Consider the following 857,255-nt stretch of genomic DNA (forward strand, 5'->3'; position numbering starts at 1 on the left):
AAGCCAATGAACGCCAAAAAAAACCCGGTATCAATTCCTCTACATCCTCCTACTCCTTCAACCCTACTCACGAATAATATTTGCATTGCCTCTTGGCCTTCTTTCTTTTGAGCTTCTCAACCGGCCTCGCATAGGCACGGCTTTCACGGTTGGAAAGAAATTCATATCTTTCCTACAACCGAACGAAGCCGTCTACTTTACTCCTAGTTTAGCCCCGAACCATTACGGTGTTTTTCTGCTATTAGCCTTACGCCAGTTTCTCCCTATCAACATAATATATTGAAACCCTTCAATGTGCCAGTCTGGAGCTTGAAAGTTGCCTGCTACTACACATTTATCACATGCGACACTGCCCCCAGTGTTTGGCTTGAGAATACCCCGACTGCCATTGCCAATCATCCTCCGGTTTCGACTCATTCTAGTACTCCTAGCAGTACTGCTAAAGTGAGCTCCACTGTAGTCGCTACTCCTACACTCTCGTTCACTTACTGTCTCTGTCCCTGCAGCTCTGTCCTCTATCGTTACTGGCAATTTGCCCACAGTTGCACCGACCAGTCGATTGTCCTCCGTTATACCTGTGACTCAACTCGCCGTGATTCCCGTACCGATTCCTCACCACCTGTTGTCGCAAACGCGCGTGCATTCTTTATCATTCTGCATCAGCGTAACTCCATTCAACCGCGAGATCTGCAGCGCTTTATCAAGCCAACGACCACCAAACAACAACTTGATAGACATTACTCTATTCTCTCAATATCTCAACTCTACAACAGCACTCAGCGAGATGGCTGTAAGTCCATGAGAGCTTCAATGTATCAGTTCATGACACTAATATATAAGTACAGTACCAGACACAGCCAATAATAGCTTCCTACATAGCGAAGATTTTACCTGGGACCCGAGAGGTTGAAGTTGACCACCTCCGTATTACGATCGCTATGCTTGTTTGTTTGTTTGCTTGTTTGTTATTGGCATTATTGCAAAGCGGTCAGTAGACAGCTATATTAACTAGCTGCCTCCCACTTTGCAACTTGCTTCTTCTTTCTTCCTTCTCTCTTTATCTTAGTTATCTTCGTCGGAATACACTCTTCTATTGTATATGCACTCTTTCTTTATTGATCGACCTGGCACGTCATACTCTGGACAAACCTCCTCGCATATTATTTCCCAACCACGCAAACCTACGGCGTTGAACGGGAAGCCTATATCCGATCTAGGTCGCAGACCAGGGCGAACGTTTGCGTGAGCACGCTAAGTGATGGTAAAATGTTCAATGTGATTATGGTGGAGAACAAAAAAGCCTCGACGTCACGAAGTGCTCATCCAACGCCCGGTTCTTGGACTCATGCAGAGGGATAACTACTAGGCTACATGCTATCCCGCCGTGGCAATCAAGAGAAAGATCTTCGGCGTCTATTTGGAATAGTAGGCATTGGAAGGTACGTTAGGTTCTATCAACTCATACGAGGAACGACCGAGCTCGAAGATTATAAAGATGGTGCGACCTACCACTTGGATAATGATGGCTTAGCGATTGAGCGAACGATTTTAGCGATAAAAAGCTACATCGATAGATATCGTTGATATAGTTCACGGTTTTGTTGATTGTTTCTTTCGTGCTTTTTTGTTTCCATTCGTTTACTTTTTTACCTTTTATCTGCTGTCTTCAGTCTGTTTTTTTTATCTTTATGGAGCTTATTATTACCATTTTGTTTCGGGTGCTCTTTATAGAGTATCGTAGTATATACCCGTTGAATAACACACACGAATTCGACTAGTTCAACTACTCGATTGGCCACACGGCAACTATAGGCAGTTCTGTCTGTGGGGGCTATAAAACCCTATATTAAGCGCTAATCATCCGGACCTTAGTAGATCCTACTGGACCAGCGGTACTAGAAATACATTTGGCGTTTATTTACTGATTATAAGTAGCTGTACTCCGCAAAAGGCGCGGGCTTACAAAGGCGCGAAACCTTCGGTCCTGCCTTTGCAGGTTGACTAAGCGGTCACGTGATATAAAACACCCCTGAGGCACAGATAGTAACGCAAACACCCTCCACCTTCTCTTCTGAGTAGCCACCCCATGGTGTTGTCCTCTCAAGCACCCTACTACTGCCGGTGATGAATTTGCTCTTACACCTGTTTCGCGGGTAGAGCTGTCGGTGTCCCTGTTGTCCCCGTTATAGGGTCCCTCTTCAATATCTAAGTTGAAAAAGTTGGAAAAATAGCCTGTCGCTTATGCGGTCTCTATAACTACCTAACGATACCGAACTTGACCAATCTAAATAACTATCTAGGTGGTATTGATATGGGAAATTTCAAGATTACGATGTCTCTTTTGTTTAAAAATGTCTGTTTAGAATAACTAACCACAAACTGTAGGATAAACTAAAAATCCGCATACGCAATGTCACATATGAAACCTACATGCCTTTTCCTTTGTTGGCATCACGTAATTTCTTCACTATCCCGGGGTCGGTGAGCTCACGCGGTTGGGTATGTACCATTCAGAATCGCAATCGAATAGCCGGGTTAAGTTGAAATATACGTACTTTGTTCGATGAGGACGTTTCAATCGGAACGGCAAGTAGTGTGCGATACATCAAGCGATACTAACTAAGCAGGTTGGATCAATCGCGTGACTGGAAGATATACTCGTGGTCGAGACAAATTATTCCATTAAGAATGTCCTCTTTGTAATGCTGAAGGAGGCGGATAACCATCGCAACCGAATCCACAAGCGAAAGGGTAGAATCTATGAGAGGAAATGAAAGGAATAACCGAGCTTCTTCGTGCATAGGCCCATCGCTTACTTCGTATTTGACTAATAGAAGCTTTTCGATCAAAAGATCCACCACTGCCTCGTCGGTCAGGACGCGGTGGCGGTGTCACCCACTGCACTCGTTCAGCCAAGTTATGATCTTCAAATACAGGATGGCCATTCTCAAGGAAGATAGTTCTAGGGGGAGACATTTTCTAACTGAATGCGATATATCTGGGACTTTGGTTTTGCGATTTTGGTGAGTTGCAATGGACTTTCTGCCTGATGATATGGACTTAGTTATACTGGAGTCTATCTAAGCATGTGAGGTGGAATTATCTACATTAAAATAGCTTTGACGTGGACCAAGTTCATTCATTCATTCTTAGTTCGAGATAATAGAGTTCTTTACATTCACAAATGCAACAAAGCCGTTTCGTTCTGTATCATATGCACGCTAGGTTGAAAGGAGCAATGAGCCAAAGGACATCGAATAATATTTCTCCTTACATTTGCAAGATTACAACCCTTATGAAAGGTTCAATGATGATTGTAGTCTTTGTGTGTAATATGATTCGCCTTCTTCTGCTAGCTGATACCCCTACCAATTATGGAATGGAAACTACAGGGAGTACAGCGCAAAGCGCACTGCCCTCGAGGCCAGGATCGACACACACAATGAGAAAGTACGTTTTGTGAGGGTTCTTACGGAAAGAATATATCCAAGCTAACATTCATGACAACCCTCTTGCGGGCAACATCGCAGCGAGCAACGAGGAGACGACGCAACAAATTTTTTTTTCTCTCCGACATCATTTGAAAGATTTCTTTTCTTTCTTCGTTAGGTCTTTTCACTTCTTTATTATGAGAAAGACCTTGGTCAACTTTTCATTTCTGATGTCTTTGCATATCTGTAGGGAGACGTGACCTCCTGGTCTGCTCCCAACAACACTTTCATCCTCATACAAATGAGGTTTCCCAGAGCACTCCAATAGTCAAGTCGTCTTCTCAAGATATATCCAACAGGTTATGACCTATGCTATTGAATCCTCTACATACTTGCAAGCTTCAAATCCTCTATTTCCTCCAATTGGTGCCCTGCGTCGCATACTCCACAGTGGGGCTCTGATCCCACAAGTCAGAATTTCCACGATCTCCATTGGCCGAAATCGGCACGTGGACGTACCTCTCACTTTCAATTGGTTAACCGTTGTCTCCACTGGCCGTTCGTTGATTTGATTCGTTGGCCACTCTATCTTTCAACCCAAAATTGTATGTTTTGTTTGCACTGCGGTCACGTTAGCTTTCTCGCCCTAATGCCGATTCATTGAAGCGGCATATGAAGAAATAGAACAACATAATATATCCACACTTACATGGTTGCGTAATATCGCGTGATGAACTACTCAACTAAAGCTCTTGAGGGAACACTCTCAGATTAAAATAGACTATAATACAAAGTCCAATACAACATCAACCGATTTCTCGCACGCAGTATATAGGCACGAGAAGCTGGGCGAAACAGATGGCTGGATTACTTATGTAGTATCGAAAATATTAGGATGAAATCTATTGAGAAAGTCAAGAAGGTGTATTCTGATGCGGTGAAAGTGGACAGAGAGGAGAGGAAGGAAGAGGAGGAACGGAACTAGCTACTCTAGCTAGTAGTGGGATCTGGACCCACTGGGTGACCGCCAACAAAGGGCATCAATTGTGATACATTCAGTTCTCGGCTATACCGAAGCGCCCCTCTTTCGTAAAAATTGCCCTTGACTTGGTGCTATAGGTCTACCTGAGGTCTATAGAACGGCTTCAGGATTTCGACACTCGCCAAAGAGATGAACGTCTATATACGGATTGAGTCAAGTCGATACAGCCGAGCGATACCCCCGACCGAAGCAAACAGGCAGACATATCGTGGGGGCCAGTCCGTGTGTTGAGAGATTTTCCAACGGTCCGAAAGCAGCATGGGTTAGCGAACGCACCCTGTCGGCCTACTTCCAGATGAAGTCGAAATCCCCTAGTAAGATCCCAGACACAAATCGAGACTTTTTTTGACATATGAGTAAAGCGAATGAGACTTGAGCAATCGGTGCGATGGGTGGAATCATAGTGGGAATAATGGAAAATAAACTTCAGTCAGTTAGTCGATCAAGACAATTAAAGTAGTAACATTGTTATCCAACAATGAATTGTGCCCATCAACCTCGGGCCAATGACCCGAATCGCCACTAGCCGTAGCTTATCTCCTAGCGTCGGGCCGAACTACCAAAAAGCGGATAGCCAAGAATCGAATGACGCGCGGCTTTCTCGTATGTTATAGGCCTGTCGTATATGAACGTTGCTTTTTCCGCTCATGCAGCCCGATCTGCGATCTGATAAAAGTTTCCGAAAGAGTCAATTTCTTCGCACTGCTCCTACCAGAGTAGGCTCTCATCAAGAATGCGACCACAATCGCTCCTCCCGATATTCGGGGTTCTAGCCTTATCAAATGCCCTCTCAGCAGCCCCAAAGAACGTGTCGATCAGCAATGAGAATCACATTTTCAACGTCATCCAGGACTCAATGCGCCAATGGGGATCGTCTCTGCACCACAATGGCGTGTCATTCTTCCTCGCGGCCGTTCCCGCCGGTACGCAGTTCTACCATGGAACCTCCAAGGCCAGTCCAGTGAATGGCACCGAGTGGTTGGCGTTCGAGCCCGAACACGCCATGGTCTTCGCCCGGCCCCGACGTGGCCCCCCGCCACACCTACCACCCAGTGATGATGATCCCGAGCCAGAGGATGGCAGCCATGGTGAGCTGCGGAAGCGTGAACACCATGGCGAGCCAGCTGGTCGCCCGCCGAAGATATTCGATGAGAATGAGTCCGGGTATTTGCATACGTATGCTGCAGCCAAGGATCTCCGCCTTCTGTATCTTGACGGTATGTCTGCCGCCAAGACATCGAAGGGCACGCTCGATTCTCAGGATACGGTTCTGTTCAACAGTTCGTTCGAAGAACCCCCGAGGGGTGGCGGGCAAGAGTACGAACGCGCCAGACTGGCCTGCGAGATGGCCGAGAATGAATGGGAGGGTCGCATTGACGGTGTGCTGCGCATGGAAGCTGGCTTTGAGATTATCCTCTGCAACTTTGAGCGCGATCTAACTACAGTGCGAATCACGCAGGTCAAGGAGGACACTGAGGAACACCGTGGACTTAGGGGTAACCGTGAACACGGTGACCGGGATGGTCCTCGCAGAGAGGGTGAAGACAAGCACCACGACGGTCATGGCGGAAGGAAGGACGATGATGGAAGGCGACACGGCCCCGGTGGCCCCGGCGGTCCGAGGGGTCCTGGTGGTCCTGGTGGTCCTGGTGGTCCTGGAGGTCCTGGAGGTCCTCCCCACGGCGGACCTGGAAACGGGCCCGACTCGTCGCGCTGGATGCGCGCAATCACCGCACGCTACAACGGAATCGGTGGGAATCGAGTGTCGCTGAACTTCAACCACTTCGTGACAGCCTTCTCCTACGACGTAGAACTCTTCCAAGACAATTCAACCCTACCCCGACTTGCCTACCTCTCTCCCGAGGAGCGCGCTGCTATCCGTGTCGAAGTCACAAATCTGGTCTTGACGCATCGTCCTGCCGATGTCTCCGAGGATTGGCAGGCGATTACGGATATGATCGTGACTCGGTACGGCGATGAGCTGTCTTACTTTGCTTCCGGCTGGATTCACTCAATTGAGCGCCTGCAGTCCGAGATTGAGCGTCTTCTGTCGCCGTTCATTGACTACAGTGCGCGGGATGATGTCGCTGAGATTGAGCGTTGTGCAACTCAGTTCTTGCCGCCGTTGTCTTTGAAGAGTGGTAGTATCGCGGCGCATGCTGTCCATGGTGTTGCTCAAAGAATCTGCTCGTCTCTGATTGAGGCTGGGAAGGAGAAGGAGCTTGACTCTGCGGTTCAGGTTCTTCGGGATCTGATCGGTTATCTTGATTGGGCGACGTGGAAGGAGTGCCGGGGTTGTGCAGCGAATGAGATTTGTGTGGTGCCTATTTGGCCGATGGGTACAATCGAGGACTATGATAGTCCAAAGTGCAAGGATGCATCAAATCCATACGACCATCGTGGAGAGAGCTACTGGGGTGGAATGCACCACTGAGTGATTTAATGTGGATCACTAGCCTCTGTTTTAGTTCGGGTTTTCGACCCTCTTCCAGCCAGACTTGAGATTCGCTGTTTGGACATAATTGGTTTATTTCAGGCATATATAACATTTGTTGAGGGTATATACAGAATATAGAACATAATAATGCTCAAGAAGTATGTAGAGTATGTAGAAGGGATTGACCATTTTGTTCGTCATTGTTGTATGTGGCAGTTCCAAAGCAAATCACGGAGTGATATTCCCTTTACATATAAGAAGCAAAATTGGCAAATGGTAGAAAAGAAAATCAGATCCCATCAACGGGAGAATATTTACTGGACGAGACCACCCTTGGCGGAGGAGACGATGGAGCCGACGGTAGTGCCAACGCTGCCAAGGCCGAGAGTGGAGAGAAGTCCCTGAACAGCGCCGTCAACCTTGATCAAAAGGACGGAAACCTCATCCTCGGCGTTGACAGCAATGAAGTTAGCACCAGGGATCTCGGGAACCTTGGACTTGAGCTCAGAGACAGAGGGAGCTACGGCGACGACGTTGCCGATGGGACCCTCAATGGTGGACAAGTCAAGACCGCTGAGGAGACCGACGACAGTAGGCTCAACCTGGACAAGAAGGTTCTTGCCACCAGCAAGGCCGTTCACGTCAGTGATGGAGAGAACGTTTTGTAGAGGGTCGTCGCGCTTGACGTTTCCAGTGATAGACTCAAGGCCGCCAACGATGGAGCCGAGAAGGCTGCCGACCTTGTGGAGGCCGAGGCTGGAGAGCAGGTCGACGACTTCCTGGGTCAGCTCGATGAGTGCAGCGTTGCCATTGTCGAGGAGGGCGGTAATCTGGGTGAGGCCGGAACCGGTGTTCGTGTCGAGCTTGTCGACAGACTCAGCCGTTTGAATGACCTGGCCCACTGGCTTCTCGAGAGCGCTCAAGGGCAGCTTGCTCATCAAGCTCTCGAGCTCGAACTCGGCCATCATTTCGATTTTCGAGGTTCCAGCCTGGTTGAGGATGGAAAGAACCTGGCCAGCACCGGTGGGATCAGGCAAGGTGGAGAATGAGGGAGTTGCGGCGACATCAGAGCCAGAGGGAATCATAGATGTCATCGGTAGAGGCATGCCCGAAGGGATGACACCGGAGGGCAGGCTAGAGGGAACTCCGGAGGGCAAAGAGCCGATGGTACCCGAAGGGATGTTGGCGGGTAGGGCCATAGCAGCAGAGGCCAGAAGGGCGAAGGCGAAAGACTTCATCTTATCGTTCAATGAGTGAAATAAGTTCAAAGACTTGTTTGGTACAAAGGAATGGACGGTGTGGACCGAGATTAAAGAATGACTTGATGGTAAGGAATGACAAGAAGAAAGTTCTTAGAATTCAAACGTCCCGACAAGACGACCCATTTTATATACGATAGCTGTCGGCATGGGATCAGCGTTGATGCGAGTCCGACCCCTCGTCTGTTGACGTCCTTGAGCGTTCTCCTGAGCTAACAGGTCTTGAAAGGGGACCGCTCATGTCGGAAATGAGACCGATGGGAGAATGGAGCAGTATCGTTCCTGTTTCATCGGCCAAGACGGAGGTAAGCTTCACGCTGAGTGGCTAACAAAGGCGCCCCCACACAAGATTGGGTCCGGCACATATTGCTAGCTCCGCTATAAGCTTCGTATGAGGTCCATCCTCATTAGCCACTTTGCAGATCGTTCACTCGGTGCAGGAACAAAGCCCAGGAGGGTCCCCACTCTGGCTGTCAGGATGCGGCCAAGATATCGATGGAATTCTCGTCTTTATGGGTCAAATGCAGATCACTTATGAGTCGGGAAACCCCCTGGTCGAGGTATAAAAGGAAGCATCCGCATTAGAGGGTAAATTGCCGTATATTCAGCTTAGCCTTCAAAATTCTCCGCACTCCGTAGCCTCACGACAATGAGGATTCCGAGCCCAAATTGTGATTGATCGAGTCTTGTGCAGCGAACCCTGAAAAGTCAAGCTGGGATCGACACGACTAGTACAACCGTGCAGATCGGAATCACCAATCATTTGTTGGTATCCTGCGCTAAGGTAACTTGAGATCAGCACTCTGTCCGCCAGAAAAGATTGTAAGAAGAAGGTTAAACCCAACGTAGGCAACACTAAGGTAGATTGCAATCTCATTCCTCCATAGTGGGTCGAAATGTCAAATAGTCCAGTGGGGCCGTGATTCCCGTCAGTTGCGTTGAGTTCTTTGTTTGCACCCCGAAAAACGGCAGGATTGCTGGTGATGATATCATCGTCGTGTCGGGTAGTGACAGGGGATCGACAGGGGTTACCAAAGTCGCGGGCTAACATGGATGTAGGTAGATGTTCACAGGTACTGCGAAGGGGCAGAGCGGCCAAAGGTCTTGGAACCAGGTTGGAACAGCATACTATTAGTAAGAGATGATTTAGAGAAAAAGTCCCATTGTCGTAGTGTCACGATTCGTTGTTACAGGGAGATTACAAAATCCGGGGAAGCGGGTCTGTGGGTTCACGATAGAATCAATACAACTTCATTTTCTTCCTTGAAAAAAAAAAAAAAAAGGTGGCCTTCCCCAATTTTGTGTCACAAGTGATAGGCAGATCTACTCGTCTAAACCAACCGCTTAACGGGATATATACACATGCGTTGTTAGCGAATCTCGACTCGGTCCTACCCCAAACGAAGGGACCAGGCGGGCCAACACCTGTTAGGATTCCTTTGTTCTTTGAGAACTCGCCCTGGCTCGAACGCACGCTCTCTCAGGTTCTGGCGGTCAACGGAAGGTACAGCCTTGGGCCCAGAGACTGCACCAACGGTCATATTCCACTGAGCTAAGTGGGGCTTGGGGTGAAATAACTGCCCGTTCTGTTCATCATAACAGAGCCTTTTTTTAATCTTCCTAGTGATTTGATTGGCTGGATCTTGTTCTTCTCAGTTAGGTAATCATGAAGCTATTCAGGTATTTGACCTTTGCCCGCTCTGCCCCCTCACCCCTCGCATACGTACTCCTGAGTCCTTACTCCGTAGTGTCACAGTGTCAACCTTCCAAAGTTGTAAATCTGAATATTCAATAATGTGAAATGACATGTATGTAATGACATGGATGTATCCAGGGAAGATAGTCAGGGGAGACCGTCAAATTAAACTTTGAGAGGGTCCGGGATCTCAGGGGTAAACTCACAGCACCTTTGGATCAGCACCCGGACATGCATTTGTTACTTTGATCTGCTTCTCGAAGCCAGGGTCTTACAGGGGAATATATGTATGTTGTGTATGAATTTGGAAATAATTTTATACAACTCTACCCTGATATATACATGTGTGATGAGCCTTCACGACCGTGCGAATTCTCAACCTCTCGGCAATGAATTACTACTTAGCAGGACAAAATCTTAGCGGCAGCGGCTTCAGCAACCACCATGACAGCAGCTTGAATGTTACCGGTCGGGAGATCGGGATGGATACTGGCGTCAACAATGAACTGAAAAAAGGGTTAGTATCATCTTTCGAGCAACGAAACATTCTTGACTTACAAGGTTATCCACTCCATAGACCTTGGTATTGGTATCGACAACGGAAGTGCCGCCCTTACGGCCATCATCGGTACCCATCTTCGCAGTGCCAGTGTAGTGGATACCAGCAGTTTGAGACCCCAAGATGGCTGAGACATTGGTGTAAGTCTCAAGCTCAAACCCGGTAGATGGAGCGGTGATGTTGTTGACCATCTTCTGAATAAAAGTGCGGGCGGCCTTCCGGTCAGCAGCGGTCTGGAGGTAGGGCGACTTCACAATGACAGTATTTCCGCTGGCGTCAAGTCCCAGGACACCGGACGAGGTGAGGCCGTGAGTCATGTACGTGGTGATGGTTACCACGCCCTCATCAGTGGGCGCGCACGAGCCCTGGTAGTACTGGGTGTGGCCATCAATCTCCTCCGAGGTGAAGAAGATCATGCGGTGCTTGCCCTGGGTCAGTACACCGCTGTGATTGCGGTAGAGGGAAATATCACGAGAGTCGGTTCCGTTAAGGACCCCCTCGTAGTCAACAAGACCAAATGAGGCGTTGGTGTTGAAGACGATCGAGAAAATGGGGTGGTCCTTCAGACCGACACCAACAGGCAGGTCAATCCACTGGGCCTTGGGAGGAACGGTAACTCCGCTCTTCTTCGCAGTCTCAATCTGGGCCTGGCCACCAATACCAGAGTTCCACAACAGACGCGGAGTAGATAAAGCACCGGAAGCCAGCACCACGCGACCATGTGGGGCAATAGTGATGATCTCAGAGCCGCCCGAGGCAGTCTGCACCTCGACGCCAGTGACCTGACTACCGGAACGGACCAAGCGAATGACTTTAGTTTGAAGAGCAAGGTGGAAGTTATCTAGCTTGGTAGCATCGGGTAGATATGTGCGAACAGGGCCAGCACGCATCTGGTTCTTCACGTTCCAGGCCGGGTAGCTGTAGACCTGGTGCTTCTCATTCGGCTGGGCGATCATATCCACCGACTTCCAACCAAGACCACCAAGGAACTTGGACAGCACACCGTAAAGAGCCTGGTCATATCGCTTGCCGTCGGCAGAAGGCAGGATGGTTCCGGGGTTGCGCTTGTAGAGTCGGTCTGCAGCCGACTTGACATCCTTCCACTTCCAGCCCTTGGGCCACTTGTCATCGAAGTCGCGGGCTGGTGGGTGGACAAAGACCATGTAGTTGACTGTTACACCACCGCCGAGCACACAGGCAGCAGTACCAGCAGTGTCGGTACACACATACTGGTTCCAGACATCGAGCGAGCCGATGTCAGCCGACAGTCCCGGGAGATCGATGGGAGTCAATGAGTGGTCCCATGTGAGGGTCTCATTGTTTCCGGTGGCCACCGTTGGTCCGACACCTCGCTCAAGGAGCAGAACTTTCTTTCCTGCCTGGGCGAACTTCTCGGCGCTGATGATTCCGGAAGGGCCACCACCGACCACAATATAGTCATAGGTGTGATTCTGGAAGACGGAAGCGGAGGCAGCTGCTGTAAAAACAGAGAGAGAAATGGCTAGAGAGCCAGCTTGGAAGATCCTCATTTTGACGTGTACGAGGGAATAAGATCTCTCTATGAAATCCCGATCTATAAATCTTGTCGGGGGAGTTGGCCATTTTAACTGTTCCACAACGAGTCCGTCACACCGGTACAGTCAAACTCGGTGGATCAATTGTTGAAGACTTGGCACGCGAGCGAAACATGGCGAAACATGGCTCCTCGTGGGTTTAATTTCGTCGAATGTCACCGATTAGGTATAGTGCGATCAGATAAGAGAACTAACTTTTCTTGTTCCTGAACCAGCCCACCGGGTGAACATCTGGAATTTTCTGGGTTCTTGTCTGATAATCATAGAGAAAACATAGCACGCCTTGAAACTACACTATACTTTGTTGTACGCCAAATTAGGTATGTTGGCCTTGAAGTTGTAGCGCTTAAAGTGGCGCTGTTTTAAGAAGTCTCGGACCGAACGTGCATCCACTTCAATCATTACTTTGATTCAGTTCTCGGAGTAGACATACCGAAAGGGTCTGTGTTCCACTCATTCTTCCGGGATAGGGTTTCCCCAGCCAAGTCTGCCGCTGACGTAGAGATAATAACCTCGAGCTTTAGCTATATTTTTCTGAGCTTTGATTAGTGTATCCCATGGAAGAGGCGTCAAGAAACAGGGCATTGATCAAGTTCCCTTTCTCTCTCAGCCACCGTCCCACATATACCTTGGTACTTCTATTGTAGATACTGGTATGTCACAAAGTTCTAGAACACTTACCAAGTGGATAGTGGATATCATGAGAATTCCTAACGTCCTTACCAAGCATTCAATAAGCAGAATTGCCGCGAGACCCACTTCGATTAATCATGCATTATCAATTTAGGGAAGTAGTAACAACCTGAGGGTTCCATCCAGGCAAGCTCATACTTTCCAGTCGGCATGTTTTTCTCCCGCGCCGAAATTCTGCTAGACATGCTGACCCACACAGAACGGGGCGAAGCTGTCAGATATGCTATGCTGTACTCCATATATCGTAGCAGTTATATCCTCGCCTTTCCAGGAACATCCGGTTGGCTCGGATCGTATCGCGATTCAGTGATGGTAGTAGTGCCGACAATAGGCCGAACCATGAATTTCCTTTGAAACACATCTTCGTTTCATATAGTAAGGGGCGAAGCTTGCATAGTGACCCAAGAGAATATCGGCAAATGGACAGATAATCGGCTATTGCTAATAATGCAGGCATCAATGTAAAACTTAGAAATATGAGTGGAGGGCCGCTTATAAGCTCGCGTGATCATTACCTTTGTTAGGAAACCAGGATTTGAGATATATATCTCCAAAGTTCACTGTATAGGCTCTTGTTGCTGTACGTCTCGACTAAAGCCTTGCTCCCCACCATAACTTTCAATGAGTACGGGCTTGTGTCTGACTCAATTCAATCAACAGAGAACTAGTTGGAGACATACACTAGGTATAGCATAGAACATGACGTCATATGCTATGAGCTTGTGGTTTGAGTTGAACAAGTCCATAATCAGTCTCTAACTATGACAGTGATCAATATATACGGACTTATTGCTATTGTCAGCAACACACATTGAGATATTGAGGGTTTTGTAAATTCCCGCTTGAATATGGGACAAGATGGGGAAGAGGGGGTCAACAAAAGAGTGGGGCCAACCGTTGCGGGAGCTCAATCTCCAACATCCCTTGTACCGACCAAGGCGAGATCACGCTTGAGATCACTCTCCTCTAGGAACAAAATGGCGGGGTCAGCCGGCCGCCTTATACCGGCATCTTCACGCACTCTTCTCCTCACCTTCGACGCGTTCGGCACCCTCTTCCACCCGCGTCTCCCCGTCCCCGAGCAATATGCCGCGACCGCGCACCAATTCGGATTATCGCGCACTGCCGTCACCCCGGACAAACTTGAAACCGCCTTCCGGGACACCTTTCGTGCGCAGTCGCATCAGTACCCGAATTACGGTCGCGCGGAAGCTCTTCGAGGTCAATACGGGGGGCCGAGGCAGTGGTGGGAGGAGGTGATCAGAGGGAGTTTCAAGCGTGTTTTGGCTGCTGAGGATGGAGAGACGCGCCCCGGAGGCCCAGAAGAGCATATCCCTGATCGCATGGTGGAAGCCCTACTAGATCGATTTGCTGGTTCCGAGGGGTACGCGCTCTTTGACGATGTGCTACCCTTCTTCCGCCGAATGCGCAAACTAAAGGCCGCGCATAAGTGGTCGTTTGATAGGATCATTGTGGGCGTGGTATCGAATTCGGATGACCGGGTGCCCGCTGTGCTGAAGTCGTTGGGGCTGACAGTTGGTGATGTGCGCGCCGACCAGGATCGATCGAGTATGGATCTTCCTGGGTTTGAGGGACGAAGTATCAACAACGATGCTGCCGGGGAACACGTTAAAGATCATGCAAACCGCAACTTAGACCTCGATATCGATATGGTCATTACGAGTTATGAGGCCGGTCAACCGAAACCTCATCGCTTGATCTTTGACGTGGCGAGACGGCAGGCTCTAAAGGTTGCCCGCCCATGGTTGACCAGCAGAACCAAATTTAGCTCCGTGCATGTGGGGGATGATTTTAAAAAGGATACTCAGGCTGCAAGGGATGCAGGCTGGGAGAGCTACTTGCTTGTTCGAGATCATGTTAGTTCCAATGAGTTTGACTCGAAGGAACTTCCAGATCTCCTGAAGTTTGCAGATAAATTGGAGCTTTTTCCATAAAAGCACTGGCCACAGCGAGCAGATTAACAGTTGAACTTGAACAAAGTCAATCATGGACAATTTCATGTCGAACCACAAGTCAGGGAAATACCTACGAAGTTCCCCGAGCTCTAGGGAACATCACATGCCCTAAACTGATACAGCGACAACATACGAAATCCTTGACAGACCATGCGTCTGTGCTCCTCACCCTCGGGCTTCAGCATGATGCTTCACTTCCTGAAACACACCACACCGCTTTTCTCTACATTAGAGCTTCCTGGCACCGATGACCTGGATGGTTTTGCTTCTCCACAAACACTCAAAGCGCAATCTCGAGGCCAGCCTCAAAAATCATGCCGGTTTCGGGCTTGGTTCATTCGCATCCACGACAGGGTCTATTCTTTCGGACTGCCTACAGCACCGAAATCAATTGAAAATAGCTGCCCGAACGGCCTCGCTCGATTTGTTGACGTCAATGTGGTTGGTTGTATTGCTCTATTTATTACTGTGGAGGAGCACAAAGTAATAGGAAGTAACTATGTGGTGGATATCTAGATAGAAAAATTATATTCAAAAAGATTGTATATCTAGTTAGCTATTCCATTTCTTTGCGAGGCTGCATCCTCCATTCAAGATAGAGATCAGCTGCTCTTTTATACAAGGCGATACCGAAAATGGCTAGTTCAGGTCCGCCATATACACAACCAATCAAATTCCCGCACGGCGTACACCCCGCATATCCGGTGCGGACAAGACACCGAACTGCGCTTGGAACTCCGTCCTGGTTCACGAATTGGTCCTGCTTCATTACCTCGAAATTTATCGCAGCCCTAAAACTCGACGCGGAAGTCCCACTCTGCTTTGACATTCAAGATGGAAGGCGTTCAAAAGCCACAGGGGTCTGTTGTAATCATCGGAGCTGGTACTCAAGGTAGACGTCTTGCGCACATGGTAAGTGCTGATATTCAAGACCATTAACATCTGTCTTGGTATTAACGTGTTGAAGTGGTCGAGCCGAGGCGGCACCGTCCGTCTGGTAGATCCCCAAGAGCAACAGCTTCAAGATGGTCTGAAGTACGTGGAACAACTTCGTGCGGATGCTACCAACCACGAAGGGGATTGGGGGAAGATTGAGACATCCCAGCCCTCTTCTTTGCAATCTACACTGAAAGATGCATGGCTCGTTGTTGAGGTACGACTTGACTCTTTACCGATAGGACTCATCCATTGACACAGCTTGACAGTGTGTGCCGGAGAACTTGGACCTTAAGCGAAAAGTTATCACTCAACTTGATGAGCTTGCACCCGAAGGCACAATTATTGCTTCGAACTCGAGTAGCTACGGAATCTTTGAGATTATCGAGGGCATGAGCTTGAAGAACAACAAGAGAGTTATGAGCGCGCACTGCTGTAGGTGACTATGACTATATGCTAAATGGAATACTTCGCTAATACCTAGTGTCAGATTGGCCACCAGAAACATCCGGTAATGCCTATTCCAAATTATAGCCTTTTCTTCAAATTGCTAACTTGGGAGTCAGCAATTGAAATCATGGGCCACAAGGATAGCGATCCTAAGCTGATTGAGCTCGTCTTGGAGCAATGTAAAGAACATGGGTTCTCGCCTTTCTACGTCAAGAAAGACTCTGTCGGCTATATATACAACAGGTGAGTTATTCTTCTCTCTCTATTACTACACGACCAGGTTTCTAACAATGTTCAAGAATCTGGGCTGCTATCAAGCGAGAGACTCTACTCACATTGTCCGAGGGTGTTGCCACACCCAAAGAAATCGATGCTATTTTCAAAGACGTCTTGAAGACGCCCAAGGGCCCATGTGAACAGATGGATGTTGTCGGCTTGGATGTGGTGTTGGACATCGAGAATCACTACGCCGAGTCTCGGAGCGGGATTCCTACAGAGCCGCGAGACTACCTTCGGGAGATGGTTCAAGGTGGAAGTCTGGGTGTCAAGAATGGCCGGGGATTTTACGACTATGAAGAGCAAAAGAAGTGAATGTTTCTATAGACTATATTGATCCATTCCATCGTTTGATATGAAATGCCCTCTTATAACTTAATAGTGAAGTCCCACTATAACCATCGAATCAGCTCTCAGATCCGCTTGGTACCTCAGCATCATTGGTCTAGTGGTAGAATTCGTCGTTGCCATCGACGAGGCCCGTGTTCGATTCACGGATGATGCACATCTTTTTTTTGCTTTTCTTCGTTATAGAGCAGAAAGAGAAATACGTAGTTTTCTCGCCTTTAGAAAGGTCGTTAGAGAATTATGCAAGCTAAATCGTTGATTGAATGACTATGTAGCGGATCTATCATGAACAAAACGCCTAATGCCCAAATCCATGTTACCCTAACCCCGGGAAATCAATCCCATTCCATTCCATCATAACATAACAAGGCAAATCCGTGCCCATGCAGAAAGAAAGACATCAAAATTCATCATCCACTCAGTCCCATTGGCCCTTATCCAACGCACCCAAACCACCACCAGTATGCTTACCCAGCAACTTGGCAATGTTGGACCCCCCGCTGCGCTGCTTGATGCGGAGCTCCTTTTCACGCTCACGCTCACGCGCAGCTGTGTATGAGTTGACGGCACCGCCCTTCTTAGGACCCGAAGCTGCAGGTTTGGTGACACGGTTGGAGGTGGTCGAACTACTGGAAGATGAAGAGCCAGATGTAACACGACGTAGAAGTTGAGGAGGGCGGAATCCAATATGACCCTCTCCACCGCTGCCGCTGTAGAATGCAAGCTTGGAGTTTGCAGGACCAGAGTTGGTGGATGTGGCGGAGTTGGACGATGCTTGTCGGAGGAGTGCAAGGCGGTCGACCACGACTCCGCGCGTGCGGCGTGGGTGGCTGGGTTTGATGAAGGTATTATCCGATTGCGGTTGATCGTCATCGGCTTGGGCTTCTTCCGCGCCGGGAGTTTCATCATCTCCTTGCTCGTGTTCTGCCTCATCAAGTGAAGCATCGTCCTGGAAGGAGTCGTATTCGAAGGTTTCAGTGAGGAAGGACAACGTTTCGCGGATCTCTGCTATTGTGGCTGGTTTCTTCGACATTGCGCTGGCAGGGGTGCGACGGAGGCGAGGCGGCAGACGATTGGTTGCATCTTCAGCTGATGGCTCGAGAGGGCGCTTGCGACTCTGACCATCGCTCGTCGCATCATTCGACTGCTCTCCTGAAACGGGAGCCTGCGGAGTTTCTGCTTGGGAGCCGTTCTCTTCTTCCTCTAAGAAGTCGATATTGAAGTCATCATCAATTTCGCGATCCTCAACTGCCTTGAAGAATGCTGCCTTCTTGGGGTTGTCGGCAATCTCGCCGATTTTCTCGTCTGCAAGCAGAGCGCGGCGCATCTTAGCGAACTCGCGCTGCTTTTCACGACGACGAGCTAGGAGCTCATCATCCGAGTCATCAAGATCAAAGTCGTCATCCACGTTTTTGCGACGACGGAGGGCTCCAGTGGTGATGTCTCTCATCAATTTGGCGACATCTTTCTCATCGCGGTTGCGGTCGTGAATCCTATAATAATGTTAGCATCTTCTCATTGAAAATATATCAAGTTTTAACGTACGCGTTGAGTGCGGCCAATTGCTTCTCATCAACCACCTCGCCACTGTTGTCATTGATCATTTGGCGATCAATGGCATTTTCTTCGCCATCGCTTTCGTCACTGTGACCTCCAAGGCCTGCGTACTCATCTTCAGATTCTTCGGCTGCCTCATCGATAATATCTTTCGCCTTGCTGGTTTTCTTGTCGTATTGCATAGCATGATTCTTCTTTACAGCCTTATCTTTCTTCATCACGTTGAAAGCGTTGGCGTCGATTTCAAAGTCACCTTCGTTATCATTCTCGACTTGAAGAAGTTCGCTTGCACGTCCTCGCCGCAACATTTTGCGCTTGCGTTCAGCAATGGGCGATTGAGTTTGACCCACAAGGACCGTGTCGATGGTAGACATGGGTGGGGTAGCCTTGAATCTTTTTGCAGGATCGAATGGTGAGAATACAAAGCCCTCATCCTGGGTTGGGTCGGGCAGCTGGGATTGGGAAAACTCCGAGAAGGCATATGGCGCAGGCGACTCCGATACTCGGGTCACACTCTGCGTGTAGGTCTCCATAAAGTATTTATCCTGGGTCTGCGGCTGGCTGTCCGGAACAAGAACCTCCGAATCCTCCTTTCGAAGTTGAGGAACAGGCTGACCAGGGTCTGGGAGAGAGAATGGTATGGTGGCAGATTCTTCTTGGGTGCCAACGCCATTGCCATCCAATGTGGAGGCAAATGCCTGGGTGAGACCTAGGGCCATATCGCCTAGTGTGCCCATGCCAAGGAAGTTGGGTCGTTCGACGGATTGCGGGACAAAACTCGGGGCTCTCACAGGCGTTGAGGGTGCTTGTAGTTGATCATCATCTTCGTCATCGCTAACTACTAGAGTTCGTCGCTTCCGTCTCAGGGCAGGCATCTCGTTCTCTGCATCTGAAGGAGCGACCTCACTCTCGTTATCAGCCGAATCGTTGTCTTCATCGGCCTCCTCTTCACCGAGATCCCCGCCACCATTGACGCGCTCGTTTTCTTCCTCTTGGTCATCTTCATCGTCTGCTTCGACATCACCCTCCTCATCAGAGCCGGAAAGCTCGTAGTCATCATCCCCTTCTTCATCGTCGTCACCGTTGGCCTTCTTCAAAGCAGCTTTCTCTAGTCGGCGAATTTCATCTCCCTCCTTGCGCGCTTTCTCGACAAGGTTTTCCATATCATCTTCCATCGCTGCACGCTCCTCGGCTGTTTCAATGACAACTCCCTTGGACCTGAGCTCATCCAGCCGCTCCTGGCGCTCCTTGGCCGCTTGCTGTCGGGCCCGCCATAATAGATTTGCGGAAAGCTCTGCGGAGTTCATGGAAGCCATTTTTCGGGTAGGAGATGTCAGGTGTGCCAATGCCTTGAGCTTGGTCATAGAGGGGTCTTCCTGTGCCTGTCTGGTAGGCAAGTTTTCGAACGCGGCAATGCCACGGCACTTGCCAGGGGATGTTATCACCTCAAGATCGCTATCGGAATCGTCTGCGTCGTTCTGGTGCGCAGCAACCTCTTGTCTGGAAAGCAGCACGCGGATAGGTCGTTGTGTCAGTGTTCGGAAAACTCTCTTCGATTCGGCACCCTCGGATTTGAATTCGGGTACAGAGGCCGAGACATCTTGAACTGGAGGGCCCTCGAACAATTCAGGATACTGATTTGGCGCCATGAGGACGTTCGGATCAGGCAAATCTTCATTGTCCGTATCCATATCCATATCCACATCCGTTGCTTCAATTTGAGCATGCTCAGAATTAGCGGTCGACTTAGTGGCATCCAAATGGCCGAGAACTGGAGAAGTATGCGGAGTGTCTTCGGTTTTGTTGCGTAGTTCTCCGTCAGAGGAATTTTGTGATCCGACCGCTGACGATGAGTTTGCCGCGAGCTGCTCGACCGGGGGATCGGGTTGCATAAAGTTGAATTTTGCGAAGAGGCTTTCCTTGGTGATCTTCTTTATTGTCTTGGCCTGGTGAGCTAATTGCATGTTACGGCTCATTCGCTGAGTCTCCTGCTTCATCTCATCCAGTGCCTTTTTGCTAGCTTTCCGGGGCTGACGAGCCTTCTGGGAGAGCTTGCTGGCAGAACGAGGATCATCAGCACCGCTCTCCTCGCCTGAGACTATCTGTGAGCTGAACTGTTCCAGCTGAACTTTTCGGATGGCCTTCTTGGTTTCGGCATCGGCCTTCTCGCGCTCCTCACGTTCCTTGCGCTTTTGGGCAACAAGAGACAGGAAACGGGCGTTTCCTCTAGGCTTCTTCCCTGCCGCATTTTCTGTGTCTTCGTTTTCGGTGTGTGGATCGTCATGCGGTTCGCCTGGAGAGGATACAAAGAGAGGAGAGTCGGCTCTTAAACGGGAAGGGGTTTGGCTCGTTCTGTTGTAGGGCTTGGGGGAGTTGGTTGTGGATTTGTGCTTTCTCCTCGGACCGGCCGTAGGTAGATCATCATCACTAGATTCGTCGCTGGGTGTAGGTTGTGGTTCTGTCTGCTGTGGCTTCTCGCCCTGTTCTTTTTCTGATCGGAAAGCCTTTGACACACGGGCAAATGCAGAATTTCCGTCCTCAGTTTCAGCTGACCTGGCATTACCCTGTAAACGAGCAGCCATACGGCCTTTTGGTCGGAAAACCTCATCCGCACTGGCTGATTCGTCTGAGTCGTGCAACAGGTCATTCTCGCGTGCATTAGCGTTCCGGACTAACCCACGGCCTAGATCAAGCTTCGAGACAGCATCTGTTGACTTGGCAATTTGAGTATCGTCCTCCGAATCGCTATCGAATGCCGCCATCATAGCCTTGATCTTCTGGCCAGGAGTGATAATGTTCGGCGAATCGCCCGCGGGCGACACGGAACGCGTCGACCGTGGTGTGGATGGCGAGGACATGGCGCGAATATTATGGTGAATTATGGTGTGTCTTAGGAATTAATTCCCATACTGATATCAATTGTACTTGGAGGCAATCCTTAAGACGTCCAAGGTTCAGAATGAGGTGGAGTGGACGCTAGGTTCAAGGGCACATAGTCTGAACGCGAGGCGCGTTCCTCGCGTTGCTAGGTCATACACGTGACCTTATCTTACTTATCGCCTCATTTCTCTCAAGCGGACGTTAATTGATTATGGATATTTATTGTTACAGTGATTATGGAGATGAGTTGCAAATGATATTTTCTCTTTTTAATCTATTTTTGCGGGTTTTTATTATTTTCGAATTATCTCTTCCGGTAGATGAATGCTGCGCTCCTAACATCGACCGGAGTATTGCTCATGCTGCAAGCTTGATGCCATTTTCTGAATAGACGCCGAGACCACCCATGGACTCCTCAAAAATCGCGCAAGGAAAAACAAAAAACAAGGCAAAGATACAATACAATTCGGGCAAGGCTTTAGGCCAGTCACCGGAAAGAAATGTACACTTGTTCGGGGAATAATGGAATCTCATAACCAGAGAATCTTTCTCACACGTAGTAAATCGGTTCACCAAACAACAGACTGAACTGAAGAGCAGGAAAAGACGGCATTTTCGAATCAGACTAGATCTCGATGTCGATGTCCATATCCAGCGCTGCAATGTTCTCGTCATCGGTGTTGCGGTAAGTAATCATGAAGCCGTTCTTGGGCTTCTTTGTAGTTATGCGAGGGGCGGAAGCTCCCTTTTGCACGGCTTTTGCGGGGGTATCTTTTTGATTGTCCACAGGAGCGGCGTCGGCAGCAGCGGGTTTGGGTGTTCCGTTGACATCGTGGTGAGTTTTCGCCACGGTTCGCACGCGCATGAAGGGATTCGGGGCAGCCTCTCCACGTGCAACAGCCTCGGCTGCCTTTCTAGCGGCCTTTCTCTCCTCCAGCTGAGCACGGCGAACGTTCTCAATGTTAAGCTTCTGGTTGCGAAGGTTCATCAAGTGGACTCGTTCGGCTTCCGATAGACCCCTATCGACCTCTTTCTTGACAAGGCTTGTTCCCCAGGATAGGGTCGGATTGACCATTTTCTGCAGTTCTGCGTCGATTTTCTCGGCCTCCTCCATGTCTCCGTTGACCTTGGCGAATTCTAGGTTTCTTTCGAGTTCGAGCCGGTTGAGCACGTTCTTCTTGTGGTCGAAAGCACCCTGGCGACGGAGTTTCTCGTTCAACTCCTCCCGAGTGAAAGTATGGTTGAGGAGACGGTTGATATCAGCGACCTTGGACTCAACCTTGCCCTTTGTAGCCAGCTTGCAATCCTCAACAGCGAGAGTCTGAACGTAACGGCGGTACTCGGCCTAATTGACTGTTAGTTGGCTTCCAAGCTTCGAAGGGAAGGAACAAACCTCAGTAAGTGGAGAGTTGGAGAAAGTGACAAATGGGAAGTCCCTGACAGACTTTCCATGTGCCAGCTTGACATACTGATCCGTGACAAATGAGCGGCCGTTTTCGCCCTCCAAGGCGTACGGCTTGCCCTGAGAGATTCCTAGGGAAATGTCAGCGCGCACAAACAAGCGAGGCAGCATAAGTTCTTACCAGTAATCAGGCCCAGGCGATATTCATTCTGGCCGGTCTCCGGGTGCGGGCCAATGCTCAGCCGAGCGTAGCAGCCAATCATAGCATTCTCAAATCCAGGGTAGAAGCAAACTTTGGCAAAGTTATTACGTCCAATTTGAGCGCGTCGAATTTCGCGAAGCTCGGCGGGCGGGTCATCCTTGGGAATCGCAGCAGACTGGCCAACGCGGTCATCCAATTCAAGATCACTCTCGGCATCAGCATCTTCATCCGAAATATCAGACCCCATGGAGCGCGAACGGCGGCGCGACTTTGTAGGGTCTCGGCGACGAAGTTCATCCCGCTTGCCCTTTTGCTCACGCTGGCGCTTGTAGGCCTCGATGGCTCCGGACGTTTCTCCTACTTTGCGACCACCAAGAGTGGTCTTCTGGCGCGAGCTCTTGCGCTGGTTGTCGTCCAAGCCGGCGGACCCTGCCTTTCGCTTGGCTTTCTTGGCTGCTCGTGCTTCCTCGCGCGAGCGAGATGCTAGAAGGCGGCGTAGAGCCAGATCTTGGTTGTGGCGATCGACTTGCTGGGCACGTTCGGACAGGGTTTCCTCGCGCTGGATCTCAGGCATGGCCATGATGTCCTTCTTATCCTGGGCCGAGTAGTACAACTTTTCATATGGGAAAATGGGGCGATCCGCATCGTTGTCATCCGAATTGTCGGCCTCTGACTCGGACTCGGACATGGGGGCGGACTGAAGCGAGTGACGAGATCCATCGTCAGATCTAGATATATTGTCAGGTCAATGAGACTCTTGGCTATCAATATGGAGGGGCACTGCTCACACTTCACCCTCGGATTCATCCTTGGGCTTGCGCGATCGGCGGCCCACTGATTTAACAGTTCCTTTGCGACCCATGGCTGCAGGTGAAGTACGGTCTTGGGTGTGTGAAGAAGCTGAGTGCGCTGGTGATTTGGGGGGTGGTGAAGTTTCCTCCTCAGAGTCACCCGCCAACGCGAGCAGCTCGGCATCCAAATCGTCTGCCATTGTGAATATCGAACGCAGTTATACCCTCTCAACAGAACTCAATCAATATGAGACCTATAACAACAGGCATTCAACAGCACTATGACAATAGGAGTATTCGTACTCCTATAGACTTCTTCCCTCCTTTCCAGGAGTCGTTCCAAAAATGGAGAAGTAGGCAAGAGGGGCGAACGGTGGCCCAAAATGCCTGTTCTGAATGAAGGAATGTCCCAAATTTGACAGACTCTCTGTATAAGGGACAAAGGGAGTACGGAATGGAGGATATCGTAAAAAAGCACGTCGATGGTCGTCGCAAGTTGGCCTTAGCCGTCAACTTCATGACGTTCAATGCCAAGCCCGATATTAGGCGCGCGGTAGCGAGAAGGCGGTCTAAGCGACGAATGCGCGACCTCCGAGCTTCGTACCTCGAATCGCCTTCATTAGTAGCCTAATTTAATTCCTCGATGTTGTCTTTACCTATTCTGCGCAGGAGCGCCTTGTCGCATTGCCGATATTCTGCATCGGCAGCCACTCCCATTTTCCTTGATTTCCTCGTGCCGTCAACATTTAAGCATGGCCAATGTCGGCAGGCGTCAACTACCGCCGGCACCCCCGGCGGCTCCAAACCTCTATATGTTCTCAGCAAAGAGCAACGGGAATTCATGGATGGCGCCCTGCGAGTGAATCAAGCCGGCGAACTCGCCGCGACGCTGATCTACAAGGCGCAAACGCCTCAGATCGTCCGCTCATACCCGCACCTCCGACCCTTGATGAAACACATGTACGACCAGGAAGCAGGGCACCTCAAGACCTTCAACCATCTCATTGCCAAGCACCAGATCCGTCCGACTGCTATGTATCCGGCATGGGAGGTAGCGGCCACATTTTTGGGTTGGTCGACTGCGGCATTGGGTCGCGAAGCTGCGATGGCGTGCACTGAGGCCGTGGAGACTGAAATTGGATCACACTACAACGACCAAGTAAGAGAGATTTTGTCCTGGGAGGCTGATGCCGAGAAGCGAGGGGAGGAGCTGGATGAGGAACTCAAGGAAATGTTGGCCACATTCCGGAGAATTCGTGACGAGGAACTAGAACATCTCGACCATGCGGTGGCCAACGATTCAAAGGAAGCGAAGCCCTACGATCCGCTCGTCGATGTCATTCGTTTTGGATGCAGGGCCGCTATCAAGATCAGCGAGAAGATCTGATCTGGTAATTTGGAACGCATGTGCTGGGGTTGCCCTGCCATATATATATTGTGCCGTCTAGGACCATGTACTATACCGACTACTTCTCTCAGTATTGCTTGCTATACTAAACATTGTACATTCTAATTGCCGGTTATGTGCCCGATCTAATCTATCACTCGCCGCAGGGTATCAATAAATAACCGCCTTCGCTAGGCTCATGGTCTCTGACTTTTATCCCCAGTGTGTGGCCAGCACCGCTCATTCATCAATGAGCTCTCGCCCCAAGTAATCCACGAAGTTTTGGGTGAATCTCACAACCTGCTGGTAGACCTCCTCGAATCCATTAGCACCCCCATAGTAAGGATCATTCACCACCTCACCACCGCCAATGCGCTCGTGCAGTTTTCCACCCTTGCCGAAATCGCCAAATAATCGCACCTCAGCAACCTTCGCATCCGCCCCGTATGTACCGATAGCAGCATCCACATGCGACCGCGTCCTCCTTGAACTTGGCTTGTTGTCTGTCTTCCTCTGCAGAGTCGCAATGACGGAGTCGCGCACATCCTGCAGCTCGCGGAGATTGGACTTGTCCATGGCGAGGAGGTAGTCAAAGGTGAGGAAGTCTTCCCTTGTCACTTTTCGGGCGGCATGCTCGTAATCGTGGATTTTATGGCGGCGCAGCGTAGCCATGGTGCGGGAGTCGGGCGGTTCGAGGCTGTGATAGGCGGCTGTACCAGCGGAGTCAATCTCACCGATGGAGGGGTGGGCGCCGGCCAGGTTACGGAACACTCCTTCGGCCATGGGGGAACGACCTAGACAGGATTAGCATGTCGTAATAGCGGAGAAGAACCGAGTTGATGACGAACAGATGTTTCCCAGGCAGACAAATAACACTTTAGCAGGCCGCGCATTCGAGTCGGAAGCCATGGTGGGGTAGCAGGGATGACAATGGAATCTTGATTTTAAGATTTTCAAGATATGCGGAGCAAGGAAATATATGCAGAACTAAGAATCAAAGCAGGCGACAGTATACAATTTTCATGAGGGTCGAGTTTGGGTGCAAGGCGGGGGACATAGACCCTGGTTGGGGTCTCCACCCCTGGGAGAGCCATGGATATACAACCGTTGTCTTCATTCGACGTTGACTTGCATTGCTACACATATGTTGTACATCATAAAGCAGGAACAAGCAAGAAATGAGTTGTAGATTGGCAGCTGTCTTTTTTATTTTTATTTTTTTCTTCCAATTAAAAAAAGAAAAGACAGTAGCCCACTATGTCACCTCCAATGACCTCAGATCTAAAAAAAGAAACTGATGGCTGAGGGTGGATGAGCCACAAGTGACAAGCCCGTGTGGCTGAGTTCCAGTCAGTTGGCCCAGTAACACCGTCCAAGTGGAGTTTCGTGGAGTTTCTCCTCTTCAACAACCCGTGGCTCACTGGTTTCAGCACATCCAGGGTTCCTGAATTGCAATATCATTAGGGCTTTTATTTCTGAATCGGAAGAATCTGTTCCCCCCTCCTGCCCCCGACATCTCTACGGTGTATACAGGCCTAATCAGTGTACGGTATCTCCACAAGGCACACAAGGCAGTGCGGAGCCGCAAAGACACATCTGATTCGCCCCAGATCCACCATCATTGCCGGAATCAAAGGCGTCGTAAACAACAGTGCGGCCAAGCCGGAGTTATTCCACATTTTTTTTTAAAGCTGTTCTTCTTCACCCTCCGCGCGGTCTTGTGACAACCCAAAATACATATACGGAGTATCATCTCCTTATATCGAATTTCGCTTGCGATCTCCCTTCTGAAACAACGCCGAGAACTTGCATACGTCAATTGGACTAGTGATTCCTCCCGCTGACGCTTAAATCCCACTCAGCGCTCCTAGCGCAATCTCCAACAACCCTGTTACGCACTTGGGGCGGGATAATTTCGCTGAACTCCATTCTAAGGCCCCAGCATTATGGCCTACAATCGTGTGGACGCCGGTCAGTGCTTCTCTAGTTTTATTGGACCTTTCCTCCTCCATTTCTCTTTCTTTCAGCTTCCCCGCGTATTCTCCATCTTTTTGAACTGCCGAATCAGTGCTGGTCATTGATTCAATGGTCTCAGTACGATTTGCGCGATCAAATCATTGCTACTCAAGCCCTTATTGAGGAATCTTCTACGTCGCAAAACTAACAATGCCGTCAACAGACCCGTTCGGAGACGAGCATACCTCGCCTATCTTGCATCCCTCCCATCTCACCGGATACAGCCATCGCCCTCCTTCCCCAGGGCAACCATTGGAACCTGGCTACCAGCTCTCGGACAACCCATATACATATGCGCCCCAGTCGCATCTTGTGATGCCATCCAGTGATCGCTTGGCCGAACAACCTACTGTGAGTATTACGAGATAAGAGCGAAAATTGCTACAATCAGTACTGATTATCTACCTAAAAAGTACTCGGTCGAACATGTTGATAGCTCTTATGGCCATCATCCCGCATACGACGCACAACGTCCCTATCCTGGTCACGAGTATTCGCTTGACCCTGAAGCCCATCACGACGCCTACTATACCCAACCCTACGAGCCGACACACACCCCACACGATGATTATGATCTAGGCCAGTACCCAGAGGGAGGACAAACTCCCTTTGAAGCTGACCAGCCCATCCTGCAAACGGGCGAAAACCCCTTCGGGCCGGACCCGTACACCGAGTTCCATGATGAACCGCGCCCGACGCCCAGCCCAGCGCCTATTCGCCGCTGGAAGACGGTGAAAGAAGTCCAACTTTTCAACGGCAACCTCGTCCTTGATTGCCCCATTGCGCCGCGACTGCTCAGCCAAATACCCCACGCAGAGGCCCCAGGTCGCGATGAATTCACGCACATGCGATATTCGGCAGCGACATGCGATCCTGCTGATTTCTTCGAAGAGCGGTTTACCCTCCGTCAGAAGCTTTTCGCAAAGCCTCGCAACACCGAACTGTTCATTGCCGTGACCATGTACAATGAAGATGACTTCCTTTTCGCGCGCACAATGTCCGGTGTGTTCAAGAACATTGATCACATGTGTTCGCGCACAAGCAGCAAAACGTGGGGCAAGGATTCGTGGAAGAAGATTGTAGTCTGTATCATTAGCGACGGTCGTGCCAAGATCAACCCCCGGACGCGCGCTGTGCTGGCAGCCCTGGGTGTGTACCAGGACGGAATTGCGAAGCAACAAGTCAACGGAAAGGACGTGACTGCGCATATTTACGAGTACACCACTCAAGTTGGATTGGAGGTAAAGGGCACACAGGTGCATCTCAAGCCTCGATCCGGGCCGCCTGTGCAGCTGATTTTCTGCTTGAAGGAAAAAAATCAGAAGAAAATCAATTCTCATAGATGGTTCTTCCAAGCTTTCGGCCGTGTCTTGGATCCCAACATCTGTGTCCTTTTGGATGCGGGTACCAAACCTGGTAGGGACTCGATCTATCACCTCTGGAAGGCTTTCGATGTCGAGCCTATGTGCGGTGGTGCATGTGGTGAGATCAAGGTCATGCTGTCTCACGGCAAGAAATTGCTGAACCCGCTGGTGGCTGGTCAGAACTTCGAATACAAGCTCAGCAACATTCTCGATAAACCGCTTGAGTCTTCATTCGGTTTCATTACTGTGCTGCCTGGTGCATTCTCCGCCTACCGGTTTGTCGCACTCCAGAACGACAAGAACGGACAAGGTCCACTAGAGCGATACTTCCTAGGCGAAAAGATGCACGGTGCCAATGCCGGTATCTTCACAGCCAATATGTACTTGGCTGAGGATCGAATCCTGTGCTTCGAGATTGTCTCCAAGCGGAAGTGCCGATGGCTTCTTCAGTACGTCAAGTCATCGACTGGTGAAACCGACGTGCCTGATCAGATGGCCGAGTTCATTCTCCAGCGTCGTCGTTGGCTGAATGGCAGTTTCTTCGCTGCAGTTTACGCCATTACCCACTTCTACCAGATCTTCCGTAGTGATCACAGCTTCATTCGCAAGTTTATGTTGATGATTGAGTTCGTCTATCAGACAATTGCGATGATTTTCGCGTGGTTCGGAATTGTACGAATCTCCCCATCATTTTTTTTAATATATGCTAACACTCTGCGCAGGGTAATTTCTTCTTGGTCTTCCACATCTTGACAACATATTTGGGCTCAGATGATCTACTGGGTACTGCTGGCAAAGTTCTCGGCATTGTCTTTGAGTGGCTATACTTGGCAACTCTCGTTACGTGCTTCGTTCTAGCTCTCGGTAATCGACCCGGCGGATCAAACAAGTTCTACATGACCATGGTATATTTCTGGATTGTGATCATGATATACCTTGCATTCGCTGCCGTCTTCGTCACGGTCAAATCAATCCAGACAGAGGTCGAATCGAACACCTTTACGGTCAGCCAACTGTTCACCAATAAGACGTTCTTTTCTATCATCGTCTCCCTTGGATCGACCTATGTCATGTGGTTCCTCGCCTCATTCATCTTCCTGGACCCATGGCACATGTTCACTAGTGTAAGTGACCATATGGATCTAATTTTGTTGAATCTTCTAACATCCTCCAGTTCATTCAATACATCTTGCTCACGCCAACCTACATCAACGTCCTCAACATCTACGCCTTCTGCAACACCCACGATATCACATGGGGTACTAAGGGAGATGACAAGGCCGAGAAACTGCCCTCCGCGCACCTCAAGCCCGGCGGTAAGGTCGACGTCAACATTCCACAGGACGACGGCGATCTGAACGACCAGTATGATGCGGAGCTTGCCAAGTTCTCCATGAAGCCCCCCAAGGAGATCACAGTTATTTCCGAGGAAGAAAAGCAAGCCGACTACTACAAGGGATTCCGCAGTGCCGTCGTGCTCGCCTGGGTATTCTGCAACTTTGCTCTTGGTGCCGTTGTTCTGAGCGCTGCCGGTTTGGAAACCTTCGACGACACATCCACTACCAGTTCCGACGATGCGCAGACCGAACGCTCCATGATTTACATGGAAGTTGTTCTCTGGAGTGTTGCTGGTCTTTCAATGTTCAAGTTTATGGGTGCAATGTGGTATCTGGTTGTTCGTATGGTGAGTTGTCTTCCTTGCAAGGTTTTTTTTTCATCACGTACTAACATTATATTCTAGTTCCGTGGCGTTTGATTCAGCGAGCTCTTAAACATGATGATTGTGTTCCTTTGCGCCAATGCTATGTTTTCATATATCCCCTGATTTTATCCGGATTTGGTCTTGGTTACAATACCACGGCGGGCCCGGTCTGGTACGCAAATGAAAATGGAAATGGAAATGGAAATGTAATATGTTTGATGACTTCCCAGCGATGTGTTTTTCGTCCTTTGTGACATGCGGAATGACATGATATCGTGATCCGTCTGGTTTGGTCTTTTCTTTACATCTCGACTTGGTGCATCCTTTGCATGTGCTTGCCCTTGCATATGTATCCTTGGGCTCATGCTTTTGCTTTTATTTTATGGCGTGGAATTTGTGTACTCTATCTGTCGATATGGAGGAGAATATTATTTCCGCCAATTCTGTGTTCATTGCAAAGAAACTGTATTTTTGTAGGTCAACCCGAAGCATCACATGAACCACGCAGTAAAAGTCAGGGTTTAGTTTTGCGAGGTTTCAATTATTGAATATAGTGATATCCTTCCATTAACTATGAACTTCCCTATGAGGTACCAAAAAAGCATCGTCCAACAAGTGTCTAGTGCACCAAATACACTGACACCAAATATATCAGCACCAACTCCGTAACCCAAATCGAAAATAACTTCAAGAAGCCTGATTCTTAGAATGCACACATAATGCAATCCCTCCAAGTACCAGCCCCATCCCCAACCAAGTCTCCTTCGCAATCACCTTGCGGTCAACATACCACTCCCCAAGAACCGTAAACAAGAACGCACTCGAGTTTGCCAGCGGCACAGTCAAAGAAAGTTCTACACAGCAATGCGTTAGCAATTCCGCACCCCAAACGGCAACACTAGAACCTAAGAGCAAAGAAAGCCAATAGCACTCACCATGTTTCCCAACAAGCAAAAAAAACCAAATACTGCCCGTGAGGTTGATAACCAAGGGAATCGCATACGCAGGCGTACGGAGCAGATTAACAACCGTCCAGAAAATAGAAACAATCTTCGCCCGCAGCCACGACTGCTTCACCGGACCTCCGTGTCTCCACGCCGGCATGGGCACATCGTCCTCGTCCTCGTCTGCGCCGCCTTCCCTGTCTTCCGTATCGCGGCTCCCGCTCTGTTCAGCAAGTCCAGCATCCGGACCCGCGGTCTTTGGTTTCCGGTTCACGTCACTGCTCGTACTCCGCCTCGGCACATCGGCACCGGAGTCGCTGTCTTCTTCTTCCCGAGAGAGTAATTCCTGTGCCTCGCCCGCGTCTGTGAACCCGGCTCGCGCCGAGTCTTGTGAGCGTCTTCTTCTGCGCGCTGAGGTGGTTGAGTCGTTTGCTTGCTTCGCTTGTCGGGCGTTGAAGTCTGCTGCTGCGCGCCGGATAAAGGGGGTTGTGAAGCCCCATGCGACGCCGACGAGGAGGAAGGAGAGCACGTAGTTGAAGACAGAGGGGGCGGGTTCTATGGGAATTCCGGGATCTGGATCCATGTTGGTGTTTTGGGACCTCGAAGGGTGTCTAACGATTGGTTGGTTTGTTGCGCGGTGTTACTGCGGCCTTGACGTTGATGCAGATGTGTCCGGACCGTTGGTCTGTGCGTTACTGATAAGACGGATAAGGTTTCTAGTGACGATCCTTGGATCTATAAAATGGATCCAACGGTTGGAATGCTTTATTTTAACCACAGTAGATTGATATAGTATTGAAGAGACTGAGTAAAATGATAAGATATTAGACTGGTTCGCCTGTTAGGGTTTCACACCGTGGAGGCTTCAATCACGTCTGAATGAATCGACGAATTGACCAGTCAATTGCCAACAACCCACAGCCAACAACCCACATATAACGGACAACGGACAACGGACACAGACAATACATAACAACCAACAACCAACAGCCAACAGACAACAGACACAGACAACAGACAACAGACAACAGACAACAGACAACAGACAACAGACAACAGACAACAGACAACAGACAACAGACAACAGACAACAGACAACAGACAACAGACAACAGACAACAGACAACAGACAACAGACAACAGACAACAGACAACAGACAACAGACAACAGACAACAGACAACAGACAACAGACAACAGACAACAGACAACAGACAACAGACAACAGACAACAGACAACAGACAACAGACAACAGACAACAGACAACAGACAATAAATAACCCACAGCCCACACCCACAAGCCCACAAGGATACTGCACAAGATAAGCATCAAGTGCAGAATTTGCTCTCAGTAGGTCAATTGCGAGCCTCCGATCAAGCTTGCCCGGCCGTCACAGAGGGTGTCGCCACGTCCGATGGATGTGCATCACCAAGACCGATTCATCACAGAGCAAAGTGCCCACCACCCTCCTTCTCCCCCGAACCCACTTCCACCAGAGTCCACAGCACCAGAAGAGCAGATCTCCTATGTCCGTTGCTTAGGCGAACGCCGAGGCTTGAGAAGACGAACGCCCCACTGTGTCCGAGAAACGAGTCCTGGTGTGCTTCATATCTCTGATGCGCTCAAACGGTCGCCCGTGCAGCGTCCCCCTATCTCTCACCAGCAGCTCCTCCTCCTCTTTATGTGTCCTCACTGGCATCTTGAACCGTGGCAGTCCCTGCCAAACCCCACCGTTCTCTCACCAGCAGCCCATCCTCCTCTTTATGTGTCCTCACTGGCATCTTGAACCGTGGCAGCCCGCTGCCCATCCCCCTTCAGTGCCGCTCGTCACAGGTGAGTCTGCTGTCGAATGCCCCCGCCAGTTGTCCTCCACCGTCGTCCCCCATCGTCGTCCCCGTCGTGTCCCCATCGTTCCAGGTGAGTCTGGTGTTGAAGTGTTAGTGTCCTAGTGTTAGTGTCCTAGTGTTAGTGTTGTTAGTGTGAAGTACCATTGTCATTGTCAAGTGTTAGTGTGGAGGGGTTAGTGTAGGAGGGTAAGTGTAGGAGGGTAAGGGAGGAAGTGTTAGTATGGAAGTCCTAATATGGAAGTGTCAGTATCAAAGTCAAGTGCCAAGTGTCAAGTGTCCTACCTGGTGTCGAAGTGTCGTGGTGTGGCGGTGTGCGTTGTCGCAAGCAAAGAAAGGTGAAGTGAAAGAGGAAGAAAGAGAGAAGAAGGAAATTGGGGGGAGGGGGTATTTATAGGTTGTGGGAAACAGCACAACCTCTGAAATGGGAAGGCACGTAGAGACCTACTGGCACGTGAAATAGGCAGGTGCATGTCAATACCCTGCCATTGTCACTTCGACCCTATTCAAGAACAATAACCTGTCATTGTTGCCTCAATCCTATTCAAGAACAATGGATATCATGGTTTTTATATGTCCTACTTGCTTGCCCAGGACTCTAGATATTCACGAGATAGTCAATGTATTGTCTTAGCTACAGTCTATAGACCTTGGGGATGTCCCGATCTGAAGGGTCCATCCTTCCTGCTGGGTCGTTCCTTCCCTTTCTGTCGAAGAGCTAAGCGAGTTGATCAAGAGTTTGCATGATTTGCAGGAAGGCACACCGTAAAGCCCTACACCCTACACCCTACACGCACAGATCCTCGTCCATCTTTCTTTTTGCTCTCTTGTACTTAATGTTTTGATTGAAATGAATGCACTCTTTGGTTTTAATAAGTGGCTCGTCGTAGGAGACCTCGAATATCAAGGCACGGTCTGTGGTAGATTGCACATGTCAAGCTATTCATATCTAGGAATTATACGCTACGGGAGTCACCCAAGCAACCAGTAAGATGTGTAGTACCTATTAGCACGTCTTGTGTGAGCTTTCGTCTTTATTTCTCTCAGAGATATATCCAGTTGCACCATATAGCCCGCGATGAAGAACTGATGCTGATGAGAAGCTCATTGTCCACTTGACAGATTGGGAGGTCGGCCTACTGTGGAGATGTGAGCATGGCTCCTGAGAATGGCTTATGGTAACTTGCAGTATGAAGAAGCTTAATTTTACGGTTGCAATAGGTACTTAAGTAGAGTAAATTTGACACGAACGGGTATCATGAAGTGATATATATGGCAAGATATATATATGTAGTGTATTAGGACAATGTCTCTTTATGCAACGCAGTGTAAAAGACTCAATATAACCAAATGTAACATAGATATACAGCAACATCAGTAGCTGGCCCAAAAAGAAACATTAGAAGGAAGGACAAAAACACCGAAAAATGGCAAATATTAACATGGAGGCAGTGACACAATCTACTTGGCACTCTTCGATTTTTTCCCAGGAATGAATTTCATCATCGAGGCCTTCAGATCCGCACTGTTCCACCGCTTCACGCGGACAAGATAGTACATGAGAGTAGCCACGAAGGTGTTGAAAATAATGAAAGCCCACATAATACCGAAGTTGCGCCACCGATCACCGTAGTAGATACCGGCCGTCTCCATGAACTGATCCGCAACTTTGAGAGAGCAGTAGCCGCACTCACTCGTGGCGTCGGGATTAGTTATCTGTCCACCAGCGGCGGCGGCATACTTCATGAGGTACTGCCCGCAAGTATAGCCAGAGGGAGGATTGAAGATGGCTAGTTCGGCGGTCGAGCACACCACCTGGCGATTGTGAAGCTGTGTGCTTGCCATGCCGCCGATCCAGTATGTGAATGGCGAGACGCGGTACATGAAGATCCAGAACCCGGGAAGAGCATCGGGGGGCTGCATCACACCACAGAAGGTGAGAGACATCGCGAAGAGAAGAACGACGACCGCGCTGGCGGTGGTTTCGTCTGGGAGACCAGCAATGACCATGTGGGTGAAGGTGCTGGCGTAGATGAAGAAAATAATGCAGAACAGGAGGACGGTTCCCTGGGTCAACGAATCGGGGATTCCAACGACGGCATAGAAGTAGGAGCCATAGGTCAATATACCCATGATGACCATGTAGGGCAGCTCCACAACCATGTTGGCGATGAGGAAAGCTTTCCAGGAGTAGGATTTGCTGGGACGTTCACGTCCCTCGTAGAGTGATCGCTGGCTGACGAAGACGGGCATGATCTGGTGAGATTAGCGTATGTTCACTTGCTTGATTCTAGATTTGGCTTACCTGTTGAGCCAATGACGAGAAGATTGTACAAATCATGAACAAGGAGTAGACGACAGTCTGCATGCCTTGCAGCGATGTTTTGGCACCATAGAAAGAGAAACCAATGAATAGACCAGAGACAATTCCAAGTCCCCATTTCGCCAAAATGTAGGCTGGCATGCGCCAGTATTGCTGGAACACGCGGTATGTGACTTCGTTAATCTGGAACCAGAACGGCATGGCGAATTCAGAGTGATTTTGTGCTGAATCATCAGTGGCGGGGGGTTCATTTTCCTTTTCTTTATGAATTCGATTGATCTCATTCTGGACCTCCGTGCTTTCGTTGCTCTGCTTCCACACGTCGAACCAGTCCATGCCCTTGTCATTCTGACCAGCGTTGACAATGCCCAGCATGTATTCAGCTGGGTTCTCGTTATCCGCACACTTCCGCGCACCGTTGGATTCGAAGTACTCGAGCATTGTGCTAGAGTTATCTCCAACCGGACCGAAGTACACAGTCTTACCGCCTCGGGCGAGGAACAGTAGCTGATCGAATTGTTGGAAGAGCATGGCGCTGGGTTGATGGATTGTGCAAAGAACTGCTTGGCCGTGCGAAGCAAGGTCGCGAAGGAATGAACAAATAGCCCAAGAACTCTGAGAGTCGAGACCACTGAGAAATAGTTAGCATTGGTAAGGAATGAATTTGTTGTATAGGGTACTTGCCTGGTAGGCTCATCCAAAAAGAGTAGTAGCTTTGGTTTGGCGGCCAATTCAACACCGATAGTCAACAGCTTGCGCTGCTCGACGTTTAGACCCTCACCAGGAACACCGACAATGGCTTCAGCAAACTCCTCCATCTTCAACATGCTGATCACATCCTCGACATAGGCATACTTCTCTTTAACCGAAACAGAGGCTGGCTGACGTAACATGGCACTGAATCGCAGAGACTCACGCACAGTAGCAGTATCGAGGTGAAGATCCTGCTGTTGAACATAACCTGTCTTGCGCTGGAAACTCTGATCCAGTGGACGACCATTGACAAACATATCACCAGTAATAACACCCATCGATGTACGGTGTGCTAATACATCCAGCAAAGTGGTCTTTCCAGCGCCACTGACACCCATAAGTGCAGTCAGGGTTCCAGGTTTGACCCATCCAGAAACATTGTCCAAAAGACGACGTGGTTCGCCCTTAATCTCGATATCATAGCACACATTGCGCCAAGTGAAGGTATCTGTCTGAGCCTGGATAGCACCCATTCCTTTTTCCCCAGTACCCGCAGCAGCGTAGTCTTTAGATGTCTCGGTGCTTTCAACATCAGATCCAGACTTATGATCCTGGCGTAAACTGGCAGGCTCGTGACCGCGACGGAAGACGAGAGCTTCAGCGGCACTTGTAGTAGCGGAGTTCAGCTCGGTCGCGATAAAGTAGATGGCCATGAAAGCGATCAGGAAGCCTATCAGGATACCAAAGTTTCGCCAGACGTGGGCGTAGCTGTAGTTGTAGTTCATTGCCATGAACCGGTCACCGTTGACTGTTCTGGCGCCTGCCAACGAACCAGGCGCAGTGCAGCTGAATGCTTCTCCTGATAGGTCGGCATAGGAGGGAACGAAACTTGAGCAAGGGAACTCGCGAGCATGAAACTCGTTGGCAACCAGTATCTCGAAGGCGTAGAAGATCGGATTGAGATAATGAATCCAATTGAACCATGGATGCATAGACGGAATAGGGAGGACAAAACCGGTGTAAACAACGAGGATCAAAATCATGACGCCTGCGAGACCCATTGCCTGGGAAATAGTCTTGGTGACAGCGGCTAGTGTGCGGAAGATGGCACTCATGACGAACGTGATGATGAAAGTGATGAGGAAATAGAGGAAGAAGTTGGAAGGTTCTCGTTGTAGACCAGCTAGAAAGTATAGGATGATGTTGAACACGACAGATAAGACAAACTTAACTGGGATATCACTAATCACACCAGCAATAGCTTCTGTGAAAGGATGATAAAAGGCAAAGGAGGCATGTTTTTCGACGATTGGGCGTTGTGAATAGAGATTGTTGATTTCGGACATTGCTGTGAGGGCATTGAGCAGGACGGCGAAGAACAGAGTTGCACATTTCGAGGTAAAGCCCACAGTTGCATTCGGGGTATCGTAGAAGACAGATCCGATGATCAAAGCCATGATAATATTAGTGACCACCACAGATATGGTGGAGGCAGCATCGTTCCAGAGTCGTTGGTAGGCGCGAACGGTGTTGAGTCTGATTTGCATATAAACGCTGATGATGTATGGAGACTTGGGTCGAGTATGTTTAGCCTGGACGCCACGCTTCCAATTCTGTAAATCAGCTAGGGCTTGCACATCATCTCCAACAGGATTTTGTCCTTCATATTCAACAATTTCATTTAGCAATTGCTTGTATTCAGGTGACTTCAGCCATGCAGCCTCAAAGTCCGCAGGAGTACGGGGAACACGATTTTCCATGCCAGGCTTGGCTCTCCGCTCCTGGGGATTCGAGATCGAAGTGAGGAAATCTCCAGTAGTCTGCCGAGTCGGGCAATCCCACCCCTGGTTCTCAAAGTAAGACTTGGCTGCGGAAGCAGCCCCGAAGAATACTTGGTGGCCTTCGTAAAGTACAATCACCTTGTCAAATACATCGTAGATGCTTTGACTGGCTTGATAAGCAGCGACTGCTTGACACGCGCCAGTGATATCAGAGGACAGTCGCAAAGCCTCGACAAACTTCAATGCGGTGGCGGAATCTAATCCTCGAGTGGAGTTGTCCCAGGCAGCGATTGGAGCATGGGCTAGGGCCATCTCTGCAATACTGACACGCTTTCGCTCACCACCGGAAACACCACGGATGAAATCATCTCCGACGCGCGTGTTGTATGTGTGGCTCAATCCAAAGACAGCCATGATGATCTGAGCCATGTATTTGGCAAATTCTGCGCGTGACATGCCTTGGAACCGATGGGCGGGAGTTCGTGTTGCAGCTGCAAACTCCAAAGTCTGACCGACGGTCAAGTGAGGGAAGTGTCTGTCAACCTATAGAATTCAAAATTAGCGATATTCTCATTGGCGTGGTATGTTGCGACTGTACCTCTTGGTTGTATACTAGTTCGCCCTTGAACTCTTTCATCATGCGAGTTTGAGGAATTCCTAATGACTGTTAGCTTTAACTAAAGGATGCGGGAGCTCAATTCTTACCATTGTAATGAATGACACTCTCCTTATCCATCTTCAAACCATGCAGCTCTCCAGTCATGGACTTCAGTAGCGTACTACAACCGGCACCTGGCCGACCAAGCACAAGCAGCATCTCGCCACTTTTTAAAATGCCATTGAAGTCCTTGAGGATTCGCCTTTGAGGAGAGTGTGATTCACGAATGATTTGGGGCAACCGAAAAGGGGCGGTCAGGGTCGATGTAACTGTATCTTGGAACTGCAGCGCAGCGCCCGATCCATATATGTTGAGGTTTTTGAAAACGACGTCCGATGTATGTCCCGAGGGGCCATCCCGGTTGAGGTCTTTGAAAGCCGCTTTTAGCCATTTTTGCAGGTCGAACTTTCCAGATTGGGGGTCGAGAGCTGGATCTTGTTCGGCGAGGGCTTCTAGGTTATCCGAGGTTCCAGGGGCCGGTTGCCGGTGTGAATGTTCAGTGGCTATTCTCGTGAGGGTGTCAACATCGTTTTGGTTGATGTATGTCATAGACTGGACTCTCCCGAGAGTCGATCCGGTATGGGGTGGTTGTTCATCCTTTTCCGTCAGCTCGAAGGAGTCTTTCTCGGACGTCATCGTGCCGAGATAGAATAAGGAACGAGCACAGGGAGGCTTAGAGAGAAATTAATTATAATGGAAAATCACACAAATGCGGGCGCGATCAGATATTTAAAGCCTAGGCACTACGTTTCCGTTTTTGGATGACATCTTCCATTGTAATGAGAACTGTGGGTCGGAGTCGGAGGTCGGAGCAATTGAAGGCAATGGAAGAGATATAAGTGGAGTTGTGCCCTGTTACGATATTACGATCCCAGGGCAATGATTCGGCACGGGATACGAACAGATCGACATCGAATCGGGCTCGCCAAGTTGCGCCAAGTTTGCCGTAAGGGACCCTAGTCGCGATAACTGCATCCTTAACTGCCCGCTATCGCCGCCACGGAACCTAAGGGTTTTCTAAGCATTCTGCTGAGTCAGCGGCACTTTTTTCGACCCCGGGACCCGGAACACGGAGATTGGAGATCCCGAGCCTCGGCTCCCGAGCTTATGCGAAGCCGTGGACGGTACGCGCTGTACATAAATCTAATTCTGATTTGCCAGACGCAGTAGAGCTTGCGAGTGCATATCTAAAATCTTTGCGCCCCACATTTTCTTCCAGTATCCCTTTATTGATTATTACAGACCATACCTATCTAAGACTCGGATGAAAATTCGGTCAAATTGGGCCTGCATCGGCTCGGGAACACATCGGCACCCTTTGATCTTTGAACCCTGAGACCCGTTAAGCCGGGACTAGGCACTTTACAACATGTACTACGTACACGAGCACGGTTGTGGTCCTGTACAAAGCATCTGGATGTGGCGAATCTTGTGCATTAGGTGGCTTCATTGTTGGCTTGCAAGGTTGCTTGTCGCCACTTTTTGATCCGTACCTGGTGGAGCGCAGATTACCCCAGTATGCATCTATGTAAGGTTCCTCTACGGAGTAAACAATATACTGTTTTCGATAGACTATATTGATCTCGCCGTGACACTACATACTATATGTTGTAGTTAATAGTACCGAATTAATAAATAATGGCACTCGGGGGACCCGTGGACTAACCATGTCTCGCGGAATAATGATGCGATTATGCATACAACATACGATCACATGCTATCACATGCTACAGATTGTCTTTCGCTGTTTGCGCGGTTTGACAAAGTGGAGCTGGGCTTGCTCGTGCCTCCCGGAGGTTCCAGGGTTACCGTTATCTCCGTTATCTCCCCATACTATTTTGAATTGACCGCACTCTTCAGTATTCAAAGAACTGGCTTATAACAAATGATACAAAGCTCAAGCGATCAATCTTATAAGTCATCTCCAAAACAAGAGCTAAGTGCAGGATCTAATTGCAACGCCTACCTCGCAAAACCGAATCAACAACACGGCCTGAAAGTCGATAAAGGAATTATTTACATCTACATGGTTGGTAAATCAAAAGGAGCAAATAATGGATTTAAAATAGTGTTCATTGTTCATGCAAAATCATTCCTTCCTCGTCGCCTCCGCGGATATTGAACTCGAGTGAGAACACAAGCTGAAAGTAGACACCACAGCCAGTGGGAAACCAGTTACCGAAGATCTCGTTGGGCTTGGGGTCGATGTCTCCAGAGAAGATGGATTTGACAGATGGCTTGTAGGTGTGGGGATAGTTGGAGTTGCAAGCCAAGGCATCTTAACAATATCCGAATCAAGCGTCGATCGTGATTCGAGAGGCTATGTATCGGGGAGTGGATGTTTGACCTAGAGTCTAAGTTGCTTGGTGTGACTCAATATTGGTCGCTTGATGCCATTGAGGTCGAACCATGGTGGCAAGACATGTGCCAGTGATGGTGCTGCAAAAAGGCTTGGCTCCAGTAGAGCGGCTGAAGGAAGACAATATGAAGATGAGGATGAGGATGGGGATAAGGGATTGGGGTGGGATGGATGTGGGAATATAATGAATTTGTCCGTGGCAGCTGAAAAAAAGCTGTTGCCGTCCGAGTCGCTTTGCGAAGCCACGCCCGGTTGTTGATTTGCCCCGAGGCAACTTATGGTGAGTAGCATTTAAACTACCGGCCGGAGTGCTTTCACCATAAGCTTGTCGACTGGGTCGCTTTGCGAGGCCACGCCCAGCTGCTGGAAACTCACAGTGGGTAGCATTTAAACTACCGGCCGGAGTGCTTCCACTGTGAGTCTGTCGATATCCGTTTATACAGCAAACAGCTGTTGCCGTCCGAGTCGCTTTACGAAGCCACGCCCGGTTGTTGATTTGCCCCGAGGCAACTTATGGTGAGTAGCATTTAAACTACCGGCCGGAGTGCTTTCACCATAAGCTTGTCGACTGAGTCGCTTTGCGAGGCCACGCCCAGTTGCTGGAAACTTGCAGTGGGTAGCATTTAAACTACCGGCCGGAGTGCTTCCACTGCAAGTCTGTCGACCAGAACGATTTCTGGCTGCTGGATTGTTGTGAGGCGACGAGGGGAGGGGGATAGGGATGAGGTGGGGTAGGGCATATGGAGTGGGATTTTGAGGGAGAGGAAGGAGATTTGCTAGAAACGAGTTAGCGAGTTCAAACATGTAAGACCAAAGAATGAATGCATATTACCATGAACGGTTGTAGTAGAAGGTTGTTGGGGCCATGGTAGAAGATACCAATCAGGGCCAAGGGGGAAGATCACGATGGAAGGTTGTCAGGAAGGAAGGTCATTGTCTTGAAGGAAGGTTGTTGTTATGACGGAAGGTTATTGTCATCTTGGAAGGTTTCAGGATTGAAATGTTAAATGGTTGACATGTTGGATGGTTGTTAAGGTCATGGTTGATGGTTGCCACGGTGAAAGATTGTCAAGGCCACAGTAGAAGGTTTTCATCATATAGGGTTGTCGAGGCCATGATATAAGGTTGACATGGTGGAAGGTTGGTATGGTCTGAGGTTGCCATGGTTATAGTGGATGATGGATGGATGCCATTGAAAGTGGGGGTGCCAAAACCGAGAGGTGTGAAGGAGGAAAGAAAGAGAAAGAGAAATTGGGGGGAAGAGGGGGTATTTATACCTTTCAAGTGGCTTAAGGTCATGAGAAACTGGAGTGGGTGACGATTTTTGACCAGAAGGGAAGGAGCTAGGGCAAACCTGCAAACCATCTGGTCGCACCTTCCAATATTCATCCGACATGTGACAGTCGAAGCTGCACTCGCGGTGTCTATCAGTAGACGAATCGACGGATCCCACGCCAATGAGCCAAAACTACTAGTCTATATACAGGCATCAACTTTGCCTATCTATATACACTCCAAGACCGGCGTGACTGTTACGGAGTGAGTCATTGAGGCTTTGATAGTTTAGACCTTGCCATGAGACAGTAAATCAATGGAGACTATATTATGTACTCTTCGCCATATGTTTCATGCTCAATTTCTTTTTCAATTCACAAGTTACATATATAGTCGAGGCTTCGAAGGCTATTCGGACAGTGCTTCTATTCCCACATAGTATACATTATTGTGATTTGTTTGTTTGCAGTACTTAATATGTACCATTGAGAGATATATGTAGAGAGTATAGACATATTCAGCACTCTAAGCCGTTGCTATCTTCATAAAAAGCGCGTGTAATTGTTTTGGGATGATTTCGGACACCTGGGGATGCTGAGTGTAAATAATGCAGAATCTTAGCTAAGCAATCACATATCCATCCATGGAACCTAGATCGGTACCTAAATCAAGTGACAGGCCAAATTGAAACAGGATTCCAATCGAGGCCGATGTCAGCGGGGCAGATCGGCGGGCTCCGATGGGAATAAAACAAACTTGGAAGCCCTCCTCCCCTCCTTTCCTCTTCATGAGCCCAGAAATATCATCTCACCATGGCAATCCAATCACTACGTGAAATCAACGCTTACAATCTGCGCACCTTCAAGCGCCACTATGTCTCCGAGATCTCAGGCTCGCTCGGCGATCTAGGCACATTCCTGCCTATCGCGCTTGCGCTAGCTGTCAACGGCACAGTCTCTCTCGCCAGTACATTGATCTTCTCTGGGATTTTCAATATTCTAACTGGTTTGTTCTTCGGTATTCCACTGCCAGTCCAGCCGATGAAGGCAATCGCCGCAGTGGCTATCGCGCGCAGTTTCTCAAATGGCACGATCGCTGCAGCGGGGATCTTCGTCGGCGGCTGTATCCTTGTCTTCAGCTTGACGGGTATCTTGCACTGGTTCGCCAGTGTGATTCCCATTCCGGTTATCAAGGGTATCCAAGTCGGGGCAGGATTATCCCTGATCATCGCAGCCTGTAGCAGCATGCTGCACCCATTGGGCTGGACCAGCCCCTCCTGGGCCGATAACCGTATCTGGGCAGTCGCTGCATTTGTTGCGCTTCTGCTCACCAATATTTATCGCCGTGTACCCTATGCAATTGCCGTGTTGGTGCTAGGTCTGGTGTTTGCTATTATTCGGACTACACTCGCTGGGCACATGCCCGCTTTCGAGGTGTGGCATCCTTTCGCTCTGGTTCCGACCCCACATCAATGGCGTGTCGGTGCTGTGGACGCTGGTATTGGTCAAATTCCTCTTACCACCCTGAACTCTATTGTGGCGGTTGTCCACTTGGCGAGTGATCTACTGCCGGATGTGCGCACTCCTTCCATCACCCACGTCGGGTTGAGTGTGGCCGGTATGAACTTGATTGGCTGCTGGTTCGGTGCTATGCCCGTCTGCCATGGCTCCGGTGGTCTTGCCGCGCAGTATCGGTTCGGCGCTCGCTCGGGAGCGAGTGTGATTTTCCTCGGCCTGTTGAAACTTATCATTGGCCTTCTCTTCGGAGAGACTTTGGTTGACCTCCTGAAGCGATTTCCTGCTGCCTTCCTTGGTGTAATGGTCATTGCAGCTGGTACGGAGCTGCTTAGCGTCGGCGAGAGCCTCAACACCACGGGTGCTCGGGACCTCAACCAGACCGGTGGTGGCCTTGTGTCGAACATTGAACAGCATATTGGTCCCATGCTTACAGATGAAGAACGCAGTCGCCGCTGGATTGTCATGATGGTCACTGTGGGTTTACTGGTAGGGTTCAAAAATGATGCGATTGGCTTCATTGCTGGTATGCTTTGCCACTGGTCCTACGACATCCCGAAATGGTGGGAGCAGGCGCGTAGCCGCTGGTCAGAGGGACGTCTACGTCTACGTGACTAGACATTGGTGTGGAATTTTGGGGTTTGAAATCTCATGATATCCTTCACAACATATACGTAAAGAATCCACCAGATATGCATTTTTTTCTTTTTTTATATAGCAAAAGCAAGCGCAATTACTCACCATAAGCAAATGCAAATATTCATCAACACACTCACCAATACACTCACCTATAGTACATCCCTAACATCCACATCACTTCCTCTCTGTAGCCTGGTACCTGTACTAGGATTCTCATACGGGCGGTCCTCCCTCGCCGCAGACGAAAAGCCATCCGAAGCAAAATTCACATCCCGTCCAAACTGGCGACCCTCTCTATGGCGCCGAGTAACGCCACCTATATCATACTCGGAGTCATTATAATTGCCAGTCACGGGGTCATAAACCCTAGACCCCAATGGCGAAGAAACCAAACTAAACGAATCGTCCTCGCCGTCCCCATCCAAGAGCTGAGCCGCCGCACCCCTAATATCAGCCATGACATTGGGCGCGGAATCTGGGGTCGGGGTATCTTTGGAATCTGAAACGTCATCCTCTAGTTCCGTGATGCGCCGTATTCCACCTGCAGAGCTACCGCCAGGCTCGGGTAAAGCTAGCTGCTCCTGGCCTGTATTGTCGTATCGTCGCTCTTCGACGACGGCCGGTTGGCCTAGATCTTGCTGGGCTGTACGCACGACTGTTGAGCCGTCGGGTTCGGTGTATGAAGTTGTCGAATACCTGTGTCCGGTTGTAGTCCTGCCGTCGGTGCCGTTGGTTGTGGAACTGTAGTAGTACGTGGAGCTTATGAAGGAGTCGGACATCGTAGCGGTGAAATGTGGAAAAGTAAAAGATTGATCTGGTCCACTTGGGATGATTTGCAGTTTTGCAGTTCTGTTTAGTTGGGTAAATGGAGAATACTAAACCTTCGGGGAGGTTTTAATGTTTCTTTGCTTGTAGTAGAAGCGTCTCTGTGAGATGTTGATATATGCAATGTACAAGTTGTACTTATTGCTTTCGAAGTCCAAACTGTTGAATCTCGATACGTTTATATATTTCGTCTTCCCCTGTCCTGTGGCAAGCTTTACTTGCCGCTTGCATCATTGTCTCCTGCGGCAACCGACCTCTATGGAAGAGGCAAAGACCCATCCGTGTCGCCGAGAGGTCTGGAGGTACCCCACGAGAACCGATCCGGGGAAACAGAGCATATATTGAACGTCTAGGCGTTGTCCATAGATGCGCGTGCATGGATGAGGTCCCAGATAAGGTACTGGGCGTATCAAAACGGCTTATCATCTCCCCCGCTTTTCAACATCGAAACCAACTCATCTCCAACTCTGGAACAAAAAGCACTTCATGGCTGGACTTACCGAAGCTCAGGTCGCCTCCTTCAAGGAGAACGGGTACCTCGTCCTCCCCGACTACCTCGCCCCAACCGAAGTCACCGCTCTCCTCGCCGAGACAAACAAACTCCTCGAGGAGTTCCCACTAGAATCCCACCCCCTCACCCAGTTCACAACGGGCGACGAAACCGCCGACCATGTAGGCGACGACTACTTCCTAAACTCGGGCGACAAGATCCGCTTCTTTTTCGAGCCCGACGCGTTCAGCACCGAGCCGGATCCAGTGACCGGTCGCGCCGCGCTCCTGAAGCCCAAAAACCGCGCCGTCAACAAGATCGGTCACTCGCTACATACCCTGTCGCCTCCTTTCAAGGCCATCTCGCTCAACGAGCGGAACGCTGCTGTCGCGCGATCCTTGGGATTCGTCGATCCCCGCGTGCTGCAGAGTATGATTATCTGCAAGCAGCCCTCGATTGGTGGGGCCGTGCCGTCCCATCGCGATTCGGAGTTTTTGTATACGGATCCGCCCTCGGCCGTGGGCTGGTGGTATGCGCTGCAGGATGCGGGACCGGCGAATGGGACGTTGGGTATGTACAAGGGGTCGCATACGGGAAGGAAGGGTGGTCATATTGCTAGGAGGTTTGTAAGGAGGGAGAATGGGGCGGGGACGGAGTTTATTGAGAATCGGGGGCCTGCGCTCCCCAAAGGCATGGAGGAGGAGAAGAAGAGTGAGGAGGCTACAGATGAGGATCTGGAGATTCTTGATATCAAGGCTGGATCGCTTGTGCTCATTCATGGGAATGTTCTGCATAAGAGTGAGAAGAATACCAGCCTGAATAGTCGGTATGCTTATACCTTCCATGTTATTGAGGGTGCCGATGGGTGGGAGTATGATGCGCGAAATTGGTTGCAGCCGCCTGCTGGCGGGTTCTCAAAGTTGAATACTTGATATACAGTTAGAATACGAATGAATGATGTTACGGTCAGTAATGGTAAATAGTTCGACTTTTATTCTTTATGCAAATCCTGTACAAAAGATGGCCCGCCATATACACCAGTGTGCGAATCCCAGACACCCCGAACTCCAAGTTGCGATTCAAGGCTGTCAGATCAGGTCGCCTTCAACATGTCAAGCATTCCCTTTGTTTGCCACGCTTGTTGGGCCATCTCCACTTCGTCACGCACCCGGCGGTGCAGACGCTCCACCATCTTGTCGACCTGCACCGACTGGCCCAGGTTTCCAGAGTAGATATCGAGAAGGTTCATGGCGACCTCGACGCTGAGATCGACCAAACGGGGTTCACGGATGTTCTTGTAAACCCACTGCAGGACAGGCTGGAGGGTGACCTCATCGCGGTCCTTCAGCGAGGCACGGAGGGCGGAGCGGTGGCGCAGGGCCGTAAGCAGTGTAAGTTGCGAAGTCTTGTCGGCCGAGCTGAGGACCTGGTCCAATGCAACAGAGTAGCGTGCCTTGCGGAGATCGTTCTCCCAAGGCTGCTCTCTCTTACGCTTCTTGCGGTCCTGGCCTTCAATGACAATCTCCACACCTTCTCCGATGAAATCACGTCCACGCAGACGCTTTTCCCATCCAGAGCCACGGGTCTTCTTCTTTTTAGCGACTTCCCGGTCGTGCTCCTCCAATTTGCCCTCCAGCAGAGCTGCCATTTCCTTCCGGCGTTCTCGCTCCTTGATCTTCTGTTGGCCAGACAGTCGGGTCTTGATAGACAGAAGACCTGACTGCATACCAACAGCAATGTGCTTATCCTCGTATTCTGTTCCGGAAGTAATCGCGCGCAGAGAGAGAATGGGTGATGGGTATTTGGATCCGGAGACGGGGTTCCACCCGGTGGTCTCAAAGACCTTCACGTGTCCATCGAGTGCACCACTGAGCAATCGCTCGCCATTGGAGGCCAGCGCAAGTGCAGTGACAGTCTTTTGATGGCTCTGGATCATGTGCAGTGGCTTACCAGCCACAATATCCAGCACCGCAATCTTGTTATCGGCCGCGGCCAAAACTGTAGTTCCGGCGGGCATGGGCAGAATAGTCTCAATCGGCGCACCCATCTTGAACGTCATAGCGGCACGGTTTCCAACTCGAGGATCCCACAGTCGAACAGTCCGATCGTAAGAGCCTGAAACCACCAGACCAGAAGAAGCCATCGATCCAGGCATGAATGCACCGCTGCGCACGTAATCGGTGTGACCGACAAAGGTGCGCGCACTGGTTTGCGACGGCAAGTCCCACAACCGCACTGTACGGTCATCACTGGCTGTGAGGACCGCTGTAGGGTCGCTAGGAGAGAACTTGGTCACCCACACGGGCTGCTTGTGGTCCTTCCACGTCTTGAGGATGGCGCGCGATTTGACATCGAAAACTTGCACGGAACCGGTGTCGTCACCTGCAACCAAGACACGTCCATCGGGACGAACGTCAGTACCGCGCACGGTGTCGTCAAACCGTGTAAGTGTCCGCAGGAGTTTCCGTGTGCGAATCGAATAGATCTGGACTCGTGCGCCTGTTGTCACAGTAAAGACATCGGGCGGTTGTGTGAGAGAGGGGAATGCCGCAGCAGAGGAAGGAACGGAGGGCTGAGTGATGAGATTGACCGGTCCATTGGCCGGTGACGGGATTAGGAGCGGGTTTTTGAATGTTCGCCAGTATTGTTGCTCGGGCGTTAGCTGCGTCGAGGGTAACGAGGCGAGCTTGACCTGCTGCAGAGGCAGGACGGGCGCCGCCATGGTTGCAGTGGTGGATAGACAGTAATTATTTGGGGGTATTAATCAGGTGGGCAACCCGAAATAAGCAACAGGTGATAATGTTAAGCCGACTAGAGTATCATGAAGTTCATGAAGACCATCTTTTTTCTGCCGATCAAAAAAGTTCGTCTCGCCCAATCGGGAATGGTGGCGGTAGCATTCTCTGCCTGAGGCATAATTTTCCGAATTTCAGCCTGAGGCCACACGGCACAACATCAGCTCTTGGCATTCTTGGCATTGGCTTTGACTTTACATCAATCAAAGAAATGGCTGACACAGCCAGAGCCTAGACTGGACCCCTCGTTAAGATGAGTCTAAGGGAAAATAAAAAATGAAATGTAAAAAATACCTCGGCTGATACTTTTTTGCCCGCGCCATTGGAAGTTCTCTGCCTCTGATTTCAATGAGGCTGGCTACAAGCACCATTCCTCGGCAGACCTGCCAGGCTGCATAATATATTCCATTCTCCGGTAATACGTCATGTACCGAGTACGAAGTATTAATGCTTTTACATATGTATCACATTCATCAGATTGATCAGTCTCAAGAGATTCCCCTCAGTAAGCCCAACTTTTTTTCATCACTTGACCTAAAGATAAGCTAAAAACTAGTGGATGGATACATATGCATACAAAGTACGTTGTACAGCATAGGCTTCCGCAATTTAACCATACGCAATGTTAATAATAGTAGCCTTGGTGGGTATTGATTGCCCAACAAGCCCACTTGAGGCACCGGCACAGGCAACATCATTAATCATAAAGCGTCTAGAACCCGTAGAGGATGAGCAAGCGAGGCAAGACAGTCTCACTAATATTGCCAATATATGAAAGGCATCTCGAATCTCACTAGGACTGTGAGTGGCTACTAGTCAGGTCAATCTCCAGTGGGGGGGGGGAAACGGAGATCCATCGGGGTGCAGCTGCCTAACCCTAAAGGTGGGGAGGGGAGCCGCGACACTTCACAGCTTATTGAAGCCCAAATGCCGCTGGAACCGGCACTTTTTTTTTCACTGGCAAGAGGACCGAGCATACTCGGTACGAGGCACTGTAGATGAATAGCGATAGTGTCTGGACCATCCAATGATCGGCGATATACAATATAAATCTCTGAACCCGCGGTGGCTGGGAATCCGATGAGGCCGCGGGATCAGATCGCGCTGAGGGATCCACTACATGCGGGAATACCTGACCGGGGTTGGCCAACTGAAGATGATTTGAATGACATCATGAGATATATCGCAGCATACACGAGGATATATATACAAAATAGGATTGAGAATGGCACGAGGTGCAAATAGAGAGCGACTTACCTAACCCAGTGGCTTCCTAACTCGGTAGCGGTGGTCGTAGCTTCCCAGTTCCATTGTTTACTCGCATGCAAGGTTTGTGTATCCATGGTATGGATGAATCGCCCCGTCCAGACACCGCCAGGGGTAGGAACCAATCATATCTGAGGATCTGTTACAAACCCCCCAGCCACCTCCAATCCCCGTATAGGACATTCTAAGAGTATGTTTTCTCTTTTCTCCTTCCCCCTCTCCACACTGTAGACATTGACTCTATGGTCTTTTCTGCTCATATTCAATACATCCAGTGATTAGCAACTGGTCACGAAATGTCGAAGATCTCCAAGGTCAACCATGCGGCGGGCATCTTCGCCGACATATCCGTCGATGGCCCCATTATTGGCACATTGGTCGCTATCGTTGACCGAGCGAAGAACCTACCCAACCGGAAGACTATGGGCAAGCAGAATCCCTATGCTGCAGCACGACTAGGCAAGGAGGCAAAGAAGACACAAACAGACTTGCGAGGTGGACAAACTCCTCGATGGTAAGCATTGAGCCTGATAGATGTACAAATGGAAGATAAGCTTACCTGCCTAGGGACTCGGAACTCCGATTTACCGTACACGAATCACCCGACTACTTCAAATTGAAGGTCTCCGTGTTCAATGACGATAAGAAGACCGACCTGATCGGTGAAACCTGGGTGGATTTACAAAGCTTGATCATTCCGGGTGGAAGCCAGAATGATCACTGGCACCCACTTCAATACCGTGGGAAATATGCCGGGGATATCCGGATTGAAATGACCTACTACGATACGAGACAACAAGATGAGGTTCTCATTGGACGCCGACAAGAAGCCGCCGACCGGGTCCAAGGCAAGGTCCCTAGTACTCCAGGCAGCACGGGCTTGTCTGGCCCCCGGCAATTGAAAGATGTCAAACGACGACCCTTACCCAGTGGTCCTTCAGGGGCTCCGGCGAGACCACCTGTGGAACAAGCTCACTCTCCACCTCCACTTCAACAACCGGTCCCGTCGAGACCCGCCATTCCTGAGCATTCAAACATCGCATCTAGTGCTCCGGAAAGCACATATGCCCCGAGATATTCAGAGCCTGCTTACGATGCATCAACATATCATGCCCCTTCTCCTGTGCCGCCTCCCTCCCGGGGTGGGTATGAGAGCGATAGCCACGCTCAAGGATGGGACACTGCATCTGTTGCTCCTCTCCGCCGAAAAATCACCCATGAAATGCCTTACGCTTCCAATGAAGTTATGGAAAATACATATGATCCGCGTATGCTACAGCAGCAGCAGCAGGAACAGGAACAGCAGCAATTTCAACTGCAACAACAACAGCTGCATCAACAACAGCTGCATCAACAACAACTGCAGCAACAACAACAGCTGCAACAACAACAGCTGCATCAACAACAACTGCAACAGCAGCAGCAACAGCAACAGCAACAGCAACAGCAACTACGGAATCGTTCCGAGTATGATCGGCCACCTTCGAGAGACTATCGCCTCACCAGGCAAAGCCAGTACGAGGCAGATCCCTATGAGGAAGTTTCATACCTTTCCTCTCAAGACTACTCTCAAATAGAGCAACCGCGATACAATCCAGACCCTATGTCATATGGGGCAACGCATCCACACGATGTGTCAGGTTCAGAGTTCATGTCTTCCTTTTTAGGATCTGTGGATGAACCGAGATACCATCCAAGATCTCGCCCTCTACAAATCACGGCTCATGGTCATGATTGGCACCCAGAGTATGCTGGAATGCAACCACGAGTAGAGGATGAAGATGATAACGGACCGCCCCCTCCTCCACCGGCACATCGGTCACGAAGGCACTCTCAACTGCCCACCCCGCAATCATCACCCCACTCGTATGCAGCCTATACACCCCAGTCCACACCTCGATCCTCGGTTCCCAATCTACCATCAAGCATGCCTACCTCGTCCCACCACGATCGCTATGAGGAGCCTTCTATGATGGGGAACTCTCCCGCAATGCCCGCAAGCCTCGTTGCAGGTCATGAAGTGGAAGACCCATCTGAGAAAGCAGCATTTGAGCGATCAGTCCGCAGACGCAGCACGCAATGGGACGATGAGATGATGATCTCCCAGTCGCCTGTACTAGCTCCTGTATCAGTACCCGTTCACTACGATGCTCCTGTCTACAGTCTGCGAACGTCCCCCAACCCTATCGAACAAAGGCCCACTTCTAGCAGAGGTGGATCTGTCAGCTCTGATATGCGGGCTGTGACTCGGAAGTCCGTCAGTCCGCGGCCCTCTACTTCAGACGTCGGTGGTGGCTCTTCAGTCCCTTTCTCTCCGGACTCCTACATCTCTCTAAACCCGAATGCCTCTCACAATACCAACCGAGATCCTTCCCCGGCATACAACACGCCTTTGCAAGCTAGAGATGCTGTGATACGTGGAAAGACTGAACCCCGTCGAGACGGAGATCACCCAATCATAGGAGATGATGGTCGGGAGATTGACCCCTCCGACCATCTTCCCACTGATACATGGGCACCCGAACCAGAAAGGAAGAACCGCAAGCCTGAGGTCATCATCCGCTTCAAAAACTCGCCCCGGCCAACTTCTAGAGGCAATGACGCTCCCCCACCACGCAGCACAGGCCAGCCACGCGTAGCATTCAAAACTGAGAACAACACCTATGCACCAGATCGCCCAGTCAAGTTCACACCCCCCAAGTGCACGCAAATCCAGGGTCAATGGTTCGAGCTCCACCTCGGCCGGACTATGCGCGTGAACGCTCTGACAGCTACGCGCGAAGTCGGGCCTACAGCGCGACCACTTCGGTTGGCCGGCCGCGCTCTTCCCGGGGCTCTGTTTCTCCGAATCCAGGGTCTCGTAAGCCACTGTATGACTACAGCCCAGGTCCCCCGATTCCAAGCAAGGTGCCAATCACGGGGGGAGCTCCAAGCTATCCCGTCATGTCTGGCAATACAAACGGAAATGACCGCATGGATGCCCTCAGTCTAGAGCTGAGTACGATTGACATTGGCTCTGCTGCCTGCAACCCTGGCCGGGGGGCTGTTCGAAAATACGTCCCAAGACAGCCAGCGTCAATCGGCTACGCTAGGTAAAATGATTTGCTTTTTACATTTATGCATGATTTATGTACTGCTATGTTTCTTTGGGGTCCTTGGTGTGGTTGGTGTATCTCTCTGGTCCGTTTCGATTCTTGTTTTCAGACTGCATTTCTCTGGCGTTATGGACCTGATCTACGGGGAAATGGGGCTTGATCATGTACACCATAACGGGAATAACCAAGCTTGGAATGATATCGTAAAGTGACATCTTGACTCTTACTAGATGAGTGTTTCCGTAGATCGAAGAGTATGTTGACAAGTCATTGATGTAGTTAGTTGCTCGATGGTCTGACAGTAGCCCTCGGTGTTACCTATATAAGTCTTCTTGATATCCTGGATTCTACAGTGATTATATTCCCTGTTAGCTCGAGCTGCCTGTGGTCGTCTCTTGGCAAATTCTGTCTTGTATGGAGACATCATGCTCAGGTCGTGCCAACCTCATTACCTGAATAGATGATCATGTCTCTCTAGATATAAATACCGTCATACCCAATAAATCGATCCTAGAGACTAGGTTGTTCCAATTGCTACTGGCTACTAACCAGCACACAAATAAAAAAAAAAAACCATCTGAACTCGACCCAAGGCAAACGCTGTAGGAAAGTTCCTGCAAAGTTATAAAGCCCCATCTTATTACAGCTCTCCTCTTCCTCCTCTATCCTATCCTCGCACCCTGCTTTCCTTTTCATTTTGGCCCAACACTTGGACCCTTCCACATTATCAGACAGCTTTGCTATCAAAAGCCATCAGGTAGTGCGTCCCTCATCAAGAACGTACTTCCCATCTCCCTTCGTCCTTGTCTTGTCTTGTTTAGCATATCCACAGCCATGCAAGGTCAGGGCTCTGACGTCCGAGGCCATCAAGGCCACCTCCCTGAGGAGAACGTGAAAATGTATGTATCCTCTCAATCTATTCGGTTTTTATGCGTTGGAAGACCTACGCGTCCTTCCTTTGTGGCTTGTTGACGTGCACGTCTTTTGATTTTGTCTTGGGATCGCTTTGCTAACCTATAGAGCTCAGACCTAGCAACAATGTCCACATCGACCAAGATGCTTTGACGTGAGTATATGATATATCCCCTGGCTTCGCTGTGTGCCTAGCATCCAAGCCTATTCTATCTGGTGTCACACCTTTAGCTTTGGTCTTTTGCTAGTCCTTTGCCTTGCTGTTACTTGTCCATCTACGAACAGTGCTATGTGATACAATCCCATCTGGGATGTTGGAAGCATCGTGTTCTATGAAGATTTCAGCTAAACAAAGTATTAGTCCTGACAGTCCCACTCATACAATCCACCAAGAGAACCGAGCGCTGTCGCTACTTCTCTCTCCTCCCCCCAGTTCACCATTGATACCTCTGGGCACAATCGATTCCGCACCCATCCAATACAGCCCAGGATATGCGGCTGGTCCCCAGTTCACCAGCACGAATGGATCATACCGTGTTTATAATCCAATTCGGGGAGCGGAGCTCAGAAGTGCGGCTGATCTTGCCAACCCATTCAGAGACAGACTGGATCAAGGTGGCCAGGTGCGAGACCATGAAAGGGCTCGCAGTAGAAGCCCTTACACCTCGATTCAGCCCAATGGGCATCTTGAATCCCAGGATCTACCAACAGGGCCAGCGAGGGGATTCAATCACTATCCTCGGGAGGTGTATGTCCCGCCTGGCATCAATGACCTGATGCCTCTGAATCTGCCTAGCTCTTCTCCGACACTGTTCCCGGGCGACACCCATAGTGGTGGTCGTGATCTTGCTTTGAGCCTCCCAGGGGACTCTCTGGGACAGAGTTACCATCTCAATGATGGCAATTGGTATGGATACCCCCAGGAGCAACAGCAACAACAGGTGCAAGGGCCCGAAAGACCCCCGCTCGCCAAGCAAGAGGAGGAGGACCTCGACGACAACTACGAGGACCATTTGTGTGAATTTGCTGCACCATGCCGAATGCATCCCTCGCCTGATGGAATGCACTACCGAAAGGTAGTATCGCATGTCTTCGGCAGAAACAAGGCCGTCACCAAGCTGTTTCCACTCGGAGTTTGGGTCCACTACTGCCGGAAGCATTACCAGCGTGCCCGGTATCGCGCAGATCAGTGGCCTTTCACACAGTGTGACCTCCTGCTTGAGTCACTGACCCGCATGGAGAGCTGGGATGGAGTGGAGAGCTTCGAGCTCATCCTTCGCCGACGAGAGCAAATGCGTGTCGGGCGTGAAGCTGAAGGCACAACCACCACTGAGACCTCCAAGCAGAAAGAGGTCACTCCCTCCGGCAAGGCCCAAGATCAGGGCACCAAGTCTTCGGCTGTTGTCACCCGTCCAGGCCGTAGACACCCAACTGCCATCATCGCCCCTGTCCCAGACTGGCTTCGGCAACACGTTGGCCATGGCAAGACCTTCCAGGAAATCCGCCAGATCATCGAAATGGTGCGCAGCCACATGGTCCGGCTGCGAAACCAGGAAAGAGCGCAACAGCAGCTCAACAACGTTCCCAAGTCCCCAGGCAAATCAGGAAGCCTTCGTCGAGGTGCATCCTCGAGCATCCGAAAGGGACGTACCGCAAAGGGCCGAGACCCCCTCCCCCTGCGTTCTAGCACGGTTCGATTTCCCGACGTCGAAATCCTCCCCCATTTCAAGCCCTGGGTGAAGGAGGCTGCTCTGCGGCAGCGGTCTGCCACAAACGGCCCCATGAACATGAAAATGAACGAGCCCGAGATCAAGGACGAGTCGGAGCAGAGAATCCCTAGTGGACATATCCTTGGAGAAATCCAGGATAACCGGGACACCAATGCTGCTGGATCCAGCCAGGCCTCAAACGGTGACTTTGCAGCTACAACAGCGCAGCACCGTGAGGGCCGCCTCGAGTCTGATTCTGCTGTTTCTGCTGTTGACACCGCTGGGGTCAATCTCTTGCAGGTGCAGCCTCACATCGGCAGGGCTGGGACCAACCGTGGCCAGTCTGAGAGCCAGCGCCGCCGCAGCGAGCGGGTCTATATCAAGGCCCTAGATCGTGTCCCTGGCCAGAGCTTGAACAAGAAGACCATCAAGGAGGATGAGGAGGAGGAGGAGGAGGCGGAGAATGACATGTAGTCTTCCATTGGAATCGGCAATTTGGGTTGTGACTCGTGAGGATCGCTCATATCTGAGCTCATGTGTCCGGGTTCTATTGATGTCAAATAAAGGAAAAGGATCAGGTTATTAACGGATGATGCTCCGCCGGAATGTTGCAGAAGTCGAGTTGATTAGAGTGCCGAAGAGACTTTAAGTATGCTCTGTGATCGCGCGTTTCGCGGGAATATCGCGGACGAATTTAATTTTCGAAATAATGAAGCGGCGGTGATAGAAATTTGATGTAAGAGAAGTTGAAATCTGAAGGAAATGTGAGAAGATATATTTCCGTGCACAGCAAACAATTAAATTCAATCCCATTGCGTTGAGGTCTGATCAATAATTGCCTGGTCATGTAGTTGTCTTTATTAATTCTAAGTTGGCAAACACCATATACAATATAGGATTATGTCTGACAGTTGAAGGCTATTTCAACGACATTCGGAATTTGAGATCTCAAATCCCATTTCAGCTTCATCAGAGACTACCGAGATACATATTGATGCACTCATAAGCAGTGAAAATCTAATTGAACGAATATTTGCGTGCGAAAGAAAAAAAAAAGACAAGTAAGAAGAAGATCCAGGACACATACTCCGTACAATGTAGACAACCGCAACAATACGACACGCTTGCTAAAGACACCGAAATGCAAGGAACGAAAAAGTCCCTATACAACCACCCAAGTAATATGAATCAAAAAAGAAATTAATGTAAGATAATTATCATGGTAGTTTTTGTATGAAAAAAATGCCAAATTCAGGTCTCTAAACAGACTGGTCTAGCTTGCCACAGCCAGCTGGGCGACGAGATCAGACGCCACATCAAGGAAGGGGTAAGGGCTGGTCACTTCCTTCTCCTTGTTCTTGAGGCGTCTGCTGATGGGATGCCATTCGGTTTCGCCATGAGCGCGGATCACGTTCTGGTAGCCATCGCATTTGAAGTCGACCATGTAGTTGTTCTCTTCGAGTTGGTAGAGCTGTATGTCGAGGAAGACCCAGACACCGTAGGTGATCTTCTGGAGTCCGCTTGGTACATTGACCGAGGAGGCCCCGCTAGCGCTTTCGGGGACGGAGGACTGGGGTTCTCTGCCCCTGTCTTCTGTTGGAGCAGAGATTCCCGAGATGTTGAAACGGCGGCGCAGTTCCTCGAGATCACTGCGGCTACTGTAAGCACTGGTGGTGTCTCCAGGAGGGTTGATGCCTTCTTTCAGCAGGCGTGCACGGATAAACCATGGGTCCTTGGGAATGTAGTAGTCGGATGGGAGGTCGGGGTATTTGCTCTGCAAGGGTTTGGGCTTATCAGGGGAGGGGGTCGCATCGGGACCAATATTAGTGCCTAGAGAATATAAGAATCGGCTCAAAATGGGTAATGGGTGGAAACATACCTGATTCCACGGGTTGAATATCCCACAATCCACCCTGGGCAGCAATTGCCCGGTACAGATACAGCATGGCTTCATATGGCTGGTTTCGGGACCGAATACCAAACTGCCATTTACGGCTCCGTTTGGGCTGTTTTTCTAGGGGTTGACCGGTTGGCGGCTCGAATCGCAACTTGTCCAAGTCGACGACACTGCGTGAGTGGGGCTTCAATGCACGGGCTGTGGCAGCCTGTTCTTCGGGAGACATGTCCCGGTAGGCAGATCCCTGTCCCTCTGGGTCAAGCTTGATGGCCTCTTGGCGACGCTGCTCGAGCATTTGGTTGCGAGCTCTTTTATCGCGATCACGTTGTTCCATGAGTTGGTCGTGAACGTACGGCAAGCTAGTAGGGAGGATTCGGACGTGGCTAACGCGGAGTTCGTCCTCGTCTGATTGCTGTGGATCTTCCGAGGCCCTACGGCGCGGTGCACTAGCGGTCCTGTCCATGGTGGGAGCAGGGGTCCCTTGATGACGAGGCGCAGGAGTCCGATCCGCAGATGAAGGCGCAGCTCCTTTCTGGGCATTTTGAGCTAACAAATTATCATCCGAGGGTGCTATCGTCGTTAGCAGAGGTAGGTTAATTTAGTAGATCAAGACTTACAATTAGTTTGCATCATCTCATTCTCAACAACGATGGAGAAGGCATCCTTGATCGCGCTGGGTTCCGCTTGTCTCAATGCCTCTTCGATATCTTCTCGGCCATACCCCATGCTTCGTTCGAGCTTGGAAACTGCAATTCGATGGATTTTGCTCTGGACTGATATAGGCTTTGCTATGTCAAGCCTCGCAGAATCAACCTTCTTCGGGTCCACCCCTGGGGCGATGAATTCCTCTCGTGGTGGTTCCAGGTACTTGGGGAGATTTTTCTTAAACCATGGGTCCTCTCTGATCTCAGGAATTGTAATGCGGTGGACGGGATGAACTTGAAGCATTGCCCGGATCAAACGAGCTGCCCCGGATGAAACATATCCAGGTATGTGGAAGGTGCCCGCTGCAATCTTCTTGAAAAGGGCTGGAATGTAGTCATCATCGAAAGGCAAACGGCCCACCAACAACACATACAGAATGACACCACAACTCCACACATCGACCTCGGGACCGGCATAGAGTTTTCCAGAGATGACCTCTGGCGCAGCGTAGTTCGGGCTACCGCAGCTGGTCTTCAGGAAGTTGCCATCCGTCATGATATTACTCAAACCGAAATCCGCAATCTTAACGTTCTTCTGGTTGTCGATGAGCAGGTTCTCGGGCTTCAAGTCACGGTGTACAATCTTGTGTCGGTGGCAGTATTCCACAGCACAGATAATTTGCTGGAAGAATTTCCGGGCTTCATCGTCGCCGCATCTGCCCTTCCTCACGAGATAATCGAACAACTCTCGCTCTGCGTACTCCAGCACCATCACAATATCGGTCTTGGTCGCAATCACCGTATACCTAAATCATTGGTCAGCCAACTGAAATCCCAATTTCAATGTGGATTGAAATTGTACAATTTGATGATGTGTGGGTGTCGTAGCAATTGCAAGTACTGGATTTCTCGCTCCACGCGCCCAACCATATCTCTGGAGAGTAGTTTGCGTCGTGAGATGATCTTCAGAGCAACTTGACGTCCAGTTGGCTGGTGAATGGCGAGCTTCACCTTGCCAAAGGAACCCTCGCCCAAGACCCGTATAGTCTGGTACTGGTCGAGGCGTTGCATGTCTCGGGTAGTCGACGGTGACTGCAATGGGTCCTCGATCTTGCTGGTCGGCCTCGAGGGCGCGGGCATGGCCATGGCGGAGGGGTTGGAGGGGGAGGTCTCGCACGTTCACGCGGACGATCACGGTCGGATGGGAGGGGAATAGCGAGGTCTTCCTCGTCGAATGCAGCGGCCATGGTCGGGAATAATGCCAACGTGACGTGATTGATTTTCCAGACGATTCAGCGGTCGGGACTGCTGACTGTGCAGACCGTTCAGTGCTCGGGAGGTTTTTCTCTCTAATTTTTCTCTCCAAACATTTGCCAGGCGCCAATCAATTGATCAGTCTCGACCCTCCCCACAATAGAACCGAATGTGGAGCTGGGCAGCTGTTGTCGGGTGGGGGATGGAGGGGTAAATTTGCTTGTCAGGGGTTGAAGAAGTGAAGAAACCAAAATGGACTGAAGTTTTGGATGAGGTTGAGTGATTAAGCCAATATTAAATAGGAAGATCAATGAGATCTGGGGAGCCACTTGGGCATGATTTTCAATCAACCTCGTTTGTGGACATTGATGGAGTTCTAGACCTTACCTAAGCTAGTTCTGGGGCACATCACCTATTGTCCACTGTGATATCTACATTTGCAGGACATGTTAGCAAGGAAACCCGTTATGATGGGTAACATATAGAGTCTATATATCAAGAGACTTCTTTTCAATTACTACTATACTCTGAATATTCACCTTGACGTCCTATGTTATATATCAGCCAAGCTTTGTCGGTCAAGTTTCAACACAGCAGCTCCTTTTTATATCCTTATGCCAGCCCTAATGCAATGCATATGATCCTAGCTCAAAGGTTGGTCTGTGTCTCCGCAGACTAACAACTAACTAGAGCTAGTTAACAAATACAACATAAAGCTTCTTGTCTTTTTATTTTTTTAAAGAGATTTCGCCGAAGCGATCCGAGAAAATCTGTGTCATAGGCAGTGGGTCAACAATACCCTTAAAGAACTGTGGCTGAAAGTCAATTGATCGAGATTGTTCATTATTTACACATTTCCAGTGGTAGAATAATGCATTTCGTCTACTGACTTCGGTATTAAGTTGACTATGTATGCGGGTTCGTGGATATAATGTGCCGGCTATATTATCCAGTGCACTAAAGGTACAAATGCAGTCGGGCTATGCAACACAGCCACTGAATCTTAGGCAATTCAGACAAGAGATATAACCTCTTCCTGCGCATTTTAGAGAGTGGAGCCTTGAAAATAATGTACATTGTATCCATCTATCCGTCGAAATTATATAAAGAGACCAACCTGGAAGATGAATGGAATTTTCTTCCCGTAAAAGAGACTTGGATGGTACCTAGAGCTTCATAGTAAATTGTATGGATGAGGAAGTACCCCGGGAGTACGTGCATTGAGTCATATTGCGGCTTAGAGCGATCAAGCGGGGTGTCGGGGTCCCAAAGCGGATTAGCGTCGAGTCGGGGACCTCGAAAGGGAATGGCGGACTGGGAGATCGGAGCATACATAGAATCAACCGCTACCTTAGCTCCTAGGTTCCTTCACCTTCCCCGGAAGCCATACAGAGTTACCGTTCCTTTCGTCTTCTTTACGATATCCTCGATATCTTAGTGTCCTACTGCCTCAGGGTCCTTAGACGTGGCCTGACTAAAACGGCACTCTCTCTTTGACTTTTCCCTTTTCATACAAAATAGATACCCTTGGTGATACCCACTCTACGTTTTCTTTTCCAATGGCTTTCGTTGCGGATCAATTCTTCTCTGAGATGGATGCGACAATCTCCAATGAATGGGTTGACTTCGATCAATTCCTCGATCTCCCTTCAGCCTACGATGACCAGTCAACCGCTACTACCGTCTCACCTCAAGACCTAGCTCTGCCCTACGAGGCAGATGGGATCTTCACCTCCCCATCTGATTTCATGCAATCCTCCTTCGACATGACCAACTGTGATTTCCCACAAGAAGAGTTCATGGGAATGGATGGATGTTTCATGCAGGACCCAGCTGTTCCTTTGTTCGATGATGCTTCGTTCTTGGCGTACAACCCATACGACAGCAGCAACACATTCCGGAACCTGGTGGAGGCACAGGCTGCCGCTGACCCGCGTGTTGGTTCTATCAAGGAGAAGCGCCGCGAGGCAGGGATTGCACTACACTTGCAGCGCCTTTGTGATGACACTGCTCTTGACTTAGATATGTCCTCCGACTCTAACACCAGCTTCTCATCCCCAAGCTGGTCAGAATACGTTCGCGGGAGCATCTCTCCACGCCCTAGCCCGGAGACCACATCGGTCTCCGAGGCACCCCTCCAGGAGGCATGGAGATGATTCTCGACTTGAACATGAACGCCGCAGCCAATGTGCCTAGGAAACAGAAACCTCGCTCCCAGGCACAGAAGGAGAACTACATCAAGGCTCGGAAGTACGGTGCTTGCGAGAAGCATAAAAAGCAGCATAAGCGAGTACGTTTCCCATTCACATTAACCATTTGATCACCCTAACGTTCGAGTAGTGCAACTGTCTGGAGAAGGCTGCCGCTCGTGCCAGTGATGTTCCGATGAACGCCGCACTCCAACCACGGCCGAGGCAAACGACGCCCCAAGTCCCGACCTCAGAGTCACGGTACTCGGACTCGCCGGGTCACCACTCATTCAACCCAGCTCAACCGCTTCCCACCATTAAGGCGATCAGGAAACCAACAGGCTGCACATATGGGGTCGATCCATCTATGGGACTACCTGTCGCAGTACCCACCACCAAGCAGAATATCAGGACGAAGACTCAAAAGAGTACGCCGCCTGGACACGATATTGTTCTGCTATCTGGCAAGCTCAATTCAAATTCCAATTGCACGTTGAATCAAGACAACGTTCTACCATCGAGCCGAAACGCCGCGAAGGGTCATTGTGCCGGACACGACGTACTCCTATCTGGCAAGAACATCCCAAACAACTCATGCGCGGGACACGAGCGACTCGTCACCCAAGAGAAGATCTCCAAGAGCACAGCAAGTGGACAGCCCCACAATACATGCAGTTCAAATTCACCTCGGCCGGCCCACGCAGCTGGGGTGTCATCCGGCAGTTCCAGCTTGCGCTGGTGCGTTTCGACCTCGCCGGTTGGTGTTGCATGGTCCGAGAGGACAGTCAAGACGTCCTCGGCGAACCATTCAACTGCTTGCGACGGTCGCACTCCAGGCTTGGATGTACACCGAACAAGGTCCACTCCCACGATGGCAAGGTCCATGGTGCCAGGTACTGTTGCTGGCAGCCTTGGAATGCGCCATTCCACTTTGCTGCGCAACTCCGGAACCCAGCTACCTGGATCGGATCACAGGGCTTCACAAGGACTTGCCTGGCAACTCTCAACACTGTCTGGTCTCCTACCGGTGCCAAACGATCTATCGGTCTCGCCGTCTCGGCGTGGATCATCAGGTCTTTCTGGAACTGGACGGCCACTCATCAGCGGAGACGGTCTCCGTGTTCGATCCGCTGCTGAAAGGACTCGCCGCCTGCTTACCAGTACTGCCTTGGCATTTTCTGGTGCCTGGCAATCATCACTGTCTTTGGCATCTGGGGTTGAGGGCGTGGTTTACAAAGCTTTGTCTCTATTTGCCCGACATGTTGTGTCTGCGAAGAAGGGCTTATATCTCGGTGGACTGCGGAACGCTTTCGTATAGCTGTTCTGCTGTTCTTCGATGAACGTCACTGGAAGGAACATCTTCCGATAATTGGCTGGCGTTGAACGATACTGAATTGTAAAGGGCATGGGTGATATCTATTGTCACATTCTAGTTAGCTGTCCCTAATGATGAAATCAAGCGAAATTTCATTTGCATTATTTAATCTCCAGCAAACCCTGTATGTTCACAGTAATAATCTTGGAGCCCCAAGTACAATTAGTTATATGTGGTTTCAACAGCAACAACCAAATATATCGCTTCCTTCTTAGAGCTCCTATTGAATCGGTACCAGTATTTATACGCAATCAAAAGTAGTTCAAAATATTGCATGTCTGATGATTATACGGAGTACTATCGAGGTTATTTTCAGAAATGATAGACATCCTTTGCCGTCCCCACCACTTGAGCCTAATCCCGCGCCAGTCCTCTTTCTCTTGTTCCTGACGGTTCAAATCAACACGTATACTTCGCTTCGACTTCAAAACCATGCACTCCCCGCCCCTGTTCCGCTTCACTACAGTGACGGGGTATTTCCTCCAGGATGACCCCGCCACGGACCCCGACACCTTCGACTACGTAAAGAGACCCAAATAATTCTGTCAAAATAATTGTCTGACGATCTAGAAAGGTGAAATCAAACTTCGGCCTCATCGAAAAACAATACGGCGAGCATCTCGGAGTAGAACAGACCGACAGCCAGTGGCAGCGTTTCGACGCCCACATTAAACGCCAGAACGCCAGCAAGAGCAAAAAGCTCAAAGTCCTCTTCCTCGGACGCCACGGCGAGGGCGTCCACAATGTCGCCGAGCGCAAATACGGCAGCAAGAAGTGGGATGTAAGTAACCGAGTATTTCCTCTATAAACCAACCAGACGCCAACCAATCTCTAGGAATACTGGTCTCTCCAAGACGGAGACGAGGACGGCAGCTGGGTCGATGCCCGTCTAACCGAACAGGGAAGATGCCAGGCACAAGTCGCACACGCAGCCTGGGAGCAGCAGATCAAGGCCGGCATCCCGTCACCGGAATCTTACTACGTGAGCCCCCTGAACCGGTGTCTTGAAACCGCGCAGATTACGTTCCAGCGGCTTGCGATCCCTGGCACGGATCCTTTTAAGCCGACTATCAAAGAGGTGTGTCTGTTTGATCCCTACTACGGAGCGTACAATGTCTAACGAGACTAGCTACTCCGTGAGACGATGGGTCAGCACACTTGTGACCGTCGCTCGACGGCTTCGGAAATTGCAGACGAGTACCCGGAGTATAGATTTGAAGCGGGGTTCTCTGAGGAAGATAAGTTGTGGGATCGTGAGGTCCGTGAGTCGGATGAGCATCGCACTGAGCGGCTGCGCTGTCTTTTGAATGATATCTTTGCTCATGATGAGAGTACGTATATTTCGTTGACGGCTCATTCGGGTGCCATCACTAGCATTCTGGAGGTTTTGGGCCATCGTCGCTTTGCATTGGCGACTGGTGCGGTGATTCCTGTGCTTGTTTTGGTGGAAAGGGGGGAACCATCGCAGCTGGAGTCGCAATAATTGTAGGGCTCGCATGATCGGAGGGTTGCAACTTTATAACTGACATGGGTGCTGGGGTTGATAAATATTAAGAGCAGAACAGAACAGCCAGTCTCAATGGTTTGGTATCCAAGAAATTGATTCAGTATTGTACATGAGTCGCTTCTACTCAAGAAAGATGAGAGCGACTTCTCACAAATGCAATTGTCGCCTCCAATCGGCTAATGAAAAACCACTGTCCACGCGAAAGATCTAGATATAAATAATACAAACGCCAAAGCATCGATCACCAACTGTAGTACTGGTTCTGCGCAGAGATCTTGCGATCTGGCAGTTGTGTCCAAAGCTGAGCTCTGCGCTCCCGCTGGGCCTTGGCCTCACGGTCTTCCCATTCGCGGATGCGAGTCTTCTCTTCCTTCAACAGGACCGATAGACTTGTAGTGGGGGGACGCATGCGGTTGATCTGACCACGGGCGCGGTGATCCATCTCATATCCGTAAGGACCACGATTGACCCAGGCCTCCTGGATGTAGATATCAGAGGGGTTGGCAATCTTCTGCCGCTCGCCGGTCTTCAGTATGACAGTAATGGGTTTCGTTGGTTCGGAGTCAGAAGCCCCAAGGCCCATACCGGCACGGACGATGGCGACATTCTTTGCGTGTTCCAGGTGTTCCAGCACGTCCTTGGCAGCCTTTTTGTTGCTGAAGCGCATCTGGAGGATGGCTTCGTCGATATTCTTGCCAGCGATTTGGCGGGCGAGAGGACCTAGCTTCTTCAGCGAGGTCTTGATCCAGTGAGATCTGGAGAGCGATTCGCGCTCTGTGCGCTTAATTTGCACCTTTGTCGGTACACGGCCTCGTTTCCGGATCTCGCGGACAGCAATCTTCCTATCCCATCGCAGCTGGGCCCGGGGGTCGGGAGCCAATCCCACTTGCAGGCGACTTAAGTCGCGATCCTCCAACTTTCCGGAGATACCTTCTTTTTGTTCCCCCGTTGCCCTGGATGGCATGGGACCGGATGCTGGTGCGGCAAGGTCGGAGCCGAAGATGGAGGTTGCTAAAGTACCTTCTTCCTTCTTAGGGGCCGAAGGTCGGTGGGTGACTTTGGGTTTTTGGCTGGATCCCCCCGTGAACAAGTTCTTCAAGGAAGAAAACAAACCGGTCGGTTTTTTGCTTTCGCTATCTTTCACGGCGTAACGGATGGCTGTCGAGGTCAATGTTCGGCGAGGGACGAAGGAGACGGTCCGGACAGCTAAAGGTGGTAAGTAAGTCAGTAGGGGAGGTCAAGGATCCAATATATGAGCATAACATACCTGTCCGGACCAATTGCCCTGAGCGATAGACCATTGTGGCTGTTGGGATGTTGTTGTCAGAAGTTCACGTCGGGAAAAAAGGTGAAAGTTCCCTGCACTTGTGGTCTGTGCGGGACACCGGAGCCTGAGGCACCTTAAATTGATCGATCTTCTGAGAATAGCTTCAAGATATGCGACTTGTGACCACACCAGTCGATAGAACAAGAACAGGCTTATCTACAGCTGGAGATGATGTCGTATGTTTGAGGATCAAATTCGAACCTCATTCTCGCGACATTACTGTTTCGTCTTCCCAGCCATCTCCACAGTATCCACTAGGCCTCATCTTTCCCTCTTCCAGTTCTTCTCTCTCTCTTTTCATCTTCCTTCATCCCTCCCTTCACTTTTCAGGCCATCAGCCTGTTGTTTATATCCCTTTCGAATATCTGATATTCTTGAGATTTCAGCTTGCCCTCTCGGTTAAAGGACTCTCGTTCCCTCCAGGCATTCCATTAGATTCTTAGCCACCCACCAGAAGCAGCTGCGCAAGAGTAAATCTACGTCATTTGCCGGAACAACAACGAAAGAGGATCTGGACACGACCGGCCGATGCAGGAATGGACGTGTTGAGGTACACTAAGACCGTCGTATGATCTGGATCTCCGCTCGAAAAGTACCTGGGATCCATTACGACAATTCCCAGTATCCCATCGCTTCTCCCAAAGCTCTATCCAAATATGGACATCAGTTCGCTTCTTTCGCCGGACTCGAATCCAAAGTCTGGAAATTCGACGCCCGTGCCTGGTCCTACGTCGAACAACGCACCGGCCACCTCTGCAGGGCCATCCCCCCACAAAGCTATTGAGAGAACCCGGACAGGCTCGAGACGCAAGGGCAAGATCTCTTCGCCTCTGGCACAGCACGTATATGTTCCTAGTGGAGAATCTTCGCCAGGACTGAGCGGAGGAAATGGGACTTCTCCGACTGAAGTACATTCGAGACAACCATCCACGCCGGGAATGGATACCTTAGCGGATCTCGCCTCGATGCAGCACCACCAGCCACAACGTCCAACACCGACCAGCATGCTCCGGAGTACTGAATCCTATGAGCATCAGTTATCTCCATCTACTATTCACCCCCACGTCAACTCTATCAACCACAACACCCCCACCTCTCGGATGTCGTTCGAGCTCGCCATGTCGGATGGGCGCGACGGGCCCGCGAAGCGGACCTACGCCGCGACTTCGCTTGATCCAGATGCGCAACGTTTGGCGACCGAACTTTTTCATCAAATATCGCTCAACCCCCACACGCATGACGCGCACGTGCAATTTATCGGCTTGCTGCATGCAGGATTCGTTAACCACGTCTACCCTCCGAATAACCCAGATGTCCACGGTGACCCGCGACGCTATGATCTACTCAACGATTTGAAAACAGCACGCGAGGAAATGGACAAGCTTTTCGCGATGGGAGAAGATCTTTGGGCCGAATGGATTCAGGATGAGAGTATGTTAGCCCAAGATGTCGACGGTCGCATTGCTGTTCTAGAACTCTGCCAGCGATCCGTGGTAGAGGAGTTTGGCAGCACAAAATTGTGGAATATCTACGGCGAATGGGTACTTTATCTCTACAATTCCGCTCATGGCAAAACCAGTTCCCAGTGGACCGAAGAGGATCGCATGATTGGGCGCGAGGTGTTCACATGGGATTCGGTCGTGGAGGTGTGGCAGCGAGGTGCAGACGCTACCAAATGGAGAATCAACAACAGCCACTTGGTCTGGGATCGCCTTTTAGATCTTTATGCTCAGGACATCGCTCGCGAACCTTCTCAAGAGAAGATCAACCATCTTCATGGACTGTACAGTCATCGTCTGCAAACTCCCCACGCCACCTGGGAACAGACCTTCCAAAAGTTTTCAAGCTTCATTTCTGCTTATTGCAACAGCAAGTATGAGGAGATTATGTGTGAAACTGTTGCTCGCGCAGCGGAAGCAAAGGCTCTCTTTAACGCACGGGAGGAATTCGAACTCCGCCTGGTCAAAGCGCAAGAGTCTGGCGATCGTAGTCTCGAATGGGCTGTTTACTCCGAGTACATTCATTGGGAATTGACGCGCAACCGCCGGAAACGAGGAGAATTCAACTTCGAATTGGTGAACGCCATTTATCAGCGCGCTGTTCTTCACTTCCCCACCGATGTTTCGATTTGGGAAGACTATGTCATGTTTTTAATCGGCGAATCTATTCATCGCCACGCTTCTACCACGACAATCTCTACCCTAGACCGTGCCACGCGTCACTGTCCATGGTCTGGAAACCTGTGGTCCCAGTACCTGCTAAGCTCGGAAAGAGAGAATCAGTCGTTCAACAAGATTTCGAGTATCAAACACAAGGCGACCAGCACTGGACTGCTTGATGCTGGTGGTTTGGAGGAAGTCTTGAAGGTCCACGTCACCTGGTGCAGTTACCTTCGCCGACGCGCCTTTTTATCCGACTCAACCGACGAAGATCTTGATGTTGCAGAAGTTGGCATTCGCTCGGCAATCGAAAGCGTGCAAGAACTGGGCGAAAAGAAGTATGGCCCGGCGTACCAGGGCGATCCTCTTTTCCGTCTGGAGCGAATCTATATCCGTTTCCTCAGCGAAAGCGGCAGTTGGGACAGCGCGCGAGAGACCTTCAAGGGCTTAGTTGCTCGCCGTGGCAGTAGCTATGAATTCTGGCTCGCCTACTACGAATGGGAATTGATTTGCTGGAGCAAATTTGTGCAAGGCGAGGCAACTGTCGACGCAGCGCGCCGAACCCCTAACCCGAGCTTCGCTACTGCTGTGCTCAAACAAGCGATCAAAAGAACAGATCTAGACTGGCCTGACAAGATTGTTCAGACATATGTTACACATTGTGAGGACTATGAGGACTCAGATGAACTCCAGCTAGCTGTGATTGAGACTCGGAAAGCGATGCGAGCTGTCACTGCCCGAAGAGAGAGGGAAGCGCTAGAGGCAGCCGCAGCACAGCAGCAGCAGCAGCAACAACAGCAACAGCAGTGGGAGGCCGCAGTGCAGGCGGTCCCTTCGCCTGAAAAGCGAAAACGCGAAGACGAGAAGGACGGGATGCCGCAAACTAAAAAGGTCCGCAACCAAGAGGCACTGGCGGAGGCCCCTGCTCCTCCTCCACGGGATCGAGAGAATGCGACTGTTATCGTCTCGAACTTGCCTAAAGGTACCACTGAGAATAGCGTTCGTCTATTTTTCCGTCATGTAAGTGCCTTATCCAATTACTATCGGGAGAACTTAGCTGACCAAACAGATCGGTACCATCAATACCGTCAAAATGCTCCGTAGAGACGAGAAAAGCTCCGAGGTTGCGATCATCGAGTTTGAAACCAAAGAAGACGCTCTTGCTGCTATCACTCGTGACCAAAAGCGCTTCAACGACACTGATAACATCATCGACGTGCAAATTGGGTCAGAGACGACACTTTGGATCACCAATTACCCACCGGATGCGGGTGAGGACTACTTCCGCAATCTTTTCGGCAAGGTAAGTGCTTCACCCTAGCCTTCGTGACAAAGCTGACTTTAGCAGTATGGCGAAGTACTTGAAATTCGAATGCCGTCTCTCAAGTTTGACACTTCTAGACGCTTCTGCTACTTGCAGATGGATACCTCGAGTGCTGCCCATCATGCAACAGAGCTTCATGGAATGCGGTTCGAAAATGGTACGCGGCTCAGTGTCAAAATATCCGACCCCGGACAAAGAACAGCCCGCAGTGGCCCCAGATACGAAGGACGAGATATTTATGTTGCAAACATTGCCTGGGATGCCAATGAAAAAGATCTGAAAGAACTATTTTCTAAATTTGGTGAAATCGAAAGGGTGTTGCTTGAGCGAAAGACGAATGGTGCCAGTAAAGGGTTTGGCTTTGTTACTTTCTCTACCAAGGACGCTGCCAATGATGCCGTCGCAATGAATGAACATGTGTTCAAGTCACGTCCTCTTCGTGTTGAAATTGCTACCACGGACAGCCGGCGTGGTAACCAACTCGTCATCTCTCGAGTTGCATCACACCCGGCAGACCACGGTGCCCGTGGTCTTGAAGTGCCAGTTGGTGATCATGCTCAGCGCACACTTGCTCTGATGAATGTCCCCGATACCGTCAATCAAGCCCGCATCCGTACCCTTGTCGAACCATATGGCCGCTTAATCGCGATCAATTTGCGCCCAGAACATCAAGGTGCTATTGTGGAATATGTCGATATTCAGGATGCTGGCAAAGCTGCGTTGGCGCTCGAAGGGAAGGAGATCATTGCTGGACGCCCTCTCCATATCGGCACGGTTCGAGAGATGTTGAATTCGCAACCGGAGGTCAAAACAGACCGAGGGCAATCCGCCAAGCCCGAACGTATAATGAAGAAGACGAACCTACAACTTACTGCGCCGATTAGACGCCCGCAGCAGCCTGGTGCTCGGAAGGGTGGTGGTCTTGGGATGAAACGACAGATCGCAAGTTCCGGTCAGAAACAATCTGCTGCTCTTCCGGCCAGCGACAAAAAGGACGCGACGCCCGACGGCGAGAGCAAACCAAAAAAGAGCAACGATGATTTCCGCGCTATGCTCGCACGAAAGGGTCCGGAATGAAGTGCAAGTGCAATGATAGCGACAACTATGGCGCAATATTTTTTTCGGCATGTATTCATTCGGCTGGCGTTTGTCTGTTTTCCGGTGGTCATCTTGCTGCTTCCTTTAGATCCGTATGTATTCACTCGGGTCGGTCTTTTCCGTCATGATTTCTTCTTTGTTTGTGGCACATGCCGTCGTGTATATTATGACTGTATTGCTCTTAGTTCTAATGATGATGTCTGTTCCGAGGGGCTGTCTCCGAGACATTGCCCCGGTGACTTGAAAGAACTGGTGATCTATATACTGTAGTATATCGGTGATTTTTTCGATTCTTTAAACTTGACTGTATAAAGAATCCATGTCTTATTTACCATATGTTATACATTATCGCTGCAGAATGGAGGTGTCTGATTGGACTAGATGTCACGATCATGCAAAACACATTGACGTCAACCGGCTTCACTTGGTCAACTTCTTGATTCTCTGCGGGGAAATACAAAACACCTTCTGATCCATTCTAATGGGTTGCACAGAGATTTATTGAAACAATATACCCCTTTTCATCTATATACATCTCCTCAAATCGCTAAACTCCCTAAAGTCTCGCGTGATCCTGATTCTTATCGGACCGATTAGCCCCTCTCATACGGAGTACCATCCCTACCTTTACCCGCATCGTCTCTATTTCCTGTGTCTTGCTTGGGTTTAGGCCTATTGACACTTGTCGTAATATCGCTGCTCTACATTCAATGTGCAGGGCTATCACCAAGCACCGTGAATATTCCACGTCATCGCATACCTACAGCAATGGACTTCCACCTAGTACCTCGCGGTACCGATCGGAACTACACAGGATTTTTCACAAAGACAATAGTCTACATCGGGACGCTGATGATATTTCTAGCCTGTAGGCAGCTTTCAGCGACTAGCCAGACACTCGAACTTACTAACAAAATCTCCCAGCATTTGGCTTGACAGTATCATCGATCGTCATTCCAAAATGGGTCAGCTACCATAGTGAAAAGGTACGATGTTTTTATTCACCACCGACAAGCTCCTACTAACAATATGAACCTACAGCCCGATATCGAATACTCCTACGGCCTTTCCCGCCGCTGCTCCTCCCTTACCGATACCTGCGAGAGCTTCCCACAACGCGACGACTGCCACGGCGAAGACAGGTACTTCTGCTCTATGTGGCGCTCGGTCGGGTTCTTGATGTCCTTTGCTGTCGTTCTGCAGAGCATTAGCTTGGTCACATACCTGGTTATCCTGTCTGGCGGGAAACAGCTGCGCGAGAATGGGTGGAGTTTTCTTAGTTTGATGGTTGCTTTGTCTGCTATTGTGCAGGCAGCCGGCATGTCGATCGTGGTGGGTTGATAATATGCCTATATCTGGGCCCGAGATGACTTGTCCTAATGGTTTGGTTTACAGGCATATCTATTCGATAACGAGGACCGGTTCTTCGTCGGCTGGAAACTTGACCAGTCCTGGATCCTTTGCACTGTTAGCTGGTGCTTAAGTGTTTTATGCGCAGGCGCGGTTATTGTGTCTGGTAAGGTCTTGCCCTCAGAGGGCGGATACGAGTTGATTCCTGATCACGATGAGCTTCGAGTCACTTGATAGTGCCCGATGTAGCATTCATGGCTCCTGGATGAATCACGCGTTACGCAACAGACGAAGGATACCTATCTAGGTATCATTTGTCTTTGACGACTTCTTATAATTCTGCTATTTCGGTGGTTGCAGATTGACGTTTTCTATCTTTTGATTTCGTGCTTCGGCGTTGGGGCTGTATACGTCTTTTATGCTTCTGAAATATGACAAGACAACTAATATGGATAATGACTTGAATAATATATCTCTCTACGGCAAGATAGGTTTATTATTTCATATCTTTGAAGACATGTAGAAAAATGCAATGCGACATAGAAGCTTCATCATTCATCTCATACAGTACATTTCCTCACTCTCAATCTACCAGACAATTTCTTTCCCGTTCAGCCCCTCAATAGCCGGAATCAGTGGCCGCAGCGCTTGACCATAGTCACCCCCGTTCGGCGTGCGAAGCAGGGTGTGAATGTGGAATTTCTTCGGCTCCTCATTATTCAAAAACACACCGGAGTGATGATCAAACTCAGCGAGGATCACCGGATTCTGAATACGGTAATAGAATGGATCCTCATCACCATACCCCCCAATCCAACAAAAGTACGTCTCCGCTTCATGCGCGCGCACCTGATTAATCTTCATAGCCCGCGATTTAGCCGGCAGGTAAAGCAGATATTGGTCCAGAATACCGTACACGAGCTGCTTCTGCGCAGTACTAAAACTCGACACGAGAATACCCTCATACGGCACCTCCCGGTTGTCACGGTACGCACCGCACAGATGGCGCTGGTCATCCTTATTCCAGCGACCGGGAGGCATGGCCGGATCCTTCATGTGGGCAAAGACACGAGCGGAAGCCTGCAGCTCTGCCGAGAGCGACTGCATCAGCTGCAACCCGAGCTTCTCCTCGATCTGCAAGATGCGCGTGCCGGCGTAAGGGCCAGCGTCGATCTCGTTTGGCTCTGCGCCTGTGAACCACGGCGACGCGACGATCTGCCCTTTGTACAAGAAGACGTTCAGGCAGAGATGATGGCCGTAGAATGACCAGCCCCAAGGACGAGTGGTTGATGGGCGGCCGAACAGGACGAAGTTGTAGGAGAATTCGTTCATCACTGCTGGCGACTTGACTAGCTCGCCGAGGAAGTGGTTGATGCGCATTGCGCTGACGGCTTTTTCGTAGCCTTCTGGTGAGAGCGTTGTCTTCAGGACGTTCATCACTGCGTCCCGGGTCTCGGGGGTGACTTCGTCGAGCCGGATGCCCTTGTCCGCGAGTAGGAACTCCGGGTTCGACCATGTGCGCCATTGCGGCGAGTCGATGTGGTAGTTGATGGCTTCTTTTTGCTTGTCATCTAGCAGGCTGGTTACAGCTTCTGCTGCGTCTACAATTTGTTGAATTGGGACGTCTTCTTCTTGTAATGTGAATAGACCCGGGCAGACGTTTCCTGTAGATGTTAGAAGCGTTCTGGTATCGTTTCAGTTTAGCTCATACCATCGGTGGTCACGCCTTTGAAGGGCTCTTGGAATAGCTCTAGCCAATGCATATACAGTGCATGCAGCCAAGGTGGCTGATGTCCGGTCTTAAATTCGTTCGCGTATTCGTGTGCATCTTGCTGGCACATCGCCTGGAAGCGCGGGATATTGAGGTCAGGCAAGTACTGGCGGTACTCGCCTGTGGTATTTTTCGATGCATTGGCCATAATTAAGAATGCTATAAAAAAATAAAACAAGAGAGATGAAGAGATATCAATGGTGTTATAGCAACCCGAGACCCCACATCAGGATGACCGGTCTTCCCCACGCTCGTGGGGATGGGAAATTCCTTATCCGCTCTGGCAAGATGGGGCTTCTGATCTGACCACCGGAAAGATATTATGTATTTGAAGAAATGCTAGTTATAGACACACTCTTATGGTATGCCTATAGTGTTCTTAGCACGACCGCACCATTAAGTACCCTTCCATACCTATGAAAAGAACATCCGAAAAGACATATAAAAGCCCAAGTCTAGAGAAACTGCGAAGGAACAAAAGATAGACTTCATTCGCACAGAAGAAACGATATATCAGATATTATACATGAATTACCTACTTATAGCCTATGAGCTGTTTATCGGGCAAGCAAAAAAGGTATGGACATCCCGCAACTCACTGAGCCTCTCTTCTTGTGAGGACTCGGATATTCCGAGTGATTCTCCGCATGAAGTCTTCCCTCATATTTTGAAATCCCATAACTCTTGCGCGTCTTCCTGAGAGCTTCAAAACACGTAATCCCCCGCGGACCTTCCAAGGTTGACAATTGCCTGATTTAATCCCGGACTTTTCCCCGGTCACGTGCAGTGAGGCCGGTCCGGGATTTCCGGCCTCACCCAATTGTCGTCGAAGAATATAAGCGCAACGCTCAACGTCGTTATTATCGCCTGAAGCCTATTGGGGAATGTCTCGATGATGCAGAATCCTCGGTCCCCGATCCAACAGCCTGAAGTCGAGCAGCCGGCCGCTAAGCGCATCAAGCGGCCGCGTGCGACTCAAGCTTGCGACAGATGCAGGTTGAAGAAGTATAAGTGCAATGAGCGATATCCGTGTTTGCATTGTAAAAGTGAGTGACCAGGTTATAATTAGTAGCGGCATTTCTCTGACAATTACAGAAAGCGGCTGGGATTGTGTGTATCAGGGAACTTATCGAGAGCGTGAAAGTAGCCGGTCTGCAAAGTAGGTCGATCACTCCGCATATCCAGTATGTTTGCTAACACTCATAGTTATGTCGCCGAACTGGAGAAGAAGCTGGAAGAGCTGACCTCGAAGCTTCGTGATACGGAGGCCAAAGCTTCCTCTAAAGGTCCTATTCCACCAGCAGCTGAAACGTTATGCTCTATGCGCAGTGATTCCACGCCACGGGATGTTCCGACAATATCCGAGGCTCGTGAAGGACCTAGAGAAAGTGCAGAGAACCAGACCCACGAGTTCAATCACATCAACGCCATTGAATCTCACAGTAGTACGTCCCCGGCTGCAGTCATTGGCCATCTGAAGAAGGAGCTAGAGCCAAAATGCCTAAAAGAGCCTTTTTCTCACGCAGCTGGATACTCGATCATCTCAACACTCCGTAACCCAAACCTGTCTCCTTTATACGCCACTGGACCGGAGCAGATGCTGTCAATTGAACAGTCAAACTACTATTTCGACCAAGCTCATATCTTCATGAATGGATATTTTGAGAGCATTCACTTCATCCATCCGTTTGTTGATAAAGAGGACTTTTTCGCGCGTGCTAATGATCTTTGGTTTAATCGATCACGCAAGCCTGAGCCGAGTTTTGTCGCTTTATACCTCAGTGTTCTATCGCTTGGAGCTTTGGTGCGTGTATGGGATGAAGGTACTCTGGCCGGCTTGGGTCGGTTTGAATGGAGCCGAAAGCTGTTTGGGGAAGCGCAGGGATATCTGAACAACCTGCGGTTTTCGAACGATCTAGAAACTGCTCAGTGTCTGTACATGATGGTACGTGGGTGTTTCTCTATGCGTGATCGCAAGCTAACTTGAGCAGGCCAAAGTTTGTCAAAATGAACTCAATCCGAATTGTGAGTTCTCATTCTACTTTTTGATTTCAAGATCTAACAGAACAGTGGCATACATGTATCTTGGTCTCGCGGTACGGACGTGTCTTTCTGCCGGCTTTAATCGAGAAATTCCGTGTCCAGGAGACACCACGCAGCGTTCTGGCTGGATCTCAAAGACTTGGTGGTAAGTGAAAAGTGTGTGTTTCCATATAAGTTATAATTCTAACGAGGTGACAGGGGTCTATTTTCTTTGGAAATGTAAGTGCATTTTGAATTATCGTTGTTAATATGTACTGATCAATTAGTGAGATGAGTTTTTCGGTTGGACGACCGGACACCCTTGGAATGGACGAATATCACAACCGCAGCATTCCACCACGCGACGATTCCGAATTTGCCATCATCCCATGGATGATTGATTTTGCGCAGATCATTCGACAAGTATCTGTCCAAATCTACCATTCTCGCATCTCATTACAGGACAAGTTACAACTCGCTCTACAGATCGAAATGGAAATGGATCGTTGGCTAGCGAGGCTTCCAGAGATGATCAAACCCGACATTGGCGGATATAGACCGTCTCGTAGTGCCCTGCGCGACCCGAAGTGGGCACGAAGACAACGGCTTGTATTGGGAATTAGTAAGTTATCCATGGGACTTCTTAACTCCCGACTAACGAGTGTAGGGTATTATAATGTCAAAATGTTGCTCTTCCGGCCTTTCTTAAGCCACTTTACGCGCAAACTCCGACATTCTCCAAACGAATTGGACCAAACTTTTGACAAATGTTTGGACGCGGCTTTGAAGACTCTCCAGGTGCTTCATGACCTTTACCGAGTTCACACATTTTTCCGTTGCTGGTATGTTTCTTTGCTGAGTATTGTTCCCTTGCTAACTCTTTAGGTGGTATAACACAACCTATATAATGCTTGCTACGTCGACACTCCTCCTTCCAATGTCTAGGCTCGGTATGTGCGCTGAAACCATTCCTTTGTTGCAATCTGTGGAAATGGGTGTGGAAATCTTGGAAGCTATGGATGAATGTGTCACATCACAAAAGTCGGTCGAGATTATCAGGCAGTACCTCAGGGATTTCCGAGCATCCGGAGCCTCACAGCCACCAGGGGACGATGAAGCCCCATCTGAGGCGGGACAGGTATTTGACGTGCCAGTATGTATTATCGTCCTGCTTTCCTAGAATTTGCTGACCATATAGGAATGGGCTTATGGTTTCGGTCTGCCGGATTATTCTTTCGAGGGAATTGCTCAGCTATTTGACGATATCGGAGACCTCCCGCTGGAATAATGATCTCATATACCCGAAAATTTTTATTCTGTAATTATTTGCCCCAGTGTATCTGGGGCTTTGGAATCTATTTGATGTCGGCACTTGTCATTGCGACTTAGCATAGGTTCCAATCATCTACATGTGCCCCGGGGCCCCGGAAAGACCGAGCAATTGGCCCACCCACTACTCGGGAAAGCCGACCGACTTTCTATTGAAATAAATGATTTCCCTGAATCTCTAGATCTCACGGACTCTCCAATCTCTCATCCTCGGGGCCTACTCTCAGATTCAAGCACCTGTCACTATCAGAAAGCGGTGTGCACTGTCGGATTATCTATCCCGCCGATGTTCGTGTTTACATCCCTGGATTGGAATCTCACCATATTAAAAGCTATCATCGAAGGTCATCATGAACATCGCCGATGATCCACTGCATCCTCAAGAATTAGCCTCATTTCAAGTTTCAGCCCTCTCTCGGTCGACATGGCACGCGTTACTCTCTTCTGCTCGTTATTCGACTCACTTGCCATACCGCTGCAGTAGCATCAAATCGCTGTTGAATCAGACGCCTTCAATCCCGCAAACCGCCCAAGTCATCGAAAATGTTGAGAAAAATTCAATCTTTCTCGAAGGGTATGCGACTTGGACAGTCTCACCTAATAAAGTATTGAATCATAACTGCGACTTGCCTCCGACCAAAAAAACGTCGCTGCGTAAAGTTTATATTGGAGAGTCTCGTCCAGGAGTTTGCAGCTTGTCGAATGACTACTTCGATGAGTGGCCAGGGCTTCAGCCGCTAACAAATTCCGCCGGTAATTACCTCGCTGTCTTCGTGCTTGGCTGGTCATATATTTTTTCTGCAAGATTGATAGAACTCCGTCGAATAACAAATGAAGACAAGGTCGTCTATACCGACGAGATGGCGCAATGGAACTTAGACCATGATGCAAATGCTAGCGACTACTTTGAGTTAGATATTGGGGGCGATAGTGTCGCTGAAGTGAGATGGTGGGCTGCAATCCTCTCAGGTGGACGTGGCTGGCAGGCCACTCTTATTCGAGGGAATCAAGCCTATTTCCCGCCGTGGGAATGCCATTTGAGTAGCAATGCTTTCAGGATATGTCATGATACAGAGTTGCCATATCTCCTTCCCACGCTTGAACCCCCGTCTTCGGCAGTTGCACGAGAGTATCTTCACAACTTCGCTCGACGTCACGATGCTTTCGATCAACTTATCTGTGCACTGGCTGCTACCCTGACATTGCCAATGCATGGTCGGCTTGGTGCTGCCATTATTTTGCCTAGGCCTATGCGTAGGCACGGGACGCACCAGCAAACGGAAACACTATTTGCCGACCAAATCCCTACATTCGATGACATTTCTCGGTATATGGCATTTTCGGGTACGTCAGGTCTACTTGCCTCATGTCTATTTGGAGGACTCTGGGAGCCGGGTATTCCTTGCAATTTGGCTAGTCAATGGCTCGATCCTGCCATGAAAGAAATCACTCCAGCCCTTTTCCAAATGAAACAGCCCCTTCCTGTTATATGGGCTCTATCTGAACGACGCCCTAATCTAGCCTCATTGTGGCTAGGTGCCACAATCACAGGCCTTTTGCCGCAAATAATTCGAGTGTCTATGTCTTTCATGCCAACAATTTACCTCGAAGGAGTGGCATGGACTCAATCTGCTCAGTCCTTCATGGATTCTCCTAATCATCGCCTTGTTAAACCTTATAGAAACGGTCAGAAGGTGATGATATCTAGAGGGGATGAGTTCCGTCTCTTGTTTTTGACGGACACCCTATCGAAAAGATATACAGTCCCACCACTTTGCCCTTATTCACCATTCGGCGAGGTTGATATCCAGAACACTTCCCTTGAAGTCAGACTTCATCTCGCTTGCGACCACAGGCTAGTATATCGTTCCTGGGAATGGCAATGTAAAAAAATGGAGACGTTAAGCGATTATGGAACCCCAACCGATTCGCAATCGCTCAAAAAGAATCTTAAGCATATTTCACTTCTGTCAATCTGGATTGTCACAGGAATTGCTTGCGGAAGCATGTTCAACAAAACTCTTTGGACTTCCAGTTTCACTCATACGGTAAGTAGAAGGTTGCTTCACCTATTCGTTTAAATTACATGTCCTAGCTAATAACATGGGGATTTTAGCAACGCAGTTTTACCTTTCTAGGTAGCCTTACAACAACATGTATTCTACCAAGATCTTTCAAGCTTGTTGCATACAAACATATTTTAAATTTTCGAGCTTGGGCGGCAAGGGCCATATCGATCTTTATCTCGAAGATACGTCCGCGTGCGATACAGCAGAAGGAAGAAAAGAGTTTGAATGATCGGCTTTCTAGGATTGCTACACGGAACTTGTTCTCATGGACGCTGTTCATCGATGGAATTCGAACAGAAGAAAAACCACTATGGAAACATGACTGGTTGGAAGATTTGATTGAAAGGGATCTTAGTGTTGAATCGAGTGAATCCAGCTCATCTGCGACGGAAGGCGAAGCAAAACACCAGACCACTGAGTATATTGAAAAGTGGCTAGAAGATGCCTGTATACGAAGCCAACCTGTTTATCATAGCCAGATTCGTCAACATACACTAGATGGCGCGACCGAAATTCGGAGGGTTGTGGAGGTAGCAATTCCATAAACCCTGATTTTGGTCTCTCGCCCTTTGGCAAGCCGCCTTCTTTGTCCAACTGCTAGGGATCAATGCTCGTGAGTGGATCCAAGCTTTCGTGGGGTCGAGAGTCCACTACTCACGTTTGATCGGAATCTAACTTTGTATGGGGGTCTTTTCCCGATGGTCCGTTATTGGCATTGAAAAAGCGCGATGGGACTGGAAAACCGGGTCACAGCCGACGACACGAGTAATGCCGCATCTGTTCTCCGAGATAGACCTTGTTAAATCGCTCACTGTGTGCTTGTTAGACAATCCAAAACCACAAAAGTTGCCCATCATCTAGCCCAGGTTGCCGGCGAAAACTTCTGTGTAAGACTAGTCTATTTTAGGAAGGTTTCCCCTCAAGAGAAAGTTTCCTATTTAGGACATTTTCTCTACTGGCTTCCCTGCCAGGGAAGTTTCTATATTAGGAAAGAAGGATCATACTGTAACGAAGACATGACAATCATGGCATTCCAGAATAATCATACTGCAGAACTTCGTAAATGGGACATTGATAAAGATGGGGGACGACTGTTCAATATTCAAATTTGTTCATTCTGACGATCCGAAGAATCACGACAATGAACACAGTGTTGAACTCACGCTTACTGGATTTTGGGAGCGAGGATACTATGCGCTTATCCCTAGTGGCCGCTGCATTGCTCTACTTCTTGTTACAAAGCCTTATTGGCATCCCAGAATATGAACAGGCCCGCCTCCGAGAATTGTACAGCGTTCCGCAACAAAATCTATTTCCAGCAGGGGTGCCTTGCAATTTGCAAAGACGGAGCAGAAACATTTGTGATACTCTCATGTCTCCGGCGGTAAGTTACTATGCGCTTTCTTTCGGGCAAGGGCAACCCTTCATGAGATGAAAGCTGTGACTAATAAGACACGCAGGATAAAGGAGCTGTTGTCTTCTGGGCATCCCAAAGCGGCACTGCGGAGGCTCTGGCATCTCGCTATGCCTCTGAACTTTCGACGGCTTTTCCCTTGAGGGCGATGACTGCCAACCTGGCAGACTACGATCATAGACATATGCCAAAAGTACCGTCCCAAGCACTCTTGGTGTTTATTTTGTCAACATTCGGTGACGGTGACCCTCCTGATAACGGCACCGCGCTTCTCGAGTCCCTTCACCAGCTTCGCAAGCAAGGTGGCAACCTGAACAATGTTCGATATCACATTTTCGGCTTGGGGAATTCCAACTATACCTACTTTAACAAATATGCGCTCGATATCGACGGTATGCTGAAGGGTATGGGCGCTACGAGGCTAGGTCGGCTTGGTCTGGGTAACGATCGTGAAAACTCCACCGAGGAGGATTTTGTGGCCTGGAAGAATGAGACCATCCAGCAAGTGGCCAGAACATTGCATCTGCGGCCCGTGGAACGAGAATATTCCCCTCGCATACAAATTCGCCCTTGTGACACAAGGCACGGAGTCTCGCCAACCGTTTATTATGGCGAGCCACAGTATGCTCCTCCCACTGCTGATAGGAGTACCACCGTTGTTCTTCCTATTATACAGGCAAAACAGCTTATGCTCTCCAAAGAGGCCATTGGCGAGCCTGAGAGTTCACGGGAATGCGTTCATCTGGAATTCAGCCTTGAAGGCCACCCCTCTATCACCTACGAGACAGGAGACTACCTCTTTATTTGGCCGGTTAATCCGGAACAGGAAGTCTCGGCGCTGCTGAAAGTTTTGGGCGTTTGGAACATGCGCAAGAATATTATCGATATCGTACCGGCGGACGATACCTCGAGCTCGAACATTCGAATCCCAACCCCTACGACCATGGAGAGTCTGTTCCGTTACTTCCTTGACATATGCGGACCTGTGTCTAGGGAACTTGTCCGTGGTATTGCTGAATTAACCTCGGATGGTGATTTCAAACGTCGACTCGAGGCACTCACAAGGGATCGCGACGCCTTTTACGAAGAGGTCACGTTGAAGAAGTTGACTCTCGCTGCAGTCTTACAAGCGGCCACGACGTCACGAGGTGAAAATGGATCGGCAATCAACGTAGCTGTGTCGTACGTCCTAGAGAATCTAAAGAAGCTACAGCCTCGCAGCTATTCCATTTCGTCGTCCGCCGCTGTGGACCCCCGTGTTGCGGCCATCACAGCACTCGCAGTCAGTGGTGTTATGGTGGCCACGTGCCGATCACATGCCGTTGCCTGGTTTGCCAGGCTTCACCTAGCTATTTAGCTAGATCTCGATCGTTTGTAGGAATCTAACCTTCTACATATCTCTCTCACCGCTCCAAGAAGTGGCCCTCCTCGTCCTCCTTGCGAGACATCATCGTGCCCTTATCATCGCTTCCGTGGGTTAGCCAGCAATTATTTGTTGCAGCTTCAAAAAGAATACAACCGCAGCTATTCAAGGTCGCAGCAGCCAACAAACTACCACTACTCAACTGCAGGGCCCCGTGGTCTATTGAAGGGGGGAAGGTTTTCGCCCATATCCGCCGAAGTAACTTCAAACTGCCACCAGACCCATCAACTCCGATCATCATGATCGGCTCCGGAACTGGCGTTTCGCCTTTCCGTGCTTTTGTTCAGGAGCGCATGGAGCTTAAGAAGCAAGGATGCGAAGTTGGGAAAACAGTACTGCTGGTCGGTCACCGAGCTCCAGACGAAGACTACTACTATCAGGATCTGTGGCAAGAGGCGAGCAGGGCTCTAGGAAAGAGGTTTGAAGTGTACACGGCTTTTTCACGAGTCGATACACAACCGCGCCAATACGTTCAAGATTTGTTGGCAACCAAGTCTGACCTGGTTCTCGACATATTGGCTGCTAATCAACCAAAAGGTGGAGTTATGTACATTTGTGGGTCATCACTCATGGCAAATGGAGTGAAGAAGTCTCTTGTGGAAATCTGGTCTCAAGGCCATCTGCAGTCGGTTGCTGGAACTGCCGAAGAGTGGGTTGGAGAACTTAGTTGCTTCAGGCGTTTGCAGGAGGATTCTTGGGGATAGGGTCCGGTGATGGATGGTTGAGACCCCATGTGAGTCTCAGATTCTGTTCCAGAGCATGATTTGCCCAGGCATTTTCTTGCTTGCAAATTCTCAGAAGCTCCAGCAGCTCCATTCTCTCCGCAGGATCATGAATCCATCTGTGGCCTGTACGAGTTAGCTAGGATTGAATGAATATAGGAGTATATTTCCGAACCGAGGGTGATAGCAAGGCACGCAATGACCTTTCCAATTGGACATGTGTTAAATCGAGCTGTTCCACAAAGAACACGGACGTGGTCTTGGACCTCACTCTGCAATAATTTTGGTCAGAATGCTACTTTGAATCGATGATGTGAAACAGCTTTCCAGTAGCCACATAGTCATACCTCCATCTCTTTATGATGATCAATGGCCTGTGTCAAGCGACTCGGATTGTACATGGCAAGGAGGAGTTGCGAAAGCCTGAAATGTACATAACCCGTCACTGGATAAAATTAAGCCCATACATCAAACGAGCAACAGACCCACTTCCACACTTACAACAAGCATTCAAAGCGAATCTTATTTCAGGCAATATTCTGCCAGTCCTCAAATCACAATCTGCGAAGAATATGGGTTGAAACGCTGGCCAAGATAGCTCTGACCATTGTGTCAACATTCGTTACAGATCCTCGAAATGTTGCTTGCGAGACTGTGCTTCGTCATTTCCAAAACAAAAGTCAGCGGTCTCCCCTGCTAGCTTCTGTGATCGCTTTGTCCACGTATAGATGTCATCCGAGTCTCCAGGCTCCCAGAGATGGGTCACATCAAGGCTGGTACGAGTTGGCTTCTGTTGAGAAATGGGGTGGAAAACATCCTGCCGCTGGTGAACCCAGAATGCTGACTTGGCTAATTTGGTCACTGGTTGTTGCTTATCACTTGCTATAGTGGCTGCGAAGACGTGGCCAGCTAAAATATGTGACTCAGCGTCCTGTCCATCTTGTCGGGCTATCAATAAGGAATAAGTAAACATCGCGTTTGATACGGGCCAGAAGCAGATTAGGTCGATTCGGGCGGCTACCTTTGGACTCTTCATACAGGCGTAGAATTACGACTGATGCAAGCCCGGCCCCATCGGAAAGTCGGACCGGGTCATGCATTAGCGCTAAAAGGATGTCAATGGCCTTTCGGTAGAACAAGGCGGCTCTTCCATTGTTTCTGGCCGGTTGCTTTGCAGTGGTAGAAAGATGACACTGCTAAGATAGAGTAACATAGAACAGGACAGCTGGGGGCAATCCGAAGAACTTCAAGTGTGAAAATCCGAGTCCGTGTGATCAAACCTGCATCAATCATTGCCGCTATGGTCAACCCAACGTAAGCGCTCGACATGGGATTATCTGATAGCAACCCACCATGGACGTCCTATAGATTCTCCGAAATATTGCATGAGATACGCATCCTCAGAGGTAAGCAGTAGTGGTGAGGATGTTGATAGCTCGTTTCCAATACGCTGTCCTTCGGGCTGCGGGCTCGTCTCAGGGCTGATGCTGTGGAACCTACCTAGTGAAGAGGGGACCCCTGAGGGGCACCGACAGCCCTGCCTGCGAAACAGGTGCGAGAGCAGAGTCGTCACTGGGAGTAGTAGGGTGCTAGAGAGGAGAACACCATGGGGTGACTACTGAGAAGAGAGGTGGAAAGGTGTCTGCGTTGCTATCTAGGCCTCGGGAGTGCTTTTATGTCACATAGCCGCTTAGTCATCCTGCTCTGGAAACCACCTTGATGGATTACATTATCCGCGGGGAGAGACTCGACGGGAGTCTGGGGTTGTGAGGACCATTGGGATGTCTCCGATCGGTCCGACCGGGTTGACTGCTGAGAAGGTTTTAAAGGGGCACGGGCATCTTGGTCTAGCCTTGGGCTAGGCAGGGTGCGGGACTGGGAGTCAGGGGGCGACAAAGGTTTGACTGGAGGGACCCAGTTTCTACGAGTTGAGAAACGCACGTTGAAGCGCCGAGTACAGGGACGACCGGCTGTACGGCATCGCCAACATGAAGGGGTTGCCCGGTTGCCTGGGCAATGTGCAAGTCCGAATTAGAAAGTGCCATCCAGACGAGGAACTGGTCAGTTGTGACTAACAAGAAATATGTCGTATACGGCAGGCTTGACAGACAGAGCTTTGATCGTCAGGCGAAACCATGCTCCCAGGCAAGTAAGCAGGGACTAATTGGATCGAATAGCATCAACGATGGGAAGCTAAAGGGCCGGGGGAGGGGCAAGGCGACGGAGACACTTAAAACTTCCCCAACTCAGTAGGTGGAAGACTCGAAGTCTTTTCCTCCTAGTATGGATTAGCGAGATATAGTGCCGATCTCAGAATGGGATGGGGATATGTGGAAAAGATTCCACGGGGTATTTCTTTAACTCATAAAGGAAAGTTGCCTATTTAGTACTAGTACTTGGAATCAACCGCGATATAGAAAAGTTGCCTTTTTGGGCGGGATTGTCACCAGCTTCTGGATGATTACGAACTCCCAAAGAACAGAAGTCTGATGATGATTTATCTACTGCATATATAGCCTCACTACCACCACCCGTCGTCACCTGAAAAACAAGTGTACCTCGCCCACAACACTAAAACCGACTAGCATCATGTTGTACATCACGTTCGTCGCAGTAACTGTTGTCTTATGTCCTGTGGCGTATTTCGGCTTCTGCTTCATCGTATATTTATACGATGCAAAAGCCCTTCGTCGACTCCAAAACTTATCGGTCCTTTCTGGCCTGAGTGATATACAATGGGTATGGGAGTCGATTCGCGGTCAGCGATATAAGACTCTTCATATGGCTCATCAAAATGCGACAATTGTTCGTGTTGCTCCGAACGTTCTTTCCTTCAATCACCCAAAAGCTGCTACCGCCATTTACGGACACGGCACCCCAACCACCAAATCGCCTTCTACGACGCTGGTCATGGTCATTTCAAGAATGTAGCCGACACGCGGGACAAAGAAGAACATTCCCGGAAGCGACGACTTCTTGCCACCGGTTATGCTCTTACCACACTCCTTCGGTGGGAAGACAAAGTCGCGAGCCGTATCAATGCTCTCTTGAACCAGTATGATAAGTTCTGTCTTCGGCTAGATGTCGCGAGAAGGGCAGATGCTATTCCAGTGGATCATCGACGGTGGATGGACATTTTCACCATTGATGCGATACACGACATTGGCCTCAGTGCGAACCTCCGCCTAATAGAGAAAGGCGATGATGTACTCGAGGTCCAAAATTCGCGCGGCCAGTCCTACCAGTGTCAATTCCGCAAGTCGCTGTGGGGGTGAGTTGCTCGTCCCTTTACGTTTTTTTTTCCCCCTAGGGCGACCCATTTACTAACATGTGTGCTAGGAACTTGCGGGTTCATGCCTCATTTGCCTGGGCTCCGCGGTGGTACGGCTTGCTTAAAAGACTCACATGGTGGGATTCGCGATGGCAAGACAACGTGGCCTTCAATGATATTGTCGCCACTGCATGCAAGCACCGGATACAGCGCCATTTAGCAGGAGAGAAACTGGATGACTTTTTCTCCTTTCTTCTTGGAGACAAGAATGGCGTACCGAATATGCTGATGTTAGGGGAAATGACAGCGGAGTGTTAAATGCTGGGAGTGAGACCACCGGCATAGCTCTCGAGCGACTGCGGCGAGAAGTAGACGAGGCACTGGACGGAATCGAAGATACGAAAGTCGCGCCCTTTGCCAGAATTCGTTACCTACCGTATCTGAAAGTGTGCATTGACGAGGGCTTAAGACTTCTGCCACCCAGCGCCACCACAACTCCACGATACACGCCACCGTCGGGTCAGGACATCATGGGCTACTGGATTCCGGGTAATACTGAGGTGCTTTGTCCTACCTACAGCCTCCAAAGAAATCCAGATATATTTTCGAATCCCGATGTCTTTGAACCAGAGCGGTGGTTGAGTGACAATGCTAAAGATCTGCACACATCGTTTCTTCCCTTCAGTGCAGGGCCAAGGGCTTGCATTGGCAGGAACATCACGTACATGGAGCAACAAATGTTGATTGCATCTCTGGTGCATCGCTATACGTTTGAGTTGATTGCTCCTGATTTCAAGCCAGCGTATGAAGAGGCGGTTACGTGCTCGCCGGGTCCTATACCGATCTATCTTTTTAGACGAGATGAACTAAGAAAACTCTTACGTAGATGGCAAATCAATACATTGAATCCAAATTATTCTGGCATCTCATGATTCTCATCGTATAGCGTGATCTTTGGGGGTGTTGAAATTATGAGTTTGGATACATAGAGCCTTTTGTGACAACCACCTTTTTGTTAGAAATTCTAAGTCCTACCTAGATTGGTTTAAATAATATGCCACAGACAGAATGTCAAGATACCGAAAAAGTCCTAGAAAAGTAGATGTTCCTCGTATATAAAATGGTAACATCCAGTGCATTCACCACTAAACGACAAAAAGGCCACTGCATCAACCAAATAGAATCCGAAGAGAAAAACAAAAGTCAAAAACAAACAAAGCAAAGGCCCCAAAGGTGAAGCTGTAACCAGGTAGCCGTCCATACCACGCATGTTCCAAAACCAACCCCAAACCTCCCTCCAATCTCTATAAACCACAGTCTGATTCTTTCACCAAGAGTAATTCCATAATTCCCCCAAGCAATAAGCGGAGTGCGAAACTTTCGAACCAAAAGAATATCCAGATCCGCCCTCGATGTATCCTCTATCCAATATCCTCGCTTATAACAGGATCACGGATTCGGGTTTCGCGGCTTATTCATATCGCTATCAATGCGTCCACAGCTCGTATTACCACGACCATTCCCGTATTTCGCATACGCCCGAGCGACCCTCGGATCGACATAAGGATTCGAAGTAGACGAGCTGCGACTCAGCGAGCCCGGGGATGACGGGGCCGAGGATCCCGACTTTTCTGCAGATGCAGCCGTGGAGTTCGCCGTTGCTCGGGCTGCGGCAACTGCGGCTGCAGCTGCGGGGTGGCAGTGTGGGCAGGGGGAGACGTTCAAGCCACAACCGTTGCAGCTGCGGCAGATTGTTTCTCTGGGAATTGTGTTAGGGTTGGGATGGAGATGTAAAGGGTGTTTTGTATATACCTCGGGGCATTCCCTGCACAACCTTTGCATGTGACTACCATCCGTCCTCCGACACATGATCTGTGATCCGGATCGAGGTTGTACATGAAGTGGGTGGAAGTGGCCATTGTAATGGATGTAGGGGTAGAAGGGAATATTGGAAGGTAAAGTGTATAGTTGCGGATAGTGAGGTATAGCCAAGATCCACCTGATATAAATTGCAGATGGCTTTGTGGTATTCTTCCCGTTGGTTCTTTCTTTCTCTCTCAATGGAAAGCCTGTCAATAAAGAATAGCCAGTAATTGTGAGCCCTGAAAGTGTTGTTGGGAAAGGAAGACAGTAGTTATAGGCTAAGTCCAAAGCCAGAAATGACCGAGAAACAACGGATATCTTATACAAGAAGAAATTAATCAGTGCCACCAACGAACTTCCCGAGAGTTTCCAAGTGTCACATATTCGATATGCACGACGGAGCGTGGAATCGATGACAGGAATCAGGATTGAGTCCACCAGAATGATCAGCAGGCCAAAGCGAGAGACGGTGATAGGACAATTCGCCAGGTACATGATGTACGTGGATATTCCATTTACACGCATGGGGACATTCCACTCGAATCCTCCGGTTATTTCTGCATAAAAAGCAAAAAAATATGATCCAACATGAGAGGGGGACGGCACAGAAACCGTTCTGGACTTAGTTGCGTTGTCAAACCCCGCTGCCTACGTGCTTCTGTCGAGCTAAGGTAGCCAGCTGCGGAAATGCAGGGTTCATGAAACAGGACCTGGTGGGGGATTCGTATTTCTCAATCCACACGACCGGGCCTACGTCGTTCATACGTTTTACAAAGGGTTCATTCGATGGTCATCCTGTGAGAGGCTTTTTAGAGCAGAAAACATGTAGTGAAACCAAAATGTCGCCAAATTGGCAACTCAACCCTTGATCTATCGTTGGGCAGACCGTCGTTCATGCGTGGAAAAGATGTCCTGGCTCCTAGGGGCATGACTGCCACCTCGTGATACAAATCTTGACCGCTCAAACTATATAATTATCCTCCGAATTAGGAAGGTTGATATGGCCACGAGTATGGGATGTGAAATGCCAACCACGGATAGTCGCATTGGGCCATGCGACCATGATGATCTTCGGGATGATGTATAGGGGCCATGGGTAGATTGTTGATCTTTCTTCCCGTGGACCTTTTCCGTCAGCTCTCGTATTCCCCTTGTATGGGATGAGCTTTCTATTGCAACTAAATCAAGTAAAGTACGGAATGCCATGCATGGAAGTTGGATCAGACGGTCAGCAGCCCATACACCGGATGGGGAATAGGGTTCAAGGGCTTCTACGGAGTACGCTCTTAAGACGTAGCTGCCGTGAGCAGTAAAAGGGAAAAGCCACGGTGACAATCTTGTGCAAGGATCAAATCGATGCAATGATCTTCATAATCTATACCCCATTGAGAAGCCATGGTTGTAAGCACAATCTCCGATAACCGTAGGGCTGACATAAAGAAATCCGGAAAAAGGAAAGAAAAAAAAAGAAAAAACCGAAGCTGTAAAATGAGGTGAAAAGAGAGTCCTGTGAGAGGTGTGAGCTACCAATAAGGAGCAAGAAGAAGAACTCGAAATTTCGAGTCACAGCCAATTGAAGTTCACAGACAGCCCTAAGCCGGAAGCGCCGTGGATGTGACACTTAGCCTCAAGCAGGTAACCGTGGAGGGGCTGCAAGGACAGAGGCGCCGAAAAAGCCCAGAAACCCCCTTTAACATTTCCAGTCAACATTGCAAGGATTCCTTGCAGCCATTTGACTTCACGTCGTCATTCTATATGGACCCAAAGCGCTTCTGCATACTGGTCACATGCAGAGTGAATCCTGTGGAAATGACACACATCCATGAAAACCTCGAATCCACTCGTCTCGGAGTTTTTTATGCGGTCTGCCACCGGCTAAAAGCTCGATGTAACCTAAAAATAGGTTCAGGCAGAACCAACGGGTATGCGCGTCATTAGGCGAGCCGCGAGATACTGAAAATTTCAGCCTCTGAGTGATCGTACTGTATGGAAGAGAGCCGGAAGAGAGAGCCCAACTTCAAAACTCCATGGGCTTGTTCAACCGGTTCGCTGTTGGGGAGGACACCTGCAGCCAGCCACTTCCAATCACACGCTAGTCCAGGATTCGAAGTCCAAAATTTGAAGTCGGGCTGGAGTCGAGGTGCATGGGCGGCAAGTCGCATCAACGGAGAAGTTTCCATCGATGTCTCAAAGGAGCTATCTGAGACTTCCGGAGGTTGACTGTCCTGGAACCAGAATGGTTACAAATCACCTTTCGGCAATTAGTGTCACGATTAAACCCCGAGGATGCCGGGGGCGAGGAAAGAAAATAAAAAGAAATTATGAGGGTCGCACGTAAAGGGAAAAAGAGCGACTAGCGACTCGATTGAAGTCAGCTGATATGAACCTGTAGGATACCTGCAGCCCATTTCCCATTGTCGCTGCAAGAGGTGAGTCTGGGTCACCTTTTCTTATGGCGTACGGGAATCATGCCAGGCGAATGCTGACCCTCGACAGTGAAATGATATCACGGTGCATTTCCAAATGAGGCCACCCAAGACTACCGGAAACCGGTACCTGGCAGGCACTGAAATGCTCTAGCCTAAAGACCAGGTGGCTCAGAGGATTACAAATCACATGATACGCAGTCATGAAATAAAGGATTGTCATTCTCCATTACGATCTGCATAGCTATCACATGGGAAAGAATAAGGTGCTACGTGGCATTCCATCTTAGAGTCGTGTGTGTAGCCACGGTAAAAGGGGAAAAAGCAAAGAAATAGGGCAGAAACAAATTATCCAGCCAATAAACGCCTTCGTGGCTGCCACGGCCACACCGCAGTGATCGGATGAGGATCTTGTGTGCTTGCCCATGGAGCCACGACATAAAAACAGCAAAGGGGGAGGGGGAGAAACAAATAAGCACCATGATCCATCCTTCCACGTAAAGCCAGGACGCCTGGGTAATTCCGAGATCATCAAATCGTTGGAATCACGCCGAAACTCACGTGTCGGCGTTAAATCATAAAATATCAAAGGGCAGAGAGCAGAGAGCAAAAGAAACCGAAATAAGGGATGCCGATCACTGGAAGTATTCATTGGGCAAGGATGCTAGCACAGCGATAGTTCCCAGACCACCCAGCAGAGCGCTGATGACAGCCGTGGTGGCGTGGCTTGCCAAGGACTTTGGGGTTGAGTGGTTAGACTTGATTCGCTTTGCCGGACGCTCATTCTCAGCAAATGCAGAGACATTCTCGGCAAGTGCGGAGCTGATCGCATCCTTGGCTTCAGAGGAAATTGTGTTGAGGTCGAGATCCGACTGACTAGTTGGCTCTACGGGCAATCGCTGAGCATCTTGAGAAAGACTGGCTTCAAGAGACGATGATTCCATCTCCGTTGCAGTACGCTTCAAATGTGGTTTTCTAAATGTTGCGAGGCAGGCATCTTCCGCGGGATAGCCGGTCGAGAATGGTCCATCGTGATAGGGATATTTGAATTCATGGGACAAGGACGGTACCCCAACAATGCTCTCAATCTTCCGTTGCATTGGTGGGTATTTGTTCTGACATGAACTTGGCAGCTCACCAGAAACAGTGTGTGTCGGGAACCGAGCACTTGGGTTTGTCATACCAGGAGCAGTCTGTCCCATCAATGGTTTGCTCTCGATCCGTGCGGGGTTCAGTGACTGGCCCTCAAAAGGCTTTGCAGATACATGCTTGGGCACTTCGACGGCATCAGTGTTGTTGTCACGTTCAAGTTTCTTCACAAGCTCCGGACCAAGCAAGGAACGGATATCAGGATTCTGTGGAATATGGTGTTCAAGACACCCATTGTCAGAGCAATCAGAGTCATTTTCGGATTCATCAGAGATCTCGCCATCTCCCTCAAGGTCCTCGTCATAATCTTCCTCAAAGTCTTCTTCCTCGGAGTCGTCCGACATTTCACAGCCGTCTCCGTGAAGCGAGTCGCTGTCGTACATGAGACATGGATATCTGGGGTAGCTCTCCGAGGAATCACTAAGAGCATCCGACTTAGTTGTGTATTCCTCGTATTCTTGAGCTTCTTCGTCTGAATCAACGGACTGGTCATCAGAGAGCCAGTTCTCATCGAAATTCGGATCCCAGTAAGGAGCCACATCGCACCAGCGATCTCCGATCATTCGGGGCTCCCAGGCCCTCACGATCCAGCATTTGTGACAGTCTTCAACCTCAGTCTCAGTCTCCAGCTGGCGCTTCAGGTCCTCGCTGAGAAGCTCCAGTGGCTTTTCAACGATCCACCACCAATTGCTCACCCGCTCGCCGCCTTCATCTTCATTGATGACCCAATATCTTCGCTTATCGACTGACCAGTACCGAAGAAGGTTGCCGGGCATACGATGGAACGATGTGTCCGAGTCCTCGGAGTCAGGCTCCCAGTAGACTTCTGTCCCAACGCAAGGTCGGAAGCTAGGGGTATCATCTACCCAGTACGAATCTTGGGAAATAGAACAACGGCGCGCAGCGTGGATGATGCGCCTGTCGTGGTCAACGTCGGGTATGTTGTTGGATTCACCCCAAGCCATGTCTGCCAGGCGCATGAACATAGGTCGCATCATGGTCCAATCGCTGTAACGAATTTCAGGTACTTTCTGGTAGCAGATTGCAGGAAGGCTATCTTCATGTGCTTGTTGTTCAGATGGAAGTTCAGCAGAGGCCGACTCAGCGAGAGATATTTTGGCATCTGAGACCAGTTTGGCGGGAGATGGATTGGTGTCGGAGACCGGTTTGGTATCAGGCAGTGGGCTAAGAAGATCCGGGACCAGTGGGGTAGGGTCGGGCACAATCTTGGAGATAGGCTCCTTGGTAGCAAACATAGTTCCCCAAAAGGGGTTGCCCCCGTCCTTTGAATGTTCGTCGCTCTGGGCACTCTGGACACTCGAGGCAGGAGAAACTAGAGATGTATCCATAGGCTGCAGAACAGTAGTTTCCCAAGATCGAGCAACGGACTCCTTAGAAGAGTCATCACTGGGTAGGTCGGTGTCCTCCATATCGCTATCGTCTTCGGGGACAGAGAAACTGTTGGTTGACGGACTTGGATCCGGTTTGATAGAAATACTATCATCTGGAATAACCACATGCTGGGGTTTGAGCCACTCAACCTTGCAGCTGACTTCGATGGGCTCAAAAACTTCTGTATTCGATTAGTTCCAGTGCTATTAGACTCAGATTGCTAACTTGCCTTGGCCACGGTCAACATCGACACCGAATCGGATGATGTCTCCATTGCGCAGCGGGGTATTCACGTCTGTCACCAGCTTTCCACCATTTAGGAAAGTCCCGTGTGTTGAGCCACAGTCGGTGATGAAAACCATCTACAAGGGAGGTCAGCGGGGTGATATGGTCAGAATTGGGGGCTCAAACCAACATTTTGGTTTGGTAGTATCTTAAGCAAAGCATGGTCACGAGACATGACCTGAGACTCAAACCAAGCGTTCTCTGCTGTAGGATTCCGGTTTCGATTTTCACGCTTTGAGGCACGTCCGATAGGCACGGTCTTATCATTGTCGGTGATGGTAAGGGTACGCAGAGGGTAGAGGTCTTCGAAGAGGGGGACGAGCGTCACGGTGGCTGTGAATTCGCAATGTCAGTTGCAAGTAAGGTGGCAATTAGGGCATCCAAGTACTTACCGCTTGGGTCCGACATGGTGAACGATAGATGAACGATGATAGGGTTTGAAAGGCAGGAATAGGAAGCTGTTTGTTTCTAGATAATGGTTAGACTGAGAGATAGAATTCCATATATGATAAGAGCGACCATGGCAGCAAGGTAGAGTGAGTCACAGAGTATCGGAAGATGAAGGGGGTGCAGAAGGTTAAGGGAGTTGGAGACAAAGGCAGCTTACCCGGGTGGTTCCAGGCTGCAACACGATCACATGGACCAGTTGAGACAGCCAGGAGATATCAGGTGTATTGTAGAAAAGTAGATTGCAAGTAGAGCGACTAGAAGCAGCGAATATAAAGAGTTGTTCAAAGCACAGAAGGTGAGGAAGGGTAAGGGAAGGAAGAGGGGTAGGTTCGTGAATCAGGTAGTAGTTAGGTTCACCGCTGACAACGGACAACGCGGGCCTTGAGGAGTAGCGACTCCCTTTGGAATGGGACTCAACTTGAATCTCAGTTACTGGTAAGTCTATTCAAATTCGAAGAAAGTCAGAATTCAACACGAAACTAAGAAGTAAAGTAGCCGGAAGCTCAGGAACAATGAGGTATGTATGAGAAGTGATAGTATAAGATAAGCGAATGACGCCGTTGGACTTATTTCGATGCCTCGGCTAGACAACACTTCCCTATTGGACACAGACTGGCTAACTAAATGAAGTACATCTCAACCTACGTACTGAGACTTTTCGCTATTTAGTTACTTTCCTCTCCGTTGAGACATAAAAGAACAACAGAGTCCGGAGATGCCGATAAGGGGTGGGGTCAGCTGATGTGGAGACACACGTCATGGTCATCCGCACACTAGGGGGAACTATGTATACGATGCAAACCATGTAAGGAGGATTTCGGAGTCAGTGAAAGCTTTTGAAGTGTATTGTAGGTCTGATGTTAATGAGCACTATCATTTTCCTCTATGGTACACTAATTACTACATGGTCAAACCCCAATGCACTTCCCCGGGCTCGGTCTGCCGTCCATCGGCCTATCTCATCCCGAGTCTTATCTCAGACAGACCAAGTACCAAAACAAAAAGAAACGAAAGAAGGCGGACGGGGAATATGTCAACCGATAGTAAATACATGCGGGGAGAATGGTGAGCCGGGGATCCAAAGAAAAAGGCTTAGACAGGAATACCCAAACCGGGGCAAAGAAAGACGCGAAGAAACGAAGAGTGAGGAGGGTCCGCTGACTTGCTTACATTCCAGGAGCACCACCGTTCACGGCGCCCATGGAGTTCAGGCGGGCAGCGAGCTGGGGGTACTTCTCCTGAACCTCCAACTGGGTGCGGGTGGCCTCAGCGTAGGAGATGGCGTTGATGATCTCGGCCTCGGTGCGAGCCAGCTCAGCAGCGCGCTCGAAGTACTTGAGAGCCTGGGAGACCTTGCCCTGCTGGAGGAGAAGCTGGGCCATGGTTCCGACAGCAATGTCGCACTCGGGATCAATGATGAGAGCCTTCTGGCAGAGGTTCTCGGCCTCCTGGAAGTCGTGCTTCCACTGGAACAAAGCAAGAGCCTTGTTGATCAAGGGCAGGACGTTGATACCCATGGGCTTGCTCTGCGTCTCCATCTCAACAGCCTTGTCAAACTTCTCAATGGCCTCGGAGTAGTTCTGCTGGTCAAGCAGAAGCTCGCCGTAGTAGTTGTATACATCGGGGACTTCCTCGAAGTTCTTTACTGTGCGGCGGAAAGTGGCCATCGCCGAGGCGACGGAGCCCATCTTGTATTGTGTCACACCGAGTTGGATGTGAGAGTAAATGAACGAACGGTCGAGGTCGATCGACTTCTGGTAGTCCTTGGCGGCTTCGGCGAGCTCGGTCAGGATGAAGTGCAGCTGGGCACGGTGGTAGTATATATCGGGGTCGTCCTTGTTGTGAGTAATGGCAAGCTCAAAGTCATCAGCCGCAGCGTCCTTGTTTCCAAGCTCCAGGTGCAAGCTGGCGCGCTTGATGTAGCTCTGAACCAAGGAGGGGGACAGCTCGACACTCTTGTCCAGGTCGGCCAAAGCGCCAGTGGCGTTACCGCCGAGGTAGGTGAAGGTAGCGCGCATGTTGAGGGCCAATCCTTCGAATTCGTCAAGCTCGCCGAGCTCAAGTGCCTTCTCGAAAGCGGCGGCAGCCTCTTCGTAGCCATCGGCAGTCTTCTTGCCCATAGCGACGAGACCCTTGCGCAGCTGGCCCTTACCGGACTCCTCGCTCAACTCCATCGACTCATCCAATCCCTCGGGCAAGGGCTGGGGACGGAAGCTCTGGAGGTAGTTGGAGACAAAGGTGGCACTAGGCAACTTCTTAGTGCGCGCCTCCAGAATGGCCTGGCTCTTCTTCTCGGCAACCTTCTTCAGCAAGCGTTCAAGCGAGTTGCGGCTCACGTCGTTGGAGAAGGCATCAATGATACAGCTGGCTGTGAAGTCGAGGAGAGCCTCGCTGTACTTTTCAAGGTGCTCATACGCAATGGCTCTTCGGTTGAGGGCCTTGATGTATTCGCTGTCCATGGCGAGAGCGGCGCTGGTGTCCTCGACGACCTTCTCCCAGTTGGATTGGACATTGTAGCATGCGGCGCGGTTGGAGTAGAAGACGGGATCGGGCTTGCAGATAATAGCCTTGCCGTACAATTCAATCGCGCTGGGGTAATCCTTGATTCCGTAGGCCTTGTTACCGGCAGCCTTGAGCTTGGCCGCATACGCGTTCCGGGTCTTGACTTGTCAGAGAAAGTGTGGGAAAGAATATGGCTTAACATACCTCTTCAGACAGCTCTCCAATTGTAGCCTCATCGACTTCGGGAAGCTCCTCGACAGGCTCCTCTGCCTTTTTGGCAGACTCTGGAATCTGGTCAGTCATACGACCACCGTGTTTGAACAAGAACACCTACCATCCTGCACGGATGCAGCCTTTTGCTCCTCCGCCTTTTTCTTTTCCTTTCGTCGCTGATTTTTGCTCTTCTTGGGTGCTGAGGGAGTGGGTTTGCGGGGATCGTTCAGGTAATAGACAACACCCGCTCCGGTCACGACAACGGCAACACCGGCAATGGTGTAAACAACGGCCTTGTTCTCTGAGACCCAGCTGGTGATGCGATCCCAGACTGATGCCGATGATGACTCAGTCAGCTTTGATGTATCGAGCACCACATTTTGGGCGGACGTAGGTAGCGGCAGTTCGTTCGACATGATGTGTAAAGCAAAGGGACCGACGCGACTAGTTCTAAATGTGGGCAGATGTCAGTACTCAATCGAATTTTTGGCGCAATTAGACTGAGATGGAAGACAACGGGGTCACTAACCAGACCTCGACAGTAGGAGTTAGAGATGGGGAAGTTCGGGAATGATGAAGCTCAGAGGAAAAGTCAAGGGTTCCGCTGACCGGGTCGGCCAATCACGCGCACTGCGCCGGTAACACTCCACAAAACATATCCGGATTAAACAGAGTCGGCTCATCAGGTTTCTTATCTCTTACACTCTTCCCCTTTTGTCCTTCGAATTGCGTCCGAAGTAACATCTGTGAATTCGTTTACTATTTGGCAACACTGACCTGGCGACCACAGTAACGACCTTCCGCCATTGACTGTCGCGAAAATGACCGAGAACTCTTCAAGCCCAGAATCATTCGAGATCTTTTCCTCCCTTCGCTTTGACCCAAGCCTTCCAGACGCAGCCTGCCGCCATGCATCGAGCTATCCCGATCCTCAAAAATCCCCCTACTACCTCCTCGCCTATCACCAAGACCGGCTCACAGCCGCAGCGGCTCATTTCCAATGGGACGAGGCTCTAAACTGGCTGCAGCAAGACCTGCAAGACTTCGAGGCGTTCCTCGACGCGTCAATTCCGGACCTAAGCAAGGCGTGGAGACTCCGAATTGTAGTGAACAGTAAGGGGAAGGCGAGAGTTGAGACGAACCCGACAGCGAGCATTGATCTAATGAGTTTGTTCATTCCCTCTCTACATACGCACCCAAGCGAACCGATATGGCACGTCCATGTCGACACGCAATCGACAACTCCTTCAGGCTTCACCACACATAAAACCACCGCGCGTGATGACTACACGTCTGCGCGCCAGAGGGCGGGAATTAATTCCCCGACAGACCTTGCCGAAGTACTGGTTGTGAACCCGGATGGCGAGGTTATGGAAGGCAGTATCACTACGCCGTACTTCTTGCGGGACCATATGTGGATCACGCCTCCGCTCAGCAGTGGGGGCAATGCAGGTACAACACGGAGGTATGCGTTATCTCAGGGTTTCTGTTCAGAACACACCATTTCCCGAGATGAGCTTGTGGATGGCGAGTTGTGTTGGTTGAGCAACGGCGTAAGGGGGTTCATTCGAGGGGTCATAGTCAAGTAAGAATTTCCCATACTACATAGTATATCTTCGATAGGTATACTTCGTATATATGGACGAGCCGATACTTGAATGGTATTGGTAAATTGATCAAAAGGCTATGAAATCATCCGTATTTTTGAACATGATTGCTCCAGAAAATGCTCCATCACAGGTTTATTTCTTAGCCTTCGCAACCACCACTGGGTTGGGATTCCCTTTCCACTCCAAGGGACGAGGACGCATGTACTCGGCCATGATCTCATCCGTAACCTGTGCCCTGCGCTCCTGGAACCCTTGGACATACTTCTGAAGCTCGGCGATACACTTCTGCTTGATCTCGCCGGTCATCATCTTTCCACTCTCGTAATCAGCACGGATGCGCTCCAGCTCCTCGTCATCATCGAGGAAGAATGTCAAGTACTGGAATGGGATATCGTTCTTGGTGTTGCCGCCCAGCTCGCGCTGCAACTCCGCGGTGTCCTGACCACCTGAGAAAGCGTGCTTGTTGATCTTGTTCTTGATCTTGTTAGGCGTGTCGCTCATGAAAATGGCGGAACTGTCGACACTGGCGGACATCTTAGATCCAGGTCCCTGGAGGGCCGGAAGGAAGATAGAGTGGATGAGAGAGGGCTTCTTGTACTTCATCTTCTCTGCGTGTTCGCGACATTGGCGGAAGTAGGGATCCTGGTCAATGGCGCATGGAATCAAGCAAGGAATCGATGCCACCTTCTTCGTCTCGGTGCCGAAGATGTGGGGGAAACTGGTAGAGAAGGCGGCGGCGGACTGGGTGGCACAGAAGTGGAACTCGCCAATGTTGTTGCTGTCGTTAAACCCAAATGTGCCCTTGACCTGGTTGATTGTAATTCTCTTGGCCATCCGGCACATGTTCTCGTAGAAAGCACCACCAATAAATTCGAAATCACTGAAGATAAAGGTCTTTTTCATATCGAATCCAACAGCAATGATATCCTTGGCGTTTGCTTTTGTGTATCTCTTGGAGTCCTCAATCTCGATCTTCTGGGAGTGCATAAACTTCTCGTCGTCGGTCATCATGATAACGAGGGGAACATCGAATACGTCCTGGAGCCATCTGCATTTAGATTAGTTCTAGTAATGTCCCGGTGATCGAGACTAAACATACTTGGTGAACTCGAACGGCACAGTGTGTCCGACGTGCATGCTGTCGCTACTCGGCCCACGGCCAGTGTAGAGGAAGAATGGCTCGCCCTTCTCATGCTTATCCAAAATCTTCGACAGATCACGGTGACTGAACACAATACTCCGGCGCATGAAACGGTGTGGCCGGTGGCCAGTCACTTTCTCAAAGCGCTCCAATAGAGCTGCATTGATGGGTGTGGCTCCAAACTCCCTTGTGAGCTTCTCGTAATCGACCGGCAACAGTTTTCCGGATTCATCGACCCCACCGGAGACATCGAAGGGCGTAACGATCTGGCCAACGGCCTTGCTCTCTGGGGTTTTCTCGTCGATGCTCAACGAGTTGAGCGCCGGAGGCTGGATTGCTTCGTTGGCCATAATTGCTTCTTCGTCTGGTACAAATTGGTCAGTTCCAGGTTTTCAATTGTATCAGTCAAAGGCCGGTTCTCACTTTATTTTCGGTTGAGGGAATCGTGAATTTCTTCTGCCCCTCTCCCAATATCGCGGGATGAGTCATGATTCCCGCTATCAGTGAGTACTCTGATTGGTCTGCTTCATACATTATCAGGTGACCAGTCTTAGCCCCGCGAAAGCCTTCCTTTCTGTTTCTTATTGCTGTCTTGTTGAATTAATTTTGAGTTGATAAAGGTGTGAAACTCTCTATTACATGGGGTCGGTTTCTCTGTTGTCCTTGCATTGCATTCAAAGTCTATATTTGGAAATAGAGTGCATCAAGACTGATCCGGCGGAAGTATATATTAACACACTCACTTCAAGGCCACGAATACTTTTATAAACTGCAAAGAAAAATAGATTAAATACATGAAGGAGTTCTCAGCAACATTAGCAATACAGGCTAGATCATAAGAAGAAGGTACTCATAGCCATAAACTCATGCCCGTGCCAGGTAACCTTAACTCAAGTATAGGGCTTTAGGCTACTCAAACTCTCAGAAGTAGTCATATTCTAGGTACCCGTGGACCTTGTAAGTTGATATTTAGACACACCAGATTCCCAAGATAATTAATGAACAGCCTGAGAGCACAATCTTAATGACGTCTATCTTCCAGCGCCGATCATATGTCTTAAGTTCACATTCCTTCCCATAAGTTAGGAAGAGACACATTCCACAGAGAAACACCGGCCATCACTTGATGAACATCGGAATGTAGGTTTTACTTTGGAACAGCACAGGATCCAGACTTGGCAGCCCCCTGCCTATCATGTACCGATCTAGAATCCCTGCCCAAAGATTGTACATAGTCTATATGCTTTCATGACATGTATCTCGCGTATAATGTATGTGTTGGCTACGACAGCGAATATATAGATTATCTTTTTCTCGCATGCAGCGCGGACACTGTATTTATGGATGTTTGGATAGACGCGGAAGACGAGCCTGGAGATATAATATGTACTAGTGCACTTTCGTATTGAGGCTAAGGCTTCTACTATTCCTGTATCTCTGGCTGGTATTTCGATGGTATGTGCCAATTCGATATTCAACGAACAGTCATAATTGATTTCGGAGATTCGATATGGCTGGTTCCTTAACACAACTGCCCGATCATTTTGCCTCTATTCGTGAGATCGTCTTCGGCTTTGGGAAACCAGATCATCAAATGAACAGGATGCCACCCAAATCCCGGTCTACACCATAATTATGCCCAAGATGGGGCAAATGTTGGATCCACATGCGCTAGCGTGGCTAGGCACTTTATGAGATCCCACTGTTGTGGGATCTATCTCAGAACGGTATCCATCTTCGAAAAAAAACGACGGTCTAGAGCCAGCGTAATCCAAGGATCAATATGATTTCTCTCCGGTAACAATGAGACACTCTACCAACTAGGACACCCCGGCTTCCCGCATACTGTCAGCCCAACAGTCTTAGTCAAAGTGATATAGATGCGCTGTACTCTACTCCTTACTCAGTATACTAGCCCACTTTCCTAGCTCCCAATAAGCACCTACTCCATCCCACCAACCACTACCCACCCTGCCCCGCGGATGCGCGGGGCTACCACCCCCTCGACAAGAGACTCCATGCAGCAGGCCGCCGCTAAGAACGCCTTATTCGACGGGCCTGCAAGCCACTATATCCGACCCCCTTACGCCGGACTGTCGAGTATATCGCCAAATGCGTAAGCCGACTGACTACACTCCGTATGATTGGTGACATCCGTCGGTTAGTAGCCCAGGGTAACGAAGTAGACTTCGGCGGGTGTGTCACTCATGTTTGAGATTATGCCGGTAAGCTTGTGTTTTCGGTCTGCTGCAGATGTTGGTGGCTTTTTTGATAATCGCACGTTATTGATGGTTTTGGTTGAGGGAGAAGACTGGGATTTGATATCGGCTTTTTGGAACTGTGGGAACTCCGAAGGGGTCCGGTTGACACGTAGCTTTTGTCGTGTTCTGTGGGAAAGGAGCCCCGCTTGCTTTGTTGGCTGTATGTTTTGTGATATTTTGCTCAGTCTCGGCGTTCTTTGTTTTATGCTAGGGTTGGTTTCACTGCGTCGGATAATTCCCGTGGTGGGGGTGAGGAGCCGAGGCTATGGTCTTGTAAATTCTTTTTGGACTGGACTTGGATTTTAATTTTGACTTGGGACTCCTCGCTACTCTGAGTAAGTTTCAACTTCTTGCTCATGTAGTACGGAGTACAGCAGGAAGGTGCAAGAGTATGCAGGGGCAAAGGGCACCACTGCCGAAACTTACTGCAACCTCGATTTACTTTCTAGTAGGAATGGTAGAAATACTTACTATTGTCTATACATTATTCGCCACTTGCAATTTCAGGGACTCTAAGTGGGCGAGGTGAAGAAGATCAGCTCTAGATATGCACCTGGGCAAAATACGCGATAGTATGAAACCAAAGCCAGCCCATTATGCAGCTAGCCCAATTGAGACTAATGTGTAGGTTGCCTTTGCTTTTGTACCTTTATTATTAGCTCTTATTTGACTCTACTGGGTCATCGTATCGTTTAGATGTTACTTTGTCTAGGGGATGATGGTTCATTAACACGAAGATAAGACAAATTCCTCATTTGAATATAAGATTTAACCTTTCTAAAAAAAGGTCTCCAATTATACAGCTCTTAACCAAATGCGCCACTGTTCAAGAGATAGCTGGATGGTTGGAGGCTTGGACGGGAATGCAAGACATGCACACACCGCAGGCCATCATGAGGTTGTATCAAGCACCTAGAACAAGTTCAAGGGAGATTCAGCCTATTGCGCCAGCCAGTCAGCGTCAACGGTTTCCTCCCTCCACGCGTAATGATAGGTGTCGGGTGATGCGGCGGAGCAAGGCAACACGGATGGTGGTTGGCTGGATAGAATCTCCTATCTAGATCAGGGATAGATTAGCTTCAGTAGAGGAAGTAGACGGATGACATGAGTAGGTAAGTAACTATTTAGTTGGTGGTTAGTCGGGACGTCACTGTATTGAGTCAAGACGCGTGCGAATCAGAGATGACCAACTTGACGCATGACACCCCCGGTCAATCACCGACTGGACGGGGATCTTGACCTTTTTTTTCATTTTGGGCGTCCATTCCCGCTATATCTAAACTTGATTATCTCCATTTGTGATATGAAGAAGTGATTATTTTGTCTTTTTCTAAGTCTAGCCCTTGGAAAGAGCTGGGTCACCGGGCGGTTGCGCGTGGAGAGCGATGTACTTGGTACCTTGTGAGATATTGGTTTCACAGGTGCCTGGCCTGAAGCTTTTAAGAAGGACGATTCCTAGTTCTTGTTTTCTTATTCTCTCACTCGTCTCGTTGAAGAGATTGAACATCTTAGGGCAAAGGAGTTCCCTGCAGTCCCACTATTAAAAGCGGCACCTTCGTCATCCCGTCCCCCCAATCTTCCGAGAAGAAAAAGAAAAGTCTGGATGTGAGGGCATCGGGGTCCTCGGACTCGTCTAAGTACGAGATTTCTATTTTTTTGGTCTCATTTCATTGGATTTCCCAGTTTGTGCCTCCTTTTCTGTATTTTGTCGTCATTGGCAATTTCTTTTGTTCTATTCTTGACTCTTCGGTGGAGTTTCCCCCCGCAAGTGCTTCATGCACACTAACCGGGAAAAAACAATTAGATGCAACATTCTCCCTCGGATTCCCCTTTTTCGTTTTCCTTTTCTTCTTCTTCTTCTTCTTCTTCTTCTTCTATCTACCTCTCGTCTCGTAATAGTTCATTTACACCAAGTAAGTGGCTCAATTCCAAACAGGCTTTTGTCTTTTCCCCTAGCCTATACCTCGGGTTCGATATTTCTTCTATGACTCTTAAAACATATTCTGTCGGCTATCGCGATACGCCTTGCATTCTTCGCTAAACACATGTGGCATTCTCATACTAACCCAAATATCCAGACCTATCATCGGCCTCGCACCGACGCTCCGCATTCCAACCAAGAGATCATCTTGAAAGTCTGATCACGAAACACGGCTACCCCACACCTGTGTCACTCTCCTCTCTGCGAGATCTGACAGCCACTTCGTCTACTTATACTCCCCCTTCGCCTCGGCCCAGTTACCCGGATCCCAGTCCGATCGACACTTTTGACTCATTTACTTTATCATCCACACGACCCATTCCTATCCCAAGACGCCCCGGTCCAATATACGAGGATCTTCCAGTGACACCACTCACGGGTCGATTCGATCACGAGTCTTATTTTGACGATTGGGAACGTGCGTCTCAGTCCGCCAAGTCCCGACAAATACCTCCAATCCGGCCTGTCCGTCGGTATCCATCGCGGCCGCTGCCATCTTCAGCAATGATGCGTGCTGATAACTCACCTTACTACTCTCCTGCTGCCTCACCTATCATGTCTCCACGACGCTCAAACTCCCCCCAGCCAACTCGCTGTCGGGCCCAGAACCCTTCCAAAGTGAAGCAAACCCAGAACTTCCATCTCGGCAGCCTGCCCCGATTCCATCCCGCTGTATATCAGTCGAGCAGCACTTCTCACAACGCTACCTCGCAGCCGCCATCTCCTCACCAGTCTCGGCAGTCCACCTACCGCACTGCAGCCGGGTCACGCGACATGATGTGGCAGTACCGTGAATTCATCGAGGGCGTCCACCAAGGTCCTTCAGCGCCCCGTTTGGATCCTCTGGTTAGCCCGGGTCCCGTTACGCCCCTGGCGCTAGAGGCGGGTGATTATCTCGCCCATGGCTCCATGAACAACACATCCGAGCGGATCCCGCGAGATGTCCCGAAGAACTCCGGCCCTCCGGCTGAGCTGGTGGAGAAGCTCATTGCCTATGAGGAGATGGCCCGGCAGATGGCGCGGAAGTCCGCCAAGGGCCGATAGTAGACTGTCCTACCCTGGCTTTGCATCAAAATGTTTTTGTTTATTATCCATTAGAGAAACGGGATCCCCCTGGGGCCCTTCCTTCGTGCCTGTTCGTTTTATATTTGCTTTTTGGTATTCGGGAACAAAATGAGCTCACTCCAGGCTGATACAGTGTGCATGGGCCTTTTGATTCTTATCTCTTTTTTTATTCTCCTTTTTGTTATCTCGTCATTCTTACCCCTCATGGTCAAACTTCGTCGGCGTCGGCCGACTACTGTGTTTGATCTTGCATCACGGCATCATGTATCTAAATTATACCCCGCTCTAGTCCAGTCTCGGACCTTGGCACATCCAAGTTTCAACCTTCAATTTCAAACATATTTTTTATCCTCCTTTGTTTGACCACACCACCCGTGGCAGCTACCAAGCTGGTGCCGTAACGTGTCCTTCCAAAATTAATTGTTACGGTCGTAAGCCAATATCCTCTGAGGCGTAGTGGACATGCTAGGTTAGTGGTTTGATACTGGGATGTGTCTGTTGATTCATATCCGCTTCACTTGCAGCCGGCCATGGCTGCCGTATAGCCCATCTGGAGTGCCTTTCTAATCTCCAGTAAGCCAGACAATGAATTTTTGTCACGTCTTTTTTTTGATCTTGTACGACTTTCACCCGGCTTCCACCGAGTCCTGCCTCAAGATCAGCCAGTCCCGGTAACCCAAATTTTACAGGGATGATATGCAGACCTTCAAAGTTAATCCCCAGATTTACTACTCCCATTAGGGCTAGCTCAAACTGTAGCTCGAAATCTCCAATTCACGCCTAAGGCATCACCCGCGATTCGGAGGAACACTCCCTCTCCCCGAGAGGAATCTGCGGGGCCCAAGCGATTATCATACCGACTCCCCTCGTTAATATTTTCCTCAATTACCTCATTGCAGTTCATATATATACCCCAGCTTCCCCAGACAAGACGCGCCGGCTTGCGAAAGCCCTCCTTGGCAGCTCAGCAACCCCAAACCACTCTATCCTTATCAGCATCGTCATCACAATTCCAAGGTTCGCTTTTACCGCCCACGCGTTGCGCACGAGCACCCCACGAGTCCAGCAGGCGTCATTTCCGTGACGCATTGGATCGCCAGATCCAGGATCGGAGATTGGGGAAATTGGGATCGAGATTCGATTCTTGGACAATGTCATCGACGCCGGCGCCTTTACCTGTTTCGGAGATGACGAGCCAACAGAAGGCGGAGAACGCGCTTGCTCAGTCTGGGACATCGAAGTCGAATTACAAGGGCTTTGTGGCGGGCGTTTTTTCAGGCATTGCGAAGCTTAGTGGTAGGTTCAAGTGTTCTGTGTTTTGAGTTGGGGTTGAAGCTAATTTTGTTTTCTAGTTGGCCATCCGTATGCAGAACTGAACTAACCCCTTCGCCTTGGGTCAATTGTTAACGAAATCGCACAGATTCGACACCGTCAAGGTTCGCCTACAAACTAGCAAAGATGTGCAGTTCAAGGGACCGTTGGATTGCACGTTGCAGACTTTGCGAAAGGAAGGGTTACAAGGGTTTTACAAGGGAGCTACGCCGCCGCTGGTCGGATGGATGATGATGGACTCTATGTGGGTGTTCCGCGGTATTAAGAGGGATAATGGGAATGACGCTGACCGTCTGCAGCATGCTGGGCTCCTTGACTCTGTATCGCCGATTACTACTCGAAAATGTCTTCTCGAAACCTCACCTCCGTTCTTACCTCCCCTTCTCGCGCTACCAGCCAGACCTCACAACCCTCCCTAGTTTCGGACACGGCATTGCAGGTATCATGGCCGGTACAACGGTCAGCTTCATTGCAGCTCCCGTCGAGCACATCAAGGCACGCCTGCAGGTGCAATACGCCGCCGACAAATTGCAGCGCATGTACAGCGGGCCGATCGACTGCCTGCGCAAGATGGTGAGTGCCAATGACTACATTACATATGTACACACCGACTAACATGGATAGGTTCGCACGCACGGCATCCGCGGCCTCTACCGCGGCCTCTGGGCGACAATCTTCTTCCGCTCGTTTTTCTTCTTCTGGTGGGGCTCCTATGACGTCCTGACTCGCTACTTCAAAGAGAACACTAAAATGTCCGCCCCTGCGGTCAATTTCTGGGCCGGTGGTATCTCCGCCCAATGTTTCTGGCTCACTTCCTACCCGTCCGATGTCGTGAAGCAGCGAATCATGACCGATCCTATGGGTGGTGCGCTGAATGACGGCAAGCGACAGTTCCGCGGCTGGAAGGACGCTGCGATCGCCGTATGGCGCGAGCGTGGGTGGAGAGGGTACTGGCGGGGCTTCGTGCCATGCTTCCTTAGGGCGTTCCCGGCGAATGCTATGGCTCTGGTTGCGTTCGAAGCCGTGATGCGTACCTTGCCCTAACTCCTTCACGGTCTACGGAGAACACGAACTCAAAATGATTACATATAGAACTTTCATGGCTAGATAATATATTAGAAGGACATACCCGTTGTTTATGCATGATTTGTCTCCGATGAAGTTAATCTCGGGTTGGGGTAGTCCGCGATCAGGAATGTGTGCTCTGTAGCGATGAGCCGCATTCGGCGATGAGACTCTTCGGGTCCCTCCTTGAAGCATCCCGAGATAGCACGGAGATACTCCAGGATCTAAGCGAATCCCAATTCGTAATTGGGCCATGCAGCTGGGATTGTGAGCTCGGCCGCCGAAGGGTCCTCGATAATGAGGTGACATGGGTTGTCTTTGGTGCTGTCTCGTTCCGGACAAGGCAAAGAATAAAACTTACACATTATCCATAGCTGCTCTCTTTAACATTTACGCTCTCTTTCACGTCAACAATATTTCCCGTAGTCGTCAGCAGGGGAGGAATTGAGGCAAATTGAATCCGGTTCCTTAGTGCCTGAGGCAGTCCCGCAGTCCACGTCAACGGTTTCACCAGACAGCGACAACGCCTCAAATCTCCAATTTAACGAATTAACGCTGATCGGCCATGGCCGTTGCACGCTCCATGCGCCGCATGAGCCCAATCGGCCTCGTGCTAGCAGCGCTGCTAGCATTTGGCTTCATATGCTTCATGCTCTCGCCCTCAACTCCCTCCGCAACCTCCGCATCCGCCAGCTCCCAACAGCGCCAGGAAAACGCCGCCGAACACCCCCTCTCCCCGCCCACCAAACCCTTCTTCAAATCCCAAGCCGTCCGCAGCGACGGCTTCAAGGCCGCCCCGCCGGTCGTGCACTACGACCTCAACAGCCTAACCAGCACCGCGGACTCCATCGCCAACGGCGAGCGGATCCTCATCCTCACCCCGCTAGCCCGCTTCTACCAAGGCTACTGGGACAACCTCGAGAAGCTGAGCTACCCGCACGAGCTGATCTCGCTGGGCTTCATCGCGCCGAAGACAAGCGACGGCAACGCCGCAGTCGCGGCTCTGGAAAAAGCAATTGCCAAGACGCAGTCGGGGCCAATCGACAACCGCTTCGCGAGCATCAGCATCCTGCGCCAAGACTTCGACCCGCCGTTGAAATCCCAGAACGAGAAGGCCCGCCATGCAATGGCCGCGCAGAAGGAGCGCCGCGAGTCCATGAGTCGCGCGAGGAACAGTCTCGTCTTTACGACGCTCGGCCCTGCGACCTCGTGGGTGCTTTGGTTAGATAGTGACGTCGTCGAGACGCCGGCTTCTCTCATTCAGGATCTGACGGCGTTCAATCAGCCCGTTATCGTGCCGAATTGCTTCCAGCGCTACTACGATTCTGCGAAGAAGAGTTGGGACGTCAGGCCTTATGACTTCAATTCTTGGGTTGATAGCCAGATTGCGCAGAACCTCGCTGCGAATATGGGGCCCGATGAGATCCTCTTGGAGGGCTATGCGGAGATGCCGACGTATCGCACCCTGATGGCGTACTTGCCTGATATGAAAAACCTCGATCCGAAGAGGATGCTTGCGCTTGACGGTGTGGGCGGTACGGCCCTGATGGTCAAGGCTGACGTGCATCGTGACGGGGCCATGTTCCCTGCCTTCCCGTTCTTCCATCTTGTAGAGACGGAGGGCTTTGCGAAGATGGCTCGAAGACTGGGATATGAGGTCATTGGACTCCCGGATTACTTCGTATGTTTTGTTTCGTCTAATCTGCAGAGAAGGGGGATGATCTTGCTAACATGCTTTTTTTTTTCAGGTCTACCATTATAACGAGTAAATGGCTGACAGCCTCTTTTTAACGTCTATTTCACTTGCATACACTGCGCTGTGCGCCTCTAGACGCCTTTCTCGTCTCTCTGAGCCATTCGAGAGATTCATTAGCAACATTCAGCTCCGTGTCCGTCTCTCTGTTGGGGGGGGGGGGGGGGGGTTTATTTCATACGTGCTTGGGATGGTTGTTTCCCCAGGTCTCAAAATTGACTTTGCATTATTCTGTGTATTACCAAGGAATATGAGTGGGTATTCATTTATGTTGGAGAGGAGTTAGCTCCAAGGACCAAGGGCGTTGCTGGCTTGATGATTCTTGTGCATTTATTTTGGCTCTAACATGGCTATTTCCATGTTCAATGAACGTTACTTATTCGTGTAAGATTGAATTTAAATGAATCATATTAGAGACGTAAAAAGCACCATAGTATCTAGTAGCAAGGCGTTGGTCTATTTATAAGTCGTCACTTATGTATCCTTTTCAATGAGCCAGAGGTATGGACTTTTGTCGTGCCAAGGCTGATAGTGCTGGGCACAGTATGATATTACCGGTGTATACCAGTATATACCAATGGCCAATACGAATTAATCAATCCCAAGAAATACTACAAAGTGTGTCAGTGATATTGTACCTGGAAAGCATTGCGGGGGAATGGATACTTACGCAAGCATAATGCCGGCTCCAAGAGCAACGGCCAAAAACTGCGTGATGGTCTTCCGCACTTCAACGCCCTTATCCTTGCCAGTCTCCAGTAACTCCGGAATCACAGCCACAGTGCCGACATACAAGAATGTGCCTGCCGTGAACGGAAGAAGCATATCACCCCAAGTAAGGCTAGTTCCCAGAAGACCACCAGACTTGCTATCATCCAACATAGTGCCATTGCCACCGAATTCCTGAACAGCGATTCCAATAAAAGTGCCCAAGAACGCACCAATAGCGGTAACAAATTGCGCGCCCATGGCCTTGCGCTTCGAGAAGCCGGACTGAATCAGCAGAGCAAAGTCACCGACTTCATGGGGGATTTCGTGGAAGAAGACAGCCACAGTGGTCGTCGCGCCGATGGTAGGCGAGGCATAGAAAGAAGAGGAAAGGGCAAGGCCATCAGTGATGTTATGGGTGAAGTCAGCGATGAGATTCAGGTAACCGCCAAGCTTGACGCTGGGGTTGATTTCCTTCTCGGGAACGACCTCAGCGGACTCCTTGGCAGCAGACTTGCGCTTCTTCAGCTCGCCGCTGGCCTTCTTGCTGTCAGCTCCGGATGTAACCGCATCGGCTGGTTTTGCGTGCGCGTGGCTGTGGGAGTGGTCATGGCCGCCCTCGCCGCCAGTGGCGATGCGCAGGGTCTTGTCCATTGCTACGAAGGTGAAGAATCCGACCATGATTCCCAGGCCTAGGAGGAGGTTCTTGTTTGGCTCGACCATTACGAAGCTCACGTGGTCGGGGGAGGCTTCGCCGACAAAGATCTCGGGGAGTAGGTGGAAGAGGGTGTCGCCAAGTAAGCCGCCGACGGCAAATGCAACCATCACTGACAGAGAGGAGGGGTCGATGTTGGGTGGGCATAGTGCCAGGAGGAAGTCTAGAGCAGTTAGCAGAGGCCTGTCATGAGAAGTGAGGGAATACTTACTGGGTGGGCCGGAGATATACAAAGTTGCCAAAAGCGCGTTCACGGCTGGGGTGCTCGGAAAGAGGACAGCAAAGATCTTCGCTGTCAAGCTAGTGGACTCTGGACGAGTTGCACGCTTATGCTCATTGAGAGACTCGACTAGTGGGCAGCTCTGTGGCAGGTTAGTTTACATGTAGGATACACAGTACGTTGTACAGCATACCTGCAATTGCTCCTCGATCTGACCCACGGAGAGCCCTCCGGGACCAACATTAGCTGCAGCTAAGGCTGAGAACAAAAAGCATCCTGCAAGAAGGGCAATGCCTGTCCTGCGTGATGGAAAAAAGCGAGAAGCCATTGCGAATGAATTGGCCAGGGTGCTGTAAAGTGACAAGCAATATACCCACGGAAGTAGAATCCCCGTGGACATCTGAGCCGCTATCGTTGTTTATCGCGGGACACCGAGCAAACATGCCAAGCCTTGCAAACTCGGAAAAAAGTTTCGATAACGCTTTTTTATTATCGCCGACTACAGCGAAGAAGAACCAATTCGACCTCTACACTCACTTCATAATTCACAATGGGTAAACTTTTGCAGAAGAAGAAGGCCCGCTCCGGGCGCTCCATGGCCCGGGCCAAGGACAGCCGTCTCAAGAGCGGCCACAAGAAGATCAATGTGCTGGGAAATCAGATCATCGCCGACAACTGGTATGCACATTTTGCTCAACTTAAAAATACAAACACTAACAACTGTAGGGATCGTGGTCTGACCCTGACACAAAACTACCAGCGCCTTGGTTTGATGCACAAGCTGAACGCACCATCTGGTGGCCGCGAACGCCTCCCCGGAAACGAGGACCAATATCCCGAGAACAAGAACTCGCTGCACATCCGCGGCAGCGCCAAAGCAGCCGCAGCCAAGCTCGACCTCGGCGAGACACGTGTCGAGCGCGATCCCGAGACCGGCAAGATTCTGCGTGTCATCCACGACGACGAAGACAACATCCAAGTGGCGGGCCTCCTGCGCTCGCGCAACAACCCTCTCAACGACCCTCTGAACGACATTTTGGGAAGCAAGGGCGAGAGCAATCCTCTCGCGGACTCGGTGATTGTGCAACAACTCGAGCGCCAGGCGGATCAGGAGGGCAAGACTGTCCGTGCTAAGAAGCCGCGGTACCAAAGCTCGCGCGAGGGCGAGTGGGCTCAACGCTTGATTGAGAAGCACGGCGATAATTACACTGCTATGACCCGTGACCGCAAACTGAACCCTATGCAGCAGAGCGAGGGTGATCTGCGGAGGAGACTTAACAAGTGGAAGAAGAGTCAGTCGTAATGCCTTCATTTGTTCAGAGCATCTGGTTAGGGCGAGTCTGGCGTTTATATTTTTTTGTTTATCAAAAGTGTCTACGTGGATGCAATGTGTCCCGAAGTAAATATTATTGGACGGCGACTGAGCCGCTTGGATTCGTTATCTTTTTCCTTTAGCTGTTACTGCTGAGCGTCGAGTAGGTGACACCCCCGGCCGGCGGGAGGCTTATTCGTTGCACCACTCGTACCCATCGTCGGCGTCTCCATTCTCCCACTCCGTAGGACGCAGTGCCTTCCTCCCAATCCCGTGGCGTCTTCTCCTGCTCCTTGCCCTTGGTTTCCTTAGGAGATGGTGGGTCATGTAGGTCTCCGTAGGCTGACGTCAAATCGTCGCCTGGTTCTTGCCGAGGCGGGGGCAAGTCCCAAACCCAACCACCGACCTCTCCGACAATGGCATTGCCTTCCGCATTCACGCCTGGGACCTCGAATCCAACACTGGTGATCATGCGCTCCAAGACCCATTCACGGCAGTCTAGGTCGAGTTCCCACTTCTTGCTCTTCCAAGCCCAGCCACGTGGGGCACGGACATCCTCAAAGAAGCGGCATCCACGAGGGCGGTCCCCGGCAATGCGAGATGGTGATAGCGGGTCGTATGGCGCGTGGCTGAAGAGGAAGCTCTCCCACCCAGACTCTGACGTTCCTGCGGCCCGGTGCTGCAGCTCAAAAATTTCCACCTCCCGCTCCTCGGGATATGTGTCCAAGGAGATATCTGCGAGTTTTTCCATAGCCGACATCACTGCGGATGGGTTTGTAGAGACCGATGAGCCGAACCCATCATTCTCGTCCGATTCTTTGTCTGAAGAATTTCCATTCATATCTTGCACTAAACTCCAGAGGAAGTGCCCCACCGTTGGGTGGATGGAAAGAACCAGTGCATTGCCGCAAAGAAGCAGCACAAGCTTAAGGGGCAGCAGATGCGCACTGATGAACAATACTACTATAGCAATTGTGCATCCGAGAAATAGAGTTGAAGAGAGCTTCTCGTTGGAGAAATTCGTCAGCGGCGCAAAGACAGAGAGGGCCGCATCGTGGGCGTCTGAGAAATCAGCCATGCAATTCTGTAGATCCCGCATGTTCCGAAGGAAATCTTTGGAAGTCTCTGGAGCTGGTTTAATAGTCGTGGCTGGTGCCAGCGCTGGCCCATCATAGGAGTAGTAAGGAGTAGTGATGGACGTCGAGGTGCTTGGAGGTGGTGGATGACGAGTCGCAAAGGACGGCACCATTATAAACAGTAAGATAATCACTAGAGGCAGAACGAAAAGGAGATGGGGTTCTAAGCAGAGGAAAGAGTAGACAAAAAGGAAAGAGATTGTATGGCTTGGTGTGTCCCAGGTGAATAGTTGCTCAACACGGCTCTGGAACAGAAATACCACACCGATTCTATAGTAGTTTTAGCCTCGGTAGGATATCACAGGGGACGATTCGATTCTACCTTGCATTGAAACGGCGGAAATTGTTTGCCATTACAGGCAAACTAAAAGCCGGTTTCTGAGGAGAGGCAAAGACCTTGTCTCCCGCTGAATCATTTTCATCCTCATCGTCCGTTGGGATGACTTGTTGGAGAAGCCTGCGATCGTCAGCTGGAACACGGATCTATCGGATTTACCCAGGAACAAACCCATTCCAAACATACTTTGTAAATAGGCGGTCTTGCAGTGAGTTCTTGGATAGAGAGGAAGACCTCGAATGCGAGCTATCTGGCGAACCCGGTCTATTCCGTTTTGCGGGCTTGGGCATGTCGCTCAGTGCTTCTGTAAATCCATCCATGACTAGACATGGGATTCTATAGGAAGAAGAGAGGAGGTTAAAAGGGAAGAGAAGTAGTTAGTCCTTCGTACTCCGTAGAGAGTCGGCAATTATACGATCAGCCCCAAGCACATGCTTTGCCGGGAAAGAGGCTGACATAATCCCGTGTGTATCAGGGGAACCTCGAGGTACGATAGTTCACGAAGAAGAACAAGTTGGTCTCTTTGATTCTTTCTTATACTTGATTTTTTTTCAGATATACATGTGTTTTATATGTGATTCTTCACATCCCACTTCGATTTCATCCAAAATTCTCTTTGTGGACCAGGTGCCCTATAAAATCCACCTTCCCCCCCAACTTTTTCCCTCTAGTTACCGCCCTAGTGGACTTGCCCCAGCAACCCTGCTTCCCTCCAAAATTATTTATCAAAGAGAACCTCTTGGCCCTTATTGCTCTTTCACAACTCGCAATGGAACGGTAACTGTTTTCAAGAGTCGCGCGACGGTGCTCAAGTATCTCCTGGTTGAGACCTCGCACTTCTCCTGAATGCAATTGCGATCGCCTCTCTGGCACGGTCCAGTCTCCTTTTCCGACTTTACTTGAGAGACGCGGGAGCTTAAACAATGCCAACAAAGCCGCAAACACCGGGGAGGGGTCAAGTACGGACCGAAGCACAATCACACAATCCCTCACATGATGATTCGGGCTCCGGAGGTAAGAGTTGAGATGTCGGGAAGGTGCAGCTAGATACTAACATGAAATAGCAGAGGCTCCGGCCCGCAGGCTCCTGCAGAAGTCGGCTTCCACGCACTTCCCCTCGAATACCCATTTTGACACATCGAATGGGGTCGCCGGTCCGCGCACGGGTGGGATAAATAGGAGAAGGCTGTCAATTCGTGATAGGGTTCCTCAGGGCCCACGGCCCCAAGACGGTTCCCGATGGAGGTATGTCTAGTTCAGCTCTCGTAATTGACTCTTGAACTAATTCGATATCTAGCAAACCTAGTCCATACCTTCATTCTAATAACTCGTCTGTTGATTCCACGATGGATTCGACCAAAAGCTTCAACCTTCGATCTACGAGTGTGGGCAACCTGGCAAAGGCTGATTCCAATCATGCAGACAACATGGACTTACTAACGCCGGTCAACTTTGATGATTTCCATAACAGCATCATGGGTGAGCCTAGCTTGAACAACTTTCCCATGCCCGGGAGCAGTTCGGGTGAGAATCGTCAAACAGGTCCTCCGGCAAACCCCTGGGAAAGCCACACGTACGCGGCCAATGTATCGGAACATGCACGGGGTGCTTCCGCTCGACGAAAGAGCGAAGTGCAACGTCCGAATGGTCCGAATGCCGTGGCAGGGCTCACGGCATCCTCTGCCAACACCCGCGCCCGCCGCCAGAGTATAGCCCAGCCGTCTGCCGGAGCTGCTCCAAGGGGTCCGCGCAAATCTATCAGCTCTGGGGCATTTGCGCCTACCAATGCTTCGGCCAGACGCGCCAGCCTAAGTGCCCGCAAAATCAGTACCGACACCGCGGCGGCAAATAATCACCTTCGCCCTCGACTTCCAGAGTCTGATGCTAGAGCTGCTCGAAACCTCAAGGCAAAGTCATTCCAGCCCAGCCCAAGGGAACCTCGTGGGCCGTTTCTCACACCCTCTGGGAACATTGACCACACACGATCAAATTCCACCAATGCTGTGCGGAGCCCGGTAAGAAACTCTTCTGCCGCCGTAGCGACTCCTTCCTCTGCCTCTAAGCGGGCTTCTGTTATGCCGCCACATGCCACAGGACTTGGTGCTCGGACGATCAGTCCCACTGACGCACGACGACTGAAGCGAATGTCGATTGCGCCTCCTGCTCCTCCAATGCCAAATACGCCTCCCACCCAGACAGAACCTCTTCCCATCTGCCCTATATCATCCACTCAATCTCCCTCTCAAATTCCGAGGAAAAGCGTCACACCTTCCTCGAACCGAACCACGCCTGACCCAAATCGTAAGTCGTACAGTTCGGGGCTGTCTGCTTCTTCAAGCACCAGCTATAACTCGGTGCGACCTTCTGCGGGCTCTCTTCAAAACCGGCTGTCCCAAAATCTATCTTCCTCTCGACTTCCGACTCCCAAGCCACGCACAGAAGGGAATCCCAACGGGGAAGAGGTACCACCGGTTCCAGCGATCCCCAAGGCCTACGAGTCGCCCAAAAGTGAAATGGATGCACCTGTCTTCCCCACGCCTAGGAAATCAAGTATTCCTGTGGATTTGAACATTTTGAAAGATTCAGACTCCGAAGTGCATTTCATAGCCCAAGTCGACAAGGTTGACCCTGTAGAAGCGAAAACCCCTGATTCACGAACACGAACTACTAATATTGTGGGAGGACGAAAGGGTTTGCAGCCCTTGAAGTTGCCCCCGCTGAACTTGTTGCCTCTGGGCACACCCATGGCAGCCAAAATCGAGGCACTTAAGGACAGGGACGAGGAGCACAGAGCTCACACCCCCTCCAAACAAGTGATTTCAAAGACGCCCAGTACTCCGATGACAGCATCCAAGGCGAATTTCTGGTACCGTGATGAAGACGACCAACTGCCCCTCACTCAGGCACGAAGCAGCACCTCTCACTTTGCCGTCAGCTCAACCGTGTTTCGAGCTTCTAGCAGTACCAGCGCGTTTGAGTCATTTGACACGCCAAGCGCAGCTCGGAACATTTCTCCTTATGCCTCATACACGCTGCCTAAGAGCGGTGCTGAGCTCAACCATCTCCGCCAACAGATCAGCGCCGACTACTCGAATCGAACGCAAGCACACAAGTTGAATGGTCCACGGCCTCAAACTCAAACTGCCATTATCACTCCTGCCCCGGAACGGCTCAGCCAGATATCGACACCTTCGGAGCCTGAGAGTGTAACTGTCGCTGCGTCCAGCACCTCTCTTCGAGATCGGCTCAAGGTGGCGCGGCTTCGCAGCAACTCGAAGCCCCACAAGCCAGAATTCGATGCTGATCCAGCCAAGTACAATGCTATGCCGCCGCCCAAACTTCCAGCCTCTGCAACATGGAGTAACCTTTCTTCTGTCAACTCGACGAGCCCTAATCCCAAGCCATCATATCTCACTCTTCGCCGCCAGTCTTCTATCTCAAATACCACAAATCCGACGACTCGGAAACCAAGTGTCAGCAGCGAGAAAAGTCTCGCCTTGGAGCCAACTCCTTCCAATGAGTCGGTTGAAAGCGACCGCTCTAGACGTGTGCAGAGCTCGTACATCTCTCCTGTTCATAAGATGATCAATCATGCTAGATCTAGTGTTGCCGCTGCCCCCCGGTCTACCGACAGCACTGTTGATCCAGATGTGGTTATTGCAGACGAAGAGATGAAGCGACTTGGGGCCAAACGCAAAGACTTTGAAAAGGCGGCGCGGGTGCTAGACGACTTGCGGCGCAAGGCTGGACCAAAGGATCGTGTCAGTCCCGCCCAGGCCTTGAAGATGGCCGCGCTCAACATCTTTGAACGCGGTGAGATCATCGATTATCGCGATATTTACTTCTGCGGTACTCAGACCGCCAAGAAACATGTTGGAGATCTTCACTCCAGTGCAGCGAACTTCGGTTACGATGATGACCGTGGTGATTATAACATCGTCGTCGGCGACCATCTGGCTTACCGGTACGAAGTTGTTGATGTCCTGGGTAAAGGTAGTTTTGGCCAGGTTGTGCGATGCGTCGATCACAAGACTGGAGCTCTGGTTGCGATTAAAATCATCCGCAACAAGAAGCGATTCCACCAACAAGCCCTGATTGAGGTCAACCTCCTACAGAAACTGAAGGAATGGGATCCTCATGGGAAGCATAGCGTGGTCAACTTCACCCAAAGCTTCTATTTCCGTGGTCATCTATGTATCTCGACCGAACTCCTCGGCATGAATCTTTATGAATTCATCAAGGCCCATGAATTCCGGGGCTTCTCGTTGAAGCTGATCCGTGTTTTCACCAAACAGATGCTGAGCAGTCTTGTGCTGTTGCACGCGAAGAAGGTCATTCACTGTGACTTGAAGCCCGAAAACATCCTTCTCGTTCACCCATTGAACTCTGAAATTCGAGTCATCGACTTTGGTTCGAGTTGCTTTGAGAATGAAAAGGTCTATACTTATATCCAAAGTCGCTTCTACCGTTCGCCCGAGGTCATCCTCGGAATGTCGTATGGCATGCCGATAGACATGTGGAGTTTAGGTTGCATTTTGGCTGAGCTCTTCACCGGCTATCCCATTTTCCCAGGCGAGAATGAGCAAGAACAGCTTGCTTGCATCATGGAGGTCTTTGGTCCTCCGGAAAAGCATCTCATTGAGAAGAGCTCACGCAAGAAGTTGTTCTTTGATTCCCTCGGCAAGCCGCGTTTGACAGTTTCATCCAAAGGCCGCCGACGTCGTCCAAGTTCCAAGGAGCTCCGACAGGCCTTGAAATGTGACGATGAAGCCTTCCTTGACTTCATCACTCGCTGCCTCCGCTGGGATCCTGCTCGTCGACTCTCGCCCCATGACGCATTGAAACACGAATTCCTCACTGGTGCCAAGGCGCCCCGGCCCAGGATGTATGCATCAAACTCGCCCCCCAAGCGAGGTGTCACGTCCGGGCCTCGTCCTCTCCCAGATCCTCCAGGCACAACTCTGAAGAGCGGGTTCATGCGCACCCGCGATGCCTCGGCCAATTCCCCGGTCAAGTCTAGCGTCAAGCGACACTCGACCGTGAATGGCATTCCGTCCAGCCCCGGCAAGCGAGGGTCCAGCAACTCTACTGTCGGGTCCGCGCTCCCTCGCGTTTCGGCGCGGAATATCAGCGGGAAGCCCGACCTCGCTACTGCGGCGGCTGCGACCAGCCTGGTGAGTTAGGCCAGCAACCTGAACCGGGGCCAGAGATGGGATGCTGACCAGCCGCTAGAGGAAATGATCTTGCACGATTTTTTGTTCTGAATGCGCTGTAATACTAATCCTTGTTTTTACGTTCTCATCCTTGCATCGGGTGGTTGTCATGTTAGCATTTTGTTCCTTGAGATGCATTCATGTTATACCCCCTTGTTCCTGCATTTGCATTGCGCCTCTGATGACCTGAGTGTTCGCTTATACCTTATGTTTTGCTCTTGCTTATGCATTTCCTTCGTTTTTGTTATACTTGATGAACCCCATTCAGGGCCATGTGTGGTCCCTTGTACATTGTTACCTCTTATTGCATTTCTTAAGAGTTTATGTGTTGCTCATGGGTAGAGCGATTTAACGTTGTCAAGTGGCGTCTATGCTGAATTAATGACCATGTGATTTTTAGTTTTACAACTTCTATAAATAAGAGACTGAATAATATAAAGATACGATATACAACTGTTGAATGTACGTTGTTGTACTGGCATTATCCCCACTGGGCAATCGGGCTACTTGGCCTCATCGCCTTATCTTAGTTACTCCACTTCTACAACAACTTTGGCCTTTATGGGTAATTGATTCGCAATGAATGGCTTCGAATCTAAGGGCCTGGACGAAGATTCCTTCGGTGGCAAGCCTGGTCTGGCTGCCCTGAAGACCTTCGACGCCTTTCGTGAGTACCCTCGAGATTCAAGCTAAACAAAAGCTAACCGACCTCCACCAGCCAAAACAAAAGCCTCCTACACAACCCCAACACGCAGCGGCGGCCAATGGACCGTCCTAATCCTCATCATATGCACGATCTTCAGCTGGTCGGAGTTAAAAACCTGGTGGCGCGGCACAGAAAACTACCACTTCAGCGTTGAAAAGGGCGTCTCGCACGAGCTCCAGCTCAACCTCGACATAGTCGTCCACATGCCCTGCGACCAGCTTCGCGTAAACATCCAAGACGCAGCCGGCGACCGCATCCTAGCCGGCGAGCTCCTCAAACGCGACGACACAAACTGGCTCCTGTGGATGCAAAAGCGCAACGCCGGCGCCCACGAATACCAGACCCTCTCCCACGAAGAATCAGACCGTCTCGCCGAGCAAGAAGCCGACGCCCATGTCGGCCACGTCCTCGGCGAAGTGCGCCATAACCCGCGCCGCAAGTTCGCCAAGGGCCCGCGTATGCGCCGCGGTATCCTCCCGGACTCTTGTCGCATCTACGGCAGCCTCGAGGGGAATAAGGTGCAGGGTGACTTCCATATCACGGCTCGTGGGCACGGGTATCGCGAGAACGCGCCGCATCTGGATCACTCGTGTATGTGTTTTACTTTGTCACAACCCATCTATAACAACGCTAACAGCTATCAGCATTCAACTTCTCCCACATGATCACCGAGCTCTCCTTCGGCCCGCACTACCCGACCCTGCAGAATCCCCTCGATAAGACCATCGCCGAGAGCGAGGAGCACTACTACAAGTTCCAGTACTTCCTCTCGATCGTGCCGACGCTGTACAGTCGCGGGAAGGGCGCGCTGGACGCGTACACGCGCTCGCCGCAGACGGCGGCCGCGCGGCACGGACGCAACACGGTCTTCACGAACCAGTACGCGGCGACGAGTCAGTCCACCGTGCTCCCTGAGTCGCCGATGGTTGTGCCGGGTATCTTTTTCAAGTATAGCATTGAGCCGATCTTGTTGCTGGTCAGCGAGGAGAGGGCCGGGTTTTTGTCGCTGGTGGTGAGGGTTATTAACACTATTTCTGGTGTGCTGGTTACTGGTGGCTGGCTTTATCAGATTTCTAGTTGGGCTAGGGAGGTCTGGGGTCGGAGGAAGAATAGGTCGTCGGAGGGGTATTTGACGGGCAAGTCTTCTATGGATTGAGGTTATTTTGGTTTTGTTTCATTTCGAATGTTTTCCGTGTCTTATTATATCGTGTTCCATCATATATCCTACGTCAATTGCATCAGGAGTTCACTCTTTGCATCGAAGTTCATTGGCCAACTCGGAAGTTGAGCTCGACCTGGTATATAACTAGTAATTGATCGTACATCCCGATTCCCGCATACATGATGCATGCAAACTAAACCTCAAATATCTCCCCCATGCCTACGCCAGCACCCTCTGCACCGGCACGGCTATCGACCAGATCTAGACGCCAGCCGTTCCAGTCACGCAGCTTGCTCTTGATATCGCGCATCCATTCAACACGCTTGCGGGCTTCCTCCTCAGCCAGCGCACGCGCGAATGCATCTTCATCGAATTCGTCATCGAGGTTTTCTTCGGAAACAAGCTCGAGACTTCCACGGGTACCAGGGGGATGAGGGGATGAAGTTTGAGCGCGGTTTCCACCAACTCCAGTAAAGGCAGCAAAGCCGCTAGAAAGTACTGTGGAAAAGGAGGAGTGCTGCTGCTGCTGGGCCATGCTGCGGCGACGGGCATGGTCGGGTCGTCCACCGACGAGATCGACGTCGTCGAATGCATTGGCTGCGTCACCGGAGACAGCGCTAGGTCCATCATCCGGGTAGTACTCCATCTCCTGGCGCTTCTCTTGCCACACGCCGCGGCGCAGATCGAAGACCTCGCCTTCCAGCTCGCGGATTCGCCGCTCAAGACGCTGGCGTTCTTCGTCCTCGAGCTCGTCTAGGGCTTCATCGTCTGCGCCTCCACTGGTCTGGCGAGTTCGAATCCGATCGCTCTCTTCGCGTAGACGCAGATTCTCGTTTTCGATGCTGGCGATCTTTTTCCGCATAACAGCGATTTCTTTGTCGGATTTCTCGCTCTCGCGTAACCGTGTTTGGTGCCGGGCTTCGGTTTCTTTGTGAAGATTGCCTATTGCCTGGAGTTTCTTGTCGAGCGTCTCGATTTTCTTTTCCGATTCGCTCTTTTCGTTCTTATACTCCTCGATCTCACGTTGGAGGTTCTTGATCAGCGTTTCGGTAGATGTCTTGTCAACGCCTTCCTTGACTGCTTTCTCAGAGGCCCGCGTCAATGCCTGCTTGATGTCTGCCACTTCACGCTGAGATTTATCTAGTGCTGATTGTGTCTTTGAAACTTTCTCCTCTAGCGCTGCGACCTGAGACTCGTGTGCATCGTTAGAGGACGTTTGGGAGGCGACCTGGGCGCGGAGATTCGAGATCTCCAACTCCATAGATTCAATAGTGGCTGACTTGGACTCGAGCTGAAGAACAAGGTCGGCTGGCGGTGACTCTGTTGTAGTTGTGTTTCGATGTGACCGGGTCTGGAGCTGTGAGTTCTGTCGCTGAAGAGAAGCAATTTCCTCCTTCTATTCGACAGGTTAGCAAATATGGCTACCACGGGAAATAAGATATCATACCAACGACTCAATGCTTGCAACCTTCTCCTCTGCTGTCTTCAATTGCTCCCTCAACCCGACGGAATCAACACTCGCATCCCGCAGATCCTCCACTTGCTCCTCAGTCTTGCGCCAGCGCAGAGTTGCTTCCGAGAGATCCTTCTCCAAGCGTTTATTTTCCTTCTCAAGCTCCTCAATCTTAGTAGACTGTTTGCGGAACACTTCATGAACCGACTCCCCGTCCCCGGTTAGAGGCGGTAATGATTGTGAAGGGGACTTGAGCGTAGCAGAAGATGGAGAGGGGGAGACGCTTCCATGTGAGACGGAGGTCTTGCGGAATGAAGACGAGCGCATCTTAGACTGGATTGACAGTGAGGCATGTCGGCCGTGGTTGCCGCGCGGTGTATCGAGCCGGACTGGCAGCGGCTCGGCGTCTGGACCAGGAGATGTGGGCGCTGGAGGCATCGGTTCGGTAGGAGACTCGATGTTTGTATCAACAGCAAGTTGCGAATTTGAGTCTTCTAGTTCCTCTGGTTGTTCAGAGGCTGTGGCCTCGGGTTGCGCGACCGGCTCATCTTTCTCCTCCGCGGGGGTGTCTGCCTGCGGTGTTTCTGGGCTCGGGGCATCTTCAGCAGGTTCTGTCTCTGCGGGGACATCTGCGTCCTTGGGCGTGTCAGCTCCGGTGGTAGCCTTCTTGGCCTTCTTTTTCTTTTGGAGCTGGGCAACCTAAAGAACAACAGTCAAGTTAGCGACCAAAACAACGCCATCTGTCGTCGCTCGCGAGGAATTACCCTTTTCTTGGCTGCGGCCAGCTTCTCGGCTTTGATGCGCTCTGCGTCGTCGGCCATGATGAATCTTATGAATTGTATGAATTTATTCAAATGGAAGTTGATGAAGTGGAAGGGAGAGAATGGACAGCTCTCCAATGCACGGACCACGTGTCTGATCTATATGCCCAAATGAGACGTATAAGTACGAACTAGAGGTCGATGCGCTAGATAATTACTTAGAGCCACTGTACTATTATTTCTGATTGTATATTACAAGGTAAGATCAATAAAATACAAGCCTACATAGCAATAGCTAACAGATCCTTCCCCAGCTCCAAACTAACTGACAATATATTGATAGACTTGGAGCGAGTGAGTAATTTGCTAGTTATTCAAGATGGGATTATTTCAGAAAATTATCCACGAGGAGTTGGTAAGAGTATCGATCGGAGATTCAGAGTCAATGCAGCTTGTTTACTTGACAAGAACGATGTGATATGGGAAACAGCCTCAGAGAGAGTTCAAGCGTGGAAGAGCCATTTGAAGCCTTTTGCCATGCGCTATGGAGGAGCCCTGTCGCCGGAAGACCGTCATGTCATATCTTGAGGTTGATCGAGATATGGTCTGGAATTACGTATGTCCTGGTCGTGGTGGTCAACAAACCCAACAACGGGCCTCCTCCCGTATTTCCATCGGGCGTTGCAATTAATCCGCGTGTCGGCAGCGAAGCGAGGAGAGGTCTGGACGCCCTTAGTCTTGTTCCTTTCGAACAAATCAGGGAGGAGTCTGTAGGGTTGACATCGGATGGTGTGGTTCCTGGGCTTCAGTGCTGGTCATGGCATATGGATGACTCTTTACTGTCAGTGACAGCTTTCAAACGAATGCTAGGAGTCAATAAGAAACAAAAAGGCTTACTTCCTAACATTGATAAATCTCCATAAGACAGCAAAATCCAAACATAGACATAGTGATATTAGACAGTAAGTCACAGAAAGTGGAGGGGCATTATGTTAATATCCCCTCGTGAACAAAAGGACAATGCAAAAAGGAATCGCGCCATTCAAAACAAAGAAAGAAACATTTACCCAACACCGCCAGCTAGAAATATCATACCCGATCAACGGGGCCATAAGAAGATAAACAAGAAACGAACAAAAGCAAAAGCATAAAGCCAAGTCATTTGATATATCTAGACCTCCATCGAGTCCGCAATTTCCTCACTCATCGCGCGGACTCCCCGACGGTTGGTTGGCATATTCTCCTCGTCGTCACTAATCACATAAGTGTCGTAGTCATCGGTCGTCCGAATCGTCTTCGGCGGGCGATCCATCTCATCATCACTGTCACTGGAGATAAGGTTCGATCTAGCGCGTTCTCCAAACCAAAACTTGGCACGCTTGCTGGAGCTGAGATCCGGTGTGAGGTATCCGTCGTCGTAGGTCCGCTTCCCGGTAGGCGTAGTCGCCATCTCGTCTGGGGTGTGGCTGAGTATAGGAATCGCGCGTAGGAAGATGTAACAAACGCGCTTGCGAATCGGGTTGAAGAAGAAGAAATGTAGACTCCAGATAGCTCCGTCATCGGCATCGGATGGGTCCTCCTCCGGTGAATATGAGTAGATCGAGCACTCCTTGAGAGACATGTGTTCATCTATCGTTTTCCACACCCGAGGGCCCCAGGCAGAAGATGATCCTGCTGTGTATGATCCAGAAAGCGTCGCAGGGGATGCCGGAGACAAGTTGATGTTCTCGCGCGGTCGCAGGTTGAGCAGCGTTGAGTCGACTGTGTTCATGACGCGTTTCAAATTCCGTTCGCGTCGGAAATCAGTGGGGCGTAGGACGTGTGAGAAGTCATAATCCGGGTGACTTGCGTTCAGGGTAGCGATCAGATAGGCGAAGGTCCGTCGACTCGAATGGTCGCTCAGGGGTCCGAACGGGCTGGAACGCGACAGATTGAGGGCCTCGGCGGCATCGTGTGCATTAGGAGGTGAAAGTGAAGCCGAAAAACGAAGGACTGATTCATATTGAGCCTCGAGCGACTGTTCGATATGGTTGTAGAGTTTCCGATCAGAGCGTGCCGCCTTGGTGGTGTAAATGTCACAGCCGCCGACGATATGGCAGTCGGTCGTATCGAAATTCAGAGAACTGGTCACGTCCTCGAAGTCTGGAAGTGGGAGGAACTATATCACGAGAGAGTGAGTAAACTGATAGAAAGACACGTTGGGTTGCGACCGTGAGGCATACCTTCATCGTGAGGTTAAACCGGGGTAGTATATCCAGATAAGCCGATAAGGAGCTTGAGATGACCTGTCACAGTCTGCTGTTCGAAAAGAATGACTCAGGTCTCTCTTCTGAGGTCTGAGAGAGAGAGAGAGATAAGACGAGGGAAAGTGGTGTTACCGCAACGGGTGATTGAACCGAAGGTGGATATCCGATGATGTAGATGGGCGATAACGGCAAAGAGGGTTGGGATAAGGGGGACACGAACTACACTGGGCTGATCGCCAGTCTTATAGCAAGTCAACGCCAATGCCAAATGAGGAGTATACAAAGAGATGATGAAGCAAGAGGGGATGGGCCTGTCCGGGGATGATCTGAGAGGGGAGGGATTCCGAAAACAGTCACGTGTGGGCAGGCGTGGCCCAGTAGGAACCCGCACTGACCTCACGAGCAGTCCAACCATGGAAAGGGCAACTTCATAGGCCAACAGGCCCATTCAGGCCAATTCACAGTCCAACCTCATCCAAATTGCGTGTTATATCTTCCGAAGCCTGGGGGAAACGAGTTGTATTGATTAGTATGGTGAATGTGAAAAACTCCTATGTACGCCCGCAAATAAAAAAAGGAGCAAGAATCCTGCTTGCTGCGTTACATGATCTTGGTGACCACATCTTCCTCAACCTGGGGAATAATTAGCCCGGCTGAAACTTGGCCATGGCTGGACAAAGGGGGGAGATAAAGAGCCCAAATATAGCCAGCAGCACCGTTCTTGGTTCTTTTCTTTGAAAGTGCCAAACAATACCCATGAATGGAAATAAAAAGACATGTTAACTCACCTCCATATCTTCCAAACTGTCCTGCTGGCTGATACAGCGAAGAACATTCTTCTTGCTGGTCTCCTGCATCTCCCCTGCAATCAATAACTCATCGAGAATAAAGTATGCTTTCTGGAAGTTGAAGATGATGTCCAGCTCGCAGACATTGCCGTAGTACTTGTCCATCTGCTCGACGTAGCGGTGCACCACCTCGAGGGTGATCAGCTCATTATCGGTCGAGGCACAGCCAGCGATGAAGAAGAGCGAAGCGTAGCGACGGTAGACGACTTTCGAGTCTAGTGATGGAGTCCATGTTAGTCCAATTCCAGCTTGTCGGCGATAGGGGGTAGGGGTCGGGTCGGGGATAGCCACCTTTGTATTCCAGGAAATTGCACATCCGCGTCCGGCGGGACAGCACCAGCTGAGTTACATCTTTGATGATCTTGGCCTTTTCCTTGGGAGAGAGGGTGGTGAACCACTTGGCGAGGCGCTAGGGAATCGTTGTTAGTTGGGGCGGCTTCGGCCAGGTGTTAAGTAGTTGGGTTGGTGACGAGGCATACCACTTTGCCCTGTCGGGAGAGCAGAATCAGGTAGCTAATGACGGGTCAGCGGTCGCAAATAGAAGCTGACTGAAGGGCGGTCTCACTGGATAGGCATATTGGTGGCGTTGTGAAATGAAGGGATGGAGAAAAGTGTCGGGGCGGAAGCTCTGGAGAAATTCTTTGGGTGGAGCGGAGGGGAGTTTTGCCCCGCTAAGCCCTAGCTTAGCAATTTAAACGTGAAGATTCAATAGGAATGATTTAAGATGGATAGTTGTTTCTGCTAGAAGTTATAATATGCTTTGCGTGTGTCTTGCGCGCGGACCTTGAATGAGTCAACCCTTGCCTGCCGGAGTTTCTGGAACCATCATCTTAGCAAAGCTAGTATCAGAGCCTCATTCACGGATTTGGAGTAGAATATAACTGCATAGTATACGATCGGGCTATTGTTATTTGTTTATATGTGTGCATGCTATGCGACCTTATGTATATTCGCGGGTGATCTATAAAATTGTGGATGCAACATAGATGAGCCCAGGAACGTAACTGTAAGGATGTCCGAGTTGCAGGACTTGGAGAATTAAGTAAATAATACAATTGAATAACCAGGAATGTTAAACTATACAGACATACAGCACCGACAGCTACATTTAGGAATAAAATAAAATAAGAGTCAACGCCAGGTAAACCCTTAAGACGATGAAAAACAAATAATTATTAATGAAATAAGTAGTAGCACATTAAGTATCAGAACATCCCTCTCATGATCGAGCAGAGACTAAAGAGGCAGCGTTTCCGTCGAATCGTTGCAGGCATGAGAGCATGAGCATGGAAGACATAAAACCAAGACCGAGCCCTAAGCTCGTCAACCACCTCAACATATACCGACATCCCTCAACTCAACGCCATTAACCAGAACCATACCTATAGCCATGATCCAAGAGTATCAATTACCAGGTAGATAGATTACCGCGACAAGGCGAGCGACAGCAACTAAGCCTCAGGCCGAGTGTAAAGCACGCCCGCCTTCCATGACAAAAGACCCATTTAAACCTGGGTCATGTTGGGGCGGGCACCGCCGCGACGGCTAGTACGGCGCGAGGGGCCAGCAGAAGAACGGGCCATGAACGCGGAGACAATGACGGAGGCCATGTAGCCGGCCCAGGCGAACCAGAGGAAAGCAACGGAGGCCTGGGCTTCACGGCAACGCTTGGTCATGTTGTGTGAGCCATTGGTGATCTCATTGTTGATAAGGTATTCCTAGAGGGAGTTAGCGTTCGCTCTCATCTCTTATATTTGCAGTCCATTCAAGTCAACTTACGCGGTTGGTGCAAGAGTGGCACTCCAGCTTCGCCGCGAGCGCGATGGCAGCGCAGAAGAAGAAGATGCAGTTCAGGGCGTCGATGATGATCATGATGAGTGGGTGGCCGGACCAGTCGATGTTGAACGAGGCCGGGACCAGGTAGAACAGCGTGAACATCGAGAAGACCGATGTAAAGATGGAGTAGTTTACGGTCGCTGGGTTGCCGGCGAAAGCTTCAGCGATCATGTTACCGACGAGGGCCATGACGAGCAGGGAGAATACGAACTGTAATAGGTCAGTACTATACTAAATTTGGGGGTTCTTCACAGCTTCCTAGCTTCTAGCTGCTGTCGCATTGCAATTGCACTCACCTCCCAGGCTCTGAGACCGAGCTGCACACCTCTGAGACCCATTTTGTAGATTTAGATTAGGTCGAGGTTGATTAAATCTGATTGTCGCGTTAGATCGCGAGGAGGCAGGCTGGTTGGAGGGGTATAGGATGGCGAAGTCGAGTAAAGAGTAAGCCTATAGGTCGATTCAGCAGTATATAAAAGCTCTGGGAAAACGTCGACGTTATGAATCGGATGTTCCGGAGCTCAGTGATGACATGGAAAAGCAACATCTTCAAAACCTTAAAGGTGGCGATACGTCATGCATCCGGCATACAGCGGCCTCATTGGACTCGGTTGCATGTACAGTGGTGGGATGTTGGAGATGAAATCATGAGTGGTTGCACTCTGGTCGATGATGAATTCTCGACTAGCTCAGGATTTCCTTGAATGAGGCCTCCATTGCTGTTCTTTGATCCACTTGCTTTTTTTTTTTTTCCATTCCAGTTTTGAAGATTCTGCTGGAAGAGACGGGGATTCAGGTTCCATTTCCATTTTGTGGGTTTCCCCTCATTGACAGTTACAGGCTTGGCATTTCTAGGAACGGCGCTGTTGGACGATGTCGATCTTTACGATTAGTGGCTCGATAAGGCTGAGATGATTGAATTCTACGATTGAGTTCTAATTTGAATAAAAAGAATGAAGTTTCTATTCAAATAAAAAGTAAAAGAGAAACCAACCCTCCTTGGCGTTATTAGCACACTTTAACCCGTATTGGTAGTTTATTCTACTTTGTATATAAAAAGATAGAGAACACACTCAGTGTATCTTTCAATTCTATGCCATATCTACACGCTATGACCTTACATCTTTATCCGACACTACCCTATATACTTTTATATAGATCTTATTTAATAATTTAGAATTTGGTAGTAGTTGAAAGGTTTTTAGTGAGAGAAGCCGAAAAAGAAAGAAAAAACAATCTCGAATTCGATTTCGTAAAATAACCACTTTCTATGTCTCCGTGAGAGTCTTCTTATAGCTGCTCAATCAACAATAAAGCTTGCTTCAATTTCCCAGCGACAACAGAGTGTCCGTTTCGTGTTGCTGCTGTGATTGCCGTTTCCATCATCTCTCCGGGTGCAGGCGCGTCGAAATTCACCTGATCTGTGAGTAGCACGTTCACCATTTCAAAGTGGCCACGCTCCGCTGCTGCCTGCAATGCTCTTCCTCTGTCGTATCCGGACGCAGGCACCGCGACTTCTGCCCGGGCTGCGAGGAGCCTCTCCCCAATTTCCCAGTAGCCACCTATGACTGCTAATTGGAAAGCTCTTGCCCCCCAGACTTCCCAGGACACACTTCTCTCAACATTTGCCCGAGCTTCGAGTAGTCGTTCCACTATTTCCAAGTGACCACCCTCCACTGCTACCTCAAGAGCCGAGGACATTGTTTCTTGATATCCAAAATCCGCCCCAGCTGCGAGTAGTTTCTTTACTGTTTCCAAGTGACCGTGTGCCGCTGCTCCTTGGAGTGCTGTTTCTCCGATCATCCTATGTGCAGGAATATGATGAACAGCCTGGGCTGCTAACAGTCGCTCTACTATTTTCAAATGGCCTCTCTTTGCAGCGGCTAGAAGTGCTATGCCTCCCTTGTCATGAGTCCCAAACGAGTTGATTTCCTCGGCCGCCATAAGCAACCGCTCGACGATCTCCAGATGGCCACCAGCTGCTGCTAAATGTAGACATGTTTTGCCGCGTGAAGAAATCGGTCTAGCAAAATCGGCTTTCTCGCTCAGTAATCGCTCCACAATTTTGAGATGGCCGCCACCTGCTGCAGCTTCTAGCACCGAACAGTCGTCAAGAATAGTATTCACGTCGGCTCCAGCTCGAATTGAAAGATTCAATGAAAAGATGCAACCTGATTGAGCAGCAAAAAACACCGCATATTTCAAGACCTCAAGGGAACTTCCTCTTACAACGATCAAGTGCGTAAAGCGAAAGCGATATTTCATAGGGGAGCCCTTTAAGATTTCACACATTGCTTCCTCTGTGAGACTGTGAGGTTGACGTTGCATAATGTAGACCAGCAGCGTAAGATGCCCGGAACTAATCATTGCCTGAACTGAGGTTGAATTGTGGCTTTGTTCTTTTTGGTCCCGCTGCATGGGCTCCCATGGTTTTTGTGCCGATATATCATCGTCTTCCATGCACCGGCAGAAGAGCTTCCATATCTTCTGGTGCACTACAGGATTTATGAGCGTTGTGTGGTAGATCCAATTTGTCTCGGCATATTCATGGAAATGGAATTCATTGTGTTGTACAGGGATTTGGCCCGGGGATTTGAACTCATTGCGAAGCGCTTCAATTTTGTTTTCAAGTTCTCGAGCACCAATGCCTTGCAGCTGATGACGACGAGACAGCAGTTTCAGTGCTATTTTGTTGGTCGCACCATTATGACTATGTATGCGCGAGAGGCCAAGCTGAATCGGGTTTAGTCGAGTATTGGAGCTTTTGTCGGCTCTCGTCAACTGACGCTTGAAGTCGGAAAAATCGAGGTAGGTCATGCAGAGAAACCCGAGATGTCGATCGAGTTTTTCTACGTCGAATTCTCTTAAGTGTGCGCTGTTGGCGGTAAACAGATATTGCTTGACACTTTGGTGAACGTAATGGACAGTGTCTTCTTCTTCGTCAATATACACCAAGCCGCAACAGTCGCTGAAAACTTGATTCATATCGCTGGGGAATTTCCCATGTTCGATGGACTCTTGTCCGGGAGAAAGACTCAGCGCTTCTCGATACTCCATGACAGTCAAAGGTTTTTTGAAGACACCGCAGTATTGCAACACCTTGATCGCGTTGTTATTGGTCTGTAGATCGTGAATCCGAGATATCCTGCGATCAAATATTTCCAACAAGCCACGTGGAAGATTGTTGAGGGCATTTATGATGTCGTTGTCGCAACTTTGGGCGCAGAGGTCTTCGATGAACAAACGAGTCCAGAGAAACCTGTTTAATTTTCCTGTGAGCGATGGCATATGTATTCATTTGTGGAGGGCAGCGAAAAAAATATAAAAAAAAAAACTGTTTGTGGCCGTGATCTATGGAAAATTTCAAGGGGAATTAAAGAAGTTGGAAATTGGAATTGAATGCTTCATCACTTACATGCCATTGGATCCCTCCCGTAATGCCGTGGAGATCCTGATTATTAGACCAGGATCCCCTAATTTCAGATCTTCTTCCTCGAGACAGCGACCGAGGGTAGTCGAAATATAGTGATCTATGTCCAGCTCGACGTTTACACCTGTGATTGGGATAGTGAAGTCAGGTCTGAAAACCCCGAAAAGTTTCTCTTCAAGCTCGTACCGACCGGCGCAGATCAGCTTGAACCTTTTCTCACGGCTTTTACATAACCGAGCTAGTTCTGATGACACTTTTTTGATCTCGGCGCTATCAAATTCATCCAACCCGTCGAGAATCAAAAAATACTGCTTCTTACCCTCAAGGTATGAAAGAAGCAAGTCGATAACGTCTTCTGTGTCCAGACAGCCGCTGGTATTCTCGAGCTCTCGGAGCTTGGCATTGTCTTCAAGATCAATTTGCGAATCTAGCAATTGACGGGCGATTGTTCCAAACAGGCTTCTGGCCGATAGGGATGCCGTTTCCTCGGCACAGCAGATGTTGTATGAGATAACATCATTGGGCTCCCGTGATCTGTATAGATATGCCACTATATTGGACATAAGTGTCGTCTTTCCCACGCCCATTTTACCTGGACACCAGAGAACGGCACCATCTTGAGAATCCGTCCACCGAAAGAAGGTGGTTTCCTGTTGAAGCCACTCTGCCGTAGAAGAAACGCGCTGCCTTAAAGCCTGCTTCCATGGCTTCACAAAATTGATGGTTGAGAGATTATCTTTAATGGTGGATCTCAATTTCGAGTTTTCTCTTTTCAACTTGTTGAGGCGCCATCCGTTGGCTTGTGTGTACTCCTTTTGACTTTGCTCATGGAAGTTCAATGCGCGCCGGCGGAAGTACCTGTTCCTTTGGGTTTCATAATGCAGAAGGTTCCTCATTTCCTCGATCGCCTGGTTCGCGGCTAATGTAATCTCTAGACGCACATGTTTTGCGGCTTGCTCGAGCTGAATTAGGAGTGGTTGGAACTCGAATTCGAAAGGATTGAAAATAGACGAGAAGATCTGGGAAACTGGAGCCCGCCGCGATATCTCCATTGTTCTAATGCAAATTCGAACAATGATAGCATAATAATTGCACAACTCGCGCTGGAGACCGGTGCATCCCGGGTAGAGCTGACCAAATTCCTGGTATTTTGGGCAAGACTTGCCAATTGCCATGATCATGCTTGTAAGCTTGTCAAAATAGGACGAGATATTGCTTGCTGACAGGATAGCCACTTTTAAACCCCCCCAAATCAGACCGGCGATTTGAGGATTAGAGCTGACAAATGTATCCACGATGGAAGTGAACTTCTGCGTCGATTCGAGAAAATTATACAGCTTTACTGCAACGCTTCTCTTTGTCTTAGTACTGTTATTGGCATCAATCTCCGCCACGAATGTAACAACACTAGAAATGTCTGGGCTTTGGTTGCTCATATGAAACTCTTGCTTTTGCTCCTTCGTGAGGACACTCTCAAATGCCTCCAACGCTTGTGTAAGAGCTGCCGTGGGATCTTGTGTTCCGGGATGGCGGGAGAGAGGCACAAGTTCAGCCATGTAGGACAAGGAGCCTTATTTGGGCTATCTCAAACGTTCAAATACTTGATCGCTTGGAGATACGCAGTATATCCTCGTATGGTATGGGCAGACGTGATAGAGATTAAAAGAATCAAGGAGTTGGGAGTTATTCAGCGGCCTAGCATTCGGCAGGTGGAAGCGATAGATTCGATTTGGCAACCTGCGAATATAAGGTAGGTCAAAAAGTCAGGGGTGGCTAATGTCGTCGGTATCGGTGAGAGGCAGCAGGCAGAAGGACACCTGATTGGCGCCTGCAGATGCAACACAATTCACAGCCTCAAAGCTGGCTCCAATTTTCAACCAATCATCTCGTTGAGACTTGCCATTGACGTGGCAGTGCACAAGAGTAAGCAGTTTGAATATTCGGTCGATGAGCTAGCTCTCCATACCATTAATAGATGCTGTCAACAAAAGAGAGTCACCATTTAGTAGTGCGCCCGAGGAATATTCAGCACCATTATCTGCCTAATGATCGATCGTAAGGCTCTCAACTATCTTACTTAGCTTAACCCCTATTTATTCTGCGCGTTCTATAGTACCATGGGGGTCACTAAGGAATACCCGGCCTGTAAAAATAATTGACGAGAAGGTGTGAAACAACATTTTTGAAGACGGCGTCTTCGGCGCCGGGCCTTCGCTATTCGCTGTAGTCGGGGATGCCGTGAAGCCGTCCGTGAGACCGGCCGGTAGCTTGCCTATAAGGCGGACGAAGCCCTTGACTACCTTCTTCGGCTGACGCTTCGTCTCAAGGGCCCGTTTAGAGAATCAAGAAGTCCCGTGTTTGATGCCCTTGGTAGGCGTGGTTCGTGGTATCGGCTTGTGAAGAACCGAATGCGTGCCAGAAGCAATGGTTCGGAGATTTCTTGATGCGGATTGGAATAATTATATCTGTGGTGTAGCTGGTACGCAGTTCGAATGAGCTGTCGAGTCTTGTTGGTCGGCTCTAACAGATAGTTTTCTTTCCTTTCCTATACTTAGTATCTTGGTAGAAATGCACGCGTTCTCCTGAACTGAATTAATGGTATATCACTTCCTCTCAGACTCACTTTCAACTCACTTTTAACTCACTTTCAACTCACCTAAATATATGTTCAATCTAGGTAGAAATTAGGTAAACAAACATGGATGTTAAAGTCATTAGTCAACGCGCGATCAATGCGTGATCAACGCGCGAGCCTGGCTGATTCCAGTGGTATAAATACCCCTCCATCCCTAGGCTTGATCCTTCTTCCTCTTCTCATTCACATCTCAGGATCAAGCCTCCTGGGGCTTACTACAAGAAGTATGTTGTCTATAGGCTTCCTAGCCAGACCATCTCAATCTTCTTTATATTTATATCCCCAAGAGATGGGGGACCTAAGCAAGCCCAATACCAGGATAAAGGACGTTCATGATCTGCCAAACACCGTTAGTCTTGCCGGGATCGTTTACATCCTATACCTCGTCGGGCAGGTTGTGGTTAATTCTATGACTCACTTCCACAAGCTGAAAGATACTCGCAGAGTAAGTTTAATTGATATCCCTCCCCTATATTGAGAGCAGTTAGAAGGATATCACTCAGACCTGAATACTAATAGTCACTATAGGAAGACGGCGAAATGTACCATGGATCCCGAGAGCATATGCTACGGTCTGACATAGCTGAAGTCGCCGATATGCGGTCATTGAAGAACACGAGAGCGAAATGGCTGGATGCGAGCAAGGTAATTACTTTGCACTCGACATCAAGGTCACGCCAATTTATGAGAATGAAAAGAATATTCTCATGGCTTTCCTATATCAACCCAGTCACATAGGGTTCTTTGCTACCGCTGGTGATTCGTCGTCGTCTGCACCGAGGTTGTCAAGTCCCACTTCCGATGGAGCTTCGCTCCGCGAGTTGACGGACTTACCCAGGTCATTACGGCTATCGGTCGAACCTTTGGACGTGAATCGGGGTCACCCGATGAGCTATCCTTTGGAGATGATGGCGGGCCGGATCGAAGGGTGGAAGTGAGTGATGCAGCAGAGACGGTCAGGCAAGTCCAATTCCTTCTGCGGTATGGTGATTATGCTGGCATGGTGTGGAATGTTCTACGTCGGATCTCGCTACGACACGCGTCTGCCAGACTCTGTCGTCTCATTCGATGCCGACCTTGACGTTGGTGGAGAAGACCAGGATGATGGAGCATTGCCAGGCGGGACCCCCGCAAACTCTGATGCGACTGATCAATCGCGATTGTACCTATGCCTGGCCCAATGAAAAGTCCAACTCAATGGAGGTGTGTTATCTTGGATGAATCAAAGAAAGAGAATACTATCGGTACCTTGGGTGGATCTTACATGAAACTAAAGGTCAGTATTGCAAAAGCTAGAGTTGAGTATTATATTAATGATATAATAGAACATTGACAACAAACCATTGACGTTCGTTTCTGACAACCGTCCTCGCCGACGGTATTTGTACTTCTGTTTCTTACCTGAATGCAAAGAGCCGAGGAATCAGTGGCGAAAAAGGTTAAAGCCACGCGTTATCGGCCCTCCGCCGGCGGGTACCTTAATCGGTCAATACTGGTTACATTAGCCCGTTGTGTTTTAGGATCGGAACTCTGATATGTACGACACTCTAAGAACTGGGTGTGGAATCGACGGCGATCAATCTACCCAACAACAGGGAGGAGATTCGAATCGACGAGCCTATGGCAAGGTCGGCAATCAAGGTGTACGCGTTGCGGAATAAGCTCTGCCACAGCAGCAATCTTCGAGGTACCCGCCCCGGAGACATCACAGTGCAGTACGATGCCAGGCCTATAGGATTTAGCGGCACTCGTCGAGACTCGTTCCTTCCCTTTCGGGGTCGTGAGTCATTCCCTTCCCCAGATCTCCGAAGCTGACTGTACGGACCATCATTGCGATTGGTCCCGGTCCAGCTTCAACCCCACAACCTTATTCCTGAACCAGACGGAATCGACCAATCACGATGGTTCCACCACGAAACGCAGCGATCGGCAAGGGTAAGCCCGCGACAGTGCTAGATCGACATGAAGAAGAACCGGTTGATCCCGAAACCTCAAACCCTGCTGGTATACATGCCCTCGTTGAAAGTATCGAGCATGATGATGCCGGAGAAGGCCCTTTCAATGTCCGTGCGATCCTCGACGCGAATGATGATTGAATTCTATATTCTAATTAAAAAGAATGAAGCTTCTATTTAGATTAGAGAATAAGAACAAAAAAAGTAAACAAACCCTCGACTTTGGCGTTATTAGCACACTCTAACCAACTGAGCTATGGAACCCTTAACCTTTGATAAAATAGTTTCTTTTACTTGATCTATGTAAAAAGATAGAGAACAGACTCAGATATAGCTTTCAGTTCTATATGCCATACCTATACTGTATGCGCTATAGCACCTTACAATCTTTATCCGACACAATTCGGTTGTCTACTATGGGATTTATATTACTGTTATGTCTTTTTTGGTGTCTTTTTGGTATATCCTATACTGCTTTTTGGAGCCTTTTGATACTATTATTATATGACTTTTATACATAGAAAAAAGAAGAAAAACCGGTTCAATACTATGGAGTTACCATGGAGTTACTATGGAGCATATGCTTGCATATAGTATCTCTTTTAATGCGATATCACTTCCTTTTACTAGACTCACTTGAACTTACTTTCAACTCATCTAGATATATGTCCAATCTATTCGCTGGATATGGAACTACAAAATGGATAGGATAACCCCGTCTATATTCGCACTCAATGATAATGTAATACGGATTACTGTACAATATAGAAACCAATCAAACGAACACGGATATTCAAGTCATCAGTCAACGCGCGATTAACACGCGAGCCTGGTTGATTAAATACCCGTCCACCCTCCACCCCTAGGCTTCTTCGGTCATCAGCTCTCATCCCTTGATCCTTCATCCTCTCATTCGCACCTTAGGATCAAGCATCCTAGGGCTCACACAAGAAATATGTTGACTATAGGCTTCCTAGCCAGACCATCTCAGTCTTCTTTTCATTTACACCCTCCAGGAGGCTTGATCCTTCTTCTTCTCATTCGCATCTCAGGATCAAGCCTCCTGGGGCGTAACTGCAACATATCTATTTTCTGTGGTCAGTATTGGGTCTACTTGAGGCTTCTTAGCCGGACATCTCAATCCTAGTTCTACTTTCATATCGCTTGTTACGATCTGAAGGATCGATGGGTCGTTCTTGCCTGTGTGAGGAGCAAACATTCCTTCCTACTAAGCGAGCATAAGCGAGTATATCTGCATTTGCGTTGTTTGACACGAGACGCACAAAACCATCTCGGCTCATCGTTGGTCTTTTCTTTTCTTCTCCTTTTCTTCTTCATACTGATTGTTCGTTAGAATGCACTCTTTGTTCAATAAGGTGCATAACCTCGCTTATCTCGTCGACACTGTCTGTGCCTGAGGGTCACCACCATTGTTTGCCCACAAACGTTCCTGACAAATTCTTTCTTTCGCTTTCATCACCACCCATCTTCCTTTTTCTTTCAACTCAACCATCGATACCTTTGTCTATTCGCATCTATCCTTGGACCAGCGTGGCTGCGTTTTCATCTTTGTTCCAACCTGACTACACACCAAAGGAACACCGTCCAGATACCAAAGCGGAAACAAACATCGCTTTCTGGAATGACCACAACTAACATGGTCTTGGATATGTGGCCATTGCAGGGCATGAGAACGAAATGGCTGGATGCGAGGAAGGCAATTACTTTGCAGTGGATGTCAAGGCCACGCCAAGATATGAGAGTGAAAACAACATTTCCATGGCTTTCCTGGATCTACCCAGTCATATTACGACTCAACGCAACAAACCAATTGTCTTGGCGTGCACCGCATCGAAAATCACGAAGTCACATTCACTGCCTTGGAAAGTCTCGATCATTTGAATGGATAGATCAAGCCAGCTATTGGCACGTTTGTTCGACTCTTTCAATATTAAATCGTCTCGCCCGCTAGCCTATCTTGCTTTTAGCTAGCAGCACGAAAGGGCCGAGAGATATTTGAAAGAGGCGGACAGATGTGCCAACAACTGGCTTGGTCTATCCATTCAAACGATCTTGGCTTTCCAGGGCAATGAGTGTGACTTTGTGATTTTCGATGCGGTACGCGCCAAGACGATTGGCTTAAGCAAACTTCCGACGCTCATATTGCGCTGGCCTCTGGATTGTCTAATCTGACCATATGTCCTGAGAATCAATCCCGTTGCCCAAGTCTCAAGCTACATTCAACAAGTTTGTGAGTTCGAAGCAGTTGAAAACGACTCTCAACAAACCCGAGAGTCAGTCGTTATCGGACATTCCTCGGGATACACGTGCTCATCGCATGCCCAGTTGCGTGCTACTCGACTCGTCACGTTCTTGGCATGGAAGGAACGGGGCATGGACCGCACTTTCATATGCCTCCCATACTGGAACACTCATTTGCATGGTTTGGCAAGAACACCTACAAAGCTATGCAATCGGGACGCAAGTAACACTACTCTTCATGTGTTGAATCTTGCTCTTTCTACTACCGCTAGTCAGTCTGCTACTGCTGAGCCTCATATCACGGGTAGGTGTTCAAGTTCGGCACTGCTGCGTTGGGTCAGAAGTGACAGAATCGACATGACCGATGAACCTTCATTTTCTACTGTATTTCTACCTCTAGAATTGAATCAACTTGCCTACCATATACATACTCTAAGTGCATTGGATTGATACATACTATACATGTATATGCTCCATGGCAACTCTAGCCAATGAGGGTTATGCCCCGATGGCATAATACTTAGTCGCCCAAATAATAGTATGTTCCATTCCATTCCAACCTTGGAAGTATTTCTATTGCAATAGATACTACTACCTGAATGGATAAAATCAAAGTTCAACTCCAGCACCTATGCCCGACCACCACCAGCCCACAACAACAACAACCCCAACTAACTCTCCCCAAAGGCACTTTGCACAGATCCATATCTAGAAAAGTCAGTATATATCCATATATCCCATCCACTCATAAAACTCACCCTTGAGGACACTGGCTACCCAACGCAACACTACCACTACGCATGTAGCAGACCTTAGCCTCCTGACACGCGGCAGTAGTGCACGTAGGACTCTTAACACTCTTCTTCCCCTGATAAGTATTATGCAAACTAACCAGCTCCAAATCCCTCTCCATAGCCTCAGTAACCCGATGCCAGAAAGTTGCATTCAACGGCGCGTCCTCGTCCCACGCAGCTGCGGATCCGTACGCGTCGCGGGTAGAATATTCAATCTCAAAGGTCGGACCCGTGTGCTCCAGAGCCGGGAATTCCGAGACATTACTGTAGAAGGTGTATGCTTCGTAGATATTGAAGTCGCCAGTGTCGACTTCGTAGAGACGGAAACCGCTGTTGAGGTTTGTCAGGGGTGTTATGCTAGGCATGATCCAGCCGGTGGTGAGGGCGTTATCGGCGTTCTGCGCAGTCCCGTTGTTGGCGTAGTACACCATGAATTGGTCTTCATGGGTGTGTCCGAAGAAGACGTTGGCGATTACGTGTGGCGAGTAGCGGTCTACGATCTGGTAGAATAGATCGGTTGGATTGGGGAGGGGGTTGGTTCCGTCCCAGCCGCTGAGGACGTGGCCGATTATCCAGACGCGCTCGCCGGCGTCCTCGGCTTTTTGCAGTTCTTCGATCATCCAGGAGAATACGCCTGAGTTGTCGGGGTTGGTGGTGTTGATGAATGTTAGGAAGTTGGTCCGGTACCAGAAGTCTGGGAGAGTGAGCGGGTGAATACTAAATGAGGTATGATAACATACCTGTGTTGAATGCGAGAATGCGCAGTCCGTAGTGCGTCTTCACGGAGTATCCGCCATAATGCGTTCTCGCTTCATCGGCGGTCTCACGACTAATCCAGCCTTCGTGGCGCCACAGTCCGGCCAGGTGCTCGTAATTCCAGCTTTGCTGTTCTCCTAGACGGCCAGGGAGGTTGTGAGGAGAGTCGATATTTGCAGGACTGGTGTCATGATTTCCAAGTGCCGCAAAGACAGGACCAGAGAGATAGTGCTTAAACATGCCGTTAATGCTGGTCTCTGTATACTGGGTCAATGCCTTGGAGATCTGGGATGCCGGATCATGCGATACCAGATCGCCAGTATAAATCGACCATGCAAGGTGCTCGTCGTGTTTTCCTTTGCCAGTCCCAGTCAGAGGACCAACAGCTTGCAAAGCAGCAAGACCCAAGTCGTATGGGGTATCGCACATGAAAGAGCCATACGAAGAGGCCGAAAGCAGCGGGCTGTCTTCGGAAAGGTCGTTGGAGTTGTCACTCCGACAGCAGAGGCTAGACGTGCAGTTTGCCTCGGAACTAACGGCATACCGGGCATCGAGATGGAAGTCTGACAGATGCAGTACCTTGACCCGCTCGCCACTTGCCTTGGGAACCTGAGCATCTGCAGGCTTGGGCTTGGGAAAAAGCTTGGTCGTGTCAAGCGGGCTGGTAGTTGGCGCACTACAAAACTTGCTGCTGAGAGAATGGCAGATGTATTCACCATCCAATCCTTCTACATCAGCATATGCCAGCACCTGCGTCCAGATCGCACCAAAGGTGTTTGTGGCGAAATCTTGCTCGCACGTCTCATTGGCATGGAAGCCAAAAGCCTTGCATAGGCTGACCATGGCGTTCGGAACAAAAGTCGGGGCATGCAATGCTGCAGGCTTCGCTGCGGCTAGAGCGTTCTTGCATTTGGTGCAATTGTCTTCTGAACTCGACTTGATGATGTTGGTCACATTGGATAGTGCTTCTTGAAACAGCCTATACCTCTTCTTGGCAGACATGTGAGTTCGCGGCATAGGGAAGTAGACCTCATCTTGATTGTCCGGGATGTTGTCGGGATCCGTCAGTTCATAGGGAAAGGTGAGATCCAACACTGGATCGTAGATAATCGGCTGGGGTTGTTGGGTTGGCTGAGCCGGGGAAACATAGTAGGATCTTGCATTGGCATTAGCATATATGTCTGAGCCCACCAGACTATCAGCAGTAACCATACGAGAATGCAGAGGTCGGAAACCCAGCAGCAGCCACATAAGATGCGTCACCAGGGAGTGAGACAGCAGAAGCAAGGTTCAAGATTAGAGATGTAGTCCCCAGCACGGCCAGGGCTATCTTGGATAGACCCGAGTGCGCCATTGATGCAGGCGAATGAGATAAAACAGAGGAGAATGAGAGATAAGCAAGGAAGAAAAGAGGTATTTACATATTTACATACTTGTGTACTGATGTGCAACATAATCGCAGGTCCGATGCACGTGGTGGTCTATACCTATGGGATTCATCCGTCCCCTTTCCCGTGGCGCAGCGATCTACACGGCATTGCTTGATTCATCCTAGTTCCTGGATGTGGAATTCCTCTAATTGCTCTTTATTACACCTAAGCCCTAATGTAGTATATTAGCTGGATGCTAGGCAGTCGAAGCTTTACTATATGTTCAATTGCAAGTCAATTGCACATCGTACAAATATTAAATTGTGTTGAGTCTGAACACGCTATTTAGGATCTAAAGTCTGGGTGGATACGGCAATTTTGGGTCTCGCGCCAACCGTCGGGTTAACCATCTGCCATGAATCTTAATGTTTCTTATTAATATATGGGAATGGATTGCTATGATACGGGGTTAATATAATCAGATCCTAATAAAAGACCGATCCTCTACCTACTCCTCATCGACCAATCATATAAAGTCTTATCATTAATCCAAATAGTGTAGGTAAACGTAAACAATGCAGTCTTATAAACCACCTAGAGATATAGAGATGCCGGGATTTGTATGGGGCCAAAGGCTTCGCGCAATGAACTCAAAAACCTGCCGTAGGTGGAGGTGGACTTTTGTACGTAAGAGAAAAGTGAGGTTGACAACCCTAGTACAATTATATTATTTTGAGCCCAGTGGCTTCCTATCTAGCATAAACTCATTGAGTGGCCAGTCTCTCATGGACTTTTGATTTAGATACATGAAAACAATGGTATCCCAATTCCAAATCCCACCGATCATGCCGCGAAGGCTTAACGTCCAAGCTGTTCTGTGTGACCACTATAATGATATAGGGCCAGCGACTGAAGATGCATGCACGGAACCCGATAGCGAGCGGTGGGAAGCGGGTCAACTTCCAGATGATGGATTAATGGTGTATCCGTGCGGGAGAGCAGCAATAGTGTGGTTGGCTCGAGCAGACTGAGACGATCTGTTCGTGCTCATATAGGACATCCATAGGAAGAACACTACCCTGTTGGCATTCCCAAGGGGAATTGGGAGAAACGGAGGATGCAGATAGTGACAAGCGGGATAGAGAAGTGTCGTGGACGTGAGAAGTTTGGGAGCCAGACAGGCTGCGTGCTGCTGAGCGCAGGCTGGTCTTGGATTGCTGGAGGCCGAGGTACTCGAAGCCTGTTGAGCTTGTCGACTTTTGAATGTCGGAGGTGATGGACTCGATTCGGCGACGAAGAGTAATTAGGGATTCCAAAAGCGAGCGACAAGTATCAATTGTAACGCCATGTCGCTGTGCAGCATAGATATTGGACTGCAATATTTCTTCGCGGGCGTTGAATCAACTTTGCGCTTGTTCATCAGAACTTGCTCAGGACGGCACCGCAGGCACATAGAAATGAAAGGCATGCTGATGTATTCGCCGTGACAGTCATGGAATGCACTGCCAAATAAAATGGTTGCCTGGAATCTTGCTCGGACTGCATTTTTGTCGGAAGACCATGGCCTGGCGAGCATGGACAAAGACTGCAATTTAATTATCGAGAGCGCCAGAGATCAATGGCATAGTGTCGCCCGCCCAGAAAGAGAAAAGAAAGACCCGAGGCCGATCTTCAGATCGACCTCCACAGCCAGTCTAATCATGGGAGCCACTGGACGATCCACCAGAAGGGGCCTGCACACAGACAAGTTCGACCATGATATCATTTGGGTTGTCTGGCGGTACACTATTATAAGAAGGAGCGCGACTGATGATGCCCACAGCCACCTGGGAAGCCTGCTTGTGGGCGCTCATGTGATCGAGATACCAGACCTGCCAAGGCCAAGCGCCCGAGCCAGGTGGCATGATAGTAACGTTCTGATCGGGGACTCGTTCACTGGCGAAATCTAGCAAGGTTAGAACATAACGCTAGGCAGAAAGAATAATCGACATACTTTGGACCGGAATAGCGGCGACGTCGAGAGTGGGCGGCGGACACGAAGTCAGCGTCGGCGGCTGGATCAACATGTTGTTGAGAACGGCCTCGAGAGGTTTGGAATAGTACTGGCCCGACACGGCAAGAAGATATATAGCATTCTGCAGGGCGGTTTTCAGATCACGGGAACAATCAGCGCCCCAGATCCCATCGCAGCCATTGTTCGCGCCAGAAGGGGTGCCGGTCAAATTGCCGATCCTGAGACCGATTTCGGACGTGCGATTTGAGTCGACGGCACTGAGGTTGATATTATTATTTTGATATCCCAGCCAAAACGCCGTCTTGGTCATGGGGCCTTCGCCCTTGCCGGAGGAACTGGCATCAAAGCCGTAGTAGAGCGTGACGGGGTCCGAGAATAAAGGTTTGAGGTCGAAGCGGATTGCGGTCTGAGCGAGGGAATCGATACAGCCATTATTCCAGAACGAGCAGAACTGAGCGGATACCGATTGTAGTAACACCAACAGGGCTAGAGATAGGCTCAAATGGAAAGCCATGTCCAGGTTATATGTCCAGCGAGAGTGACCGCGGAGGCCCTCAAAGTCAGGATAATCGAGAGCAGAGGTAGGGCGAGGTCATTACGGGGAAAGGAGGTAATAAAGGGTGGGAGATTAACTGATAAAAGGCCGTCAACGGAAGCCAGGGAAACGGGTCCCCGCAATACCTACTAGGGTCTGAAGAGAATGAGGCTAGTGCCAGTGGAAAGCCCCCCAAAAAAGGGTCTGATTGTTATTTCGGGGTCCTAGGGAGAACGAATAATTGGCGCTGCCGGTCGAACTTGGGAAAAAGAAAAGAAAAGAAAGTGCCGAGCCCTTGCCAAGGAGAAAACCAAATATACAGATTGTTGCGACTTGTATGTATTATTTCCGGTTTCTCGCATTCTTGTGAGAGAGATGTGATGGGGGATAACTCGGGTACCTGCTGGGTACCTGGGAGGTACCTGCTGCACAGAGTGGGTTTAGGGGACCAACAAGTCTCCTGGATGTACCCCCTTGATTGGAAAGGGAATCTTATTTTCAGCGCTAAACCAGAAGTCCCCGCATTGCTGTCCCAAAGGGGAAGTTATTGGTGTCGATCAGCCACAGGGTAAAGCAGGGTCCAGCCACTTAGATGCGACCGATGCCTCACACTTGGCACTGTGGTGTATTGGTATTGTATTGGTATTCTATCGATCCTTTCCTTTTCCGCGTTTAAGGTCAGATCTCCCGGATTTGCATGACCTCATGTTCATTCCAGACGTTAGAATTGCTAGTTAGAGTATTCTGTACTTTGGCAATAATAATAACACAACACCCAATCCACACCCGGATGAGATCTGTGCGATATGCACGTCGTGATGCATACCAGATATGTATGATCCTTGCCTGTGCTCCGATAGGCTCGACGGTAATAGCTCCTCTGACGTAAGAAAAAAGCCTGAAATAATTGGCACTCGCTGCGTCATTCGGTTTCAACGTCTGAAACACTCTCTCATTGGACGTTGCGATCTCGGGTTCGCATGTTTTCAGCCAGAGGGTTCTTGGCTGACTCGGCTGTGTTATCGCGAGACACCGGAGTCCACTTAATCCAGTAACCCTCCGTATTCACGTTACTCCGTGCTCGGAGAAATCCCTCGGAAACAAGATTAATTGGAATGCCGGCTTACCTTCTAACTTTCAGGTATGTACTAACATTCTGGGCATGGAATATTCGAAAATTCGATACAAAGTAAAGCTAACTGATTTTGAGTAGGGAACTAAATTAGGAAGGTAAGAACAGACTTTTCAACTAACAAGCCGAGCGTATATTAGGGAGTTCAAAACAATACTTCTCGAATGTCACACAATTTCACATTTCACAGCCTCAGTCCACGTGATCTAGGCTGTCATCGGCGGAGTTATTAGCCACAGGTATCTCTCGACGTCGGCGCTTTGTGCCTTTTTAAATTGTCAAGTGGGTCATTCATTTGCGAGTGAGACTGAGTACCGGGCACGCCGTACTTGTCGATGGCCTAGAGGCAAGAGGTGTGGCATGTCAACAATGCGCGTTGTCGGTCATCCTGTCTTGCAGCTGGCTGATCTCCATACTATACTAAACAAACATGAATTGACGGTAAACGAAAGGTGATTGAAACTTTCTTCTGTTAGAAATTAGAAGGCCAGGTGTGCAGGTACATATACATACTTCAACACTTTTGGCTTCAGGTCATATCACCGAAGCTAGTCGCGGTGTGGTCGCATGGGCCAGACACGTCCGGCGAAAGTGGTACTATTGACGAATCGGAAGCGACACACTCGATGACCACCAGTTCGCCAAGCTCCATAGAATATCACCACACCGGCAGTGGCGAGAAAAAAATCCAAAAATCCAAGAACACAAAGATAGAAAATTGATGCATATTGTACAATGAACCAAATGAGCGTTAACATGCTCCCCTTAACATAATGTACATCCCCGAGGCTTTGCCCCATGCAAACAGTTAGACATATACAAATTCGAAGATCAACAATCAAAATTGGAGGGAGAGTTTCGATCACATCCCCACGCCAGAACTCCACGCTTGAAACCAGAATGCAATGATCGGTAGCTTACCCAAAACCTGACAGTCCAAATCAGAAATGGACGTCAATCACTTGTCGTTCTCAATGGAACGATCCTTGCCGTGCAGCCAGACACGCTTCCAGGGACCGTCAGGTCCGAAAGCTGCCTCTCGGTCTTGGCGCATGCCTTCCAGGACACCAACAACACCGCCACTGCGCAGACGCTCAAGGACAATGTGCATGCCCTGCTTGCTCTTCAACACGGCCTCCTTAGTCCGACTCACACCGATGAGCTCAATAGTCCGCTGGATGCCGGCAGTGGAGAAGGACGCGAAGAATCCCTTGCGAGGCTCTTCCTCTTCATGTTCCCCAGTGTCCTGCTTCTTCTTCCCGAGCAGCTTTCCCTGACCGAGTCGGGAGCGGAAGGTAACCGTAGTCTTGACATGAGTCTGTTCACTTTTGTCGAGACCATCGAGGGCCAGGCGGTCTTCCTGGGACAGGAGTCGCTTGTAGCATTGCTTCTCGACCACGCTCAGGATGCCCGTCCACTCCATGTTGCGGGACTCGGTCTCCATCCACCCCTCCTTGGCGTCAACAGTGGTCTTCTCGAGGATATAGCTCTGGCCGGAACTGTCTGAGCCGCCCATGCCTTTTGGCAGAAGCTTTAGAATTCCAGAGGGGATCTTGGACTTTTTGAGGTGTAGTCGGATGGTGTGCAGACGCTCGGTCTTGGGGTCGACGTATCGGTCAATGACATCGGTGGTGAGGACATGGCGGGAATAAGGGTTAGGATAGCGGAGGAAGTAGGCGAGGGACACGGCAGGGAAGGAGTAATCGTAGGTGAAATTGTTTTCGAAAAACTTCATGATGGCATTCGGTGATTCATGTAGATGGATTGAGGAGAAAGAGCAAGGAGTCGTCTGATCCAGCACTTTTTGCCTGGGCGAGCAAAGGTAGAAGTGGGGATCCAAGGGGATTAATAGTTATTCCGGGGAATCGAATGCTTAAGATCACATGCATCTCACGTGGTCCGGGGATTAGGCCTATCATCGGCCCGCAATAGCTAAACGATGTAGACCACTCTTTGTGTCCAATTGAAGCCAAGCTGATCAATTTGACTCTAAGACAAATATGAATACTGAAGGAGGATTCTGCATAAGTATGGATCCAATACAGTCAAGTCCGACACAGATTCTATACTCCATGTACATAAAGGAGGTCACGCGCCCTCTGAAATCGACATCCAATTCACCCAAAGTAGCGGTCAAGAACAAACTAGAACCCAACTTATGATACTACGAGCTATGACAGGCTATCAACGAGGCTTCTCAAGATCCATACATGAACAGTAGAGAGACACACCAAACAGGAAACCAGGTTAGGCTCGGATAGATACGTTTCCGCGCAATCTCACGTGATATCAATGTTTCACCCGTTACCCGGATGTGTATTGCAAGCCCCTTTATAGGCCAACACATCCCAGGCTAGGCAGAGGCTTAAATCGCGAATCGAATTCGAGGCTCATTCAATACAACGCAGAAATGGTCCAGTTTCTTGATTGATCTTCATCCTCTACCTTTATAAACATACACACAGCTACCGATCCCGTCCAGACAATATGGAGACTCGTATCCGTATCAACATTACCGCTCGGCAAGGCCAACTGCCATGAGTGGTCCGATGCCCTCAAGGCAAACCGTACCCCAGAAAAGGCGCCCTCCCGAGCCGATTCTCGAGGTCGAAAGTGGATTCCACCGTGTCCAATGTGAACGGAGAACGGGTAGAAGGCCTTCCGTCGCCAAAATGGACAAATATTTAAACGAGGTCGTCGATTTCACTCGAGATTCACTCACTTTTATTCCTATCTATCATAGTCCTCCCTCACAATGTCTGAACATATCCTCGCAGGAAAGACATGCCTCGTCACCGGTGGCGGCGGCGGCCTAGGCAAAGCAATCGCAACACACTTCCTCGAAGCCGGCGCCAACGTCGTAATCTGCGATGTGAACGAGGAACGTCTGCAAGCGACCTCAGCCGAACTCTCCCCCAAGGGTCCCCTGAAGGCCATCAAGACGGATATCACCCAGACCAGCGAAGTGGAGAGCCTGTTTGAAACGCTGATTGGCGAGTTCGGCAAAATCGACGTCCTCGTCAACAACGCCGGCATCATGGACCACTTCGACCCGATCGGCGATCTGGACATGGAGCTTTGGGATCGCGTCTTGGCGATTAATCTCACTGCCCCGGCTCTGCTGAGTAAATTGGCTGTTCGGAACATGCTGGCGCAGCCGAAGCCGGATGGGCGCATTATTAATATTGTTTCTGTTGCTGGGAAGGCTGGATGGGCTAGTGGTATGTTCTGATTGAGATCTCTACTGGATGATGATTTGAGATTGACTTCTTTTAGGTGCGGCCTATACGGCTAGCAAGCACGGCCTGGTCGGATTGACCAAGAGCACGGCTGCGTACTATGGCAACAAGGGCATCAAGTGCAATGCTTTGATGATGGGCGGCATGGAAACCAACATTGCGGATGCGTTTAGCAAGGGAATGCATATGGGGGGCTATGAGAAGATGATCGGTGTCCTCAATGCCATCCAAGCTCCCCCCGTCGATGTGAATGAAGTTGCTGGGTTCTGTGTGAACATGACATATGGAAAGGGCGCCGGCCAGATCAACGGCGCGACCATCGCTATTGATAACGGCTGGACTTCTGTCGTCGGGTAGACTACGAGTATATAGGCATGTTCTTCTCCTAATAGTGTATATATACAACATACATACATCCATTAACAGCTCGAAAAAACCAAATCAATTCAAAACACCTCCCATCCTCACCCTCACACAAAACTAAGTAACCAACGGATTCGGCTTCGGCGGTTCCTGCTCCCACCTCTCCACACCACCCGGAATATCAACAACAGCATGCTGACACCAAATATGCACAGCGGTCCTCATCATCCCCCTATCCAAATCCTCCAAACACCCCCCCTTAACATTCGTAATCGCCGAAAACGCTGGCTGTTCGCCCGGCGCAGGCACCGCATCCCGGAAGCGATGCAAAAGCCGCGCGCCACACCCCCTGCAGAAAAGACACTCCAATTCGCGTCCCTTGAGCGTGACGCGCGTGTAGCTGTCCACCAGACCCGACGCGGACTCCGGGAGCTCGAAGTACGGGAATGTGGCGGTGATGCCGAATGCGGATGAGCTTTGGTGCTGGCATTCGGTGCAGTGGCAGATCCAGAGTTTTAGGGGTTTGTCGGTTGGCGTCGTGAATTGGATCTGGCCGCATTGGCAGCGCGCTTTCATTCCCATGGTGGTGGGTGGGATGCGACTGGTCTAATTAGGTGGTGAGGGGCAGATATGGGTTTTGGGGACGGAGTTACCCGTCTAGTTACGGGTGGCGCGGGTGGGACTGCAACGTTGTACGGGTTGACATATCGGAAGGCTTGGGTTGGTATGTTGTTGAATCAGTGTTACTATCTATATAACAGCCTTGTTGTCATTGTGAATCTGATTATCGAAGTCTTACGTCGTTGGACGGCTATATAAGCACCCACTATTCTTGTAGTAGATATAGATAGGTTTCTTTGTAGAAGAACCAGGATTACTACCTACAATAATCGGAAATGTTTATTCTACCAATCCACGTTATGCAACCTCAATTCCATTGAAGGGATTATCCCGAGTATTCATTCTGTAGTGTAGAAACAACCTCGATCTTAAATGTCAAACTTAACCCGTGTAATGCTCAAAAACCGCTTTCATCATCCTCGCATCTAATTAACCTTGAAATATCTCTTTGAAGGAAACTTCAAAGTTTACCCTCACTGCACTTCTTGATAATAGCAATAGCCCCAGGAGCCTCGTCCCAAGCTTCATATGTAAAATTCAAAGCCATCTGCATCTGTTCCACGCTCCCGATCGAAAACCTCATAGGCTTAGCGTCCAAATGCTTACCTGGGTTCATCAGGGCCGGCCAGAAATGTGCGTTCAATTTGTGGACATCGTTGTACAAAGCGCGAATTTGCGCCTTTAGTCTCCCGATTTCCACGCGCTTGTCGCAAGTGATGATATTGGGGTTATTGCTGATAGTCGACGGACAGAAGCCGAGTTCCGGCATGTGCGTCATACCATCCGGACGTCCCATGTCTTCCAGGAGCCCCTGCAGCACCTGCAACACCTTGATCTTGACTAAAGTCACGGCCACGAGATGAGGCAGATCAATCCACCTGCCGCAGAAGATATCGACGGGCTCGAGCGGATTGGCGTTCCTGACGTCCAGGTACGGCAGGGTATTGTTACCCCAGTCATAGTCGTCCTGCTGGCCGGTGGTCGCCCACCACTTCAGGAAATCGTAGCACTCCTGGTCCTGCTGGAGGCGGATCATCAGGCTGGGGATGACGTCCCGCGAGCCCATGTTGTCGCCTCGGGAGAGATACAGATTGTCTATCAGGATGTTGAGCTGTTTCTGGAGCGACTCGACATGGTTAACGGCGGTCATGGTATCTGAAAGGGCAGCGCGGTAGCGCATGTAAGGGCGGGTCTCGTGGATCTTCCAGAAATGGCCGATGCCGTAGGTAAAGATATTATCGGGGTGGTCCCGTAGGACCCGTTCTTCATTCTCCATAGTAATGCGACATCTGCGGATTGCGCTACACGCGGACTTGTGCTTCCGGCGGTGCGCGGTCTGGTGTTCGACGCTGCAGTATAGCATCACTCTGCAGCCGGAGCAGCGGAGAACTCTATCATCCTTGCCGCATACACCACAGCCCGAGGGGAGTGGCATTTTCTTCCTAGCCGCTGCAGAAGAGGGGGATAAGAACAGTTCGGTGTAGGGGCCGGTAAAGGGTTTCCAGCTCTGTGAATGAAGACCGGAATGCTTAGGGTGTAAATGAGAAAGGGCGCAGAGGGAAGTATTGGGAGATGGGAAATGGAGGAGGTGTTAGGTTATTTATTCTGGACATTCTTTAGTTAGGAGTTGATAATGCCTGTCTGCCTTCAAAGCCAGGCCACAATATAGTTAGGCGATAACGTACCCCACCAGGGCAAAACACAGAGCAAACGCGCTAATTTGCAATTTGATATCTCAACGGTTGTTTGAATGGTGTGATCCTTGCAATCTCATTTTTATATTACCTCTCGTCACCTGAGTGCGTTTCAGGAAAGTTAATATAACAGTGACTGGGTAGAGTGGAGTAGACCAAAATGAAGCTTTTACTATAGACTACTCTAAATGCTTATCCATATCGACGAGTAATGAAATCAAGGAGACATATGGTTAAAATATAGTATTGCATTTACTGTGCTCTCAATTTTACATCTGCTGATATCCATGGATGGACGTGAGACATGCGGCATCGTTTCTATCCACTATTCCAAGAATAGCTCGCACGAAGCATAGACGTTTAATATGAAAACCCTACCTAAACTAGCATCTTTCCCATCTAGCCCTTTGACAAAGTACACCATCTTCACATTCCTTCACATTCCTTCACTTTCAGTTCCTGTGCCAACGCCTTTGGCCAGCAGTCCAAAACCTTATCGCACTGGTTTCTTGCCACTGACAGCATTACTGCATTACTGCATTGTGCTCACAGGCGCATGTGCATACATATGCAGGGAAACAAATAGTCCAAACCTTGGCCTCTAAACACACAGCACCCGAATCATTGACGAGCAGAACCGATATAATCACACCAACGGTCACGCTTCGAAGAAAAAAAAAGTCGAAAGATCGACAGATCACCCTGTGGCAGGGCCGCGCAAATCCAACTGGCGGTCTGAATCCACGACCTCCCCCCACTCCTGGCGTCGTCAAATCAGCTGACAGCCTTAACCCACCAGCCACACTAGATCAACACTAGATCCTGCTAGTATCCGTATCGGTGTGCATCGTACACGTTCGTTGTGAAAGGCGGTCGGACGGAGACTGAGCTTATTAAACCCATACTCTGCTGATTAATGTGATTATCAACGAGGTTAGGGCTCTCATTGGTCGCGGACAGGAACATTGTAAAATTTGTCGACGATTAGGTTTCTCAGTCTGGAGTTTCAGGGGGGATGGCTGCGGGGAGACTGCCGAGAAGTCTATGCGGTAGACAACATAACATGCGGTATGGACTTGGCCAAGTGAATCCTTGTCGTGACGATGGGGCAGGTAGTGGGGGGACGGCCTTAGCCCCGGTCTAGTGTTGTAGAGATTTCATCGTCGAATGTTATATCAAGAGAACAGTCCTGGGCTAGACTTAATTCCTATAGTAGAAATGTACCTTACTCTTTAACTCTCATCTTCATAACAAGCTTGATCATGTTCTATTTCTTGCTAGGCAGTGCGGTGGCCTATAACCTAGTCATGGTTATCTACCGGCTTCATTTCCACAAGCTCAGTAGGTTCCCGGGGCCTCGTCTCGCGGCCGCAAGCGGGCTGTATGAGATCTACTTTTCGGTCTGGGGTCCGGGCATTTTCGACCACGAGATTGACCTCATGCACCGGAAGTTTGGTACGCCGTGTCTGGTATCTCCGGGGAAAGATATTGGATCTGATACTTTCTAGGTCCGGTTGTTCGTATTACTCCCGATGAAATCCACATCCAGGAGCCTTCCAGCTATTCCGACGGTTGGATCAAAGGTACGGAGGAAGTGGAACCTGGCTATCAAGGACGCAGCGTCCATAGTTTCCAGTACAAGAGACCGTCAATCTCCCGAATGCGATGTCTACTTCGGGCGAAAGTCAATGAGATGATCAACCCCTTGATCGAGAAACACCATGTGGATAGAATGTTTAGCGCAAGGTCTCGACTATTTCTTATCTGTCCTTGGAGTAAGAAGAAAGTTCAGTCAATTGGAGAAAGAGAAAGTGAAAGTGAAGACGGAGGAGCTCGTTCTTTGCAGTGTTAAGTTTGACTCCAACTCTCGGACATTTCAATTCTCCGAATCGCATCCGACATCTGGTTGAAGGTGGAGTCGACCAATTGATTCAATTGCATATTGGAAGATCTGAGAGTTGAGCTCGCACATGGTTAACCCCGCGAGATTGTGGAGTTTGGCCTTTCTTGGCCCTTCGTCGAGCGAATGGACGGCAGTTCCCACCAACGGCCATGTTCCATCCACGATCCGGACAGATCGGGGTTTATCGGGGGTAAAAAGAACACAAAGAACCAGAGGCAATTCCGGAAGAAAGCCAAGAAAAGATCCAAAGGACAACGAAAGCCTTTTTTTCGAGCTGAACGTCTTGGGAATGCCCCGCTTCGGCGATTCTGCCATTTTTAAAGAAAAAAACGCCAGCAAGCCACTTGGTCAATTCCTCTCAATTCCTCTCAATTCCTCTCCATTTTATTCTCATCTCATCTCTGCACATACATCCTACATCTATTAAATCATCATGGTATGTTGCCGAATTTCCTGACTCCAGAACACCGAAGACCCTGCAGATCCCAAGCCAGAACTAACAAAACATCAACAGCCTCACGCCGACTCCTCCTATTTCACCCCCGGCAGCTCCAAGGCCGAAATATACGAACAGCTCCTGCTGTCCACACAAGGTCTCCTAGACGGCCAACGGAATTGGGTCAGGTGAGTGACAGCACAAACCAAAAAATGCTTCAACAACCCTCGAAACCTTACAACCTCTAACAACGAACCTAGCAACCTCTCCAACGTCGCCTCCCTCCTCTGGCACGCCTACGGCTCTCTCCCAGCCCCCTCCTCATCCGTCAACTGGGCCGGCTTCTACATCCGCGACGACAAATTCCCCGCCCTCGCCTCGCCCGTCTCCTCGCCGCCCTTGCCAGGCGCACCCGGGTACGGCGGTGTCATCATCTCAACCACATACTCTTGCTCGGGCGACCAGATCCTGCTCCTCGGGCCGTTCCAGGGAAAGCCCGCGTGCCAGGAGATTAAGTTCGGGAAGGGCGTTTGCGGCACGGCGGCTGCGAAGCAGGAGACGGTTATCGTGCCTGATGTGCTGACTTTCCCGGGGCATATTGCTTGTGATGCGGAGAGTCGGAGTGAGATTGTGGTGCCTATTTTGGTGAATGGTGAGGTTAGTACTTTTTCCACTTCCTGGTGGGGTTGGGCACAAGCGGGTTTTGGGCAATAATATATACTTACGTTCTCATTTTAGACGGTCGCTATTATTGATATCGACTGCACTGAGCCTTCTGGGTTTGATGATGTGGATAAGGAGTACTTGGAGAAATTGGCTGCTTTGTTGGCTGAGCACTGCGATTGGTAAAAGTTAACATAATTTTGTTTTTATAATGGTTACGACAGATACGGACTTGGGTAAATGATATTGTACGTTTTATGATCGTGATTTCTTCCTACGTAGAGTCTGCAACATGCTCTGCTGTAGTTCACTCCTTACTTTAAAAATCTACGGAGTTGATATCATCCGTGTATCTTCACATTGACAGTATGGAATAGGGATTGAAAAGTCTTGCTGTATTGTATTGTATGCGCTGTAAGTTTATTCGTCGCGAGGATTGAAAATGTAATGCAAACCAGCAAGCCGAAATATAAAACGACAGTCGACCTGCGCGAGATATGTCGGAAACAATAGATACAATGCAGGCCAAATACCGAGCGAACTCATCACGCTGGGTGCAGAAATGGAAAGAGAAAACGCCGAGACCGAGACGGTAAAAAGGTATAGAGCACAAGGAAATCGAAAATCGCTAACATGCACAAGAACATCACATATTGAGCAAACTCATTTGCCGACGCATGGGACTCGGCGACAGAGCATCCCCGTCTTCGCTGGGACCGATGCCGCTGTCTGGACCAGCGAGCACGGTGTCCATGTCGATGTCCCACTGTTCGTCTTCATTGGGATCAGTGTTCACTTCCGCCTCGGCTTCGCCGCCATCCCAGCTCTTTTGGACCGCGCCGCGCGTGTTCCAGCGCAGAGCACGCTGGACGCTGGTGAACCATTCGTTGTTGTTGGAAACGACGGTCGGGAATGGGTACTGGCTGGCTTCGACTGTGACGTAGTCGCCCTGGCGGAGTTCGACACGGCCCTTGCCGTCAAAGGCGCAGTAAGCGGTGGATCGAGAGGATTTGGGGACGGCAATACGGAGGAGGTGGGAGTCGGAGAGGACCATTGGGCGGAAGGAGAGGGTGTGTGGGCAGATTGGGGTGAGGAGGATGCCCGGGATGGACGGATGCATGAGAGATCCGCCGGCGGACAGAGAATATGCCGTGGAACCAGTCGGCGTCGAGAAGATACAGCCGTCTGCTTGGACGACTGTTAGCAGCTCGTCGTCGGCGTAGAGCTCCAGGTTCGACACGTAGGGGGACGGGCCGCGGTCGATGACGAGCTCGTTCAGTACTTCGAATTGCTCGCCCTCTTCAACAGCGCCCAGCTCTGCTCCTTTGCTCCGGTCTTTCCGATATACGGTACATGTGAACCGCATGCGCAGATTGACGCGCATGCCCACCTCGCCCATAACGGCATTAAGCTGTGATTTGTAATCGGCAAACTCGAAATTTGTGAGGAAGCCCAGGCTGCCTAGCGAAAAGCAGAGCACGGGCGGAACCACGCGCTGGAAGAGCCACGATGTGAAAAGAACGGTACCGTCACCACCAAGGGTCAGCACCAAGTCGAACTTATCTGGCGATGTCCAGCACAGATCCGGTGTCCAGAAATGTAACATCTGCGCAAACATCGGGTCTTTCTGCAATAGCCCCGGAGCGTCAAATCGCTTCGAATTGCGCAGCTTCGCATCTACATAGACATTGACTCCTAGTTCACTTCCGTATCTTGCGGTCGAAAGTAGCCACTCGGCAACTTCCCGGGTCAAGAGCACCAGGCTGTTATCACGCGCCTTGGTAACAATCATGACATTTCGCACCGCTCGCTTGATAGGTCGTCGCTGTAGTTGCTTCGACACTTCACGAACACCAGTCGCTGTCTGAACCAGTCGCGAATGTGACAGCCACTCGTCGTCGGCGATTTCCTCCAACACCTTTTTTATGTTGACGGCATCATCGAAGCGTTGGTGGAAATAACATGGCGATTGCAGTATCAGACGAGCCGCGGCAGGTGAACGATCGAGATATCCGCTCAATTGAAAATTCGATAGCGCAGTCGAGATATTCTGGGGGAGTCATTGCTCCCCCGCCGTGGTCGGTTCTCCGAAGGCGGGGAAGTCTGAGCGGATTTATTCGCGAGCATACTCGACACAGAACCCGACATATCGGTATTATTGGTGATGATCGTAGCCCGGGAGGCCAGGGCTTTCAAAATTGTCTGTCGCGGTATGCAGTCGGTGGACAACGCTTTCTTCGATCGCCGGCTAGTCGACTTCCGAAACTGCTGTAGTGTTGAGTAAGGCAGCGACAAGGCGGCTTCCTGAACCGATTCGGATACGTGTATAGGTAGCACGTTGTCGGCTCCAGGGAGATCTGGCTTGGTCTGGGGCAAGGGTTCTATGCTGAGGGCATCTCGGAGGAGCGCCGGTCTGGGTGGGGACGATAGAGAGGGGGGAGACGTTCGCGCTGTAGATAGACTCGGGAGTGTGTCAGACCGTAGATGATCGCGGCTGGACGCCATCGGCTTATGCGGCAGGTAAATAAGATGGAATAATCAGGAAAAGTGCTCGGATGTAACGGGGTTTGCGGATCCGAAGTCTTGAGATGCTGTGTCCCCCGTCAGTCGTGGACCCAGGTATTGCTTCTAGCGTATTCCACACTCTTTTTTGGGTTTTTTCAGGGGGAATTCCTTTTCTTATTTGGTATAATAACGACAAGGATGATGGACTGGGTGTGGGTTGGGATTAGGGTAGAGATTGAAGAGATTGACAAGGATTGGGATTGGCAAGGCACATCCAAGAAAAATGGGATTCCTGTTTAGGAAGACCACGGACCTCGATCATCACATTAGTACACGAGATTATTTAGATTGCGTTCTGCAATTCCCAGATTCCCCAGATAATCCTCTCATTGGCGAGTCTACTAGTCATCGCCAAATCCGTACAGGCGCGCAGTGCGCTCAGATAATGACGTTTACACTGTCATATCAATCTATCGGCAATAGGAGGCTCGTTAGGATGCTTATAGATCATGATAGGTATTTTATTTCTTTGGATATTCCATTCTCCGTGTTACTTTGTGCATTCTTTGCCAAAATGCCGGTTAAACATGTATTCCTCAACCCCGACTCGAAGTAGGCATAGCCATCATTCTGACTGCGCCTAGGAGTCTGTGGTTCTGTCCACCGCTAAATCACTTGGCAAGTGAGTGACCAAACGTCATCAAAAGCAGACAGGGTCCGTCCGGAATCCAACAATTGAGGAGCCCGAGAACAAGCCTCATATGCAAGGCTGTCGCTTGTGGCAGTGAATGAAGCGTGTTGTACATGCAGCGGCAGTCAGGTGACGGTGCCTTAACCGGGTGTGGTACTTGATCCACTGTTTTGTGGCACCGTCGTATCCTAGTCGAGAGGGGCGATATAGCGAGTGCTGGGAAGTCATGTGCACAAGAGAAGGGGCCCAAGGGTGACCGCGACCTTAAGCACGTCTCACTAACTCTCCGCAAATTTGCCGGGCGCATTCCACCTCAGATAGAATCCAGCTTGTAGGCGTAGTCGCTGTAGATCTGATCCTCCACGGTCTCCCGGATGAAACCGCTCACACTGGAGCTGGCCGTTCCTTCACCCATGGCAACGTCGCCATCAGCGCTGGCGGTTGTCTCGCCCTGGCAAATGGAGAGCGCGCGCTCACGGACATATTCCCAGGTATCAAATCCAAACCGACCCTCGCTTTCGTTGAGTAGAAGGTGGTTCTTCGAGGAGAAGGCAAAAACGTGGAGGGACACAGCAGCCTTGGCGGCAGTCGGAGAGGGGTCCCGCACAATATCGCCATCCTCAGTTACACCGAGGAGGGTCGCGGAGAAAGTCATCGACAGAGGAACCGAGGCGGAGATCATAGCGAGCAAGCCAGTATGTAGGAGAGCCGGGAGGATAGTAAGGTACTAGATAGATCAGTCTGACAGTTCAACAAGCGCAAGCCGAATGGAATGAGATACTCACATTGTCACCGCGTGCCACGTTCTCTCCTCCAACAAGAGCCAGGGTGATGACCACGCCGCGACGGGGGAAGCCCTTCTCGCGTCCAAGGACGATTTTCCCTAGCACAGACCGCAGGATTCCTTCGATATATCTTTCACCGACGCCACCAGTTGTCGTACCAGGTTTGACAAAGACCTCCACAGTGGCTTCTTCCGGCTTCAATGCGTCACGGCGTGCTGGGAGCTCAATGGGCCCGTTGACAGCGCCCAGAATGCTGTAACCGGTGGCTGGGCATTTGTATGACGCCGAACCATCGGAACGATGTAATTGTGAGAGGGATGCTATTGGACCGACCATATTGACGATGGACAGATAGAAAGACAGAAAATTAGGAAGCCAAAGTTGTGTTTGAAGAGCAAAGTAGCAAAGTTGTTCTCAAAGTTGTTCTGCCACTGCGATTTTTCATGTGCGGGCCGCTTCTTGATTGGCCGCCTAGCTGGGATTGTACTCGATACTTTATTTGTCGCTGGTCCATCATATATTTCTGAGGTATCGACTACTTTGAGGTGTCGACTAAATTGTTGCTTCCTTTCCTTGATTCCTACTATTCACCTCTAGACTACAGATCTATTTGATCTGTCAAGTGGTCTGAGACTGATTGGAGCTCCAATCAACTCGAAGATAACCATGCCTTCTCCTACGAGCACTTACTACTGTCCGCCATGACAACCAAATATGGAGTGCTGTGGGTGAACCATGTTCTGCCTTCGTGCTTTGATTTTGAAAGACTCTGCAAAGAAAAGGCAACTTCATCGCATACAGAGTATCCATTGATTCTGCCATCACAAGGATGACCGTTGTCCATGACAATTCACAACATAGAATCAGAGGAACACCATTATTCCTCATCTCGATATTGATGAAACAGACAAGCATATTTGAATATCCCCGCGAAGCTCTGCGTAACCAAGCCTACGATTTGAGGGCCTCGCCTTGATATCGGTTTGGCGGAGCTTTTCATTTGCTCCCCGTAGAGTCTTAAGGAGCTCATCTAACCCATTCCATTCGGGGTGTCCCTATTCCTGCCCAGGCTCCAGAGCGTCAACCTCCCTTTCTACCATTGGGCGGTTGTTCAGTTCCTTCTCGATTGCCAGGATCTGGTAAGAATTGAAGGCCCCTGATCCTTCCAGGATGTATTCGAGATATCTCGCCGGGCAGCCTCCTCACGGATCGCCTCTTTCTCAAATTCCTCGAAATGGCTCGATAAGGGTCCGTTTGTCAGATGTGATTTGTACTGGAGGTCGAACCGGTCTAGGCGGAACGCCTGATTGCGAGCTCGCTCCTTCTCTTCGCGTGCGGACCGAGGCAGTAGCCGTGAGCGTTTGATGTGCTTATAGACCTTTCCTTTAGGTGAGATCGATGGAGTTGGTCCCTCTAGAACCGATCTAAGACTTGGTGTCAATGATTCGCCTGCTCTCAAAAGGGCTGATGTTGGTATTGCCATGGGCCAAAATAGAGGTTGCCGGTATGGTTTTGAAGATCCGGAATCCCAAATCCCTCTCAGTCTTCCACCTCTTATGCATTGGGAGCGGAAAGAATGCTGATCTTACTCTAGAGGATGCTGAGACGTGGGCAAGATTGGTAAGTCTTACGCCACTATCACTTAGTGCCAACGCGAGCATGGAACTGAAGTGATCTGGGGATATTTGACCGACTTTCCAACACCAAGTTGGTCATGAATTCCTACCTCCGAGGCGTTCAACGTGCTCTTATTATTCATTCATTTTCTCGTCTATATCTATTTTTCCAGCATGAGACCATTTGGTATATCTTTAACTAGCATGGAAATTTGCCGGGGCTTAGAATGATCACCTATTCATACCCCGAGAAATGAAATGAGCATGAGGGGCATGTTGGAATAAATCCAATGACATTTGAGTCTTTAGGCAGTCCACGTTAAATGTCAACTACTAAGCAGGGCAGGTCATCGTACTAGGCACCTGCACAGCCCTGGAGTGAGTGTCCATTTATAGCTTGTCAATGATTTACTGATCAACCTGTTCGTACTCTCGGATCCCTGTCCGTCGATCCCTCCAAGGACACCAATCAGCTCTCTAAGTATTAACAAAGCTACATATGGTCTCCATGAATGCTTCTTCCCTAAGCCTAATTCAGACACTGTGATCCAATTGGCCACCGGCCTGACCTCGGGGAGCTACCCCAGTTGCCGGTGTCATTATCAACTATCAGCCTGGAGTGGACGCAGTGGGGTAAAGACCGTTATGAAGAATTTACGTTTAGTCAACGTTAAATTATCAGTTTTGATCTGCTTCCCGAGATGTGTTTGAACAAAAGCTCGATTGAGAATCGTCGCAGTTGGTTTGGAACTAGTCTGGGCTGGCGAGAGAACAGTCAGTTGGGAGCGGGATTTGATGCGAGGATGCGAGGGACCCCCTGTACGAAACGCAGGAGGATAGCTCGATTGATAATTGGATTTGAGATAACGAAGGAGGGGCAGGTGACAATTCAAGCCTACTTAGGAAGACTCTACATTAATATCAATGTCAACTAATGGGGAACATACGACTTGGAGATGCAGGGATAAATCAAACTCGATTCAACAATGTGGGAATAATAACCATGGCTTCGTGTTTCTCTAATCATCCAGTAGACAGATAGTAGTGTCTTATTCAAGGGGTCTCGGAGACATTGTAGACCAGCTTCTCGCCGCTGACCTTGCCCTCCTTGAGCAACTTCAGACCCTCGATCACACCCTTCAACCCATGCTCGCCGACCTTGGTGGGGTGGGCCTTAATCTTTCCCTGGGCGAGCAGATCCTCGACAATGGGAATGAACTTCTCAGCGTGAGCCTTGTCCTCCGGCTTGGCGGGGATGGGCGTATCACCGAAGGAGAATGCCTCGCCGATAGTGGTATAAGCCAGGGTGTAGCGGTCGTTCACATTGGCACGGTTAATCTTGACACTCAACAAAGAGCTGTACTCGCCGCCATCAGTAGAGAGAGCATTGTCGCAAAACGCAGCGCTGGAGTCGAGCGAGATACAGTCAAACACAAGCTTCAGGTTGTTATCAGTAGCCTTGCGAATTTTAGCGGGGGCTTGCGGGTCCTTGTAGTCATAGACATCATCGGCGCCAAGACTGCGGACCAAATCGAAGTGGCGCGGCGAGCAAGTAGTCAGGACCTTGTAGCCCGACAGCTTGGCAAACTGGATAGCCAGGGTGCCGGTCGCGGTGGAGCCGCCGTAAATCAGAATTGGGGTTGCATCCTTGATAGGGTCGGTGGGAAGGGCAAGCTTCAGACTCTGGTACAGACCCTGGCCCACGGTGTTGATGCCCACTCCGAGGGTGGCGGCCTCTTGGAAGCTGATATTCTCGGGTATCTTCCACTGCACGTCGCCCTTGGCGACGATGTACTCGGCGAAAGTGCCGTCCTCGGGCTGCACTGCATTGGAGCCGTGCACGAAGCCACATACGCGGTCACCCCTTTTGAAATCCTTTTTGACATCCTTGCCAACGGCCTCGACAGTGCCTGAATAGTCGCATCCGATGAGGACACCGGGAGGGGAAAGGTAAGCAACGTGCTTCCAGTCGGTGGGGTTCAAGCCCACACTGACGGTCTTGACGAGCAGATAGTCATCGCGAAGCTTGGGGATGGGTCGATCGGTGACCAGACCCTCGGTCTTGGGCTGAGTGATGATGACTGCCTTCATGATGGGTAGTAGATATAGAATGTAGTTGAGAAGAGAGGATATGGAGAATATAGAGTATTAAATAGTACTCTGATTATAAATAATGCTCTGATTACAAACCTGAAGTATGACGAAAGGGCAACCCACTGATCGTCATAAATATTGCACCGACTCCGTCTCAGTCTATCCGCCATCCCTCTCTACACAGCCCGTGGTGAACAGCGTTGCCCCTGGAACAGTTTATTGTTTTATATTTTTGTGCCACACATGCCACAGATCAAGACGCTACACAGCTTTTACGGGAGAAAACCCATGACATTGGGCATCTTTCGATTCAGGCCTCAGTCGATACTCTGCCTCAATTCAGTCTCTTGACCGGTCTTCGATATTGCACAGGGATCATTGACATGAACACGAGTCGTGCAGCCAAGATTCGACGCATTCAGGGTGTCCATATTGCGTCATCCATTCCCTAAAGCGAAGGATGGCTTTGGCAGATATGGAAGATACATGCATATACAGTAGCCCAATGATCTATTCTTGATAGACGGATGGTCGACTTTTCAATATAATATTTGCACCAATAGGCACATTCAACGAGCTTGCTATCAAAATCGGTTATATAATGCAATCCGATTTATAAATCAAGTGCTAGAAAGACATATACCAGGCTTTGATAGATGAAGCAGACCGAGAGACAAACTACTAGACCATGAAAGCCATATCCTTTGACCTAGTCGAGATTTATATTGGAATGTCTGACGCCAGTATAAGTATGAGGTAATGAGGTTCGCTAGCTGGCGCAAGGGGTATCAGCCAAGAGCACGAGCAAAAACAAGGTTCACGCGATTTGAGAATAACCGTCAGACGTATATCTAGCTATTCGAGTCCAAACCAACGGATTCGCCGTCTTCGAATCTCCGTTCAAAACAAGACGTCGTCGGGAATTTGGCATATCGCGGGGTCAAATCGTCAAAGTCGGTTAGTGTACGTTAGTGCTTATCTGCATAAACGACCCCTCCTCGACAGAATTCCTCCCAAACTTATATTTCTACTCCAAGAAGAAACCCATCATGAAGGTTCTCTGTCTCCACGGAAAAGGGACCAGTGGCGCTATCTTCCGCTCCCAGATCTGTTAGCTCCCCCGCAGTCCCAAACCAACTGCCCAACTAATCTCGCCCAGCCACGTTCCGCTCCAAACTCCCCAATGACATCCAGTTTGATTTCATCGATGGTCCATTTAAGAGTGACCCGGCGGCAGGCATAGATATCTTCTACAGTCCGCCGTACTACTCCTTCTGGGAAAATGATAGCGTCGAGTCCGTCCGAGCCTCCTACAACTGGCTGACTGAGCACATCGCCAAGAACGGCCCATACGATCTAGCGCTCATGTTCTCGCAAGGCTGCGTGCTGGGCTCCAGTGCCCTCCTCTTCCACCAGGAAGAAACACCGCATCTACCGCCGCCGTTCAAAGCGGCGATTTTTATCTGCGGTGGCGCCTCGTTGAGTGTGCTCGAGGAGATGGGCTTCCATGTTTCGGCCGAGGCGCGCGATCGGGATCTTGCATCCCGGGCTGCGCTGGCTCAACAAGCGGGCTCGTCGGCGCTCTTGGCTCAGGGTGCGGATCGCTGGACTGGGCTTAAGACGGTAAACGGCGGACTCTCGGAGGATGAGGTGCGGAAGGAGATTACTAGTCCCTACCGCATTAATGTTCCCACGGTGCATATTTACGGCTCGAAAGATCCGCGCTGGGCGGCTGGTGTGCACCTATCCGGTATCTGCGAACCGACGAAACGTCGCACCTATGATCATGGCGGTGGACATGAAATTCCTCGGACGGCTGCTGTGAGTAACTCGATCGCGGAACTTTTCAAGTGGGCTGTTGCACAGAGTGAGAGTGGAATTCAGTGATGGTTTAATTTATATTATGTCACACTTTATTTTTTTCAATAGATGAGATAGGTTATACGAAGTGGAAATGTAAAGTTCGGCAAATTGTATTCTCTCGAGAGATAGCGTGGGCTTGAACTAAGATATGAGAGGGCAGAGAGATCGACAAGACCCAATATTTGGCTCCACTTGCCAGCCTTGGTATTCCCTTGCCTCGTGTGTATATGTATTCATCATATCCATCTCCAACACTCTCTATTAATAGGTTCAACTCTATCGGTAAGAGATTTCCAAGGTTAGCCCTAATTCAGCCACGCTAGCCAATTCCGGCCCACTCGAAATTTCAACCTCTGACCATATTCCGCAAAAGAAAACGAATTGCCAATATCCATCATGTCATGGGATCAAACGCTCAAGTTCACGCAGGCCGACGAGTCCGAGGAGTTCAAGTTGTTCGAGGCGGTTGTCAATGGGGATGTCACGGTCGAGGATGCCGTGCAATGGGTCATCACCACGACAATGGACAGACTGGAAGACTACGGGCCGGGAGGAAGCATCGAGAAAGCCGACGCCGTAACGTTCATAGCTATCATCGAGCTGGCTATGCAAATCGATACAACCCAGTATGGACCGCTGGTTGAGTTCCTGGGAGAATTGAAGCTGTACAACGCCGTTGATTCGTCAACGGGCTTGATCCTAAAAACACAAGATGGAAGCAGAGTCTGGTCACATCTGCCGTCGCTGAATTTCTGGGTCGGCGAAATATGGAGAGACCGCGTGACACGTAAGCGAAATCGTTTCTGTATTTTTCTTTTCTTCTTGTAGTAGTGCTGACCTGTCGATGCGCAGAAATATGTGACCCGGATATGGAACCCGATCAGCAGATCAGATGGGCGAAGCTCAATATCTTCCTCGCGCAAGTGACGCAGGCGGCTGAGGTTGAGTACACTTCCCTGCAGGTGTCGATCAGCGACGCTATGGATGTATCGCACATGGCACTATGTGGACTGCGTTATGTGTTCGAAGAGCGCCTTCCTTCTGAACATATTGCCTCGACGGCGGGTCTGCTCGGTGTGTGCTACTGGCTAATCTGTGCCGGTGATAGACTCTGGGAGAATGTACTCAACGGCCGCAAATACAACAGATATGATGGTCGACCGGGAGAATTATATACAATTTGCGGGTGGAAGGGCTTCGAACGCGAAAGATGGGATATATGGGTGCAGGGTCTTCGTGACGCGAAGGCCGCTTGCAGACCGGGCAAGGAACTTGTGGAAGATTTGATAGACCGGGCTCTGTCCAAAATAGAGCGTGTAATGAGTAATGAAATATCATCCAATTAAGCATTTACAAACTACTCCGTTGCAATAATGTACACGTCGGTTTCGAAAACAAACATTCAAACCGGTTTATGACCGATTCTTAAACCTCACAGGGTATTGATTAGAGTTCAAACATTATATATAGAAAGACGCCAAACACAAGCTATCTAGAAACATAAATCACTACCATGAGAAAGTCTCTTCAAACAGATCAACCGTCTTCTCCCCTTGTACATTCCTTACAGCCTCGCGCACACTATCCCCCAGGCCACCAGGACCGCAAACGCTAACCGCCATCGCACCGATCTGGTCTTCTTTTTCTTTCTCTAACACAGATTGCATACACGGTTTACCGTGGTGGATGCTGACCGGCACGCCGGGCGGAGCACATTGCATCCACAGCGAATCTGGCTGTGGGATATATTCCTCGACCGCGTCCTTGTGTGATGTGACGTGGAGGCTGATGGAGAGGAGGAGGCGTGGGAATTGGAAGAAGGAGTGCCCGTTCGGGTTTATTGGGCTTAGGGATTCGTGCCCTAGTATTTCGGCCATGAATGTTTGGATCCATGTGAGATGGTCTTTCCATATGTTAGTGGCCAATTATTTATGTGCAACGGGTGGGCTGTCATACCGAGACTGCGGACGATCCAGACTAGATGCACCTTGCGGGTAGCTGTCTTTTGCTCCGTGAACGTGGCGATAACTTCATTCAAATATGACATCGGGTGGGTAATTCCGATTCCTCCGGCTATCAACAGTAGAGTACCGTATGAGGCGAGAGAATGGATACCACCTGTGAGATGTTAAACATGCTTCAAATATCAACAACCAATGTGCAGGAATCCATACCAAATGGCCCCTCCGCCAACGCCATAGCCTGAATGCGTCCCTCGGCGGAGGCTTCCGCCTTCTGGAGCAACTTTTTCGTGAATCCGTCTTGGCCCTTGATTAGAACAGACATGGTTGTCGTCGCCGAGGCTCCAGTAAGAGCATCCATAGAGCCACCCGAGCCGCGCTTCTCGTTCATATTCAACGAACCCGATGTCGACGACCACGCAACTGTAAAGGGATGCGAAGTCCACAAGCCCAGACACGGCATGTAGAGGTACATATACTGTCCAGGCCGGAAGCGCCATGCGCGAGCCACGGCCACATCAACACGAGCAACAGACCCAGACAGAACCTCGACGGTGGCAGTTGTAGGACGCGAGCTGAGATTTCGCCAAAGCAATATCCCAAGTCGACCTGCACGATCGAGACCCCACAGGATCAAGGTGCAAAGCAGCACACGCTGTTGCAGCAGGTTTTGCAGGTGATACCAAAGCGCCACGAAGGAAAATACGGCCAGGGCTATGTGCAGGTGAAGGAATAGTTCGTAAAACGCATGTCGGGCCGGCGACAGAGATTGAACGAAAATAAAAAGGAATCCAAGGATGGCCTACGGAGATATATGTTAGATGGCCATGTGAAGTGCTGGTGGGCTGCATCACATACCAGAAGGCCGCATATAAAAAGCTTCTTCTGCCAAATAACATATAGAACATAGTCCGTGCCATCTGAGTTCAAGGTTTCATGTTAGTGAATGATTGCCGTATATATTCAAGGCCACTCACGTGTAGAAGCCTTGTCGGCCAACACGGCGCTCATGTGGATGACAGCGTTGGCTGTGATCACCCGTCCCACCCAACGATGCATGAAATTAAACGTATCGAACGAGATCCCCAACAACTGGACTAAAGGATTGTTGCGTCCTGCACCTAGGACCAAGCCTGGCGTATTCATGACGGCCAGATGGCCCGCGGCGTACTTGAGCTGGAACATCTTCTTAGAGTAATCACCGAGCCACCAATCGACTGTCACAAGAATAAAGATTATGTTCAAGCTGATATAGATCAACAGGCAAATCACTTCCAGTCGTAGCGGTAGAGATCCCATATGAAGCCTCAAGAAGCGGAACTCGCGACTATGGCGATTGCCCCATATCGGAGCATACAGCAGGTGCCTTTTCAGGGCCGCATTGAACCGACTTGTCTGGCACAGCTCTGTCTGTTCAGTTCCTTGCCGTGCAGCTTTTGAGCGTCGACGATGGCGGATGCGAATGACAGTCTTCCAGACGAATAAAAAAGCTATCAGTCCGCCGACAACAAACAGAGGGACCGCAATCGTGGGGTTCATAGGCGGCTCCCCCCGGCCATTTCCTTTGAGTTCCACACCCATCGTGCCATTAAACAGGCAAGGGGAGCTCAAGGTCAGGTCCACAGGCACAGGGATCGTCGATCGTCAACCACAATGAACAGAGCTTTAACCCTCAAGGACTCAAGACCGAGAAAGGGAGGACACAAGGTTTAAACAGAATAGTGTTATAAAGGATACTCGGGTCGCGTGGGAAAAAGGAAGACGTGGGCATCATTGGCGTTGTATTAGTTTCCATACCAGCTATAGACACATGCCGTCATTGACCGCTGGAGGTCCCGCAAGTTTATTTTCTGTGAAGACGGACGAACCCACCCTCACGTTTACAAGGCAAGCGTAGACAATTGTCTCGCATGGCCAGTGTAACGTCGAAACGGGCGAAACGGATCTTGGCAACGCTAATTCTATTCTGAGTGGTGAGGAATTCCAAATATCAGGGAAGTGCCCTGTCATGACCAAATCGAAGGGCATGTGGACCTCGACATAGTGTGGCGGACTGTGTGATCTTTGCAGGTTTGGGTGTTCTAAGAACATGGGGATAGGCTTGTAGACGGAGCCGCTACTGTTCGGCAATCCGGAAACGGAATGTTGATACCTGCACTGCTGTCACTTTCAGCATTCCTCGTCCCAATCAGTCGTGAGATAGGAACAAAGAGACGAGAAATTCAAAAATAACCATTTTGGTTCCTGGAGAGACTCAATTTCGCTTGACCTTTGCAGAGCAATTGTCTGAACCCTCAATAGCAAGATGCTTAACGTAGACTCGAACCCCGGACACTCGGTCCAGTGGGATGCAACTGCAACATGAGAGACAATGCTCAAGTTAGAGGAAGCTGTAGCGTAGTAGTCTTGGAACCTTATATATATGACGCCATAGTACACTATGGTCAGACTTGGAGGCGCAAAGACTTCTGAATTGGTTCAAGAGATTCTAGGTAGAGGTCCGTGTGTTTAGAATGACACCAGATGGACAACCAAACGACTTCTTTCGGCCTCCATGCCCAGTCAGTGAGCTCCATTAAGCCAAGTCTCGTAAGCATCGCTAAGCATTCCGCTTCAGGGTAAGTCGACGGTCGTAGCGGGGCTGCCCCAGGAAGACTGAGTATGTCACGATGTGTAAGAGAAAGGAACATGATCATGATCATCATCATGATCATGATCTTCACGGAATATTTCAGATGAGTCAAAGTTCAGTACCTAGTGGCGTGACTATAGAGTCCAGACTACAGGTCAGGAGTCAGGAGGTCCACGGCAATGAGATTGGTGGCCTTGGCATCATGGCAAAATAAAGTTGATGCCTTATATTCTAGTTTCGTTGCATACTACTTAGTGCGCTGGTTCCAGCACTCAAAGGTTGAGCTTTATCTCTCTAATGTACTATTAAACCAACGAAGCTGATACAGGCAAAGGGCGACGGGCGAAGTTGGTAATTGTCTTTTCTACTTCTGTTACATCCTGAGGTCCTCGGGTCTAGATTGCTCCAAACATATATAAATACCACATAGTATATACCAAAACGGGATAACTAAACGGTGTGATACCGGAATCATCAGATCCCTTGAGCTGTGACCTCTATGGTGGCTATGGCATGCCGACAATGGATTGTTGCATGCCAGAAAAGAGACAAATTGGAAACATCGCAAATCTCGCTGTTCTTGTAGAGCCATCCCGTGTAAAAACCGATTCCTAAGAACAGGTTGAATGCAGAATTGTTCTATTAGGAGCCTAGGCTCTATAGACCAGAGGTCTTCTATTCATACAGCACAAATGGATTCATTCAAATATCAATTATCAACTATGTTATGATAATGCCATTCTAGTTGGCGCTAGAGCCTGTACAAATACGCTATTTCTGGGGTTATTCCATTCCCCCTTTTTCTCATGACCAAAAGGCCTTGACCATAACCAATTAGAAATACAAAAACCGAAAACGCCGTCATTATTGGGTTTGCATAAGTGACACCACACCCGTCCTAGGATCATTAGACATCTCAGCTGGGGACCTCCTGCACATTGGAAGGGGCATGAGGTATTGGCTTTCCATCTTCTTCAACAGAGAGGCTGCCATACCCAGTGTCGTTGCTAGCCGATCGTGCCCGGCGGAGAGGCGGTCTTTCGACAGGATAGTCAATCAGATCTTGATCGGCGTCGCTTTCGGATGACTGAGATTCTCCCCTGCGACGACGGGTCCTGCGTTTCTTAGACATAGCCCTGTCAGGTGCGGTGTGCACAAAATCTTCAACATTGATGCCTGCATTTTGGCAGATTGCTGTGCACGAGTTGACAATCACCTCGACGAGAGTAGATGAAAAGCCGTAGAAAGCCGGAGTGTAGGCATTTCGGGCCCAATAGATGAGCTCTGCTGATACCCGCCCAAGATTGGGAATGTCACGTGGGCAGAGGGAAAGTTTTTGATTCGGACGGGGCTTTTCTTCGGCTTCGTCGTCTGCGGAAGAGATAGCCGCCTCCGAGGCTGGAGCCGAAGGGGATGAATCGGATGACGCAATGTAATCCACGTCAGAGGCGAGGAGGTGTAGGAGATGGTAGACAGACGAGAAACCGATGAGAGAAAGCTCGACTGGATCAATCGGAAGCTGATTGAACCAAGACACGGCCTTCTCCATAGTGAAGGAGTCGGGTAGTGAGGAGGCACCACCTGTGGATCGTTCGGTAACAATGGTGGCAATCATAGCACAGCGCACGGCAATGGAGATTTCATCCCGCACGGAAACGGGCAGAGAGGAATCAAGGAAGTTGGATGAATGGCTGTGACTTCCCTTTCTCTTCTCTTTCGGTAGCGCGGCAAGAACCGCCCCAACATTTTCAATGCGGTTGTGCTCGAAGAAAACTGCTTTCATCACGAGTGCCCGAGTATGCGCGGCGGAAAGCACTGGCGCCACATCAAGGGACATCCGAATCTTCTCTTTAAATGCATCACGGCTTGCCTTGGACACCGGGCCCTTCCCGCTTGCTTCGAAATAGTTGAGAAGAGCGGTTTGCAGAAGATGGCTGGACCACCAAGCTGCAAGGGCATCTTGGGAACATTGGATAGCTGGGTCCTCATCCACAACATCAAGCAGCACTTCATCGTCGCCAGTACACTCCTGGGTTGGTCGATTCCAGGTCAGGTTCACAGCACGTTGAATAATGTTGTCAATCATGACATCCTCGCAATCCAGTTTGATCAGGGCAGCAAGATGAGGGGGAAGCTGATCAGGGTGACCCTCGGGCAGCGCGGAATTGATTTCTCGAGCTACACCCCACTGGAATCTGGCAAGAGCTCGCGCAATGTCGTTTGACACATGGAATGACCAGGAGCCCGCCTCTCCGACGTTCCACAAGAGAATGCGGACATGCAAGGCCTTTATTATCATTCTTGCGGGGGTACAAGGGAGTGTGCCGGCAGCGAAGATAGTGAGCACAAGGCGGCTCTTGCTGATCTCAGCATCTCCACCAGTGAGTTGAGCATCAATTGCGATATCCCAAGTCTTGACTCGTCCCTTCTCATCTTCCTCGGTGATTCCAGTGGCCCATGAGTAGACTTTCCATCCCATGAAGCATCGTAAGACGTATTCAAAGCATCTCGAAGTAACAACATACCACTCTCGGAAGAATCTATGACGTGGAACACCGACCCGTTGCATGCTAGTCAGCCAAGCCTGCCGACGGAAATCACTAGATGTAAGAGGCGCAGCCGGGCCCTCGGTAGCCAATTTGGATGGGCCACGTCGTGTGATGGGCTGTGCATTGAACAAGTAGACAAAAACAATAAAGGCACTCCCGACGACCAGCGTTGCTAGAATGAGGAAATGCGAAAATGCACGTGCCTGCCACGAATACCAGAACTGCTTCAGGTAGAATTCACAATGTGCCAGTGTGGGGGTTTGGAAACGGCCGAGAAGACTGATGGGGAGTGAAAACAGGCCCTTCGACTCGGACTCGGAATCGTCAGAGCCCATACCTTCAAGCACCATCAGACCGGCAAGAGCACCCAGCATATACTTGTTGGGCATCCTTGAACGTCGAGTGGAGGTATCTTCTCTCGCATACTGAGGTTGATGAGATGAGGATGGGTATTTGATATATGATTCAGCAAAAACTCCTTGCTTTGCCGTTTCAGCTCGCATACGTTTCCACGCATCGGGAACCGGAAGGAGGCCTTCTGGGGGGTTCGGAGAGGTGGGTGAACTCTCACTGGACGCATCTTCCGCCTGAGAAAAGACACTAGGTGATGTACCGGAGTTCGAGTCCGTCGAGGCGTAGTTGCTGGGCGAGGACACAGAACCTGAGGATGTGGCGGCCTGATCTGCTACTTTATCAGCCTGGCGGAGTCGGTTCTTCAAGTCGGTGTTTTCGTCTTCCAAGCGTTGGTTACGAATTTCCAGATGCTTGATGTACTCCGTCGCTTTCGACAAAATGGATGCTTTGTTGAGCTTGTTGGCAGCATTTGCTCCCTCCGCTTCGTCGTCATCATCGGCTGAGCCTCCACTCGGATTCTTGGGCGATCGAAGGCTGGGAACACTGTCGCGAAGTTCGGCGATTTTATCGTTCAAGTTGGCGCGATACCGCTTTTCAATAACGTTGTGAGCTCGCTTTTTGGCGGGCATTTTCTTGCCCGGCTGCACTGGTCCAGTCACTGTGGTGGCATCGTCATCGCTGCCCGTCTTTCGCTTCCGGCTTGTGCCAACACTGGAGATTGGAGACACCAGACCGTAAGGTTGCTGCTGGCTCGTGCGATTTGGTCCAGGCAGGCGGTGGGTGTACCCAAGGTTGTTCCCGGCATTGGGCTCGGATGGAATTTCCATCAAGCCGAGTGGAAGATTAGGCGAGAAGTCTCCGTAGTTCAAATGACTTGGGGAGCTCATATCTGTCTGCGGGGAAATAGATGGTAGATCTATAGATGAGGCCATTGGCTTTTGATCTCCTTCCGAGAACATTGGTTCATCCCATCGCATCCACTGGGTCCAATCCTGGTTCACATTCTCTCCGACGGGATGTGTGAACAAATGACCATTTCCTCGTGTCTCATCCCCACCAGGGTTTCGTGAAGAAAATAGCTGAAAGTCATTCTCCATATTGGGACCGGACATCTTGGACGGTTGGGTCCTCGGCCAATGCCTAAGGCAGTCTAAGTCCGAATGAGTATTGGGCACTCTAGATAGTTGTCACTGATAAACATGTTAGTTTCAGTAATAGAGAAAAGCCACAGCTCCTTTAAAAGAACAGAATCTAGCTGCCTGCACAGCCATAGGCAAGCATAAAGCTAGGCCGAGACAGGCTAGCGGCGATCCCTGACAGCATTAAGGAGGTAGATAGATGATACTGACTGGGTTCAACTTCAAGTGTAACGCTCGAACTCAAATGCACGAAGCTTAATAGACGTGAACGTACTCCGTGCTTTCTGCAAGGTGAGATGTAAAGACTGAGTTGCGAGGAGGGGGATGTGAGAGTCACAGTCACGGGCGGTGCTAGGCGATTGGAGGAGCAGAAAGCAGGGGTGGAAGATACCCACATACAGACGTAAAGTACTTGGGCCCAAGGAAGTAAGTGGATTCCCAAATTCGTTGGCGTCAAGGTGATCTCCAAGAGAAGGTGGATCTCATGCGCCTTGAGAAATACGAGGAACAACGTAATGGGAAGAGACAGCCCTAGAGATACAAGCTATTGCTTCAAACTGTGATTGAACTGCCAGAGTCTCCATGCATGAAGATCAGGGGAGGTTGAATGGCCAGGCAGCCGGGGAAGGCAGTTTCGTCGTATGATCGCGGCTGACCGCACTTCCGGTCACCCCTGACGGTATCCCGGGCGTTAATTACGCTGAGTCATGATTATTTAGGCGTGTATCAGTGTAATTTGTGTTTTGTGACAGTAATCAAAAGTCAATTATCATTGGTCATCAACATCCCCACTTTGCCTCCTGCAGAGCTTCAACTTCTTCTCTTCTTTATATTTCTTTGCTGACTGCATTGTATCTCCTTCCTAACCTTCTATATTCACTTGCTGAAATAAATTCAGTCACATTTCTCGTTTTCCTCGCTCTCGAATCGGCTGAACACGTCAGCGCGAGATGTCTTGGCGCCCCGCGGGTAGGCGACACGGGAAAAAATGGGCGTGTTATGATCTTATCTGATCGTGCTAGTCTCCACTCCTGCCTCGTCGGCAGCACCGGAACCAGAGCAACGGCGCAAGAGGCGAATGGAATCAACGATACTCGTACTCCGTACAATATAGGCTATGTGGATCTGAATCCGGTATCGCAGTTCACATTTATTCACATCGACAGAAGCACATGGCTCTCGCGACCAATTTCTGGAAAGCTAAATGAAAATCTGTGTTATGCTTCGGACAATATGCATCCCGCGTCAAATCTCATTGAACCGCCGACTGATCTCATTATTACCACAATAAGCTGAAATATGTTAACTGGGTACCATTCGGGCAAGATATTGTACTTGATCATCCCCTCACCGACTCCTTCAATACGTCACTGACCTCCTCGTATGGAGCACCCGGCTTGAGCCTCTCTAGCGCATTCCCCACTGTGTATTTGGTCAATGCAGAGCACAGATTTGATACATAACTCACTGATACTATATCTAAGTTAGCACGTGGCCATTTGTTACAACCAATAACAAACCGGGTTGCATGGAGCCTAGATCGGTTGTGCGGGCCCGAATTATGAGCTGCCAAGCTGAGAAGAGACCTGAGTTCATAAGGGTCGTCTCGCATGGAGTTGAGAGCTCATTGGTGGGACCCGGTTGGTATTGGGTGGAAGCTGTAGCCGTTCCTTCAGAAAAACCTGGCTGGATTGTTAGAGTTACATTTTCAACAATTTGGCCGACATCGGCGATGAGGTCGCCATAGGGATCCTCGATGTCACCTTGGGGAACAAAGAAAGCCACAACTCCTTCACGTCGAAAACCTTGATAAAGTCCGGGATCAAATTCCATGGCTAAGAGTCCTTTGAAGACATTATAGCTAAGGCCAGGCTCTTTCGCGGTCATTGGAGGTAGTTGAACTGTTTTGTCTATGAAGCAAGGTTAGCGATTTGTCTCAAGTTTTCATATATTCTACCTAGATGCGCAAGTAATGTTGGGGCTCTTGGTATTTGTTCTTCACTCAGAATCTCGTACCGCTCTTCTCATCCGCCTGGTCCCCGATAATTTTTGATTCAGGACTTCTGGCTGACTCTTGGGAGCTCTTGAGAGAACGAGCCGGGTTCTCTCTGTAGTATGCAGGATGGTTGGCGACGGTTGGGTTCAGGAAATTGAATTGAGTGGTAGAAAAGATGCCTCTGACATTTCAAGGGATGAAAGAGAAGGTGTAACGTATAGAGCGATGGGATACTATAGATTTGATCAGTATTACTACCATGAACAAAATATCCTAACTAGCACTCCATTTGTGGGGCATTATACCCTTCTCCACCTTAATGGATCGACGTCTGTGCTGTCGATATAAAGGATGAAAAAAGCACGTTTGATAGGTTGGCACTCAGGTTAAGAGAGGGGAGAAAATAAGAAAGTCGCAAAGTGGAGGGGGAAAGCAGAGAAACTTCGTCTTCTCGAAACCCGCCGATACCGATGAGTTTTGCATAGCATTCAAAATAGGACTGCAAGATAATCTTCCTTCAGGTTTCCAGCTGGATTGGTGTCTCATCAATTCAGTTGCACGTGTTCCAAGGTCCAGAGAGTTCTCAACGGGGTCAACAACATGGGGAGGGGACTGAGAATAGGGACTGGGAATAGGGACAAGTTTGAATACTTCACGAGAAAGACAGTGGTAGACAGGCTGAGGACTTGATGGCATCACTGATGTACAAACATACGCGACGACAAAACATCAACTACAGTATCCTCTTCTCCAACCTTGTGCCACTGGCTCAAGGATTGATGAAAAGAAAATATTCTCCACGAATGGAGGTGCCAAATAATACGTCTGCCGATGACATGAGTTCCATTGAACAAACTGTTCCGCCGCGCGGTGCAATGCAGGGACCAGCCTGTGGTGACCTGTCTTATTGATCACAGTCACCCAAACTGTGTATGTTGAAGAAGAAAGAAAAAAAAATGAAGATACGCGGGGAGGGGACCGCTATATACCATTTACCAGGGGACTGCGCCACAATAGAATGTTTGTTACTTTTGTATCACACGCCTCGATTATCCTTAGGGATTCCCAAGCCACAGAGTACTGCCGTGCATTTTGAGCGGTACGGCCCGCCCCGTCGATGTGAAAACCTTATATCTCTGTATTACAGTAGGAGTCACCAACGAACTTGGAAATTGAGGCTAGGTAGGCGCAGATGAGCAGAGAATAATATGTTACTTGGTTGTATTGAACAAAGTATGACTTATGCCGTTGCCCATTGACGACGTGAGACAGCGAGGACTATATAAACAACTGTTCTCCTCTTCGGGCTGCTGCTTCTTCTTCTCCCCTCCAATAACTTTATAGTGTATATAAGTATCGCTATATTAGTCTCCTGTCCGAGCTTTATTAGGCTCTTTTTGTGGTAAGGGTTGGTTGATCATAGGGCTCGTTGTTGTCTGCCTGCTCTTTCACGAAAGCTGCAGTCCTTCATTTCCTTCGATTCTTTTTCCGCCATCACACTTCTCCGTCGTTCCTCAACGCTCCTCGTCGCCCTACATCTCTATTCCGTATTCTATATATCATTCACGCTGTCTGTTCCTATGGACAAATACATCCGTCCTCACTCATCCTCTGTGACCGTCGTCGGCTACGTCATATGACCTTGGGCCATTTGAACCAGAACTGGCTAGCACTACAATACATCATCATCATCTTCCCCAGAGCTTTGCACCCTTACACACTTGAGATACAAAGCCTGTGAATTATGATCTAAATATACCATGGTCTATCCAACACAACTGAAATCTGGTATCCTACTCGTGACCCACCGGCTCATCAGAGGACAGCAGCTGACAGGGTCAGTGAAACTTGTTACTCCAATCCTTTTTACGAAGCTCAAAGCCCCTGGAGAGACCAGCTCCGACACATGTTCAGAGCTCTCGATTAAGTGTGCAAGATCTCTACGAACCCTACCTGTGCTGCTCACGTCCATATTTCGCCATCTCAAAGGAATCCATGGAGTCTCGGAACCCTGAGATCCATTTGCCATCATATTCTCTACTTTGAACCAGCGATCCTTCCCATTGTCCCAGACCACCGACGCTGCAATCGTTACGCGGCGAGTAACTACTGAGACAATGCTCGCCTGAAAGGAAAAACCTTCCGTCGTTGCTTGGCTCTAATCGAGCGATGCACAAATCATGTCCAAATTGCACTATGTATACAGTGAAGGGATTTTCGGTTTCATGTCACTTTTGAGAAGGAGAATAGGGCAGCAATAGTCTCATTTGTCAGTTGCTCATGATGAGAGGATCAGCCTGGTGACTGATCGCCCAGCACGGATATAATGCACCTCGGTCGAATATATCACGCGGGGGGATATAAAGAGATAGACTCTATATCGGCGTCTGGCCGATGATCAGGCTACCAAGGTCCTACCGGATTTCAATCCGTTAAAATATAGGAAGGAATGTCATAAAATGAGTACCTTGCGATTTGCTACTGCTACTTGTCTCAATCACTTCAAGTCAAACACTCTTTCATAATTTATTTCTTAAAATATAGATTCATGCTTTATGATCTTGCGACAGAGCACTCTATGATAATGTGCAGACATGCACATATCACACTAACCAGATTACTAACCAAAAGAGCAATACCGAGACTGAAATGAGTCCAACCTTCAACCTCGACAAGGCAACACGATGCAAAGTTAGTGCTGCAGGGACGGTCAGTCACGAGTCTACAATGTGCCAGAGACAATCAACTTACCGAGATATCTTCCCATTTCTCCCAGCCACGCCCACGGACTTGAGTCAGTTCTTCGTCCGTCAGCTGCTTGCCGGTAGTGAAGTATCCTGATTGGATCTTGGCATCAATCTCGACCCTTGAATCACTAGGGATCATCTCATCGGGGATAGGGATGCGCTCGATAATATTGATGCCAGAGTTCACGATGGCGTCGTACTTCATGTTAGACATTGACAGCATGCGGTCGATCTTCGTGATGCCGAGCCAGTGCAAAATGTCGGGCATAAGAGCTTGGAATCGCATCTGCAGGGGGAGTCAGTATATGTGAGCCACGTTAAATTATGAGGATACTTACGTCGCGGACACCGGCAATGTTCTCTGTCCGAGTGAAGTACTTATCCGCAGTGTCGCCTCCACGCTTGCGCGCATTGTACACAAGATACTTAATAACTTCTCCAAGAGCTCGACCTTCCTTACGGAAGTAGATGACTACACCACTGCCACCATTCTGTGCCTCTCGGATTGCTTCGCGAATACCGAACGCCAAGTATGGTCGGCAGGTACAGATATCTGACTGGAAGACATCACTGCCATTACATTCATCGTGGACGCGCAGAGCCAGTTTGACATTCGGGTCCGCGATCCGCTCTGGTGGGCCGAAGATGTACACGGTAAGGCCTCCGATTGGTGGCAGGAATGTTTTCAGATCAGGTCGAGTGATAAGCTCAGGGTAGCTCCCACCGGTATGTTCGAACAAAGTCCGACGAAGAGTGCCTTCATCAACCCCAAATCGCTCTGCCACACCGGGAAGATACCAGACAGGCTCAGCTGCTACTTTAGTGACACGGACCTCGCCGGATGAATCAACCAGGACAGACCCGTCCACCTCGAGCAGGCCATTCTTGACGTCATCGGCAATCTCCGCGAGTTTCATGTTAGCCCGAGTGACCGCCATCGTTGGACGGATATCCCAGCCAGCCTCCAGCTCTTCCTTGAACTGGTTGACAATGTCATGGCCGTAAGGATCCATTGAGACGATCTTTTTCTTATCCGCCCAGGCAGGCTGCGGGGGAAATTGAAAGTCGGCTGAGAATTACGGAAGTCCGGTCGGAAATCCGCATCCAAGTCACCAGCGGCAATGGCAAGAGCATTGTATACGCTGTAACTGCCACCGTGGGCGCCGATGGCATTGCGGCGCTTGACGAGGTTTCCACTGCGGGATACAACTACCGGACCCCGGGATTTGGCGTCGGGAGCGCCCCACTCTAGAGGGACGGGCTCAATGCCGCTCTGGCCTGGGTACGTGGTCAACTATACTTGATATCAGCATCATACCAAAACATTGAAGCCAGCACAGATCTGATCTTCCTTACGATAATATGGTTGCTGTATCGGGGATTGGGGTCGGCGGGGGCGGCGGGAGCGGCGGGAGCTGTAGATGGTTCCATTTGTACGGGCAAGATATTGGTGACGGATTCTGTTTTCAACATGGTAAGGGAATATACGGTCCTGGATGATGACCAGAAGAATGAAGCGATATAGAGAGGTTACAAAGAGAAGAAAGAGGGGGAAAGAGACCTGGAGGGGAAGTAGTCGGCCATGTGACTTATCTTCTCCTCACGTTATCTGAGGGGCTTATCTGCATACAATCAAAGGGACGACCGGTCTCAGATAGCACGTCTGAATGTCTTGGCTTTGGTTATCATGTAGTATCGTGTACAAATCGAATGGCGGTATATGGTGTACATACATGTTCTAACGATCTCCCTAGCTTCTATACGGCGTCTCCACCGGTTTCCACCGGAGTTCTTCGGCGTTCGATCTAACTGGCCGGAGTTAGCGAACACCGAAACTCCCTGGGTGATTGCAGTTTACCTTGACCACGGAGTCCTTACATTAAGCAGGATTTCCTGTATCTCCCCATGAGGTAAATGCTTTCGTTGATTTCAATGCCACCCGCTAACGACGTGTACCGGCAGTACCTCGCGTCGTCGCAATGGCAAACCAGCCTCCTGCGAGCCGTGTCGGAGAGACAAAGTCCGTTGCGACCATGCATTACCTGTATGTACTCGCTGTAGAGATCGTGGGGTCTCCATGCGATGTTACTATCATCCCGCTCCTCTGACGAGGGCCAAGGGTCGCCGTATCTTCCCATTGGCAGAGGGGGTCCCCTTTGATCGACCTCCATCAGCAAGGTGTGTCAATTGTAAATTCAGTTCTTTGTCTCATTCTCAAGCGGTCTACATCATTGAGTTCCCAGCGGTCAATTACCTCTCAAATTCACCTCCATAGATATCAATATATACATATCAGACTCTTATAATTGCTGTTTCCCAGGAACCCACATTCAACCGAGACATCACTCAACCCCGACGTGTCTAATGCGGGACAAGAGAGCTCTTCTGGGCGCATAGCCCGTACCCAACCACTGCTTTCTGGGTACTTCGGCCCCACGAGCTTTGTATCCCCCCTAACCGAGGATGTGGAATTGGGCCAGGGTCTGGGCCTGGAGATTGAATCTGCCCAGAGAGTCCTGCCACCCTACTGGGTCCACAAGATCTCCGAAGTACTATTAACACTCAACGACTTTGCCACGGTTGAGGCCCTAATCCGTGATTATTATGCACTAAGCCAAAGCGCGATTATAGCGGCGCCATTCGTGCTCAACAGTCTTGAACCGGTCAAGTCCATGTGCAAAGAGAACATAGCAGACCGTAATCTTACCGACTTCACATCTTCACTAACAGTGAGCATAATACAAAACACATCTGAGATTTTCGAAGTTCCGTCCGCGACACAAGGCCGAGACTTCCACTCCCTATTTACGGGGCCCGCGATCCGCCTGGAGATTATCGGGCTTCTCTGCGCTCTCGCTGGTCGGGCAAGATATCTGGGGCTCGCGAGTGACAGGTTCAATGACGGCCGAACCTCGCGGTCCCAATATGCGCATAAGATGCTTGCAGCCAGCGAGGCCGCGCTGCACATTTGCAAAATCCTCACACCGCTCAATGACCTGACAGTATGGCTGGTACATGAGATTCTCCTGTTGTCGGATATAGTACATGGCGACTCAAGTTCGTTAAATCCTCCAATCCATCCATCACATTGCCTCTCCTAACACCTCTTAGGTCCCGCCTGTTGGAAACGACTAGGCGAGCTTTCAACTGACATCTTCGCACTTGGTCTCCACCGTGACTCCAAGACATCGAGCGATGTACCCGAGTTCCTCTTGGAGTCACGTAGACGGCAGTTCGCTGCAGCGTATCAGCTCGACAAGAGTATCGCCACATTCTTGGGTCGACCGCCAAGAATACCATGGCGATACGCCGACTGTCGCATGCCACTTGATATCAGCGACGAGGCACTCGCTACCGATAAAACAATCATAGATTACTCCCGCGACTGCATTGATGAGAATGGCTGGAATATCCACGGAGTAGTCCAGCGGTCATCATGGATACGAGTGCGATTTATCATCAGTACATTTCGGGACGAGATTCTCGAAGTCTCTTTGCAGAACGTGACACCCGAGATGGAAATTATGCTCAAGTAAATCATCCCTCCGTCCGGAATGTTGTTCAGCAGCTGAGACCATACAGGAATATCTCGCAGCGATGTCATCTAGCATGGGATTCGCTCCCTGGTTGGCTACGCTACAGCCCGCAATGTTGGGATCAAAATTTACACATAGCAGTGTGCCTCATGATGATTATTTCATATCTGGCATACCTGTACAACGACTTCCTCATCCAGCGACTCATTGCTGGGAAGAATAATCCGCGCGGAAACACAGCACTGCTCTCCGTGAGCGCTGACATATTATCAACGGTCTTGACATTAGGCATGCAACGCGAACAAATGATCGATCTCCGACCGGATTTTGCGTGGACAGTAAGTACTAACGAAATAGAAGCCACTTCTACGCATAATACTAAGTGAATGGCAGGTTCTACTCTACGGTTTCCCCAGCGCCAGTCTACTCATCAAAGCCCTGCAGCACCAAAAACGCACAGGCGAGCCATTCCTCTACGAAGGGTCGAGATCGGCACTCATCCGCAATTTGAGTGTCTTCATCTCGCATCTTGAATCTATCGTTCGGCCGGATAATGCCAACTATGCTCTCTTTCAGCGGGCCAGTCAGCTGTTCTCTAGGATTATAGATGAGATTCTGGAGCCGCAGTCAATTCTTCCGGACTCGAATCTTGGGGATAGTTCTGCTTTTGATTTTGATCCGATGATTGAGGTTGATGGCCTGGATTTGTTCAATAACATGGATTTTGGGGTTGCGTTTAATCAGTGGTTGTTTTAGGGGCGATCCGTGTATATAGTCGTGACGGAAGTGCTTTTTGGATAGAGATTTCAGAATATAGATCTGCCTCTGTGAATTTACCTCAAGGGGTACTCATCAACATCGTCAGATCTTCTCGGTCTCACTCACTGCCACCGTCTTGGGTTGGGCTATATGCTCCTCACGCACTGGGGACGGAGTAGAGATGTAGTAAGATCCCCACGGAACATGAACTCTCAATCAAGTTAATGATTAGCAAGAGACTGAGCCAGAGAAAAGACAGACATAGGCTCAAAGGTGAATTCCACTTGTGTAATGACGTCTGTCTGAGCAACAGTACTACTGAGCCGCCGACTTACCTCACGAATGCGATGGAGCCCGAGGAACTGCAGCTGGGGTCTAAGTTGTTGTAGGTAATGTTGGTCATGGCGATAGCCGGGTGATCGATCGTGTTTCAACATCGCGTCAATTGTTACGTTGACATTATTGCTAAACCCCGAGGTCTCCATGGACTAAGCAGAACCGGTTCCATGACAGGACGAGGAAGATGCGAGGGAATCTGAATACACGAAAGATTAATAGGTGCCGAAAAAAAGAAAAGGAGACAATCTACAAAGAGGTTGAAAGGAAAAAGAAATCGTGGTTTTTTAACAACAATCGACTTCCTTGATTCGAAGCCAGCCGCTTTTGGCATATCTGGCAAATGAAGGCCAGGAGAATGGGCTGCAGGGGCACCATGCGCGCAAATAGGTATCTAATTTCCTCTCGCCCCATTGACCCGCGAAAAAAGAAGAGATTTCGTTACTCTCCAAAGCATGAAACGTGAAATCATTCGCCAGAAAATTAAGATTGAAGGAAGGGGTCAATGTATGTTGTATGACATCGACACCGACACCGACACCCGTTTCGTACACTTAGTTACCTTGGGCGAAGTTGGCCTGAGCTCGGGTATTCTTGATAGTCTTCTTAATCATCTCCTCCACTTCATCCCAGTCGCTAGTATCAATGCGGTCGATGGTGCACTGGAAGTGCTCTTGGATCTTGCGAAGCATCTCCCACTCGTTCCGGTTGGAAACAAATGAGATTGCCACGCCAATGCGACCAAAGCGACCAGTACGACCGATACGGTGCAGATAGGTCTGGTAGTCGGGTGTGTTGGTGCGCTGGCCGCCAGAGTACTCCTCGGGGATATCCTGAGTGCAAGAATGGTTAGTTTGGACTTGAAAGCGAACTAACAATGAACTCACGTAGTTGACGACCAAGGAAACTGTAGAGACATCGATTCCACGAGCGAGAACATTGGTTGTGATGAGAACCTTAGCTTCACCGCTGCGGAAGGAATCAATCACCGCGTCACGCTGGGATCCCTCGACACCACCAGTCAGCGAGGCCACAGTGTGGCCCTCAGCAACCATACGCTTCTCGATCTCAACGGCAGAGGCACGGGTCTAGACAACAATCAGCAATATTCCAATCTTAATCTGAGATAATACTTACCCGAACGAAAATGATTGAGGATCCGACAGTGAGCAGTCCGTAAAGCTGAACGAGATTCTGATACTTTTCCTCATCAGTGCTGCAATCCATGTAGAGTTGTTTGATGCCCTCAACAGTCAACTCCTCGTGTTGGAGGGTAATCTCGTTGGCGGCAGGAGCAAACTTGCCCGCATAGCGGTAGACATGAGCTGGGAAGGTCGCCGAGAACAGGACAATTTGAACATTTCGGGGAAGCATCCTATTCAGGCGAACTATTAGCCCGGTACTTTGAGTGGTGGGGTTAGTACTTACGCCTTGGCCCGGATACACTGGTCTCCCAGGCCTTGCTGGTCAAGCATGTTATCCGCCTCATCCAGGACAAGCACCTTCAAACCGGTAGGGTTCATGATACGCTTCTTGATCATATCCTGAACAGTACCAGGTGTGCCAACCACAACCGAACAATCCATCTTCGTCGGGCGAGCATTAGAATCGGCAGGAACAGCAGTTCCGATGATGAGGCCTTCAAGGAATTGACCCATAATCTGGATCACTCCGACAATCTGGCGGGCCAATTCACGGGTAGGAGCGAGGATTAGAGCCTGGGGTGTTATCTGCGACTGCTCCGTTGAGAGGTCAAGACGACTAAGAATGTTGAGGACAAAGGCTGCGGTTTTACCGGTACCAGACTGCGACTGACCAACCAAATTCTTCGGAGGATTGCTCATCAGAAGGGGAAGAGCACGCTCCTGGACCTTGGACGGCTTGCGGAAGTTCATGGTGGAGAGACCTTTCAGAATGCGCGCATCCCTGGAGTGTCAATCAGGTTAGCTGTGAGACTCTCATTTGGACGCGTATCAGTGGGTAGCACTTGCAGGCCTAGATCTTCAAAGCTTTTGACCGAGAACAGGGGGTTGTTGGGGTCCGCTTGTAAGTCACTCAATTTCACCGCGACGGTGTAGTCAGGCTCCTCGAGATCTGCCGAGCCCTGCGCGGGGCCAGAGGCGCCATCCTCCTTAGGAATGGTGGAGACATTGGAGGGATCTGTGAAAGCAAAGAGGATATTAGCTATCAGCCGGGGTAGCGCGTTTTCCGGTCGTGTGGACTGGAGGAACAGCGACGGTGGCGTGGTCTCGTCTCGTACCGGTGGGAATCGACTCGTCAGGCTTGGTGACACGGTCAGCCAAGGAGCCTGCAGCAGGGGCAGTCTCTGGATTCTCAGACATTGTGCAAAAGTTTCGTGGGTATCTCAAGAAAGAGTTGGAGAAGGAAAGGTGGAGGGGTGGTCGTGGGGTAAAGAAAAGTTCGAAATGAAATAAGATGGCTGAGCCCGCGATTGGGGTTAAGATGGTCACAGCTAATGATGCGTTTGGGACTCAGAAGGGGAGAGAATCAAAAACCCAAGCACGTCGCCAGAGTACAAGAGCTCTCTCTGAATGGAAGCAAAAACAGATGACGCCGAATAAAGCAACTAGTCCGAATTGAGTCAAAGTGAAATATATGTACTGGTATTGTAAACTATTGTAATAGATGGGCAGGACACATACTAACTACCAACAACGTGTATGTTTAGTATTGTCACAGGGACCGGTCTTCTCCCGCCTTGGCCATTGAGGTCATTCTTCCTATCTGAATGGCCTCAATAGCCCCATTGAACACAGCCTAATTGGAGACATAAACTACTTGGTTGATACTAAGACAAGTGGCTCATTCACAAGCATCGCTGGTAACCGGAAACTCCGTCTCATTGTTCGGTCTCCCATTCCCGCGCTATCCCATGCGCGTCTGCCTTGGAATCTCAATCAAGCCATGGCGGCCGCAGACGTAGCTCCGCATTTCGGAGCAGAGTTAAAGGTATCGATACTGGATGGGGATTTTGCAGATGCATAACTAACTAAGTCAATTTATCTAGGATTCCTTCAAACCAGTTAACAGTTGGGTATGGTCCCTACATCGTTTCCCCGCAACCGACCCAGATCATGCGCTTACAGTGGAGCTAATGCAAACATGTTGCACAGGTATCGAATGGTATATCATGGGTGGACGAGATACACCAATTCTACCGCGAGCGCAGTGCCATTGAGAAGGAATACGCATCCAAGTTAACGGCCCTGTGCAAGAAGTACTATGACCGCAAGTCGAAGAAGATCAGTCCCTTGAGTGTAGGAGATACACCCACCTTGACTCCCGGCTCCCTCGAAAGCGCATCGCTCACTACATGGACTACACAATTGAACGCCGTGGAAGCTCACGCCGCCGAACGAGACAAGTTTGCCCAAGAATTGGTAGTGCAGGTGGCGGATCCTCTGAAACAAGCTGCCACCCAATATGAAGAGATTCGCAAATGCCATGTTGAATACCATGGCAAGTTAGAAAAGGAACGGGAGGCAGCATACGGTGATCTCAAAAAAGCGAAGGGCAAATACGATGGCGCATGCCAGGAGGTTGAATCTCGCAGAAAGAAAATGGAGACCGCTTTTGATCATGGCAAGGGCAAAGCACAAGCAGCATATCAACAACAAATACTGGAGATGAACAACTATAAGGCATGGCTCATTCAACTGGAGGCGCGTGTCCTAATGCTAACTTGCGGTAGAACCTCTATCTCATCGGCATCAATGTGACCAATAAGCTCAAGGAGAAGTTTTACCATGAATATGTCCCTGAAGTGATCGATGTAAGATGAATCCGTCACTCCCCTCTCCTATCTAGGACCGACAATGGTACTCATACATCCGTTCAGGGTTTACAAAATCTCAATGAAACACGAGTCGCAAAAATGAACTTGATGTGGTCGCTCGCCGCCCAGCTTGAAAAGTCATCTCTTACAAATAGCACGCAGCACATGGCTAATCTTCTTGTCGAAATTCCTCGCAACAATCCTCGTCTGGACTCCTTGATGTTCCTCCAGCACAATGTGACTCAATCACAAGAACCTCCAAACCTAGAATTTGAGCCGAGTCCAGTATGGCACGACGATGCTGCAATCATCGCCGATGAGCCAGCCAAGGTCTTCCTGCGCAACGTCCTGAGTAAAAGCAAAACTCAAATCCGCGAACTACGAGTTGAGTCAGACCGGAAGAAGCGCGAGGTCGAAGGAAGCAAGAAAATACGGGAAAATATTCAACAAGGCAAAGATAATCGAAACGAGTTAGATGTCGTGCGGTCCATTTTCTTCATTCAAGAATCCTTGCACGAGGTTGATTGCAAATGGGTCACAGCCGAGGTAGAAACGGCAACTATCATTGCAGTGGCTGGAGATTTGTCATTGGGGGCCCAGAACCACAATTTCCGCTCTCAGACATTCAAGATCCCAACCAATTGCGATCTTTGTGGCGAGCGAATCTGGGGCCTGTCCGCGAAGGGCTTTGATTGCAGAGATTGTGGCTACACCTGCCATAGTAAATGTCAAATGAAGGTGCCTGCGGAGTGCCCGGGCGAGCAAAGCAAGGAAGAGAAGAAGAAACTCAAAGCCTTGCGACAGGAACAGGCTGGTGCCATACCTGTTGTGGATGTCGGCACCCCTACAGCTTCCACTACAACCCCGTCCCTGACGCGACAGAATACAATGAACTCTCTTAGCTCGGGATATGCGGCCAGTACGACTCGCTCGATATCGAACATTGCTACCCAGTCCACAGCAGAAAGCCCAGAGGATCCCCCGGCTCTTGTTGCGGAGGCAAAGCCAAAGCCAACTGTCGCAGCAAAGAGGAACCGGGTGCTAGCACCACCTCCGACAGCATACATGACTGCACCTCCGCCGAGCGACTTGGGCTCGAAGCCCAAAGAGCCACGAGGTAAGATGCTATACGCATATCAAGCCGGCGGCTCAGATGAGGTCAGCGTGGAAGATGGGGACGAAGTGGTGATCCTCCAACCAGATGGTACGTCTTGTCCTACCGTTTACACCCGTATTTACTGACAATTTCACAGATGGTTCTGGATGGCTGCGTGTGCGCTCAGGAGCCAATGAAGGACTTGTCCCGGCCGCATATGTCGAAGCCGCCCCAACACCATCCCCTGTGCCGTCCGCTAGTCCCAGCATGCCTGAGCGACCTGGGTCAACGTACTCTAATTCCTCATCATCCCTGGCTGGAAGCGCCGCACCCAAGCGTGTAGGACCAGCCGTCGCGCCCAGACGAGGAGCCAAGAAATTGCAATACGTCGAGGCACTGTATGAGTACGAAGCTCGCAGCGATATGGAGTGGAATATGTTAGAGGGTGACCGCTTTGTTCTTATCAACCGGGATAGTGGTGATGGATGGGCTGACGTCGAACGGGGTGGTGTTACGAAGAGCGTGCCGGCGAACTACATCCAGGAGGTGTAGGCTGGACGTCTTGGTTCTGCGCATTGGTCTTCATACATGTTCAGAACAGTTGATGCTGTCTGAGCTTGTCTGTTTGTACGGCCTCATAAGGTCCAGCCTTGGTTTCTGTTGGTTTTCTTTCTTTCCTGTACAGTCGGCGTCATCAGTGCCGTTTCGTCATTATTCTACATCAGGAGCATCGGGGCATTCGTGTTGGCATCCATTCGCGAGTCTCGGATAGAGCATAGGACACGTTGTTTCCATTGAATCCCATGAAAGTCAGGACTGTTCTTGTAGTCTGTAAAAATGTAGACCATTTACTGGAGATATGTACCCATCTTAGATAACATGAAACCGGATTACGCGGATAGCAGCTCTACCAACTTTTCCAAGTCTCCGTAGTGATAGAAGTGAGTTCACGGAAGATGTATCTCTAATGTGACGTATCTCTATGTCCACAATTATCTTGACAGCCAGACATCCAGCGTTTTAGCCTAATGGTAACTAACTACTCCGTATTTGAATTGGACTTAGTCCATTGCCAAGTGCGGACGACAATAGCCGCGCAATGGATCCATAGTTGCGACTCTGATTAGCTCAGGCTGTAAATTCGACAATCAACTCAAGCCCGAAATACTTTCCAAGTGCTATGTACATGTATTCTTATCTCCGGGGGAAATTAAGGTAGTTTTGACTCGATGGTGTGACATGCTTACGCCTACCCGGTGGATTCGGCGTGTCAGCAGCTTACATCACCTCCGCTCTAGCTGGATTGAGGACTGATCAGTCTCCAGGCTTTGTAGCTAGCATAGTTCATTGTAGGGTACAAGGTGACAGAGGTACTTCCAAGAAACATCCTAGACAATGCCTCTTGGCAAGTGGAGGTATGACATAAGGCAAGTCTTAGAAGTCAACTCCGTAAATCCGAACTTCCTAATCCTTCCAATATCACCACCTCGTGAAGCAAGTTTCCGATGCTGTTAATCCGTGATGACTCGGAGATATGAAGATACAGAGGCTTAACTCCCCGTGCCAAGGCCGCTCAGCCCCGGCATAACGTGATCCTCCAATAAGCGCCAAGAGGGCCTCCTCATGGCCCATCAAACGTACATCTAAGCTAGACCAAAACTCAAAATAACCTTGGAAAGCAACATATAACCAACCGACACCCGTTTCCTCGGACGTAGGTACTTATCCATCGCAAGCTGGACTTCAAGAATCAAAAATCAAATCCTTCCACGGGCCCCCTGTTTGACCGCAGAACATAATGCTCTTTCAACCGTTATTTACCACGATCTGCGTACTCCTTCTCGGCTTGCTAGCTACAAGCGCGACTATAGGCATTCGGCCGCAAATTTCCGGGCTGGACAACACCCTCGGATCTACGATTCAGACAATTAAGAATACTATACAACAGCCGCCGATCCACGATGCAGCGTCAGTAACCGTTCTTCCCCGGAGATCCGAAGACGAAGATCATGACGCAATACCCGGGCTCCACGAAACAACAATAGACTGGAGAGAGGATGGGTCTGAGTCTCTGAGACTGGAAGCAGAGCGTGAGGCTGGATTTCTGCCGAGTTCTCATCGTGAGAGGTAAAAGTTGTATCCAGTTGATCAGCTAGTCAGTAGCTAACATGGTTTGATAGTTATGACTCGTTACCGCAGTTTTGGCCTTTGTTTAAAATTTGTGTCGTTTCAGCAATCGTAATTTGTATTCTTAAAATAGCCCGGGACTTGAGGAGGTAGCAATAAAAGCAAATCATGACATTTATGTTTCTGTACAGCAGAGTTGGCTTTGATTCATATGGCACATACTAGTCTGGTCATGCTGCGTTACATGATGGGTATCTCATGAGTTCTTCCTGGACCAAAAAAGAGATGCGAAAAGGGGTATGATTAAGATAGGTGCATAGAATTGGTTTCCTATCTATTGTTTCGCTCTCGGATCCTTCTAGCGCGAAGACCCGACTATTTACTTTGATAGCATAGTTGAAGGAACTGTGGCGCAGGGATCGTGCAATCTTAAACATCTGCAACGAACCATTATTTGCGACAACAACGTCATTGGGCAATGAGTTCGATCTAGAACTTTATTATTTTATTATTCTGATCTCGTGGCAATCACCCGAGGATGATCGACGATCCTTCCTTGCCCCTTGCATCAGGAACCGTATTGCAGATCGAGTATCTTCTCCTTGCCATAGAACAGTCGAGGAATACCAACCCCTGCTCTATGAGCTTGTTTCAATAATCCATGACTTCAATGGCCTTTGTCCTAGCATATTTTTCATTCAAGTCCTTCAAACAACAAGGATATAGTTAGTCGTATTTACTCTCATCTTGACGCAATGCAGTATTCTGTCTGCCGCCCCTAGCGCAAGATAATCATGAACAAAAGCAAATGTGGAAGAGGAGATAGCCAATGCCCACAGCGCAACGTTACACCCCAAATCTAAAGACTATGTAACATAAGAACCACCCAAAAAGCAGGCGTTAGGTACGATATTTCAAATACTGTGGGGAGGATGGATGGGTCAACCATATGATCGTCACGGGTCGGCCCTTAGTCTTGAAACGTCCGGTCCTGAGTTTCCATTCCTGGCAATAAAGCATAGGTTGTATCACCCCTGAAACTTTGTATACGGTTCTGCAGGCAGCATCTCGTGTCTGAGCTTAAGCTATTGAATTGCAATATCTGATACGTACGATTATATCACATCACCATTGACCTAGACCCATGCGAATATAATCAATAATCATCATCGTCCAATTCCAAGGCTCCAGGGCTGTGATTATAGTGAGGCTAAAACTCCATATGTGTGTGGAGCTCGCCGATCATTAGCTAAGGTGATAATTAATGTTGAAGGGATCGGCGCATACTAGGACCTGATGCAAGTGATCGGAGTGAGGCGTGGTTACACCCTCGATCTGTTCCTGTCCCTGGGACTAGACTGCAGGGGTCACGAGTGCTACTGTGGGATTGGGAATGAACCATGAGGCTATCGTTCTAGAAAAAGCAAATACATACTATGCTGGTCATGTCGTCATTGCGTTAGTGCCTTGCTTCCCAGGCTGACATGTGGCTTTTCTTGGTAACTGCCTGAATGGGCCTGATAGTGGAGAATGGGGGTCTCTGGATTGAAAACGTGGGTTTTCAACCGAACGACCTTGACCGATATTTAGGATTATACGGCGATCTCCGTGCAACGTCTGATTTTCTCAAAAGCTAAAGTGGACATATTCGGTAAAAAGTGGACTGTGATTGGTCCTTTGATATTGTATGTTGTAGGCAAAATCTGCCTTTATATACATTGACATAAAACATATTCAGAAAATGAAGTAACAAGAATAGAAAATATGATAGCCTCCAAGTTAGGCTTGTGGCCAATGTGTGCCAAAGAACTCCCCGCTATGATGTCGCTTGCCAAAAACACGAGAGGGAAAGATGCGCCTCTGAGAATGAAAATCAAACAAATGAAAAGAAAAAAGAAATGGATGCGAAGCCATGCTCGCTAAAGCCTTGGTGCTGAATGTGGCTCAAAAGAGTAGCCTCGTATAAGAGAGAATAAGATGTCGAGAAGTGAATCGTTGGTCGTGTGTGTGCTTGAAGTAAATCACCGAGATGAAAAAAGGAAAGATGCAGTTTATGCAGTTCGTGCCGTCGCCCTCGACCCTCGACGATATTTTAAATCGTCTCGACTGAGGAGTCGGCGTATTTTAGAAACAAATCGACATGGTCTTCCATCTGGGGAATGTTAGAACTAAATGCGACCGAAGAAGAAAAGACAGGATAAAGCTTACCAGTGCGACGCATGGATATCGAGGAATCATCCACAGGCTGTGTAGTGTAGGCTGCAGCCCAATATCCCGTTTCTCGGTAACCGGTGAAGGTGCAGTTGCTGGGATTGTACTGTGGCTGCAGGGCGGCAACATGCGGGTAGAGCGTTGCTAACGGTGAGAGAAGCTCATCTGATGGTGGTGGTGACCGTCTGCTATCGATGCTTCCACGAGACTGGAATGTATATGTTAGATTGGTTGGTAGAAGTAAGAATGGATCTTACTCACGTAGAGCTCATAGTTGGTTTTATAACTCATAGTGTTGGTGTTGTGTGTGATATCTCAATGCAAGATGACGAGACCTAGTTCAAATCTGAATGTTGAGATGCAGGTCTCACCAGAAGCGACGCAGGCTGCATTTAAATGTATCGGAAATGCTCAGCCGCAGCAAAATTTGGAAGCGGGGGAAATTAAGACGTCAAGATCCGCATCTAATCGCCTAGTTTGTTTTCATAGATAGGATTTGGTTACTCCCGGGAACTCGGGATTGCATGGTCTCCACCGAAACGTAAATGAAACCTTTTCATTGGCTGCCACGAAGAAGTCTAAGCGTTAGGGCCGATCGGAGTCCCCGATGTGGGAAAGTCGGGATACGAGGATTCCAGTTTGCAGGATCCCTGCAGACCATGAATCGTGGCATCCTCGTTCTACGTTGCTGCCCCCTTGCATATTCCTCTGTTCGCTTCCACGTTTTGGTTTTACTCTTATTCTCATGAACATGTGGTCCAGCGGGGGGGAGCAAATACCATCGAATCCGAAATGTGAAATGTGATATGAGATCCATCCCCCGACCCGATCCGGATTTCTACCTGTTTCCTATATTGTATAATGTCAAGATGATTTCATTCTAAGCAGAAGTGGGCCAAAGACAATCTCTAAGCGAGCATATTAAAAGACTAATGAGATCACTGATCTTCCGCTAGTTGTAAGGTTTCCAAATCATTTTCAAGGTGATCCAGGGCGAGATAGTGCGACTAGCCCCGAATATATTGCACTATTGATAACGCTACGCCAGAACAGCTCTAGATCGGCCTTGCGAACTGCCTATTCGGGCCTAGCGGACAATTCCATTGTCGGTTCGGGACACAGCCACACACCCCTTGCTATTTGTGGACAAGCTGACGAGCCACATCGTCGGTCTCACCGTGGCTCAAACCGTGGCTCACCGTGGCTAGTGACCACATCTGTGGCTCAAGCTTGGTTTTTGTTCGATAGCTTCCCAGATCCACTCCACCCTGCTTCACCTCGGAAACCCGAACTAGTCCGCCCTTGATCTTCACAACTTATCGATTTTGGGCACCCTTAATGGCTCGGTCTTCCCCGTCCGCTGGGTCGCGGAGCTATAAGGCATTCGTCTCCCCCAGAATCATGAACTATTCCGCCAGTCTAAATCCACCTTTCGTTTGAAGTCTTCCTCTTTGCGCATCTTATATCAACACATGTCGACTGTCGAACATGTCACTGAGAATGCAGGGTTCTGGAAGAGAGTGCTGGGAAAACTCTCATCATATCGACATGCGCGACCCTTACTCTCGCGAACAACCCGCTCAAAGTGAGTTCCTTTTTTCTCTTCACCTCCCCTACCCCGGTCGTGCCCATTGCGCCGGTTACACCATGACCCATATTCTGAGACCTTTTGCCTTTGTTCCAGGATCCGTCGAACGAGACGCTGAACGCATCCCCGATAGGTGCGAACGCTCCCACGACGAGGGAATGAACCCAGAGACGCAGTCCATGTTGAGCGATGCCGAGTTTGGTCGCGTGGACCATACGGGCTGGTTCCCCCACTATAAGAATTGTGTTCAACATTTCGTCGACTACAGCCAGCATACACCCCAAGTGCAATCCATTGCCGCGTTCATCAATATTCGACTACCCTGTCAGCGACCTGAGTCCAGCGCACCGGTGGAAACCACGTCATTGCCCTTTATTTCGCTGCGACCCTATATCCGACGATTGATTGTCACCGCGCAAGACTCACCGAGTGTTATGCAAGGCTTCTTCGGTGGTGATTGGGAGGCTGGTGTGGGCTGTATCTACAAGCAAGAACGGGTGAACTATATGTTCACGGCAAAAAGCAGTGGGTGGGCAGCTACCAAGACCGCCTACGACATTTCTCCAGATGAAGAAACTCCCTTCTTGAGGCCCCTGCGTGACCCCTCAGAGGATGAAATTCGAGTGGCCGAGGCGCGGTGGAGTGAATGGCTGGCAATGGAAGATTGGATGGTTGGAGCGCGCAGTCCCTGGTAGGATAGCGCGATCATGAGGCACGAATTTCCTATTCTTCTCTTTTCGTTTTTTTTCTTATGTCCCTCGTGCCCAAAAAAAATTACATAGTGTGATGTGGCCCAATTCACTGAGTATAATGACAAAGGTACTTTTTTTTCTCCATTTTCCATGCCATACTCCGTAGGGATAGTCTTCCCCATAACAATGCAGATCATCATAAGCATGTCAAAAATAAAGTAAATAAAGTGCAGACATTAGAGTTGACGAGATGGTCCTGCGTCATAATCGATAGTGCACCGCCACAGGCACAGACCAGAGTGACAAATACTTTTAAACTCGGAGATCCCAAATATTAATTTAATAAAATTCTACATACTCCGGACGTCCGTGATTTTACAAAAGAATATTCTGATATGTAACTAACCAGACTCAGTTAGGGCTATCCACCTCTGACTCACCGTCATGTCAGGTGTCAACCTGTCACTTTGCGATCGAATCGAGGATAGTCTCTTCTGCAAGTTCGCTTCAACTCGTGTACGGAGTAGAGATCTATTGAATCCAGGTTCCCGGGTACCTGGTACCTCGCAATGGCATCGACATGCATCTACGAGCATGATGCAGCCACAATAATCCCAGCCCTCATATCTGAACTGCCGTATTCCACCACGTTGCTCCGGCGAATCCAGCATGGAATTGGGTATCCGCACGAGACTGCCCACATCCTGGCGACTTTTCCACCCGGTTTAGCCCCTGAGCCTGGACAGCCGTGGCTGGCTGCGCGGGTGGATCTCTTTGCCGGCCGCACAACACAAATGTTCATCTACTCCAGTCTCGAAGCGGAGCACACGTCAATTCCGCCGATCGCCACTGTCGGCGATAGTATCAAAGCCACGAAACCGGAGGTATTAAATGTGGACTCTGGATCCAATAATAGCCGAACCAAAAATGGTAATGATGTCGGCGCCAACCCTGACACCAACACCATCAAGTCCATTGTTTCCACCTTTTCCGCCAACCCGCCCGTCCTAGCCTTGGCCCGCGCCCAGCTATTGGATTTGCTGTCATATGTCAAGACCAACCTGCTGCCATCCTATCTGTCATATTTGCAAGCCACATCTGCGGAGGCTGACTCTCCTCCCGTGTCGACGTCCCTGGTGACCCCAAACACCACTCCCACTACCAATAGTACTAGTAGTGTTCCCCTGATTGCCGCACCAGACCCACACGCCTTCCTCATCGGTGCCCTTCATACAGGTCTATTCTGTCTCCTGCAGCGATCAGGCTCGTACACCCAATCTGACCCGATACCCTGTATCCGGGTCCATCGCTTCGACGATCCGCCTTATTACAAGTACTTCTTCCGGAGATCAGAGTTCAGCCCCGATGCAGATCTGCCGTGCGCCGATCTGTCCCTCCCAGCCGGGTATAGGTTCCATGACCGACAGGGGAGGGAGGGTGTTCTGAGTAAGCATCTAGATCTTGTGCAGAGTCGGACGCATATCCCCAGGCCGAGGTCGCAGCTATCTACAATGCCCGGTATGGCGGTTTATTTTGATGGCTCTAGTGATGTTGATGAAATGCCTATTGCGTGGGGATTCTTGGGTGTGGACGGAGCGCTAGCGACGTTGCATGTTGAACCCGAGCATCGCGGTCGCGGTCTTGCGGCTTCATTGTCTAAAGCTGTTATGCGTCGTGGGATGGCAGTAGATGGGCTTTTTGGGGCTGAGAGTGTTGACTTGGAGGATAGTTACACTCGAGAATGTGTTGGGGCTTGGGCGCATACTGATGTAGCTGGGTATAATCATGCGAGTCGGAGGGTTATGGAGAAGATTGGGGGTCAGGTTCTGACTACTGTCACTTGGACTGTCATTGAGTTGCTTGATTAGCGTTTTCATCTTGGGTTTGTCTATATGAGCGGAAGATATATATCACGAATGATGGAAATGAGGTTACATATATTTACACTTATCTACGCAGAGATAGCTGTCGGGTTTTACAATCGGTGTCAAATTCAGAAGTAGTTCTAATTCTCTGATATCTACGTGTGAATTGATTCTAGATAAAGCCCTAAATATCATACAAAGCTACATAGTTATGTTGCAAATACTGAACGTCGACTCACCTATCTCCATCGTCCCCAGATATTCCCAATTAGGCTTAGTGGATGATCGGGTGATTCCACGAGATACACGGGGGAACTTCACTTCGAATTTCTCTATTTTCTTCATTTCCAAGCCATTGACCAATCTCCGTTCTTCCAAAATGAGTAATCCCAAAGGCGTCGCTGAGAACATGCTCTGGGGAGGCCGCTTCACCCGTGAGTAGAACAACCCCTCCATCCCACCAAAAAAGCCCACTGACTCATACAAAAAACAGAGGGCCTCGATCCCCTCATGGTGCAGTACAACACGTCCCTCCCCTACGACCGCGTGTTCTGGAAGCAAGACATCGCCGGCTCAATTGCCTTTGCCCGCGCCAACACCAAGTCCGGCATCCTCACACCGCAAGAGTTCGCCGAGATCGAGCGTGGTTTCAAGCAAGTCGCCGAGGAATGGCAAACAAACACATTCGTGGCCAAGGAGAACGACGAGGACATCCACACCGCCAATGAGCGCCGTCTGGGCGAGATCATCGGCAAGGATATCGGCGGCAAGCTGCACACCGGTCGGTCGCGTAACGAGCAGATCGCCACGGACATGCGCCTGTGGCTCCGCGACGAGCTCCGCGTGATCGAGGCCCACCTGATCAATCTGATCAAGGTCTCCATTGCTCGCGCTGAGAACGATATCGCCTATCTCATGCCCGGCTACACCCACCTGCAGAAGGCCCAGCCTGTCCGCTGGTCCCACTGGATCCTGTCGCATGCCACCGCCTTTGCTAGCGAGTTGGAGCGTCTCCGCGAGGTGATCCGTCGCGTCAATAAGAGCCCCCTCGGTACCGGTGCCCTTGCCGGTAACTGCTTCAACATTGATCGCGAGGCTATGGCCAAGGAGCTTGGCTTCGATGGCTTGCTGTACAACTCCATGAACGCGGTTGCGGACCGCGATTTCGCCATGGAGACTATGCAGTGGGGTAGCTCATTCATGCTCAAGATCTCCCGCTGGGCTGAGGATCTGATCATCTACAGCAGTCTGGAGTTCGGCTTCGTCCGTCTGTCGGATGCTTACTCTACTGGATCGTCGCTCATGCCCCAGAAGAAGAATGCAGGCAAGTTTGAGTTCATTTATGTACTATGAAGCAGAATACTAACATTTTCCCCATTAGACAGCCTGGAGCTGCTCCGCGGTAAGTCCGGCCGTACCTTCGGCCAGATGGCCGGCCTGATGTGCACAATCAAGGGCCTGCCTACTACCTACAACAAGGATCTGCAGGAGAGCGTTGAGCCCATGCTCGACCACGTCAAGACTGTCAGCGACAGCATCCAGATCGCAACAGGTGTGCTCTCCACGCTCACCGTCATCCCGGAGAAGATGATCGCCGCCCTGGCCCCGGAGATGCTGGCTACCGAAATTGCCGACTACCTTGTCCGCAAGGGCGTGCCTTTCCGCGAGGGACACCACATTTCCGGCCGTGTCGTTGCCCTGGCTGAGAACACTAATGTCCCCATGGACACACTCTCTCTGGCGCAGCTCCAGGAAGTCGACGCCCGCTTCGACGCGGATGTCCAGACTTGCCTTGACTACGAGCGTGCCGTTGAGCTGAAGGATGCCATTGGCGGAACTAGCAAGCGCGCGGTTCTCGAGCAGACTGCCGTGCTGAAGAATTTACTGTAGAATCTTTTGGTCCGATATATGACAGAAAATAAATGTTAGGCTTTTGGTTAGACTAAAATGAATATATGAATTGACTTGTTTGGGTGTCTAAAATAAAAGAGTGAAATTATATGCTGCTAATAAAGGAAGGATATCATACAACATACCAGACCGTTCAAATCTCAACCCATTAAGCCGGGACTCCTACCCTAACATAACCCCGAAAATCAAGATCGACCCCTCAAACACCTCCTCTCGGGCTCATACCCATCCTTCCAGACGGAGACTTAATATCATGTCCAGGAGCGCCCTGTGCCGCCTCATAAGCAGGCGGGACATCAACATGACCCTCGGCAGCCACAATATCATCTTCCAAACTGCGCTCGGCAGGCCTAGACGCACTGCTCCCACCTCCCTGGGGATTAGAAGCAAGGCCACCAGTTTCGATTCCCAGCCCAGTCCCTCCCCGATCCCCAGCATACTGCATAAAACTCATAACATGATCCGTCCCACCGCGCTCAGCCGTTCTCCCCCTTTCGCCCAGCGCCTGGGACCCAGACTCCCCAATTTCCATACCATTAGAGTATCGGTCCAGATTCGCGCCTAGGACAACCCCCTCGGCGGTGACGACCCGTCCAGCCTGGTTTCGCCCCGGACTACCGCCAGTGCTGTTGTTGTGGCTGTGGCTGTGGCCGCTGCCGGTGTCGGCTGCTCGTGCTGGGCTTGCGCGTGAACTGGGTATAGAGGCCAAGGCGGGCGATTCCCAGGCCCGTGGAGTAGTCCATGAGTTGGTATTGGGCTGCTGTGGCTGGCGTTGTTGGAGGGGTACGTTGATTAGCTCGCTCTGGGCATGCGAGGCTAGTTCGGCGCGTTGGCGGTGGAAGCCTGTGTCTGGTAGCTCGGGGGTGAATCCCTGGCGGGGAGGGATTGAAGCGAAGAGCTCGTTTGAGTGTGGTTGGGTTGGGGGGATGGGTGTTTTGCGGGGAGAGTGTGAGATGAGGCTTGTGACGGAGGACTCTAGTGCTAGGTCTGGGGTGAGGATTATGCTTCGTGTGTTATCTGTGAATGGGGAGGCCGCGCTCGATGAGTCTATCGATGTAATGGCTTGTATTAGTGATATGTTACGCTGCCTCAATGGCTAGGCTGGTTAGTCGTGGGGTGTGTTTCTGCTTACTATGTGCTTCGCTGTCTGATGGCGATAGCGGGCCTTTCATTTCGGATGCAATGCCTCGATCTTTGTACCATGAGACAAGAGTTGTGCCCTTGCGCTTCCCATGTTTTCTCTTGCGGCGACAGCAACAGAAAAGCAGAATGGCACATATGACCAAGACCGCAACTCCTCCAACAACACCGCCGATGATTGCGCCCAGGTTTGAGGATGTGGCACCTGGGGTATTGGATGAGGTACTGGATGGAGATGCGCTAGCAGTAACACCTGTAGGTTCTGGAGTCGTGGATGTGTCAGAATTTGTAAAAAGTGGCGATGAAGTCGCCTGTGTTACTGAGGATATGGGTGTCTCCGAACCTGTTGATGTATTTGAAGTAATAGAAGAGGCTGTCGACGAGACGGTAGCTTGGTCCGACAAAGTGGACGTAGGGGACGTAGTGGTGGTTTTCGTCGTCACGCTGGACACCCCAGCTGAGGTCGATGAGAGTGTGTCATCGTCGTCGTCCGGACAAATACCCGTCGTACATGGATCACTTGCGCAGCATCCACGAAAGCTGCCTGCTGTGCAGACATACCACAGCTTGGACCCAGTGCAAGTAGTATCGTCTCGAGGGACAAGAGACCACAGGGACTCGGGAGACTCCATCTCGAATACCTTGAAGACCAAGTCTCATTCGCCGAAGAAGACAACTCGATCGAATCGCAAGACACAGCAATTACGCTGGATAGCACAAGCTTGAACGACTGGAAGCGAGAGATCTCGTTTCACCGATATTTGAGAATCTGCTGGGAATGATAGGTCAAATGGGCTGTGCCCCGACAAATATTCTTGCAGGTGGCATTCATTAACTTTCGAATGGAGACCACGACCCTGTTTTCTGAAAGAAGTCGAGAAAGGATTCCTTTGTTGGTGCGGGGTGGCATTGCCATGCCAATTATAGATCCTTGTATGTTTGTCACCAATGGGGTCCAGGGCTCCTGCGCAGCAGAGTTGGGTTTTCTTTAGTGCAGTAGACGCGTCTCTTTGACGCAGGGTTGGATAATACGGCGATAAATGATCGCAGAATCTAGTAAGTCAGCAAGAAATCAGTCGTAAGTTAATAAACAAGGTTCGAGAGACTCCGAGAGGTGTTCGGTTTCTTTGTTGACAGACCAGGGCCGACCCCCGGGATTTTTAGCCAAATCAAACAAAGAACCGGAGTTTTGAGATGGACAAGGAGAAAACTACAATAAGGACCTAAGACGGGGCACAGAAAAGCATTAAGAAGTAATAAATCAAATCATATGAGACAAACAGAGGGAAAAAGCACTCAGCACACCAACTCTTCGCCTGTTAAGATAAAGGAAAACAATATGGCTATACAGGATGGTAAGTAACACAGTCAACAAAAAAATGGTCTTTTTCATAGATATTTCCCCTTGAAACGGGGGCCTTGTGACGCCACAAGCCATAGTTCCGTCTCGAAACTACGAGGCTGGGAGGGCGTCGATAGGGTCCATCTGAAACAACTCCGTGGTATCCTCCTATTCTCTGCGGGTCGTATCCAAAATAGCGAGCTTAGTAGACACGCTTGAAAGGAGGAACAGACTTGCACTCCGACTCATCCAAGGTGTGGGACTGAACGGGACGGTAGCCCAGCTTGATCTCGCCGTGGGGAACCTTCTGCCAGGAGAGAGTGTGCTTCATCCAGTGCTGGTCATCACGCTCGGGGTAGTCCTCACGGGCGTGAGCACCACGAGACTCCTTACGAGCTGCAGCGGAAGCAGCGGTTTGGGTACTGTGAGATCTAATGTTAGCAAGCGATCCTAGATCAGTTATTCGGGGTTACGTACGCGCAAGTGAGCAGGTTGCGGAGCTCAAGAGTCTCCACCAAGTCGGAATTCCAGATCATGCTGCGGTCCTTGGTGCCGACCTGTTCGTACAGCTGATCAACCTTGTTGATCTTCTCAACACCCTCGTCCAAGCTCGACTGGGTACGGAAGACGCTGACATCGGTCTGCATGACCTTCTGCATAGCGTTGCGGACTTCGAAAGTCGACTTGGGGCCATCGGCGTTACGGGCATGGTCGAGGTCCTTGACAGACTGAGCACCAGCATCGGCTGCAAGGGGCTTGTGAGGCTGGCCAGGGCTGGCAATGTCACGGACACGGTGAGACACAGCACGGCCGAAGACAACCAAATCAAGCAGGGAGTTGGCACCCAGGCGGTTAGCACCGTGGACAGACACACAGGCGGCCTCACCACAGGCGTACAGACCGGGAACAGGCTTCTCCTGGCCGTTCTCGTCGACATTGAGAACCTCACCAGTGTGGTTGGTGGGGATACCACCCATGTTGTAGTGGACGGTGGGCAGGACAGGGATGGGCTGCTTGGTGACATCAACACCGGCGAAAATCGAGGCAGTCTCGGAGATACCGGGCAGACGCTCGTGCAGGAGCTCAGCAGGCAAGTGGCTGAGCTGGAGGTAGAGGTGGTCCTTCTCGGGACCGACACCACGGCCCTCACGGATCTCCAGAGTCATGGAGCGGGAGACGACATCACGGGAGGCAAGATCCTTGGCGGTAGGAGCGTAACGCTCCATGAAACGCTCACCCTCGGAGTTGATCAGGTAACCACCCTCACCACGGGAGCCCTCGGTAATCAGGCAACCAGCACCGTAGATACCAGTAGGGTGGAACTGGACGAATTCCAGATCCTGGTTAGGGAGACCAGCACGAGAAACCATAGCCATACCGTCACCAGTGCAAGTGTGGGCGGAGGTACAAGAGAAGAAGGCTCGTCCGTAACCACCGGTGGCAAGAACAGTGTGGTGGGCCTTGAAGCGGTGCAGAGTACCATCCTCCTGGTTGTAGGCAATGACACCACGGCAAACACCATCCTCCATCAGCAGGTCAAGGGCGAAGAATTCGATGAAGTAGTTGGTGTGGTGGCGGAGAGACTGTCCGTAGAGGGTGTGCAGAAGGGCGTGACCAGTACGATCAGCAGCGGCGGCGCAACGGTAAGCCTGACCACCCTTGCCGAAATCCTTAGACTGACCACCGAAAGCACGCTGGTAAATAAGTCCATCCTCAGTACGCGAGAATGGGCAACCGTAACCTTCAAGCTCGCGGACACTGGCGGGAGCCTCGCGGGTCATGTAGTGAATGGCATCTTGGTCACCAAGCCAATCAGAACCCTTCACGGTATCGTACATGTGCCATCTCCAGTCATCCGGGTGCATGCTAAAATTCAGTTAGACTCAATTCGGTACCTTCCGGTGCTTGCGGTGAAAACCTACTTTCCGAGGGCAGCGTTGATACCACCCTGGGCAGCGACAGTGTGACTTCTCGTAGGGAACAGCTTGGAAACACAAGCAGTCTTGAATCCAGCTTCAGCCAGACCGAAAGCAGCGCGCAAACCGGCACCTCCGGCACCGACAACGAGGGCATCGTACTCGTGATCCTGCGCATGTTAGACTCAATCAACCGCCTGTGAGTGGTAGCTCTTACAATGATAGGGTACTTGTCACTCAGGTAGCCACTGGACTCCTTAGCGCGCAAAGGCTGGTTGGACCATATCCGGGCTGGCGCAGTTCAGTTAGTGACGGTGCGTTCATGGGTTGAGTAGTCTAATGCGTACCTGCGGGCTTTGAAGATGAGAAGAGACGTCTCTGGTTCCTCAAGATGCGGGAAACCTAGAGAGATCGACGTATGAGTATGTCATGGCCGTTGCGAATGGGCTGAAAATCGTTGCATGGCTACTCACCTTGGAAGCAGGAGCTAAACTCCGCATGCTCATGGAGCTCATAATGGCGGATCAAACGAGAATTGGGTTTCCCTAAATGAACCGAGATAATCGCAGGACACCGAGGGTCGGTGACAGGCTTAACAAAGAGGGGAGATTGTGGAATAGCGAACTCCTTCCAGGGCGACACTTTCATCTGGACTCGGGTTACGGTTGAACAGTTTCACGCTGACATAATCATTCTCCCAGTTGCCGACGGGGAGGACCGGGCCAAATTAGCCAATCAGCAGCTGCGCAATGAAAATCAACCTCGGGCAGCCGGTTGCCCGTGATTGGCCAATTGGAAAGGATCCACTATCTAGGTATGATATTCCATTTTGCCGGCCAACACAGCTGCCGGAAGTCAACGGTAGAGCGTCATATCACGGGATCTTGAATCTATATCTGGTTATCTTTTCTGACTTTAGTCCCACTTTTCCTAGTAGAATGACGTGCAATTGCTGGATATCGATCATTGTGGTATCTAGTAGTTAGATCGAGATAGTCATGTGATTCAATATGACTAGTTAGAATCACATGACAAGCCGTGTGCGTTCCGACCAAATCAGGAAAGTTATACGGACTACGTACTACATTGGTAGTACACAGGTTGAAATTATATTGCATTGACCAGGAAAAACTCCCATGTAACAAGACAATAGTGATCGTACATCCCATCCATAATGCAAGTGAGTCGGAATTTCTAGTTGTACTGCATATATGTAGCCGTCGAGTTGAACTTGAGGTTGCCCTTAATCACCTTCTCAACGGAGGCCAAGAAGTCCTTCTCGGTGGCCACCTTACGGCGAGCCCGAATAGCAAACATACCCGCCTCAGTCGCAACACTGCGGAGTTCGGCACCTGTAGCGTTGGGGCACAGTCGCGAGATCAGCTCCCAACGGATGTCTCGCTCGACGGACATGCTCTTGGCGTGGATTCGGAGAATGTTGGCACGACCCTCGACATCCGGTAGTGAGAATTCGATCTTACGATCGATACGGCCGGGACGCATCAAGGCTGGGTCAAGTGTAGACGGACGGTTGGTAGCGAACATGACTTTAATGTTACCCCGAGAGTCGAATCCATCCAGCTGTGTGATCAGTTCCAGCATGGTTCGCTGAACCTCGTTGTCTCCACCAGCGCCATCGTCAAAACGTGCACCACCAACGGCATCAATTTCGTCGAAGAAAATAATGCATGCCTTCTTGGTACGGGCCATCTCGAACAGTTCACGGACCATCCGAGCACCCTCACCAACGTACTTCTGCACCAGTTCACTACCAATGACACGGATGAAGGTAGCATCCGTTCGGTTGGCGACTGCACGGGCGCAAAGGGTCTTTCCGGTTCCTGGGGGTCCGTAGAGCAGAGCACCCTTGGGTGGGTCGATACCGAGATTCACGAAGCGCTCTGGCGATAGCAAGGGCATTTCGACTACTTCTCGTAGCTTTTCGATCTGTTCTTTGCATCCACCAACATCGCCGTAGGTCACATCAGGCTTATCTTCGACAGTCATCATTGTCACGCTGGGGTCGATCTTTGGCGGCAAGGGCAGCATGATCTGATACTTATTACGGTCGACGCTGCGAAGCCTAGTCAGTACATAGAAATGACATATAATCCACCATATAACTTACCCAACTCTCATGCCTTCTTCGATATCTGTCGGACTAACGCGCTCTCCGAGGTTGACAACGAACTTGGCAATTTGCTTGACGTTGATCACGTATTTACTCTTGTCCGAGTCCTTCTCATCCTGGATAATCTTTGTGCACCTCGCGACCTGTAGCGGCTGTTCCTCCGCCATGCGTTGTCGATCGGCAGCAACATCCCAAAGGTGTGGAGGCGCCAAACCGGTGTCAGATTCCTGGTAAGACATTAGCTCGAGTTGTTCAAGGGGCCGAAAGAGCTGGATAAGTTATCACCTTAACGCCGATCTTCTCATTCACGCTGTTTTGCTTTTCCTTGATATCCTTCTCGAGCTTCTTCAGCGCATTCGCGTAAGGTGCGGCGCCGTAGGTCTTGAGTACTGCGATGTCACTGTAATAAGACGTGTCAATCATTGCCATCGCGCTTTGTGTAGATTGAATCGACACAGACCGGGAACTCACTCGTCTGTAAGGGGCGTAATCTTCTTCTCTGGTTCCTCATCGTCTGCGTAGTTCTTCTTGAACTTCTCCCAGTTCTCACCTGTGGCGCTAGGCATGATGAAAGGTGTTGACAGCCCAAGGCCGAGTTAAGGGAGGGTCTGAGGAAACAATGAAATCGAAGATGTATATGCAGGAGTAACAAATTCGACGTGATCTAAAGCGGTGTCAAGTTGAAAATAAGATAGATAGGTTGGGTATTGGGAGAGCAAAGGACGGTGATGTAGCAGAGCTGCGGTGGTCGAGCTAGCCTCACTAATCAGGTGCCAAGCTTCATCACCGCCCCAGAACCTCGCAGAATTTCCTGTGTGTCCTCCACCACAACAACTCAACTATCTCCTTTCACTCATTTTTAAAGGTTAATTTTGAATATCGATCTTCAAAATGGCCTCCGTACTAGCACAGGGAGCCGGCGGCAACAACTCCTTCAAGGTGCGAGGCCTCAAAACGATGTGTGTGGGCCACTGATTTCTGATTGCATGCAGGACAAGGAGAAGCCGATGGCCGTGCGGGCCTCTAACATTCTCGCTGCTCGGGGTATGTATATTCTCATGATGTTAAAGGCGCCCATGCTAACGGTATCATAGCTGTCTCCGATGCCATTCGAACAGTACGCTTGCTCAAACGATATGCGGATACATAGATGAGGGGCTAACAGGAATATAGTCTTTGGGACCCAGGGGTATGGATAAGATGGTGAGTTCATCTCGGATTTTCCTTCTATCAGTATGCTAATGTCTCTCCAGATCCAAACGGCCAAAGGACGGACCATCATCGTATGCAGCCCAATTCAATCCGAACATATCAGAAGCCACAACTGACCCCCCGCAGACAAACGATGGAAACACTATGTTGAAGGATATGAGCGTGATGCACCCCGCTGCCCGCATGCTTGTCGACCTGAGTGCGGCGCAGGATGTCGAAGCTGGTGATGGAACAACATCAGTGGTTGTCATTGCTGGCAGTCTGCTCGGCGCTGCCGAAAAGTTGCTAGGCAAGGGCCTTCACCCCACTGTCATCGCGGAGTCTTTCCAGAGAGCCGCCGGTGCTGCCGTTGAGATCCTCCACAACATGTCCCGTCCTATCAACCTCTCCGATCGTTCTACCCTCCTCCAAGCCGCTTCTACTTCGCTTTCGTCCAAGATCGTGTCCCAGCACTCCGGACTTCTGGGCCCGATGGCAGTCGACTCCGTCCTAAAGGTTTGTGACCCGAAGACCGCAGAGAACGTGGACTTGCGGGACATCCGTATCGTGAAGAAGGTTGGCGGCACAATCGAGGATAGCGAGATGGTTGATGGCGTGGTTCTGAACCAGCCCGTGATCAAGAGCAGTGGTGGCCCCACAAGAATCGAGAAGGCGCGGATAGGTCTGATCCAATTCCAACTGAGCCCACCTAAGCCGGACGTATGTTTATTCGCTCCTCAAACTGTTACTGGAACAAGATTGACAATTAGATTCTAGATGGAGAACCAAATCGTGGTGAACGACTACCGCCAGATGGACAAGATCTTGAAAGAGGAGCGCCAATACATGCTCAATATGGTCAAGAAGATCCAGAAGACTAAGTGTAATGTCCTTCTGATTCAGAAGTCCATCCTCCGTGACGCTGTGAACGAACTTTCCCTGCACTTCCTTTCCCGTCTCAAGATTCTCGCCATCAAGGATATCGAGCGCGATGAGGTCGAGTTCCTGTGCAAGAGTCTCGGCTGCAAGCCCGTCGCTAATGTCGACTCCTTCACCGAAGACAAGCTCGGCAGTGCCGACCTCGTCGAGGAAGTCCAGTCCTCCGGTGCTCGTTACGTCAAGATCACCGGTATCAAGGCTCCTCTTTCCTCTTACAACCAGACCGTCTCAATTGTCGCGCGTGGTGCCAACAGCCTGATTTTGGATGAAGCCGAGCGGTCTTTGCACGACGCCCTGTGTGTCATTCGCTGCCTCGTCAAGAAGCGTGCCATGATCGCAGGTGGTGGTGCTCCCGAGATTGAAGTGGCCCACATACTCGCCATGCGTGCTCGTGAGCTTACTGGTACTGAGGCTATCTGCTTCAAGGCCTTCGCCGATGCCATGGAGGTTATCCCTACTACTCTGGCCGAGAACGCCGGTCTTAACTCCATCAAGGTTGTGACTGAACTGCGCCACCGCCACGCCCAGGGCCAGCACAATGCTGGCGTCAGCATTCGCAGCGGTGGTGTGAAGGATGATATCACAGAGGAGAATATCCTCCAACCCTTGCTGGTCAGCACTAGTGCGATTGAGCTGGCCGCGGAGACTGTGAAGATGATCATGAGAATTGATGACATTGCTCTGTCGCGGTAAAGCCCTCGCGGCCGCTAGCGTGAGCTGTATGATGGAAAACGATCTAATCGTGACGAGTAATTAAAAAAAATATCCCGTTCCTGCATAGAATCACTCTTGGACTATACACTTTCTGTGCAATGTATATGGTAGACCGAGATCCCTGCAATGCTATCCTCGCAAGTTTTATAATGAAAAGTGAGACTCGGGGTAACTATAGATATGCTCGAGGTGTTATGTTGACATGGGAGTTTTCAAATTGAAGAAGTATGGCCTAAGATATATAGTTAGAGCAACACTTCGCTCACCAACTGCCCAGATGAGCAGCCAATGATACCATAAAACATATGCATTAGCGACAAGGCTTCATAAGAACTGAACTAACCACTATCAATATCTAACCAAAATTGGGACTGAATAAGGATATTCGAAGCTAAACAAATGAATAGACTCTTTGTCCACGCCAAGAGATGGCCTCGGCCTGATTCGCAATATTCGACATTTGGAAGCCAGCCCTCGAAAAAAGGATCTCTGCTTTTCCATACATTGTCTCAGTAATTCGGCGACTATAAATATATATATATAAACACACTTACTGTCATTGCAGCAGTGTTCCTGGCGCTCGGCTCGAATTGCTGGCGATAAGAGATAGAGTGACGATCGACGTCAGCTCCGCCTGTTAACTCCGATCGACAGCCACCATGGGAAAGTTCGAAGATGAAGGGAACTCAGAGTCCGTACCATTGACTCGACAACGGTCGGAATCCCTCGCCTCACAAATATCCACCGACTCGGGCCTCTCGATTCCCTCCGAGTCATCCATGAAGAACCACAAGGGAGGCAACACGCTGCCGATGGAGGAAGGGGAAGGGGACAGATACCGGGATATTGAAGATGGAGGAGAAACTGGCCCCGATGAGCCTCTTATATCAAGCGGGAAGAAGGCAAGCTCGTCCGGTCGTCTGCGCAAGATCGTCTGGTTACTGGTGTTTCTCTGCGTCGGTGGCTGGGTGCTCTCTTTCGTGCTGTTCCTCACGCAGAAGCGACCCGATAATGCGGCGCTCTCGTCTGCATCAACCGTGGACGTCCATGAACCAGATTCGACGACTGGTAGTACCAGCCACGGGAAACCAGTGACACTGCAACAAATCTTGAGTGGTACCTGGTCTCCGAAGTCTCATGCGATCTCCTGGATTGCAGGCCCGAACGGCGAGGATGGTCTTTTGGTTGAGCAGGACGAGAAAAAAGACGCTTTTTTGCAGGTGAAAGACATCAGCGGTAGTAAAGACGGCGTCGATCATCTTGAGACCAGAGTGTTGATGAAGAAGGGGTATATTTGGTTTGATGGGGAGGCCATCCCACCGGTCAAGACGTGGCCAAGTCCTAACATGAAAAAGGTCTTGGTCATGACTGACACTCAGTCCAATTGGAGACACTCGTATTTTGGGAAATATTGGATCTTCGATGTGGCAACGCAGAAGGCCGAGCCGCTAGATCCTGGGAACCTGAGTGGACGTGTACAGCTTGCAGCTTGGTCGCCAACCTCTGATGGGGTTGTCTTTGTTCGTGAGAACAACTTATATTTGCGTACGCTGGCCTCTTTGGAGGTCATCCCTATCACCAAGGATGGCGACGAGAACCTCTTTTATGGTGTTCCAGACTGGGTGTACGAGGAAGAAGTCTTTGCAGGCAACACCGGCACCTGGTGGTCTGATGATGGCAAGTTTGTCGCATTCCTTCGCACAAACGAGTCAGCAGTTCCTGAATATCCTATTCAATACTTCCTTTCACGGCCATCAGGCAAACAGCCACCGCCCGGACTTAAAAATTACCCCGAAGTGAGGCAGATCAAATACCCGAAACCCGGCAGTCCGAATCCAATTGTCAACCTGCAGTTCTACGATGTCGAAAAAAATGAAGTTTTCTCGTTTGACATGCCAGAGGACTTTGTCGACGATGAAAGAATTATCATCGAGATTGTCTGGGCGTCCGAGGGCAAGGTTTTAATCCGAGAGACCAACCGCGAGAGCGATGTTGTGAAGATTTTTGTTATGGACACAAAGGCCCGAACTGGCAAGCTGGTGCGGTCAGATGATATCGCAGCTCTGGACGGTGGCTGGGTTGAGCCTACACAGTCGACTCGGGTTATTCCTGCTGACCCCAAAATTGGTCGACCACACGATGGCTATATCGACACTGTTATTTATGAAGGCTATGATCACTTGGCTTATTTCACACCTTTCGATAACCCAGAGCCCGTGATATTGACCAAGGGCAAATGGGAAGTTGTCAACGCACCGTCAGCTGTTGACCTGAAGAAGGGTCTGGTATACTTCATTGCCACAAAGGAGGCTCCAACTCAGCGTCACCTATACTCAGTAAAATTGGACGGCTCCGATCTTCGACCTCTGACGGATACATCTGCACCGGGGTTTTTCGATGTTTCATTCTCCCATGGAGCCGGCTATGGTTTACTCAGCTATAAAGGCCCATCAGTACCGTGGCAGGCCGTGATCAATACCCAAGGTGACGAGATTGACTTCATCAACCTCATCGAGGAGAACGTTGAACTCTCTAAGATGGTCGAAGAGTTCGCCCTTCCAACGGAGGTGTACACCAATGTAACCATTGATGGTTACACGCTCCAGGTCCTAGAGCGCCGCCCTCCAAACTTCAACCCTGAAAAGAAATACCCCGTTCTTTTCTTCCTATATGGTGGACCGGGGTCGCAAACGGTCGACCGCAAGTTCACCATTGATTTCCAGACCTATGTCGCCTCTAGCCTGGGCTATATTGTCGTCACTGTGGATGGTCGAGGAACAGGTTTCATTGGCAGAGAAGCCCGGTGTGTTGTCCGTGGTAATATCGGCCATTATGAAGCTATGGATCAGATCGCGACGGCCAAGATCTGGGCTAGCAAGAGCTACGTGGATGAGAGCCGCATGGCCGTCTGGGGCTGGAGCTATGGTGGCTACATGACCTTGAAAGTCCTCGAACAAGATGCGGGCGAGACGTTCCAATACGGCATGGCTGTAGCACCCGTCACTGATTGGAGGTTCTATGGTATGCTCCTTAGATCACTACTGTTCTGTTTCAACATACACATACTAACATCCTCCTTCTTCATAGACTCTATCTATACAGAACGTTATATGCACACCCCCGAGCACAACCCCTCGGGCTATGCAAATGCCTCCATCAGTGATGTCATGGCCCTAGGCCACAGTGTCCGATTTTTGATCATGCACGGTGTTGCCGACGACAATGTCCATCTTCAAAATACCCTTGTGTTGATCGACAAGCTGGATTTGAGGAATATTGACAACTACGACATGCAGGTCTTCCCTGATTCGGATCATAGTATACAATTCCACCGGGCGCATGCGCTTGTTTATGAACGTAAGTTAATTCCCGACGCGCTCCCATTCAATGGCTTCCCAAGGTTGGGAAATGATATGACATGACTAATCGTGAATCAAGGTCTCTCGAGCTGGCTCATCAATGCGTTCAATGGTGAATGGCATCGGACCGCGAGTCCGAAACCACAAGAGTCGACGTGAACGCAAACTTTTGCTTTTTGGGAATTATGTACACCCTTGGGTATATATTCTGCTAGATACATATAGCTTTGAATTAAGGAACAATTGATGCATATTATGATTCTGTATTCTCATTAAGACTAAGAATTTATGATAGAAGGACTGTAGTCGCTGAGGTATGCCACAATTTGTCAACACGTCAACAAAATTGATAGGAAAAAGATCAGACAAACATATTAACAGAGGGCTTTTGAAACATTTCCTATGGTTCCTTCCAGGAACCAAGACACCGAATAATGCAAGTATGAACAGAAACGCGAAAAATATACAGGAATGAAATGCAGTATGTGCAAGTAGGGTAAGGAAGGAAGGGTGTGTGTATAAAACTTAAATCAAGACGAGCGACTAGGAGAGCGCGCGCCAGGAGAAAGCCCGCCAGCCCGAAGGAAATCCTCTCTGTTGGCGACACTGACATCCGAATTTCGATAAGGAAGGTAGTCTTCACGTTGCAAGCCACGCAGCTGTTCCCGACCGACAGTTGAGACGGAGCGCGCGTAGGACTGAGGACGAGAGAGGGTCGGACGGGCATTCAGCACAGACAGCCGATGGCTGGAGGTCCATATGGGTGATTTACTGCCCGGGGACAGCACGGTCGTCCTTGGCGCAAAGACAGGCAGACGAGCGAAGGACTCGGTATCCGTGGAGACATTGCTCATGCTCATAGCAGAGATGTCAGACATGGGACGGTGGTAGCCGCCGCGACTGGGGATATGGGACATAGAACTGTAGACGGTGGAGATACCGGACTGGGCGGACGAGCGCCAGGAGTTCACCGCGTCACGCGGGATGGTGATGATCTCTTCGTCGACGCCGGTCTCGATGGCGGCTGCCACATCGGTGGGCTCGATCGGGTCGCCTGCTGCGCGGCTGGCCATCATCTTAGCCGACTTGCCAATCCACAACATCTGCTCGTGCTCGCGGAGGTACCGGTCGCCACTGAAGGATTTCTGGACAATCGTGCGGGTCATCATGCCGAGTTTGCGACGGTGCTCGCTCTTCTCGTACATACGGCGGGTGATGGCTGTTACTTCTTCAGGGGTGGGGTGGGAAGTCAGGACTGGGGCGGGGCTTGTGTCTTCGCTGTGTTTGCTCCATTCGCCAAGCATGGCAAGCATGCCGATTTGGGCCTTTGCTAGAGCGAGCGCGTCGTTTGGTGCGACAACGGCACTGAAGCGGGAGAAGTCATCTGGATCGCTGAGTACTCGGAGGGAAGCACCGACGTCAGTGCAGACGACGGGAGCTCCAGTCAGAGCAGCCTCTCCCAGGGCGAGAGGAAGACCTTCAGACAGAGATGAGTTCAGGAAAAGCCAGGTGTTCTCCAGGACCTTCATGGGGTCGGCAGTTCCGCGGAGTGTGACTCTGCCACGAAGACCCTTTGATGCGATGATCTCTTGACACTCAGTAGAGTAAGTCGGAGCCTTGTCAATAGCGCCATAGATGTCCAGGTGGTACTCGTCGAACTTCCACTGGTTGATGATGATATCCGCAGCGAGAAGGGCAGTCTTGATGTCCTTGGCATACCAAACGTGGGACAACATGGTCACAGTCGGACGCTCGGATTTGATTTCCTTGACTGGAGAGAACTTCTGCATGTCAGTGATACCGTTAACGACAGGATCAATCTTTCGGCGGAAAGTGTTTCGGTGCTCAATCGTGCCTTGGCAGGTACCAATCTCGACCTCCCAACCGGGGTTGAAGAAGTCGGCACAGGGAAGGATGATGTCTGCGTGGTGAAGGGTCAAGACGGAGGTAATTCGCATCAATCCAAGTAGCGCGTTCCGAACAAATGGCGAGAGCTTGCACAAGGCAGATGACAAACAGAGATTGGTTTCACGCCAACTGATAGCGTGATCCCAAATCTGCAAGGTACAATTGCGCTTGATCTTGCATACAACACCGTAAGAGGCGCTGACACTGTGATGTGAGGCCTGGAAGGTTGAAGGGATCTTTTCAGGAACCGGGATCGAGAAGATGAAGAGATAGCGGTACCAGAGCTCCAGGGCGACATCGAGAGATGTCAAGGTAGGAAGCTCAGTGTCGAACCACTCGGATGACGGGATGGTGTTTGGCATTTCCTGGGTCAGCCACAAATCACGCCAGCTCTGTTTCACAATTTCAGTGTTCCACACCTGAGTCCAATGACGGGACTCCTGGAAGTATGTGTTCAGATTCACAAGTGCTCGAGTCGCTTGGTGGATATCAGCCTTCGAAAGATGAACTGCACGGGCACCCTTAACTAAAGCTGTCAGAATCGGAATGAAGTTCATCTTGATGTCGTACTCGCTCGCGGAGGTAACATTGTCCACCTCAGCATCCAGCTTGTTATGGAACAAACCGTGAGTTGGAGTGAGGAAGTCCATACCCCAAAGCGGGATGAGCTTCAGAGACTGGATGTTCTGTTCGGTCTGATGCTTTGGAACACCGAAATCGTTGGCAGACTCGCAAATCATGTGCCATTTGATGGTTCGCAGAGAGTTAATCATATCTCTTCGACAGGCAGAGACACCACCACCTTCATTAGGCCAGGTACCGTTGTCGGCTGCCATGACATGGAGCGTCTTCTCGGTATCGGTGCCAAAGTTCTTGGAGCGAGTGTTAACAACAGCATCACCTCCAGGGCCAAAGTTGAGCAGATCGGTGAGCTTAACAGCGAGTGGGGTCCAGCTGGAAATGTTGTCGTCCAGATCCGCACTGGCCATGATCGCATCAGCGCGGAGATCCACGTATTTCTTTGCAGCCGCGAGATTTCCCCAGTCACGGCTGCGCCAGTAAGGGTGAAGAACCTTATCTCTGCGCAGCATACGGTCATCCATCCAGCGAACGATAATTGCATCGAAGTCAACACGATCCTTCCACGCCTTCCACATCAAGGAGCGAGCTCGAGAAGTTGACATAACAAAGCGCTTCTTCGTGAGGCCCAGTGTCCGGGTAAGGAAAGTTGACTGGAGACTGTCGCAGTAAACAAAGGGGTTATCATGCACAAAGCTGGTATACTTTGGCTTGGAGAGTACACCCAGATAATCGTGCTCAATCATCGGTGGAGTCTGCATCTTCTGCCCATTGATAGTGGTGAAGATGGTGGGATGGAACTTGTGATCATACAGCCAACGACTTTCATAAACATCGGCGCCTTGGACAAAGCTGGCCTCGGTGACCTTGGAGTGAGGAATCCAGCGTTCAACCTTCTCGGGATGGCGACGCGGAGGCGCACACCAAGACACAGTACAGCTGATGTGGGACAAGACAAACTCAGCTCGCAACAGTTCATCACCGAAACGGGGGTTCTTGCGATAGTGGTATTTGAAGCGGATAAGATTGCCATCCTTCATGTACGAACCAGATTCGATAAGACCCTTGCGGTTGTACTGGACGCTTTGCAGATGGTTTGCTCCGGACACGCAACGTCGTCCTAGCGGAATGCGGTTTGAGGATTTGCTAAGTTTGAAGCTCTTCTTTGTCGGAGATCGGTAGTCGTAGTGGTATTCGTTGATCACTTTGCCGTCCTTGAACTCCTGCTTGACCAGAAGCAACATCTCACCCGAAAAGGTACTGACGAACTTCAGGGATTTGACCTCCTTGGGCTCAGTGCTATGCTCGCCAGCGTAGTGGTAGATCTTGAAAGTGCCATCAATCTCGTGGTGCCTGAATGCTGTAAAGGTGCCGTCCTGACTCTGGACAATGATCCGGCTCTTTTTGATATGGATCGTCATGCCCTTGGTCTCTTCCCACAGCCGCTTGACGTTCTTGCGGCCATGGAAGAGGAAGAATGACAAGCCCAAGTCTTGAACGAGCTTGGAATAAACCCAGACCATATTCAATAAGAAGACGGTCGGCACACGGACAACGCTCGGAAGGTCCTTGGTGACATGATTGAACTCTCTCTGGAATTCCGGATCTGCGACTGAAGCTACCACACAGAACTTGATAATTGTTCCCAGCTTGTGGTAAATGTAGCTAGCTGGTGATCGGAGTAGCGACAATGCGACCGGGAGCTTCCGAGGTATGTAGGAAATGTACTTCGAAGTCTCGGATACTTTGGGAAGAGCGGTTTCTCCAGTTCCCCAGTGAGCATAGTCGAGAATGCTAACTGCAGTGGCTGCGCCAAGATTGCAACGAGCAACATGGATATTGAGGTCATCAGTATCGAATGTGCAAAGATTTCGCTGGAGCCATTGGCGCTGGGTATTGGAAAGGCTGCACTGTTGACCCAGGCAACGCTTCAGCAGCACATCCCGAACCTCATTTGGCAGCTTGTCCCAATGGAGATCAGCCTCGAAGCCAAGGCAAAGCTGCCGAAGGAGTTCCTTCTTAGCCCAGCGTACGACCGTATGTGTGTTGGCCTCCTCACGAAGCTGTCGAGCCATTGTGTGGGTTACTCCACCGGAGACAATCGATCCCGCCAATGATGCATACTCATGAGGAACGCCCAGCATAAGCTCTGTGACGGCATGAAGCAATGTTTCAGCAATAATCTGACAGTTTGCACTGATATCGAGACGCTCGTCTAGGAGCCCTCCCACGGTGATGGCCAACTTCAATTGGTTTCCAGTACTGCAGCTGAGAGCTCGAATGCCGGGACCGAGAGAGCCAGCAGAAACAAGCTCGATGACAATGTCGCCCTTCTCCCATGATGAGATGGCGGTGTTGACAATATTCTTGGAGCAGGGGAACGCCTCTTCGATCCTAAGTTCTTCTCTGCAAGACAACATAGCATTCTTGATTTCGGCACCAGGATGGACACCTGGATTGAGCTTGAATCGGGAATCGGAAGGAAGCAGTGAATAGCTTTCGAAGAAAGTCTGGAGCTCTTGCTGGGACCATTCGGGGTCCGACCAGGGTGTCGTAAACGCATGGAAGGTGCGGCCAAGTTCCACCGGAGAGTCCACTTTGTGTGGCATACCCATTTTGGCGTTCCAAACCGAGAGGAAGGCAACGGTCCAGGTGGCAGAGCCGAGTCCAATGATCTGCGAGTACAGCGAATTCGGCCGACAGACTTTGAGCGCGATACCGATTGGCAATCCGATACAGATACCAATGATGAGAGGCTTCAGCGCATGAGGGCCCGTGAAGATCTTCGTGTATTGGTACCAGATCAAACCAGTGTAGGCGAGAACGTAGGAGAAGAAAACAATCATGCCTTCAACCGGAGCTTGGAAGGTCCAAATGAGGGCAGTAGCAACCGCAAGACTCCAGACATGCCACAAGAGGAATCTGAAAAGGACCCGCCAGTATACCTTGCGTCGGAGTTGGATCTCTTGTTTCTGAGCGAGCCGAATGTCTTTTGCAGATCTGACGGAGATAGGAGCTTTGCTACCGAGGGCATCATGGAGCTCCTGGGCTTTGGTATCAATAAGCACGGCTCCGATCAGATAGTAGGCAAGGGCGAAGCCAACAGCCATTCGATTAGCATTATTGATCTCAGGAGTGAACTTAGGATCAGGCAACCCGGTAAGGAGGAGACCAACCAGGCGATTGCCACTTAGCAGTTGTGCCCATCTGTCAAGAAGTGCAAGCACAAAGTACAGAACACCACATCCCATCTCTTTGCTCGATTGACGCCAATGAACAAATGCGTTGTGCAGACGAAGACCTTTCTGAGAGTTACGCAGGGTGTCAAGTGCGACCTTGGTTTGAATATTCCAACCAGAACTGAACGGAATCGGCCTCGGAACATCTGCATGGCGACAGTACCAGTCGAGAAGGAAATTGGTTGACTCCCAGTCCCGGGCAAGCTCTACGACCATTTTGTCTTTGGATGTCTTGGAGAAAATTCCACGCTTTGTCTGAGCCAAGACGTCCTTAAACAGGGCTTCTCTAGCCAGCTTGAGGGCAGCCGGGTCACTCATGTTCGCGAATACTTTCTCGTCATCATTTCCATAGGCAGTGAGATACCACTTGCGGATCTCAGTATCATCGGTGCGGCGCACGGATTGGTACCAAGTGACCCATTTGGAGGTAACCGAACGAAGAGAGAGCAAGAGCACACCAATGAAGACATAGATAACGGCGAGATAGATAGCCGAGTCGTGGCCAGTCCAGGTCGTGATGATCGGCGACAAGAACAGGATCGGAATGGACATGATGATTGACTTGCGACCAGACAAGAAAGACGTGCCAGGGTAACTGAAGCTTGCAAGCGAGGCGAAAGTCGAGAAGTAGGTTGTCAGAGCGACCAGGTAGAGGTAGAAGACGATACCAGCGCGAGGGCCTCGAACACCTGAAATGGCAACGAAGCCGATCAAGCCAGCGGCCACAGTGAAGGCAATACCAGCGATCAGGCGAATGAGAACGAACATGTTCGCTGCTGCGAAGGCCATCGAAATGAGGTAGTACGGGCCACCACATGCAATCCAGGTACCAATTACACCGGAAAGCAGCAGAGCGATCATCAGCGCCATAGTTGCACTGTCCTGTTCATATTCAGTCATGGCAGCAGAAAGATAGAGCCCACGGCCAATCAAGGTAAGCAAGATAATATCAATCAGAGCTGGAATAGCGAAGACACTCAAGAATGTGAATTGCTGGTATGCAGGCATAACCTTAGGCTTATCATCGGGGTTGACATCAATCTGAGCTCCGGCGTAGGATGTAGCGAGCTCCGGAGCACCGTTAATCCAGTTTGGTGGCTGATGGTCTCCGTAGTAAGCTCTGAACCGGTCGGATAGCAACTTTCCGAAAACGCTGGGAGATACGTCGAAGTAAGCTTCACATCGCGATCCAAGGGCAAATGACTCTGCGAAGGCGGCAGCCTGATCGGTATGGCTGTTGAATAGGGGATTCCGATCAGTCACTTCTGTGTAAATCTCATCGAAGGCTCCCTGTCTTGCGGCACTGAAAAGCGCAAGAGCCATCATATCCACGTATGCGTCAACGGAGCCACCTTGAAGAAGCGAGCAGAGACCATTAGTAATGGCGGCAAGGTCGTCCTCGCGGCGGTACCGCAAAACATCGGAGAGCACACTGTCGGCCTGATGGAAAAGATCAAGACAGACATCGAGAGACGGGTATGTGCATCCTTGATCCAGGTACCAGTTGATACGCGACCTGATCAAATCATCAGGAGGGGTAGATTTGCTGAGATACCCAACCGTGTTCAGTGCTTTCAACTGAGCAAAAGAAGGGGCATCCACCAGTTGCTTGCGAATGTATGCGCAGATGGATACAGATACCTCACTGTGAGAATCGGTCAGAGAGAGGTGCTGCAAGAGAAGTAGGCGCTCTTCGGGGCTGAGAACATCGATATCTTGTATCAGTCGACGGGGAAGGCCAGTATCGCGGGACACGTCCTGGGACCAGGTTGCGAAGGTCGCCTCAGCCTCGAGGCAAACATGCCGAGGGAATCCCTTTGCCGAGAGGAAGGTGTGAAGAATAGTTCCAGCCAGGCCTTGCGCATTTTTGGACACATAAATCTCGATACCATCATGATCCATATCGAAAACGGCCCAAAATCGGACATCGGAGCTCTTGCGCAGACCAGAATCGAGACAGAGATTCACGTGCAACAGATCATTGGATGCCCAGTTCGAAAGTTCCTTGATGGTGTTGGCCAAATGCTCTCCATCCTCAGAGAGATCCAGAGAGTCATAGAATTTACTCAAAAGGACTCCAATACTTTGGATTTTGGGTGTCGGGACGGGATGAAGAAGACTGAGAGACTTGAGACGTTGTTGAGATTGGACGATTTCTGCAAAGGCCAGTGGGGTCGCGTCTGAACCGAGAGGGAAGCAACCGAGCGAGTTGTAGGCCAGCCCTGACATGGAGATAGAGAGAGGACTGCCCTGCGACTTGACCTGTGCGACCCACTCAGGAGGATCACGCAGGCGACCAGTCGGGCTATCGGGGGCCTTGGAGTCGTATTCCGATGACTTCAGTAGCGCATCAATGGCAGGGAAAAGTGGCTTGAGAATATCCCAGCCAGGCTTGTTATCCGGGGAAGGCATTATGTTCAGGTTGCCACGCCAGGTATCATGAGCTTTCATCATTTCTGCTTCCTTCAACCAACCGAACGCGGGAAGAGGTTCGAGAGTCGCGACGTTAAGATCCGCATTGTGAAGAGCAGCTTCGGTGCCGATCCAGGTAATTGCACTGTAAAAACCGCACCATTGGATAGATCTGCGCACTATGGCATTAGGAATAGTGACATTGTCGTCGACGGTTTCCCAGGACATTACGACAAAGTCTCTCATGCAAGATTCAGAAACGAAAGCCTTGAGTGTTGGTTGGAGTGCGACCATTTGGAAATAATCCCGCTTTTCGCCTTCAGGCATGATGCTAGCGTTTCGAATGACCAAACCCGCCACGGCACTGCTCTGAACGGCCTTTCGGTCTTTCAAGAAATGCGGTGGCTCAGTCTCGAGATAGACTGCCAGGCCGAGACCGCTGATGGCCTCGAGGAGCTTTCTGCGAGCGGTAGGACGGAGCACATCTTCCCAATTTGCGAGGAGAACACCGGAAAATGCGGTACCATGGAATCCGCTTGTGAGCAATTCCTCGATCTTTTCGATGACGGCCAAGGCTGATGGATTTGGAGGAAGGATTTTCCCGAAATCAATACGTCCGAGTACCTGGCTGCGCTCGTGTCTGGAAATAGCTTTGGCGACACCTGACTGGAATGGATCCACAACCAAGACATCCCATTCTTGCAAAAGTTTTTCTTGCGAGACGGTAGGTGGGTTTTCGAAGCTTCCTAGGTATACTCCGAAGCTCGTGGGCTTGCCCGCGCACGGACGTCTTTCGATCAAGTTGAGTTCTCGGTTGGCTAGCTGGGCGATACGGTTGGATACACTCGAAGGGAAGGTGTCTGGTAGCGGTCTCGACTAAATAGACTGGAATTAGTATATAGAGCAGAGGGGAGGAGCTTGTCGGTGTTCATACCTTATAGTATTTGATAAATCTCCTTCCTCCGGAATATACAATTGAGGCAGAGCCAATGGCGACTGTACATATCAACACTCCAATGTACATCTAAGGGAGATGGTCAGCATATCTTTCTTTGTTTCTCAACGAGAGCGCCAAAGGTCAAGTTGTAAAGAGGACCAGGATCAACATACGAATTGCCACCAATGTTCTTTCATGCCATTCCAGCCAAGAGGATCTGGCTTGAATGGAAGATATTCTACCATGACGTCGGGAGGTTGAGTCCTCGACTCGATGTGTCTTTGAGCGCAATATAAGAGGCACGAGGTTAGAATAACCGGCCAAGTGGAGATGCGACTTCAAATGCAAATGCTTATAATGACATGCTTAAACGAGTGACTGCTGTGTTCAGCGAAAAGCCAAGATGTCGATGTCAAGAAAAGAGAGCACCGGGGAGCTCAAGTGTCGACAAGGTGATAAGGTAAAAGATTAGTGGGGGGAAGAATGGCTAAAGTGAATATCCACTTCTCCAAGCCGCATCAGTCAAGTACAACAAGACAATTTTGCCTCCCAGGATTTCCCTTGTTCAATTGTCAGGGGCAGGAAAAACGGAAAGAAAATTAAAAGAAAAAAATGTGTATACGGGGTAGCTTCGCCTCTTTTGGACCGTTTAGGATAGAAAACAAGTGTCTAGGCGATTAGTGAGGTAGAGATCTCTAAAAGGCAAAAATAGCACACACTAAAGTTTTCGAATGCAAAAGAATAAGCTAACAGATGCACGGCTGGCTGGCCGATGGAACAGACCCGGTGGAGCCAGCGTGGTATGGATAGCAGATATGTTGCCATGTGTGCCAAAGCCATGCGATTCATATCGTGGCAATTATACTACCCGATGGGCCTTGGCTGTTTCTCTGATTTTGTTCCAAGGGACTAATTGAACATATCATATCAAGAATGAATATGTCGTGTTTCTCTCGAGATGTATCGGATTTCGCCTAGTTAGTTTGTAGGGCAGTTATGCACGGGCTAGAGCATCATATCATTTCAGCGGACAAAACTCGATGTCTTGGCAAAGGATTATAATTAAAATAATTAACTCAAAGAAAGAAAAGAAATTAAATAGAAAAGAATAGAAACCAAAAAGAAAAAGAAAAGAAGAAAAGAAAAGAAAAAAAGAAAACAGAGGAAAAGAACTTGAAACCCGAAATCGGACAATCCATACGGTGTATGAACCGGTAAATGAAAATTACGCGGTATTTGAAAGAAACCACGTAAATACAAGTATCCGAGTAATCCAAAATACCGTATACGTCATACACACGCTGTACCCCGTATTCAGCTCAGACATGCAGTGCCTTGTTCTTCCCCTTCCCCACATCAAGTTCTGGACTTGACCAGTCTGTTCCCCTGAAGGTAAGGTTCGTTCCTCGGGAATAATGCAATGTGTTGTCGGATCTTTTAGCCCTGCTATGGAGTTCTTCATGTCTCGCCTACCTTCAATCTGCCTAGCCTTGCTTTTGTTTTTTATTATTATTTTTAGCCCAAAGTCGAAACAAGAAGCGAAAACGAGAAGAGATTTCTCCATGTCTCAACCAATCCCCAATAGATTCCATTCCTGAACCGATCTCAGGCCCCCCGGAAAAGATTAAACCTATCAACGCCAGATGGAGACTCGTATAAACTGGATTTTCTTTTAGATCCATGCGAGATTACTCCGTAGCTCCGGGATTAACTAGACACAATTGGCGATAGGCCTTGGATTGAACCTCCGTTTTACTCCACAAACAATATACTTATAAAGCTGATGATCATGCACATGTGGGTAAAGAGCTGCAAGTTAATTCATTCGTTCATTATCTTCCGTATTCTATTTTCATTTTTTCAGCTGAGCCTGTCAGTCGTTAATTGCAGACCTGCATACTGTGTGACCTTTCCCATCTAGAAATAGGTCAGGATCGTCATGGTTGCCGTGCCAGTCTGGGCCTTGAAGGTCGCATGCTACTACGCATTTATAACATGCGACACTGCCCCCGGTGTTTGGCCTGAGAATACCCCGACTGTCATTGCCTATCATCCTCCGGTCTCGACTCCTTCTAGTACTCCTAGCAGTACTGCTGAAGTGAGCTCCACTGCGGTCGCTACTTCTACACTCTCGTTCACTTCCTCTGTCTCTGTCCCGGCTCTGTCCTCTATCGTTACTGGCAGTTTGCCCACAGTTGCACCGACCACCACTGCAGCCTCCACCTTCGTTACTCTCACCACTTCGAGCTCAATCGTCGACTCTGCTTCGGCATCAGTCACTGTCACTGTCCCCTCCGGTTCTTCCAGCGTCCTTACTCAGAGTGGGTCGTCGTCTGTTTCATCGGCCTCTTCCAGCTCTGCTGTTTCGTCTGCCTCAACCGTTGTTGCCAGCAGCTCGGCTTCTTCTTCCCCTGCTTCTAGTGCTACTTCAAGTGCTAGTTCTTCGTCAATCGTTTCGCCGTCTGAAAGTTCTTCGGTCAGCTCGCCCGCCTCGTCTACTGTTTCCAGCAGCCCGGCTTCTTCATCGCTTGTCTCAAGCGTCACTTCTTCATCGGTAGTTTCATCTTCCGCAAGTTCTTCTGTCAGCTCTACCTCGACCGCTGTTCCTAGCAGCTCGGCTTCTTCGTCAGCTGCTTCAAGTGCTGCTTCTTCGTCAGCAGTTTCGTCTCCTGGAAGCTCTTCCATCACCTCAGCCTCAACCGCTGTTCCTAGCAGCTCGGCATCTTCGTCGCCCGCTTCAAGTGCTACCTCTTCGTCAGTAGTTTCGCCTTCCGGAAGCTCTTCCGTTAGCTCAGTCGTTGTTCCCAGCAGCTCAGCTTCTTCGTCGCCCGCTTCAAGTGCTACTTCTTCCTCGGTGATTTCGCCTTCCGGAAGCTCTTCCGTTAGCTCAATTGCTGTTCCAAGCACCTCGGCTTCGTCTGCTTCGAGTGTTGCTTCTTCGTCGGCAGTTTCATCTCCTGGAAGCTCTTCCATCAGCTCAGCCTCAACCGCTGTTTCTAGTAGCTTGGCTTCTTCGTCAGCCGTCTCAAGTGCTACTTCTTCGTCAGTTGTTTCGTCTGCATCTGTTTCCACAAGTGCTTCTTTGACTACCCCAATCATGTCGTCTACCCTCATCTCAATCTCGGCTTCTGCAACCGCAAGTGCCACCCCGCTTAGCCACGCTGCCGTTGCAGCTGAAATTCTGATTATTGCCAGAGATGCTGCCTCTGCTGGTGTGGCCAGCTCTGGTCTCAATGGATACGGTATCCCATTCTCCACTCTGATTGTTCCCTCTGCTGGTGTCGAACTTCCCGAACTCAATGGTACCGCCGGGGGAAACTTCGGTGGTATTGTCGTTGCCTCTGAAGTCAGCTATGACTATGGTACCCTGGGCTTCCAGAGTGCCCTGACCACCGATCAGTGGAACCAGCTATATGCTTACCAGCTTGAATATGGTGTCCGTATGGTCCAATACGATGTCTACCCGGGTCCCAACTATGGCGCATCTGCTATCGGCGGATGCTGTGACGGCGTTGAACAACTTATCTCCCTCACTGATACTAGTGAATTCCCCACATCTGGTCTGAAGACTGGCGCAGGTATCAGCACCACTGGTCTGTGGCACTACCCTGCGACTATCAGCAACACCACCTCGACCAAGCAGTTTGCCGCGTTTGCCCCCACCACAGGCTTCGAGACTGAGAGTGTCGCCGGTGTGATCAACGACTTCGATGGCCGTCAGCAGATGGCCTTCTTCATCAGCTTCGACACTACCTGGAGTTCTACATCCAGCTACCTGCAGCACGCATGGATCACCTGGATTACCCGCGGTCTGCACACCGGATACCGCCGTGTCAACCTGAACACCCAGATTGATGACATGTTCCTCGAGACTGATATTTACTCGCCCGCTGGTACCACCTTCCGTATTCGCGCCGAGGATTTGACCAACATTGCCTCCTGGATTGATACCATCAATGCCAAGTTGCCCGCTGGCAGTTCTTACTTTGTTGAAGTCGGCCACAACGGTAACGGAAACATCGAGAACGCTTCCGATACCTCGGATGCTGGCTGGGATACTTGCGGAGCTGCTATCGAGTATGATTCGCCTTTGGACACTCCCCTCGAGTGGATCAAGCCTCTTGGAACTGGCACTGACCTGTGGCCCGCCACCCCTACTGCTTACGACTGGAAAGCTACTTGCACTGTCATGGATGAGCTCCTGGCATGGTGGACCACCGAAAGCAACCTCAACAAGTTCGGCCACATCTCCCACACTTTCACTCACGAGGAGCAGGACAATGCCACCTACAGCGATATCTACAAGGAGATCAGCTTCAACCAGGCTTGGCTCAAGCAGGTCGGTATCGACAAGGCCACCAAGTTCACTTCCAACGGAATCATTCCTCCTGCCATCACTGGTCTGCACAATGGCGATGCCCTTCAGGCCTGGTGGGATAACGGCATTGTTAACTGTGTTGGTGACAACACCCGCCCTGCCCTTCTGAACCAGGAGAACGACATGTGGCCTCTTTTCACAACCGTTGCCAACAACGGTTTCGATGGTATGCAGGTCAACCCTCGTTGGGCCTCTCGCATCTACTACAACTGCGACACTCCTGACTGCACCGTCGCGGAATGGATTGCCACCTCTGCTGGTGTTGGTGGCTTCCAGGACCTCCTGGACATCGAGAAGGCTGAGACCATGCGTCACTTCTTCGGTCTCTTCCACGATCCTTACATGTTCCACCAGGCCAATCTCCGCAACGCTGATGTTAACCCCATCACCATCAACGGTGTTGCTGAGAAGTACTCCATTATGCAGGCTTGGGTTGAGACCCAGGTCCAGGAGTTCATCCGCCTGGCTGAATGGCCCGTCGTCACCCTCACCCACCAGGAGGTAAGATAAATCCTATCCAATACGCTACAATTCGTTTCATGTGCTAACCTTCATAGATGTCCGCTGCCTTCCTTGCCCGTTTCAACCGTGACAAGTGCGGCTACTCTTTGAGCTACGCCACCAGCAACCAGAAGATCACTGCCGTCACTGTCTCTGCCACTGGCAACACCTGCACTGACCCTATCCCGGTTACTTTCCCTGTTGCTCCTACCAGCACCCTGGGCTTCGCTACCGAGCAGCTCGGTGCTGACCCTCTGACCGTCTGGGTTGAGCTCACTGGCTCCCCCGTTACTTTCACTCTTTCCACCCCCATTTCCTTTTAGGATGTCTCAAAGATGATTGACCTGTCTGCCTTCATTTGACAGGTCGATGCACTTTGCATCTTTTGGCTTTTGTTGATCGTCCATCGCTCTCATTTATCTTGTGGATATCTCTTTAGATGTCAATAATGGTTTTTATATATGTGAAGGAAAAAACAGCCCTTGTCTTTCTGTTGATACGAATATTGAATGTCCTGTATTTTAATAATGCCTGGAAATATCATGTATACTATATGATATACAATGATGCTTTCCGAATGGTCTTCATACTTCAGTAGTGTACAATATAAAATTAGGGCTCAATCCGTGCAGAGTAGTAAACATCATTCTTCGTAAAAAGCAACACGAGCACAAGCCCTCGCATTCTCGGTACTACTCTCCGAACATGTCATCTGGCGGTCTGGCGGTGCCATCGGCAATTCGCGCTGCAGGTCCGAGGTGACAAAGTCTGCAACGGTTATACGAGCCAAGGGATTTCCTGATCCGACTGATCCAGCGCAAGGCATGGAAAAGACTTCCAGCGCATTTCGCACGGTCATGCACCCCATACCCCAAACCAAGAAAACCCAAAAAAAATCTGATTTCCACCGATGAGACTAAGTCCAAAATCAATCGATCGTGGCAAAAACAAACATCCATGGACCCCGTTTACTCCATACGGACCAGCCAAGGCACCAGAAAGCAGTCTAGAAAGTGGGTTCAGAGCCTAACTTGTCTCACAAACCACTCTATCACCCCACCCAACCGAGGACGCCATCCGGGCAATCGATCTGGTGCCAAGCAAACTCGGAAAATAAAGATCGTGTCTCAGAAGTCGGAGGGATCCAGTGGATGTAGACTAGTGCAAACGCAAGTGGCTGCTGTAAATGTCTGAGATATACCGGTACGCACAGAGTATATTCTACATTCTACCTAGATCGTCTTCCTGCGGGGTGGAGGTTGTAGGGTTGGCATGGGGCAATGTGACCCGGTCATCAGGGTCCAGACCTACGCTACGGCGGGGAAAAGCATAGATGTTGTATGTTGGATACGAGGGGTTCAATGCAGCCGTTGCATAGGAGCTACTCGATTGGGTAACAAGGAGGCTCAATACTAATTTTGGATCCATGGATGGCACCATTTCGGTGATATCCGCTTGAATACGGAGTAGGTTCCTGGGCATTAAGCCACCCGGTCACGGATTTTTAATGTGCTTTACTCCGGGCTCCGTACTTTGGACTTTGTGCTAGTTACCAAGAATAATGTATGAATAATGTATGCTGTATGTCATGTCATGTAACCCTCCCTGCTTGGATGAGTTTGGGTTTTGGAGCTCATTCTGACTTCTGCTACTGTTGCTTTCGTTCTTTTATTCCTGACTATCCCTAGCAGCGGCAGGTGCCAGGGGCAAATGTTACGATAGATAGAATGCGCTAGAATAAAAATCCCTTAGCGTGTTATGTATTCTAAGCGAGAGACATTGACAGTCACCATTTGATGACTTGTCAAACAGCGAACACTGGAAACGGTTAAGCGCGATCTTGGCAAGGGCTCGAAATTTCTGTCTCGGGTGCAATTATCAATATAGAAACGAGACTAACGATCTCGGGACTTCGTATAAAGTCCCGTGGACCTGTTTCGGTTAGCGGGTGTGGCGTCTAGAGATTTGCGCCAAAGGAAAAATCAGGCGATCGGGTTACATCTGGACTAGCGCCATCGGGTGTACTTTTCTCTGGTAGTCTATTTTAGCGTCGAAGGTGGAGAGAGCGGGTCATGGAGGACGATTCAACAAAAAAAAGTTCAATTCGAAACATCCAACGTAGAATAGGCAAACGGGGTAATAGTAACAGTAGCATTGCATGATATTATGGGTTACTACCAGTGTTGAGTATTTCAAGTATAGATGCTTCGTTATTAAACTAGATCTGCACATAAGCGTCATGCAGAGAAGATTTCAAAGCATCAGATGATAGCCCAACAGGTCAGCACTAGGTGGTTTTTAGACTGTCAAAAGTCTGTCCACTTGGGTTAGGATATCTCGTGTTGGTATTTGCAAAACCGTCTTACCTCGGCTTGGTAATTACGACATTAAAATACAACAATACCATTTTCGTGACAGAAAAACTCAACTCCGATGTCGCGATTCAAGACTTTAACGCCGAGGGGCTTGCCAGCACATGCATCTATCCGTTTGGTTTATTGGCAATGTTTTGGGAACATTGAAAGTGCAGGGACTTTCGGTTTCCCCTCGAATCCTGATGTTATCCACTTTGTTTATTATACAACATACAACATACAACATGGAAATAAATAGCCAGCCTAGTAGTGCTTGGCAAACTGATACTATTTCCCTTTTTCCCTTCTTCTATTTTAAGCGACAGATCAGTCTCTTCATCCATCTTGGCAATTTAAAATTCACTGTCAACCCCTAACTAAGCTTCCATGGGTTGCCATTAGTTCACGTATAGTGTACACTGTACAGTAAGACGATATAGATCGCCTGATCACATGAGTAGATCAGATCAGTAGGTTCCACCGGATGTTTAGTTTTCGCCCCTTGGACTTTTCCAGTGGAGTCCTGACCGCCCTCGCCCTCTATAGCCCTTTAGGCATCCTCGTTTTCATACCAATTGATCACCACCTCCCTTGCCCGTTCGAGTATTTTCAGGGTCTTCCGTCCATTTTCTGCCGATCCAAGGCTGAGCTTTGCTTTTAACGTCCAGGTTTTTCCGTACCCTGGGAGATCAACCTGCGCTCTGGGCCCTTGACTTTGAGCTTAAAGATGCCTATCTCCCGAATTGGTGCCTGCTGATCTCTTCGTCTCTTCTTTTCCCTCCTTGGCCTTCCCCATACACCTTCATTATATACAACTACCCCGCGATTTTGGGCTATCTCAACCTTATTACACACTAAATTTCTCTCGTTTTATCTCTCATTTATCTCTCAGTTCACAGTCCACCTTAATCGGTGAAATGTCGTCCAAGACGGGCTGGTGGGCTTGGTCCACCAAGAAGAAGGTCCTTATCATTGGATCTATCGCTCTTGTCATCATTGCTCTAGGTGTCGGTCTAGGTGCCGGACTGGGAGTTGGTCTTCATCATGGCGGAGGCGATGATAATGATAACGACAACGGCGGTTCCGGCACAGGTTCCGGAGGCACCGGTTCCAATACGACAACACCAACAAACACAACCGTGTGGCAGCCAGCTGTTGGCACCAAGTGGCAGATTATACTAAAGGCCGACGATGGCGAACCAGTCACCACCTCAGTGGACGCGCCCATCTACGACATTGATCTGTTCGACAACAACAAAACCGTCATCGCCGCTCTCCGGAAGAAGGGTCGCAAAGTGATCTGCTACTTCTCTGCCGGCTCGTACGAGAACTGGCGCCCTGACGCCAGCGACTTCCTCGCCTCAGATAAGGGCAAGAACCTCGACGGATGGCCCGGCGAGAAATGGCTGAATGTCTCATCCCCCAACGTGCGCAAAATCATGCAGGCGCGTCTCGATATCGCCGTGACTAAAGGCTGTGACGGTGTCGACCCTGACAACATCGACGGGTACGACAACACCAACGGACTTGATCTCACCGAGGCCCAGGCTATCGACTATGTGAACTGGCTTGCTGCCCAGTCCCACAAGCGCGGTCTCTCCGTTGGCTTGAAGAACGGCGGAGGCATTATCGACTCTGTCATTGATAATATGCAGTGGTGTGTCAATGAGCAGTGTGCTGAGTACGAGGAGTGTGATACCTATGCGGCCTTCATTGAGGCCGACAAGCCTGTCTTCCACATCGAGTACCCCAAGGGCGATAGTACCAACAATAACAAGTCCGTGACGACCAGCCAGGCGACTGCTGCTTGTGATGCCAACAGCGCTGGCAACTTTTCGACTGTTATCAAGAACATGGACTTGGACAATTGGGTTGAATACTGCCCTTGAATATTGAATACTGTTCGTGAATACTGCATGTTTGAGGCCTTGTGCAGAGTGGGCTCGTCATCTAATTTGGAGTTTGTCATTGCATGTATAAGTACTAGACGTGATACTTTCGGCATCATCATTCATAGCTTCCATCATATTTCAGCGTGTATTAATTGGTCTTGAGAGGTGAGAAGAAGTAAATTGGCAACTCCTTACAAAGTACACGCCCAGACATCCAAGAACCCCTGGAACGCACTCGTCGTGTCAGCACATACCTCACGAAGAGCACCTTCCCTCCGTGTCAACTTCATCACATCAATTCCCTCAAAACCACGCCATCGGTTAAATTGCCTTCGGCTCACATGAGTCACATCAGCTTCAATAGACGGCAATGAGGTGCACCACACGGCACAGCAACTCACAAGCCCAAAGAACCGAAACCAAAAACGCCATTTTGAGAACACAGCACGCCCATTACAATAGTCCAGCCCAAGATGAGCACATAATCGGCATGTTCTACCTATTTAAGCCCGCTAGCCTTAGAACAGTCACCCGACATCCCGAGTTCCCTTCCCGAGGTTTTCCCAAGATAGTACTATGCGCTGTCTCCGTACTCAGCTCCTCCTCACCCACTCTATCCCGCACACCCGTCATCATAAGCTTGCACCGGCTCTGGGCACCGGCTCTAAATAATCACCCCATCAAAGCAACCACCAGCAGCGCCATCGTTGGCGACTCCTCTTATTTACAGCCACTGCATATCCATAGCCAATAGTCCGCAGTAGCTGTGGCTGTGGCTACTGCCGCTAGTGAAATATTATCTCCGGGTCTTCCGTGCGCCCGGGTTATTCATGGCGTGACGTGATGGAGAGATTGGGCGAGGTGACTCCGTACTTTACTTTACTCAAGTCTGGCTTTTGTAGCGGATCAGCCATCCGTCAATAGCGGTTATTTTTCTTTTTACTTACAACACGAGGTATCGGACGTTGTTTATGGCGGAAGCGTTGAAATACACGGATACATAAATGTCCGACCCGAATAACTAGTATGTGCATGTAGGTAACAGGGACTTGATCCCAGTCCTATTTTTTCCCTGCATCTTGTTTCGCCACCATGTGTATAATTAGAGACTAGTAGTTCGTTGTTTCTGGACTCCGGAGCAAACAAGGCAATTAATTACAAATACGCTCTTGTCCAATTGGCCTGATGAAACAAATCGGGCATTTTAGCGCACTGGGCGGGCATGGAATTTCCCAATGGAGACGGACGTTAGGTTGGTCTTGGCGGTCTTGGCATATGGATGGGTCGAAGCGCGAGATTGCTCTGATTGGTTAGGTTTGAGAGTTCATTCAATATTCAGTTAAGTTCGGGTCAAGCCCCCCTGGGGAAGTGGATCATCCGGTAATTTTTTGATCGTGTTTGTGTATTGTGGAAACTTTCGAAGTTTCATTACATACATACATACGAGAGTGTTGATATCGTTATTTACGGGTATTTTATGTGTCAACAATCAGCCTTCGAGTTTATTTTCCGCCATTGATCTGTTTGAGGCTGTGCTAGTTATGGACATATCATAACTAAAAAATCCTAATGGGGGATCCCTTGCATAAAACCCCTGTGGCTGGAACTTAAGTCACACGTAGTGTGTTACAAATTGAGATAGGTACGTTGTACTATTTTTCACAATGTGCTATATTTCATACCAATTGCGAGAAAGAAAACCGGATATCCAGAATCCTGAATCAAGAATCTCCTCCGCAAAGGCGCTTATCTCTAGCATCAACCACAGTTCGACTGGGTTCGCATGGAAAAAATTTGCATATCGCACGGCCGATCTCGGTACTTGGTGCTCCGTACTCCGTCGGTGAACACGAGGGAACTACAGCTCCCGACGGGAATAACAATATCAATGGCCAGTAAAACGCGCTCCCTTTCGGACTGTTTTTTTTTCCCTCTCCGAAACTGGAACCCGGTCCAACCCGGCCAGAACCCACGTGTAGGTATACTATACCCGCCTACCAATAACGCGCGAACCTTGGAACCTAACCTGCCTCGCGCGTGGTGCAGCAGCAAGAACCAAGGGCGCTAAGATCGGTTACCCGAGTGGCTCGCCCAGATAATAGATCTACCCCTTGTTCCTGAGTGGCTGGGTATTTGTACCTGTGTGTATGGAACTATGTGCACCCTCCACTTGTTTACATTGATGTCTATATTATGTACTCCGCTCTGTGCAAATCTCTGCAACGCGACCCAGGGCTGCTATATTGAAACTAACGGGGTGGCTTGTGGCTTGGAAGACGCAATGCCCAGATTTGGTAATGGGTCATACTAAGCGAGGATATATTCATGAGCTGACTGCCTACGACCCATGGTTGAACCAAACTAGGCATGAATAGCCTCGATTGAAATGCGCGATTTGAATCGGTGGCTTTTGGAACGATCAGGGCGGGCGCCATGCGAGCTGAACCTCAAACTTGGATGGAGACTTGTATGGAGACCTGGATGGATATGCTGGCGCGAACCGTTCGGAATTTATTTGTTCAGATTCGGACCGTGTCCACCCATGCATGTTCGTGTAGCTGATCAAGCCGCAGCCAAGCCCACCGTTGTTCATTAGTTTTCCCACTTTTGTGCTGTTAGCGCCCCAGCGATCGACTAGTTCTAGTGCCAATAATTCAATTTATTCAGATCTAGCTCCTATGGAGTCGAACGGTCATGCAAGACAAGACTGATTGGCTATTTCTCTACAGTTTTAGTCAGTTCTCCCCAGCGGCTACTGGGCGCACCGTGGCCAAGAGATGGGATCGAAGAAAAATTCTCCGAAATACCCGGCCATGCCACGAGGTATGTATGTAGTTAGTGGCTTCCGCCACCGGCGCTCGGGTTCAGGGGTATGGTTGGAGTTTTACAGGTACGGCTGAAGAGCAAGGGTGGGGTGGACGAGACGGTTTCCCAAAACTGTATCTCGGACCGAGCTACCAGGGAAGAACCTAGTTTCTCCGGAGGCGGAGATGTATGCAAAATCATCTCCAGGCAGAGGATGAATATTGCTCGTCACTGTGGTATTGTACATTGCACCGGGGACCGGGGCGGGGGACGGTGGAAGGGTTCATTGATATTGAAATTGTCAGCCATGTTGTCATTGATGTAACAACATACGACAGCCTGGTTCCTGGAATATGACCCCGTTGGAATGGGACAGGTCGGGTTTGGAATTCGGTATAGCCGCAGTTGCACACGTTAAACCTGCAGACGGAGCCTTCTGTACGTTGTTCATGTTCCAACGCAGCGTTGTATCCGGGGACTGAGTTTGTCCTATGTATAGCGATGACCTATGCCAACGGTAGATGCTAAGACCCGACGTCTGTTGTCTAGTGTCTCACTACTGTTTCAGTCTTTGGTCTCTTTACACCATCTGAGACGACATACTTTGGCTTATATTAATAGCTCAGTTCTGTCACAAGATGTTCCAGTTGAATATATCCCAAACCTGAGTAAAGCATGATGTCCATCGTTAATTGAAACGTTGTGTGTTGCAGGGTTATTTTGGGAGTATTTCCGAGCTTGAGATGGCATTGACTGGCCTACAAGTCGCATATGCATGTCTCATCTCATCTCATAGATCGATCGGATGGGCGGTAACTCAGACATATTCCAAAGAATAGAATGGTCTAAATCGAGACCCAGAAAAGGAAGGCGCTTGCATTTCCTTGTTGTCATGCTGTCATGTTGTAAACGTTGGCAACATTGAAGTTAAATCAAGCCACATCAGGTTGAGCCACGTTTGACTTATACGGAGTACTTCGTGCCTCGTATCAAGATGGCCCTACGACTAAAACCCACTCTCGGATTTTAATATATCCCTATACTCCGTGATCCAACCATTGCCACATGTCCCAATTGACAGGTACTTGATTAGTGGGGTTTAGTGGTATCCATGGTATTGTGGTATTTTAGTCTTGGCGAAAGGACGAAAGGAAAAAAACAGAAAAATACCACAATACATACTTGTAATGTATTATCCACCTGACTCCACCTTGACTTAAAAAGTATAGCTCAACTCACTTCAAACAAAGACAGCTTGAAAGGATAGACGGGGAAAGAGAAAGAGAAAACTTTTATTCCAGATGGACTAAAATGTGGTCTGAAAACCAACTCGTAGAATCATTAAACCAAATGAGTGAAAACATGCTAGCTATCCAAAAAAAATATATGTGCACATACTCGCTTGATCCAATTTACATCACCAGTGCACAACTTAAACAAGTAATCCAAAGTAGAAATCCAAATCCTAAGCTGCCATCAGGTCAACGAACTCAGTCCACTTAGACCCAAAGGAGGCATAATAGTTCGTGCTCAGATGGGTGATGTAGATCTCATCCGCGACCTTTCGCACCTGCTTGACCAGACTGCGAAGATCCTTGCCCTCGACCGACTCAGGCACCGAGTGAACGATGGCGCAAAGTTGGGTACGATTGCTGTCCGAGATGCTGCTGAACAGCTTAGCGCCTTGCCGTTCCCGGAACGTGGTGTAGGCGGCTTCGAACACAACGGTTGAATCAGCTGTAGCCAGGTACCGAGAATCCGGGACAGCGCCGGGGTTATGGACGACCTGATAGTTTTCGTTAGCTCAATGGACTTCGCCTATGTATCCCGGATAGGGAACACATGGTGATGCAGGCCGGGGTGGAATATGCGGCGTTGGAATAGAATTCAATAGAGCCATAGTGTGGCTTGTGAATGGCCCGCGAGGGAAAACGGAAAATCAGATAAAACAAATAAAGAAACGCGGATATAGGGCGACGATGATGCGAGACAGGGGTGGTATGGTATGGGGCAGTCCATAAGTGTAAAGTAAAAACATTACAGTACTCACAAATTGATCAGGGCCAAGAGCCTTGAGACCCTTAACGAAATCTGTGAGCCCCTGCAGATACGTCAAGGTTTGAGCTTCGTATTGTTGAGGAGTTTCATCGAAGAAGATTCCGCGAACCGCAAGGTTGGGGTCGGAGGAATTAGTCGGCCAGTCCGCATAGGTCTGAATATCCTTGCGAACCTCGGAAGCATTGCGCTTTCCGTAGGAGGTATACACATAGCCCAACACCCGCACATTGTCGTACGCAGTGAGTTTGGGGATCTCGCGGGTGTAATTGCCATCCGGGAGAGAGTCAGGGCCGGGACCGTTTCCTGGATTGATTACGACGGTAAAGTTGACATCAGGGTGGGCGGATATCCTGTGGCGTTCAGCGGCTGTTTTTCTGTATTTTTCCTTTCTTTTCTAATTTGGATATAACGGCGCAGCATAATGTGGCTGGCTACCGCATAGCAATTTGGGGGAGAAAAGGAAAGGATAAAAAGGGTTTAGAAACATACACATTTTCCAGCGGAGCCCACGCCTCAGGAGCAGGGTATACGTAAAGTGGAACGAACACCTTCGCCTTTGGACCCATGCTATTTTTCTTGTGGAGGGTAGTGACCACAACGGAGGGGACAACGGCGACAATAATCACAATCAGGACCACAATTGCCAAGATGAAACGAGACAACTTCGACTTCAGGCACGTCCGGTTGCTCACGTGTTTCTCAGTAGACATAATGGGGGATTTATAGAGAGAAAGTTGAAAAGAATGAAAGTGGATTCGCGAACACCGCCGTTTACATATGAACGTGAATTTTTCAGAGCATGGCTGTCTGAAAAAAAAAAACCAAAATGGAAACAGGTTGATCAACACGACCTAAGATTTGGACCCTACGGTCGATGGATCTGGGGCGACCAGATGCAGTAAGGTGTCTTGGCCAAGACCTAGGAAAAAGAACCAAAATAGAACAAAATCGAAAGAAAAGATTTAATAAAGAAAAAGCGCGAAAGAATAAAGAAATACAAGAATAATTCCATTATTATACTAGCTCGAGAAGCCCTGACATACTGGTACGGAGCACGGAGTAAAGATAGAGGCAGTTAGGGCATGCGAATGATATCCCAAGGTCCAGCCGCATGTCTGGCCCACCAAGGGGCATGCCTGGTTCTGTTCCAGTTCATTATGCCCCCCCCCTCTTGCACTCGCTTTGTGCTTTTTTTTAATTCCGTTTATACCTTAGGTTCTTTTCTTTCTTTTTCCTTTTATTTTTGCCGAGGGCCCGTGCTGAATCCTCATTCGTCAAGGAAGATGGCATAATATATGAACTCAAACGGAGGATCCGATCGAGCAACGCAGGTACCTCGCTTGTTTTGTATAAAACCTTGGTGGAGGGCCCACCGAAGAATCGGGATATCTTAGTCTGGTCATATAAAAACATAGATCATTTTCTCTCTTTGTTCGCAGCGATAGCATACCTTCCAAGGTTACCTGGCATATATCGTCAACTTCCCATCATGATTGCGCCAACATCATTTTCCTCGTCGAGATCCGACAGTCCTCATAGGTCTGATGCAAGCAGTCCTGTGCAGTCTCCCATCGCCCTGGACACACCTGTAACAGAGGCTGGAGACCCATTCGACAATCTCCATGACTTGTTGCACAGAGTCCCTTTCCAGAGCCACATTCTGGTCACTGGTGGCCTCGGTTTCATTGGTAGTCACACCACGCTTGAGCTGCTCAAGGCAAACTATAACGTCATTGTGATCGACAATCTTAGCAATGCATTCGAGAATGTGTTCGATCGTATCAGCCTCTTGGCCAAGAAGCACCACGAGAAGAATGGAACGAAGATGCCATCTCTCCGGTTGCATGCACACGATTATCGTGACGCCAAAGCTCTTCAGCCACTGCTTGAGGAGTACCGTCTCCCATCTCGGTGGGGAACTCCCAAGTCGAGAATTGCCGGAGTCATTCATTTCGCAGCCTATAAAGCCGTTGAGGAGAGCATTCGGAAGCCACTGAAGTATTACTCCAACAATGTCAGCGGGCTTGTCGACTTTGCCTCAACACTCGGAGACTTCGGCATCAAGACCTTCATCTTCTCCTCCTCCGCCACCGTATACGGCACCCTCGCCACCTCCGGTCTTCCATTGAAAGAGGAACTGTGTGTTCACAAGGAAGAGGTGTACACAGATCACAAAGGCACACAACAATCCATCCAGCCTGGATGCACTGGCATCACCAACCCATACGGACGCACGAAATGGATGTGTGAAACCATCCTCGCCGACTTGGCCGCATCAGACCCCGAATGGACCATTGTTGCACTCCGCTACTTCAACCCCGTTGGCTGTGATTCTTCCGGTCTTTTGGGCGAAGACCCAAGACAGGCACCAACAAACCTGCTTCCCGTCGTTGTCAAGGTCATGACCGGCCAGTATGCCGAGCTTTCGATGTTTGGTACAGACTGGGAAACCGAGGATGGCACTGCCGTCCGTGACTTCATTCACGTCAGTGATCTGGCTCGTGGGCATATTGCTGCGCTCAGCTCGGCCAACGAGGGCAAGTTGACAGAAAATTTCCGCACGTTCAACCTCGGAACTGGAAAGGGAAATTCCGTCATGGATGTGGTCAGCACCATGGAGTCTGTTATCGAGAAGCCCATTCCTCGCCGTGCCGCGCCTCGTCGCGAAGGTGATGTTGGAGCTTGCGTTGCGGTCGTCGACCGCTCGACGGAAGAGCTTCAATGGAAGACAGAAAAGAGCTTGAAGGACGCCTGCCAGGACATCTGCAACTTCTTGGATGTCAGTGGTCTGTCTTCATAGCGCGTTCCTCAAAACTCTTGGTCCGATATGGTCGTTTATGTTTTTTTTTTTTTGCCTTTCGCTTGTTCCTAATACCTTCTCACCGAACAATAGCCCTTCCGAGGCATGTGTTTCAGTATAATGATTGTCTGTTTTTATGTTTGTTTAGCATGTGCATAGAGTTGCATGACTCCGAGTATTCTCGGTCGGTCCCTGTGATGTTTTCCCCTTTGGGTGTACAGAGTCATTTACATACGTCGCTTTGTTGCTATATTCGAATTGACAAAAGTTCCCATTTGCCATTTGATCCTTGAATTGTACAGGTTCTCGATGAACACTGATAGTCGAGAACTAATCATTAGTTGTTGACTGGATGGTGCAAAGATGTGTGATCTCATGTTCCATGACACTTTACACAACCAGTTTGGACGCCTGGATAGGACACTTCGGGGTTTGCAGGAGACTGATGATATTCATTTGCCTCGCATGTAGTCTATACACGGGCTAGATCCTTGTAGCAAGAAATGAAGCTGTCCTACGTCGTTGACCATATTTGTTGATGCATCACGTGACTGATCTCCGTCTTGGCATCAAATATGGCCGCAGTTTTCTGCGACAGCCTTGTCCGCGCGTGTGTTATTGCATCTTCAATACAATTGGGATTCCTCGTCGCCTAGGACCTTCTATTGAACATTTCAATACCGTCCTAGTCTATTCCCTGCCTTTCTCTGATTCATCCACCACAATGATCTGTAAAAGCTGCCGCACGACAATGCTGTCCCGATTCAACCAGCAGCCAGTGATCCGGACGGCTTCAGCATGTGCGCGCCAGCTGCCTCTGGTTCGCAGCCAGTTCCGCTCATACAGCAGCGATAACAACCCTCCTGTGGCTGCTCCTCCTTCCCCGTCCGCCCCCCGACAACCCACGGTCGGCGACCTCACAACTCCGTCCGCCATCTCCTCCGCTACCCCCGGCATTTCTCAGCCTCTGAGCACGCCCGAAGGTGTCCACACTGATGTCCACCCCGGAGCTTCCACACATCCCACTTCCGTGCGCCCACCGAGCAGCTGCCCAGCCGGAACCAAACTGAATGGACTCAACTACTTCAAGAACAAGCCGGATGTCTTCGCTAAGGAGGATTCCGAGTACCCAGATTGGCTATGGAATCTCTTGGGAGATTCCAGCAAGGAAAAGACTAAGCAGGGTGGTGTTGACCCAAGCAGTAAGTACCTCCTAGAAATGCCGTTTGCATAAGATGCTCACCCCGTCGCAGCCTTGAACAAGAAACAACGAAAGCGTTACGACAAGAAGCTGGCCGCTCGTACTGGCCCCCTCGCTGCTAAGATCCCCGCCCACCACAACGCTCACGATATCACCCCCGCACCCTACAACCGCGACGCACCTTCAGCGGATGCCATGGCCGATGCCACCGAGGGCTTTGAGCGACGCTCGGAGATTATCAGGAGTGCCCGCGACGCCAGACGGAAGGCCATCAAGGAGTCCAACTTCCTGCGCGGTCTTTGAGCTGTTTCGTATCAGTTCGAGTAGAAACCTGAAAGGGATTTACTTTGCTTGTTGGGGTTGTGTCGCAGGCGCCCAGAACCACCACGATGTTGCATTGGATATTGGATAGCCTGGGCTTTTCGGAGCACCCGGGATGTATTATTACATTGATTTCTTTTTCGATTGTGCTATATATCAATGATATTGTCTCAGATTAAGCTCGCCTCGGAGTATCCCGAACAGCCAGCTCTGTCTCAGAAAGTCGAGGTACATGATTTATTGGGAAATCGGCCACTCCTTCTCCTCCCCTTGCCCTTCAAGCCAGGGTAGACAAGCTTCATAAAACGCTTTCAACTCCCCATCCCCAAGAGCAAGAATCTTCTCAAAGGTACCCCGGTCAAAGCGCTCATAGAAACCCAAAAGTGAAGCGAGAATAATATCCGCATAGCCAGCACTCTCACCCTCCAAAAACGGCCCCTTCTTCCCCTCCTTACCCTTCAGCATCTTAACCAGTGTTCCCATCTCCTTCTCGATAAGCTGCCACAGCGCAAGCAACTCCGCCTCACCCGTCGGCCTGACCTCAAAAAGCGGCTTCCCGAACGCCGCAGAGCGCGTCCGGATAAAGTACTCCCGTCCACGCTCATCCAGTCCAGATGGAACTCTGGGAACGATCAGCGACTTGGTACTCGGTGCGATCAACTCCACTATCTTGTCCACGGCGACCACGAGCGAGTAACTTGCGTCGCCGGAGGGGAAGAGCGGGGGCGACGGGTACAGCTTGTCGGTGTACAGGGCGATCGCCTCGGATTCCATTAGCACGCCGTCTTCGTTGCTGGTTATTGATCCCTTGTGGCTGATTGCCGGTAGTGTGTAGGGTGTCGTTGACTTGGCGGGTGGGACGCCATGCGCCTTGAGTAAAGGTGCGATATCCGGGTATGAGACCCAGCTTTGGGTGTAGGGGATGCCTTTGAAGTTAAGGACCATTCTGGTCCGGAGAGTTCTGGGAGACCATGACTTGGAAGGGCCTAGTTGGGTTAGTTAGTTGTCTGTCTGCACTGAGTCATCGTTTGGTCCGTACCCGGTAGGTCTGATAGGAGATCGAAGAAATGGATTTTGGATCCAGTCATTGTGTAATTGTAGATTTTGTATCTGGTTAGAGTTGAAGTCGAGTTGTTGAGCTGTTGAGCTGTTGAGTAACTACATGTAGTTCTATTTATACAGCCCTGGAGACTTCGGGGCGGGGGTTTGATTTATCAGCTGAAATTCTTTGGAAGCACAGAAAAGAATATAAGCTGATCAAGAGGCTTTCCTTTCGTTAATATGCTGTTAGCATATTTTTCATCGAGGCTAAGCTGCGAGAATGAAGGTAGTATTGAATAAATTCATATTTCATATCCAACTAATAAATACATCAATTAATTCGAATACCACAGCCAAAAGTCTCACTTCATATCCACGATATAGAGAGCGCCACGTTGGCAGGGAGCTGGAGCGCACGGGTCACATGGGGATTTTCTCCCGACATCAACGGCATGTTGTCTCTACCACGACGTAGTTCATATATCCAATTCTCCATAGAAATCCACAAGTACTCCAGCTAAGCGGGGCAACCTTTGCCAACAAGCCCGCCCCTCCAGTCACTACCCAACATCCATAAGGTTGCATCTCCTATACAACATACGACATACTCCCTACTGGAAAAGAAAGCTCACTGACAATATACCAGTGAAAGATGGAGCATGTCGAAGTTCTCGTGGATCGTGCTAAACAGCTAGTACTCCACGAGCCACCCAGAGCACAAACACACACACACACGGTGGACAAATTCCACCCATCTTTGGACGATCATATCCAGGAGATCTACAAGTCTGTCAATGCATATGCTCCGACTACAGACTATTTCCTCAAGGAAATGCAACATGACGATACCGTCGCAGAATCTCCTGAGCCCGTCGCCGATGCTTTGGCTTCTCTGAATGCTTTTCGTGAGTACATGAAAGGTGTGAACGCGTCTGCGATGGGACCAGAAGAAACCCTGGATCTTTCCGCGCCTCTTTCGGATTACTTTATCTCGTCAAGTCACAACACTTATTTGACGGGTAATCAGCTGTACAGCGACGCTGCTGCTAGTGCCTATACATCTGTGAGTTGATGCTTGCAGAATAGTCATACCATTTTGATCCATGGATGTTATGATCTCCAGGACCTGGAATTGAAAATTTACTCATGTTCCAACAGGTCCTCCTCCGCGGCTGCAGATCCGTCGAGATTGATGTCTGGGATGGGGAATTGGACACCCCAAGCTCAAGTGACGGCGGGATAGGCAGCGACAGTAGCAGTGATTCAGAGACTGAAAAGGGGAAGGGCATGAGGAGCAAGTTGAAAGAAAAGATGACAGGCCGGAAAAGTGGCCAGGAGAAACTTGGTAAAGGACATAAAAAATCCTTATCCTCCAAATTGGAAGCGAAACTTGATGGCGTCCTTCGTCGCAAATCTGCCAAGTCGCCCCCGCGACCATCGGACGAAGACACCGCGACGAGCCATATGCCTATTCCAGTTGAGCCTCGTGTCATGCATGGCCATACTCTAACCAAGGGGACCACATTCCGCGAAATCTGCTATGCAATCCGTGACAGTGCATTTGTTGCCAGTGATCTCCCAGTGGTTATTAGTCTCGAGGTACATGCGTCTCTCGAGCAGCAACAGACGATGGTTGACATCATGTCGGAGGCGTGGAAAGGATTGCTCGTGGAGGCTCCTCCGGATGGACAGAAGCTTCCCTTGCTAGCTGAGCTGAGGCGGAAGATTTTGATCAAGAGCAAAGGTGTCCCGCTCCATGGCGAGGACAAGAAACCCGAAGGAGAACCTCTGACGCCGCAGAATTCCGAGGAAAAGTCCCCGGGACAACATTCGCCGAAGCCTCCAAAGGTTCTTGAGGCTCTGGCCGAGATGGCTGTTTATACTCGCGCCTATCATTTCAGTCATTTTGATCAACCGGGTATGCATCATTGTAGATATGATCATGAAGGCGATGCTAACTGACCAACAGAGGCTAAATTCCCTCACCATGTGTTCTCGCTCTCCGAGAAAGCAGCGCGAGAAGCCCATGCCAACCATCGCGAGGCCCTGTTCGAGCACAACCGAACCTCTCTGATGCGTATCTACCCGTACGCATTCAGAATCAACTCATCGAACCTCGATCCAACATTCTACTGGCGACGTGGCGCTCAGCTAGTAGCGTTGAACTGGCAAAAACCAGACAAAGGCATAATGCTTAACCACGGAATGTTTGTTGGAACCCACGGCTGGCGACTGAAGCCCTTTGGCTACCGCAGCAGCAATTCCCCGACAGATGTCATCGAGCGCCACAACTTAACCCTCTCAATCGAAGTATTCGCCGCGCAAGGCCTCTCTCTTCCACCGGGCGACCACAGCGAGAAGGGATTCAAACCCTATGTGAACTGCCAGTTGCACGTCGAAGAACCGGACGGCGACATTACCCCGGGCCAGGACGACGCCAGCTCCGACACGGAGAAAAGCAGCTACAGACGTTGCACGAAGAGTTCCGTAGGTTGCAACCCGGACTTCAAGGGCCAGAAATTGGAGTTCCCGACCGTGATGGGAATAATTGAGGAGCTGAGTTTCCTACGGTTAGTTTTTCTTTTCTCCGAGATTCCCCCTTGCTGCTTCTCTACCCCTCGTCACATTCGTTTTCGAGTATGCAGGCATAAAACCTGCATTGTGATACCCGAGAATATATGCATTTTCCCGCATCACATAATCATGACGAGTGGGCTTGGGATTTGCTTCTTCCAGACTTCCCACTTGGTAACATTATGCATTATGCACTATCCACCATTGGGCTTAGGGTTAGCAGGGCGACCTGTGGCTTTCCGCAGAATCAGCTCTACGGAGTCCTATCATGCATACTACCCTATGCGTTCCACTATCTACAAACAAGAAACTAACTCGGTTCTGCCTTCCTTTCTTAGGTTCAAAATCAAGGACGACGAAATCGGTCGGGATGCATTAGCTGCGTGGGCTTGCGTCCGGCTTGACCGGCTGCGGGAGGGTTATCGGCTGATTCATCTCCATGATTATGCCGGCGAGAAGGCTGGCGGGATCTTGCTAGTTAATATTGTGAAGCGGGTTACTTGACTGCCCAGATGACGTTGTGACCGTGTGTTTATTGGTTTAGATTGTCAGTAGTATAGCGATAAAGTATATCACAAATTCTGGAATTCTATATTTTACGGACCAGAAGGCCATCGAAGGAAACACAGCACCAGGACCGCCGAATATCTTTAAGCAGGGTTTGGGCAGCATGTCGTACAGCGCACCTCCGCATTAGGAGCATGAGGAGCAAGAAAATGTAGCAGGAAGGCAGGCCGATATCTGATAAATGTGACCAGTCCTTCGACATGTGTATCACAAACTCATCTCATTCATTTTGACATGCCCCAAAGCGACAGGCTACATATTAGGATCGCTACCGAAGTGCATCTTCTAACTTTGAGGACTGCATTGCAGAGCTAAGGCGCAACAATTTCGAAGACAGAAACAACTAGTCTTGGCCTACACTTCCTCGCCAAGGGTGTCTGAATAAAGGCATAAGGGCCGAGCGCGGGGTAGATTATGTCTTACTTCAGCTAGGCGGCTCGTTGGCATTGAAGTGGGTGCATGGAGAGGTCTGTAAGTTGCCTGCAGTGTCGTGCTGGTGGTATATATCACGTTAGAGGATTTAATTCTTAGCCGCATGATATGCATTGTGCCGATGCCGCGCATGGGTACCATTCCAATATGTTGGTTTCCGGAAGAGCGCTACTGTAGATGTGCATATCGCAATCTGTGACTTGGTCGATATCTAAATCGGCTTCATTTGCTAGGTTCGCCATGTGCGAGAAGAAGTAGCGGTGACAGATCAGACAGACTCGGGCGTAATGATGATGCATACAAACGTGGGGTAGTTGCCCAGCCCTGGACTTTGAAGCATTTTAGCCTATACTGATAGTACGTGGGTGAAAAAAATGGTCTTGCATGCTGCGAGCCATAGCCCCAACCGTGGGGTTCGTACCAGAGGAGGATCGGTGAGACCGAGAGTCAAATCACTAGGTACAATATCGCCTTAGAAGGATCAAGGCGCCAAGTTACATGCATCAGATTGATCAACATGGCTAGTGGGGACTAGCAGATAAGTCAAGTTGACCGGTAAATCCTCCGATAAAGTTGTGGCCAAAGATGGTCACACGTCGGCTGAAGGATCGCAATATGAGACGTCTACGGTTGTCCTCCGATTGCCCAGGGCCTCAACGAATACGGAGTTCGGAATAGTCGGTGACTCAACGATAGAACTCGACATGGTTCTTCCTAAGCAAAGTACAAGTATTTGTCATCTGACAGATCCTGGTGCAGGGGTTCATGCGTCACTTCCATGAAATTTGCATGCAGAACAGACTGATAATCGGCCTTTGGCGTTGGATCAAACGGGCCAGAACGGTACGGCCAATGATCGGAGGAGATCGTCTGTTTAAGGAATGGAGGGAACCCACGTTGAAGGTCATCGGCCAATCACAGCATGCCTCCTACCGAAGATGACCGAACACTAGCCCTATCTGGGATCTGCCATCGTTCTGGGGTTGATACGTCAACTCTTAAATGTGTTGAGAAGTTGCAATTTCCTCGTCTCCCCCTTTTTCTTCGAAGTATCGGTGAATTGATGCAAGTTGCCGAGACCCGCTACACTCATTTCTTTGTCTGATTTCTTTGGATCGCTGATCCCTTAGCCTTTTGGACGAAAACATGGTGAACTCACAATGCCGGAGGCCTCGGGAAGTACCGACGAAGCCGCTGTGATTGGCCTTGGTAGGCTAGTGGCTTACAAAAGAGGATCATGATGACCCTTTTTTGGGGGCATAGGTACCTGTTCAAAAAGCCAAGCCCGTCAAGACGAACATCCATCTACTGTTACTGGCTGATATCATTGGGCGAAACAAAGAAGTGACTGCCAGGTAAGTTTTTGATATTAAATTTGAGATTACAATATTATTATTTTCATATTAATTATTTTTACCTGATTAGCAATGTGAACTAGATCTATTCTTCTCTTTCACTTTTTCCTTGCTTTCCAGGCCTTATAAGGACCCCTCCTCGTCCTGTTCCATGGCCTTGTCTTCAGACTTCAACCTAAGACAGCCCTGAACATCCTCGGGCTTCGGCAAAGAATTCTATTCACACCCCTCTTTCCTCAACATATCTACCCAAACAACATGTGTTCCTCTACCAAATGTGCTGCACCAGTGTGCTCAAACTTCGCTGTCATCAGCAAGGTTCGTACAGCTTACTCCTATGCATCAATATGGTACTTCCAGCACTTCTGAGAATATACTAACTATACAACAGATGCCTGGTGTGCGATGCCCCAATTGCCAAGCACAGGGGAAAGAAGTCTGGGTTATCCCAGGCAAGAACTGTCACATCTGCCACACCCCTTGTGGTTGATACCTTCGAGGTCCTGTGCTGCACATCTATGGGGGAAAAGAACGTGCAGTCAAATCTGCCCATGCTGTCCGGATATGATTTGATTCACACTTCAACTTCATACACTCTCCCGGTCATATGGGCATTCCCTCTGGAATCTAGAGGATGAATTCAATACGTCTAACACACGAAAGGCCTGCGAATACTTTGGAGATTGACACACTTATTTGGGACTGGGTGAACCCCAGGCGGAAGGGCGCAAAATGTGCTGTCATGGTGTTTTTGTTTCTCTTTTCTGTAGCGTTTTCTGATAATGAGATATGACATTTTTGATTTTGGCTTTTTCTTCACTAGACGAAACGGTGCTATTCTTGCCATCGGGCTGAGTAGATATCGGCTGAAGTGCCACTCAGGTAAACTTTTTAAGTACAATCTAGAAGTAGTAGATAGCCCACGTGGGAGTTCCCGGGTTATATGACATCATTCACTCATATCGACAAGAGTGCACGCACAGAATAACTCTAAATCTGCCCTACATATATACGTGAATATAGCTATGGTACATTTTTGACTCCCTCTGGTATATAGGCCTTTGTAATCTGACGCAGGAAAGCAAGATGAGGCTCTATATGTCACTACTCCTCTAAGCACTATCCCTATAAAGTCATGCTAAGACTGTACTTCGGCTGCAATAAAGCGGCAAGAGATACACCCCAAAACAGAAAAGAACAGGGTCCGTGATCTGGAAATTTATCCGGTCCATACGTATGCATCGCCTTCAACTTCCATCTCATCCACAAAAAAAGCAACATTACAAATCCAAGCCAAATCACCATGGCGGAAAAGTATCCCATCGGCACACGCACCGAGAGCGAGCGTCTCGTCCGCGAGTGGGGGTTTCGACATATCTTCACCTGGACGGATGGAAGGTAGGTGGATAATTTTGTTAGAATTGATACAACGAAAATGAAACACAGCTGGACTACGGCAGCAAAATGTTCTCTCATTTGATACATGCACTCATGCTGACTTCTTTCAGCAACGCCCATTATTCCCCGCACTCGCATGGCGGTCTGACGACACATCTTATTCGTCGGGGGTCTCTGACAATCTCATACCCTGATGATAATGCTAAGCATAATGGGGAAGCTGAAAAGGTGACGTTTCGAGTTGGGGAGAGGGTTGATGTTCCTGCTGGGAAGGTCCATGAGGTTTGGATTGGGGATGAGGGATGTGAGTATGTGATTGGAGAGTAGAAGGATGTGACTTTTGCTTTTACTATATTGTTTCTACTGATTCGAAACTTCGTTGATGAATATTTTGTGACATTTATGCCGATGAGCTCAGCTCATTTTATTCTAGTTATTGAATATTTTAAGTCTACCTGTGCCAGACAATGTAGTCGTGTCTCTAGTGCAAGAATCGGAAATCAAGTCTGTAGTGCGGGTCATTAGCATTCAGTTGCGCAGCAGGAGACAACTCTTGACATACCTCTTGTTTCCAAGATCTTTGTTTTCAACAACGTATCGTGAGCGCTCTTCGCTGGACATCTTATCCCAGACAGCGGCGTTTTGTCTGAAAAGGAATATTAGCAAAAGTAATTAGATCAATCACAGTACGGGCTGACATACTTGTTACGCCACACGTAGTAAACCTTGGCAAGGATGAATATCGCCATACTCCACACCGAAAGAGCAATAAGGACCTTATTACCGGTGTGGTAGTACGGTTTATCTGGGGTACGGTAGACCTATGTGATGGTTAGTTATGAAAACCCGAGAACAAGGACCGGAAAGACTCACGTTGTTACCAATGATGTTACTAGCCTGCACCATCATATTGTAGATAGCAGTAGCAACCGTTCGCGTCCTCACAGAGCCTGCATTGCGGGATGTAATTGCGACAATAATCGCATGCACATAAGGCATACCAATCAACAATATCAGCAGAACCCAACGCACCCAAGGACTAGCACTCTCAGACACAGTCTCCAGCGCGATCAACAAGACCATAGCCCAAATCTCAGCACCGACGCCAAGCAGCAGTCGCTGATTGAACCGCTCGGAAGCCCAAGTCCACAATAGCAGGTTGATAATGAAGATCACATAGGCCGGGATAGTGAGCAAGTTGGTGTTAAAAGTGCTAAAACCGAGCGACTTCAGTTCCAGGCTGATGTACGACGTAGCCGGTGTGCTGGGGATCATCCAGGTCAGGCCAAGCAGGTAGATGAGCCACATGTCGTAGTCCTTCAGGGCCTGCCAGAGCAGCTTGGGAGTCACAGCCTGGCGATTGTGCATGGTTCCCTTACTCGGGTCATCGCGCAGCACACGGTTGACCATGATTTTCTCTTCGTGCTCGTTGAACCAGCCCTTCTTACCGCGGAACCGGCCTGCGGTCTGTGTTGGCGAGGGCGGCATATAGAATGCAGCGACGATACCGATCAGTCCGGTGATACAACCCTCCAGGGCGAACAAGTATCGCCAGCCGCCGGTGCCGTCCGATTGGCGAATGTGGAGGAAGCCAAATGCGAGGAAAGCGCTGACAATCGCGGTGGCTTCGTATGTCATCCAGAAGTAGCTGAGTCGGATAGGCAGCTCTTTGGACTTGTACCAGAATGATAGGAAGAGAATGGTGTCGGGGATGAAGCCACCCTCGAGGAGACCGAGCATGGCGCGGGTCGTGAAGAATCCGGCTCTGTTGTGCATGAATGCCTGGCACGAGGCGATGAGACTCCAGCTGATCATTTGCACTGGAATCCAGCGATCGGGGCCGACCCATTTTGAAATGAGCTGAGAGGGCAGCTCGGCGAAGAGGAATGTTAGGTAGAAGATTGTTTGGCCGGTGTTGTAGTCGTTTGTGGTCATGCCTAGATCGTCTAGCATGTTGTCTGACGTGGCCTGGACGATGTTTCCACGGTCTAGTTGGAGCGCAAAGAAAGTCATACAGGCAAATGTGCAAATGCGCCAATCAATCTGCGAAGGGTCAGTTACTTGAACAGAATACGGGAGAGTTCAGTAACCCATACCTTTCTGACAATGGCTTTCTCTTCTTCCTCTGTCCACTCAAAGTCCGGGTCCCAGCGATGGGCACCCTCATATTCAGGAATGGGCTTGTAGAACCGCGGGTCCTCGGTAGTATCAAAAGCACAGTCGGTCTGCTTGGCACGAGGGCTGTCATACGTCGACGAAGACGAAGACTCTGCGGATAAGACTTTCTGGGTAGGCTTAGAGTCAATAGGCCCGGCATCGGATGCCGTTTTACTGGCGTCTTCAACCGTCATCTCGTATGGGATTGGAAGTGAGATTACGGATGGAGAAAAGAAGCATTGCTTGGGCTGGGCATTTACTCATATAAGGGGAGACTCATACGTTTATTTATCACGCCATATTTGGCAGATGTTTCGCTTTGGCCTGCGCAGGATGTGGACCAGGCGAAAAGGTAAAAGTCACAACATCGAGGGCAGAAAGTTGTGGAACTGCGATGATCCTGGGCGATTTAGAGTCAATTAGGGTTGACGAGATTGGCTAGGTTGGCTCGGTTGACTTAGGGAGGCCTAGACTGGAACTCGGAAGGGCATTCTACAGGATAGATAGGGTAGACGGGGAAAGTTTCCAGATAAAAGAGATTTGTTGAAGAAAAATAGACGGAAAGGCGACGTTGGCTTGAATCACGCAAGTGTAGTGGGATTGACGTTAGAGTCAACGAGTTAGCGGAGTCAAAGTTAGCAGGGGTCTCGCAGAATGAACCTGTTTCATGCAGATCTACATGAATGCGAGTTAGCGTTGAATTAATAAGTATTCTATGAACTCTTGTATGTATTCACTACAACCTATAGTGATACCTCTACGCCGTACCCTAAGTCCCTAACATGTTCAATATCTAGAACATTGACTATACAATACAACTATAACTATGGAGATAATATAACTACTAGCTATAATAAATAGAAAATATCGCGCCAAGCCAGTTGTATATGACGCCATCAGCATCGTATCTCGCGTACTCCAACAGCGCAATGGTCGACTCGTTTTCTTCAAATCACGGCAATTGGCAATGCACGCACGCAATTCGGCTATCACGTCATTCCCAATGCGACGCTTATCTCGTATACATACAATAAGAGTACGTACCTCGAACCTCCTCGGCTCGCTCGCTAAATAGATTGTATGATAACACAAAGTTGACACTTTTCTTATTGTCCCGCAAAAACCGCAAAACCCCGCAATGATGGCGCAATTCGTGTGCTCGGTTTGCTGGTGCCGAAATAGATATATATTGCCAGTGTAAACCCACTAGAAAAGATGAAGAAACATATCTGATCCGCAGAGGCAACATACACATACGAAAACTCAAACATGGCTCCCTCCCTCACTGAGACAGTAGGCCTTCGTGCCCCGCCTGTTGCGCTTCCGCTCAAGGCGGACGGCGGTTTCAACAAGGAGAACTTGATCGGCTACAAGATTGAAAAGGATGTTGAGATTAAGGGCACAGACAAGGTGGCTCCTGTATCTTATCCGGAATATCTGCCTGTTTGGGACAACGAGACAGAAAGGTATGTATTGGCCTTATTCCATCCCAGGAATATCATATCTAATAGACATCTAGATATCCTCCTCTGACGCCCTTTGAGCACTACGACCACGGCAAGGATGCCGACCCCTCTTTCCCAGAACTGCTCCCCGAGGGAGTCCAGGTCGACCAGCTCACTCCCTTCATTGGCTCTGAGATCCACGGCGTGCAACTAAGCCAACTCTCCGACAAGGGCAAGGATCAATTGGCCCTGTATGTTGCACAGCGACGGGTCGTCGGTACGTGACAGACCATTTTTCCATCTCCATCTCTAAGCATGAATCTAACAAACCATCCAGCCTTCCGCGACCAAGACTTCGCATCCCTCCCGATCCAAAAGGCCGTCGACTATGCCGGCTACTTTGGCCGACACCACATCCACCAGACCTCCGGCGCCCCCAAGGGATTCCCCGAGATCCACCTCGTCTTCCGCGGTGCCGACGACCGCACCGGCGAGACCTTCCTGAAGCAGCGCACCAACACTATCACATGGCACTCGGACGTCACCTTCGAGAAGCAGCCCCCCGGCACAACATTCCTGTATGCGCTCGACGGCCCCACCACCGGCGGCGACACCCTCTTCGCTGATATGGTCCAGGCATACAAGCGTCTGTCGCCTGGCTTCCGGGAACGTCTCCACGGATTGAAGGCCGTGCACTCCGGCCTCGAGCAGATCCACGCTAGTTTGAACGGTGGTGGTATTGCCCGCCGTGATCCTGTTTCATCGGAGCACCCCATTGTCCGCACTCACCCCGTTACTGGCGAGAAGGCGCTTTACGTGAACCCCCAGTGTAAGTCTGCCTCGACACTTTTGAAGGATTGCGAAAGCTGACATGTCGTATAGTCACCCGTTACATTGTTGGATACAAGAAGGAGGAATCTGACAACTTGCTCAAGTTCCTGTACGACCACATTGCCTTGTCGCAGGATCTTCAGGCTCGTATTCGCTGGAAGGCTGGTACTGTTGTCGTTTGGGATGTAAGTTACAGCCTCAACCTATTCTTTCAATGAGAACAAAAGCTAACCTTCGCAGAACCGTGTGGCTTGCCACTCTGCCGTTTTCGACTGGGAGGATGGCCAGCGCCGACACATTGCTCGTCTCACACCCCAGGCTGAGGCTCCCTATGAGACACCCTTTGAAGGTTAGATGGGGCGCTGGAAGCCTTCGAATTTAAAATAACACGCCGCTATGATAATCCCACAAATTGAAGAACATCAATGAATAATTTAAACATCGTGCTTGCATTATCAGCGTAGACCCATACAAACATAGTAATACGTCGGTAATCTCTTCCTCTGTGCCATACATACAAAAACCAACAACTCAAACCTTTTCGCGCCTGAACCGACTCAAAAGCCCGACATGCCACTCGTTAAACCGCCTAGCAGAAAGCGGGAGCATCTCGTTACTCCTAGTCAACGCCTGCGCCATCGCTTCAAAGATCATAGACGGCAACTCCAACTCTTCCACGGACAACGGCGAAGGATTCCCGATTTCCGGATGAAGTAGCTCATCCACATCAGGAGTCTCTTGGTAGAACACCTTCATCGCTTGCTGGGCCATGATACTATGGCCTGCGCTGGAATTGGAGTATCGCATGTCTGGGTTGAAGACCCAAAGCTGCCAGTACAATATTCGTTAGTGTCATTTGTAGAATTTGATATGGCCTAAATTCGGGAGCAAATTGGAGTAGAATGGAATAAGATATCACCTACCACGAGACCGCTCTTCTGGCCACAATGAACGACGAATCGTCGGGCGCTTTCTCTCTCGATCAATTCGAGGAGCTGTGCTGCAACGATTGTTTCTGTCGGGTGGACTTCCCACTTTGTAATGTCTGCGTCGCTGGATGAATTTGTGTTCAGGGATACGTTGGCTTTCAGAAGTCGCCATCCCTTGGCGGTTGGATCTTCCATGCCGATTATGGAATTGCAGTTTGTGCAGTCGAGGGTTCGTTGTGGTGAGACTTTAATGTTCGCTGTTTGCTCTTCGTCATTGCCCTGGATTGCATTGCTTGTCAGCACATTGTACCTAGAACGTGAATTGAACTAATGCGCCGAATAAATACTTGGAAATGAAGAGAAAAGCATTGCATTCAAAGTCATGGTTATATAGAGCACAGCATGCAAGGAAAAATAATATAATGTAACTCTGGTAATCACGCCTGCTCCACTGCTTAGATAGCCGGCGCTGAAAATAGAGAACACCTTGAGTCGCAGAACAGGAAAAAGCGGCTCACACAAGTCCAGTATCGCAAACGAAAAGAGCGAAATCCATCTGGTTAGAGAGGATGACTACTCCCCGAATTTGTGATCCTGTTCCTGTGAGAGTATCACCTTTGCTTGGATTGCAGTACACAAGGTGCATTTCGTCCATCTCGGGCAATTGTATCGGAGGCCACCCCACTGATAACTGAGTGGTCCCCTTCTAAGTTGCCCGGTTCTGGTGATAAAAAGAAGGAAGAAATGATGATGGGAAGAAGAGGGGATATATAAATCTTACCTTTCTCAATCCTATGCAGTCTGTTTCAGCAAGAAGGAAAGTAGCAACATCAACAAAGACCGTCCCAGAAACAGCCACAACGTGGCTATCCGCACCATACCCTTTAGTCTGTGCGGTTTGGTCCTCAATCTCGAGCGCAGTGTCTTTCTCCTCTTTCTCGTGGTCTTCATGGGGGTCAGGTTTGTGGCAGTGCCAGAAATCCATCATTTCAGCCCAGTTGCCACTTGGAAGGTCTTTCCAGACCCATCCCGGGGTAGAGCTTTCGCCTGTGCCCTGATTAACCGACCCGGATATTAGCGAGGAATCAAGAAAAGCTTGTGCACACTCTCGACAACGAATACGAGTCGAAGACGACATTTCATCTGCTGTCCAGGGTGTAAATTCATCGATTAGTTCATCCCGTGGCGCCAGCGCCTCGTCGTTAGGATCGACCTGCATGCGGAAGGAATAATCGTGGCTGGGGTCCTTGGTGCCACCGGGATAGTTGGTGCTACTGGAATCCCTGGTGCCACTGGGATGCCCGGTGCCACTGGAATTCCTGGTGCGACTGGGATCCCTGGTATCACTGGGTTCCGATTTTGGTGCTGGCCCAGTGGGTGTCTCCAACACGCGCCGGGACGCATCGCTAACGCGTGCGGGCAGTTTGATTGTTTCTGTGACATGTTTAAATGGTTCTGGTAGGGAGACTGTGACTGCTTTTCTTGATTCTGAAAGTTGGATATCTGGTCGAATTCCGTCAAATTGTGTGGTCTCGGGAAGTGACACGTAAAGAGTTATCTGGCGGATGTTTGGTAGAAATTCTGCGTGTAGATAGAGGGGGATATCGGCATCCTGCATTGCAGATGTTGTACAAGCTCGAATGTGTCCCAGGCAGGGATGGTGCTTGATGCTCCGTCAAAAGGATAAGGCGAGAGAGGGTGAGCAACAGGGGTGGTTATTTAGCAATCATGTGGAGCTGGGTTTCTGACTGTCTAAGGCCATGAGAAACATGTCGCGCTTAGATTATTTGGACGTTGACTACGCCGCAGTGGTGGATGTCATGACCGCGGTTGTCAAATGCAAACAATGCAAACAACCTTGGGTACCTTGGGAGCCAACATCTACACGTGACCCCATGTATCGCTTCGTCGAAATGAAGAAACGATCATCTATCAATATATTTTCTTCGATTATTCATTAAATCATACATAAATTTGAGTTAAGTAGAGTATGAACAAAGCCTACAGATCATATCCGACAAAATTCCCTCCCCAGCACTTGAACTCAGTCACAAATCGCACAGCAGCCTTCAAGAAGAAGCTATCGGAATCGCCCCAAGTCGAGGCCAGTTCCTTCAGTGCTCGAGTGGTCTTGACAAAGTAAACATCGGATGAAAATTCACCCTTGACAGCTTTCTCAGCAACCCATTTCCAGTCCTTTCCATTCAAATCATAATTCCGGATTTGGTCCATTTTGATCTCGGGCCGCAGTTGCGCGACGTAGATGCCCACACAGATCAACCACCATTGGCGAAGAAGAGAGATTTGAAACTGGGGAGGAATGAAAGGCAACATGACACGGACCGCGTGGCTGGTTGCGAGGTTCATAGCGAAGAACCAATCGTAATTCCCGGCCGAATCTGCTGTCCCAACTAGCAAAGCAGCTGCAAGCTCTTGGCTCTCGCGGAACTGTTCAATTGGATTGTCGATCTTCCATGCTTTCCAGTGCTTGAGAAGCACGGCGTTGTGGCTGACAAAAAGGATATTGAGGTTGTCGTCGCCGGGAGTGGAAAAGAGGCCATCTAAGTCCTTATCTTTCCGGACCATGTCAAATATTTCAAAGAGTGACTTTGATTCATATTGTACCTCATTTTTCGAGAGTTTAGGGTCCTCCAGGGACTTGTATATGTCGTTGTGACAGGTTGCTGCGAGGCCGAGTGCTTCCATTGCAATTTCACGACTGTCCATTTCAAAGGCGTATGCAAGATGAATCAATGGCAATCCAACTAGACAGATGTTAGAGCGTGATCCCCCCGGAAAGCTGAAAACATACGAGAAGCCATTATAGAATCAAACATGGGCTCTTTGCCAGTATACAAGTATTCGGCCACAACTTCCTTCCAGTCATAGCTGCGGTGAACGACTTCATCTTCAAAAAAATCCACAAAGGCTCGATCAAATCTGGTTGGCGTTAGTGAGGGGTCCCAAGCTGGAAAGGCCCAGACAAGCCCAGCAACCCACCCTCGCCGTCCCAAATGACCTCGCCAATCAAGAGTAGTGATTTCTGCCGGTGAATCCTTCCATTTGACTAGACCAGACACTTCATGCTCGTATAGGCAGCCTAAAGTATCGGCATCTGCGCCTTGCAGAAAGGAGGAGCTCAAGAGCTGCAAGTAGGTCAATTTCATGGACTAACGAGTAATCCATACATAAAAAGCTTATGTTACTAATGCAATGCAAATAACTCACATGTATTAACTGATTAGGGAAGTTTCGACGGTCGAACAGCGAGTTCTCGACATGATTCAATTTTAGTAGGTGCTTCAATGCCCGAGCTGGCTTGTCTTCAGCTGTCTCGGTTTCATGGACGTGGACAGGGGGCAGATCGATCGCCTGAGTTGGCGTGGACGAGAACAGGCCAAGCGAAGGCAGTGATGGCCACCGAACAGTAAACATTTTGGCGATTAGTGAAAGCTATGTGTAGGCGTTTGGATGGGATTGTTGGGAAACCGTCACGTGAAGCAGAACATCGTATGACGTAGGAAATTTAGGTTATCAATCTGGTGACCTCTGGTCACATGACCTAATGAATCGGACGGCTTCCAGCTACTCACCTTGCTTCAGATATACAAAAGCATCTTTTTGATGAATTTGAAGATTGGGTAAATTGATGCTTTTAGTATAAGCCAAGAAATTATATCATTTTGCGACATATTACTATTTCTAAATGGGAAAGAGTGCCTGGATTGAGGGATATTCCATTTGAAAATTCATGATTTTGCGCCATAATTTACATTGCATGTATATCCTGACCATCTGAACCTTACGCCTTATGATGTTCAACCATTGGAATCGGCTGCTCCGGCTGAGCAGCAACCTCTCCTTGGAAGACTTCCATTTCAAGACGGGGACCGACGAAATTCTTGCGTCCATCTACCATCCACTGGATGAAAGAAATAATAAAGACAATACCAAATGCCGCAACACAATAATCTGTTACATCGAATTAGCTTTATGTTTTTGCATCACAAAAAGAGAGTCAACTCACTCATGTTGCTACCAGTGGCAGGCAGCTCAGGGGGGAAGAGGAAGAGGATAGTAGTCAGAAGAATGTACACCAACGAGATCTGAGAAGTTTTAGTCAGTATTAATTTCAGTGAGACGAAGGGAAAGATGTCATACGATGTTGATGGTCCAGCCAACGATTTCTGGAAGGACAAATGAGCGCTCCGGTAGCATTTTTCTTCCTCGGCAGCAGTTCACTGCAATTGGCATTCCATATGAAAGGCCGAGCAGCACCACTGATGCTGAGACAATAGCATTGAAAGCACTTGGAGATGTTAGCAATATACAGGATAGAGTGTTATGTATATGCTTACCTGGATGAGCCCAAGAAGATACAACCGAATATGACCACGAGAGCCAGATTGAGATATAGCGAGTTCAATGGGACGTTTAGTTTGGGGTGAACACGGGAGAAGAAGGGAGACGCAGGGAGACCGCCATCACTATAACTATATCAGTACAATGGCCAAAGTTGAAGATGAATAAGAACGTACCGCGCGAAGGCGTAGACCATACGACTGCTAGTAGTCATAATAGCGATTGCAGCGAACAAAGCGCAGACTAGGGGGAAGCTGGAAAGATGTCAGTACAACAACGAAGAGAGAGGAGGGAAGTGACACCTACATCAAGAGACAGATAGCGCCTGCGTTGCTCGAAGTGGCATTCTTCAAGATTGCAAGGAGCGGAGTTGCCGCAGAATCAATAACTTCGTTGATATCGCCAGCCACAAAGAGCAGCACAATAAGGAAGATTGCTCCAGTGACAGTACCGATCACGACACAAGCAATCATGATCTTAGGTCCCTCAACCGAGGGGTTGGGAATTTCTGTATTCCATTAGCCTCAGCTCCAAGATCAAGTGCGAACTCTCAGAAGCTACCTTCAATCATGTGGGCGACACCGTCAAAGCCGGTAACACCAAGACCACCTTGCAGAAGCTATGAATATGTTAGAGATGCTCATGAACTTTCGCACGAACGACATACCCCAAGCAACCACGCAATTCCATCAGGCCCTATAACAGTCAGTTCATGAAGCATAGATAGATAATGATAGGCGAAACTTACAGCCTGTTTCATTGATGAAATCGGTGAAGACAAATCTGTTCATTGTCAGTGATTTAGTTCTAGGATTGTCGAGCAGACAACACGTACTCTCCGGAGTTATAATTCGGCGAGGCACATGAAAGCACAGTAATGCAAATGATGGCAAATCCTGACAGGGACCAGATGACTGTGGGAATTAGTAATAGTAAGAAGTCTCCGACAGCTCGGTATAGGGTATCTCACAGGCTGCCTTGGTGACATAAGGCATAATGTTGTTCATAAAGGCATTGACGAGGAAGGCAACGATATTGTAGCCGATGTAGATTAGGAATTGGTGCCAGCGCTGGGGGTTATAGCTCTGGATATGAAAGTCAGTCAAATATATCAACGCTGTAGCTCAGAATAACCTACCGGGTTCATGAGAGAGATCACACCCAGAATAAGCTGACTGCCCAAAAGACCAGCGGTTGCGACCAGCGCAACCCAGCCAGAGCAGTTGATCCAGCCAGTAATCCAGGAGAGAATTGGCATCCATTTTTTCCACGAAGTCACAGCGACCCAGTGATATTGGCCTCCGGCTGTGGGGTATGCAGAAAGAAACTCGGCTAGGGAAGTGGCCATGCACAAATTACAGATTCCGGCTGTAATAAGACCTATTGAGACTCGTGTCAGCTCTGGATTGAGAATAGACAGAGAGCCAGGCGGATACATACCCCAGACAATACTAGTGCTGCCTCCCGAGGGCAAACTGAGAGACAAACTTGCTGATAAAGCGGTCCATGACTGTCAAAAGTCAATTGTTGATTCTCGTGGACTTGGTTTCCGGGCGCGTCACGTACATTTAGAATGGCGAAAGCAAGGCCCAGCATTGAACTTCAAAACGAACAGAGGTTAGCACAATCTAGGAATCCATGTTCACTTGCAGCACATACATCAGCGAGTAATTTCGCTTTAGCTCCGACTTATGGCCCAGCTGGGCCAGCTGAGCCTCGTCGCTGTTGTATTCTTCTTTGTCCATATCGAGTGCTGTGTATCACAAGCAACAAGTGATGGCAAGAAAAGGGCAGGTAAGGAGGAACAAGGGTATTATTAAACCAGTCCCAGATTGCATGACCTGACAACGGAATTTCGAATATCAAATTCTCCAATCTTGCCGTTCTGCACTACCGTTGGCTCCCCGCGGGGGAATACAGCGAGTACGGAGAAGTGTTAGGTAACGGATTTGGGGTTATAGAACATTAGCCAGGGCGGCGATAACCGGCCGTGCCTGTGACTGGCTGGGCGGACCGAGATCGGCAACTTCGGCCAGTCAGAGCTGTGAAGTCAATTAGCTACCAAGGCTTTTGGTCAATCGCGGACCGGTGATCCATGGCTTGCGGCGGCAGCCCCAGTGCTTATGCCACGATCGACGTGTCATTGGTCAATTGCTAACCCCACATTTATTGACTAGCGGGAAGAAGTCTAACTCGGGGAAATGGATAACTGCGAAAAGACATATCTGATATGCAGGATACATGAAGATAGATTGTTCTCGAAGATCTGGTCCATCATTCTCGACTTTCCCTGTTTCTGGAGGCTTTTACGGCTTTTACGGCTTTTGCCCCTGTTTCAGTGAACCGGATCGAGACGTTGAGGTTGAGCTATGTGGAGCGGTGGGCCGTAAAACTTCCAAGGTTATCTCTTGAGACAAATACTCCTATGTAAAGATATCTCTTGTCTTCACTGAGTGGACTCCTTTCACCATGTGGCATGCTTTCTTATCCGATCGTCCATCAGGACGTACCCGCAGAGGCGAAGTGTGGGCCGTTGACCTTGATCTTATTCCAATGTGCTCCGAGCGTATCATCCAGAAAGAAGATAATGATGAGAATCGAAGGATTCATTTACATAAAACGAGGATGAGCAAATTTACTAACTAGTTAAGTAGAATTTGTATTGATTTGTCACTTCCATTATCCCGAGAATGTACCGGGTACAAAGTAGTACGTGCATTGTTCAATCCCAAACCACGTCTTGACATCATCCATGGAAATCCAATCCTCAGAATTTCCAACCTCTCATTGTTCAAATGACAAATTATGGCTGGTCTCAACAAACATGGCCAGGCAAAACAACCCAAGACCCCCTTGACCCAGTGTTCCTCCAACTCCCCTGTCCGTTACAGCCAAAAGTCTCAAAGTTAATGAGGCCTCTCTGGCATCACTTCTTGCATCCAGGGGGGTAGAGCCACCTATGGCTACATATTCTGACCCTCAGCATGCAGCAAGAACCAACCCCCAATGCACTCGGTTCGAACATGCTCAACCATTTCGGCCATGGTCCGCACATGAAAGGCGCGACGGAAGATCTCGAAAGATCGCTCATACTTGTCGAGAGCAGGATCAAGTTGCATCATCTCCATGTGGGTGTTGGAAATGGTCTCCATTTGGGGGTGCGTGAGCATGGCAGTGCAACCACGGCACGCGTAAAGAATTTTGCGCGTATTGTTTCGATTGACGACAGGCACCCGGCAGGAAACTTCATGGTGGAAAGCATGCAGATTGCAGTTTCCCAACGAGATGAGGAAACGCATCTTGACAGCGTTAGGGGTATCCAGGGAAACAGCGCGATAAATATCATGCTGGTTTACGACCGTGAATTCGTCATCGGAACCATCTTCGTCGTATTCGTTGGCTTCGTCGTCGTCAGAACCGAACAGGCCCTCCGCAGCACGCTTGATGGCCTTGCGGGAGCCATGGATTTCCAGGGCTCTGGTCAGCGCCACCTTGACAGGAATAACCCAGGCACCAAGATCACCCAAATCCATGTCATCCTCATCCTTGCCCAGGCGCAGCAGGTACACAGTTTCAGGACCAATCAGATCGGGCAGGTCAAGGCCGAAGATCATTGCTGCGCGCTCCAAGGGGAGGCACCAGTATGCATGGTTGTTGTGCACGCATGGGTGGCAGATACGCTCCATGGTAGGAAGGTAGAGCTGAACAGTCGAGTTGCCGCACATGACACACTTCTCACGGATAATTGCCTCTTTCAGGTCGTGAATGCTCCAGATCTTCAGGCTCTGAATGTTCATGAGAATCTTCGGCAGGCCGGGGGCCCACTGCCGCAGAAGGGAAACCGCGCTTTTCTGCACATAGTGATTGGCGATACGGTTGACGTATGACAGGCTGATAGCACTAGGCAGGTCGAGTTTGTTGATGACCATGTCCACGACTTCGTTCGGGAGACGACTTATCATTCCCAAGTCCGCAGTAGCGGTCCCCTTGGGTTTGATGGCCACTGGCACAGGCCGGACCTCGACATCAACGATGCCAGTTTCCAGGCTGCGGGGGCTGTTTCCAAGGATTGATAGCACCTTGGCAGCCTCCTGGTAGGTGGCAAAATCCTTTCCCCAGGACAACTGCTCCGGTTCCAGCGTGATGGTTTGCATTGTAGCGGGCCGCGCGTGCAAATCACAAGGAAGGCAATTTGTTTGGAAAAACGCGTTGCGCGTTAACGGATGAAGGAACTTTATCAGTGTTATGTCAGTGGCTGATGTGATGAACAAACACTCTAGGTATGATAAACGCGAACCTGATGAAAACAACCAACGCGCGGGTTGAGAAGGATGGAGTAGGGAGGGAGATGTGAAGAGGAAAGGGAAAAGTAACAACAAGAAGGCACAAGAAGAAAGAGACACAACCCCCCAGTTTATGGACTGAAGGGAATGGGAAAGTACGGGAACTGCCTGGCGTGACAAACACAATACCAGTGCCTAGGTCACTTTACCATGTTTGTTCACATACCCTATTCTCAGGCAAAGCTTTCTGTAAGCTCGTGCTCGTAGACAAGGCCTCCAGCTCGGCTTTTCATATATGCACTCTCATCTGCTTGAGCATATAAAAGTGAGTCTACTGGGAAGATCAGTCCAAATAAGTCTACGATCACTACCAAAGACAAAGTTACAACTAACCAGTGCTTCAATACTCCCGAAAAGCAAAGGGTTATCCTGTTTCTTTCTTTCATTTTTAGTAGGAAAATTCACTACATCATGATAGAGGAAATGTCTGGCCTTCCAGTCCACTGGGGACATCACCAGAGCCGACAGCTGGCGGGCTGGGATAGGGAGTAGTCCACGAATGCATCTACCAAAGAGAGACCCTGGATCTAGTGTATCGTCATGCCAAGTCGTAGGACGTCACGTAACAGTCCAAGTCTAATGCATTGATACACCAAATAACATTGGGGAAAGTAGCTAGTCATACTATCTAGAAATAAGGTACATATATCAAATTCTAACCATGTAGTACCTTGAGATACCCATGGTACTGTTAGTAGGCGCGCGGGTAATGCTAGCTTAATATCAACGGATAACTTTAATTTGACACAGGGAACAATTTGCCAACTTGTAATACTATACTCACAAAGACAACGTTGTGATAGAAAACTAGGGGTGTAGTAATAGCAGAGAAAATAATTAAAATGTACAGATGAACATAGGTATCAAATCAGCATAGTAAATACAAAGGCCATCGGCCAGCTGAACAGTGCCAGCATGTTAAAATATACAAACAGTGCCAGACTTTCTATTCAACCTCCTCCATAGGGTTTTTCAAGTGATCAGTCCGAACGACGTAATCATCCTCGTCTTCATCATCTCGGGCATTGGCACCATCTGCCATATCCTCATCGTCACCATCAACAGATCCATCGGATTCCGCACCGGTGCGGGACTTTCCCTTTTTGCTAACGCTCTTTCCCTTGCCTTTGCTGCTGGTTATTGACTGGCCGCTGCCGCGGCGGACAAGGTTTCCTGGCCATTTATTCAGGCCTTTTATACGACCGTGGATACTCCCGGTGGTGCTACTGGCACCATTCGTGGTAGGCTCTTCTGGAGTGGCTGAGCCGCCTTGGTGGAATGCCTCCATTGCCTCTGCGATGGTCTGTGGCGCGGTATGTGCGGGGTCTTGCTTTGACTTGTCCACTGCTTCGAAGGTTTGACGGATGCGCTCAAAGTGTTCGAGTTCCTTGGCACTGCGAGGAGTTAGTATCGTATGTCATGAAAAAGAGACAAGAGGGAAAGTAGGATGGGAGTGGTGGACACATACCTGACACTTGGCACGAGCTCTCCTTGAGCAGACAGGAAATCCTCCTCGGTTACCGTCACATTCACATCCTCCTTTGTGGCGAGATGGTCAAAGAACCAAGCAGTGCTGACAGGACCACCTGGCAGAGTCTTAATCTTCTCGTCAACCGCGGTGGCCTTTCGAGTGATTGCTTTCAGCATAGCATCAGAGCAGAGTGCATACAGATCAGCACCGGTATAGGTTAGAGGAAGCTGTTCCGCAACGCGGTCAAGCGAGACATCGGGGCTGAGGGCGAACTTGCGCGTCAAGGCCTCAAGGATAGTCGCTTGCTTTCTATGTGTATCTGACACGCCCAGGTAGAGCATTTTGTCGAAGCGACCAGGGCGGAGAAGTGCAGTGTCAAGTAGATCGGGACGGTTAGTCGCACCGATGACGAAAACTCCACCGCTATTCTCCTCGCCGCCGTTCATTCCATCCAGCTCTGCAAGCAGCTGACTAACGATACGGTCCATAACACCACCACTGTCTCCCTGGTTACCACGCTTGGGCGCAACAGAATCCAGTTCATCAAAGAACACAACACAGGGTCGAGCATCCCGAGCGCGCTGGAATACCCGGCGCACGTTTGCCTCGGATTCACCGATGTACATATTGAGCAGTTCGGGGCCCTTGACGGAGAAGAAGTTGAGAGAGAACTCGGTGGCAATGGCCTTGGCAAGCAGGGTCTTGCCGGTACCGGGCGGGCCATAGAACAAGATACCACTGCGCTTCTTCATGCCCTTGGCGAAGAGCTCGGGCCGTTCGAGCGGCAGCTGAATGGTCTCGACCAAGGCATCCTTAACATTAGTCAATCCACCAACATCATCCCAGCCGACATTTGGAATCTTAGGTGCACCGATCGAATCGGCAAAGTTCTTCCGCGCAGCGTCTACAGCAGCGTCAAAGTCTGCCTTGTTGACACCTCGTGCACCGTCGCCTCCTGCCAGCAGGATGTCTCTAACAAAGACATCCGAGCCGGAAAGCTTTTTGCTAGCCTCGGCCAGACTTTCGAGGCGAGCTGTTCTCGCCCCGGCAGCTCGTTCCACGACGTCAACCAGATCTCCTGCGACAAGAGCTGCGGTCTTCAGAGCAATGCTGCCCAGTTCCACGTCCGCAGACAATCTGATACTGCGCTCTGCGACGGCATTTCGTAGAATGCCTTCACGCTCTTTCTCCTCCGGGGCACCCATCTCGAACTCATGAGTGATGAGGCTGCGGATACCTTCGGGGATGGTTTCAACATCGGTGGTGGTGGCGATGACAACTCTCGCATCATTCAAGATATCGCTCATTGCCGTGACGATGCGATCAGCGGTTAGGACCTCGATATGCCTGATCAGCAGTGCGGTGCAGTTTGCTCCGCAGTGGAAAGCCCGTTCTGCTCGGGCTTTGAGATACGCCTCGGTCTTGACATCGCCACCATTCGCACCACCTTCTGTCAAGATGTCGTACGCATCAATGGGGAATGTGTGGAGACCGATATCCGAGCACGCTCGAGTGGCGACAGTTGCCTTGCCGATATGTCTTTGCTGGGATCTGAGGAGAATGAAGACGGGCTTCATTCCTAGTTGAATAGCCCGCGGGCTTGTGGCAGCAGATATCAGATCACGGATTCGCTGCTGCAATACAGGGATAAAGGACTGGGGTGGTTCGGCAACAATGCCGTGAGGCGTTGGGACATCATGGACGCTCTTTGGGATTGTCTTGACGCCCAGCCAATACTCCCATCCGTTGTCCAGCACGCCGGGAACTCGGCTCACGTCACTCCCAGCCTGTACCATGCGCGTAGTCGCCGGGTCAAGTACAGCGACTCCGCCCCACTGATCTTCGCCTGTCTCCTCCAGCTCCTCTACAGCAGTTGGGGCTACATGCCCGACACGGAACCAAGCGACGCCGATTTTGCGGGTTCCGGCATTATTTGCATTGGCACCTTGGCCCAGCCGGATGGTAATGTCCTCCTCCTGACTGGCACTGTCACCGCCAGCGGTGCCAGAGAACACCGCTCTGCCGAGTCCTTCGTCCACGCTAATTCCGACCAAATCACCACTCTTAAGGATACGCCGGCGGGACTCAAAGTACTGCTTCAACCCTGCAAATAGTGCTGGTTGAAGGACCCGATCCATTGAGAGAGGAGTGGAAACCTTGAGCAATGTGACTTCTTTCGCCAAAGGCGGATTTTTAGCAGCAGTGTTCTTCATGTGATGCAAAAGACCAGGTTTGGATGAGCTATTAGGGGTAACGAAGGTCATGGGGGAGATCCGCAGGTACTTTGGATTTTCAATGTTACCAAGAAGCAACGGGGGAACGAAAACTGAAGGGGTCAAGCGGGTGGGTGCACGTTGTGAGATACTGGACCGGCGTTCACCGGAGTGATTAATAGCATACCGCGGCTTGGAGGACGGAAGACCCGAAAGACCAAAGATCTTAACTGGGCGCCAATCGCCTGAGTCTTCAGAGGAGTCGTTGAAACTTCCAAATTTGAGCGAGGCGAACATGTTCAGCTGGGGCTCCTCGGCGGCTTCGATTCTGACCCAATCGCCAGAGAAGCATCCAATCTTGGCGAGGGTGCTGATATCTACAAAGACAAAGGAGTCGACGTCTTCATCGTCGCGAGGCCGGGGGTGCAACACCTCATTTGGGACTTTCTGCAACAGTCCCTCCACCTTGAAAGTCTTGCCTCCGCCACGGCCAGGGCGCAGGGTGGCCGATGTGAAATTCGACGCCACAGACCCGGGGGTATGGATTCCATCTAATCGTCGGCCGCCGGCTCTAGGAGTCGCCGAAGTCAAGGAAGACATCACCCCCGATGATGGCTGTGGCAGTTCAGGTGCACTAAGAGAAATCATGTCGTCTAGAGAATCATCCGAGGAGTCACTCATAGATCCTGCTGACCCCTCCGTCTCTGACTCCTCGGCAGCTGACGTTACCTCCATTTCTGCCCCACTTTCACCAGGCTTATCCTCGGCTGCAGAGTAGAATTGTTCATTGGAAGTGTCGTCAGCTTCGTCTTCGGCCACTTGCTTCAGAAGCGCAGACCTAGAAGGCACAGTTTGTTGAGCGCGGAGTCCTTGAGGGCGAGCCTGGACAAGCACAATCTTTGTGGTCGGCATCAGCAAGCCTTGCGAAACTGGCTCGCAGAATGAAATCCGCGCAGGCGGTGGTGGTGCATAAGTTATGGGATGAGAAGGGAGTGGCAGGGGTAGCACGTCTCCGATATGTACAATGCGCTGAGCTCCCAATGCTTCCCGGACTGCAGCAGTGAGACGCTGTTCGGCATCCTTTTTCGAATACTTCTTGGCTTCTACCGACTTCCCCGTTTTCCCCCAAAGTCCATTCGGCCCCGCATTCGTGAATCCACCACCAAATTTACTCTGAACATCATCGTGATTGCGCAGAAGATGTCGCTCAACAGTCACAAAGATCGTATCGAGGTGAATCGGGGCGACATCCAGAATCCGAATCTCTACGGAACGTTGTGCCTGTAGCGAGTTGCGTGACGAGTCAACTTTCCCCAGCGCTTGTAGGAAAGGCTGTAGTGAGTCTGCTGATTCGGGAAACAGCACTGTCGATTGTGACATTGGAACTGGCGCTCTCTCTGTGGGCTGAATGCGCACTGGGAGTATCGTCCAGGTCTGATCTTCCACAGAGGTATAAGTCGGCGTGTGTGGGGCAATTGCAACATAAAGCACTCCATCGTCGGAAGTCGTGACATCTGATCAGAGCAAGACGAGTCTGTTAACACCATTATTGAGAACAGTGAGCGGGGCTTCACACTCACCTTGGAGGGCCTGCTGCTGGAAGAGGTCATTCGCAAGCTCCTCGGACAATATGCCGACCTTCCCGCGCAGCTGGGGATCTAGCGCTAAACGTGCTGCGATGGGTGCCTTGTTGTTCAATCGCCGCTTTCCGGCTCTTCTTCTCCGTTGTCGAGGCCGCTGGGAGCTCTGTCCATACTGTTCGAAGTCCATGGGTGCGGTGTCTTGTCCGGTTGCGGTCGGTAAAATGAAGCGGGGAGATAAGAGATGTGGACGGAAAGCAATCACCAATTCATCTGTTTAATACGCGCATATGAGACGATTCCCTACAGAATCCCGCGCCAGATTTAGCGAATTACTGGGGAAGAAGACGAGGTTCGCCGGACTCAGAATCCGGGGGAAATCAACACGCGGGCATCTCAGTACCGCCCGCCATTCTGCCATGCCCCGAAGCCGAGGTCCAATCGGTCAAGTATATGGGGGTAGGACATATGTATGCATGAATAGAATATGTATTACAGTTCTGCTACACTTCCATTCAATCAGCAATATAGTCCCAATGGTATTCAAGAGTGTATGGCATTCGGTCTGATCCCAGTCGCAAGCGTGCCCTAACACCATTGGCTGTTATCTGCTTGTGATAGTTCAGCCCTGGAGCTCCAAATGGCTGACATCATTCGGGGTAGGATCAAATTGACTCCCGAGGTCTTAATCATATGAACGAAGAGATGAGTTTAGAATTGAGGGCTTGTCCCTTTTTCTTGGCAAAATTGCGTCCCTTGGAAGTACGTCAACTCTCGCCATTGCCAAGGTAGACTCATTCGTAGTACTAGGTTTTCTAGCAGATATTGGTCATGACTAGTTATTTAACTAGTTAGGCAGTTGCATATCGAGTTAATAATTTCGCAGCCTGGAATAGTTAGGACGGTAGTCAGGCCGGTGACGGGGCGACCACGCCAAAGGTGATGTAGGTGAGACACAATTCCGGGGGAACAAATGCGGTTGACTGATTTTTTTCCCGGGCGGCTTGGGTAGACTTTCATACCAATTCCATGGCCTAGTGCCATTGCAAAGTGAGGTCAGCTACAACGTAAGATAGCCAGATACCATGAATGTAGTTGGCATATCAATGAGCTATACTACAAGGTGGGCGTTGTCGGTCCTTGTATAGTCTTACAAAGTAAATGAGACGCTACAAACTGGCTCAAGAATACATCATCTCTTTGGAAAGCTGGTCCTTTTTGATAAACTGACAGGTAGGCTGTGCATGGGCAAAAAGGAGTCAGAGAAGGGCGGAGTTGAGGGGTCGATACGAGCAAAAAGTCTAGTTCGTCCGGTCAGCATAGCATCACAGGTAGAATGTCGTTTTCGTTTCAAACGGGCGAGTTTTCGTCCGACAAACGCAGGCTGAGCAGACCAACATTGGACTATTATTGGGCTGCTCAAGACGGGTACAACAAGCGGTGATAGGAGGCTCAAGAGTGCATATGCAGCTCGTATTTGGCGAGCATGACTGGACCAGAATGAGTCTTTGGATGAGCTGGCATATCGGCCTAAAAGTTAGTCGACGGTGTTCCCTTTTTGTTGGCTGCGCGACGACCCTCTTGATTACCAATTGGGGGCCAAGACCCTGAGCGTCATGTGCCCCATGCCAATAAGCATGGCCATGGTAATTTTCCCAGCCCAGACTTTTTATGGCCTGATCCCAGTAATATGTGACGTAGACATGGAAGAAAATAAAAATGCTGACTCCACCGGCTTTCGCTGTACTTTGGATGAGGACGCGTAGGAAGAAATAAAAATGCTGCCTGGGGAGGTGAGGCTCTTTTGGAACGGAATTGTGGTCTTTCCGGCTGCCGAGTTTCCATTTTAAGACAGTGGAACCGGTGGAGAAACGGTACCGTACCCGCCGGGGGCCACGCGGGAACCACCTCAAATGGCTGGCCTGTTTAATTACGGTTATTGGTTTACCATACAAACGTTTTCCACGGCCAATCACCGGCCGTAGAATGTGCTCAGCCTTCGCATTCTATACCAATTCGGTCTTAGCGCCTTCGTCTATCAGGCAGACATCCAACACGCAATGAGCCTCCGGTCCCTTCTCTTCCTTGATCCGCTTGTTCCCCCCGTCGTCTGTTGTTCGTGTTATTCTTCATTTCAAATCCTATTTTGCTGTTCATCGCTGCCTTCAGTCTAAGGATCCTAAAGATTTCATATTTAGTGGGGCTGACCGCTTGGAACCCATCTTGGACGTTATATCTCAGGAACATTGGAATCCCATCAGTACTTCGAATTCGGCGAATTCATTTCACCTGAGGATATCGCAATCCTTGATTAAAATCCTTTTGAGCTGGTGTTCTTGATACGCTCTGCCTCGAACCCCGCTTTGAAGTTTTCCGACCCCGCGACACGTTGGATTGGAGTGCATGTTCATCCAGAGGCTCTCAAACGATCGCTATCGTGATAGATCTTCAGGGCCCTCATACCGGCTCAACCATTCGGCTTTAATCAACCCTGGTTGGGATCCAAAAGAGGTGGTGCTTTTATATACCAAAGAACGAAGATCATCCGCATCAAGTCGAGGCTTGCATCTCTGACTCGACCGTACGTCACTTCGCTAATCATTTGGTCAACTCTCCGGTGAGTCATGCGATGCGCCAATCAGCCGCAATCCACTGTTCCTTTCCTAACCGAGAATGTATACTAAATATTGGCCGACATAGTACTACGCCCAATAATGTCTGCTATTCAGACTGAGCCGACGCGGGTGCACCCGCGTCGTCGGCCGGTCTTAAACAGCGCTCTTCCCAGCGACTCGCCCAGCTCTAAAATGCCCCTGAAGAAAGGAGAGACTTTCCATTCCCCTACTTCTCCTCCATCGAGCGATCGCGACCCTGTCTTGAACTTCCGCTCCCTACCTCATCGCTCGGCCACCTCGTTAGAATCTATCGCTGTTGCCGAAGAGCGCATGACTTCCATCCTAGGCCGTCTGACCCTGGACCCCACCGAAGACCAGAGCTCGGTCGCTGGTGAAAGTACGATAGAGAGTGGGTTAGTGCGCAGTAACTCCGAGTCTATGTCTGGCTCCCCGCGCTCCTTAAAAGAAGAGGGCCGCAGCATTCCCATCCCACTAGACGAGAAAAAGGCCCGTCAACAGCATAGCCACGAGTCCGACAGTGGACTAGGAACTTCTGTCAGTAGCGAAGAGGGGCTCGCTGATTCTGAAAATAAAGGTGGGTGTCACATGCCCCAGGAATTCATCGTTGCCCTTTGTTCCCTATTGTTTCCTATTTGAGTACTAACAATGAATAGTGAATGATGGTATTCATGACAATCAATCTGCAATCACAAGCTCTATCTCGGCTTTCGATATTGGTTCATCGCCAAAACGTCAATTAGGCCCTGCCGCCTGCAAACAGATTGAACGTTTTGTGCTTGTCCCTATTCTGAAAGAGCCCCGCTTGAAACCATTCCACGCATTGGCCCGAAGTGTCCCCCAGCGCATTATCAATAAGCAGATTGTTTGCTTGCGCGACCTCGAGAAAACCCTATTGTGGTTGGCGCCGGTAAGTCAATACATTGTTCTCTTCAATGGGTTTATGGAGTTCTAGTTATGCTTATTATTTTTCTTATACTTTAAAGAACTCCGCCACTTCTCGGAATTCTTATCTCAACTTCTGCGAATTTACAATTCAATGCTTACATACTTCGGCGTCGCACCTCAACGATCGTGATCAACGACTACCAGCCGATCGACCTTACACTAACGGATACTTCCTTGACCTTGTTTCGCAGGTCCGACGATACGCAGCAATGATTCGCGCTGAACGCGAGCGAGTCCAGGCGACTCAGGGCTCCGAGACTAACAAGGAGTCCACCCCTTCTATGTATGTGATATTCCATTCGATTTAGACAGCAGAGCCTAGCTAATTCAAAATAGCATCCCGAAGGCTACTTTGGCAGGTGGTCTATCCCAGAATGGGAAGTCTGCCGAACTTGTAATTATGCAAGACGGAAAGCCAATATCTCTGGCCACTGGAAAGCCCTACGAGGCGGATGTTTCTAGTACTGCCAAGCGTACTATCACCCTCGACGATGCAATCGATGAGGGCGTTGAGCGCTCTATGGCCCGCCGCAAGAAGGATGCCCCTCCCATGAACATCAATCAAAAGTGCTCCGACTGCGACAAGGTCTTTAAGCGCCCCTGTGACTTGACGTAAGTTACCCTGTTCAATTGAAGTATCGGAATTGAATTGCTAATCCATTCATAGGAAACACGAGAAGACACACACTCGCCCTTGGAAGTGCGAGCACTCTGACTGCAACTACCACACTAAAGGTTGGCCCACCGAGAAAGAACGTGATCGTCACATGAACGACAGGCATTCGGAAAAGCCCACCCTCTACAAGTGTCAATTCCACAAGTGCCCCTATGCTTCCAAACGTGCCAGCAACTGCAAGCAGCACATGGAAAAATCTCATGGTTGGGTTTACGTTCGCTCCAAGAATAACGGACGCAATGGCAGCAAGCGAGGCTCTTCTGTCCAGGCCACACCTCAGACTCCCAGTGTGTCTACTCCGGCTTCGAAGGTTACCGACTTTGCCTCTCCAATCCCTGGCCCCAGTCCTTCCCCCAGCGACCAGGCCTACAACTGGCCTGAGAATCCCCAGTTCAACTTCGCTGACCCTCCTGCGCTTGCCCATGGGGAGGATTTCCCTCTATTCGGAGAAGCATCACCCTATCTGATGACCGACGCTAACTCGTTCCCAACATCGGTGAACCTGAGCGGCTTCCAGAGTCAATTTGAAGCGGGTGACCCGAACGGCTTGATTCCAGCCCTGGAGATGCACCGCCAATCCATGAACTCCATGTCTATTCCATCTGCCGAATCGGTTCCCGACTTGATGGGACCGGTGTCCTTTGACGGATCCCCGCTCACCGGCACGGAAAGCATCAACTTCGACCTGGATTGGAGCAATCTGGACTATCCAACCAACGAGGACTACACTGCGATGGCTGCACAGCTTCCTCAGGGTCATGCCCTCGAGGCGATGAAGGGTTATTCGAATGACTACGAACCAATGAACCTCAGTCACTGTTCCTACGATGCCTCCGGGAAGCCCACCGGCCTCTCCCCTGGTGCGCAGGGCAACGCCATGTTATATTCACCGGACTCTTGTAACGTCGGCGACACTCTTTCTGAGCGCTACGAATATGGACTCCAAGCCCAGGCCGGTAACGACTTTACCCTTTATAACAGCGCTCAGATGGCTCGCGGTGCTCCTCCCATGATGCAAACTCCTCCTAGCGACCACTCGCCTCAATACCAGCACCCTCAACAGATGTTCCCCTCACTCGAGCATGAGCGCGCTCTGCAAAACATGCAGGCCTGGAATGGCCAGCAGCCCCAGGGACACTACCTGCCCCGGGACATGGAGCTGGAATTTATGAAGTAAAAAGGCAGGGTTCTTGGGTGTCTTTGCAAATATTGTTTTCTGGAGCGTATTTAATGTTGTCAGCGATGGAAATGCGGGTTTTTCTTATTTTTTCATATTTGGTTTAGCTTAATCTTTCCACTCTAAATAACATGGCTGAAGTCCTGAATTTTTACTTTCATATTGATTGAGTATTATTTACTTTTACGCTTTGAAATAAATAGATGAAATGAATTATTCTATCCAACTGAAAGAGATACATATCGTAGTTCCTTTGCCTTGTGAATACTTGGTTCATTTCAATCATGGTTAGGCAATATATATTCCTGAACGCCACGCCAGTACAAGTAGAGATATTTCATTGCGCATTGACTCCTCCCAATCAAACGCCCTCAAACCATTTATGCTCCAACGCCTGACGCGCCGTGATCCGTTCCCCCGGATCAAAACGTGTCATGGCACCAACAAGACTCTTGAAGTCATCATCAACACCATTCCAGAGTGCGAACGGCTCACGCGGGGTCTCCTGGTCCAATCCATCCCAAGTGACTTCGAAAACGCGAACCCATGGATTGTCACCAAGATGCTTCAACAATCCATTGAGCCCGTTTTCATCTGCGAAGTAGGAGATCTGGCGCTCGATTACGACAGCGATAGGTTCAATACCCTCCTCCAACTCATCTTCCCGAACTGCAAAAATGATGCGCTTATGAACGGCGCAGATGCACTTGATGACCAGTTACCAGCTGCGCTTAGGAAAGTTCCAGATGTGGGACTTACAACAAGAGCAAACGAGAACACATCCGAAGGTTTGTTGACAGGCCCTCCTGCGTGGGCTTCGGGACTCCTCCACATCCAGTTGCCGGCTTGTTTCCCGATCATGTCGCATCCTGGGGGGATATGAGCTGCATCTTCCAGATCACCGAGTTGGACTTGGTCGACGATAATCTCATCATTGAGATTTTGCCAGTTGATGAAGACATTGTCTGGTTTTATATCTACAAGAGTAAGTTATGTTGCAATATTCCAGAAAAACAGCAGTGGAAATACCTGTGTGGACGATATCCTGATCGTGAAGCTCAGCAAGCCCGGTAAGGGCGTCCTTGAGGATTCTCTTGGTTACCGCAAGGGACAAGTCCTTCTGGGCAAGAGTTAAGAGATGACCTGTGAAGTGTTCGAAAACAAACATAGACTTGTCGGGGATAGTGTCTACAGCAAGGCGGACATGGCTTGCGTTGCTATGTAGGCGATTATTGACTTCTTGGAGATCTTCGAAGTTGACGGGATGTATGTACTTTAATATGAATTTGTGACCATGCGCCCTGAAGGTATAAGCATGTATGTAAATATGGGAAGGTTCGGTGTCTACTGACGAGGCACGATAGACTTGACGCGGTGGGGAAACTTCCTCCTGCAAAACATGTTCGATGGTGTAAGTGCGACCAGATAGGCCGGTATACCGTGTAGAAAGCAGAGGGTTGCTTGGGATTGTACTGATTGTGCGATGGAAAAGAGGCTTTGGTCCTGGGAATGATGTGCGCTGGAGAGGGCTTAGATACGTTGAGCTTTTGTAAAGGCGGCTCGCTAGAGCGAGGGGCCTTCGTGCCAACATTGGAGGCAGGGTATGTGAGGGTTTAATTTAATATGTGCTTTGAATAGGCTATGTCTCCTTTCACATATTGTACCTTATTGTAGAAAGGAAACTGGCCGTGGTCGAGTTTATGCAAAGACGTTGAATGCAGTTGACGAATCAGGGGAAAACCCCCCTTACCTGTGGTTGAAGGCAAGAAGCCGAGCTTATAATCTCTGTTGATTGGTGGTTAAAACGTCGACGCGGATAACATCCTTGGTCGCATGCTATTTCCGTATTTTCGCCAATGATGACATTTATTATTGCTCCGCTCCACAATAATAAATAGCCGCAAGGGTCTAAAAGAAGCCTAACGCAATCGGCCCATGTAAGCGCCAGTTTTCTCAACCCGGTGTTGCCCGTGTACTGGTTATGAAGCCGGTGAATTATTTCTTCGCTAGGAAGGGACTTCCTGAAGTAAGAGGCCTTCCTTAGGGATCGACCACATACGACGCTTTTACTTTGACGTGGAGGAAGCCAAGGAGCGGCGTGGTGGGCCGGACCCTGCGAATTATTACACGTGACGTCAAGGCCGGCGTCAGGTGCAGCCATTTTTGGCTGCTGGCTGACTATTTCATCATTGTATGGAGGATAGCAGGATAACAATAGAATCTTACAATATATAGCCTTGTATAGCCCCAATATTTTAGGTGTCAGCTAAATATTAAAAATAAATTGGGTGACGACATCCTGTCTTTCCCGACATCTGCTCCGCTCCCCCTCCACATCGTCTTTCCCACATCTTTCCCAGTACAAACATCGGACAAAGCATTCCCTGGCATTCCCCGCTCTTCAGCCCTGTCGACGGAGTAGCTCCGCATTACAGCCCCGGCCTCTTTAGGCAGACACATTCTGTGCTTCAATTTGCATCACGTGAATCCTGGGCGTGCAATTCAAGTCTCTCAGGGACTCAGCTTCCCTCTCAAGTGAGCAGGAGCATTACCGCTCAACATGCCAGACACACAATCGCCTGATTCCGCTCTACCTAGCGGTAACGGAGATGCCGGTGCAACCCCGCCAACAGACCAGGTCTTGACCGGCAAGCAAGAACACTGTAAGTTGGAGCATATGATGATGATATTCCGATTCCACGGTGGCTGACAGGTTGTTAACTGGCATAGACCTCAAGCGCGAGCTCATCGCCCGCGAAGTCCGTGCTGAAATCTTCGAACTAAATTCTCCTACCGCACTCCAGCGATTCGGCGCCCCATTCAAATCGGAATTCGGTGAGGTCGCCCCGGTCGACTCGGAACTGCCTATTCTTCGGTATATCTTTGTTCACCACGTCCGAAACTTCCCGTTCCTGGACCAAGCGCGTGAGAAGGAGTTTTGGCAGGATAAACTACAAGTTGTGGGTGCTACGCTTCCCTGAATGGGAACCAGACTGACAGTTGGGAATATAGTTCTTGGAATCCTTTGCCAATAAGCATGTCTCGTCTTCGGAGGATCGACTGGAGGAGACGAAGCGCCGGAAGTTGGCCCGCAAATGCGAGAAGCTCGTGGAGCTGATGATGGTTTCCGGTGTGCCGACCGCGTCGGGATATGAGGAGCGCATTCAGTTCTCGGAGATGGAAATCGTCGAGCGTGGTGCTCAGGATTCGGGTCTGCTGGCTAACATGCCCGAGGGTAATTCAATTAATGGTTGGGATGTGAACGTGGCCGCTGTTCGGACAACCTCTGTCAAGCGGACAATGCGGTACCATCAACATGCAGTAAGTTGATTCTGAACATCGCCTTCTTTTGGGAGCGGGATGTTTTGCTGACAATTTCTGTTGAAGGAATTCATTATTCGGGTTCGGCACCACGACAAACCGGCGATCCATATTGGAAGGAGATATGGAGAGTTTGTCAAGCTTCACAAGAGACTGAGGACCGAGCTGCCAGGAAAACAACTCCCTCCTCTTCCTCGTAAGAACAAGTCTTCTTCCACCTCGAGCTGGTGGGGCTCTAGTGCAGATGATGATGCTTCGTCCCTTTCATCTTTCTCTACCCAGGACACGAGTGTTCCCGAGGAAAGGCTCTCTGCACCAACTCTTTCCACAGGGAGCATCCGGCGATCGCTGTCCCGAGGATCAAGGCGATCAACCAAGTCACCGCGTACGTCAACGAGCGACGTGTCGAGGGCGACTGTGCTGTACCGAGAGGAGCAGCGTGTGTCGCTGCGCGCGTTCCTTCGCACTGCATTGCAGAACAGCCGCATTGCAGAGTCCAAGGTCATGGAAGAATTCTTGACTGCTCGCCCCGTCGAGTTGAACGAGGAAGAGTTGATTGATGTGGAGAAACGGAAAAGCATGGATGCTGTGAGGATCGAGGAACAGAAGAGATTCTATGAGATTGCTAGGCAACGAGCGGCGGAGCTGGACGTGTACATGGAGCAGTTCCGCCGGGATATTGTGGAGAGCAGTAAGTCGCGAGCTTCTTCCGGCATGACATTGGTCGCTAATCGATTTCAGATGGATTGACAAGGCTGTTCGCCGAGATCCGGGAAAAGCCCTCAATTGCAGAGCTCAGCCCGCAATATCAGAAATTCGCCGAGTGGCTCCGCATTGAGTATGTTGTCTGATTTCCTAGTGTTTCACCGTACTAACATTCGATAGGGTTGCTGCAACAATATACCATCTGTTCCTTGCCGAGGATAACTCCCCTGAACTGTTTTCACAGGCGAAGAGAATCCACGGCCTGGTTCCCTACACGCTAATGAAGAATGTGATTCGCATCGCCAACCCTGCTGCAGTCATGTCTGGTGTTCTAGACCTTTTCATGGCCCAGCCCTTCGGCTCACGGTCACTTTTGCAACGCATCTTTTCATTAACCCTAAACGAAAGCATCAAAGATTTCCAAAAATCAATTTCTTCTCTGGCTTCGAAGGTCGAAGATCCTATTCTTACTCAGAAGCTCAAGAGCTTCGCGGATGCCGAGGAAGACATCAAGAATGAGATCCGAGCAGAGGCTACTACCGACGATGTCGACATCATTGTGGCCATCCTTCGCTCCGAACTACTGTCGCCCGAACTCACCCCGGAACAGATTGGCAAGGTGTTCAACGGCTACGTGGCTTGGAACTATGCCGTGGAAAACGTAGACCTGGAAATGCAACAGGGCGCCCAATGGTTCGCTCACATGAAGCAGCTTCTGAAGCTCTACACCCGTCAGCGCGACAAGGCGATGATGCTGAGCATTGTTGAGGAGCCAGTCACCCTGCAGCTATTCCGCGATCTGTTCACTATCTTCTACGAGCCGCTCGTCCGGGTTTACAAATCTGCAAATGTCTACAACAGCATTACGGACTTTGCTTTGTTTGCCGACGATGCTATCAGTGTGATTGAAAGTGCCCAGCGCCAGGATGCCTCTGCCGATCCGAACCAAACAGTGCAGGCGTTCATTGACCTGTGTGCTCGCCACGAGGCCAACTTTTACAAGTTCATCCACGAAGTGCACCAGCACGATAACGGCCTCTTCCAGTCTCTCATGGCTTGGATTGAGGAGATCCTCGATTTCCTGCGCAACGGCCCGGCCGGAGGCAAAATGGACATCAATGCTTTGTTCCAAGGAGCTGTCGGAGTTGGCCAGATCGACAAAGACCTTGCTCTCACCGAAATCAATCAGCTTATCAAGTGGCAAGAGGACCGAAAACGCTGGCATCTGAACAAGACTCGCCAGAAGATGGCTGCTGAAGGTATATCTGGGGAGGCTATTCCAGGAGCTGCAGCCTTCAGGGGCAGTGATTTCGGTCTTGATGAGGTATGTTTTTCTTCGACTTCAAATATGGATTTGGATTTCAGGCTAACCAGTTTACAGGCTGATCTGGAGGACCTCACCATCTCGGATGAAGCATCTGAAGCCTCTGATGAAGACTCTGGAGATGAAGACATGGACGATCCCATCGCCGTAGAGCGCCGCCGCCGGTCAAAGAAACAGGACCAGCTTCGTCGTACCGCGGGTGAACCGGTCAAGCCCGACGTCACGGAGATTCTCAAGCTTGCTGATCCGTTCGGTGCCATGTTGCGGCATGTACTTGCTGATTAGATGTCGATGTTAGAATTGTTTTGCTACATTCGTGATACCGCCATAGATATGGCTTCTCCCGTTTGATTCCCACTATTTGATTTTGTTTTCATACACCGATTCATTGCTTGCTTCTATTTCTTGGTTGTGCTGAGGGTGGAAGGACTAGATAGATACAGCATATGATCGGGCCGCTCACCAGATGCGTTATGATAATTGAGACCATAATATTCACGGTTCGCTGTCAATGTATCTCTGTAGCACCTCCGCAACCTGCCGATTGCCATATTCGAAGGCCACAGCCACCGGCGTCTTCCCCTCTGCATCACTCAACTGCAAATCAATTCCATCCGCCTCAAGGAGTATTATCACAACACCCAGGCGACCGTTCAATGCAGCATGGAACAGCGGTGTCCGACCCTTCTTATCGCGAGCATTAGGATTAGCCCGTCGAGGCCCAGCCAACAACCGCCGCACGATGTCCTCGTGGTTTCTTTCGACCGCGATTCCCAAAGGCGTAGTCCCATGCTTGTCAGCAATCTCCAGGTCAACCCTGCCAGAATCAAGCAACAGAGCCACGATCTCGTCGTGCCCATGCTGCGCAGCAACAAACAAGGGCGTCTGCTTCGTCCAATCCGTCTGCACGTTAGGGTTCGTAGCCTTCCACTCCAGCAAAAACTGCACAACCTCCAACCGCTCCGCCGAAGCCGCAATCGCAAACGCTCCCCGGCCATACTGTCGTTCCTCGGCGTTGGGATCGACCTTCTCTCCATAACACTTCACCAGGTAATGGACAATGTCAACATAGCCCATGACAGCCGCATAGAAAAACACATGCTGACACTCCTCTTCGCCATCGTCCCCCTGAATGATCAGGCGCAGGTGGTCGGCAAGCAACATGCCCACATCTCCGTCAATTTCCTGCGCGGCACGACTGAGAGGCGTCCATCCCTGCAGATTTCCCACGCGCGGATCAGCCCGTCCGCTACAGAGAAGCAGGGGGACCATCGCGGGCTGGTAGTTGACGGCGATCATGAGTGCGGTATCGCCAATCTTGTCTTGCTGGTTGACGTCTGTACGGCTGTCGCTGAGTAAGGTCTGCACAATGGCTATGCAGCACTCTTTGACAGCCCAGGACAGTGGCGAGCAGAGCCATTTGTCATCGGGGGTGTTTGGGTTTGCTTTGTCGTTTAGCAGGAGCAGTTTGAGTACTGCGGGGCTGTTGTAATAAGCGGCTAGTAGGATTGGGGTGCAGCCCTTGAGTTGTTGGCCTGTCTTTATCTCTGTTTTGGATTCGATGTCGAAGCCTGCGGAAAGAGCTTTTAGGGCTGTTGAGGTGTTGTCGGTTGTTGCGGCCCAGAAGAGGGATTTGGGGTTGGGAGACTTTGCATCGCGCTTGTACAGGTCTGTGCTGAGGAGACTGTAGGTTGCTGTGGTGGTGCGCGCGAACGCATTTAGGTCTGATAGTGATGGAAGGAACTCAGATATCGCGAGGTATAGTTCTTTGGGGATGGTTGAGAAGGGTCCCTCTTTGGTTGTGCGTGGTGCACTCATTTTCGCGTTTAGAGGGGTATGCAAGAAGGAGGATTTGATTGTGGGAGTAGTAAACGCGTGAGTACTTTAAGAAGCGACAGCACGTGCTGTCAAACTTCAAATGATTTCTTTAAACTTACTAGGCAAGAACGGTGTTGAATGGGTGGAGATCAAACCACAGTCTCAACAATGCATGTAAAACAATATCTTCTATTCAACCTGATTATAGATGACCATATTATTCTCTGTATCTATGTTCTATTCATAGTGTATCCTCTATTCATGCACTGTTAATCCACCTAGAGGATTTTATAGATCGTCTGATAATGCCAAGACCTGGAGTCTCGATAAGAGATAAGCCAGTTTCCATGGCGACAACGTCATCTTCGCTCTTCAACATCTGGGAAAACAGTCGCAAATGTCGTACCCTCAGCTATACCCAGGTTCTCCAAGAACTACCTCACGTCAGAACCGTGGCCTCTTCAGAGATGGCCTTTGGTGTTGTAACTGCGCAGATCGGCCGGTTGCTGTCCGTCGTGAAACTAAGAAGCATGGGCCAAACTTAGGGAAATGGTGTATGTTCCGAGGCTCTCCATGCCTGGAAAGATATCCCCATGCTTGAAAAAAGTTAGCGACTGACATACAGACAGTTTGGACTTGCGCACAGTCGCGATGCAGCTTCTTCCTGTGGGCAGCTGACGCTATAATCCGCGAACAAGCAGTCGTTCTTGCCAACTCTCGATCCGAAACCGACTCTTTCTCGCTCACTCCATCAAAGCGCACACCAGGACGTATGAACAACGGACTCATGACTCCACAAACCGAGCGCCGATTTATCGACACCCCGCAGCGCAACTTCAAGTCGCCGCCCAAGACAGCCAAAGCCAGAATGATCTCGGAAGCCTCAGATGATTTTGGCTGGAACGACGACTCGGATGACGATGAGCTTATCAAGGCACTCTCTTCCAGCCAGACCGAGACCTTCATCTCGCAACCCAACTTCCATCCCGACTCCCCGTTCAAGACCCCCCGCACCGCCGCGGTGACCTCACCCGGCAAGCGCAAATTGGGCGAAATCACAAATGATAAGTCTTCCTACGACCGGTCTGCACCCGCGACGCCTTTCTCATCCCGCTCCTCGCGCACCGAGATGTTTCCTTCGTCGGCGGAGTTATGCATGACACCCACGCCTAGCAAGTACAATGATGTACTCTCTGCGGACTCGAAGTTTGACACCTCGGACCTTGCAAAGAGTCTACTCGATATCCTGGAGAAACATAGTGTTGTTTTGCCAAACAGAGCGCACGACGAGGTGCTTTCGCTGCTTAACCGGCAGGACCTGAAGACACGGGGGATTATCCGTGGGCGGGATATGACGCGGCTGGCATTGAAGAAGAAGGATGGCGAGATTAAGAAGCTGCAAGACCGTGTTTCTAATCTGGAAGCTCAGAGGGAACTGGATCGTTCTCTTATTGAGGGGATGAAACCCTATTGATGGCACTCTTGGAATCGGATTGCACATCCAGCGGATACTGCCAATTAGCATTTGCATTCCTACTATAATTCCGGCTCAGTGTTGGTCCCATCTCACGAACTGTTATGATATGATAGCTTGCGACCTGATTATTGTGTTATCTTCTCAACATTTTGTACAGCAGGGAATTATGACCGTCTTTCATCCATATATATAGTTAGCATGCTCAATAGAAGATATAAGCTTTACCAGGCTAGTGAATGATTTCGTCCTACATCTCACATGTTAGGATTGTATAGATCTAGATAAGACGTCACGTGGCTGATAAGAATAAATCATCGCGCCGCAATGCGCCTCGAGCTTCTAGCAAGGAACAATACCAACAGGCCGAAACTAAATACTCTACCTCCAATGACCCCCACAGATGAAGCTTCCAAGCAGGCTACTCCCCACGAGACCGCCGACATGTTCCGACCCCCTGTGAATCGTGCGATGCGCACACTCGACCGGTCATTTTTCCGCAGAAACGTGCCCCTCTCCGTCGCCCGAATTTTTAAAGCAAGCGATATTTCGAACGTGCGGAAGGAGCTGGTCAAGAGCCGCGACATACTGCTCTGGCCGCGTATTAGCCCTATCCGCGAGGCGAAGGATGAAGATGGCAAGGTGTGGAAGGCTATGTTGTTGCGCGAAAACCTGAAGTTTGATGGTAGGTTTATTGGGCTGGATTGGCTATGTGCTTGGTGTACATCCATGGAGGTTCTAATAAGTTTATAGATAAGGCTACATGGTCGCCTACTATCAACGAGCTCGTAAATAAGGGAACGGTCGCCTTGGGGCCTTATGAATTGGAATTGGAATATGACCATTGGTCGTACGGTATGCTTGATGTTCTCTCAGTTCAGTATACATGCTAACATTCTATAGCTGAGATAATCTCATCGATTCTTCCCGAGGACCTGGAAGAGATTCCTCAAGGCTTCACTCAAGTGGGGCATGTCTGTATGTTCGTCTGAGTCACTTTTATAACCAATACTGACGAAACAGTGCATTTAAATCTCCGCGCTCAATACCTGCCATATAAGCACATACTTGCCGAGGTTCTTATGGACAAGAACCCGACCGTCCGCACCGTCATCAATAAAACCGAAGATGTCGGCTCACACAGCCAGTTCCGCACCTTCCCATTCGAACTGCTGGCAGGCGAGAACGACCTTAATGTCATCCAGCACGAGCAGGACTGCGAGTTCCGGTTCGACTACGCCCGTGTCTACTGGAACAGCCGCCTGGAGACCGAGCATCGCCGCCTGGTCGAGAAGTTTGAGCCCAGCGAAATGGTCTGCGACGTGATGGCCGGCGTTGGCCCCTTCGCCGTGCCAGCAGGCCGGAAGAAGATCTTCGTCTGGGCCAACGATCTCAACCCGCACGGATTCGAAGTCATGCAAGATGCTATCCAGCGTAATAGGGTGCAGGATTTCGTCACTGCTTTCAACCAGGATGGTCGGGAGTTCATCCGTTCGTCGGGTCGGTCGTTGCTGAGTGCGGAGCCGCTTACCGTTACTATCCACCCGAAGGTGAGCAGGGAGAAACAGCGCAAGGTCGCGCAAGGCAATGGGGTCTCGCTACCCGCGCCGAAGATATACACCCGTCCTACCGTTGTCAATCACTATGTTATGAACTTGCCTGCTACGGCCATTGAATTCCTCGATGCCTTCCCCGGGCTCTATGCTGGCGAGGAACATATTTTCGCGCCTAACACGGAGCAGAAACTGCCCATGGTCCATGTTTATTGTTTCTCGGGACACTCAACTGACGAGGTAGATGATCACATTGATATCTGCGAGAGGATCTCTGAGCGGATCGGATACAAGATCACTGTCGATGACTGTGTGGGAGGCAAGGGTAACCAGGAAGTGGAACTCGCTATTCACAATGTGAGGCTGGTTAGTCCTAAGAAGCAGATGTTCTGTGCTAGCTTCCGTTTGCCGCGGGAGGTCGCTTTTCGGAAGGTATAGAGTTGCATAGCTGCATGTGAGGCGTTGGGACTTTTCCACAAAATAAGACTCTGATACCCTAAGAAACACCTATCAAGTATTGGTAGTAATAAATAAGTACGATTTGCCTTCCATCGGAGTTTATTGTATTGATGAGGCGGTACCGGGGTCACCGCCTTGAACTGCCGGAAGTTCAACTGCAGAGATCGCCAAACAAGTCACCTCATCTCTTTACAGCAAATACACGGCGTCGACGAAGTAGCTTCGGGCAAGTTACTTTCACGAACACATTCGCTTCAAGGCACTAAGCTGCATATCCGAATTTACGGAATCCCGCCCTTCAAACCACACAATGAGTGTCCAACTACCCCCACCTACGCACCGCAAGCGCGCACTGCCACAAGGCGAGCTCGAAGCCGCCTCCACGCTCAAGCTAGGCGCTGACCAACACACACACACTCTCTCGCTATCCGAAGCACGACTGGTTATCCACAAGGTGTTGGAGAACAAGCGGCGCGGGGGGAATAAATACGAAGAGCCGGAGTGAGTGGACAGACCGACGTCGAGGTCGAATATCAATACTTACTTGTGATATCTACAGGAACTTGACCAAGACCTTGGATTACTTGGACGTGTTTGCCCGGTTCAAGGATGAGGAGAATATCAAGGCCGTCGAGCGACTTTTGAACTCTCACACGGAGCTGGAGATGTTTGAGCGGTCACAGCTGGGTGAGTTGATTTGCACTGCCCCATCAGCCAAGACATTATTCCATTGTACTTTTACCTGGATACCTGGATAGCATTGACTGACTCGGGTCTCTGAACAGGCAGTTTATGTTGTGACAATGCCGAGGAGGCCAAGTCTCTCATCCCGAGTCTCCAGAACAAGATCTCGGACAGCGACTTGCAGGAATTGCTAGATGAGCTGACCAAGCTGCGCAACTTCACCGAGTAAAAGCATACAGGGGATTGCATTTTGTGGATGTTTCATTTTCAGGAGCATGGAGTTTTGAAGGCGTTCTTTTTTTTTTTTCATTGATTGCAGGATGTTGGATTGACAGACCATAGGTACTCGGGAATTGGTGATTCATAATAGAAACCTCCCGGGCCAACCATTGCCGCTCCTTTCTTATTACATCTTCTGCCAAGTCCGTGCTCTTCCGTTCGCCACAGTAGCATTGAGCATGTGCCGGGGAACAGGATCTTGACTCCGGGGTGTTCCACTCCGGTACAATCTATTTTAATGTATTGTATTACATATCAGATTGCATAGCGGTCAGTAGAAATCGGAATAATACGGAGTAGATACATATAGTGCATATACAACATACATCCATAGATAGTTCACCGAGTATATAACTACACATATAAGTACGTTGTATGTACATAGTCTTAGCCTCCCTCCACATTACGTTCTCCCCACACAGTTCGGGCGCTACTGCGACTTTAGTATGGGACGGACGGTGATTGGTCCGGTGGAAAGGCGTTATCACTGGCCGCTGATTGGCCCGGGCGATCCTTGGACAATCGACCAGTCAGAAAGCCAATTGACGCAGGAAAAGGACGAAAGGAGATATGTTGTAACGGTGATATATATTATTCTCCCTAATTAGTCCTAAATACAGTTTTCTCAAATTCAATCTCACTTCCATGGATGCCCTACGTGAAAATGATGACCTAACAATATTCTGTACGTAATGCAGTGTCTGCATTCAGAACCAATCAGCAAGGGAACCGCTTATCGTTGACAATTAAAGTGTCATAATTGCCCGTCAATGGCTGCTCGGGCGGGTTTCCGTTACGAGAGCAAAAAGCTGATCGTCTGGTTGTCGGGAAAGTAACGAGTTTCGGGATTCATCCATAGTTTATATTACCTATTAGGTCGATATGTCATTGATTTCCTTCTTTTCCTTCTTTCTCCCGCACTTACCAGATCTCGTAACGGCTAGGAATGACGGAGCGAACTATTCGACATCTCATCCTGCTGCAGTCACTTGCAGGCTCATCCGCCTGATATATCTCTGATCTCCGGTGCCGGCTCTGGATTATCAGATAACACACCTGTTTTCCCTGATAAGCGTATGTGTCGGTCTTATCACGACGTGATCCAATGACTGACGCCGTATATTCAGAAAAAAGAATCCCAAGAGATTGCGGAGTTACACGTCTGGAGCACAACTCCGTGCTCCGTGAAGACCCTTATCACCTTCGATCTCCGTTCCTATTTGCCCGTGCCTCAGGGCTAGCTCCGGTCCACCGTCCACATGGCTACCGTTATCACTCTCCAGCCGGGATATTCCCAAACCCATTCTCCTGATCTCCGCCGAAAGACGGGCTCGACCCCAGTGCTCTCTCCATCCCCCATCTCCATCAACTCGACCCTCCCCCGCGCACGGAATGGAGCCAGCTGTGACGCCTGTCTCCGCAGAAAGAGCAGATGTGCCATGAACGAAATGGTCAATAAATGCTACTCATGCGACTTTCATCGCCAAGAGTGTACCTTCTCCCACACTCACGAGGGTCCGTCAAAGAAGAGGAAGTTGGACGGCCAGGAGCCTGCAGAAGGCGTTAAGCGGTATGCCATTCCAACCGGGGGATATACGCCTCCATATGTAGAAAGAAATCGTGCCCTAACAATCCCCAGACCCTCAATGCAGCACTGTATCCCCGAGACGGAGTCTCACCTAGCAGTGAACATGATTCGCCCCGGGTTTTTTAACCAATCAACCCAGTATATCGGCATGACCACGGAGCTGGAGCCCACCTTGCTGGACTATCTTCCGCTAGACGAATACGACGAATGCACGGTGGCCAATTCGCGCGTGCGGAGATGTGCCGACGACGGCACCTTCATGCGCGTCGTCGACACCGTGCCTGAATCGCATGCCGTGTCACTCGATGCCATCGAGAGCATGGTCGCTCCCTACGGCTCCACACTGATCGAGAAATTCTTCGAGCACGTGCACCCCTCGTTCCCGATTTTGATAGAGGAAGTGTTCCGCCAATCATACCGCGAGCGCCGTGGCCTCTCGCCGCTACTCCTCGCCGCAGTCTACGTCTTGACATTGAAGTTCGTCGACGTCGGTGTCACCTCGCAAACGGCGCGCAAACCCGATGCCGCACGGCTGGAAGCTTCGGCCTTGAAGCTGTTGATGGATTCGTTGCAATTCCCCAGTGTCTCGACTATCCAAGCCGGGCTCCTGCTGACACAAAAGTCGACTCTCGCTACAGCATCGCTAAACGGCCAGCTGGTCACGGCCGCGTTCGAGCTGGGTCTGCATCAGGACTGCACGAACTGGCGTATGGAGACCTGGGAGAAAGGTCTGCGGAAACGTCTCGCGTGGGCGTTGTATATGCAGGATAAATGGTCGTCGCTGGTGCACGGCCGACCCTCGCATATCTTCGCGTTCAACTGGACGGTCAAGGATCTCGTGGAGCAGGACTTCTCGGACGCCTTTGCCTCCGGCACTGACTCGTCACACGATGAAACCGCCGTCGGCCACGGCCCTCTGCTTTTCTGCCACATGGTCGCACTAACCACCATCCTCTCCGACATCCTCGACCGGTTCTACACCCTGCACGCCATCGAAGAGTTCTCCGCCGCCGGAAACCAGCACACACGCATGATCCTAGAAAAAGCCAAACCAGCCCAAATCCGGCTCAAAGACTGGTTCTCCTCCCTCCCAGCATCCCTCAAAATGGAAACCTCCACCGGCGAACTCGTCGAAACAATAACAGACGAACACGCCCGCAACGGCGCCCTCCACCTCGCCTACTTCGCCACCGAAATAACCCTCCACCGCTGCATCGTCCGCTCCCTCCTCGCCGAAGGCACAGACCAGTACCTGGCACACATCTGCCGCTCCGCAGCCAAAACCCGCCTGATCTCCGCCATGGACTTCGTCAACCGCCTGCGCCCCGCCCACCTCCGCTCGTTCTGGCCCGCCTCGGCCCGCACCAACTTCTCCCTCATCGGCTCCTTCGGCATGCTGCTCCGCATCACCGCCCCGACAAACGAAGAGGCAGACTTCTACCGCGTCCGACTGTGCGAGTACCGCTGGACTCTAGGCGTTAGCCACAAGAACGCCGAGTTCATGGGCTTCGCCCTGCAGAGTCTGGACAACGCCACCGCGCTGCACAAGCACGTCCCCGCGAAGCCTGGCATCGCCGAGCTGATGGCGTTGTCTGGTAAGAATGCGCCGCCGCGCATGCCTCCTACCACGCTTAGCTCTTATGATGACGCTATGATGGAGGCTGCTGGCACCGCGGCTTCGAGCTCGGTTATGTCGGGCCTGGCGTCGCCGGCTACGTCTGTTAGTGATATGGAGGATGGGGAAGGGGAAGCCTCTATGGCGCCCCTGTGATCATATCATGATCATGACCCGTCCACCTCTCTCCTAACTACCTCTTCTCTTCTCTTCTCTTCATATATACCTTCTCGACTCCGTCCCACCTCGCATCCCTTACCTCATTTCCAGCCCTTTCTTTCTTTCGTTGATGTCTTCTCACGACTCCCCTTTGCTCCGGCGTTATCTCCGGAATTTGATCTTGTTCATGATTTTCTGGGATGAAGCGCCTGATTTACCTATTTGAAATGATTGATTATGTTGTGCATGTACCCCCATGTACTCCCTCACTGCTTGCACTGCTTGCCTTGCCCCGCAGCGACACTAAAATTTGTTACCTACTTACTTTGCGACGACGGAATTACCCTGGCTTTGGAATGAATGCGTATCTGGTCTGGGTTGGACTGGATTTTGTTATGCTATGCTTGCCTTGCTTTGTTTCGGGGTTTGTTTTCGCCATTGTTTATAGACAGCCTATGTATATAGAGTGGATGATATGAATTATGATTTTATTTGACGATCCTGTTCGAGGACGACACCACTCAATAACGCTTTCAACTCTTGCTCTTCACGCTCGTATGAAGTTCTTTTTCGTTTTTCAACTTGCATACGAAGTGCTTCTCCCGACTAGACAATGGGTTGTTGGTCGCCGGAGCTCTTCAATCCTCTCAAGTTCATCAGAACACTCTTGTGAAAGAAGTCACGTATGGCCTAGCTTTGTCTGGTTTTCGTCTGTGGCGGTGTGTGGTTGAACACAACGATACCGTAACAGGCAAAGGCAGACCATCCCATGCTGACTCGATCAGGTTGGCCTTACTTGCCAAACTCCCCAGAGAGAGATGGACCGGGTTTTGCGGATACCATCATAGTTGGCCAGTCAGACTGAGGGATCCTAGTAAAGACGACTGTCTGTCAGTAATGCTCATGAATAAAGGAAAAAGAAAGAAAACGAACTCACATTCGACACGACAAGAATCGACTTGTCCGACGGGATAGTTATATATGGTTGCCATTCTGAGTATGGCATTTGTAGGTCAACACAGCTCTTCATCCTTGGTGCTAGTGGTCTTGGTCTTGGTCAGGTAGGTTCGGTCGCCTTCAGGCGTGTTGGTGTGTTATCGGAGCTACTGCAGTGATATCACTGAGACAAGCTTTCGTCACCAGGTGTCTTATCGGGGTTGTTGGTGTCAAGACTCAAGACTCTCGGATGGTATTATTATTGGGGCACCATCGACTGTAGTTTTAGTCACATCAACTTCAGCACATGAATATGGCTGCTGCATATTGCACGGCTGGGGCATGGGTGGAGCAAGCCACTATTGTTCAAAATGAACAGCGGTCTTCTTGATAGATATGATAATCACTATGTGTGCTTCTCTCAGAGGCTCCGAACCATCATCTAGATCTTGAGTAAGTCATGGCAGGCTCTCGGATAAGCCCGTTTCAATAACAACGGTGGGCCATTGCAAGCTGGTACTAGACGGCCAGCGTGAAGAGGGTTGAACATATTGCAGCCCGCTTGGGCAGTGTTGTTAGACTGTTGGATTTGGATGGTCTTGAGGGAAGACTCAAGAGGTTCTGACTTTGTCACTGGATAGACGTCTTGGGTGCGATCCGGGCGATTGACGACTTCAAGCGTATTGATATCATCAGTTTGAGCTTCTGTGAATCATTAGTAAATATATAGTGATGTTTAAAGGAAATCTGAAAGGACACTCAAAAGGACCTGAAGAAACATACCTGAAAGGATCGCTGAAAAGGTCCAACGAAGTGATGATGGGTGATGGGTAATTGGTGGCGCGGCTGCAGCACCACCTAAATAGATATATGTAGCACTGGTTACCAGTGCCGCAGGATGAGATTGATTGGAATCCTTTGTGTCATTTGGCAGTCGGGCTTTTTCATGATTAGCTAGAGATACGGTCTGAAGGTGGCACTAGCCATGACATACATAGTAGTCCGCGTAGATTGCAAGGAAAGGCAGACCAAATGCCTAGAGAATGACTTGGATGACCCATTGCCCATCGGTCTCTCTGAATATCGCTCGTGAAGTCGAAATACGCTGGTCATTTCGCGTATCGATGAAAAGAAAAGTGGAATTTGGGGACCCTTCTCGAATGAGATACTCCTAGAATGACTCGGACATGCTACCAGTTGTTACACTGGTAGCTAAGGAGGGGGAGGGGGGGATGGGGGATGATGAAGGAGTGTGTTGAAGAGAGTGAAGAGAGTTGGTAGTGGTGTGGTGAAATAAGAGATGTGAAAGTGAGGATAAAGTGTGGTCACGTTTCCCTTACCTTGGTCTTGTGTTTGCTAAGTGCTAGTGTATTTGCTGTAATTGGTGGTACTAATAGCAGTCTTCTCTCAGTAATAAGCGACGGAGAAACATAGGCTGGGATGATCTTATTCATTTGACACGCTTGGTATACTCCCAACTAAAAGAAAGAGAACTCATTTCCACCTCCAAACGCAAAATCCTCCAAAACACTCGGATCCACCAAATTGGCCAGCATCTCCGCCCGCGTTCGATCAGGCTGTGTCTGCGTGCCGTTGCTGAAGAGTGAAAAGAAGAAATCCCCGTCCTCTGGATCAGTATTTTGGTCCATAATAGATGATGGGGTGTCGAGGGATAATCCGTGCGTGGGTGTAAATGATGCCGCTGGTAGACCGACCTCGCCTCCTATTGGCGTTGAATTTGGAATTGAATGCTTCCGCGCTGATGTGGTTGCATCTGCAGCTGCTTGAGACGGATTTGAGACTCCTGTTGATGGGGTATATGGCACTCCGAGTCTAGAGTACTGGCTTTGGTTTTGGCTGTCTTCGCTGTGGTTAGCTCCATAGGCAGAGCGCCGTCTTCTAGCCAGACATGTGCGCGCAACTTCTAGGACTTCGCGGAGCATCTCGGCGCAGCGACGGGCGACGATAATATCGCCCATGGAGGAAAAGATCTCGAGGGATTTTTCGACGTCTTCGAGGAGTTCATCGTCTGGGAGGCCTGAGTAGTTTGAGAGGATGAGATGGAGGAGGATCATTGACCCGTAGAGTGCGTAGGTTGTGTTGTACCACCTGTTTCAATGGTGAGTTTGTTAATTGTAGTTCCTTAGGAGGAAATGGTAGTGGCTGACCATGTGCGAATGTAGATCCTATGCATAAATGACTCGTATTGCATATTGATACTCATCCGGGCAGCATTGAGGCAGGTATGTAGATGGGCAGAAAGGTCTGGCGAGGAACCGTCTGTATTTGCAGTTGCTGCCAAAAGGAATGGCTTGTGGATGAGGATTCGAGTATTGTAATATCCTAGACATGGTACGATCAGGATTCTTTCTAGGATGTGCTAAATCGGAGCACGGATCGTGTAGAGGGAACTCACTCAGCCTTAAGACCAATTTCTGTTTGAACGCCCATTCAGGGTCATTCAATGCAAGTGCATCTAGATCCAAGAAAGCCGGCAGTGTCGCCTTCCATTCAAGAAGTCGCTGGTCAAGTGCCATAGCCAGACGGGACTTATCGGCCATTGACCGCCGCATGGAGTGGTACAGTTGATGAGATGCTTCGGACATGATCTGGGCTAGGGCAACCATTGCCGGGATCATCGCTATGTCATTGTCTTCGGCATCAGGGTCGAAATCATCGACATCAACCTGGTCTGTCAGGGTTGCACCGTGCGAATTGAGGATGGCACTTACTTTTAGCTTGGGGAGGGAGGTCTGGTAACAATGCAACGCTTTCATGCTGTCCAGACGTCCCGAGGAACAACACATTTCTCTGGGATCAACGTTAGTATCATCTTCGGGAGTACGATCCACGAGATAGACGCTCACATCTCATGAGAGTAGATACACCTAAATAGAAACGTTAGATTTTGTCATTCATGCTAGCTTTAGGTTCATGCTTACCACCAGGTCCGCCTAGCTTCTCGTCTCGCACTGGGGGGCAGAGAAGACATGCTCGAACCGAGACCAATAGCCGCTGCTGTGCGGACAGCCATTCCGCTATACATATAACAGCTATGGGGCTGCAACGAATTTTGACGAAACACACTCTAGGAAGACTTGTCAGCCTCCTTCTGATGTAAAATCGACATGGACGTACCAAAAGAAGAAGAGACTGGGCAGACTCCAAACAGGAACTTTCAAAAAGATCACCCAGAGTCCGTTTTGCGAGGCCGAAGAAGTACTTCGCAAAGTCAAGGGCCGTGAATCCCGGTCCCCTCCGAGCTCGTCGTGTCTGACTTGGATCGACAAATTGCTGACAGAAATGTTGTAGTAAGGAGGTCTCGTTCGAGCTTGCATTGATCGCGCCCAGAGCAACGACCGCAAAGTATAGCCCGGCAAATTTCGTGGTACCTCGGAAAAGTCCCTGGCGATTTGGAACTGACCATGCTTCATTTTCACAGCGTTGCATAAAGGCGCCTTTAGAAAGTATTGGGTGGATGTAATGCTTGTTCACAAAGTAGCTGCTGATGAAGGTTTTCTCGATCTCCATCTGCGCACTCTCTGTAAGGCGGGGAAATAAAGCTTCTAAACTGATGTCTTGGTCTGTTAATTATGGTCAGAAATTCATATGGGCTGTGATTGAAAGGCAAAGGAAAATCTACCCTTGTTCACTGGAGGGGTCCTGTTTCCGAGGCCATCTGCATCTGGCGGACTTCTCTGTGCTGCAACGTCTGTCCCATCATGGGATTGGGGCGAAGGATGCCCGATATAATCTGCATTGTAAAGCAAGTTCACGATGGAGAGTTGTGATTTGCCTGACCTCCTGCTACTTTTGTGGCTCGTTTCTCGCGATAAAGGCTGAGATCGAGGATTAGTATAATCCGGTGACGCCGGGATTTGTCGAGGAGTCTCATCGGGTCGATCTTGATATCTGAGCTCTTGATTCTGTGCTCTTGCGTATAGATTCCCCAGGAATGCCAGGTTTGACGAGTTACCATAGAACTCGGTCCCATTAGTATGCAGATTGACCCCGCTTAGCCCATCTCTTGACGCAGCATCACCTTGCTCGGAATTTGGCACTATATAGGTGGTCAGTTTAGTTATTCGTGTCGGAGAGGGCGGTGCCCACTTTGTGAAGCGTCGGATCGCCCAGCCGACGGGATCGTTGATCTGGGCGTGTTGTTGACAGCATAAGGTCGGCCCCTCAACAAACTTGGAGACTGGGCCTGCGAAGAAGCAGTATACGGCAGTGACTTTTCCAGGTCGTTCATGCCTTTTGGTGTCTCGGTCTGATATATCCCCGGCCATGGAGATGGCCTGGCGCTACTTTGGCTTTGCGCCTGGTCAGAGATACTCGGAAAAAGATTTGATGAAAATCCCAACCTTTGCTCGGATTCTGCAAGATCTCGTTTCCTTTTATTCGAATCGATGGGGGTTCCGCGCCCACCAGATGTGCGGAATACGCAGTCAAACGAGTGATCTGTCCCGGGTCAACTACTACCTCGGCATTTCAGTACGTGGGACTAATACATGCGCAATAAGAACAGGGTTGGGCTTGATCACACTATTAATTGTTAGAGTGGAATTGCCTTCCGAAAGGGCAGCCAAAAATAAACTGCAATTTCAAGGTCAAGTTTGACCTACCTTGGTCTTCCGAGCTCGGCAGGTTTCGCATGCCCGCGAGGCCCGCGGCACACGACGTTGCGAGGCCCATCGTGCTTTACCTTCAGGCGCGTCCATGTTTATTATAGATCTCTGCCCTTTGAGAAGCGAAGGTGATCTCCCCTGACCTACTCCGTAGTCTAATGAGAAAGAGGGTGTTGGCCCAAGTGGAAGTGGAACACCCCTTTACCGAACCAATCGCCAATCTTCAACTTCTTCACATCGCGTGGGGATTTTGCGGGGTCTGGGGAAGACATTGGATACTATTGTCTGTTTGGAAAAGAGAATGGAAAAGGGAGAAGGGAGAAGGGAAAAGGGAAAAGGGAAAAGAAAAAGAATCATATGTCTTGATCTCACTACTACTGGGATATACATCAAGGAGCCAGCCATGATCCATATGAGAAGGACAGCTACTTTCTACCGTTACAGACTTGGAATATACTGGGATATTAAGTCTACTTAACTATAACTAGCTTTGACTTTTACTTATTAAAGAATAAGTTTGAATGATTTGAATACTAACACCAATGTCCCATATGCTGTTCCGACGGAAGGCGATCTTCCGACGGATAACATCCGATGTACTTTGCTCTCAGCACATTCGAAGTTATAGTTAGTTAGTATGGAGTATATTATATAAAAGGTTATCAGATAACTAGAGAGTAGTACATGTACAACATACGCAGTCCTTGGCTAGAGACCCTACGGAAACTCTTGCCTAATGTGCGGTGTACTTCTATTAGGGATCTACATATAAAAGGTACACACGGGCAATCATGAATATCTTGGCTCTAGAACACAGATAGAATAGTTATATACTCGGGATTTGAAATTTAAATGTCTAAAGAGGTATCTCTTTCACAATAGATAATCTATAAAGAGTGGAACTTGTATACATATAGCGCGAACGATGTTCAGAGGCTGTTCAAGACCCTTCGTGCTAAGAAACTGATTGGCCGTAAGTACTCCGTACGTTGATATCTTCCATTAAGCAAGAGTCTCCGGTTACCCAACTTTCTATATTTAAACATATAAATCGAGTCCAACTGGCCAAATGCGGACTTTATCTCCCCGACGGAAGCCGTTAGATAGCGACTCGCCATGTTTACCCGGTATCAGCTTGAGTCAATGCACCTTCAAGGTATAAGACGGGGCGGTGTCTTCTTTTGATAGTACATTTTGTATGTAATTCCTACTAAATATCATAACATACTTCTTTTATATAACGTGCCTCATTCCTCACTATTTGTCCGATCAGCATTCACAAACTTCAAGATGGCCTTCGATCAGAACACTTTGCGATCGCGCTTCTGCCATGAGCTTTCGGAAATGTACAAGAGCGAAGTCCCTCTTTACGGCGATCTGATTGACGTAGTCTGGGAAGCAGACGCAAAAACAGTCCAAAACAGCCAGAACATCGACGGTGCTCGCGTTATAAACCCAGACGACATTCTACCCGCCCGGCATCGGGTTGAAAGACACGGAGCAATCCGACTAGGAACAGCGCATGAGCTAGCTACAATTCGTCGCATGTTTGCTGTGATGGGCATGCACCCAGTAGGCTACTATGACCTCAGCCTCGCTGGATTCCCCATGCACGCTACGGCCTTCCGACCAAATACCCAAGAGGCGCTCGATAAGAACCCATTTCGCGTGTTCACGACAGTCTTGCGGATGGATCTTTTGACAGAAAGAACTCGGAAACTAGCACGGAAAGCGCTAGAGCAAAGAGATATTTTCACGCCCAGACTGCTTGCTCTGTTGGATGTCGCAGAGAGCCAGGGATTTTTGACACCGGATCAATGCACAGAGCTCATCAGTAATGGTCTAGAGACATTCAGGTGGCACCCAAAAGCAACGGTCAGCCTTGAAGAATATGGGCAGCTTAAAGCTGAGCATCCTCTGATTGCGGATGTTGTCTCTTTTCCCAACTGCCATATTAACCACTTAACGCCTCGGACGATTGATATCGATCTTGTACAGCAACTGATGTTGGATCACGGCATGCCTGTCAAGGATCGTATTGAGGGACCGCCGAAACGATCGTGCCCAATCCTTCTGCGGCAGACAAGCTTCAAGGCACTGGAGGAAACTGTATATTTCAGGGATCCGTCTGGTTTCTATGTGAAGGGTTCCCACACCGCACGCTTTGGTGAAGTGGAGCAGCGAGGCTACGCTTTGACTCGAGAAGGACGCCACCTTTATGATCGAATCTTGAACCAAGTCAATGCAGAAGCTGCGAAGGATGACTTGAAAGGAGAGGCCTATGACAGGCTACTAGAAGAGCGCTTCAAAGAGTTTCCCGATAGTGTATCGGAGCTTCACGATCTGAGACTGGGATATTTCACCTATCGGTTGACACCACCGGGTGATCAGTCGGTTAACGAAAGCGTTGTATTATCGGAGGAGCAACTTCCTTCAATCTCACTTCAGGATCTACTCAACAAAAAGATCTTGAGTTATGAGCCTATCACATACGAGGACTTCCTTCCTTTATCTGCAGGAGGAATTTTCAATTCCAACTTGGGTGGTGTCTCCCAGTCCAAGCAACTGATAATGAGCGCGGATCCGGACCTCGATGGTTTCCAGCGGCTCCTTGGGGCATGTGTTGCCGATGAGTTCCATCTATATGCCGAGATGCAACAGAAATCGTTGGAAATCTGTAGACAGAAACTGCAGTTCAAGGAGATTATAGTGTAGGATAAGCGCTTTGTGATAATGTGATAATAGCGTCTGTTTGAATCTTCAGACAGGTAGTTGCTCTTTGATAATCACGTTTATAGGGAGCATCACTAATGACATCAATACTAAGACATTGCTGCTGCTTCTCTTCTACCGCGTTTTCGGTGTTGTCAGATGCTTTCGTTGGGTCCTCTAAGTCTCTATGATATGCCAATGTGTATGGTGTGCAGAGTGAGGGTTGTCGATGCCAGCAGTTTCCCCCAATCTATTGTGTATGCTGAGATATTGGGCTTGAATAAAACTCAGGGTTGATGTGACGGTGACTGGCCCTACACTATTGCAATATAGAGATCTTCAGAAAAGTTCAATACTATAGAATACAATGCATACGAAAAACAGCCATCCATCTATCTGTACAATATGCCGCAAATATATCAATGCATCGCGGCAAGACAATTACCAACAGCCCAAAGATCAGACCATATCTCGACTAGTACTGTCAATACCTCGAACCACTGTCGTGTCATGGTCCGGCATCAGATTTTGCCCCAAAAGCTTCTCCCAAACACCGAACAACCCAATTATGACCGGGGTTCAATTACTGAGCTGTCCTCTGCGTCATCCACGATCACCGCGCCTTCCGCCAACAACTCATCCGGCGTCTTCACCCGCACATCCATGACACGCATGAGCGTATAGCGGTGCTTGCTCTTGGCCTGCTTCACGTGCCGTTGTCTCCGCTTGGTCTTCTCCTTGATGCGCAGCGGCTCCGCATCCACACCTGTCACACGAACGCGGCACTCGTAGATACGCTCGTCGATAGTCGGTGAGCCCTTCATTGTGAAGTCGCGGGATCCAAGTGCCGAAGCGCGGTTGAAGCGCAGAATATCGCCTGCCTTGACCTTGGGCATGAGGAAGGGCAACCGGATGTGATCACCTTCTGTCAAGAGGTATGGTCGTGCGTGCAGTTGAGCGACGATGTAGTGCGGCTTCTGGCCGGCAAGGTGGGGAAGCTGTGACATAAGAGATTTGGTCACTTCGAGAGGGGAGGTGAAAGTCGGGGCAACGGGTTGTTTTGCGATGGGAACGTGTGCGCGTGTTTGGGGTGTCATGATGGTTTCGTCAAAAGTGGGAGCCATGACACGAGTCTTCGGTTGGGTGTTTTGCGCCCGGGGAGTGGCACTGAGAGGTGATTCGGGGTGGCTGGAAGCCGACTGGCTCTGAGGTTGCGAGTTCATCAAAGATGCACTCTGGTGAAGGCATGCTCGTTGCTGCAGGGGAGCTGCGGATGAAATTGTAGATGGTGCAGTCCAGCGCAGTTCGGAGGCGAGGCCCCGTAGAGCAGATCGTGAGAACATAGTAATTGACCGCTTGTCAATACTCAATTATCGAGAGTGAAAGTGGTTCGCAGTGGTCGATATTCAAGATAGAAGAGCGACATCCCCGTAACTAGAGAAATTCAACTTGCGCGAATGGCCGCTTTGTCACCCGTACTGTCACGTGATCGATTCTCTCTGACTTGAAGATGCAGGTTTGCAGCGAGAAGAGACCAATGTTGTGATAATGAATTATAGACCTCAATAGCAAATCAGTAGTCTTCAATGTTCAATCTTCCCACCATTCTTCAGTATTTCTTCTTTCAATCTGAATAAATCGAAGAAGTCGAGAAACGACCTTACCGATAAGGAGCGTCACGTGGCTCGCTATCTTTTCCCGCATCACAACTTTTTCGGTCTCGATTAGATCTTCAAGGCAAGAACTTTCTCACCCATTCACCTCTTGTTGTTCATTCGTCGTTCATCATGGTAAGCTCCAAATGATTTCCTGACCTCTCAATGTCCAATTTCTTCATTTACTAACTTTTTTTCTGCCTATAGCCTCAGAACGAGTTCGTCCCTCCCCGCCAGCCACCGCCCGATCTCCAACTGACATTTTCCCAGGTATATCGAACGCTGGCAGAAGCAGCACGGCAAGCGCCTCGATCACGATGAGCGCTTGCGCAAGCGCCAGGCTCGTGAGGGACACAAGGCGTCCCACGATGCCCAGAACCTGCGTGGTCTGCGGGCCAAGCTGTACCAGCAGAGTCGCCACAAGGAGAAGATCCAGATGAAGAAGCGCATCAAGGCCCAGGAGGAGAAGAATGTCAAGTCCGCCGCGCCCGACGAGCCTTCCAAGACCCCTCTACCCCAGTACCTGCTCGATCGCTCACAGGAGACCAACGCCAAGGCCCTCTCCAGTGCTATCAAGAACAAGCGTAATGAGAAGGCTGCTAAGTTTGCTGTTCCCCTACCTAAGGTCAAGGGTATTAGCGAGGAGGAGATGTTCAAGGTTATCAACACCGGAAAGAAGACCCACAAGAAGGCCTGGAAGCGTATGATCACCAAGCCTACGTTCGTTGGTAACGACTTCACCCGTCGTCCCGTCAAGTACGAGCGGTTCATTCGTCCCATGGGTCTGCGTTACAAGAAGTGTAATGTCACACAGTATGTTTATCTTTGGAGGGAGAACAATCACCCTCGGTCTGTCTTGTTGGATATGGTATATTGACTTTTCATTTCAGTCCCGAGCTGGCTGTCACCGTGCAACTCCCCATCCTTTCTGTCAAGAAGAACCCCCAGAACCCTCTCTATACCCAGCTAGGTGTTTTGACAAAGGGAACAATCATTGAAGTCAACGTCTCCGAGTTGGGTCTCGTTACCACTTCCGGTAAGGTTGTCTGGGGTAAATGGGCCCAGATTACCAACACCCCTGAGAACGACGGCTGTGTTAATGCGTGAGTTGCTTCGATCAAATTGTTCTCTTGTTTATGTACATCTCAAACTAACCTGCAATAGGGTCCTCCTTGTCTAAATTGACCACAAGCACTCCCTCTACATTCCCGACAGGCACCTGCCTGTCTTCGATACCATGCTCAGGCAGTTCTATATTTCCCTTTCTTGATACATACGGTCTCAAGACTGTTTCATTCTTGGGCGGTGTTAATGGCGCAAAGTCAAGTCCATTGATTTCAAACGAAAAGTATTCCGCATGTTTGGCTTCTTAATGGACATAGCTAGTTTTTAGATAGTCAGGCATTTATCAACTATGATTTTATGAAGAAGCAGCAGCTCCGTTGTAAAGATCATGGATCAAAGATTTCCAAGGTTGATCCAGATTCCAAATAGCCCACAAGATAAGAAACGCAGGGATAGGAAACACAGTATCCAAGTAATGAAGATAGACAAAGCTTGTCAATTAAACATCTTAACCAAATGAGGAGTTATTGTCACTCCAAAAACGATGGTACTCAAGCAGTATCCATCCGGATGCAGGAGAAAGATGAAAAGGCTAATGAAATCATATACAGGAATGAACATCCACACGCTGCGCTGAAACCGAAATTCGTCAAAATACCCACCACAAGACAACGTGGTTGGGTCGGACAATCAACCCGAAGGATGATGAAGAAAGAGAAGAGACAATGGAAAGAAACACAGACAATCAGATATCCCGCAAATTAACCAAGCAGACCAAGACAGAAAGAAATTAATATATCCAACACCAGTCATTAAGTCGTTCTAACCAAGAAGGGATGGGAAAGGGCCGATAAGGCTTCAAGACAAAGGAAATAAAGTGAAGGAGCGGCTGGGGGTTATCATGCGTTTTCTTCTTCGAGGGCTGCTTTGATTTTTGCAAAGAAGCCTGCGGGCCATGCAGCTAGCTCCTCTTCTCTGGGCACACCGCGAGCCTTGCAGTGGTTGACGACGTTGACCAGGATACGACCAAGCATATCCTGGGTGACTGGAACGGCACCCTCAAGCTGGGCATCGGGGTGCAAGAAGGGATCGCGTGGGCCAAGCATCTCCTCAATAGTTGGTCGGAGAGTCTGGTCACGCTGCAGACAGCGCTTGAGAGTCCGGACAAGACCAGGGGGTACTGGAATGCCACCGACACCAAAGGCCGGGAAATCAATTTGTACACGGGGGTTGGGGATAGCCATGATGCGTTCATAATATTTGGCGATCTTGGCGAATGGTGGTTGTCCGTAGACCATCTTGTACAGAATACAACCCAAACTCCAGACATCGCTGGGTTTTCCTAATTTCATAACTTTTCCAACACTTGAAGGCAGACCGAGGGACACGTTGGAATCAACCAACGCCTCGGGGGACATGTAATTAGGTGTGCCGACTTGCTGTTCACGATGAACGTTGACTGTATTATCTTGGATCGCATTTGCAATTCCAAAGTCAATAAGCTTCAACCGGCCTTGAACCATGAGGAAATTAGCCGGCTTCAAATCGGAGTGGACGATGTTGTGCTCGTGGACAGCCTGGACACACTCGAGCATCTCCTTCCAATAAAATCGGGTAAAGTTGATATCAAAAACAGCATCTTCAGCGTTTAAACGGTATGTGAGAATCTTTTCAAGATCAGACTCTCCGATCTCCATAAGCAGACTAAGAGCATGTTTGTCATTGTTCAGCTCCCAGTCAAACAGGCGCACCGCACGGTCCACATTCTCCAACTTCTTCAACAGGTCGATTTCGCCCTTATATCCACTCAAAGTCACTGGATCAACATCTTCAATATTGACACGCTTGAGAGCGAAGATCTTGTAATTCTCTGCCATCACCCGGTAGACACGGGAGCTACCGCCTCGACCAATACAATCGAGTCGAGTGAAATGCTTGCCATTAATTGAGACTTGACTCTTCTTTTTTCGTGATTGTGATGTCGATGCGCCTCCTGTGGATGTGGCAGTCTCAAGGACTGACATTTTCGGAGGAGGAGGAGCGGCCCTATGGGGGGTGTTGTTGCTTCGCGTGGCAAGTATCTTTCGTGCAGAGTTGGTTGCTGGGGTCTCTGCTATATCGTTCTTCTCGGTATCGTAAACAACATGATACTTTTCGGGTTTATCCAGCATACTCAACCCTTGGGGCTTTGTACGCCGGAAAGTTGGTGGTGGTTCATTCTCTTGGTCACGTACCGATGGCAAAGCCGGTATTGAAGGAATCTTGAATACAGGTTGTTCCTTCGCAATCGAGGATTTAGAGGACAAATCTGATGAAGCGGGGGTGGACTTTGAGCCGTATGATTTTGGCGAAGATGACCTCGAAAACGGCCCTTCGACCTCAGCAGGGCGGAGAGGATATTCTCGTCGATTGGATTCACGCACAAGAGGCGGGCTTGGGTCAGCCCATGACACTTTAGGGGATGAAGGCTTTGCTAGATTGCGAGGTCGGTATTCGGCATTCTCTTCCTCTCCTTCGACATCTTCCCGGACACCATCAGCTGAGAGATATTGGTGATTTTCCTCGTTACTCTCTTCGCTCTGACGTCTTAGCACGCCCCTCCGGGCTGGGCCATTCAAGAAAGTGCCAGCAAGCCGACCAACCCGCTTGACACGTAATGAGCTGTGTGGAGCGAATTCTTCGCCGCCACGGCCCCGCAGTGCAGAAGAAACGCCATATCGTAGCGCTGGGTCATCTTCATATTGCGATTTCCGATCACTATCCGAGCGCTCGGCACTACCATAGTAATCGTCCGAACTGCGTTCCGACGAGCGCTTTCCTGAAGGCGAGACAGAGGCCGGGGATCGGGTGTTGCTGCGCGAAACGTTGATACGAACACTCCGTTGGCGTGGGGCGGGAGTGATAAAATCATTTGGGCGGCTATGGTGCTCTGGTTCTGCGCTCTGGCTATTTGATAATGGAGAGCCTTCGCGCGAGAATCGAGAACTCGACGACAGAGCCCCTACACGGACGACTCTTGGGGCCGGACTACCATTAGATGAGTCGTGTGGGGACGAATTCCGGGGTGAGCGGCTTTGATGTCTTGATGTTTCAATTCGAGGTTCGTGTACGTGTGCCTTGTGTAGATGAGGCGAAGAACCTAATCCATCTCCATGCAACAATGCTTTTACAGAAGCGCTGAATTTAGGTTCTGGGACCTCTTCGTCGGAGCTGTCCCCAGAGTAATGTTTGGACATAGCTTGTGTTGAAGGAGATACCCGTCTGGAACCCGAGCGTGAAACCGCGGATCGGGACATCGGTCGGGGTGGCTGTCGGTACAGCTCATTGTATGCTGGGAGGGAATTCGGGGATGCCATGCCGCTAATACCTACATTGAAGTTGTGAATCAATGCGGCCCCCTCCAAAGTTGTCCAAAGTTGTCGATTGTTTGTTGATCTTGGAGAAAGCCCAGGCTCGGGGTTTCTTCGCGGGCGCGCTATATAGTCACGTGTTTGTTGTTGCTATGGCGACGTCTGCACCACAACATGCGGACATTGAAATAATTGATTCTGGGCTTGAAAAGAACATTGAACACGAAAGATGGACATAACTCTAGCCAATAATAGCCCATTTTGCTCTGGTAAAAGTGGTCCAGTACCTTAAGTGATTCCAAAGCCTTGGGCAGTTAGAGATCGGCCAGATAGCCTCCACTTACTGCTATGTCTATTCCGTAGACTAGACTGAACTTGCCGTTGTCGTACTCTCCGGCTATCAGGATTAAGAGTAGCCTAGTATAGCTTTGGGGTGGTTGACCATGAATCTATATAACTACTCCAAAGAATGCAAAATTGTGATATCTTCTTAGATTATATGACCTTCATAGTGCAGCAAGATTGTAAGAAATTAATTCTATCACTCTATGGCTGTAAAAGTACTACAGAGTGGTGAGTTCATACAATCATAGTGCTCGTCCATTAGGGCACATATATACTTCAAGAGAGAAAGATAAAGAATCAGCTTAGCATACCATTTTCTTCTCATTTTCTTTTCAAAGAAGATATAAGAAAGAATAAAAAAAATGACTGCAGACAAGTATAGGCCAATAGATTAGCCAAGAGGCGTTTTTCTCTACGTAGGTAATGGATGTCGATGTTCTGACTGTGTTCAGACTGTCGGCGAGTTCGGAGGCGAAATATCCATCTACGGCACCGGCGAGTGACCATGAATGCAGTTCCAACACGGTGAATACCTGTCTTATGTTTGCTCATCAAGGACTCTCCTACCCTCAACTTGGATTCTAGCAAAAATGGCGTCCAGCGTAGATGCCAAGCTGATAAGGCGGACTAAGTTCCCCCCTGAGTTCAGCAAGAAGGTAGATATGACCAAGGTCAATATCGAAGTTATGAAGAAGTGACTTTCCCCGGGCTTTTTTCGGTATCTCCGGTTTACTGACATTGCTTTTTCTCCGCCCACAGATGGATTGCAAGTCAAATCTCCAAGATATTGGGGAACGAGGATGACGTCGTTATCGAGCTCTGCTTCGCGCATCTTGAGGGGGCACGCTACGTAAGTGGTGCCGTCGGATATTTAGTGTCCCAACCCTAGTTTGCTGACATGTGCTTCTGTTCTAGCCCGATATCAAATCTCTCCAAATCCAACTCACCGGATTTCTAGACAAAGATACCGCCAAGTTCTGTCAGGAGCTGTGGTCGCTGTGCCTAAGCGGTCAGGCCAATCCACAGGGCGTCCCGAAGGAGCTCCTGGAGGCCAAAAAGCTTGAGCTCATACAAGAGAAGGTGATTGTAAGCGTGCTCTCGACCTTGGATATTTTCTAATTAAATTACATTACAGCTCGAGGCTGAGAAAGCCAGCGAGGCACTTCGTCGCCGACGCGAACAAGACCAGAATCGCGAACGAGAGCTGGACGATGTGAGACGCCGCGAGCGACCAGACCGTGGACGTGGAGGAAGAGGTGGCGATCGTGGAGATCGCGGTGGCCGTGGAGGTCGAGGACGCGACTTCAACAGACGATTCTCGCCTCCCAGAGACCGAAACCGCAGCCGCGACCGATTCCGTGAGCCTCCATTGCGACGCGACTTGGACTCCTACGTGCCACCTGGTAATCGGCGCCGCCGATCCTCTCGCTCTCCCCACGGCACCCGTTCTCCATCTGGAACCCCAAAGCCGTCGTCCCCATCTCGCCGAAACCGCGACGAACCACACCACAGACGACGCGAACGCCCAAGCATCTCAGTCTCTCCCGAGCGACGCCGCGGAGGAGCGAGAAGGCGCAGCAGTCCGGATTACGGTGACCGTGTTAAAGCAAGACCCATTTCCCGCAGCCGTTCCCCGCGCTCACGTTCCCCCAGAGGAAACCGCCGCCGAAGCTCCGTCTCTCGCAGCCGCAGTGTATCTCGCTCGCGATCCCGCCGCCCGTCTGGACGTTATGCCCGCCACGATTCCCGTCGCTTAAGTCGCAGCCGCAGCCGCACCCCTGACCGTACCGGTACACGTGATCGTGGTGAGAACCGTCGACGCCGCAGCCCCAGCGGTGATCGGCGCCTTAGCCGCAGCCGCAGCAACAGCCCCAAGAAGGATACTGACGGCAAGCGGCCGCTCTCTGTGGAAAGAGACAACCCTGATGACAAACGACGCAAGATGGCTGATGAGAATGAGGTCTCCTCTACCCGAACCCCTCCGAAAGCTGATGAGCCGCCCAAAACTGATGACAGTGAGACAAAAGTTGCTGAGCAGGTTGGTCATTGAGAATAGAGATTCCTGGTCAACCTCCACCTTGTATCCTTTACTACCCAGATTCATACCTACTTAATGTTCGTCTAAACAATTCACATGTCATTTGTTTCTCAAATTGCTGTGTTGAATGATATACTAATGAACCTTCAACGCTCAGACTAAGAAACCGCTTTCTGTTTGGACACAGTCGACTGCATTCCGTGAGAAATTACTCCGGGAGAGATGTATTGCTATGCGTCGTCAGTCTGCCCAGAAGCCGAGCAGTGCCTCACAGCCAAAGCAGGACTAAACGAGAGCACGAGTGTGACTTGAACGTTGAAATTTACGCCAACGAAATGAGTGCGTTTTAGCGCGGTACATGTGCGGAGTACTTTACCATTCCAATTATTCTTTTATCATGATCGACATGCTCTGTTACACTGTAAGGTGGAATGTCTTTCCAAGGTTGATACTGGGGAAGGTGACACTCTCCTAGACTGTAGCTAGCCTTAGTCAACTAGTTAGTGACATGTGTAGTTCAGATCTAAGATGGGGAAGTAATAAGAAATGAATATGATCCATTTGAAGATATCCGAAGACTCTGACCGTAACCATACAGAAGCACACCAGACCATGAGAAACAGAATATATCAATCTCCACCGAAGCAGATTAGAATTAGAATTATATATCTACAAAGAGGCCAGAGGCGGAGAGCCGGCAGATCGGGATGGGCAGCCACCACCCCACGTGTTATCAAAAATCATCTTGTCATGGAAAGGGCTCAAAAAAGGCAGAAAATTAACAGAATTGATGAAGGAGAATCTATATGAGAGCCCTCAGGGTCGTGGCTTCGGAATTATGTCCAGGTATATTGGTGTCTGCTTTACTCGCAGCCGCAGACGGTGGCAGTGACAGTCACGGTCTCGGTGGCCTTACCGGAGCCAGTGTTACCGCCGGAGGGAAGGGTGGCGGTAACAGTGACAGTCTCGGTGACGTTGGAACCAGTGTTTCCACCGCTGGGGATGGTCGCAGGGCTGGTAGGGGCAGGGGCCGATGCAGTGACGCCGGAAGCACCAGTGGTGGCAGCGGTGCCGGTAGCCTGGGCAGGGACGGTGACCGTCAGAGAGCCGGTGCCGCTGGGGTGAGGGACCACGATGGTGGTGGCGGAACCGCTAGGGGCGGTGCTGGTAGCCTCGGCAGGGACAGTGACGGTGACGGTGGTGGCGCTGGAGCCGCTGGAGCCGGGGATGACAACGGTGGTGGTCGAGGCGCTGGGGGCAGATCCAGAAGGAACGGAGCCACCGACGACGGTGGTACCGGTGGGGGAAACGCCGGTAGCCTGGGCAGGGATGGTGACAGTGAGAGAAGAGGTGCCGCTGGGGTTGGGGATCACAATGGTGGTAGCAGAACCGCTAGGGGCAGTGCCGGTGACTGTGACGGGGATGGTGACGGTGGTGGCGCTGGAGCCGCTGGAGCCGGGGATGACAATGGTGGTAGCAGATCCGGTAGTGGCAGATCCAGCAGGAACGGAACCACTGACGGTAGTGCCGGTGGGGGAAGCGCCGGTGGGGACCACAGCAGGGACAGTACCGGTGGCGATGGCAGGGATAGAGGCAGTCAGAGAACCGGAGCCGCTAGGGTTGGGGATCACAGTCGAGCTGACAATTTCCGAGGTCTCGGTGGCACAGGGGGTGGTGGTGGCATCGGAACCGGAGGGAACAGAGACAGAGCCGGAGGCGGCGGGAACACTGGCGGAAACAGTCAGACCAACGGAGGCACTGGCACCGGAAGGCACAGAGGAGGTGCTGGCGAGGTAGGGGGTGCTGGAGGGCAGGCTGAGGACGGAAGACGAGGCAGTGGCGGCGGGAGCGCCGGGGATGCTGCAGCCGGTGAACCACTCGATGATAATGATCTGGATGCTGACGTCGATGTTAAGGGAAGTGCAGCCACTGAGGAAGGCAGCGAGCTCAGTACGGGCGCTGAAGGTCAGGTCAAGGAGGCTACCGCCGGCAGCGCAGAGGGAAAGGGCACCACGGAGGTCGACGCTGAGATCATCGACGATATCGGTCAGGAGACCGGTAACATCACCGAGGACACCACCAACAAGGTTGAGCGCAACGGAGACATCAGCCTCGACGGCGAAGGAGAGCCAAAGAAGGACGACAGCCTTGAGTTCAACGCCCAGAGAGCAGTCGGAGCTGGCGAGCCAGATGGCGAGCTTGGTGCGGACGTCAAGTTCCACAGCGGTGGCGAGTTCGCCCTTGGCACATGCCTCGAGAGCGAGCTTGACATCAGCACCGAGAGCAACGGCGAGATCAACGCCCAGGAAGGCGGCGAGGGAGGCCTGACCGCCAACGGACAGGAGGCCAGACTCTAGGACGTGGATGCCAACGGAGGCACCAACGGAGACGGTGGAGAGAGCAGTGTCAGCAAGAGCACCGATCTCAACAAGCTCACCACCAGCACGGCCATTGATCCAGGCAAGGACCGAAACCTTGAGGTCAGCGCTGAGCTCACACTCAGCGCTGTTGAGCCAAGCAAGCAGGGAAGCCTTGATGTCAGCCGACAGACTGCCGACAATACCACCAGCGGCGCAGACATTCAGACCGACCTTGATGTCGACATCAAGGTCAACCTTAGCCTCAACCCAAGCGGAGAGGGAAGTCTGAGCAGCAACGCTCAGGACAAGAGCAGACTCGAGGCTGGTGGCCTCGAAGATACCGTCGATAGTCACGTAAAGCTGACCCTTGGCGGCGATGTTGGCAGATCCGGGGATGTACACGGACAGAGCAGCGAGGACATCGGCGGAGAGGACGAGCTCGTCGTGGCCGTCACACCAGGCGATCAGGGAGGTCTTGAGGGTGGCGTCAATCTCGGCGTGGAGACGCAGCCAAACCTTGAGGGCGGCCTTGGCCTTTGCGTGGATGGCACCGGCCTTGCAGCCGAGAGCACCACCCGAGAGAGCGGCAGCACCCTCGGCACTCAGACCAGCGAAGATCTCAACGGAGGTGCCATCGAGGACGGTACTAAGGATACCAGTCACGTCGAGGGTGAGGTCGCCGAGGAGCTCACCGAGGAGATCGAGGTTACGGGCCTCCACAGCCCTATCGGTAGGGTAGGCGAGAGCCGAGCTGGCCAGACCGGCGAGCATAACAAGTGAAGAACGCATGTTGAGTTTGGTGTGGTATATTAATGAATGTATAGGGCAAAAGCGATTGGGAGTATAACTTCTGAACACGGATTATACAGAAGCGAAAGATTGGACAGGCAGGCAATAGCCGCCAAAAACGATAGACTGGAAAGAGTGGAAAAAGAGAAAGACAGTTGAACAATTGAAGATCCAAAGAGGTGATCGCCATGGTTGTTTATATACCCCTGATCAACTGTGAGCCGGGAGGCTTCCGGGTGTCGATTGGGAGTACCGCGTCAGGACAGCCTCTACTGGCTCTACCCCGGTCTCCAAGTCCACATTTGGAGCTATCGACCCCTTAGACTTCCGGGATATTGGAGGTAGAAACTTGGAACCTTTCAGGGCCAAGTGGAGAACGACTTCTAAGGCTAACAACCGGTGCAATAGGTGCATTACCGCATGGTGGACTTCCATCCGGTTTATTTTTGGGTTCCAGAGCAAAAGATATCACATTCGCACATCCACAATCTGGATCTCAACTGCTCCATTAGGGTTATTGAGATGAATTGAGATGGAAGATGCCCCTATGTATCCGTAATCCGTACAAAATCCAATTCGGACATAAAGAACGAAAAAAGAAAAAAGAAAACATGACAAGAAAAGAAATCTGCCAAGTCATAAAAGGAAAAAGATCACCACGATCAACCGACGGTTGAAACGTTCGATCACTTTTTTTTAGCGATTGGAACCCCTTTCTCGTCTGAAATATATCATACTCTGACATGTCTACGATGTATGTTGTATAGAGTTGTAGAACACTACGCCTTACAGCTTCCAAATCCAAGTATCTCAACCTCAGGAACCTAAGAAGTATATGCGGCATTCCGAGTGGCCCGACTCTCCTATGTCCCACCGCGCCGGGGAATTAGTCCCGGCACAATATGCACGCTCTTGACCACATCAGGCAAAGATGGACACGTCCAATTCTGGTCAACCAAGACCTGTCAATTCAAGATTCAAGGCTATTCACGGCGTGGCGGGCAATCTGTCAGCCACCAACTCAAATCTGGTCTAATCTTTGTGAGGTATTACAAGAACTATATATTGGCCGTGAATGGATTTAGTTCATAGATAGGATGTGGAAGCATGTTATATGTGTTGGGACAGACCCAACACAAAAACAAGGGATAGCATCTAGGCCCTTCCAGTCTTGTTGCCTACACTAGCAAGACGCCACTTCGTCTTGAAATGTAACTGGAATATGAAGTTATGCAGTTCATGGAGAAACTCCACTTTTACAGCCAAGACAAATAAGAATAATCTATTAAAGATAGATTAATATTAATTAATATCGAGAACATGCTCAAAACGAGTTGACCTGCAGTCTGCAGAGTGGAGAAAGAACTATCTGTGAAAGCGCATCCTGAGTAAATTAACCCTAAGTACGGAGTATATTGTAGTCCCTCGTACTTGCATGCTAATACTTGCACCAGGACATTCAACATGACAGCAAAACAGGGGCTGTCAATGGGCTCGAGGAATAACCTAGCCATTGAACTTCTCTTCCATGCTCCACACATTACTCCGTAAGTAGTGTAGTGATCTGCAGGAGCCCAATATGTCTCACCCCACGCGGACAAGCCCCACGAGCGCCACAAACAGCCTCTGAGCAGGAAGGATGACCTTACCCTGCGCGTTGGAAATTGCGCTCAGTCTGATTTCCAAGAGGTCGGCGGTATCAGATGCAGCATTGCAAACTGCAGCTGCAGCTGCAGCTGTCCGGCCTATGTTGCACTGTCACGATCAGTCCATGCAGGAGCCTATCTTCGCTACGAATATCGCGGTGAAAATGGCCGAGCTCAAATATCCAAAGTACGTGTTGTCATCCCTGAGTCGATAGCCCCCCCCCCCCCTGATCCTCCATGCAATAATCCTAGTTTTGCCAACGCAACTCTTAATAATATCGGACATACGAGTGGTAAAGACAACATCCGGTCTAGAACAAAGAAAATGATTCCAAAATATGAAGTTCCCCATTCGGTTAGGTTCAACTAGTCCGACGCCTCTCTCCTTAGTTGTGTTAGTCTTTCGCTCGGAATGATTGGCCGAGAATAATATCAGAACTATATTCCATAGATACGACGAGCTATCTATTGGCTTTTTACTAAAGTTCAGTCTGGTTGTGATAGTTAGTTATTGAAATCGCAAAATGTGTAAAAACGCCAAATTAAAGACTTCGATCTCTCATATGTTGCACCGAATTATTCCCCACCCCCTCGGAGAGTGTCGGATGTTTTATGTACCTTACGATCAACAGAAAGAAAACCCCAGCCCAGTGCTCAGTCCCGCGGTCCAGCAAGATCAACCTCCTTGAAACAGTTACTATTTTTGTTTTTGACGATCGGCAAGATCTCATGAAACACCTCAAAGTTCAAAGCTATAAACAATTTCATGCCTTCATGCAGCATCATGCAGCATCATCCGAAATTTTGCCGTGGGTGGGTTGCGCTGAGCCGAATGCAAGACATCGTGAAGCCGATGGCCCCCAATTCCCAGCTTGAAACAACACCCGATCTGGAAAGTAGGCACGCTTTTGGAAAAGAAGTGCATCGGGGAATAAATCTCTCATACTAATGGGTTACAAGTTCCCCACTGTCTAGGACACATTGCTGGCAGGGTACACGACTCCAACTATCACTAATGGCAATGGTCTCGCGTAGGACTCGGAAGGATGGCTCGGTTGTGCTGAGATGGAAGAAGCAGGAACCGATCTGTTCCTGCAGTTCCGGCCCGGTCTTTTCATGTGATTGCTGTATTTATATTCCGATGCAGTAATATTACTACCGAATTGAAAATAATGTCGAATGGTTGCCGAAATGCACCGATGAAGACAAAACGAGACGTTGCATGCCATGTCGTCTCAGGTCGGTTCTATCAATGGAGGACTACGGTACACACTATGAAGACTGGTTGCTGGGAATTTGGTGTCTTTCTAGAGAATGTTCCCTTCCAAGGTTGTCGAACGATTTTGTTAATATATATTTTGAGGTACCACTGACTTCTGTGAGAAATATTCTGTTACCTAAATCCAAAATCCACCATCATCTTCTATCATTGCAAGGCAAAGGAAAAAGTAGCATCCTAATCAAGAAACTCAAGCCGAGTCCTCGATATGACCTAGCCTACTTCGGATCCAAGTAGCAAACGGTCCGAAGAAATGTGTACCACCGTTACCCGGCCGTTCACAAAACGCCAGAAGAGCCCGATATCGTTGCGACGCACATGTTGAAGTGGCGCAAAGAATCTTCGCTAGATCAACCGGACAGAGATAAGGCGGCTGCCTTGCATCCTCGCAGATAGACGCAGTGCCTTGCATAGAGCACGCGTAGTACACGCAATGGCCAATACCGAAGCAGTGACCCAATTCATGGCTCGCCGTCCGACAAACACGACCCAGCCAGAGTGCGGACAGTAATGAAGGCGATGAATCTACCTCTGGGAGGGAGCGGTAAAATGATACTGCATCCTTCACAGGTCCGGTAAGCTCCGAAAACGAATTTTTTTGTGATCCTCGGCTATTGACCGGAGGTCTTTTCTGTCTCTTGGCAGTTGGTTCTGCCGAAGCACATGCAGACATATATTTCTCACAATGCGATGCAGGCCATGCATGAAGACGCTCGACATCTTGAATATTATCCAGTATGGGATTGTATCTTGCACCGGATACCACGGCAACGCGACTTCCTCCGTACGCGCGGCCACATACGAACTCGTCATCATCGTCCTCGTAGAGATCGAAATCCACAATTATCAAGAGGGCATATGCATCTTTTGGTAATATGCTGATGGCAACATCGAGAAGATCGTCTAGATTGACTTGGCCCCTATATACCCCATTTGACAAGGTACGAGAGCGAATCCGCACGCACTCATCGCCGGATTTTAGACCCAGGTATTGCAGGCCTGTTTTCTTCTGAGGTTTCTTCTTAGCGGTTTCCCATGGAATAAACCGCAAGGTAGATGGTGGCATCATCTTGACAGGAAGGCCGTGATAGAAGGCAGTCAGATAGTCCTGGACGTCCTTCGTACTAGGGGGTTTTGTGGAAAGCTCATGATTTGGACAGTTTGGTGTCGTCCATGTTTTTATGAAGTCAACATCTGCATCAATCTGAGGAGATGGAACGACATAGATCGTTTTTTGCTTTGCGGTTACCGGATTGCGGTCTTCCTCATCAAGCCAGTCTTGAAAGCTCTGCGGGTCTTCTGAATCTCCGGAAAGATCATCTTCAGGCAGCAACAAAGGGGCAGGAAAAGCTCTGTCGTCTTCTTCAAGTAAGAGTTTGTCTTCTCGTGGGAAGCTTTGGTTGTCTGCTTTGATCGCAGCGAGGCGTTGCCGTTGGCCTTGTCGTCTGAAACCTGCTACAGCAGCATGCGGAGAGGAGGACAAACAGACACACGTGTGATCACACTTTGAGATTGATCTTTGTGGCATACTGAAAATTTCATTCCAAGCGTGAAGAACGGAAGAACTTGGAAGGGGACGGCATGCGATTGCGCACGAGCCCTTCCCGGAGTAGTCATCAAGGACACATGAGTCACATCATCTTCATGTGGAATTATGATAGAGATGGTTGTTCTTGAATCACAGGTCAAAGGTTACTCAACCCTGTTTGCAGGCCTTGAATGAAGCGGTGAACTATCCGGCGATCAGTATCCTTGTTCTGAGAGCAGTTGCTTGTGTGTCTCATAGCTCAACTTCAAACATAAGTGCAATGCCAATTCCACTACCCAGGACAATACCTATGAGCGGCTGGAGGCCGATATATCTTGCGACACTGAAAGGAATCACCCGCAGATCATCATTCGTGGATTGAATCATGGGAGTAAAGTACCATGTCGAGGTGATCCCAAGCCATAACATGACCCATACCATTCCAACGGCTCTCTTCCAAAGCGGTACAATACCTGATGATTGCTTTACCTCCTCTTGCCAGTTCTCTGGTGCTTGTACCCGTTTCCAAATATTTTGCACGCCATCCTCGAGCATTATCCCAAAGACAAACGATAAGTAGAATGGCATTGAGCCGGATCTTTCCATCGGAACGCTCTGCAGTATATCAACAATGACATGGAACATTGCGGAGATAAGAAAGACAATGAAAATGTTGGTGTATCGCTCCAGCATTGAAGATCGGGTAAGACGCAAAACATCTCGCGCGATGAAGTTACTGATAGAAGTGAAGGGCTGGCGCATGAATTGATGCCAGAATTTCCTGTGAAATACGTTAACATAATCATGCCATCCTAGTAGATAAATATGGCTTACCCCCAAAAGTTGCGCAATGTAAATGCATCGGCCATACTCCCAAAAGCTGGTGGCCAGTCTGCAGGGGAATCTAGCCCCATTCCAACGAAAAATATCGACAGTACTCGATATGCAAGATCACCGATTAGACGGTTTACCACAAACCAAATAGACAGATGCGTAGCTATTCGCTCTGCCCATTGTCCGACCGGCACAATCCATTTGACCTCCAAGGACGCGGGCTCATGAAGACCATGTTCCCTAGCCTGCTGAATCGAGACTGTCTGCACGATATCTAGCACTAAGCACTGCCATGCGACGATTGCTACCTGTCGCAGTAAAAATCGACCCCATGTTGGGACCTGCATACCCCGCCGCAGATAATACTTTGGATGAGAGGGCACATTCTTGACCTGCCAGTGTGTATTGACAGCGCGGGTTTCAGTAAGTAAGCGAAATGCTGCTAGCAACCTAGATCCGAAGTTTCGAGTGCTCTTTGCGTCGCGCGAGATGTCTGAATTGACTAGAGGATTAAGCAACAACAGGTTTGTTGCCTGTAAAGTCGCAATGACAAGTTGTGTTATGGCCTGGCACCATGTTGGACTGCCGGATGAGCCAAAAGGACGGATGAAACGGCTGGCGATCCATATCATCCCTGGAATGCATAGGTAGCGTAAGAGAGAGCTTTTCCGTGTGGTGATGATGAGAACGGCAGGACCACATTCTGAACCAGGTAGAAGCAGAAGAATTCTAATATGTTTGCACCTGTCGAGTGATATAGCCCGTACATCACTGTCTGGTGTGAGAGGTGAATGAGGTCTCGGTTTAGGCTCATCACGATTCGAACCGGACCCACAATTTATGGACCAGTCGGTTAGATCCGAATGGATTCCTCCAGGGGAAGTTCTAAAGGGATAAGGAGTTGGCTTACCAGATCCAAAATTTAAAGCCAACAGGAGAACTTTGGAAGTTCGGTGCCGTATTATTCATACAGCCTGGACTTTTGACACGCATCTTGAGTAACAAATTGTGTTTATAGCTTGAGTTCTCACCGAGCATTGTCACACCGCAAAAGTGTGCTCCGATCAATAATCTGCCGGCAATTATATTGGTTACCAAGTTGTATACCTATATCAAGAAGGCGGTAAAGGTCTATATGCCTAGTTAGGACCCGGCTGCCTACAAATATTTGATTGGCTTATCAACGCCTGCGCATCTGTGGAACTTTCTCTCTACACTCATCTGGTCAACATGCCTTGGTGTGCACAGGTGTGTCAGTTCTGTCAGAAGCGATATGCCAACAAAACCGCGCTTCGAAATCATTTAAACAATTACACTGGCGCCTGGCGTTTTCCGGCCGACGGAATCCATGACATCTTGGAAATCAATCAAACTCTTCAGCGCCTTCACTCACACTACGAGGCAGGTGAAGATCACAAATACAAATGCTGGACATGTTCCAAGATAATCATATCTCGCTGCCGGTTCATTGAGCATGTTTTTTATCGGCGCCACTGTGGATATCAACCTGGATCTTCAGAAACGAAAAATGGCCCTCGACATCTCCATTCATGGTATCTTCCCTTTGATGAAGAGACGGTTCTTCTTCGCGAAGAGCCATTTCCGTTCCTCGATCTTCCCCTAGGTACGTTATCCTGTTTATCTTTTACCGCTCTGTCCCCTTATTCATTCGGCGAGTAACCGGTTGTCTCACTGCGAGTATGCATGTTTTCAAAGAAATCTTTTGACTAACTCGAGCACATTGATTGACTAGAGTTGCGATTGATAGTCTACAAATTTCTCTTCTCTTTCGACGAAATATACATTGAAAAACGTGTCCGCGACAGAGATGTTGACCCCCACAGAAGTGGGACCTGGATGCAACATAACCCCATCAACAATCCACTGGCAATTATGTCTGTAAGCCGTCAAATTTATGATGAAGCACGCCGGACGTTTTATGGTCTAAACACGTTCACATTTGGATCGTTCTATGGTCTACCTGTATTCCTGATTGGAATCGGAGCTGAAAACGCCATGCTATTGCGATCAGTGCGCTGCAAGAGCAAAACAGATGAATACAAAGACTATGCGGATGACATTCGATCATGTCTAACAAAGGCAGCCGTGGCGGGACAAACGCCAAGCCAAGAACTGCGAATCCATCATTTCGAAGATCTGTATTTGAATCTTGTAACCCGAGGACAACCCCCAGTTGATGTACCTACTTACTGGTCCAATGATTGTCGTCTGGTGCGACCCGATATTGCAGACGCCCGCGCCTTCCCAGGTCGAAAGCGTTTTTCCCTCAACGTCACTCTTCGGAAATATGAAGTAGACGGACGAAATGCCGATCGAAGGTCTACGGTTTCGTTTGAACTATACATACAGAAGAAGCGAGCATGTGTATAAGTGTCCAGCCTGCAGCGGCGTTGTGTTTTGGTCCCTCCTCATCATAATGACTGGAAGCATGGGATTGGTTCTGTAATTCAGACAAGCAAAACTACTGATAGAGAATGACTGTAGAATGTTCATGACGTTTTTGAGCCATCTCTATCACGCATAGCATAGTATTGGCTCTGGGGATGATTTGCGCATTGAAGAGTAACTATACTGAGTCTTGTCCCTGGCCTTCAGTTAACTAGTCATATTTGAAAATACCGTTGGCACCACATGGGCCCCGTGAACATGGAGGTAGTCACTAGCAATGTCTTAGAACTAGTCTTGGGAGGCTAAAAATACAGTAAATTACTGAGAATTACAGAAACTTATTGAAAATTACAGAGAAGCGTAAAATAACCAGCCAATGAGATGGCAGCTCAGGTAAGGGGACCCTGAAAAGTGGACCAGCATGTGATTGGCTAATGAAAGTACAGTACTTTCAGCTCTTCGCTTTTATTTTCCTTTCCAAATGTCAAACATCTCGAGATTCAATGATGCGAACAGATAGGCCTAATGTCGTGTTGGAATACGATTGTTTAGATGATCCCCAGATCCCCGAGGATCAGCCGCTTCTCGGGTCCCCATTCACCCACTCCGAAACCCACTCTCAACATGGATTGGCCATCATAACTTGCACTGCCTCGGTATTATTTATTGCCAGTGCAATAAACAACCTCGTCGCCCTCAATATCACACAACTCTCATCCGAGTTCGGATTAGACCCCGGAGTTGAATTATGGTGAGAGATATCTCAATGCCCCGGCCAGTTTTCTATCTGGTTACACAGAACATGCCAAGCTCACAACCCCACAGGCCAGTGTCAATGCACTATCTTGCTCAAGGTTGCACATTCCTGCTGGCAGGATCTTTAGCAGATGTTCTAGGCAGTAGGAGAGCATTTCTGTGCGGATGCTTTTTACAGACTGTTTGCCATGTGGTTAGTGGGCTTGCCCGGACTGGCATGCAGTTTATTACTGTCAGATTTGTGTCCGGCGTGGCTTACCCAATGTGTTTCGTTTCTGCAATGAGCATTCACAGGGAAAATCTTCCAGTTGGTAAGCTGCGCAATTTGGCATTTTCCTGTACGAGTGCAAGTCAATATATTGGCTCTGGGGTAGGCATCGTCCTTAGTGGAATACTCTCAGAGACTGTTGGTTGGCGATGGGGCTTTCATTGCGCCGCAATTTTGAGCCTATCTGGGTTTCTCCTATCATTCTGGAGGATTCCCCAACAGGCCGAAGAACCAAGATACATTCCATGGACAGAACTGGCTGAAGATATCGATTGGTCTGGAACTCTGCTGGCTGGTTCATTGATGGTACTTCTATTCTCTGCATTAGCGTACGTTTTCCTCTCGATGATAGTCTATGCTTACAGAACGCTGATTAATACCTAGCGTCATCACAAACAATGTGCAAAACATTGGCAGATCGGGCCTCTTCGTTCCTCTTGCTCTTGGTTGGATTCTCGTTTTTGCCTTCCTGTTCTGGCAGGATTGCTGGGAAAGAGACAGCACACAACACATTCAGAATTCTCTTTGGACAAACTGCCATTTTCTTTCCATTGGTTTGGTTATCTTCTTCGTCTACGCGTCTTCTCTCTCTACCTCGCAGCTTATGATCTTCGTATTCCAACGAGTACAAGGGCTCTCGGTTCTACAATCTTCTTGCCGATATCTGGCAATCCCAATTGCTGCCGCGCTGAGCAGTCTGCTCACTGGACGTTTCTTGGCTCGTGTTAAAGCCAAGCAGATCCTCGTCATTGCAATAGCAGTCTCTAGTCTCTCCCCAATCTTGATGGCTACATTGAGCCCAGCTTGGCCTTACTGGAAATATGCAATGCCCGTCCTCTCATTAAACTCCGTGGCGCCAAATACTGTTATCCCAATTGCTACAATGCTGGTCGCCGGGTCTTTTCCTTCAGAAACTCAAGAGTTTGCAATGGGAGTGCTCTGCACTGTGGCAATGATTGGAGCCTCCGTAGGCATGGCACTGACGGCGCTTATTTCAAACGATGTCAGCACACAGCTACTCCAGAAACCTGACCAGAGTACTTCTTTAGAATCCCCAGAGATATGGATGAGCGGTTATCGGATTGCATTCTGGTTTTTGCTCTCACTGAACTTGGTCGGCTTGGCCGTCACTTTTGGCTGCTTAAGAAAACTTGGATTCTTGGGTCGAAAATTGGATATAGACCATTAATTCGTTCATTTCTTCTTACTTATCTGAGGTCCATGTTTCCATTACTACAGGAGTAAACATTCTCATTAAGGATGGCTAATGGTACACAAGCCAGTTGTCTAAACCTAAGCCTTTTACGAGACAATCGGCTACTACCTTCCCTGTTGAACCAACATGAAAGAACTCAGGCCATTAGTACCCCTTTTCGTCCCTTCAATCGTCCGTGAGTAACCATACATCGGCTAGTATTCATAGAATGCGACAACGCAATCTTATAATAGTGGGATAGATGTTCCCTTAAAATAAAACCCATGGTCAGGAACAACCTATTTCATTTCGACTTGGGCGAAAAAGAAGAACACCATGTCACCACCGAAACAGACCATCCTCTTCCTCACAAGCCCAGAGCATGGACAATCCAACGTAGCACTCGCAGTAGCCGAAGAATTCCTGCACCGCGGCGAGTTCGAAGTGCACATCGCCTCCTTCGAGGAATTATCAGCACGCGTGCAAGCGATAAACAACAAAGCGGAGTACGACCAAGTCATCCACTTCCATCCAATCGCAGGCCCGTCCCTGTCCGAGATCGTGACCCGTACAACACCAAATATATGTCATCGGCCAGGGCTCGCTGGCACGCGTGATGCGTGTAACATCATCAACATCTCTGTGGTAGGCTGGAAGCCTGACGAGTATATACGGTCCTATCGAAGCAGTCTGGAGATTCTGAAAGATGTCCGTCCGGTCGTCGTGGTTGCGGATCCACTGTTGCATCTGGGACTAGACGCCGCTCGCAGTATCGACACGCGAATCGTGATGCTTTGGCCTGTGCCTTTGAAAGATATAGTGGTAACTATCCAGCCGAAAGCTGGCCTTTTATGGAAATATCCCCTGTGAGCGAATCATATCTTCCGCTTGGAATTAGAGTATCGAGCTTACTTTCTTGTTCAGCACCGGGTCGGGGTATCCATACCCCCTTCCATGGAGATTGATCCTTGCAAATATATACATAGTATTTTGCTTCGGGCTTATGGTTCGCTTGGGCGAGCCCCTACGCGATCTTCTGGACATTCGAAAGAAAGCAGGGATCCAGACTGTCTTTCCTCACGTGGCACCTTACTGCGAAAACCATCTGCATCTCTCGCCTTCGTTCCGAGAAATGGATTTTCCGTTATATGTCCCGGATAATGTCATCAGCTGCGGTCCGATCCTCCGGCCATGTCCGTCGCTTGCAGATAGCGATCCTGCACTGAATTCATGGTTGAAGGAGCCGACAATTCTGATATGTCTAGGGTCACATGTTCAAGCGCCAGAAAATGATGCAATGCAGATGTCGATGGCTATGCAGGCGGTGTTGCGCGAATTTCCTAATATGCAGGTCTTGTGGAAGCTCAAATATGACTGGGAAAGCTCCCCGACGGTCAAGAATATTCTCGGACCTCTTGTCAGTTCTGATAAAGTGAGGACTTTTCCATGGATCCAGCCGGAGATTATATCTCTCTTGAAAGGCGGCAATATACTTGCATATGTCCACCATGGAGGAGCGAACTCATTTTTCGAGGCGTGCAAGTAGGTTATACTTGGGGTCACACATATTGAAAGAAAAGTGCTGATGCCTCTTCCCAGGGCTGGTGTTCCGCAGGTCATTCTGCCCCAGTGGTTCGACACATACGATTGCCCGGCCCGAGTAGAGTGGCTAGGCATTGGCTTACACGGAAGCCGCAATGTGGCACCGGGTATAGACGGATCGAAGCTGTCTTCGGCCCTGCTGCGAGTGTTGAAAGATAAAGGAATGAAGAGGCGGGCTAGAGCCATTGGAGATTTGTGCAAGACGACCGAAGGACGCGTAGTTGCCCATGACCAGATCGTACAGTACGTACAGAAAGAGTTGTGAGTGATGTAGATGCAATAAATTCATTGAGTCATTCACAGTTCCCCTTCCGAGGGATTGGGGGGCATGTATGCATTATGAGAATGTCATAGGTAAAGACCAAGTCATCAGGCATCCAATGAGATAACAGTCAACCGAAATCCATGCACTCGGTCATATAAATCACGAGAAAAAAAAAGCAACTGCGATCCTCAACGCCCGCGCCCATATCCAACAAAAGAAATCCCAGTAACCGTGACTAGACAGTCGACAGCTCCGTCAGAACTCGCTGGACATCCTGCCGGGCTTGCTTCAGCCCCTCATCAACGGTTCCGTTGGCATGTCTTGCCTTCACCTCATAGTGTAGCTCAACCAGCTCCTTTGCACGACGAAGATCGGCCTTGTCGTCTGCCGGGCTCTGATCTGCCAATGCGCTACCGGACTTGGTTGAATCCGAGGCTGTGCCATTTTTGTGCATATTTACCAGTGCCAGGGCCTCGTTATGACCCTGTGCCAGGTTGTTAGCATTGTCATTGTCTGGTGGAGTACTGGATGCGTTTGTTGTAGTGGGGCAGCCGTGAAGAAGGAGGCAGGATACTTACGCAGACGCGGAGAGAATTGATATCTGAGAGGATCTCTGCGACTTGCATTTTGATGTGTTTGATGTTTGAGTCGAGAGAAATATTTGGTGTCCTTGGAAGTCAGAGCCGAAGAGTGCAATGTCTTGGCATACCCGCACTTATTCGCAGTCCGTTTTTCAGCTGGGAGGAGATTGATATCGGCACTCGGGGCTCGCTGGATTTATTTACATTATTCATTTCGTATGTCGCTGGATTTATTTTCGGTAGAAGAAATACCGACTCTTTGGATCCCAAATGTTGATCTCATATATACTTCTAGTCTTTATAAGTCAATCTAAGTCTCCTTGAACTCATACGGTCCCTCGCGGTCCTTAACCTCAACCTCAATCCGTCCTTCCTCGATCTCCTTCCCGTCAACCTCAATCGACGCCTTCATAACATCACCCGCCTTGACCTGTCCAACACCCTTGGGCGTACCGGTAAGAACAATATCACCCTTCTCCAGGGTCATCACGCGCGAGATATGCGCCAGCTGCTGCGGGATGCGGTGCAGCATCAGGCTAGTCGAGTCAGCCTGGCGCTCGGTGTTGTTAACGCTCAGACGCAGGAATGCGCTGTGCGGGTTAGGGATGCGCGACTTGGGAATCTCCTGCGAGATAGGGCAGAAGGTGTCGAAGCCCTTGGCAATGGACCAGGGAAGGCCCTTCTTCTTTGCCTCGTCTTGGACGTTGCGGGCTGTCATGTCAATAGCGAGGACGTAGCCTGTTTAGCGCAATGGTTTGATTAGCGACTTGCTGCTTGAGCCGGTCCACCGGTCCACCGCTGGGGTGGACACTGCGGTATTACCCGTTCAATCCGGATTGAATGCTGTACTCACTCTGAATGGCATCCAATGCGCCCTGCTCATCGTTGGGATCGAGGTCGCGCACGGTCTTGCCGATCACAAGACCCAGTTCGACCTCATAGTGCAGGCTGACGCCCTTGGGGCGGAGAACGGGACCCGCGCCGGGAACGAGGATGGATGATGCGGGCTTCAGGAAGAAGAAGGGCTGCTTGGGTGCGGTGTTGTTGAGCTCGGCAATGTGATCGCTATCAATCCATGCTGTTAGCAATTGTGGCCGAGAGAAGAGAAAGCGACGGAGGTGTCAGAACTCCCGAGGGGAACAGGGCGCGGGGAGACAGGGAGACTCACGCATAGTTACGGCCGATGCACATAACCTTGCGGCAGTTGGCGCGGACGGAAGCCATTTTGGAGGGAATTGGGGTTATGCGATTGACAAAGAAGAGGATTTAAGGAAAGATATGTCGTGGCAGGGCCGGAGGTTCGGGTGTTCTCCGAAAGATGCGGAGAACTCCCACGGCGCCGACCGCTTGTATCTTTATCCACTCTTTAGAGAGATGCTGAACGAGGAAAAGAGATTGGAAGATATGCATCTATGTATCTGATAGTGGAGAACTCAATGATTGTCTTTTACGGTACTATTCATTAAATTGCAGCTAGTTATCCGAGAATTGACATATCACACAACCACGAGGTCGGCTCGCTCGTCCGAGCATCGGAATATGATCCGAGCATCTCAATATCTGTAGGAAGACAAATATATTGATAGATCAAGAGTCAATTAAGACACTGGAACTGCTCGAAAGACCTAGGAATAAACGTATCGCATGATAATAGAGGCTTAACGGCCGTTGAATGGGCTCGAATTACGCTTGTATGCCACTGGCAAGAGTAAAGAATACTAAAAGCTGTTTAGACAACAGTTATCGAAAAGATGAGAACTTAAAGCTTACACTAAGATATCCATGAAAGAATACGAATTTAAATATCATTCAAGGACAACGCCCTGAGGAACATGTCACATTTTGGCCCGTTCTATTGATCAAGTACGAGAAGAGGAAGCATCCTTAACCAACGAGAGCGAGCTAGATACAGACAAGGAAAAGCAGAGGGAAATGCATAAGAAATAAGGGAAAACGGAGAAGCAAGAGGTGAACGCAAACGTGTCTCATCTCCGTTAGTGCAAGACATAGGAACCATAGCAAAGGCCGAGAAAAATCAAGGGGCGTCGACTTGTCAACTCAATATGCGGAAGCATAGCCCCGGTCACTTGCCCGGCACACTGCAGGCGGAAACGCAGAAAGCCACTTTTAACGCAGATTCTGCGATCATAAACCGCATCAAGACGTCAAGAGTTAGGGGGTTTAGATGAGGTCAGCCACGTTCATGGGCATCTCCTCAACCTGGGTGGAGTAGAACTGCTCGATCTCACGGAGCATGCGAACATCGTCAGCGGTGACGAAGTTAATGGCAACACCCTTACGACCGAAACGACCACCACGACCGATACGGTGAATGTAGTTCTCACGGTTGGCGGGGAGATCGTAGTTGATGACCAGGGAAACCTGCTGGACATCAATACCACGGGCCAACAGATCGGTGGCGATCAGGACACGGGAGGAACCGGAACGGAACTCCTTCATGATAACATCACGCTGGCCCTGCTCCATGTCACCGTGCATGGCGGAGACGGTGAAATCGCGGGCAGTGAGTTTGTCGGTGAGCCAGTCGACCTTTCGGCGGGTGTTGCAGAAGATGACAGCTTGGGTAATAGTGACGGTCTCGTAGAGATCGGAGAGGGTGTCGAGCTTCCACTCCTCCTTCTCAACAGCGATATAGAACTGCTTAATACCCTCAAGGGTAAGTTCCTGCTTCTTGACAAGGATACGGACGGGGTCACGCATGAACTTGGTGGTGACCTCGAGGACATCCTGGGGCATGGTAGCGGAGAGCAGGGTGACCTGGGTAGACTGAGGAAGTAGCTGGAAGATGTCGTAAATCTGCTCGGTGAAACCACGCTGAAAAAAAGAGTTAGAACCGATTGATACATAGAGTATCAACTATAGCAACTTACCGACAGCATCTCATCGGCCTCGTCGAGGATGAAGAGCTTCATGGCGGTGGTGGACAGGACACGGCGCTGGATCATGTCGTGGACACGGCCGGGGGTACCGACAACGACCTGGGGACCGGCGCGGAGAGCGTTCATATCCTCACGAACGTTGGTACCACCGATACAGGCGTGGCAGTCAAGGGACATGAAGTCACCGATGGCGACAACGACCTTCTGGATCTGCTGAGCCAACTCACGGGTGGGAGCAAGGATCAGAGCCTGGCAGGCCTTGATCTCGGGGTCGATCTTCTGCAAAGCGGAAATGGAGAAGGTAGCGGTCTTACCGGTACCGGACTGAGCCTGGGCGATAACATCGTTGCCTGACCTCACAGGTTAGGCGCAAATTTCAAAAATGAATCTGGAATAAAAGAAACTCACCCTTGATGATGGGCATGATAGCACGCTGCTGGATGGCGGAAGGGCGCTCGAAACCGTAAGCGTAGACACCTGGTACCCCGTCAGTATATTTTTTCACCCCCACCTGATAAGACGAAAAGGGACTTACCGCGAAGCAGCTCGGGCTTCAGGTCCATAGCATCGAAGGAATCAGTGACCTCATCGTAGTTAGACTCGATCTGCCCTGTTAATGGAAATTGTAAGATTAGCCTCCATCTTCATTCATAATGCATTTCGGTATCCGACGCCACCCAACATTGAATGCGATCGCGCGTGCGACAGCGACAGCAAGCAGCGGGCTCTCTAATCAGAAAGTAACAGAGACTTAGCACATACCCTCGGCAAGATCCTCAAGACCCTTGTCAGCCATGATTGCGGTTTGATAGAAAGGATCACAGGCGTTGACTGTGATCGGTGTGGTGGGGTAGTTTTAGCGAACTTGTGTAGATTCGCGTGGGAAAGTTGACTTCTAGTACCTCAGACTCTTGATAAAGAGTCTTTTTACAGGATACTAGGGAATATTGAAAAATGTGGTTGGATGTGAAAATTCACAAATGGGGTGGGAGGAGGAAGAGAAGAAAAGCGAAAAAATCGAATGGCCACAACCGCCGCGCCATTTGCTACGCCGTTTTTTTTTTACGGGGCAAAATCTCACCGCTTGCCGTGTTGGGGGTGGCCAAGCCCAAGCGAGTTTAGAGTGGGCGACATGGACATGAAAACATCTTCTTGGTGATGATATTGCCTTTTTTGAACTGATTGGTGTGGTGCAGATTGTTGCTTTGTTCAAGGAATTTGATTTTGTCAATTCAGTTTCTTTTGTTCCCATTTATTTGGTGAACTATCTTCCAGTTGCCATCAAACGCGTCGTTGAAGCCCTAAAAGTGCCAGCCAGATCATGCCTGATATTACCTCCTTGTCGAGTCATCCACCACCACAGGATGCAGAGATCATAACGGAGGCCATTCCATCCCATCCACTAGGCGTGAAGCCCAGCGGGAATGCTCTATTGGCCACATGGAGTCTTCGCAATGCCATAGGGACTTTTCAACACTTACCAGACGAACTAATCCTGTTGTTGTTGGAGACTCTCGATGGGTCAAGCCTATTGAGCATCGGGCGGACATGCAAGGCTTTCTATGCATTTACCCGGGCTGAAGAACTATGGAAAGCGCTGTTTGTTCGGTAAGCTACCTGCATATCCAGTTGAACCATGTAGATCTTAGAGCCCTACATTTATTCAATATCATAATGTCCCAAATTTCCAATGAACACATGAGATACTAAGTCTGCTTGCAGTGACCCAAGAGAAGATTTTACCTGGCGAGGGACATGGCGGTCAACGTATCTCAATATCCCCGCCTCCAAGGTGCCCATGGTGGACTGCTCCCAGCTATTCTCCGACTCTCTATACCGACCGTTCAACTGCGCACATATCTCACTCGACCCATATGTCTCCAAGATTCCGGCGCGGAACCAGATCGCACGACTTCCAGACCTGTCACCTGAGGAATTCCAAGCAAAGTGGACCGACCGACCATTCATCTTGACTGAGCCTGTCAAGGCCTGGCCAGCATACAAGAACTGGACCGTCGGGTCATTACTCGCCCGGTATGGGAAGACCAAGTTCCGCGCCGAAGCCGTGGACTGGGCCATGCGCACTTACGGCGACTACATGGCAGATAACTCTGACGAGAGCCCGCTGTACCTATTCGACCGATCCTTCGTCTCCAAGATGGGACTGTCCGTCGGGTCTCCAGAAACCACACCCGACGCATCGTACTGGCCACCGGCGTGCTTCGCTGAAGACTTCTTCTCCGTGCTCGGTGACGACCGCCCTGACCATCAATGGTTGATTATTGGCCCCGAGCGATCCGGCAGCAAGTTTCACAAAGATCCCAATGCTACTAGCGCATGGAACGCCGTGCTACGCGGTCCCAAGTATTGGATTATGTTCCCGTCCAGCACGAAACAGCCTCCGCCTCCGGGTGTCTTTGTGTCGGATGACCAGAGCGAGGTGACTTCTCCGCTGAGCATTGCCGAATGGCTACTGGGTTTCCATGCTGAAGCACGCCGGACTCAGGGCTGCGTCGAAGGTATCTGTGGTGCGGGTGAGATCTTACATGTTCCGTCTGGGTGGTGGCATTTGGTCGTGAACCTAGAGCCATCGATCGCTATTACGCAGAACTTTGTTCCCCGAGGCCATCTCGGCGCTGCTTTAGATTTCTTGTCTAACAAGCCGGACCAGGTGTCTGGATTCCGGAAGAACGTGGCTAATCCATGTGAGCGGTTTATGGCCGGTATGCGCGAGGCATATCCCGACCTTCTGGAGCACGCTTGGGATGAGTTGCAGAAGAAGAATGAAGGCAAGAAGCGCAAATGGGAAGATATTGTTCACGGGAAAACAGAGGACACCCAAGACACTGAAGGAGGTGGATTCAGTTTTGGATTTGGCGATGATGGGAGTGATGTGGAAGTCCCATGAACTGTTACTGCAATATGGAGAGACTGATGGAACCACAAATCAATGAAGTCGCCACCACAAACCAGCACCATTCTCCACCGGAAAGGGCTTCCAAACCCGTCAATTCTAATCCAAAACCAGTTCAAAATTTGCCATATGGTCATTGTTCTCTACACCGCCTCTGAGTCTGCATATTCGTCAATGCCCCGGGCATCCTTTAATGACACGCGATTGTCTTTGCCGCTGGCGTCCCTTCGGAGAAAGTCAAGTACCCAACGAATGCGCCCACTGCAACCGCAATCATGACCGGCCCATTATACGTCATGAAGAGCAACCTAAACCAAATCAGCAAGCCAGGACTGGCTAAATGGTTTTCGGGAGGCACTCACATGATGAAGAAGCTATAGAACACTTGGATGGCATACAAAGCCGCCATGATAAGCTTGCCCTTGCGCGCCAATGCCGCTCTGTTCTCGCTTCCTACAAGCAGTGGTGAGCTTTCGTGGTGAGTGGGGTGGGTTGCATCCGCCAGGCCGTTGGCAATGATAGGGTCGGCGATCTCAGCGTCTGCAGAGAGCCAAGACATCAATAAGAAGCGTGCTCATTCAGAGTTTACCATCTCCCTATCATGTCCCCGATATCCAACGAAAACATAGTAGGAATTATTGGGAATAGAGTATCCTTGACATTGTCCACGGAAAGAGCAAATCACTTACCCCCAGTAGTGGCAGAAGTTCCCAGGAACGCACTTAGCCGCTGTGCGTGGGCAGCCTCGTATTTCCGAGTTGCTGATCGTATTCCCTCGTAGCCCGCAGCAAGGATAACGATAGCGATGAGGGACAAGAGGAAGGAGAAGGGACCGGTGATACGCCAGCTGCGGAAGACAATGCACAAATTCTCGGAGGACCAGTTGAATAGCATCTACATATGGAATTAGCGTAAGGTAAACTACAACCAAAGCTGAACCGAGGCTATAACTCACATTCATACTGCATTTCCCACCCATATCCATATCGCCGTGGCCCATATCGCCATGACCCATATCACCATGAGCCGAGTGGTCCATCTTGAATAGTAGTAAGTAGATATGCAATAGTAACAGGAGACCTCTTATGTCTTAAATAAGATAAACGACAATATACTCGTACGATGGCAGGTGGTACGAGGAGCGAACAAAGCACATCATCGGACGATTAAGAGGAGGGGAATGCAAACAAGACAAACATCGATAAGCTCTCTCCCGAACCCAAACGCGGTCATTGACTACGCACTGACACTACATCCACCCCAATCTCAACTTTGTTTCACCCATTCTGCGCATGGGATACGTCACTTTAGCATAAAATATTCTTCCCATTGCGATCCACTTCTACAATAATGGCCGATACAGCACCGGCTCCAACAGCCGCGTCCGCGACCACCGGAGTTGCAGCGCCCACAGCCGGCGCAACAGCAGGAGCACCGAATGCGCCCGCAGATCAGAATGCCGCGAGTCGCGGGCTACCTTACTACGAGAAACTGCGCCGCGAGCTGCGGGACACACTGCAGAAAAAGCGCTTAATGGATAAGAGCATGGTGAGTTGCAGTCTTGCGCGTTCCCGTCTCCAGGGACCGGGACGTGGTTACCTCTCTGGAATTTTGTTCTTTCGCTGCGCGAGCATGTTCTCCAATTGAGAATCTACAATATCGCCCTATGAATGTGTAAACTGTTCTGCTCTGATGTGTTTCTAACACACCTTTCCCCCAGGCCCAACTCGAAGACCAAATCTTCCGCTTCGAACAGTCATACCTGGAAGAAACGACCGCTGGAAACATCATCAAGGGCTTCGACAACTATATCAAAGGCTCTGCGAATGGGTCGAGTCTCGGCGCCGCGGGACTGGGTCTGGGCAGCAGTATGGCCGGGTCGAGGCGAAAGGCGCAGGTGACGGAATCGGATCGAGTTTTCTCGCGCAGCTCGGCGAGTTATATGATGGTATGCTGAACCGACCCGAAAATGGATCTACCCTATGGTGCTTCTGATTTGAACTGGGGACTAACGATTATTGTTGTGTCTGCAGGATTCCCCAGGTCCCTCCTCTGTACAAACCACGCCTTCCCACGCAGCAACGCCGACATCTACGACTGGAAACGGCATGTCCATGAAGATTGACCCGCTGACCGTTTCTGCCGGGATGAGGAACTCGAACGGCGCATCAAAAAACAAAAAGAAGGCGACTGGCGGGTCGAAGAATACGAAGGGCAAGAACCAGACCGAGGATATTTCCGACGAGGACAAGCCTTCTGTGAAGCGGTTGAAGATCAGCTACGGCAGAGACTGAGTTTTCTTGCGAGATTCAGTCTTCTTTATGTTCTGCGCCCGTCTTGCATCTATCTGCTTGGCTTTTTCTCGAGTTCGGAGTTGGTTGGTTTGTCTTTTCACATGACTCCTGGGAGGAGTCGTGTTTCGGGCGTAGCGGGAAATGGGAATGGGATTTTTCTGTCTTATTACACCTACGATGCGATATCATGTAAATCACGAAGTTATACAGACTACAGCGTTTGTCGGATACATCATTTGTTTCATTGCTTCAAATTGAATGCGACACGAGCTAGGTACATGCAATGAGTGCCTTGCGATACTCTTTAGGCTTGGCTAAAGCCTGCCAATCAAATACGTTTATTACAATCACAGCTGCAGTCGGTATGTAGCGACCTCAAACGCCCTCAACTCAATCTTGATCGCGGAAAGATAACCTGCGGTTTCAATATCCAGCCCGTGGTTCTCATCATCCTCAAGAATATTGCACTTGAAAACATTCTTCACAGGCAATGAGGTCTCAATGGTACCGCGAGCCTTACCACCAAGCGATTCATAGACACGCAGAATAACACTCTTTCCAGGACGGGTAGGAACACCATCCCAGGAAACGTCAACATCATCCTCGCCGCGCTTGACAACATCCAGAATCAAGGATGGTGCGCCCTTGATAGACAGAGATTTAAACAGGGCATTGGAAGCAGATGCTTTGGGGCCGGCTTTCTCAACAATGAGTGGGTTATTGAAATTGAAGCCTGCGCGGATTGTTCGGGCATCAAGGGCACCAGCGTGAGGAAGAATTGCGTAGCGAATGTGGTGGCGGCCCATGTCGGCGTGGGCGTCTGGTGCCTTGGGGGCACGGAGCAGCGATAAGCGCATCAGGTTACCGCATGTTGCGAAGCCATACTTAGAGTCGTTGAGGATGGAGACTCCGTAGCCGTTTTCGGAGAGGTCGGCCCATTTGTGACAGCAGACTTCGAATTTGGCCATGTCCCAACTGCAGAGTAATTAGTATCGTTGTGAAGGAAAATGGACGTCGGTGCATACCTTGTGTTATAATGCGTCGGGCGCCTTACAATGCCATACTGGGTCTCGTAGGATGCTTCGGTGTTGATGATATCAACTGGGAACTCAACCTTCAGGAATTTCATCGTCTCTTGCCATTCCACCTCGCTCTCCATTTCCACGTATGAGGGCTCATCGGATGTGGATGCCGACAGGCTGATCGTGGTCTTGATCCAGCTCTTGTCGCTGATCTGTGTCTCAGTCATGACACTCACTCGGTGTGGGTCATTTTCTATAATAGTCGTCTTACCCCCGGGCAACTCCTTTCGTGACTCAATATGGAACACCTCGACATCCCATGCTTGCCAGTAAAGAGGCTTGTCGTCGAAGATAACTAGTTGGCCAGCCTTGCGGTCCTTTGCGACGATCTCTCTATCGGCTTGCACATCGTACAAGGATGTGATAACCCCATCATGAACATCAACCCTGAGTTTACCGTTCTCCAGGCGGAAGATACCAGATTTGACCTCAGTAACGGTCACCGAAGTGGTCATTTTGAAGTCAGCCGGCTCAACTTGCATCACCCCAGTTGTACCAGCAGCCACGGCATATCTGGATCCATTGTATGCGGACACTGCTGGAGGAATTGCAACCACTTCTGATCGGGGCCATGGCAAGGTGTTGAGGGCCATGAAATTTCCACCCGTAACATCGCCGGTGAGTCCCAAAGCCTTGAGGGCATTCTTTCGCAGCTTGGCTCCAATCTCAAATATTTCGGCATACAACTTGTCTGAGTCATCATAGCACATCTCGATGGAGCTACCCGGCAAGCAATCATGGAATTGGCAAAGGAGGGTTCCTTCCCACATCTCGTCAATCTCCTTCTTAGGATACCGATATCCATCATTAGAAGCCTTGATGGTAGCGAATGTCGCAAGAAGCTCGATCTCACGCAGCAAAAACTCGGCCTTGCGGTTATTGCGCTTGTTGTTCGCTTGAGTGGTGTATGTTCCACGGTGCAACTCAAAGTAAAGCTCGCCGTACCAGGTAGCAAAATCAGTGCCAGAGGCAGCCTTTGTCTCCAACTTTGCAAAGAAATCATCTACCGACTCGCCCATTTTCACTCGGGGCAATGAGCCGATCTGATCACTGAGACCACGGCATCGACGCAGCTTTTCGAGATGCCCAAAAGTCGGACCACCACCTCCGTCGCCTTTTCCGAATACAAGCAGCGATGACTTGTCCGTGTCTAGCGACTTATGCTGAGTGACACTGCGTTTGACATCACCGAAATGCGCTTCAGCTGTGTAGGTCTCGGCAGGGGCCATGTGGCACAAGACTTGGCTGCCATCAAGCGCAACCCACTGGAATGTAGTGTGAGGGAAGTTGTTGATGTTGTTCCAGCTGAGCTTCTGGGTAAAGAAACGGCTCATCCCAGCCAGGCGGCATATCTGAGGGATCTGTGTAGAGTACCCGAACGTATCTGGCAACCAGAAAGTTGAGCATCGCTTACCGAAGTTTGCCTCGAAGAATCGCTGTCCATACAAGAACTGTCTGACCAGCGATTCTCCACTTGGCATGTTTGTATCGTGCTCGACCCAGCTCCCGCCGATAGGCTGGAAGTTGCCTTTCTTTACCCAGCGCTTCACGCGATCAAAAACGGATGGGTAGTACTGCTTGAGCCATTTGAACTGTTGAGCCTGAGAACAAGCAAAACGGTGCTCAGGATATCGTTCCATCAGATCACATTGGTTAGACCATGACCGTGCCACCTTGCGCTTGGTCTCAGCCCAAGGCCACAGCCAGCAAGTATCAATATGACAATGGCCAATGGCATAAACTATCGGCTGCGTGTCTGTGTCGTAAACATCGGATGAGTCTACTTTGTCGCCAAGATACTTTCTAGCAATCTTCCGCCCCTCGTTGATAGAATCATTGCTTCCGTTACCCGCAATGAAAGTATCGATGATAGAATTGGCCACAACATTGGCTTCATGCGACTCCCATGAGTCCCCTGGGAATTCCCGGGCGGCATCCCCAATAATCCAGAAATCATAGAAAAGTGCCCGGGCAGCCAGATTTACCGCGGTGATTCGCGCCGTGCTGAGCGTGAAGTGTTTATCGGGATTTGGTGGCTGGATCGAATCGCCACCAGGAGCATTGCCGAACATGCCATTGCAGGCCATTTCAATATAGAAGGTATGCTCCTTCCCATCGCACCATTGTTTGGGGAGAACAAACTCGGTCCGTTCTCCGCCTCCAGTCAAGCCCTGCAGCGGGTGTCCGTCCTCTGTCCAGATCAGACCTTCGTTGTTGGCATCCCAGTGGAACTCTAGATGCTCCCGTTGGAGCATGTCCTCGGGCACTGTGAGGTGAATCCGGAACCAATGTGTGGACCAACTGGGGCCAAAGGAGGCGCCTATGTGGGTGGGCTTGAATTCCTGAGAGGTCGCCTCTTTGAAGGTCGGTCGCTGCAGGTCCGGAACCGAGTAAACAGAGAGCTTGACATGATCTTCGTCCGAGTTTGTGGCTTCGTGGTACTTCGAGACGAGGTTTTGGCCTTCGTACTGGCCGTTCGACGTGAACTGGTTCAATCTATCGGTATAGATCTTCTTGATACGTTGGCCGACCGGACGTTCAGCTAACTGGGGTAAAGCTGGAGGAGAGGGGCGAGAGGGAACTTCCCCACCCATGATGACGGATTTTGATTGTTATAAGGAAGAAAAAGAAGTACGTATGCTGTAATATGATTGAACGAAGACCTAAGTTGTATATAACAGAGAGGGTGAGAGGTGAAGGAAGGAGATTCCCTCGAGTTCCCAAATGCGGAGACATGACGGCATGCGGAGACGGCGATCCACGGATGTTACGGTATACCCTCAACCTTTGTACCTGGATGATATTCGTGGATATACATATTAAAGAGTATTTAATCATTATTCAGGTCGTTTCAACATCTATTACCCAATATACTTAGCATACTTCGTAAACTCCCCATCTACCTTTAACCGTTCCCAATCTTCATCTCTCAGACAGATACCAACAGGCATCTCACCACCGGCCGATCGAGGCATCAAGTACCCCAAGCCCTCAAAGGGGGTAAAATGTGGTCTTCGCACAGCTTCAGGCTTGCCCAATCCTAGATTGAAGTCGAGATCATGACAGCTAATTCTCGACCACGAGCTAAGCATAACATCCGAGGAAACATTGACCGTGGCAGTAAGAGACGCCTTGGTCTTGTCAACCGAACGACTAAGAACTGTAGCGAGGGCACGGGTATTGAATACAAGATCATTTTTCTTGGGATCGAGCTGGGACCGTGACCGAAGCTCGGCGGCAATGATGCCTAAAGGCTTTTCGAGGAGTTTCTGGATAGTATCGGTGTTGTATGTTAAATTCTGCAGAAGACCTGGATAGCCCTGGGGAATACCAAAGTGCTGTCTCATGTCGACAGCGCGCGTGAGCATCGATTCAGAAGTCGCTTCCAGACGAGGAGCCCGGGCGCGGGCAATAGATTTCCAGATAAAAGCGTTGACAGCATCGTCCGTAGAGATAAAGTCCGTGGAGGCGGGCAATGTATTGGCGGCGAGAGCTTTGAGAGAGCCAAGCTGTGCCGCAGAGAATTCAATATAGGCCCATGTAGATTTTGGAGGTGAAATAGGATTCGAGACAACATTTTCGACGCTTGGCGGGGGTTTCACAATCTGGCGAGCGAGCTCAGGGCCCGGGGTGTACGAATCATCCAGTAATGGAATGACATGACTCCGATCCATGTTACCGACTGCAAGCTCCTCGCTTGTGAACGGCTCATTGTGGCAAGCCTTGGACAGCAATCCGATTATAAAGTCTTGGCCAGTCATGTCCATGACATTATGCTGAGCAACCAGCGTGAGCATCAAACCGCCCGCGATGAAATTCGCCTGGACACAGAAGACCAATGCTGACTCGGTCGTGATACTTGGCAAATTGCCCGGTAGGTTCAGAGTTGTGCAAGGAGCAATGATGTTCTCGTCGAGCATGGTAAAAGGGAACTTGGCCTGACGAAGCCCGTCCATTGTCGGCGCGGAGGGGTCATGTCGTAGATCTTTCACCACGAGCTGGATTTTGTCGAGGGAGGTTATTTTGAAGACGCCCGTACTACCATCCCCTGCGCCCTCGTTGACAACCTGGCCAGTAAGCCATGGGAAACTTTTTGCCAATCGGTCAAGTCCGTTTGTGAGAGTATCGATGATGGCATCATGAGAAGATGCCTCGGGGACAGGGTAAATGGAACATATTTGTGTGTACAATTTGTAGAGGCTTGGAGTTTGGCCTAATATATCGAGAACATTGTCTCTCATTGTTCAGAAAACAAAAGAATAGTTTTGACGTGCAAGGTCTCTTGTTTTTACTCTCTATTCCTGTCGAGGGGAGATATAATAAACATGCCCCGCCAAGTCCCCATCCTACGCGAGTCAACATTACTCACTAGGAATCATTCAGAATTAATGTATTTGATCAATTCCTAGGATATTATGTTTGAAGACATATTCATATATTCTCTATTGATCTATTTCACCGCAGGACCCGCTCATTAGGGCCACATATAGGCAGACGCTCGAGACATATATTTCCAACGCCGTCTCGATCCAGTGGCGCGATGTGTTTGGACTGGTCAAGGTGTATTTGAAATCCAAGAAGTGTTCGGAATTGTACATGCCGAATTCTCTAGGACATGTCTTTGCGCTGACGTGGTTATCTATCACCGCGGGCGAGCATCTAGGCAATAATCTCATAGATGCTGATAGCACAGAAGCATAGCCGCGATGGGAAGTTGATAGCGCCCATAAAGGAGAAACAATTGTTTCTCCCACAAGCGGGTATTGAAGTTCACTGATTTGGTAGGTTAATAACAGAATGCTTCAAGATAAATAAGGTAACATAATCTAATTGGGTATATAATCACGCCCTCTAAGCAAGTAGATATATCTACGACAGTAGGTCGCCAGTTACCTTTAAATTCCACCATGTGAACACACGCTCAAAGCATCGCTTCCACGGTTATGGGAAGACGAAGCTCTAGAAGAACCAGGCTCTTCGTAAAAAGCCTCATAGTTGATCGGCTGCACAACGGGGATTTCGCACAGTTTCTTTTGACTATCCACACGCTCGACATCGAGCGATTCTCTTGGAATTCGGGAGTGGGACGCCGACCCCGATCCCAATCGCTGCCCAACGGCATTGTCAGACTTGGATGCGGATCGATCCCCCGAGTTCGTGTGACCCGAGATAGATTGTTCAAAAAAGTCTGAAACTACACCGGCCATCATGCCTGTCTGGAGCTCGGCGAGGACCCGTTTGAGGGTTGGGAGGCATGTGCAGAGAATGGAAGAGCTGAGGATTAATTGTAGCCAAATGGCTGGCATGAGGGCATTCCATGTTTCATCTAGGGGATTGGGGTTATATAGTGGTCGGAGGGAGCGTAGGCCGGCAATAGTCAGGGCTAGAACTCTGTGTCGGATTAGATGAGGATGTTATTGATGTTTGAAGGTTCACTTACAGGATCCGCAGCGCAAAAAGGGCAGAGATTTGGTGGCGCTTCCACCGTATTATCTGCACTTGATGTAGTAGAGCCACTGGTAGTACAATTATTACCACGTCTAATAACATGTGGGTGCCTCCTATCGCGATATATAAAACTTCTTGATTCACGCATCGTTCGGGGCTGGAGTTCCACGGTTGTGGTTGCTTGCACTGTCTTCCGAGCACTATGAGTGCTGCCAGAGTCCAGGTACTGATCAGGCCTAGAGCAACCCTGCTTGCAAGTGTTATTTTCTCAAAGGGTTGCAAGGACAGGACGAGGAGTGCAACAGCGGCCTTGGAACATCCTAAGACGGCAATGGCAAGAAGTTGGCTAGCGAAGAATGTCTTGATGATGTTAGAATATAGCCAGTTGGGAGAAGCTTAACCTTCCTACCTTGCTATATTTTTCAAATGAGTTGTTGCTTAATGCATGTCGATGCTTACCAATGCCATGGGAGCTGGCTACATTCACACACACAGTCTGAGGGATAAATATGATCTGGTGAATTAATTAGACTAGACAATGATTAAACGCAAAGCTACTTACACAACTGAGAAATAGAGTTGAATCGCTCCAGGAAACTCTGCGCAAAACGCGAATGCGAGATATCACCGTCACTGTTGTCGCGAGGATAGTGATAATAAGTAGAATAGTGCTCACGGTGATAACCCAAGCACTATGATCGTTATCGGTGACAGGCAAGAGTGGTGGTAGGAGAACAGTTATGTTGGATGACATGGCAGTCGAAAGATTCTGTAGACATAAATGAACAGAATCATGTTCATGGCATAGCAGAAGAGACATTATATGATATAGAACCCAGCCACTTACTGAGTATCCTCATATCGGGTTGTTCATTGGATCTCCTATACCACCAAAGGCACACAAGCACGATAATTTACGTATTGCAACTGATCAGTCTATCTCAAGTTCCACAACCGTGCATCTTCCAGTCCCACCTCCAACGCCGATACCCCCAGGCAAGACAAGAACAATTCACCGTAAGACAACGATTCTGCATGATCCTTGTTTTTGGATTCATGGCCTCCATGCCAGTTTTGCTTTTTCTTTCTCCGGTCTTCCTTGGGACTTGCCTAATGTTTTGTTTCCCGACATCAACTGCCTTATTTACTCTGCCGAGAACAAATGGAGCGCCTTGAGATGCTCTCTTTGGAAAGGGGAAGTATAGTCATTGGAAAAGCCGCGCCAGATCAAGATGCAAATGTCTCCAATGCCTATGACACCCCGCGTAAAAAGACTGGACCCTCGGAGCAGGCTTCGCCTAAGGTACGATACGATTGTTAGGTCGATAAAGTGTGCTAGCTGAGACAGTATACAGCGTCTTTTCAATCTCACCCAGATATTCTTCTTCTCACTTACTTACTTATCGAGCTGGGAAACTCAGGCTTTGTACGGAAGTCTTATCCCTTGTTATGCTTAGCACTAATAACACCGCCACGGTTTAGGAACCTGAACACAGTACTCTCAAATGGCGGACCCGAAGCCCTAGCTTGGGGTATAGTAATTGTGGTATTCGGCGCAATGGCTCAATCAGCCTCGCTAGCCGAGATGGCATCGATGCAACCAATTGCCGGGGCTCAGTATCACTGGACACATTACCTGGCACCGAAAAGTCAGAAGAAGTTCATCACTTGGATGCAGGGTGTGTCGCTTATCGAGTACTGCCTGGCTTAATGCTAACATTATGCAGGTTGGGTGACGTGGTTTGCGTGGATCTCCACACTCGCCGGTGTTGCCAACACCACTGCTACGATGATCCAGGGCTTAGCAAGTGTGAACTACCCAGAGTACGAGCCAAAGCAATGGCACATAACCCTCATCATTATTGGCATGCTTATTGTCGAAGCGTTGATGAACATGTATACATTTTGGCTGATTCCGTGGATCGAGATGCTGGCGGGTATCCTGCACATCTGCCTTTTGATTGTGTTTCTGGTTGTATTCACGGCTCTAGCACCTCGCCACAGGCCGGAGTTTGTCTTTCTACACACGCAAAGCACCTCGGGCTGGGCAACTTTCCCCGCATGGAATATAGGTCTGCTTACTCCTGTCTGGGGGTTTGTTGGTGCGTACACACTGAATACTTGGAACAGGTAAAGACTGGAAGCTAACCATCGCAGGCTTTGACGGTGCAGTACATATGAGTGAAGAAGTCCGTCGAGCAAAACAAGCCGTTCCTAGGTCTATATTCTATACCGTCGTCGCCAACGGTATCTTGGCATACGCAATGGTCGTCTGCATGCTCTTCACGATGGGCTCTGTGGAGGAAGCCCAGAAATCAAGCTTCCCGATAATCGAGATCTGCCGGCAAGCAACGGGGTCCGTGAAAGCAGCCACTGCGATGGTCAGCGGCTTACTCGTAATCTCGCTATCGGTCAATCTGGCGAGTATCGCATCTGTCTCAAGATTGACGTGGGCATGGGCTCGTGATGGGGCCCTGCCCCAGTGGTTTAGCTATGTATGTATCTCGCACCAGACGGTGCCACGGAAGACGACGCAGAATATAAGCTGACAAGAACGGCAGATTGACCGCAAGCACAACGTGCCAATTCGCGCTGTTTGGCTCCCAGTAATCGTCGTCATGATTATCGCGTGTTTGAACATCGCTGACGGTGCCGCTTTTGGGGCGTTCGTTGCACTGGGGTCGATTGGCCTCTTCATGTCATATTTTATTGCTATTAGTTGCATGGTGCATAACCGGTTCCAGAAGCACGTGGCGCCGCTTGGGAACTGGAACATGGGCATCTGGGGACTTCCGGTTAATGTCTTTGCTTTGGTGTATACAGCCTACGTTACGGTGTGGCTGGCATTCCCGTCAGCCTTGCCGGTTACTGGTGAGAACATGAATTATGCGGCGCCCATTTTTGGTGTCACTACTTTGTTCGCTTTTGTATATTGGTTTATCAAGGGTCGGACTCGCTGGGAGGGATTGAATAAGGAAGTTATTCGACTGGCTGTGGAGGGGGAGAACTTCAGTTGAAATGATTATCCTTTGTCGCTTGCTACTGGCTTTCTACTAGATGTGTCAGAGTATATAGTATAGCAGAACAGCTAAAGATCCTATTCATCTAAAATAATCCAAGCAATTACTTCTTCACACCAAAAACCAAATCCATATCGATCTCCACAAATCCTTGATGAATCTCATTCAAACGCGTCTCAGCAACTACTCTAGCAGTTGCAAGTACAACAGTACTCGGGGCATCATATGGTCCATAGACTGGCATAGAGATGCACCGCGGAGTGAGGCGATGGAGAGGCCTAAGGCTGACCTCAGCATGCCCATTTTTGATTCGACAGATCATACTTTTCATGAGCCTTTCGCTGGAATACTTCCTATATCTCTCGTCAAAATGTACTGTCACGAAGTAGACGCATTCATAGTCGCTCATCTCATACTCGGGGAGACCCGGTCCTCCAAATTTATACCTGAACATACCTGGTTGCATCATATTGGGTGTCTTGGGAATTTGCTGGCTGTTGGGTTAGTTATTAAATTGCTGAATGGAACGGATGATTATGAACAGCTACGAGGGCTTATACTTGTTTAAATAGAGGACTAGAGACAGCCATGAGGTCATATTCTTTCATTTCGAACCCTAGTAGAGACATTGATCTTTCATTCAAACACTAAATAGCTTTGTTGAATTATGCGATACATTCCATATGGCCATAGCATTGTTGCTCTTTGTCTTGCCTTGTATCTAACTAATCCCTAGGGTCAAGCCATATGTGCCAATCTGATAAGAAATCTCAATTGGCAGATGGGGAAGTTTTAAATAGCATCATTAGTTAGTTACTAGGTTTATCCATTTATAATAAAGCCTACCAAAGTGGCATTTTGTAGCCTACGCATATTCTACAATGGTCAAAAAAGTGGAAAGTCCAAAATTGTTAATTGAAGTCGCTGGCGTCATCCGTCGTAAATAGGCCGTGGGCAAGTGCCAGCATCACCCACGGCCGTGTTTTGCAGAGCAAGCTCATGCTAAGGCACCGCCTTAAAGAGTGAAAAAAATGACAAAAGTAGATCCAAAAGTAGATCCAAAAGCTCGTGGGAATCGGTGGGAATCAGTAAAGGAGAGAAATATATATCCAAAAATATATCAGAGGCTGGAACTTAAGCCTTGACACAATACTGATATCCGAGCCACAGATCAGAACAGTTCTCGTCGAGGCCAGTGTTGATGCTGCGGAGTTCCTCGAAGGAGATTCCGTATGCATCGGTCAACTTTGCGCAGAAGTCACCTTCCGTGACGGTGTAGTACTTCTGGCATGATGAGGTGGCGTATGGGTAGATAGGGGCTGTTGAGGATGATGAGCTAGTGGCTGCTGCTGAAGAAGTCGCGGCTGGCGCGGACTTGGTTGTCCAGGATGGGGTGGCGGTGGCGGTCTGCGTGGCGACGCGCACGTTCACTGTGGAGGCCCAGGTGGCGGCAGATTCCACGGAGGTGGTCGCGGAGGATGCGGCGGACGATGTCTCGGCTGGCTGGACGGCTTCGACAGAAGTGGATGTTTGAATAGGCTCGGCAGTCGAGGTGGCCTGCTCAGCAACAGTGGAAGAAGTAGTCTGGATAGTCTCGGCAGCCTCCGTGGTGGAGGAGCTGCTCGAGTCGTCGTCACCACTGAGGAGTGACTCCGCGCCGCTAGTGATGGATGCAATGGTAGACTCAACACACTCGCTCACATCGCCGGCCCAACCTCGGACACGGTTGGCGATATCAGAGGCGTAGCAGTGGGTTGCGCCGCCCGCGCCGAGGTTGCCGGATGAGTCGATGGAGCCAGAGTTGTAGGTGCGCGCGGCCTTGTAGTACTTGGTCGCAGTGGCGCCGGACTGAGCCTCAAAGCACTGCTTGAGACCATCGCCCGAGGCGGTTCCAGCGGTACCGTCGGTGATCATTTGCTTGATGGTGGAGGCGGGGCAGGGAGTTGTCAAGCTGCCGTCCGTGTTGCAGGTGCCCTCGCCTGCGTGGCTCTGCATGAGACCGGTGTTCAGAACGCCGTTGTCGGTGGACTGCACGCGAACGCAGCCCTTGCTTTCTTGCATAACAATTGCAAGGATGAATCGAGCGTCGACGCCAGTCTCGCTAGCGAGTGACTTGATGCTAGTGTTTATGTCGCTTGTTTCGTCGTCAGAGTTGTCGCATGATGCGGCAATGAGAATTTGGTTGAGAGCCCAGCTAGAAAAATGGTTAGCTCGACATTCTGCTTTTATATTTCAGGTTGATCTACTCACAGAGTGTCGTACTCCGACCATTGGCTCAGGGAAGGCCATCCGTCGGAGACATCGCCGTTACCACCCATGACAGCATAGGTAGCAGCGGCGCGACGGTGCAAGTTGTGATGGGGCTTCGCGCCATGGGGAATGGCCTGAATGAGAGTGGAAAGGCTGCCAGCAGCCAGGATCTATTGCGAAATTAGTCATGGTCGCATGGTTGAAGGTGGAGCTGTGGACCATGCCGCACTCGACCACTGGTTCGAAGTATAGACATACCAATGAAGGAAAGAACATTTTGCTGGAGGGAATGAGGGGAGACGACGAAATTGAAGCGACAAAGAAACAGTAATGAACTGTGGAAGAAGCCCTGCTTGCACGATCGAAAGAAAGAAAAGAGGAGGGGAATGAACATATATGTACTCACGAGATAGATCTGTGCCCTTTACCCTGCCATTCTCATTCGGTAGAGTGATCAGTCGAGGTCCACAGCGGAATCGAATTACGTTCGAATGTGGCTGTAAAAGTGGCCCAATAGCGGGCGTTGGACCTTGCGCAGTCGAGCACCGTACGTGTAAGGGCTGAAACACCGTCCGAAAAGGGACCCGGCCGCCTGGTTATGGGGCAATTGGTCGGTTTCAGACAGCATTAAGCCCCTGTGGGCGAACTTAGTTAGCCTTCCGAGGTGATGACGGCGTTCATTGGCGTTCATCACCCCGTTCGTGGGCTGGTGATTGGGCTGGGATCATCCATGTGGGACTCCGATGGCGAAGTTCGTTCTTTTGGACTCCTTTTCTGGCCCTTTCTGAATGGCTGATTAGTGACGAGAGACGTTGGACATTTGACTTCTGGTTGGTTGTGTGCTGTGTTCCTGGATTTTTCCCCTGGTACCTGAATTCACCCGTGTCCGCGGGAGCTTCCAGGGGTTCATTGCATGTGACGAGTATGCATCCAGCACTTTATGACCTGATCACATTTGGACTTGAAAATGATAAAGATGTGGGACCTGTCTATTCAACATCAGACAAAGAGCCGAGGCGAGGTAATATGTCGGGTTGCATCGAAATGCTCAAATAACCGACGAGGCGCTGGTGGCTGATTGTGGCCTGCTTTCTCAGGCATCCTCGCGCAAAAACGGATTTTTCTTTCTTTCACATAAATTTCTTACGGGGAAATCATGGAGGGGTACTCCGTCGATGATCTCAATTGATCCTATTCAATCCCTATTAGGGCCACTTCATCATGCATTATATTTCTACCCGAGCTATGTTGTACAGCATTTTGGCCCTATTGGCTTCATCTTTTTACGCTTGCAATGGCCACGTCCTGCAATTTTAACACAAAAAACACAGTCACAACGTACGAGAGATATTGTCAAGGCTATCCATATTGCAATGTATAGTGCAGTGGGGTGCTCTCGGTAAAACAAAGTTCTTCTTAACTGTTAACGCGTACTTCTCCGCCTGTCTAACCCACAATAGAAGGTCAAAGAAGATCATCGTTATTCATTTCTATCTCTTTCAATTCGACCTCGAGTTGATAGTGTACATCCAAGTCATGGATCTATCAAACAGTAATCTCGGTCGGATCGACACGTATCTTCGGACTTCCGAGGCTGGTTCATGCAATTCCATGCATCTGATGTACAGGAAGCATGACAGTGATAGACAGAGCCTAACCAGAAATCTCGCACATGAGGCCAGCCACCAACCAGCAGTGATCTGCGATCCCTTTGTAGCAATTTTGAATTGCAATTACAATCGTTCTTTTTGAAATCGCCTCGTATTAGAGACTAACATGTCAAGGATCCAAATGTATGGATGCCTTAAAGTCGCTAAATCATGCCAGCTCCCAAAGACCCCGCAATACAAAGCCTTCAATATTGATTGTGAGTAATCCATACTTTACACCAGTAATCTATATTCAAAAAATCAATATTTGATCAAAATATATTAACAAACGACACAAACGACCACCTGATCTTCGAAATGAACGCTGCCCAGCTCTTGGCTTAGTGGTACAACATAGAAGCCGCCAAGAGAATCCAGCTGGCATTCCGACGCTATTGGACAATAATTGGAATATTTCGATCTCAAGGACTAGTCCACCCACGTGGCCACTCGTTGTACAAGAAGCTAATTGCTACTGTTGTTTTATGAAATGCGTTTTATTGCGTCAATATTATTCCAAAATAAATATACCACAGTACTAGTTCTATCTAGTATGTTGTAGTAGCTTCCATCAAGGACTGTGGCTGAGGCTGGCTGGGTAAAGCTCGAGCCCTACGAGCATCAGACCATTGACACTAATAATACTCCGTAGTGAGTAAATCATTGTGAAGAGAGCACGGAGACTCTGTACTATATATATCATAGCTTTAACCTTGTTATGAGGATATCAGATTCTATTGCTATTCTTGAAGTCTTACCCGGTGTTCGAGTGGCTCAAAGTATGAGACATCGGATTAGTACAAGGTGATCGAGGTGAACCACCAAGAGTTGTCGAATAACATGTGCAATAATACTGTAAGTAATTAATCTCCCGGAGAATTCTACAGCCTTTGATAGACAGAATATCCATAATTTGGCCCGCAATCCCGTCAGCTATAGTACAGAGCACGCGCAGCCAAAATCAATATAAGCACTCATATCTCAAGGGGTATCTTGTAATTCGTACGGAGTACATAATAGTCCCTCATACAGATTCATGATCGTCACTCATCCTATTAGCTAGACTTCACAGCCATCTTTTTTAACTCAAATGATCAGCCCGAACAGCCTCTTATTAACCAGCCCCTGATAGTCCCAGCCCCTTTCCCCTGTCTATGATCTGCGAGGCACGGAGTACAATGCATGGTGAAGGCTGACATCATACATACAGAGATTGTACTTCTATGAGGAAGTACGGAGTAGTCCGTACATATAGCGATTGGAATCCCCTTAGTATAGTGACAGATTAGGATTACTACAGAAAGATCTGTTGCATCATGCAGTGGAATGTCTATTCAATATTAAGTCAGTCCCGTACAGTGATTTCGCCAAGTCATTGGCACATATTGTATACCTAGCACTTGAAGAGTTGTGGTGAATTTTACGTTGAGTGAGTAGATGATATCCATGGGTAGCAAAATAAGGATCCAAGGCTCACGTGTGACGTATCCACCAGTGGACCACACCATGGAAGGTTTGCCGATCTCGCGGCAAACCTTCCCGCAATACTACTGATTTTGAATACTCGATGATAGATAGTATCGCGAAGATTTCATGTTGATCTAATCTCTACAACCTGTTAACGAAAACAAATTGATTGCGAACCGCGGCATGTTGAAGAATCTCAGCCTCCACACGGCATTGGAGAGATAGTTGACCCGTTGCTGTGGGAAGTTGGCACCTGGACCGTTATTTCACTTCATCATGGTTGCGAAACTCATTTTTTGCATCAAAACTTCCCATAATTGAGACTTTATTATCAAGTAAATAAATGGCAATCATGGCTGAAATCATGTACCAGCCTACAAAGAGACACATATACGACGCTTATCACAGATTGGCCTTGGTGAGCTCCAACTCAGTCCAATCCCATAAGCGCTTCCCCATATCCTCATTGCACGCCCATTTGTTTCGACATTTCAAAATTCCAACAGGCACATAATATCCTCCATTGGTGAGCTCCTCCTTCTTCGCACCAACAGCAGCCCACAGCGAGTTATACGCGCCCTGTTGCACGGTCGAGCCAGACAAACGCAAAAACTTGGTGCCCAAAGCAGCAAATATAGAAGACGAATTCAGAGCATCATACAGATTCGTTATGATAATACCTGGATGAACCGACACCGACGTTATCGACGGATACCGCCTGCTGAGTTCCGCGGCGAAGAGAATATTGGCAGCCTTCGACGCTCCGTACCGGGAAGTTGTGTTGACCTTCTTGAGCTTCTCTTGGTCCAGTATTTTCTCAAATGCTGGCGCAAAATTATGCCCCACGGAAGCGAGCGACACGACGCGGACATCCGAGCCAGGCTCCTCGGCCGTCTTGAGCAGTGTTGGCAGCAGCAATTTGGTGAGATAGAAGTGCCCGGTATGATTGGTGCCAAACTGGATCTCATGGCCCATTTCCGTCTCACCGGGCGGCAGAGCCATCACACCAGCATTGAGGATTAGGATGTCCAGACGGGTCAACTGGGCGTTCACTTGTTCCGCTGCGTTCTTGATCGATTTACTTGACATCAAGTCCAACGGTATCCAGCTAATCTCGACATCATTTGGAACGGATGATTTCACCGACTTGATGGCTTCCTCTGCCTTGATTTTTGACCGCGCGCCGAGGAATATCTTGTTCGGATTGTGTTTGGCCAGCTGGAGGACTGTTTCTTTGCCCAAACCTGCATTTCCTGTGATGGTGCATCATGTTAGACGCGGCATTAATGTGCCGTTGATATACGCTTTAACCCACCGCCAGTGACCAAGATGACCTTCCCGGTCAGATCTGGGATATCGCTTTCGGGTGTGAAGCTTACTGCACCCACATAGTTGAGTGCGTCCATAGCAGCTATCATCCATCCAGACATTTTGGGGAGAGTTAGGAAATACTGTGATTAAGGTTGTGTTCGCGTTGAATTGGTAAATAGCCGATGCTTGTAGACTCAATATATGTGCCGGAGTAACTTTCTCCCCGAGCTGAACTGAAAGTTGACACACAAAGGCAAAGCCTGAAAGCTTCAAATGGTCCCTGGACGTCTGACATTCTTAGATGACCATTAACCTGACGTTTCAAGGAAGCCACCTGAAAAACTGCTAGCCGAGAAATGCGTGGTAGGTCTACAGATAGCATTTGCCTTACTCGGTTTGCCAAGCCGTCTCTGGTCTTGTACGGAGTTACACCGCATGGAGACCGGGAAACTGCATAAATAGCAGCGAAACAAATGAGTGGCGGCGATGAAATGGCGTCGAGCGGCTTAATGCGAGATGGTAAGATATTGAGAATGATTGAGGTCACAAAGCGTTGGGCGCTTTTACCCGGGCACCTGAGGCGTGGCTATAGGTGGTAGTACAGAGGCTTTGATATAGAAGGGTTGTGGTAAAGTTCAGTAAGAGTCTATCGACAAGTGTGCAAGGGATAGGATATGACGAGTTGTAGTGGTAGCAGCCCAGTTATGGATGATCAGTGATGCCAGCGAGGCACTCAATGAAATAAATAGGAATTGATATAGAAGCTAAGAGCTTTTGTTGAGCAAGGAGAAAGCACTGGATTACACAAGGCGAGCAAAATCTGGTGGGATATGTATAATGACATCCCGAAATCGAACCTAATGCACCTTGAGGTGCAGATATATAGCTGCCTTTGACAAGTCAACGACTGACATTGTGTTGCTCTTTCTCTTTCACTTCTGTTGGAACCGTTTCTGCCTCAGGTTGATAGGGCCTGCTCCCTACTTGTTTGATCTTCCTTTTTCTTCTCTCTCTCGCTTTGATAGCTAACAACCAATGATTCCCTTCCATCAACTTCCTACCCTTCCCTCTCTCAAATGCCCATCGTCAACCTTTTTATTATGTGTTGGCTGAAATTTCATCCATCTACATATATATTGGCCTTATGGGTGAGTGAGAAATGATTCAAAGTTGAATGCAAAATGGGAGGCCATTAGCGCCCTCCTCCTTACCCTACAGAGAGTGAACGTTAACTCCGGATAGGGCGCCAATAGACCACCCACGCTTTCTGGAGCTTCTCAACACCTCCTTGGCCCATGCCAAAGCAGTGTTGACGCAAGTCATGGGCTATCAAAGCACTGCTGCTTGCGTGATGAGGGCACATCCTCCCACTGTGTCGTTTTCCGGGGCCTACGTGGTCTAGAAGCCTGTGGAAACTGCCGCAGGACAGACCAGGACAATCGCTCCTATTATAAATAGGTTGTTGCAATTCACGCATCCCAACAAGCTCGAGATGATAATATCAATATACCGCCAATCGCCCTCTGCATATAATCCCCCAGGATTCCCGTGTTGGTATTCCCCCACACGAATGTCCGCGAGAACGAGCACCCACCTCAGTGAGGAAACCCAACTCCAAACAACCATACATTTTCTGCTCCGCCGAGATTCCATTACAGAAAGTGAAGCCGAAAGCTTATACGACTAACGACACATTGGTGACTTGTCCCACTACTTCTGATATAAATCATATAAGTACTGAACACTTTCGGTAAGTTTGAGTACTCACGCTATTGCCTAGTACAATAGAATGCTAATACGAGGCAACTTTTAACAGTGGGAAGGGCGAGAGCTTGAAGAACGTGGAAAATTTCACCGAAGACCCTGGTGATATAGATCTCCACTTTTCATTCACTATTTATTGATGAGAAGTCAATGGTTGGCCTAGATACACTGTTCTGGGTTGAGCAGCGGTGCCATCAGATCTTCCCAAAGTCTCGCGTTCCTTTGGAGGGTTGACTGTCAAAGGCCACCAACCTTGGAAACTCCAAGACTCCGGTGGAGTTCGTGGGGCCTCTGCGAAGGTGTATAGCGGCCAGTGGCCGAATGCCTGATTTTGCGGTGTTGATGCCTGAATGGTGCCTGGTTTATGCTTGATTCTAGACCGCCTTCGACACCGCCTATACTGTGTTTTGTAAACACAATTGAATAACTCCGCAGCTCTCTAACCTAATTAGGCAGAGTAACTCTTGGCACTCCATTTTCAGTATATATACCATTTGTTATGGTCTCACCACTGTAAAAAGCATAACCTTCGAATAATTTCAGCCATATGGTACTTCTATGAATTACTATGGTAGAGCCCTTTAATAAAATAAATGTAACGCCTTTGGTACCTAAGTAAATCCCAAGGCTTTATATGGTTATTACGCGATATAAAGGTATAATTGATATATGGCCGGACTACCGAATTATTACTAGATATCCTACTCCTCCTGTATTAGTTAAATCGCCTCTTCCCGCGGTAGTTAAACTAGTAGGAAGGGCGTAGAAGCGAGTATAGGCTTAGTCTTAGGATACTTCGCTATGCCGGAGCCAGCGGAGGAGGATACAGAGAGTATAAACGCTAGGAACCGGAGGAAGATAGAGAATAAAGTTAGAGGAAGAGTATCGATACTCGAATTAGAGGGAGATAGAGATTTATATAGTGTGAATAGCTTCAGATTCTTAGGGTCAGAATATCTTCAAACTACCCAGACTTAGACAAATATTGAGATTTATATAGTAGGAATAGCTTCATTTTACACGCTCTCTATAATGGTAATTCAGGTATTTTAATTTCTGCCAGTCTAAAATCAGGCACAAATTAGACAAATTAAGGCATCAATCCCACAAAATCAGGCATTCGGCCACTGGCCGCTATACACCTTCGCAGGCCTCCGCTGCCCCACCTGCCGGAAGACCTGACCTGACCCTACGATCGTTACGGACAACATCAACTCGCAACTTCTACTCTCCAACAAAGGTAGAGGGTCGGCTAACAGATGGATGGTGCTGCGTTACTTTTTCATTGAGGACACAGTTGCACAAGGACAAATCAACATTATCCGCGCGGACACTAAGCAGAACATTGCTGATTTCACCAAGGCCCTGGCGAAAGATCAGTTCAAATCTTCGTACAGCTGCTTGGCATGACCTGAACAAAAGGAGAAGTTGAGTTTTTTCACAACATCTTCAAAGATTGGGATAGGGTCTGTGAGGGGGAAGAACACATGTCGTGTCCGTACCGCCCTGCTGTGTAGTTGCAACTGCTCGCCGCCTCATGAGCAGGTGCTAAACACCTACCAGCAATTCGACAAATTTCCGACACTTGTGCAGACAGATTGTGCAAAGCCCACTTCCACCCCTCACAATTGGCCCGTACCATACAGTTCGAGGACTCTCCATGAGAATGTGTATGTTCTACGTCTGTAGCACAACGAGAACGAGCCGACAAGTTTGCAACCAGACAAGGCGGTGGTAAAGAAATGATATCTCTATCGAGACTCGATTGACAAGGGACGCTCATCCCGTAGAGCAATTTTCTACGAACACAAGCCAGAGCTGGGCAAGGAGGGCGGGTACATCCTCCCACGCTCTTGGTATGCATACGATATAGCGGGATAGAGTACACATTGGAGACGAGCATGGGTTACAGCGCCGCTTTCTTTGGACAAGCCTTTGGGGCGGAAAAAAAGAAATGATAATGGATTTCTGGTTCCAACCACCCCCTACTACTCAAATAGTACTATGATTTGGTCTTGGCTTTGTTTTTATTAATTTCTGTTGGTTTTTCTCTTTCATTTTGTTGTTTTTGCCCGAAGCTATGCATGTGACTCAATTCAGATGATCCCTAACTGTGGGCTGATATATTCATATAGTTCTCACGACACCAGGGTAGTTCGAATGAGTATATGGATCGCTTTATTATTCAACCATGCGGAGACTTCATTGCTCTATCGGATCAACACCATTCAAAAGTCGTTTAATTTTCCAGAGGGATATCATCGCATCAATACCGAGCTGCTCCTCTGGTCTGAAGAACAGTGCAGTGTGTTGGAACTGACCGTGGGATTCACGAAGTTTGTTAATATCAGACTCCGACAAAAGCACTGACAGATCAAACACAGGAACCTTCGACCCAGTTTGCACGAGAGCCACCGAGTCCAAAGAGCTACTCGATTGAGGCCCATGACCGACAGCCGCAGGATTCTGTGAGCCAAGAAGCAGGACTGCACCACATTCCATACGTTCAAATGACTCCACACTTCCTAGAGCCTCCTTCAGCGCAGCATCCGAGTACTCTGGTAGATCCAGGGTCTTCCAGACCCCATTGGAGGTGTCGACGCGCTTGTATTTCTCGAGGACTGCACTCAGCTTCTTCACAGCGACATCCCTCATACTGCGCAACATTAATTTCGGCGTATCCTTCGACCAGACGATTCTTTTCTCGTCATTCGCCTTCACAGGCCCCTGGGGATGCTTCCACCGGAACGGCAACAGCCGCATAATGGCTGGTCTTTTTCCACCCTTCGTGGAGAGTGGCACTGAAATAGATCGAATAAGTGGAAGGAGCTCAGCAATGCGAATCACGAGCTGGCGTCCAGTGCGCTTATCTGAGGATTTTGGAATTGGTGATGCAATCAAGGGACCCTTCTCCTGGCCTTGTATCGCCATCGGTTTGGTTTCTTGTTGGTCTGGAATAGTTGGCTCTGATGATGAGCTAAGCTTCTTGGTCTTATTGCTTTGCAGCGAGTCCTGCAGCAGACCCACAGGGATCATATAAAGTTCGTCTGACTTTGGTTGTCTAATAAGCCCCCAAGTCCCCAGCAGGGCAGATGGAAGTCGTGCACCAGTTACAGAGCACATACGTGCCGGCGAAGCCAGCATTAAGGCCCATGGGTTCTTGAGCAGGTCGGCTTCCTCCTGTGTCGTGGGGCGTCTCTTGCGATTCTTCTCAATCCCAGAGCGCGGACGTGTAATGAGAGGGGACTGCGGAAGCCGCTGTGAAGGAGGAACGGTGTCTGGAGTCGAATTGTCTGTCTGTGTTTCCAACGTAGTTTCGTTGAGTTGGTTGGTTTTTCGCGAGGTCGCGATGCCGCGATTGACTGCCTGACCATGTGAAGTCGCTACCAGTTGTCGGAACGCACTCAGGCGCCATTTTGCGAACGGGATGCGCGTGCCCACACACTCCATTATTTTGATGGCTGGGGAATAGAGCTGATGGTGAGTCGAGTTCAGTTGAGGGCGGAAAAGATGATCTCGGAGCTGTTGCAGTAGCCAATCGGAGCCCTTTATTTGCGGAGAAGTTTTGATCGAACAGATATTGCCGAATAGCGTTACAGGAGGTAAGAAGATCTAACTAGCTTCTCAGATACTGGGGCAAGCTTGTCTTCCAGAATCATGCTATTCCAGAGAAAGGGTAGTAGAAGTATGCCGCTGGCATTGTCGCTGTTGTTCGCCTGAGCTCGTTATCTTAGCGCGGCTCTTATCGCGTCACGGTTCACCGTCCCTGGCCTCCCGGCTGCGCGCATTTCCAACTCGGAACAACTACAAATCGCCTTTGCATATTTTTGAAGATGCCTCCAAGAATACCTTTGCGCCAGCTAGGGCGATCTGTCCAAACCTCACCCATTGCTATTACCCGGCCGGCCGGATTCGCACGATGCTTCTCGAACCAAGGACATTCGCTGGCGCAGCCCCCGCGGAGTTGGACACCGACGCCATTCGTGACAGAGACAGTGGTATGTTTGATACTATCCATGGCAAGCAGGTACTTGATGCGCATATATTAATTACATTGAACAGGGAGGTGGCTGGCACACTTGTAAGTTGCGCAATTGCATCCGTCGACGGAGCTTGCATATGACCCGAATCATGATCAGCATACTAACCTGTATCGCGCAATGCAGATGATATATTTTCTCGATTGATGAAGGTAATAAAAACCCAGGAAAACACTCCCTCTACAACCTACCCGTGCTAATCAACCCTCCAGGAACGCATCATCTGCCTTAACGGCGAAGTCGACGACACCCTCTCCGCTTCGATAGTTGCGCAACTCCTCTTCCTCGAAGCCGATAACCCCGCTAAACCAATCCACCTTTACATCAACTCACCAGGAGGCTCAGTAACAGCGGGTACGTGGAATGCCCCATGGCTATCCCCGACCTATTCCGACTAACGATCTCACAGGCCTCGCGATCTACGATACAATGACATATATCGCCTCTCCCGTGAGCACAATCTGCGTTGGCCAAGCTGCCTCGATGGGCTCTCTCCTTCTTGCCGGCGGCGAAGCAGGCAAGCGCTACTGTCTCCCGCACTCCTCAATCATGGTGCACCAGCCCTCGGGCGGCTACTTCGGACAGGCGTCCGACATCGCTATCCACGCGAAAGAGATCCTGCGCGTGCGCAGGCAGCTCAATGAGATCTACCAGCGCCACCTTACTGGCAAGAAGCAGTTGTCTCTCGATGAGATTGAGAAGCTTATGGAGCGCGATTACTTTATGGGTGCTAAGGAGGCGCTCGAGCTGGGTGTTATTGATGAGATTCTGGACCGTAGAGTCCAGGGAAAGGAGGGCGCTGGGGAAGAGTCTAAGCCTCCTACTGCGTGAATTGCATACCCAATGTATCCATGGTGCTCTGGTATATGCTAGGTTCTAATGTTTAGCCCATAGGAAAGAGGTGTTGGCCAATAATGAACCGAGGAACTCGCACTTTTCCTACAAAACCCTAGGCTCTAGTTAGTTGTTTGGTCATTACACTAGCGACAAGCACTGACTAGGCCCAATCCCCCGGTTGGCTTTTTAAGCCAGCCTGCCCCCGTCTTTCCCCCCAACTGCCGTCAACTCCCGAGGTCTCTTCCTTCAAAAAAGTACCTTTCTCTGATTAGGCCAGACACCATCATTCGGTAACTCTCGCCTGACAACCATCACATCTGTGTCTCCTGTATATCAGAATGGAACCGCCCGGTGCAAGGTCTAGCGATGCCGCCAGCTTATCCTCCATAGCACGTAGCGCACGGCTTGGTGGGAATGGCCACCAAGTGTCATGTTCGTAATATCCAAAATGGCGTGTTCCGCCAAGAACAAAACGGGTAGCCTATGCACGCTCGTATGAAGATCAGAAGGCCACCTGGAGCCAACAATATTGGTATCAACTACCTTCAGTCACTTGCCAAGATAACCGCCGAAGCCGCCACAAGAATTGCAATGGCACTCCTCATCTGAAGATAGCTGCCGACTCAAAGTCAGCATTGCCGCCCCAAATCTGCGGGTCCAAAAATGAAGAGAGATTTAGCATTCAGGACTCTACGTAAAGCTCAGAACGAGCTAGCTCCCCTTCGAAGAGCCTGGTAAGGTTGCTAGAGACTCCTACTTATTCCTAAGACATGCTCTGATCGAAAGGGATAAGAGGAGAGACCTTGTTCTTTCTTGGGCCCATATTTAATTGTTCCCTCTCCGAAATTGCGGAATATACAATCACATAATTCTATCATATTGCATTCGCACGCTCAATGCGACCATCAGTCCCAACCTGGAGACCAAAGCGCTGCCGAAGGAACGTTGCCGTCTCGGGAGACGGCACAAAGCCCGATGTCGACCGTGCCGCCGCATTTGAGTGGCGCCACTGATCACGAATTGTACCCAGAAAGCTCATGTTGACAATAACAGCCTCGCCAGCCGCGAATGTATCCATCGGGTGCTCGCCCCGACCAGCACTTCCAGATTCCGCGTCGGCCGGGTCGGCCAAGAGCGTCGTGCGCTCATCTTCAACCTCTTCGTCGATGTGGTTACCATCATGAGCGGGGGAAATCGTTTCACCGCCATCCTCTTGTCGTAAAATACCACGTTCTTCGGCGTCATGATCTTGTGACTGGGACTCCGCATCTGGGCTTGTATCTGGGCTTGTATCTGTGATTGTATCTGTGGGTGTATCTGCATTGGGCGTTGCAGCCACTGGGGCGGGTGTTCCATTAGTCTTCACCCGCTCGATAATCAAGCCCAGCATGATAAAATCGATTAGGAGGATTAAAAGGTCGAAGGAAAGAAGCCAGTAAACAGATACGGGAGCCTGCCCGATGAAGTCGATGAACAGTCCCCCATGTAGGTAGCCGCGCGTTTCCTCGCCAGCTTCGGGACGGATCAGGAAAGCATGAAAGAGCATGCAGATGAGGTTACTGCCGATGATGGCGCCGACGAACGGTTGATGGCGTGTGGGTTCGAAGGGGGGTGCTTTTGGCGTGAAGAAGATCAATTCGACAATGGCACGTATTGCAAATAGGACAATCGAGCAGCTAGACATATGTTAGGGTTCGCCGCGGTGAGAAGGTGGGACCATTGGTTTGGGGTTGATTTACTCCATGTAATACAGGGCGGAGAGTTGGCAATAAATTAATATGTCGAGATCGCGCAGCAATCGATCAATGAAGGCGACTTTGGCGGTCGACTTGACTTTCTTCACATGCGCATTTTGGCTGCTGAGCGTGCCTGTTGGCCTGGGAGGCTCCGCATCGTCATAGGATATGCCGGACACGTCAGCGATGTATTCCGCATCCCGAAAGGCATCAACGTCTGTCATAGAGGGTCATGAGGGCTTGGACGGTATCCAACAAACGAAGGTATAAGGAGTCGAGGTGGAGACTCCCCGTGATTTGGTGAGCTGGGGTACAGTAGTTCCGGTGTCATCACCTAGGTACACTGTTTGATTGCTTGATGCCAAGATACGCTAAACTATCTCTGGCACAGTCAGCTGATTTACCCGATACCTTCATATGCGGCTTATAGAACGAAGATATTGGATTTTATATGGTACATCTTGCTTAGGCCCTCAATGTAATACAGTCTGCCCAATAATTGATTCATGCGAAAGCCTTAGTTCCCGGTGGGTCTATAAAATAGTCAGTGTGTTTTGTGTGTTATAGCTCGGATTATCACGTGACATATACTCCAATTCAAAAGCGCAACTTGCTCTTATTCAACATCACATTGGGGTTTTTGTTTTTGAGAAGAAAAAAAAACTAATCATGGATAACCCTGAATCCAATCTGAATGTAACAAATGATGTCTTGAAATCTGGACAAGCTGTCCAAAGTTATGAGCTCATACGTCCTGCAGGTTAGTGTTGCCTATTTTCTTCGACCTAAACAAACACTGATATCAATGAAAGGCGTCATCGAGAGCATGTACAAAATCCATCATGATCTCGGCATCTTTTCAAACACAATTGTTTGTGCGACATATGAGCGAGCAGACAATATGCCCCTAACTCCGGACATAATGTACAAGGCTCTTCCCCTGGTGATTTCGGAACATCCTGTCTTGGCAACAATCGTGGTGACTCAACCATCGACGAAGAAGACGGGGAGAAAAAGGACTTGGCAGGCACGTCTGAGAAAGCTTTGTTTCAAAGACTGCGTCAGATTTGTGGATATTGCGGCCGAGAAAGAGCAGTCTACTCGATTGCTGCAGGAGGAGCATGACACCTGGTTCAATACCGAAGATAAGACGAAACCGATGTGGAGAGTTGTGGTTAATGGCTCGAAGATATTATTCATCTTTCACCACTCAGTCTGTGATGGCAGGTCAGGGATGATATTCCACCGCAGCTTACTCGCTGCACTCAATAAAGTGACCAGGGAGCAACAGGAGAGTGGGAAAGAGGAAGACATACCAACTGATTTTGATGTGCCAAATCATGAGCTGAAGCCTGAGTCAATGGCTCTTCTCCGGCTTCTCGGCATGAGGTTCAGCCTATTCATTGGTATCCTGAGCTACCTCTCCTCTCTTTTAATCAAGGTCTTCCTACGGAAGAATTATACCTTCTTCAACGATGTCAAGTTCGAAGAGGGTTTGCCCTCCACAGAAAACCCAGGACCTCTCGCTCAGCGGCCAGTCACTAAGGTTGAAAGGATGTGCCTCAGCTCATCACAACTCGCAGCATCACTTAAAGCCTGCAGGGAACATAAAACGTCAATGACCACCCTCATCCTAACTCTGATTCACGCGACACTTGCATCGGATGTTTATCCAACGGCAAAAATGGGCCTATCGTATCTTGCAGTTGACCTACGGCGTTTCCTGCCGGCCGAGTTTTCTAACACTATGGGCAACTATGTGTCCAGTCATCAGACCAATTACTGGATCGGCAAGTACCGCAGAGCCGGAGCTACATCCCCAGCTAACGATACACAAATTGCGCTCATATGGCAGCTAAGTCAAAAGGCTAAAGCTGACCTTGATTCTGCGATGTTCACACATCGCACACCACTTCCAGTGGCGAACGCTTTGGGATTGACGGCTATGGGGGAAGATGATGAGGCTATCACGGCGGGAATATACAATGTTTTAGATGTCGCTGTCACGAAGACCTTTTGTGTGTCAAGCTTGGTTGAATCAGAAAGCCAATCATCTGGGCCTTGGCAGCTGAAAGGTATGGAGTTCTCTGTGGCAGCGCAGAAGGCACGGGTGGGACCCATGTTGTATTTTGCAATTGGAAGCATGAAGGATGGCCAGTGTGTAATCAATGTTAGTTATGAGGAGGGTGTGCTCCAGAGCAGAGTTGTCCGGAAAATCCTTGAGGGGGTTGAGAGACGGCTGATTATATTGCTGGAAGCTGAAAATGCAAATTAGAAACTGAACATGATGTAATGAGGATTTTTAGAACCCATGAATGCCGCCAAAAAGACTCAAATCACCTTGCCTCCTTCGCTTCCAATTCCTAATGTAATTTATTTTGTAAACGGCCTGTGAATTAGTACATTGTGGCTTGCTTCCCTAGTAACTGCAGGTACTGCGCCCTGTTCCAAGTACCCAATAGCAAAAATACCTCATCGACGATCTTATATCTATACCTAGCAGCCGAGTAAGCAGTCACTACCAACCAGCGCCCTTTATTTCTCAAACCCGAGAACCCGTGAGAGACCCCGAGAACCACCAAGCACTACGACAATCGGTCCCGCAATCCCGAGTCACTATACTTGATCTTCTTAGGCTCGTTATCATTATAGAAGTGGCTGTGTTATATTACTTATATATATAATTTACGGTATAACTAGTTATTTACTATAACAAGACTTCTATAAATAGACCAAGCTCTTAAATGGGCGGCCAATTTATGAGCGGTTATATCGGTAGCCCCAGGGATTTACCACAATATCCACGGGGCAATAATATTACTGAAGAATAATATGATTGAAGACAAAGCTACCAATCACCGAGCGCCAAAGTCACTCTGTTACGCATCTCCCAAGGACCTGCATATCTTTCGATTTTAGGGGCGCGTAGTCAAACAGTAGCTTCCCTCTCAGCCACCCCTGTGAAATGCGCTAACGCTGGAGGGTCTCAGTGGTTATATTAAATCTGCTATGGCCCTTGATTTTATTAATATTAACTTATCGTGTTCAACTATATATCAAAAATGAACGGCACAACTATAAATGACTGGGTTGACGAGCCTGATGGACGAGGGACGTGGGGTATTCTATCCACTTGCGTTCTAACAATTATTCTCTGTTGCTGGACATCCGTGTCCCCAAATTTACCTGCGCAATCCGATGGCGCGTTTACGAGATGGCGATACAAATTCGATCTGGCTTGCATTGCACTGCTTGGATCTGAGTTCCTATTGCTGCTGGTTCTAGGACAGTGGTCGTCCGCCCGCCGTTCTATTAGAGTAGGTGATAACTTACAAGTTGTTCCCCAAGCGACGAGAAACTGACAGAACAGAATTTCCACGACGCCGGGTATAAAAATTGGACGATTAAGCATGCGTTCTTCGCCGATATGGGGGGATTTTTAATCGAGCCCCCGGAAATAGATTGCTTGCCTTCATTCCCTCTCAACGGCAAACAGCTTTTTATTTTGGTCAAAGAGGGATATATTGATTATCCGAGTATAAAAAAAGAGGAAATTGAAGATAAAAGCAAATCAGATCGACTTGCTAGGTAAGTTAAAAACTTACTTCAATCAAGCCTTCTCTTCCGCTTCTTATACTTACTGTGGCGGGTAGATTGATCACAATAGCCCAAGCCCTCTGGTTTTGCTTGAATTGCGTCTTTCGTTTTGCACAGGGACTTCATGTCACCACTCTCGAGCTTACCACGCTTTCCTTTATTTTAAACTTTCTTGTGACATCCTACTGCTGGTATCACAAGCCCATGGATATTGAAAGACCAGTCACTTTAAAGCTCAAGAGCTCTATGGCTATCATTCGCAAAAAGCTCGACCAAAACCCAGAGTCAAAGTGGTATGAAACGCCACTTGACTTCATCTCTCGTAATGAGTGGTTTTATTCTCGGTTTTGGAGATATTACATTCAAATCTCGCACTCTATGCGAATCCCGCTATTTACTCGACCTACACGACGCCCGTATGATCGCATTCCGAGCCATTTTATACCAGTGGTGGATACCCAGGCCGAAATCATCTGTGGCCCAGTAATTCTTCTCTTCAGTTCTATTTTTTTAATTGCGTGGAATTATCACTTCCCTACAGAGACAGAGAGGCTACTTTGGCGGATTGCTAGTGCCGATGCCCTAGCCTACGCATTGGTTGGAGGTCTTCTTGCGCTATACTTCCACAGAACCATATTCCAACCGGACCTCCCATATACCACAGCCCAAGCTTCATTCGAGCAAAAACGAGAACGGCATGGATGGATTGGTCGTATCGCTGCGAGATTGAGAAATATTGATCCTGAGCAGGACCCAAACTTGGAAATTCCTATTCGAGCTTTAGTTCCGATTTCGTTTCTCTGTGTCATTTACGCTATTGGCAGAGGGTTTATCTTAACAGAAGATTTGATTGGGTTGAGGAGTTTGCCGGAGAGTGCGTTTGAGACAGTCTCGTGGTCGAAATATATACCTCACTGGTAGCCATGATGCGCTCACCGCATGTGCTTCACTTCAAACACTACGATATAACGAATTTTCAGAGATTACTCGGGCAACTCCACATGCCACTGTCACTGTCACTGTCACTATCACCTCCCCCTCCTTCCTGTCTATCACTGTCACTGTCATCATTAACGTTGTTTTCATCATTTTCTTTGCCTTGGCTCATGGAAGCCATCACCCTTTCACTCACAAACTATCCTTGCGTTTACTCTATAAAGGTAATGAACGATATTGATGATACTATAAGTACAAACGGTATATTTGAACCAATATAAGTAATATATATACACTCCGTTCTTCCGAGACTTGGAGGCTTGAAAAGTCTATAACTAGAAAACGATAAACACGATAAGGATGTTGATAAATTTAAAAACAAGTTTGTGACTGGAACGGACCTCGACAACGAAAAATTTGGGAGAAACAGTGAGATCCGGGAATTCGAATACTCATAATGACCAGCTAGGTTTATTTGTGTTCTTTTCAGGTCCTTTCTCACGGTTATCTTTGTCTGCTTGACAGAGAATCATCCACCCACTTCTAGCGAACACTCCGTAATCCGATTGGCAGATCGCCTAGCTGCAGCAGCCGTTCAATATTCACCATCTAGCAAGACAGGAATGACAAGATTATGTTCCCCAACTTTCCCTAATGCATAGTGGTTCGTATCACTTGGGGGCACAAGAAATGGTCCTTCGTGTTTTTCATCAAGAAATACTTGCACAGCAACATATTCGGCGGCTATGGCACAAATCCTGCCTCCGACATAGTTTGCAGGGTCTAACATGGCCATTTCTTGAAAGAAATCTAGCCGAAGGAAAATCGTGTATTGCTTGCTTCTAAGTCGCTTCATTTTCGTAGTCCCGTTGTGTGCTCGAAATTCTTGGAATATACTCTGCGGAGTAGAGGCCCAATAGCTGCCAGAACAGGCATTCAAGAATAACCCCTTAGGCCAGTCGAAAATCATTCCTGTATGCATATGCTAATAGACTAAACTGTTTCAGATACGCGTGGCCCAATGATGTCCTACTTTACCTCATCTAGCAGGGCCAGTGCATCGGTCGCGTGACGGAGGGTGAATCTCACCTGCTCTCGCCCGTTCTCACCCTGTCTATAGCCCTTCTCACCCCTGGTCGCGCGACTGTAAAGCGGCGCTCACCCATTTCTTAACCAGGCAATACCCATCCGACTATTGACTGCGTTTAAGCCACATTATGCAAAGCCAATACTAAATTCGCCCTTAGTACCTAAGCGGCACTCTAGGGTGATTGCTGGTGATATGGGTGAGAAGTCTCAAGACTGGGGTGAGAGAGGTGAGAACGGGGTGACAATTCTCACCCTTAGGGTGATATAGGCTAACTCCGAACTTATATCCATTGTCACGATCCATATGGATCGCTATCATATGCTTTATGTTGACTTGCTCGCTTGCTGTTTGCATTGTTATTGTTTGCTAGATAGATTGTTTGCTGAATAGCTAAGCGAGATGATGAAGTCTGCATTGTTTGCAAAGTGGCAGCTATATCAACTAGCTGCTTCCTACTTTGCAACTTACTTCCTTCCTCTCTCTCTCTATCTTATTTATCTTGAATTAAATGCACTCTTCTTTGCAAGACCTGGCACGTCACATCCATCCCACGAAAAAAATATAAATCCAAACCCCGAGGCCCTTCTCTTGATCCTACTGTGATTTTCTTTGTACTACTACTTGGAGCTCTGTTCCTTCGTATCCAGCAGGCGCATTGACATTTGCCGTTGCTACGAGAAGTCGCTCCACGACCTCGAGATGGCCTCCTTCCGCTGCTGCTTGGAGCGCTGTTCGTCCCTCTCCGTTAGGCGTATTGACATCAGCCTTTGCGGCGAGAAGCCGCTCTACCACCTCAAGATAGCCTCCTTCCGCTGCTGCTTGGAGCGCTGTTCCTCCGTATCTAGCAGGCGCATTGATATCAGCCTTTGCTGCGAGAAGTTGCTCTATAACCTCAAGATGGCCTCCTTGCGCTGCTGCTTGGAGGGCTGTTCGTCCCTCTCTGTTAGGCGTATTGACATCAGCCTTTGCGGCGAGAAGTCGCTCTACTACCTGAAGATAACCTCCTTCCACTGCTGCTTGGAGCGCCGTTCGTCCATTTATCTCTCCAGCAGGCGCATTGACATCAGCCTTTGCAGCGAGAAGTCGCTCTACTACCTGAAGATAACCTCCTTCCGCTGCTGCTTGAAGGGCTGTACGTCCAGCGTAGTATCCAGCCGGCGCATTAACATCAGCCTTTGCTGCGAGAAGTTGCTCTATAACCTCAAGATGGCCTCCTTGCGCTGCTGCTTGAAGGGCTGTTCGTCCCCTTCCAGCAGGCGTATTGATATCAGCCTTTGCGGCTAGAAGTTGGTCTACGACCTTGAGATGGCCTCCTTCCGCTGCTACTTGAAGGGCTGTTCGTCCCTCTGCGGTAGGCGTATTGACATCAGCCTTTGCGGCGAGAAGCCGCTCTACCACCTGAAGATAGCCTCCTTGCGCTGCTGCTTAAAGGGCTGTATGTCCAGCATAGTATCCAGCCGGCGCATTGATATCCGCCTTTCCTGCGAGAAGTCGCTCTACCACCTCAAGATGGCCTCCTTGCGCTGCTGCTTGAAGGGCTGTTCGTCCATTTATCTCTCCAGCAGGCGTATTGACATCAGCCTTTGCGGCGAGAAGTCGCTCTACTACCTGAAGATGGCCTCCTTCCGCTGCTGCCTGGAGCGCTGTTCGTCCATTTTCCTCTACGGCGGGCGCATTGACATTTGCCGTTGCTGCGAGAAGTCGCTCTACCACCTGAAGATGGCCTCCTTGCGCTGCTGCTTGGAGCGCTGTTTGGCCACACACTCGTGCATCCACGTCGGCGACTACTTGGAGCAGACTTGGTAGTAATTCACTGCAACCTTCTCTCGAAACCAAAAACAATCCATGATGCATGAGAGCAGGAGAATCGCGTCCGTGTTGGATAATACACCTGGCGAGACGATGATGGCCATTGATGATGGAACTTCGAAGGATATGACGCTTGATGTTCTCTGTTAAAATATAAGGCTGACGCCTTATATAGTACAAAAGCAAGTGATAATGTCCATATGCTGACAACCATTGTATCGTCTGCGGTACATCGTTTCTATCTTCGTAGGCCTTCTGCGCTGACTCCCATGGTCTGTATGCAACAATATCATTCCCTTCTACACAGCGGCAGAACAATGACCAAGTCGTATCCTCAGGGTCAGGCTGTGGGTTTGTGAGGTGATTGATCCAGTGATTTCGGGCGTATTCGAGAAAGTGAAAACCTCGGCTTTGGAGTTCCATCTCTAGACGTGAAGACTCTTTGTCACCAAGTATTTGTTGGGCCTTCCTCTCTAGCTCCCCAGCGCTGAGATGCTGTAACTTCTCACGGTAAGAAAGTAGCCTCAGTGCCATTCGACCAGTCATACTGCTGTAACTGCCGAAGGGGGACATTCCAAGCTGAACAGGCCGTATAGGAGTATTTGAACCATCCTGAATTTTCGTCAACTGACGCTTAAAATCAGTGAAATCGAGGTAGGTCATGCAAAGAACGCCGATATGCCAATCAAGTCCCGCCATATTGAATTCCTCCGAGTGTCGGGAGCTCGTGCCAAAAAGGTGTTTCTTCACGCTATGATGAACATAGTGCACAGTGCTGTCCTCTTCGTCGATGAATGTTAGACCACAACAATCACCGATGACCTTATTCATGTCGTTGGGGAGCTTTTTTCGGTCAAGAGACGTTTGTCCAGGGGAAAGACCTAAAACCTCCTGGTATTCCATCGCTGTCAATGGCCGCTTCATCACACCACAAAATTGGAGAATTTTGAACGCGTCTTTTCCCAAGGTTCTCTCCCGTACACGGCTGAGTTTTCTGTCAAATATTTCAGATAGGCCACGAGGGGGATGCTTCAATGCATCTAAGATGTCACTGTCACTGCCTTGTTCGCAGAGCTCTTCGATGAAAAGACGCGTCCAGAGGAACCTTTATCGATCAGCCTAGATACTTGCAACATAAAAGTCCAGCAACTTTCACTCCTAATGATAAAGAATTCACCAGGACTTCATGCCTAGCTCGATTGATAAAAATGGTGGAAACCCCCTCATCCCGTCGCTTGAATTGGATCATTTCATCACTTACATTCCGTTGGATCCCTTTTTTAGGGTTTCAAATATCTTCACAATGAGCGTGGGATCCCCCAAGATCAATTGTTTGTCTTCTAGGCAGTTGCCTATAGCCGCGGCAATATAGCGATCCATCTCCAAGTCAACTTTTGTCTCGGTCACCGGGATTTTGTATTTGGGTTTCATGGCTCCAAACAATTGGTTTTCAAGCTCCGGGCGGCCTGTATAGAGAACTTTGAAGTTTTTAACGCGCATGTTACAAAGTTTGGCCACACTCTGCGCCACCTTCCGGATCTCGACAGGTTCACATTCATCCAGTCCATCAATAGCTAGATAGTATGTATTGTCATCGTGGAGCCGAGACAGTACGAAATCAACTACTTCAGCCGTATTGAGGTCATTGCTATCCTCGTATAGGCGTTGTAGACTTTCATCTTCAGCGTGTTTGATCTGAGAGTCTAATATTTGACGAGCAAGACTCCCGATAATGTTTCTCGCTGACAGAGATGCAGTGTTGTCCGCACGACAAATGTAATAGGAAATAATGTCATTGGTATTTCGTGAGGCATGAAGTTGGGCAACCACATTAGATATAAGCACTGTCTTTCCCATACCCATCGTGCCTGGGCACCAGAGAATTGCAGTATTTTGGTCATCTTGCCAATCATGGAAAAGGAACTCTTGCAGTAACCACTCCGCTGTGAAGGGCACGCGTTGTTGGATAGCTTGCTTCCAGGGTTTGACGTAGTCGATGGTAGAAAGATTTTGTCTAATGCTAGATCTCAAGCTTGCAGCTTCCCTCTTCATCATGTGGATTCTCCACTGGTGCGCCTCAGTGTGTTCCTTTTGGGTTTCTTTTCGGAATTTATTTGTCAACTTTCGGAATGCTGCGTTATTTTGGCTCTCGTTTTCCAGCAATTTTTTTGTTTCCTCGTTAGCCTGCTTTGAGGCAAGTGATATCTGCAGCTGTATGTCCTTTGTAGCTTGCTTTAGTTTATCGAGAGGACTTTTGAAATCAGACTCGAAGGGATTGAAAATAGACGATAAAGTTTGCGTGATCGGCGGGCGTCTTGATACTTCGATGATCTTGGTACACAATTGGACGATGGCTGCATAGTACTCGCATAGCTCACGTTGAAGGCCGATACAGCCGGGATGAAGTTGACCAAATTGTTGATAGGTTGGACACGACCTTCCGATCTCCATAATCATTTTTGTCACCTTGTCGAAGTAAGATGTAATATTGCTTGCCGTCAATATAGCCATCTTAACGCCGCCCCAGATTAGGGCGGCGATTTGAGGATTGGAGCTGATAAATGTACCCACGACATCACTGAACTGTTGTGTCGCCTCCAGAAATGTACACAACCTCGGTGCCACACATCTCCTTGTCGTGCTGTTGTTATTGGCGTCGATCTCCGCCACGAATGCGATGACGCTCGCAACATCTGGTTTCGTAGCGCTGACTTGATAGAGTCCCCTTTGTTCCTCTGTCAGAATACCTTCGAATTCAATCAACGCCTCCCGGAGAGCTGTTGTCGGATGCGGCACCCGTATCGAACCGGAATGAGACAATGCTACACAAGCCATAATGTCCTCCGCGGCCGCTTTAATATCAAAGAAATTGCGATTTGTCGAATTTTTGGATAGAGGATGGGAAGGTTCGGATCAAATCTAAAGATACGATACTCAGCTGAAGGGGGCTGAGGGTGGTGAAACGTCTAAGCCACGTTTTGTCAGGCAACAAGCTGAAGAGGCGCCCAATTTTAGCCTAAAGTATAGGAAGTTCTAGCTACTCCATACAGTAACGAGACACGATGTACATGTATCGCTTGGCGTAAAGTACTGTATAGTGCACTAACCCTTCTCACCCCCGGTCGCGCGACCGTAAAGGGGCGCTCATCCATTTCTCACCCGGGCGACACCCACCCGACTATTGACTGCGTATAAGCCACACGCCGGTGAGTTACCTATAAGCTCCTCGCCTACGTAAGGACCACGTTGCGGGGTGACAGACCATTGCAGACCAATCGCATTAGAAATTCGGAGGCTAAGAATAGTCCGGGGTAGTTGGGTGGGTGACCACCAGCGAATCCTCACTGTTGTATGTTTTTATTTTTTTCTACTGCCAAGGGATGGCCTATGTGGCTGCAATTTAAGTCTTGAAGCCCAAGTGTACATCCGTGTCTAAATGATATGTAGGTTATGAGGTGATATATGTGGTGAACACAAAGTATGGATGGAGAAGTCAATTGAACATCTCTGTGTACATTTCCCTAAAGGGGTTTATAGTAGCTGGGATAAATGCAAGTTGCTTTTTCCGCATGCTGAGTTTGTAACGGACAGACCTCCCTTTGGATAGCATTCACTGAAGACTTGGGAAACACTACTTGAAAGCGCTGCACGTTACGCATAGGAAATAGGGAATTACGCCGAAGCGGAGACGATACTTTCTAGTGCCATCGAGGTTCGACTGAATCATATGGATTCGGAAGTTGAGGTAAAGGAAGCCTTTGTTGCTTTCTCTCTGATTATTAAGGTATATGATCGTCAAGGTCGATGGAATGAAGCCGAAGATGTGGCATTACCATTGATACACTGCCGCAAGCATTTGCTGGGTGAGACCCATCCCGATATTCTCATGAGCCTGAGCCAGCTAGCAGTGATATATCTCCATTAGGGCCGATGGCAGGAGTCTGAAGAGATAGGCATCCAAGTGTTAGATGCTCGCTGGAGGTCATTGGGAAGAGGCTGAAGAAGTTGGAGGATATGCCATGAACACCTGCAACGAAGTGCTTGGACCTGAGCACCCAGACACGTTGGATAGTATGGAAACCATGGCATATATATCCATAGGCCAGGAAATTGGAATGCGACTGAAGAGCTATACATTCAAGTCACAGAGCTTTGCAGAAAGGTGCTGTCAAACGATCATCCACAAACTCTGACGAGTGAAAAAAAAACTATCTCTATTTGTGAAGTAGTGTCACGATCTACCAACTTGTACCGACTACGCACCTACCTGATCGGGAAGTACAACCACGACCTCGTACTTACCAGTCGAGTCGTTCTTTTCCCAAATGGTAAGCGAGGTTAGGGCTTGTCGCCAGGCGAGGCACAAAACCCAGTGAGGATCGTGGATTGTTTTCTCTTTCTCTTTGCTCTCTCTTTACTTAGAATGCTGAACCAATTGCACTCTTTTTCTCCTGGAAAGTAACTGGCATGTAACAAGTAGCATGTCGTGTCGAAGCTTCGAAATCAATTCTTCTCTCCTAGCCGCGCGATTTCACGCGCTACAAAATGTGAATTAATAGAAATTGTAGTGGAACCTCTTTTAAAACTGTTACCCCTTCATAGATTCTCGCGGATCAGCCCCCTAGCCTTCTATAGTTCGAGATATAGTGATCTTTTTCTCGAATATGTAATGTGGATCTTCTCTCGTGCTTTCCGGCGAAATTAGGTTACAAAAAATATACACTATTGTACCCAAAACGTCTCTACTCTCGAGGCTAGACTTACTCGAAAATCACTTATAACCTTACCTAGATTCTATTCGCGGTAGCACTATCCGCTAGATTTTATTATTAGCTATAAAGCGAGGTTAGAGAGATGAGAACGGAGGGGAAAAAATGTCACATACCTTTTTCGATTAGAATGTGGAAATGTACATTTTGCTATACGAGCTGAATATCAGCCCGGAGTGCCCTGAATAGAGCGGCGAGCCGCCCATGCCCGAACCGTGGGCGTTAGGTGACCATCACCTTAGACATGCTGTGGTATGTTTTTCGTTTCCATAATTTACGCGGCCAATTCTTGAGGTGCCTTAGACACTAAAGTAGGCGGGGAATTTGACTTACGGTGAGTGTGGGCGAGAAGGGGTGACAATTCTCACCGAAGTCTCCGCCCGCCTACACACCCAGGGTGATCAATCTCGCCGGGGCCTTGCCTCCAGCTTGTATTTCCTTTCCTAGCGATAAACGATATTCCATAAAGATCTCCAGAGGGTGAGCGTATTGCTCGTGCCATATCACGTGACTTCACGAGTATCAGATAGGGCGAGATTAGCCTCCCGAGGCGAGCCAAGTTTCTGGGCAAGGCTTGTTATCTGTTCCGACACTATCTGTTCCGACACTGACCCATTGACAGACGAGAATGGATATTGTTGTACGCCATTCTTTCCGTGATCCACAACTCCAATATTTACAAGTTTTGAACTGCTCAGCCCTGAATATAGGCCAATCCTTGTATTGTATATAGAATAGCACATAAATTCACCACTCGCGAAATCCTACACCCGATTCTTATTACATTTTTCGATAAGCGGAGTCCGTAGATAGCCCCGTGGCGCCACGCAATATGTAACTAAGGGGCCCGTGTGGCGTGTGTGGGTAGGAAATATCAACCGAAAGGAAGCCAAGATTCAAACTAACCAGTTAGTACATGGGGCCAATGTAACCTACTGAATCCGCTAACTACTTATTTACCAGATTGGGAAACAGCGCCGGAGTGGAGCTGGCAAACCTTCTCCCATACAAGCCTTATCTTTTTTCCCCAGCCATAAAAATGCACCGATTCCCCAGGTGGCCACAGAGTGCCGCCCCTTGTTTTCCCAGCGCTGCGTCTCACTCCATCAGAAATCATGGCCTATGATCCGGAGAAAGGCCTTGCAACAGGCCAACACCCAACTGAAAAATACAATTCACCTGAGGTGATCTCACTTGACGATGCTGCCTCTCAAGAGACCGGTATCCTGGCTAGGATTCGCGCCCTGGAGGCTAGACTGGATAAGAAACTCGGTATAGAGCCTGATACCATCGAGCGCAAGCGTGCTGAAGATAAAAGAAAGGTACGATGGGTGGAGGAGATATCAATGGCGGCTCTGTGGGCGAGTGGCACGATGAACACCTCCTGCTTTGCGACTGGCTTCCTCGGCTGGGAATTCGGCCTGACTATGAAACAATCGATCCTCATTACCATATTTGTTTCAATCTTGGCTGCATCGCTGACTGGGTTCTGTGCAACCTTTGGCGCTGTGACTGGCTTACGTCAAATCAGTGTTAGTCGGTACAGCTTTGGTTGGTGGCCTAATAAGCTGGTCGCCTTGCTGAACGGTATCCAGCAAATGGGATGGGCTGCTGTCGCATGTATCACTGGGGGCCTTGCGTTGACGGCAGTCTCCGATGGCCACGTCTCGTTGATTCTGGGAATTGTTATTTTGGCTGTCGTGGCCCTATTCATTTCTTGCGTCGGGTTGAAGGCCATTTTGATTTACGAGAGATGGGCCTGGATGGTCTTTTTGGTTATTTTCTTGATCATCTACGGCGAGACCGGTGAATATGCAGACAATGCGGCCCCGGCTACCGTGACCGGTTCGACTTTATCCGGTGCCGTTCTCAGTCTAATGGCCGTTGTTTACGGATCCAGTGCCTCGTGGTGCACAATGGCTAGCGACTACTATGTTCAATATCCTGCCAACACGAGTCGTTTGAAGATTTTCCTCATGACAACCTTTGGTATCTCGATTCCCACCTCGATCGGCATGGTCGCTGGTTGCATGGTCGCGTCCGCTTTGAACACTAAGCCCGACTGGTCCGCCGCATATGAGAAAGGGATTGGCTATCTCATTCAAGAGATGCTTCATCCTCGCGGATTCGCCAAGTTCCTCCTTACGCTCCTCGTTTTGTCCGGTATCAACGTCAACGTCATCAGCATTTATAGTTCCGCCATCTCCTTTCAGCAACTTGCCCGACCCTTCGCTCGCATTCCTCGGTCTCTTTGGACATTGTTCTGCTTCGCCTGTATCATCGCCTTGTCAATTGGTGGTCGCCAAAAGCTGAACGAATATCTTCAAAATTTCCTGAGTCTGCTGGGATACTGGTGCACAAGTTATGCCATTATCCTGTTCCAGGAACACTATATCTTTCGCAAGGGCAACTTTGAAAACTATGATCTCGAAGGATGGAACGACCCGGCTAGGCTTCCGTTGGGAATTGGCGCGAGCGTGGCGTTTGCCCTTGGGGTTGTGGCATGGTGCATGGGCATGGATGAGACTTGGTTTATCGGTCCCCTTGCCCGCGTGATTGGAGATTACGGTGGTGATGTTGCCAACGAGTTTACATTTGTTGTGACGGCTTTGACTTACCTACCGGCAAGATACTTGGAGCTCAAGTACTTCGGTCGATAATTTGTGTATACAGAACTGGTGGTGCGCTTGCTCAAATATTACCCTTCCTGGTGTTTTATGTTTCTTCCACTCTTGGTCTTAGAATCAGATAAGATATACCAAGGCCCTTTATTCCAAGGTTCGCATATAAACGCTCAGCCGCGCTCGGGGTTGCCTGTTTCGGTAATATCTTGGGGGACATCAAGACGTGCATGAAAAGAAGATATAGTTTTATCGACTGTATAACTTTTATTACATACGTATAGGTATATATTGTAGTGGGGAAACTCGGAACCCCTACATTTGTGGCCTTACACTTCGGGCAGGAAAGACAGGAGGCCTAACTAGCTGTTAAGTAGACTTCTAGAGGGGAAACATCCTAATCAGATCATCACCCCTGAAATGAGAAATGAGTTGCGAGATATCTGTGCATGAAGAGATTATGTGCTAAGGTGTGGTCTATGTGATCCCTATGCTTGCTAGCTGACCGTCTTAGATGGTTGGTTTTGTTTTGTCGTTCTCGTCTAGCCTGCTTGATCAGGCTGCCCATCGTGCATATCCCTCTTCAGTATATATATATATATATATTGATTATTTGAGAATAGACGACCTCGGGAAAATTCGTCTTTTCGGCTTTCATCATTCACCACCTATCTCGATTCCTTCGAAAACAACCTGAAAATTGAATATACACTCCAAATGCGACTGCAGGCAGCCAATACATCTTAAAAAAAACGACCACTGGCTGTGGATATTGCACTCAATGTCAATCAATATTTTGTTTTGCTATAGGACCTAATACATACGACCATAGGGTGTGGAAAATAGGGCTTCCCGTCCGCTCAGCCGTACTCAAGCCACACGCCGGTGAGTTAGTAGTTGGGTGGGTGACCACCAGCGAATCCTCACTGTTGTATGTTTTTGTTTTGCTATTTTATGTAGAGAACGGCCGTTTCTGGCGTCAATTCCACAGGGCCTCATATTCTAAGTGTAGACTACTGGGATATTAATACTTCGGGTAGTGGATTTTCCTCGGCCCGGACCACGTGCTTTCCCCAAGGTACATGCACAGTACGTTTCTGTTTTATTTCAAGATGTTTGAGTGTTAGATTCGAATGCTGGGAAATAGAATACTGTTCTGTTTGAATAGTATTGATTGTACTACTTCATCTACTTATTCACGGTAAGCTAATCCACAATGATCTTCTTCGACAGCTCCGAGTAATGCTTGAAGAAGCCAGTGAACAAACGAATGGCATGGGCAACATCATAGGTACCACCTGTTTCACGGATACTGTGCATACTGAGCTGAGGATTGCCTAGATCAAGTGTCCGCGCGCCCAGCGCAGCAGACAGCATAGGGCCAATGGTGCTGCCACAGCTCGAGTCATTACGGACCACAAATAGCTGAAGAGGAACGTGGACGCCAGTCTCCTTGGTGGTCTTGCGCGCAATCTCCTCCAGGAGAACAATTCCAGGAGAGTTCGTCGCATAGCGAGCGTTGGCGTTGATCTTAATCACCAAGCCTTTGTTCATCTCCGGCTTATGGTCTGATTCGTACTTGCCCGAATAGTTCGGGTTGACCGAATGAGCCATGTCGGCAGAGACAAGGAAGGAGGTGGACAGAGTCTGCTCGTAGGCAGTTGACAGGTCGGCGCTCTTGGAGGAGGAAGATGGGAGGACGGATAGACGGCGGATGATAGACGGAAGAATGTTCGAGTCCGCACCCTGTGCTGTGCGGCTTCCGATTTCCTCGTGGTCAAACAAGGCAATCAGGCGGATCGCTTCTTCATCGTCGAGGGCTGACTTGTCGGCCACTGAGTCAATTAGACCAACTGTAGCACAGAAAGTGCTGTTCAGGTTGTCTAGACGAGGGGAGAAGATGAATTCCTCCAGCATACCGCCGAGGCAGGACTTTTGAGTGTCGAACAGGATCATTTCGAAGTCCAGAATATCACTGGGACTGACACCAGCCTCGGTAGCAATAAGCTCAACGAAGTGAGAGTGGTGACGTTCTGTGACAGATTTCAATGGTGAGAATAATTCCCCACCCTTGTCTGTATCAGGGGTGTCGGCTCCATCATTGCGGTTAAGCTCTGCAGCAATAAGGCCAGCGATAGGGAACAGCTGTGTTTCCTTGTTGAATGAAAAGTTTTCCTGGCGGTCCAGATGGATGGCCAGTGTTGGAACACGGAGGACTACCTTGTTAGCAAGGCACATTTATTGGGTCAACATGAAACATACTGGGACGGTCAATCTTGACCAGTTTCTGCACGATGGATCCATCGCTTTCGCGAGTCATAACCCGGCCAGCGACACCGAGATCACGATCGAACCCTGCAGGAAATTAGCGACTATGATAGTTTGAAGGTAATCAATGGCACGTACAAGTGTGCCAGATGCCTCCGCCGTAGGTCTCTACACCGACCTGGACGAAGCCTTCCCCGCTCTTCTTGCTAACGGGTTTGACCCTCAACACCGGAGAGTCGGTGTGGGCACCGATCATAGAGATGGCATTGCCCGGCTATATTCATTAACATGATTAATTGAAAGACCATTTACGCAGTTCCGCAATTTATACATACCTGCCATTGCTTGCCGATCGCAAAAGCCACAAGGGTAGTAGTGTTGCGAGTCAAGTAGTACTTGCCTCCCGGTTGGCAGGTTGACGCCCAAGAGTCTCTTTCCTATTGATGGATGAGCCACAATTTATTACTCCGGTATTCAGCTTGAGCCGACCTTGATTTCTTGAAACCCAGCCTTATCCAGAAGCTGTTTCGCTTCGTGGACGGCATGGAAAGCTGGAGATAAGACAAATCAGCGACATTCCACGTCATCGATAGAGACTACATACGGGTAGGAGCAGCATTGACAAAGGTCAAGAAGTCCAGAGCAGGTTGCTTGGCAGCCATTGTAGAATAACGTCGAGAACAACCAATAATATCAGGACAAAGACGCCTAAGGACCATTGCAGGGTGCACAAAGGGAGAGAGTAGGCTTTTGCCGCCGGAGATTTTAATTAGTTTGGCGGTGACTGCGGCCATGTCACGTAACAAAGCCACCAGTGAAACTAGAAGGGAGTCTTAGGGCCATTGATATTCAGGTATTCAGGACATGGTAGGTTTCAATTATTACTATTTGAACATGGATATACTATTCTTTGGTCGACCCCACTATGTAAATTCCTAGAAGTCAGGCTTGGTATCGTCGTTGCCATGGCCCAAGCTTCGTCGCGTCGCGTCAAAGCAAGCGCGTATATCGAATCAATAATCTGTGGATTTCGCGTTAGTGAAACGGTCAATATGGAGTACAGATCCCTCACATCCCCCCCACTTTAAGTGGTCCAGTTAGACGGTGTGGGCGCGTCCCTTTCTGTAAACAACAGGACTAACACTGTGGCATCAGTCTCGATTGTAACAAAGCCATGCTGACACAGAACGTTTCCAGGAATCTCGGCAACCAGCATGAGACATAGTTTTGGGGAGTGAACAAAAGAGATAGACTCCACTGGTGAAATAAATTGTCGATCAAATATCAATGAGCGTAGTCAAAGGCAAAGACACCAGGATGGGGCCGATTGCCCTCGCTAAATCGGGTTAGCGTACCCGACGCGTGACCTAGAGAGTCGCCCTGCGCAACTCCGTCACTCCCTTGAAGACATTCATTCATTCACATGCGACAGTTTAGACGCTTCTTTGTTCATTTCCTGGTGAAACAGGGTCTGATAGTGCTTTATCCTGGAACTTGTGCCATTTTCAGGTGTTAACAGCCGGGGCAATCATTCCACCTTTGGATCAATAACAACGGACCAATCGCCCTTCAAATACCCTTGATTCTACACCCGAACCTCTGAACGTTCGACATCCTTGATTCACAGAACTTCACTTACATCTCATGCAATTCTTATCTCTATCTTGATCGGCTGCACTTCGTCTCTGGGGCTCGGGCAGACAGCTAGGGAGCGCCATGGCGGATAGACCTCAGAATTTAAACAAGGCCGGGAATAGGTCGGCAACAAAACCACAAAAATCACAGATCTCAAATATCGCATCACCACCTGGATCGAAGACACCGCCAAGCATGCCATCAAAGCGCACGATGTATTTTCCAGACGATTCAAATTTGGGCAACGGCCAACGGCAGGATGGAGCAGAGCCAATCGACCCTAGTGCGCTTGCGAAAGCATTGAAGGATTATGAGTCTGCTGGGAGCCGGCGGGACAGGACCCCAGCCTCCAGTCCGTGTCGCAAGAGACAGCGGGTCTACGGGGATCGGTAAGCCACACTTTTCTCCAATCAGAAAGCTGCGCCAAAACAATGGCAGTCATCTGTGACTCAGCTACTGATCATAATTCAGCTTCATTCCCAATCGCGACGGGCAAGATCTACAAGCGACTTATAGTTTATTGCATGAAGATGGCTGTCCATCTACTCCTTCCAAGACCAAGAAACGCCCCCCTCACTCCGAGCTTCATTTCCAAAAGAGTGTGTTACATCTCGGAACCCAATGCGTTGTACATTTGACCTGACTTTAACCGCAGCCGAGGAAGCCAACCGTACATTTTCCCGAGTTTTGCGCAGCGAGCTGTTCGGAAACACGGTCCCACAGCCTGACTTGACCTCTGCGCCATCCGACCCATTGCTCGGCTTCAGCAATGGAATCAATGACAAGACCCGATCCCATACACCTCCCGCTCATATCGCAGCCAATCTCCCTCCTGCCAGCATCACCCCCACCACCCCACACAAAAACCTCTTCAACTATGGGCCTTCACGGCCCGGATCGGGACACCCAACCCCCTCTAAAACCCCTCGAAGTGTGCATGGCCCTAACTTAGACGTGCGCTCCGAGCTCTACAGTCTTTCCCCTATTCGATATGACAGTCAGCGTATTCTGGAAACGCCTCGGAAACAGGCCCGGTATGTGAACAAGGTGCCTTACAAGGTCTTAGATGCGCCGGATCTTCAGGATGATTTCTACTTGAACCTGGTGGACTGGGGCAGTAGCAATGTTCTCGGCGTTGGATTGGCAAACTCTGTCTACATGTGGAACTCTCATACCGGTGGAGTTACCAGGCTGTGCGAGCTGAAAGATGATACCGTGACCAGCGTGAGCTGGATTCAAAGGGTAAGCAAGGAATCTGCATGTTAACGCTCCACACATCATACTCATACAGGAACTACAGGGCACACATCTTGCAATTGGTACAGGTAAAGGTCTGGTACAAATATGGGATGCTGAGCATTGCCGACGACTACGAACCATGATTGGACATACCAACCGAGTTGGCGCTTTGGCGTGGAACGATCACATTCTCACTTCGGGATCCCGAGACCGTCTCATTTATCACCGTGATGTTCGTTCTCCAGATCAGTATATTCGAAAGCTCGCTGGCCACAAACAAGAAGTTTGTGGTTTGAAGTGGAACACCGAAGATGGCCAATTAGCATCCGGCGGCAACGACAACAAACTGATGGTCTGGGATAAGCTGAGCGAGACACCCCTCTACCGTTTCTCTGACCACAATGCTGCAGTCAAGGCCATTGCATGGTCTCCGCATCAACATCATCTTCTCGCTTCTGGCGGCGGTACCGCTGACCGCACGATCAAGTTCTGGAACACACAAACCGGCTCAATGATCAAAGAGGTCGACACTGGTAGCCAGGTCTGCAACCTATCTTGGTCCAAAAACTCAGACGAAATCATCAGCACACACGGTTACAGCCAGAACCAAATCGTCATTTGGAAATACCCGCGTATGGAACAAATCGTCTCGCTGACCGGTCACACTTTCCGCGTTCTTTACCTCGCCATGAGCCCTGACGGCCAGACTGTCGTAACAGGAGCAGGCGACGAAACACTCAGATTCTGGAAAATATTCGATAGACGTGCTACAAGAGACACTCGTCGGGAAGGCAGCAAACTGGCCGAATGGGGCACCATCCGGTAGTTCGCAATCCCCTCTATTTCTAATTTGCCTTTTCATCTGCATTCGACATGGCGTTTTGCGGTTCACTTAATTTGGTCACTGGGGGAAAATCATTGCATGGCCTGCGGGGGATCTGACTCTTCGTCTTTTTATGCGTCGGCATCTATTGCATCTTTCTTTCTATCGGTGGTTTAGAGCATTTCAGGTGGACGTCCGGCGCTCGTTCATTCGGAATGGGGTAATGCTTGTTTGAGTCTTTTTTTTTCCTTCAATTTTTCTTTGCTTTTTCTGTTTTTTCTTGCTTTCTTTGATCTCTTCCATTGGTTCCTTCCTACTCTGGCTGTGATTTAGCCTAGTTATACTAGCCAGACGCCTTCGAGTCAAGCGAACAACTTTACATCCACGTTTCTTGGGCTTTGAGCGGCGGCGCTTGTGGTGTTTCCTGGTTGCTGGTATGCGGCGTTTCGCGGCGCGTGTTCTCATTGCAATTTGTCTTTCGCAGGGTTGCTTTTGATGATGAGATGACCCTTTTTTTGAATTTGTGCCTATGTTCCTATTTCAGAGGATTTAGCTATGCCAACCGGCCTTCATGGGATATAAACCATGGAAATGAGAATCAACCTTGATAATCACCTACATGTTTCTTGGAAGTCCAAGGGCTGATTCAATTTGACTAAGACCAGTTTTTAATATCGTGGTTTAATTCCCTTTCTCAAGTGAAACAACCCAATTAAGGAAATATCCGATTAACTATGCTATACTGTATACATTCATGAATGAGTTTCGCCTGCCCATTTTTTGGCTCAGCAACAAACAAAAAAACCTCGAAGAAGGGAGATTTGAAACATAAGGAAATTTAAAGCACCAAGCGCGCCGGCTCAACAGAGAGAAGAGTCTTGATTCGTTCCAAGAATGCCTTCGCGCGGACCTCCTCACCAGCAGGGACTGTCAAGCTGAAAACATTAGAAGCAACACCCGCGCTCTCACCCGAAGCTGCAGGTGCAGACTTCTTAGACGGCTTGGCACTAAGGAAATCGATCAGGTCTTCGGTAACGGGCTTAGAGCGGACAGTCTTAGGAGCGTCGAAAGCGTTCAGGTCGGGAACGTAATCACCGCGTGATGTGTTGACCGGCTCGGCGCCGAGGATCTCATCGAAAAGCTCGTCGGCGGAGGGCTTAGAGCTAGCCGGGCGAGGCAGGTCGTCGTTGGCAAGGTCTGTAGCCACGGCAAGGAATCGGGACAGCGGCACCGTCACACCCAGGTTATCTTGGAGCTTCTTCTGGGCAGACAGCACGGCGGCCAGGGAAATGGAGATGGCCACGGAAGTTAAGCGCGGGGGCTCGGCCACAACCTTCTTTTCGGGCACGGCCGGTGCGGCCGGTGCGGCCGGAGCCGCAATCTTGATGTTGCTCAGATCGAGGTGGGTAAGCTTGGCAAGTGTGGCGGCTTGGTTTGACGGGTAGTTCGCGGGGATCTTGCCGATGTATGCAAGCACGTCGCCCTTCAAGAGACGACCCTTGGGGCCGGAGGCTGGGATCTTGGAAACGTCGGATTCGGGGATGCCCTTCTCGCGGAGGAGCTGCGCGACGGAGGGGTAGAGTGGATAGGCGATGTTCTGGGTTGTGATAGAGGTAGATTGCAGGCCTGGAGGGTGGAATGGATGACGCCGTTAGCCCATGTAGTAATGCTTGTTATAGCAAGTAAGTTCCGCCGTAGCATTGAGCTCAGAGGACCGGCTTTCCGTTGCGGAGATGTTGTTCGCTATGAACATGGATGGGAAACTCACGTCTGCCGACACCGAACACCTTCGGTTGACGTCGAGCGAACATGGCCGGAACCTGACCGACTGTGATCCTGGCTGCCATTGCTATGTGATTCTGTTTTGGAGGATTGGGAGTACTGCGGTGCCGATTGGGATATTCGGCCGGTGTCGCAACTCGCCGCAGACGCTAGATTTGGAATGAACGAGCAGAATCAACGAAGAGCCCACCACCGCGTTGAAGCGCACAGATCTCCAAGTTCAATTTATTTTGGGGTCGTGTGTTTGGAGAGACAATCCAAAGCACCGTTGGAGCTGTGGAGGGCGTTGGGAGCTTTCACCGGCGGCCAAGACGGGAACCTTTTTCTGCCGCCTGCTGTTTTGGCTGTTATCGGCGAATCCCGATGAGAACGACAGTCGACCGATTCTTGTCCTAGTAAGTTACGGAATGAACCTATTCAGTCGTTGACTATTCGTCCATTTTCCCCCGGATTCATAGCTGTCAATTGACTACGTGCTATGGCCTTAATCGCTTTACTAACTTGAACATCCATAGGCTCATAGCAACCATGTCCGTCAGACCACCCACCTTCTCAATATTCTGGCGCCAATGCCTACAAAGTCCAATGCGACCTGGCTTTCAGATGAACTCGACATCTTCCTTGCGCTACTTCAATTCTAGTGCACCCCATTACAAGGTCAAGGGTGTGGCCAGAACTGTCGATTCCGCGTGGCAGGCCGCAAGTCCTTATGGGAACAAGAACCCCCGTGCCCTTGCGAAGCTGCAAGCGAAGGTATTAAAAGCCGGACAAGTGCTTTTGTTCAAGGCGCCTTCTCATCGCCCATATGTCTTGACTGCGTATGGTCTGTCCGCGTTTTGCTTCGCCTATTCCATCTACAACTCGAACGCGGTTCTCCGGGATCCCCTGGTTCCTATTCCGATGTGGCAGAAATCTCTATTTGGTGGTATCTGTATCATGATGAGCTTTGGAGGCACCTTGTTCATCCTCCGAACTGGCTCCCTAGTCAGAAATATCAAGGCGATCAATTCCAATGGTCGTATGCGCGTCCTCTTCACAGTCCGAAGCTTGGTTCCTTTCAAGAAGCCTTACCAGGTCGAAGTGGCGCCGGGTGATCTCTCTTTCAAGCGCAGAATCTCGGTCTCTCCGGAAACCATGAAGCATTACGAGGAAAGTACCAAACTCGGACGTGGATTAAAAACGGAGCCAACCTTGTTCACGAGGCTGCAATCCATGCCTCGTCGGGTTTTCCAGAGCGTGCGGCAACTTTTCACAAACGAGGACTTCATCATTGTGCAATTGGCGGGGCACAAGACCCATTTCCGACTAGACTCCAATGGATACATCTCAGATGATCTCCTGCACTTTGGGCGCATGGTGAATGTGAAGATGCCATTCAGAGATTGATCGATGATCATATTCAAGTATCATGCCCAGAAAGTCGCTTCATGTGTCGTATCCAGTTCAGTTTGTACATCATTTTTGGCTTTGTCTCTTAGATGGCGACACAGCACTTGTAACACTAGTCAAGAGCGCGATTTCAATCGAGAATCCAACAATTTATATCATAAGAGTATTGCCTGGCAGAAAACGTTGTAGCATGCAATGCCGCATCACTAAATTTGGGAGCCACGTGATGGCCCCGGCGCGTCCTAGGTGGACGCGGTTCACCCGCTATCGCGCCCCTCACACATCTTGCGCACAACTTAATCTCTACTTAAATAACAGGGTTCTTAAATTCTCGGCGCGTTGCTCCCTCAGGGAAGCCGCTGGCAATATGGGAAAACTCATTCGTTTGGAGCTTTTCAGTATGTACCGACCGGAAGGTGCGCAGGCAGTAGCTAACTTTGTTACTAGACTTCAAGTCCTACAAGGGACATCATGTCCTCCTATTCGGAGATGCGTACTTCACCTCGATTATTGGCCCGAATGGGTCTGGCAAGTCAAACTCGTGAGTGCCTCCTCGCCTCAGTCCAAAGGACCCAGGCTAACGCGCATTAGGATGGATGCCATATCTTTCGTTCTAGGAATCAAGTCCTCTCACCTGCGATCGAGCAATCTCCGGGATCTTGTCTACCGTGGCCGTGTTTTGCGCACGTCTAAAGTGGACGGAGAACCTGCTGCTGATGGACAGGATGGCGAGGAAGAGGAAGAGCCAGAGAGCATGGATGTGGAGCAAGATGCCGGTGGAAACGACCCGAAGTCCGCTTGGGTGATGGCAGTCTATGAGGATGATGCGGGTGAGGAGCAACAATGGCGCCGATCTATTACCAGCCAAGGTGTCAGCGAATACCGCATCAACAACCGAATCGTGTCCGCCCACCAATACAACGAGGCCTTGGAGGAGGAGAACATCCTGATCAAAGCGCGAAACTTCCTTGTGTTCCAGGGTGATGTCGAGGCGATCGCATCCCAGTCGCCCAAAGACCTTACCCGGTTGATTGAGCAAATCTCTGGCAGTTTGGAGTACAAGGCCGACTATGAAAAGTTCAAGGCGGAGGCGGAGGAGGCCGCAGAGCAGCAAACTATCCAGCTCAACCGTCGACGAGGCATCAACTCCGAAGTGAAGCAATACCAGGAACAGAAGCGAGAGGCTGAGAACTACGCGAAAAAGGCCGAAGAACGCGACCAGGCCATTATCACTCATATCCTGTGGAAACTGTTCCACTTCCAGCGGTTGATCGACGACTCCAGTGCTGATATCCAGAAATACCAAAATGAGCTCAAAGAGTACCGCCGTGGCGTTGAGAAATATGAGAAGAACGTCGAGGATGCCAAGAAGGACCATGCTCGAGTCGGCAGAGATGTTGGCAAGGCTGAGAAAAACATCACAAAAAAGGAGAGGGAGATTGAAGAACTCAACAACTCACTTGTGCCTGTGGATGAGAAGATCGACATCACCCTGAAAAAGGTTGAGAGATACGCGTCAAAGATTACTGAGATCGAAAAGGAGCGCACATCACAATCCAACAATGGCAAGCAACTAGAAAAGGACCTCAAGCTTGTCGAGAAAGCTCAGGCCCAATGGGAAGTTGAATGGCAGAAGACCATGAGCAAGAAGGGTGGCCAGCTGAGCGAAGCCGATCAGCAGGAGTACCGTAAACTCAGAGAAGAAGTGAACCGACGTTCATCGGCGGACTCGTTGAACCTTGACAATCTGCGACGGCAGAGAAAGACCGAAGCTGAAGCAGTCAATAGCTTGAAGGGCAAGTTTGAGAACACTGAATGGCAACTGAAATCAGTTGAATCCGATGTCCAGAACATGAACGAACGCAAGGCGTCTCTCAATGACACCGTCAAGTCCACATCCAAAGAGATCGAGCATAAGAAGAAGGAGTTGAACGCATTGACTTCCGAGCGTTTGAAGGTCTCGCAAGTGCGAACTGAGCTCGAGGAAAAACTTCAGGTCGTGTTAAGGAAACTTCTCGAGGCTGATGATGGTAAGAAGCAGACTGAGCGCGAACTCCGCGCCAAAGAGTTGATCTCGGCCTTGAAGCGCATCTTCCCCGGTGTCAAAGGCCGTGTCAGTGATCTTTGCCGGCCGAAGCAAAAGAAATACTCCGATGCAGTCAGCACCGTACTAGGTCGACACTTTGACGCCATTGTTGTTGACAACGAGAAGACCGCGAAGGAGTGCATTCAGCACCTACGCGACCAACGCGCAGGTCAGGCCACGTTCATTCCGCTGGAAACTATTCAAGTCAAGGCGTTCAACTCGAACCTGAAGGGCATGCACCGGGGCATGCGCCCTGCCATTGAGACTATTGACTATGATGATTCAGTTGCACGAGCAATTAGCTACGCGTGCGGCAACTCTATAGTTTGTGACGATCTGGCGACGGCCAAGTACCTTTGCTACGAAAGAAATGTGGATGCGAAGGCTGTTACCCTCGACGGAACTGTCATCCACAAGGGTGGTCTCATGACTGGTGGACGTGGTCCTCAACAGCAGAATTCCAAGCGCTGGGAAGATTCCGAGGTCGAGAACCTGTATAAATTAAAGGAGAAGCTCATGGGCGATCTCGCGACCCTGCCCAAGAGTCACCGCCGAGGCTCTGAGGAAGAGACCCTGCAGGGCGAGCTCGTCGGTCTCGAGCAGCGCCTCATTTACTCTCGTGATGAGTTGAAGGCGCTTGAAAGGAACCTCGAGAGCAAGCGTAGCGAGCTGGACTTCGTTAAGCGCCAGATGGAGGAACTGCGACCCAAATACACCGAGCGTAAGGAAAACCTTGACGAGCTAGACGAGACAATCGAAACGTCACAAGCTTCAGTCAGCACTGTCGAGGATGAGATCTACCGCAGTTTCTGCAAGCGCTTAGGGTATGATGACATCCGAGAATATGAAGCTCAGCAGGGTTCTATGCAGGAAGAGGCCGCACAAAAAAAGCTTGAGTTCACCACCCAAAAGAGCCGAATCGAGAACCAGCTCAGCTTTGAGAAACAGCGTATCCAAGCAACCGAGGACCGAATCAACGGCCTCAAGGCGCAATACGAGCGCGACCAGGGCTTGATTGAAGAGCTACAAAGTCAGCAAGAAGGAATCCGCAACCAGCTCGATGAATTCGAAGCGGAACTTGAACTCCTCCGAGAGGCCCTCGAGAAGCAAAAGGAAATATACGGACAAGCAGCAGAAAACTTGGCAGAGCAGCGTCGTGAACTCCAGAAGCGTAGCAAGCACGTTGAATCAGCGTTGAAGAATGTTAATGCACTTGAAGCAGAGATTCAGAGAAACTCTTCTAGTCGTTACACTCTTCTGCGTCGTTGCAAACTTGAAGACATTGATATCCCTTTGACCGAGTCTTCTAATTCCCTTGACAAGCTTCCAATTGATGACCTTGTGCAAGCAGCAGACCCCGATGCCATGGAGGTGGATGAAGGAGATGGTCTGGACGAGACTGCTCAGGTGCACGATTACGGTATTGAGGTCGACTTTGATTCTCTGGGTGAGACCCTGAAAGAGGTTTGTTCTCCTATCGATTGCTTATTTGTCACATACTAATTCAATTCCAGGAGGCCGATGACAAGCTCGAGGATGAACTGCTCGACAAGGTCCGTGTTCTCAACAGTGACCTCGACAAGATGGCACCGAATGCTCGTGCCATGGAGCGCCTGGAGAGTGTCGAGAACAAACTTCGCAGCACTGAAAAAGACTTCGACGACGCCCGAAAGTCTGCACGAAAGGCCAAGGAAGAGTTTGAGTCCGTGATGAAGCTGCGATCCGACCTCTTCAACAAGGCATTCACGCATATTTCTGAGCAGATCGGGCCGATTTACCGTGAACTCACGCGCAGTTCCAATTACCCCCTGGGTGGTCAAGCGTAAGTTTCTTATGCTTTAATCCCGACTCTGAATAATCGCTAACACCTCAAAGCTACCTCGATATTGAGGACTCAGACGAGCCATACCTGGACGGCATCAAATACCACGCCATGCCCCCTCTCAAACGTTTCCGAGACATGGAGCATCTCTCCGGTGGCGAGAAGACCATGGCCGCCCTCGCTCTGCTATTCGCAATTCACTCGTACCAGCCGTCCCCATTCTTCGTACTGGACGAGGTCGACGCAGCCCTGGACAACACCAACGTCGCCCGCATCGCCAATTATATCCACGACCACGCCTCGCCGGGCATGCAGTTTATCGTGATTAGTCTGAAGACCGGACTGTTCCAGAACAGCGAGGCTCTGGTCGGTATCTACCGGGACCAGGTCGAGAACAGCAGCAAATCGTTGACGCTTGATGTGAGTTTTAATGTGTTTCGTAGATATGGAAATATGCTGACAATGATTGCTCCAGCTTCGGAAGTACACCTAGATCGGTGGTATTTATGCGGATTGTGTGATGACCCTTTGCTTTTGCTTTGCTTATTTCTTCATCTTTGTAGATTATTGAGTCTTGCTGGTTTGTTTTCTTCTTCTGTCGGTGTCAATCTTAGGAGTAGGAAGCCCAGTGTCTATTCTGAGCACTTATTTCTATCGACAAGGCTGTTAATTGATACCAGTTCCTGTACTGTGTTTTTCAAGTCGTTCCAACCTTTCTCATAAGTCGTACCTGCGGGTAACCCTAAAAATATCCCACTTCTACAGATTCGGGACTATGCTTAGAGGATTCCCGAAAGTAGATATGAATAGATTCAATTAACTCCATCTAACTAGATGTGTTAAGGCCGCCACCATGTTGAAAACCTCCTAGAAGATGCTCATGGCAAAAGATAGGAGAGAGATACCAAGGCCTCGCAAAAAAAATAGCAAAAAACTGTCCACCTGTAAAACCACGAACCGACTGACTTCAAGTTCTTTTCAAAAGATTCAAGAACCTGACTTCCACCATGTAGAGAGGCACTTGTTGAAAGCACCGGCGTGGGAAGAGACAAATCGAAGTCTCAAAAGAAGAAAACCGAGAAGAAGAAAACCGAGAAGAAGAAAACCGAGAAGAAGAAAACCGAGAAGAATAAAACCGAAGATTGAGAACCGTGAACCGAAAAGACTTTTCATCCGCGAGACTTGCGGCCTATTAGCGAGAGGCAGGTAGTCATCGAGGCCCGATAAGTCAGATGCCAACTAGTTTGTCGCTGTCTGTGCCACAACCTCAATTTCCTTCGCAGGCTTCACCTTGGGAGTGATCTTCATCCCAGAAACAGCCTTGGCTAGGATAGCAGCCTTGGCCTGGGCAGCACTCTTTACCTGGGCGGCATTCTTGGCTTGGGCAGCACTCTTGACTTCAGCAGCAGACTTAACCTGAGAAGCAGTCTTGAGCGGAGTAGCAGTCTTGGCCCCAGCAGCAGGTTTAATCGGAGTAGCACTCTTAGCCTTAGCAGCAGCCTTGGCTAGAAGAGCAGCCTTGACTTCAGGAGTGATCTTAACCGGAGGGGTAACCTTGGCCTGGGGAGTAACATTGGCCTTGGTTCCATTCGCGGTGGTATGCTTGGTCTGAGAAGTAGTAGAGTCGACCTGAGTTGCTGTCTTGGCCTGGGGAATGGTCTGAGGAACGGCCTCGGGCTCAGTGACGGGCTCGGCTTCGGTGGGCGTCTTAATCCCGCTGGTATCAGTGAGATCCTCGGAGGACGACTCAATATCCACGCCAGAGGCAGGGACAGTCTCAGGAGTAGTATCAGGGAAAGCTTCCGAGCCAGTTGTCTCGGCGACAGAGACAGGCGGGGATGGGTTGGCTTGTTCGCCCTCACCAAGTGGCTGGGGGACCTGATTCGGGATGCTCATGAGAATGTTGTTCACGGCATCAGGGTTTTTGTGAATGTGGACCGTGTGCTTCAGCTTGTCCTTGACCTTGAAGTCACAGGGAATGAGACGGTAGGGGAGCTCCTGGTCGCGGTGGTACTCGTAGAGCCGGACTTTGTAGCCACGGATGAGGATGGCCCAGCATCGTTCATCTGGAAGAGGGGCGCTGAGCAGTCGGGGAACGAACTGATCCCAGTCTGCCTGGACAGAAACAGAGGTGTCGAGGACGACCTTCACGATGGTGTGCAGGGATCTTTCATCGCCAGAAGCTTTCACGACGAAGCAGTTGGAGTGGTTGTTCTCCTCGTCCTCTTGCCATTTGAGGACCCAGCCATCGTTCGAATCGAAGGCGTAAGTGAGGAGAGCGCTAATCATGATCTTGACATTTTCGGCGGTTGGGTTAGCCTCGTAGGCGTTGATGAATTCAGCAATAGCAGGAAGCGAGAGATAGTTGGTGGTCTCCATGATTCCGAAGTTGAAAAGAGTTGCTGGTGAGAAGAGACTGATGAACTTGAAGAGGAAGGAAGTGGCAGGAAGGAAGTGACAAGGACCGAGGTGGAAATGCTTAAGGTCTTGGGATCGCAAGCAAGATCAGGAAACTGCACGTAACGTGAAAGTGGGAAAGTGTGCGTAGAAGAGTGAATTGAGGCAAACATTTATACTTGTAGGGTTAGTTCTACCTACCCTATAAACGCGTGTTTGATCAAAGAAGGCGAAATATCAAAGCAAACATTTGTCTTCCACTTGTTACTGATCTGTATAAGTTCATGGATTTCTGTATGTACTATTTCAGGTAACATAAAAGTGTGAGCTAAGTGAAAGGTCGCCGTCTACGTCCATAGATATATATCTAGATCTAGTGTTAGTCTGTCGATGACTCTATATTCTGAGCATTCACCAGGACACAAGCAGACTGAAAAGCAAATGAAAGGAAGCCAAGAGTAACCCAGGAGGAAATATATACTGAGTAGACAGGATGATGTCTGCTGGGTCCTTCCTATCTAGGCTGTCGTCGCTTCCATGGGCTCGGACTTCAATGGCTCCAGGGCTTAGTGAGTAAGTTGAATGTCTACTGAGTGCACCCGGGCATGTCTAGTGTGTGCTACAATAAATCTCAATACAACAAATTATTGTCTTCCATGTTCGAAGTTTACTCGTTGACTCGTTTTGTCATCTCACCAGGACAAGCAGAATCGACTGACTACCAGGTTCAAGCTCCCCTCATCTCAAAATAAGTTACATAGGCTTCATTCACATGTCCTCTCTGGGCCTAGTAGACTTCACGTGATCAATACTAGAGAGGAGCAAAGATCATATCTGAGGCCAAAGGCTCAACAGAATCTGCATATCCTCCTCACTGGTCTCTGACTTCGCAGGTACATGAAGTGGTCAAGTTCACCATCAAGCTCTGAGAGACTGATGCTAGCGGGGGATTTCCGACCGAGCAAGTTCTCAAGAACCGGTGATCGCCAAGGCGTGAGATACCATATGCGGATTGGAGACAATTGCAGGATGTCCTGAAAGTAATCACAGAGCTGCATATACTGCACACTCACATATGTACAGCGACATGATCTATACGATCAGGTCCGAAGGCGTCCATCACTGAATGGCGTGCCTAGTACAAATGACACCGTACGTTGTAAGCATGGATGAGATTCCCGTTATGGCTTCCTGCCTGAGAAATCCGCAAGGCTGGATAGTGGCTGACTGGGGAACCGGAAACGAACCGATCGCCTATTATTGCTCGGACTCATAGCCATCAGGGTGAGACTACTGACATTGCCTTGTTCGTATACGAATCAGAGAATGGCAAGCCCGTGCGAAAAAGCAATGTCACGATTGGCAAGAGTCAAGGGCTCAAAATTGGGCTTCCTGACCAAGTAAGTTGATAGGAGAAGCGACCCGCTCTCGGTTTCGGGTGTGTTCTATCGAGTCATGGGCCCCAGGGTAACTGGAAAGCTTAAGGGCCGTTCGTATCGAGCCCTACCCCTGTACCTGGGGTTGAGACCAGCAGTTCGCAAGTGATAAAGTACTGGATTCCTGCCCTATACCTCCAGCGACACTGTGACTGGTCAGCGTGCTGAACCCCGACTTTCTATAGTCGGCTGCATCTGCACAGACACTCCTTATCTATCATTCGCGCTCGAAGCGGTTCTAGGCTCTCCCTTGACAACTTAATGGAGCGCTTTACACAGACGGAATCCGTGCCCACTAAGGATAAAACCAAGCTTCGACGGGGTATCGAGCCAATAGCTCTAATCGCCTCTCCCTGGGAATCCGACGCCAAGTACGGTGAGACGAACAACGGGGTCATCGGGTGCAGTCTACTCGGGTATAGTCAACGCCACCGGCCAAGGAACTGTGAGCCCATGTTCCAATTGCAAATCATGCCCAGTGTCAACACCCCGGACACACGGAGACGACCTGAGTGAGAGTTCCAATAATGCAAGTCTCCTGCACCGATACCCTGCTACCGGGATTTGGGCATCTGCACCCAGCTAGCAATGGAAATGGGAAGGCAGCGGGAGCTTCGGGTGCATTACCCGAGATTTATGCTGGAGAACATTGCGCAATGTAAGTATACTACAGCAGCGACACTCGATATTCGGCTATCGACAAGAAAATATAGTGAATATGCAATCGATCGTGGTGTAACGGTAGCAGTACATATATATTGTGGGAACAGCTGGCGTCCACGGGCGGATGGATCTGCTATGCGCATAATGTGGCTATTATAGGGGAGACGTACAGAATAATACACAAAGCGCACAATAATAGAATCGCCCGTATTGTACTGTATGTTGGATGTCGTATATCGCGCCGATCATTTCGTCTGCGGCCCGCACATAGGCAAGGGGCGCATGTCTCTTCCACACAGACCATTCGATTCTCGTGTGGGGAGTGTTGGGTGTTACCGAGTTGGGGCCAATGCGGCTCAGAAGGGAAAACCCCCGTGTCACTGATTGCGTGGAAGTATTTTGCTTTTTCCCATGAGGCTGCCTGGCAAACGGCTGGATATTCGATTCTCAAGCCATCAGATGCATAAAGACAGAAAGTATAAAAGGCGGATACTTGCTGTCCCTGTCTTCAACGGGATTACAGTATACTAGTCCAATGTCACGATCAACCCGATCTCTCGCAATATAAAGTGAAACAGTACCGTTATATTAACAGCACGGAATATGCGGCCCGGGGCCCATCGGCGAGCATCAAAGAGCGACGGTTATATTTTCCGCATTTGTAGGTGGAGTCGAGCAATAAGAGCGCCCTAAAAAGCAAACACGAACAAAAACAAGAAACAGACGGTGGGGAAGAAGAACGGAAGATCCTAGCTAATCATAGCCATTTCCAATAATTGCTGGTCGTATAGCCCGAAAAAAAGAAACAATGCCATGATAGTTACGGAGTAGAGTGATCAAATTCGCAATGATCAGCTTCTTTCCCGTCCTGTCGACACTGTCGATCCGGGAGCAGGGAACCGATCCCAATGGTAGTTGACTCTTTCTTCTTCTGGATAGATGGAGTCCGAATACGACAATATCTGTAGGAATGCTTCTCTAGCTCCGGGTTGCCACGTCCGCTTATGCACGATGCCGAACAGGAGTTGAATCTGAAGACTCATAATATGTATTTGTAGAAAAAGAAAGAAGAGAAAAAGAAAGAAGCCATCACGAAAATAAAAAACAAGGCTGACCAGGATACCGTCGGGCCTGGTATCCGCGCGTCCGGAAGCAGAAACCGACTTCCGCGAACTTCAAAATAAGCTCAAGATTCGATGGTCGCGTTTACCCTCGTATACGAAGACATTCATGGACCCCTGTTATACATAGATTAGGTTGTAGGGCACGGACAATGGTGGACCAAGCGCGGTGGAGATGGACATATGATTGTACTGACAGGAGGAAGCGAAGAGAAGAAAAGAAAGGGAATAAATAGGCCGTGGGTGCAGCTGATGTACGGAGTAGTTGAGAGTATCCATAGGGAATCCATAACTAGGGAGAGATTCACCTAGACCCATTAGTCAGTGCTTTATTAGCCTCTCTTGGCTTGCAGGAGATGATCTCAGAGGCGTCCAGGATGACCGCTCTTCTTTATCACTCGTCGTGCCCAGGGATCGCCGATCGGTTGATACGATTGGATAGTGATTTATTGATTATTCCATGTCTGCATGTATTATTTCTGATTCTGATAATTGGGTTAGAGAGAACTGGTGTATCAGACGGGAAGTATTTCATAAATGGATTGCTGCAGATGGCTAGACATCGTTAGGGCAGTTAGGGCAAGCTAAGAAGTTATATAAATCATTTAATTAAATAATAAAACAATTTAAAATAGAAATTGAGACGTCCAGAGGTGTGGGCCGATCTCGGATCCCCCGACAGAACCATGGATCGAACAAGGTTATGTGACACTCATCCATGGCTCACAGCCCTAAGTGTCAGTGCGCAGAACGGACTCGACCCATCGACTACACATCGCAAAGGGGCAGACGCAGATGGGCCAATCACAGCCGCCACACCGAAGTGATACGGAGGCTGTCCTATTGCCACACGCTCGCTTCCGCAGCTATTCCTTTTTCCTTGCATTAGCCCCAAGCCGATTCGTGCGTTCAGGAGACGTCGGGGTGGAGATATGCCAATCCTCGGGGTTTGGCGTCGGAAATGGGAGATCATGGAGAGCCCGTATTGCACTTGCTTGGTATATTTATCTCCCCTGGACCCTGCCCCTGATCGAATGGTCCCGGACTTCTTATCCATCGGCAAGCTGCGTTGACTCTTCTATTAATTGACACCGTGGATTGTTGGGCATTCTGTATATCTGTGCACGTTACCTTGAAAAGCGCAGCCTGACCTGGATTCGACTTCAACCCGTACTATCTGATTCTCACTATGGATATGAATCGATATCCAGTTCCTGGGGATGTCTTGGAGAGAAGACACTCTGATACGTGCATCCCACAGCAGCATATGAACATGGTAATAGAACTATTGCAAACCAAGGCACCAAGTCTCAGTGGGCTAATAACCAACAGCCGATCACTCCTAAACAACCCCATACCGAATATACACACCCACACTTCGCCATGATCTACCTCGACCACAACGGTCAATGGCAACTACAAGCCTCGCCCTCAATTGCAGGCTGCGAAGGCGCCATCTTCACCCAAGATGTTACAGACCGATTCATAGAAATGACTGGCCAGACGCCCCAAACCAGTCCGCAGTTCCCAAGTGAGTCAGATTCCATCCAAGTTCCAGCACGACGCTGACTTCCTCTCCTTGCAGACCCGACCCAAGCACCCCACTCCCCTTGGGACGAGCAACCCGCTTCGGGATGGGCCCCGCCTCAGGCGAGACAGGCTGAGATGATCCCGTTCCAATGGTCATCACAGCAAAGCCGAAAAAAGTCGAGGCGTGCCGGCGGTACGCCCAAGTCTCGACCGAAATCTACCTCGCCGCCGCCTGCCGCTCCGGCTCCCGGGCGGACGGTCCTTCGTGTCGGGAACCGGGCGCTGCTGCGACGGTACTATGAGAAGGCATTTGAGGATTTCCAGCAGCTCAACTGCCGGGCTATTGCGAAATCCTATATTAAGCTTGTCGAGCCGAGGAAGCAGGTCCATTACCCGTATAACGGGCGCAGGGTGATTGCCGGTGTCTCGCAGCGTGTTGACCCGGAGTTCACGAAGCCTGCGTGGTGGCCTGCTGGTGTCTTGCACAAGGAGCCTGATCATCTGCTCAAACCTGGTGAGCATATCCTAGTATCACGATATGAACCAGATTAATACTAACCGACCATAGACCGTCTGCGACTTCTGGTTCATATCCTCTGTGAACTAAAGGATAGCCACGGAGTCACAACGGATAAGCTGCGAGAAGCTGGCCAAGACGTCAGACGGCAGATTACACCTGCCCACCGGCTGCAGGTTCTCGACGAGATCTACTTTGTGCGACAAATGGAAGAACAGTATCTGGATGGTGAAATCGGTATGTATCACCCTATTCAGGACCCAATCCACAGTTCACTAACATGTACTATAGATGGCAGTACCTTGATTCAGATAACACAGACACATCTACCCGAAGCAATCTTCCCAGACGATGACCTATTATCCCGGGCACACGCAGCACCCGTAACAGCCCCTTCCATCGAGGCCGAATATAACATGCACGATGCCCGCGACAACCCCGTTATCTCCACGCTGGAAGATGACGACCCAAAGCTACACCACTCGCATAGTCTGCCCCTCTCACCCACCACTAGCGAGTCCAGTGGTCCACACAGCCCAACGGGCAGTTTCGGCTACCCAATAGCCATAGCACCCTCCGTGCATGTAATACCCCCTCTCGAGTCCCCCAATGTCACAAAGTCTATACATCCAGACCCGGGTTATCTGTCCGGGTACTACTCGCAGCCGTTTGTGTCTGATAAAGGGCCTGGGTTCTGGCCACATGCCAATACTGCCTCGCAGTATGGCTATTGATGTTATGTTTCTCTTGTTTTCCAGTACATAACTGGAGTTTGAGCGTTTGGCTGGACACGGATATTGGGTTTCCTTGGTTACTTTTCCATATATATATTTTCTTAGGATGGTTTGTTAATTAGCTTCCATATACGAGAAGTCAGGGAGAATGCAAATTAATGGACAACCTGATCTCTCGTAGAGTCGACCTTAACTATGAATTATCGCTGCCTCAGGAGTCAGGCGACACCTGGGCCAAGACGGCTCGCTGATTGGGTCCGCGTGACGATCCCCTAGCGCAGCTCCTCCATCCAACCACCACTCACATCGCCAGCACACGTCAATTTCTCACCTTCTCGCTGGCTCTTGACTGTGTGTTTTCCAACCTTTTGGCCTGCACCAAAGCATCAGAAGCCCTATCTCGCCGTTTCCGTGCCATGCGCCAGTGAGCCCGCAGTTGTTTACTTCTTGGGTCGCCAACCACAGTCCGCCATCCGCGCCCTCCGACTCCAACACACGCGTGATCTACCGATAAGGTAACTTTGCCGTCTTTGAATGATTACCCCTCATGTCTATATAATGGCCGTGTCGTTCGGCACTTGTGCCTGTTTGGCATATCTACAAAGTGCTTTTGAAGCTTGCAACTATGGGGATGCTAACTTTCAATCGTTTCCTCAGTCGACCGTATCCCAACACCCGGGACGGACCGACCATACTCTGCTTCCAGCAACAGTTTTTGATGGAAAGCACCGGCTCGAGAAGAAAATCCGATACCATGTCGGCCGAGCCTCCGGTCTCCACGCCAGTCGTGGAGGATGTGTCTTCAGATGACTCCGACAACGATGAATCCGACACTCCTGCCATAACCCCAGGAACCCTGTCGCGCAACGGCTCCTTCTCAAATAGCAGCTCGTACCTGGAAGACTGGGAGTCATTTCCACCGCTGGACAAGCTGACTATTTTCGACCTTCTCGACAACATCCACCTCTCACAGCGTCTGGAGACTTGGCAGCAGACCCTCGCCGCGCAAAAGGAGAAGGTGCGCAAGCAGCGGGAGAAGCTGAGGTTGTCGTCCTTGAATGCCAAGGACCGTGTTATGGGTGAATGGAAGCGCCATGCACCGACCGCCGAGGAGAAGCTGGAGAAATATCGTGCTCGGATGAAGCATGGCGTTGAGCGTCTCGGCAAGCGCTGGAGCCAGACGGCGACTGTCACTCTCCGCGAGAAGATGTCTTTTATTGCTGGTGTGCTCAATATCTTCATCAGCGGCTACCTGATCGGTGCTTGCCCGGAGTACTTTTACTACTGGTTCAGCGGCCAGCTGGCTTTTTTCATGCCCATCCGCTACTTTACATACCATGCCAAGGGCTATCACTATTTCTTGGCCGATCTCTGCTATTTTGTCAATTTGCTCTGCATGCTGAGTATTTGGGTCTTCCCGAACTCGAAACGGCTTTTCATTAGCACCTTCTGCTTGACTTTCGGAAACAATGCGGTTGCAATCGCCATGTGGCGGAACTCGATGGTGTTCCACAGTATGGACAAGGTCGTCAGGTACGTTACACATCGAAAGGAACAAGTTCGTTGCTCATCTTATCTAGTCTCTTCATTCATATTATGCCACCCGTGACTCTGCACTGCATCGTACACCTGACTCCGGTGGCGATACTCAAGGAACGCTTCCCTGCTGTCTACGACATCAAGTTCAGTAAGCCCGGGGACCCAGAGCATTATGGTCTTGGTGCCATGATCCTCTGGTCCACGGCCCCCTATGTGGTGTGGCAGCTCATGTACCACTTCCTGATTACCGTGCGCCGCCGCGACCAAATCGCAGCGGGTCGTCCGACTAGCTTCACCTGGCTGCGCAAGTCCTACTCTAAAGCGTGGATTGGGCGGTTTGTGCTGAGTCTACCTGAAACGCTGCAAGAGCCATGCTTTATGGTGATCCAGTACGCATACGCTTTATCCACTATGCTCCCCTGTCCGATCTGGTTTTGGTACAAATGGGCCAGCGGTCTGTTCATGTCTGCGCTGTTCGTCTGGAGCATCCACAATGGAGCGACTTACTACATCGACGTCTTTGGAAGACGCTTCCAAAAGGAGCTGGAGCAGCTTAGGACAGATATGGCTCGTTGGCAAAACTCTCCCGAGGGATCGACCAGTCCTATCCTTATCCCTGAGCCCAGCCCTCTCAGTGAAGCCATCAATGCACACAGCGAGGAGAAGCGATCCAGCGTTGATCGAATCCCTTTGTTGGATACTGCCGATGTCTCCTCTACTGATATACTAGAGAAAGACAACAAGGATTCTGTTGTTCGAGAGCGAGTTTGAGCTTTACGGACATACCATGTTGACATCGTTATGCTAGTCTTTATATACCCTTTGTTGGTTCTTTTGTCAAGATTCATGAACCTGAATTGAGCGAGTCGGTTTATAGATGTACACGTTATTTAGATTGATATGAATGTTATGAAAATACTCCTCCGTCGGTCCGTTCTCGAACTGTCCGGGATCTCTTTAACCCCGAGCAAAACCCGAGGCGGTCTCGGCCGTCACGTGCCAGATGACTGCGGCAGTACATCACAACATCTCGTCGGATCCGGTTCCAGGACATTCCAAACTTGTGACCGACATTTTATTGCTGAGATTTTTTTTGGATCATCCTTTGGACATTAAGATTAATCATTAATTTCATTATTGTTGCCCTATAAACCCCCTGTTCGCTCGTTGCTTCGTGCACCAACTTTTTCACCGTTTCCCGCAAATGTCCGCTACAATGAGATCAACCGGATTAGTCCGCGGAACACCTGCTTTCCGGTCTGCACTAATCGGTAAGTGTCGAGTCCAGAAATAAATGGCAATGCCAGTTGCTGATACTTCCCAGCAGGCCGTAGTCGTTCCAGTGCATTGAGCCCGGCCTCCATTGCAGCCCGCAGCCTTCTACGAAATGGCCGCGATCTGCCATCCCAGATCTCGGCCCTGGCCATCCTGATCCCGCAGCGTGGATATGCGACCGAGCCAACCCCGTCCACCAACTCTTCTCAGAACTACCCTCCCCCCGGGTTCAATGCCGAGCAGGCCAAGAAGCCGCTCGCCCAGGAACAGACCACGCAGTCACAATCGACGGTTGCGAAGACTCCCGAGACACAGGCTGCTGCTAAGCCGGCAGCCGCTGGAGGGGTTGCGAAGGCGAGCGCGGAGGAGCAGAAGTTGGCTGAGAAAAAGAGTGCGAAGAAGTTGACTCTTGGACAGAAGATCAAGAAGGAGTTGCAGCATTACTGGGATGGTACGAAGTTGCTTTCCACTGAGGTCAAGATTAGTTCGAGACTGGCACTGAAGATGGCCGGTGGTTATGAGCTGAGTCGTCGAGAGCACCGCCAGGTATGCGCCAATACAATATTTCGATTTGACGTTTGGCTAACTGAGTTTGATTAGCTCCAACGTACTACAAAGGATCTGGGACGTTTGGTTCCGTTTTCGATGTTCCTCATCGTACCATTTGCCGAACTCCTCCTCCCCGTCGCCTTGAAGCTCTTCCCCAACATGCTCCCCAGCACATACGAGGGGCAGAAGGCCCGTGATGCCAAGGCATTGAACCTCAGATCGACCCGCAAAGAAGTTTCGGCATTCCTACGCAACACCATTGGCGAGACTGGTCTGCCTTTGACCGCAGCCACTGTCAAGAACCACGAATTCACAGACTTCTTCCGCAAGATTCGCACCACCGGCGAATCGCCCTCGACCGAGGATGTCATCAAGGTGTGCAAGATCTTCAAGGACGATCTGACCCTTGACAACTTGTCCCGACCCCAGCTGGTCGGCATTTGCCGTTACATGAACCTGAACTCCTTTGGTACCGACGCCATGCTCCGGTACACCATTCGCCACCGCATGCGCCAGATCAAGCGTGACGACCGCGCGATCTTCTACGAGGGCGTTGATTCCCTCTCCGTCCCCGAACTGCAGATGGCCGGCGCCTCGCGCGGTATCCGCACACACGGCGTCTCCCCCGCGCGCCTGCGCGAGGATCTCACCATGTGGCTCGAGCTGCGTCTCAAGCAGGGTGTCCCCTCGACTCTGCTGGTCTTGAGTAACGCCTACCTATACACACAGGGCAAGGAGACCGAGTTCTCGTCGCAAGTCGACGCGCTCAAGTCCGTGCTCTCCAGTATTCCCGAGGAGTTGTTCCATGAGATTGAGCTCGAGGTGCACAATGCCGAGGGCGCTGCTACCAACAAGCAGCGTCTGGAGGTTATCAAGGAGCAGGAGGAGCTGATCTCGGAGGAGAACGAGCAGAACAGCAAGAACGAGGTCAAGGGCGTTTCCGTGCCTAAGGATACCGAGGATATCGACGAGAAGGAGGAGACTAAGGTCCAGCCTCCGGTCGATGGTGATAATCAGTCTGCTGAGGCCAAGGATGCTTTAGCGGAGGGTGAGCGCGCCGAGAAGACCCCCGAGGCCAAGGATGCGAAGAAGAGCGAAAGCGTGTAGTTATATTGTTTGATTTATCCTTGGATTGTACTTGTCATATAGATTTCCTTTACTTTGGCGCTCATTTGGTTTTCTTCCCTTCGGTTCTCTCCTGTGTTATTTATTTCGTGTTGATAGACCATTTGATCCCCGCCTCTCCCTTATTATGTTCCTGTATACTCCATTGACTCCCATATCTCGACTAATACAACTACATCAGTGGATAAATCAACCGTAACACTTGAAGTATTCTCCGGATTTATATCATTAGTCACCGACATTCCAAATTACCTCGGCTACAAACCCCTTCTTCCCCAGTAACTATAGAACTTGGCCACGGAGTACTCCGTCCATATCTCGGTCCAACAAACCCATTTGAAATGCTCTCACGACCACAGCGCAACCTTCTCCAGAGACTTCGTTTCAGCTGCGCTTACCAAAACTCAATCCAAAACCAACCCAAATCATCCCTCCACTCCAACCCCAACCCCAACCCCGAACCCCGAACATCCAAAATAATGTCGCCCCTAAATCCCACCTCGCAGGTATGTGTAACTTGTTCTTTGCAGCTACCCGAAAGGACCGCGTGTCCTGCGGGATTCCGAATCTGAATCTGCTGTGTCTATTTTGCCATGCGTACCTACTATCCCTGCGGGCGTTCCCCCTGCTTCTTTTCCCCCTTAGCCACGGGGGGTGTGTCTTAAATTGCCATGTTTCTTTTCTTTTTTTCCCGCGACGATCATACCTGGATGTGTTATTATCCAGGGAGCGGTTCGGTCTCGGGGCTATGGGCGTTTGAGTTTCGGCTTCCAGTCTTACGTGCGTTGGATGGAACCCTTTTTGAATTAGGCAGGAGATGAGATGATGTGGAATATTCTTTTCTTTGATTCTCTGAGACAAGGTTCTTCACGGTCCAGCCGAGACTTCGTCGTTCGATTTCTTTTCCCCGTGGATGGACATCCCGATGTTAAACACAACCACAGTATAGAAGAAAAAGAAAGAAGGCTGATATTTACTTACACATGTATCAGGAGGCAATCGCCAGACTTCGAAACTACATCCCCCCGCCAACCACGTACTACTCGGTCCCGGTAAGCAGACGGGCGGCAGTGCTGCTACTGCTCTTCGCCGACGCCAAGGGCGATCTTAGGGTGGTCGTTACGATCCGGGCTAAGACACTAAGTTCGTGTGAGTGACCAGAACTTAGAAAATACGTGGATCAGCCCTGTTCCCAGGCTGCATGACATGGGTTGGTTGTTCGGGACTAGGCTAATGATATTCGGGTCTACGGAGTAGACGCGGGAGATGCTGCATTGCCAGGTGGTAAGTTTGACAGCTCCAGACTCAGCAAGGCAAAAGAGAAACAGGAATAAAAAAAAAAGAATAAATTCCTCGCTTAAACTAAACTAACCCCTTCTTCGCCGGAGTAGGCCGAGCAGAAAATACAGAATCCGCCTTCCAAACGGCGCGGCGCGAGGCATGTGAGGAGATCGGCCTCCCCGACATTCAGGAAAGGGAAAAGCTTCCACCCCCGTTCAGCGTGGAGCATCTCTGCGAGTTCCCGGCAAATCTTGCCCGAACAGAGGTGGTGGTTCGTCCCTGCGTTGCGCTCCTCCACAGTTATGATGCGGGCTTGGGGCTGAATTCTAATCCCGAGGTGTCACTTATTCCTATTCTGGACACGAGAGAGGTTGAGGCTGTTTTTACGGCGCCGTTCCAGGATTTCCTGCGCGGACATGGACAGAATGGGGAGGACTGGTATCGTGGGTCGTGGGGGATGTGGCATAATTCGCAATGGAGAAGTAAGTTCCCCTATGTTGATGTATGTGTTGTGTCTGTGTTGTGTCTGTGGGATTGCCAAGTGGAGGACGTCCCAAATAGGAAATAGCCTGGAGACTAACTACGCCACTAGTGCATCAGTTCTTTGTTCCCAGAGCAGACCAAGTCTACCGTATCTTTGGCATGACTGCACGAATTATCGTCGATGCAGCCCGGGTCGCATACGCGCAGGAACCGGAATTCGAACATAACAGTCATTTTGGCGACGAGGCCATGATCGCCGACTTGCGCCAGTTGGGCCGGTTAGGTGAAAAGGCCAAAGTTTAGGAGAAGGACTGTGCAGATAGACATGCCAATAAGAAGTATATAAATAAGACGGCCAATCAGACGAGGGCGTAAGCGGATCAAGGGCGATCAAGTCCTTGCGTCAGTTCGTTTGACGATGTCTGTTTGTTAATAAGATTAGGTGTTAAGGGTCTGTTAGTTATAAGCCCTGATCTCTCCTTACATCGGATATCATTCATAACTTCACTCCTCTTTCTTTGTTGAACCTTCGACTTATTTCCATTTCTTTGATGCTTATTTGATTGTTCGACATTCGACATTCGACATTTCCAAATGCCAACCTTGTACACCCGAATGGCTCCCCCCGTTCGACCATCTCGCTCACTCGAAGGACTCGAGCGAGTAATCCCACCACTGTCACCCCAACCTCCCTTCTCAAATCGCTCCGATCTCTTCCTCAACAAACCCCTCCCCGCAAAACCCCTGGACCCAGAATGTTCGGCGATGTGGAGTGACTCCGACAGCGACACCGAAAGTACCCTCGACAGCATCACCAGCGAACCCCGCCACTCCGCAGACAGCTATCCCATCGGCATCTTCGTCAGTTCCGGCTCCGACTTTGACGACTTGGGCGATCACCCGCCTCCAGCCGATCAGCTCCTGAGACTATCCCCACAGCCTCCACATAAACGCACGGACTCGATCGATATCAATATCCCCGAGCCGTCAGTCTCAGTATCGTCTTCGTTTTCGTCCCAGTACGGACGGCCCTCGAATTGGAGCCAGAACCGCACGGGCACGAATCACTACTTCCGCGAGAAAAAGTGGGATTATTTCCCGGAACTGGCGCCCTCCGCTGTCCAAGCGAGTGGCCGCATCAGCCCAAACATGAACAATAAATGCCGCAAAATCGGCAACCCGCTGGAATTCGCCAAGGGAAAGTACCGCTGGCACTCGCTCGACCGCGGCGGTCTCGTCGGCGTCCGCGACTCGATCAAGACGTACGTGCACCGCACTCTCTCGCGCGACTCGACAGAGAATAAACCAAAAGATATTACCCGTCCGGCGACGGCGCCTATGGACCACCATCTTAATGATGTAGGCGGTGCGCTCGGCAACACACCGCAGCAATCTACTTTAGCTTTGGTTCTGGACACGCAGGCCGCGCTGCGAGCCCCGTCCGTGGCGACGTCCAGCAGCAGCGACTATGACTATACCAACCACAGATTCCATCTTCAGACACCGACCTCGCCTACTTCGCTTTCATCCCCGACAACACCCCGCCAGAAACAGCTCGCCGTGCCACTATCCGCGTACCAGAAACACGGGCCCGTGATCTGGGAATCGCCTAAGAAGACCAAGAAGCGCAATGTTCAGTTCCCGAGATACAAGTCCCCGCCTGGATCGGTGGCAGAGCCTTCTTCGTCTTCGGCTCCGGATTTGTCTTATTCTAATGCCACGCTGGCTTCGCGGAAGTCGCAGAACAATACCCGGGGCGTGTTCCTGAAACGAATCGGGGAGTCCAAGGATGATCGCAGGAGGGAGCAGTTGAAGGCGCAGATCAAGTTGGTTGGGCCTGTTAATCCGCATACTTATGTGCAGGCTGATCCATGGGTTTGATTGTGTTTCTTGTTTTGTTTTGTTTTTGTTCTTCAGCACTACTCTCATGACTTCTCACGACATCTATACCTATCTATACCCTCTTCACTTATATTTTTGTTCTTGTTGGATTCCCTGCTTATTCTGTCTTGTTCTGTGGCTTTGTTTGTACCTTTGTTATTATTAGCTTTTCTAGGTGTTTCCAAACAAGTACTTCTGGCTTAACTTGGTGTAAGCCAGTGGCTCTTGAAAATCAGATTCAATCATACCATTCTACCTCATCTTAGATACTCAACTGCATCGAAAGTCAATAATCAATTAAACTTCTCTGCACAACACCTAACCACTTCTACAGACGCTAGTTTCTTACATGCACATCCATACCGCACAGGTGCATACGGCCAACAAACCAACGTAGATCGCCACTGTCAGGCAATTCCAGTCATATTTGAGATACACCCACCTTGACACCACTCTACTCCGCACTTAGTCAAAGCCACGTCTGCCACTATCCTGTATTTATATATTCCAATTGGTTTATATCTGCAATGTAATCAAGAAATTAAATTAAATGAGGGGTAAACCAGGGCCTGAACTCTCTTCGCACCAACTCATGAAATATTTCCCGAGTGTAACGAAACCTCGTGTTGGCAAGCAGTTCTCCGCACAACTAGCGGTGGGTGTGTATGTTGTAGATGAGCTGTTCGTTGGGGAACAGCCCTATCATTATTATTGTGCGGAATGTGGAATGTCCACTATATCGGGTGTCATCACCGACTTTTAGATTTGTAAGTTGCTCGGCCTAATTACTCCAAGGGGAGTTGGGCCGGTCTATTGTAGAAACTAGTTAACTAATGAGAATAAGATTGAATAATATCCATGCTGTAAGAGATGAGATACGTTGATCAACCCCACTTTGCATTTGGGCTAAGCGTTGGGCTGGGTATGTACTTCGCTACATGAAGAAACGAAGGATATGTGCGTATCCGAGCTGTCGTCGGCTCGGTGATGGGTCGGAATTCTACGAAGATCTAGATGTCGGATCAGATGTGTTGACTTTGTGTTGATCTTGGCTTGGACAGGTCGACCTAAAGTTCTATGTTCCAAGGTTAATATTGTGGCTTACTGTGGGTATCCTTAGAATAATAAGATCGCACATATCTCAATCCTAGAAGCGACCTGTATCTATCATGACGAGGTCGCTCGTCCCGATCTGTATTTTGGCCTCTGTGGCGGTATGCTGGTAGAAAGGGTCGCTAGCAGAGTCTAGAGCTATGAACATTCCATGGTGACGATTTGTATAGTTTAGGGCTTTGTGGATGGTCGCTATGTAGGATTAACAGTCAGCTTCTATACTTCACAATATAGAACTTGGATAACCTGAATATCAAGTTGGTTAACACTATTCTAAATGTCAATATTTGGATAGGAACGATAATCATGAAAGTAATTCAATGTGCCATCTCTTGTATCCATATTCTAGTCCGGAGTTAGACAAACTATACCACAGCGACTCACTCATCTAATATACAAAGGGTTTTACACTAATTACAATCAACCGATGACTGTACATAGACTCAAGATCTCCACTTGAGGCAATAATGAGATCCCTCTAAGCGGAGTCGCCGCTGACCTAAAGTGCGGCCCCGTCTTCTAGTATACGCGGACCTAATATATAGCGACCTAATATACAGCGACCTAGTATACGCGGACTAAGTTCACGGCGACTAACTTGGGTATATAAGTTGGAGACTTCCCCACGTCAGACGATCTTTCTTACCAACCTGCATCACTGCAGTCATCCCTGACTGCAGTTAATGTCGGATATGGCGATATGTCCTGACCATGGAAAGGACCTGTGAAAAGGTCTATTCATGTGGAATCTCTGGCATTGCCTGGACTTGGGCTTGTTCTTTTTGATGTGCCTTTCCCGGTAAGTGAACTATGCTTTGTTCTCTCTTGTTGTGTCAGTCGCTAATAGGTATATGGGTAGGCAGAACTTTTTGGATGCTCGTCTAAAGGGTGATGTCGACGAGCAATTTGCAACCGATGGGGCAGATGATGAGTGTGCTGATCCTCGGGAATGATCTGTAAAGGTCTGCCTATGGGGAATCTTAGGCATTGCCTGAACTTGGCCTTGCTCTCTTTCATGTGCTTTCCCGGTAAGCACTATGCTTTTTCTCTCTTGTTGTGTCAGTCGCTAATAGGTATACGGGTAGGTCACCTTTGAGATTTTTTGGATGCTCATCCAAAGGGTGATATCGACGAGCAGTTCGCAACGATGGGGCAGATGATGAGTGTCCTGACCCTCGGAAATGACCTGTAAAGGTCTACTCATGAGGAATCTCTGGCATGGTGCCCTGGATTTTGCGTGTTTTGTTTTTAATGTGCCTTGCCTGGTACGTGAACTATACTTTCTCTCTTGCTGTGTCTGTCGCTAATAGGTATACGGGCAGGTCCTTTCTAAGAGCCATTCAATACTCTCCCAAAGGGTGATATCACCCAGAGCACTTTGCCATGACGGGGCGGCGAAGAGCCGGGACGAAGAGCCTGTGCTGGAACAATTGCAGGCACCGGCTTAATGATTGAGCGACTGTCTAAAGCTCATCAAATCCGTACACTCGGATGCAATGAGAACCTCGAGCAGACTGGTTTGATGCCGTCGAAAAGATAGATCATCTATCGACATGGAAAAAGAAGGATGAGACTTCTTGGTCAGTGGTGGAACATGTGGGTCGATGAGCGTGAGTAACTCGAGATACACTTGTCAGGTCGTGGAAAGATCCCTATACTAACCAAGAGTCTAGTCCGCAATGCGAGCTTCTCGTGTATTTCGTTGCAAGGGACGCTCAAGAAGGTCCCGGTCGATTGTGTTGGAGTTTATCAAGCTGCCGCAAGGCCTCCGCTTGCTCTTCTGCCCTAAAGAAGATTTCTTGTTTTGGATTGGAAATGTCTCCAAGGCCAAAGGCAAAGGCAAGATGGGGGGAGAACGGAGGGCGTTGATATGGTCGGGGTTGAGGTAGTTGAATCGGCCGATGCGGCCGTGGCTGCCGACGTCTTCCATTGCCTCGACCCCGGCACTTGCAACTCAAGAGAAGGATCTTTTGGAAATGGAATTTTGAGCTATGTTTCTTGTTTCAATCACCGACTGAGAACTGGCCCATGTCGGTGGCCTGCTTCCTTTTCCTCGCGCGGGCCATGAGCCTGCTGCTCTTGTACCTGAAACATGGTATGAGGTGCTGAATTCCTGGGGAAGTGTTGATAGAGGGAGGTGTGTCTCCCATCTCATAATCTCAATACGGCGAGTTCCCACGGGGAGGCATCACTTCGGAAAAATCACAAGTTCCTTGATATCAAAGCAACCAAAGCAATCAAAGCAATCAAAGCAATCAAAGCACATTGAAAGCCGTCCTAAGACAACAATTGGAACGTAAAGTATATACCAAATTCCGCTCTTCAAGCCTAGGTTTAACGTCTTTGCTCATTTCTTCTTTCTATCTGATATCCCAGGAAGAGAGAGAGCCGTGTCAGCTGTACTTGAGAGACTGGAGTAAGATGTCAGTTTGGCGGAAATCGAGCAGCATCAATTCCGATAGCTAGGAGAGATAGATTACGGGCACAGCGCAAGAATTCGACTAAGATGCCTTGAGAATAAAGAAGTAGATGTTGTACTCCGTGTTGTATAGTTGACGATCGAATGCCAAGGAAACATCAGAGCCCCGCCATTCACCGAAGATTCACCTTCGGGGTATGGACTCTTGTCATGACTCATTGCTCCGATCTGCTTCAAGTCTGACTTCTTTCGTTACCTTCGTGCGCTTCGTTTACTGCACTCTAGACTCCTACTCCTCTCGGCACCATGGCGCAAGAATCCTCGCAAGTCGCGCCCCGCTACCTGACCGGCGATAAGGCCGGCCTCCAGGAATTCCTAGCCAGATTCGATGTGAGCACACGTTTTTGATATACCGATGTACTAGAGAGTCCTGTTACTAACCAGATTCTGTACAGGTATTCCTCTTTGACTGTGATGGTCTGTCCCCTCTGTATCGGCCGAAGCTCCCCGCAGCGACTCAACGCGTCGCAACAACCGCTGAGACAATGATATTTAGGCGTATTATGGTCCGGCGACCACCTCTTCCCCGGAACAGTAGAGACACTGGAGCTTCTCCGAAAGAATGGTGCGCATTAAATACCAAGTGCGCAAACAGAGGTTGATAATCCCCAGGAAAGCAAATCGTTTTCGTGACGAATAACAGCACCAAGTCGCGCGCAGACTACCGCAAGAAACTCGAAGGCTTAGGGATCCCCAGTACAGTGGTGAGTGATACCACCGATTAATCACCTCACCCAGTGGCAGCGACTCACAACCAAATAGGAAGAGATCTTCTCCTCCTCATACAGCGCCTCTATATACATTTCGCGCATCCTCCAACTCCCCGAAAACAAGCGCAAAGTCTACGTAATCGGCGAAACAGGCATCGAGCAAGAGCTCCGCTCCGAGAACGTCCCATTCATCGGTGGCACAGACCCTGCCTACCGCCGCGACGTCACATCAGAGGACTACAACAAGATCGCGGCGGGCGATGAGTCCGTCCTAGACCCGGAGGTTGGTGTCGTGCTCGTCGGTCTCGACTTCCATGTGAACTACCTCAAGATCGCGCTGGCATACCACTACATCAAGCGCGGAGCGATCTTCCTCGCCACGAACGTCGACTCCACCCTTCCGCACTCGGGGTCTTTTTTCCCTGGCGCTGGCTCCATGAGCGCGCCGCTGATAATGATGCTGAATCAGGAACCTGTCGCTCTCGGCAAACCCAGTCAGGCTATGATGGATTCTATCGAGGGTAAGTTCAAGTTTGATCGTAGCCGGACTTGCATGGTTGGTGACCGTGTGAATACCGATATTCGCTTTGGACTTGAGGGCAAACTTGGCGGTACGCTGGGTGTCTTGACTGGTGTCGGTTCTAAGGAGGAGTTCGTTTCTGGGGATGTCAGGCCTCATGCTTACTTGGATACGCTTTCTGATCTACTAGCCTCGGAGGAGGCCTGAAAGATTTGTATTAAATGTAACAAATGTTGTATTTAGAGATAGACATACGGACACAATGATTCATCCATGGAATAGCTATAGCCAAGGCTATCCTATCAAGGTTCGCTTCTTCTAGAAGTCACTTACCAACAAGAGTGCAGTAAATATAAAGCTAATCAGCAAGTGTCACAGCGTAACTACAGAAATACCCTTGGTTCTTCCCATGACACACTTCACAGGCACGCCAGGACGACATTTCGGCGCATTCGGCTCTTCCATGACAGGACGCCTTTCATAAGGGTATGTGTACCGCAAGTAATACCAACCAAATCCCCTCGTAGATCGGAAATATCAATTTACCCTCGGCAATATCCTCCCCACTCGATGATGTCCAGTTCCACAGCCCCGGGGCCGATGGACCTCGGGAGTTATATCCAGGCATTGGAAGCCCTAATTAGTTCACTAAGAGCTTTCCAAAGTTGATATACCAGCTTGATCAACAGAATAGGAGGCTCTCTCAAATCCCAAGATCATGCAATTGGGCCAAGGTTTATTCTACGACTCAATAAAGTCCAGGCCTCTGTTCATGCGCCTTTCAGGGCTTAATTGTTGCTTCCATCTCGCATCCTATACCTCCAGCCTTCGGTGACCGAGAAAATAACCCTATAGAATGATCTACTGCATAGAGATGTCACCATCTCTATCGGGAAGGGCGCTAGCTAGAGCAGTAACAAGGATTCCCTGTATCGGTAGGTTAGTTGTGGTGCAAGAGATTCTCCTAGGATCAATACTGACGATGTCGATCTGTTCAATAAGACTCATCGGGTCAATAGTGCGGTCCTTAAGATTAGTGTCAGTAATGGGTCAAAAGAATCCAGCTGGGGGGTCTTGTACGCGGCAGAGTGTCTCGACGGCGGATTTCCAAAGGGCGAATAGTGGACAACGCCGCTGGAGGTGTCTGGGGTCTTGGCAGAGGTAACAAGCCGGGGTGATGGTGATGCTGCTCTGTGACATGCCCTTTCTTTGTCAGTCATTGGTCCAAGAGGGTTTGTTCTCAGACTGGTTATAGATATGAGGGTGGCATAGTTAGTGGAGTGCGGCTTACCTGGTGCTGGTGTTGGCTTTGGTATTGGTACTGTTGTTGTCTATCGTCATAACCAGCTCCTTGGGTAGCTCTACTAGCACGATTGGGGTCACGACTAGCTCCCTGGCGTTGTCTGATAGGGCGTGTAGAGTCCATATCAAGATGAGCGAATCAGTCTTGAATTTGCAGAATATGTTGAGGAGCAAGACTTGGGAATTTCAGATTCTTGTCTAGAGATGAGAGTTGGTAGGAAATACGAATGGGAACGGTAAGCTCCTTCATGGCTGGTTAAGCAGAGTAAGAGGGAGTTAAGCTCCTCTCCCCTAACCTCCTCCTATGCTTCTCCTACCTCCTTTTTGTTTGACGCCTGTATTTGGATCTTGCTTTATTGCTGCTGAAATGAAAGAAAGGTCAGGCATACAAGGACATAATCATCGTTTGATTTGAGGAATTTACTTCACGCCATTTCCAAGTCTATATTGTTATTTATTGGCGCCAGCTCACCGATGTCCTAAGTCTTCAGTCAAATCATCGAATCAGAAGCGTGCCTGTCGGCTATTCAACCAGCAAAGCTCTAGACGCAGTCATGTATAAAATCTATGCGTGTGCATAAATTACTCGTCAAGTAGTTCCGACTCACTCGGTACTTAGTAGTTCACAGAAAAGCACCGTGAAAGGGTATCATGATCATTCCATTCGAACAAGATCTGAGTGCTAAAAAACCGAATATAACGCCTCAAACATGTAGGCGTCCTTGTCCTGAACGCCTTTTTTCCAATCAAATATTCGGAGTCTCACTGCTGACCATAAGGGTCAAGAGTCGAACCGAGGGTTGGTGAAAACGCCTCTAGTTTCCACGCAGAACTCCAGCAATGCGTAATGCCAGGTCCAACATGGATAGATGCTCATCGGATCCATCAACCAGCCGCTTGTCGACCTCCGAGAAGAGCATGACAATCTTGTTTTTCTGAATATCGGGGATTGCCTCGTTGAACACTACACGCCGGTATAGCTAGAAAGGTCAGCAAACGTATTGAACACTCCGGGAAGAAGACAAACCTGTCCAACCAGCTGCGTAGCACTCCAGCCATCAGCCACAATATCCGTAATCACCCCCGAGACAGCCTCGTAGGCCGACGCACCACTCTTAGGCTGCATAGCCTCGATAAGAGAATCCAAAACATCATCCGGCAGCACACCGGCGATTTCTTCAATGCTGTTAACCGTAATAACACTAGAATTACTATCCACATCCGTCATCTCCGCATCATCATCAGCATCCTTCACGGCAGGCGGCTTCGTAGCACCGACCAAGCGCGCCGCGCTCTGCAGATACGTGATAGCACGACGCAAATCACCCTCGCCACACCGGATAAGCGTATCGACAACCCCATCCTCAAGCTGCAGGCCCTCCTGCTGTGCAATATTCGAGATCCGCTCACCAGCAGCGCTATTATCCAGCATCTTGAACCGGAACTTGCTGCAGCGACTAGCGAGCGGCTCGATGATGCGCGTGACATAGTTGCAGACAAGACAGAAACGTGTGATCCGACTGTATGTCTCCATCGTGCGGCGCAGAGCGGACTGTGCGTCTTGCGTCATGCTGTCTGCCTCGTCGAGGATGATGATCTTGAATGGTGGACATGGGTACTGTGCGCGGTAGGCGGCGTCCAGGCCTGTTGGTTGGGAGAGCTGGGCTCGCGCGAAATTCTTCACTTTGTCGCGGACGATGCCGATACCGCGCTCGTCGGAGGCGTTGAGTTCGAGGATTCGGGAGCGGTAAAGGGCGGGCCCGAAGAGGGATTTGGCGAGGGCGAGGATTGTGGATGTTTTTCCTGTGCCGGGGGGTCCGTAGAAGAGCATATGGGGGAGCTGGTTGGGGTTATTTCATTGCTTCAATTGTTCGGGGCGGGTGGTTTACGTTTGAAGCTTGCAGAGTGCGCCGCAAGACTTTGGTCGTGTGGTCTTGCGCAGCAACATCATCCAGGGTCTTGGGGCGACTAATTGATATTAGCCAATTCTGGGTAAGCTGGAATAGAGCATTGACTTACTATTTCTCAACCCACGGCTGGAGTTTAGTTGAGTCTTCCTTGTTGTCGCCAGCCTTGAGCTTAGAGCTGCTGGATGCTGCGGCGGCAGCGGCACGAGCCTTATTATTGAAAAAAGAGGCAGCCATTGTTGTTGAATAGCCGAAATCAGCAAGTCAGGTTATCTCGAGAGCTGCTCTGCGATGTGTTGAAGTCTTTCTGACGCCCTCCACAATCAAGACGCGTCTCCACGTGACACGCGCAGCACTTAAACACTGGCCAATGAGAGCAGCTCCCTATTTGGGTATACTTCAACCCATCGCCGCTGTTAATGCTGGTCTTATAGACTACCGGGATCAACATTGCAAGGGTTATGATTGCATGGTATCTCATTAATGCTGGTATCAATATTTACAGCTCGTCTCGCACCGGCTCCTCCATCCCAGCCTCGAACATCCTCTTTTTTGTATTCCGGGGAAGCTTTGCTTGTCTTGCCCTCTCCTCCGGGGTGACGTCGTCAATGTCTACGCTTTTTTGTCTCTCTTGCTCGGCCATGTCACCAATTTTATCAATTACACGATTGCTGTCGATGGGTGCGGACGGCTCTTGCTCCCAGGCAGTGCTACTGGCTGTCACCGTTCCTGTTGCAGCCGCCGTGGCCATTTGATGAATAGCTGTAGAGATGTCCCTTGAGATAGATTGAGAAGCAGACTGCACAGCTGTAGTGGAAAGCCCGGCTGCACCTGTTGCAAACGCAACACGAGCGAAGAGCTTCAAAGGCTGCCATACGAGCCACCAAAGAGGCCCATAAAAGACACGTCGGAATAGGAGCCAGCCAATTGTCGCAAGAAGGATATAGAAAGCAGTCTCAAGGTACCATGTGTCGGACTTTTGGGAGCGGAGGAGAGAGTTGGCTAGACTGCGAGTTGAAGAGAGAAGTGTATCAAGGCTGCTATAGGACTCGGACAGGGATGATATCGCGGCTGTAGATTGTTCTGATTAAGAATATTAGCTCTGGTAGGATCAGGAAAGGGATACATGTACTCACCAAGAGTTGATTGGGCAAAATGGCTGCGGGAGAGTTCTGCCTGCATGAGTTGATGGGTTCTGCGTAGCGCAGATGTCACGTCGTTCGAGGCGTTCAAAACAAGATCATCCTGGGTGAACTTCTCTGACGGCTTCTTCTTTTCGGAAGAGTACGATCTCGACAGCAGCAACTCTCTCTCCTTCCGTCTGGCGAGTTCGGCATTCCGCTTCGCTTGTAATTGGGCGGTTCGGAAATCACCTCGTGTTCTGAGGATCGATTAGCACATGCTACATATTTCAAGACTAACCAGTGACTATAACGAGGAATCTCGTCGGCATGCGCAAGTAGTTTAAAGGTATCTTACCTCTTGAGATCCTCGGCCAATCGCCCTGCCATAGAAATGACCCGCTCTTTCTCAACCTCCTTCTGTCCATGCACAGCAGATGACTTGCGCCTGCTATCTGAGCCAGTTTCCAGCGCTTCGACCTCCACACGCAGCAGCTCCAACTCTTGTTCGGCTTCCTTCAGCCGGGAATGTATCTCACTCCCAAGCTCCAGACGGGCTTCATCGCCCTGGCCAATAGAAGCAGTAAAGTCGCGCAGTCGATCCACGAGGGGCTGGATTTGTGCTAGGGAAGCCGAGAGCTCTTTCACGCGGCCCTGGAGAGCTGTTGTGGAGGACATGTTGTTATAGACGCATTCAAGTGCTGTTTGTTCGGAGAGTTGAAGGGATGTTTCTGAAAATAGACACTAGTGGAGAATAAACCGAAAGATTCGAAACAATAAGTTGCTTCATAAGTGTCGAGTTGTCCAACTCAAGAGTTGCCAGCGTCATTAGGCGTTGTGTTTGCATCCGAGTCAAACATGCCCCATTTCCTCCAACCGCAATTCGCAACGGCCTCCGATGTGGTGAGAACTTCCAATTGACCTTGCGCCATTACCTATCAGACTTGTCGCAGACCGTCTAAGATCCAAGCAATTTTCTCCTTGGACCAATCTTCCACCGAGGGTCATTTGTCCAACCGCTGCGTGATCTACTGCAGAAACACCACCTTTAAAAAACTTCCCGCCAGCCTTCATCCACTCAGGTACGCAGCAACGGAACCAAGACGGAACTATAGGATATCATTCGCTCTTGCAAGATCAAAAACTGATCAATTTACCAGTCCGCAAAAGTCCCTCTCCTCGCTCACCACTCAACCGCAACAATGGGCATCCCCATCGCCACGATAACTACCTTCCGGACCGCCTACAACCCCTTCTCCCGCGCTGCCCGGCCATGCCGCCTCTTCCTGGGCATGCTGCGCACACCAGACACTATCCCAACCAGCAGCCCGACGCATATTGATATCAAGGTCAAGCAATTGCCGCGCAACTCCACCGAGTCACCGACCATGACTATCGGGTTCAAGGGCGGCAAGGAACTTACGCTGGATGTCGGAAAGCGTGGGCTGAAGATTGGCGATGTTATTGAGGAGGTTTCCCGTGTTGGCCGAGCTCTGCAGCGTGAGGCCAGCTTGAAGAACTAGAATTTTGTTGTTCGAGCTTGTATTCGTGTATTATATTACCTATCATTTTCATCTAACGATTTTGGCGCTGTTGGGCATGTGGAATACTTGAATTATTGTTGGTAAAGAACATAGGATGTCATGCTTCTACCTGATACTAGGGTTACTGGGGTAGATTTAAAGATCTTGCACAAACTGATCCTGAAAGTGATTGTTTCATTGCTATCCAGTTGAATTTTCATTTGCCCAGAGATTACTCTTCTCTACACCGTGGTAAGATTTTGAATACTGAGAGCGATTCATTGACAGTTCAGAAATGGGTCTTTTCCTCGGAAAATCGAAGAATGCACTTCCCATCAGGCGTAAGATCATAGGCTTGAAAGTTTTGAGTTAGTTTTATAGGTCTCTTTCAGAGAATATCATTTATACTGCGGCACCTGAGATGAAGAACCACTTGTCAATGCTTCCATCAATGGGAGCAGGGGGGAGGTTCTCGTTGCGGGGGATGGCAGCGAGCTGGGCCTGGTCAACACGGTCGGGAGAGTTCTCGACGGTGGTGTTGGCACTGTGCAGGTTAGCTTCAAATCCTCAAAAGGATATATGCATGTAGAACTCACAGGCTGATATCGCCACGGGGGGTCTTGCCAGTGACAAGCTTCTCCCAGGCATCGGAGCACTCGCGAATGACATCCTCGGCGTACTTCTTGTTCTTGCACTCGCCGGAGAAGGCGAACTGGTTCTCGGGCTTTCCGTCGGGGATCTTGTAGATGCGGAACCACTCGTTGGTGGCGCGCATGAGTCCAGGAAGCTGGCGCTCGACATCCTCGATGTCGTTGAGCTTGGGAGCAAGAGGATCGTTGACGTCGATGACAATGATCTTCCAGTCGGTCTCCTCCTCGTCAATCAGGGCCATGACGCCGAGAACCTTGACCTGCTTGACCTGGCCGGTGTAGCCGACAAGCTCACCAATCTCGCAAACGTCGAGGGGATCGTTGTCACCCTTGGCCTTGGTCTCGGGGTGGATGGAGTTGGGGTCCTCCCAAGTCTGGTACACAAGGTCAGTTTTTGCCCCTCTTCTTACCCACGGGTGTGGGAGGAAGGTTCGAAGCTTACGCGAGGGAAGGCACCGTAGTTCCAGAGGTAACCCTTGTGGGGGAAGCAGTTACGGACGAAGCGGAGCTTGCCCTTCTTGGTGTCCTGCTTGATGGGGTTGAGGAAATCATCCTTGGAGATCTGTTTGTTGAGGCAGTCAGTATACAGCTGAGGTCAATTGCGGGGCTGTGTGTCGTACCTCCTGCTTGGCGTTGGTCCAGCGGGGGATCTCAACGACCATGTTCAGGATGGTTTGCTGCTCGTTGGCGTAGAGAGGAATGTCATGGAAGGGAGAAACGGGGACGCCATCCTTCTCAACGAACACGCGGTGCTCGAGAGTGTATGGGGTACCGATCTTGCGGATGGAGTAAGTCATGCTGGGCGAGGTAGACGAAATGTGTCGAGATACTTGTGCCACACGGGATAAGGGAGAAGAAAAGGAAGAGGAAGAGAGAGGGGCAGCAGAAGTGGGGGGAGCCAGCGCTGCTGATGTGCGCCAAACACGGCGGGAGGCGGTGGAGGTGGCACTTCCCAGTCGGGCCAAGGGAGGACAAGTCATTGGCTGTGTTGGAAAGCTCTGGGTGCCGTGTTTGTTTGATTTAGTATTTCAGATACAAAACTTGAAACTGAATTATAACCTCAATCAAAGGGTATAAGCTGCAATGCGTGGCGGTGTTACCCCTTGTCGGAGGTTTGGGTATGGGGAAAAATTAAGAAACATGGCAGTTCCGAAAGTCGGCTTCTTATGGTCACCCCGACTTTGATATCCCGACTGGACCAGGCCAATGTGGATGTATATTGTATACAATTGACTACATGCGGTGAGACGTACATAGCATACATGTACGCTATATCTTTTAGCTATTTGACAGATGTATGTTGTACACCGCATGTACATACCCGACCCCATACTATGACGCCGATATCGGCAGTATACGTACGCCTATGTTGTCTAGATCGATTGCCTGTTCAGTCCAATTGTTTTCCTTCAATTGTAGAATCTTCACATTAGTTATACGGAGGCATCTTGGGATCACAACCTTGGAAGTCATGTCGTGATCCTTGGCTGGGAATGGAGCCCAACGATTGGCTGCTTTGGCTCAGCTTGAAAAATACCAGAATAAAGGTAAATTACATCAATACATGAAATCCAATGACAACCCTACTTCAAAAAACAGTTATCGCCACTATCTCCACGTGACTCAAGCTTTCCATCGCGAGTCACCCCAGGAAAAAAAAAGCCGCTCTATACTCCGCTCTCCCCGCACACCACATATGGGAATGCTATGATCAGAATTCTCCGCAAAACAATGGCAACACTCGCAACCGCAGCTACAACCGCCCCCGCGTCGGCCGTTGTGCCGCGCGTGCCCATTCCTACCAACGGCGTCGACTACCGCAACAAAATCGTCCTCGCTCCAATGGTCCGCTCAGGCGAACTACCCTCACGCCTCCTAGCACTGAAATACGGCGCCGACCTCGTCTGGGGCCCGGAAACAATTGACCGCGCGATGATCGGCGCCGAGCGACGCGTGAACCCACGAAACGGCACCATCGAATTCACCCGCATGCCCAGCAACGGCGGCCGCCCCAACAAACCACTCAAAGAATCAGTCATCTACCGCATCGACCCGGCGCGCGAAAAGGGCCGACTAGTCTACCAAATCGGCACGGCCAGCCCAGAGCTAGCAGTGCAAGCGGCGCGCGTCGTGGCCGCCGACGTCTCAGGCATCGACGTCAACTCCGGCTGCCCGAAACCCTTCTCCACGAGCGGCGGCATGGGCGCCGCCCTCCTCCGCACCCCAGACCTCCTCGTCTCAATCCTGGAGGCCCTCGTCAAGGAAGTCGGGACACCCTTCGAGATCGGCATCTCGGTAAAAATCCGCATCCTCTCCAAGCCCGAAGAAACAGAAGCTCTCGTCTCCCGCCTCGTGAAAACAGGCATCACAGGCTTGACGGTGCACTGTCGCACGACTCCCATGCGGCCGCGCGAACGCGCAATCCGGGACCAGCTCCCCATGGTAGCGAGGATCTGCCACGACGCCGGCGTGGCGTGCGTGATGAACGGCGACGTGACATCGCGCGACCAGGGCCTCGCGCTGATAGCCGAGTACGGCGTTGATGGCGCGATGATCGCGACCTCTGCGGAGACCAACGCCTCTTGTTTCCGGACTAACGAGGCTGGCGGCGTCGCGCCGTGGCGGGACGTTGTTTACGAGTACATGCGCTTCTGTATGGAGTCGGAGAATCGGCTGGGAAATACCAAGTACCTGCTCAACATGCTGATCCCCGGAAAAGACAAGGAGTTCAAGGATGCGAAGTTGTCCAAGACGTATCTTGATATCTGCCGCGCGTTGAAATTCGACGATTTGCTTCCTGCTGCTATGCGTGTTGATGAGCTACTCGGTCTGGATGAGAAGTGGGAGGCTGCCCCCGGTGTGACCGGTACAGAATCCCAGTCGGAGCCTAAGTCGAAGGCTGTGCAGAATGCCATGGGGTCGGAGGCTGCTCGTGCGGCTGGCGGCGGTGCTGTTCGGACTAAGACGCCCTCGCCGGCTGTTCATGCTGGTGGTCCTATTCGGCGGTCTTCGGCTCCTCAGCCGGCTAAGGTTGTTCAGGTTGATGCTGAGCAGCCAGCTGTTGAGGCTGCTATTCCCGCTGCACAGACTCAGGCTCCGTCTCAGGTGACGGCGTAAATGTTGCTTGCGTTTTCTGTCCATTGTTACTTCGCTTCACATCCTGTCTTCGGTCCCATGCATAGCCCTCGGTTTTCTCTCGGTTCATTCTTCCTTTTATCTTGCTTTTATCTGCATTCTGAGGTGTTTATGATTACTTTCATCTGTTCTCTCTATAGATTATTCCCCACTTACATACACCATGCTCCTTGATGACTATCTAGTCCTTATTACAATACATATCACTCTGCGCTTTATGAAGCTTACAACGTCGTGTACTAAATCAATGGTAGTTGGATTTGATCCTCTAATCTAACAAATGATCCCCCCCAAACACCAGTATTATGCATTCTCTGCATCGCCATGCAGATACTCACAATAGAAACTCCAGTGTACCCTTTTTTTTGTTTTTTTTTGTTTTCTTGTTTTCTTGTTTTCTCTTCTCTTTGGGCTCGCTCACTTCTCTGCAGCTGCCGCTGCTTCCGCCGCTGCTTCCGCCGCTGCCTCCGCCTCCAGCTCGGCAATCATCATTTCCTCGACGGCCTTCATGCCGACCTCCTCACTCTTCTTGGCCCCGGCCTCGTCATCTCCAGCCACGGCCTGGTCAAGTGCCAGCTTGGTCTGGCCCAGTGCGTGGATCTGCTCCTCGATAGTGCTCTTGGTCACCAGACGGTAGATCTCGACCTCGCGGGTCTGGCCCACGCGGTGCGCACGGTTCTCGGCCTGCACATCTTCCTGTGGGTTGAAGGAAGAGTCGAAGATGACCACGCGGTTGGCACAGGCCAAGTTGATACCGGCACCACCAGCCTTGGTGGACAGGAGGAAGACGGGGATCTCGGTGCGCTCGTGGAAGGCGTCGAGGATGGACTGGCGGTCCTCCACGTTGGTGCGGCCATCCAGGCGGACGAACTCGATTTTCAGGGTTTCCAGGACGTGCTCAAGGATGTCCATCACCATCGTGAATTGAGAGAAGATGAGGGTGCGATCGCCATTGGCGATGAAACGGGTGAGAAGCTCTTTGAGGTGCTCCACCTTACCGGAGTCCATCCATTCGTCGTTCTTGAGCTTGAACTTGCCGAGGGAATTGGGGTTCTCCACACACATGTGGTGGCACTCGAAGTCGTTGTATGGCATGAGCTCCTCGTAGATGATGTTAGGGTCGGATAGCGACCACTTGTCTTCCTTCAGGCAGGCCTTGGCCATCTTCTGTAGAATCTCGTTGGTGTAGTGACGACGAGCAAGGAGGGGGTGAATAGCGGCCTGGCGCAGCTTCATGAGAATGTTGGCGGACTTCGATCCAGTCTTCTTTCCAGCAAGACGGTCTGCCACGAGCTGGCGCACTTCTGCTTTTTCGTGATCGTAAATCTTGACCTGAGAAGGTTTCATTTGGCACCAACCGACATGGGAGTGCTTGGCTGGAAGATCAATGACCTGGTGCTTCTTTCGTCGGAGGATAAAGGGCTTCATCATGGACTTTGCGCGCTCAATGCGCTGCTGAGATAGGAGAGTAGCGTGGGACTCGTCGGTGGTCTTTGCCTTGTTGGAAAAGACTGCATGAAGGTCATCCTTGTGCTCGCGGAAGACCGAGGGAAGAATAAAGCCGAGAAGAGATGCCAGCTCCTGCAAGTTATTCTGGAGAGGAGTACCAGTGAGAAGCAGACGGAAACGTGCCCGAATTCGAATCAACTTTTCGTACAGCTGAGATTGATGGTTCTTCAGCATGTGACCTTCATCGTAGACACAGACAGTGAAATCCATGTCACGCAAGAATTTAGCATCAAGCTTTGCCTTGGCAATGGTGTAGGTAGTGATCACAACGTTGATCTCGTCACGTCGTTCCTCGATCTCCTCGCGGATGAGAGCACGCTCATTGAGACCGGCGTAGTAAGGCATGACGTTCAAGACCGGACAGAATTTCTGGAACTCGCGAAGCCAGTTCTCAATGGTGGAAGATGGGACAACAATCAGGTGAGGGCCCTTAATGCCCTTCTCATACAGATGCGCGAGGAATCCAATGACCTGGCAGGTCTTACCCAGGCCCATGTCATCAGCCAGGATGCAGCTGAGGTTCTTTTCAAACAACAATGCCAGCCAGTTGACTCCCACCACTTGGTAATCTTTCATTACCAGGTCGTCGGCCATGATAGAAGGCTGTGAGATAAAACGAGATTTGCGCTTAGAAACGACCAGTTTGTCGCTTTCTTCGTCACTTTCGGAAGATTGACGTTCAGTTGTGGGAGTTGCAATACCAGAGTCATGTTCTGATTTGGCAGGAGCAAGGTTGGTGATTTCCAAGTCGCCCTTTTTCCCGAAGGTGTCGACACCCCATTTCTTCATCTCTTCAGCGACAGGCTTGCCGAGTTCCTCAACCTCGCCAACAAGAGCGTCAATGGCCAGATATCCAGTCCACATATCAATACACTTGTCGACAATCTTGTCTCCGATGGGCTTGGGGGCCTTGCCTCCTCTCTTGCCCTTGGGCTTCACAGTCTGTGCGACTGGAGCAGAGACAACACGAACTTCATCGAGAGTCTCATATGGACGGTTCGAAATGATGATTTCTGCGGTTGCTTCGGGGATAGAGGCGATATCAGCGAGATCCTGAACACGACATGTGTTGAAGAATTTCAGGACCTTGGAATCCAAACCGCCAGCGGTGGATTCTTGGACCTGAGCGTTTGAATCGTCCGAATCACTCATCATAGCCTCGGGGGACTCGGATCGGTCGGGCGAAGGAGCTTTGCGCCCCTTCTGAAGGCGTCCCAACTTATTTTTCGGGGGACTGTCATCCTTGATTGTGATAGCACGGGAAGGAGAAACAGCACGGGAACCATCAGACTTGGGTCCACGAACGAGTCGGCGACGAGGCTTTCCTTCGTCATCGGATTCGTGGCCCTTGGGCTGCTTCATTGCTGCCCACTTGTCCTGGATGGTGCCACGGGCTTTGATGTTCTGCTTGGCTATGGGAACGGGGCCTGTAGCGGGGGAGGCACTCAATTCATCATCGGAGGATGCAATCACCACAGGACCATTTTCAGAATCCATCTGGGCAAGGATCTGGAGCGCGCCGTCGTAGTTTCCCTTTGCTTTCAACATCGCATCCATACAGGCTAGAACAGTCATATGCGGCATAACTTTGAGAATACGCTCAACTTTAACACGGAGTCTGAAGTCGTTGATTTCGTGAAGGGGGATGTCTGGAACTCCTGAAGGTGGCGCGCGAGAGGGCGCATCCTGGCGGGCTTTCTTCGTGGCAACTCCCTTGGGTGCCGGCGGACTCATCTGATCTGCAGTCCGCTTGGTGGCGGTTCCAGCGTTCTTCGGATCGTACATGGCAGAGGCTGTAATTTCTCGGAACCGATCCATTGCCCCAGCATCAGGGCGCACGGGCGACTCCATGATCTTTTCTTTTTCAGAATCCCGAGGGGGTTTCGCAAACATGGACGGTTTTATGTCGGTACTTTGTAGATGACACTCTTCGTCTGAAGAGCCACCTCGATATGTCGGGCCGTCGTCGAGATCAAACCGCGGTGTTCGTTTGGTAGGACCAGAGGCAGGAGGGCGAAATTGCGTCCCAGAAGGAGCGATCAAGGATGAAAGTAGACCGCCTTGGACTCGGCGGGGAGGAGAAAAGGCAGGGCCAAGCGGTGAAGATGCAGCAACTTGAATGACAGTATTGTTATGTCTTGAGTAGGGATGTTCAAGTAGTTGTGTTGGTTGGGTCAATCTTTGCGATGGGGTTATCGCTGGGAGAGTTGCGATAGTTTCGTAGTCTTCGCCGGGAGGGGTACTCGGGATGGTTTTTATATCTCGAGGGGGAGTACTATTGATAGCTTCTTCCATTGCTCTCAATACAACAATGTCATTGAATCATCGACTCATCTAATTGTTCAGCGCTATTCAGGAACGTTTTTTCTGCCAAAGCGGACACGCGCGATCGGACGCGCCCAATCACGTGTGAGAGCCGTCAATTAAGCTGTGAATGAGAACAAAGAGGTGAGACATATTGAGCAGTTAAGCCTCATAAAGACGACTGAATCAGGCTTAGTTCTCTACTTTGTGAATGAACAATGAACCGCAGCGAACAGAATCGGAATGAGACAATGAGACAATAAGGAGTCACATGGCATATACCTCAACCCACCAATCAAATGCCATGTGACGGCGGGCACTAACCTTCTCTCCGCACTTGCGATAGCTTCAGCTCCTTTGTCTCTCAGACCTCCCTTTTACATCCTTTGCATTTGACTCACTTGGATATTGTTGCCCTAAAGAAACAAGGATGTCTTCCCGACGCCCCCACAACCAGTCCTACGCCGATGTTGCGGCGAAGCCTGAACCGCAAGGCACTTCCGACGTGGCCCCAGCTGTTCCTGCGTAAGATAATGACCTTAGAAGCTTAAATTGATTCTCGAAGACATATTCTTATTAGCTCTGGTATTTAGAGATGTGATCTACAAGCTGCTCGGCTTCACAGCTGCCATGATCATTGGCCCTATTGGCATGTATTTCTTGACTGTGAATACAATTTTCAGTGGTGAGTATTTCTGCGTTCAACTTGCAATGACATATACTAATTGAATTGATGTTATTCAGGGAGCTCGACACTCGCCGGAATTACCGCCGCCGTTACCGCCAACGCGGTCTTGTTCGCATATATCTACGTCGCCTGGATGGAAGACCAGGAGGATAGACAAGCGGCCAGCAAGCCAGATTCAAAGAAAGCCCAGTAGGTTGGATAAACCGGATCTGAGGAAAATGATTATTTTCGGCGTTACGGCATTGTTCAGGTGGTTGGGGTTTCTGTTATGTATAATTGGGATGGAACAACTTCAACCATCCAAGGACTCAATTGTAAAACTATACATTGACTGAGCTATTCATTTTACTGTTAGATATCTCGGATATCCCCAAGATATCAAGCCCCATACTTCAATGTCAAGGCCATTAAAAAGCGCTGTTCATGTTGAAAGAACCGCATCTAGAGACAAGAAAGACCTCGACCCATGCCCCAGTATAGACAGATACGCCGATATGCATTGCCAAACAGAAATCACTCTCACATATTCCCATTCTCAGCTCCACATCCACTTAGGTAGGTCTGCGCTTGACAAACTCCTCCAAGTCCGCCTTGGTAGCAACACCCAGCACAAACTTGCGCGCCTCATCGGTAACCACAGCGAACTGCTGCTTCTCGCGCTTCTCGCCATTCGGCCCCGTCTCGCTCTCGAAGAAGTTCTCGAGCTCCTCGAGCGGCGTGTTCATCGTGATGACCTGGTAGAGACCGCGTTTGCGGTTAAACCGCTGCATCGCCGCGGAGACGGGGTCGCTTTCTTTCACGGTGCCGCTCTGCAGCAGCTCCCGTAGCCGTGGGATGCTGAGGTAGCCTAGCAGGGAGCGCTTTGTCGGGGAGATAACGGTGAGGTGCGTGTAGTCGCGCTCGTAGGCGGCCATTAGGGCTGTGGAGATTGGGTCTTCGGAGGAGATTGAGAGCGCCGCGGGAGGGTCGAGATCTTCGATTGTTGCCTGTTTTTTTGTTAGTTTGGGCCAGATGGGTGGATTGGGGAGACGGACACCGCGGTACTTGTCGGCCCAGGCTGCTGTAGATGTATTTGTGTCGGAGGGGGTTTGCTTCTCGCGGGTGAAGGCCTCGCTAGCGGTCGAGTATGAAGCCATTTTGAGTTTGATCGGGATGAGGGGTTGGTGAGGGGCAGTGGATGAGTTGGAGAGTTGGAGGGTTGTTGAGAAGAAGTACAGGTAGCTGGAAAGTGGAGAATAATTGTCCAGGTGTAAAGATTGAGAATTCAAGTAAGGGTTCTCAGTAGGTATACCTAAGTCGTGCAGGTCAAGAGCTTGCAACCTTGGGGATGACTTTTTGATGTCAAGCTTGGCATTAACTCCACTACGGAAGACGCTTGCGGCCACGGAGGCTATCAGATCTATATTTCTATTTTCTCTCTGCTTGCTTTTGATTGCAAATTTAGCCCTAGAGTGTACTTCAATAATTAGAAGGGCATAAAGAAAAGTAGGAAATTACGGACTTAAGACGGCCTCTGGTCGGTATAACATCACCCACTATATATAGAGTAAGTATGTCCAGATCATAGGCAATTAAACATAGCATTAGGAAATGTTATAATAGATGCCCCGATCTAGAATTATAGAATCTACTTTGCGGAATATATTCCCCTAAGTATATATACAAACGGGGTTCTCTCTTGGCCTAGGATTGTAATCCTGGCCAGGGGCATGGCATGTATACATGTTGCAGCATGTTAAAAGGCACAGACTACACGGAGATAGCTATAAGTCCATTCAATCTCAGATAGCTGTTATTTAAAGAGTAAGAATTAATTTCCCCAGAGTACATATCAAGACTGAAGTCATACTCCTCAAAAGTCCGGAGTACCCCGTACTATCCTTGTACCCCGCCAGCGCCACTTACAACCTCCGCACGTCATTGTCTTGGGATCTTGATTTCCCACCTCATTTCAATTATATTCAATCTCTCATACAGATTCAACAGAAAGAAACACATCAGTATCACTCAAAACCCACCCTTTGGTGGAGATCACCGGATATCAAGCCGACTCCACTTATACCCACTACCCGAAGTACACCATGCTTCCGGACTGGATCAACGCTTTCGCCGCCCAGCATCCTCTGGGTGCCGTGAGCGATGCGAAGTCCGCGAAAAACAGACCGTTCACAGCCTGGAGTGCAGTCGACGACGTGAAGACCAAGGCCGACGACATTGCCAATGAGGCAAGCCGGGAATTCAATGCCGCAAGCCAGAAGGCCCAGCAGAAGACCGGCAAGATCCAGCCTGGCTCTCTGAAGTACTATGTAGCGTGCACATTTGGTGGAATGATGGCGTGTGTCAGTAGCTTCTCTGTCTGAATTATGATCGCCAGGTACTCACGTATATCAGGGCCTTACCCACACTGCCGTGACACCCCTCGACCTGATTAAATGTCGCCGCCAGGTCGATCCCAAGCTCTATAAGAGCAACCTACAAGCCTTCCACACTATACGTGCGGCTGAAGGTATTCGTGGTGTCTTTACGGGCTGGAGTCCTACGTTCTTCGGCTACAGTGTAAGCCTGGGTAACCTGTGGGTCTTTTACCTTAATTATCTATACTGATGGTATACAGGCCCAAGGAGCTTTCAAGTATGGAGGATACGAGTACTTCAAGGTATTCTACAGCGACCTGGTCGGCCAGGAGAACGCGAACCGGTTCAAGACTGCCATCTACCTGACAGCCAGTGCCTCAGCAGAGTTCATCGCAGATCTAGCGCTGTGTCCGTTCGAGTCTGTCAAGGTGCGTGGTCAGACTACCATTCCCCCTGAGATTACAGGTACTTTCAGTGGTATTTCGGGCGTTGTTGCCAAGGAGGGCGTTGCTGGGTGAGTTGACATGTATCCTTCTGTTCTGAATCGAATCTATATGCTCACCCTACCAGTCTGTACAAAGGTCTTTACCCGCTGTGGGGCCGTCAAGTCCCCTACACGATGATGAAGTTCGCTTCCTTCGAGACTATCGTTGAGATGATCTACCACAATCTGCCAGGCCAGAAGTCCGACTACAACAAGGGTGCACAGACTGCCGTTGCATTCACCGGCGGTTACCTCGCTGGTATTCTGTGTGCTGCGGTATCGCACCCTGCCGATGTTATGGTCAGCAAGTTGAACGCGAATCGACTGGCGGGTGAGGCATTCGGTGCTGCTATGAGCCGCATCTATGGTGACATTGGCTTCCGGGGATTGTGGAACGGACTGCCTGTTCGTATTGTGATGATTGGTACTTTGGTGAGTTGCTTATGCTTAGTGTGGTTAAGCTAGGTGCTAACATCTTCGTATAGACTGGACTCCAATGGATGATGTATGGTCTCGCTTTGTTTGGTTTGTGTGGATATATACTGACCCTGATTCTACAGCTACGATTCATTCAAGATTTTCATGGGACTTCCTACCACCGGTGGCTCAAGTGAAGACAAAAAGACGAAGTAAGGTGTCTGGTTTGATTCGGGTAGTAGTATGCACAACTCCATTATTCTCTTACCATCTCGGCGGCTACTGCGATATTCTATCAAGTAATACATACTCTCTCTAGTTATCATCGTAATATAAAGTAACCGCCAAGCTCGCTATCGGCCAATTACAGTTTGTCAGTGGCCGCCTCTACCAATCGGAGGCCGGTATCTTATCGTCCCTGCAGTTGTCGAATATAAAATGTCAATGTCGTTGAATAACATCCGAATGACATCCAACTTAGATAACTAGACAAGCGAAATAGGGGACCTCGGGAACCGCTTGGCTCATTTCACGACGAACCACCTTTATTGGCTGCGAATCCCTGTATTATCTACCCGATAGCTACCATCCAGGTGGATTATACTTAAAAAGATCTAGATCCCCCCAAAATCCACTTCTCTACATTCCCCGTACGACTTAAGAAACAGTAAGCTCACGTGGATTTCCCCGCCATCGCATCTGTACCTGCATGTATCGCCCCATCGATAAATATCTTCCCTGCCCCACCATTCTTCCTTTCGCATCTACCACCCCGCCACTATTTGCAACGACATATACACCGACTTGAACATCTATCTCTGACAAGAACCAGTCAAGATGCCCGATAAGACAGAGCCCGAGGCATCCACGTCCGAGGCATCCACGTCCGAGGCACCCATCGTCTCTCACGGCCGAGGAGGCAAGCACCCGAGTCTATGCGTCATCGCGCCCACCAACTAACAAGCTCGAATATTAGGTCAAGGCAACATCGGCAAGGATAACACCGAGTATGTCCTCATCTATCACAAGCGACAAGCGCAAGCGATAAATACTAAACATCGAATAGATACGTCGATGGCGAGATCGTCCGCGAAGGAAACTACGGCGACCAAGGTGATGGCGCTTACTCTGCCGGCGTGAGTACCTACCTACCTACCTTCCTACCTACCTACCTATACCTATATCTATACTTTCAACACCCAAATCCAGTCTTTTAGCGATACAAATACTGATACAACTCCAGCGAGGCGGCGCAGGAAATATCGGCTCCCCGATGATGCGCCCCACGTCCAAGGTTCCCCACGACACCGAGATGATCCCCGAGCTTGCGGTCCGCCACTCCACAGACGAAACTTTCCATATTGGGGTAAGCAGAGAGCTGTTTTGCTTTGCGTTTGATTTGTTTTATGATTGATTATCCCGGTTATGGTTTTCGTATTCTCTTTCCGGATGCGGCTCTTTTTACTTTCGTTTTTTTCCCTTCTTGCTTTTGCATCCCAGGCTGACTTTTTGGTAGCGTGGTGGACAGGGTAATATTCATCTTGATGATGCGACAAAGGGCAAGAAGAAGGTTGCCAATGAGGGATTGGCGGATAAGTTGAAGAATAAGTTGCTAGGACGGAAGTAGGGTATACTGGGCCTTTTCATCTTGTGCTTCTTTTGTGATTCCCAATTCTCGCGGTATCAATTAATTTCCGGGTTCATTCCGGATTCTGGTGGATTTACGCTTTCTTTCCTTATTTAGTAGATCTTATATGTAGATACCTGCAAGTATACATCCAATCTCGAACAGGAAGATTGATGGATACCATGGGAGATAGCTATGTGGAGTAGATACAGATCAATATGAATAAGAAATTAAAAACAGAAACAAAATAATCAAAGAAACAAAATAAGTCCCAAATCCATGACGTGTCCCATGTGTCCATGCATCATAACCTCATTAGAGCATGCGATGAAAGAAGTGAAGAAGCAAAAAAGAGAAGAGTAATAAACACAACCCCACATATCCATAAACAAATAGCAACGCCAGTCTGCAGATTCCCAAACAAAAGGAGAAAAAGAAATGAAGTGTCCAGATATATCAATCTCACATAGACATTCTTTATTTATCCTTGCTGAACCGGCGTTTGAACCAGCTCTTTCTTTTATCCGCTTTCTCACCCTTCTTGCTGACAGTCGATTGTGTGGTGGAGATCGGGACACCTCCAACGGGTCCGCCCATGGTCGGGTCCCTGATCGACTGGACAGGGGGTGCCTTGGAGTTGAACCCGTTGAACCCGTACTCGGCTTGGGACCGCTCGTCCAGACGCTGTTGCTGCAGAGCCTGCTGCTGCAATTGGTCGTTGGAGCTGTTGATCGAGCTGGGGTCTGTGGACTGGCCGTAGTCTGTGGTGCCGGAATTGTTCGACATGGCCGCGATGTTGTCGCGCGACCGTTGGTAGCCGTATTGCGAGCCGGCGATGTTGGGGTAGCCCTCGGAGGGGCTAATGGGCGACGAGGGTGACCCGCGGGGATGGTGAGAGGGACGTCTTCTGCCGTTTTGGCTATATCCATTCTGATTATATCCCGGGTTATAGGGGACAGAACCCTCGGGTGAGAGAGGCGTGTTTTGGTACGCGTTCACGATGCTGTCTGGTCGCGATTGGCCGTAGTAGCTGTTGGATGGACCATTTTGACCTGGGAAGATTAGAAGGGATCGAAGATGGGATTGAAGATGGGAGAGATAGCATACTTCCGTAGTAGCTGGTCCGTCGGCTGAAGTCACCCATTTGTGACGCATCCTCTATCAAATAATCAGCCTCTATTCATTGTGACTTTCCACAGTGCCAATACCTGTTCTAGCATATGACGCACGGTTATTGATACTTGTGCCGTAGATAGCAGCCTCAAACGATCGAATGGTATCCAAGGGGCGTTCCAGACGCGGCCGAGTGGGATTTGACAGGTCGGGATCGGCTGAACGAAGTAAGGAGTTAGGAGACAGTCCCAGGGAGGAAAGATTGCCAGTGATACGGACTGATAACATTGCCATATTGATCCTTGAATTCAAGCTCGCGCAGTGAGCCCAAATTGGACTTTTGCAAGGCCACGGCCACTATTGTTTGTGTCAGTTGAAGTGAAATGGAAATGGGAAATGGGAAATGGGGAATGGGAGGTGGGAGGTGCGAGGTGCGAGGTGCGAGGAAATGCGACCGGGCCAACAAGGTGGTAAACATACTAGGCTGAAGCTCGTTCATGGCGATAAGTGGATCTGCTTTGGTATGTAGATTGCGACGAGCTTTCTCTTCTGAAGACTCCGAGGGACCACGTTTATGGCTCGCTGATCCGGACTTGTCTGACTTGTCGGATTTCACACTGAACCCACGACTCCTCTGGGGAGTGGGAGATTGGGGGGAGTCCATTTTATTAGGGGCAGTTCGGTCTTTCTTAGCGTCCGCGATTCAAGGAATGTCTGAAACGGTTGTGATCTACCACTGAGAGTGGAGCGTGGGAACTGCCAAGAATATCACGATTCAGCTGTAGATTGAATGACGGTGAGGCTGGTCACTAGTTGAAGCGATCGACACGATAGGATGAGTGGTGAGGGAGGAGACTGGGAGATTGGATTGTGAGTGTGATTGCGGTGATTGGTGATTTCGGTGTTTGTGATGATTTCGGTGGTTTTAGTGATTCTAGTAGCCCAAGTGATATGGGGTGTGAACTGTCAAAAGAGTGGAGCAAATGAATTACACGAGTTCAAGAGTACAGGAGATGACAGAGAAGCGAGAGTAGAGTGAAACTGTAGAATTGCAGAGAAGAAAAAAGCGAAGATATTTCCAAAGTTTTCCAAAGAGGCGAAAGGGAAATGGACGGTTTTTATCGGTGGACCACGCAATCCCAAGGTCTACTGGTACTTTTCGAGTGGGTTTTCTTTTTTTTATGCATAAGCAGGGTATTGTGGTTTTTATTTTAGTTTATTCAGTGGGTAGGTATAGAATACTATTGTATTCCTAATAGTTGGCTATAATATAGTGGCAACGTCTATATTTGGCTATTATCTTCATGTCCTATTCCAACATAGACATCCTATTAACTACGATCCAAGGCATAATGCCTGTGAAACACTCCAATATAATCCCCAGACTCTATAAAATACATACTTAGGCTTCCTCCATACCAAGACCAGCCCAAGACCTTCATAAAAAGTCTCACTTTTCGTATTTGACTTTCCCTTTGGCTGTCATTCCCTTTACTCCCCTTCTTCCCTTTCTCCAGCCTTTCTAGAAACTCATACCGCGTGGTACCTCCGGGCTATTCCAATTGGTCTGCTCTTAGAATGCAGTATCATGCTGTCCTTGTATGCATTCCTTATGAACACCCTCCGTTGTGCAAACCTTAGAGTTTTAGCTAACGAATGATAATGAATGCGTACAATGAATGCCCGAGTATAAAACCTGAAACCACACATGTTCACCAACCTCGGGTCTGAATTTCTAGATCGCAGGCCTATTTTTAGGAAACCCACACGGGCCAACGGTCCGTGGTTTCTTACTCGACGCGCAAGACGATCCCGAGGCAGCGATTCCAGGTCCAGGCTGAGATTGTTCACATTCTGAAATGATAGACCGTTCGGAAGTTATAAATAAAAAGCGAAGATTTCCACGTCAAAGGTTTCAATATGAGGCTGGGGTAGGTCATGGTCTCGGTCTCGGTCACGGTCATATTATGCACAGCCACGGCATAAATATCGGCACGGGATTAATGCATCCATCAATTCTACTAAACAATCACCATTCCTGATTCTGCACAATAACAGAAGGACCAACATATTCCTTCCGGCCCTTGAAAAAATACATCCCAAGACTGACGATAAAAACCCCAACAAAGATAACCACACTCCAATTAAAGTTCTCCAGAGTGACGTCGGCATCCCCGGGCCACAACGACCAGAAGAACGCGAAACAGCAGTAAAACAGCCCAATAATATTAACCGCCAGTCCCCACCGTCCCATATCCCACCGACGCGGCGGCAGGGTATCAGGATACCAGATCTTGCGGTAGATCACGCAGCTAATCGATGTAATATACGTGTACATCAGCGCCGCCACGTTGAGCGAGATAATAGCGTTGAACGCAGTCTCGGAGCCGATATTGATAAGCGATAACGCGCAGCTGATGACGCAGGACAGCGCGATGGCATTCACAGGGATCTGCCGCTGGGCATCCACTTTGCCGATCCATTTCGCGAATGGGAGGCCCTGGTCGCGGGCGAAGGCGAAGGTCTGTCGGGAGGTGGAGGCGTTGAAGAGGATGTTGCTGAAGATCACGGGGAGGATGATAATCGCCGTGAGCCCATTCGTTCCGGCGATAGACGTTGCCTTTTGGAAGACATACAGGAACGGGAATCCCGTGGCGTCGTTTAGGGAGTCTTCGACCGACGGCGTGGCGAAGAGATAGGTGATGATCATGACGATCGCCATGAGGCCGTTACTAAAGTAGCCCCAGGCCATGGCGATCGGCACGTATCGAGCGGCGTCTTTGACCTCTTCGGACATGTGGGCCGTTGCGTCGGAGCCTATTTTGACTCAGTATGAGGTTGGACTATGGGCTACGGGCTTGCAGACTTACTCAGAGAGCCGTAGATAGCTGAGATCTGTCCCACCATCACGCTCAACCCCATCGTAGACCAACCGCCGTAATTCTTCCACTGCGTAACGAACACCGCTTCGGCGGATTGGTGCGGAGCCATCACCCACAGGACGATTATAATAACCGCCCACGATACAACGTGGAGAATCATCAGCAGATTGTTCAGTACGGGCATCACGTCAGATCCGTACACATTGACGATATAAATCACCAATACCATCGCAAAGACGAAGAGCGTGCCCTGCCAGCCCTGCGGATCGTAATCCGGGTTCCGGACGCTGATCAGTCCCTGGATGATAGTTCCAGTGAGGAATGAGCCGGAGGCTGCTCCGGCTTGCCATGCTAATACTGACATCCAGCCTATAGAATAATAACAATAGTCAGACAAATAACATCCAACTAGAGTAAACAAACAGACCGGTAATATAACTCAGGAACTTCTGGTATCGAGGCGAAGACCACTCCGAAACCCAGTGATACTGCCCGCCAGAAGTCGGAGCCATAGATGCCATTTCAGAAATCGAGGCGATGATGAATCCGAATCCAATGAATGTCCATAGATAGGAGTAGAAGAGGCCTGGTAAGCCTCCGTTATACAAGCCTTCGTAATTAGAGCTGAATACAGCACGAATCAGAGATGTTAAATAGACATAATCTGTAATATGACATATTCATACTCACATGAGAATAAACTCCCATGTCGCTTGCAAAACCGATGCAAAACTCAAAGCTGCCACAGGTCGCATGTTTCTCTTGACAATGTCAGATGGATATATATCAACACCATGAAACGCACACATACCTTGAACTCCTGCGCCTTTCCCATTCGCTGCATGTCGATGTCGTCGACACCTGCGCCTGCCTTTAAATCATGCTCTGAGAAAGCATCGCGCTCTATGGCTTGCACCTCCTGGTCCTGCATTTCTAGCCCAGGTGCTTTGGCAGTCATGGCGATGAATAACCTAACCAGCGATTAAGCGGGAGAGAAATAGAAATAGGGTAAAGTCTAAAATCTAGGGGAACTAGCTCAGATAACTACCATGGCATATATTACTCCGTACACATTCCCCGAATAAAAGTACGGAGTATTGGCCGACATCCAGACACCTGCAGGGCTTATCGTGAGGCTAGTCTCTAGGGCTTCGTGCGGAGTGGATCCTTTGGCTGCAACTGGCCCGTCTGGGTACCCCGACTGTTGTTGATTCTTTGTTCGCATATGTAGGAATGATATTTGCTTTTCTTGAATACGAGAAATGCTCTCAATTTTCCGTAACGGAAATAAAAGACCGTGGATCTAGGTATCTAGTGCAAGGGTAGGGTGTACAATGTAGGGCTGTAGGGAAAGTGCATCGACCTCCCTTGCGCGATGACTATGTGGGGAATACGCGCGCCATAGTTAATTTGTGCAAAGTATATATATGTACATAGGTAGTCATTTCTGGCGAGGATGATAGGATATTACTCACATGGATAAGAAGATGCGATAGTCTCTAGTCTGCTCTTTTTCCTTCGGACTAGGGCTTACAGCTACTAATAGGAGCAAATCGGAGACATTGAGTTTAAGATTGATACAACAGGGATAGAGCTGGTATACGTCTAATTTCCATACGTGCGTTTAAGCTCTATAGCCGGATGGATAGCCCCTGTACAATATCAGACCCGTATGCTATACATATCAAGCATTACGGGCGCATACCCTGGTCACACCTTAATGCAGACTGATATTGGTGGCTTTTAGATTAAAGGTTAATTTGAACTTCGTATTGAATGGTCTTACGTCGTAGGAAATAATACCGCCATCTAGTTAGATCGATTCATATGTAGGATATATTCCAATATATTCTAGGTCTCAATCGCTCTATAATTGCTTTGCTAATGCTTTACAGAAATCTGGAGAAAGTTCAAATAAAGCCGATCGGCTAGGCCTTCCCAGTTTGTCTGGAAAGGTTCATATATTTTTATACATTATGCATATGCTCGGCGTTGAGTAGGAGCATGAGGGGTATCTTGTCTATCTATTAAATAAAAACGTGAGTTCCCGGGTTGAATCCGGAGAACATGCAAATCGAAGAATCAAATGACTCAATTCGAGTGACGAGCTTAAGCCGTTGCCTCGTCGACTATCTTGGACGGGACGTCCTCCACGGTGACCTGCACCTCGTGGCTGTGTTCCAATTCCGACAAAACAATCCACGTGGGGACAAACGCGATAATCGTGATTCCAAAGTTGAGACCGATGCTGACGAAGTGGTTGGCGCCGCCTTCGGTCTGCATGGCCCATGCGACGGTCTGTCCCAGGGCCTCGAATCCACGCAGGATACCGCAGTGGTAGGATAATGATGAGATGTCGGTGCTGTACTGGCCGACCAGCCAGTAGAGGAATTGTTGGAAGGCTTGGCCGCTGAAGGTCCAGAAGAAGATCAGCGCGTACGCCTTGTTGAAGCCGGGTGTGAACCAGTCGAACACCGGGGGCTCCGGTAGGTCGTAGAACTGCTTCTGTAGGACAGTAGCCCAGATCCAGGTGCCGATGATCAGGGCAACGACGGAGCAGAAGGCAATTCTGGCGCGGGTCTTGATGAAGATGGTCTGGCGATCAAGCAGCAGCGCCATGATGAACGAAGACGCGATTCCGGCGAAGTTGGTGAGGAAAGATGAGAATGCGCGAGATCGCACGGTGAAGTAGGTGGTCAGCCATGTGCTCTGGAAGCCGTTGTAGAAGTAGCTGATGAAGAAGGCTGGCAGGAGGAGGAGCACACGGCGAGTGAAGATCAGAGAAAAGGCAGCCTTGAATTCCTTGGCCCAACTCTCTTTCATGTTCACAACCACAAGAGAGTGGTCCTTGCGCTGCACCTTCTCAGCAGGACTGAGTAGGAGCGAAATGGGCAGACCGAGGCACATAATGACAATGAAGACGATATAAGTCGAAGCGCTGATCGTTCCCTTTCCGGCCGTCTGTGCGTTCAGTCCCAGACTGATTGCACCACCGACGATCGGACCAGAAGATTTCGCGGTCTGCCAGACAGCGATGTAGAAAGCGCGCTCCTTGGGACTGGGATAACCAATGATAATAGCGGCCTCGGCAGCCCAGAAAAATCCAGCTGAGATACCGCACAGGGCGGAGCCGAAGAGCATGAACCATGTCGTGGTGTGGTAGGTGTTGGTGTACAGACCGGCACCGTAGATCGGGTAACCGATCGCACCGAGAACTAGACCGTAGCGTAGACCAATACGGTTGTTGATTGCACCAGCGGCGATACAAACAATGGCAAATAATCCGTAGACCAAAGCATTCGCCGCGGAAACAGCGTAGGGCTCGGCGGCACCACCTGCTCCGAGGTTGTTCAGTGCATCCCACATTCCAGGGGCAGTGAATGAGACACCACTAGCCACGGCGATCTGGAAGGGGATAGAGCGGTACCATGAAGTCCGAGACCTGGTGATAGTTTGAGAGTCATCTTGGACTTGCTCAGAAACGACTTCTGACGCGACGGGAGGGGCCATTGTAAATGTATGCCCTCTCAAGAGTCCTTTTCTTGTATACAATAAAACAATAAAGAAAAAAGAACAAGGACCTGGCGAGGAAGTTATATAAAAGTTTGAAGAATCAAGGTGGATCCGCTATATGTCGTGCTTGATGCCAAGATATTCCAAAACAGCAAAAGCAGAATCTTTGACACATCGCAACGTCCTGATCACCGGGTTTTGACTAGCTTCGGGATTTGGACAGCAACCCTGTGGAGTGGCGTGACAGGTTGTGCAATTTTCAGCTTAGAGGGCATTTTCTTGTATTGCATATGAGGCAGTTCAATCCTCACACATTGGACAACAATCGCTCTTTTCGCGCGTCGCGATTCGCCAGAAAGGCGATCAGGCCAACACTCAGGAATTGTGCGACAGTGGTGACCAAATTCGAAATGAATCCCGCTCGAAAGTCTGGGGCAGAAACAGCCGGATACTGAAATATCTGTGTCCATGCTGCCATGGCCTGGCCGATTGCATTCATGCTTGCCGTGACGATAGCGCGTTCTTCGGCATCCTTGGCCATGGTGATAGTCGCCCAACTCATACTGAGCGGACTAATTGCTGTGACAGAGTTAGCATCGCCGTTTTTGATAATAACAGACAAGACCAGAGCCTGTCTTGAAATCCACATACCGCCCTCGAATCCCGTGAGGATAAACCCCGCTAGTCGCCCCGTTTCGCCGACATTATAGACAACGAGCAAAACCACACCCACCAGGACAGGAATACTGGTCGCCACCGAAGGAATCCAAAAGTTTCGCAGGCGATCGGCGGTAACGCCTGCTATTAGTGCGGCTACGACAGACAGCGCCGTTGCGATTGTCGGCAACGTGTTCACCCGTGAGACGGAGTAGACGTCTGGTTTGGCCTTGAGATAGAGGCTAAAGGGCGTCGAGTATGGCGTGAAGTTCTGATCCATTAAGGTCCAATGCAGGACAAAGACATACCAATGCCATCGTCCGAAGACTCGCTTGAAGATGGCCCGGGAGACTTTCAGCTCGCTCGGCGCTGTTAGACCTTTCAGACGAATATTGGCAATATCGTGCTCGGTCGCAGTTAGGAACCGTGGCTTTGCGCGGTGAGGAACATCTGGGAAAACGATATATCCACTGGTTTGTGTTAGACGAACAGTGAACAACCTCGGAATAGGGCACTTACAGAATGCAAATAGGAATTGTGATAATAGTGCAAATAATGAACAACCATCTGCAACGGGTCAGTATCATGAACATCACCATATAATTAGATTCAAACCTCCACCCAGGCAATCCATGCCTCCCCTCCAAATTCGTATAGGCAGCAGCCTGCAAGTATCCCGCGAACATAGTCCCGAGTGGAGAAGCGATAAAGAAAAGCGCAACCCGCCGCGTCACCTCCCCGGGCTTATACCACGAGCCGATGACATAGATGACGCCGGTGAAGGAGCAAGACTCGCAGATCCCGATGAAGAAGCGCATTGCGTATATCGTATTTAGATTCTGCGCCCACGCACAGCCAAACGTGAATAGTCCCCATCCTATTTCCAGAGTCGGCAAGGCAATGTTGATCCGCGTGCGCGTTAGGAAGTAGCAGGCCGGTATCATGGAGGTGCAATACGAGGCCCAGAATACCGCTGTTATGTAGTTCAATTCGTTGCCGTGCAGATTGAGGTCTTCTTTCATGCCTCTATTAGGTGTTAGTAAGGGGGGTTTGTTACACTGAGGGTATGACATACGACACATAGGCATTGGTGATCGCCTGCTGGTCAAGGTATTTGGTGAAGAATGAAAGGCAGCCGAAGATTAGAATCATGATATCCAGTTTGAGCACCAGCTTTTTCTCCGGGTGTGGCATGTCCTTTGGATACCACTTGGTATACGTAAGGAACCGGAGCCATAGTCCATCCTGTAGCTCTGTATTGGGTTGGAATTCATGGTTGGATACCTGATGGATCGACTTGGTATCAATTGCGCGTACGTTCTCCATATTTGAGTATATTTGAGTCGTTTGAATCTCGCACGGGATGTACAGCTGGAAGCAAATATCCAAGCTGACCCTCTGTGGTCATTTTGGCTGTGCAAGCCCCGATAATGGAAGATGCGACGATTATCACGCCTGATGGTGTCATCTGTCATCTCCGCTGCTTCATACTGCGGAGAAATTGCGAATCGCGGAGACTGGCCGAGTCTGATATGCATACCTCTCGTTAGTGACTTGAAAAATTGAAACTAGCTTATCTTGAATGATCAAATTCATCATTAAATGAACTTTGAAAGATTGTGATGTTCCAGAGGTTGAAGGCCCGGGCCCTAAGTATCGAATATAAAATGAAGTTGAATTTCCGAACTGATCAAAACTGACATGATGTGTAACGCTTGATGTGTATCGATGTGAAGTGAAAACCCCTAAAAAATAAATGCTCATAATCATACAATGTACACCCCTTCCTCAACTCCTAATGTCGATCTTGTACTCCTCGGCCCAGAATGTGACATTGTGGTCCACGGAGTAGGTTTCGGTTCCGAAACTGAGACTGCCAAGGTAGTCGTCTTTAGCCGGGTAGGTACTTCCTTCCAAGTTGTACAGATCGGTGATGAGAGGATAAATGTCTCCAGTGAACCTCTCAAGGATCGTGTCCGCGACCCAGGACAAGACTAGCTGTCCATTGTCATTTTGACCGGTGTAAAGCGTGCTGAAATCATGTTAGCATATATGTCAGGTACCAGTTCAACTTTCAACTCACAATTCCGTTCCTTCCAAGGTCCTGTTAATTACTGGGCTCCCCCAACCATGGGGTTGAGCAATCTCGTTTGACATCCAGAACCAAACCATGACCTCGAATTTCGCATTAGTTTCGTTCTTGGCTTTGTCGGCATCGGTGTCCAAGAACATATCAATGGCGACGTTAGTGGCAAGGGTTTCAGCTGCCAACGCTTCTACATCTGTTGACTCGGCGATCTCGTCACCCAGTCCATATGTCCAATGCAGGTCAAGATATAATTCGGAGATCGTGTCCATCGCCTTTGGCAACACATCATCGACGCGAATATTGGGGTATCCGTGGACAGGCGCATTCTCTGGGCCAGGGTCGAATTGCCAGGTGATGGAGAACTCGGGCGCGGTTTGGGTTGGATAAGTCTCGTTGACGAATGTCGTGACCTAGATCAGATGATACATTAGTACGTCCTCTGTAGAAGTGAAGATAGATGTTCGATGCGTACATTCATGCAGAGCCCGTTTCCTGTTGATGTTGATGTCACACCCCATTGATTTGGGTTCACTGTAATCCCGTCAGTCGTCGTTCAAGTCAACAGCGCCTGCGCTGGTAATCCAAGAGCACTAACGCGTGTATTGTCCGGATTTCGACGGTGGACTGATTCCGATTGAATGATTGCAGTACTGGGTGCTCGACACGCCATTGTTCGTGACAGTGTGATGACCACTACCGCCGCCGCCAGTGCTGTCGCTGCCAGAGTTGCCGCCAGAGCTGCCACCGCCAGTGCTGATGCCATCGTCAGTGTCCCCCCCGGTGAATAGAGGTTTCTGACCATTCGCTGCTCGGTGGGCATCAATACCCATTAGAGCTCCAACGCATCCCCCAACTGGGATGCCCACCAGGACCGCATTGACCAGTAGTCCTAATGCGACGACCATGACCAAAAATGAGAGTAGTATAAAACAAGAAACTAAGCGAGAGTGAAAATGATGAAGGAAAAGCGAGCAGCAAGTACGAAGTACAGCGAATTAGCAACTGAAATTCTCGGCCTCACATCGGAAGATGTGAACGGGTGGATGGAGATGCATCGGGTTAGTCTGTCTAGGGCGATCGAGAACTAAGCGTTGACCACACAAATCTTGTTGATAAGAAAAGGGCCTGAGTGGGGTAAGTCAAGGTTAGCGTGGTAATGGTGTGCTCATGACTTGTATATTACGGGGGGATTCAGGTACAATCAGGACAATTAGTATAATCTGGTACTTCAGGTACAGCAGGTACAATCTGGTACAGCAGGTACGGAACCACATCATTTACCGATGGCACTTTTACTGAATTTGTATTTATGATTGGCTCAATTCAGTGGCAAAATTATAGATGAAAACATGGAACCATGGTTAGAATTGCTAAAATTGCTAAAAAGAGAAAATAGATTATTCAAAGACCCACTTTGATGCAACCAAAAATTACCACAAACTCAAACCCCGTAAGAAACCACTGCTCACAGTGAAAGTTACGTTGAAAATTTCACCAGAATCTATTTTTGCGGCTCGGGCCTAAAGCGGCCATGCACCTCGGTCCTTGGCATGCGCTAGTCCCAGGGCTTAACCAGCTGGTCCCTTAGAGATCGCTGGTTTCGTATTCTTCTTTACTAGGAATGTGAGACCTTTTCTCTTCCATCCTTCCATTCCAGCTCTCAGGGCTGATCACACTCGTTTTCGACGTTTCTACCCCTTCCAACGCTTTCAATATACATTCCTCACCTTTTTGACTTTACATAATCTATAGCCTTTCTGTCGATATGGACAGGCGTGGTGGTCATGACGAGGACGAAAAGGTAGAACTGAATGCCTATCCCGCCAACCATTCAAACCACAGCTTCGAATCTCAGCCTTTTTCACCCTCACCAATAACTCCAAGGCCTCTTACTCCAGTCAGACCGGGTCATTTCCCTACCGATGAATACGGGCAACCCGTTTGGCTTCAACCCACCGCTCGAATGTCGGGCAACTCCGATTCCTTTCACAACTCGTCCTGGGACCTACGAACGCCGTATGATTCCCGGTCGGCTTCACCAACTCTAGTTAGTACAGTCCGTCTTTGTTTCTTTGGTCTCTTTGTTGTCGGTATAGATCCAGCCTAACCGTTTTCCCGTACAGTACCAAAACAATGGAGTGCAAGAAAGCCACCAGAGTCTAGCTCCCCTAGTGAGCTCCCCGGCTCCCCCGGGATTTGCAAAGGATTGGGTCAAGTCTGGATCGATTGCTCGAATTAACGACCGTGATGATGCGGATACATGGAAAGGGTGGAAGAGATGGGTATTTGCCCTGGTACCGTTTCTCACATTCGCCAACACCGGAATCTACTTGTTCTACCTTGGGCTGAGAATTGCCTGCATTATCATGGCTCAAAATGTTTCTGGAGTTTCATATGCCGGAGCTTGGGTTTTTGTGGCTATTGAGATCACTGTTGCAATCCCCTCCCTCATGCACAACTGTTGGACTATGATGGCGTTGAAGAAGAGAGGCCGTGCCAAGCTGAGATTGACCGGCAATGACTGTCCGACAGTGGATGTGTTTATTACCTGCTGTGGAGAGGATGATGAAGTTGTCCTCGATACTGTCCGTGGTGCGTGTGACCAGGACTACCCTCCCGACCAGATGAGGGTTGTCATCTTGGACGACGCCAAGTCTGCCACCCTCGAGGCTGGCTGCAACCAACTCGCTGTGAATCATCCCAACATCATTTACATGGCTCGTGAAAAGATCCCCGGAAAACCCCACCACTTCAAGGCAGGTAATCTGAACTACGGTCTGGAGCAGGTCAACCTTCTGCCTGGAGGCGCCGGCCAGTTCATGGCCGCCCTGGACGCTGATATGGTAAATTACAGATCCCGGCCTACATTGAAATTGAAATTCCTGTACTGACTGACAATCTGCAGATTCCTGAACAAGAGTGGCTTCGTGCGATTCTTCCCCACTTGTTGGTGGATCCCAAAATGGCCCTTGCATGCCCGCCGCAGCTTTTCTACAATACCCCTGCATCCGACCCGCTTGCCCAGAGTTTGGATTTCTTCGTGCATGTTATTGAGCCGATCAAGGATGCCCTCGGTGTGGCTTGGTGCACTGGATCTGGTTACGTCGTTCGACGCGAGGCGCTCGAAGAGATTGGCAACTTCCCGCTCGGTTCCTTGGCTGAAGATGTCGCGACCTCCACACTCATGCTTGGCAAAGGATGGAAAACCGCATACATCCACGAGCCGCTTCAATTTGGTACCGTGCCGGAAGACTTTGGTGGACATCTCAAGCAGCGTACGCGATGGGCAATTGGAACCGTCGACACCGCTGCCAAGCTGAAGTTCTGTCTCTGGGGTGACGCCGTTCGACAGATGACCGCTGCTCAACGATTCTCCGGCTTCCTCTATGCAACTCTCAGTGTCTACACCCTCCTACTCACCGCTTCCCTCTTTGCTATCCCGATCATCCTCTTGTGGGGCAAGCGCCTCGTCGCCTTTGCGACAGAAGAGCAACTCCGCTGGCTGATCTGGTCCTGCTTCGCCGCCACTATTTCCAACCGTCTGTGTGAACTGGCCCTGTTCATCCCAGCCGGCTATAACACCGGCCAACGAGGCTCCCGCTATCAGCTTTGGATGTCACCCTATATCGCTCTCTGTATTGTGCGCGCCTTCATCCTCCCCACTTGGCTGGGCGGTCAAACCCAAGCCTTCAAGCCTACTGGTTCGCTAGGCTCAGCTCTGAACGAGCGCGACCCAAACAAGTCCAAGAACATGTTCGTCCGCCTCCGCGTGATCCTGCTCAACTACATGGCCAGCTTCCACCTTGCCTTTGTCTACGTCACCCTCATCGGAGTCGTCATCTCCTCTTACCGCTGTTTCGCCCAGAACAGTGGCTTCCGAGATATCATCCTCTGCCTCATCACGCACGCATTCTGGCCCCCGCTGACCTTCCTTTTCATCTGCACTTCGCTGTGGACCCCGGTCTCGTATGCGATCGACCCGCCACGCATGCCAGAGCGTGAAGAACTCCTTACACGTGACCCCAAGACTGGTGTGGCGCACCCGACGAAGAAGAGTAAAAAGATCGCCTTCGGTGGCCAGGCCGCTTGGTTCGAGCTTGAATACACGGTTGCCACCGTGGTCACGATTTTGGTCTTCATCTACTCGTTTATGTTCTAATTCTCTGATTTCCTGGTTTGGAAATCTGTCTGCATAGCTAACGTGTCACATGCTTCAATCCCGATCCTTTATCTTATATGTATCTATCTACACCTGGGGAATGGCGTTTAAGCTTTGTGTCTTTCCGGTGTACAATCACTCTACTGCATATTCGATCTTCGTTATACATGAATACATATGTTGATCAACTCCAAAATGACTTATCGCCGGGGCTGTGTAGTACTCCATGCATAAATAGTCGATACGCACGGAGTACAACCTTCTACGTGCCCCTTTCGGCCAATCATCTCCAGACTGGTCTAGGCGCTGGATTTAATTTCGGACCAACGCGGGTTGGCTATCTGAGACTTTGACTTGCCTTCAGCCAAATGCGCCAATCCGCGATATTAATTAATTCTGCATTGAGGCCTGGCCTGATAGCCCATTTGCCGTGTCAACGGTTATTTACTCTCTCTGCTTTATTGCTTATCTAGTGCTATTGATCGCCCACGCGTCTTGATCTGCCATTTATTGGACATGTTCTTTTTATAGTCTGCGCGTCACCGCTATTCTGCTGACGTTGCTTAGCCAGAGCTTGTGCAGAGAGCGACATAACGTTGAAAGCTTGACTCAAAAGTGAGACAGATAATTATTATTTGGACTTTCTCTTCATTAAGATTAATATCGAAAGATACAAGGGTTTGTTACTAGCTCAGACGGTAGCCCTGAGACTTGGTCTTTATTGGCCACTGATTCTCTCGCCCTGAAACATCTTCTTGGCGAAAGAATCCTCGTGAATCTTTTCTCTTTCTGAATCTTTGTCAATAATTAGCCAGTTTCAATCGAGGAACCTTTGTTGATCCCACAATGAATCATGGATGATGTTGGTTCGCTTTAGAAAGCCTCGCAAAAGCCACCTTGAAGGATCGCGACCTGCTAGTTCTAGTTCTCGTGACTAGTCTGGCGGCAATGCCGGAAATGAATGAATCATACGTTCAAATGTGGTCATTGCCATTGGCCAATGTCCACAGTCTTCTCTTGTGGCTCTCATACCCCAGATTCCCACTCATGGACAAACACTTCCATTTAAGGTATGTCTAAACCGCCGGCGTTGATCGGATTTACCCCGAACCGCTGACGGGTCGGGACTTTATCAGCTGCCCGGCTTGCCAGCAGTCCAGGAGTCTTTGTGACGAGAGGCGCCTTTGATAGGCTTCAGCCACTCGGTCCGGTTTCCAGCCCGGTCACCTGATCGGTTTTTAGGTATATCTCCCGCAAGGAATGGCTATCTGAATACAATCAGCCTCCAGCCATGTCACCGGGCTCGGATTCGAAGGTCGAGATCCGGTTATGCGTCGGATTGGATTGGTCCACGCTCCGAATTTCATGAGATAGTTGTGATTGCGATGGCTATATAGAAGAGCAGACGTCTCCGTCTTTAGATTTAGTATAGCAACGCAGTCACCACTCTTCTTTCTATCCAACTACCATCTCTTCGAATTGTATTCACAATGTCCTTCCTAAGGAACTACTTCGGTACCTCCGCTGTCCCGGCGAAGGAAGAGAAGAAGCCCATCCGTGCCCTGCCCGCCTCCTGGTACACATCGCCGGAGATGTACGAGCTCGAACGACGCTCCATCTTCTCCCGAAAGTGGCTTCTCACCACACACAAGCACCGAGTCCCCAAGAACGGCGACAGTATCACATATGACGCCGCGGGCTACGAGTTCGTCGTCGCCAAAGACAACAACGGAAACATCATTGCATACCACAGCAACGATCTCTTCCCCGCGCATGTGCACATCGACCGAAACGGATTCGTCTGGGTGAACCTAGACGCCAGCGAAACCCCCGAGGTCGCCTGGAAAGACGACTTCGAGGGCGTCGACGAGCAGCCCCGGTTCAAGCAGTACAACTTCGAGGACTACTCCTTCGATCACACTTGGGATATGGCGGGCGATTTCAACTGGAAGATCCTGGCCGACAACTACAATGAGTGCTACCACTGCCAGGTCGCGCACCCCGATATCCCTACCATCGCCGACCTCAACTCCTACTATGTCAAGACCAAGGACGGCCACATCCAGCATTACGGCGCCCAGCGACCCGACCAGGTTGCGAAGGGTTTCAACATTGCAGTTACCTACTTCTGGCCGAATGCCTCCTTCAATATCTCGTGAGTATAGGATATGGTATCCTTCTATTATAATTATAATAAACACTAACATTGAACTCCCAGTCCCAATTTCTTCTTCATGCAGCGATTCACCCCGACCAGCCCGACGCAATGTGTTATGCGCTACGAGGTCTACCGTCACAAGGACGCCACCGACGAGAACTTCAACCTCATCAGCGACATCTACAAGCGCATCATGTCGGAGGACAAGTATCTGTGCATGCACACGCAGAAGAACCTCAACACCGGTGTCTTTGTCAATGGCCAGCTTCATCCCGAGATGGAGAAGGGTCCGCTTCATTTCCAGAAGACTGTTCGTGATGTTGTTACGGAACACTTTGCTAAGGAGGAGGCTGCGGGTCATCAGATCTGGCCTGCCAAGCATGATCTTCCTGTTGGCCAGGAGCAGGATAATGCTTTCCGTACTGGTGTGTCTGACTACAAGGTCGATACTTTCAAGGACTCTATGGGTTCTGGGCTCTCTACGGTAACGGCTATTGCTGTATAGAGCTGGGGGTTTAAGTGGAGATGTTTATTGTATATAGTTTGATATTGCGTCGCATTGTGTTGATGATAATGATTGTGCATGTGTTTCTTGTGTGGATTTTAGCCTTAACAGAATGGATACTTCTATGTTTTACAACTATCTTTGGCCTTCGAAGGATGGATACCTCCAAGTCTGATATGCCCAGCTTGATTACTCGCTAGCAAGTGTATGAACGAACTATATCCTAATCAAATTATCCCGCTAACATTACATTCATTTATACATATACAATCTCCCAAAACCAATCACTCAACCCAATCAACAAGAAATTCATCCAACAAATCATAATTAGTCCTCTCCCTCTCCCTCCGTCCCCGAAGAAGATCAGCAGCAATATCAAAACTGGGCTCAGGTCTAGAGCCCTCCTTCTCCGGCGACGAAGCCCGACTGGGAACATCCATATGTCGAACGACATCAGTGTTCCCTTCAACAGGCTTAGTACTGGGTATCCCAGACTCGAACTCTACCATATCAACCTCAGCCCCAGTCTGTCTCTCAGCATCATGTACTTCACGCCCATCGGCTCCCACAGCCTTGACACCAAGCAGCGACGAACCACGCCCAGTCGTCCGCCTAGGATAATGATACGGCTCCGAAGACGCCGGCGACTCAGACCTCGCACGGCTATCACTATGATCAACGGAATCAAAACTCCGCGGCGACCACGGCAACCTCTGCTCAAGCGCATCCTTATCCTCCGATCCACGCTGCCTACGCGCACCAGCACGCCCATAACCACCCGGGTCGCGCGAACAATACCGATGCTCACACCCATCAGTCAACAACTCCGTAAGCAGGACGTTTAACTGCGCCAAGCGCTTGACCTGTCTAGCCGGGATCGCGTCCTCGGGATACTGTTTCCTCTTACGGGCTCCGCGCGCGCCGATTCCCATCCCGATTCCCATCTCGGGTTCCTGTTCCCGATCCCGTTCTCGTTCGCGTTCGCGCTCACGCTCACGTTCTCGACTCTCCCGCAGCCCGCGCGCCTCAAACCGCGGCGACTGCCCGGCTTCCATCTTCAGCGCTTCTTCCTCGTCGTAGGCGATCGCGGGCTTGAAGCCGATGCCGTGGTCGGTCAGTACTTGGTTGAGGTAGTTCACGCGGCTTTCGAGGAAGGCTACGTAGCTGCGTGGCACTTCTTGTTTTGTGAGGGGGTCATAGCCCACGCAGCGCACTTGGGCTTTTTCGCAGGACTCGCAGCGCGGGAGGCGCTGGTCGCAGCGGTGTTTGCGGATGCGACATCTGTTGCAGGCGGAGACGCTGCGGAAGGGGGGCGCTGGGGGTTCGGTGGGTTCGTTTGCGGTGGGTTTTGGGGTTGGGTTTTGGTTTTGGTCTGATGTGAGCGGTGGGGAGGTTGGAGGGTTTCTGCGATTTGTTTTCACTGTTTTGGAGTTGGGGTGTGGACTGGTTCGTTTGGTTTCTAGGGAGGTGGAGGTTGGGGATGGGAGTTTCAGCATTGTGTATAGTTTATAAGTGGAATTGAGATTCCAGGAGTATGAAATGAGGATTTTATGGGCTACATGGTAAAATCCTTTCAGCAAGATTAGTATACTCCTTACTCCGAAGCTATGTACTCCAAATAGGGCTAATATTTCTGATAGAGTTCGGATTCCGGTTAACACACCGGAGCTCAGTTCTCCCCGGGTACTCCATAACGGAGGTCATAACTCCGAGTGGGGGTTTTCTTTGTTTAAAGGGGGATATATAAAGAGGTAACTAAAGAGGTGGCTATGTAGAGCCTTTATATATCTACACATAACTCATTTACCCCTATATTCTACACCACAAACCTCAATATCTAGCAAATCGACCCGACTCGGCCGAATGCCACGTTACTGGAATGTGGAGCAGCCGATATCAACCCCCACGCTGAACGTCAAAACTTCCCCATTCGGAATTCGGGTGAGAGAGATCGGGTATCGTCTCGGCTTAAGACGGAAAGCAACGCCATTGGATGCATGGACCACTGCTTGTCCCCGCATTCCTTATATCTTGGAGAGCGAAGTACGAAAGAGTATAACCGATCTCGCATATCTCGGTTATACATGGTAAGCCTTTTGGCGTTCTTCCGTGAAGGATTGGATATCCGAATGGAAGAATAACTAAATGATACTATTGATTTTGTAGGAACAAGTATAGATATCTATTCTAGACTTATGGCAACATTGAAGAGACATCGTTCTAGCCCTAGATATTCTCATCTCACTCATTTAAAGGTTGAATATAAGCTTCTGTACATACTCCAGAGGAAAGCTTCCTCCCTGTCGATCTTCCACCCTCTTCACGCCAATCTTCTGCGTCAATCCTCCAATGTGGTCGAGTATAATCAGCTAGCTTCGCCCTATTCAGACATAGTTCACCTTCGTCAAGATCCACACAGCTACACTCCTACTCAAATCCATCCGAAAAGTCCAAGATCGGTCGATAGTGCACCTGTAAGTGTAAGAACTCCCTCCGATCACTGTCCCGACTCTCCCCCCGCAATACCCGAACACTCGGACAGATGTTAGACCCTCGGTCCCTGTTTCAAGACACGCCATTTGCCATTCTGCTAGCGTAGCCGAAGCGCATCCTCCGGTCTAGGGACCCTCGGCTATAACAAGCCCCTAGGGGCGATATCGTCCCGAGGGTTTGACCGGCCCAAACCGACGGTGGCCCGCGCGGGAAATGACTTGTACACCGGCACGATTGCCGATTGACCCCGCGAGCGAGTCTGGTCATGAGCCCCGTTCAACAATTCCCGTACGTTGTGACCCTCCTTCAAAGTGCCTTTCGGACCTCGATCACTCTACTCGTGCGTTATCGGTCTCTGCTTCGCGACGGAATATGTAACCCATCATATATATCCCTCAATCATAACGCTGATCCGGTAATTCAGGGCGAAGTGGTTTTCCGGCAGCATCCTGAGGCAACTCCTGACAAAACTCAGTCGGGTCGGTACCATGTATCTCTCTTACATGCATATGTGGTTGTCGTTGTTGCATTTCCGTCCCATGAGGAACGCCCATGCTAGCTGTAGCCTGCTGTGTTGCTCTTAATTGCCTAGCTCTCAACCGAACCAGTGCAGCCATTGCAAGTAGTATAGGGACGCCTATCCCAACGCCGAGTCCGAGTGCAAGCTTTGCCGTCGTTGTGAGTGCTAGCGTTTGACCGGTCGGACCGACGGTATTATCAGAGGAAGGGGACGAAGACGCCAAATTCGAATTGACTGGGATCGAAGCGGTGGTCTTTGCCGTCGATGATCTTCTGGTTATGTTGAAATACGCCGAGGAGAAACCGCCTGGTCCGGGGTTGATCTAGAAAAAGAACGTGGGTGAATAATCCAAATCGAAGCCGTAGAGTTGGACAGTCCAGGTGAAGTTCGATACATGGTCTTTTTCGTGGACTTGGGCTGGCTCTTGTTAGTCTGGTTTCTTGTTTTCGGTTCTTCTCTGGGCATACCGTATACGTTGCCTCGAGTGTAGGCGCCTCCCCCTAATGGATTCTGCTGCCATATAGATACGTTGAACACTGGTAGGTCTGTTTTCCATGCAACCACTTTCTGGTCGCCGAGTGTCCAAACTGGACTTTTTCCGTTGATGTAGACAGGGTTGATCATATAATTGGTCTTTTCGGCTTTGACAGTTGCGAGGAGGGCAGAGAGAAGGATTAAGAGGGGCTGGAACAAGCGTATCATACTTTCGATCTTCAATAGTGGTATGGCAGAGCTTAAATGTTAGAACTTCACGTAGTCCACGGGTGAAAATATAAGAAAGGTGGTCTCTGGCGGGTGGGCTTAGGTAGGTAGGTATTAGGGGCTGGCAATCCTGGTTAGGGGTGTAACCAGGTACAAGGCTCTGGGGCAGTCTGTATTGCAATGCAATAGTGAAAAAGGAGATAATGAAGGCCTGGGATTGTGATTCCAGCTAGTAATTTTGAGTGAGAAACCTGAGGGATAAGATATAAACCGTTGATACATATATTTGCCTCACTCTCTAAACGACAAGCAGACAATTTTGAAGGTATATTATTGTTTCTGTGAGGTATCATGTTTCACTTCGTAGTCTCCGCAGATCCAGGTACTTGGCAGCATAATCATTAGCCAATACCGGATCGCCCGTAAGGTGCATAACAGTAGCCTTCTTGGCCATCATCTCCGTCTGGCCCTTGATATCCTCGATTTCCTCGAAATGATCATACGCCGAGTCAATATATCCAAGAGCACGGTTGATGTACTCTTTTCTCGCAGACGTCGAGTCCCGACCCTGCAAGCTCCACAACTCACCCGCCATGCCCATATTTGCATCCACGAGAAGTGAGTACGCCTGCGCGATGAGACTGAAATTTTCCGACTCCAGGACCTGGGGCATTATGCTCTCGACTAGTTCGCCCGTGGCTTCGAATTCACGAAGACTTAGCAACACTGTCGCTAGTGTGCAGATAGATTCCCACAGGTCGGCGAGGACTTTTGAGCGATGTGCGATGTTGGCTGCGCGCATCGCGAGGGAGAAGCCGCGTTGCGGTTGGCCGGATTTGCCGAGGATTTGTGCTTTTAGGCAGAGGAGCTTGACTTGGGAGTGGACGTCGAAGTTCTCTGGTTGCATAGAGTGCGCGGCTTGCTCGACCATTCTCAGCGCGCGACCGTAGTCGCCTTGGCGCATGGTGAAGTCTATTGAATAAAATGCTAGAAGTAGGCGCATGTCGAAGTCACGGAGTTGCACTGCCTGGAGTTGGGATATAATGTGTTCGACGGCCACTTTGTCGTCGCTGCAGGATGTTAGGAATAGATCTGTAAGAAGTCATATGGTTGTACTTACCGACAGATTTGTCTTCGCAATTGCAGTAACCCTGAAAAGAAAGTCCAGGCGTTGTTGTATCTGAAAGCTCGGAGCTTCTCTGGGTCGATTTTGTTCATCCGTGTGAATGCCTCCTTGTAATTGCCTTTCTGTGCCAACTGTAGGTGATGAATTAGCATTTCTGTCATACAAATTCAGAAAAAGGTTGACATACTATTTGGCAATTTCGGAATGTGATCTTGACAAAGTCATCATGAGGTTGGCCCTCCGAATAGCACTCGCGGAATATCTCGGTGTTCAGCCAAGCAAGGTGTGTAGCTCCTGTCGGCTGATTAGCGTCATCACAATTACTATACACTTAGCATCATACCTATTCTGGCGTACATGGCGCCTTGTAACAGCATGTATGCACCCGTGGGAGTTGAACCGCCCTTTGTCACATTGACGTGGGATGCTCGCACGAAGGTTTCGACAATTGATGCAAGGCTCTCTCCCTGCTCATCATTAGCATCAACTTAGTCAAAGGAAACATAGATCCTTACTTGCTGCATCTCCAACTTAGCCTCGCTAAGTAATGTGGTGCCCATGAGAGACCACATGTCAGTTTCCTTAGACTTGGCCTTGAGAAAAGCGAGGCCCTCTTTCTCATTACCCAGCATCCCACTGTTCTGAACTTCCCGCATCTGCTCGGGAAAAGCTTTGCCAAAGTGATACATCCAGCTCATGCAGAAGTTCAGGCAGTTCATGTCATGAGACTCGCGAGCAATCGCTACGGCCTCTTGCACGGCTGAGATAGCTTCACTGAAACACTCAAAATCTGCTTGCATGATAGCCAGGTTCAGAAGGGCAAATTGATATGCACTGCGGTCGAGATTTGCGTGCATGGTGTAGTCGAAATAGCGGTGGAGATTGTCAAAGGCCGAGGTATAGTCTCCAGCCCTCCAGGCGTCAAGATATCTGTCATTTGTCAATTACAATACCTCCATAATAATATATGCAAGAACGTACTCCAGGTAATACATCATTACTGGGACTGAAGACTCTGAGGTCATGATGCGTTTCAGCTGAGCCCTCATTTCATCCGGAACTCTCCCTCCCATTCCTATATCTGTCAGCACGTGGTCATTGTAGCCGGAGAAAATTGCATACTTTGCAGTTCACCGACTTGGAATTCGATCAGTCGCTCTGCATCCTTGACGCTGACTTCTCCCTCTCCATCCTCGTCATCTTCGATGTCACCATATACCACCTGTGAAAGGTAGCTGGTTGAATCCAGCCCTAGGTCGCGTAGATTAACATCAACCGCGATTTGATCAGCCTCGGGATGTCTGCGACTCCAGTAACTGTATGTGGGTAGACGGTATTTGACAAATCCCGCCCAGAGCTTCACAGAATCATGAAACTGTAGCCGCGTGTATTCAAGATAAGCTCTGCGTACGAACGCACCAAGTGGCGAGCTCCTAGACAAGCGCATGCGATCATCTTCCACTGGTGGAATTCCATTATCCCTGTCATGGATCAATTCGTCGCGTGATTTAGCCAGGAGCGACGGGATGACCTCGCCGAAGAAGGTTTCTAGCGCATCCAGCGAGTCGATGGACCAGAGGTTCTTCAGAAACAAGTCCCAGAGTGTACGCCCAGGAACAGAGGACTCATGGCGAGACAGGCATTCTTCAAGCTCTGAAATCGTCGGCAAGTAATGCTCCTCCCATTGCTTATCGGCGGCATCTAGTGGGAACAGACCCGCCGTGAGGAACGAGAGGACGTCAATAGCAGAAGAATTGGGCACGACGCCTTCAGTGTAGAGGGTGACCAGACACAGCAAAGAGACTCTCCAGGGAGTCAAATAACGCGTCATTTTGCCTTTGCTATGGCTGCCACATCTTGCTGTGTTCTATCACGGTATTGTTCCAAGGGCGCGTGTTGGATAATTGATCGACACCTGAGGCTGCAAGGCCGCAATGCGGGACAGTACTTGGGAAAAAAAAGATGACGCATAACTACTTTCCTCCAACTCACCAATTGAACGATTTCACAATGGCCCAAGCTCTGACAACCATAGATTTGCAGGGTGCCTTGCCTCTTGTCGCCAGTGGCAAGGTCCGCGACCTCTATGAAATTGACGATAAGACCCTCCTCTTCGTCGCAAGCGATCGCATCTCCGCCTACGATGTGATCATGGAGAATGTATACAACACCACAATTGCGTACCAGACTGCTTGCTGATACCGTCTACAAAATAGGGTATCCCTAACAAGGGTGTTCTCCTCACCCTCTGCACGCAAACGTGGTTCAAGGCCCTGAAAGAGGCAAACCCCTCCCTCCGCACCCACTTCATCACCCTCGACCTCCCACCTCAGATCCCGGAATCCCTCCGCCCTGTTCTACAGAACCGGAGTATGCAAGTGCGCAAGCTACGCATTCTCCCCATTGAGGCAATCGTCCGCGGATACATCACCGGCTCGGCATGGAATGAATACAAGAAGTCCGGGACCGTGCATGGAATCCAGGTCCCCGCCGGTCTGCAGGAGAGCCAGGCTTTCCCCGACGGTCCCATCTACACCCCCAGCACGAAGGCAGAGCAGGGCGAGCATGATGAGAATATTCATCCAGATCAGGGTATGTTCTTTTCGAATCTGTTGGTTTGAGATATCTATACTAGATATAGTACACAACGAGAAGACCTCACCTAACATCCCTCACAGCTGTCGCCATCCTGGGCGAACCCTACGCCTCGACTGTTGCCAAGATGGCTGTTGAGCTCTACAAGACAGCGCACGAGTACGCTCTCGCGCGCGGTGTGATCATCGCCGATACCAAGTTTGAGTTTGGAGTCGACGAGGAAACTGGTGAGGTCGTGCTGGCTGATGAAGTCCTGACGCCCGACTCCTCTCGCTTCTGGCCTAAGGAATCTTACGCTGTCGGTCGCGGCCAGGCTAGCTTCGATAAGCAGTTCCTGCGTGACTGGTTGGTCAGTGAGGGTCTCAAGGGTAAGGAGGGTGTGCGCATACCTGATGATATTGCGCTTAAGACGGCGGAGAAGTACCATGAGGCTTGGGAGAAGCTCACGGGTGGTAAAATCTAGAGAAGTATATGGTTAAGCCGGTTATGTGGAGGGGTATATATGGTTTTAGTGTAGATTTTTGTATTTGTTTATGATTGATTTGAGACGAGAATGAAATTCAAGTGTCATGTCCAAATTGTGGCCCTGAGGGTGTAGTGAAAATGATTATACACATAGACTTATCCTGTCCTATATTTACTCCTCCCACTCAGACTTCAACCCCTTGAGACCCTTCTTATTCAAATCCCCATCCTGCTTTTTGATCTCTTCCTTGATGGACTTCACCTTGGACTTCGCCTCGGGCTGATTACTCCAACCAGAGCTAACACCCTCATCAAGAGGCAGCGCATGATCACCACAAATACGTCGCTCCTCTTCAATCTCTGCCTCACTGATGCCATTCGTGGCCCAAATCTTATGGATGCGTAAATCAAAGGGACCCTCAACACGGTCCGTGAGACCAATACCAATACTCTTAACACGCTGCCGAGTCAAAGAAGTCTGGGGCTCAATGACAAAGCCGTGATTCGTACGCACAAACGAGTTGAAAGGCAAGAGAACGGTTTCCCATCCATTTGAGCCAGACGTCGTTGTACTAGTAGAGGTAGAAATGATCGTCGATTCAGGTGGGGCATCCGAAAGCGCAGCGGGCAAGCCGCTAGGATATAGGTCCTCAACGGCGTCAGGTGAGTCTGCTTGGAAGTCATAGTCCTCCTCCGATTTTGGTGTGTCGCGTAGGAGGTGGTGTCGCGTGTATAGTCTGTGCTGGTGGATATCCGTCTCGACGACCGCGTCTGTCTGCACGTTGACAGTGTATCGGCGGCCGTCGGACTTGATGCGCAGAGCAAGGTATGCGTAGGGATCAACGTCCCAGTAAAGTCGGCCGAAGAGCCAGAAGCCTCGATCTTGGTTGCGGAACGCGGCATAGCCTGGTTGCGGTTATTAGTAAATTTTAATCTTTAATCTTTATTTTCGTGCTCTAGATCCTTGTCTGTGTCGCTAATTAGGCAGCTGGTAGATAACATACCGGTTCTTTCGACGCGCCAGTTGTCAGGAAGCTTGGTTGAGATGCTACCGTGGAAGCGGGCATGCGCGGGAGTATTTGTAGAAGGTTCAGCGGGTTCGTAATCTAGGCTGGCTGTGCTAAAGCCTCCTACTGCGCGGTCGGCCATGGTCTTGCATCCTGTAACAGTGCCCTCGTTTTCGAAATCCAGGAGGACATAAGGTTTAGTCGGGGTGTGGAGGGCTTCTGTGTTCCAAGCTGCGACAAATTAGTTGAGCTGCAAGAATGACGACATACAACTTACCGATCTTTGACAGACGGCCGAATTCATCGGCGCTGCGCCTGAAGAATCCGGCTTGGGCTAAACGTCGAGTTGGAAACATATTGGAGTAATTGTGAGGATAGGAAGAAGCTCTGACGTGCCTGGAGTTGCTTAATTAGCTGTCGGCTTCCGAGGTGGCGTGAACGGCCGATAAGATAAGTGTTTGGCTTGTTTGTCTTTGCCCTCAACTTCTTTTATACTTCAGTTTCATTGTTCCTAAAGACACATGGGACCTTGCTAACTCTACATTCTCTCGATCATATACACGTCATTATGTTGCAACTTTACTTTCCAGGGATTCGGAATTTGGGATTCAAGAGTCAGGCTAAGTGCACAAGCCAATATCTTGAAGACTTGATCATATTTTGTCCCTGTTGACTTAGTACTCTTGTTATTGAATGCGATGCATCTGCCGATACCTGACGACATTCTGATCCCCAGGAGCATCTCACATACTTCGCCAGGCTGACATCTGAATCGGTTATGACGCGTATTCCTCTTTTTGGAAGGACATCCAATGTTCATGACCAACTCTATCCGAGGAGTCATGGATCATATGCGCGATAAACCACTTCATGAGGGCCCAGCTCTGTCTTTCTCCTGGGCGTCCGGCTTTGAACCAGTGGTTGGACTGACTAGCTCTGGTAATGCCTGATTCTGAGTCAAGGTCGCTGCATAGGTACCACCTAGGCAGTCCTGTGAGGGCTCCCCCGGAAATATACCGTGGTTATTTCATATCTACTTTCCTGTGCTGGGGTAGCCTAGTTCTGGTAATCGGATATTTCGATATTTATCCCAAAATGGCGACGGAGATAGTGTTAATAGAGGATATCCCACGTAGTTATCTCGATATCTCTCTTCTCTTTTCTATACATCCATACCACACTCGTTTACCGCAGTTGAACCATTCGTCTATTGCAGTACAAACATCTATTTACTCTCGTTGATTATATACCGCCGCAATGGCTATGCATTACGTTGAACAGAATATCTCTGCGCCTGTGTCTTGGTATAGTGCCCCGGAGCCTACTATCATATGCCAAGATCCCCATGATACAGGCTCGGAATCTAGTGCCTTTGAATCTGGTAGCTCGAAGCCTAGTACCCCAGAGCAACCTGATGCCAGGCCAGTCGAGCCATTTAGGCCAGTTGAGCCAGTCCAACCAGTTGAGCCAGTCGAGCTAGTCACACCAAAGGAAACCAAGCCAGGCGACAAAAAGAAGCCCGGAGAGGGAGACAATCCGGTATACATGCCGCGTGAAGACCGACTGAATCAAACGCCGACCAAGGGAAATGCACAGGGCCTCTTTCTTCCTGCTTGTTGTGTCTTTGTGGGAAAGTAGGTATTTCTCGATTCTATCTAGTACTGTATACTGACTTTGAATAGCCTCTCCATCAAGGTTTCTCCTGAAAAGTTGGAAGAAGATCTTACAGAAATGATCTCTACATTTGGCCGGTGTCATGTTAAAATCAAACTATCCCAGGGCGTGAAGAAACTGCCTGTTGGATTTGTACAGTTTGAAGTGAGTACAACTGTTTGATACATATGAGATATATATCTCATATGGTATACTGACATACTAAATAGGACACCAAAGCAGCAAATGCTGCATTGAAACAAAATGGAAACCTGATGCTTCATAATCGGGTGTTGAGATTGGAATCATCCAAAGCAAGACGTGAGTGTTCTTTTTATTTTGTTGGACTTCATCTGCTCAACACCTTTTGCATCCTGCACCCTGCACCTTGCACCTTTCCACCTTCGCACTTTCTCACTTTCTCACTTTCTATCTTCACACCTTCTTAACTTTTTGTTCTCCTTAGGAACTGCCAACTTCGGTCGTCTCTCTGATGCTCCCGTCGAAAAAGCTGATGTCGTTGCTGCCCTGAGGGGACGTGGTAGCCTCGAGAGCATAGCTATTGAGCACTTCGTCAACCAAGACGGAGAAGACTCTACCTTTGGTGTTGTGACTTTCGCATACCCTGACGATTACGCAGATGCCCTCCAGGTAAGTCGACTGTCCAAGTTTGCTTTGACTCCACTAACCACTTGACCATTCTAGCATTTCCAAAACAATCCGGATTACTATATGACCAGATCCACCATGGATCCCAACGACCAGCTTCCTCAGGATTACCCTGCTGCAGGACACAGGTCATCTAACCAGCCTCCCGCAAACCGTGGCAACCAGCAGCGATACAACAACAATGGCCGCAGACCCTTCCACCGTCCATGGTATAGCGGCGGCAACAATAATAACAATAGAGGCGGATTCCGAAATGCTCCTGGTCCTGCCCCCAGACAGCAAAATACACCCTTTGCAAATCATGGTCACAGTCAAAGCTTCAATGGCCAGGGTCATTCGCCTCACGGCTCTTTCTCTCAGAACTACTCGGGCAACGGTTTCCCTCAGAACAACTTCAACCAAGGCTATCCCAACCCCAACCCCAACTACAATCAAAACTTCCCTGGCAACAACTTCCACCCAAACTATCAGGGCAACTTCCCGAACTACCCCAATCAAAACTTCGTGGCTGCGGGTCCCTTTCCCAATGCGCCGGTTCTGTTCAACCAAATGCAAATGCCTGAAGGCCCACCCCCGCCATATCATGCTGAGTACACTGCTATGCAAAACCCAGGCTTTCCCGTGTTCTTGGGCAATCAATCATACCAGCCTCCCAATACTCTTCCTCCAATGATGACTCCGGTTCAGGCTGTTGCTGGTCCTGTTCAGGGTCCTGTTCCTGGCGCTGTTCCTGGAGCTGTTCCTCATCGCCGGCGATTGCCCCCTCGTCCAGACTGTCCCTTGATTGTCTCCAGTCAGCCTCAATTTGACACCGAACAGCACCTGAAACTCTACTATGAGCCCTATCCTGGTGACGAACCCGTCGCGAGTATGCAGCCAGGCTGGACTGGTCACACTTGTTTCGTGCAGCCTGACTACAACCAGCCTTGCCCGCCCGACGCATATCCTCGCAGTCGCCAATCTAGCATGGAAAGTCAGCATAACACCTGTTCGCCGCCCAGGGTCAACGAATCAGAGTCAATCTTGACCCAGACTAAAGTTCACACTCCTGAGGTTGAGAGAGGTCGCCCACTAGTTCGGCCGCGCCATCCCAACACCGATGGAGGCTTTGACACGGCTCCAGTTTCTGCTCCTGCTAAGGCTCAGAGAGACTCATCCTCTGTTAAACCCCTGGATGGGTCCTCAGGAAGAGCTAGCAAGTCCACTGATGCTCAGGTTGAGCCCGCTCTACCTATGAGAAAGCCTATCAAGTCTGAGAACAAAGCCACCGAACCTGAGACCGAGCTCAACCCGCCTCAGCCTGAATCCACCTGTGGTCCGAGTCATGATGAAAAGAAAAAAGAGTTGATGGATGAAACCAAGCCACCGTTGAGCATTGATACCAATGAAGAAAGCGCAGGGTCCTCCTCCGAGGCCGGCCCTAAGACACCAGACACGGAGCAGTCTCGGGAAAGCGCTAAACTTCCGACTCCAGCCAAAGCTGGCTCGGTGAAATCTGCCGGTACTAAGACCCCTGATAGCGCTGAAACCCTCAAGCCAGCGGACAAGGGCACTTCGGACAAAGGCAAATCTCCGGAAGTGGGCACATCCACTCCAACCAAGAGTGGCAGCAAAAGACTCGAGCCCGCAGTGCCAGACAGCAAACATCTACTGGCTCGCCATGCTTTCCAGCATCGCAAACCCCTCACGAAAAAGTACCAACCCAAGACCGACACCGGCAAAACAGTTGAGCAGTACACCCGTGAAATAAATGCGCAGCGCGCCTCGGTTGACCCTGACTCGCGTGTCCCTGAACATATTCTGCAAGAGGTGATCCAAGAGCTAGAGAATGAGCGCAGAGAAAATATTCGGAAGAGTCTCGGTCTCGGACCCAGTGCTAAAAGCAGCATGGACAGTGGTACTTCGAAGAAGAAGTAGGTGATATTGCAGTGATGGAAATTACCCAATTCGATTTTCTTACTATGATGGGGCGTCTTATTATTATCTCTTTCTTACTCTTTTGTCCATGCTGGCTATGGTTTGTTCTTTCTTTATTCAATCTGTGTGTCTGCGTTTCCAGGAAAAGAAAAAACTACAAAAAAAGGGGAGCATGGACATGCTCGAGTCAAGTATCAATCATCAATTTTCAATTTTTCAATTTTTATTCTGCAACCTTGCCCATTCCTACAGTAATCCAATGCATCGTATTAGTTCTAGTCAGGGATGGTTTTGATTCTAGTCCGTCAGCCCTATGGGCCGAGAATATAAATATACAAAGGTAAAAGAATGAAGTAGCTCATCGATGATAATATGATAATATCTGAGTTGATTGATATGACTGACATGGCCGAAATGGCCAATATAGCAACTTCATCCCCGCCAATGTAAACGCCGAGACCGAAAGAAAGCCGGTTTATATACACAAAATGCTTCTCGATGCCAGATTGCATGCCATAGATACCGAAACCGAATGCCAGTGGGGGATAATGATGCACGCCAAACAGAAAGAAAGAACAAAGAAGAAAACAAAATAGCAAATTCCCTTATGGAAACGCTCATGGATAGATTAAATGTGGGTCGTGAGGATAGAGATGATATGTATGCTGTGATGGGGGTATGAGGTAGAGGAGAGGAGTGAAGAGGAGAGGAGCGGAGAAGCGATCGGATATGAAGAAGATAACGCTGGGAGTAAAAGAAGAGAGATTAAATATGTAGAGGAGTGGGAATTAGTGCATCAAGCTCTCACACGCCTCGCGTCGAAGAAGCCAAGATTGACGGCTGTGTCATTGACGCCCAGGAACGGCGCCGCATCCTCAAGTAGTTCCCAAGGACGGACTGGGTAGGGACCGGCAACACGACCGCGGCGTTGAAGACGAAGTCGACTGGCCATACAGTTTGAGTCGGACTGTCCGGTAGACAAGCCCGATGCTGCTGCGACAGCTGTTGACCCCAGTGCTGCCGGAGAGGGAGCTGAGACTTGCTGGGAATTTGCAGGGTATTGTGCTGAAATTGGGCCCAGGAGGTAGAGGAAGCGAGAGTCGTTCTGAAATGGAGCGAAAAATGGACATTTCTCTTTCAGGAACCGTGCACACTGGTGGCGGACTTCGTCTGGGAAGATGTCGATTAGCGAGGCGGCCACGTCGAGGGCGTGGGTCTGTAGGAGGATTCCTGGACAGGGACGGAAGCCTTCGGCCGGAGTCGGATGCGGGAAGTAATCCGCTGCAGGGAATAGACGAAGGACGTCTCCAGGGAGGCTCGAGAGTGCAATGCAGAATATTGAGGTCAGAAGACGGAGCTGTTCGTGCAGAGGATTGATCTTGAGAGCTGGTGGCGGTTGGGCGAATGCGGACCGATGGAGGACGATCATCCTCAGCAAAGCAGAGAACCAGAATGCAAGAGCTCGCTCGAAATTTGCACGAGCCGTGTTGGCCACACCCTTGAGGGTACTGTTGTGCAGGGTGATGATCTTGTGGAGAAGGGCGTCCATCTTTTCCACGAGCACTGGAGCGACAGATGGAGCTCCAGAATCGGGGATGCTACTCGCAAGCTCTTCAATAATGGTAAGATACATTTTGGCAGTCTCCAATGATCCCAGCTTGTCAGGCAAATCAGGAATATCACCTAGTGGCTCTTCAAGCAGTGGGATGGAGAAGAACGCCTTCTCGGCACGTTCCCGGATTTGGCGTACGGCGTCCGGGCTCATCAGTGCAACCAGGTCAATCCAATGAAGTCTGTGAGCACGACAGTCTGATACGGCAGTCTTGAACATGGCATCAACAATATTGGTTCGGTCTTCAGACCCTGAGTCCGCATGGAATAGAACTTGGAGCTTCAACTGGCAAAATGGAAGCGAGAAGTCATCAGTCATACGGGCAAGCTTTTCAACCTTCGAGAGGACTGACTTGCCGTCGGACTGTGACTCGATGCCCAGTAAAAGGTCAAGCGCTTTCTGGACAACACCCAAAGCGGCTGGGTATTGGTCAATGAGCTTTTGCATGCCATTCTGTGCCGCACATTCGGGGTGTCGCACAAGAAGATCACGTAACAGAATGACCATAGAGTGCTCCAGCTCAGTGTGCCCGGTGAAAGAACCAACGGCATTGGATGATGCGGCGTCGCAAACAATCTTGAGCGCTTCCTCGGAGTCCTTATTGAGAAATTCCTGCTGTGCTAACTGGAACCGATAGGACACCAAATCAGAGAACTTGCTATCTTCACCGGAGACAAGAAGTTGAACAAGTTCAGCAGGCAGTTGGGCTGCATTAGGGACTATTGCTGGCTTAGAGAGTGCGAGTCTCTTCGCAAGGGCCAAGAAAGCTCTGATAGTAACGCATCCGACACCAATTAGCGGCGGGAGAATTCGCAGCAATACGGTACGTTCCGGAGATCGCAAATGACCACAGACCCAACGGGCGAGCATGCCATCAAAATGCTTTGGATGGAAAGACCTGAGCTGCGCGAGGTAACGGCAGGCGTCATTTGCTGACAGGTTCGTATCGCCATTATCAGACTCCAGATGTTTTATGAGTGTAGTGAAAATGGTGTCCAGAGTGGGCTCATCCATGACATTTCCCGAATGCAAAAGCTGATCTAACTTCTCTCGGAAGAAGGAACCAACGCCATCAAAATCATCTGGAATGTGATCCGACACTGGAGAAGATGCGGCCACCATTGACCTGTTCTCCATCCGAGAGAGATCCTGGCGAAGAATGGACACAGTATTGAGTTCACTCGGGATGCGCAAACCAAGTTCAATCAGAGAGAATATCAGATCAAGACTTGGCATGCCAAACCTCTTCATTCCAGCGTAGGCATCAATGAGTCTCCGGAATAGGTCAGTTGTGGCGCCAATTATGCAAAGAGAGTCGAAATGGCAGTTTGTGGTATCTGCAACCGAGGCGAGAACAGTGCTATCACCACAACTAGATGCAAACTTCAACACATCTGCTAACATTGAAATGTCGCCAAATGTTTCAAGAGCATCGCGGACAGTGTAAAACTCGGCGGGAGTCAGCGCAGACACCACAGAGATATTGCCAATGGGAAACACTCCTCTGTTACTTTAGAGTTAGTAAGATAATTGACGAGATTAGGAGAAAAATGCGAATGCTCACTCTGTGCTCCGGTTGTGTTCCGCAACTGCTCTCCGTAACCACTGGCCAACATCGGCTTTTACAGCCCAAGGCAAGTTTGTTGGTAATGATTCGAATTCCATTGACGTAGATTCCTGGACACCGAAAATTCCCGGTAGACGTTGGCTGATGATGTCTTTCACGCTTTCGATAGCTGCGTTCTCTCCTGAAGCAGAGAGCCCAGTACGATTCAGCAGAGTACTCCGCAAGTTCCCAACATGCTCCGGAAGACGAGCAACAGGGAGTTGCGCTATCAGTCCGATATCTATTGGTAAGTTCTTCGCCTGTAAATCTGTTAGTGACCGAAACAGTTTGATCTGTAAAATCGATCTTACCTTGGGATCCTCGGTTGAAGATGATCCATTGGTAACGCCTCGTGCCATGAGCCATTGAAGATAGCGGCCAACAGAGAATGTCTGTGACCTGACAAGTTCAGAGACGACATGGTAGATTTGATCCACGTTGAGCTTTTGATTATTCTGTCCGCTCGATAGAAAGGCCAGTATGTGACTGTCTATATCGACGCCGGTTAATTTCCATTTACGGAGCAGGCGAACACCAATGTAAACCCGACAGAGACCGTAGCGGAAGGGCGTAGAAAGCCATTCCAATAACTTGAAGACCAAAACAGCCTTGTCATCAAAAGCGTTGAGATAGTCAAATATAGAAGGGAGATCATGAGAGAAGCGTATGGAGTCGAGTAGTCGGACGATGTGTTGATGGGGTGAGCGCTGGGTTGTTTGTTTCGAGTGTCTGGGTCGTTGCACTCGCGCGTTGCGCTCTGCGAGGCTCTGGAAAAGAGCTTTTTCTGCTTCGTTACCCAAATCAAGGGCAGATAACACCTGTTGTTTATACGTATCCCAAGAATTTGGGAGTATCATCGAGGAAGTATGGTCAAGAACAAGCTTTTTGATAAAGCGAAATAGACGATCGATAAGAGGTTGAAGCTGAGTTAACTTAGCTTCAGTTGCCTATTGCTAAATGTCAGTATTGGCGGGCACAAAGTAGTTGCAAGTTGAACACACCTGTCGCACTTTGTGGAGCAGCAGCTCAGCTAATCGCCGCCCCCTTCGCCGATATCGCATGATATTTTTCCAATATATGCCGAGCATTAAAAGCCAGATTGGAATCGTGACGATAGAAGCAGCCTCAAACGACGACAAGAACCATTCAAGGAAATGGTCATGGTCCAATAAGTTTTCGGAAAATAAACGAGCAGTCAACCCGACTCTAGAGATAAGGTTAGCATGCTCACAGTCGACGCAAATCCAAGGGCACGTACGCATATGTCATCTTCGCCTTCCAATCCGGAGACTTGGTGGCAGTACATACTCCTTCAACAAATTGCTGGACATTCGTCGTCCAGTCTCGGACCCATTTAGCCTCTAACCCAACAGCCAAAGCACCACTGGTGCCTTTTCGTTTGAAGGCACGAATTTCATTCGCACCCACACACTTTGCCAACCAAACAGCACGTGCAACTGGAATACATTTACCAAGGCACTGGTCCAGGAGAATCTTGCCACGGATACCATGGGGAATGGTTCGGCTCAACCTTCGCAGTGGAACAGATGGGTTGGCGAGATCTCGAAGCCATGCCTCACGCTTGTTATCGGTGAGTGTGACTCGAGGCGGCGGTTTAAAAGTTGACGGGGCGTGAATAGTGTTGTGACTTTGTCGTTTCTCTAACGCCGCAGCGAAGACGGACGAAAGCATTTGTAACCCCGTGCGATTCTTGAGCTGCGCATATAATGCAGGACGCGCTGTATTCGATTCATTCTGCGAGACTTGTGTACGGTCATAATACCCTTGTTTCGTGGTTTGCTCGCTCAGGACGTCCTCCGGATGGTTTCCGGTCCATGGGGCGAAGTCGGCGGGTTCTGTAACGGACGATTAGTCTCCATAGTTAGGATTCAGGGATCTGGGGTCAAATTACTGTGATCTTTGTATAACGGTGCGACGGAAGGGATCTCAATGCGATACGGGGTCGTTTGTACAGCCCCGACGGGGGAGCTTTCCCTCGACTTCACAGAGGCGCTTCCCTCAGGCTCGGGCACAAAATTGTTCATCCATGGCTGGGCCGGTAACGGAGGTGGGGACGGGGGTTTCAGTGCAGCGCCATCGCCCCGATTCTCATTGCTCGGGATTTCCGACACGAGAGCCTGGAAGGACCAGACAGGACGGCCGCGCCACGAGGCTGCAGGTCGCGAGATTGCACTTCCGGGGTTGTTCCTTGTTTCTCCCACCGCTGGGCCAGTATCCGACGTATTTGACCTGCTCGGGACTTCCAGTCTCGGTCTTTTCGGGGGCGGTTCTCTGTCTTGCGACTCGGGACCACCTGCGGTCAAGTCAACGACGGCGGGTTGTCGAATTGGCGGTTGGGGTAGTGAGGCTGCCCTATTGGACTGGTCATATTGTCCCAACATCTGCGCATTATCAACACGTCCGAGACCGCCATTGAAGGTTCGCAGAGGGTGGCCCCACGGTTGGCCGCCGGCAGAGGAATGGGGGATCATCTTAGGTTCATGATGTATCCAAAGGGAGGATTATTCGGGTCATCCAGGCGATGTTCGGTTTCGAGGGATTCGAGTCAATCTTGGAAAATGGGTGTAAACGCGCGGAATTAGGTGGAAGTCGGGTTAGGGTGAGCTGATGTGGAATCGGGGAATGGCCACTCGGGTATCTGGGTATCTGGGATATCTGGGTATCTGGGGTTGATCGGGGAAAACACACAAATGCTAAATGAGGGAAAGGATCAATAGGGTTGTACGGAGTCAAGTACGACTAGAGAATATAGTATGTACTCTAAGTCGAGAGAAGTGCAAGAGTTCAAGCGTTCAAATGTTTATCATATGATTTGACGGGTAATGGGCTGACAATACCAACGTGGACCTGCACTCTCTCTCATTTGCCCTTTTCCTGATAATCGCAATATTTCGGGATTATTTCCTCTTTTCTTCGGTCTTTACTTGGTAAATATCCGAGTCGTTTACGTACAGCGCTGACATTTCCAGGGCTTCTTATTGCCTATATCGTTTTGCCTTCTGTCAGTCCGTCCGCTCCCGGAAATCGCCCTATCTGGTGATATGCCTCGCCGGCAAGATGTCTTAGCCGCGCGATTACTCTTGAAGTCCCAATGTGGGACTATTGAGGACTGTTGGAATGAACAATCCAATGCCAAACTACCCATGATCTGTCACACCGTAAGTCCAACGCAACGGGCCGTTCCCATTCTCTCTCGGTAAATCCCCGAGGCTTTCCAAATGGCTTATCGCCGGAGTTCCATGACCCGTGAACATTCCGCAGGGCGCGTATCGGGTCTATCGGGTCTTTGCATCTCCAATTTCCAATTTGACTCTGAACCCGTGGCATGTTTGACTCGGGGCTTAAAGGCAATGCATGTGCCGATGTATACCCATGTCCATTCTATGAAACAACAGCGAGGACTGGAATATGCTAACTGCAAGGGATTCGTTGTAAGTTGTAGGCTACGGAGTCCGCTGTACCTTGTTATATACGTTGTAGGAAGTGATTAATGCACAGCCATCACACTCCATGCAGCATACATATCTAGACCATGACACAAACCCTGTATGATGTCGGCAGATTTTTATTCGTATTATCTTCGGACTATTCCATTTAAAGCCATCCGAATGACTCTATTTCATATGAATCGCACGTATGTTGCACATTGTACATTATAGCAATATGTCAACAAGTGTTTATCTAACTTGAAATATTCCGATCCCTACGTACTTATCCGTTCAAGACAGAAGAGATAGAAAATACACATGCATAAAGGAATAAAGTACTCCGCACACAAAAGAAAAAGCAAAGAGGTTGTCCATGCTCCAGCTCGGAGATATTCAGTCCGGGGTTGTTCTCGGAAAGTCTAGCCCAGACTGGCATCGCCTTGGCACCCGTGGCCGACCCCGGGGGGCCAGTTCGATCCTTCTGGTTAACTCAACCCATCACCTTGATATCATATCCCAACACAATGTCGTCAAAGAAAGATATGCGCAGAGCTGATCTCGGTGAGTGTCAGAGGAATTGCTTCAAGTCTTGGCTCATCAATACTAACGTTGAAAAGTGATCCCCTACGTCGATCCACCCAAGAGCAGCAGCGATGCAGATATCTCCAGTACGCACCACCTTCGTTGTTTCGACAATGGCACGCTTCAGTGCGAGGATTATGAAGGCTGATTGAGCTATGCAACAGGCACAATGTCGAGCACTATGCCCATGGCGGCTGTAAGTTGTGGCCCAACATCTGACCTTGCGATAACTTGACCCTGACCTCGATCTTTTAGATGTTTACTCGGAACCGGTGAGTCGCGCATCTTACACGAGCTATAGACAGTATTGACGAATGTCGCGACACAGCATGATCGGATGGTAAGAACAAGGCGAGCAGTCAATGGTTTGGCCAGGTTATCTGACTCGGAAACAGGGTATCCTTCGTCTTCTCACTTCAGTCCTGGCTGGGTGAATCCGCAGAGCAGAAGAAGACTGCTTCTACACCGGCCTACATGTCGGTTCTCATGTCCTGTTCGTTTCTCTCCGTACCCCTCGTGTTTGCAGGACTAATCTTATGGCGTGTTATAGTGATGGCATTGGTTGTCGTATGTTTTCCGAGCCTACTAAAATGCGATGCGCCCAGCTTAACAACCCCTTTCAGACCTATTTCCCTCTCTTCTTGCCTCCGCAGGCTCCAGGGGGCACCACCGGCGCCGCCGCACCGACTCCGCTGGCCTCTTGAACACCCGATCCTCCTTGATATCCACCCACATACCTATCATAATCTTCACGCAGTCTTATCATGTGAAATACAAGAATTAATTGTTCGCGGGTCATCAGATTCTGAGTCCGGATTGAGAGATCTCCACGGTTATCTATTGTTGTCACGATGTAGCCATATTCAACCCGAGTTCTGCCCTTGTGATCAGGAATTAGCCTGTCTCCACCATAGTTGCCACCAATTATTTGCTAGTTTAAAATAGATATTGTATATGATTTCCCCTTAATATGTAGTTCTTGCGCGCTCCTCCAGGGGCTTGATGCGCGAGAATCGCTTAGTCATACACCGCCTACCCCACAACGTGACCCTTGCCTCAAAAGGCTCTGCCACTTCTTCTCTCATTCTTCTACCACAGCACCTCTCTCCTAACCACGCACGCTCCGATCTTTTACAGAGATATTGAATCTCGTCCTTCGCTCACTCCATCAATACCCATTTTAAACGCCGTTTACTACGAAAAGGCCGAGTTTATGTCCATCGAAAACCTCAAGACCTTCGGTAAGTTCGCCACCTTTCCCCTCCTGAGCGCGTATCGGGCTTCAACCCCCACCCGCACGCATATCCACAGCTGTGATGACTATGTATGCGGATGGCGACATATGCCTTTCGTCATGTATAGTGCGCGCTGTATATTTCAGCTCTCCCCGCCTGTGTTGCACCGAGTCTCACGACGGCGGGGTAGAGATTTGATACTGGGCTGAGGCTGACATGTGCATATTACAGACCCCTTCGCCGAAGCCGACGAAGATACCGGCGAGACTAAGCAGTCTCAGAACTATATTCACATACGGATTCAGCGTACGTTCACTCTCCTGTCCTCACCTCCTGTCCTCACCGCCCATGGCTGCTCTTGCGATTGCCGGCGCTTCAAGGGGGGCACATGCTAACTCCTTATTCCACAACAGAACGCAATGGTCGCAAGACTCTGACCACTGTTCAGGGTCTTCCCAAGAAGTTCGACCAGAAGAAAATTCTCAAGGTCATCAAGAAGAAGTTCGGTATGTCTCGTGACCTATGCATACGTATGTCCGGGTCAGATGCTAACTATATCCTAGCTTGCAATGGCACCATCGTCTCTGACACCGAGATGGGCGAGGTGATTCAGCTGCAAGGAGATCAGAGAAAGGATGTCCAGGAGTTCTTGACTGACAAGGAGGGGCTCGAGCTTGATGCCAAGACCATCAAGGTATGTCGCTGCCTCAATACGTCCTCCGTCACCATTACCAGTTCTAATCTGTCATATTTTAGGTCCACGGGTTCTAATCCCATCACCAACATCATGCCTCGTTCCCGTCCCCTCTTCCCGGTTTATGTTGCCCTGTGAGCGGTGGGATAGGAAGCATCCTCATCCGCCGGCCGTATACAATATACATACTGGCCTTCACATCGATCGAATGTCTTGCTTTCTCCCCCCACCACTCTGTGCCTGGCGTGTTAGACCTGGGCCCTTCGTCGACATGACCCGCTACACCAGTGTGCCCCCGCCTATCATTGTCACATGATTAGCAGGGAGCGGGGTGGATCGACTGCTATTTTAGGACGGGATTATGACGGAACGAGGAGTTGGTAGATACCCAATATCTGCATAGACAGACAACATTTTTTTTTATCGGCTTGCGTGTTTTCCATTCTTTTATCCCTGGAGAAGGGGTTGCCTTTGCTTGTATTGCTAATTGCCATTGCATTCCCATGGTCAATTTTGTCAGTCTGGCTGATCGAGGAGATCCAGGTTGAACTAATGGCGTGCTATTGCTGAATCGTTTTCTCGGTCTCTACCGTCTACTTTTAATATTTGTGCTGTTCTCGCTCTTTGTTCTTGCGACAAGGAAATTGAACTGTTCTCGAGTGTCATCCTCCAGCTGATGCAGCAACATAGAGTAAATTCGAGATAGGAACTTGCTCTCTCAGTCTATGTTAGTTTAAGAGGGTGCGCATTGTGAATCAATCAATAAACAAAAATAATAGATTAGATCTATCAAAGATCGCCATGTCTGAAAATAAAAACTTCCCTAGGCCAGGGGTATCAAGCGCAACAAAGTACTCTTCCAGTACTTTTGCTAAATCAAAATCACAATCAGATCCCAAAAATGTACAAATCATGCAGCCTGCCAGCCAATAACGCTTGTCCAGACTGTGGAACCAACTCTGCAAAATATTCGGAAACAGAAAAAGCAACAAAAGTCCAACAACCAACAGGCAAGTAATCAAGCTATAGCTCTCCCATAGGAATACGGTCATCCGCAATTCGCATGCGCAGGAAGATGGCCACAGCCCAGTCCCAAAGTTTGCGGGTAATGACGAAGACAGGCACTTCTGGTTCGTTTTCACGGGTCAGATGCAGCTGCATGAGGAGCGAGGACATGCTTAGGAAGCTTGCGACGGAAACGACTAGTAGCGATGCTGCTGTTTCGCGTTTGATGGTTGCATGGTTTTGCGTTGCGTGGTAAACAAATGTTAAAGACTAGGCGAAGGGTCAATGGCTGTTGCAAGGTCGATGAACAATTGGAAGTCGATGTACGTACGGTTGTTATGGAGATCCAGGCTGGTAAAAGGAGTCTAGGGTCAGAGGATGCACCAGATAGGTAAAGGACCCAAGAAGTGATATATGCAATCAAACCGTTAGTTGTAAGAAGACGAATCACAACGGCTGGTGGTGTGTAGTTTAAAAGCCTGAGTATATCACGGATTAGCATTATGGACATAGTGGGACGTCAAGGGTAGAGAAAACCAACCAACGAGACATCATGCAATCAGCAAAGAAATAGGAAAGATATGCGGATGCACAGCACTGTCAAGTAGTCAGTATAAGAGTAGGCCGTTGGATAGCATATCAAGGGAATACATACCCACATAATAGCCAACGCCACTTCTGTCACACGAAATCTCCTCTCAACATCCCATTCCTGTCCAACACTACCAACAATCGCCGCCGCCCACCCCTCTCGTCCCATACCCGGCCTTATATGCAGCAATTCGGCGAGGAAAGTAAAAGCGCATCGCAAACCCCACCAGGCAGCAGGAAGCGTGCTCAGAGCCCGACATACCAGCAGGGGAATATACCACCTGCGGTCCACTCCGAGGATGACAGCAACCCGCGGGTGCAGTGCTGACTTAGGGCCATCGCTGCTGGGTGGAGTATGGGACGAGGAAGTCGGGGAAGGCGGGACAGTCGAAGCAGATGGAGAAGCCACCTCTTTTGGCAGTCGGCTTTGTAGTAGTTCAGGGGAATTGCTGAGGTAGCTGGGCGGACGAGCCGGTCGCGTGAGATTCAGGTCTGGAGCACGGTGTGGATGTTGTGGATAGTCTCGGGGAGTGTATGGTGGAGGAGAGGCATTACGTCGAGGAGGAGCCAGCCTTTATTCTGAATCGCGGCATATGCGGCCGCCACGCAAGGAAGGGAAGGGGTATAGGATGAGTGTTACAATCGAGTCGTGAGCTCTCGACAAATTATTCAAAATTGGGTTGTTGTCAAGCTGTTTGCGAGTCCCCTAATTGGCAGATATCAGACCCCAGTGTGTGGCGGGCGGTGTCTTTTTCGGAGGCAGTTTAATTTTATATGATCGACTTCTTTTTACATATGACAGTGAGACTGAAGAAACAGCGAGGAAGATATAAGCTGTAGCCTCGATAAGAGGGCGCTTTGTTCACAAGAATCCCGAGCTACTTGTTGCTGTCGACCGGAGTGATTCACGTGACTGACAGTTCCGCGGATTTCATTCTTCGGCGAGGAACCACTTCTCTTACTCAACCTGATTCGCAATGGCGTCTACCATAAGATTGCCCGCGGGCACATCCGCTCGGATTGTCCCATCTGGTTCCTTCGTACAATGTCGGGCCTTCTCCGAGACCTCCCAACAATGGCGTGGGAGACAAATGAACTTCCGTCCTCCAAGCCAAGTGCAGCCCGCCTTCAAAACCAGAACCCAGGGCATGAGAATAGCCGATCTGCCAAATGATATCGGCATATTACCAGGTACCTTTGTCCGACCGTTGTGGAGGGATATGCCTTCGATTTTCAAGGCACCGCGTGATAGGTGGCATATGGAATGGACATGGCTCAAGGCCTGGCTGAGCAACCATGCCAGGTTAGTTATCCTCGAATTCTCGGAATGCTCGGTATACTCCGGCGGTTACGCTGAGCAAGAGCTGCTTATGCCATATACTTACAAAGATGTTTTTTCTAACTAAATTCCAGTCTGCTCCAATACTGCAAGCGCGAAAATACCCTTCCTCTTCTCCTAGGCAAGCGGCGCCATTTCGCCGCAAAGCTTCACAATGATGCGTTTACAGCATTTGCCGAGTAAGCCTGCGTCTTTTCTCCCGTTTAATTTTCAGCGGGACTAACCGCTATGGATTGTTATAGAGGCAACATCCCTAAAATCCGCCAGATCTGCTGCGACAATCTCGCCAAGAACCTCAGCACAGCTATCGAACGCCGCCCGAAGAATGAGCAGATAACCTGGAAACTGGTGAAATACCTGCGTAAGCCAAGCACAAACTTTACGGGTCTCCGCGTCATCTCAGATCGCGCAACATCCATCCCCGATATCCCGAAATCCGGTATTCGTCAGATTGTCGTGCGCATCACGAGCCGACAGGCTACGACTCGGGCCCAGAAACCCAGCGGGAAGGGACCTACAGAAGATGTCACCGTCGACAAGAAGGAGCAGGACTGTACCGAGCACGTTGTCATTCAGCATCTCCGCTGGAACAACCAGGATAAGGGCTGGAGAGTCTGGGGCAACATCACTCCCACCACGTTGCATGACGCTTGGACTAATCCCTACTTCATGCCTGGGTTGTCGGCCCTCGAACGTCTGGACATGATCAAGGACTCGATGGGCAAGAAATAAATTTGAGTCGCATCTCAAACTGTGATTTGTATTTCTTTCTGTCAGAATGATATCTGCGCATTTGGAAGACTGCGACTACAAGATCCGCACAGACGAGACTATGACTTGCCAAAGGTTCTTTGACCTACCATTTTATTCGACCAACAGCGAATGGGTTTGACATAATATCCTTTATCTCACCTTCTTGTCTAGCAACTCCTCGTTTTGGGCCTAACACTGGATAGAGGCTCAGATCAGCTTCGTTTCTGGTCCGTTCTCTTCCTCGCCTCGGAAACCCCTTGATATAGAAGCATTTACACCTCCCTATGTACCATAGCCACCTGTTTTGATAAATTCACCTTTTTGAGCCGTTACTTGTATAAATGAATATCAATCTCTCAGTCTCCTTCCTACAATCTCTATCCCATTCCCTACCACGTACTCTCTAGTTTTCAGCTTCTTTAGTACGATTGCCCTGCCTCTAGAACAAATACTACCAAGAATATGTGGGGAAAGCACAATAGGTTAGGCAGCCATGCCACCTAGCGAATTTCCGGCGTCCTACTGCTGGCAGTATACTGTATACTTTCTACCAATGTAATACCAAATACGCCAATATATGCATCCCAACCTGACATCATCGGTAACATGATTATACGTTGCTAAAGTCAAAACTAAGGACTAGCCAGGATGTATATATACAATCGGAAGGCACAAAAGCAGTTTTTAACGTGTAGCACAGGTATCACTCCAAGAACACAAGAACAAGACGTACGAATGGATAAGAAAAAGAGGTACAAGAGAGCACCGGGAAGCGACGCATCATCAAAACATTATACGTGGGTCCGCGAACCAACGCTCATATCCCAATAAACAAACAATAAAGAAACTAGGAATGGGCCGGGGGTGAATTGATCTAATCGTCGTCGAAGATCTGGAATGTGTTATTCAGGATCGTCTCGACGACACGGACTTGCCATGCAGCGTCGGCGATGCTGCCACCGGAATTAGCGCCCATGAGGGTGGGTCTATAGCGAGAGTTAGCAAGTCTGTACTGATAACATCCTTGTTTAAATGGATTTGGAGCGTGCAAGGACATACCCGAAGCAAATGGCTAGATTGCCCGCGTTCATGCGGTTCTGAGTATAGTGTTCTTGGATCTTGTTGAGATGCTGTAATGGACTGGATTAGTATCTGATGGAAACAAAGACTGTGTTTTTGTTGGGGATCGTACCAGAATGATGGCCCGGAGAGTAGCATAGTGGGCATCGGGCAGACTATTAATAAGGGCGTGCATCGAGTCTCGGCGTTGGATGTCATCATCGAAGCCTGCGGTTTCATTGTCAGTTTCTCGATACGGGATTATCTACTCTCTTCATGACGTGAACGCTACTTACGGGCGGCATCAACAAACTGCTGGTAGAACTGGGTAGTGAACAGAGGGTCGGGTAGGTCCCTGAAGAATTGCTTCACAAGTCCTGCAACACTGTTGACATCATGGTAAAAGTTCTCCGGGTTTGTGAAGTCGACTTGGGATGAGTCTGTTCATGTGAAATTAGGTTAGCAAGCTGCCCATCTCATCAACTGTGTGATCAAGCTTACCATTGTCAAAGATGGCTTTCATGTGACTGATATGATTGGCACTACCCGAGAGTCGGTAGATGCCCTCCATATCCAGACCGAACAGCTCAATTGCTTGGAAGCACTGGTACACAATGAACGGAACTGCCGTTCCATCCCGGGCGTACAGGTCGTTCAGCGAAACACCGAATACTGGCTTCAGCGGAGGAAGATTTGATTGGAGACTCCGGTCCATTGGAGGAGGTCCGGCCATTGGCACCGGAATCATGGGTGCAGGTTCCGGAGCAGACGGTCCCGAGACTGGGTAGGGAGCTGTGCCCGCTGGGGGCGGGGTGAAGGTCTTCTCCGGCTGGGGAACATAAGGTGTCTGTGGCTGTGGCAATCGATCACCGCTCTGCGGTGGCTGAACCACCGGCGAGGTGACATTATTCGAGGTGAATGCCGGTAGTACGGTTGACCCGCGCCTATTTTGAGTCGTTGGCTGCGAAGCTGCCGCAGACGCAGAAGAAACAGCCCCACCACCACCGAGTGTCTACTCAATAAGTTAGTATCGTGAAGCAATCGAGGGACAATGCAGGACTTACAGGGTGGCGCTCGTATTTGACAGGTTCGGAAGCCACAGCCCCCGGGTTACCTTCATGGCTTAAAATAAACTCATGGAGATCTTTCTGGTTATCGACTTGGCGAACAACATCGGCAAGGCTCTTAAGTCCTAATGCCCCGCTCGCATCGGTCTTCAATGGGCTGACGCAAAGACCTTGGCCCAGAAGCAGTTTCTCGCTGAAAGTAGCTGCAAATAATAAGCCGATGAACTGGACAAGAAAGCCACCTACGTAGGAAGGAATTGCACATACCGAACTTCTGCTGCTGTAGGGTCAAGCCCGAGTCACACTCAGCGATCAACTGCTGTAGATTGTGTACAGCCTGAGGTCGGTGGGTAGACACCAGCTCCTGGCGCGCCGTCTGCGCCGCCTGAACCTTAGACCCATAATCGCTATCCGCGTGCTGGACCTTGCGCAACAGCTCCTCCTCGTGCTGCGCCGCAGACTTGTGGCCCTTGAGACCGAACTTCCCACCCTGCTTGTCTCCCGTGCGCACACGGTCATACTGCTCCGCCAACGACTCGTATTTGGCCTTTGCCTTCTCCGCCAGCGACATCGCATCGACGACTTTCTTCTCTGCAGCTAACCCCGTCTGTTTCCATTGCTTGCGGCCGCGCTCGATGTTGCCGGCAAGCTCGTGCAGGTCGTCGGACATCTGGTGGAGGGAGACGGCGAATTGGAGGCCATGGTCGACCATTCGCTCCTGGATTCGGTGGATGTCCTTGTAGCTGGAACTGTATGTTCCTTGTCGGTTGTCGGTGCGTTGCGCCGCATCGCTGATCACGCGGGACAGTTTTCGCAGCCCCTGAGCGTGCTCTTCTTCGAGGGAGCCTCGCTTTTTCAGGAAGGTTGAGAAATCCTAGTAGATATTGTGTTAGCATTCGCGATCGTCGCGGGAGTCCTTTCGCGACTACTAACCCTGGCGGAGGCCACGCTTTGCTTCAGCCGTGTCAGGAGTGTGGTTATCCCGATCTACTCATGATTAATATAATTGCGTCTTTGTTTAGTATGCACCTGAAGGTGGATTCTTTGTGTCTGCTCACATCAGAGTAGATAACTTTGTCTAGGCGGGCTTTCAGCTCGTCTGAGATGGCCTCGTGGGTCGGCTGGGTCTGCTCGCCCCCGTGGCTAGGGGATGAGCGACCGGCGCTCGACGGAGGCGCATCATGCGTTAACGTCGAATCGTGTAGGGCTTGATCCGACATGGAAAGGGTCTTGACTCGTGTGAATGTCAAGAGAGAGAGTTAAATAGAGGGGGTGGGACGGAAAGCCTCACGGGCCACTATTAATGGAGTGGCAGATCAAAATGAGGTCCAGGCACAGGAACAGGGAATGCTGCAGCCTTCTGCAGTCTCAATTGGGCTGAAACGTGGTGAACCTGGCGGAATGTCTTAGTGGTGTTCTAGTGGTGTTCTTGGGGTCAAGACGTAATTGCGGGTTCGGCCAAGTGGATCTTGGGCTTCATTGTACGTATGGAGTGACCTCAGTGTACGTGGTATGGTGAACTAGCTAGCTCTACGTATTTACAAGCTTAATACACAGGAAAAATCACTTTTATTCTGGTATCGTCGCTAGAAATCCATACATATATACAAAAACACCCATGCCAGTAACTCGCATCTACAAAACCGGAGGTGCGACGAAAGAGTCGGGAATACCGTCAAAAACCCAATTGAGAGAATCAAAGACTTCCGAGAACCCAGATTCGCTGAAAAATGCTCCGCCTTCGTCAAACTGAGCTGGCATCATCAAAGATTGATCCTCCAGGGAGCTATCATGTTGCCGCGTCATATGTCCTGACGGACCTAGTATATCTTGATTCGCTGCTATGGCGGCAGCTGTAAAAGGAGATTTTGTTAACAACTGGGATAAAATAAATAAAGGGGGAAAAAGCAAAGAAACTTACCTTGCATCTCTTCGAGGCTTCTCACCGGTCGGAACCGCTGTCGCCAACGCCAAACCGTGTCGTAGACATGACTCATGCTCATCCGGCACCGGACTTTAAGCTGTAGGGCATCTTCTTCAGCGGGCTCTAGACTCGTGGCATTCCACATCTGAGCGAGAATGTCTGCAAGACGAATGGGACGATCGTGATCCATGACACTTATTCGGCGAATTGCTGAGATTGCGCCGTTGAACAGTAGCTTGCCATGGTTGAAATCGAGGTGTCTACTGAAGCTGCTCTTCAGCAGCTTCATGAGAGCAAAAGCAGCCGACACAATCATTTGAAGAATATAGTTGGTGGAGTGGCCGATCAATTCACCTGGCGATGTTTCGAGATCTAATACTCGACTAAGGAAGGAGGTTGTCGCAAGGAAAAGCTTGATCAGATCGTCACTTCGCGCAGTGGATCCTAGAAACATGAAATATCGGAAGTGTAGTTCTGCAGCTCGGAGATGGATCGTATTGATTGCTTGGTACTAGTGTCAGCGTGCCAAATTGGAAAGATACGAAATTAACTCACCAGAGATCTTTCCTTCAAACTCGACATCCATGTCTCTGAGTTCGCATTCCAAAACCTGCACAACCACGAGCTTGTCGGCGCTAATAAACTCCCCAGGCTCGGGTTTACTACTGTATAACGCCTTTGTCACCCGGTCGCAGAACTTCTCGATACGCAACCGAATGACCAGGTCTTCAGGAAGCCGGTAGTCCGCATCCCTCAAAGAAGCAGGCTCGAGGGCCCAGTCGTATATTGTGCTCGGTGGCTGGCCGTAACCAGTCGCAACACTGCCGAATCCTAAATCAGTCTATGATAAACGGCCATATAAAGGAAGCACTCACTTTTGAGCCACGATGTTACAAATAACCCACGTGTGTAGTCGATCCTTTAGAGCTTCACCTTGAACTTCCATGCGGAAAGTTGTGAACTCTTCCGCTTGAACTGGACGGTGTAGCCCAAGCTGCATAGCAATCTGCATCATCAAGCCACTGAGCATGAAGGTTGCATCGGTGCGCTGGCTTGTAGTCGGAAGAGGCCATGTACACAGAACGCAAAGGGCCTTGACCACCCGGTAGTCTTGCGGGACACTGGTAATGGTTGCCCAAAGCAGTCTGCTGAATGGTCCGGACAGTGCGCTCAAGAGCCCAGGCTCATATTGAGACCTTCGGCTCGCAACACAAATCATAGTCCACGCCAAAAGAGGGCATCGGTTGAGATACACCTCCGGGGGCTTGGGTGGATTCAAAAGAGGAAGAAAGGGGTGATAATAAGTGAAGTATCTATACAGATGTCAATCATAGAAACGGGCCAAGTAAATGGGTAGTGCATACTGTTCGAATAATCGAAGAACTCGGGCTCTAGAGAGAGAAACATCTTCCAGTCGCCATTGGCCCTCATCCTGTGATACAATAGAACCATCCCTTTTCATAGTCAAAGGGGTTGCTATAGTTGAATGGGATTCAATCGGCACCGAGACAGGTCGAGATTGGTCAATCGCGGCCGAGTCACGGCGAGCAAAGACATCCTCTGAGCAATGGGACAATTCATCACCAGGCTCATGGGACTCTACACCTTGCTCTTGATCTGAGTTGGGTCCCAGACGGCGGCGGAGATCAGCAATCTCCTTTTCCATTTCAGCATTGCGCCTGTTAATAGAGTCAATAAGATGAGAGAGAAGAAGAAAACCAAACAAAAAAGTTACCTTCTCTTAGAGATGCGCTTGAACGACTGTTCAACTTTACAGTCTATCCCAAGCCGGCGACAGCGCGAACAGGCCGCCGCTGGCGTTTGAACAATATCACAGCGCAGCTTTCAAGGTTTAGAGACATCAGCGCGATTGTCGGAGACCGGATGCGGTCGGGGTTGGTTTTGGGTAAAATCGCATAGTAATTATATGCACATGACTCACCTTTTGCTGCTTACATTCATTACAGGCTTTTCGGCTGCCACCTCGGCGTTTGCCCGTGACAGGCGGAGCCTTCTCCATCTCGCAAGATTCCGAGCTTGTCTGCATGAAATCGATAACCGGGGTTGGCCGGGGTAGAGTGGGGGACCGAAAGTCGGTCGGGGGGAGTGAGTAGTGCGGCCCATCCGGTGCCAGTATGTTCCGATACCCCAAATCCATGGAGATCAGCCTGCGTTCAGCCGGTATAAAACCCCACGAAACGTGAACGAGTGCTCGCGGAGTCCATCTGCCGTAAATCGGAGAAATCGGCCCGCTGAAGGAGGATGTGGGGAGCCTGTCTGCCGATTGAGGACGATGATTTGCGGGAGAATTGACGCCGAGACGAATGTCGGCGGTTGCTGAGTCATCTGGTGCCTGAGGCATAGATGATGTAATCTCTCCATTTCACCTAACTAGTTAGCCCTAGAGCAGGTTTGAAGCTGACCATATTGTTAGGCATAGGCATAGGGTTATGTATTAGGTTAGATACTCCATACTCCACATAGGGATTATACTTCAAAGACTAGTCAATTGCCACTAAGCATTGGAGAGTTCATAGCATCCATGGATATTGCCTTACCACCAGAAGTATATAAACAAAAACACGCAAATAAACAAATTTTAGCTTATATTCAAGTAGAAATCACTGGATAGAAGAAGTATCTAGAGTTCTTAAGTCATAGCCGATATTCCAATATAGTCAAGCCTTATATATGTGGACTTCATGCCCCGCTTGCCATGGACCGAGGTCGATGTGGATTATTTGATTATATGATCTGCATTCAATACATTTACATATTTAACTCCTTGATCCTTTGTTTCTGCAAGAGTTATCATTCCAATATCTGATCTAAGATACGACTGTATGAGAGTGCGTTGTTCTACAGTCCTCCTGCTACTTATTAACCAAGACTAACAACTCAACCCAGGCATCAATCATGTCTGAGATCAACGCCACCGCAATTCTCGTTCCAAAGCCTGAGAAATTTGAAGAAGTTAGCACAGCCCCATACTCTTTGACAGTCTAATAATCTAACATATCGTGTTCCTCTAGGTATCTACTCTTGTAGCCGAAGTCATCAAACAGGTGGAAGAACACGAACCGGACACACTGCTTTACTACGCATTTCCAATCAAGGACAAGAATGAGATTGTGATCGTTGAGCGGTAAGTCAACCATCGAGTATGCCGTGGATACGTCGCCGTCTCTTGATAGCTCCCCCGCATGGAGAAAGCAGATGTGCCTCGGTCCAAGTACTTTGCCGTCCAAGATTCTGATCCTCCAATATACAGGTATAAAAATCAAGTGGCGATCCAGACCCACGTCAAATCACCCTATTTCCGAACCTTCGCAGGGAAATTATCCACTTTATTGACGAAGCCGGCGGAGATCAGGGCAGGTGGATTCCTGAGTGGTTCGAGGGGCGTATCGCGACTGTAGTTGGTTGTATCTGATGTCTGGGGGTGGTTGGGTCGATATAAATAGGATGCATCAGCACTCCCAGAATGATTCGACATTGAGTCGGCCATGTCCCGTCACTCGTGATCGACTTGTCATGCGATTGGTGCATTAGTGGTGGCGGCCCAGCAGATATCGGGAGGTCTGTGAGATATTTAGGAGCAATTCGGCCCTATCAGACTAAGAACCGACGACGGGGGCATAGAGCAGGGTATTCACGACCATATATCCTCCGTACTTTGTATATTCTCGATTCTGATATTCTATTTAGACACCCTCAGTGTCAATATTTAGAAATTAAGTGGAGACGGACTCTTTTTCTTCAGAAAAAGAATCTTGACCTTGGCTAGGGGAACTAGTCCAATCACTTTTCCCTTCTTTCCCCTTTCTGCCTCTTCTTCCTCTTCTTCTTCTTTATATATGTTTTGTATTGTTCTTTTGGTGAGTTCCAAATCTTCCTTCTGTCTCCACATCTCTCCCACCCCCTCTTTTCCCAAGCTCCAGTCTCCTAGCTTCTTCCCTTCAAGCTGTTCCCCCCCCTGAAGCTAAAGCTGATATTCTGAAGATACCCTTGCCTTGTTGACATTGTGTCCTTCTACCTTATCGCTGCCATCCCCTTATCGCCCAGCCCCTGTTGCAATCTGCCTTGATCTGGCTTGATTCATACTTTTTTTTTGCGACATGGCGTCGGGTCCGGCTACTCAGTCATTGAAGGTGAGCATCGGATCGAATCAGCGATGCGCGGCGTGAATTGACAGTCCATCTAGTGTGTGGTGACCGGTGATGGTGCGGTTGGCAAAGTTAGTATAATCCCCCGACACTATCCCTACTTATAATCGTGCAATAGATGTTGACATCCATTCCTTCAGACATGTCTTTTGATCTCCTACACAACGAATGCATTCCCCGGTGAATACATCCCTACTGTGTTCGTACCCTCTGCCCCTCAATGCGAAACCTTGAATCCCGAACGGATATTGATTCCATAACAGCTTTGACAACTACACGGCCAGTGTTATGGTTGACGGCCGGCCGATCAGCCTGGGACTGTGGGATACTGCTGGACAAGAGGATTACGATCGCCTGAGACCGTTATCTTACCCGCAAACCGACGTCTTTTTGATCTGCTTCTCCATCGTCAGCCCGCCATCATTCGATAACGTCAAAGCGAAGGTACGAACGGGAACATACCAGACTCTTTCTAGTTTCATGCGACTAACCGTTCCCCCGCTTCTAGTGGTTCCCTGAGATCGAACACCACGCCCCTAATGTCCCCATCATCCTCGTCGGTACCAAGCTCGATCTGAGAGACGACCGCGCCACTATTGAAGCCCTCCGCGCACGCAAGATGGAGACCGTCTCCTACGAACAAGCCCTGGCCGTCGCCAAGGAGATTCGCGCACATAAGTACCTTGAATGTTCGGCGCTGACACAACGCAACCTGAAGAGCGTGTTCGACGAAGCCATCCGGTGAGTCTTCATATCCTTTCCCGGACCGGTTGTGGATATCCGTTTTCTAACTGTCTACCACAGGGCCGTTCTCAATCCCCGTCCCACTACGAAATCCGGGAGGAAGGCAGTCAAATGCAATCTCTTGTAAAGCACGTTTGTTTGGCTTGACTCGTCTCCCCATGTTCTCGTATGCTACAATGAGTAATATAGTGTTAATACGGCGTCTGGGTAGTTAGAGGCCTTTTTTTTTTAATTCCGCCGGCCGCCTCTCAGTGCTGTTTTGTGATGAAATCCATTGACCGTCTTTCTTGGCGATATTTTTCTGTCTTTGCCTCTCTCGGCTTGTTCATAGTCTGTCCCAATTCTATCGCGATGTTCTTGATTCCGAGATTATACCATGGTCGTTCTAAGTTATTAGTTCATGTCATAGATGTCCACTCGGGCAATGTTTGGGAAGAAAGCACAGAAAAGAACATATGAATTGGTATCTTCAAAATCAAAACAATAGAGACATGAAGTAAGTACTTTTTGGAATACATAAGAAAAAAACCAGCCAAACCTGATGCTCCCGGGAATGCATGGCTATCAAAATGTCCAGCTGCCTGCAGATGCTCCGGACACCTTGCTGTACACTGTTCCAATCCCCCAACGAGTTGAGACCGTTCCAAATAAGCCACGACAGTGAACCAGCGACTTTTTTGATTTACATTCGGCCTCTGCGGCTAGGGTGCAGACCAGCCCACTGATCGTTGGCAGCGCTGCCAGCGTTGTCGGCTGCGCCGTCCAGGCCAGCAGCATTCGCACCGGAGCCGCCAGCCGGGGCAGCCTTCTTCTCGTGCTTCCTCTTGTCCTTCTGGATATCCTTAGCCTGGCGCTGGCGCTCCTCATTGAGCTTCTCGTTCTTGGCCTGGATCTTGGCATTGCGATGTTCGGACTTGGCGCCGCCGCCACCAGCACTAGAATTGAGGGTTAGTATGCGGCTATGACTGCAGTTGCTTGGAGAGCAATTATATTCTCGAATTGGGGGTAACTCACGTCAGCTCGACGTTCATGCGTCGGGGTGGGTACTTTCCGTCGTCGAAGTTGGAGTGGTGGTACAACTTGAGACAGGTCTTCATGCGGTCGTAGTTGTCAAACTCGATGAATGCGAAACCGCGGCACTTCTTGGGGTCTTCTTTCTTGGTTGCGACGCGGATTGTGGCCGGGGGTTCTTTTCAAAGTGCTTGCTCAAGGAGTCATGGTTGGCGGAGTAGGGAAGGTTGCCTGTATATAGGAATATCCTTTGGTTAATCCTGCGTCTTTGGTTCGGGATAATTCATCTGGATTGGAATCACTTACCGACAAAGCAGATGAAGCGGGAACTCTTCTGGGCTTGCTCGCCCTCCGCAGATTCAGCGGTAGGCTCTTCTTCGGTCTCAGCAGCGGGCTCGGTCTTCTCCTTCTTCTGCTTTTTCTCCTTCTTGTCCTTCTTCTTGTCTTTCTTCTCCTTCTTATCGCCGTCCGCCTTCTCGGCAGGGATCACCTCAATATCCATAGCGTCCTCGGAGGGAGCAGCAGGCTCGGCGTCGGTCTCCTCGGCCTTGCGCTTCTCCTTCTTCTCGGACTTGTCCTTCTTCTCGGACTTGTCCTTCTTCTCGGACTTGTCTTTCTTCTCAGATTTGTCCTTCTTGTCCTTCTTGTCCTTCTTCTCCTTCACCTCTTCCTGTGCCGGAGCAGCAGTTTCAGCGGGAGCGACAACCTCGGACTCCTCTTGCGACTTGCGCTTTTCCTTCTTTTCCTTCTTGTCTTTCTTGTCCTTCTTCTCCTTCTTCATCTTCTTGCCCTCGGGCTCGACGACCTCATCCTGCACGAGTTTGCGCTTATCGCCCATTGTGTTTGTTTGGGGTATATGTTGTGATGAAAAGAGTCAATGATAGGATGCGAAAGCAATCGGGACGAATGAAAGTTCGGGTAATTTGGGAAAACAAGAAAAAGAGGTGGAGAACTTTGCAGCGCAACGAGACTCAAGCTCCAAAAAAAAGTCGGGCGGAGAGAAAAGTGAAATTTATTTTTGCCGTGTCTCGGAAGGCGGTCAAGGGGCTTGCTGATAAGCCCTTGATTTTTATAGTACGCAATTTATCTACTTACTACAAGCAATTGTTTGAATACGATCATTCAAGTGTGCATTTACTCGAATCATATACTAGTATAAAGTTCGTGACCAGCGCTCTGTTAGATCAGAACACCAAGATCTTCACACCCTTCTTCACCCCATAGCGCTCACGCAGTTCCGGCCGAGTAAGCAGCTTCAACAGCGGCATATGCGTGTCCTTCATGTCAAAGATGCCTCTTTGCTTCTGGTCAATGTGCGATCCATCAATGACAATGCGCTCCAGTTCCTCCAGGTTGAGAGTTCCTAGAAGATATATCAGCATCTGTATATGTAACGAAATGGAGCTATCTATAGATAGTAAGCAAGCAAACTCACCAGACTCGATCAAATCTGAGATTCTGGTTGGGGTTCCAGCCCCGATACCAGACCGAGCACGTTGAAGGAACTGCTTCGCTTCCTCCAACTTGATGTGTTTCGCGAACAGCTTTCCTACAATGCTATCCTTGGTTTGGAAAGAGCGCAGTGCCCTATTAACCCCAATTGTCAGTCCCGGCTTCGATTCATTCCAGAAAAAAGCGACTGAAAGTTGTCCACTTACCGTACAACATCAGCGGCTCGCATAGCAGCACCCGAAATAACTAGTGTATGAGGGGTGCCGTTCTTCTCGGACGACTTTGACAGGTCGGCACCTTTACTGAACGATTTGAGGAATTCGGGGAGTTGCTCGAGCTTTCGGCTGGAGGTGAAGGAAGAGGTATCGAGGAATGCGGAATCTATAGCTTGGTTAATGTCTAGAACACTCCTCGGCCTTGGCCGACAGAACAAGAGGAAGTATACATACCTGGAATCGAAAGATCACTCAGTTCAACAGCAGAAAGCTCTTTTTCGTGTCTTTTGGCTTTCTGCGCAAAGTGATCGCCTAACAACCGGCCGTCCATCTTGCCAATCGAGTCGTCAATGCCGTCTTTGCGTGTTGACTGATGCTCATCGTGTTCCGCCTGCTTCTTTTTGTTCTTGTTCTTCTTCTGCTTCTTCTTGCTTGACCCCTCTGCGGGTGTGCCTGCTTCGGGCTTTTCTTGCTTGAGAGCAGCGTCGTCGGCTTGTCTCTTGCGCTTGTTTTGGAGCTTATTGGAAAGCCCTTTGGGGGCGTTTGTGTCAGCCATTGTAAGAATAGCCAGTATGAACTCGGCAACAAAATCTTCCGAGTATTTTGAGCTTCGATTAGTAAATGCAAGTCTCGAAGACTTCATTGCGCAAAAAAAAAGCCGGCTGATTCAGCCAATCTTATCGATAAGAAAGGGCCAATCACGCACTGGCCCGCAATTGTTGTTTCTAGACGCGACAGACAAACATCGACATCCTGTAATTCACCGTTTGCCCAGCTGATCTGGGATTTTATTGTGGTGGGGATCACATATGTGGTCTATTATATTGTGCATGATATAGTTGCACCTATCTTGCAGAAAAAACAAGCCATGTCAACTTCTACACCCAACGCGCGTGGCCGTCGGTCACCATTTGGGACCGCTACCCCATCTGGGGAAACAACATTGACCGGAGTCAGTGCTACCCATCACCGTTTGAGAGGCTAGAAATTGATAACCGTATTATCTCCCTACAGCTTCAACGCCTTCCTATCCATACCCGATACCCTCTTACGCCAAGTCGACTTGTCACCGCAACCACCCCAGGCACCCAACGGTCCGCCTCTCGATATACACCACGCCCTCGAGGCGTGGGTGCTCCAGCAACGCCACATGTAATTCGTGCCCGGCAACAACGAGCGGCGAATACCCCTGGTCGGGATCGCCGACGAAGCGGCAGAGTGCAGCGGGAGACTACATTCGATATTCTCAGAAACCTGGGCAAAGGTAAGAGCTTCGCCACGTATCATTCGATATGAGAACTGGACTAAAATACTTGGGTTGTCTTAGCGCTCGCTCCTGTATCTCAACCTATCCGATCCTCGCCGCAGGAGAAGCCAGAGCCTATGGAGGAGCCAATTGATGAATTTGAACAGCTTGATAATGAGCCGGAAATCGAGCGACCACGGTTATCATTGCCTATTCAAGAGTCTGAGGAAGAAGGCGATGAAGTCAGTCCTGAAATGAACCCCCCGAGGATGTCTCTCGCCTTCGCAGAGGAGGATATGGATATGACTTACCGGTCTGTCGAATACCCTCGCGACGCTAGCGTCAGAGACCGGGACCGTTTATCTATGATGAGCCGAGCTACCGGAAGAATCAGTGGAGATTTCGACGAGACGAGATTAGAGAGCGATGATGCAGACGAAACTGGTATTGTGGGCGAGGATGATGAGGCAGAGGATACAATGATGAGTGGGGGCGACTTTGATCGAGGGTAAGTATACAAGAGTTGGATTTTCTATGTTACAAATAATGGCTAATATGACAAATAGGGGAGAGACGGAAGACCTGGGTCGCTTCCACTTTGATCTTAACTTTCCATCTCCTGCAGCTGCTCCGCTTGAATATCCCGCTGACGAAGATATGAACGATATGGAGGATTTCGAACTGTCCACCGCGGAGCAACCCCAAGCTCCATCAGACGATGATGATGACGATGTTGGAGGTGATTTTGGGTTTGGACTCGAGTTCCCACCCGCAGCATCCCCCAGTGAGAGCCCCGGCATCGTTGGAGGTGGATTGCGAGATGAAGCTATCCCAGCCCAGGGAAAGCAAAAGAAGATTTCACGACATGGAATTCCTGTCCCAAACTTGCCTGCAGGTGTGGTAAAAAAGCTAGCGACTCGCTTCGCGCGTTCGGGGGCTGGATCAAAGGCAAAAATCAACAAGGCCACACTGGCCGCCATCGAGCAAGCGTCCTCTTGGTACTTTGAGCAAGCAAGCCAAGATTTGGCTGCATATTCAAAGCATGCGGGACGGAAGACCATTGATGAGAGCGATGTCACCACATTGCTGAGGAGGTCAGTTTCAATGGAAGCCAACCAGCGCATGGGAGTAATTGCTGACTTGTTCCAGGCAACGCCATATCAACAAAACGACCACAGTGTTTTCCCTCGCCCAGAAGCATTTACCCAAAGAACTTCAGCAAGACATGAGATTGTCCATGCCTCCATGAATAACAAAATTCCCCATGAAAAGTAACGCTTTCAACGCCAATGAATTATGCTAAGGTAAAGCTGGAATCCCACTAGATTACCAGTTTCGGTTCTGGCGAACTCGGCGCAGTGCCTCGTTGGGGTTCCTCCGTACAACCATCCACATCATGATGGTCGTGGCCAAAGACAGGCCATACCTGCAAAGTATGAGCGACAATCTCGAGTGGGAAGAAAAAGCACAACGGATCTAACTTACCAGGTGAAGATGTATTGAGAATGGTTGTTTCTCAAATTCACCTCTGCGGCGCGGCCAATCGGGATACCCTTAGCCTCGCGATCACAAGACTCGAGGAAGTCAGGAACTAGAAACGCAAATCAATGTTAGCCATGAATTAGCAAGATTATTCAATATAGGCTCATTACCCATTGTCTGCTCAATCCAAACAGGCTGGCTCCCGCTCTTCTCTGCCATCTGATTGATATCCGGGAAGTAGAACTTTCCCTCGTCCGGCTTGTTATCCGGCGTGAACATGTTTTTCTTCCATGGCTCTCGTAGCAAACCTTCCACGGTCACCTCTCCATCCGGTACACCCAAAGGTCGGTCCTTTTGGTCCTTCAATTTCCTTGAGATCCAACCCCGGTTCACAAGTACGGTGCTCTGTCCCTCTCGCTCGAGGGGAGTCACTACGATGAACCCGTCCTCTCCTTCGTTCATGCGGGGGCCAACCAGCATTTCTTTGTCATGACGGAAATGGCCGGTAGCGTACACGCGGCGGTAGTCGAACTCTGAAATGGCATCCGGGTCGACTCGCGGCGGCAGTGGCAGAGGAGGTTTCACGAGACGGTCCTCGAATTTGGCCATCAGTTTGGTTTTCCAGCCCAGGCGTTGTACCTGCCATGTCCCCAGGATAAATGAGATGATAGGGATCAGAGCTATAGTGTAGAACAATACGTTAGTAATTATCTCTAAATATAGCATTTTCGAGAATATGTAGCATTGAACATTAACATACCCAAGATGATCAGACCAGGTCCATGTTTCTTATTAACACGCACAAGCCGCGCCGGGTGGTCTACAATATTCAGACCATCGGCCAGCTGGCGTGATTGAGAGATATGGCGGAATTGGTGTAGGCGGTATTTGGCGCAGAGGAAATTGATCTTGGATGGTACACGAGGGTTTCGAAGAGCGCGAGTCGGAGGCGTCCAGGCCCTCGCGGATGTCTTCTGCAAAGCAGAGAAGATTGGCCGCATGTTGACAGTTTAGAAACCCGAAGAATGCACTCTTAATTGACGTTCGGATGGGGTTGGAGTTGTCGTTTCTGCAAATGCGACGGCAGTTGGGAATTTCGGGATCGGTGACCGCCCAGGCTTCTCCTATCGACAACATTGTATACTTGTCACTCCGCACTGGCGCTTAGTCTTCACGGAATGCGATTATGACGATTTTCTACATCGGAGGTCTTCAGGAGGGCATTAGTGCTGCAGTGAGAGATGACAAAGTGGTTACTTGTTTTGTTAGAGGTCGCTGAATGTTCTCCCCGCATCGAATGACATGTTGCTGATCTTGGGACTTGAGCATATAGATGACGAGGAGTTGAGCTCTGAATGGGAGGAGGACTATTTTGGTGATGCTGAGGTATATATACTCACTAAAACTGAATGTCGAACGGTATCTGATTCTCTACAGGTTGTACAAGCACTCCATGCCAACTCGATTGTATTGCGCTTGACAGCGGGTTCACAGGAAGCTGAACTCCTGGCCTCCTTCTCTCCGATCCAGAAGGTCCCGAGTGTTATCGTTATCAAGTGCGTTCAACCGTTCAAGGCCTTGTGGCAAGTCGATATTAGTTTGCTAACCTCGTTCTAGCAATGGCAAGAATTATTACATCGAGCCAGATATCACGAAGGATGACTTCCGCACTCGATTGATTGCAGCTTTGAAAAAGGAACAGACAATTAGTCCTACACAGCAAGTACAAGGTAATGCTACACCTACTGCTTCAACAAATAATACGACGGTGTCAGTCGTGCCACAACCCCAGCCTGAGGCGCCATCCAATGCCAGCAATTCCGCACGATCCGCAAAGAAAGCAAGTGAAATTACAATAAAGAAACAATCACCGATTGGACAAGTACCAAAGAAAGCTGCGGAACCTGCAAAGTCAACAAGCTCTACATCTCAAACATCATCCAAAGAAGCCAGCAATAAAGACTACAAAGGCAAAGCGCCGATGGGGTCTAAGAAGCCCACTGAGAAAGGTGTCGTAAAGAGTGAACACCAAGAGCCAAAGACTATAGTTTCTCGGGGACCTCCAACCGAGTACCGGCTACAAGTGCGCCTGTTCGATGGAAGCTCCGTGCGGTCTAGCTTCGCACCCACCCAGAGCATCCGAAATGATGTACGAGCTTGGCTTGATGAAAAGATGGAAGGCGACAACCGACCCTACAACCTCAAACACATCTTAACCCCCTTCCCTAGCGAAACTCTTTCCGTCGCCCAAGAATCGCAAACCCTCCGCGACTTAAATCTCGGTTCCACTGCGAACCTCGTCATGATTCCTGTATCAACATATACGGAAGCCTATTCGGCAGCGGGTAGCTTGCCCGCCCGTAGTGTCTCTGCCATCTACAACCTGGCCTCTTCTGCTGCCAGCACTGCAACGGGTTTTGTGGGTTCATTCCTTGGATATGGCCCAACGGCACCAGCAAGCGGTGCAACCACCTCTTCGGCCTCTCCGGCTACTGGCAACTCTCAGCGTCCTGGGACTACGGGACTCAATATTCGGACGCTGAGAGACCAGCAAGATGGACGTGGGGATAACCAGCTCTACAATGGGAACCAGGTATGTGATTATGCAAGATGAGAATATCTTGTCCGGGATTGGCTAACATTTTTCTCAGTTGAATTTCGAGCCACGGAATAACGAGAATGACAAGGATAAATGAGTCCCAGCGGTATTGCTTCGGTGTTCTTGCATTATTTATCTATGGCGTTGATGGATCTGATTAGCTCACCAGCCTCTCTATTTAACTATGACACTGCTATTATTCACATTTTGGTTACTGCAAAGTTGGCAGTCACAATAAGTGATCTTGTCCATGAAGCCTTTACTGGTCCTTTCCATCGTATTTGGTTTTTGATAGAGGTCCAAACAATCATCAGAGAACTACAAATATTGGAGTTCGTTAAATTCATGCATTCGAATTCTTGATTCAGTAGTCAGGTATATTGATCCCTTTATCGAGGAGAGGTGGTATAAAGTACAAAGAGGGGATATGGAAATGGCTATGCAAAAGAAAGATTGGCTCGGCTATGGAACAAGCCCATAAATCTGTGAACCCCATCACTTATTACGAAGAATGGTATCTGTCTTTCTGATCAAAAAGGGTCAAATTGGTATCAATCCCTTAGTAAGGCTTAGCGGCAGCCTGGCAAGCTTTCTGTGGTACGATTAGTATGTATTGAAAATGCAAAAAAAAAGCCGAAGTGTAAACATACCAGCTGGTCAAGGTACCAACCGCAGATGCTCAAGTTACCCTGGTTCTCATCCATGCAAGTGCGGAAGTTGCGGACGTCAACCTCACAAGCAGGGTTCTCGTACGAGGTCTGGGCAGCGTTGCTCTGGTAGAGGCCGCTGTCCATACCCTGGAACTCAGAAGGGGCAGGAGCCTGCTGGGCCTCAGCGGGGGCGCTGGAGCCGCCGCCGAAGAAGCCACCGATGGCGTGGCCGATAGAGGAGCCGACGGCAACACCACTGCATCGGAATAAACCGTTAGCACATATTTCGGGAAAGTCGAATCCCAACCCGGGTCTTGTCGGGGAATGGATCGCAAAGCCGAATCTGGAACTTACGCTGCGGTCGAGGCCATCTGGCCGAAAAGTCCAGGGCCGGCGCTCTGCTGCTGCATGGGAGGAGCCTGGGCCTGGGGAGGCTGAGCGGCGGTCGAGTGAGGCTGCGACTGCTGCTGCGAGGGACCAGCCGCGGGCCGAGCAGGAGCGGCGGTAGGACGACGGGGAGCGCTGCGCGCAGGGGCGGGAGCGGAACGACGTTGACGAGCCATTTTGTTGTGTGTGGGTTTGTTTGGAGGAATTGGAAAGGGAGGTGAAGATGTATGCAAGTTGGGATAAGTATACGGACTAGTGGAGAAAGAAGAAGCTAGAAGATGAGTAAGTTCGGCCATTGAGGCAAACTCCGATGCAAACCGTGGAGTTTTCTGGACGTTGATTGGCTGACTTCAGTCACGTGGATCGGACATCACGGTGCCGATTGCCCGGAGCGGAGTCAGCAACGGAGATACTACGGGAATTACTAGCATGTGCTAACTATTAAAAGAGCAAATTATGTCATAGGAAGGACCAGTCGGTTTCATCTGCTAGTTTGTGCATAGAGTATACCGCGGAGCTTGTTGCAGCTCCCATTCCGAAAGGGTATCTTGATTCATGGAGACATAGAAGTCTCGTACATAGTACATAGAGCCACTCATTGTGGTCTCGAGATGGCCGAGACATCCATCTGAAGGAAGCTCATGGCTGGGCAGGCTTGGCAAATCGATTGCTAGATTCGACAATGCATAACGTGTCGACAGGATTCTGGTAGTGGTGAGGCATAGCCAATGGTATGCTTTGGGAATGCCCGGCAGTCCGTTCTTAGGGTTTGAGGCGCAAGCCGGTCCGTACTGAATTCTCACTAAGATCGGGGTGCAATGCACTCATTGCGCTTTTCGGGCCTTCCGAGCCTCCTCCTTCTTCAGCCGTCGCTCCTTCTTCTCTTCTTTCATTGCTGCCTTGTTGATTTTCCTCTCTTTCTTTGCCTTGCTGTCTTCCGATTTGTGTTCTCCTCTGGATTTCTTTTGGCTATCCTTCTCGGTCTTTTCGGCGTGGTTTGTGTCAACCCGGGGCTCTGCTGCTGTTGCAAGGTCGACGCCCCCTTCAGAATCGTCATCGTCAGAGTCGGGTTGCCCGTTCGTCGCGTCAATGCTCTTGGGGGCAAACATGGCTGCTTTGAGCTGGGCACGGGCTCGCTCTTTAGCCTGCTTTTCTGCCCGTTCTAAGTCATACTTATCATTGCCAGCCTGTAAAAACTTGATTAATTGCCATTCTATACAATTATAATAGGTTAATACTTACAAGGCCATGTTTGATGAATCTGCTCGCAGCTCCCTTATCAAGGGTCATGGGGCGTTCCTCGGGCTCGGTCTCCAGTGCCTTGATCTTTTCAAAGTACTGCTTCACACGAGTCAGTTCCCGGAACACTGGGTGTTGCTTCGCATCCACGCCATGAAGCCGCAGATAAGCTGTCAAATTTCATTAGTAAGAGCAAAATTTGTAGAATTTGTAGTGTGACGTACAGAAGATTAATGATTCTAGTGTGTAGGTGATCAACACGTGAAGTTTTGCTTTGTCCATAACAGGCAATTTGTTTGAGTTTTTAAGAAGTGTGCTTGTCAAAAGAGGCTGGAGAACAGCCTCTAAGTCATCGACATTATCATCCAGCTGCTCAAGCAGCGGTAGTAGGTCTGTTGGGTCCATGGCAGTGAGATGTGATGTAGATGAGAAATTGCTTGATCTAAAAAAATAGGACGGGTTCAACTAGGCGGTGAGAGGAGCGGTGTGGATTCTGGACCGATCATCATCTGCGCAACTGAGATCGCCGAGAACTCGTGCATATCCAACAATTGGTTGATTGTTAAGAAATAGGCCTTGGTGGACATCCCAGTGGCTGGGATCTTGCCTATTTGACAATATCCATGACATAAGGATCGATACCTCACCAAACCATCGCTCTAACCTCCTCCCCGTCGACAAACACATACTTGCAACTCAATCGGATATCCCGGGGAGTTTTTCCTCAACACTCTTATAATGCAGTCGACATTTCGGCCCCGATCTTTGTGGCGAACCGGCATTCTTGGTACATGTGTTCGGTCCCGGTTCCAGGTCTATGGTGTACCAAACACACGATTTATCTCAACATGGAAGGAAGAGTTGCATGAGGTCAACCAGGATACGAAAGCCCCTCTGTCAGGACGAGTTCACATCCTCGGAATGGGTAATCTAGGTTGCTTCTTTGCTCATTCTTTAGCCACGAGACGGTCACCGCCGCCCATCACAATATGCTTGCACAATGACTATCTCTACCAGGCCTTTGTCCGGAAAAGGGGACAAATTTCTGTCAGCACACATGGCCTTGACGATGTCAGAACGGGATTTGATGTTGAAACAGTGGACGAAGAAGGCAGATGGTATACAATGCCGCCTGTTGACAACCGGCCCTCGCCATTCAATCCCCAGTCTCCGCCGGATAGTGGTCGTATCGAGTGTCTAATTATTTGCACCAAGGCGCATCACACGGAGCTTGCCATTAAAGATATCAGTCACCGCTTGACTAAAGATTCGACCATTTGTCTTGTTCATAATGGCATGGGTGTGCTCGATTCTATCAATCAAAATGTTTTCCCCGATCCCAACAATCGACCACATTACATCCAGGCAGTCTTCAGCCATGGTCTGGGTAGGAACGACTCGTTCAAGATTTCGCATTTGGGAGTTGGGACCACAATCCTTAGCCCAGTTGGAGATCCAAGCATCCCTCCCACAAACCCGGAAGCTGACCAGACGTGGGCGCCGTCCACAAAATATCTTCTGCGCCTCTTGACTCTCACTCCGCCATTGGTCGCTGTGGCTGATACACCGGCAGGTCTGTTACAATATCAACTTGAAAAATTGGCAGTGAACTGCGTCATCAATCCCCTGACTGCACTGAGCGACTGTACCAATGGCGAGATCTTGTACTCGTTCAGCTTTACCCGTGTCATGCGGCTGCTACTCTTTGAGATCTCCGCCGTGATTTGTGCTCTTCCTGAATTACAAGGTATCCCGGGCATCGAAGATCGTTTCTCCCCAGAACGCCTGCGTCGTTTGGTCGTGAACATCGCGAGCAACACGGCCAAGAACCACAGTTCAATGCAGCAAGATATCAACCAAAGGAGATTGACAGAGATTGAATACTTCAACGGATGGATTGTGCGTCGCGGTGAAGAACTGGGTATCAAATGCGCACTCAACTACATGATCAAGCATTTAGTCGCTGCCAAAGCGGCTACCCATCGGAGCCGAGAAGCTGGCGCGATTCCCCTCGATCTCGACAATGTCATCTCTACCAACGAACCTCCCATTTAACTGCTCCGGACTACCTTCTTCTGTCAAGTCCTTACTCTACCTTGGCTCCTTGTCATATCGCTGTGTGTGAGCAGGTCAAAGGATTCAACAATAATCTAAATTATTTGCGGGGACTCTATACAGAGACAGTTTTAGCCGCATGATCGCAGAGCTCCTTGATCTGCTTCCACCGTCTCAGCAGCATCTCCGCTTTTGAACGATGTGCTTGCACTGTGGTGTCGAGTTCCATGGTCTTCTGCAGCGCGGTTATAGTTGCATCTGCCTCTGCCGCATATGTCTGAATCCACCTCTTGATTGTGGCCTCGGATCGGCTCTCGTCCAAACCCTGCGATTGGCCTTCAAGAACATGGTTCCGCCAATCCTCCTCCTTCATATAACTCAGGCATGCAGCGACCTCTGTGCGGTAACAGGGTCCGTGTGGAGTGACTTGGTAGTTACTAGCGCTGTGTCAGTGGAGGACTATATATATTGCGTGGGGAATGCGCATTGTCATGTAAAATATCAATCAAACCACATACCCATAATACTGATTCAGCCACAATTCCTCTTGCTGCTGGGCAGTTTGAATGTCCCGAAAAACAATATCGTCAAGATAGATCGAATCTGCTTCATTCACATCGAGGAAGAAGCCATCTTAAAGCGACGAAGTCAGCACGTCGAAGGGAAAAGAATAACAACACTTTCTCACATTCTGCTAGTAAAGTATCATTCGGATGACTACCATAGTTCATGAACACTTCCTCACCCTCCTCATAATCTTTCGTAGCGCGAAATTCATATACACTCTCATCGAATCTGACATCCCGCTGTTTCCATCTAGTGTTAGCTTTATCAGTAGTATGGAATTCAGACGAAGTACGTACAGCAACATCCGCATGATTGAAGTAATCAGCAAATGGCACCAGCCCCATCGCATCATTAGGGTCTTCCGGCGTTTCCTGGCCCTCTCCAATCCAATAGAAGCTCCTCGTATTCACAATCAGCCAGTTGTAGGAGAATGTCTCCCAGTTGGTCTCCGGGAAAACAGAAATGACGTCCGTCCATGCTTTGCGCAGGCGCTGGGCCTGCTGCGAAAGAATGTTCTGGTGATCTGAGCTGTATTTCCTCGTTTTGGGGCCTGGCTGTAGAGTATTCCAGAGGCCTGAAATGGACGACGGGAGAAGACTTGGCTGCTTCGAGTCTGTCGAGGCGTCGTCCTTGCTGTTGGGTAACTGCGGTCCTCCCAGGACGGTTGGCCAAAGGATCGGCATGCTGTCTTCGAAGTCTTTTCGGCTGGGCCATGACTTGCGCCATTGGTCGTATTTTGATAGTTCATCTGGTGCACCGTGTGTGAGATACGCTGCTAGAAGTGCTTGTACGGCAATGTCTTCTGGGAGTTTGTCGATAAAGGCGGAAGGGATATCTTCGGCCCCTAGCATCAACTGTGTCGGCACTTGGAGGACAATTTCTCCTTTCTAAACATATACTTAGTGAGCAAATTTCAAATGAGAAGTAGATATAGATTCGAGAGCTCATAGTCATACTTTAATGTTCCGAGTGGCCATCATTCCCAAACCACGTCCTTGAAACCGGGCTGGGGTCACCGAGTTGATATCTATGCCATTGGAGATTGCCCATTCAGTGAAGGCCTCATGCTCTTCTCCGGGCCACCATTCTGGCTTCATATTGGCTTCTTGGCAGATTTTGAGATGCTTCCTCCAGTCAGCATATACTACAAGACAGGGATTGAGTTGGAGAGATATACAATTGTTAGAACACACCTTCAGAGTAGTCTGTTCTATTATCTCCTGTTCCTTCAAACCAATAGCCTAAAAAGAATATTTAGTAGTCTCAATGGGCGTCGATGTGTGTCTGAAATTCACTCTACACTGTGGAGCAGAAGGTTATCGATAAAGGCGTTATCGCGAACTACGGCAGGGCACGACGACCACTCGTGCCGTCCCTGCCGATCTGATAATCGTACCACTTCGGCTTTCACTTGAGCTTTCGTCCCAGACGATGCACAAGTTCCTTTAGCTTTGGGATTCATAATGTCAGTACTTGGGAGGCGTGGAGCAATTGAGCTTCGAGCCTTGGCTACCAGCCCAAATCTATCAGCTGCAAGCACTCTACGGCCCTTTTCCGTGCTGAACCGCCCACCACCAAACTACCCCGGCCATGTCCCATTGACCACTATTGAACGCGGGGCTCTTGCTATAGGCTCGGCAATTGGATCCCTTATCAACCCTAGAAGAGCGGGTGCGTGGATATAATTTCCTACATAACCAGAATAGAATCTCGGATCACGATCTAACATGGTACTCTATAGATCTCATTGCGGCCTTGGGCGAAGCCACCGCCACACCATTTTTCATATACCGACTACGCGATGCTATGCTCTCAGATCCAACAGGGCGCCGTATTCTCCGCGATCGTCCCCGTATCACCTCCGAAACTCTCAAAATGACCCATCTCCGCACCCTCCCCGAGAACTCCGTCGGCCGGACATACGCTAAATGGTTAGATCGCGAGGGCGTATCCCCCGACACCCGAGATAACGTCCAGTATATCGACAATGAAGAATGTGCATACGTCATGCAGCGATACCGCGAGTGCCATGATTTCTACCATGCAGTGACGGGTCTACCGATTTTCGTGGAGGGCGAGCTCGCTCTCAAGGCGCTGGAGTTCTTGAATACACTTCTACCCATGACGGGCCTGAGTCTATTTGCCTTTGTGCGGATGAAGCCCGCCGAGAAAGAGCGGTTCCTCTCGTTACATCTTCCGTGGGCTATTCGCAGTGGGCTGGGGAGTAAGGAGCTTATCAATGTTTATTGGGAGGAGGTGTTGGAGAAGGATGTGGACGAGCTTAGAGCTGAGTTGAATATTGAGCGTCCGCCGGATCTAAGAGAGATTCGGAAGATGATTCGGCAGCAGCAGAAGCGGGAAAAAGAGAGACAGCAGCAGGCTTCGAACTGAGCTGGGTTGCGTCCTGTCGGAGCGATGAAATCTCGAATATAGGGAGAGATGTATGATTATTGAATCGTTGTAAACAATATCACCGATGCGCAGATGCGCAAATGCGAGGCTGATTGCCCTGAATTCAACCCAGCTGCAAATGTAGAAGAAAGGACCATAACGCCTGGAGTAGATTTTCCCAGTGGCCACGAGCGGATAGCGACAGAGGTATCCGAATGCAATAAACAAAAGGGCCATAGGCACAAGTGATCATCGATCACATTTTATGCGACCCTTACAGGTCCAAGAGATCATCATCGTCATCCCACCCACCTTTGCGGCGAGAGATGACAATTTTGTGCTCCTCCTCTTCTTTGCGCTGGTTCTCCGCAACAGCCCCCAACAACTCCTTAAGTTGTGCCTCTGTTACCTTTGACCGTAACTGTCCAGACTGGGCGAGCATGATAAGGCGGTTCTCGATATCGGTTGCGCGCGACTCCTTAACGAGGCGGATACGGCCCAGGCGATCGGCAGCGTCGGGGTCGAGGATTTGTGTCAGGATCGAAGCGCGTTGCTCGGCTGGAATGAATCAAGATGGGTTAGATACGGAAATACAAGGACGTCATCGCCTGCGAGTTGGTGGTTTAAAGGGACATACCCTCGGCTTGTCTGGTTGAATTCATTAGCATACAGCATCTTCTTGCGGCTTATTCCAACACTTACCTCCTCTGCTGTGCCTGCTCACCACCATCCTGACCGGCTGGACCACCTCCACCTCCTCCTTGTTGCTGGAGTTGCGCGAGACGAGCTCGGCGGATCTGTTTCTCTCTTAGTACCGGAATCGAAGGATGCAGACCTCTCTCGTGCTAGGGCTGTGGGACTGACCTCTTCTAGCTCTGCGTCTGCCATGGTGGATATTCAAATCAAATGAGGGGCTTGGAGTGATCAAGTGTTGAAGAATCAAGGATTAATTCCGTGTACCCCACTTGGGCTCGCCTGAGTACGGAGGGGTGGGACGACCATACTTCAATGTTCTCTGGGGTAGTTTTGAAATAGTTAGTTATACAACAATTTGCTTATATATTTACTGGTAGAAATAGGAATTGAATACTTAATGTCATTGTGGTCATAATCCTACGACTTATATATATGTTTAACTACCATCTATATATTTTCTGTAGTTGTCCTCACCCTCACCTTCTACAGTAGATGATTATAAATTTAAAAGCCACAAAAGATAATAATATTAAATAGAGATATGTAGCAATAAGTAGTGAATAACAACAGAATCATTCAACACTATCTACATCGTAGAGTACATATATTCAATGTCCCCTGGGTTCGGAGTAAGTCTCCTATTGTACCCCGTACCTGGGGAATTAATTACACGTGGGACTGGAATGTTTTAAAATTCCTCCGTACAACTACGCCTATTTGTACATATCCATTAGTCTATTTCTCTAATTGGCTGGCTTAATGGCCTAATATCTTACTATATTCGCGTGGTCAACGCTATCCGGCATGTTCTGCGTGATAAGACCTTGACGAGTACTTTTGTAGACGCGTATCACACAGCCAGCCACTAACGACACGGTAAATTGGGATCCATTCTACTGCGCCTTGAGGGGCAAATCTCAGGAAAAAAAAGCGAAAGGCTTCAGGGTTAGCTCCAAATTAATCCCCCGGGGGCTATCAGACGCGCCCGGGGTGTCCGTCGTTCCGTCTCCCGGTGGCAATGCTGGATTTACCCTCACGGTGGCCTTCCCCTCAAGCCCATTTTATATTTCATATTCATATTGAAGTCTTCACTCCCTTTACAAGTGCATACGACGTAAGCAGTCGATCTTTCAATCTTTCAATAAGCCCACCCGTGCTCGGTCCACGGGTTCATATCCGGGTGACTAAGCTTCGATTCGCCCTCGCGCTGCAACCCTGACTTCCTCGACATCCTCAACAGGCTGATATTTCCGATCAGACCTGTTTGTGGCGATTCAATCCTTCTCTTCACTTTCAACACATTCCTTTCTGTTGTCTCTGCAGCCGTCCGACTCTCCTCACTCCGAATTCCGGATTCCGCTATCTTTTACCCTATCACGTACCCCCGTGGACTACTCGCACGCGCGAACTTTCGATTCTAAAACCTGTCTTTTTGGTGTGGATGGCGTGGATAGCATCTTGTCTACCAAAGCTTTCCTGGACGTGATCTCGATTTTTGATCTTGATCTGGCGACGAGCGATCCATTTCTTCCCTTACATCCCGAACGCCTTCTACGTCACTCACCATGGCCGAGTAAGTATCCATCAAGATTACCGCGACTTCAATTATTGACGCTTTAGGTGGGGCAGTTTAATTGCCTTTCAGACCTCGCATCATAGCTTCTTCTCCCCATCCAAAATGATCTCGCGCAACTCCCATAAGAGGTCGCTCTCCTCCGAGCACCGGTCCTTATCTCCTGACCGAACCGTCACGAAAGCGAAGTCCACCACCAATCTCTCCGAGATCGCTGCTGCCAATGCAGCGCAAAACTCCGGATATTACGAAAGCAGTTTCAGCACATTGCAAGACCCGCGATTGCTGATCGGGTCGGAGGTCTCGCATTCGACGTCATCGTCTCACCACCCGGATCTGAGCAACGAAGTAGCGGCATTGTCTGTGAAATTGATCCAGGCTATCAACAACCAAACAAACCTTGACGATAACCTGGTCGCTACTCGGCAAGAGCTAGAGCTGGCTCAGGGCAAAATTCAAGCTCTGGAGTACCAGAACGAGAAATATCGGCGAGATATTGATAACCAAGTCTATATAAAGAAGGTCGACTCTGATCGCGAAATTTCACAATTACGAGATGCATTAGCAGAAGAAACGACCCTGCGTCTCGCCGCTGAAAAGGGCAGGAAAAATATTGAGCAAGAAGTGGAAACTCTCACTGCGGCTCTTTTTGAAGAAGCCAATAAGGTCGGTAATCTCCTTCAACGTATGCATTTTGTACTAAATTCTAACGTTACTTTAGATGGTAGCTTCGGCTAAAATTGACCGAGAGGCGGTGGAAAAGAAGAATGAGCAATTGCGTTCACAAGTCAAAGATACCGAGTTACTCCTGGCATCGCACCAAGACCAGCTTGCCGAGCTCAAGTCTGTCATGCAAACGATGAATCTTCACAAAGATGACATGGAATGCCGTCTCGCTAACAGTCCATCGTCCCCGGACGAGTCACAAGCGCAAGGTTCTAACCAAGACACTGAGTTTGAACCCGTTCCTATATTGATTGGCAACCCGGAGGAGTTCACCCCGGGTCCTTCCTCTAGCTTCCCTCATCTCCTCCGCATGGTATGTCGCGCGGATTTGCAGGCTTATGAGGATTTCCGCGATTTGCTGGTACTCTCTCGGAGCTCAAAACCTCCCAGCCGTGCTGCTAGTGGGTCATATGGAGGCCTCAACGTGATGGGCCTGGCAAGCTTTGCGAGTGGAGGGTCTCCATCGTCGACCTCATCACCTACCAAAGGGTTTAGCTACTCCCCTAATGGGAGCATATCTTCCACAACGGGTTCGGGATTTTCCTTGAAGGAAACTCGCTTCTACAAGCGGGTGCTTATGGAGGATATCGAACCTACATTGCGACTAGATCTAGCGCCGGGGATTTCTTGGTTGACGCGGCGTACCGTTCTAAGTGGTATCTGTGAAGGCAGTCTCGTCGTCGAGCCAATGCCCACATCAGCTCAGAAATTCGAGTTCCCCTGCTCTGTCTGTGGTGAACGCAGACCCGGCACGTCTAATGCGAGAACCCATCGTTTCCGAACGTCAGACAGCGAGACTGCTCAAAGGTACTCCCTTTGCATTCTCTGCTTAGAAAGAGTGCGCTCATGTTGCGAGTTCACTGGCTACTTGCGTCTCATCCTTGATGGACATCTTCGGGCTGGGGATACCGAAGAAGAAAAGGAAATCTGGGATGAGACTATCCGTCTCAGAGAGAGGATGTTCTGGTCCCGCGTCGGAGGAGGCATCATTCCATTGGGCAATCGCCCAAGCGAACCGGATGTGCCGGCCAGCACAGAGCCTAATACTGGCGTCCAAGACGATGACGACCAGTATCTCTATCCTGTGGACGTTACTTATCTCGAGCCCAGGACAGAAAAAGTACCCGTTGCTGATCAAATCGCGCCGGAAACACCAGTTAGAGCATCCACTACTGATCATATAACCCCCCTGATCTTCCTCGACCTCAAAGTCCTATGTATGACAGGAATGATGCTGCTTCTTTGGATGACTTGCAACGCAAGCGACTTTCTATTGATTCAGCAGCAAGCGTTTATGAAGAAGCCAGCACTGACGTGGATGCCAATACCACGGCACCTGCCCCCAACGAACCCTCGATCATGCAGAGTCGAGAGACAGACACAGACATCGCCAAACCTAATGGTTTGAGCGACTCTTTACCTCGGTTGATCACAAGCGATCAACACGAGTGAGACGACTATACGTTTTACACAGCGTTTAATGATCCGCTTAATGTCTTCACCCTTCACTACACCCCTTGGCATTGCGTTCTTCAGTCACTTAATTTCTTCTATTTCCTCCAGGTCGTCGATAAGACCTGCCCTTTGGAAATCCTGCTTCTGCTTTTACCTCTACCTTTAATAACCCTTTGGGTTACACCTTGATAATGTTCCTCATCCGTTCTGGCTTTTTGGACATCCTTCTCTTCATTTTCGGCAGCATGGCCTACTGTATTATTATCAACTTTTCACTTCCAACCATGTATACATAATAATGCGTTTTGCTTTCCCCTTTCCCCTTTCCCTTTCTTTTTTTTGCGGACATTTGGACCAGGTGCGGCATTGTGGATTTCACTGTTTCTGTTCTTTTTTCTCTTTTTTCTCCTTTTTTTCTGTGCCCACTTTTGATTCGCGGCAATGCTGGTTTCGGGACCTATTGGTGGAAGTTCGGTGATAAATGATAGACGATTTGAATCAAATTGCATACAAAGTCATCTATTCTCTTATAATAATAAACGTAGAAGATGCGAGGAACGCATGCCAGTTCTAGTCACCAATGCCCAGAATCACCACTACTTGATACGCAATATAGACAGGATCCAAGTACTAAACAGGATGGAGAGAAGCATGGACTAGACAAGATGTTTCATGAGGCTAAGAATAAAAAAGCGCTATTGTACACAAATAGGAAAAAAGAAGCTCATCATCCAGATTCCATCCCTCCCAAACTCCACAAATGGCAGAAAAGATAGCCTTTGAAATAGAAAACCCGCGAAAACCTCAATGCGAACGAGAACATCCCGTCTGAACTGTACGTAGCCGGGGAAGATATCATTTCTTGGCAAGCTGGTGAATGTGCCGGAGCTGATCTTCGATGTTCATGCTCTGGGGGTTGGGAGTGGCGTTCGGGTTCTGTGGGCCAGCCGAGGCATCGAGACCCGTAGACAGACGCTTGCGGCGAGCTTCCTCCTCGGGGTCGAGGGGAGCAGGGTCGAAGACGTCGCTGCGCTGGCTGGCAAGACGCTTGAGGTTGTTGACCACGTCGACGGTGGACAGATTGGTGGTGGCACTGCGGGCTTCGGCCTTGGCACGCTGCTCTTTCCAGCGCGGGTCGAGCAGCTCGATACGGATGTGCTCGTCCAGCTCGTTGGAGGGCACTTTCTGGTTGCAGTAAGGGCAGATCCCCATCTGGGCTTGTTGACGGCGGGCCTGAGCGCGGGGCACGTAGTCTGAGCGGATGCGCATTGGCTGTTGGCCTGGGGGGGCTTGGGCTGCTGCCTGGGCGGCGGCGGCTTGGTCGCGCGCCTGGGTCCGCTCGCGGATGCGCTGGTCTTCGGCAGGGTTGGTGAACTGGCCGGCTGCGGGGTAGGGGCTTGCTGGGTAGGGCGCGACTGCGGGCTGGGGGGCGGGCTGAGGGACGGGCATCGGTGCTGGTCGAACTGGGTAGGCGTTGTAGTAGACGGGTTCGTCAAGGCCATTGGGCATCGCTTCATCGATACGGAGTGCGTTGAGGGAAAAGGATGCTCTCTGCTCGAGGGAGGCGGACTGCAGATCATTGGCGGAGGTCGGCGGTGGCAAGTCTGCGTGGTTGTCGTGCTCGGTGAATTCAATAGTCTCGACCACGACGAAGTCATGCCAGTCGATCTGGGCGTACTCAATGCGTTCCTGTTCACTTTGCTGTTCCTTCTCTTGCTTCTGTTGACGTTGGTATTTCACCCATTCTGCGCGCTGCTTAGCGCGCTCCATGACGTGGAATTTGTTCTTTGCACTTTGTTGCAGCTCTTCGATTCTCTTCGTGGCTGAAGTCACGTCATCGATACCCTCGTCGCGAAGCAAGATAGTGTATTGGTCGACCAAACGCGTGAAGAATTGGTAGAGACTATGCTGTGGGCGCAAGAAGTCGAACTGGGAATTTCTGGCCTCGCGCTGCGCCAGCGCGGTCATGAATGACTTCCCCGCTTCGCGACAAACATCGCCGTGAGCTTCACCACCTCCAAATCCTGCGCATTGATAATAGGCATGCGCGCAGAGAAGTGGAACGGAGATGGTTCAGGTGGTCCTTTGGGCTTTTCGGGTTCCGCAGCGGCGACAGCCTCGCCAGCTCGTGCTGGTCCGACTCGACCTGCTCTGTACTCGGCGATATACCATTGATAGTATGGCTCGTAGGCATCTCCAGCATTCAGGAAAGAGAATTTGTAGTTGTTCCTTTCCCTCTCGCGGATACGGTCTTCAAAGACACCTTTATGGCGAACGACATAGCTTGCTGTGGTCTCGATGGCTTTGCGAATATCCTTGGGAGGAAGAACCATACCCTCTGGAGGCTTGATAACCCCCTCAGACCCCTCAGGGCGAGGTGTAGTTCCATTGGATGGCTCCATGGTGGATGGCAAGGATATGAAGAGATAGAGGTCTTGCCAGTAGGAAAGCAAATGATGGATCCACCATTTCACCGCCGTAAAGAGTGGCATTTTGACGGCGGTGTGAATTTTGGCGGTGTGTGTTGTGGCGGGGATTGGATTGTGGCGTAGGTTGTGGGATTGTGGCGGTGCCTCCCGTGCACGCGGCCATGTTCCTGTGTTCTGCATTTGTCCACGGGAATGTTTACTTTCTCTTTTTTATAGTCAATTGATTTCTAGATCATCTTATATACATGTAGATATCCAAAAGTATAGTATTTCAAATCTACATGCTACTGGCGTACTCTGTAGAGCCCGTTAGAACACTAGGGGCTAAAAACTAAGGGGCTCACATGTTGTCCTCCACAGCCGCCGTTGATCTGGCCTCAAGGCGGAACTGCACACTGCACGCTTTCGTCCATCCGCGTTCACTCCAGTTCTTGATTCTCAACTTTTTTTTTCTTTCTTACTCTCTCTTCAACAGCCAATTTTCTTTAGTCTTTTACTTCTTCCCTGTCATGGGGCCTTTTTCCTCATTATTACACGATCATTAATTGGTGTGCTGTTTGAAGCTATTGAACGGTTGACAGCTCGAGGTCGAACATAGCTCTCGATAGCGTACACTCGTCCATCGAACCCTGAGAAACCTCTCATTGGCAATTCAAACTATAACTCAACTACACGCAATCCTCATATCGTTTCTCCTCGACATTCCGACTTCGATTCCGACTCCCGCGCCGTTCTCCTGAACCGCTGACGTCGTATCGAAACAATATGGGCCAGAAAGCGCAAGACACGCTGGCCGTGCGGCCACAGAGCCGTGGTAGGCGCTCGCCCAGTCGGTCGCCCAAACCCAAGAACCGCAAGCCTTTGGCGGTGCCTCAGACGTATGCCTCGGAGGGAGTGAAGAACAATGACATCTTCAAACTCCCCGGCTCGGACTATAGACTTATTGTACTGGTAACTCTGATCGCCGCAGCTGTTCGCCTATTCAGAATCTATCAGCCCACCAGCGTGGTCTTCGATGAAGTCCAGTACGTTCCGCCCAAGCTTGTGTTTTCAATCGGAATAAAAACAAACAGAGACTAATGATTGCGCGTGAACAGCTTCGGTGGATTTGCTTCCAAATATATCAAGGGAAAATTCTTCATGGACGTGCACCCCCCGCTAGCTAAACTGCTGCTTACGCTGGCTGGTTGGTTGGCTGGGTTCGACGGAAACTTCGACTTCAAGGATATTGGCAAGGATTATTTGGAGCCCGGTGTTCCTTATGTGGCCATGCGCATGCTTCCAGCTATTCTGGGTGTTCTGACTGTCCCATTGATGTTCCTCACCCTCAAAGTTACCGGGTGCCGAACTTCAACTTCAGTCCTAGGTGCTGGTCTTGTTATCTTTGACAATGCTTTGGTCACTCAGTCCCGTCTGATTTTGCTCGACTCCCCACTGATTTTCTTTACCGCTCTGACAGCCTTGGCCTTCAGCTGCTTCACCAACCAACAAGAGCTGGGACCGGCCTATGCCTTCCGTGGCCCGTGGTGGTTCTGGCTCGTGTGTACCGGTCTTTCTCTTGGCGCAACCCTGAGCGTGAAGTGGGTTGGCCTCTTCACTATGGCTTGGGTTGGATCTCTCACGGCTCTCCAGTTGTGGGTACTGTTGGGCGATTCTAAAAATGTCACACCGGTATGGGTTTCCAGATTCAGATCAAGCCGTGTTCTATGCTAACAGTAGGATTCTTACAGCGTCTGTGGTTCAAGCATTTCTTCTCTCGGGTATTCTGTCTCATTGTCATTCCTCTCGGTTTCTACATGGCCATGTTTGCCATCCACTTTACATGCTTGGTTAACCCTGGAGAAGGTGACGGCTTCATGTCATCGGAATTCCAGGCAACTTTGAACTCAAAGTCTATGCAAGATGTTCCCGCAGATGTCTCATTTGGATCCCGGGTCAGCCTCCGCCACCTGAACACACAGGGCGGCTACCTGCACTCCCACCCTCACATGTACCCAACAGGTAGCAAGCAGCAGCAGATCACGCTCTACCCCCACAAGGATGAGAACAACGAGTTCCTCCTGGAGAACTCGACTCAGCCTCTAGGACCCTATGGAGAGGTCGAGGGCCCGTTCGCCTGGGATAACCTGACTGCTCCTGGTTTCATTGAGGATGGTTCGATTATCAGACTTTACCATGTGATCACTCACCGAAGAATTCACTCGCATGACGAGCGCCCTCCGGTGACCGAGGCCGACTGGCAGTATGAGGTCTCTGCCTACGGATACGAAGGCTTCCCTGGTGATGCCAACGACTTATGGAGGGTTGAGATTGTGAAGTCCATGTCCGAGACCCCGGAGTCTAAGAAGCGCCTGCGGACTATCCAGTCCAAGTTCAAGTTGGTGCACGTCATGACTGGTTGTGTCCTGTTCTCCCACAAGGTCAAGCTTCCGGACTGGGGATACGAGCAGCAGGAAGTGACTTGCGCCAAGGGTGGTACTCTTCCCAATAGCATTTGGTATATTGAGTCCAACCAGCATCCCGCTATGGCCCCAGACGCCGAGCGAGTGAACTACCGGAATCCCGGATTCTTGGGCAAGTTCTGGGAATTGCAGAAGGTCATGTGGACCACGAACGCAGGCTTAGTTGAGTCCCATGCCTGGGATTCTCGTCCGCCCTCCTGGCCTACCCTCCTTCGTGGCATCAACTTCTGGGGCAAAGACAACCGCCAAATTTACCTCCTCGGAAACCCTCTTATTTGGTGGTCGACCACTCTGGCTATCGGAGTCTATTTCGTTTTCAAGGCTCTCTCCATTGTTCGGTGGCAACGAAGCTGTGATGACTACAAGCACACTTCGTTCAAGCGCTTTGACTACGAGGTTGGCACCAGCGTTTTGGGCTGGTTCTTCCACTATTTCCCATTCTACCTCATGGCCCGCCAGCTCTTCTTGCATCACTACCTCCCTGCCCTTTACTTCGCCATTATGGTCTTCTGCCAAGAATTTGACTTCCTCACAAACCGCATTAAGAGCCTGGGGCTTGCATCGAAGCCCGTGATCGGCAAGGCTCTGATGGCAGTCTTCCTGGGTCTTAGCGTTGTTGTATTCACGCTCTACGCCCCACTCGTGTATGGCAACCCCTGGACTAGGGATGCCTGCAACCAGGTGAAGCTGCTTGGATCCTGGGATTTCGACTGTAACACATTCCACACCGACGTAAGTGTTCCGGAATGGAAACCTCCCCGACGAGGTTATTGAACGAATCGACGAGATCACGACTGACATAGGCTTTTTGGACTCCACTAGTTGAGCCAGTACATCACTCAGTACGTGCCGAGCCTACCCCCCCGTGGCTGCCTCTACAACCGCAGCTCAAGCACCACCCCCACCGCCACCAGTCCAGGCTCAAGAGCCTGCGCCTGCGCCTGCAGGTGAGGCTGTTCAAGAATCAGACCCAGCGGCCGTCACCGCGCCCAAGCTTAAGGGCTCCGTGGCGCGCGTTGAGTACCGCGACCAAAACGGCAAAGTTCTTGACGAGAACCTTGTAGCCTCGCTCCGAGCAGAAGGTAAAGTCAAGTTCGAGACTCGCTATGAAGCTGGTCATCCTCTGGAGAATGCCCATGAGGTTCCTATCGTCGATGGCCAGCTCGCTCCCCCGCACCCGGATGTGCAGGGCCAGAATCCCGAGACTGCCAGCGCGCCCGAAGACATCGTGCCCCCTGAGAGCCCCGCGTCTGTGGCCGATGGTAACGAGCGCTCCGTCGAGCAGCCAAGCTCCATGGAAGCCAAACCTGCCAGCGAGGGCAATGATGCGACTAGCTAGTGGCCGGAAGATAAAATGTAAGAGGAGACTGGATTCTGCCATGTATAATGAGACTCCATAGAGTACTTGTCCATTTCTCTAGTCAATGTTAGCTTTTTTTTAGTGTTGCCACAATTGACAGTAATATTTTTTGCTATATAAAATAATATTCAAGGTCAGTTAGCTGGCCAATCTCAGCGCTTGTAGCTCTGGTTTGTCAGGTATGGTTCTAGATTGCTAATTCAATCTTGTAACCAAGCCAGCAGGATACGGATGTAACGGAAGAAAGAGACATATTCCCAATTGACTCTTTATCTGAATACGGATACTATGCACAAATCTCTTGCTATCCAAATGGCAAGTTCACGCAGCCCTCTCCTCTCCCCGGTCTTAGTGTACAGCAGCCGGCCGCGGGAAGCGGCGGTTCGCTTCATTCGACTTCTTAAGGCACTTCTTGTGGCTAATCAATAGCCGTTTAGTAGTCCCACTCCTCCTTGCCGTACTTGTTGAAACGCTCGTGGAGGTCCTATTAGAAAGAAGCTAATGTCAGCATTTACTACCAAAACAGCAACGCGATCACACATGACACTTTCAACAAGTTCTGAAGTGATCCAACGTATGGCATAAATAAGAAGTATCAGCGAATTCATACCTCGGGCAGGGTGACATTGGGAACAATGACAGTGTTCATGGCGCTGGGGGCAGCACGGAGGGGCTGGTTCTTGTCGCCGTGAGGGTGGTACTGGTACTTGTAGACCTTGCCATCCTCGGACTGGCCCTGCCAGGGCATGGCACTCTCGCCAATGCGAACGTTGCTCTCAGAGGTCACGGAGGTGGGCTTGCGGCCGAAGTACCTATATTATCGCGAATACCAAACTGATTAGCGACCGTTGTGCTTATTGTATGTGCATGCGCCATTGAGAGTGATAGGTAGGTTAGGTAAAACGCCAAAGAAGTGCCGACGTCACAGTGGCGGAAATGGGGCGACCCAGGGCACGAGGCATTGTAGGGCAATTTCGGGAGGGATGCTCACCATCCGGCAATCAGGAAAGCACCAGACATGACACCGAGAAGGACCTAGAAGTACTGCAGTTAGGACGAAAGATCGAGCATGGTTCAATGGCTCCGTGGGATCCGTACGTAGAGCTCGGGATCACGCTTGCCGGCCTTTTCGAGGTTGGCCTCCTCGACCTTGGCGGAGCTGAAGCGGCGCGGGGGAGCGCGGAGGAGGGACTGGCGGGTCAGAGCCCGGCGGGTAGCCAGAGCAGCAATTGAGGACATGGTTGCAGCAATTCGAGCGTGCGTTGGAAGGATAATTCGTGGGCAGAGAACTGGAGACGGGGTAGTGGGAGAGAATCATGAACGTCGAATGATGTTGCCGGAATATCAGGTGACGCTGAGTCAGCACCGGTTCAAGCAATAACTATGGGTCACGACTTTCGAGCTTCCTGTTGGTTGATATTCTATGGTTCAAGTTATCTGACTTGCTGACGCATGTACGATCATTCGGTGTTGATTCTGTGATGTAATTGGCCTTGACGATTTGTTTGGCCTCTCGATCGCTGTTTATGCCTTGAGGTATGGTGTTCCGGTTCTTTCCATCAGGGGCTCTGTCTTGGCCCCGGCTTTGCGGCGCGTTTGTTAATTTGAGCCTAATGGGATTATAGGACCTTGATTAATCCGTCTATTCACTTCGCTCATTAGTTAGACATTGTCTCGGCTCCATCGTCACTCCTTTCTCAGCTCCGCGCGCTGCTCACCGTATCCCGTCGATATTAGCTGCCTACGTTACACCGCAATTCGCTCCCATCCCTTCGCCGTTGCCAATTAGGAACACAATATGATAGCGTGCATTTACATCTAGCAAATTTTAATATTCACATCCTTTCATGGCCATGGAAAACTCCGCAGATCGTCCAGAGGCTGGCGACACAAACCAAGGATCGATACCGCAACATGTACTAGGGATTCCTCGCCCTCCCTCTGTTGGCGGAATTTCGTCCCGAGTGACAGATGAAGATGGAGAGCGAACACCATCTTACACATCACCTACCCAGTCGCGGTTCTCTGTTACCTCCAGGCGTGCTCCTCCTCCAGTGCGGAACTCCATCAATGCACCCAGCCAGGTGACCAGCAGGCCTGGTAGCTCGGGCAGTCGTTTGAGTAGAACGCATATACCGTCCCTGACGGCACAGGGTTTTTTCCGGCCCATGAGCTCGCAACGATTGCAGGCACACCGAGGAACACGCCCTGCGACTAAAGGGACGATTTCATCCACCGACGACTGGACGGAGCATGGAAGCCAGAACAGGAGGAGCTTAATCTCTAATACTAGCACAGCCCCGCAAGTCTCTCAGCTTCCGGCTGATATGGAAGCTCCTCCGTCTCGGGGAACAGAGTTCACAGATTCTATCATTCCAGACCGCAACACCTCCAACGCTAGCCCTGCCGGTAACACAACCATCCGTAGTTTGGGTGAAAGCGTCCGACTGCTGCGGGACCGAGATCAAAAGGAGAAGCCCCAGCGTCTCAACCTGGGTGCCAACTATACAGGGAATGCCGTGCAGGAGGCACCGCCGAAATCACCTCTTTCATTCCTATCATTGCAAAATAGGGGTGCCGGACACAACCACGATTCTCGGGCTCATCAAGGCCACGAACATCTTTCTTCCGCTGGCTCCTCTCCGGGTTCCATTGACCTGAAAAAACCCCCTCTACAAAAAACGAATTTGGGCAAGAATTACCAGTACTTCCTTGGCAACACATTCTTCTGCGGCGGAGGGCGGTTCCAGAACTCGAGAGACAAGCCTGTCAATATTGCAACAGGGCTTCTAATCGTGGTACCATCGGCATTGTTCTTTGGCTTCTCGTATGTGAATTCGCTTAATGTGACCACTGGGCCAATAGCTAATCTCTGAAATCAGGGCTCCCTGGCTGTGGCATAATATCTCTCCTGCCATTCCCATAGTGTTCGCTTACATTTTCTACGTGTGTTTCTCGTCATTTGTTCATGCGTCCGTTGTCGACCCTGGAGTAAGTGACTCGCTCCTGATTGGGTTTGGTGATTGCTAACATGATACCCCCAGATCATGCCTCGAAATGTACACCCTATGCCTCAACCACATTCTTCGGACGATCCTCTGGCGCCTGGTCCGCCGACAAATGACTGGGTCATGGTCAAGCTTGCTACTTCCGATGTAGCTGCCATGGACGTGCCTGTGAAATACTGCAAGACATGTAATATCTGGCGGCCTCCTCGCTGCTATCACTGCCGTGTCTGCAACAACTGTGTGGAAACCCTCGACCATCACTGCGTGTGGCTCAACAATTGTGTTGGTCGCCGGAATTATCGTTATTTCTTCACTTTCGTCAGCTCTTCAACCCTCTTGGCTCTCTTTTTGATCGGTGCTAGTCTGGCACATATATTGGTCTACAGGTCTCGGGAGAGCATATCATTCGGGGCTGCAATCTCTAAATGGAGAGTCCCATGGGCCATGGTGATATATGGGTTGGTTGCAGTGCCATACCCTACATCGCTTTGGGCATATCATCTTTTCCTAGTTGGCCGTGGCGAAACTACCAGAGAATATCTCAACTCGCACAAGTTTGCCAAGACTGACCGACACCGACCATTCACCCAAGGAAACATCCTCAGGAATTGGATTGCTGTTCTTGGGCGTCCTCGCCCTCCCACCTACATGCAATTCAAGCAGCGGTATGAAGACGGTGACCAACGCTTAGACTCTCAAAAGAGCAAATATCGCGTCCCGGATGTCGAGTCCCAAGGCATTGAGATGGAACAAGTTGGTCCCCAACAGGATTAAAACAAAAAGTCGTTTTTTTGCCTGTCGGCCTTGTTTCGACGGCTACGATCTGTGAAGATGATATTTATGATTTCCTCTTTTTTGCTTCCCAATTATTACTGTTCTTACTCATACCAGGGCATCTATCACTTTCTAATCACTACATTACACATACCCTTCTTGTCCCCATCCCTCTTTGTTCGATTTGCTATACCTAGCGCAGACATAATTCTCTCATTCTACTGATCCATGACGATCTATTTCTTATCCTGTTATATGCTGTTACTTGTTGTGACTACATACCTGGGAATAGGTAACCCTATCCAGAATTAGCCTTTACTTTCCATGTCCTATTAGGACTATATATTCACCTTTGCTTGGACATTTGATATCATCCAGTGTATGTCACGGCTAGAATAACAATCCATATATCCATATCATCCCAGGCATAGATTCTCTCATGTTCATGTGGGGGCGAGAGGGAGCGATTTCGGCATTCGGCACAAGATCTAGCATTGTAAGCCCTGGAAGATGCTTACTCTTCCCTTCTCCCTTATCCCTTGCTTTTCTTATTCTTCTTATTGCGGTAATATTCTTGTACGTTGGGACATTCTACGATTGGAGTGCTCGAAAGGGTTGTTGCACGCGTCAGACTCTCGCCCTAAATTGATAAGAAGCGCGGCGCGGGAAGCTGATCCTCTTCGATCCACCATCTTCCCCTGGTATTACCCCAACCAGTTTGACCAAACGCGGCAGTTGTTCTACATCGATAGAGAAAGGGCGGTTCCAGGTGGAATTGTCCTTCTTGTTATCCCATCCTCTCGAAAATGGCGCCACGAACGTCCCGATCAACCGCGTCCGCGGCTCCCGATGCCCAGGCTCACGAGCCTACCGAAGACAACATGAGCCTCGACGTGCCAGAGCAACTATTGACGCCTGAAAACAGCCGCTCGGAGACTTCAAGCAACAACGAGAACGCGCTGACCGACGAAACATCCGCAGGACGGCGAAGGTCAACACGGGTTACTCGCGCATCGTCGCGGCCGAGTGAGCCACTGGAGGACACACCTGAGAACGAGGAAGCCGCAGCCTCATCTAGCGAGGCCTACGTCGACAGCCTTGCCAAGGCGAAACGCTCGCACTCTTCTCTACGCCACAGTATTGCAGTAATGGAATCTTCCTTGCGGAGCGGAACCCCAGTCAACGATGATACTGCGGCCGACAACACTATGGCCCCCGATACACCTGTCTCGAGGTCTTCCCAGGGCTTGCAATCTGAGGATATGAATACGGCGCTTCAGCAGCGGACGCTACGAAACCGTGTGGGGAAGGAATTGGTCGAAGACGAAGGAACGGCCACGGCCGAACTAGTCTCATCCCGAACCTCTCCGCGCAAATCTCTACGACGGTCAGGTCGCTTCGATTTAATGAGTAAGGCTTCAGATTTGGTCGACCGGGCCAGCAGCATACTGGGAAAGCGCACGAGAAGCCAGGCAGACAAGGATCTCGATCGGCGTAGCAGTCTCCGATCTCGCAATATTGTCCCGTCGAAAGATGAAACGGCTCTTTCGACAGTCAACGAGCCAGCATCGAAGAAGCGTCGGGTATCTGAGAGCGACTTGTCCAAACTCCAGGATCAGGATAGTTCTGAAGAGGAACCGGCTGTGCCTGCTTCGTCGCGACCTAGGCGCAAGATATGGCTATCACATGGCCTCTATACAGGACAGGAACCCTCAGACTCGCCTCCTAAGCAGCGTCGGAGTAAGAATTCGAAGAAAACTGGAACCGGTCCCATGCATCGCACCATCCTTCCTATGCCGATGTTCAAAGGTGCTCGGCTTTTGAAGACTGGACGGGACTACCTGCTGCCGTTTGATATCTTTTCACCACTACCACCTGGCCAGCCTAAACCTGATGAGTGGCGCAAGACTAACAAGAGTGAGTGACGAGTATCCCACATCGTGAAGCGAGGACTAACAGACAGTCTAGATGTTTTTGTTGGTGATGCCGGAAGCTTCTGGAAAGCGAACAAAAAACTCGAGCTGTCTACTTGTATGTGTACCGAAGACACTGGCTGTGATGATAACTGCCAGAACCGCTATATGTTCTACGAGTGTGACAATGGTAACTGCAGGCTGGGTCCCGAGTGCGGTAACCGAAATTTCGAGGGCCTTAAGCACCGGACCAAGGCCGGGGGCAAGTATAACATTGGAGTCGAAGTTATCAAGACAGCAGATCGCGGGTATGGCGTTCGCAGCAATCGTTCCTTCGAGCCCAACCAGATTATCGTGGAATACACCGGCGAGATTCTTACCCAGCTTGAGTGCGAGAGGAGGATGAGAACAGTATACAAAAACAATGAAGTACGTGCCCTTTCTGTCGGTGCTTTACTACTTACTGACATCGTGAACTAGTGTTACTATCTCATGTATTTTGATCAAAATATGATCATTGATGCTACTCGCGGGTCTATTGCTCGCTTTGTTAACCATGCCTGTGAGCCAAACTGCCGTATGGAGAAGTGGACTGTCGGTGGCAAGCCACGCATGGCACTTTTCGCTGGGGATCGAGGAGTCTCGACAGGGGAGGAATTGAGTTATGACTACAACTTTGAGTGCGTATTACATGCATATCAAGCCACTTGACCATGCGCTAACACTATACCAGTCCTTACTCTAGCAAGAATGTTCAACAATGCCGCTGTGGATCAGCGAACTGTCGAGGCTTCCTTGGTCCCCGACTAAAGGATAAGCAGCAACGTGCCAAAGAACTCGAGAAACGAAAGGCCGAGGGAATTCAGCAGGCAACTACAAAAAAGGCCGTCGATAAGAAGCGAAAGGTCTCAGAAGAAGTCGAAAGCGACGACTCCCATCAAGGTAAAAAGCGCAAGATGACCAAGTCCAAAGCCATCAAGGCCGGCGTGAAAAAGGCCATGGCTACCGTTTGTGGGAAGAAAACGACCAAGACAACGGCAAAAGCCAAAAGCACAACCACTGTCAAGTCGAAGACCAACGTCAAGCTACCAACCGTGAAAGCTACAGGCCGGATGAAGGCCACTGTTCGCTCTTCCCGGTCTAACAGAGCAGCCAAGGAACCCCCGGCTTCTCCCAAGAGAACATCCCAACTCAAGAGGCCTTCTACTGAGACTAAGAAGCAAATCCTCGCTGCTGCTTCCAAAGGCTCTGGGGCTCCTCCCCGCAAGTCTGCGAAAAAGGCCCCTACCCAGAGCCCCGTCAAAGCTAAGAAGCCTGCTCCTAAGGCTAAGAGCACTAGCAAAGGGAGATTTGGCAAGGGAGTCAAAACTGCGGCTCGCCGTGTTATGAAGTCAGTGAAGGGAGCAAGGAAATGATTGATCTCTGGTCAGACTACGGTCGTTATTGCTGTTACGGACTTGCTTGAAAGGACCGAATTATTTGCACAACACATCTTTGCTGTCTGGAATCCTAGGTCTGTATTCTTTGTTGACCTTAATACTTGCCAGTGGTCCATTCGTTCTATTCTATTTGATAATTTTCTGGTAATTTATTCTCTCTATGGCTAAAATTCGGGTTGGCAATGGTCCCCTTGCTTGACATCGTGTCTTCCCCCTTCACTCCCCTTTGCTTCCTTTCGATTTCCCTGTGCGTTTTATTTACTATGGCTTCATGATTCCTTCGGTCTTGATTTATGCGTCACGGTTATGAAAGTGAGAGATTCTGATATAGCCAGGGTAAGATGCCTCTGAATTCAACATGGTTTCCTCTGGACTTCCTATACTCTTGTAGACCTTGGAAGTCTATAAAGTGTAGATATAGTACCCCATATATCATTCCAAGTTGGATGCATTTGTTGGTAATTTGTCCATGTTTCTTTTTCCCCAAGAGCTGTAAATTGCAAGACTATTCTACAACTGCCTTCTGACCACCCTATTCTATGACACTACTCATCTATCCAAGCTAGTAAATCATATAGTGTAAAAGGTTAGATCATCAGACCAAATCTATTGGCAAATTGAAACTATCTAAACCAGGGGAATCCATAGAAGAAAAAAAAAGCCCACGAGTTAAAAGCCAGCACTTTGTTCTATGTGCGGCAAAACATTAATCGACTCCAACAAGCCTCACGCAACCTGAGAAATTTTAAATACGCTCCAGGAAGCCCTGGCTCTCCAAGATGAGAATGATTTCGTGCACAATGCTGCGCACACTCTGCTTGGAGAAGTCGACAACGAGATCAGCCTTCTCAGGAGTCTCGTAGGGGTCATCGACACCAGTGAAGCCCTTGATCTCGCCACGACGGGCAGCATCGTAGATGCCGCGCTTGTCGGACTTCTCGCAGTACTCGAGGGGAGTGGCGACGTGCACCAAGAAAAAGGAGCCAGCCTGGGAGACGGCGTCGCGCGCGAACTTGCGGGACTCCTCGTAGGGAGCAATGGGGGAGGCGATGACAGCGGCACCGGCACGGGTCAGCTCGGTGGCCACGAAGGCAATGCGCTGGATGTTGGTGTGGCGGTCCTCGCGGGTGAAGCCCAGCTCGGAGGAGAGCTCGTGGCGGACGGTGTCACCCAGCAACAGGGAGACGGAGCGACCACCCTGCTGGTTCAGGGTGACCTGCAAAGCACGGGCGATAGCGTCCTTGCCGGAGTTCATGTAGCCAGTCAGGAAGATGGTGAAACCCTGGGTGGCGCGAGGAGGGTTGGACTCGCGCAGAATTTTGACAACCTCTGGGTAAGAGAACCACTCGGGAATATGGGCACCGGAGCGCAGACGACGGCGGAGCTCGGTACCGGAGATGTTGAGGGTCTTGACGCCAGCGGGGACCTGGTCAACGGGGCGGTACTCGTCGGTATCGGGGAGGTAGGTAACCATCTGGAATTCGACAACCTCGATGCCGAGCTCATCCTTGTACTTCTCGACGGCGTGTTGAGCATCGTAGGGACCGTAGAAATCCTCGCCCTTGGAGTTGGAACCAGGACCGGCGTGGTCACGACCAACAATGAAGTGGGTGGCACCGTGGTTCTTGCGGATGATGGCGTGCCAGATAGCCTCACGGGGACCACCCATACGCATGGCCAGACCGAGGAGACCCAGGACGGCCATGCCGTTGGGATAACGGGGAAGGAGCGCCTCGTATGCGCGGACACGGGTGAAGTGGTCAATGTCACCGGGCTTGGTCAGACCGACAACGGGGTGAATCAGGACATTGGCTTGGCGGGAACGAGCCGCGCGGACAGTCAGCTCACGGTGAGCACGGTGCATGGGGTTACGAGTCTGGAAGGCGACGACGCGGGACCAGCCCAGTTTGTCGAAGTGGACACGCAACTCTGCGGGGGTGTCTGTGGAGGGATTATTAGCTAGATTCAAGAATGGGATGGGGAATTGAACATACAGCGGAGGGCGACATAGTCGTAGTGGTTCAGCTTGTTGACAGCCTCGATCTTTCCACCAATGTAGAACTCCTCGACGGAGTTGTTCAAATACACGATAGCCGGGTGCTCTGGGTCACCGCCGAAGACAAGCTTAGCCTCTCTAGTCCTAAATTGGAGAACCGCGTCAGCGAGCCCCACTATAGCACGAACCACATCGACTCATTGGGTAAGGATTGAAGTTTTGTGACATCAAACGGTCATGATAAAGATAAAACAGGGTATCCGAGGAGAAATAACGATCGACAGTGCGACCGGTTTCGGCAAATTGTGAAAGAGAAAGGGAAAACTCACTTGTCGGGGTGGTAAATGTCGTCAATGGTGAGAATAGCCAAGTTACGGTCGTCACGGAAGTCACGTAGGGTGATGCGAGTACCGGCTTGGAGCTTGTTCTCTTCAATAACCTTTTTGCTAGCGTCGAGGGTAATGGGCATAGAGAACACATTGCCATCGGCAAGGCGGTTGTCCTCACAGACACTATGCACATTGTCAGCTGCTGCTGTTGTATATTTTCGTGCAGAATGAGGGGTTTCTCATTCCAATGGGATCATCTGTATCAAACATACCGGTCGTAGTCTGCCTGGTTCATGAAACCTGCATGAAAATTAGTAATTGTCGTCTATGCGCATGTTCAAAGAGAAAGGTCATTTGAATCTGAGAATAAACAATTGCACTTACCCTCCAGAGGAGAGAAACCTCCGTTCATGATCAGCTCGAGATCGCACAGCTGGCGCTCGGTGAGCGTCACAGCGGGGAGAGTCTCGGCCTCGGCGGCGAGCTCGGCGTGACGGGGAGCATCGCGGGCGAGAAGGTCCTTGAGGACACCACCGTGGGGGGCGTTGGCCATAATGAATAATAAAGAACGAAAGATGGAATATGAAGAGAAGTAATGTACAAGAAAAGAAAAGAGGGAAAGGCCTTGGTTATCAAGAAATTTCGAGTATGGAGGGGTGTGGATTGCACCATCCACATCCAACAGAAGTCGTCAACAAGTGGAGACCCGGTGGAAGTCTTGGCTTCGGGGTACAGGAAGTTGTTTGTGTCGTTCTTATGGATATTATATGGATCTTAGGGCTATTAGGGCTATTATTATCTTGTTTTGAATGCTTTATTCAGATAATTAGTACTATACAGCATATATGTCTTCCTATTTCAGCAGTATGAGGGTATAATTCTGATATTCTGATCATCCGAAGACCGATCTACAACGTTGTATAACTATTGTACGTACTGCAGTTTCAGATTGTCAGATTTTCAGGGGCAATACACACCCCCGGAACCCCTGACTGATATCATAGAGGCTTTGATTCTAAAGAAAGATCTTGTACCCCGTAGTACGTAGGAGTACACGTACACTTGGTATACAACCGATATACCTAACGCTATCCGGAAGTCCAAAAGCGGCTTAGCTCGACGCCACATCTGCAGAGGCTGAGGTCATGTGACCAAGCACGTCACCTCCGCGCGGAATCACGACATCCCATCCCCCAATTAGGAATAGATCGGCCGGGTGATCTGAAAACCCTAAATCCGGCTAGAATTCCATTAATATAGAACGCCAATAACCCGATATATTAAAACTATGGACACTATATACAACATACATCTCTCCCTACATATTTTCACTCCGCCTTCACCGTGCTATTGGGAAGCGTGATGGTCAATTTCTCGAAATCCACAGCAAACGCCCCTACCTTCATGGCCGGCTGAGTCGCGTTCGCATAGGAATCGGCCAGGTATTCTTCGATGTCCTCCCCCGAGGACAGAGCGGTGTCAAGTGAGCCTGTCTTCTGCAAAATGTACAACACCGCAATTCGAGAAAACCCAACAACCGTATCGGGAACGCTGATCGCGGTGGATGTGGAGGCAGCGGCAGTGGTTTGAGAGCTAGCCTTGGTAGCGGAGGCGCTCGTCGCGGACTCAGTTTGAGTGGGTGCCGACGTGGTCGTGGCTGTCTTGCTTGATTCCGAGTCGTCGTATAGGATACCGTTCATGGTGGCTTCGGAACGGACAGCTAGGACTGGTGTTGGGTCGGTTTTCGAGACGGATGGCATCGAGTCGGCTACTAACTTCACAGATCGTCGGGTCTTGCTTGTGTCGGTTGTGATAGCGCTGAAAGCTACGAGCGCGTTTTCGGTCGTGCAGGTGACGTCGTTCATGTTGAACAGAGCCATGATTGTGACTGGGTCGAGGGTGATGTTGAATTTCTCCTTGGATTCCTCGAACAGAACAGGAAGTGCACTGCCCATGGTCGCGTTCGATCCGTCACTTATCAGGGCGGTGGTGCAGCTACCATCACCCAAAACGGTGCACTGTGAGCCGATATAACCGTTCGAACATATGCACGAGCATTGGGTGCCGGCTGAGACGCTCACACCTCCATTCTCACAAGGGTTCTTTTCAGCACAGGTCGTGCTCGCATTCTCGCGGGGCACGGCGACAAGGAACACGGGGAGAAGAACTGCCAGAATGACGATGATGAAGATTACGACACAGATGAGCACGAAGATCTTCCGAGGTATTCCACAGCATGTCTTCTTGTGTCGGGGAGCATTAGGGTCGTCGTCGTTCGAGTTTAGCTGCTCGACATTACGCAAGTTAGAGCGTCCAAAGAACACGGGCCATGATGCGGTTGATCCGCGCGCTTCGGGTGTCGCCAAACCGGGCGGGGGAAAAGAGGCAAGCATTTCTGATAAAGAGCCAGAGTTACGTGGTCGGTGTCCTAAGCATACAGCAGTTAGTACTATTTTCGGTTTCCACATAGCCTGGATCCGAAAAACTCACCCATCCCTTTAAACCCAGCCTCATCACCAACCAGATTGGCTCGGCTGGCGGTTCTCCCATGATCCAGGTTCGATGCGAGCTTTGTCGCCCTCCGAATCAAATCAGATAAGCTGGAAAGACTTCCACGAGCCTCTGCATCCCGCAACGCATGCATATTCAGAGCAGGAGGCTTGCGACCGCCAGGCCTCTTGTCACTCATTGTTGGTGCGGCGGTAGGCAGCTGTCCGAAGGCCTCGAGCTCTTTTTCGAGTTGTACATTGGAGGAGAGCGATTCATGCTTTGTGGACAAGGGGGGTTTTTCTAAGTTCAGGCCTTTCGGTGGTTCACTCGATGTAGTAGACGACTTTCGTAATTGGCTTGGTATATGGGGCGCCTGGCTTGCAGCAGCTCCCAGCCCGACAGACCGCACTGCTGTTCCCTTGGCGGATTCCTCCTGAGTAGGTGCTGGCATGTCTACAACGGAAACAGGGTTAGACTTGAGAATGGTACGCATCGTCGGCTTTCCTCGCTTTCCAATACTGGCATTTCGGACAAGCCTCGTATCGTCCTCTTGGAAGCCAGGTGAGCGCTGGCCATCGTCTGAATCTATGTCGTATGCTCCCAGAATCTCGGATTCAGCGGGACCGGATCCCCAGCTTGGGATGGCTCGGCTCGACGCGACGGAGCATTTTGTAAAGCGAGGGTGGGCGAGTTCTTCTGGAATGGGCGAAACAGATGATCGACGAGCCCGAGGGGGCCGTCGCGAATTCAGCGGTGCAACAAGACCTGCCGTCCGGTGTCTAGGCTCATCCTGAGAAAGATCGGACTCGGCTGGCAGAGAAGTGGGTGGAAATTGGGGCAAATCGGAGGCTACAGATTGCCTGAACAAATCTTCCGTTGCGATCGATATTCGAGGAGTCAGGTCGATTGTGCTGGTGGGACTGGCAGGGATATTATCTATCGGCCGGTGAGACTGCGCTAGCGCAGAAGGCTGAGGTTGTGAGGAGGACCGGGGAGGTAATCCCATTTCTGAAACTCGGCTATCTCGTTCTGAGTAAATGGATGGCGAAGGCATTTCACCCGGATGAGGTGGTCTCTGAGGTGGAGGACCACGCCGAACCAAATACCTAGGATGTTGATTGGCCGGGTGTGGTGGGAGACCTGTATCAGGGAGAGGCCATTGTGCCTGGTGGGAGATATTCCTAGGGACGGGAGGTTGTCCCATCTGGGGTGGCGAGGCTCTTTCTGGACGCACGCCGGCATCTAGCATTTGCCTGGCCCGTTTGACGGATCCTTTCCTGGCAGGCTCGCCAGAGGGCCCGGAGTTTGGTAAGTCAGTGCTCATTGAGAAGTATGGCTAGCCTCTCGCGAGAAGTTAGGGCTCGCAGTGTAGGAAGTGTGGCGTGGTACTGCTGTCCAAAAGAGAGACTTGTCTCTCGAATATTGAGGATGATAATGAATGATTGCTCGATGCCTTGATCGAGCTGAAAAAAAAAACGAATGAAAAGATATCAAAAGGATTGAAACCAGAGAACCGGGGTCTGGCCACTGAGCAAGTGTCTACAAGATTGTAGAAGTGGATAAAGCAATGAGAACGATCTAGCAAGGCGAGATCCACAGGATCAAGATCGCAAACGAATGGAAGGGCATTCAATGCCACTGTATAAAACAGTCAGGACCAGCTTCAAGTCATCGTGGAGTTGCATTCGGAAGACTCACCGTTGAAAAAGGGGACTGGGAAAACGAGAGGAACCGCTAGTATCAAACTGGCGTTCAAGGATAGATTAGCCCCAGTCTTTGACCTGGGTAGACTACCAATTCAAATGGGGAGAGCCTCAAGCTCTTCTAAAGGTGGGAAAAAGGAGAGAAAAGAGGCATTGAATCTGACACGACCCAGGGCTAACGCGGTGACATGGAAGCTAGTCCACATCTCAAACGGGAAGTATATTAAGGCTAAACCTCACGGATTAATCTATTCTTCCTTGATTTCGTGCACTTCCCTGTCGTATAAGAGTACGAAGTTGCATATATCCAAAGACTACGTACTCCATATATCCTGCATACTTCCAACCCCCTTCTGATCTGCATAGTACACATGTCGCTTTTCAGCATTGTACTTTTGTAGCAAAAAGAAGGGAAAAATGGAATGAAAGGCCAACCCCCTCAACATGAGACGGCCAAATTACTCCGTAGACGAATCACATCTCGACTATATCAGTGGGGTTGGTGTTAGTCCCGGACGCTAACGTCTCACATAAAGGCTCCCTTGAGTAATTTGAAACTTGTTCAATGAGTTATTGAATATGTTATAGCACATTTATATCCATGCATTGCATATTGTATACTCCATAGGTTTATAGACTCCATAGTACATGGGACTAAAAGACGTTGAATGCAAAAATTAAAGGTGCAGGGCGGCTATAAACTCCGTACTTTGATAGACCAGGCTTTGCACTGAAACACCTTAACCCTACTTAGTATTAGCCAGCCATTTACAGCCCCTTTAAATGAATAATTTATTATACGATAGATATTTCTCCGCTCGAGTCTATGCATCCACAGTGGCCCTGATCTGGGCCCTTCCACATGAACAGTTCGTCATGAGGATATTGGACATTGTTGTCTGAGTCCCATTTTTAGATATGAGGATATGAGGTATTTGCGACTCCCAATTTTAAACACATCTGGTCGTACAAGGTGATCTCCTTGGAACCGCAACAATATAATGCTTTGTGCGACCTGTCAACCAACTTGACCTTGCGACGACTGATCAACCGTGCAATGTCGGACAAAGTCACGGATAATTACAACATGGTCGCATCGGAGGATTCGATTTCCAGCCGAGCCCGTAGTTCGCTTATCTGCTGTTCCAGCGCTCGCATTTCGACCGTTGTACTAGCCAAATCCGGCACCTGATTGTCTATCGCATTTGCGAAAGAATCCTGCGCCCTGCGCAGCGACTGGGGGACCAATATTCCATACCAATGAATTGGATCAGTAGAACGAAACTTCTTAGGAGCGGGCTCTGGTTTCTCGACAGGGGTGACTTCGGTTTCTGCAGTGTCAGAGGGTTCCGAGCTAGCCGTCTCAGCCGGGCTGGTTTCCTCATGTCCACTCTGGACCGGAGAAGAAGCTTTGGTCTCGTTATCCCCATCAGCCTCCTCTAGTGGATCACTGGTTGTAGCTTTGAGGGAGAATGTGTATTCAGGATCAGGTGGCACAGTGATATCCCCTTTCTCTTGTGGATCGTTCGTGGGTTTCTCCGTGTCTTGTTCGGATTGGATTGATCTGTCAATTTGGCCCAGTTAACAAGCGCCAGGAATCAACAACAGCAGGTGAAGTTACATCTTTCTCGTTGCTTTCATGCGCCCATCGTAATAATCAGGACCGTAACGACGGCCAGGAGGACTAGAGAAGTTGGCCTGGGCGAGAGCAAAGAACCCCTACTTTGTCTCAGCATATTTCATGAACCATGATTGACAGCGTCATACCGACGATAGATGACCTGCCAGGCTTGACTGTAGTTTCTGCTGCCGATCAAGCAGATGCAAGTATTTCTCAAGAAGTGTATCCAAACATTGGACTGAATCCTCCAAAGTTATAGGCTTCACCTTCACTTCGGGCGCCTCTGAGCCCGGTCGCGACGCTGGTGGCGTGGGTATTTGAGCCATGGAGAAAAGATCAAAGGCCAATGAAGCAGATATTCAATGCAAATATCCACAAAACCGAGTGACTTGAACAATAAGTCCAATAAAATCCCAAAAGCTTGAGATACAGAAGAAACGTGGAGCAAAGGAGCTCGGCCCCGGTAACTCCGTCATTCGTCTCCGAACCCAAAAGAATTTCCCATTTCTGCGCTTCTTCTTCTTTCTTGCATACTTCAACCCACTGTGTCTCTTGTGTTGTAAGAGACTGTGCTACGATCGATCAAACCCATCGCTTCCTGTGCGATTTAATTTCCCCCGAATCTTTGTTCTTGCAATATCGAACCGCCACCCTCCGATTGCGTTTTTGATACGAGTCATTGCGCCCAACGTACGTGAACTACACTCTGGTATCTCGACCATTGCAATACGAACGGTCGCTCTAACCCAGCAGCTCTTAGGACCACTTCTTGCCGCAGCAGCGCCGTGGCGACCACGCGACCAAGGCGGCATCAGTGATAACCTGGGGTTGACCAAGCAGGCGTCTTGCACTACTCACCTTCGGCTTTTTGGCTCTGATTACCGTCTGAATTCTTTTCAAAATATTACCATAACCTCAGCTATCATGTCTGTCGCGTCCTTGCACCGTGAGACTGCCTTCCAGGCACGGTCTTTGGTATGTCCTCTTGACTTTATATGCGCTTCAACCTCTTGTGTTTATCCTTAAAGCATCAAACTAACGAGCGTCTTTCTCTTTTTATTAGTTCCGCTCCCTTCTGCGCTATTCCGGACAGTTTTCCAACTACAACTTCCGTGAATACGCTCGTCGGAAGACAAGGGATTCGTTCCGCGAGCACCAAAACGCCACAGAGGAACGCCAGATACAGGAACTGATCCAGGAGGGACTTAAGAGCTTGCGCATGCTGAAGGTCAGTGGTGTTACATGGCTTTTTCGGGGTGAAACTCGATCGGTGGCAGATATCGGGGATCTATCCTCAGCCCCGCATATTGAAAGTCGACGAGTCCTCACCCTACCACACTGCCCTACAAATCATCGGATCCAAATCTTGGGAATAATATACTGACATAGCCACAGAGACAAACGATCATCAGCCAGTTCTACCAGTTGGATAAGTTGGTGGTGGAAGGCCAGAAGACAGTAAGTTCTACGTTGGCTTAGGGCCTTCCCCCAGCACTCAAACTTACATTATCTTTGAAGGGAAAGGAAACCGGGAACCATGGAGGCATTGTCCGCCAGAAGGATACTGGGTAAGTCATTCAAATGAAGCTCCAACCCACCTTCTGCATGTACTGACTTGTAGTAGTTGGGATTGATTCTTAGACGTTGGATGGAAACTTGTTATTATTCCATTGTGTTTTTTCGATAACTTGCCAATGGTGGACTAATTAAACACCTGCTCTTTTTTGTATTTATACACCCAGCGATGCAGCTGCAGCTGTAGCTATTCTTTTATCAAGCACCAGAAACACCCATTCCACTCCTGAATCACAATATAAATCGCTGAACAATTTGCTTTCTATCAATCGAGGGACACTGCCACAATATAGATAGCTGCCATAGCAAGATATTGCATCAATGTTCAATAAGTATGCATCACGTGATATCTCTTTACGGTTCTAGCATCGCAACGCGACCGAGTTACACTGCACTGCACCACCACACACTCCATCACATCGCGCTAAAGAATCCTGCCCAGGAGGTCGCCATAAGGACATTACAAGCCTCCTGATCGGGCGCACTTGCCTTTGAATTTGTATAGGGGCATCTGCCATGCCTTCCACGGTACGTTTCAACTTGCCCCCGTGGTGATCTGGCGCCGAGCTGGTTGCTCTAGACACATGGTCATTCCAGATACTAGATCTTTTAATTCCCGAATTAGCTAGCTAAAATCCACCACAGTTCAGAGCCTCGCGCTCGGGGCGACACCTCGACGGTGCCCCAAACCGCACCCGAACCGGCCAAATCGATCACGATGTCTTTGAGGGATTGCCAGTGCGTCGCTGGTCCCGACAGCAGCACACTTTCTCTCAAGCGCCTAAACCTGTTGAGTCGGAATTCGCCGTTCAAGGTCCAGGCGGCGGACCAACGCTACCAGAGCTCCCCATGCCAAGAGACAGCCAGCTCCTACCGCCGATCAGTCGCGCACTCCTTCGAGCAGCCCGTGCTGGATGTATCCATATCCTCCAAGGTAGTCGAACAGAGGATGAGGATAAAAGCGGAGAAGATGCGGATGATTCGGCCTCCGCATCTCATGTGGCCGATCGGAGCTTCACAACTCGCAAATGGATGACGCTTCCCAAGCACCTCGAGCCTGCGGAGGTGGAGTTTCTGGCAAAGAGACGACCTGGTCTTTCATCTCTTTATGGCACCGTTACTACTATAGATGGAAGCTCCGGGCCCATGCGGAGAACGAAATTCAAGAAAGTTGATCCCCAAACAGGCAACATATCTATCTACGAGGCGTGGGTGCCCGAGGGCCATCGAATTGAAGGAGAGATTACTGGCGACTTACAGACATTTGCGGAGCAGAGCAACGTGCCTGTGAAGCCCGAGGCGCCTGCGCCTGGAACAATTGTCGAGGGGGTCGGCATTGTCAATGCCGAGGGTGTTGTTGTCGCGGAGGCTGGATCAGCAGCTGTAATGACTCCTCCAAAGCGACGTCCACCTCCACCTAAGCGAAAGGGCAAGGGTATTGGAAGGGGCCGGAAGAAGAAGGTCATGTTTGCGCCTGGCGAAGGATCTGATGCCGCGACAGTACATGGAGCTGGCCCCTCTAATGGCAACGGGGAGGGTGGCTACAAGAGAGAAGGTCAGCAGGATGCTTCACGTATGTCCATTGACCAGGCTGGTCAAGATGAAGACGATGAAGATGGTGACGAGGGAGATGACAGCGATGACGGTGATGATTCGATGATGGACGCGAAGACTCCTGATACCCCGCAGCCTCTGTCTGGCCCTGAGTTTGTGAATCAGCCTTCATTCGAGACTCCTGCCAAGCAATCGGTTGATGTCGACATGTCTGATGCTGTTCCCGAAAACCAGCCTCATGCCCCTGAAATTCCTTCATTAACCGAAAAGGACCAGCAAAACCAGCCCGAAAACACCGCAGAGGTGGATTTCGGCGCCCTGGCTTCCAATGTTCCCTCAGAGAAAGCGGAGGCCAATGCTTCAGATGAGAAGCCTGTCATTTCGGAGCATGACAAGACTCCCACTTCTCCCACCAGAACTGCCGCAACGACAAGTGAATCTACCGAGCTCCCAGCTGCAGTTGCCGAAGCTCAAAGCTCAGATATCAAGGTGGAAGGAGGAGAAGAAGTCATAGAGCCGACGGCTGACCTTGCGCCAAAGGAGGAACCTGCTCTTTCAAACCAACAGGAAATTGCGATTACCCTGCCACCTGTTGGCCCCGAAATTTCCTCAGAGCCCCCAGTAGCACGACTTTCGACCCAATTGCAAACACTTGAGCACACAGAACCCGAGCAGACGGCAGTATCGGCCAATGCCTTGGATGAGGCTCAGGAACCTCAACAGATCCCAGACGAGTCCGTTTCCAATACCGACACACAAGAAACGCTCTCGATAGCTACCGATCGCGAACAACCGAACCCCTTCGATGCTTTCGGGCCCAGTCTACACCCAGACGAAACAAAAGACGTCGCGATGGGAGATGCACCGTCACCAGAACAAAGCCAAGGGCTCAATGCCCAGTCTCTCGCGAACCCAGAAGTACCTGAAGCGCCAACAACCGAAGAGCATCCACAGTCCAAGCCCACTGCAGCGGAGCCCACTGCAGCCAATACCGCAGACCTCAGTCTATTAAAGAGATCAACGCCTGCCGTAGACGAAGAGTCAGAAACAGCAACCGAAACAAGTGTTCGTGATGAAACTCTTGCCATCAAAGCAGAGCTGCAGGAAGATTCTCGATCTAACGAAGCTAAGGAAGCCCATGACGAACTTGAGAAACTACCTACGATCCCACAGGGTGATTCGTCTGAGTCTACATGAGTTACTTGTGAGAGCTTTCATTTTTTCCCAGCCAACTAATGTACAATGAATGGCATTGGTTTTGTTTATTGCCTTTTGGTGGGATTGTTTATGTTTGTGGATAGGCGTATAGGATCATTGTGCATCATATTGTAGGACCACATAGTTTATTCTTCAATTCAAATCTTTTCTTCGAAGTCACTCCGTTTACTCATGCTTTTTTCTCTGTTCTTTTGTACAATAGACGCTTATCTTAGGGATGCTGTATGAATATATAAGATACAGCATACATATAGAGACGAGAAGAAAGTAGCAAGTATTATTATCTCTCCATATGGCGAAATCAGCAAAGGAGAATTAGTTAGTTCAAAGCAAAGTCAACTCTACAAAAGTTTCTTCGGAAAGAAAAATTACCAGGCAAGTTGCTGAATATCCTTCGAGATCTGCCATCCATGCGCCAATGCAACTCTTCTGTAGGCGTCTACTGCTTCGCCTACTGAATAGTCGATTTTTGCGCTATGGAGATCCAGACGCGCGGGTCTTGGGTCGGTGTTGGTAATAGCCATGCGAACCTGTAACAATAGACTCTCAATTGAAGCCGTTGGTAGCCAGCCCGAGTGTGTCAGTAGTTCCATGCACATAGATCCACCGGCGGTAACGTGGCCGCCGCCTCCAGCAGCAAACTGGAGGAAACGAGGGCGAACGACCCGTACAAGGGGTGGATCCATAGGGAATTGCCGGGGAAAGCGGAGCTCCAAGACGATGCTTTTTTGTTTGGTCTTTTTGAGGTCTTTTGCTAGTGGGAGGGATGGATCAAACGTATGCAGCTCTGCAATCCATTGGTAGACTGTTGTAATCAAGCTGGGGTCGACGTACCATCCGAGCTCGTGGAGTGGCACTCGCTCCTGGGTTTTTATGGTAGCCTGAAGATGCTGCTGTAGGATTTTTGTGGCTGAGGTAGTCGCAAATCGGGGTGGAGAAAGTGTAGGCAAAGAAGTATCCTGTAGGGTTCCGGGTCGGAAATCAGTCTTGAGGTCTGTTGCTGGGACAGCTCCTTCTTGCATGCTAGGACCTGGGGGACTTTCACACATCTCATCGTCAGATAAAAGAATGCTGAGATCCTCTGTGGTCGTTTCAACGCTGACATTGTCGTCGTTGTCGTCGTTGTGTTGTTCAGTATCTTGAATTGAATATTTGCGTCTCTTGGATGACGGCACAAGGTCTGCAAGCCCGGTTTCACTAGCGGCATGAAGGAATTTCGCCCTTTGGCCGCTAAATACCGAGATGGGAATTTTGATCTGTTCGTTATTGGGACCGACAGCCGGATAACGTTTATCTTGTTTGTATATAAGGCTTTCATCATGTTGATACGATGATGGCTGGGCTTTTGAGCTCTTTGACTTACTCCCATGCGCATATCCATCAGTTTTCTTTGCCATACCAGGTACGTTCAAGTCACAGAGCTTGACGAAAAGGTACCTTGGTTGGATCCAATCCAAGTGTTGCACGACGTAGGGACTACGGCACACAAACTTATTGGGAGCATTGACGACCTCATTAAGAGAAATCACCGTCGCGAGCTCCAGCCGACTCGCGGACAACGTGGGAGATGTGGAAAACGTGGGAAGAAAATTCCTACCACAGTATGACAATGAGGTATGGAAGTGGTTCGACATGTAAACACCATGACCACAGGAGCGGCCATGGACAACTTGCTTGAAATGCAACCCCTCACGTAGAATACTGTGCCAATTATGCAAAGCGCTGCCATGCCAAGCGAATATCGTAGGATGCTTTGGATTCTGGGCCAAAGAAGTGGAGTTGACCGCTTGAAGAAAGCGCTGCTCTTTGTCGACAGCACCTTGAACAAGTCTGAATTGCATGTAGTCGCCCATTCCAGCTATCTGATGCCGAGGCTCATCGACATCTTGCTTGATGAAAGATCGATTTGAGGCGACAACCCAGCGTAAAAGGTCCAATCCAGCGGGGGATATGACGTCTCTCCAGGTTGAAAGAAGCTTGCCCCTTTTGTCGCTCCCAATGAATGTCTTCATTTCCTCGATACTAGGTAGTATGGCCAATAGGCAAGAAATCATCCACTGTTTCTGTGTGGGTGCCAAATCGTCTAGATTGGTGTCATAAACAACAAATCTCACTTGCTGGGGCTCCACCCCTAGCACCTCTTTTGGCTGCACTCGACGGCCTCTACTAATTGGACATGAGATGCGAATATGATTTAACTTCTCGCCAATGTGTTCAACGTGACAGTGCCATTCTGCAGGTTTTGGAGTCTTCATAATGAGGACAATCCAATCACCGACTTTGACCGGAGTCGGCTGATCTGGCCGAATTTCAAGATTGGTTGCATCAAATTGCCCGATATAATCTGTAGCACAATCTGACTTTTCTTGAGGAAGTAATTTCTCGGGTACGCGTAGCCGAAGACCAGTTGGGAAGTCTTCAAGAAGCCCCGCTGAAGCCCTCGCGTATGCCAGGCTGGTTAGCAAGTCAACGACAAAGGGCTGGGACTGGATCTCATACTCAAGGCTTGCGCCCAGGCCCAGCGCCATGTATTGGTAGAGGCATAAATCGTTGGAGCAAACATATGGCTTCAGTGATTCGAAGGCATCACCAGTTTTGCAGTGGCAAACTAGGCAAAATTCTGTGCACTTGACAAAATGTCGCAGGGTAAACTGCATGGCAAGAAGAGGAAAAGACATATTAGAGATATTGCGGTCCAGTTCAGTCATATGATCAGCCAAAAGGATTTCTGGCGTCGACGTGGCCCAGCTGTCCGGCTGATAGTCCTCCTCGGAAAAGTTCTCAGAGCTGTAATCCCTGCCTTGGTTGGTCTGGAAGAAAAGTTCTGCCCCTGTCCATGAAAACCCATGTTTTAGTCGAAGACTGATGATCCCAAGCAGGCGCTCTCTGATTAGTAAATTGAGCGATTTTCCAATGAACAGCGGCCTGAAAAGATGACCACGTATTGTTTTGTCCGAAGTCATACTCTCGTCTTTCGTCTGTTGACCCTGTGACTCCTGTATGACTTCCATAGCGTGCTCTAAGGATGGCTTGTATGAGCTGCAAAGGCCAACATTCATCTGAACCGGTGGGTTTTTCGAATCAATTGCCATCTCGATAATTGTTTGGAGTTCATGGTAAGTCGGTCGATAATGGATCAGCAAAACCAAATACTCCGACGGTTCGACGCCCCAAGAATCCATAGCTTCCTCGGAAATGCCAAGCTTGGAAATGCGGCAAGACACTGACACAATAATGTCGCCATGTTTTAACCCCAGGTATCCCACTTTGAATCCCGCGTTCTTGACCACACGAAGGTCACGGCGAATCTTCTCTCGTAACTTCGTCTTACTTTGAGTAGATGTGAATATTCTGGTTTCATCATCAGACGCCCAGCCAGGCTCAGTATCACTGGCAGTCGAGTCGTCGTCGTTGGAGTCACGAGAGCCTAGGTCCTCTGGGTAACTGGATGTCGAATCAGGATCAACCATAGAGTTGGTGATAATGTTCTCAATGTTGCGCAACAAGTCATGGATAGTTAAGCCTGTGAATGAAGGCACTGCATTTTCGAGGGAGGAGCTGACTGTCTTTGGACAGTTCTCAGACGATGGGAAGACCAAAAAGCCATGGTCCCGGGGATAATCGTGAGAGTCTGTTTGTGCGTCAGCAAGAGATTAGATCCTTGAAAGATAATATGAGCTATTAATATTACTTACCGGAAACTATAGCTTGGAGATCAAGGGTGAGGCTTGCCTCGGGTGCTGCGAATGTGAAGGAAATTGATCCATCATACTCCCCTGTTCTGATATCGGAGGTACGGGGGAATCGGCCAGGGACCGCTGCATCTGCGAGATCTCGCAGGAATTCTTTGCGTGGCATAGCGCAGTGAAACTTTGAAAAGAAGGTGGAAGAGAAGAAGTAATGAGACGCGAAAGTCAGGGTCAAGAGTCGGTCAAGGGATCAAGCCTAGAAGTGCTTCATGTATATCAAAGAAGTATATCAAGCAAAATAAAGACACGATGAGAAAGGAATGACGAGCACAGAAGAAAAACAAAGAGTAACGACGTAAACCATTTGGTGATTTCAACCATGACCAGGTACTTAGGCAGCCTCAGGCCCCGATTAGGAATAGCCCCACTATCTTAATTCTTATCTAATCGGGTCGATCGGTCTTGGCAGGTCCACTCCGGGGCTTCTATACTTCATGCATTACGGAGTAGACAAATTCATACATGCAAACCTCCTACAGATCTAAGCTAGATTCAAGTCTGAAGGAGAATAAGAGAGGCACGAAGGAGAAAATCAGAGGTTCGCTTTTGAGGAGGTCTTTGCGAGTATCCTCCAGAGAAAGCGCCATTTTGAATTCTAGTTCGTGAGATAGTCTAGGTGCTTCCCTCATACTCACGGTAAGATGTACAGAAAGGGCTCGCTTAGGGAGTGTTTCTTGCCTCTGGTGCTCGAACAATTCAGTCCATGAATATGTGTCAACGAATCAGCAGGCGAAGCATGACTTCTGTCACAAGAATACAGTGCAACAGTGGGCTTGACATTCGAGGTTGAAGACAATGCAAATTCTAGCATTCGAAACTGATCTATATCTGTCAAGGAACTGTTAAACTTCAATTCTATCATTATGCCTATTTCAATTCGACCTATCCAAGCATTGCGTCCGAGTCGCACTACAACATCTACAACGGTCACGTGCAGATCAAACAAGACAAACATTCATCACCAATACAAGTAAGGCTTCATCAATCTCCAATCTTTTCAGTAACACAATCATGTTGCCCCCTCGAAGCGCCATCGGTCGAATACCGAGTCATATCCGGCCGACTCATCTGCCTCGGATCTCCGGTCCCAACGTACATCTCCGACCATTCACCCAACGCACACGCCTACTTCTTCTTTCTCCAGCGCCGGGTCGCCCTCAACTACCCTTCCTATCACCTCTTGCGCCGACCCGTCCACTCCCACCGCTATCAATCCACCTCCGCCAGCATTTTGGTCGTTTGATATCTACCGAGAGCCGCGAGCATTACAAGCGAAGGGTATCGCGAGGTGTCAAGATCGGCCTGTCAGTGTCTGCCATCCTTGTCTTGTTCTCTGCGATACAGCTCGGCATCTACCAAGAAAACATTGAGCATTCATGGCCCACTCCAACAGAGTGGTCCTGGAAAAGCCGCTGGTGTCTGCGATCTGCGCAGGCACTGCAGAATCCTGAGCAGATCGGCAAGCTGATGACGAATTGGCCTATGGTCGCTGGGTATCTTCGCGAGCTGCTTGAGCGTCTGGAGAACCTAGAGGGCGAAGGCAAAGGTCTCATAGAACAGGGTGAGGGTGGATTCCTGGTCGAAGGCGTCGGCCACACTGGGTTCGATGTCTCCGCAAAGAGTGAGCCTTGGCGCCGTGGATATTTCCAGGCCCTGATGGGTGCTGCCAAGGCTGCTGAGAACCTGGACGGCTGGTTGACAGATCGCAAGCAGAAGATATCTGCGCCTGCGGAATATGTTGTTGGACCCTCGAATCCTCGACCAAAACCTATGCCCGCCGGCCAGAAGAAGGTCCCACGGGAAGAGGACTGTGAGGAAGCGTCTCCGTCTCCGGAGCGCTTCTACATGAAGATTTTGACAACAAAGGGCTTTGACACAAGGCAGAAACTTGACGCTGCCTTGGCCTATGCTGATTGGCTTGATTTCAAAGGCTTGGGCCTTACGGCGGGTGACATGTATAAGTGGGCCTTGGACATTGCTGCTGATGGGCTGAAAGGAGATGCTAGCACAATTGTGGATTTGAAGAGCGGCCTGTTGAAAGATAATAGTGGAGAGCTACCTTCAGAGAATATTCTCCGTGTCTCCACGGCCCTCGCCGTCCACAATGCTCGTCAAGCCAATCTTCCCACAGCGTTGTCCCTTTTCACATCTGTTCTCAAAGCCCGACGCAGCCTCCCTTTATCATCGGACTATGATAGATCTCCGTCCTTTCCAACTCTGCCTAAATCCAACAACGACCCATTCTCTTCTCTCTTCAAATCGCTTAAAAATGTCCTCATTCCCGTGAAGTACCCAGACCCCCTCCCATCAGGCGACGAACCCCCACGTCGCACCACGGCATCAGCCTGCGAAGAAGCAGGATTAATGACCTATATCGGCGAGATCCTGTACGCCTCCTCGTCGAAGGAATCCGGTCTTGCCTGGACGCGCGATGCAGTCGACATGGCCGAGTCCACGATGCTCCAACTCAGCAATTCAGCCGACCGAAATGCTCGAACTCGCTGCGCACAGTGTCTGAAGGTTGGGCTGGAGAATTGGAAAATCATGGTCTCTACCCTTGTTATCCGTGCTCGACAAGAAGAGCAGAAGAGCAGGGATCAGGCTAAGGCTGCTTGGTTTGGCGGCGAACGCCGCGCAGAGGCGAAGCAGCTCGATCGTCGACGTTGGGAGGCTGAAGATGCTATTCTAGAGGATCGGATTCGTCGTCTCTTCCCTCTCCTCGAGGGCGAGTCCGGGCTGGATCTCCTCGCTCCAAATAGCTCTTTGTTTGTGTAGTGTTATCATCTACTTGTATACCTGGACATTTTTGGTGGAGTTGAGGTGACTTTTAAATATGTACAACATACAGATTATGTTCGCCATGGCGGTCAATTTTGTTATCCAATCAGATTTCCCGTATATCAAACCCCGTCGAGCTTTGTAGACCTCTGTACTCCGTACAGTCCAGCGAAGTAAGCAAATCGACGAGGATTGGCAAATATCCTATGATACAAGTGTCTATCATTGAATGTGGACTAAATCGAATAATGTAGTGTATGTCACAAAGAAACAATATATTTTTCTGAGCGACAAGACGTTTTCGCTATCTTCAAGACTTCGCACCACAGTTTCTTTGTGGCCTGAGTTCTATCTCATTGTGTTATTTGCGTCAACCTCATCGTTGAAGTTATATATATATAACCGGGGACTTCTATGAGTCAAGAAACCAACAATCCGAGCTTCATGCGCTTTGAGGGAGTATTCTTGTATAAAATGAAGCACATGGTAAGAAATATTTCTTATATTTGAAGCATATCATTGTAGACCTATTGAGAGACGTGTCTTGGTCAGATAGTCTAGTCGCAGTATCTACTTAGCGGGATTGGCGATTACGATCAGCCGATGCAACTTGGAAGCATAGGCTTTGAGACAAATAGATATATGATCCAAAAAGAGACAAAAGAAATAGCAGCAAGAATGAATGTTGACTAGTACATAGTAAGCTTCGCCTCACTCTGTCAACTGGACTTTGAGCTCCCCAAGCATTTGACTGTGTTTCCACATGGGAACGACAGTGTGGTATATGTACATGGAAGAGCCAACCCTGACACACACTCAATGATTTCCTGGCGGATTCGAAGGGGAGTCTCGAGTATATGGAAAGATTGCGAGCGGCCTAATTTAGGCGGCCTTGTCCTTGTTGTGGTAGTTCACATCGGAGTTCCAGCTGTAGATGAGTTAGTCCTGGGGTTTCCGGGGGTGATGTGGAATGTCATGCGATCCGGTTGAAAAAGCAGATCATCAGATGTAAGATTGCAGAAGCTGCTGTTCCGCAGAACAATGTATAGTATGTGGTGGGGTGGAAAGTCGGAACTCACAAGATGGTCTATTCCGGACATAGATTAGCTCGAGTCTTCAGCACATAGCATAATTAGATTCACATACCTTATCACCGTCTCCCCAAGGGAAGTTCTTCGTGCGGATGTTCTGGTAAGGGTACTCGGTGCGCTCCTCGAGCGGGGGCATGTGCGACCAGTGCTCCCAGTGCTCATTCCAGAGGTTGTAGGCGTTGAGACCACCACCAATCAGGCAGGGAATAACGGCACTATGAATTAATTAAGTTTTAGGTGAGAATGTCAAACCAAGGAGTGGATTGAAACGTACAAGACAGACAGCTTGAGCCAGAGGCCTGTGGAATAATCGGGTCAGTAATGGATATTGTCTACGGCCAATGACCATGCTGCACAATCAATTGAGTTAGTTGTGGGGTACATACTGCTGGTAGAGGCAGCATGGTGCTTGACGGCAGCTCTCTCGCGGTTGAATTCGTTGTCGACGATCCAAGAAGGCTTCGCCTCGGCGCTGTTGAAACGGCGCTGGATGGTGGAGCGGACCGGAGCGGAACGCATCTTCTGCGAAGCACGCTGGGAAAGGCGACCGATATTGCGTTGAGGGAACATGGTGGGTGATGCTAAGGAGGTCTCTTAGTGGTGAAGGTCAAAAGTGGTGCGATGAGGTCTGAAGCCGTCTTTAGCGTATCCCCGTGATCTCCCGGATTATGTAACCTGATGTCATGAAGCCTTATATATCAGGCATACACAAGGCCACTGGAGTCACGTGATTGTTTTGAATATGTATGAACGTCGGGATGCAGGTCCCGCAACCAGTTAACTATATTGAATAAGTAAGGGTGGTTCTAATCCTTGGCTGACTCGATCTTTTCTATTGTATCTCGACCTGTCTTGATCATTTGCATCGCAAGAAATGCCGCGTTGTCCCCTGATACACTAGCGCGCCCAACATGGGAGTTCGCATCACCACGTGGAATGGTAAGTCCTATCTGAATCATCGGGAGCTCCGAGTAGTGAATATATACCAACGGTGCATAACCTTTTAGTCAATGGTATACGGTATGAAAGAAACCTGCTAGTTGAACCGGTTCAACACTAATATAACAAAAGAAACCCGTTCTCCTATGAGCCATGGAGAGGAACGCGCACATTTGAGGTAAGTGTATATCCTTCTATTTCTCAGTAGCCGAGCTTATCTAGTCCAAAGTCCATGTTTGACATACTGGAGACGGATATTGTAATTCTCCAAGAAACCAAGATTCAGCGCAAAGACCTCCGCGATGACATGGTCTTGGTTCCAGGATGGGACTGTTATTTCAGTCTCCCTCGAGTCAAAAAAGGCAAGCTAATACCCCAATGCTATCCATACAGAAGATTAACAGCTTTTAGGATACTCGGGTGTTGTGATCTACACGCGCAATGCCACATGTTCTCCAATAAGGGCAGAAGAGGGCATTACTGGGGTTCTCTGCCCACCAAAATCCTCAACATCTTTTCGCAGTCTTCCAGAAGAGCAGCAGATTGGTGGATATCCAACTTCAGATCAGCTTTCCAGGCCCGCAGTGAATCTCGAGGGGCCTGACTCGGAAGAGGAGCAAGAGTATGTTAGCTCGGTGCCCAATACTACAATAGATGCACCAACCCTCGACTCCGAAGGGCGCTGCGTCATTCTGGAGTTTCCTGCATTTGTCCTCATTGGTGTCTACTGCCCTGCCTATCGGGATGAAAATCGGGATACCTTTCGCATGGACTTTCTCAATGTCCTAGATTCTCGAATCCGAAACCTGATTGCGATGGGGAAGAATGTGGTCGTGGCTGGGGATATCAATATTTCGAAGCAGGGCATTGATGCTGCTCATGGAATCGAGGCCATACGAAAAGGTACAATGACCGAGGAGGAATTTATATCTGCGCCTTCTCGACGCCTGTTCAACCACTTGATATCAGATGGCGTTGTGATTGGTGAACGTGACAAAGGCAGGGAAGATCCTGTTCTCTTCGATGTCTGCAGGTCATTCCATCCAGACCGTGCAGGCATGTATACATGCTGGGACCAGAAGCTCAATGCTCGACCAGGGAATTACGGCTCAAGGATTGACTATGTGTTGTGCAGCCTTGGTATGCGGAGCTGGTTCTCCGACTCAAACATTCAAGAGGGACTGATGGTATAGACTTCTCGCCTTTATGATGTGAATCATTGACTGACTGATTTCTAGGGATCAGACCATTGTCCTGTGTATGCTGTTATCAAGGAGTCTGTGAACCAGCCCAATGGCGAAGTAAACGTTCGGGATATTCTCAACCCGCCAGGAATGTTTCACTGTGGCAGGCGTCAACAGGAATACCCAAACGAGTGCGCATTGCCCGCTTCCGGGCGTTTGCTCCCCGAATTCGACGTTGATAAGCGCAGAAGCATCAAGGACATGTTCGCTCGAAAACCAACCAGCGTTCCGTCGAGGGCGGTAGACCTAGCCAACAAACCAGCTAACATTCCCACGACTCAAGTCACAGAATCTACAGGCATGCACACAGCCTTCGGATCCACTGACTCGGCCAAAACGATCCCTGCGCCTATCACTGCGAGAAATCAACTTCTTCAGACTGTTTCTCGCAAACGCTCGCAGCCTCTACCTACCACATCCACGAAACGCTCCAAATCCGCCGTATCGACGTCTTCTGGGGGCTCTGCGGCAGGCCAGAAGATGTTAACAGGCTTCTTCAAGCCAAAAGCTGTTATATCTGAAACCACCCAGTCACCTATTCCTTTATCAGGATCCTCGACACCATCACTCAATCCCGAATCATCAGAACAGTCACAAGAGAAAGGGAAATGTCCAGAGATCAACCCGCAGCCTCCGGGGTTACAAGAAGAAAGCATAAAAGAGGAATCTGATATTTCTACCGAAGGGCCAACGGCCAGCAAATTCATTGACGACACAATAATTGACCCGATTGTCAGCAAGGAGGATTGGTCAAAACTTTTTACCAAGAAACCTGTTCCACCGTGCGATGGGCACCAAGAGCCATGTATCAGCTTGACCACGAAGAAACCCGGGATGAATCGCGGCCGCTCCTTTTGGATCTGTCCTCGGCCATTGGGACCCAGCGGAGAAAAGGAGAAGGGTACGCAATGGCGTTGTCCCACTTTCATCTGGGCCAGTGACTGGAACTCGCCGGTTGCGACGCAAGAGCAATAACATACATGTCCCAGGAAGGCAGATATTCCTTGATAGCCAACAGAGTTGCTGAAAATTCTACACCCGAGTATCGATATTCATACGTTGTAAATCTAGCGAGGTTGAGCCCCGGACAATCCAAAGATTAGACGTACGCATACATAACTCATGGAGACTGCTTCTGATGTCCTGTTGTCCTAGCAATAATCAACGAGTAGGGCACTTTGCATGCTATTCAAAAGGATGTCATGTACTCAAATGCTAGCATGTAGCGGGTAATCCATAGCGCAAACTTCACTGAAGTCTCCCAGGTCTCCAGCCATTTTCCCTAGTTCCATTTGTGGACTAGTAGCTGCCAGTTTCTTTGTTCTATTGTCTTCTTTGTTTACCTGGGCTTTATTTGTTTATCTTATTGTATTTATCGAGTTGATGTCCCGATTGGGCATTTTTCTTTTTTTCGATTTAATTTCTTTGTTTGACTATTTATTATTTTATTATTTATTAAATTTTTTTTAATTAATTAATCATTTTATTAATTATTATTTCATGAGTCACTTCGTTTGCCCGTTGCCATGGGAATTCGAGTCACGATACATTTGAGTAGGTACGTCGACAACTGACTCACTCCCATATTACTCATAGTTTGAATCATTATTTCACAATGACTGAGATTATGCAATTAGAAACAGATCCCGTAGTTCAAAGCTAGTATTTTGTGTAAAGTTTGGTATGTTTTTTAAAGTTACATGTGGCAGCGGGATACAGCGGGAGCTAGTCCCCGGATCTGCAGTGGCACGCGCCATATGCACATCAACCGTAGCACAGACAGAGCTAGTATAGATCGAACTACATAGTATATCTTCATGAACTATTAGGATATATTATTCATAGCAATTATTAGATAGAGAAGCATATCAAATACGTAATGTGCGGTTACAATCCGAATGGACAGTCCAAGCATCTAGATAGACAAGATAGTATACGACCTGTTTGTCGCACTAGTACTTGATGGCAAGGTCACTTGTAGCATAGTCATATCCCTCCAGAATTGACTTTCTTTGTTCTACTGCTACTATGCCTAATGGGGAAGTCTTCTCTGAGGATGAGACCTTGTGATTGGTGTCGCTGGGCAAACAAAGAAACACGTCTCTCACCCCGCCAAACAAAGAAACCACCCAACTCGGCACCTACCTTGTTCTGCGCTCCCAGCCCCTCCGGGACTATATTTGTTTACCTCGCGCCTTGTTTCTTCTTCTTCCTCTTCCCTCCTCTCTCCATCCTGTTCTCTTTTTCTTGCACTTCACATCCAAATTTTCTATCTTACTACATCTCATTACAATCACTCATTGTATCTATCTCTTCAGTCAATCTTCTTCGCTATGGCGAACACCCTCTTTGAGCTGGTTGGTGAGGACGACGACATGTCTCCTCGCCGTACTATGGAGCTCCTTTGGGCGGATGCCGTCGCCCATCTTCCTCAGACTGATGGTGAAGTGTTCCTGCCGCGCAACGTTGTTGATGACGTGCTTGACATGGATCTTCTCATGGACATGGCAACCCGTCTTGCGTAAGTCTTGACCCTATGGCTATTTGAACATGTTATTAACGAGCCATGATAGGAGCATGCTCAACAAGAAAGTTGACATTGTTCTCGATGAGTCCATTGATGCTTACCGCATGTTCCCCAAGCACATCGCAGCGGAAAATGACGAAGATGTGTGGGTTGAATCGCATGGCCTTGAGCTCGATGATCACCGTCGGATCAGCAAGTCTATTTACAATGCTGGCAACTCCGTGAAGCTCCCCGTCCGTCCTGCCAAAGTCCCTCGTCCTCCCAACTGCTTTATCCTGTACCGCCAAGCCAACCACCACTTGGTCAAGGATGCCAACCCTGGTGTCTCGAACAACGAAATTTGTGAGTCTCCTCCAACTGTGCTTGCCTTGTTTCTAGCTAATGAATGAATCAGCTCGTATCCTCGGGGCACGTTGGAACAATGAGAGCTCCGAGATTCGGGAGCAGTTCACTCGTCTGGCTGACGATCTGAAGCGGGAGCACGCTATCAAGCACCCCGACTATCAGTACGCTCCTCGTCGTCCCTCCGAGCGCAAGCGTCGCACCCCCCGCACCCGTGCCAGCTGTCTGCCTGTCGCTCAGGAAGATTCTAACTACGTTGATGTCGATGACCAGTTGATGACAATCGATGACAAGTTTATGTCTGAGTTGCACAGCAACGGTTACCTTTTCGGTCCGAACGGTGTCGAGCCAGTGTCTGCCCCCTTCACCAACGAAGAATGCTTGGAAATGAGCAATGAACTGCTTTCAGGCAACATTCTTGCTTCTCTGCCATACGTCCCTATGTTCTAAATGGCTCTTGTACCTTGACCGGGCGCGGCAATGTTGACAGTCTTGATCAACAATTGTCTACTTTCACTTCGTGGTGACTCTCCGGTCACGATGAGATTACACCGATAAATCTCAGTCATCAGACTTTCTTTTCGGTTTCTACTACGACTCACAAACAAACAAAAGAGAGAAAAAAAAAGTTAAAAACTAATCAAAAAACAAAAAAAAAGTTGAAAAACAGAAAAATCCCCACAAAAAAAGGTCCCTTTGCATGTATTTTTGGCTCACGACAAGTTTTCAGGAGGAGAGTCGACTGGGTTTCTTTCCCACGGGGTTTTCCTGGTCGCTCTCCTCCTGCCGAGTGAGTATTGTTCTGTACTTGAATTGAAATCAATTAGTGATTTTCTCAAACTTCTTTCTCTCTTGTAGCACGTATATTCTCAGATGAATATGTAGAAACGCATCTAGGACACGATCGCAACAACCTTTTGGCATCACAGGTGCTCAGTGACATACTTCGACAACCAACCATTCCCAAATCCTAGGTTTACCAAGATTACGAAGCAGATACCCTCAGTTTCTCACTCAGAATGCCATTGGGCCTATTTCACTTTGATCTCAAAACTCGACTACACAGCGACGCCCAGAGACTCGGTGCATGAGGTGACGTCTCGATACTCTTTGTTCACAGCCGCCGCTAAGTCGGCGCCACCCGCGGATCGGCATGCACTACATCCATGGTTCCACCAGTCGGGTATGGACCGAGGGAGACAACGCTTGGCATGCAGCGTGGAGCAAGGGACATCCATGTCCGGCCATGCGACCGTGCGACAGTGCGCTCTACAGGGGTATCTACTGGCGCTAGGACATGGACACGGATGCAGGGGAGTGGATCTACACATATACAATATACGCACTACAATGAATCAGGGAACTAGGTAAGTTGCTTGTATTCGCTATGGGAAATCAAAACAAGGGACTAACTACGGGATTAGGGAGAAGAGCCCAGACCGAACAACGCAAAGTGCGACACGGGCGAAGCAAAACTCCTCGAAATTTGGATGTGGAATATACACAGACAGCCAAGAGCGAAAGACAGATGCGACGATTTCCCTAATCCTCCTGGTATGAGATCTTGCGCATTTCGCCCAGACGCTGGCGGGCGCGAGCGAGACCGTTCTCGAGTTGGAGGATTTCGACCTATTGGGAGGAGACATATTAGCATTGCATGGATGGGATACAAGGGGAAATGGGACGTCACATACCTGCTGCTCCATCTCGCGGACCTTGAACTCGTGCGAGCTTAACTTTCCATAATCCTCTCCGTCATCGCCGTCGCGATTCTTCTCCTTGATGATGTCCTGCACTTGTCGCACGAGGGCACGGCAAGCAGCACCAACCGCCTTGCTGGCGGTCTCCAGGCGGTCCTGGGTCTTGCTCATGAATGTTGCCTTGACGCGACTGGCTGCGACAAGCTGGGCAGTGCTGGCTGCAACATCGTTGGAGGCGACAATGAGTTGCTCTGGTGAGTTACGGCCCGAGATTACACCGTCTGCAGTCTCGATCAATGTGTTGGTCGAAGAAGCCACTGCTTTGGCGGCAGAGATCAAGCCCTCCGTCCAACGGTTGTTCTTCTTGTAGAAGGCAGTGCGAGACGAGCTACCACGGCCTTCGCGAACAATCTCTTGCTGGGTCTCTGTGGCGGCCTTGATCAGCTCCGAGATCGCGTTGGTGACGGCAATAGCGGCGGCAAGGATGACATCGTTGATGCGCAGCTCGTAAGTCGAGAACCCGTCACGGGGCTTGTTCTTGAGCTTGGCCAGACGCTGGGCAGCTGCGTCAATGGCATCGGCGGCCTTGAGCAGCTCCTGGTCGACAAGATCACCCAAATCACCACTGGTGCTGATCTTGGTATTCTTGGGGGCGAACGATTCAACAAGCTTCGACAGCGCCTGCAAGTCACGCTGGACTTCGAGGTTGTTGTTGATGACAACATCAGTCTTTTGCAGTGGTTCCAGACCTTCGAGACGGAACGACTGCAAGCTACGGAAGAACCGAACGGTCGCCTGAGCAGACTTGCGTGCAGCATTAACCAGGTGATCGGAGCTCTTGTCATCGGTGGCGAAGCGGATGAGACCCTTGGTGTTGCTCAACACATCCGAGACAGATCCAGAGAAGATGGACACTGTGCGGATAATCTCGGCATGAGGACTATTGGGGCCATCGGCAACAAAGTTGTTGAAAGCTGTTGAGAACTCAGTAGCGGAAGCTGACGCCTTTTCAATCTGCGAAAGAACATATGGAGGAGAGGCATTTTGGTTACCGGCCTGCATGGACGAGTCCAATTCATACAGAGCATCGTCGACACGCTGCACACCAGTCTGCAGCACGGAGTCGATAATATCGTTAATCTTCGCGACTGTACCGTGAAGCACAGTGTCAATCTGGCTGTCCAGCGCATGGTCGACATCGCCTTGGCTCTATAGTTGACTGTGGTCAGTATGCAGGCATCCAATATCGTCAAGATCATCACTAACCAGTCTAAGCTCCTCCAGTTCCATAAGAGCCTGTTCCATACCAGACTTGTACACCTCAATCTCCTCGTCCTTCTCACGAAGCGACAGGTCAAGATCTTCCTGGCGGTCATTGTTGCGACTGGAATGTTCGTCCAATGCGCGCGTTTTAATCTATAAGGTCAGCATAAATCACACATCTCAGCAAGATGGACAGTTACTCACTCGGAGGGACTCTTCCAAATCAGCCATCTCCCGGTTATACTTGGACAGCAAGGACGAGATCTCGGTTCCCTTTGAGCGTTCTGCATTTTCAGCACGCTCAAGAGCCATACGAAGCTCACGCTTGACCTTCTCCAAGTCATCCTTGTTGGTTCCGGTCAGACGGTCACGGTCGTGCAGAGCACGATCACGTTCCCGAATCATGTCAGCAAGCTCCAAGTTCTTAGTCTTCAGCTCGCGCTCCAGCTTCTCTCGTCGCTCGATTGCTTCTTGTGCGGAGGCTGCCTTGAGCTTGAGGCTCTTTGTGGTCTGCAGAAGATCGAGGTGCTCTTGTCGAAGCTGTGAGTACAGTTTGGCCAATGCCTCGTACTTGGATCTCCAGGTGTTCACCTGCTCTTGCAGGGATCGAATCTGATCGTCCTTCGAGGCATTCTGCAAGTTCAGGTTCGAGGTCAAGTGGTTCATCTGCTCCTCAACCTCTTTGACACGGCGGTCATATTGCTGCAGCATCAGCTGGTCGCGCTCATACTGTGCACGGGCGTTGAGATTCTCCTGCTCCAGCTCTGCCAGCCGACCTTGGGTTTGGGTCTGGTACTGGTCGCGGAGAAGCTGCTCCTGTGCCAATCGCTGCTGTTCCGCCTGCAGGCGCTGCTGCTCCTCGAAATCGTTCTGGGCTTGCTGTTGGGCAAGGAGTTGCTGGCGTTGCTGGTCCTCCCACTGTTGCTGCAAGCGTTGTTGTTCCGCCTCGTACTCTTCTTGCTGGCGTTTAGCTTCGTTTGTCCAGAAATCATTGATCGGCTCCGGCTCAGCAGCGACCTTCGGTGGAGGCGAGGGCTGGTGTTCCACTTCTTTCGTCGGTCGTCTGGGAAGAGCTGGGCGATCGTCATCCTCGGAAAGCAAATTTGGTGGATCTTGTGGCAACTTCGGGATGGTGATGAGGCCTGTTAGGTAGCGCAGGTTGGAACACTCATAGTAGAACCGAACAAGGCGGTGATGCTGGGCATCATATCGACCTCGGAGTGGCTCGAGAGCTTCATCCTCTCCGGTGGCTACAGGAGACATCAGTCAGCGGCTATTTAACGCAGATTCAAGGACCAAAGGCAACATACTTGTGTGCATGGCTCGCAACATGCTGGTGATGAACTTGTAGATGCCATAACTCTCCTGCACAAGTGGCACCAATGCCGAGATTCGACATTCGTTGTTCGTGCCGGACTGGAAGTTCGAGAAGATGAGCTTTTGGAAGGAATCAATTTGATCTTGCAAAGACATCAAATCGGTGATGGTCTCGTAGCTTTGTGACTGTCAACACGTTTCTCCATTGTCGCAAAAACCAGGTATTTACGTACCCTTCGTTCGGATCGTTGATCAATTTCAGACTAATGTACTCCTCATATTCAAACAAGCCTGCGACTGTCAGACCCCCGCACTTGACAGAACTCATCAACCATGGACGACATACCGTTGAATTCGGGGTGATTGCGATGGAAGTTCAGTTTCGCCTCGAGGAAGAAGACGTATTCTCGAATGAGCGGCGCATATCCTATCCAGAACTGTTATTATACCGTCCGTTGCATGCGTCGCTACTCCTCGAGCAGAGAGCAATTGCGCAGTCATCCTGCGTGGAATCCATACCTCGAACGCCGTCGCCTCCGACTCCTCGCATCAAACTATCAATCCAGTTTGTATGTTGCTGCGCCTCACGGATAACCATGGGGTGGCCCTCCTGGAGAACCTTGTGTATTGTGATCAGGGCCTTGAACGTCTGGACCTCGTCGGCGAGGACGGGCTGCCTATGAAAAACGAAGCCATGTCAGCCATATCGAGAACAATACCCCTGACCACGTCTTTCAGGTATCCCAAAACTTACACTTTCATGCCAGCCCAGAAAGCCGCCGATGACTTGTGGTCCCACGTATAGACGATGCAGCTTCGCACATGTTTCCCTACAGGCGCGGGGGGTGGTCAGTTCGATTCGGACGGGGCAAAGTCGAGGCGGCATCAATCGTTTCGATGGAGGGAAGGGTAATATTATCAGGACATACGTTTGGGAGCGGTTTCCTCTGTTGGTTGTCAAAATGTCAGTCGTCATGTCCTGTCTCTCGTGTTGGTCTCATCCCCGATTGACGACTTACCGATACTGGTGGCCTTGCGGATATTGATGGCCAAATCGGCCTCGGTCCTGCGCAATGCTTTATTAGACAAACACTCTCAAAGTCCCATGTCGGTCTTGCTTACCGACTCATCGTGGCCGTTAGGGTGTGTGCTCAGGGGGGAGGAGGGTGTATGAAGGTCGGGAAGGTTTGTCGCGTTGACAAGATCTTGAGCCCGGACAGCGCACAGACACTAAGAATAGGTTGCGCTGACCGGAATAAGCGGATATTTCGAATCGCAAAGCAAAGGCGAAAAAGACACACGTGGGAGTTCGGACAATGACGTTGATGGGGAACGGGAAAGTTGGCGCCTGTCGGGAGTCTTGGCGACGCCTAAGCCGATGCGGGTTTGGGCCGCGGCTTGGATTTTAAGGCTTCATCCCTGACGAAAGCTGTCTCGGTCTACGCCTCATATACACACTCCAGGCTAGGCAGAAGGAATACATGGGCTATTCATCATGGCCGATCTCTACGGTGTGCTTGGTCTACTTCGTTCGAAACGACTTCAGATCGGCATGGATATATGGAATATCGGAGTATTAGCTACATACATAAAGAAGTCACATAAAGGACTTGGAATACACTGTGCGAGAGAGCGATCACATGCGGGATAACCAGCCCGATATGGAGACTGCTATCCAGCACAGCAATATGGCCAAGCAGTCGAAAAAAAGTACAAAGGGCCTCGCCATCCAATTCGATGGTCGTATGATCTATCTATACCAAGGGTCCTTGGTCCTCGGTCCTTTCCCTCTTTCATGTCTGGGCGAAGGCAACGAGCATTATGGTGAGGGTGTTTCTACCCTTTCAGTAGACGCCAGGGTTTCATGACTGCCTGGAGTTGAAGAGGGCACCTGTTCAACAGAGCACGGCGATTCAACAGCAGGCAACTGTCCTTGCTCCTCCAACCGTCCTTGCTCTTCATGATTAACCTCGAGCTGTTGGGCCTTTGGTGGTGTCTCACTCTCAACAGGAGTCGGGGCTATTAGACTGGACTCTGACTCCGGGTCCCCAGGGGACGGGCTATTTGGCTCGGACTCTTGGGGAGCTTCCACCACGAGAAGTTCGTCAGTACCTTGGTTAACACGCACTTCAGGGGGCATTGGTTTCCTGCGTGGTAAAGTTGATGGTGGGGAGTGTTGGTCTCGTTCAGGCACTATGTGTGCTGCTACAGGTTTACGCTTGGGCAATTTTCCTGAGTTCCTCTTCAAGGCATATTTGTCTGGGCGCGGCAATGGTGTTCCAAGTGGTGGATGAGGATGGCCACGCCCAATCGGTTGGGTAAGCGTGCCTGGAGGAGTCCGCGACGATTCTTGACCGTGATTTTGGTCACCTTTACCAAACACGCTCCAACTCCATTTCTTGGCAGCGGCGGTGGCTTGTCCGAGAGTCATCGGACCTGAAGGCTTATCGTCGGAAGATGTAAAGGTTTTGGTGATGGTTTCAATTGTGCTGCGTCTTGGGGCCGTATCGCTGACAAGGGACGTGGTGGAACTACCCCGAGAGTTTCTCGAGCTGGGGAAGCCCCCGCTCTCCATGCGAGTAGAAGAAGGTCTTTGAATAAAACTCTCATGTGGAAAACGAACGCTGTCAATAGAATCTGCAATCGATGACCCGCGGCTATGGAGCGCATTTTCTGGTATCATAAGGCCACCTGTAGGTGGCGAGGTGCCCGGAGTTTGGTTCGGGGATGTAGGTGGGGACCGGCTTGATATCTCTATCATGGCGCTTGTTGCATGACTCTTTTCTTCGCCTTTGCTCTCCGAAACAAGCTTGTCAACCTTGGCATTGTCCGCTGTGACTACGGGATCTGCAGCGTGGGAAAAAGTCTGTGACCGAATAGCTCGAGGCAGCGGTGTGCTGCCCGGTCTCTCAACGCCAGTTGAACTTGCAGTTGCAGTGGAATCATTCGATTGCAGATCCGATAGGGAAGATTTCACGCCTTTGCGCAGCTTCTTCTTGGCCGTTCCGGACTCAGAAAGGACAGGCATGCTCATCGTGCGATCGTCCTTGACCTTGAGGGCTTCAATGGGATTACTGTCAACGCTCTTCGGGGTCGAGGGAGCTACACCAGATTCATCTGGTATCTCTGGTATCTCTACCTGAGCACTCGACTCTGGAGTGTCTCGCTGCCAGACACCACCGCGGAAAGCCTGGCCGAGCGTATTATGGAAGGGAACGTCGTCCCAGAAAGGCAGAACGATGCTCTCTGCCACTGCTTCGCGGATCTTACTCTCGATCGTGCGAAGGATGAGGCTGTATGTGATTTGTTTGGAGCTGACAATGGGTTGGATGTCCATTTCCATCTTCGGCATCGTTTCGAAAGACATCCAGATGCGATTGCTAGGTGGGGGCTTGAAGCGTACCAACAAATGGCCTTCAAGTTTCTTCAACACAACGGCAAGGACAATATCGACCTCTCTGGCCTTGAATCGAGTGCCCAAGTCAATACGCACCGTCGCCGAGATCTCGACCCGGAAGTTTCCTGTGTATTGCATATCGGCTTCCACGCAGCAATTGCCGTCCACAGTCAAGTCCTTGAGTCTTGGGTTGGTGATAAATGGAGCCCCTTCACCCATATCAATTCTCTGTAAGCCGATCTTGCTGATAAAGTTAGGTTTGTTGGCGCGAGAGATCTTCTTGACGATCTTGCTCCGCACGAAAGCCTCATACTCAGGTGTCCGGTACATCGCTAAAAACCACCTTCCAAGGAAAGCATTGATCCAACGTGTCTGCAACTGCTCTTCGGATGAATGCAGACGCTGAACCAAGGTGACAATATGTTTGGTATCAAACTCCTGGGGCTTGGGCGGGCGATCAGGCGAGTCCCACAGCCGGTTTTGATTCTGCAGCATGGCGATATAGAAATCCTCCTTCTCAGACAAATTTTCAGAGAAGAGGTAAAACGGCGGAGTCGGTCCTCCTAGATCCCCAAGCGAGCCCAGTCGCCGTGAGAGGCAGATGGCATTTCTTTTGAGCCACAGCTCTCCTTCTGGGATATCCCCTTCTCCGCCATATATGGTCACATCGTGGTGAGCAAGCGAAATGACATACCGCACCTCGACCTGATTTACGTCATCATAAAGCATCAAGTGGCCATGTCTGAGCATATGTCATCCATCGTCAGCAATTAGCGCTTAAATAGCAACCTATACATCCAGACAAAGAGATGCATACCGGAGAACAATGTAAAAGACATTTCGCGCCCGTTTCGTGGTCTTTCCATTCGCCTTCGCCGGATCGATGCTGGGTGCCTGCTTTCGATCGAACAGACTCCGGTACATGGTCTGATACACGCTAGGACTTTCGGCCGCGACGACTTCTCCCGCGGGTGTCGTTCTCTCCGGGGGTTTCCCATTGACACCACCGGGTACATATTCACGACAGACGGCAAAGTATCCGGCAGCGACATCGGACTCGTGCGTGCGATGGAATTTCTCCGCCAGCTGGTCTGTGCCGGACATGAGACTAAAGTCGTCATCGGTGGGTTGGCGGACCGGATCGGGCGCTTTCTCGCATGGTTGCGGCGGTTGCGGTGCCGGTGGGAGGGTCAGATAGGCGTAGAGGAGAAATAAGGACAAGACTAGTGGAATGAAAGTAATTCCACCGAGGGCGTAAACGAAGAGGAAGCTAGCGAGCGAACCCATCGGGAACCAGTCGATCAATGCGGGCGGATCGAAAGCTCCATAGTTTGGGAGAGCGACCTCCAACAGCTTAGAAAGAACACGGCAAACAGGAAGAGACCGGCTCCGGAATAAAACGAGCGATGGGGGACAAAGAATTATCAGGCACAAGTGAGTGAGTTGGAGGGAGTTGGTAGCTTCCAAAGTCATGACGGGATGACGAAGGTCAACTGTGTTGAGACATCGGTATTGGTGTTTTGTATCTGTATTACTAGTAAAGTACTTATTTTAATTAATGTAATGCTGTATTTATATTGTATTTTTAATACTTACTATAATATTACCTGTAGCTCCGCTTGTACCCCACCTGAATCAACCAGCTGTCAGGAACATGAGAAGAATCTTGGAAACCAACAACCTCACCTATTACTGTTTTAGTCAATTCCAATTGTGGATAGGGCTAATTTAGCCTAAAATGGGTATTGAAGACCTTTGATCAGCGAAATAGTCGATAATTCTCCTCTTCATGCAGTGCAACAGTGACTTTAAGACCCGCCGATCTGATAATCCTGCATTCTATAACTATAGAGATCACACTGGCAGAGTTTAGCATCGTGGACAAGATATCAACATATTTTGCCAGTTCTTTTATTTAGGGTTCATGTATGTATCCATCCATGGATAATGTGAGAAGAGAAGAAAACGTTCCTATTGGTGAAGATCATATATATATATCCAACCATCTAAGACATCTAAGTGTACATAGCATATAGAAAACAAAATAACCGAAGAAACAACAAGGAATGGGCAAGCTGAAAGACAAGTATGTGTACATGGGAGCGCAATCTCCTCTACTTCCTGCGATTCATGGTCTTTTCGCACATCTCAATCAGACCGGTCTTGGCATCACTATCTGGGAAGTCGCTGATGGCGGCAATGGCCTTGTCAGCGTATTCCTGGGCCAGGGCACGGGTCTGCTCAACACCGTTGCTACGGTAAACGAGCTCACGAGCCTAGTAAAATCGAGTCGTTAGTATCATTGCACCAAGCAAGGTCACCCGCGATTTTGAACACCCACCTTCTGCACATCACCCTCCTTGCCGAACTTCCGTCCAACCAGGGGACCAAGCTCCGGGTTGCTCTTCCACGCAAACAAGAGTGGCGCAGTGGCCAATCCAAGCTCCAAGTCTGCACCAACTGGTTTGCCCATCTCCGCCTCGGTGACCGTGTAATCCAACATATCATCAACAAGCTGGAAAGCTAGACCCAGGTTACGGCCATATGCGTACGAAGCCTCGATAACCTCCGGGGCACTCCGTCCCAGAACCGCAGCGGAACGGCAGGACTTGCTGATCAGACTGGCGGTCTTCAGGTAGGTCTTCTGGAGGTAGTAGGCAAGTGTCTCGTCGGTGTAGACGGGTTTCGCTTCGTCTTGCGCGGTGTTCTTCAGTTGCATGAACTCGCCCTCCACCAGATTAGCAATAACAGTGGCCATGAGTTCGGTGACCTCAGGATCGCGCAGACGAGCCAGTGCTACCGAGGCACGCCCAAGCAAGAAGTCACCGGCTAGCACGGCCATCTTATTTCCGAACGCTAGATTTGCGGAGCTATTGGCGCGGCGTGTGACGGCATTGTCGATAACATCGTCGTGCAGGAGAGACGCTGTGTGAATCAACTCTGTGATCTCGGCCAGCCGCCGTTGTGAAGGTAGGATGTTGTCATCTCCCACGAGATCATATTTGCTCTCGGCGTTTGGGGCCACGAGCGGGTTCATTTCTGGGTTGGCGTCTTCGAGGATAGATGGTGCACTGAAGGAGGAATCGACGGGGCTCGGTTTATCCGTGTAGGTATGGTGCTTGCGAGGGTCCAAAGCTGTTGCTTGGGACATGAGGAGAACAAGCATGGGCCGCATGTGCTTGCCCTCACTATGAGTGTAGTACTTGGCGACCTTATCCAGAGCTGGGTGACCCGATCCAAGTAATTGTCGGATGTTCTTGGTGAGGAATTTGAGCTCTTTCCCAACCATTCTCAACGGGTCGACGGATATACCTGGAGGCGCCTTCGGCATACCCTTGAAGATGGCCTGGGCCGCTGTCACGGCGGCCCCAAATGGTGAGGCATCCCGCCGGCGTGTCGGATGGTATTTGCGAGATTGAAGAGCAATATGCACGAAGCGGAGGTCATCGCGGAGGCATTGGGAACAGACAGTTGCTCGTGATGAGAGGATCAGCCCGGTGGCCGATGCAGTTCGAGCTCCCATGCTCAATGCGAGGGCTCTTCAATTATAAACGAGAGAATCCAAATTAAACCATAGGAATCCAATCCCAGGGAACAATATCGATGTGAGGTGTTTGCGGAGTCCAAGGACGAACAATCTTGCGGGCGGGAAGATTTCGAGCTCTCTCGGGTCGGCACGGACCCGGTACCTACGCAGCCAAGTATGACTCGGTGACCTGTTATTGACACTTTTCTACTTCAAAAAGATACGATTAAGGTGATATTAATAGAGGACAGTATAGTCTACCAGTCATTGATCACTCAGTTGTGGCATACGATTCTAATAAAGGCACAATGCAAGAAATAATTCCAGTATAATAGACACAGAACACTGCGCCGGCCATCTTGGTCCCCTTCGTAAACATCCGAATGAAGAACCAGAACAAGGAAAACAAATTGCACAATTAACACAAGGGTTGAAGAAGGCCGCTACGAGGTAGATACCCATGCATGGGACCAGTGCGGTAGACGGGGAAGAAAAAATGCTGTATCGATTATGGAACAACCACACTCCTCTTTAAATGGCATCGAAATCACCACCGGCATCTTCATCGTCCATGTCTCCCTCCTGGATCTCTTTGGCAAGCTCGCGCTCCCGTTCCCGAGCTTCTTGGGCACTCTTGAGCTCCAGGCGGTGCTGGTTCATGGGGAAACGCATAGCCTAGATCGAGTCCATGTTAGTAGATATTTTTTAGGGATGTTCAGTGAGAGACGAAATAACATACCTTAACACTCTCATCGTGGAGGGCCAGACAGGCGCGGATACGCTCGTGGAACGCCTCGCCAGGCTCTCTGGTGGCATAGATGTCACCCACTTCCTTACTCTTCATGAATCCGTGCTCGTGATCAAGCGTAGCCTCGATAACACCGTCTCGAATAGCCTTGGCCACAATGTACTCGGCAGATTCTTCGCTGTCGAGTCCAAGGCGAAGGCAAATATCCCGCAGCGAGATACGAGAGTAAGACAGTGACATCATGCGAATACCGGTCTTGATGACATTCTGCCGCAAACGCAAGATCAAGGTGTATGTGCCATCTTTCCGGAAAGTCTCACTGTAGGTGTTGACAATGTTGAGGAACCCATCCAGATCAGCAACACTGACTGCCTGAGAAAGCAACAGATAAGGGTGCATGGCCCGTTCCAGAGCCGGTTGGCGGAAGACTGCACGGTCAGGAATATCACCCATCAATAGCTCGACAACGACCAACAACTTGTTAGAGGCCTGGTAGAACCCACGAGCCACCGGGCTAGCAGGCGACTTACGCGTAGCCCCAATCAGATGACTATGGGCCTCGGTGTATTGCAGCTGAATAGCACGGATGCGGCCGAGGTAGAACAGATACCGAGCAATCTGATTGTTAGAAGCAGCCATGGGGAATGGGTTGTGCGAGATCAGTAGATCTGCCTGTGAGATATGAGACGTGGACAGGTAGTTGCGAAGCAGCAAGGTCATCACAGTAGCCTGTGTATCGACATCTTTCCGAAGCACAGCCGTGCGAAGCGCCGCCAACAATGGCTGGCGGATAGTGGTAACAGCCGCTGCAGGAGAAGGAGGAAGCGGAGCGATTTGCTCGAAGAAGAGAGAGTAGTAAAAGTACGCGCGGGCGGTGAGAGAATCCAGCGTACGACGGTTCAATGCTCGCAGGCGCTCGATCAAGTTTGTCGAGAACTGGGCTCCCTTCTGAATCTCTCGTTGGTCGAACAGGTATATCTGGACGAGAATAGCAAGATATGCATCCACCTCGGCAAGGGTCTCCTGAGCGATGGGATTCTTATCCGAGTCAACTTCCATCTCCGAACTAGCTGGAGCATTCTCGAAAGCATTGGTTTGACCAAGAGCTTCCAAAAGGAACGAGGCGGTAGAGCTAGAAGCGGAATAGGTTTCCACAATGACTTCGGCGAGGACCTCCGGGGTGAGGTGTTTCCGCATAGACGATATCGATCGCAGAACACGGAGGGTAAATCTGGGGTCGAAATGGGCAACGGCTCGCTCGAGAAGGGTAAAGTTGGATTTGATGTCTAAAAGCATGCCGGGCAAACAGACATATAGTTAGACATTTGGACTTCTTTGAGCAACAAGGAAGACTAGACGAACCTTGAATCGCCTTAGTTGTCGGGTCGACCTCTGGCTCGGTGTTCTCGACATCCTCCGCACCTTCCATCGTCACATCGTCCTCCTTATCCTTGCCAGACGATTTGGAACCCTTGGTCGGGGGCACTACAACAGTCATCTTCTCGTTACTTTTGCGGTCCTTGCTGGTGCTGGATGAGGATGTAGGCGCACCTGCCGTATCTCCCATCTCAACATCTTCGGATCCATTCACACCGTTCTCGGTTGACTTCGATCCGTTCGTATGCGACTTATCATCGTCTCCCATGTTGCCGTTTGATGCGCCTTTTGCGTCTTTCTTGGTCGGAGCTGACTTGGCCTTGTTGGCGGCGGCGCGAGTAGTGGGCGCCTTGTCTTTCGCACCCGGGCTCTGAGAGTTCGAGTTTGCCTTTTCACCGTTAGCGGATGAAGAGGTGTCGGATTTATTGTTTGATCGCAAAGAACGCCTTTCGGCCGGCATCTTTCTCAAGCTGTTGAGCTCGGCTGGGCAGCCACCAAGCTATGGAAGGAGTAGTAGGGGGAAGGGCGAGTGAGTACGATGTGAAGATAGAAAGCGGAAAAGCAATTCCAAAAGACCCAAGCTGCTGATATCACGAGTATTGATGAAGAAAAACTTGTGTGGACAGATGGATGAAGTGGATGGGTGATGTGATGTCAAGAGATGGATGAACGGGCGCGAGAGACCAGATGAGTGCTTAGTCAGTGGGAGCTTACCGCAGCCTCACTCGGCGCTTTTGCTGTTGAAGCTGTTACAACCAGAATATATTGAAAGAAAATTGGCAAAAATAGAATAAGAACAATCTGTAAATCTAAACCAAATCAGCACCATCGTATTTGGTCAAATTTAGCGTATCTAGATGCGGTTACTGATACCCAGGCATATTCTGAATTTAATGCCTCAGGCATATATGCAGCTTTCCGAGAGGTAAACAGTGCGGTGCAGTGTAGAGCGTTCAACCACTCATCCTTCACGATCTGAGGCTCTCAAAACACCCACAACATGTCACTGCTCAATTCTCACCTAGAACAGATTAGGCTCTCTTCCAATGCTATTGCCGATTTGCCGTTAGTGCCTATGATCTCCCTCAACCATGTTGCTTTGACTAACGCAAGCAAGCATTCAGGTTCCCTCCCCCACGTATTTTCACCACTGCACTGCTGGGCTCTCACGATATAACAGCCTTGATTCGTGATACTGAAGCCCACGAACGAGCACTCTTCCAGGTTGACCCGTCTACCAAAGCCCATGGACCACAAAGACGCGCCACACGACGCGGGACTATGTTCCCCGCTGAGACCGAAAGGGAGTCAATGGCAAGCCGCATTTATTCAGCGCGGGACAAGCGCAACCAGTCTGCAGTGGCAAGGGTACTGGGACATGATATGATGGAGGAGATCAAGCAATCAGCGGGCACCTCGACTAGAGGACCCCGCGGGGAGGTCAACATTGAAGTGCTTCTTCGAGGCGCCGAGATCCTGTGCAATGTTTAGTGAGTGCTACATATCTGATAACAAGTATTGCTTGATCTAACCAGCTCAAAGTCCCGTTGCCGGTGCACGGGAAAAGATTGCCAACCTTCGCTATCGGCATGAGATGATCAGTGAGTCCATAGCGCAGTTAGAAGGCCGGGTTGCAACGAATACTGCAGAATTGGATCATATGCGACACTCTTATGGAGATGATGAAGATGATTTTCCCCCTGCACCGGTGGCACAGCCAGAGATTCCAGAGGTCACTGATGAGGATATTGAACGGGAGTTGGCTGAAATCCGGGGCTTGGAGCAGAGGAAGCGAAGGCTCGAAGAACGGGTTACAGGCATGGATCGAGATTTGGGTGGTTTGATAGGCTGAGCCTTTCTTTCGCGATGGTTATATTCCTGCCTTATGGAAGACTTTCTACTGACCTCTTGTCTGCCTCTCTACCCACCAAACAAGGACATCATGCTCTCTGGACGCCTCCGGCTGGATACCACAACTCTATCTAAACGAAGAGCTCTCCAGGTTGATGACTCGTCCCTGGTTTACACTGCCTTAACCATTGGAGACAACAGGGTCTGACAAGTTGTTATACTTAGCCAGAATAGCCTTCTCAGTTCTGCATGCTGCTCATACTGAGCCTTTGTTCTGAGTGAGGCTTACTTTTGGGTCGCTTCTAAGTTTCACCGAAAATGCGCCTGACACCTGCGTCAAGGTCATCACCACCCACAGCCTCTGGTGCCCGTCCTATCCATGCCAAGTTCCCTATGAGAGATTTTCGTGATACATACAGCTTTTCATGTTTTACGATAGTCATGAATATCAAGATCAATCCATTATTCACGATATTATTACTCGGCATCAACTGGGTTATTTACAACGTACTATAGCAGAAACCACGTACTACATACTAGTGGATTTCCTCTGTTATTTCTTCCAAGGCATGTCAAATATGGCTGTGAGCATTCCGTATCTCCAACAATCATAGAACGGCCTACCTGGACAAAAGCAAGCACAGGCTTAACCCCGAGTTCGAATAGCGCTATTGGCCCTTTTGGGTGTATTATTGGAGAGGTTGTGAGCACAGTGCAAACGTTGCTTATATTATCGCCGTGAGACTACCGATGCCCGCACCTGTTATTATGTATATAGGTATGTGACCGGCGGTCTCCTCTTAGGCGGCTGCCAGCTACACAATATCATCATCTCTTCCCTCAGCTATCAATGCAATGACCAATGCAATGACCGGTAGCATGTCGCGGTATATGACCAGGCCTATTATCTTCACTCTGCATTGATCGAATCCCTAACGGTCTTGCGGTTCTTATATATCTTCTGTCCATTCACTCAGATATCATCCGGGGGGGCGGTTCCTAAGACGCCTGCGACCATTGAACAGCTTCACTGTTGCTGCTAACTGACAGTGGATTTGTTGAACTACATGGATCATGCAAAGGAAGGAAGCGGGATACACGAGCAACAAGGATAGTCGGCCGCTTGTGTAGCCTATCATGTCTTCTAGTACTTTTTATATGTCTTTTTAGATGTCTTTTTTTTATAGATATTTCTCCCCATTCTCGATCAGTTAACAGGCTTCTCCAAGAGCCTTGACTTTCTGTGGAATTTCAGAAAACTTCGGGGCGTAAAAGGGTCAATAACGAACCACCAATGACCACGAAGACGTTATTTACTTCTTCGAAAAAGCAATATGGCCGGGCCCAGCCCGACCCAACCATGTGGTTTGTTTTGCTTTTTGCTTTCATTTGGTATATGCACCCCCGATCAGCAAGAGGAGATATAAACAGAGGCGCAGGACAACGAAGTGTGTGCGAGCACTGGAGTTGCCCATCCAGCAAGCGCTCCGTGGGGTGGAGGATCAGTCTTAGACAGCTGAGATATCCAGTAGCAGTCCTTTTATAAGGTCAGAGAGAGTAGCTGTTTAACGTACATAGGTTAATTGGACCTAAAGCCCTGAACCGTCAATCACGTAGCATCTACACAAGAATGTGACAACATTGGACCTGGCTGTCCTCGACAGCGATGAATCAACTAGATGATTCCAAAATGGCATTGTTGAGTATGTGAATGGTTGGAGTTGTATACTATTTTGAATGAGCAGACTGCGCTAGGTATGTGGTGTGAAGGGAGAACTCGCTGTGATTGTCTATAGATCAGTGACCAGGCACGTGATAATGGTCCCGTACTCAGGCTTACTCCTGAAGTTGACCATACGATATGCAGCAATAGCACATAGAACAGTTGATCTAAAGTCAAAGAATATCACAGGCAATCACAAAATAGCCAAATTACCATACTAAATAATAAAGATATATGAATCTGCGAGATTGTAGTTTGAACATCTCTGTTATAAAGGACGGATGCCAAGACCGGGCCCAACCTCATCCGCCGTCAGAAGTCGTAATCTGCCAAATCTGAGGTTGATTGCATTCGAACTTGCCTGCTCTAACATCTGCGCGATAGACTACAGCCTTGCTTGATTTCTAGGCAACGGCGATCGGCTATATATATTAACATAGACCATTTCGTGACGACTACCCTGTCTCCACCATTCAACTCCTGCCCTTGAATCACTAGCAGAGTACCAGCATATCAACTCGGATATGGATGGGTCTCAGGGCCAAGTTGGCCAGCCAATGGGTGTCCCGCAGCAGCCACAGCACTCAAATCTCATTCGAACCGATCAAGTACAGAAGCTACCGCACCTCAGTGACCAGCAGAAGGCCCAGCATACCCAACTGGTGCGCAGCCTCTGGGATATGTTGAACACCCGCGATCCACAGACCCACGAATACCAACAGGCGCATACGAAGCTCTCGCAGCTGTCACAGAACTTGATGAAGGGAATGCGGGTTTTCCAGCAGAATCGACAGCAGGCAATGCAGCATCAGCACCAGCAAGCGGTGCAGGGACAGCCAGGACAACAGCCACAGCAAGGGACACAGCCGGTACAACAAGCTACCCAGGGAGCTGTTCAGGGAGCGCAGGGGCCACAGGGACAACCAGTCCAGCGGACGCAATCGAACAATCCACAGACGATTAATCAGCTCATTCCGCAAATCCAAGCCCGGGTCAGCGCGCTCAATTTCTTCCTGCCTCCGAACGTGACTCCCGAGCAGGTGCAGACATGGATACCCGAAGCCCGGTTGCGATATGGTATCGCTCTTCAGAAACAAGAGGTTGGACGAGCTCGGATGGCTGATCTTCGTTCGTCATATGCTCAGCGGCAGGCTCAGGGCAATATGAGCCAGGAGGAAATGCAAGAATTCAAAAACCGACAGCTGGCAGCTGAAAAGCTGTTCCGAGAGGGTAGCGAGTTCTTGAACAAATTCAAGGAACAGCAGGAAAGCTTTAAGCTTCAATCGCAGCAAAATCCACAGAATCAAGCCATGAATCAGGCAGGACAGGGGAATACGCCTGCTAATTTGAACCAACCCCCAGTCGCGCCTCCCATGTCAACTCAAAACGTACCAAATCCCCAGGCAGGAGCGGCAGCCAACCCCATGCAATCAGGACAAAGTCAAGCCCCAGCTCCTCACACCATCAACTCAGCGGTCAACGCAGCGCGCCAAACTGCAATGTCTCCCTCTACCTCTCAGCCTGGACAGCCACCTTCTGCGCAATCTGCTGGAAACACTCCAGTCCCAATCAGTGCACCGCTGCCTCAAGTGCAACGTCCACAGCCATCCCAGCAAGGAACTCCAGGAGGACAAGTCACATTCAGCCAAAACCCTCATCCTGACGGTTCCGCCCCCACGCCACCAGGGCCCCCCCAACAGGTGAACCAAGGCCCACCTCGTCCTCTCTCGCACCAAGCTGCTATCTCACAAGCAGCGCAAACCTACACCAACCCCACCCCTCAACAGCAAACAATGACTCAGCAAGCCCAGGCTAACCAGCAGGCTCACCCCCAGGGTTATCTTTCAAACCGCCCAGGCGAAACTTCCACCCGTAACACCAACATGGCAATCCCCAAGAACCTTCATGTCTCCACCCCCGAGCCCGTCTCAATGCCAGGCTCGCGCCCCTCTCTTTCTGGCGGTCCCAGCCACGGTGCCATGGGTATGATGGGCCAGCCCGCGATCCAGAAACACCCTGGCTACGTACTGGAAGGTGAAGGCCAGCGCGTGCTGAGCAAGAAGATGCTCGACATCCTCGTGCGACAGGTGACCGGTGGCGGCGAAGGAGAAATGCTGACTCCAGATGCGGAAGAGGTAAGTTTGTCCCGTTTCTCCCTTTCACAATGAAAGATAAATATGAAAAAAAAGATCGGAAATGTTAATGGTTTCACAGTTCATCCTCCAAATGGCCGACGACTTCGTCGACGAAGTCATCACCCAGGCCTGCCGTCTCGCCAAACTGCGCCCTTCCTCGACCCTCGAGCTTCGCGATATCCAGCTTGTCCTCGAGCGCAACTACAACATGCGTATCTCCGGTTTCTCGACCGATGATCTCCGCACCGTCAAGAAGCCACAGCCTACCCAGGGCTGGACTCAGAAGATGTCCGCTGTCCAGGCTGCCAAAGTCACTCAAGGCAAGAACGAGTAAGATGCAGATGGTCTGCCATCTGTCTTTCTTCTAATAATGCTGCACACAACGCTTTGCTTTACGTTTTTTCTTCTCTTGGAGGTCAAATGGGGTGTTTTTTTTTCTTCTTTTTCTTTCCCCATCTTACTATTTTACCCTTTTATATTGTCTCTTGAGAATATGGCGTAACTGGCGAATGGGCTCGTCTTTCTTTGCTTCTTTCATTTGGCCGCATTTCATGGTTGGGACGGGGTCTTCTTGGTCTTTTAGTTAGGTCCATATATGCTTTCTGGCCGCCCAGTCTATGCTGTGCTTGGATAATGAATTTTCTATCCTGGCTTTCCTGTCTTTTCTAGATTTGTTTCAGTCCGTGTGCTGGTAGTCTTGTGTATGTACGTGCTGGCCTTGGGCTCTACGTCTGTCCTCTCCAATATAGAGAAGATATAGGCATATTGAATCAAGCCTTACTGCGCACTGTATCTAGGTAGTTACCCTCTGTACAGTGTTACTATAAAGTATTTACTTTACCATTTACGAATGGATACAACGAACAGAAAAAATAAGTAAGTTCCCACGCTGAATTCTGCTAAGTTGATCATCCTCAGCAGTTAAGAAGCACGAATATCGGGAGACAACATGTGGTATAGTGGTTAGTACAGGGTATGGAGAGAGACTCGATCAAGGAAGAAGCAAATCAAAGAGAAAAGAAGAAGAAGAAGTGGGATACACAAGAGAGATACAAAAAGGAAAAAAAAAACGCTCGATGAACGGAGTGAGGACCGGATTCTGGGCCCGATGCTATTCTTTGGCTGTGAGGGCGTTCTTTGAAAACAAAAGTGAAATGAGAAAGGAAATGAAATGGTTGGTGGAAAGATTGGATCATCGATGTGACGTTGGCGCAAAATATGACAATAACGCTCATTGGACTGGAGATGAGACCTGGTTATGATATAGAGAGTGTGGCAACGGTATGTTCGATCAATGAGGGTGGAACCTGTACAGTTCATGCGTGACCCGCGGACAGTACAGGGTCGTGGTAAGCAATGTTAAAAAGAATTAAAGCGTTCGAGACGGCGAAGAAAAGGGGGAAAGAGTCGGTGAGGTTGGGCCTTCAGGCCTTGAGTTTGGGGCTTTGTCCAAATGTTCCGAGTAATGCAGGCAAAAATAAACAGGAAACAGACGAAGAGGTGGAGATGAGTCGCTCAACAGTCAAGAGAAATTATACACATGTCACTCGTGAACATCAGTTTCTTGCGGAAAGTGTTTAGGGGAAGTATGAGGATGGGAAGATGATATGCCTCGCGCAGACCCATGCTGAGGAAACAAAATAGGTGGTTCTATCAAGAGCAACAAGGGGGATATCTCGCTGAATACAAAAAAAAACAAGACAGAGTGACGAATTAAGGTATCATGGGGATGTCAGTATGTCAGTCGCTAGAAAGAGCTAACGTCGGGCCGGATTGGGAGTCGGGAAATTGCGCCGGTCAACTTCCTTGCCTTTGCCGGGTGCCGATGGACCGCTGCGAGGGATGGGAGGCAATGCCTTGTCTGATGCTGGAGGGCCGTGTCGGCTGTGTGAGCTGCGCCCTCCGACACTGCTAGCCTCGCCGGCTTCATCCACAATGGGGAGAGTCGAAGTCGGGCCGGGACCCCCGGCATCTGCTGGGTCCCAAACAGTGGCTAATGTTCTAGGATGTGTGACGGACACGTCTTTCGATGCCTCCTTCTCCGCTGCCTGCATTGTTCTTTCGACAGAAGAGGATCTCGAACTTGGCTTTTCAGTTGATTGCTGAGGTGCACCAGATGCGGAACCGCGTCGTCGTTCGGCTTCTTCCTTTGACATGGTGATTCCCTTGATGAAATTAATGAAGCGCTCTCCGTAGCTCTCTGGCGGGATTGGAGAAATCTGTCCCCGGTCATGCGAGAGTCCTTTGAAAAAGTTCTCGAATTTCTTGGTGGTCCCGTAATGAGTCAAGCAATCAATAATACCGAGGTAATAGATCTCGTCACCGGGTTGGCCATTCTCATGAGTGGCTCGGAAACCTCCATCATCCGCGTAGAAGACATGATATTTCCGTTCATCGAGGATTTCTTCTGGCATCTTCGCAGCCGCTTTGTCCAATGGAACAGGCCGTTCACGTTTGATAAGCATGCGCAGCTCCCGGGCCTTGCGTTCATTCTCCAATTTCGATGGAGTGCGCATCAGGTTGTTGGGAGTCGGAGCCGTATCCTCTTCGCGATTACCTCCTGGTTGGAAGACCTGAAGCGTCTTGTCACGCAATTTCTCTTCATTGCCCCTGCCTGCATCATGGATGCCTACCAGAAGAGAATAGTCCATTATCTTGAGCCTTTGAAGCAACACAACGTCGCGTTTCAATTGCTCAAGGAAGAATTCTCGTTTTGCCGGGCCACATTCTATGTGACGGTTGCGACGAACCCAGTTGAGGTCCTTCATAGTTGCTCTAGGGTTTCTTTCGAGATCTGACTCTTGCAGATCACGGCCAACCGTCGAGCCCTTCAGGTCGAATGTCTGGTGGATATCCCGGTGGGGCGGGAACAGGTTATTCATCACGACAAAGTGGATCTTTCGGCCGTATGCCATCTTGACTCGGTGCAATCCGTAAAATTGTGAGATGAGAGTGCTTGGGTTGTTCTCCACGTGCCGGTAGTACTCAGGAAGAATCTTCCGGAGAAGCTTGTGCTCGGAATGGTGAATGGTCTTGATAATGTACTTGTAGTCCCGCGAGAAGTAAAAGAAACTCCCGCTCTTGCCAGGGGAACCCAGTTCCGACAAAATGTACTTGCTTGTGAGAGACATAAGGTAGTCGGCAGGATCGAGGCGAAACTTGGCACGAAGGTGTCGGAATACCCAAGGTGCGTAGTCTTTGAACTTGAAGTCGTATTTGGCCGAGGGAATCAGTTCGTTGCCGGTTCTGTTACTGTCAGTCATGTCCAAATTGTCAACATTAGAAGGGGTACACACATGTCAAAGGAGAACTTGTGCCTGGCATTAAAGTCCGCCGGGGTGAGTTCCCGGTCCATTTTCGCGTTGATTCTCGAGACCGTAAAGCGGATACCAGTCAACATGTTGTATGCGGTTACATAGTTGACGTGGTTCTGGTCCACCTTGGTGCCCACAATCACCCGGTCGTCGTCTTCCTCTTCGCGACGTCGTCGCGAGGCTCGCTTTTGTTTGATAGCTTCGGCCCATCGGGCTGCATCTTCATCCGGCGGTGTCTCATCCAAAGTGATATCTTGCTGGGTGCTGGTTTTCGTTGCCCGTCGAATAAGACCGACTGACGCGCGTCGGAAGCCGGTCGTCGGTGACATTCGGCCAGTGCTATACGCAGCATCATCATTGCATTCTGTGCTTTCTCGTCGAACACTAGGCGTTCTTGGAACCTGCAATGAATTTCGCTGTCGCATATTAGAGTTCTGCGATTCTGGCACGGGAGCGACGTCGTGTGTAGATGAGGCGGGTGGGGAGGCATGACGCGGTTGGCTGGGCTTCGAATTTGGTGCCAGGCGATCAGGGTCTGGAGAAAAACGGCCGGTCTCATCCTGCTGCGGGATCTGTAAGAGCGAGGCCGACGGCGAGATCGAAGACTCATCGTAGGGCGGATAACTATCTCCATTGACCATAAGTTTCCCCTGAACAGGTCGGCCATTTGCAGTGCCATTGGGTTGTTGACTAGAAGGGGATGTGGTTGTGGAGATAGCCCCCGGTCCAGTGTCCGAAGGTTTTCGGTCCAGCATGGCGGACGGCCGGCCGTTCTCGCGGGGATCCCTGACGGGCCCATTGCCTACCGACTGCATGCTGCCGTCCTTGGACAGGGGCGGGTCGCGCGTGTACGAGCCGACACTAGAGCGAGGGCCATTCAGGGAGTATGTACTACCGTTCTTCAGGTCGGTTAAAAGGTTCCTGTCATTCTGATGAGAGTCGTTATTCGCGTCGTCGCCGTTGGGCCAGTTAGTCCACAGGAACGTATTTCCGACGGGGGTCTTATCATGCGACTTTCGGACTGATTCGAACGAGCGCGGATGAGTGGCTGTGGCCGTGACTGTGGCAGTCTGATAGGAGACGTCGTTGGAGAAGACAGGCATATTGAAATTTCAGGGAACAGGGTGACGTGAGTTCTGCGTGGACCGGCAACCCGAAGTGACGGCAGTCGCCCTTATTGGCGGAGATCCAGGAAAGTTGTGAACCGGACGGAGAAAGGGGAAACAAAGAAAGTATAGAGCCAGGTGCCCAGGGCGAGGATATTCAACCGATCAACATAACTCAGCCAATGCAAGGGAAAGGGGAGATTAAGGGTAAATGAGGTGGTGAAATGGGGGAAATATGGGGGGGTGGGAAGGGGAGGTGGAAGATGGTTGTCTGGGAGAAAAGAATTACACGTACAAAATGTACGCGGACCTCCACTTCACATGTTTCTACATGCAATGATTCTTTATATTAGATGTTATTCTATATTCTAGTACGGAGGAGACATGGCCACATTTATTCTGATTCTTTATGTAGAGAATATGTGTTCTGATCGTTGTATAAGGAAATACCAAGGTATTAGGCATGAAAACTCAGATGTTTAATGAGCGTACAACATCACGTAGTTTAGCACATCATTTCCATATATTTTCCTCCTTTATATTACTTACTATTAGTTGACTAGTATCGCTTTCATATACTCCGTACTGGCAGTTTCGTTCTCTTCAACTCCCCTCTACCAGTTGTATATGCAAGGAGGTCGTGTTGTACAACTCTATAGAATACAGTCTCTAGGGAGTAAGTTATCAAGAGATACAGTTACCTATATGTTATACATAGTCACCTATAATAAGATATAACATCTACTATACCATTGCCCTGGGCCAATACCCATACAACATACTCCGTACTCCATACCAATACACGTGGAGATGCAGAGTGGCGACCAATTATACGCCAATGAGCCTATCTCCTGTCCCTGACCTTGTAATTTCTTGGGTTTAGGGCAGGGATTGAGTAGATGTTATTGTTCTTCTGCATCTCTTTCTACTCTAGATGTTATATACTCCTATGTACTCAAAGAAAAGCAATTGTTCCAAAAATAGGGCTCAATAATGAAATCTTCCGCATCTGCGCCACAGGGGAAATTCTCCACTTCAAGGCCAAAGATACAATGATACAATAATACAATGTGGTAAGGATCCTCTCTGACCGGCATCCCCGTCGCCGAGCCCCGACCTGAACAAATTGAACATCCGAGCCGAGAGAAAGAGTCAGACTGTACGGAGTAGAAAGGTGCAATATTATAGGTGCATCCGTGTGCGGATCGAACTGAACTGCTAATTTCCCATATCGGAGCTATCTATAAAGAACATGTGCTCTTCTCCCTCACCTCTACGGAGTACCAATTGTCATAAATTTCACTTTTACTGGCATATTCCATAGCTTCAACCCATGGTCCTTAACATCGGTACCGACATAGCCATTCAGAGATCGCTATCATATACCTTGCGGGAGTGTTACATTGATATGTGCATGTTCCTGTATGCGAATGGCAAGGTAGGATCGCAAATCCTAAATCGCCACTTCGTCACATGACTTCTGTAGCCCGCAAAAACACGGATTTGGTAGTGAAAATCCCCGTTATGGAAATACTATAACAAGAAGTATATGACTTCACTTGCCTGATTTGACCATCTGCCATTCTATCATCAATTGTAGATGTATAAATTATTTCTAATACTACTTCTATTAAATAGAATACTCTTATGATTCTATTCACGATAAGGCCCCGGGCCGTGATCTGGTTAGCCCCCACCGAAGGTACCCACAAAATCCCAAGATCACACCAAATAACGTGAGATTGAATCAAATGAGAATGAGTTAATTAGATTTCCCTTCGCTAGCACTTCCTATTTGGCAACGATGGGCTAGTAGAGGTCGAATCTACGAACTACGTGGCGTACTTGGCCACTTCTGTCTCCGTCGAATTTATAGGAACAAAGAAAAAGTAGCTCCACCGCAACCTACTACAACACCATCCCTGTAGTTCACGATTCTGGCTCAATATTGTGACTTTAATTGTAGAATATTGCATCATCTGGGAACGGTCTACTTCCTCGTTTGGCGTGAAATTTTATTTTGTCTCGTCGTGCGCTATAGTGAACCTACTCAATGTTTAGCATAGATATAGATGGGCAAGAAGTAAATCTATCAGAATTGGATGCCGATCTTTCTAAGGTTGTTCTCAAAAGAGGAGAAAGACACAGCACAATCTCGCAGGAGCTAAAGTAGTTTTTACCGGGGTAGTTGGTGCAAGCAGCCATATTAGGCAAGAAGAGGCATCCTTCGAAGTTATCATATCCCAAACGTGGAAACGCCGCTGAATGCAAGAATCCGAGTAGGGGAACTTCGAAAGGTATTTAGTTATTGTGTTGACCTGCCAGCAACATTGTCCCACAGCTACCCATCCTTCCTTCAAACCTTTTATCCACTGTGTTTATTGCCCACTATCATGACTATACAACAATCTCCCAATGACAACACCCGAAAGGTGTGGAACCATGAGTTCACCTGGACGGATAAGCATTTCACGCCCGAAGAACTGCTGCCATTGAGACAGCAGACCGATGATCTTGCCGTCGATGCTGTGAATCGACTGCAGGCTATTGCCGTGAAGGCGAAGAGCAACAAAAGCAACATGGGACAATGTTTTGGTCGATTTGACATGTACAGTGTTCTGAAGGAACATCATGAAGAAGACAGTGTATTGCAAGAACTCTGGGAAGAAGTAAACACAGTCCCCGAATGGGTTGACTGGACCCAAATTGAACGCGGACAAGAGTTTGTCTATCGCTATATGATCCCCAACATTACCGGACTTGCTCTCCAGGGATTCCTAGGTGGTACTGCCGTGAGTAAATTCTTCTATTGACATTGATCTACAGATTGCTGACTTCAAAAGACAATCGCAGGTGGAACGGAAGTCATCGTCAGAACGGGTGGCTTTTCCATCCGTGTCCTGCCTAGAAGATTCCTCGAAAGCTTCCTATGGCTGTTACAAGTGACAATGGATCTGGAGTCTATCAAGCCCGGCGGGGAAGGACACACTTCGACCGTACGTGTCCGTCTATTGCACGCTACGGTTCGGAACCGAATCGTGAAGCTCATGGACCAAGACCCGATGTACTTCGATGAAGCTAAGTATGGCGTGCCGGTCAATATGAGAGACGCAATTCATGCGACGGCTATCTTCTGCTGTATGCCGCTTTTCCGTCAACTCCCTAAGATCGGTATCCAGCCTCGCCCGCAGGAGACGGAGGATTTCCTAGCGCTGTTCCGATACATCGCCTATGTTATGGCGACTCCGGACAGCTTTTTTAACGGAGCTGAACAATCAAAGGCTACTATGGAGAGTGTCATGATGTGCGAGCCTGAGCCGACGGAGTCCTCTAAGGCCGTTGGAGCGAATTTCGTCGCTGCTATCCAGGATTATCCTGGCGTCAATGTGTCTAAGTCAATGATCGAGGTTGGATGCCGTGTACTAAGCGGCGATGATCTGGCAGATAAGATGGGATTTTCGCAGCCTGGGATATTTTACCGGGCCTCTTTCAGAGGATGGTGCCAACTTCTTGTGGCTATTAACGCTCTTCAGCGGTTGTCCCCGGCCTTTGATCAAATACTTATGAGGGTGAGTTGCTGAGAAGACAAGAAAACAAGAATTATAGAGTGCTAGGAAAAGAACGATGTGTTCAACTACTACTAGAATACTAATATCTTACAGAAATCGAAAGAGTTCGTGCTCGTCAACGTGTTTGGAGCGTCGATTTTGAAAGAAGGGAACAAATTCGAGTTCACTCACCAACCACAACTGAACAAATTCACCAAGAAGGAAACTAAGGCAGATACCAATATCTCCTGGTTCAGACCGGTGGAGACAATCGGGTTTGTTATGTTCCTATTTGAATGCCTTGTTTATGCCCTGGCATTCGGCTTGCCGGTATATGTTCTCTATGCAAATGGCATAGTCTCTCGCACTCTTCTACATGTCCTTAGATGATGTGCATAAAAGGCTTTCCAAGTTGTTTCGATGACGTGTGCCACTTCAATCACAGAAATAGCCCTTTAGCTGAACACTTGTGCGATAATTACATTGACTTTACCGTTTCTTACCGTTTTTATCTAATTATAGTATGGGCTAAATAAAGTACCGGTATCCGATCGTAAAAACCAAGTATATTAAGGGCTTGGGACTTCAGTATAAACACCATCCTACTCGCAAATTGATTTTATGTATACGCTGTACTGTTTTGCATTCTCAACATAGATTGGACTATCTCAAGGACAGTAAAACGCCAAGAAGCCAAGATAAAAATAGCTGACACTGACACTTGACACGGGACAGAATGTGGAGAGATCTACCGTTTGTTTACAACTTATTTGACCAAGGTAGCATAACTCTACAGTTTCAGCTCAAAAATCCAAAACCAATATGAATTCCAGTGACGATGGAATTAATCACAATACCAAGGTAATAAGAAGACCGCAGTTCCCCATTGCAAACCCCACCGCAGGACGCCATCCACTAGACTTTGGAAAGAAGCAAAGCCCATAACAAAGATATCCAAAAAAAAAACTATAGAGAAACAACACCGAGGAAAGCATCAGAGCCACTGAGATCACTGAGTCCAAAGAAAGAAATTACAAGAGAAGAACAAAGAAAATCAGTAACAGGTACTCTCCCTGGAAATGCGCACGTGAAAATATAGGGAGAGCTCAACCTGGTGAAAAACAAAGGCATCAAAGCCTCTACTTCTTGGTGGTCCGCTTCTTGGGAGCTGCCCGAGTTGTTGTTGTTGGCTGAGGGGCAGTAGTCTTGGTGATACGGCCAGACTTTGTCTTTCCAAGAATCTTGGGCTGCTCAACGATAGCAGGAGCCTGGAATGTTTGTCAGTAACAGAGAGATGGACTAAACATCTGGAATCAACTCACGTTGTCGGTAGCCTTGCGGGCCTTGCCAGAGTTAGCCTTGGGCTTGGTGGCGGTGGTCTTCTTGACCGCAGCCTTCTTGGGAGCGGCAGTCTTTGCGACAGTAGCCTTCTTGGGAGCAGCCTTGGGAGCCGCAGCCTTTTTACAATAAGCAGGGAACATAGCATACTTCTTTGATGAGAGCTTACCTTGACGATGGGCTTAGCAGGGGCCTTGGTGACAGGCTTCGCCACAGGCTTAGGAGCGGCCTTGACAGGGACATCCTTCTTCGCAAGCTTCAGGGGGCCAGATGGGCCTAGAGTTCGACGCGTCAGTTAAATGGTCGAGACATATGCAAGGTAATGCAGAAATGGATCAAATCGCGCAGAATAGGATAGAATCCATGCGCAGGGTAAATAATAACTTACCCTTAGGCTGAGTGAACTCATTCTTCTCAACACCAGCCTTGATAGCCTTGTTGAACTGAGAGTCAAAGACACTCTGAGAAGTGACGTTGATCTTGTTGTTCGACTGAACGTACTTCTTAATAGCCTGACGACTAAAACAGGGGAAATGCAGTCAGTGGCTGGTTTCTGGGATAAATGGCGCGAGAATCCAGACCGATCCCCGAGGCATCGGAGACGGAAGGAAAACACCAGAAAACATACCTGCTACCATTACGTTCTTTCAACTGTACACACAAAGGGCCCGAGTCAGCAATGAGATCCAATAAAAACTACAAAATTGATTTGGTTGTGCCATGCCCAAAGGCAAAGACGTGTCACGGTCGGGCGCGCGACCCGAATCACAACAACCAGCGCGCCGGCAGAGATCAACTTACGTTAATAATGGCATCCTTGATCATATCTGTATCACCCGAATCAGCAGATGCTCGCGACGAAACCCATGTCTATATCGATTTTACGCGAAGTGGTGGGCGTTCAGGGTTAGTAGAGACATACCGCGGTAGGAAGTGTGCAGAGCAGGCGCCACCTTCTTGGACGCGCTGGTAACCTTCTTGGGAGGCATGATTGATGATTGATTTGAGAAGAGGATAGGATGAAGAAGGTCCGATTATCAAAAGATGAGAAGACTTTAGAAAAAAAAGGTGGTGAGAGTGAAAGCAGAAGAAGAAAAAAAGAGCAGAAGGGAAGGGAAGGCCGCGGGGCATCCGCGATTTATAGGCGACCGGTGTTGACAAGATCATCGGAGAGATTTAGAAAAAAGCACTTTCTTTGGGTTTTTCTTTCTTGCAAGTTGTCGTCCAGCTGGTTTTTGTTTTTAATTAACGTGGTGTTTCTCTTCTGTGTGTCCTTGCGAGTTGTCTCTTCGCGTGTTCCAACCTTGAGATGGCTGATATGGCTGATGTCTACAGGTTCTCTCTCTTTTGTATCAGATACTTGCAGTATTAAACATTATTATCTTTCTTTCGAGATCTATTAGAATACCTAAAGACTTTGCAATATTATAACGCGACAATAATCATATAAACTGGTAAAATGGTGCTTCTACGCGTCCCCTTTCCCCCGATAGAAATCGCGCATACTCTATTTTGGAGGCTTTTAGGGCGAGCCATATCTCTCAGACTAGGGCAGAGGGAGATCATCTCTTATGCACATTCCAATGCTGTCTGGGGTAACCCTTCCCTCTTGTTGAGCCGAATCTGAACCCTTGAAACCTAGAATCTAGTCGCGAGGAACACAGTTCGGAGATATAGTATGACCTTTTATATCTCTAACGTTCCTTAACGCATCAAAGCCTCCTTGCTTGGAGGGGAACCTGGGGAGGCTGCATTGCCTCGTGCTAAAAGGTCACGTTGTAGGTCAAAGACCTGTGACTTGTGACCATGGTACCGCCCCTTAATGATGTCGAGACTCGCTTTATACGAACAACCTTCTATCTTGAATCAAGTAGTGGGTGGGAAATAGGAGATGATACTTCGGTTCTTCCTGATCATGTAGAAAATAATAGGAATAATAGTAGCAAAATAAGCACACTCCATGGAACAATACGATGACCATATATATTATCGAAAGTAACAAGACAAATGGATATATTTTCCTAACATTCCATCATATCTAGATACCATAAACCATAACAAACACAAGGTTTATGAAGCCCAACTTCAATCAGAACCCGGGTGGCACACGATAACTCCTTTGTATATATCCAAGAGAGGGGAAAGGCTCTCACCTCAGCTGCAACGCCACTACTTAATCACATCGGGATCACCAGGCCAGCCAATCAAAGGCGCGGAATAGCCCCGATTCCACCATTCCCCGCTGATACGCGCCCCTAAAGTTACCGAGAAGAAACAAGAAAGGTGGCCGGGGGCATGGGATCGACCCGCCACAGATGTATGAGGGAACGAGCGCGTTTGCCCCAACGCCGAACCAACACAGACAGATAGTAATAAGGATCTATTCTCATTGGACTATATTCCCAATTTCCTATCGCATGACTCTAATTATTGGCCCATCGGCGTAGCTGTGTGACGGGGATCACCGTATCTGCATCCGCAACCGGCGCGTCGAATCAAGGGCTCAGCTGGTGTAAACGCTGATCCTGCACCACATAAACTCTTTCTGCATATTTTGATAGTGTAGATTCCTCATGGCACCTGGTGTCAGTATATATCTTCTGCATTCGAAGTATTTGCTGCTCCTTCCGTGAAGATCAGTCGTGGTTGGTGTTGTGAGGCCTCGAGTAACCTCGCTAATCGGGCCCGATCTATACATCCTGGACGCGAACACTGAATATGAACACCCCTGAGATAGCTACACCAGAACATCTGAAAAGGAGTTTTGATATGCTGAAGTGTTGGGAACAGATGGAAGATAATAAATATACAGTTTTTGGATTCTTCTCCCAACTGTAGCCCCCAGGATCAGACGGAATTCCCGTGTCTGCTCTACTTGATCTTGTTTGATCCTGACGTCCAACGGACCAAATATGGTTACTTAAACAAGAGAGAAGCATCGGAGTACATATTTCTCAAGTTATATTTCAAACCAGACCACCTTTGGCTATGATACAAGGAACTTCATGCCTTGACCCGATCCCGAGGCGAAACGGTCATTTTCCGCAATGAAAAAAATCCTTATGCATAAACATTAGAAACAAATAAAACATATAACGCCACGCCAGTCCAGCTCATGTTAGATCAGGAATATTTTTGTATCATAAGTACGGAAAAAACATCTCTCGTCATCAAGAGACTAGGCCGCTCCACGCGGCTTTGACTTGGCATCCTTCTTAGCCTTGGCATCTTCCTTCTTTTTCTTCTTTTGCTGCTGCAACTTCTCGTCGTGCTTGCGCTTGAGAGATGCCTTTTCGTCCTCGGTGCGAGCGACGGGCTTGAAGAATCCCTCCAGTCGGGACTGCTGAGCTGTCTTGAGATGCTTCGACAGACGGGCAGCACCATTGCGCACACGGTCCTCGTTAAAGCCCTTGTCCCCAACCAGGTACTCAATCAGGCCTTCGACGTTGGGAGCTTCCCACTTGAAGTCGCATTCGGGGTCATCGGCAGGCCGGACGTCAGGGTGGACAAAAAGTTCTCGCGCATCTTCGTATGGCCAGTCCTCAGGAACGACGAATTTCTTCTTCGGGTCGTTCTTCATGAATTCTAGAACCTTCTCTAGAGACTTGTGCTCCTTGATCAGGCTGAGAGCAGTGGTGGCTCCCACTTTAGGAATAGGCTCTAGGTAGTCACAGCCTAGAAGAATGCAGAGATCGATGAACTAGACGTAATTAGCAATTGTGACTGCGCACATCATAGCCAGGATACGTACCTGTGGGCGGTCCATATCGAGACCCTCAAGCGCTCGATCCAGATGAATCTCCTGGATAGGTTCCTTGCGCTGCTCACTGAACGTCAAGTGCCGCAGGAGAATCGGCGACTCAAAGCACAATGTATCCATATCCTCTGACGCAGCGGCGTACACTTTACCCGCTCGAGCCAGGACCGCACACTGTGCTTCGGCCTCCGTCGGCGCGTTAATAAACGGAATTCCCATCAGCCCAAGAAGCTTCTTGCACTCCGCATTGTGTTCACGAGTGACGCGGACAGTCCGCCGTGAGAACTTTTCGATATCTTCCGCAGTTCCAGTTTCCTTGGCCTCTTCATGGGCCTCGGTTGCCTCGGCTTTGCGTGCAACACGCTTCGCCAATTCGCCAGACTTGAGCTTCGGCGGCGCTCCGTCGAAAACGTAAAGAGGTTTGATGCCGTTGTCCACCATCCGCAGGGTACGGTAGAACATGCCCATCAGGTGGGATGTGGTCTCGCCAGACTCGCTCATGAGCTGTTGACCCTCCGAGCGCACGGCGATCAGGAAACTGTAGATGCTCATCGACCTATTCTGGGTTAGATCCTTGAGCTACCGGGACGGTGATCCAATGACGTACGCATCCTAATTCGGAGAGTTCATGTCAGCATCTGAAAATATATGGTAAGTTATACATTTCATACAATTGCGACCTTGCGGCCGAAGTGGTTCTTGATCTCGCCCGTCTTGATCGCATCGGGGGCATTCTCGGCGATTACCTGGTATAGGTCTGGTATTTATTTAGCAAGAGGTATGGATAATCGGGAATAGAATACTTACGTTTAATACCCATCTTGAACGTGAGCTTAGGTTGTCTCAAGTTGAATTCTTGTGTCTGTGTAGAAGTTGAGCTTGACCTGTCGCAGTACGCGAACGCGCTGGGCTGCAAGCGCGACACCATTTAAACCCAATTAGGCATAGTGTCATGCAAATATCACGTGACCGGCCAAACTTGGACCCACTCCTGTCTTATCTTGGCCTGAATATGCATGTCTGCCTCAGGCGGCCAACCGGCAATGAGTAATTATTCGGGCCAGAACCGGCCGGTGTGAAGCTGCTCCGACCCCGCCTTTCTGTATTCCCCGGAATGCGCCAGGAGGAGGATGAGTCCAACCTCCACACCAATATGAAGCGGAATCGCATTCAATTCGAGGCCAATGGCGAGGCCTCGTCTGCTTCTCCCCCTCAGGGTGTCTTCACCCCGGAGGACCGCCCTCACCATGTGCCGAAGATCTCTAGACGGATACGGGCATGCACTGAGTGTAAGCGGCACAAGGTGCGCTGTGATATGAAGGCAACTGACTCGGTATGCTCGCGCTGTCAGCGCATGGGGCTGGAGTGTATCGTGAACAAAAGTCTTCAAACATTGCTGGAGGACGAAGCTGAGTAAGTGCCTTATCTTCGGTGCTTACATCGGTGACTTATACTGATTGCGGGTTATGATAGGTGGAAATCAATGATCGAATCGGCAATGACGGACCTGCTCAGAAGATCGCAGCTACCGGAGCTATCATACTACCAAGCAGGCGGTGGTACAGAGACACCTTCGAACAAGAGAGGCCGGAAAGACTCCACCGTCTCGACTGATGATACTGGACTTGCGCAACATAAAAGGGCCGAGCCAGTCGGTAATAATGTAAAAAATGACGCAGCTGAAAGGTCAAATTATGGCTTCTCCCAACAACAGCCACGATATTCTTTAGACCGCGAGGAAACTGGCGCAACCTCTCTGGTCACAGCGCCGATGGGCAGTCTGTACGAGGTGACACAGCTCAGTGAAAACCGCGAGAGCTCGCCCGGACAAAAGCTTGCCCCAGACCAAGTATTGGTCACTGATCTCATCTCGCGCGGAGTGGTCGATATTCAGGAAGCGGAGGAGTTGTTTTATCACTTCGACCAGGTACTCAACCGCTACCTATGGGATGGAGCCTTGCTAGCACATAAAGACTTGACATCTGTCCGACGATCTTCATCAATGCTGTCTGCTGCCATTTTGGCCGTCACCGCGCTTCACATGCCGACCAAGGAACGCACGTTTGATACATGCTATACCGAGTTTGCAAAATTGGCATCAGAGTCTATGCTGGGCCACCATCATACCCTAGATGATATCCGCGCACTATGCATTGGAGCATTCTGGCTTGCTGATGTTAGTTGGAAGCTCTCTGGCTATGCGGTTCGTATTGCAACCGAGCGCAACCTGCACCAGTTCTTTCGCAAAGCCACACAAGGGTCGCCAGAACACATGGAACAGGCGAGGCTATGGTATCTCCTCTATGTGAGTAATGTTTGACCCAAAGTGTTGTTGTTTTTTGCTCATATTTTTCAGACCTTGGAACACCACTTTTCTATTGCATACGGCCGACCACCGATGATCCACGAAGATGTTAGTATTATTCAACACAATGTCTTTACACAAAATCCGTCCATTTCACAAGGTGATCTTCGACTTCATAGCCAGGTCGACCTGTTCATCATTCTCACCCGAATGTATTTTGCATTCGGTCCAGATGTCGACCTAGAAGTTCCAGAGAGCGATTTCCCCAAAATTGATCAATACGATATCGATATAGGGGACTGGAAGTCAGCATGGCTTCCTAGACTCGGTAAGTCTTGACTTCATGAGACACAACTACATTGTCTAACATGTTACTACAGCGGGGAGTCGCTACGTCGGTGCATATCCATACAAGGCCGTGTATATGCACTATCATTTCTCTCGGCTGCAGCTTAACTCACTTGCTCTGCGCACATACCACTCGTCAACCTCCTCAGGACAAATGTCTTATGAACGCAGGAAGCGTGCTAACATCGCTGTTGAATCAGCCATTGCGACTCTCCAGGTTTGTCTGGAAGAGCGAGACATCCAGCTGGCGCTCGTCGGCGTCCCACTATATCTCCACAGCATGATCACATTTGCCGCGGTCTTTCTGCTAAAGATCACAGCCAAGATTTGCTCGAATGGGACCATTCCCGGGAGCCAGGGCAAACGGACCTCAATCGCCTCGGCAGGGCTACACGTTGACGTGAGCTACGTGCGTGTTCTCGTTGGCCGGGTCGTCGAGCTCATGGTCTCCTGTAGTCAGCGAGCGAGCGAGCGCCACCTGAGTCACCACATCGCCCGGGGTCTCCGCAAGATGCTGACTGGGCTTGAGGAATGGGAGAAGCGCACTGCTGGTACCCATTCCATGGGGTTAGCTGCGCATGAAGCCCATTCTCTTTTCAAGCCGGTGGTAATTCCTGGAGCGCAGATGCTGGGTGAGCGTGACACTATTCTGAACCACCCGCCTCCATTGCTTGGTGTGGCACCGCTGTCCGCTGAACGCAGCAACGGGTTTGAACACCCTCTAACCCCAGGGAAGCACGAGCCCGGTCTATCGGAAGGCTCGGCTGACCCTATGATGGCGGATCTTTGGGGATTTGACGAGGATTATTTCCCTACGGGAGTGTTTGACTTCCTTCAGAGCCAGATGCCAGCGTGATCCGGACTTGGAATGCTTTCCCTGGGCTGTTCTCTTTATACATAGTAATAAACGGCCTATGATTGACGACCACGGTTGTTGCAGGAGAATATATGATGAACATTAGAAACATACATTAGAGTGAACTACTAATTGAGTCGGGCTATATCTCCATGCAAATAGATCATTTCCCTAGTAAATGGTACTGCCCAGTATATATGGATGGATGGGAATTTGGAATTTGGTGCCACTTGATCCCCGTCCATTCTTTTCCAATTATCACCATGCGACTAAGGCAAATATTCTCTACGGAGTATAACATATCTTGTCTCTCGGTGCTTGGCATAGAGCCACCCGGTAGACCGAAAAAGTCCGAGTCGGTTGAACATGCGGAACCAAACAGCCCATTTCTCGGGGATTCTGTCGAATCACATTGGACTGGACTACTACAAAAGCCGACTTACTGTTGATCTTGTAATTCCGTTATTCCTGGTGTATTGCGCTCGGTGATTCCATTTACCCCAAACTTGCAAGACTGCCGAGGGTATCCGCATATTTGATCCAGTTTCCGCAACAATTGGCAACTTTGTTCTCTCTCCACTCTGTTAATTGTCCCTTTTCTGTTTTAGCTATGATGAACCGATCTCTTCTTCGCGCAGCTGCGCGCTCAATCCAGGCTGGTCCTACCTCCGTGGCAGGCCGCCGGTACGCCTCCTCGGCCGTCTTCAACTGGGAAGATCCCCTCGTCGCAGCGGACCTGTTGACAGAGGAGGAACTGGCAATTCAGGAGACAGCACGCCAATATTGCCAGGATAAGCTTGCACCCCGCGTTTTGGGTATGTTTAATTCGCTTGCTTCCGTGAAATGATGGACTGACGTCAATGACCTCCTTGCAGAGGCCTACCGTAACGAGAACTACGACCGTCGAATCCTGGAAGAGATGGGCGACCTCGGCCTCCTCGGAGCTTCAATTGAAGGATACGGATGCGCCGGTGTCAGCACCGTGGCATCGGGCCTCATCACCAAGGAAGTTGAGCGCGTGGACTCGGGATACCGATCAGGCATGTCAGTTCAGAGCTCGCTGGCTATGACCGGTATCTACGAGTTCGGCACAGAAGAGCAAAAGCAGCGCTTCCTGCCTAGCCTCGCTAAGGGCACAATCGCCGGCTGCTTCGGTTTGACAGAGCCCAACCACGGCTCCGACCCTGGGTCCATGGAAACCGTGGCGCGGGAGCACCCCACGCAGAAGGGCGTGTACCTGCTCACCGGCAGCAAGACATGGATCACGAACTCGCCCATCGCTGACATCGCGCTCGTATGGGCTAAGCTTGAATCTACTGGGAAGATCCGTGGATTTATCGTGGAGCGTAAGCGTGCGACGCCCGGGTCGTACGAGACCCCCGCTATCAAGAATAAGACTGCCCTGCGTGCTTCCGTCACTGGTATGATCCATATGGATAACTGCCCTGTACCGGCGGAGAATATGCTGCCCGATGTCGAAGGCCTCAAGGGTCCCTTTACGTGCTTGAACAGTGCCCGTTTGGGAATTGCCTTTGGTGCCATGGGTGCCCTGGAGGATTGTCTTGCCCGTGCGCGCGAGTACAGTCTGGAGCGCAAGCAATTCAAGGGCAACCCGCTTGCCAAGTACCAGCTTATTCAGATGAAGTTGGCTAACGCTGCTACGGATGCTGCTTACGGAACCCTGGCTGCGATCCAGGTGGCTCGTCTTAAGGATGCTGGCAAGGCTACGCCTGAGATGATCTCGATGATCAAGCGTCAGAACTGTGATCGTGCTCTGGCTAATTCTAGAACGTAGGTTTCTTTTTTGTCTTTCTGGGTTGCTTTACTGACATAGTATTAGTCTGCAAGAAATCTTCGGTGGCAACGCTGCCAGCGACGAGTATCATATCGGCCGCCATGTGGCCAACCTGTTTGTGGTGCAGACCTACGAAGGTCAGAGCGATATCCATGGTAAGTCAACTCTGCCTGATTGTGTTCGGCTGAGACTAATGCATGTTTCAAGCTTTGATCCTGGGCCGTGCCATTACGGGCAAGCAGGCCTTTGTCTGAAAATAAAAAGAACATATTTGTATATAGACTATATCCCAATCGGATGTTTCAAAGAGGTACATCGCATTTACAGGAGTAGCCAGTAAGACATCAGGAGCTTCCCCTGAGGAGTATAGGATAGATCCTTCCTCTTTGGGACAAGCGGGAAATTGCGGACGCCTCACCCGCACGTGACATCATCGAGGGGCAGTGTATCAGTATCATGCGGTGTAATACGGGTTTCCATACATACAGAGGTATATTGAATGGGAGAGGATTGGATATAAAGTGTATGACATGTATAAAATTGGACATGGCCATATTAGAAATGTGTATATGTGTCTACCCGGTTAGGCACTGCTCTCTATGTATCAGGCTGGTCACTTGAAATATCCACCTGTCTGCTAATGCCGTCTTGTATACGGAGTACTCCGTATATGCCTTTTCCTGAGCCCAAATTCGATCAGCCCTAGGCATTGCCTTTCATGAAGCAATACTAAATCACAATACATACACATCTCCCATTCTATCTACTTCTGCCTCATTCTCCAATACATCAGCCCAGCTGAGTCATCATGTGTTAAGTGGGCGCCCGGTAATTACAGTATTGGGTCGTACAATACCGACAGAATCGATTCCGCCCATGGGGGCACTTTTCCCCCTCTTCCTCTTGAGACTCCCAATTATCTTCTTCCCTCTTCTTTTTCCACACAAAGGCGTAATCGTAAGATCTGTTTTTATCTCGAACTTTGAGCATCAACTGACCATCCATCGCCCAGCTTCTTTTCCACTTTCTTCACCTTTCTCTCTTTGCTCGTCATGGCTCTCAAGCGTATTAACAAGGAACTCGCTGACCTCGGCCGGTAAGCCTATCCTGATGCTATCTCTGCTATCGTCTGTGGTCCATGAATCTAACTCTCCTCTAGGGATCCACCCTCGTCCTGCTCCGCTGGTCCCGTTGGAGATGATCTGGTATGAAATCTCAACTCTCGTTTTCTTGCTCGGCGCCATCTGGCGGGGCACAACCCCGGCTTTGACCATATTGATATCAATGAGGAGATCGTGGATGACTGACTTGTCATTTTTCTCTTATAGTTCCACTGGCAAGCAACCATCATGGGTCCTGTAAGTTGTTCTCGTCTGTGCTCTGGAGGACCTTGGGGCCATTTGGCCCTTTGCGAGCTCCGGAGATTCATCACCAGATTCATGATACTAATAGACCATATAGGGTGACTCCCCATACTCTGGCGGTGTCTTCTTCCTTGCCATCCACTTCCCTACCGACTACCCCTTCAAGCCCCCCAAGGTCAACTTCACCACCCGCATCTACCACCCCAACATCAACTCGAACGGCAGCATCTGCCTGGACATCCTGAGAGACCAATGGAGCCCTGCTCTCACCATTTCTAAAGGTGAGCAAGACCTTTTTTTCATTCTCTGCACACAGTTTCTAACGGCCCATAGTGTTGCTCTCCATTTGCTCCATGCTCACAGACCCCAACCCGGACGATCCTCTGGTGCCCGAAATCGCGCACGTCTACAAGACCGACCGACCCCGTTACGAGGCGACGGCTCGCGAGTGGACGCGGAAGTACGCTATTTGAGTGAAACGACAAATCTGATTACTCCTTCGCTTCTTATGTCTTCTCTATCTATCCCTCAATAACCCTCCTTGCGGCCCCTATTTCGCTCGACCACTTTTTATCGGTGTCATTTCAACGTCGCTCTGCATCTTTCCGCTTTCTTGCCCCGCTCTAGATTCAGAATCCGCGAAAGCCTGGCGTACCTGTGGTCGTAGAAACGTTTTCAGTTTTCCCAAACTCAGTGTGTTAATTTCAAATGCACCTGTTCTTGCGCGCGTTTGCTTCCTACTTCGGTGCCGAAAACTCCATTTCCGCCGGGTTTGACCTTGTTTGTTGGGCTGAGTTTCTGGGACTTTCCATATCCAACGATCCTTATGACAAATTCTCATGCATTCATGGCATCCATTTCTTCTCTTTTTTCAAACGCCCCATGCGTCTAGGATTGAAGTATGGACACTGCCGAGTTTCCTCCAGTTCTTCTTTTGCTTGTACTAGCGATGCTTCAGACTCGGTGGGTAATGCTTCGAGAGTTTCAGATAGTAGTTCGAGATCGCCCTTGTCTTGGGTCTTGCGCTTAGGGGTTTTTAAGGGGCTTTATCTTTTCCTATCCAAATAGCACAATCTAGGCAGGGCCTATCTTGTGTAGGAGCTTTTGATATTGTAGACTGTAGTTTGTACGTCGTATAACTACAACTTCAAACACTGATTGATTCACTTGATGCAATCCAATTGCCCAATTCCAAATCCAAACTCCCTATATGTGTATGTATGTATATGTATCTGTGTAAATGCAAATAAAGAAATGAATAGTAGAAATCCATCAAATCAACTGTCGTAAACCATGCGACTGAACCAAACCCAGACTCAAAGCAAGTCCAAGCAAGTCCAGGATCAAAAGAAAGAAAGAAAGAAGCAAAATGCAAAATAAATCAAACCCAGCCCCCTGAAAAGAAGGAGGGAACCAGGCAGACCTATTCAAAACATGCATCATCAAACCGCCTGACTTCCCCGTCGACTCCCAGCCCGCGACCCCTCCTTCGCAGTGCGCTGACTAGCCCGAGAAACCTGACTCACCGAATCCGCCGGGCTGACACGATCATCAGCCCTAGAGCTCTTCGAACTCCCAGACCGATGCGAGCGGTGGCGATGCGGATGCAACCCAACCTGGCTAATCGAGTCATCCGGCGAGACTTGCGAGGCAACGTCCAGATCCACCACGCTCTCAGGAAGCGGGACGTTCCGCGCAGAGAAATGCGACTTCCCGCCGTCCTTGCTGTGGATACTCGGGCTGGAGTAGAATGTTGCGTTCGAGCCGGTGGGGAGGGGGATATTGCGCGCTGAGCGCGGGGACGAGGCAACGCTGGCGTTGTCCTTGCCGGCGTGTGAGTGCGTGCCATGCTGGCTCTTGTGCGAGCGCGACGCCGTGCTCTGCGGCGCTTTGATCGTTGAGGCGCTGTGCACGCTGCTTGGCGCGCGCATCTTTTCTTCGTGGTAGCTGCTGATGAAGGTGGACGGGGCGCACGCGTAGCGTTTCTGTGAGGCGTTGCTGGCGGGTGGGTACTCGATTGCCCGGAGCGGGATGTCTTCTGGGATGCTGTAGATGCTGCCTTCTGAAGCGCGGCGAGGGTTCTCCATGTACTCGGAGCCGTCGTAGATTGTGCTGGCGCGGGGGTTCTTGGAGGTTACGCTGCGCGTTAATGTTGAGCGTGGGTTTGAGGCGGTGGTGTAGGCGCTGCGGGGTGGTGCGGGAGCTTCGATGGCGCGGAATTGGGATTGTTGGTCGTCGTTGCCGAAGAAGGACTGTGCGGCGGCTTTGAGTTGGGGGAAGCTGTTTGCGAACTGCATTGGTTCATGTTCTTGGGCCGTTGACTGTGAGTCGCCTTTGACCATTGCGTAGGCGATCGCTGCGCCTGCGGCGGCGCCAATGAGCGTGCCTACGATGGTCTTGGCTGCCATGCTGCCGTCGTCGCTCTGGGGCGGTGCGTGCGACTGCATGGTGTATGACGGTGGTGGCGGGCCTTGGAATTGGCGCGAGACCATAGATGGTGCAGACCGCTCATAGACTGAGGGTGCTTTGGAACCTGCGCGAGACTTGGTGTCTGATCGGGCTTCGGATCTTGCTTCAGATCGGGCTTCAGATCTCGCCTCAGATCTTGCCACGGATCTAGTGTCGGACCTTGCCACGGATCTTTCGGACATAGCCTCAGACCTTGGGGGTGCGATGCTCTCCGCCTTGGCAGTGCTAGCTCTACTGCTCGCCCTTGAGACCACAGAGCGGCTAGAACCCTCCAGCAGAGCCATTGTCGGCCCGCTGGCGGCGGATATCACCGAGGCAGCGCCAGGCCGGTAGACGGCTTCAACGCTGTTGCCATCGAAGTCGATGACGGCTGCACTGAAGTACCCAGATTGCGAATCTCGCATTTTGGGTTCGCCGTGGATCTTCGCGCCGGCTTTAAGAGCGCTTATGAAGAACGAGCCGACAGCGTCTTTCGACGGGGCTGGAAAGGCGACATGGACTGCACCAGGAGGACATCTTTGGTTTAAGTCAGCTTTGTCGAGAGACAGGGTTTCTATATCACTTACCCAGGCTTAGTCTCGGTCATCCAGAAATCAGCAGGTTCCCCCTGCTTCTGACCGAACCCTATATAGTCGTCATGTCGACCGATGAATTGGTATCCCAATGGCTGTAAACATGATAAGTAGAAGGAGGTAGAGGTCGGGAGGTGAGCGACAGTCAGGGTGATATGCGAGACAGGCATTGCGAAGGTTGAAGTTAGGGTGCCTGGATACTAGCACGTAGAGTAAAAGAGAATAGAGATATGATAAAACGAAGGTGGCTGGAAGGAAAAGGGAGATTAAATGGAGTCGGTAAAGATATATACGGTGAAGGAATCCAAGTCTATAGCCAGAAGTATGACGCCGGGAAACGAGGCCACATGAACATTTCCCCCAAGAGCCAGTCAGAATAAATGCCGTGTGACTCTAAACCAAAAACAGAGCCGAAACTAGGCTAGCAGCTTCCAAAATCCTGCCCAAGCTGGCGAAAAGGTGTCACCCAGAACACCGCATGTCTCCCCTCGATAGTAGGTGGGCACTGAGGAACGTGTGAACTCTGTATGGAGTCAGGCCAGTGGGGTCCCCGAGACGATTGGCCAAACGATCAAGTCAATGCTTTGGACCCGATCTGCACGGGATATTTGAAACGGTCCAGGACGAGGCGTGTCCAGGGCCCAAGTTGCATTCCGTGCTCCATACTTGGTGAGCACAGAAATAATAATGCCAGTTCGTACTCCCAGTAGCATGGTACTCAGACCGGAAATTGTTCCTGTTCCTGTGCCTGGCCGCTTTCGGATACCTCGGGGCCCAACTTTGGGAAAGTGAAACGCTGGATGGCTGGAAGGGTGCAGATGGGTCCCTGCCAGGTCATCGCGGGGAGCCAATGTGGATTCTTGTTGGCGGATGGGGCGTCTGTTCAGGATGCCCTGAGCGAGGTGCATGAGCCTATCGACGTTAAGTGGGCATTTTGCTTACTTGTTCCTCTCGTGTGAGCAAATGGCGGACTTTGGAGTGGAGGAAGAGGAGATTTGCCAGGTGGGCTTGGGTAGATGTGCTGACCGCTACGGGGTTGAGTCATATGTTGTACAGTAGCAGAGCAACTAACTAACTATGGAGTATGTTGTACACCGTAAGTCGATATTCTGGGATAATTATGAGAATATGATCTAGAATGCTACGATCTCTACATCTCCAAATATAAAATGGGCAGAAGTGCATCTCCTATCGCCACCCTCGGTCCGATTCGCGTATTCAAAGTGAGGCGAGGCTAGTTGCATGCCACGTCAATCGGAATTATTGGGAGAAAGAGAGGTGAAAGTAAAAAGCAAAGTGAAAAAGTAAAGTTAAAAGTCAAAAATAAAAAAGCCATAATTGTATTGAACACAGAAGTTGAAGATATGTGTCTCAGGAATCCCCAAACGGGCCCTGACCTATGTGCTGTTCACTTTTTCTGGTCTACACATCGCAGCGAGGTTGAAGCTGGATGGAGGCAAGACGAATCAAGGACTGGCGAAAAGGAACCAAATGCCATCCGACCCGTAACGGAGGGGGAAAAAGAACCAGGTGCTCTCTAAACACCCGTACCCTTGGGATGAATCCCGATGCTTGGTAGTCCCAGTATGTTGTATGCAGTATTTCCAGTCCCCCCAAACAAAACAGAGAGATATAGAAAGGCAGAGAGAGCTGGGCTTGGAGAACAGCCAAAAATATGGAACAAGAACAGATATAAGCAGAGATATGATCGGTAGCTTCGTTCTGGGCAGCTCAATCCCCGCCTGTAAAAAAAAGGTGCCTAGCAAATGTGCCGTCAGTACAGACGACCACGACGCGCGCTCTCTGGGCGCGATCCTTTCTTTTGTTTTTCCATTGAGTGTCTCAGAGAATATCCCAGACCTCTTCGGCAGCGTGGCAGAACTTGCTGCAGGCCACACTGGCACTAAGACTGTAATTACTGATACTGATGGTTTCATCCTTAAAAGAGTCCGCAAAGTCGTCGTTTCCCTTGGCCATGGCACCGACAAAGATGGCGACACTCTCATTGGGGTTCAGCGTCTCTAGATAGTCCTTGGTGCGGACCACGGGCGCCTCGAAACTCATGGTCACCTTGCGGCAGTTCGGGGGCAGATGGTCGGTGATCGGGTTCTTAATAACCTTGAGGAGCTTTTCTTGCGAGTTGGTCGAACGGATGGAGAGTCGGTGGAGCAGTTGCACCATGAGACCGGCGAACCGCTTGAATGTTCTCGGGATACGGACGGAAGGGTTGACTTCGATCAAGACGCCCTTGGCGGTGTGGATGAAAATTTGGAGCCGACCGGCCTTGTTCACGGGGGAATCGAGAAGAGTGAGCAGACACTACGCTGGATTAGTGGGGATTCTTTGACCTTGCTATTGCCACTGGCGATGTTGAATCGTACCTGGTGGGTAATATCCGGTCGGGCTTCACTGATATCGCGGTTCATTTTGCGCATGATACCGATGTGCTCATCGCTGTTCAACAGAGAGAACTTCTCATCCTTGGTTCCTGAACGTCCACTGGAGACAGCCTTGTAGGTTTCCAGACTGGCATTGGAGAGAACCACAATCAAGCGTTGGGTGTTCTTGTCATGGGGAGGGATTGGCATATGCTGTTCGGCGACGAGCTGGGGAAGCTCTGGAGGAGGGCATGACTGGGTCCCTGGCGATGAAAAGTCAGACATGATGAAGTTGAGAATTGCAATTTGGGCGCGGGGAGGGGTAAGGGAAGGTGGGAAAAGGTGACAGATGTGGCTGGGATGTGATCCGAGGGGATCAATGCCCAGCAATATGTCACACGGACCAAATCAGAATGAATCCCTGGAAGGATTGATGTTGGATTTTGAAGGGTTGGAGTCTGTAGTTGCGGCGAAAAAAAATCAAACACAGTTGAAGAGATTGCCGCAAAACAAGGGGAAAAAGACATAGAATCAAAAGAAATACTTACTCGCACGCTTTCTCTTTCCAGCAGCTTGTTCTTGGTCTGACATTGTTGGTCTGAATGTATTTGCAAGATGTTGAAGTTGAAGAGTTTTTGGGGGAGAAAACTTTCGGGGAAAAAGGCGGCCCCAAGAAAGTCGAGCGTCGGAATTATATAGAAATCTAATGCGTTTCTACGTAACTACGTTTCTCTTTTATTGTTTGTTAGAATGTATTCTTCGGACTATTTCAGTCTCAAGAGCAACATAGGAGAATGATAGACAAAATATGGGAGTCCACGCGCATGTATATCAACATCGGATATTGTATTTACTCGTACTCTTCGATCACCTTGGAAATTCCCTTTTATGTTAGCTTAACGGCTTAGTGCCAGAGATCGACATTAACTAACCCCTCTACGGGGTACATGCCTGTATACAATTCCAACAGCGTTTGAATCATCCGGAAAGCCACATCAGCTTCTCTTTTGCAGGTTGATAGGTCCAACATCCCAATAATAGCAAAGCGCCTGACAAGGATGTACCAACTCAACTTACTTGGGAGTAACTACCTCTGTACTAGCCCTGATAGACTGGTAATGTTGGTACCTACAGTACAGAGTCCTCTCTGGGGCATGAATATTGAATATCAGAGGATTGAGTTCGGATGATGAGGATGTGTAACATTCTTGCATAATACTGCGTTGGTGACTCAGAATACACTGATCTGACTGGCTCATGTTCTAGCAATGCCTCTTGGGGGCCAGCGTACACCGAGAGGCTGCTACCCAGTGGATGAGCAGGGTCAGCACAGATGTGAGGCCATGAATGGATCGGAATGGCAAAGGTGCTACAAGGAAGCTTTGTCACTAGGCAGTGAATCTGCCGAACAAGGAGCAGCTCTTCTGGTAATCTTTGAGGCAGCTCAGAGTGCCTGCCTCGCTCGTGATCTGGACCCCGCCGGTAGCGACCGGATGAATGTGTATCATGTAGGCTCCAGCACAAGCTCTTTGCACGATGACATGCCAAGGGCTCAGTTGCCACCGAGTCGGCACTGTGAGAGTGAAATCCGGGGGAGCCCATATGTGACCTGGTAACCTTAGCCAACTAGCATCAAGCCAATCACTTGAGCTCGGGACTTGACCCAATCAGCCCGGAAGAGTTTGTGTTGGGTTGGCAACGCCCCAGTATTCCCTGTGATGAAAATTAATTGCAGCCTATAACCGGTCAGCTGTAGGCGCTGGACATGAAAAAACAGAGCGGTCAATGAGGATCATCACAATTCCAACGTGGGCTTCCTTGCACGATGCAATACGGGGAGGCCTTGCACGCCTTAATCAGAGGCCAAGGGCTCAGGAGAGCGTCATCTTTAATCTCCCTGACTTTGGACTTATCCTAGACCAGAGAAGCCCCATTGGCTGGAATTTTCGATTGGAGCCTGTCTGTTGTGTGTTCGGAGCACTGTGAATCAATTTAAGTAGAAAGGGGGCGAAAAAAAAAGAAGTGCCCGACATACCAACCACAGGAATTCGACAAGGCTGGTGTTGTGTGTTATACTCCATTTATTGCATCTTCACGTCTTCACGTCTTGAATTTCCCCCTTCATCTTCTTCTCTTAAATCTCTCATCTTCCGCATTTCTCCTTGGCCCGGTATTAATCCCGGCTGGTGGCGAGACTCTCCTTTTTTTCACAAAACCCAGCTCTCCACCAACTATTGATCGCTTCATTTCTATTTTTCTTTTATCTTTTTCTCCCTGAACTTGAAATTGCTCTCAAGCAAACCTGAAATCCTCACAGTCAGGGATACAAGCCCTAAGAGCTCTGGTAAGTCAACGCTCGTCATCTAAAAACAATATGTCCTAAAACAGACTAGCGTCCACGCGTGCCGTCACCGAGGACTTTCTCAACTTCTTCATCCCGCCGTCAGCAGCTTGGAGCTTGTCAGGAGCAAATTTTTTGGAAAGTCAGGGTCATGCCGTGGATAGTTACCAATTCATTTAAGAGGTATGTTGATGTGGTTCTAATTTACCCCAGCGTGACTAACATCCCACTTCAGAGGCCTCATGAAAACTTACGGACGACCAACATGGCGCGTCTACGATGATGAGCGCGCCGCGAAGAAAAGACGCGTGGATGACTATGATGAAGCTGAGGCCAATCTGCAATATGCTATCCGGGAATCTTCAGCTGCCGTGCTGTCGAGCCCGTCGCGTCGTAATTCCGTGTTGTCGGAAGACACGCTTGATGATATTGACGATCTCACTACACCACCATCGTCGCCACCACCAAGCTTAACCCCACCACCAGCAAACACTCGCAAGCCGACATTTGCATTTCTCAAGCGCAAGCACAAGGAAACTCCGACCGCATCACCCTTGACAGAGGTGAACTCGAATAGCGTACGCGCATCCGTGGACCCACCAAAACAAAAGGGTCAGAAACAACCTGTCATGCGCCAAATGCAGATCGACCTGGGAAATGATACACGAAAGACTTGTGCTACCTGTTCTATGGAGTACATCCCATCCAATACAGAGGACGCGGCACTGCATAAAAAATTCCACGAGATGAATGCGACTGGGATCGACCTGGGCAAGGCATTTATGCGTGCCAACGCCTCACGTTGGGTTTACGAAGCGACTCGATTCGACGAGGGGTATGTGGTCATCGTGGACCGCAAGGCGTCCCCTAGCGCCAAGAGCCAAGCGAAGAAAGTGCTCGAGGTTGTCAATAAAGAGCTCTCCTCACCGGATATCGATGACGAGATCCTCTGGAGCCAAACGGAACCGCCCAAGCATTTGCAAAAGGGCTCTCCCGAGAAAGTAGACCGGTACCGAGTCTTTCTGCACATGAAGGACAGTCGCTGTGTCGGGCTCTGCCTAACCGAGCGCATCTGGGAATGCCGACCGGTGGTCAAGGAACAGAATGGCGACGCACCCAACGGCTCTGTCTCGACACGAGATGAAATCTGCCCGGCCATTGTCGGAGTCTCGCGCATCTGGACTTCCGGATCCTCGCGGCGCAAGGGAATCGCTTTAGATCTCCTCGACTGCGTGGTCATCAACTTTATTTACGGAATGGAAATAACAAAGGCACAAATTGCATTCAGCCAGCCTACGGAGAGCGGCAATCGCCTGGCACATAAGTTTTTCGAGGGTGAAGAGACATGGCATGTCTATAACGAGCAGTGATGGGTTGACTTGAATATGGGAGGTCTTTCTTTTTCTTTAATTTATCTCACAGCAATGAGCGAGGCATCGGGCTTTGATTGTGTTCTCGAGCGTGTCTTTTTATTTTTTATATGCTTCTGTACCATACCTGGACCCTTTTTCCCGTGTACCATAGGGAGCTGGGACGCATTCGTTTCAATATTCCAATTTGACTGAACTATTATCTCCGTATAAAAACAATTTGTACGTCTTGTACTTCTTTTTATGCATTTTATTCAAGCCTCGGGCAGCCGGACTCGATCTCGGAAAGCGGCGCGTACTGGGAACCTCATGGATAAGAAACTCGGCGGGGACCCCTCAATTCTTCTCTTTTTCTTTTTCTCTCGATTCTAACGTATTCATTCTCGCGATGCCTGGATCAAATCCTTTTCGTGTTAGAAACCTGGGTGAGTATTGTTTTCCCCTCCTCTTGAGCCTTCCCGGTAACACGGAGTCATAACGTGGCGCTGATGTCAATCTGGAGACACAGGCAATCCCGCAGCTCCATTGTCTACCAACCCGGGCACCTTGGCCCCTGTGCCTTCTAAGCCTCTGTCCACTCCACCTATAGCCCCGAATGGTTACCCCAGGAAGTCATCGATACCGCTCGAACGCGAGGTAGCTGACTCGAGCTCCTCGGACGAAGAGACAAACCCATTCAACCTGCGTGTGTCGGCGAGCGAGAGTGAGGAGAAAATCAATGCACACAAGAGCCCAGCTCCCCTTGAGGATGATCGACAACGAGATTATTCTGGGTCAGCTCCACATCTAGCTCCATCAACAGATGGATCCCCCATATCACCCGACCACAACATGCCGTCTGCGACAGGCGCAGACAGCTTCTATACAGGACGTCATGCACGGTCGTCTATAGAGCTTGATGCAAGCCCCGTCGGCCGAGCCAGAGACAAGAAGCCGCCACCTCCGCCTAGGAGTCATCACGGCCGAAGAATCGGCTCTATAGCCACCGCAGAACCATCCCAGACCGCTCGGTCCAGGTCTACTAACCGCCTGTCAATTCCTGGCTCCCCTGGAAATCTGACGCTTGGCACCTCGCATCCCAGCTCGGTGTCTCTATCCTCGGCCGACTACTTCTCGGTCACTGTAGCGACAGGGTCCACGGACTCGCTCCAGCGCAGCCAGTCTCAGCATAAGCGTCCCCCGACGCCACCTCTCAGTCGACGGCACAGCCAGATGCGGAGATCCAAGTCTACACAGTCCAAAATTACCAGCAGATTAAATATGTCTTACGATTCGGAGAGCAATGATGGCTCTCTGCCTCCCAGCCCGGGCCCTTCCAGTCGGGCGGAAAACAAGAGACTCAGCATGCCTCCGCCATCCTCGGGAGACTTCCAGGCGACTGCGCCGTTGGGAAATATCTCACTGAACCTGTCTCCCCCCACTAACTCCAGACCATCATCACTGAAGGCTGGTCGGCGGACATCATCCTATGGGAGTGTCTCTGGACCACCTCCGCCTCCTCCACCTCGGCGCACTCGAGACTCCATTGCCCGTAGCAGTGATGTGATGGGGTTGAAGGAGAACCAGTCCCCAGCCCCAGTTCCAGTCCCAGCCCCACAACCATCCAATGCCCTTGACATCCTGGCTGATCTCACCAAACTGCAGAAAGAGGTGGATGATCTCCGAGGGCATTATGAGAATCGTTAGTGATCGAAGGGGGCAGCAGGCTGTTTTCTCTCACGTTTTAGTATAGGCGATTGCATACATGAATGAACGAATGCATGAATTTGGCGTAGTGATTACCAGTATTGAATTTCTGGTAAACACCTTTATGGGGAAAGATGGGCGGGACAGATATTAACCATATGGTGGCTATTAGTGCCCATCACGATAGCTCCGGTTTGTATAAAATAGGGGCGAAATATAACTCTCTAATATTCATTTTCGACCGAATAAACTGGATAATTCAATATCTCGTCAAGAATAGAGCCCCTCTAAGTGGAATAGCCGATCAATAGACCTGGTACTCTCCTATTAATATGGTGGCCCGCAGTATTGTCCCCATGGCCGTTAACTCTCGCGGTATACGCCACGAGGTATGACGTGGGGGGAAATTAATTATTTAGTTCGCAAAGTCCAAGGCCAAGTCCACCCTCCTTCCCTCTTTCTCTCCATCTTCTCTTTTGACAGCTCTCGCATTACTGACTCTACTTAATTTCTAAAGAATTAGTTCATCTTCATATCTTCGCATCATGAATACTCCCACGCTGATCAATTTGCCTCCTCCCCCATCGGACCCCGTCACTCCATCGGATATGGGACCGTAAGAGCTCTCTATAACTCCATCTTCCCTGTCTCTATACGTAGCATGGAGTGTTGACTGACTTGCTAATCAACGGAGAAAATCAGAGGCACCCCCAACTCCGGCACTACATCGCTGTCCGCTCTTTCGACAACAGCCATCAAAGATGGTCACCAGGGCCAACCATTCCCTCACAGCCACCATGCGCACCAGTCCTCCACATCCTCCACAACCCTAGAGGCTGAGCGCGCAGACCGCATCTCCCGTCTAGCGGGCCTTGAGCGCGTTGCCACAGCCCGCGCCGGTGGCCAGACACCCACTAGCCAGCTTCTGCCATATGCCCCAGGATACTTCGAGAGTCAAGCACTGAAGGAGCGCAGCACAGTCGGCAGCGCCAGTGCGACTGGAAGCGTCGCCGGACGCACGACCTGGGCGAGCAGTAGCGACACATACGACGCCGACAAGATGAGCGAGCACGAGGACGACGGCACTTCCAGTGTCAGTAACGTCAGTGATGAAGGTAATGCCAGTCTCGTCGGTTTTGGCGAGGGCGCCAACAGTACTTACAGCGGGCCGATTTCTCGTCCGCCTGGAATGAGCCGTGTGTCCTCTGGAGGTATTGCAGGACGGCCTACTTCTATCGGCAGCTCGAATATCAATCGCCCGAACTCGCTGGCTTCATATCTCCAGCAACAACAGCAACATGCTGGGGAGAGCTCCATGAGGTCGTCGTCGCCGGCTGGGTCAATCACCCCCGAGCCTATCAATGAGGATGCTCGCATGGTGGATGGTATGACTTTTGACTCGGATGTCGTTGATACTACTGTCAGAACTCCACGATTGGTTTCTACACCCGGTCATAGCAGCAGTGGATTTGGCTCGCCAGCCCGGGATTAGTGTCTGGTTCATGCTTTGGTAGATTCAAGAAGTTACGAAGGCGTTTTTCTTTAGTGGCTTGATGCCTCGAATGGATAGCTTTTTTTTTGTGTCTGTTTGGAATTAGCAATGACTACTCCTGTAATTCTAGGAGAAACCTGTGTATTGAGACTCTTCTCTTTCAATTATCTAACGTGTTGGTAACTACCTGGGTCTTCCCTCTAAAGACCATTGCCACCTGTCTTTCCACATAAATACAGACACCTAGACAATATCCTTGCTATTTAACATAGAATAATATATCAGCAAGCTGCCATATAGTCTATCAAGCTCCAAGCCAAGCCCGAAGCCCATGACCTATACAATTGGTGTCCCGGCACAACGCGTATACTGCAGATGACGGCATGCCGCCTGAGCCACATCGCCAAACCCGAGTTTTCTTCCTTTCACTTCTCAACCACCCCAACTACCTTTCTTCGCCCGACCCCTTTTGCTGGCATTGACTTGTCTAGCAGTCTTCTATTCCGCCGACTTGCTGGTTTCACTTGCCCAGAAACCCCACGAATTCCCAATCCGAGAAATACCCCCGAAAAGCCCGTTTCGCTTCGCCTTTGTTCGACTCCCGTTATTTCACCGGGACCGTTGTTCGCTGCGAGACTATTTTGGTCCTATAAGTTCGCTTTGTGATTCGTGTTTCTTCCTAGAAGATTCCATTTTACTTTGTGTTCCCGAAAAGCATTCGATTTCTCTTCTTTTGGTGGATTCATTCTAGACCCGCGAGTCGAAATCAAGATGGCTGCTCCTACGCAACTTGCTTGTACGTGTTTTCCTTTCCTTATACTTGTTCTCGTCAGCTTGTATTTGGCTATGCGAGTGGATCAATGGTTGCTGATAATCACACAGTCCGCACGCTCAAGGGCATTAGCATCATGGATGCTGCCCCTGTCTACCAGCCCCTTTCTGGGTTCGCGAAGTAAGCATTGAGCCAGATAACAAACAAGGGATATCGCTGACTCGTTTCCCAGACCGGAGGGCAACCTCCGCTGTAGCGGCTACTCGCCGTGTGGCCGGTACTTCGCATGGGCATCACCTGAGAAGTAAGTTGATTGCCCCCCGATTCCACGTCCAAAATCTAACATTCCTCTCCAACACAGTGTCACCATTATCGACCCCTCCGTGGGCCAAGTCGTTGGAACCATCCCCGCCGAGAACGTGTTCGAGCTTGGATTCTCGCCACTCGGCACCTATGTGATCACCTGGCAGCGCACATCCAAGGACGAGAACGGAGACGCCGTCAAGAACTTGAAGGTGTGGCGTGCCATTGAGGATGGGGACGATCACACGGTTGTGGGAAGTTTCGTCCAGAAGTCGCAGACCGGTTGGAACTTGCAGTACACTGCCGATGAGCGGTTGTGCGCCCGCACCGTGACCAACGAGGTTCAGTTCTACCAGAGCGACAACCTGTCCACCGTTTGGAACAAATTGCGCGTGGAGGGAGTGGCGGATTTTGCGTTGTCGCCTGGTCAGACTCAGTCCATTGCCGTGTTCATTCCTGAGCGCAAGGGCCAGCCCGCCCAGGTTAAGGTGTTCATTGTCCCGCAGTTCACTTCGCCCGTGTCGCAGAAGAGTTTCTTCAAGGGCGATAAAGTCCAACTGAAGTGGAACGCTTCGGGAACTACTTTGATCGTGCTTGCGCAGACTGAGGTGGACCGCACTGGCAAGAGTTACTACGGCGAGACAACCCTGTACTTGCTAAGCGCTAGCGGTTCATTCGACTCGCGCATTGATCTTGGTATGTCTCCTCACTTTAGTACATGTTGAACTAACTGACACTCCACAGATAAGGAGGGTCCTATTCACGATGTTAGCTGGAACCCCAACTCGAAGGAATTCGGTGTTGTGTACGGCTACATGCCCACGAAGACGACCATCTTCAACTTCCGCGGTGTGCCCAAACACAACTTCCCCCTTGCGCCGCGCAACACCATCCAGTTCTCGCCGCACGGCCGCTTCGTGCTAGTTGCCGGTTTCGGTAACCTGGCAGGACAGATGGACATCTACGATATGGACAAGAACTACCACAAGATCACCACCGTCGAGGCCTCCAACGCCAGCGTGTGCGCCTGGTCGCCCGATGGACAGTATATTCTGACTGCGACGACCAGTCCCCGTCTGCGTGTCGACAACGGCGTGCGCATCTGGCACGTTACCGGCGGTCTCGTCTACAACGAGGAGATGACCGAGCTCTACGACGTCAGCTGGCGCCCGCAGAGCATCGAGCAGCACCCGCTGGGCGAGCCGCTCACCAAAGTGCCTGCGCCCCACCCCTCCGCTCTCGCGTATATGGGCACGCGCAAGGCTCCCGTCAAGCCCGCAGGTGCCTACCGTCCCCCTGGTGCCCGCGGCCAGCTGACCCCGCTCGCATTCAAGCGTGAAGACGAAGGCGGTGCCGCCTTTGTCCGCGATGGCGTGTCCGGCGCCAGCATGAACACTTTCGGCAAGCCCCGTCGCCGTGAGATCCCCGGTGCCGAGCCCTCGGAGGAGTATCTGCCTCCCGGAGCCGCACCCGGCGGCGGCGTCGCCCTGCCTGCCGAGAACCTGTCCAAGTCGGCCGCGAAGAACAAGAAGAAGCGTGAGGCGGCCAAGAAGGCTAAGGAAGAAGGAACCGACGTTCCCGCGAACGCCCCGACTGCGCCCAGCTCAGAACGCAGTCGTAACCGCGGCAAGAATGGCACTACGAATGGAAACGGTCCGGCCAAGTCCGCGCCTACTCCTCCTCCCGCTGCTCCTGCTCCTGCTCCCACCCCTCCTCCCCCTGCTCCCGTGTCTGTTGAGGATTCCTCTGCTCAAGATAAGAAGGTCCGTGGCCTACTGAAGAAGATTCGCGCTATTGATGAGCTTAAAATGCGTCTTGCAGGTGGCGAGAAGCTGGAGGATACGCAGATGAAGAAGATCCAGACTGAGGATGCGGTGAGGAAAGAGCTCCAGGCTGTTGGGTATGATGGTTGATTGGAATTGAACAGAGAATGCGTGATGCTTGATGCTCGACGCTTGACGACGTTATGCAGATTGCACCCTTGCATGGATATACTTATCGACCTGCGTGTATTGCATCTGGTATAGGAGCTGTTCAGATTGATATCGATATCCGTATCAATATCAATACCACTCACTATCAATATAAACTTGAAATGGCTTATAGAATATCTGTAACAATAACCATCTACACTAAATTTACATCTATCTAGAATATCTCACAGATCTGACTCTAGTGGACCAGAAAAGAAGTAGAAAAGAGGTGATACGGCCGAATGAAGGCTCTCGATTGTCTGCAATGAACTTCTGGGAAATTTATATTTCAGAAAAAAAGAAATTAGGAATGCACATGGCATTGAAGACTCAATCTCTCTTCCTAATGCGAATAAAATTATATCTGACTCTCTCCCTCAAGATCTCCAACCTGAACACCCCAAACTTGCCACTTAGCTTCTTCAACGAAGTCCCTCCGCAACCACAGCCCAGACGGCTGACCCTGCGTCGAAGATAGCAGCCCTCTACTCGAAAGATGGTCGCGTTCATCGCCAGGCTGAGTACGATCCAGCCAATCAAATAGCAAACGAAGCTGCCAGATCCGATCACGAATTTGGTCCGGATCAGCGCCGCGACCGCGTGCGGATTGCACGATGTTGCGCACGGTGTGGGACAGAGCGAGTCTCGCATCTACAGCCGAGGTACGCAGCCAAGGTGGTACGGAGATAAGATCGGTGGTGATGCGCGCGGAGCGCATCGGGAAGGAAGATGGGAGGACGAGGGAGCGCTCGCGGATGTCGAGGTCTTGTAGGGATGGGAGGTGGAAGACCCAGTCCCAGGGGTTTTGGGACGGAGTTATCAATGTAGATGCCTTGCCGGTGAGTAGGGCCATGCGGGTTGGCCATGCTGAGGGTGGGAGGCCCTTGGCTGGGTTCGAGAGGGGGCCAGCGGTTGCCGGGAGGATGTCTTGGGCTTCGCTGAGGCCGGTCAGGGTAGAGGCGAATACGGAGGTTGAGGAGCTTGGACTGTAGGTTGCCTTGCGGCGAAGATAGATGGATGGGTCGCCGCGGAGGAACTTTTCGCGCAGGGCATCGTTCTGGCTGAAATCTAGAACGAGCGGCCAGTGGTCTGGTCCGCGAATCTCGATACGGGCGATGCTACTAAGATCTGGCAGTAGACAGGGAGCGCTGACGGTGCGGGTTGTCTCGTCATGAGAAGTGATGGTAATGGGTATCGAAATTGGGCGGCGGGAATCAAGATCACGAGGGATGAGGCATCGCGGTTCAGCCGCGAGAACCCAGAGATGGCGGAAGGCTTGGAGATGGCATTTGTTATCAAGGACAGTCGTTGGGAAGATAGGGTAGAATGCGCATATGAGCGCGGTCACAGCCCGGTTGGATGTGCCAAGTGTATAGCTGCCTCCTCCGAGGAAGAGTATTCCGATAGCCATGTGTGCCGCCATGTGACTGCCATATGGTGTATCAGCGTCGATTCGACCATGGAGCGAGCGCAGGCGCCGGAACAGAGCTAGATCACCCGTGCCGGCCATGACTGCCGCAGCAGATAGGGCTACCAAGTCTTGACAATTCCGAACCGAATTGCGGGCGAGTCTAGCATCGTAGCTTCGCACAGGCAGCCGTGAGATGCGGATAAGCTGGTCTAAATAAAACAACAAAAGATCTCGGGCCTGTGCTTGTCCCGATCCAGCATGGCGGAGACCGACGGCAAAGCAGAGGCCTGCAATAATGTTGAAGAATGGCATATCTTCGCTGCGCAGCCGGCGCACCTCGCTGAGTTGGGATCGTCCCCGGTAGACTTCGGGCAGACTCTGGCTGATCCACTCAGCAGTGGGCTTGATACTATCCCACATGATCAAGTGTCGTGCCAGTGTTCGTAACAGGAAGATATCTGGCCTCACGTAGTCGAAGCGAACAGTAGTATCAGGAATGTCAATCTTCTTCGCTAGTACCGAGTCATTTGTCTTCATGAAGATAATCATGAGAGCGATGGTCGCGCCAGCCGTGGCGCGGTCGAGTACATGAGCGATTTCGACGGTCTTGGTACCCACGGCGATTGACAATAGCCGTTCAACAATGTGCATATCGCGCATGCCCCGCAAGTCATCGCCTTTGCCAAGGTTAATGAAACCGAGGGCAAAGCCTGCGGCCAGACGATATCCTTCGTCGCGGAGTTCTTCTCCGGTAGCAGCAGCTTGCTCGTCCTGCTCACTGTTCTCGATTTCCGAGAGCATGACCTCGCTCATACGACGATGCTGGGAGCCACAGTAAAGTAAACCGATGCCCATAATTCCAGCAGTCTGAGTCAAAGGTGACAGGTTCAACTCAGCTGCTCCAAATGGAAGCATTCTTGTAACATGTACCGAAAGCAAGCGTGTGATTAGAGTATCCATTGTGCCCAGGTATGACGCAGAAAGACCGAGCAGGAGACCAATTGATGTCATGGTATGCTTTGGAGTAAGGTACTTAAAAGCTACCCACTTAGCCAACGATTTAAGATGGCCATTCAGACCCAGAGCCAACAAGAACCCGGCATGACGGTTGGTAAGATCCTGTGGCTTGTTGAACAAGATCCACGACGTATCAATACCCTTCGAAGCCTTGGAGATTGCCAGACCGGTTGAGACTCCGTTGTGGAAGAAGGCCCAGCAGACCTTTTCTTCCGAGAACGCAGATTTATCCGCGCTGACAGTCACATTGTCCGGCTTCATGACACACTGCAGGGAAAATGAAGGGATGGGCAGTTTCTCAGTCAACAAAGGCAATCGGCCACTAAAAGTGAGCATTGCACGACCCGCTGGAGTAGACAACGTCCGGACTGTCACGAGCTGCACGATTTCTTTCTGCGCCTCTAACAAGTCCGAGTCACTCCAGCCAGGTTCGGCTATGCACTCTGCCACCGGTGCTTTGGACTGGTTTAGTAGTTTAGCTGCTTCCATAAATCGCTTATCCTCTCGGAATATCAGCCTGGTGACTGAGTATCGGTCAGCCTCTGCAGAGGCCTCAAACGCATTGATGGTATCAATATCCAATGCTGAGCTGCTGATATAATGGAAATCCCGAACGGCATTATGATTGGGCTGCTGCGGCACTGCCAATGAATTGGGTTGGGCCGGGTTCATCGACATATAAAGGTCTTCTCTGTCAATCATTTCTAGGAGCGTGGCGTTCCAGGACGTGGAGGCTTCGATCTGGCATTGCATGACGGCTTCATAGAGCGGGGCACTGACGCCTTCTGGGAAGCTATCAATGACACTCTTTGTGAAGCCCCAACGCTGCAAAAGCTTGATTTTTTCCAAGGGTGTCGATACACTGTGAACCTCGGTGAAGAATCCATTCAACGCACACGTCCTTGGTGTGATACCGAAACATTCACGCCACATTCGCCCTTTTCTGGGAGTTCGCTCGGCTGCATTCACAATATCAAGGAGAGAAACAAACGGTGTGGGACTCCGATGAGCAGCAGCTCCCATGAGAAATTCGAAGATGGACGGAGGCGGGAAAGGTTCGGCGGGAACCTTTAGCCCAGCGATATGTGTATTATCCTCAAACTGCCAGCGCTCCATACTGGCCATTTCGGTGCCATAATATGCATCCTCGGCCCATGTCCAGGATTCCCATCCTAGCCAGCTGCCCAGTTGTGCAATAACGGGAGCAAGCAAACCTAGAGGTCTTTGGGATTCCTCCGAGTCGCAGGTGGAGAGCTTCTGTTCTTCCCGCAATAGATGCAAGGCTACAAGAACACTGCACAATGCGGTACATCTTGTGTTTTCCGAGAATGCTTCAGAGACAGGGAGGCAGCCGTCTCGGCCAGCAGCCTTGAGGCCTTCGGGACTCTGGAGGAATTCACGGCTGAGGGCGATGCACCGGATCAAGCACGAATTCTGGCGATATGTAGACCGACTTGCGTTGACACCCTTGGGTGCGTCTCCTGACGCGAGACTCTCAATTGCATCTTGTTCAACGATCCATCCCCAGGAACTGTCCATCATCCACGGAGCTACAACGCCGGATGAGCCAGACTCCAGGTCCAGCATGGACTCCCAGCTTTCCAGATCCAGGTGTCCTCCACTACTTGATCTGAGTAGACCCTTTTGCGACGCGTTCGTTTGGGAGTCTGCGTTTGTGGAGGGGTGACGAATGGGGCTGCTAGACTCAACAAGACGACTGTCATGGCGGTCCACTCAATGTTGTTTTCCTCCTTGCCTCGAAGCCATTTCATGACCTCCCACCATGCGACCGTGATGCCATCGCCCGCTTTCTCAGACTCACGCAAGGCAAACATGCAGATTTTGAGTATTTTCTTCACTAGTTCATTGCGAGGCTCCATTCGAATTTGGAGTCTGTGATGCTTTTTATCAGTGTCTACCAGGTCGACTTTCCCGCGGGAGCATCCATGATCAAACTTGTTGAAGACGAGGCTGGGATCTGCCATGACTCGGTGGACACCACTTTCTCTTGGGCGACTCTCGAGTTTGTTGGCAGAGATGCCATCCGGTTCATACAGCTGCAGTGGAACAGGAACCTCAACTTTGACTGGACTACCCCACAGGGTTTGCAATGATAGCTCGCGTTGTCCGCTTTCTGTTTCGCTTAGTGAGAGTATTCGCGAAAGATCCCCATCAGAGATTCTACAAGCATCCAAAACATTTGAGACATTTTGGATCCTAACCGCACGCACGAGTAATGGGGTCTTGGACTTTTTCTTCCGGTTCTTGGGGGCTGGCTGTCGGTCGGCCCTCAGATTCACAATAGTTAATTTCCGTGCCTCCTGGTCCACGATGTATACAGCTAGGGAAGTTGTGTTGCCTTTGTGGGCGCTTCCAAACTCGGTGGATGCCAATGTAGAGATCTTCAACCGGCGAGATGCTGGCTCTTTTTGGAAGCTGCCCGAGAATTGGGACGAGAAACTTTCAACCTTGGTCAATATAAGTTCTTCCGGGAGTCCGGATGTCGATTCACGTAGGGCAATGTTGTCAACCCCGGAAGATAGACTGTCATTGTTGAGCTCTTCGAGTAGCTTGTCCACTGGAGTATCCAGAAAGCTGCCCGCAGTGCTGTAAACAGACCCTGTGCCTGGAGGTAGAGAGCCTCGAGGATTGAAACCAAAGCTTCCACGCATGCTTGCTCCGAGAGATTGCCTGAACCCAGCACCATGAGGCATGTTGCTGGACTGACTGCCAGTAGCCAGGTCCGAAAAAGTGATACGGTCCTGGCTAGTTGCAAGGTCTGTTCGGGCGAGCAGTGAGCTGACTCGCCTCGATGTTTTAAGGGGAACACCGACATCTCCGAAGTCTTGGGCTACTCTCGAAGCCAAGTCGTCTTCAGCATCATTCCTCCCTTCAGATAGCTGAGTGGAAGGCCAGTTGTCAGTCCGAGGCCCGAAGCTCTCTCGGCCTGCTCCAGAGCGAGCGGCTGGTGTTGTCGCGCCAGTCGCCATCCCGAAATGCGAGCTTCGCCTTACTGACCGGGTACCTCCTGTTTCCCGTCTGGTTTTATCTTTCATCGAGCCGCCTGATTCATCATCTTTGTAGCGCGCAGTCCAGATCGTATAAATACCTGTAGTTGTGTTGATGGTAACCACTAGGATCAAAGGACCACTATTTGGTCTGTTGATGCCCGAGAGTTCGTCTTTTGGAGAGATATACACAATCTCATCCACAGGGTCCAACACCTCTAGTCTAGACGGCCTTTTTCTGGTGCTATTGATGCTGCTCTGAAGCCAGCGGGAAGTTTGCGACGTCACAACCAAACCCATCTCGGAATGAGGGTTAATGAGAGAGAAAACTCGGGGTAAGTCGGTGCTTGAGGCTGTATTTGGCACCCAGGAAGGACCTGGAGCAGACGACGATTTCGTCGATGGACGCTTGTTTTTGCTGAGAGAGAATGACTGAGAGGCACCGGGATCAAATAGCGAAGACATGAAGGAATTAGGCGGCGCAGTCGGTTGCTGACTGCTACTATTTTCATCCTGGACCTTTCTTTGGAAAATAAGACCCCGAGGCGTAGCGAAGACCGAGTCAACCTCAAATGGGAGGGGAATTGTATGGCTATTGCCCGCCACGAAGAAGATATGAGCTTGCGATTTGAGAACTACCACCAACGCTCTAGAAAGAGCCTCGTTGGAGTGCTGGGGAGCTACAACCGCCACTCGTGCATCTCCATGTAGATCCAATGTTGAGAAGGTTTCAGTCCGTTTTTGTTTCTGCGTGCCAGTAGTTGCTTCAGGTCGACTTGGAGGCGTGGGTTTGGCGCGTTTCGTGTCTTCAGCGGCAAAACGAGTGAATAAAGCATGTCGAATCTCTTCTTTCTCGGGGTCCATTCGAAATACTCGCTTCACCATCCCTGCGCGGGACCATACAACACAGTGTTTCGTCCATACTAACTCATCGTCCACCGGGCCAGTCAATCCGCTTTCGTCCACGCATAGCGTCCAGTTGTAATGGTCTTCTGAAGGTTCCTGAGGGAGAATTCCCTCTGCGACTAAGTAGGAGATGGCCGAGGGTTCGTGGACGCCCAAAGAGCGAACTGACGCCATGGTGGGCTGCTTAACAGCCGTAGCGATCGTGGTCCGCCGTCACAAACAGTTCTGCAGTCAAACTCGTTGAAATCATTTCCATCGATCATATAAGTCATGCAAGTTCAATTAACGGTGCGCTAAGAACGCATGCCAAGTGGTTGAATGGCGAAGTTGGAAGACGCGCTGGAACACGGATTGGATCAAGTTGTCTTCGCTTTCCCCGACCAAAACAACTTCCTTTCTCCATCTACCCAACCCTCCACTCTCCCTACCTCTAACATCCTTCTCTCAATCTGCTTTTGCATAGGAACAGACGTTCAGTTATCAGATCTTACTTTGACTACAAATCTTCGACTGTCTATCATCCCTGCGGTGCACTGTTGCGCCTGTGCTCGAAGCTACCTGTAGCTCGACAGCATCGCCAACTAACACAATGCCCTCATTTCCCACTACGCCCTTGGTGCGGCCTAGGGAAGATGGCTTGCAGATCAGGTATGAGTGATGCGCTTAGGTCACGATACTTGGATTGACGCTAATCTCGTTTTTGCAAAATCTTTAGCTATCCGCTCTCCCATCGCATTCACACAGCAAAAGGCTACCCACTTCGAGCTCCGAATGGCTCCTCGATCATCATTTACGGTTACGATACTGGATTAAAAATTGTGTGGAGAGGAGGGAAACGGTTTGCCGAACTAAAGCTGACTCGGCCTCAAGCGAAGCCCAAGCCAGCAGGAAACAATGCGGATTCCGATTCAGTCATGATTATTGACTCCGATGACGAGGACCCTCAACCAGCACAAGAAGAACCTGTGGTTGAATTCAGTCTAGAGGAAAGCGAGGTTGACCCTGCTGCTCCGTACGAAGAGATTCTGCGACAAATTGATATTCCCCTTGGAAGCCAGGTGCTAGAAGTGGCGGTGCCCCGTGTTCTCCCCGAGGAAGCTCGCTCGCCTTTAGACCCCTTCCCACCTATACTGAGAAACACAATTGTTGTGTCGGTAGTTTGTTCGGACCTGTCAACAAAAGTTGTGACTCTACCACTTGTGCCTCCTCACCCTAGGCAGACGGATTCAAAAAGCTGGCGCATCCAAACCCTCTCGATCAATGGGGCCACCACTCATCAAGATATTCCACGTGGTGTATCTATCACATTCACCTGTCATGAATTTGAGGATGAGCAAGACCAGCGAAAATCGCGGGGCCGATTTGGAAATTTTGGTAAATGGGATCTGCTTGTGGCCACGCATTCTGCAGAGGGATGTGGCGTGCTGTTGCTGCACCGGATTCCGATCCGCGAGGAATCCTCTTTGCGTCTCGTGGAAGAGGACATTATCTCTCAACGGCGCCTCTTGCCGGCACCTGCACAGACGATTGCCTTCAACCCATCCACATGGCCATCCCCCCGTCATGCCAACCTGCTTGTCGCATTCTACAGCGGATGTGTGAAGATTTATTCTTGCTTTGTTAAAAAGGCCTCGAAATCCTTGCGACGGGCTTCGATGCCAGTAGAAGAATATGAAACTATCGACACGGAAGGTCGCTGGTTGATCAATTTGTACCCCGGCTTTGAGCAAGGGCCCGGCGGACTTCCCCGGCGGAAGAGAATCATTGATGCCGACTGGGTGCTTGGCGGCCGAGCAGTTATGGTGCTTCTCGAAGACGGCGAATGGGGCGTATGGGATATCGAAGGTGCCGGTCCTGGTGCTGTCAAGGGCCCGCTGCAACGTCAGACGAGTGTCCAAGGTGTGACTGGCGGCTCCTTGACAGCATACGCTGTCTGCGGTCGTATTATGACACCACTTTCCAACACCAACTCCGAAACAGAGCAGCGACCCCGGTTCGCGCCTATGACACCATCCACAAGACGGGTACGTGAAGATGGATTGCTGAAGGGATCGATGAGCACAGCCAGTCCGTCTCACCGTGGCCAAATCTCTGTCTTGCAGACAAATCCATCCTCGGACGTATTGCCTGACGAATCGATCCTGCTCCGTCACGGCCGCCAGAGCGCGGTCATCACGAGCTTACTGTCTCTGTGGCGCAACGCTGTCAAAACCACCGGCACTTTTGATTCCTCAAACCGATGCCGCGTTTCTCCTTTCCAGGACGTAAATTTGATGGGCCAGAACTTCCAAGCAATTGGACACATACCTGCACCGGCACGCCGATCACGGCAAGCAGTGCGGCAAGTCTGGGATGTACTTGTGGCAGCAGAGCACCAGATCATGATTCTCGCCCCGAGGTTGACAGAATCCATCGAGGAAAGCCTGCCCGTAGTGAAACAGGAAGAAACAGAAGAGACCGACCAGCTGATGCTCCGACGAGGCGAACTGGATGTGGAAGGAATGGGCCGCCTACTGAATGGTATGGCCGGCGGAAACGCGTCTATGCGTATGGGCAGCCCTGTAAAGCGGACCCGCGTGTTCGCCTGATCTCAGTCATAGTCTACTAATACCCATACTCCAAGTTTCTTGCTTCTGTTATGCTCACGTTCTACTCATTCATAGGATACTATTCGCGCTGTAAGGTGGAGCGCAAGGCGAGATCCATGCCTTGAAATTCCTTCCTCGGAAGTGAATAAGCTCTGTATCGGATGCGATATATCAATGACCGTTGCAAAAAGTGCTATGCACGACCCTGACATTGCAATTGAATGTTGCAGTGCAACATTCCGTTGCAATTCTCGTATTTGGCTTTGGGTTCCCATCTTCGTCTCTGTTCTACTGCGGATATCGATCTGTCTCTCGACGAATCTTACATCGATGGCCGCGGGGGCAGAGGAGGGGATGGCCAAAGTTGGATGCGAGTGAACATGGGTATGATGGGACATTTCAATTAGAAAGCGTAGATGTGCACCTGATACAATTGAATATTATCATGACTTTTTTGTACTGTATGCATAAACATATATATCATGTTAGTTTCCTCAGCCGAACAAAATGCAACGACATCATCTATAGAGATCGATGCTGGTTTTCCTTCAACAACCCACGATCACCACCTCCTCCCTTCTGCCACAACCATATACCCTCAACTGCCCATGCAGCCGCACTAGCATGACGACCAACACCGGATGCAAGAGGCAAGTCACTACCCTCGGCATCTTTTATATTTTTGCTCTTATCTCTACCCTGGGTCTGACCAGCAGCGCCATCGGCCTCGGCAAGCATACCAGCAACAATGCCTTCCTTTTCAATAACGAACCAGAGTCCATCGGACAACTGCCCGCCCCGCTCTCCAAACTCTGCTCGACCGAGACGGAATAAGATCCGGCCAACGACCTGCCACGCGATGCATCGCTGCGCGGGGAACGTCGAGCGTGCCAGAATCGCCAGCTCGGGGATCGTGTAACCCGCGGCATGCGGATCCTCGCCGTGATGGTGCAGGCCCATGGTTGTCGGGAGGGAGAGGGATGTTTCGGGAGCAAGGATGGTGCCTCTTAGTGAGAAGCGGATTGCCGAGGGCGCCATTGAGATGGCGTTGCTGGCTGGGTGGTAGGCTGACGTGGAATCTGGGTCTTCTTCGTCGGCGGAGAGAGGCTGCATCCAGGAGAGCGTTGATGGGTCCTGTGCTATCTCGGGGAAGTAACGTGACTGGAGATCTGCCAGGAAAGACGGTGAAGATGGGTCTAGGACTGGCATCGGCGCTTTTGGCTGGGGGAAGTGGAAGGTTTCGAGAGTAGCGGGGTCAAGGGAGGGCCGTTCAGAGGCCGGGTGGAGGTCTTGTGGGAGGTTGGGTGGAGCGAGATCTTCATTACGGGGGTGCGGCTTAGGTGATGGTTTGGGTAGAGAATGCTGTGCGCTTGGAGCAGAAACAGGTGCAGACGAAGGAGTGTTGAAGGAGACTGATTTTTTTGGTTTAGATTTTTCGTCGGCCACAGGTGCCGGCGGTTCAAATCCAGTCTTTTCATCTTCTTCAATATTTGCTCTGCGGAGGAATCGTGCAAGAAGTCCTGGGTCCATCTGTTCCATCAGCTCCTCTCGCTCCTGTTGAATCTGCGCGTCTGACATTGCCGCCAGCTGACGGCGGTTCTCCTCATCGATGGATTTCTTGTCATCTTGGATTGTCGGTTGAGTAGGTACAGGAGTCGGAGGAGTGGACTGGTTTGCTCGTCGCTGTTTAAAGGAAGAGGGCTTGCGCGGGCGAGGGGCAGGGAATCCAGTCGATGACGACAAGGTCGGCAATTTAGGCGCGGGGGGAATGGCGGTGGGGGGAGCCCGTTCTTGGATCTCCCCGATCAGAGAGAATGGAGAGGGGATTTCTGGAGCACCAGATTCATCATCCAGGTCGAGAAGGAAGCGTTCACCTCGAAAAGCCATGATGCGTAAATACTGGTGAAGAGGAGAAAAAAAGGTTATGTCAGCGCGGGGAGATCCAAGATGCGGCTCCCAAAGCTAAAATGGGGCTGCAGAAGAGGCTAACCGGAATGGGCTAGTGGAAGATGGCGGATGTGCTAGTCCCAATTGGATTCCTCACATTGGTCCGTGGCATCTACAATGTTGTATACGGCCTGTGTTGATTTTTCTATGCTATATAAGACCGATGGAAGACTGATTAGGATCATTCATATCGATGGGAATAGAAAGAAGAATGTTGGAGGGGTTTTCCCTCAGCTAAACGGTTCTTATGCACGTCGACGTCGATATTGTCGTACCTATCATGAACTTCCACAGGGAATACACAGGCAGGATCAATATTACATAGACTCTATTGTCTATAAGATGGAAGAAATAGTCAGTCTAAACCAGATATAATCCCAAAATATAGCGAACATCTGATTTGAATCACATGAGGCCATTCGGTAAATGAGGCCATTCCGGTATCAGGTACTGCGCACAATTTACGGTTCTAAGCTAAACGATCCGCAAGGGAATTATGGATATGATCTCCAATGCTCCGTGACTTCAGGAAACGAGAATTCTACATAAGATAGAGGGCAAGCATAGCGCCACGATCCCTCTCTATATACCGTTCTATAGCAATTTCCCCATATCTCCGACGTACTATAGAGCTGGACATATCAAATTGCCAGTACTTTGCCAAATGTAATGTGTTGTTTGATCCATAACCTGCTTGCTCTCGTCCCCTTTCTTCCCTTTTTCCCTCTTTTTTTCCCTTCGTCTTCTCCCTTTCTATTTCCGCTTTCGCTCTCTTTTTCCTCTCAACATTTTCCCCTTCCCCCCTTCCGCTCCTCTCGCTTTTTTTTCTGCTTTTCCCGCGCTTCCTGGCTGTTTTCTCTCTGCCTACCATCTTATCTTTCTGGTGTTCCTCTTCCCCCCAAATCTCTGTTTGCCGACCTGATACCGACACGTTTCACCACTTTGCGTCAACTCAACGCCTTCATCCCGATTTTGACTAATTCCATCACTTTGTCAATTTTCGGTCTGTTAATTGGGATTGGGATTGTGCTAAATTATGTCGGACCCTGCTAAGATGGGTATACAAAAAGAAGAAGGGCCCATTGACGATGTCAAATCCGGAGCAGGCGCCCGACGTGCCTCCGGTACCGCCAGGCGGTCGCGTCGTAAGAAGGACGACGACCCCGACAAGGACAAGGACAAGACCAAAAAGGACAAGGAACCGAAGGAAACGAAAGAGAAACCGGTCCGAGCTCCTCGTCGGCCACGGGAGAAATCCAACACCACTGCTTCCCGGAAAAAGCCCAAGCTGGAACCCGCGGAAGAAAGGGCTGCTCCAGACGCTCGCAGCCCTCCACACACCCCTGCAACGCCTCAACCTGCACAGCCCGCTCAACCAACTCAACCTACGCAACCTCAAATAGCTCCACCGCCTCAACCTCCTCAACAACCTCAACCTGCTCCGACTTCATACTCAAATACACCCTCCCATACAGCCCCAGGAGCTTTGTATCAGCTGTCACAACCCTCCCGCCCACAATCGCAACCTCCAGTACCGCAACCGCCACCTCAACGAACCAGCGGGCAAAACTTCGACCCCATTCGCTCTGCGTTTGACAATCCATCTCCAGCGCCCTCATACAGTCCTTCTACTCGCGCAATCTCTCCTCGCAATGCTTATCGTGCCAGTGCATCGCCGGCGATCTCAAGCATTATCGATCCACCAGCCCAGAACTCGCAACCAATTTACAACACCCTTCAGCGCTCCTCTTCTGGCCATGTATCCGGCCTCTCTTCGCCAGCACTGTCTGCGATGGTTTCCACCTCTCCACATCCGTCCTTAGCACCCCCCGTTTCCTCCGCTGCCCGTGGAGCCATGCACATCCCGCAGGCCATGTCGCAGTCTACCCCCTACACCACCCCATACCCACCTACCGAGCAGCGGCCAACGCCAACGCCATCACAAACTCCTAAACCCGAACCGTCTCCGCCGGTGCAACCTCAGCCTCCCGCGCAACCCGAACCCGCTGTTCTGTCGACTCCGCCCAGACAACAACCAGCCGAATCAATGGGAATCGATCCCACAGAGCAGCTTGAACCTAGCGCCAAAAAGGAAAAGAGTACAGCTACTGCACCGACATCAAAGGCCTCATCTCCCAAGCCAGCGCGATCTGCCAAAGATGCTCCTCAACTGCCCCAAGGATCTGGCATGATCACAAACGCGCTGTTCGGCGGAGGAGAGGAACCTGCAAAGTCACCTGACTCACGTAGCGCACCCAGCATCATCGTTCATGTTCCGCTACAAAAGGGCAACCAGATTGTCAACTTTGCACGGCTTGCAGAAGAGCAATATGGCTTCGCTGCCTTGCACCCTCGGCTGGCCGCTCACAAAGCACGCATGGCTCGTGTGGCAGCTGCTGCGGCCGCGTTAGAACGAAATGATAAGACTGCCAAAGGGATATCTGCCAGCGAGAGTGCCGATGAGGATCTGAGCCTCGATGCAGAACGCGATAGTGATATGGATGGCGATGTTCCCATGGGTGGTACTGGCACAGGAACCAACGGTGCGCCCTCGGAGACTAGCGATGGAAAGAAGAAGCGACGCAAGAAGGTTGAGGAATATGACCGTGATGATCCATTTGTGGATGACACCGAAATGGTGTGGCAGGAGCAGGCTGCTGCCAGCAAGGACGGGTTCTTTGTCTACAGTGGGCCACTAGTCCCGGAGGGAGAAAAGGTCCAAGTGGAACGGTATGTCTACTCATTGTCCCCTTACTACACATTTACTAATTATCTGCAGCGCCGATGGTACAATCAAACGTGGCCGCGGCCGTGGGCGAGGAACAGGCCGGGCTCGGACCGTGACCTCACACCCACACGTTCCTATTGCAGCTGCCGTGCCCGTCTCCCAAGATACTGGCCTGCCATTACGTGGACCTGGCTCTCGAGGTGGCACCTCACGCCGACCGCGGGGCAATAAGAGAGCCGATGGTGGCAGCGACCGCGCTGCTACCGCAGCCTTCACTGCATCCGCTTCCCATGAAAGCCGTGGTGGCCGTGGTGGCGGCACTGGGAGCTCTGGTCGTGGTGGAACTAACAGCACTCGGGGTGGAAAGTCGTCCATATCAATCCCGATGCCAGATCTTGCTCCTGCGCCATCGGGTGTTGCCCATGGACCCCCTGCTCACAGTTCGCTAGCTAGCCCAGAGCTCATGATGAAATAGAGAACATGTTGACTGATTTTTCGTGGCGTTTGTTTGGTGGTCGGAGCTTGATGACTTTGTTTGGTTTTATTTGCGCTATCATTTTGCTCACAGGTATGATTTGCCCACCTATTACATTTTTTTTTTTGTTGTCGGACTCGAGAAACCGTTTGCTTTGTGAACACATGGACTCTCTATGTACACCTCGGTTATGTTATTATGGCTGAATATCTTAATTTTCAGCCAGTGATTCAAGACATTCAAGATGCTTCCAATGGAACACGCTTAGACTACGTCATCCTTAGGCGCCTCAGATATTGAGTTTGTTTTACCTTTGTCGATTCTTTGTATGAAACAAAGGTGGTGTTTCATGTTTTATGATATGAAACAATATGCAGAGTCTAAAGTACTCTATGAAACAAACCTAAACTGGTGTTTATAGATACGCTTCCAAAAGACGTACAAGTACCAGTAAAAATATTATATCAAATGTAATTACTGACCTGTCCTATATCTATCGGTCCTCTGTAGGCATGAGTCTAGAATAAGTGGTTTATTGGAAATATTGATCGGACGCATATCCATAGAAAGAGTACAACATATGAAATTGCACTTATGTACGCCGTGTAATGCAGGAAAACATCCCAGCAGCTAAAGATAGAATCGGAAATGAACAAAATAGGGTTCGTTGCGATATGTTTCGAAGCAGAGTCATTGAATGAGAAGTAAGAAGGAGAAAATAGAAAGAGAGAGAAGAGAGAGAGATATACCCATAGATCAATGGAAGAAAAAAAGAAAGTCCTGTTAGGGCAGCTTGCCTCGGGCTCTCTTTTCTTTGTTCCATCAAAAGCGCCGTGATAACACACCAGACAGAACAACACAGCCGACAAGGAAATAACAGATATCCACGATCATCAAAGCCGAAATCGTATCACATCGACTTTTCAGGTGTATGTGCACGTTACCTGGACATAGACATGACAATGGAAGGAAATAGAACCAAGACATCCAAGTACATTAACTAGTCGTCACCAAATTACCGGGGCGTACTTCCTGGTTGAGTGCGCCAGTTTCCGCCTGATGGAACAGGCAATGGGGGAGGCGGGCCGTTCGGAGGCGCAGTGCGGATAGGCATCGCCGTGGAGTGCAGGTTCGTGCGGGGATTAGAGTTGTTGGAGCTGGCGGAGCGAGGGCTCATGAATGGGCGAGATGGGGCATCGATGGCAGAAACGGGCTCGTTGAGCTGCTGACGCATCGCGCGACGACCGTATCGGCTGTCCTCGTCGTTTGCTTCCAGCGAGAGGTGCTCCAGAGAGGGGGGTGGTGGAGACCGCGTGGTTCGGGACGAAGACGATGAGGAATATTGAGGCTGGGGCTGGGGCTGCGACTGAGGCTGGGACTGAGGATAGTGACGGTAGCTGGATGGGAACTCGTTGGCGATCTTTAGAGGGATTTCGCCTGATGCTGGGTTTGACGGGAATGGTGACTGCTGTGGGGTTCGTGTTTGCTTGTTGACGAGAGGGGGTTTCCCGATAGTGCCTGATATGGGAGCTGCGGCGGGAGACGATTTTGGGGTTGGTTTCGAGGCCTCTCTAGAGAGTTGGGTTGATATTGGTGGTCCCAAATAGGACTTGCGCTTTTCTTGGTCCATCATGCTCATTGCCCATCCTTCGAGGTTGACTGGTGTGCGCTTCGCGGCCTGCAAGAAGGCATCTTTGTCCTGAAAGGAGTTAGTACATGTGAAAAAAAGCTACAGGTCAAAAAGAGAGGTGAACATACATAAAGCTCTCGTGGGGTTGGGCGCTCTTCGGATTTCTTCAAGAGACACTTCCCAACAAAGTCATGTAGGATAGGCGGGAAGGCATCGCTCTTGGGCAGCTTGGGCGCTGTCTCGTGCACGATTTGCTGAAGTAGATCCAAAATTCCCATCGGCCCTGTGCTAGCACGGTTTCCGGCACCAGAGTCGGAGTGATCGAAGGGGAACTTTCCAACAGCCAGCTCCATGACCGTCAAGCCCACGCTCCACACGTCGGAACGGACCGTATAGGCGCCTCCCTGAATTCGTTCGGGAGCCATATATGTGGAAGTGCCAACAAATGTATCGGCAATCGAGTTAACTGTCTCGGTAGCAACACCAAAGTCACAGAGCTTGATGTTGCCGCGGGAATTGAGTAAGATATTGGACGGCTTGATATCACGATGCATGATGCGGTGGGTTTCGTATAAGTAGACAAGGCCAGCCAAGACGGACTCGGTGATCTTTCCCAGCACATCGACTCGAACAGGGCCGAAATCTTTAGAAACGCGGTCGAGAGATCTGATGGCCCGTCAGCTATATCCTCTTTGTTTCCCATATCGGTCCACCTACCCGAGGTCCATATATTCCATGCATAGCACAATATCTCTCGCTTCGTTTTGGAATGCACCATAGAAAGTGACAATATTGGGACAATTGCAGTCATGTCCGACTCGAAGTTCTCGTAGAATCTGTTTCCGCACGTTCTCTTTGGCTTCCACACGGATAATCTGCGGGCATAAGGAAGATTAGAGCTGACCAACAAGCAAAAACACACCATAGACAATACACACCTTTCGAGCCATCACCACCTTAGTGGATGCATGCATCACCTTGGAAACAGTACCTCCATTTCCGGCGCCGAGTTCCTTCAATGTGACTAGGTCTTCACTGCGAAGATCGAGGCGAAACTCCAGACCGATTTCGAGCGTATCTGTGTTGCTGAGTTCGCTATTACCAGCAGACCCAGCCTGTGTATCGCCATCGGCAGGTTTAGGGGCTGCATTGAGAGCAAGACCTTTGACATTCTTTCGTTTCAACGTCCGAGCCTTGAACTGGTCCGTCATGGCGCCTGGAGGGGTTGGACTTGCACAAGGGGAAAGTTGTGAAAGAAAGAAAACGAACAGCCCAGCGCCTGAGTGATATCAAGTCCGGGTTACCCAAGCCGATGGGATCAGAGTGGTCAAAACGAACCCCCGAGCTAGCGGCGGGGAAGTCGATATCACCTTGCGATGTTCTTGGCGACGCTGATTGGACCTTTCGGGCGCGTCGCTTCGACCAACTATGACCAAAATGTGCCGGTCGGCGGCTAACAGATATTGGATTTTTCTTACAGGTATGAAGGGAGAAACTGGGAGATGATCTTCAAGAACTATGAAAGCCACTGCAATCAATGAAACAACAAGTGTTTCGGGGGTTCCACCAGCCTTTTGGGCTAGCTTGGGTACTTGTGGCTTTACACAACGGGGTTTACGGCTAAAATGAAGTGGATAACACTATTCAAACTCGGGCACGTTCAATAGTCTCGGCCCTACATCAATAGTGTAAAGCGATATGCATATTGAGGATCCGACCAGGGCATCGTTGAATGTACACAAAGACATCAGCACGTGACATGAATGGCTCAAGCCACAATGAGGCTACCCCAATAGGACTAGCGTCTAGCCACATCAGCACTAGCCAATCACCGCTACCCGCGTCCTCTCCTCGCCGATGGCCGTGATTCTTCCTCTTGACAACTATTGCTTCAATTCCACCTCTTTGTCTCACTTTTGACCGAGCTAACGAGCTGGGCACTACCTGGTGTCGCATCTGCGCCATTCTATCTTGAATCTTTCATCCGAAACCGCATTCTTTTCGGTCCCTAGCAATAGGGATCTCTACTTCAAGATGAGCCTTCGCGACCTAATCGAGGGTGAGGCAGTTATGGATGACGACGATGAGGAAGTTGCCGACGACTATGATGCCGAGGGCCGCCAGGGCGCAGGTGCCGCCAACCACTACAATGACTCGAGCGAGGAGGAAGACGAAGAAGAAGATGACGAGGAGGCTGCTCGCGCCGTCAGTTTTCGCCTTTCACCGGGTTGTATCTCTTTGCTGACGAACTATTAGGTCCGTGAAGGTTTCATTGTTGATGAAGACGAAGAAGACGAGCGTGCCGCCCGCAAACACCGGAAACGTCCACGCGCTGCTCGCGAAGAAGAGCACCTTGATGAAGAAGATCTGGAACTCATTGGACATGGCCCAAGTCAGCATCGTGGACCAGCTACTGATGTATGTAAGCCGCAGCTCATTACTTGACAAGATTCTGATGCTCTGATTTTAGTCAAAGTTTAAGCGCCTGAAGCGAGGCAAAGATCGCGAAAGCTACCAACAGTCTCACGGCGTTGACGATATTTTCAACTCGGACGAAGAGGAGGAAGCGCAACAATATGCTAGACCAGGCCAGCGTCGTGGTCTGCGCGATGAAATGGACGACTTTATTGAAGAGGATACCTTCTCTGACGATGAGGCTCAGCGTGAACGGGATGACCTTGGGGTTGCGCCTGCCTCCAGAGTCAACAAGACCGGCTTGATTCCGACTGACACCTCGGGCTTAGATGAAAATGCACTTGAGGATATGCGCGCTGCATTTGGTGATGGCACAGAGTACGATTTCGCACTGCAAATGGAAGACCAAGAGGACGCCGATAAACAAACCGAAGAACGTCACCTAGATTTGAAGGACGTCTTTGAACCATCCGAACTGGCTGAAAGGATGTTGACGGAGGACGATAACGAAATTCGTCTCCTCGATGAACCCGAACGCCATCAGGTTGCTCGCAAGCCCTATAAACATGTGACATTGACCGAGGATCAATTCCGGGAGGAGGCAGTCTGGATTTCAAATTTGATGCTACTAAAGAAGCGCATGGATCCCGAACTGCGCGAACCATTCCAGCGCTCCGTTGCTAAGATGTTGGAATTCCTGATCACGGACGATTGGGAGGTGCCCTTCATTTTTCAGCATCGCAAAGACTACATGATTCATGCTGTCAAAGATATGGCCAATGGCGCCGATCCCGACGACGAGTCCGCCAAATACAACATCCGGGCCGAGAAACTCCTCAATATGACAGATCTATGGGATATCTTCGACCATGATCTCAAATTCCGGGCTTTGATCGACAAGCGTGGTACAATTAAAAAGACATACGACAATCTGCAAAGCCTCTTCAATGTGAATGATTCCAACGTCGAGGATCAACTTATTGCAGCCACGAGCATGGAGGAGCTTCAAGATGTGCAGGACTATATCCATTTCCAGTACTCCTCACAGCTACGTGATCTCAACCAGGTCAATGGCGATGGTACTGGAGAAACACAACGCCGAAAAGCCACTGGAAGATCTTTCTTTGAGCGTGTTCGGAACGGCAAGGCCTATGGCTTCGTGCGTGCTTTTGGTATCACTGCAGATGCGTTTGCTCAGAATGCCTCCAAGGAAGGTCGCCGGCAATACACCGAAGATCCCACTGAGCAGCCTGAAGATCTGGCAGATCAGTTTGTCGACAATGACTTTTCTAACAGTGCGCATGTCCTCAAAGCTGCTAAGTCGATGTTCGCCGAAGAGCTTGCTGTCAGTCCTAAAATGCGCAAGGTGATCCGTCAGGCATACTACATGAATGGAGTCGTGGATTGCTTCCGCACAGAGAAAGGACTTCGCCGGATCGATGAGCAGCATCCGTATGCTGAATTCAAATACCTGCGGAACCAGCAGCTAAGCGATATTGCCCGTCGCCCGGAGATGTTCTTGCGCATGCTCAAGGCCGAGGAAGAAGGACTCGTTGATGTCCGGGTGAGGTTTGAGAACTTTGACCAGTTCCGCAAACGTCTCTACGCCGATATTGAGTCAGACAACTACAGTGAGCTTGCTGATGCTTGGAACCGTGTTCGCCGTGAGGTGCTGGATCTGGCTCTGGGCAAACTGGAAAAGTTGATCAATCGCAGTGTGAAGGAAAATATTCGACAGGAATGTGAGAACCATGTGGCCAAGGAGTGCCGCGAAGCGTTCTCACAACGTCTCGACCAGGCCCCTTACAAACCCAAGGGCATGGTCCTGGGCACAGTGCCCCGTGTTCTCACTCTCTCCACCGGATCTGGTCAGCTGGGCCGGGACCCCATTCACTGGGCTTACACAGAAGAAGATGGCCGTGTCTTGGAGAATGGCAAATTCTTTGATCTTTCGGTAGGAGATGAGAGCCGTGACATTGCAGATGGTGAGAACCTAGCCGCTTTTTTGGATCTGATGGATCGTCGTCGACCAGATGTCATTGGTGTTTCGGGCATGACGCCAGAGACGCGCCGCCTGTACAAGCTTCTATCCGAAATTGTCGAACAAAAAGACATACGTGGTGCATCCTACACAAATGAGCACGATGAGGAGATCAGCGACCCATTAGAGGTGGTCATTGTCAATGATGAGGTTGCCCGGTTGTACCACAACAGCCCTCGCGCCAGAAGCGACAATCCAGGCTTTGGACCTCTTACCCATTACTGTGTGGCTCTAGGCCGGTACTTGCAGAGCCCGCTCAAGGAATATGCATCCTTAGGCCGTGACGTTGTCTCCATCCAGTTCAAACCAGGCCAGCAACTAGTCTCCCAGGACCTGCTTCTCAAGCAGCTGGAAACCGCCCTGGTGGACATGGTCAACTTGGTCGGCGTTGATCTCAACGAGGCAGTGGCGGACACGGCGACAGCCAATCTCTTGCCGTATGTCTGCGGTCTTGGTCCCCGAAAGGCGGCTCACTTGCTCAAGATTGTCAATATGAACGGCGGAGTCGTTAACAACCGGGTGGAATTGCTTGGTGTCAACGCAACATACCCGGCTATGGGTGTCAAGGTTTGGAACAACTGTGCTAGTTTCGTCTACATCGACTTCGAGAATGCTGATCCCGATGCTGATCCGCTGGATAACACCCGTGTGCATCCCGAAGACTACGATATTGCGCGCAAGATGGCCGCCGACGCACTTGAGCTGGACGAGGAAGATATCAAGGCCGAGACTGACGAGAACGGCACTGGTGCTATCATGCGGAAGCTGTTCCGGGAAGAGGCACAGGACCGTGTCAACGATCTTATTCTGGAGGAGTACGCAGAGCAGCTTGAGAAAAACCTCAACCAGCGCAAGCGTGCCACACTCGAGACGATCCGAGCCGAGTTACAACAACCCTACGAGGAATTGCGCAAGCACTATGTCTTCCTCAGCACCGATGATATTTTCACAATGCTCACTGGCGAGACGCCCGACTCTTTAACACCTGGTATGGTGGTGCCCATTGCTATCAAGCGGGTATTTGAGGATCACATTGAGGCGAAATTGGATTGCGGAGTTGATGTACTCGTGGCCGAGACCGAACTCGGCGTTCCCTACGAAATCCCTGTACGCAATGTATACCAAGTCCACCAAACTGTCCCGGCCAAGATTCTGTTCTTGAACCGCAAGGGTTTCTCTTGCAACGTCTCTCTACGTGAGGATCAGGTCAGCCATCCATCTCGTCGGAACCAGGATCATGGCTTCGACGATTGGGACGAACAGCAGGAGAAAGCCGACAAGGAGTCGCTGCAAGAAAAGACGCAGCGTGGCGGCCAAGCCATGCGTGTCATCAAGCACCCGCTTTTCCGGCCGTTTAACTCTACCCAGGCCGAGGAGTTCCTAGGTTCTCAAAGCCCAGGCGACGTTGTTATTCGCCCGTCCTCCCGAGGCCCCGATCACTTAGCTGTCACCTGGAAGGTGGCGCAAGGTGTGTACCAGCACATCGATGTTCTCGAGCTGGACAAAGAGAACGAGTTCTCTGTCGGCCGTGTCCTCAAGGTCGGTGGTCGGTATACTTACAGTGACCTGGACGACCTGATCGTCAATCACGTCAAAGCGATGGCCAAGAAGGTGGGCGAGATGGTATTCCACGAGAAATTCCAAGAAGGCAGCAAGGCCGAGACAGGTATGTTTTTGATAATTTATCCCATCTAACTAGCATCCAACTAACATCTAATAGATCAATGGCTCGATACTTATACCAAGGCCAACCCTCGCCGCTCGGCATATGCATTCTGCATCAACCCCAAATACCCCGGTTACTTTTATCTTTGCTTCAAGGCAGGCGAACATGCACGACTTCAGAACTGGCCGGTCAAGGTGATTCCCCAGGGCTACGAACTGCAGAAGAACCCCTACCCGGACATGAACGCTCTATGCAACGGCTTTAAGCTGATGTTCAGCAACATGAGCAAGGGCAACCGGAGATGAGTGTTTCTCGTCTGTACAGTGTACTATCTATTCCCCAAAAAAATCCCCAAATCCCGAAAAGATGGGATGGAATTTCCTACTTCTTTTAATTTGATACACCTTTGGCATCGGGCATGTAAACAATATCAATGAATTTCAAGCGATTTGTGGACCTCGAGACTGTATAGACCGGATTACGTAGGCTGTATACACCGCGATCTACCATTTGAACTCATCATCCTCGGTTTCAACATTGTTTTCCACTTTCGCCCCTCATATTTCCTCGCATTTCCTCATATTTCTTTGTTTTATTAAAGCTTCATCCCCGAATGTTCCTGTGATGTCAATTGTATAGTGTGGCTTATCCCCCGCATCGCCACGTTCAGCCGCACCGGACCGCGACGGACACATTGCGGTTCTTGCAACCCCTCACTGCGCAATTATGGCGGCCATGGAAGAGCTGGAGATTCACAGCAAGGTAGGGTTGGCACAGTCACAGTCAAGGACTAAAGCTCAACTAATATCTCTAGTCGTACTTTGTACGTTGGATTAATGTCAGCGCGAACTACACCATCTCCTGGAGTATCCAACCGCACAAGAAGTCCGTCAACTTTGGCATCTTCAAACACCCCGGCAAATCGTCTGTTCTGAGCTCCCATATTCCTGCTCCCGATTCCCAAAGCACCGATTCAACCGAGAACCTTCCCGCAACGGCGACGACCGCTGGCGCGCGACAACAACCATCTGCTGTTATTGAGAAGCTGACGGGGATTGGGCTCAAACCAATTAAATGGACGGGCAAGTGTGAGGCAGACAAGATTACCCAGGGGACCTACGATGTACCGTTCAGCGAAGGGGGCAACTATGCCCTCGTTTTCGATAACACCTTCTCCAAACAAATCTCCAAGACCTTGACACTTGTCCTCCTCACCTATCCAACCGGCCTTCAACCACCTAGCTCCGTATCTCAGCCAGGGGCGTCGACCGAGTCGCTGCCGCAGCCCAAGACCCGTCGACGAGGCAACAGTCGAGCCACGCTCAACTCCCTGCAAGTTGACGCGTCGAACCAAAATGTCTACACTGGACTGCTGCAGAAGCGGCGACGAAAGCGTCACCAGGGTTGGGCACGCCGGTTCTTTTCGCTGGACTTTACCTCGTGCACGTTGTCATACTATCATGACCGCAACTCTGCCGCACTGCGAGGCGCGATCCCACTCTCGCTAGCGGCCGTTGCGACCAACGAAAAGTCCCGTGAGATATCTATTGATTCCGGTACCGAGATATGGCATCTGCGTGCCAATAACGAGCATGAATTTGGTGAATGGAAGAGTGCCCTCGAGAAAGCTTCCTCCAAGGAAGCTTCTAAGGACAAGAACAATGGCGGTCTAGCTGCCCCTCCGGAGCTGCGGCTTTTCGCCCCATCGCAGCCCTCACCGATGGAGGAGAGTGAATGGGCTCGCGTTGAGAGCCTTGTCAGTTATATTTCCGGATCGCGAGATGCGATCCGCCGGCTAGCCAAGGATACAGATCCCAAGTATCTTACCTCGCCCCTCTCAACTCCTATCGACCGGCCTCGTTCGCGTGGCCGGTCCCCTAGTCCCCAGCGCAGTACTCATGAGGCTACCCCCAGTGAGATGGAGGCCAGGCGCCCGTTCTGGAAGCGCAAGACAAGTGGACAATTGAATGCCAACAGCAAGCGACCATCGGCCATGTCCACGGACTCCAGTTCCTCGCAGCTTGTGGTGCCTGCTACCGAGGGCAAGGGAAAGCCTGCCAGTATCACCAGTCCCATAGACAGCATGGATGAGATTCATGACCATTTGATGTCTGTGCTGCGCGATCTTGACAATGCGGTCACTGAGTTCTCCACGCTGATTACCGAGAGCAAAGAGCGGCGGCACCCGCCTCAGCCATCTTTGGTTCCTCGCCGGAGTATGGAGTCTGACATGTCGCAAGAATTCTTTGATGCGACAGATGGAGGTGGTGACAGGTCTCCCCTCCTGACTATCCAGGACAGCGACGACGAAGGGCCTGAAGAGGACCGGCCTGCCTCTGCTGCCGAGGCAGTCCAGGATGATGCCCCCTCTGACAGTGACGGTGAATGCCACGCGGCAGCAACTCGCCAGGAAAGCAGCACCGCATCGGGCATGTTCCCAGTCAAACCCAAATCGTTGGTCCCGCTGCCCCTAGAGCCCATAAAACGCCGGGCGAACATTCTCGCCCCAACAGTCCTACCTCCAAGCTTGATTGGCTTCCTGCGCAAGAACGTCGGAAAGGACTTGTCCACAATATCGATGCCGGTGTCCGCAAACGAGCCCATATCTCTTCTGCAACGCGCCGCCGAGGTCATGGAGTACTCAAATCTGCTTGACCAGGCCACCAAATCCACAGATCCCATTGAGCGCCTGATGTACATAACCGCCTTCGCAATATCCTCCCTCTCAAGCAGCCGCGTCCGCGAGCGTTCCATCCGAAAACCATTCAACCCAATGCTAGGCGAGACCTACGAGCTAGTCCGTGAAGATCAAGGCTTCCGTTTCATCTCAGAAAAAGTCTCACATCGGCCCGTCCAACTAGCCTACCAAGCCGATAGCAAAGAATGGAGCATTTCGCAGTCCCCGATGCCTAGCCAGAAATTCTGGGGCAAATCCGCCGAGATCACAACCGAAGGCCGCGTTCGCATTATCCTACACAGCACCGGCGACCGCTATAGCTGGACGCCGGCAACATCCTTCCTACGCAACATCATCGCAGGCGAGAAATACGTCGAGCCCGTCGGCGAGCTAGCCGTCACATGCGAATCCACCGGCCACCGCTCCATCTCAACATTCAAAGCTGGCGGCATGTTCTCTGGCCGCAGCGAGGAAGTCTCCACCCGCGCCGTCGACGCAAACAACAAACCCGTATCCCTCGGCTTATCTGGCTCCTGGCCCTCCACGCTAACTCTGACTCGTGACGGTAACCCGACCGATGACATTATCTGGACCGCCGGCTCGCTCGTCCCCTCTGCGCCAAAACACTACGGTCTCACCTCCTTTGCAGCTGCGCTGAATGAAATTACCTCGATTGAGGATAAGCATTTGCCCGTCACGGACTCCCGTCTGCGTCCTGATCAGCGCGCGCTGGAGAACGGTGACCTCGACCATGCCGAGGAGCTTAAGGTGCAGCTTGAGGAGGGACAGCGTGCGCGCAGGCGCGATATGGAGGATGCTGGGGAGAGTTGGGTTCCGCGCTGGTTTACGCGGATTACTGATGACACTGACGGGGAGGTTGCTTGGCGGCTCAAGAGTGGGAAAGATGGGTATTGGGAGGAGAGGGCTAAGGGGAGCTGGTCTAATGTTGTGCCTGTGTTCGAGAATTAAGAGGGTTAGACTAGATAGTTGTTGATGTTGGTTTGTTCTGTTGGTTACATTCTGTTGGGCATGCAAGACCAAGACTATAAAGGAGAGATGAGGCTTCGCGGTGTTTTGGGCAGGACCTTCTTCACTCTATATCACGATAAATACGGACTTTTCTTTCTCTGGATGTATCATTCTCTTGAACGGTTTACTGAACGTGAGGATACTCAATTCGCAGTCATTTCGTTAGGTACAAAAGTTAAGAGTATCGAATCACAAACAAGAAGTCAAGTAAATATAAACAGAAAACAGAAAGCAAACATCAATGAAGAGAACATTGAAGCTGAAAATAAATCCCATGAACCGAGCCTTGTGTGCGAGAATGAAATCCTCCATGTGGCATAAAACCGTAAGCTGTCGGATTCATTGATAATTGAATAACCGAAAAACATAACTCCTTTTTATTCATCGTTCCATTCCTAGATCATCACCGATGCGAGTATGCAAGGTAGTCATTTACTCGTCGTCATCAGATTGGGGAGCAGTCCAGCGACGCGAGTTGCGCATCTTGGCTGCCTTGCGTGCACTTTGGCGATCCACCGACCCATAACCCTGATTTGCCATGCGCATCATGACGGGAAGACTGTTGAGAACGGAACGGTTACCCTGGAAATAGTGTTCGGAGAAGCCGCCCTGCAGGATGCGGCGCAGAGCAGTGAGTCGCACCCACTTCCACCAGCGGTCGATAGTCATGACTCCATGGCGGCCGATCTTGACAGTGAGAGTGCTGCCGTAATGGCGGTTGGTGTTCTGGTCGATGGCGGTGTTGTAACGAGGACCGCGGCCTGGGTTCTCGACAGTGGTGAGGATCGAGGCGAAGTTGCTGTGGAGGGACTTCTTGTCGCGCTTGCTTATCTGCTTGCCGTGGACGGTGGCCAGGTTCTGAAGTTGGCTCTCCAGCTCGGGAGTGTTGTGGTAAGCGTTGTATCTTTTCACGAGCTTGGGACCGGATGTGGAATCGTGCTCATGCTCGTCGCTGTCATCGTTTGAATCTGCGCTCTCCTCGTCTTCGTCGTCCTCTTGGGGACTGTAGCTCTTCTCATAGAGTAGGGCAATGTTCTCGCCTGCTGCAATTTGCACGTTGGAATCAGAGCTGTCGAGCTGATCCATGAAGATCTGGACTGCTTCCTCGCTTTCTTCTTCAAAATCGTCGACTTCGGTGGCGAGGAATCCCCATTGCTGGAGCGCGGCAGTAACAATGGTGGGGTCGTCTGTGGCATCGATGGATTGGCCATCAGAGGCGATGATGTCCAGGAGGAAACTCATCTGTTCAAGGATGCCATCTTCACCGGCACCTCCGAAGATAGTACACGCCCCAAGGCAGTGAATAGCTGCTGCCTTGACAAGAGGGGAAGCGGAGTCACGAACGGTGCGGGTGAGTAAGGACTCGGTGTTTTCGTAAACGGTGGTGTCGAAAGCTGAGATGACAAGCAACTCGATAGCGCGCAAGCCAAGGGTTGCTTCGCGCACACTAATCTCGGTGCGGACGCTTCGCTCAAATGCGGCCAGTAGTTCTGGAACAACGCCGTGGATTTCTTCTACTGTGTAGTGGTATTTGGTCAGGCGGCAGAATACTTGCAGGGCCTCCTCGCGGCCTTGGACACTGCTGCGCTTGCGATCAAGAATTTCTTGAATACGCTCGCCGAGTTCGTGTTCCCAATCGGGATTATCTTGTTCGGGGTTCTCATCGTCGAAAGATCCGATGCTATCCCAAATTGGTTAGTGCCTTGATTGTAAAAACTTGCCGACATCATTGGTGACATCATCCCGCCACGAGAGTGGGACCATATGAAGATACAAAAAAAAAACAGACGAAAAGCGCAAGGGGAATACTATCTGCTTACCTCATAGATGTTTCATCAGAGAGAAATCCTGAGTCTTCTTCGTCTGAAGGAGCTCTGCTGGCATTACGAGAGCCCTGGCGCGAGGTCTGCTTTGAACTGGCGGGGGAGTTGGTGCGGGATGCTTCACGGGATGCTGCCTTTCGTGAGACAGTCTTGCCGCTCTCGAAGATCTGGCGACGTAGATCGGGCATTTTGATAAGATGATAGGGGAAATCCTCGAAATGGGGTAGATTGGGAACCCAGTATGGGAGTAAGTAGTAAAAAGGATCAAGCCAAGAGACGGTTGTCTTTTTAACCTATGGGTACTGGACAATAGTCGAGAATTAGAAGAGAAAGAAGTAAGTAATTGTGCATGTTCTCAAAGAATTCGAGTATACTGGAAGAAGAGGAAGAGAAGAGAAGAAGAGAAAAGAACAATAAGAACAATAGGACGACCTCGGGACTCGTGACTGCGTATGTAAGCCTATCAGATGGCTTCTTTTACATTTTGTCTGGCATTCCACCAATCAGATATATATTGGGACAATATTCTTCTTCCTTTGAAACTGTTCATCGTCATTGTTCAATGTGCTACTAGTCCACTTACGGCAGAGTTTTCCATTTCCAAGGTTGGGGAGCCATGACAGCATCGGTATCGGTATCGGAGGATTGGACATGGACTTTGACATTACGCCTGCTGAGTATTCCCTTTGATCTTTGTTTGAGGGGTATCATTATCATACATCCGAGAAGTTGGAGCCTGTTACAGCTGCTGCCGCACCAACTCGAGGATCTGTTGGGCCTTGGCGCCCTCGAGATACTCGCGACCTTCCTGTCGCCATTCATCTTCCTCGTCTTCCTCATCCCCAATCTCCAAGTCCACCTGCAGACTAGCATTGTAGGCACCTTTAACCGTATCTTCGTCCACACGCACTCCGTTTTGTACCAGAACTCGAATACACTGTGTCAACCGTGCAATCTCCCGACGGGTCTGTGGCGGGATATCGTCATTCTGGCTAGAGTAGATGGAGCTGGACACCATCTCTTCCATGCGCGTAATAGAGACATTTTCAGTAGTCGATGATGCGGCATCTTCATCGGAATTCTTGGAGATAAATATGTACCCATTCACTCCAAGGACAATGTTCACGTTACCACCACCATTGGCAGTGGATTCCGTCCACACCTGTCGACGAGACCGCACCACACCGCCAGTACCAGAACCTCCAGGAGCAGCCAAAGCGCTGCCTGAAGCCGAATTCCCAACCCCAACGCCGCCCTTGACGCTAGAGCTAGATGCTGCACTGCCTCCGGTTCCTGTAACGGCGAGGAAAACACCGTTGCGCAGCTTCCCGTACTTCAAAGACCGTGTGTGTAGTGACGCCGACCCATCTTGGTGCACGCTCTGCACTTCGGCAACTACAAGATCGCCTTCGCTGAAAAATGTTCGGATCTGGAGCTCGTCGGCGCTTGTTCGTCGACGCAGAATACCGCCGGGCAGGTTGATTGCGGAAAGAGGGAGCTGGGCAAGTAGCGGTGCCGCGACGTCGACCTTCCACCGTCGTGATTGCACTTCGACAATGCGGCCAACGACGAGATCTCCAATTTCGGGGGTATAGCGGGCGCGCAGAGGGTGAACAGAGAGTAGCTTATTTGTCTTTTGAACTGTGCCGGCAACAGTGGCAATGATAGAGGTCGAGAGCGGGTTCATATAGGTACCATGACCTCTGTAGATTGTTAGTGCTGAAAAAGGAAAATGACGATATGAGCCCCGCGTTTTTTTTTGCGCAGCATTCAAGGTCAGACCAACCTCATCCATTGTGGATCATCTGTGACCACTTCTCCTGGTGTGACAATCCCTGTGCCAATATTCGAATTTCCTTGTAAACGGGGTCGCTTGTGAGGCCGAGAGATACCAGTCATTTCGACATCCTCCTCGGAGTCCATGGACATGGAGTCATCTGAGTCAGCTTCGTAGGGACGGGAGTCCTCTACCACTGGTGGGAGAATAGTAATTGCCATTGCACAGTATGTTGTCTGTGATCGATTGCGGTTGACTTCAAAATGGGAGTGGAGGCATTCAGATAGGTAGAGAAGAAAATCCAGGTCACGTGATAGCCCCACACTATAGCCCTCACTATTTACAAGAGAAAGTACATTAGATTGGAGCTACCTCAATACCGCATGAAGACTACATTTCATGTCACTATATTTCAAATTACCAATGCTAATGGTCCATCGTATCATTTAAAGCCAGTGAATCAACCCAACGCCAATATTAATACATAAAATGAATTCCGTTTATGAAACCAACTGCTCAAGTCTTTTTGGCCACTTTGCTTGGGTTGGAAGTGGGCTCTTCCTTCTTCTTTTTTGACCTGCTGCTACCACCCTTGGGTCTATAACCGGTGTCCTCTTCACGCTTGCGCTTGTTCTTAGGAGTAGGCTGGGCCTCTGTCCCGTCCTCATCATACATATCCTCATCTTTGCGCTGAGCTGGCGCCCGCTTGGAAGATCGATTGGAAGGGCGTGATGCAGACTTTTCAGAAGCAATCTCATTATCCTGGAGAGTCTGAGGTTGGTTGCGACGGAGCCAATTGTATACCGATGCGGGATTCCGCATGGAAAGATCACGCTCACGTTCCGCAAACGTGGGACGTTCTGGAATGCGTGCGAGCTGCGTGGCAGCCGCCTCATCACCTAGCTTGGCGTCCAAGGCAAGGTAGTACTCAGTCTCACGCTCGGGCGTAAAGTATCCAAGTTGGCGTTCACAATCGTTGTCGGGCTTCTTTTGAACAGTGTCTGGAGTGATATGATGAGCCCGTGACAGGGAGCTATACTGCTGGGCTGGTGCAAACGCTTTATTTCGTTTGATGTTGTCCTCAATGATACGATAAGCACGCGTGTCAATGCTACCAGCAGCCAGTCCAGCTTTGGCCTCCTTCCATGCTTGTTTTGCTAGTGTCGCATCGTTGATCAAAGGTACAATTTCCTGCTCGGGGGTTGGTAGCAAGGGAAGGTCGGTCGGCATGCTCAGATCGAATCGCACATCAGGAGAAACATGTAGGCTTTCGTTGAACTCGAGGAGAACCTCCAGCAATTGACTAGCACGGAGGAATTAGCAATAGTTCATATAGGAGGGAATTTGTAAGTCCCATACTCGTTTTGCTCTTGGATGCGCTTGGATAGGTCCTCTATGCGCAATTCTTCCCGGATCAAACTCTCATTCTCTCGGGTTCCTAGCTCGAACCTGACTTTCAGCTTGGCATATTTCTTCCTGGAGAAAAGAGAGTCAGCATTATCCGATGGGCTGATTGGGAGGACTCGTACTTGAAAGACCGGACTGATGGCTTAGGAGGCGGTGCAGTAGCTGCATTTGGCAAAGTTGCAGTGAAGCGGTTATCGTTTGGTTCTGCCATGGTGTTATGGGGAAGAGAAGTTTAGAAAAGCCGGGATGAAGGGGATGTGGTCACCCTGCGCGTTCACGCCAAGAAGCGGATCCGGCTGCGTGAGAGGCGGGTCCTGGCCGCCGTAAAAAAAAAGTAAAATTATTGTTCGGTTTCCTGTGACCAGAAACAATCTCAGGCTTCTGATAGATTGACTATTATTATAGTGGTCATCACACCATTTTGCACCTTTCGCATTATGTCGGAACTCACCGAAGTCAGCCAAAAGAAGCGCAAGCTGCAGGACGGTCCTGAGCTTGAAATCGATGTCTCTGCACCCGAGCCAGTCTCAAAAAAGGCGCTGCGCAAAGCGAAAAAGAACAAAGGAGGCGATGCGGGTGATGATGAAAAACCCAAGTCCAGCAAATCTAGCAAACCCGAGTCTAAAGAAGCCGAAACAGACGGGAAGCGGTCCAAATATGGTATCTGGATTGGAAACCTATCATTCTCAGTGACCAGTGAAGAGCTGCGCATGTTCTTCACCGTCAACGCTGATATCTCCGAGTCAAATATCACCCGAATTCATCTGCCTAAGGGCCCTGAAAGATTTGGGAGGTCGCAGAACAAGGGCTTCGCTTATGTTGACTTCACCGACAAGAAGTCTTTGCAAGAAGCAATTGGCTTAAGCGAACAGCTCATGACCGGCCGGCGCGTGCTTATCAAAGATGCAAACAATTATGAAGGTCGCCCAGACAAATCCGAAGCCCAGGCGAATGCCGCGGGTGCAGCCAAGTCTGGCCACCCTCCCTCCAAGCGAATCTTTGTCGGCAATCTGAGCTTCGATGTGACCAAGGAAAACCTCGAGGAAAACTTCGCCAAATGCGGGACTGTTAACAACGTTCATATGGCGACTTTCCAAGACACGGGAAAATGCAAGGGTTATGCGTGGGTGGAGTTTGAAGAACTCGCTGCCGCAGAAGCTGCGGTGAGGGGATTCATGTTGATCAAGGAGGATGACGAGGAAGAGGATTCCTCTGACAGTGATTCTGACTCGGCCTCTGAGAAGAAGAAGTCGAAGAAGCTAAAACCCCGCGTGCAACGGGTTTGGGTGAACCAGCTCATGGGTCGCCGTATGCGAATGGAGTTTGCCGAAGATGCGGGTACACGATACAAGAAGCGCTTTGGAAAGGATGCCGAGAAGAAGGATGAACCCGCTATCACCGAAGTCGATGGTGAATCACGAGAAAGACCCCGACACAAGAAGAGACGTGAATCCATCGATGAGTCTCGCTACTCGAAGGAAACCGTCCAGAAGCTCAGTGGTGCCATTGTCGAGGGCCAAGGTCAGAAAATCACGTTTGACTAAGTTATTCATCTGCTTCGTGGAGTCCAATCATTTGCGGTCTTTCTACAGGACCATTCAATTATCTCATACACAAATGTATCAGTGGAATTCTGATACCTGTCAATGATCTGCCCGCAACCGAGGTGGCATTGGGATCAAACCCCGACCGTGGTCTACCCTGTGACTTAAGCGGGATCCTTTGGTCATAGTTTTTCAATATTTGTACGATCTCTCAGATATCCATGGTCATCGAGTCCATTACTCGGTGGCACAGCTTGCAGTGAAATGCGCAAGAAAATGCACGTATACTTCCGGATATCACAACATCCGGCCTGCATACTAGGGCGCAACCTCAAATTTCCCAGAATACAAGCAAAGTTTCTCACATAACAATATTTTATATCAAAGCCTTCTGTAGTTGTCAATATTTAGTTCAGACACTAACCAAATCAAGTAAACAATTCTAGGCCCAATCGTGGCAGAAACAGCTTCACCGCCTGGACTAGGCCCGATCAGGCCTGACGTCTCTCGCGATGTCATGCCCTTCCTCTGAACTCGAATCTCTCTGTACTCCTCATCTCTCTTGGGCTGCATCTCCTTTCTCCTTTCCCCTTGCTCTTTCTCTTCTTGCTCTTCACTTTGGTTATTCTTCTTGCACACGGTTTCTTTTTGTTTCTTCTAGCCTTTCTTAGTACTTTGGTCTTGCTTGATTTCATTTGCTATTCCACCGATTTATCGTCCTTCAACGTCCGTTGTCTACCCCGGATTCCGTCCTCTAACATAATCCGGTCCCGGTAACCACCCAGTCAAGCGTCAACGGGGAAGGCTTAAGCCACCCCCAAGTGATTAATCCCTTGTGTCTCTACCATGGCTCCTCTTCGACGTCATATCGGGGCCAGCCGCAGAAAGAGACGGGAGGAAGATGGTGAAGAAGAGAGTTCGATGGCTGGTGACATGGGAGATGACTCGTTGAGTGAAGGCTCGTGCGACAGCCATCAGGAGGACGAAGATGCAGACGGAGAAGTCAGTGAAGAGAGCGAGGACGAGGTTTCGTTGGATAAGGCGGGCAAGGTCAACGGTTGTGGGGTGGACAAAGCTACACGGAACAGCTCTGCATCGCCCGGAAAACGAGGACTCAAGACAACAGTTTCGGATACAGAGGCAATGCTCAACGGCCTGAAGGTCTCAGACGGTGCGGGCGACGCTACGGACGTTCATTTCGAAGGTCTAAAGGAACAAAGGGAGCCTCACGCTGGAAGAACGCCTTCCGCCCCTCCAACCGAATCAAGTCGAAACAATTTAGCTTCCAGAAAGCGCCGCGAGAATGACAAGAATGTCAAGGAACGAGAGCAGAACCCAGCCTTCGTCCCCACTCGCGGCAGCTTTTTCCTTCATGACAAGCGATCCACCGACAACGGTCACCGACTCAAGAGCAAGTCTCGTCCCTACGGCCTGATCGTAGATGGTAGCTCTCGCAGGTATGTTATATTCCATTCTATTTCCGACTCCTGTTTCTTACTAACATGATTCAGGTCTTCTAAGCCCGATACCAGTGGGCAGTGGGCACACGATCTCCACGATACCGTGGCTGGCGAGGATCGACCCGCAGCAAAGCGCCCAACACCATCCGCGATGCCTAATCCTGGCGCATCCGTCCCCACCGCCCCGAGATCTTCCCCGCCCAACCGGTCCTTCTCTAGCACAACGTTGGTTGGGAACGTACCTGTTGTTGTTTCCTTGCCTGGCATGGCCAGCCCAATTCATTTTTCTTCCGTGCCCAAAAGACTCCACACCCGGCTACCTCAGCATCGACCCCCTTTGCGACGCGACAAGCCGGTGCGAATCTCTCTTCCCAGCCAGCCTCCCCGATACATATTTCCCTCTGTTGAACGTTCGTTTATCTTCATCCCCCGCGCGTTGCGGCCGAACCAAGTCTCTCGTGGTCGAGGTGGTCGTGGTGGCGGCTGGTACAGTGGACGACGCCCTAGCTACTACCCCAACTCATCTTACACGCCGAGCATTATCAGCCGTCGATCTTCGTTTGGTATGCCACCTTCTCAGGATGGGTGGCCCTCACCTGCTGTGTCTGTCTACTCCAGACCTATAATTTCCAACGACTCTAAGCCCGTTGTTCGCCTTCCCCCTCCATCTCGTCCGCCTGTCGGGATCCCACCATTTGGGCCTGCGATGGCCATGTCCCTTCCTCACCCGGCCTATCGCGAAAGCCGCCCCGCCCCAATCCCGATGCACCAACCTCGTCCCCAGAAGACCGTTTCTGTTGCGGACATTGAAAGTCCGGCAGCTTTCCCGTTAGCTTTCAACCCGCCTCAACCCCAGCATGAGCAACCTTTCCACCATCAGGTCCCTCTCCCAGCCCATGGCCCACCCAGCCAGCCTTCGGCCACCCCACTTTCCCAGATCCCGGAGCGGGCGATTCATGCACCGCCCTTTCAACCTTACAATTACCACCAGCCTAGCTTCTACCCTCCGAGTTATCCTTCAGGCGGCATGTATTACCCGCCTTCGGGGCCCGATTACACGGGTTACAATGGACCCGTTGGCCCCGGAGCTTCTGTGCCAAACTTCCCGGGCCAGCAAGTGATGCCGTATTTAGCTGGGGAGCAGCCTCCTCCACCAGGTACTGTTGCTCATGAGTCTGGTGGCACCGTCTACTTTTACGATGCCAATCATATTTATGGAGGTCCCGCACCACCAGGATCTGGGCCTGGGGGGTGGTTGGCATGGGTGGAATGATGACGCCGCCAGGCACGACCTTCTACTACCCTCAACAATCCGGTCAGTATTATGGGCAGTGATGAATGACTTTGACTGTTTTTTTCTTTCCTTTCCTTCTCTCTCTTCTTATCTTTTTTTCGGATCTCACAACATCTTCAATTTCCACCAATTCTCTCTTTGTTCTCAATTCTCTCTCCCTTTTCTTTCAACTCTCTCCAGGATCTACAGGGGTCTTGGGTTCACTTTACTTTTTCTTTCTTATCTGCATCCACACATTCTCTAGCCAAGTTTTGCCCTTTTTTCCTCCCCTAATTTTTGTCCTAGTGTTTGACTCATTTCGGTCCTGGATTTTGATGCATTTGAGCGTTTTCCTTTGTCTCCACCACTTTCCCCATACTGTACTTGGCCTTGGGGAGAATCACGTCTTGATTCTAGCCCTTGTCAGCCCTTCCAAAACCCCCTCAATCCCCTCAACTCTCCTCCAATCGGGCGATCGAATTGCCGTTCTGCATTCACCCATGCATGACATCATATCTTCGCTGGTTTCTATTTGATGATCTTGTGTACTCCCTTTCTAGGGTATTTTGATGAAGACGAATTAAAACAAAGCCACTACTGCCAGTAATTCGATCCGTCCACCTGGGCACTACCACATATGTACTCCGTAGACTACGTAGTTCTGACTAGTCTTGGCATTCTCGGCCCGGCGATAAACACGTCACATTCTTATGTAATCCATACTGAAAGCAAGCCAATCCCTCACCGCCTGCCCTGTCAGCTCACAGCAGCTGACCGTCTCTCCGCTTTTCCCCTTCAATTCGACTGCTTCTTGTACAACTCCCCTCTTATTTTCCTTAACTCTCTTCTGCTTCTTCTACTTTCTCCCTCTTCATCATAACAGATCATCATTTTATCTTCCGGCATTCCTTTCTTACTCGTAACTCAGTACAATCTTCCCCCTTCCCCTTCCATCATAGTACTGCTGCCTTATCTCAGAGGTGTATCCACCCTTTGACATTGGCATCATCTACGATGACAACTCCATCTACTACTTCTCATTCCAGTCCAGAGAATCTGGTTACTGTCAAAGTCCTCTACAATGACAGTAACCGTCGCTTCAAGATGCCTCTCAGGGAGCTGAAGGCCGAGATGTTCCCCCAGACTGTAAGTCTCCACTCAAGCTCCGGATCTGGAGTCCGACTTATCTTCAACGATCATCAGATTATATTTGTATCGAAATAATTTGTTCCAACCCTAATCAGAAATACCGTGTTGTTTTCGACTGACTTAATTTTTCGTTTAGCTTAGGAAACTGCTCGGCGTTCCGGCGGATGTCAACGTCATCCTTGAACGCTATTCCGACAGTGCTGGCTCTTACGTTCGCTTGGACTGTGACAACATCGCAGTCTATAAACAGCTCTACCGGGCTGCCAAGGCAAAGTCTAAGCTCCGTATTAAGGTTACTACTCTTCCTTCCAAAAACACATCCGCCCCAACCCCAGCACCATCAGAACCCACTGTGCCGATGGAGTCAACCAACCACACTCGTCACAGTTATCTCGAAACAGTCCTGAGACCTCTACCACCTCCCGATACCCTTCCTCTCATGGACTCAGCCCAATTCCCTTGTTCCACTGGTGAGAAAGAGTTTCCTCTCGGTCAACCTCGCTACCGCAACTTCGAGATGGACCAAGAAAAACATCAGTTCCCGGTCATCTCCCACGCCTCGTCCAACGGGATGTTCTGCATTGACTGCAATCACTGTGGCCGGTCTATTGCAAATGCGCATTATCACTGCAGCATTTGTGAGAACGGGGACTATGACTTGTGTCTACTGTGTGTCGGTGCCGGCGCATCTTGCCGCGGTGAAGGTCACTGGTTGATCAAGAGGACCGTCAAGGATGGTGTCGTCACAAACAGTACCACCGAGACTATTCCTCCCCGTGATCAATCAGCACTGGAGTTCAACCCCATGCTGCCTCGGCAGATTCAGCGCGAAGTGATCACTAAGCCGGTGGTCCACATCCCTGAGTCGGTCACTGAGTCAGTCCCTGAGTTGATCCAAGAGTCGATCCCAGAGCCAGCGGCCCCGTCAGCTTGTTTGGATGCAGCCACCATTCAAGGTGATGACAAGCCAATGTGTAATGGATGCTGTCGTGGTAAGTCTTCTCTTTCTCACCTCCCTTTCTCTTTTCTCTTTGCTCACAACACACAGAAGTCGACGAAATCAATCTCGTCCGTTGCAATGACTGCGAGGACTATGATCTTTGCCTTCGCTGCCTGCTCCGAAATAAGCATGGACACCACCCTGGCCATACCTTCCACCTCGGATCTGACCGGAACTTTTGCTTGAAGAATTTGATCACGTCTCGCTGCCTTCCCGGTCGGCAGTTCCGACACTCCGCTGTCTGTGACGGCTGTGACAAGGTATTTACTCACACATTCCACTTGCTTAGGAGGTCCTCGGCTAATTTTTGCTAGCGCATCGTTGGTGTTCGTCACAAGTGCTTGGCCTGCCCCGATTGGGACTTCTGCCCCGATTGCATCTTGACTTCTTCGCAGAGCCACCCTGGTCATCGGTTTGTGCAAGTTTACGAGACTATCGGTGAGCCAGCTCGTGAGCACGAAATTCACTATGGCATCTTCTGTGATGGTCCACTGTGCAAGAGCAAACCTGCTCAGAGCTACATCAACGGAGTTCGTTACAAGTGCGCTGTCTGTGATGACACCGACTTCTGTGCGAGCTGCGAGGCCCTCCCGACCAACCACCACAACCGCACTCATCCGCTGGTCAAGTTCAACACCCCGGTCCGCAATGTGACTGTGAGCACCATGGGCGACGACGGCTCGAGTGGAGCAGTTGTCCTAGGTGACCAGCCTCGTGCCCCCACTTGCCCCGTTGAGCAGATCGAGATTGCGGAGCCGGAACCCGTTGAGGTGGATGCTAGCAAACCTGTGGAGAAGGATGAGCCTCAGCCATTCGTGGACGAGCCCCTTCTCGGAACTGATAGCTCTGATATGACGGACTACAGGGCATTCTTTATCCGTGACACTGTCACTGACGGTACAAAGATGGCCCCAAACACCACGTTCCGCCAGACCTGGACTCTCTACAACCCCGGTCCTTTAGCATGGCCCGTTGGCTGTGATGTGCGCTTCGTCGGTGGAGACAAGATGTTCAACGTCGATGTCTGCCACCCGTCTAGCGTCGAGTCTATTCGCTCGGCCATGGAAAGCACCAAGTTGGTTGCCCCTGTGGAGCCAGGCGAGAAGGCTGACTTTACTGTCAACCTTCGCACTCCTCAACACGAAGGCCCTGCTATCTCCTACTGGCGTCTGAAACTCCCTAACGGTGTGGCCATTGGTCATCGTCTGTGGTGTGATCTTGAGGTGGAGACCGCTTCTCTGGAAAAAGCTGAGACCCACGAGACATACTCTGGCGTATCTGAAATTGCCAGCAGTGGCATGATCTTCCCCAAGCTAGAGAAGGAATCTCCGGAGTCAAGCACTCACCAAGCCGAGGCTCCTGCCCCGCAGGCACCGAGCTTGTCGAATTCTTCGGAAGTGGACGTTTTAGAAGACGTTGAGAGCCTGACTTTGGACGATACCTTCACTGACGCCGACACTGGCTTCCTGACGGACGAAGAATATGACGTTCTTGACGCCAGTGATCAGGAATATATTGAAGCCAAGCAGGCCACAAATTGAAAATGTTCGAAGGAAATCATCACGACACGATATGGGAATGGGAATTTGCACAACTGCACTCTTTTTTACTTCTTTTTTTTTCGGACTTTGCCGCTGAGGTCTAGTCACTCCGAGCATGACTAGACTTAATGAGATTGATATTTTTTTTTGGCCTACGAAAACAAGCAAAGAAAAAAAAAAGAACTACATTTTTGCCTGAGATAGTTCAATGCACTTTCGCTGTTTTGAGGATTTTGATTGTGTAGTACGCTAACCCTATTAAGCATCGACATAAGCATCGAGTCCTTGCCTCCTCCCTACATGTATGCAGTGACCAAGTCTCCCTGGGAACTGCCAAGAGTTCCAAGTTTTTGCCCTCGCAGAGATTCCCGAACTGAATAACCTCGGGAATTCAGTGAGGGGTCGAGAAATGGCTATAAATTTGGAATTTGTCACTTCTTTCGCTTTATATCCCCAGATTCTTTCACATTTGATACAATGGGACTAAGCATCGTCGGTCTCGGCCTAGTCGCTCTGGTCGCATTCTTGGCTGGTCCAATCAGCCATTTCGTGCAGATTGCAGGGGTCTTCCTCACGCCTAATTCGACAGTGCTAGCTGCAGGCCAGGGCCCAATCTACATCCAAGACACCATCCATTGCGAGGATGTGCATCACTACCGCCCGGCGAACCTGCTGTTCACTGCCTGCGAGGACGACAAAAGCACGCGGTTTAGCTGGTTCCCGCCGATTGGCCACTTCCTGCCAGTCGCGACCCAAGGCTCTATTCATGTCGTGGATCCTAAGGTGACTTTGTTCAGGGCAGATTGAAATCAAATATCAAAAATTAACCCCAAACATAGACTATGAAATCAACTCGTCTGGCATTCGAGAACTTCCAAGGCACCTTCGTGACACATGGAATCGATGTCATTGAGGACCCCGAGGACTCGGACGCCGTCTACATTTACGCCGTCAACCACTTGCCCAACCCGGCATACTTTGAAGCCGGCGAGCCCAAGGACGTCCCCAAAGCCCAGTCCCAGATTGAGCTCTTCCACCACATCCTCAACTCCGATTCTGTCCGGCATGTGCGCTCAATCAGCCACCCGCTCATTAAAACCCCCAACGACATCTACGCGGTCAGCCCGGTCTCCTTCTATGTCACTAACGACCACTTCTACCGCGAGGGGCCCCTGCGACTCCTCGAAGCCGTCTGGCGCTCAGCCAAGTGGTCCAACATCATCTCCGTGCAGATCGCGGATCTGGCAAGCAAAGACGCACCCGTCGAAGCCTCCGTCGCGCTGACGGGTCTATGGAACAACAACGGTCTCGGGCACGGCCGCACCGACGACGAAGTTGTCATTGCTAGCGCTATGGGCGGCGAGATCTTCCTCGCAACCCGGCACGAGTCCAATCACTCACTCTCTATCGATACCTCGATTGCCTTTCCTAGTTCTCTCGCTGATAACCCGTCCTACTATGAAGACCCATACCGCACTGACTCGCATGATGCGAGCGGCTTCCTGGCCGCCGGTATCTCGCAGGCTATTCGCTTTTTGGGGAATGCTAAGGATCCGAATGCCAAAGATCCGATCCAGGTGTGGTATACGACTCTCAATTCGCACACTGGGGTCTGGGAGAAGAAGGTGCTGTTTGAGGATGATGGGTCTAGGGTTCGGACTGCGAGTGCCGCTGTTTTGGTGCCTATTGAGCCTAAGGCTGGTGAAAGACTGGCTTGGCTCTTTGTTACTGGGTTCATGTCGGAGAGTATGGTGGCTGTACAGGTTGAGCTGTAAATTAGAATTGTAAAACATCACGCATTCAAAAAAAACAAAGAATGTTGTTTGTTCTTTGCCCTGACTTTGTCTATATAAATTCCACTTCCTTCCCCCCCCCAGATTCAACTATTCCTCTTCTATCTCACGCTATATCAAAGGCTCTATATATATTCCATCAACTTAGCATCTTTCCAACTCTTACTTTATATATATTTCCACAAGTTTCAACTTACTACTTTACTCGCGTACAGAATCGTTGTTGAGTCGAGAGAATTTCAGAAGTATGTATTTTGTAAGTGCTATTTCTACCAAAACTAACCATCTCAGTTCCAACCAAGAAGCCAAACGAAACGCCATAGGCCATCTCCTCTCTATCAACCTTGATCTCGCCACCTCCTGGTACGGAACACAACTTCGAGACCTGCGATGGGGAAGAAATGGGAATGCGCAAACTCCTAGGCTGTCCTAGCTCAGCCAAAAAGCCTTCCTCGTCTTCACCTCTCCAAATAGCCATGTCGTCGTCATCAAATCCGGTCCTGTGTGGAGTCTTACATATATACGAGGAATACTATTTATTCAATATGGGGTATGTTTCCCGTCCATCCTCGTTGATCTAAGCCGACAGCTGACATCATCCTCTATAGATAGGACCGACAATCTCCAGTCATTATCAAAGGTCCAGATACACCGGATCTTGCTGACTCTTAGCTCGGATATAAATTCAGCAAGGAGGGAATTGCAACAGCGTATCGACGAAAATAGTTGAGGCTCTGCTGAACGCTGAGTTGCGCTCCTCTATGTTCGGTGTGGATGATACCCGCCTACAATACATACTGCGCGTTGCCTTTGACGATCCTGTTGTCTTTAGAAACCTGCGACCATTTTGCCCGTCCGGCCTTGCCAATTCCTGCCGCCACTGTACCAATAGTCTGGTCTGCTTCCGCGTGCCATCCCTCAGTGGTCGGGAGCTCGCCCCCAGCTACTTCGGAACGCCCTTGTGTCGGGTCACGCCTTCTAGTATCTGTACTCCCGACTACTGAGAGATGGGATACGGAAGCACGCCAGGCTATTGTGGCGGCAGGAATTGGCTGGGCCGGACAGGCAAAATGGTCGCAGGTTTCTAAAGACAATAGGATCGTTAAAGGCCACGCAGGACGCAGTACTATCAAAAGTTCTAGCCCGGTATCAGGTTTAAAACCAAAGCAACTGCTCGGATTGCTTCTTGATACATTGATTTAGCTTTTATTCCAAGTATATTCGTTGTCGTCCCCTCGAATGGAAAACAGGGCCGCGATATAATTAGGCTCGAGTAAACATAGTGGTTGAGAATCCCAACAGCTTTAGAGACAAAGTTCAATTGGGTTGACAGAAAGCATGTAGATGTCTGAAATTGAAGTGCTAGCGCCGCTGCAATGCAAATTGGAAGAAAAAGCCAAGGTAAATAACAAGATTCATAATAACACCAAGTAGTACACCACATTCATCTCATCATTTGATTTCTCTGCTTCATCTGTCTGACTTGCCCGGAGTCTGGGAAGAGAATGAACAGTACTTGTCCTTGATCGCGATAACCTCGTAAGTTCCCTCATCAGAGGTCTTGATGGTCTTGACGTTTTCATATGAGATGTCGTGCTTGATATCAAGAATCTCCGACTTCTTTCCCTTGCGGGCATTCGAGCTCCGAATGTATCTGTGGAATATTAGCAAACTGTTATACAGAGCATAGGTAGAGGCTATTGACTTACGTGAATTCGAATGGTGGTGTACCCCAGAACTCAAAGTGAAGCTCGGCTTCTCCACCCTCGTGAATGTCCACCACCGATTCTTTACCCTTGCTGATCCGCACGCTCGGCATAGCGTGGATAACCTTGGTGATGTCTTTGTGGGCCTTGCATTTCCCACTAGCTCCGTCACTGACGGCGTTGATGGTGAACTGACCGGGAAGTTCCGCAATACGACGGAAGTTAGTGGTTTGGGTAGTGGCCTTGCGCTTGGCGCCATCGAACGTGTAGAACACATCAAATGGAGCATGGCCTGACAGCGCGAATGAAAGTCGTTCGCCCACACAGTAGTCGGTCTTGGACTCGAGCGGGACAATGGTAGGAACGTCGGAGATGGCGACCCGCACCGAGGAGGCATCAAGCTCAGTGGTCCTTTGACATCCTCGAGAATCGCGAACCTTGTGGATGCTGACTTGGTGTTGCCCCAAGTCAAGATGGCGACGAGGAATCAGCAGTTTATGGCGATTGGAATTAATCTTGGAAATCGTGACAATCTCCGGCTTGGCGTTCGAGTGGTGTTTGATATTGATCTCCAGCGTGAATGGTGGGACACCCTCCAAGGTAATGGGGATGGATTCCTCGCCGTTGATATCTTCCTTGCAGAAGCCAAAGACGTGGCCAGGTTGGTCGAATTTAGCGGACGGTAGCGGGTTGACCTTTTGTGTCACAACCAGAGCGTTGCTCTTGGGATCGTGGTCGTAGAGGCTGTCGCCAACTTGTGTGAATTTGTAGCTGTATTCTCCAGCCTCGGAGGTATCCATCTCCATCGAAGTCACATGAAGAGCAGACTTCAAAGCCCGTGGCTTCGCCGCAGAGAACCCTCCACGGTCCGTCTTGCGTCGCTTCTCGTATTGAACACTGTATGGAGGATTGCCCGACAGCCGAACCTCAAGGCTGTCATCGTCGCCTTGACAGACCTCGGACTTTGCAAACTCCTTAGCGGCTCCAATGGGTGAGCCGTCCAAGGCAGTGATTTCGGGCCGTGGAATCCACGAGACCTCAAATTCCTTTGCAGACTGGTCCACGGTTCCAGGACAACCGGCGTCAAATACTTCTATGATCTCATACAAGCCCTGCTTGTCGACGGCCAAGACACTGTTTTCGTCCCGGAAGGTTTTCTGAACGGGCGCCGATTCCGCGTCAACATTCTTGTACTTGACAGTCCAAGGGCGCTCGCCACTCAGCCTCAATGGAAGCTCAATCTTGGAGCCCTGCAAAGCCAAGACACTTCTCTTCTTGTCAATCTGACCGAAAGAGACGTGCGGGGGCTGCGAGCGGGCTTCAACATTGATGCTGTCCTTGAGAGTTCGTTTGCAACCAGAGATATCCTTGACGCTGGTCAGAGACACGGTGTAGTCACCACCGCTGACCAGTTTGTCAGTCGTGATGGTTGCCACATCGGTATCGGATTCGAGTGCCTTCCTCAATCGCTTCCCATTGTGGACGATCTCATATTGCAAGACCCAAGGGGCCTCTCCAAGGAAAGATACCTCCAGAGGAACAGCCTCACCGAAGCAGGCGGTTCTCAATCTTCTTGATAGGAAATGAGCCGAAGCCGGTGGTTTTACATCTTGTTCAAGCACCGGAATATTGAGAAACCGTGGCGAGTAGACGGCGTCTTCGATGTCTATGAAACGATAGGTGTATGAGCCGGCTTCCGACGGGGTGAAGTCGAGCTGCGTGCGCATTCCATCGATGGTTTGTACTTTGGAAACAACGCCCTTGGAGCTCTCAATGCTGTATCGGAGAGAGAACGGAGGCGATCCCGTGAGATCTAAATCCACAAGTAATCCAATAGCGTTGTTGGCACAGCGGTCGAATATCTTTTCAGCCTTGACTGTCAATTCTGGCTCAGGTGGGTTATGCAACTGGCAAGATGAAGGCTCGAGGATCTCTCCAGGACAAAACTTGGTAGAGATTGATGTCAAGGCATACAAACCAGGCTCTTTGATGTCTAAAGTCTGATTCATATGCTTCAGATCGACGATCTGTTCACGTGCTGCTTCTTGGTTGTTGCCCGTGAACGAATAACCGACCGAAAAGGGACCATCGTTAGTATATGCGTGACCGTCGGGATGAAAGCTCAAGGGGAACCTCGTGCTATCTCCCTTGGCCACTTGCAGCGGATTCTCGGAATTACAGGTTTGCAGTGACAACTGCGGGCGCTCGTGAACGGAGAATTGGTACCACTGGGATTGCGACTTTGTGGACGGCCGATCTCCTTCATCAAAGATGGTAGAATAATTGGCAACGTTTCCAATAGCATCATGGACCTCTTCGATGGTGTAAAACCATTCTCCGCCGTCGTTCAACGATTCATTCAATGGAACTTCAATCTTTTGACTCTGCGCCCACGAAACGTCGGGCTGGTTGATGCTGTACAGAGCAGCCGTAGTTCTTCCATTGAGCAGCGGAGAGCGCAGATGATCGGGCTGAATGTTGAGGACCGAAAATCCACGATCGAGATTGTTGACCTGGCGACTGTATTTGATTTTCAAGGGAGGTGTGCCTTCCACCTCCAGTTTGAAGTCGGACAATTCCCCTTTGCACTTGTCGATGTGTGAGTTTTTGATCAAGGCTCGCGGGCAAGAGACCACCAGTGCATCAAATGTTCGCGTATGAACATCAAGTTGAGACTCGTCCACCACCCGTTGGAGACGATAGACACCCGTTTTGCGCACAGGGAAGAGCAAGTCGCGGTGGAGTTGACCGGGAACATGCTTCTTTTCCGCCTGCTTTTTGAGAGTCTTCAGCTGTTTCGCCGGAATGCTAATGGTTTCATTTTCGCCAGTGTTAAAATCCAGACGCAACACTTCGATAAGGATCGGGTCGGTCTGGTTGACACGGATGGGCAGGTCGATTGTGGATTGCAGAGAATCGAGGCAAAGCGAGGTTCGATCCGGATTGAGGACGGCAGATCTATTATAAAGTCAGTATGATCTGAGGTGGGTATATTCGAACGGCATAGCTTACCCCTCCGGCAGAATGTGCACAATTTGCCTTCCCAGGATCAATGACGCATTGTGAATGATATCGCCGGGCTTGACCCTGCGCTCAGAAACGGATAATTCGCGATCGTATGCCACCTTTACTAGTCCAGTAAACCATGCAGCCCAAGGAATCTGCAGGTATTAGCGCGGATCGACAGTCTAAAAAAAGAAGAAAAAAACTCACTGGGATGCGGAACATCAAAAAGACATTGCCCACGGCATGAAGAAGGAATAGAGTGAGCGTAGTCGGGAATGCCCATTCTAGCCAAGGTATACGCAGAGTCTGCAGCCCGACCAAGAAGATTCCATCGATCGTGGCCCATTTCAACAACAACCAGGTTGAATCGAGGTCATCGGATGCAGTCAAGGACTCGTAAATCCGCCACGCATTCAAGGCAAAATATATTGCAACGACATAGAGTCGTTGAGATGGAGCATCGATCAAATTGGTGGGGATCAGTGGCACATCGGTGTTCGCGTTCGGGGGTGGTGGTCTCGACGCCCTCGAGGCCGATTTGGATGGTGATCTGAGTGGCGTTCGCCCAGCCCGGGTCTCTCGTGGCTGCGATCGCGAAGGAGTCTCAAAGAGCTTTCTCCTTCCAGTTCCAGGGATTGTTTTAGGTGTCTGCGGAAAGGCAGATGGGAGGAGGGGAGTGCCGTTCATGGCATGCTGTGGTTGCCGGAGCTGGCGAAAGATGGGGGATGTAGTGAGAGTGCGATGTTGGCCCTTCTAAAGCTTTAAGAAGTTCTAAATGAGGTCCAAGGAAGGTGTTTGGAGCTGTCTAGTGGCAATTCGTGCCTATAGCAGATGGAAAAAGAAACAAAAAAGTTGGAGACGCGGGAAGCGCGTCGGGAGAAGCTCGGCCCACTCAACGACATGACCTAACCGCTTCTCTCTGTCCCTGTATTGTCTTCTATTGCCGACGTCTGGTGTCTAGTTCTATAAAAGATTTCATATTTTTCAAGATTTGATACCTGGCTCCCTTTCTGTTCCCCTCAGTGGGAAGAGCAAACTTATTATCATCTCAGGACTCCTTTTATCATAGCTTCCTCTCATTTCAATCTCATCTTGAAGCTCTACAGCTCTACAGCTCTACAGCTACTACTTTTGAAAAGAACCGAAATGGGTCCTCGAGTTAAAAGGCGCCGCCTGATGGACTCAGACGATCTCAGTGATGATATCTGCCAGCCTGCGTCCCGTCTGGAAAAAGACAGCTGGAATGGATTTTGTGAAATCGAATCAGAACCGGTATGTTTACCTGACAGTGGCATTAGCAGTTCTTTGCTTACGGAATTAGGCCTTATTTAATGTGATGCTACGTGAATTCCAAGTCAAGGGTGTAAAAGTCCAAGAAGTCGTTTCTCTCGACGAAGAAATGATGGCATTCCTCAAGTATGTTATTTGCAGTCTCTCACTATGCTCTTACATATAGACTCGATGGCTGACTATGAGCAGTAAGCCTGTTTACGGCTTGATTTTTCTTTTCCGCTGGCGTGAAGATAACGATGGAAAGCAGGAAGCGACTTGCCCTGACGGGCTGTGGTTTGCAAACCAGGTCAGTCCTCTATTCTTTGGCTGAATGGTCCTTTACTGATTATTTATAGACCGCCGACAATTCCTGTGCCAGCGTAGCACTACTAAACATTGTCAACAACATCCCAGATATTGATCTAGGAGAGAATCTACGGTCTTTCAAGGAATTCACTATGCCTTTCACCCCAGCCTTGCGTGGGGATGCAATCAACAACTTCAAATTTGTTAAAAGGATACACAACTCATTTGCACGGTAAGCCATTTGGCAGCTTCTTGACCACCCAGATACTAATTCGATATAAGAAAAATGGACATTCTCAATTCAGATCTACACCTCAAGACTGAAGCTACCACTAGGAAAAAGGGATCCAGGGGCCAGAGTGCTGATGAATCCGACGCCACCTTTCATTTCATTGCTTTTATGCCTGTGATGGGCCAACTATGGAAGTTTGATGGCCTGGAGCGACAGCCACGAGCACTTGGTATGCACTCTAACAAACCAGTTGGAATGACACTGCTGACTCTAGTAGGGGAATGTTCCGAGGACGACTGGCTGGAACTGGTCCGACCCAATCTTCAGGACCGAATGGCTGCATACGAAGAAGAAGAAATTGAATTCTCGATTTTGGGACTCGTGCGAGACCCTCTGACTGATCTCATCAACGACCTGGCTGTCAACGTGAGAACTTTGGAAATTCTCAACGAGCGTGCCGCATCCCTATGTTCATTATCAGATACGCTCGATTTGCATAAATCTGATGAAACTGTACTTGGCCCTGACCCTTCCCTATCTCTGACACGCGAAGAGATCGATGTGGCAGTGATCCCCCAGGAAGCACTGGATGATTACCAGACGTGCTCCGATGAGAAATTGCACGAGTATCGGCAGAAGATAAGCAGGAGGCAGCGAGAACTCCGTCTACGCATTCGCGAAGAGCAGCTATCTCACCGGTCGGATTATGACTACGCAGCTGGACGGCGGTTTGACTATGGGCTAGCGATACGGACGTGGCTCCGACTCTTGGCACAGAAAGAACAGCTGCAGGAGATGTCGACCCCCGTGGCCTATTGATTGGATGATATCTGCTATTCCCTCTCCTTTTCTATCTCAGACGTGCTTATCAGGTGACGTAGTGATGTGACCTCCGTTTCCCCCTCAATTGATTTGGCGTCGAGTACTTCCTCCATGTCCATCATCCTAGAAATACGCAATATATACCAGAAATCTAAGAACCATAACAAGAGTCAACGTCAAAATATAAAAGCCCTGGAAAGTGACGCCTGAGGTACCCCACCGGGCAAAAAATAGTTCAAACGTCACCGCCTCGAATGTTGTTGAGCTTCTCTTTTCCAACCTCCTTTTTGGACGATGAATTTGTGATTTTGACGTGGAAGTCTTCGGAAACTTGAACTATCCTATTAGTATCCTTGTTTCGGAATAGAGGCAGGGCCCGAGAGATCCCCCTCTCTTCAATTTGCCACCCTTTCTATTCTACTCCCCATCTACCTCTCCCTCTCTCTACCTCTCTCTTTCTCTTTCTCTACAATTCCTCGCCTGAACACACACCATGTCTGCTGTCGCAGTGCCTGAAAAGGCACCGGATGACTCCTCCAAGCTGAAGACCTTCCTCTCCATCCTTCGAAAGTAGGAAACCCTTCCTTGGCCCCCGCTCCGCTCCGCTGCGCAGATGCCGATATAACCAGACCTCAGACGCTAATATGATCGGGAATTAGGTTCGTCGGTGTGGCAGATATCGCTTCAGTTCGCTTTTCACTGCCGGCACAACTGCTGGAGCCGCGACCAAACCTGGGTAGGTCATTGTTCGTGTTACGCTGTGCGGGGTCAGTGCTGACTGTGGATGGCAACAAGAATACTGGCATTATCTAGATCGACCGGAGACATTTGCGAGGTCAGGAAATGTGCCCATATTTGGCGGACGCTTGTGTGCTGACCAGGAGCTACAGCATTGGCAAATCGGATGATGAGCTAGGTCGGATGTTGGAGGTGTTGCGGTTCTGGTTCACTAAGGATCTGGTATGTTTCGGCTGCTCGGATTCACTTGACCACTTGCTGATTGTGCTGCAGAAATACGTCAAAGGGAAACCCTGCAAACCATACAACTCAACCCTGGGGGAATTCTTCCGAGTGAGTCCCAGTTTCTTCGGCATTTCAATCATGGCAATCCATTGCTAACACCCTTTAGTGCAGCTGGGACGTTAGCGACAATATCCCCGAAGAAACAAATCTTCCCGGTACCAAAGGAATCACCAATGGCTCCTCCACCGTAACAGACGGCGACGAGAAAGTCAAAGTATGCTACCTCACAGAACAGACCTCCCACCACCCCCCAGTCTCAGCATTCTATATCGACTGCCCCGAACGAGGCGTCTCAGCGCGCGGATTTGACCAACTCAGCGCCAAGTTCACCGGTACTAGTATCCGGGTGAGCCCGGGACAGCACAACCTCGGAATCTTCGTGAGCATCGAAAAGAGAGACAACGAGGAATACCAGTTGACCCACCCAAATGCCCACCTCGGAGGATTACTGCGCGGAGCGCTTTCAGTCACAGTCGCCGACACATGCTACGTCACCTGCCCCAAAACGGGCCTGAAGGCGATCCTGCAGTACTTGGAAGAGGGCTGGATTGGCCGGTCACAGAACAAGCTCGAGGGCGTAATTTTCCGCTACAACCGGGACAATGATACGATCAATCGACTGAAAGATGTGCCAGAGAGTGACATTGTCGCTCGTATCACCGGCTCCTGGCATGGAAAGATATTCTTCACTCCGGCGGGTACCAAGGAGCCCCGTCTGCTCATCGACATAACCCCGCTTAATCCCGTTCCAAAGACCCTGCCTCCATCCGAACAACAGCTGTCCAACGAGTCATTGAAGTTTTGGTCGGGTGTGACGAACGCCATTGTCGAGAAGCAGTTCAACCAGGCTACCAAGCTCAAGCAGGATATCGAGGAACGGCAACGGCAGCGGGCTGCGGAGCGCCTTGAGAAGGGCACTGAATGGCGTCCCCGGTTCTTCACTGGCGCCGTGACGCCGTTGGGTAAGCCGGAGCTCACAGAGGAGGGACAAAAGGTTTTGGAGGGAATTCGCTCGGGCAACTTCGCTTTGACGGAAAGTACAGAGCAGGGCGCATAGATCTCATTGTGTTTCCCTTGTGTAAGCAACGTTGGCGTATCTGGCATGCGACCATACAACCATCGAATACGGCGTCTCTTTGTTTTACTTCCTTTTGATCTCTTTTTTGGTTATACTTTTATTCTCACATAGACCTTATTCTCTAGAAATCTGTTTTGGATTACAAAATTGAAATAGTATATCATACATAGGTTCAAATAGAACGATTAATCCTATTCATAAAAAGAATCACAACCGTTGGTCCATACTAACGCCGCCAGACTCCAATCATCAAGTACGTCAACACATAATCCATCTCAGATCCCGAGCTCAGTCTCAGGCTGCGGCACTGACTACCTTGAACCCTGTACTGACGGTCTTGGTAATCTCCTCATTCTTATGCGGCAGAAGAGACAGGGCATACGCAACATCGTTCCACTGTCGCTCTGTTTCGCAACGAGGAAGTCGAGCGGCCAGCTTGTCGGCCAGCTGGCGAGCGTGTTTTTCCTAGGCTAACATTAGCATAGATCATTATAAACGAAGAAGAGAGAGAAAAACGTACCTTCTCGACAAAACCGATCAAGAACTTGACGATACGGCGGAGGGATGCTTCATCTAGGTTGCGCTCTGCACTCAGCAGACTGAACATGTCAACAAAGTGGTTGTAGACGGCATTGTCCTTGGTTGCAAGTTCCGTGAAGAACATGCGAGCCAGATCCGCGATCTTCTTGTCATCATCCTCCAGACATTTCGCCATCTCGCCTAGTTGTCCCTTGACCTTGACTTGCCCAGCCAAGATGAGGAAGGTAAGGGTCATGAGACAGGTGCGCTTGACAGAGTCATCGTCATCATTCAAACGACGGTAGAGGAAATCTGTGTTCTCGTCGATGAGGTGGTTGAAGCAAACGGCCATGTCGCCTAGTGCAATGACAGCATTGCTACGGACAATAGGATCTTCGGACCGCTCCATGATAGTGATCAGGAGTGGCAGGTTCTTCTCACAGTACTCAGCAGATACACACATGAGTTTGGCAAGGCAGAGGGTCGCAGAGGCCTGCAAGTCACGATCCGGGTAGGAGTTATTGTTGGCCAAAATCTCCACTACAAGCGGGCCAAATTTGGCCAAGAGGGAGTTCTCTCCATAGAGTAGCTCGCGTTCTCGGATATGGGCCATGGCTTCCTGGAAGTCGTCTTCTGTTGTTCCGCCGATAAGATCAAGTTCGTCTGCTTCGGCATTGTCTTGTTCTTGGGGAGCAGTGGCTGCTTTGTTCTTCTCTTGTTCGACTTTGCGGCGTTTGAAGTCAAGCTCACACAGCTCTAGATGCACGATCTGTTTGATTGCAACGTGACCGACAACGTACAGCAACTGTGAGAGTGCAGCGGATGCTGGCTTAGGCTTGGATTCCTGGCCATCGACGGATGCAGTCTCAGGCCGTTGTTGCTCCTCGTCTCCGCTGACAGAGGCATCGGAGGAAGGTGGACGCTGTTGTAGGTGTGGCGCAAAGACGAATCTCGTCTTTCGTCGTAGGATATCAGAGCAAATAACGTCAGGATGCTTGGACAAAGTGTAAATAGCGTTGAGGGCATGCTCTGCCACTCCATACCATTCCTTGCTGGCTGTCTCGATCTCAAGCATGGCTACCAACTTGACCAAAACCGAGTGGTCGCTAGCGAGTTTGGGAATCCCAAGAACCTCCTTTGATTTGGCTTGACGCCCGGGGATCATGCGCCGCAAAGCAATACAAGTGTACTTGGCGAGCACAAGGTCAGCCCTTCCTAAGCCACCTAGACCAATTCGCAGCATGGCCTCGATCTCTTTCACCACAATCTCTGGATCTGCCAGAGCAAGCATTCCGAGAACAATGATCGAACCCCGGCGCTGAGTCCGTGAGATTTCCTTCTTCTGGATACTGTAGACTTGCCATAGCTTGGCGATCACTGCGTCGGATACGTTTCCAGCCTTCATCATCGTGCTGAGCAACTGCTCGAGACAGGTAAGTTCTGCAGGAGTTGCACCAAACGTCAAACTGATCATGTTGCGGGCGATGTAGTTTGCAGCATCGTTGGGTGTGAAAGAGCCTGGTGCATCGAAGAAAAGAGCCTTGTAACAATCAATCAGATGTGTCTGGACGCCCTTTCCTTCATCACTGTTGCCCTTGGTCCAAATCAGGCGCAGCATGCGGCGAATTCCACTGCGGGCAGTCTCAACTTTGTATGCATCGAGAACAACAAAGAAATCCATGGCTTCAATAACCTCGCTCTTGTTCCGGGATGCGAGTAACTGTGTCACGATAATGGACCCGGAATGAAGCACTTCAATAAACCGGATGGCCTCGTTGTAATACTTTCTCGTCAGTTGGAGGCGTGTCATCAATTCAGAGGTGGCCGCCTGTTCTGCGGCTTTCTGCACAGCAACAGCCTTCTGTTCATCACTCATCCGGGGCGCTTTTGACGGGGAATCATCCGGGATCTGTGTAGCGTCATCCAACAATTCGGGGTCAACCTGAGTCATGTCGCCTGCCCCAAAGCCGGGCGTTTCAGCAGGACGCAGGGAATTCAACTCGGCGTCAACCGCGTCCATTCTATCAGTCCACTCCTTTAATGAGAGGAGCCCGCCATGCATAACACTGAAAGGATGTGTGGAAACAAGCTTGGACAGCAGTTTGATCGCGTTGCGTCGCACATTGCTGCTCTTATCCTCCAAGCTTCTAGCGGCGAGTTCCGCTGCAGCCTGTCGCCTTTTCGGGAACTTCTGCTCCAGATCGCAAATCCGCATGAATACCTGGATCGCGCGACACCGGCAGTAAGGGTTGATATCAAGGAACCTTTCTTCTAATACGTCGAAAAAGGCGTTGATCTGGGTCTTATAATTATCACTGCGTTCTTCCTGTCGACTGAGATCGGAAATGAGGTTTCCGCAGACCTCAATCACTGCACAGCGAAGAGTATATGCCTGTACTTGTTAGTGGAGCTTTGGGTAAATTGAGAGTATTACTCACGTCACTATCTAGCTGTTTAGCCAGAAGGGTCATTTGCTTGATGATCAATCTGGGCGCAAGTTCGGACAGTTTGATAATGAATGTCGATACAGACTTGGGGCCTCTCGTATCATTAGAATTGAACTCCTTATTTCCGAGCTCCCTACATGTAAAGTTAGCAACTATCCGGTCGGTTTGCTGATATAATCTCACTTTAGGATCTCGTCGGAAAGCTGTGGATAGTCGTATTGTTCTGCTAGAATATGCAGGAATTCGGCCATGGGTTCAGACAGATGTTCGAAGTAAGTCAAGCTTTGCACAATCGAAGTTTGAGCTCCTATGCTAGAGTCAGCTATCGCTCAGCCGGAATATGCATCAGGACACCTACCAAAGGCCTGGCCATGGTGCTTGACTGCAATGCAAAGAACCTTGAAAGCATGCATGCGAATGGCCATGCTCTTCACCCGCTGCTCGCTCTCGAGGACCAGATAGATTGTGCGCGTGAATAGGGTAATAAAAGTGTCACGATCCGAAGTGGTCAAAAAAATGCGTCCTAGCTTGAGCTTCATCACCTTGCACATGGTCTCCATGGATATTTGAATCTGGGGCGTCCAATCCCACTGGCCGCTATTGGCGGATTTCTTAGATTTGGGTCCTCCTCGTCGAACGGGTGCTGCCTCGGTGGGCTTCTCTGCAGCCTTGACCTCTACGGCAGACAAAGCCCACTGGAGAAGGAACCCGTACATCTCCAAAAGCTGCTTATGGTGTTGAATAACATCCTGCTCGTCGGATTCAAGGTCTCCGTGGATGACGTCTGCCTCAACAGACAGGCCAGAAACAACCAAATCCAAAAGTTTGCTCAAGTGCTTTGCAGGAAGTAGGGTCGCGTATCTGCAAGAGTGAAAAGGATCGTCAGATTCGAGTCCAGGCGGGCGGAAGCCTCCATGGGCAAGTTGGGAAGGGACCGGGGCGCACTTTAGTAGAAATTGCAGTGAGTCAAATAACGATGCTCGTGTTAATGCCTCGGGGTTCTCTGCCACAGCATCCACGATCGGGTTCAAGATACTGTCAATCAGCGCTGGCGAAAGTTGATCCGGATCCGATTCGCAATCCAACAGTTCCGGGTCCGCATCAGGAGTCGGGATCGAGGCGGGATCACTCAAGTAGTACTTGAGCGACTCATTTATGTTGAACTCGATTCTGTCCTCCATTGTGGTGTCAAATGAGAAAAAGAGGTGAAAGCGGGGAGGAAAGCCGATTTGTTGATAAGCCCCGTTGTTTGGCTTTTGCCTGTTTGGGTGCTGCTTATGTCATCACGTCGTATTTTACCGCTAGTTAATGCTGCAGACCCCTCTCATGTGTTACCGCACCGCCTTGTATTGATTGATTTGGCTACCAGTCGTATTGTCATATTTGTCACGCGTGGTAATGCCAACCTAGGTTGTTGTGTTTGCATTCTTATCTCGGCAGTTGCGATAGAACATTGAAAGAACTTGACCTTGAAGCAACACGCGACACGATCTTATGACTTTGTTTCTCCACTTTGTACTCAACACATTGAATTCGAAGACTCCTCATTGTTCTCCGTGCCACCATGTCGGCCATACGCGCTGCTCCGGGTGTATTTGAGCTGAAGCGCAACAAGTCCCGTCAAGGGCCACAATTGCAACACAAATACTCGCTGGGACACGACGATGAACCGGTCTCGCCAAGCGATGCACCCCAGGAGAGTGAATATGAGGAAGAGGTGGAGGAATCGGTCAGAGAGGATATGAGAAAGCTTGAAGACACATTCCCAGGAATCTCGGATCGGTTCCGTCTGGTGAATAGGATCGGAGAAGGTAGGACTTGACTGGTTCCCCGTCATTGGTGGGCTTCTTTATTGACAGGCCCAATAGGTACATTCTCCACGGTTTACAAAGCAGAGGACCTTCATTATGATGCACACCAAAATGACTGGGATGTTTCAACACCAACACAAGACAACTATGCGGAGCCTCCATCCAAACGACGGCGATTCGGAAGGGAGCCAACCGGACGAAAAAAAACGAAATTCGTCGCATTGAAGAAGATCTATGTGACGAGTAGCCCGCTGCGGATTCAGAACGAGCTAGAACTGCTGCACGATCTCCGAGGATGCGGGTCTGTCTGCCCGCTGATCACTGCTTTCCGATACCAAGACCAAGTGGTTGCTGTGTTGCCCTATTTCCCCCATACCGACTTTCGCATTCAATACCGCACATTCATGGTTGCAGATATGCGCCATTATCTACGATCCCTCCTGACCGCATTGAACTCGGTACATGAACATGAAATCCTTCACCGTGATATCAAGCCGACGTAAGTGTCATTCTTTCGACGGCCTGAATTATGCTAATATCTTTAAGCAACTTTCTCTACAATCCAGACCTGAAGGAAGGCGTCCTGGTTGACTTCGGGCTTGCGGAGGTATGATTATTGGCCGTCATATGTTGATGCGTTTACTAATTGTCCCCACAGCGCGAAGGCTCCGAATACACCAACCCATGTCTATGTACTCATCAAAGCTACGTCCGTCGAAGCCGGATCCTTTCAAGTTACTACTCCAAGAACCCCCCGTCCACGGGGTTTTCAGCCGGCTACCCTAAGAATGATTCACGGCCATCACGACGAGCGAATCGCGCTGGAACTCGAGGCTTCCGTGCCCCAGAAGTTCTCCTTAAATGCACGTCACAGACCACAAAGATTGACATGTGGTCAGTGGGTGTCATTCTTTTGACTCTACTGGGACGTCGGTTTCCCTTCTTCAACTCTGCCGACGATATCGATGCGATGATCGAAATGTCGAGCATCTTCGGCACCAAACGCATGAAGACCGCTGCGGCCATGCATGGTCAGATTTTCGAAACAAACATCCCCACCATCGGCGAGAAAGGCTACAGCTGGGAGAAGCTGGTGAAATGGTCCAGCTGTGTAGAAGATTTGACGGAAAGCGAGCAGCAAGCTACACGCCTCTTGTCTGGACTGATGGAACTGGAACCGTCTAAGCGCCTCAGTGCCGCGGATGCCCTGGAGCATGAATTCTTCACGGATCCCGTTCACCATGATGTGCCATGGGGAGGTAACCCGGAAGAAAGCGCAGAATCAGGAGAGGAGGAGGAGGCAGATGATGCAGACGAGGTTGCCATGCTATGAGACCCAAGATTATTTGTACGATATGTGAGATCAGTTTTACGCCATACACTGCATACCACTTTATTCAGGGCAATGAAGCAGCCTTCATATGAACAATCCCGCTGTATGCCTATCTATCCTGTATGCAATCTTTTCTAGCTCGCTTCTCCGAAATCGTAGTGCCCGGTCTCCGCGGCATGCTTCGTAGCACCTTTCTCTCCGGTGAATTTGCCTCCACAGACGTTACAGCGAACAGTGAATCCAGAAGTGTCCGTGTAGTAGTGCTTGCTTTGCAACACCTGGCATAATTCTTTAGCCCTTTGCAAGACAACCGGATCAACAGCCTCAAAGATCTTTGTGTCATCATGCGCCAGTGGATTGGCACGAGTATAGGGTGGGCGAGAAGGGGACAGCGCAAGGACATCGTAATGAATCCCCGAATAGACCACAATACACCGTGTTGGTGCTCCCTCATTAAACTGGAACATGTGCAGAGTCTGTACATCGATGGAGCATATCTCGATATTGAAGTATTCGCTGAGAATCTTGAGTTCGATGGCGCCACCCCACGAGTCCTCGTTCTGAATCCAGGTACAGTATTCGTCCGGTTTTTTGCCTAAAATCGCTGCAGTATATTCGGACGGGTTGGATTGAATAGCTCCTGCGACGATCGATCGTAGCTCAACCATCGTATCCATGTCGCCCATGACTGCAGAGCCCACTGCTCGGAAAAGGCACGAGTTGTCGTCGGGCATCACCCGGAGAACGAACGTTCCGGCATGCTCTGGAGAGGCAATTTCTGGCGGGTCTTCAGCGGTGTTCTCTGGTCGTCTTTGCGACAATGATGGCTGCGACGGCTGTGATGGTTGTGGTGGCGCTGTTCGGGCTATGGGCGCATCATCGCTTACGCCCCGGCTGGCCCCCTCTTTCTGTGCGACGATGAGTGACTCCCCATTTAGATTTATCCCAACTTCTAATATCCTTTGGTCTGGTTGGAAGCTGTCAAGCTCAAGTGGTTTGAGAGGGTATCCATATTTGACGTCAAAGGCAGCAAGGCCGGTCTTCTCCGCTATTTGGGTTTGGAGATCTTTGATGGTTGCAGTGTCATCCAAGGTGACAGTTGATTGGCCTGAAGGCCCACGGACTCGGATTCTCATTGTGATGAAGTCCCAAAGAGGCCGAGAGCTTAGGGAACTGTGAAGTATGTTGTAGATAATCTTAAGAACGGAGGTTCCACTGATAGGGAGATATGACGACTTCCGTGTGGGGTAGTTATACCTGGGTACGGAGTATACCAAGGCAGTCTGGAATGCAAGCCAAATGGTATGGGCCCTAAGAAGAGATGGACTGATATGTAAATCAGTAGTCTGTTCAAATCTAAAACAGTGAAGTCGCAAAAGACTGTAAGTAAGGGGAGACTACCCACCAAACTAATCATTGCATGCATGTAGCCAAGAGCTGCATACATATTGTACATTGAAAGTACGCTGAGGCGTGATAACTTCAATTCCAGTCACAGCAGACAGTTGTAGCAAAGATTCTCATAGAAGAGACGTGAATAGAGACATGATTGAGTCCAAATACAGCCTCTTTTAATGAAAAGTTATGAAAGGTGAGGCCATCGTCGTGGAATGTCACGTGAAATGTCATGGAATTACCGTAATGTGAAATGGCCGCTGAGTCAGCAATAGCTTCACCTGTCCACTGGACGCGTTGGTAAAACATCCTCCGACATCTACAGTGTCCCCTATTGTCTTATCTGAATTCTGGCTTGCTTCAATTGATTTGGTCTAAAAGATTGCTAAATTTACCCTTGCGTGGAAACGCGCGTGTCGCCAACGACATGGAGTCCGAAAAAGAGCTATCGCAACCCCCGCGCGAGCAACCCGTCAACTCCATCGAGAATGACGGTGCGATCACGCGCGAAACTTGGAAAATCATGATGGATGTGGTCCTGGCAATTTATGACTACCGAGAAGAGGAGTGCGACTGACTTTATATGAGATATACAGCGAGATCTGGCTAATTGTTATCTTGCGCAGTGGTCATGACCCGTCACGATTGTTCCATCGCAGTGTCAACAAGCGCTATGTTCCCGACTACTATGAGATCATCAAGGAGCCGATGGCCCTGAGTATTTTGAAAGCGCGCATCAATAAACGGGAATATAAGCACTTTTCCGAATTTGTCCGCGATTGCGCCTTGGTGAGTGGTTGCGCCCTCCAGGTTTGCAACTAGCTAACGATATAGATCCCACACAATGCGCAGACATACAACAGACCTAGATCACAGGCCTATGAAGATGCTCTGGTTGTCAAAGTATGTCGGAGTGAACTCGGTCACCCTGTGCACTCAACTGACAGTTTCCAGGAAGTTTTCGCCGCCGAGTTCAAAAAGCTGGCCGCCCAAGGCCTGATCCCCGCCGACGAGGCAGAGCTACCCGATCTCGGAGAGATCCCAGAGGCCGATCCGCTGCCGGATGATGAGGAGGAAGAGGAGGAGGAGGAAGAAGATGAGGATGACGACTCTGAGGATGAGGGCCGACGAAGAAAGAAGCCCGGTCCCAAGCCCGGCTTCAAGCGTGGGCTGACTCAAAAGCACGAACCCGACCTTCGCAAGAAACGAGGCCGTCCTCCCCGCGTGGACACACCTATGGAAATCCGCATCAAAACAATTCTGAAGGGAATTCGGAAGTTCAAGGGCGCCGGTGGCCACCTGAAGATCACACACTTTGAACGCCTGCCCGACAAATCCGCTTATCCGGACTACTACCTGGAGACTAAGGAACCCATCGCCATCGATATTATCAAGCGCAAGTCCAAGCGCAAGAAGTACAACTCCGTCGATCATTTCATGCGGGACCTTGACCTCATGTTCGAAAATGCCAAGGCGTACAACCAGTCGGACAGTCAGATCTTCAAGGATGCGGTTGATCTGCAAACCGAGTCACGAAAGTTGGCCGAACAAGAAAAGAAGAAGCCTGATAGCGAGTTCTTGATGGAAGACGGACGCTTCCCACTCCCTGATGGTATTCTCCACCGCGGTGAACTGTGGAAGGTTGGCGACTGGGTTCATATCCAAAACCAAAATGATGTAACCAAGCCCATCGTTGCACAGATCTACCGAACCTGGCAGGACTCCGATGGGGAGAAATGGATCAACGCATGTTGGTACTACCGTCCTGAGCAGACCGTGCATCACGTCGACAAGCACTTCTACCCCAACGAGGTTGTGAAGACTGGGCAATACCGAGACCACCGGATTGATGAGATTGTGGATCGCTGCTTTGTTATGTTCTTCACCCGCTACAGCCGTGGTCGCCCAAGAGATCTTGCACCGGATAAGGAAATATACGTGTGTGAGGCTCGCTACAACGAGGAGAAACACAAGTTGAACAAGATCAAGACATGGGCCAGCTGTCTGCCAGATGAAGTGCGAGAGAAGGACTATGAGATGGATCTCTTTGATGTGCCGCGCAAGATCAAGAAAATTCCCAGTCCGATCAAACACCTTCTCAGAGAGGATGCCAAGGAGACCGATGACCTTCCTCGGCCGACCTGGGGAACCGACAATGCGCCCCCTCTTGCCGGCGCTGTTCACCGCCGTCCACGAGACGAGAATGTAAGTCTTTTTCCCCCCACATGAGAAAAGATCCTGAAAGCTGACAACATTAGGAATCACCACCACCCGAGCCAACTCCATCCCCGCCTCCTCCTTCCTTGCCTCAGTCTGTAGTACCTCGTCAATCACTGGGCCTGGGCCAATCACTTTCCAGAACAGCCATGAGCCCAGGCACTGCTGGACTCCAAACACGTACTCCAGCACCCCCAATCATCATACACACTACTCCCGCCCCCATTCGCCCACCGGGCTTCCATCAAATGACCCCATCCCAAGCCTTTACGGCGTCCCTCCAGCGCCGCGCAAGCAACCTTGCTACCCCGCAAACCCCAGCAGGCTACCAGCCCTCACCATCGGCCCAGCAAACCCCCGCCACCGGCTACTCTCAAAGCCGCATGCAAGCCCCACCAGCTGTGTACAACCCCAACGCACCGCGACCCATTGAAGTCTTCCACCTGAGCGACACAGCCAACGCTGCCATCCCTGAAGACATCCGCGACCAATTCCACTGCGACGACCAAGGGCACGTGCTCTTCTTCTCCACACCGCCGGTGGATTTCATCCCGCCCTCCAAGAAGAAGCTTGGCCATTCCCTCAAATACCTCGCTACCAAAGAGGAGCATCAGAAGAAGGTCGCGGAGCGGAAACGCAAGCTGGCTGACGAGAAGATGGAACGTGATGAGGCTGCGAAGCGCCAGCGCGCTGAGGTGGAGACTACACTTGCGGCCCGTGCCGAGGCGCTTACCGGTAAGGCGCTTGAGACGTTGGTGCAGCACGTCGTTGCGGGTACGGATCAGCTCTATGAATCTCTCCATTAAGCATGGATGATGCTATGGACTTTGATGGAACGTGGGAGCGTGGTTCTGCGAGGAATCGCCAGGCTATGGGACAGTTTACGGAGAATGGTTTGGTCAATTTGGAAGGTACTGCTTTGTACCTGCACAAGGCTTACGGAGAAAAGGCGAACATACTGGTGTGGCTTGGCGTAATCTTCGGAGGCATTCTGTTCTAGTTTAAGATGTGTATGATTAGGTATCAAATGAAATGATTATTATGTATGTTACTCCTGTTACTTCTAACTAGCCATACCAACCTACTCCCTTTACGAAGACTAGTATCAAGGAATTGTTTATTTGCACATCTCCAGTTTGTACATGCCTGCAGTCCTGGGAATCAAGACCACATTTTCCGACAGTAGGGGACAAAGAACAAGGGAGAAGAAGACAAAGCAAGCACCTAGTAAGCCCCAGAGATCGCAGTGGTCGTGGAATCATGAAACAAAAGCAGAGATAGAAAAAGAGGCGAGATATGTCAACCCAGGTACAGTGCAATATCCAGGAATGGAAACGAATAAAAAAAGAGAAAAGGCAGAGATTAATACAGTAAATGGCTGGTTAGAGAGATCCTCTGAAGGCCCAGCAACGAGAAACACATATGACTGGTCTAAATGATTCCAAATGATGGAATAAAACAAGGCAGATGATGCTGAGTGCCAGTTTATGATGAGAGGGATGTGAAGTTTTTTTTTGTGCCTTTTGTTTTTGCCGAATCAGATATCTCACTTGAGGAGAGAAAAGGATGTATTGTCTTCGACCCTTCTTTTGTTTTGTCTCTTTGATGTATGTTGCCCAATTGAACTCCGATGCCCTTTTTCCTGTGTTTTTGGTGAGTATGAACATGTCCCAATGTTGGACTTGGACTTGACATGTCGTGATGAAATTGATTGAAAACAAACGACAGATTAGGAGGAACTTTCTTTGTTCTCAGTCCACGAGGCACTGGTCCGCTTGTGGCCGACCTCTTCCTCCATGTCGAAGACCAGGTCACTCTGCTCTTCCTCCTCAATCTTGCCTGTGTTGACAGGAGGGGAGATGATTCGGTCAAATCGGCCGATAGGAGTAGGACCGATAGGAGTAGGACCGATAGGGGTAGGATTGCTGAGACTGCTAGGAATGGCAGGCGATGGACGAGCAGAACCAGGGTGAAGGCCCATGCCGCTGAGCTGCTCGGAGATAATGGACATTGAGGATTGACGTCCAGGGCTCGAGATGAACGACGCTTCGTGGGATACCCGGCTACTACCAATGGGTCCCAGGCTAGGGCTGGTGATTGGGTTCAGTGATGACTCACGGAGAGGGGAGCCGATGTGGAAAGAGGAAGAGCCGTGAGATTCCTCTTCCTTGCGCTGGCGCTGCTTAGCAAACAATGCACCAAAGCGAGACGGGCTCGACGCCAGGGGAGAACCATTCTTGGAAAAGCTGGTGCTGGTCATGCCAAGGCCAGTGAGGTCGCGGTGGCTGGAGCTTAGGTCGTTATCGGTCCGGGAGAGGCGGCGCAGCTTTTCCTGTGGAGTCAGAACATCGTCGTGCAGATTGAATGGTAGATAATCCTCTTCCATGGGGAAGTTCTCATCCCATTCCTCAAGGGCCGTGGGACGAGGAACACTAGCGGAAAACATGCGTGGCCTGACGGGGCGCGACGAGTGCATGAACCGGGTACCGACTGTATCTTCGGGGGCGGGAGGAGAAGATCCTATGTTCGATGAAGGCTTGCGCAAACTGGTGCCATAGCCGAGATCGCCCAGGTTCCGGAATATATCTGCATGAGCCGGTCTCTGGGGTGGTGGCGATTCCAATCCAAATTGCGAGGGCATGGAAGCAGCCACCGGACCGTAACGGGCAGCATGAGAGATACCTTGACTGTCGAAGGAAGCCGGGAGCCCTGCATCGAGGGCGCTGAGGTGGTTGTTATTAGGCGACATGAGGTATCGGACATCTTCAGCGGGAGATCCATACTTGGAGCCGGCATCGGATGCCAGGCCCGTATCGATCGTGGGGATTCCATCATAGGACGGCTGTTGCTGCCCATGCAGGGATTCATACTCCTCTTGCGGGGCCAGCTGAGCATATCGAGGCTGCTCGTGACCGTTCATGCGCTGTTGGGAGAGCACCGAGTTGGTCAAGGCGGAGTCCTGGTTGACATAGGCCTGCGGATTCACCCGGCCGCCCAGATTGAGATGGCCGCTTCCTATTCCCATGTTCCCAGTCGGCCGGTTGACTCTCCGTCCATCTGGTAGGATATGCGCCAGTGCGCATTTTGCGCCGAATTTGCAGTTTCCCTAAAATCATTGCCCCGTTAGCTTCCGACGGCCTCGGATAATAAGCCATGAGAGGAGGACTTCGAAACAGTTCCGATTTCATACCTTCGCAAAATACTTGCACGGAGCGTAATCAATGCCGGCATCGGTGGAGTGTAAAAACGGACAGGCGGGGCCTGCCTGGCAGGCACCCTGGCGGAAGAATTTGCAAGGAACATGTTTGGTGTCTGTATATATGATAGCAGACGGTTAGTTTCGCATTCCGGGTATCGCTACACTCATATGAATGAATCAAGTCAAGACTTACTCTTATTGCTCTGGTTCGGCGGGCTGCGGGCAACGTCAAGTGCCGATGGATTGCGAGAATGTCCGTTCTGGGGGTTCTGGGGTGCCCCAGAGGTAGCCGGAAGAGGCGCACGACCTCTCATCTCTGAATGATTGGCTCGACGAGATGGCGGAGCACGAGAAGACACCTGCATAGAGACGTAGGAGGGGTTGGAGATTGAAGAGGGGAAAGAGAGATAGGCCCAGGCGGTGGAGACGGCGGGGAGATCAAATAATAGATGATTCACGACAATACGAAGAACTGTGAAGAAGTGAAGTTAACGCGGCGTATTATTAGAATAATAATAACATCATTATGTTATACGATCTCACCACAGCCTTGTCTCATATGATAATGTTCATCTGATTGCGGTTCGCCTCATCCCGCGTTGCCTCCATTCCATACCGGCGAATCAGATCTCCCATCGGAAATAGAATACACACCTTAAAGCCTCTAGAATCCCCCCGGTAGCTCTCACACTAAACGTGTGCATGGGTGTCAAATGATGTGACTCGGGTGGGGACTAGGTAGAGAGATCACCACTCCGCGATGACCTCTTATTGGAGCGTTCCTTCAAGCCCCAAAGATTCCTGATAACATTTGTCAGAATTCCAGAGCATGAACGATTGGAGAGCTTTGAGGCTATGTCACTCGTCATTCGCAAAAACTTACCCAGAGCTCCGCCGCAGTCATGTCCTCCGGAAGTACCTCAGAGCATTGGTCCCAGAGATCGCGACAGATCCGACGGCGCAGGTTGGCATGTCGTTGCCAATATTTCCATTCTTTTTCGAGCTTTTCTCTTTTTTCTGGTGATATTTGAACGGGGTCGCCCTCGTGACGACTTGCCAAGCGAGCCTGGATCGTCGATTCCTCGCTCTCAAGACGGCTGATGTCCTGCCGGAGTTCGGATATTCGGGGCTTTGCGTGCAGGGCTGCTAACGCTGCTCGGGCCTTCTTTTCGTTTGCCTTTAGAGTTGAAATCTCGTCTTCGAGCCTTTCAATGTCACGCTGGAGAGCTGCAGCTATCTCTGGGGTTGTGATATCCGAGGGATCTTGCAGAGCATGGTAAACTGCCTGTTTGCCTATACGTCACTTGGTTAGTATGTCTTTCTGTTCAAGTATGTCAGACTTACCAGAAGCTCTCCCTTCAATCTCGTTCTTCTCGTGCAAGTCCCGAAGAAGCTTTGCGGCTTGCGCTAGAAGCCCATATATTAGGAAAGCCTAGACAGGGTCATAGAACCAGTCTTACTTTTGGTCACCTTGTTGTGGAGATTTGCAGAGACATCAATGGCCTAGACAATGCTTGGTCAACTCTCTGTTCCTCAGGCTGTCATGAAGAGGGAGCGAACCGAGTATGGACGACTGGGCCAGGCGATGTTAGCCACCATCTCGAGTATCAAACAACTTATTGGAGCTAACATACTTTTGTTGGCCTGCAAACCCATCCAGTAAGTCAATTGTGAGCAAACATCTGTCAAGATCCAGATTCTTTCCAGATACTCACGAAGGTATTCTCGGATCATTGAAGCATCTTTGCAGTCAAGGTCAGCAGGTCAACAAGGATTTGATCAAGAGAATATCTCACCATCATCTGCAGATGCATCTGTCTTGGGCTTACGTGGAGCCATGGTGTGATTATTAGGAAGATGTTTGAGATTGGGAAGATGTTTGAATGTACTGAGTTGGTACGAGTTGGAGTTCACACCGGTGGACCTCACGTGTGTGAAGTGACTACAGTGACACTACAATTCAAAGACTGAACTTTCAATGACAATAAATTCACAGTAAATTCACAACTACTCCTAATTCATGCCCAAACTTACAACCCGAATGATAATATGTCCAGGGAAAAGAAACAAAAAAGCTTAAGGCAGATATGAAATGGGCGCAAATGCAGTCATGTGGAAACAAGAAGCCATTGAGACCATTCGCCTCCCGGACGGCGAATACTTTTTGAACCCCCGAGATTATAGAAAGTAGAGAAAATGCAAGTGGAAGGGAGACAGCCAAACGTGCTTGGATAAGGAACAGAGCCCGGGGTATCACATCACAATCTGCAAAAGTCAGCTTTGAGTCAAGTTCAATGGCTAAAAAGTAGGGTTTACATACGCAATCACTGTCTTTCGCCGCACTAGGAACACCCATCTCTTCAAAGGTCTTGGGTCCCTTGCTTGGTGGCTTGGCGGGCTTCGGCTGGGGCGCGGATGAAGTCGACGATGCGACTGAGGGGGCGATCGAGGGCGCGATCGAGGGCGCCGGCTGAGGCGTCGAGGCACCCGAACCGTGAGAAGATGGCCGAGACTCCATACGTGGAGGAAACGAGGGCGAACCAGGCGGACGAGGAGATACCAGACCGGGTGAGGACATTCCGGAGTGGCCAGCAGTAGGAGGTCTCATAGGCTTGCGTTCAGCCGAGTCAAGTCGAGGTGGTGGGCGTCGCCCACCTGGAGGCGGCATTGGTGCAGAATAACCAATATCGAGACGAGGAGCCCCACCAGAACTGACCATGTTACTAGACTGTGGGCTTGTAGGTCCAGGAGGAGCGCTGAGAGGTGCTCCAGGGACGGGCTGGCGGTAGTTCATGGGCCCGTTAGGTCCATAGGACGGATTGTGAGATCTAGGGGGGCCTTGGGCAGGTGGACCACCATATCCCGAGGGTGCATTGGTTCGAAGATTGGGAAGGTTTGGATTAACGCCGAAAGCAGAGCTTGGGCGATTGTCTGACAGTTGATAACTCTGCTGGGGCTGGGGCCGGGGACGAGTAGAGGAAGGACGATCGGGGTAAGGAGCTCCAGATGGTGGGCCGTCAGACAAACTCATCCTCGAGGGATCTGGCATTTGGATGTTCTCTGGGGTTGATTCCACTGAATTACCTCGCTGATGAGCGGTATATCGCGTCGATTTGATGCGCGAGACAGCGATTTTCTCATGGTCCTTTCTGGACAGAGTCTTTGAGCGCGAGATACTTTCAATCCGACCAGATGCATCCTTGTTACCACTAGCAGCGGCCTTGGCGTACCAAGAGCGGGCTTCCTTAATATCCACCGGTACAAAGATACCAACCTCATAGAAGTAACCCAGAGCAAATTCGGCTGTCGGAAGACCACTCTGGGCCGCGCGTTGAGCATATGTAAATGCTAGCTCGTCATTTTTCTCAAAAATACCCTCATGTCCACACAGGAACCATTTGCTGATCGCCATCTCGGCTTCGGGCTCACCCTGACGGGCTGCCAGTGCATTGTAGTGCAGGGACAGCGCGGGGTTGAAATCACAGCCCAGTTGACAAAGTTCATATGCAGCACCCATCTTGACCTGGGCCTTGGCGAACCCGTGATATGCCGCCTTTTCGATATTTACACGTGCCATGTTCAGATCGAGGGGTAGGAAACTTTCCGGGACGCTCACTTGAGGGAGCTCTCGAGCCAAGAGCATGCCGTATACCTTTTCTCGATTAGAATGATTTCGAAGATAGAAATTTAGACAAAACTCACGTATGCGCCTTGAGGTGCGTTCTGGTCGCATGACTGCGCCGCCAGCCGGATGTAGTCTAACCCAGTGTTGAAATCCTGGTGCTGTCCATGCTGACCCAAAAGAATCATCATTCCCAGGCGCTGAAAGTATGTTAGTTTCTCCACTATGTCCAGTCTATTTGATAACCCACATAGTATGAGGCAGAATCCGCCCGCGCAACACCCCGCTGGTAATGTTTGATCGCCTTCTCAGGCTCACCCGAGCTCTCAAATTGCATTCCGATGCGGTACTCGGCACGCGCATATCCCTTCTCAGCGGCTCGGGAGTATGATCGGAATGCCTCCTTGCGATCGACGGGGCAGCCAAATTTGCCGAACTCGAGCCACATGCCCTTGATAAATTCCGCTTTGGGGTGACGCTGCTCGGCAAGAAAGCCGACAATGTTCATCGCGTCGACTCTTAGCCGCCGCTCCACCTGCGGGGTCTGCGGGCGTGGCGGTTGGGTCAGAGAGAGGCGGACATCGTTCTGCGCGGCAACCTCGACAAAGGCGAGGGCATCCAAGGCCCATGCAAGTTGCATCTCCGGGTCTGTGGTCGACAGCACGGCCATCCGCGCGCGCTCTAGGTTCGCCTCTCTCTGTTCATCGGTGGGCGGGACGTTAGGTGGTGGGTTCCGCAAAACCGGGAACGGTGAGAAGTTTGGGTGATCCATGCTATCATAGGTCGCGGATTGCGCGTAGGAATTGGGATCATGAGCTTCATCGTGTGGGGAATGGACGGCGGACGAGGTGCGTTCGGGATAGGTGTTAGCGCGTTGGTATGGCGGTTGTTGTTGCCCGCGGCGGGGGTCGGCGCGGTATTCCAACTCAGCGATATTGTCCTGCATGTTCTCGGGCACTTCTGGCATCACTCTAGGGTGAATTAGTACTCGGATTTTCGGCATTCTCGGCATTCGCAGGATTTGCAAAGATCGCAGAGATGACAGTGATGACAGAAATCGCGGAAATCGCAGATAGATGTGAATTCAAATTGATACCTTTGAGGAGATGGGGATATGACCTCTGGCATGTAGAAGTCATCTTGCCCCCTGGATACCATGTTGCACCTAGGTGCTGCTGACCACCCTGTGGTGGTCTGTTCATTGTGAAATTGTTAGAGAATTGTCCAATCCCCCTTGTCAATAGTAAAGGTCGAATAGTGTCAAGAGAGAGGGGGAAATGAAAAGAGGAGTTGAAGGTGATTTAAGGGAAAAAGGTAGACCCCCACCCCCGCCAGGTCAAACGGATTTGAAGAAGAGTTATTATTAGTATATTGATAGTAGTATTGGTAGTATTAATAGGATATACTCTTCTACTTCTAGTAATATAATAGCGCCGACCTGTATAAGCTCCATTATGTACATATTGTATTCTTCAGCCTCATCGATGGATGAGGTACAACATACATAACTGTACCGGCGGACGTAGGGGACTTCCATCTGGTGGGGCTCTCTTGGGGGCCGCTTTAAGGCGGATGTAAGCTGACTAAGTCGGTTTCACCGCCGAGGTTAGGTAAATCTCAGTCCGGGAGGCTGAGCGCTAAGCCACGTGATAGTTATATCAGTGAGGCTAAGTAATCAACACAGCCCCACAGTGTCTATTTTGGTAAGAATGATTTTTGATGAGCGGAGTAATCTAGAGACTTTCTCAGCAGGAAGAGCTCGTTAATGATGTCAAGGGTTGAATGATGGAGGCTTGGAGTTTCATAATGTTAATGTGGCTATAGAATCATAACTATATCACATCTCATGAGCCTTATGTATCACTCCAAACTCATATCCCATTACAGTGAATCCGACATCCCATTCTTGGTAACCACAGCACTCTTCTCACAGGGCTTTGGGTAGTGATCGGATGCTGCTTCCAACCCCTCGAGCATCACTGGGTCTGTGTGATCCAATTTGGGATCCTCGAAAAGAGCGGCGAGCTCAACTTCGGTTTTTCCTTTCGTTTCCGGAAACACGAAAAATATGATCAAAGTCTTTATAAAAGGAATTAGTACCCGAGGTATGGGAACAGTAGTAGAAATTGCACTCACGCCGAGGACAAGCATTCCCAGGTAGAAAATATAGTAGTAATATCCAATGCTCTCCAGTGCAATGGGATTAACATATTGATTGACGGTAAGTGCTGCCTGTGAGATAGCCACTTGAATACTTAAACCCTTGGCCCGAATTGCAAACGGCAGAAGCTCCGTCGGATAGCAATAAAGAAGTGGGTTATTGGCCAGATTAAAGGCCGCATCGTAGAAAAAAAGAAATACAACGACAGCAAACGAGGCTCCCTTGGATCCATGTTGGGCATACATGGCCGAACATATAGTCAATGGGATGTTGACGAGAATCATGCCGATGAATGAGATCAGCCAGAGAGTTCGTCTGCCGATTCGGTCCGCTAGTAAAGCCCCTGCTAGGGGAGAACAGCAGGTTCCATATCTGCAAGCCACCGTTGATACCGGTTTGCTGAGGTGTAGAGGTGATACCAATGCTGGTCAAGATGGGGCTGAAGTAGTATCGATTACTCCCTGGCCGTTCCAGAGTGTCAAGAGGGCAACAGTAGCCACCAGGGCAATTCGTTTCCAATTTGCCGGCGACTGGTAGAGAATGCGCCAGCTACTTTGACCACTCTTTTGGGCGGCCGCCTCAGCCTCCAACAAGGTATGTATCTCTTCCATCTCATGGATCACAAGAGCCGAGTGCATGTTGCCGTTGCTATGATACTTTGCAAGCAGTCGTTGGGCTTCTTCCGGGCGGTGTTTTGCACAAAGCCATCGCGGACTTTCGGGGAGACCGCAAAGAACGGACATCATGACGAGAAGTGCGGGAACTCCTTGAATGAGCGACGGTATACGCCATGACCAGCTGGTAGTCATATATCCTGTGCCAAACGTTGTCCATGCCGCGATGATGGAGCCTACGTACCAAAGTACATTGAACTATAGAAGTCTCAGGTCAGCGGAATGTATAAAGAGCTTGGATATATTAGTAAGGGGACCTTACCAAAGAAGATATTGTGCCACGCGTCGCCGGATGAGCCAGTTCGAAGAGCAGCGAGGGGCCAGCAACACATGTTAAAGTAATTCCAACGCCAATCAAAAACCGACCACCAATAAACATACCAGCTGATTGTGCAGCTGATTGTGCAGCTGTTTGAATTACAGATCCCGAAAACGTCAGGCTTGCTCCAACAAACATGGCTACTCGTCGTCCGAAGTAGTCCACTGTGGGCGAGGCAATCAGAGCACCAACAAAGCCCCCAACGAAGACAATAGTTGTTATGAGTCCGATTCTAGATGAGTCTGGATTTCCCATATCTGGTGAGAGCTGCATGGTTAGCTTCTATCTCGAAGGGAATGTAGAAAGGATCTACGGACCTTTGACCCAGGGCTTCATGGACTGGAAACTTCCCACCACACTTTCATCATAACCAGTGGTCATTTGCGATATAAGGATGGTAGCCTGCCATGCTAGTAGCTTGCGCATACCAAGATCTTTCCACCATTTGTCAAAGCGATGAGTTTCGATTTCATGAATGGGGGCAGTCATTTTGGAGGATGAGGTTGATCTCCGGGGTTAACAAACACAGAGGAGGGCATCTGGGAGAGCCAAGGAACCCATTGAACTTATATTTTGCCATGATCAATGGTATCTGAGAGTGCAAGCAGATAGTTCATTGACGGTTGTAGATATCGATGTTGGTCAACTCGCGCGAAACTCGCGCGAGTTTCTTATCTGCGGAGGCGCGGCAGTTTCCGCCAACCACTCCGAGGGACATTTCCGGATACAATTAGGGCTTAAATAAAGACGCAACATACCGAAGTCTGCTTTCAAGATGCTTTCAAGGCGCTTTTACCAATCATTGACATTCCCGACCGCTCGATCCTGTACCTAGTTTCCCACCCATACCATGCCCCATCCAACGACTAATCAAGTCACCGTGGACGATTCCAAAGTTCATGGAGACTGGCGAGACGAATTGTTCCAAAATGGGTACGTTGTGGTGAAAAACGCCATCCTACCTGAGCGATGTGAATACTACATCGACAAGATGTTTGAGTGGTTGGAAAGTTTCCCTTTCGGGTTTGACAGGAACGATCGCTCAACTTGGACCGAACAACATTTACCCACGCATATCAAGGGCGGAATGTATCCTGGATACCGTATCCAGCATGAGAAGTTTATATGGGAGGCTCGAACGTAAGTCTTCAATTCCATATCCGACGATACACAGCTAATCGATTTGACCAGAGAGGACGGAGTAATCGAAGCCTTCGCAAAGCTATGGGGAACAGACAAGCTTCTGGTCTCTTTCGATGGAATGAACTTCACTCTTCCATCTGGTACTACTCTGCCACAAACTAAACCTTGGCCACATATTGATCAAAGCCCACTGCGACAGGGTATGCAGTGTGTCCAGGGTGTTCTCAACTTCGCACCAAATGGTCCTCAAGATGGGGGTCTTCTCGTCGTGAAGGGATCTACAAAGCTTATGCCCGAGTTTGTCAAGACTCACTCGGGTGAAATTGGCCGAGAAACATGGGGACCTAGCGATTGGTTTGGCTTTGACGAGAGTGAGGTGAAGTGGTTCGAGGAAAGAGGCTGCGAGATTCTTAAGGTGAATGCTGAAGCCGGAGATCTTATTCTTTGGGACTCTCGCACTATGCACTTCAATTGCGTCCCATCATCTCAGAATCTACGTGCCGTTGTTTGTGAGTTCTCTTCTCCGATCCAAGTGGTCTCTCTCTGACTGTTCATAGATGCGTGCTATACACCAGCATCCTTTGCAACGCCTGATGTCTTGCAGAAAAAGAGTGAATTCTTCGACCAGCGAATTGGAACGGTAGGTTATCCTTTCTCCTGTCTCTTCTGCATAAAAGGGCAGTTTATTAACTTCTTGAATAGACACATTGGCCCCATGACAATCTATTCACTGAAACTAGCCACGCAAACCGCCCAGAAGAGGACGAAGGGGACTTGACCAAGCGTCTTTATGAGGAACCTGTTGAGACGGACTTGGTGTTAAAGCTGGCAGGGAAAAAGCCTTACTAGATGTTTTTAGATTACTTACTCGCCCATAGCTCATATCTTTCAGATTCAGATAGTTACATTCTTCCTGAGTCCTCTCAATCGATTAAGTATTTTGACATGGAGCCGAATTTTCTTCCATATCCCTAGTCTCTTTCATATGTGGGTATAAGAGAAGAGAAAAGCGACGTAATAAGAATTTTCAAATCCGCTCTAGAATGCGAAGCACCTGAAAACGAACAAATCCAAAGTACACTTAGCCCATCATACCTATATTATTACTCGTACAATAACTAATATCTCGCTAAATGACTTCCAGCGAAGGTCTCGATAAGGATAATCTCGGGGTATTCAAGGTGGGGATGGTTAGACCAATCAGATCAAGTCCCCCAAAGGGTCATAGATAAAGACCGCCAAGGCTGCATTTGTGTCTTCCACATATCCTCAATGACAGCAAGAAAGAGCCAAAGGGCACCCAATGCTTGCTCTAGTTGTGCTAAATGTCGGGTGAGGTGCGACAAACAGGTCCCATGTGGAACTTGTCTTGCAAGAGGCCTAGAAACTACGTGTGCAAGAGAAGTTGTCAACGTCAAAGGCCGAGTTACCAGGTGAGTCAAGCAATCCAGTATATAACTAGTGCTAAAACAGAGACAGCGGAAATCGACGTCTTCTACATATCCTAGACAGGAGATTTCCGCTGAAGTGCTCGAAAACCAGACGAATCTGCAACATGGAAAAAGCGATTATCATCAGCAGGTGTGGAATCGAACAGACATCTGGATGCCAAGCAAAGACTGCAGTGATATTTTATTGCATCACGGCTTTACCTGGACCTCATGGATCCATTTTGCTGTTCATCTGCAGACATTCGAGCTGGAGCATGAGTCTGCTTGGATAAACGGGGTATTCCTTGATGGCGATCCTCTCTGGCTTGCTATATATTTTGGCTTCATAGCAGTGAGCAATATTTCCTGTTTTTCTTTTATTGACGAGGAACCTAATTGATCATAGATGAGTCTGATGCTTATGGATGAGGATGAAGTTTACGGATGAGGATGAAGCTAGAAGAGCGTGACTACCTCTAGGTTTGACTACCCACGCGTTTTCCCAGTCAAGTTAATACTTCTCTAGTCTAATGCATCCTAGAAAATACGTCTGAACTTGTTCAGAATTGGTACGGCGCGGCACTATTTTTCCTCAACGAGGCGGAGTTTCTACGAAATCCGAATTTCAAGACAGTACAGTCCATTGCCATACTTCTCGGATTGGCCAAAAATGTTGGGGACTTTGATCTTCAACCGGTTCTTCATGCGACAGGAATAAAGATAGGCCAGATTCTAGGAATTGATCAGGAGCCTCCCATGATATCCGACGACCCTGTTATGCAAGAGATCAGTCGACGAGTTTGGTGGACCTTGGTCATCTGTGAATGGCTGTCCATACCAGCGCGACCGCCTTGCATCCACCAAGCAGACTTCAATGTCAGGCTGCCTCTGGTCCTATCTGATGAAGAGTTGACGACGGGATTGATCAATGAGCCGAATATGGCAACCGAAATGCCACGTCCAGTGGATTATCACAATGCTATGATCTTTTTAGCAAAGTCGAACTATCACTTTCAAATCCAAATGAGGGCTATCGAAAATCTGGATGAAGATAATCTTCTGGAAGACCTTGTTCTGACAACGGATGAAGCGCTAGCCAATATCATCTCACAGTTGCCATCTCATCTTCTCGAGATCTCCGGAGGACTAGCCAAAGACAGGGAACAATATCCACCCTGGGTACTGTGGCAACAAACCACATTGTCTCTCTCCTTTTTGTTCTATTGAATGAAGGTCAACCGAGTCCTACAACATCGATGGGCCTCTTCTTCGGATGTCCTTCTTGCAAGGTCAAAAGCAATCTGTTTAGACTCGGCCAACACGATTGTGTCGATGGTCAAGCAACACAAAGTTGTCTTGGCACGCCATCGTCCATGGTGAGTCTCAATTCTTCTTCTGCTTTTCTGGGTCCTGTTCACTAAATATTCTACTTCTTCTTCCTCATGATAGGGCAACAACCTCTGCCCTGTTTTCCACTGCCTTGACCCTTGCAGCAGAGGCAAAGCGTCTTGACTCAAATGCCGCAGAGGAGTACATTGACAGAGTTCAAACTTGTTTTTCATTTTTTGAGTATATCAAAGATCACAGCGCTCTTGCAACGCGAGTCCTAAGTGAATTGCGGGCGTTTTGTTTTCATGATTCTGAGTCAACTAGTGTCTAGTAATTACAGTAATATTATGAATCCCATTGCATTGAAATTTATAACCAGAGAGTGATGCAGTCGATTCTTTCTAGATGGAAGACTCAACTATATATATGTTTAGAGTCATTTCTTATCGGTACGTCTTTGGCTAGTAATATCAAAGGTGTAAATGCTTTAGGTCCTTGGGTAGTATGAGCGAATGGGAAATTGATCCGATCAACATAGCTCATACGTGGCTCTGCCAGCTTTGATAAAGCAGACGTTGCATGTGACGAGACTAGCGTGTCACATTCCATGGAACCTTAGAACCTTAGAATATGGGAACCTTGGCTCGGCTTAAACTCAATGAGCGAATCAGGGCGTTCAGATAATAATTAGTGGGTCAGAGAGGGGCATGCCCAGTTGTACCCAGTACTACCCAGTAAGACAAAAGCGGCAAGGCCTGAAATCCGGTACCTGCGTACAATACTTCCAAGGCTGGTCTCTCATATTTCCAAGATGTACCTAACCTCCTCCGTACCGGTAATTTTACCTTCTCCGTTTTATTTTTATCTTTTCCCTTTCCTTTGGCTATTCTCCCGAGGTCCCTTCTTACTGGCTATCATCTCCAATGGATTTCCACCATCCCTATAAGCCATACGATATTCAACTACAGTTTATGCAGGCCTTGTATGCCTGCCTGGAAGATAGCAAGGTCGCTGTATTTGAATCCCCGACTGGTAAGCTAGAATTCACAGTGTTGGTTTCGTTGATCTATCTAACATAATGTTATGCAGGTACTGGAAAATCTTTAAGCTTAATCTGTGGCTCTTTGACTTGGCTTCGGGATCACAAGCGGAAGGCCTTCCAGGAAAGTGTTGATGCAACATGTGGGTCCCATTGTGAAAGATATGACTGCATAGCATCTGTCTGACATTCCAGGCGATGACGATGAGCCCGAGTGGATGATAGAACATGCCAAACGGGAATCTAGGCGTGCCATTACCGAAAAGAGACAAGAATTCGAAGCCCGACTGGCCAAGATTAGGCAAGAGGAAGAACGTTTGAAACAGGCCCAGGACAGTGCAGACCGACCCCGTAAAAAGCAGGTATGCATATATTCACCGATTGGTGCAAGGTCACTATACCAACTAGAAAATAGCGACTGGACGAATCAGCACCGGAACTTGTGGACGATGACGACCAATTTGTTCTCGATGACTATGATAGCGACACAGACAATCAGAAAAGGCAGAATGACTCTGGGAATTCCGACGGCCTGTCTGCAAGCACTCTAGCCTTGTTAGAACGCTTTCAAGGGAAATTCTCAACACAAAAGAAAGAGAAAGAGGATGACGGAGATGATGAGATTAAGATCTTTTTTTGCTCAAGAACACATTCTCAGCTGAGCCAGTTTGCCGGTGAATTGCGACGAGTCACCTTTCCATCTAGTTTACCTAGCGACCTCGATCCAGAGAGCAAAGATGACCTCTCCAAACTGGAAGAGCGCGTGAAACACCTGTCGCTAGGGTCCAGAAAGAATCTGTGCATCAATCCCAAAGTCCGAGCCTTGGAGAACAACACCGCAATTAACGAGAAGTGCTTGGATTTACAGCAAGCCGGCGTAGCAGCCGACAAGAAATGCCCCGTTATTCCCTCCAAAGATGACGAGGCTCTGGCTCTTGAGTTCAGGGACCATGCTTTGGCGACTGTCAAGGACATCGAAGACATTGCCCAGGTTGGGAAAAAGCTCGGAATATGTCCCTACTATGCATCTCGTCCAGTTATCAAACACAGCGAGGTCAGTTTCACCCGGGAACAGATAGAACGTCGTCTCTAACTCAAAACTAGATCGTCACACTTCCATATCCCTTGTTGCTGCAAAGATCAGCCCGCGAAGCCCTCAATCTCTCCGTCAAAGGTCATATTGTTATCATCGATGAAGCCCACAACCTCATGGATGCAATAGCTGGCATTCATTCGGTGACTGTCTCCCTAAGTCAACTGCAGAGTGCAATTGGGCAGCTGACAACATACGCCCGTAAGTTCAAGAACAGACTAAAAGGGAAGAATCGGAACTATGTTGCGCAAGTCATCCGCTTGGTAAGCTCAATTGCGGAGCATATGAAGTCGATCTCCCAGCAAAAAGGACCACTAGAAGGCTCGGTGCAAGCATCAGATCTGATGGCTGGAAAGGGAGTTGACCAGATCAACCCTTATAAGCTCTCTAGATATCTGCAAGAGAGCAAGCTCGCCCGGAAAGTTGACGGCTATCTCGAATCTTCGCAACAGCCACAACCTGGTAGATCCAAGGATAAAACAACAATGCCGGTTTTATTTCATATTCAAAGCTTTCTTCTTCCTCTTATGAACCCTTCGGAAGAGGGACGGCTCTTCTTTCAGAAAAGTCAAGACGATGTTTTGTTGAAATACATGCTTCTTGACCCGACAAACCACTTTCGGGAAATTGCCGAAGATGCTAGGGCCGTCATTTTAGCTGGTGGTACCATGTCTCCGGTGAGTACAGCTCATATCTTCTGGCATTGTAACTCTCTTACGCTGTCAACAGATGTCAGATTATGTGAATCATTTGTTTTCATATTTACCCCCAGAACGACTGGGGACATTCAGCTATGGCCACGTCATTCCAAAATCCAACTTAGTGGCGCAGTCATTGGCTCAAGGGCTGATGGGAAACGAATTTGATTTTACTTATGAGGCACGAAATTCTGAAAGGATGGTATGTACAAATTCCTGTACTTTGAAAAGGTTTGTTATTGACATATGAACTAGATCACCGACCTTGGTCGTACGATAACAACCCTCTGTCAAGTCATTCCAGACGGTGTCGTCGCGTTCTTCCCCAGTTATGACTATCTCAGTCATGTTCTGAGTGTTTGGAAGAAGCCCATTCCCAACGGGAACGGCCAAACCACTCTCAATCTACTGGAACGGAAGAAGAAGGTTATGTACGACTCTCGCGAAGCAGTGACAACTACAGATGATTTACTGAGGGAGTACACTGAGGCCGTTGAGTCGGGATCCGGGGCTTTACTTCTCTCTATCGTGGGCGGCAAGTTGTCAGAAGGCATTAATTTCTCCGACAAGCTAGGGCGCGGCGTCTTTATCATCGGCCTACCATTTCCCAATATCCGCAGCGCTGTCTGGCAGGCCAAAATCCAGTACCTCGAGGAAAAGACCTACAAACAGGCTTCTGGGTCCGAGTCGGAAAGGAAAGCAACGGGCAAGGCAGCGGGCAGGGAATTCTACGAGAATTCGTGCATGCGAGCAGTGAACCAGTGTATTGGTCGAGCCATCAGGCATGTAAACGACTACGCTGCTATTATCATGATTGACCGCCGGTATGAGTCGCCGCGGATCCAGCAAAAACTGCCTGGTTGGATTAGAGGAAGCTTGGTCCCAGCACCTCCCACGCGGGCGGCTCAAATGACTGTGCAAAGACTTTCAAAATTCTTCGCCGAAAAAAGGGCGATAGTGGAATATGCACTGTAATTGGATCATTACAAATAATGATACAGCATCATAATCTTCCCATCAAATCCGTGCTCGTATTGGAGATGTGCCGTAACCCTACATTGTAAAAGACCGGCAGAATGGAGAAGGCGGTGTATGTCATCCGTGACATAAGTTCTGACAAAGCCAGGGCTAGGGTTCCACGATCACGGGACAAGCGAATTTGTTAGCGCACACTCTAAGCCTGGATTTCAACATCCTGTAGACGGAACGATCCCTTCAACGCCAAACATCAACGGTCTTGTCGAAACACCCCCGCCGACAAGATGCCTACCCGTTTCTCTAACACCCGGAAGCAGTGAGTCGACACCCTTTCCTGTGCCGTCTGAATCGAATTCTTTTCTCGTCGATCGCGACCAGAAGAACCAAATTCGTCATACCCCAGTCGCAATATCACATCAACATATCACTAACCTGTCTTTCTCTCGCAGCCGCGGCCATGTGTCTGCCGGTTACGGTCGTGTCGGCAAGCACCGCAAGTCCCCCGGTGGTCGCGGTATGGCCGGTGGTCAACACCACCACCGTACCAACATCGACAAGTTCCACCCTGGTTACTTCGGTAAGGTTGGTATGCGTTACTTCCACAAGACCAACCAGCAATTCTGGAAGCCCACTATCAACGTCGATAAGGTACGTTACATCTACATTTTGCGAGTCGATTCGAGATGAAGGAGAAGAAGTTGTGGATTGGTCTGGAGTTGGAGCACCGGTGCGCAAATGGCGACAATATGCAAAAGAGGAGGGAGGCCAATCGACAACTATCCGAAGAATTTGCGGAATTCGATTCAAATGGACAATTATCGCTGACCGCGACTTTCTTCTACAGCTCTGGTCCCTCGTTCCCGCCGAGCAGCGTGACGCCTACCTGAGCGGCCAGAAGACCGATGTCGCCCCCGTCATCGACCTCCTGCCCCTCGGCTACTCCAAGGTTCTTGGAAAGGGCCGTCTCCCCCAGATCCCCGTCGTCGTTCGTGCCCGCTACGTCAGCCGTGACGCCGAGGAGAAGATCAAGGCCGCCGGTGGTGTTGTTGAGCTCGTCGCATAAGCGTTGATTCGTCGAGATATTTCTGGAGAAGGCGGGTGAATAGGGGCAATTTGAAGCCCTAGCTGTGTTCGTTCGCCAGCATGGAGGACGATCGGAACTCAAAATGAGATTTGCCCGAACCGAAACTAAGTCGGTTCAAGCGGTCGAAAATAAAAAGGGTTTTTTTGTATGCAATCAGCATAGCATATGGCCTCCGAATGCCCTTACGATTTCATCAGTGTGTTAAACAAATACCATAAGGAGGATTTTTTTCAAATGTTTATGATGACTCCCGGGCAGAGTGTTGGTTCTGAATTATTGCGCCACGCTCATGTAGGATGACCGAGGCTGTCTTGGGGCATGAAAGGTTTCGAATACCGAACAGGTTCGCTGTTAAAGCTCTATCTTCGTAGATTTGTCTACCAATCTGTCCGATTACAATTGCAGAACCTACGCCAGTGACAGGTCTTGTCTATTCACATCTAATCTCATTCTATGTTGTATACATCGAGGTATTTACCATGGCCTAGTGCTCTCAGATCTTCGACTCTCGCACCGAACCCCGTCGACCCCCCTGATCGGGACCCACGGCCAACGTCTCACTGATAAACCGAACAGCCTCGTCAGCCATCTTAGCAGTGACCTCATGGGCTGCCGACTCGTCAATGATATCTTCAAAGTGCACCCCGCCATCACCGAACCACCCATCGGACGAGATACTCTGCTTGAGCCAGTTGAGGAACAGTTCTCCACGGTGATAGGGAACAAGCTTGTCCTTGGCGCCAGACAGATTCAAAATACGCTTGCCAGCCAAGGCATGAGTCAAAATCGGCCGCAGCACCTTCTGCTCGCTTTCTGAAGGCTGAGGCAACGGACCTTCGCGCAAAGGACTAGTCAATGGCCCGCAATCCACATGCTTCAGCATCATACTGGCAGGATCATATCGGCTGACGGTCTCTAGGAAAGAAGTCGGCAAGGCTTCCGAGCCAAGGACCTCGGCGCCAGGTGGATCACTCTTAGTCCATGATGGCAGCTTCGACAGCCGTGCGCGGTCTGCCATCAGATTGATATAGTCCGGGCAGCCGATGATGACAACTCCGGCGGTGACTCGAGGCTCGTGCAGTAGACAGCTCCATGCTGCGTGTCCTCCCAGCGAGACTCCTAGAACTAGATTCTGGGTGATCTTGTGCTCGCCGCTGGGGAATATGTAGGAGGGAAGGTAGTCCATGAGCACTGATGTATCTCTTGCAGTGCCCTCTAGTTATAGTTAGAATACCATATTCTTATTTTACAAATTCTTTCACTCACGGAAGATGGAGAACATATCCTGGGCATGTCTGGGGTTCCCCTTTTTCCAAGATTCATTTCCGAGAGGGTCGACCAGCCGAGTACCATGGTTTCTCTGGTCGAACGAGACGGCAATCAGGCCCTTGGCCGTAGGGGTGTCCTGGTTTCTCGTGTTCCAGTCGGTAATGGCGGAATTGGCAATGCTAGTCATGCGCTCTTGGGTGGCTAATCTGGGGTGAAGAAGCCAGAGACATGCGACCTCCGAGGCCTCTTTGCGGAGCTCTTCCAGTCCGAAGACCGTTACCGAGATACCAGCAATTGTATAGACCCTTTCAGAGATGGCGGCTGCCACGCTGCCTGCATCATTCACGGATTTCAATGGATCAGTCATTGTTGAACAGAGATATGAAATATGTTGAAGAGAGGTGGGCTGAATAGCGGGGAGATAACTCGGGTATACTACGAAAAGCCGAGGCCGTTGGTTTAGATCGCATGTTTCCGAGACTACGAGGATTTGTTATGTTCTAGATGTTCTCTAGTTACGTTGTCTATTGCCTATACCTATTCTCCTTTATTGCAAGTTGATCCTCTCCTTTTTGTATATTTGATTCCACAGTGTTACTCCAAGGTCCTCAACTAAAGCCACATATACGGCCACTTTTGTTTGCTATTAAAGGACAAAACCCTTTGAATTCAGTCAGTCTAATTCAATATTCCCATTGTATATACTTCATATGTCCTATTATATACCAAATACTCCATATATACTGTTGTAGAGCCCATGTCCGTTGATCATAACACGCCTCGACGTGCCCCTTTTCCAGACCGCCCACTCTTCTCCAGTCGGAGAGACAGCTGGGCACTCCACTGTAAACCAATTATCGATGCTCCTTTAAATGTCAACACACGTTTTTTATCCTGGACTTTCTTGTTTATTTCTTGTTCTTTTAATATGATGACTACCTAGTCAGTTTCGACAGTGTATGTACGTGAACGTGGTAGAATCCCTGTGAACTGCAACTGATAATCGCCTTGCATTAGCTCCAATCATGTCGGCCTCGTCAGTTCACAAGGACGTGGAAACTGGCTCACTGAGGATCAACACAAAGAAGCAAGAGCCCCCTTTGGCTTCAAACAAATCAAAACTGGCAAGCCCACTGCCTTCTCCCACCGAAACCAAAAAACCAGCATCGATCAAGCAGGTCCAACCCACGACGGACGGCCATGAAACAGATGGAATAATAGGCGACAAGGAAAATACACATCCATCATCCTTGAACCAGGGCTCACCGAGAGGAAGAACATCCCTGGGCACTCAACCGCCAAACCAGTCAGCTGAGGACCAACAATGGCGCTATCAACGCCAGTCGTCTAAACCCAGAATGTCTCCTCCATCCCGTCCCCCAAGTGTACATTTCAGAGATACAGACACCGAGGCTCCTGACGCGTCCCATTCCCGGCCGCCATCTCGACCCGTCTCTCGACCAGCCTCCCAACACGGCGACGATGATGAGCAGGGTCCCAAAGGAAAACAGTCGTTGTTCGGCAAACTCAAGTCACTCGCTAATGCACCCAACCTTGCACCACACTCACGATCTGCCAGCGGCGCGAGTACGGACTTCCGCCCAGGTCCAAGCGATATAGCTACCCCGGGGTCGGAAAGGGGAGAATTCCGCTTCCCAGAGGCCCTGGAAGAAGAGGGTAGCGAGATCGATGCCGACGCGGAAGAGAGTGGTGGCGAGCAACCCGATCCTCGTGAAAAGAGAAAACTGCAACGCCGGCGAAAGCAACGGGAGGAAGAGGCTGGCCCCAACACCGCCCCTACAACACCTAAAACAGCGCGCAGACCATCATTCCACTTCTCATCCTCCTTCGCTCCTTTCGAGAATTATCGTACTAATCTGTTCCCTCGAAGAGCAAGCACTACGGACTTCACGCCTCAACAACGCGAAGGTGTTTCGGAAGATGAAGGTCGTCAAAGGCTCAGCCGACGGATGAGGAGTCGCCCATGGGCAAATACTCGGGTTGGCAGCTATAATGACCACCCAGATACCAATCCGGATGAACAACGCCCGAGCAATTTGAGGCGATTTACCGGGCTTGCTGGACCATCTGGAAACGATGAAAGCCTAACGGCGAGCTGGAGACGCCATCGAGCCGAGCGAGGCACCAGTGCCAGTGCTCAACGATGGAAGCAAATCAAAGCAGGTCTGAAACTCATTGGGCAGCGACGAAAGCCAGAGAATACAGTGGACAATAAAAAATCCGCAGAGTTACTTGCTGAACTCGCTTCGGCCGTGCCTGCTGCGCTTATACTGGCCAGCGCGTTCCAACGAGATGAGCACGGCAGTAGAAGAATCCCGATTCTTTTGGAGCAATTGAAGGTTCGTGTTACGGACAGCCGGATTGATTCCCACTCCGGTGATCGTCATCTGGTCTTCCGAATCGAAATGGAGTATGGAAGTGGCATGACTCGCATGAAATGGATCATCTTCCGCACGCTAAGAGACTTTGCCAATCTACATCTCAAGTATAAGCTTCATTTGGGAACTCAGAAGTACATTCAACTACGCACGAGTGAGAACAGCCCGAGTCTCCCCCGATTCCCTAGAAGTGCCTTCCCCTACATGCGAGGTGTGCGAGGCCTTGAAAGTGAATTTGAGGATGAAGATGAAGAGGGTGGTTATGAGACTGGCGCCGAGGGAATGAGTGGAACGGAGAGGCCTCCGATGAAGAAAAAGCAGAATCAACAAGCACACCAGCGTCGAGTCTCTGGTCCGCTTCCTCGCAGAAAGTCCAGCCTCACCAATCAAGAAGGAGACACAGCCGCGGGACCTTCGTCCACTAACGAAGGTGTCTCGGGAGTCAGGAAAGAAACATACCCTGAGAAGCAGCGAAAGAAGCTTGAGCTCTATCTGCAAAAGATGATTAGGTTCCTAATCTTTAGGGCTGATAGTAATCGCCTGTGCAAATTTTTGGAACTGTCCGCTCTCGGTGTCCGTCTGGCCGCAGAAGGCAGTTACCACGGCAAAGAAGGATTCCTAATAATCCAGTCCTCCAAGGGTCTCGATTTCCGAAAGGCGCTCACCCCGGCTCTAGTCAAGAAGCGCCATTCGCCCAAGTGGTTTTTGGTCAGGCACAGCTATGTAGTCTGCGTGGACTCCCCCGAGGAGATGAATATTTATGATGTCTTCTTGGTGGATGCCTGGTTCAAGGTTCAGACACCGAAGCTTAGTCTTCGCAAGCAAAATCCAAAGGATATTGCCAAGTCTGCAAAGCAGTCTGCGAGACACCCTCAGCACCACACTCTCCGGCTTGAGAACTCCGAACGCAAGCTCAAACTGCTGGCCCGGAATGAGCGTCAACTCCAACAGTTTGAAGACTCGATCCGCTTCATGAGTGCCAATACTCCGTGGATGCAGCCCAACCGCTTTGACAGTTTCGCACCTGTGCGACAAAACTGCTTTGCACAGTGGCTGGTCGATGCAAGAGATCACATGTGGGTGGTCTCACGAGCGATCAACCAGGCAAAGGATGTCATTTATATCCATGACTGGTGGCTGAGTCCAGAGCTTTATATGCGTCGACCTGCTGCCATCAGCCAGAAATGGCGATTGGACCGTCTCCTGCAACAGAAAGCTCGGGAGGGCGTCAAAGTCTTCGTGATCATGTATCGTAACATCAACTCCGCTATCCCCATTGACTCGGAGTATTCCAAGTTCTCTCTCCTTGATCTCCACCCCAACATCTTCGTTCAGCGATCACCAAATCAGTTCCGACAAAACACTTTCTTCTGGGCTCATCACGAGAAGCTTTGTCTTATTGACCACACCATCGCATTTGTTGGAGGTATTGATCTGTGCTTTGGGCGATGGGATACTCCTCAACATCTGTTGACCGATGACAAGCCTACCGGCTTTGAAACCACTGACGGTCCCAAAGATGCAGATCAATGCCAACTCTGGCCGGGCAAGGACTACTCCAATCCTAGAATCCAAGATTTCTATGACCTAGATAAGCCGTATGAGGAGATGTATGATCGCAATGTTGTACCCCGGATGCCGTGGCATGACATTTCTATGCATGTCGTGGGCCAGCCTGCTCGGGATCTTACTCGTCATTTCGTGCAACGCTGGAATTACATTCTTCGCCAGCGAAAGCCCACGCGGCCGACGCCCTTCCTCTTGCCGCCACCCGATTTCAACCCAGCAGATTTGGAAGCCTTGGGTCTTGATGGAACTTGCGAGGTACAAATTCTCCGTTCTAGCAGTATGTGGTCGACAGGAACTCCCGATGTCGTTGAGCACAGCATCATGAACGCCTATGTCAAGTTGATTGAAGAATCCGAGCATTTCGTCTACATCGAGAATCAGTTCTTCATCAGCACCTGCGAGATTGAGGGCCGAAAAATCGAGAACCTCATTGGAGATGCCCTAGTTGAGCGTATTGTCCGAGCTGCCAAAAATGAGGAAGCCTGGCGTGCCGTCATTGTCATCCCACTGATGCCAGGATTCCAGAACACCGTGGACAGTGAAGGTGGAACCAGTGTTCGCCTTATCATGCAGTGTCAATACCGCAGTATCTGCCGTGGAGAGACATCCATCTTCGGCCGTCTCCGTGCTCTTGGAATTGAGCCAGAGGACTATATCCAATTCTATAGTCTGCGAACTTGGGGCAAGATTGGACCGCAAAAAGCACTGGTGACCGAGCAACTCTATATTCACGCTAAATGCATGGTCGTTGACGACCGTGCTGCTATCATTGGATCGGCAAACATCAACGAACGATCCATGTTAGGTTCGCGTGATTCAGAGGTTGCCTCTGTAGTGCGAGACACCGATATGATGATGTCGAGCATGAATGGCAAGCCATACCTTGTTGGCCGATTCCCACATACTTTGCGTATGCGTCTGATGAGAGAACATCTCGGAATTGACGTCGACGAACTCATGGAACATGACTTTGCTACTGAAGAAGAACTACGGAAGATCCAGGTCGCCGAGGGGAGTGAGCACCCAGTTGACAACCAAGAACGAAGAAATTCGGCGTCCTCGGCCGTCGAACGACAAGATGAGAGGGATATGGTCGAACGTCGGCATCGTGTCCAGGATGAGTTTCTTTCTCGCTCCGAGGAAATGTATAGCTTCAACCACGATGTGGATTGGGAGCAGGGTTGTAACCCTAACCTCAAATCGAACCGCAAGCTCACTGCCGACCCTCGCGTCACTGAAAATCCTGATCACAGGAAAGACGTGGAAGGGGATGGCGCCGATCATCTGACAGCTGCTGCTCAGGCTGGATTATCAGTCGGTCGTGATTCGGAGATGGAGGCCAATGGAAGAGAAGCCCTGCTTTCAGCCATCGCTCCTGAGGGGAAGGGTACTGTTGAGCGACCGAGATCATCGCAGCAAAAGCCACCTTCAACACCCTCCACCCCGAAGGACCGCAGACCTGGGTCATCGAGTGAGACCAATCCAATCCCCGAGATCAATGCGACTACACCGTCACAAGGCCATGGACTTAATGGATCGTCGAGCCTCGAGTCCGAGACTAGCGGTACCGGTTCGAACACGGCTAAAGAAGAAAATGAACACTCCAAGCACCACCATCCGTCTGTTCCGGATCCCAAGCGTATCTTCATCGACAACGACTGCATGAGGGACCCGATCATCGATGGCTTCTACCTGGACACATGGCAAGCTGTGGCCGAGAAGAACACTAAAATTTACCGATCTGTTTTCCGCTGCATGCCCGATAGCGAGGTGAAGAACTGGAAGGAATACAAGGAGTATGCCACCTATGGCGAGCGCTTTGCAGAGATGCAGAGCCAACAGGGCAACAAGCCAGCCCAACCTCAACAACCTCAACAAAAACAAAATGGCTCTTCTCCAGCCGGTCCTACGGTTAGCTCTCCGATGTCGATCGCTTCTCAGATGTCTTTCATCACTCCAAAGGCCGAAGGATCGCAGGCAGACCCGAAGAGCCCCCAGACAATTAACGAGAAGGTCGTAACTGGGAATGACGCTGGTCGTCCACAGTCTGAGCAGCTAGCGAAGCAGGAGACGTTATCATCTATCGATGAGAAGGCCGCACTCAAGACAGTTTCGGATCCGAACCTGTTGGCCAGTGTTCCGAACGGGAACGGGACCAGCGACGACAATAGTTTCGTCGTCGGTGATGATATCGAGAAGGCACGAACAACCTCGCCTCATGTCGATTACTCTGAAGCCGTGAACCTGAATCTGAACTCGAGCCATTCTCGGAGACGTAGACGCAGAGCTACAACGATTGGCTCAAAGCGTGACCCCCATGGCACAGATGAGTATTTGGACAAGGGCCGTGCAGAGGACCTCCTTAACCATACTCAAGGCCATCTCATCATGTGGCCTTATGACTGGTATGTCTCAACAACGCTTCCATTGGATCTCAGGATATCCACTGACCAGTTCTATTACAGGCTCGAGAAAGAGGAGCAAGGTGGAAACTGGCTCTATGCTTTGGATCAGATTTCTCCTCTGGAGATCTAGTAAGTTGTCTCTCCTTGTTGCTTTCTGAACAGAATATTAACGGATATATAGCAACTAATCTCTAATTGCACTTGACGGCGTCTTGCTCGTGCTTGTCTACTTGGTGTCTGTGTTGGAATTCGCGAGCGCCGCTATAGCGATTGATGCATTTTCATCTTCTTAGACCTTCTTGGGTCTTTGCCTAGTCATCCTTCGGAGTTTTCATGCATCACGGTGTTCTCTATGTTACCCCTACCTAGGTAGCGCAATAAGTAATCATCTTTCGAATACGGGGATAGTATATTCTCCCTCCAAGGTCCTGTGTGGTGTGTAATAGATGTACTATTTCAACGGTGATTGATGAAACGGCTTGTACTTTAGTAGAATAATGCTAAACAGCAGAAGAAAATTGAATTCATGATTATATATCTATGAAGAAGTAGGCTCTTCCGCAACGTAGTGCAGGTAAGCTCCCAGCAGCTTGGTTCCCTCAATGTAGTTTCTCTTGTCAAGCTTCTCGTTGACAGAGTGGGCAGCATCGGTCGAGCTTCCCATGGGGAGAAGCAAAACGTTCTTGCCGGTGGCTTGCTCGAAGGTCAATGTGACAGGGATGCTATCAATGGTTAGCTGCGGGACTATTTCATTTATGGGAAAAGAAGAATCTCACCTTCCACCCTCGCGAGTCATATCAGGCTCGACTCCGAAGACCTGCTGAACAGCCTTGCTGGCAGCCGAGAAGTTCCAGTGCTTGGGGCTGGCGACCCACCACTTGCCGTCGTGCTGCAGCCAAACATCCAAAGTGTTCTTGGTGTTCAGCTTGGCGAACTCGGCCTTCACATAGTCGATGACCAGCTTGGTCACATCTTCGCTCTCCATATTGGGCACGGTACGGATAGAGAATTTACCAATAACCTTGGCAGGAATGACGGTCTTAGCACCGGGGGCCGAGTAAGCACCCTCGATACCGTGGATGGACAGAGAGGGATAACGCCATCTGGCCATCAGGGTACGCTCCTTGGTGGGGTGGATACCTGTCTCAGCACCCAACGACTCGTGGAGGTTGTCCATAGTGTAGCTGATCTTTCCATAGAGAGTCTTCTCCTCCTCAGTCAAGGGAGCCACCAGATCCATGATACCCGGAATCAAGATGTTACCCTGGGCATCAACCAGCTTGGATAGAACGTTGACCAGATCAGTCATGGGCTCGTGGGCAGAACCGCCAAAGACACCGCTGTGCAGATCTTGAGCGGGGCCCGAAATGCTGATGGAGTAGTAGTTGCAGCCACGCAGACCATAGGTGAGACAGGGCTTCTCGGTGCCGAGCCAGTAGTTGTCAGAGATACAAACGGCATCCGTGTCCTTGAAGTACTTCTTACTCTCGTCCTTGATGAAGTCATCCAGGCCCTCGGATCCATACTCCTCCATTCCCTCGAAGCAGCACAGCAAGTTGACGGGGAATTCGATGCCAGCCTTGCGGTGGGCATCGATGACGTTAAGCCAACCCAAAACAGGACCCTTGTCATCGGTAGAGCCACGGCCGTACATCCGATCCTTCTCGTCAATAGTCAACTCAAAGGGCTCGGTAGCCCAGCCGTCTTCCTTCAGAGCCGGTTGCACATCGTAGTGTCCGTAGACCAGAATAGTGCGCTTGTTCTTATCGTTACCGTATCTCGCAACCACCACGGGTGGCAGCTCGAGGTGCTCTTTGCCAGGCTGCTTGCCCAATGGTCGTTGCTCGACCTCGGCTCCAAGAGCTGTGAGCTCATCGGCAAGGAATTGACCCATCTAGAAAAGATTAGACCCTGGATTTGGATGTCTGCTGGGAAACTCACGCGGAACACATCCGGTCGGTTCTCATCTTGCGCCGAGATCGATGGGATCGCAACCGCCTTCCGTAGACCTTGACCAAAAATCAGCGAGGACCTTGCGAGGAACCAGTATTACCTACGATCGATGAAATCGTTGGACGAGGCGTCGACCCTTGTGACTGTTAGTTGACATCTCTCTTCAGAGATTAGCATACTTACTGCTTGAAAAAGGGCTCTAGCTGGGGAGCCATTTTGGAATCACTGATATAGCCGTAGAAGAAGCGGCGAGAGGAGAGAGGCGAACGAACAGCTGGAGAAAATCGAGAAGAAAAAGGAGCGAGTTTGAATGAAACGCGACGGAGGGGAAAGAGGGGCATTGCCGTCTTTGCCCTTTGGTAACCGGAGAGAGTCTAGAGGTGACTTCTTATCACGTAATTTTCTATTGGCCCTATCACAGCGATGTGGTCAGCGGACAAGTTTTAGGCGACTGAGACATGGACTTTGGCATATTTTAGGCAAAAGATACAGTCGAGACATTAGAATTCCCCCATTGATCCTTATTTCTATATAGCTCTTGATAAAGTAGAAGATTTGGTATGGAATACATAAACAATGCTACAAATAAGCTAGAATACATGGATTTTTCTTTACAAAGCACCCCCCGAGTATCATGCTGCCACTATGCATCTCGTCCCCAGGCCTCGCGCCGCAGTTGACGGTCCTCTCTGGCCATGCGGCGCTTGGGTCCCCATCGCGATTGCACGGCCTCCAAGATCCGGGCCTGGATCTCTCTCTTCTCTGGGCTTGCCTGGCAAACCATGGCAATAAAAACGGGCGAGCATTCAAACCGTTTGGCGAGCTTGTTTCGGCTCCAGGTCATGGGATCGTTCATGCGGAGTTTGCGGATTTCTTCAATATCCGAAGGGGAGAGGTGGTATTTCCTTTCGGGCACGGACTTGTAGACACCGGGAAGATCGTCGGCATTGGGGGTCGCAGTGGAAGAGAGGATTGATGCTTTCCGAACATCATCGGCTGGCAGGAATTTGGATGGGGTGTGGTAGGCATTTGGAGCACTCGATGGCGGGTTGTGGATAATGTGATCGTGACCCAGGTTAGACGGGTCAAATGAGGAGTCTGGCTTCACACGTAGTCGCTGCTTGGTTCGTCGGTATGAAGATTGGTTTCGTCGGAAGCCTAAAGCCAGCGAATCCGACAAGGAGGGAATAAGGAATGGCAATGTGAGAAATGGCCGCTTCGTCGCGGCAATGAAGGTCGCCATTGCCTCTGGTCAATGGGGGGAATTGATCAGAAACTAGAATGATGGAAGAGAAGGGGTTAGTAAGTCTGCATGGATAGTGGTTGCAGTGATTCAACCAACCTAAAGGGAAGAGTGAATTTGGGGGTTGAAGGACTGGACGTGTTGGCGTCTCTTGCGCTCGAACCCGAACTTTTCCCCTGGTCTCGTGACCCTGGTCTGGGTGTATTTGCAATACCGTATTGAAATATACGTATGTATCCGGTACCTGATAAGCCTTTGTTGTGAGTGCCTTTGCAAAGTACCGAATACAACTTATCTCCGTCCTTACGTACTGCCCCAAGTAGGTAATAATCCTCCCCGTTTGGGCCCGTTGGGGCTTGTCACCTGGTCTACTCCAGTTACGATGTCTCACAGATGTCATCAAGACTTTTGCTAACTCCCATATACCCATATACTCTACTTTATTGATTATGTCCAGATTTTGTTAGTTCATCTTATCGAAATGTCGGATATCGAAATGTCGAGATCTGCAGCCCAGACAGAGAAGCCAAACGAGGCTGAAGCGAGTACACGAGCGAAGCCCACTGCTCTCACATGGGACAATCAAAGCGACAAAGGTTGCATATCGCCTGTGAGGTCATTCGAAGGCCTGCGAACACCAAATCATGATTCGCCCAAGTACATGCGACACCCCTCGTCGCCTGAAAGCTCATCCTATCTGCCGTCTCGTATACATTCCCCCGCCTCTCAGATATTCGAACGAGACGTGGAAGATATAGTGCCAGCGCAGGCGTCGCCTTCGATCCCTACGCATATTCGCACAGATAACTATATTCCACCGGTCCTAGAAGCATCCTCGGCCGCGATCACAGATGACCACCTCGATCCAGATTCGGTCGAGATTGTCACACATAGCCTACACCAGTCAGCAGGTGGTCCATCGGGAGAGCAGTCAATGTCGTCCTCCAGCATTGACCATCTCTTGGGCCAGCTCGATGGAGATGAACTCGCGTCCAGTTATGGCGCATTGGACACGGCAGACGTACGTCGGCTGAGCTTTATTTCCTTTGCCGACGTTGTCAACGCCGAGCATGCAGAAACAAATGAAGCTCATGCTGGTTTAATATCTCGGGGGCGCCTAGCAGGTTTCAATCAATCTCCGTCTCCATTGCGCTCTCCATCTTCTTCGCGTGGACTCGGCACTTCGCCGCCAACAAGCCGTGCGACTTCCTTCAGAGGGCTCGATATGTCTCCTACTCGGTTCCCTACTTCTAGTGTTGCCCAAAGCCCAATCTCGTCCAATTTTGGGGGCGACCTCAATATAGAGACCATGCGACAGGCTTTGAGAAAAACCGCTAGTGGAGACCTGGGCGTCACAAGCCGGGCCGTGAGTACCATAGGGGATGACCTGCTGGATCGTACCATTTAGCAGATCCAAGTGCTTTTGTTTGGCGTTTGGATAGTGAAAGGCTCGGAGCAAGATCTCGTTTTCTTCATGGTACAGTGTGATAATCTAGGGTCTGCTTTATATGATATATACCGCAATCTACGGATCTGGATATTCCAGAACCTGAAAAGTCCAAGTTCTTGTGTAATGCACAGGCCAACTTTGATTGAATTGGGGTAGACTATGCACTTGCCTGCCCAACTTTTTGCACTGCGTCCAAGGCCAGTTGTACCCGGGCGCGCAGGTCGGCTGCATCTTCTAATCCAACACTGATTCTCACTAGATCCGGATCGACATCGAAGGTTCTCGCCTGATGCATGTTAGTTATGGCCTGGTCAACATGCTCGTGGTGTACATACCCAATCTAATTCGCCGTAATGGGCTAGGAGGACGTATGGAGAGCTGAAAAGTTAGCAAAACCCAAGACAGATGGCCTGCGTACTCACCTCAATGTAAAATTGGTCCCAAGGCTGGGTCCCTTGAAAACCTCGATGGTGTCAAAAAAGGCAATCGCCTCGGCTGTGGTGTGGAATGTCACAGAGAAGAGACCACCATAACCACCATTGGCATTGCGGAGACTATCATATAGTGGTTTCGAGGGGCTGTATTTCGGGTAGTAAACGTCTTTCACTGTGAAATTGTCAGTATAGCTCTCACTCCAGGTAAATGCATGCTTACCTAGGGGGGACTCCTTCAGCATCGCTGTAATGTCCTCAGTGGTAGCATTGATCTGTTCAATGCGAGCAATAAAATCACGGCTGTTTCTCTCCAGGAACACGACATCCTCAGCCCAGTAGATATCTTCGTAGTCCTGGTTATATGTTTCCTTGATGGCCGCATAATACGGCGCTTGAGGGTTGAGCACAGCACTTCCTCCCATGACGTTGCTATCTCCGCTGAAAATCTTGGTCAAGCTGCTGACAACGATGTCGGCCAAGTGCAAAACGTTGATGTTTATAAAGTTGCTGATAGTTTCGTCGACCACCACCGCAAAGCCATACTGGTCTGCCAAAGCGCGAATCCGTTTGAGGTCCGGTGTTTTGAGAAGAGGGTTACCTGGTACTTCGGTGAAAAGCCCAAGGAAACGCTCACCAGCCTTCAGTCGAGATTCCAGATCATCCAGATCTTCCGACGAGCCGTGACCATAGAAGACGCAGCCTGGTCCCCACTTTTGGAGAATCTTCAATGTATCCGTGTAAGGGAACCCGAAACAAATTGACGGCAAATCGCCTCTAGTAGCCAGTAAGGTCTGATGAGCGTTGAAGATAGCGCTCATACCCGCAGGATAAAGATAGACATCCTCCTCGGATATACCGGCGACTCGGCCTTCTGATGAAGCTGTCTTTAAGGCTTCTGGCAGTTCAGCATTGGCAGTCAAGACACCCGCAATACGTTTGCGAACAGCCAGCTTGGCCTGGTTGGCGAGAGAAGTGCTCAGATTTCGGCCAAACCGCTCCTCAATAAACTGACCATAGTCTCGGCCGCCGTCTTCGGTGTTTAATTTGGGAGGAGATTCCCCAACAGAGCCCTTTCTCCCTTTACTGATACCTTGGTATCTGCGGGGTCCCTTACAAGGACGCTGGGAGATTGACTCCGCAGTCGCAAGGCCCTTGTCTTCCACCAAGAACCCGTCCTCCAATGCTCCAAGGCAGAACTCACCTCGTCGACTGGAGATTCCATTGCCCGAGTGTTGCCATACCTGCTTGGTAATGGAGGCGTATTCTTTTGGGTAAATGACACACGACAAGGAAGATGTCACTGTCGATCCGGATTCGGTATGCGGGGATGGGACGAAGTTGACAATCCGTACTTTGTATGCCTGATCTGCAGGAATTTTGCTAAGCAAAAAAGAGTGACAGATGCGCGCTGATTTGACTGAGGCGAATAGGGTTGCAGACTCGAGGTTGGGGTCACCGACTCGGCGAACAATCTCCTGCGCGAGCTTTTGAATAATAGGATGGACGAAGAATCGAGGATAACCGCATTGCATCTTGTCTATCACCCAAGCTTCTCCTTCTTCGTAGCCGATGCTTTCCCTCCATGATGGAAGCGATACACTGACGGCCTTGTAAATGTTAGAAGAGTCATGGAGGGGTTGCGGGGAGTTAGCCATACATGGTCAGTGTTTGGAGGCACAGGTCCTCCCAAAGCCTGCAACATTTTCAACTGAAAATAGAAACCAGGTAGAATTTATGCTCTATTGCAGATAATTGCTCTAGAATAATAGAGAGAGGGAAAAAAAAGACTGTAAGGTAAATGATGCAATTCCTCCACTCAGCGACTTCGGCGATGCTCCGGTACCTGATAAATTACGAATGAGTCAGCCGTACGTTAACTATTTACCAGATACAATACCGTTATCGCCAAAAAAAAAAATCTCGAGGGCCTCACTGCTAACAACTGCTACGCTCACGAAATGTCGGACCACACATCCAAGCGCAGAAAGCTCAGTCCTTCCCCGGAGAATGCTGTTACTAGCGCTTCAACGAAACAGACATCGAAAGTGACCGAGAAGCGAAACCCGGCTCGAGGCAAAGATGAGCGCTCCGCAGAGCTTGCAATGGCCAGCGGCTTTTACAAGTCCAGTTTCTTCAAGCTGCAAATGGACGATCTGCTGGCGGGATTGAGACCTAACTACAGCAAGCAAGTCTCAAAGGTTCAGGATACACTGCAGCAGATCAAAACCGCCATTGAAGGCCTGCCCGAAAAGTCTCCACAATCTGTCCCCGATGCCGAGAAGGAGCTACGTGCTTCTGGTCTGGTGGTCCCATGGCCTGAGCCTCGGCCGAGCAAGGATGTCAAGTACAGTATGGCATACGCAAAGCCAGCGAACATCAACGTGGTAGGTAGCTTTGCGCTGAAAACAGGCGCTCGCAATTTGGCGTCGCGCCCAATTGACCTGGCAATCACTATGCCAAGTTCGCTCTTCCAGGAGAAGGACTATGTCAACTTCAGATACTTCCACAAGCGGGCCTACTATATCGCGTGTGTGGCCGCTGGGGTTCAAGAAACCGCGAACACCCTCGGGTTTGATATCAAATTTGGTCCTCAGGATGGAGACAGTGTCCGACCTATTATCTTGTTGGAACCACGTCAAGCCGAATCTTCCAGGCCTACAATCCGGATTCTGACCGCAATCGATCCTACGTTGTTCCCAGTCACAAGGACGCTTCCACTCAAGAGCAATATCCGACAGGCCTCCAATAACTCGGAGATCGGCGAACCGACCTCGTATTACAATGCCAGCCTCCGGTCCGATGCCACAGTCTCTCTCTATCACAAGTCTATTTACTCGGCCTCCAAGAAGTGCGATTCTTTCAGCGACGCATGCATTCTTGGCCGTACTTGGCTGCAACAAAGAGGCTTCCATACCCCTTTCCAGAATGGAGGCTTTGGCGGTTTCGAATGGACTGTACTCCTATCTTTGCTGTTTGAGGGCGGTGGTCCAACTGGACAACCGGTCCTGCTACCGTCATACAGCTGCTATCAGATTTTCAAGGCCACTATTCAGTTTTTGGCCGGCAGGGATTTAACCACTCCTCTATTCTTTGGCCATGAGGTCCCAGTTCCTTCCGGAGTACCTGTTGTCTTTGATGGCCGCAGAGGGTTGAACATCCTTTACAAAATGACGCCTTGGTCATACACAACACTGCGTCACGAAGCCGCCAGCACCCTAAAAATGCTCAACGAATCACGAGAGGACAACTTTGATAAAGTTTTCATTCTCAAGGTTGACGAGCCAGTCCTCAGATTTGACCGCTTGATCTCATTCCCCAAGTCATTCAATGGAGACACGCTCCGCGCTCTTCACGAACAGAATGCTTTGTATAATGTTCTTTCCCGGGCTCTGGGAGACAGAGTCAAACTTGTCTCTATTGTGGGTCACGCCATTGATTCGTGGTCGGTCAAATCCAAGCAGCCCAAACGGTCGAGTCAGGGTGTGTCCGTAGGACTGTTGTTGAATGCTGAAAATGTCGGACGAATTGTCGACCACGGTCCTGCTGCAGAAGAAAAAGAAGAGTCTGCTTCGTTCCAGGCTTTCTGGGGTGAAAAGTCGGAGCTTCGACGATTCAAGGATGGCAGCATCCTGGAGAGTCTTGTGTGGTCTGATGAGTCGGAGACGTCTATCATCTATCAGATTTTGGAGTATATCCTCCAACGGCACTTCAAAATCACCACCGATGAATTTGTATTTGTTGGTGATGAATATGACGAGCTCCTCAAAGAGCATGGCGATGGCATTCTAGCATACTCCAGCCCTGCTTTCCAGTCAATCGACAATGCCTTCAAGGATCTTGAGAAATCTATTCGCGGTATGGACGAGGTGCCACTGGAGGTACGTCATTTGGCCCCGGCCAGTTCGCTTCTTCGTTATACCTCCCTCAGACCAACGGGACCTACCGACGTTGTTCTTCAGTTTGAAAGCTCCTCGCGTTGGCCTGATGACTTTGCTGCTATCCAAATGACCAAGGTTGCATTCCTTTTGAAGATTGGAGACTCTCTAGAATCATCAGGTGCTGCCTCGTCTTGCCGTGTAGGCCTCGAAAACGAATCGAGCAAAGTGATCAACAATGCTTATTTGGAAATTCCCCATTCCTCTGGTGTGTTGTTCCGGTTGAGAATTCACCACGAACGTGAACAAATCCTACTCGACCGCAATCTGAAAGACCGAAATCTGAGTCCCCGGGAACGAGAAGAGGCCGCCTATGCTCTCTTCGCCTACAAGAAAACCTTTGTCCAGACTCCACGCTTGACACAGGCACTCCGAAGCCTCTGCACACGCTTTCCTCTGTTGTCGCCCACCATTCGTCTTACCAAACAATGGTTTAATTCTCACCTGTTCACTGCCCAGGTCAGCGAGGAGTTGGTTGAATTGCTGGTAATACGCACCTTCACCCAGCCTAGCCCCTGGGAATGTCCTTCGTCTGTCATGACCGGATTCCTGAGAACTCTCCACTCCCTCTCTCGGTGGGACTGGCAGCAGGAGCCGTTCATTGTTGACCTGGGAGGTGATCTGGCCCCACAAGTGACGGCAAATATCCGCACTCGCTTCACAGCTTGGCGCAGCATCGACCCTGCGATGAACACTCTGGCTCTTTTCGTCGCCTCTGACCTCGACACCGAAGGAGTGACCTGGACCCAATATGAGATGCCCTCCAAGGTTGTGGCTGCTCGAATGTCCAGCCTGACCAAAGCAGCAGTAAGCCTGCTACGGAGCAAAACCCATGACATGGAAGTTTCCGAACTGTTTGATACCTCGCTTGCTCCCTATGACTTTGTTATCCATCTTCGCCCAAAGCTGTTTAGCCGTTCCTCGACACCCAAATTCAAGAACTTGGCCGAACCCCGCGCCGGAATGATGCAGACCATCAAGTCGTTTGTCTGTGATGTGCAAGCCTGTTACGGCCAGAGCATTTTGCTCTTCCACGGAGACGATCGTTGTGCAGTGATTGCTGGCCTTTGGAACCCGCAGACTCTGAAGTCGCGAACCTGGAATCTGAAGACGGCGTACTCGACCGCCCCAGGTGATACCGAGGGGGGGTTGTAATCAACCAGACTGCTATTCTGAACGAGATCGCGCGGCTGGGCAATGGGCTCATCGAAAACATTGAGCTTCATTCAGAATAGGTCTTGTCTTGGTTCAATTAGTGTACATTACCCTACAAAATAGTTCGAGCATATATAGCATTCTAACGAATTCCGTTTTTCTTCAACTTATGAACTCTTAGCCTCAAGTATGTATTATAGTAGATGATCCTCTAAATACTCTAATCCTCTTAGTGAACATCTTGATATTGACATCGATGCCTAAGGTGTCAACAATCGATAACATTGTGCAACCATCAGCCTTTCATCTTCTCTCATCAACACAACAATGGCCAATATAACACGGGGCCAGCGAGCGCTCCACGCCCAATTAAGATCGTGGAATCACTCTTGTTTCCAGCCTCGCCCCCAATCCCAGTTACTGCCCATCCGCGCGCAATCCCAGCTCTTCTCAACCTCCCCCAGCCAGCAATCTCGCCGACCCTCCCCGTCACCTCCTGCCACAACCACCGTCTCAACTCCCTCCAAATCCGAAATCAATGCCCCGATCAGCACCCACCCCGCCACGCTCACAACCCCATCCCCCCTAAGCCCCTCCGCAGGCGCAGCGGACAAATTAAAACGCCTTGTCGGAATCGGTCGCGCGTACCTTACCTTCTACAAAACAGGCCTGAAGAATGTCTACCACAACTACCGTGCCTCGCTCCCTCTACGGAGAAAAATAGGTCTACCCGCCTATATCCCTATATCCCCACACAACATCCACCACCGTAGCGCGCCATCAATAACAGAAGAATCCAAGCTCGGCCGCGCGCAGTTCCAGCTCGTCCGCCGCTCAGCCCGCGATGTCCGCCGCATGATCCCCTTCACGATGATCCTGATCGTCTGCGGGGAACTCACGCCGCTTATCGTTCCGTTTTTCGGCTCTGCTATTACGCCCGCGACGTGTCGTGTGCCCTCGCAGGTGGAGAAGGAGCGCGGTGTTGCTACGGTGCGCAAACTCGCGGCGCTAGATGCGTTTGTTGCGGAGAATAAGGATCGCTCGGTGCATTTGCTCAAGGCGGGCAGTGCGGAGCAGTTGGCTCTGCTTGCTAAGTGTTTTGCGGATCCTGTCTGGGTCGCCGGTGCGAGCTCTGCGGATGTGTTGCGTGCTTGTGCTGTTTTTGGTTTGGTTAAGCGTCATAATAGGACTGCGGGTGAGGCGCTTGCTGGTTTGATCTACCGGCCTCGGCTGGCGAAGCATGTCGAGTACCTGGCTAATGATGATGGGATGATTCGTGGTGGAGGGGTTTCGGCTATGAATGCTACTGAGGTGCGGATTGCCGTTGAGGAGCGTGGTGGTGTGGACGTCGCTTCTGGTGTTCAGGACCGGAAACGCGTGGAGGAGTTGGAGAGGCGCTGGTTGGAGCAGTGGCTGGCTGTTCGTGGAAAAAGTCCCAAGGCCAAGAAGCTGTAGTTTCTTGGACTGATAAACTGGAGGTCCTTTCTCGGGGGCTTTTTGTAATATATATATCCAACATTTCGACTCTTAAAAGGGCTGTTTTTCGTCCAGCTTTGCGATCATTACTAGCCGCAGTACTAGCTAGCCGTAGAGTGCAATCTCAAACTATATATAAGAAGACATGTACGAAAGGAAAATCCAAATGTCCAAGCGCTCAAAAGTAGCATGTGTCAATTTCGACAGTCAAATGGAAGGGTATCAAGAAACCAGCCTTTCTGATGGAGAAGGCAATCAATTGAAAAAAAAAACCAAGTTTATATACTCACCATCAGTCCACTGTAATAGAAGAAGCCGCAGCCTGCGCCTGCGCCTGGCTACGGACTTGCTTCGCCCACCGCAGACCACAGCTATTGCAAAGATCCCGGTTTCCACTCGGACCACGCCGCCACTCGGGGGTGTTCTTTGTGTTGCACATGGCGCAAAACTTCTCGATCGCATTAGCGCCTTGCTTGCGCTTACGCTTCCTGCGGCGAGCCAGCAGACGTTGCAGTTCATCGGCCAGAGTGCGGTTCTGCTTCTCTAGCTCGCGCAGCTCGATCTGCCAGCTCGATCCGCGCGTGGGATTGAGCTCTGTAAAGAAGGTTGCTGGGTCGGTAGAGGGAGAAATGCTGCGGTTGCCACTGGGCAGACCGTTGAGGCCGATCAGGTTCGCTAGATCGGGCATGCGTTGACCAAGGGCACCGTACTGCTGGGGCGGGGTGGGGTTATCGACGGTAAGTGTTGTGTTGCGTGCAGTACCGGTAAGCGTAGCGAGACTGTTGTCTTCGGCGGCTGAGATGGCGGTGGCGGATGGAGAGGCTCGAGCGAATCGTATCTGGGCGACGAGGAAGGTCGGTTTTATCCCCTTCGGTGTATCGCCGGTGTACAATGTGGTATGTGCTGAAAGGGCATGGCCTTTCTTATGCCATATTTTGTGTTTGAATGAGGGTGGTTCATTCGTTTCCTTGCCGCTACCTGTAACGGTGGATAGGCCAGCTCCTTGTCCACCACAGGCAGCCTCCAGGGCTTGTGTGATCGTGGCATTGCCACCAGTCTCAGGCTCCATAATCTCTTGTATGCCCTTACCAATCAAATCGTCAGGCGAGCGGCCGAGCACCGGCTTCACCTTGGTAGTAACGAACAGAATCACACCAGACAAAGAAATCTTGGCCCAAATGTCATTCTCGGCCAGCGCGGCGGATGAGCCCAGGCGGGCAATCTGATCCAAGGTGTAGACGGGTCGTGGGCGGCCGGTCATGACAAGGTACCTCCGGCCCTGATTCGGATCGATATGCCAGGCGCCGTGACTCTCGAACCACATATATCCTTGGTGCTTTTGTCTGATACGATACACGACACTCACTGGAGCGGTTGTCGTGCTCCCTCGCAAGTCACGTATTACAGGACCAATATCACTGGGATGGCAGATGGCGGACAGGGTCTTGCCGATCAGTTCGGCCGGATCGTACTCCAGAATCTTGTGGCAAGAGGGCGACAGATACAAGAATTCACCGTTGAATGAAAGCACATGGATCACATCATCGGTATTCTCAACCAGAATGCGGTCCAGGTAGTGCCGGTTGACATCATTGCCAGCTGCACCCATGGCGTTGAGAATGTTAGTCACTTCGTCATGGCCATATCGCAACACGAGGTCTGGTCGTGAGGAGCGCACATCTTGTGGTGGAACTATATACTGTGGCAGATGATCGCGCTGGTAGTTTATGGTATAATTACCATCTATACAATGTTAGCGAGGGCACTCGCCACGAAGAATGCAAAGCATACCAGGATTCCTTCCCCTCACAGCATCGGGTTTTTCAACCAGATCGACCTGAAACCCGACATAATACCGATAAACATCCGAGTCCCACTGGATGGGGATCATCGTGATGAGATTCATGAAGGGTTGTCCACCCTTGCGGTAGTTAATTATACTGGCCTGGATCTCATTGCGATCGTCGATGGTTGACCGTAGCCGATAGACGGTCTGTCCATCGACAAAGGTCCGCTTGGCACCAGAGTTGATTATGCCGTCGGGTGCTTGGAGGAATCGACAGTTCCGGCCAACGATTTCATCTTTAGTATAGCCGGTCAGTCGTTCAAAGGCCTCTGATACATAGACGATTGGATGATCCTCGGCCAAGATGTCACACATCACAAAGGCACATGAGAGATCGACCGCGCCAATGTTGATTTTAGGGTTGGGTCGCATAGCCACACGGCCCTGAATAAGGTTAATATATCGTCGGATACTCTCCATGGAGATGAAAGACTTACCAACGCTCCCAGCACGTCAAAGCCAGTCGTTGAATAAATGCCGGTATGTTCAGTCTTGCCAATCTCGGACTTTGCGAGCCCCGGCGAGAAATCCTCTGGTTGCACGGTCCCACGTCAGTCATACCATGGGACAGAGCCAACGGGGAGTTGCCAGACACAGACACAACTCACCTTTAGTAACAACGGGTTTCTTGGGCTGGATAGCCACCGGTTGCGATGGACGGTACGGCTGGCCAACAGGCAGGCGGCGCTCTGGAGGTTGTCGCTGAGCCCGCTGCACCTGCACCGGCGCCTGCGCCTGTGACCAGTCGCTCGTGCGACCTGAGAAGTCGGAATCCTCGAAATTTGCTGTCGAGTCGGTGCTTGTATCATATCGTTCCTTGGGCGCTGGCCGAGCGGGCTGGGAATAATGGGGTAGCGGCATAGATTGTGGGAAAGGCGGATATGCAGACTGAAACTGTGAATGATCCATCTGCGGAGGCAACCCCATGATAGCCGGGTACGTGGCTGGGATATCGTAGGAATAGGCATTGGTAGCATTCGTATTCATTGGCATTGAGATACCCGAGGTCGGAATCCCGTCGTATGTGAGCATGGCATTAGACCTCAGTCCCTCCAGGTCCGACGGCTGTGAGCGTGCGAAGTTCTGGAGCGGTAGATCCGCATCCTGGGATAGCATGGCACTGAAGGCATAATTATTCTGATTGGAAAAGGTCGTATATGGCGGATTGGTGGGTTGTGGGGGAACCTGATGTTCGTCATCATAGTCCAAGTTGAAGCTGTTCATGTTGGTTGAAATATCTGTGGCCCAGACCGAGTTCCATCGCCCCGCAGGATGACACCCTGGGCAAAAGTGAGAATTGCCGTCGAAATATGCTTGAAATTTGTTTATCAAAAGGAATGTTCGATATATTAGAGAGATGGAGGAGGAGACTGGCGAGAGGGTGTGTGTGTGAGGGAGAGAGAAGAGAAGAGAACTTGATATCTCCAATGATGTGGAGAAGTACTCGCCAATCTTGATATATGGGGATTTGCCATCCAGGATTTGTAGGTGTTGTATTTTGTTTATTTATGTATTCTTTCTGTTTATGCTTATGTTTCTGTTTCTATTTCTGTTTCTATTTCCCTTTCTTGATTCTATATCTATATCTATATATATGCTAAATTGTAGGTTGTAGGTTGTAGAAAGGTGTCCTGTATGAAGTGTATGCCATGCCATGCGCAAACCCTCACAATGACAATGGCAATGGCAATGGTAGACTGGAAGAGCTACTATAGTATATAGTATTAGCTACAGTCAAAGATAGAGAGCTACCAGGGCTATATTATGTAGTATATATATAGAGCTAGTATATATTGCCCCTATTATATAAATAAACCCCTGTCAACATTCCCCATTTCCCCTCCTCACTCTTTCTCCAATAATGTCCATTGGCCATGGACAAGATCTCAATCACCATCTGCGGAGATGGTGGATGTGGTATGTTGCTTCTCTTGTCTCCTGGGAATTTCCTGACTCCGTGATTCGGTGCCATGTTTCCGGGTTTCGCGCGATCGAGATCTGATCAAATCGGGATGCAGGCAAATCTTCAATCACTATGCGGCTGGTCCGTAGTCAATGGGTTCACGAGTAAGGACATCTCCCTGGTCTTGGTAACCTAGTGCTAATATCTCATTTCTAGATATGATCCAACAATCGGTATTGCGCCATCCCAACGCCCTTCCAATGCCCTTCCAATTCTAACCGGGCCCAGAGGATTCCTACTCCGTCACTCGCACCGTCGACGGTCGCCCCTACGTCCTTTCGATCACCGATACTGCAGGCCAGGAGGAGTACCGGGGGCTATGGTCTGCCTCGACCCTGAGTTCGGACGCGTTCCTCCTAGTTTACGATATCACCAACCCGTCGAGTCTTGAAACGCTGGATCATTTCATGGAGATGATTGATATGGAGGCGGAACAGCGCGTCGAGGACAACCAGCAACTGCGCCAGAGGTTGGGGAATAAATATGGGGGTGTCGGCCATGTAGGCATGCCACCGCCGGTCAAAGTCATCGCGGGCAACAAATGCGATCTCAAGGACGGTCGCGCGGTGACATCCCGCGACGGACTGGCCTATGCGCGCAAGCATGGCTGCGGGTTTATGGAGACCAGCGCTCGCGAGACAGTCAACATCGAGGAGACTTTTGGCCGTATGACACACGTCTGTCAACAAAGAAGGAGAGAGAGCTAACGGTCGGATAGATTTAATCCGTCGCGTTGTCGAAGCCCGCCGACTCCAATGTCAACAGGGTGTTCTTCCTCCCAGCGAACCATCGCACACTGCGCTCCCGACCAGCACGGTGGACGCAGTTGCAGAGACCAAATCCCGTCGAAGTCGGGCGTGGGAGTTTATCAAACACCGGAAGACAACGGAACCAAACGGCGAACAGGGTCAGGAACAGAGTGAAATGCAAAACGGAACCGAAAAAGAGAAGGAGCCGGGTCAAGAGTGCGAACCGGATGAAAGGTGCGCTCGTCAGGTGTGGTGTTTTCGCTGTTGATTTGAATTGCGGAGCGAAGCGAAGCAATTAAAACATCAATGTATTCATTATGTATAGTACCTTGCATCTGTGAGCAATGTGTATATTTCTGTGTCGTAGAATTGTATCTTGTATATTGTAGATTGTAGAGGAACATGTACATAAAGTTCGGGGTGAATAGGAATAGGGTTAAAGGGTCAAGGATGAATGGACTCGGAATGCGTCTCCGACAATCAACTACGGGATATGATGCTGAATAGAGGGAGTTCCCATGGACAAATTGAAGTCTGAATTTGATAGATGATTTCATAGGGATTAGATTTAGATCGTCACATATTTCCAAAAGCAGTAAGTATTTAGCTAAGCTTTGTGAACGGAAACCCAGCCGAGAAGAAAAGAAATAGGAGGAAAATAGGAGACGCCAGAGAATCGAAACAGGATATCATTCTAGAAGCGAGGCCTAGCCCTTGCTCACGCCCAAAAGGGACATAGTTCCTTATTGGGCGACTCGGAATGGTCACGTCATGGACTTGAAGGGCCATCACCTTGACGGATGACAATTGGTGATAGTCTAAGAGGCCTATCATGAATCATGGAGATGACCTCAGGATTGAATAGAATACACAGTTTACAGTAAATGGATAGAATGCAGTCTCGAAGCTATTCGGCATGGGCTTGCCGATTTAATATCCGCTTACATAGGCAGTATAAGGATTGCATAGTTATGCAACTTAGGATATTAACTATGTACAACATATGTTCTATTATTCTATTCTTCTACCTATGTTGATAGTTGTTATATTCTATATTCTCTATATTCTTTCTATATTCTATATTCTATCTATATTATAATTCCACCATTCTACCATTCTCTATAATAATAATCAATATCCACTCCTATACGTCAGAAACACTTCCCAAATGCCGAGTCATCCTGTATTTTTCCGTAACACCCCCGTACCGTCATTTATGATCTTCGATCCGATCCCTTTTTTATGTCCAGCGAGACTCGAGACTCCAATGACTCTAAGAAGAAAAGCCAGAGAATATTATTTTTATAAAAATAATAATCCGAAACGAGTAGGGCCCCTCTTTTCGTGATTCCTATATATGCACATCGACGCCCATGGTGACCTGGGATGTTACTTTTCTTTAAGAGTCTATTACTTCACTCGAGCATCTTCCTAGATCACTACTCTCCTCTCTCTATTATTTCTCTAAACCTTCTTATATCCACGGTCCCCAGCATTTCTCTCTCTGCATCCGTCTACTCTATTTGAACTCAATTTCTGTTAATCCGTGAACATCATTATATCATTGACATTTGACGTCGATCATCCTCCCTCTCGAAGTATAGCTAAGGCTCGGATTCCTGTTCTTCTCTCTACACTTTCGACCGCAAATCATGGCAGCTCGACAATCAACACCCACCTCCGAGCACTCGCATTCGGATAGTAATGTCCGTAAAAGAGTATGCAAAGCTTGCGATCGGTGTCGTTTAAAGAAATCCAAGGTATGTACAGCTAAACGAATAAATCCTCCCAACATCCACTGACCCTCCGGACAGTGTGACGGATCTAGTCCTTGTTCCCGGTGTCGTGCCGATAATGCCATCTGCGTCTTTGGCGAGCGCAAGAAGGCACATGACAAAGTGTACCCGAAGGGGTAAGCGACATCACAGTCCTAGCTCGAAACTCCTCCCACTGACCAGCTCTCTCCTTCTAGTTACGTCGAGATGCTTGAACAGCAACAATCTTGGCTGGTCCATGGCCTCCAGGAACTTTATCGACGCAACATCGAAGGCGAAGGCTGGCCCGGCGAGCAGCTGAAACTCGAACCCAACGGTCACCCACTCACCCACGACCTTCTCATGCGCCTCGGCGCCCTCGACGGCTCCAAGGGCGAGCGCTTCGAAGAAAACCCCGAAGCCTTACAGCAGGATCTGTGGCACACCAACGCCGGCATGCAACGCCAGGAATCGTCCGACGGTGGCTCCGATAGCCCCCAGTCACCAGTGCCCCGTTCGCGCTTCTCCTCCGATGCTTTCTCCCAGCAACATATGCCGCCCACACCGCCCACATACAGTCCCACGACGCGTGCGCCCATCAAGACCGAGCAGCCTTCTCAATCTCAGATGCCCAGCACCCCGCAATTCACTCAACCTTTGTCCATGCAAGGCGTCGTCAACCCACTGGCGTTGCAAAGTCCGCAACAGTGGCCTAGTAGCGGGTTCAATTCTTTCGACGAGATGGACTTGATGTCCACGGCCGATTACTCCAATATGCCCTTTGACGACCAGCAGTTGTCGTCGCCGATGTTCAATCGCCAGGTGCCCTTGAGCTGTTTGTCGCAAGGGTCATATCTTGATTCCAAGGACTATGACGATTTCAACCAGTTCCTCAATCCGAACCCTACGGAGATCACCTCGATCTGAGCCTTCTTCTGAGCTATCTTGAGCTATCCTGAGCCATCCTGAGCCACCCTGAGCCTTATCCTTCTAAGGATCGACTATTTTAACGCCGTATGACGTGATGCATGTATACTATACATGTTCTGTTTTTCTTTCTCTTCTCTTCTGGGGCTATTTTCCCCCGCAAGTTCTGTTGATCGGATTCAGGCGCAATTGGGATCCTAATCACCTCTGTACAGTGAACCGGTTTTCGGAGATTTGGAGTTATTTCTTTTTCCATTCTTCTTCTTTTCTTTCTTCTACACTTTGTTTCCTTTCTTTCTGGCGTTCTAAAACGGGGTTTCAAGGAGTCGTCCATTTATTGTCTAATTAGAATTCAATGAAGTTTTAAGGCCATGTCACCGTTACACCATCCGAAACGGGAAATGATCTCATTCGACTTGATATCCACTTAGCAGTTACCCAGGTACCGTTCCAGATCGAAAAGATCTACAGAAGTAGCGGAGGGAGATGCCGATTTGCTCTAGCCCTGGAGCCCTGGATCCCTCCATCCTTGCCTTAATCCCTGGAGGGTCATGGAGTTCGAACATCAATGGAGCAAACGGCAATAACTCGGACCTTTATTTGGTATTTTATTTTCTTTCGCGTATTTTTTGATTTTTAATAAGATTATTGATCTTCCAGCTGACTCAGCGGCCCATTCCCCACTTTGAGCGATTTTCGGATCCTTTTTGTCTGCTTACGTCAGCCGTTGGCCTGCGAGAGCCCGCGAAAAGTCGCCGAATCCCGATTGTTACCGTTCCGGGGCAAATGCTCCGACGCCAAAATATAAAAAATCGGTACTTTGGCCTTTGTAGATGAGCATGTTCATCCTTATTTGACCGTGGAACTTATGTTATAACCTTCTGGCCAAGCCGTCTCCCTCGTATACAACCTGTTCAGTCACGAAGTATATTTGAACGGCCGAACACATAAGGCCGAGTTATCGCCAAACCTGCTTTCGCAAGAAAATGCCTCTCAATCCCATGCCAATCCAACCTAATACCAACCCAACGCCGACCCAATGCTAAAACTCTATTATATCCTGGTACCTGCCATATATTAATATCAAACCCTTGGGCCTTGGCATGTCTCCTTTTGTTCTTTCGTTCGGTGGGCCGACACGAGTCCGGGGTATAGATCCCTTCGGACGCCGGACCTCGTTCTCTCCGAACGGATGCAGGCTGACCCTAACGCCGATGTGCTATGTCCGTTCTATGCGTGATATAGTGTACTGATCTGATTGGAGAATACCAGTTCGATACACGTTACGGAGTACGTAGTTGGCTTTTTAACCTTTGAGACAATTGAGGTTATACTTTAAAGTCGCTCGCCACAGGTCCAGCCCGGTTTGATATGGATTACGGAAGATGTCACGAGTTGAGCTTTACCCTAATTGGGTCATGGTCAAAATATTCAAAGCGCTCTCTTTTAGTCTAATCAACCTAAATCAGGACCCTCTTAGACAAATAAACACCTCTCAAAGCCTTGGATATTAATATTTATGCTGAACCAAAATAAAGGAGTCATGTTGTCGGTGCTTGATCCCGCAGATTGCGGGGTTGCTAACGTCACGTCGCTTAAAAAATTTAAAGTACATGCTATGCTCTTCTTTCCCCGCCTATCTCATCCTTCGAGAGCAAATCAAATAAAAGGAACCGCATCATGTCCGAACAAGCTGCTTTCAACTTCCTGCCTTTGGGCGCCATCATCCAAACCTTCTCCGTCGGTGGTAAGAACATCGTGCTGAATTTCCCTACGCAGGAGGACTATGTCAAGCACAATACCCCACACTATGGTGCCACCATCGGCCGTGTTGCAAACCGTATCAAGGATGGTCTGATTCAGGAGCTAAATGGCCAGAAGGTTCAACTGGTGCAGAACAACGGCCCTAATTCCCTGCATGGTGGGGAGAACAATTGGGCTAAGCGCGTCTTTGACGGCCCATACACCGTCCAGCGCAATGGTCACGATGCCGTGCACTTCAAGTACCTCTGCAGAGATGGTTCGGAGGGATTCCCCGGGACCATCGAGGTGCGCGTGTGGTACATCGCTAGCAACGAGGACGCCAAGACCGTGCTGACGGCCGAGTACGAGGTGGAATTTGTTGGCAACGAGTGCGAGGAGACTGTAGTTAATATCACCAACCACAGGTAAAGATCTAGCCCCTTCCCCCTTCAAAGCTGATGACGACATTCAATCTTGAAAATTGGAGCTATTCCCCGCTGACCAAGCTTCCCCACCTCTCACAGCTACTTTAACATTGGCGATGGCCCCGATATTTCAGGCACCACCGCCCAGCTCGCTACAGCCGACTATCTGCCCCTCGATAGCACGGGCATTCCCTCGGGTGAGATCGCCAAGTTCCCGCGGGACGTGACAGCCCCGTTCGCGCTCGCCGCAACCGGCGCACACTTCGACGACGTCTTTGTGCTCGAGTCCGATCCTAGCAAAATCCCCCTGGACACTCGTGGCTTACCGCTACGCCGTCTAGCCCAGTTTAGCAATGCAAGCTCGGGCCTACATTTCGAAGTGTACAGCACCGAGCCTGCCTTCCAATTCTACACTGGCAAGTACCTCGATGTGCCATCGGTCAATGGGGCACCAGCACATCATGAAGGAGCTGCATTCTGTGTGGAACCTAGTCGGTTCGTGAATGCGATTAACGAGCCTGCGTGGCGGTCCATGGTTCTGCTGAAGAAGGGTCAACTGTTTGGCTGCAAGACTGTTTACAAGGCGTGGAAGGCCTGAAGGGGCCTAAAAGAGGATAGCAGTATGGAGTCCTGGGTACATCGGTGGATCTTGAGACATTTTTCAGCATTCAAGTCAAGAGGAGTGGAGATCGACCTAGCCATGTATGTATCTTTGATTACTATACAAGGAACCTCGGCATTGTATAGACATTGTAATCCCAAAAGAATTTAAAAAAAATAAAAGAAATAAAAAATAAAATGCCGAAGCCGACCAAGTTATCTCCGTCGTCCCGGGTCCTCGGCAGCCCGTGTTTCCCTTGGAATTTGAGTTCTTCTTTTATCAGATGATTCTCTACGTTCATATATGCGAATGTCTCTCTTGTCACCTAACGAAATACCTCTATATACCTAGGAGATATGTAGTATGTGTAGAGGTATACCAACTCAAAACAATTACCCAATTCGTGACCTTTGTGACCCGCTCTCTTCGAGAATAATCTCTTCTCCACTGTGAATGTCAAGCCCGTGACGATCTATCTTTTTTAGTGTGCCGCATTCCCGGAATGTGGCGCTATAAGATACTATTAGTTTTTTTTATCTTTATTGTTACGGATATAGGATTTGTTTTAGGGTTTGCTTATAGTTAGCTATATTGCGCGATAATCTACAACAATCTCAATAACAGGACACAACCATATTGCCTATTAGCCTGGGCTTACTCTTTTTGCGTAGCTTGATCTATCTGGGTGTATGTTGAATAACTAGTTAACTACATGTAACTAAACTCAATGTATTATCGTATACTCCCACGTGACCTCGGCCACAATCGGACTCCGGACCGGGCCAACCCGAGCTTCTTCACCCCGCGCGGGGGAACTTCGACATGCGAACTCGCGGATCAACACAACTTCTCCAAATACCTTAATCCAATTCATTATTCAATCTACTCCACTTACAATGGCCTTGGCTCACGGAGATCTGCGCCATCTACTACCCGGCAACTACAAGCGCTTCATCACATCCTGGCTGGAAGAGGACTGCCCTAGTCTGGACTATGGCGGTTTTGTTGTCGGCGAGTCAGAGGGCGAGGCCCGACTACTAGGAAAGAGCAAGGTAAAGTGACAGTGTCTATAATCAGATGATCCTAACCCTAAAAGAACATTAACTGATCAACTCAGGGCATCGTCGCAGGCGTACCATTCTTCGACGAGGTATTCTCGCAACTAGGCTGCACGTAAGCCATACCCCACTCCAATCCCACCCCACCTCTCTAACCCGTCCAGAATCGAATGGCACATCAAAGAAGGCGAAGTAATCACCCCAATTCAGCACTGCGCAACCGTCCGCGGCCCCATCCGCAAGATCCTCCTCGGCGAGCGCGTAGCCCTCAACATTCTCGCGCGTTGCTCAGGCATCGCCAGTAAGAGTGCCTCCATGCTTGCTGCGCTGCGCGCGCAAGGATGGCAAGGTACCCTAGCCGGTACAAGGAAGACAACGCCTGGGTTCCGGCTTGTTGAGAAATACGGAATGCTTGCGGGTGGCGCCGACCCGCACCGCCACGATCTGAGCTCCATGACCATGCTAAAGGACAACCACGTGTGGGCGTGCGCGAACAACCGCGCTGCAGCCGATGGTGGCGTTGCGGACCCGTCATCGCTTGAGTCTATTGCGGCGGCGATCCCGCGCGCTGTGCAGGCGGCCAAGGCAACTGGTGGGTTCTCGACTAAGGTTGAGGTTGAGTGTCGGAGTGTGGAGGAGGCTAATGCGGCGATTGGGGCTGGGGCCGATATCATTATGTTGGATAACTTTACGCCCGAGGGGGTGCGGGAGGCTGCGGCGCAGCTAAAGCGCGAGTGGGCTTCGAAGAGGCCTTTCTTGATTGAGGTGAGTGGTGGATTGACGGAAGAGAATGCGCCGGCGTATGTATGTGCCGATATCGATATCTTGTCTACCAGCTCCATCCACCAGGGTACGGGGATTGTGGATTTCTCGCTCAAGGTATCGTTGCGGTAGAAATGTATCATAGAATTTTGGATGGCATCCTAGTAGAGCAGCATATCGACGTGTATAAAGTACAACGAAAGAAGAAAATGCACAAAAAACCCCGACAGTCCCTCAACAAGATGTTTTAGCCCCGAATAACATTAAAATAAAAGCCTAACACAAACAGACAGTGGGTATATATAGCATAGGAAAAAAAAGCGCGGCAAAATCAAACTTCGATGTCCACGGTGATGCCCTCCCCTTCACTGGAGCTGGGAGCCTCATCTGAACCCGGAGGGCGACTGGGACGGTTGCCATCTGCAATGGTCCCTGAAGGTCCTCGCCGCCTACGTTCCCGGTTGAGCTGATCTCGAAGTTTCTGGTTCTCGGCATCGCGCTCCTCAAGTCGCTCGCGGGCGCCACTGCGGTCTAGGAGGCGACCTTCACGTTCAGATTTGAGTTGCCTCTCCAGCCCATGTAGTCTGTGAATCCATTTCTCATCGCCACCATTCCAGCCACTTTGCGAGCTGCGCGTGCGTGGTATCATTGTTCCAGGATTGTTGGTTAACGTGCTGCTGGAAGAGGAATGAGAGGGCTGCCCTGTAACGTTGCGAGTGGCGCCTTTCTCGGCGCGAGGTCTATCAGTACCAGCCGTAGAGCTAGAACGCCCTAGGGATCGGTCCGACTCTGCTCTTGACGTCAAAGAAGGGGAGCGGGGTCCTGCCATGACTGCAGCCGCAGCCGCAGCCACAGACGCAGGACCCTGTCCTCGCGAGTTGGATTGAAGTAGGTTGAGTTCAGCCTTTAGCAGACGGTTCTCGCCACGCAATTTAGACATCTCCGGAGTGGAACTCGACTGTCCGCGACCGGATCGCATGTTTTTGAAAGCCTCTTCGAGGCGCTCGAGCTTCTTGATTCGTCCGTTATATGACAGCTCAAGCGTGTGATAACGCTTGGTCAACTCATGGTCGATGCTCTTGATGCGAGACTTGAAACCCGCCATCACGGCCTCGACAGTCTTCATTGCAAGCAGAAGGTTGCGGCTGAAGCCTGGCCAGAACAGCATATTACCAATGACTTCCTGGCTCGGGAGATTGCCATTGATAAGACTGTTGGAGTGCGCCCAATCTGGCCCGCAAAGCCCAGATATTCTCTTCCAAATGTTAAGAAACATGATGTTCCTCTCGTTAAGCTGGTCCTTGAATTGCTGTTCCAGCGATGCGTATCTTTTGCGGTCCTCGGTCCGCGCTTTTTCCAGATCTGTGATACGGGAATTGCTTTGTGTGATGGTCCGAGATGCGTGCTGATGGGATTTGAGCGACGACTCAAATGACTGCTTGTCGGCTCGACGCGCATGTCTTTCGCGATCCAGGAGTTCTGAGAGTTTTCGTGACTCAAGCCCATGACTCTCGAGCAGAGCGTCACGATTTCGAAGCAGAGATTCTTTCTCATCTAGCTGTGAGCGGACGCTCTCTAACTCAAGGGCGGTGGACTCGAGTTCCTTTTGCAGCTTCATGATGTTGGTGATCAAGCTAGACCGGCTGCCGCTGAGATCACCTAGCGTTTCCCTCAAATTGTTTTCGAGGTCCATCAACCGTTCTCGCCAGGTGGAGGTTTCAATCTCCTGGGCTGAAAGGCTCTTCTTCAGACGTCGGACCTCCTCTTTGGAAGCTGAAGCTTCGCGGTTCAATTCATTCATGATACGCTGGACATCTTGCTTCTCCTTGCTTCCTACCACCTCTCGCTGGTGACGTTCATCTGCCAGTCGCTGCTCGAGTTCTCTGGTCTTCTCTTTTTCACTAACCAAGCTCAGGTGGTAGTTTTTGAGGTCCGATTCGAGATCTCCGATGCGGATCTTATCGCCGTCTTGCTCTTCGCGAAGGAAAGCAATTTCATTTTGGCTCGATTCAATCTGCACCGTCAGCCGCTGCACCTTAGTGTTGGCCTCAAACAGGCTCTTCTCCATAGACTCCATCTCGCGATTGGTCTCTTCAAGTTCCTGCTGCACAGACTTGTACGCGGCCAGGTTGTTCTGTGCATCTTCCTCGAGACGGATGATGCCTTCGCTGGCAGAACGCATTTCGGCCTGCAAAGCCCTGAGGTTTTCGTCTTGGTTTCTCAAGTCCTCATTCATACGCTGGCACTCAACAATTTTCTGGTCGAGTTCGTCTCCAAGGGTATCCAACTCTTCCTGCGCTTCGGCCCGCAGGTCCTGGAAAGCGGCATCTCGTTCATTCGCCATGTTTACGGCCTGGTCTCGTTCTTGCTGTAGGTTTTGCATCTCTTCTTCGGCTTGATCAACATCAGCCTGGTATGCCTTGTCAAGAGCCTCTAGTTCTGCAATATAGTCCTCAAGTTCGGCTCGGATGGCTTGATTCTCAAGCTTGAGGGTCGACACTAAGTCCCGGAGTTGTCCATTCCGGGCTTCGAGTTCATCGTGGTCCATGTCGCTGCGCGACATACCCGTTCCGTCGCTAGCCTGAGACGAAGGTCGGACATGAGTGCGTGAGACGGAACGGTCGAAGATACTGTCTCCCGCTATGGATCGGCCAACATGACGACGCTCTCCGAGCTTCAATTCTTCAATCTCCTGATAAAGACGTTCCTTTTCTCGGTTACGAGACGTGAGCATTGAAGTCTGGGCACTGACTTCTTTTCTTAGTTCTGCATTCTCCTGTTTAAGGAGCCCCAGCTCTACAACAAGCGTGCTGTTGGGAACGGTAGGAACTCGGTTGCCATCTCTATCAGATGTGTATGAAAAAGAGTCGTATTGGCCGGGCTTTGTGGCAGCGTACATCTCACTTCGCAAACGAATCGACTCATCCCTAAGTCTTCGATTTTCTTCCTCGGCTTGCTCTCGCGCTGAGGTTTCTGCGTCAAGCATATCCTTCCACATCTCCTGTATATCTAATTAGCTCGGATCTGACTTGATCGTGTTTGTCTCACTTACTCGCTCTTCCCTCGCGCCGGCGTCGGACTCTCCCGCACGATTATCGCTGAGCGACCTGATCATCTCGGCCAACCGTCTCTTCTCACTTTCCCGTGCAATAGTTTCTGACCTCATACGCTCAATCTCGAGTTCATAAGTTTCAACCCGTTCACGTAGGAAGACGATCTCTTCGTCTTGGGCCGAGTCACGATCGCCATCCTCTGATCCCTCGGGGTCATGATTGACCATGGAATCCTTGTCGGATTGATGCTCTTTCATTTGCTTTTCCAAGTCTCGAATCTTGCGTCTTAGGCTTTGATTGTCCTTTGAGAGCTTGACCTTATCTGATTTTAGCTCAACATTCTCCGAGATCATCTCCTTGATGCCTTCCTCGGATCGCTTGTTCAACGCCTCATTAAGAAAGTGAATTCGCATTTTCAGGTCAAAGTTCTCCTTCGCCAAGCGATCAATGGTGCTGCTCTGTTCCTTGAGGGTCAAGTTCCGACCACTTTTCGCAAACGCAGGGGTCGAGGCACCCAAACGCTTCTCCGGGAGTGCTTGGAAGTCTTCTCGGAACCGTTGTGCAAACGTGGTAGGAATTTGAATGTCCCTAGCTCGCTCGGCAATTGCTGTATCAGTAGGGTTGCTGTCTTGTGGCTTCGCTTTGGGTGTCACCGGTGTTGAGGCGTCTTCGTGGTCAACAGGGCTGGTACGGGAATGTGGTGAGCCTTCCTCCTCCAGCGTATGTAGTCCGCCGTCCATTGGACCAGACATGTTTGCTTTGTCGAGTGGGTTTTCTTCGCTATACCCGGAGATTCCAGATGCCATGCTGCCGAGACTGGTTGTCCTAGCCATCTTGGCACGGCTTTCAGCGTGCATGCTTCCATAGTTGTCAGAAGTCGCGCCCCCAGTTTGAAGGGCATAGTCCGCGCCCAGTGTGGCATCGCTGTTGGTTGTTTCGGTGTTGTTACTGGCGGCTGATGAGTGTGACGAACGATTGGCTGATTGTCGGCTAGTCAGGTACTTGGGTCGGCTAGCTCTCCGACTACCAGTAGCACTGGTACTCTGGTCATTAGATAGGTGCGACGCACCGGGCGATAGGCTGCGGGAGGTGTTTCGAAGCTTCGAGGGGGTAAGTTGCGATTCGTTCTCGGCCATGGAATATTCAGATCTGAAGGGACGCTCATCTTGGGAGAACGGGCTGGTTTCTGGTGCATTTTCGGACAATGTGGATTGAGTTTGTCGCAGCGCTGCAGCTGCCGTAGGTGACGAGGAGTGGGAGTAAAACAAGGAATTGTTCGCATGTTGTCCTGTAGGGCCAGGTGCCGAGTCCAAATTCGTACCTGGCTTCTCCTCCTCGGTGTGTTCTTCGTCTTCCACCGGGATTTTCTCGGCTGGTTCTGTGAATGAGAGCTGTGAGGAGTCCTGTGTTATGTCTGCAGTGTCATTCTTCGGAACCCCAACTAGGTACGTATCATCCGCGCCAGCAGTAGGACCGGTCGCAGCCACGTCAATTGTTGAGGGTTCCGGCAGAAAGCTCGATTCAATGTCCATAAGTTTGCGACGCATTTCGTGCTCTTCAATTAGGGTTTGGTTATTGTCGCGTTCGTGGTCGCCATTTTCGCTCGATGGATGGAATAGACTGCTCTCGTCGTGGTCAACCGAGGAAGGGATAAAACTATGATCGTTCAAATCTAGTTGGGTCGATGTCATGGTAAATTCAGGGTCTTCATGGTCTTCATGATCTTCATGGTCTTGGTCTCCATGATCCGGCTCTGAAGGAGTTGATTGCGCGTATTCAGATTGGGACTGTGTGACCGAGTTCGGGGGAAGACTCCCCGGTGCGTCCTCTGCCATGAAGTACTCTGAACTGAAATCATTCAATGTCTGATCTGGCGTCTGGAATACCGACACAGACGGAGAGCGCACTGAAACTGGGGAGATGACGCCCAATGTTTGGGGATCCACTCCCTGGATCTCGCTACCCGCCTCGATCGGCGAATGAGCGGTCATTGTATTTGGATGTATGGGAAAAGTTGAGAAAGTCGCGAAGAGATGGATTTGTAGTGTTCAAACTAAGTGAAGATGAAGGTCTGACTTGGATTCGAACATACTTGAAAGTCATCTGGCAAGAGCATATGGCATAGGAGTAGATGAATAGTATGGACACGGCCAGGATAATGTAGTGGTATTGCCACGCAGTATATATACCATATTCATTACTGCCACGCGCATATCACTCGACTATACAACAAGTATCAAGAATCGAGAATCGAATCAACAGAAATATACAAATCGATGATATTCATATGTAAAAACGACAATCATGGTATCCATAGCATCACATCACCATCCCAAGCATTAATCGGAATAATCCACCCATAACAGAACATTAATAGGAAAGAGGTATACTAGACAAAGTTGTATCAAACAAAAGTCACCAAAAAAAAAGAGAAAAGGACCAAGATATCGGGCCCTTTTGAAAGGTAGGTATCATGGAGTTTCCCCAAGCCAGAAAAAAAGAAGTATATACAGCCGGTTCATTAAAAGGCGAAAAGAGAAAGAGTGTGCAATTACGCTGCAACTTCCGTAGGCTCAATGGTTGCCTCCTCATCCACTTGGGGGTAGTTGGTTGAAGCAAGAATTCTCTCTTTAGAGCTGATGGCGTTGCGTAGGGAGTCGATATACGTGCGAAACTTAACAATCTCACGTAACAGATACGAAGATTTCCGTTCCCAGTTGGCCATGGCTTTAGCGGCGTTGGGGTGACGTGGAGAGAATGCAAGGTTCATCGCAGAACGCAGCTCATTGTGGCGAGAGAGATCATCTTCCACGTTCTGCACGTAGCCCTGCAGGGCCTTCAACTGTTCCTCCTCTGTCAGGTTGGAGGCGACCATGCTTTGCTGTGGTGGGCTCCAGTCACTGATGTTGACCCGATCCGCAGGAAGTCGGGGTCGCACACCCTGATGATCCATGGAGCTTCGGATGGAGCTTTGAATACTTGGCCGTGCGCCTGACGAAGGCGGCGGGGATCGACTTTCACCGCCGATCAGCGCGCTGTTAATGACACTGTCGCTCCATCCATATTCAATATTGCTGATGCCTCCTATCAGTGGTTGCTTGGATAATCGCGCGCTCCAGTAGTTGGCCGTGGAGACAAATTCTCGGACAATCTCAGGCGTTCCAGCTTGGAAGAGATGAACCGCCCCAGTGGGCAAACTCAGGGCCCAGACATGAGGGCGAGACTTAGAGTATCCAGGCGATGGTAAGGCACTGGCAATGGTCTGGCGCAGCATGAACTTCCAAAGCTCTTCTGCATTTTCCGTCCAGTTGCCACCACCGACTATAACCCCTCCGCGCTGTTTAGACTTTTGTCGCATTGACTTGGTGGAGTTGTTGAACGAGAAAAGACGCATCCAGCCTTGCTGTATAACCGCAAAACAGTCATTCCAGTTCCGGTCCTTGGCCCGTTTGTCCACCGCGTCTAGATGATGCTTGTGTTTTAGGCTCCCCTCCTTGGCCCACGGGGCGCCGGCTAGAGCTAACGTATCATCTTCAAGCAGAGGGGTCGTTCGCTCGGGCTCCTCGTAGCTGTATACCGAGGTAGCAGAGTCCTCCCTGATGATGGCCTGACTCAGAGCATTGGCAAACCCGATAGATTGTTGGTACTCGCCGCGAGGGAAGTCTGAACCAAAAGAGTCTACAGACGCTGAAGTAAACTTGCCTAAAGAATATTTACTCCAGGTACTGGACCCAGTCGGACTCCAGACAGATTGGTCGTCTAGGCTGGTACGGCTGGAGCCCATCGCCGAAGGAGGATAGAGCCTCCCAGCCCGAGAGCGGGGTTTGGATGACCATCGCGCAGCTCCATGGCTTGAATTGGCGGAACGACCGCGAGGAAAGATATCAGAACCACTCTTGCTAATTGTGCTAGGGCTCCTGCGAAGAGTGTTGCTAGAGGGGCCCAAAAAGTTGTTGGAAGACATGCGAGATACTTCACGTTCTGGTTGGGCACCGAACAGAGGCAGTTTTTGCTTTTGGATCGATGTGTAGAATTCCTTGAGTACTGCTTCAACCTGTTGCTCCCAGGCTCTCACTGTTCCGGTGAATGGCGTATTAACCAAAGGCCCAACATCATTTGCACCGCCGTCTCTGTCAAACAAGCCGTGGGTGACCTCTGAAGGGAAAGTTGCAGAGCGTGCCGACGTAGGGGCAGAGTGCGCTTCATGGGATTGAGTCTTGGAGCGGTTGACTGGACGCAACGTCTCAAATCCCTCCGGTGCGGCATCCATTGCGACTCGGTGTATAGTGGGCATGGTATTTCGAACGAATTGAGATTTGGTCATTTTTGAATCGATGTCAGCCATATGCAGATCAGTGTTTAGTAGCAAAATAGAATAGCAAATGGTATGGACAACGTCAGTAGCTTTGAAGCCATGACTCGGGTTGCAATCACACCATCTGGTCGAAAAGGCATCCAGCACTCGATCCACTTGTTGGGTTTCTCCCTTGAGCACCAAACGGTCGCAAAGAGCCCGAAGAGAGGCCACAATGTTGAGATTAGACCAATTGTACAGTCGCATGTATGCTTCACGAACCATTGCCCGATCAGGGTCACCCAGCCAAGCGGCAGCAGACTCGTTGCCTACCATCTGGTCCTGGCTGTCGAAGAGCCTCTGTGCTTGTTCTCGATCTGCAGCTGTGGGTCCATCTTCAATAGCTTCGCCAGGTCCATCTGCCTGATCTTCGGTGTCATCAGACTGAGAGTCTTCCTGTTCAATGAGTGGGGTGTTCGCAGCGGTCTGATAGTTCGATGCTGTTGATATAGAATCAACAGGAGATTCGCAAGCCCTGTCCTCGGACGGAAGCGCCAATCTAGCGACATTGATTTGAGGAATTGCGACCTTTGATTTGATGCTGCGCGAGAAATTCTCCACAACGGGGGACAGGGTACTAGAGGCAGTAACACTCTGAGACTTTTCCTGCAAAGCCAAGTCTGTGAAGACTTCGCCAGTTGAAGATCGATCCTTCTCTGCAAGAGGCGAGATGTCCTGACCACGAGAGGCAGTTGAGGGCTGAAGAGAAGTCTTCGGCTTGGGAGCTCCAGGAGCTGAAACACTTTCTCTTTTCTTCTGCGCCTGCAAAAATGCCGGTTGTCGAATTTTGGCCTCCCAGTCCGCATTTTCTTTCCGGTCTGATTCCTCGTCGAGATAAGGATTCATGATCTGCCGCAGGCTACTCACAGGGCTTGGAGCCGCCATATTATCCATAGTCTGTGGTGCAAGATGTTGAGGAATAACAATTGGGGGAGGAGCATGGTCAGGTACCGACCTCTTCCTTCTACGGAAGAACGAAGATTTCTTGTTCACGACCTGATGGGGTCCTGTGCGAGTTGAGGACGGAGAAGCACCTGCAGGGCTCTTAACTGCCTGCTGAGGTCGTAGCTTTGGGCTGGCAGTCATCCCATTGGTTTCTCTACTCTCATTTTCTTGTAGATGTGACAGATCGTTGGCGTTTATACTTGCTGCATCTGCCGGTCCAGGGACTGAATTCTTAGATCCAAATACACGCCGGAAGAAACCTGGGCGTTCTTTTGTGATTGGAGCAGCATAGTTGGTGGAGATGTTGGCCGAAATTGTGGTGGTTGCCGTTGAGTCTGGGGGAGGAAAAGCCGGCTTGTTATAGGAGATGGTCGGACTGGGGGCAGGCGAGTCCAACGAAGCCGCAATGGCCGGAGGGAGGCCAAGATCCGTATCATCCATATTCTGGAAGTCGTTATCCCGAGCTCTGAGAGTTCCCGTGGCGAGATTTTCAGGCCGAACCTTTCGAACCTGGGGGGCATAAGCAGTTTTCAAACTGTTCCGTCGCGGTGCTACCGGTGTCCGCGCGGCAGCAGTTGCTGGCGTCCTGCCATAATCGTGAACCTTTCGTGGTCCTGCCGGGACACTTGGGGTGGGTGCAGCATCGTGATCGTCGTACAGCGTCAAGTCCTGCCCGACACTGGAATCAGCATAAGGTGCGAACGCTCGTTTTGGCCCGCAATCGAAGCTGGCTGAACGGCGGCCCAAGCCATGATCCGCTCGTGCTCTTGGGATTGTGTATGAGTAGTCCGCGGTGGAGGATGAGCTTCCCTTGCTGTCTTTTCGAGTAGTATTTGTTTGTGGCATAGTTCCGATACCCCCGCGCGAGCTTCCTATCTGCCTCGGTGTCTGGTTATTGGAGCTGCTGTTGCTGCGTCGGCCCTTCGCTGTGATTGTTGCGTAGCGATCATTCCCATCTTCGTATCCGTAGTCTGGTTCTGAGGACACTGACGAGGAGAAGGTGTGTCCGCGGTACCGGCCGTGCGAATCGGATTCTTGTGAGTAATGACTGTGATGGTCGGTTTCGAAGGCGGAATTGAAAAGACGATAGTCGTCCAGAACAGACGAACTAGAGGCGAATTGATCGAGCGAAAGAAGCATGTTGTCGACGATCGACGTTCGTGTAGCATGTTGCGGGGATAGAGAGAGATCATGCGGGTCTCGATCATCCGACTCACTGGTTCTCGCTGGATTATCCATGACGTCTGGGAAAGCATCGCGGATGGAAGGTCGCTCTGGGTATCCTCGTTTGGAGGGCTTGTATCTTGCGGTTTGGGAGGGTGGTGTATGGGGAGGAGAGTACGCCTCCCGTTGGGACATTATTGCGCTAACCGATGTTAATTATTTTATTTCTTAGGCTGATCAAATTTCCAATCCACACAAAGGGAATGACAGGCTCATTGTAGTAGTTGAGGGGGGATGGGGGGATTCGGAGCCACTCGGTTTCCAACATACCAGATCTCTTGCAGGTCTCACAAGGTAATTGACTAAACTGAATTCGACCTGCAGTATCCGATTTGACGGATTGAATGGTAATTTACTTGGTCATAGTCCCACGAGGCCAGGGATGTAAAAAAATAACGAAGATCAAAGGAGTGTAAAAGGGTGGGCAATAGCAAGAGGAACAAGAAACCGGGGGTGGAACGAACTCCTGAGAGTCAGGGAGGTTAGGCGGGAACTTTTTAAAGCCTCTCCGCTACTGCATTGGTACTTTTTTTTATAATATGAGACATATATAGTTAATCAGGAAGAATTTAACATATGATATTGAATAGAAACATGCGAAGGGGGAAATTGCTTGGGTTTTTAGGGATCTACAGATTCAGGGGTTTCATACATACATATTAAGGGCTTATATAGTTACTTTAGGTCGACTTGGATAGTGGTATGTTATAAGGTATGCATATTAGACAGCATATATCAACGCTCTTTGCCTTGCAATCCTTCAAGTACAATCTACAATCTACAATATGTTGTAGTATAGCCAAAAGTACACAAGTGGAGCTGTGGGGATGGAGCTCTTTGTATGTTGATTTCCGTGAATAGAGAGATAGATCTCCGTAGAGACAGTTATAGACGAATGCCTGTGTAGATAAAAGTGAATCCCAGAGTAATAACTACTAAGCACTCCCTGTATCTCTTTCACGGTATGCTACCCCGTATCCATGTTAAGTAGTGTATATAACTTAAGTCTTATAGTTTGGCCCCTTGCAGAGTGGATTATCTGGAGAGGAACCCTTTTCCAGCGGGAATGACACCTGTTCAGAAGAGACATGAGTTGAGATCTATCTAGACTGCAAATTCCAGCAGAAGAGAGTATCTTATACAGAGTACTGTGTCCATCAGGAACTAGGTACATAAAACATAAAAATCCAAAAATAAACAAATGACCGATATACCCAACACGTGATCAAGAAGATGACATAACCGGGCCCAACTCGCATCGGATAGACGTACAACAATTGAACTGCATTGTGAATGCTCCGAGATTGATTTCCCTCCTCGAAAACGGGGTCTAAGATCATGAACCCTCACATCTCTGTTCCCCGCCAACATGCCGGCCCTGCCAACTTCGGCTCAACACCTGCAACCCGGTCTAGTGTCCGCATGCCGCGCTTCTTCAAGAGGTAGGACCAAAGAATCTCGGCGCGAGAGACAATCACTGATATGGGACAGGCTTTTCAAATTCCCACAAATGGACTTTGAAATGGCAATTTGGGAGATGACCTCGTTGCTGATCGCACCCAAGAAGGTATTCAAATCGATATACTACCATGTAAGTGGTCTCTATCCTAACTGGCCCTCGAACTACGCTGATCATGCTATCTGATTTAGAAACGTGAGTCTACTTATTATTCCAAACTTGGCTCGTACCTCGATTGAACAAGCACATACAACTGGCAATACCGGTTACTATCGTCCCAGCCGAGCACTATTGACGCCTTCGAGCAGAAACCAAAAACACATGGCACCGGCCTGATCCGTCATTCACCTACCTACTATCATTCTTCCTCCTCCTCACAGCCCTCGCATGGGGCCTTGCTTATACGCCGGGCTTCGGCGCAATTATACGCCTCGCTTTCCTCTTCGTGTTCGTGCATTTCATCGGCTCGTCACTGCTCGTCTCGACAATTGGATACTTTATCATTGGCCGTCTATTCGGTCCGAATGGAGCCGCCGCCTCTCTAGCTGGCCTGCGGGGCTCCCGTGGCCGAAGACGAGGTGCCGCTCAGGGCTTGTTTACTCAGCCAGGGGAGAAGGAGCAATTGGAGTTTGGATATTGTTTTGACGTAAGACTCCCTGCCATAAATTCCGTGGAATCTCCGACTTACTGACACTGTCGTTGCATAGGTATCCAACCGGGCCTTCTTTCCTCTATATCTCCACCTCTACGTGGTGCAGTTCCTCCTTCTGCCGCTCCTCACCCGCAGCCCGAGTAATTTCCTGGCTACTTTCCTTGGAAACTCGCTTTACCTCTCTGCTCTCATTTACTACACCTACATCACGTTCCTGGGATATAATGCTCTCCCATTCCTGCACAACACAGAACTTCTGCTTGTGCCTATCCTCATATTCGCCGTTATGTGGCTAGTCAGCCTGATTGCCGGTTGGGGCATTGTCATGCAAGGCCGCAGTGTTGAGGGGTTGTTCTGGGGCGTGTGAAGTAGCAAGCTTCCCCCCGAATTATATCCTCTCCCCGGGATTTCCATTCCTTGTACGAAACCTGAAATATCTTTTTTGTCCGGCTCATCCCTTCTCGAAAAAAGCCAGCCCAAAAATGAGGTGATTATCTAATGCTATGGGGGCGTCGGTGTACATGATTTCAATTTACATGATTGCGCATATTTTCTACTGTTTGATTGATTCCAGATGTCCAATGTGAGGAGTATCTCAACTGTTTGCTTTGTTTTTTTTTTTTTGTTGTCTAGATGTGTAACCAACAATTCGACCCAAGTCATGACCACATATAAAGCGAAATCCACAAGCTTATTTCTTACCAACTTTCTTAGTCTTCCCCGAAGCTGCAGCACGCAAACGATCCTCTCGCTGCTGAGCGGCATCGGCACGCTCCTTGGCTTGCTCGTCCTTCTCCTCCTTCTCGGCCAACTTGCGCAGACGCTCCGTCTCACGCTGCTCACGGATAACGGCGAGACGAGCCAGATCCGACTTCGCCTCGTCAGTCTTACCCTCGGCGTGCAGCTTCTGGTAACGTTCACGGGCCTGCTGGGCCTGGACGGCCTCGCGCTCCCGTCGGGACAACTGCGAGATATCCTTGACCTTAGCGGGCTTCTTGGGCTCAGCGGCGGGGTCGTCGACGGGCTTCAGGGTCTGCGAGCGGGACTTGGCAGTGTGGTTGGGGTTGGCGGGGAGCTCGCCGTCGGATTCTTCCGAGTCTGAAGGGGGTAAGTCGCCCGGTTGGGCGGGTCCTTGGCCTCGCTTCTTCAATGCGGCTGCCTTCTTAGCTTTGGCAGCGGCGCGGCGCTCCTCGCGGCTTCCTGCAGCTGTGGATGACTCGATCGGCTTGGACTCGTCCTCGCTGGATTCCTCGGAGCTTTCTTCTTCGGATGAAGAATCTTCGTCACCCGATGACTTGATTTGCTCACCAGGCTCCTATGAGAGGGATATTATGATCAGGATGCTGTGCAAATTGAGTTCATTGGGGCTGAAGTTCACTTACCCGCCAGAGACCCATTTGATTGCCATCCTTGTCTAATGGCTGAAGATCTCTGCTGAAGTGCTTGCCTCCTATTCATCGTCTGATCAGCTTCAAGTATCTCGTACTTATGCTCAGGCGCACACGACATACCTCCTCGAGTAGGCTTGGAGAACTTTCCTCCACGACCACGGGGCGCCATATTGATATGTAGGAAATACTTGAGAGCTTGAGAGCTTTGGTAACAAGGCTGAAGTAATGTATATCTCTATATCGAGAACGAGTTAGCGGGTTCTCATTGAGGGGGGTTTCGCACACAATGAATGGAGGGGCAAAGGCGGGGTGTCGCTTCACAGTTCCTCCAGGATGGAATCAAAAAACAAATCACTTACATGGAGAATTCAAAGTAGTTTAAAACTCTTCAAATGTTGTAAAGGATACAAAAATTCGAAGGGAACAAGTTCGCGAGTTGTCAAGTCACCGCGCTCGCATTAAATCACATGTGGAGACGTTTTTCTTCTCCGTCAAACCACAAGTCGTTGATTTGTTAAGACATACAACATGCAACATACGACATTTGGGATATATATATAGCATTATCATTATATCTTCTATATTCCTATATACTATCTATTTTATCATATTCTCATTCATCAAACTCGAGCTAGACCAGTGCCCACCTTGGTCACTCGAGCCCCAATCAACGTCAATCCACCAAGGAGGACCGCAGATCCCATGAACATCTGGGCGTACAGGTAGTTGCCATTATCACGAACAACTAGCTCACCAGCAATAGGAGACCCTATGAGGGCTGCCACTGCCACCACGCTGAGTACCATACCCATGCGTACACCGATCTTCTTCATATCAGTCGTGAGGGTGCTGAGGGTCGCTGGGAATAACGATTGAATACCCGCAGCAAAGAGGCCATAAAACACAGCAAATGTCCATAGCCCGGACAGGCCGTGGACTGCCGCCCAGCAGTAGCCAACCAAGGCCGTTGCGAAACTGAACGGGATCAACAGGTTGAGAGGACCGGTGAGCTGATCAGCAAGCAGGTTGGGGACCAATCGCCCGACCAATCCGACTCCGTTCATGACTAGGAGCAGATCAATAGATCGATCACTTGACACGCCGATGATGTTACGACTGAAACTGCCGATGTAGAAAAAGCCGACATACAGGCCCCAGAAGTTCATGAACATGCCAATCGCAAACAGCAAGTAGGGCAGCTCGGTGAAGGCAGCCCACTCGACAATCGGACCAGTCTTACGTGGAGGAAGACGCTGCTTAAGGAACAACACACAGGGAGTCAGCGTGGCTACCGAGATAAAGCCCAGCGTTCGTATTGTCCACCCATATCCGACATGGGGCAGCATCTTCATGACAACAGCCGGGAAGACCAGACCCCCCGTCGCAGAGCCCGATGCAACGAGGCCAATAGCGATGCCACGGTTCTTGGCAAAATAAGTCGAGACCAAAGCTAGGGTTGGGCAGAACATGAGACCACACCCAATTCCTTGGCCAACACCCTGTGCTAGGAATAGCTGCCAGTACTTTGTGCAGAGCGAGGTCATGAAGATACTGAAGCATTCCAAGATAGCACCGCAGGCCAGAGTAAACGTGAAATAACCGGCATCGGTGGCCCTGCCGGAGAAAGTGCCAATAAAAAACAACAAAAAGATCTGGATACTCCCGACCCAGGAGATATCCGAGGGTGGATGTCCCAGTGTCTGGGAATAGTATGTCTGGAAGACGCCGAAGCTATTGATATAACCCCATGTATTGAAGATGACGAAGTGTGCGAGGGCAACCTGCGACCAAGCCTGAAATCCGCCGTCCGGAGGCGGCCCGAGATCTTTGCCAGATTCCCGAGTGCGCACCGCCGATAGTGTACGGCTCAAGGCGCTGGTGTTGGTTGGTATGTGGGAAAGGTTGAGTTCATGTCTGATGGTTGATTCTTCATCTGAGGAATGGCGAGTATGGTCTATGTCCTTTTCGTTCTCTGCATGTTCTTCGGTCATACTTGAGGGTTTCTTGGATATATTGGCCATGTTAAAAGTTGGCATGGTTCCTTGATGCGCCTTGCACATGTAGGAGTTTTCCAAGATAACAAAAAACTTGTCAAATGAGTCAAGTCAAAATTGGGGAAAAATTCTTATAACGGGGATCCTTCCGATCGTCGTTCGCAGAGATGGCCGCGCCCTTCGGATGACAGGTCCACTTCCGAAGTTGTAAGCGTATCTTTTTATGTTGCATCTATGTTGTATCTATAGCTAACTCCTATTTTCCAAGTTGAATAGCCTCTAATATCTACATTATACATGTATCTATATATCTTATATTGACCCCACACTCACTTGATATGGCGCAATCCCGGGGTCCCCGCAAAACCGGCTCTCTCGGATAGTTCTAGGTACGTCTCTCTTTGTATGTGACATAACACTTCAGGGAATTCAATGGCTTTCTTTCTAGCACGTACATACATGTAAGTCTATACAAAATCATGGCAAAAAAACCTGTCGTAGGAAGGTGAAAAGCAAGGGAGCATAAACTGGAGCCGACCTAAAACCGTGTTGGCGGAGGTAATGCCTGGATAGCAAGCAACCTTTGAACTAGTGCAGTGTCTTAATATGGGACTAATGGGCCGCTAGCAATAGATCAACCCATCTTCAAGATCGTGTGATAATTTCCGGCATGCGGATCTGAAACGGATGCCAAGGCTAGATTCCCCGATGAAGCATGGCGTATACTTGGCTGTGGCGGGTAATCATCGGTTTGTTGGCCAAAGTCTTGTTCAAATCTCAGTGATCTTGGTTGGCGCTGCTAAAAAGCATTTGAATTGACCCAATAACATCGGCCGGTTCCAATAAGTGCCAGCTGGCATCGGTCTGCTTTGAGCTGGCACCCACCGTAACTGAGTAAACGTGGTCGCGTGGTAGATCAAACTTCTTGAGGGCTCGGAACATATCTAAATTGAATGTTAATCCACGATCTCAGCATCAATCAGGTGAGCAATTTTACCTTCATCGGTGAAGTCATCACCCAAACATAGGATGAAGTCCGGTGCCTTCCCCGGGGCCGTGCCATATTCGTCGACCAACCGGGTGGCGATAAATCCCTTGTTCACAAAGGTTGGCCGGACCTCTAGATTGGCCTTGCCTGCCATGACTTCCACATCCCACCGTTTGGCGACAGTGTCCTCCAAAGCCTTTCGACACTCGCGAGCCTGGAACGCACCGTACTCTGGGTCTGCGCGACGATAGTGCCAGGTCAATGCTACCCGTTTCCGTTCAATGAATGAACCTTGTGTTCGCTCTGTGTAATGTTGGAAGACATCAACCACTTCTTTCTGCCATCCCATGTCGCTTTTCTCGGCTAAATTCTCCCAATCCTCAGATCCGGGCTTTCGGATAAAACAACCGTGCTCGGCACTCAATCCAAGTTCTGGGATATGGCCCATCCACTCGTCCAGGAAAGCCTGGTCTCGTCCACTGATAATCCACACGGCATTTCGTGGGTCAGCCGATAGGCTCTTCAGAGTACGGAGTACCCGATCTGAAGGAATGGCTGCCTGGGGATCCTTGACAATTGGTGTCAATGTGCCATCGTAGTCGAACATGAACAGTCGTCGGCGAGCCTTGCGGTACTGCTTCATTAGTTTTGCGCGATCGAGTGCAGGTGTAGCGACCGATTGGTCAAAGGACGAAAGGTTGGTCAATAGGCGATTGAGGAATTGCCTGGACCACATGGAAACTGTGTTGGTCACCACATGCTTGTATAACTGGAGGTGTTGCTCCTTTCGCTGGTCGGCTGGCATAGTCAATGCTTGATTGATCGCTCCAGCCACCCCGACTAGATCCCACGGGTTGATGTGGATGGCACTAGGCAGGGTGCCCGCCGTACCGGAGAATTCGGAAAGAATCAAAGGGCTGTGGTTGGTTTGTTGACAGACAATATATTCCAGACTCGTTGTGTTCATGCCATCTCGCACCGTAGTGATCAAGCCGACATCGGCTACACGCAACAGAGCGAAATACTCGCGTGGAGATAAGTATTGCGGATAGTACTGCACGGGCGAGAAACTCAAAGAGCCAAATCTTCCGTTGATGGTCGAAACCAAATTGGATATTTGGCCAGCAATCTTGTTGTCGTCTTCCTTCTCCTCTTCCACGCTAGTTGGACTGGTCACCTGGATGAGGACAACTTTGTCACGCCATTCCGGGTAGCGCTCCAGGAAAATCTCGAATGCCTGTAGCTTCTGCGCGACGCCGCGAACACTGTCGAGTCGATCGCGGCCGACGATGATTTTCTTTCCAGCATAGAGCTTGCGAATGCCCAACACAGTCTTCTCGATATCCGGAGCTCCAAAGGCGGCTTTTTGAATTGAACGTGCGTCGATGCCAATGGGAAAGACATCTACTGCAACATGGGCGCCGTAGGCATCAACCCCGGCGGAGTTGGACTCAAAGCCCAAAACACGTGTGCAGCACGAGGTAAAGTGTCGAGAATAGGAAAATGTTTGGAATCCAATCATGTTGGCACCCAGGACTCCCTCCAGGATCTCCTTGCGCTTTGCAAGACACCGGACGAATTCGCTGCTTGGAAAAGGCGAATGTAAGAAGAATCCCACGTAGATATTCGGGATACGTTGCCGCAGCAGACTGGGTAGAAGGAATAAGTGATAATCATGAACCCAGACCACGTCTCCTTCTTGATATTCCTGCACAATGCGATCCGCAAACAATTGGTTCAGGCGCAGGTAGTCGGCCCACCACCGTCGCTCAGATCGGCCATCTGTCGGGCCATGTTGCTTGTAGTGGAGTAGAGGATATAACTCACGTTCAGCATAACGGCGCCATCTCCCTTGATCTTTCAGCAGAATAGTCTCTTCTGGTTCTTCTGATGCATCCGACAACCACACAGGCAATACCCGGCCATGACGGCCTGAGCTCAATTGTTCATCGAGTCGTTCTCGGTCCTGTTGGGTGACACTAATTCCCTCTACCAGCGGATGAGCGGGTGGCTTCTTGGTTCCATCCACGGGAACCGGTGCGGCAGCCTTGTTCAATGCTTGGTTGGCAACAAGGTTACTGGGGGTTAGAGGTGCGACTACAGAATTGGGATGTATTTGCTGCAAGGGTGCTTTCATGTCCACATCAGGCTCGACCTCTCCGGTCCAGCCTACTAAGGTGTGAGACCAAGATGTCTCATCAGATGCAAGATGTGCAAATGAATCGAACAGCGCCGAAGTACCGGAGCGCGACTTGAGCGTCTGTGATCCGGTCAGCCAATACGATCTCCCAAATAGACGGAGTCATCCACGTACCCAGTCTGATCCCGATCGAAAGTTGAGCTTGTATGGTATGCAGAAAGCGGCACTGATGAGACGGCCACTCAAGCGAAGTCCTGGGTGTTCTAGGCGTGGATCAGTCTCGGGAGATTCAGCGGTCAAGCTTAAGCGGCGCAGCAAATCTATGCCGGATGATGCTCTCTCTGCAGTCTGCACTGGCTCTGACTTAGTCTCAGACGGGTCGGCGGTTACAGCGTTGGCCCTGGGGAGATTGTTAAAGTATGAAGGGGCGTCGCTCGACGTCTTCTCCAGACTGGGTGTCGCATTTGTCGCTTGAGTGTACGCGTCATTTTTGAGAGCCTTTAATCCGGGCCCAACGAGGACGGGGTTTGGCTGGTCATCGGGCACCTGCGCGGGGCTCTCTGGTTCAGACATGACGAGCAGATGAGCAGATGAGCAGTCAAGCAGTCAAGTAGTCGAGCGGTGCTTATGACGGGAAGATGGAGGATGAGATCCGGTATGGTTTGATTAGACTGTGGGAGTTAGGCTGCAATTGTTACATGCACCAAGGTCCGGGGAAAGCTTGACGTCGGTGGGTTGGAAATGGGGAGATGATCAAGGCTACATACCTCGGGGGATTAGGACTGACTGGATAAGCAAGGCCGGGAGGGAAATGAACTATGACAGCAAAGCCATGGACGATGTAAAGAAGATGATCAAAACAAAAAACAGATCGACTATAAAGAAAGGAGGAACAGGGAATAGTAAGGATGGAGGGGCAAGCGGTGAAGTAAAGTCGTCTTATCGAGAGTTATCGAAGGAAATGGCCTGGAAAGCGATTAGACCACTTTTCAGGACAATATCTTCGGGTTGACAGTGAATAGGGGAATAACTAGAAAATAGAAACAGTTCGCAGACGAAGATGAAGAGAGTATGGAGGGGGATGTGTGGATATTTCCTCAGTGCTACGTCATGTATGGATTTCTTTCTCTTTCTATGCGCTGTCGTATGAGGTCCTCTATGCACTTGTGATCTAGATAGATGTTTCGATGTAGAACATTCATCCATGCAGGTATACATCGCAGATATAAAAAAACAGAACTTGTTAGAATGCAACCCCTTTGTCACATGGCGGTTTCGGCCTAAGGCATACATTCTCAAATAGTTCGAGTCGTGCAAAATATCCTTAGGAACCTGCATGCATCCTCGGCATGGTGACATCCACTCCGGTGTCCTTTGCTCTCTTCAAATGCCCTAAGACTGTTATGCAGCTTTCGAGCCTACCTTTACGCATCCGTCCCTCTCACCTCTTTCGTCCATTCCATAGCTCTGTTGCGGTAGCCAAGACCCCCGATGTCTTTGCCAACAGCCTGCGAAAGACCCTAGAAGCCCATCGGTCCAAAAATCGGTCTCGTTTGATTCGCAAAATTTACCCCGTTGAAGATCCCGCCGGACTCTGGCGGCCTGAGATCCCATCTAAGAGTCGCGCGGACTACCAACCACCCGTGGAACCAGCTCTGCCGAACTCGGAATATTCGCCGGATACTCCTGACCCGGGGTCTAAAAGACGCCAGAAAAAACGCGCAAGTCTTGTTGATATACCGTCTCACCAATCACTCATCAGTCAACGTGGAGAAGATGCGATTCAACCTGCAGGGACAGGTCGTCCGGCACAGAGTCCATGGTTGACAAATTTGGAGCTGTCTCGCGCCAATGCCGAGATCACTCTGGATGCAGAAATTCGAGCATTGCATCAATATCTGAGCCCAAGAGCTCAGGAACGAGACCGCGTAGAGAAGCTCAGGACAGAGGTAGCTTCACTTCTCAAAACAGTGGTCCCACATGCTCCAAGAGTCATTGGATCCCACTGCACTGGCCTTGTACTGGCGCACTCGGATCTTGACTTTATACTCCCATATGAAGACCCTTCTAGATCACTAGAACGTGATCGAAGACCAAGCCCTACGCGGCCTCAGATCCAAGATGCCCACATCCGCCTTCTGCGTCAAGTCCAAAGAGCTCTACAGCACACCGATATATTCGACAATGTCAAAATATCTGACAAGCGAAACCCTTCACTATCCGCTCGCCACCGGCCGACTGGACTCCTGCTCCAATTCTATTGTGGCGAAGATATCCCTGCCATCACGGAGTATCTGCAAGATTATCAGGCCGAATATCCTGCCCTGCGACCTCTGTACGCAGTAACACGTACACTGCTAGAGGCGCGTGGCCTTTTTGGCTCATCGCAGGCGAGCGTTGGGCCGGATGCGCTAGCCATGCTAGTCGTGGCATTCCTGAAGATGAACCATGGCCGGTTCCCCGGGCCCAATAGCTTGGGTGACCAGTTTCTTGCTCTTCTACAGTTCTATGGTACTCAGGTTGACCTCAAGTCTGTCGGTGTCGCCGTGGATCCCCCCGGGCTTTTCAGCACAGACATGTTGCCTGTAGCTCGCGGGGCTGATGAAACTGCCCACCAGCGCGGTCAGCGTTCTCTGATCAACGTCAAGCGGACCGCTGCGGGAAAGCGGAATTTTCTTATTGCGCAACGATTATGCATACAAGACCCTACCCACTACATGAATGATCTAGGCCGGTCATGTACTCGGACTTCTGAGTTACAGAGTGCATTTGCAGCTGCGCGTCAGCAGCTTCGTGACGCATGTGATGAATGGGCAAGCGATGGCAATATCAAGAGTTCAAGTGTCCTTGCCACTACTCTACAGGCTAATTTTGATGGACTAGAGAAGGTGCGCAATCAACTCGCGTACCTCTAGCCAAAGGAAGTTGTAATCTAGCGGTAGATCGAACGATCGGCTATTGATCAAAATAATATCCCCTATACATCTGACCAACACATGTAGAACTCGCTATGCAATAGGTCTCGTCTATAGTTTTGGTTATGGGAGTCTCTTTGTGGTCACTGGACAAAGAAACACTGGATGTCGTTGTCCCCTCGAATTTCTACAACATACTCATAAGCAAAGCAATTTCGATTCCCTCTCTTAGTTTCATCTTTCTTCTTGAACTCAGCAGCAAGACAAAAGAACGCTGAAGGCTACGTTCTCACTCGGGGGTGGTGCCCATTTGATTACTAAGTCTGTTTCACGGACGCGACGCGACCTCGGGCCTCAGTTCGTGGGGTTTTCGTGGCAGAAAACCGCGACAATCAGTCAAGACTGACGAGTCCGTTCGCTATGCTAGCCGCTGGCTTTGGTTGATAACTATTTCTTCAAATGTCATCCCGCAAGCGCGTGCAGAAGTCTACGGACTCCGACGAGGAAAGCGATGGGTCCAACCAGCCGGCCATGAGTTCTTCAGTACGATTCCAGCAAGTATAACTTTAAGCAGAGCTAAGCTAACAGTCACAGAGAAAACGACAGCGGACAAATTCAGAGAGCTCAACAAACTCTGAATCTTCAACCTCTTCTGGCGCTGATACCAACACCGATTCACTTCTAGCAGTCAACGACGATGCACTTCTCGACGACGAGGACGAGCTAGAGCTCCGCCAGACCCAGATCATACAAGAAAAATACTCGCATTTGATCGACGAGGCCAATGTGCCCGCCGATCATGGAATCCTCGAACGCGTTGAGTGCTACAATTTCATGTGCCATGATCACTTCTACGTCGAACTAGGTCCTTTGATCAACTTTATTGTTGGAAAGAACGGTAGCGGCAAGAGTGCGATCCTGACAGCGATCACCCTCTGTCTAGGTGGCAAAGCCTCTGCGACAAATCGTGGCCAAACTCTCAAAAGCTTCATCAAAGAGGGCAAGGAAAATAGCACGATCATCGTTCGCATCAAGAATCAAGGCGACGGTGCCTATTTGTCAGACGATTTTGGGAAGACCATTATTGTCGAGCGTCATTTCTCCCGAAGCGGCACCAGCGGGTTCAAGATCAAGTCAGAGAATGGGCGCATCGTCTCGACTAAAAAGAGCGAGCTGGATGCTATCACGGACTACTTTTCCCTGCAGATTGAAAACCCTATGAACGTACTCTCTCAAGACATGGCCCGTCAGTTCCTAAGTACATCAAGCCCGGCTGAGAAATATAAATTCTTTGTCAAAGGCGTCCAGTTGGAACAGCTCGATAATGACTACCGGCTGGTGGAGGAATCTCTTGACTCAATTGAAGAAAAGCTCAGAACATCAGCCCAAGACGTACAGGTCCTTCAAAACCGCAAGGAACTGGCCAAGAAAAAGCTCGACATCTCTGACCAGCACGATTCTCTGAGAAAACGGATCAGAAATATCCGAGGCCAAATGGCTTGGGCTCAAGTTGAAGAGCAAGAAAGAGTTAGTCCCACCCTACTCCCCGCTTTGATGATTGACTGACAAGACAGATGGAAATTTCACTCACCGAACAAATCGCCGAGGCGGATCAGAAAATTGCGGAGGCCGAGTCTCGCCTTACTAGGTTTGATGCTGCCTTTGATGAAGTCACCGCGGAGGAAACAGCTGCGGGTGAACATGCCTGGCGAGCTGCCGTGGCAGTGAATGAGGCCCAAGAGGAAAGAGACAAAATCAAAGAGAACTTGGACAGTGAGATGGCCGGCCGGCATGACCTTCAGGTACGTCCTTCGAGTCACCTTGAAATACCTTCTCTGACTGTTTTTTATAGGCAGAGCAACGCCAGATTAGGGAATATCTCAAAGCGGCCGAGTCGAGAATCCAGGAAACCCAGCAAAAAGTCGATGATGAGAATCAACGTCTCGCTGATGTGAGCGATGGTGGCTACGCTCGAAAACAAGAGGAGTGTGAACAAGCCGCCAATGACGCTTCTGCTGCCAGGAAGGAATACGAAGAGCATCGCCAAGGTGCCGCTCGCCTACGGGAAGACATTGAAACAGCCAAGCGAGATTTCACAGAAGCGAAAGGTCCGCTTGAACAGAAAAAACGCGAGATTAGTCAAGCGGAGAACCAACTTCGGAACCTCACCAAAGAAGGTGGATCGAGACAATCTGGCTTCAATTTCAAAATGCCGGCACTCCTCAAAGCCATTCAACAGGAACAATCATGGGAATCGCGCCCTGTCGGCCCAATTGGGCACCATGTCACTCTGCTAGAACCGAAGTGGTCATCTATTTTGGAAAGAGTGTTTGGTGGCACGCTTGCCAGTTTCATCGTTTCGTCCAAGAATGACATGAAGCTTCTCTTCGACATCATGCGGCGTGTTCAGTGGTGAGTTTTACCAGGGGTCCTATATTGAAACTGAAGCTGATCTGACCTGACCTGACAGCAATTGTCCAATCTTCATTGGCTCTGGTGGGCGTTTGGACACCTCAGCACATGAACCAGACTCCCAACACAAGACTGTGTTACGAACACTTCAGGTAGCCACCCTCTCCCCTTCCACGATTCATGGAACGTGCTGACCTTTTAGATCGACAATGAATTAGTGAGGCGACAACTGATCATCAACCATGGGGTTGAACAAATGCTGTTGATCGAAGACGTAAAGGAAGCCTCCGCTGTACTATTCGACGGTGCGCGACCAAGAAACGTTAAGCGCTGTTACTCTATTGACGCAAAAGATCGACGTCGAGGAATCTATCTCTCATACAGCCGAGCCGGAGAACCGAGTCAGGCTCCTGTTATGGGGTGGACCGATGGTCCGCGCATGAAATCCGACGTGGCCTTGCAAATCAAGTAAGTAAGCCTCCTTCCCTGAAACCTGTAACAGTGGCTGATGGCTCTAGCGCACAACGCGACATCATTGCCGACCTCCAACGCCAACAGAACGACATCGAACAGTCATTGGTAACTGCCCGGTCACGCATCGAAGCCTGCAAACAGGCATTGGTCCGACACGGAAGAATTGAGAAAGATTTGCAAATTCAAATGCAACGAATGGAAGATCATGCCGAGGCACTTAGAGACGCCTTGGATAAAGAGAACGCCGAGGATGGACGCATTGATGCCCTTTTAGCAGCATTGAAGGAAGCCGAAGATGAAAAGCAGCTCAATGAGGGATCATACAAGGATAGTGAGGCAGCCATGAAAGCCACATTGCAGACTCTCAAAGAAATCCGGCGAGAACTGGCCGCCAAAGATTCTGAACTTGGAACCCTCCGAGAAAGACTACAAGTTGCTGAAAGCGAGCAAAATCTTGTCAAAACGAAAAAAACGGAAATCCTCGACGAGAAGAACGAAGCTGTTGGACTTATTAACCAAGATAAACAGACCAAGGCTGAAATCGAGGCGAGAAAAGAAGCGATAAAAGCACGGGTTATTGAATACAACGAAAAGGCCAACTTAGTTTCTTCTCGAGTTCCTGTGGACGAAGGAGAAACACCCGGTAGCCTCGACAAAAAGCTTGATAAATTAAGCCGTGATCTGGATCGTTACAATTTGGAGTATGTCTCTTGCAGCTTAGCGTTGGCCATAAAACTGACAATCCATAGGTTGGGAAGTTCTCGAGAGGAAATTGCTGCTGAGGCAACAAAGACTGCAGCAACTTATGATCGAGCCTTGCAGCAACTTGATCAATTCTCGGCCTTGAGTCGGGTAATTACCCCCTTGTTTTATTTTTGTTGGTTTCTTTGGTCTAATCTAATATTCGTTCAGGCCCTGAAAGATACCCTCCAGAACCGTAAGAAGAGATGGGAAATCTTCAGGGCGCACATCTCGTCTCGAGCCAAAGCCCAATTCACCTATCTCTTGAGTGAGAGAAGTTTCCGTGGTCGGCTTCTGGCCGACCATACCAACAAACTTCTGGATCTACACGTAAGCCTGTTCACCAGAACCCCAGAATAGACCGATCAATGCTGACTACTGTCTAGGTTGAACCTGATATCACCAAAGATGATAGCACCGGGAGAGATGCAAAGACACTATCTGGTGGAGAAAAATCATTCTCACAAGTCTGTCTGTTGTTGTCTCTCTGGGAAGCCATGGGATCTCCAATACGTTGTCTTGATGAATTGTAAGTTTTGTTCATGGTATGGTTCGGGTCTTCATGCTGACTTCAAAAGTGATGTGTACATGGATCATATTAACCGAAAGATGGCGATTGACATGCTTGTAAGTGTCACTTCTCCTTCCTAGGGCTCCTTACTGACTGACGAATGTTCTAGATGGTTGCCGCTAGACGATCTATCGGACGACAGTTCATTCTGATCACGCCTGGTAGCAAGACCGATATCACCATCTCTGCGGATGTCAGAGTGAAGGAGTTGGCAGAGCCAGAGCGTGGCCAGACGACACTAACCTTCCGGCGCTGAACTCGTCAATTCTCGGTTAATCTTATTTGCAGCGAAATACCCTTAGGAAATGCCATGTTCTTGCCATATTTTAAATTAGTTTCACACCTTGTGTCATGAATAAAATCGTAGTTGTAGTCGAGTGACACGTGACCATAACCAGAGGAACGTTTAGCTTCACTCTTTACCTCAAACCTCTTCGCTCCCCGCCATCATAATCTCAACATATCCTACCTTCCTACCTTTTTTCCCCTATTTGTCAACAGAGCTGGTTTATACCATTCTTTATCCTATCTGTGAACTCCCCCAGCTTTGGCATCAAAGATCTTTCTTGGTTCCACGCAGAAGCTTCATATCATTGAATACCTGATCTCCCATTTCCTCCAACCTGACCTTATTGGTTTCGACGAATATCTCTCTTCTCCCCTCCCGTTTCCGTTACCTCGAACCTCTGCCAAAACATTACTATTCTAACTTCCGCGCAACCATTTCACACACCTTGATCGCAAACAAAATCGGTCACCTCACTTGCTCCCCACCTCCTTAGCACCTTATCGTCACAATGGCCGACGCGCTTGCTGCACAACTCAGCAATACTAAGCTGTAAGTCGATCGATTTCCTTAGTCCCTAAAACAAATCTGACTAGACCAGGGAAGCAACTTCAGAGCAAAAACTGCAGGACACATTGAATCTCCCCCCCAAAGATACTCGCCCACAAACTGAGGTGAATATATTGTGACTGCCAGTCAATGCTAAATACTGACTCTGACTAGGATGTTACTGCCACTAAAGGCCTCGAATTCGAGGACTTCTACATCAAACGTGAACTCATGATGGGCATTTTTGAGGCTGGATTTGAAAAGCCCTCCCCTATCCAAGAAGAGACGATACCAGTTGCCCTCACAGGCAGAGATATCTTGGCCCGAGCTAAGAACGGCACTGGAAAGACTGCCGCCTTTGTTATTCCAACTCTCGAGCGCATAAACCCCAAAAGTACAAAGACCCAGGCCTTGATTCTGGTTCCCACACGAGAGCTCGCACTCCAGACATCACAGGTCTGCAAGACCCTAGGCAAACACCTTGGTATCAATGTTATGGTCACCACCGGTGGAACTGGCTTGATGGACGACATTATCCGGTTGAATGACCCTGTTCACATTCTTGTGGGAACCCCCGGACGAGTATTGGATTTGGCTAGCAAAGGTGTCGCCGACTTGAGCGAATGCCCGACATTTGTGATGGATGAAGCAGACAAGTTGCTGTCTCCTGAATTTACTCCTGTCATTGAGCAACTTATGTCCTTCCATCCCAAGGATCGCCAGGTCATGCTCTTCAGTGCCACTTTCCCTTTGATTGTCAAGTCATTTAAGGACAAGCACATGCGTAACCCTTACGAGATCAACCTTATGGACGAACTTACCCTGCGTGGTATCACCCAGTACTATGCTTTCGTTGAGGAGAAGCAAAAGGTTCATTGCTTAAACACTCTTTTCTCCAAGCTTCAGATCAACCAGTCAATCATTTTCTGCAACTCAACCAACCGGGTTGAGCTTCTGGCCAAAAAAATCACCGAACTCGGCTATTCGTGCTTTTACTCTCATGCTCGGATGCTTCAGCAGCACCGTAACCGAGTCTTCCATGACTTCCGCAATGGCGTATGCCGCAACTTGGTTTGCTCTGACCTGTTGACTCGCGGTATCGATATTCAAGCGGTCAATGTTGTGATCAACTTTGATTTTCCGAAGAACGCGGAGACTTATCTTCACCGTATCGGCCGTTCGGGTCGTTTCGGACACTTGGGTCTCGCCATTAACCTCATCAACTGGGAGGATCGGTTCAATCTGTACAAGATTGAGCAAGAACTAGGCACTGAAATCCAGCCCATCCCGCAGAATATTGACAAGAAGCTTTATGTCTATGATTCTCCTGAGAACATCCCTCGACCCATCTCCAACCCTCCACCTCAAACTGGAGCTGGATCCGTGAACATGAACGGAGACCGTCAACCTCGTCGGAACAACAACAATGGGCAACCACAGAGTCAACAACAGGGTCAACAGCATGGTCAATACTACAATAATCGAGGACGCGGTTCTTATCGTGGTCGTGGACAGGGCCAACGTCGTGGGGCACAAAATGACGCCAACCGGATCACCTTTGGTCAACCAAATCCGGGTCAACCCCAGGCGCCTATCTCTTAGTCCCAGACACGCCTACACAACACTTTTTTCATATCGCTGCGCTTTGGTTTCCTCGATTCTCTTATTCTATTCCGCTCTATCTTCGAGATCTTGTCGGGCTATCCCGGCATTGATTATCTGGTCATAATGATACGGGAGTGCAATGTATCATATGTCTTTTTCCGTTCAGGTCCCTTGTCCAATGAGTTGGATCCTTGAGGAAAATGCATTTTCGGCGCCTACGCTCTTCGTTTTCCGAGGCTGTATTCTGTGTTTCAAGGACTTGAAGGATTTGCAAGGATTTGCAAGGGCGTTCTACAGGACAAGCGTCTCATGTGGGTTTTTTCCCCCATGGGCACTTTTTTATTTTCCCGACGCAACGAGTGATGATCTCACCCTTTACCAACCTTTTGTTGGCAGCCTGGAGTCCTCCCACCACTCTACCATGCTTAACCTCATTCCTGCCTACGCTCACTTTGTGTGATTGCCGTTGTCAATAGACACGGTGCACACTACTCTCCCACTCTCCCACTCTAAAAAAAAACACCAAAAAAAGAAGGAAAAAAATGGAGGAGCACTAGTTGTCTAACGGATCTATTTATATCAGCTAGTGAATTGACAATATCCCTCCGATTTGTTCCACTGTAGTAAGTTGTAAGACCTCGACGCAGTCTTCGTGTGTATATATTTATTCCCATATGAATGCGTTTTGTAAAAGAACTGGTCTCCTAGTCCCCTGGCTGATTCCATAGATCCATCGACTGCGGGAATGGCACGTGCCGAGGGCCGTATATTGCTGGAACTCCGAGTTCGGCGACCGCAATTCCTCCAAACCACCAAAAAGAAAATGGCGACGGTGAATAAGGATCACAAGGGAAAGGTTTGTTCTCCAGCCAAATAATACAGTCCACTTGAAGCTCACCAATAAATAGCCCAGTGCCCTTCGCTCCATCCTTGCGGGGTCCACCGCCGGAGCCGTGGAGATCGGTAAAGAGCTCAATGACCCCTACCAGGCCGCTAGCTAACCGTATACTGCAGCGATCACATACCCGGCCGAATGTATGACCCTTTGAATGTCTTCCAACGATTTTTGCTAATGCTACGAAGTTGCAAAGACCCGGACACAACTCAATCGCCAGCTTACCCACGGCCAAAAGCTACCATGGCCACCGTTTGGAAGCCAGTGGTATGCAGGATGTACAACACTGATTATCGGAAACTCGCTCAAGGCCGGAATTCGTGCGTCTACCTTCCGCGATTGTCTGGGGCAGCGCTGATGTATACTAGGATTCGTCGCTTTCGATGCCATAAAATCGGTTCTCCAGGATGAGAACGGCAAAATCTCAGGACCAAGGACGGTTGTTGCTGGATTTGGTGCTGGATTCACCGAGTCTCTTTTCGCCGTCACCCCTTTTGAAAGCATCAAGACTCAATTGTACGTTTTCTGTCCTATTTCTGGCTAGCTCTACTGACCGAATTATAGGATCGACGACCGAAAGTCTGCCAAACCTCGGATGCGTGGTTTCTTGCATGGTAGCAAGCTCATTTTCCAAGAAAGAGGTGTCAAGGGTTTCTTCCAAGGCTTTGTGCCCACCACAGCAAGACAGGCCGCCAACTCAGCAACCCGATTCACGGCCTACACAACATTGAAGCAGCTTGCAGAGGGCTATACGGCGCCAGGTGAAAAGCTGGGCACTGCAGCCACATTTGGAATTGGTGGAATTGCAGGGCTCATCACAGTGTAGGACTTGATCCCTGAAGACGATGGGCAAAAAGACACATCCAAGCTAACATGACTCAGTTATGTGACCCAACCATTGGATACGGTCAAGACAAGGTTAGCATCCCCACGCGCGCTAATGGTATATATAAGGTCCTAACTATATTAGAATGCAATCAATCGAGGCCAGCAAGCATTACAAGAACAGCATTGTTTGCGCAACAAGAATCGTCAAGGATGAAGGTGTCCTCACTTTGTGGTCTGGCGCCATGCCACGGCTTGCGAGATTGATCATGAGTGGAGGAATTGTGTTCACTATGTTCGTGACCAACCCAAGTCGTACTATGAAAGTTGCTAACTGCTGGGCAGGTATGAGAAGACTATGGAAGGGCTGGACATCTTGGATCCGGAGCGAAAGTATTTGTAGAATATCAATACATGGTATCTCTGTACATCAAAAGAACAACTCTGCTATTTACTCTTTGCTTTTGCCATGTCCTCGGCAACCATGGCCTCAACTTCACTATCGGCCATCCAAGCCCGCACACTGTCCATCACGGTATCCAAACCATCACCGCCATCAAGAATACCATCCAAATTGTGGACGGTGATACCTGTACGATGGTCGGTGCAGCGACTTTGGCCAAAATTGTAAGTTCGAATCTTATCACCTCGACCCATTTTGGCCACACCACCCAATATACCTCGTCTGAGCTGCATAAGCTCTTGCTCACGAGCTTCTTGCCGGGCTTCGGCCAGCTTTGCCCGTAGCATCTGCCACGCCTTCCTCCGATTGGCCTGCTGGGATCGTTCATCTTGCATGGAGACAACCGTATGAGTAGGGATATGAGTCAGTCGAATGGCGGACTCGGTTTTGTTGACGTGTTGCCCACCAGCACCTCCAGCCCTCATCTTCTCAACCCGGACCTCTTGCGGGTCAATATAGTAATCGCTGCTGGGGTCTTCAAAGTTCATGGCACTATCCATCTCACTGCCGTCCTCTGGGAAACTCGGCAAGACCATTACGCTGACGGCGCTAGTATGGGTGCGACCCTTGGTCTCGGTTGCGGGGACTCTCTGCACCCTATGTACCCCCGATTCAGTCCGTAATATATCGTATGCACCATTGGCTTCAATTTCAATTACCGCTTCAAAGAGACGGTCGTCGGACGCGCCGACCTCTGTGTCCTGCTTCAATATTGTTGGGCGGAGGCCCCTTCTGGAGCAAAAGGCAACGTACATCCGTAACATCTCAAAAGCAAACAAGCCTGCTTCATCTCCACCTGCACCGGGTCGGATTTCGAGCAAACAAGGAAGGTCTGCAAATGGATGTCGCGGAATGAGAGCCTTCTTCAGTCGGTCTGATATCGTAGGCAAGGTATCGCGACTGCTCTCAAGGTCTTCTGTTGCCAAAGACCGTAGTTCGGAGTCAGTGTTGGGGTCGTTTAATAGGGATTTGAGCTCGACGATAGACTAGCGGAGTTAGTAGGGCTCCAACAAAGTTTCCCAAGGCGCTTACATCGTTGGCATGGACCCATTCTTTCAAGATATTTGCAACCGGTGCCAGTTCTCCGGCTCGTTTGGCCGTTTTCGCATCGAAGGATTCTCCCAATCGCTCCGCAAGCTTTGTATGTTCATCTGCAAGTAGACGTGCTCTGCTTACAAGAGCTGGAGACAAGGCATAATCGGATGCTACGTCGCAATTAGCATTGATCAGAAAATAACCGGACCGGTCTTACCGGTATGTACACCTCGCAAGGGCGACAGTTTCAGACCAAGCCTAGGCCGCAAGATATTTCGACATATTGACTTGACGAGCATACTTCGAGTCAGAGTAGTGAAGACCAAGATCCGGAGCGAAAGCGATTGGAGATAAATTCCATGTCACATGACGGTAACGGAACAATACGAGGCGTAAAGGCCACGGAGTATGCTCATCCAACTTCCAGTTTCTTGTTCATTGTTCATTGCGCTTTGTACTTTTCTCTTTTGACCTAACTTCTTTGGATTATGCCCCTCTTCTTGTAGTCCTAGGGAGACTGATTCTACACCAAACCCCTCATTTACATCTCCATTACTGCATTACTGCGTCGCATACCCCCGAGATGCTCGTTTCATTGGAATTATTCACGGCCTTTCTGGCTTGTGTCTCGGCTGGATATGCCCTTCAAATATCGCCAGATACGCCTCTCTCCGAATTGATCTCTTCCGCCAAAGCCCACCTCGCGCAGGGCTCACCCCGAGATGCCGTGGTATACTTCGATGCCGCCGTCTCGCGCGATCCAACCAACTATATCACCATCTTCCAGCGCGGCGCGGCTTATCTATCCATTGGCAAAAACTCACAAGCCTCAAGTGACTTTGATCGAGTTCTAGAACTCAAGCCAGACTTTGAGGGCGCTCTTCTACAGCGATCCCGCTTAAACGCACGCTCCGCGCATTGGCAAGGGGCCTTGCAAGATCTCGAGCGGGCCGGGAAGAAGTCGACGGATGATTACAAGGAACTAGAAGCCGCACGGGATGCGGCCACATTGGCCCTCAATGCTGAAAAGCAGGGCGCCTGGGACACGTGTGTCTCGGAGGCAAATGTGGCCATCCTAAAGGCAAATACAGCACTGCCTCTGCGGCAGGCTCGATCCCATTGTCATTTTGAAAAAGGCGAGACGGAAGAAGGGCTCAGTGATTTGGCACATGTTCTGCAAATGTCCCCGAACTTGGTCGAAACTCACCTACAAATGTCGTCCATGCTGTTCTACTCTCTAGGAGACAGTGACCGTGGCCTTGCTCAAATCCGTAAATGTCTCCATACCGATCCTGACTCAAAACCGTGCAACCGGCTCTATCGACGTGAACGAAAGCTTGCCAAACAGCTAGAAAAATTGCATACTGCCCTAGACTCACGCAAGTTCAGCAATGCAGCAAATCTCATGGTCGGCGATAGTGATACCAGTGGACTGATCGCAGACGTCAAGGCTGATGTTGAAGAAGCAAGACAAGCTAACCATATTCATCGCCTGGCACCCAATAATCTTTACACATTCCTAGTCGAGAAGACCTGCGAGGCTTACCGTGAAGTGAGTGCCCACTACACATGGCTTGGTTTCTGTCACTAACATAGCCAGATGCGTATGATCAAAAAGGCTGGTCCTTACTGCGCCGAAGCTCTCCAGCTTGTTCCTCACTCACTTGCCGGGCTTCTCTATAAAGCCCAGATTGCTTTGGACGAGGATCGATTCGAGGACGCCATACGTACGCTCGAATCGGCCAAGGAACACCACCCCGGTTCCCAAGAGGCGCAATCTCTCCAACAGAAGGCTCAGACCCTACTCAAGCGTTCTAAGCAGAAAGATTACTACAAGGTCCTTGGTATTAGCCGTGATGCGGATGATCGGACGATCAAGCGCGCGTATCGCCAGCTAGTGAAGCAACATCACCCTGATAAGGCCCACTCCCAGGGTGTAAGCAAAGAAGAGGCAGAGAAAAAGATGGCGGCTATTAATGAAGCCTACGAGGTTTTATCCGACCCCGAACTCCGGACACGGTTCGACAATGGCGACGACCCCAATGATTCTGAATCGCAACAGCGGGGCAGTCCGTTCCAAGGCAACCAATTCGGTGGTCAACAGTTCTTCTTCCAACAGGGTGGTCCACAGTTCCAGGGAGGTTTCAAATTCCCTGGTGGATTCCGCTGATCGGATTGTCTTTTGTGAAACATACCAGGTGTTCGTGGAGTTTCTCGATGTATTTGGGAAGCTATAGATCTTTTGAAGCCCGCATGAGGGATAGGTTTAGGAAAGCACATGAACTGATATTATTTCTGTTATTTGGATCGAAGTAAATGGTTTGCAATCTCATCCTCATGGAGCATCTGTCAAGGGCACGTAGCTCACCTGGAAGACCTTCTCCTTGTGAATGGATCCGTCTTCCTTTTTATCCACCACCCAGATATATTGACCCCCATTGGGATCGATAGCACCCTCGCTGTCTTCCGATTCCACCGGGATGAATAGTCTCCCAGGAGCACGTAGCTGGTCCACCAGAGTTGGATGAAGCTTGTCGGCTGCGGCGCCAACGTGGATGGCGTCGTAGGGTGCACCTTCTTTCCATCCAAGACGTCCGTCGCCCGTGATAAACTTCACGGTGCCGTTGGTCTGGAACGCACTACCTTTCTTGGACTTGTTCATGTTGGAACGAGCCATGTCTGTCAGCTCGGGGATATGGTCAATACCAATCACCTGTCCCTGGGCGTTGCCGGATGAGCTGGTCACCAAATTGGCAATGACATGGGTCAAGTATCCTGAGCCAGATCCAACATCTAACACCCGGGCACCTGGTTTGAGATAATCAATCAGATACTCACATGCATGGCCATGCATGTGCGGTGCTGATATGGTGGCCCCGTATCCAATGGGTTGAGGCGAGTCCGAATACGGCCGTGATGGAGCATAATGGGCTCGATCAACCTTGGTCATGTTAGAGGTGACAATGAATCAGATATATATTAATATGCTCACTCCTATCATGGCATCTTTTACACGCTCATTCTGGATCAGTCCGGCCTTGAATAGGTTCTCAATCAACTCGGTGTTGGTAGATCCAGAACAATACCACGCCATGGTCATAGCCTGTGTTGCTTTGTGGATGAATTTTGGTTTGTACGGACTAATCATGGGCTGGATGGGTGTTGGATGGTGAAAGAGAGAAGAGTTACTGTCCAGGTATGTTTGGCCAATTACATAGTATGTACATATGTGTGACTATATATAAATGACGCCATGATATCTACATTTCACACGTGATACCTGAAATAGTCACAGTTGCAGTAGAATTTATCCCTTTGATTCATATATTCTATAATGTTATATCTAGTCAAACTAAATTTATAATCCTAATATACTAGAAGGGAATGCGTGCAATCACACGTAGAATGGCTACAGAGTACCAAGTCACGTGAAAGTGATATCAAAACATCTTACAGGTCCGTGGACATCGCCGACTCATCGCGCCGACTCATCGCGCCGACTACGCGCGTTGATAAAATCGCCGTGGGAACAATTACACTTACAGGGCATCATGGACCTCTCTAGGACTATTCACATACCCCTCATCTGATACCCCCCCTGGCTTCAGCCATCAGTATTGACCTTCAAAATGGCGGACCGAGGCCCTGGCACAGCAGCGACTGTGGATCTGCTGATTCTCGACTACATGGTCTGCCTGTGTATCAGTGGACTCCTAGAAGGTATTTCACAAGCAAGAGCATCCGAGGACATTGAATACTTTGCGCTCTTTGTTGAACGTAAGCACCAGAACCTGCTAGCAATGGATCATGCATACTGAATATGGCTCTAGAACTCCACCGGCGGCTTGCCCTTCATCACCTCGAAGGCCCCCTGCCCTGGGACCTGGATTTCAAATTGCGCATCTTCTACATGTCCAATCTATTTCTCCACTGGTACCCCCCCAAAGACTACGACATGGGTCCCTTTGTTCCTCTGTCTGATATCGCAGTCCATTTCTTGGACCTATGCCTCGATGCAGTCGCCCACGTATCCCGGGGACGCTGGTTCGACCTCGGTGCTCACTTCATGGTCCATGCGATGCTAGAAGAACATGCGCGCTTCCCCGACCAGCTAGACGCACTCTGCAACTGGAGAACCAACGACAGTGAACTCGATATATGGTGGGAGGTCAGCCGTAACTGGTTCCTTGGGCACATGCCACCCCCATTTGGTACGGCGGATCCAATGAGCCAAGCAGAGATTAATGAGGGGTTTCCCCTCCAAGCGCTGCAGCATCGTTATGTCGAGTTCTTCGAGGACCTCATGGATGTACTGGATGTGCCCCTTCTTCTTCAGCTGGAGCAAGGTCAGCTGGAAGGTTTGACTCGGGAGGAGACCCGACAGGTTCGAGAGTATTGTGGAATTTAATATTCCTCTACACAACGATACGAAAAAATGCCTTTCTATGTGCTTCCATGTTTAATGACGCCAAGTCAGACACGTGAAGGATCATGAGTTAATGCGCAACACCACATGTACACTAACTTGATCATATTGATCGTTCAATCTTGATCAATTTTTAACCAATCCAGATCGAAAGCCAATACACACATAAGACAGGAATAGTACTTAGAGCCCACTACAAGACCCTTGACATGGCATTTATAACTTGGAACAATAATAATTTACAAAGGGCGCAAGGCCGCTCTAGGTACGAGAACACAAACAACAAAAGGCGCGTGACAAACACTCATGCTACTTAGCCGAGCAGCATGCGCCGGGGGTCCTCAATGTACTCCTTGACCTGCGATGGGATTAGTGATTGATTCGGGCGAACGAGGAGGTAGACATACCTTGACAAGGAAAGTAACGGCCTCACGACCATCCAGGAGACGGTGATCGTAGGTCAGAGCCAGATACATCATCTAAAAATATCAGTAAACCGAAGAATGTGATTGGGAGTTCCTGTACGTACGGGACGGATCTCGACCTTGCCGTTCACAGCGACAGGCTTCTCCTTAATGGCGTGGAGACCCAAGACAGCTAGACAAAATTAGACCTGAACCTCAAAAATAGTACGAGGGAGCTCACCTGTTTGGGGAGTGTTGATGATTGGTGTGCCCATCAGCGAGCCGAAGACACCACCCTGGGATGAGTTAGCCATGTTATTGTGAAACACACAAACAGACGAAACATACGTTGCTGATGGTGAAGGTACCACCGGCCATGTCTTCAATGGTCAACTTATTGTCACGAGCCTAATACAAGTCAGTAAGCTGGACACCCTCTAGAAAAACAACTGCTCACCTTCTTTCCGAGATCGGCAATGGCCTTCTCAATTCCAATCATATCCTTGCCTTCACTGTTACGGACAACAGGAGTCACAAGACCCTTTTCGGTGGCGACTGCAACGCTGATGTCAACGTAATCGCGGTAGACAATGGTGTCACCGCCGTTAGGACCCTCAATAGAAGCGTTGACAGCGGGGATATCCTTCATGGCAAGCACACAAGCACGGGAGAAGGCGCTCATGAAGCCAAGCTTCACACCGGTCTTCTTGAGAGTATCTTCCTTGTACAGTTTCCGGAACTCCATCAGCGAGGACATGTCAACCTCGTTGAAAGTGGTGAGTGAAGCGGCGGTGTTCTGGGACTGCTTCAGGCGCTCGGCAATACGCAGACGCATACGGTTCATTTTGACCTAGACCAAAATTAGCTTAAGCTTAAGCCAAAGTGAAAGGCCTATTGGCGGTCAACTTACCCGGCGTTCCTCGCGGTTACCAATAGAAGCTGGCTGTTCGGCAGCTTGGGGCTTAGGAGCTTCCTTGGGAGGCGCAGCCTTCTTAGGTTCAGGCGCCTTGGGCTTCTCGGTCTCGGTGGGGGCGGGCGGGGCCTCCTTCTTAGGCTCAGGCTCTTTAGGCTCAGGCGCTTTGGGTTCGGGCTCCTTGGGCTTCTCGGCGCCCTCGTCCTTCTTTCCGCCTTCGGGAGCGGCGCCAAGCTCGATCCTGACGAGATCCTGGCCGACAGTAACAGTATCTTCCTCGTTCACAAGGAACTCCTTGATAACACCAGAATCCGGGGCATTGACCGAGACATCAATCTGAACAGAAAACTCACGTTAGCGACAGTACTAGTTGCGAGGGACGGAAGCGGAGTTGGTATTTACCTTGTCTGTTTCAATTGTCGCAATCTCCTCGTCGCGCTCGACGAAATCGCCAACCTCTATATCAGAATAAGCAAATGTCAAAATGTTCAACCACAGCTAAAGCACCATACGTTTTGAGAACTGCTTGAGGGTACCCTCTGTAATTGACTCAGCCATGTTGGGGACCTTGATAATGGAGTCGGCTAAGCATTATTAGCAATTGACCAACAAGACTGCTGCTTAAGAAAAGCATTTACCATAGGTGCGAAGCTGGTGGCCTCCCAGAGGAGCAAGGTAGAGCCTCGAGACATTGATGCTATAGGGTTGTATGAGCCAAAATTGCGACAGACAGTAATGAGATTCGAATACTTACCCGGAGGAGACCTGCAACAAGCCCGAAGCTGAGCGAGCCGAAGCCTTCCGCGTAAGGGTAGACAATCCCTTGACATTGCGGAACTGGCTTGCTCCCCGAGGAGCGGTTCTGGCCACAGCCGAGAAGCGTTGGCCCGAGAGGCGCGCAATAGAGATTCGAGAAGCCATGATATGAATTAAAGCAAACTTTATACTTGAAAAAAACCGAAGCGGTTATGTAGGAGAGAGGAAGAACTTCAACTCTTTGAAAATTAGAGAAAGCAGGGAAGATGAAGCTCGGATTAGGTCGGGTCAAAGTAAACCGGGCACCCTTCCGGCAGAGGCGGACCATTATTCTCTACGGGGACGGGCAATGACCATTTGAGCAAATCCATGCCGAGCGAATTAGGAAGCCCAGAATAGTCAACCTGACGACATTGAAGCCCTCAACCCCAACCCGTTGTCTATCAGGAGCCCTAACGATCTCCAAGGTTGTCATACCTGTTTATAGATCTGTGTATCAACGTACACCTTTCTTGTTTCCCACTTCCTCTTCCAGTTGGCCGGAATTGGACCCGGGACAAAACTTGAGCACAATGTCCACCTCCGCTGTTAAGTGAGTAGGCCGGTGTCCCCCTAGTGGACTGTTCACTGATCTACTCTAGGTCGCTCTACCGGCGCTCCCTGAAATTGTCTTTTGACTGGGCCGTCCACCGGCAGCTCTGGCGTGGACAAGCAGTCTATATCCGATCCCTTTTCGACGCCAACAAGGACGTCCGCGATCCTCGCCAACAACAAGTATGTAAAACCGCAACTCATGGCTGGCAAGCCTAACACATGCTCTAGGTTTTGTTGCGCGAGACAGAGAAGCTCTTGGAGACCTGGAAGCACCCTGACCCATACCACGCACCTACTGCGCCTGGCGGCAACAAATGGGAGCGCAACCTGCCGGCCCCAATCCTGCCATGTATGTTCATACCCCCCCATGCAACATTGGATTTGCACTAACTATGAAACAATATAGATGCCCAACCTCCCGGTCCACACTAAGTAATATCGCAAAACACAATATGAGGATTGGGCCAATTGCAAACATGAAGTGATGCAACATGAACTATGCGTATCTTCCCTGCAAATGTAGAGTACTCAATCAGAATCTAGAATAAGCAATTTTGTTCATGTAAAATAGCCACCACGAGAGCAACAAGCCTCCAAGAATCGCGTTTATATGTACAATGTATACAGGAAGTACGAAAGGCAATATAGTATACTTTTCCTTAACAATTGAAATACCTGGAGTTTTCATTGATTTGGGCTCATGCCCAGAGCTAGTATCCGAAAGTTGAAATCCCTCAAGCGAGTTAAGGTCGTCGGTATCATTTCATGTCCGTAGACATAATGTACAACCAGGAAATTGATGAAAAAAGAGAAAACGCAGAGCCATAACGTGCCCGTCCCATAACCCCATTATCGTGTCAAAGAACCAATCCGCGCCGGAAAAGAAAGCAAACAAAACCCGCGAAAAAAAGAAACCCTTACAGCTCCTGGCTGCCCTTGCCGGCCTTGGGAGTCTTCTTGGGGAGAAGGTCTGAGATTCATGTTAGCATGGTGGAAAAGAAACGGTTGGTTTGGGAGAGAACGTACTCTGGTGAATGTTGGGGAGAACACCACCCTGGGCAATGGTGACGTGACCCAGAAGCTTGTTCAGCTCCTCATCGTTGCGAATGGCAAGCTGGAGGTGACGGGGAATGATACGGGTCTTCTTGTTGTCGCGAGCGGCGTTTCCAGCCAGCTCAAGAATCTCAGCAGCGAGGTACTCAAGAACAGCAGCGAGGTAAACGGGAGCACCGGCACCGACACGCTGGGCGTAGTTGCCCTTGCGGAGCAGACGGTGGACACGGCCAACGGGGAAGGCCAAACCAGCCTTGGAGGAACGACTGAAGGTGTTGATGTCAGTATGAAACGCATATGTAAGAAGCGAAATGTAAATAACTCACGACTGCGCGTTCTTGCTGCCGCTAGCCTTGCCGCCGGACTTTCCGCCAGTCATTTTGATGGTTGGATTTGAAAAAAGGGGGGGATTGGGGAAAGAAAAGAAGTTGTTTGTTGAAGATGAAAAGCTTGGGTTATGGTGTAAAGTCGCAAGAGCAGTTGGGAGAGCGTGTGGAAGCGAAGGACCTTTATAAGGACGCGGTGAGGGTGACGTTGGGACGGCATCAATGGGCCCTCCAGATCACGGCCTCGCTTAGACGTTGCAGCCAATGATCAATCAGATCAGACCTTCCGCTTTGGGAATGATGTGGTAAGATAAGGCCATTACCATACCGGACAGTCAGCTGACTGTGATTCTACCCCACCTTTCCCGTCTTTCCCACCTTAAGACGCGTCAATGTCGGTTTAATCATACAGATCATACCAGGCTCTTACCGTATTGAAATTCGTCCTCCTTTGCACCCCCTCCAGGATCAACTGACCTTTGGAACACGAGTATAAAGACGCTGTCTCCCCTCGTCACCGCGTCTCTCTAACTTACCCTTCCACATTCCATCTCTGTTTCCCACCCACACGCTTCATCCATCTTTACTTCAACTCTTCCAACTCTTTTTTTCCCAACCAACCTTTTTCAAATCCACATTCAAAATGCCCCCTAAGGCCGCTGAAAAGAAGCCCTCCACCGGTGGCAAGGCCCCCGTTGGCGGCAAGGCCCCTGCTGAGAAGAAGGAGGCTGGCAAGAAGACTGCCACCACTGCCACTGGCGAGAAGAAGAAGCGCGGCAAGACCCGCAAGGAGACCTACTCTTCCTACATCTACAAGGGTGAGTTGATTCCTGAACGCGACATCAGTCTTCAAAGAAAAACCACGCGTCCATACTGACTCCATTTTCAGTCCTCAAGCAGGTCCACCCTGACACTGGTATCTCTACTCGTGCCATGTCTATCTTGAACTCCTTCGTCAACGGTATGTTTTCCTCTTCGCGAAATGCACGCGTTTACGCGTTCTTCCACGTCACGTTTTCTAACTTCATTTTCCAGACATTTTCGAGCGTGTCGCTACCGAGGCCTCCAAGCTGGCTGCTTACAACAAGAAGTCCACTATCTCGTCCCGGGAGATCCAGACCTCTGTCCGCCTCATCCTCCCCGGTGAGCTGGCCAAGCACGCCGTCTCTGAGGGCACCAAGGCTGTGACCAAGTACTCTTCTTCCGCCAAATAAGCGGTTTCTTTACGTTTTCTTTCCAGCTTGCTTTTGTTTTTACTACCTCTTGATCTGTTATGGGCTCTGAGGTGGTCGGTTATGGGTGTTTTGCGGGTTTCTAATGCGTCATGGGATGGCTTGAATTTTCTTTTCCCCGATGGGTGATTTTTTTTGAATGGTTACCACTCGATACGTGAATGCGGTGTAACATAACTCGGGTCTGGGGCAGGCATGGATTGGCCTCCCCTACTAGAACGCGAAATTCCAAATGCTTAATTGCATTGCATCATCATTCTATTTCTCTTTCCTGGTAAATGTTCCAAGCCAACTAAAAATGAACATGGGTGCCTTTCATCTCATGGTTTGTCTGTTATCTTACTCCATCTCATCTGAATCATCCAGCGCCTCAACTTCATCCAGAGCCTCTGCCCGACCGTAGCCATGATCTGGCTGATGCTGACTGGGGAAGATGTGCACAATAGGCTGTCCAGGCGTGGATTGGATTCGTTTCTTCCAGTCGGCCCAATCGTCTTCGTCCTTGATAAGAAATCCAATCAACATGCTGGGGTCCATGTCCTTGACATGGATTCGCCGTAGTCGGCCGGTGTAATAGCTATCCAATTCCTCTTTGGTGTAGAGCCCGTCTGGTCGGTATGATGTTGCAGGTCGGGTGGTATGCGGGTCAAGGAAAAAGAGGTGGCAGTCTTGAGCACCCACGAAGTAATGCGATGCCGATGGGCGTCCGCTGTCTTGGTTAGCACACGCTTTATACCAGAACAGACGCATGGACCTACCCTGCAATGCCAACGGATTGGGGATATGTCAGTGCGGCTCGGAGTCCATCCCAATACGCTGGGGTGACATTGTCGATACCCAACCTAGTTCCAATCAGGATGAGCGTGGGTTGAATTTGGCCTGATCTATCGTGGGCCACGTGTGCAAATTTGTCTTCATAGACGTCCGATGTGTCATTGGTTACATAGACCCTGAGTTGGGGGGCCTCGCTTTGGGTTGAAAGTAGCCTATCACCATCAGCATCACTCTATAGCTCGAGTTTTGGCAGCACTCACTGGATACATTTAGCAGTTGCCGAGGGCCCAAACCATTCGCCTGGGTATTTCCCGCATGATTCTGCACCGCGATCGACAAATTGATGTATAGAGAATGGAGCATCGGGATGATCAGCGAACATCGATATTAGCTTTGACTCCTCCTCCACTTTCTCCCCTCGACGCCAGTCTAGTATATCTGGTTAGCTCTTGTTGTAGTGTCTTTTGAGGGCGAGGGTATGATTGGAGGGATCTCTCACCTCGTCCTAGTAGTAAAACTGAAAATGTGTTTGCCAAAAGGCTTTGTCCGGATCTGATCATGCAGCCCCACCCTGTATCTGATGTAAAGCCTTGGGGGTCCATCAGCTGACTTCTCAGACGTACTCCCAGTGTCATCGAGGATGTTGCTTCTGGTGTCTTTGTTCGTGGGATCGGTGTAAAGTTTGATCGATATGTGATCCATATTCTCGATCCAAAATCAGAGAGAAAGGCCTTGGGCCATTCTGTGTCATTCAATATGCTAGCATCGGGCTGTTCTGGGGAGCTGTGTGGGTTGTTGGCTATATGGGAGGGATATTAGAAGGTTGGTCTTGGAGTTATATCTTCACTTAAGCAAAACTCACTGTCCTGGTCACTGGGTGGTTGCGGGGGGGCATACTCTCTGCCTAGGCACCATATTGAAGCTGCAGGTATGTCATTTCTGGGTTCAGGGTCCCAGAAGTATTGTACTATGCGTTTGCACTTTTCCATGTCCACGGTCATGGTTGGTGCTGTTTTTCTGCCGTGGACTTGTTGTAGTTATGGTTGAGGGTAGGTGATTCAATGTTGGAGGTCAGTCAGTAGTAGATTATATATATCTCCTGGAAGATAACCCAGTGATTTGAAAACCAAGTGAGTCAACCCAGGTCACCATAAGAAGAACCGAGGAAAACCCCAAACCAAAAAGAATGGAGATACGAATGACAACCAGTGAAATATCTAGACAAAAGAAGTTGGATCTTCCCTTTCTCAGGACATACGCAGGTGAGGGGGAAGTCTTCCGTCACGAGCCAAGACGTCACCGACCAACTCCTATATATATAATGAGTGTGTAAGTCTGCACTCCATACATTTACACTTGAAATTGTCATTTGAATATTAATAAAAACAACTAAAAAACAAGATCACTCTTATAGAATCCCCTATATTATTGTTACCCTTTGTAGAATCTCCGTCACCGCCCGGACCCAAAGGCAAAAGAATGAATTCCCCCGTCTGCTTATTTTTTTTCCCATCAACAGTTCAGATTCACCATCACCTATGGCCCGCCATGGGAAATTCAAGGCCCGTAGCAGGCGGGCACCACCGGGTAGAGGTAACCAGTGTGCTCCTGTTCTTTTGATGAATACTAACTTGTTCAAGACCCAACGCCACACCAGTTTACCATGCAGGAAGAAGCTCAGAACACCGAAACCCATCAGCGTTCATGGTCAGATAGCAACCTTCGTCACAAAGCTATTCACTTTGTGAGCGCAGGAAGCTTGAAGCCGACATTGGAACCAACATTGGAACAAGCAGACGAGGACCAGACAAAATTGGACACGGACCGTGAAGAACCGAACACCGACAACACACCGGACAAAAAGACCGACATTGAGGTCTCGTTCTTCTTCGACTCAAAGGGGCAAGGAGTTATTCATACAGAGCACCCAGACCCAGTATTGCAGTCCAAATTATCGGACATAGACGACTCGAGTGAAGATGAGGTTGTGTTCACCGGCCGCAGGAGGAATACAAAACCCGTTCTCATCGAAACGCATCAGAACGAGATTGAAGAAATGGTGCAGACGAATACTGTTGCATTTATGCAGAAATCACAGACACCAACGTTGGACTATACGTCCGGGGACCCTTCGCCCGCCGCTACACCTACAGACAGCCTTGAATCCAATACGGAGAGACCAGACTGGCCACAGAAAGAAGAGACCGACCCACTAGCCGACTATATTGCCAACATCGACAACGACTACCACGAGGCAGTGACCTACAGTGCAAATATTGAACTAGAAGGTGGCATTGACGTCGAAAAAGCCGCAACTCAACTAGACCTGTCGGCTTCAAGCCCCACAGGGTCCAAAATTGGATCACCAAGATCACTAGCTCAAATGCAAATTGACACCGAACATGATTCAATTTCAACATCAAGCGAAGACGACGAGGACGATATGGTCATCTCTGGATCAGACGAAGACACACTTGAAGATTTTGTGTTGCTTGAGGACCTGGCGAACGGATATTCTGGGTCCATCAAGAAGGGTTCCCGTTATGGAAAACCCTCATTTCCATCGGCATCGGCACTGGCGGATGCTCTTGAGTCCGACCCATATTTCGGGTTTGACATAATGGACTTTGACCGGCCAAGTCTACGGAAAAAAAACAAGGGCAAGCAGTCCATCCCCGGCTCGGTACTATCAGATAGTGAATTCGAGCTACAGGAAGTCTGGCAGAACGACCGGACCAAAAAGAAGATACGGAAGATGGAGCGGGCAGAGCTCCGAGCGCAAGGACTACTGGGCAGAAAAGCTGGGAAACCAGACCTCAAGGTCAAGTATCCCAAGGAAATGAACATGGAGGAATTCATGACCGAGATTCGCTCATTCCTCATGTCTGCCAAAAATAGGTTCGTTTTATATCTGCTCATTCTCATTCACCTAGCTAATCCAGTATAGCCTGTCCTTGCCGCCCATGACCAAGCAACGCAGAAAGCTGATACATGAACTGGCCAATGCGCTGAACCTGAAATCACAGTCACGCGGCAATGGACTCTCTCGCTTCCCGGTCCTCAATAAGACGGCGCGCACCCCGCGATACACACCAAAGACTATATCTAACGTTGACGAGCTCTTATCCGGGAGGAAGTTCAACCGTCGGTTGTTCAAATCATGGGGCACGGAAGTGCCAAAATTCTCCCAACCCAAGCGTGGAAAGTCCGGTGCTGCTTCATATATGGATGGCGATGTGGTTGGTGCCTCTGCTCCAGAAATCGGAGCTGAAAACCGAGGGCGGGCTATGTTGGAGAAGATGGGATGGAGTACAGGTACTGCTCTGGGTGCCGCCGACAATAAGGGAATTCTGCAGCCTGTCGCGCAGGTCGTGAAGAACTCACGGGCTGGGTTAGGTTAGATCTTTGGGGTTGTGTGTGGTAAGAAGAGGAGGATTTCCAGCCGGCATGTGCGGCCTCGTTCAACTAGAGAAAATATAAATGTAAGACTCGACGGCACCTTTTCATCTTTTCATTATTTAAAGAAAACAACAAGAAGAAGAAGAAGAAGAAGAAGAACGGGAAATGAGCCTCACCTACGTGTTTGTTCCTAGTGTTTCCTCCCCTTCTTAGCAAGAGACCCTTTCAAAGGTTGTGCGTGATCGAGGTCTCTAATATGATCGAATAATTTAGACTTGGATGTAAAGGGAGCCTGGCAATTTGCACAAATAAACCCAGTGGGTTGATCCGCTTGTCTTGCGGCCTTTTTCGCCCGTTTCTGCTTGGCCTTGCCCATTTTGAGAGTTGGTGACTGCTCGGTGAGGTCCGAAGAGAACGGACGACCAGGGATGTCAGAGGAGTCTCCGGCGCCTGTGGACAAAGAATCCATGTCGGTGCGGAGTCTAGTCTCGACATATTCCCTGGAGGCATAATCGTCATCGTGCGAAGACGTTGGGGAGCTTAACTCGGAAAGAGGAATTGTTTCCTCTAGACCATGTGAAGTTTCTCGATCCTCAGCATCAATGTCATGGCTCTCCAAGGAGGCATCTGATACCACATCGACCTCCGAGGCAGCAGAAACCTTATATTTCCCGTCATCAACGTCGTCAAGAGGTTTAGTTGTAACTGCATTGGTACCCGAGTCATCAGCAGACTCCAAATCCAATTCATCATTCTGCATTCGCATCTCCCAGCATAGCTGTTTGACTGCCTTCAAATGTTTCTTGCTACGTTCGTGCGCCTCGAATTGCTTCTGACTTTTGAAATATTTGTGACATGCCACACATTCAAAACTCTCGACTTCGCTCTCTTCGCTCCTCTCCTGGTCGTCATCTGCCACCGGTTGCTCTGATTGGGCCCACTCGGGGAGGACATGATCCCGCATCTTGGCTTGATTCACAGCTCGTGACCTTGCAGCTTGTGCAGCCACAGACTGGCGGAGGGTTTCTTGGCGTTGAGCTTCACTTTGGGCGTTGACTTTATACCGCGGGTCACGTTTCTTGACAAAGGCCACGAGAGACCTGACAGCATCGTTGAATTCTCGGATGCCTTCCTCCCGAAGACGTCTGTTCTCCTTTTCCATCATTCGTCGCACCCGACGATCAGGCGCTTCAGAATAACGATGAGCATCTTTCCATGCGAATGATTTTTGGGTGGAGAATCCGGTCCATGCAGCATAGAAGGGTCGCACAACGGTCTCAAAATCATCGTCACCAGATCCAAATGATGGATATTCAATAGGATCTTGATTCTCCCACTGACAGGCCAATCTTTCTTCCAGCACGAGCTGTTCGAATTGCTCTCGTAAACCACCAAAGAATCCGGTTGGGGAGTCGGAGAATTTCATTTGAGGACTGAACTTCGAAAAAAGTCTGAGGACATCTTCAGCTGTTGTAATTCGAACATTGTACGAGTGTTGATCGTCGGTGTTTCCGTTGGTCCCTAAAAATGCATCGCTATGGGAGTCGTACCATGCTCGTTCCTGGGGATCTGCCAGTACTTCGTATGCAGATTGGATTTCGGCGAACAGCTTAGTAGCCTCGTCAACATTCCCGTAATTTCGATCTGGGTGCAATATAAGAGCTTTTTTTCGATATGCCTTTTTGATCCTAAGAGTTCGTTTTAGTTATGTCCGTTACCACATATCCACATATCCATATGAACTTACTCCTCATCTGTTGCACCGCGTATTACACCAAGTAGCTCATAATAGTCGGTCTTCTGCTCTGTCTGTTCTGAAGCGCCAGAGCTCGCCTGGCTAGTGGAATGGAATTGGCCCATGGCGTTCAAGGATGAATACCGCAATAATCACCGGTTGTTTTTAGAGGAACTTAGTAATTCATTCCAAGTACCCCAAGCAAATCATTGGAAGTATAGAGCGAGAGTACTGTCTCAAGTGTCCATAAGCAGAAGAAAGGAAGAAAAAAAACATTGCGATGGAATTCAAGGGCTTGGCGCCTTCGATAACGAAAGCGGGGAGAAACATTTTCTCAATGACTTTTGTATTTTCCTGTTTTCCTATTCTCCTGTTCTCCTGTTCCCCTACATGATCCCCTGAGTTTCTGATTTACCTTTTTAATTTGCTTCTTTACCTTCAACTACCGAGGAATGTAAACCGGTTGTTCTTCCGTTTTGATTGCCCTCTCCGTTGGTCTTCTCCAATATCGTCAATATTCCACCTCCAGGGATGGTTCGGTCTTTAAGCCATCTTCCAGACGAGATCCTGAATTCGATTCTACGTTATTCTTCTCCTCAGTCTTGCGCCGCCGTCGAACAAACCAACAGTCGATTTCAAAACGTAACGAATGAGCCTTTACTATGGCGTCACCATTGCCAGTCGCATTACAAATTCTGGGATGGGCGACATGATATGCCCCGGAAACTTGCCCGCCCAGTGAATTCAACCGATTGGAGGGCCCTTTTTGTCTTCAAGTATCAGGTTGACCGATCTGTCACTCGGCTTCTTGATAGTATTCTTGGTAGCCAGATCGGCCGGATCGAGAAGTTTCGCCGTGTTATCAATATGGGATACGATACAAAAGATACTCTTCTACGATATAGCTTGATAGATTCTGGAGAGGATTATCTGGCCAGAAGGTGGGCTACTGATTCTATGCGAGTTGGCATGTGTTTCCCTCAAGTTGACCAGTGCCTTGTGCCAATTACAAAAGGTACTATGCCCACGCGCTCTTGACTTGCCTACACCGAAACATTGCGATACCAGAGTGGGCGAAACTCAAACGCGGAGAACCCGTGTCACTCGACCGAGCCTTGGCTTGCTTTGATCTCTTTATACCCGAAAGTGGAACTGGGGATTTGGATGAAGTAGGTGTTATTTCAGGTCAACCCCCTGGACAGATCTATGCCTAACTCCGATCTAGATACGAGACTGTCTGGATGAGATCCTCGACCGCTTTGTCGCATCTCACCCGGATCTTTACCTCTCGACTCCTCGTGAGAAGGCACTAGCCGTAGCATCCTGGCTAGCGCTGAATAATCTCACGGGGATCGATCCAGAGCGGGAATATCATTCTTTAGAGCATAACTTTTTAGGACTGGCTCTAAAGCATCTAGGGCATAACTCTCTGCCGTTGGTGTCAGCTGCGATATACTGCTTTGTTGCGCAGGGCGTGGGCCTGAACGCCCGTCCCTGTGGATTTCCGTTCCATGTGCATGTGATCATTACCCCTCAGCCGGGCTCAGATATCAATGGCAACGCTTTGAGTGGGGTGGAGCCAGGGAAGCCCCTTTACTTGGACCCGTTTCGGGGTGCTAGAGAGACTGATGTCTCAAATTTGCGCAGCCAGTTAACATTTTTGGGCATGTCCAACACGGACCAGATCGCAACTCTGGGTGAAGCATCGACTTCTGGCGTTATCTTACGCTGTGGTAAGAACATATTGAACTCGATTCGTGTCGAACCCCAAAATCCGACCTCGCGTGCCACCTCCATAGCCATAGATGTTGTGAGCGCAAAGTACGCAGCACTCTGGTCTGTGATGCTACTGTCGGACGATTCGAGGCCGATGGATCTACGCCATCAGTTGCCATGGCTCATGGAACTGTTCGCTACGGACTTTCCTTCTGATATATTTCTAGTCGAGCAGTACATCATGCCTTTGTTTCGTGGCCTGTTCGAGTATGAGCATATACTGAAGAGCCTTCATGTGATGAGGGCCATGGATGAGGTCCCAAAGAAGATTCGGAGACGAACCGGTGGTAATGCAAATATACAATACAAGGTGGGCCAGATTTTCCGCCATCGTCGCTATCATTACGAGGCTATTATCACGGGCTGGGACTCGGAATGTGGCGCGGACGAACAGTGGATGACGAGAATGGGCATTGATCGATTAGAAGCTGGCAGGCATCAAAGCTTCTATCATGTGCTGTGTGTGGTTTTGTACTTGTATCCTCTTCTTGGCTAATGGCTAATTATGGATATATAGTGTGGCGGATCGAAGTGCCCGATACGTGGCTGAGGAAAATATTGGCATAATTCGGCCTCGCTTCACGGAATTGCCTGGAAGCTTGACTGCCATTGCGGGTAAGCATTTCAAACGGTGGGATGAGCGGGAGAGGATGTTTGTGAGTAACATGAAGGATGAATACCCCGATGACTAGTTCAAATCAACCCCGCTTTATCGGGCTGCTAGCTCGGATAGACTCGTAAAAAGCCTAGACTTATGGTAGGCTATATAACGTATTCGGTAAGCGAGCTGAGCACCCTAACCAAAACGCGTCCATGAATTAGCACCTAGTCAATTCAACTACCTACCGTGCCACTAATACGCCCCCGATCGTCTATAAAGTCAATAGAGCAGTAGGATCTTATTAGCTATCGAGGCTTTTTAAAAAGAATTACTAACGGACAAAGTGCGGACTGTTTTCTATGGTACGAGCAGTAGGATACTGGACCAAAGGGTAAAATGAGTGTGATTGTTAGGAGTGTTATGTCGACCAGAAATGGCGCACTTCCGTACATTCCTTACTTCCGGTGGTATATTAGTAGTCAGCAGCCACTTGTCGTGATTATATAAACATATACCAAGATAGTGTGATCCCAGACCCCTGTCATGTGATCATATATGAGTACGTGCCTTGTTATATGACTATTACGTGCCTGTGTGGTCCTGTATAGACCATTCTGTATACTTAGGTACTCCTAACTCCTATACTAGATTATACTTAGTCGTTAGCTTACCTAACCTAATAGAAACCATGCGATCCTCTCTATATTATATCTAGTAGTATATTGGTTTAAGCTAACTCCTACGTTAGCCTAGGGAGGTATAAGATAGTAACTATAGCTATATAGCTAAGGTAAGATTAGTCTCTCTTATACTATCCTAATATATAATCTAGTAGACCTAAAATACTAGGTATTATAGATTCTTATCCTATTATTTCTCCTATATATCCTCCTAAACCCTTATAAGATAAAGAGGGTATTAGGGCTATATTACTATAGCTAGTACTAGAGAATAGTAAGAGAATGGTCGGTAAACTAACTATTATTAGCTAATATTAGATTCTAGGCTATAAAGATATCTATAGATATATACTCTCTAACTAATAATAAGGTATATAAAGGCTATATATAACCTAAGCCCTCCTTCCCTTATATAGTAGGAAGGAGGGAAATACTATATATTACTAGACTATATATTATTAGAGTATATATTATTATAAACTAGGTTATATAACCTAGGGGGATCCTAAGTAGTAGCCTATTATCTAATACCTAACTATCTAGCTAGATCTATATCTAGATACTACTACTATAAAAGGGTAGCTTCCTAACCTAATAAGAGGAATAGAAACTAGTTAATTTCTACCCTCTAAGTAATAAAAAGCTCTAACCCTTAATAAATATATCTATATAAGTCTCTAAGGCCCCTACTTTAGCTAAAATCTGCGCTAATCTTCTAGATAGTATTAATAAAGCCCTTAACCTCCTAACTAAGGTAGAACGTAATATCTATATTTAGATATATAGGAATCCCTAGGTAACCGATATACTAGTCTACCCTACTATTATTTCTACTACCTAAAAGGCCTAGGTAGCCCTAGAAGTATAGAAAGAGACTATATAGCTAGTTACCTAGTATACTAAGGAATAGGCTATATAATAAGTGTTAAATAAAAGAGAGGCTGTTTTATATGGTATGAGTAGTGGGATACTGGACCAAAGGGTAAAATGAGTATAATTGTGAAAAGGAGGGTTCTCCTCCGAGATCTATCTTAGTATATATTTATATAATCGCTATATATAGCTACTGACTACTAATATACTACTAGATATAAGGAATATACAGAAGTACATTATTTCTAGTCGATATACCCCCCTAGAAGCTATATTATAGCTCCTAAATTTATCTTATCTATTATTAAGCTATCTATCTATCTACTAGATCCTAGATATTTACTAGTCCTAAGGACTAAATAAACTTTTTATAGGATTATACTAATAGTAACTTAGTAAGCCTATCTACCTATATATTAGTAGTAGCTGTTACGTGCCAGGTTCTCTTTAATAGAAGAAGTGCATTGCTAACGAAATATTAAGTATAAAGAAGAAAAGAAAAGAAAACAAAACGTAAAATAACAAATAGGTCTTTATACCCCTTCGGTAGCATAACCCTATCCTCGCTTATCCTAGAAGGAAAGTATAATTACCTTATATAAACGAGAAGGAACGACTAATAGTACGATCCTAAATAGGAAGGTACGAGTTCTTTAAGTGCTAATTGTAATATAACCCCTAGGTAAGAATATATTTAGTCCCTAAATACTAGCTTCTTATTATCTATATAGTTATCTAATATTCGATTATCCTATACGGCCTCGATCTATTCTTATAGATATATTAGTAGTCTAGGCTTCGCTAGATAGGTATTATAGAATTCCTTAATTATTTCTAGAGTATTCTTAAAGTTACTAGCTAGGTACTATATAGGATCTAGGTTATATCTTAACTACTATATATAGTACTATAGCTTCTTATAATACTTCCTTATATCTAGGATCTTTTTAACTTCCTATTTATTAGTCTATCCTACCTATATTAGAAGTAGTAGATCTATATATTATCCTATAAGTAGTTCTATACTTACTACCTTCTATAGCTTACTTAGGTTAAATACTAGGTAGATATTAATTAATTATAATAGTTCTAACTTATATATATTCCTAACCTTTTCGATAATCTTATAGGATCTACTAGTTATATAGGAGAGTTTTTAACTTAGATAATCCTATAGCTAATCCTTTATAGTAATAAAGACTAGGTTACTAATATTAAAGTCCTCTTTATAATAATAATAATTAGCCTATTATATTTATAGTTCCTATAACTTTATAATTTATTTATATATATCTTCCTAGATTTATTATAACTTTAAGAGTTAATTAACTACTTCTTATTTATTATATATTAGTCCTATATAATTCTAATCGAAAGATATTACTAGTTTATAACCCTATTTAATAAAGAAAGGGGACCTCTTTATTATATCCTATAGAAGAATTAATACTATAAAATCTACTATTAGTAGGTATTCTAACTAATTATCCTAGTTATATTTAATATATAGTCTTAATTACTATATTATAAACTAATTTATAATTTTACTCTAGCTATCTATCTATAAGTAGTATATAGTAGATAGTTTTTACTTAATCCCTAGGATTCTATAGAACTCTATCTAGAACTTAGAGATAAACTATCCTTCTTAGTCTAATATAATAGTTTTAGGGATTCCTATAATCTATATAATATTATCTATAAATAGATATACTATCTACTTTATATTAGTATCTTTATAATAGGGAATTAATATTAGTCTCTTACTTAATTAGTTAATAATAATAAATACTATATTATAGCTATATCTATCCTTTAGGAAGGAATAGAAATCTATTATAGATATTACTATAGTTATTTAGGAATTAGTAGTAAGTATAGGAGACTAGGTATATAATCTCTCTAGGTCTTTATATATTTATATACTAAATAGTTATCTATATATTACTTTATATCTATAACCTATCCTAGCTAATAGTATCTAGTTATAATAAGCTTCTTAAGTTTCTTAATACTAGGGTATATAGTTAGTAGTTATTAGTATATCTTATTAAGTAACTATACTTAAAGATTCCCTTTATTAGGTACTTCTAGATAATCTTTAAATAATAGTAATTTATCTTATATTACCTAATAGGAATCTATATAATCTCTTATAATCTATTAGAATACTTCTAGCTCTAGGTTCTAGCGGTTTACTAACTAGACTTATTTAGTTATATCTAGGTCCTATATAGTCTTAATTAATAGAAGGGAAACCTTAGTATCTTATATAGGTTCTATCTATAAGGGGGATACCTCGATTTCTAGTACTAGTTCTATTTCTTCTCTAAAATATTCCTTAGGGAGTAATATAAGGTATCGACTAATATCTATATAGGGACTTTCCTTTCTTAAAAGGATATCTATAATGATATTCCATTTCCTAGGATAGTATTTAATCATAAAGTAGAACTATAAGAGGAACTCGCTCTACTGCACTTATTATTAATTTATCTATCATACTGTTATATTGGAATATATGTATTCCTATTTTAATGATATAATTGATGATATCATTGATTGCTTACTTTATTATATCTAAAGAGAAGTCATGAATCATCTGATCTTTGATTTACTAAGTTATCCGCGATGTTTGATTACTATAAGAAAGCCCTAAATTGTACTAAATGTTAGTTAGATAAATTAACTATTTCATCCCATAATATATACTTTGATCTCATCTTTAACCTAATACTTAACCGCCTAGCTGTTTATCTATTTAAATACTATATATTTGACCCCTTAAGAGTGCCTTATAAAGCATTATACCTAGTTCTACCATACTCTAATAGTTATAAGCCCAGCTTAATCCTTTTATCTAAACTCTTTAATCTTATCTTATCTAATCTTCTTCTATCTGATTTTACTACTATAATAGAAGTAAAATCCCCAGTTATACTTAGTTAGTAATCTGATTAGCTAGTCTAGTATATATATATTAGATTAATTACTATTAGTTACTAACTATAGGATTACATTAATCCAGAAGAAATAATAACTTAACCGATACTAACTAAACCTATTTATCCTATCTTCGCTAAGATATTTATAAATAATAAATCAATATTTACTTTAACTAATTATTAACTTTCTCTCTAATAAGAATTGAGATAAGAATATAAGATTAATTATAAATAATTTAAGACAATTAATAATAGGGCTTAAGCCCTATTCTATACTATTATTAGATTAATCTTAATTAATAATAGATAACTAATTAGTAATACTATAGCTAGTTAAGATACTTTATCTATACTATATAATATTTATATACTAATAAATAAATCATAAAAACGTTATATAATATACTAATAGTATACTTTATAGTAAGGACTATTATATAATTAATCGATTAAGAAGTAGCTTATAAATTAGGAGAATATCTATATAGAAGTATCTTAAATAGAAATCGCCGAAACTATAGGATTATATACTTTATATAACTTTCTTAAAGCTATAGGATTATTATCCCTATATTTTATAGAATATTAGACTAATTATTTTATAATAATTAAAGAATTAGGTAGAATATTACCTAATTTCTATTTACTAATTAAAAAATACTATAATTCTATTTATCTAAACCTACTAAAGATTATAATAAAGGTTATATATACTACTTTCTAAGATAATAAATAAAGTAGTAAAGACTAAAGTAGTAAAAACTAGTAGAAAGATTAGATAAAACTAATATATAATCTCTAATACCCTTACTAAGAAGACCTAAAGTAAGGAAACTATATATTTAATAACTACTACTATATTAATCCTAAGAAGAGACTAAATAATTAGAAAGTATTACCTAATATAGAAGAACGCTTTAAAAAAGCCTATTAATATAAAGGCTTTAATTATATATATTAAAATACCCTAAAAAAGTATACTTTAGATAATAAAAAGAATAAAATAATAATAATAATAATATAATTTAGTAGCTATACTACTATATAAATAATATAGATATTATATAATAATCTCTTATATAATCTTTAGATATTCGATATAGGTTCTAATACCTATCTATATAATAATATAAGTAAGTTTATTAATTATATACTAAATTTATCCTATATTTCTATTAGAGATATAATTACAAAAATTAATAGTTTTAGGACTATTTTAGTAGAACTTACTAAGTTACCTAATTAAACTATATTTAAATTAATAAATATAGTATATTCCCTAGGTTTTTATCTTAACTTAATATTAGCTAGTTTAGTAGAGAAAGTAGGTATATAGTATAATAGATAAAAAAGCTACCTTAAAAATAATAAAGGAAGCTTTATTTATAAGGTTAAGAAGGATTCTAACCTAATTTTTATCTAATAGTACTAAGATTCCCTTAATTATCTATTAAAGATTAATAATTAGATTAATATAATTAATTTATCTAATCTTATTAACTATATAACTATACTAAATATCTTATATATAATATAGTTAGCTAATCCTTATATAGTAAGTAGGTTATATAATCTATAGTATACCTATTTAGGCTATTCTAATATATAAGTACTCAATTATCTTAAAAAAGTAGCTAAAAATATTAAAATTAATAAGAATTTAATCCTTTCTTCTTATAAAATATACCTGATTTCTAAGGTAAAAAGATAGATATCCTATCGATTAATTATAATAGGAGAAAACCTATTTAAAGCTATTTATTAGGACTTAATTTATATAATAGAAGTATATAATTACTATAGATATATCTCTTATCTAATTAACCCTATAACTAAATACTAGATTTCGTCTAATCTTAGTTATAAAGATTAGGTAATAGATATAGTTTAGATAAAATTTACCCTTATTAATACCTAATTTAATATTAGACTAAAGGTTTTATATTATAATAGAGATAGGAATTTACTCCTATTTCTTATAGAATATAAAGAAAAAGGAATTAAAGTTTATATAACCCTACCTTATTAACCTAAGTAAAATAGCTATACTAAGAGATTAGGTACTTTGATCTTAATTATAGTATATACTATACTTATTAATACTAATTTACCTATATATTTATAGCCTAAGGTAGTTAATACTACTGTTTATATCTAGAATAGGCTCCCTAATAAGTAGCTAAACTAGATATCCCCCTAATAAGCGCTAGTTAGCTAAATGGTAATACCCCTAGTTTATATAATAATAATCCTATCTTTATTAAATATTAAGGTTTATAGCTATAAGGTATATATTTAAATCCTATTAATACCATACTTATTTAAAATAAGTATATATATATAGATTAGCTATCTTATTAGATATAATATATCTAATATATAGTATATTTAGATACCCTAATCTAGGAAGATTATATATATATATAATATTATCTTCGATAAAATAAGCTTCTATATCCTAGAATAGGAATAGGAAATTAATATTCTAGTAATAAATAAGACTAATAAAGTAATCTTAATACTAATTTAGTCTAAATTCGACTAACTAATTGATAAAATTAAGGTTACTAAAGAAATCGATATACTAGATAAAATATATAACGAATAAGTAGAAGATTAATTAATAACTAAGGTATCTAAATAGCCTAAGGTAGAAGAAGTAGAACTAGACGAAATCCTTAGTAATCAGCTAGTAATACTAGATAAGAGTAAACTAGATAAAATCCTTAGAGATCAGCCTATTATACTATTAGAAAGTATTAATAATTAATAACTATATAATAATAGTCTAATAGTATTTATTAATAATTCTAACTTTAATAGAGATAATTATATATCTCTAAAACGACTATTCTTACTAAATAATAATAATAAAGAATTACCTAATAAGAAATATTAGATAAATTTAATTCTAAGCTATTTATACGTGTTTTTAACGGTATTACTCTCTTAACCAAAGAAGATACCAGTTAATAGTTTATTAAAAGAACTAGATAACTAGTTAGAAGTATAAGTTTATACCTATAAAGCTAAATAGTACTATATAATATAAGTTAAATATAATAAGCTGAATAAGATAAATACTTAGATACCTAAGAAAACTAATTATATAATATAACTATATTTAGATAAATATAGAGATATATCTTAGAATACCTGCCCTAGGTATTAAATTCTTCTAATCTAATAGGTATTTAAATATAAATTAGATAAAAACAGCTTTTTAATATAATTTAAAGCTTATATTTATATTTATAGTAACCTTTAGATTATTAAAGATAAAGAAGATATTAGGGCTGTAACCCTAGTAGCCTATACCCTATATATATTACTAGTAATAGTAGCTATATTTAATCTAGAAACCTTCTAAATAGATATAGTAAATATATTTCTTAATAGTTCCCTTTTACCCTATCTATATTACTAGTTTCTATTAGGTTACTAATAATAAGGGTATATTTTATAACTAAACTAAGCTCTTTATAGCTTATAAATCTTACTATATTTATAGGAAGAAATAACTAAATTAAAGCTTATTAAGATAGGCTTTTATCCTATTCCTAAAGACCTATACCTTTTCTTAGATAGAAAGGTTATATTAATAATCTTTATTAATAATCTTCTTAGTATATATCTTATAAAATACTAAAAATATACTAAATTTATTAGAAATTATCTATATTAAAGCTTTAAGATAAAAGACTATAGTAAATTAACCTAATTTATTAGTATATATATAATTAGAAACTAGATAAAATAGAAAATCTAATTAAATTAAGATATATATATTAAGAAGATATCCTATCGATTCTATCTAACTAATAGGAAGCTACTAAAGATACTACTTCCTAGTAAAAATCTTATTTATATATTACTTAATATATTATTATCTAATTATAAAGCTTATCTATAGCTAATCTAGTATTACTAATTATTAGTAGGATTAATTAGTTTTACTATAATTATAATATAACCTAATATTACTTTTATATATTAGATACTTTCTTAATAGCTAATAAAGCTAGAAAGAAGTTATATAATCACTATAGAGTAAATAATCTTATACCTTTATAGGATAAGATATTATTCTATTAAATTTAATAGGTTATATAATCTATAATATATCTTTTAAGTAGCTTTAGATATAAGCTTTACTAATAATATTAGATAAAAAAGCTTATAAGGCTTTATTTTTACCCTATTTAGTAGTCTAATTAATTAATTAGTAAGAAAATAATAAGTTATTATAATATTAATAATAGAAGCTAAATTAGTTATACTTTCTAAAGTAGCTAAATACCTCCTTTAGATAAAAAGACTGCTTAATTTAATTGAATTTAATACCTAATATAATCTAATACTATTATATAATAATAAGTAAATAATTAATCTAATAACAAAATCTAATTTACTATATTAGATAAAACTATATTATATAGATATTAATAAATATTAGTTATATAAAAAGGTAAGAAATAGAGATATATATCTCTAGTAGATTCTAATAAATACTATGATTACTAATAGATTAATAAAATACCTTTTATTATAAAAATACCTTAAATTCTTAAATCTGCTGAATTTAAGATAATTGCCTAATCGGGTAACCGAATTCGATAATATTTAATCTATTCTTTCTCTCCTATTTTATCCTATATTTATAGCTTTTAACTAAGGTCAAAATCTAAAGGGGTATATTAGAATATATATATTCCTGTTTTAATGATATAATTAATAATATCATTGATTACTTGCTTTATTATATCTAAAGAGAAGTCATGAATCATCTGATCTTTGATTTACCAAGTTATCCGCGATATTTGATTGCTATAAGAAAGCCCTAAATTGTACTGAATGTTAGTTAGACAAATTGACTATTTCATCCTATAATATATACTTTGATCTCATCTTTGACCTGACACTTGACTGCCTAGCTGTTTATCTGTTTAAACACTACGCATTTGACCCCTCAAGAGTGCCTTATAAAGCATTATACCTAGTTCTACTACACTCTAACATATTATAAAGTATTTAAGAGATTAATAATCTATAAGGATCTCGAAATATTCTATATAAGAGAGTCCTTCAAGTTCTAGGTACTATTCCTAGAGTATATAAATAATCGCGAGGAGTTCCTTATCCCTAATTTTATAATTAAGCTCTATAAGTTATATAATCTTTAAGAAGAAGGTAATAGGATACTAAAAATTATTAGCCTTATAGTATTATAAGAGGATAGTATTAATAACTCTATTTAAGGTATCTATTTCTATATAGGTCTAGAGGTCTAGATTATAATACTATAGGATAGGTATAGTTATTAACTTATACTTTAGTTATATAAATACTTACTTATAGTCTAGTAACTATTTATATACTATATTATACTATATAAGATAGTATAATAGTTTTAAAAGGAAACTATAATCTTTAATAAATTATTAATAGAAGTTATAGAATCCTAAAAAAGACTATATTCCCTTAATTATTAATAGTATCTTCTAGTTCTTAATAACTATAATCTTCTCTAGATCTACTATAATACCCTTAGTACTTATAATAAATCCTAAGAACTTAGTTTTTTATATAGAGAATTTATACTTAGATAGTATAACCTATAATCCTACCTTTTATAACTATTTAAGGACTTCTCTAATATACTTCTTATATTCTTTAAGTATCTTACTATAGATTATAATATTATCTATAAATATAACTATATAGTTATCTATATAGTCTCTAAATACTATATTTATAAATTACTAGAATATTATTAGACTATTTATAAGACTAAATAGAGTTACTTTATATTTAAATAATCTATATTAAGTATAGAATATTATAAGATCTTCTATAGCTAATATTAATCTAATATAGTAGAAACCTTAATAGATATTAAGCTTTATAAAGAATTTTACTTTACTTATTTATTAGAGTATTTTATTAATAAGGGATAATAGGTAATAATCTTTCCTTATAATTATATTTAATCTTTAGAAGTCTATATAGAAATATAGACTATTACCTAGCTTCTTAGCTATTAAGATTAGTAAGATATATAGAGCTAAACTAGGTATAATAAATCCTTTCTTAAGGTTATTAAGGATATATTATTTTATAACCTTTAGTTTATTTAATAATAATTTATAGAGTAGGTAGTATCCTAGCTATATCTCTACTTTAAGGATGATTTTATAGTCTACCCTTAGGTAATATAGTAGTAGTTTATTAGACTTTTTCTTAGAGAATACTTCTATAAGATTATAGTACTCTCTTAAAAGGGTTCATTTAATCTTATTAAGTTCTATATCCTTTATAATTATAGATTTAATATTAATAATCTAATTAATTTTATAGAATAAGGTCTAGAAGACTTTAATATCTTTATTAATAACTATTTATATTTATAAATAATTAAATCCTACCTAGCTAATAATACTAATATCTATTAGTAGAAGAACTTCCTTTATTTCCTTCTCTAATACCTCTATTTAGAAAGGTATTAATTTAATTTTATTATTTAGGTTTTATACTATCTTATAATACTCTTTAACTTACTAGTATCTATATTAATATTCCCTTATAATAGGGTATAGCTTCTAAGTCTTTAGGTCCTATTATAGATTACTTAAGGCTTATTTCTTAAAGAGATAATTATATTATTCTATATCCTTCTAGTAATCTAGCTTAATTTATATAGGCTATTTAAGGATTATTATAGGTACTAGTATAGCTAACTAGTCTACTACCTTATTAAAAAGGGTATTCTTATCTAGCTAGATTATATAATACTATTAGTAGTTAAGAAGGATATTATTCTTAGTAAACTATATATATCTAATAATTATATTATATCTACCTAGATCTATTACTAATATAGGAATCTACTATTAGATCTAGTTATCTATACTTAGTATAAGGATAATAGTATATATAATTAGTTAGGATAATTTACTATTAAATCCTTTAATTAGATACTTATAGTCTAGCTTATAGGTATATAATCTAAATTTCTTACTAAGTAGTATAACTAGTTCTATATTAATAAATATTAAGCTATTTACTCTAGTATCTACTAGTACTAAGATTATAAAGGAATATCTATTATAAGTTAATCTTATATTAAATACTAAACTATCTTATAAACCTTCTAAAAGCTTATATAGATCTAATATATATAGTAATACTTATTTCCTACCTAGGATTAAGACTTTTCTTAGGCTATTACTTTTCCTAGGTCTATATTATCCTCTAATTCTTTAAGTTTAGTTATATATAATTAGCTATAGGTCTAATTAGTTATAGTAATAGTACTTATAGCTATATTTACCTTTTTCTTTAGATATTCGAATATTATATATCCCTTCTCTTTATAGTAGAAGTATTAACCCTCTTTTATAAAAGTCTTTTATTCTATAGCTAATAGGCTAGATAATAATATAGCCCCTTCTTACTTTATATATAGGTTAAAACTAGACTAATTAGTAGTAGTCTTAGCTCTACTTCTAAATATAGTTATTATATAGATATATATAGTACCCTTTACTTCCTATTAAAGACTAATCTTATAGGATATACTCTAATAACTCTAGGTAAAGGTATTAAAAGGAACCGTTTCTTAATTAATAGCCTATATAACTTAGCTCTATAATAGATATAGAAGTTTTAAATATAGGTTATACTTATAGTTTTCTTTAATAACTATAGCTTCTTCTATAAGTTATATAAATTTAGCTAAGAAGTTAGTAAAATCTTCTTTAGGTTTTATCTTAAGTTTATAGTAGGCTATATATACTTCTATATAATAATTTAGGTTTATAAAGATAGTATAGAGGTAGATAATAATATCTTCTATATTAATATATAGGTTATTTAAGGTTATATTTATTTATAGGGTAATATATAACTATACTTTACTTTTATATTAGCTTTATATATATAGTTTCTAGTAAACTAATAGTAGGTAGTAGTTAATATTTACTTTAAGTTTCTATTTAATAACTATTTCCTATATTTTAAAATAGACTTCCTTTCTATCCTTTAGTATTAGTATATTAGGTATCTTTATAGATTTCTAGCTAATAACTTCTATAATTAGTATATTACTTTAGGCCTAGTTTATTTTACTCTAAGTAAGAATAAGATAGTAGATAAGGTTATTATACTTATATATAATAATATCTCTATAAGTAGTAGCCTTATTATATTCTTCTATAGTTTAGTTATATTCTATTATAAGGTAATCCCTTTCTATATAGAATTAATTATATTCCTCTATAATTTATTTAATAGCTTCCTTAGACTTTCTATTCTCTATAATTAAGATTTAGATTTTATCTTATATTATCTAGTTATTATCTTTAACTATTTAGAATTAATTAACTAGCTTAATAAATCGTTCCTTACTAAGAGTTAAGTATATAATCTCTTAAATAAAAGGAGTTGAAGGACTCTCCTTAGGGCTATTATATTTAATACTTTTAATTAGGTCCTATATTCTAATAGGAGTTAGGGTTTTAAGGTTTATAGCTTCTTCTATAAGATAATCTAATACTATAGGTTATTTTCCCTTACTAATTGCAGCGATCTATTATAGTAGAACTATAGTTAGTCTTATTCTAGTTAGTTTTAGGATAGGTAGGGTAAAACTAGACTAGGACTAATTATAATAATTATCTATATAGTTATATAGCTTCGAAAGTTTAGGTTTAGGATAATACTTAATATTATATTATATACTAGCCTACTAGGTTCTCTTTAATAGAAGAAGTATATTACTAACGAAATATCAAGTATAAAGAAGAAAAGAAAAGAAAATAAAATATAAAATAATAAATAGGTCTTTATACCCCTTCGGGGGTATAACCCTATCCTTACTTATTCTAGAAGGAAAGTACGATTACCTTATATAAACGAGAAGGAACGACTAACGGTATAATCCTAAACGGGAAGGTACGAGTTCTTTAAGTGCCAATCGTGATAGTAGCTACCTACTAGATTAAGATATAGCTAGTATTAACCTCTTAGTATAGCTAATAGTTATAGATATTAATATAGCGAAGCTTAGTTTATAATTATAGTTATTTATAGGTAAGTAAATCAACTATCTATTAGTTATTATAATTAATAATAAGATTAGTTTAGTAGTTAAGATTAACTATATAGAGTAGCTATTCCTACTATATTACTAACTTTCTAGCCTTAGAGATAGTAAGTAGGTTAACTTCGGTTATAGATATTATAACTATATGTTAGAATATATATATTCCTATTTTAATGATATAATTGATAATGTCATTGATTGCTTACTTTATTATATCTGAAGAAAGTCATGATTCATCTAAAGAGAAGTTATAAATCATCTGATCTTTGATTTACTAAGTTATCCACGATATTTGATTATTATAAGAAAGCCCTAAATTATACTGAATGTTAGTTAGACAAATTGACTATTTCATCCTATAATATATACTTTGATCTTATCTTTAACCTAATACTTAACCGCCTAGCTGTTTATCTGTTTAAATACTATACATTTGACCCCTTAAGAGTGCCTTATAAAGTATTATACCTAGTTCTACTATACTCTAATACTATATATTACTTACTAGCTTTCTAATCTATTACTATACTAAATAGTTTATAAAGGAAGCCTTCTAAGCTTTTCTAGTTAGAATAGTTACTAAATAATATATTATTAGAGAAGTAAAGTACTAGTTATTTATATAATAGATAGTACTTAAGAGCTAGATATTATATAATATATTTCATATATAAGTAGGCCACCACTAGCGAGTGGGCTACCTATCTAAAACGTGTCTATAAATTAGTACCTAGTTAGTTTAACTACCTACCATGCTACCAATTCGCTCTTAACGCTCTAGAAATTCAATAGAGTAAGAGGGTAGGATCTTACTAGCTATCTAGGCTTTTAAGAATTAAGAAATTTCTTTAATTTATAAGGTAGCGCGCCGTTTTAAAATCCCCTACACTACTTTGTAACGGTACCTTACTAGTAATACCTTTTGTCTTAAAATATACGCTAATAACTATAAGTTAACTAAAAGTAAGGAGGAATTACTTTAAAAATAGATACTCTCTATAGATTCTTATAGATCAGCCCCCTAGCCCTATATAGTATAAGAAATAGCGAATCTTCTCCTCTAATAATATAGAACTATCTTAGTCCTTTCGGTTAGTAAGAATTAGGTTACAAATTTTATAAAATAGCATCCTCTCCTCTCCTCCTAATTCTCAAAGTATTATAATTATAAGCGCGCGAAATATAAAGACCTAAAGATTATTAAAGAGTAGTTTAATTTAGTTTAAAAGATAATCCTTTAATTTAGAATCGATCCTAATAATATTTATAACTTTAATAAGACTAGTTTTATAATAGGATTAATAGTAACTATAAGGGTAATTATAAGGAAGGAATACTATAGTCGGAGATCTCTTTTATAACCTAGAAATTATAATTAGGTAACTGTAATTAAGTATATAAATACTTCTAGTTAGGTACTTCCTCTATATATAATTTTTAAAGGTAAAGTCTTTATTAAATCTTAGTTTAATAGCTTTCTAGGAAACTAGTATTTTAAAGTTAGTCTAAACGGTTAGACTTCTAATAAAATTAGGCTTTACTAGCTTTAAAAGCTCTTTATTCCTTCGACTTCTTTATATACTAAGGGAAGGTATCGACTTTTAGTACTAGATAGCTATAGAAGCTATTTAATACTAAAGTTCAATAAAATTTATAAGTAAAATAATATTATACTAATTTATATACTACTATATTCCTCTTACCTTTTATAACCACTTAATATTAGCTGTTTTATAGTATTAAAGTAGGTATATAGTTAGTTAGTTAAATTAAAAATATAGACTAGGATTAACTATATTAATAAACTTAACTTCTTTAAAGTATACCCTTCTATATAAATTAAAGCTTTTAAATTAGAGATAATTAAAAATAGCTTCTTAGTAGCCGGTTTAGTACCCTTTTTACCTAATTAGGTACTTTTAAAGCTAAATATCTAGCTTTAAATACCTACCCCCCCTCTAAGCTAGGGTAGTGACTTAAGCCGGAATTTCACCCTAAAAACTCTATTTATAGAGAAAGAACTATATCGATAAGCTTTATTAATTAATACTTTACTTTATATATAATCTCGAAGCCTAATAAGTCCTTCTAAACGTATATTAAACTAACTTATTAAAGGCTTCTGTCTTTTAATATAAGGTACTATCTTACTTACTAAAGAAAATAAGGAATTATATACCTCTAATAAGAAGTAAAAGTAAAAGTATACTAGATCTCAGAGGTAGATACCCACTGAAGAAGGCCTCTTAGTCTAAGAAGCCTCTATATTAATTATATAGTAATAGGAAGTAACTGAAGGGCCTCCCTCTGTCCCCGGTATACCTTAGGAATCGGCTATTTAGCTATATACGCGGCCCCCCCGGGGGTATAGAATATATAGATTACTGGGATATAGAAGAGAAATATATCTAGATAGACTAATTAGTTAGTTAAATTAATTTAATAACATTTTGGTTGAAATATATATATTTAAGATTGGTAGGTTAGGATAGGTGGCCCACTCGCTAGTAGTGGCCTACTCGTATATAAAATATATTATTATATAGATATTAGATTAAGCGATTAACTACCTTATAATACTTAGGTCCTAGGTTAACTAGGAATTTAGTAAGGTAATTTACTACCTTTACTATATTAGGATAAGTTATAACTATTAGATAAAGGGCTAAGCTAAGCTTTTATTAATACTTATAGATCTACTCCTTTATTATAATCCCTAAGAACTTAGTTATTTTATTTATAGGAAGTAGGGTTTTATACTTATAACTACTAGTAAGTCTATACTTAGTTACTATTAATAAGATATAAGAATCCTAGTATAACTATAGTTTATAATTTATAGTATCTTAGAGAATATAGATTCTAAGAAATTAGCTTACTTTTCCTATCTTATAAAATTCCTAATACTATTTTAGTTTTTCTTTAAGCTAAATACTTCCTAGAGCTAAGATTAGTAGTAAATAATAATAATATTATTAATATAGAAGAAGATAATTATTCTATTATAGGTAAAGAGATAAGGATCTTTTAGAATAAAGATAAATCCTAGCTTTTTAAGTATCTAGGTTACTTCCTTCTACTATAATTTAGGTAACTTTCTAAGTCTATAGAATACTTTATAAAGCCTTTATAATATATTATTACTTCGAAATCCTTCTAGTATTTAGGTATAAACTATATTATTAAGATTATTATTTAGGAATATATTTATAGTATCTATCTAGATTATACTAAGATTAAATATTATAATAAGTATAAAGACTACTTATACTATATAGGCTACTAGAGTAGTTATATACTTTTTATTAGAATTAATATTCTATAAATTACTATAAATATAGATCCTTACTTTTAGTTTTATAAGAAAGCTATTACTATTATATTTATATATAAAGACCTAGGTTAAAGGTAGTACCTAGATTACCTAGTCTCTTAATTAAGGTTTAACTTTAAAGGTTCTATATTACTTAATTAATTAGATTTCTAGTCCTACTATAATAAGGAAGCCTTTATAAAATAGGTAGTTAAGTATATCCTTCTATATCTATAATTTAAGAAGAAGGTTATCTTAGTAGTACTATAGTTCTAAGTATCCTAAGGATAGTATAGTTATAAATATAGTAAGTACTATTATATAGTTATCTTTAATATTATATATTAGATAGCTTACTATATTATAATCTTTATATAGTTTCTACTTATATTTTCTATAAATAATATTTAATAAGATAATATCTCTATAAATAGTTCTTCTATACTATTATTATAGGAAGCTTCCTAGTATTTATAGAAAGGAAGATAATTATTATTAAGAGACTACTTACTATATAGCTACTTACTATATAACTATATATTAGTCTTAGCTATAGTAGACTAGTCTATATATTAGTTTTTTAATTATAAGTCTATATTAATATTTATATTCTCTTAGTACCTAGATTTAGACTTAGAATAGTTAGTTAAGAGTAACTAGTAGATATAATACTACTATTAAAGGTATAACTACTACTAGGATTAGTATTCCCTATAGTATTATTAATTCCTCTTAGGTAAGAAATAGTAATCCTAATAGTATTATTAAAGGGAAGACTTACTTACTTAATAGGAGTAGAAGATTAGCTAGACTTTATAGAAATAGAGGAAGAGAGGATATACTTAGTATTAGTAATAGTATTATATACTTACTTTATAGGTCTCCTTAGAGAGAGTTTAGATTTCTATAATTATTAGAGCTACCTATTTTTTAAGTAAAAATTAGGCTACCTATTTTTTAGGTAAAAATATATTAGTCTTCTATTAGCTAACTAGACCCTACTTCTTATAATAAAGAAATTTCCTCTACTATTATAGTTATTTCTTCTTCTTCTCTATTTTATATTTTATTCTAGATTATTAGTATTATATTAACCTAGTGAATTTGTGGGAGTATAGCAGAACTAGGTATAATGCTTTATAAGGTACTCTTGAGGGGTCAAATATATAGTATTTAAATAGATAAATAGCTAGGTGGTCAAGTGTCAGGTTAAAGATAAGATCAAAGTGTATATCATAGGATGAAATAGTCAATTTGTCTAACTAACATTTAGTATAATTTAGGGCTTTCTTATAGTAATCAAATATCGCGGATAACTTAGTAAATTAAAGATCAGATGATTTATAACTTCTCTTTAGATAAATCATGACTTTCTTTAGATATAATAAAGTAAGTAATCAATGATATTATTAATTATATTATTAAAATAGGAATATATATATTCTAATATACCCCTTCAGATTTTGACCTTAGTTAAAAGCTATAAATATAGGATAAAATAGGAAAGAATAGATTAAATATTATCGAATTTAGTTATCTAATTAGGTAATTATCTTAAATTTAGCTGATTTAAGAATTTAAGGTATTTTTATAATAAAAGGTATTTTATTAATCTATCGGTAATTATAGTATTTATTAGAATCTATTAGAGATATATATCTCTATTTCTTACCTTTTTATATAGCTAATATTTGTTAATATCTATATAATATAGTTTTATATAATATAGTGAATTAGATTTTATTATTAGATTAATTGTTTACTTATTATTATATAATAGTATTAGATTATATTAGGTATTAAACTTAATTAAATTAAGTAGTCTTTTTATCTAAAGGAGATACTTAGCTACTTTAGAAAGTATAACTAATTTAGCTTTAGTTATTAATATTATAATAACTTACTATTTTCTTACTAACTAATTAATTAGACTACTAAATAGAGTAAAAATAAAGCCTTATAAGCTTTTTTATCTAATATTATTAGTAAAGCTTATATCTAAAGCTACTTAAAAGATATATTATAGATTATATAACCTATTAAATTTAATAGAATAATATCTTATCCTATAAAGGTATAAGATTATTTACTCTATAGTGATTATATAACTTCTTTCTAGCTTTATTAGCTATTAAGAAAGTATCTAATATATAAAAGTAATATTAGGTTATATTATAATTATAGTAAAACTAATTAATCCTACTAATAATTAGTAATACTAGATTAGCTATAGATAAGCTTTATAATTAGATAATAATATATTAAGTAATATATAAATAAGATTTTTACTAGGAAGTAGTATCTTTAGTAGCTTCCTATTAGTTAGATAGAATCGATAGGATATCTTCTTAATATATATATCTTAATTTAATTAGATTTTCTATTTTATCTAGTTTCTAATTATATATATACTAATAAATTAGGTTAATTTACTATAGTCTTTTATCTTAAAGCTTTAATATAGATAATTTCTAATAAATTTAGTATATTTTTAGTATTTTATAAGATATATACTAAGAAGATTATTAATAAAGATTATTAATATAACCTTTCTATCTAAGAAAAGGTATAGGTCTTTAGGAATAGGATAAAAGCCTATCTTAATAAGCTTTAATTTAGTTATTTCTTCCTATAAATATAGTAAGATTTATAAGCTATAAAGAGCTTAGTTTAGTTATAAAATATACCCTTATTATTAGTAACCTAATAGAAACTAGTAATATAGATAGGGTAAAAGGGAACTATTAAGTGTTACGATCGCTATGTTTGTTTGCTTGTTTATGTTTGTTTGCTTGTTTGTTATTGGCATTATTGCAAAGCGGTCAGCGGCTGGCATTATTGCAAAGCGGTCAGCGGCTAGCATATTAACTAGCTGTCTCCCACTTTGCAACTTGCTTCTTCTTTCCTTCTTCTTATCTTAGTTATCTTCGTCGGAATACACTCTTCTGTTGTATATGCACTCTTTCTTCATTGATCGACCTGGCACGTCACATAATAACTAAGATCCTTGCTACGCAGTCCTGTGGCAAGTAGTGGCACGCTTTCGCACACCGTACAGAAGTCTCATTGCGAGTACATTCTCGGTCGAAGCATCTTTTCTCTTTTAGACAGTCCGGTAACGCGGCAGACCTCAGGTTGCGAGCTAGAGACTAGACTGCTCCGGGACGATTAAGTAAGCTGTGCGCGAGAGACTTTTTCGGACCCTCCTACCCAGAACCCTGAATTTTCTTGATCTTGAATCCACCTTTTTTTCTTCTTCCTTCCAAAAACGCCCAGGCCACGGTTCCAGTGCAATTTTTCAACCTCGCTCCCTTCCCTCGATCCTCGCCAAAATGGATCAACAACAACTTCGCGCTGAGCTTCGTACAGAACTTGGCGCAGAATTCGCCGCCACAATCGAAACCCTTCGCAGCGAAATTCGAAACCTTCAAGCGCAGGTTCAACAACCACCTGCTCCCCAAGCAAGACGTCCAAAGTCTTCGCTTCCAGACCCAGAGAAGTTTACCGGTCAGTCAGTTAAATACGACACGTGGGACGCCGCTATTTGTGCCAAACTTGCTATCGATGGATCAGCGATCGGAGATTCGACAGCCCAATTCTATTACGTCTATCTCAACCTCGCAAGCCAAGTTCAGGCAATGGTCCTACCCCAGCTCGCTATTGCACGTGATTCCGGCATACACAATTTTAATACAATTCTCGATCAACTCCGTCGCGTTTACGATAATCCCAATAAGACTCAAGAAGCCGAAGATCGTCTCCTTTCGATTAAGCAGGATACCGATTCGATCCCCGCTTATATTGCTAAGTTCGAGAGAGTTCTCTACGAAGCTAAAGGTCAAGACTGGCCCGACGTTACAAAGATCTCCGCTTTCCGCAAAGGCCTTAATAATTCACTCCGCAGCCGCCTTTCTCAACAACTGAATCTTCCACGTACTTACCCGGAATTTATCAAAATTGTCCAACAACTCGCCGGATATTCTTTCTCGTCCACTCATTCAAACGCAACAAATTCTACGCACAATAATTCCAGCAACCACAATAACGGCGACCGTATGGATCTCGCTGTCGGCTCGTTAGCTATTGACTCGATCAACCCAGATCTAGTTGCTCTCGAAGCTGATGATGAAGATGATTTTGATTACGACGCTGCTATTGCTAGTCTAGCATCTAGGGACTAGATGGAATTTCGCGCGGGGGATATGTTACGATCGCTATGTTTGTTTGCTTGTTTATGTTTGTTTGCTTGTTTGTTATTGGCATTATTGCAAAGCGGTCAGCGGCTGGCATTATTGCAAAGCGGTCAGCGGCTAGCATATTAACTAGCTGTCTCCCACTTTGCAACTTGCTTCTTCTTTCCTTCTTCTTATCTTAGTTATCTTCGTCGGAATACACTCTTCTGTTGTATATGCACTCTTTCTTCATTGATCGACCTGGCACGTCACATTAAGAAATATATTTACTATATCTATTTAGAAGGTTTCTAGATTAAATATAGCTACTATTACTAGTAATATATATAGGATATAGGCTACTAGGGTTATAGTCCTAATATCTTCTTTATCTTTAATAATCTAAAGGTTACTATAAATATAAATATAAGCTTTAAACTATATTAAAAAGCCGTTTTTATCTAATTTATATTTAAATACCTATTAGATTAAAAGAATTTAATACTTAGAGTAGGTATTCTAAGATATATCTCTATATTTATCTAAATATAATTATATTATATAATTAGTTTTCTTAGGTATCTAAGTATTTATCTTATTTAGCTTATTATATTTAACTTATATTATATAGTACTATTTAGCTTTATAGGTATAAACTTATACTTTTAACTAGTTATCTAGTTCTTTTAGTAAACTATTAACTAGTATCTTCTTTAGTTAAGAGAGTAATACTATTAAAAATATATATAAATAGCTTAGAATTAAATTTATCTAATATTTCTTATTAGGTGATTCTTTATTATTATTATTTAGTAAAAATAGTCGTTTTAGAGATATATAATTATCTCTATTAAAGTTAGAATTATTAATAAATACTATTAGACTATTATTATATAGTTAATTATTACTTTCTAATAGTATAATAGGCTAATCTCTAAGGATTTTATCTAGTTTACTCTTATCTAGTATTACTAGTTAATTACTAAGGATTTTATCTAGTTCTACTTCTTCTACCTTAGGCTATTTAGATACCTTAGTTATTAATTAGTCTTCTACTTATTTATTATATATTTTATCTAATATATCAATTTCTTTACTAACCTTAATTTTATTAATTAGTTAGTTAAATTTAGACTAAGAGAAATGCTACCGATACGCGAAAATTACTACCGTCACGTTGCCCACCATACTACTTTAGGTAAGTCTCCTGCTGGCCGCAATTTTCAACCAGCCTTTATAATTTATTATGGTATAGTCTACCATATGATCAAAACTAAAAGATTACCTGATATAATTATATAACTTGGTCACATGTTTTGGTTACCTATTTTAGCTATATGACTTTATATACTTTGGTTACCTATTTTAGTCACTTATTTTAGTCACTTGATATAATCATATGACTTGACCATAATGCTTAGTCATATGATCATATTATCTAGCTTACTTTACCTACTATTTATATTATTAAAGTCATATAACTAAAATATATGACTAAAACATATGACCAAAACATATGACCAAAATATATGACTAAAACATATGACCAAAATATATATCCAAGCATATATCTAAGTCACATAACTAAGTTATGTAATTACATCAGGTGACTTTTGCTTTTTTGTTTTTAATCATATGATCGATTATACTATAATAAATTATAAAGGCTAGTTGAAAATTGCGGCTAGCAGGAGACTTACCTAAAGTAGTATGGTAGGCAACGTAACGGTAGCAATTTTCGTGTATCAGTAGTATTTCTCTTAGACTAAATTAGTATTAAGATTATTTTATTAGTCTTATTTACTACTAGAATATTAATCTCTTATTCTAGGATATAGAAGCTTATTTTATTAAAGATAATATTATATATATATATAATCTTCCTAGATTAGGGTATCTAAATATACTATATATTAGATATATTATATCTAACTAGGTAGCCGATCTATATATATATACTTATTTTAAATAAGTATAGTATATATAGGATTTAAATATATACCTTATAACTATAAACCTTAATATTTAATAAAGATAGGATTATTATTATATAAACTAGGGGTATTACTATTCGGCTAACTAGTACTTATTAGGGAGATATCTAGTTTAGCTATTTATTAGAGAGCCTATTCTAGATATAAATAGTAGTATTAACTACCTTAGGCTATAAATATATAGGTAAATTAATATTAATAAGTATAGTATATATTATAATTAAGATTAAAGTACCTAATCTCTTAGTATAACTATTTTACTTAGGTTAATAGGGTAAGGTTATATAAACTTTAATTCCTTTTTCTTTATATTCTATAAGGAATAGGAGTAAATTCCTATCTCTATTATAATATAAAACCTTTAGTCTAATATTAAATTAGGTATTAATAAGGGCAAATTTTATCTAAACTATATCTATTATCTAATCTTTATAACTAAGATTAGACGAAATCTAGTATTTAGTTATAGGGTTAATTAGATAAGAGATATATCTATAGTAATTATATACTTCTATTATATAAATTAAGTCCTAATAAATAGCTTTAAATAGGTTTTCTCCTATTATAATTAATCGATAGGATATCTATCTTTTTACCTTAGAAATCAGGTATATTTTATAAGAAGAAAGGGTTAAATTCTTATTAATTTTAATATTTTTAGCTACTTTTTTAAGATAATTAAGTACTTATCTATTAAGATAGCCTAAATAGGTATACTATAGATTATATAACCTACTTACTATATAAGGATTAGCTAACTATATTATATATAAGATATTAAGTATAGTTATATAGTTAATAAAATTAGATAAATTAATTATATTAATCTAATTATCGATCTTTAATAGGTAATTAAGGAAATCTTAGTACTATTAGATAAAAATTAGGTTAGAATCCTTCTTAACCTTATAAATAAGGCTTCCTTTATTATTTTTAAGGTAGCTTTTTTATCTATTATACTATATACCTACTTTCTCTGCTAAACCTACTAATATTAAGTTAAGATAAAAACCTAGGGAATATACTATATTTATTAATTTAAATATAGTTTAATTAGATAACTTAGTAGGTTCTATTAAAATAGTCCTAAAACTATTAATTTTTATAATTATATCTCTAATAGAAATATAAGATAAATTTGGTATATAATCGATAAACTTACTTATATTATTATATAGATAGGTATTAGAACCTATATCGAATACCTAGAGATTATATAAGAGGTTATTATATAATATCTATATTTATATAGTAGTATAGCTACTAAATTATATTATTATTATTATTATTTTATTCTTTTTATTATCTAAAATATACTTTTTAGGGTATTTTAATATATATAATTAAAGCCTTTATATTAATATACTTTTTCGAACCATTCTTTTATATTAGGTAATACTTTCTAATTATTTAGTCTCTTCTTAGGATTAATATAGTAGTAGTTATTAAATATATAGTTTCCTTACTTTAGGTCTTCTTAGTAAGGGTATTAGAGATTATATATTAGTTTTATCTAATCTTTCTACTAGTTTTTACTACTTTATTTATTACCTTAGAAAGTAGTATATATAACCTTTATTATAATCTTTAATAGATTTAGATAAATAGAATTATAGTATTTTTTAATTAGTAAATAGAAATTAGGTAATATTCTACCTAATTCTTTAATTATTATAAAATAACTAGTCTAATATTCTATAAAATATAGGGATAATAATCCTATAGTTTGAAGAAAGTTATATAAAGTACTAATATTCTATAAAATATAGGGATAATAATCCTATAGTTTTAAGAAAGTTATATAAAGTATATAATCCTATAGCTTTAGCAATTTCTATTTAGGATACTTTTATATAGATATTCTCCTAATTTATAAGTTACTTCTTAATTAATCGATTATATAATAGTCCTTACTATAAAGTATACTATTAGTATATTATATAATATTTTCTTGATTTATTTATTAGTATATAGATATTATATAGTATAGATAAAGTATCTTAACTAGCTATAGTATTACTAATTAGTTATCTATTATTAATTAAGATTAATCTAATAATAGTATAGAATAGGGCTTAAGCCCTATTATTAATTATCTTAAATTATTTATAATTAATCTTATATTCTTATCTTAATTCTTACTAGAGAGAAAGTTAATAATTAGTTAAAGTAAATATCAATTTATTATTTATAAATATCTTAGTAAAGATAGAATAAATAGGTTTAGTTAGTATCAGTTAGGTTATTATTTCTTCTAGATTAATATAATCCTATAGTTAGTAACTAATAGTAATTAATCTAATATATATATATTAGACTAGCTAATTAGATTACTAACTAAGTATAACTAATGTAATCGGTAAGCGAGCCGCTACTATAAGCGAGCCGCCACCCTACCTAAAACGCGTCTATGAATTAGTACCTAGTCAGTTTAACTACCTACTATACCACTAATTCGCTCTCAGTCTACTAGAAAATTAGAATAGTAAGAGGGTAGGCTTTTATTAGCTATCTAGGCTCTTCGAAACAGAGATATTAGCTCTATTACTCTTACTGTATATACTTTTAGTATCCTATATATAACTTTATATAACTACCTCTCTAGCTATTCTTAATAAAGTACTATATATACTAACTCTTCTAAATTAACTGTAATTAAAGAGGAATCTCTTTAAAAATAGATTCTCTCTATAGATTCTTATAGATTAGCTCCCCGGCCCTCTATAGTATAAGAAATAGCGAATCTTCTTCTTAAAAAGTATAGAACTACCCTAGTTCTTTTAGTTAGTAAAAAATAGGTTTATAATTTTATAAAATAATACCCTTCTCTTTCCTTATAGTTCTTAAGATATTATAATTATAAGTATACGAAATATAAAGACCTAAAAATCATTAAAGAATAGTTTAATCTTATTTAAAAAACTATTATTTAATTTAGAATTTACCTAGATAATATTTATAACTTTAATAAGACTAGATTTATAATAAGATTAACTATAATAGTAAAGGTTATAATAAGAAGTAAATATTATAGTTAGAGATTACTTTTATAACCTAGAAATTATAAGTAGGTAACTATAATTAAATATATAAACTCAGTAGGGTAGGCCCTCCCTCTATATATTATTTTTAAAGGTAAGGTCTTTCTTAAATTATAGTTCGAAAGCCTTCCTAGCGATTAGTACTTTAAAGTTAGTCTAAATAGGTAGATATTAGATAAAATAGGCCTTTATTAACTATAAAAGCTCTTTATTCTAACTACTTCTTCTTATATAAAGGGAGTATATTAACTTTTAGTACTTAATAGCTATAGAAGCTATTTAACCCTAAAATTCTATAAGATTTATAAGAAAAATAAGATTATACTAATTTATATACTATTATATTTATCTTACCTTTTATAACCCCTTAATATTAGTTATTTTATAGTAGTAAAACAGTTATATAGCCAGTTAGTTAAGATAAAAATATAGACTAGGATTAACTATATTAATAAACTTAAGTTCCTAGAAGTATATCCCTCTATATAAATTAAAGCTTTAAAATTAGAGATAATTAAAAACAGCTTCTTAGTAGCTAGTTTAATACCTTTTTTATCTAATCGGGTACTTTTAAAACTTAATATTTATCTTTAAATACTAACTCTCCCTCCTAGTAGGGGTAGTAATTTAAGCTAGAATTTTACCCTAAAAACCCCTTTTAATAGTAAAGATCTATATTAATAGGCTTTATTAATTAAAGCTTTACTTTATATCTAATCTCGAAGCCTAATAAGCCCTTCTAAGTATATATTAGATTAACTTATTAAAGGCTACTAGATTATAATATATAGCGCTATTCTACTAGTAAAAGAAAATAAGGATTTATAGGATAAAAATAAGAATAAGAAGTAAAAGTGGGCCTAATCTAAAAGGTAGATACCTACTAAAGAAGGCCTCTCTATTTAGGAAGCTTCTAAAATAATTACTAGGCTAGTAGAAGTATTAGAAATACCCCTATACCCCCTAGGCGGAAGCACTTAATCAGGGTTAGAACCATAACCATAGGCTATACTAAGGTATAGTAGGTATTAGAAGATAGGATATAAGATTAATAGGTATCTAGATAAATGATCCTTTTTAGTTTAATTAATTTAATGGCGTTCTGGTTAAAATATTTACCTTAGAAAACTATACTCTTGGGTAGGGTGGCGGCTCGCTTACAGTGGCGGCTCGCTTACCGATTATATTAGGGATTTTACTTCTATTATAGTAGTAAAATTAAATAGAAGAAGATTAGATAAGATAAGATTAGATAGATAGTTAAGATAAAAGAGTTTAGATAAAAGGATTAAGCTAGGCTTATAACTATTAGAGTATAGTAGAACTAGGTATAATACTTTATAATATACTCTCGAGGGGTTAAATGTATAGTTATTTAAATAGATAAACAGCTAGGCGGTTAAGTATTAGGTTAAAGATAAGATTAAAGTATATATTATAGGATAAAATAGTCAATTTTGTCTAACTAATATTTAGTACAATTTGGGGCTTTCTTATAGTAATTAAATATTGTGGATAACTCGGTAAATCAAAGATCAGATGATTCATGACTTCTCTTTAGATAAATCATAACTTTCTTCAGATATAATAAAGTAAGTAATCAATGATATCATCAATTATATTATTAAAACAGGAATACATATATTCTAATATAATCTAATACTATTATATAATAATAAGTAAATAACTAATCTAATAATAAAATCTAATTCACTATATTAGATAAAACTATATTATATAGATATTAATAAATATTAGCTATATAAAAAGGTAAGAAATAGAGATATATATCTCTAATAGATTCTAATAAATACTATAATTACCGATAGATTAATAAAATACCTTTTATTATAAAAATACCTCAAATTCTTAAATCAGCTAAATTTAAGATAATTACCTAATTAGATAACTAAATTTAATAATATAATCGGTAAGTGAGCCGCTACTATAAGTAAGCCGCTACCCTACCTAAAACGCGGCTATAAATTAGTACCTAGTTAGTTTAACTACCTACTATACCACTAATTCACTCTTAGTCTATTAGAAAATTAGAATTGTAAGAGGGTAGGCTTTTATTAGCTATCTAAGCTCTTTAAAATAGAGATATTAGCTCTATTACTCTTACTATATATACTTTTAGTATCCTATATATAACTTTACGCGACTGCCTCTCTAACTATTCTTAACGAAGTACTATATATACTAACTCTTCTAAATTAACTATAATTAAAGAGGAATCTCTTTAAAAATAGATTCTTTCTATAGATTCTTATAGATTAGCTCCCTAGCCCTCTATAGTATAAGAAATAGTGAATCTTCTTCTTAAAAAGTATAGAACTACCCTAGTTCTTTTAGTTAGTAAAAAATAGGTTTATAATTTTATAAAATAATACCTTTCTCTTTCCTTATAGTTCTTAAGATATTATAATTATAAGTATATAAAATATAAAGACCTAAAAATCATTAGAGAATGGTTTAATCTTATTTAAAAAACTATTATTTAATTTAGAATTTACTTAGATAATATTTATAACTTTAATAAGACTAGATTTATAATAGGATTAACTATAATAGTAAAGGTTATAATAAGAAGTAAATACTATAGTTAGAAATTAGTTTTATAACCTAGAAATCGCGAGTAAGTAACTATAATTAAATATATAAACTTAATAGGGTAGGCCCTCTCTCTATATATTATTTTTAAAGGTAAGGTCTTTCTTAAATTATAGTTTAAAGGCTTTCCTAATAACTAGTACTTTAAAGTTATTCTAAATAGGTAGATATTAGATAAAATAGGCCTTTATTAGTTATAAAAGCTCTTTATTCTAACTACTTCTTCTTATATAAAGGGAGTATATCGACTTTTAGTACTTAATAGCTATAGAAGCTATTTAACCCTAAAATTTAATAAGATTTATAAGAAAAATAAGATTATACTAATTTATATACTATTATATTTATCTTACCTTTTATAATCCCTTAATATTAGTTATTTTATAGTAGTAAAATAGTTATATAACTAGTTAATTAAGATAAAAATATAGACTAGGATTAACTATATTAATAAACTTAAGTTCCTAGAAGTATACCCTTTTATATAAATTAAAGCTTTAAAATTAGAGATAATTAAAAATAGCTTTTTAGTAACTAGTTTAATACCTTTTTTATCTAATTAGATACTTTTAAAACTTAATATTTATCTTTAAATACTAACCTTCCTTCCTAGTAGGGATAGTAATTTAAGCTAGAATTTTACCCTAAAAATCCCTTTTAATAGTAAAGATCTATATTAATAGACTTTATTAATTAAAGCTTTATTTTATACCTAATCTTAAAGCCTAATAAGCCCTTCTAAGTATATATTAGATTAACTTATTAAAGGCTGCTAGATTATAATATATAGCGCTATTCTACTAATAAAAGAAAATAAGGATTTATAGGATAAAAATAAGAATAAGAAGTAAAAGTAGGCCTAATCTAAAAGGTAGATACCTACTAAAGAAGGCCTCTCTATTTAGGAAGGTTCTAAAATAATTACTAGGCTAATAGAAGTATTAGAAATACCCCTATACCCTCTAGGCAGAAGTACTTAATTAGGGTTAGAACTATAACTATAGGCTATACTAAGGTATAGTAGGTATAGAAAGATAGGATATAAGATTAATAGGTATCTAGATAAATAATCCTTTTTAGTTTAATTAATTTAATAGTATTCTAGTTAAAATATTTACCTTAGAAAACTATACTCTTAGGTAGGGTAGCGGCTTACTTATAGTGGCGGCTTACTTACCGATTACATTAATATTTAATCTATTCTTCTCTCTTTCCTATTTTATCCTATATTTATAGCTTTTAACTAAGGTTAAAATCTAAAGGGATATATTAGAATATATATATTCCTATTTTAATAATATAATTGATAATATCATTGATTACTTACTTTATTATATCTAAAGAAAGTTATGATTTATCTAAGGAGAAGTTATAAATCATCTGATCTTTGATTTACTGAGTTATCCGCGATATTTAATTACTATAAGAAAGCCCCAAATTGTACTAAATATTAGTTAGATAAATTAACTATTTTATCCTATAATATATACTTTAATCTTATCTTTAACCTAATACTTAACCGCCTAGCTGTTTATCTATTTAAATACTACATATTTAACCCCTCGAGAGTACCTTATAAAGCATTATACCTAGTTCTACCATACTCTAATAGTTATCTATTATTAATTAAGATTAATCTAATAATAGTATAGAATAGGGCTTAAGCCCTATTATTAATTATCTCAAATTATTTATAATTAATCTTATATTCTTATCTTAACTCTTACTAGAGAGAAAGTTAATAATTAGTTAAAGTAAATATCGATTTATTATTTATAAATATCTCGGTAAAGATAGGATAAATAGGTTTAGTTAATATCGGTTAGGTTATTATTTCTTCTAGATTAATATAATCCTATAGTTAGTAACTAATAGTAATTGATCTAATATATATATATTAGACTAGCTAATTAGATTACTAACTTAGTATAACTAAGGATTTTACTTCTATTATAATAGTAAAATTAGATAGAAGGAAATTAGATAAGATAAGGTTAGATAGATAGTTAATATTAGATAAAAGAGTTTAGATAAAAGGATTAAGCTAGGCTTATAACTATTATAGTATAGTAGAACTAGGTATAATACTTTATAATATACTCTTAAGGGGTTAAATGTATAGTATTTAAATAGATAAATAACTAGGTAGTTAAGTGTTAGGTTAAAGATAAGATCAAAGTATATATTATAGGATAAAATAGTTAATTTTGTCTAACTAATATTTAGTATAATTTAGGGCTTTCTTATAGTAATTAAATATTGCAGATAACTTAGTAAATCAAAGATCAGATAATTCATGACTTCTCTTTAGATGAATTATAACTTTTTTTTAGATATAATAAAGCAAGATAGGATATAATAAAGTAAGCAATTAATAATATCATTAATTATATTATTAAACCAGGAATATATATATTCTAACAATTCTTAACTACTACTCTATTTTACTTTAAAAAAAAATTCTATATCTTTATTATTAATTATAGATATTATTGGAATATATATATTCCTATTTTAATAATATTATTAATTATTAACCAGAAATGATGTACTTCCGTACGTTCCTTATATCTAGTAGTATATTAGTAGTCAGTAGCTACGTATAGCGATTATATGAATATATACTAAGATAGATCTCGGAGGAGAACCCTCCTTTTTATAATTACACTTATTTTACCCTTTAGTCCAGTATCCTACTGCTTATACTATATAAAACAGCCTCTCTTTTATTTAATAGTTATAAGCCTAGTTTACTAGTATATTAATTGTAATTAAATACTACCGCGGTCTACTCTATAAGCTACTTATAAGACCCCTAGGTATAGAATACCTAAGGGAATACTATATATAATAGAGGATTGGGAAATAGAGATAGTAATATATATAGTAGTATATTAGAACTAATAGCTACCTCTCTAAAGAAGTAGTATATAAGGATAATATATAGGTTTATAGGTTATATAACCTAAGGAGGCTATATAGGTAGTATACCTTACTCCTATCTAGTCTATAGTCCCCTATATACCTAGGATAGGTACTCTATATACTATAATAGGTATTATACTTTAGGTATTAGCCTTCTTAGTACTAGGTATTATATACTAGGTTCTTTTAATAGAAGAAGTATATTACTAAACGAATATTAAGTATAGAGAAAGAAAAGAAAATAAAATAAAATGTAAAATAATAAATAGGTCTTTATACCCCTTTAGGGGTAAAGCCCTATCCTTACTTAATCTAGAAGGAAGGTATAATTATTTATATAAATAAGAAGGAATAACTAATAGTATAATCTTAAATAGGAAGGTATAAGTTCTATAAGTACTAATTATAATATAACCCCTAGGTAAGAATATATTTAGTCCCTAAATACTAGTTTCTTATTATCTATATAGTTATCTAATATCTAATTATCCTATATAGCCTTAATCTATTTGTATAGATATATCGGTAGTCTAGGCTTTACTAGATAGGTATTATAGAATTCCTTAATTATCTCTAGAGTATTCTTAAAGTTACTAACTAGGTATTATATAAGATCTAGGTTATATCCTAACTACTATATATAGTACTATAGCTTCCTATAATACTTTCTTATATCTAGGATCTTTTTAACTTCCTACTTATTAGTCTATCCTACCTATATTAGAGATAATAGATCTATATATTATCTTATAAGTAGTTCTATACTTACTACCTTCTATAGCTTACTTAAGTTAAATATTAGATAGATATTAATTAATTATAGTAGTTCTAACTTATATATATTCCTAACCTTTTTAATAACCTTATAGGGTTTACTAGTTATATAGAAGAGTTTTTAACTTAGATAGTCTTATAGCTAATCCTTTATAGTAATAAAGATTAGATTACTAATATTAAAGTCCTCTTTATAATAATAATAATTAGCCTATTATATTTATAGTTCCTATAACTTTATAATTTATTTATATATATCTTCCTAGATTTATTATAACTTTAAGAGTTAATTAACTATTTCTTATTTCTTATATATTAGTTCTATATAATTCTAGTTAAAAGATATTACTAATTTATAACCTTATTTAATAAAGAAAGGAGACCTCTTTATTATATTTTATAGAAGAATTAATACTATAAAATCTACTATTAGTAGATATTTTAATTAATTATCTTAGTTATATTTAATATATAGTCTTAATTACTATACTATAAACTAATTTATAATTTTATTCTAACTATCTATCTATAAGTAGTATATAGTAGATAGTTTTTACTTAATCCCTAGGATTCTATAGAATTCTATCTAAAACTTAGAGATAAACTATTCTCCTTAGTCTAATATAATAGTTTTAGGGATTCCTATAATCTATATAATATTATCTATAAATAAATATACTATCTACTTTATATTAGTATCTTTATAATAGGGGATTAATATTAGTCTCTTACTTAGTTAATTAATAATAATAAATACTATATTATAGCTATATCTATCCTTTAGGAAGGAATAGAAATCTATTAATAGATATTACTATAGTTATTTAGGAATTAATAGTAGGTATAGGAGACTAGGTATATAATCTCTCTAGGTCTTTATATATTTATATATTAGATAATTATCTATATATTACTTTATATCTATAACCTATCTTAACTAATAGTATCTAATTATAATAAGCTTCTTAAGTTTCTTAATATTAGGGTATATAGTTAATAGTTATTAGTATATCTTATTAAATAACTATATTTAAAGATCCCTTTTATTAGATACTTCTAGATAATCTTTAAATAGTAGTAATTTATCTTATACTACCTAATAGGGATCTATTTAATCTCTTATAATCTATTAGAATACTTCTAATTTTAGGTTCTAATAGTTTATTAATTAGACTTATTTAATTATATCTAGGTCCTATATAGTCTTAATTAGTAGAGAGAGAACCTTAGTATCTTATATAGGTTCTATCTATAAGGGAGATATCTTAATTTCTAGTATTAATTCTATTTCTTCTCTAAAATATTCTTTAGAAAGTAATATAAGGTATCGATTAATATCTATATAGGAACTTTCCTTTCTTAAAAGGATATCTATAATAATATTCTATTTCCTAGGATAGTATTTAATTATAAAGTAGAATTATAAGAGAAACTTACTCTACTATACTTATTATTAATTTATCTATTATACTATTATAAAGTATTTAAGAGATTAATAATCTATAAGGATCTTAAAATATTCTATATAAAAGAGTCCTTTAAGTTTTAGGTACTATTCCTAAAGTATATAAATAATTATAAGGAGTTCCTTATCCCTAATTTTATAATTAAGCTCTATAGATTATATAATTTTTAAAAAGAAGGTAATAGGATACTAAAAATTATTAGCCTTATAATATTATAAGAGGATAGTATTAATAACTCTATTTAAGGTATCTATCTCTATATAAGTCTAGAGGTCTAGATTATAATATTATAGGATAGATATAATTATTAACTTATATTTTAGTTATATAAATACTTACTTATAGTCTAGTAACTATTTATATACTATATTATATTATATAAGATAGTATAATAATTTTAAAAGGAAATTATAATCTTTAATAAATTATTAATAGAAGTTATAGAATCCTAAGAAGGACTATATTCCTTTAATTATTAATAGTATCTTCTAATTCCTAATAACTATAATCTTCTTTAGATCTATTATAATATCCTTAGTACTTATAATAAATCCTAAGAACTTAGTTTTTTATATAGAGAATTTATACTTAGATAATATAACTTATAATCCTACCTTTTATAACTATTTAAGGACTTCTCTAATATATTTCTTATATTCTTTAAATATCTTACTATAGATTATAATATTATCTATAAATATAACTATATAGTTATTTATATAGTTTCTAAGTACTATATTTATAAATTACTAGAATATTACTAGACTATTTATAAGACTAAATAGAGTTACTTTATACTTAAATAATCTATATTAGATATAGAATATTATAAGATCTTTTATAGCTAGTATTAATCTAATATAGTAGAAACCTTAATAGATATTAAGCTTTATAAAGAACTTTACTTTACTTATTTATTAGAATACTTTATTAATAAGGGATAATAGGTAATAATCTTTCCTTATAATTATATTTAATCTTTAGAAGTCTATATAGAAATATAGACTACTACCTAGCTTCTTAGCTATTAAGATCAGTAAGGTATATAGAGCTAAACTAGGTATAATAAATCCTTTTTTAAGGTTATTAAGGATATACTATTTTATAGCCTTTAGTTTATCTAATAATAATTTATAGAGTAAGTAGTATTTTAGCTATATCTCTACTTTAAGGATAATTTTATAATCTATCTCTAGGTAATATAATAGTAGTTTATTAGACTTCTTTTTAGAGAATACTTCTATAAGATTATAGTATTCTTTTAGAAGGATTTATTTAATCTTATTAAGTTCTATATCCTTTATAATTATAGATTTAATATTAATAATCTAATTGATTTTATAAAGTAAGGTCTAGAAGACTTTAATATCTTTATTAATAACTATTTATATTTATAAATAATTAAATCCTATCTAGCTAATAATACTAATATCTATTAATAGGTAAACTTCCTTTATTTCCTCCTCTAGTATCTTTATTTAGAGAGATACTAGTTTAATTTTATTATTTAGGTTTTATACTATCTTATAATATTCTTTAACTTACTAGTATCTATATTAATACTCCCTTATAATAGGGTATAGCTTCTAAGTCTTTAGGACCTATTATAGATTACTTAAGACTTATTTCTTAAAGAAATAATTATATTATTCTATATCTTTCTAATAATCTAGCTTAATTTATATAAGCTATTTAAGGATTATTATAGGTATTAGTATAGTTAACTAACCTACTACCTTATTAAAAAGGGTATTCTTATTTAGCTAGATTATATAATACTATTAGTAGTTAAGGAAGATATTATTCTTAGTAAACTATATATATCTAATAATTATATTATATCTACCTAGATCTACTACTAATATAGGAATCTACTATTAGATCTAGTTATCTATACTTAGTATAAGGATAATAGTATATATAATAGGTTAAGATAATTTACTATCGAATCCTTTAATTAGATATTTATAGTCTAGCTTATAGATATATAATCTAAATTTCTTACTAAGTAGTATAACTAGTTCTATATTAATAAATATTAAGCTATCTACTTTAATATCTACTAGTACTAAGATTATAAAGGAATATCTATTATAAGTTAATCTTATATTAAATACTAAACTATCTTATAGACCTCCTAAAAGCTTATATAAATCTAATATATATAGTAATACTTATTTCCTACCTAGGATTAAGACTTCTCTTAGGCTATTACTTTTCTTAGGTCTATATTATCCTCTAATTCTTTAAGTTTAATTATATATAATTAGCTATAGGTCTAATTAGTTATAGTAATAGTACTTATAGCTGTCACGATTGGCATATATAGAACTCGTACCTTCCCGTTTGGGATCGTACCGTTGGTCGTTTGCGCAAGTAATTGTACCTTCCTTCATGGCTAAGCAAGGATAGGGCTTTACCCCCGAAGGGGTATAAGGACCCGTTTATTATTTTACGTTTTTGTTTTCTTTTCCTTTTTTCTTTATACTTGATATTTAATTAGAATACACTTCTTTCGTTAAAGAGAACCTGGCATATAATATAATATTAAGTATCACCCTAAACCTAAACTTTCGAAGCTGTATAACTATATAGATAATTATTACAATTAGTCCTAGTCTAGTTTTACCCTACCTATCCTAAAACTAACTAGAATAGGACTAGCTATAGTTCTACTATAATAGATTACTGCAATCGGTAAGGGAAAATAAGCTATAGTACTGGATTATCTTATAGAAGAAGCTGTAAACCTTAAAACCCTAACTCCTACTAGAATATAGGACCTAATTAAAAGTATTAAATATAATAGCCCTAAGGAAGGTCCTTTAACTCCTTCTATCTAAGAGATTATATATATAACTCTTAGTAAGGAATGATTTATTAAACTAGCTAATTGGTTCTAAATAGTCGAAGATAATAACCAGATAATATAAGATAAAATCTAAATCCTAATTATAAAGAATAGAAAGTCTAAGGAAGCTATTAAACGAATTATAGAGGAATATAATCGATTCTATATAGAAAGGGATCGCCTTATAATAGAATATAACTAAGTTATAGAAGAATATAATAAGGCTACTATTTATAGAGATATTACTATATATAAGTATAATAACCTTACCTACTACCTTATTCTTACTTAGAGTAAAACGAACTAGGCCTAAAGTAATATACTGATTATAGGAGTTACCGGCCAGAGATCTATAAAGATACCTAATATACTAATACTAAAGGATAGAAAGGAAGTCTATTTTAAAATATAGGAAATAGTTATTAGATAGAAACTTAAAGCGAATACTAATTACTACCTACTACTAGTTTACTAGAAGCTATATATATAAAGCCGATATAAAGGTAAAGTATAGCTATATATTATCCTATAAATAAGTATAACCTCTAATAACCTATATATTAATATAGAAGATATTATTATCTACCTCTATACTATCTTTATAAACCCGAATCGTTATATAGAAGTATATACAGCCTACTATAAACTTAAGATAAAACCTAAGGAAGATTTTACCGACTTCTTAGTTAAATTTATATAACTTATAGAAGAAGCTGCGGTTATTAAAGAAAACTATAAGTATAACCTATATTTAAAACTTCTATATCTATTATAAAGCTAAGTTATATAGGCTATTAATCAAGAAACAGTTCCTTTCGATACCTTTACCTAGAGTTATTAGAGTATATCCTATAAGATTAGTCTCTAATAGGAAGTAAAAGGGTACTGTATATACCTATATAATAACTATATTTAGAAGTAGAGCTAGGACTACTACTAACTAGTCTAGTTTTACCCTATATATAAAGTATAAAGGGACTACCTTATTATCTAACCTATTAGCTATAGAGTAAGAGACTCTTATAAAGGAGGGTCGATACTTCTACTATAAGGAGAAGGGGTATATAACGTTTAAATACCTAAAGAAAAAGGCGAATATAGCTATAAGTACTATTACTATAACTAATTAGACCTATAGCTAGTTATATATAACTAAACTTAAAGAATTAAAGGATAATATAGATCTAGGAAAAGTGATAGCCTAGGAGAAGTTTTAATCCTAGGTAGGAAATAAGTATTGCTATATATACTAGATCTATATAAGCTTTTAGGAGGTCTATAAGATAGTTTAGTATTTAATATAAGATTAACTTATAATAGATATTCCTTTATAATCTTAGTACTAGTAGATACTAAAGTAGATAGCTTAATATTTATTAATATAGAACTAATTATATTACTTAGTAAGAAATTCAGATTATATACCTATAAGCTAGACTATAAGTATCTAGTTAGAGGATTCAATAGTAAATTATCCTAACCGATTATATATACTATTATCCTTATACTAAGTATAGATAACTAGATCTAATAGTAGATTCCTATACTAGTAGTAGATCTAGGTAGATATAATATAATTATCGGATATATATAGTTTACTAAGAATAATATCCTCCTTAACTACTAATAGTATTATATAATCTAGCTAGATAAGAATACCCTTTTCGATAAGGTAGTAGGATAGTTAGCCATACTAGTACCTATAATAATCCTTAAATAGCCTATATAAATTAAGCTAGATTACTAGAAGAATATAGAATAATATAATTATCTTTTTAAGAAATAAGTCTTAAGTAATCTATAGTAGGACCTAAAGACTTAGAAGCTATACCCTATTATAAGGGAGTATTAATATAGATACTAGTAAATTAAAGAGTATTATAAGATAGTATAAAATCTAAATAATAAAATCAAACTAGTATCTCTCTAAATAGAGGTACTAGAGGAAGAAATAAAGGAAGTTCTCCTACTAATAGATATTAGTATTATCGGCTAGGTAGGATTTAATTATTTATAAATATAAATGGTTATCGATAAAGATATCGAAGTCTTCTAGACCTTACTCTATAAAATTAATTAGATTATTAATATTAAATCTATAATTATAAAGGATATAGAACTTAATAAGATTAAATAAACCCTTCTAAAGGAATACCATAATCTTATAGAAGTATTCTCTAAGAAGAAGTTTAATAAACTACTACTATATTACCTAGGGGTAGACTATAAAATCATCCTTAAAGTAGAGGTATAGTTAGGATACTATCTACTCTATAAATTATTATTAGATAAACTAAAGGCTATAAAATAGTATATCCTTAATAACCTTAAAAAAGGATTTATTATACCTAGTTTAGCTCTATATACCTTATTAATCTTAATAGCTAAGAAGCTAGGTAGTAGTCTATATTTCTATATAGACTTCTAAAGATTAAATATAATTATAAGGAAAGATTATTACCTATTACCCCTTATTAATAAAGTACTCTAACGAATAAGTAAAGCGAAGTTCTTTATAAAGCTTAATATCTATTAAGGTTTCTACTATATTAGATTAATACTAGCTATAGAAGATCTTATAATATTCTATACCTAATATAGATCGTTTAAATATAAAGTAACTCTATTTAGTCTTATAAATAGTCTAGTAATATTCTAGTGATTTATAAATATAGTACTTAGAGACTATATAGATAACTATATAGTTATATTTATAGATAATATTATAATCTATAGTAAGATACTCGAAGAATATAAGAAATATATCAGAGAAGTCCTTAAATAACTATAAAAGGTAGGATTATAGGTTATATTATCTAAGTATAAATTCTTTATATAGAAAACTAAGTTCTTAGGATTTATTATAAGTACTAAGGGTATTATAGTAGATCTAGAGAAGATTATAGTTATTAGGAACTAGAAGATACTATTAATAATTAAGGGAATATAATCCTTCTTAGGATTCTATAACTTCTATTAATAATTTATTAAGGATTATAGTTTCCTTTCGAAACTATTATACTGTCTTATATAATATAATATAGTATATAAATAGTTACTAGACTATAAGTAAGTATTTATATAATTAAAGTATAAGTTAATAACTATACCTATCCTATAGTACTATAATCTAGACCTCTAGACCTATATAGAGATAGATATCTTAAATAGAGTTATTAGTACTATTCTCTTATAATACTATAAGGCTAATAATTTTTAGTATCCTATTACCTTCTTCTTAAAGACTATATAACCTATAGAGCTTAATTATAAAATCAGGGATAAGGAATTCCTTATAATTATTTATATACTCTAGGAATAGTACCTAGAACTTAAAGGACTCTCTTATATAGAATATTTTAAGATCCTTATAGATTATTAATCTCTTAAATACTTTATAATAGTATAATAGATAAATTAATAATAAGTATAGTAGAGCGAGTTCCTCTTATAGTTCTACTTTATAATTAAATACTACCCTAGGAAATGGAATATTATTATAGATATCCTTTTAAGAAAGGAAAGTCCCTATATAGATATCAGTTAATACCTTATATTACTCTCTAAGGAATATTTTAGAGAAGAAATAGAACTAGTACTAGAAATCGAGGTATCTCCCTTATAGATAGAACCTATATAAGATACTAAGGTTCCCTCCCTACTAATTAAGACTATATAGGACCTAGATATAACTAAATAAGTCTAGTTAATAAACCACTAGAACCTAGAGCTAGAAGTATTCTAATAGATTATAAGAGATTAAACGGATCCCTATTAGGTAGTATAAGATAAATTACTACTATTTAAAGATTATCTAGAAGTACCTAATAAAGGGAATCTTTAAGTATAGTTACTTAATAAGATATACTAATAACTACTAACTATATACCCTAGTATTGAGAAACTTAAGAAGCTTATTATAATTAGATACTATTAGCTAGGATAGGTTATAGATATAAAGTAATATATAGATAACTATCTAATATATAAATATATAAAGACCTAGAGAGATTATATACCTAGTTTCCTATACCTACTACCGATTCCTAAATAACTATAGTAATATCTATTAATAGATTTCTATTCTTTCCTAAAGGATAGATATAGCTATAATATAGTATTTATTATTATTAACTAACTAAGTAAAAGACTAATATTAATCCCCTATTATAAAGATACTAATATAAAGTAGATAGTATATCTATTTATAGATAATATTATATAGATTATAGGAATCCCTAAAACTATTATATTAGACTAAGGAGGATAGTTTATCTCTAAGTTCTAGATAGAGTTCTATAGAATCCTAGGGATTAAGTGAAAACTATCTACTATATACTACCTATAGATAGATAGCTAGAGTAAAATTATAAATTAGTTTATAGTATAGTAATTAAGACTATATATTAAATATAACTAGGATAACTAGTTAGAATACCTACTAATAGTAGATTTTATAGTATTAATTCTTCTATAGGATATAATAAAGAGGTCCCCTTTCTTTATTAAATAGGGTTATAAACTAGTAATATCTTTTAACTAGAATTATATAAGACTAATATATAATAAATAAGAAGTAGCTAATTAACTCTTAAAGTTATAATAAATCTAGGAAGATATATATAAATAAATTATAAAGTTATAGGAACTATAAATATAGTAGGCTAACTGTTATTATTATAAAGAGGACTTTAACGTTAGCGACCTAGTCTTTATCACTATAAAAGATTAGCTATAGGACTATCTAAGTTAAAAACTCTCCTATATAACTAGTAGACCCTATAAGATTATCGAAAAGGTTAGGAATATATATAAGTTAGAACTACTACAGTTAATTAATATCTACCTAGTATTTAACCTAAGTAAGCTATAGAAGGTAGTAAGTATAGAACTACTTATAGGATAATATATAGATCTACTACCTCTAATATAGGTAGGATAGACTAATAAGTAGGAAGTTAAAAAGATCCTAGATATAAGAAAGTATTATAGGAAGCTGCAGTACTATATATAGTGGTTAGGACATAACCTAGATCCTATATAGTACCTATCCGGTAACTTTAAGAATACTCTAGAGATAATCAAGGAATTCTATAATACCTATCTAATAAAGCCTAGACTACTAATATATCTATAAGAATAGATCGAGGCCGCGTAGGATAATTAAATATTAGATAACCATATAGATAACGAGAAGCTAGTATTTAGAGACTAAATGTATTCTTACCTAGAGGTTATATCACAATTAGTATGTATAGAACTCGTACCTTCCCGTTTAGGATCGTACTATTAGTCGTTTACGCAAGCAATCGTACCTTCCTTTATGGCTAAGTGAGGATAGGGCTTTGCCCCTAAAGGGGTATAAGGACCCGTTTGTTATTTTATATTTTTATTTTCTTTTCCTTTTTTCTTCATACTTGATATTTGATTAGAATGTACTTCTTTCGTTAAAGAGAACCTGGCATATAATAATAGCTATATTTACCTTTTTCTTTAGGTATTTAAATATTATATACCCCTTCTCCTTATAGTAGAAGTATTAACCTTCCTTTATAAGAGTCTCTTATTCTATAGTTAATAGGCTAGATAATAAGATAGCCCTTTCTTACTTTATATATAAGATAAAACTAGACTAATTAGTAGTAGTCTTAGTTTTACTTCTAAATATAGTAGTTATATAGGTATATATAATACCCTTTATTTCCTATTAGAGATTAATCTTATAAGATATATTCTAATAACTCTAGATAAAAGTATTAAAAGGAATTATTTCTTAATTAATAACTTATATAACTTAGTTCTATAATAGATATAGAAGTTTTAAATATAGGTTATACTTATAGTTTTCTTTAATAACTATAGCTTCTTCTATAAGTTATATAAATTTAGTTAAAAAGTTAGTAAAATCTTCCTTAGGTTTTATCTTAAGTTTATAGTAGGCTATATATACTTCTATATAATAATTTAGGTTTATAAAGATAATATAGAGGTAGATAATAATATCTTTTATATTAATATATAGGTTATTTAAGGTTATACTTATTTATAGTATAATATATAGCTATACTTTATCTTTATATCTACTTTATATATATAGCTTTTAGTAAACTAGTAGTAGGTAGTAGTTAGTATTTACTTTAAGTTTCTATCTAATAACTATTTCCTATATTTTAAAATAGACTTCCTTTCTATCCTTTAATATTAATATATTAGGTATCTTTATAGATTTCTAGCTAGTAATTCCTATAATTAGTATATTACTTTAGGCCTAGTTTATTTTATTCTAAATAAGAATAAGGTAGTAGGTAAGGTTATTATACTTATATATAGTAATATCTCTATAAGTAATAGCCTTATTATATTCTTCTATAGCTTAGTTATATTCTATTATAAGATAATCCCTTTCTATATAGAATCGATTATATTCCTCTATAATTTATTTAATAGCTTCCTTAGACTTTCTATTCTTTATAATTAAGATTTAGATTTTATCTTATATTATCTAGTTATTATCTTTAACTATTTAGAACTAATTAGTTAGCTTAGTAAATTATTCCTTATTAGGAGTTAAGTATATAATCTCTTAAATAGAAAGAGTTAAAAGACCCTCCTTAGGGCTATTATATTTAATACTTTTAATTAGGTCCTATATTCTAGTAGGAGTTAGGGTTTTAAGATTTATAGCTTCTTTTATAAGGTAATCTAGTATTATAGGTTATTTTCCCTTACTATTTATAGTAATCTATTATAATAGAACTATAGCTAGTCCTATTCTAGTTAATTTTAGGATAGGTAGGATAAAACTAGATTAGGATTAATTATAATAATTATCTATATAGTTATATAGCTTCGAAAGTTTAGGTTTAGGGTAATACTTAATATTATATTATTACTAGGTTCTTTTAATAGAAGAAGTATATTACTAAATAAATATTAAGTATAGAGAAAGAAAAGAAAAGAAAATAAAACATAAAATAATAAATAGGTCTTTATATCCCTTTAGGGGTAAAGCCCTATCCTCGCTTAATCTAGAAGGAAGGTATAATTACTTATATAAATAAGAAGGAACGACTAATAGTATAATCCTAAATAGGAAGGTATAAGTTCTATAAGTACTAATTGTGATACTAGGGTCCTAATAATATCCCCCTCCTTATAGTATATAGTCCCTATAGGCTTAGAATAGGAGAAGAATAAAGGAGTAACTTAGTCTATTAAAACCTATATATCTAAAAAACCTTATAGTAAGGGTAAAAAGGTATCTAGGGAAAGGTATCTAGCCTTAATACTCTAAAAATATAAAAAATAATATAATAGAAGTATAAATAGAGGGTATAGTATATATAATAAGGTCTATATATAGTATAGTTATATAACTATACTAAGAAATTAGGTAGCTATAGTCTCTAATAGATATAGTATATTAGTTAGCCTATAAACTTAGGTATCTTATATATATAAGGTTTAGCTAAGTAGTTATTTACTAGTAAGAGAATATATTAGAATATATATATTCCTGTTTTAATGATATCATTAATAATATTATTAATTGCTTACTTTATTATATCTAAAGAAAGTTATAAATCATCTAATCTTTGATTTACTGAGTTATCCGCGATATTTGATTACTATAAGAAAGCCCTAAATTATACTAAATGTTAGGTAGATAAATTAACTATTTTATCCTATAATATATACTTTAATCTTATCTTTGACCTAATACTTAACCGCCTAGCTATTTATCTATTTAAATACTATATATTTAACCCCTTAAGAGTATATTATAAAGTATTATACCTAGTTTTACTATACTCTAATAGTTATAAGCCTAGCTTAATCCTTTTATCTAAACTATTTTATCTAAACTCTTTTATCTAATATTAACTATCTATCTAATCTTTTCTTATCTAATCTTCTTCTATCTAATTTTACTATTATAATAGAAGTAAAATCCCTAGTTATACTAAGTTAGTAATCTAATTAGCTAGTCTAGTATATATATATTAGATTAATTACTATTAGTTATAGACTATAGGATTATATTAATCTAGAAGAAATAATGACCTAACTAATATTAACTAAACCTATTTATCCTATCTTTACTAAGATATTTATAAATAATAAAATGATATTTACTTTAACCAATTATTAACTTTCTCTCTAGTAAGAGTTAAGATAAGAATATAAGATTAATTATAAATAATTTAAGATAATTAATAATAGGGCTTAAGCCCTATTCTATATTATTATTAGATTAATCTTAATTAATAATAGATAATTAGTTAATAATACTATAGCTAATTAAGATACTTTATCTATACTATATAATATCTATATACTAATAAATAAATTAAGAAAATATTATATATAATATAATAATAGTATACTTTATAGTAAGGACTATTATATAATCGATTGATTAAGAAGTAGCTTATAAATTAGGAGAATATCTATATAGAAGTATCCTAAATAGAAATCGCTAAAGCTATAGGATTATATACTTTATATAACTTTCTTAAAGCTATAGGATTATTATCCCTATATTTTATAGAGTATTAGACTAATTATTTTATAATAATCAAAGAATTAGGTAGAATATTACCTAATTTCTATTTACTAATTAAAAAATACTATAATTCTATTTATCTAAATCTATTAAAGATTATAATAAAGGTTATATATACTACTTTCTAAGGTAATAAATAAAGTAGTAAAAACTAGTAGAAAGATTAGATAAAACTAATATATAATCTCTAATACCCTTACTAAGAAGACCTAAAGTAAGGAAACTATATATTTAATAACTACTACTATATTAATCCTAAGAAGAGACTAAATAATTAGAAAGTATTACCTAATATAAAAGAATGGTTCGAAAAAGTATATTAATATAAAGGCTTTAATTATATATATTAAAATACCCTAAAAAGTATACTTTAGATAATAAAAAGAATAAAATAATAATAATAATAATATAATTTAGTAGCTATACTACTATATAAATATAGATATTATATAATAACCTCTTATATAATCTCTAGGTATTCGATATAGGTTCTAATACCTATCTATATAATAATATAAGTAAGTTTATCGATTAGCCGTCTTACCATCCCACCCTGGGAGCCAGGGTGGGTCTGTCCCACATAACGAGAGTTTCCCACAAAACGAGAGATTTTCAATTTCACCACTGCTTTAAACACATATTTACATATAACCACCACGACTATCTAAATACCATTTCCCAGGACTACCATATCTAGCCGATAATCTAGCTTTACGTTCAGCTTCAGCCGCGTCCCTTGCCATTTGAGCCTATTGTTCAATTTCTGCTAGCCGGGCATGTTTTTCCTATAGCCTCTGAATCTTCTTCTGGTCGGCCTCCTGCCTTTTTTTGATCATCCGATTTGCATTTGCCGGTGTGAGTGCCATTGGACCTGTATTGAGAATTGATTTGCGATTTTTGGGAGCGCTTGCTCGCGATCTGTGGTCCTGAGACTTCTTTAAAGATTCCTCGTATATTTCGAGCCGCTGGGCTAGAAGTAGATTTGTATTGGTACTTCGACGAATATGCCTTTTTATCCTCATAGATAAAGAATCTAGCTTAGCTAGATTATAAAGAAGCTTATTATTAAGCTTCTTAACCTGTGGGATAGTATCTAGTGGCGAATTGGTCACTGAGTTAGAAGGCTTAGGGGGGGGTGATAGTATATTGATTATCCTAAGAGTTTCTCCTTGCTCCGCTTACTCCTGTAAAGGACTAAGAATCTTCTTAGGATCTAAAGGATAAATACTACGAGAACTAAAAGATGATCTAATAGTTCGTTGGGTAAAGCCCTTCTGTTGGATATCACCAATTATCCGGAAAAAATCCCGCTTTTAGCTAACACTTCTACCCTATATTACTACTTTATTATTTGCCTTTTTGAAGTAGTGTTTGATATATTAGAATGCCTAGCTATTAAGGGGTTGGTATAGATGGGTTGTATGGGGTAAAAACTAAATTGGAATGATGTTTTTGTTGGTATAAAAAGTGGTAAATTCAAGTGTTATATGGGATGGATGGTTATCTATAAGAAGAACCTGGGGCCTATTCTGTTTAACCCGATCTTTTGTAGCTTTATGGAAAGAATAAAGCCATTCGAAAGCAGTTTTATTATTAATCTACCCCTTAGGGGTAGGTTTAATACGAAAATCGGGAATTGTGATATTGGTATACCACTCTTCTATCTGCCGGTTTCCTTTGACTAAAAACCACGGTAGTATCACCTAACTATCGGCAGTAATACATTTAATACCAGTAATTAATTTAGTAAGACTACTAGTAGCGATATGACTAGTTGCTCTAGAAGAAATAACTTTACGTGGCTTTCCCTGGCTAATTTGGTAGCTAGTCTTATCCTAATTATAGATCTTATGAGGGAGGATTTTATGTTCTTCTATAACCTTTGAGAAGTGGTAAAACTAGAGAGAAAGACTCTCTATATTTTCACTTTCTATACGCGCCTTTTCCTTGGGTTTTTGCATAAGATATTTGATATCGGGGGGTAGTTGTCGAAGAAAGCGATATACCTAGTTATGACCAACGGTAACTTTATAACCTGTGTGTACTAAAAGCCGATTTGCAGTCTCTTCAATCTCTTTAGGGGAAGGTTGAATATAATTGGTATCTAGCAATTTGATCCAGCTAACTAATACCTTTTCTTGAATTGGACTGAGGGTTTTGGAAAGGTCGGTACGGTTGGAATGAGTCTGGCGACTGTGGAGACGCGTATAGAGGGTTTTGTAAGGAACTGAGAATTCTTGCGCCAATGGGGCGATTTTTGGCTTTTTTCTTTGATGGTAGGCTTTGATAGCTAGTTGCATTTCATCCTCTGAATATTTGGCTTTTTTCGATATCGTTTTGTGGTAACAAAATTGGTAGGAAGTTGGTGTAAAAAGAAAAATCTCTCGTTTTGTGGGAAACTCTCGTTATGTGGGACAGACCCATACCTGGTCTAGGTATGGGGGCGGTAAGACGGCTATATACTAAATTTATCTTATATTTCTATTAGAGATATAATTATAAAAATTAATAGTTTTAGGACTATTTTAGTAGAACCTACTAAGTTACCTAATTAAACTATATTTAAATTAATAAATATAGTATATTCCCTAGGTTTTTATCTTAACTTAATATTAGCTGATTTAGTAGAGAAAGTAGGTATATAGTATAATAGATAAAAAAGCTACCTTAAAAACGATAAAGGAAGCCTTATTTATAAGGTTAAGAAGGATTCTAACCTAATTTTTATCTAATAGTACTAAGATTCCCTTAATTACCTAATAATATTAAAGATTAATAATTAGATTAATATAATTAATTTATCTAATCTTATTAACTATATAACTATACTTAACGTCTTATATATAATATAGTTAGCTAATCCTTATATAGTAAGTAGGTTATATAATCTATAGTATACCTATTTAGGCTATCCTAATATATAAGTACTCGACTATCTTAAAAAAGTAGCTAAAAATATTAAAATTAATAAGAATTTAACCCTTTCTTCTTATAAAATATACCTAATTTCTAAGGTAAAAAGATAGATATCCTATTGACTAATTATAATAGGAGAAAACCTATTTAAAGCTATCTATTAGGACTTAATTTATATAATAAAAGTATATAATCACTATAGATATATCTCTTATCTAATTAACCCTATAACTAACGTAATTTATAAGCGAGTCGCTACCATAAGCGACCCGCCACCCTATCTAATAGTCTAGTTTTTTAATGCATTTATTTTAACCATAATGCTATTAAATTCATTAAACTAAAAAGAATCATTTATCTAGATACCTATTGATCTTATACCCTATCTTTCTATACCTACTATACCTTAGTATAGCCTATAGATATAGTTTTAACCCTGATTGAGTGCTTCCGCTTAGGGGGTCTAAGGGTATTTCTAATACTTCTATTAACCTAGTAATTATTTCAGAAGCTTCTTAGACTAAAAGACCCTCTATAGTAGGTATCTACCGTTTAGATTAGGTATACTTTTACTTCTTCTTCTTATTTTTAGTATATAAATCCTTATTTTCTTTTACTAGTAAAATAGTATTATATATTATAATCTAGTAGCCTTTAATAAGTTAGTTTAATATATATTTAGAAGGACTTATTAGGCTTTAAGATTAGGTATAAAGTAAAGCTTTAATTAATAAAGCCTATCGATATAAATCTTTCCTAGTAGTAGGGATTTTTAGTATAAAATTCTAGCTTAAATTACTACCCTAGCTTAGGGAGGGGGTTAGTATTTAAAGATAAATATTAAGTTTTAAAAGTACCTAATTAGGTAAAAAAGGTATTAAACTAGCTACTAAGAAGCTATTTTTAATTATCTCCGATTTTAAAGCTTTAATTTATATAGAGGGATATACTTTAAGGAAGTTATATTTATTAATATAGTTAATCCTAGTCTATATTTTTATCTTAACTAACTAGCTATACAATTATTTTACTATTATAAAATAACCGATATTAAGAGGTTATAAAAGGTAAGAGGAATATAGTAGTATATAAATTAATATAATATTATTTTCCTTATAAATCTTATCGAATTTTAGGATTAAATAGCTTCTATAACTATTAAGTACTAGAAACTAATACTAACCTTTTAACTATAGAAAAGTTGGTAGAATAAAGAGCTTTTAAAGCTAGTAAAGTCTAATTTTATTAGAAGTCTAGCTATTTAGACTAACTTTAAAATACTAGTTATTTAAAAGGTTATTAAACTAAGATTCTATATAGACCTTACCTTTAAAAATAATATATAGAGGGAGGGCCTACCCTATTATATTTATATATTTAATTATAGTTACTTACTTATAATTTCTAGGTTATAAAAGTAATCTCCGACTATAGTATTTATATCTAGTAATAACCTTTACTATCGCGGTTAATCCTATAGTAAAACCTATCTTATTAAAGTTATAAATATTATCTAGATCAATTCTATACTAAAGAATGGTTTTTTAAACTAGATTAAACCACTCTCTAATAATCCTTAGGTCTTTACATTTCATATACTTATAATTATAATATCTTAAGAATCGGGATATAAGGATAGGATACTATTTAACGAAATTTATAACCTAATTTAGACTAACTAAAATAACTAGGGTTATTCTATATTATTTAAGAAGAAGATCTACTATTTCTTATATTATAGAGGGCTAGGGGGCTAATCTATAAGAATCTATAGAGAGTATCTATTTTTTAAGAGATTCCTCTTTAATTATAGTTAATTTAGTTAAGTTAGCGTAAGAAGTCGCGCGGTATTTTATACTACTAAGGTAGTCCTAAAGTATTAAATATAGTATATTAAAAATACAGGTGGTAGTAGAAATATTAGTAAATTCTTGATTTTAAAAAGCCTAGATAGCTAGTAAGATCTTACCCTCTTACTCTACTGAATTTATAGAGGATTAAGAGTATATTTGTGGTATGGTGGGTGGTTGAACTAACTAAGTGCTAATTCATAGACGCGTTTTTAGATAGGGTGGCGGGTCGCTTATAGTGGCGACTCGCTTGTGAATTATATTATATTATAGTTATAAAGATTAGGTAATAGATATAGTTTAGATAAAGTTTACCCTTATTAATACCTAATTTAATATTAGACTAAAGGTTTTATATTATAATAGAGATAGGAATTTACTCCTATTCCTTATAGAATATAAAGAAAAAGGAATTGAAGTTTATATAACCCTACCTTATTAACCTAAGTAAAATAGCTATACTAAGAGGTTAGGTACTTTAATCTTAATTATAGTATATACTATACTTATTAATACTAATTTACCTATATATTTATAGCCTAAGGTAGTTAATACTACTATTTATATCTAGAATAGGCTCCCTAATAAATAGCTGAACTAGATATCTCCCTAATAAGCGCTAGTTAGCCGAATAGTAATACCCCTAGTTTATATAATAATAATCCTATCTTTATTAAATAGGTTTATAGTTATAAGGTATACATTTAAATCCTATTAATACTATGCTTATTTAAAATAAGTATATATATATAGATCGGCTACCTTATTAGATATAATATATCTAATATATAGTATATTTAGATACCCTAACCTAGGAAGATTATATATATATATAACGTTATCTTTAATAAAATAAGCTTCTATACCCTAGAATAGGAGATTAATATTCTAGTAGTAAATAAGATAAATAAAGTAATCTTAATACTAATTTAGTCTAAATTTAACTAACTAATTAATAAAATTAAGGTTACTAAAGAAATCGATATATTAGATAAAATATATAATAAATAAATAGAAGACTAATTAATAATTAGGGTATCTGAATAACCTAAGGTAGAAGAAGTAGAACTAGATAAAATCCTTAGTAATTAGCTAGTAATACTAGATAAGAGTAAACTAGATAAAATCCTTAGAGATTAGCCTATTATACTATTAGAAAGTATTAATAATCAACTATATAATAATAGTTTAATAGTATTTATTAATAATTCTAACTTTATTAGAGATAATTATATATCTCTAAAGTAACTATTTTTACTAAATAATGATAATAAAGAATTACCTAATAAGAAATATTAGATAAATTTAATTTTAAGCTATTTATATATATTTTTAATAGTATTACTCTCTTAACTAAAGAAGATACTAGTTAATAGTTTATTAAAAGAACTAGATAACTAGTTAGAAGTATAAGTTTATACCTATAAAGCTAAATAGTACTATATAATATAAGTTAAATATAATAAGCTAAATAAGATAAATACTTAGATACCTAAGAAAACTAATTATATAATATAATTATATTTAGATAAATATAGAGATATATCTTAGAATACCTACCCTAGGTATTAAATTCTTCTAATCTAATAGGTATTTAAATATAAATTAGATAAAAACAGCTTTTTAATATAGTTTAAAGCTTATATTTATATTTATAGTAACCTTTAGATTATTAAAGATAAAGAAGATATTAGGGCTATAACCCTAGTAGCCTATATCTTATATATATTACTAATAATAGTAGCTATATTTAATCTAGAAACCTTCTAAATAGATATAGTAAATATATTTCTTAATAGTTCCCTTTTATCCTATCTATACTACTATTTTCTACTAGGTTACTAATAATAAGGATATATTTTATAACTAAACTAAGTTCTTTATAGCTTATAAATCTTATTATATTTATAGGAAGAAACAATTAAATTAAAGCTTATTAAGATAGGCTTTTATCCTATTCCTAAAGACCTATACCTTTTTTTAGATAGAAAGGTTATATTAATAATCTTTATTAATAATCTTCTTAGTATATATCTTATAAAATACTAAAATTATACCGAATTTATTAGAAATTATCTTTATTAAAGCTTTAAGATAAAAGACTATAGCGAATTAACCTAATTTATTAGTATATATATAATTAGAAACTAGATAAATTAAAAAATCTAGTTAAATTAAGATATATATATATTAAGAAGATCTCCTATTAATTCTATCTAACTAATAGGAAGCTAACGTAATTTATATACGAGCCGCTACCACATACAACCCGCCACCCTATTCAATAATCTAGTTTTTAAATACATTTATCTCAACCATAACGCCATTAAATTAATCCAACTAACTAAGTAGTCTATCTGGATATGTTTCTCTTCTATGCCCTAGCAATCTATATATTCCATACCCCCGGGGGGGTGTATATATGGTTAAATAGTCGATTCTCTAGGTATACCGGGGCCGGGGGAAGGTACTTTAATTACTTCTTATTACTATATAATTAATATAGATACTTCTTAAATAGAGAGGCCTTCTTTGGTAGATATCTACCTTCTAGATTAGGTCCGTTTTTACTTCTTCTTCTTATTTTTATCTTATAACTCCTTATTTTCTTTCGCTAGTAGAATAGTATTATATATTATAACTTAGTAGCCTTTAATAAGTTAGTTTAATATATATTTAGAAGGACTTATTAGGCTTTAAGATTATATATAAAGTAAAGTATTGATTAATAAAGCCTATTAATATAGATCTTTCCTAGTAGTAGGGGTTTTTAGTATAAAATTCTAGCTTAAGTCACTACCCTAGCTTAGAGGGGGGGGTAGATATTTAAAGCTAGATATTTAGCTTTAAAAGTACCTAATTAGATAAAAAGGGTATTAAACTAGTTATTAAGAAGCTATTTTTAATTATCTCTGATTTAAAAGCTTTAATTTATATAGTAGGGTATACTTTAAGAAAGTCGAGTTTATTAATATAGTTAATCCTATACTATATTTTTATTTTAACTAACTAACTATATATATATTTTAAGACTATAAAATAGCTGATATTAAGTAGTTATAAAAGGTAAGAGGAATATAGTAGTATATAAATTAGTATAATATCGTTTTACTTATAAATTTTATCGAATTTTAGTATTAAATAGCTTCTATAGCTATTAAGTATTAAAAGTCAATACCTTCCTACTATATATAATAAAGTTAATAGTATAAAGAGTTTCTAAAGCTAATAAAGTCTAATTTTATTAGAAGTCTAACTATTTAGACTAATTTTAAAATACTAATTATCTAGAAGGCTATTAAACTAAGATTTAATAAAGACTTTACCTTTAAAAATCATATATAGAGAAAGTACCTACCCTATTATATTTATATATTTAATTATAGTTACCTACTCGCGATTTCTAGGTTATAAAAGTAATCTCTAACTATAGTATTTACTTCTAGTTATAACCTTTATTATTATAGTTAATCCTATAGTAAAACCTATCTTATTAAAGTTATAAATATTATCTAGATCGATTCTATACTAAAGAATGGTTTTTTAAACTAGATTAAACCACTCTCTAATAATCCTTAGGTCTTTATATTTTATATACTTATAATTATAATATCTTAAGAATCGGGATATAAGGGTAGGATACTATTTAATAAAATATATAACCTAATTTTAGCTAACTGAAATAACTAGGGTAGTTCTGCGTTATTTAAGAAGAAGATCCGCCATTTCTTATACTATAGAGGGCTGGGGGGCCGATCTATAAGAATCTATAGAGATTATTTATTTTTAAAGAGATTCCTCTTCAATTATGGTTAATTTAGTTAAGTTAGCGCGAGAAGTCGCGCGTTATTATATATCACTAAGGCAGTCCTAAAGGGTTGAACGCGGTATATTAAAAGTACAGGCAGTAGTAGAAATATTGGAAAATTCTTAATTCTTAAAAGCCTGGATAGCTAATAAGATCCTACCCTCTTTCTCTATTAAATCTTTAGAGGATTGAGAGCGTTTTGGTAGCATGGTGGGTGGTTGAATTAACTAGGTACTAATTCATGGACGCGTTTTTGGATAGGGTGGCGGGTCGTATGTGGTGGCGGCTCGTATGTGAATTACGTTATTAAAGATACTACTTCCTAGTAAAAATCTTACTTATATATTACCTAACTATAAAGCCTATCTATAGCTAATCTAGTACTACTAATTATTAGTAGGATTAATTGGTTTTACTATAATTATAATATAACCTAATATTACTTTTATATATTAGATACTTTCTTAATAGCTAATAAAGCTAGAAAAAAGTTATATAATTGCTATAGAGTAAATAATCTTATACCTTTATAGGATAAGATATTATTCTATTAAATTTAATAGGTTATATAATCTATAATATATCTTTTAAGTAGCTTTAGATATAAGTTTTACTAATAATATTAGATAAAAAAGCTTATAAGGCTTTATTTTCACTCTATTTAGTAGTCTAATTAATTAATTAGTAAGAAAATAGTAAGTTATTATAATATTAATAACTAAAGCTAAATTAGTTATACTATCTAAAGTAGCTAAATACCTTCTTTAGATAAAAAGACTACTTAATTTAATTAAATTCGATACCTAATATAATCTAATACTATTATATAATAATAAGTAAATAATTAATCTAATAATAAAATCTAATTCACTATATTAGATAAAACTATATTATATAGATATTAATAAATATTAGTTATATAAAAAGGTAAGAAATAGAGATATATATCTCTAATAGATTCTAATAAATACTATGATTACTAATAGATTAATAAAATACCTTTTATCGCAAAAATACCTCGAATTCTTAAATCAGCTGAATTTAAGATAATTACCTAATTAGGTAACCGAATTTAATAATATTTAATCTATTCTTTTATTCCTATTTTATCCTATATTTATAGCTTTTAACTAAGGTCAAAATCTAAAGGGGTATATTAGAATATATATATTCCTATTTTAATAATATAATTGATAATATTATTAATTGCTTACTTTATTATATCTAAAGAAAGTCATGATTTATCTAAAGAGAAGTCATGAATCATCTGATCTTTGATTTACTAAGTTATCCGCAATATTTAATTGCTATAAGAAAGCCCTAAATTGTATTGAATGTTAGTTAGACAAATTGACTATTTCATCCCATGATATATACTTTGATCTCATCTTTAACCTGACACTTGACCGCCTAGCTGTTTATCTGTTTAAACACTACGCATTTGACCCCTCGAGAGTGCCTTATAAAGCATTGTGCCTAGTTCTGCCATACTCCAATACTTACTATTAATAATAAGATTACCTAATATATTTCTTCCTTTAGGAATAGGGTCTAGAAGAATTATAAGTATATTAAGCTAATCGATATATAGTAGGCCTACTTTAGGCTATATAGTAAGTTAATAACCCTACTCTATATAAAGGATCTCTAAGATTATAGTCTTTAGATTAATACTAATAGGTTCTATTATATAGCTAGGAGTAGAAGGGATCTTAAAGAGGTTAGTAATATATTAATTAATAGATATAGTAGCTAGTAGCCTAAATAGCTAATACTACTACTAAGTACCCTAGGATTCAATATAAGTAAGGTTTAATAGGAAGGGAGAGGGAATAGATAGGATAGGCCCCTAGCTATTCTACTAAATAATAATACTATAGCTATCCTACTAAGTAATAATACTATAGTAATAGTAATAATAAGCTAACCTACTAATAGGATATATAGCTACTATATAGTAGAGATAATAATAGATAAGTATATAATAATTATAAAAGATAGTATATAGAAGGAGAGAGAGGCCCTAGTTACCTTTAGGAAAATTATAAAACTAGTCGATAGAGAGTTTAGTATTAGTTATATCTATTTTAAATATATTAGGTATATAAGGTAGTAGTAAGAGCCCTTAGGAATTAGTAGAATAAATCTAATTTAGTTACTACTATCTTAGTTAATAGGATAAGTTTTAGAGGAAGTTCTCTAACTAGTTTATACTAGGCCTAGATCCTAGAAACCTAAAGGAAATATATAGTATCTATAAATTTAATCTAAAACCTATATTCCTAGTAGTTATATTATTTAATACTATATACTAGCTTTTATTTAAGAGTATTTATAGAAGGGTTATACCTAGATACTAATTTTAGCCTAATATTATCTATACCTAAATAACTATAGATAGTAGTATAATACTACTATAGCTATTTAGGTAGTTAAAGGAAGACTTTAATAGTACCTACTCTAATAGAATTCTATTACTAATCTACTAAGAATTCGATATATATAAATACTATTTTAGTAAATATTATAAGTACTACCTTAGCTAACTATAGAGTATATAGTATAGCTTAGTATAGTAACTAATCTAATAAGACCTAGTATACTATACCTATTATATCTTCTTTTAGCTAGACTACTAATAGAAATTAATTATATTTCTATATTATATAAAGAGTATACTACCTAGTAAGAGAATATTATTCTAATATATTAATATTAATATTAGGGAGTTTATAGCTACTAGTAGGGATAGTAATATCCTATAGGGATTAGTCTCTTTTAATAATAAAGATAATAGTAATTATACTATTATTCTATTAGAGATATAATACTATATTACTTTTTAGTAGAATAACCTATAAATTTATATAGAAGACCTAGAAAACCTATTTAGCCGAAAGCTATTTAAGGTTCTTAATAGCTTTATCTATAGGATTACCTTAAAGATATAGTAACTAGAGGATATAGCTTAGTACTAAATAAACTAGAAAAAGTAAGTCTATAAGGTAGGTAATATCTACCTATCCCTTCCTACCCTTCCCTATAGCTTAATAAGACTAGTAATTAAATAGAGGAAGATTATCTTACTATAGTTTATAGGTATTAGGAATAACTACTTAATACTTAATATACCTAAGTCTAGTTCCTAGGAGGAAGTATTAGCTATATATAGAGATCTCCTTAATACTATTAGGATACCCTTTAGACTAATAAGTTAGTAATATATATATATCCTATATACCTTCCCTACTACTACCTACTTCTATACTACCTCTACTATTTTAGAATACCTAATAGGGTAGTCTAAGTAGATAATACTAGCTACTATAAAGGACCTTAATATACTCTTTAGGCCTAATAAGGCTACTATAGTAATATATATTTAGAATTAGAGGTAAGAGGTATAGCTAGAGTATACTTACCTATTTAAGCTAACTATTAAGGCTAAAAAGGATGCCTATAGGAAGAACTTATTCTTTTAGAGATATAAGAAGGGCCTTCTCGATAGTAGTGATACTAGTAGTAGTAATATTAATAGTAGTAATACTAATAGTAGTAATACTAATAGTAGTAATACTAATAGTAGTAATACTAATAGTAGTAATACTAATAGTAGTAATACTAATAGTAGTAATACTAAGAGTAGTAATAGTGATAATAATAATAATAATAGTAGTAATAATTAGCCTAATAATAATATTGGTATTAATATTAAGATAAGTAAGAGGAAGGAAGAAGGTAGTAAGGCTAATAGAGAATTTAAGGAGGTTAATAATTAAGGCTATACCAGTAAATTTCAATAGGTACTAGATATATCTTTTTTTTATAGATAGATATAACTATAATAATTTCTTTTATAATAATACTTCTACCTTACCGCTACTACTTATAGTTTTTTTACCTAAAAAACCAGTTACTAGTTTTTTAGGTAAAAAACTCTTAGTCTAAGAAGTAGCTTACTTTTATACTTCTATTTTACTACTACTACTTAAAGTTTTTTAGCTAGTAACAAAAACTAGTTACTAGTTTTTTACCCTCCTTAGTACCTACCTACCTAGTAGAGAATAGGCTAAGCTCCTATTATAGAAGACTGTAACGGATAAAGATCTGTATAAGAGGGAAACATATGTAAGTCTATATAGGCTTGGGAAGGAATATCTATGTCGTCATACATCCATTCCGATGTCGATTCGTAAGGGGTTCGTCACATGAACATAGGCAGACAGATTTCCTTATAGATGGGGACCCCCCAGGGCCCCCCCTCGAAACTAGCAAGAATTAGTCTTAACACTATCAATACATTATGTTCCCTCTACCAAGCCCTTTGTATCTTACCCGGTTGATAGGCCTTATACCTATATAACATATATCATTATAAAGACTATACTTCCTATTTATATATATCTTATTTTATATATATCCTATCCCTATCTCTATACTCTATACTACTACCCCTATTATATATAGTACTAGGTATAATACCTAGAAGTACTTATTCTAATAGGGATATAGATCTAGCTTATAGCCTAGGCTATATTCCCTCCTTCCCTTAGGCTTCCTAGATAGAGTCTACTTAAATTCTATCCTCTTTTCTTCTACTATCTAGTAGCTAGGCTATACCCTCTAACGCTAACTTCCTATATCCCCTAAGCTACTAAGACCCCTTACCTTATCTTACTTATATTAGGCCTAATTAGAGAAAGGCCTTTATCCTCTATAAAAAGATAGTATATATAGAGTAGGTTAAGTAGTAGCTATAAACTAACTATAGGTAGAGGTTTAAGGACTAGATATACTAGGATTTAACTTATAATATTCCTATATAGTATAAGTTTAGTTAGATAGCCTACTTTAAGGATAGGATACTAAAGGTCTAGTATAAGGCCTACTATAGCCTTTTAGAATACCTAAACTCCCTATTTTCTACTAAAGGTAGCTATAATAGTATATTAATAATAATAAGATACTCTAAAATATAGGCCTACTAGAAGGCCTAGGAAAGAAGGAAGAGAGGAAGAGGAATAATAGCCTAATTTCTTTAAAATATAGTATATTACTAGGGCTTATATTCCTATCTTAAAAACTTACTTATATACCTAGACCTAGATTTCTAGGCCTAAGAGGCTCCCTTTTTATAAGACCTTTAGTAGGAGAGTTTTCTCTAATTTATTATAGGATACTAAGTTCTATTTTATATAGTTAAAAGCCTAGTATTTATAAAGCTCTTCTAGGTTACTTACTCTATACTATCCCTCTTAAAGGTACCCTCTACTAATACTATTTACTATTACCTATAAAAGGCTATTAGATAGGGCTTATCTATAGTACTCTATATATTACTAAAGGATATAAAAATCTTAGTTACCTTAGATTATTAGACTTCTCTATATAACTAGGTATTTATAGTAATTACTAGTTACTTTATTAATAGTAACTAGGTATACTAGGAGGTTTTACTTAGGTTTAAGCTACTTTATAGGCTATATATAAGGAAATATCTAAGTACTATCCTTTTTAAAATATTAGATAAATACTAGATTAAAGATTAGGTATTTAGAATTATAACTAATAATATATCTAATAATATAACCCTAGTTAAGGTTACTTAGATAGTACTCCCTAATAGTATATAGATATTCTAAGTACCCTACCTTACTTATATTATCTAACTTTCTCTAGGTTAACTCCTTAATTACCTAAAGGTAATACCTAAAAATTAGTTCCTTAAAATAAAGTAGGACTAGGAGAAATCATAGTTAATAAGGAAAAATAGTAGATATAAGATATAGAAGATCTTATATATACTAAATAAGGTCTACTTCCTAGCTATCTATATTTATACTAGCTCCTAGCGCTAGGATACCTTTCTTAAGGACTAGGAGAAAGGGTAGAAACTTATTCTAATTTAGGATATATTAACCTAATAAAACTTAATATTCTTAATACTTTAGTAGGTAATGTGACGTGCCAGGTCGATTAATAAAGAAAGAGTGCATATATAACAGAAGAGTGTATTCCGACGAAGATAACTAAGATAAGAAGAAGGAAAGAAGAAGTAAGTTATAAAGTGGGAGACAGCTAGCTAATATAGCTAGCTGCTAACCGCTTTATAATAATGCTAATAACAAACAAGTAAATAAACAAATAAATAAATATACTAATTGTAATATATCCCCTGTATAAAATTCTATCTAGTCTCTAGATACTAGACTAGTAATAGTAGCTTTATAATCAAAATCATCTTTATCATCAGCTTTAAGAGTAACTAGATCTAGGTTAATCGAGTTAATAGCTAATAAGCCGATAGCGAGATCTATATAGTCGCTATTATTATAAGAATTATTATACGTAGAATTTATTATATTAGAATTAGTAGAGAACGAATAACTAGCTAGTTATTAGATAATCTTAATAAATTCTAGGTAAGTATATAGAAGATTTAGATATTAAGAAAGGCGGCTATAGAGTAAATTATTAAAGCCTTTATAGAAAGCGGAGATCTTTATAATATTAGGCTAGTCTTAACCTTTAGCTTTATAAAGAACTCTCTCGAACTTAGCGATATAAGTAGGAATTGAATCGGTATCCTACTTAATCGAAAGGAGATAATCTTCGGCTTCTTAAGTCTTATTAGGATTATTATAAATATAATAGAGTTAATCGAGAATTATATTAAAATTATATATACTAGAATTATATATAATAGTAAGCTAGGGTAGGACTATTACCTAAACTTAGCTTATAAGGTTAAGATAGATATAATAGAATTAGGCTATCGAATCTCTAATCGCTAATCTATTAATAGTAAGTTTAGTATAAATAGTAGTATCCTATATATTATATTTAATTAACTAACTAGTAAACTTCTCTAGGTCTAGAAGCGAAGACTTTAGATATCTTACTTAAGGAATAGGTAGTTATTAAACCTATACTTAAAATATCTATTAAAGATCTTAGATTTTACCGCGAAGGGTCTTAATTATAGTAGCGAATTCTATACTAAGTTTAGTATAGAGTTCGGTATAAAGTTATTATTAGGGATCTATTTTAATAAGGATCGAGGGAAGGGAGTAAGGTTAAAAAATTATACTAGAACTATGGCCTAGGTATATTAGAAAGAAAAAGAAAAAAGGTGGATTTAAGATTAAGAATTCAGTTTTATAAAGAAAAAGAAAACGTTAGGGTTCTAGGTAGGAGGGTCTGAAAAAGTCTCTTATATATAGCTTACTTAATCGTCCTAGAGTAGTCTAGTCTCTAGCTCATAACCTAAGGTCTACCGCGTTACTAGACTGTCTAAAAGAGAAAAGATACTTCGACTAAGAATATACTCGTAGTAAGACTTCTATACAGTATGCGAAAGTATGCCACTACTTGCTATAGGACTGTGTAGTAAGGATCTTAGTTATTATATAATGTACCAGGTCGATCAATAAAGAAAGAGTATATATATAACAGAAGAGTGTATTCCGACGAAGATAACTAAGATAAGAAGAAGGAAAGAAGAAGCAAGTTGCAAAGTAGGAGACAGCTAGCTAATATAGCTAGCTGCTGACCGCTTTGCAATAATGCCAATAACAAACAAGCAAACAAACAAACAAACAAACATGCCAATCGTAACAAATAAAGAGATTATACTACTTCTTTTATAAGTTCTATTCTAAGTTTTACTATACTAAGATATAACTTAGTAATAAGGAATAGTATTAAATTAACTACTTTCTATAAATTACTCAGCCTTTCTATAACTTTATAATAGAACTCTTAAAGATAAAGGATATAACTACCTATCTTATCTTTAAGCTTTATAATACCCTCTTTAACTACTTTAACTAGGTAGCTACCCTACTTCGGTAGAAGTATATTCTATAGAAGTTAGAGATACTTAAGGTACTTAAGGCTAGTTATAAAAAGCTTAAAGAGTACTATATATAGATAACTAGCCTTTAGGGAAATATTTATATAGTTAGGATAATACTAGCCCCTAATAGTTAATCTTAATTCTTCTAAATATAATAATAGGAGGCCTACTAATACTATAAGTATAGGAAGGCCTTCTAAAAAATATTAGCTCCCTACTAAGTATATCTAATAGTAAATAGGAGATTAGCTAAAATACTAGCTACTAGGCTAGGTACCTCTTAGCTAACTAATCTCCTAAAAGGAGGCTAGAAATTAGTAAAGCTAGCTAGTAATAAGCTAACCTAGTACCTTAATAGTAGTATATATATAATATATAATCTAGTTATATCTATTACTATACTAACCCCCTACTATTAGATATAGTTAATATTAAGCCTTTATAGTTTTAGTAGGAGAACGAATCTTATTTCCCTATAATTATATTACTTACCTACGATATTCTCTTAATTCTAGTAACTAGTACTAGTATTAAGTAGCTCTTTAATACTATATAAGATATTTACTATTATTACTATAGTTATATAAAGTCTAAAACCATTAAGGACCTTATACTATTATTTTATTCTTCTTACTCTTATATATTAGTTATATACTGTCGACCAGAAATGACGCACTTCTGTACGTTCCTTACATCTGGTGGTGTATTAGTAGTCAGCAGCTACGTATAGCGATTATGTAAATATATACCAAGATAGATCTCGGAGGAGAACCCTCCTTTTCACAATTATACTCATTTTACCCTTTGGTCTAGTATCCTACTGCTTATACCATATAAAACAGCCTCTCTTTTATTTAATAGTTATAAGCCTAGTTTACTAGTATATCAATTGCAATTGAATACTACCGCAGTCTATTCTATAAGCTACTATACCCCTAAGCATAGAAGTACTTTTACTTACCTAGTACTTCCTATCTATCCTCTACTAACTTATATAAGAAAGCTGTAGAAAATGAGATATTATTCCTTTATAATAATCCTAGTAGGATTACTAAATAGGTCTTGAGTATACCTAGAGTATATATTATTTTAAGGAACTTAACCTAATAGTAAACCTAGTTTATATAGGTAGAGATAATTACCGAAAATCTTAATATTTAGGATTATATTAACCTAAATATTAGTAAAGAAAAGCGGCCTACCCTACCTATAAAGCTAATTTAACTAAATAAAAATAATAAAAAGTATAATTATAATATAATAAGTCAATTAATAATAAATAGCTAACTTAACTATAATAATAATCGGAAAGATTATAATAATAATCTATCTAAGTATAAGATAATTAAACTAGTACTTAATAAGGTCTCTAAGAGAATAAGGAATATACTTACTATCGAGATCTAGAATCTAATAGTTAAAGTATAGGAGACTAGTAAGCTACTAGCTACCCTATAATCACATTTCTCTTATATAGATATAAAGTAGGTCTAGATTATTAGGAGATAGTAGATAGTTATAGTAATAATACTAATTAAAGATATAGTAATTAATAGTTAGTTAATAAAATTAGAAAATCTCTATATAGAATATATAGCTATAAAAGTAAGCTTTATAACTAATAACTAAAATATAATCTATAATTTCTTAATAGTACTTAATTCTATTAAGCCTTAATTCTATTACTATTAGTACTAGAAGGTCTTTAAATAAAATGGAAAATATATATTTACTAGTATAGTAAATATATACTATTTAGAATAGTCGCTCTTTAATTAGAAGAAGTTATTAAAGCTAAAGGTACTATAGGCTGCTTTTATAACTCTTAGTAATTAAAGGGAAGCTAAAAAACTAGCGACTATAACTATAATAACTACTATAACTATAAAGGGAAAGAAGATATCGATATCTCTCCTAGCTTATATATATAGAGAAAACTACTACTTCGGTATATATCTATACCTAGTTAAGGTAGTATACCTACCTAGTTAGAAACCTAATCCTAATATTTAAAAGAATATATAAAGAAAGGTCGATAAGTTATCTAGAAAAGTAAAGGACTATATAAACTAACTTCTAGCTAAACTAGTAGAAGAAGAAAATATAGATTAAGTATACTTTATAGAAGTAGATCTAAATAATAAAGACTACTTAATAGCTATTAAAGATACTACTTTCCTAATAAACTTATAATCTACCTTATAGGATTATTAGCTAATTAATTTAGTAACTAGCTAATATATTATAAATAACTAAGGCCTCTTTATTAAATTCTATAAAAAGATAGGAGAGCTAAAGGTTAGTAATATATTTACTAAAGTCTATAGTACTAGTAAAGTCTAGATAAAAACTATTAGCTATTATAGCTAACCTATTAATCTAATATTAAATAATATTAAGTACTTTCCTAGCTTCTACTATAATCTTATCTTAGTAGTACTAATTAAATAGAGGGAGTATAAAGTAGATTTTAATAATCTAACTATTATATATAAAGATATAGGCTAGACCTTTATAAAAATAGAAGAGATTAGGAACTTCTTTATACTCCTATATACTAACTTTATATTTCTAGTAGTATTTATAATAACCTCTTTTAATATAATTAAATGTTTAATATAGCTACTAGTCTTAAAAGTAATAGTAGAGAGATAGTACTAGTAACTTAGCTATATATTTAGTAAGTATATAGAATAGCTTACTAAAATGGTTAAAGGTATTTAGATTATAAAACCCTTATATATAAATACTAAGAGTACTATAAATAACCTAGAGTTATATAAGATATATTAGCTTAGTAGAATGCCTAAGTAAGTCTCTTATTATATTTAAGATATAAATTTTAGACCACTTAGTTAGATATATTTCGATCTTATTATACTCCCTAAAGTATATAATAGTAATAAGTAGATCTCTTACTTCTATATTAATAGTATCTAATACTACTAGGCCTTAATATATAAGAAGAAGAATAGTTACTAATAGGTAATTATTAAATTTATCTTATAAATATAAATATAGTTTAATTTACTAATTTATATTTTCTATTCTAATAATAAAGGATTAATTAATTAAAAGATAATAGACTTTATAAAAGAAAATAAGATTATTACCTAATAGACTATAGTTAGTATACTAGAATAAAATGGTTTTACTAAGTAATCTAGGGAGGTAATTATTATTAGAGTATAGTTATTTCTTTAAGAATCGAAGCTTCTAAAGAACCTCTAGCTAGAAGTAGTATAAGCTACTATCTATATTATTAATAGATCGCTAATAAAGTTAAACTTAGGAAAGTAGATTATACCTTAGTAAGAATTCTACTAATAAGGAATAGGTACCTTTATTCTAATTAACCTATTAAATCTAAAGGTTTATAGGTACTATACCTATATTAGGATCTAAGGAATTCCTTTATTAGATAAAATGTATAACTAAGCGGAGATTAGGTATATTATAGGATTTTATATAAGTAATATCTAGAAGGTCTAGTTCCTATATATAAATAGCTATAAGTATATTTAGGATACTACCTTTAATAAGAATCTTAACTTTATAAACCACCCTATAGAACTACTAAGAATCTAGATTATAGACTTTACTAAAGTACTTAATAAAGATGAACTAGATATAGAACTAGAGTAAGTAATTCGCTAGGTTAGTATAATACTAATAATCTAGAATAAAATATAAAATAGAGAAGAAGAAGAAGCGACTGTGATAATAGAGGAAATTTCTTTATTATAAGAAGTAGGGTCTATCTAACTAATAGAAGACTAGTATATTTTCGCCTAAAAAATAGGTAGCCTAGTTTTTGCCTAAAAAATAGGTAGCTCTAATAACTGTAAAAATCTAAACCCCCTAGGTAAGTATATAACGCTATTACTAATACTAAGTATATCCTCTCTTCCTCTATTTCTATAAAGCCTAGCTGATCTTCTACTCCTACTAAGTAAGTAAGTCTTCCCTTTAATAATACTGTTAGGATTACTATATCCTACCTAAGAGGAATTAATAATACTATAGGGAATACTACCCCTAGCGGTAGTTATACCCTTAATAGTAGTACTATACCAGCCGGTTATACTATTAATAGTAGTACTATATTTACTAGTTACTCTTAACTAACTATTCTAAGTCTAAATTTAGGTACTAAGAGAATATAAATGTTAATATAGACTTATAATTAAAAAACTAATATATAGACTAGTCTACTATAGCTAAGACTAGTATATAGTTATATAGTAAGTAGCTATATAGTAAGTAGTCTCCTAATAATAATTATCTCCCCTTCTATAAATACTAGGAAGCTTCCTATAATAATAGTATAGAAGAACTATTTATAGAGATATTACCCTATCGAATATTATTTATAGAAAATATAAGTAGAAACTATATAAAGATTATAATATAGTAAGTTATCTTATATATAATACTAAAGATAACTATATAGTAGTACTTACTATATTTATAACTATATTATCCTTAGGATACCTAGAACTATAGTACTACTAAGATAACCTCTCTCTTAAACTATAGATATAGAAGGATATACTTAACTACCTATTTTATAAAGGATTCCTTACTATAGTAGGACTAGAAGTCTAATCGATTAAGTAATATAGAACCTTTAAAGTTAAACCTTAACCTAGAGACTAGGTAATTTAGGTACTACTATTAATCTAGGTCTTTATATATAAATATAATAGTAACGGCTTTCTTATAAAATTAAAAGTAAGGATCTATATTTATAGTAACTTATAGAATATTAATTCTAATAAAAAGTATATAGCTATACTAACAGCCTATATAGTATAAGTAGTCTTTGTACTTATTATAGTATTTAATCTTAGTATAATCTAGATAGATACTATAAATATATTTCTAAATAGTAATCTTAATAATATAGTCTATACCTAAATACTAGAAGGATTTTAAAGTAGTAGTATATTATAAAGGCTTTATAAAGTACTTTATAGACTTAGAAAGTTACCTAGACTATAGTAAAGGGAAGTAACCTAAGTACTTAAAAAGCTAGGATTTATCTTTATTCTAGAAGATCCTTATCTCTTTACTTATAATAGAATGATTATCTTCTTCTATATTAATAATATTATTATTATTTACTACTAATCTTAGCTTTAGGAAGTACTTTAGCTTAAAGAAGAACTAAAATAGTACTAGGAGCTTTATAAGATAGGGAAAGTAAGCTAGTTTCTTAGAATTTATATTCTCTAAGATATTATAAATTATAAACTATAGTTATACTAGGATTCTTATATCTTATTAATAGTAACTAAGTATAGACTTACTAGTAGTTATAAGTATAAAATACTACTTCCTATAAATAAAATAACTAAGTTCTTAAGGATTATAATAAAGGAGTAGATTTATAAGTATTAATAAAAGCTTAGCTTAGCCCTTTATCTAATAGTTATAACTTATCCTAATATAGTAAAGGTAGTAAATCATCTTACTGAATTCCTAGTTAACCTAAGACCTAAGTATTATAAGGTAGTTAATCGCTTGATCTAATATCTATATAATATATAATATCTAGCTCTTAAGTACTACCTATTATATAAATAACTAGTACTTTACTTCTTTAGTAATATATTATTTAGCGACTATTCTAACTAGAAAAGCTTAGAAGGCTTCCTTTATAAACTATTCGGTATAGTAATAGATTAGAAGGCTAGTAAGTAATATATAGTTATAACTTTAATAACTAAGGCTAAGCTTCTTACTATCTCTAAGGCTAGAAAGTTAGTAATATAGTAGGAACAGCTACTCTATATAGTTAATCTTAACTACTAGACCGATCTTATTATTAATTATAATAACTAATAGATAGTTAATTTACTTACCTACAAATAACTGTAATTATAAACTAAGCTTTACTATATCGATATCTATAACTATTAGCTATACTAAGAGGTTAATACTAGCTATATCTTAATCTAGTAGGTAGCTACTACTAATATATAGGTAGATAGGCTTACTAAGTTACTACTAGTATAGTCCTACGAAAAGTTTGTTTAGTCCTTAGGATTAGTAGATATCTAGGATCTGGTAGATAGATAGATAGCTTGATAATAGATAAGACGAATTTAGGAGCTATAATATAGCTTCTAGGGGGGTATATCGACCAGAAATGATATACTTCCGTACGTTCCTTATATCTGGTAGTATATTAGTAGTCAGCAGCCATATATAGCGATTATATAAATATATACTAAGATAGATCTCGGAGGAGAACCCTCCTTTTTATAATTACACTCATTTTACCCTTTGGTCTAGTATCCTATTGCTTGTACCATACAAAACAGCCTCTCTTTTGTTCAACATATACTTTAATCCCTTAATATTAGTATATTTAGTATTTATAAATATTAGTATAGTAAGGTAGTTAAGGTAGCTATAATAAGTAGATACTATAGATTTTTAAAGGATAAATTCCTATTCTTAATTACTAAAATTCGATAAAAAACCTTCTAACTATATATAATTAAGCTTAGGTTTAAATTAACTAACCTTTAGCCTATTAATTCTAAGCTTATTACTAATAAATTAGATTTATATAATCTATATAATAATAATTTACCTTAGCTAGATATACTATTAACTATCTTATAATATACTAAGTTTAGTACTCTAAAAACTACTAAAAGAATTTAAAGAATTAGTATTTATCTTAATTAAACTAATCCTACTACTTAGTAGTTTAAAGAAGGGCTTATAAAGCTTATAAAGGGAGCTAAGGCTTAGGCTACTTTAGTACTTTAGCTATAGCGGGAATTTAATTATATAGAAGCAATTATAGGGATATACTATACCTAGTATAATACTTCTTACTAGAATATTCGAATTACTAGTATTATTAATTCATCCTAGGTTAAAGAAATGAAGTAGAAAGAATATAAATTAACTGAGAAAGCCGATTAAGAAAAAACGAAGTAGAAGTAGAAGAAGGTCTTAATTAAGGTTAGGAAGTATAGAAGGGCATAAAAACGGCTAGGGAAGTGATTTTTTTTTATATTTTAGTAGTAAATTGGTTAATATATATAGTTCTTTTATTAAATTATTGAATTTACTATATGGTGGTAGTAATTAAGGTAAAAGTATAAAAATTGAAAAAAAACCGCCTACTAGGTAGGCCCTACCATATAGGTAGCAGACCCTCGCTTACAAGGGTCCGTATTTTTAGTAAAAAAATTTTAAGGCTTACTACTTAACTAAGTAGGACTTATTCTTTTTATCTTAATAGGATAGGATATATTTAATCTTATACTCTACCTAATTATTAATCTTAATTAGTTTAGGAGTATTATTATTAGTTAGAATATTACTATAATATAATTCTAATACTAATATATAGTATATTAGGTATAGTAATCTAAAATAGGGAGATAGATATAACTTATGTACTTATATACCGACCTTCTTAAGAATTAGAAATAGACCTAGTATTTTATAATCTAGTTTCTTACTTAGCCTACCTATTTCTATATTCTTACTCTTAAAATATATCTAATTACTAACCTTAAAGGATTTATCTATATAGTATTTATCTATATAGTACTTTATCTATATAGTACTTTATTAACTCTTTTACCTTAGTAAGTCACTTTTTTATAAAGCCTCTTATTTCTTAGATTTTCTATACCCTCTATATAGTATCTATATAATATTCCTTAGGGTACTCTTTAATACTATCTTAGATAGATAGGTTATAACCTATTAATACTTTATATAATAACTTTCTAGTTATACTATAAGTTATTATATTATATATAAATACTATAATAGGTAGCTAGTATACCTAGTTATCTTACTTCTAGTTAATATATAACTAAAGGAAATACTCTAGTACCTAATTTTAGTATTTAGTCTAGCTATTAGTTTAGGAGTAGAATATAGTAGATAACTAGTACTTAACTATAAGGAGAAAATAGAAGGTTAACTAGAACTAGCTAATAAATAAGCTACCTCTATTACTTACTAGGTTCTCTAGTATACTAAAGATTAGAATTATATATTTATATAATAAATCTACTAACTTAGGTATATTAATTTCTTTTATATAAGGAAGATAAAGGGTATACTTTATAAATATATCTACTAAGATAAGTACTATATTATATACCTTACTATTCTATTATAATAGAGATATTCTAGTAATAAAATCTATACTAAGCTACCTACTAGGCCTCTTAAATACTAGTAATAGCTATAATAATCTATATAGCTTATACCTATAAATTAAATTATATTAATAACTTATATAGTTATATATATACTCTCTTATATCCTTTATAATTCTATACTAATAGAACTTATACTAGATATCTTTATGATTTTATATGAGACTATAGTCTCTCTTAGGATATAAATATAGTTATTATACCTAAATAGCCTATCTAGTATTAATCCCTAAGGTATATTACTTAGCTTTTATTTACTAATACTATCTTCTATTTTTATATAGATATCCTATAATATTAGATTATAATCCTATATTATATAAAGTAATTCTATTATAGAGTTCTTTAGTACTAGCATATATACTATTTTACCTTAAAAAGCTCTTATAGCTATTAGGTATAGTACTAGGGGGTCTAGAATTCCTATATTATTAGTAGTATAATACTTATCTATAATACTTATATTATAGGTATTATATACTATATTATTATAGTCCTCTACTATACTATATAGATAATTAGATTTAAGTACTAATATTATATTAACTACCTTTATAAAGATATATAATTTTAGATCTAGTATTACTATAACCCTATATATTAGGGTAGATTATAATCTTTATACTATTTCTTTATTATTATTAAGACTCTTTTATAGCTTTTCCTAAAAAGTAGGTAAAAGTAAGTTCTCTAAGAACTCTCTTTCCTTAGATATATAGTCTAGTTAGTAACTAGGTATATTAGTAGGATTTAAGGTTATTAAATAGTACTTAATAATAAAGTTAAATATAGTAAGCTTCTCTATCTACTTTATCTAATATCTAGTTAACTCCTTTATAGTTATAAAGTATTATAGGTTAATATAATTAGATAGTATTAATATAGGGAATTTACTACCCTTAAGATAGTATCTCTAATATTTAAATAACTTAATAATTATAAGTAATTCTAAATTATATATTTTATAGTATATTTTAGTACTAATTATCTTTCTAGATTAGAAAGTAATTAGGTATTAGTAACCCTTAGAATCTAGTTATATAGTAATTACTATTATAGTAAATCCTAAATTATCTAGCTTAATTTATATAGATTTCTCTAGGTTAAAGTAGAATAATATAGGTATACTTAAGAAATATTTCTTTATTTCTTTAAAGGCTACCCTTACTTTAGGTATAAAGATAAAGCCTTACTTTTAATAATTTATACCTTTCCTCTTTAGAGTACCCTTTATTAACTTAGATAGGGATATAGTAATATATAAGTAATTCTTAATAAATTACTAGTAAAAATTCCTAAAACTAATAAATTATTATATATTATATAAGTACTATAGTTCTAGCTATTCTAAGATAGTATAAATCCTCTCTAGTTCTATAGATATACCCTTAGGTATAATTAGGAAGCTAAGAAAAGCTACTAACTTTATATAGAAGGTATATTTCGATATTTTTATATATAACTTATATATATAATCGTGCTAAGCGCCTAAAACACGTCCCGTATATTAGTATACCCCACTTAACGATAATTTTCACTTAATAATAATTTTATTAAAATAATTCTAGTTAACTTAATATTTATAAGTAACTACCCTGACTATCTATATATTAATTTCTATGATTAAGATTCCTTACTAATATTAAAGCTTTATACTTAGCCTTAACTAAATCCCTAGCCTTTTAGGCTTACTATTTAGCTTCTAACTTCTTAGTATATTTTACCTAGAACTACTCTAACTTTTTAGAATCAGCTATTTACCTATCTACTATCTTCTTATTTATATAGATTAGTACTAGTACTAAGCCCTATATTCTAAGAATCGATTATCTATTTTTCTTAGTTTCTATATTTAATCTAGAGGTACTAGCCTTTTTTAATTCTACTTTAAGAATAGCGACCTCTTAGCATAAAAGTAGATTTATAGCTGTCTTACCGCCCCTATACCTATTCCAGGTATGGGTCTATCCCACATAACAGAAGATTCCCATAAAACAGAAGATTTTTCTTTTTATACCAACTTCCTACCAATTTTTTTACCATAATACAATGCCGAAAAAAGCTAAATATTCAGAGGATAAAATGTAACTAGCTGTTAAAGCCTACTATTAAAGAAAAAAACCAAAAATCGCCCTATTAGCACAAGAATTCTCTATTTTATATATAACCCTCTATACGTATATCTATAGTAGTAAGACTTATTCTAACTATACTGACCTTTCTAAAACACTTAGTCTAATTTAGGAAAAGGTACTTATTAGCTAGGCTACTTTACTAGATACCAATTATATTTAACCTATACCTAAAGAGATTAAAGAGACTATAAACCAACTTTTATAATATATAGGTTATAATATTTCTATTAGTTATAACTAGGTATATCGCTTCCTTACTAGACTACCCCCCTACCTTAAATATATTATATAAAAACCTAAGGAAAAGGTATATATAGATAGTAAGAGTATTAAGGGTCTTACTCTTTGGTTTTACTATTTCTTAAAGGTTATAGAAGAGTATAAACTCCTACTTTATAAGATTTATAATTAGGATAAGACTAGCTACTAAATTAGCTAAGGAAAGCTATATAAAGTTATATCTTCTTATTCGACTAGTTATATTACTACCGGTAGTCTTACTAAATTAATTACTAGTATTAAATATATTACTATAGATAGTTAGGCGATATTACTATAGTTCTTAGTTAAAGGATACTAGTAGATAGAAGAATAGTATACTAATATTATAATCCCTAATTTTTATATTAAACCTACCCCTAAGGGGTAGATTAATAATAATACTATATTTAAATAGCTTCATTCTTTTTATAAGGCTATAAAAAACTAGGTCTAAAAGGATAGGCCCTATATTCTTCTAATAGATAATTATCTATCTTATACCTTACTTAAATTTACTACCTTTTATACTAATAAATTTATTATCCTAATCTAGTTTTTACCCTATACTACCTACTTATACTAACCTCTCGATAGCTAGGTATTCTAATATATTAAATACTACTTTAAAAAGTCAAATAATAAAGTAGTAATATAGGGTAGAAGTATTAGCTAAAAGTAGGATTTTTTCTAGATAATTAGTAAGATATAAAGTAATACCTTTACCTAATAAACTATTAGATTATCTTTTAGTTCTTATAGTATTTTTCCTTTTAATCCTAAGAAAATTATTAGTCCTTTATAGGAATAGGTACTTAAGGGAGAAGTCCTAAGGATTATTAATATACTATTATCCCCCCCTAAGCTATCTAGTTTAGTAATAAATTTACTACTAGATACTATCCTATAGGTTAAGAAGCTTAATAATAAGCTTCTTAATAATCTAGTTAAGCTAGATAATTTATCTATATATATAAAAAGGTATATTTATCGAAGTATAAACGTAAGTTCTCTTCTAGCCTAATAGCTTAAAATTTATAAGGTTTCTTTAAAGAAGTCTTAGGACTATAGATCGTAAGTAAGTACTCCTAAAAATTATAAATTAATTCTTAATATAGGTCTAATAGTACTTATACTAGTAAATATAAATTAAAAAAAGGTAGGAAGCTGACTAGAAGAAGATTCAGAGGCTATAAGAAAAACACGCCTAGTTAGCAGAAATTAAACAATAGGCTTAAATAGTAAAGGATACAGCTAAAGCTAAACGTAAGGCTAGATTATCGGCTAGGTATAGTAGTCCTAGGAAATAGTATTTAGATAGTCGTGGTAGTTATATATAAATAGGTATTTGAAGTTATGGTAAAATTGAAAATCTTCTGTTTTGTGGGAATCTTCTGTTATATGGGATAGACCTACCCTGATAATGTCAGGGTGGGATAGTAAGACGGCTATCTATACTTTACTAAATATATTATCTAGTTACCTAAGATTAGTTATTAATCTTCTTTAGATTATAGACTAGCTTAGTATTTAGAATACTTAACTATCTAGTAGTTAATAGAAATAGGTTATATAAGGTAAAAAAAGAAGAGGATAATAAAATACTAGTTATAAAATTTAATAAACTTAATTATTATATAGGAGTAATAGTTATCTATAAGAAGTAGGTATAGTCTACCCTTCTTAACCTAGGATATTAAGGCTTTATAAAAAGAATAAAGCTATTTAAAAGTAGTATTACTATTAATCTAGCTATTAGGTATAGGTTTAATTTAAAAATTAGGTATTTTAATATTTTTATACCACTCTTCTATATATAAAGAACCCCTTAGTAAAAACTAGGGTAGTATAACCTAACTATTAGTACTTATATATTTAATACTAGTAATTAATTCCTTTTAACTACTAGTCTAATTAGTAAAATTAATATTAGATATAAGTTCCTTTTAGTATTTTCCTTAACTAATTTAGTAGTTAGTTTTATCCTAGTTAAAGATCTTATTTAGTAGAAAGTAATACTTTTTAAAGAGAAGATTAAGGTTATTAAACTAAAGAAGTAGTAGGCTATATTACTTACTATCTACCCTCGATTTTTTAGATATTTTTAGGAATATATAGGGTATTATAGGTAATAGTCTTTATATATACTAATAGACCTAATTTAAGCCTACTATCTAATCGCTTCTAGTATAGTATAGAATTAAATTTATAACCTCTTTAAGAATTAAATTAGGAATTACTATATTACTAATATAGAGAGTATTAATCTATATTCTTAACTTTCTCTTAGATTAGGCTTAGGGTCTTTTTTAGACTAGTAGTAGTGGTTTTAGTCCTATACCTATAAATATAGGCGTAAAGCCGTTAGTATAGAACCTTAAATTCCTATACTAATTAAGCGATATTAGGTTTTTCGGCTTTATAGTAAGTATAAATAGCCTCTAAGATTCTATCCTCGAGATTTTCAATTTAATCTACTATGGTAGTAGGGTATAGGATATTAATAAAGTAGGTAACGAAGACTAAAATTATTGTTAAGTGAAAATTATCGTTAAGTGGGGTATACCAATACATAACATATGTATTAGGCGCTTGGCACAATTCTAGTCTATCTAGTACTTTATATATATTATATATATACTACTTCTTAGTTTATAAATAAATAAGGATATTATTAAGGTATATAATATAGTAGATATTAAGTAGATTACTTAATACTCTATTAATATATAACTAGAATATTATAGATATATTTACTAATCTAAATAGTATAACTATATACTTAAAATAACTATATTAGGTCTAGAATATAGTTTTCTATTTATTATCCTTATAAATCTAAATATAATAATATATATCTTTTAAATTAAGCTATATAAAGATCTTTATATTAGATAGCTAATCTATAGTCTTATTAATTAGTAGTAAGGAATACTAATTCTTAAGAGTTAATATATTAAGTCCCTAGTAATCTATATATAGATATAACCCTCTATCTTTCTTTAGTATAAATAAAATAGGTATACCTACTAGGCTCTATAATAGCCTAATCTAGCCCTTCTTAATATATTCTTTAATATAATCTTAAAGTACTATAAGTTCTATCTTAGAAAGAGGGTAGATTAGCTTATAAGGAATTTATTTACCTACTTCTATTTTAATAGTATAATTATATTTATTATTCTTTAATAACTTCCCTACTTTTTTAGGATTAAAGATATTAGTTTAGTCTAAATACTAAATAGATAAATCTTTCTCTATACCTTATACTATAGTAAAGAGTAGGATAGGCTTACCTTTTATAATTAAATAAAGATATACTATAAGTATAAGGAAGGGCCTTATAGAGGATCTCTTATATAAAGGCTACTATAATTATCTTTTTAGTCTTCTTATTAGATAGGTAATAATATTATACCTAGTTTTTCTAATTAATATTAGGATTAATAGATTTTAGCTAATTATAACTAATAATTATATTATAACCTATTATCTTAACTACTTTATAGGAAAGTATATAGCTATATATTATATCCCTACTATCTTATAGCTTACTATTTAGCTTTTAAAAGCTATAGAATTAGACTATATAATTATCTATAATTATAATAGGTTTTAAGGAGCCTATATTTATATATAAAAGGTACTATTTAATCTAATTCTAACTAATAAAGGTTTTCTTAGCCTTACTATCTATTAGTATCTATATAGTTTACTTCCTATTATTAGTTTTAATACTAACTTTATAAATAAAAGTAAGTTCTAATTCTTACTTAATATTATTAAGCCCTAATACTACTAATATTATAAATATTAAGGTACTTAGTTTTTTAACTATAAATCCCTCTTAGTCTCTTTATAAATATTTATATAATAGCCTAGTTTTCTATACTTAAAGTAGTTACTATAAGGGATACTATTAGGGTTTATTTTTTATTTATTATACTTATACTTATACTTTTTATTAGGTTTTTTACCCTACTTATCCTTACCTTTATTTTTAAACTTAGCTTTATATTTCTTTATATCTAATATAAATAAGGTATAAGAGCTAAGACTAATATTTAAGCTTAGATCTATTTTAATAGTATTATTCTTACTACTATTAGCGCTTTTCTCTTTCTATATATAAAGTAATTTCTATTAATTAAGGATTTAGCTTTCTACTATTTCTAGCTTAGTAGGCTATTTTAATAACTTAGTATAAATAGTATTAATTACTTTAGCCTAGAGGTACTTCTTTTAATACTATTAACTATATAAGTACTTTAGATAATAATAAATAGTATTAAGCTATATTATATATATCTATATAGATTAATATTACTTCTACTATAGAATACTATACTCTAATATAATATCTTAATAGATATTTTAAGGATTATTTATAAGATATAGATAGAAGTCCTAGAAATCTTACTAGATAGTAAGCTCTTTAAATATCTTTATATAAGACTACTAATTATTATTCCTTTAATTATCTAATTATTTAATTATAGCCTCTACTTTATATAGGCTAAAATTATACTATTACTAGTACTTATTAAAGTATAACTAAAGTTAGTTAATAAAGATATAGTATTCCTAGGTTATATTTCTATAGAATAGTTTAATATTTATAGGCTCTCTTAATATATAAATATAGTATTTTTTAATAACCTATAGTATAATATAGTTATTTATACTTATTAGAGTAAGAGGCTTTACTTATTCTAAGATTTCTAATTATATAAGGAGGTTCTAATATTCCTCTCTTACCTTAGTTTCTTTAATATATTTCCTTAGTTAATTAAATATTAATAGGGAAGGATTTATAGGGTACTATACTAATATTAGGTCTAATAGTATAGTAGTTTCCTATATTAACTCTAAGGTATCTATAAGAGGATAGTTTATAATAGAAGGAAGGGTTTAATTAATCGAAGCCTATTTATTAGGCTATAGTATTATAGGGAGTCCCTATAACTATATATTATAAAGGTTCGATATAATATAAATAAGGGGTAGTCTCTATTAGGTAATCTAAGTATATAACGTAATTCATACACGAGCCGCCACCACATATAACCCGCCACCCCATTCAATAATCTAGTTTTTAAATACATTTATCTCAACCATAACGCCATTAAATTAATTAAACTAAATTCAACTATCTTTCTGGATACCTATTAATTTTATGCCTGGTTCTTCTATACCCACTATACCTTACTGCAGCCTATAGATATGGTTCTAACCCTAATTGAGGGCTTCCGCGCGGGGGGTATAGAGGTACTTCTAATACTTCTACTACCTTAGTAATCAATTAAGAAGCTTCTTAAACTAAGAGGCCTTCTTCAGCGGGTATCTGCCTTCTAGATTAGGTCCATTTTTGCTTCTTCTTCTTATTTTTATCCTGTAACTCCTTGTTTTCTTTCGCTAGTAAAATAGCGCTATATATCGTAAGCTGGCAGCCTTTAATAAGTTAGTTTAATATATATTTAGAAGGACTTATTAGGCTTCGAGATTATATATAAAGTAAAGTATGATCCTATGTGGTAGGCCACCTATATATATATACCACTGCAGTAAAGTCAGTTCCCATGAACTGACTTTACTATGACCTTTTGGTCTAATAGGTAACTGTGCGGAGCAGTGGCCGTCGGATCTCATAAAGTCAGTTCATAACCGGGTCTTAGAGGGTTATAGTTCAATTCCGGTATATACGGAATTTATCTACCTATTATTATAATCATACCTTTAGATTAATTATATAATAGCCTCTAATACTTAACCTAGATAAGGCCTATATTAAGCTACTTTGAGTTCTGCCTTACTCTTATGTAGGTCCCTTAGAGGGCGATATATATATATATATAGCCTTACTTACTAAGAAACTAGAGATAGTGATCTTCCGGCTTAGTTAACCAATTCTAGCCTAAGGATTAATAAGATTAACCTTAAAAATTGGGCAAAAATCCTAGGTATGATTTACATTTAGTAGGGGAGGATATAATCCCATATAGTAGGGTACCTAATATATATATACCACTGCAGTGAAGTCAGTTCCCATAAACTGACTTTGCTATAACCTTTTGGTCTAATGGGTAACTGTGCGGAGTAGTGGCCGTCGGATCTCAAAAGCATTAATTAACAAAGCCTATCGACGTAGATCTTTCCTAGTAGTAGGGATTTTTAGTATAAAATTCTAGCTTAAATCGCTACCCCTACTAGGGGGGGGGGTTAGTATTCGAAGATAAATATTTAGTTTTAAAAGGACCCGATTAGGTAAAAAGGGTACTAAACTAGCTACTAAGAAGCTGTTTTTAATTATCTCTAATTTAAAAGCTTTAATTTATATAGTAGGGTATACTTCGAGAAAGTCAAGTTTATTAATATAGTTAATCCTATACTATATTTTCGTTTTAACTAACTAACTATATATACGTTTTAAGACTATAAAACAGCCGATATTAAGTAGTTATAAAAGGTAAGAGGAATATAGTGGTATATAAATTAGTATAATATCGTTTTACTTATAAATTTTATCGAATTTTAGTATTAAATAGCTTCTATAGCTATTAAGTATTAAAAGTCGATACCTTCCTACTATATATAATAATATCGATAGTATAAAGAGTTTCTAAAGCTAGCGAAGTCTAATTTTATTAGAAGTCTAACTATTTAGACTAATTTTAAAATACTAATTATCTAGAAGGCTATTAAACTAAGATTTAATAAAGACTTTACCTTTAAAAATCATATATAAAGGAAGTACCTACCCTACTATATTTATATATTTAATTATAGTTACCTACTCGCAATTTCTAGGTTATAAAAGTAATCTTTAACTATAGTATTTACTTCTAGTTATAACCTTTATTATTATAGTTAATCCTATAGTAAAACCTATCTTATTAAAGTTATAAATATTATCTAGATCGATTCTATACTAAAGAATGGTTTTTTAAACTAGATTAAACCACTCTCTAATAATCCTTAGGTCTTTATATTTTGTATACTTATAATTATAATATCTTAAGAATTAGGATATAAGGGTAGGGTACTATTTAATAAAATATATAACCTAATTTTAGTTAATTAAAATAACTAGGGTAGTTCTATATTATTTAAGAAGAAGATCTACTATTTCTTATACTATAGAGGGCTAGGGGGCCGATCTATAAGAATCTATAGAGATTATCTATTTTCGAAGAGATTCCTCTTTAATTACAGTTAATTTAGTTAAGTTAGTATAAGAAGTCGCGTAGTATTATATACCATTAAGGTAGTCCTAAAGGGTTAAACGTAGTATATTAAAAGTACAGGCGGTAGTAGAAATATTAGAAAATTCTTGATTCTTAAAAGCCTAGATAGCTAATAAGATCCTACCCTCTTTCTCTATTAAATCTTTAGAGGATTAAGAGCGTTTTGGTAGCATAGTAGGTAGTTGAATTAACTAGGTACTAATTCATGGACGCGTTTTTGGATGGGGTAGCGGGTTGTATATGGTAGCGGCTCGTATATGAATTATATTATAACCTTTCTATCTAAGAAAAGGTATAGGTCTTTAGGAATAGGATAAAAGCCTATCTTAATAAGCTTTAATTTAATCGTTTCTTCCTATAAATATAGTAAGATTTATAAACTATATAGAGCTTGGTTTAGTTATAAAATATACCCTTATTATTAGTAACCTAGTAGAAACTAGTAGTATAGATAGGGTGAAAGGGAACTATTAAGAAATGTATTTACTATATCTATTTAGAAGGTTTCTAGATTAAATATAGCTACTATTACTAGTAATATATATAGGATATAGGCTGCTAGGGTTATAGTCCTAATGTCTTCTTTATCTTTAATAATCTAAAGGTCGCTATAAATATAAATATAAGCTTTAAACTATATTAAAAAGATAGGATATAGGCTGCTAGGGTTATAGTCCTAATGTCTTCTTTATCTTTAATAATCTAAAGGTCGCTATAAATATAAATATAAGCTTTAAACTATATTAAAAAGCCGTTTTTATCTGATTTATATTTAAATACCTATTAGATTAGAAGAATTTAATACCTAGGGCAGGTATTCTATAATATATTTCCACATTTATCTAAATATAATTATATTATATAATTGTTTTTCTTAGGTATCTAAGTATTTATCTTATTCAGCTTATTATATTTAACTTATATTATATAGTACCATTTAGCTTTATAGGTATAAACTTATACTTCTAACTAGTTATCTAGTTCTTTTAGTAAACTATTAACTAGTATCTTCTTTAGTTAAGAGAGTAATACTATTAAAAACGCGTATAAATAGCTTAGAATTAGGTTTATCTAATATTTCTTATTAGGTAATTCTTTATCGTTATCGTTTAGTAAGAATGGTTGTTTTAGAGATATATAATCATCTCTATTAAAGTTAGAATTATTAATAAATACTATTAGACTATTATTATATAATTAATTATTACTTTCTAATAGTATAATAGGCTGATCTCTAAGGATTTTGTCTAGTTCGCTCTTATCTAGTATTACTAGCTAATTACTAAGGATTTTATCTAGTTCTACTTCTTCTGCCTTAGGTTATTTAGATACCTTAGTTATTAATTAATCTTCTATTTATTTATTATATATTTTATCTAGTATATCGATTTCTTTAGTAACCTTAATTTTATTAATCAGTTAGTTAAATTTAGACTAAATTAGTATTAAGATCACTTTATTAGTCTTATTTACTACTAGAATATTATTCTCCTATTCTAGGGTATAGAAGCTTATTTTATTAAAGATAATATTATATATATATATAATCTTCCTAGATTAGGGTATCTAAATATACTATATATTAGATATATTATATCTAATAAGATAGCTAATCTATATATATATACTTATTTTAAATAAGTATAGTATTAATAGGATTTAAATATATGCCTTATAGCTATAAATCTTAATATTTAATAAAGATAGGATTATTATTATATAAACTAGGGGTATTACTATTTAGCTAACTAGTACTTATTAGGGAGATATCTAGTTTAGCTACTTATTAGAGAGCCTATTCTAGATATAAATAGTAGTATTAACTACCTTAGGCTATAAATATATAGGTCAATTAGTATTAATAAGTATAATATATACTATAATTAAGATTAAAGTACCTAATCTCTTAGTATAGCTATTTTACTTAAGTTAATAAAGTAGGATTATATAAACTTTAATTCCTTTTTCTTTATATTCTATAAGGAATAGGAGTAAATTCCTATCTCTATTATAATATAAAACCTTTAGTCTAATATTGAATTAGGTTTTAATAAGGGTAAATTTTATCTAAACTATATCTATTACCTAATCTTTATAACTAAGATTAGACAAAATCTAGTATTTAGTTATAGGATTAATTAGATAAGAGATATATCTATAATAATTATATATTTCTATTATATAGATTAAGTCCTAATAGATAGCTTTAAATAGATTTTCTCCTATTATAATTAGTCGATAGGATATCTATCTTTTTACCTTAGAAATTAGGTATATTTTATAAGAAGAAAGGGTTAAATTCTTATTAATTTTAATATTTTTAGCTACTTTTTTAAGATAGTCGAGTACTTATATATTAGGATAGCCTAAATAGGTATACTATAGATTATATAACCTACTTACTATATAAGGATTAGCTAACTATATTATATATAAGACATTTAGTATAGTTATATAATTAATAAGATTAGATAAATCAATTATATTAATCTAATTATCGATCTTTAATAGATAATTAAGGGAATTTTAGTACTATTAGATAAAAATTAGGTTAGAATCCTTCTTAACCTTATAAATAAGGCTTCCTTTATTATTTTTAAGGTAGCTTTTTTATCTATTATACTATATACCTACTTTCTCTACTAAACTAGCTAATATTAAGTTAAGATAAAAACCTAGGGAATATACTATATTTATTAATTTAAATATAGTTTAATTAGGTAACTTAGTAGGTTCTACTAAAATAGTCCTAAGACTATCAATTTTTATAATTATATCTCTAATAGAAATATAGGATAAATTCGGTATATAATCGATAAACTTACTTATATTATTATATAGATAGGTATTAGAACCTATATCAAATACCTAAAGATTATATAAGAGATTATTATATAACTTCTATATTTATATAGTAGTATAGCTACTAAATTATATTATTATTATTATTATTTTATTCTTTTTATTATCTAAAGTATACTTTTTTAGGGTATTTTAATATATATAATTAATACCTTTATATTAATAGGCTTTTTCGAATTATTCTTCTATATTAGGTAATACTTTCTAATTATTTAGTCTCTTCTTAGGATTAATATAGTAGTAGTTATTAAATATATGGTTTCCTTACTTTAGGTCTTCTTAGTAAGGGTATTAGAGATTATATATTAGTTTTATCTAATTTTTCTATTAGTTTTTTCTACTTTAGTCTTTACCGCTTTAGTCTTTACTACTTTATTTATTTCCTTAGAAGGTAGTATATATAACCTTTATTATAATCTTTAGTAGGTTTAGATAAATAGAATCGCGGTATTTTTTAATTACTAAATAGAAATTAGGTAATATTCTACCTAATTCTTTAATTATTATAAAATAATTGGTCTAATACTTAGTAAAATATAGGGATAATAATCCTATAGCTTTAAGAAAGTTATATAAAGTATATAATCCTATAGCTTCGGCGATTTCTATTTAGGATACTTCTATATAGATATTCTCCTAATTTATAAGCTATTTCTTAATTAATCGATTATATAATAGTCCTTACTATAAAGTATACTATTAGTATATTATATAATATTTTTGTGATTTATTTATAGGTATATAGATATTATATAATATAGATAAAGTATCTTAACTAGCTATAGTATTACTAATTAGTTATCTATTATTAATTAAGATTAATCTAATAATAGTATAGAATAGGGCTTAAGCCCTATTATTAATTATCTTAAATCATTTATAATTAATCTTATATTCTTATCTCAATTCTTACTAAAGAGAAAGTTAATAATTAGTTAAAGTAAATATCGATTTATTATTTATAAATATCTTAATAAAGATAGGATAAATAGATTTAGTTAGTATTAGTTAGGTTATTATTTCTTCTAGATTAATATAATCCTATAGTCTATAACTAATAGCAATTAATCTAATATATATATACTAGATTAACTAATTAGATTACTAACTAAGTATAACTAGGGATTTTACTTCTATTATAGTAGTAAAATTAGATAGAAGAAGATTAGATAAGATAAGATTAGATTAGATAGATAGTTAATATTAGCTTTAGATAAAAGGGTTAGGCTAGGCTTATAACTATTAGAATATAGTAGAACTAGGTATAAGGCTTTATAATATACTCTCGAGGGGTTAAATATATAGTATTTAAACAGATAAACAGCTAGGCAGTCAAGTATTAGGTTAAAGATAAGATCAAAGTATATATTATAGGATGAAATAGTCAATTTGTCTAACTAACATTTAGTATAATTTAGGGCTTTCTTATAGCAATCAAATATCGCGGATAACTCAGTAAATCAAAGATTAGATGATTCATGACTTTTCTTCAGATAAATCATGACTTTCTTTAGATATAACAAAGTAAGCAATCAATGACATCATCAATTATATCATTAAAATAGGAATACATATATTCTAATAATAGTTTATCTCTAAGTTCTAAATAGAGTTCTATAGAATCCTAGGGATTAAGTAAAAACTATCTACTATATACTACCTATAGATAGATAGCTAGAGTAAAATTATAAATTAGTTTATAGTATAATAATTAAGACTATATATTAAATATAATAAGGATAACTAGTTAGAATACCTACTAATAGTAGATTTTATAGTATTAATTCTTCTATAAGATATAATAAAGAGGTCCTCTTTCTTTATTAAATAGGGTTATAAACTAGTAATATCTTTTAACTAGAATTATATAGGACTAATATATAATAAATAAGAAGTAGCTAATTAACTCTTAAAGTTATAATAAATCTAAGAAGATATATATAAATAAATTATAAAGTTATAGGAACTATAAATATAATAGGCTAACTATTATTATTATAAAGAAGACTTTAATATTAGTAACCTAGTCTTTATTACTATAAAGGATTAGTTATAGGACTATCTAAGTTAAAAACTCTCCTATATAACTAGTAGACCCTATAAGATTATTAAAAAGATTAGGAATATATATAAGTTAGAACTACTATAGTTAATTAATATCTACCTAGTATTTAACCTAAGTAAGTTATAGAAGGTAGTAAGTATAGAACTACTTATAAGATAATATATAGATCTACTACCTCTAATATAGATAGGATAGACTAATAAATAGGAAGTTAAAAAGATCCTAGATATAAGAAAGTATTATAGGAAGCTATAATACTATATATAGTAGTTAGGATATAACCTAGATCCTATATAGTACCTAGCTAGTAACTTTAAAAATACTCTAGAAATAATTAAGGAATTCTATAATACCTATCTAGTAAAGCCTAGACTACCGATATATCTATAAGAATAGATTAAGGCTATATAGAATAATTAGATATTAGATAACTATATAGATAATAAGAAGCTAGTATTTAGGGACTAAATATATTCTTGCCTAGGGGTTATATTATAATTAGTACTTAAAGAACTTATACCTTCCTATTTAGGATTATACTATTAGTTATTCCTTCTCGTTTATATAGGTAATTGTACCTTCCTTCTAGGTTAAGTAAGGATAGGGCTTTGCCCCTAAAGGGGTATAAAGACCTATTTATTATTTTACATTTTGTTTTCTTTTCTTTTCTTTCTCTATACTTGATATTCGTTTAGCAATGCACTTCTTCTATTAAAGAGAACCTAGCACATAATAGTAGTTAGCAGCCACTTATTACAATTATATAAACATATACCAAGATAGATCTCGGAGGAGAATACTCCTTTTTAGAATTATACTCATTTTACCCTTTAGTCTAGTATCCTACTATTTATACTATATAAAACAGCCTCTCCTTTATTTGTTAGTTATAAGCCTAGTTCCCTAGTATATTAATTATAATTAAATACTACTATAGTCTACTCTATAAGCTACTGCACCCCTAAGTATATAAGTACTTTTACTTACCTAGTACTTCCTATCTATCCTTAATAAATTTATATAAGAGAGCTATAGAAAATAAGATATTATTCCTTTATAATAATCCTAGTAATAGGGTTACTAAATAGGTCTTAAGTATACCTAGAGTATATATTATTCTAATAAACTTAACCTAATAGTAAACCTAGTTTATATAGGTAGAAATAATTACCAAAAATCTTAATAAAGAAAAGTGGCCTATCCTACCTATAAAACTAATTTATCTAAATAAAAACGATATAAAGTATAATTATAATATAATATATTAATTAATAAAAAATAGCTAATTTAACTATAATAATAATTAGAAAGATTATAATAATAATCTATCTAAGTATAAGATAATTAAACTAGTACTTAATAAGGTCTCTAAGAGAATCTAAAATATACTTACTATTAAGATCTAGAATCTAATAGTCGAAGTATAGGAGACTGGTAAGCTACTAGCTATCCTATAATTATATTTCTCTTATATAGATATAAAGTAGGTCTAGATTATTAGGAGATAGTAGATAGTTATAGTAATAATACCAATTAAAGATATAGTAATTAATAGCTAGTTAATAAAATTAGAGAATCTCTATACTAAATATATAGTTATTGGAGTATGGCAGAACTAGGCACAATGCTTTATAATATACTCTCGAGGGGTCAAATGCGTAGTATTTAAACAGATAAACAACTAGGCGGTCAAGTATCAGGTCAAAGATGAGATTAAAGTGTATATCATAGGATGAAATAGTCAATTTGTCTAACTAATATTCAGTATAATTTAGGGCTTTCTTATAACAATCAAACATCGCAGATAACTCGGTAAATCAAAGATTAGATGATTTATAACTCTCTTTAGATAAATCATAACTTCTTCTTTGGATATAATAAAGTGAGTAATTAATAATATTATTAAAATAGGAATATATATATTCTAATGAGATCCGACGGCCACTGCTCCGCACGGTTACCCATTAGACCAAAAGGTCATAGCAAAGTCAGTTCATAGGAACTGACTTCACTGCAGTGGTATATATATATAGGTGCCCCACCACATGGGATCACATTAGTAACTTAGCTATATATTTAGTAAATATATAAAATAGCTTACTAAAATAATTAAAGGTATTTAGATTATAAAACCTTTCTTATATATAAATATTAAGAATATTATAAATAACCCTAAGTTATATAAAGTATATTAGCCTAATAGAATATTAAAGTAAGTCTTTTATTATATTTAAGATATAAATTTTAGACTACTTAGTTAGATATATTTTAATCTTATTATATTTCCTAAAGTATATAATAGTAATAAGTAGATCTCTTATTTCTATATTAATAATATCTAATACTATTAGGCCTTAATATATAAGAAGAAGAGTAGTTACTAATAAGTAATTATTAAATTTATCTTATAAATATAAATATAGTTTAATCTATTAATTTATATTTTCTATTCTAATAATAAAGGATTAATTAATTAATAGATAATAGACTTTATAAAAGAAAATAGGATTATTACCTAATAGACTATAGTTAGTATACTAGAATAGAATAGTTTTACTAAGTAATCTAAGGGAATAATTATTATTAGAATATAGTTATTTCTTTAAGAATTAAAGCTTTTAAAGAACCTTTAGCTAAAAGTACTATCTATATTATTAATAGATTATTAATAAAGTTAAACTCTAATAAGTAGATTATACCTTAATAAGAATTCTATTAATAAAGAATAGGTACCTTTATTCTAATTAACCTATTAAATCTTAGGGTTTATAGGTACTATACCTATATTAAGATCTAAGGAATTGCTTTATTAGATAAAATATATAATTAAGTAGAGATTAGGTATCTTATAAGATTTTATATAAGTAATATTATAATTATATACATTATATAGGTATAAGGCCTATCAACTAGGTAAGATACAAAGGGCTTAGTAGAGGGAATACAATGTATTAATAGTGTGTTAAGACTAATTCTTACTAGTCTTAAGGGGGGCCTAGGGGGTCCCTATCTATAAGGAAATCTATCTACCTATGTTCATATAACGAACCCCTTACGAATCGATATCGGAATAGATATATAATAATATAGATATTCCTTCCTAAGCCTATATAGACTTATATATATTTCCCTCTTATATAGATCTTTATCTATTATAATTATCTCCCTCTCCCTATATAGATATCCTTATCTATATATAAACGTAATTGCTAAAGAACGAAAGAATAAAGAATCAGAGAGGTATTAGGGAGTTTATATATTAAAGAAAATAAAGTAGTAGATATATTAAAGATTATATATAATAAATTAAAAGAAAGGTAAATAATAAGAGATATACTCTATATTTTATACTTCTTTTAAAAGGGTGGCTATATAAATATTATATCTCTTTAAGACTAATAATATATAGATATATATTATCTTTTTAGTAGAAAGGTACTATATAGACTTCTAGGATTTACTTCTAATTCTATACTAATTCTTTACTAGAATATATATATTTTATATAATATAGAAAATATCTAGAAATAGGTAGAGATTTAAAAGGTATAGATTTACCTTTATAGCGATATTCTTTATAGGTATTTATATAAAGAAATATACTTATAATAGCTATTATTTAGGGTATAATTATATTCCTTTAATAGTTTTATAGTAGATAGTTATAGTTATAATATATTTACTACCTTTTCTCTCTACTTTTCTATAATCTCTAAACCTTTTCTTCTAATTATTTTATCTTATTAGAATATATGTATTCCTGTTTTAATAATATAATTGATGATGTCATTGATTGCTTACTTTGTTATATCTGAAGAAAGTCATGATTCATCTAAAGAGAAGTCATGAATCATCTGATCTTTGATTTACTGAGTTATCCGCGATATTTGATTACTATAAGAAAGCCCTAAATTATACTAAATATTAGTTAGATAAATTAACTATTTCATCCTATAATATATACTTTAATCTTATCTTTGACCTAATACTTAACCGTCTAGCTATTTATCTATTTAAATATTACGCATTTAACCCCTCGAGAGTATATTATAAAGTATTATACCTAGTTCTACTATACTCTAATAGTTATAAGCCCGGCTTAACCCCTTTTATCTAAAGCTAATATTAACTATCTATCTAATCTTATCTTATTATCTAATCTTCTTCTATCTAATTTTACTACTATAATAGAAGTAAAATCCCTAGTTATACTTAGTTAGTAATCTAATTAGCTAATCTAGTATATATATATTAGATTAATTACTATTAGTTACTAACTATAGGATTATATTAATCTAGAAGAAATAATAACCTAACTAATATTAACTAAACCTATTTATCCTATCTTTACTAAGATATTTATAAATAATAAATCGATATTTACTTTAACTAATTATTAAGTTTCTCTCTAGTAAGAATTAAGATAAGAATATAAGATTAATTATAAATAATTTAAGATAATTAATAATAGGGCTCGAGCCCTATTCTATACTATTATTAGATTAATCTTAATTAATAATAGATAATTAGTTAGTAATACTATAGCTAATCGAGATACTTTATCTATACTATATAATATCTATATACTAATAAATAAATTAAGAAAATACTATATAATATACTAATAGTATACTTTATAGTAAGGACTATTATATAATCGATTAATTAAGAAATAGCTTATAAATTAGGAGAATATCTATATAGAAGTATCCTAAATAGAAATTACTAAAGCTATAGGATTATATACTTTATATAACTTTCTTAAAGCTATAGGATTATTATCCCTATATTTTATTAAGTATTAGACTAATTATTTTATAATACTTAAAGAATTAGGTAGAATATTACCTAATTTCTATTTATTAATTAAAAAATACTATAATTCTATTTATCTAAACCTACTAAAGATTATAATAAAGGTTATATATACTACCTTCTAAGGAAATAAATAAAGTAGTAAAGACTAAAGTAGTAAAAACTAATAGAAAGATTAGATAAAACTAATATATAATCTCTAATACCCTTACTAAGAAGATCTAAAGTAAGGAAACTATATATTTAATAACTACTACTATATTAATCCTAAGAAGAGACTAAATGATTAGAAAGTATTACCTAATATAAAAGAATAGTTTAAAAAAGCCTATTAATATAAAGGCTTTAATTATATATATTAAAATACCCTAAAAAAGTATACTTTAGATAATAAAAAGAATAAAATAATAATAATAATAATATAATTTAGTAGCTATACTACTATATAAATAATATAGATATTATATAATAATCTCTTATATAATCTCTAGGTATTTAATATAGGTTCTAATACCTATCTATATAATAATATAAGTAAGTTTATTAATTATATACTAAATTTATCCTATATTTCTATTGGAGATATAATTACAAAAATTGATAGTTTTAGGACTATTTTAGTAGAACCTACTAAGTTACCTAATTAAACTATATTTAAATTAATAAATATAGTATATTCCCTAGGTTTTTATCTTAACTTAATATTAGCTGGTTTAGTAGAGAAAGTAGGTATATAGTATAATAGACGAAAAAGCTACCTTAAAAATAATAAAGGAAGCCTTATTTATAAGGTTAAGAAGGATTCTAACCTAATTTTTGTCTAATAGTACTAAGATTCCCTTAATTACCTAATAATATTAAAGATTAATAATTAGATTAATAAAATTAATTTATCTAATCTTATTAACTATATAACTATACTAAATATCTTATATATAATATAGTCAGCTGATCCTTATATAGTAAGTAGGTCATATAATCTATAGTATACCTATTTAGGCCATCCTAATATATAAATACTCAATTATCTTAAAAAAGCTGCTGAAAATATTAAAATTAATAAGAATTCAACCCTCTCTTCTTATAAAATATACCTGATTTCTAAGGCAAGAAGACAGATATCCCGTCGACCAATCATAATAGGAGAAAACCTATTTAAAGCTATTTATTAGGACTTGATTTATATAATAGAAGTATACAATCACTGTAGATATATCTCTCATCTGATCGATCCTATGACTAAATACCAGATTTCGTCTAATCTTAGTCGCAAAGATCAGGTGACAGACGTAGTTCGCATGAAATTTGCCCTCATTGACACCCAATTCGACATCAGACCAAAGGTTTTGACGATAGTCTAATGGTATTCATTGACAATTCCAACTTCAATAGAGATGATTATACATTAAAACGACCATTCTTACCAAATGACGATAACGAAGAATCACCTAATAAGAAACATTGGACGAACCTAATTCTAAGCTATCTACGCGCGTTTTTAATAGCATTACTCTCTCAACTAAAGAAGATACCGGTTAATAGTTTACTAAAAGAACCAGATAACTAGTCAGAAGTATAAGTTTATACCTATAAAGCTGAATAGTACTATATAATATAAGTTAAATATAATAAGCTAAATAAGATAAATGCTTAACGTAATTCACAAGCGAGCCGGCCACACAAGCCAGCCGGCCACCCCAAAACATATAGTAAATGCGGTAAATTACAACTCGATATATCAACAACGGTAGTTTATATGGAGATTTCCTTATGGATTATTGCTTTTTAAGTCATATCTAGTATATTTAGGGAGTTTAGGAAAAGTTGATACCTTGATGGTTGCGTTATATATACTTCTAGCTTTTGGCAACGTAATTTTCGGTATTTTTTGAAATCATCACAAAATAGCCTTCTGCTTACTTTAATATTGATATATAGTGCTAGTAAGCCCTATCGATTACTATCGACAAATAAGGAGATAAGATGAAAACATGGTTGTTGAGATATAGATGTAGAATATATCGCATTTACTATGGTGTTTTGGGGTGGCCGGCTGGCTTGTGTGGCCGGCTCGCTTGTGAATTACGTTAGATACCTAAGAAAACTGATTATATAATATAATTACATTTAGATAAATATAGAGATATATCTTAGAATACCTACCTTAGGTATTAAATTCTTCTAATCTAATAGGTATTTAAATATAAATTAGATGAAAACGGCTTTTTAATATAGTTTAAAGCTTATATTTATATTTATAGTAACCTTTAGATTATTAAAGATAAAGAAGATATTAGGGCTATAACCCTAATAGCCTAGACCCTATATATATTACTAGTAATAGTAGCTATATTTAATCTAAAAACCTTCTAAATAGATATAGTAAATATATTTCTTAATAGTTCCCTTTTACCCTATCTATACTATTAGTTTCTACTAGGTTACCGATAATAAGGGTATATTTTATAACTAAACTAAGCTCTTTATAGCTTATAAATCTTACTATATTTATAGGAAAAAATAATTAAATTAAAGTTTATTAAGATAGGCTTTTATCCTATTCCTAAAGACCTATACCTTTTCTTAGATAGAAAGATTATATTAATAATCTTTATTAACGATCTTCTTAGTATATATCTTATAAAATACTAAAACTATATTAAATTTATTAGAAATTATCTTTATTAAAGCTTTAAGATAAAAGACTATAGTAAATTAACCTAATTTATTAGTATATATATAATTAGAAACTAGATAAAATAGAAAATCTAGTTAAACTAAGATATATATATTAAGAAGATATCCTATCGATTCTATCTAATTAATAGGAAGCTACTAAAGATACTACTTCTTAGTAAAAATCTTATTTATATATTACCTAATATATTATTATCTAATTATAAAGCTTATCTATAGCTAATCTAGTACTACTAATTATTAGTAGGATTAATTAGTTTTACTATAATTATAATATAACCTAATATTACTTTTATATATTAGATACTTTCTTAATAGCTAATAAAGCTAGAAAGAAGTCATATAATCGCTATAGAATAAATAATCTTATACCTTTATAAGATAAGATATCATTCTGTTGGAATATATGTGTTCCTGTTTTAATGATATAATTGATGATATCATTGATTGCTTACTTTGTTATATCTAAAGAAAGTCATGATTTATCTGAAGAGAAGTCATGAATCATCTGATCTTTGATTTACTAAGTTATCCGCGATGTTTAATTACTATAAGAAAGCCCCAAATTATATTGAATGTTAGTTAGACAAATTGACTATTTTATCCTATAATATATACTTTAATCTTATCCTTAACCTAATACTTAACCGCCTAGTTGTTTATCTATTTAAATACTATGCATTTGACCCCTCGAGAGTATATTATAAAGTATTATACCTAGTTCTGCCATACTCTAATAGTTATAAGCCCGGCCTAACCCTTTTATCTAAAGCTAATATCAACTGTCTATCTTATGATTTATCTTATCTTATCTAATCTTCTTCTATCTAATTTCGCTACTATAATAGAAGTAAAATCCCTAGTTATACTTAGTTAGTAATCTAATTAACTAGTCTAATATATATATATTAGATTAATTGCTATTAGTTACTAACTATAGGATTACGTTAATCTAGAAGAAATAATGACCTAACTAATACTAACTAAACCTATTTATCCTATCTTTACTAAGATATTTATAAATAATAAGACAATATTTACTTTAACTAATTATTAACTTTCTCTCTAGTAAGAATTAAGATAAGAATATAAGATTAATTATAAACGATTTAAGATAATTAATAATAGGGCTTAAGCCCTATTCTATACTATTATTAGATTAATCTTAATTAATAATAGATAACTAATTAGTAATACTATAGCTAGTTGAGATACTTTATCTATACTATATAATATCTATATACTAATAAATGAATCACAAAAATATTATATAATATACTAATAGTATGCTTTATAGTAAGGACTATTATATAATCGATTAATCGAAAAGTAGCTTATAAATTAGGAAAATATCTATATAGAAGTATTCTAAATAGAAATCGCTGAAGCTATAGGATTATATACTTTATATAACTTTCTTAAAGCTATAGGTTTATTATCCCTATATTTTACTAAGTATTAGACCAATTATTTTATAATATTTAAAGAATTAGGTAGAATACTACCTAATTTCTATTTATTAATTAAAAAATACTACGATTCTATTTATCTAAACCTACTAAAGATTGTAATAAAGGTTATATATACTACCTTCTAAGGTAATAAATAAAGTAATAAAGACTAAAGCGGTAAAAACTAGTAGAAAGATTAGATAAAACTAATATATAATCTCTAATACCCTTACTAAGAAGACCTAAAGTAAGGAAACTATATATTTAATAACTACTACTATATTAATCCTAAGAAGAGACTAAATAATTAGAAAGTATTACCTAATATAGAAGAATGGTTCGAAAAAGCCTATTAATATAAAGGATTTAATTATATATATTAAAATACCCTAAAAAAGCATACTTTAGATAATAAAAAGAATAAAATGATAATGATAATAATATAATTTAGTGGCTATACTACTATATAAATATAGACGTTATATAATAATCTCTTATATAATCTTAATCTCTTATATAATCTCTAGGTATTTAATATAGGATCTAATACCTATCTATATAATGATATAAGTAAGTTTATCGATTATATACCGAATTTATCCTATATTTCTATTAGAGATATAATCACGAAAATTGATAGTTTTAGGACTATTTTAGTAGAACCTACTAAGTTACCTAATTAAACTATATTTAAATTGATAAATATAGTATATTCCCTAGGTTTTTATCTTAACTTAATATTAGCTGGTTTAGTAGAGAAAGTAGGTATATAGTATAATAGATAAAAAGGCTACCTTAAAAACGATAAAGGAAGCCTTATTTATAAGGTTAAGAAGGATTCTAACCTAATTTTTATCTAATAGTACTAAGATTCCCTTAATTACCTAATAACGTTAAAGATCGATAATTAGATTAATAATTTATCTAATCTTATTAACCATATAACTATACTTAATATCTTATATATAACGCGGTCAGCTGATCCTTATATGGTAAGTAGGTTATATAATCTATGGTATACCCATTTAGGCTATCCTAATATATAAGTACTTAACTATCTTGAAAAAGTAGCTGAAAACGTTAAAATTGATAAGAATTTAACCCTTTCTTCTTATAAAATATACCTGATTTCTAAGGTAAAAAGATAGATATCCTATCGACTAATCATAATGGGAGAAAACCTATTTGAAGCTGTTTATTAGGACTTGATTTATATGATAGAAGTATATAATCACTGTAGATATATCTCTTATCTGATCGATCCTGTGACTAAATACTAGATTTCGTCTAATCTTAGTCATAAAGATCAGGTGATAGATGTAGTTCGGATGAAATTTGCCCTTATTGATACCCAATTCGATATCAGACCAAAGGTTTTGCATTATGTTAGAATATATATGTTCCTGTTTTAATGATGTAATTGATAATGTTATTGATTGCTTACTTTGTTATATCTGAAGAAAGTCATGATTCATCTGAAGAGAAGTCATGAATCATCTGATCTTTGATTTACTGAGTTATCCGCGATGTTTGATTGCTATAAGAAAGCCCTAAATTGTACTAAATGTTAGTTAGATAAATTGACTATTTTATCCCATGATATATACTTTGATCTCATCTTGACCTGACCCTTGACCGCCTAGTTGTTTATCTATTTAAACACTATGTATTTGACCCCTCGAGAGTACATTATAAAGTATTATACCTAGTTCTACCATACTCTAATAGTTATAAGCCCGGCCTAACCCTTTTATCTAAAGCTAATATCAACTGTCTATCTAATCTGATCTTATCTTATCTAATCTTCTTCTATCTGATTTTACCACTATAATAGAAGTAAAATCCCTAGTTATACTTAGTTAGTAATCTGATTAGCTAGTCTAGTATATATATATCAGATCAATTACCGTTAGTTACCGACTATAGGATTATATTAATCCAGAAGAAATAATGACCTAACCGATACTAACTGAACCCATTTATCCTATCTTTACTAAGATATTTATAAATAATAAATCGATATTTACTTTAACTAATTATTAACTTTCTCTCTAGTAAGAATTAAGATAAGAATACGAGATTGATTATAAACGATTTAAGACGATTGATAATAGGGCTTGAGCCCTATTCTATACCATTATTAGATTAATCTTAATTAATAATAGACGACTAATTGGTAACGCTATAGCTAGTTAAGATACTTTATCTATACTATATAATATCTATATACCTATAAATAAATCACGAAAACGTTATATGATACGCTAATGGTATACTTTATAGCAAGGACTATTATATGATCGATCGATCGAGAAGTAGCTTACAAATTGGGAGAATATCTACATAGAAGTATCCTAAACGGAAATCGCCGAAGCTATAGGATCATGTGCTTTATACGACTTTCTTGAAGCTATGGGATTGTTATCCCCACATTTCACAGAGTATTAGACCAATTATTTTATAATAATCAAAGAATCAGGTGGAACATTGCCTGATTTCTATTCGCTGATTAAAAAATACCGCGATTCCATTCGTCTGAACCCGCCAAAGATCGTAACAAAGGTTGTACACGCCACTTTCCAAGGCAATGAACAAAGCGGTAAAGACCAAAGCGGTAAAGACCAAAGCGGTAAAGATCAAAGCGGTAAAAACCAGCAGAAAGATCAGACGAAACCGACACGTGATCTCCAATGCCCTTGCCCTGAAGACCCATGCCTTTTCTCAGACGGAAAGGTCATATTGATGATCTTTGTTGACGATCTTCTTGGTATATACCTTGCAAAACACCAAAAACATGCCGAATTCGTCAGAAATCGTCTTTATCAGAGCTTTGAGATGAAAGACTGTGGCGAATTGACCCAATTCATCGGCATATATGTGATCAGAAACTGGATGAAACGGAAAATCTGGTTAAACCAAGATATATATATTAAAAAGATCTCCTACCGATTCTATCTAACTAATAGGAAGCTACTAAAGATACCACTTCCTAGTGAAAATCTTATTTATATATCATATGATACGTTATCATCTAATTATAAAGCTTATCTATAGCTAATCTAGCACTACTAATCATTAGTAGGATTAATTAGTTTTACTATAATTATAATATAACCTAATATAGCTTTTATATATTAGATACTTTCTTAATAGCTGATAAAGCTAGAAAGAAGTTATATAATCACTATAGAGTAAATAATCTTATACCTTTATAGGATAAGATATTATTCTATTGAATTTAATAGGTTATATAATCTATAATATATCTTTCGAGTAGCTTTAAATATAAGCTTTACTAATAATATTAGACGAAAAAGCTTATAAGGCTTTATTTTTACCCTATTTAGTAGTCTAATTGATTAGTTAGCGAGAAAATAGCGAGTTATTATAACGTTAATAACGGAAGCTGAATTAGTTATACTTTCTAAAGTAGCTAAATACCTTCTTTAAATGAAAAGACTACTTAATTCAATTGAATTCGATACCTAATACGATCTAATACTATTATATAATAATAAGTAAACAATTGATCTGATAATAAAATCCAATTCGCTGTATTAGATAAAACTACATTATATAGATATTAATAAACATTAGTTATGTAAAAAGGTAAGAAATAGAGATATATATCTCTAATAGATCCTAATAAATACTATAATTGCCGATAGATTGATAAAATACCTTTTATCATAAAAATACCTTGAATTCTTGAATCAGCTGAATTTGAGACAATTACCTAATTAGGTAACCGAATTCAATAATATTTAATCTATTCTTTTATTCCTGTTTTATCCTATGTTTGCAGCTTTTGACTAAGGTCAAAATCTGAAGGGGTGTGTTGGAATATATATGTTCCTATTTTAATGATATAATTGATGATATCATTGATTGCTTACTTTGTTATATCTGAAGAAAGTCATGATTCATCTAAAGAGAAGTTATGAATCATCTGATCTTTGATTTACTGAGTTATCCGCGATGTTTGATTGCTATAAGAAAGCCCCAAATTGTACTAAATGTTAGTTAGACAAATTGACTATTTTATCCCATGATATATACTTTGATCTTATCTTGACCTGACCCTTGACCGCCTAGTTATTTATCTGTTTAAATACTACGCATTTGACCCCTCGAGAGTGCATTACAAAGCATTATGCCTAGTTCTACCATACTCTAACACATTATAATGGAGATAGGAATTTGCTCCTATTCCTTATAGAATGTGAAGAAAAAGGAATTAAAGTTCACGTGACCCTACCTTATTAATCTAAGTAAAATGGCTATGCTGAGAGGTCAGGTACTTTAATCTTAATTATAGCGTATACTATGCTTATTAATACCAATTTACCTATATATTTATGGCCTAAGGTAGTTAATACTACTATTTATATCTAGAATAGGCTCCCTAATAAGTAGCTAAACTAGATATCCCCCTAATAAGCGCTGGTTAGCCGAATAGTAATACCCCTAGTTTATATAATGATAATCCTATCTTTATTAAATATCAAGATTTATAGCTATAAGGTATATATTCGAATCCTATTAATACCACACTTATTTAAAATAAGTGTATATATATAGATCGGCTATCTTATTAGATATAATACGACTAATATATGGTATATTTGGATACCCTAATCTAGGAAGATTATATATATATATAATATTATCTTTAATGAAATAAGCTTCTATACCCTAGAACGGGAGATTAATATTCTAGTGGTAAATAAGACTAATAAAGTGATCTTAATACTAATTTAGTCTGAATTCGACTAACTGATTAATAAAATTAAGGTTACTAAAGAAATCGATATACTAGATGAAATCGATATACTAGATAAAATAAACGATAAATAAGTAGAAGATTAATTAATAACTGAGGTATCTAAATAGCCTAAGGTAGAAGAAATAGAACTAGATAAAATCCTTAGTAATTAGCTAGTAATACTAGATAAGAGTGAACTAGACGAAATCCTTAGAGATTAGCCTATTATACTATTAGAAAGTATTAATGATTAATAACTATATAATAATAGTCTAATAGTATTTATTAATAATTCTAATTATAATAGAGATAATTATATATCTCTAAAACGACCATTCTTACTAAATAACGATAATAATAAAGAATTACCTAATAAGAAATATTAGATAAACCTAATTCTAAGCTATTTATATATATTTTTAATAGTATTACTTTCTTAACTAAAGAAGATACCGGTTAATAGTTTACTAAAAGAATTAGATAACTAGTTAGAAGTATAAGTTTATACCTATAAAGCTAAATAGTACTATATAATATAAGTTAAATATAATAAGCTAAATGAGATAAATGCTTAGATACCTAAGAAAACTGATTATATAATATAACTATATTTAGATAAATATAGAAATATATCATAGAATACCTGCCCTAGGTATTAAATTCTTCTAATCTAATAGGTATTTAAATATAAATTAGATAAAAATGGCTTTTTAATATAGTTTAAAGCTTATATTTATATTTATAGTAACCTTTAGATTATTAAAGATAAAGAAGATATTAGGGCTATAACCCTAGTAGTATATACCCTATATATATTACTAGTAATAGTAGCTATATTTAATTTAGAAACCTTCTAAATAGATATAGTAAATATATTTCTTAATAGTTCCCTTTTACCCTATCTATACTACTAGTTTCTATTAGGTTACTAATAATAAGGGTATATTTTATAACTAAACTAAGCTCTTTATAGCTTATAAATCTCGCTATATTTATAAGAAGAAACGATTAAATTAAAGCTTATTAAGATAGGCTTTTATCCTATTCCTAAAGACCTATACCTTTTCTTAGATAGAAAGGTTATATTAATAATCTTTATTAATAATCTTCTTAGTATATACCTTATAAAATACTAAAAATATACTAAATTCGTTAGAAATTATCTTTATTAGAGCTTTAAGATAAAAGACTATAGCGAATTAACCTAATTTATCGGTATATATATAATTAGAAACTAGATAAAACGAAAAATCTAGTTAAATTAAGATATATATATTAAGAAGATATCCTATTAATTCTATCTAACTAATAGGAAGCTACTAAAGATACTACTTCCTAGTAAAAATCTTATTTATATATTACCTAATATATTATTATCTAATTATAAAGCTTATCTCTAGCTAATCTAATATTACTAATTATTAGTAGGATTAATTGGTTTTACTATAATTATAATATAACCTAATATTACTTTTATATATTAGATACTTTCTTAATAGCTAATAAAGCTAGAAAGAAGTTATATAATTACTATAGAGTAAACGATCTTATACCTTTATAGGATAAGATATCATTCTATTAAATTTAATAGGTTATATAATCTATAATATATCTTTTAAGTAGCTTTAGATATAAGCTTTACTAATAATATTAGATAAAAAAGCTTATAAGGCTTTATTTTTATCCTATTTAATAGTCTAATTAATTGGTTAGTAAGAAAATAGTGAGTTATTATAATATTAATAATAGAAGCTAAATTAGTTATACTTTCTAAAGTAGCTAAATACCTTCTTTAGATAAAAAGACTACTTAATTTAATTAAATTTAATACCTAATATAATCTAATACTATTATATAATAATAAGTAAATAATTAATCTAATAATAAAATCTAATTTACTATATTAGATAAAACTATATTATATAGATATTAATAAATATTAGTTATATAAAAAGGTAAGAAATAGAGATATATATCTCTAGTAGATTCTAATAAATACTATGATTACTAATAGATTAATAAAATACCTTTTATTATAAAAATACCTCGAATTCTTAAATCAGCTGAATTTAAGATAATTGCCTAATTAGGTAACTAAATTCGATAATATTTAATCTATTCTTTTATTCCTATTTTATCCTATATTTATAGCTTTTAATAAGGTCAAAATCTAAAGGGGTATATTAGAATATATATATTCCTGTTTTAATAATATAATTGATGATATTATTAATTGCTTACTTTATTATATCTAAAGAAAGTCATGATTTATCTAAAGAGAAGTCATAAATCATCTGATCTTTGATTTACCGAGTTATCTACAATATTTGATTACTATAAGAAAGCCCTAAATTGTATTGAATGTTAGTTAGATAAATTGACTATTTCATCCTATGATATATACTTTGATCTTATCCTTGACCTGATACTTGACCACCTAGTTGTTTATCTGTTTAAATACTACGCATTTGACCCCTCGAGAGTGCATTATAAAGCATTGTGCCTAGTTCTGCCATACTCTAACAATACCTGATTTCTAAGGTAAAAAGACAGATATCCTATCGACCAATCATAATAGGAGAAAACCTATTTAAAGCTATTTATTAGGACTTGATTCATATAATAGAAGCATATAATCACTATAGATATATCTCTTATTTAATCGATCCTATAACTAAATACTAGATTTCGTCTAATCTCAGTCGCAAAGATTAGGTAATAGATATAGTTCGGATGAAATTTGCCCTTATTAATACCCAATTCGATATTAGACCAAAGGTTTTATATTGCGATAGAGATAGGAATTTACTCCTATTCCTCATAGAATACAAAGAAAAAGGAATTAAAGTTTATATAACCCTACCTTATTAACCTAAGTAAAATGGCTACGCCAAGAGGTCAGATACTTTAATCTCAATTATAGTATATACTATACTTATTAATATTAATTTACCTATATATTTATAGCCTAAGGTAGTTAATACTACTGTTTATATCTAGAATAGGCTCTCTAATAAGCAGCTAAACTAGATATCCCCCTAATAAGCGCTAGTTAGCTAAATAGTAATACCCCCGGTTTATATAATAATAATCCTATCTTTATTAAATATTAAGATTTATAGCTATAAGGTATATATTCGAATCCTATTAATACCTCGCTTATTTAAAATAAGTATATATATATAGATTGGCTATCTTATTAGATATAATACGTCTAATATATAGTATATTTAGATATCCTAATCTAGGAAGATTATATATATATATAATATCGTCTTTAATAAAATAAGCTTCTATACCCTAGAACGGGAGATCAATATTCTGGTAGTAAATAAGACTAATAAAGTGATCTTAATACTAATTTAGTCTGAATTCGACTAACTAATTAATAAAATTAATATTACTAAAGAAATCGATATACTAGATAAAATATATAATAAATAAGTAGAAGATTAATTAATAACTAAGGCATCCGAACAGCCTAAGGCAGAAGAAGTAGAACCAGACGAAATCCTTAGCGATTAGCTAGTAATACTAGATAAGAGTAAACTAGACGAAATCCTTAGAGATCAGCCTATTATACTATTAGAAAGTATTAACGATTAATAACTATATAATAATAGTCTAATAGTATTTATTAATAATTCTAATTTTAATAGAGATAATTATATATCTCTAAAACAACTATTCTTACTAAATAATAATAATAACGAAGAATCACCTAATAAGAAATATTAGATAAACCTGATTCTAAGCTATTTATATATATTTTTAATAGTATTACTCTCTTAACTAAAGAAGATACTGGTTAATAGTTTACTAAAAGAACTAGATAACTAGTTAGAAGTATAAGTTTATACCTATAAAGCTAAATAGTACTATATAATATAAGTTAAATATAATAAGCTGAATGAAATAAATGCTTAGATACCTAAGAAAACTAATTATATAATATAACTATATTTAGATAAATATAGAGATATATCTTAGAATACCTACCCTAGGTATTAAATTCTTCTAATCTAATAGGTATTTAAATATAAATTAGATAAAAACAGCTTTTTAATATAGTTTAAAGCTTATATTTATATTTATAGCGACCTTTAGATTATTAAAGATAAAGAAGATATTAGGGCTATAACCCTAGTAGCCTATACCCTATATATATTACTAGTAATAGTAGCTATATTTAATCTAGAAACCTTCTAAATAGATATAGTAAATATATTTCTTAATAGTTCCCTTTTACCTTATCTATACTACTAGTTTCTACTAGGTTACTAATAATAAGGGTATATTTTATAACTAAACTAAGCTCTTTATAGCTTATAAATCTTACTATATTTATAGGAAGAAACGATTAAATTAAAGCTTATTAAGATAGGCTTTTATTCTATTCCTAAAGACCTATACCTTTTCTTAGATAGAAAGGTTATATTAATAATCTTTATTAATAATCTTCTTAGTATATACCTTATAAAATACTAAAAATATACTAAATTCGTTAGAAATTATCTTTATTAGAGCTTTAAGATAAAAGACTATAGTAAATTAACCTAATTTATCGGTATATATATAATTAGAAACTAGATAAAACGGAAAATCTAGTTAAACTAAGATATATATATTAAGAAGATATCCTATCGATTCTATCTAACTAATAGGAAGCTACTAAAGATACTACTTCCTAGTAAAAATCTTATTTATATATTACCTAATATATTATTATCTAATTATAAAGCTTATTATCAGGACCCCAGTACTAAGAAGGCTGATGCCTAAGGTATAAGCCCTGTCATAGGGTGTGGAGCACCCATCCTAGGTACATGGGGGACTGTGGACTGGATAGGAGTAATGCGTACTGCCTACACAGCCTCCTTAGGTCATATGACCCATAAACCTGTATATTATCCTCGTATGCTGCTTCTTTAGAGAAGCAGCTATTAGTTCTAATATACCACTGCGTATACTACTATCTCTATTTCCCAATCCTCTATTATATATAGCATTCCCTTAGGTATTCTATACCTAGGGGTCTTATAGTTCTAATAGCTCTTAAATACTTGGATTACCTGATAGAGACTACCCCTCGTTCGCACTATATTGAATCCTTATAATATATAGTCGCAGGGACTTCCTACGATACTACAGCCTGACGAATAGGCTTCGACTGATTAAACCCTTCCTCCTACTATAAACCATCCTCCTATAGATATCTTGGAATCGATATAGGAAACCACTATACTATTAGATCTGATACTAGTGTAGTACCCTACGAACCTATCCCTATTAATACTCGATTAACTAAGGAAATGAGTCGAAGAAGCTAAGGTAAGAGAGGAATACTAAAACCTCCTTATAGAATTAGAAATCCTAGAGTAAGTAAAGCCTCCTACTCTAATAAGTGCGAATAACTATATTATACTGTAGGTTATAGAAAAATACCGCATTTATATACTGAGAGAGCCTATAAATATCAAACTATTCTATAGAAATATAACCTAGGAATACTATACCTTTATCAACCGACTTTAGTTGTACTTCGATAAGTACTAGTAATAGTATAATTTCGGCCTATATAAGGTAGAGGCTGCAGTTAAACAATTAGACGATTAGAGGAATAATGATTAGTAGTCTTATATAAAGATATTTAAAGAGCCTACTACCTAATAAGACTTCTAGGACTTCTACCTATATCTTATGAATAATCCTTAAAATATCTACTGAGATAGTATATTAGAGTATAGTATTCTATAGTAGAAGTAATATTAATCTATACGGATATTTATAATATAGCTCGATATAATCTATTATTACCTAAAGTACCTATATAGTTAATAGTACTAGAAGGAGTACCTCTAGGCTAAAGTGATCGATACTATTTATACTAAGTCGCTAAAATAGCCTACTAAGCTAGAAATGTATAAAGTGTATATTAGATACCTTTCTATAGTAGAAAGCTAAATCCCTAATTAGTAAAAATCACTTTGTGTATAGAAAGAGAAAAGCGCTAGCAGTAGTAAGAATAATGCTACTAAAATAGATCTAAGCCTGGATACTAGTCTTAGCTCTTATATCTCGTTTATGTTAGGTATAAAGAAACGTAAGGATAAGTCTAAAAATAAAGGTAAGGATAAGTAGGGTAAAAAACCCGATAAGAAATATAAGTGTAACGAATAAAAAATAAACCCTAATAGTATCCCTTATAGTAGCTACTTTAAGTATAGAAAACTAGGTTACTATATAGATACCTGTAAAGAGACTAAGGGGGATTTATAGTTAAAAAACTAAGTATCCTAGCGCTTGTAGTATCGGTAGCGTTAGGGCTTAATGGTATTAAGTAAGAGTTAGAACTTACTTTCGCTTATAAAGTTAGTATTGAAACTAACGATAGGGAGCGAACTATATAGACGCTAATAGACAGTAGGGCTAAGAAAATATTTATTAGTTAAAACTAGGTTAAATAGTACCTTCTATATATAGATATAGGCCCCCTGAAACCTATTATAGCTATAGACGGTCATATAGTCTACTCCTATAGCTCCTATAAGCTAAATAGTAAGCTGTAAGATAGTAGAGATATAGTACGTAACTATATACTCTCCTATAAAGTAGTTAAGATAATAGGTTATAAGATGATTATTAGTTATAACTAGCTAAAATCTATTAATCCTAATATTAATTAGAAAAACTGGGTATAGTATTATCGCCTATCTAGTAAGAAGATTGAAAAGATAACTATAGCGGCCTTTATATAAGAGATCCTCTATAGGGCCCTTATACTTATAGTATATCCTTATCTAATTGTGAAAGGTAAGCCTATCTTGCTCTTCGCTATAGTATAGGGTATAGAGAAAGCTTTACCTATCTAGTATTTAGACTAGGCTGATATCTTCGATCCTAAAGAGGTAGGGAAGCTACTGGAGAGTAATAAGTATAATTATACTATCGAGATAGAAGTAGGTAAATAAATTCCCTATAAGCTAATCTACCCCCTTTCTAAGATAGAACTTATAGTGCTTTGAGATTATATTAAAGAATATATTAAGAAGGGCTAGATCAGGCCGTTATAGAGCCTAGTAGGTATACCTATTTTATTTATACTAAAGAAGGATAGAGGGTTGTATCTATATATAGATTACCGGGGACTTAATATATTAACTCTTAAGAATCGGTATCCTCTGCTGCTAATTAGCGAGACCATAGATCGGCTATCCGGTATAAAGATCTTTATATAGCTTGATTTAAAAGATATATATTATTATATCCGAATTTGTAAGGGTGATAAATAGAAAACTATATTCCGGACCTGATATAGTTATTTTAAGTATATGGTTATACTATTTAGATTAGTAAACGTACCTACGATATTCTAGTTATATATTAATAGAGTATTAAACGATCTACTTGATATCTACTGCGTTATATACCTTAACGATATCCTCATTTATTTATAAACTAAGGAGCAGTATATATATGATATATATAAGGTACTAAATAGACTATATATATATAAGTTATATATAAAAATATCGAAATGTGCCTTCTATATAAAGTTAGTAGCTTTCCTTAGCTTCCTTATTATACCTAAGGGTATATCTATAAAGCTAGAGAGGATTCATACTATCTTAGAATGGCTAGAACCGCAATACTTATATAATATATAATAATTCATTGGCTTTGGTAATTTTTACTAGCGATTTATTAAGAATTACTTATATATTGCCGTACCCCTATCTGAGTTAATAAAGGGTGCTCTGAAGAAGAAGGGTACAAATTATTAAAAGTAAGGCTTTATCTTTATACCTAAAGTAAGGGTGGCTTTTAAAGAAATAAAGAAATGCTTCTTAAGTATACCTATATTATTCTACTTCGACCTAGAGAAGCCTATATAAATTAAGCTAGATGCTTTAGGATTTACTATAGCGGTAATTGCTATATAGCTAGATTCTAAGGGTCGCTAGTACCTAATTGCTTTCTAGTCTAGAAAGATGATTAGTACTAAAATGTACTATAAAACGTATAATTCAGAACTACTTATAATCGTTAAGTTATTTAAGTATTAGAAATACTATCTTAAGGGTAGTAAATTCCCTATATTAGTACTATCTGATCATACTAACCTATAATATTTCATGACTATAAAAGAGTTAACCAGGTATTAGGTAAGGTAGGTAGAGAAGCTTACTATATTTAACTTTATTATTGAGTACTACTTAGGAACCTTAAATCCTACTAATATACCTAGTCGCCGATTAGACTATATACCTAAAGAGAGAGAGTTCTTAGAGAACTTACTTTTACCTACTCTTTAGGAAAAGCTGTGAAAGAGTCTTAGTAATAATAAAGAAGTAGTATGAAGGTTATAATCTACCCTAGTATATAGGGTTACGGTAATACTAGACCTAAAATTGTATATCTCTATAAGGGTAGCTAATATGATATTAGTACCTAAATCTGATTATCTATATAGTATAGTGGAGGACTATAGTGATATAGTATATAATACCTACGATATAAGTATTATAGATAAGTATTACGCTACTAGTGATATAGGAATTCTAGACCCCCTGGTACTATGTCTAATGGCTATAAGAGCTTTTTAAGGTAAAATAGTATATATACTAGTGCTAAAGAACTCTATGGTGGAATTGCTCTATATGATATAGGATCGCGATCTGATATCATAGGATATCTATATAAAAATAGAGGAGGATAGTATTAGTAAATAAAAGCTAAGTAATATACCCTAGGGATTAACGCTAAATAGGCTATTTAGGTTTAATGACTACGTTTATATCCTAAGAGAGACTACGATCTTATATAAAATTATAAAGATATACTATAATAACCCCTAGGGAGGCTATTATACTAGTAAACGTACCCTTGAAGCTATCTGGTATAAGTTCTATTAGTATGGAATTATAAAGGATATAAGGGAGTATATATATAACTATATAAGTTATTAACGCAATTCGGTTTATAGGTATAAGCTATATGGATTATTGCAGCTACTACCGGTACCTAAGAGGCCTGGTAAGTGGCTTAGTATGGATTTTATTACTAGAATACCTCTATTATAGTAGAACGGTAAGGTATATAACGTAGTACTTATCTTAGTAGATATATTTATAAAGTATACCCTTTATCTTCCTTATATAAAAGAAATTGATATACCTAAGTTAGCAGATTTATTATATAAACGTATAATTCCGATCTTTAGTATACTAGAGAACCTAGTAAGCGATAGGGGCAGCCTATTTATTAGCTAGTTCTAGTTAACCTTCTATTTTCTCCTTACAGCTAAGTGCTAGTTATCTACTACGTTCTACCTATAAACCGATAGCTAGACTAAACGCTAAAATCAGGTATTAGAATATTTCCTTTGGTTATATATTAACTAGGAGTAAGATGACTAGGTATACTAGCTACCTATCGCGGTATTTATATATAATATAACAACTCACAGTGTAACCGGAAAGTCACTATACGAAGTATTAATAGGTTATAACCCGTCTATCTAAGATAGTATTAAAGAGTACCCTAAGGAGTACCATATAGATACTATATAAAGGGTATAGGAAATCTAAGAAATAAAGGGCTTTATAAAAGAGTGACTTACTAAGGCAAAAGAGTCGATAAAGTACTATATAGACAAATACCATATAGATAAATCCTTTAAGGTTAGTAATTAGGTATATCTTAAGAGTAAGAATGTAGAAATAGGTAGGCTGAGTGAGAAACTAGATTATAAAATACTAGGTCTATTTCCGATTCTTAAGAAGGTCGGTATATAAGTATATAAGCTATATCTATCCCCCTATTTTAGATTGCTATACCTAATGTACTATATATTAGTATTAGAATTATATTATAGTAATACTCCGACCGACGATAATGCTCCTAAACTAATTAAGATTAATAATTAGGTAGAGTATAAGATCGAACGTATCCTATCCTATTAAGGTAAGAAGAATAAGTCCTACTTAGTTAAGTGGTATAGCTATAACGATATCGAAGTAACCTAGGAACTGCAGTCTATAGTCGAAGAGACTAAGGCCCTTAATAACTATAAGGCTAGGTTAAATATAGCTGTAAAGATACTGAAGAAGATAAGGACTAAAAACGTGTACTTGAAATATAAGAAGCTTTGATTATAAATTAAAAATTAGTATTGCGCTCCCTATACTTAATAGGATTTATATATAGGCGTAGGTAAGGTTAGTATACCTAGCTAGACTCGAATACTAATAGGATAGTATTAAAAACGCTATAGAGTAGTAAAATAGACTCTATAATCAGGGTATCCTAAGAGGTAGGGGCTAAGTTTATAGGGGTAAATAAAGTGTCGCTAGGTATACCTATATTAAGAACCGCGCTTTCCTCTACTAAGCTAATAAGGGTATCGAAGAATTCTTTAACTTTAGAGATATCCCCTATGTTTTTCATGACTTCTAGGGCTACGATAACTTTAATAACTACTGTAACCTCTATAACCTCTATAGCTTCTGTAATAGTAGCGGCCTTTTTAGCCTTATTAGCTGCGTAGGTCAAGCGCTTAACGCTCTGCTCGATGATATATACTTAGGGTATATGAGTAGATACAGGCGATATATTAAGAGCGGTATAGGTAGTAGGCTGAACCTTAGTAGGAAGCTATATTATTATTAGTAACGGATTCCTCCCTATAATAACGTAGCTAACTTATAGGTATATAACTGTGCTTTACCGAAGTATAGTAAGTATATTTAGTATAACCTATAAGGGTCTTATACTTATGGTTTAGGTAGCTTTATAACTAGAAGAAGTACCGCTAGTAAGGTAGTGGTTCCTTAATAGACTCAGGGGTTACTAGGCGAGGTAGTAGAGTTATAGGCCGGCGGCCTAATATATAACGGCGCTATACCTATAGATATAGAGTTTTATCTTCCTTAGAGGAGGGCGGTATAGGATAATAATGTACTATTACTATACTATAAATATAGTTAGTATACGAACTAGAAAATAAGGCTGTTTCCTATAAGGAAGGGGTAGATATAATGTTAAAAAATTCTCGGCATACTATATAGAATGTAATACCACTAAATTTAAATGTATCTACTATATTTATTAACCAATAGTAGTACCCTAACTAGAATAGTTTTATCCTAATAGAAGTACTATTAAATTAATAGAATTTTGATAAAAAAACGAACTAGGTATACTTATAGATTAAGTAAGATAAGAGGTTAAAGAAGAGAAGAAGATACTAGGGGTATATCCTAGGTATATATAGGTATGGTATCTCCCTTTATCCTAACTGTATTCTCTTACCAGTAAATAACTACTTAGCTATACCTTATATATATAAGATACCTAAGTTTATAGGCCAACTAATATACTGTATTTATTAGAGACTATAGCTGCCTGATTTCTTAGCGCAGTTATACAACCACACTGTATATAGACCTTATTATATATACTATACCCTCTATTCATACTTCTGTTATATCATTTTTTATATTCTTAGAGTATTAAGGCTAGATACCTTTCCCTACGCACCTTTTTGCCCTTACTATAAGGTTTTTTAGATATATAGGTTTTAATAGACTAAGCTGCTCCTTTATTCTTCTCCTATTCCGAGCCTATAGGGACCGTATACTATAAGGAAGGGGATATTATCAGGACCCTAGTACTAAGAAGGCTGATACCTGAGGTATAAGCCCTATTATGGGGCATAGAGCACCTATCCTGGGTATATGGGGGACTGTAGACTAGATAGGAGTAATGTATACTGCCTGCACAGCCTCCTTAGGTCATGTAACCTATAAACCTATATATTATCCTCGCATGCTGCTTCTTTGGAGAAGCAGCTATTAGTTCCAATATACCACTGCGTATACTACTATCTCTATTTCCCGATCCTCCATTACATATAGCATTCCCTTAGGCATTCCATACCTAGGGGTCTCACACTTATCTATAGCTAATCTAGTACTACTAATTATTAGTAGGATTAATTGGTTTTACTATAATTATAATATAACCTAATATTACTTTTATATATTAGATACTTTCTTAATAGCTAATAAAGCTAGAAAAAAGTCATATAATCGCTATAGAGTAAATAATCTTATACCTTTATAAGATAAGATATTATTCTATTAAATTTAACGGATTATATAATCTATAATATATCTTTTAAGTAGCTTTAGATATAAGCTTTACTAATAATATTAGATAAAAAAGCTTATAAGGCTTTATTTTCACCCTATTTAGTAGTCTAATTAATTAGTTAGTAAGAAAATAGCGAGTAGTTATAATATTAATAATAGAAGTTAAATTAGTTATACTTTCTAAAATAGCTAAATACCTTCTTTAGATAAAAAGACTACTTAATTTAATTAAATTCGATACCTAATATAATCTAATACTATTATATAATAATAAGTAAACAATTAATCTAATAATAAAATCTAATTCACTATATTAGATAAAACTATATTATATAGATATTAATAAATATTAGTTATAAGAAAAGGTAAGAAATAGAGATATATATCTCTAATAGATTCTAATAAATACTATGATTACTAATAGATTAATAAAATACCTTTTATTATAAAAATACCTTAAATTCTTAAATCAGCTGAATTTAAGACAATTACCTAATTAGGTAACTGAATTCGATAATATTTAATCTATTCTTTCTTTCCTATTTTATCCTATATTTATAGCTTTTAACTAAGGTTAAAATCTAAAGGGGTATATTAGAATATATATATTCCTGTTTTAATAATATTATTAATAATATAATTAATTGCTTACTTTATTATATCTAAAGAAAGTCATGATTTATCTAAAGAAAAATCATGAATCATCTAATCTTTGATTTACCGAGTTATCTGTGATATTTGATTGCTATAAGAAAGCCCTAAATTGTATTAAATGTTAGTTAGATAAATTGACTATTTCATCCTATGATATATACTTTGATCTTATCTTTAACCTGATACTTGACTGCCTAGCTGTTTATCTGTTTAAATACTACGCATTTGACCCCTCGAGAGTACATTATAAAGCATTGTGCCTAGTTCTACCACACTCCAATAGATTCTAATAAATACTATAATTACTAATAGATTAATATCGACCAGAAATGACACACTTCCGTTCGTTCCTTATATCTGGTAGTATATTAGTAGTTAGCAGCTATATATAGCAATTATATAAATATATACTAAGATAGATCTCAGAGGAGAACCCTCCTTTTTATAATTATACTCATTTTACCCTTTGGTCTAGTATCCTACTACTTATACTATATAAAACAGCCTCTCTTTTATTTAATAGTTATAAGCCTGGTTTACTAGTATATTAATTACAATTAAATACTACCGCGGTCTATTCTATAAGCTACTATACCCCTAAGTATAGAAGTACTTTTATTTACCTAGTACTTCTTATCTATCCTCTACTAACTTATATAAGAAAAAGCTGTAGAAAATAAGATATTATTCCTTTATAATAATCCTAGTAGGATTACTAAATAAGTCTTAAGTATACCTAGAGTATATATTATTCTAAGGAACTTAACCTAATAGTAAACCTAGTTTATATAGGTAGAGATAATTACTAAAAATCTTAATATTTAGGATTATATTAACCTAAATATTAGTAAAGAAAAGCGGCCTACCTTATCTATAAAGCTAATTTAACTAAATAAAAATAATAATAAGTATAATTATAATATAATAAGTTAATTAATAATAAATAGCTAACTTAACTATAATAATAATTAGAAAGACTATAATAATAATCTATCTAAGTATAAGATAATTAAACTAGTACTTAATAAGGTTTCTAAGAGAATAAGGAATATACTTACTATTAAGATCTAGAATCTAATAGTTAAAGTATAGGAAACTAGTAAGCTACTAGCTACCCTATAATTATATTTCTCTTATATAAATATAAAATAGGTCTAGATTATTAGGAGATAGTAGATAATTATAGTAATAATACTAATTAAAGATATAGTAATTAATAGCTAGTTAATAAAATTAGAGAATCTCTATATAGAATATATAGTTATAAAAGTAAGCTTTATAACTAATAACTAAAATATAATCTATAATTTCTTAATAGTACTTAATTCTATTAAGCCTTAATTCTATTACTATTAGTATTAGAAGGTCTTTAAATAAAATAGAAAATATATATTTATTAGTATAGTAAATATATATTATTTAGAATAATCGCTCTTTAATTAGAAGAAGTTATTAAAGCTAAAGGTACTATAGGCTACTTTTATAACTTTTAGTAGTTAGGGGAAAGCTAAAAAACTAGTAACTATAACTATAATAACTACTATAACTATAAAGGGAAAGAAGATATTAATATCTCTTTTAACTTATATATATAGAGAAAACTACTACTTTAGTATATATCTATACCTAGTTAAGGTAGTATACCTATTTAATTAGAAACCTAATCCTAATATTTAAAAGAATATAAAAGGAAAGGTTAATAAGTTATCTAGAAAAGTAAAGGACTATATAAACTAACTTCTAACTAAACTAGTAGAAGAAGAAGATATAGACTAAGTATACTTTATAGAAATAGATCTAAATAATAAAGACTACTTAATAGCTATTAAAGATACTACTTTCCTAATAAACTTATAATCTACCCTATAGGATTATTAGCTAATTAATTTAATAATTAGCCGATATATTATAAATAACTAAGACCTCTTTATTAAATTCTATAAAAAGATAAGAGAGCTAAAGGTTAATAATATATTTACTAAAGTCTATAGTATTAGTAAAGTCTAGATTAAAACTATTAACTATTATAACTAATCTATTAATCTAATATTAAATAATATTAAGTACTCTCCTAGCTTCTATTATAATCTTATCTTAATAGTATTAATTAAATAAAGGGAGTATAAAGTAGATTTTAATAATCTAACTATTATCTATAAAGATATAAGCTAGACCTTTATAAAAATAGAAGAGATTAGGAACTTCTTTATATTCCTATATACTAACTTTATATTTCTAGTAGTATTTATAATAACCTCTTTTAATATAACTTAATATTTAGTATAGCTATTAGTCTTAAAAGTAATAGTAGAGAGATAGTATTAATAATTTAGCTATATATTTAGTAAGTATATAGAATAGCTTACTAAAATAGTTAAGGGTATTTAGATTATAAAACCCTTATATATAAATATTAAGAGTACTATAAATAACCTAAAGTTATATAAAATATATTAGTTTAGTAGAATACTAAAGTAAGTCTCTTATTATATTTAAGATATAAATTTTAGACTACTTAATTAGATATATTTCGATCTTATTATACTCCCTAAAGTATATAATAGTAATAAGTAGATCTCTTACTTCTATATTAATAGTATCTAATACTACTAGGCCTTAATATATAAGAAGAAGAGTAGTTACTAATAGGTAATTATTAAATTTATCTTATAAATATAAATATAGTTTAATTTATTAATTTATATTTTCTATTCTAATAATAAAGGATTAATTAATTAAAAGATAATAAACTTTATAAAAGAAAATAGGATTATTACCTAATAGACTATAGTTAGTATATTAGAATAGAATAGTTTTACTAAATAATCTAAGGGAATAATTATTATTAGAGTATAGTTACTTCTTTAAGAATTAAAGCTTCTAAAGAACCTTTAGCTAGAAGTAGTATAAGTTACTATCTATATTATTAATAGATTACTAATAAAGTTAAACTTAGGAAAGTAGATTATACCTTAGTAAGAATTCTACTAATAAGGAATAGGTACCTTTATTCTAATTAACCTATTAAATCTAAAGGTTTATAGATACTATACCTATATTAGGATCTAAGGAATTCCTTTATTAGATAAAATATATAACTAAGTAGAGATTAGGTATCTTATAGGATTTTATATAAGTAATATCTAAAAGGTCTAGTTCCTATATATAAATAGCTATAAGTATATTTAGGATACTACCTTTAATAAGAATCTTAACTTTATAAATTACCCTATAGAACTACTAAGAATCTAGATTATAGACTTTACTAAAGTACTTAATAAAGATAAACTAGATATAGAACTAGAGTAAGTAATTCGCTAGGTTAGTATAATACTAATAATCTAGAATAAAATATAAAATAGAGAAGAAGAAGAAGTAACTATAATAATAGAGGAAATTTCTTTATTATAAGAAGTAACCGGCCCCTTGAAATTTTTTTACCAAAAATACGGACCCTTGTAAGCGAGGGTCTGCTACCTATATAGTGGGGCCTACCTAGTAGGCGGTTTTTTTTATACTTTCACTTCAATTACCATTTATACTACTACCACGTAGTAAATTTAATAATTTAATGAAAGAACTATATACATTAACTAATTTACTACTAGAATATAAAAAAAAATCACTTTCCTAGCCGTTTTTATGCCCTTCTATACTTCCTAACCTCGATTAAGACCTTCTTCTACTTCCGCTTCGTTTTTTCTTAATTGGCTTTCTTAGTTAATTTATATTCTTTCCGCTTTATTTCTTTAACCTAGGATGAATTGATAATACCAGTAATTCGAATATTCTAGCGAGAAGTATTATACTAGGCGTAGTGTATCCCTATAATCGCTTCTATATAATCGAATTCCTACTATAGCTAAAGTACTAAAGTAGCCTAAGCCTTAGCTCCCTTTATAAGCTTTATAAGCCCTTCTTTAAACCACTGAGTAGTAGGATTAGTTTAATTAAGATAAATACTAATTCTTCGAATTCTTTTAGTAGTTTTTAGAGTACTAAACTTAGTATATTATAAGATAGTTAATAGTATATCCGGCTGAGGTAAATTATTATTATATAGATTATATAAATCTAATTTATCGGTAATAAGCTTAGAATTAATAGGCTAAAGGCTAGTTAATTTAAACCTAAGCTTAATTATATATAGCCAGAAGGTTTTTTATCGAATTTTAGTAATTAAGAATAGGAATTCATCCTTTAAAAATCTATAGTATCTACTTATTGTAGCCGCCTTAACTACCTTACTATACTAATATTTATAAATACTAAATATACCGATATCGAGGGGTTAAAGTATATAACTAGTATATAAGAGTAAGAAGAATAAAATAATATTATTCTTCTTATAAAATTTAACGAATTAATATATTAAATAGGATCTAAAATGGTTATAAAGAATAAGCCTCTTTAAACTAATTATTCGACTAATTATCTACTTATAAAATAGCTGAATCTATTAAAATACTAATAGATTATTGATATAGCTAGTATTAGATATAGCTATATACTTATCTTCTTTAATAGAATTAAACTAATAAAGTAAAACCTATTTTATACTTAGGATAATAAGTGGTAGATAGGTAAAACCATTAGTAGAAACTACTTCTAAAATAGTAATAGATTCGCGATTAGTAATTGATCTATTAAAGAGCTTCTTTTGTAGATACCTAGTAATAATAAATTGATTATAACTAATACTAATTTAGAAGCTAGTCTTATTAAAATTATAGATATCTTATTAGTATATACTATACTTAAGTACTATATATTAATAGTCTTAAAACCACCTTTCTACCATAGTTTTATCGAGTATATTAGCTCTTTTAATATCAAGAGCTCGCTATTATCGTATATAGTACTAAGGATTATATTTAAGAAAACGTTTTAGCTAATAGTTACTAACGTAGGGTAGAGGAGTATTTAGGTCGGAATAGTCATCCTTAAGAATTAAATCGGTAGTAACCACAATTTATTGATAGTTTATTAAAGATCTAACTGTATCAAAGTAATTAATATATTTATATAAAGCTTTCTCTTATACTAGACTAAGCTTCCGACCATTAGGTAGTTATTAAAATAACGATTTTCTACCTTTCTACCGGTGATAAAGGGTGGTTTCAGCTACCGCGAATTCTCGCGCAGTTTTCGCGATATTCGGTTTAGATTACTTAGAGAGAGAATCTAGAGCTTAAAGAATCTAAACCTCTAAAATTTTTTTAGATTTAGGCATTTTTGGTGGTATAGTTGGTGATTAAGGTAAAAATATAAAAATTGAAAAAAAACTGCCTACTAGGTAGGCCCTACCATATAGGTGGCAGACCCTCGCTTACGAGGGTCTGTATTTTTGGTAAAAAAATTTCAAGGGGCCGGTTAGGATCTATCTAGCTAATAGAAAACTAGTATATTTTTACCTAAAAAATAGGTAGCCTAGTTTTTACCTAAAAAATAGGTAGTTCTAATAACTATAGAAATCTAAACCCCTTAGGTAAGTATATAATACTATTACTAATACTAAGTATATCCTCTCTTCCTCTATTTCTATAAAGTCTAGCTAATCTTCTACTTCTATTAAGTAAGTAAGTCTCCCTTTTAATAATACTATTAGGATTACTATATCCTACCTAAGAGGAATTAATAATATTATAGGGAATACTATCCCTAGTAGTAGTTATACCTTTAATAGTAGTACTATATCTACTAGTTATACTATTAATAGTAATACTATATTTACTAGTTACTCCTAACTAACTATTCTAAGTCTAAATTTAGGTACTAAGAGAATATAAGTATTAATATAGACTTATAATTAAAAAACTAATATATAGACTAGTCTACTATAGCTAAGACTAGTATATAGTTATATAGTAAGTAGCTATATAGTAAGTAGTTTCCTAATAATAATTATCTTTCCTTCTATAAATACTAGGAAGCTTCCTATAATAATAGTATAGAAGAACTATTTATAGAGATATTACTCTATTAAATATTATTTATAGAAAATATAAGTAGAAATTATATAAAGATTATAATATAGTAAGTTATCTTATATATAATACTAAAGATAACTATATAGTAATACTTACTATATTTATAATTATACTATCCTTAGGATACTTAGAACTATAGTACTACTAAGATAATCTCCTTCTTAAACTATAGATATAGAAGGATATACTTAACTACCTATTTTAGGAAGGCTTCCTTATTATAGTAGGACTAGAAGTCTAATTAATTAAGTAATATAGAACCTTTAAAGTTAAACCTTAACCTAGAGACTAGGTAATCTAGGTACTACTATTAACCTAGGTCTTTATATATAAATATAATAGTAATAGCTTTCTTATAAAACTAAAAGTAAGGATCTATATTTATAGTAACTTATAGAATATTAATTCTAATAAAAAGTATATAGCTATATTAGTAGCCTATATAGTATAAGTAGTCTTTATACTTATTATAGTATTTAATCTTAGTATAATCTAGATAGATACTATAAATATATTCCTAAATAGTAATCTTAATAATATAGTCTATACCTAAATACTAGAAGGATTTCGAAGTAATAGTATATTATAAAGGCTTTATAAAGTATTCTATAGACTTAGAAAGTTACTTAGACTATAGTAAAAGGAAATAACCTAGGTACTTAAAAAGCTAGGATTTATCTTTATTCTAGAAGATCCTTATCTCTTTATCTATAATAGAATGATTATCTTCTTCTATATTAATAATATTATTATTATTTACTACTAATCTTAGCTCTAGGAAGTACTTTAGCTTAAAGAAGAACTAAAATAGTACTAGGAGCTTTATAAGATAGGGAAAGTAAGCTAGTTTCTTAGAATCTATATTCTCTAAGATACTATAAATTATAAACTATAGTTATACTAGGATTCTTATATCTTATTAATAGTAATTAAGTATAGACTTACTAGTAATTATAAGTATAAAATCCTATTTCCTATAAATAAAATAACTAAGTTCTTAGGGATTATAATAAAGAAGTAGATTTATAAGTATTAATAAAAGCTTAGCTTAGCCCTTTATCTAATAGTTATAACTTATCCTAATATAGTAAAGGTAGTAAATTATCTTACTAAATTCCTAGTTAACCTAGGACCTAAGTATTATAAGGTAGTTAATCGCTTAATCTAATATCTATATAATATATAATATCTAGCTCTTAAGTACTACCTATTATATAAATAACTAGTACTTTATTTCTCTAGTAATATATTATTTAGTAACTATTCTAACTAGAAAAGCTTAGAAGGCTTCCTTTATAAACTATTTAATATAGTAATAGATTAGAAGGCTAATAAGTAATATATAGTTATAATATCTATAACTAAGGCTAAGCTTCTTACTATCTCTAAGGCCGGAAAGTTAGTAATATAGTAGGAACAGCTACTCTATATAGTTAATCTTAACTATTAGACTAATCTTATTATTAATTATAATAATTAATAGATAGTTGATTTACTTACCTATAAATAACTATAATTATAAACTAAGCTTCGCTATATCGATATCTATAACTATTAGCTATATTAAGAGGTTAATACTAGCTATATCTTAATCTAGTAGGTAGCTACTACTAATATATAGGTAGATAGGCTTACTAAGTTATTACTAGTATAATCCTATAAAAAGTTTATTTAGTCCTTAGGACTAGTAGATATCTAGGATCTAGTAGATAGATAGATAGCTTAATAATAGATAAGATAAATTTAGGAGCTATAATATAGCTTCTAGGGGGATATATTAACTAGAAATAACATACTTCTATATATTCCTTATATCTAGTAGTATATTAGTAGTCAGTAGCTATATATAGCGATTATATAAATATATACTAAGATAGATCTTAGAGGAGAACCCTCCTTTTCACAATTTATACTCATTTTACCCTTTGGTCTAGTATCCTACTGCTTATACTATATAAAACAGCCTCTCTTTTATTCA

At 46.5% G+C, this 857,255-nt stretch overlaps 298 protein-coding genes across 298 annotated transcripts; 152 read left to right on the forward strand and 146 right to left on the reverse strand.

The window, feature by feature from the left end:
• Positions 1 to 5,206: 5,206 nt before the first annotated feature.
• On the forward strand, positions 5,207 to 6,907 carry N7518_003195 (uncharacterized protein; the record flags this gene model as incomplete). Its single annotated transcript, XM_057184122.1, has 1 exon — positions 5,207 to 6,907. The coding sequence occupies one exon, from the start codon at positions 5,207 to 5,209 to the stop codon at positions 6,905 to 6,907; it is 1,701 nt and encodes a 566-aa protein (XP_057045572.1).
• A 317-nt stretch (positions 6,908 to 7,224) lies between these two features.
• On the reverse strand, positions 7,225 to 8,148 carry N7518_003196 (uncharacterized protein; the record flags this gene model as incomplete). The annotated part of the gene is made up of 1 exon (XM_057184123.1): positions 7,225 to 8,148. One exon carries the CDS (start codon positions 8,146 to 8,148, stop codon positions 7,225 to 7,227), a length of 924 nt encoding a protein of 307 aa, XP_057045573.1.
• A 269-nt stretch (positions 8,149 to 8,417) lies between these two features.
• On the forward strand, positions 8,418 to 8,735 carry N7518_003197 (uncharacterized protein; the record flags this gene model as incomplete). Its single annotated transcript, XM_057184124.1, has 2 exons — positions 8,418 to 8,474; positions 8,592 to 8,735. The coding sequence occupies 2 exons, from the start codon at positions 8,418 to 8,420 to the stop codon at positions 8,733 to 8,735; spliced, it is 201 nt and encodes a 66-aa protein (XP_057045574.1).
• A 1,531-nt stretch (positions 8,736 to 10,266) lies between these two features.
• Positions 10,267 to 11,953, reverse strand: N7518_003198 (putative cellobiose dehydrogenase; the record flags this gene model as incomplete). The annotated part of the gene is made up of 2 exons (XM_057184125.1): positions 10,267 to 10,371; positions 10,424 to 11,953. 2 exons carry the CDS (start codon positions 11,951 to 11,953, stop codon positions 10,267 to 10,269), a joined length of 1,635 nt encoding a protein of 544 aa, XP_057045575.1.
• A 1,715-nt stretch (positions 11,954 to 13,668) lies between these two features.
• N7518_003199 (uncharacterized protein) lies at positions 13,669 to 14,646 on the forward strand (the record flags this gene model as incomplete). The annotated part of the gene is made up of 1 exon (XM_057184126.1): positions 13,669 to 14,646. The coding sequence occupies one exon, from the start codon at positions 13,669 to 13,671 to the stop codon at positions 14,644 to 14,646; it is 978 nt and encodes a 325-aa protein (XP_057045576.1).
• Positions 14,647 to 15,501: 855 nt separating this feature from the next.
• N7518_003200 (3-hydroxyacyl-CoA dehydrogenase family protein) lies at positions 15,502 to 16,644 on the forward strand (the record flags this gene model as incomplete). The annotated part of the gene is made up of 6 exons (XM_057184127.1): positions 15,502 to 15,579; positions 15,635 to 15,820; positions 15,873 to 16,038; positions 16,088 to 16,114; positions 16,170 to 16,296; positions 16,353 to 16,644. The coding sequence occupies 6 exons, from the start codon at positions 15,502 to 15,504 to the stop codon at positions 16,642 to 16,644; spliced, it is 876 nt and encodes a 291-aa protein (XP_057045577.1).
• Positions 16,645 to 17,095: 451 nt separating this feature from the next.
• Positions 17,096 to 21,092, reverse strand: N7518_003201 (uncharacterized protein; the record flags this gene model as incomplete). The annotated part of the gene is made up of 2 exons (XM_057184128.1): positions 17,096 to 18,170; positions 18,223 to 21,092. The coding sequence occupies 2 exons, from the start codon at positions 21,090 to 21,092 to the stop codon at positions 17,096 to 17,098; spliced, it is 3,945 nt and encodes a 1,314-aa protein (XP_057045578.1).
• Positions 21,093 to 21,739: 647 nt separating this feature from the next.
• N7518_003202 (RNA polymerase-associated protein) lies at positions 21,740 to 23,709 on the reverse strand (the record flags this gene model as incomplete). Its single annotated transcript, XM_057184129.1, has 4 exons — positions 21,740 to 22,459; positions 22,508 to 22,647; positions 22,698 to 23,446; positions 23,507 to 23,709. The coding sequence occupies 4 exons, from the start codon at positions 23,707 to 23,709 to the stop codon at positions 21,740 to 21,742; spliced, it is 1,812 nt and encodes a 603-aa protein (XP_057045579.1).
• Positions 23,710 to 24,152: 443 nt separating this feature from the next.
• On the forward strand, positions 24,153 to 24,896 carry N7518_003203 (demethoxyubiquinone hydroxylase family protein; the record flags this gene model as incomplete). The annotated part of the gene is made up of 1 exon (XM_057184130.1): positions 24,153 to 24,896. One exon carries the CDS (start codon positions 24,153 to 24,155, stop codon positions 24,894 to 24,896), a length of 744 nt encoding a protein of 247 aa, XP_057045580.1.
• A 240-nt stretch (positions 24,897 to 25,136) lies between these two features.
• Positions 25,137 to 25,805, reverse strand: ltpA (tyrosine protein phosphatase LTP1; the record flags this gene model as incomplete). The annotated part of the gene is made up of 2 exons (XM_057184131.1): positions 25,137 to 25,690; positions 25,745 to 25,805. The coding sequence occupies 2 exons, from the start codon at positions 25,803 to 25,805 to the stop codon at positions 25,137 to 25,139; spliced, it is 615 nt and encodes a 204-aa protein (XP_057045581.1).
• A 1,257-nt stretch (positions 25,806 to 27,062) lies between these two features.
• chsA (uncharacterized protein) lies at positions 27,063 to 30,032 on the forward strand (the record flags this gene model as incomplete). The annotated part of the gene is made up of 5 exons (XM_057184132.1): positions 27,063 to 27,263; positions 27,326 to 28,948; positions 28,999 to 29,400; positions 29,451 to 29,960; positions 30,018 to 30,032. The coding sequence occupies 5 exons, from the start codon at positions 27,063 to 27,065 to the stop codon at positions 30,030 to 30,032; spliced, it is 2,751 nt and encodes a 916-aa protein (XP_057045582.1).
• A 633-nt stretch (positions 30,033 to 30,665) lies between these two features.
• N7518_003206 (uncharacterized protein) lies at positions 30,666 to 31,505 on the reverse strand (the record flags this gene model as incomplete). Its single annotated transcript, XM_057184133.1, has 2 exons — positions 30,666 to 30,832; positions 30,914 to 31,505. The coding sequence occupies 2 exons, from the start codon at positions 31,503 to 31,505 to the stop codon at positions 30,666 to 30,668; spliced, it is 759 nt and encodes a 252-aa protein (XP_057045583.1).
• An 832-nt stretch (positions 31,506 to 32,337) lies between these two features.
• N7518_003207 (uncharacterized protein) lies at positions 32,338 to 32,709 on the forward strand (the record flags this gene model as incomplete). Its single annotated transcript, XM_057184134.1, has 1 exon — positions 32,338 to 32,709. The coding sequence occupies one exon, from the start codon at positions 32,338 to 32,340 to the stop codon at positions 32,707 to 32,709; it is 372 nt and encodes a 123-aa protein (XP_057045584.1).
• Positions 32,710 to 34,228: 1,519 nt separating this feature from the next.
• Positions 34,229 to 38,858, reverse strand: N7518_003208 (uncharacterized protein; the record flags this gene model as incomplete). The annotated part of the gene is made up of 5 exons (XM_057184135.1): positions 34,229 to 35,023; positions 35,073 to 35,721; positions 35,775 to 38,107; positions 38,163 to 38,221; positions 38,270 to 38,858. The coding sequence occupies 5 exons, from the start codon at positions 38,856 to 38,858 to the stop codon at positions 34,229 to 34,231; spliced, it is 4,425 nt and encodes a 1,474-aa protein (XP_057045585.1).
• A 3,810-nt stretch (positions 38,859 to 42,668) lies between these two features.
• On the forward strand, positions 42,669 to 43,988 carry N7518_003209 (putative sulfate/molybdate transporter; the record flags this gene model as incomplete). The annotated part of the gene is made up of 1 exon (XM_057184136.1): positions 42,669 to 43,988. The coding sequence occupies one exon, from the start codon at positions 42,669 to 42,671 to the stop codon at positions 43,986 to 43,988; it is 1,320 nt and encodes a 439-aa protein (XP_057045586.1).
• A 170-nt stretch (positions 43,989 to 44,158) lies between these two features.
• N7518_003210 (uncharacterized protein) lies at positions 44,159 to 44,788 on the reverse strand (the record flags this gene model as incomplete). The annotated part of the gene is made up of 1 exon (XM_057184137.1): positions 44,159 to 44,788. The coding sequence occupies one exon, from the start codon at positions 44,786 to 44,788 to the stop codon at positions 44,159 to 44,161; it is 630 nt and encodes a 209-aa protein (XP_057045587.1).
• A 532-nt stretch (positions 44,789 to 45,320) lies between these two features.
• N7518_003211 (phytanoyl-CoA dioxygenase family protein) lies at positions 45,321 to 46,256 on the forward strand (the record flags this gene model as incomplete). Its single annotated transcript, XM_057184138.1, has 1 exon — positions 45,321 to 46,256. The coding sequence occupies one exon, from the start codon at positions 45,321 to 45,323 to the stop codon at positions 46,254 to 46,256; it is 936 nt and encodes a 311-aa protein (XP_057045588.1).
• A 161-nt stretch (positions 46,257 to 46,417) lies between these two features.
• N7518_003212 (snoRNA-binding rRNA-processing protein UTP15) lies at positions 46,418 to 48,046 on the reverse strand (the record flags this gene model as incomplete). Its single annotated transcript, XM_057184139.1, has 1 exon — positions 46,418 to 48,046. The coding sequence occupies one exon, from the start codon at positions 48,044 to 48,046 to the stop codon at positions 46,418 to 46,420; it is 1,629 nt and encodes a 542-aa protein (XP_057045589.1).
• A 1,635-nt stretch (positions 48,047 to 49,681) lies between these two features.
• On the forward strand, positions 49,682 to 52,481 carry N7518_003213 (uncharacterized protein; the record flags this gene model as incomplete). The annotated part of the gene is given in 3 exon segments (XM_057184140.1): positions 49,682 to 49,899; positions 49,953 to 52,255; positions 52,273 to 52,481. 3 exon segments carry the CDS (start codon positions 49,682 to 49,684, stop codon positions 52,479 to 52,481), a joined length of 2,730 nt encoding a protein of 909 aa, XP_057045590.1.
• Positions 52,482 to 53,314: 833 nt separating this feature from the next.
• Positions 53,315 to 55,575, forward strand: N7518_003214 (putative pathogenicity factor; the record flags this gene model as incomplete). The annotated part of the gene is made up of 3 exons (XM_057184141.1): positions 53,315 to 53,379; positions 53,508 to 53,546; positions 53,754 to 55,575. The coding sequence occupies 3 exons, from the start codon at positions 53,315 to 53,317 to the stop codon at positions 55,573 to 55,575; spliced, it is 1,926 nt and encodes a 641-aa protein (XP_057045591.1).
• A 799-nt stretch (positions 55,576 to 56,374) lies between these two features.
• On the reverse strand, positions 56,375 to 58,788 carry N7518_003215 (SNF1 family serine/threonine-protein kinase; the record flags this gene model as incomplete). Its single annotated transcript, XM_057184142.1, has 4 exons — positions 56,375 to 56,931; positions 56,981 to 57,568; positions 57,616 to 58,448; positions 58,505 to 58,788. The coding sequence occupies 4 exons, from the start codon at positions 58,786 to 58,788 to the stop codon at positions 56,375 to 56,377; spliced, it is 2,262 nt and encodes a 753-aa protein (XP_057045592.1).
• Positions 58,789 to 60,455: 1,667 nt separating this feature from the next.
• Positions 60,456 to 62,403, forward strand: N7518_003216 (uncharacterized protein; the record flags this gene model as incomplete). Its single annotated transcript, XM_057184143.1, has 3 exons — positions 60,456 to 60,971; positions 61,001 to 61,186; positions 61,237 to 62,403. The coding sequence occupies 3 exons, from the start codon at positions 60,456 to 60,458 to the stop codon at positions 62,401 to 62,403; spliced, it is 1,869 nt and encodes a 622-aa protein (XP_057045593.1).
• Positions 62,404 to 62,892: 489 nt separating this feature from the next.
• Positions 62,893 to 63,943, forward strand: N7518_003217 (histidine phosphatase family protein; the record flags this gene model as incomplete). The annotated part of the gene is made up of 4 exons (XM_057184144.1): positions 62,893 to 62,982; positions 63,035 to 63,241; positions 63,296 to 63,538; positions 63,590 to 63,943. 4 exons carry the CDS (start codon positions 62,893 to 62,895, stop codon positions 63,941 to 63,943), a joined length of 894 nt encoding a protein of 297 aa, XP_057045594.1.
• A 265-nt stretch (positions 63,944 to 64,208) lies between these two features.
• Positions 64,209 to 65,268, reverse strand: N7518_003218 (mitochondrial 54S ribosomal protein uL22m; the record flags this gene model as incomplete). The annotated part of the gene is made up of 2 exons (XM_057184145.1): positions 64,209 to 65,173; positions 65,235 to 65,268. 2 exons carry the CDS (start codon positions 65,266 to 65,268, stop codon positions 64,209 to 64,211), a joined length of 999 nt encoding a protein of 332 aa, XP_057045595.1.
• Positions 65,269 to 65,950: 682 nt separating this feature from the next.
• On the forward strand, positions 65,951 to 69,854 carry N7518_003219 (U6 snRNP complex subunit PRP24; the record flags this gene model as incomplete). The annotated part of the gene is made up of 3 exons (XM_057184146.1): positions 65,951 to 68,473; positions 68,523 to 68,756; positions 68,802 to 69,854. The coding sequence occupies 3 exons, from the start codon at positions 65,951 to 65,953 to the stop codon at positions 69,852 to 69,854; spliced, it is 3,810 nt and encodes a 1,269-aa protein (XP_057045596.1).
• A 789-nt stretch (positions 69,855 to 70,643) lies between these two features.
• On the forward strand, positions 70,644 to 71,459 carry N7518_003220 (uncharacterized protein; the record flags this gene model as incomplete). The annotated part of the gene is made up of 4 exons (XM_057184147.1): positions 70,644 to 70,743; positions 70,800 to 70,861; positions 70,917 to 71,207; positions 71,271 to 71,459. 4 exons carry the CDS (start codon positions 70,644 to 70,646, stop codon positions 71,457 to 71,459), a joined length of 642 nt encoding a protein of 213 aa, XP_057045597.1.
• A 354-nt stretch (positions 71,460 to 71,813) lies between these two features.
• N7518_003221 (DUF3500 domain-containing protein) lies at positions 71,814 to 73,144 on the reverse strand (the record flags this gene model as incomplete). Its single annotated transcript, XM_057184148.1, has 2 exons — positions 71,814 to 72,889; positions 72,937 to 73,144. 2 exons carry the CDS (start codon positions 73,142 to 73,144, stop codon positions 71,814 to 71,816), a joined length of 1,284 nt encoding a protein of 427 aa, XP_057045598.1.
• Positions 73,145 to 73,891: 747 nt separating this feature from the next.
• Positions 73,892 to 76,306, forward strand: N7518_003222 (Zn(II)2Cys6 transcription factor; the record flags this gene model as incomplete). The annotated part of the gene is made up of 10 exons (XM_057184149.1): positions 73,892 to 74,042; positions 74,092 to 74,155; positions 74,203 to 74,941; positions 74,988 to 75,021; positions 75,067 to 75,184; positions 75,238 to 75,258; positions 75,306 to 75,640; positions 75,686 to 75,860; positions 75,904 to 76,171; positions 76,217 to 76,306. 10 exons carry the CDS (start codon positions 73,892 to 73,894, stop codon positions 76,304 to 76,306), a joined length of 1,995 nt encoding a protein of 664 aa, XP_057045599.1.
• A 1,933-nt stretch (positions 76,307 to 78,239) lies between these two features.
• On the forward strand, positions 78,240 to 78,961 carry N7518_003223 (uncharacterized protein; the record flags this gene model as incomplete). Its single annotated transcript, XM_057184150.1, has 2 exons — positions 78,240 to 78,395; positions 78,599 to 78,961. 2 exons carry the CDS (start codon positions 78,240 to 78,242, stop codon positions 78,959 to 78,961), a joined length of 519 nt encoding a protein of 172 aa, XP_057045600.1.
• A 596-nt stretch (positions 78,962 to 79,557) lies between these two features.
• On the forward strand, positions 79,558 to 81,957 carry N7518_003224 (NADPH cytochrome P450 oxidoreductase family protein; the record flags this gene model as incomplete). The annotated part of the gene is made up of 4 exons (XM_057184151.1): positions 79,558 to 79,800; positions 79,877 to 81,159; positions 81,209 to 81,306; positions 81,371 to 81,957. 4 exons carry the CDS (start codon positions 79,558 to 79,560, stop codon positions 81,955 to 81,957), a joined length of 2,211 nt encoding a protein of 736 aa, XP_057045601.1.
• Positions 81,926 to 82,376, reverse strand: N7518_003225 (uncharacterized protein; the record flags this gene model as incomplete). The annotated part of the gene is made up of 2 exons (XM_057184152.1): positions 81,926 to 82,114; positions 82,323 to 82,376. The coding sequence occupies 2 exons, from the start codon at positions 82,374 to 82,376 to the stop codon at positions 81,926 to 81,928; spliced, it is 243 nt and encodes an 80-aa protein (XP_057045602.1).
• Positions 82,377 to 82,597: 221 nt separating this feature from the next.
• On the reverse strand, positions 82,598 to 82,948 carry N7518_003226 (transcriptional regulator family TF; the record flags this gene model as incomplete). The annotated part of the gene is made up of 1 exon (XM_057184153.1): positions 82,598 to 82,948. One exon carries the CDS (start codon positions 82,946 to 82,948, stop codon positions 82,598 to 82,600), a length of 351 nt encoding a protein of 116 aa, XP_057045603.1.
• Positions 82,949 to 84,710: 1,762 nt separating this feature from the next.
• Positions 84,711 to 86,235, forward strand: N7518_003227 (uncharacterized protein; the record flags this gene model as incomplete). The annotated part of the gene is made up of 5 exons (XM_057184154.1): positions 84,711 to 84,733; positions 84,824 to 85,246; positions 85,315 to 85,356; positions 85,554 to 86,048; positions 86,193 to 86,235. 5 exons carry the CDS (start codon positions 84,711 to 84,713, stop codon positions 86,233 to 86,235), a joined length of 1,026 nt encoding a protein of 341 aa, XP_057045604.1.
• Positions 86,236 to 86,695: 460 nt separating this feature from the next.
• On the reverse strand, positions 86,696 to 87,165 carry N7518_003228 (uncharacterized protein; the record flags this gene model as incomplete). The annotated part of the gene is made up of 2 exons (XM_057184155.1): positions 86,696 to 87,005; positions 87,059 to 87,165. 2 exons carry the CDS (start codon positions 87,163 to 87,165, stop codon positions 86,696 to 86,698), a joined length of 417 nt encoding a protein of 138 aa, XP_057045605.1.
• Positions 87,166 to 89,043: 1,878 nt separating this feature from the next.
• Positions 89,044 to 89,524, reverse strand: N7518_003229 (uncharacterized protein; the record flags this gene model as incomplete). Its single annotated transcript, XM_057184156.1, has 2 exons — positions 89,044 to 89,334; positions 89,507 to 89,524. 2 exons carry the CDS (start codon positions 89,522 to 89,524, stop codon positions 89,044 to 89,046), a joined length of 309 nt encoding a protein of 102 aa, XP_057045606.1.
• Positions 89,525 to 90,170: 646 nt separating this feature from the next.
• N7518_003230 (FHA domain protein) lies at positions 90,171 to 92,769 on the reverse strand (the record flags this gene model as incomplete). The annotated part of the gene is made up of 4 exons (XM_057184157.1): positions 90,171 to 92,257; positions 92,306 to 92,438; positions 92,492 to 92,694; positions 92,754 to 92,769. 4 exons carry the CDS (start codon positions 92,767 to 92,769, stop codon positions 90,171 to 90,173), a joined length of 2,439 nt encoding a protein of 812 aa, XP_057045607.1.
• A 1,208-nt stretch (positions 92,770 to 93,977) lies between these two features.
• On the reverse strand, positions 93,978 to 95,942 carry tom70 (putative mitochondrial outer membrane translocase receptor (TOM70); the record flags this gene model as incomplete). The annotated part of the gene is made up of 3 exons (XM_057184158.1): positions 93,978 to 95,471; positions 95,518 to 95,597; positions 95,648 to 95,942. 3 exons carry the CDS (start codon positions 95,940 to 95,942, stop codon positions 93,978 to 93,980), a joined length of 1,869 nt encoding a protein of 622 aa, XP_057045608.1.
• Positions 95,943 to 96,347: 405 nt separating this feature from the next.
• N7518_003232 (uncharacterized protein) lies at positions 96,348 to 97,115 on the forward strand (the record flags this gene model as incomplete). Its single annotated transcript, XM_057184159.1, has 1 exon — positions 96,348 to 97,115. One exon carries the CDS (start codon positions 96,348 to 96,350, stop codon positions 97,113 to 97,115), a length of 768 nt encoding a protein of 255 aa, XP_057045609.1.
• A 153-nt stretch (positions 97,116 to 97,268) lies between these two features.
• On the reverse strand, positions 97,269 to 98,627 carry N7518_003233 (tryptophan--tRNA ligase WRS1; the record flags this gene model as incomplete). Its single annotated transcript, XM_057184160.1, has 2 exons — positions 97,269 to 98,184; positions 98,236 to 98,627. 2 exons carry the CDS (start codon positions 98,625 to 98,627, stop codon positions 97,269 to 97,271), a joined length of 1,308 nt encoding a protein of 435 aa, XP_057045610.1.
• Positions 98,628 to 100,295: 1,668 nt separating this feature from the next.
• Positions 100,296 to 103,563, forward strand: N7518_003234 (uncharacterized protein; the record flags this gene model as incomplete). Its single annotated transcript, XM_057184161.1, has 2 exons — positions 100,296 to 100,377; positions 102,617 to 103,563. The coding sequence occupies 2 exons, from the start codon at positions 100,296 to 100,298 to the stop codon at positions 103,561 to 103,563; spliced, it is 1,029 nt and encodes a 342-aa protein (XP_057045611.1).
• Positions 103,564 to 104,735: 1,172 nt separating this feature from the next.
• On the forward strand, positions 104,736 to 105,960 carry N7518_003235 (uncharacterized protein; the record flags this gene model as incomplete). Its single annotated transcript, XM_057184162.1, has 5 exons — positions 104,736 to 104,880; positions 104,937 to 104,946; positions 105,005 to 105,160; positions 105,216 to 105,489; positions 105,541 to 105,960. The coding sequence occupies 5 exons, from the start codon at positions 104,736 to 104,738 to the stop codon at positions 105,958 to 105,960; spliced, it is 1,005 nt and encodes a 334-aa protein (XP_057045612.1).
• Positions 105,961 to 106,546: 586 nt separating this feature from the next.
• On the forward strand, positions 106,547 to 107,750 carry N7518_003236 (mannosyltransferase complex subunit MNN9; the record flags this gene model as incomplete). Its single annotated transcript, XM_057184163.1, has 2 exons — positions 106,547 to 107,662; positions 107,730 to 107,750. 2 exons carry the CDS (start codon positions 106,547 to 106,549, stop codon positions 107,748 to 107,750), a joined length of 1,137 nt encoding a protein of 378 aa, XP_057045613.1.
• Positions 107,751 to 108,400: 650 nt separating this feature from the next.
• On the reverse strand, positions 108,401 to 109,705 carry N7518_003237 (Zn(2+) transporter YKE4; the record flags this gene model as incomplete). The annotated part of the gene is made up of 3 exons (XM_057184164.1): positions 108,401 to 109,320; positions 109,369 to 109,519; positions 109,571 to 109,705. 3 exons carry the CDS (start codon positions 109,703 to 109,705, stop codon positions 108,401 to 108,403), a joined length of 1,206 nt encoding a protein of 401 aa, XP_057045614.1.
• Positions 109,706 to 109,881: 176 nt separating this feature from the next.
• Positions 109,882 to 110,680, forward strand: N7518_003238 (nucleolar protein 16; the record flags this gene model as incomplete). Its single annotated transcript, XM_057184165.1, has 2 exons — positions 109,882 to 110,055; positions 110,104 to 110,680. The coding sequence occupies exons 1-2, from the start codon at positions 109,928 to 109,930 to the stop codon at positions 110,678 to 110,680; spliced, it is 705 nt and encodes a 234-aa protein (XP_057045615.1). The 5' UTR covers positions 109,882 to 109,927.
• A 148-nt stretch (positions 110,681 to 110,828) lies between these two features.
• N7518_003239 (PEX28-32 family peroxisomal membrane protein) lies at positions 110,829 to 112,482 on the reverse strand (the record flags this gene model as incomplete). Its single annotated transcript, XM_057184166.1, has 3 exons — positions 110,829 to 112,095; positions 112,148 to 112,282; positions 112,334 to 112,482. The coding sequence occupies 3 exons, from the start codon at positions 112,480 to 112,482 to the stop codon at positions 110,829 to 110,831; spliced, it is 1,551 nt and encodes a 516-aa protein (XP_057045616.1).
• A 603-nt stretch (positions 112,483 to 113,085) lies between these two features.
• On the forward strand, positions 113,086 to 117,345 carry N7518_003240 (putative protein kinase; the record flags this gene model as incomplete). The annotated part of the gene is made up of 3 exons (XM_057184167.1): positions 113,086 to 113,176; positions 113,227 to 113,407; positions 113,469 to 117,345. The coding sequence occupies 3 exons, from the start codon at positions 113,086 to 113,088 to the stop codon at positions 117,343 to 117,345; spliced, it is 4,149 nt and encodes a 1,382-aa protein (XP_057045617.1).
• A 609-nt stretch (positions 117,346 to 117,954) lies between these two features.
• Positions 117,955 to 119,237, forward strand: N7518_003241 (endoplasmic reticulum-Golgi intermediate compartment family protein; the record flags this gene model as incomplete). The annotated part of the gene is made up of 3 exons (XM_057184168.1): positions 117,955 to 118,042; positions 118,094 to 118,672; positions 118,726 to 119,237. 3 exons carry the CDS (start codon positions 117,955 to 117,957, stop codon positions 119,235 to 119,237), a joined length of 1,179 nt encoding a protein of 392 aa, XP_057045618.1.
• A 199-nt stretch (positions 119,238 to 119,436) lies between these two features.
• Positions 119,437 to 121,517, reverse strand: N7518_003242 (uncharacterized protein; the record flags this gene model as incomplete). Its single annotated transcript, XM_057184169.1, has 3 exons — positions 119,437 to 120,639; positions 120,691 to 121,395; positions 121,461 to 121,517. 3 exons carry the CDS (start codon positions 121,515 to 121,517, stop codon positions 119,437 to 119,439), a joined length of 1,965 nt encoding a protein of 654 aa, XP_057045619.1.
• Positions 121,518 to 122,628: 1,111 nt separating this feature from the next.
• Positions 122,629 to 123,685, reverse strand: N7518_003243 (RNA polymerase III-inhibiting protein MAF1; the record flags this gene model as incomplete). Its single annotated transcript, XM_057184170.1, has 2 exons — positions 122,629 to 123,615; positions 123,680 to 123,685. The coding sequence occupies 2 exons, from the start codon at positions 123,683 to 123,685 to the stop codon at positions 122,629 to 122,631; spliced, it is 993 nt and encodes a 330-aa protein (XP_057045620.1).
• Positions 123,686 to 124,303: 618 nt separating this feature from the next.
• On the reverse strand, positions 124,304 to 125,127 carry N7518_003244 (AP-1 complex subunit sigma; the record flags this gene model as incomplete). Its single annotated transcript, XM_057184171.1, has 5 exons — positions 124,304 to 124,336; positions 124,492 to 124,766; positions 124,843 to 124,960; positions 125,031 to 125,064; positions 125,117 to 125,127. 5 exons carry the CDS (start codon positions 125,125 to 125,127, stop codon positions 124,304 to 124,306), a joined length of 471 nt encoding a protein of 156 aa, XP_057045621.1.
• A 929-nt stretch (positions 125,128 to 126,056) lies between these two features.
• N7518_003245 (MARVEL domain-containing protein) lies at positions 126,057 to 126,725 on the reverse strand (the record flags this gene model as incomplete). Its single annotated transcript, XM_057184172.1, has 3 exons — positions 126,057 to 126,269; positions 126,331 to 126,597; positions 126,684 to 126,725. 3 exons carry the CDS (start codon positions 126,723 to 126,725, stop codon positions 126,057 to 126,059), a joined length of 522 nt encoding a protein of 173 aa, XP_057045622.1.
• A 952-nt stretch (positions 126,726 to 127,677) lies between these two features.
• On the reverse strand, positions 127,678 to 131,373 carry N7518_003246 (uncharacterized protein; the record flags this gene model as incomplete). The annotated part of the gene is made up of 2 exons (XM_057184173.1): positions 127,678 to 129,646; positions 129,803 to 131,373. The coding sequence occupies 2 exons, from the start codon at positions 131,371 to 131,373 to the stop codon at positions 127,678 to 127,680; spliced, it is 3,540 nt and encodes a 1,179-aa protein (XP_057045623.1).
• Positions 131,374 to 132,741: 1,368 nt separating this feature from the next.
• On the forward strand, positions 132,742 to 133,636 carry N7518_003247 (uncharacterized protein; the record flags this gene model as incomplete). Its single annotated transcript, XM_057184174.1, has 4 exons — positions 132,742 to 132,897; positions 132,981 to 133,097; positions 133,291 to 133,438; positions 133,503 to 133,636. The coding sequence occupies 4 exons, from the start codon at positions 132,742 to 132,744 to the stop codon at positions 133,634 to 133,636; spliced, it is 555 nt and encodes a 184-aa protein (XP_057045624.1).
• A 3,704-nt stretch (positions 133,637 to 137,340) lies between these two features.
• On the reverse strand, positions 137,341 to 139,573 carry N7518_003248 (PPN1 endopolyphosphatase family protein; the record flags this gene model as incomplete). Its single annotated transcript, XM_057184175.1, is given in 5 exon segments — positions 137,341 to 137,377; positions 137,428 to 137,537; positions 137,562 to 138,157; positions 138,204 to 139,414; positions 139,434 to 139,573. 5 exon segments carry the CDS (start codon positions 139,571 to 139,573, stop codon positions 137,341 to 137,343), a joined length of 2,094 nt encoding a protein of 697 aa, XP_057045625.1.
• Positions 139,574 to 141,283: 1,710 nt separating this feature from the next.
• On the reverse strand, positions 141,284 to 142,117 carry N7518_003249 (uncharacterized protein; the record flags this gene model as incomplete). Its single annotated transcript, XM_057184176.1, has 2 exons — positions 141,284 to 141,534; positions 141,583 to 142,117. 2 exons carry the CDS (start codon positions 142,115 to 142,117, stop codon positions 141,284 to 141,286), a joined length of 786 nt encoding a protein of 261 aa, XP_057045626.1.
• A 2,111-nt stretch (positions 142,118 to 144,228) lies between these two features.
• N7518_003250 (MSF1 domain protein) lies at positions 144,229 to 145,005 on the reverse strand (the record flags this gene model as incomplete). Its single annotated transcript, XM_057184177.1, has 1 exon — positions 144,229 to 145,005. The coding sequence occupies one exon, from the start codon at positions 145,003 to 145,005 to the stop codon at positions 144,229 to 144,231; it is 777 nt and encodes a 258-aa protein (XP_057045627.1).
• A 1,020-nt stretch (positions 145,006 to 146,025) lies between these two features.
• On the forward strand, positions 146,026 to 146,866 carry N7518_003251 (SDR family NAD(P)-dependent oxidoreductase; the record flags this gene model as incomplete). Its single annotated transcript, XM_057184178.1, has 2 exons — positions 146,026 to 146,491; positions 146,547 to 146,866. 2 exons carry the CDS (start codon positions 146,026 to 146,028, stop codon positions 146,864 to 146,866), a joined length of 786 nt encoding a protein of 261 aa, XP_057045628.1.
• A 123-nt stretch (positions 146,867 to 146,989) lies between these two features.
• On the reverse strand, positions 146,990 to 147,454 carry N7518_003252 (GFA family protein; the record flags this gene model as incomplete). Its single annotated transcript, XM_057184179.1, has 1 exon — positions 146,990 to 147,454. One exon carries the CDS (start codon positions 147,452 to 147,454, stop codon positions 146,990 to 146,992), a length of 465 nt encoding a protein of 154 aa, XP_057045629.1.
• Positions 147,455 to 147,953: 499 nt separating this feature from the next.
• Positions 147,954 to 148,928, reverse strand: N7518_003253 (zinc finger MYND domain-containing protein; the record flags this gene model as incomplete). Its single annotated transcript, XM_057184180.1, has 1 exon — positions 147,954 to 148,928. One exon carries the CDS (start codon positions 148,926 to 148,928, stop codon positions 147,954 to 147,956), a length of 975 nt encoding a protein of 324 aa, XP_057045630.1.
• Positions 148,929 to 150,449: 1,521 nt separating this feature from the next.
• Positions 150,450 to 151,039, forward strand: N7518_003254 (uncharacterized protein; the record flags this gene model as incomplete). The annotated part of the gene is made up of 2 exons (XM_057184181.1): positions 150,450 to 150,642; positions 150,696 to 151,039. 2 exons carry the CDS (start codon positions 150,450 to 150,452, stop codon positions 151,037 to 151,039), a joined length of 537 nt encoding a protein of 178 aa, XP_057045631.1.
• A 484-nt stretch (positions 151,040 to 151,523) lies between these two features.
• N7518_003255 (GAF domain-containing protein) lies at positions 151,524 to 152,375 on the forward strand (the record flags this gene model as incomplete). Its single annotated transcript, XM_057184182.1, has 4 exons — positions 151,524 to 151,526; positions 151,605 to 151,714; positions 151,787 to 152,183; positions 152,265 to 152,375. The coding sequence occupies 4 exons, from the start codon at positions 151,524 to 151,526 to the stop codon at positions 152,373 to 152,375; spliced, it is 621 nt and encodes a 206-aa protein (XP_057045632.1).
• A 460-nt stretch (positions 152,376 to 152,835) lies between these two features.
• On the reverse strand, positions 152,836 to 154,694 carry N7518_003256 (putative NAD+ kinase Utr1; the record flags this gene model as incomplete). Its single annotated transcript, XM_057184183.1, has 2 exons — positions 152,836 to 154,239; positions 154,326 to 154,694. The coding sequence occupies 2 exons, from the start codon at positions 154,692 to 154,694 to the stop codon at positions 152,836 to 152,838; spliced, it is 1,773 nt and encodes a 590-aa protein (XP_057045633.1).
• Positions 154,695 to 155,698: 1,004 nt separating this feature from the next.
• N7518_003257 (putative exosome complex subunit Rrp46) lies at positions 155,699 to 156,506 on the reverse strand (the record flags this gene model as incomplete). Its single annotated transcript, XM_057184184.1, has 2 exons — positions 155,699 to 156,112; positions 156,171 to 156,506. The coding sequence occupies 2 exons, from the start codon at positions 156,504 to 156,506 to the stop codon at positions 155,699 to 155,701; spliced, it is 750 nt and encodes a 249-aa protein (XP_057045634.1).
• A 2,333-nt stretch (positions 156,507 to 158,839) lies between these two features.
• Positions 158,840 to 159,877, reverse strand: N7518_003258 (zinc-binding alcohol dehydrogenase family protein; the record flags this gene model as incomplete). The annotated part of the gene is made up of 1 exon (XM_057184185.1): positions 158,840 to 159,877. The coding sequence occupies one exon, from the start codon at positions 159,875 to 159,877 to the stop codon at positions 158,840 to 158,842; it is 1,038 nt and encodes a 345-aa protein (XP_057045635.1).
• Positions 159,878 to 160,929: 1,052 nt separating this feature from the next.
• N7518_003259 (putative EF-hand calcium-binding domain protein) lies at positions 160,930 to 161,767 on the forward strand (the record flags this gene model as incomplete). The annotated part of the gene is made up of 2 exons (XM_057184186.1): positions 160,930 to 160,990; positions 161,040 to 161,767. 2 exons carry the CDS (start codon positions 160,930 to 160,932, stop codon positions 161,765 to 161,767), a joined length of 789 nt encoding a protein of 262 aa, XP_057045636.1.
• Positions 161,768 to 162,139: 372 nt separating this feature from the next.
• On the forward strand, positions 162,140 to 163,089 carry N7518_003260 (DUF3632 domain-containing protein; the record flags this gene model as incomplete). Its single annotated transcript, XM_057184187.1, has 2 exons — positions 162,140 to 162,530; positions 162,596 to 163,089. 2 exons carry the CDS (start codon positions 162,140 to 162,142, stop codon positions 163,087 to 163,089), a joined length of 885 nt encoding a protein of 294 aa, XP_057045637.1.
• A 162-nt stretch (positions 163,090 to 163,251) lies between these two features.
• Positions 163,252 to 165,285, reverse strand: N7518_003261 (ferric reductase family protein; the record flags this gene model as incomplete). The annotated part of the gene is made up of 5 exons (XM_057184188.1): positions 163,252 to 163,646; positions 163,700 to 163,861; positions 163,918 to 164,506; positions 164,563 to 164,624; positions 164,682 to 165,285. The coding sequence occupies 5 exons, from the start codon at positions 165,283 to 165,285 to the stop codon at positions 163,252 to 163,254; spliced, it is 1,812 nt and encodes a 603-aa protein (XP_057045638.1).
• A 1,967-nt stretch (positions 165,286 to 167,252) lies between these two features.
• On the reverse strand, positions 167,253 to 170,351 carry N7518_003262 (basic helix-loop-helix domain-containing protein; the record flags this gene model as incomplete). Its single annotated transcript, XM_057184189.1, has 1 exon — positions 167,253 to 170,351. One exon carries the CDS (start codon positions 170,349 to 170,351, stop codon positions 167,253 to 167,255), a length of 3,099 nt encoding a protein of 1,032 aa, XP_057045639.1.
• A 1,366-nt stretch (positions 170,352 to 171,717) lies between these two features.
• On the reverse strand, positions 171,718 to 172,265 carry N7518_003263 (uncharacterized protein; the record flags this gene model as incomplete). The annotated part of the gene is made up of 2 exons (XM_057184190.1): positions 171,718 to 171,851; positions 171,899 to 172,265. The coding sequence occupies 2 exons, from the start codon at positions 172,263 to 172,265 to the stop codon at positions 171,718 to 171,720; spliced, it is 501 nt and encodes a 166-aa protein (XP_057045640.1).
• Positions 172,266 to 174,920: 2,655 nt separating this feature from the next.
• N7518_003264 (putative GTP cyclohydrolase II) lies at positions 174,921 to 176,594 on the reverse strand (the record flags this gene model as incomplete). The annotated part of the gene is given in 5 exon segments (XM_057184191.1): positions 174,921 to 174,950; positions 175,126 to 175,407; positions 175,460 to 176,190; positions 176,202 to 176,415; positions 176,478 to 176,594. The coding sequence occupies 5 exon segments, from the start codon at positions 176,592 to 176,594 to the stop codon at positions 174,921 to 174,923; spliced, it is 1,374 nt and encodes a 457-aa protein (XP_057045641.1).
• A 506-nt stretch (positions 176,595 to 177,100) lies between these two features.
• N7518_003265 (transcription factor domain-containing protein) lies at positions 177,101 to 179,413 on the forward strand (the record flags this gene model as incomplete). The annotated part of the gene is made up of 5 exons (XM_057184192.1): positions 177,101 to 177,165; positions 177,442 to 178,178; positions 178,233 to 178,653; positions 178,704 to 178,995; positions 179,051 to 179,413. 5 exons carry the CDS (start codon positions 177,101 to 177,103, stop codon positions 179,411 to 179,413), a joined length of 1,878 nt encoding a protein of 625 aa, XP_057045642.1.
• An 893-nt stretch (positions 179,414 to 180,306) lies between these two features.
• dbp5 (ATP-dependent RNA helicase DBP5) lies at positions 180,307 to 182,492 on the reverse strand (the record flags this gene model as incomplete). Its single annotated transcript, XM_057184193.1, has 8 exons — positions 180,307 to 180,585; positions 180,640 to 180,840; positions 180,890 to 181,127; positions 181,181 to 181,678; positions 181,777 to 181,936; positions 182,013 to 182,225; positions 182,290 to 182,339; positions 182,416 to 182,492. Coding segments are annotated over 8 exons (1,716 nt in total), but the record flags the coding sequence as incomplete, so codon positions are not given.
• Positions 182,493 to 182,677: 185 nt separating this feature from the next.
• On the forward strand, positions 182,678 to 185,196 carry N7518_003267 (putative actin polymerization protein Bzz1; the record flags this gene model as incomplete). Its single annotated transcript, XM_057184194.1, has 6 exons — positions 182,678 to 182,722; positions 182,781 to 182,807; positions 182,887 to 183,414; positions 183,465 to 183,545; positions 183,612 to 184,752; positions 184,802 to 185,196. 6 exons carry the CDS (start codon positions 182,678 to 182,680, stop codon positions 185,194 to 185,196), a joined length of 2,217 nt encoding a protein of 738 aa, XP_057045644.1.
• A 3,667-nt stretch (positions 185,197 to 188,863) lies between these two features.
• On the reverse strand, positions 188,864 to 189,273 carry N7518_003268 (uncharacterized protein; the record flags this gene model as incomplete). Its single annotated transcript, XM_057184195.1, has 2 exons — positions 188,864 to 189,190; positions 189,244 to 189,273. The coding sequence occupies 2 exons, from the start codon at positions 189,271 to 189,273 to the stop codon at positions 188,864 to 188,866; spliced, it is 357 nt and encodes a 118-aa protein (XP_057045645.1).
• Positions 189,274 to 190,470: 1,197 nt separating this feature from the next.
• Positions 190,471 to 191,265, forward strand: N7518_003269 (uncharacterized protein; the record flags this gene model as incomplete). The annotated part of the gene is made up of 1 exon (XM_057184196.1): positions 190,471 to 191,265. One exon carries the CDS (start codon positions 190,471 to 190,473, stop codon positions 191,263 to 191,265), a length of 795 nt encoding a protein of 264 aa, XP_057045646.1.
• A 566-nt stretch (positions 191,266 to 191,831) lies between these two features.
• N7518_003270 (uncharacterized protein) lies at positions 191,832 to 193,130 on the forward strand (the record flags this gene model as incomplete). The annotated part of the gene is made up of 1 exon (XM_057184197.1): positions 191,832 to 193,130. One exon carries the CDS (start codon positions 191,832 to 191,834, stop codon positions 193,128 to 193,130), a length of 1,299 nt encoding a protein of 432 aa, XP_057045647.1.
• A 376-nt stretch (positions 193,131 to 193,506) lies between these two features.
• Positions 193,507 to 195,017, forward strand: N7518_003271 (argininosuccinate lyase ARG4; the record flags this gene model as incomplete). Its single annotated transcript, XM_057184198.1, has 3 exons — positions 193,507 to 193,561; positions 193,621 to 194,461; positions 194,513 to 195,017. 3 exons carry the CDS (start codon positions 193,507 to 193,509, stop codon positions 195,015 to 195,017), a joined length of 1,401 nt encoding a protein of 466 aa, XP_057045648.1.
• A 220-nt stretch (positions 195,018 to 195,237) lies between these two features.
• N7518_003272 (uncharacterized protein) lies at positions 195,238 to 196,810 on the reverse strand (the record flags this gene model as incomplete). The annotated part of the gene is made up of 2 exons (XM_057184199.1): positions 195,238 to 196,085; positions 196,171 to 196,810. 2 exons carry the CDS (start codon positions 196,808 to 196,810, stop codon positions 195,238 to 195,240), a joined length of 1,488 nt encoding a protein of 495 aa, XP_057045649.1.
• A 912-nt stretch (positions 196,811 to 197,722) lies between these two features.
• On the reverse strand, positions 197,723 to 199,951 carry N7518_003273 (succinate dehydrogenase [ubiquinone] flavoprotein subunit; the record flags this gene model as incomplete). Its single annotated transcript, XM_057184200.1, has 6 exons — positions 197,723 to 197,942; positions 197,998 to 199,386; positions 199,443 to 199,606; positions 199,654 to 199,727; positions 199,784 to 199,838; positions 199,910 to 199,951. 6 exons carry the CDS (start codon positions 199,949 to 199,951, stop codon positions 197,723 to 197,725), a joined length of 1,944 nt encoding a protein of 647 aa, XP_057045650.1.
• Positions 199,952 to 200,630: 679 nt separating this feature from the next.
• Positions 200,631 to 202,133, reverse strand: rpt1 (proteasome regulatory particle base subunit RPT1; the record flags this gene model as incomplete). The annotated part of the gene is made up of 4 exons (XM_057184201.1): positions 200,631 to 201,510; positions 201,565 to 201,794; positions 201,853 to 201,967; positions 202,039 to 202,133. The coding sequence occupies 4 exons, from the start codon at positions 202,131 to 202,133 to the stop codon at positions 200,631 to 200,633; spliced, it is 1,320 nt and encodes a 439-aa protein (XP_057045651.1).
• A 325-nt stretch (positions 202,134 to 202,458) lies between these two features.
• On the forward strand, positions 202,459 to 204,390 carry N7518_003275 (chaperonin-containing T-complex subunit CCT4; the record flags this gene model as incomplete). The annotated part of the gene is made up of 7 exons (XM_057184202.1): positions 202,459 to 202,506; positions 202,560 to 202,611; positions 202,662 to 202,684; positions 202,741 to 202,770; positions 202,821 to 202,850; positions 202,906 to 203,478; positions 203,536 to 204,390. The coding sequence occupies 7 exons, from the start codon at positions 202,459 to 202,461 to the stop codon at positions 204,388 to 204,390; spliced, it is 1,611 nt and encodes a 536-aa protein (XP_057045652.1).
• Positions 204,391 to 205,070: 680 nt separating this feature from the next.
• dapB (dipeptidyl aminopeptidase dapB) lies at positions 205,071 to 207,929 on the forward strand (the record flags this gene model as incomplete). Its single annotated transcript, XM_057184203.1, has 3 exons — positions 205,071 to 207,432; positions 207,499 to 207,768; positions 207,850 to 207,929. The coding sequence occupies 3 exons, from the start codon at positions 205,071 to 205,073 to the stop codon at positions 207,927 to 207,929; spliced, it is 2,712 nt and encodes a 903-aa protein (XP_057045653.1).
• A 371-nt stretch (positions 207,930 to 208,300) lies between these two features.
• Positions 208,301 to 217,090, reverse strand: gtb3 (glycosyltransferase family 4 protein; the record flags this gene model as incomplete). The annotated part of the gene is made up of 3 exons (XM_057184204.1): positions 208,301 to 216,784; positions 216,843 to 216,932; positions 217,019 to 217,090. 3 exons carry the CDS (start codon positions 217,088 to 217,090, stop codon positions 208,301 to 208,303), a joined length of 8,646 nt encoding a protein of 2,881 aa, XP_057045654.1.
• Positions 217,091 to 219,161: 2,071 nt separating this feature from the next.
• Positions 219,162 to 219,818, reverse strand: N7518_003278 (uncharacterized protein; the record flags this gene model as incomplete). Its single annotated transcript, XM_057184205.1, has 1 exon — positions 219,162 to 219,818. The coding sequence occupies one exon, from the start codon at positions 219,816 to 219,818 to the stop codon at positions 219,162 to 219,164; it is 657 nt and encodes a 218-aa protein (XP_057045655.1).
• Positions 219,819 to 219,942: 124 nt separating this feature from the next.
• agd3 (putative extracellular serine-rich protein) lies at positions 219,943 to 222,047 on the forward strand (the record flags this gene model as incomplete). Its single annotated transcript, XM_057184206.1, has 2 exons — positions 219,943 to 221,724; positions 221,781 to 222,047. The coding sequence occupies 2 exons, from the start codon at positions 219,943 to 219,945 to the stop codon at positions 222,045 to 222,047; spliced, it is 2,049 nt and encodes a 682-aa protein (XP_057045656.1).
• A 2,948-nt stretch (positions 222,048 to 224,995) lies between these two features.
• On the forward strand, positions 224,996 to 225,967 carry N7518_003280 (endo alpha-1,4 polygalactosaminidase; the record flags this gene model as incomplete). Its single annotated transcript, XM_057184207.1, has 1 exon — positions 224,996 to 225,967. One exon carries the CDS (start codon positions 224,996 to 224,998, stop codon positions 225,965 to 225,967), a length of 972 nt encoding a protein of 323 aa, XP_057045657.1.
• A 4,273-nt stretch (positions 225,968 to 230,240) lies between these two features.
• Positions 230,241 to 231,543, reverse strand: N7518_003281 (spherulation-specific family 4 protein; the record flags this gene model as incomplete). The annotated part of the gene is made up of 3 exons (XM_057184208.1): positions 230,241 to 230,561; positions 230,826 to 231,183; positions 231,323 to 231,543. 3 exons carry the CDS (start codon positions 231,541 to 231,543, stop codon positions 230,241 to 230,243), a joined length of 900 nt encoding a protein of 299 aa, XP_057045658.1.
• A 779-nt stretch (positions 231,544 to 232,322) lies between these two features.
• On the forward strand, positions 232,323 to 233,633 carry N7518_003282 (NAD-dependent epimerase/dehydratase family protein; the record flags this gene model as incomplete). Its single annotated transcript, XM_057184209.1, has 1 exon — positions 232,323 to 233,633. The coding sequence occupies one exon, from the start codon at positions 232,323 to 232,325 to the stop codon at positions 233,631 to 233,633; it is 1,311 nt and encodes a 436-aa protein (XP_057045659.1).
• A 724-nt stretch (positions 233,634 to 234,357) lies between these two features.
• On the forward strand, positions 234,358 to 235,137 carry N7518_003283 (mitochondrial 54S ribosomal protein mL54; the record flags this gene model as incomplete). The annotated part of the gene is made up of 2 exons (XM_057184210.1): positions 234,358 to 234,835; positions 234,887 to 235,137. 2 exons carry the CDS (start codon positions 234,358 to 234,360, stop codon positions 235,135 to 235,137), a joined length of 729 nt encoding a protein of 242 aa, XP_057045660.1.
• Positions 235,138 to 235,392: 255 nt separating this feature from the next.
• N7518_003284 (glutathione S-transferase family protein) lies at positions 235,393 to 236,243 on the reverse strand (the record flags this gene model as incomplete). Its single annotated transcript, XM_057184211.1, has 2 exons — positions 235,393 to 236,141; positions 236,195 to 236,243. 2 exons carry the CDS (start codon positions 236,241 to 236,243, stop codon positions 235,393 to 235,395), a joined length of 798 nt encoding a protein of 265 aa, XP_057045661.1.
• A 605-nt stretch (positions 236,244 to 236,848) lies between these two features.
• Positions 236,849 to 239,274, forward strand: N7518_003285 (putative phosphoinositide-specific phospholipase C; the record flags this gene model as incomplete). The annotated part of the gene is made up of 4 exons (XM_057184212.1): positions 236,849 to 237,259; positions 237,355 to 238,114; positions 238,166 to 238,766; positions 239,109 to 239,274. 4 exons carry the CDS (start codon positions 236,849 to 236,851, stop codon positions 239,272 to 239,274), a joined length of 1,938 nt encoding a protein of 645 aa, XP_057045662.1.
• Positions 239,275 to 242,427: 3,153 nt separating this feature from the next.
• N7518_003286 (uncharacterized protein) lies at positions 242,428 to 242,849 on the forward strand (the record flags this gene model as incomplete). Its single annotated transcript, XM_057184213.1, has 2 exons — positions 242,428 to 242,522; positions 242,633 to 242,849. The coding sequence occupies 2 exons, from the start codon at positions 242,428 to 242,430 to the stop codon at positions 242,847 to 242,849; spliced, it is 312 nt and encodes a 103-aa protein (XP_057045663.1).
• Positions 242,850 to 243,003: 154 nt separating this feature from the next.
• On the reverse strand, positions 243,004 to 244,873 carry N7518_003287 (putative transporter; the record flags this gene model as incomplete). Its single annotated transcript, XM_057184214.1, has 5 exons — positions 243,004 to 243,028; positions 243,085 to 243,168; positions 243,225 to 243,343; positions 243,396 to 244,565; positions 244,619 to 244,873. The coding sequence occupies 5 exons, from the start codon at positions 244,871 to 244,873 to the stop codon at positions 243,004 to 243,006; spliced, it is 1,653 nt and encodes a 550-aa protein (XP_057045664.1).
• A 1,075-nt stretch (positions 244,874 to 245,948) lies between these two features.
• On the forward strand, positions 245,949 to 247,309 carry N7518_003288 (TauD/TfdA dioxygenase family protein; the record flags this gene model as incomplete). Its single annotated transcript, XM_057184215.1, has 5 exons — positions 245,949 to 246,145; positions 246,199 to 246,401; positions 246,462 to 246,953; positions 247,007 to 247,140; positions 247,196 to 247,309. 5 exons carry the CDS (start codon positions 245,949 to 245,951, stop codon positions 247,307 to 247,309), a joined length of 1,140 nt encoding a protein of 379 aa, XP_057045665.1.
• A 177-nt stretch (positions 247,310 to 247,486) lies between these two features.
• Positions 247,487 to 249,502, reverse strand: N7518_003289 (HECT-type E3 ubiquitin transferase; the record flags this gene model as incomplete). Its single annotated transcript, XM_057184216.1, has 3 exons — positions 247,487 to 247,783; positions 247,879 to 248,163; positions 248,666 to 249,502. The coding sequence occupies 3 exons, from the start codon at positions 249,500 to 249,502 to the stop codon at positions 247,487 to 247,489; spliced, it is 1,419 nt and encodes a 472-aa protein (XP_057045666.1).
• A 383-nt stretch (positions 249,503 to 249,885) lies between these two features.
• N7518_003290 (questin oxidase family protein) lies at positions 249,886 to 251,319 on the reverse strand (the record flags this gene model as incomplete). Its single annotated transcript, XM_057184217.1, has 4 exons — positions 249,886 to 250,649; positions 250,697 to 250,824; positions 250,885 to 251,030; positions 251,113 to 251,319. The coding sequence occupies 4 exons, from the start codon at positions 251,317 to 251,319 to the stop codon at positions 249,886 to 249,888; spliced, it is 1,245 nt and encodes a 414-aa protein (XP_057045667.1).
• Positions 251,320 to 251,686: 367 nt separating this feature from the next.
• On the reverse strand, positions 251,687 to 253,991 carry N7518_003291 (GABA permease GabA; the record flags this gene model as incomplete). The annotated part of the gene is made up of 15 exons (XM_057184218.1): positions 251,687 to 251,856; positions 251,912 to 251,990; positions 252,046 to 252,193; positions 252,243 to 252,371; positions 252,423 to 252,500; positions 252,553 to 252,754; positions 252,808 to 252,865; positions 252,914 to 252,942; positions 252,995 to 253,029; positions 253,082 to 253,160; positions 253,217 to 253,331; positions 253,385 to 253,626; positions 253,687 to 253,756; positions 253,813 to 253,846; positions 253,906 to 253,991. 15 exons carry the CDS (start codon positions 253,989 to 253,991, stop codon positions 251,687 to 251,689), a joined length of 1,554 nt encoding a protein of 517 aa, XP_057045668.1.
• Positions 253,992 to 255,209: 1,218 nt separating this feature from the next.
• N7518_003292 (F-box protein) lies at positions 255,210 to 256,400 on the reverse strand (the record flags this gene model as incomplete). Its single annotated transcript, XM_057184219.1, has 1 exon — positions 255,210 to 256,400. One exon carries the CDS (start codon positions 256,398 to 256,400, stop codon positions 255,210 to 255,212), a length of 1,191 nt encoding a protein of 396 aa, XP_057045669.1.
• Positions 256,401 to 257,535: 1,135 nt separating this feature from the next.
• pex6 (AAA family ATPase peroxin 6) lies at positions 257,536 to 262,043 on the reverse strand (the record flags this gene model as incomplete). The annotated part of the gene is made up of 3 exons (XM_057184220.1): positions 257,536 to 257,983; positions 258,058 to 261,787; positions 261,854 to 262,043. The coding sequence occupies 3 exons, from the start codon at positions 262,041 to 262,043 to the stop codon at positions 257,536 to 257,538; spliced, it is 4,368 nt and encodes a 1,455-aa protein (XP_057045670.1).
• A 2,524-nt stretch (positions 262,044 to 264,567) lies between these two features.
• On the forward strand, positions 264,568 to 267,287 carry ace1 (putative C2H2 transcription factor (Ace1); the record flags this gene model as incomplete). The annotated part of the gene is made up of 5 exons (XM_057184221.1): positions 264,568 to 265,063; positions 265,143 to 265,396; positions 265,473 to 265,717; positions 265,771 to 266,046; positions 266,102 to 267,287. The coding sequence occupies 5 exons, from the start codon at positions 264,568 to 264,570 to the stop codon at positions 267,285 to 267,287; spliced, it is 2,457 nt and encodes an 818-aa protein (XP_057045671.1).
• Positions 267,288 to 267,648: 361 nt separating this feature from the next.
• Positions 267,649 to 268,878, reverse strand: N7518_003295 (putative calcium/calmodulin dependent protein kinase; the record flags this gene model as incomplete). The annotated part of the gene is made up of 3 exons (XM_057184222.1): positions 267,649 to 267,993; positions 268,047 to 268,264; positions 268,317 to 268,878. 3 exons carry the CDS (start codon positions 268,876 to 268,878, stop codon positions 267,649 to 267,651), a joined length of 1,125 nt encoding a protein of 374 aa, XP_057045672.1.
• Positions 268,879 to 269,847: 969 nt separating this feature from the next.
• N7518_003296 (PX domain-containing protein) lies at positions 269,848 to 272,922 on the forward strand (the record flags this gene model as incomplete). The annotated part of the gene is made up of 7 exons (XM_057184223.1): positions 269,848 to 269,950; positions 270,018 to 270,247; positions 270,300 to 270,608; positions 270,675 to 271,299; positions 271,350 to 271,446; positions 271,494 to 272,637; positions 272,695 to 272,922. 7 exons carry the CDS (start codon positions 269,848 to 269,850, stop codon positions 272,920 to 272,922), a joined length of 2,736 nt encoding a protein of 911 aa, XP_057045673.1.
• Positions 272,923 to 273,132: 210 nt separating this feature from the next.
• N7518_003297 (ankyrin repeat domain-containing protein) lies at positions 273,133 to 274,455 on the reverse strand (the record flags this gene model as incomplete). Its single annotated transcript, XM_057184224.1, has 1 exon — positions 273,133 to 274,455. The coding sequence occupies one exon, from the start codon at positions 274,453 to 274,455 to the stop codon at positions 273,133 to 273,135; it is 1,323 nt and encodes a 440-aa protein (XP_057045674.1).
• A 549-nt stretch (positions 274,456 to 275,004) lies between these two features.
• Positions 275,005 to 275,929, forward strand: N7518_003298 (uncharacterized protein; the record flags this gene model as incomplete). Its single annotated transcript, XM_057184225.1, is given in 2 exon segments — positions 275,005 to 275,061; positions 275,081 to 275,929. The coding sequence occupies 2 exon segments, from the start codon at positions 275,005 to 275,007 to the stop codon at positions 275,927 to 275,929; spliced, it is 906 nt and encodes a 301-aa protein (XP_057045675.1).
• Positions 275,930 to 276,319: 390 nt separating this feature from the next.
• On the forward strand, positions 276,320 to 277,920 carry trm5 (tRNA (guanine) methyltransferase; the record flags this gene model as incomplete). Its single annotated transcript, XM_057184226.1, has 4 exons — positions 276,320 to 276,614; positions 276,683 to 276,784; positions 276,833 to 276,907; positions 276,953 to 277,920. The coding sequence occupies 4 exons, from the start codon at positions 276,320 to 276,322 to the stop codon at positions 277,918 to 277,920; spliced, it is 1,440 nt and encodes a 479-aa protein (XP_057045676.1).
• A 331-nt stretch (positions 277,921 to 278,251) lies between these two features.
• Positions 278,252 to 278,854, forward strand: N7518_003300 (DNA-directed RNA polymerase II subunit RPB4; the record flags this gene model as incomplete). Its single annotated transcript, XM_057184227.1, has 3 exons — positions 278,252 to 278,442; positions 278,501 to 278,628; positions 278,727 to 278,854. 3 exons carry the CDS (start codon positions 278,252 to 278,254, stop codon positions 278,852 to 278,854), a joined length of 447 nt encoding a protein of 148 aa, XP_057045677.1.
• Positions 278,855 to 279,786: 932 nt separating this feature from the next.
• On the forward strand, positions 279,787 to 280,013 carry N7518_003301 (uncharacterized protein; the record flags this gene model as incomplete). The annotated part of the gene is given in 2 exon segments (XM_057184228.1): positions 279,787 to 279,888; positions 279,900 to 280,013. 2 exon segments carry the CDS (start codon positions 279,787 to 279,789, stop codon positions 280,011 to 280,013), a joined length of 216 nt encoding a protein of 71 aa, XP_057045678.1.
• A 150-nt stretch (positions 280,014 to 280,163) lies between these two features.
• On the forward strand, positions 280,164 to 282,263 carry N7518_003302 (putative C6 transcription factor (OTam); the record flags this gene model as incomplete). Its single annotated transcript, XM_057184229.1, has 1 exon — positions 280,164 to 282,263. One exon carries the CDS (start codon positions 280,164 to 280,166, stop codon positions 282,261 to 282,263), a length of 2,100 nt encoding a protein of 699 aa, XP_057045679.1.
• Positions 282,264 to 284,680: 2,417 nt separating this feature from the next.
• N7518_003303 (fungal specific transcription factor domain-containing protein) lies at positions 284,681 to 287,454 on the reverse strand (the record flags this gene model as incomplete). Its single annotated transcript, XM_057184230.1, has 8 exons — positions 284,681 to 285,311; positions 285,371 to 285,545; positions 285,619 to 286,013; positions 286,070 to 286,090; positions 286,145 to 286,290; positions 286,341 to 286,786; positions 286,846 to 287,262; positions 287,313 to 287,454. The coding sequence occupies 8 exons, from the start codon at positions 287,452 to 287,454 to the stop codon at positions 284,681 to 284,683; spliced, it is 2,373 nt and encodes a 790-aa protein (XP_057045680.1).
• A 1,666-nt stretch (positions 287,455 to 289,120) lies between these two features.
• On the forward strand, positions 289,121 to 290,545 carry N7518_003304 (VOC family protein; the record flags this gene model as incomplete). Its single annotated transcript, XM_057184231.1, has 1 exon — positions 289,121 to 290,545. The coding sequence occupies one exon, from the start codon at positions 289,121 to 289,123 to the stop codon at positions 290,543 to 290,545; it is 1,425 nt and encodes a 474-aa protein (XP_057045681.1).
• A 563-nt stretch (positions 290,546 to 291,108) lies between these two features.
• N7518_003305 (mitochondrial 54S ribosomal protein bL21m) lies at positions 291,109 to 291,885 on the reverse strand (the record flags this gene model as incomplete). Its single annotated transcript, XM_057184232.1, has 1 exon — positions 291,109 to 291,885. One exon carries the CDS (start codon positions 291,883 to 291,885, stop codon positions 291,109 to 291,111), a length of 777 nt encoding a protein of 258 aa, XP_057045682.1.
• A 444-nt stretch (positions 291,886 to 292,329) lies between these two features.
• On the forward strand, positions 292,330 to 293,377 carry N7518_003306 (rRNA-processing protein NSA2; the record flags this gene model as incomplete). Its single annotated transcript, XM_057184233.1, has 5 exons — positions 292,330 to 292,332; positions 292,405 to 292,415; positions 292,468 to 293,010; positions 293,088 to 293,300; positions 293,362 to 293,377. The coding sequence occupies 5 exons, from the start codon at positions 292,330 to 292,332 to the stop codon at positions 293,375 to 293,377; spliced, it is 786 nt and encodes a 261-aa protein (XP_057045683.1).
• Positions 293,378 to 294,161: 784 nt separating this feature from the next.
• N7518_003307 (serine/threonine/tyrosine protein kinase MPS1) lies at positions 294,162 to 296,618 on the reverse strand (the record flags this gene model as incomplete). The annotated part of the gene is made up of 1 exon (XM_057184234.1): positions 294,162 to 296,618. One exon carries the CDS (start codon positions 296,616 to 296,618, stop codon positions 294,162 to 294,164), a length of 2,457 nt encoding a protein of 818 aa, XP_057045684.1.
• A 929-nt stretch (positions 296,619 to 297,547) lies between these two features.
• Positions 297,548 to 298,714, forward strand: N7518_003308 (PWI domain-containing protein; the record flags this gene model as incomplete). The annotated part of the gene is made up of 5 exons (XM_057184235.1): positions 297,548 to 297,651; positions 297,717 to 297,807; positions 297,873 to 298,043; positions 298,093 to 298,195; positions 298,269 to 298,714. 5 exons carry the CDS (start codon positions 297,548 to 297,550, stop codon positions 298,712 to 298,714), a joined length of 915 nt encoding a protein of 304 aa, XP_057045685.1.
• A 1,144-nt stretch (positions 298,715 to 299,858) lies between these two features.
• Positions 299,859 to 302,144, reverse strand: N7518_003309 (putative cell wall protein; the record flags this gene model as incomplete). Its single annotated transcript, XM_057184236.1, has 1 exon — positions 299,859 to 302,144. The coding sequence occupies one exon, from the start codon at positions 302,142 to 302,144 to the stop codon at positions 299,859 to 299,861; it is 2,286 nt and encodes a 761-aa protein (XP_057045686.1).
• A 3,115-nt stretch (positions 302,145 to 305,259) lies between these two features.
• N7518_003310 (uncharacterized protein) lies at positions 305,260 to 306,597 on the reverse strand (the record flags this gene model as incomplete). Its single annotated transcript, XM_057184237.1, has 1 exon — positions 305,260 to 306,597. The coding sequence occupies one exon, from the start codon at positions 306,595 to 306,597 to the stop codon at positions 305,260 to 305,262; it is 1,338 nt and encodes a 445-aa protein (XP_057045687.1).
• Positions 306,598 to 306,849: 252 nt separating this feature from the next.
• On the reverse strand, positions 306,850 to 308,063 carry N7518_003311 (wax synthase family protein; the record flags this gene model as incomplete). The annotated part of the gene is made up of 2 exons (XM_057184238.1): positions 306,850 to 307,378; positions 307,432 to 308,063. The coding sequence occupies 2 exons, from the start codon at positions 308,061 to 308,063 to the stop codon at positions 306,850 to 306,852; spliced, it is 1,161 nt and encodes a 386-aa protein (XP_057045688.1).
• A 1,261-nt stretch (positions 308,064 to 309,324) lies between these two features.
• N7518_003312 (uncharacterized protein) lies at positions 309,325 to 309,822 on the forward strand (the record flags this gene model as incomplete). Its single annotated transcript, XM_057184239.1, has 1 exon — positions 309,325 to 309,822. The coding sequence occupies one exon, from the start codon at positions 309,325 to 309,327 to the stop codon at positions 309,820 to 309,822; it is 498 nt and encodes a 165-aa protein (XP_057045689.1).
• Positions 309,823 to 310,606: 784 nt separating this feature from the next.
• On the forward strand, positions 310,607 to 312,053 carry N7518_003313 (uncharacterized protein; the record flags this gene model as incomplete). The annotated part of the gene is made up of 2 exons (XM_057184240.1): positions 310,607 to 311,193; positions 311,249 to 312,053. The coding sequence occupies 2 exons, from the start codon at positions 310,607 to 310,609 to the stop codon at positions 312,051 to 312,053; spliced, it is 1,392 nt and encodes a 463-aa protein (XP_057045690.1).
• A 342-nt stretch (positions 312,054 to 312,395) lies between these two features.
• N7518_003314 (glycosyltransferase family 1 protein) lies at positions 312,396 to 313,926 on the forward strand (the record flags this gene model as incomplete). Its single annotated transcript, XM_057184241.1, has 3 exons — positions 312,396 to 312,925; positions 312,984 to 313,601; positions 313,659 to 313,926. The coding sequence occupies 3 exons, from the start codon at positions 312,396 to 312,398 to the stop codon at positions 313,924 to 313,926; spliced, it is 1,416 nt and encodes a 471-aa protein (XP_057045691.1).
• Positions 313,927 to 314,161: 235 nt separating this feature from the next.
• On the reverse strand, positions 314,162 to 314,552 carry N7518_003315 (uncharacterized protein; the record flags this gene model as incomplete). The annotated part of the gene is made up of 2 exons (XM_057184242.1): positions 314,162 to 314,410; positions 314,505 to 314,552. The coding sequence occupies 2 exons, from the start codon at positions 314,550 to 314,552 to the stop codon at positions 314,162 to 314,164; spliced, it is 297 nt and encodes a 98-aa protein (XP_057045692.1).
• Positions 314,553 to 314,817: 265 nt separating this feature from the next.
• On the reverse strand, positions 314,818 to 315,731 carry N7518_003316 (fumarylacetoacetate hydrolase family protein; the record flags this gene model as incomplete). Its single annotated transcript, XM_057184243.1, has 3 exons — positions 314,818 to 315,245; positions 315,361 to 315,572; positions 315,676 to 315,731. 3 exons carry the CDS (start codon positions 315,729 to 315,731, stop codon positions 314,818 to 314,820), a joined length of 696 nt encoding a protein of 231 aa, XP_057045693.1.
• A 957-nt stretch (positions 315,732 to 316,688) lies between these two features.
• On the reverse strand, positions 316,689 to 318,203 carry tif1 (putative eukaryotic translation initiation factor 4; the record flags this gene model as incomplete). The annotated part of the gene is made up of 5 exons (XM_057184244.1): positions 316,689 to 317,342; positions 317,399 to 317,757; positions 317,816 to 317,884; positions 317,943 to 318,017; positions 318,170 to 318,203. The coding sequence occupies 5 exons, from the start codon at positions 318,201 to 318,203 to the stop codon at positions 316,689 to 316,691; spliced, it is 1,191 nt and encodes a 396-aa protein (XP_057045694.1).
• A 525-nt stretch (positions 318,204 to 318,728) lies between these two features.
• N7518_003318 (putative F-box and JmjC domain protein) lies at positions 318,729 to 320,315 on the forward strand (the record flags this gene model as incomplete). Its single annotated transcript, XM_057184245.1, has 2 exons — positions 318,729 to 319,015; positions 319,130 to 320,315. 2 exons carry the CDS (start codon positions 318,729 to 318,731, stop codon positions 320,313 to 320,315), a joined length of 1,473 nt encoding a protein of 490 aa, XP_057045695.1.
• Positions 320,316 to 320,511: 196 nt separating this feature from the next.
• Positions 320,512 to 321,360, reverse strand: N7518_003319 (low-affinity Cu transporter; the record flags this gene model as incomplete). The annotated part of the gene is made up of 4 exons (XM_057184246.1): positions 320,512 to 320,629; positions 320,684 to 320,861; positions 321,011 to 321,215; positions 321,277 to 321,360. 4 exons carry the CDS (start codon positions 321,358 to 321,360, stop codon positions 320,512 to 320,514), a joined length of 585 nt encoding a protein of 194 aa, XP_057045696.1.
• A 311-nt stretch (positions 321,361 to 321,671) lies between these two features.
• Positions 321,672 to 322,615, forward strand: N7518_003320 (chromatin modification-related protein EAF6/MEAF6; the record flags this gene model as incomplete). The annotated part of the gene is made up of 3 exons (XM_057184247.1): positions 321,672 to 321,869; positions 322,042 to 322,269; positions 322,355 to 322,615. 3 exons carry the CDS (start codon positions 321,672 to 321,674, stop codon positions 322,613 to 322,615), a joined length of 687 nt encoding a protein of 228 aa, XP_057045697.1.
• Positions 322,616 to 322,962: 347 nt separating this feature from the next.
• On the reverse strand, positions 322,963 to 326,291 carry ams1 (alpha-mannosidase; the record flags this gene model as incomplete). Its single annotated transcript, XM_057184248.1, has 2 exons — positions 322,963 to 323,590; positions 323,641 to 326,291. The coding sequence occupies 2 exons, from the start codon at positions 326,289 to 326,291 to the stop codon at positions 322,963 to 322,965; spliced, it is 3,279 nt and encodes a 1,092-aa protein (XP_057045698.1).
• Positions 326,292 to 326,558: 267 nt separating this feature from the next.
• On the reverse strand, positions 326,559 to 327,938 carry N7518_003322 (Transferase; the record flags this gene model as incomplete). Its single annotated transcript, XM_057184249.1, has 1 exon — positions 326,559 to 327,938. One exon carries the CDS (start codon positions 327,936 to 327,938, stop codon positions 326,559 to 326,561), a length of 1,380 nt encoding a protein of 459 aa, XP_057045699.1.
• A 654-nt stretch (positions 327,939 to 328,592) lies between these two features.
• On the reverse strand, positions 328,593 to 329,899 carry N7518_003323 (uncharacterized protein; the record flags this gene model as incomplete). Its single annotated transcript, XM_057184250.1, has 4 exons — positions 328,593 to 329,088; positions 329,138 to 329,505; positions 329,555 to 329,659; positions 329,708 to 329,899. The coding sequence occupies 4 exons, from the start codon at positions 329,897 to 329,899 to the stop codon at positions 328,593 to 328,595; spliced, it is 1,161 nt and encodes a 386-aa protein (XP_057045700.1).
• Positions 329,900 to 330,307: 408 nt separating this feature from the next.
• Positions 330,308 to 332,162, forward strand: N7518_003324 (uncharacterized protein; the record flags this gene model as incomplete). Its single annotated transcript, XM_057184251.1, has 6 exons — positions 330,308 to 330,448; positions 330,501 to 330,571; positions 330,628 to 330,824; positions 330,873 to 331,247; positions 331,303 to 331,640; positions 331,707 to 332,162. The coding sequence occupies 6 exons, from the start codon at positions 330,308 to 330,310 to the stop codon at positions 332,160 to 332,162; spliced, it is 1,578 nt and encodes a 525-aa protein (XP_057045701.1).
• Positions 332,163 to 333,299: 1,137 nt separating this feature from the next.
• N7518_003325 (LysM peptidoglycan-binding domain-containing protein) lies at positions 333,300 to 334,691 on the reverse strand (the record flags this gene model as incomplete). The annotated part of the gene is made up of 3 exons (XM_057184252.1): positions 333,300 to 334,359; positions 334,416 to 334,585; positions 334,674 to 334,691. 3 exons carry the CDS (start codon positions 334,689 to 334,691, stop codon positions 333,300 to 333,302), a joined length of 1,248 nt encoding a protein of 415 aa, XP_057045702.1.
• Positions 334,692 to 337,933: 3,242 nt separating this feature from the next.
• N7518_003326 (uncharacterized protein) lies at positions 337,934 to 338,961 on the reverse strand (the record flags this gene model as incomplete). Its single annotated transcript, XM_057184253.1, has 2 exons — positions 337,934 to 338,784; positions 338,847 to 338,961. The coding sequence occupies 2 exons, from the start codon at positions 338,959 to 338,961 to the stop codon at positions 337,934 to 337,936; spliced, it is 966 nt and encodes a 321-aa protein (XP_057045703.1).
• Positions 338,962 to 342,808: 3,847 nt separating this feature from the next.
• Positions 342,809 to 344,056, reverse strand: N7518_003327 (uncharacterized protein; the record flags this gene model as incomplete). Its single annotated transcript, XM_057184254.1, has 1 exon — positions 342,809 to 344,056. The coding sequence occupies one exon, from the start codon at positions 344,054 to 344,056 to the stop codon at positions 342,809 to 342,811; it is 1,248 nt and encodes a 415-aa protein (XP_057045704.1).
• Positions 344,057 to 344,439: 383 nt separating this feature from the next.
• Positions 344,440 to 345,477, forward strand: N7518_003328 (ATP-dependent Clp protease proteolytic subunit; the record flags this gene model as incomplete). The annotated part of the gene is made up of 5 exons (XM_057184255.1): positions 344,440 to 344,604; positions 344,669 to 344,687; positions 344,773 to 344,798; positions 344,859 to 345,000; positions 345,056 to 345,477. The coding sequence occupies 5 exons, from the start codon at positions 344,440 to 344,442 to the stop codon at positions 345,475 to 345,477; spliced, it is 774 nt and encodes a 257-aa protein (XP_057045705.1).
• Positions 345,478 to 346,357: 880 nt separating this feature from the next.
• N7518_003329 (DSC4 family protein) lies at positions 346,358 to 347,443 on the reverse strand (the record flags this gene model as incomplete). The annotated part of the gene is made up of 2 exons (XM_057184256.1): positions 346,358 to 347,159; positions 347,223 to 347,443. 2 exons carry the CDS (start codon positions 347,441 to 347,443, stop codon positions 346,358 to 346,360), a joined length of 1,023 nt encoding a protein of 340 aa, XP_057045706.1.
• Positions 347,444 to 348,024: 581 nt separating this feature from the next.
• On the forward strand, positions 348,025 to 349,494 carry N7518_003330 (uncharacterized protein; the record flags this gene model as incomplete). Its single annotated transcript, XM_057184257.1, has 1 exon — positions 348,025 to 349,494. One exon carries the CDS (start codon positions 348,025 to 348,027, stop codon positions 349,492 to 349,494), a length of 1,470 nt encoding a protein of 489 aa, XP_057045707.1.
• Positions 349,495 to 350,281: 787 nt separating this feature from the next.
• On the forward strand, positions 350,282 to 351,737 carry N7518_003331 (uncharacterized protein; the record flags this gene model as incomplete). Its single annotated transcript, XM_057184258.1, has 3 exons — positions 350,282 to 350,536; positions 350,590 to 350,807; positions 350,873 to 351,737. 3 exons carry the CDS (start codon positions 350,282 to 350,284, stop codon positions 351,735 to 351,737), a joined length of 1,338 nt encoding a protein of 445 aa, XP_057045708.1.
• A 1,699-nt stretch (positions 351,738 to 353,436) lies between these two features.
• Positions 353,437 to 357,486, reverse strand: N7518_003332 (ankyrin repeat domain-containing protein; the record flags this gene model as incomplete). The annotated part of the gene is made up of 3 exons (XM_057184259.1): positions 353,437 to 354,240; positions 354,289 to 355,756; positions 355,913 to 357,486. The coding sequence occupies 3 exons, from the start codon at positions 357,484 to 357,486 to the stop codon at positions 353,437 to 353,439; spliced, it is 3,846 nt and encodes a 1,281-aa protein (XP_057045709.1).
• Positions 357,487 to 360,535: 3,049 nt separating this feature from the next.
• Positions 360,536 to 362,080, forward strand: N7518_003333 (putative nucleoside transporter; the record flags this gene model as incomplete). The annotated part of the gene is made up of 1 exon (XM_057184260.1): positions 360,536 to 362,080. The coding sequence occupies one exon, from the start codon at positions 360,536 to 360,538 to the stop codon at positions 362,078 to 362,080; it is 1,545 nt and encodes a 514-aa protein (XP_057045710.1).
• A 1,167-nt stretch (positions 362,081 to 363,247) lies between these two features.
• Positions 363,248 to 364,971, reverse strand: N7518_003334 (M18 family aminopeptidase; the record flags this gene model as incomplete). The annotated part of the gene is made up of 6 exons (XM_057184261.1): positions 363,248 to 364,257; positions 364,304 to 364,396; positions 364,448 to 364,583; positions 364,645 to 364,746; positions 364,799 to 364,860; positions 364,914 to 364,971. The coding sequence occupies 6 exons, from the start codon at positions 364,969 to 364,971 to the stop codon at positions 363,248 to 363,250; spliced, it is 1,461 nt and encodes a 486-aa protein (XP_057045711.1).
• Positions 364,972 to 366,013: 1,042 nt separating this feature from the next.
• Positions 366,014 to 368,009, forward strand: N7518_003335 (WD40 repeat domain-containing protein; the record flags this gene model as incomplete). The annotated part of the gene is made up of 4 exons (XM_057184262.1): positions 366,014 to 366,333; positions 366,416 to 366,543; positions 366,600 to 367,186; positions 367,236 to 368,009. Coding segments are annotated over 4 exons (1,809 nt in total), but the record flags the coding sequence as incomplete, so codon positions are not given.
• An 835-nt stretch (positions 368,010 to 368,844) lies between these two features.
• On the reverse strand, positions 368,845 to 369,853 carry pdx1 (uncharacterized protein; the record flags this gene model as incomplete). Its single annotated transcript, XM_057184263.1, has 2 exons — positions 368,845 to 369,632; positions 369,775 to 369,853. 2 exons carry the CDS (start codon positions 369,851 to 369,853, stop codon positions 368,845 to 368,847), a joined length of 867 nt encoding a protein of 288 aa, XP_057045713.1.
• A 463-nt stretch (positions 369,854 to 370,316) lies between these two features.
• N7518_003337 (uncharacterized protein) lies at positions 370,317 to 371,174 on the forward strand (the record flags this gene model as incomplete). The annotated part of the gene is made up of 1 exon (XM_057184264.1): positions 370,317 to 371,174. One exon carries the CDS (start codon positions 370,317 to 370,319, stop codon positions 371,172 to 371,174), a length of 858 nt encoding a protein of 285 aa, XP_057045714.1.
• A 370-nt stretch (positions 371,175 to 371,544) lies between these two features.
• On the forward strand, positions 371,545 to 375,578 carry N7518_003338 (cohesin subunit SMC1; the record flags this gene model as incomplete). Its single annotated transcript, XM_057184265.1, has 6 exons — positions 371,545 to 371,575; positions 371,625 to 371,718; positions 371,769 to 374,727; positions 374,778 to 375,085; positions 375,139 to 375,505; positions 375,561 to 375,578. 6 exons carry the CDS (start codon positions 371,545 to 371,547, stop codon positions 375,576 to 375,578), a joined length of 3,777 nt encoding a protein of 1,258 aa, XP_057045715.1.
• Positions 375,579 to 376,324: 746 nt separating this feature from the next.
• N7518_003339 (uncharacterized protein) lies at positions 376,325 to 377,464 on the reverse strand (the record flags this gene model as incomplete). Its single annotated transcript, XM_057184266.1, has 1 exon — positions 376,325 to 377,464. One exon carries the CDS (start codon positions 377,462 to 377,464, stop codon positions 376,325 to 376,327), a length of 1,140 nt encoding a protein of 379 aa, XP_057045716.1.
• Positions 377,465 to 379,179: 1,715 nt separating this feature from the next.
• N7518_003340 (uncharacterized protein) lies at positions 379,180 to 379,434 on the forward strand (the record flags this gene model as incomplete). Its single annotated transcript, XM_057184267.1, has 1 exon — positions 379,180 to 379,434. One exon carries the CDS (start codon positions 379,180 to 379,182, stop codon positions 379,432 to 379,434), a length of 255 nt encoding a protein of 84 aa, XP_057045717.1.
• Positions 379,435 to 382,085: 2,651 nt separating this feature from the next.
• On the forward strand, positions 382,086 to 385,793 carry N7518_003341 (glycerophosphocholine acyltransferase; the record flags this gene model as incomplete). The annotated part of the gene is made up of 6 exons (XM_057184268.1): positions 382,086 to 382,233; positions 382,288 to 382,746; positions 382,801 to 382,986; positions 383,041 to 383,470; positions 384,141 to 385,016; positions 385,064 to 385,793. The coding sequence occupies 6 exons, from the start codon at positions 382,086 to 382,088 to the stop codon at positions 385,791 to 385,793; spliced, it is 2,829 nt and encodes a 942-aa protein (XP_057045718.1).
• Positions 385,794 to 386,226: 433 nt separating this feature from the next.
• On the forward strand, positions 386,227 to 387,953 carry N7518_003342 (MRS7 family protein; the record flags this gene model as incomplete). The annotated part of the gene is made up of 3 exons (XM_057184269.1): positions 386,227 to 386,293; positions 386,350 to 386,843; positions 386,898 to 387,953. The coding sequence occupies 3 exons, from the start codon at positions 386,227 to 386,229 to the stop codon at positions 387,951 to 387,953; spliced, it is 1,617 nt and encodes a 538-aa protein (XP_057045719.1).
• Positions 387,954 to 388,954: 1,001 nt separating this feature from the next.
• N7518_003343 (NUDIX hydrolase) lies at positions 388,955 to 390,038 on the forward strand (the record flags this gene model as incomplete). Its single annotated transcript, XM_057184270.1, has 3 exons — positions 388,955 to 389,120; positions 389,363 to 389,734; positions 389,845 to 390,038. 3 exons carry the CDS (start codon positions 388,955 to 388,957, stop codon positions 390,036 to 390,038), a joined length of 732 nt encoding a protein of 243 aa, XP_057045720.1.
• A 291-nt stretch (positions 390,039 to 390,329) lies between these two features.
• On the forward strand, positions 390,330 to 391,616 carry N7518_003344 (uncharacterized protein; the record flags this gene model as incomplete). The annotated part of the gene is made up of 1 exon (XM_057184271.1): positions 390,330 to 391,616. The coding sequence occupies one exon, from the start codon at positions 390,330 to 390,332 to the stop codon at positions 391,614 to 391,616; it is 1,287 nt and encodes a 428-aa protein (XP_057045721.1).
• A 2,782-nt stretch (positions 391,617 to 394,398) lies between these two features.
• On the reverse strand, positions 394,399 to 394,659 carry N7518_003345 (uncharacterized protein; the record flags this gene model as incomplete). Its single annotated transcript, XM_057184272.1, has 1 exon — positions 394,399 to 394,659. The coding sequence occupies one exon, from the start codon at positions 394,657 to 394,659 to the stop codon at positions 394,399 to 394,401; it is 261 nt and encodes an 86-aa protein (XP_057045722.1).
• Positions 394,660 to 395,454: 795 nt separating this feature from the next.
• Positions 395,455 to 396,645, forward strand: N7518_003346 (uncharacterized protein; the record flags this gene model as incomplete). The annotated part of the gene is made up of 4 exons (XM_057184273.1): positions 395,455 to 395,538; positions 395,604 to 395,791; positions 395,852 to 395,912; positions 395,971 to 396,645. 4 exons carry the CDS (start codon positions 395,455 to 395,457, stop codon positions 396,643 to 396,645), a joined length of 1,008 nt encoding a protein of 335 aa, XP_057045723.1.
• Positions 396,646 to 397,299: 654 nt separating this feature from the next.
• Positions 397,300 to 397,990, reverse strand: N7518_003347 (uncharacterized protein; the record flags this gene model as incomplete). The annotated part of the gene is made up of 5 exons (XM_057184274.1): positions 397,300 to 397,365; positions 397,420 to 397,464; positions 397,519 to 397,645; positions 397,730 to 397,916; positions 397,966 to 397,990. 5 exons carry the CDS (start codon positions 397,988 to 397,990, stop codon positions 397,300 to 397,302), a joined length of 450 nt encoding a protein of 149 aa, XP_057045724.1.
• Positions 397,991 to 398,555: 565 nt separating this feature from the next.
• N7518_003348 (replication factor C subunit 2) lies at positions 398,556 to 399,884 on the reverse strand (the record flags this gene model as incomplete). Its single annotated transcript, XM_057184275.1, has 4 exons — positions 398,556 to 398,720; positions 398,768 to 399,580; positions 399,630 to 399,708; positions 399,760 to 399,884. 4 exons carry the CDS (start codon positions 399,882 to 399,884, stop codon positions 398,556 to 398,558), a joined length of 1,182 nt encoding a protein of 393 aa, XP_057045725.1.
• Positions 399,885 to 400,146: 262 nt separating this feature from the next.
• Positions 400,147 to 401,446, reverse strand: N7518_003349 (putative protein transport membrane glycoprotein Sec20; the record flags this gene model as incomplete). The annotated part of the gene is made up of 3 exons (XM_057184276.1): positions 400,147 to 400,730; positions 400,784 to 401,028; positions 401,127 to 401,446. The coding sequence occupies 3 exons, from the start codon at positions 401,444 to 401,446 to the stop codon at positions 400,147 to 400,149; spliced, it is 1,149 nt and encodes a 382-aa protein (XP_057045726.1).
• A 524-nt stretch (positions 401,447 to 401,970) lies between these two features.
• Positions 401,971 to 402,291, forward strand: N7518_003350 (mitochondrial 54S ribosomal mL53 protein; the record flags this gene model as incomplete). The annotated part of the gene is made up of 1 exon (XM_057184277.1): positions 401,971 to 402,291. One exon carries the CDS (start codon positions 401,971 to 401,973, stop codon positions 402,289 to 402,291), a length of 321 nt encoding a protein of 106 aa, XP_057045727.1.
• Positions 402,292 to 402,693: 402 nt separating this feature from the next.
• On the reverse strand, positions 402,694 to 403,738 carry ipp1 (inorganic diphosphatase IPP1; the record flags this gene model as incomplete). Its single annotated transcript, XM_057184278.1, has 4 exons — positions 402,694 to 402,835; positions 402,888 to 403,315; positions 403,384 to 403,503; positions 403,562 to 403,738. The coding sequence occupies 4 exons, from the start codon at positions 403,736 to 403,738 to the stop codon at positions 402,694 to 402,696; spliced, it is 867 nt and encodes a 288-aa protein (XP_057045728.1).
• A 934-nt stretch (positions 403,739 to 404,672) lies between these two features.
• N7518_003352 (tRNA-dihydrouridine(20) synthase (NAD(+))) lies at positions 404,673 to 406,058 on the forward strand (the record flags this gene model as incomplete). The annotated part of the gene is made up of 1 exon (XM_057184279.1): positions 404,673 to 406,058. The coding sequence occupies one exon, from the start codon at positions 404,673 to 404,675 to the stop codon at positions 406,056 to 406,058; it is 1,386 nt and encodes a 461-aa protein (XP_057045729.1).
• A 435-nt stretch (positions 406,059 to 406,493) lies between these two features.
• N7518_003353 (DEAD/DEAH box helicase) lies at positions 406,494 to 409,880 on the reverse strand (the record flags this gene model as incomplete). Its single annotated transcript, XM_057184280.1, has 1 exon — positions 406,494 to 409,880. One exon carries the CDS (start codon positions 409,878 to 409,880, stop codon positions 406,494 to 406,496), a length of 3,387 nt encoding a protein of 1,128 aa, XP_057045730.1.
• Positions 409,881 to 410,319: 439 nt separating this feature from the next.
• Positions 410,320 to 410,770, forward strand: N7518_003354 (vacuolar ATPase assembly integral membrane protein VMA21; the record flags this gene model as incomplete). The annotated part of the gene is made up of 3 exons (XM_057184281.1): positions 410,320 to 410,414; positions 410,483 to 410,574; positions 410,634 to 410,770. The coding sequence occupies 3 exons, from the start codon at positions 410,320 to 410,322 to the stop codon at positions 410,768 to 410,770; spliced, it is 324 nt and encodes a 107-aa protein (XP_057045731.1).
• A 358-nt stretch (positions 410,771 to 411,128) lies between these two features.
• Positions 411,129 to 411,713, reverse strand: N7518_003355 (putative cystathionine beta-synthase (beta-thionase); the record flags this gene model as incomplete). Its single annotated transcript, XM_057184282.1, has 1 exon — positions 411,129 to 411,713. The coding sequence occupies one exon, from the start codon at positions 411,711 to 411,713 to the stop codon at positions 411,129 to 411,131; it is 585 nt and encodes a 194-aa protein (XP_057045732.1).
• Positions 411,714 to 412,658: 945 nt separating this feature from the next.
• N7518_003356 (putative mitochondrial phosphate carrier protein) lies at positions 412,659 to 414,048 on the forward strand (the record flags this gene model as incomplete). The annotated part of the gene is made up of 6 exons (XM_057184283.1): positions 412,659 to 412,916; positions 412,969 to 413,133; positions 413,192 to 413,445; positions 413,502 to 413,847; positions 413,901 to 413,920; positions 413,976 to 414,048. 6 exons carry the CDS (start codon positions 412,659 to 412,661, stop codon positions 414,046 to 414,048), a joined length of 1,116 nt encoding a protein of 371 aa, XP_057045733.1.
• Positions 414,049 to 414,669: 621 nt separating this feature from the next.
• On the forward strand, positions 414,670 to 415,459 carry N7518_003357 (DUF3602 domain-containing protein; the record flags this gene model as incomplete). The annotated part of the gene is made up of 5 exons (XM_057184284.1): positions 414,670 to 414,763; positions 414,809 to 414,839; positions 414,899 to 414,968; positions 415,076 to 415,198; positions 415,349 to 415,459. The coding sequence occupies 5 exons, from the start codon at positions 414,670 to 414,672 to the stop codon at positions 415,457 to 415,459; spliced, it is 429 nt and encodes a 142-aa protein (XP_057045734.1).
• A 477-nt stretch (positions 415,460 to 415,936) lies between these two features.
• Positions 415,937 to 417,236, reverse strand: N7518_003358 (DUF2406 domain-containing protein; the record flags this gene model as incomplete). The annotated part of the gene is made up of 5 exons (XM_057184285.1): positions 415,937 to 416,511; positions 416,567 to 416,617; positions 416,668 to 416,790; positions 416,852 to 416,929; positions 417,053 to 417,236. 5 exons carry the CDS (start codon positions 417,234 to 417,236, stop codon positions 415,937 to 415,939), a joined length of 1,011 nt encoding a protein of 336 aa, XP_057045735.1.
• A 1,365-nt stretch (positions 417,237 to 418,601) lies between these two features.
• Positions 418,602 to 420,412, reverse strand: N7518_003359 (putative GABA permease; the record flags this gene model as incomplete). The annotated part of the gene is made up of 5 exons (XM_057184286.1): positions 418,602 to 419,389; positions 419,443 to 419,823; positions 419,882 to 420,078; positions 420,145 to 420,215; positions 420,266 to 420,412. 5 exons carry the CDS (start codon positions 420,410 to 420,412, stop codon positions 418,602 to 418,604), a joined length of 1,584 nt encoding a protein of 527 aa, XP_057045736.1.
• Positions 420,413 to 421,563: 1,151 nt separating this feature from the next.
• On the reverse strand, positions 421,564 to 424,950 carry N7518_003360 (uncharacterized protein; the record flags this gene model as incomplete). The annotated part of the gene is made up of 6 exons (XM_057184287.1): positions 421,564 to 422,995; positions 423,291 to 423,546; positions 423,619 to 424,094; positions 424,144 to 424,191; positions 424,240 to 424,650; positions 424,700 to 424,950. 6 exons carry the CDS (start codon positions 424,948 to 424,950, stop codon positions 421,564 to 421,566), a joined length of 2,874 nt encoding a protein of 957 aa, XP_057045737.1.
• A 462-nt stretch (positions 424,951 to 425,412) lies between these two features.
• On the reverse strand, positions 425,413 to 426,618 carry N7518_003361 (glycoside hydrolase family 12 protein; the record flags this gene model as incomplete). The annotated part of the gene is made up of 4 exons (XM_057184288.1): positions 425,413 to 425,656; positions 425,708 to 426,123; positions 426,186 to 426,244; positions 426,309 to 426,618. 4 exons carry the CDS (start codon positions 426,616 to 426,618, stop codon positions 425,413 to 425,415), a joined length of 1,029 nt encoding a protein of 342 aa, XP_057045738.1.
• An 860-nt stretch (positions 426,619 to 427,478) lies between these two features.
• On the forward strand, positions 427,479 to 429,872 carry N7518_003362 (glycosyltransferase family 2 protein; the record flags this gene model as incomplete). The annotated part of the gene is made up of 3 exons (XM_057184289.1): positions 427,479 to 427,760; positions 427,837 to 428,556; positions 428,619 to 429,872. The coding sequence occupies 3 exons, from the start codon at positions 427,479 to 427,481 to the stop codon at positions 429,870 to 429,872; spliced, it is 2,256 nt and encodes a 751-aa protein (XP_057045739.1).
• A 1,490-nt stretch (positions 429,873 to 431,362) lies between these two features.
• N7518_003363 (uncharacterized protein) lies at positions 431,363 to 432,535 on the forward strand (the record flags this gene model as incomplete). The annotated part of the gene is made up of 2 exons (XM_057184290.1): positions 431,363 to 432,027; positions 432,091 to 432,535. 2 exons carry the CDS (start codon positions 431,363 to 431,365, stop codon positions 432,533 to 432,535), a joined length of 1,110 nt encoding a protein of 369 aa, XP_057045740.1.
• Positions 432,536 to 432,819: 284 nt separating this feature from the next.
• On the reverse strand, positions 432,820 to 434,031 carry N7518_003364 (transcriptional regulator family TF; the record flags this gene model as incomplete). Its single annotated transcript, XM_057184291.1, has 1 exon — positions 432,820 to 434,031. One exon carries the CDS (start codon positions 434,029 to 434,031, stop codon positions 432,820 to 432,822), a length of 1,212 nt encoding a protein of 403 aa, XP_057045741.1.
• A 2,568-nt stretch (positions 434,032 to 436,599) lies between these two features.
• N7518_003365 (putative anaphase-promoting complex subunit Apc5) lies at positions 436,600 to 439,207 on the reverse strand (the record flags this gene model as incomplete). Its single annotated transcript, XM_057184292.1, has 7 exons — positions 436,600 to 437,320; positions 437,371 to 437,507; positions 437,564 to 437,670; positions 437,720 to 437,843; positions 437,892 to 438,306; positions 438,358 to 438,451; positions 438,499 to 439,207. 7 exons carry the CDS (start codon positions 439,205 to 439,207, stop codon positions 436,600 to 436,602), a joined length of 2,307 nt encoding a protein of 768 aa, XP_057045742.1.
• A 179-nt stretch (positions 439,208 to 439,386) lies between these two features.
• On the forward strand, positions 439,387 to 440,434 carry N7518_003366 (phosphoribosylaminoimidazolesuccinocarboxamide synthase; the record flags this gene model as incomplete). Its single annotated transcript, XM_057184293.1, has 3 exons — positions 439,387 to 439,536; positions 439,593 to 439,968; positions 440,055 to 440,434. The coding sequence occupies 3 exons, from the start codon at positions 439,387 to 439,389 to the stop codon at positions 440,432 to 440,434; spliced, it is 906 nt and encodes a 301-aa protein (XP_057045743.1).
• A 174-nt stretch (positions 440,435 to 440,608) lies between these two features.
• On the reverse strand, positions 440,609 to 441,799 carry N7518_003367 (CIA30 family protein; the record flags this gene model as incomplete). The annotated part of the gene is made up of 3 exons (XM_057184294.1): positions 440,609 to 441,342; positions 441,441 to 441,674; positions 441,721 to 441,799. The coding sequence occupies 3 exons, from the start codon at positions 441,797 to 441,799 to the stop codon at positions 440,609 to 440,611; spliced, it is 1,047 nt and encodes a 348-aa protein (XP_057045744.1).
• A 901-nt stretch (positions 441,800 to 442,700) lies between these two features.
• On the forward strand, positions 442,701 to 445,682 carry N7518_003368 (uncharacterized protein; the record flags this gene model as incomplete). Its single annotated transcript, XM_057184295.1, has 5 exons — positions 442,701 to 443,077; positions 443,126 to 443,261; positions 443,327 to 443,417; positions 443,563 to 443,747; positions 443,802 to 445,682. 5 exons carry the CDS (start codon positions 442,701 to 442,703, stop codon positions 445,680 to 445,682), a joined length of 2,670 nt encoding a protein of 889 aa, XP_057045745.1.
• A 796-nt stretch (positions 445,683 to 446,478) lies between these two features.
• Positions 446,479 to 451,392, reverse strand: N7518_003369 (mediator of RNA polymerase II transcription subunit 12; the record flags this gene model as incomplete). The annotated part of the gene is made up of 6 exons (XM_057184296.1): positions 446,479 to 448,798; positions 448,859 to 449,160; positions 449,212 to 449,847; positions 449,902 to 450,106; positions 450,159 to 450,756; positions 450,813 to 451,392. 6 exons carry the CDS (start codon positions 451,390 to 451,392, stop codon positions 446,479 to 446,481), a joined length of 4,641 nt encoding a protein of 1,546 aa, XP_057045746.1.
• Positions 451,393 to 452,873: 1,481 nt separating this feature from the next.
• Positions 452,874 to 453,635, forward strand: N7518_003370 (uncharacterized protein; the record flags this gene model as incomplete). The annotated part of the gene is made up of 8 exons (XM_057184297.1): positions 452,874 to 452,910; positions 452,967 to 453,017; positions 453,096 to 453,127; positions 453,187 to 453,203; positions 453,260 to 453,271; positions 453,327 to 453,424; positions 453,482 to 453,498; positions 453,555 to 453,635. The coding sequence occupies 8 exons, from the start codon at positions 452,874 to 452,876 to the stop codon at positions 453,633 to 453,635; spliced, it is 345 nt and encodes a 114-aa protein (XP_057045747.1).
• A 509-nt stretch (positions 453,636 to 454,144) lies between these two features.
• Positions 454,145 to 454,937, forward strand: N7518_003371 (translation initiation factor eIF1; the record flags this gene model as incomplete). The annotated part of the gene is made up of 5 exons (XM_057184298.1): positions 454,145 to 454,172; positions 454,398 to 454,472; positions 454,580 to 454,672; positions 454,730 to 454,860; positions 454,923 to 454,937. The coding sequence occupies 5 exons, from the start codon at positions 454,145 to 454,147 to the stop codon at positions 454,935 to 454,937; spliced, it is 342 nt and encodes a 113-aa protein (XP_057045748.1).
• A 946-nt stretch (positions 454,938 to 455,883) lies between these two features.
• N7518_003372 (uncharacterized protein) lies at positions 455,884 to 456,625 on the reverse strand (the record flags this gene model as incomplete). The annotated part of the gene is made up of 4 exons (XM_057184299.1): positions 455,884 to 456,135; positions 456,197 to 456,344; positions 456,407 to 456,462; positions 456,521 to 456,625. The coding sequence occupies 4 exons, from the start codon at positions 456,623 to 456,625 to the stop codon at positions 455,884 to 455,886; spliced, it is 561 nt and encodes a 186-aa protein (XP_057045749.1).
• Positions 456,626 to 457,433: 808 nt separating this feature from the next.
• On the forward strand, positions 457,434 to 458,527 carry N7518_003373 (uncharacterized protein; the record flags this gene model as incomplete). The annotated part of the gene is made up of 3 exons (XM_057184300.1): positions 457,434 to 457,759; positions 457,870 to 457,974; positions 458,038 to 458,527. 3 exons carry the CDS (start codon positions 457,434 to 457,436, stop codon positions 458,525 to 458,527), a joined length of 921 nt encoding a protein of 306 aa, XP_057045750.1.
• Positions 458,528 to 459,422: 895 nt separating this feature from the next.
• rgd1 (putative Rho GTPase activator (Rgd1)) lies at positions 459,423 to 461,894 on the reverse strand (the record flags this gene model as incomplete). The annotated part of the gene is made up of 9 exons (XM_057184301.1): positions 459,423 to 459,534; positions 459,608 to 459,678; positions 459,741 to 459,835; positions 459,904 to 460,047; positions 460,109 to 460,619; positions 460,672 to 460,877; positions 460,942 to 461,548; positions 461,608 to 461,661; positions 461,733 to 461,894. The coding sequence occupies 9 exons, from the start codon at positions 461,892 to 461,894 to the stop codon at positions 459,423 to 459,425; spliced, it is 1,962 nt and encodes a 653-aa protein (XP_057045751.1).
• A 415-nt stretch (positions 461,895 to 462,309) lies between these two features.
• N7518_003375 (transcription factor domain-containing protein) lies at positions 462,310 to 464,960 on the reverse strand (the record flags this gene model as incomplete). Its single annotated transcript, XM_057184302.1, has 7 exons — positions 462,310 to 462,527; positions 462,596 to 463,102; positions 463,154 to 463,419; positions 463,474 to 463,911; positions 463,963 to 464,277; positions 464,334 to 464,440; positions 464,541 to 464,960. 7 exons carry the CDS (start codon positions 464,958 to 464,960, stop codon positions 462,310 to 462,312), a joined length of 2,271 nt encoding a protein of 756 aa, XP_057045752.1.
• A 554-nt stretch (positions 464,961 to 465,514) lies between these two features.
• Positions 465,515 to 465,747, forward strand: N7518_003376 (uncharacterized protein; the record flags this gene model as incomplete). The annotated part of the gene is made up of 2 exons (XM_057184303.1): positions 465,515 to 465,571; positions 465,631 to 465,747. The coding sequence occupies 2 exons, from the start codon at positions 465,515 to 465,517 to the stop codon at positions 465,745 to 465,747; spliced, it is 174 nt and encodes a 57-aa protein (XP_057045753.1).
• Positions 465,748 to 466,716: 969 nt separating this feature from the next.
• racA (putative Rho GTPase Rac) lies at positions 466,717 to 467,635 on the forward strand (the record flags this gene model as incomplete). Its single annotated transcript, XM_057184304.1, has 6 exons — positions 466,717 to 466,749; positions 466,803 to 466,835; positions 466,905 to 466,963; positions 467,028 to 467,208; positions 467,273 to 467,505; positions 467,569 to 467,635. The coding sequence occupies 6 exons, from the start codon at positions 466,717 to 466,719 to the stop codon at positions 467,633 to 467,635; spliced, it is 606 nt and encodes a 201-aa protein (XP_057045754.1).
• Positions 467,636 to 468,190: 555 nt separating this feature from the next.
• On the reverse strand, positions 468,191 to 469,357 carry N7518_003378 (uncharacterized protein; the record flags this gene model as incomplete). Its single annotated transcript, XM_057184305.1, has 3 exons — positions 468,191 to 468,443; positions 468,523 to 468,697; positions 468,826 to 469,357. 3 exons carry the CDS (start codon positions 469,355 to 469,357, stop codon positions 468,191 to 468,193), a joined length of 960 nt encoding a protein of 319 aa, XP_057045755.1.
• A 346-nt stretch (positions 469,358 to 469,703) lies between these two features.
• On the reverse strand, positions 469,704 to 470,742 carry N7518_003379 (uncharacterized protein; the record flags this gene model as incomplete). Its single annotated transcript, XM_057184306.1, has 4 exons — positions 469,704 to 469,882; positions 469,955 to 470,106; positions 470,178 to 470,352; positions 470,421 to 470,742. 4 exons carry the CDS (start codon positions 470,740 to 470,742, stop codon positions 469,704 to 469,706), a joined length of 828 nt encoding a protein of 275 aa, XP_057045756.1.
• Positions 470,743 to 471,054: 312 nt separating this feature from the next.
• N7518_003380 (uncharacterized protein) lies at positions 471,055 to 472,681 on the forward strand (the record flags this gene model as incomplete). The annotated part of the gene is made up of 5 exons (XM_057184307.1): positions 471,055 to 471,138; positions 471,201 to 471,450; positions 471,514 to 471,940; positions 471,999 to 472,526; positions 472,582 to 472,681. The coding sequence occupies 5 exons, from the start codon at positions 471,055 to 471,057 to the stop codon at positions 472,679 to 472,681; spliced, it is 1,389 nt and encodes a 462-aa protein (XP_057045757.1).
• A 77-nt stretch (positions 472,682 to 472,758) lies between these two features.
• On the reverse strand, positions 472,759 to 473,915 carry N7518_003381 (cytochrome oxidase assembly protein SHY1; the record flags this gene model as incomplete). The annotated part of the gene is made up of 4 exons (XM_057184308.1): positions 472,759 to 472,858; positions 472,918 to 473,023; positions 473,085 to 473,594; positions 473,675 to 473,915. The coding sequence occupies 4 exons, from the start codon at positions 473,913 to 473,915 to the stop codon at positions 472,759 to 472,761; spliced, it is 957 nt and encodes a 318-aa protein (XP_057045758.1).
• Positions 473,916 to 474,100: 185 nt separating this feature from the next.
• N7518_003382 (UBX domain-containing protein) lies at positions 474,101 to 475,610 on the forward strand (the record flags this gene model as incomplete). The annotated part of the gene is made up of 5 exons (XM_057184309.1): positions 474,101 to 474,185; positions 474,248 to 474,300; positions 474,352 to 474,470; positions 474,532 to 475,507; positions 475,566 to 475,610. 5 exons carry the CDS (start codon positions 474,101 to 474,103, stop codon positions 475,608 to 475,610), a joined length of 1,278 nt encoding a protein of 425 aa, XP_057045759.1.
• Positions 475,611 to 476,072: 462 nt separating this feature from the next.
• On the reverse strand, positions 476,073 to 476,726 carry N7518_003383 (coiled-coil-helix-coiled-coil-helix domain-containing protein; the record flags this gene model as incomplete). Its single annotated transcript, XM_057184310.1, has 3 exons — positions 476,073 to 476,105; positions 476,164 to 476,419; positions 476,518 to 476,726. 3 exons carry the CDS (start codon positions 476,724 to 476,726, stop codon positions 476,073 to 476,075), a joined length of 498 nt encoding a protein of 165 aa, XP_057045760.1.
• A 648-nt stretch (positions 476,727 to 477,374) lies between these two features.
• On the reverse strand, positions 477,375 to 478,194 carry N7518_003384 (Sas10/Utp3/C1D family protein; the record flags this gene model as incomplete). Its single annotated transcript, XM_057184311.1, has 3 exons — positions 477,375 to 477,737; positions 477,793 to 477,959; positions 478,014 to 478,194. The coding sequence occupies 3 exons, from the start codon at positions 478,192 to 478,194 to the stop codon at positions 477,375 to 477,377; spliced, it is 711 nt and encodes a 236-aa protein (XP_057045761.1).
• Positions 478,195 to 478,527: 333 nt separating this feature from the next.
• N7518_003385 (ketopantoate reductase family protein) lies at positions 478,528 to 479,844 on the forward strand (the record flags this gene model as incomplete). The annotated part of the gene is made up of 1 exon (XM_057184312.1): positions 478,528 to 479,844. One exon carries the CDS (start codon positions 478,528 to 478,530, stop codon positions 479,842 to 479,844), a length of 1,317 nt encoding a protein of 438 aa, XP_057045762.1.
• Positions 479,845 to 479,959: 115 nt separating this feature from the next.
• Positions 479,960 to 481,508, reverse strand: N7518_003386 (uncharacterized protein; the record flags this gene model as incomplete). The annotated part of the gene is made up of 5 exons (XM_057184313.1): positions 479,960 to 480,281; positions 480,363 to 480,477; positions 480,533 to 480,650; positions 480,708 to 481,298; positions 481,368 to 481,508. The coding sequence occupies 5 exons, from the start codon at positions 481,506 to 481,508 to the stop codon at positions 479,960 to 479,962; spliced, it is 1,287 nt and encodes a 428-aa protein (XP_057045763.1).
• Positions 481,509 to 481,874: 366 nt separating this feature from the next.
• On the forward strand, positions 481,875 to 482,802 carry coq4 (ubiquinone biosynthesis protein COQ4; the record flags this gene model as incomplete). The annotated part of the gene is made up of 2 exons (XM_057184314.1): positions 481,875 to 482,082; positions 482,153 to 482,802. The coding sequence occupies 2 exons, from the start codon at positions 481,875 to 481,877 to the stop codon at positions 482,800 to 482,802; spliced, it is 858 nt and encodes a 285-aa protein (XP_057045764.1).
• A 274-nt stretch (positions 482,803 to 483,076) lies between these two features.
• On the reverse strand, positions 483,077 to 483,690 carry N7518_003388 (DNA-binding protein; the record flags this gene model as incomplete). Its single annotated transcript, XM_057184315.1, has 4 exons — positions 483,077 to 483,360; positions 483,440 to 483,450; positions 483,505 to 483,599; positions 483,667 to 483,690. 4 exons carry the CDS (start codon positions 483,688 to 483,690, stop codon positions 483,077 to 483,079), a joined length of 414 nt encoding a protein of 137 aa, XP_057045765.1.
• Positions 483,691 to 485,176: 1,486 nt separating this feature from the next.
• On the forward strand, positions 485,177 to 487,249 carry N7518_003389 (guanine nucleotide exchange factor SEC2; the record flags this gene model as incomplete). Its single annotated transcript, XM_057184316.1, has 3 exons — positions 485,177 to 485,737; positions 485,793 to 487,014; positions 487,080 to 487,249. The coding sequence occupies 3 exons, from the start codon at positions 485,177 to 485,179 to the stop codon at positions 487,247 to 487,249; spliced, it is 1,953 nt and encodes a 650-aa protein (XP_057045766.1).
• An 858-nt stretch (positions 487,250 to 488,107) lies between these two features.
• On the reverse strand, positions 488,108 to 489,654 carry N7518_003390 (uncharacterized protein; the record flags this gene model as incomplete). The annotated part of the gene is made up of 2 exons (XM_057184317.1): positions 488,108 to 489,191; positions 489,248 to 489,654. The coding sequence occupies 2 exons, from the start codon at positions 489,652 to 489,654 to the stop codon at positions 488,108 to 488,110; spliced, it is 1,491 nt and encodes a 496-aa protein (XP_057045767.1).
• A 792-nt stretch (positions 489,655 to 490,446) lies between these two features.
• On the forward strand, positions 490,447 to 493,482 carry pmt1 (protein mannosyltransferase 1; the record flags this gene model as incomplete). The annotated part of the gene is made up of 4 exons (XM_057184318.1): positions 490,447 to 490,706; positions 490,779 to 491,352; positions 491,412 to 492,909; positions 493,031 to 493,482. The coding sequence occupies 4 exons, from the start codon at positions 490,447 to 490,449 to the stop codon at positions 493,480 to 493,482; spliced, it is 2,784 nt and encodes a 927-aa protein (XP_057045768.1).
• A 454-nt stretch (positions 493,483 to 493,936) lies between these two features.
• On the reverse strand, positions 493,937 to 494,742 carry N7518_003392 (uncharacterized protein; the record flags this gene model as incomplete). The annotated part of the gene is made up of 4 exons (XM_057184319.1): positions 493,937 to 493,987; positions 494,114 to 494,315; positions 494,495 to 494,538; positions 494,602 to 494,742. The coding sequence occupies 4 exons, from the start codon at positions 494,740 to 494,742 to the stop codon at positions 493,937 to 493,939; spliced, it is 438 nt and encodes a 145-aa protein (XP_057045769.1).
• Positions 494,743 to 495,356: 614 nt separating this feature from the next.
• On the forward strand, positions 495,357 to 497,285 carry erf2 (palmitoyltransferase ERF2; the record flags this gene model as incomplete). The annotated part of the gene is made up of 3 exons (XM_057184320.1): positions 495,357 to 496,330; positions 496,386 to 496,494; positions 496,548 to 497,285. The coding sequence occupies 3 exons, from the start codon at positions 495,357 to 495,359 to the stop codon at positions 497,283 to 497,285; spliced, it is 1,821 nt and encodes a 606-aa protein (XP_057045770.1).
• Positions 497,286 to 498,091: 806 nt separating this feature from the next.
• N7518_003394 (putative histone-lysine N-methyltransferase (Ash1)) lies at positions 498,092 to 500,613 on the forward strand (the record flags this gene model as incomplete). Its single annotated transcript, XM_057184321.1, has 4 exons — positions 498,092 to 499,202; positions 499,254 to 499,627; positions 499,679 to 499,878; positions 499,932 to 500,613. 4 exons carry the CDS (start codon positions 498,092 to 498,094, stop codon positions 500,611 to 500,613), a joined length of 2,367 nt encoding a protein of 788 aa, XP_057045771.1.
• Positions 500,614 to 501,382: 769 nt separating this feature from the next.
• On the reverse strand, positions 501,383 to 503,515 carry sC (sulfate adenylyltransferase; the record flags this gene model as incomplete). The annotated part of the gene is made up of 5 exons (XM_057184322.1): positions 501,383 to 502,578; positions 502,632 to 502,777; positions 502,963 to 503,145; positions 503,235 to 503,262; positions 503,347 to 503,515. 5 exons carry the CDS (start codon positions 503,513 to 503,515, stop codon positions 501,383 to 501,385), a joined length of 1,722 nt encoding a protein of 573 aa, XP_057045772.1.
• Positions 503,516 to 504,290: 775 nt separating this feature from the next.
• On the reverse strand, positions 504,291 to 506,776 carry N7518_003396 (uncharacterized protein; the record flags this gene model as incomplete). Its single annotated transcript, XM_057184323.1, has 2 exons — positions 504,291 to 505,390; positions 505,453 to 506,776. The coding sequence occupies 2 exons, from the start codon at positions 506,774 to 506,776 to the stop codon at positions 504,291 to 504,293; spliced, it is 2,424 nt and encodes an 807-aa protein (XP_057045773.1).
• A 1,459-nt stretch (positions 506,777 to 508,235) lies between these two features.
• On the reverse strand, positions 508,236 to 509,102 carry N7518_003397 (uncharacterized protein; the record flags this gene model as incomplete). The annotated part of the gene is made up of 3 exons (XM_057184324.1): positions 508,236 to 508,719; positions 508,777 to 508,874; positions 508,923 to 509,102. The coding sequence occupies 3 exons, from the start codon at positions 509,100 to 509,102 to the stop codon at positions 508,236 to 508,238; spliced, it is 762 nt and encodes a 253-aa protein (XP_057045774.1).
• Positions 509,103 to 509,700: 598 nt separating this feature from the next.
• On the forward strand, positions 509,701 to 510,348 carry N7518_003398 (LYR motif-containing protein; the record flags this gene model as incomplete). Its single annotated transcript, XM_057184325.1, has 4 exons — positions 509,701 to 509,751; positions 509,840 to 510,004; positions 510,172 to 510,234; positions 510,295 to 510,348. The coding sequence occupies 4 exons, from the start codon at positions 509,701 to 509,703 to the stop codon at positions 510,346 to 510,348; spliced, it is 333 nt and encodes a 110-aa protein (XP_057045775.1).
• A 519-nt stretch (positions 510,349 to 510,867) lies between these two features.
• Positions 510,868 to 513,102, forward strand: N7518_003399 (uncharacterized protein; the record flags this gene model as incomplete). The annotated part of the gene is made up of 2 exons (XM_057184326.1): positions 510,868 to 510,879; positions 510,997 to 513,102. The coding sequence occupies 2 exons, from the start codon at positions 510,868 to 510,870 to the stop codon at positions 513,100 to 513,102; spliced, it is 2,118 nt and encodes a 705-aa protein (XP_057045776.1).
• Positions 513,103 to 513,491: 389 nt separating this feature from the next.
• N7518_003400 (putative ubiquitin conjugating enzyme) lies at positions 513,492 to 516,981 on the reverse strand (the record flags this gene model as incomplete). The annotated part of the gene is made up of 2 exons (XM_057184327.1): positions 513,492 to 516,754; positions 516,819 to 516,981. 2 exons carry the CDS (start codon positions 516,979 to 516,981, stop codon positions 513,492 to 513,494), a joined length of 3,426 nt encoding a protein of 1,141 aa, XP_057045777.1.
• A 902-nt stretch (positions 516,982 to 517,883) lies between these two features.
• On the forward strand, positions 517,884 to 519,647 carry N7518_003401 (uncharacterized protein; the record flags this gene model as incomplete). The annotated part of the gene is made up of 1 exon (XM_057184328.1): positions 517,884 to 519,647. The coding sequence occupies one exon, from the start codon at positions 517,884 to 517,886 to the stop codon at positions 519,645 to 519,647; it is 1,764 nt and encodes a 587-aa protein (XP_057045778.1).
• Positions 519,648 to 520,532: 885 nt separating this feature from the next.
• On the reverse strand, positions 520,533 to 521,311 carry N7518_003402 (cytochrome c oxidase subunit VIa; the record flags this gene model as incomplete). Its single annotated transcript, XM_057184329.1, has 5 exons — positions 520,533 to 520,578; positions 520,730 to 520,737; positions 520,797 to 520,956; positions 521,016 to 521,040; positions 521,128 to 521,311. The coding sequence occupies 5 exons, from the start codon at positions 521,309 to 521,311 to the stop codon at positions 520,533 to 520,535; spliced, it is 423 nt and encodes a 140-aa protein (XP_057045779.1).
• Positions 521,312 to 521,652: 341 nt separating this feature from the next.
• N7518_003403 (DNA-(apurinic or apyrimidinic site) lyase APN2) lies at positions 521,653 to 523,899 on the forward strand (the record flags this gene model as incomplete). The annotated part of the gene is made up of 6 exons (XM_057184330.1): positions 521,653 to 521,680; positions 521,749 to 521,761; positions 521,813 to 521,858; positions 521,910 to 522,042; positions 522,092 to 522,867; positions 522,919 to 523,899. 6 exons carry the CDS (start codon positions 521,653 to 521,655, stop codon positions 523,897 to 523,899), a joined length of 1,977 nt encoding a protein of 658 aa, XP_057045780.1.
• Positions 523,900 to 525,257: 1,358 nt separating this feature from the next.
• N7518_003404 (HMG-box domain-containing protein) lies at positions 525,258 to 526,243 on the forward strand (the record flags this gene model as incomplete). The annotated part of the gene is made up of 3 exons (XM_057184331.1): positions 525,258 to 525,445; positions 525,498 to 525,793; positions 525,846 to 526,243. The coding sequence occupies 3 exons, from the start codon at positions 525,258 to 525,260 to the stop codon at positions 526,241 to 526,243; spliced, it is 882 nt and encodes a 293-aa protein (XP_057045781.1).
• A 1,092-nt stretch (positions 526,244 to 527,335) lies between these two features.
• N7518_003405 (putative cytoskeleton assembly control protein Sla2) lies at positions 527,336 to 531,203 on the reverse strand (the record flags this gene model as incomplete). The annotated part of the gene is made up of 12 exons (XM_057184332.1): positions 527,336 to 527,422; positions 527,488 to 528,702; positions 528,760 to 528,909; positions 528,961 to 530,006; positions 530,067 to 530,251; positions 530,307 to 530,364; positions 530,420 to 530,500; positions 530,593 to 530,750; positions 530,828 to 530,903; positions 531,003 to 531,020; positions 531,093 to 531,139; positions 531,196 to 531,203. The coding sequence occupies 12 exons, from the start codon at positions 531,201 to 531,203 to the stop codon at positions 527,336 to 527,338; spliced, it is 3,129 nt and encodes a 1,042-aa protein (XP_057045782.1).
• Positions 531,204 to 531,892: 689 nt separating this feature from the next.
• Positions 531,893 to 534,943, reverse strand: N7518_003406 (uncharacterized protein; the record flags this gene model as incomplete). Its single annotated transcript, XM_057184333.1, has 2 exons — positions 531,893 to 534,212; positions 534,288 to 534,943. 2 exons carry the CDS (start codon positions 534,941 to 534,943, stop codon positions 531,893 to 531,895), a joined length of 2,976 nt encoding a protein of 991 aa, XP_057045783.1.
• Positions 534,944 to 535,584: 641 nt separating this feature from the next.
• On the reverse strand, positions 535,585 to 536,993 carry N7518_003407 (trans-hexaprenyltranstransferase; the record flags this gene model as incomplete). Its single annotated transcript, XM_057184334.1, has 2 exons — positions 535,585 to 535,746; positions 535,812 to 536,993. The coding sequence occupies 2 exons, from the start codon at positions 536,991 to 536,993 to the stop codon at positions 535,585 to 535,587; spliced, it is 1,344 nt and encodes a 447-aa protein (XP_057045784.1).
• A 402-nt stretch (positions 536,994 to 537,395) lies between these two features.
• N7518_003408 (proteasome regulatory particle lid subunit RPN3) lies at positions 537,396 to 539,581 on the reverse strand (the record flags this gene model as incomplete). Its single annotated transcript, XM_057184335.1, has 3 exons — positions 537,396 to 537,671; positions 537,736 to 539,030; positions 539,107 to 539,581. 3 exons carry the CDS (start codon positions 539,579 to 539,581, stop codon positions 537,528 to 537,530), a joined length of 1,914 nt encoding a protein of 637 aa, XP_057045785.1. The 3' UTR covers positions 537,396 to 537,527.
• Positions 539,582 to 540,121: 540 nt separating this feature from the next.
• Positions 540,122 to 540,973, forward strand: N7518_003409 (uncharacterized protein; the record flags this gene model as incomplete). The annotated part of the gene is made up of 3 exons (XM_057184336.1): positions 540,122 to 540,186; positions 540,246 to 540,611; positions 540,664 to 540,973. The coding sequence occupies 3 exons, from the start codon at positions 540,122 to 540,124 to the stop codon at positions 540,971 to 540,973; spliced, it is 741 nt and encodes a 246-aa protein (XP_057045786.1).
• Positions 540,974 to 543,219: 2,246 nt separating this feature from the next.
• N7518_003410 (putative transcription initiation factor TFIID subunit 12) lies at positions 543,220 to 545,164 on the forward strand (the record flags this gene model as incomplete). The annotated part of the gene is made up of 2 exons (XM_057184337.1): positions 543,220 to 544,830; positions 544,910 to 545,164. The coding sequence occupies 2 exons, from the start codon at positions 543,220 to 543,222 to the stop codon at positions 545,162 to 545,164; spliced, it is 1,866 nt and encodes a 621-aa protein (XP_057045787.1).
• A 1,423-nt stretch (positions 545,165 to 546,587) lies between these two features.
• Positions 546,588 to 549,247, reverse strand: N7518_003411 (1-phosphatidylinositol-4-phosphate 5-kinase; the record flags this gene model as incomplete). The annotated part of the gene is made up of 2 exons (XM_057184338.1): positions 546,588 to 548,076; positions 548,127 to 549,247. 2 exons carry the CDS (start codon positions 549,245 to 549,247, stop codon positions 546,588 to 546,590), a joined length of 2,610 nt encoding a protein of 869 aa, XP_057045788.1.
• Positions 549,248 to 551,643: 2,396 nt separating this feature from the next.
• On the forward strand, positions 551,644 to 553,188 carry N7518_003412 (oxygenase MpaB family protein; the record flags this gene model as incomplete). Its single annotated transcript, XM_057184339.1, has 3 exons — positions 551,644 to 552,042; positions 552,094 to 552,819; positions 552,913 to 553,188. The coding sequence occupies 3 exons, from the start codon at positions 551,644 to 551,646 to the stop codon at positions 553,186 to 553,188; spliced, it is 1,401 nt and encodes a 466-aa protein (XP_057045789.1).
• Positions 553,189 to 553,937: 749 nt separating this feature from the next.
• Positions 553,938 to 555,125, reverse strand: N7518_003413 (histone H1/H5 family protein; the record flags this gene model as incomplete). Its single annotated transcript, XM_057184340.1, has 7 exons — positions 553,938 to 554,066; positions 554,121 to 554,255; positions 554,306 to 554,412; positions 554,525 to 554,655; positions 554,765 to 554,787; positions 554,938 to 554,963; positions 555,059 to 555,125. 7 exons carry the CDS (start codon positions 555,123 to 555,125, stop codon positions 553,938 to 553,940), a joined length of 618 nt encoding a protein of 205 aa, XP_057045790.1.
• A 2,189-nt stretch (positions 555,126 to 557,314) lies between these two features.
• Positions 557,315 to 558,713, reverse strand: fen1 (multifunctional nuclease RAD27; the record flags this gene model as incomplete). The annotated part of the gene is made up of 5 exons (XM_057184341.1): positions 557,315 to 557,836; positions 557,888 to 558,449; positions 558,477 to 558,505; positions 558,565 to 558,650; positions 558,701 to 558,713. The coding sequence occupies 5 exons, from the start codon at positions 558,711 to 558,713 to the stop codon at positions 557,315 to 557,317; spliced, it is 1,212 nt and encodes a 403-aa protein (XP_057045791.1).
• A 294-nt stretch (positions 558,714 to 559,007) lies between these two features.
• N7518_003415 (transcriptional regulator family TF) lies at positions 559,008 to 561,402 on the forward strand (the record flags this gene model as incomplete). Its single annotated transcript, XM_057184342.1, has 4 exons — positions 559,008 to 559,306; positions 559,367 to 560,198; positions 560,250 to 560,526; positions 560,579 to 561,402. 4 exons carry the CDS (start codon positions 559,008 to 559,010, stop codon positions 561,400 to 561,402), a joined length of 2,232 nt encoding a protein of 743 aa, XP_057045792.1.
• Positions 561,403 to 562,012: 610 nt separating this feature from the next.
• On the forward strand, positions 562,013 to 563,451 carry N7518_003416 (acyl-CoA dehydrogenase; the record flags this gene model as incomplete). Its single annotated transcript, XM_057184343.1, has 4 exons — positions 562,013 to 562,217; positions 562,278 to 563,193; positions 563,243 to 563,352; positions 563,405 to 563,451. The coding sequence occupies 4 exons, from the start codon at positions 562,013 to 562,015 to the stop codon at positions 563,449 to 563,451; spliced, it is 1,278 nt and encodes a 425-aa protein (XP_057045793.1).
• A 777-nt stretch (positions 563,452 to 564,228) lies between these two features.
• N7518_003417 (putative ubiquitin conjugating enzyme (UbcD)) lies at positions 564,229 to 565,066 on the forward strand. The gene is made up of 5 exons (XM_057184344.1): positions 564,229 to 564,293; positions 564,357 to 564,402; positions 564,526 to 564,555; positions 564,659 to 564,842; positions 564,895 to 565,066. Exons 1-5 carry the CDS (start codon positions 564,250 to 564,252, stop codon positions 565,032 to 565,034), a joined length of 444 nt encoding a protein of 147 aa, XP_057045794.1. The 5' UTR covers positions 564,229 to 564,249; the 3' UTR covers positions 565,035 to 565,066.
• A 937-nt stretch (positions 565,067 to 566,003) lies between these two features.
• N7518_003418 (VOC family protein) lies at positions 566,004 to 567,772 on the reverse strand (the record flags this gene model as incomplete). Its single annotated transcript, XM_057184345.1, has 2 exons — positions 566,004 to 567,546; positions 567,597 to 567,772. 2 exons carry the CDS (start codon positions 567,770 to 567,772, stop codon positions 566,004 to 566,006), a joined length of 1,719 nt encoding a protein of 572 aa, XP_057045795.1.
• A 1,672-nt stretch (positions 567,773 to 569,444) lies between these two features.
• On the reverse strand, positions 569,445 to 570,571 carry N7518_003419 (18S rRNA pseudouridine methyltransferase; the record flags this gene model as incomplete). Its single annotated transcript, XM_057184346.1, has 3 exons — positions 569,445 to 569,921; positions 569,984 to 570,243; positions 570,529 to 570,571. The coding sequence occupies 3 exons, from the start codon at positions 570,569 to 570,571 to the stop codon at positions 569,445 to 569,447; spliced, it is 780 nt and encodes a 259-aa protein (XP_057045796.1).
• Positions 570,572 to 571,248: 677 nt separating this feature from the next.
• On the forward strand, positions 571,249 to 571,596 carry N7518_003420 (uncharacterized protein; the record flags this gene model as incomplete). Its single annotated transcript, XM_057184347.1, has 1 exon — positions 571,249 to 571,596. The coding sequence occupies one exon, from the start codon at positions 571,249 to 571,251 to the stop codon at positions 571,594 to 571,596; it is 348 nt and encodes a 115-aa protein (XP_057045797.1).
• An 876-nt stretch (positions 571,597 to 572,472) lies between these two features.
• Positions 572,473 to 573,691, forward strand: N7518_003421 (ESCO family N-acetyltransferase; the record flags this gene model as incomplete). The annotated part of the gene is made up of 2 exons (XM_057184348.1): positions 572,473 to 572,504; positions 572,557 to 573,691. The coding sequence occupies 2 exons, from the start codon at positions 572,473 to 572,475 to the stop codon at positions 573,689 to 573,691; spliced, it is 1,167 nt and encodes a 388-aa protein (XP_057045798.1).
• Positions 573,692 to 574,079: 388 nt separating this feature from the next.
• On the forward strand, positions 574,080 to 575,377 carry N7518_003422 (uncharacterized protein; the record flags this gene model as incomplete). The annotated part of the gene is made up of 2 exons (XM_057184349.1): positions 574,080 to 574,116; positions 574,200 to 575,377. The coding sequence occupies 2 exons, from the start codon at positions 574,080 to 574,082 to the stop codon at positions 575,375 to 575,377; spliced, it is 1,215 nt and encodes a 404-aa protein (XP_057045799.1).
• A 545-nt stretch (positions 575,378 to 575,922) lies between these two features.
• N7518_003423 (uncharacterized protein) lies at positions 575,923 to 576,869 on the forward strand (the record flags this gene model as incomplete). The annotated part of the gene is made up of 2 exons (XM_057184350.1): positions 575,923 to 575,993; positions 576,080 to 576,869. The coding sequence occupies 2 exons, from the start codon at positions 575,923 to 575,925 to the stop codon at positions 576,867 to 576,869; spliced, it is 861 nt and encodes a 286-aa protein (XP_057045800.1).
• A 708-nt stretch (positions 576,870 to 577,577) lies between these two features.
• Positions 577,578 to 579,857, forward strand: N7518_003424 (translation initiation factor 2A; the record flags this gene model as incomplete). The annotated part of the gene is made up of 5 exons (XM_057184351.1): positions 577,578 to 577,665; positions 577,752 to 577,821; positions 577,874 to 577,945; positions 578,003 to 578,640; positions 578,689 to 579,857. The coding sequence occupies exons 1-5, from the start codon at positions 577,641 to 577,643 to the stop codon at positions 579,855 to 579,857; spliced, it is 1,974 nt and encodes a 657-aa protein (XP_057045801.1). The 5' UTR covers positions 577,578 to 577,640.
• Positions 579,858 to 580,275: 418 nt separating this feature from the next.
• On the reverse strand, positions 580,276 to 586,433 carry N7518_003425 (anaphase promoting complex subunit 1; the record flags this gene model as incomplete). Its single annotated transcript, XM_057184352.1, has 2 exons — positions 580,276 to 584,062; positions 584,128 to 586,433. The coding sequence occupies 2 exons, from the start codon at positions 586,431 to 586,433 to the stop codon at positions 580,276 to 580,278; spliced, it is 6,093 nt and encodes a 2,030-aa protein (XP_057045802.1).
• A 415-nt stretch (positions 586,434 to 586,848) lies between these two features.
• Positions 586,849 to 588,847, forward strand: N7518_003426 (uncharacterized protein; the record flags this gene model as incomplete). The annotated part of the gene is made up of 2 exons (XM_057184353.1): positions 586,849 to 586,907; positions 586,975 to 588,847. 2 exons carry the CDS (start codon positions 586,849 to 586,851, stop codon positions 588,845 to 588,847), a joined length of 1,932 nt encoding a protein of 643 aa, XP_057045803.1.
• Positions 588,848 to 589,369: 522 nt separating this feature from the next.
• N7518_003427 (RPAP1 family protein) lies at positions 589,370 to 590,734 on the reverse strand (the record flags this gene model as incomplete). The annotated part of the gene is made up of 1 exon (XM_057184354.1): positions 589,370 to 590,734. The coding sequence occupies one exon, from the start codon at positions 590,732 to 590,734 to the stop codon at positions 589,370 to 589,372; it is 1,365 nt and encodes a 454-aa protein (XP_057045804.1).
• Positions 590,735 to 591,830: 1,096 nt separating this feature from the next.
• N7518_003428 (uncharacterized protein) lies at positions 591,831 to 593,997 on the forward strand (the record flags this gene model as incomplete). The annotated part of the gene is made up of 2 exons (XM_057184355.1): positions 591,831 to 593,524; positions 593,574 to 593,997. 2 exons carry the CDS (start codon positions 591,831 to 591,833, stop codon positions 593,995 to 593,997), a joined length of 2,118 nt encoding a protein of 705 aa, XP_057045805.1.
• Positions 593,998 to 595,012: 1,015 nt separating this feature from the next.
• On the reverse strand, positions 595,013 to 596,838 carry ste7 (MAP kinase kinase Ste7; the record flags this gene model as incomplete). The annotated part of the gene is made up of 4 exons (XM_057184356.1): positions 595,013 to 595,696; positions 595,756 to 596,293; positions 596,345 to 596,502; positions 596,566 to 596,838. The coding sequence occupies 4 exons, from the start codon at positions 596,836 to 596,838 to the stop codon at positions 595,013 to 595,015; spliced, it is 1,653 nt and encodes a 550-aa protein (XP_057045806.1).
• An 823-nt stretch (positions 596,839 to 597,661) lies between these two features.
• Positions 597,662 to 602,054, forward strand: spt6 (chromatin-remodeling histone chaperone SPT6; the record flags this gene model as incomplete). Its single annotated transcript, XM_057184357.1, has 4 exons — positions 597,662 to 597,832; positions 597,884 to 598,045; positions 598,098 to 601,749; positions 601,804 to 602,054. 4 exons carry the CDS (start codon positions 597,662 to 597,664, stop codon positions 602,052 to 602,054), a joined length of 4,236 nt encoding a protein of 1,411 aa, XP_057045807.1.
• A 421-nt stretch (positions 602,055 to 602,475) lies between these two features.
• N7518_003431 (oxysterol-binding protein related protein OSH3) lies at positions 602,476 to 605,395 on the forward strand (the record flags this gene model as incomplete). The annotated part of the gene is made up of 2 exons (XM_057184358.1): positions 602,476 to 602,511; positions 602,564 to 605,395. 2 exons carry the CDS (start codon positions 602,476 to 602,478, stop codon positions 605,393 to 605,395), a joined length of 2,868 nt encoding a protein of 955 aa, XP_057045808.1.
• A 492-nt stretch (positions 605,396 to 605,887) lies between these two features.
• On the reverse strand, positions 605,888 to 607,466 carry N7518_003432 (IFRD domain-containing protein; the record flags this gene model as incomplete). The annotated part of the gene is made up of 2 exons (XM_057184359.1): positions 605,888 to 607,136; positions 607,276 to 607,466. The coding sequence occupies 2 exons, from the start codon at positions 607,464 to 607,466 to the stop codon at positions 605,888 to 605,890; spliced, it is 1,440 nt and encodes a 479-aa protein (XP_057045809.1).
• Positions 607,467 to 608,017: 551 nt separating this feature from the next.
• On the reverse strand, positions 608,018 to 609,276 carry N7518_003433 (exosome non-catalytic core subunit RRP4; the record flags this gene model as incomplete). The annotated part of the gene is made up of 2 exons (XM_057184360.1): positions 608,018 to 608,981; positions 609,065 to 609,276. 2 exons carry the CDS (start codon positions 609,274 to 609,276, stop codon positions 608,018 to 608,020), a joined length of 1,176 nt encoding a protein of 391 aa, XP_057045810.1.
• A 295-nt stretch (positions 609,277 to 609,571) lies between these two features.
• N7518_003434 (uncharacterized protein) lies at positions 609,572 to 610,673 on the reverse strand (the record flags this gene model as incomplete). Its single annotated transcript, XM_057184361.1, has 3 exons — positions 609,572 to 610,358; positions 610,415 to 610,531; positions 610,585 to 610,673. The coding sequence occupies 3 exons, from the start codon at positions 610,671 to 610,673 to the stop codon at positions 609,572 to 609,574; spliced, it is 993 nt and encodes a 330-aa protein (XP_057045811.1).
• Positions 610,674 to 610,899: 226 nt separating this feature from the next.
• N7518_003435 (putative RNA binding protein Rnp24) lies at positions 610,900 to 612,006 on the forward strand (the record flags this gene model as incomplete). Its single annotated transcript, XM_057184362.1, has 1 exon — positions 610,900 to 612,006. One exon carries the CDS (start codon positions 610,900 to 610,902, stop codon positions 612,004 to 612,006), a length of 1,107 nt encoding a protein of 368 aa, XP_057045812.1.
• An 846-nt stretch (positions 612,007 to 612,852) lies between these two features.
• On the forward strand, positions 612,853 to 614,739 carry N7518_003436 (uncharacterized protein; the record flags this gene model as incomplete). The annotated part of the gene is made up of 2 exons (XM_057184363.1): positions 612,853 to 613,463; positions 613,518 to 614,739. The coding sequence occupies 2 exons, from the start codon at positions 612,853 to 612,855 to the stop codon at positions 614,737 to 614,739; spliced, it is 1,833 nt and encodes a 610-aa protein (XP_057045813.1).
• Positions 614,740 to 615,753: 1,014 nt separating this feature from the next.
• N7518_003437 (ZZ type zinc finger domain protein) lies at positions 615,754 to 618,429 on the forward strand (the record flags this gene model as incomplete). Its single annotated transcript, XM_057184364.1, has 4 exons — positions 615,754 to 615,885; positions 616,025 to 616,880; positions 616,937 to 617,148; positions 617,203 to 618,429. 4 exons carry the CDS (start codon positions 615,754 to 615,756, stop codon positions 618,427 to 618,429), a joined length of 2,427 nt encoding a protein of 808 aa, XP_057045814.1.
• A 477-nt stretch (positions 618,430 to 618,906) lies between these two features.
• Positions 618,907 to 620,204, forward strand: N7518_003438 (serum paraoxonase/arylesterase family protein; the record flags this gene model as incomplete). The annotated part of the gene is made up of 2 exons (XM_057184365.1): positions 618,907 to 619,212; positions 619,269 to 620,204. The coding sequence occupies 2 exons, from the start codon at positions 618,907 to 618,909 to the stop codon at positions 620,202 to 620,204; spliced, it is 1,242 nt and encodes a 413-aa protein (XP_057045815.1).
• A 563-nt stretch (positions 620,205 to 620,767) lies between these two features.
• On the forward strand, positions 620,768 to 621,226 carry N7518_003439 (uncharacterized protein; the record flags this gene model as incomplete). Its single annotated transcript, XM_057184366.1, has 2 exons — positions 620,768 to 620,772; positions 620,932 to 621,226. The coding sequence occupies 2 exons, from the start codon at positions 620,768 to 620,770 to the stop codon at positions 621,224 to 621,226; spliced, it is 300 nt and encodes a 99-aa protein (XP_057045816.1).
• Positions 621,227 to 621,692: 466 nt separating this feature from the next.
• On the reverse strand, positions 621,693 to 625,621 carry N7518_003440 (uncharacterized protein; the record flags this gene model as incomplete). The annotated part of the gene is made up of 4 exons (XM_057184367.1): positions 621,693 to 621,876; positions 621,932 to 624,886; positions 624,941 to 625,089; positions 625,142 to 625,621. 4 exons carry the CDS (start codon positions 625,619 to 625,621, stop codon positions 621,693 to 621,695), a joined length of 3,768 nt encoding a protein of 1,255 aa, XP_057045817.1.
• Positions 625,622 to 626,080: 459 nt separating this feature from the next.
• Positions 626,081 to 627,563, forward strand: N7518_003441 (ubiquitin C-terminal hydrolase 37; the record flags this gene model as incomplete). Its single annotated transcript, XM_057184368.1, has 6 exons — positions 626,081 to 626,206; positions 626,256 to 626,350; positions 626,414 to 626,513; positions 626,563 to 626,744; positions 626,795 to 626,973; positions 627,022 to 627,563. The coding sequence occupies 6 exons, from the start codon at positions 626,081 to 626,083 to the stop codon at positions 627,561 to 627,563; spliced, it is 1,224 nt and encodes a 407-aa protein (XP_057045818.1).
• A 496-nt stretch (positions 627,564 to 628,059) lies between these two features.
• On the forward strand, positions 628,060 to 629,646 carry N7518_003442 (putative oxysterol binding protein (Orp8); the record flags this gene model as incomplete). The annotated part of the gene is made up of 6 exons (XM_057184369.1): positions 628,060 to 628,136; positions 628,226 to 628,302; positions 628,362 to 628,401; positions 628,457 to 628,526; positions 628,578 to 628,637; positions 628,696 to 629,646. The coding sequence occupies 6 exons, from the start codon at positions 628,060 to 628,062 to the stop codon at positions 629,644 to 629,646; spliced, it is 1,275 nt and encodes a 424-aa protein (XP_057045819.1).
• A 315-nt stretch (positions 629,647 to 629,961) lies between these two features.
• N7518_003443 (condensin subunit YCS4) lies at positions 629,962 to 633,814 on the reverse strand (the record flags this gene model as incomplete). Its single annotated transcript, XM_057184370.1, has 5 exons — positions 629,962 to 630,132; positions 630,188 to 632,578; positions 632,625 to 632,766; positions 632,817 to 632,940; positions 632,992 to 633,814. 5 exons carry the CDS (start codon positions 633,812 to 633,814, stop codon positions 629,962 to 629,964), a joined length of 3,651 nt encoding a protein of 1,216 aa, XP_057045820.1.
• A 383-nt stretch (positions 633,815 to 634,197) lies between these two features.
• N7518_003444 (serine/threonine protein kinase CDC7) lies at positions 634,198 to 635,777 on the forward strand (the record flags this gene model as incomplete). The annotated part of the gene is made up of 4 exons (XM_057184371.1): positions 634,198 to 634,444; positions 634,502 to 634,943; positions 634,991 to 635,051; positions 635,103 to 635,777. 4 exons carry the CDS (start codon positions 634,198 to 634,200, stop codon positions 635,775 to 635,777), a joined length of 1,425 nt encoding a protein of 474 aa, XP_057045821.1.
• Positions 635,778 to 635,911: 134 nt separating this feature from the next.
• N7518_003445 (ubiquitin-specific protease OTU1) lies at positions 635,912 to 636,913 on the reverse strand (the record flags this gene model as incomplete). Its single annotated transcript, XM_057184372.1, has 1 exon — positions 635,912 to 636,913. One exon carries the CDS (start codon positions 636,911 to 636,913, stop codon positions 635,912 to 635,914), a length of 1,002 nt encoding a protein of 333 aa, XP_057045822.1.
• Positions 636,914 to 637,599: 686 nt separating this feature from the next.
• On the forward strand, positions 637,600 to 640,195 carry N7518_003446 (putative RSC complex subunit (RSC1); the record flags this gene model as incomplete). The annotated part of the gene is made up of 4 exons (XM_057184373.1): positions 637,600 to 637,739; positions 637,799 to 637,961; positions 638,007 to 639,377; positions 639,431 to 640,195. 4 exons carry the CDS (start codon positions 637,600 to 637,602, stop codon positions 640,193 to 640,195), a joined length of 2,439 nt encoding a protein of 812 aa, XP_057045823.1.
• Positions 640,196 to 640,197: 2 nt separating this feature from the next.
• N7518_003447 (uncharacterized protein) lies at positions 640,198 to 640,389 on the forward strand (the record flags this gene model as incomplete). The annotated part of the gene is made up of 1 exon (XM_057184374.1): positions 640,198 to 640,389. One exon carries the CDS (start codon positions 640,198 to 640,200, stop codon positions 640,387 to 640,389), a length of 192 nt encoding a protein of 63 aa, XP_057045824.1.
• A 729-nt stretch (positions 640,390 to 641,118) lies between these two features.
• Positions 641,119 to 642,953, reverse strand: N7518_003448 (putative spindle poison sensitivity protein Scp3; the record flags this gene model as incomplete). Its single annotated transcript, XM_057184375.1, has 3 exons — positions 641,119 to 642,495; positions 642,580 to 642,701; positions 642,782 to 642,953. The coding sequence occupies 3 exons, from the start codon at positions 642,951 to 642,953 to the stop codon at positions 641,119 to 641,121; spliced, it is 1,671 nt and encodes a 556-aa protein (XP_057045825.1).
• A 518-nt stretch (positions 642,954 to 643,471) lies between these two features.
• Positions 643,472 to 647,222, reverse strand: N7518_003449 (tetratricopeptide repeat protein; the record flags this gene model as incomplete). The annotated part of the gene is made up of 6 exons (XM_057184376.1): positions 643,472 to 643,881; positions 643,933 to 643,995; positions 644,040 to 644,091; positions 644,750 to 646,240; positions 646,291 to 646,410; positions 646,461 to 647,222. Coding segments are annotated over 6 exons (2,898 nt in total), but the record flags the coding sequence as incomplete, so codon positions are not given.
• An 869-nt stretch (positions 647,223 to 648,091) lies between these two features.
• On the reverse strand, positions 648,092 to 649,853 carry N7518_003450 (uncharacterized protein; the record flags this gene model as incomplete). The annotated part of the gene is made up of 6 exons (XM_057184377.1): positions 648,092 to 648,289; positions 648,347 to 648,717; positions 648,764 to 648,770; positions 648,830 to 649,243; positions 649,308 to 649,621; positions 649,682 to 649,853. The coding sequence occupies 6 exons, from the start codon at positions 649,851 to 649,853 to the stop codon at positions 648,092 to 648,094; spliced, it is 1,476 nt and encodes a 491-aa protein (XP_057045827.1).
• A 361-nt stretch (positions 649,854 to 650,214) lies between these two features.
• N7518_003451 (uncharacterized protein) lies at positions 650,215 to 651,356 on the forward strand (the record flags this gene model as incomplete). Its single annotated transcript, XM_057184378.1, has 4 exons — positions 650,215 to 650,504; positions 650,556 to 651,016; positions 651,065 to 651,147; positions 651,210 to 651,356. The coding sequence occupies 4 exons, from the start codon at positions 650,215 to 650,217 to the stop codon at positions 651,354 to 651,356; spliced, it is 981 nt and encodes a 326-aa protein (XP_057045828.1).
• A 660-nt stretch (positions 651,357 to 652,016) lies between these two features.
• On the forward strand, positions 652,017 to 652,385 carry N7518_003452 (transcriptional regulator family TF; the record flags this gene model as incomplete). The annotated part of the gene is made up of 2 exons (XM_057184379.1): positions 652,017 to 652,289; positions 652,344 to 652,385. Coding segments are annotated over 2 exons (315 nt in total), but the record flags the coding sequence as incomplete, so codon positions are not given.
• Positions 652,386 to 652,480: 95 nt separating this feature from the next.
• Positions 652,481 to 653,597, forward strand: N7518_003453 (fungal specific transcription factor domain-containing protein; the record flags this gene model as incomplete). The annotated part of the gene is made up of 3 exons (XM_057184380.1): positions 652,481 to 653,116; positions 653,171 to 653,313; positions 653,387 to 653,597. Coding segments are annotated over 3 exons (990 nt in total), but the record flags the coding sequence as incomplete, so codon positions are not given.
• Positions 653,598 to 654,189: 592 nt separating this feature from the next.
• Positions 654,190 to 657,071, forward strand: chl1 (DNA helicase; the record flags this gene model as incomplete). The annotated part of the gene is made up of 7 exons (XM_057184381.1): positions 654,190 to 654,298; positions 654,356 to 654,448; positions 654,501 to 654,667; positions 654,721 to 655,359; positions 655,410 to 656,075; positions 656,128 to 656,298; positions 656,352 to 657,071. The coding sequence occupies 7 exons, from the start codon at positions 654,190 to 654,192 to the stop codon at positions 657,069 to 657,071; spliced, it is 2,565 nt and encodes an 854-aa protein (XP_057045831.1).
• Positions 657,072 to 657,358: 287 nt separating this feature from the next.
• Positions 657,359 to 658,137, forward strand: N7518_003455 (60S ribosomal protein uL15; the record flags this gene model as incomplete). The annotated part of the gene is made up of 3 exons (XM_057184382.1): positions 657,359 to 657,390; positions 657,524 to 657,722; positions 657,919 to 658,137. 3 exons carry the CDS (start codon positions 657,359 to 657,361, stop codon positions 658,135 to 658,137), a joined length of 450 nt encoding a protein of 149 aa, XP_057045832.1.
• A 514-nt stretch (positions 658,138 to 658,651) lies between these two features.
• On the reverse strand, positions 658,652 to 659,794 carry N7518_003456 (uncharacterized protein; the record flags this gene model as incomplete). Its single annotated transcript, XM_057184383.1, has 2 exons — positions 658,652 to 659,373; positions 659,425 to 659,794. 2 exons carry the CDS (start codon positions 659,792 to 659,794, stop codon positions 658,652 to 658,654), a joined length of 1,092 nt encoding a protein of 363 aa, XP_057045833.1.
• A 658-nt stretch (positions 659,795 to 660,452) lies between these two features.
• Positions 660,453 to 665,930, forward strand: pld3 (phospholipase D; the record flags this gene model as incomplete). Its single annotated transcript, XM_057184384.1, has 2 exons — positions 660,453 to 665,800; positions 665,861 to 665,930. 2 exons carry the CDS (start codon positions 660,453 to 660,455, stop codon positions 665,928 to 665,930), a joined length of 5,418 nt encoding a protein of 1,805 aa, XP_057045834.1.
• Positions 665,931 to 666,334: 404 nt separating this feature from the next.
• Positions 666,335 to 668,094, reverse strand: N7518_003458 (M20 family dipeptidase; the record flags this gene model as incomplete). The annotated part of the gene is made up of 5 exons (XM_057184385.1): positions 666,335 to 666,522; positions 666,577 to 667,694; positions 667,742 to 667,809; positions 667,858 to 667,889; positions 667,937 to 668,094. The coding sequence occupies 5 exons, from the start codon at positions 668,092 to 668,094 to the stop codon at positions 666,339 to 666,341; spliced, it is 1,560 nt and encodes a 519-aa protein (XP_057045835.1). The 3' UTR covers positions 666,335 to 666,338.
• Positions 668,095 to 668,396: 302 nt separating this feature from the next.
• Positions 668,397 to 668,996, reverse strand: N7518_003459 (mitochondrial 54S ribosomal protein mL58; the record flags this gene model as incomplete). The annotated part of the gene is made up of 1 exon (XM_057184386.1): positions 668,397 to 668,996. One exon carries the CDS (start codon positions 668,994 to 668,996, stop codon positions 668,397 to 668,399), a length of 600 nt encoding a protein of 199 aa, XP_057045836.1.
• Positions 668,997 to 669,477: 481 nt separating this feature from the next.
• On the forward strand, positions 669,478 to 670,404 carry N7518_003460 (uncharacterized protein; the record flags this gene model as incomplete). The annotated part of the gene is made up of 1 exon (XM_057184387.1): positions 669,478 to 670,404. The coding sequence occupies one exon, from the start codon at positions 669,478 to 669,480 to the stop codon at positions 670,402 to 670,404; it is 927 nt and encodes a 308-aa protein (XP_057045837.1).
• Positions 670,405 to 670,603: 199 nt separating this feature from the next.
• Positions 670,604 to 672,582, reverse strand: N7518_003461 (cystathionine gamma-synthase; the record flags this gene model as incomplete). Its single annotated transcript, XM_057184388.1, has 5 exons — positions 670,604 to 670,732; positions 670,782 to 670,824; positions 670,869 to 671,052; positions 671,101 to 672,487; positions 672,538 to 672,582. The coding sequence occupies 5 exons, from the start codon at positions 672,580 to 672,582 to the stop codon at positions 670,604 to 670,606; spliced, it is 1,788 nt and encodes a 595-aa protein (XP_057045838.1).
• A 256-nt stretch (positions 672,583 to 672,838) lies between these two features.
• Positions 672,839 to 675,970, forward strand: N7518_003462 (rRNA-processing protein UTP22; the record flags this gene model as incomplete). The annotated part of the gene is made up of 1 exon (XM_057184389.1): positions 672,839 to 675,970. The coding sequence occupies one exon, from the start codon at positions 672,839 to 672,841 to the stop codon at positions 675,968 to 675,970; it is 3,132 nt and encodes a 1,043-aa protein (XP_057045839.1).
• A 327-nt stretch (positions 675,971 to 676,297) lies between these two features.
• N7518_003463 (uncharacterized protein) lies at positions 676,298 to 677,425 on the forward strand (the record flags this gene model as incomplete). Its single annotated transcript, XM_057184390.1, has 1 exon — positions 676,298 to 677,425. The coding sequence occupies one exon, from the start codon at positions 676,298 to 676,300 to the stop codon at positions 677,423 to 677,425; it is 1,128 nt and encodes a 375-aa protein (XP_057045840.1).
• Positions 677,426 to 677,738: 313 nt separating this feature from the next.
• Positions 677,739 to 680,516, reverse strand: lreA (uncharacterized protein; the record flags this gene model as incomplete). Its single annotated transcript, XM_057184391.1, has 4 exons — positions 677,739 to 679,189; positions 679,238 to 679,676; positions 679,730 to 679,824; positions 679,901 to 680,516. 4 exons carry the CDS (start codon positions 680,514 to 680,516, stop codon positions 677,739 to 677,741), a joined length of 2,601 nt encoding a protein of 866 aa, XP_057045841.1.
• An 811-nt stretch (positions 680,517 to 681,327) lies between these two features.
• Positions 681,328 to 682,272, forward strand: N7518_003465 (putative RAS small monomeric GTPase; the record flags this gene model as incomplete). Its single annotated transcript, XM_057184392.1, has 4 exons — positions 681,328 to 681,359; positions 681,412 to 681,428; positions 681,484 to 681,921; positions 681,974 to 682,272. The coding sequence occupies 4 exons, from the start codon at positions 681,328 to 681,330 to the stop codon at positions 682,270 to 682,272; spliced, it is 786 nt and encodes a 261-aa protein (XP_057045842.1).
• A 1,384-nt stretch (positions 682,273 to 683,656) lies between these two features.
• Positions 683,657 to 684,685, forward strand: N7518_003466 (Zn(II)2Cys6 transcription factor domain-containing protein; the record flags this gene model as incomplete). The annotated part of the gene is made up of 3 exons (XM_057184393.1): positions 683,657 to 683,764; positions 683,819 to 683,916; positions 683,977 to 684,685. 3 exons carry the CDS (start codon positions 683,657 to 683,659, stop codon positions 684,683 to 684,685), a joined length of 915 nt encoding a protein of 304 aa, XP_057045843.1.
• Positions 684,686 to 686,365: 1,680 nt separating this feature from the next.
• Positions 686,366 to 687,451, forward strand: N7518_003467 (uncharacterized protein; the record flags this gene model as incomplete). Its single annotated transcript, XM_057184394.1, has 2 exons — positions 686,366 to 686,853; positions 686,953 to 687,451. 2 exons carry the CDS (start codon positions 686,366 to 686,368, stop codon positions 687,449 to 687,451), a joined length of 987 nt encoding a protein of 328 aa, XP_057045844.1.
• Positions 687,452 to 688,350: 899 nt separating this feature from the next.
• N7518_003468 (nicotinate-nucleotide diphosphorylase (carboxylating)) lies at positions 688,351 to 689,406 on the forward strand (the record flags this gene model as incomplete). The annotated part of the gene is made up of 3 exons (XM_057184395.1): positions 688,351 to 688,506; positions 688,572 to 688,627; positions 688,677 to 689,406. 3 exons carry the CDS (start codon positions 688,351 to 688,353, stop codon positions 689,404 to 689,406), a joined length of 942 nt encoding a protein of 313 aa, XP_057045845.1.
• A 199-nt stretch (positions 689,407 to 689,605) lies between these two features.
• N7518_003469 (putative anucleate primary sterigmata (ApsB)) lies at positions 689,606 to 694,318 on the reverse strand (the record flags this gene model as incomplete). The annotated part of the gene is made up of 2 exons (XM_057184396.1): positions 689,606 to 692,275; positions 692,327 to 694,318. 2 exons carry the CDS (start codon positions 694,316 to 694,318, stop codon positions 689,606 to 689,608), a joined length of 4,662 nt encoding a protein of 1,553 aa, XP_057045846.1.
• A 560-nt stretch (positions 694,319 to 694,878) lies between these two features.
• N7518_003470 (Sec7 domain protein) lies at positions 694,879 to 698,985 on the reverse strand (the record flags this gene model as incomplete). Its single annotated transcript, XM_057184397.1, has 1 exon — positions 694,879 to 698,985. One exon carries the CDS (start codon positions 698,983 to 698,985, stop codon positions 694,879 to 694,881), a length of 4,107 nt encoding a protein of 1,368 aa, XP_057045847.1.
• Positions 698,986 to 700,188: 1,203 nt separating this feature from the next.
• Positions 700,189 to 701,328, forward strand: N7518_003471 (unc-50 family protein; the record flags this gene model as incomplete). Its single annotated transcript, XM_057184398.1, has 5 exons — positions 700,189 to 700,292; positions 700,342 to 700,441; positions 700,501 to 700,531; positions 700,618 to 700,955; positions 701,017 to 701,328. The coding sequence occupies 5 exons, from the start codon at positions 700,189 to 700,191 to the stop codon at positions 701,326 to 701,328; spliced, it is 885 nt and encodes a 294-aa protein (XP_057045848.1).
• A 324-nt stretch (positions 701,329 to 701,652) lies between these two features.
• N7518_003472 (PDGFA associated 1 family protein) lies at positions 701,653 to 702,521 on the reverse strand (the record flags this gene model as incomplete). The annotated part of the gene is made up of 3 exons (XM_057184399.1): positions 701,653 to 702,276; positions 702,344 to 702,411; positions 702,473 to 702,521. 3 exons carry the CDS (start codon positions 702,519 to 702,521, stop codon positions 701,653 to 701,655), a joined length of 741 nt encoding a protein of 246 aa, XP_057045849.1.
• Positions 702,522 to 702,972: 451 nt separating this feature from the next.
• Positions 702,973 to 704,343, reverse strand: N7518_003473 (putative MFS monocarboxylate transporter; the record flags this gene model as incomplete). Its single annotated transcript, XM_057184400.1, has 1 exon — positions 702,973 to 704,343. One exon carries the CDS (start codon positions 704,341 to 704,343, stop codon positions 702,973 to 702,975), a length of 1,371 nt encoding a protein of 456 aa, XP_057045850.1.
• Positions 704,344 to 705,123: 780 nt separating this feature from the next.
• On the reverse strand, positions 705,124 to 708,047 carry orlA (putative alpha,alpha-trehalose-phosphate synthase subunit Tps2; the record flags this gene model as incomplete). The annotated part of the gene is made up of 3 exons (XM_057184401.1): positions 705,124 to 705,290; positions 705,344 to 707,594; positions 707,649 to 708,047. The coding sequence occupies 3 exons, from the start codon at positions 708,045 to 708,047 to the stop codon at positions 705,124 to 705,126; spliced, it is 2,817 nt and encodes a 938-aa protein (XP_057045851.1).
• A 776-nt stretch (positions 708,048 to 708,823) lies between these two features.
• N7518_003475 (uncharacterized protein) lies at positions 708,824 to 710,389 on the forward strand (the record flags this gene model as incomplete). Its single annotated transcript, XM_057184402.1, has 1 exon — positions 708,824 to 710,389. One exon carries the CDS (start codon positions 708,824 to 708,826, stop codon positions 710,387 to 710,389), a length of 1,566 nt encoding a protein of 521 aa, XP_057045852.1.
• A 459-nt stretch (positions 710,390 to 710,848) lies between these two features.
• N7518_003476 (DNA repair protein SMC6) lies at positions 710,849 to 714,843 on the forward strand (the record flags this gene model as incomplete). Its single annotated transcript, XM_057184403.1, has 12 exons — positions 710,849 to 710,932; positions 710,984 to 711,916; positions 711,964 to 712,191; positions 712,242 to 712,801; positions 712,860 to 712,953; positions 713,004 to 713,269; positions 713,320 to 713,976; positions 714,025 to 714,127; positions 714,188 to 714,346; positions 714,403 to 714,545; positions 714,595 to 714,643; positions 714,697 to 714,843. The coding sequence occupies 12 exons, from the start codon at positions 710,849 to 710,851 to the stop codon at positions 714,841 to 714,843; spliced, it is 3,423 nt and encodes a 1,140-aa protein (XP_057045853.1).
• Positions 714,844 to 715,384: 541 nt separating this feature from the next.
• On the forward strand, positions 715,385 to 717,024 carry dhh1 (DExD/H-box ATP-dependent RNA helicase DHH1; the record flags this gene model as incomplete). The annotated part of the gene is made up of 3 exons (XM_057184404.1): positions 715,385 to 715,425; positions 715,475 to 715,547; positions 715,597 to 717,024. The coding sequence occupies 3 exons, from the start codon at positions 715,385 to 715,387 to the stop codon at positions 717,022 to 717,024; spliced, it is 1,542 nt and encodes a 513-aa protein (XP_057045854.1).
• Positions 717,025 to 717,850: 826 nt separating this feature from the next.
• Positions 717,851 to 719,150, forward strand: N7518_003478 (putative mitochondrial tricarboxylate transporter (Ctp); the record flags this gene model as incomplete). The annotated part of the gene is made up of 9 exons (XM_057184405.1): positions 717,851 to 717,883; positions 717,936 to 717,990; positions 718,042 to 718,062; positions 718,111 to 718,242; positions 718,291 to 718,438; positions 718,487 to 718,744; positions 718,805 to 718,840; positions 718,893 to 719,042; positions 719,093 to 719,150. The coding sequence occupies 9 exons, from the start codon at positions 717,851 to 717,853 to the stop codon at positions 719,148 to 719,150; spliced, it is 891 nt and encodes a 296-aa protein (XP_057045855.1).
• Positions 719,151 to 719,194: 44 nt separating this feature from the next.
• N7518_003479 (putative mitochondrial translation release factor (RF-1)) lies at positions 719,195 to 720,544 on the reverse strand (the record flags this gene model as incomplete). The annotated part of the gene is made up of 3 exons (XM_057184406.1): positions 719,195 to 720,196; positions 720,243 to 720,415; positions 720,463 to 720,544. 3 exons carry the CDS (start codon positions 720,542 to 720,544, stop codon positions 719,195 to 719,197), a joined length of 1,257 nt encoding a protein of 418 aa, XP_057045856.1.
• Positions 720,545 to 720,636: 92 nt separating this feature from the next.
• On the forward strand, positions 720,637 to 722,415 carry N7518_003480 (DnaJ and TPR domain protein; the record flags this gene model as incomplete). Its single annotated transcript, XM_057184407.1, has 2 exons — positions 720,637 to 721,797; positions 721,846 to 722,415. Coding segments are annotated over 2 exons (1,731 nt in total), but the record flags the coding sequence as incomplete, so codon positions are not given.
• A 165-nt stretch (positions 722,416 to 722,580) lies between these two features.
• On the reverse strand, positions 722,581 to 723,393 carry N7518_003481 (protein-L-isoaspartate O-methyltransferase; the record flags this gene model as incomplete). Its single annotated transcript, XM_057184408.1, has 2 exons — positions 722,581 to 723,186; positions 723,238 to 723,393. 2 exons carry the CDS (start codon positions 723,391 to 723,393, stop codon positions 722,581 to 722,583), a joined length of 762 nt encoding a protein of 253 aa, XP_057045858.1.
• Positions 723,394 to 723,874: 481 nt separating this feature from the next.
• On the forward strand, positions 723,875 to 724,653 carry N7518_003482 (uncharacterized protein; the record flags this gene model as incomplete). The annotated part of the gene is made up of 2 exons (XM_057184409.1): positions 723,875 to 724,022; positions 724,076 to 724,653. The coding sequence occupies 2 exons, from the start codon at positions 723,875 to 723,877 to the stop codon at positions 724,651 to 724,653; spliced, it is 726 nt and encodes a 241-aa protein (XP_057045859.1).
• Positions 724,654 to 724,984: 331 nt separating this feature from the next.
• Positions 724,985 to 726,909, reverse strand: N7518_003483 (uncharacterized protein; the record flags this gene model as incomplete). Its single annotated transcript, XM_057184410.1, has 11 exons — positions 724,985 to 725,029; positions 725,079 to 725,150; positions 725,201 to 725,268; positions 725,317 to 725,371; positions 725,424 to 725,483; positions 725,533 to 725,925; positions 725,986 to 726,324; positions 726,391 to 726,446; positions 726,501 to 726,572; positions 726,627 to 726,685; positions 726,743 to 726,909. The coding sequence occupies 11 exons, from the start codon at positions 726,907 to 726,909 to the stop codon at positions 724,985 to 724,987; spliced, it is 1,386 nt and encodes a 461-aa protein (XP_057045860.1).
• A 407-nt stretch (positions 726,910 to 727,316) lies between these two features.
• N7518_003484 (NADH dehydrogenase [ubiquinone] 1 beta subcomplex subunit 9) lies at positions 727,317 to 727,770 on the forward strand (the record flags this gene model as incomplete). The annotated part of the gene is made up of 4 exons (XM_057184411.1): positions 727,317 to 727,336; positions 727,386 to 727,518; positions 727,567 to 727,687; positions 727,745 to 727,770. The coding sequence occupies 4 exons, from the start codon at positions 727,317 to 727,319 to the stop codon at positions 727,768 to 727,770; spliced, it is 300 nt and encodes a 99-aa protein (XP_057045861.1).
• A 485-nt stretch (positions 727,771 to 728,255) lies between these two features.
• On the reverse strand, positions 728,256 to 728,770 carry N7518_003485 (histone H2A; the record flags this gene model as incomplete). Its single annotated transcript, XM_057184412.1, has 3 exons — positions 728,256 to 728,308; positions 728,365 to 728,657; positions 728,718 to 728,770. 3 exons carry the CDS (start codon positions 728,768 to 728,770, stop codon positions 728,256 to 728,258), a joined length of 399 nt encoding a protein of 132 aa, XP_057045862.1.
• A 590-nt stretch (positions 728,771 to 729,360) lies between these two features.
• N7518_003486 (histone H2B family protein) lies at positions 729,361 to 729,931 on the forward strand (the record flags this gene model as incomplete). The annotated part of the gene is made up of 3 exons (XM_057184413.1): positions 729,361 to 729,535; positions 729,607 to 729,678; positions 729,753 to 729,931. 3 exons carry the CDS (start codon positions 729,361 to 729,363, stop codon positions 729,929 to 729,931), a joined length of 426 nt encoding a protein of 141 aa, XP_057045863.1.
• Positions 729,932 to 730,288: 357 nt separating this feature from the next.
• Positions 730,289 to 731,724, reverse strand: N7518_003487 (cysteine protease ATG4; the record flags this gene model as incomplete). The annotated part of the gene is made up of 5 exons (XM_057184414.1): positions 730,289 to 730,658; positions 730,708 to 730,935; positions 730,984 to 731,152; positions 731,223 to 731,522; positions 731,586 to 731,724. The coding sequence occupies 5 exons, from the start codon at positions 731,722 to 731,724 to the stop codon at positions 730,289 to 730,291; spliced, it is 1,206 nt and encodes a 401-aa protein (XP_057045864.1).
• Positions 731,725 to 732,386: 662 nt separating this feature from the next.
• Positions 732,387 to 734,124, forward strand: N7518_003488 (uncharacterized protein; the record flags this gene model as incomplete). The annotated part of the gene is made up of 2 exons (XM_057184415.1): positions 732,387 to 733,621; positions 733,671 to 734,124. The coding sequence occupies 2 exons, from the start codon at positions 732,387 to 732,389 to the stop codon at positions 734,122 to 734,124; spliced, it is 1,689 nt and encodes a 562-aa protein (XP_057045865.1).
• Positions 734,125 to 734,312: 188 nt separating this feature from the next.
• N7518_003489 (putative C2H2 finger domain protein) lies at positions 734,313 to 735,982 on the reverse strand (the record flags this gene model as incomplete). Its single annotated transcript, XM_057184416.1, has 2 exons — positions 734,313 to 735,810; positions 735,870 to 735,982. The coding sequence occupies 2 exons, from the start codon at positions 735,980 to 735,982 to the stop codon at positions 734,313 to 734,315; spliced, it is 1,611 nt and encodes a 536-aa protein (XP_057045866.1).
• Positions 735,983 to 736,388: 406 nt separating this feature from the next.
• Positions 736,389 to 738,325, forward strand: N7518_003490 (uncharacterized protein; the record flags this gene model as incomplete). The annotated part of the gene is made up of 4 exons (XM_057184417.1): positions 736,389 to 736,798; positions 736,873 to 737,026; positions 737,083 to 738,092; positions 738,151 to 738,325. The coding sequence occupies 4 exons, from the start codon at positions 736,389 to 736,391 to the stop codon at positions 738,323 to 738,325; spliced, it is 1,749 nt and encodes a 582-aa protein (XP_057045867.1).
• Positions 738,326 to 784,335: 46,010 nt separating this feature from the next.
• Positions 784,336 to 784,572, reverse strand: N7518_003491 (uncharacterized protein; the record flags this gene model as incomplete). The annotated part of the gene is made up of 1 exon (XM_057184418.1): positions 784,336 to 784,572. One exon carries the CDS (start codon positions 784,570 to 784,572, stop codon positions 784,336 to 784,338), a length of 237 nt encoding a protein of 78 aa, XP_057045868.1.
• A 25,663-nt stretch (positions 784,573 to 810,235) lies between these two features.
• On the forward strand, positions 810,236 to 811,703 carry N7518_003492 (uncharacterized protein; the record flags this gene model as incomplete). Its single annotated transcript, XM_057184419.1, has 5 exons — positions 810,236 to 810,270; positions 810,563 to 810,628; positions 810,734 to 810,812; positions 811,490 to 811,582; positions 811,698 to 811,703. The coding sequence occupies 5 exons, from the start codon at positions 810,236 to 810,238 to the stop codon at positions 811,701 to 811,703; spliced, it is 279 nt and encodes a 92-aa protein (XP_057045869.1).
• Between the last annotated feature and the right edge of the window lie 45,552 nt (positions 811,704 to 857,255).

This window comes from Penicillium psychrosexuale (assembly GCF_028828465.1).
Source record: "Penicillium psychrosexuale strain IBT 29551 chromosome Unknown utg000002l, whole genome shotgun sequence".
NCBI classification, from domain to species: domain Eukaryota; kingdom Fungi; phylum Ascomycota; class Eurotiomycetes; order Eurotiales; family Aspergillaceae; genus Penicillium; species Penicillium psychrosexuale.

Coding starts and splice junctions, on each gene's coding strand:
- N7518_003417 (XM_057184344.1), top strand. CDS start 564,250: ATGGCTCTCAAGCGTATTAACAAGGAACTCGCTGACCTCGGCCG. Junction 564,294..564,356: donor GAACTCGCTGACCTCGGCCG/GTAAGCCTATCC, acceptor ACTCTCCTCTAG/GGATCCACCCTCGTCCTGCT. Junction 564,843..564,894: donor TGCTCTCACCATTTCTAAAG/GTGAGCAAGACC, acceptor AACGGCCCATAG/TGTTGCTCTCCATTTGCTCC.